This window comes from Megascapheus bottae, chromosome 7 (assembly GCF_031878675.1).
Source record: "Megascapheus bottae isolate mThoBot1 chromosome 7, mThoBot2.hap1, whole genome shotgun sequence".
Classification (NCBI taxonomy): Eukaryota; Metazoa; Chordata; class Mammalia; order Rodentia; family Geomyidae; genus Megascapheus; species Megascapheus bottae.
The window spans coordinates 28,997,859-29,930,358 of NC_143515.1; the positions used below are offsets into that span (position 1 = coordinate 28,997,859).

General features: G+C 34.5%; 1 protein-coding gene, 1 non-coding gene and 2 pseudogenes across 2 annotated transcripts; 2 read left to right on the plus strand and 2 right to left on the minus strand.

Moving 5' to 3' along the window:
- The first annotated feature begins 127,132 nt into the window (after positions 1–127,132).
- On the plus strand, positions 127,133–840,942 carry Lrrtm4 (leucine rich repeat transmembrane neuronal 4). The gene is made up of 3 exons (XM_090336123.1): positions 127,133–127,288; positions 129,172–130,718; positions 840,581–840,942. Exons 1-3 carry the CDS (start codon positions 127,285–127,287, stop codon positions 840,800–840,802), a joined length of 1,773 nt encoding a protein of 590 aa, XP_090192249.1. The 5' UTR covers positions 127,133–127,284; the 3' UTR covers positions 840,803–840,942.
- Positions 144,536–144,667, minus strand: LOC150060495 (small nucleolar RNA SNORA61). The gene has a single exon (XR_016536313.1). It is a non-coding gene; the product is annotated as a small nucleolar RNA SNORA61 (small nucleolar RNA).
- Positions 450,578–450,677, plus strand: LOC150060496 (U6 spliceosomal RNA; annotated as a pseudogene).
- On the minus strand, positions 797,760–798,291 carry LOC150060497 (chromobox protein homolog 3 pseudogene; annotated as a pseudogene).
- Positions 840,943–932,500: the final 91,558 nt, after the last annotated feature.

The following is a 932,500-nucleotide window of genomic DNA, read 5'->3' on the forward strand; positions in this document are numbered from 1 at the left end:
TGTGTTTTCCTTTATATTTCTTCTCAACTTCCTTCTTTCCTCCATTTCTCTGAAAATAAGCATTTTTGTCATCTTCTGAGATTTAGTAAGGACCTTTAATTATCTTTGAGTGGCAAAGGTCTTGTATAATTGAATTCTTGTGGTTAATTTGGGTTCACATTTAATCATTGGAAGCATTTGAGAATTCTAGGAATAGATTATTTTGTGAGAATTTTCCTTTTTTGTGTGTGCTTGTACAGGAGTGAATTGAATTCAGGGTCTGGTAGCTGTCCTTTAGCATTTGAACCATGATTCTCAAAACTCTGCCTCCTGTGCAGCAAGAATTATAAGAATGTGCCACTAGCTTCTTGCATCCTTGAATATTTTATTATTTAATGTCTTAATTTTTTAAATTATTTATCATCTTTAGATAGGTGTCCAAAAGAATTTCCATTTGGTGAAGCCGTTTATTACTACAAATGCATGTTTATCAATGCTACCCCTTTCAACATTCTTTTTTTTGATATTTTTTATTGTAATTAATAAAAGGGTTACATGATATTTGCCAGATAGAAGGTACATTAATTCACATACATAGAAACCCTATCACATGTGTTGGTCCCTATTACCCTCATCCCCACCCCCCATCTTGTTTTCCCCCCTTCCCTATCCAATTTCAAATAACCAAATGCAAATGTATCCGATATATCAGATAACAAAGTGAGATACTGTAACAATATGAGATAACCAAGGGACAGCAAAAGAGCTGAGAGATAACATAGTACCTTAAGGACAACAATCATTCATTATGTGGCTTTTGTTTCTATATCCTAGAGGTCCTTTCAATTAACGTCATACCATATGGCCTTATGTATCAAGGTCCTTTCAACATTCTTTCTTGTCCCTTCCTACCCATTCCTTTCCTAACTTTTCTCAGTTTCATAATGCTTCTTTTGTTAAGAGCTGCCTTTGCCCTGGTAAAGAATTATACTACTTGTGTTCTTCCTACAATCTAACACATTTCAGTTAATACTTTTGAAAACTCTTGGATAGTTTCATCAGCTAATTCTAGCTTCTACCTATAAGAGAAAGCACTCAACATGTGTCTCTCTAGGCCTGATTTAGTTATTAACTTCCTGTAACTTTCCCCTGTCTTTCCATTCTTTACAAAAATGTTTTGAATTGATTTTTATATCTCTGAAACTGTTCAAAATTTTAAACTCATGTAAACATTCTTTTACAGTTGGTATTCTCTTCTCTTTAAATGAAAACTGGAATGAAATGTGTTTGGTATGATCTGAGTATATTATGAAGTATACATGTATAATATGCTTTTTCTTTCCTATTGTTAATGCAAAATCATGTAACTTAAATTTTTATCTGTCTTATCATCTGAAGAGTTTATTTTCACTGTATCTTCAGTTATCTCTCATTTATTCAAGTTAATTATCTATGAATATAGCACATATTAGCATTACTTCTATATTCCTTTTTTCTTTTTTATTGTTTGTTGTAATTACTAGAAGGGTCACATTGTATTTGCCAGATATAAGGTGGATTATTTCACACACATTTATACCCCTTCTCATGTTTTTGTCCACACTTCTCTTCTATATTTTTTATGATTTCTATATTCTTTATGAATTTTACTGTGTTTTGATTTCTTCAGTTTTTTATACTACTTTCCATCATGCCTCTACCACCTTCCTTTTTATGAAGGCAATATTACTTTTAAACCAGGGGGTCATTTATTTATCTCTTTCCCATCTTTCATAAAGTATTTTTCATATCTTAGTAAAGTAGTAACCCTATGAAATTACTTTATAAAATAGTATTAGCCAAGAGCATTTATATGCTCCTGATATTTGTATAAGTGATTTTTATTGTGTTTCTGCTTTCATAAACTGTTGGATCAAGGATCATAGTTCTTTGTTTATTTAAAATAGGAAAGGGAAGGGAGAAAACAAGATGATTAGAAGGGGGTGAGTGGAGTGGGAAATGGGGACAAAAACATAGAAGGGGTATCAATATGTGAGAAGTAATGTACCTACTTCCTGGCGAATGCAACTGTAGCCCCTCTATACATTACCCAGACAATAAAAATAAATACATAAATAGATAAATAAATAAATAAACCAATAGATTATTTCTGAGAACTGAACAACAACAACAAAAAGAATCATAGCTCTTCAAGTCTAATCCCTTAGATTCATAAGACAATCATATTTTAATCTTGCAATTTTTTTCCAGTCCTGGCTTGAGCTCAGAGACTTAGCATTGTCCTTGGACTTTCTCAAGGCTAGAACTCTACCACATGAGCCTAAGCACCACATCCAGCTTTTTTTCTATGTATGTGGTACCGAGGAATCGAACCCATGTCTTCGTGAATGCTAGGCAATCACTCTACCACTTAGGCCATTATTCTTACAATATTTTTAAAGATTTATTTCTAGGTCAATTTTATTTTTTATTTCACTCTGGTGTTCATTAGTTGTAGTAGATATGCTGTATTTTATTCCCAAAGTACAGGCTTCTTTGGAGTTGTTGGCTCTTTCCACCTCAAAGTTCAATTCCCAATGAGAATTACATAGGTTGTAAATAAATGACTCTGAAAGTTGTGTCACTTATCAGAAATATCATACAAATTATGCTTAGTAAATATGGACCCCAAATTCCCCTTTCCTTGCTATACAATTCAGACACATCATCTCAGAACTACAAAATTCACAGAATAATAAAACTCCTTTTTCAAATGGATCACTTATTTCCCTTTCTCTACTACTCTAATTCCTTGGAAGAATTAGTCCAGAAAATATAGTGCAATTGTCCCCTAATATTTCAGACTTAACAATATAACTAATAAAGAGCTTTGGGAATGCATGCCTTCACTCAGGAGATATATGAAAGCCAGTGTTGCTTTCACAGGAAAAAAAAATAAAGGAAAAAAATGGTGGGTCTGAGGACTGGGTTTTGAAATTCAAATTTAAGTGTAAGAGAATGCTGTTCTAGAGTATTGGCTGATTTTCAGCTTTGTTTTGTGCCCTCCCTCAAAGTCAAAGCCTTAGAAAAGGAGTAGGAATAAAACAATGGGGTGGGTATATCCATTTGTCTTCAACCAATATCTTGGATGCATAACACAAATGCCTTATACAGACGTATCTTTACATAAATGCCTAATATATAAATGTATTACTTTAGCATTGTATGCCACAGAAAGAATCCATGCCTCTCTTAAAAAAGTGGAGTATCCTCACATGAAAATAATGCAAAGATCTCAAAGTAAGATACAATAAAATCCATCAAATTATCTAAAATCTCTTTCCTCTCTCTCTCTCTCCCTCCCTCCCTCCCTCCCTCTCTCCCTCTCTCCCTCTCTCCCTCTCTCCCCCTCCCTCCCTCCCTCCCTCCCTCCCTCCCTCCCTCCTCTCTCTCTCTCTCCCTCTCTCTCTCTCTCTCTCTCTCTCTCTCTCTCTCTCTCTCTCTCTCTCTCTCCCTCTCCCTCTCCCTCTCCCTCTCCCTCTCCCTCTCCCTCTCCCTCTCCCTCTCCCTCTCCCTCTCCCTCTCCCTCTCCCTCTCCCTCTCCTCTCCTCTCCTCTCTCTCTCTCTCTCTCTCTCTCGTCACTCCTGGGGCTTAAACTCAGGGCATGGGTACTATCCTCAGACACTTTTTGCTCAAGGCTAGCACTCTGCCACTTGAGCCACAGCAACACTTCTGGCTTTTTTTGTGTATGTGGTTAAGGGGAATCAAACACAGGGCTTCATACGTGCTAGGTGAGCATGCTATGAGGTCATGTTCCCAGCCCCAACATATCTATGTTTTATTATTTTCTTTCAGCCTTTCCTTTTGGCCCATTTGATTTAACCTTATATTCCCTCCTGTTTTATTGATTCTTCAGACTACTTTCCTAATTGTCTAATTTTATATTGATATTTCTCAACCACTCTATAAATATGACATTAGATATTTTGGATGCACAAAATTTTGTCATGTCTGTGGTTTGGTGATCTGATCATGTTTTATCTATCACTTTATTTTGTATGCATTTATTTTATAATTTCTATAGATATACAGCTTAGGAGTCTGGTTTAACGTTTTCCTCATTTCTGTTCATTTGTCTCTCACGTTTACACACATTTCTTCATGTTGGAGTGTGTTCTCTTAAGTTTAGAGTTTGGACAAATCTCAGATCAGGCTGAGTCACTGTTCCACAGAGAATGTTCAATTGTTCTGTCAGTCAGGAAGTATTCCACTTGGGACACTGATTTTTGGAGTGGGATTCATGTCACAAGGATATGTACATAAAAACAATCAATGTGTGCCAGTCTGTTTATCATGACTATCAATGTCTGCCATTTCTTTGAGAGAACAGACTTGAGATGCAAAGCCAAGAAAACAGAACATTACAGAAATATTTTTGTGCCCTTGAAGGCAATTGCACCAGCATTGCTATTGTTGATGCATAGTTTGTCAGTATATGTCTGCTGAGAAACTCCAGTTCCAGTATTCACTGACTGGTTTCTTCTCACTTTATAAAAATGTATGTCTGTCTGTATATGTGGAAAGAAGGATCAATATATTTTTCCCAGCATTATTAGGTATTCTGAGGCTGCAGAAGTCCTCAGAATATATAGTCTACCATTTTTCTGAGTTCTGTAAATCCCACTGATGTCTGACTTTTAGTATTGTGGTGAGAAGTCGATTCCAATGCTGATATTTCTTCTTTGATATAATAACTTTTTTTAAACATAAACTCTTGGCTCATATACATACATATATATATATATATATTCCTTTATACTACAAGTTCATAGGTTTCACCAAAACACAGGGTGTATTTTTTAAAAGTGTGTAGATCTGTCTGATACCCCAACTTTTGTAATAAAAAGGCGAAGTTAGTCGTGTTTGGGGCTTTATTCTCTAACTTATACCATGTTGGGAGCTTAATTCTTAAATGTATTTCGTCTGTTCTCTGTAGTTCTATTAGCCAGTCATTTTTCACCAAAACATTTTTTAAGATATTGTTTCTAATTTTCTATTTAGATACACCTTCCTTTTTAAAACACAGATACATGACCACCCTAATTTCTCTTTGTTCTTTATATTTTGATGCTTAACAGAGATTCACAGTATATCTCACAAAATTTGATTAACTAACAGTCATACACATTAAAACTGAAGAAGGGAGACAGTTTTGCAAATATACAGGAGCCAAGTATAGTGAGACTATTAATATCTTTAGACTTATATGCAAAGTTAAATAAACAAATAAAGACAGAATACATAGATATAAACAGGCTAGCCCAACACACACACACACACACACACACACACACACACACACACACAGACTTTACTGGTTCTTTCAGAAGATTTTAATAGGAATTAGGAAACTTTATTTAGTAATACTGTGTTTTGAACTCAGGACTTAGCACTTGTGAGGCAGATGCTCTATCATTTGAATCATTTATCTATCTTTTTTTTGCTCTGGTTAATTTTTGAAACAACATTCTTTTTGGTGTAGGGTGTGATGGACCTTTTATTTATAATTCCCACTATAATTGAAGCAAAATGTGTATTTCTTCCTTTTGAGGTCAATTAATTGTCTCAAACATTTAACTGGGCTGTCTTTGATCAACACATTTCAGTTCTTATCAATTTATAAACAAGTTACTTAAAGTAAGTATGAAGTATGATGAAATTAATATAGATAACTTATAGCTTATATGTATAGTGAAAAGGAGACTAGCCTTAAATTCCAGGCCTGGGCACTCTCCTTCAGGTCCTCTTGCTCAAAGCTTGTACTCTACCACTTGAGCCACATTACCACTTCTGGCCTTTTCTGTTATCTAATCAATGATAAGACTTCCTGTCAGGACTGGCTTCAAACCTCAATCCTCAGATCTTAACCTCCTGAGTAGCTAGGATTACAGGTGTGAGCCACTGGCACCCAGCCCTAAGGAACATTTTATACTCCATAACATTTTAATTTGTTAAACATAAAATATAACCTACACCATAGAAATGGTATCTGACCACTAGAAATAACCATTTAATGAATGATGTCAGTAAATGGCTATTGAATTGCACTCCATTTTCCCATGGCATTTTTAATAATTGTCCTTAAAAACATATAAGATACATTATTTTTCTCTTTACTTATTAAAAGAACAGGATTTTTCAGGGTTAAAATTTTATTCCTAAAAACAATGGCAAGGATTACTTAATAGTATGTAACTTAATGTATGGTCCATAAAGTTGTCATTCCTCATTGGCACATTAGTAGAGATGGAGACTGGACTCACCTTGGAACTGCTTTTCTCCCTGGAGCTTCTGGATTATTCATGTGACCTCTGTATCTTGCATGGCATCTGAGCTCTCCACTACCCAGTCTTCCTAGAAACCTCTGTAGAAGGTATACTATTTTGGGTGGCTCAGCCTCAACAGTCTCCTGTTCCTATGTTATATTGTTCAAGCCATTTTTGATGCCTGGTCCAGATCAAAGGAAGAGACATTACACCACGTCTACGGCCATACCACCCTGAACTTGCCCGATCTCGGCTGATCTCGGAAGCTAAGCAGGGTCAGGCCTGGTTAGTACTTGGATGGGAGACATTACACCAAACTTCAGAGTAAGTGACAATGCGTTTGGTGACAGCTTTAATTTCCTACAGCTGTACTTCATCCTTTTGCCTAGACTTTTTTTTTTCTCTTGAAAATTTGATGATATATAAATATTACTTTGTTTTCATAAAAATAATTGATATTTCCTAGAAATAAATTTCTGCTGGCATGTTTAAGAAATAAACAACAATCACAAGAGCTTAAATGTATAACCTTTCCTCTGTGGGTAAGAACATTAGTAAGCAGAGCAATAAGGATTCTAAATTATGAGTAGAAGAAAATGCGAAGAAGTGACTAGAAAAGCAGTTGTCATGGTGAATCTGAGATACATAATGGAAGGGGAAAGTGAAGAGGTAAATTAAGACATCATGAGATTAAACTCAGCAGTAGCAGAAAATTATTTCCAAACCTACTCATCTGCTGCTTGGAAACTGTGGCCAATTTTTTTTGTAAGAATTGCTTTCCAAAATGTGATCCTATGATTGGGAGTTGTAGAATTTAGTGATAGTCAAGCTTCATATTTCTATTATTTGTTAGTAATGTTATTGTGTAAATTTCACCACAAGTTTAATGCTTTAGAACTATAATTAGCATGTGCTTCTCTTATTTTGTGCTGGAATTGGGATAAAGGCTTTCTGTTCTTGTTTAACTTTTAACTGTAAAATTTGAGCCATACCTGTTCTGGGCTTTTCCTGCTTTGGAGGAGATAAAATTCTTGAGAATTTCTCTGCTGGACTGTTTGCAATCCTCAGATATCAGCTTCATGAGTTGTCCACACACTCTTGGACACATTTCCTTAAGGATAATAGAACCAAATTATGGTTGTTGAAGAACAAGAAAAAAGATTCCAGCTTTGAAATCCAACCTGGTTTGGATAGAAGGACCCCAGCACAAGGCAGAGTTTGCTAGGTATATAGGAAAGTGCTATGTATATACAATAGAATCAAATGGTATGTAATGAATAGAATGGTATATATAATTCTCACAAATAAAAATTATCTGAAATGGCATCTAAGAAATCCAGTGCTGGGCAATTTCTGAGATTATATAGGTTTATGTAGCTATTTGACACTTAGGCATATTAAAGTAAAATGGGAGAAACTATGGTAGGTGTAATGTGTTGGATTTGTCTGATAGAGCTTAATTATGGTGAAAACATTTTATGTTGTGGTCAGTGAATTTGCTGTTTGTCTGTGAACACAAAACCTAGCCTAGTGAAAAAGACAGAACTTTGGGTATGCAAATGTGCTTTAGATAGCAATATGAATGTTCTTTTCAATTTTGATGGAGATTGGAAAATTATGTTGAACAATACAGACACACAAAGCTTAAGATGATTAAGAATCAACATTTGTTTAAGTAAAATAAAAAATAGAGATTTTCTAAGGTAGTTTTAAAAATAATATCACGTACATTTGTTTTCCTAATGAGCCATAAAATTGCTTATTTTGCTTTCTTCTGTAAGATAAAGTAGTATAGATTTAAGTGTGCAAGCCAAGAACTTCCTTTTCTTATGGAACTTCATCATGCTACTGCCTTAAACTTCTTAAGTATGCTTGAAAGTTGTCTACCTGACTCTTAATACATTCACAACAGTCTTTTAAAAGACATCTCTGGATTCATATATAAGAAAACCAAGTTTCTCTTCACTATTATAGAAATAGGCACCAGATATATCAAACATACTTTTGTTTGAGACAGGAAGTTATGAGCTCATACTTCAATATGTACTTTAAACTGCATTTAGCTGTACATAGAATAGATTCTTGTGTAAGTTATGCTACTTGTTTAGATAAGTGGAAGCTTGTATTTGTCAAGCTAAACGAATAGGAATAGAATACAGGAAGATATTTCTTCCTAGCATTTCAGTGAATAACTTTCAAACAGACTTTCTCAAGTTAAACTAACCAGAGTTTAAACCTGGCAGCTAATGAAGATCTACTCAGGTATTACTTATCTTCTTCAAACCATTTTTTGTGTGGATATGGTTATGATTATGAATATTTCTCTTTTAATGTTAATTAACAGAACAGCATTAGCAGCTGTGTGTGTGTGTTATAGGAGGTCTAACAGCTAAAAGAGAAATTGTAAAGTAATCTAAGACTAGTAGGAACTATGTTCTTTATGATGGACAGAAGAACCAGAAAGGGTAATATTAGAAAACTCAGGGCACTTAGAATGAACTGTAGTAACAGTGGAAGCTACTCTCCATGAATCCGAATTCATAGATGGAAGGACTGACTAGAAGGTAACTGTGTCATATGAGAATGTAAACATTAACACCAATTCATCCTCTGAGAGAGGATGAGGGCTTGAGACGGGTGTGGTGCTCAGGCCTGTAATCCTAGCTACTCAGGAGGCTGAGATCTGAGGTTCAAAGTCAACCCAGCACAAAAGGACCTGAGACTCTTCTTGCCAATTAACCTCTAGAAAATGGGAAGTAGGGCTTGGCTCAAGGGTAAGATGATAGCCTGGAGCTGAAGAGCTCAGAGACAGCACCTAGGCCGAGTTCAAGCCCCATGACTTACAAAAATAAATAAATAAATACATACATAAATAAATAAATAAAATAAAAGAAGAGACTGAGGGCTTGGGATTTCTGTATTCTTATTGGTTGTCATTGCCTCCTATTCTCTCTCCTTTGTAAATTTTAAGTATTGTCAGGATTACAGAAGATGTTGTTGCCCATTGTTCCTCTCCATCTCACAAAGAACCTGACCATTTTCAGTGGCAGAGGGATAAAACAAAGAAGGACCACATAACTCTGGGAGAAGAGGGTTGAACAATAAAATGAATCAAAATTTCTCAAAATAAAATATAGAGAAGACTTATGTAAGACTAAAATAATGATTTACCAGCTTCCTGGACATTTAGGATAAAAGAAAATGAATGGAAGAAAGGCTGCTGATTGGAAACATAGGTTTCATTATCTTGATTAAAGAAAAAAATTTCTGCTTCCCATCACCATTATATAAAGTAAACAAAAAGAAAGACAAACATACTTTATTGTTTTATACATTATATATTCAAGACCTTATCTTATAACATACAGTCCTATCTACCTGTTTAGGCAATAATCAATGGAAGTACACTTTTATTAACTATAGTATTCTAACACTTATTCCTGTGATTTTCTGTGCTAAATGCAATTGCCTTTTTCTATAGTTCATAAAAAGCCAGCACATATTTCCTGAATAGGCAGTCCTGAAAATTCTTTTCAGCCTTAGTTTCCCCTTAACACCACGGTAAGTCACATACGCTTCATTCCTTAGAACAAGATTGCATTTTGCTACTCAGAGATGATTTCTAGAACATATATGAGGCTATTATAGTCCAGTTCCTAGCCACAAACTCTTTTCATTGATTGATTTCAATCTAGTAATGTATGGAATTTCAATCATTGAATAGAAACCAGATAGTTGAAAAGAAGTGGTTTTCAAGTGGCATTGAAATGTTTCCTTCTGCTGGGCACGGTGGCTCAAGCCTGTGATCCTAGCTACTCAGGAGGCTGATCAAGGTTCAAAGCCAGCCCAGACACAAAAGGACCTGAGACTCTCATCTCCAATTATCCTCTAGAAAACCGGAAGTGGGGCTTGGATCATGGGTAGGGAGGTTGCCTTGAGCTGAAGAGCTTTCAAGCCCTATGACCCCGCCCTCCAAAAGACAAGAGAGAGGGAGGGAGGGAGGGAGGGAGGGGGAGAGGGAGAGGGAGAGGGAGAGGGAGAGGGAGAGAGAGAGAGAGAGGAGTTTATTCTTTTTTTTTTTTTTTTTTTTTTTGCCAGTCCTGGGCTTGAGCTCAGGGCCTGAGCACTGTCCTTGGACTTTCTCAAAGCTAGAGCTCTACCACTTGAGCCTCAGCACCACTTCTGGCTTTTTTCTATGTATGTGGTACTGAGGAATCGAACCCGGGTTTTCATGCATGCTAGGCAAGCACTTCAACCACTAGGCCAAACTCCCGGCCCTGGTTTATTCTTATATGTAATTATAAGTATAGAAAATACATTTCTGTTTCAAACTATACTGAAATAAAATTCACTCTGTACTAAAACCTAAAAATGATATCAACCTTATATCAATGAAGTTTCAGTGAACACTTCAAAATAGCATAAAAAGTTAAATAAAATAGTATATATTCGGGGTTCTTTGATAACAATTTTTATATAAACAAATACGACTGTGATATTCAAACAAGCAAAATATTCAAACAAGTATACATTTGGGTGCTACAATCAATGAAAAACCTAAATAAAGTTTTTATAATTTTCTATCAGTTCAATTCACCACGTAGCAATTTATCACAACCATAAAGCCAGTAAGCTCGAGTTTTTGAAATTTTCCTACAAAATCTGTATTGTCAAGTGAATTAGAACTTTTATCTTTTACTTTTCTATTGTTGATGTTTCTTAGACTAAGTGAAAATTTAGTGCACACGGTTCTATATTAGAACCCATAGAGAGTTAGTTTACATGACAAGTCTTAACTTTCAAATTAAAAACTACCAAGAGGCAATCAAATTAAGCCCACTGTATTTCTCTTGAGGCCTGTGTTTTGGAGGAAGATTGGTCGTTGGCTGATGTGATCTATCAACTTTGAGAAGCTAAGGATTATTTATGCCTGCAATGTTTGGAAACAAGCTCAAAGATCAATTCTAAATTCATAGTTGAAGCCCCACGTTTATGTCCTACAATAAATTTTTTACAAGTGAAAAAGGAGCTGAAGAAATAAGATATGTAAGAAATCTATGATTGAAAGATTTTGCTCCTAAGAAAGTGAGGAGTGAGTACTACTTCTAAAGATTGTGTTCAGTCTCTTTCTGGTAAAGTTTTTTAGCTGATATGAAGTTCAAGAAGAGGAAACAAGTAGATATTGAATATTGTAATACATGAAGGAGTGCCACAATCAGATGGCATTGAATATTCAATGGGTGTTGATCTTAAGTAAATAAAAAACACTATAAAACACAAAACAATTTTTTTAATGCAGAAGTAGCAGCTAGTGATGAATAATGAGAATTCTAATGTCTTGGGTTCAAACAAAACAAAAAAATTTAAGCTACAAATTTTTTTTTGCTTAATAAAATGTAAAACTCCTTTTGTATACATATACATATATGTGCAATATAATATACATGAAGGAATATATGCATGCATATATATTAGCAAAACTATCAAAAACAAAATAGGCCTAGGTGGAATTTCTTAGGAAAAATAAAGATTAAAAACACATGTTGCACATGAATGTTACCAAAATGAAGCAGCGAATGGAGAACTAATACTAAGGCTCTGTGGACAGAGAGTCTTTTGAAGGGTGAGAGAATCACTGCGGAAAGAGACACCAAAGACCAGGCTCTGAAGGCACCGATCTACTTTATTGCACAGCAATTTTAGCATATATACACAAATGATAGCCTACTTCCTCATAGAAGTGACACTATCCTGCAATCACCATAAACTAAGCCCAAGGAAGTTTGGTCCTGGCAAATCTAGAGCAAGCTTACCTGAGCCTTTCTGGTCAAAGTGTACTGCATACCCTTAAAAGAACACAATGTTCTGTGCTCAGTAGTCTCTAAGGAAGACAGACACAGACAAAATGTCCTTTGTTCCTCTACAAGGCGCTAGTATACATATTTAAGTCCTTCTCCAAAATGGGAGAATAAATATTTCATGACAAGCTTTCACAATACAAGGAAGATAAAATTTTCAAACTCTTATATGAATTCCTTATCTAACTTTTGATTTTCAATGATTTTTTAAATAAACTTATAGGTGGTAACTTAGTAGGTATATGGTGATTTTGTATGTTGAAACATTAATTTCAAATAAGGCAGAACAGAAAAAAATGAATATATTGGGATATTTCAACTAGAAACATTAAATTCATTTCAAATGAAGCAGAACAAAAAAGTTGGATACATTCGAATATTTCAACTAGAAACATTAAATATTGCTTTGCTGACTGTGAGTGGGTATGTGTGTGGTGTATTGCTATATTTATGAGTATGTGTGTTTGCATGTGTTTTAGTGTATATGTATATTTGTATATGCCTATCACAACATTAAATGCATTTCTCACTGTGTACCAAGCTGTTTCAAAACTGTTTCAAAACAAAACTGTCAAATACTATCTCTTTATATCACTTGAACATCTATATTGAGTCGATGATGAAACAGGAATGCTATTACTAAAAAGTTGCTATTTTATGAATACATAATTATAATCTTATTTCACCAATAATTCCAAATTCCAGTGAAGTCTTCCATAGAATCCCTACTTAAAACAGTTGCAATTTCTTTCTTTTCTTCTTCTTCCTCCTCCTCCTCCTCCTCCTCCTCCTCCTCCTCCTCCTCCTCCTCCTCCTCCTCCTCCTCCCTCGCCCTCTCCCTCCATCCCTCCCCCCTCCTCTCCCTCCATCCCTCCCCCCCCCCCCCTCTCTCTCTCTCTCTCTCTCTCTCTCTCTCTCTCTCTCTCTCTCTCTCTCTCTCTCTCTCTCTCTCTCTCTCTCCTCTCTCTCTCTCTCTCTCCTCTCTCTCTGCCAGTCCTTGGCCTTGAACCCAAGGTAATGAGGAATTGAACTCAGATCTTCCTGCATGCTTGGCAAGCACTCTACCACTTGGCCAAACTCCCAGTCCCACAATATTTCTTTCTTATAAATGTTTCAACCTTTTATAGGCAATGGGGATTACTGGAGTGACATTGTAAACAATAAAAGGCCCTAAGGTATATTGCTTATTTATTTTAGAGATTAGATATAAACTTCAAAGGAATTTGTGAGAAAATGTTTTTTAGAATTAAGCGTATTGGGTCCAAATACTGGAACTTATTCTATCTTTTTCTATGTCTCTTTTTTCATTCAACTGCCTGATAATTACTAGAATAAGCACTGCACTTCCTTTAGGTGAGACAAAAGTAAACTGAAAATTGTGAATACTTACTAAAGCATTTTTCAGGTAATCAATATTTTCTTTCAAAATGACCTACTATATTGTCATGCTGAATAATTTGTACCTGTACATGTACTGCTTGTTACCCAAATAAAAAAGCAGTAGGAAAGAGATTTCCATGATGAGCACTGGATTGCTGTTGAATCTACAGAATTGCATTTGATTTTGCTCTTCTTCCCTTCACTACAAATGTTCAGTGCATGGTCCTTATGAACAATCAAATCCAGACCAAGAAATGCATAATAAAGTTGCAGAATCATTAACTGATGATGACAATCTATTAAAAAATCATAGTCAAAAGGAAAGCATGTTGATGGCCACACAACTAAGTCTTATCCATAAAAATCTTACTCAGAAAAATGGGTTCACATAGGTAGATTTTTTTGTTTACCGAAGATTGAGCTAAAGAGTATACAATTGAGGCATAGAATATTTTTTTAAATATTTTTTTCAGACTGGGGGGTGTAGGTATCACAATTATAGCTGTGGACACACTACAACTTATGTCCTGTGTGGATACTGACCTTAAAGCTTAATGTTTATTGTGTCAGTTATTTAGAAGCCAAAAAAGATTATTTTGAAATAAAACCATATGACACTTTGTGTCCACATGCTGTATTGTATGTGGCCTTTAAAAAAACTATATTAAGGCACTCATTGTTCGTGAGAATGAATTGTAATGCTTCTTCTTTAGTAGAGGGTTTTCTAGCTCATTCACAGTTTGTAGCCATATTGAGCAGAAATTAGAGATTCCTCCAAACTCCCTTTCCTATACATGCATGGCCTCACAGCTCCCTCAAAGAAATGACATATTTGTTCTAATGTTCAAATATACCCTAAGAGAGCATTATCACTCAAAGCCCATCATTTATAGTCTGGCTCATTCCATTTAAAATTCTCAGTATATTGAAGATACTGATAATTTTTCTTAAAAAGCAAAATTATGTTTTCATATATTGTTCTCATATACTGTATCTTCTTATGAAATACATCAGTAATACTGAATTTAAACTTTCAGAAATTTCCTTGAGAAATCAATTTATCACCTAATCTGGGCTTGGCATGTTATGGCAATAAAACATCATTTAAAATATGGAAAGGGTACTGGCACTTTCCTTAGAAGTGAAATGTGTCTGTAAAATAGAAACTTATGTTCATTAAAAATTAGTATTATTTGTAGTGTGCTGGAGGGCATTATAAGTGGGTAAGAAGTGTTTGCATATTACTAAAATTCAGCATATTCACAATTTTCCACAATTTTCAACTTGTTTTTACCATGATAATTACGTCCTTTTGATTCCTCAATAATTTCTCTTATGACTATGATGCTTTTCTTAAATTTAGTTTTCATGATAAGGTGATGTACATAGGGGTTACAGTTGCATAGTAATGTAAGGTGCACATTTCTTGTCAAACACTGTTACCTCTCCTTTGTTTTTTCCCCACTTTCCCTCTGCCCCAGTCCCTCCCCCATTGTTTTTAATGCATTGTGTGAAGTTATTCCTTTTTTCTTTCTTCACTCTCCCCTGCCTTTGGTCTTTATCCTCTGTTATCATTGTTTTTGATTCTGACCCCTGTGTCTTGTGTATATGTTTATCTGTTTTGGGAAAGGGAAGGGGAACAATAAAATGGTGAGACAAAGGACAAAGGGTGACCAATGTAGCAGAAATAGTCACAAGGTACTATGTTGGAAACGAACTTCAAATCTTGGCCATTAGTTTCTTTAGCCCTTAACTTGAGCTGAGATATTATCATATATTTTTCTTCTCACTTCCAGAATCTATATTGTTTACTTTCATTTTTCTTGTGATAAATATACTTCTAACATAAAATGTCTATCATTTATCAGTCATAGGAGCACAATTAAAGATATGATTTTCGTGTGTTTTTTTTTCTTTTTTTTTTTAGTCAGATTGAGGACACAGATCCTTGCTCTAGCTAGGGAGGTCCTTTATGACCTGAGATATGTCTCTTGTCCTTTAAGAATATGTTTATCATTTTTAGAGTCACCATCAACTTTGATCTCCAAAGCACTACACTTATTTATTTATTTACTTTGTCAGTCCTGGGCTTGAGCTCAGGGACTGAGGCCCTGTCCTTGAACTTTTTCAAGGTTAGAGCTTTACCACTTGAGCCTTGGTGCTACTTTTGCCTTTTTTCTATGTATGTGGTACCAAAGAATCGAACCTGGGTCTTCATACATGCTAGGCAAGCACTCCACCACTAGGCCAAACTCCTGGTGCCCAAAGACCTACACTTTCTCAACAATACCTTCATTTTCCTGATTCCCTAAGACAATGGCAGCTGAGTTCTTCTTTCTTGCATTAGATTTGACCACTCTAAGTACCCCATACAAGCAGTATTATATGCTAGTATTCTATGCTCACCTTAGCTCATAGCATAGCATAGTCAACCATGTTGTAATGTTTGTCAGAATTTATTTCATTGAACAATATTGTATTCAATGTGTAAATCCACTTTTTGTTTATCCATTTTCTCATTCATCTTTACATATTTTGATGCTTCCCAGTTTTGCCTATCATTGAATAATGCTGCTATGAATGTATGCATGTGAATCTTCTTAAACACCCTACTATCAATTTTATAGACACAAACAAATATACATACACTTTGAGAATTGAAATTAGAGGATCATATGTTATTTCATATTTAATTTTAAGTAAATAACATACTATTTTCCACAGCATTTATGAAACTTTATTTATCAAAACATGACTCAAATTTCTACACATCACCATCAGTGCTAGTTATTTTGAAGTCAGTGATAATGAGTTTGAAATGTTTCTTCAGTATAACTGATTTACATTTCCTTCATAGTGTTGTTAATATCTTTTTGTGATTTTATTGGCTATATATCTTCCTTAGTGAAATGCTATTGAAATTTTTCATTCATTTCTGGATTTAGGTGTGGCTTTCTCTGTTGAGTCTAGGAATTATTGACTACAGACATTAACTCTTGATCAGACTTGATTTTTTATTTGTTTGGTCTGTTTGCCTTTCTGATTGTTGATGGCTGTTTGCATAATGCAATTAATTTTAATGCAGTTCATTGTGTATTTTCTCCGTTCATTTTATGGATTGTTTTATGCTACTTTTTTAGTTAATTTTATACATACAATAAGGCTAATTGTACATGGAAGTTCCCATTTCTTCTTCTGCATGTGAATGTACACATTTCCTTTCATTTCTTGGAAAGAAGTCTTTGTTCTTATTGAATAATCATGCCAAGTATGTTGAAAACCATTTGACTATATGTACAAGAGTGTATTTCTTCATTCTATCCCATTGCTTAAAATATCTAACATTTTATTATATTTTTTCTATAAAGGTGATGTACAGAGGGATTACAGTTACATTTCTTATAAAACAGTGCTGCCTGTTAAATATATAAATTTATTGTAACTTCTGTTTGAAATCAGAAAGTTTGATACAAATGTTTTGTCTTCTTTTACAAGATTATTTTGGTAATTTGGGATACTTTGTTTTCCTGTTTTAGCAAAAAGAAAGAAGGAAAGAAAGAAAAAAGAAAGAAAGAAGAAAGAAAAAAAGAAAATGAGATTGTGCTAAGATACCTAACCATTTATCTATCTTTTTTCTTTTTCATACATTTTATTGTAATTAATAGAAGGGTTACATTATATTCATCAGATAGACGGTACATTACTTCACAAACATTAATACCCTTTCTCATGTCATGGACCCCATTTCCCTCCCCTCCTCCTCCCCATCCCTCCCCAGCACAACTTGATTTCCCCCCTTCCCTCTCCTATTTCAAATAACCAATTAAGCATATATAAAATGTATCAGATAACAAAGTAAAATATTGTAACAATATGAGATAACCGAGGGATAGGAAGAGAGATGAGAAATAAATAGTACATTAAAGACAACAATCACTCTATCTTTTGACAGTATTAACATGATGATAACATTAAGACCTGGATATGCAAAAGCAGAGTATTTTTCAATTATATTTTCTGTGATTTATTTCTTCAGTATATTTTTATTTCACTGATTAGTTCATTTCTAAACATTTAATTACTTTTCATGTTGTGGTAAAATGAAGAATTCTTATTATGTATTATTGGATTGAACAATGTTGGTGTCTAGTGCTATTCCCAACATCCCATGGTTGAAAATAATCTATTTTCTTCAAAAGTATTCCACTAGGCATTGGATTAGCATCACCAAAGAGGTGAGAATAAATTCTTTCTTTCTTTCTTTCTTTCTTTCTTTCTTTCTTTCTTTCTTTCTTTCTTTCTGTTTCTTCCTTTCTTTTTTCTTTCATTCTCTCTCTCTCTCTCGCTCTCTCCCTTCCTTCCTTCCTTCTTTCCTTCCTTCCTTTCTTTCTAGGTCACTTTTTGCCTAGTTATTTTTGATCTAACATCTTTGATGTATTTTGTAAATCTATTGATTTTACAAATGTGTACATATGACAATATTCATTGAGTAGAATCATTTAAAATGAATTGCTTATATGTAGTTAATAACTCCCATTCAGATTACTGGTATTTCTAAACATGCTCTATTTTTCTACTATGGGTTCAGATGTTGTCACAGGTATTTCTGAGTCAGTATGTCAAAGAAAATTAACATTGCTTTGTTCTTTGACAATTTTTTACTGATATACTATTTCTCCACTACTGAAAAAGTCTCTGCTGTTCTTTATATCACTGTGTGATTGAAAAAGACAGCTTTTGATTTGCAAAACTACTATATTGTGCCTCAGAGAAACCATTAGCAAGCAAAGAGGAAAGAATAAGAAGAGAACTCTCAATATATTCCTTTTGACACAACAATAATTGCTCTATTTGACATTGTTTTGTTCACCAGAATTGGAAATAAGCAAGCACATCTCAAATTAGAATCAACACAGGGCTTTAAAAGCAGTCAACAAATTCATAATAAGTGAAGTAAGCCAGACTCAAAGAAACATGGGCTCCATGGTTTTCCTAATTTGTAATAGTATATGTCTAAGATATTCTTATCAAAGAATCACAAGAGCTATCTATTAAGATAGCTATAAACCCACGACCATATAAAAAGATGCTAATGGAAATGAACTCCAAGATATGGAAACAAGAGGATTTTGTTGTTGTTTTAATGCATTGTGTGGAGCTATTTCTTTTTTCCTCCTTAGGCTTATCCTCTTTTGTCACTCTTTTGGATTGTGGTAGCCTGTGTCTTGTATATACATTTATCGAATTTGCGGAAGAAAAGGAAACTTACAAAGTGGTGAGACAAAGGACAAGGAGTAAGCCAATGCAATAGCAATGCTCATAAGACAGTATTATGGAAAGGAACTTTACAATAGGTGTGTGGGGGAGATGGAAAGGGAGAGGTAACAATATTTGACAAGTAATATGCTCATTACTTTACTTATGTAATTGTAACGCCTCTGTAAATTACCTTTAAAATAAAACAAAATATTATTAAAAATAAAAATATTAACCATGAATGCTTTCATTTGTTATTACTAAATGACAGATAGCTGCTAAAAGACCAATAGTGAAAAATAAAAGGGAAAGATTTAGATATAAGTGCAACCTCTGACATGAGAATATAAAACTCAGACTAAATAGAGATGTGCATTTAATTTGGCCTTTCTTTGAAGATCATGTTTATTTCATTTGTTTGGACATGCCTTTGATTTAGGTAAAATGGCAATTATTGCATTAGATCTGACTATATTCCTTCAACTGCTATTGCTGAGTGACATATCTTCCCCAAATCTATCTGTCTGTCTATCTATCTATCTATCTATCTGTCCATTTATATTGATCAAAATACTTTAATCAATATTGCATGGCAGTACTACATTTGTGGATTGTTTTTCAACATAGTTTTCATATCAAAGCTAATTTACTATAATGAAACATATACTGTTTCTGTGTGTACACAAAATGAAAATTCTCATAGACAAATATTTTGTATATGTTTATTTTGCATATTTATTATACTAAAATAACTTCAATAGAAATCAACTTCAATTACCATGTTATTATTAATTAAAAATTAATGCTTTGGATTTCCAACATATATTTTTCTATCTGAGGTTTATTTTTGATTTTTGTTTATTGTAAAAGTCCTTAAATATCCATCCAAAATCTAGTGATTGAGAAAAAGCAGAATAATTGCCATTCAAATTTCCTTAAGATATCCCAACTTGCTTGATTTACTTGAAAGAGTGTTTAGTGGGAGGAGCAAAGACTAGTGTACTAAATAGCAAACATTTATTATGGTGCTACATGCCTCTAATTCCACTTAAAAGGGCCACATACAACTATAACCACTGAATGAAATGTCAAATTCCATAATAAAAAATGCTAGAATGTTTTGTTGTCTTCACATTATTCTATTACTAATTATAATCCCTACCAATGGGAATTCAATCATTTTCATCTACTTTTTCTAACTTAACCTAATACAAGATTACTATATATATTATCTGGGTTATTAGAGATGGACATTAAAGTAAGCTTTCTTTGGTTTAGATCTACTAATTTACATTGTACTCATTTGTTGTGCTTTTTGACTTTTGAACAATTCTAAAGTAGTGATACTTAAGAATATTTCCTATAGCTAAAAACATTGACATTTTCATTTATGACTGGATCTCAGTAAGTAATCTATGTTGGTGGAAAAAAAAAACATTCTGAATTCACCTTCTCCTTGAACTTACTAAAAAGTGCCTCTAGGAACCCTAAAATTGGGAATTTTTATAGCAAACTCCCGGTGGCATATTAGAAACTTGTGTGACTATAACTGAAAGGCATCTGATTTAAAAAATTAACTCAAGTACTAGTTTATAGTTATTATAAGTAAATGTATATATAAACTATCATTGATAATATAGCTTACATCCTTTTTCCAGATCATATATAATACATTTGTAGATGCTTCACTGATCATTTATAAATATCTGAAAAATGGTGAGTATATATATCATTTATATATAAAACCCCTGTGCTGTTGAAGTCCAGGAGTTAAACAACTTTTACAACAGTATTTTGCACTTATTGGTTTCAAATTTTCCTGTTACCAGTTTGATTCAATATTATCATCTTATCAAGTGATGACACACTGTTTTGTTTTCAGATTTTCATGCTAGTCACTAAGTAGGGGAAAAATAAGATACTATTCTAAAGCAAAGTCATCTTGGTATGGTGAATTTCTACCATTACTCAGTAAGACCAATCTGTGTTCTCCCAGGTAGTTTACCCACTTCATGGCCAGGTATCTTTGGATAAATGTCTTCCCATTTTGTATATTCAAATTAAAATGACAGAATTTCTGTTGTTATCTTAAGTAGTTTAAAATATTTTAATAATTTTTAGTGTATTACTTATTTGAGAACAAGTGGACAATAAGGTCTGTACTGTATTTGTCATTCAACCTTACCCTTTATATGCGGGGCAGATAAAGAGCAAAGAAATTGAGAAGAGAGTGCAAACAAGAAACAAGATTGATGATGATCCATTTTTATGAAGACCCATTAGGACTGTGTAACTACAAAATAAATAAGAATTAGTTCACTTCTTGGATAGATGACTTCCCATGAAGATAAGCTGGGAAACTGGATGGAATACATAGGTTATGAGAGCAGTACCAGAACTAATGGAAAGCCATGAAAAAAATCACTTATATTAGTTGTGTTGTCTCTGCACAAGCATCTGGGTGCACTTTAATTGCTATAGAATGATAACATGCTAATCTCATTAATATTTTAAAATATTAAATATCATACTGTAATAGTAATATATTACTGTAAGTAATAGACATTTGATGACAAAAATCCAAGTATTTGATACAGTGTTCGCTACGCTGTGATTCATTTGTAAAGACAGTAATTATTTTTTACAAATGTACCATGACACTGACAGAATCATTTTCCTGAAAAAGAAAGATATAGTAAACATATCTGACACAATCTGAAGATGTCTGCACCATAAATTCATGTTTTGTAATCCCATCTCTCAGTATGTTAGTAGAGGAGTTAGGACCTTCAAACACATAAGCTTGACTTAGTTTTGTGACTCAGGAACTTACAAATGAGAATGCAGACACCTAGAGATGTAAGGGAGCAGTGAGAATGGAACTTCGTTGAGAAGTAAACCATTGTCAGTAATTAAATCTTCTCAGGTCTAAACTATCATTAAGAAGTTCATGTATACTGATAATAAGGAAGTCAGTGTGTGTAGTTATCTGTGCTGTAGTGGTCCAAATAGATTAACACAATTTGCAAAATTACAAAGATCAACACCAATTGGAAATATGCCAAAATGCATAATGTGCATTAATGTGATCATCAATTATTACTTTCAGTTATAAACTGAGAGAGGGTTAGAGTGGAGTGTGATCTCCTGTTGGAAAAAAAACAGCTGCCCTTAGTTATCCATAAATGAATAAAATTATTCCAGATCTTTGCATATTAAAATAGTAAGTAGTATATATATTATCCATTTGAGGAGATGAGAAATCTAAGAATCTTGGTTTCATGAGTTTTCCTGAATTTGCAAAAAAAAAAATTCACAGCTGAGTTCGTGACCAATGTACAGATTCAGTTCAAAGAGTTTCATAGAGAGACTTTTTTCCACCCCAGCTTCCGCATGTGAGTGTTAAGAGGCCTGATATCCTCCTGACACAAATCATGCCTTCTGTCATAGCAAATGGTGTGTCCAGAGTGAGCATTGACAATAGACATAGCATTAGTACATCACACAGATATCAGATTCTTTCCATAATCTGAACTTTAAAATGAAATATTTTTAGAACTTCCCAGAAGCAAGTCAAGCTGACACCTAAAGGAAGGGTTATTAATCAAGTGTAGAGATTCTAGGACGTGAAAATAATCACTAGCCCTCTTCTATACAGTGAACCTGCTTAACTTTTCCCATGCATTTTTAATAGTAAGATATCTACTAGGTAAAATTCAAGATAACCAAGAAGGTGCAAATAAACCAGCATGAAAAGAATGCATAGCTTGGCACCAGTGGCTCGTGCCTATAATCCTAGCTCTACAGGAGGCTGAGATCTGAGGATCACGATTCAAAGCCAGACCGGGCATGGAAGTCCAGGGAGTCCATCCACTTAAACAACCGGTAAAATGAAAGTGGCCTATGTCTCATCAGGTAGAGAGCTAGCCTGGAACTGAGAGTTCAGGAACAGCACCCAGGTTCAGTGGTCAAGCCTCATGACTGACAAAGAAAAAAAAAAAAGAGCATAAATGAAGGGACCTAAAATTCTTGTGAGATTTTTGAAATTTATTATTGTGATGATGAGATACTGTGTACAAACTGAACTATACAATTTGTGAATGAGGGTGGGTGGAATCATGAAGGCAAAACTGGAAGAAAATAAATGAAAGGGTAAAGAAATATACTCTCCCTGACTTACATAACTGCAGCCCGTCTGTATATCATCTTTACACTAACAATAAATAAATAAATGTATAAATAAATAAAAAAACAATCCTGCGTGGCATACCAGCAAATATTAAATAGAATGTCCAGAAACACAAAAGAAAAATACAAGGTAACACAGAGAATTAATAATCTAACAAAATTCAGAATAAGATATACAGAATTGTCCAGGGGTGTGTGGGCTCATGAAAATATTCCTAGCCACTCAGGAAGCAGATATCTGAGGATTAAAATGAAGTGAGAAGCCAGCCTACCTGTAGATAGATATGATACACTATTCTAGTCACATTCTAGGCCAGCTTTCTACCACTGAACCACAACTTCAGCCCTAGGGCATACATAGTTCAATAAAATTCTTCCAAGGATATGAATAAATATATAAAATGATTATTCTTTGTGGGATGAATTCATTACTAATATTGTCCATTTTCTTGAGTTTCATACATTTTATGAATAACATATATGTATAATATATACATATATATTATACACATATGTACATATATAGCATTCCTGTCAGGAAAGACTATGAAACACTTATCTCCAATTATCTCCTAAAGAAAAGTGGAAAAATATGTTGAGGGACAACACCCAGGCTTTAAGTTCAAGCCCATTGACTATCACATTATAAAAAATTTGCAGAATAAAAGAAAATTAATTGAAGACTTTGAAGGCTTAGATTTCTTTCCTATGTCTTTAAGCACCCAAAACAAGATCATACAGTTGCTGTTCATAGAGAGATCTACAGAAGGAAAACAATGTAATACAATCATAAACAATATGCAGAATCAAGGTAACATATAGAAATATTGAAATCTAGATTTACCACAAGAAACACACTTAACATAGACTACTGATTAATATCATATCAGAAATACTGCAGCTTTATCTTATTTATTTACTTTCAGTAATTTATCAGCAATTTCTAGGGGTAATTGTCACCCTAATTTCTATGCAAATCTTTATTGATTAATGATAATGTAATTTCAAAACAACCTAAATATAGAAATGAGTTAGCATCAGAAATTATAGTCTGATTCAGAGTTGCAATTTTATAAAATACATGGTAATTATAATAAAATTGTAATTTACTATCAGTTTACTGGGTAGATTTTCAAAATGAAGTAGATCAAATACTGTCATAGTATTTTGTGTTCTTGCAGTGCTGGGACTAGAATCTAGGCCTTGTACATTCTAATTTTGTCTATTTTCTTTGGTTTTTAGACATAATTGAAACTCATAATTAATGATAGGAAGTATATTTATTGACAGCTATTGTGATACCAATTTATTAAAGGAAAGTGATGTTCAGTCTGCTAAATCAGCGGTGTATTGAGAATGACTGGCTTCTGCTGAAGCTCATGTATTCCTCTTTCCCTTACTCTGCTCAGAGATATCATCTTGTTAGCTTTCATTTGGCCAGAGGGAATTTTTACACCATGGAAATCTGAAAATACTACAAATCTGGCTTATTTATAAGAGAAATCTCATTGTTAAATATTTACCATCACACCCAATAATAAGTAAAACCAAACAATGACATGTTAGAAAATATATCCATTAAACAATTCATATGTCTCCTGAAAGATACAGATGTCTAATACATTTATTTGCTCAAGAATAATAACATTCATATTTAATAACTGCTACCAAGCATCTTCTTTCTGCAACTGTTATTTCATGTTCTTCCTGTCATTTTACTTGCCATTTAAGCTGTTATTATTTTGATTTTTTCTTAAGTCATTTGTTTAAGGCTTATTCTCATGTAATTATGCACAAAATCTTAGTAAGATTTACACTTCTATTGGTCATTATTTACAAAACAAGAAGGTCTTAGAGAAATGACTATAGATTTGGTTACACAAAATAACATAAAAAATGAGAAGTATATAAATATAAGACATATTAATAAAAACCACATCCTACTGAGGGAAACACAGGTTTTTTAAATCACAGGTGCTAATGAGACCATACCTGACAAGGATGGAAAAACAGAACATTTTCACAGGCATATGATAATAACAGATACTAAAATTTTAACCAGTTATACCAGGAAAGGCTCATGCACAAGATAGGAAAAATGCAAATTCTCCTTATTTGGCATGGTTTTATACAGTTGTTGATTTTTTTTTCTTTTTTTTTCAATTTTATTGTCAGGATGATGAATAGAGAGGGATTACAATTACATTCATAAGATAATGAGTACTTCTTGAACATTGTTACCCTTCCTATGTTTTTCTCCCACTTTTCCTCCACCCAGCCCTCTGCAAATGTAAAGAGTTCGTTTCATTGGTTTCTAATATATGCATTTGAATAGCTCATCTTAGAGAGGAAACACTCTTTTCTTTCATGTTAGAAACAGAGTAACTAAACCACACTTAGAAAGTTGTTAGAAGTTTACTCCTCAGGTCCAATTCAGATTTACAAAGATGGAATTAGCATTTTCTGAACATACAATGGTAAGATATACACATATTAAATTTGTTAATGTACCATATATATAATTTTTATATGTCATTTTCACTGGCTGTGCACTTACATAAATTAGCTCACTGGTCCAATATTTTAAATGATTATGATGTTATTGCACTCAGTGTTTTGTTTTCTTTTTTTTGGTCATAGTGCTTGAATTCTGGGCCTGGGTGCTGTCCCTGAGCTCTTCAGCTCAAGGCTACTGCCCTACCCCTGGAGCCACAACCCCTCTTCTGGTTTTTGAGAGGTTAATTGGAGATAAGAATTTCAGGACTTTAGTGCCTGGGCTGGCTTTGAACCATGATCCTCATATCTCAGCCTCCTGAGTACCTAGGATTACAAGTGTGAGCCACTGCTCCCGGCTGGGCTCAATATTTTGTCACTAAAAATTTCTAAGAACTGTGTAGTTCATATGATCTGATATTTAATCAAGTCTTTGCTCTACAGCAAGAGATTATATAAAGTCATATGTATATATATAATTTATAGAGTTCTCTACTATATATTTTATTTATACTATTTATTTTGCTATTTGAAAAATAGAATGTCATGTGTCTTCTCTACAATGACTTTTTTCTTTTTTATTGTATGTTATTTTCAGGGTAACATATAGAGAGTCTACAATTACGTTCGTCAGTTAGTGGATGCATTACTATGGAACATTAACATTCCTTCTCATGTTTTTGTTCCCCTTTCCCTCCCCTTACCCTCTCCCAATCATCTTGTTTTTCTCCTTCCCTATTTCAAATAAAGAAATAAACATATATTCTATTCCAGATAACAAAGTCAAATATAGCACATTTTTCATCCTTATATGACAGTTTTAAATTATAGGGACTACTTCATATATCTTTGAGAAAAATAAAACATACATTAATTTAAAAAGTGTGTTAATTGAAACCTACTAGTTTTCATTTTGAGAGATGGAAGGTATCTATCTTTCTTAATTTTCTAAGACAAAAATTATTTATATAATTATATACAAATTATATGTGTTGATACTCCATTATGGGAAAGGACAATTGAATGCATTACAGGTATCATGAATTCTTTCAACTTTATTATTAAAACAATGATGACTGTTCTATTAGACTTAGTAATAACAATGCTTTATTTGATCTGCCTACATAGTATAGCATTAAATTCTGTCATGAACATTGTGAGTTTATGAGTTACCATGCATTGAAACTAAGAAAGGTATCTTGAGGAGTGATTCAATAGAATACCGTTAGGTCAAGTTTAAGTAAATGCCAGTATTTCAGTTGGACATCAATAAGATCAAGATATATTGAACCTGGAACATAAACAATCTGGAAGTCAGAAGTTGGTGAATATGTCATATGTTAGATGATTTGCAGGTACATTTTTGTCTGGTGGGATAATTTTCTCACATCCTAATTATCTCTCATACTCTGTAGTGGAAAGAACATTTCCAGTCTTTGCTTACTTTTATAATATTAACTACAGTGTTGTTTGCAATAAGAACAATTGTACACATACACTTTTAGATATCTCAGAAATTTAAATCAACTATAACTTATGCATATGTACATTTATAAACAGGAAGAAAATTCACTGCTGTATAAATATATATATATTGACATAATAACATGATCTTTAATTTTTCTATTCAAAAAGAACACAAATAATAGTATTTTTTACTATTTTTATTGTAATTAATAGAAGGGTTACAGTTATATCTGCCAGATAAAAGATGAATTACTTCATATATATTGATATCCTTTCTCATGTCTTGGTCCACATTTCCTCCCCCCACCCCTGCCCGTCATTTTGTTTTCTCCCCTTCCCTTTCCTACTTCAACTAAACACATAATCATATAACAAGGTAAGATACTGTAACAATATGAGAATAATCAAGGGACAACAAAAGAGATGAAAAATAATATAGTACATTATGAACAACAATCACATACTATGTGGTTCTTGTTTACATATCCTAGAGATCTTTTCATTTAGCCTCATCCTATATGACCTTATGTATCTAGGTTTTGCCCTATTGTAAACCTCTGCTAGGAGAGTCCAAGGTTTATATTAATTATGACAAATGAGGGAAACCATTGAGCCTATGTTCCTTTGAGTCTGGCTTACTTCACTTAATAGATTTTTCCAAGTCTTTCCATTTTCTTACAAATGGGGTGATGTTGTTCTTTCTCATGGCAGCATAGAATTCTGTTGTGTATATATATATATCACATCTTGTTGATTCAATCATCAGCTGAGGGGCATCTGGGTTGGTTCCATATCTTTGCTATGGTAAATAGTGTTGCAATGAACATCATTGTGCTAGTGGGTTTAGTAAGTCCTTGTTTCTGGACGAATGGGTAAATGCCAAGTAGTGGAATTACTGGGTAATAGGGGAGCTCTATGTTTAGTCTTTTGAGGAATTCCCATACAGCTTTCCATAGTGGTTGAACAAGTTTTCACTCCCACCAACAATGTAGTAGTGATCCCTCCTGGCCAGCATCTGTTATTAGATTTCTTTATAATAGCCATTTTAACTGGAGTGAGGTGGAATCTCACAATTGTTTTGATTTGCATTTATTTTATGGCCAGATATATGGAACATTTCTTCATGTGTCTATAGTCCCTTTTTACTTCCTTTTCAGAGACTTCAGTTTCTCTTTGAGTTTTCGGCCCACTTTTTATGGAATGTTTTTTTCTTTGAGGATTTGTTTTTAAGAGATTCAATTTTTTGACCTGTAGTTATATTTTAGATATGAGGCCCTTGTCTGTTGCATGCTTATTGAAAATCTTCTCCCACACTGTTGGCTTTCAATTAGCCTGCTAGTTATGCCCTTTGCCATACAGAAGCTCTGCAGTTTAATGCAGTCCCATGTATCCAAATTTTTTAATTTGTTGTGTTTTTGGGTCAAGGAGACCTAGTGTATCTCTTATTCCTTCTTGTAAATTTTTCACTGTATCTGCTCTTACCTTGAGGTCTTTGATCCATTTGGATTTAATCCTGGTGCAGGGTGACACAGAAGGATCCTACTGCAGGTGCTTAACCATTTCTGCCAGCAGCACTTGTTGAAGAGACTGTCTTTCTTCCATTCTATTTTTTGGTTCCGTTTTCAGTTTTTTTACTGTTTAAAAAACATTTTTACCAATGAATAATCAAAATTTTATTATAGAAACTTGCCACAATAATAATAGCTTCTCGGGAAACATAGGTCATGGGATTGTAGTTTGAAGTTATCATAGTCATAAATCTTCATGGCAATTAATATCTGGCTGAAGTGGTACCTCGCTATGATCCCAGTTATAGCAAAATACTGTCATCCATGCAGACTCATGGATGGGAGAATGCCTACCTACCAAGTCGTTTCATTGAAATTACAACTCCACATATGTGTAACTTTGAAAAAAACACGTATAACAAGAAGTTATTTTTAGATAAACCTTAACTTTAGAATATTTTGAAGATGCAAAATGTCACAAAATATTATTATTATTATTATTACTATTGGTATTAGATGTTTTGTTCTGCACATAATAATAATACTGTCAATCTCATACTTGTGACTCATAGGTGATACAATCCTAACTACTTCAAATTATTAAAAACTGAGTCAGTCTCTCATTTTTTATGAATAAAAAGTCAATTAAGTTTTTACTGTGAGGAAATAGCATGTGACATCTAACAGAAAACAACAGCTGTAATTCCTGAATTTGTGGAACTTCTCTTTTTATTGTCAATAGCATGGATGCACTTGATAACAGAAAAATGATGCATTAAATATAGACAAAATTCACATTGTAAAAATCTGGATTTAATTTTACTATGTGTAGTTTTCTTTTTTTCTTGTGAAGGATGAGCCTATTCTTTATAAAACCAATGTTTTAAACAGAACCAAAAAGCCCCTCTGTTGAACTGGACACTTCCTAATGTAAAAAGTGCTCATAAAGAAAACTTATTTTATAATTGGATGATCAGGAGCCCAGTCAACAAATCAGTTTTTCTTAAACTTAGAAGCATAAATGAAAGTTTGTCTGATCATACATGTTTGGACTTCCGGATTGTCTTTGAAGAGATGGTGCAATAACTCTTTTGGAAGTGTGGTACCAGTTCCCTGCAAGCAACTTCAAAGAGGCCAATGGTCTATCGCTTCTAATTGGGGTACACAAAATGAAGAGAAAAAGGCATTGTTTCTTCAAAGCTGTTCAAAAAAGCTTCATGAAAGATTGTAAAGCACTGGGAGACTTGAGCTATGTCTCCCACATGTTGAAGTCTGAACTTTGGGCCTAGTACTAGCTAGGCAGATGGTCTTCCACTATACCTAGCTTGTCTATTGATTTAGGGTCCTGATCATTTTTTTCCTGTTCTGACCAAAACCTGCAGTCTTCCAACTCTTGGAATCCTTACTAGTTGTAATTATCAACATTAGCCCCTGCACCCAGCAGGCCATATCACTTTGAATTATAAATCAGCCCTATGTGTAGTTTTCTTAACTGTATACTTCTAGAAGTGAACAAGTTATTAACAGAATAATGTTGAGCACAATATTGATTATTAAATAAGGAATATTAAATTTTAGTTAATACATATACTCAGTATTTACATGATAGGGTTAATGATAATGTTCCTTGATTTAGATTACTTCTCTGATTTGTAGAGTAGGAAAGAGAATGTGTATATTTCCCTATAGACAGAACCATAATTGATTTTGTGCATTTGAAAATGTAACGTTTAGAGAGCAAAACAGTGTAATTGAGAAGAAATATTGAAAGAGCAGAACTATACTTGGAAAATCATTTTCAACAACTACATGAAAATTATACAAAATGCACGTAGATTAAGATCTATTCATATTTTATGGATATGTAATTTTCCAATTTCCACAAGAGCAGATATCAAACTCAGATCCGATCTATTATTTCCCATATGATCTCCCCTTCTACAAACTGTGATTTCTCTTAGTCTCCTCATCTCCGTTTCATGATCACTAGATTAGTCAACCATAAAATACCATTTAGTGGCATGGGGTATCATTTTAATGAACTGATTGCCTTGGTGAGTCTCACTGGACAAAATTTTTCAGCGTAAGAAGGAAGAATATTATTAGTTGCCCAGAATTGGAATTAAACATTATGAAACTGCAAGACTGGGATTACATTAGCCTTACTTTAAAATAGTACTATAGTTCAGTTTAATAGTTAGGCAAAAGTTTATTTGCTCTATGAAGTATATCAGACAGGGTGGAAAAACACTGTAATCCCTGAAATCTGAGAAGAAGAAACAGGTCAATTATGAGTTCATGGCTACCCTGGTAACAATTAGTCAAATTCTATCTCAAAAGTGAAATATAGAAGTACCAGAACATGAATGGCTCAAATGAAAGACTTTATGTTGCACATGAAGCCTAAGCGATTAATCCCCAGTACTGAAAAATAAGGAAAATGTTAGGGTCATCTCACTCAGTTGTCTATATTATTAATTCATTCCGTTAACACATAGAATACTATGTGGAATGCACTGGTACTCTCAAATATTTATTCTTGTTAAGAATAAAATGCATACTACACAGAAAATTTGCAGTGGAAAAAAGTCTTAAGGACATTGTAATGATGATTTAGAAAAGTGAGAATTAAAGAATAGAGAAAAAAATAGAATCATGGGCATTTTGAAGAGAATATAACTTATTTTCCCAGTGACAAAGGATACATATTCTAATATATACTATTACATTTTAGTAGGATTTCTAGAAAAAAAGATGTAATGTAAGTAAGAAAGAATAAATAATATAAGTTACATTGTTAAATGAAATATCCTATGATTTTTGTATTTTGATTTCTGGAACAAATATAGCTTTACTAATTAGATGATGAAATTTTTTGTATGGATAGATTGCTACATTGTAAATCCCAGGTCTCATGTGTCCAACATTAAGATGATTTTTAATTAAAGTCCTTATAAGATATCCACAGTGCATAATTAATTATAAATTCTAATTGCAAAATGGGCCAGAGATGCCATTCTCAAGAGTGAAATAGCCATCTGTCAGAGTATAAAACAGGTTCACTCTATGAGGTTAAGGCTAATACTAAGTTTTCACACAGCGGGTCAACTGGACTAATTGTCAAGATTTTTAACATCAATTTTACTTCAAATTTTGTAACACTTCTTCACTAAATAGACAAAAATCTCAAATCATTAAATACCAAAATATATCCAAGTCATAAAAATCAATAATCTAAGGAATATAAATTGCAAAATGCACCTTGAATCCTATATTATGTATATTATTTACTCAATAATTATGAAATGATATATAAATGTCAGAAAACTATGGATGTTTTGTGTAACCAGGAAATTCTCAACAAAATCTTAATATAATGCTTATAAACTAGTGGAAAGTCATAAACACCAGTTTCAGAAACAGCAAATTTTATTGATCAATGATATAGTTTACCTGTGCGCAGATAGCTTATGGCTGTAATCCTAGCTACTCAGGGGCTGAGATTTGAGGATCACAGTTCAAAGCCAGCCTTGGCAGGATCATCAATGAGACTTTTATCTCGTTAGCCACCAGAAAACTACAAGGGGTGCAGTGGCTCAAGTGAAATAGTGCTAGTCTTGAGCTGAAGACTCCCATGACTGACCAAAAATAAAAATAAAAATAGTTTACTAGTTACAAAATTAAATAAGACTTTCTGATTTTCTGGATATAGTTCAGATTTACTGATGGCCTTGTCAGGACATTTTCTCCCATCTTCCTTTACAGATACCCCAGTGAAAATACTTAATATCTTTCTAAGATATTGCCATCAATTAAATAGTGTCAAATATTTTATTAAATAACACATATAATTATTACCAAGTAGTCACCAGCTGTCATAGAATAGTTTGGCATGCATTTGAGTAACTGGAAAAACAATTATTGAAGGAATATTTCAATAAAATGTTTATTGGAAATGCTTGTTGCAATGCATAACATCTTCAGCAAACTTTTCAAAATGTTTAGTAGCTTCAGCTCCCTCTCACAATGCAAGAAGCTATTCTGAATAACAAGATTTAATAATTCTGTTAAATAAGAGTTAAAAATGCAGTTCAAGCTCACTAACACATATCATCTTAGATGTCTCAGTAGGCTCTCCTGCATGCCTTAATCAGTAGCTATTGTCCTTTATGCTGCGTGTATCTTTTTTCATATATTTTTATTGTAATTAATAGAAGGTGCATTATTATATTTAATGAAATGTAAAATATTTTAATGAGAAGATTGTATGCTATTTATTGCATGGAACTTATGGACAACAATCAAACATTAAATGAGGACATAGAATCAACCATCTCACACTATATTGGAAATTCCCTAAGGGAAAGGATTATGTCTTAGATGACTTTTTCCTAATAAAAATGTTCTTTAAATTGTCATAGATTATACATTTATATGTCCCTAATCGCCTAATTAATAAAAGAAAGGAAAGATACAATCTAATATTTGGGCATACAGAGAAAGACCTCAGGATTCAAATGAAACTCTTAATGATGCATATTTCTCTGTGTTAGTAATCCACCATAAAATGCTGTTGTTTTCCTTTTAAAAGACAATCACATGAAGAAATGTTCAAAAGAATGAAATTCTTCAATTTATAAGGACATTGCTTAGTTTCTTAATGTTATCTATTCTTACCATTTTTATTTTTGCCCTGGCTAGTTCTCCTTAAGCCTTATTGCTTGTTCCTGGTGGTAGGTTTTTCTTCATATATTTTTATTGTAAGTAATAGAAGGGTTACTTTATATTCATCAGATAGAAGGTACATTACTTCACAAATATTCATACCCTTTCTCATGTCCTGTTTCCCATTTCCTTCCCCCCGGCCCCCTCACAACTTGATTTCCCCCCTTCCCTCTCCTATTTCAAAAAACCAATTAAACATATAAAAATTTATTAGATAACAAGGTGAAATATTGTAACAATATGAGATAACCAAGGGACAGCAAAAGAGATGAGAGATAACATAGTACATCAAGGACACTCATTATATGGCTAGATTTTTTTTTTCATTTTGTATGTGAATGTATTTCTCTTGTTAAACCAAAGACTAGAATCCTGTAAAGGCTTTTCATGCATTTCATGCATAGTTTTCATACCAGCGTGAAACTGTACCATTGGTTCTCATGAGCACATGAGTGTGCAAATGCTCACTCATTAACAGGGAGGACTTTTTGCTGATCAACATCATGTTGCTACATTTAAATGTTGGTTTAAAAAAATACATACTCTTTCACACCACATGGACTCCTAGGTCCCAATTGTAGGGAAGAAAAGGTGAAATTTATTTATGGAGTAAGCATTTTGTATTGCTCCATTTTATGACTACAATGTCTTACGACATTAGTATAATTTTCGTAAAATTTCTGATCTGTCACATTTTTATTCTTTAAATGACTACTGAAAAGTAGTAGCTTAATAATATAAGCTGCTATAAAAGCATCTGGTAGGACTGACAGCTTCTATTCCAATATGACAGTATGCATACATGTTCATTAGAGTCAAGGAAGAATGCCGATGTATAATAGAGCAATGTTGATTATTTATACAGAAAAATGAGACAGCTTGTCAATTTGAAATAAATCTAGTTTTTTTGTAGTATATTGAAGAAGAAAACTTCTCTAAATATTTCCTTGTTGTTGGGGATTAAAGTGGTCATTTATGTGTGTGTGTGTGTGTGTGTGTGTGTGTGTGTGTGTGTGTGTGCCTCTTTGTGTGCTACTTTGTTTCTTTTTTTCTTTCGCTAGTCCTAGAGCCTGTCAGGGCCTGGGCACTGTCCTTAGTCTTTCTCATGGGTATCGGGTATTTTTTTTTTTTTTCTGTGTATTTGGTAATGAGAAATTGTACTCAGGGACTCTTGTATGCTAGGCAAGGAATCTACCACTAGGCCATGCTCCTGGCCAAATTTTATTTATTTTCTGTTTGTATGTAGTAACAAGGAATAGAACCCAGGGCTTCTCGAATGCTAGGCAAGCACTCTAACACTAATCCACAATCATTGTCAAGGAATTTTTTTTTTTTTTTTTTACTCAAGAGAAGGACTCTACCACTTGAGTAACAGCCCACTTCTGGTGTTCTTTTATAAATTTTATTGTTATGATAAAGATGATTCATATGGGCAGGGAGTTTGGCCTAGTGGTGCTTGCCTAGCATGCACCAAGACCTGGGTTTGATTCCTTAGTACCACATACTTAGAAAAAGCCAGAAGTGGTGTTGAGGCTCAAGTGGTAGAGTTCTAGCCTTGAGAAAAATCCAAGGACAGTGCTCAGGCCCTGAGCTCAAGCCCAGGACTGGCAAAAAAAAAAAAAAAAAAAAAAAAAGATGATTCACATATGACATATTTTCTAAATATTTATTAGACATTCAAATCACATCTTTATTATAATATTGCTTCCGTATTCTTCATTTTCTTCCAGTTTAGATTTTATTTGTGTATATTTAATAAATTTTATTTGATAAAAGTATTATAATATTTAAGAATGTAGTACAAGAAATAAAAGCATTAATATTATAATGGTATAATAATAAAAATATTATATTTGAATGTATTATATTTTCTAATTCTAATCAATTTGAGTATCACAATTAATCACTAAAATTTCCTCTAAAATGATATATACATTCATATATTATATTCTAAAATATTATTTAATTTTTTCATATCTCACGTACTTATAGCCAAAACTAAATTTGGATCTGGGTGCTGGTGGTGCACGCTTGTAAACCTAGCTACTCAGGAGGCTGAGATCTGAGGATCATGTTTCAAAGCTAAACAGGGCATGAAAGTCCCTGAGACTCTTATCTCCAGTTGACCATCAAAAATATGAAGTGGCTCTGTGGCTCAAGTGGTAGAGTGCTACTCCTGAGCTCAAGAGCTTAGGGACAGCATCCAGTCCCAGAATTCAAGACCCAAGACTGACAAATAGATATAATAAAATAAATATGCCAGACACAGTGGCTCACGCCTGTAATCCTAGCTATTCATGAAGCTGAGATCTGAGGATCAAGCCCAGTCACTAGACTAAATGCGACTCTTATTTCCAATTAACCACTGAAAAACGTGAAGTGTGGCTGTGGCTCAAGTGTAGGGCGGTAGCTTTGAACTGAAGAGCTCAGGGCAGCGCCCAGGCCCAGAGTTCAAGCCCCATGATCCACAAAAAAAAATAAATAAATAAATTTATTTAGCTCTCAGTAAGTATAAAATATGTATTAAATATATAACATATATTTGCTACAAATATGTTAATATATATTAAAATATTCCTACATCGGGGACAGGAGATTGGCCTAGTGATAGAGTGCTTGTACCACATACATAGAAAAAAAGTTAGATGTGATGTTGTGGCTCAAGAGGTAGAGCTCTAGCCTTGAGAAAAGTCCAAGGATAGTGCTCATGTCCTGAGTTCGAGCCCCAAGACTGGCAACATGTGACAGTATGTAATGCATAATCCATAATAGCTGCTCTAATTAGATATTTATGAATATTTTACAATTGTTCAGCTAAAATGTATACTAAGATACATATAATAATTGTTCTACTATCCATTGGATTAAATTGTAGATATACAGACATATTCTAGTTATTACAAATGAGGGAAACCATTCAGCCTATGTTTCTCTGGGTCTGACTTAATTTGATATATATTTTTTTCCAAATCTTTCCATTTCCATACAAGTGGGACAATGGTATTTTTTTCTAATGGACGTGTAGAATTCCATTGTTTATATACCACATTTTCTTGATCCATTTATTAACTGAGGCACATCTAAATTGATTACATATCTTACCTATGGTTAATCAGTGAACATGGTTGTGCTGGTAGCTTCAATGTGGTCTATTAGCTAAATGCTTAGTGGATTTGATAGGTTGTGGGGAAGCTCTGTGTCTAGTCTATGGAGACTAAACTGTGGAAACCGCCATACTGCTGTCCAAAGTGGTTGAACAAGTTTACATTCCCACCAACAGAATTGGTAACATTCCATTTTGGCTGCATTCCATTTTGTCCACATCCCTGCCAGCATCTTTTGTTATTCAATTCTTTTTTTAAAAAATGTTTTATTGTAATTAATAAAAGGGTTACATGATATTTGCCAGATAAAAGGTGCATTAATTCACATACATTGATACCCTTTCATATGTCTTGGTACCCATTACCCTCCCCCCCACCCCCCCCACCCGTCTTGGTTTTCCCCCATTCCCTATCAAATTTCAAATAACCAAATACAAATAAATTCAATATATCAGATAACAAAGTGAGATACTGTACCAATATGACATAACCAAGGGACAGCAGAGGAGATTTGAGACAACATTGTACACTCTTGACAATGGACATTCTAATAGGGGTGAAATGAAATCTCAGTATTGTTTGATTTTCATTTCTTTTGTGGACAGAGGTGTTTAACATTTCTTCATATGCCTTTTGGCCATTTTTATTTCTTTCTTATTCAGAGGTGACTTTCTTTAACTCTTTACCCCTCTTATTAATGGACTGTTACTTCGAGGATTTTTAAGTATATTTTAGATATACTTGTCTGATGCATATCCTGTAAAGATCTCCTGCCATTCTGTGGGTTTTCTGTTTATCTTGCTAGTTATGTCCTTTGCAGTGCAGAAAACCTTCAGTTTGATTCAATTTAATTTATCCAACCTTTCTCTGATTTGTTGTGATTCTGGGTCTTAGGAAGTTTCAACCTGTTCAGAGGAGCCCTAGTATTTCCCCTATCATTTTCTGTAATATTTTCAGAGCATCTAATCTTACACTGAGGTCTTTGATCCATTTGGAATAGATTCTGGTGTAGGGTGATATGTAAGGATCTAAGTTCAGTTTTCAGCACATGCATACCCAGTTCTGCCAGCATCAATTGTTGGAGTGGCTATTTTTCTTCCATCTGATGATTTTGCCTTCCTTGTCATAGGTCTGTGGGTGGGCTTATGAGTCCTCAGTTCTATTCCATTTTTCCTCAGGTCTGTTCTTGTGCTATTGTTAAGCTGGTTTTAGTTCTATATGAATTTTTAAAATTGCTTGTCCAATATCACTGCAGAATATTGTTGGGATTTTGATGGTATGGTATTGCAATTGTCAATAGCTTTGAGAAGTATGGCTATTTTCATGATGTTCAACCCCCTAATGCAGAAGCATGGGGGTATAATTACATTTGGATATGGTTAATTAAATAAGACTCTAAACAGCACAATAAGAACAAAGGAGGATATTCTTAAGAGAGTATCACATTAGCTCAAGAACTACGTGAATATGCCCATATAAAATGATGCTTAGTGAAATGAACTCCAAGAAATGAATGCAGGAGGTGTTGTCTTTCTTTTTTAAATAGTACTGTTTCCAGTTAATTATTTTCTTTTTCCCTTTCAGTTAATTCCATTTTGGCACAGTTTTAAATTTCTGTACCTTTGTCTTGTATATATGTTTAGCTGATTTGGGAAGGAAGGGAAATCACAGAAATGGTGAACCAATTCATCAGAGATTCTAGATACTATGTTGGAAATTAGTTTTACAGGGTTGAGGGAGGGGGGTCGTCAGGGGAAATGTGAGAGAAAATAAGGGAGAAGCTAATATTATTCAAAAAAGAAATGCACTCATTACCTGACCTATGTAACTATAACCCCTGTATTTATCAACTGATAACAAATATAAATTAGAAATCATTTTCAATAGATTAATGTATTTAAAAGATTTAAAAATCATTGAAATAATTATGTGTTTACATTCAAGTTGAGTCTTGTTACAGAAGCCTACTTACGTATCATATTAATTATAAGAATCAAATTGTGATTTTCCTCGGTAATATTAACACAACATTTATTTCTCCTGAGAATAACTACAATGCATTCTTCTTTTCTAACTATAGCTGTCAGAATTTGTGGAAACAAATGTCAAGCTATTTTGTATTTCAAGAATTGTGTTCCTATTTTAAATGTTATGAAAATGCTTAATGAATAGGCTTATATAAATATTGAATAAATAGTATTGAAATTTTAAACACTGTCAAAGTAATCATTGAATTTTCAGCCCTATATTATTTATAGAATAAAATTCATTAGGCATTCTGTAAATAGATAGGTCCATGAAATAAATAGATCTTAAGGGAAATGCATTAAATTCTTTTTTTCATATATTTTTTATTGTAATTAATATTATATTCTCCAGATAGAAGGTGCATTAATTCACAGACATTGATACCCTTTCTCATGCCTTGGATCCCATTTCCCTCCTCCCCTCCCCCACCCTAAATTTTTTTTTTTTTTTCTGGTAAGCTGTGGGGCTTGAATTCTGGCCTGTGTACTGTCTGAGCATTTCAGCTCAAGGCTATTGTTCTAGCCACTTGAGTCACCAGCACCACTTCCGGGTTTTTGATGGTTAATTACAGATAAAAGTCTCAGAGACTTTCATGCCTGGGCTGTCCTTGAAACACAATCTTGGGATCTCAGCTTTCTGAGTAGCTAGGATTACAGGAATGAACCTGACTTTAAATTCTTAATGAAGTACAAAATAATTTGTTGATTGCATATATTATCCCAAATATATTTTTTATTGTAATTAATAGAAGGGTTACATGATATTTGCCAGATAGATGGTGCATTAATTCCCATACATTGATACCCTTTCACATGTCTTGGTCCCCATTTCCCTCAAATATTTTAAATACCTTCTTTAATATTTTTCACATTGAAATTGTGGTTGTTGTTGTCTACACTTTACCAAATGTTGTAAAATCACATAGTTGAATGGAATCTGAAGCATTCTGCCACCTAAACATATTCAATACTGTAGGCAGCCTACTAATTGAGTGTTTCAATTATAACATTTTATTTTTCTCTTTGTTTGTTATTTTCCCTTTTGATCAACACACCATTTTGCACATGTTTGTGTAGCAAATGTGATGTATTAATTTATGTGTATATCATATAATGTGTAACTCAGCATATTTACGACCTATAAATTTAGGTGAGCACATCCAAAATACTATCTTCTACCCAGGTGGGATTTAAAATGTACTATTATCTATAGTTATTCTAAGCAGTGTTAGCTCAGCTTGTAATTACCAATTTTGAGTAAAGAAAATTTTCATGCATATGTATGCTAGATGTACACTTCAGGGGAATAGGTTTGAGGCCTGGATTTTGTTATTTCCTATATTCTATAAATTACCTAGATATTGGTGTTTTTATAAGAATATCAAATATTATCAATGATAGCCATCTCTTTCCCCTATTATATGTATTACTGCTCCAATATATATTCTTATCTACCTTTCTAGTAGCTTTATTTGATTTGTCTTTCTAGTTTCTAGAATTATAAAATTATGATACTTAGCTGATTTTTATTTGAGAATGCACATTTCTTACTGCAAACTGTTTCAAGAAGCCAACTGTTTTCAAGAATGTGTTACTTAATCTTCATATATCTCTAAATTCCAGTCAATTTTATGGTATTTAGTTTTAGTTTTATTTTACATCTTTGAGAAAAAATATTATATAAAATTTGTGATGCATGCAGAAGAATGTTCTGTGTACATTTCAGAAGAATGTGCATACTACATTTATTTACTTGACATATTATTCAAGGACTTTGAAAATAAAAAGTAAAAAGGGGGAATGGAATGCAAATGCATTTGAAAAATCGTAGGAGAAAATGCTGAATTTGGGAGAAGGAACGGGATATCTGTACTCAAGCTGTTAAAAGTACAGTGGAAATTATTTCCACAGAGAAAAGATTTATACACAGAAACATTTCAGGTTAGAATAAAGTGGGATCAAGCGCAAAATCTTGAAAGATGAATAAATAATCAAGAAAACCATTCAGCAAACTATTCCACAGTAAAATGAAACAGAGATAAGTATTTTTTATTTGTTTTGGTTCTACATATTTACTTACAAACATTTTAGGGCCTGAACATTGTCCTTGAGCTTTCTCAAGGCTAGAGTTCTACCAGTTGCTCCACAGCACCACTTCTGGCTTTTTCTAAATATATGGAACCAAGGAATCAAACCCCAGTCTTCATCCATGCTAGTCCAAACTCCCTGTCCCTATTCACAAAGTTTTAAAGACACCTGGAAGCCCTAATACTCTCCTCATCACTTCCTGTAATATTTTCATAGTTTCTGACAGTATATTGAGGCATCTGATCTCTTTTGAATTGATTTTGGTGTAAGGTGATATAAAGATCTAGTTCCAGTTTTCTACATGTGGAAAATCAATTTTGCCAGCATCATTTGTAGAAATGGCTGCCTTTCTTGCAGCCTACGTTTTTGCCTCCCTTCTGAGATAGTAAATAGATATAAGTCTGTTGGTTCATTTTTGAATCTTCTGTTCCATTGTTCCTAGGGTATATTCTTATGCCAATACTAAGCTGTTTTTATTTTTATGATTTTTAATATAGTTTGAAATTGGGCATTGATGTTCCTCCAACAATGTTCTTCCTAATAAGAATTGCTTTTGCCACTCAGTTTCTTTTGTTATACCATATGAAATTTTGAATTCACTGATCTACTTCACTGAAGCATGTTGTTGGAATTTTTATGGTATTGCATTGAATTTGTAGATAGTTTGGGATAGTATTGCCTTTTGCACAATGGAAATGTTTCAAATCCAGGAACATCAAAGCGTTTTCCATTTGCATAAATATTTTTCAATGCTGTTACTCAAATTTTTGAAGAAAGACTAAATAAATGGGAACACATTAAACTTAAAAGTTCCTGAATCTCAGAGGACATAACCAACAAGCTAAATACAGCGCCTATACAATGAGTGGCAAAATAAGGAACTCTATTACAATGTTGGTAGGAACATAATCTTGTGCTGTCATTTTTGAAAGCAGTTTAGAGGTTCCTTCAAAAGCTAATCATAGAGCTACCCTATGACACAGCAATCCTGATACTGCTTCGATATCCAATAGAGCACTAATAAGGCCACTCTAAAGCTTCCAGAACAAACATGTTAATTGCAGCATCATTTACCATAGCCTAGGTATAAAATCAGCCTAGATGTCCTTCAATGGACATGGATCAAAAAATGTGATTTATATACAAAAGAATTCTTTTTGTCTATCAGAAAGAATGATATTGTACAATTCATAAGGAAATGAATTAAGCAAAATAATCCAAACCCAGGGATGGTTTCTCTTATTTGTGGTAGCAGGAATATGTCTATAAATCCACAAGTAAACACACTGAGAGTTAATCAAGTGGTTACAAATTAATTAATTGAATGTAGTACACTCTAGGGAGAGTGAAAGTAGTAGAATTCTGTACAAAGACTCAGTTAAAGTCCAATCAAATAAGGACCAGGAAATAGGTATTTGCACCAGAGAAGGATACAGTCAAAGGGAGAATGAAAGGCGAAAAGGAGAAAATGCAGGAGGATAAAATTCATTGTGTATACCATGTAACTGAGAAATATAAGAGAAAAGGTGGGTGAAGGAGAGTGCATATTCTGAAGTGCTGACAAAGATCAAGATGCATTGTATAAATGAAGTGCTTTGTTAAATGGCAAATAAATCAATATATAACCTAAAATTAAGATAAATAAAGGAAGATGTGGTTTTGGAGAAGAGTGTAAGAATATTGAATGGAGTGACATAGATAAAAATATGTTGCTTACAAATCCATGCACTACCTTTGTACAATGAATTATTATTGTGCAGCAAACACTTGAACTATAGTACAAGATCCCAAATAAAGTTATAATTTTATGACTTATTTAATATATATATATATGCTGTAAAAGAAAGAAAGAAGGAAATCCATGGACAAACAGAAGCTGAGTGTATTATAATGGTTTACATGATTATATAAGAAAGAATTTTCAGGAACAGCCCAATGCATGCTAGATTGTATAACAAAAGCATATGCTATGTGAAACTTGGTAGGAAAAGTAAATACATTAAAATACCCAGAAGAATTAATACTACAATAGTAATATCCAGTCTCCAAACTGTTTATGATTGTTTTGTTCTTTATTATTCGATGTTTTCTTTTCTGTTAATTTGCTTAAATAATTTTATATGACCTTTGTATTCAGGTCTTCATCATACTTCTGAATGCATTTAATAAGTAATCATCTTCAAAATTACTACTTATGTATTTCCCTTTTTCTTTCTCATTTGATTAGAAGTGTTCTAGCTTTCATTAAGCAATTTTTTGATGGTCATTTTGAGTCTTCTCAGGTGACTCACCGATCTCTATGTTTCAATTTTTAGAGATTTATTAGGTTCCCTATATTGGACTATTTTGTCCCATATTTGTGTGTGTCTTTTAAGTTTATATCAGTACTGGTACATTGCATAAAATCATTTTTTCTTAATCTTTATTTACTGGCTCTTTTTCGAAAAAGACTGAGCCATCATATTAAAAAATATTCTAATGAATTCTCATGGTGTTCTATGGTTGCATTTCTCCACATTAAAGAACTGGATCAATTCCTTACTTTCCTTCCTTCCTTCCTTCCTTCCTTCCTTCCTTCCTTCCTTCCTTCCTTCCTTTCTTCTTTTCTTCCTTCCTTCCTTCCTTCCTTTCTTCCTTCCTTCCTTCCTTTCTTCCTTCCTGCCTCTATTTCTTTCTTATCCCATTTTTTATCATTTATTTTCTGACTTCAATGGTATATTCTAATACTCTATAATTCATTCTTTTACCCTCAAAGAAAAACCTTACTTGCTTTCTTCAGTTTCTTTTAATTCCATGTTTCTAGAAGATGCGGGTTTCCAGTAGAAATCTGAGTGAAGAGATAAGCTCCAGATGCAATTTTTTTTTTCCCTCACAGAAAGTTGGCAAGGATTCTAGACTTTCTCGTGTTTATTGAAGTGAGTACTATATTTTGATGAGTGGCTCTCAATTTTCCTACTAAGGTGGTATTTTCTATTGCATTATTTGGATTGACTGTGTCTTAGAATATGTTTAGCTGTTACCTGAATTCTTTGCTGCTAGAATTGACATGTGTAATTTTTTATTTCACTTTATTATTGGGGTGATGTGATGTTACCATTACACTCCTGAGGTAGTAGGTTCAAGAAGTAATGTAAGGCATATATATATTTTTTTTAAATTTCTGTCTCCATACTAAATGTAAGGACCTCCAGGATAAGGAAACAAAAGCCATATAATGAGTGATTGTTGTCTTAATGTACTATGTTATCACTTATCTCTTTTGCTATCCCTTGGTTATCTCATATTTTTACAATATTTCACCTTGTTATCTGATATATTTTATTTGCATTTATTTGGTTATTTGAAATTGGATAGGAAAGAGGGGAATGAGGGAAGGAAATGGGGACCGTGTCATGAGAAAGGGTATCAATGTTTGTGAAGTAATGCACCTTCTATCTGGTGAATATAATGTAATCCTTCTATTAATTACAATAAAAAAGAAAAAAATAATAAAGTGGCATTTATATGCAAAAAAATTCTGTCTCCATTGTTTGATGGAGGCTCTGAGACTTCCTATTCAATCATTTTCCTGATATTAACACTGTGCCATTTTATTTTTAATGGTTGCTTCCCAGTACTTGGAAATGCAAAGAAACCCTTTAGCCAATTATAAACAGCAATGTTTCAAAATGGATTGTTTCTAATAGAATTTTAAAACATTTCTTAGAAATTTCTAGGTGGTTCATTGTTATTTTTGAGAAATAACTAATTTATAATTTATCTTCTTTCCACCTGCTTTTAATAAATTTCTGGTACTCTCTAGAATATTTAGTACTGGATTAAACAGAAGTAGTAAAAGAAGGTATCTTGGCATTTTGGTTTCTTTTTAACACAAGGGAAGACATTTACACTATCACCATGTAGCTTTTTTAACAACAGGACCTTCAAAACTTATAGAAACCATACTTCACTAATATAAAGTTGTATAAATTTCATATCTGTCTTTGGAAATGAGGATATATGAAATCATATTTCTATTAGTGTAATAGTATCCACTAATTATCTCTAAAAAGTATACTACATACTAAATTGATATCATATGTCCTCAATTTATGATACATATATAAATTCAAGAAGTATGAGAAATCATCATAAATAAGATGTTGATGACTCAAGAAAAAATTCATTTGAAATTTTTCCATTATCAAAATAGTGCAATTAAAAATGAAATGCTATAGTAATTTTCACACTTTTAACTTTTAAAATGAAATGATAAAATATTTTTCATGCTTCTAACTTTAATTTTTTGAATATTTTCATTCATTTTTGTAATTTTCCATAGTCTATGACAGATTTTAATAAACTGTGAGAGAGGATCAAATTGTAGTTCATAAGCTGTTATGGCTGATGACTATAACTCCTACTAAACATGACACTTATCTATTCTGTTTATTTTCTCAGATGGTCAGGTAGCCAATATTAAATGGAATCAAAATGCTTGAAATTCCCACATAACATATTAAAGAAGGGATTCAAAGATTTAAAGAGGCAAAAATATTTCATTTGATTTTTATTCAGAGGTCAAGGAATGAATTCAATTATACCCCATTAAAGAGAAAATCACTCCTTAACAAAAGCTCTAAGAAATATTTTTTTGTGTGGGAAGTATATTCATTCTTTGTGTGATTGTTGAATATTTTGTTTTGGAGAACCTAAACTAAGCTTGCTCATAGAGTCACTGGAGTTTCTGAGATGAAAGAAAGATAACAGTTCTTTAACTATTCAATCTCCACTACATCCTACTTTCAAACTTTAAATGAACTATTTAAAATTTTTTTCTAGGTATTTTATTCTTTATTCTTTTGGGGGCTATTGCAAATGGGATCATTTTCTTGATTTGGACTTCTGTTTGTGTATTGTTGGTGTACAAGAAGGCTACTGACTTGTGAAGGTTAATTTTGTTTCCTGCCACTTTGCTAAATTAGTTTATTAATTCTAGAAGTTTGGGAGTGGAGTTTGTTGGGTCACTCAAGTAGAGGATCATGTCATCTGTGCATAGGGATAGTTTAATTTCTTCTTTCCCTATGTGGATCCCTTTGAGGTCCTTTCCTTGCTTTATTGCTCTGGCTAAGGGTTCCAGCACTATATTGAAGAGAAGTGGAGAGAGTGGGCATCCCTGTCTAGTTCCTGATTTTAAGGTGAATGGTTCCAGTCTTTCACCATTTAATATAATACTGGCTGTAGGTTTTTCATATATGGCTTTAAATATTTTGAGGAATGTACCTCTTATTCCTATTTTTTTTCTAGCTCTTTCAACATGAATGGATGTTGTATTTTATCAAATGCCTTCTCCACCTCCAGAGAAACTATCATATGATTCTTATCCCTAGCTCTATTAATGTGATATATTACATTGATTGATTTGCGAATGTTAAACCAGCATGAAATAGTAAAAAAAAAAAAAAAAAAAAAAGTATGTTTTCAGATTTACCATAGTACCTGGCTTTTTTTGTGAGTAGTTCATTGTAGATAATAGTACCATGGACTTTCCTGCCCAGGCTGTCTTTGAACTGTAATATATAATACTTAAATCTCAGCCTCTGGAATATTTAGGATCATGTTAGCCACCTGCTCCACGCCATTCCCTACTTAGGTCACCAGAGTAAACTCAATGCGTCCTTATCTGTGCTGAAGACTAATAAAAGATGAGTAAAAAAAAGTCAATCCCTCCTCTATAAATTACAAGGAAGATCCTAGTGTGGGAAAAAATGTTTATTTACTTGTCCTGCCTCATCAATACTGATGAACTATGAGAACAAAGTACACATGAAAGTCATTTAGCTAAGTAATCTATGATAGATGTTTCCAGGTGACATAAATGTTTAACTTTTCCCCCTCACACTAGTTAAATCCTATAGGTAAGACTATTTAATAGCCAATAATGTCTATTCAATACTATTAGAGTCAGTTGCCAATGCTCTTTTTACTGCTTTCTTAGGATTTTTCTTTTATTATTTTCAAAATCTCCTTGATTATGTTAAAAAGAATGTGATAGTCACATTATTTAAATTTTCAATTGCCTTCTAAATAAGTATTGAAACAAATGCCCATGTGTAAACATAGCTGTTTATATGCATAAAGTCACTTAGAAATGTGTGTCTGTAGCCAGTAGCATTAAATAACTTAGAAGGATACCAGTAAATAGTGAGAAATTTTGTGAAATTTATTGACATGTAACACACATGCCATTAATTGCAATAAAATCGATCTCCTCTATAGGACACAAATTACAGTTTTCTCAATGTTAACTGCTCAAATTCCTGATTTAATTATATAAGCAACAGAATGTAAGACAGTTCTACAAATTCTAACTAGTATGGCAATAAATTTCACAACTTGAGGAAAGTTATCATCTACTAATTGGTTTGTGAAGTTTGACCCTGACAATATCTAGGCAATCTGTTATAATGAGGGCAGGCAATTGTAGCATCCTCTGGCTGTCTCTGTGCATGAGGAAAGTATAACATTATTTCAAGATTGTTTGGGCTTTTGAATAGACATAAACCTTTCCCTGAAGACATGTGTAATGATGCTTTTGTCAGCATACTAGTTCGTTAGTGTCAAGAGTTGGAAATGAGCCATAGGTTCATCAATGGTAGATGGATAAAGTAGACATTGTGGTGTGTTTCTCAAATGGATTATCACAGAGCAATAAAATAAAGTAAACACTACAAGATACTATCATGTGGATGAATCTTAGAGACATAATGTTGAGTAGAGTATGGCGTAAATTCATGATGAATGTTGTGTGACTTGATCAATATTAACTGGGAAGACCAACTTAAGATATTTGTCTTCTCTTTTCTATCAGCATTTGTAATATGTAGGGATAGTAATATATTGTATTGAAGAGAGTATAATGAATTTTGTGACGGTATTGTTCTAGCTTTAGCTGAATAGTGGCAACATCGAAGTACAAATATGGTAACTCTGAACTGTACAATTTGGTGTATGCGTTTGTGTATGAATGCCTTATAATTACAGAAAATGTCAATATAATCTGTAGTAATTGATAATTTCAAGTTAAAGATAAATTAACTATCACCAATCAAGAGGAAAAAATAAGAAATGCATTGTATAATATATCATTAGCTTGACATCAATGCCTCTACGGAGAGTTAAGGACAGTTACTTTCTGCATTTAAAATAAGATGAACCATTATGCATGTTGTGAGGGACTTGTAATAAGAAACAGAGTTATGACATATTAATCATGTGAAAAATCTGAGGTCTTTAAAAAGAAAAAGAAAGAGGAAGCCTCAATACAAGAAAAATACAAAGATAAAATTTGTGAGGTAGGATTTAAGCAATATTTCCAATTTTTATGAATTATATTTAGGAACTCCAAAGGGAAGAATTTAAGATAAAATACTATCACAAAAATAAAAGCTTAATTGAACAATGTTTGATTACATTTATGAGCAAATATGGAGGATAAAATGTATATAAAATTATTGTCATTAATATGAGATAAACTCATGAGTAAGTAATGAATATAAAATTCAGAAGATCAGTATGAAATATCCAATATTCATCAATTTGAAAGGAAAGGGAGCATTTTAGATTTTGCATAGTACTAGCATTATTGCTCTTTTCAGGCCAGTTACCTGAAATAAGTGACAATGACAACTATTGTTCATTAACTTAAAATTATTGTGATTGATTTAATTTAGTATTTTAGAGTTGATCACATTATTAATGGATGTTATGCAATTAATATTTTTAGGGATGGAAATAGAGTGTTTATTTTAAAAGAAAAAGAAACTCCTGAAGAATTTTAATATAGACGGAATATTTTGCACTTGGAAGAAAAGACACTAAGATACAAAATAAAATTACAAGTGTTTTAACTCTGGTCCTGTCCCTGACTCCTGGGAAGAGCAGAGTGTAAGGAGGAGGTTGAAGAAGACAATTCTGCAAAAGTAGACTTAGAAAGCCTAGAAATTAGATTAAAATCTCAACTTCATTTTGCTTCAGAAAATCTTTACTCTACCAAAGGCCTGCTGTAGTAACATGCTAGTTCTACCAGAAGGTAATAACATTTTGAAGACTGGATTTTCATGAAGTTTCTGTCCCATATGCTCACTTCAAATAATTCCAGAAATAAACCTAAAAGAATTATGAACATCATTATAAGAAATATGGAGGCAAGTAGGTAGAAAAACATGTGATTAGGTCTAAATAATGCAATGTTAATTTAAAGGAACTATTAAAAGAATTGGTTAAAAAAAAAGAAAAAGAAAATTAAAAAAAAAGAGAATTAATGAATATGCTGTCTTATTCTTGTATAAAATTCACAAAAACCCAGGTCAAAGCAATTTTAACAAAAACAATGTTTTTTGTTTTTGTTGCTGTTGTTGTTGGTTTTTTTTTGGGGGGGGGGAAATGAGAGGAGTTAAGTTTTTTAACTTGTTTGAGCCTTGAATTTTTGACCCGGGTGCTATCTTTGAGCATTTGTACTCAAGGCTAGTACTATGCTCTACCTCTTTAGTCACAGTTCTGATTCCAACTTTTCATACTTAATTGTCTTTTGTTCAGTCCTGTTCTGTTGGGGTCCTTCTCGGATATCTAGGAGGGGGGGTAAAATGGAGGTAGAGTCCACGAATAATCCCAAGAACACAGACTCAGAGACCAGACTCCAGATGCAGATCTAACTAAATACAGATCCAGCAGTGGCCACCAGTCATCAAATAGGGACGTCCCTAAATGCTACCCCTCAGCCAATGGTGTCCTGAGACACGCCCCACTTAATCCAGGAGGGAGGGGCCAGGCGCACTCTGGCTCCTGACTGCTTGGATCACTGAGTGTGTACGTGCTGAAGCACAGGTGGCAAGCAGCAGGGGGTTCCTATAGCCACCCCACACTGTTCTTATTTGCTTCCAAATGCAATCCTCAAATCTCAGACTCCTGGGTAGCTAGGACTACTGACATGAGCCTTTAGTGCCTGGCAAGTATTGGCTTTTATTCATTTTGTTCAAATGTTGACACAAAATAATCAATAATTAAAAAAGAGGAAGTTCTATGAAACAATGCTGCATAGAAATGATAACAGCATTTGAAAATTTTCAGTACAGTAAAATACAGAGCAAAAATATCTATGTATTTGTTATGAAAATACCCAAATTATAATAGTGAAACTATTATAGTTGAAATAGGACATTAGAGCTCTTTTCTTGCTAAAAAAAAATAACAAACTTTTCTCAAAAACAGGCACACCAAGCCGAACAGTAAGATTGATTCTTCCTATTCTTTTCTAATGATTGATCTAATCATTTGTGAAACAATATCAAACTGATGTAAATGTTTTGAATTTCAAATGACTTCATAATGGTCAATGTAAATTAACCATTATTGTTTTCTATAGGTGCTGAAATGTGAAATGACAAAAGTAGCATTCTCTGTAAAAATCCAAATACAAAAAATATTTATGTAGAAAGAGGAACTCTACTGCACTGCTGGTGGGAATGTAAACTAGTACAGCCACTCTGGAAGGCAGTTTGGAGGTTTCTCAAAAAACTAAAAATACATCTTCCCTAGAATCTCCCCATTTCACTCCTAGGCATCTACCCTGAGCAACATAACCCAGGATATGATAAAGACACCTGCAGAGCCGTGTTCATCGCTGAATTATTCACAATAGCAGTGATGGAAACAACCCAGAAGCCCTACTACGGATAAATGAATACAAAAATGTGGTATGTATATATACATATATATGTATATGTGTGTATATATACATATACATGTATATGTATATGTATATATATATAATGGAATTCTATATAGCCAACAGACAAGATAAAATAATGGCATTCAATGAGAAGTGGTTGAAACTAGAGCAAAACATGTTGAGTGAGATAAATCAAGACGAAAGGAACAAAAGGTCTCCTTGATATGTGAATATTAGATCAAAATAGTACAAGAGCGATGACTCAATATTTTGGTACTCAAGTTATTGACAGAGTCTTGGAGATATAATCATAACTACATAGACATAAAAATCTATGATGGGATATATACTCTATAGACACAATATTTTATAATGACCGGTATGTATCTATGACATACAAACTCTCAGCTTAATTTTAATTATGTCTAAAATCTATGTGCCAGTGATTGCATGCAGAGATTCCCTTCTTGAATACTTGTTTATTAAACATGACATTTGAAATATGATGTAAAAACCAGTGTTAATAAAATCGTTCAGAAAAGGAAAAAAATGAATGCAATAAAATATTTATGATGATACTGACATCTAGCATCATTTATGTAATTTTTTTTTTCCTCTTCACAATTTGGTTTTATTGTTGTTGTTTACATTCTAGATTTTGGAGGGGTTTTAAAAATGAAGTCTATAATAAATTTAGATTGTCGACTCCTCCATTATATGCAAGAATTGCGATTAGTTAACAACATATTATTCACTGCTTTTTTTGTTGTTATAGTAATCAAGTGGTAATTCACAGAGTGTGATTTAAATCATTATTTCTAAAAAATATTGAAGACAGCCAGAAGTGATGGCTCACTCCTACCTAATCAGGAGGCTGAGACCTGAGGATCAAAGTTCAAAGCCAGTCCAGGAGCAAAAGGACCTGAAGCTCTTATCTCAAATTACCCTCTAGAAAACAATAAGTGCAGCTTGGCTCAAGGATAGGGTGGTAGCCTTGAGATGAATTGCTGAGGGACAGCACGCAGGCCAAGTTAAAGCCCCAAAGAAAAAAAATTGAAGAGATGACAGATATATATATATATATATATATGTATATATGTATCACTGTACTGACCTAAAAATGTCTGTTGTAATGAAAAATGTGATCACATGCATAGTTTAGTTTTGATTTGTGACTGTTTATAACTTAAAATTTTGAAACCCTCAATTGAACAAAAAGAAATAGCAGTAACAGGAAGCATTTATTTCAGTAACTTAGCTTACTATATTTATATCATTTAATATAAGTAATTTCTTTAAAATTTGGAAGAAGAGAGGGATAAAAAATTATTTGGATAGTTTTTTATCATAGTATGTGAAATGGACCACTCTTACACAGTACACCAAAAATTGGTCATTACAACACTTACTAGTGAAAAAAATACTTTTTTTCAGCAAATGGGCACTGCGTTCAGTCAAAGTTCAGAATACAGCTCAGAAGCTCTAGAACTTCCTAAATTGATTTTGACAAATGATTTAATTAATTATAATCATGATCAGTGAAATTTGCGTAGGTTAAATACTGCTTCTTACACATGTTATTTCTGTTTTGGATAATCAATTTTCCCAGCTAATGTAATTGAAGCACAATGATTTGGCAAAATTACCACAAGCTGCTTTACTCTTATTTCTGGAAAAACAAGATCAAAACAAGTTAAAATTTTAGTAAAGCCACTGAGTAACCAACTATCTTCCTAATGATAACAAAGGAGAAACAAATGGAAAAATGTGATTGGCTTTTGATTGACTGCTCTCTGTGATTCTATCACCTTCCAAGATAATTGCCTTTCCTGTCCAGTCTATGTTCCTGTATTGTGTGTGTGTGTGTGTGTGTGTGTGTGTAAAAAATTTCCATCTTCTACATTATATCTGGAAAACTCAATATAAATTGCATATTCTCTATATAGACATAGTTTTTTTTGCCTGTCCTGGGCCTTGAACTCAGGGCTTGGATGCACTCCTATGCTTTCTCAAGGCTAGAGCTTTACCACCTGAGCCACAGCACCATTTCTGGCTTTTTTCTATGTATGTGGTACTGAGGAATCAAACCCAAGTCTCCATGCATGCTAGGCAAGCACTCTTCCACTAGCCTAAACTCCCAGCCCTATAATAGACATAATTTATGGCATCTTTTCTAACATTATATTTCCTCATCATTCTGTAGTTTTACTCAAATTCCCCTCTTTGCTAAAGTTTTTCCATTTCCAAATATATGTTTTATCAAATTATAGAAGCCCTGCAATTATTGTGCATTAGTCTTGTTTTGTAATAAACTTTGTTTTACCAAAACAAAAGTTAGAAAAAATGCCTGTATTATTGACAACTGTAATCAATGTTAAAATGTTTTATTTGTACTTCTGGGAATTGTTTAGTTACATTCATGGACAGAAGAGGAAGAAGAGATACAGTAAACTCAGAGAAAGGAAGACTGTCTAAAGAATATCAATGTAAACAAAGCAAAAAAGGTGGATTGATCTGATTATAGCAGAATCCTCATATTATTTACACTGATATAATGAAAGCCAAGTCTACTAATCTTAATTTCATTCCCTTCATGGCACTTATAAAAACAAAGGGCAATGGGGGGGTGGGTTGCGGTCCTTGAGGTATTTATTATATTTATTCTCACAATAAAAGTATAGAAAAATGAAATTTTGCTTTTTCTTTTTATGATGTAAAGAATTTTAGTGTACTAATTCTCTGAATGTGAAGAAAATTTGAAATAGGCTCAGTGAGAGGGAATGCTGAACCTCTGATGGTTTCATTTTTTCCTCATATGAATAAGGACTGGCAACAAGAATTTGACCTTTATCATGTGTGTACCCATGTGTATGGTGAGAAGCTATTTCTGCATATGAGTACACGTACACTTATAGTTCATACACATACATATAAACATACATGCATGTATAGAATTACATATGGAAGGTATATATTAATTTAGTTATGTACATATACATATACACTTACCTCTTCCAAATGTGGTTTATATATTTATATATAGAGAAAAGTAGCATATATATGATATATTATTTAAATACCTGTTTCTTTTTTCCTATGTTCCAGTATGATTTATTCTTACAATATAACATAGGCAAAAAGAAGAGGAAAAACAAAGAAGAGGGTAATACAATCATATATATGCCAAGTACCATCTGTGGTACAGAATATATTTTGCACTGGCATGACTGAAAAACAGGCAATGATTTAGGTTATTAGTGATAGATATAGACAATATGCAGACATGACAGAATTATTTGTTTGAGGAATCCTAGGAGAACACCAGAAGAGACAGCTCTGATATTGTTAGAGTTGAGGGTATTAGAGCTTTATTTAGAGAAAATGGTGCATTTGACCTGTGTCAGTGTTACACAATATTTCAGTTAAGTTTTTTTTTTTTTTTACCAAATGAATCTATAATACCATGTTACAATGTGATATTATACAACAAGCAAGTTATAGCATACCACTCTAGTAAGGTCTCTCAATCTTGCATGCAGTTCAAGGCTTGAGGTATACTCCGAAATGAATGGAAATTTAGCTTGGACAAGTGTTGCTATATCAGTCAAGTGATTATGGGTAGCTAAAGTTCATAAAAAGATGACACCACAGCCATGGGCGGTGGCTCACACTTGTAATCCTAGCTACTCAGGAGGCTGAGATCTGAGGTTCAAGGTTCAAAACCTGCCCAGGCACAAAATGACCTGAAACTCTTGCCTCCAATTAACCTCTAGAAAATGGGAAGTAGAGCTTGACTCATGGGTAGTGCAGTAGCCTTGAGCTGAAGAGCTCAGGGACAATGCCCAGGTGGGGTTCAAGACCCCCCTTTTTTCCAGAAAACAAAAATAAAGAAAAGATGACATTGGGGGCCGGGAGTTTGGCCTAGTGGTAAAGTGCTTACCACATTCATAGAAAAAAGTCAGAAATGCTGCTGAGGCTCAAGTGGTAGATCAAGACCAGGACTGGCAAAAAAAAAAAAAAAGATGACATCACAATACATGAGAGGGATTTACCAAAACAATGTACTGAGAAAACTACCAATTGCACAGATTCCCTTTTGCCTATATTTCCTTAAGAATTACTTTCAAAAATCAAAACAAATTTTTAAAAAGCAAGATATACTTTATCAATGGTTTTTCTGAGAGTTTCACTGGCTAATGTTTTCGTATTCAATTACTTCACTTTGAAATGAGTTATTTTAGTCAAGCAAGATTTAATTTTGCAATTAAGGAATTATCTAATTAACCAGATTTTTCAATGACAATACAATTGATAGCTTCTCTTCTCAACTTGATAAGCATAAATTAATTATAAGACAGATTATCAGAGCAGTGTCTACCCCAGTGGAAGTCAAATCAGCTACTCTCCATATGAATTCAGAAATTAGTAATATTTTTTTCTTCTGTTTTTGGCAGTATTTTTGCACAATTTTCTGTATGGGTAAGTTATGTTTGCAAAGTAAATGAATTGTGGCTTAAAGAGTAAACTTATTTGCTTATCTACACTTTTCATAAAATTTTAGCACTTGTCCTATCAATAATTGTATTTGTAGTATGGTAAAGGACACTAGAAAAACTAGAAAGCCAGATTATATGAGATAGAAAATATTTACAAGATTATCAAGATTTACATACAATATATACCCTTTGTTTTTGAATCTGAGGGGCTTCTTTTGAGTCTATAATTCAATCAATATTGTTTTTTTAATCCATACATAAATTCCAGTGACAAAATTATAGAACTTTCCTTTAGGATTCTACTAATATGTACTTCCCATATATTTATTTAAATAGAAAATTAATTCCATTTCAAAATGTTTGAATTTCAACATTTTCTGAGTATCTATTACAATCCACTGATGTGGTACTTATAATTTAAAATGCTTATTAATTTGGCTTGGTTGTGATTGTTCAATGAGATATTCCTGCTAAGTAATTGTATGTGCTGTGGCTTAAGAGTTATCTTGTTCTATTTTGTAAAAGCTAGTTTCCGTAGTTGCTTGTTAAAATTCATAGAGAAAATCTTCAGGCCCCCTAACAATGTCTAGTATCTAATTTACAAGATAAAACTTAATAAATATGAACACATTTAACGATTGTTGGAAAAAATAATGAAATAACTTATGTAACTAAATTTTAGTTTCAAAATATCTTTTTTCAAGTAGCACCAAAGTACAATTTAAATAGTTACTTCTAGGGAAAGTATCTGGAACATTAATAATAATAATTTTTTTAATTTAGGAAACACTATATTAGTTTAATTAGTTTGCACCATAACATTGATTTTTTCCCTTGACATATATGCCTACTTGTCAATATATTTCAAATCTATTGTAATTACCATTGTCAAAAATCTAGCTCTGAGATTGCAAGAAAAGGCTAAAACTTTCTGCTAACTTATTTATCAGCAGGTGTTATGATATATATATATATATATATATATTGACATAATAATTTGTCCACCTTCTCTGAGTGTACATTTTGTGAGTGACTAGATGTTTGTTTTCCAAAGTTTCAGGTCAATAGTCAGCTTTTATTCTATACTGTACTATTTAATGGTGGAATAAGATAGTAACTTGTAATACCTGAGAGTGGTGTGGCTTGAGATGATATTTTCCTTCAAACAGATATCAGCAGTTCATGAAAAATTGATTCTGTCTGGCTGATCTTGGTTTTGTGATTTAAAGATAAAATGCTGTCTTGTTTTGCTCTTCAACCTTCTGTGATAGGAAAAATAACACCAAGACTCCATTAATTTCTTTAGATATTCAAGGGAACTTCAAATGTCAGTATTCTGCATTTAAAAAAGTTGAGAACAAAATTGGTTTGGGGAAGTTAAGAAATTTAAAAGATGAACAGAAGCAAGGAAATGATGACTGACGTGAAATGAAATTTAGGTAATACCCGTTACTTCCTTAAGGATAGATTAATTACAGAGAACATGAAAGGCTGCCCAACTTTGTCACACAGTAGTTATTCATCTTCAATACTTTAGATAACTTGTGCACACCTTGTATCTACATATACATCTACAATGGGGAGAAGTGTCTTTCCAGATTACAAAGTTATAAGAAATAATCCTGTATTAAAACCTCAGTAACATTATTAGCAATACCCCTGTGAATTGTTTTTGTTATAATACTGACTACTGTTGCTGCTGCTGCTATTATGTGATTTTTTTTTTTTTCTTGCCAGTCCTCCTGGGACTTGAACTAAGGGCCTGGGCACTGCCCCTGAGCTTCTTATGCTCAAGAACAGCACTCTACCACTTGAGCCACAGTACCACTTCTGGAGTTTTCTGTGTAAGTGGTACGGAGGAATCAAATCCAGCTTTGTCCATGCTAGGCATGCACTCTTACACAAGGTCACACTCCAGTGCTTGTATGACTTTCTGTGATTGGGTGGGATCAACAGCTCCGATCTCGTATATTAGAAGGGACCTCTCCTACATGACCTGTATATTCAGATAAACCAGGCATACGATACACTTTGTTCATATGGGTAGTGATAGAATATGGGGGGGGGGGTGTAAAAAAGTAAGGTACTGTATGGATTTTACTCACAATGCTCAAATATCAAAATATGATACTTCATGACCCCCTCAAAACTTTCTGTCTCACATTTGGCTTAGAATTTGACTGAATTTATTTTGTATGACTCTGAAGTAATTTCAGTGCTTCTGTCAGCTTTCCTCCTGAACCATTAATAAATGAGTAAAACCAGCAGCACATCTATGTGGGGCTTTATAGAAAAAATTAAAATTATTCTGTATTATCTCATAAAGTTTAACTTCTCACCTGATATGGTAACCTGATTTTTCTACATCGCACTTCCAATAGAATAGAGTGGGTGCCTTTCATGTTTGCTAGTATTTATTCTCAAAATCGCTTACTGTTGGATCCATTAATGCTCATTTTGAAAGAAAGGAACATTCAGTAAAAAATAAGATGTTAAAAATATGTAGTAAGCTGGGCAGGTGGCTCACACCTGTAATCCTAGCTACTCAGGAGGCTGAGATCTAAGGATCATGGTTCAAAGCCAGCCCAGGAACTAAAGACCATGGACACTTATCTCCAATTGACTTCTAGAAAATTGGAAGTGGTACTGTGACTCAGGGGTAGGGCACTAGCCTTGAGCTGAAAAGCTCAGGGACTCCGCCCAGGCCTGGGGTAAGGTGGTAGCCTTGAGCTGAAGAGCTTATATGTATATGTATGTGTGTATGAGTGTCCCCACACGATTACTTGTTTTGTTATTTATACAATATGGAAATTATATTGTCATGCACTAACAAATTTAATATTTACAAACTTTTTTAAAATTTGAATGTTACTATATTAGAAAATTTATCATGTTAAGATAATGTCATTGGCTTTCTATTTGTGATGTTTTTCTCTTTCCTAATATTTTTTTATTCTGAGTATTAGAGATTCGTAAGTACTAATGTTTAATGATGTTTCAGTGATTTTAAGAATGGGTGCCCTTCTGCAAATCATTTAATTTTTATTCCTGGATTTTTCCCTCATAAATTTGGAGTTAGTGGGGATACTTGCCTTTGTGGGGTGGAGGGAGTGAATTTTGGCTTAAAAGAAGAAAAGACTTGAGTGGCACTGAAGATAATGTTGGTGATTAGTTTTGTTAAAAAAAAAAATCCAGTTCCATTATCCAGAAGCATCCCTGAACTGCTCTACTAATAAAACTTCAATATTTGGTACCAGTATATTAAGAAATGCCAATCTTGTATCTTCACATTGTCATTTACTTAAAATGCATAAAATGTGTGCTAGTCACCCAACTATTTAACTTTAAATTTGAGAACCGCTCTTACATTACTATATACTAATACATTCAATATTGTTATTTCCTGTCAGAAAAATTTTCAACTAGTTGCTGAGTTGAAGGTTTTTTTTTTAAATACTTGGGTTTCAACTTGAAAACGTATCTGACAGCACAAACCCACTGCTTTGGGTCACACATTGCAGTAGGCAATACATCCTGGGTGCATTAAGATGCGTCTGTGCAGCTCAGCTTCCGAGTTTATCATATGTATCAGTTGCAGCAGAAGGAACTATTCAATTTTTCATCCTATTTGAGCAAGTTTTGAATATTAAAGACCAGATACAAAGGGAAACACACTACTGGAGCTGCTGACAGGGCTTTGGGTCCAGTTAATTGCTGTAAACAGAATGGTTCCTAATACTCTTCTTAGGCATGTGTTTGCTGCTGCCAACAGCATTCAAAAGGGCCTTCATACATTTTCTCTTTAACTCCAGTTGATTGGCATGTGAACCATGCGCTGCTGGTGTTTGAAGAAGTGCACTGGAATTCTACAAAGCTATGAATACTTCCTAGGCCAGACACCACCACAACTAACTACTACAATTTCAGCTGCAATACTTTAATGCTTGAAAATCTTGGGACTGAAAAGCCAGCAGAATATTTTAATGTGCGTTTGTCCCTTCATTTACTTAAAATTCTTTCAGTGAGTTCAGATTTAATGACAAGGTATTTCTCCTTCATTACCTACTCACAAGTCTTTTAACCCTTGGCCATTTAATATTTAATCTGTTAAAATATGAGATGGTATCTCTAATTTGGTTTTGTGATAAATTTTAATTCATTGTATAAACATAATATCCACATAATTCATTTTCTTAATGCAATTACTACTAACTTCAAGAAAATTAACCACGATTGAAATTTTTCAAGCAGAAAGTATAACAAGAAGTTCACAATTGGTAAGGAATTGCCCCAGGACTGGCAAAAAAAAAGAAGTTAAAACAGCCATAATATGCATTTTAAGAAAATAATGTCCTATGAGAACATAAAGCTTCATGTAAGACATAAAATTTAAAATATTTGCTTTCCATATAAAAGTCCAATTAAATCTTTAAAAATTTTGAGAGGTTGCAATAAAGGAGGAAATGGCAAAAATTATTTATTTATTCTACTCCAGATTTGATATCATGGAGAACATTTTTTTTTATGATGTACAGAGTGATTACAGTTTTATGGTTACTTAACTCAGGTAACCAGGACATTTCTTTTTGAACAGTGTAACCTCCTCTATCCTTTTCTCCCCATTTTTTCCCTCCTGGATTTCCTTCCCCTGTCAAAGTTGTATAGTTCACTTTCAACATAGTGTCTATTGACTATCACTGCTGAATTAGTAAACCCTTGGATCTAACATTTTGTGCTTCACTTTCCCCTCGACAAATCAAATAAACTTAAATTCAAGTAATACAGAAATCAAAAAGTGGTAATGGGGTGGGGGCAAGAAAGTTTCACAAACAGTACAATAAAAACTCTAGTTTCCTGGCTGGGAGTTTGGCCTAGTGGTATAGTGCTTGCCTAGCATGCATGAAGACCTGGGTTTGATTCCTCAGTACCACATACATAGAAAAAAGCTGCAAGTGGTACTGTGGCTCAAATGGTAGAATGCTAGCCTTGAGGAAAAAGCCTAAGGACAGTGCTCAGGCCCTGAGTTCAAGGCCCAGGCCTGGCAACAACAACAACCACTACAAAAATTCTCTAGTTTCCAGGGCTGTAGTTATGTGCATATGATTATATAAAATAGTGCAGCTCGAAATGAACTACAAAAAAATGAAAATGAGAGAATAAACATTCTAATGACTAATATTTTCTTTGAAAAACAACTTTAAAATAAATTTCCTTGCATCTATTCACTTACTGCTTTCCAAATCTTTTTGGTAGTGGACTTTTAATATGTTTTGGGGGGAGGGGGTCATGGGGCTTGTACTGTGGGCCTGGGTACTGTTCCTGGGCTCTTCAGCCCAAGGCTACCACCCTACCCTTGAGCCACAACCCCATTTCCCATTTTCTAATGATTAACTGGAAGAGTCTCATGGCTTTGTATTGCTGAGGCTAGCTTTGAACTGTGATCCTCAAATCTCAGCTTCCTATGTAGTGAGAATTACAGGTGTGAGCCCTGCGTCTGGCTAATTTTTTTAAATTTAATTTTATTGTCAGGGTGATGCACAGAGAAGTTAAAGTTACAAGAATTTTAATTCTTGATGATGGCATTTAACCTTTTCATAGTGTGATCAAATACGATATTATTTTTTGCATTCTAAAAGAATGTGAACAATAAAGTTAACTAACATGCTCCAATCAAAAATCAGTGTTTTTCTGTTATAAAACACATACCTTGGCTGTGCGAGGTGGCTGACAGATTGTGGCTCAAAGCTAGCCCTGGCAATTAAGACCTTGAGAATCTTATCTCCAGTTACCCACTAGAAAAGTAGAAGTGGCGCTTGGCTCAAGGGGTAGGGTGGTAACCTTGAGCTAAAGAGGTCAGGGACAGCACCCAGGCCTAGAGTTCAAGACCCATGACCAACAACAACAATCAAATAAACAAACAAAAACAAAAACAAAACAACGTGCCTTCTCCAAATGTCAGTCTTTTCAGTGTGGGACTACCGATTATTTTACTATAAATAACATTGTAGTATTTTTACGTTGCATTTGCAAAATCAAAGACTTATAGTTAGATGTTTATTACAATACTTTTAGCCAGGATAGTGAAAAAAATCACTTTATTTATTATTTTTGCCAGTCCTTGGGCTTGAACTCAGAACCTGGACAATCTCCCTCTCCTTGAGCTTTCTCAAGGCTAGAACTCCATCTGTGAGCCACAGAACCACTTACACCTTTTACTGTGTGTAGTACCAACGAATCAAACACAGGGCTTCATGCACAAGAGACACAAACTATACCACTAGGCCACACTCTCTTCCTTAAAATGTTCTCCTAGTTCAGGCCAGGAGTTTGTCCTACTGATAGAGTGCTTGCCTAGCATGCATGAAAGCCCGGGTTTGATTCCTTGGTGCCACATATGTAGTAAAGTGGTGCTGTGGCTCAAGTGGTAGAGTTCCTAGCCTTGAGAAAGCCCAAGGACAGTGCTCAGGGCCTGAGCCTAGGCCCAGGACTGGCAAAAAAAAAAAAAAAAAAAAAAAAAAGAAACCAGAGGTCTCGTAGTATTTACCTATGATTTACTACTAAATTCACAGACACAAATGCAATTATTCAAGAATTTTCAAAACAAAAGCATTCTCACAAAAATAAAACATAGACTTTTGCTTTTATTACAATGTATACAATGTGGAACACCAGTGGACTGTGATCTAAATGATTGTACTAAAATTGTTGAATATCTAAATCTGAGGTTCAATTTACACACCTATAAAATAATACTTAGAGGGCCGGGAGTTTGGCCTAGGGGTTAAAGTGCTTGCCTAGCATGCACGAAGACCCGGGTTCGATTCCTTGGTACCACATACATAGAAAAAAGCCAGAAGTGGTGCTGAGGCTCAAGTGGTAGAGCTCTAGCCTTGAGAAAGTCCAAGGACAGTGCTCAGGCCCTGAGCTCAAGCCCAGGACTGGCAAAAAAAAAATAATAATAATACTTAGATAAGTCAACAAAAATATTTTATACTTGGTAAGGATATAAGGAAACACTTATTCTATACACAGTGTCATAAGGTTAGTTAAACCAAAACAAATTTAAATGATTTCACTGCCAAGTATAAAAGGCATTCTATGATCTATTAATTACTGCTATTAATATTTATCAGAATGCTGGCACCAAAATAAAATATTATATATGTAAAGTCTTCCATTGAAATATTTTATATAATACAAAACAATTGGATCAGAGTGATTTCTTAGGAAATTTTTGAGAATAATATTATATACTGAACAGAAAATGATTACATCAATATTCCATACAGAAAAATATTTTCAAAGCATAACTTTAAATATATGAAGTCAAAATTCACAAAAAATGTTAGTATGTGGGATAGAAAATTGTGAGAGAAGATCAGCATCAAAGTCATTCTAGAAATAATTTAACTTAGCAATGTACAAATTTTGAGACCAATTTGACATTTTTTCTCATCATTTATAATATATTTGTTTTGAGGAATAATAAGCACCAATCAAGGTTATAAAATGTATTTATTTAATTTGATTTAGTGACTTACTCTAAAACTGTAATTACACATGTAATCTTTTCAGCTACTGAGGCAAAAATCCTTATCTTATCATGTTCACTGTAATATAATGACCTGGCATGTGTGCATCCTGAAAAGTTAGAATTTTTCATGAAGCAGAAACTTCTTTATATTGTGAAAAAATGCATAATTATTTTCCATGAATAATGAAAAGTTTCTAGAATCACACACAATCACACCTATATATGAATGTCCACACACTAATACTCTCCTGCAGCCTCCTTGCCATACACACACACACACACACACACACACACACACGCCTTCACAGAGATACATCCACTCATGGAATCGAAATCTTCATAACTGAAATAGGCAGTAGAAAATACTATTCCACCACCATTTCTACACTAGTTAGAGATACATTTGTAAGAAAATCATTTAGTTCATAACTGGGCGTGGTGGTTCGTGCCTATAATCCTAGCTACTCCGGAGGCTGTGATCTGAGGATGGAGGTTCAAAGTCAGCCCAGAAACTTAAGTCCATGTAAGTCCATGAGACTCTGGTCTCTTGGGTCCATGAGTCTCTGGTCTCTTGGACCACCAGAAATCAGAACTGGTGCTGTGGCTCCAGTGGTAGGGTGGTAACCTTGAGTTGAAGAGCCTTTGGAGTTCAAGTCCCTCAGTGTATATATATATATATATATATATATATATATATATATATATATATATATATATGTGTGTGTGTGTGTGTGTGTGTGTGTGTGTGTGTGTGTGTGTGTGTGTGTGTGTGTGTGTTCATTTCCTCTCAATTTTGATAACTTCAAAACTAAAGAATAGTCTTGGATTAGTTTTTTTTATTCTAGCTTTTGTTTCACATTTGTTGAATTTTGTTTCAAAATTTGGTTTTTATACTATTCTATGTGTTCAGAAATATAATCCTAATCCAGAAGTGTAATTCTAAATATTGAAAATACATTACAGTGTTGATGGCCTACTATGCTTAGATGTGATCCTGCCGTCTGCCTTTAATGAGCAAAATGATTACACTATCCAACGTCCTAAAACTGTAGCCTATCACATATCACTGTTTTTGGAAGAGATCAAATTAATTTCTTTCCCACTTAAAAATTTTTTATTGCTACTGTAAAGTTGATGTACAGGGGGATACAGGTACATTAATCTGATAAAGAGTATAGTTTTTTTTAACAATATCATCCCTTCTCTTGATTTTTCCTTGTTTTTCCCTCCCATCCTTATACCTGAGGTGTATATTTCATTTCAACCTAATTTATAATGAGTAGAGTGGCTGCATTTGTTTACCATTTGTCCCAGTCCTCTGTACCGCCCTTTAATCTCCCAAACACATGAACAAATGAAACCAAAGGAAATGAAACTAAAACATCAACAAAGTAGATACAAAAAATGGAAATGTTATTTTTTGAATAAAATACAGGGAACTCACAATTAGATATGTTGTGTTATATAAATAAAGGGAATTATACTCAAATGCTATATAAATAGTACATAAATAAAAAATTAAATTTAACCATGAGTAGAACAAATAGAACCCAAATTAAGATTATAGTTGGGATTTAGTTCCAATAAAACAAATTCTTTTAATCAAATGCTTTTAATGCCCAATTGAAATCTATACAATTTCAAATGGCATAAAATAGCAAATTAGATGTTTTTTTCAGAAATACTTGAAAATAAAAAGAGTGCAAGTTTCAGCAGGGCAGGGTGCCTCATACCTCTAACCCTAGCTACTCAGGAGGCTGAGATCTGAGGATTGCACTTCAAAAATGAGCCTGGGCACTAAAGAAAGTGAGACTCTTTTTTTCTGATCTGACTATATACTTATTCATTTATTTTTCAGTAGCTACTCTGAGAACATTTATGAAAAACATCATGGCATTTACAAGAAAGTGAGACTCTTATCTTCAGTTAGTTACTAGAAAACAGGCAGTGGGAGTGTGGCTCAGGGGCAGGGCAGTAACTTTGAGCTGAAGAGTTCAGGGGCAATGACCAGGCCCAGGAGTAAGGTGGTAGCCTTGAGGTGAAGAGCTCAGGGACAGCACCCAGGCCAATGACCATAACAGAAAAATAAAAAGAGAGAGTGCAAGTTTGGAGTAAATTACAATATAAGTAGATGTTATGGTAACAGTAAATATTAGAAATTGAAACTGGTTAAGAAGTATGAGTAATTAGGTAGAGTAAGCACCAGAAGAAAGAACATTATTACGAATGAAAATGAATTATAAGATGAAATTCACCAGATTTTCAAAACAAGTGTAGCAAAATCTGGTAAAATTAGGTTTCTAATTATGCTAAGGGGAATTGTTGTTCATTGGTATAAAGTCATTTACTGATAAACCCAAAAAGACATAAGCACCTGTATGAATCTGTCAATAATTTTTATCTCATATATGATATTGCACTATTCCACCCAATCAAAGAGAACAATTACTCTCTTTGAATGTACATGAAAACTTCAACTTAGATGGATGCACAGTATTTTAGACAAGAGAATAATCATCATCAAATTTAAATCAATTGACATAATATATAACAAAACAAGCTTTCTAGGAAAAGAAACTAATGGCCAATGTAAGATAATTCTGTTATATAGACCTAAAACAATGTAATCCTAAAATTTAATGATTCACCTCCTCCTTTTTCCTTTCATTTTCCTCCTTATTTTTTTGCCCAGAAAATTGTATGTTAGCACCACATTCTGTACTGTATGGGTGCTTGAAAATAGTAAAGTTTTACAATGGAAGCCTTTCACAAATATCTTCATTCTTTTCCCCCTAAATTGAACTCCTGAAACATGTCTTTTTTTCCCACTCATCAACACCACTATATTTTTCTCAAGAGCAATATTTACTGTGCTTAACAATGAAAATTTCAATGACCTTTTCACTGTTCAAACTCACACTTCACCACTCTCAATGATAAATGAATATTGAATTATTTAGAAACATTGGCGTAGGACTCCAATCCTTTATATGTTCTAATATAAACTATGAAACAGTACTAGAGCAACACAGATACTTCAAAAAATTGTTATCTAGGAAAACATGCTAGCCCATAATCTTCTAAATGCAAAATATCCACTTTATAAATGATCTTCTTATTTTTGTAAAGAATGCCAAATAGTTTTCTATCAAGCTGCATTCTAATCTACACTGAATGACAGTTCATATAGTTCATTGTTCTTTCTGATACTTAAAATCGGTCTGTATCTTAAGTTTTCTAACCTTGTACAGTGAAAATGCATTTGGTCATACATCACACACCAATGGTGATACATTCTGCTATGCATGATAGACAATTTCCCTATTGTGTGAGCATTACAAAATGTACTTAAATGAAGTTGGATGGGCTATATCACTAGGCAATATAATCCTATAGAGATATTATCTTGGACATGTGTTATCACTGACAAAAACCTATGACCTATGGTTTTATCTCTGTTTTCATGTCTAAATGTGTGTGTGTGTGTGTGTGTGTGTGTGTGTGTGTCTTGTTTGTTTGAAGGTGTCTATGTCAATAGCTATTTTAAAAGAATTTCTTCTAGAAATAGTGGGAAAATGCTATGTTATGTGACTATGAAAGGATTCTTGCCATTCTAAACCATTCTACTATTGCAATATTTTTTTTTTGCCAGTCCTGGGCTTGAGCTCAGGGCCTGAGCACTGTCCTTGGACTTTCTCAAGGCTAGAGCTCTACCACTTGAGCCTCAGCACCACTTCTGGCTTTTTTTTTCTATATATGTGGTACCGAGGAATCGAACCCGGGTCTTCGTGCATGCTAGGCAAGCACTTTAACCACTAGGCCAAACTCCCGGCCCTGCAATATTTTTTTTACTGGTTGTCTATCTTTCCTTTCCATGTAAAAGCATGACATATAATTCTTCACATCTATTCTCTACACTCCCACATATAATGTCTTAAAAACTATCTACAACCTTTTCTAATTTTATTTTAATAACTTGATGATAACATTAGGATTTGCTATTCTCTTCAAATTTTTCACTAGGTTCTATGATGTATGCATCTGTATATAATATAAAACCATTCACTTGAAAACAACATGGGAAGAATTCTTATCAGCTCAGTGTACATTAAGAGAAATCCCTTGTGTTGTGAGAATAATTATGTATTTAAATAAAAAAAGACAACCAGATAGTAGAATAATAATAATTATGCTTGACCTCGAGTCAGAGGTTTGATACGTCAGATACTGGAGCTTAAAGATGGTGACTCTGAAGTGAGAGTTTTTCTGGTAATGCTGTTGACCAATCTCAGGCTTTTCTACTTCATCCATCCAACCCTTTGAAATGACAAGCCAGAAGTTGTGTTCAAATCCATCTCTTGTATCCTTCTACTCAGATTTGTCCCAATCCTGCAACTTGCCCACAAAGGAAATGCAAGTTAAACAAACAATGAATATGGTCTTCTATGACAGCTTACCTCCGATATAGCCACAATTGTTTTTGCCTGGAAGAGGCATTAGCCTGTGAGGGGTTCTGTGACAGACATGACTGCTCAAGCAAAGCTGTGAAAGTGAACCAGAATTTCTATCTGGGTCTCACATTATTTGATTTTTTAAAAGATTTTATTAACATTGATTTTTCATCAGATTTCACATGTCATGTTTAACAAGCAAGTGTTCAAGAAGATTTTAGAATGTAATTAAAATTAAGCTAAGGGTTTGTATGTCATAGATGCATATTAATATATGTAATAAAACACTGTGTCTACATATAGCTCATTATAGATTTTTATGTCTATGTAGTTATGTTTATATCTCCAAGATCATATTCATAACCTTAGCTATCCAACTATTGAGTCATTGCTGTTGTACTGTTTGGATCTAATATCCACATATTAAGGATACCATGCAGCTTTTGTTCCTTTGGTCTTGACTTTATCTCACTCAACATGATTTGCTAATTTTATCCACTTCCCATCTAATGCCATTATTTTATCTTGACTGCTATGTAGAATTCCTGTGTGTGTGTGTGTGTGTGTGTATCATTTTTTGTATCCATTTATCTGTAGTAGGGCATATGGGTTGTTTTCACTGCTTGGCTATTGTGAATAGTGTAGAGATGAACATGGCTGAGGAGGTGTCCTTATCATATCCTGGGTTATGATGGTCAGGGCAGATGCCTGAGAGTGGTATGGAGGGATTGTAGAGAAGATCTATTTTCAGTTCTTTAATAAACTTCCAAATTGCGTTCCAGAGTGGTGGAACTAGTTTACAGTCCCACCAGCAGTGCAGTAGGGTTCATCTTTCCCCACAACCCTGCCAGCATTTGTCATTATCTGAGTTCTGAATCTTGACCATTCTAATTGGCATTAAGGTGGTATCTTAGGGTTGTTTTTATTTGCAGTTCCTTTATGACCATGGATGATTTGGTGATCTTGAAGAAGAGGCATTTGAAAATTGTGTGGAATGCCTTACGTTCAAAATTTGAAAAATGAATGGTGTTTGGAAGGAAATTATGAGTTTTATCAGCATTATAGAAAGTGATTCGCCAGGGCACAAGGAAATACTTTGGCAGGACTATGAAGCAATGGAAAGTAGGGCCATCATTATTGCCTACCCAGAGCTTCATCATATCCTTCAAGATCTTGTGGTTAGCACCATTTCTGCTGATTTCCCCCTGTTGAGCTGCTCTAGAAGGCTAAATACAGACCAGTTGTTCAGGGTTCTACCTGTTTGTGCAAGTAATGGATACTTCTCTAGTGGCAATTATGTTAATCATTTTCAAATAAAAATAGAGGACGTGTACAACAAATGTAGTATCTTTACAATACCATCATATGCTAACATGATCCTTATTATTTACTCATTTATTGGCCTGTATAAAATGCACAGGAGAGGTTCCATTGTGATATTTCCATAGAAAATAAACCATGTATCCCCATCAAACTCAACCTTTTCTCAGCTCCCTCATCCCATTCTACTTCTTAAATCATTTTAACAAATTTCATTGTTTCCTTTTATAGTGCAAATAAGACACATTAATTTATTTCTTATTTACTTTGTTCATTTGCCCTCCTACTTAGGCCTGTTATATTTCCCTAGAATTCATTATTTTTACTGTGTATTTGTTATATCAGATGGTTTTATTTAGGTACTTAATATATATGTGTTTAAGTTTATTTTCTAAAAAAAAATCTGTCTTACTTTCTTTTCTTATCCAAACACCATTGGTCATAGTGAGATCCCTCAATAAGGTTTCAGATATGGATACACTGTATTTTGTTAAAAAAAACAAACCAACTTTATTTTTTCCTTTCCTTTTCCAACTTCCCTTCCCTTTATCTTCTTACATAGTGCCATAGTACATGCTCTGTATGTGTACATGAGTTTATATATACATGGGCTCATGAATATAGGTATATGTCCATAATTATGCATGCCATGTAGGTCTAGATTTCACATATAAGCAAAATAAGATATTTGGCTTTTTCAGCTTGGCTTTTCTCACTCAACATGATGTTCTCTAATTCTTTTCTTGTTTGATTTCAGTTTTTTGCTATCACACAAAAAAGTTTATATATCTGATTATTGTATACACCCAAATCTCTAAAGTCTGTGGGTGAGTCAGTCAAGAAAGAGGGCCGTACAGGTTTAAGCACTAAGATGTTTTGTCTGTTTAGATTTCTTTTTATTATATTCCATGACTTGAGTCAATATTTTGTCTGTGCCTTTCACTCTCTCAAGTGTTATTGCTATCATGAGAGATATCTGTTGGTAAAATAGAGAAAAATAATGATCACATTTCCTCACTAAGACCAGACTAGCCCTGTCAGAATCAGAAAGAACTGTAATATTCTCTCACAGTTGCATCCAAAAAGTATAAGCAGTAAGGGCTAGTATGAGTGTCTTCAATCTAAATCTTACACCCTAAACCTTTGGAATCTCTATTTTTTAACCTAAAATTGATACTTTGGCTCCCTTTTCAATTTCTATTTTCTAACCAGTGAAAGGATAGATGAGTAAGAGAAGAGCCAGTCTCACTACTGGGATAACTCCAAAATTTTATGACTACAGTCTACAATCAATTAGCTGAACTTCTTGAACATAACCATGCTTAGGTATAAGTAAACAAGAATTTACACATTTTTGTGCTGGGTAGCCTATAACCAAAAACTCTTGTGGGTCTCTATTTAAAGGAATAAGAACAAAATGGAGAAGGAATAATAAAAAGTAGCATTTTTCACTAGTTGACACTATTCATTTGTAAATTGAATTATCCTTTTATTAGCACATTACTTTAAGCTTAATCTCTAGTAAGCATGTGTATTTGAATATCTGATTCAATATTTGGATATTTGGTGCTTAACATATCTTGAGTAATGGTATAACCATTATGCAAATTATACAGACTGTATGTACTGATCACAGTATCATTCAATTCTTTAAAAATAATAAGATGTAAATTATCTCATTTCTGTTTAAGACATTTCCTTACATTCCTCCTTCTTTATCAAATGAATTTCTGTTTGGTTAGCAAACACTAAATTTCCTTAACAGAGGAAAGATAAGAGATACTATTTAAAGCAAAGTGAATACCTCCCATCCTGAAAAGGATTAAAAAAAAAAAGTATTGGTGACAATATCATCATTTTACCCTCCCATTTTGATAATTTTACAACTCCTAGTGAACTGAGGAGATTCTGTCTGGTTGGTGCCATCTTGGCCACATGGTGGATGGTAGGGTCTGGCGTCTGGCCAATGCCTGGCACTCAAATTTTCCTGACACTATTTAGGCCTGGACCAGCTCATGCACCATAATTCCATGCCATGGCACTGAATCCTGGCTCCTGGCTCTTCTCCTGTCAAGATACTTCCTCATATCAGCTCTCCATTGGAGCTGAATGAGTATGTTGGTGTTGATTTTGCACTTTCTTTCTTCTCCAGCCTTCATGGCTTAGTTTCCTAACAGTGTGAAGTATATTTGTTGTGTGTTTGGTCTTTGGCCACATAGTTGCTGGCCAAGACTTGAACACTCAAAATGTGGCTTCTCCATCATCTCACCATATAAGAACAAGGAGAATTTCAATCAATATTTTATTCCAGACCTAAGCATTCTTCCCTAAGCATTTTCCGTTTTCGACACCATTTGCATGTGAATCAAAATTAGAATACCATTTACGTTTTCAAATTCTTTGTGAATTTGCACTATAAAGCCCTGTGGTAAGTTGCATTTTATGATTTAAAATATTGTTAATCCATTCTCATATTAAATGAGATTCCATGGAAAAGTATGCTGAGATTAGGAAAACATGAATGTTTATTTAAGAGAAGACCATGTATCTCAAAGTGTCCTGTAAAATAGGTAGCACCTAAGAGACTTGACGAAATGCTGATTCTGTTTATTTTACTTTATTTTATTTTTAGGTCTGGAGTGGGACCCAAAATAATGCATCTTTAACAGCTTATCGAGGGATATGTAAGTAGCTACTCCATAAACTGAACTTTGAATGTGAAAGTGATAAATGTTCTCTGATAATTAGATCATTTTTCAGAGATGTTTTCTGGCTTCAAAGAGTGAAGATTCATGTGTGCCTGCAACAAATATTTATTGAATTTTTACTGTGTACTGGGCAATTTTCTAGGTGTAAAATTCACAGACATGAATAAAATTAGAACCATGTGGCTGTCACCTTTAGGCTGAACGTTATACTAACCAATTTTCAAAGTGAAATTATATATAGAACTATTAATACCCCTTCATTTCAGGGACCAAGATTTTCTGCCTCCTTCCTTCCCTCCCTCCCTCCCTCCCTCCCTTTTTTCCTTCCTTCCTTCCTTCCTTCCTTCCTTCCTTCCTTCCTTCCTTCCTTCCTTCCTCCCTCCCTCCTTTCTGCCCTTTGTTTCTTCCTTCCTTCTTCCTTCTCTCTTTCCTCCATTTTGTCCATTCTTCCTTTCCCTTTCCCTCCAGCTGTCACTTCTTTCAAATAAATTAGTCAAATACTCAATAGAAAATTAATAATTTGATAAAAGCTTTCCCTACACTTATGTGTTATTTTAATAATTATAATTACCTTTGCATATATGCTTTTGAAGTACCTGACCAAAAGTACCTCATTTTTTTGGACAGTCCTAGGGCTTGAATTCAGGATCTGGACATTGTCCTTGGGCTTTATCAAGGCTAGCACTCCAAACCTTTGAGCCACCACATCAGTTCCAGCTTTCTCTGTGTCTGAAGTACAGAAGAATCGAATATAGGGCTTTGTGCATGCTATGCAAGCACTCTACCACTAGGCTATATTCATGGCCCCTCAATTTTTTTTCGTTTTGTTTTTTTCTATATATACATATATTGTAATTTATAGAAGGGTTACATTATATTCACCAAATAGAAGGTGCATTACTTCACATACATTGATACCCTTTCCCATGTCTTGGTCCACATTTCCCTCCCTCCACCCCCACCCCTCATTTTGTTTTCCTCCCTTCCTTATCCGAATTCAAATAACCAAATATGCATATATACAATGTATCAGATAACCAGGTGAAATACTATAACAATGTGAGATAACCAAAGGACAGCAAAAGTACATTAAGGAAAACAAACACTCATATGGCTTTTGTTTCTATGTCCTGGAGGTTCTTTCATTTAGTGTCATTCTATACAGCCTTATGTATCTAGGTTTTGTTCTATTGCAAATCCCTGCTAGGAGAGCCCAAGCTTTCTACTGATTATGACAAATGAGGGAAACCATTGAGTCTATGTTCCTTAAAAATTGTAATCTTGTGCAATATTAATCTTGCTCCCATTTTCAAATGGGCAGAACAAGAAACTCAGGAAAAATGGCATATCAAGGAATAGTATCTCCCACCTAATACAAAGAGGCAATGGAGCATTCAAGGACAAAACTAAAGGAGAGTCCTCTAAATGCTATACAAATGCATTTGATAACCACGATTAATGAAATTTTTGAAAACATACAGAAAGAAATACTTGAGCAAGCCATATTTAAATGAGATGAAACCATAAACAAGGTGATATGTGAACAAGAGGAAGCCACAAAGGAGTCCATAAGAAAGGATTTACAAAGAAAAATGGATGAATTCATAGAATCCAAACAAAAAGCTGGCTGAACTCCAACAAATGTTCAATTTTTGTTTTAAATACACAACATGTGAAAAGTTTTTTTAAATTAAATAAACATAAATAAAAATATGCTTTCTTTATATTTTTTCTATTTTCTATTTTCAGGTTAATATTAATCACTCTAAAAACCTTCAGCATAAGTCAAGCTGAGTGAGTTCATTAGTATCTTATACTAAAATACATAGGCTTATTAATTTGGAGGATGAAAGTGAACTGTACTCTTCTTCTCTGTTCTACTGCTTTTCTATACTTTTGTATGGAGTTATATTATCTACATTATTTATTTCAGAACTGAATGGCATCTAAGAATTCCACTGACACAGACTTCCAAGGAAAGGTGGCAAGGCTAAATACTGTTCAAGGGAAAGGGGAATTCTTAAAAGGTTACCAAAAAATAGGAAAATATGCATTCTATTATTGATGTCAACATGGATTTTTTTTATTCGAAGAAGGAAGTAATCTACCCCTGAGGACTTAAAGGAAATGTTAAACTCACAAAAGTCAAATGAATATTTCTTCTAAAGTTTAAATAATATGGCTATATATTGTAAAACAATCATAAAATTTCCTACATTTTATATCCTCATGCGTTTTTTCTAAATACTTTCCCATATGTTTTGATATAATTTTGTCCTCATAAATATCCCTGAAGAGGATGGGGGATTATTAATTTTCTCTCTTATTCTTAGAGGCATCACCCAAATCCTGGCTGAGTAGATGAAATATTCATAACTTTATTTTTCATTCCCTGACTAATTCCAGAGTCAATATCTTAATATTACTAAAAGAAGTTGTCTTCCTTAAACTAAGGCCTCTGTAATACAGAGAGAATATTTATAAGGCAATAACTAAAGTGTTTTTATGAAGGAGAGCCCAAGTATTAGAGAAAAAAAAAACATATTTCACCTTTATTATAAAACTCATTATTGGAGAAGAAACATTTCAACAGATGTCCTAGAATTTTTTTCATAAATAGTAATATGTGTTATATGTATATATATGTACATATGTATAAACTTATATATGTATGCACATGTGCATATACATTCATTTTTATTAAAATGCACATTATTTAGGATGTATATTTGTGTTTTATTTAATTCTTGCTAGGAGATCAACATCTTAGTCTAGCAGATTCAGGAAGAATTCACTTCCCAAGATGAAAATCTGTGATCTACAAAGCTTGGGTGAGAAACTGTGTCTTCTTGTTCTGCAGTAAGGCCTGTAATAGAAGTCAGGGCCTCAAATAAAAGCTTTTGTTCAAACTCATGTTTAGTATAAGGATAGTGGTTTTAACACAATTGAAGTTCAGGGCAAAAAAACATTAAAATGAACTGAGGGAAAAATGGAAATGATTTCTTTTTTTCATATATTTTTATTGTAATTAATAGAAAGGTTACATTATATTTGCCAGATAGAAGGTACATTAATTCACATACATTGATAAAGGAACATGAATATCCCTTTCTTTCTATGATAAAGGTCAAGAATCAAAGAGAAAGAACTAATTAACGATCTCCACACATTTCTTCCAGGTTTATTACATTTAAATTCCATAAACATATGCTCTTGTTTATAGATAGGAATTATTTGGGAGGTAAGATTTGTCAGTTATTCTTCTGTCCTATGATAATATGTGGAAATACCTATCTTATATCAATTATGTAATCTATCTATCTATCTTTCTGTTTGTACACATATTTAAGTCTTTTATCAGTATACTTTATCATATGCATGTAGTACAGATCTTTCATATAGTAATATAATATGAACCTTAATTCCACAGCTATCCAAAATATAGGCAATTCAAATTTTCCATGGAATTTATTAAATAGGACAGATAAACTATGTTTTAATACATTTATTTAGTTTAATATATTCACAATATTGTAACTTTTAAAATATGCTACTCAATGACCAGAGATGTTGAGCATTTCTTCATGTGTCTATAGGCCATTTTTGTTTCATCTACAGAGAAGACTCTCTTTAAGTCTTTGGCCCATTTTTAATGTGATGGTTGTTGCTTTGGAGGTTAGTTTTGGAGTGATTCAATTTTTTGAGTTGTTGATATATTTTAGATATGAGGCCTTTGTCCGTTGTTTGGTTGGTGAAGATTTTCTCCCACTCTGTAGGCTTCCTAATTAATATACTAGCTATGTCCTTTGCCATACAAAAGCTCTGCAGCCTTATCCAGCCTTTCTCTGATTTGTTATGATTCTTGGTCCTTATTAAGAAAGTTTCGACCTGTGCCAAGGAGGCCTAGTGTATCTCCTATTCCTTCCTGTAAAGTTTTCAGTGTGTCAGCTTTTACCTCCGGGTCTTTGATCCATTTGGAGTTAATTCTAGTGCAAGGTGACAAAGAAGGATCCAACTTTAGTTTTCTGCAGGCTCAACATCTCTGATCATAAAAGAAATGCAAATCAAAACAACTCTAAGATTCCATCTCACTCCAGTTAGAATGGCCAGGATCAGGAAAACGAATAATAACAGATGCTGGAGGGGATGTGGCCAGGAGGGATCACTACTACACTGTTGGTTGGAGTGCAAACTCATTCAACCACTGTGGAAAGCAGTGTGGCAGTGCCTCAAAAGGCTAAACATAGAACTCCCCTATGACCCAGCAATTCCACTACTTGGCATTTACCCAACCATCCAGAAACAAGGACATACTAAATCCACTAGCACAACAATGTTCATTGCAGCACTATTCACCATAGCAAAGATATGGAACCAACCTAGATGTCCCTCAGTTGATGAGTGGATCAACAAAGTGTAGTATTTGTACACAATGGAATTCTATGCTGCTGTCAGAAAGAATGACATCGCCCCATTTGTTAGGAAATGGAAAGACTTAGAAAAAAATCATATTAAATGAAGTAAGCCAGACTCAAGGGAACTTAGGCTCAATGGTTTCCCTCATTCCTCATAATCAGTAGAAACCTTGGGCTCTACTAGCAGAGATCTGCACTAGAGCAAAATCTTGATACATAAGGCCATATAACGTGAAGCTAATTGAAAGGACCTCCAGGATATTGAAACAAAAGCCATATAATGAATGATTGTTGTCCTTAATGTACTATGTTGTCTCTCATCTCCTTTGCTGTCCCTTGGTTATCTCATATTGGTATAGTATCTCACTTTGTTATCTGACATATTGAATTTATTTGTATTTGGATATTTGAAATTTGATAGGGAAGGGGGGAAAACCAAGACGGGTGGGGGGTGTGGGGGGGGGAGGGAAATGGGTACCAAGACATGTGAAAGGGTATCAATGTATGTGAATTAATGCATCTTCTATCTGGCAAATATCATGTAACCCTTTTACTAATTACAATAAAAAATAAATAAAAAAAATAAAATATGCTATTCAAGATTTATTGCTTGATTACATATTACATGTAATCAACGTACAATGCATGTTAATAGCTTACATTCTTAAGTATGAAAGATAGGAAAAATGAATAACTTTTAGGAATATTTTGTTTCTACATTCAAGAGTAGGCTATAAAAGGCCCGTGCTTTTAATGTAGGATATGAAGACATCTCAATTCCCTTACCTGTATGAATGAGAAGGGAAGCATATAAGAAGTCATCTTCTTCTCCACCATGTTGGGTAACCTAAAACCACATAAAAATGTAAAGATGTTATTTTAATACCCTCTTATCATTTCTGTTCAAATTTGAGCAAACTGGATGAAGTTAGATAGTTGAAAAAAAGCTTTTGCTTCATTTATATTTTCCAACCAAAACTTGCTAATTGTTCCATACATCTAATACTGCACAGAGGTATATATTTCTGGTTTAAGTACAAGTCATGTTAAAAGAGAGATTTCACAAAAATAAGAGAATTTCTTTGACTAAAACATCAAGCCCATATTTAGCAATTCTATTTGTTTGTCATTTTTGTTCAAATATTTGAGTGGAAATATATGCAGGCAGTTTAGTGTTTTGAGGTTACAGAAGTTCTGTGATGGGAAAATTTGGAATGTGCCAAATAATGTAAGTCCACTACACTGGATAGGTTAAGAAGGAGAGAGATTCAAAGACCATATTAAAAAAAAAACCTGCTGAGACCCTATCTCAAAGATGTGCTAGTACATACCTGTTATGCCAACAACCATGGAAGAGGTAAATAGGAGGTTTCAGGTCCTATACAAGTGGGTGGAAATCTCTAAAACTCGATCTGACAAACAACTAAAGTAAAAAGGCTAGAAGCATTGCTTATTAAAAAAAGTCATTTTCTACATAAAGTGTAGGGAGCCATTATCAGAGTCTCAACTGAATCCCCATTTTCTTTAAAGCCTGTGATGGAAGTGTGTGTGTGTGTGTGTGTGTGTGTGTGTGTGTGTGTGTGTGTGTGTGTGTGTGTCTGTGTGTCTGTGTGTGTGTGTATCCTTGTTTACGCCAAAAACATAAATACTAAAATTTAAAAATTTGCCCTTTCTCTTTTGCTGGTTGTTAGTCAAAATTCCTTTCCCAACTTTTTCAGGGAGCAAGCCTGGATGGCAGGAGAAAGAATAATAGTCACTGGGATTAAAACACAGAGGTTCCCTTACTCCATACATTTTATTTTCACAATTACAAAATTTATGAATTCATAATCTTTCACAGAAGCCAATTGTTAAGAAAGCAACACATTTATTTTTTAGTCACTTAAGCAACTTCTGCCTCACTTAGGCAACTTCCGCCTTCCCTTAGTAGAAAATAGAAGACATTCCCATCTTAACTGTCACTCATATTCACAAACAAGTCAAAGTAGAAAGTTGTAGTCTTGTATGGCTGGATGTTTCTTGGCCCAGGTTTCTTAGGCATTGTTCCTATAAAAAACAAACAAGCAAAAAAAAAAACCCAAAATAAAACAAATTAATAGTTAGCTGGGAGAAGGTGGTCTACAGGAGGAAATTGAGGATCACAATTCAAAGTCAGCCTGAAAGTCTAATTTCCATCTAATTAACAAGAAGTTGAAAGTGGAATTATGGCTCAAGTGGTAAAGTAATAGCCTAGAGAAAAACAACTCATCTCTGACTTCAAAAACAGGATTGACTTTCCTATACACCCACTCACATGCTGGGTATGTTTAGAAACCTGATGTGCAATGAGTGAAAGATGGATAACGTTTTTAATACTCCATTTCCAGTCTCAAAAAACAATGTGGGAATCTCCGATAAACTACATAAATGGAGCTTCAACTCCATGAAAACTATTCAGGAAGCCAGCAGAAGAAAAAGGGGAAAAGAAAAAGCAGAAAAATCAAACTACAAAGACAGAAAGCTGGTGTCTAATTGGAAAACTATGGATCGGGGAATATTTTCTTTTCTGACCAAAGTGCTCAAAAAGGTTACTATCTATGTAATTACATGACATTTTTCATCATAATTTATTTTAACATCTATGTATAGTCAGTTAGTTATGTAGCAATTTCTTTTTTCCATATATTTTTATTGTAATTAATAGAAGGTTTACATTACATTCACCAGATGGAAGGTGCATTACTTCACATACATTGATACCATTTCTCATGTCTTGGTCCCGAATTTCCTCCTCCCCACCCCTACCATCATCTTGTTTTCCCCCCTTTCCTCTCCAATTTCAAATAACCACAACTACATATGTTGAAATACCAAGGAAATTTAAAGAGAATAAAAGGAACTCAAAACAGTCATAAGAAATCATAAATGTATGACAGAATCAGAGAGATCCCAAGATATTTGGTTTACTGAGCATTTCATGCATTATTTAGGAAACATTATTCCATAACATACAAGATCCTCACAAATGATATTGCAAGCCCAGTACAGATGTGAAACTTAAGGTAAGATGATAACAATGTTAATTATAAATTAAATTAGTGAATTATGTTATTTAATAATGTTAAAAGATATGTAAAATATTAATAGCTACTAATATGCAAAGATACTAAAAGTGATCAAAATCAGGTGTTATTTCAAAATGTCATTTATTTAAACCAAGAAGCTAGTCTTGAACATGGATTATTTTGATTGGAGGATCTCTAGTTGCTACAGTTTCAGAACTGAAAGACTGGAAAACTAATTAGTATCCTGGCTTTCCTAATTATGGATTTGTTACATGTGACCACCATCTATTTGGACTACTATTTGAGGTGTTAATGCTCATCTACTTCTTTTCACTTGTGTAAACTTGATCTTCTGAATAATACTATGAAGAACTTGGAAATTCTTTTTTTCCTATTTTTATTGCAATTAACACAAGGGTTACATTATATTCACCAGATAGAAGGTGCATTAATTCACATTCATTGATACTCTTTCTCATGTCTTGGTCTCCATTTCCCTCCCCCCCACTCCCACCCCTCAACTTGTTTCCCCCTCTTTTCTATCCAATTTCAAATAACCAAATACAAATATATCCAATATACCAGATAACAAAGTGAAATACTGTAACAATATGATATAACCAAGAAACAGCAAAAGAAATTAGAGATAACATAGTACATTAAGGACAACAATCACTCATTATATGGCTTTTGTTTCTATATCCTAGAGGTCCTTTCATTTAGCGTCACACTATATGGCCTTATATATCTAGGTTTTGCTGTATTGCAAATCTCTGCTAGGAGAGCCCAAGGTTTCTACTGATTATGACAAATGAGGGAAACAATTGAGCCTAAATTCCTCTGAGTCTGGCTTACTTCATTTAATATGATTTTTTCTAGTCTTTCCATTTCCTAACAAATGGGGCGATGTCATTCTTTCTGACAGCAGCATAGAATTCCATTGTGTACAAATACCACATCTTGTTGGTCCACACATCAACTGAGGAACATCTGAGTTGGTTCCATATCTTTGCTATGATAAAATGCTGCAATGAATATCGTTGTGCTAGTGGATTTTGTATGTCCTTGTTTCTGGACAATTTGGAAAATGCCTAGTAGTGGAATTGCTGGGTCATAGGGGAGCTCTATGTTTAGCCTTCTGAGGAACTGCCATAATGCTTTCCATAGTGGTTGAACGAGTTTGCACTCCCACCAACAGTGTAGTAGTGATCCCTCCTGGCCACATGCCCTCCAGCATCCTTTGTTAATACTTTTCTTGATCCTGGCCATTCTAACTGGAGTGAGGTGGACTCTTAGAGTTGTTTTGATTTGCATTTCTTTTATGACCAGAGATGCTGAGCATTTCTTCATGTGCCTATAGGCCATTTTTGTTTCTTCTTCAGAGAAGACTCTCTAAGACTTTTGCCCATTTTTTAATGGGATGGTTGTTACTTTGGAGATTAGTTTTGGAGTGATTCAAGTTTTTGAGCTGTTGATATATTTTAGATATGAGGCCTTTGTCCATTGTGTGGTTGGTGAAGGCCACTCTGTAGGCTTCCTGATTAGTTTACTAGCTATGTCCTTTGCCATACATAAGCTCTGAAGTTTAATACAGTCCCACTTATCCAGCCTTTCTCTGATTTGTTGTGATTCTTGGTCCTTATTAAGAAAGTTTCAGCCTATGCCAAGGAGGACTAATGTATCTCCTATTCCTTCTTGTAAAGTTTTCAGTGTGTCGACTTTTACCTCCAGGTCTTTGATCCATTTGGAGTTAATTCTAGTGCAGGGTGACAAAGAAGGATCCAACTTTAGATTTCTGCAGGTGCTTAACCAGTTCTACCAGCACCACTTGCTGAAGAGGCTGTCTTTCTTCCATTCTATTTTTTTGGCTCCCTTGTCAAAGATTAGGTGGTCATAGGTCTGTGGTTTAATATCTGGGTCCTCAGTTCTATTCCGTTGGTCTTCAGGCCTGTTTTTGTGCCAGTATGAAGCTGTTTTGATGATTATAGCTCTGTAATAGAGTCTAAAGTTTGGTATTGAAATTCGTCCTGCGCTATTCTTTCTGCTAAGAAGTGTTTTTGCTATATGGGGTCTTTTATTATTCCATATGAAATTTTGAATTGCCTCTTCTATTTCTTTAAAGAATGACATTGGGATATTGATGGGTATTGCGTTGAATTTGTAGATAGCCCTTGGCAAGATTGTCATTTTCATGATGTTGATTCTTCCAATCCAGGAGCATGGGAGGTTTTTCCATTTCCTTAGTTCTGCTTTAATTTCCTTTTTCAGGGTTTCTAAGTTTTTATCAAAAAGGTCCTTTCCATTCTTAGTTAAGATAATTCCTAGGTACTTTATTTTCTTCGAGGCTATTGCAAAAGGAGTTGCTTTCCTGATTCCTCTTTCCTCTCACTGTTGGCATAGAGGAAGGCAGTTGATTTTTGAGGGTTAATTTTATACCCTGCTACCTTTGCAAAGTTTTGAATCAGCTCAAGGAGCTTGGGAGTGGAGTCTATACGGTTTTTGAAATTCAGAATTATGTCATCTGCAAAGAGGGAAAGTTTCACTTCCTCTTTCCCTATTTGGATCCCCTTTATGCTTGCTTCTTGCCTTATTGCTCTTTCTAGGAATTCTAATACTACGTTGAAGAGGTTTGGAGAGAGTGGGCATCCTTGTCTCATTTCTGATTTTCGAGGGAATGGCTTTAGCTTTTTGCCATTAAGTTTAATACTGGCTGTGGGTTTGTGATACACAGCCTTTATTATACTGAGGAATGTTCCATGGATTCCTAGTTTCTCCAGTGCTTTTAGCCTAAAGGGGTGTTGGATCTTGTCAAATGCCTTTTCTGCATCTATTGAGACAATAATGTTATTCTTGTCCTTGTTCCTGTTGATGTGTTGAATTAATTGATTTGCATATGTTGAACCAGCTTTGCCTCCCTATGATGAATCCTGTTTGATCATAGTGTATAATTTTTTGTTGAGTTGTTGTAGACAGTTGGCCAGTATTTTGTTGAGAAGTTTTGCCTCGATTTCCATCAAAGAAATAGGTCTATCCTTCTCTTTCTTTGATGAATCTGTCTGGTTTGGGGATCGGGGTTATACAGGCTTCATAGAATGAGTTTGGTAAAGAGCCTTCATTTTCAATTTTGTTGAAGAGCTTCAGGAGTATTGGTGTGAGCTCTGCTTTAAAGACCTTATGGAATTCAGCTGTGAATCCATCTTGACCTGGGCTTTTCTTAGGTGGAAAGTCTCTTATTGTCATTTCTCTTTCAGTGCTTGAAATAGGCCTGTTGAGTTGGGTTAGTTCTTCTTGGTTCAGTGTGGGTATGTTAATATCAGGTGGGAATTAATGCATTTCTTCTAGATTTTCAAATTTTTTTTGAAAAGTATTCCCTCATGATGCTCTGGATCTTGGTAATTTCTGTCTTGATATTACCATTTTTGTCTGTGATTTTGTTTATTTCTGTATGCTCCCTTCTTTATTTGCTAAGGTTTGCTAGGGGTCTGTCAATTTTGTTAATTTTTTCAAATAACCAACTCCTTGTTTTGTTGATTCTTTCTATAGTTTTTTTTTTTTTGGACTCCAATTCATTTACTTCTGCTTTGATTTTAATAATGTGCTTCCTTCTACTGGGATTAGGGTCGGTTTGTTGTTCTTTTTCCAGGAGCTTAAGGTGACACATTAAATAGTTGGTTTGCGATTTTTCCAATTTGTTATTGTAGGCACTCAGAGCTAAAAATTTTCTTCTGAGTACTGCCTTTGCCTTTTCCCAAGGAGCTGGTATTTTGTGTGCTCCTTTTTGTTAAATTTCATAAACTGTTTGATTTCTGTTCTGATCTCTTCGATGACCCATTGGTGATTCAACAATGTGTTGTTCAATCTCCATGAGTTACAGGGTTTTCGTTGGTGAAGATGGGTGTTCCGTTCCAATTTGATACCTTTGTGATCTGAGAGAGTGCAGGGAATAATTTCAGTGTTTCTGAATTTGCCCAGGTTTGTTTCATGCCCTAAAATGTGGTCTATTTTGGAAAATGTTCCATGTGCTGCTGAAAAAAAAGTATATTGTGTTGTTGCTGGGTGGAATAATATGCAGATGTCTGTTAGATCTAGTTGGTCTATTCGGTTGTTCAATTCTAAGGTTTCTCTGTTGAGTTTTTGCCTGGTTGATCTGTCCATATTTGAGAGTGGTGTGTTAAAGTCACCAGCAATCACTGTGTTTCGGTCTACGTATGGTTTCAGTGAAAGTAAAGTTTGCTTGATGAAGTTCAGAGCCAACTAAATAGTCTATGTCATTTAGTTGGAGAGTTAAGTCCATTGATATTGAGAGTCAGGATGGAGAAATATTTATTAGTTCCTTCCACTTTTAAAAGCTTTCATTAGGGCCTGTGTCTTGATAGTTCTTATTGTATTTAGATGGTATGAATTTTAGGTGCCATTTCTTTCTCTGTATTACTTTTGTGTTGGTTTTCTATGTTTAGAACATCTTGAGAATTTTCTGTAATGTTGGTTTTGTTGCTATATAATGTTGAAGGTTTTCCCTGAAATGGAATGTTTTTATTGTTCCCTAAGTTATGAATGAGAGCTTAGCTTGGTACAGTATTCTTGTTGGTAGTTATCTGACTTCAGGGCATGACATATATCATCCAATCTCTTCTTGCTTGCATGGTCTCTGCTGAGAAATCTGGGGTTATTCTGATTGGTTTCCCTTTATAGGTGATTGTTCTCTTCCCCCTGGCTGCTTTTAGGATCCTTTCTTTGGTCTCTATTGATCCAGTTCAGATTATAATGTGGTGGTTGGATGTCCTTTTCTGGTCCGGTCTTTTTGGGGTTCTAAAAGCTTCTTGTATCTGGATGGGCCTTCCCTTCTGGATATTTGGGAAGTTCTCTGAGATGATTCCCTGAAGTATATTTCCAATACCATTGATCTCTTTCTCCAGACCCTCCTCAATGCCAATTAGCCTTAAATTAGGCTTCCTAATTGTATCTTGGACCTCCTGTAGCATTTTCTCATATTCCTAGATTTGAATTAACTCATTTTCTGTTCTTTCTCTATAACAACTAAATTATCTTTAACCCCAGAAATTCTCTTTTCTGCATTGTCTAACCTGCTTTCAACTTTATTCTTTATCTGCCTTGCTTCTAATTGCTCATTTTTGATGCCTTGCATCTCTTGTTTTAGATTATGTATGGATTTCTCTAACTCATTGATTTCCATTTGAGTGGTTAGCTCAGTAGCTTTATTCTCTTTGAACATTTGTTGGAGTTCGGTCACCTTTTTGTTTGTGGGTTCTATGAATTCATCCATTTTTCCTTGAAAAACCTTTATTATGGCCACTTTTATGCCTTCCCCTTTTTTCACATATCACCTTGTTTATGGTTTCCTCTTTTTTAGTTATGGCTTCCTCCCTTATCTCTTTCTTTATGTTTTCACACTTTTCACTAATGATGTTTATCAATTGCATTTGTATAGCACTTGGAAGACTCTCCTCTAGATTTGCCACTGACTGCTCCATTGCCTTTTTATGTTGGGTGGGAGATGCTATTCCTTGATTTGACGTTTTTCTTAAGTGCTAAGAAATAGAACCCAGGGGGCTTCATGCATGCTAGTCAAGAACTCTACAACTAAGCCACATTTCCATCCCCAAGAACTTATCTTTCATGTGTGTTACCATTACAGATTTACTTCAGGCACTGAGTTACACCAGTAGCATGTTTTCTGTTTGGGTGAAATCAGTGTTTGAAATCATGACCTAACACATTCTGAAAGGCACCATACTGCTTAGCCATTCTTCTATGTTTTGTCTTTAAAAATGTAACCATGAGGAGGTTTGTTTTTTTTTTTCTGTATAGATATTAGGAAATATTTTTTCTTCATTTTTCTACCTTAAAGAGTTTTAATAAAAAGAATCTTTGTTTAAAATTACCAGCCCCAAACCCCAAACAAAACATTAATGATTATGATATTCACTCTTTTTCAAAAACTCAATGTATGAGGCATGGTGGCACAGGGTTACAATCCCAACATTCCAGAAAACATGCAAAAAACTGAACCTGAGGCCCTTGTGAGCTAGATAGTAATATTCTACCTTAAAACACCTAAAAGCAGGACATGGTACTGTGACTCAAGTGGTAGGAACAGCACCCAGGTCCAGAGTTCAAGCCCAGGACCAAGACTGCCACCATCAAAAATCAAAACAAAACAAACAACAAAAATCTGAAAGCAAATCAACCAACAAACATAACAAGATGCAGAAAGAAGTCCCTCAATAGTAAGATTAAAGTTATGTAACAATGTTAAAATATTTTGATTGTACACCAATTTTAACTTGTATGATTTTTGTCTTTCTTTTTAAAGTACACTATTTTTTTTTTGCCAGTCCTGAGCTTGAGCTCAGTGCTTGAGCACTATCCTTTCATTTTCTCAAGGCTTGAGCTCTACCAGTTGAGCCTCAATACCACTACCAGCTTTTGTCTTTTTTTATTGTAATTAACAGAATGGTTACATTATATTCACCACATAGATGGTGCATTACTTCACAAACATTGAAACCCTTTCTCATATTTTGGTCCCCATTTCCCTCCTCCCACCCCTACCCCTCATCTTGTTTTCTCCCCTTCCCAATGTGGTACCTAGGGATTGAGCCTAGGTCTTCGTGCATACTAGGGAAGCACTCTACTGCTAGGACAAACAAGTGGCCCCCTAAATACACTTATTTTTATTATGAAAATACTTCCAATGCAATAATGTAATTACCATTCAAATTATGCAAGCACAAAATATAGCTAACTACAAAACAGAATGAATGTTTCTGACAAAATAATAGATTATTACGGTTTGTGGAAAACTGTGAAATGATGATAATAATAAAAGTTAAAGAATTCCATTAAGGCAAACATCTGTACTTTACTCACCTTTCCCCCATCTCAAATGTTCTCCACACTTAATCTCTCAGATGGCTGATGTCCAGAGGATCAAGGCCAGTCCAGGCATAAAGTTTGTGAGACTCTATAAATAAATTGAAAAGCAAAAATACAGCCTGGAGATAAAACTCAAGTGACATATTCCTGTTTATGCTTGCAGGAGGCCCCGTGCTCAAATAACCAAACTGGGGGGGGGGAAGGGAAACAAGACCTTTACACATACAAGCACTATTTATTTAATATTTGATAATTTTGTACTAAAATGACTGGGAAAACTCAGAAACAACACTAAAATCAAATTTCAATTCTTGATTGCAACACATGAGTTCTCTTTTTATAAGTCAGCTCACTGAAAAAAAAATGAATATAAAGGAAAATAAACTCAACTCCTCTCCACACCTGAAATGACTAATAATGTGACCTCCTGCCCCATATCCACTGGGCATTTCTCTTTTGTATTTTCATTGCTGAGCTGCTCTGATTGTCTGCTCTACATGAGTGTGCAAGGGAAAGGAGAATTTACTTTGCACCTGACATGTTAGGACTAACTTAGTGCCCACATCATAATGGCCTCATTAGGAAGGATACGTCTCCTGACTGTTTTGTGATTAAATTCTGGTAATAGATACTGGAGTTGTGCCACGTAGAGTATCTCAAAGGAATTGTTGGAAAGCCAGGCATTATGGCTTATGATTGTTATCCTAGCTACTAAGGAGGCTGAGAGCTGAGAATCCAGTTTTGAAACCAGCCAGAGTAAAAAGGTCTATAAAAATCTTATCTCTAATTAACCAAAACAGGAGACACATGTGTAGTTTGAGTGCTAGGAAAGAAGCCAAGAGAGAACAAGGGGCTCTGAGACTCTAGTCCCCGGTGATTGTGAAGAAAGTGGGTCTGGAGTTTGGCCTAGTGGTAGAGTGCTTGCCTAGCATGCACAAAGACCTGGGTTCGATTCCTTGGTACCACATACATGGAAAAAAGCTGGAAGTGGTACTGAAGCTCAAGTGGTAGAGCTCTAACCCTTGAGAAAGTCCAAGGACAGTGCTCAAGCACTGAGCTCAAGTCCAGGAGTGGAAAAAAAAAGAAATTGTGAAGAAAGAAATGAGCAGGCTCTGTTGGTTAGGTAAATTGCAAGAAACAAACACACCTATGGATTGTCACTTTCAGACATGTCCTCATCCTCTCAGTGACACTGTGATAGTTAATTGTGAATGGCCCTAGAAGTTTAAACATTCCAGATGTGTTAAGGATCCTAATATTTTGACACTTGAGCATGTGCCAAAATTATATTTGTCTTCTTGACACCCAGCACCCATAACTGAAAATCCTAAATCCAAATATATACTCTAGAGCCGACAGAGAAAATTTACTACTACTGTGTAGCCAAGAAATGTGCTTCTGAGTTTTATATATCCAAATTTTCCTGCACACTGAAATCCACAGGACTGCTCTTGAGATAGGGAAATGAGGACACTGTAAAAGGAAATGTACATTATTATCATTGAATTAAAATACAGAGAACAGTTTATCCTCAAATGCTACCTCATCCTAGTTTTGTTTTTATATATATTTCCACAAAATCAAAAAATAAAAAAATGCAAACTTCAAAATGTTACCACTTTTTTGGCTTAAACTGTACCAAAATATTGCTAGGTAGGCCAAAGATGATTAATATTGCCTTCATCGTATTATGTTAATGTAATTTACCATTTACTAAATTTACTATTTAATCCACTATGATCCAAATCTCTTTTTCTTATGGATATACTGCCAGGATAGTATCAAGATAAGGTAAGTTTGCAAAAAGTAATAGCTTAATTCTTTCTCAGCTACAGTTTATGACAGCAAAGAAAAGAAACAGACAGTGATCATGCTTTAATTGGTTAGCACTTTCCTTTTGACCCCACTTCCTCAAGGTCATAAGGATGTCCTTTCATTTCTACTGATTTACCAATATACTTTGTACTGTTGCAAATTGCTCAAAGGAATGTGTCATCTAAAATGATGAAAAATTATCTTTCTACTCGCTGTTCTGTTCTTACAATTCTGAAGGATCCAGGATGCTGTGAGTTATTTAAATGTCAAAGACTAGGAATCTTCATCATAATGCTCTGGAAGTTCTCTCTCTGTCTCTCTGTCTCTCTGTCTCTCTCTCTCTCTCTCTGTCTCTCTCTCTCTCTCTGTCTCTCTCTCTCTCTCTCTCTCTCTGTCTCTCTCTCTGTCTCTCTCACTGTCTCTCTGTCTGTCTGTCTGTCTGTCTGTCTGTCTCTCTCTCTCTGTCTGTCTCCCTTTTCTCTCTCTGTCCCACCTCTCCTCTCCCTCCCTCCCTCCCCCCTCCTCCTCCTCATGTTACTACTAAGAGCTTAAACTTCTTTCACAATTTAAAATATTTTCTCATGTGTATTTTGTCAGAAAGAAACTGACAGAGGTCTTGCTAAAACTTTTCTGATTTTTCACTGAATCAAATCTCCTTTACAAGCTTTTAAAACTCCCTTCACATTAGATTCCATTTTATTTATGTTTTGACTTTATATCTCTCTGAATATGATTTTTTTCAATCCTATATTTTCATGCATAGACTTACTTTGTGCCCCCGATCCCAGTTCCACAGTTTCCCTCCTTTCTTCTTATTCTTTGTCTTCTTCTTCTGCCTGTAATATTAGCTACTCAGGAGCTTCAGATCTGAGAATTTATGGTCAAGGATTCAAAGTGAGCTTGAGCAGGAAAGTCTATGAGAGCTTTATGCACAATTATCACCAAAAATCCAGAAGTGGGATATAGCTCAAGTCATAAAGTACCAAAATGAGCAAAAATGCTAAGGGATAATGCTCAGGCCCAGATTTCAAGCCCCAAAAGGAGAGGGAAAAGGAGAGACAGAGACACAGAGTTTGAACTGAAAAAGAATGTAAATGAACTGGAATAACATACAGTAATATTTTTCTTGATATAATGTAGAACATGGGTAGAGGATAGATTGTAAAAAAAACTTGCATTGTAAAAGTTTTTTATTGGAAAAGGTGAATATTAAATCTTTAGTTAGGAGAAATAACATTTTGGCTTTACATTCTCAAAATGAATTTTATTGAAGTGCCAAAACATTAAATGTAGTGCAAATGATATTGTCCAGAAAGAAGGCAATGTGGTGAGCAGGTAAGCTTCGCAGCCAGAGGGAGGCAGCAAGACTTACTCTTATTCCTTCTGAGAAAACGTTCCAAAAATGTTCAAACCCAGTATGTGTGCAAACACACACACATATACATACATATATGTACATGTACATACACACTCTTGGTTTTGGCAATCATTATTGGGTTTTTCTCAAATTATGTTATCTATTTGCATGCCTCTGCATTTGACTTTTTAATTTTATAGAAATGTAAAAACTATTTTTAGCTCACTGTCATGTAATAGTCTGTGAGTCTAAAATATTTTCATCAGACTGTGAAACACTATAATTTTAGGTAGTTTAGTTCTTCATTTACATTTATATAATGTGTTACCCATTATTTTAATATTAGAACTTGCCAGCAATAAAAATTAGCAATGAGATATTTGAAATTTTTAAATTATTATTCTTATAATAGTTGTCCAAAATTTTAACTTTAATTTTTCCCTCTCTGAAAGCTCAAGGGCTCCCAATAGTCAACATATAAACCACTGAATGACACTGGCTTAATCATGTTCAACACTGATTTCCAAAACAGAGGTCTTAATTATTCGCTATGAATTGTATTCCATGTCTTTTGAACCTTAAATAAGATTCTCCTTTTTGTGCCAGTCCTGGGGCTTGAAATCAGGGTCTGAGCACTGTCCTTGGGCTTCCTCAAAGCTAGAGCTCTGCTACTTGAGCCAAAGCAGCACTTCTGGCTATTTTTCTAAGTATGTGGCACCAAGGAATTGATTCTGGGTCCTTTGTGCATGTTGGGCAAACACTACCACTAGGCCAAACTCCTGGTCTCCTTCCTGTTTCTTACATGCTGCCATTAAGTTCTATTAATTACTCCTTTTATATTAAAAATATACTTATTTCTTCTGTGTTTTGCTACAAGTAAGCAAATGCAGGTTTGCCTGCATTTCTGTCTGCCTCTAGTCTAGAACACTGCTAGAACTTGAGTAGACCATGCCAGACGCCAGGCTTCTATATCTCTTCTCCTTAAGTATTGCTTCCTCTCATGCTGTAAATTAAGACTGAATCATATCAATGCTTAAAATAGTCCATACAATCTTTTGTGGAGTATTCAGTGTTTTCTACATGCATGGCACATTATCAGCAAATGCAGATAATTTTATTTCTATCTATTGATTTGGATGATTTTTCCTTGCCTATTCTACATGTTCTGAATAATTTTATAGTGAATGGAAGAAATATAAAGATATTCTAGTTCATCCCTGCCTATAATATATAGAAAAAGGAACTCAAATGCAATTTAAAAGTAGAATGCAAGCCACAGAAGACAGTATAAATAATCCTTAGAACAAAAAATCAGCAATAATAATGTACATCAATTCTACATATAAGTACATATCCAAATGAATTTAATTCAATGACTGGAAACAATGTCTTCACTATAAAAAATGTGTTTACTTAATACAGAATGGATAAATATAAAACTCATTATCATTCCTCCTGATCAAAGAAAACCTACTACCTATAACAACATGGATCAGCATGAACAATGATAGAAATAAATAGGCTAAGTACATAAACATAGACTCTATTATCTATCCTTTATTTGGAATTTGAAACAATTGAAAACAATCCTAAGAGTGATAAAACAGCTAAATGGTGAGTCTACAAGGTGGAGTACTGGGGAATCATACACCTTGTGGCATAATAGTCTAGAGATACTGCAAATCCAATATGAAGACTGTTTGCTGCTGCTAGTAATATTTTATTATATATATTGAAATCTGCTAAGAAGGTAGATTATTAGATGCTCAGACACAAAACTAAAGATAATTAAGGAAGCTGTTAGAAACATTAATTTGCAATAAAATTATATGCCATAAAGTCTTTTCACAGTGTATATATACCAAAATGTTAATTTGCACAATTAAATTTATATGCTATCCTATTTGTAAAATCTACCATCACTGATAAATCTAGGAATATAAGCTTGAAATGAGTTCCCATTGCCTTTGAAAATCCACCCTCATATCATAGCCTGTAATTCTTGAGTAATGATATTTTCTTTTCCTATTATTCATTTTATATAAAATAATATTTTATGAACTACTTGCCATGATGGGTATTGATTAATTTCTTTGGTTGTAAGGTGTGCATTAATATGTTATCTTATGAACCACTAAAATGTGGCTTGTTTTACTTTGGGATTTCTGTGAAGGAAAATGTGTACATGCAAATTGGACCATACAATAGAAGCTAGTAATGGAAAACATGAAACAAAACAAAACAACAAAAAGAACATTGAATATGGCTAAATTGTATTTCCTATAAAATGAATCAACATAGAGAGATTTCATAATGAAAGCCAAATAAGCTTTTCTGAACCTAAAAGCTGCTAAGAGGGAGCATCAGATCCTACGACATATTGCTTTCATTTTATATCTTTTCATTATGTTAGTATCAAGGAGAATTTGAGGGGATGAGTCAAAAAATGCCCTTTTCTTTTAAACTGTAGAATACAATTTTTGATAGAGAAGGAAGAATTGAATGAACTTAGTCCAATATCTATTTTATTTTCTGGCATTGGGCAGTTAAACATAATAATTTAATATATTTCACTTAAAGTTAATACGTATATGAAAATTTAAACAGAATTCAAACATCCATTTACATATATATGAAAATTATGCAGCAAAATCTGTGTGAAGCTCAATACAATTCTGGGCCGAGCTGAGAGGTTAGTTGTAGAGATTGTTCACATAGTCCTCATTCAGTTTTCTGCACCGTAAGATAAAATTGCGAGAAAAATGTTGAACTATTTGATTAATTTTAAAACTTTTGGATTACCATCCCAGATTAGATGAACATGGCAATTTTACTTTATTTAATGTATATATCTTTAATATATTGAAGGTTTCTGAGTATAAACAGTGAGATGACTACAATGAGCGTCAATGATGTCCTTTTCTGCAGGACTAGTTTGTTCACTACCAAAAAGGTGCATGGTCCTTAGCCAATCTTTTCCTAAACCTTTAGCACTGCACAAATACCTTTCACCATGATTACATTTAGGAAGGAAGCAAAGCTCATTTTTAAAATTTTGTATCTAATGAGATTGAAAATGAAAACAATTTTTAAGACATTGAGGTGAAAACAATAAATGTGATATTTTATGGACTGTTTTTATATTTTAGGAGATTATGTTAATAGGAACACAGTTTTATTTACTCAAATATTAAAACTGTAAGAAATACAGAGGAATGTTCTCAGTGTTTGCCTAGTTCTGAAAGGACATTAGCAACATCATACATTTCTATTAGTTTACATTTTCATCTGCGATTTTGTTTATTTCGGTATGCTCTCTTCTTTTTTTGGTAAGAGTTGCTAAGGGCTTGTCAATTTTGTTAATTCTTTCAAAGAACCAACTCCTTGTTTTGTTGATTCTTTCTATAGTTTTTTTGGATTCCAAATCATTTAATTCTGCTTTGATTTTAATAATTTGCTTCCTTCTGCTGGGATTAGGGTTGGTTTGTTGCTCTTTTTCCAGGAACTTGCTGGTTTGCGATTTTTCCAACTTGTTGTTATAGGCACTCAGAGCTAAAAATTTTCCTCCGAGGACTGACTTTGCCGTGTCTCAAAGGAGCTGATATTTTGTGTGCTCCTTACTGTTAAATTTCATAAACTGTTGAATTTCTGTTCTGATCTCTTCGACGACCCATTGGTGATTCAACAATGTGTTGTTCAATCTCCATGAGTTAAAGGGTTTTCGTTGGTGGAGATGTGTATTCAGTTCCAATTTGATGCCTTTGTGGTCTGAGAGCGTGCAGGGAATAATTTCAGTGTTTCTGAATCTGTCCAGGTTTGTTTTATGGCCTAACATGTGGTCTATTTTGGAAAATGTTCCATGTGCTGCTGAGAAAAACGTATATTGTGTTGTTGCTGGGTGGAATATTCTGCAGATGTCTGTTAGATCTAGTTGGTCTATATAGTTGTTCAACTCTAAGGTTTCTCTGTTGAGTTTTTGCCTTGTTGATCTGTCCATAGGTGAGAGTGGTGTTTTAAACTCACCAACAATCACTGTGTTTCGATCTATGTATGGTTTCAGTGAAAGGAAAGTTTGCTTGATGAAGTTCTGAGCTCTGGGATTGGGTGTGTAGATATTTAGGATCATCATGTCTTCCTGGAGGAAAGATCCCTTTAGTAGTATGTAGTAACCTTCTTTTTCTTTTCTCACTAATTTTAGTTTGAAGTCTATTTTATCTGATATGACTATGGCAACTCGAGCCTGTTTATGGGGGCCGTTAGCTTGATAGAGTTTATTCCAACCTCTCACTTTCAAAAAATGTTTGTTTTTTGGGGGGTAAGATGTGTCTCTTGAAGACAGCAGAACGATGGATCTTGCTTTTTGATCCAACTAGACAGACTATGCCATTTAATTGGAGAGTTAAGTCCATTGATATTGAGAGTTGGATTGAGAGATATTTATTAGTTCGTACCATTTTTAAAAGCTTTCATTAGGGCCTGTGTCTTGACAGTTCTTGTGGTACTTAGATGGTACGATGTTTAGGTGACATTTCTTTCTCTGTATTGCATTTATGTTGGTTTTCTATGTGTAGAACATCTTTGAGAATTTTTGGTAATGTTGGTTTGGTTGCTGGTAAAACTGGTTAAGCACCCACAGAAAACTAAAGTTGGATCCTTCTTTGTCACCCTGCACTAGAATTAACTCCAAATGGATCAAAGACCTGGAGGTAAAAGCTGACACACTGAAAACTTTACAAGAAGGAATAGGAGATACACTAGGCCTCCTTGGCACAGGTCGAAACTTTCTTAATAAGGACCAAGAATCACAACAAATCAGAGAAAGGCTGGATAACTGGGACTGCATTAAACTGCAGAGCTTCTGTATGGTAAAGGACATAGCTAGTAAATTAATTAGGAAGCCTACAGAGTGGGAGAAGATCTTCACCAACCACACAATGGACAAAGGCCTCATATCTAAAATATATCAACAGCTCAAAAAATTGAATCACTCCAAAACTAATCTCCAAAATAACAACCATCCCATTAAAAAATGAGCCAAAGACTTAGAGTCTTCTCTGAAGAAGAAACAAAAATGGCCTACAGACACATGAAGAAATCCTCAACGTCTCTGGTCATAAAAGAAATGCAAATCAAAACACTAAGATTCCACTTCAGTCCAGTTAGAATGGCCAGGATCAGAAAAACTAAGAACAACAGATGCTGGAGGGGATGTGGCCAGGAGGGATCACTACTACACTGTTGGTGGGAGTGCAAACTCGTTCAACCACTATGGAAAGCAGTATGGCAGTGCCTCAAAAGGCTAAACATAGAGCTCCCCTATGGCCCAGCAATTCCACTACTTGGCATTTACCCAACCATCCAGAAACTAGGGCATACTAAATCCACTAGCACAACAATGTTCATTGCAGCATTATTCACCATAGCAAAGATATGGAACCAACCTAGATGTCCCTCAGTTGATGAATGAATCAACAAGACATGGTATTTGTACACAATGGAATTCTATGCTGCTGTCAGAAAGAATGACATTGACCCATTTGTTAGGAAATGGAAAAACTTAGAAAAAAACATATTAAGTGAAGTAAGCCAGACTCAAAGGAACTTAGGCTCAATGGTTTCCCTCATTTGTCATAATCAGTAGAAACCTTGGGCTCTCCTAGCAGAGATTTGCAATAGAGCAAAACCTTGATACATAAGGCCATATAGTATGAAGCTAATTGAAAGGACCTCCAAGATATTGAAACAAAAGCCATATAATGAATGATTGTTGTCCTTAATGTACTATGTTATCTTTCATTTCTTTTGCTGTGCCTTTGTTATCTTATATTTTTACAGTATTTCACTTTGTTATCTGATATATTGGATATATTTGTATTTGGTTATTTGAAATTGGATAGGGAAGGGGGAAAACCAAGATGGGGAGTTGGGGGGGAAGGAAATGGGGACCAAGACATGTGCAAGGGTATCAACGTATGTGAATTAATGCACCTTCTATCTGGCAAATATCATGTAACCCTTTTATTAATTACAATAAAAATATAAAAAAAGATTTCTATTAGTTTACTCATGGCATAATGAACTACATATTAAATATTTTATTGACAGTATTAATATTCTTTCCGTTACTGTTATCTTGCCCTTTAATTGCTATGCACAGTTTTTTTTAAAAGGAGTGAATGGGAATTTTTAAACATAAAACAATGATATTAAAAAACTGAGAAGTAAACTGGTCAAGCACGAGTGATGGTGAATCAGTAAATAAAGTAAAACAATGGTGAAGCTCAAGTGAAAAAACTACCCTGAGCTCAATACCAGGACTGGCAAAAAAAAAAAAAAGAAAGAAAAGAAAGAAAGAAAGAAAAAATCCCACAAAACTACATTGTGTTTAAAATTCAGGCATGCAACACTCTCACGCTACTCCCACCAAGAAGAAGAATAAAAGCATCTTAGATGAAATGTGGCTGTGTGGACGGCCACTGGCATAATTACCAAATAGCTTAGAGATGAGTTAACAGCGTGGTGACATGTAGAAAAATCTGAGGTCAAAAATTTTAGTGAGAGAAGACTTGCTTAAACCAGCCCAGCTCTGTTGCATATATTTATTAGATCATTCATATTTATACAATATTTGTTTGTTAATATTTGTCATCTTTATAGAAAAACAAAATGATCCTTAGAAAATAAATTTTAAGTGAATAAAATGGGCTTCCAAATCAGAACTTTAAAGGTAAATCTTACTCTTCCCATTACATTTTACAATTCTGCTTTGTAATCAATCTATTGAAGTGCTGAGCCATTCTTCTCAGGTGAACATTGATAATATTTTGAATTCAGTTGTCTCACAGGAAACTTTCTTCCTTCTAGATCTCTTCCTTCCTAAAAATGAAATAAGCATCAAGGAAGAATCATTACTAGACAGATCGACAAGAAAATAACATAATTTAGAGAAACAACTAAAATATTGCATCATATTATAGTGCATCATTTTGCTTCAAAAGTCATGAAAATAAAGATAGAATAGAGTTGTATATAAAAAGAGCTCACTAGCCAATAATTTATTCAGCCAAGTAATAAATACAAGTACAATGGGAAATAAATAATATCTCAGTAAAACAGTAGTGGGAAAATTTACTATATATAGCTTTGTAAAGAAATAGTATACTAAGATCTTTAGAATGAAAAACAATGAAGTTGGTAGAGAACACAGTACAGAAAAAGAAAAGAATATTATGAATGTAGTAAACACAAAAATAATGCTATCATATTACTATTTACTCTATACAAGAATTTGTACAAAGTAGCCCTAGCAACACTATATTGGTTGCTTATGGCCTCTAAATAAGTGAAATAAATAAGAATAGTACAACACATGAGGATGAATGGATTGTTCTTTTGTATGGCACCAATGCTTCTTCAATTATGATACAATTACATTATGATGACAGCCAATATAAATTTAAAATATAGTAAATTGCAAATAAATTTAACACACCTAATGGACAAATTTTTCATTATCTGGCAATTTAAAACACTACAATATGCTAGGTGTATGCTCCTCTGATTGTATGGCTTCTTTAGGAACTAAGGTTAGTTATCTCTGCCTGTAGTTGCATCAGGTTTGTGTCCCACCAAATGTTAATTGTCTTGGAAGAAATCAAATTCAAAACCTGAAATCCAATGTTGACTAAATGATTTTGAACAATGATAGTGTCATATGTCCTAACTTGAAATTTCAAAATACCATTATTTCTGCACTGTAACAAACTGCTTTGGTATGAATTGAAAATGGATTTCATTTCATTAGAAATATTTATAGTAATTTGCAACACCATTCATAAGGTGAGAGAAAATTGATCATATAAACTGTTAAATTGTAATAAAAGTAGAAGAAAATAGAATAAAAATGATTAGAATCGCAATGACAATAAAGAGAAAACAAGTTATAAACAGTAAATTGCAGAGGATTTTATCGATAATTATTAGTAAAGTGAATAGTATAAATATATTAATTAAAAGGTAGAGTCTATCAAAGACCTAATTCCGTTATGAAGACATAATAGAAAATAGATATTTGATTCTTTGTTTTGAGTTCCTGGCACACACTCACTGCTTCTAAGTACGTGAATCTATTAGACACTGCTTACATAACTTTATAATTTTGGTAGTAGAAGTGGCAGCTATAAATGAAGAAAAGCAATATACACAATGCTACATTTTCTGTACAACAAGTGTATTTTCATAAAATGTAACACATACATATAATTTAATAGATAATATTTAGATTAATCTAGTATATTTTCTGGAAAATATAGTAGTGCAAATTAATACACAGCTTCTCATAGTTATGTATCATATCATATATTTTTTTTGCCAGTCCTGGGCTTGAGCTCAGGGCCTGAGCTTAAGTTTCTCAAGGCTAGAGCTCTACCACTTGAGCCTCAGCACCACTTCTGGCTTTTTTCTACATGTGGTATGAGGAATCGAACCCGGGTCTTCATGCATTCTAGGCAAGCACTTTAACCACTAGGCCAAACTCCCGGCCCCCATATCACATATTTTCATATGAGCAGTCTCAATATATGCTTTCCTCTCCTGCTTTTTGACTTTGTTAAAGGCAAGGGACCAGAGTCTCCTTTAATACTTAGTAATCTGTCAATTAAGGGAATAAACATCATATTCCAGTCTGTACTAGATTGTGAAAAATCTTGATTTTCTTGAAGAAGCAATACTCTAAACACAATTGCTCTTTTCAAAATTCATTCTGCCATAGAGAAGCTTAAATCCACAACAGAACATGTCTTGAATCCCTCTAAAATATAATAATGTTATACTAGTTGAAGTAATAAAATCAAAATCCCATTTCTCTACCCCTTTGGGAAAATATTGGAAAGACATTTCTTCTGCCCCTCCTGAATTTATCAGATATCTCTCATAATGAATGATCCCAATCAAATAGGCTGTCATTCTCAAAATACCATGCTAACTACTATTGTCAGTCTTCAAATTTCCAGTTATGAAAACATTGCTTTCCTAGCTGGTTATACACATTCCTTGTTAATCCCCTGCTAAATCTAAGGCTCCAGTTAGTCTATTAGTATGTTTATAGAATAGTCCTAGGAGAGGATGCAATAGCTCAATAGCTATGTACATATGACCATATAAGGTGATGTTAAGTGAAATGAATGCCAAGCTATGGAAAGAAGAAAAAAATGAAATATATACCTTGCTTGTAAAAAAGATATTTTTTCAGACAATATTTATCATCATGATTAAAGTAGTTATTTTTTAGTCCCACACAAACCATTCAGTTTCTGTCTGATGTTCATAAACAGAACAATTGGAAGGAATAGGCGAGGAACTATCACTGCTGGAAGAATTATCGGCAAGAGTGCTATATTATCTCTCATCTCTTTTGCCATCCCTTGGTTATCTCATATTGTTACAATATTTCACCTCGTTATCTGATATATTTTATATGTGCTTAATTGGTTATTTGAAATTGGATAGGGACGGGGACAAATCAAGATAAGCGGGGGGAAGGTGGGAGGGAAATGGGGACCATGTCATGAAAAAGGGTATCAATGTGAAGTTATGCACCTTCTATCTGGTGAATATAATGTAACCCTTCTATTAATCACAATAAAATACATATTAAAAAAGGGGTGCTAGGAATCCTTGTAAAGGATTTAAGAAGAGCATGTCGGAGTACATTGTGCTGTCACTGTAGCCAAATTTCACTGTCTAAAATTTACTACCTATCTTTAATTTATGGAGGTCCATTACCCAATGCCAACTATAGGTATGGAAGATGCTTATGAAAACTCTTAATTTTGTGATTATTATTATTTTTTGCCAGTCCTAGGCTTGAGTTCAGGGCCTGAGCACTGTCCTTGGACATTTTCAAGCCTGGAGCTCTAGCACTTTAGCCTCAACACCATTTCCGGCTTTTTTCTTTGTATGTGTTACCAAGGAATCGAACCCAGGTCTTCATGCATGCTAGGCAAGCACTCGACCACTAGACAAAACTCCCGGCCAATTGTGTGATTATTATGCAATATTCTTTGAATGTTTATTATGTGCAACAGTTGAGTTTGCAGCATGTCACATCTTGTTTGCTGTGGTAACACTATGAATCACTTTACTTAAAATGCTTATATTATACTGCCTAGTTCCTACTATGGTAATTGTATAGCTTACTAATTTTGAAACATTTATAGATACTTTGAATATTCCTAATTTAAAACACTCTAACAAGCCATATCATTGCACCAACATCTTTCTACATATACACAATTCTTCATAAATTATTTCTTAAGTTTTGTAATAATATGTGACTCTTTCAGATTTTTTTAAATTTCCCTCCCACTCCTGCCTCCAGTCCTGCATTATCTAAGACAGCACCACACTTTCAGATTTATTTTACAGTGTTGGTGGGGCAGAAGATTTCAGACTCATTAGCCTTCACCTCCTTATTTGGAGATTGGGAGGTCTGTGGATTGAGAATAGTCAAAGCAAATCAATGTTGAGATCCCACCTACTTCAAAATGTTTGATGAAATGGCATGTTCCTCTGATCTTATCTACTGAGGGGAAGAGGTAGAAGTACCAAGTCTAAGCATTCTCCAGAGCAAGAGTATCACATCTGTCTGAATAAGTAAACAGAAAAAGGGATGAAGAGTTTGTGCTAGAATGCATCCCATATTCCAATGGTCTACTTTTTAAAACATTGACAGATTCAAAGAAAATAATTTTTATTTCTTATCTATCCGTAGTAATGTTTGAACTCCAGGTCTCTAGCTTGTTCCAGTCCAGTTTTATGCTGATCAAATAGATAGAGACTTCTGCTCAGACTAGCTTCAACTAGCTTTCAATCCCCAGAGAAATTACGATAACAAAATCATCAAAATCAAGTTACAGGTATGATCTTTGATGGTGACTAAAATAAATATTTTCACTGGCTAACATTTGTGCTTATATATCACATTCCTATTTTATGTACTGTCTGTAAGATGTTTGTGATATATATGTATGTATGTATGTATGTATGTATGTATGTATGTATGTATGTATGTATGGTCAGTCCTGGGGCTTCAACTCTGGGCCAGAGCACGGTCCTTGAGCTCTTAAACCTAAGACTAGTGCTCTACCATGTTGAGTCACAGCGTCACTTCTGGTTTTCTGGTAGTTCATTGGAGATGAGTCTCACAGACTTTTGTGCCCTGGCTGGCTTTGGAGAATTACCCTCAGATTTCATCCTCCTGAGTAGTTAAGATTAGAGATGTGAGCCACTGACAACCAGCTCACAAATAATTTTTATAGAAACTTTTTATTTTATTAAAGTTTTAGATATTTAAACATGTTTTAATGACACTAAAGCAATGCTTCAACTAATGCAACTTCCTACTAACTTATATTGCAATACTACATTTTAATAATTAATACTATGTCTATGTAACTAAATCTATGCATTATTCCTTCATTTTAATTTAGTAATATTTTTTTTGTTCTAAGATCACATTACCTTTAATAGATATGGCTTTTTAAGATCACTTTGGTTGTGAGTTACTCTTTAGCTTAGTGCACAATCATCATTTCTGCTTTGAGTTCACCTGATATATTAAAGAATATTATTTAATATAAATTTTACATAGATATTTTCTCATAATTAGCAACAGTTAGCTAGGCATTTGGGGCTCATGTATGTAGTCCTAGTTACTCAGAAGGAAGACTAGGATGTGAGGATTGAGGTTCATTACCAATTCAAGCAAGAATGTCTTTAGTATCTTCAATTAACTGAAAGAAAGAAAGAAAAAAGTCCAGAAGTGGAGCTGTGGCTCAAGTGGTAGAGAACAAACTTACAGGGATTGAACAGAAAAGCTAAAGGACTGTGCCCAGGTTCTGAGTACAGAAGGGTTACAGATACATAGATGAGGTAATGAGAACATTTCCTATTGAACAGTGTAACCCCTCCCTCATTCTCTCCTTGTTTCTCCCCTCTCCCCTCCTGATTGTCTAGTTCATTTCCAATATAGTGTCTAGTGGATTTCACTGATCAATTGGTTCACCCCTTTTCCCACTATTTCTGTGGTTCCCTTTCACCTACCCAAATTAAGATAAACTTATGTACAAGACAAAGGCTATCACAGAAGGTAATAACCCAAAGGGCGAAAAATTGAAGGGAAAAGGAAAGAAAAAAAAAGAACTACAATAATACATTTGTTTCAATTTTTTTGGAGTTCATTTCCATAATCATCATTTTATAAGACCAAATATACATAGCTAATGTGCCTTTGTGATCCTTTCCTAAGAATTTCCTCCTATGTTCTTACTGTGTAAATGTTTTGACTGCTGTTAAATTAATCATGTCCAGGTGTAATCATTCATATTTTACAATCCAGAGATTTACTTTATATGTTTATAGGCATATTCTAATTCGTACAAGTGAGGGAAAGCATGCAGTCTATGTGCATTTACATATATATATATATATTCTTTCTGATAAAAGCATAGAATTCCCTTGTGTATATATACACAACATTTTCTTGATCCACTCGTCCACTGAGGGACATCGGGGTTGACTCCATATCTTGACTGAGATAATCACTGCTGCAATAAACATAGTTGGAACCGGGCTACACTAAAATCACAAATGTGACCATGTGAACTATCTTACTTTACAGTGAGCCTGTTTTACATATTGTGCAATTTTGTAAGATGTCACTCACTGAGGCGTGTTAGCATGACAGTCACTCATCAATATGTTTGTTGTTTTTACTCTTTGAATATTTTCTTAAATTCTAGTTCTATATGTTTGTTGACTCTGTGTGTTCCTCATTCCTGCTTGTTGCTATTATTGCTAAGATTCCTGGATCTACCTTGTTTGAAGAATTCTACAACAAAACAAGATTTATATGTTAGATTTTTATTATAGTCTGGTGTTATTATTCTATGTTATTTTAGGTGACATTTTGGAAAATTGTACCTCTGAACATACACCCATCTATTCATTTATTTCTTACTTATCTGTATTTTCCAACAGGAGAAATATTTATTCCAAATTAGCCATACATTTTAGATTTTTTAATTCCAGTATATGAAAGCAATGTTTTCAAAATTCTTAAGCCTAGTCCAAAGAAAACAATTAAAACAATTAAGTCTTTATTTACTGTATTGGAAAGCTTATGAACAATTTCATTTGCCTTTAGTTTAATATTATCTCGCTTCCAAAAGTAAAGTCAGAAGTTATTCCCACATCACTTGTAAGAAGTGATGAACTAGAAGTACACTGAGAGAGATGATTGTTTTTTTTCGTTTGTTTTTTGGGGGGAGGGTCAGTCGTGGGGCTTGAACCCTGGGTCTGGGTGCTATCTCTAAGCTCTTTAGCTCAAGGCTACTGTTCTACCATTTTGAGCCACAGCACCACATCCCATTTTCCTGTGGTTAATTGAAGATAAGAGTCCTATGGACTTATGTGCCCAGGCTGGATTTGAACCAACATCCTCAGATTTATCCTCCTGTTTAACTGTAGGTGTGACCCAGAAGTTCTTGCTTCAGAGAGATGTTTTTTAGTCAAAGACTTCTTTCCACTCTGGAATCTCATGGTATCATAAATGAGTTCTTTTTTCAAACTTCCATATGTGAATGCTCATGGCTTTTGATATAAAAATATAGGTATTTCAAACAAATGTATAATAAACCAAAACTGTAATAAAATTACAGTTAATGATTCTACTATTCCCAGGTAATGTGGTCATCTAATTCTTTCACTTTAAAATTCAGTTACAAGTTATACAGCCTCTTTTGGACTAATACCTGGTATTCAGGCTACTTTAATATTTCTATCTTCAGCTTTGGTGGCTTTTCTTGAATTGACTGCCAATTTCCCAAGAAAAAGACCATGCTAGCTGTTAGTTATTTTTCCATTTTTCATAATTTCATTTGAAAATCTTTATTCAATTTTAAACATATATCAATTCTTAAAACTGTATAAAATATACTCAAGTCTACTTACAATATGAAAATCTACATTTACCTTTTTTCATAAAATAAGAGATGGTTAGCCCAGTTTAATTTTCCAGATTTGTACATTTTTTCATATCTCTTCTGGCAAGCTTTGTAGAGGACATTTTAGAGTATGGTTTTATAGGTTTAAATATCAGTAATGGTACTGATATATATTTGCATAATAGTTGCTTTCTATTGTATGTATATTCCCTTTTCTGATGATTGTGGTGATTGAACCTAGGGCCCCTATAAGCTGGGAAAACACTCTAAAATTAGAGACATCCCTCTGATTTTTTTGTCTTCTATATTTAAAAGACACTTCCTAAATTTACTCATGTAGGCCTTAAATATTTTGCTATCCTTTTGCCTCAGTTTCAAAAGTCACTGGAAGGACAGTGATTCTCTATCATATCTGGAAGCATAGGCAATAACTGTGGGAAGGAAAAAGGATGTTTATGAAGCTTGAACTCAGGGCCTGGGAACTGTTACTGAGCTTTTTCACTCAAGGCTGGTACTATTCCACTTTGAGCCACAATACGACTTCCCATTTTTTTGGTGTTTAACTAGAGATAAGAGTCTTATGGATTTTCCTTCCCTTGACTGGCTTTGAACCAAAACCTCAGATATCAGTCTCTTGACTAGTTAGAATTACAGGCATGAACCATCAGCTACATATTATTTCTTTTTTTAATTAAAAAATCACATTTTCTGCATTTTTGTGTTAATGTTCTTTTAATTTGCTGTTTCTTTGTTGATGTTTTTATTTATCATTTTCACATGATACAAAATCATTCTACAGTCAAGATTGTCAAAAGAGGATTTACCAGGGTGGACTGGCTTAGCCCTTACCTGTGATCCAAGCTAGTTGGGGAGATGTTGATGCTAGGCACAATTTCATCTCAATTATAACATAACCATGATGCTAAGTGCCTGTAATAACTAATACAGAGGAGGCATATATATAATACGACAGATACTTTACACGAAAAGAATAACTAGAACCAGAGATAGAAACATTACTCATTTGTAGAAATCCTGCATAGTAAGGGTGAACTTTTGAATCCAATCCCTAGTATTAGCAGAAAAATAAAAACTAAATAAAGAATAAAATATTATCAATTTCTGCCAATATCAATATTGACCATGATGTTTTCTAAACTTGTTTTCCATTGTGGCTACTTCAGCAGCAAATGCTTGCAGTGTACATCTTTCTCTCTTCACCAGAGATCAGACTAGCACTTTCATATTCATTTAGTCTGCCCAGTTGAATATCTGTCACTGAAAACAAATGAAAATTATTTGAGATGTGAAACTTTTTTTGCCAGTCCTGGTCCTTGAACTCAGGGTCTGAGCACTGTCTCTGGGCTTTCTCAAGGCTAGAGCTCTACCACTTGAGCCACAGAACAATTTCCAGCTTTTTCTATGTATTTGGAACCGAGAAATCGAACCGAGGGTCTTCGTGTATGCTAGACAATCACTCTACCACTAAGCCAAACAAACTCCCACCCTGAGAAATGAAACATTTGAACACAGTTTTAATATGGATATTTCGTTTTCTTTACCTTCGATTTCTTTGCAAATGTGTATAAACATTTAGATATTTGAGGATGACCAACTCATGAACTGATATAACATATTTTTCTAGAAATCGAATCGTGTTTTTAACTTACTTTCTTTCATTAACATATTTGAACAATTTTGCCGTTATTTTCTTTCACATGGAATATTCTCATGTGGTTATTAAGTAATAGAAGATTGATTATCATAAAAGAATTTTTGTTTAAAATTTTATCAGATTACTTACACACACAAAAATTTATTTTTTTATTTTTCCATAAATTTTTATTGTAATTAACAGAAGGGTTACATTATATTCACCAGGTAGAAGATGCATTACTTCACAAACATTGATAACCTTTCTCGTGTCTTGGTCCCCATTTCCACCCCCACACCCCTGCCCCTCATCTTTTTTTCCTCCCTTCCCTATCTGATTTCAAATAACCAAATATGAATATATAAAATATATCAGATAACAAAGTAAGATACTGTAACAATATGAGATAACCAAGGGACAGCAAAACAGATGAGAGATAACACAGTACATTAAGGACAACAATCACTCATTATATGGCTTATGTTTCTAAATCCTGGAGGTCCTTTCATTTAGTGGCATACTATATGGCCTTATGTATCTAGATTTTATTCTATTGTGAATCTCTGCTAGGAGAGGCCAAGGTTTCTACTGATTGTGAAAACTGAGGGAAACCATTGAGCTGATGTTCCTTTGAGTCTAGCTTACTTCATTTAATATGATTTTTTCTAAGTCTTTCCATTTCCTTACAAATGGGGTGATGTCATTCTTTCTGACAGCAGCATATAATTCCGTTGTGTATAAATACCACATCTTGTTGATCCACTAATCAACTGAGGGGCATCTGGATTGATTCCATATCTTTGCTATGGTAAATAGTGCTGCAATAAATATCGTAGTGTTAGTGGATTTAGTATGTCCTTGAAAAAATTTATTTTATATATGAGCAATTTATGTATAACTATGTCCACTAAAGAATTTTGTATCTGCAGCAGAACACTATATTTTAACTAATGTTAATAGTATACCATAATTTTTAGGTTGATAGTTTTTAATTCTTACTGTTTTGCTACTTTAGATATAACAGTGGTTATGGAACAATATATTAATTTTTATTTGCTCATTATTTAGCTGATGGCTGAAATAATGAAGTACATTATGCAATAAAGACAGATCAGTAAGATAAGAGCTTACAATTAAAAGAGGTCCTCTGAGAGAAAACAGGATCTAACACTGTTATCGTGTTTAATAATGTTGCATGATAATTTTTAGCAGTTTCACTTGACGCTAGCAGACATTTGCATCAATAATACTTTACAAATATATTTCTGTAAGGGCTAATATTCCCTACTCTCAAAATAGATACTGAGATAAGAATTCTCTAAGAAGCACTAATTGGACTCTTGCGTATAAAATCTCCATTTATTTTTAAAGAATATCTGTGCATTACCAGCAGAGTATTTCTACTATAAAACAGTATTATTTTTGAGGCAGGTACATGTCATAAAGCCCCAAGTAACCACTCAGATTGCTTCAAGTAATTTCTTAGGTGATAGTTCCAAAATTATAATCCTGGAATGCTTGTGTTTGGAAGTACTGTAAAATTCAAACTTATTAAATATTCTAGTATAATTTCAATGTGAACAGTTAGCTTTTATATCAGTGCTGGTGGTTGATCAGAGTCTTATGTTTCATGAGCACAGAAACACTAATCTACTTTCCCAGATGTAGCATAATTTCATACATTAACACAACTGGCTCAGAGATATTCTGCCAAAATATGTTGACTATGTGTATACCCATTATACATAAAAAGATCCATAATTGCATGGAAAGCTTGATACAGTTTTATTTAATTCTATTCATTCAATCTGAATTTTCTTTGTTTTCTTTTCCTTCCTTCCTTCCTTCCTTCCTTCCTTCCTTCCTTCCTTCCTTTCTTCCTTCCTTTCTTCTTTCCTTCCTTTCTTCCTTCCTTAATTACTTTCTCACTGCCTTTCTTATACGGAACACAAGTGAACTAATATTTCAAGATTGCAATTCTTTTTTTAATATCATTTTGGCCCTTATAAAATTATCTGCCATTGCCCTGTGTCTTTTGCATTGACCTACTATATTTGTAGTAAGTTAAAATAAAACACTTCCCCTCAGAGCACATACACTAAAGAAACACATTTAGAATATGTTCTTTTGCTAATCCATGAGGAAAAGCATACAACAAAATTCAACCTCTATTTTTACTCAATCTTTTGAATACTCTTCCTCCAAATTTTTCTTTGCATGTTTTGCCTGCCATCCTCAACTTCTTACCAATTTTGCATATTTCATAAATTTCTAGGAGGTTATCAATGATCCAAAAACATTTATATTTAAAACATCAACTCTGCTTTCCTTATCAACAAATCAGAATTTACTATTCAGAATGATCTGATTTGTTTTCAAAATGTTTTCCTCATCTCCATTATTTTCTGCAAACGAATTATGGCAAATGAGATTTCTAAATGAAGTCCATAGAAGTAGCTGGTAGGGTTGCCCATCTCCCTGATCTCACATTCTGAAAACAACAACAACAACAATAAAACAAAGGTTAAGAAGCTTTGTGATTGTTGATTCTTTTTTTTTTTTTTTTTTTTTTTTGCCAGTCCTGGGCTTGAGCTCAGGTCCTGAGCACTGCCCTTGGACTTTTTCAAGACTAGAGCTCTAACACTTGAGCCTCAGCACCACTTCTGGCTTTTTGCTATGTATGTGGGGTACCGAGGAATCGAACTCGGGTCTTCATGCATGGTAGGGAAGCACTCTACCACTAGACCAAACTCCCGGCCCCAGTGATTGTTGATTTTAATGTACTATATGAAGTTTTCTTTCTTTCTTTCTTTTTTTCTTTCTTTCTTTCTTTCTTTCTTTCTTTCTTTCTTTCTTTCTTTCTTTCTTTCCTTCCTTCCTTCCTTCCTTCCTTCCTTCCTTCCTTCCTTCCTTCCTTCCTCCCCTCCCTTCCCTTCCCTTCCCTTCCCCTCCCCTCCCCCCCCTCCCCTCCCCTCCCCTCCCCTCCCCTTCCCTTGCCTTCCTTTCCTTTCTTTTCCTTTTTGTTTCCTCTATGGTTTATTCCCTGTTGTCACTTTATCTGAGTTTGATACCTGGTGGCTTATATATACATTTATCTGAATTGGGGAATGAAAGGGGAACAACAAAATGATGAGACAAAGGACAAAGGACAAATCAATGCAACACCAAAACTCACAAGAAAACATGTTGAAAGTGAACTTTATAATGGGGGGGGGTTGTTCAGGTTTGTAATTACAACAATCTTGCTGGACCAAATTGTATTGTAACTCTTGAGAGCGAGCCCTAACATTTAGTACAACATCTTTCCTGTTCAGGTAGTGGTAACCTTGTGATGATAGCCATATGCTACCTGTTGACATCCCACGTCAGTCATGCAGGAGGCCAAAGTCCCATGATGAGACCACACCTACTCCTAGTTAGTGATCAAGCCCTCTAATCCCACCTGCAAAGTCTGAGAGAGAACAGGCCTTCTGAATCATTTCAATCCCAGATGAGATTCTAAACCCTGCAGAACAAAGTTTGATTCTACTATATCCAGTCGAACTCCTGACTCCTGAATCTTTCCTTTCTGTGAGTAGGTTGATTTGAACTGCTAAACGGATTCATTTATCACAAAACAAATCATCCATTTAACAAATGCCCTTCACCAAGAGCAAATACTGGGGATTTCTCTAAAATCTCCTAAAAATACACGTGTATTTTGAGAGAAAGTCAGAGAAGGTCAAACTAATTCAAGAGATTCACCAGTTTTCTGTTCTAGAGTAAATAACAAGAATAATGAAGATGTCAAACACTTACTACCTTAAATAGCAAGTGAGAAGTACTGAGGTAAGAGGACTGGGATGTGAGTGCTGGAGTTTAAAAGGAGCAAATTCAAACTTGTTCACTATTCCCAAATGCCATTCAGTGTCAGGAGCAAGAGAAGGTGCTGTTTCCAATCTCCTGTGAGTTGATTTGTTCTTTAATTCATAATGTAACCCTACACAAGCTTCTGGCAATGGGAGATTCCCTCATCCACTTGAGAAACAGGCATGCATCTCGATTCACCCACACTTTTAAACTCAGAGGATATAGGAAGAAATGTGAAAAGATTACTACTATTCTACCCACTGCAAAAGCAGCTGGGAACAAAGAGAACTGAGTCCAGGGATGAGACAGTTACTGTGCATTAGTAAAACATCATCTTAATTGTTTTGTGTAGGATAGACTGAAGGAAAGCAAGGACTGGTGGATGATGAGAGAGCAGAAGTCAAGGAGGGTTAAAGGTGCCTTTATCTTAAGAGTAAAACTTCAAGTGTTATTGATGAATTAGACTGCAGACAGGGAAGCAGACAGTTACTTTTTTAGTTTTGTTTTTATTTTTCATTCATTAAACCCTGAGATGTAGGGATTTTTTTTGTTGGCCTTAGGAGTTGTATCTTTTCTTAGTATTGAGATAATTTTTAAATAATGCTTTAAAATTTATATGGCTTATATATCTTCCTGAATAAATTAACTCTTTCACTCTCTATATATTTTTTTAATTCTCACCTTTCTTGTCATTTCCCTTTTATTTTTTATAGTGTTATGTGATTACAGTATTGCATTTAAACATTTTATTTGGTTTCAAACACAGCACTCTAAATAGAATTTTATGTCTCTAATCTAAAACAGAATAAAATAAAACCACCAATGTCAACTTGATGAAACCAGTAGATCATCATCCCCCTAACTTCTAGTACATTTTAAAGGAATAAACCAAAAAATTAAACTTCAGATTATAATTTATAAGTGACAAACACTGTACTCAAATATAATCTGCTTTCTGAATTTCCAAGAGACCTTCACAATATAGAAATGTGAGCCTCAATGGCTCACACCTGTAACCTCAGGAATAAGACTTGGAAGGTCAAAGCAAACCTTGGCAGAAAAGTTAGTGAGGCTCCATTTCCAAAGAGCCAGCAAGAAGCTGGGCTAGAAGTATGACTCAGTTTGTAGAGCACCAGCAAGAAAGCTGAACAAGTGCTAGGACTTGATTTCATAGCCTAGTATAGGTACTGAATCACTTCAAAAAATGTACTTTTAATTATTCACCCAAAAATAAATCTCCATGACTGACAAATAATACATTCAGTTAGAGGGATGGTTTAAAATTACCTTTGAGTGGTAAAATGAAATGCAATAAAGCTAAGTCTGCCTGTTTTAATTTCATCTAATTTGATAGGCACAGCAACAAATAGCTCATGATTATAATGGAGCCTGTACTTACCCAAATCATGAAGAAATACATAATCCCAAAGAAACAGGCTCCCTTCCTTGTACTTATTTATGTGGTTTTACATTCTTAGACTTGCTTCTGAGTCAAGGACTTGATCATGGCTTCTCAAATTTGTTTATCTTAATTGAATAAATGAATTTTATGCAGTTCTTACAGTTGTGTAAGAACTTGGTTATTTAAAATTAGGCTGTTGGTCAGTATAACTCTCATCCCCAAACCAGACAGAGATTCATCAAAGAAAGAAAAGGATAGACCCATTTCTTTGATAAATATTGATGCAAAACTTCTCAACAAAATACTGGCCAACCGTCTACAACAACTCATCAAAAATAAATAACTAAACACTAAGATCAAACAGGATTCATCACAAGGAGGCAAAGCTGGTTCAACACATCAACAGAAGCAAGCACAAGAATAACATGATTGTCTCAATAGATGCAGAAAAGGCATTTGACAAGATCCAACACCCCTTTAGGCTAAAAGCTCTGGAGAAACTAGGAATCCATGGAACATTCCTCAGTATAATAAAGGCTATGTATCACAAACCCACAGCCAGTATTAAACTTAATGGCAAAAAGCTAAAGCCATTCCCTCGAAAATCAGAAATGAGACAAGGATGCCCACTCTCTCCAAACCTCTTCAACGTAGTATTAGAATTCCTAGAAAGAGCAATAAGGCAAGAAGCAAGCATAAAGGGGATCCAAATAGGGAAAGAGGAAGTGAAACTTTCCCTCTTTGCAGATGACATAATTCTGAATTTCAAAAACCGTATAGACTCCACTTCCAAGCTCCTTGAGCTGATTCAAAACTTTGCAGAGCTTCTGTATGGCAAAGGACATAGCTAGTAAATTAAATAGGAAGCCTACAGAATGGGAGAAGATCTTCACTAACCATAAAACAGACAAAGGCCTCATATCTAAAATATATCATCAGCTCAAAAAATTGAATCACTCCAAAACTAATCTCCAAAGTAACAACCATCCCATTAAAAGATGGGCCAAAACTTAAAGAGAGTCTTCTCTGAAGAAGAAATAAAATGGCCTATAGACACATGAAGAAATGATCAACATCCCTGGTCATAAAAGCAATGCAAATCAAAATAACTCTAAGATTCCACCTCACTCCAGTTAGAATGGCCAGGATCAAGAAAACTAGTAACAACAGGTTCTGGAGAGGATGTGGCCAGGTGGGATCACTACTGCACTGTTGGTGGGAGTGTAAACTCATTCAGTCACTATGGAAAGCAGCATGGCATTTCCTCAAAAGACTAAACATAGAGCTCCTCTATGACCCAGCAATTCCACTACTTGTCATTTACCCAATTGTCCATAAACAAGGACATACTAAATCCACTAGCACAGTGATGTTCATTGCAGCACTGTTTACCATAGCAAAGATATGGAACCAACCTAGATGTCCCTCAGCTGATGAGTGGATCATCAAGATGTGGTATTTATACACAATGGAATTCTATGCTGCTGTCAGGAAGAACGACATTGCCCCATTTGTCAGGAAATGGAAAGACTTAGAAAAAATCATATTAAGTTAAGTAAGCTGGACTCAAAGTAACATAGGCCCAATATCTCCCTCATTTGTCATAGTCAGTAGAAACCTTGGGCTGTCCTAGCAGAGATTTACAATAGAACAAAATCTAGAGACATTAGGCCCAATAGTATGACACTAAATGTAAGGACCTCCAGGAAAAGGAAACAAAATTTAGATACCTATAGTATGATGCTAAATGTAAGGACCTCTAGGATATAGAAAAAAAAAAGCCATATAATGAGTAACTGTTGTCTTTAATGTACTATGTTATCACTCATCTCTTTTGCCATGCCTTAGTTATCTCATATTGTGACAATATTTCACCTTGTTATTTGATATATTTTATATGTGCTTAATTGGTTATTCAAAATTGGATAGGGAAGGGGGGAAATCAAGATAAGCAGGGGGATGGAAATTGGGACCATTACATGAGAAAGGGTATCAATGTTTGTGAAATTATGCACCTTCTATCTGGTGAATATAATGTAACCCTTCTATTAATCACAAGAAAAAGTTATTAAAAATAAAAAAATTTGAAAAAATCAAAAAATAAAATAAAATAAAGTTAGGCTGTTCTTAAATATCAGTTGGCTGTTCCAAACCAATTATATAATTAAGAAAAATTAGGGGCAATAGAAATTTACAGCTATGTTTAGGGGAATATAATTTATCATACACTTAAGTACAAAGGGAACTATTTGGTCAGGTTTATGTTAACGTATGTCATTTGCATACATTTTCACTTATAAACAAACTAGTAGAAGGGATTGTGAGCTGAGTAGTGCTTGGATTATTTAGGGAGAGGGAAACAGGTAAAAGTGAAAATGAAATTTTAAATTTTATAGTTTCAGTTTTAATTTATTATATGTTTAGGTTTTGTAATTACATGTGCATTTTTTATGGAAGACAATTTCCGCACACAAGTGTCACATTTAGCTTTTATACTTGAGTATAAATAATGGCAATATTCAGTCATATCTATTGTGGGGTTCATTTTCAGTAGAATTGCAACCAAACGCTAGGCATCAATTTCACCAGAAAGTGCCTGAGACTGCCTTATCAAGAGCACAAGTTATGAACACAGGAATGGTCCCAACCTAGTTTTTACCTTTACACAAAACCTAGAACAAAATTTTCAGTGATCTGAATGGGTTTTTGGAATTAAAAAAAAAAGACAGAAACTGATTTTCTCTTGGAAACTGCATCCAAATATTTATACTGTTTTCATTTCATCTATATTCAAGCTCATGTTGAATATTACTGGAAGAGCAGCTTCCTGCTGATCTCTCATAGTGAATGATGATGCAATAAGTCATTTGTCAACATCCCACAGACAGAAAACTGAATGGTAGTGTGTGAAGTTCTCTCTCTCTGAACCTTGAGGATAGCATGAGGCATTTGTAAAGTTCTATTGTGTTGCAAAGTTTTTGCACTTGCAGAGGTCTAAAGAATCACAAAGGGAGAACAACATGAAGCTTATAAAAGCTTCTGTGATGCCTTATAGACTTGTTTAGTAAATCTTGACTTGATTTGCAAATTGACATATCTTGGCTTCCAGGAATTCCAGAAGCTATATATTATATTCTGAAGCTTAAATGAACATATGATAGAGTAATGATTGCATATTATGTCTTCCATGTTTCTTTTCTAGTAATATTAGGAATAAGAGCGAGTGAATTCCTAGTTGACACAAATTATAGAGTTTAAATTTATTAAGAATTGCTGAGTTTGAATTATTCTTATGGCACTGAAGATACAATTAACTAATCTAGGCTGAACTTTAATATAAATGATAATTTCTTCTGTATAAATAAGAATGGTGTTTTGTCTCAAATGAAAGTCTTTTTTAGTAGTATCAGTTTTATTTAAAGATAACATAAAATTAAAACTGTAGTCATAAATCTATAGTTCTATAGTTGGATATGGTGTTTTCTTCATTTTAAGAAATGATTGATTACAGCGTACTAGTTTTGTGACTGCCCAGCTTTTGCATTTGCTTGGCACATTTATTGAGATAGTCAAGTAACATTTCTCTCATTGAACATACATTCTCTTTGCATTAACCTGAGGTTTTCAGTGACTGATAGTTGAAAAATGACAAAATGGGTAATATATGGGTGAGAATTTTCTCATTCTGAAAATGCCAATTGTGTTATTTCAGAAATACAAGAATTCTAATTTTCTGTTTTGAAAATTTTTTGAAAGTACACTTTCAGGCCCTAATATTTCAAGCTAAAAAAATTTTCTAGAGAGTATACTTTCAGATCCTAATACTTTAATCTCAAAGAAAGTAATCTATTAAACAAAGCTGACAAATGTTAAGTTTCCTAACTTCAAAAACTCACAAGATACAAATTATGTGGCTATAAGTGGATTACTTTGCACTTGAACTTAATTGACTGTATAACTAACTCACTACACAGAACAAATGAACAAAAAGACAAATATATAAATAAAAGTATAAAAAGACAGACGACAGACAGATAGACAGACGGATAGAATAGGTCCTAGATAGGTAGGTAGATAGATCAGAAATGATAATCTTTGGGTTGTAGCAGCTTTTATGTGGATAAGTTATAACTGAAAATCTTTGAGTCGAGATCAGATATATTCTAAAATATCTTACAATGCACGCACCCAACCCATTTGAGAGAATTAGCAGATCCAAGTTGTCCATAGCCCAAAATAAAGAAACAATCAATTCAAATATTCAGCTCTCCTCCCCCACTCACAAAGTAAACCTGGCTTAAACACTGGGCCCACTTGAAGAGCAACCTCAGCAGTGCAGAAATCATTGACCTCATCATTCAAGTTAAACGTGCTTAGGGGTTACATTAGTCAAACAGCATAAGTGAACAACTCAATCAATCACAAGTCACAAATCAATAATAAAATAAGCTTCATTATCTCCAACATTTTCTCAGAGGAACCATTTGCAAAATCAGGCAAGTAGAAAAAATTCTTAATATTGAGGTGGTAAAAGGGACCAGGAGTTTGGCCTAGTGGTTAAAGTGCTTGCCTAGCATGCATGAAGACCCTGGTTCGATTCCTCGGTACCACATACATAGAAAAAAGCCGGAAGTGGTGCTGAGGCTCAAGTGGTAGAGCTCTAGCCTTGAGAAAGTCCAAGGACAGTGCTCAGGCCCTGAGCTCAAGCCCAGGACTGGCAAAAGAAAAAAACAAAAAAACAAAAAAGACACTGCCTGCTGCACCGAAAGGAGCATGCCCCAAACTTCCTGCCTTGGGCTGGGAGTTTGGCCTAGTGGTTAAAGTGCTTGCCTAGCATGCATGAAGACCCGGGTTCGATTCCTCGGTACCACATATAGAAAAAAAGCCGGAAGTGGTGCTGAGGCTTAAGTGGTAGAGCTCTAGCCTTGAGAAAGTCCAAGGACAGTGCTCAGGTCCTGAGCTCAAGCCCAGGACTGGCAAAAAAAAAAAAAAGGTAAAGACAGAATACTGAATATTTCAAACCTAGTCATATTGGATTGCCTCTGGCACATATAAGAACTCACATTCTCCACACTCAGTACTAACTGGAGGAGAAAAACTAGGGTTGAAAACTACTTTAGAATTTTCATTCTCTGCTTTGATCACTTCTCCCACTCAAAAGTTATCAAACAGATCTAAGAAGGCATTTTTGGATCCTAGCACCTGCATGCAGTTACGGAGCAATTCTTACACACTTCTTTGTCCTTTAAACAAGTTCTTAGCTGCTATTGCTGAAGTGAAACAAAATGGATAATCTATTATGTTTCCCCTTTTTGGAAGAGATCACCTCTTGGGATAAATTTTCTCTAAATTTGCAATGCAATTCATAATACCCAGAAACGCTTTATTAGTATGAAAACATATGTGCTCATATATTTAATTATTTCCCCACAATTCTTTTCTAGATTGACTTTGTAAGTTCACTCCTACAACCTAAATGCACATGGAACACGTGAGCACACACACACACACACACACATACACATATACATAATATAAATAAAATGAAACTAAAGTAATACAAAGTGACAAAAAGCCTCTAGTGATCACAAAGCCCCATGTATCCAAGAAAATAGGAGAAGACAGTTCTCACTCCTGGATGATCACTGTCTTAGCAATAGCCAAGAGGAATAGCTTGATAGCTGAACTCAGCATGGGTTTCTCCCATACTGTTTGTGAATATATATCACTTACAGTGTGGAAGTCAAATCAAAGAAAGGACTCTTCCTCTTCTCTGATTTCTACAGTGCAGCTGCTTAAACTTGCAGAAGGAACCTGCACTGGGAGACCTATAAGGAATCCTGGCCTCTGAAACAGTGTTTTTTTCACCACTCTAACCCAGAGTTGGCTAAAAAATTAAATAAGTGGGCTATAAATAAGAAAAGAATAGTTGAAATTAACCATGTTTACAGATGATATGATTCTACACTTTAAAAATCCTAAAGACTATGACTAAACATCTTAAAAATAAGAAATCTGCAAGTTTAGTGAAATACAAAATCAGGACATAAAATCGGTAGTTTTCCTGTACATTAAAAAAGAATTACAAAAGAATATAGATCAGGAAACTAATGCTAGCTGAAGACGTCAGGGACAGAGTTCAAGCCCAGAGTTCAAGTCCCATAACAAACAAAAAAAATAAAAAGCCAACAACAACAAAACTGGAGATAGGAATGTAGGAATGGAGATTAGAGGACAGAAATTTCACAATTACAGAAGAGCAAATATTTTCAAAATAAATATGCTATCAAAATTAACCTATAAATTCAATTCACCAAAATTCCGATACCAATAGTTTTTTTTTTCATATACTTTGAAAAAAATAATCTTAAAGTTCCTTTGAAATCTTGGAGACTCTGTATAGTCTACATGATTTTGAACAAAGTGAACTCTAATATTAGACTTAAAATAACTTATTTCAATTGGGTGATAGTAAGGGAAGGGGTGACATTGTCCAAAAAGAAATGTACTCCTTACCTAACTTGTATACCTGTAACGCCTCTGTACATCACCTTCATCATACAGTATTTTTTTTAAATAACTGATTTTAAAATAAACTACATATCTATAGTATCAAAAGGAATATAGTATTGATACAAAAACAGGAACATGGTCCTTTATTTGCATTAAAAGTGATAAAAACATTGATGAGAGAAAAGGTATCCTTTTCAAAATGTGGTGGTAAAAATTTTTATCTGCATATGGAAGACTGACCGTGAGCCCTGTTTTTCACACAATACAAAGATCAATTAAAACAGATCAAAGATCTTAATGTAAAACTTCAAACTGAAAATATCAGAGGAAAAGATAGAGAAACACTATAAGAAAATCTGAACTACAAACAATTTCTTTTTTTTTTTTTTCCACTCTTGTGCCTTGAACTCAGGGCCGGAGCACTGTCCTTGGGCTTTCTCAAGGCTATAGCTCTACTACTTGAGCTACAGTATCACTTTTGACTTTTTTTTCTATTTGTGTCGTACCTAGGAATCGAACCTGAGTCTTTGTGCATGCTAGGCAAGCACTCTAACACTAGGCCAAACTCCTGGCCCAGCAAACAATTTCTTGAATAAAACTAAAGCTAAGGAATTGAAAACAAGAAGCATTATGTGAGATCACATAAAATTAAAAAGCATCTGCACACTAAAAGACATAGTTCATACAGTGAAGGAACATCTACCTATTTGGTAAGAAAATTCTTAATTGGAAATTTATACAACAGAGGGATGATATTCAGAATATGTAAAGAATTCAAAAGTTAACAGCGAACAAATAACCTAAGCCATAAATAGAAAAATATGCTCCATGAAGACAACTTGTAAAAAGTATACACATCCAAGAAATATAAGGAAAAGCAATTGACATCTTCAGCCATCATAGAAATAAAAGTTAAAACTGCATTGAGATCATCTTACCAAGAAAAAATGAATATTATCAGATACATGTAGTTGTGTATATACATACATGCATGTATATATACATATGAATTTGCTGTCTAGGAAAGTGGACAAATAATCCTCATGTAGTGTCTACGTGAATGTAAATTAGTACAGCTACTGTGGAAAATAGTATGGAAAATCTTCATTTCTGAAAAATTTAGAATAAAACTAACATTTGAACCATCTGTACTATTCCATAGTATATAGTTGAAAGAATTAAGTAAAGTCAGTATTCACTTGTTACCTGTGTAAAATGTTTAATAAGGCACAACATACTTAAGAGTTATTTTACTACATAAAGTATAGATTTTTAAAGCTAAGAATTACATAAATATTCATGAAAGTGGAATATATAGATTTTAGAATATTGACATTGAAGAACTGCCATACGAGACTAAAGCCAGAATAGCAAACAAAAATATAGAAAGGTAAGAAGCAATTGTTATGGTTCATTTTGCATTTTTCATAAATTTAATTTTATATATTTTTCTTCATTAGTTATTTTTTTCTAGTATATCTGGCTTGTGAATTCTTTGAAATTTTTAATGCAATCATTCTTTATCCATTTTACGCTAGTACCATGAATCCCTGAAATCCAGAAGTTTAACAAAGCTTTAAAATTCTGGGTTTCAGAGGAAGTGAGAAGGCACCCACTTTGCCAAAAGACTTATGGAGATTAAATTCTATGGGCTGCCCATAGGGAAGTATTGTCCACACATAGAGACAAGGTGTGCCCTCACGGAGAAGCCTCTTTTATTTAGATAACTTTCTATTCCCAAAGTTTTCACACATCATTAGATTCTTCCCACTTTCAGTAAATAGTTTTAGAATCATTTTCCCAAACTGAGCCCAGGGTACAACAGTGAACAGTGTAAGTAATTTCATTCTGAGGTGCTAGCATAAAAGAAAGGAATCTAACTGAGGCGCTTCATAAAAAATGCATTAGTTCATAAACTAAATATATATGGGGTGATGTATACCAGAGATCTCTTAAAACCAGAAATAGATATCCAATATCATATTGGAAATTAGGCCTCAGAAAATGGTTCAAAGGAAACTATATATATATATATATATATATATATATATATAGTTGCTAGATCAGGCTATATCTAACTATGGAATTTTCATTTACATGAGCTAAAATAAATTTTCATTTTAATTTTAATCAGTTTGAGTGAAGAAATCTTTCCCTTGTGACTTCAAGTTCTTTAACTGTCCCAGTTTTGTAACCTTTCTGTTGTGACAATAAATAGTATCAAGAAGGTGAAAGTGACTGGCAATAGCAATATATTACTTGATTTATTTTGTGACCAATAGCTTCCAGATACATTTATATCCTGATGGTCGGCATGTTGCACTATCATACGTGAAGGATGAAAGTATGGAAGAGGAAGAGCAGGAAAGCAACCTTACATTATTCATCTGCAACAGGTGAATTCTAACCTGATAGAATTACCTTGCTGAGTTTAACAGTCTAGGGAGTCTGAGCTAAAATGAGAGTGAACTTCTCAAATCAGGCTACCATTATTATTATTATTATTATTATTATTATTATTATTATTATTATTTTCATTTATTGTAGTGAGGGTAAATTTAGGATTGAACTCAGGGCCTTTCCCTTATTAGTCAGGCACTCTATCACTTGAGCTAAATCTCTGAGTCCTATTGGCTATTTCAATTATAATTTTTATTTCTTAATGTTATAATACCATTTTGAGAACGATGCATAAGATTTGCCTGTTGTGCTCAAAGAATTGAATCACTCCAAAACTAATCTCCAAAGAAACAAACATCCCATTAAAAGATGGGCCTAAGACTTAAAGAGAGTCTTCTCTGAAGAAGAAATAAAAATGGCCTATAGACACATGAAGAAATGATCGACATCACTGGCCATAAAAGAAATGCAAATCAAAATAACTCTAAGATTCCACCTCACTCCAGTTAGAATGGCCAGGACCAAGAAATCTAATAACAACAGATGCTGGAGGGGATGTGGCCAGGTGGGATCATTACTGCACTGTTGGTGGGAGTGTAAACTCATTCAGTCACTATGGAAAGCAGTATGGCAGTTCCTCAAAAGACTAAAGATAGAGCTCCCCTATGACCCAGCAATTCCACTTACTTGTCATTTACCCAATGGTCCAGAAACAAGGGCATACTAAATCCACTAGCACAAGGATGTTCATTGCAGCACTATTTACCATAGAAAAGATATGCAACCAACCCAGATGCCCCTCAGTTGATGAATGGATCAACAAGATATGGTATCTGTACACAACGGAATTCTATGCTGTTGTCAGAAAAAAAAACGACATCGCCCCATTTGTCAGGAAATGGAAAGACTTAGAAAAAATCATATTAAGTGAAGTAAGCCAGACTCAAAGGAACATAGGCTCAGTGGTTTCCTTCATTTGCCATAATCGTTGAAACAATAGAACAATAAGAAAGTTGTGGGGAAAAGACTTCAGTTAAGAAAAAAAAATAAAATTTTCCTTGTTTTGTTCCTGAAAGTAACCTCAAATTTATTTAAAATGCCATGAAAATTTTATCAACTGAGGTCAGCATACTAGTCTGTGAGACAAATCCAGGCTACATTCTGTTTATAAGTTTTTCTCGTGCATAAATGTGTTTTGCCTCAATGTATATCTTGTAGTATCTCTGATGCTACGATGGTAAAATACTTGTGACAGAGACCAGATGACTTAAAAGTCTAAATAGTTGCAATCTTGTTCTTGACAGAAATAGTTTAATAATCCACCCCTCCCTCCACTTACACAAATTAAAAATAATAATTTGATCACCCATGAAAAGGCAATGGAACTAGTACTTTAAAATGACTCACAGGGGCCAGGAGTTTGGCCTAGTGATAGAGTGCTTGCCCAGTATGCACGAAGACTTGGTTCGATTCCTCTGTACCACATATATAGAAAAATCTGGAAGTGGTGCTGTAGGGCTCTAGCCTTGAGAAAGCCCAAGGACAGAACTCAGGCCCTGAGTTCAAGCACCAGTACTGGCAAAAAAAAAAAAAATGACTTACAATGTCATTGTAGTGATAGGATTTATTCAGACACAGATAAGAACATACTCTAGAAAAACAAATAAAGAATACAGATGAAATATCCTTTAAGAACATAGGCCCAAATAGTCTCCCTCATTTGTCATAATCATTAGAAACCTTGGGCTCTCCTAGCAGAGATTTACAATAGAACAAAATCTAGAGATATTAGGCCAAATAGTATGACACTAAAGGAAAGGACCTCCAGGATAAGGAAACAAAAGCCATATAATGAATGACTGTTATTCTTAATGTACTATGTTATCTCTCATCTCTTTCGCCATCCCTTGGTTATCTCATATTGTTACAATATTTTGCCTTGTTTTTTTTAATTTTTTATTGTAATTAATAAAAGGCTTACATGATATTTGCCAGATAGAAGGTGCATTAATTCACATATATTGATACCCTTTCACATGTCTTGGTTCACACTTCCCTCCCCGCATCCCTGTCCCTCACCTTGTTTTCCCCCCTGTCCTATCTGATTTCAAATAACCAAATACTCATATATACAATACATCAGATAACAAAGTGAAATAATGTAATAGAACAAAACCTAGATACATAAAGGCCATCTAGTATGACACTAAATGAAAGGACCTCCAGGATATAGAAACCAAAGCCATATAATAAGTGATCGTTGCCCTTAATGTACTATGTTGTCTCTCATCTCTTTTGCTTTCCCTTAGGTTATCTCATATTGTTACATTATTTCACCTTGTTATCTGATATATTGTATATATGTGTATTTGGTTATTTGAAATCAGATAGGAAAGGGGGGAAAACAAGGTGAGGGACAGGGATGGGGGAGGGAAATGTGAACCACGACATTTAAAAGGGTATCAATGTTTGTAAAGTAATGCACCTTCTATCTGGTGAATATAATGTAACCATTCTATAAATTACAATAAAAATATATGGAAAAAATATTTGCCTGTTGTGTAAACCAAATCAGGCACCTAATATGGCTTTGTCTAATTGGAGATCTTGAGAAAACAATTAAATATAAATGGATAAAATAGTAAATTATTCAAGTAATCCATCAACCATGAATCAACTGATATATCAAGATGAAATAATATATATGAGTACTCTAGTGATAAGGACATATTGACAAACATGGCTGACTGATTTTCCACGTGTAATTACGACATTAATATTGTCTGTTATCACTTATATTAAGCAAGATAAAGTGAAATAACATCAACATGCTTGAAGCTTTGTTTATTCACTAATGACAAGATCCACTTCTTTTTTTTTTTTTCTATGTATGTGGTACCAAGGAATCGAACCCGGGTCTTCATGCATGCTAGGCAAGCACTTTAACCACTAGGCCAAACTCCAGGCCCCAAAATCCACTTCTTTGCTCAATCACAATACAGTTTTAAAATACTAAAAATACACTTCTCATTTTTGCAATATGTTAATTAAGTAACTACATACATAGTATGCTCTTTAAAAACTTGATTGTTATCATAGTTAATTGAGCAGGTGTTTTTGTCATGCTATTTCCACAAAAGCATACACTGAACCCCATCTTAATCTTTCCATCTCTCTTCATCCAGTCCCTCTGTGTTTTTAGAAGTTTTAGCATGCCATTTCCATCTACGCATATAAGTGCAATACATTTCCTCTCATTTGTGTTAATTTTGCCATATTTTACCCCCTGCTGCCAACCCCAAAACAGAGCTGGCTTAAGTTTTACATTTTTTTCTTTTGTTGTTGTTTTGTGTGTGTTTGTGTACTAATGGTAAGAAAGGGGGGGGGTCTCACCATGGTATAGTACTTATGCATATATTGTTTATTAAAACAATGCCCTTTATTGTTCTCTCTTCCCACATCATTTCCTATTATCCATCATAATTTAGCAAGATTTCTTACACAATTCTCATAGTCTCATGTTTAAGCTGCCAGTCCCCAAACAGTCCTATTGTTCGTCTGTGAAGACAGCTAGATGATTAAGTAGATAGATAAGGAGGAAGGGAGGAAGGTAAGAAAGGAAGGAAGGAGAAGGGAGAGGGAGGGAGGGAGGGTGAGAGAAAGAGAGAGATAGGTTTGATATTTTAAGCCTAAATTTCATGAATGAAAAATCATATGTGATATTTGGCTTTTTGATTTTGGTTTAACATGATGGTCTCCAATTCCATCCATTTTTCTGCCCATGATATGATATCACTTTTCTTTATTATAAAGCAAGATGTATATGTAGCTTATTTTATCTATCAGTTATCATGTATCTCAACTGATTCCAGTTTTTTTATTGTTAACATGGTAGCAATAAATAAGAGAATACAGGCATTTTCTTGTATATTATTGTAGACTCTGTCAGATAAATGTTTCCTTTGTGATAACCACTCTGTCTGAAATGAAATGGACTTTTGATGTACTTTTGATTGTGTTTCTTTTATGTAAAAGGATATTTCCTTCTGTATTTATTAGATATTTGTATTTCTTCTTCTCAGAAATGTCTGTTCAATTCCTTTGCTCATTTATTGATTACAATATTTGTTATTTTGCTGTTTAGTTTTATTCATTTTTAAGTATCCTATGGATATTCTTTGTTGAGTAGTTGATGAGAATTTATCTCTCTGAGTTTTCTCTTGTTTCTGCTATTTCTTTTGATGTGCAGAAACTTTTTAATTTTGATGCAAGCCTATTTATCAAGTCTTGTTTTTATTTCCCAGGCAATTGGAGATTCATTCAGAAAATTAACTGTGCCTCTATCTTCCTGATTTTTCCCTGAGTTTCCCTGCAGTAATTTTAGGACCTCAGATTTTCATTTAGATATTTGATCCAGATAGATTTGTACAGGATAAGAAATAGCAGTGAATTTTATTCTCCTGCATGAAGGTAACTAATTTTTCTAACAGCGTTTGCTAAAAGGCTATTATTTCAGCATTGTATGTCATTCAAAACTATGAAGTTTTACTTCTGGGTCTTTTAAGTAATGTCTTTTTAATTTATCTGTTATTAATACTTTACACTTTTGTCAAGTTTGCAAATCAGTAATTTAGGGATCTTGATAAATTCTTGGTGTAAATACACACATTAATGGTCAATTTTAATTAACAAGATGGGGCCACTAAATGCTACTAGACATAGAAAAAGAATCCTATGGTATTAGTTTGTGATGTCTCAATCAGTAAAGAACTACATTTGGTACATAATATGAGTCAAATGTTATAATTTATCTGAAGCTCAAAAGGTTATGTCAGATTGTACCAGACTAGTTGCAGGTGTTCACAGGATATTTGTGAAAGGAATGGCAATATATTTAGTCTCTTCCCTCTTGCTTATCATCTGCAAATTTTGTTTCCTGACCTTTCTCTGAAACTTCTGGTTGATCAGAACTACTACAACAAAAATTTATAATCTCCAAGACTAGGAAATATTGAGTTGTCTTCCTTCCTTCCTTCCTTCCTTCCTTCCTTCCTTCCTTCCTTCCTTCCTTCCTTCCTTCCTTCTTTCTTTCTTCTTTCCTTTCTTTTTCTTTCTTTTTTCCTTTTCTTTTCTTTTCTTTCCTTTTTTTTTGTGTGTCATGGGGCTTGAACTCGGCTTGGATGCTGTCCCTGAGCCCTTCAGATCAAGGCTACCACCCTGCCCTTGAGCCAAGCCTCACTTGGTTAATTGGTGATAAGAGTCTCAGGTGCTTTTGTGCCTGGGCTGGCTTTGAACCTTGATCCTCAGATCTTAGCCTCCTGAATAGCTAAGATTACAGGAGTGACCCACTCTGCCAAGCCTTTCTTTTTTCTTCTTGGAAGCATTGATCAATTGTGAAAAACCCTCTAATTAATTATAAACGAAACAGCACTTTTTTGCAGTTTTTTTGTCCCTGTCCATACTAGCCTATCTTATTACTTTTGGCATCTTTGTTTGGTTGTTTGTCTGTTTTCTTTGCAATACAGTCACAGACTCTTCCTGTTAGAGGCTCTCATAAGGATAAGCTGTTTCTCATATTTTTTCTCTTTTATTGAAGCTTTATGTGCCTGATTATATTTTTTCATGAAAAATTCTTAAGGTGAATGCCAATTACAATACAATACTACATCTCCTTTATTCTAGAAAACTCATTTACATTTTGTTTAGGACAAGATCTAGACACTCTGGCAGCCTCTAAACTCATTGTTGCAAACAATGACAGGCTTTTCAAGAAACATTTGGCAGTCCTTTTTTCTACACTGGTTAAGAAGCTGATAATCCCACCAATTTCTCTTAGATGTAGTGTGGGGGGGCGTGTACGCGTGTGTGTTTGTGTGTGTGTGTGTGTGTGTGTGTGTGTGTGTGTGTGTGTGTCTTTGACTGTGTATATCTGTTATGGAAATGAGAAGGAACTAGCAGGCCATTTTTTTCCCAAATAAATCTTCCACTCAAAATCCTCTGCTACTTCTTCACCTTACTATACCATCACTTCGTGTTCAAGAAATCTGTACTTCAGGTGTTGGTAGCATGGCTTAGTGGTAGAGTGCTTGCCTAGCATTCATGAAGCCCTGAGTTCAATTCTTCTGTTCCATATACATAGAAAAGGTCAATACTGATGCTGTGTCTCAAATGGCAGAGCACTAGCCTTGAGAAAGCCCAAGGACAGTGCCCAGGCCCTGAGTTCCAGCTCAAGGACTGGTGAAAGAAAGAGAGGAAGAAAGAAACAAGGAAGGAAGGAAGGAAGGAAGGAAGGAAGGAAGGAAGGAAGGAAGGAAGGAAGGAAGGAAGGAAGGAAGGGATGGATGGTAGGGAGGAGAATTTTGTACTTGATCTTTAGTTTCATCGTTGTAAAAAATGCGCATAATCTACTCCATTATTTTCAGTGCAGTATCTGTCAAATATATTTTAAAGAGAAATTGAATATTAGCCCTTTACCCTCAAATAAATATTAGTAACAATCTGAGATTCATTGCCACTAAGTATATGACGGATGATAGATATGATAGATTTAAACTAACAAAGAACTTACACATGCATAAGTAAATACATAATTACAATGTATATGTATTCATTCATTTTAGAATTTTAAGCAGTTGGTAAAGCTGGCATGGTGGCTCATGCCTGTAATCCTGACTGCTCAGGAGGCTGATATCTGAGGGTTGTGGTTCAAAGCTAGCCTGGGCACTAAAATCCGAGAGACTCTTATCTCTGATTAATTACTAGAAAACTGGAAGTGGGACTATGGCTCTTGGGGTAGGGCAGTAGCCTTGAACTGAAGAGCTTAGGGACAGTTCTCATACCCAGAACTAATGTGCCACGATCAACAAAAAATCTTGCTAAAATATCCAAATTGTTAAAAATAAAATTAATCCTAATTGAATCTTTCAGTAAAATTTGCTTTAAACATTTTTTTTCTTCATTCAAAAGAAAAACAACCTGGAAATTAACCAACTCCTTTTGATTTCCTTCAAGGATTTCAATTCCTTTACCATAACATTTACTTTATGTGTTATGAAAATTCTTTCCTGATAGTCAATCAAAAATTTATTAGGATTCTAGTAGCATTATGTTCTTTTTCATGGATATATATTGTTCCCCTTAAGGGATGGACCACTTTTAAATATGTGGGTGAAGCTTCACTGTTTTGAACAAACTTTGTGTATATCCTTGATATGTATTTTTCTCCTTTCTGTAATCACAATGAGGTTGCCTCTTATGTAATGCATTTATATAAATTTTAATAGACATTAAGCCCTAAACCAAACGTACATATTTCTAAAATAGGCATTAAAGTATCAGTGAATAAAAAGGAGATGTATTTTTGGAACATTACCCCTTTCCCTTCTTGCAAAAATCTTAGTAATTACCTACTTATCAATATGAGTCAATTTATGTGTATTATTCATATTATGAGCCCTTCTTTTAATTATTATTAAGTGGCAAATAATGTAAAACTAGCAATATTTCAACAAAAATTATTTGCAATACTTCAAAGCAATTCTAGATGCTTATGTAAAATTCATTTAAAGCACTCACTTCTTCCAAATTAGGTTAGCAATTTTATCTAACAGTCTTGCTCTACATTATAGTGGCTCATTCTTTTGGATTATTTTAAAATGTTATCTACAAGAGTATTAGGAAATAAACTAGTAGGACTGAGGAATCAAATGGAGGTCATGCACTGCAGTAGTTATCATTTTTTCAATATTCAATACAAGACAAAGAAAATTATGTATATTTTTAAACTATTTTTCTCAGATATTTGTGATTTCATCAGTCCTAAATTCTGAAGCTATTGTGCAAAGTTAGAAAAGTAACCATTATAGGATAGAATAGGTAATATGGGAACTTTGATTTTTCTTCAATGGCATGTTACAATAGTGTTTTTTACAAAAACCAAGTAACACTACAAATGTGAGTTCACCGAAGTAAATTTGACTGACTTTTCTGAAGATGTTCAGCTGGAATTCTATTGTTACCTTAGTTTTTATTTGATAACTTCTTACTTGCTATAACTGTACAGATAACTCTTAAGACTAAAATTCTAAAGATTTACAAAGTCATTTTATAGGTTGTTCACTAAATGCATAAAGTGACAGATTATATGTGATTGATGAGGATGAGATTTAATGATTAAACCTAAATTATTATAAAACTTTCTTGGAAAGTGATCACATGGCATTCTGTGAATACGATTGTTTTCCTATATGTTTGGCTTCTGAAGTATAAGTACATGCGCATCTACCACATTAATAAAAACAACTCAAATTATCTCTAACTTTGGGAGAAAAATGATATCACAAATCACCTGTAACAACAGTAGAAAAATATACAGGTTAAGGTAATACTTTATGATTATTAATTGGATGGTGCACAGAAGCAGTATTTTACCTTGTATTTTCTCTGGAAAGGAAGAACCCTTTAACACAAAGCATTTGTAATTTATATTATTGAAGAGAGAAAAAATAAAAGTGATCCTGTGCCTTTAATTTCCCTTTTAGAGCAAAGGAAGGCTGCACACCACTGACAAGCTCACTTGTTCCCGTCTTTAATGTGCAATCTGTTTTCTCCAGCGGAGGGCACTCAGTGTATCACAAACTCAAGCATTAGCACCAACAAGCTCTGAGCATCATCAGTCTCTGGAAAGCCTTCTGAATTAGACAAGGGCTGCCTCTCAGCACAGCTACAAAACACTTTAAACCTGACCAGCTAAATGGATAAACCTAGCCTGCACAGCTTTTAAACTGGGGTCTTCTACAGCAGCACAGGAGGCCTACTGGCTTCAAGAATTGAAAACCCAGAGGAGGAATTGCTTTATCTGGAATGGCAAAAGCCAGCACAAGAAGGAATGTCAGGTATTCTGAAGATTTCCTTTCTCTCCTCTCTTTTCACAGAGAAGTTGGTTACCACCGAGATGAGCTGTAGCTCTTCTGAACAGATTGCCAATTACTGCTGATGTGAATTACACAATGGTCCTCAGAGCCTAGAAGCCCTCCCCCCTTCCCCCTACCCCCCACAGCTTCCTTCTTCCTGCCCCTCCATCCCACCCCTGCTGTTTTTTTTAAACACACATATATATATATGTATACATACATATATATATATATATATATATATTTTTTTTTTTTTCTTGCCTGTCCTCTCCGGGGAAGTTTGTATGGGGCTACTAGCTCACATGCGGGATCAGTGTTGTGAATGACAGCCGCACTGTGTCATGAAGGTGGTGGAGGTTTCTGCACCAGAGACCAAATAAGAACCAAGCTGAGAAAGGATTGGAAAACGTTTTCGGATGACAAAGAATGGGTAAGTGAACTTTTGTTGTTTCCTTTTTAGCCAAACCGATCGGCTTGCCTTTTTCCCCCCCTCCTATCCTCAGCCATTGGCATTAGCTGATTTAAAAAAAAAAAAAAAAAAAAAAAAGGACAAGGAAACAGTTCAAAAGCAGCAGCCTTTGAGTTTGTCAGTAAACTCATAGAGTTGCTACTATTTTTTTCCTAGATCATTTTCCTTTTTTTAGCCTTTTTTTAATCCATAAATTCATAACATGGACTTAAACAGACTCCAGAGAAATTGCTTCAACACTGTCTCCGCCGTCTGTGCCTCCACAGCTTGGGGATTGAGCATGAGATAAATAATGTGTTTGCTTGTGTTTCTTGATAATATTAGCCACGCTTGTGTTTCTTGTTGCTGAGGGGAGCATAGTTACCACTTTGATGCGTGTGTGCAGGGGTGGGGTCTTTACTTTAATCAGAGGTTGTGCAAGGGCTTGTAAATGCTGTATCCCGAGCACGGCTTCCGAATTTCCAGCAGTCATTTGCCAGTCTTATTTTTTCAAGTGTGACTGGCTAACCACCCTTTCCCCCTCCTTCTCCTGTCTGGAAGAGCTGGAATGTATTTCAATGAGTCTGAACCTGGCAGTAAAACAGTGAGCAAGATCGACTTTTAAATAAATAAATAATCTTAAAAAAAACTTAACTAAAAAGAATGATGCTTTTTTAGATTAAACCTTTTGGCAGATTGCCTCTTGGTTAAAAATATGAATCTGAAAGAAATACAAGGAATCTGCAGATCATGGTAGGTTTTTTTTTCTTTCCTCTGGTTAAAAAAAAATAATAGATTTACTTAGGAGAGGGGGAAAAGCCCCTTAACGTGCAATGATTTGGAAATGCAGCTTACGAGCCAGGAGATTGCAACTTTGCAGGCTTTCTGAAGTTAATGGAGGAAGAAGAGGAGGGGGGAAAAGAAAGAAAAAAGTCTGTGTCAGAAATTTGAATAGGTCCTAATGTTGGTCAGGAAAAGTCTGGTATTTCCTTTTCTTGCTGATACCTCCAATTTGAGGGAAAATATGGAAACCAACAGCAAACTAGCAAATACATGATTTATTTTTACATTCTATGCAAATACTTTGGAAAGATTTTTGCAGTCTTAACTATGCTATGTTCTCTGATAGCAATGGTTCTGATGCTAAGCTTATGTTTCACTGGGCAAAGAGCCATGATATGCAATAATATATACTTATTAACACATCGAGGGTCTCTCAGACTATTATTAGTCCTTTTCCCCTGCCTCACAAACTGCCTCTACTGTTTCCCAGGGCACTTCTCCAAGCTACTGTGCTGTCAGTGCACTGTACAATAAGTATCCAATGCCAGGCAGGACAAACTCGAATTATCCTGGCAGCCCCCCTGAAGCTCTTTTGCTAAATCACAGCCTGTTTGCTCAACTAGGAAAGATGTACCAGTTTCTGGCTATTAAGTCACAATTTTCCCCTTACTAGAAGACATAGCACACTTCCTATTGGTACCGTTATTCAACACAGTAACTAGCCAAATATTATTGTTATTAAAATGCTAGCATTTTGTGAAAATAAAGACTCGTTGCCTCTCAGTGGTGAAATATACAGAAACTCTTGAACGTCAGAAAGACTCTCTTTTTTTCCCCCCGAATTCTTCAGCACTCTGGTGAATAGAACATCCAAGAGGGAAAAAAAAAAAAAAAAACATGAAACTAAACAGCAAAATCACAATCCTGAAAAACATAATGCCCTCAATAAATAGTTATTGTGTTCTTAAACCAACTGCCCGTGTCTACTTTAAAGAGCCCCCCTGCCTTGCTCTGAGGGAAGCTAGTGGTGACGTCTATTAACAGCTTCACAATGTGTACCTATCTTCTTTTTAATATTGTAGGTTTCCATTTAATTACCCAGCTGAAAGGCATGAGTGTGGTTCTGGTGCTACTTCCGACCCTGCTGCTTTTTATGCTCACGGGGGCTCAGAGAGCTTGCCCCAAAAACTGCAGGTGTGATGGGAAAATCGTGTACTGTGAGTCTCATGCTTTTGCAGACATCCCAGAGAACATCTCCGGAGGGTCCCAAGGCTTGTCCTTAAGGTTCAACAGCATTCAGAAGCTCAAAGCCAATCAGTTTGCGGGCCTTAACCAGCTTATATGGCTTTATCTTGACCATAATTACATTAGCTCGGTGGATGAGGATGCCTTTCAAGGGATCCGCAGACTGAAAGAATTAATTCTCAGCTCCAACAAAATTACCTATCTGCACAATAAAACATTCCACCCCGTCCCCAATCTCCGCAATCTGGACCTCTCTTACAATAAACTTCAGACTCTGCAATCCGAACAATTTAAAGGCCTGCGGAAGCTCATTATTTTACACTTAAGATCTAACTCCCTAAAGACTGTGCCCATCAGAGTTTTTCAAGACTGCCGGAATCTTGACTTTCTGGATTTGGGTTACAATCGTCTTCGAAGCTTGTCACGCAACGCTTTCGCTGGCCTTTTGAAATTAAAAGAGCTCCACTTGGAACACAACCAGTTTTCCAAGATCAACTTTGCTCACTTTCCACGTCTCTTCAACCTCCGGTCCATCTACTTACAGTGGAACCGGATTCGCTCCATTAGCCAAGGCCTGACCTGGACTTGGAGTTCATTACACAACTTGGATTTATCAGGGAATGACATTCAAGGCATTGAGCCGGGCACCTTTAAATGCCTACCCAATTTGCAAAAACTGAATCTGGATTCCAACAAGCTGACCAATATCTCCCAGGAGACTGTCAACGCATGGATCTCCCTAATATCCATTACCTTGTCTGGAAACATGTGGGAATGCAGTCGGAGCATTTGTCCTCTGTTTTACTGGCTCAAGAACTTCAAAGGAAATAAGGAGAGCACCATGATCTGTGCAGGACCCAAGCACATCCAAGGGGAAAAGGTGAGCGAGGCTGTGGAAACATACAACATCTGTTCTGAAATCCAGGTGGTCAACACGGAAAGAGCCCATCTGGCCCCTCAAACTCCCCAGAAGCCTTGGATCCTCCCCAAACCCACCTTCTTCAAGCCTGTTGCCCCCCAACCCACCCTTGACACAGCCAGCCCTTCCCCGGGGTTTCAGATTCCTGGCACAGAGCAAGAATACGAGCATGTTTCCTTTCACAAAATTATTGCAGGGAGTGTGGCTCTGTTCCTCTCAGTGGCGATGATCCTCTTGGTGATCTATGTGTCTTGGAAACGCTATCCAGCCAGCATGAAGCAACTTCAACAGCACTCTCTTATGAAGAGGCGACGGAAAAAGGCCAGAGAGTCTGAGAGACAAATGAATTCCCCTTTACAGGAGTATTATGTGGACTACAAGCCTACAAACTCTGAGACCATGGATCTATCCGTTAATGGATCTGGGCCCTGCACATATACCATCTCTGGCTCCAGGGAATGTGAGGTATGAACCCTGATCCTCTAAAAGCGTATCTACTGCGGGGAAGGAGAGGTAAATGTTTGAAGCTCTAGAGGTGTCTCTAATCACTAGAAAGATTAATGACCCTTTGCTTTGGGGTTTTGCTCAGTGTGAAAGGTTACTTAATTAAATTACAACCACCAGGAAATTGACTGCTTTTGTTTTAATGGTTGAATCTTGAAGGAAGTTCGTTCAAGGATGAGATTAAGTTGGAATAAAGCACGATGATAAAACACCTGCTTTCTTTTTAAGCGTTTGTATACAGGGGTTGGACGTAAAATCGTATATTCACACAAAACTTTTTTTTTTTTCCCATTCTGAAACTTTTGTCTAGTTCTTGCTGTCAGACTTTTGTCAATGGAGTAAAAAATAAAAATAAAAGGAAAAGAAAAAGAAAAAATAGGATCCAGTATAATTTAAAGGAAAGGAGAGAGAGGGAGGGAGAGAGAGAGAGAGAGAGAGAGAGAGAGAGAGAGAGAGAGAGAGAGAGAGAGAGAGAGAGAGAGAGAGAGAGAGACTGAGAGACAGAGAGTTTACAAATAATTCAGAAGCTAACAAAGATTTAAACCAAAGAGCAATTTACCCAAGGTTGATTTTTGTTGTAAATTTTTATTTTGAATTAGAGCATGCAGTAGGGATTCCACAGGCCTGTTACTTGCTATTTAGTTATGATATCAGCAGAGAGAATATGTGAGACCTTCTAGGGAATTGTGTCAAGCTTTCTTTCTTTCTTTTTTTAAGGGTTCATTATTTCTGCTTTCTCCATTCTATATATTTTCCATTTAATGAGAGCATTCCTTAAAGGTATCCTAAGCGATGGGTATCTGTGTATAATTAGAACTAAACTTAAATTTTCTGCTTTAGATACATCCCTGGCAACTTGTATGAGGCCAGGATTCTGTGGATGGATTAGCATTTAGGTAATAATAAAATGACTGTTGGTCATTTTACTGGCATCTACAAAATAAATTACATGTATTCTTATTAACGTTTTCTACAATGAATTGATTTGAATATTTATAAATAAAAGGAGTAAGGTTTATTCTGGGTAGTCTCCCTTTCTGTAATAGTCTCCAATGGAGGTATGTATTTCATTTTGTACACTTTTTGTTCATATGAGAATACTCCTGGACTCAGTTTCTGGTTGTATACCTTAAAAGGCTACTCATAGGAACATGTTAATGATTATAAACATAGTTTCAAACTTCAAACTTGTCAGTAGGTAATGCCAGATGTGATCTGTTCTTTCCTTAGTGAAATTGATCATAATGTGAAAAGACTGTGACTCCCAAGATTTTCTTGTTAGAATAAAATAGCCAACAGAGGTTGTTCTGGAAATATGTGCTTTTAGTATCTGAAGTTAGTCAATTACTTTTTTAAAGGGAGTTTTAATGAGTATTTAAAGCCCTTGCCCTTTCTAATACTACTTATAACAGTTGGAAAATATTATTTTCTCTTTGATCATTGATACTCCAATTTTTCTATAATCCAAAATTCAGATGGTAATGAAAATTGTTTCAGACAAAGCACTGAATTTAAAATAACTTCCAACTGAATACAATTGGACTACTGACCTGTTCTTTATAGAATTCATTTTCCTCTATTTTTGTGTATCAGTGGAAATAAGACCATACTCCCAGAAAACAAATTCCTGAAAAAAAACTTGTATAAGCAGTTGCCTTTCAAAATTAAACAGAATAAAAGTGTACCTTAAAGTGTGACAAGGGTTGATGTTTTTCTTCCAGGACTTCTTGTATTATATATGTGAATGTAAGTTACATAAGTTTACTCTATTATATTCTGGGTTCTCTCTATATTTTGTTATCTTCCTAAAACCTGGGAACATGAAAAGAGAAGTAGCATCCAGGCTCATCTATTTGGTTTATCTTACATTCTGGAATCGAATAAATCAGGAAAAAATGGGGGGAAAAGGAAAGAAGAAGATTATCAAAGAGGTTGAATTGAGATCATGTGTTTTAGAACTTTTCTGGTTATATTACATAATGTATTATCTCATATTTTCTCCAAAACTTTAGGCATCTCCTTATAGTACCTAAAATGTTATTGTTTTATCCTCTAAAATGTGTTTTAAAACAAAATTTAATATCATATGTTAAATATATATCTTGTCATGAAATTGTACTTGTCTTCTTCAGAATGAATGTGTTGATAAGGCATTAAACACTGAAAAACATTATTAAATGTCTCTATGCCCTTAAAAAAAAAGGAAATGGTTGGCTGGACTCTTAACAAAATTGCCTCCATTTGGAAAGATGAGGAGATGCAATAAAGCTATATTGAAAGGAACATTAACTTTTCTTGGAACATATACACCTAAAAACAATAGACCTAGCTGCTACCACCATTATGGCAGGATGTTTGGTATGTACAGACACACACTGATATAAAAAGAAGCAAGGAAAGAAAGTTGAAGAAACTATTAGGGCTATCCAAATTTCTTTTTATGTCTTTGTCAACCAGAGTTCAGTTCACTTGTTGATAAATATTCCATTGGAGAAAATTCCTACCATAAAGAGTTCCACAAGTTGGAGTGGTTTCCACAAGTCTTATAGTAATTTAGACAGACTGTGTGTTAAATTTGAGACTGATTGTGTTTTCCATAACTCTTGAATGTAAATAACTTAAAAATGGAGGATCATTGATATATTTATTGTACCAAGTTTATGAGGTATTGTTTTTTATTTAAAATGCCAAATTCTTGTAATAAAGCCATAAATATTTTACTAGAAACATATAGCTACAGATGTTAATTTCTAAGAGTGCCTTACAAAAATACAAATTGAATCTTTAACTTTTCAATTAATAATATATTCATTACATAATTGCAGTTAAAATGTTCATTCATTTAGAATACTTTTTAAGATTAAAACAACAACAAAAAGATTTCTTAAAAGGATGACTGACTTAATGCATGAGTTACTATGCACATATAGCCTACAGATTTTGAAATTCAATAATTTTAGCACTGAACTTTGCATGTTTAATTTTGAAAACTCCATGTGTCCCTGGCATAGTAATAAACTGGTGGAAAATATTATAATGACACAGACTGTAAAGATTTTTCATATCTATGAAGGAGAAGATAGTTATGAATGATTAATATGATTAATGGAACTGTGGGACATATGCATACATCTCAATCATTATACTTGGAGTGGATCAGTGGGCTTGATTGAACTGAATCATTTAATTTGTCTTTAATAAGTACCAAAAAAAGAGAATTTAAACCTTACAAGCTACATCTTTGCCTAAAACTTGGTAAGATATTATTAGAAATGGCATTTACTTTAGGAAGGAGCTGGTGAAAACTTACAGCGTTCTTTTTACATACTGTAAAGAACACAGTCATGAATCCTGTTCTTTTTTTTTTGTAGGATTTGTCTGGTCATCTGAAAATAAAAAGGCCAATGTGATAATAGGACAAAAATACATTTGTTGTTTTCCTTTTACTTAAAAATGTGCACTTGATGAAATTTTTAAAAGAGTCTCTATATCAATATTCAAAACATTAATGAATTGATATCTAAGTGCTTGAGGATCCCTTAATGCTAAAGATGAACCAACTGAGAAAATGGCAACATACATGATACTGTAGATAAATATTTTAAATTCATATTATAAATAAATATTTTGAAATGCAAGAATATATTTGTTGTCTGTTTGAGCTCCTAGTATTTCACTGCTGTTAAGTGGGTGGTATGGATCATTTCCCACAATTTATATTTATAAAACAAAAGTACCAATCCAGGGTCAACTGCTGACAGAGGTGTAAATAATTTTGACCCATTAGAAGTTAACATTTGCTATTTGCTGACTGGATTTCTAATGAACAACAACAACAAAATAGAATGTATAATGATAGAGGATATTAAGAGACTAGCATTATTGAATATTAGATACATGTTACCAACATAAACTTATAAAAATATATTTTGCTTTTATTTTTTGTGGGCCCTGAGGCTTGAACTTGGCCTGGGTGCTGTCCCTGAGCTCTTCAGCTCAAGGCTACCTCCCTACCCTTGAGCCAAGCCCCACTTCCTGTTTTCTAGAGGTTAATTGGAGATAAGAATCTCAGGTCCTTTTGTATCTGGGTTGGCCTTGAACCTTGATCCTCAGATCTCAGCCTCCTGAGTAGCTAGGATTACAGGCATGAGCCACTGCACCTGGCTATATTTTGCTTTTCTGACTACTGTGTCACAATAAAATTTGTACTTAAAAATTCTACCTTTCCTATTCCAAAAATCTCCATGCATGTATATAGAAACAGAAAGAAAAATACCTTTTTACTTTTTTTTGTGCTGTTATTGTAGCTTGAACTCAGGACCTAAGTGCTAACCTTTAGCTTTTCAACTCAATTTCTGGCATTCTAACACTTGAATCATCATGACACTTCAGTTTTTTATGGTTAATTTGGAACAGGATTCTTGGAGAATTTTTGGCTACTGAGCTTGGAAAGAACCAGTATGCTGAGATCTCACCCTCCTGATTATCTAGGAGTGAGCCACCAGCAACTGATAGAAAAGTACATTTTTGACACCATAATGACTATTTTAATTTAAGATATTATTTAATAAAAACCTAGGCTGGAATTTCCATGATTTGTTGGTTGGAAATATTATTCATATATGTGTGTGTATATATATGTCTCTATATATACAATATATTCATATACATGGATATATACTCATATATATGAATGTCTTAAATTCATTTCTCTCATATCTAAATCTTCTAGCATTTTCTAGGTAGGCACATGTCACATACATAAACCAACTACCACACAGTGGTTCTTTGGACACCCCTTTGCTCTGGCTTTCCATGTTACTTTCACTTATTATTTAAATTATTGCATTTAGCTAGCATCATATTTCCCAAGTCAAAATCAATCCCAGATTATAAAAGTATATAAGAATTCTATTGCTATTTCTAGACATAAAGAATAAAAAGTTTTATAAGACATGAGATAGGAGCAAAACTATTTTTATTTCTTTGGCAACAAGAAAAGAAAGAATGCCTTAACTTATTAAAATTTGCAGTTGTTTCACCATATTTAGGGGAAAACATAACACACAATCAGCATGCTTGAGTACATAATTGTGCAGGCATACACGTCTTTTAATTTCTGCATAGTAACAATTTTTGAAGCATTTAAGACTGTGATTTTTTTTAAATCAAGTGTCTGAATTTGATCAGAATAAAATCTTCTTGTGAGTAGGTTCTCATTAAAATTTGCAAATGGTAGAGGTAAAGAATGACAGCTGTCAGAAAGGTCTGATGTGAGTAATTTAGGAAAGCCTTTTAAACTGCCTAAAAATGGTTCCGTTCTTGAATTAGCAGAATTAGTGTCTCATAGGCAAAGGTTGAATCATTGTATACATTCTTAGACCCTGAGCTGAGGAATTTGACTATGGTCATAACATACAAGGCATTTGAAAGAAGGGTGTATTTCCACAGGGTCCCAGATTTTTTTTTGTCTTCAAGAATTTCTGCATTCTATAAAATCTAATCATTCCTAACTCTTCCCAACAAACTGCATTTATGGATAGCTTCATGCTTTAGAAGTTGCTCAACAGTGTTATCATTGGAGATTTGGTACTCCTCTGAATATTTATGTCTCTTAGAGTTTCATGATTCACATAATAAAAAGTGAAACAGCGGTAACTTGTAGGTCACTAGACACTGGCAGTATGAAAAATGAGTAAGCCTTTTGATCAGTGATAACCATGAACTTAGGTTGAATATATTTTAAAAATTAAAACTGCTTTTTATAGTACCAGAAGAATCATCATTCATTGAGTCAGTTTAATAAAACTTCAATATTCTTAAGAGGAAAGTGAAATTATGGGACTATTTTCTCATCAACCGCTAAAATTTTAAGTATAAGTTGGAGAAAGTCGAGTAAAAGTACAAGTACCATTTGTAGTATTAAAATCACCAGGTCATAAATGATACTAGCTTGAAACTGCTGCACACTGTTGTAAAAGACTATGTATTTGAGTTCCTATTGAAGAGTTTTAAAGGCAGGCTTTTCCTGTCAAAAGAAAATAAGTTCTAAGACAATACAGGAATAAGTTCTAACAAATATGCGAAGTCCATCTTTTAGGAATTATAAATGATAAATGATGTCATCACATATATCACAATATTGAAAAATATGAGCATTGAAAAAAATAATCAAGACAAACCTGATATACATTCTAGAAAATATGAATGAAATAGTGAAAATATAGGTTAAAAAATCAGACTGCTTTGTGTAAAATATGAAAGGAAGCATAATGGAAAAGAAGATAGGAGTTGAGGCCTAGATATGAAGTTCTCAATCACTTTTGGTGCTTAATACAATTGTATATAGAATTGAAATATCCTATTCTATCATATTAACAGTAAATATTCTTCAATATAAACTGTAAAGTCACTTTTAATTATTATGCATTTAAAGAGTCATGTGCTACAAAACATCCATATAGCTCATGTAATTTCTAAAATATTGAAAATTATATACACACAGTAGATTAATACATACATTTATTGAGCCTAGATCTGTATTATCTTTCCCAGTGTATGTGATTTGTCTCCAAAGCAAACATTCTAAGAAGATTAAAAAAATGAAATTATAGAAATAACTGGGTTGTTTTTGTCAGTCTGGCCTGGATAGTTTTCTGAACTTGGTTTTGTTCATAACACAGTCTCTTGGATGAGTCTCTATTTTATGTCACTTTCTCTTCTTTCGCTGAAATTCTCAGTCCTAAGAGAGAGAGGTAAGCACATAATCATTAATATCTTGGAAAATGTCATCATATTTATTTTTTTAAATTTTAAGTCCAAATTCTTTTGATGGGCTAAACTGAATTGTAGTAAATATTTAAACATACATTAGGTAGATAGTAACTATGACATCATAAATTTAGACACTATTTTATAATTTTCAGTTTTTCATAATATTTCTGACTAACTTATTTAAGAGGGCTATTTCTTTTAGGCTTTAAGCAGGTAAAAATGTGTATCTTCAAATATATGTGAATTGATTTTGTTGGAGGGGTGACTTTTCATAGTACAAACATTGAAATCCAGGCCTGAGAATGTATTTTTGGAAAGATAATGCTATTTAATTCACAGTCATTGTACGTTGTGGTTAATTCTCGAGGACTACATATTGAAGGTGTTGGGATTTATTAGAAGTTGATTATTGTTCATTTACTAATTTAATTAATGTACTAAATGAATTTATGTTCTAGTGATGTCCTAAAAAGATTGCTTATTTCATTGTAAGTTAGATTTTGATGCAGTAATCAAATGATTTTTATAGTGAAATTTATATTCTCATATTAACACCAACCATTGACAAATATTTCTAAAACAACATGAAAGCATAGAAATATAGTTATGACAGTGTTATTTTGGTATGGTGACCATAGATAAAAACTTGATATACTCTTCTATGTTTATAGGTCTTTAAAAGTAGTAGCAGAGGGGTCAGCCTTGAAGTACTTTAGGTTGGTGGTCAAACCACAACAAGGACCCATACTGTATTGGTCCAGTGGTTAGATCAAAGGGTAAAAAAGAGGGCTTAGACTTGAAACTGACTCATCTGACTTCTCTACAATTGGACAAATAAATATATATCTGACCTTTCTGTGATATAATTTTTCTATCTATTGAACTGGGATAATAACTTTCCAAGTAACTTGCTGAAGTGATTAATGTGTGCTATTGGAAAACTATCCTGAAGTTCTTGATAAAAGATGTCAGCATAAAAAAAAAGATTATAAATTCTGCTGTCTACTGAAAGATGTGGCTGTATTGTTTTCATTTCTGTTATTAGTTATAATAATGTTTATAATATTTACAAATTAGAATCAAATATTGTGGTTACATTTTTACTAAAGTGAATAATAAAGCTAAACTTCCAGTCTCTGTCTGAGCTTTAATTTAGCTTAGTTCCAGAGATGGTAATGTGTAATGATTTATACCATGAATTCTAAATTGTTTCCTAAGCTGAATATTTCATTTACCTTTCTATGGAATAAAATTCCATAATTGTTTTTATAAATGGGTTTCAGAAATAACTTATAAAATTGCCAATGTTCTCAGATATTTGACTTCAGTTTATTTTCTTTAAAGTATAAGCAAAAATAATTCCACAGGCATTTATGTGTCACCTATGAGAGTTTTCAACTATATAGAGAATATTCCTTATGCAAATATAACTTGATGAGTAATTTCAAGAAGATCTGATAATTCTTTGTTGTGTGTATGTGTGTATGTATATATCAAAGATATAAAAATAATTATAATGACACAGAGAAATATAATTCTGTGGTATGTAATTAGGTTTTTCACTTGTTTTTATTTTTGTTTGGTTTAGTTTTGCCAGTCCTCCCACTTGAGCTCAAGGGCTGGACTCCTGTCCCTGAGATGCTCTGTGCCTAAGGCTAGCACTATATCATTTGAGCTACAGCACTACTTCTGGCTTATTTTGAGTAGTTCATTGGAGATAAGAGTCCCATGGACTTTCATTCCAATTGGCTTTGATTTGTAATCCTCAGAATTCAGCTTCCTGAGTAGCTAGGGTTGCAGGTGTGAGCCACCAGCCCCTGGCTTAATTGGATATTATATAAAATGTAATATATATTATGTATCCTATATATTATTACATAATATATACTGTATTAAATGATCATTGTATAATCAATATACACCAAATATTATATAAATGTCTTGTTATACTATATATTATAGAATATTGCATAATATATTTATATATATACACATAAATACTGTATATTTATATAATATATAGTAGATGGATATGTCATGCTTAATATACATATATACCCTAGACACTGCATAATTCCTATTTTTTAAACTATCACATATTTTTATTTGTTTGTTTGTTTATTTATGGCCTGTTCTGGGTTTGAGTTCAGGGCCTGAGCACTGTCCTTGGACTTTCTCAAGGCTAGAGCTCTATTGCTTGAGCCTCAGCACCACTTTTGGATTTTTCCTATGTATATAGTACCAAAAAATCAAACTAGGGTCTTAGTGCATGCTAGGCAAGCTCTCTACCACTAGGCCAAGCTCCTGGGCTTATCATATATTTTAAAATGAAAAATATTTCTTAATTTTCCATAGACAGCTTCTTAGGATGCCATTGTCAATAGAGAGAACATCACTGGTTAAAGTACTTAAAAATAGCAATCTTATTCATGTTTAAAAGAGTAAAAAGGGGACCAGGAGTTTGGCCTAGTGGTAGAGTGCTTGCCTAGCCTGCACTAAGAACCTGGTTTGATTTCTCAGTACCACATCCATAGAAAAATGCTAGAAGTGGTGCTGAGGTTCAAGTGGTAGAGCTCTCGCTTTGAGAAAGTCCAAGGACAGTGCTCCGACCCTGAGTTCAAGCCCCGGGACTGGCAGAGAGAGATTGAGCACGACGAGGGAAAGGGAGAGGGAGAGAGAGAGAAAAGGAAGTAGAAAGAAAATTGAAGACAAGCAGTTTGCTTTGTGATTGGAAAGGTAGTGTGGTTCCACCATGAGTAGTTCCACCTCATGCTGTTGTTCATTTCTTTTTGGCATTCTGGAACCAGGGACGTAGCCATAGGGTTGCGTGAAGGACCTGAGCGTCCTACTGTGCTCTGGATCTGATATAAAATCACCCATGTCCCCTCAATCTGTATGATCACAGGGATCCTGGATGTTCAGAAATGAGTGTCACTTCAGTGTTCTTAATCTTCTAAGGACGGATTACTGTGGATTTCTCATTGCACAGTGACTTTGGTAACCAGGTACAGATCCTTAAGAGCAAATCTTGAATGAACTAGTAACTGTAAATTTTGTAGGGCCACAGGGTTCTTATTCAAGGGGCTTGGATATCTCTTTTTTTCAATCTGTTTATTCTAAGTCTCTAAAATGCCTCAAGGATGAAAAATTATTTTCATTTGTTTTACATTTGTATTATATTTTTGTTACTTTGAAATACTGCCTATTAACAATCCTTCATGTCAATAGTAATAGTTTATATCATTGTTTCCTTATTATTTCTATTTTTATCTTTCCCATCATGAAAATGTGCATCTAGAAAATATACATTTAGAAAGTTATTTGATTGTGTACAAGTATTTGCATTTGATGTTAGATCCATCCCTTTCATTAGCATAAAATATAAAATAGAAACACCACTGTAGTTTTTCCATTATACAATCACATTTGCAAAATTCAGATTTATTAGAATGGATCTTAAATTCCACTAAAGGAAATTTTACTAAAAGAATTTCTTTTTCATTTGCTCTTGAATGAGAATATTGAGATACAGGATCTCAAAAAACAACAATCATTTCACTGAAAATGCAACTTGTTTAATGTTTTTCATGTAATAAGTACAGTGGTACAATCATCTACTACCATATTTAATCTGTGTATATATACCAACTAACTAGAAACTCTAAAGGAACTCATGAGCTCCATTGATCTTCACTTTTTTTGCTGATGCTAGGGGCTTAAACTCAGGGCCTTTGCACTGTTCCTGGGCTTTCTCAAGGCTAGAGCCCTACCACTTGAGCCACAGAACCACTTTCAGCTTTCTCTATGTATGCTATACCAAGGAATTGAACCCACTATGCCAGACTCCTGGCTCTGTCTTTACAGGTTTAATTCAGAATAAAATTGTTTCATTAGCTGTATGTTTCCCTTAAATAAACACATTTCAGAAAGATGTATAATTCCTTACTTAAAATTTTTGTATCAATTTTATTAATTTCTTCTTTATAATTACTAATGATTTATACATTAAAATATATATAGTAATTGTCTTCAACTTAAAGGATTTTTAATAAGATTTTTATTATGATTAATAGAAGGGTTACATTATATTCACCAGATAAAAGGTGTATAACTTCACATACATTGATACCCTTTCTCATGACATGGTCCCCATTTCCCACCCACCCTCCCCCCACTTATCTTGATTTCCCCCTTCCCTATCCAATTTCAAATAACCTATTAAGCACATATAAAATATATCAGATAACAAGGTGAAATGTTGTAACAATATGAGATAACCAAGGGATGGCGAAAGAGATGAGAGATAACATAGTACATTAAGAACAACAGTCATTCATTATATAGCTTTGGTTTCCTTATCCTGGAGGTCCTTTCATTTAGTGTCATACTATTTGGCCTAATATCTCTAGATTTTGTTCTATTGTAAATCTCTGCTAGGAGAGCCCAAGGTTTCTAATGATTATGACAAATGAGGGAGACTATTTGGGCCTATGTTCTTAAAGGATATTTCATCTGTATTCTTTATTTGTTTTTCTAGAGTATGTTCTTATCTGTGTCTGAATAAATCCTATCACTACAATGACATTGTAAGTCTTTTTTTTTTTTTTTTTGCCAGTACTGGTGCTTGAACTCAGGGCCTGAGCACTGTCCTTGGGCTTTCTCAAGGCTAGAGCCCTACCCCTTGAGCCACAGCACCACTTCCAGATTTTTCTATATATGTGGTACAGAGGAATCGAACCAAGTCTTTGTGCATACTGGGCAAGCACTCTATCACTAGGCCAAACTCCTAGCCCCTGTGAGTCATTTTAAAGTACTAGTTCCATTGCCTTTTCATGGGTGATCAAATTATTATTTTTAATTTGTGTAAGTGGAGGGAGGGGTGGATTATTAAACTATTTCTGTCAAGAACAAGATTGCAACTATTTAGACTTTTAAGTCATCTGGTCTCTGTCACAAGTATTTTACCATCGTAGCATCAGAGATACTACAAGATATACATTGAGGCAAAACACATTTATGCACGAGAAAAACTTATAAACAGAATGTAGCCTGGATTTGTCTCACAGACTAGTATGCTGACCTCAGTTGATAAAATTTTCATGGCATTTTAAATAAACTTGAGGTTACTTTCAGGAACAAAACAAGGAAAATTTTATTTTTTATCCTAACTGAAGTCTTTTCCCCACAACTTTCTTGTCTCATGTCTCCCTATTCCAAAGTCTATTTTGGCTCATCAATTCCTTGTTCTTCAATTCACCACAATCTGCCATCAGAGCCTATCAAGCCATCAGTTCATTCAAAGCTTGCAACTGTTCATTATCACTGAACTGCATAACTTTATTATTCTATGCTTTCCTTTGATATTATAATGACATTCAACAAATGGTCTGTTCTTTCTTCAAATATTTTATCAGGGCTTCTAAAAATAGGACATTTCCTTTCTATCTGCTTTTGTTGGATCAAATTCCTCTACCTGTGTACTGTTTTGTTTTTTATTTATGGTAGTTCTCTCATGCAATTCCTCTCTCATCTTTCTCTGTCTACTCCTTTCCTTCATTTATATACCATGAATACTTTGCCAATTTTTTACTAAAGGTAAACAGATTATTTCTCTGGGTAATTATTCTTCTGTGTTCCTCACTATGCATCAACAGTCCCGAACTTCACATATTCTCATAACACAATATTCCACCCTTGCTCATCAATGCCGAACTCTGCATTGGCCTCTCTTTTACTCCTATTTACTTCTTATTCATTTTTTTTTGTATAAAAGTGGCTCAAAAATGTTGTCTGCCTCCCTTCACTTAACTCCTAGGTATTACTTTCTGAGATTTTCACAATAATCCTTCAGTGGTCAAATTACCCTTACTTCCTTTTACTAATTTCCATCTAATATTCTGAATGGCAGGTTCTAAGGTTGATATTGCCCTTTTGATTATATGATAAATGCCTGGGTAACTTACCTGTGTTACTAGAATCCTACCCATCTAAGGGAAGAAAGCACACAAGTACTTACTCTTGGACTTTGTAACTCTCTTATCTAGTAATGTCTTAAAACATTACTAACAATAAATATTGGCTACTTATTACTTTTGTTATATTTTTTTGTACATAGAGCTTAAGTTCAATCTCTAAGTTTGTGAGTACAATTTATCTTCTTGTACTCTACCTAATGATCTCCATCTTCAAGCACTACAATTTATCTTATCATTCCTTCCATCATTCTGTTCCATCTCTGCAAATCCTCTCAGATTTCCTGGTTCTAGTTTTACATGAAGATTGAATATCACATCTGTTTCTGTCCACCCTTCCTCTCTTGATTTGTGTGCTTCCCTTCCTGACCCCCACCTCTGATGAATTAAGTTCCAATTTACTGGCATTCATCTGATTAAGTAGTAAATTATTTCTTCATGAGAGTAATATCAATGCACTCCAAATCTGAATATATTAGGATATACCGTACTTTAGTGGATTCGTGTGTACCTAAATAAGATCTTGTATATATTTTCTTATATTTTATCATTTGAATCATCAAACTATGGGAGAACCTGTGTACCTTTCCACATCCTATGTATGTCAGAGACTTACTTAATGTAAACATTTCCAGGTCTATTCAAATGATCTATTATTCTTTTTGACAAATGAGTAAAATTCAATTCCATATAGCCATACATACACACACACACACACACACACACACACACACACACACACACACATATATATATTTATATATACACATATATAATCTAAATAAATCTGTATTTTCATTTGGGGTGTGTGTGGATAGAAAGATGCATGTGTGATTCACAGACACACACACATACAAACACATGCGTGTGTGCGTTTGTGTGTATGAGCTCATATGCGTGCACATGAAAGATCTGGGGCTAAAAATCAGAGCTTGGATGCTGTTCTAACTTCTTTAATTATGGCTAGCATTCTACTATTTCAGCCAGAGCTCTACTTCTGCCTTCTTTTTTCTTTTTTCTTTTTTTTTTAATTGCTGTTAGAAGCAAGCCCATCATGCTATGCTGGACTGCAATGCAAAGTTCTGAGCAAGCTTCCCTATTATTTTCCCTCCATTATGACCACCAAGACCAGCATTAAGATCTGATGGGAAAGGGAATAAGGTTACTTCTGCCTTTTTGTATAATTAATTAGAAATAAGACCTCAAAGCTCCTGATGTTTGGAACCTTGATCCTAAGATCTCCTGAGTAGCATCCTGAGTAGCTAGGATTATGATTGGAAGCTACTGACACCCAGCTTATATAGAATATTTATCCATGACATTTATGATAGATCATGGATATCTAGGAAATATATGATACATATCATATGATATAAACATCATATTATATGGTATATATATATATATCATATATATGATATTTTCTTGATTCTTATCTACTATAAGAGCATGTGGAAATCTGTGCTGTTTACATGTTAGTTGTGGTGAATAATAACATATGTACAAGAGTCTCCAAGTGTCTTTAAATAAATGCTATTAAAAATAAATTATGGGGGCTGGAAGTTTGGCCTAGTGGTAAGAGTGCTTGCCTAGCATGCACGAAGACCAGAGTTCGATTCCTCAGCACTCCACATACATAGAAAAAGCCAGAAGTGGTGCTGTGGCTCAAGTGGTAGAGTTCTATCCTTGAGAAAGCCCAAGGACAATGCTCAGGTCCTGAGCTCAAGCCACAGGACTGGCAAAGAAATAATAAAGAAATAAATAATGTTATATCATTTAATGTATTCATTGATGTTATACTTTTTCTAAAATAAAATGAGATTTAACTTGGAATTTATTAAGATTCTTTTATTTTTTAAAAGTAAACACCCATAGATTACTTTAGTGTATAGATTTTGTTATGGGCCGATATATTAGCATTTTTATTATTATATGTGTTAATAAATATTATCAAATTAATTTTCTTCAATATTTGTTCACATGTTTATGTTTTACCCAAAATAATTAAGCACAGCAACTTGTATTAAAAATAAAAGCTAGAAGAAGCTACCAGTAATGAAGAGATAGGGGGGCTATGTTTGAATTCAGCATAAGGAAAAAAAAAATAGTAACTTATTTTGAACAACTTTTTGTTGACAAATTCCAGAACTGTAGGTTTTTATGGGACAGAACTAGGGGGACCCTTGTGCATGGCTGGACCTGGTCTAATGTGAGGGCCTATACATAAAATATCTATAAGTCATTAACTAAAAACCATGTTATAATCCCAAAATAATAACGAAAGTAATAATTTCCCATTTACATTTAATATTTAACAAGCATCTTTTTGTATTTGTCTATACATCACACTACTGGATATTATTTTTGTGGGTATGCTTTGGAATTTGTTCAATGTTTTTGAAGAAACATTTAAAAATGTTAAAATGTTAACATTTAAACTTCTGTTTTTCCACTAATTTAATTATTTACAATTTATTTTATATTTCTCATTTCATGATGTATTTCCTCTTTGTTTAGAATGTTATGTTTCAGTTATCATCATTTGTACTTGCTGTTCTTTTGCCATATGCTGTGTTATTTACAATTTCTCATATTGTTTGAGTTATATATACTTTAAGTTTAATTTATGTTCATTTTATTATTTTGTGACTAATTATAGATATTATAGAATTATATTGACTAATAATCTATCTTAATATACTTAATGAATCAGTCTTCTGTACACACCATATATTTTTTACTCAGAGCATGTCACTTAATTTTTTCCATGTAACTTTGAGTGAATGATTCAAAAGTAATCTTCAAATAAATTAATTTAAATTTTATTTTATTGTTCTGTGTTTGCAATGTGCTACCAATGATTTCACTTGAAAATATTAAAATAAATATTCAATTTTATTTTTAGTTTGTGGTGTTTTTTTATCCATGCCTGCATAACTTACATTCAATCACCTTTCCATTGTCAATGATTTTACCTAATTCCCCAGTTTCATTTGCCATCTTATCACACTGAATGATTCTTAAATTTAATAATTAAATATATTTAAAATATTTATGCATCATACATATATTGGTTTCATTTTTCTTTGCTGGTACTCTCACATAATGCTTAGGTAGCTTATTAAATTAGAACATATTTTATTTTTGCTTTCTTTTTTCTTGGTACCAATCTTTGGACTTGAACTCAGGAATCCCTGAGCTGATGTACTCAAGTATAATGCTCTATGGCTTCAGCCACATCTCTACAGCTTGAGGCAAAACTTCACTCTCAGCTTTTTGACAGTTCATTGGCAATAAAGATATTACAGATTTTCCTGCCAGAGCTGGTTTTGAGCCCAGATCTCAATCTACTGAGTAGCGAGGATTACTGATATAAGCAATGCACACTCTGCTTCAATTTTCTTATTTCAAATATTTTACCCACATTTTTGTCTAATTTCTGTTGATTGTATGACATTTTCATATTCACATATATTACTATTTTATATCTTGTTTTTCTTTTTTTTTAAATTTATTTATTTATTTATTTTTATTGTAATTAGTAAAAGGGTTACATGATATTTGCCAGATAGAAGGTGCATTAATTCACATACATTGATACCCTTTCACATGTCTTGGTACCCGTTTCCCTCCCCCCCCCACACCCCCCACCTGTCTTGGTTTTCCCCCCTTCCCTATCAAATTTCAAATATCCAAATACAAATAAATTCAATATATCAGATAACAAAGTGAGATACTATACCAATATGAGATAACCAAGGGACAGCAAAGGAGATGAGAGACAACATACTACATTAAGGACAACAATCATACATTATATGGCTTTTGTTTCACTATCCTGGAGGTCCTTTCAATTAGCTTCACATTATATGTCCTTATGTATCGAGATTTTGCTCTATTGCAAATCTCTGCTAGTAGAGCCCAAGGTTTCTACTGATTATGACGAATGAGGGAACCCATTGAGCCTAAGTTCCTTTGAGTCTGGCTTACTTCATTTAATATGATTTTTTCTAAGTCTTTCCATTTCCTAACAAATGGGTCAATGTCATTCTTTCTGACAGCAGCATAGAATTCCATTGTGTACAAATACCACATCTTGTTGATCCACTCATCAACTGAGGGACATCTAGGTTGGTTCCATATCTTTGCTATGGTGAATAGTGCTGCAATGAACATTGTTGTGCTAGTGGGTTTAGTATGTCCTTGTTTCTGGGTGGTTGGGTAAATGCCAAGTAGTGGAATTGCTGGGTCATAGAGGAGTTCTATGTTTAGCCTTTTGAGGCACTGCCACACTGCTTTCCATAGTGGTTGAATGAGTTTGCACTCCCACCAACAGTGTAGTAGTGATCCCTCCTGGCCACATCCCCTCCAGCATCTGTTGTCATTCGTTTTCCTGATCCTGGCCATTCTAGCTGGAGTGAGGTGGAATCTTAGAGTTGTTTTGATTTGCATTTCTTTTATGACCAGAGATGTTGAGCATTTCTTCATGTGTCTATAGGCCATTTTTGTTTCTTCTTCAGAGAAGACTCTCTTTAAGTCTTTGGCCCATTTTTTAATGGGATGGTTGTTACTTTGGAGATTAGTTTTGGAGTGATTCTATTTTTTGAGTTGTTGATATATTTTAGATATGAGGCCTTTGTCCATTGTTTGGTTGGTGAAGATCTTCTCCCACTCTGTAGGCTTCCTGATTAGTTTACTAGCTATGTCCTTTGCCATACAAAAGCTCTGCAGTTAATGCAGTCCCACTTATCCAGCCTTTCTCTGATTTGTTGTGATTCTTGGTCCTTATTAAGAAAGTTTCGACCTGTGCCAAGGAGGCCTAGTGTATCTCCTATTCCTTCCTGTAGAGTTTTCAGTGTGTCAGCTTTTACCTCCAGGTCTTTGATCCATTTGGAGTTAATTCTAGTGCAAGGTGACAAAGAAGGATCCAGCTTTAGTTTTCTGCAGGTGCTTAACCAGTTCTGCCAGCACAACTTGTTGAAGAGGCTGTTTTTCTATTATTTTGTTTCTGTTATCCTCTCCAGAAACCAAGTTTAGAGCTCCATATTCTATCACCAAGTCATTGTGAATATTCTGCATTCTTCTGGATATATCTGTGTACGAATGAGTCAATAGGTCTTCTTCTTCTCCAACAATATATCTCATGCCACCTTTACTGATCTAAATATTTATATGTTTTTCAGTTTGTTTCATGGAGTACAGCTTGCACATTTTTATCATAACAAATAAAATTTACCTCTTTGTTCTTAATTTGTTAAAAAACTATTACAAGGTATTTCTAGATATCAAGAGATACTTTATAATTATGATGTGTAATAAAATAACTTTGCTGAATTTATCAGCATTGTCTTTTTTAAAATGTATAATCTAGAGTGCATTAGTATTTTGAAGTGCTAGGTTTTTCTTGTTATCATAAACTTTACTTCTAATTTATGCTATTTAATTAAATAAATGTATACCAAAACACTACAAATATATGCACATAGGTTCGAGAAATTTCTTTTAAAATAAAATTGGACATTGATCATTACTTTATGATTTTTAAGTACAATATGATGTGTTTTCCTTTATGGATATTATTTGTTCTGTCTTGTTAATATTTTGTGTATATTTGGATGATTCTATCATCTTCCCATTACAACCAGAAGCTATCATAGAAAAAAAAATCCTCATCTACCAGTGCTTCAAATTATTTTCTTTGGTTTAATAAATAAATAAATTGATTACCTTTTGTTACATTTCCATTGCTGACATCCATATTCTTTTTTTTTTACTTTATTGACCACCCTGCTCCAATTATTATCATAGAAGCTATGAGGATTCTTAAAAACATCCCCCTTTGTCATTGCCACCACAGTTCTGGAGAGGAAGAAGCATGAGTACAGATGGAGTTTCCAGAGATTAAATATTATTTACAATTAATAATAGTTCTAAGCTTCTGCAGAGAGGCTCACAATGTGTTGGTCTGGCAGGACTTCTCAATTAAAATAGAATTAGGCAAACTGTGCTGCACTATAAAGGAAAAATATCCTTTACTTCTTTATTATCTTTCCCTGCTCTCATACTCATTTGTATGGTATCGCGAGTAGCAAGAATAAGAAAGTCCAAATAAGCCGGTGAATTTAAGATGTGCTAATCATTTAGCCTAGAAAAACTTGTATGCACTGAAGGCCAAGAGGTATGATTATATATGAACAGATTTATTAGTTGGTAAGAAATAGGAGAAGTTATTACTTGTAATATGTGTAAAAATCACATTGAATTTATTTAGTTAGTTAATTATTTAGTTAGTTATATTTATTTTCATTGGAGGACCAGTCCTGGCTCTTAAACTCTGGGTCTGAGTGCTGGCTCTCAGCTTTTCTGCTCAAGGCTGGTACTTTCACCACTTGTGCAATAGCTCCACTTCCTACTTTGTTGGTTGTTAATTGTAGATAAGAAAGATTTTCCTGCCCCAATTAGCTTCAAATCATGGTTCTCAGATCTCAGCCTCCTGCATACCTAGAATAACAAGCTGGAGCCACTGATACAGGCTGAAACTTTTAAATATTTAGAGATAGTTCACATTTTAGAGGTTTTAGAGAGAGTTTCACTGGGGCTTTAAAGTGTTGGTTACAGTTGTGCTTCAAACGTTATTAATCCCAGTTAAAAAATGAACATTATAAACAAAAATAATTATAGGAATAGGTAGCTTATTTTTAATCCTTTGTTCACATATTTTCTTTTCTTGTATCCTAGAGACAAATTAATACTTGGCATAACTAGGCAGGCCTAGATTAGTATGTATAAGGCTAAAACCAATATGACATTTTCTCAATGACATATGTATATTGGGTCAGCACTTTTTGCACACACATTTCCATATAATTAAAAGAAAAACACCTAAGAGACAGCTTCTTGTACAGGGCTGTTTAACCTCCAGACTATTAATATTTTAATGATAATAATTTTTGTGTAGAGGTGGGCTGAATATTGTAGGGCATACTCCAATTCTATATCCAAAGACACCAATCAATATCAGTCACACTTTTCTCCATAATGACAGTACATAATTTCTCAGATTTTGTTCAGTGACCTTTGGAGAAGCAAAAGCAATACCAGTCATGACTGTGAATCACTAACATAGTATTAGAATGTGGTCTCAGAGACCATGAAAAACTGATGATCTTGAAACCTTGAGAGCTGAATGCAATAACTAAAAATCAATGCATAATCTACACAGCAATTGATAGTTATCTCCAATTTTAAGTCAGACTCACCTCAAAATTGAGTTTCTATGGGCAGGCATTTGACAAAACTAGGGTCAAGATTGTATTGACAATATAGTTAATAGGCTTGTCTTATCAAGGCTGAAGGATTGAAAACTTTCTATTTGTTAAAGCACTACTATTCCTATACTGGGGGGTGGAGGGATGAGATAAATAATATTGCCACAATGTAGTATTATAGAATTCTGGAATTTTGAAGAAGGAATGACATTGGGGGACGAGTATAATTATGTATTAGGGAAATTGAATCTTTCTGCTGCAACCTTGAGTAATTTGTGGGAAATAAGTATTATCAACCAATTCTGGTAGTTAGGCAATAGTGAATTTAGCTATATCTTAGCTTGCATGCCTACTTGTTAGGAAAATGGGAGAAGCTGGCAGACAGTTCACAATGCAGGATTCGCAAAGGAAGAGGAAAGGTGAAACAAAAAAGCAAGTAACTGGATTTGAACACACTAAAGGAAAATGTGCAGGAGGAAACTAGTTTCAGGAAAAAATGTGGAGATTGGAGAAGGTACTTCAGTAATTTCCTACACTCTAAGAAGACAGCTTTTCAGATGATATGCTCTATTGGAGGAAGCAATTTTCACAGATGGAAGAATTTTCTCCTATTACATGGGAGAGATATGGTTAAATTCTTGATGAAAGATTTCTTCCAATTGAATTTGAGGTTCACAGGTAATGAAATTTGAGCAAATCTGAGCAAATGCAATAGACTGACAGAGAGGGTGAAATTAAAATAAAATAATGTTTCTTCCTTCTTTTCCATTTTGAAATCTTTTGAAGTATAAAATAACTGGGTTTATACATGACTTCAGCCATATTTAGCTTTGATATCATGCACAGACAATATAGCCTATGACAAATATCTTCTTTTGTAGCTTTTTAAATAATGGTTCTCTGTATTCTATGAGTTAATAAGAAAACATCAGGTAATAAAGAACATTACATAGATTTTGTTATAAACTCAGTCTATTATTTCTTATGATACTATGCTAGTTTTGCCCTAATCAGACATTCCCAATATTTGTTACTATTGTAAATTTGAAACAATGAGATATATGTTAAGATTTTGTGTATATGTCATTATAAAAGATAAAGGTAATGTATGTGTATATATGTGTCTGCATGTGTGTACATATATATGTGTGTGTGTCTATCTCTATGATTCCATGCATGCCTAAATATTTCCATGCATAATACATACATATTTATTTATATACATATGTATGCTTATATTTATATAGTATATGATGAGGGAATATGACTTTATATAAATAGTTAATTATTGTCTTATTGAATATCTGAAATTGTAGAAATTTATTACAAAAGGAATATATGGGCACATGTCCTGATTATAGGCTAAAATAAATAAAATCTAAGACCAATACTTAGATTGTAATATACTACAATGCAGAGACATATGTCTCAAGTGGATGACTTTATCTCTAACTTTAAATTTACCCCAAAGAAAGAGAGCAAATGAGAATAAGATTAATATAAAACAATAGAAATGAATCAAATAATTGAAAAATAATAAAAATATGGATGAAACAAAAATTTTACTTCTTAAAGCAAATAACATAATTGGTAAATTCTAGTCAGATTGACCCTGGAAAAAAAATAAAGACAAATAATGTTTGAAATGAGAATGGTAACATCAATTCAGATATTTGATGTACTCAATCATAAAACAAGGACATTTAAAACAAGTTCAGCCACTGATGATTGTTGTAAAATCTCCGATTGTCTTAAAAATATACAAATGTTTACTTAATGGCAATAGATTTATCTCCACATTTATTAAAGCATCATCTAAATGTGCCTTGTTTAGTACAGAAATCAAGAAGAAAAATCATTACCCTGACATCAAAAGAAGATGAGTAAGTTGTAGGAAAGAAAGGTGAAACATATACATATTTAACAAATTACACTCAAAATTATATAAGCACAACCAAGAGAAATTTATCCCCAGCTTGCATGGCTGATATTACTTTTCCAGGTAAGTCAATGTAATTAATCATATAATGGATATCTAGACATGTCAAATCATTTTAAAAAATCCAATGTACATATCTATAAAAACTGACCAAACTATTGTAGCAGAAAATTTCTTGAAAAAAATCTAAAAGATTCCGATATCCTACATGAAGGGAAAAAGCTGACTGTTTTCATCCTTAGACCTGGAGGAACAGGTTGGTCCTAGTATTTACCACTCAATTTGTCATTAAGTAAAAATTCTACCCAATGAGTTATGCAGGAAACAACTAGTAAAAGGTCTCCATATTGGATTTAAAACATAAAAAGTTACTTTTCTATGCAGGTGATTTGACCATAAATGTAGAGAATATAAAGAGACCCATTAAAATACTTACTAAAATAACATGGTATATTTAAATGGCACATATTTTTACATAAGAAAATAATTATGTATCTGTATTCATAGCAACAAGAAACCGTATCATTTACACTCCACATGAAAAAAAAATCTGACACACTTGGAGATCATTTTCACAGGAGTATCCAAAACTTGTACTCAAACTTAAAAAATATTGTGGAAATAACTTAAAAAAGACATGAGTAATGTGTAGGGTGAACTGGAAGATTTGTTGTTATCAACTCCCCAGACTGATTTTGGTTTTACCATTATCAGAACCAAAGAACAACCAAAATATCTGCGTATTTGTTTCCTGAAAATTGACACATTCAAACATTTTACAATGCATATTAAAAATCAATAAAGTAGAATTTAAAAAACAATGTGTAGAGGAATGAAAATATAGAAGAACATCCTTTACTACTTTCAAGACAGTTCTTTACCATCCTACACACAGAAAAATTGACATCAAGATCAACACATAAATCAATGAAGAGTCCAGAGATACACACACTCACGCACATACACATAACTGATCTTTGACAACAGTGTGCAAGCAGTACAAAGGACAAGTCCAAGTCTTTTCAAGAATCGATTATTGTTATCTACATGCAAAGCAAAAGAAAAAGAAATACCACATACTCATATAAATTTGATTTCATTGATAATAGACCTAAATATCCATCCTACTTTATAAAACATCCATAATATAGCATTGGGAAAAGTTTCTTGTTGTTTTGTTTTAAGTAAAGATTTCATAGCTGTAACAACAACCTCATTCATGAAGAAACAAAGCAAAATACTATCATTAAAATTAAACATCCTGGTATTTGAATGTCATTATTATGAAAATAAAATCCACAAATGGAAACAAATGGAAAAATGAGAATGTTTGACATAGGAAGTATTGGCAAGTCACAGAAGAATCAGATTTTAAACACTGCTGCTAGAAGTTTCAGAAAAGCATTTGGAAGTTCTTTAAAATGTGAGGTCAGATCCAGCCTCCTCACCTAGTCACTGTAGTTCTAGTTCTTTATCCAAGATCTATAAAAGCTAGCGCACTTAGTTCTTTATCCAAGATCTATAAAAGCTATCGCACAAGGGTCAGGAGCATGGCCTAGTGATAACATGCTCACTTAGCATGCAAGAAGCTCTGTGTTTGATTCTCCGGAACAACATACACAGAAAAAGCTAGGAGTGGCTCTATGACTTAAGTGGCAGATCGCTAGCCTTGAGCAAAAAGTGTTCAAGGACAGTTAGTTCAAGCACCAGGACTGGGAAGAAAAACAAAAGAGAGAAAAACAACAACAACTATTGTCTTCACCAAGACTTGTGCACATGAATATGTTGTAGAACCTGAAACAATCCAAATAAAATGAATGAAAACCAAATTTTGATCTATCCTTATACCTGGCCTCTACCCAAGGGCACAAAGTATTGGTGCTACAAAATAGATTCTTTTAGACAAATTTTGGATCGGTGGAAAAAGTCACATCAGGGAGAGAACATTCTATTTGACTTCATACATTAATAAATAAAACACTTATGAGATGCACACTAATCTAAAGTGATCAAACAGTTGTTTCAAAGCAATGGATGAGATTGGTGGTAGACTGACCAAGAAAGACACATGGACTATTCCAAGAGAGGTAAACGAATGAATAATCTTTAGCATGTTGGTGATTTTGTCACTATTTTATCCTCAAATATCAACATACACATTTTAATACAGCATATGTTATGTTAGTCATGGTTTCACAAAGTAATAAAGCCTGGTAGAATCATACAGAATAAAAAGAACACAGGAAAGCAAAAGGAGAGACAGGATCCTTCCTTTCCATCACTAATATTCTTTTTGTTTTGTGAGGTTAGACAGAGTTTTATTCTGCGCTTAGCATTGAGAATCATACTGATTGGTTCCATTGCTCATATTTTTTAAGGATTGTTTTGGTTGGGGTTTAATTTGTTTTTGGTTGGATTGGCATTAGAATTTGGAGCCTTATGTTCAGTAGGCTGGTATTCTATAAACCACTGGACTCATGCTTCTGTGCTCTGTGTTTTAGAGATGGAGACTTATGAACTTTCCTGTTCCCACTGTTCTCCTGTTCAAGGGCAGTCCTTGGAACCTCAGTCTTCTTAGTAGCTAGAATTAAGATCTGTCTCCACCTAGGGGATGGCTTGAACAGGAAAAGCAGCTAGAAGTTGGGGCACTGTGCATTCATGGATTATTAGTATATTTCTTTATTTCTGTGTTTATATTTTATTTAATTTTAAATTTTTCTTGCCAAGGTGGTATACAGAGGGGTTATAGTACATTTCTTATTGAACACTGTTGTCTCCACCCTTTTCTTTCCACTTTTTCTCCTCTACAACCTCCCCAAGTTGTAAAGTTCATTTCCAACATATTGTCTTGTGAGTATCACCATTGCATTGTTTCACTTTGTGCCCTTTTTCTCATTATTTTGTTATTCCCCTTCCCTGCTCAAATTCAGATAAACATATGTACAATAAACCAGGTACCAAAATCAAATACAGTGACAACAGAGGATAAATCATAAGAGGAAAAAAGTGAGAGGAAAATAGAAATAACTTCAACTAGTACATTAAAAACAACAACCATATAGAAAAACATCATATTTCCATATCTTGAAGTTCATTACCTTTAGCATCATCATATGCAGTCATATGTACATAGTGATTGAGCTTATCGTGATCCTCTGTTAAGACTTTCTTAAACATATACTAATTATCACAAATGAGGGAAACCATAAAATCTATGTTTTTTGGGGTCTGACTTACTTCACTTAATATGATTTTTTCCAAGTCTTTCCATTTCCTCAAGAGTGGGGCAATGTCATTCTTTGTGACAGAAGCATAGAATTCCATTATGTGTATAGACCACAGTATATTACTATGTTTGGAGAAGTAGTAACATCCATAAGGAAAACAGAAATATTTTAGCAGATTATTAGAGAATGGATTGTGTAGGATATTTCAAACAAATACAAAAGCCAAAGTAACTACATAATTAAAGGTTTTCAGATCCTTCATTTTTAATGAAAACTTATTTTTCCTGTTGTAGATTTCTTTTTTTCACAGAATTTGGTAAGTGTTCTGTAGTCCATAATTGCATACAACAATAGCACTTGATTTTAACTGCAAAGTTTTACTATGTAAAAATTCTCTATTTTCCTCAGCAAATGATGAATGTATAGGTACATAATAAAGGATATTGCATGTGGTATGCCATAACTATGTAGATGATTTCTAATAAATCATTAATACAGAAAAGATATTTGATTAGATTCCCCAAATTCCAAGCATTCGAGCTGTACTACTAAACTATCTTTAGGAAACAGAAATGTTATTTTTTAATTTTTTTCAGAAATGCTGTTTTTAAGTAATATCACAGTAATATAAGACTCAAGTAGATACCTGTAAAATATTAGTAATTTTCCTCAAATCTGTAGAGAATGCTTCTTTTTAACTTTGCCATTTTCAGATAGGTTGTGAACATTTTCATTATTTTTGTGTCTTGCTACAAATTATGCAAAAAACACACACTTATTTAAATTATTGATATTACTCATGTAATTCTTTTGATTTTCTATGACTCCTCATAGATGTTTGTCAACTCATTTTTATATACATTAATAGTTCACATCTATTGAAATCATCTTCATGATATGGTAAATGCTAATTTATTAAAATTATGAATTTTAGGTTAAAGTGATATTCATTTACAGAGTTATATAAAGAGAAAATACATTTTAAATGTTTAAATTTTATACTTTGTATTTGCACTCTTATAATTCCCTTCTCTGCTGCCACACATCTTGCTTAAATACTAATTCTCTCAATATATATCACAGTATGTATGCACACATAATGTAGAAAGTGTACTTGAGCACTTTTGCTCAAGACAAGCACTCTGCCACTTGAGCCACAGCACCAATTCCGGCTCTTTTTGTGTATGTGGTACCAAGTAATCAAACCCAGTCCTTTGTGCATGTTAGGTAAGCACTCTGTCACTCTGCCATACTGCCCACCCAGCAATCGCTTTTTATATTCAGTAAATTTAATTTGAAGCCATCAGACATCTAAGCACCTCTAATCCTCTTTCACACTGGTTATCACTGAGACAGACTCACTGTTTGCCCTCGTGACTGGCTGGGTGATGACCTGTTTTGGTTAGCTTTTGTCTTGAAAAGGTGCGATGGCAGGACCATGCTGGCACATGAAGTTTACATTCTTTGAGATGGAGTCTTGTGAAAATTTCTGCCAAGACTGCCCTGCAACCACAAACTAGTCAATCTATCTAGGAGGTTTCAGATGACAAAAGCACCACATGTGTCTGGCTATGGTGTAACATAGCAACTCACCCATTTTTCTGCTTGGATTGGCCCTGAAATGTGGTATTCTCAATGCTAGGATTAAAGGCTGCCACTTCTTTCTTTATCCTTTTAAAAAGATAAATATAAAATTTCCAATTGTTTAGTATAAGAACTTTATGTTTGTTTTTGTTTCTTTCTTTTTTTAAATTTACTTTGGTGGTACTGGGTTTTCAACTCATGACGTTGTGCTTGCTAGGGGGCACTCTACCACTCAAGCTAAAACTCCCACTCCTTCTAAAATGTAAGAAAACTATTTTCACTACCTGATATGTCCCTAGTTTTTAGAAAAAAATTTAGTTTCCATGGAGACATTTTATTTCTTTAGATGCAATGTTTTCTATTTTCTATTTATTTCTTTCATTTTATTCTGTTTAGAACATAAAATTTTACACCTCCATGGCAAAATTTCATTGTTTCTGTTCTTCATTTTTTGTCTAGTCTTATTGGATAGACTCAGTCTTCACATAGATGTTTAGAGGACAGCATGAGTAAAACTACTGCTTGATGTTGTTGGCTCACCCATGTAAAGAACATGAGACTCTTATCTACAATTAATCACCGGAAAATTAGAAGTGGCACTGTGGCTCACAGGATAGGTCAGTAGCCTTCAGTTGAAATGCTGAGGAACAACACCCAGGTTCAGATTTCAAGTCCCATTACTGACCAAAAAAATTAAAATTGTATGCAACATACTACTTTGATTACATGTAATTCTAAGTTAGCAAGGCTGAAATCAATGCTATATATAGACACACAGATACATATAGATACATTACTGATGTAAAGCAACATGTATGAGAATCTTAAGCAAGGGCTTCCAGGAAAGCTTTGTTGGTGTCCAGTTGTTTTATGTCTGAGGAAAGTGATGGAGAATAAGGGAAGAATTTAATATTCACTTGTCTTTCTTTATTTTTTAAAATACTACTGTCCTCAAAACACCGAGGCCTATGTAGAACCTTACCAATATGGTTTCCATAAGACATCCAATATCATTGAAAGAAAAAATTTGTCTATAATACTTTAAAATCCTATTTTAATCTTTACCATTTTTATTTGTATAAATTTTGTTAATGAATTGGAAAAATATGTATGACTTTCAATCCATATTCATGTTACATTTATAAAATTTACAAATATAATTATTTCATCTATATAATTATTGCATCCATAAATATCTCAGTCAACTGTCCTTACTTTTTATAGTGTAATGTACTTCAGTTAAAGTTGAAACCATCTAGTATAAGATTTATGGAGATGGTGGGGGGAGGGAAATGGGGACAAAAACATGAGCAGGGGTATCAATGTGTGAGAAGTAATGCACCTACTATCTGGCAAATATAACTGTAAACCCTCTATATATTACAGTAAAAAAAGACTTATGGCAACTTCAATTATGTAATGTACTTTTATAGTAATTGAATAATATCGAGCACATTTTATAAAATCGGAACCTATCTAAAGTTCTGGGTAAACAAAATATTGCAGTGGAGTACATGAAAATAGAAATTAGAAAGCTAAGCATATCAATATATCAATTTTATCCATTCCCTGAAAACATATTACAAATTATTTCTTTTTTATATATATTTTTATTGTAATTAATAGAAGGGTTACATGATATTTGCCAGATAGATGGTGCATTAATTCCCATACATTGATACCCTTTCACATGTCTTGGTCCCCATTTCCCTCCCCCCCACCCTCACCCCTCATCTTGTTTTCCCCCCTTCCCTATCCAATTTCAAATAACCAAATACAAATATATCCAATATATCAGACAACAAAGTGAGATACTGTAACAATATGAGATAACCAAGGGATAGCAAAACAGATGAGAGATAACATAGTATATTAAGAAAAACAATCATTCATTATATGGCTTATGTTTCTATATCCTAGAGATCCTTTCATTCAGCGTCCTACTATATGGCCTTTTGTATCAAGGTTTTGCTCTATTGCAAGTCTCTGCTAGGAGAGCCCAAGGTTTCTACTGATTATGACAAATGAGGGAAACCATTGAGTCTAAGTTCCTTTGAGTCTGGCTTACTTCACTTAATATGATCTTTTCTAAGTCTTTCCATTTCCTAACAAATGGGGCAGTGTCATTCTTTCTGACAGCACCATAGAATTCCATTGTGTACAAATACTACACCTTGTTGACCCACTCATCAACTGAGGGACATCTAGGTTGGTTCCATATCTTTGCTATGGTAAATAGTGCTGCAATGAACATTGTTGTGCTGGTGGATTTAGTACGTCCTTGTTTCTGGATGATTGGGTAAATGCCAAGTAGTGGAATTGCTGGGTCATAGGGGAGCTCTATGTTTAGTCTTTTGAGGAACTGCCATACTGCTTTCCATAGTGGTTGAACGAGTTTGCACTCCCACCAATAGTGTAGTAGTGATCCCTCCTGGCCACATCCCCTCCAGCATCTGTTGTTATTAGTTTTCCTGATCCTGGCCATTCTAACTGGAGTGAGCCACATAGTACAAATTATTTCTTTAATTGCTAAAATAATTAGGCATGGTTTATGGCTGACTGTAATAATTATTGCTTAAGACTATAGTCCATGCTTTGGAAATAAAGACAATTATTATTATTATTATTATTATTATTATTATTATTATTATTGCCAGTCCTGGGCTTGAGCTCAGAGCCTGAGCACTCTCCTTGGACTTTCTCAAGGCTAGAGCTCAACCACTTGAGCCTCAGCACCACTTCCGGCTTTTTTCTATGTATGTGGTACGGAGGAATCAGACCTGGGCCTTCATGCATGCTAAGCAAGCACTTTAACCACTAGGCCAAACTCCCGGCCCCATAAGGACAATTCTTATATGATGTTTCTCATTTTATTTATTGAATGTATTTCTTTACTCTTGAATGTACCTTGATTTGCATATACTTTGGAGGCCAATACAGGATAATTTATTAAGCTCAAAAGTTTAAATCCTGCCTGAGCAACAGAGTCAGATATTATATCAAAAAATACTTATTTTAATAAATAAGTTTGTGTAGACACACACACACAGTGTGGTGATGAATATACTTCATATTTCATGAATATACTTTAAAAGGTTAATTTACTATTTTTTGTCAGTTGGGCTTGAACTCTAGGCCTGGGCGCTGTCCTTGAGCTCTTCAGCTCAAAACTAGTGCTTTACCACTTTGAGCCATAGCACCACATTTAGTTTTCTGGTGTTGATTGGAGATAAGGCTCTCATGGACTTTTGTGCTTGGGCCAGCTTTGAAATGTGATTCTCAGATGTCAGCCTTCTGAGTATCTAGGATTGCAGGCATGAGTCACAGGCACCCAGCTGAAAGGTTGTTTAACTTTCTTTAAATATCAAAATTATATTCCACAAATTATTTTAAAGGCTAGCTTTTATGGAACACCAAATAAAAGGTAAATATTTTATAGTGATCTAAATGAAAGGTGGAAGCCACTTTGTGGGAATAATTCGTATGCTTTCTGATACCAATGTGAAATATATGCACAGATTTTTACAGAATATAAATTCCTAGAAAGGAGAAATTTGAAAATATCAGAAGAACTTAGAGTAGAACTGAAGTATTAGATATGCATTCATATATAAATTCATGTATTACTTATCCATACACCTGTGAGGTACAGTAATAGGGTTTATGCACTATTTCATTATGTTTTAGGAGCTACAAAGTAAATAGGATTGCTAAGTCCATCACATCAAACCAAATAATTCTGTTCATTTGAGACCCTTTCTAGAAACAGGTATATATCAAACATTTAAGGTGAGTTACAAAAAAGGCAAGAAAATGTGAATCAATTCCTTAAATTCTTCCACTGATTATGGAGTCCTGTTATAGATGAGTTCACATTTATTTGCACTTTCTTGTCAGAACAGATTGTTGTATTGCATGATAGATCTTCAAGTATGTCATTTTAAATTTACATTAAAGTTTCTCTTTTCATCTAAGTTTTAAATTTCTGTTAGTGAACTGACATGTAAGGGGAAATAAATACAATCCTTTGATATGCTGTAAATTGTTTGTACAAATAAAAATGTTGAGCTGCTTAGTTTTATATTCTTTTGGCATGCTATACTAACTCTGGTTCTTTTTTAATTTAAAGGAGAGATGACCATTATCAAAATACATACAATACAGTAATTTTTTTTGTGAGTCCTGGGACTTGAACTAAGGGCCTGGGCTCTGTCCTAAGGCTTTCTCAAGGCTAGAGCCGCTTGAGCCATAGCACCATTTCCAGCTTTTTTTTTTTATGTATGAGATGAAAGGAATTGAACCTGGGTCTTCTGCATGCTAGGCAAGCACTCTTTCACTAGGTCAAACTCCTGGCCTGTTAATTTTTTTTTCTAAGAATTAGAAGAAAGTATAATCATTCTCAAAAAATCAGGAGGTGACGTATTTGTCATCAGTACTTTGTATTCATTCCCATATTTGATGTTATACAGTGACCATTCACAAACCAAGTGCCTAGTTATTAGACACAAGACTTGTAGCAGTGTGCTTAACAAAAGTGGTTAAAATGGGCATCTTCATTTCAGATGTTACAGTGCTTCCTCAGCACTTCAAGTTCTTCATTATGTGAGCAGTATTTTTTTTTTCCAGTCCCAATGCTTGAACTCAATGCCTGAGCACTGTCCTTGGGCTTTCTCAAGCCTAAAGCTCTACTGCTTGAACCACAGCACCATTTCTGGCCTTTTCTATGTATGTAGGTACCAAGGAATTGAACTCAGGGCTTTGTGCATGCTAGGCAAGTATTATATCACTAGGCTATGCTCCTGGTCCCTGGTGGTTGTCTTTTGTCAAGAGCATTTATTATGTTGAGATCTAATCTATCTAATCTATCTATATCAAAGTTTTTGTTCAGTGTTTTTTTTTTCCCTTGATTGGTGAAACACAGAATTCTATCAAATGTCCCTTTCTCTATCTATTGAGATGATCATATGTTTATTGTGTTTTGTTTTATGTGGGTTTATGTATTTTTGACTGATATTTGTAACTCATGATGAATCATTTTTAAGTGTTACTAAATCTGGTTTATTATCCTTTGTTGAGAATTTTAAATATTCATCTAGATGTTGAATTCTAGGTTTACTTACCTCATCTGGTTCTAGTAGCAAGGTAATGCTGGACTTATATAGTGTGTTTAGAAGAATTCTCTCTTCCTGATTTGTAGACTAATTAACATTAAGTGAGATTATTTTAAATGTAGGGGAAGGGAAACAGCAGTGAAGTTTTCTAATTGATTCCTGGGACATTTTCTTTGATGAGAAAATTTTCATTTCTGCTTTAATATCATGACTAGTTTTGGGTCTATTCAAGCTTTTTGTTTCTTCATGATGCCATCTTGTAAAGATTAATGTATTTAGGAAGTTCTTATCACTTATCAAATTTGTTGTTGCAATATTGTTCCTGTTACTCACTGGAACTATTATAAATTTCTTTGGTGATGGTCATAATGTTCCTTCGTTGCTCTGATCTTATCTATTTGATTTTCTTATCCCTTTTTTTTGGGGGGGGGTTAGTCTAGCTTAGGGTTAATTTTACTTCTCCTAAGAACAGTATCAATTTTAAATTCTGAAGTAATGTTTAGGCTTTGTTTCCTATTTCTATCTGTTCTGACCCTTACATTTATTTCTGCTAATTTTATTTCCTCGATTCTTTTAGCTTCTGAAGATGCAGCCCTATGTTTTCTGTTTGACATTTTTCTGTTTTTATGATATCTAGTTTGACTTCCATACAATTCCTTCTTAATATTGATTTTACTAAAACTTCGCCATATGCAGTTGTATACTTTGCTTCAGTTTTTGTCTTAAAAGTTGTTTAATTTCCCATTTCATTGCTCTTTCATCCATTTCTTATTCAAAACTAATTTACATCAATTTTTAGTGTTTCTAATGTTTTTATTGCTAGGGAGTCCCGTTACCTGGACAGGGTCAGAGATTATACTTAGTGTAATTTTATTTTTTAGGTATTTTTCCCTAAATTTCTACTGTACCTATGTTATGATCTGTACTGCTGAATGTTCCTTGTGTTGTGATGAGAATATGCACTGTGTAGCTTTTATTAAAAAAGAAAATTCTCCATAGGTCCATTAGTCCCATTTGGTTTATTTCAGCTTTTTCTTGGTGATATTTTTTGTTATTGTTCATTGCATTAATGATAATGTTATGGTGAATGATCTATCCATTGCTAAAAATCATGTTAAATTTCCTCACTGTTATCTTTATTAGCTGCTTATATTTTCAGATCTATTAATATTTGCTTTGGTTATCTGGGTACTCCAATACTGGGTGCATACATTTAGTATTTTTGTTGTTTGTTAATGACTCTTTTTGGCTCCCTCTCTCTCTCTCTCTCTCTCTCTCTCTCTCTCTCTCTCTCTCTCTCTCTCTCTCTCTCTCTCTCTCTCTCTGTCTCTCTCTCTCTCTCTCCCCCTCCCTCCCTCCCTGTCTGTCTCTGTCTCTGTCTGTCTGTCTGTCTGTCTGTCTGTCTGTCTCTCTCTCTCTGTCTGTCTGTCTCTGTCTGTCTGTCTGTCTGTCTGTCTGTCTCTCCCTTTTCTCTCTCTCCTCTCTTTTCTCTGTCATGGAACTGAACTTTGGGCCTGGATCTTATTCGGCTAGCACTCTACCACTTCAGCCACAGTGCCACTTCCAGTTTTCTTGTGGTTAATTGGAGATAAGACTTTTTGTGCTCTGACTGAACTGTGATCTTTGAATCTTAGCCGCCTGAGTAGCTAGGGTTACAGGCTTGAGTCACCGGCACCTGGCTTCATTATGTCTTCCACTGTGTTTCACTTAAAGATATTTTAAATGTCTTACACATAGTTACTATTTCATTCTTTTGAAAGCCATGGCCCTGAATATCCTATTCCACATTTTCGAATTCCAAGATTATTGTTTCTTAGAGATAAAAGGAATGATTTGTGAGTAACTGTAGTCCTTTGGCGTTAATTCATTAAACCACTTGGGGTCTTAATTTGTGGTCTTCATCCATATACATTCAAAAATTATTTATATAGTTTTAATTACATGTATTTTATAATGTGATATCTAGTTTTATTAGCATTGCTTTACTCTCAATGTCTCAGTATCTTATTTTTACAGTTAAATAATTTTAGTACCTTTATTTGATTTTAGTAGTTTTTGTGTATTATAAATTGACTTAATGCCTTCAATAGAATTGAAAAGCAAATGATTTTTGTTAAAATTTTGTTGTAATTTAAACTTTTTTCATTGAAACTTTAAATGATGGTACTTTACAGGACGATAAAGAGCAGAGACCAAAATGAAAATAGAAAACAAACTAGCGGTGTATCAGTGGTTCACACCTATAATATTAGGTGTTCAGGAGGCTCAGATCCAGACAGCAGGAAAGTCTTTGAGAGTCTTGCTGCAACAAACTATTCAAGAAAAACTAGAAGTGGCCCTATGGCACAAGTTGTAGAGTGCTAGCCTTTAGCAAATAGAAGGTCAGGGACAGCCCTGAAAACCAGAAATCAAGCCCCAGGTCAGATAAAACTGAAAGAAAGAAAGGAAGAAAGAAAGAAAGGAAAGAATAAAAGAAAGAAAACTAATGAGAAAAATACATACATACTTCTTGAATGTTGAATATATGTTTGAATATATTCTGTCATGATCATAATAATAATTATAATGATAATTATCATACAGTATGTTCTGATAAATAATGTTGTAAATTGTCTGACAATAATAATACAATTCCACAGGTACGTTTATTTTCGCATATTTTTTAAAATTTGTCCTATATGTTCTCAATTCACATTTTAATTTTTGTTGACATTTAATTTTAGTTCACATTAAATTTGACTTTTTTTAGCTGAGTAGTACTCCACATTAAAATATGCATTGTACTCAAAATTATGACTTTAGGTTCTATAAAAAACTATCTTACAAAATTGCTTTTAAGGGGTGGGGAGCATATCCTAGTAGTAGAGTTCTCACCTAGAATGTATGAAGCCTTAGTTTTGATTCCTCAGAACAATATATACAGAAAAGGCTGGAAGTGGTGTTGTGGCTCAGGCGGCAAAGCACTGACCTTGAGCAAAGTGTGTCCAAGGACATTGCCCAGGCCCTGAATTTAAGGCCCCAGGACTGGCAAAGATAAATAAATAAGTTTTTTTTTGTTTTTTAAAAAAATCCTATAATTGTAGAGTTTCACCAAGAGTGAAGAACTCAAATTTCCTGCATAAGTTTGAGTGTAAACATATATTGTTACTAAAACCTTATAATATGATACAACCAACAAAACAGAAAAAAATATATACAGGATGGACAAGTTTATTTTTATTTCAGTTAATGTTATATTACCTGTTAAACAGAATCTACACTAAATAAATATGTTAAGCAAATGTTTGAAACGAGTTTTTGATAATGACTGCCAGGCGTTTGTATCAAAATTACAGATAGAGAAGAAATTCTTTGCTGTATGGTTTAAGATTTTGAAATGTGCCAGTCCTTTTTAATAGATGAAACATCTTATAAATTCATCATTCTTGTAGCACTCTTTGAATGAAAACCTTCGCAAGTAAAATTTTTATTTTACTTCTTTTATCTAAGTAGAATAAAAGATGAGTTATAGTAGTTCTGAAGTCTGTGTATGTGTGCTTGTATGAACTGAGTCTACCAGATCCTTTCGTGTTTTAAACCAACTAACCATTTTATGATAGTGTGCATTTCCTCCTTCCACCCCTTCTGCCTTTTCAATTGTTTCTTGAAGTCTCAAAAATCACATGTGGGGTATTCAATTTATACACCAGAGCCTTGCAGGAAATCAAGTGAGAAATAAATTTTCTTCTTCTCTCACAGTTGGAATAAAGAGTGGTCAAATCACATTGTAAAATAAAAACCTCAGCAACTTCAAATTAGCAAGAATCCTCTACAGTACTCAGACCAACTTCTATCGATCATCTCTTTATAAGAACACAAAAAGACACTGAAGAATAATAAGAAGAATATATAAAGAAAAGAGGAAGGTACACATAGGAGAGCTCAAAGGTAAAAATTTTAAAAAGTAAAAATAAACAAACAAAAAAAGAAAAACAGGAAAAAAAGGGGGGGGAGATCCCATACAATTGTGAGGTCTTAGACAAGAAATACCAGGGCTAAAAACTCAGAGATTAACAAGCAGGTGACTGTATCAATAGAAACATCATTTATATTCAGTCTATACCCAGTGCTGTCACTATGTTTCTAGGAAAGACCACAATGACAGAAGGAAAGCTGGGGGAGGAGAGGGCGGGGAGGGGGAAGGAAAGAATCATAACATTTTTAAAAAAAGGTGGAGATAAAATGGCAAATAAATCAGAGAATAAGAATACATGAAAATGCAAATAAAAAAAGTAGAAAAAAAAGGAGGGGTATTCTTCAGTTTGGTTTTTTTTTGGGGGGGGTGATGGGATAGGAAACTTGTGTCTCCACTAAATTCAGGACTCAAACACCTCAAAAAGTCTTTTTCTCTTGTGATTTGCCTTTGCAGTTTTTCTGATCAGTTTGCTTGATTGGGCAGAAAAGCCTGTGGAGCTGCCACCAGCTTTGTTTACCAGGAGTGCAGCCCGCCCAGGGGAGGAACTTCCTCTAGCGCCAGGGCTGACATCCGGCTAAGCTGTCTCTGGGAAATCCTTTCCCCTTTTGAATGATGGCGCTGCCATCACCACTTCTCAGGCTCCAATTGGTTTGTCAGGGTCTTTGCCAGCAGTCAAGATGGCACTGTTCTCGGCTGGTGGGCAAGCAAATTCTATCCCAATGCCGTTCTGCAAGCAGAAGTGGAAACTTCTCCTCAGAGGTACTCTCAAATTGCTGGGTTTTCTGGTTCTGTGAAGCTGGCAGGTCCCCAACATGGTCAGGTGACAGCATTGAGCTCATGCAGGCTCTGTCTGGCTCTATCTGGAGCTGGCAGGTCTGCGATGCCCAGAAGTTCTCTCTGCTCAGGTGCCGAGGGAGGCTTTGTCTCCGTGGCAGTACTGAGCAGCTGGCGCAGGTACATGATGTCTTCTTGCTCCAGTTTTCTGTCTTTCTCCTCTCTGTGGAGCTAAAGCTTACTTAGGAATTCAATGTAATACCCATCAATATCCCAATGTCATTCTTTAAAGAAATAGAAGAGGCAATCCAAAATTTCATATGTAATAATAAAAGACCCCGTAGAGCAAAAACACTTCTTAGCAGAAAGAACAGCGCTGGAGGAATTTCAATTCCAAACTTTAGACTCTATTACAAAGCTACAGTGACCAAAACAACTTGGTACTGGCACAAGAATAGAACTGAGGACCCAGATATTAAACCATAGACCTATGGCTACCTAATCTTTGATAAGGGAGCCAAAAAAATAGGATGGAAGAAAGACAGCCTCTTCGACAAGTGGTGCTGGCAGAATTGGTTAAGCACCTGCAGAAAACTAAAGTTGGATCCTTCTTTGTCACCCTGTACCAGGATTAACTCTAAATGGATCAAAGACCTTGAAGTAAAAGCAGATACACTGAAAACTTTACAAGAAATAATACAAGATACACTAGGTCTCCTTGGCACAGGTCAAAACTTTCTTAATAAGGACCAAGAGTCACAACAAATTAGAGAAAGTCTGGATAAGTGGGACTGCATTAAACTGCAGAGCTTCTGTATGGCAAAGCATATAGCTAGCAAATTAACTGGAAAACCTTAGACACTGCTGGTGGAAGTGCAAACTCATTCAACCACTATGGAAAGCAATATGGCATTTCCTCAAAAGACTAAACATAGAGCTCCCCATATGACCCAGCAATTCCTCTATTTGGCATTTACCCACAAACAAGGGCATACTAGCACAATGATGTTCACTGCAGCACTATTTACCATAGGAAAGATATGGAACCAACCCAGATGCCCCTCAGTTGATAAGTGGGTCAACAAGATGTGGTATTTATACACAATGGAATTCTTTGCTTCTGTCAGAAAGAACAACATTACCCTATTTATAAGGAAATGGAAAGAGTTAGAAAAAATCATATTAAATGAAGTAAGCCAGACTCAAAGGAACATCGGCTCAATGGTTTCCCTCATTTGTCATAATCATTAGAAACTTTGGGCTCTCCTAGCAGAGATTACAATAGAACAAAATCCAGATACGTAAGTCCATATAGTATGATGCTAAATGAAAGGACCTCCAGGATATAGAAACAAAAGCCTTATAAGGAGTGATTGTTTTCTTTCATTTACTATGTTATCTCTTTTGCTGTCCCTTGGTTCTCTCATATTGTTACAGTATTTCACCTTGTTATCTGATATATTGGATATATGCTTATTTTTTATTTGAAATCGGATAGGGAAGTGGGGAAAACAAGATGAGGGGTGGGGGTGGGGATGGGAAATGGGGACCAATACATGAGAAAGGGTAACCATGTCTGTGAAGTAATGCACCCTCTATCTGGTGAACATAATGTAACCCTTCTATTAATTACAATAAAAATATATGGAAAGAAGTTTCACCAGCTATCAAGCCATAACATACAATATTTGATTTTAAATAATCAAATATTTTTTATAATCTTCGTCGAATCCAGTTAGAAAATTTCACGTCATAAAAATTACCACAGAACTTCAGAGCTTTTGTATTCCTACTCAAACTCTGAATTTCATGCTTACTGTTGGGGCCTGAAATAAGTACATGGAAAAAATTATTAAATAACCTGCCTCTTCTTCTGCTTATCATATGAAGTGAGTTAAACTAAAGCAGTTTCCTTCATTCTTTACATAGGCACATTGTATTTTATGTACCTAGAGAAAGAAGCTGACAGTGGATGAAAATACCCTGCATTGAGTCTCATGATAATAAGCTGAGAAGCAAGGAACACGGGATAAGAAATTGAGTGGCCTCCCACACATCACTAGTAGCAGAGGTGTATATGCCATGGACATGTTTACCCACTTACATCTCTGCTTTGAATCAGTATGCACCTCTGAAAGCTGGAAAAACACTACTTTCTGCACTCTTGAGATATTATGAATTCTTTACATTCCAGGAATTGGGTGAGGACAGAATCCACCTTACTTAGCTCATTCTGCAATGTACACAAAGGAGGGACAACACTCGGATTTCTTTTTTAAAATTTTTTATTGTAATGTATAGAGAGTCTACAGTTATATTCGCCAGATAGTGGATGCATTGCTTCTCATACATTGTTAACCCTTCTCATGTTTTGTCCCAATTTCCCAGTCCTCACCCCCTCCAAATCATCTTCTTTTCCCCCCTTCCCTTTACTATTTCAAATAATCAAACATACATACAATGTACTAGGTAACACGTTCAGGTATAGCAACAATATGAGATTTGCCAAAGGGCAACAAAAGAGAAGAGAAATAACATAGTACATTAAGAACAACAATCACACAAGATAAAGCTCTTGTTCCATATCCTAGAGATCCTTTCATTTAGTCTCATTATTTTGTATGTCAAAGTCAATGTATTGCCATTCTTTGATGAATGAAACCGGATTCTGGAGCTGGACTTTTCCACGGAAAGTTCAGCTTTGCTAGATCCTTCATGTTTAATTCTAGTTATATTAATACTGTGAACTCCATCCTTCCCCTCTGTACAATGAAGACTATCACGGTCTTCCTATCACATGTGTAGCAAGCATGCAGTGGGCAAAATACATTTGATAGTTGAGCATAGCTCCTGGTATAGTGTGTTGAGCAATGTTAGTGAATATTACTAATAGGTGTGAATAAATGAAATGAAAGATTAGGCCTCCACACATGGAGGAGGAGCAAGTAAATGTCCAAAGCTATATTCCCAGGTTGGTCCATTCTTCATATATAAACACGATTGATCAATGCTAGGGCATATTAGAGGTGACAGTATTGGATGTGAAGACAGGACTGGGGCCTTTTCTGTTACATTTGGATATAGGCACCATTGTCAACAAAAGAAAAAGGAAACCCTGCTCAAAGACTCTTCTAAATACTCTCTTTAGAATATTTAGTATTGTGTCTCTGGGGTCTGTTTCTGTATCTGTCTCTGTCTCTCTCTCTCTCTGTGTTTCTGTGTCTGTCTCTCTGTCTTACTAAAAGAAGCAAGTTTATTTTGTGCATCAGTGTTGGAGAGTATTCTATATCTTTCATTGCACTGCTGGAAATGCTTAATTGTCCTTTGTTATTTATAGTGGCAGTATAGAGTAGCCAGAGAGATATCTATCCAAGAACTACATTAATTGATTTGCTTGAAATTGCTTGCCTTCTCAGGAGTGACTTGTTTGTCCAGTGAACAGCTCCTCATTCACACTGGATGAGACTGTTACTAATTTTGCTGGGATGGTATGTTTTCTTCTCTGCATTGCTTACATATTCAAGTTGAAGGAACAATCCATCTCAGTAGGTACAGGGGGCAAAATTTGACACAAAGCATCCCTAAAAATGACTGAATACTGGCTGGTGGTTCATATCTGTAATCTCTGCTACTCAGGAGGAATAGATTTGAGGATTACATTTTAAAGCTCGCATAGGAATAAAGTGATGGAAAACTCTAAAGGAATAGATAAAATTTCCTGAATTAGGTAAAATATAATATGTTCTAGGCAATAGCATTGGTTCATGTTTTTAAAGAGTTCTGGGTTATGAATTGTTTTCTATTTCCTTACATTTAAACCATCTAGTTAACATAGAAATCCAAAAGCTAACTTTACTTATTAGACCTCATTTGTTGAGGATAAAATGGAAGACAGTTTTTTTAATGACACACCATAGTCTGAGTCAGATTCCATGTCTCCTTTATTCCAAATTCCAGCCTTTGTAAAACCAGTGCTAACTGGGATTTGAATTCAGGAAACTTCTACTTTACTGATTATTAAGCCAATATTCTAACAGGCACTGCACTGTTTAAGCAATTCCTACACCAGAACATCTCTTATTGTTGTTTTTTAGTTACTATATTAGCATACATCTCAAATCTTTTCTTTCTTTCTTTCTTATTTATTTATTTATTTATTTATATTTATGCAAGTTCTGGAGTTTGCACTCAGAGCTGGAGAACTGTCCTTGGGTTTTCTCAAGGTTAGAGCTCTACCACTTGAGTTACAGCACCACTTCATGCTTTTTCTGTGTATGTGCTACAGAGATATTGAACTCAGAGCTTTGTGCATGCTAGGCAGGCATTCTACCACTAGGCCACATTCCCAGCTCTGGGTTTCAAATATTTATCCAGAAATGGCTTCAGACCATGAGGTCTCCATATACATTTATTCCTGCCCAATGGGAGCACAGTCCCACACCCTAATTCTGGACTAATTTTGTGAGATAGGATCTCATTAAATATCTCACCTGGTCTAGCTTCAATCTGATCCTCTCTAGCTATGCCTTCTGAGTAACTAGGATTAAAGACAGGAGTCACTGTACCTGAAAAAAATCATTTTGGCTATTCATTTAGCTTTTACTGTCTTTATGCTACTGAGATATCAGGTAGTTGCCAGGCTTTGTGAGAAGATGAAGTGCGCAATGGATCTGAAGAATCTGAGGAGCCATGGGCATTAGACGGAGAGAGGGCAGGGACTGACATGAGGGATTAGCAGAGTTCATTCCTAACCCTGACACCCACTGTGGCTTGGGACTTTCAGGGTTGTGATCCACTGTGTACTGTGTACTTCCTGCAGGTCACACTCTTTTCCAAAGTCACTAGGTCTGTTAGTGTTCTTTGTTTAGGAGTCTGAAGAGATTAACATCCTGCTAAGGTACTCAATGTCCAGTAAACCCTCAGGACTGGCTTTTTGAAACCTCCAGAGCTTTTACACAGTGGATCATTTGATCTTTTACTGTCTGCTGTACTTTGTTAACAGAAAAATATTCATTTCTGAAGCATTGGGCTTCCCATACAGTCTTATGTTGGGAGTTGCAGAGTACATGAAGAGCCATTCATATCTGCTTTCATTAAAGAAAAGCATACATTAATGACAAAGGTCCATATGGGAATGCTTGACAGAAGACTTACAGGAAAATAAATAGCAAATTATATACTTATTCTTATATCCATAGAGAATGTCTTTTTTTATTATTAAAACTAAAAATTGTCAGCCAGGCTTAGTGGCTTTGGCCTGTAATCCTAGCTACTTAAGAAGCTGAGATCTGAGGATTAAGATTCAAAGCCTGGGCACTAAAGTCCAGGAGACTTCTATCTGCAATTATCCACTAGACAACTGGAAATGACACTGCAGCTCCAGGAGTAGGGCAGTAGCTTTGAGCTGAAAAGCTTGGAGAAAATGCTCAGGCCCAAGGGTAGGGAGGTAACCTTGAGCTGAAGAGCTCAGAGACAGCTCCCAGATGCATAATTCAAGCCCTACAGCCCCATGACCAACAAAAATAAATAAATAAAATAAAAATTGTAAATTCACATGTGATAATTATAGCAAAAAGCATGTTCACAGTAGAGTCTAAGACTTCCTGACTTAGAGAAGTATGGGATTTTGAAATGAACATATGAATTTCACTCTATTGGACTGAACGTCTTGGAAATGCTGTTGTTTTCCAGAGAAGGCACTACTGTATTCCTGTTTGCGCATGTCCAGAGAAAATCTCACAATCAATAGGCAATACTAGAAAGTGTGGACATTGTTCATGAACATACTTATGAAGACAAAGTTTCTCTTTTTCAGAAGAATAAGCTATTAAAAACGCTAAGTAATAAGTTGGCCCCTGTGGCTCACATTTGTCATCCTAGCTACTCAGGAGACTGCGATCTGAGGATCCAAAGCCAGCCCTGGCATTACAAAGTCCATGAGATTCTTATCTCTAATTAATCACCAGAAACCTGGAAGGGGTGCTGTGGCTTAAGGGGTAGGGTGATAGCCTGGGGTTGATGAGCTCAGGGACAAATCCAATGGCCCAGAGTTCAAGTCCTGTGACCAAAAATAAATAAATAAATAACACTAAATAAAAAGAAGAAGAAGAAGAAGAAAAATAACCTCTTGCTTCCATACCAGAGTTCATTTCATTTTGATTGCTGCTTTTAATGCACTGTGTGAAAGTATTTCTTTTCTCTCTTTTTTACACTTATTATTACTTTTTAGTTCAATGTGCAGAGGGGTTACATTTATATTCACCAGAGAGAGGGTGCATTACTTCTCACATATTGATATCCCTTATGTTTTTGTCCCCATTTCCCTCCCCCCCTCATTTTTCCCCTCCTATTGCAAATGAACAGGTAAACATTTATATAATATACCAGGTACCAAAGTGGGATAAAGTAACAATATGAGATTAACCAAAGGGCAACACAAGAGAAGGGAGAAAAACATAATACATATAGAGTAACAGTCACTTATAATTAAGCTCTTGTTTCCAAGTCCTGGAGGTCCATTAATTTGGCCTTATCCTATAAGGCCTTATGTATCTAGGGTTTGAGCTATTAAAATCCTCTGCTATGAGAGTTCTAGATGTGTACTAATTATTACAGATGAGGGAAATCATTGAGCCTATATTCCTTTTGGTCTGTCTTACTTCACTTAATATGATTTTTTTTCCAAGTCTTTCCATTTCTTCCTAAATGGTGTGATGTCATTCTTTCTGATGGCAGAATAGAATTCCACAGACAAAGGCCTTTTCTCTTTTTTTCCCCATTATGGTTAATCCCATGAGGATTCTGTATCTGACTCTGTATATTGTATTTATATTTATTTGTTTTTTGAAAAAGGGAAGGGAAAGGGGAAAATGAGATGATTGGGGTAGGGGAGGGAAAGGAGACAAAAACATGAGAAGGGGTACCAAGTTTCAAGAAGTAATGCACCCATTACCTGACAGATGTAACTGTAAACCCTCCATACATTACCTAGAAAAAATACAATAAAAAATAAAATAAAAATATATTAAATACCAGTTGATGGATGATATTATTTCTTTAGGGTTGTGAAGTCTTTTCAAATAATTTTTGATAAAGTTTAATAATTTAAAGAGGAAATGGGAAAGGGATTAGATTTGAAATGCCATGAAACTCAAGCTGCTGTGAATGATAAATATTTGCATAGGTATAAAGATAAAATTGCTATTTAAAGTAACATTTTTATCCTAAATCATATTTCATGTTTGTAATTTAGAAAGATAATTGGCAATGAGCAAAATTTGTTTCCATTATCTCTATGCACATACTTATCTATTTTGATCATGTATGAAGTACAAAGGAAAAGACAAAGAAATTTATTACTAAAGAGGGAATAAATGATATTAGGCACATTGTGGCTTCTGAGAATGAGCAATTTTTTTTGTAATCTTGCAATTGAAAAATCTATATAACCTTGAAGAAGACCTTCATTTCCTGTGCCTTATTCCTACATTTGTAAAAGAAAATGCGCAACTCTTTTTGAGAGAGCATAAAAGTTCAAATATTATTATAAGATTATATGCCTCATAGAGATCATGTATTTTAAAAATAAATATTTAAAAAAACAGATAAAAAGAACATAATTTGTATGTCCTAAGAGTTTAAAATACAGGTTAAATAGAGCCAGTGCTTTGACAAGAGACATTTAATATTTCTTATTAGTGGAATGTTTGCTGTTTAGAAACGCTTTGCTTTGCCATTGAAGAGTCCATCCATTTCATCAGTTAGAATTTCTCAGGTGAATTTTATTAGGTACTTTTTATTTTATGTGATGGCTTTTGCTTTTAGTCAAACTTTTTCTGTGAATTCATGGTCTTGTCTGGAAATGCACAGGAGAACAATGAATACATTTTTTGTTCTAATCTTTATCTTCCTTTCTACTTCTTCTCAGTCCTGTTACATCTATTTCTGTACCACATTTAATGTATTTCTGGAGAAAGAAATCTCAGTAAATCACCCTCATACAGGAGGCAATTTGGACACCTTTTCACATTCATAGGATAAACCATAGAAACACATCCTCTTTTACAATTAATATTGCATATAATAATCTTTGTGCACATTCACTTATTTTTGTACCTTTTATTATCACCCCTTAAAGGAAACCATTCTTCAATTTTTTTCTTGTAAAAAATTGCAGAAAATTGTAAACTACACTATTTTTTATCAATTGATTGTCTTTAAGTAGATTCTCAAACAGATTAGTAATTAATGAATGTACATACATCTGTACTGACTGTAACATAGTGAACATTCTGTGCTATATAATATTTCATTAGAGTTTACTTGGAAACAATATAAATTGATTATGCAGTTAACTACATTTCAAGTTTTTAATCTTCATTATAATTTAAGAGTTTTCTAAATGATGGCTATTTTCTTTTTCTTTTCATGAAATATTTAATTTAACAATCAGTTACTTTTAATTCAAATTTTATTCTATTACTAGAGTTAATTTGTGGCCTTGGTTAGCTTTAGTCAGATCATTTAACTTACATATTTTCCAAGTTAAATCTCATGTGTACTTACATTCAAGTTAACAGCTTCCTAGATATTACAAGAGCACAAAGGGTATTTTTTTTGCCAGTCTTGGTGCTTGAACTAAGTTGCCTGGGCATAGTCCTTGTGATTTTTCAAGGCTAGCATTATGCCACTTGGGCCACAGCACCCCTCCTGACTTTTTCTTTGTACGTGGTACCCAGGAATTGAACCCAGGGCTTCATGCATGCAAGGCAAGCACTTTACTAGTAGGCTATCCTCCTGTCCCAAAGGGTACTTTTTAATGCCGCTATTTCAATAAATAGGCCCTAAAATTAAATCTATCAGTTGTAGTATTCAATTTCCTGATCATCACCTTATATTTATATAAGCTTTATTGTATTACAGATTGTCTACTTCCAAAGAGTATGAGATAAAATATTGATGTAATGTAATAGATGTGTAAGTGTGACTCATGTCCACCAAGATGTTCTCATTGAGAAATCAGCTCTTCTTTCAGAAGAGTGCATTAACTATTGCATAAAAAATATTTACACACATTATGGAACAGCTAATTCACATCATGTAGTGATCTTAAAGCTTTCTGAATAAATGAACAAATGCAGACACATGATCCAGAGGTGTTAACATGCCATGGTGAGGAGAATTTTAAAAGCTGATTGCTGAAGGTACAGCTTAATGGAGAGCTTTTCTAGTCACCTTTACCAAATATCTAATCCAAATGAACATCCTGGAGGAAGAACATTCATTTTGACCCACAGTGTCAGGATATTTAGTCCCTAGTCACAAGGCTTCATGTTTCTTGGACTTCAGTGAGTCAGACTACCAGACTGTTGCAACCTGTGACACGCTGGTCACTTTGTGATGGAAAAAAAATCAGAGTGTGAACTTGGAAGGCAAAATACTCCCATTACTTAACCCATACACACAAACACTTCTTCTGACTAGATGCCTTCTTTAAATTTTAACTGTTCCAAAAAATATTTCAACCTATTCTGGATTTAGTACATGTTTCTGTGTAGGGCTTTTCATATTTACCGCAGAGCAGTGACTAAGAATGGGAGCTTCATCTGCTTTCAGAGTAAATTACTAGACTCAGGTAGTTCATGAGCCTTTTTTCTTGGTAGATTAGAAAAAACAAAGACTTCTGGGCATTTTTATTCCCCTGATTTTTTTTTTAAAGACTCTATTAGTTTAAAATTTCTAAATTGTTTGTATTAGGAAAGGTCAATATTGATCAGGAAAGGGATAAAAAAGCTTTCCTTTTCTTCGCATTGTAAAATCTTCAGCAAAATCATAATGAGAGATAGTCTGTACAATGGTATGACAGAAAATAGTTCTAGTGAAACAAAAAGCAGACTTACAAATGAAGCAATCATTATATATATATATATATCATATATTTTACATATGCGTTTGTATGCCCGAATCATGAACATGAAAATTTAGAATAATATGATTTAAACTGAAAATTTTTACTCACCACTTCCAAAGATGCTCAAATTTTGTGCTACATACATTAAAAATAATTATATTTTCCAAATGACAGGATGGTAATATTTTTAAATTATTGCACTCTACTGTAATGAACATGAAACAACTGGAATTTTCACAATATTCTAGAGGAAAAAAACAATTCTTTCTGGAAGACAATTAGGAAATTGAAAATATTTTAGAATATATGTATCATTTAATTTCATATATTAGGGACTGACTTAAATAATAATGACACTCATTACTATTGTATCTGTAGAAAAATAGGAAAAACAGAAACTAATTCATCTATATTAGCTTACTGTGTATTCTTCAAATAAAATAGAGGTGTTCAACTTAAAGCTAGATGATAAGAATGGTTTGATCTTTGTATTGTGTCAATAACCTGTGCTACCTAGCCTATTTAATGATACAAGTTATTTTAACAGTCTTAAGGAACCTTGTTACTTTTGCCCATTAAGAAGAATATGATTTCAAATAAAAACTAATTAAATTTCATATGAAAAGAAAAAACTTCTTTGTAAACAAGAACTATCTGCACTTCTATGAAAAATAAATTGTTTCTTCCCATGATAAAACACAAATGATCAAATTTAAAAAAACATCAAAAATTGAAAAAAAAATTTAAAAATCTACATCATCATTTTAGAGTGTTTTCTGGAAGAAAACTTTAAGTATGTTTGTATTAAGAAATAATTTTCATTATTTGAAAATTTTATCATATTGTCTATGGATTGCCAAAGACTTGCTGAACTCACAAACTACATAATTGACTCCAAGGTGACCATTTCTACACCTACTGCAAACAACTAATTTGCTCCTTGATCCTGAACATATTGGATTAAAAGAGGTCAAATATGAGTTCATTATAAAGTAAAGAGAAGAAAACTGAAGGGTAATGAAGTATTTATCAATTTGGTACCATGATCCCTTCAAGATTTATTTGAATTTCAACCATTCTATTCTCTCACTCTAATTAAGATAACTTCTCGGTGGAAAACAATTCTAACTATTATATTTAGTCTACTGAAGTCTTAATGGTGACATTTCTATAAAAGTTCTGAAAATGTCTCATTGAAACAGGCTTCTGTGGCTGATTTATTTGCAGTAAATATATTAAGAATTGGCAATTCAGTGCAGTCAGAAATACATTTACATGTCAATGAAGCTAGACATGGAATTGATCATTTCATTTTAGGTGTTATCTACAAAATTACCAGAATTGCTAGACAAATACTCCCAATCTAAGTTTTTCTCAATTTCACTTTTCTCTATTTGTAGATAGTACTCTTTCTTTGTTATAGACACTTTGTCTTCCTTATCTCTTTTAAAGCTTTTTCTTGTGTAACTCTTCATACATTTCAGTTTTTAAATGATTTTCAGTTTGTTTACTCATATTTTTCTGTGCAAATGATAGGAGGAGAGAATGCATAAATAGCTTTAAATGGTATGAGATATTCTATATTTTCTCTGTATCACTGAATCAGAAATAAAACAGCAACATCATCACCATGACAAATAACAAATCACCAAATAAGTCAACCAATAAAACAAAAGAGTTAACAACACTGACTTCCTCCTAACTCATATCTGAAGCAACCAAAGTGCAAAGAACACTTCCTGAGTGCCTATGATGGAATGAGAAAAGGATTCCTAAGTGAATGATGTACAGGTTGACTTGGCATGATCAACCTTACCAAAGCACTGATGGTTCAACTTTCATCTGCCAAAGAGATAAGAAAGAACTGAAAAGAGAAGGAAATCATGTTTTCATTTCTCTACCAGTGTGCATATACCAGTGTCAATGTCAATAAAGCTGTCGAGCAGATGTTTTGGCTTAAATATACATGGGATTGAAAATCAACACACATCATGGTGAACTATTGGTTCTTACTTCCCCAAGAAACAATTAAGGCAAAATGACAGCTAGAAGGCCTCATGTGGCAAAAGGCAAAGCTAGAGCTCTGAGTATAAAAGCATTTCTACATCACAGTTGTCAAGCTAAAGAAGTCGGGTCAATGGTTCTTTATTTGATTTTACTTGAGCACGACTTCTATTCAGTTCTAAAACGAAAAAAAGAAGACTAATAGAGATAATAGTGGGTCTTATGCAAAGAAATCATTCCCATTAACCCGAAGGAAAAGCAATGTCTAGTGACATTTGTGTGTGTGTGTGTGTGTGTGTGTGTGTGTATGTGTATGATTTTGAGTCTGATTTCAAACCCTCTTATTATCAATTATATCTCAAAACTTCACCATTTCGTGAATCCATTAATAAATAATTATTCAAATATTGAAAGAAACATTAATGTGTTAAAATGGTTACTCATTATTTGAATTTTTGTCACAACATTTAGTCATTTTTTTTCAGATTGCTTTAGCATTCATTATATTCTTTGATTCCTAAGACAATCCAGATTTGTGGGCAGAGGAGTTCGCAACAATTCTCCTTAAAGTGAACTAAATATATCCTGAGTCAGAAGTAAATTTCATTTTCTCTAACCCTGCTGTTGATATTCTGTCTATGTGAGACTAATATCATATTTAGGGTAACTGCAGTATAACAAATACATTTTCCTAACATTTGTTTACTAGCAAGTTTATGTCTAACAAAATGATAATAGATTCATAATATAATATGATATATTTGACATTATATAGTTATATTATAACTGTAATATAATAGGTATACTATATATTATATACTAAATATACTATATACTATAAACATAACATATATCATATTGAATTATACAATTATATTCTCTCTATTCTAGTGAAAAGTAGAACAACAAAACAAACATTTTCAATATTCATCACATTTATAGTCTAAAATATTGCCATGAATATTGAAATACCATATCCTAAATCCCTGAATACGGTATAGATACCTGTGAGCTTCTGGAAACAGATAATGTGTTTGCCAGCCTATTAGTATCTCATCTTTATGTGTGTTTCTGTTTAGTGACAGCTAATTTAATATATCTTGCTGATTCTCTAATATGGAACTTTAAAAACAGATTATTTCATCTCAGATCTTAACAGAGTGCATCTAATATATTTTTGCATTATAAAGGACATCCCAGCTTTTTTGTAATAGTGAACACGCCAGCACTTGGTGGCTATTTTAAGTAGGAAAACTATCAACACAATCTGAGGATTGTGGTTTGATGTCACTTCAGGAAGAAACGTCAATGAGACTTTCCAGGAAAACAAAACTGGAAGTGGAGGTGTGGCTCAAATGGTAGATTTTAGCCTTAAGCCAAAAGGCAGGCAATAAACAAAGCTCTGATTTCAAGTCCCAGTACTAACACCTGCACACACACACACATACACACACACACACACACACACGCCACATCCCCTCCTGCACACACATATTCAGATGATCATAGTGCCACATATCTATAATCCCAGATAGTAGTCACAGAACTGTGGGAGGAAGTTTGCAAATTCAAGTAATTTATTATTACTTAAAAAAAACCTGTAAATGGATTAATAGGGACTGAAGATACCGCTCGTGGTAGAGTTTTTACCAAGGGATCCAGGATATTCTGAACTTAGTCCTCAATGAGACAACTAAAGAAAAAAGTAGGGAAAAAGGCAGGAAGGGGCCTGGAGTTTGGCCTAGTGGTTAAAGTGCTTGCCTAGCATGCATGAAGACCCAGGTTCGATTCCACGGTACCACATACATAGAAAAAAGCCGGAAGTGGTGCTGAGGCTCAAGTTGGTAGAGCTCTAGCCTTGAGAGAGTCCAAGGACAGTGCTCAGGTCCTGAGCTCAAGCCCAGGACTGGCAAAAAAAAAAAAAAAAGGCATGAAGGGAGAGGGTAAGGAAAGTAGGGATGGAAAGAAGAAAGGAAGCCCTGAATAGTCTCCACAACTTAGCAACCAAAAATTGTGACTGAGCCCTAAATGACCTTGTTATCTGAAACAACAATCTTGTCTCTGCTCAAATTTTACTCATCTGACTTACCTTTCTGTTCAACGAAGTTTTATTTGATAACAATGTCTTTTCTAGAAACTAATATTTTAGTTGTTTTAAGCTGTATATACGAATTTTCCTTTGCAAAAGTATTTCATGAGTGGGGCCGGGAGTTTGGCCTAGTGGTTAATGTGCTTGCCTAGCATGCATGAAGACCCGGGTTCGATTCCTCGGTACCACATACATAGAAAAAAAGCCTGAAGTGGTGCTGAGGCTCAAGTGGTAGAGCTCTGACTTTGAGAAAGTCCAAGGACACTGCTCAGGTCCTGAGCTCAAGCCCATAACTGGCAAAAAAAAAAAAAAGTATTTCATGAGTTCAAGCATTTACTTTTTACTATTTGGTATCTGTTTTTATGTAATTTTCAACATATTTGACATCAATTTGGTGTGACTTCCAAATTTTTTATGGTATTCCATCTGCTTTTCCATATGTCAACAACCAGGATACACTGATACAATCTTTAGCACTTATAGGAAATGTAGGATTACTTGGGATGAAATATTTTACTATGACATGACTTATGATATTGTTAATGGCCTAACACCCTGCATTTAAAAACTCCAAACATGTATTCGTGCTTTTCTGTAAGTTTGTATGGATCAAAGAAAGTATGTTTTGTAGTTCTAACTCTAGACCTGAGTAATTTTCACTCTAATGCTGTTTGACCCAAGTATGCCTTCCAAAATGAGTTTACAATCTCACATTTCCAAGAATGTCAATCTACTATGATTAACAATCAGTTGCTGTAGATAAAATTTTGTTTTAATAAAGTATCCTGAACCATTCCACATGTAAAACTGAGATAATCATGTCTTCTTATATATCTTCAATAGTGGTGTAAAACTGTCATAAGGAGCATAAAATTCTGTAGAAAAAGTCAGGTTGTACTCTAAAGTGTATAAATTACAACATGAAGTATATTTAGAACAGTACATGTATTCCTGTGTAGGTTTTAAATACATAAAATATATGCATATATAAAAATTTAATCATTTTCCCTTTTCTGAGGAAGATTGATATCTTTAGTTTGCTGTAATTCATCATCTCACTTTCTTAAAATCTTTTTATATATTCGTCAAAATTAGGGCCTTTATTCAGAAATCAGATGGAAATGAAGTAAAGTCTTTGGCTTTCTCATTTGCATAATTGCACAATTTTGATTTATGTGTTAACCTGGCACTAATTCCCATCTACTTCTCAGCAAAATCTTTGCTGTTAGCAGCAAGCTTGTTTTTTCCCCCCTGTATTAGCTCTCTATTACTAAATTTCAGTTTGAATTCTTTGTAAGATTTTTTTTTCCTGCCTCTTGATACATTCACCCTTTCTCCATCAAATAGGCTTCTGTGTTAGGAGTTTATTAGTTGCCTTCAGTCAGATAAAGGCTCTTCTGTGTGGGCTCTGGTTTACTCAGGGCCCCTGCTATCAGAGACAAACCCTTGCTGCTTCTTTTGCCTCAGCATCCACAGCAGATTTTAGAGATGACCACTGTCCTCTTATTCTTCTCCTTAAATGCAAATACTGAGGCATAAATCAAGTGATATGCTCTTGATATCTGGTAGGAAAGCAGCTGAAGTTGGGCAGTAATGGTCAGGTTTTCTTCTTACCTGAGGTACCATCTGTGCCAACTGGGCACCATTCAGTCATTCATAAGTACTGAATTTGCTTTCAATATTGGCATAAATGTGGCAACTTGGACACATCACAGATAATTTAAGGCACTGGAATCTCAGTCAGGCCTTTTGGCATGTGTTCTCACCATGTCCGCTGTGACTTCAAAGTTCTGTCTTGTGCTGCTTAGTTAAGGGAAAGGACAAAGGATCCAACTGGGCCAGTGGGAGAGCAGGAGGAACAGGATAGTATGTAAAATTATACTGCCTACTGGAATTCTCCAGTCAAATGTCTCTAGGATTGGTCCAAGAGTCTCCAAGGTGACCTCAGTGCCCTCTGATCTGGGTGTATCAAGCAATTGTCCATGGATGGACTCTAAGCATACTGAGGACTTGTTGCTCATATTTCTCAGTATGTTGCTTTCAGACTTTTCAAGAATACACAAAACCTACATTGAAAGAATCAACTTGAGGTTACCTTAATTAACTTGGCATTACAGTTTAACTCACAGATCAATTTTTCCAACTGTGTTTGATCCTTTGGAAAAAGTATGTATAGAATGTGTCACTGCCTTCTCAATTAACGATGACTGTTAGTTCATATGCTTCTCTGGGGACACACCATAGCATTGTGCTCAGACTAAAAATACTGGAAGACTCAAAAGGAACAGCAACAACAAGAAAAAAAGCAGCGATAGTTAAATGTATAGGTAATTAATGTAGCTTTGATGAGGGAGTCTTCCCAATTGTTCTTTGAATTTTGGACTTTATTATTTTTCTAACTTTTATTTTATTGTTAGGGTGATGTACAGAGAGTTACAGTTACATTCATCAGATAGTTTGTGCATTACTTCTTGAACATTGTTACCCTTTCCCATGGTTTTCTTCCACTTTCTCTCCCCCATCCCCTCTCGCATGTCTTGTTTCCCCCTTACCTTTCCATTTTCAAATACACAAAATAACATATATATGATATACCAAGTATGAAAGTCAGACATAGTAACAGCATGAGATAAACCTTAAGTGGAAAAAAAAGAAAAAGAAATAGCTTCATATAGTACATTAAAGCAACAATCACAAAGATAAACCTCTTGTTTCCACATGCTGGATGAACTATGGATTTTATTGGAGAAGAAGCAAATAAAAGGAAAGGAAAGGAAAGGAAAGGCAAGGAAAGGAAAGGAAAGGGGAAAGAATATCACAGTCACTGATAAGATATTCTACTTTAAAGTTGAATCATACCACAGAAAATTAGAAAAAAATGAATTCTAATAACACTAATAATATAAAAATACAAGAATAAACATAAAACCGTGTAGGATTCTCTCCTTATCAAAAAGCAAACAGACACCACACACAATACCTTGTTCAACATAAACATTAGCATATACATTTTGATGTTGAATTTCAATAACAACATTCAATTATCAAGCAGGAACAGAATGTTTGTATAATTTGGATTATATTTTTTACCTGAACACCATTTTACTGGGGATAGAGTCCTCAGTTAACAAAGATAGGCAATTCTGTGGCTCTAGTATTTTTCAAACTCAAATTCTCTGACTTTACACAAAGAAAATCAATGATTGAAAAGCAACTTCTAATAAAATGGTAAAATGTTGAGATGCTTTAAAATGAATCAGATGGTTGAGATTGTTTATTAGGTGACTCTAGAGATTTACATCAATAACCTTTTCTCTTTGCACTTAAGGCATCTCTCTACACTAACAACCTCACTTCTAAGGGTATAAATTCAAAATATCTATACTTAGCTGCCAGATATTCTCATTATTATATTTTTTCCTGCTCAGTAGTAACCCAGCTCAGTTTAATTCAGATCCCCCTGAAGTATTTAATTTGGGGTATTTTAAAAATCAGAATACAGAAGAAGCAAGGTTCTTTCTGCTTCCATCCAATTAAGTTCACAAGCCTTTACTGTCCCCATATGCCCCCTTTTGATAAGCTTTATTCAGCGTTGAAGCTGTGTGGAGAGCTGATCTGAATTTAATTCTATTGTTTCTAAGAAATGTATCCTATAGTTAAAATCTTGTTGTTTTCCTCTAAAATAAAGATCTTCTCCTTACATAAAAAGCGTCATGGTTGCTTAAGGCCAGAGTTAGACAAGTTTTATGTTCTGTGAATGGATTATAATTGCTAAGCAAGATAGAAAGGCAAAGACAAAATAGTTCAGAATGCATTTGAGAAGCCTGCTGTTTTTATCATTACCTTAGGTACCAGCTGCCTGAATGTATTGTTCTAATACCCGGCTAATCAGTAGAGAGACCTGAAACACAATTATCTGTAAAGAACAGAGAAACTTCTTTAAAACAATAAATCCAGGCCGGGAGTTTGGCCTAGTGGTTAATGTGCTTGCCTAGCATGCATGAAGACCCGGGTTCGATTCCTCGGTACCACATACATAAAAAAAAGCCAGAAGTGGTGCTGAGGCTCAAGTGGTAGAGCTCTAGCCTTGAGAAAGTCCAAGGACAGTGCTCAGGCCCTGAGCTCAAGCCCAGGACTGGCAAAAAAAAAAAAAAAAAAAAAAAAAAACAATAAATCCAATCATTTACCACCACCACTACCAAGGTGCAACCACAATTCTGACAATCTATTCTGAAAGAAAATGACTCTCAGGGCTCCTGATAGGTGAATTAAAAAAAATCATATTAATTGAAAAAATATGGAGCCCAACATTTTTAAAGTCTCATAAAATCAGAATTTCATTATTTTATTGTAGCACTAAAATAAAAGCTATGGATGATCTAACTGCCACCAGCAGTATGACAGTCAAGACTGACTATGATGTCAAATAGTGCAGTGATCAGCTATTTAAAAAAAACAACCTGGAAAATTATTTATTCAATATGTGTTGAATTTATCAATTTGCAAAATTTTTTCTTAGGCGGGAAGTACATGAATGAACCATCAATCCAAAATGAAACATAATATATAAATTTTAAAAGGCAGTGTGAAATAAAATTCAATCAGGAGCATGGATTTTATTTAACATACTTTATATGCATCATACATTTTCTTATGAGATTATTTCATTAAGAAAATGTGAGTAATGTGTTATATTTTTGTCATCCACACATTAACATCTTATGATATACTGTAGAAATAATCCTGAAAGCATAATCTTACTTATATTTACATTTTAAAAGCATGTGCTCAAAGAGATTTGCTCCAGTCCATAACTCTTCTTATTCTACATTTTGATAACAGAGAGAGACAGAGCCATTCTATGAAATTTTATTAAACAGATAGGTGAATGCACTTTCCTTATTGGGTTACACTTAATTCAACCTGGTAAGACATTGGCTTTTTCACATTAGGATGAAAATAAGAAGGTTTGGGGATGAAGCAACCACAATTGTACAATCACTTTAAGACATATAAAATATATAATGATTTTTAATTTACACAAAATATGATTGTACTAGTAGGCAATTTGTGATTTTATTTTTCCTTCTGTTGATTGTTAATTAGAGTGGTTGCAAGGCATACTCTGTTTTCATTTCTAAGGTTTTGGGAATATTTCATCGTCTGTGAATGCAGCAACAGCAGGAATATCAAAGAGAACTCAGTTGGTAGATTTTTCTACCACCTGTTTTTATTCTTTTAATTATGTTTTCCTGGTGAGCCAATCCTGATTTGCCATATGCTAGAACATTTCCTTATAAGGTTTCTTTACCAGGTTATTAACTGGTGCTGTCCTCCAATAATGACAGCAAGACTGAGTCAGGAAGTCTGAGGAGTAGCTGGGAGTTACTCTTTCCCATAAAGTATTTTCAAATTTCTTTCAAGGCAGAATACTAAACTCCTGTAATCCTTGGGTGAAGGAAGTCTTTCCAAATCTCTGGATGAATTTCCTTTCTTTGGCAAGGAAAAAAATTCTATTTTGGATGTATTTTGATAATGAATGACTTAATTTTGACCTAAATTTGGAAAAATGTGTGGTTTCTATTTTGGTTTCACAGCATTGTGAACAAGAAACACAGCAAGAATACAACCTTACAATTCAACATGGACTTTGGCAAGAGATAATGTGCACCTATGACAACTAAATCCCATTTTTTTTGCAAATAAAATGTTCATTAAGCTTCTGGATTATATAAGTTACTAGAAGGAAAAAGAGCTAGATGTTCTCAATTATTCTCAGATTGCTCTCAAAGAGGAATGAATGAGTTCAAGATACGATTTTATTTGAATGCTCAAGGGTTATGCACTGGCTAATGTTAATTACTATGTTCAAAAAGATAAAAACAGCCAGTACATTTTTGCCAAAACAAACCTATGAATGGAACAAACAATTAGAAAAAGGACTAGCAATTAAGTCAGATATTTTAGGCAATTGGCTGAATAATTAGTTTGTGGGTTCCTTTTTTATACTGAGAAAATATTTCTTTTTAAAATTATCTTTAAGTAGTTGTACAAAGGAGTTTCCATTTATTTAACAAAGCAGCTTAAAACTATAATGCATCTTGATTCATGTAAATCCTTTCAATATTTTCACATAACCCTCCCAACTTACCTTTACCTCATTTTTCCTAATTATGTAAGATACACATTGAATTATTGATTGCATGCAATGCCCCCCCAACTAATACAAACTCTTGTTATTCTCTTCATTCTTCTAATTCAGTGTTCCTAGGTTAAGTGGCCAAAATTAGGTAGAATGGTACATGTTCAATATAAAAGCTATAATATTCTAAAACCATCAGAAGGAACTGGATTTCCTATAGAGAAGTTCCTTATATTCAAAATAAACAGTAGACCTACACATTTCTTTTTGAGAAATGCTTCATATTTGTTATTAAGCCATTGGGCTGGGAGTTTAGTCTAGTGGTAGAGTGCTTGCCTAGCATGCTCGAAGATCCAGGTTCAATTCCTCGGAGTGTCACATGCATAGAAAAACCAGAAGTGGTGCTATGGCTCAAATAGTGGAGCAGAGCCTTGAGGTAAATCCCAAGTGGTAGCCTTGAGGAAAATTCCCAAGGACAGTCTCAGGCCCTGAGTTCAAGCCCCGGGATTTAGAAAAAAAAAAGTCATTAAAATAGTCCTCAATAGGAAAATGATATTCTTTATCGTTACTGGCCATTTTTAAATATACGTACTTTTTATTGTATAGTGGCAAAGGGATGCCCTGATCGCAATATTTTTCTATTTGTATCTATATTACTTGTGATAGTCCCGTCTGTCTGTCTATCTATCTATCTATCTATCTATCTATCTATCTATCTATCTATCTATCTATCTATCTTATTTTTGTTGGTCATGGAACTTGAACTCAGGGCCTGGGTAATTCTTAGGTTTTTGTGTTCAAGGCTAGAGCTCTGTCACTTGAGCTGGAGCCCAATGTCTGGTTTTCTGGTGGTTAATTGGAGATAAGAATGTTAAGGATTTCTTGCCTGGATGACTTTGAACTAAGAACCTCAGATCTCAGCCTTGTAAGTAGTTGGATTGCAGGCATGAATTACAGCACATATGGTAAAAGAAACATGTATATGTATATGTATTTTTGCATACATATGTGTGTGTTGTGTGTGTATGTGTGTTTACAGAGAGACTGAGACATAGAAAGACATAAAAATATAGACAGAGACATAGATTAGTATAATAGTCTTGGTATATGAGGCATGCTTTGAAATTACCAGTGTTACACAAAATGGTTATAATATAACTGATTTACTGAAATTTCTTTCCACAACTAAGATTAAGTCAAAGAAACTACACTTATAGAGAAATTTGTAGTATGTTTTACTTTATACTTAGGATCAGAATTCCAGCTTCTGAATTGCTAGGACAGTTTTTTATTTTATTTTTTATTATTGAGGTATTGTATAGAGGGGTTACAATTATATTCACCAGACAGTAGGTACATTACTTCTCACACATTGATACCCCATCCCAACCGTCCCAATAATCTTGTTTCCCCCCTTCCCTTTCCTATTTCAAATAAACAAATATATGTATATACAATATATCAGGTAACAAAGTTAGATACAGTAACAATATGAGAAAAAACAAAGGGCAACAAAGGAGAAGAGAAATAGTGCACTAAGAACTACAGTCACTCAAGATAAAGCACTTGTTTCCATATCCTAGAGACCCTTTCATTTAGTCTCATCCTACATGACCTTATATATCTAGGTTTTGAGCTATTGTAATCCTATATTAGGAGAGTCCTAGATGAGTACTAATTATTACAAGTGAGGGAAACCATTGAGCCTATGTACCTTTGGGGCTAGAACAAATGTTTTAAATATTTTAATCTTTTAAACCAGCTTATATTTATTAAATTGCATTTAAAAGTTAAAACATATGATCAGTTAAGTAAATAACTATTTTGACTAACATTATAAATCATTATCTTTAATTACTTTTGTGATTATCAGAATTTTCTATGGCATTAAAAATATTCCACTAGGGCTACTTTTGGGATGCATAGCTTGAACTAAATGATATGCACAAAAGATTGCTTAAAAACATCCTCAGGGCTGGAGGCCTGACCTAGAGGTAGAGTGCTTGCCTCACATACAGAAAGCCCTAGGTTGAAGTCCTTAATGCCAGATACACAGAAAAAGAAGTGATACTGTCTCAAGTGGTAGAGTTCTAACCTGGAAGAAAAAAAGCCCAAGGACAGTGCCTAGGCCCTGAGTTCAAGCCCCAGAAATAGAAAAAACAAAAAAAAAAACCCTCAGATTAATAGCTGTAATGACTTCTCTTTTATCATAAGATAAATACTAAAGTACTTAAGAAATTGAGGTTCTGTAACTAAGAAGAGTCCAAATTCAGCCTAGAAGTTCTACACATATTTAAATATGACATCATGTTTTTAAAATAAAATAGAACATACTTGTGTGTGGCTCTGCCATAGAGCACTTGTGGAGCATGTAGGAAGCTCTGAGGGTGGTCTTCAGAATTTTTAGGATAAAAAGTTAGACAGAGGAGAGAGAGAGAGAGACAGAGAGAGACAGAGACAGAGAGACAGAGAGAGACAGAGAGAGATAGAGACAGAAAGAGAGATGGAGAAAGGGGATGAAGAGACAGAAATAAGAGAAGGAGGAAGAAGAGAGAAGGAGAGGAAGAGACAAGAAGAAAAAGGGAGAGGAGGTGATGAAGAATGTGACACATGGAGATAAAAGGAGAGAGACAGAAGGAGGGAGGTAGGGAGAAAGGAAGAGCAAGGGGAAGAAAGAAAAAGGGGGATAGGTGAAAGGGACAACTAAAACTAGCCTTTGGTTAAGGGCAAGACTATCACTATATTAAATATGTGCAAAAGCTGTAGTAATTGGCAGCTACTGAGATATTTTGGAATTCAGTCTGGTCCTCAGATACTTTTTCTTGCTCTTGGCATAGGCAGTTCTTTTAATTAGTCCACTCAAGTAGAAAAACAATGTAAAAGATTATCATTTTTCATCAGAAGCACAAGATACATTAGGATTTGATGAAATGGTCAAAGCACCCAAGCATAGTACAAAGCAGAAAACTATTGCTAGGTGGCATGGTTAACTCTTGAACATTCAAGATCTATCAGAAAATGCTGGGTTTTTCTCGGACATCTGGGAGGGAGGTAAAATGGCAATGGAGCCCACAAATAATCCCAGAAACATAGACTCGAAAGACCAGACTCCAAGTGCAGACCTAACTTTATTTTAAGAAACGTGCTTGCTTAAATACAGATCAAGCGGTGGCCACCACGTCATACCAGCAGCAAATAGGGACCTTCCTGTATGTGACCGCAGACACACCCCGCTTGCTGGGAGTTTCTGGGAGCTCCTGCTAGGGGCAGAAGCAGCCAGGGCCCTCTGATTCCGCACTGCTCACGTCACTGGGTGTGCCCAGGAGCGTTTGAGCCTTTTGCCACAGAGTCGGGGAAGCCAAGATAGCAACCTGGGCTTCTACGCCACCAGCTAGGAGGCCCCACAAGAAAAGAATGAATATACAAAAGTCAAAGCATTTGGTATGAGGTTTTAAGATTTTGGATGCTTATCTTGTTTTTTGTTTGTTTGGTTTTTTGTTTGTTTGTTTGTTTTGCCAGTGATGGGCTTGAGCTTGGGGCATGAACCCTGTCCTTGGACTTTCTCAAGGCTAGAGCTCTACCACTTGAGCCTGAGCACCACTTCCGCCTTTGAGCCCGGGTCTTCATGCATGCTAGGCAAGCACTCTACCACTAGGCCAAACCCCTCGCCCCGCTTATCTTGTTTTTATTGTTGAAACTAATTTTTCCACAAAAAGTACAAGGCTTTTCAATCGCATCTTTGCAAATGAACTCAATATTCCTCTATTTTGCTGAAATATATTTCACAGGAGCTTTACTTGAGCTTGTTATTAGATATATTTAATAGATCTGTTTATATAAGGTTCTAGAATTCCTTTTATGTGATTTAATTCAAGAAACCAGATTTTTTTCTATTTTTTTTTTTTTTTTTAGATAATGGGGCTTGAAGTCATCCTGGGCGCTATCCCTGAGCTCTTCAGATCAAGGCTACCGCCCTACCCTTGAGCCAAGCCCCAGTTTCTGTTTTTTTTAGAGGATAATTGGAAATAAGAGTCTCAAATCCTTTTGAGCATGGGCTGGCTTTGAACCTTGAACCTTAGATCTCAGCCTCCTGAGTAGCTAGGATTACAGGCATGAGCCATCTCACTGGCTAAGAAACCAGAATTCTCCAATACTGCTCTACATTGGGTACTTTACAGGTAAAGGCTGAAATATTTAAATATAAGTTTATATTTTTATCAAGAAGGAGCTCAGAATTGATATTTATATATAGTATATATTCAAAACCAGAAAATTATGTCCTTGATAAGATGAAATAATCATCTGACTGCAAAATATCCAAGTAAACTTCATGATCATTTATTCTCAAGGGATCCACAGCTAAACAACAGAGCCACAGAGTTTGAATGAACCCAACACAATTCTACCAGCTATGGTATGAAAGTAAAGCAGATTTTATAAGAATAGTATTCTCCTCATCTATTTTATGGTGTAGAAAAATGTTCTTTATTACTTTCTCTTATTTTTTTTTTGCCAGTCCTGGGCCTGGAGCTCAGGGCCTGAGCACTGTTTTGGGGCTTTTCTAAGGCTAGAGCTCTAGCACTTGAGCCATGACACCATTTCCAGTTTTTTTCTATGTATATTGAACCTAGATCTACAGGCATGCTAGGCAAGCACTGTACCACTAGGCCAAACTCTCAGCCCATTACTCATTATTTTTGAACAAAAAGTAAAGTAGATATCTGAATTTTTTGAATAAATATTAGTCTTTAAAATATTTAGTATTTTCAAAAATAATAATTTACATAGTGTTATATTTTTTTCCTGAAGGACATATAGAAGTGTCAGTGGCAGAAACAAACCTAAAGGTGTGATATCAGGAGGTATGGGATTGATAATAGGACTGTTAGTTATTAGTTCAATTTTTGGGGGGAATTCCAAGATATGGAAACCAGATGCTTTTCTTTGTTATTGTATTCAATATACTGCAGAAAGTGAAAGAAAAATTAACCACTATGGTTCATAGGTTGATGGCTTGGTGTTATGGTGATTGAATCACGAGAATACTAAATTTATTGCTATATTAATTCACAGCTGGATGTGATGTTAGGAGCAGGAGCTGGATGTACTATTAGTTTGGAGGAACTAAGTCAGTGTAACTATGCCCTTGATGAGTGTGCCTTGCCCTCTCCTGGGCTTTCTCAGTCTTCCTTTACTATGAGCTGAGCATCGTTACCTCTCTACTACATCTTGTTTCTGGTCCCTTACTCTCTTGGTCTCTTTTTAGCACCTTTGCCTCTCAAAGTCCCCCAGTCATATCTTGTCCCTGGATCAATGTTTCTCTTGTTCTTTGTTCTCTCTCTATCTCTCTCTTTTTTTGTTTATTTGTTGATTGTTTTTGACTTGAAGTGAGTGTCTTGATTCTCGTTCCCATCCCGCTATGACATCCTGCTTCCTCACCATGGATTGAAATTTCTGGAACTGTGAGCCAAATAATTCTTTCCTTCTTTACATAGTTTGCTTGATTAATTTAAAAATGGTATTTGCAAGCAGTTTATAAATGGGCTTTGATTCAGCATGTCTAGGTGCAATATTGTCTTCCTCTCTCTTATGGATCCCAATCGTACCTGTTCCCTCAAGGTTTTCTTTTTCTTTTCCTTTCTTTTTTTCTTTCTTTTTCTTGTAGTTTATCCTCACATAGCTCACATGTTTCAATCTTCTGTCTCATTTTTAAATGATCAAATAATACATTAAAACAAAAATGCTTAGCGATGTCAAAGTCTAAGATACCTTTCCAACATGGGAAACATTGAAGGACAGCATACAAAATACATAATAGCAAAGAACAGATTAAAAGGACAGTCAAACAATCCTGCAAGGAAGGAAAGTCTGCCATCATGTATTTGACAGGTACTATGCTACAAAGTGACTCTTTTGTTTGAATCAGTATAAGCCTGAGCAGAGGGCAGCCTGTGGAGACAAGATGGGATGTACAAACTAATCTCATTATCCCCCCAACTTTATATCAAACAGTAGTCAATTCCATGGGACCTCCCTGCTATAATGCTGACTTCTCAGTTATGATGGCATATATGATATTTAAATAATAAACAGGGCTGTTCTACCACTGGCTCCAAACGAATGAAGCCTTGCCAGCTCTAAAGAGTGCCACTGACCCAGCTAATGCCTGCTGTTTTGAGAAATAAAAAAAGGAATGACTTGGCAGAACGATGACTGTTCTTTCTGGCTATAGCCCCCTTGCTGTCCCATCCTGGCAAGGTAAAATAGACCAATTCTAAAACATGTCCTTTATTCTTTTGTCTGATCCTGACATATTTGAACAAGGATAAACCTAATCTGTGATAGATCCCATCTCAAATCCCAAAGCTGGAAATGAATTATTGACTGTTTGTGCTCAGGACAGGTAAAACAATATTGCACATAGGTAAGGATTAGGATTTAGAAAGAAAGTCAATTGAAGCATGCAAATCGATGCTACCTATAAGGAAGATTTGGATTTTCCCTTTTCCTGGATTATTTGAATTTTCATGCAATAAGGCTATCACCTTGCAGGATGGCCTTGTTTCTTAAATCAGGAAAGACTGATAGAAAGTGATGCAGGAAGGTATCTCTAAAAAAGTGGTAGCCAAGTAGAGGCTTGTTAGGAAGGAAAAGGTGATAGATGGGCAATATTCTTCCAAAACTCTTTTGGACAGAGGAGACAGATGGACAAAGACATCAGTTTAGGAATTAACTGGGAATGATTGAGGGACACAGAAAACAGTGAAGAAAGAGAGCTCAAAAAATTTAGAAGTATATAATATAAAGACTGCATGAAGCCTCACCAAGGAATTTAAAAGGGGAATGGATGGAAAGTTCTTCATATAATTTGCGTTTGCCTCAGATTTGCTAAGTTGATGAAATACTATTGAACCACACTCTCAGCTCACCCATTTTTTTTCCCTGGGCATTGAGGAAGACTATTGATCACAGGCTTATGCTAAGTATTAGAATAACAGATCTTCCACACCAGGACCAGTTTCCATGTAAGGAGAGGAATTCTCATGCACGTTTCTGTCCAGTTTGGAATGGCAACTTTATCTCCCCAATCCTAGGCTTCCTATGTAGTTTGGGATGACCAATGTCTATCATAGAGGTTGGCTATGGGGTGAAAAAAGTACTTTCAATATTTTTGATAGCAAATTAGCCTCAAGGGAGGAAACTTTCATTCTCAGCATCCCATGTACCTAGGGTTATAGGTGTGAACCACTAGCTCCAGACTTTTTTTTAAAAGTGTTTTAAAGTAAATTATATATATATATATATGTATACACATGCTTATCTTTTATATTTATCATTGTGACTTCTTAAGGAAAAGGAGCAAAGACAGGAATGTTGATGTTGGTGTGCAAACAGGTGTTGCCATAGTCCAAGTAAAAGTGAATGTGGCCATAGAGTTGGCCTTAGATGTGGCCTAGTGATAGACAGCCGGTCTGAACATTCACGACGCCCTGTGTTTGATTTCTCACTACCACATACACAGAAAAAGCACCAGAAGTGGTGCTGTGGCTTAAATGGTAAAGCTCTAACCTTGAGAAAGCCTAAGGACAGTGCCCAGGCCCTGACTTCTAGGCTCAGGACTGGCAAAAATAAAAGTAGGTAAATGGGTAAGAGAAAATAAAATGATTTCTCATCTTAACATTTCACAGTGGATGCATTAGGAAATATCAGTGGGTAAGAAATTGATTCAGAGGAAAGGTACATGAGTTTTAAGTATTTCAGACTGACAAAATAAATGGTTCAGTAGTGTTTTATGGACTGACAAGGAAACTTTAAATGCAAAGTAGATGCAGCAGTAGAGCAATGGTCAACTGATTAAATATAAGTAGCTCTGAGATGTCCATGGAAGAGTGCAGAGTAGAACAGGGGATACTATTAACACATTGACAAGAAATGTATTTTAGTTATACATAGCATGCTGAACTATTTTTGGAAGGTCAGTCAAGTCACAAAAAGATGCTATATCATTGGTATTGATAAAATAACCAATGGACTCTGGAAAGGGATATTGAGTAAGGCCTTGAGAGTGTTCTTGAGTTTTGGGAAGTGACATTAAATAGGTAGGCTATTCCAAATGGAGACCCATTTTTGTTAAGAAACAGCATGTGGCTTAGCAAATGGAAAATTAATGTGTAGAGGCTGATAAAATGAGCATTAGGATATAAGAGATTCCGAAACTAAGAGGCAGGGGCTCAGAAGATCCAGCATGAGAACATCAAACATCTCAAGTAGTAAATACATGATATAAAAAGAGTAGCAGCTCTGAGTTAATAATTGAAGTGGAAGAGAAGAAAGAAGAACAGAAGAGAAGACAGATTTTGGAACTGTAGCATAAGAAGTGGTGAACTTGAGTTTTTCAAGAACTCCAAGATTTCTCCCATCTCTATGCAACCATCTCTGCAAGTATACTTATACCCTGACTTCAGGAACCTGGAAATTAAAAAAAAGTACCAGAAACATTACAAATTTTTCCTTTAAACAAACTGAACTTGTTAGTGACTCATAACTTCAGAACTTTTATGTATACCTTTTTTGAGTTTTGTTTTTCCTTAACAACCCATGAAGAGAAACTTCTTGCTATATCTTGCTCGTGCTATCTGAAGTTCTTTTCTCAGTTATGTCCTATTCTGATACTGTTATTTCATTTATATCCAAGGAAATCAACTAGGGGAGAAAGACAGAGAAAAGGGTAAACAAACATAGTCATTATATTCAATGTACATTATAACAAGATCTCACCTCTAATCATTTTGAACCTCCATGTTCCATTTACAGCACATAAGGGAGAATAAAATGATGTTCAAATTGTGTCTAAGAATCAGTCAACATATATCCTCTGATAGGATTTTTAGACTTTGAACCTGATTAGATGTTGTGGGAAAGTATAAAATTTTAAGTGCCAATATTTACAGAGGACTAGAAGCTGTTTAACAGTGCTGGTTGTATGGTGTATCTCACAACTATTTTAGGAGAGATTGATGTAATGATTAGGAATCACTTCAGGAAGTATTGGTCAGTAACTTTTTAAAAAGATGCTCTACATTGGAGTAGATTTTAAAAAGTAAGTCCACAGTTACCCATAAATAATCAAACTGAATGTGATGAGACAGGATTTGAGGTGGTAAGAATGGTTTATCTAGTTCATATCAAATAATTTAGAGGTGGTAAGAATGCTTTATCTAGTTCATATCGAATAATTTTAGAGATTTTTGTAATGATGCTTGAATGTTCCAGTTAAAAATAAATCCAAGCCAGGCACCATGGCTCAAGCATGTAATCCTAGCTACTCAGGAGTCTGAGCTCTGAGGATCAAGGTTCAAAGCCAGCCTGGGCATAAAAGGACCTGAGACTCTTACTCCAGTTAACTTCTATAAAATGGGAACTGGTGCTTTGCTCACAAGTAGGGAGCTAGTCTAGAGCTGAAGAGCTCAGAGCTCAGGGACATGGTCCAGGCCCAGGGATAGGGTAGTAGCCTTCAGCTGAAGAGCTCAGGGACAGCACCCAGGCTGAGTTCAAGCCCCATGACCCACAAAAAAAAGTAAATCCAAGGCAATGCTAATTCATGTGGAAATATTAGTGAGTAATATGTTAGGCTTATTTTTCAGACTTTGTGTAATGATATGGCTGGTAGGAGTTTGAGAGTCACTAGTCAGACTTATAATAATCTAGACGTAAGTTTATAAATCCTTCAAAAAATAGGCTACATTGAAAATTGGAAGGAAGAGGTAATTTTTTTTGAGGTGTTAAATGTGTGACTAGTAATTGTTCTTTTGGAAGATTCTTGGACAGTGTTTCAATGCTGACATCTGATGAAATCTCATCAAGAAGGGCTGATTAGTCCTAGTGAACACTGATTTATGCTTCTGTACCAAGGCACATTTCTTTTTTTTCCAGGTTATCAAAATTCAGTCCAAGGATAGTGATGATTTTTGTCAATATACTGAAAACAGTACTATACTTGTTAACTTGTTAACTTGCATGAGTCAGCTTTTTTTTTTACTTACAAATAAAATCAAATGTCAAGTAAAACTTTTTTTTTTCCTTTCTTACATTTTTTGATAAAATTGAAATTTAGAATTAAGGTTAGTAGTGATACACTATTATTTAGGAAATACAAATCTCAGTTACTGAAAATATCACATGATGATTATTTTTGCCACAAAACCTTTTCTAATGCAATATTTATGCAAATGCCTATTTGTGAATGTATGCATATGTGAGTGTGGTTTGATATCACCCCTAACTAGATTAGTGTAGCTGCAAAGCAAATATAAAGCTACCAAATAATACCAAGTGCTACCAAATTATTTAACAGTTTTTTAAAATGCATTTAATACTTCAAAAATTATAGCAATTGCATCTGAAGCCGTATAGAGGATATTTATCCAGTAAGCTCTCATTTAGTTACTACTGCATGGCCAACTGTCAGATATACTGGGAAAACGCTGAACACGTCAGACACAATTCCTCATATCTTGGAGTTGAATGCATGGTTATTATAGAGCCTAGGTTCTGCTTTAACATTCAGCCTGCAGTATCAACCAATGTTTAATGCCAAAGGCAAGAGAAACTGACTCTGAACAATTTAAGTAGGAAAGTAATTCATTGACAGTAAAACTGAAGAGACAGAATGTGGGGTGACATCTCCAGTAGCAGTGGCCAAATCTATGTCAAAAAGAATGATCGTGCACAGCAGCACGATGGCCACATGACACCAGAAGTTGAGGCTGGCTCAGCTGACCCCAACACAGAGCAAACTGGATCACGGAACTGTGCTTCTGGGAATTGCATGAGGCCCCTGCCAAATGGCTAACTTTTTCAACAATGAATGCTCTATAATCCCTGCTGTTTCATATCTCTGGTATCTGGTTCAAGGACTGGCAAATGAGCCTGGCACTTCCATTCACTGCAATTTTAGGCATGCTTTACCTCATGAGACCTGAGAATCTGTTAAACAGGAAGGTTGTTCAAAGTTCTAAAATGGCAAATAAACAAGAACACACAAATCATAGACAAATTGATAAATATCTACTCTGTAATTATCTAATTAAGACCTGCTGCATTAGTGATATTATAAATGTTTAAACCATGAGATACTCACATGCAACCATTACAATTAACAAGTGAAAATGCCAACCTCTGAGTTGAATCAGGTCCTTCAAAAGACTATGCTAGTGACCATGGTTTATATAACATTTCTTAGGCATAATTTTTAGGTATCGTTTATTCATTTTATATCCAGGCTATATTAGCTGATACATTGTGAAAGTACATTTATTAACTTCTTTAAATTTTGACTTCATTATTTATACCAATGGGCAAAAGTACATTGGCTCAATTTTGTCTGTTATAGTTCTTTTCTGGCTCAATGTAGAATAGAAGATTAATATCTGTCCAAGGCATTATTCATACTGGTTGAAGTAGCCAGAATCCATACAATTATAAAACCATATATTAACGCAAAATGTATAGCCAAAAAGGGATTGTATAAGCTGTAAGGATAATTTCTTAGACTAAAGTCTCGTTTTTACCTTACATTAGTGCATATATTGTATTGTCTCTTTCTCACACAATCTCTCTCTCTCTCTCTCTCTCTCTCTCTCTCTCTCTCTCTCTCTCTCTCTCACACACACACACACACACACACACACACACACACACACACACACACAGACTTCTAAGAATGCTAATTTATACATGTTCAACATGAACAAATTTCAAAGTTGATAATATCTGTTGTAAATATATTGTAATGGCTTCAACATCATACCTCCCATAAACATCTCGAGCAGATCATTATCTACTGATATGGTTATAAATGAGTCATTTACTAAAAAAGTAAAAATGCATTCTTAAATTTATTAGGCATACTTAGAAGCAATACATTGTGGATTCTTGGCAAAGAATTTTACTTTGAAAATTGATACACAACAGAAAAGATCACTGTACAGCTTTTTATTGGTATGCATAAATTGTATCTCAAAAACTTATCTGCACATACGCAAATGTCCGAAGTAGTATATTCATAATAACCAAACTAGAAATGCTACAACATCCATTAGAAGAGTGAAAAATATATGATTAAGCACAAGAAGCAACTCACTATCTCTATATATGGTTGTACAACACTATACATATATGGTTAATAAAAGAAAGATTTATGAAAGTGATATTCAGTATTGTTATGAAAAATGAGAATGAGCTATGACCCAATAGTGGGAGATCGAGGAGTCTCTAAGATGCTAGCAGGGTTCAATGTATTTAGGCTGGTGAATATATTATTAAATTTATGAAGCACATGCATGTTCTTATGCTATTGATTATGCCATGAGTTGATTTTGAGATAAACAGACATAAGAAGGTAACTTATGAAAAGTTTTTACTTTGTGCCCAAATCTATAATGGTAACAGCAATCATTGACTTGATGACTGCTTTGAGCAGCCATGAGAACCCTGGGGACTAATTACACATGAGGTACTCAGGAAAGAATTGGAAATTTGAATAATTCTTCTACATTCAGTCTGTCTTCTCCGACCCTAAAGTAAATGAATTTTTAAAATCATTGTTCCTCACTTTTAGTCTACTAAAGTAGAGCTTTTGTGTTTTTTTTTTTCATTTTGGTGTGTAGAAATCACTTTCTACCAGATGGTTTACTTATTTGGGGCTTTTTCTTTCTATCGCCCATAAAATCTTTTATTAACATCTTATTTTCATTGTGTTTATGAGTAGGATAGATTAACTGAGGTAGAACTCACATTTATACATATAATTGCCCCATGTAACTATACATTAAATGATAATTATATTAATAAGCATGTTACTATAGACTTTTTATAGCACATATTAATTATATGAACTGGGGAAATCTTTGCACTGTATAGACATATATCTTATTCAAACCTGTACCTTTCTTGTCCTTCCTCTTATCACCTTGCCCACCTTTATAACTTACTTTTTTATTGTAATTAATAGAAGGGCTACAATATATACACCAGATATAAGGTACATTTCTTAGCAATCATTGCTACCCCTTCTCATGTTTAGGTCCAATTTCCCTCCCCCATCCCCTGCCCTCATCTTGTTTCCCCCCTTCCCTATCCTATTTCAAATAAACAAATAAACATATATACAGTATATCAGAACAAATGTATATAGTTTCCATTATTGCCTTTTCAAATATCCAGTAGTCATATTGCTCTTTGCCCCCCAACTCTCTTTTACTATACTCACTTTTGCCTCCCCCCTTCAGAGTAAGATCTTTTTTTTCTTTCTTGATGTAGATTCTGTATAATAGACGATTTTTCAGAATGTGCTTTATTTCATTTAATAAGCTGATCTCCACTTTCATTAAGAATTTTATTCTTAATTACAGTTAAATAATACTCCATTGTATATAAATATAATTACATTTTCTTTATCCACATGTCTGTCGATAAACACTTACTCTGCTTCTGTGAGGTGGCTAATGTTAATAGTGCTGCAATAACCATGGCGTACAGAAGTCTCTTGGATTCTAGCGCACATTCTTTTGCATTTAAACCCATTACTGGTGTTGCAGCAGCATATGGAAAGTCTATTTTTATTTTTTCCAAATCTTCAATACTGATTTCCATAGTGATTGCAGTAGTTCCTATTCCTAATAACAGTGCATAACGGTTCCTTTCTCCCAGCGTACTCATCAGAATTTACGAATGGTTTCTTGATATTTGCCTTTCTATTTGGAGTGAGATAGAATTTCAAGGTAGTTTTGATTTGCATTTTATGTCTAATAAGCATATTGATCATTTTTCATGTGTCTATTTGACATGTGCAGTTCTTTTGGAAAGTTTAATTTATTTGGTCATCTCTTAGTTGCATTATTCTTTCACATATATATTTTTAGAGTCATTTGTATGTTCTCGATAGAGGTCCCTTTGAGATGAAAAATCAGCAGAAATTTCCTACTATTCTGCAAGCTGACTCTTCACTCTAATAGTTCTTTCATTTGCAGTGCTTTGTATTCTGATGTGATGACATTTGCCATCTCTGACATTGTTTTTGGACTTACTATAGTCCTGCTCAAAAAGTCTATGTCTGTTCCTTTACCTCAAAGTCTTTTCCCTATGGTTTATGTTGTGCTAGATTTAATTTTGAGTCTCAACTTTAAGGTATTTAAAGCATTTAAAATATTTTTTTAGTATATGATAAGACTAGAGAACTAATTTCAATCATTAAACGTAGATGCCTAATTCTAACTGTTATTTATTGAAGAACCTGGTTTATCCCATCCTCCTTTTGGTGCCTCTGTTGAAATTCAGGTAGCAGCATGGGTTTACTTTCTATTTTATTCCATTGGTTTATGTGTCTGTTCATTTTTTGTCAGTGTAATACTCTTTTGTTTCTGCTATGTTTCTAGAGTATAATTTGAAGTCACACATTGTGACAACTATAGTCTTGCTTTTCTGTATTACATTGCCTAGTCTTATATTTGTATGCTTCTATGTGAACCTTAGGGCTTATTTTCTATTTTAGTGTAGAATATCATTAGGATATGATGGTTATTGCACTGAATTCAACAATATAACTACTTATTGAAAGCAAAGCTGTTGACCCTGGATGTATGCATTTCTTCTTCTTCTTTTTCCAGTCCTGGGGATTGAACTTAGGACCTGGGCACTATCTCTTGGGTATTCTTAAGGCTAGAGCTCTACCACTTGAGCCACAGAACTACTTTTGACATTTTCCAGTTATGTGGTACCAAGGATTTGAACCCAGGGCTTCGTGCATGCTAGGCGAGCACTCTAACACTAGGTTACACTTCTGGCCCCAGTTCTTTCTTTTTATTAAATGATTTATGAGCTTTACTGTAAATGTTTTTGCACTTGATTAAATTTTTACCTCAGTTTTCATTCCTCTGAATATTTAGAATAGGATTTAATTTTTCCTTATTGATATTTTTTCATGTTCTTAATTTTCACATAGAAGTTCTACTTTTCTATATTGAACTTTTACTAACTTCATTAATTTTGTTGATAAGTTATAAGAGTTTTCAGATATAAATATTATACCTTTTAATTATAAAACCTAATATTTAGATTTCTTCAGTTTTATAGGATCAAATAAAGATAACTGGAATGCTTTCTTATTTATTTCTCTTTTTAAATTTATTATTATTATTTTTTTACCAGTCCTGGGCCTTGAGCTCAGGGCCTGAGCACTGTCCTTAATCTTTTCTCAAGGCTAGAGCTCTACCACTTGAGCCTCAGCACCACTTCCAGCTTTTTTCTGTGTATGTGGTATCGAGGACTTGAACCCAGGTCTTTGTGCATGCTAGGCAAGCACTCTACTACTAGGCCAAACTCTTGGCATATTTATTTTTCTTTTATTTTGTGCTGTTTTCTTTCTTTATTTTTCCTTCTAAATTTATCTTCTTTTTTGACTAGGAATTCAAGTACTACATTGAATGATAGAGTGCCTTCTTCATCATAAATTATGTTGAGTTTTGTTAAAGACTCTTTATATATCTATGAATTATTCATATATTTTTGCATGATTCTGTTTATGTGCTGTATGTGTTTTCTTTTTTTTTTGTTTCTTTTTCTGTTTTTTTATAATGGGCCATGGGGCTTGATCTTGGCCTGGTGTGTCCCTATGCTCTTCATCTCAAAGCTATCACCATACCCTTGAGACCCATTTCCCATTTTCTAGAGGTTATTGGAGATAAGAGTCTCAAATCCTTTTGTGCCCAGCAGGCTTTGCACTTCGATCCTCAGATCTCAGCCTCCTGAGTAGCTAGGAGTACAGGCCTGAGCCACCATTTATGCTTTTTATTTTGCATATTGTAAGCCATGCTTACATCCATGGAATGATTTCCACTCGATCATGGTATACATGAAGTGTTCTAAGAATTTCATTGAATAATGATATTCTAAATGAAATTTATCTATAGTTTCCTTTCTTGATACCAAAATATAATCTGCTTTCATAATCAGGGTTTTAAAGGTTCCATTGAATGAGAACTTGTATGTGTTTGAGTGAGTCTAGCTGTACTTATTGCCTGTTTGCTTTGTAGCCATAAATCCCTGTCAAAGTTTTAATCATGTACTTTCTTCTCATTCAAATAGAAAATACTTATGAACTGTTTTGTTCAATGGTAACTACTTAGTTCTGCTACTTAAAGATTATAAGAATACTTAACAGAATTTTAAATTGTAAAAGAAAAGGAATTTGGTATTATCCTCCACGCATTTTCAAAATTATTTATTTTTTTCATAGCAATTAAAACAGGCCTTAGATAGTTACTTAATTCATTGTGGGCATTACTTGCTTCTAGAATTTCTCCTGGCACCTCATTTTCCCATTTTCAAGATTTGTCATGGACTTGACAATGTACCCATAGCTGCTAAGCTTAAGAGAATATCCTTGTTTCAGTATCTATCAAATATCCGTCTGTCTATCTAACTATCTTTGTTTTAACACATTTATTTTGTTTATAAGAAACTTCTTTATGAATATTCATTGTAAACTCAGGAAAAGGACTTTAGCTTTATTTTCCAGTTCTTGTGTCTTTAAAGTGAAACTTCCCTCAACTTTCAATAAAGACTTGTATGGCAAAGGACATAGCTAGTAAATTAATTAGGAAGCCTACAGAATGGGAGAAGATCTTCACCAACCACACAATGGATAAAGGCCTCATATCTAAAATATATCAACAGCTCAAAAAATTGAATCACCCAAAAAGAATCTCCAAAGAAACAACCATCCCATTAAAAGATGGGCCAAAGACTTAAAGAGAGTCTTCTCTGAAGAAGAAACAAAAATGGTCTATAGACTCATGAAGAAATCCTCAACATCTCTGGTCATAAAAGAAATGCAAATCAAAACAACTCTAAGATTCCACCTCACTCCAGTTAGAATGGCCAGGACCAAGAAAAATAGTAACAACATATGTTGGAGGGGATGTGGCCAGGAGGGATCACTACTACACTGCTGGTGGGAGTGCAAACTTGTTCAACCACTATGGAAAGCATTATGGCAGTTCATCAAAAGACTAAACATAGAACTCCCCTATAACCCAGCAATTCCACTAACTAGGCATTTACCCAATTGTCCAGAAACAATGACAGACTAAATCCTCTAGCACAATGATATTCATTGCAGCACTATTTACCATAGCAAAGATATGGAACCAACCCAGATGCCCCTCAGTTGAGGAGTGGATCAATAAGATGTGGTATTTATAAGCAGTGGAATTCTATGCTGCTGTCAGAAAGAATGACATTGCCCCATTTGTTAGGAAATGGAAAGACTTAGAAAAAAAATCATATTAAGTGAAGTAAGCCAGACTCAAAGGAAGATAGGCTCAATGATTTCAAAACCCTCATTTGTTATAATCAGTAGAAACCTTGGTCTCTCCTAGCAGAGATTTGCAATAGAGCAAAACCTAGATACATAAGGCCATATAGTATGACACTAAATGAAAGAACCTCTAGGATATAGAAACAAAAGCCATATAATGAATGATTGTTGTCCTTAATGTATTATGTTATCTCTCATCTCTTTTGCTATCCCTTGATTATCTCATATTGTTACAGTATCTTACTTTGTTATCTGCTATATTGGATATATTTGTATTTGGTTATTTGAAATTGGATAGGGAAGAGGGGAAAACAAGATGAGGGGTGGAAGTGGGGGGAGGGAAATGGGGACCAAGACATGAGAATGGGTATCAATGTATGTGAATTAATGTACCTTCTATCTGGTAAATATAATGTAACCCTTCTATTAATTACAATAAAAAATATATGAATAAAAAAAGATCAATACATTCTCAGCCAGGCCAAAAAAAAAAGACATAATTTTCTTTCTAGTCTTATAACCTTTGTTGTAAGAATGAATTAGTGCCTTATTTGCTTAGCAAAAATGAGTCCTGTATATAATCCTATCTTAAGAACTTTCTATTTATAATAAATTATGTTAAAAAGACTGCTTTCTTGATATCTCCTAAATCTTGAGTAAAGTTAGAAAAAATATGCCTAAATACTTTTTCCTCTAAAGGAAATCTATGAACCAGATATTCTTCACTTATGGACATTTGTTTCTTTTGTCAGAAAAATGTCTCTGGAATTAAGCTTCTGAATTATATAGTATTTAAAACAATTAGCTAAGGTAATTTAATACCCATTGAGATTTGAGAACCACTGCGTCAGATGAATGTGTTGAGTCAAAATTCTTACTAAATTGTCTGACTGATTCTACATCACTGATATTCATCACTTCCATTCATTATCCAATTTTATCTACAGCCTTAATTTGAGATTTAATGTTGAATAAGTTCAGAATTCAATAAAGCATAATGATACATTTGAAGTAGTAAACTATATTTGATATATTAATGTTCACAGATGCTTTAAAAAATCCATGCATCTCACAAATATATCTGACCATTAGTAGGCTTTATTAACTAAGATTTCTTGAATTGAATTTACACCACCAAATGGTATGACTGTGCTTACTTATGTTTGAAACCTCATTAAAACCATTTTTAAACATTGTTAGCACTTCAGCTACTTAAGAACAGAATTCTTAGTTCTGCCATATAAAATTTATTTCATCAAAATACTTAGGCAAATCAAGATAAAATGAACTGTGTCAATAACACCTCAACTTCCTCCTATGTATTCACCTTTAAATCCCCATTATTTCCCAAACAAAGCAATTTTTATAATATGTTATACTGAACTCCAATATATTTCATAATGGAGAAAAAAGTGGAAAATTTGACATAAAGATTATACTACTCATGATTATTTAAAATCTAATTTTAATCCTATTCTAAGTACACTATAATCAGGCATACAGAAATGATCTACCTTCAGTTCTCCTTTCCTTGTAGGCCTTAACACACCACAAAGAATGAAAAGGGAGTCAATGAAGTCTAGGAAATCCTTTGTTAACATGAAAAAAGCTACAAAAGGCCACATGTAGGCAACTATTGAGAATAGAGCCTTTGTGGGTTCCCTTCATGTCTAGAGTTTGGGATACTTGTCCATAGATTTGCTCTGGAAATTTGAGGATGTCCTTGTTTCAGGTCCTAGTTCAGTCAGATAAAACTCAAGAAGTAATGATTGGAGTATATGCCTTGATATTTGAGAAACTGACAGAATTTAGGAACAATGTCTGCTAGTTAGAATGACAAGCATTAAGAAAATAACAACCACAATGCATAGGAAAAGGAAACCTTAAATATTGTCAGTGAAAATATAAATTAGTGCAGTCTCTATGCAAATTAGCAGGTTAATTTCTCAAAGAGCTAAAAATCCAATTCCCTTATGATTCTCCTATAACAATTCTAGGCATATATCTAAAAGAATTAATGCCAGTAAGCAATAGATATACCTATTTCATCCATATTTATTGTTATTCAGGGAACAGCATATGTGCCCATTACCATAAAGAATTGTATATGTACACAATTGACTACTTTTCAACTTAAAAATATGTCACTTGTTGGAAATTGGGTAGTCTTGAACAAACCAGGATTCAGAAACACTAATATCACATTTTGTGTATATAACCATATACATATATGTGTATACCTTCATATGTATTTTCCATTTTTATCTACATATAATATATGCAATATTAAATATAAATACATATACAACATATACATTGTTATATAACATGTGAATATATTATTACATGTATTAGTGTACATAATATATACATACTATAATTATATTTATTATATATGTATATATGGATGAATGTAGAAAATGAATTGCTTGAGAAGAGGACAGGTATCAGTAGGAGGAGGCGCCGAATGAGGAAGGTGAGCAAAAGAATGTAATATGATTAAAATACACTATATTTGCTTATGGCAATGTCTTTTTAAAACTATTTTGTGAAGTTAGTGCTATCTAATAAAATGATTTATGCATAGTATCCAAGGAAGATGACAGAGGGTTATAATTCCAGCTGCTATGATGCATAGAAAAGAGGGATGCACAATGTATGCAGCAAGCCAAGTTAGCAAAGCATTTCAAAAATGAAATAATTGATGCTTAGAGTTCAAAATATTCCTCAGATTCTAAGGAAAATATTATTACTGATACAACTACATTCATAGTAGAAAATAACCATGCTTTAAATAAATATATATATATATATATCATTAGAGTGAGAAAGGTTCTTTACACTGATAAATATTTCCACATACACAAATGGAAAATATAATCATTTTGGAGACATTGGCAATTTAACATTTTATATATTAAGCAATAAAACTGTGGGACTACAGTTATTAGTAAATGAATCCATTATCAGAGTGGCATATTTTAATATGACTTACTCAATAAACCACTAGGATAGAATATAAATATCTAATAAATCTAAATCCAACTAAATATAAATCCAACTAAACTTGGCCTAAATTTCTTAAACATTTGCAGAATGCTGAACTCAACTATAGATATCCCCAATTTACTATGGTTTAAGATCTCTACATTAGTATAATATGACAGTGTATCCATACCTCCCTTCTGTTTTTATTTTTACTTTCAGAATAATATGCAGTAAAATATAGGACATACATTTTAATTTGTAACATAAAAGTTCCCAAACACATATACATTAAATTTTAGTCTCTAACCAATGGTACATTGGCAAAGTAGTTGAACTTTTAGCAGTGCATCATTTGGGTATACCTTCAAAATAATTGCAGTCACATCCTCTTTTTCCCCATTTTACACAAGGTAGGAGAGTAAGACAATGGTCTCCCTCCATAATGTGGCTCTACTATAATGCACTGTGCCATCCAGGTCTGAAGCAATTGTAACAAATGTTTATGGATTGAAAACTAAGAAAAACATCTTTAGGATAAATGCAAATTGTAATTAAACTACAACAGAAACATTAGGTGCAGGGTTCAATTCCATTGAAAATATGACCCCCTGGATTTAATCCCCAATATTGCTGAAATAAGTTAGATAGATGATAAATAGCCAGATACCGATAGATGTGTGTTTATGAGGGAAGGAGGAAGGGAGGGAGGGAAAGAGAAAAAGAGAGAGGGGGTGGGAGGGAGGGAGGGAGAGAGAGAGAGAGAGAGAGAGAGAGAAACAGAGAGAGAGACAGAGACAGAGACAGAGAGACAGAGAGAGAGAGACAGAGACAGAGAGACAGAGAGAGAGAGAGAGAGAGAGAGAGAGAGAGAGAGAGAGAGAGAGAGAGAGAGAGAGAGAGAGAGAGAGAGAGAGAGAGAGAGATTTATGGAAATAATTAGAAGTTTGAGAATACCATGATGGAATCACAGGACAAAGCAGCAAAAGAGGAAATTGGATAGGCCTAACTCTTGTATGTTAAGGCATCCAATGAGAGCCAGATTTGATTAATGTCTCAGTTTTGTTCCTCCAAAAATTATCTTCTCCTTTGGGGAAACATTTGAGCAAGGGTAGCTAGAAGTATGCATGAACAGGAAAACAATCATATATAAGTTCTCCTAATTGTATGTCTTCTAATGCTGCTTCCTCTTCCAATTTTACTTTCCCATTTGTCCCTTTGGGCGTAGTGGTCAAAGCTACAAACCAGAGAAATGTCCTCCCTTAATTATTGTTATTTAAATATTCAACGCAATTTATTTGCAGCCAGCTGAAAGTTCTGGGAAAGCCAAAATGCATCCCTAAGTTCTGTACATAAAAATTGTCCTGGTATTACTTCCCATTTTACTTCATTCATAGTCACAATTATACAATCTCCTTCACCAAAGATTATGCAATGAAGTTTATATGCCTCAAAATATCAACAAAATATGCCCTGCGGTTGAGATATACGTGAGCTTACTAATCCAATATTTCAAGAGAGAGTACAACCCAGAAAAAGCCTTTTCTGTAACTCTGTCTTTCTTAGTGTCCCCAGGAAATAGAAGTCCTCAATAGTTATAATGAGACAGTATTTCTTCACTTTAATGAAGAACATTAGCACAGCAAATGGTAAGGATTGTGGGTTCTGTTATTTCACTTATGCATGGTGTGCTTCTGTGCTTCTTCATATAAACTGGTGCCACACTATAATAAAGATGTACTGATGATTCATAGGAAATAACTCAGGATAAATGATGGTATATACCAGATGTTACATTATTCCTCATACTAGAGATCAAAACAGAAAATTCTTGAGTTCTCCCCGATTTGTGAAATAAAGGAAGGAGGTTGGTCCAGTACTGGAGAGCAAAAACTCTTCTTCATCATAGCTCCCAACCACCAATTTTCCTATTGTTGATAGAATTGCAGTTCAATTAATAATCATGTATACACACATATAGTTGGTCATAGTCACTGTGAAATACATACTATATTTGTATACATGCACATGCATACAAATACCTTTATTTTTATGTTCTATGGGGGGGAAATGAACCTAAGAAGGAAAACATTGTGAACAAAAATCATGCTTTACAATCTCGTTAATGAGGCAGTTTGATTGAACAATTCAAGATTATGGTTTTAAAACTGAGGCCACAGAAATAAACATGGATACTTGAAATATACTTTCATTTTCTGGATAATATGAATAGAATGCACAGCTGCAAAGCTACGTTGTTCTCTGTTAGACATTTAGCGATTGTTATTGTAGACAAGACAAATATTAAAAGATGAGCTTAAGAATGCTACTCTGTATGTCGTGAGTAATAATTTCATCATTTTTATTATGGGCTGACCTCTATCAGAAGCCAGGTGTACTCAGGCTTTGCCAATCATCCTTCGGTGTCTACAGTTAAACCACAAGTTGGACAGCAGGTCAAAACATGCTGAGCTATTCACATCACAACAACTGATTCATATGCAAAATTGAACTGACAATGACAAAGAAGCTAATGCCACCTTCTGTGTAGTATGGCACATGTCCTACTTTCTCACCCCTTGAGACAAGATAAGAAATTAATTATAGAATGATTAGGGACAAGGGACATTTTCCTAATTTGTTTCCTCTCTTTTATACCTTACTACTGATTTCCCTTATGGTTCAAATGTTTAATCTTCTGTTTGAATAAGCAGTGCTTTCTCAGCTTCCATGTAACATTGGAAATATTTTAAGAAATAGTTTTACTAATGCAACCCTGGAATATTCATATCCACTAGCCATTTAGCCATTACTATTTTTTTTTCTTTGTGGTAACAGTAAGCTAAATTCAACAATAGTAGGAAAGTTTGATGACCTCATTAAACTTTGGTAGAGGGATGCTATAATATGCATATGTATTCCTAAAAAACTACTGTGCTATGCAAAATTATGTGATAAAATCCATAGGCTCATGAGAAAATGAAGTTGGGGACATAGCACTTAAATGTTGCCTATGACAAACATTACAGCCTAATAAAATGTGTCTTAAAATACATACATGCTGCATGGTTATAAAAATACTATATTATTTATATAGATATACTTTAAAAGAAACTAACTCTATAATAATTATAGCAAACGCCATCACTTACTGAAAAAAATGGTAGAATGGTTGACACTTGTGAATTGAGAAGGGCAGAGGAGGGCCGTTGAAATCAGACGCAAAATGTGGATGACTAAGACAGCAGGTAGACATCGAAAATTGTGATTCAATCAAGCAGTCTTCAGGGACAGATTTTCACATTTACTTAGTGCTGTTGCAGGTACAGTTTTACATAAGCAAATGTATTCATATATAAATGTCCTTACAGAGATGGTTGCTTGTAATTAATTGCCTTGGAACAAATTTGCATTTTTGAAACATGTCTTGTAGTGCAACGTGGGATGTTTGGGGTTAGGAAAGATGAGAAAACTTGATAATAGATGGTGACTCTTTTCTCATAAATATCTATATGTAAATGTGTACAGATAAGCACATTATTATTTGTCATAAAATATTCACTCTTTTTATTTTTGTCTCTGCCAACATGTTTGAAACTTTCTGCTGCCTCACCAGCTTATGTATTTCCCTCAACTTCACTGGTAATGATTTAGGTAAGTTTGGCTATCTGGTAAAAGTCTCATGTTTATGTGACTGGTCAAGGAAACTTCAGATTTATTCCATGACATGTGTCCAGGTTTATGGGTTTCCTGGTGGCTCTCCAAGCCTGAGTTAATACTGACATGACTTTTTATACTGTGAACATGAAGACAGTCACGTTTTATCAAATGTAAGTCAACGGGGTTTCCTGAGAACACTTTAAGGAGAAAAAAAAGTCATTAGGAGACATGCATGTCACCAAATCATGCACATCATGTTTTTACAAGTTTCTTTCTCAATTTTTTTTATGTTCCAAATGCAGACCCTGACTTTTGTTTACATCAATAAAATTTAAGAGGAAATCTGTCTGGCTGATATTAAATCTTAATGAAGCAAAAATATATGAATTTAGACTGGAAGTAGACCAAATTATGTCCCACAACGGATCAATTATTCCAGACCACTACGTGTAAGATTAACCTTAGCTATTGCAAATCTCTTTGTATGCAAGATATTGCACCATCTTGATGAATACAATCCCCTAATATTGTTATCACTACAGATCAATTTGAAGCAGTGGTCTTTAACCAAGTAATTCTTGCACTCAGGATATTTGACGCTTTACAGAGAATGTCACCTCTAGGAGGTCATGTGTGCTCTATCTGGTTAGTCAGAGATTATTGGTAAATGCTCTGCTGTTTATAGAACAAAACCCTAAAGAAAAATTGACTTGCATCATGTCTGGCTAGGTAACATGTATTTTCTAGGTGGACAACCTACTACATATCTACCTGTGAGTATCTAGATAAATACAAGTGTCAGAGTGATTGGGTGTGTTTAAGACAAGATCATCTACTCTTTATGTCTTCCTTCCAGCCCTATTACTCTTCAAACCTATCTACTATTTTTATGTCTTCCTTCAAGCACTCCTCCTTCCATCTACTTATTAATTTTATATTTTCTGAAGATTCCAACTAAGAGTGTTATTTTTGTTAATGTATGGGTGTTTGATATTGCTAAAGGTATGAATCAGTTTGGTGAAAGCATTTAATTTAGAAAGGAATGAATCAACCGTGTCATATAAAATGTCAAAATTAACAAATATATCATGCTTTAAAGTAGTATGATAACATTTTGTACTTTGAAAAGTACTTATATTACAATTGTTTTTCCATCAGCTTCAAAATACTACTATGCTATGTGTTTTATTATCATGTCTCATCCATTTAACATTAGATAATACAGTACCAATAAATTGTTGCCATTAATGATGATTAATATTGGCTGACAACTTGATTGTGTAGAGAGATGCCTGGGAAATCAACAAAGGATTCCTTTCATGTGTCTGTGAGGGCTTTCCAGAAATGATCTACTAGGGTTCTGGTTTAACCACCTAACCAATGGTTTTAAAATGTTGATGATGCCATACACTGTGGCTCATGCCTGTAATCCTAGCTACTCAGGAAACTGAGGATCCTGGTTCAAAGCCAGCCCGGGAACTAAAGTCCTTAATACTCTTATCTCCAATTAACCAGTAAAAAACAGAAGTGGGGCTGTGGCTCCAGGGGAGGGAGGTAGCCTGGAGCTGAAGAGCTCAGGGACAGCAACCAGGACCAGAGTTCAAGGCCCATGACCAACCAAAAAAAAAGTTGATGATTTAAAAGTCTGTGTATACTTCTGGGAGGTAATGGAAACTGTAAAATTGGTTTCTGACTGGAGGAAGTAAGTCACTGTAAATATCTTTAAAGTTTGTATCCTCTTCTGGTCTATTTTTTTCTTCCTTCTGTTCCCTAGTTGCCATTACTCTAGTAACTCTATGTCACTAGTCCTTTGCTGCCATGGATTACTAAAACATCTAAAGCCATAAAAAGAAATGAATCTTTTATCAGTGATGTCAGCAATTCTGTCAGATTGATGAGAAAGCTGGCTAGCACATCACTCATTTATTGTCAGGCATTCTGAGATTAAATTACATTTTAATACAGTAAGAAAAAACATATTCTATTGGTCTACCAATCTATTTTTCAAATATTTTTAAATAATCAAATATAATTTAACAACTATGTATGCATGATAGTTTTCTCTGTAACCATTTTTATTTCTTTGAACAGTTTCTACCATGAGACCTAACAGACAATATTTCACCTGTTCAGGCGCTTATCCAATTACTGTAACTCAGTGTAGCAAGAGGCATCTTTCTTTTCCTTCCTTCCTTCCTTCCATCCTTTCTTTCTTTCTTTTTTTCTTCCTTCCTTCCTTCCTTTCTTCCTTTTTCCTTCTTTCCTTCCTTCTTCCCTCCTTACTACCTCCCTGACTGCCTGCTTTCTTGCTTGCTTCCTTCTTTTCTTTCCTTCTTATTTTCTTATTTTTTATTAAAGGATTTATTAACATTGATTTTTACATCATATTTTAAATGACAAGTTTAACAAACAAATGTTCATGGAGGGATTCTCTATTTACAATCACTGGGACTTAGTATTTAGAACTTAATCAAAAGAGGCTAAGGGTTTGTATGTCATAGAAACATATTAATTTATGAAATAAAACATTATGTCTATAGAGTCATAGATTTTTATGTCTATATAGTTATGTTTATATTTCCATTACCATGTCCATATCATTGGGTATGCAGTTACTGAGTCCTCGCTCCTGTACTCTTTGGATTTAATAGCCACACATTAAGGATACCATGCACCTTTTGTTCCTTAGGTCTTGACGTGTCTCAACATGATTCGCTCTAGATTCATCCACTGCCCTGTGAATGCCATTATTTTATCTTGTCTGTTGGCTATGTAGAATTCCATTGTATATATATATATATATATATATATATATATATATCACATTTTGTGTATCCATTCATCTGCATTAGGGCATCTGGATTTTTTCCATCGCCTGGCTATTGTGAATAGTGCACAGATGAACATAGCTGAGCAGGTTTCCTTATCATATCTTGGGTTATGATGTTCAGGGTAGATGCCCAGAAGTGGTATGGAGGGATCGTAGGGAAGGACTATGTTCAGTTCTTTAAGAAACCTCCACACTGCTTTCCAGAGTGGCTGAACTAGTCTACATTCCCCCCCCACAGCAGTGTAGTAGGGTTCCTTTTTCTTCACAACCCTGCCAGCAACTGTCATTGTCTGAGTTCAAAATCTTGGCCATTCTTGTTGGGGAAAGGTGGTATTTTAGGGTTGTTTTTAATTGCATTTCCTTTATGACCATAGATGATGAACATTTTCTCATATGCTTTTCTGCCATTTTAATCTCTTCTTCTGATAAGTCTCTCTTTAGTTCCCTTGCCCATTTAGTGAATGGTTTCTTGGGTTTTGGGGGGATTAGTTTCATGAATTCCCTGAATATACTGGATATTAAGCATTTGTCAAATGTATTGTTGGTGAATATATTTTCCCAGTTGGTTGGCTGTCTCTCTACTTTTGAAACTATGTTTTTATCTGTACAGAAACTTTTTATTTTTAGGTAGTCCCATTTATTGCGTCTCTCTCCAATCTGTTGTGACTCTGGGATTCTGTTCAGGAATCTTTTGCCTGTGCCTATGAGTTCCAGTGTCTCTCCTACTTTATCCTGTAGCAGTTTCACGGTTTCCGGTCTGACCTTGAGTGGTCTTTGATCCACTTTGAGTTAATGCTTGTGCATGGCGAAAGGCTAGGGTCAATTTTTAGTTTTCTGCATGTGGCTGCCCAGTTTTGCCAGCACCAATAATTGAATAGACTGTGTTTGTTCCACTGTATATCTTTGGCTCCTTTGTCAAATACAAGTTGCCTATAGGTATGTGGTTCTATTTCTGGATCTTCTATTCTGGTCTGTTTTTGTGCCAATACCAGGCGGTTTTTGTAATTATGGCTCTATAGTAGATTTTGAAGTCTGGTATTGTATTACCACCAGCATTGCTCTTTTTGCCTAGAATTGTTTTGGCTATTCTAGGTCTTTTCTTGTTCCATATGAATCTTTGGATTATATCTTCTGTTTCAGTAAAGAATGTCTTTGGGATTTTGATGGGGATTGCATTGAATTTATATAACAATTTTGGCAGTATAGCCATTTTCACTATGTTGCTTCTCCCGAGTATTTCCATTTCCTAGTGTCCTCCTTAATTTCAATTGTTAGGCTTTTATAACCTTCATTGAATAGTTCCTTTACATCTTTGGTTAAGTATATTCCTAAGTATTTTATTCTTTAGGTTGCTATTGCGAATGGGATCATTTTCTCGATTTGGCCTTCTGTTTGTGTATTGTTGGTGTACAAGAAGGCTACTGACTTCTGAAGGTTAATTTTGTTTCCTGCCACTTTGCTAAAGTAGTTTATTAATTCTAGAAGTTTGGGAGTGGAGTTTGTTGGATCACTCATGTAGAGGATCATGTCATCTGTGAATAGGGATAGTTTAATTTCTTCTTTCCCTATGTGGATCCCTTTGATGTCCTTTTCTTGCCTTATTACTCTGGCTAAGGGTTCCAACACTATACTGAAGAGAAGTGAAGAGAGTAGGCATCCCTGTCTAGTTCCTGATTTTAATGTGAATGGTTCCAGTCTTTCACCATTTAGTATAATACTGGCTGTAGGTTTTTCATATATGGCTTTAACTATTTTGAGGATTATACCTCTTATTCCTAGTTTTTCTAGTGCTTTCAACATGAATGGATGTTGTATTTTGTCAAATGAATTCTCTGCTTCCAGAGAAATTATCATATGATTCTTATCCCTAGCTCTATTAATGTGATGTATTACATTGATTATGAATGTTAAACCAGCCTTGCATCTATGGGATGAAGCCTACCTGATCATAGTGTATGATTTTTTAAAATTTGTTTCTGGATTCTGTTAGCTAATATTTTATTGAGGAGTTTTGCATCTGTGTTCATTAGAGAGATAGGTCTGTAGTTTTCTTTTTTTGTTGGGTCTTTCCCTGGTTTGGGGATGAGAGTAATATTAGCTTCATAAAATGAGTTTGGTGTTGCTCCTCCTGTTTCTATTTCTTGGAAGAGTATAGGTGTTATTTCATCTCTAAACGTCTTGTAGAATTCTGCAGTGAAACTATCTGGACCTGGGCTCTTTTTGCTTGGCATTTCCCTGATTGCTTCCAAAATTTCATTGTAAGAGATTGGTTTGTTTAATTTATTTACCTCTTCGTTGTTCAGTGTGGATAGCCTATATTTATTTAAGAAATCATCCATTTCTACTAGATTTTCTTGTTTCTTTGAATATAGGCCCTGGTAGTACTTATTCATTATGGAATGAATTTCTTGGAAATCAGTTGTGATTGTTCCCGTAGGGTCTCTAATCTTGTTTATTTGGGTCTCCCCTCTCCTTTTTTTGATTAATCTTGCCAAGGGTCTGTCTATTTTGTTGACTCTTTCAAAGAACCAACTTTTTGATTTATCAATTTTGTGTATAGTAGATCTTATTTCAATCTCTGATATTTCTGATTTTATTTCTGTTATTTCTGTCCTTCTAGTTGTTTTAGAATTAACTTTTTCTTGCTCCTCTAGGTGTTTCAGGTTTTTTTTTTAGGTTATTTACATGCTCTTCTTCTGTCTTTTTAATATGCGCTCATAGTGTGATAAATTTGCCTCTTAGAACTGCCTTTGCTGTGTCCCATAAGTTCCTTTGTGATGGTTCTTGATTGTCATTACATTCAAGAAGTTTTTAATTTCTTTTCTGATCTGATCTGTTACCCAGGAGTTATTCAGAAGTGTTGTTAGCTTCCAAGTGATTGAATGTTTTTTGACTTTGACTGCATTTTTCAGAATTAGTCTAACTCCACTGTGGTTTGATAGAATGCATGGGATTATATCAGTCTTCTTGTATCTGCTTATGTTTTCTATATGAACTACTACATGATCTATTTTGGAGTGTGTTCCATGTGCTGCTGAGAAAAATGTAAAAAGTTTCACCGTTGGGTGGAAGACTCAGTGTATATCTGTTTAGCCTATCTGGGCTATGGCGTCATTTAAGTTAGTGGGGTCTTTGCTTGACTTTTGTTGAGTTGGCCTGTCGTTTGTTGAGAGTGGTGTTTTGAGGTCTCCCACTATGATTGTGTTTGAGTCTTTCTTGTTCTGTAATTCTAAGAGAGTTTGTTTGACGAATTTGGGTACTCCCGTATTGGGGGAGTAAATCATTATAACTATAATATTAAGGGCATGGATTGTACCCTTTACTAGTATGTAATGGCCATCTCTATCTTTATGTACTGATTTTACTGAGAAGTTAATTTTGTAGGAGATTAAGATTGCTACATCTGCTTTTTTGCATGGTGCATTGGAGTGGAAAATTTGTTTCCATCCTTTCACTTGGAATTTGCTTCTGTTTTTGGAGGTGAGGTGGTTCTTGTGGAGGCAACATATGGTTGGGTGATGTTTCTTAATCCAGTCTGCTGCTCTGTGTCTTTTGATTGGATTGTTCAACCCGTTCACATTTAGGGAAATTATGGAGAAGTGGTCAGTGTCCATTGTCATTATTTATTTTTACTTCTAAGTTTCTTTCTTTCTCTTTTTCCCCATTTTGTGTTTTGTGAATTATAGATATTTGCTTCTTGATGTGGGTTCTTGATGTTTTACAATTTGTTCTCGATTAATATTTTTTATAACGCTGGTTTAGTGTGCACATATTCTTAAATCTTCTCTTTGGAGTGAAATATTTTTGTTTCTCCCTCAAATGTAAATGCTAGTTTTGCTGGATATATCAGTCTGGGTTGGCAGTTGTTGGTCTTCAGAACATCAATGATGTTTTTCCAAGCTTTTCTTGCATTTAGGGTTTGCGTGGAGAGATCTGCTGTAATTTGACTTTTTTCCCATTGTAGTATAGCTCTTTCTTTGTTTGTGCAGCATTTAAGATCAATTCCTTGGTATTCGGGTCTATTGTCTTAACTATGATATGTCTAGATGAGTTCCTTCTAGGATCTTGCCTATTTGGAGTCCTGAAACCTTCAATAATGTGAGTATTTTCCATTTTGAGGTTGGGAAGTTCTCTGCTATGATTTTGGTGAATAAGGGTTGCATTCCTTTGTCCTGAAATTTGGCGCCCTCATCAATCCCTATTAGGCGAAGATTACACTTTTTTGCTGCTTCTGCCAATTCCTGGAGTTCTGTCTGGTGGATTCTGACTGATTTTTCCAAGGTGGTGATTCTCTGTTTCAGCTCTTGTGATTTATCTTCCATTCCTGATGTTCTGTTCTCCATCTCAGTCAATCTGCTGCTTAATGCCTCCATTTTTGCTTGAAGTATAGACACTGAGCTGATCATGTCTGCTGAGAGGGTATTGAACTTTTCTTCCACTTCTCTTTTGAATTCGAAGAGTTCCTTGGAAATTTCTTGCTTGTGTTATTGGAATTCAGCCTTAATTTCATTAGTCATTTCCAAAATCATCTCCTTGATTTGAGTCATATTTCGTATCTCTTCTGGTGTCATTTCTTGGGATGGTGACATCTCCCTCATCCCTTTGCTCTTGTTTCCTTTCGTGCTTTGTTTGGGACTTTGATTATTTATGTATGTCGTAATTCATCTTTGTGCTCTCCTAGGCATCAAGAACTGTTGTAGGTTCACTCTGTGGTTGGTAGGTGGCGGTCTTTACTTGGATTGGGACCAGTGGTTCTAGGAATCTGTGTATACCTGTGGTTCTTGGCCAAATTGATTCCGCTGTCAATTAGGTCACAGTTTGCAGTTTTTGCAGGTGTTCAGCCTGTTCCCAGAGGCTGTGTGCTGTTGCACAACTAGCTCTCAGCCCAACCAGTGGCCTCACAGAGGGCCATGGGATGGGTCTGCGGGCTTCAGTCTCAGCAAGCTGGTCGGATGGTTGGTTTTCCTGCACTGCTTCCAGGGGCGGGCCTCCGGCCAAGGGTCTGGAGTTTGGGAGTTTCCAGGGGCTCTCAGCTAGACTAGCTGGTGTCTGCTCTGTTCCCAGAGGCGGGGCCCAGTGGAGGATGTGGGGTCCAAGGGCGGAGCCGCGCCTTTCTGATTCTCAGAAGTCTAGCTGGGCAACTGGTCTGCCCTTCATTTCCCTGCTGTGTTTCTGTCACTTTGGCTGAGAGTCTGTGACTGTGGGGGCCCCTTGGTGCTGTCTTGCTGGGGATTCCCAGCTGAAGGGTGCCCAGCTCAAGATTTGAGTGGGACAGATGCTGGCTCCTAGACTTCCACACACCCCACCCGCTGTTGGAAGGCAGGGTCTCAGTGCCTCCCCACTCTCCAGATCCAGTGGCCTGGGAGAGAAACCTGTTGGGCGGGTGAGCTGGGACAACTCCACCCCCTTTGGTGGGGTGCTGGGTCTTAGCGCCTGCCCACCTGTCAGTCTCCGATCAATGGCCTGGGAGAGGAACCTGTTGGGCAGGTGGTAGCAGGGACACCTCCGCCCCCTTTGGAGGGGTGCTGGGTTTTAGTGCCAGCCTCCTTTCAGTCTCCAGTCAGAGGCATGGGGGAGGAGGCTGTTGGGAGAGTGTGTGCTGGGACACCTCTGCCTCCCTTGGTGGGGTGCTGGGTCTTGGTGCCCGCCTGCCTGTCAGTCTCCAGTCAATGGCCTGGAGGAGGGGGCTGTTGAGGGAGGGGACAGGATTCTAAATTCCTTGACCCCCCCCTGCACTTGCCAGTCTGTCTCGGGTGGGGTGGAGGGGTCTGAGTTAAGTTCTATAGCTTGGCACCAGCTCTGCTTTCCGGATGGGTTTGGGGACCCGCTGGGCTACCCACTAGGCTACCCGCGCGAGCTACTCACTCCTCTGCATGTGGTTGTGAATTGTTCCGCGGTGTTGGAGAATCATTCACTCCCCTTGGATCTCAGCCGCTGCCTGTGCTCCGCATCTGGGTTCTGCTTCTTGCTGGTCTGGTCTGTGCTGATTCCTGTGTCTGAATTCTACTGCTTACTGGCCCTGTCTATGCCGGTTTCTGCGGCTGTCTGGGCTGCCTGTCCCCGAGCCCTCCATGGCCGCTTTCCCAGCTTGGAGCAGGTGGTGAGGAGTGGGGGAGGGGACCTCGATTTTCGAATTCTTTGAGAAAGTTGGATGTAAACTTTATCTGGATTTCTTTTCCAGTTTGAGTCCTTTTCTGCTACTTCTTGAGTTTGTTGTTGTGGATTTCTTAAGGTAATTGGCTTGTGGGATTCCCTGGTTCTCTCTTTTTGTGGGAGAGAGCTATGCCGTGTCCCTATTGTCTCGGCACCATCTTCTGTCTCTCGCTCTTATTTTTAACGTAATACTTGAGCTTGAGTTCAGGACCCTATATTCTACTCCGGAGAACAATAGCCTGAGAAAAGCTATCACTGTATAGAGCTTCCCTTTCTGGCGAATGAGATAGGAGGGATTTTCTGCCCAGGGTAGCCTGATACCATGATCTTCCCAATCTCAGCCTCCTACATAGCTTCAGATGACCTGCACGCACCACTGGGTCAAGCTATGAGTAGAAAATGGGTCTCATGAACTTTTCATCCCTGACTGTTCTTAAATCAATGTCTATCTTCCTAAGGAACCAGGATAAGAAAAGAAAATTGTAAGTGCAAATTTGATAAATTCAACTTCACCCTTTATTCATGAAATCTTACTTAGAATAAGAGATTTAAAAAAAATGGACTACACCCATGTCTAGATTAACTCCTACCTATCTTCCAGCTCATCTTAGAAAAGTTTCTGATTTTTTTTTCCCATTTGAAACACTTGTTTTACTTTGAGATGTCTATTCGGCATGATCACTGATAACACACAGTTCTGGAGCATATACTTCTACTACTAATATTAGTGTAAATAAACACTATTATTGAGGGAGAATGTTAAAAGTTTCAGACTTCCACAGAAGCACTCCATTCGGATCATTATTTTTTCTCCTTTTTGCCTGTCATGAAGCTTGCATTCAGGGCATAGGCACTGCTCTTGGACACTTTTTGCCCAGGGCTAGTGCTCTACCACTTGAGCCACAGCACCACTTCTGGCTTTTTCTATGTATGTGATACTGAGGGCTTGAACCTGGGTCCTCACGCATGCTAGCCGAGCACTCTACCACTAGACTATATTCCCAGCCCCACTCTATATGGATTATATCATTCAAATCTTATCATGACCAGAGGAGTGACATAGAAGAATTTGATTTTTGTCTTTGCTGATATTATCATCAAATATATTCTCACTATGGACTAAGAACCTTTCCCATCAGCTTTCCACTCAAGTGACATTTCTTCAGGAATATATTCCTGCTGATGTACATTTCAAAGCATAGTTTCTTTTCTTTTCTTTTTATTTTTTTTCATCTCACACGTGAGCATCCAGTGTCAGGTCCTAGGAAAATGTTTTTTTTTTGCTTACCATTGCCTTCACAGTTTCTTACAAAACCTGTGTGATAACAAAAATACTGGGTTTTATCAACAGTACATATTGTTATGTGGAGTTACAAGGAAATTTCATAACTTTCTCAGGTCTTCAGCAAAAATTAATAAGATAGAAATCATCACACATGTAGCTTTGAGGGAATTCAGATAGAAGAGCATAATGCACCACATGTTGATAAGTGATTAACAGACATAATATTTTGTTCAGGAAGGAAGAAGAGTGCTATGGAAAATTTCATCTTACTTTGATTCAAAGATCCTAAAAGTCCTATTTACATTTTAGGAACTATGAAATGCTAGCCATTGGGACACTCATTCATATTTACTTTCTATATTATTTTCAGAGAATCAAGATTGCCAGTAAAAAATTCTGAATTTCTTCTCAATCTTACACATTTCACTAATAATATGTATTTCACTAATGAATTAATGTATTAGATTCATTCATTTAATGAAATAAGCATTATTAAAAAGAAAGGTGCATGAAATAAATGGACAAGCATATTTATAAAACCCTGTCATCATCTGTATTTGATTTTAAACCCAGATCCTCTGGCATGTCTTTCCAGGATTATCTACTCTTCATAAAATATCATATGTTCCTTCTGCTCTTAATTTTTTTCTTGTATTTTCTTAGGCTATATTTTTCTCTCCAAGATAATGGATTGTATTTTTCACATTCTCTTGTTGGTACATTCTTGGACATGACAGAATTTTTTTAAAGACTTCTAGTCAATAATCAGAACTCCAAACTTATCGATAGAAATAATCATTAAATGACAAAAATAGTATGAAGTCTCAATTGTACTGCCAAGCCAATAAGAAATGAATTTACAATTACTCATGCAAGGAAAATTATTCTTCTTCCATCTCAGCTAAACATAATGAGAAAGTATGTTTTTGTTGTTGATTTTTGAATTTTGTTGTTGTGCTTTGTGGTTTAATTGTATTTTTATCAATATCATAGTTTAAATCAAGACTCACATTTTTTTAAGGTTCAAAGAAATAATACTCATGATTATATGTATTAATTATGTGTCTAGAACTGCAATAAATACTTGAAATATTTATTGTTTTACTCATCAACAACTCAGGCCAGACAAGTTTAAAATCACCATTTTACAAATGAGAAGAAAGATGATCAAAGAAAGGCATTTGTAGCATAATATAAATTAGGGGACTCATAAAGGTGAGTTAGGTAAACATGGCTTTTGAGATATTAACTTTAGAAATATATTAACTAAATTAATTATTTAAAGATGATTACTAGTGGGTTTAATTACTTATGAGAACCTTTATGGTGTGTGTGTGTGTGTGTGTGTGTGTGTGTGTGTGTGTGTGTCTTTTTACATTTTCCTGAGCATTTTTATTAAAGGCTAGCACTCTCTACCTCTACTGCATCTCCATTTTCAGCTTTTTACTGGTTCATTGGAGACAGAGTCTCATGGCCTTTCCTGGATAGGCTGGCTTTTACCTAAGATCCTCAGACATGAACCTTGAGTAGCTACGATTACAAGTGTGAGCCACCAATGTACAGGAATATCTATTGATAAATAATGTAAATATTTCTAACATATACAACTGTAAAACAATCCAGGTAATTCATCTATGTATGAAATGACTATATATAATTACTTCATTAAAATAAGTTACTTAGTCCTATAAAGTTCAAACTTTGTAGCTGACATGTCTAAAATGTTCTAAGGCATTTGAACTTTACTAGGGCATATACAGGTAATCTTTCTTTTATTTCTTCATTTTTTTCATTCTATGGAGGTGAGCTTATGTCTTCATATTTGCTTTCTAGGAAGCTATCTTTACCATAGAGTTACACCCCCAGCCCTAGTTTTCCTGGATGTTTTAGAGATAGGTCCTCATTCGTGCTTGGGTATGCAATCTAACTGATAAGGTTCCTCAAAAGCTAGAAGAAACAAATTATCCCACAGCACTCATCTCTTTTTAGTAAATGAGATCTTTTTTTCTTTAGAAAAAAATGTAATTTCATTCTATTTTATTGTAAAAGTAATATCCAGAGGTGTTACAGTTACATAACTAAGGTAATAAATACATTTCTTGTCAATGTTATCCTTCCCTTGCTTTTCTCTCACTTTCTCTCCCACATTCTCCTCCCCCACCACGTTGTAAAGTTTGTTTCCAACATACTGTCTTGTGAGTATTACTGTTCCATTGGTTCGTTTTTTGTCCATGTTTCACTATTATGTTACTCCCCTTCCCATCCTCAAATAAGATAAATAAATATACACAACAGAGGTTACCAAAATAAAAACGTGAGTACAGGGTATAAAACAAAGGAGGGAATAAATAACTTCACGAAGTACATTTAAAAAATCAAAAACAGTGGCAGAGATAAAAATAGCTGAGCAGGTGTCCTTATCATATTTTGGGTCATGATGTTCAGGGTAGATGCCCAGAAGTGGAATGGCGGGATCATAGGGAAGGTCAATTTTCAGTTCTTTAAGAAACCTCCACACTGTTTTCCAGGGTGGCTGAACTAGTTTACAATCCCACCAGCAGTGTAGTAGGGTTCCTTTTTTTTAACAACTGTCATTGTCTGAGTTCAAAATCTTGGCCATTCTTGTTGGGGTAAGGTGTATCTTAGGTGTGTTTTTATTTGCATTTCCTTTATGACCATAGATGATGAACATTTTCTCATATGCTTTTCTGCCATTTTAATCTCTTCTGATAAGTAAGTCTCTCTTTAATGTCCTTGCCCATTTAGTGAATGGTTTGTTGGGTTTGGGGGGTTTAGTTTCTTGAGTTCCCTGTAGATACTGGATATTAAGCATTTGTCAGATGTTTTGTTAATAAATATCTTTTTCCAGTTGGTTGTCTCTCTATTTTTTGCAACTATGTTTTTACCTGTGCAGAAAGTTTTTATTTTTTAGTCTCTCTCCCGTCTGTTGTGACCCTGGGATTCTGTTCAGGAATCTTTTGCCTGTGCCTATGAGTTCCAGTGTCTCTCCTTCTCTATCATGTAGCAGTTTCACGGCTTCCAGTCTGACATTGAGGTCTTTGATCCACTTTGAGTTAATGCTTGTGCATTTCAAAATATAAACATAACTACATAGACATATAAACCTATGCCTCTATAGACATAATGTTTTTATTTCATAAATTAATATGTATCTATGATATATAAACCCTTAGCCTAATTTTGATTATGTTCTAAAAACTAAGTGCCAGTGATTGTACATAGAGATCCCCTTTTTAAACTCTTGTTTGATAAACATATCATTTGAAATATGATGTAAACATCAGTGTTAATAAATTCTTTAATAAAAAACCAAATAAGCAAAAGGCATTCCCTTGTTTCCATAACTTGAAGTTCATTTCACTTAGCATTATTTTATATGGTTATATGTACATAGCTATTGAGCTATTATGATCCTTTGCTAGGACTATCTGAGACCTATACTAATTATTACAAATGAAGGAAACCATGGAGCCTATGTTTATTTGTGTCTGGTTTATATGATTTTTTCCAAGTCTTTTCATTTTCTTACCAGTGGGGCAATGATATTCGTTCTGCTAGAAGCATAGAATTCCATTGTGTATTATATATATATATACATATATATATATATATTTTTTTTCTAAATGCAATTGCCTGCTGAGGGACATCTGAGTTGGTACCATATCTTAGCTATGGTAAATAATGCTGCAAGGATGTAGTTGTGTTGGTAGCTTTAGTATATGTAGCCTTGTTTGTTGTTCTGGGAAAGAAACCTCTTGAATGCTTGCTCTCTAAGGCTTTCCAGTCTCTGCCTTCTGATTATCAAAGGTTTCATGTTTGAGTAACAAAATCCCAGCGATAGAAAAATTCTTCATGAGTATTACTTAGTACTTTGAAAATAAAATGCAGTATGAGACACCATGGCTATGAAAATAACATATTTGCACTGCTACTATTAAGAATCACTTTAATATAACTTAATGAATTCATAACCACTGAATTGGTACTAATTTGAAAGTTAAAAGGCAGAAGCTGCTGAGTTTTCATTTATTTGGTATTAACATTCTGAGAGATCAATGTCCAAAATAAAATTATTTCTACAGCAAACATTTAATTTCTTTTTAAACTCTAGAAGATAAACATATTTCTCATTTTGGTCCCCAGTAGACTGCAGTTCTATGAGCTCTTATCACTCTTGTATGATTGCTAATATATTGTTCAGCCTATTTGTAGTATATTTAATTTCATCCATCATTAGCTTACTAGTACAGTATTCTTTTTATTTGTATGCCATTGAATAATTATATTATTAGTTACGGAATATATCATTTTTATATTTATATGGATATTATAACCTTTAGGGGTCCACATTCTGAGATATGCAAGCTTAGTTTATTTTACTGTAGTGGTGACACTTGAAATGAATAGTCAAGATTTTTCTATCTCAGTTTCATGACCTATACAATTAGAATGCATTCTGAGTAATTGTGTTCCAATGATTATTCAAGATAATATACGCAAAAGAAAATAGCAATGGCTTTGGATGCTAAACAGTGCAGAAGATGTTTTAATGAAGTACATACTACTCTTAATGTATTAACAGTACTAACTTCATGTAACCCAGTTTGCATTCTACGTTGTATTGACCCACGTTTATAACTAATTTTGAAAAAAAAATTGTAACTACTGATCATTTTGCTCCTAAAAGTTTTGGTTAATTTTCTCTAAGTTTCTGAACTGATTGGGTTCAGTTTTTCATCTAAGAAACCTGAATAAATACTTGTGGAAGTCATCCTTATGCACATATTTTTCATTATTTGGTTTTATTTGGTATTATTCTATCACATGAATATATGATGGAGGAAGGAGAGAAAACTAGATTAAAAGACAAAAAAGAAAAAGATTCATCCACAGCCCTTCGCTTACCACTAATGTGTTTATTAATAGACTTACAGACACATTCTAGCTACCTCAAATAAGGAAAACCACATCATCAATGTTTCTCTGGGTCTGGCTTCTTTTATGATTACTTCTAAGGCTTTTCATTTGCTTACCAATGGTGCAATATCATTCTTGCCTGATGGATGGATAGAATTCCAATAGAGATCACATATAGTATAATTATTTTAAAAGACAAAGTCCAAGCACAGCAAGACAAGTACCAGGATCAGTATTTGATGGTGGAGATGGTGGGGCCAGGGGAGAGGAGTAGAAGAATGAAGAGGGGAAAGGGGGGAGAATACAAGCACTAATTCATTGTATATAACTATATGCAGAATTGAGAAATATAAGGGAAGAGACATTTGAAAGGGGGCATTGTTTGCAGCTGTCAAAGTAATTAATAGAAGGGTTACATTATATTTGCTAGATAGAAGGTACATTGATTCACATACATTGATACCCTTTCTCATGCCTGGGTCCCTATTTCCCTCCCCCCACCCCCACCCCTCATCTTGTTTTCCCCCCTTCCCTATCCAATTTCAAATAACCACATACAAATATATCCAATATATCAGATAGCCAAGTAAGATACTGTAACAATATGTGATAACCAAGGGACAGCAAAAGAGATGAGAGATAACATAGTACATTAATCACTCATTATATGGCTTTTGTTCTATATCCTGAAGGTCCTTTCATGTAGCATCATATGGTATGGCCTTATGTATCTAGGTTTTGTTCGATTGCAAATCTCTCCTAAGAGAGCCCAAGGTTTCTACTGATTATGACAAATGAGGGAAACCATTGAGCCTATGTTCCATTGAGTCTGGCTTACTTCACTTAATATGATTTTTTCTAAGTCCTTCCATTTCCTAACAAATGGGGCGATGTCATTCTTTCTGACAACAGCATAGAATTCCATTGTGTACAAATACCACATCTTCAATGTCATTCTTTAAAGAAATAGAAGAGGCAATCCAAAATTTCATATGGAATAATAAAAGACTCCGTATAGCAAAACACTTCTTAGTAGAAAGAACAGAGCAGGAGGAATTTTAATGCCAAACTTTAGGCTCTATTTCAGAGCTATAATTATCAAAACAGCTTGGTACTGGCACAAGAACAGGCCTGAAGACCAATGGAATAGAACTGGGGACCTAGATATTAAACCACAGACCTATGGTCACCAACTCTGACAAGAGAGCCCAAAAAATAGAATGGAAGAAAGAGAGCCTCTTCAACAAGTGGTGCTGGCAGAACTGGTTAAGCACCTGCAGAAAACTAAAGTTAGATTCTTCTTTGTCACCCTGCACTAGAATTAACTCCAAATGGATCAAAGACCTGGAGGTAAAAGCTGACACACTGAAAGCTTTACAGGAAGGAATAGGAGACACACTAGGCCTCCTTGGCACAGGCTGAAACTTTCTTAATAAGGACCAAGAATCACAACAAATCAGAGAAAGGCTGGATAAGTGGGATTGCATTAAACTGCAGAGCTTTTTTTTTTTTTTTTTTTTTTTTTTTTTTTTTTTTTTGCCAGTCATGGGCTTGAGCTCAGGGCCTGAGCACTGTCCTTGGACTTTTTCAAGGTTAGAGCTCTACCACTTGAGCCTCAGCACCATTTCTGGCTTTTTTCTATGTATGTGGTACCGAGGAATCAAACCTGGGTCTTCGTGCATGCTAGGCAAGCACTCTACCACTAGGCCAAACTCCTGGCCCCCTGCAGAGCTTTTGTATGGCAAAGGACATAGCTAGTAAATTAATTAGGAAACCTACAGAGTGGGAGAAGATCTTCACCAACCAAACAACGGACAAAGGCCTCATATCTAAAATATATCAACAACTCAAAAAATGGAATCACTCCAAAACTAATCTCCAAAGTAACAACCATCCCATTAAAAGATGGGCCAAAGACTTAAAGAGAGTCTTATCTGAAGAATAAATAAGAATGGCCTGTAGACACATGAAGAAATGCTGGACATCTCTGGTCATAAAGGAAATGCAAATCAAACAACTCACTCCAGTCAGAATGGCCAGGATCGTGAAAACTAGTAACAACAGGTGCTAGAGGGGATGTGGCCAGGAGGGATCATTACTACACTGATGGTGGGAGTGCAAACTCGTTCAACCACTATGGAAAGCTGTATGGCAGTTCCTCAAAGGACTAAACATAGATCTCCCCATGACCCATCAATTCCACTACTTGTCATTTACCCAATGGTCCAGAAACAAGGACATACTAAATCCACTAGCACAATGATGTTCATTGCAGCACTATTTACCATAGCAAAGATGTGGAACCAACTCAGATGTCCCTCAGTTGATGACTGTATCAATATGCATTTTGTATACAACTGCTTTGTTTAATAACCAAAACAAATTTAATTCATAACCTAAAATTAAGAAAAGTGACAGAGTCTGTGATTGGGAGGTGTATGTGAGAATATCATAGAATTTACATCGAACAAAAAGCCCTATATTCATAAACTGCTTCAGAAAATGACAACTCCTCTGTAATTCAAGGAAAATTTTAATTAATTAATTTCTAATGGCTATTATTCAAATCTGTACAAAGATGTTGCAATTCCATCAGTCACGTCCTGAATACAATGCCTCTCAACAGCGACACCATTCCTCCCCTCGATTCCTTTGTAGTTCCCATTTTCTGTCCCATCCCTACCCAGAAGTTATATAGTTCATTTGCTGTATAGTGCACATGGTGTATAATGACTGCATTGGTTCACCCTTCCTCACTCCATTCCTGTGAAAGGGGGCAACTTCTTTACTTCTGAATTATTTAAGTCTCAATCTGAAAATTGTGAGCTGTATGCTGCTGCCTTAGCAATGTACTCCCCTGTGAGGCTACTAGTGATTGGAGTAAGCTTCAGAAGGATTTCTTCTTTTCTAACTAAAACTTATGTTAATATTTAAAATTTTCTGACTATCATTCTACAAACTATAAAGAATACTTTTAGGTTGCAACATATTTATTTATTGTTAGCAAATAGTAAAAAAGTCATTAAAATATACATGAAATATGTTTAGCATCCATATTAAAATATTAATTTTCATGTGACATAGCCTACATCAAGATCATTTTTCACATCTGTTCCTAATTCTTTTTTTTTTCTTTTTTTTTTGTCATGAGGCTCGAACTCTTCACCTGGCCACTGTCCCTGAGCACTTCAGCTGAAGGCAACTGCTCTAGCCTTGATTCACAGTCCCACTTTCATTTTCTAGTGGTTAATTGGAGATAAGAATCTTACGCATTGTAGTGCCCAGCTTGCTTTGAACCCCAGTCTTCAGCTCTCAGCCTCTCAGTAGTTAGGATTACAGGCATGAGCCACTATGCCCTACTGTGTCCTTAATTCTATAAACGGATTTACCACTGTACTAAAATATGTTTTTTATCACAGCAATTGGCAATATAGATCACATATACATTTAAAAATATTTCTACATACACTTTAATATATATGGGTTTTGATCATATTTATATTAATTTTGCAATTAAATTTTCCAGGCTCAGAAATAAAATTCTATAATCTAGGTATTGAAAAATAAATACAAATTGCTCTTTTAACAATAATTGCAAATTTAAATGTTGGGAACAACTTTAGAATAATATTGATATTGTAATTATAGAAAATATATATGAATAAACATAATTCTGTTCATTCAATAATTAATTAGTAGCAATTAATTTTCATCCCTCCCTGTTTCTTTTTCCCTACCATGAAGAAAATACTAAAATGCAAATACTAAAATTAAATGCATGCTTATTACTTATTTTAGGGGAGAGAAATATTCAAAATAGGTCTGATATAATATTAAGAGTCACAGTCAAAATAAATCTAAGATAGTGATTTCTTAAATATTCTGGACTTATATCTTCTATCATGTGATTCAATTAATATTTGTGATCTACCTTTTATTTTCTATTTATTAATGACCATGACCCTTACAAGATCAATGCTAATGTTTTACATTTGTCTAGCATGTTAAATGCCCCTCAAAGAAGTATTAGATTTTCAGTTCAATGAGTTTTCATACTTTTATGTGAAAAGGTTATGCCCCAATTTCCTCAAAGCACACTGGTTGTCTTTTCACATGTTTTACTTTAGATGTAGAGTGTAATAGTTCTATAACCACAGCATTAAAAGTCAGTGTGTTGAGATAATGCAATTATCTTGTTTTCTTGCATGAGTCAACAAATAGAGTTCATTAGAGGGTTGAATCTCTATAATATGAAGTTACAAGGCATATTTAAAATATTTCAAGGTTGCCTGCCCACAATGGCATATTTAATAATTTCAACTTTCATAGAAAAGTAGCATTCATATTCGTAATTTTTCAAATCCATTAGCATTTTGATTGATTAAAAACTCATTAATAATATATTTAGTCAACTGGAAATGTAACAGACCAGTATTATTCAAAGGTCATCTTAATTAAACAGGATATTCTTAGCAGATATACTATACTCTTGGTCTTTTCTAATGAGATCACTGTCAAAGCAGATGATCATGATTTTGTTTCTCATTCTATAAACGAGATACATAAGTCACTATTATCAACCAATTATGTATATTAATGTTTAAAAGGACAGATGTTGATTGTACAGATTTTCAGTTAAAGAGTTGATATAAATGTTCCTAGAGCAAACTTTGCTAGTTTTCTTTAAAGGTTTAAAGAAATCACAGAATAATTTTTTTGCATAAATGAAGTGTGATCTGTATTATGAATATCAGGGCTTGATTATTATATAAAATATAGGACAAATAATAGAGAAAGAAATTCTTGCTAATTTTGATGTCTGATAGGCTTTTCATCCTTTCCTCTTTTTACTATATTTCATTGTCTAATAGTTGCATATATTGTATTGGAAAAGAAAGATGGGAGTAAATTTCATAATACAATGCAAGTGTATATGAAAACAATTTGAGTAGCCTGTATACACAATGAAATTTTATTCATCCATTAGAAAAAATGATATTGTACCATTTTTAAAAATGGAAAAAACATGTTAAGTAAAATAAGTCAAGCTCAGACTGGCCATGAAGGAATGGTTTGCCTTGCATGTGGAAGTTAATTTAACTTACTGAATCCTAAATAAATATGTTGAGTGGTATGTAAATATATACAAATATATTGACTGAAATACGGTAGACTGGAAGGAGTTCTGAAATAGTTAAATGCTTAGAAAGCCAAAATAAAAGTTCTGCAAAATAAATCACCAGGAAATGGGTACTTGAAAGATATCTGAGGGGAACAAGGGAAGTGGAGTAGATGAATGAAGAGATGAAAGGGAAAATGGTGATGATTCCAATTCACACCGTACAAAAGAAGAGTAAGGGAAGAATGGGTAGGAGAAGAATGAGTGGGAGTGCTGAAATATCAAGAAATATTGTATATGACTGTTTTGGTAAATGGCAGATTTTTGCACAACTAAAGATAATAATCAGTAATAATCATATTCATAGAATACATTGTAATCATAAATTCTTAACAACTAAAAAATACCATGAGGTGAGTGAAGGTAAGATTGTGGGGAAGGGTATTGTGCTAACAATGAGAATAAAGAAAGTCGAATAAGGTCAAATGGATTATTTGAAGGTATAAAAACAGAGCAATGAGAGGGATGTAGTGGATCATGCCTATACTCCTAGCTAATCAAGAGACAGATGTGAGGACTGAGGTTCAAAACCAAGCTGGGCACTAAAGTCTGTAAAACTCTTATCTCCAAATAGCCACCAGAATACTGGACGTAGGTCTGTGGCTCAAGTGGTTGGGATATAGCCTTGAGCTGAAGAGCTCAGGGACAGCATCCAGGCCCAGAGTTCAAGCCCCATAACTGACAAAAAAAAAAAAATAGAGCACTGAAACAATAAGCCTGAAAAAACTAGAGCACTGAATCTTGTTGAAAGTATATTGGGAAATAGAGAAAAGAGATAGTCTTGAATACATTGTAATGGGATCTGAATACATTGAATTGGGAAATAGAGAAGGGAGATTAAGATCATGTATGGAAAGAGAAGAATGGAGTCCTTTCCCTTTGCATATCTAATGTAAACTAACAAACCTTAAAAAAGATAATATGTTATTACTAATCACCTATTTGTCTTGACAAAATAATTTAGAAATTTTTGTTTACTTATATGTCATTTCTAGAAATAAAATGATTATACAATAAAGTAACCTTTCCATTATTTCTAAATTTGCTTTCCCTTAACATAAATATCTGTCTACCAGAGTTAGTTCATGTAGAATAAAAAAATCAATTATGTTAAGTACATACTGCCATAACTAATACTATATATTCAATAAACATACTTGCATTTTAGATTTATATACCAACCTAAACATCAGTGTTAAAAGACAGATGATATCCTATTTTTAAGTTCCATTCATGCTTTGGTGAAGAACTACCCAAAAACCAGTGTGTGTTGTGTGACTAGTACATTAACTCCATCACATTACAACATATATTTGTTTTTTTTAATCTATTGATATTTCCAGTTCTCTCTTTGGTTACTCTTCATTCAATGCTTCACAAAAATATATAGTAAGAGGCAAAAGATTTATACAATCTGAAGAGAAACCAGCGGGGGTGGGAGGAGGGAAATGGGGACAAAGACATGAGAAAGGTTATCAATGTATGTGAAGTAATGCACCTTCTTTCTGGTGAATATAATGTAACTCTTCTATTAATTACAATTAAAAATTTATGAAATTTATGAAAAAATGATTGAGTCACAGGCAAAACTAATATATATATATATATATATATATAGTAAAATTTTACTGGACAATTGAGAATTAGTAGTACTTCCTTTAATGTATTTTCTCACAATACTTAATCTTGTCCACAATTATCAACATATCTCCTCATTGTACATATTCCCCTTATAAATGGGGAATTAAAAATTTCAAGAGATGATCACTTAAAGAGAAATAATTCATACTGAGTTGAGGCAGACATAGAAAAAAAATCTCTACAGCATTGGTCTTTGATTCTCTTTCACCATGGAATTCTTTTTTTTTATTGTAATTAGTAAAAGGGTTACATGATATTTGCCAGATAGAAGGTACATTAATTCACATACATTGATACCCTTTCACATGTCTTGGTACCCATTACCCTCCTCCCACACTCCCCACCCGTCTTGGTTTTCCCCCCTTCCCTATCAAATTTCAAATAACCAAATACAAATAAATTCAATATATCAGATAACAAAGTGAGATACTATAACAATGAGATAACCAAGGGACAGCAAAGGAGACGAGAGACAACATAGTACATTAAGGACAACAATCATTCGTTATATGGCTTTTGTTTCAATGTCCTGGAGGTCCTTTCAATTAGCTTCATTCTATATGGCCTTATGTATCAAGATTTTGCTCTATTGCAGATCTCTGCTAGTAGAGCCCAAGGTTTCTACTGATTATGACGAATGAGGGAAAGCATTGAGCCTAAGTTCCTTTGAGTCTGGCTTGCTTCACTTAATATGATTTTTTCTAACTCTTTCCATTTCCTAACAAATGCGGCGATGTCATTCTTTCTCACAGCAGCATAGAATTCCATTGTGTACAAATACCACATCTTGTTGATCCACTCATCAACTGAGGGACATCTAGGTTGGTTCCATATCTTTGCTATGGTGAATAGTGCTGCAATGAACATTGTTGTGCTAGTGGATTTAGTATGCCCTTGTTTCTGGATGGTTGGGTAAATGCCAAGTAGTGGAATTGCTGGGTCATAGGGGAGTTCTATGTTTAGCCTTTTGAGGCACTGCCACACTGCTTTCAATAGTGGTTGAATGAGTTTGCACTCCCACCAACAGTGCAGTAGTGATCCCTCCTGGCCACATCCCCTCCAGCATCTGTTATTCGTTTTCCTGATCCTGGCCATTCTAATTGGAGTGAGGTGGAATCTTAGAGTTTTTTTGATTTGCATTTCTTTTATGACCAGAGATGTGGAGCATTTCTTCATGTGTCTATAGGCCATTTTTATTTCTTCTTCAGAGAAGACTCTCTTTAAGTCTTTGGCTCATCTTTTAATGGGAAGGTTGTTACTTTGGAGATTAGTTTTCAGTGATTCAATTTTTTGAGCTGTTGATATATTTTAGATATGAGGCCTTTGTCCATTGTTTGGTTGGTGAAGATCTTCTCCTACTCTTTAGGCTTCCTAATTAATTTACTAGCTATGTCCTTTGCCATACAAAAGCTCCGCAGTTTAATGCAGTCCCACTTATCCAGCCTTTCTCTGATTTGTTGTGATTCTTGGTCCTTATTAAGAAAGTTTCTACCTGTGCCAAGGAGGCCTAGTGTATCTCCTATTCCTTCCTGTAAAGTTTTCAGTGTGTCAGCTTTTACCTCCAGGTCTTTGATCCATTTGGAGTTAATTCTAGTGCAAGGTGACAAAGAAGGATCCAACTTTAGTTTTCTGCAGGTGCTTAACCAGTTCTGCCAGCACCACTTGTTGAAGAGGCTCTCTTTCTTCCATTCTATTTTTTTGGCTCCCTTGTCAAAGATTAGGTGGCCATAGGTCTGTGGTTTAATATCTGGGTCCTCAGTTCTATTCCATTGGTCTTCAGGCCTGTTCTTGTGCCAGTACCAAGCTGTTTTGAGAATTATAGCTCTGTAATAGAGTCTAAAGTTTGGAATTGAAATTCCTCCAGCGCTGTTCTTTCTGCTAAGAAGTGTTTTTGCTATACGGGGTCTTTTATAATTCCATATGAAATTTTGGATTGCCTCTTCTATTTCTTTAAAGAATTCCATTTGGATCACCATGGAATTCTTATGTAGTCTCCTGTACTTGTATTTAATGCTTCTCTTTTTATTGACTTTTTAAATCAAAAATAGAGAAAATATTATTCAGGAAATTATAGAGTATACATGTATAAAGTAAGTGACTTGATTAAGCATTTGTAGCTGAGAGTTACCATAATTGAATTACAGGACAACTAAGTAATACTGTATATCCAAAAAATGAAATATTCTCTAGAGCAATTTCTTTCCATGAATGACACATTTGTCTTTGAGTCTTCTAATTATGTGAATTCAACTCTTCAACCTCATTATAATACCAACCTTGATCTCAGAATGTAACTCAGGAGAGCTGGTGAACATAAAGTCATCTGAGTTGGAATTCAGCCACTGTAAAAAATTATCCAGAGACTCTTTCTCTTCCTCTTAGGGACTATTCCCCAATTTCTACAGATGGGGGTCCTCCTGGCATGTATCTACTGTCTAAGGATGTTCTACATATCCTGTCATGTATAAAATAGCTCATCAGACCAAAAGGCTCCTCAGTAAAAGCATCAGTAGTAAAAGGGCACCAAGACAGAGCAATAATAACTTTAAAAACAACAGTCGAGCTAGAAAAACAATCTTATATTCCTGCATAGCTTGAGAAGATAGATGATGGCCAATCCTCTTCTCAACCTCCTTACTAGCTAGAAGAATTCAGAAAAAAGCACTTGGGGACAGCTCAATCTGAGTTTTTTTTTCTTTTTTCTGTTTGATATTCTCACTGTGACATCACTCTGGAGCTGCATGCCATCCATGCAGATCTTTTATTTATTATCCTATGACACTGTGTCTGTGGGAAAATCACTCAGGCATCCTATGTGAAACATTCTCTCCTTTCCTACTACCACGATATTGTATTTATAGCAACATAGACACATATATAAGAATGAAGAAACTTGATTCTCTCCAAAGCTTCAAAAAATACTTCCCTAGGATTCCAAATCTGATATAGATACTTTATTGTTGTTCCCTTTGAAATAAGTTCAGATCAAAGTAGAAATCTGACAGTAATCTATTGCTCAGAAGCTTATTTCAATGTCAACCTAATTCATTTATCCTTCTCTTACATGTTTTAGATGTCATAGTGAAAACCCAGAAGAAGAGAAGTTTATTTACTTGTTATTTAGTACAACACTAGCTTAGACATTCTTTTCCACTCCTGTTGAAGTCCTCTGTTAAGATTTCAGGGTTTAAAATCTTGAAAGACAAAGTAGCTGAGTGTGGTGGCACCTACCTGTAATTTCTGTATTATCCTCAGATATTATTCTCAGATCAAGAGTTTAAGAGAAATTGGCTACATGATAGACCTGTCATAGAAAAAAGAATAAAGGGACTAGACTGTGGCCCAGTGGTACAGTGCTTGCCTAGCATGCATGAAGTTCCAGTACCACATACAGAAAATTCTGGAAGTAGTAGTATGGCTTAAATGGTAGAGGGCTAGCCTTGCAAAAGCTCAAGGACAGTGTCCAGGCCCTGAGGTCAATCCCCAGGACTGACAAAAAAAGAATAAAACAAAAGCAAATAATAATTATTTTCCATTGTACTAGGTTGACACAGCTTCTGTTAATTTAGAACAGTTTTCATTTTCATTCTTTCTTTTTTTTTTGTCGGGGTGGGGGGGCGTGTCATGGGGCTTGAACTTGGCCTGAGTGCTGTCCCTGAGCTCTTCAGCTCAAGGCTACCACCCTACACTTGAGCCAAGCCCCACTTCCCGTTTTCTAGAGGTTAATTGGAAATAAGAGTCTAAAATCCTTTTGTGCATGGCCTGGCTATGAACCTTGATCCTCAGATCTCAGCCTCCTGAGTTGCTAGGATTATAGGTGAGAGCCACCACACCCAGCATTAGAATAGTTTTCTTAGATTCCTTATTGAGATGAAGAATTCAAAGTGCAAAGATAAATATGAAATTATTACATAATAAACATATCATTGTCATCTACTTCATGTGGTATTTTATACTAAGACTACTTCAAAGGTTCAATATTTGAATTTTAGAAATCAAGGCATTCACCATTCATTCTTACTGGTGCGATGTTGAAATAGGTTAGATTCCTTTCAACTTAGGGATCTGTTTTATCTTTACAGTATAAAAACCAGCAATGCTCATTCTTTTGATCTTTCAGTATTTTCATTAAAATATAATACTTCTAGCCTCCCAGAATATAATACTTTATGCATACTATACCTATTGGTTTCTGACCATCTGTCCTCTAATATTCCTATTTTTAAGGAAATTAATGACTACGATAGGAGTCCTGTAGTACAGAGATGCAAATAATTGGTTAATTTCCAAGTGCTGGAGTAAGAAAGTTAACACATTACAAGGTCAGCGATTTAGGCTCCATATTCACATGGTTCTATTTGACTATCTGATTACTTTTAGAAGACTGCACATTTTCTTTCCCCAACTTTTTCTTCACAATACTCCTTTTACCATTTTACAGAAGAAAGATCCACAACTCTCATTTAGCTACAATTTTTCTGCCACTGGCAAGAAGAGAGTTGCAAAAAAAAAAAAAACCAAAAAAAAAAAACCACCTCTCGGGAACCAAGAAAGGAGAAAGGGGCTGTCTGATTTGAGCTTTATATACTTCTTGTCTTTTTTTTGTTACTGGGGATCGAACCCAGGACATCGCACTTGCCAGGCAAGTGCTTTGCCACTGAACTACATCCCAGCTCCATACTTCTTGTCTATAACTAAAATTGAATTGTTTTAATATTGTTGTAATGCCTGTTGTAATAATCTTCGTCAATACATTCTTGGGGTGCAAATGTGTATATACTATATGTTCCCATCTACACAAATATATACCTATCTCTATGTACATATTTTATATGCATTGCTTTCTGTTTCTGCATGAATGTGCTTATATGAATACATCTCTTAACATCTTATCTCTATGTCTGCACTTCTGTCAAAATCAAAATTCACTAATAAAATTGTTACATTACATATGCATGTATTGATTTACATTTTATAAATAGTCTTGCTTTTTTTCTGAGAAGAAGATATCTAATATTGAATGTTTGACAATGAGAAGTAGCTTTTGCCAATAGAAACATTTTCTGCAAATTGAATCAGATAAATCTGTCTTTCTGTAGTTTTATTCATAATATATTTTAGAAGTATGTGCTTTATGTAAGATGTCAAAGAATGCCATTTTTAAATCTGAAATTATCCTAGATAAAACTATGGTCCATAAGTTTGCATATTCCAAATTCCTTTTGTTGATAACTGGTTAACATGTACACAGAAGTAACATGTTTGGGGCTGGGAGTTTCTGCCTAGTGCTAGCATGCATGAAGACCCGGGTTTGATTCCTCGGTACCCCACGTACATAGCAAAAAGCTGGAAGTGGTGCTGAGGCTCAAGTGGTAGAGTGATAGCCTTGAGAAAGTCCAAGGACAGTGCTCAAAACCTGAACTCAAGCCCAGGACTGGAAAAAAAAAAGAAGTACCCATGTCTGGTTAAGTTTCGCCATCCAATTCCAATTTGTGAGAGCTGCTTCATAGGCTATCACTAGCTCAGCTACAATATCAAGGCCACCTAAAATTTGGGTTTTATTCCTCATTTTTATGTGTCCTGAAGGCAGAGCAGAAAATGAAGAAAAATTATCCCGGAAACATAGGATTTAATGTTGCTTCTCCTGTTGAGGTATAGAACCACTCTCTCCTCTCCACCATCTCTAAAAATATATCTTTAAGCAGCTGAACAAAGAAGTTTCCATTAAAAATGCAGTTTATGTTTAGTGTATCTTGATCAATGCTATCCCTTTGAACACTTTCACCCATTCCTCCTTTTCCCTCACAAATCTTTCTTTTGTAACATTATCTATCTGTCTGTCTGTCTATCTATCTATCATCTATCTATCTAAGTATCTATCTATCCTGGATCCTAACTTGCATTCTCCCATCTTCTCTTAATCTACCCACTTTTCCTTGGACACCACCCTACCCCTTTATAATAACCACATCCTGGTGATTTCTTTTGCCGAACTTTGGTTTTAGCTTTCTAAGGTTTTACCACTATTTTAAATTTTTTAGGAATCTATCAAATTTCAGTTAATGCAATTGCTTACACTTACATATCATTCAACATATTTTAATATAATTGTAGAAGTTGAAAATAGATACTATATATTTGAGAAAATATGCAACCTTGTTCTCACTGGGCCTGACTTACATCACTTGACATATTCTCCCCCCCCCACCTCCGCCATTTTTTTCATTTCCTTTCGTTATTCTTTGCTATTATTTTTGCTCATAGAGCTTTTGCCCTCAAGGCTCACAGTCTACCATTCTATTTTGAGCTACCATGCCACTTCTACCTTTCTGGACATAAGAGTCTCATGGATTTTCCTGACCAGGCTAGCTTATAACATATTTCTCAGACCTCAGCCTCCTGATTAGATGGGATTGTAGGCACGAGCCACAAGTTGCAGTCTCCATTTCTTTACAAGTGATACAGATTCATTCTTTTTAGTGGGTGAATAAAATTCCATTGGCTTCATCCATTTCTCCATTAAGGGACCTTTGGAATGGCTAATTTCATATCTTGGCTAAGGCAATTAGTGTTCCAGGGAACATGATTTTATTGATGGATTTATTTTATTCTAATTAGTAAATTCTTGGAATATCCCAGGAATGGAACGCTGGATCATAGGGTAGTTCTATGTTTAATATTTTGAGGAACCTCCACATTGCTCTCCAGTGTGGTGAACAAGCTCACATACCATATATTTTAGTTACTTGTTTCTAAGCCAGACCTTACACTGTTGTCCAAAATAATCTTGAATTGAGGATCCGTCTACCTTAGCTACCTGATTGCTGAGATTACAGATATGTACAACAGAACACAACTTCGGTTTCAAAATTCTTGTATATGGTATAGAATCAGAAGCTGTAAACTAGATAAACTTGTACATATTGATTGTGGACAACAAGATGTGCTGAAAAATATGCACTGTGAAATGATTCTATCTAAGTAACATATATAGGGATTCACATGTTCATAATTCTTAGATGAATAACTTGAGATGTAATCTGATTATTTAAAAATGATAGAGCATAGATTTTGAGATATGTACCCTCACATTTGATGATTTTGATCCTTGTCTAAACATCAAAGAGTATATACATGAATTAAGTCAATGATTTTTATCCTTGTCTAAACATTGGAGAATACATACACAAGCTAAGGCAATTACAACATGAGGTGATGCAATCTTATTGAATCACAGTGACACATTCATTTTGCTTTTAAATGGAATATTATATAGCAAATGACTGAATGATGTCATTAATTATGACCATCACGTTGTCCAAAAGATCCCTTGAACTTCTTCCTCTGCTGAACTGAAATTTTTATGATACTTTCCTTTCTTCCACTCCAAACCCTAATAATAGTGATTCTTCTCTACATCTCTGACTAGTTCTTTCAGATTAAAAATGTAAATGATATCTTTTGGCATTCATATTTATATGCCTAAATTATTTTCCTAACATCCTGAATGTAATTTCACTGTGACATGCAAATATTAATTCATCCATACATATGTATTATATCTCCATTATGTTATAAATATAGATGTATGTAATGGATATTGATAAATATATTGAGTAGGTAGCTATATAATTCATATTATTCAAAATAAACATTTAAGTTTATTCAATTCTGTATCTGCCCAATGAACAATAAGCAGATTCTTTTGAAAAGTTGATTTCTTTTCCTTTGCAGATATCCAACAATGGGCATGTTTCTTGAATGAAAGAGCATATTTTAATGCTTAGATCCCTTTGCTGAATCATAAAATATCCCTCACAGGCTATTATTTTATTTTATTTTATTTTATTTTTTTTTGCCAGTGCTGCGCTTGAGCTCAGGGCCTGAGCACTGTCCTTGGACTTTCTCAAGGCTAGAGCTCTACCACTTGAGACTCAGCACCACTTCCGGCTTTTTTCTATTAGGCTATTATTTTATATCTAGAAGAGTTTTTTAAGTGCTTTGCTTTCTTCATGCCCGCATGTGAAGGGGTTCAATTCCCATTCTTACCCCACATGGGTAAGAATTCTTTCTGTGTTTTATTCCCACTGACTCAGCCTTCTTTTGCTTGGAAGAGCTGTGATAGTTCACTGTGTACACCCACTTTTAAGTTATTTATAAAAATCTTTAAATAATGTTACTGTCAAACCTGAGGAATGACAACGTTAAACTTTCCTACTGGCACAGATCTAATTGAGCTTGATTCTTTTTTCTCTTAATTGTCTCTGCTCCTTTCCACTGGTATCAACATTCATTTGTTAAGCAGCACACTGTGTCAGAGCAGGTATACCGTGAGTTCTAAAACATCAAAGGGAATTTGCTGCATCACAAGATGATTACACTACATAGGATTTTTTTAAATAATCATTGTAATTTAAGTTTACTTATGAACATGCACTTGTGGTGTCTACCTTTTGTGTTCTGGTTATTGATGAATGGATGACCTTCCTCGTTATGCATTTTAGCAACTTATGGGTAATATTAGTTTTCTCAGATTTGAACACATGTTAAATATATTGTCGCAATTATTTAGAGTCTATATTTGAAAATATGTATAACATTAATATGTATCTATGACATACAAACACTCAACTTAATTTTAATTATGTTCTAAAATCTAAGTGTCAATGATTGTATATAGAGATTTCTTCTTGAATATTTGTTTGTTAAACATGATATTTGAAATATGATGCAAAAAATGAATGTTAATAAATTCTTTAATTAAAAAAAGAAAAAAAATTTTAACTAGAAATGTAAAAAAAAAAGCAATATTCTGCCATAGGCCAAATGATCTTTTCATATGGGTGATTTCCAAATATCAGATTATGGACCAAGGCTGGTGACCTAATGAAAATGTTAACAGACCCAGATGAATTGATAAACAATTGGATATCCACCATATTTTTAAACAAATGATACATTTATTTAATAAAAATCTATCCTAATAACCTGAATTATTTTGGTTAATATATAATCATTTTGCTAATAAAAATTTATTGTATTTTATTGTTTGGATAATGTATAAAGCTGTTACAGTTATGTTTCTCAGGTAATGGGTTTCTCAAACCTGGACACCCCTTCTCAATTTTTATTGAAAGAAAAACTTGAGCATTTTTAATATGGATTGTAAGTAAAATATAAACCTGGTGAATTTATGCCTTTCTTATTTCTTTTGATTTTTGCATATAAGATTGTAATATTATTAATATAAATGTATTTATTAATTAGCAAAAGATTCCATCTTTGTAATTATGTTTGCATTAAAAATTAAAGATTGTATATCAAAATCTGCAGTGTTCTTTTACATCTTATTTCCCTATGACAGTCAGCCAACCACATCAAATAACCCATAATTTCCAATATTGAAAATATACCTTTGAATCAACTATATAACTATTTCACAAAGCAGATTCATTTTTGAAACAGAAATTAACTACTCATATTCTATTAAGAATCTTAGCTTCAAGCTACCAATAAAGGAGAATTTTCTCTATATTGTATATGAATAGAACAGTACTTCATGTGATTATGTGTGTGAAACTAGTCAGTATATTCGCTGTTAATATATACATATATAAACAAAATATGTATAAAATCTTTTACATAAAATCTCTATATGTCAGAAATTTCTCCCTGTTACTAACACCATACTAAGTACTAAATGAATACTAAGAATTAAAAAAAATAAAAAAACAGGCCTGAGTCTTGAACTAACAAATTAGTATTTCAAAGTAGATTAGGAGTTAAATGACAGAACACAGCTTGACAGCTGGTTAACATTGGCTTGTTGAAGAAAGCAGGAAAGAACTGTTGTGGTGCAATAATTAGAACAGTAAGAAAACCTATTAATTTTACCATAATCACATCAATGCAGATATAACACATGCATATATAAATGTACAGCCACATTAATCTATTTGCTTATATAAATAAACAGATATTTGAATTAATGGATATTTATTGATTTATTGCAATCAATACATACATTGTAAACAAATAAGTGCATAAAAATAAAGAAGTGAATAGTTGAATATAGATAATGAGTTGCAAGGGGTTGAGTAGAAGAATGAAGATAATTTAGGTCTGTATTAAGACAGAAGTAATTGTTTGGATTTAGAAAATGGTGTTAGTAAAAGACTAAACATAGAGCTCCCCTATGACCTAGCAATTCCACTACCTTGGCATTTACCCAATAGTCTAGAAACAAGGACATACTAAAGCCACTAGCACAATGATGTTCATTGCAGCACTATTTACCATACCAAAGATATAGAACCAACCCAGATGCCCCTGAGTTGATGAGTGGATCAACAAGATGTATTTATACACAATGGAATTCTATGCTGCTGTCAGAAAATCAACATTGCCCCATTTGTAAGGAAATGGAAAGACTTAGAAAAAATTATACTAAGTGAAGTAAGCCAGACTCAAAGGAACATAGGCTCAATGGTTTCCCTCATTTGTCATTATCAGTACAAACCCTGGGCTCTCCTAGCAGAGATTTACAATAGTGCAAAACCTAGATACCTGAGGCCATATAGGATGATGCTAAATGAAAGGACCTTTAGGATATAGAAACAAAAGCCATATAAGGAGGGATTGTTGTTCTTCATTGTTTGTCTCATATTGTCACAGTATCTTACCTTGTTATCTGGTATGTTGTATATACGTTTATTTGAAATAGGATAGGGAAGGGGGTAAACAAGATGAGGGACAGGGGTTGGGGGAGGGAAATGGGGACCAAGACATGAGAAAGGGTATCAATGTTTGTGAAGCAATGCACCATCTATCTGGTGAATATAATGTAACACTTCTTTTAATTACAATGGAAATATATGGGAAAGAAAAGAAAATGGTGTTAGTAATAGAGATGTTTGAAACAAATGCACATTGTTCAACAGAGATACTTAAGATGATTTTTCTTATTAATGGGTGCAAGAACTAAGGATGCTAAGTGACAGAGTTGACCAATAATTAAGGACCCATGGAGTAAAGGCAGAGTTTTAAGCACTTAATAGAAGCTGAGAAGGAGGCAATGGCTATAGACTTCATTAGATAATTTGCCCTAATGACAAACTGGTTGTACATTTCACCAGAGAGGGCAATTACTACATCAGGGCATAGAAATATATATATATATATGTATGTATTTTAAAAGAATAGATAAAGCTTCATACTGAGTCTTGAGTAATTCAAATCATCAGGATATGTAATGCCACAAAGATGGCAAATAATAAGTTTCTGTCCAAAGAAACACAAGAGCAATGACAAAGAAACCAGGGAAACTCAAGAGTACTTTACAAAGTTCAACTTTTTTCCTAGAAGTTCAGTTATTTGGAGATCAGAAATGTCCATCAGATTTGAATGGCTAGGTTGATTCATTCATAATCCTCATAAAAATTAAAGTAGATTGAGGGACAAAACGTCTGACTTAAAATGTAAATTAAAAAGTACAAAATGGAAATAGAAAAGCTCTTACTAGATGATTGTCTTTTTAAATTTCTCCCCAGTTTTCAGATGATTAGTTACTTTTGAATAAATAAAAAGAAGACGAAAACTTGAAGAAATATAAATGCAATGTGGATAATTATCAAATACTGATTTTCTTGTTGTATGAGTGCATCTTTATTTAGTATAGTTTTTAATTGGAATAGCGTTTTAATAGACACAATGCTTAATCATCCACAAGATTTTGCGTCTGTGATTCAGGATGTTTCATACTCCGCTTAAAATACAAACATCTAAAGTACAATGAATATATTAGTCAAACCTCCTGGAGCTGTACATTATTTTAATAAAAATGAACACTAGTAATGGACTCATTAACACTTGCCTATGTTGTCCATTGTCATCCTTGAGTTTACAGAATCTAGAATGACTTCTGCCAGGCATGTGGATTTACTTTTAAAACATAAAGTATATGTTTGTACTGATGGATTCTTTGTTGGAAAAGATTTCAAGAAATTCATATTGTCCATTAGAGGACAGTTTATATAATTGCCCCAAGGGTATTATTTGGAAGCATTTTTGATATTTTCCTTTACTAAAATATTTTACCTATCATGCATTTGCAAAGAGAAACATCACACGTTATTAGTGTAAGAGAACATTGTGCTGAAAATTAATATGATCCATAAAAATGAAATATTTAATCTGGATATTGGTTACTTATACCTTTCATCGTAGCTACTCTGGCTGAACTCTGAAGATCACAGTTTAAAGCCAGTCTGGGCAGGAAAATCCATAAGTCTCATATCTCCAATTAACCACTGGCACTGTGTCTCAAAATGATAGAGTGCTAACCTTACACACCAAGAATGAAGGGACAGCATCCAGGCCCCGAGTTCAAGCCACACAACTGAAAAATAAAATGAGAATTATTTTGTGAATTATTTCATTATTATTATTATTTGTGCTTTAGAGCAAAAAGATTGTGTGATTTTTCCCCAAAGTAATAGTCAGCTTATACATACACTGTATCATGGGACACTATTGGAGGCCAGGGAATTCAATATAGTATATACAGTAAAAGCATTCTTCAAGGTGGTTGGCCAAGAGAATATAACCTAAATATTTAACTTATATCAGTATTTTATCATTACTTATCTTGTTAACAATGGCAATAATGAACTAAAATGCACAGAGTGCCAGCTGCATTTACAGTAATACCCAAGGTCTACATGCTTTCTCAAAGTGTCACAGGCAACAAAACAACTTGACTTCAGTGATAAACTTTCAGATACTTGACACTGCCATCTCCAAGTTGTTGATATAAATAGTTTAAAACACACATGTAATTATTGATTTAATGACAAACCACATGCATAATTTAGAACAAAAATTTAATAAAGGGAAACACAAACAACTTCATTGACAGCACAATTAATTCAAATTTATTTTGAAGTAGGATATGAGCAATAGTTCTAAAGAAATTGTCTTTTAGTGCCTTGGGTTTCTGAAATGTTATTTGAATAATTTGAATTGGCTCAGAGGATAAGCAAGGATCTGTTATATTTTCATAAGCAACTTCTGGTGCAGCACGATCTTCTAATATCTTTCTGCCTCAAAGATGTTAGACATTTTCTTAGGTTATTGGCCAGACTACAAAGGTTCATGAATGTCTTCTCTTCTATTTTAATATGGTCCCCAGAAATAAAGACATAAAAATACCTAAAGGATGATCACCTCTCAGAAGAACAGAAAAACTTGTTACAGATGATAGCACAATGCCAATATATTAGGACCAAACACTTTATAATCTGAGACTAACTGAACATTTCTTGTTTCACTATTTGTGATAGTATCTTCAATTTGTTGTAAACAAATGCTTTTTAATCACTGCACAGAGTGACTTCTCTTCATGTCTTAATAATGTTTAGGACTATGAGATCTTATATTCAGTTATTTAAATTCTGGGAATTACTCCAAGGAGATGGATTTATAGAAGACCTACAGGCCCCATAATGAATAAGTTTGGATAGGAAATTATATTTTGTGCAAAGAACATTTATTTTAGCACTATTTATAACACTAAAATGTAGAAAAAATTAGATGCCAACTAGGGGATGAAAAGTAAATTAAACAAGTAATGCTTATTTAATGGTCCATTATCTAGCAAGGAGATGGCTCTTGAAAATGAGTAATGCAAAAAGAAAACTTATTTGAACATAGATACAAATGAAAAAATATTTAAAATTATATATAGTATGAATAAGTTGCTATCTTACTACATTTGTAAATGCTAAGGGTACCTACATTACAGAATGTTTTTATTTTTTCTGATATTTCATCACATTTTCCCCTTAGCATGATTGCAATAATGATTTAATAGGAACTGGTAAACTTTTAAAACTGTGAGTATACAAAACTTCCAGAAAGCACAAAACACAGAATACTGCACTACTCTCATAACTCTCATTATTCCTGTATGTTCCTCTTTCTTCCAGATTATTTTAAAGCAAATAGCAACAAATCACACCATTTTCAAGAACAATTTCATTCCATTAAAAAAATAGGAATGTTCTTTTAAAAGATGGTCATCATGTCATTGTCACACCTGGAAGCCTTTAAAGTTAGTTCTCTTTAAAATTGTCTTAAGATTGGGTTCTTCCTGCAATGCTCATGCTGATCTTCAACTCCAAATCCTCCTACTTCAGTCTCATGAATAGTTAAGATTATGTCTGTGTCACTATAGCTTCTATCTACTAAAATCTGTGGATGTGACCCTTCTGAGTCTTCATGTATTTTGCAATTAAATCTTTGAAGAAACTGATGTCTGTCCACTACTAGTAGAGTTTTTCAGTGACTGGATTTAGCAGATTACATCTTTCAGAAACTATTTGCTATACTCTCCCCCAATATATATGTATATATATACATATATATATCATATACTTATAAACTAGTAAGTGTAAAATTCATTGTTCTTTATTATTGGCATGACATTACCTATTACTGGTAAATGTCAAAGTTCAAATGCTGTTATCATTTGCAACAGTATAGTTTAAATATCCTTTCATTTTAACTGAGAACTATTTTATTGTAATTAATTGAAGAGTTACATTATATTCTCCAGATAGAAGGTACATTATTTAACAATAATTGCTACCCCTTCACGTTTTTGTTCCCATTTCCCTCCCACCCCCTCCCCTTATCTTGTTTTCCCCCTTTCCCTATCCTATTTCAAATAAACAAATAAACATATATACAATATATCACATAACAAGATAAGATACTGTAATGATATGATATAACCAATGGACAACCAAAAAGATGAAAAATATCATAGTATATTAAGAACAACAGACATATCTTATATGGCTCTTGTTTCCATATCCTGGAGGTCCTTTCATTTAGTGTCATCCTATATGGCCTTTTGTATCTATTGTAAACCTCTGCTAGGAGAGCCCAGGGTTTCTACCGATAATGACAAGTGAGGGAAACCATTGAGCCTATGTTCCTTTGGGTCTGGCTTACTTCACTTAATATGATTTTTTCTAAGTCTTTAACTGACAACTTTTACAGGGGAAAATTATTATGTATATCATTTTATCTATGTCTGTTTGATTATCCACAAGTTCCTCAAACTGATACTACTGACAGTATGGAACGGCATGGTTATTTGTTATGCCAAATCATTGAATTCATAGCTGGATTTATAATCACATGCTTGATCTCTTCCAACTTACCTGCATCATTCTCTAGAGAGTTTTGACAAGTAAAATCTTCTTCAGAGATTACTGAAGAGTTCTAGGTATAAGAATGTCTTGAACTAGAGACCACTGGATAACCCTAAAGTTCATACAGAAAAAGCAAGTTACATATTTGAGTCTGCTTAGATTTCAAAATCATGACTTATTTTTCAAACTTTCATTGGAGAAGGTAGAGGAAATTCTCTTTTTTAGATATCCTTATGAGCTTATGATTTTAAGTGCAGTTTATGTCTTTGAATTAATTGCAGCTACTATTTCCATTTTGTTCATGTTTTCTTATTTTTGGTGTGTGGGAACATTTTAGTTGATTCTGAAATTCATCTGATACTTTTAGTATCCTTACTTTCTGCTAGGACATGCTCATCTAGGCTAATTTTGTACAATTTCTGCACAGGCTTTGAATCCACTGTTTCTCCAATGTGCTTTGATTTTTCCCATGTTTCTTGGGGTTTTGGGTAGAAAACAAAATTTAGAAAGTATAATTTGGGGTTCAAACAGCTTGTTAGGATTTGTTCCCCCAGTGAACAATTTTATGTGCATATATATGTGCATATGCATGTATGTTCCCAAATACACACACACACACACACACACACACACACACACACACACAAACTTAAATTCAAACTTCTAGTTTAATCTCAAAACTATAGGACTTCTCTATCTTTGCATTTTTCTTCTGTAACACTGTACACATTATTATCTAATGATATATACATAATCACTTATCTGCTTTTCCTTTCCTGTCCTAAGCCAGACTTTAGCCCTTAGATCCTTATGTCCTGGGTATCTTATCCAATGTGTAGGAATTCTCCGGTGAGAGCTAGAAACATGAATCCACAATGAATGTGACTTGGGGAAACTGATAGACTGAACTTACAGGATTCTGTTACAATATTGTTTGAATTTTGTTGGCTTTGTCCATTTCTCCCAATGATTAGCTCTTAGATAGTCCATAAGTTTTGTTAGGCATCATCTGATAAGTGACACTGAAATCCACATATCAGGAAAATGAGGATGTCATCCTACGAGCCAAAGATGAACTGTGCCCTCTAGGCCCATAGTCCATTAAAAAACTAGGTCTTGTCAACAACTATGAAGCAAAATTTCTTACAGTTGACCTGCAGTTGATCTCAAAGACTGAAATGCCATCTCACAACTCCTTCTCTACCTTTCCATCTAGCTCAAGTACAGTATCTCATTAAACTGCACCAGATTCTTCATCTGCTTTTATACCTAGATTTCCATATTGAGATTCTATGTTTGTGTATTTTTACCAGTGTGTCATTCAAATCACAGACTCTTAATAGTAGAATTTCTGTCCAGAAATGTAAACGAATATGCAAACTTATTTTCCAGCTACAATTACTTTCAATTTTCCTACTAGCAATTCCTACGACTACTTCCCTATGGCTCTCACACAGAATACACTGACAATTTTTGGGATTGTGGCCAATGTAACGGGAGAATGTGGCACTTCAGTGTCATTCTATGTGCATTTCTTGATATAGGAGAAAGGCTCATCACCTTCTTCCATATTTAACAATTATTCATATTTTAGATGAATTATTCTTTGATATCAATTGCTTTTTTGTCATTAAATATTTTCTTCAAGGAGAGCTATACATGTTACTTCTACAGAGGAATTATTGTATGAGTGAATATTTTTTCTATTTCTTATTTTATGTTTTTCAATATAATTTTTATATTAAAAAATTAGGAATAACCCAAAAGTGTAACTTGGGTTTATAAGAATGAATACCATAAAGTACATACATGTTCTGGAGGATGAGCAAAAGGGGAGGCACAGGAATGAAAGGAGGAAAGGTGAACAAATACAGTCATCATATTAAATGAAAATTATATAAAAATGGTGGTAATTGATGCTAGAGACTCACGCCTGTAATCTTAACCATTCAGGAATCTGAGATCTGAGGATTGCAGTTTGAAGCCAAATGAGACAAGAAAGCCTGAGACTCTAATCTCCAAATAACCACCAAAAAGCCAGAAGTGGAGCTGTGGCTCAAGTGTTATAGCACTAGCTTAACATGCTCAGTGACAACACTCAGGCCCTGATTTGAAGACTAGGATCGAAATACAAAAATGTTATAGATGATTCAACATTTATGTTGTGCTCATTTGTTTTATTCTCTCTTAGTTTTCTTCCTTTAATCCATTAACACTATTTTTCTTATTTTTGGTGTCCATTGAATATGATAACTGATAACTGATACAAGTTATTGCCATTTTAAAATACATTATAAGGTTGGGAGTTTGGCCTATTGGTAGAGTGCTTGCCTAGTATGCACAAAGACCTGGGTTCGATTCCTCAGATTTGGAAGTGATGCTATGGTTCAAGTGGTAGAGCTCTAGCCTTGAGAAAATCCAAGGACAGTGCTCAGACTCTGAATTCGAGCCCCAGGACTGCTAAAAAAATGTTAAAAAATAAGATACATTATATTCGTTGGGCTGGCAATTTTTCCAAATGTTCTTTTTTTAACTGTAATATTTTTGTAAATAAAATCACTGAACATAGAAATAAAAATACAATGTTGTATTAATCGTGGTAGTATAAGAGAAGAAATTCACAGAATCATTTGATTTGATATTCATATTAAGGAAGGTTCAAGTCCCAGCAACAAACAGAACAAATTGTTGTAAGGAAACAGGTGACACATCATGATATGTGTCACTGATAACTAAAATTAATCAGTGCTCATTTCATTTAAGCATGAATGTCAGAAGATAAATTCAAGGATGAAGATATTCAGTCTAATATATCTTGCTAGTTGTAGTTATATTTGTGTATTTAAATACCAATCTAATTCCTTAAAAATCAGAAATTATTTCAAAAGTCAAATAATGAGTTGTTGTTGTCCTTAATGTACTATGTTATGTCTCATCTCTTTTGCTGTCCCTTGGTTACCTCATATTGTTACAGTATTTCACCTTGTTATCTGATACATTGGATATATGCATATTTCATTATTTGAAATTGGATAGGGAAGGGGGAAAAACAAGATGAGGGGTAGGGATGGCGGGGAGGGAATTGGGGACCAATGGGTATCAATGTATGTGAAGTAATGCACCTTCTATCTGGTAAATACAATGTAACCCTTTTATTAAGTACAATAAAATTATATGAAAAAATTCAGAAATTATGTAACTTTACTATATGTTACTTGTGAACTGAAAATTTAAAAATTAAACTGTTCCATATTTCAATTATTTCTAAGTAGTGAGCATCCTCTTGATAAAATCCTTAGTAATGCTTCCAAACTGTGTTGGAAATTCCAGATCTTGTCTATAGATTTTAGGAATGAGTAGAAAGGTATTTCTATGAGCAAATCTGTTTAGAAATTCATACTGTGAAATGAACTAGTTATGTCTCCAGTCCAGAAGAGAAACAAGTGAGTGAAGTCAGCCCTTACTATTGTTCTCACCTTCCTTCCTCACTCTCTTCCTTCTACCACCCCTTATCTCCTCCCTTCTCCACATCCTTCCTTCGCTTCTTCATACTTTCTCTTCCTTTTCCTTCCTTCTTTCTTGTTTTGATTTCATGTACATTCATGAAAATATTAAAATGGAAAAAATATATCCATGAGTCAGATGGTGTCACATAATTGTAAAATGGTCAGAAGTGATGTGCCTAAAAATAATATTGTTTCTAACAGTGTATCAGGCTGTAAAACTTCATAATCTTCTTATTTCTGTTTTAATTAATAAATTTAAAATAAGCATTTTGTAGGAATAGTCAGTACCTGATGATGTGCCCACCTAATTCCCAAGTATTTTCCCAACAAAAGTTTGTATTCGTTTCCTTCATCTTATTTGTGCCGTTCCATCTTGTGACAATGTTAATATTCAGGGGCTTGAATCTGAGCTAGTAACCTAACAAAAATTAAAATAAAAAAAACTACTAGATGCATTATTGAGCAAGAGTACTTTTTTCATAATTCTTGTCTCTGCACATTCAGGATGATCTGGTAGAATTCAAGCTAAATTTGGTTCAAATGACAGGCCGTTAGATGATATCTTCTTTGTTGAAATATGTTCCCATGTCAGACACTATTATGGCTATAAGCCCCCCAATATGATAAAATTATAACCCTACAGGCTCATTTAATAACAATTACTTGCTGATATCCATTTAAATTAAGAGCCAGGTTTTATTGACTCAGATTTTTAAGAACAAGCCAGCCTAAAATAAAGTTGTTAGATAATATTCACCATTTGATATTCTGAACTACAAATTCATTTTACTATTTATTTCTTTAACGCCCATTGTCACACACACACACACACACACACACACACATTTTTTTCAAAATGATGAGATGAACTGGAAGTTTTGGGAGTTTGGGGTGGGAGGGTGGGAGAAAAATGTAGGAGGTCATAACAATGTTCAAGAAGAAATGTACTCACTACCTTGCATATGTAACTGTAAGCACTCTGTATATAACCCTGACAATAAATATATATTTAAAAGTAAAATTAGCATTTATTCCTAGAAAAAAACATCTATGCCCATATGTACACAAACATTTGTGTGTGGCTACTATATACATATAACACAGAAGAATATATGTATGTAGAATATATACAAATACCTAAACGCAAATATATGAGTAAGTATGCTATCCACATAGTTGTCTTTGTAAGAGCTTCTTTCTCTTAAGAATCTGTAATCTAGCAGTATGGCAGTTCCTCAAAAGACTAAACATAGAGCTCCCCTATGACCCAGCAATTCCACTACTTGGCACTTACCCAATCGTCTAGAAACAAGGACATACTAAACCCTAGCACAACGATGTTCACTGCATCACTATTTACCATACCAAAGATATGGAACCAACCCAGATGCCCCTCAGTTGATGAGTGGATCAACAAGATGTATTTATATACAATGGAATTCTATGCTGCTGCGAGAAAAACCGACATCGCCCTATTTATAAGGAAATGGAAAGCCTTACAAAAAATCATACTAATTGAAGTAAGCCAGACTCAAAGGAACATTGGCTCAATGGTTTCTCTCATTTGCCATAATCAGTAGAAATCTAGGGCTCTCCTAGCAGAGGTTTACAATAGAGCAAAACTTAGATACATGAGGCCATATAAGATGACGCTAAATGAAAGGACCTCCAGGATATAGAAACAAAAGCCATATAATGAGTGACTGTTGTCCGTAATGTACTATGTTATCTTTCATCTTTTTTTGCTGTCTCTTGGTTATCTCATATTGTTAGAGTAGTTCACCTGGTTGTCTGATATATTGCACATATGCTTATTTGGTTATTTGAAATCAGATAGGGAAGGGGGAAAAACAAGATCTGGTGAATATAAACTAACCCTTCTATTAATTACAATGAAAATATATGAAAAAAGAATTTGAATTTCAGCATTTTCCCACATTTGTTAGTTTTTAAAATTATAATTGAGCATTAAAATTTATTATTTTACTCTAAAGAAAAAGTCATATGCCATAGACAATGAAATAATGTAATTGTATAATCTTATCATATTTCCTGACTCTACACTATAGATCAAGAGAAATAATAGCCAATGAAGGATCAATTTCCTGTAAAGAATGTCTGTCTTTCATCATCTGCTAAGCAAAATCAAACTTAACTAACACGGTCAATAACATTATTTATTATTTGTGTATTCTTCAAATTTTAATAGAACAACTCAGTTCTAGGTTACTTTTTAGCTAAAATGGCTGTGCAAGTGTGTTGCATGTTCAATTTTGTATTTACTGCATTTTGCTCAGAATGCTGTTTTCCATCTCTCTTGGGAAGTACTTTATTATGTCGTAACATGGTTTTATGGATTTGTTTGTGACACAATAGTTTTAAGTTTGTGACACTCTTTGGCACTAATGGAATTTCAGGCTAGTTAGATATACAGAAACAGGAAATCAGCAATGCAAAATACTGAGGAAAGCTAGGTATTCTTGAAAACAGTTGTAGGAATTATATGAAAAATGTTTTGTGAGAGTTTACTCTTAAAAAGCTACTGATTCATGTATTTTGTGCTATGCTAAAGCAATAGACAAATGTGTAGGGATATCCGGCGTTCCATACAAAAAAAATAGTGTTTGAAGCATGTGAGATACATCAGGTAGGAAATTAAAGGACAGGCATTGTGGAAGAAAAAAGTGGCTGAATTTTCTATATGGATAAATATCAAAATCACCAGGAAATGTCAATTGCAGCAAAACTAAATAGTGAGATGTTGTAGGAACTGATGTGCTGTTGTACCTTGGAAAATGGAAAAAAACTTTACCTGGCAGATTTACAGAGAATAATCTATGAAAAGAATGAATAGTCTTACATGTCTCTTAGCTGTCTGATACTTATAGTTAATATACATAAAACGCTTCATTATTGGTATTTTGTTCATCAGTATGGTGATCCTAAAGACACCTTTCTAAAGGAGAAGAATGCATCAAATATTTGAGCAAAGTGGATAAACTTATGCCTTCTGTAGTCATTTTCAGCAGATCTCATGTGCCGTGCACTGGAGATCAAACTCAGCATTGTAATTTGAAATCCTAATCAATATCCATTCCTATCCTAAATTGCTACCATCAAATCTCTCTAAAATGTGCTTGTGTGAGGACATTGGAGACTTTCTTCTCTTCATGTTGTATAAAAATGCGACAGAATAAAAGTCATTGGAAATATGCTAAAGCATCTATTTGATTTTTTTTGTTTTAATGCTTGGTTTTCCAGATAAGTGAACATCTAGAAATAGATTATCAAGGCAAAATATATGTGGGAGACAGAAATTTTGAGACAGGTAGGAGAGCTGCCCATAGATTACGTAAACTAAACGTATACGTATCTTGTTTGCATGTCAGAGGACAGCGTACATCCTCAACAATCTGTTTTGTTGTGATACTACATTTATATCAGAACAATGACATATCAGCATTAGAAACTGCAAGAGAAAGTACCTCCTTTACTGATCAAAAATTAAATTTAAAGGCCTGCCCTTATGGAATTCATATTCTGTAATTGGCTTCATTGCTGAGAGTGACTGTGCTTGGCAATGAATTATAGAGGCTATTAAAACAGGCTATGAGATAAATAGAGTCATGAACTGGTCTCTTTAGGAGCTCAAGAGGTCATTAACTCAAAGTTTAGGGAAAGTACGGGGAAATGTTTCTTTGGCAGTTGAAGCAATAAATAAGAAATCCACTTAACAGTTGGTGTTTCTTAGAGCATTCATCAGAAAAAAAAACCATTGTAATTGTCTATGTATTCATCTGTCTTTCCCTAAAAGCAAGGATTTGCTTCTTTGTGTGTAGAACTTCAATGTCAGTATCTATTTGTTAAATGGAAGGAATTTAATAAAGTGATAGAGAGCATTAGAAAGGGAAATAGAACAGGAAAAGAAGAAAGGAAAATAAACTTGGTATAATTATATGGCATGAATATTTTAATATCATTCTTCCTTCAGCCCTCAAGGACTTTGTTATAAGAAATATTTCAAATATTTCTGTATTTTTCATAGTATAATGAAAGAAATTTACAATAAATTCTCTTAAGAAAAACCCTCATTAACCTTTGATAAATAAGTTGTTTATCAAGTTACTTCTCAGATCCCAGATTTTCATACAATCTATAATATCTCTATTATAGATAGTATGTAGAGGGCATATGGCTCAATGTAAACATACCAGAAAAATGTTACTTATATTTGCCAAGAGATTCTCCACTTATCAAACTCATGTCAATTATGTGTCCACTAATTTTATTCTATGAGATGATAGTGTGCATTTTGCGAGCATGAAAGAAAGAATACCTTGAAGTGATTTATGTTTGGCTTCAGGAAAATATTTTTATATCACTGGTCTAATTTTTGGACACAACCACTTGTAAATTGTAAGTCATTAGGGACAAAAATCTAACAAGTACTGGTGATTGGACCAGAATAAAACACATAACTTCCAGCTCAAAGAAGATCAAAGAAGCACTTTCCTGTGCTTATGAAGGAGAAAACCTATCACTTTCTTTCTTTTTTTAAAATATTTTTATTGTATTTAATAAAAGGGTTACATGATATTTGCCAGGTAGAAGGTGCATTAATTCACATACATTGATACCCTTCCACATGTCTTGGTCCCCATTACCCTCCCTCCCACCCTCCCTCTTGGTTTCCCCCCTTCCCTGTCCAATTTCAAGTAACAAAATACAAATGTATCCAATATATCAGATAACAAAGTGAGATATTGTGACAATATGAGATACTTTCTTTAAAATGCTTTGATTAAGTTTAGGAGTGGGTTATTGCAAATGATTGGCTACTGAAGAGAAGCAGCAAGTCTATGAATCCTGCACATACTGGAGGCCCAAATGGCAAGATCTTGTTTTAGTATGAATCATTACCAAACACACACTTGTCTTCCTTCTCTTTCTCTCTCTTTCTTTCTTTCTTTCTTTCTTTCTTTCTTTCTTTCTTTCTTTCTTTCTTTCTTTCTTTCTTTCCTTCTTTCTTTCTTTTTAAAATTGCCTTCAGGCCTATAAACCAGTAAATTTATTTTATGTTCAAGCCAATTTCAATGAGGATTTCTGCAAATATAAGGAGAAGGACTTCCTCTTATGCAGGCAATAGGTAGGGAGTTATGACAACTGTGTTTGAGTCATGCTGTGATTGTACTGGAAAATAATGGTACTTGGGAGCAAGTGTATTTTGCAGCAGAGAAAAAATGAATCAGTAAAAGAGGAATATGTTCTGCTTATGCCAAATCTTTATTTAGTTTCAATTGAAAGCCTATAAGCAGATACAAAAGTCAAGTCATATCTTGATTATTAATTCTAATATTTTGATTATTAATTTCTCTCAGGGATGAACTAAGTTGACCTTCACTTACTTCTTAATAATAACCAAATGGAAAATACAAATCTAAGGTATAAAGGTTAGGAGAAAAAAAAGAAAAAAGTTTAAATGAAGTTATTTAAACTTCCCCTCAGTTAGCTATCCAAGTCAGGCTTATTTTGGTATTACATGTTTCCAAATAATATATCTCATCTTCAACTGTCATTTGGAGTATATACTCTACACTGCTAATTTTTACAGCCCTACCCCTCTTAGTACTTTTATAGTCTACTAAGGTATACAGCTCAAACCTGACTTGTGTTTCAATGTTGTCAAATCTCCATTCCAGACAGACATGATTGAGGCATCTAATTTTTTTTTTGCACAGAATAATTTACAATGAAGTTGCTTGAGAAATTCTAGAGAGGGAAAGATTGTTCCTCAAGAAGGCATTATCCTAAGATTCAACACAGCTAGCCCCTTGAAAATTTTGTGCAAATGCAGAATAGACAGAAGTTGGTTGAACAGATGTAACTTTGATATGCTTTGGAGATTTAGGGAACTCTTGGGAGTGTGATGCTTTACGAGGCAATGCTTTTCATTGGTCTCCTAATCTTTGTTCAGAGATACTTTATTTTTCACAAATGCAATCCCTGCTATAGTCCTGGCTACCATGCAAACTGAAAAAACATCCATTGATTATACATGACTGCTTTCCTTGTACAATGCCATTTACTTACTTCTAATTTTGGCACAAGACAGGTTTTTACATTAGAGTTATGTCCACATGAATTGTGCCCTAGGAAGAAGAATTGAGTTTGTGGAATTCAGAGACATGTGGTCTGGTTTTGTTGCTGTTGTTGTTGTTATGGTTGGTGGTGGTAGTGCTGTTTTTCCCAGAGTTTCTATAAAGACAACTCTCAAGCTTTTAAATGAACAAAGAAAGAGAAAGAGTTGATACTACAGAATCTCATTCATATAAAATGACAGAATATAGAAGACATCTTGGTCCCAGAATCTAAAAGCAACATCCCATTATCAATAGCTCATATGCTCCACCAAGACAAAGAAAAAATATAATTTATTCTTACGTGACTTTCTTTTAGAGCCAAGCCTGTCTTTCATGATAAGCAAGCAACTGCTTCCCTAAATTAGCTAAGAACTGGTGTGGTAGAAGATGAATAATTATGGTCAAATCTCAAAGGCCTGTTGTCAAATGCTTCATAACATATTTTGGGTAAAGTGTAAGAGTGTCATGAATCCTATCATCTTACTATTTACAGATAACTTCTTATTATCTCAAGAGACAAGAATGAGAAAAGAAGGCTATGGAGGAAAATTGGTAATGGAATCTTGGTAAGGGCTCAAGAGAAGACAGGGAAACGAGTGAGCTCCCTGAACTCATTGTAGACAGTCTTCCTGGAACTTCCATTTCATAAGTAATTTTCTTTGTATCATTCAAGAATGCCTAGAGGATTAAGCCTAATATTTCTAATCACCTTTATGCTTTCTTTCTGGTAGTTAAAATTTCCTAAAAATATATGACTTGTATCTAGCCCATCAGTTACATTTGTATTCCCTGAATACTGTTTTTTTGTATGTGTCTTCTACAAAATAAGTTTTCATTGAGTGTTTCTTGTGTGGCATTGAGTTCAAGGTGGTTAGCTTGTTTGGATTTGTGGCAATGGCAGATGGATTCACCTGAAGAGAGTCTAAAAAATATGCAGACATGGTCTGATCATCAAAGACTTGGGTGTATTCTGCTAATTTTAGAATAGAAGCCATGATTTTAGGACCGACTTCACTGACTCCCAGAAGATTTTCTTTGTATCTTGTTAGGAATCATTTCTTTTGTGACTGTAAAAAAGGGAGTGCTGATTTTCAATATATTAATCCCTAGGATAAATTTCAATTTTGGACAAATTTTCTGTAGCATCCTGTCTTCTCAGTTAGGATTCCTGTCCTAATATACCCCATTCTCAGTAGACATCCCCATCGGACCTATCTCACTTAATTAGCTATCTGCCAGATCAGAAAGCAGTCCTGGATCAGGTGTTAGCCAAGGCTTCCCATGGCGTTACATCCCGTAAAGCAATTTCAGTTTAATAGGGAAATGCAAGGATATTTAGGTCTTCTGATATCTAATGGGGGTTTCAAGCACCATTGTGGGAACTATATCTGGGAAGGTAGGTCTTTAAAACAAACCTTAAAAATCAAACAGATTTGTTTGTGATCATGTGGCTGGCCACATTTCCCCAAATAGTAGACCTCAGTTATATTTCACATAAAATGTTTCTGGAGATTGTTCTACTACACAAACACACACACACACACACACACACACACACACACAATTATTTCTTCTTACTGGTCAAGAACTCATGCTTTATAAAACAAATTAACAAATTCAGTGGGGGTTGAAGCAGGTTGATTAATTAAAGCTGCACCCATTTAGAAACAAAATTAAGATTACTTGGAGAACCTCATTATATCTTTTCAAAATTTTTCTTTTTTATTGTAAATAATAGAAGGGTTACAGTTATATTTGCCAGACAGAAGGTACATTATCTCACATACATTGCTACCCCTTCTCATTTTTGTCCCAATTTCCCTCTCCCTACCCCTCCCTTCAGCTTATTTTCCCCCCTCCACTTTCCTATTTCAAATAAACAAATAAACATATATATATACATTATACAAGACGACAAGGTAAGATACTGTAACAATATGAAAATAACCAAAAGACATGAGAAATACCAATACATTAAAAACAGAAATCACACAATACATAGCTCTTGTTTCTATTTCCTGGAAGTCCTTTCATTTAGCCTCATCTTCTATGGCCTTTAGTATCTAAGTTTTGAGCTATTGTAATCCTCTGCTACGAGAGTCCAAGATACTAATTATTGCAATTGTATTAATTATTACAAATGGAAAACTTCATTATATCTTTAGATAGGAACAGAGGAACAGAGCTGCCAGTGGGAGAGACGAGACTAAGAAATTACAAACATGGGACAGCCATCTCTCTACATCAGTTATAAAGCCATGAGTTCAAAAATACCGAAATGCAAGTGTTCAATTCTTAATATAAAAGGCCATTGTAGGGGCCGGGAGTTTGGCCTAATGGTAGAGTGCTTGCCTAACATGCACAAAATCCTGAGTTCGATTCCTTGGTACCACATTCATAGAAAAAAGCCAGAAATGGTGCTGAGGTTCAAGGGGTAGAGCTCTAGCCTTGAGAAAGTCCAAGGACAGTGCTCAGGTGCTGAACTCAAGCCCAGGACTGGCAAAAAAAGTCATTGTATTTTCACATAACCTATACACAAATACGAAATACTTAAATAAGATAACAAAACAAATAAGGACTTATAATACTTAACACAAGTAAATGCTATATAAATTGTATCTTATTGTATAGGTTATTATGGAAGGAAAGAAAATCTAAACTTATTTATTATCTGAATTTTGTGTGTGTATCATTGATCGAATCTATGAATATGAAACTCACAGATAGGAAGCACTGACTCTATCTGTTCTTCTCTATTCTAAGTATGATTAGCATTTCTCCTTAAGCTTATTTAGTAGAGTACAGCATCATGCCAGGGCAGATAAGGAGGTATAAATGACAGGACTTGTACAAAAACAATTTAGCAAATGAGTGTTATGATGTCTTTGTTCTTTTTTTTAAGTAGAGGCTGAAAAATAATACTGATTTTTCAAAGAACATGGTCAGTAATTTGTCATTTGTTTTTTTTTTTCAAAAAAACATGAAGCACACACACACACAAACTTAGGTTTACAAACTCATGCAGTCTTGTGTAACAAAACTAAACAAATAAAATCTTTGATCTGAAAATGACCTTTGCAAAATTCTAATGTTGGCAATGTGATAGTATGTAGATTGTTAAAGCAAAATGGTCATATGACTTCTCAAGAATGGGAGTAATTAACTAAAAGTATATCACAGCAATACAATTTTCGTTCATACCTCTGTCTCTTTGCTCCCCCTGATTGTGCTGTGTTTTGACAATCACTGATGGCTGGTCAACCTAAAATCCCAAACTATAAGAGCATAAATGTTAACCTTTAAAAGTTCCATATATGTGTATGCTGAAAAACTACACAAAACTATGAAAAATTAAAAACTATGAAAAAATTAAAATGAAAAATCTTCCTCTGGAGGAAATGATACTATGAAACATTGTCTTATACCAATTTGAATTCTCATGCTGATGCTGTGAGAATGAAGTATTCCATGTCTTGTTGCTATTGTTGTCGTTATGTATCTTGAGAAAATTTCATGCAGCAGGATTCAATGTTTCCTAACAAACACACACACACACACACACACCACACACACACACGCGCGCGCGCACACACACACGTGCGCGCGCGCACACACACACACGTGCGCGCGCACACACACACACACACACATACGTGCATGCATGCAGGATTCAATGTTCACTACCGAACACATTCAGTGGGAGAATGTTACTTGTAGGGTTACATGAATGCAGCTTTGTTCTCAAAGTAATCATCATTTTTAATATATTTTAATACAAGTAACCTGTCAGGACCGATAGATAGGAAGTAGAACCCGTACATGTGACTCAATATCCCCTTTTTAAAATGAGTATTCAATCAGTGCCACTTTTGTTATTGGAACATATTTACTATACAAATATTCTATCATTTAGATGAAGTAGTTAGGATTCACAGTGGGCAAAATTTCTTTACTTGATGAGATTTAGTCCAATGGTCAAAGCAAAGAATTAAAAAGGACTAATTTATAGTGACAAATCCATGGTTGGGACCAGGGGTCTGACAGAAGAGAAGCACCTATATTTGGCAGGGATGTTCACAAACTGCTAAAAGCATGCAGAGTTCCCTGCTTATGTGAAAAAACACACCTGTCCCTGGTCCAGTTGCTGGAATACCTTTTATGGGAGACCACACAATGAAAATTATTTGTGAATTGAATTTTTGCAAATTAAGAATTGATTTTATATTAAATTCTTAGGAATGTATAGTCTGAAGTCAACAGATAGATGAAAGTTCTTAACTAATGGCATTATTTTAATGACTTATTTCAAAGTAGGAGTTAAGACATAATTCAAATCAACTTTCTTTTATTAAAATATGCCTGGTTATTTAAAGCCACAATAATTACTGAGTTAATATGATCTTGAATATGTGCGCTATAGAGATATGATTAGTGTTTGAGGTAAAAGGTCTGTTTATTATGTTTTAAACATTATGTGATCTATACACACATATAGCATGTAGCACACATAACATAATGTCCCTGACTATGCACAATATTTTGGGTGTTTCTTAAAAATGCATTTAAGTCTGGCAATAATGTGCAACAATGATAACAATCCTAGCTACTCAGGAGTCTGCTGAACAGACTAAAGACTGTGATTTGAAGACTCCTGAGACAAAAATTAACAAGATTTGTTGCTAATAAACCAACTGAAGCATGACTCAAGTGGGAGAGTGTCAGGCATGATCATGAAAAGCAAGTGAGAGTGCAGGTCCATGAAGGTCACATTGCAGTACTGACAAAAACAAAACTAAGCACAAAAGCATACGGAGGTATGGAGATCTTAACATCATTCAATTAGGAGACAGATTCAGTTGCAGATATGAGAGCAGAGATTTCATTGACTTGGATTGGAAAGTAAGAAGGAAAGATATCTGAAGCAATAGTGCAGGCTTATGTAGACACGAATATACTATCATCTTACTTTCCACAAACAGGATTAAAGGTAGGATTTAAAAACATCTGAGTTGAGCTCTACTTATAAAAACAGGAATTATTTATGGGAAAAAGCCCTTCTTTGCAAAGGCTGATTTGTTTTCTGATTTTTGCAATGGATTCTTATATAGGTTTGTCTGCAGACTTGACAATTTTTATTTGTAAATATTTGAGGCTTACATATCATTGTGAAGGGATGGGTACAGAAGATAAAACCAGAAAAATGTACATCTTACTTTTTAAAATTTATTTATTTATTTTTATTGTATTGTATTGTTTTGATTATGTATAGAGGAGTTACAATTAAATTTGTCAGGTGGCAGGAACATTATTTCTTGAAACGTGTGTGTGTGTGTGTGTGTGTGTGTGTGTGTGTGTGTGACAAGAGCAATTAAAACCAATAAAATAATTGCTTCTAATGATTTTATAACCTATATCCTTCATTTGGTACAATATCTTTAAACTTCTTCACCTTAAATATCTACTGAATTATAAAATTTGAAAACATGTATCTCTCTGTTCCCTTTAGTTTTTCTCCCTTCTCCTGTGCTGAAGATATTTATTTTCAATCTCTTATTTAACCTCTTTTTTTGTTTTCTGCTTGCTTACTTGTTTTAGTTCTAATATATAAATGAGATCATATGATATTTTCTTTCTGTGCATGGTTTATTTCGTTTAGCATGTTTTGTTTTCCAGATCAATCTGTAATTGGAAAATTCCAGAATCAACTTACTATCTGATCTGAACAATACTGCAATCTATGCATATGCAGCATATTTTTGCATCATTTTTCTCCTAGAGAAACACTTAGGTTGTTCCTATTTCATATTTCCCTCCTGAATGATTTGCAGATTTGTTATGAAACTTATCAACCTTAAAATAGTTTATAGGTTTGGACTGAACAAATGACTGACTGGAAACTAAACAAATGACTGACTGGTGCCCATCTATTTATATTTGATCATTAAGGCCATACCAGGAGACATTTAAACACCACCTAGAAAAGTGTCCTTGTTGGAAGTGGTGTTGTGGCACAAAGTGATAGAGCACTAGTTTTGAGCAGAACAGCTCAGAGATAACACACAGCTTCTCAGTTCAAACCCCATGACAGACAGACAGACACACGTGTGCACACGCACACACACACACACACACACACACACACACACACAAACATGGTAAGAAATTTAAGAAAAAAAATGTATCTATATGAAATTCTACTTAAAGGTAGAATAATAAAGAGCTTTATGAATGACATATAGACCTGTTTAATGTGTGTTAAATTCATCTAATGGTATTTAATATGTTTGTGCTGCTAAGATTTACCAATGACCCTTATCTATTCAAATAACATGGGCTAACAATGAATTTCAGAATGAAGCAAAACACACACTCAAAAATTATGTTTGTTTTAGCAACAAACTGGACATTTTCTATACAGTATTTGGTAGGTCAGAATTAGCACAAAAATTCATCTGTAAAGACTTTCATGCAGTAATTTCATCTTTATATGAAAGCAAGCTCAGAGCATAGAATAAACCTAATATGAAGGGAAAGATACATAATTTACAGACATTTTGTTTTCTCCTAACCAATATTATTTTCTTTGACCCTGTATCAAGGTGTTCTTAAATGAGGATGACTGCGAACAATGCATATGCATAAAAATAGCTACCCTGATATATGCCAGAAAACTATCAAGCAGATATCAATTTTGTAAGGTTTTGTGGTTAAGATTTACTTTTAATTACAAGTGAGCTCAATATTCTGAGCCCAAGGAATAAATTCTCTCACTAGAATCAGACAATATCTATTTAAAAGATTGGCTTTATTGACCAACTTTGCCATAGTTAACTCTGTGTTATGCACCAGCAGTCTGCTGGAAAGAAATTTACTTTACCTGGGGCATTGGGTAGTATATTTTTCCAGTCAATTCCTAGGAAAATGGGAAGGAATAATTTTGGTAATAATATGTTTTAAGATACAAAAGTATTATCATCAGTACATATATCTTGTTATATGTAAGAGGCCAAGGACCAGAAAGATCACAGTCCAAGTTTTCCCCACTAGGAAAACACACACACACACACACACACACACACACACACACACACACACACACACACACACACCATCTTATTAAAAATGTACAAAAGGCGCTGGGAGTTTGACCTAGTGGTAGAGTGCTTGCCTAGCATGCACTACACCCTGGTTCAATTCCTCGGTACCACATACATAGAGAAAAGCTGGAAGTGGTGCTGTGGCTCAAGTGGTAGAGCTCTAGCCTTGAGAAAGTCCAAGGACAGTGCTCAGGTCCTGAGCTCAAGAGGTAGGGGAAATGGTTCCACTGTTAGAATAAATGTTTATCAAGCTCAAAAACCGGGGTTCAAAATCCTAATACTACAAATACAGAAATGATACATATATAATATTTTTGAGTTGATCTCTATGTAGTGTGAGAGGTATACAAAGAGGCAAAAATATCAGGGGAGAAATAAAAGTTATGGAAGCCAGTGATAGATCACCTTATTAAACCTAGGACCATAGAAGGAAACTGTTTCCCTCTTTAGTGCAGTAGAGACAGTCCATAGAAATGACAAAAGAAGCCTCTAATAGATATGAGATGATAGATACAAAATGCCAGTTCACGTTCTCAAATTCTACTTCAAGGCCACATCTCAATTAGATCTATCAATAACTCCTTCTCCTTTTTTCCTGGAGTAGCACTCTCGCTAAATTTATTAGAGATGATTAGAAGAAAGTTCCTGAAGGGTATGTCTTTGTATTAAATATGAGATATAAATTGATATTGGCTAAGTGCCTTGTGAAAAGTAAAGGGAGGAAACTCACTGGGAAAGGAAAAGGACAAACATCTGCTCATCCTATCCTAACCAAAAAAAAAAGCTTTATTAAAAGACTCAGAGGAATATTACATTCAGACATTCAGGAATTTGCTTGCTGTTCAGCTGAATAGAAAGTAGGTTTTAAGTGCTATCATGACAACAAATGGGTGACTTCATGAAACTCATGGGTCTTCTCCCCATTCATGAAACCATCTTCTCCCCATCCAGAATCTTCTCCCACCATGCTCAGCACCAGAGTATGGATAGGTGAAGAAGGTAAAAGTGCTGCTTGGCTTTGAATAATTTCCAGAAAGCACTCAAGTTAAAATTAGCCTTTCACCCATAAATCAAAATAAGTAGTATTAATTTGGTTGCAATTAGAGTGTGACTGATAAGTGGAAGCTTTCAATTCAAACATCTGTGGAAGCTGTGTTTTTCATATTAGACTTCTAAAATGACAGTATAAACGTAATTTCAATCGTGATTTACACCTGCTAGTTGATAAAGTTGATTGCAGTGTTTAATAAGTTTATACATTTAGCTTAAAATGGAAATTATTAGATTTACCAATAATTTTAAAGGTTTAAAAAAGAAGAGAGTAGCTCAGAAAAATATTAGAAACTTTAAATGTCAGATGCTCAATAATCCTTCCTGTTCAATCCAATGCTTTTATTACTAATATTATGATTATAAATACTGTTAATTTTACTTTTACTCCATGTGGTTACTGACTTAGCAGTTCCCTGTGGCCATTTTAATTAGTTTTCCCACCACTCTGTGTTTGGCAGATGGTTACTATAGTCAATTAACTATCTGGGAGAAAACAATTTTCCTTATGGAAATATTAAGGACTATCATGTGGTTGAAAGACAAGTCACCTCTCTCTCTCCGCCCGCCCCCTCTCTCTCCCTCTCTCAATTCTACTTAATACTTCACTAATCAAAGGTCATCAGATGTCACTACAGGAATTTTTCTGTAGGTTACTCAGTCCATCTGGACCCTAAAGATTGCATTGCTATGCTAAGTTTGCTTAATGAAAAGTGCTTTTCATCCTCTTAGCATGTCATTTACTGAGGTATAGTCTCTAGCAGAGAAAGGTCTAATATTTTTTGAAACATTCAAAGATTTCCATATTACCATCTTGAGATGCTGAGCCATCAAATTGAATAAACCTCTGCCTGTAACAAGTAGCAGCCAGCTGCAATAGAATGACAGGAAAATTAGAAATAGTAAAAAAGTAGAGTGTGTGTTTCCTCCAGTACACAATTACCACAATTTCAAATTTGCTTTTCATTTCTATAAAGTAGATATGTGACTATATTGTAAAGCCGAGTGACTTGCTGAATCAGAAACCAGATTATCATCATGGACCATTAGCATAATAAGAACTGATTTAAGGGCTATTCACTTATCAAAAACAATAAACGGGAATAGAAATGGCATTGTCTTATGTACACAAACAGGAAAACTTATGAATCCAATACGCTCTTGTTGAATGCAAAGGCAGATCATTTAAATGCATCATTATGAAGTGTAATGTGTTATGTTTAAGAATGAATCATTTTCAAACAATAAAACATATGGACACTATTTTCTTCTTAGAGAATAAGAGGGAAAACCTATCAGTTAAATTTGTCTTCATATTTATAGATGATATAACTATTACATGTTACACATAGGATACATAATGTAAATATAGTATTATAGTATATGCTATCTACACTATACACATACATATGTCATGTAAATGCATATCATATATGATATATATAATATATACATGCATATATTATACATTATATAGAAAATATCAATTTCCCACTTCTATTTTTGGAGGGAAAAACGTAATTGCCTATTCAAGAATAACCTGAAATCAAGAATTAGTCATATTTAGTACTAGCCATTAGACAGGGTTAATTTTGAATTAGATTTCAAGATGAGAGTAGAAAAATGTGAAGTTTAAATTTGCAAGCAGAAAAAGAACTAGGCCGGTATCTAATCCCATCCTAATTATCTGAAATCTGTTGCTTGAGAGTTATACTACTGAAGTTACAAATAATTCATTAGATTTTCTTATTATTCAGAACAACAAAAGGCAAGAAACAAATGAAAGGTCAGTAAATTCTGTTATCATGTCTCAGTGTAAAAAATGAGAAAAGGAGATAAACATTAAAATGTTTGTAATAAGTTCATAATAATAATTTTGATCTTTAATGAGGTTGTGGCTCATGGGAAGTATGCACACATTATTTTATGAGAAAGATCTGCAACCTTTCTCTCCTGTCAATAACATGCAAGGTTTCACAGTGTAGATACTCAATAAATATACATAGGCATCCGTGAAGATACAAAGCAAGAACAATGCAAAGACTGCAGGTAGTATGATCCTTTATATTGTAAATTATTTCAATAGTGATTAATATTACCTACAAATTTAGTGGTTTAGTATGGGATAAGTGAATATGCAGAATTATATCATGGTACCAAAAAAGCCTATCATCTAGAATTGAGTGTGAGTTACAACAATTGTGAGAACAATTATTACTGTTGGTCTCAGAACAAGGAGCAAGCAGATAATTTTGTAGAATGGAATGACATCTTCAAATTACAAGGGACACAGAATAAATTATGTGCGAGACATTTTGCTTAACATGGTGTCCAAGGCAGATTAAAGCAGTGTCAAATTGCTTACCATTGTGTATTTTCAATTTATTATGTGTTTATAGGACATCATTCATAAAATGAAAATATCATAAATAAAAAGATACATACTCTTAACCACTGAGCATGAGAGTAAACCAATCTCATTCATGGCGGTGTACATCTGGCTTCCGAGACTGCTCACTTCACAGCCTGTGAACATCAGTTCTGTATCCTTGGTCATGCACCAAGCATGTCACCCCGCAAAGACCACAGTTTGAACGTACAAGAACAGTTTGTACTGATTCAGTGTCAGGGTCACACTACTGTACAGTTAAAGAGTCCTAACCAACCTGATTAAATGATATTTTGTAGTTGGTAAGCCAAAATTTACCACCACTAACAAACAAAATAATTTATTAAAATGTATAGTGCTTTCCTTTTGATTTATTTTGCTATTAAGGGATGTCTCGTTTCATATGCAGGTGTTTAATAGACTTGTGTTTACAAAATTGCTACTTAGATGATCTCTTTAAAGTAATAAATATTCTACCCTGACAGCTATGGTCTCCCTCACTGCCTCCTCTCTCTCTCTCTCTCTCTCTCTCTCTCTCTCTCTCTCTCTCTCTCTCTCTCTCTCTCTCTCTCTCTCTCTCTCTCTCTCTCTCACACACACACACACACACACACAATCCCCCCCATATACACACCTGCATTCCTAGCTATTTTGGAAGCTGAGATCTTAAAAGCCATAGCCATTCAAACAGAAAACTTCAGTAGTCTCCATTCCTTAAACATAGCAAAAATCATGACAGGCAAATTATTCAAGTGTGACAATGCCAGCTTAGAAAATGCAAGATCCTGAGTTCAAATTCAGTATTATTTCCTCATCAACAATCACAACAATAACAATCTCATCAACAATAATAATAAGTATTTATAAAAAGAATAATTTCAAATACTTTAGAATGAACATTGAAATCCTTGCAGAATCTCACTGTGCATTTTGCTTTTATATCCCAACTTTATAACTCAAGCCCCTGTATTCCAGTCTAAGCTTAAGTAAGACAAGAAATAAGTATTTCTATGTAGGCCAAGGATGTGGCCTAATGGTAGGCTTACCTAACATGAACGAAGCCCTGGTTTGATTCCTTGGTACCCTATACAGACAAAGCCAGCGGTAGTGCTGTGGCTCAAGTGGTAGAGTGTTAGCCTTGAAAATGCTCAAACACAGTGCCTAGATCCTGAGTTCAAGCCCCAGGACTGCCTCCAAAAAAAATACTTCTATAATTAAATTCAGTCATTTATAACTACTAAAAATATAACTCTCTTAAAAAGTAAAAAGTCAGAAAGATAAATTAATTTATATCCCTGTAGCAGTATGTGGAAAGATAAACTGCTATAGTCCCAAAGATTGGGGTGATATATGCATCTTAAGTTACTGTCAATTAAAATAAACATAATAACCACTTTGTTTACCTGAAATGACAATTTATTAAATTCCCATTTCAATGGTTTTAACAATTATTGCAGTGGGTAGGACATGTTTGTCTCTACCTGTATATCATACAGTTCTCTATATACTAGAGATGTGACCATTTGTGAACATGACTGGCATAGAAGTATGGCTTATATTAAAATATTACAGTGGATGTAGAAAAAAACAAAATAAGAATATATAGTGTACCATTATAAAATGAAATATGACTATAAATGAAATATATTAGAAAACAACAAAGATACATTTTATGGTGACTATAAAGGAATTACACAAAAGGTGACAATAAGTCGAAATTACTTCACTCTCCACCATTTTCCCCTTCACCTCTCTGCTAACATGCTATACAGTTCATTTATATGCATACTGTATATTATATGCCATGACTGCTTTTTGTTTATCGTTTCTTATTCTATTCCTCTGCTCCATTTTTAACCCCTGAAAAGTCTATAGCAATAACAACAAAAACATCCCAAGCAACATTTTCAATAACAATGATGTCAAAGAGCATACTAAGAAAATAATCACTGAGAACCAAGATTACCCGATGGTTAAGAGCGTTAGACATTTATTATATATCTTAGAAGTGTTGTTCTCAAATTGTAAGGACCTTTCTGGCTGTTCTAAATTATTATGAGAATAAAATTGTAAAGAAATCCAGGCAGAGAAAAAGTAGCTGAAGATTTGTCAAGAGTATAACTTAGCTGTCCAGAAAACATTCTAAATTTGAACTCTGGCAATGGAATAGAAGTGGTTGAGGATAGATTTGTTTTTGTTTATAAACCACCTGCCCATGCTGATAGATGCAACCGTGGATTAAAGAAAAATGAAGTCAAAGGCAGTTCTGAGATTTTCAGTCACTGAAGCTGAGTGAATTACAGGGCCAATTACTCAGCAGTAGTCATTACAGCAAATTGGAGAACCAATTACTCAGTTGTAGGCTATAGAGAAAGAAGTCAGCATTGTGGACAGGCAGTACAGTCATTTAGCATTTGGGGGAAAATAACAAAAGAATATAGTATCGTGTAACCAAGCAAAGAAAGCACTTAGAGAAGAATGGGGCCTAGACTGGCAAATATGAACTAAGGTAAATATAAAGATGGAGAAAGGATCACAGCCAAAATATTGAAACGTTCTGTGGGACTGAGGTGGTGATTCACAAACAAGTGGGTGTGGTGCATAGAACATTTTTTTACAACTGTTCTAGAGGAATTTTGCCAGTATGAAGATCAGGGATGGTAAAGAGTTTAGGAAGATATGGTGACAGTCCTCTAACATGCATCTTTTGAGAAAATTTGGCCAAGAGCAAAAAATTCTAAAAATACCAGTTTAATATTATGTCCTGAAAAGGAGACAACACAATTCCTAAGAGGCAGAAAATGCAAAGACAGTGATGTGCACTGTTGACAGAGAGTAATAAAAAGCATGTTCTCATATTAGTAAATTTGAATGTTTGCTGTTTCTGGTACACTGTAAATGAGAGATAATTTGAAAGAGTCCAGAGATAAAGGAGACATATCACATTTTTGGACAGGGCACCTCACAGATCCATGCAACTCTTGAATGAGTAGTGAAAATCTCCTATATAGCTCTTTCATATTCTTACCTGTCAACTGTCACACACTCCTGATCTAGGAGTTTAGATGGATGCATCATATTTTAGTTAAGATGATAAATAATTTGAGCCAGTTATAATCAAATTGCACTGGTCTGTGAACCATCAAGTGTCTGTAAAATACCTTTTCTTTCCTTTTTTGTAATTGTCTATTGATGTCTGCATTTGGTTAGCGTAAGTCAGTTATGGAGGTCCTCTCTCCACTTCTTCCAATTGCTGAAGTTTATTTTTATTGTTGGGATAATGTATAGCGGGGTTACAATTACATTTTTCAGATAGTAGGTGCATTACTTCTCACACATTGATACCCCTTTCATGCTTTCATCCCCATTTCCCCCCACTAACACCCAATCATCTTGTTTTCTCCCCTTCCCTTTCCTATTTCAAATAAACAAATACACTTATATACAATATACCAACTAACAAAGCCAGATAGAGCATCAATAGGAGATTAACCATAAAGACAAAAAAAGAAGAGAAATAACATAGTACATTAAAAACAACAATAACACAAGATAAAGCTCTTTTTAAAAGTATTGTCATAAGGAAGTCCTGAAAATAGTAATAATGCCCATAAAATATTGAATCAAAAGGTCTGAATAACAGACTCGATTTTATAACTTATTCTAAAATGGGAATTTTGATAACACCCTTTAGACACTAATTATGTCAATGAAATATTTTACTAGACAATTAGAAATGGATTCTGATAATCAAATCTATCATGAACATGCATGTGACACAAATGAGGGAAATACAAAATTCTGTTTAAATTGCAGGCTCTATTATTAACTCTCAGCTTTACCTTATGTACTCTCAACAGTCTTTACACATTCATTCCTTGAATGAAGAAGCAAATCAATGAATCCAACCGTTTGTCAATCAGTATGTCTTGCTGTATTAACACCACAGTTCATAGGTCCTTGTTATATGCAATCTACACATAGGTAACACAAAGAATCACTGAAAGTAACAATATACTGTATTCAATGTATAAATAGCCTTCTCTTAGGAAACATATTCAAACATTGATTTCACATGACCTCCTTGCTCAACTCTTGCAGAAACAATGACTCTTAATCACCCCAGTACTCCATGCGCTTTCAGGAAACAACTGTTTTAGGAGTGGCTCAATCTCACTAATGAATAGCCTCCTCTGTCAGTTATGTCCTTGGAACATAAACCTTTGCCGTTGCTGTTCCTTAAATTCTCATAACTTTCTGTACATAGATTCTGTTTGTCAGAGGAAGAAATCACCTATTTTGGCCTTCAGGAAGTTTTGATATTGTTTATTATCACCTGGGAAAATTTCAAACACAGATATACTTATGCCCTGAGAGATTTATTCAGAAAGTTCTCAACAAGTGTAGAGCAAAGAAATAGATACCAACATAGTATTCTTCTCTCTCACACTTTCTCTCTTTCTATTTGTCTTCTCTCAGAACCTCCCTTTTCTTACCCTTTCCTCTATCTCTCTTTTTTTCTCTCTCCTACTTATTTTCCCTCTTTTTATTAATTTTTTACATTTTTTATTTATTGATTAATGTATTTGTTGAACATAGAAACCTAGATTCGGGATTTGGGGCCTGGTTCAATAAGCAAATTGTTTTTCTTTTGCATTTTCACTGAAGTATTTGATTATTAGTTGAAACTCGGAGTGCATGGTAACTATGGCAATATGCACTTTATGGATAACATTCTAACCCAAAACTGGGTGAAAACCTATAGAGACTAGGTATAGCTTCCCCCTGTCGACTGCTTCAACAGATCACTGTAGATATTTCATAAAATTCTTGGTGTCGATTATATGAAAGAATACTGAGCAAGTGAGCTCTGGAGTATGCTAATGCTCACGTTAATAATGGTGGTACCTAGTTAACAAGAGGGGTCCTTAATTATAATGTCATTGGGATCCATAACCTTATGAAGCCTTGTCAAATAAGCAGTTTGGCACTGACCAAGTTGTCACATGTATTGATTTCTTTTGTGCAATTATGTTAAGATGAACAGTGAGGGAATAGTTTTCAAAGAAAGGGAGGTTGTATTTTGTCATTTAACTGTCAAATTATTATTTAATAATGATGCAGTACATGTAAGAGATTTCTATAACTAATAAGTATTCAATGAGTGGAGTGTGTGTGTGTGTGTGTGTGTGTGTGTGTGTGTGTGTGTGTGTGTGTATGTCTTATAAGGATGACTAAGATTGAACCTAAAGACATACACATGTTAGGCAAATGCTCTGCCACTTAATCTCTTACCCTAGACACGCTTTTCTACTTTTACTCAGGTTGGTGTTGTACTCTCAATCCTCTTTCACTTTTGTCCAAAGTATCTGGGAAAGTGGGTGTGGATCCATCACGACATCCACAATGTATAAGTCCTACAGCGACCTTCCTTATTTTACTGACTAGAATATTTATATCAATCTAAGAGAAATATATTTTGGAAAGCTGGTTTTTCTTATTTTGGCCATATGAAGACACAAGAAATACTTTCAAGATGATATGCTAAGATGCAAACCATGCATTAATTTAGTTAATGCTCAAATTAATTTTATAGAAGAGAAGGTTGTCACATTTTATAACATATCTTAGGTCAGTGAAAGATAGAGTATAAATGGAGTTGTATTTGTTCCACTGAGGTCCAGACCAGAGAATGCTATTAAGACTCAAACTCATCTCACTAGTCATTTGTTATTGCCCAACAGAAATACACAGCATATTTTTATTGTAATTAATAGAAGGGTCACATTATATTTACCAGATAGAAGGTGCATTACTTCACAAACACTGATATCCCTTCTCATGGTTCTGTCCCCATCTCGCTCCCCTCAACCCCTCCCATCATATTGTTTTCCCCCTTCCCTATCCTACTTCAAATAAACAAATAAACATACCAGATAACAAGGTAAAATACTTTAACAATATAAGGGTAATCAAGGGACAACAAAAGAGATGAGAAAAACAACAATTTCACGTTATATGGTTCTTGTTTCCATATTCTGGAGATCCTTTCGTTTACTCTCATCCTATATGGCCTTATGTATCTAGGTTTTGCCCTATTTTAAACCTCTGTTAGGAGAGTCCATGGTTTATGCTATTTATGACAAATGAGGGAAACCATTGAGCCTATGTTCCTTTGAGTCTGGCTTACTTCACTTAATATGATTTTTTCCAAGTCTTTTCATTTCCTTAAAAATGGGGCAATGTCATTCTTTCAGATGGCAGCATAAAATTCCATAGTGTACAAATACCATATCTTGTTGATCAACTCATCAACTGAGGGACATCTGGGTTGGTTCCATATCTTTGCTATGGTAAATAGTGTGCAATGAACATCATTGTGCTAGTGGCTTTAGTATGTCCTTGTTTCTGGACAGTTGGGTAAATGCCAAGTAGTGGAATTGCTGGGTCTAGGGGAGCTCTATGTTTAGTCTTTTGAGGAACTGCCATACTGCTTTGCATAGTGGTTGAATGAGTTTGCAATCCTACCAACAGTGTAGTAGTGATCCTTCCTGGCCACTTCCCCTCCAACATCTCTTGTTATTAGTTTTCTTGATCCTGGCCACTCTAAGTGGAGTGAGGTGGAATCTCAGAGTTGTTTTGATTTGCATTTATTTTATGGCCAGAGATGTTGAGCTTTTCTTTATATATTTACAGGCCATTCTTCTTCAGAGAAGATTCTCTTTAAAAGTCTTTGGCCCATCTTTTAATGGAATGGTTGTTTCTTTGGAGATAAGTTTTTTGAGCTGTTGATATATTTTAGATATGAGACCTTTCTCTGTTGTATAGTTAGTGAGGATCTTCTCCTACTCTGTGGGCTTTCTATTTAGCTTGCTAGCTATGTCCTTTGCCATACAGAAGCTCTGAAGTTTAATGAAGTTTCACTTATCCAAACGATCTTTGATTTGTTGTGTTTCTGGGTCTTTATTAAGAAAGTTTCGACCTGTGCCAAGGAGACCTAGTGTATCTCCTATTCCTTCTTGTAAAGTTTTCAGTGTATCTACTTTTACCTCATGGTCTTTGATTCATTTGGAGTTAATCCTGGTGCAGGGTGACATAGAAGGATCCAACTCCAGTTTTCTGCAGATGTTTAACTAGTTCTGCCAGCACCACTTGTTGAAGAGGCTGTCTTTCTTCCCTTCTATTTTTTTTCTCTCTTATCAAAGATTAGGTGGCCATATGTCTGTGGGTTGATTTCTGGGCCTTCGGTTCTATTCCATTGTCCTCAGTCCTGTTCTTGTGCCAGTACCAAATTGTTTTGATTACTATAGCTCTACACAGGATATTTTTAACAAATATATTTTATTGTTATTGTAGAGGTGTTGTACAGAGGGGTTACTGTTGCATACATTTTTATCAAACAGAAATTTACAAATATTCAGCGTATGACTTTGTACAGAAAAAGACTGCCTTTACTAGCTGCAAAATCTTTTTAAGTTATGGATTAAGTTTGTAAGTACCAACATGTTGTTATTGTTCCATTGATAAATAAGAAACTAATTTTATACCTATTATTTAATTCAGGGTATTATATTTGTTGTGATTAGATGAAAAGAATGGAATATAGCAACTTTAAGTTACTATATGTCCCAGGCTGGTCTCTCTCAACAAATGAAATTTCAAATTGTACTTTAAATTTTTACATGTCTCTGCATGGCATAACCAGGTATTGTACCCTAAGTTCGAGACCCCTGAAAGACCACCAGAGACCATGATCAATGCAAGCTGCAAAGGGCCGTTTATTAGCAAGCTCAAGCTTGGTCCTCAATGCTCATGAAAGTCAGAGACGCTTGGAGGCCCCAAGCACAGAGTCAGCACAGTTTTTATAGTACAGAACAAACAAGTTTGGAGAATTTCCATTTTCACAATGTTATAGTTAATTAACCCCTACATTGATGGACTCCTTAACCCCTTATCTACTTTACTAACTGAAAACAGTTGTGAAGCACAGCTGCTGACTCGGGGACAAATTCCAGGTGTCTCCACTAAGTCTCCGAGCAAATAGCTCAAGACTACTGACTTGGGGACGAATTCCAGATGTCTCCACTAAGTCTCTGAGTGAATAGTTTATGGCACTTTGTAATCCTTCGGAGAAGGGTTTAGGGGAAATCATCTCCCAGCTGTCTGCAAGATGGAGGTAGTTCTAACAAGATGGATTTGGACTATCTATAGCTTCTCAGCTTTGGCTCTTCATTTTTAACTACAGCTCTTCACAGGATTGGTATGTTTGTCTTTCTTGAAATGATTTTGGTTTGTAGGACAATATCCATTTTGACAGTTTTCTGCTATTTGTCATGTATTTTAGAGAATTAGATTTACTAAGGATTATTTAAATGAAACAAATAATTCAGTTGTTTTTGTAACTTTCCAAAAATGGCTTTAGTTTGTCACAAAGCCATCCCAATGAAAATGGTTTCTTTTTTTCCTTTTGGTCTAAATGTTATGTTTCTTTTTCTTTTTTTTTATTGTTGGAGTATTGTATAGAGGGATTACAGTTACATTTGTCAGGTAGTAGGTGCATTATTTCTCACACATTGATAACCCTTTTCATGTTTTTGTCCCCATTTCCCTCCCTCCACCCCCTCCCAAGGAAACAAGATGGTTTCTTATTTATTAATATTTCAGTAATATTCAAAAGATTGCTAAAAATAGGACCTCAACACTGTCACTGGTTACACAGAGGGCATTCTTTTTTTCATGTTTTCCTTTTAAGGAACAATGTTTTGAATCTCTATCCAAAGACAGTTTGAGCTGGGACAGCGACAGTGGTTTTATCCCTTGTGGCTTTATTTATTGAGAACATGTTGTGCCTAGACAATAATAAGAAACCAGGCACAAGAAAGTCATTTGGCCAAGGTTGATCTCAGCCTTCTAGTTCTTTGATCCTAATTCCTGAGGCATTCAACTGTAATTGTACTGCAGTCTGCCTGATTAAAAAAAAAAAGAAAAAAGAAAGAACCATGTATTTATTTTAAATAGGGATGGGAAGGGAAAACAAGGTGATTGGGAGGGGTGAGGGAGGGAAATGGGGACAAAAACATGAGAAGAGCTATCAATGTGCGACAAATAAGGCAACTACTACCTGACGAAAATAACTGTAACTCCTCTATATATTACTCTGACAATAAAAAATAAAATTAATAAAAAAGAACCCCATCCCCCCCAAAAATGAACCAGCATCTGAGTTCATGACTGATAAAAATCCTGACAGACAACATTTAACCAGTCTGTCAATCAAAGATACGCATATCAATTAAATAAAATTTTGGGTCTTCCCTCACAGCTTCAGTGCAAAATATGTCATAGTATTTTTGGACAATGTGTTCTTTCATTTTACATATTTAGACCACAGCTTTCAATAGTCTTAAATGAATTTGAGGTTGTTAAAAATAATTATCTGTGACTTTAAAATATTGGCAATACATATTAATATTATTTTCCTTCTTGTTACCTTTATGGATTTTCTTGTATGCTGATTATTGAAAGAGAATCACCATTATGATATTTGAGGATTCCTCACTGTCAGCAAATCCATTACTAAAGTACATCTTTTGGAAGTCTTGATGGGGAAAAAATGACTGATGTATGTCTATTTAACATTAGATCAGTGACCAAAAATCTTGTGTAAGAGTCTCCATCAGCAATCCCAGCAGAGTTCATTGAAACTTGAATGCTTGCTCCCTGAGTTGTTCCTGCCCCAAGCAATAGCTTTGCTCTTTTTTCTCTCTACATCTCCAACACCTGCTTAGGAAGGTTGTAGCCTCAAGAGACACCTAGATCACAGACAAATGATTGAAGTAGTGTGACCAAACTCCTTCTTATTCCTAAGAAATTAGTACAGAACAATTGGAAGGTTTTTCTTTTACTCTATTTTTAATTTTTGAATTCAGGATAGACCGAGGGGCTTCTCTATAAAGAACTTTCTTTTCCTCTCCAGTCATTTACTTTATGAATTCACGTATGTTTGTGGATCCTTTCAGCTTCTTTTCTACTAAATTAGAAGCACTTTTCCTATAAGGTTTTTTTCACTGGAATTTAGCTGAGAGCTCTTGAAGATTTCAATGTGGGATGTCTTCCTTCTTTATTCACAATGTGATGCAAATATTCTCTGCTTCTACATTCCTTTGTTCATTTAGCTCACTGTTTAATGTGGAGAGCAAAGCATTTTCAGTTGCCTATTCTAGGCCATTGCGATTTTCTGAATACCCTGTATGTAATAAGCTTTTGATCTTTGGCATTCTTACACTATTCAGTTAAGTTACTGTATCATTGGCCGGAACATAAAAGTTATAATCAGAAGATTGGATGATAAATCTGAAGTCCATTTCAATTTTAAATCTTTTTTTACCTCACACCTGATATATGAGACAGTAGTTTATGGATAAATATAATAACTTTAAATTTAATACATTTAGTAAAAAAATGCAAGCAGGAGATGAGTTCATTTTGATTAGAAGCTCTAAATGGAGGAATCAAATAATCAAAATTTCCTTTTCTTACCACTCACTTAACAACATTTAACAAGTCTTCACAGTATGCAAAGCTGTGTGTAGGCACAGTGGGAGACATAAAGATGAATTAAACACAGCTCCTACCTGTAAAGAAATCACCTTAGGAGAGACAAAAATATGCATAAAGAGCTAAAATATAAGCAGAGAAAATGATGAATGCCTTAAGGGGAGCATAAACAATATCTGGTAGGTTGAGCAGCTTGTTGAGATTACTTTCTTTTCAAAATAAAATGTGGAATACATAAATACATTTGCATGCTTGGATGTGAATATACTCATATACCTTTCCGAAGGAGGTTCTATTAAATGACGATCACTCAGTCTTTAAGATGAGTAAATCATTTGGTGGTTTCAGTAAAGATGCCAACAAAATTAAACATGTCCTAACATAGCATCTAAGTAAATCAAAACATAAGCTTGTTTTTAATGCTCAAAGAAATGTTCCACTACAGATATCAGTAATAAGACAGGAAACATAAAATGACTGCTTACGGATTAAAATTAAAACCTTGGCCAATATCACATCCATTTATATCTAATTATTTAAAAGCAGGTAAAATTAAAAGACAAACAAGACCATTTAAGAAAAAATAGAGCATATGATTCAATGCTGAAATGCATAATGGGAAATGCAAAAGAATCAGTATTTCTAAGTACACTGAATACTTTGCAATGAAGATTTCATCAATAGACTTTTTATGGACCGAGTTTCTAAAGCAACAGCAGATCCATTAATCTCATCTATTACTGTGCAGAGATAAAAAGCAAATATAAGACCAAGTTACATTTATAAAATTCCAGAGAGAGTGAACTCTGCAGGAGTTTTGAAACTTGAGAATAATTTACTAAGAAGTCTAAATTTATAAACTTGTACATAGTAACAAAAATGGCATGAAAGAGATTACAGTAGAATTGTTCCCTTGACAATCATTAATATTATGGTAGCATGACCAAAATTGTATAAGTTCAAGTATAGGAAACTGTAGAATGTAGGCTTGTGATTTCCATTGATTTAATCTGTATGAGCTACCTGTACAAATTAGATAGCATTGAATACTTACCTTATTAATTGTTTTTAAATGTCCCTTTCAGATCAAGGAGAAAGAAAACATTGGCATTAAGAAATCAGAACTTGATTGTCATAAAAGCAATGATAATTAATTCCCTGCATAAAAATCGAATGTGGATGTTGTGAGATTTATAGCAGAATAAAGATTAGTCCATTGACTTTCTATTTGTATTTTTCCCTTTTGTATATCATTTTGATTTCCCCTATTCTTTGTGAATCTTTATTTGTAGCATGTCTTTTTTTTCTAACTGATGCATTTGTTCATATCTATAAGGAATGTTAGGATATTATAATGCCTGTATACCTTGTGTAAACTTCAAAACAAATTAGATATGTTTAACCTCACATTTGTCATATTTATGACAAAAACAAAGTTATTACTTGTGGTTTATGAAATATATAGCAGATTATTATTACCTCAATAGCACAACTGTTCTTCAAATTGTACCCTTTGAAAAAACGTTTCTTCTTGCTTGCCAGCCCTCTTTCCTGTTTCTGAAAGTCACCATTATCACAATTCTTTGAGATATACATTTGTGTTTATTTTGTTTTGTTATTTAATTTCATTCCTTTTTGTGTGTGTGTGCCCTTTCTGTGGCTTGGACTCAAATCCTGAAGTTTTGTCCCTAAGCTATTATCCCTAAGCTGGTATCCTTTCACTAACGACACAAATCTGCTTCTAGATTTTGAGAAGATAAATTAAAATTTCATGAACTTTGTTGGATTAGGACAATTTCTATGTGCCAAAACAAAACCTCCTTCCCTGAAAAATGTCAGTCAATATATAGTATCATCCATTCATTCCTGTCTCCCTTTCACCGCCTTCTGACTTTAGACAATAATTATGAGGGCTTAAGTCCAACAGCATCCTAAGTGCTTCATTTTCCCCCTCTTCGAAACTATTTTTTACCTTGTAATAAAAAGATTGTTTTAAATGTCAAACCTGATGGAAGTGTATTGTTTAGTGCCTTCTTCTGCAATTATTTGCTGGAAATTAAACTCTTGCCATAATGAGCTGCATCTTTCCCTGGTTACTCTGCCATAAGATCTCAACCTTTTTTCACATCCTCTTGAGAACTCCCTCACCAGGCTGAGCAATGTGTCTCTTCCTTTAGTCTTATGGTGTTCCAATGTTAGCACACTACAATAACTATTAAATAGTTCTGCAATTGCTTTTCCACTCCATTGTCTCCTAAGTAGACTTGATGCCCTCAGAGTTTAATAACGCATCAAAGTAGGAGGTAAGATAAGATGAAAGCACTTTGCAAAGCTAAGGCAACCAGAGGAAAGTGATTTGAGACAGTGGTTATATGTTGTCTGCCTTCAGTCATTCAGTATCACAGTTCTTTTCTAAATGATAAATTAAGAAGATATCTATGTATATTCTCTATGTATAATAGATGTATAATATATAGAATAAAATGCATATGTATTACTATATAGAGATATATGCTAGAGAGGATATGTTTAGGCATAAATAGGATATTTTTACTTTTAAATATAGAGTATATATAAAAAAGTTCAACATAATATTTTGATGGATGTATTCATAAAATAATCAAGCCAACATATTTTAAACATGCAATTCTACACTTATCATAATTTTATGGTGAAAAACTGAAAATCTACTTATAGAAATCTTCAAATATACACTATATCAGAATTAGCTACAGATACAATGCAGAAGAGTTTCTTAAACTTCCACTAATATATAGTCAACCTGACTTAATTTTCACTGTGGTGAGTAGTAATGGCTCGAGTGGGAGTTATTGGTATGAATCTTCACAAAAAGGCAGATGAGTTCCAATTAGATTTGCAAACTTTATGTATAATATCTCATCTAATGAATGTAAAAGTGAATTGACTAATGTGATCTTATAAATAATTTTCTTATTGTTAAGTAAATTCTTTCAAAGTGTGATGCAGTTTAATTTACAATAAATAATGTATAGGCAATAATCATTTCATGTAGTAAACACCCTGTTCAATCCACCTTGCACTTTTCTTTCTAGTCTAGAGGTAACCATATTCAGAGTTCCCTCTTTTTTCCAAAGACTGTTTATAAAAATATAAATAAGCATATGCAAATGTAAGAATACATACATTTTCACTGCTTCCATGTATAATTAAACCTTTAAATAATAAAGCATACTGAGTTATAAAGCTTTAACTTGACCTACACAGCAATAAGTTTACATAAGAATTGCATTTGTGCTTGGTGCCATTGTTTCAATCAGTAATTAAGTAATTAAATATTCATTAAAGAAGAATTTATAATGTCCTGATGGCAGATTTTCTGTGGGTCATGCTCCAAGAAGTTTTATTCCTTTGTATTTTCTCGTTTTATTAAATTGAAAAGTGAATCTTACACAATGCAACATAGTTTTGTATCTTTCAATAATTTTCTTCTGTTGAGTGAATTTTTGAGCATTATTTCTGTAACTATCTTATTCATTCTCCATGTTAAAATGACTAAAAATTAAAAGAAATAATTTGCAATTTATACTAAGAAAAAATCATGACAAATATAAATGATATGAATAAATAAAATTGGCATGATTATTTTATTCAAAATTTAAGCTTCTCAAGTTTAAATATGGTAATAAAATTTTAGTCTTTTGAAAATTAAATAAGCTATTTTATTTCCATAGAACATTTTATTTCCATATAAATGAAGGATTGTGAAGGAAATGTAGCTTTCTATAACATAAGAACATTTTATTTTTTAATGTTAAGATCAGTGATCAAACCTTATGTAGACTTTGTCATATAAGTTCGTTACTTCATAGGCAATGTGTCTGTGCTGTGTGAACTTCATATGATACTTGGAATACTATGTGAACACTCTGGGAGCACAAAATAGAATAACAAAATAAACATATGGAGCAGGGAGTTTGGCCTAGTGATAGAGTGCTTGCCTAGCATACACGAAGACCTGGGTTCGAGTCCTCAATACCACATACATAGAAGCTAGAAGTGGTGCTATGGCTCAAGTGGTAGAACTCTAGCCTTGAGAAAGTCCAAGGACAGGTCTCAGGCTCTGAGTTCAGTCCCCAGGACTGGCAAAAGAAAAAGAAAAGAAACATACGTCTTAAACATAGTTCACTATGTAGGAAAAAATGACTTTATGGTAACTTTACACGTAATTTTGGATAGATTTCCCTTTCTTTCCTTATCTTATCCATTCCATAGTTTCTCCACAGTGATGAGATCCTTATCCTTCTAAAAAGTAGTGTTTCACACAAAATTTTCAACTCTTAGAGTTCCATTTAATTTACAAGGAATGTGTCAATGTGTACAGAAGTGTTTCCCTAGGGTATGGAAAGTCCTAGTATGAAGTAGAGGTTTATGATGATTATATTATGCTGAGTCTTCATGCTACATTAGGAGTGACAAGGTGGCAGTGTATATGTCAGTGCATTTTTGATATCAGGCCACTTCAGAGCAAAGGTCATTCTTATCCAGGTTTAATGATAAAATTATCTTACTTTGTTATGAGGTACATCGTATATATGTTTGTTTATTTGAAACAGGAAAGGGAAAGTGGGGAAACAAGCTCAAGGAAGGGGGTAGGAGCAAGGAAATTGGAACAAATCGAAGGGATATCAAAGTGTGTGAAGTAATGCACCTTCTATCTGGCGAATATAACTGTAACCCCTCTATTAATTACAATAAAAATAAATGAAGAAAAATTATCTGGTAAAACTGCCATATTTTCTGCCTTATGTGCTAATTGTTCTCACAAATGCTTCTCATTGGGTTCAGGGAACCTAAGTACCTTATCAGACACATGTAAAGATCTTAAAAAATTGAAATAAGGGATAAGAGAAGTGAAGAAAAAGGAAAGATTCGGGGAAAAAAAGAGAAAACAATGAAGGGGTTGGGGGAAGGAATGAAGTACATAGAGATTGAAATAGAGGCAGATATATTTTCAGTAAACTGCAATAAATAACACTAAAATTTTCACCAGCAAGACTGCCATGCTAATGCTAAAGAAAGTCTGGTAAAAATCATCCAGCTACATTCTAAGATTTAAGTATAATTGACACTAAGTGGATTAACTAATTTATCATTAGAAGGATTTGTTTTAAGTGGATTTGATATATAAATAAGCATAATAGAAACAGAAATAATATAAATTATTCTATCTATAAATTATTCTATCTCAAAATTGTCAATACTACCTATACCTGTACTATAATTACATGGAACAAAAAAGTAATGTCCATAGTAATATGAAGGAATGAAAGAATAAAAAAGAAAAACACAGAATCATTTTCCTCCAAAATCAATTCAACTGTGCTTGCAGACTTCTTCACTATTCTTGATGCCTGATGGAGAGAGATAGTATGCTGGCCTTGTAGTTACGAGATCTTGTACCAGCAACTGGGGAGTGTGACCTTGAAGAGTGAATGAGTATATTTATATCTGAACTGAATACTATTTATAGTCCAAGTTAGCCTTATCATTCTATAGATAATCAAATTTTTCTGTGAAGATTTATTTTACTCTTCTCTACACGCAGAGTTTAAATAACTCTTTGAAGAACAGTTATAGCTTTCCTATATTTTCTTTTTTAAAAAATGAATTTCCTAATTTGATTTCTCCTTATTTCACAATAGCCATGTCTATCAGCTTTCCATACTTGTCCAAGTAAACCAATTTCTCATGAAGAAACAACATACACATTCACTCTATCCATTGCATTGAATCCAGACAGAAGAATGATTGGAGCAGTGAAATAATAAGGACCTAAATCAACCACAGTCCTATGGAAATATGGAGAACATAGTCAAGTATCTAGTTCATAGTATTTTCACTGTCAGAAAAATCAAGATACACTAAAAGTGGGAGGGCATTTCCACAAACATGTTCTCATTTCCAAACACAGTATGGTGAAATCATTTCAGAATGTTTTGTATATGCTTCTCAACCTGTTTACATTTTCTTAGCTCTTACATAATTTACCTCACCAGGCAGACAGACTTCACAGACTAACAGAAAGCTCATACAGGAATTTCAGTGGTGACTGTTTCATGTCCTTATGATCCCCTCCTCACCTAACCCTAAATCTTAGAGGGTATTCAGAGCAGCCCAGCTTGATGTTACTCATGCCATGAGTTTTGTGGCCACTAAGAAATCCTGAATATAGGAAATCCTGGTAAGTAAAAGGGGCTATTATCAAATACTCAAGATTAGTGCTTTTACCAATTTACCCAGAAAGAAGTACATGTACAGAAATCTAAACATATCCTTCCTTCAGAGGCATCCAAAAGGAGATCCAAGAAAAAAAAATTGCACAGGAGATCGAGAAGAATTATCTCCCAAATATCTAAAGCATTATTCAATAAGCAAAAAAAGCAAGAACAAACACAGGAAACTCACTTTGATATACACACGTTGGCATATATGTACATCTATGGGCCCAGTCTCGTGATGAAGCATGTGGACAACACCATCAAGCACAGAATCTAAACATCTCTGTATTTCCCCAGCATTTCCTTTTATTTGGCAATACTGTGATTTGAACTCATGACCTGGTGAATTGCAGTGTAGGTGTTTGTCCCCATGACCTGCACCCTAAGCTCTTTTTTTTTTGCAGTCGTTATTTTCAAATAGACTCTCAGATTTTTCCTCATCCTTTATCTAGATTGTGATTCTCCTGTCTTATGATTCATATCATTGTTGAGAAGAGAAATATCAAACTGTATCCAACTACTTCTGTTAAGATTTAATTTTGTAAACATTTTTTACCTGCCCTGACCTAGAATTTTGATCCTTCTACTCTCAGCTCCAAACTAGGTAGAATAACATACATGAGCCATCATGCCTGACTTACAGGAATTTTTGTTCATACTTTAAATCCTGTAGTAACTGCATCCAAAATATTATAATATTCTTATTTATGAAGGTATAGAACCTCATATTTATGTAACAAATATTATCTTATTCTAATTATGGTACCACTGCATAATCATATCAATATTTAAATTCAAAATAGTTAATTGAAAAGCAATTGAATGAAACCTTGCAATTGATTGAATAATAATCAACTTTTGGTGACAATTCTTTGGTTTTATTGACATAGTAAATACTTTGGATTTATATAAGCCATTATTAAGAGTTAGTAATGTTCATTCTCTAAGTGTGCAGACATGGGGTAAATGAATCAATTTATAGATTTATGAAAGCCATCACTCTTGTGTTAGAAATCAAATTATCTAATTTCTCCAGTAGTATTACATTTCCTTCTCTTTCTGATTTTCAGACCTGGAATCTTCAAATGTAATTCTTTGTTAGGTAGTTTTATGTCCAGTTTTGATCAATAGCCTACCACATAATAGTTTCTCTTGAAAATAATCCATTTGTTCTCCACTCTGTATTTTTTGTATGGTGACAGAGATTGGTCCCATGGCTTCCTTGAGCACTCTACCATTTGAACCACAATCCTGACCTTTTTGTTTGTATTTTTCTTTTGAGACAGATTCTTACAAATTGGGCCCCAGGCCTCAATCTCACAACCCTCCTGTTTATGCCTTCTAAGTAGCTGGTTTTATGGACTGGTATTACATTGCATTAATTTCTGTACATAACTTCTAAATTGTGTCATGCAACATTATATTTTAGAACTTTATTTTTATTAAAATTAAAAATAATAACTGATTGTAAGAATAGATTCTTCTTATTAGTTTACTAGAGAAGTTATTATTAATAAAACAAGAGTTTGAGACTGTTTGCTTTCCAAAGTATGTTTTAAATTATGCATTTTGATCATTTTAAGAAGATCGAAAAGAGGGCTGGGGTTTGGCCTAGTGGTAGACTGTTTGCCCAGCATGCATGTTATGGTACCACATACATAGAAAAAAGCTGGAAGTGTTCAATTGGTAGGTGCTAGCCTTGAGAAAGCCCAAGTACCATGCCAGGCCTTTAGTTCTAAGGCCCAGGACTGATTGGGATGGAGGGGGGGGAGAATATAAAAAAATAAAGCTTTTCTCAACTTAAAAATTAGTATTTTTAAGTGTTTTCAGTGCCATAACATAGCTGTCCATGTGGTTAGTGAATAAGCTAACTAAGGAAGAAAGAATTACGCTACACAAATATCATCAAAGCCAACAATTGCTAAGAGGGTTTGTTCTTACCAGTGAATCTGCTTTGGAAAGCACTTTGGAGCCATGGTAAACAATTCTGTTTTCTTGCTTTTTGTTAATGTAGCTGTGAGTTGACTTAGTTTTGACGAAGCTCAAGAATAAAAGGTTGAAAATTGTACAGTTAGAAACATTAATGGAATTTATAAAATCAAAAGGGTCATTAGAGTAAAATGGAGTGCAGATCCCTTTTGAGAATTTCTGTTTTCCATTATCCCCCGATCTATTACTCAGACTCACTGTTTAGCCTACTGAAATCCTGCTGTGATTATTTATCATTTTTTTAAAAAAAGCATTACACAGTGATAGTACTGTCTGGTTTTCTAAAAATGAATTCATTCTCCTCTTCATGTTGCCTTTCTGCACACTTCTCATAGCATTTTGAGGATTAAAAGGAATTCTGTATACCTAAGAGAAGACAGAAGCTTCATAAATGCCTACTATTTGTGTAGCTACAGCACGAATACTTAACACAAGAGATTTGTCTTTATTTAGAGCTGAGTTGTGGTTTAAAGCAAGATAAAATTGCAAAAATGAACTCAAGGTTTAAGCATGCTCTATCTTTCCTCTCTTCACTACAAACATTTTGTCCTCAGTCTGCTGAGCAAGGCTATCATGGTCAGTAATAAAATGTCTGCATAACAAGACAAATCACAATAATGGAGAATCAGGAAAATGTTTTATCTGTGTGGTTTTCCACAAACCTGAACCCACAATCTAATCCTGATGAAAGTGTAAGATATGGAATAATAAAAGATCATTATAAAACAAATAACTGCATAGTTTAGTGGTAGACTATTTGCCTAGCATGCACAAAGACCTGAGTTTGATTCTTGGTACCACATACACAGAAAAAGTCTGAAATGGTATTGTGGCTCAAGTGGTAGAGTGCTGGCCTTGAGAAAGCCCACGGACAGTGTCCAGGCCTTGAGTTCAAGCCCCAGGACTGGCAAGCAATAAATAAATAGATAGATAGATAGATAGATAGATAGATAGATAGATAGATAGATAGATATTTTTTTCCAAAATTGTTATTCAAGCCAAATAAAATTTGAGAAAATGAAAAAAAATGGAGAAAATACATTGAAGGCTTGAGATCAAAATGTAAGGGTGTCTTGGATAGACACTGAGGATAAGAAATGAAGCCATGAGTCAAAAGGAGCTTGATTAGAGCAGATCTGAGCTCAGTTAATAGCAGTGTAGCAGTGTAGACTTCTTATTTGAGGCAAATGTGGCATAGTATTATTAGAGGGTATCAATATTGGAAATCAGGTAGGAGTATTACTGGAATTCTTTGTGCTATCTTTACAATCTAGGACTAGTCTATTATGAAAAGCTTCTTTAAATATTTCTTCAAAGGAGAGATTTCTCATAAAAAGAAATTGTCAAGGTATCTAGAAATAAGTAAGTTTTACCAAATGCACAACTATGTAAAAGAGTTCTTAAGCTTATAATGATATGAATATTACAGATATTGATCATTACATTAAATAAGAATTAATTCTATAACAAGATCTAGCCAAAAATTTAATATATGCAGGGTTAGAAAGCCATGTCTACAAGCTATATCCATTCTGTGGCCTGTTTTAGTAGAGCTACATGAGTTAGGAGGATTTGTTTGCTTTTTCATTTTTAATATAAGGAAAAAGTACAAAGAGTAAAAAGTGGACAGAGGGGGAAAAAGGCAAGAAGAAAGGCTGGCAGGAAGGCAAGAAGGAAGGCATGGAGGCAGGAAAGGAGGAAGGAAGGAAAGCATGATTTGTATGACTTAAGATATTTCTTATGTGACACTTCACAGAAATAATTTGCACTAAAATCTAAACACATAGAGCTCTTAAAAAATATCAGGTATTTTCTAGAGACCGTACTGGTTTTAATGTTTTTGCTGGTCACAAACCCTGCATGCAATTTATCTATGGTTTCCCATTCACAGAGAAAGAAGCAAGGTGCAGAGATCAATATTTACTTGCCAGGATCATCAAACTAGGGAATAAACAATAGGACATAGATTCTGACTCCGCTGTCTCCTCCAGTGGTCATTTATTTCGCCTGATTCAAATGATCATTTTTCCCAAAGAGCAGGAAATGGGGAGTATATTTAATAAATAAAAAGTTCCAAATATTTAGAAGGCTTTCTTCTCAAATGTGCTATGCCATATTTGGTCTGAAGCATGTAAAATTATTGTATGTGTGGAAAATTTGATAAGAGATTATGTCTCTTAGTAAATGTTTATATCATGAAACAAAGCAATTTACAAAAAACACAGGACATTAATGTAATATGATTATTTACTTTATTGTAATTATATCAGTATATATGTATACATATGTGTTCATCAATTGTATAAAATAAATATTCAATTTTGATTGTCACCATATTTTTAAAATTAAAACATTTTTCATGCATATGAAAAGTCATCTGTACTTTGTAGTATATAAACACTCACAGCATAGTACAGTTCACACATAAAGAAAAAAAACAGGGTTCATGGAAGAAGAGACTGGATGGAGGTATGATTTATAATGTGTATTGAAAAGCAGAATTAAATTCAGAAGAAATGTAAGGACAAGAAAAGCTAAAAGGTTTTGGGGGAAAAAATGTTGAAAATTAAAAGAAATTTGAGCAAGAGCCTGATAGATACATAGAACTTTACATTAGTCTCAGAAGAATGTTCTAGACATTTTAAGATCACTTGAGAAAAGAAGACATACTTTTTCTTGAGTTTTATACAGAAAGAGAGAAAGAGAGACAGAGACAGACAGACATGCAGGCAGACATACTCACTAGGAAGGTGTGGGGATTTTTATCTTATTTTGTTTTAAAAGCCTTATACAGAGGATTAGAGTAACATATGTAGTGTAATGAGTACATTTCGTGTTGAACATGGTTATCCCTCTCTCATTTTCCTCCCACTGTCCCTCCACCGACTCTCCCTCCTCAAGTTATAAAGTTCATTTCCAACATAATGTCATATGAATATTGCTGCCGCATGGGTTCACCCTCTGTGAACCATTTTGTTATTCCCCTTCCCTTCCTCAAGTCAGATAAATGTATATATAAAAGAACAAAATCAAAACCAGTGTTTTGTTTTCTTTTTGCTTTACTCCAAAATAAAATTTCTAGCAAAAAAGCATGTAATGGTACTATCATATCATAGCACAAGAGATTCTACACCAGGTATAGATTAATTTTTTGACTGAATTGTTACCAGTCAATAATTCTGAAATCAATCAAGGATGGTAACAATACATTTAGGCAGTCACTCTACCAGGAACATGCTAGCTGAAAGAATACACAAATCAGGTCTCTGTAGTAGCAGTAGATGCTGAACTACATTCCTTATTAGAAAAGATTAAAATCTATTCACAGATAAAAGCTTTTAAGAAGACAGTGTTTGTAGAACCTTTTATTTGTCAAAGACATAAAATCCTAGAAAAATGAATGCTAAGTGTTTCTAAGTAAAATATCCTTATTTAATTTCAGGTTATATCATAGATGTAGACTTCAGTTCCCAGTTCCATTCCACATTCTGCTATGGAATGCAATGCTTTATCCTACCTTCAGTTCCATTTGCTTTGCAATTCTTTTTAAAGTCACAATCTCATATTTCATTGTAAATGAGTTATTTTTAATATTAGTCTTTGATTTTCCAGAAGCTATTTCCTCTTGTACTGCAACTTCCCTGTGTTTTCTAGATTGCATAAGCCACCCTTCATGAAATTATATGCATTTATTCTGCAAGAGAAAATTCAGTTAGACAGAAAGTGAGATCCTCTCTAGTTTCAGGGACTAGCCAGTGGAAAAGTGGCTGTAAGAGTTTCTTTATTGAGGTTCTCTCTGTTACTCTACTCTGCAATTGACCAGATCTCTCTCCTCTCTCCCTTCCTTCCTTCCTTCTTTCCTTCCTTGCTTCCTTCCTTCCTTCTTTTACAAAAATGTGTTTAAGTTCAATGTCAAGCCTGCTGCTCTAATCATCCGCACAAATCGTTATTCTTGATCCATTCAGCATTCTTGTGAAACTGTAATCATCTGATGGAATCATTTGCCTCTTGAAAAGTCTATCAGTCATGTTACTTGCTCATAGTACAATCTAAAATATGGGCTCATTTTCTTCCCTACATAAATATATGCACATTTCTCTATCTCCCCATATGCGTGTCTTTAAAAATTTAATTTATTGTAAAAGTAATGTACTGAAGGTTTACAGTTACATGGGTGAGGCATTGAATACATTTCCTGTGTGTGTGTGTGTGTGTGTGTGTGTGTGTGTGTGTGTGTGTGTGTGTGTGTGTGTTGCATGCTTGTATGAGTGAGTTTTGGTACCAGGTCTTGAAGTTAGGGCCTCTTACTCTGATATTTTTGACTCTCCATTAGAGTCACACCTCCACTTCCAACTTTTTGTTTGTGTGATCCAGGTTTTCCTGTGTTTTCAAGTAAAGGGCACATGCTAAAAATGTAGATGCTTGATTGGAGAGTAATGTGGACTAGTACTTTTATCTAGACTTTCCTGCTTTGGTATTAACGAAAAAGTATTTCTGCAGAGGAATCCCAAATTCAGTACCTGTACTTCCCATGGTTTTCATACCTGACTATTAAATGAAGAATGCATCTGAAAAAGTGACAATCTAATAATGTTGATGCTCTTAATTATTGTATATGGTAACAAAACCATAATTTGCTTTTTTTTACATTTATGTATGCTTATTCTGGAGGATTCTTTTCCTGCTAACAATCTCTTATGAATACTATTTTTTCCCAAAACATAAAAGAACAACTGTATAAGAATATTAAAATACACATGCAATACAGCCTTCTTTTAATTAAGGGGCACTTGTTCCATTTTGTATTTATATGAGCCTTGCATTTCTGAATGCAGAGATAGGAATATAACATGAATCTTTCATAATACTTTTCAAAAATTGTTTTTAATTAGAAAACAAATTTTTATTTTCCAAAGTAAATCAACTGCATATATGATGTATTCACTTTTTGGGAACCTTTATTTTATCATTCCTTTCATTGGTGGTACTAGAATTTGAACTTTGTGCCTGAGATTCACTTGGCAGGCTTGAGGATCTGGTGTTCTAACATTTCAGCTATGCCTACAGAAAAGAAAGTTTTGATTATTATTTTGGGGAGAGCCTCTTAGAATCTCATGGACTCTTCTATCCATACTAACTAGTTAACAATACATTGAAGATCTCAGCATTCTGAATCTCTATAGTCTCAACTGTGAGTAACCTGAACCTAGTTATTTTTGTCACTCTTTTTTTCCCTTTTGTTGCTAGTAGAGGAACTTGAACTCTGGGCCTGGGCACTATCCCTGGGCCTTCAGCTCAAGGCTACTGCCCTACCTCTGAGCCACAATACCACAGTGCCAGGCTGACTTTGAACCTCAATCCTCAGATCTCAGCTTCCTGAAGCTAAGATCACACATGTGAGCCATGACCCCAGTTTTATTTTGTCATTCTTAATAACAAAGTTTTCATAGATACTAGTTATGAGTAGTATAACAATTGAATCATGAAAACTTTTAAGCAATTATTCATCTTTTCTTTTATCTCTGTGTTCAAGGACTATATTATATACTTTATGTAATGTTTTTGTTTGTTTTGGGGGAATAGGGCATGTTCTTTCAAAGTCTCTAAAATAGATGCACTTTTTAGCCAAAAGTGTCCTAAATCTGGTTGCTATTCTTTATGACCCTTTTTAGTAAGCTTTTTCTCCCACAGAAATCATTAAGTTTGTTTCTGTGTGCAAGTAAATTGTGTTTGACCAGCTGTTCTATTGCACTCATTTCCAGAAGAATTGAATTTGCTTCTGAACTCTGAACTCACAATAGCTAAACTTGGCAAAATGTGTTTTCTTATCCCTGCCCAAAAGACCACGCATACACAGTTATTTAGTGTAATGTAATTTTGACTCTTGGCTTAAAATGAAATGGTGCACATAGCAGCTACACCAGTTTATTTTCTATGATGGCCCATTTGTATGTATTGCAGAGTAAAGAAAGCACTAGATAAGATTTCCTGAGATATTACTGGCAATGCACTTGTCTTGGTTGGATCAATATTAATATATGTAGGGGTTATTTTTGCTATGTTTCCATACCTAGTAAACTGTCATAGTTTGTAATATAATGATACTATATGATTTATAGTATTAATTAAGGACTTCAAGAAATTATTGAAGCATGTTGTGAGACTTTCTTTGCTTATTAATAATTTGATATATTTTTTATTTTTATTTTTTTGTGAGTACCAGGCTTGAACTTAGGGCTTGGGAGCTGACCCTAAGATTTTTTGCTCAAGGCTAATACCCTAACACATGAGCCACATGAGTTTTTCTGAGTAGTTTATTAGAGATGAGTGTCTCGTGGTCCTTCCTGCCTGGCTGGTTTTGAATGAAAACCCTCAGTTCTCAGCCCCCTGACTAGCTAGGATTTCACATGTGACCCAAGGGTATCTGGATTGAAGGAGAATTCTTATCTGATATTTTGCTCTTCGCATAACAAAATATACAATATATTGATAACAAGTAATCAACTTTAGAAAAAATGAATATATATATTCAAATGAAAGCTGACCTGTTGAGGAAACCTTCTCTGAGTCATTTTTACCACTATCTTGGAGGTTTTTTTTTTGTCCACAATTATCTTTTCAAAGTGTCTTAGAAAAATGGACAGATTCTCTATCTGAGGCAGATGAGGTTTTTCTAATGACTAGAATGGCAAAGATAATGTTTTCCTCCTATGCAATGTTCGACAAATCTATCAGCACCCCTTGTAAGGGGGGCTTCCTCACCTCTGGTCTTTCTTGGGCTGTAATAGAGAGTGTGTGTAGTATTATCCTGAGCCATACATATCACTACTGTAGGACCTTAAGGTCATAGGAAATCAGTGGAAGCTCATGCTTCAGCTTCCATACATATCGACTTCATAAAAAAATCCTGCATGCACTCCACTCATGACCTTGGGATTTTACACCTGTGTGTGTAAAACTAGCCATTTAGTTCTCAAACAGATTAGAAAGTCATGCAAGGTTTCTAACACCTCCATTTCTTATTGTTTCATAAGTAGCCACAGTGAATGAAAAGTAAAGGAAAGTTATTAAGATCTGCAGCAGAAAACTGAAAGAGATAAACCACAAATAAAGAAAAGTTGGCAGTTCATAAAGGAGGCAAAGTTGATCCACTCAGATCCTAGAGCTGAATCCCAAAGAGAAACTCAGAGTTAAAGGAGGAAAGGATAGCTTAGCACTAGAGGAAGGTTATTTCACCTTGTTTGTTGGGGGAGAAAATGGGAGAAAGAATGATCATAGAAAGAATGGTCACTCGGTACAAAATTGAGTAGCAAGGAAGCAGAAAGTGAAAGGGAGGCAAGCCTGGAGTAGCAAGCCAAACATTTCTAGCAAGTCAGTAGGGAGGAAATTAGTTACCTCACTCTGACATTGCAAATAATATAAAGTATAGCTGTTGCTGAGAGCCTGTATGAATTAAGAAAATATGCATCTATATATTCTGTATACATCTATAGATTCATTTAATGTACATTTTTACATCGTGTTCTCCGTCAGAACTAATTTAATTTAAAGTAAGTGAGAGGGATAATGGTAGAGCCTGCCCTTCTCCATTCTTTGCTGTTTTTGCTGCTTTTAGAAGTTTACTTGCTCAGAAAAGAGAAAAAGTGGTACCAATTAGTATATATATCTATATATCTATATATATATATAGATATATATATATATCTTGGGATAAATTTTTTGGAATATTGGAATAAAACTTTCTGTCTATCCTTGATTGCATTGATTGTAAAGTCACACAAGTAGCTGACCATTGCAGTGCCAAATCAGTCTTACCCTTTGACTCTCTAATAAAATGACATTTACCTAAGGCTCTAACAGTTTCACTATTTCATGATTTACCCTTCATCAAACTGAACCTGTTGCAGAGTTGACTCACCTTCTTTGAGATCATATATTAATGAGGTGCCCTGGGCATAGAAGGAGTATTAATTTGTAGGAATGTCTCAGCTCTTTTCTTTTTTGAAGTTTAGCCAGACTATGTTACCCAAGGAGTTGTGAGTGATGAGAACTTCAATGTACTTGGAAAATACATGTCAGAGAAATTATTAATAATAATAAATCTTGTCTGACAAGACAAGAGCGCTTAGGTCTGTTAGTGACAGCTTAGTTTACAGAAATAAAACCAATGTTCTCTGTTCCATTTTCATGGATTGAATGGGTTTAATCACGATGTTTGGCAGATAGCTACATCAATCCATCGCATCCTATCTAAATTCTGCCATCTTTGGCCAGTCATTCATAGACATATTTCTAAACTTCAAAAACAAATCAAACCTTTTTTCCTGTTTTTTTCTTCAGAAAGCATCAAAAATAACCTTTCATTTTTAGTTAGGAAATTAATTAAATCATTGACAAATGATACAAGGCTCTATTTTCTTCAAATTAGGAGTTTAGAATTTATTGTCATCAATTTTTTAGGAAGGTTTATGTTTTAAAAACAGTAGCCTTTTGGGGGGCTGAAGTTACTGTGTCCAGATTCTGTAACTTAGTGATATTCTATCTATAATCTTATTCCAAAATTTCCCCCCATTTTCTGCCCTTTCCTTGATGCCTTTAAGATAAGGTCAGTGGTTTCTTTTTCTTCTTTCAAGGTTTAATTAGCCCTAGTGAGGGTAAATTTCACTGGAAATGCCATGTTATAAATAATTTTACCTAACATCTGATCCAAATCACTAAAAGTATCTCAATTACTGCAATCTTTGCCTTGTGTTGTCTGGAAAAATTCGACTTTGTACTCAATCCCAGACTTTTCCTAGGATAAACCCAATATTGAGATCAGAACTGTTCATCACCCCTGGATGCGGTGGCTCACTCATGTAATCCTAGCTACTCAGACGACTGAGATCTGAGGACCAAGGTTCAAAGCCAACCTGGGTACTACAAAGCTATGGGACTCTTATCTCAATTAATCACTAGAAAATGGGAAGAAAGGGTGTGGCTCAAGGATAGGGTAGTAGCCTTGAACTGAAGAGCTCAGGGACAGTGCATAGGCTCAGAGTTCAAGCCCCATGACCCCTCTTTCCCCACACCAAAGAAAAAAAAGAACTGTTCATCACCATCATTTCCTATTAATTGACTCACAATGAATTAAAGCCAAGTAACAAGGTTTTTCCTTTCTTTACCTTTATATTTGTGTTCATTAAACATGTAGTATGTTTTGAATGAATATGAGCGGTATTAATTTGAATCCCTACTCTGTTACTCTTACTGAGCTCAAATTTCCCTTGTCTGGAAACTACAACTATAGAATCTTGTAGACATCCAGCTCTAGTGGAAGATATCAACACAGGATAATCTATAATCGTTTAATGAGTTTGTAAAAGTCTGACTGGGGTTTGGAGATCAAAGTCAGTTTAAGGCAAAATGTGAAAAAGACAGAAACTTAATTAAAACTAAATTGTGGTTACTTGTTCCTGCCATGCCAGAAATAGCCAGGAGTGTAAGTAGGGGAACTGTGGTCCAGGCTATCTCTAGCAAAATCTGAAATACTATTAAAATAGAGCAAAACCTAGATACACAAGGCCATAGAGTATGACGCTAAAAGGAAGGACCTCCAGGATATAGAAACAAAAGCCATATAATGAGTGATTGTTGTCCTTAATGTACTATGTTATCTCTCATCTCTTTTGCTGTCCCTTGGTTATCTCATATTGTTACAGTATTTCATTTTGTTATCTGATATATTGGATATATTTCTAATTGGTTATTTGAAATTGGATAGGGAAGGGGGAAAGACAAGATGTGGGGTGAGGGGAGGGAAATGGGGACCAAGACATGAGAAAGGGTATCAATGTATGTAAAGTAATGCACCTTCTATCTGGCAAATATAATGTAACGCTTCTATTAATTACAATAAAATATATATAAAAATAATGAAAGCTAGAAGAATTGGAGGCATTGTTCAGGAGGTAGAGCAAACATGATGTCTAGAGCTCATACGCTGAACTTGATAAAAGAAAAAGAAGAAAAGATAAAGAACAAACCACTTACAATATATACACATTTTATATTTTCTGTTCTTCTTAGACATTGAAATGAAAGTTTTTTGACGATAGTACATTAGTACTGGTCAGAAAGTGCAGAAACTAACTAATGATTGCACAGGAAGTTCAAAGCTTGAGGAATTGCCAGGAATGGAAGTGTTTCACAGAACAAGAAGATGGCAAATAGTAATATTTACCTACTCAGTGCTTTATCTTCTGCTACACCCTATAGAAAAATCATTCAATCCAATAAGAATGCTATTTGTGAATTATTTATTTGTAGTTATTTTCTCATTTTATAGTCTCATGCTAATAGCAAGTTACAAATATGAATGGATGAATGAAGATAGTTTTATGCCTTTGTATAGCTTAATGCCAGTTGGATTGCTGAACAAAAATCAAATACTGACAGCACTACATATAAATGCTTTGCAAACTTGTTAGAGGGCAGGGAATGGAGCTATTCTTGATTAGTAGGAGGAGAAAGCTTCTCTTTATTGATTATTAAAAAAGGAGCTCAAGATATTTAGGCTAACAAGCAAGTATCATCACTGCTAGTAAAGAAATGAATGTTGTGAAATCTGAGTGCTGAATTGAAGTGCAGAGAATAATGCCTGAAATGTATTGAATGAAAGGAGAGTAACTTAAGGGATGGTAGAATAAGAGTATGGAAAGGTAGTATAATGCTTAAGGAGTTTATTTAAAAAAAATTATAAGGTAAAATCATTAATGAAGGAGAGGAGGAAAAGAGAGAGCTGGTGATATAAGTGGATTCTCATGGGGTTTGAAATCAGGGCTTTGTGTTTGCTAAGTGGATATTGTTCTGCTTAAGCGTTTTACAGCTTCCTTACCTCTGGGTTCTTTTTAGATGGGGCATCACTTGTTTCCTTGAGATGAGTCTCAAAGAATTTCCTCCCACTGGGGTCCTGAAAATTTTGATAGGCTTCTAATTTCACAAACTTCTCACTCCATGCCTCAGTTACTAAGAATACGTAGATGTGGCTTATTTTAATGTTATAATGAAATGTGAAAGTCAATTTATTTTAGACATGTAAATGACTGGTATAGTGTCTGAAGCAGAGAATATTATTATTATTATTATTAATAAATTGAAGAATAGATGGATGGATATGAACAATATAAATGCATTGATAAACAAGAGGATATCGGGTCTGGCAGTTGAGTATTATATCAACCATGCAATTGCATTTTCTTTGTCTCCCATGCTGAGCCACAAGGAACACTGAGGGAAGTGATATGGTTCAAAGGAGGAGAAAGGATTTTAAGTCCTTCTTGGATGCTGTCTTTTGTTGAATATGAGTGAGGTGTCAGGAATAAAGTTAATATAATTGCTTATGATTTTCAAAAGCAGTTTGTTATAGGTAGAGGAAGAAAAAAATAAATAGCTGTCTCAAGAGATGAAAAAAAGTTTGTCTGAAAAAAAGGAAGGCCAAGCAAGTAAGAAATTAACTAAGAACGGTACTGCAAAGTGGCCATTAGAATTAAGGACCTGATTGAAAGATGTTGCAGAGGACTATGGAAGAAGTCAGAATGAGTTGGGTGACTGTGAGAATGGGAGGAAGAACAAGGGAAGCAGAAATTATGCATGCATATTTTAAAGGAAAGTTGGTAGTGAGGAAGGGAGTCAGTGTGTTTATTTTTGTTTATATTCTGCACTTTTTTTCAGAGAAATGCATACATAAGATACAGATTATTTCTTTTCAAACTATTATGAATCAAAATCATGGTTTGTATCAAGAAGTGGGAATTTACTACTCATATTTTCAAAACCTATTTATGTAAGAAAGCATGATGAAAAAATAAGCCTCCACAATTCCAATATTTTTCCAGTTACTTGAATTTTTAGTTTCTGCATTCAGTCATAGGTACAGATTTCCATTAAGTTTATGGTTACAGTATTTTGAAGATGTCATTTTAGCTTAAACACTCATTCTTTTTTACCTACAATAGAAATTTCTGAAATATTTTAATGACAGAATAATATTCCACCTAGTTAATTAGAACATAATTTTAAAACAATATATTTACTAGCCAAAAACATGGAACATACACTATAGTAATTGATGGATAATATCTATATTAATATGAATTCATAGCATGACTTAATTCTCACTGATCTATCAGCCTTTTTATGCTGAGGTCCTTACAAACTAATTTAGGGCATGCAAAATATTATCTACCTTTGTGCAAACAAAACCTTTTTCAAAGAGGAAAACTAAGTCATCCCTCAAAAGAATGACATTGTGCCATTGGTAAGAGAAAAGAAAGATTTGGAAAAAAATTGGATTAAGTAAGCCAGACCAAATAAACATAGGTGACATGGTTTCTCTCATTTGTGGTAGCTAGGATGTGCCTATAAATCTATAAATAAACCCTCTGAATGGTACTATATATATATATATATATATATATATACACACACACTCTGGGATATGATGAATTATACAAATCTCTAGGCAATTACACAGAGTCAAACCAAAGGCGAATATTTGAGGAGAGGCTCACAAAGGCACTATATCTATGTGCATCTGAAAATACAAAATAATGTTTATTGGAATTAACTTCAGGAAAGGAGAACAAGAAACTAGAGGAGCTTTATAGTTATTCCTGTTTTGTTATTTTCCTTTTGTCTTGTTTCTTCATTTATCTTTATTTAGAAGAAAAGTGGGGGACACAGAAGTGATTGAACAAATGCAGTACTGATACTCAGTAGACACTATGTTAAAACTGAAGTACACAAGTTGTGGGTGAGGGTGGAAGAGGAAAATTTGCAAAAGAAGGGTAAAATTGCCCCAAAAGAGGTATACTCTTTATCTGACTTCTATAACCACATTTACCATAACAATAATGAAATTAAAATAATAAAAATACATAAGAAGTCATAAGACCCTTTTCAGATCACTTGATTACTAAATGCCTGTTAAGTTCAATCAAATTATAATTAAGAAGATTTTGGCAACAGCACAATCACAGAGACCAAATATCCCAACATTCAGGAGGTTAAAGCAGAAGGTTAATCAGTTCAAGTTCACCATGGGCTAGACATGGTGACTCTCAAAAAATAATCAGACAGGATAAGTTTTATGCAGTAAGGAGGTAAATTTAGAGCTGTGTTGTCAATAATTATATCCAGAGAATGGAGTGGAATGTCTTCGGAAAATAAGTAGGTAATAAGATTTTCCTCACTGACCATAGCATGTTTCTGAAAACATCAATATTCCATTTAAGGCTATTATGTATACATTACGAGTGAGAAAGAAGATCTGAATTCTTCCTGTGGGAACTGAACATATTTCTTCTTGTATCCTTTTGAAGATTTTTCTTACATCTCATTAGTGTCCATATCTACCCTCAAATAGAAGATTAATAAATGAAATTTTGAGTTCTGACAATGTTGATGGAATCTTAAAAGTAGAATGATTCTGTCACAAAGATCAGTGTTTAAAAATTTGATTTAACTAAACATTTATCTGCTAAAAGGTAGGATTATATGGTTATATATGATGTTCTACTGACTCTAAAAGCAGTCACTCTCTCCACAACAAAATCACATCAATGATAATAACAAAATTATTTAAAAACATTTCTGCTTATAATGGTGCTTCAGTGAGCTATTGGCTCTTTCCTATTCTTGTGTAAGTTTCACATGGCTCTTTCCTATCTTGCCTAAGTTTCATGTTCATTGAGATGGACTTAGACTGCTGCTTAACTTCTGGAGACAGAGGTCACATTAGCATTAGTGGGAACAAGTGTCACAAGACAGTGGATGTAGCAACAGAATGGATCAAAAGCCATAATGGGAATTAGAGAAGACCCAATAGAAATCCAGTAGGCTCTGTAAACCCAGGGAGGCATATATCCAATTCTCATTTGGGCTTCTAAGTAGTCAGTGATATCCCTTTAAAATGCATCCAGATAGAGAATTCATCTGTACGTGAGTATTTAGTCCTCTCCTCATAGCACATCCACTCTTGTTTGGATTTCAATGTCCAATTTCCTCTAATTCTCTAAGTCCTTTGAAATGGATCAATTGTATAGCTTTCGCTAAACAATTTCCTTATCCATAGTAGTTAGCTTGAAGACTCCCTTTCTTTTTATGGAGTTTAAAAGAAATGTTTTGTAAGGGGCAGAAAGAAAACATATTTTTGCTCAGAGCCATCTAGCCTGCTATGATGTGGCAGGTGTGCTGATGTCAAATGCAAATGTTCTGAAAACACGAAGTAAACAGGAATATTTTTTATGTGAGTCATCCATGTCATTCTCTGCTTATAAATACACAGTGTAGAAGAGAGCCTTTACCAAGTGAAATTTTCCTTTTGGAATTCAAATTTAGGTGTGTGGAGAGGAAACATGTGCAGCTTATTTATCTTCAGTAATTCAGTAGTTTTGGTAAGAGTGTCAATCATGTGTGTAATTATATAGCACTTGTATACGTCACTTGCAATTGAAGCATTCTGTTATATTAAAATGCACTTTATTTTGATGCATTCCTTTTTAAATTTTTGAATTGAGTTATATATTTAGTGAGTAAATTGTACATCGTTCTTCCTAATAATGATTTGAGGAAAAATTAGTTTGAAACCCTTATGTCTGTGAACATAGCTTTTTAAAATCTATGGTCCACACACATTAAATGGAAGTCTTTATAGTAAAATTGCTGCCTGTATCCCACCTTCACCTTTTAGGAAATACCTGATATTAATGAGACAAAATTTGGAAAAGCATTTCCATTAATCTTTGAAAATTTAACTCACAGTTTTGAATAGGGATGAAATTTGTGGCTGGATGCAAAGCTCAGTATTCCATGTCTGAAATGCAAGACAGAATGCATAAAATTGTGCATGGCCATGATTACTTAGAGTACATAAGGAAAATTTCTGCCATTGCACTTACTCCAAGAGATGATAGCAGTAATACCTGGCTTTCTTGGATTCAGTCGTGTGTGTCATTAGGGACATATCTGTCATTAGGGAGTCTGATCTGTTCTAGCAATATGCTGTGTTCTTGGGAGTACATTTTTTCTCTTCTACATTTCTAACTTTACAATTTTGTTATTTTTCTTCCTTTCTTCCTATTTTTTTCTGAGCAATATATACTTTTCTGAATAAATGCTTAGGAGAAATCATAATGAAATATTATAAAATATGAGACAATTCCTATTTTGTTTTATTTCAATCCAAGGCAAATAAAATGTAAATGGACAAATTGGCATTGCAGGGCACAAAAAATTAACATCCTGGGGCACAAGAAAAGATAGTTGTGAGTTTATGATAATACTTAAGCAGATGGAGATGGCCTGGGACCACAAATTTCCCCTGAATCAAAGTTCAAAATGTTACTGTTTTAGCTGTGATGTTAATCTGTTAACATATATCCTGGAACAAGTGACCTGGCTTCAAATTCCCATCTTTGTCATTTACGTATTGACCTTAGATACATTTTTAGCATCATTATGCCACAATTTTCTCATTTTTAAAAGGATGAGCAATAAAAATCATTGCCATATGGGTTTGTTGTTAAATACCTAAAAGTATTTTAAAGTAGGACTCATTTGCCTGGTTGCTGTGGTGAAACTGTACTACCTAGGAAGGCATCCTCATGGACTTCTATCTTTTGATCCTACTGGTAGCACATGTCCAACAATACTGGCCTTCTTTCTACTAGTCACTTTTACTCACCATCAACTGACTTCTTTTGAGCAATAAATGCATTGCTCCAGTTCCTATACACTGTATATGGAGCACAAAAAAGAATAATTCTGGATTTTGGGTATTATCTGAACAGATTGAGATTGCCCAGGACCACAATATCTACTGGAAATCAAAGTTCAGCCTGTTATAGTATTTTCTCTGTGATCCTTTCAGCCAGCTGGTTTCTTCCTTCTTTTATTTTTTATTAAAAAATAGTTAAGATGTTCTCTGATTTATTTTCTTCCAGTAAGAATTATGCTTAAGTTTCAGTTTATGTTTACCTCACTTTGGCAGACCAGTTTGGTATATAAGAACCTTCTTACTAGGAAAATCAATAGGAAGGCATTTGAAAAAGAGATTCAGAAAATGGGAAATTCTCTACTGAATCTCCTGAGCTGCCACAAACCCCAGAACTTACAATAACTTATTGCATTTTCAAATAATTCACTGAATAAGTACAAAAGGCAAAGAAATTCATGTACAAAAATAAAGTAGGAAACAAAGGAATTAAAACAGGCTAGCAGCTCCCTCTGATGAGGATATCAGATCTGGGAGCAGACAACTCAATATCTAATCATGTCTAACTGGGCTAAGGAGTTTCAGTTAATAACCAATCACCCCTACATATAATGTGTAGCAATTTCTCAAGTACCCTGTCTTGACATTATTATTCAAGCCTAGAGACAAAGTCTCTGGGTATCCTTAAAATCAGTCTTGTTTTATGTTCATTGATTTTAGAGTATTGGTTCCAGTCACAGATGAACAAATATCAGACTTTTTCTGTGCTCAGACCTAAATTTTTATTTAAAATTGAAAAGAATAATGGAAACTGAAGACTTTGATTCATATGCCAGTGGAAAAAGGAAGGAATGTAAAGCTCATATTCCATTATCTTTTTTTTCTAGGAAAAAACATTTACAAAGACGATTAAGAGAAACAGGCATATGAGATTTAAGCAATGAAATAAATATTTAGACAAGGTTTTGAAGGACTTCATAAGAAACAAATTATATGCATGTTGAGAAAGTTCTACAAAAAATATAATCTGGACAAAAGTTTATACTCTTCATGTGAAACAAAGGTGACAATTGAAATGAAAAACTTCAATACAATTTTGTAAGTGAATATATAGAGAAGAAGGCAAATTTGTTCAAAGTACACTGTGTACATGTTTGAAAAAATGCCAGTGAAACTCCTCAACTTATAAATGTATGATAACTCAAAAATAAAAATTAGAAGCTAAAAATGTAATAAGTGTCAGTCTGATAGTGTCAGTAGTAAATCAAATGAAGAAGAAGAATTAGTGAATAGAGTTAAAAGCAATGCTGAGAAATTTGTCCTTAAAACAATACAAAAGATTTATTTTTTGATTAAATTATTACAAAGTTGAAAAGAAGAAAATAAAATAAGTACAGGGGTTGAGGATTTAGCTCAGTGTAAGAGCCTTTGCCTGGCCAAGTGCAAAGCCATGAGTTGGGTCATCAGCACTGGAAAAAAAAATAAGTAGAAACAAAGATGAAGAATTATCTGATCTTAAATAATTAAAGATCTAATCACATTGTAAAACAATTTATTTATCTATTTATTACATAGATTTTATAAAATTTAGAGAATCAAACATATTGCAAAGTATGAAAACATTAAATCAAAATACAAATTAGAGGACTAATGCAATTAAAATATAGTTGTTCTTATTACTTTATCAAATTAGAAGAACTTAAAAGAGAAAATGGACAAAACATTCTGTGCTAACTATTAAAAATAATTGTGTTAGCCAGAGTATATATTAAGTATTTAGATTTTTCTAAAAATGAAAGAAAATTTTAATAAATTGGTAAAAATTATGAAATAATTCAAAACTTGTTAACCAAAGCCATATGTTAGTGAACAATCTTCTTCACTGTTGTTGATCAAACATATATTTGGAATGAAGCTCCTTAATGTACATTATTAATATTTCATCTTTTAAATTATTAATATAATACTTAATTATCATATAATTTTACTATTTAAAATTTATATAAATTGCTCAAGAATATAAGTACTATGAAAATGAAATCATCAGAATTCAATGTTTTATTGACAAAAAACATTGTTTTAAGGAGAACTATAGAAAAGTGATTTCACTATTACATGTAGGACAAAATTAGTCTAAATCAGCACAAATCATAAGATCCTAATTTTGTTGTAATATAATATATTGAGAAAGTTAAAAATGCATCAAGTAGAAAAATGTATTAAAAAGAAGGTAATATGAATATTATAATAGATATTAAAATAACAGCAATCCTGAATGCTGAATGAATTCCCCATGTTTCTGCACTTCTTGTCACTGAAATGAGCATTCACTTCTTTTAAAATGTTACGTGAACTGTATGTATGTATAGTATCCTCAGGTAACTTTAAAGATAAAATGTCTAATAAAATAAATGATGCTATCTGCATATCAAATTTAAAGAAAACATTTAATCTTAAAGTTTGCTATGATAACCTAGTATTTTTTAAATGCCTCTGTCTTAACTCCTAATACAACTCCAGGTATAGAGGAAACAAATTGAGTTCAGCAAATGAGTGAAGTTTATATGTATGTGCTAAAAACTTGGGAAGAGTTTAAGCAGACACAGAGACTGGCTAGATGTTCAGCCTTTAGTATTCTGAAGGACTGGTCCAAGACTTTTCAAAGCAATGATTAAATACCACAATAGATCTGAATATTCAGTCATGTGCTTCATTTTCTGTACAATATTCCAGCAGTGCTAATTTAGTATGTTATAAGACATAGGGAAAGTTTCCTATGAGCTTTATGCATTTCTACAACACTGTAATGATACTTTAGTTTTTTTTTCTTTTTCCTTAGTTTTCATCTGATTGTTTTTTCTTCCTCAGTGGCAATTGAAGTTAGTCTCTGCTTCATCCATTATCATAAAAAATAAAATAAATGTAGATGTTCTGAATTTAAGCAAATCAATGTGAATGTCATGCCTTACACATAATAAAATAGCTCAGGCAACACAGAATTTAATCTAATTCTAGTTCATAACCATGAAACATAAAGGAATACAAAGTACGACATCTACATATTTTAGTAACCGACAACTCAGAGTTCCACTGTAAATGTCCCCAAAATAAGAGGAACAGTGAAGTACTGAGTATAAGTACTTCATAATTATGACAGAAAAGGACATATTGTACATGTTTGGAAAATTCTAATACATTAATTAATTTGACCTTCACCATAATTAGAAAGCCTGAAATATCTCTTACACACTCATTTTGCAGGTAGGAAAGCTGCCACATGAAAAGGTTAAATGAAATAGCTAAAATATCACAATGTAAATGCAGTCTGGTATTTGGATTGGACTGGAATTATTGGGTTTCATAATTATTTCAAGTGGAAATTGGCACTTTTTTGCCAGGCCTGTGCCTTAGAACTCATGGCCTTGGCACTGTCCTCGAGCATTCTCAAAGCTAGAGCTCTACCACTTGAGACACAGCACCATTTCTATGTATGTGGTACTGAGGAATCGAACCCTGGTCTTCCTGCATGTTAGGCAAGCACTCTATCATGTGCCACCCAGCCCAGCATTGGCACTTTCGTCATGGTACATTAGTGTGACTAAAATGACAGAATAGGTAAAGCAAACATCTGGATGGATGAACTCATTATTTTCTTTTGATAAGTCATCCTAAAAGCACTGGTTTCTTTCTCAGTTCTAACAAAAAAGAAGAACCCATTTGATTTTTATGTGAGATAAAATTAGACTACAATAGTTTATAAAATCCCCTTTTTCCTGTCTGACATTTGAGTATGTCAGGACAATCTTTGGATTTTAGGTTTCTCAGCTTTTCTTTTCCAATAACCCTATTTCTTCTGAATTTCCCTTTCTTGATACAATGTCAGTGCAACTTGCAATTTTAAAAGCCTAGAATATTTCTGAGATCTCTCAATTCTCTAATTTTCCTTAGAATATTTTTCTGACCATTGATGACAAAATATTGGCTAATGAATCTTTTAAAAATGTTGTTATAGTCATGTTGCTCCTCTCAATAAAATCTTTAGTGCTTCAATTAATCTATAATCTAATTATTGAATACACTATCTGTTGGCATTTTAGGACTACATTTAATTTATTTTCAAAATAAATTATAAAGAGGAGTTGACTCAAGTTTCTTTACAATACCAGGAATCATCAAAATTAGCACCTTTTTCTCATCAGAGCTGGCTCACACAGGCTCTTCTTCTTTCTTCTTCCTTCTTTTTTCTCCTCCTCTTCCTCCTCCTCCTCCTCTTCCTCCTCCTCCTCTCCCCTCCTCCTCCACTTTCCCCCTTCTCCTACTCCGCCTCCTCCTCCTCCTTTTTGTGGGTCGAGGGGCTTGAATTTTGCCTGGACCCTATCCTTGAGCTCTTAGGCATTGTGCCTAAGCTCTTCAGTTCAAGGCTACTGCCAACCCCTTGAGCCACAGCACCACTTCCAGTTTTCTAGTGGTTAACTGAAGATAAGAGTCTCATGTTCTTTAGTGCGCGGGCTGGCTTTGAACCTTCATCTCAGATCTCTGCCTCCTAAGTAGCTAGGATTACAGGTGTGAGCCACTGTATCCTGCTTTTTCTTCATTTTATACCAAGTTATTATTTTTTTATTTGCAAGTCTGTGTTTATTTAAGTTTGTTTATTAAGTTTATTCTTAACATTTTAATATTAAGAAAAACAATTTAAATTCATTTTTTATTTTTTTCTAAATAGATATGTTGTTCTTTAATGATAATATTCATAGTCATTTCTCCCTGAGAGTAATCAAGGAAATTAGTGATTAATAAGAATAAATCATTTTGATACCATTTTGTTTTATGGCATAATATTTTATAGTGACTGGGAAAAAATCCTTAAGGAACTTTTTTTCTTTTCTCCCTACTTTTTTTTTCTGGTACCAAGCCTGGGCCTTAATTTCAGAGCCTGAGTCCTGTCCCTGAGTTTGTACTCTACCAATTGTGCCACACCTCCACTTCCAGCCTTTTGAGAGTTAATTGGAGACAGAGGTCTCCTGGATTTTCCTACCCATGTTAATTTCTGAAAATTAAATCTCTGACCTAACATCTGTAGATCTACAAGTACTGATTAGATTATAGCTGTGGGCTACAGATGTCCGGTACATTCCTTTTGACTTTGATCTCAATGCATAACCAATAAAAGACTATTTAGAAAATAATCAAAAACCCTTGGCAAGGGAAAAGGACCCATGAGTATAGAGCAAAGCTAACAATGTCTCTGTCAGTGAGTAGAGGCCAAAGGTAGAGCTGGGAGTTCACTCTGTCCCTTCCTGCAGAAGGCTTTAGCTACTGACTAACTAGAATGGAACTGTGAAAAAGAATCTCCTTACTTGGAGACAAAGTATTACAGCATAATTTACGTTTTGGAATCACCGCAGTGTGTGATTACAACTGAGACAGCCTGAAATCACTCCAGTGTTTGTCTTTTCCCTCCTCTACTCCTCCTGCATTCACATTTCTCTCATCAATGTTGTCCTTAGTGCACTTCCTTTGATAAAATGCTCCGTCTTGATGGCTGTTTTTCATTATTGCTTCAAGGAAATTCTCAAATCCACAGTCATTGCATTTCCTGAGAGTTTATTAGAAATGCAAATTCTATGGCCCACATCACACTAACAATGAAACTTCTAGGAGGTATGTCAAAGAGGAGGTTTTTTTGTTTGTTTGTTTGTTTTTCTTTTCTTTTTTTGCCAGTCCTGGGGACTGAACTCAGGGCTTGAGCACTGTCTTTGGGCTTTTCTCAAAGCTAGCACTCTACCACTCCTGTCACAGCACCATTTCCTGCTTTTCTATATGGGTGGCGTCGAGGTATTGAACCCAGTTCTTCGCGTATGCTAGGCAAGTGCTCTACCACTAGACCAACCTCCTGGCCCCAGAGTCAGTATTTTTAAGATTGGAAAGTAATGTTTATAAGTGAAGAAGCTGAAGTCTCATTCTGCCTGAGCATGTTTCTGTTTGAATTGAGAGTTCTCTTACATTCTAGTATTGTTCTTCCACCCTCTTCTTTCCACATCTTGTCTTCTTTCTAGGCTGTCATCATGCAGTCCTCTCTCTTACACACACACACTCATGATCCACTTTTTAAAAGTTATTTGTTAATAATTTGGATACATGATATTAAAAAGTATATAAATTTTATAAATATGTAGGATATAAAATGTGCAGTTAGGGTTATTCACATCTAAATATCCTTTTTACAAAGAAAATTACTGTGACATTTATGAAGTTCATCATAAGACCATAGATATAAACTTTAAAATAAAATTTGTAAATATGCACTTAAAAGAACTGTGCAGGAGTTTGGCCTAGTGGTAGATTGCTTGCTTAGCATGCACAAAGACCGGGGTTCAATTCCTTGGTACCATGTATGTAGAAAAATGCCAGAAGTAGTGCTGTGGCTCAAGTGGTAGAGCTCTAGCCTTGAGGAAAGCCCAAGGACAGTGCTCAGACCCTGAGTTCAAGCCCCAGGACTGGAAAAAAAAGAAAGAAAAGAAAAGAAAATTAGTCTTAAAATATGCATTACAAGTTAGCATCTATAAACTCAAGGAACTAAAAATACATTTATATATATATATATATATATATCTTTTAAGTATTTATATTTAATTTTTGAATTTTCTAAGATTATCTATATCTAACTTTATTCAACAAAAAGGAAAAAGAAAAAGAAAAAAGAAGAAATGTTTGAATTTATATTTCTACTAAACTTGGGTATTTATAAATGCAGAAGTCAGTATTTAAAATTGCAAAATTTATATGCTATACTGTTCAACTATAAAGAATAATTAGCTTAAACTTTTGTTAAAATTAGTCATATTAAATAAGGCATAAATACAATTTTATCCACTTATTTTTAATTATATTGCATTCTAAAAATCTTGCAATTAATCTCTTAGACTTTCTTTTTTTTAATCAACCAGCTAAATCATGTATAGTTGCTTGTACTATGAAATAAAAACAGAAGTACTCATTCTTGTTCTTCTCCACAAGCTATAAATTTGAGCTCAAATTGCATAACAACAAAAATAGTGTGTAGTGGTTTTAAAAATGGATCTGTTGGCTGAAAGGATCTCTGTACTGTCATATTTAGACCAATAGTTCATCGTACAGTGCAGCTGCATTAGCCTGGAGAAACTGTTTCTCCTGAAATGTAAACACCTGGAGTCCTGAGAACTGATTACAGCTCAGGCCAAGCAGTCCCTTGGGACACTTAGTAGTTTAGATGAAATGAGCCATGCATAAAATTAATTGCAATTCCTGGAGTTCACCAAATGATCCACGGGTGATGTGGATGACTTAATAATTGCTAGAATAATCTGTCTTCAGTGAGTTAGGTCACTGAGGGAGAACTTATATTTACTCTTCATTGTAATCAAATGTCGGAAGCTAACAAATTTCCCTCTGGCCATCTGGTGTGTTGTACATCAAATCAGCAATATGACTTTACTCCTGAAGATTTCAGACTCTGTTAGGCTTTTCCAGTTTTGGCTGGTTCTCTACCACTTGAGCCACACTGCTGCTTCCTGATAGTTCAGGCTAATTAGGGACAAGAATCTCTCTGAATTGTCTGTTTGGGCTGGCATTAAACCAGGATCCTTACATCTTAGTTTCTTCAGTATTCAATATTAAAGCTTAAGGGACTGATGCCCTGAATAAAAGTTCACTGTATTATATAGACATTTATTCTGTTTGCTGAGGAATGTAAGAATTTCTGACCTAAACATATTATTTGTCCTATTAGTTTGTTTATATTATTTTTAAGATTGGATTTAAGTTATTTGTATATTTAAATATATCTGTTTTTCTTGCAAGGTTTTGAATTTCTAGATCTGATTGCAAAAGTATTTCTAACCACTATATTGTACATATTTTTTCATATATGTTTTATTGTAATTAATAGAAGTTTTACATTATATTTGCCAGATAGGAGGTACATTAATTCACATACATTGATACCCTTTCTCATGTCTTGGTACATGTATTGTACATATTTAACAGCAATTTCTAATGAATCTTTATAAATACATTAATATTTACTTCAAATGAATTGATTTTTCTCAAAGTCTTTGAAATTCTTTAATAAGGGAAAGTTTGAACTTTCTGAAGTTAAAGTCTTCATTGTTAAATTTTGAGGTATATTTTTGGCTACTAATTGAAATTTGTAATTGTATGTTCTTAGGACAGGAAAACATTTTTTTATTCTTCTAGTACTTTAGTGTTATTGATACACCAAGTAATCTGTAGTCAAGCATTAGCATGCTGAAACAGAACATAATTTTGCAATTTATATTCTTCTGTACACTTGGGTTTTATTGTTATCGCCATATTATATATTCTGAAACTGATATGTGGATAATATTACAATATTAATTTTCTTTTTTCTTTCTTCATTAGGAATAACATCTACTTCTTGTATTTCTATTATTTCTCATAAACTTTAAGAACACTTTATTACCTTACTTAACAAACATTAAAATATTAAAAATAGCTACATTCATACAATGATCGACTTCATTACTCAATGAAAAATTAACTTATAATAATCAAATTAATAATAACTGTGTAGACATTTTATGGAAATCAACTTTTTGGTCAATAAGCAAAAAATTCCTTACCATTTAGAGAGAGAGAGAGAGAGAGAGAAAGGGAGAGAGAGAGACAGAGAGAGAGACAGAGACAGAGAGAGAGACAGAGACAGAGACAGAGAGAAGGCCAATAATTACAGCATTTTTGAAGCTGAGGCAAGCTTAAATTTTTAGCCTGTTACAGAGTGAGGCTATGCTGTAAAAAAAAAACAGGATATTTTTTAGTTGTAAACAAAATATTTTTAAAAAATTCCATCTATTTTTCTAAGAAGCTCTTTCTGTATAGCAAAAGGGAAGGGGTATGTTTTTGAAGTACTCTGTATGTGTGCTGCCATTATTTTTAATGGCTTTTCACTAATCTCTAATATCATCACTAGGAATATGGCATTATGCCTACTTTTCTGATGTTATTTCATTTTCTTATTGCATTCACGAGATCCACCAAATTATTGTTGATTGAAGAAGCATCCTCATCTACCTGCTGATATTACTGGAAATGCTTTTAGAGGTTTAACATTTATAATCATATTTGCTGTCAGATTTAATGGTCTCCTATTTTTGTTTCTTTAGAGTTTTATTTGAAATGGCTGCTACATTTTGTCAAAGGTCTTTCCATTTAATTATATCATTAATCTATGGTTATCAATTATATTGATAGTTTTTTTTAATATCTAAGCTCCTCTGCAGTCATGTAATGAATTCTACTTTGATCTTTTTTATGTTAATAACTTTTATTTTCTATTCATTTTATATATTTATATAGTTGTATTCATACTATGTGGTTTAACATCATCTCTTGTGTCAATTTGCTCATTTCACAAAGTAGAGTCACTGGAGATATTTTATGTATGCAAAATGATATAAAATTATAATAATCATAATAAAATATGCAACTTTATATATTTGATGGCATCTGTATTTATATATACACATATTTATGCAATTTTATTTTATCTCCTGTACTGGCTCCATTTTGATTTTATTTAAATTCAGTTTTGTTTAGATGTAGCTTTTATTATCTCTATATTTTCTTGTTTTATGAATAGTGCTATTAAATTTAATTATCAATTACAAAGTATGCTTGCATGAACACTTAGATGAATGATGATTGATTTTTTTTCATGGTAATATATGAAATAGCTCTGAAATGTTATTAGAGGGCATGGCACAATAGTAGCACTAAAAAAGGAGGAATTGCAGAGGTGGAGAGTTGAGGCTATCTAGTGTAATATACATGAATTTTATGATTTGGAGTTAGTGGAGAATAAGGATTATGTCATTACTATGTATACATAATAAGCCATCTTTTTATTTTGTAATAATTTTGAAAAGATAATTGTGATTATTAAAATATTTAGTAATGACCTTGTTTAATTATTATTAAATGAATTTTATAGAATTAGCCAACATTATAATTCAATCTACAATCAATACATTTTATTCTATGTCATAATCCTTTTTATACTTTCTTTCTAGAATTAGTATTTCTTTATAAAATGAGTCACCATGAAAGTAATATTGTGTAATTAGTATTTTTCTCAGTTTATTCATCCATTGGTTTCTCAATAATCCCATTGCCTGATGGAAGTTTAACTACTTACACATTTAGGTCTTTGTAGGCAGATGTTCATATATATATATATGTATAAATGTTACTTTTTCATATATTTTTATTTTAATTAATAGAAGGGTTACATGATTTTTGCCAGATAGATGGTGCACTAATTCCCATACATTGATATCCTTTCACATGTCTTGGTCCCCATTTCCCTCTCCCCACCCCCAACCTAAATGTTATTTTTCAAAACATATTTTGTCATGTTTCCAAAATGTAGTTAATTTTGTAATTTTTTCACATTTAATTAGTTATAAGTAATATTCTATGTATTACACTCATATAGATTTAACTATGCTCTGCTTGGGAGCAATTTTTTTACATAAATTGACAAAATTTTCAATAAACTGTGGTTGATAATCTCTGTAAGTACATGCACAGTGAATAGTTCCTCTAAATACAGTTTTTCATTTTTCCATGCATTAATTGATAAATCTTTATTTTTCCTCATATCCATTTTGTGTGTATAATTTTAAAAAGAACTCAAAGTGGCCTCCATATTCATTATTATTTAAGTTACCGCTTACACAGAAAACGCTTTTCTCTCATCATTTTATGATATTTTTTAATACACGGCCACTTTTATGCAACCACCAAATTCTCTATATATGAGCACTTGTTTGTGCCAGTCATTCTGCATTATATGTACACCTATTCTTAAGCAAAAGACCAGAAACTTCCTTTCTCTTGCATTTTTCCATTTCCAGATGTCATTTAAAAAAATCACACATAATGATATATTCCTCTTTGATGATGACATCTTTTACACACTGTAATGACCTTGAGGTTTGTGGTGTTGTCACGTGTATTTCTAGTTTGGAGTCCATCCATCTTATGTTTGTCTGTTTGTTTGTTTGTTTATTCATTTATTTATTGTCGATCTTGAGGCTTGAACTCTGGGCTTGGGCATTGTCCTTGAGCTCTTCAGCTCAAGGCTACCACCCTACACCTTGAGCCACAGCCCTACTTCATTATCAAGGACTTTAGTGCCTGGGGTTGGCTTTGAAGCACAATCCTCATATCTCAGGCTCCTGTGTAGTGTGAGCCACCATGCCCTGCTCCATCGCTACTTTTTTTTAGTACATATATTTTTTTTTTCTGGATTCACATATTATTTAATGTTTTATTCAATTTGCTTACAATTTTTGTCTTCTCTTCCCTGTCTCTACTCCCTTACCCCATCTTATTCTAAGCCATTTAAAAACAAGTTGTCCATGCTATGACACTGTCGATTTTTACTAAGGATAAGGATGCTACTTTACATAATCCCTGAAGAACTCAGTATAGTAAATCCATCATTGATATAACACCTTCTAACAAAAAACTACACAAAATTTGAGTATGGACTTCTTTTATTTCTGCAAAAATTCCATGATGATACCTACACAGTCTGCAGTAAATCTATGTATTTCTTACAATTGTATGGACATCTTCACGAAACTATGTTCCAATCTGATAACAGGAGATATCACTTCTTTGTGTTTATTTTTGCAGCAAGCTTTTGTAGTTTTTGTTTGCTTGTTTCCTATTGTTTATTCTTCTTTTTTAAATAATTTTATTGTGATTAATAGAAGGGTTACATTATATTCACCAGATAAAAGGTGCATAACTTCACAAACATTGATACCCTTTCTCACAATATGGTCCCCATTTCCTTCCCGCTCTCCCCTCATTTATCTTGATTCCCCCCCCCTTCCCTATCCAATTTCAAATAACCAATGAAGCACATCTAAAATATAGCAGATAACAATGAGAAATATTGTAACAATATGAGATAACCAAGGGATGGCAAAAGAGATGAGCGATAACATAGTACATTAAGGACAACAATCACTCATTATTTGGCTTTTATTTCCTTATCCTGCAGGTCCTTACATTTAGTGTGGTACTATTTGGCCTAATGTCTCTAGATTTTGTTCTATATTGTAAATCTCTGCTAGGAGAGCTCAAGGTTTCTACTGATTATGACAAACCAAGGAAACTATTGGGCCTATGTTTCTTTGAGTCTGGCTTACTTCAATTAATATGATTTTTTCTAAGTTTTTCCATTCCCTTACAAATGGGGCGATGTCATTCTTTCTGACAGCAGCATACAATTCCATTGGGTACAAATACCATATCTTGTTGATCCACTCATCAACTGAGGGACATCTGGGTTGATTCCATATCTTTGCTATGGTAAATAGTGCTGCAATGAACATTGTTGTGCTAGTGGATTTAGTATGCCCTTGTTTCTGGATGGTTGGGTAAATGCCAAGTAGTGGAATTGCTGGGTCATAGGGGAGCTCTATGTTTAGTCTTTTGAGGAACTGCCATACTGCTTTCCATAGTGGTTGAACAAGTTTGCACTCCCACCAACAGTGTAGTAGTGATCCCTCCTGGCCACATCCCCTCTAGCATCTGTTGTTATTAGTTTTCTTGATCCTGGCCACTCTAACTGGAGTGAGGTAGAATCTTAGAGTTGTTTTGATTTGCATTTCTTTTATGACCAGAGATGTAAAGCATTTCTTCATGTGTCTATAGGCCATTTTTGTTTCTTCTTCAGGGAAGACTCTTTAAGTCTTTGGCCCATTTTTTAATGGGATGGTTGTTACTTTGGAGATTAGTTTTGGAGTGATTCAATTTTTTGACCTGTTGATATATTTTAGATATGAGGCCTTTGTCCTTTGTAAGGTTAGTGAAGCTCTTCTCCCATTCTGTAGGTTTCCTAATTAATTTACTAGCTATGTCCTTTGCCATACAAAAAGCTCTGCCCAGCTCCATCACTACTTTTTTTAGTACATATATATTTTTAAAAGTCTCACGATTTATACAGTTTGTTGAGAATGTCCATTTAGATTGTCTGTATTATTTCCGTGTGTGTGTGTGTGTGTGTGTGTGTGTGTGTGTGTGTTAAAAAAATATAGATACCCGAAACATCCAGTTCAAATTTTTGATGACTGGGATTGCCAATTTACGTGACAAATGAGCATTTAATTTTTTTTAAAAAGTGATAGTTGGTCCTGTCTATATTTATGAGAGTCCCAATTATTGAATCTTCTTGACTACAGCAGGTAATGCTGTAATGTTGGATTGCTGATGATGTTGCTGTTATTTATCCTAGTGGGAATATGATGACACTTCATGTCTTTTTATTTATGTTTCCATGGCATCTGTGGGGGTCTCACTTAATTTGGTTATTAGTTATTTTTTGTTTTTTATTCATATTTTTTATCTTGAGGTATATGTTGAAATCATTACAGCATTTTTTTCTCCATTTAGTTGGTTTTCATTGTTGGATATTGTGAGTACTTTATATATTCAGATTAAAAGTTATTTCTAAATTCTAGGATTTGAAATGATTATTTCTAGATTTGGGGCTTGAATTTCTTCTTTGTACTATTGTGTAGCTCAGGGTACACAATTTAATTTTCATGACCAACTTTTTAAAACATATTTTGACAGTCTTTATTTTTCATTTTTATTAGTGTATACATACAATTTATATAGAATGTGATTACTGATATGTTTTATTATTAGATTGGTCATATTATTGTATTCTTTTTTACTGTTCTTTCTTTTTCCTTTTTTTATTTCTGCTTGTTTTCTATTCTAAATTTTGCTTTAATTTACTATTTCTACCTTCTATTATTAGAAAGAAATTTGTTAGTCTATATTCTTGTAAAGGTATACACATTCACACTTCCAGTAGTATTTTGTAAGACATGCTTTCAGTCTTTCTCAAAGAATTCCAGCAAATATTTAATCTCTGAATTAATGGATATCAGTGAATTTTCCTATTTTGTGGAGAATACTGGCACTGCAATTACTTAATTCTTAAAGATGATTATGCCAAGTATCCCAAATTTCTGAACTGCAACAAAGTTTACTAGCCCAGATTTCTTGCTTTAAGCTGCTATTTTTTTTATATTTCACAAAACCAAGCTGTATTTCATGATTAATATATTTCATGAAGATTGCATTAAAATAAACCTGGGTTCAAATCTTATCTCTATTATTTACTTGTGTAACTGACACCAACCTTTCCCCTCAAACTGTCACTTTTTTCTCTGCAAAGTGTGCTTAATGTACTTTACTTTTCTCATCATAATAGACATGAGGACTCATGCATAATGTTTAATACATAAGATGTATATTAAATATGATACATGTTTGATAGAGAAAATAATGTTTAATACATAAAAGGATCCAGATAGTATATATAACATTAAATGTATACTTTAAAAATATGGTATTTATGATAAATATTACCTCTTGTATTCTGTGTGTTGTATAAATACCAATTGAATAGAACTGGCTGGATTCCAAGAATACTAAAGCCTACCAAGATGATCTCAAGTTCCTGAGGGAATGGAGATTTAATGAAATTAAAAGACTAATGGGAGACTTCATTGTAGATTCATAAATGTTGCCTACATGGATTATGAAAATGTTACTCAATTCCACTGTTCAATATTTACAGTTGAGGAAGTTCCAAATGAATGGAAAATTCATTTTCTTAAAAACACATGTGTACCTGTGTGTGGTGGCTCACACCTGTAATCCTAGCTACTCAGGAGGCTGAGATCTGAGGATCCAGGTTCAAAGCCAGCCTGGATACAAAAGGACTTGAGGTTCTTACCCCAATTATCCTCTAGAAAACAGGAAGTGGGGCTTGGCTCAAAGGAAGGGTGGTAGCCTTGAGCTAAAACAGCTCAGGGACAGCACCCAGGCTTGAGCTGAAGACCTCAAGGACAGCACCCAGGCCAAGTTCAATCAATCCCCATGACCCACCAAACAACAACAACAACAACAACAACAACAAAAATATATGGGCACACACAATCACAGAGTGCTAGGGTTTGAACTTAGGGCCTCAAATTTTCTAGGTAGATATTCTACCACTAAGCCATATCCCAGCTCTTTCCTTTTCAGTTATTTTTTTAATTAAAGAATTTATTAACATTGATTTTTACATCATATTTCAAATGACGTATTTAACAAACAAGTATTCAAGAAGGGAATCTCTATATACAGCCAATGGTACTTAGATTTTAGAACATAATTAAAATTAGGCTGAGGGTTTGTATGTCATAGATACATATTAATCTATGTAATAAAACATTATGTCTATAGATTCATAGATTTTATGTCTATGTAGTTGTGTTTATATTTCCAATACCATGTCCATAGCATTGGGTATGCAAATATTGAGTCCTCGCTCTTGTACTGTTTGGATCTAAGAGTCACATATTAAGGATACCATGCTAAGCTGCTATTTTAAAATATAGCTTGTCCAGAGAAGCCTTCTTTGATTCCTTATAAAGTTACATTTACAAAACAAGCTGCAAAGATTTGGTCTTGGGTATTCATTTTCTTCCCAGGTTGCAAAAGGTAATTGATTCATATAGATCTTCGACAAAACAGTATTTGCTAGGAGAAACACACACACACATAAACAACTTCAACTGCCCCACCCCTACTAAAATATGTTGAAATTTACCTTGAGGCTTATTTATGAATCTGTCATACAATAAATGCAGCCATGCTGTTTTCTGATTAACTGATATTTTTTATCTTTTAAAACCCTTCTTGACCTTAAACCTAAAGCTAAAGGATATAGCCTTGAGTTCAAATCTCAGTACAGGACCCAGAAATATAAAATAAAATTAATTTCCAACTTAAAAAAAACCTTAAAAATTTAAGTTACAGTAGTGTTAACAAATTCAGTACTGTTAATAAATTTAAACTCTTTCCATATGACTAAAACTAGTAATTAAAATTTTAAAATAGGATATAGAATAAAATATATTGACAACTAATAGTCTGAGAACAAGTCATGAAGAGTTAGAATGCAGTAATGAAGTACAATATACAAATTTGGGTTTTTGAAACTCTAACTTTTCTATTATTATTTGTGTGATACATTTTAATATTTCCCATTATAAACATAATTTTGATAGACTCAACTCTGCAGTGTCCTATTTCTTAGAAAGCCTGGATTAATCTCCATTTTTCTATTGATAAAGTAACTAAAACTACATTTCTTTGAACTCCTAGGGTTGCTAGTGACAGAACTACAAAAAAGTGGCTAATGAAAAGTTGAAGATGCAATCTCACTATTTGTCTCAGTTGCCAGAGGACTGGCTTTGATGTTGATTGGAAATATTTCTGGAGTTCATCCATTAGATACTAGTATTGTGTCATACTCTGTGCCCTCTACCAACTGTCTTCTGGAAATTACTATTCTCTTCAAAAATGTTTTATAGCTGATACTTGTCAACACCCTCACCTTTATTTTGTTTTTATAAAATCTTCTCTAAATCTCTAAATGCTTTTTCTCCTGTGCTCTCCCTTGTAAATTCCTATCCCTGCCCATGTTTCAAACATTTAAGGTCAATGTTGAATAAAAATTCCATTATTTTCCACAAATATAAATATATCAGCTAATAGATATCTCGGACTTTAAAAAGACGACATTCATATTTTTTTATTTAGTCAACATATATTTTTGAGATTTGCTGTGTTTTTAAAAAATTATGCTTTATTTTATTGTCGGGGTGTTGTATAGAGAGGATACAGTAACATTCATCAGGTAGTGGGTACATTACCCACTTCCCATGTTTTTCTCCCGCTTTCTTCCTCCACCCCCTCCCACTCATCTTGTTTATCCCTTCCCTTCCCTATTTCAAATAAACATATATACATTATTCCAGGTACCAAAATCAGATTCACTGTGTTTTGTTGAACAATAATACACATGTTTCTGGTCTTCCTGGGGTGCGAATCCAGCAGGATAGAATAGTATACACTTAATTAAATGATTATATGATAGTAATACTTAGGGCTTGGAGATTTCCCATAGTAGCTGAAGTAACTGAAGATAAAGTGACATAAATAAAGGCTTACAGAAAGGAACAACATTAAACAGAAGTTGGGAATGAAGTAGGGCCCAACAAGCAAAATAAATAAAAGAAACAATTCACCTTGTGGTGGAGGATGGACAAAGGAAAATTAGAACATGGCTTTTTCACATAAATGGAGTAACAACAAACCATCTTTGATGACTTAATCATAGATCATAAGCCTATAATGAGAAATCTAGCACCAATAAAGTAATATTTTTCCCACCAGAGTATTCAGCCAGATTTTAAGGACTGCACCCATGTCTTAGTTGGCTCTGAAGCCAGACATTATCTGGACTATGTTAGTTTTTAATAGAATCTTACTGAGTAAATGAATCTTCATATTCTCAATAGCTCATGGAGGTAAAGGGAAACTTCCATATATAAATATACACACAAACACACATACATAAATACATGCATATGTTTCTGTGTACATAGAGGATTTCACTTCACAAGTACATTATGTGAAATTTAAATCGCAAAATGCTTCATATTAAAGATTTCACAGTTTGATTGTTTGCTGAGATAAAAGTATTTTATGAACTTGTGTGATATGTACTGTTAAATGTTTACTCTATACTCTTTTTTAAAGAAAATTCTTCTTAACTCTAAAATGTAGATCATGTTCCCCAGGCAAGGTCTGTATTTTCATTTTATTAGCCAACTTGTGGTGTCAAATGCTTGAAAGGAATATTGAAACCATGAATTATGGAGGCCAATATTAAAATCAGTTCTCATATTCCATAAGTGATAAATCAGGAGAATAGAAACATAGTAGTATTATAAATTATTTTATTTCTATAGTAATGTTAATTCCTAGGCCATAATTCTATCCCAACCAATTTTTGCCATTTCTTTTTCTCAGCCTATCACAATAAAAGTGATTCAAAGGTCAGCAATCCATGAGCAAGTTTTATTGCAGTTAATTTACTATTATTTCAGCATGTAAGCTTGTATTTGATGTGTTGAATGCATATAGGTAACCTTTACTAATGATGTACAAAAGACCAGGTAGTATAATCAACTTCTTAAATGTATTAAGCTATGCAGTTTTTATAAGAGAATTGATCATATTCAAGATATTTTAATTTAAAGTAATATGATATAATGGCTCTTACTCCAAGGTTTGTAAGCTCATAAATTATGAATCAATGTCCCTTTGGCTTCTCAATATTACTTTATGCTTCCATATCTAGCAATGCATCTGTATCTTGAAGAGGCCATGTATATGTAAACTAAGTTATTCAAATTTACTCCTTGCTGCAATCTTTCCTTTTAAACACTGCACTTATTTCTTGTTAACCATTTCTTAAATAATATAGCAGAATGTGGTACACTGGATTTCTCATGGCATCCATTTGATACTAGCATTCACTCAGGAGTCATGTTGACCCTTTCAAATCCAGAGTACAGATTAGAGGCCTGTAAGTGAACTCCCACTCCTTTGGTCACAGATATGATAGTGTGTCATTCAGCCTAGGAAAGGAAGCAGCAGTCACTGGAGAGGATAAACCAGATGGAAGGATAAACCAAAGATTTCCATGAAAACTTTTACTTCGCTCAGGAGAGGGAACACTTTCTACTTCATTCATCACACCAGCCTTGGCTTCTGAATCTGGAGATCTGACATCTTTTATCTTCTTCTTTCTCTACATTTTAGATCAGTACTCCACATATTCAAAGTGTAAAACCTTAGGATTACCTACAAGATATTTTCCACTTTACTGTAAGAGCCCCACTTGCATTAATTTCAATTCAGAGCTCTAATGCATGCATTCTAAGTAGAGTTAATTTTATCATTTAGGGAACAAATACTTATTGAATGCCTGATTCATGTCAGCAACTAACTTAAAATCCCCTTCTACACACACAAATGCTTTTGTCATGATATCTTTACATATGGGAAGCCATACAGTAAACAAATCAATATATGTAAGGAGAACTGCCAAACAGTATTTTTTTTGCCAGTTGTGGTGCTTGAAATCAGAGCCTGAGCACTGTCCTTGGACTTTTCTCAAGGCTAGTGTGTTATTTAACTTGTAAGTCAGTGGCCAATTAAATGTCAGCATACTAAATTTCTTCAGCAAGGCACTTGAATGCAAATCCTTACTAGATAAATGAGAAACATTGCAACAGTAGCTATCCTACCAGGAATATGGAATAGATAACAGTCTGAAAAATATTCTGTACTGTCTGCAAACACACACACACACACACACACACACACACACACACACACACACACACACCCCAGATTGGAAATAACAGTGACCATATAGAAGATGCTTGGTATTGCCCGTTAGTATAACTGCATTGTATCAGTACGAGGCAACTTTTGCTATGAACAAAAAGTCCCTGTGAAAAATTGTTATAACCTCTTTTCACACAGCATTAAGACCTTTATGTTTTTGAACCTTAGGGTAAGATGTAGTTCAAAGTTATGGATGAAGCCTATATTAAAGTTTTTTTTTTTACTAATAATTGGGCTAGCAGTGCATTAATTATGTTTCTATTCCATTTGTTCTCCCCAGCAATTATGAAACATTCAACCCATTACTAATTGTGAAATTTTGTATTTATTGGGGTTTTTTGCTTCTGTCGAAGTTCTTGCCATCCAAACTCTATTGGGGAAAAAATGCAAGGAAACCTAAAAAAATGTTTCTTTTGTGTTTTACCAGATTGTATTTATATTTACCTTACATTTTGAATATAAAAATCAATAAGAATTTAGAGAGTTTACAGTATGAAACAGATTATATGCTAAAACTACAATGGAAAGTTCATCCCTGAAAACATATTAACATGTGTAATATTTGTGAAAATATTTGCCTTTTAGATATTGAAACTGATCTTAATGAAAACATGCAGTATTCCTTTTCTTTTTTTTTTTTTTGCCAGTCCTGGGCTTGAGCTCAGGGCCTGAGCATTGTCCTTGGACTTTCTCAAGGCTAGAGCTCTACCACCAGCACCACTTCCGGATTTTTTCTATGTTTGTGGTACCGAGGAATCGAACCCGGGTCTTCATGCATGCTAGACAAGCACTTTAACCACTAGGCCAAACTCCCGGCCCAGTATTCCTTTTCTTATATACTACAAGCAAACTCAATGGAGACTAAAAAATTACACTTGGATATGATTAGTTAAACATGCACACAGTGAAGACAAAGCAGAATATACTTAGGAGAGGTATCAAGCGCTCAATAGCTATGTAAATATGGTCATATAAAATGATGCTTATCAAAATGAACTCCAAGAAATGGAAAGAGTAGATTTTGTATTGTGTTGTTTACAATTCTTTTCTTTTTTGTTTCTTTTTTTGTTTTTTCCTTTTTGTCACTGTTACTGATTTTTGTATCCTTTGTCTTGTAGGTAAGTTAATCTGATGGGGGGCAAGGGAAAGCACAGAAACTGGGACAAATGGTGAACCAATTCAGGCAGGATACTAGATATTACACTAGAGAGGATGTTGGAAATGAATTATATAACTTGGGAGAGAGGGATTGGAAAGGAAACTGGGAGAAATTAGGGAAGTAGTGTCATTCATATATAACTGTAGCCCCTCTGTACATCACCTTTCCAACAATTTTTAAAAATATACATATTTTGGATTTAGAAAATTATGCAACTCTGTAAAATGTATATTCATTAGTTTCTGTAGGAAATAATCTCAGTAATACACAGGCTGAACACGAATAATTAGATTGTTGAATCATGTTTTTTTTTTCCTCAAACACCCATTATTATGAAAATTACTGAAAATAAAGTAGTCATGAAATATATTCCAATATGGGAATGTTCAATACTTTGATGGTTATTCCCCATCATTTCCATATCAGCTCTACTCCAGGCCACATTAATATAGGAATTTCCTATATATTGTGAACAAACACTTGGCATTAGAGAGAAGCTCTGTCCTTCATAGAACTCTCCGTTTTCACTTTCATATGTGCTTAACGTCTGTGTATTACCCCTTCCACAAGGATCTCGAGAAAAATAGAGAACAGATGGCAGGATCATAACGTTTCCCTCTCTAAGAGTTAGCATAATCGTGGTTAGCCACTGTTCCTTACATTATTACTCCAGTAACAGTAGATGGAGCAATGGCAGCTATGCACAACCAATCTAGCAGCCTTGGGATTCCTATATGGTCCTTGGAGATATGTTTAACTTGCTTTATATCTTCCTAGGATTGTTATGCCTGCATTATTTAAACAATTCATGTCTAAAGTAAAAGAAAGTAATTCAAACATGAGGAAAAAAATGTAGAACAGAGAATCACAAAAGAAGAGATTAAAGGAAAACAAAATAAGGATACTCTTTGATTACTGCATGAGATCCTTAAAGTTGTATTTCTCCTATGTGGTGCACATTTTATAAATGCAATTTTCATTTCATATGCCATAGAAATGCCAGTACATTGCTAATATTCTTTAGAAATAGACTTTTAGATAGCAGTTTATCAGTGTGATTTTTTTATCTTTGCAGGGAAAAACTAGCTGAAGGCTCTCTTCCTTCATTACTCAATAAAACATAAATAATTAGTAATATTTTAAATATCACTCCTTGATTGCAATCAGCACAATTGAATAAAGCAGTTTTAATTGGGTATATGTCACCACCTTCTGTGGGTAGTTAACAAGTCATTTGAACTATGATGGCACATGATAAGTAGTCAAGATTAGGAAAGCAAACAATTAAATAACAAAATAGATCTCAATTTTTTCTGAATGCCTAATCTGTACTGAACAAATGATTCTCGACCTACAGTCCTGTCCTGTTGATTACCCCCACTGAGCTGCACTCCTTAATCAAGTAACATTTCTAAAATACAAATTGAAGCCATTTGCTCCGTTGTCCAATTTTCTAACCAAATGAACTTTTTGGTGTGATATAAGCCTGCCTTCTTTAGCTCTCTTGCCTCTTAATTCATACTCTAATGAGGTACACTCAGTTACTTTCCTCTATTTCTAGACCCTTTCCTAAATCAAATTATAAAGTAAGAATATTTTATCTTATTATTATGATAGAATTATCTAGTTACTAACACCTTTGGCCAATCAGCCAATCTAGCAAAATTTTAGGCAGTTCTTGTGTATCAAAAAATATTGACCCTCCATGAAGTTTTCCTTAAATCTCTTCAGCTGTCATCTTTTATCTGACAATAGGAAAATACCTCCTGTACTTCTTTCCTGCTGCCTTTATGTATTCAGGTGTCAGGAAATTTATGAGCATATGCCATTTTGTTGACATATTGGTTGTAGGTTCAATAACTGAGCACCTTCAGGACAGGAGTCATGATAGATACCATTTCGTATTTTCAGTTCAAACATGGGCAATGAAAATTTCTAGCTTTATTTTTTCCTTTGGCATTTAGCAGTGTTGAACATATTTTAGATTTTACCAGCCTAATCTCTTAAGGTTTATTTGTTTATCTATTGGTTTTCTGAGACAACATCTTGCTATATAATTTAGGCTTCCCTGGAGCTTATGTAGCTTAGATAAGCCTTAAAATTGTGGTTTTTCTTCCCTCTGCTTTGTGGAATGGTTAGAGTCTATGTGAATGGCACTCCATTTACCTTTGGTTCTAATATCTGCTTAGCCCCAGGAATATAAACCTGCTCAGAGTAACATTTTGTGTCTGGTGTGGTGATTCCAGTATTCCTCATTGAAAAGAACTGATGAAGGAGCACTGTTGGCTCATACCTATAATCTTAAGTACTCAGGGAGCTAGAGAATTTCAGTATGTGTATTCACCGCAAATTAACTACCAAAATGCTGTATCCGAGGTATTTGGCTCAAGCGTTAGGGTGCTGAGATCTTAGTGTTAAGCCCAAATGGTATTACCAAAAAAATAAAATTCCTATACCAACATATGTTAGATAATCATTAAATGTGTATGAACTGAAATAACAAATATTATTTAGAAAGCAGGGGGAATGGGAGTGGAAAGGATGTTTATTTTGTTAACATGTGCTCAGTTCTGAGGTGTTACATAGTTGAGTGTATTGTAAGTAGTCACAGGGGCAGGGCACACTCTTTTGTGATGAGCAAATGGTTGTGTGCAGCAAATCTTACCTTGAGAAAGCTGTCGAAAGAGTCCTACCTCAGAAGAAGACACCATTGATATTAATTTTAAATAGGCGAGGGACAAACTATTAATGTGAAAAAAGGAAGAATCACAGTATGGTAGAGGTGGAGTCATCAGATGGGAATACCTGTACAGGAACACTATTCATAAAATTGCATATTCCTTTTTCTACATGATGGGAAATATAAGGAGCAGGCACAATTCTTGCTTGTTTATTTTTTTCTGTCATTATATTTTTCATTTAAATTAATTTTGTGGTAAAGGTTTTATATAGAGGGGTTACAGTTACATACATAAGGTAATGAATACATTTCTGGTTGAACATTGTTGCTTCCTCTCTCATTTTTCTTCCCTCTCCCTAATGCCCCCCTAATGCAACCTATTGTCTTGTGAGTATTACTGTTGAACTGGTTCATCCTTTGTCCTGGTTTCGCCATTTTATTATTCCCTTTCCCTTCCCCAAATTAGTTAAACTTATGTACAAGACAGAAGGTACCAAAAAATTACTGCAATGACAGTTGATAAACCACAAGAAAAAAATGAAGGAAAAAATGGCTTTACACAGAACATTAAAACTAACTACAACAAAACAATAGTTATCTTAGTTCCATTTCTTGGAGTTCATTTTGATTAGCATCATTTTATATCATTTTTTGTAACTATTAAGTGAAGTAAGCCATATCCGAAGAAACATAGGCTCCATGGATTTCTGTAATATTTAGTTATATGTCTAGGAAAGTACTAGCAGAGGAGCACAATAGCCCAAATGTCATGTACATATGACCATATGAAATCATGCTAATTGAAATGTATTGTCTTTTTAAGTGTCTTGCTATGCAACCCAAGTTTGCTTTGAAATCCAAATCTTTCTGATATTTCCCGAATGCTGAGGTTACAAACAAATATGCCACTGCAACTGGCTAAAATTTAGAGGATCTCAATAGATTTAGAGAAGAAATGAAGTGACCTAGAAGAAAGATTGACTTTCAGCCAAATTTTGTAATGCTTTCTCTTTGGAACTGTAATAAATAGAGTAAAATGGTATGTAAGAAAACTCTGTCCAGAGATTTAGGAAGAGAATTCAGTCTCTTCCTGCAATGTGAGCTTAGTTAAAGAAAGCTTATGGAAGAGATCAGAATTAAGTAACCTGGAATTGAGACAGATAAGGGAACTTTTCAGAAAGCCTCAAAAAGCAAGGTCATCAGGATCATGATTCTGATCTAGAGTCCCCAAGACCTCTAACCACGTCAAAATATCTCTCTTAAGGGTGCCCCCAACAGTCATCACAGGCAGTAGACAAAGGTTTCTGGGTAGATAAATGTTGAACTAAAAAGCTGCGATTGTCTCATTCAGCTTTCAGAGTGTTCTGCTCCAGAAGATTCTATATACAAAGCATACACAGTACCTTTTTGAGATATCAGGGCTGAAATATAGAAGCCATTTGTCAACTTGTTTCGATTTATGTGCCCATCGTGCAGCATGAAATCCCTAAATAGGAATAAATCACCTGCTGAGTTCTGGGAAGAGTCCTGTGTAACTTCTCCATACGACATCACTTGTAAACCATAGATCACAGCCCACTGCACACTCCCTGAGGGCTTCACACTTTGCTCGTGAATGTATAATATATTTAGGAAGTTAAAGTTTTAGTAACTGTCATTGAAAGGAATCCTGAGACTATTGTCTGAAAAATGTAGTGTGACCTGTTAATAGTGATCAAGAAATGGAAGGGAATTTGTAAAATAAAGTAAAGAGGGGAAGGGGGGAAGAGGAAAAGAGACAGAGACAGAGAGATAGAGAGAAACAGATAGATAGAGTCAGAGACATAGACATAGAAACAGGTAGAGGTGGGGAGGGGGAGAGAGAGAGAGAGAGAGAGAGAGAGAGAGAGAGAGAGAGAGAGAGAGAGAGAGGAGAGAGAGAGGAGAGAGAGAGAGAGAGAGAGAGGGAGGGAAGGAGGGAGGGAGGGAGGGAGGGAGAGAGGGAGAGAGAGAGAGAGAGAGAGAGAGAGAGAGAGAGAGAGAGAGAGAGAGAGAGAGAGAGAGAGAGAGAGAGAGAGAGAGAGAAGCGAGAAAAGATGATATCTGCCCTTCCATTACTAAATTTTTTTCCCTGATCAACTACACAGTTGTAAAAGTGTCAACGGAAATAGCCAGCTTCAGGATTCTCCATAGAGAAAAATCTGTGCACCCTGTCAGCAATTGCCCTGAAGCTGGCTTTGCGGCTCTGCCTTGCTGAGCAGGGTTTTTATGCAGCTGAGATTTTTCAGAGTGGTTATTCACTTAGACCTAATAGCAACAACCTTCACCTACACCTTTAAGCTCACTTGGACTTTAAATTTAACTTAATCTCAGGTTATATCAAGTGGGCTATAGAGTTAATGGATAAAATCTATTTGCTGAAATTATAACTTTTCTTACAAAAAAATAAGAGGTCACCTAGGGTATAGTATAGTATGTAATAAGAAATGCAATGCCATGTCTCTCAATACATGTATTTTTGAGAAAGACAGATTGTAGCTTTAAGTCTCTGAAATGACAAAAGCAAGGAAGAGTCCACTTTCCTATATGTATTTTATTCTTTTATTCTATTCTCTTTTTTCTCTTTCCTGTGCCTTTCAGCCCTTCTTTAATTTTTTTGCTCTTCTCCATTTCTCTTCTCATTTTTTTCTGTTTATTCTCTTAGTCCTTATTTACATTTCATTTTATATCTTCTCTCTCATTTTTTGTTTTCACTAATTACATTTTTTCTTACAACTATGCTCTTGTATACTAGCTACTGTGGCCAAATCTGAGTGGATATATGTCTGCCTATAACTAATTGGAAGAAAAATTAAAGGTAAATAAGTGCCATCAATCTCAAATGTTGTAATTATATAATCAAGATCCAAGATTTCTCTTCTGTTGATTGCTATCCAACCAACTTACAAACATATGTTCTTTCCTTTCTTTAACTTATAATTTATTTTTTGAAATAAATAAAATATGGAAAATGATGGGGGAATATTTTTACATAACATTCTTTATTATGTATACTTAAATAGCTCTTCATTGTTACCAATGTGCTACTGATTACTCTTAGTTAAAAAAAAAAGAATGGCATACCCACAGTGTTACATAATATTGGTAAGTTGTTGGAGCAAAGTTTTGAAATTACATAAAACACAATTTTTATCAAAGTTACAATATATTTTATTTTTTCCTTTATAATTTTATATCTACCAAAGCATAAAAAGGCTCAATAATAGACAAAGATACCATTTATAGTATAATACATGCAAGTATATTATGTGAATCATTAGCATCTTTATTACTCTTGTGTGTAGGAGAGAAACTGTTCTCACCATTTAACTCTGAATGGATGTCTTTTCCTTGGTATTTCCCTTTGAAGACATTGGTAAAGATAAAAATATAAAACATACAAATACATTTAATATAAGACTTTGAGATAGAACTGATGATATAATAAAACAAATATTCTGAAAAAAGTAAGCATGCATTTTTATACTTTGATTGCCCAAAGGACAGATGATCTTAGTGAAACTCTTATTGATCAAAACAGTATATAATCCAATGTTATTAAGCTACAAGAAGCTTAGCTCACCTGTCAATGTGTACCTGTGTCTTCAGCTATTTTCTTATAGGAATGAGTAACTAAAGCATCTACAATGAAGGTCTTCAGGGTAGATGGGCTGGCAAGTGGAGGAGTTTATCATCTTCCTACTTTTCCTGTTTCCTTAAATCTAGGCTGTCATAATTAGAGATAGTGTGACCGGAAGTCTTTAGAAGCAAATTATTAATGGTCTTTATGTGCCACATTGTTTTTCTAGCCCTAAAATAAACACTAGATAAAACTCAAGTGCTGTCTAGGGAAAAACAATTTTTTACAAATTTTTTTCATACAGAGTACCAAAAGCTGTCAGCTGTGGAATATGTGATACCATTTCAGAAAGACTCTCCTCGTTGAAGAAAAACAAAGAGGAAATTTCAGATGAAACATGAGAGGATCCTCTGAAAAAAAAATCAGATGATTTTGTTGATAAGTGATTGTGTTGACAAATGATGAACCAGAAATGCCAAAACTTCATGGGATGTCTTGATCTTTTCTTGATCTATGTTTTCTCCCTCCTATGCTACATTTACATTTTATGATATCCACACAATCTAATTTTATTTCCATTCCGCTATGATTCCCAGAGACCTCAATCATTATGGAAAGACATGACATTTTATGGGTCTTAAATTCAATGTATCCCAAACTGTGTTATCATGTTTAATGAGTTCTACCTCCAGTGCACTTTAGAATTTGTTAGGCTGAAAGATACAGCAATCATTCCAAATAGGTTTTTATATTATAGTTATATTTTTAATTTTTTCTTATTGTAATTAATAGAACAATTACAGTTATATTTGCCAGATAGAAAGTGCATTACTTCACATACATTGAAGTTTTTGTCCCCAGTTCCCTCCTTTCACTCCCTCTCCTCATCTTATTTCCCCCTTCCCTTTCCTATTTCAAATAAACAAATAAACATATATTTATATAATATACCAGATAACAAGGTAAGATACTGTAACAATATGAGAATAACCAAAGGACAACAAAAATAGTACATTAAGAACAACAATCTCACACTCTATGACTCTTGTTTCTATATTTTGGAGGTCCTTTCAGTTAGCCTCATCCTATATGGACTTTTGTATCTAGGATTTAAGCTATTGTAATTCTCTGCTAGGAGAGCCAAGGTTTGTACTGTTTATGACAAATGAGAGAAACCATCAAGCCTATGTTCATCTGGCTTACTTCACTTAATATGACTTTTTCCTAGTGTTTTCATTTCCTTAAAATGGGATGATGTCATTCTTTCGGATGGCATAGCATTCCATTGTGTATAAATACCACATCTTGTTGATCCACTACTGATGGGCATATGGGCTGGGTCCATATCTTTTCTATGGTAAATAGTGCTGCAGTGAACATTGTTGTGCTAGTGGATTTAGTATGTTCTTGTTTCTGGACCATTGGGCAAATGACAAGTAAGTGGAATTACTGGGTCATAGGGGAGCTCTTTGTTTAGTCTTTTGAGGAACCACCATACTGCTTTCCATAGTGGTTAAATGAGTTTAAATATAAATATGTTCCCTCCTGGTCACATCCCTGCCAGCATCTTTTGCTATTAGATGTCTTGATAATGGCCATTCTAACTGGAGTGAGGTAGAATCTCAGAGTTGTTCGATTTGCAATTCTTTTATGGCCAGAGATGTCCAGCATTTCTTCATGTGTCTATAGACCATTCCCAAATAGCTTTTGTCTTTTTTCCACCTACCTTATTTATTATGTTGGGTTTCCTAAAAAAATAGAGATTATGGCAGCAATCTGAGTAGATGTTCCCTGAAGTGAAATAATCATTTGTTGTATGTGTGGGTCTGAGGAATGGACAGTAGTTCATTACTACAAAACATGTCTCAAATTTTTCTGTGTAAAGGGTTTACGGGGCTTCTAGAAGCCTACTTTAATAGCAGATGAGCAGATGATTCAGAATCATGGAGTGTGTAGACACCATGGCATCAGTTTCAACCAGTCAATATGGGTGATTTTCAAGATGCATTAATTCAAATTCTTAACTAATAATTCAGTTAATTACCTTTACTACCAACCACTTTTGTCCAAGGCAATATATTTGCTCCAAGCAAATAAAATATACTATTTAGACTTATCTTTACAAATCTTTCTTTATGCTTATTTAGTCTCCAAATCATTTTATTCACATCTTTAAAATATAAAATGAGAACACATCCTTATCTTGATATGCTCTGGAAGAGTGTCCAGATCTATAAAATAATGTTTAATATACTGTATGATACTGTTTTTCTTAACCTTTCTAGTCACTTCTAGAACTATGTATTCTATGCTTTATTGTACCTTATGTGTAAGGAAATGTTCAAGATTTCTGACAACAGGAAGTTGCTTTCTGCCCCAGGACTACTCTCTAGGCTATTGAACCCTTCCTAAACATTTTTTTCCAGAGGAAGGTATTTGTAGGTAAAACACTCATCTTCCCCTTACTTATTGGACTCCATTTGGCTTGCCTTTACCTTTTCTTACTGTGCACTACAACTTTACTTTGTGACATTTTTTTCACCACAAAACATTTATATTTTTATGTGCTTATTTTTTAAGTAACCTAGATCTTTCTAGGGTTCACTGTACTACTAATATTGTTAAGACTCAAGAGGGTAACAGTGTTATTTTTATACATTTGCTTCTGTCTCCCATTTCCCAAACAAATATTGTTTTGCCAGCCCTAGCGATTGAACTCAGGGCCTGAGTGCTGTCCTTGGGCTTTCTCAAGGCTAGAGCACTACCACTTGAACCACATTACCATTCTCAGCTTTTATTATGTATGTGATACAGCGAAATTGAACCTGGGTCTTTGTGCTTGCTTGGCAAGCACTCTACCACTAGGCTAACTTCCCATCCCCAAACACTTTAACACAAGTTAGTTCTCAATACATATTTGCAAGGAAGAAAATATCAGTAAAAACAGGAAATGAGAAATATGATTGCCATTCCAATCTAATCTTTATGAAAATCCTATGTTATCCTGTTTACTTGGGTCCACTTAACAGTCATTGATGAAATGCCTCAATAATTTGCATTCTGTGACTTAGAAACCTAAACCGAAATGTAATAGAAGCAAACCAAGTAATTCTCAAAGGAACTATTACCCATTTTGTGATTAAGTTACTGAGTACTTTGCTAAGTGTTTTGACAGTATTTATTAACAACTTAATTGTTGTATTAATTAGAGACTATTATTTCTCCAAATGCACCAGGGACAGGAGGTGAGATCCAACAACGTTAGCTTGCCTATGTCTACACACACTAATAAGAACAAAACCAATTTACGGTACCATTCTCATTCAGAATGTCCAAAGATTAAGCTTAAAAATGTGAGTTTACAATCATGAATAAGCAGTACGAACAACAGATCTGTCATTGAGTAAATGCAGTCTTAAGGAAGTCTCTAACAGCACCCACTTGTTTCTCTTACCTATCGGAACTGGAGATAGAAAAAAATGTTGGTCTCCCAAACTGCATTTAACATGATACTGTCCCACTAGGGTCAGCAAAGTAATTTGTATTTTCATTGTCGTTAATATCATATGTTGATTTTCAAGTAGCAGAAACATAAAGTAAGCTAGTATAAGTAATAAAGAGAAACACTTTGCTCAGAAAACTGAAAATTTTTATTTGTAACTTTCACTCCAGGAAAGGACTAAATCTGTAACAGTTTTTCCCAGGGTTCAAGTTATTTCTTGGGTCTTTATCAAAGGCAGGTTCATTATGTTCTCAAGATAGCCTTCAGTAATGGCCTGCTGGCTTCTTAATGATTCAGGAAAACAATGTTTCTCAATTCCCTTGATGAATTCTGAGGAAAGAAGTCCTAGGATTTACTGTTTGGAATTACCTTGGCCAGGAAATAATGACAGAATATATACTGTAGATTTGCTATGTTTGGAATGATTTGATCAGGAAATAATCATAGAAGATAGCAGAATGTTGTGGTAATCAGCAAGGACTAGTTCACTCTTCTGAAGGAAGATGAGCATGGGGGAAGCTGGAGTGTGATCATCAGATGCTTCCCAGAATTCAGTGTCACCATATCTTATATCCATGGGATAGTCAGTTGTCCCGAGGTAACTTTCAGATATCATTGACAGACAACATATCATTGAAGGACAACAAATGAAATTTGAGCTAAAAATATTATCAAAAAACTGCCAATATAAATATATATGGACTAGATACCTAATGTTGGCATTTCTGTTTTGTGAAACTGGTCATATGCAGCAAACAATGACAAAGGTAGAAATAAATATAATAAAATCATAAGGTATTCACCCTCAGTCTTGGACTTACTCCAGAATAAGTCTATGCATATAAGTAGATAGATCGATAACATATATATGTTTGTATATAGAGACTTATGATCTATAGGTATACATACTTAAATATACAAATATAGATATATAGTTATCAATTGAAATATAGATCTCTATGTATACATATATATTAGCTGTATTAAAAAACTGTAGATTTATTACACATCTTATTTTCCATGGCTATATTTTTCTAAAAGATGATCAATGAGGAATACAAAGAATTCAGTACTCTAAAATAACTAAAACAGACCCATATCACACTTAGATTATATCTGATTATCTATGACACTAGATCACTTCACAAATATTACTGAATTAGTGATGCAAACTTTTTGTTGTTCACATTCATGCTGCTCACCAAAATTCAGTTATTTTTTTTCAGGCTCTTCATCTTAAATATTGAGGTTTATTTAATTCATTTTCCCTCAAATTTCATGCTGCATCACTTCAATTAACTAACTCTTTTTCATCATTTTGAGAGCACCACTTGCTTATAGGAAGCTATTTTTTTACAAAATTAGAACAAGGAAACATCAACAATTTAAATAATTTGCACACAAATAGTGATAAAGCTGGATTGACAGGGGTTTCTCTACATCAACTGAGATGCTTAATGTGTATATAAGAGTTCAACATTATTTTTGAAATTCTGTCTTTTAAATGAATTTTTTATGCTTGGTAAAAATTGAAATTAATGAATTTACATATGAGACAGATATCTTGCATTGTACTTATTTTGTCAGTTGTGGAATTTAAACTCAGGACCTGAGTGCTGGTTCTGAGCCTTTGGTGCTCAAGTCTAGAGTTCTGTCACTTGAGCCGCAGTATAACTTCTGGTTTTCTTAATTGGATATAAGAATTCAGACTTCTCAGTCCCAGCTGGCATCACACAGTCATCATGAGATTTCACCATGCTAAATAGCTGGCATTAGAGGCAGTCTAAATCTGGCACCATTCTTGTGAGGCCTTTTTGATATTTTTCTTTGTAAAGGTAAGTAATTCTGAGAAAGCAGATCTTTGTGGAAAGGACATTAATCCCCCCCCCTTTTTTTGGCCAGTCCTGGGCTTAAGCTCAGGGCCTGAGCACTGTCCTTGGATTTTTCTCAAGGCTAGAGTTCTACCACTTGAGCCTCAGCACCACTTCTGGCTTTTTCTAAGTATGTGGTACCAAGGAATCGAACCTGGGTCTTCGTGCATGCTAGGCAAGCACTCTACCACTAGGCCAAACTCCCAGCCCCCAACCAACCCCTTATTTTTAATCATGAACTATAAGATTTATGTGAACAAGTATTTTTCTCAATGACTCATAAGTGTTTCAGTACTTGAGAAAATCGTTTCAATAATTTGTTAAATATTTTTATCATATAAGGAATGCAGAATCTATAAAAATGAACTTACCCTGGAAATTTTAGTTTATCATCAAAATGATTAGAAGACTAGATACAGACTATATAAGATTAATGTCATTATTTCACTTTCACTTATATACTTAGCTCCTACAGAAAGACTGATAAACATATATCGATTATGTGGTTTAAAGAAAGCTACCAAGGAACCAGGAAAATTTGTAGGCATTGCTGGATACTCAATTGTAACATTTAGAAGAAAACATACTGGTATAAGTGACAATCTCTTTTGTAAAAGCTAAAAATACTACCTTTTGCAACAAAGGGTTTGAATTCAAATGTCACCTCCACTACTTCTGACTTTAAGATGTGACTTTATCTTAGTTGATGTTGAAACCTTTATTGAATAAGTAATAGGAGTAAATTCAATTTTTTCTAAAATAAAAATATCTTTACCTCTCCATAGCTCTGGAAATTCCTACATTAAATTTCAATTTAAAATAATCTACTCAAACACGTCAAGATAATGCAAAAAATGAGTTCTATTGAATTTGCAGTGAAGTTATGGAACAATAGCAGATTGCTCTGTCTGGTTTTCATAAACTTTTGGGTCAAATGTTTATTTTCATAATCCCTTTAACCTTCTGGAGTCTATTTCTTGCCTTATTTTTGAAATCTAACAACAACAAACCAACAACAAAATTTATTTGCTGCTTAATTCATTATAATTTTAATAAGTAAAATCAGAATCAATTATCCCATGCAAATGCTAACTTCAATCATCAAATGTTGGCATGGTAAACATATCTATTTAATGAATATAAAATATAAAGCGATTGTGTTTCCTATTTTCCTTCCCTCACCACCAGCAATTCATTTCCTCTCTTTTTCTGTCATCATTTATATAAGTCTTACTGAGTGTTAGTATCAGATAATAATCTGGCGTAGTTATAGACTTCATTTTAGATTTTGAAGTGCTCCCTATGTGAGGGGCCTCTGAACTTCCTGAACTAGCAATTGACTCCTGGTTCTGTAACAGGGATTTAGATCACAAAATACTCTCATTTATATACCTCATGCTTCCAATGAAAGGCAAACTGAAAAATTGATTTTTGTTGCACAGGCACACACATGCATTAAAACATTTTATCAATAAAATCTACCTCCTGTTTCTTTAGGCTTAGAACTTCAATATGCAGAGGAAAATTTGTGCAGTTAAGTAATACAGAAACATTTTTTCTATTTCTTTATCAAAGGATCTTAGGACAGACAGATTGATAATGAATCCATGACAACTAACAAGCAGATGGTGCTTTCAGTAATAAAGTTAGAAAAGTTTATTTGACTATCCTTGAAGTGATAAAAACTGAACAGATATAAGATGAGATGACATTTGGCCATGATGTGAAATGAAAATATTTTAATTGAAATTTTTATGTTACTACAAATCTCAGTACAAATTTTCTAATATTAGTATAAACTCTTTGTCATATAATGAGAGAGGTGCACATCAAAGAAGCAGATAAAACATAAATTGGAGATTTTAGTCATCTATTAAATGTTGGGAGTATATATATGTATATCATTTTATTGAGATTAAGTTGTTTAAATCACTTATGTGGGTAAAATTACCTACTAAGTGCAATTCTTGATCTTTAATAACAATATTAGCATTTTCTTTTAGCATATATGTTTGGTTTCTTTTTTTCCTTCATTTTTTTATTAACTGAATGTAATGATAACTGTTCTGGATGCCCACTTGAAATCCTACATGGGAAGATATTTATTTTAAATAAATATAAAAATATGAAACAATGCAAATTAAACATGAACTTTAATAAACATTATAAAGGAAAGATGGACTTTATTTTGATGGAAGTATAGCATATACAGGTAATCACCAGATCAATAAATTCTAATCTAGTGGTTGTGCCTGTGTCTCTCCTCTATAGTCTTAGCTACTCAGGATGCTGAGATATGGGGATTGGTGTTTGAAAACTAGCCTCCAGTTAACCACCTGAAAACAGGGCAAAAGGGATCCTGGAAAGTGCTCCAGCCTGGAGTTCAAGCCCCACAACTGAGAACAACAACAACAAAAATCTAACCTTCCCAAAATGACTGTTCTCCATGTCTGTGAAGTATAACCGTTCTTGTGGAAACTAAAGGATTTTGATAAGCAGCCATCAGTTTTGCAAAAAAAGATGTAAAAATGCACACTAATTTTATTGCTATTTTTTGTCATTAATCACTTGTTGATGTCATTAATCTGTGCACAGTGCATATTTTTCCTTTTTCACTTGGGAATGAAAAAATACAGTTAGTCTGATATAATTAAAAGCAACACTAGGCAGAGAATGCAAAGGATATAGTGTCAGACCAAAAACAGTATGAAATAGTTGCAAGAGAGGGTGAATGGGAAGCTAAAACAACCAAGAACGTTTTCCCTAAAGTAGTGAGATAGTGGTTTGTGTTCTTTTTTTTCTTTATATCTATATTGGACATTAATGAAAAGGAATTTTCTAAGTAGGCAACAATCAAAAGAATGTCTTGTGGCAATTTTTCATAAAAAGTCACTCAAGAACACAAGTTTAAATGGTAAAGCCACAGTGGAAAAAAAATGTCCCCCTGGATAAATAGCATATCTTCCAAGGGCAAGAAATCTTGATTTCAGTACAATCAGCATATTATACTGACTTTAAATAATACTTATGTCAAAGAAATTTAAAACTAATGTTAAAATATGAAAGTACTGCCTTTGTACAATTTCTACTCACATCTGATATCATTGATATGTTTTTTTTTTTTTTTGCCAGTCCTGGGCTTGAGCTCAGGGCCTGAGCACTGTCCTTGGACTTTCTCAAGGCTAGAGCTCTACCTCTTGAGCCTCAGCACCACTTCCGGCTTTTTTCTATGTATGTGGTACCAAGGAATCGAACCCGGGTCTTCATTCATGCTAGGCAAGCACTTTAACCACTAGGCCAAACTCCCGGCCCATCATTGATATGTTTATCTGTTGCAAAGTCTGGCATGCTGATTTCCCTAACAACATGATTACCTTATTTACAATTACATCAGAGGAGGAAGGGAAAAAATTGGAAAAGATTGACAACTCTTCTATTTTCCTTGGCCTCCACTTCACCCACTCTTTGCCTTAGCCTCTACACTTCAAGACAGTTGAGTGGAATCAATTAGTTTAATTGTATAGTTTTTGTTACAATTCTATGCTAAATCCTAACCTCAACTATGGCTGAAAACCTTGGCTATCTCATCAGAAAGAGAAAAGTTGAATCAATTTTTTTTTAAGTTTAGAGAAAATGACTACCCAAACTAACACATAGTTTACTAACATATTAAGGATTTTTCAATTTACTCATTGCCCAATTCTTCATATTTAAATTGAAGTTGGGGAAATGCTTTTGAAACAGATTAACTATCCTGTTTTTGTAGTTTTTTTTTTAAATACATGTATACTTTATTTTTGAATTAAAAGTACTAATATATATGTTTGATATTTGAAACAAAACGAAGTGGCTTGTATAAACAAACTGCAATTTCTTAAAAAATTTGATTATATATCATAGGTACAAAAGTTCTTGTTTGAACCCTTTGTAGTAGTCAATTGCCAGAATTAAGATATATGGCAATCCCAGTTCATAAATTGCTCTAAATAAAACAAAATGACCAGTTGAAATGATATAAAATCCTGTAATGGTATTCACTGATTGTAACTTAACATAACAACTTTATTACTTTTACCAAAATTCCATTTCTTTACCTCCCACACAGGAAAACATCAGGAAGAGATTTAAAGTTAATTGTATTAGCATAAGAGACTAATATTAACCAAGAGTACAAATTATTTGCAATTCTTAAAAGAAAGTTTGTTGAAGTATCACAGATTGGAAGAGACAAAGGAGATGTGAAAGAAACAATGCAATTGGATCCTAAATTTTTCAAGCTTAATTAGTGGTCTGACTAAAAATATCCAAATAATAACTAAAAAATATCCTATGAACATTGTTATATATCATGTTTTTATGCTTTTCAGAGCTAGAAGAATATGGATGCAAGTTCGAAAAACTTGTTTTATGATGGATTTTTATATTCATGTTATTGTTAAGAAGTCAGATACTAATCATGTTCATAATATCCAAAACACAGAAGACAATCAGATTTATTTCAGCTTCCAAGTGTCAAGTGTTTTAAATTTTTGTTAGTCTATCTTCCAATAAAAATATTGTTAAGAAAAGTGTTACCATGATTTAATAAATTATTTACTAAAATTGTGATTATTAGTTTTATAATCAAAATAAACAAATACAGAGTACATGCCATTGAAGTACATTGGTGATGCCTCTTCTATTCCCCAAACAGGAAATATGACACAATTTCAAGCCACAATGAAATTAAGCAAGGGGATTATTATATTTGGTCTCTGTCCCTTGAAAATGGTAGTTCTATTTTCCAGGTGTCACTATAATTTTCATCCACAAAGTAATGTGGCTGAGGCACATCTATAGAAATTCTGAGTATCAGTTTGCTTTCTCATATTTCATTTAAAAAAAGATCTTCACGAGTTTCTCTACAGGAACCATTTCTATTCATTTAAGCCTATGTCACTCATTCCAACTAATTTACCTAATAAGGATTTTTTTTAAAAAGAAAGAGAACAGCATTTAAAGAAAAAGAGACTACATAGAGACTAAACAATAATGCAGTATCTTTGGAGAAAATTAAATCTGCTCTATGTATCTTTGTTAATACAGTCACAAACCTATGTTGAGCACATTTAATCTCCATAGCTCTTAGATGTCAGGAACTTCTCCTTTTTCCTTGTTTTAGCCATATTCAGTATTCAGGGCTTGTTCTATCTATGTGGAGACCAGCAACAAAATAAACAAGCCCAAATGGACTTATTATGAGTATAACAGACTGCCTTCCAGGCTCCCCATAGGTCTCAATCTCAGTAATGTGTTTCCAAAACTGACTGAAGTTCACCTGTTTTGACAGAGCCTCAAGTAATACTCTCCAGTTTCAGGCACTGTTCCTGACACCTATTTGAAGAAAATGCATAACGAAAAACATGTATTTGTTTAAGTTGTAGGATTGTCTTGCAAACATACACAGAGTAAGAAGTATAGTATTTATTGAGAGATAAAATAGTCTATTGAGAAAAACTCAGAGCTGGGAGTGTGGCCTTGTTGTAGAGAGTACTCACCTAGCATGCACAAAGCCCTGGGAACCATTCATCAGTACCACAAACTCAGAAAAAGGCAGAAATGTTGCTGTGGTTCAAGTAGTAGACTGCTTAGCTTGGGAAAACTCAAAGACAGTACCCAGGCCCTAAGATCTTGCCCCAGGACTGACAAAAAATCAAAAACAAAAATTTTCAGATTACAGGAATAAAGTCAGAAAGGAAAAATGAAGGCTATAAACAGTATAAAGAAAAGGCAGCAAATATTAATATCAGTTTTAATATCTAGCAGATAAATCATGACCCTAAAGGAAAATCTTGACTTTAAACTAGAAAATGGCATCACAGATGGTTTAATAAACCATGGTTCTTAATTTACTAATTTTTGGAATTAGTTCTGACATGGCACACAAAACTGCAAAGATTACAAATATAATTAATATTTTATAATATATACATTTTATTGTGTAACTAGTTTCCTTTGTATAGATTTTATATTTGGCAAAACAGAAAGTTTAACTTTGGTTCCATTTTTTTTTTTAATTTTTAAAATTTTATTATAAAGGTAATGGTGAGAGGGGTTACCATTATGTAAGTCAGGAAATGACTACAATTCCATTTGAATAGTGTAAGCCACTCCTTCATTCTCTTTCAGTTTTTCCCCTCCTGACTCCCTCCCCACAACATAATGTCTGTTGAATATCACTGCTGATTTGCCTTTTATCCCACCATTTCTGTGTTTCCATTTCCCTTTCTCAAATTAGAAAAACTAATATAAAAGGGTACAGAAATTTTAAAAATGGGTAATGTCATTCTTTCTGTTAGAAGCATAGAATTCCATTGTGTATCTATTCCATATTTTCTTGACCTATTCATCCACTGAGGGGCTCCTGGGTTGATTCCATATCTTAGCTAAGGTAAACAATTCTGCCATGAACATTGTTGTGTTGGTGGCTTTGTGCAGCTTCATTTGTAATCATTTGGATAGATTCCTCTGAGTAGAGTGGTTGGGTCATAGGGAAGGTATTAATTTATGTTTTTATCATCAAAAATGTCAGTTTTCACAATATAATCCTTTCATATAGTCCTAAAATACTTTTTTTCTGTGCGTTCATTTCTTAAATCTGTTCAATATCTCATTAAAAAAACAATACTGTGAGAGAATATGAACCCAGTATTTAACAATTTTAAATAGTTTCCTACCTCTGAATATAGAATTGCATGGTATAATAGTTTAAGTTATTTTGAAATTTATTGATTATCATTCAGAAAATCAATAGCTGTTTTTGTTTTTACTTCATGTGAGAGTTATTGCTTTGCCAAACCCTTTCCAACTATGTGGGCATACTTTATTTTATTATTGTTTTATCTTTAAGTAGATTTCATTTTACAAAGAAGATTCCATTGAAGAAAGCAGGGTATAAATGTAATGGACTTTGATCAATGTCATCTCTTTCAACATTCTTACCTATCACCTATACAGCCCTTCAATCATTGTCTTAATTCTGCAAAATATACATCAAAATTTTTACTGTATACTATTCTTCAAGGGAGAATCCAAATAGTGTAATTCCTTATAAAGACAAAGGCAAAGTTCAACAAAATTCAACAAAGTTCCCCAACAAAAAAGTGTAGGGATGTTTTGTTAACATCATTGCACTTGGAATTAGCATGCTTCCAACTTGTTGGAAGTTCCCCTGTTACCTTCAACTTTAGTTAAAAAGAAAAATATTTGTGATATGCATACAAAATTTACACTGACTAATCATTGTCAGACTTATTTTGATTATTTATTCATATCTTAGAATATATATTTGTTTCCAAGAGTTATTGTCAAAGAGTCACTGTATAATTCCTAATCATCCTTCTCGTGAATCTACTGCCATTACTTTCTCTGATCCTGACCATTCCCTATTAGGTACATAATACAAAATACCATTTGCATACTTGGGATTTGGGGCTAAATTATATAACTTGCCCCCAAGATACAGAATCACCATATCCCTGTTGAAGAAAATACTCACATCAGACAAGATTAACATGCAGAATTCGAATTATTCCCACAAGATTGCCACCTAGTGCACAAACCAAGCCTTGGTTTTCTATTTCAATGAGTAAACAGAAGCGTTTCTAAGCATTAATATATTTCTTCTATGTTTGCTAATTAGCATCACACAAAAAAGAATGTTCTTACTATCTTCATGATAGAAGGTTCTCTCTAGATTAGATCAGTTTCCACCAAACTTGGGATCCAGTTGCTCAAAGCAAATTTGAAGTTGTATTATTTTACATGATGATTATTATATTTTAAAGAAATAATTTCTAGATCTTTGGGAATGACTGCACTAGTTTTGAAACTAACAAGGGGCTTTAGAAAAATGTTTACATCTCAAAGAGCAGAGAAAGGATCCACAGTTACAATGCTCTTATAAAAAAATTGCTGAAAATAAGTAGAGGTTATGAGACTCCAGTCAGGCATAAGCCTGTGTCTACTCAAGCTAAGGGAACTGTAAGGTATTTATGATTACACAGAGTAGCCTTCCACATCCTGAGAAAATAACTGTGGATAAATTATGCTTCTTACAAATAAGTTTAGCAGGTTTATTTTATCCACAATTCAGTAAATTTTATGCCACTAACAATCTGCAATATAATAACAATAAAAATGAGAAAACTATTTACACTGATGGCATACAATTTTCCCAATTGGAAACACTAAATCAATACTTTTACAATATCATCGTGAATTTCTATTTGGCATTATGTCAGCTATTTAAATATGTAATTTAAGCAAACCACTAGTGCTCCATGCATTGCTTTCAAATTAGCACTGATTATGTGTACATGCACATAATATTTCAAAGAAATATTTAAATTTGAATCTATATTAATAGAAAATAATTTATTCTCATTACTGAGTATATGATAGGAATTCTAGGTAATTAATTTTCAGTCCTCTAAGTATCCCTAAGAGGAAGGCACTAATTTCATCTGTATCTTTCAGGTAGGAAATGTAATTACATAAGCAATAATACATTCCCCTTGAGGAACACACCTAGTAAATGATATCTCAGAATACCAATTATTAGTAAACTTACCAAAAATCAACCATATAAGTGAAAAGAGGTAAATATATTACACTCTTATCCTTAAAACCTGATACAGATCTGTACATGAAATTCATAAAAAGCCATTTTTTTCTGCCAAAAGTATGAATTTCACTTTCTTAATTAACACTTGATTATAGTGTTGTACATTTACAATCTTAGATTACGTGATATATTTGAAAACATGATTGGCATTATTTGTGCACTGAGTGTTAAGGCAAATGAGTTATGTAAAACAAACTAAATGTTTGCATATGAAACAGGCTCAAAATAAAGTAAATAAAAGTGCATTGGATATTTTAAGTGTGATCTAAAACATGTAAGAAACTTTGATATCTTTGATCTTTGATTAACAACTACTTTAGCCACAGAAATACTGTAACTTCCATTAAAATAATTTCATTATTTCAAAAGAATTTGGCTAACATTTGAACAAAATGATTCTTACTGCATTTCTGTAACAGACTTCAATTATAACAATAAAGAGAAAAAGAGTTTCATCCAAGGCCAATATTCATCATGCCTTCAAATGACTTCATTTGGGATGGATTGTGTTTTCCTAAGGAATTTGGGTGGCCCAGGATAGCTTTTGGTGCTATCACTGATTTTTATGGGTGTTTAATCATTGAAAATGAAGAATATTGGTATTTTCAGTTATGTTTTGAAAATATTCTATCAAATGTACCTGGGAAGAGAGATTTAGGGGTGTGTATACCTCAGAGATGGATCACGATAACCATGAGTATATGAGAGGGACATTCTGTAGAAAATAACTCGGGGTAAATGAGCATCCAGAAGGATGTTTATGGATGTTAGGATGGAGGAGATAGGTAAGACAGATCACAGAGCAAGAGCTTCCAGGATGTTTGAGATGTTTTTGTTTTAAGAAATACCAAAATCGGGCCGGGAGTTTGGCCTAGTGGTAGCGTGCTTGCCTAGCATGCATGAAGACCCGGGTTTGTTTCCTCGGGACCACATGCATAGAAAAAAGCCGGAAATGGTGCTGAGGCTCAAGTGGTAGAGCTCTAACCTTGAGAAAGTCCAAGAACAGTGCTCAGGCCCTGAGCTCAAGCCCAGGACTGGCAAAAAAAAAAAAAAGAAAGAAAGAAAAAAGAAAAGAAAAAGAAAAAGGAAATATCAAAATCTTTTTCTATGGTGTATTAATTTTCATGACTAGCTCAAATAAAACAACCCAAAACTCTTTCTTTTCTTTTTAAAATAACTTTATCCTCTCTCCTGGTAAGAACTATTTTCCTTCTCAAGAGAATTCTGTGCATCTCTAAGATTTTGCAAGCAAAAAAAAAAAAAAAAGGAGTGTCGATATTAATGACCCACTTGTTTTTTTTTCAAATCAATATTTCATTATTTCAAAATTCACACTTGGGCTTTTATAGTCTACAATTGGCATGTTAAATCTGTTTCTTAGAATTGTTTTCCTTGTTATGTTTGGATTTGGCTTATTGGATGACTGATTATCATTGAATTGGATATGATTTTAGGAAAGATATAACATAACACAATTTGAAATTGGAAATGTTTGTATGTGAAATATATAGGTAAATATGCACATTGGATTAAACTATACATTTTTATGAAAAACAGTGGAAAACAGAAAAAAATCATACATATTAACTAAGAGCAAATTGAAGAATATTTTTATCAAAAAGGTAGATTTGTTTTCTCATACTGACTACATTGAGCATTGTAAACATTAATGGGAGGAGTGATAGTTAAGTCCCTAAACTTTATATTATATTCTTTAATTACAAAGGTGTTTTAATTCAACATGGCAATTAAGATATGTCTTGTTCAATATTATTCTTTTAACCACTCTCCCCCACATCTAGCCCAACCCCACCCAAGTTTCTTGCTTCCAATTTCACATATGTACATTGAATGTTTTACCTGGATTCTCTCACCCTTCCTCCCTCCATTCATTTTAGTTTCAGTGTAGATAATTGACCCGGGGTCTTTTGCTATAAAGTTATCCATGAATTCTGGCCAAATGAACTTTTATTTACTTAATTGATTCATGCAACTTCATGAAATTCAAAAGTAGCATTTTTCATAAGTGGGACAGTACTGGGGCTTAATTTAGAGCCTTAAAACCCTTTTTCCCCCTTTTTCATAAATTTTTATTGTAATTAATAGAAGCGTTACATTATATTCACCAGATAGAAGGTGCATTACCTCACAAACATTGATACCCTTTCTCATGTCTTGGTCCCCATTTCTCTCCCCCCACCCCCACCGCTCATCTTGACTTCCCCCCTTCCCTATCCTATGTCAAATAACCAAATAAGCAAATATACAATATATCAGATACTGTTGCCTTGTGGAAAATTACTGCAACAATATGAGATAACCAAGAGACAGCAAGAGTACATTAAGGACAACAATCACTTATTATATGGCTTTTGTTTTTATATCCTGGAGATTCTTTCATTTAGCCTCATCCTATATGGCTTTATGTATCTAGGTTTTGTTCTATTGCTTACAAACCTTTTAAATACCAATAGAAACATACCTCCACTTCTGACATTTTGGAGTCAATTGGAGTAAGGGTCTCATGTCTTTTGTTGCTTGGGCTGGCTTCAAACTTCAATACTCACATCTCAGGCCTTTGAATAGCCAGAGGACATGCATGAGCCACTGACATCATGTCAACAGCAGCATTTTTCATGGACTGAAACAAATCATGGTCAAAAAAGGCTGAAATACAAATAAATAAGGAAATCAATTAGTTATACATTTTGAATGATTTACATACAGTCTAATAGCAGTTCAAAACGCTTTTTGTTGGAAATGATACATTGCCAAGAAACAAAGGAAAGTGTTATCAATGACAATAATATTTGAAAAGTGAAATAGACTGAAGACAAAAACATGAAAAACAAACACCATATTTTTCATTGTTTGAATGCCCACGGTGGGTATAGACAAGTAGAGCATATGGCTGGATTTTAAAAAAACTTCATGAACACTTTATTGCTATTGGTTAACAAGAAGGGAAAATATACTGTATCAACTAATCCTTTATGGAGTAGTTAACAGAAAAAAAAATTCAGTCCAGCTATATGTAATGTGTCATCTCTATTTACAGCAATCAATATAGATGTCAGGTACAATATTGGCTTTTGGTTTGCAATTTTGTTAGACTCCCCACTGGATTTTAATGCAACCTCATTTTCTAAGTAAGATAGAATATTCTATTCTGACTTTTCAGTATGTCTTTTTAATGTGTATCTGGACCTTGCCTTAAACTTGCGTTGAGAATTTTTTTACTTCCTCTATTCTTCACCTTGGTTCCCCTGTCTAGTGGATTTGCAGTGGAAGAACATTGTTTTATCCTAGTCACTATCCCGTGGATCACCATGTATTTAATCAATACATAAAACCTCTGTCACATGCCATGTTCCCCATGTTAATCCAATTGATTAGCAAAAGAAATTGACAAGAGAGGGCAGCAGTGAGTCACCACATGTGATGTGTGCAAATAAACTCTGAAGCTTTTCACCCAGTTACTTGGCTATATTCCACATGCGCATCCATTCCCTGCTTGGAAATACTAAACAAAGCAACTCCTCCTGAGCTTCATATGCTACTCTGAAATCAAGACAAAACACAAAAACCTACGAAAGTTTAGGCTTTAAAATTGATCCAATTTTAACTTGTATATTAACTTAATTATCAAATATTTACATATGTTGGTAAGTATATAATATATATTTATAATATAAATGTTTTGGGCCGGGAGTTTGGCCTAGTGGTTAAAGTGCTTGCCTAGCATGCATGAAGACCCGGGTTCCATTCCTTGGTACCACATACATACAAAAAAGCCAGAAGTGGTGCTGAGGCTCAAGTGGTAGAGGTCTGGCCTTGAGAAAAATCCAAGGACAGTGCTCAGGCCCTGAGCTTAAGCCCAGGACTGGCAAAAAAAATTTAAAAAAAAAATATATATATATGTGTGTGTATATATATATAAATGTTATATTTAAAAATTAATATAATAGAATGTAGTATAGTAGTGTATAGTAATAAATAGAATGTATTATTTGAAAATATACATTTTATTTATATAAATCTGTTTCAATCAAAGTTAAAGTATATCAATCATTCATAGAATAATGACGTATTTAAAGAAGTGACATTGTAAAATTCTGTGATGAGCAATAAGAAAAAAGAATATGCTTGTGCATATCTGTGAGAATATATTTATATATGTATATGTCAGATACACATACACACATGTATGTATGTATACTCACTATATCAAACATATGCACATATATGTATATATTCATATATAAATTGAATATGCAAAAACTCACATATATTATATATAATGTGTGCATATGTCTATATGAATATGTACAGTATATCACCATGATTATGATTGCAAATTCTGCCACGTTCACTATTACTAAAATTATATTTGATTACTATATTTAATGATGGTGGTCTGTACACAAATTCAGGTATTGCCATATTGATTATTGTTGTCTGATCTTTCTTCCTGTAGCAGCTGCTAGACTCTTACATGGAGAGAAACCATCAGACAATAGTTTTGTGACAGATGTTCTGTGTTTGATTGAAGGAACACAGATGAAAATAACAGTCTCTCCATGCTCGTGAGACCACAGTTGAAAATGAGCAATTGTCCCCCTTCCAGACAATTGCTATCAAACTCAGAGAACCTTGAAATAATTTGCAGTCTGCCCTGCACTAAAATGAAACTCACATAGTTCTTGAGGCTAGCAAACCACACTACTAAAAGAAAAGAAAAGAAGGCCTTTTCTGTAATACCAGCTGTTAAAACCAATGATTGTACAATGATAAAAGCAGCTGCAAAAATTTTGTTCATTTGCTGATTGATATAACATTCTTCTTTCTATAAGTAGTGTATTTTCTCTATGAATTTAAGGAAAGGAAGAAAGATTAAATGGAAATCATTAGTAATTACATGCATTCATATGTATAGATTTTAATAACATAAGCATAAATTTATCATAGTGTAAGAGCTTTCTTTTTCATTGGGTAAGCAAACAAAATCTGTCTTTTACTATGGAAGTAAATAATTTGAAGAAGACAAGAAAACCTGTATAGACTCTATTCAGTGTTCTCTGTCACAAATAATTAAGTCTATCATTAAATCATAAATGAGGCCACTGCCAATGGTTAAATCAATGATTATGTCTATTCTAATGAAAGTTTGTTTGCCTAGAAGGATGTGTTCCAGTGTTGTTCTGTGGATCTTAGCACTCTACATTAACCAACAATATTGTTATTATTATTATCAGTATTATCTAAAGCAGTTGTACAAGAAGTTTTGCTATTGAACAAGGCAGCTTAGTAATACAATTCATCTTTCAATGATCTCATCCATTCCTCTTATCTCACTCCTTCCCTAGCTTTTCATAATTTGTAGTATATGCATTGAAATTGTGATGTCATTGTCCTCATCATTGATCATCTTCATTTGTCTACTTTCCCCTTGACTTCACCTCACTCCTTCACTCATACTCATTGACTGGTTTATTTATGTCAATTTATTTTTTAAAATAACTACAAAAACAGGGGTTCTACAGCTATAGTGTAGTTTATTTAAACTGTTTGAACCCATTGCTTCCAATTTTTATTGTAGAAACTGTATGAGCAGGATCATAATATAGGCATTTTTTTCGACAGTGACTCTTTTTTCATATATTTTTTTATTGTAACTAATAGAAGGGTTACATGGTATTTGCCATATAGATGGTGCAAAATTCCCATACATTGATACCATTTCACATGTCTTGGTCCCTTTTTCCCAACCCCCACACCCACCCCCTCATCTTGTTTTCCCCCTATCCCTACCCAATTTCAAATAACCAAATACAAATATATCCAATATATCAGGTAACAAAGTGAGATACTGTAACAATATGAGTTAAACAAGGAACAGCAAAAGAGATGAGGGATAACATAGTACCTTAAGAGCAACAATCATTCATTATATGGTTTATGTTTCTATATCCTAGAGATCCTTTCATTTAGCATCCTACTATATGGCCTTTTGTATCAAGGTTTTGATCTATTGCAAATCTCTGCTAGGAGAGCCCAAGGTTTCTACTGATTATGACGAATGAGGGAAACCATTGAACCTAAGTTCCTTTGAGTCTGGCTTACTTCACTTAATATGATTTTTTTCTAAGTCTTTCCATTTCCTAACAACTTGGTCAATGTCATCCTTTCTGAAAGCAGCATAGAATTCCATTATGTACAAATACCACATCTTGTTGATCCACTCATCAACTGAGGGGCATCTGGGTTGGTTCCATATCTTTGCTATGGTAAATAGTGCTGCAGTGAACATCATTGTGCTACTGGATTTAGTATGTCCTTGTTTCTGAATAATTGGGTAAATGCCAAGTAGTGGAATTGCTGGGTCATAGGGAGGTCTATGTTTAGTCTTTTAAGGCACTGCCACACTGCTTTCCATAGTGGTTGAATGAGTTTGCACTCCCACCAACAGTGTAGTAGTGATCACTCCTGGCCACATCCCCTCCAGCATCTGTTATTATTCATTTTCCTGATCCTGGCCATTCTAACTGGAGTGAGGTGGAATCTTAGAGTTGTTTTGATTTGCATTTCTTTTATGACCAGAGATGTTGAGCATTTTTTCATGTGTCTATGAGCCACTTTTGTTTCTTCTTCAGAGAAGACTCTCTTTAAGACTTTGGCCCATCTTTTGATGGGATGGTTGTTAACTTTGGAGATTAGTTTTGGAGTGATTCAATTTTTTGAGCTGTTGATATATTTTAGATATGAGGCCTTTGCCCATTGTTTGGTTGGTAAAGATCTTCTCCCACTCTGTAGGCTTCCTAATTAATTTACTAGCTATGTCCTTTGCCATACAAAATCTCTGAATTTTAATGCAGTCCCACTTATGCAGCCTTTCTCTTATTTGCTGTGATTCTTGGTCCTTATTAAGAAAGTTTCAACCTGTGCCAAGGAAGCCTAGTGTATCTCCTATTCCTTCTTGGAAAGTTTTCAGTGTGTCGGTTTTACCTCCAGGTCTTTAATCCATTTGGAGTTAATTCTAGTGCAGGATGACAAAGAAGGATCCAACTTAATTTTCTGCAGGTGCTTAACCAGTTCTGCCAGCACCACTTGTTGAAGAGGCTATCTTTCTTCCTTCCATTCTATTTTTTTGCCTCCCTTGTCAAAGATTAGGTGGCCATAGGTCTATGGTTTAATATCTAGGTCTTCAGTTCTATTCCATTGGTCTTCAGGCCTGTGCTTCTGCCAGTACCAAGCTGTTTTGATAATTATAGCTCTGTAATAGAGTCTAAAGTTTGGTATTGAAATTCGTCCTGTGCTATTCTTTCTGCTAAGAAGTGTTTTTGCTATACGGGGTCTTTTATTATTCCATATGAAATTTTGAATTGCCTCTTCTATTTCTTTAAAGAATGACATTGGGATATTGATGGGTATTGCGTTGAATTTGTACATAGCCCTTGGCAAGATTGTCATTTTCACGATATCCATTCTTCCAATCCAGGAACATGGGAGGGTTTTCCATTTCCTCAGTTCTGCTTTAATTTTCTTTTTCAGGATTTTAAAGTTTTCATCAAAAAAGTCCTTTACATTCTTGGTTAAGGTAATTCCTAGATACTTTATTTTCTTTGAGGCTATTCTGAAAGGAGTTGCTTTCCTGATTGTTGCCTCATTCCTCTCACTGTTGGCATAGAGGAAGGCAGTTGATTTTTGAGGGTTGATTTTATAGCCTGCTATTCTTCCAAAGTTTTGAATCAGCTCAAGGAGCTTGGGAGTAGAGTCTATAGGATTCTTTAAATACAGGATCATGTCATCAGCAAAGAGGGAAAGTTTTACTTCCTCTTTCCCTATTTGGATCACCTTTATGCTTGCTTGTTACCTTATTGCACTGGTAGGTATTCTAATACTATGTTAATGAGGAGTGGAGAGAGTGGGCATCCTTGTCTCGTTCCTGATTTTAGAGGGAATGGCTTTAGATTTTCGCCAATAAGTATAATACTAGCTGTGGGTTTGTCTCACACAGCCTTTATTATATTGAGGAATGTTCCATGGATTCCTAATTTCTCCAGATCTTGTCAAATGCCTTTTCCGCGTCTATTGAGACAATCATGTGATTTTTGTCCTTGCTCCTGTTGATGTGTTGAATCATATTAATTGATTTGCGTATGTTGAACCGGCTTTGCCTCCCTGTGATGAAACCTGTTTAATCATAGTATATAATTTTTTTGATGAGTTGTTGTAGAGGGATGGCCAGTATTTTGTTGAGAAGTTTTGCATCGATGTTCATCACAGAAGTAGGTCTATAGTTCTCTTTCTTTGATGAATCTCTGTCTGGTTTGGGGATGAGGGTTATACTGGCTTCATAGTATGAGTTTGGTAAAGAACCTTCATTTTCAATTTCATTGAAGAGCTTGAGAAGTATTGGTGTGAGTTCTGCTTTGAAGACCTTATAGAATTCAGCTGTGAATCCATCTGGTCCTGGGCTTTTCTTAGGTGGAAGATCTCTTATTGCCATTTCTATTTCAGTGCTTGAAAAAGCCCTTTTTAGTTGGGTCAGTTCTTCTTGGTTCAGTGTGGGTATGTTAATATTGGCTAGGAATTTGTCCATTTCTTCTAGATTCTCAAAATTTTTGGCGTAAATGTTTGAGAAGTATTTCCTCATGATACTGGATCTTGGTAATTTCTGTCGTGATATTACCATTTTCTTTTGTGATTTCGTTTATTTGGGTATGGGCCCTTTTTTATTTGCTAAGATTTTGCTAAGGGTTTGTCAATTTTGTTAATTCTTTCAAAGAACCAAGTCCTTGTTTTATTGATTCTGTACTTTTTTTGGATTCCAAGTCATATAATTCTGCTTTGACTTTAATAATTTGCTTCCTTCTACTGGGATTAGGGTTGGTTTGTTGCTCTCTTTTTCCAGGAGTTTAAGGTGACACATTAACTTGTTGGTTTGCGATTTTTCCAATTTGTTATTGTAGGCACTCAGAGCTAAAAATTTTCCTCTGAGTACAGCCTTTGCGGTTTCCCAAAGGAGCTGGTACTTTGTGTGCTCCTTTTTGTTAAATTTCATAAACTGTTCGATTTCTGTTCTGATCTCTTTGATGACCCATTGGTGATTCAACAATGTGTTGTTCAATCTCCATGAGTTAGAGTTTTCATTGGTGAAGATGTGTTTTCAGTTCCAGTTTGATGCCTTTGTGGTCTGAGAGAGTGCAGGGAATAATTTCAGTGTTTCTGAATCTGTCCAAGTTTGTTTTATGCCCTAAAATGTGATCTGTTTTGGAAAATGTTCCATGTGCTGGTGAGATAAATGTATATTGTGTTGTTGCTGGGTGGAACAATCTGCAGATGTCTGTTAGATCTAGTTGGTCTATACAGTTGTTCAATTCTAAGGTTTCTCTGTTGAGTTTTTGCCTTGTTGACCTGTCCAAAGGTGACAGTGGTGTGTTAAAGTCACCAACAATCACTGTGCTTCGATCTCTGTATGGTTTCAGTGAAAGTAAAGTTTGCTTGATGAAGTTCTGAGCTCCGGGATTCAGTGTGTAGATATTTAGGATGGTTATGCCCTCCTGGAGGAAAGATCCCTTTAGTAGTATATATTAACCTTCTTTGTCTTTTCTCACTAATTTTAGTTTGAAGTGTATTTTATCTGATATGAGGATGGCAACTCCATCCTGTTTATGGGGGCCGTTAGCTTGATAGAGTTTATTCCAACCTCTCATTTTCAAAAGGTGTTTGTTTTTTTGTTTAAGATGTGTCTCTTGAAGACAGCAGAACGATGGATCTTGGTTTTTGATCCAACTAGATAATCTATGTCATTTAATTCGAGAGTTAAGTCCATTGATATTGAGAGTCAGGATTGAGAACTATTTATTAGTTCCTGCCATTTTTACAAGCTTTCATTAGGGCCTGTGTCTTGATAGTTTTTGTGGTACTTAGATCTTATGAGTTTTAGGTTCCATGTCTTTCTCTGTATTACATTTGTGTTGGTTTTCTATGTGTAGAACATCTTTGAGAATTTTCTGTAATATTGTTTTTGTTGATGTTGAAGCTTTTCCTTGGAATGGAATGTTTTTATTGTTCCCTCAGTTATGAATGAGAGCTTAGCTGGGTACAGTATTCTTGGTTGGTAGCTATTTGACTTCTGGGCGTGGCATATATCATTTCAATCTCTTCTTGCTTGCATGGTCTCTGCTGAGAAATCTGGGTTATTCTGATTAGTTTGCCTTTAAAGGTGATTGTCTCTTCTCCCTGGCTTCTTTTAGGATCCTATCTTTGGCCTCTATTGATCCAGTTCAGATAATAATGTGGCGGTGGGATGTTTATTTCTGGTCAGGTCTGTTTGGGGTTCTAAAAGCTTCTTGTATCTGGATGGCCCTGATCTTCTGGATATTTGGGAAGTTCTCTGAGATGATTCCCTGAAGTATATTTCCAATACCATTGACCTCTTTCTCCAGACCCTCCTCAATACCAATTAGCCTTAAATTAGGCTTTCTAATTGTATCTTGGACCTCCTGTAACGTTTTCTCATATTTCTTAGATTTGAATTGACTCATTTTCTGTTCTTTTTCTATAACAACTAAATTATCTTCAACCCTGGAAATTCTCTCTTCTGCATTGTCTAACCTGCTATCAAAGCTATCTATTTTATTCTTCATCTCCCTTGCTTCTAATTGCTCATTTTTTATGCCTTACATCTCTTGCTTTAGATCATGTATGGATTTCTTTAACTCCTTGATTTCCATTTGAGTGGTTAGCCTAGCATCTTTATTCTCTTTGGACATTTGTTGGAGTTTGGTCAACTTTTTGTTTGTGGATTCTACGAATTCATCCATTTTTCTTTGAAAAACCTTTATTATGGCCTCCTTTATGGCTTCCCCTTTTTCACATATCATCCTGTTTATGATTTCCTCTTATTTATCTGTGGCTTCCTCCCTTATCTCTTTCTTTATGTTTTCACATTTTTCATTAATGATGTTTATCAATTGCATTTGTATAGCACTTGGAAGGCTCTCCTCTAGATTTGCCACTGACTGCTCCATTGCCTGTTTATGTTGGGTGGGATATCCTATTCCTTGATTTGACATTTTTCTTGAGTTTCTTGTTCTGCCCATTGAAGTTGGGAGCAAGATTAATACGAAACAAGATTATAATTTTTCAGATATAACCAACCTAGACCTTTTTAGTTGGCTGACAATTGATATTAGCTCTTTTAGATTGGTAATAACACTCTCTCTTTCTTTTTGTACACTTACATACAAATCTAATACAATCACAGATGAGCAATTTATGACCAAAGCAATAAGCCCCTCAAGCCAATCTCTATCGTATTTAAGTCCCTCTAGACCTAGAATATAATTGAACTCCTAGATTCACAGCATTGCTCAACAACCATCAAATGTAGATCCATGCATTATAAGAGTTGAAGGATGAACAGAGGACCAGAGATAGAAAAATAATATGGAAGACGACAAGGGAGGTAGGAAAAGAATAATATAGAAGTGTAAGAATATTATAGTAATGAAGAAAGGGTATCGTGTAAGGATAACTGACCTAAGATGATAGACAGGTAGAGTATTTGTGTAGAAAGTTTAGATGAACTTAGATAAAACTTATCAAAATAAGAAGAGAAGAAGAATATGTAGAGAAAAGAGAGAGGTTGATATAAGGGATTTCAATGATACCAATTTTAGAAAGAGAAAAAGAAAAAGAAACAAAACAACAAAATAAAAGAAACCAGAACACACACACACACACACACACACACACACACACACACACACACACACACACACACACACACAAACAAACAAAAAAAAAACAAGAAAAGGTGGGGGGAGATTCCTCACTTTTCTGAGTTCCTACCCAAGAGATACTAGGGTTGAGAACCAGGAGTTTAAAAAGCAGGTGATTGTATCAATAGGGATATCGTTTTTATTCAGACTGTACCCACAGCTGTCACTGTGTTTCTAGGAATGACCACAGTGACAGCAGGATTGCGGGAAAAGAGAGGAGAAAAGAAGAAAAAAAAGAAAAAAAAAGGAATGAATCAGAACAGTAGAAAAAAGTTGTAGGTTAAATGGCAAAGAGAAAAATAATAACATTCATTTAAAAATGCAAATGTAATATAAAGTGTTTAGATCCCGAATTTAGTGGAGACACAAGTTTCTTATCCTGCCCCCCCACCAAAAAAAAAAACTGAAGAAGACAATGACTCTTATCCCTTTCTTCTCATTAACAACTCTTGCATAGTACTATGCTTTCAGGCCTACCACATTGACACCAAGACAGTCTCAGTGGCCATTGGAGGTGATCCTTTGATACATGTGCAATTTTCTTATGCCTCACTTTCTTGTATATCATTTGTCAGGGGAAATAGTTTCAATATCTAGGTATAGTTTAGATATGAGGCTTTTGTTTCTGTGTGGGTAGTGAGGATCTTCTCCCATTCTGTGGGCTTTCTGTTTAACAAGCTGCATATGTCCTTTGCCATACAGAAGCTCTGAAGTATAATACAGTCCCGTTTGACCAAACTTTCTTTAATTCGCTGTGTTTCTGGGTAATTATTAAAAAAATTTTGACCTGTGCCAGGGAGACCTAGAGTCTCTCCTATTCCTTCTTGTAAGTTTTCAGTGCATTTGCTTTTAGTACAAGGTCTTTGATTCATTTGGAATTTATTCCTTGTGCAAGGAAACATAGAAGAATCCAATGTTAATTTTCTGCAGGTGCTTAACCCATTCTGCCATCACCCCTTGTTGAAGAGACTGTCTCTTTTCCATTGTTTTTTTTTTTTTTGGCTCCCTTATCAAAGATTCAGTGACCATAGGTCTGTGTGTTGATTTCTGGGTCTTCAGTGCTATTCCATTTGTCTTCAGGCCTATTCTTGTGACCCTATCAAGCTGCGTTGGTTACTATAGATCTGTAAACAAGTCTAAAGTTTGGTATACTGCTAAGGATTGTTTTTGCTATAAGGGGTCTTTTATTATTCTATATGAAATTTTGGATTGCTTCTTTTATTTCCTTAAAGAATGACATTGGGATATTGATAGGTATTACATTTGAATTTGTAGATAAACCTTGTCAGGGTTGTCACTTTCATCGAGATGCAGACTAAGAAATTAAATAAAAATGACAAATCAAAGAATTGCATCTCCCACTCAAATTTAACAGGCAACTGAGAAGTCAATTCATTTTTCTGAATACATCAATAGATAAGCTTGTTTGGGCTCATTAAATTGTCCAAATAATCACCTTTTAGTTTATTTTTGAATTCATATAATTCAGACTGGCTGATTTGTGGTTCAAATTTAACTGATTTTAATATCATGGTTAATATTTTTGTTCATTGTTTTGTTTGAGTTTCATGTTTGCATTCTATATAAACCTGAGGTTTGTCTAACATTTCTCTTACTTCATCTGCTCAAATAAAGCAAAATGTGTTAGAGATTAGTACAAATAAAATACTTTGGTCTATAAAAGACAAATATCTTTTATCACATATTGTCATTGTTAACTCATTATTATTTTGGTAGCTGGCAGGAAGTGAGAAAATGCATTGAGGCAGATTATGATACAAGAATTTATTTCCTCACACAGTGAAGATCATTGTTACACATTGCCTCTAGAAGACAGATCAATAAAGATGTAAGAATGTTTATCAAAATGATAGATAAAAATGTAAGTATAAATTCTAACTTACGAAAGGAAGGGTCCTCTGAATTAAGTTCTTCAAATAATAAGTAGATAGTCATTACCACTGTTTGAGACTTAAAATCTCCAAATTAAGATATTACTTAAAATTAGATCAGCAGCCAACCTTATAATCGTTAAAGTGTTTTTCTTAGAATTTGGAGTTAAAATTCAAATGTGACTCTTTTTCAGTTAACTCTTAGATCTTTCAAATAAATTTGACTAATCATTAAAGCTGCATCAAATTACCTATCACTATCATTATTTTTTTTAATTTTTATGTACTAACAAATGAAATGCCAACTACACTTATGTGTTAAATGAGACAGCACTCCCGAGTTTATATATAACATTGAAATATTAAATCATATAAGTAGTCTCAAATTATATAGAGAAAAATGCATTACTTTCTGATGAATTGGGAAGTCCTGAAACCTGGCATCTATTATAGATACTTACGATGAGAAATAGATACTAATATCAAAAAGCAATATGCATATCATATTTTAGAAGTGATGGTAATATTTACACTTCAAGGAAAATTTCACATTGGTCTCAAATGTATTATAGTTTATATGAAGATAACTTTAGAACTCAAAGTAGGCTACAGAAATTTAGAAAATGAAAACATAGCTACAATTTGAGAAAAATATCTAAAATTACAGATAGTACTTGATTTTATCCACAACTAATGAGCATCAATCATATTTTGTTTATTACCTCTGTCCATTTCCATTTCAATATTTTAAAACTGGGGTAAAGAATGCATAAAATAATGTTTTTTAAAAAAGGAAAATGAGCTGGGCATGGTGGCTTACACCTGTAATCCTAGCTACACAGGATACTGAGATCTGAGGATTGTGCTTCAAAGCAACCCCGGGCATTAAAGACCAAGAGTTTCTTATCTCCAATTAACCACTGGAAAACCAGAAGTGGCACTGTGGCTCAAGAGGTAGGGGCTGCAGCCTTGAATTGAAAAGCTTAGGGACAACACCCGGGCCCAGAGTTCAAGCCCCATGACCACCACCACCATCAGAACAAACAAACAAACAAAAACAGTCAGTGGACCTAATCTTGCTCTGGATATAGTTTATATTTTGGTTCTGTTATTTTTTTTTCTTGCACATTTGACTTAGAGAGGTTTTGGCATCATAGAAAATTGCATTGATAGTATCACAGCTTTGCTACAAGTTAAATGCTTAAAGGAAAAAGAGTGCCTATTAAGGATTTATCTGATGCAAATGCTGAGGAGTTATTTCAATACTAGTGGTATCAAATTTGCATAATATTTTGGGATATGTTGGCTTCTAGTGCCTCAGGTGTGACTTAGTGGAAACTACCATATTTAAGAATTTTCTGATAGGAGACCAATCTGCAATGTCCAAAAGTCATAGTAAAGTACAAAAGAGCTATTGTGAGGAAAGGGTTTCTGTCTCAGTGGATACAAGTCTTTGTTCTTGCAGCTGGTCAGATTGCACTGCTCAGCTGTTTCAGGACCAGCCTGTGCTAGGGGATGTAAAAGGGCACAAAATGTGTTTTTTGTTGTTGTTATATACTGCAAAAGCAGTCAGTATCGAATCAACTTCTTTCTTAAGTGTTTCTGTGACCTTAACCTGAACCTGAAATAATTTACCTTCTGTTATCTCATCAAAGACTTACAGAATTGTTAAGGAATAGAAAAGTGAAGTGAATTATATAGTTAGCTAGGAAAGGGCCTACATAGGACACCACATTCAGACAATCAGACACATGCATCCCTGGAAAAATACATGTAGCTGTGGGCAAAAAGCTCTAAACTATGATTGCATGTAAACAAAATACAGATTTCTAAAAGATGTGATTCAGTTTGTAGTCCAAAATTCATACACAAATAATTATTAGGCATATCTCTGCTTTGGGGGAAAAACTATAGCAATTATTTATAGTGGTTCTACAGGTATATTTTAGGAGATTACAATGTACAAGTTACTTATTTTATTGTAAATTATAATCTAAATGATTTTACGTATACTATTTAAACAAAAAGTAGGTGACTGGCTAACCTATCACTTCATACTTTCAGAAAAATAGAATATCTCAGCTTTTGCTCTGAATTGAAAGTAAAATATAAAAAAGTCATCTGGATAACTTTTAGTAGAGTAACAGACCAGTGATTTTAAGAGCTCAGCAGTAACATAAACATATGCAATGAAAATTTTAATACATGCATTGACTCTTAGGACTAGGCTTGCTGAATATTAAATGCCTAAAATTGTGTGTGCCTAAACCATTTCATTCAGCATAATATACATAAACTTTGGAACTATTTTAAGTAACTAGTTTTAATACATGAAGAGAAAGCTTCAGGAAGAAGTTTACTACAAAATATATTGTTGTGTGATCCATGTGTTACCTACTCTCTATTTTGAATATTTTTTCAGAAATGTTTGATGGTAGAAAGGTGATTGCGAGATAAGCATATAAAAATTTTGAGAATTGAAAATAAACAACACATTTTTCACAATCTTAATAGTGTTTATAGTGTTTAAAGGTCTGTGATGTTAGACAACTCATACTGAGATTGCAAGGATGGATATAAGTAAGATTAATTGAGTTATTTATTTAAATGCTATTTCCTAAAATCCAACACAACTATTTAAACCCCATCGTAATACCACTTAACTGATCTGTCAACCTATGCATGATTTCCAACTTCTAACTTTTCTTGTAACATAAATAGAAATGCTCTATATTATGTAAGTATTACATCACAGACCTTTTACTGGTTTCAGAAACTTGACATCTACTTTTCATATTAGCTCATTCTTTTATTCAACATTTTTGTATATACAGCTTAATTAGCCTATCTGGAGGACAGAGTCCATTGCCATTTAAGCTGTAACTGATAAGATCGGGGCTAGCAATTCCTTTGGCCCCATCACACACTCATCAGAGTAGTTCTAATTCATTATTTCCTTTCTTCCCTTCAGGAGACATGTACAGAAACCTTCACCTTGTTGACAATATAAACTCTATCTCTCTCTTAAAAATCTACTGGAGGGCGGGGAGTTTGGCCTAGTAGTAGAGTGCTTGCCTAGCATGCACGAAGACCCGGGTTCAATTCCTTGGTACCACATACATAGGGAAAAAAAGGCAAAAGTGGTGCTGAGTCTCAAGTGGTAGAGCTCTAGCCTTGAGACAATCCATGGACAGTGCCTAGGCCCTGAGCTCAAGCCCAGGACTGGCAAAAAAAAATCTGTTGGAGTTTTTTAAATCTACTTTGAAATTTTTGTCAACTAACTATGACAATTTCCTTAAGAGGTCTCAAATGGGTGATCATAAATTTAAGGGTTCTATTAAAAAAGATTTCTGAGGCAGGATATGGCATGTGAGACAGATTAAACAGTGTTATAATAGTTCAGAAAAAGAAGGTCTAAGATCTTGAAAAATGGAGGGCCTATCTTATGTAGTACATGCTTCAGGCAATATTATCTGTTATTTTCAATTATTTATTTTTCCATGATGAACATTAAAACCACAGTCTCATGTGTGTTTAATATATGCTCTTACTACTATATCCCAGAACTTCAGGCCTCTTCTAACCCAGCCACCCAGGCCATGAAGAACAACCTTCAACCAAATGACATACTATGTAAGACTATCACATTTTCTTGACATTATCATAAAAAAAGGTTCGACTTGTTTACCTCCATTTCTTAAACATTTTCTGATAGCAATGACTCCAAACTCATGCAATCATCTCAGATGGGGTGAGACAATTTGTAGAAGGTTTCTAGGCAGTTTCTCAAAAGCAGAGCAAAATACGACCAAAGATTTTACGAGATCAAATATCCACAACTCCTATTACCAAAACAAAATCCACTGTTGATGTAAGCATTTCTATGCATTCCAAATCAGAGTAATTATAAAGAAATATTTCTTGGAGAAAATATAATCTTCCCTGTCCCATGAAGTAGAACGTGGAATAACATCTTTTCCTTTAATCCCATCTTCACAACACTAATATCTTCTTCTTAATCAACCCTATAATAACATTTTATTGTATCAGTTGCTTCAGAAGAACTCTAAACTCCTATAATTTATTATTTTTCAAAGACACAACTGCAAGGAAATCAGTATCATAATGTTAAAGTCTAGTGACTAAAATATGTTATATATTTATTAGTACAAATCTGTTAAAGTTTTAAATCAAAAGTAGATTCAGCTGCTATTTATTGAAATAGGTATAAAGATCTATATATGATTCTGTGTTAAACCAAGATCGAATGGTATCATGATTCAATTCTTTATTTGTGCATTAGGTGTAGATTTTATGATTTTAAATTTGGAACTCATTTTGGGGGGCATATCTTTGATGGAAATTTTACTGCCATGAGATGAGTTTGCAGTGAAGACTAAGAAAGTATGTCTTTATTTCTATCTATTCCTCTTTGCATTCTTTGATGCATGGAAAATGAGCTCATTTCTGCTTAGTTCTCTCTTTCTACCTAGATGACATAGAAACGAGAAAACTATGTCTAAAATAGCTTTTAAATGATTTTGCCTTTTCTCATTCCTGGTGAGTCTTCCATGACTTTCATATTTTGAGGGGTTGCTAGGCAATAACATTACTTGTATTTCTTGAAATTCCTTAACTTCCCCGTGTTACTCTTAAGATTTGCATAGAAGTCATAGCCACACATTGTGTGATATCTATTCAACGTTTCAAATTTCTATCCAACCCAAGAATGACCCATTTGAAACTGAACAGAATAGGATAGTATTCATTTACAGTCCTATTAGTAAAAACTTCTGCCTAACAAAGTAGACATAGGGAGAAATATAATTACATGAGTGGATTTCCAGCTGCCTCCTGCCTTGCTTTTATGTCCCATGGGGCAGAATAACAGTGCCTGCAATTACAGTTCATATCTCCAAGGGATATTAACATTGGAGGTTTACCAATCACATTCTTTTTTTTTATGAAGTTGTACTATTAAAAATGGCTTAGATAATGTGTGCAATAGTATTCCGTTCATGATAATTATTGTTTAATAGAGCTTCTGTGAGATAATGGCATAACCTCAAACAATATTTCCTCAGTAGAATTTGGAGATGAGTGGGTTTGGGTGAAATAAGGGAAAATTATTTTTTTAATAAAGGTGTCTGGTTATCAGGATGCATTGTATTTACAAACTGACATGTGTGACTGAAACACCTTTGTACAAATGCTTGAGGATAAGCCACTGCATAAATCAATAAATCTACCTTCTTAGGGACATAAAGTACCTCATAAAACACCATGCTTCTTTGTTTCTTTATTTTTAATTTTTTATTGAAATTAATAAAAGGTTACATGATATTTGCCACATAGAAGGTGCATTAATTCATATACATTGATACCCTTTCACATGTCTTGGTATCCATTACCCTCCCCCCACCCCTCACAAACCTTGGTTTTCCCCCCTTCCCTATCAAATTTCAAATAACCGAATACAAATAAATTCAATATATCAAATAACAAAGTGAGATACTGTAACAATATGAGATACCCAAGGGACAGCAAAGGAGATGAGAGACAACATAGTACATTAAAGACAACAATCATTCGTTATATGGCTTTTGTTTCAGTATCCTGGAGGTCCTTTCATTTAGCTTCATACTATATGGCCTTATATATCAAGATTTTGCTCTATTGCAGATCTCTGCTAGTAGAGCCCAAGGTTTCTACTGATTATGATGAATGAGGGAAACCATTGAGCCTAAGTTCCTTTGAGTCTGGCTTGCTTCACTTAATATGATTTTTTCTAAGTCTTTCCATTTGCTAACAAATGGGCCAATATCATTCTTTTTGACAGCAACATAGAATTCCATTGTGTACAAATACCACAACTTGTTGATCCACTCATCAACTGAGAGACATCTAGGTTGGATCCATATCTTTGCTATGGTGAATAGTGCTGCAATGAACATTGTTGTGCTAGTGGATTTAATATGCCCTTGTTTCTGAATGGTTGGATAAATGCCAACTAGTGGAATTGCTGGGTAATAGGGGAGTTCTATGTTTAGCATTTTGAGGCATTGCCACACTGCTTTCCATAGTGGTTGAACGAGTTTGCACTCCCACCAACAGTGTAGTAGTGATCCCTCCTGGCCACATCCCCTCTAGCATCTGTTATTATTCGTTTTCCTGATCTGGCCATTCTAACTGGAGTGAGGTGGAATCTTAGAGTTGTTTTGATTTGCATTTCATTTATGACCAGAGATGTTGAGCATTTCTTCATGTGTCTATGAGCCATTTTTGTTTCTTCTTCAGAGAAGACTCTCTTTAAGTCTTTAGCCCATTTTTTAATGGGATGGTTGTTACTTTGGAGATTAGTTTTGGAGTGATTCAATTTTTTGAGTTGTTGATATATTTTAGATATAAGGCCTTTGTCCGTTGTTTGGTTGGTGAAGATCTTCTCCGACTCTGTAGGCTTCCTAATTAATTTACTAGCTATGTCCTTTGCCATACAAAAGCTCCGCAGTTTAATGCAGTCCCACTTATCCAGCCTTTCTCTGATTTGTTGTGATTCTTGGTCCTTATTAAGAAAGTTTCTACCTGTGCCAAGGAGGCCTAGTGTATCTCCTATTCGTTCCTGTAAAGTTTTCAGTGTGTCAGCTTTTGACACACTTGGATCCATTTGGAGTTAATTCTAGTGCAAGGTGACAAAGCAGGATCCAACTTTACTTTTCTGCAGGTGCTTAACCAGTTCTGCCAGCACAACTTGTTGAAGAGGCTGTCTTTCTTCCATTCTATTTTTTTGGCTTCCTTGTCAAAGAGTAGGTGGCCATAGGTCTGTGGTTTAATATCTGGGTCCTCAGTTCTATTCCATTGGTCTTCAGGCCTGTTCTTGTGCCAGTACCAAGCTGTTTTGATAATTATAGCTCTGTAATAGAGTCTAAAGTTGGGAATTGAAATTCCTCTGGCGCTGTTCTTTCTGCTAAGGAGTGTTTTTGCTATACAGGGTCTTTTATTATTCCATATGAAATTTTGAATTGTCTCTTCTATTTCTTTAAAGAATGACATTGGGATATTGATGGGTATTGTGTTGAATTTGTAGATAGCCCTTGGCAAGATTGTCATTTTCACGATATTGATTCTCCCAATCCAGGAACATGGGAGGGTTTTCCATTTCCTTAGTTCTGCTTTAATTTCCTTTTCCAGGATTTTAAAGTTTTCATCATAAAGGTTCTTTACATTCTTAATTAAGCTAATTCCTAGGTACTTTATTTTCTTTGAGGCTATTGTGAAAGGAGTTACTTTCCTGATTATTGCTTTGTTCCTCTCACTGTTGCCGTAAAGGAAGGCAGTTGATTTTTGAGGGTTGATTTTATAGCCTGCTATTCTTCCAAAGTTTTGAATCAGCTCAAGGAGCTTGGGAGTAGAGTCTATAGGATTTTTTAAATACAGAATCATGTCACCTGCAAAGAAGGATAGTTTTATTTCCTCTTTCCCTACTTGGATCCCCTTTATGTTTGCTTCTTACCTTATTGCACTGGCTAGGAATTCTAGTACTATGTTAAAGAGTAGTGGAGAGAGTGGGCATCCTTGTCTCATTCCTGATTTTAGAGGGAATGGCTTTAGATTTTCACCATTAAGTGTAATTCTAGCAGTGGGTTTGTCTTACACAGCCTTTATTATATTGAGGAATGTTCCATGGATTCCTAGTTTCTCCAGAGCTTTTAACATAAAGGGGTGTTGGATCTTGTCAAATGCCTTTTCCGCGTCTATTGAGACAATCATGTGATTTTTGTCCTTACTCCTGTTGATGTGTTGAATTATATTAATTGATTTGCGTATGTTGACTTCAGGGCATGACATATATGCTTCCAGTCACTTCTTGCTTGCATGGTCTCTGCTGAGAAATCTGGGGTTATTCTGATTGCTTTGCCTTTATATATGATTGATCCCTTCTCCTTGGCTGCCTTTAGGATCCTTTCTTTGGTCTCTATTGATCCAGTTCAGATTATAATGTGGTGGTGGGATGTTCTTTTCTGGTCAGGTTTGTTTGGGGTTCTAAAAGCTTCTTGTACCTGGATGGGCCTGCCCTTCTGGATATTTGGGAAATTCTCTGAGATGATTCCCTGAAGTATATTTCCAGTACCATAGACCTCTTTTTCCAGACCCTCCTCAATACCAATTAGCCTTAAATTAGGTTTCCTAATTGTATCTTGGACCTCCTGAAGCGCTCTCTCATATTTCCTAGATTTGGATTGGCTCATTTTCCGTTCTTTCTCTATAATTACTAAATTATCTTCAGCCTCGAAAATTCTCTCCTCTGCATTGTCTAACCTGCTATCAAAGCTATCTACTTTATTTTTCATCTCCCTTGCTTCTAATTGCTCAGTTTTGATGCCTTGCATCTCTTGTTTTAGATCATGTATGGATTTCTTTAGCTCCTTGATTTCCATTTGAGTGGTTAGCTCAGTAGCTTTATTTTCTTTGGACATTTGCTGGAGTTCGGTCACTTTTTTATTTGTGGATTCTATGAATGCATCCATCTTTCTTTGAGAAACCTTTATTATGGGCTCCTTTATGGCTTCTTCTTTTTCACTTATCACCTTGTTAATGGTTTCCTCTTGTTTAGCTATAGCCTCCTCCATTACCTCTTTCTTTATATTTTCACATTTTTCATTAATGATGTTTATCAATTGCATTTGTGTAGCACTTGGATGACTCTCCTCTAGGTTTGCCAGTGACTGTTCCATTGTCTGTTTACATTGGGTGGGGGATGTTGTTTTTTGACTTGACATTTTTCTTGAGTTTCTTGTTCTGCCCATTTGAAAATGGGAGCAAGATTAATACTAAATACGAATTTAGTTTTTCAGATATAACCAACCTAGACCTCTGTAGCTGGCAGACACTAGATGTTCACAAGTTTTGATTGGTATTATCACTCTTTCTTTTTGTGCACTTACAGACCAGTCTAATACAACCACTGATAAGCGATTTATACCCAAACCAATAAGCCTCTCAATCCATATCTATTGTCTTTAAATCCCTCTGAGCCTAGAGAATAATTAAACACCTAGATATACAGTATTGCTCAATAGCCATCAAGTGTAGATCTGTGCAGTATAAGGGTTGAAAGACGAACAGAGGTCCAGAGGTAGAAAAATAGAATGAGAGAGGTCAGGGGAGGTACAAGAGGATTAACGTAGGAGTGTAAGAATATTGTAGTAATGTAGAAGAGGTAAGGATAAGTAACCTAAGTTGGTAAGTCGGTAGCGTATTTGAGTACAAAGTTTGGAAAGTATTAGAATAAAACTTATGTGTTGCTGCACGACTAGCTCTTAGCCCAACCGGTGGCCTCACAGTGGACCATGGGATGGATCTGCGAGCTTCCGTCTGAGCGTGGTTGGCACACGTTTTCCTGTGCTGCTTCCAGGGGCGGCCCCAAGCCAAGGGTCTGGTGATTGAGAGTTTCCTGAGGCTCTCAGAAGGACCAGCAGGAGACCCCTCTGTTCCCAGGGATGGTGCTCAACGGAGGACGTGGGCTCCAAGGGCGGAGCTGCGCCTTTTTGATTCTCAGAAGGGGAGCTTGGCTGCTGGTCAGCCCTTCAGGTCCCTGCTGTGTTTCCACTGCTTTGTCAGAGTCTGTGACTGTGGGGTCCCCCTTGGTGCTGTCTCGCTCAGGATTCACAGCTGGAGGATGCCCTGCTGAAGAATTGAGGGGGGACAGATGCTGACTCCTATTTTCCCGCACCCCCTACCCGCTGCTGTAAGGCAGGGTCCCAGCGCCCTCCACTCTCCAGATCCAGTGGCCTGGGAGAGGAGCCTGGTGGGAGGGTGGTAGCTGGGACAGCTCTACCTCCCCTGGTGGGAGGGTGGTAGCTGGGACAGCTCCGCCTCCCCTGGTGGTGTGCTGAGTCTTTGGGTCCGCCAGCTTGTCAGTCTCCAGTCAGTGGTCTGGGGGTTGAGCCTGTTGGGCAGGTGGGAGTTGGGACAGCCCTGCCTCCCTTGGTGGGGTGCTGGGTCTTAGGTAGCCCACCTGTCAATCTCCAGTCAATGGCCTGAGGGAGCGGGCTGTTGAGGGAAGGGACAGGATTTTAAATTCCTTGCCCCCCTGCTCCTGCCAGTCTTTCTAGGGCGGGGTGTTGGGGTCTGAGTTAAGTTCTATTGCTTGGCACCGCTCTGCTTTCCCAATGTGTTTGGGGACGTGCCGTATTACTCAAGCCTCTGCGTCCGTCTGCTTGTGCTCCACGGTGGTGGGGAGTCTTTCACTCGCCTCGGGTCTCCGCCACAGCCTGTGTTCTGCGTCTGGGTTCCACTGCTTGCTGTTCTGGTTCCGCGACTGGGTTCCGCTGCTTCCGCAGTTTGCTGGCCCGGTTCTGTGCTGGTTTCTGCAGCAGTTGGGCTCCTGGCCTGGCGCCCTCCACTGCCGCTGCTCTTCGCAGCTTGGAGCCAGAGCCTGCAGCCACTTTTCACGGAGAGAGGTGGGGGAGGGGTCCTTGCATTCCGAATTCCTTGAGAAAGTTGGATGTAAGCTTTATCTGGATTTCTTTTCCGGTTTGAGTCCTTCTCAGTTGCTTTTTGACTTTGTTGTTGTGGATTTCTTAAGGTAGTTGGCTCGTGGGACTCCCTAGTTCTCTCTTTTTGTGAGAGAGAGCTAGGCAGCGTCCCTATTGTTTCGGCGCCATCTTCCTTCTCTTTTTTGTTTCTTTTATAAAAGCAGTATTAATTAGGTGTGCAAAGAGGTTACAATTCTGTAAGGTTATGAGTTCAATGCATGTGGATAGATGTGACACAATTGCGTTGTTCCCCTCATTATTTCACTTCCCAGCCCTATCTTCAAGTAAGGGTGAATAGTAAGGGTGAATGAATGATCAGTCTTATTTTCAGGGTTTTTTTTTTTTTTGATGATGATGATGCTGACTTTTTGTTGTTGTTGTTGGTAGCCCATACTTGAATTATCTTTTAGCAACACTTTATTTCATTTACTGTGCTACTGTTATGTATTTTAAATTCAGTTAGGATACAAATGCAAAATTAAGTATTACTGAATGTTCTGTGTACCTAAGTGACATATGACAGAGAAGGTAGGTAGTATAATACGAGTCTGGGGAAAGAAAACCTTCAATATGCAGAAAATGATGAAAGGAATGACTCTGGACGTTTAGATGGAGACAATAAATTATTACCATTCTGGACAAGCTTATGAGGTTCAGAAAAAAAAAAAGCTTTAAAAAACAAACTCAAGGGCCGGGGGCTTGTCCTACTGGTACAGTGCTTGCCTAGCATGGATGAAAACCCTATTCGATTCCTCGGTACCACATGCATAGGAAAAAGCTGGAAGTGGTGCTGAAGTTCAAGGCTCTAGCCTTGAGAAAGTCCAAGGACAGGGCTGAGGCCCTGAGCTCAAGCCCAAGACTGGCAAAAAAAAAAAAAAAAAAAAAAAAAAACCCTCAAAATTAAACACACTCAACATTTGTGATTATGAAATTTGTGGAAGTTGAAACCCCTGTACAGCTCCTTACATAAAAAATTTAATCCACTACCACAATGATGTTCATTGCAGCCCTATTTACCATAGCAAAGATAAGGAACCAACCCAGATGTCCCTCAGTTGATGAGTGGATCAACAAGATGTGATATTTATACACAATGGAATTCTATGCTGCTGTCAGAACAACATCGCCCCATTTGTAAGGAAATGGAAATACTTAGAAAAAATCATATTAAGTGAAGTAAGACAGACTCAAAGGAACATAGGCTCAATGGTTCTTCTGATTTGTCATAATCAGTGGAAACCTTGGGCTCTCCCAGCAGGGATATACAATAGAACAAAATCTAGAGACATTAGGCCAAACAGTACGACACTAAGTATGTAAGGACCTCCAGGATAAGGAAACAAAAGCCATATAATGAGTGATTGTTGTCCTTAATGTACTGTTATCTCTCATCTCTTTTGCCATCCCTTGGTTATCTCATATTGTTACAATTTTTCACCTTGTTATCTGATATATTTTATATGTGCTTAATTGCTTATTTGAAATTGGATAGGGAAGGGGAGGAATCAAGATATGCGGGGGGAGGGTGGGAGGGAAATGGGGACCATGTCATGAGAAAGGGTATCAATGTTAGTGAAGTTATGCACCTTCTAACTGGTGAATATAATGTAACCCTTCTATTAATCACAAAAAAATATTTATAAAAAATAATTTTAGGAAAGCTACAAAAAGAATCCATTTTATGTTACAAACACGTTTAAATATATAGAATTGAGGAGAAAATAAACCTTAAATATTTCATGAAGTGTGTATTACAGAGTATATTGGAAACATGTGTAGCAGGTTATTTTTCTATGATAGCGAAGAGGAAAATTTCCATTTATTTAGAGTTACTTAAAATTGTTTTCCTTTGACTACAACTTGACTGTTACTATGTTTTATAATTTCCTCTAACTTCCTATGAATTGTAAATTTTGTCTGTGGCATGATAGAAAGCACATGATACCATAAAAATGGAGATATTATTCTTATGAAAAACATGGGATACTTGGTAAGTACTAAGTGAACATAAAAAGATATATATTAATTATGATCTTGAGATTCTTCTTTATAAAGTGGTAGTAAACACTTGATGACTTAATTGCATAAATTTGACTCATAGCACAGTAGTTACAATTTATTGAGGGCTGCTTATGTGCAAAGCATACTATGAAATAACATGCATGCTTGTGCTTAATATAATTTATACTTGCCACAAACTACATGGTATTTATTGTAAACTACTTACTTGCAAGTAAAGAATTATCATTCGTTATTCAGTCCAAAATGATACATCTAATCATTGATAAGACTTGTTCACATTTTGAGGCTGTAGTCCTGAATTTCCTCAATTCTTTCTTTGTTTTGTTTTTAATTTAATATTATTATCAAGGTATTGTACAGACATGTTGCAGTTGTCTATGTAAGTTAATGACTATATTTCTTGTCAAACATTATCACTCCTTCCCCCGTTTATCTCCCACTTTCCCTTTCTCCCAATCATCTCCCACCCGGCCCCCAAGTTGTAAAGTTCGTTTCCAATATATTGTTGTCCCATATCAGATAAACATATTATTAATTTTTTTGCCAGTCCTGGGGCTTGAACTCAGGGCCTGAGCACTGTTCTTGGGCTTTCCTCAAGGCTAGAGCTCTACCACTTGAGCCTGAGCACCACTTCCAGCTTCTTTTTTCTATGTAAGTGGTTCCAGGAATCAAACCCCAGTCTTCGTGCATGCTAGGCAAGCACTCTATCACTAGGCCAAACTCCCGGCAGTATTAATTTTTTGTATTACCTGTCTAAAGTTTAAAATAATTCTCATTCTTTGTCTCACCCTTTTTTAAAATCCTTTTCTCAAATCAGATAAACATATTAATATTTGGTTCGTATTACATGTCTTATTAAATTTTACAATAGTTCTGAATTTCTCTTGGCATCAAAGATGAGTATGCATACATCGGCTATGGTAAGAGTTATAATAAATAAATGACTTTTGGGGAAACAATTCTGAAAATTAAGTGTAATATCTCCATACATTTTCTAGAATATATCAGTTTTGTGTGCAACACGATCTTCAGCTAAACAGACTTGCACACAAGACCTGGTCTCTGTACCTGAGCTTCTCTGTGCTCTCATGACCACCACTCTACCAGATGAGCCATAGTACCACTTACGTTTTATTCTGAGTAGTTTATGGAAGATAACAGTCTCACAGAGTTTCTTGCCAGAGTTGGCTTTGAACCATGACCCTTAGTTCCCAGCTTCTTGAGTAGGTAGGATTACAGGCATGAGCCACCAGTGCCCAGTATAAATACAATTTTTTGTTGATTGGAGGAGTGCTGTTACGGTGCTTGTGCTTGGGGCCTGAACACTGTCCTTGAACTTCTTTGCTCAAGGGTAGCACTCTACCACTTTGAGGCATAGCTCCACATTCCCCGATTTTTTGTGGTTAAATGAACTTTGAACTGCACGGTCTGGGTCTGGGTTTGGGTTTGAACTGCAATCCTCAGATCACAGCCTCCTGAGTATCTAGGATTATATATGTGAGCCACCAGCATCAGGACAGATAAACTTTTAGAATTGCTCATTATCTCTCATTTTTCCTCACACTAGCTGAGGAAGTGTCATTATGCATCTGTATATCTGTCAACACATTCTATTTGTAAAATTGTAAGAGTTGCTATTCAATAAGATAAAATAGTTAAACTCCTCTAGACTTCTTGCCCACTTTTCAGAGTCTCCCTGAGTCTTGAAAGATATACTACAATAGTTAAATGTATGGATTTATTTTTCCTAGAGTCCATTTTAGAAAGACATGATTAAAAGGAGCAAGTATTCTGCCGCACAGTAGAGAAACAATATCTTAGGTCTTAGAGTTCCAGCTGAATTTTGAAGAGTAACTTCTTCAGTTCAGATATACAAAATATTTTCAATTTTATCTAACTATTTGTCACCATTCAAAAGGTTCTAGTGCAGAAAACAGAAATAAAATTGATAATGGGAAAGGAGTTGGATGCAAAAATATGTTTTTAAAACGACTGAAGATTATGTCTAAATTATATATCATGACAAGTAGCAAGAAACCATGGATTCACTATTTTCCATTTTCAAGGGCTACTTCACTTTACTGCACATCAGTCCATGTAAAGTACAACATTAGAAAAAATATTGTTAGTGTGTTACTTTATAGTTTGGTAAATTTAAAATTCCATTGTGATAGGTAAAACAATGCATTACTATTTTAGTGGCAAATTTTGCATCAATCTAAACAGAAACAAATTTGTAATATTATCATTTGTATATCTTTGAAATTAAGCTAGACATTTTAATCATAAATCAATGTCAGCAATTACTAATAAATAGAGAGTTGGAATGAATAATAGAGCAAGATCATCATATAAGGTGCTATTATCTAATTTTCTTCTGAAAAGTAAAGCAAACAAGGCATTATTTTTGTTCAAGTTATGTTCTCCTTTAATGATATCAGCAGGATGTTTTCTAATGAATGCAATATCAGTTAGTCCGTTGTAAATTCATGAGGCTAGAAGTAGGAGGGGACTGGAAAATTGTCTTGTTAGATTGTGCTTTTACTTGAACAAGTGTTGTAGCAGTTCTCTACTGGGCCATATACATTGCTTCTAGGATTTGAGATATCTGTGCTGGATACCACTGTTGCAGATAGTGGGAGATACAGGAATTGGCTTTAATGACTGTCATATAAAACAATTTTTAGAACCACCTGTTTATCTTAATTAGATTGTCCTCATTTGATACCAGATCCACAAAGAACAGCAGGAGATATGTTCCCAGTTACTGACTAATCAACCTGTGTCTTGCTGAGCTGTGGCAAAGTTTGCTCTTTTTTATTTTTATTCTTTCAGTTTCTTACCGATAGCATGCTGATGCTTCCTACTTAAATACCTGTTTTACCGTGTAAATTCAAAATTCAAGATATGCCCAATGCTTTTGAGAATGATGAGATAATTTTTTTAATAAATTGCTTTTGAAGAGGAAAAACGTTTCCCAATCTGATTTGTGTCAGCATTATGATACCATTGTTCTCACAAGCTATCACCAGTGTAATCATTGGAACATTAAATGCTTTCATAAGAAGGAAAAGAAAATCAAAGAAGAAAGCATCTTTCATTACTTTATTAGTAATTTAATGCTGTACTATCTTGCTTCTTTGCTTAGTGTGAGAAGTCTAACAATATCTAGAACAACTGCCTTCAGAGACAATAGAGACTGCTAGGAAGAGGACAGCCAGGTTTGGTGGAAGAACTCATATGTACAACCAATCAACCAAACAAGCAAACAACATATTCAACAACCTAGGTTTGATTATTCTTTGGGTCTCTCTCATAACACACTATGGCAGAAATAAGTAGGGGATAGAAATATACAAGGAGAGCATGAAGACAATCCTTCAAGATCAACTTTTTAAAAGTCTATCTGTACATTACTCTTTTTCTTAGTTCTCTTTTTTTTTCAAAAATGGGAAATAAGAGAGGGTCACCAGATCAGTAGTAACAATAAAATAATTAGAATGATTAAGAAAATGGCATTAAAATCTCACTAAATTTTAGTTAGTATCTACAGATTTACATAGACCAAATTGTGTATTCATCTTCCCATGAGGCAACACTCATAAAATGGAAAGTTTGTAGGGTTTTTTCTTTTGTTTGTTTGTTAGTTTTTAATAATAATAAAAAAGCAAAACAACAACAACAACAAAACAGAAGGGGCTTCTACTACAGTCCCCTTGTGGCATGGAAAATGATGGAAGAAAACTTACAAGTATAGGCAGAGGATAAATTTGAAGCCAAACAACAAAAACAAAGAAAAGAGTGGAAAGGTTTACAAAAGTCAGAATACTGGACGTACCTCTCTTCATTTGTGGAACTGTGGTGAGAGCTGAAGTTCCCGAAATCCTCTCTCTGCTTTAAGCACAAATACCATTCTAGGACACAAACACAAGTACAGGTTTAAGCATGCTGAGTAGAGCTAGGGAAGTAGGTAGGCTTTCCTTTCTTTTTCATATATTTTTATTGTAATTAATAGAAGGGTTACATTATATTTACCAGATAGAAAGTACATTAATTCACATACATTGATACCCTTTCTCATGTCTTGGTCCCCATTTCCCTCCCCTCACACCCACCCCTCAACTTGTATTCCCCCTTCCCTATCCAATTTCAAATTACTACATTGTGTGTTCGTCATCCAGTCCGGCCTTTGGCATATTTCTATGTCCACTATGTAAAGCAATCACTACCCAGGTGGCCCTACTCCCACTGGGAAGAATTGTTTCTGAACCATGGCATTTGGGCAGGGCAAGTTCCCAACTGCAAAGCCATAATGTTGAGATTGTAAGAAGAGATAAATTCTATTATAACTCTTTACTTGTCCAAATTAAATTTACTAAGCAATCAAATGAAGCAAATGTTATGGAATAAATAATTTAGTTTCTGTATTTAGTATGGGCACAAACTGTGCAAGAACACTATATCATAAGTGAAATTAAAATGAATATCATAATCCTTGAACAAAATAAGATTATAATGCTTATTGCAAACTAGTAACAGCATCATTACTGATTTCATAGTAAAAATAATTTCTCCCATATTCTATGAAGCAAATTAGCCATACAAAAAGCACCTAACAACACATATTTTAAAGAGATTTACCTTTGTTATTGTTGTTCTTAATGTATTATGTGAGATATCTCCTTTCTCTTTTTTCCCCCCTTGTGGTTAATCTCATATTGTTACTGTATCTGACTTTATTACCTGTTATATTGTATATACACTTATTTGTTTATTTGAAATAGGGAAAGGAGGAGGGACAACAAGATGACTGTGAGGGTGAGAAGGGAGGGAAAGGAGGGCAAAAACATGAGAAGGGGTATTGAGGTTTGAGAAGTAACATACCCACTCCCTGACAAATGTAACCATAACCTCTCTATACATTATCTTGACAGTAAAATGCAATACAAAATACAAACTGAAGTAAATACATCACTACTTTGCTTTCCCAACTGTGGTATAAATACAAACTTTTAAAAATTGATGCTACTGGGGACCAAATCCAGAGCAGCCTGCGTACTTGGAAATACAGTACTGCTAAATTACAAACCAATGCAATTATTATTTTGAAAAAAAACAGTGCTGTGTTTGAACTCAGAGCCTCACACTTGCTAACTGAACAGTGATGAGTCATACCTGAATCCAAACTATTATTTAAAAATGTAATTTTTTAGTATTGCAAAAGGTATTGGGGAAATAATCTCACATTCTATAAACTAGATATAAGTAATTTCTTGACTATATCCCTCTATCTCAGCCCTTCAGAAGGAAGCCATGAACCAATCATCTCATTTTGGACTACAAAGGCCCCAAAACTCAAAGTAGGTTTTTATTGTAAGTTCCCAAGTATCCAGTAGTTCTGATGACTGACATAGCAAGTGGATTTAAGTGGTCAAATCACACAATTATAGATGATACTATGTCAATATTATTCACTAAGAACGAGTTAGCCTGGATTCACCAACGTGTGCTGAAGAGACTTGATCTACATAAGAACTGCAACTATGTTTAATTAATGTAAAGTTTTAATTTTCAGAAAAAAATTAGTAAGAAAAATACGTAAGCAGTAGAAACTTTACTGGCCAAAAATAAGGTATATTCATGAAGAGAGAAAAGGGGATGAATATAGTCATAGTATTGATGAATATGTTATAAAATTGAGAAAATTAAGGGGAGTGGTTGGGTTGGGAAAAAATGATGAAGAGTGACATCGACCAAGGTTCATTGTATTTGTAAATTGATTTGTTAAGTTCCTTTGTAGAGCAACATACACATATATATGTATATATAATAAATATAATTTTAAAAAGAGGTCAAAAAGAATAGCTTATATAACAATTACTACATTGGACATGTGAAAGGGAATCAATGCATGTGAATTAATGCACCTTCTAACTGGCAAATATCATGTAACCCTTCTATTAATTACAATAAAATATATGAAAAAAACTACTACATTGAAATGTAACATGAAAGGTACATCTGTAAAGCAATGCAAAAATACAGATATTCATACTTGCTTTAAACCATTTAAGAACAATTTTCTTGATTTTATTTCCAAAAACTTATGAAATTAATGACAAATAACACAAAAGCATTATGGCCAGAAATGCAAGCATTATCACAATTATACCAAATTGGCTGTACCCTCAAGATGAAATAATTTTGTTTCACTTGTAGTCATTTTATGTTTATATATTTTCCATGTTTCCTTGGTTACAATACAATATGCAAATGCTGTTTAAATGCCACACAATGACTAAATAGTCATATGTACTAAACAATTGTTTTATCTTTTCCATCTAACTCTATAGAACCATGTTTTATTCTGGTCTATATAGAACAGAAGATGAAAGAGTATAAATCCTAGCAACATTACCCAATGCAACTAAGCTCAGTTCTTTCCGGTGTCATTTTGAGTTCCCTGTTGCCACAGTCGCTGCTAGGAAAATGCATTTTTCTAAAAGATTTATAAATAATGATTGCAATGTTTTTAGCTCTTTGTAGTGAAATACAATATCCAGTACCTCTGAGAAGAATATAAATTCAAACACAGGGGAGCAATTCATGTCACACTTGAGTCTTGTTACAAGAAGGCCAAGAGATGTAGTTCAGTGGCATCCATTAAGGCACATTCTCCTGCTCACTCAAAAGTTACATTTAATGTAGCTCTGTGGTGAAGACAAAGAGAAGATTGGCTTTCAGATCTGGATCTTTCTGTGTTGAACACACACAAAGAGCTTCCTGTTATATCTTTTTCCTCTTCTATTGCTTATTTTCTTTATTCTTTCAAATGCCAAATGAAAATAGAAAGCAAAACGAAGGAAAACCCTTTGTCCAATGTAAATATTATGCTGTCTTCAAAAATCTGGAAATTTTGTAGGGAAAACAAAAAAAAAACTATATGTTAAAAATTAATTTTATGTCTCAATATAATGAAAATATTTAGATTTAACAGTCATTTCACCCTGTGTTTTCTCCAAAATGTGATCTTTTTGGATAAAATTGAATAATTGAATATTGAGTTGAATAATTAGAAATTAAATAATCAATAGTCAACCACTGAACAATTGATTATGATTTTCTAAATGAGAGGATGTTACCAGAAGTAGGAAATAAATCTTTGGAGAAAATAATTATTTACTTATAAGTCAGACCCAGAGAAACATAGGATCCATGGTTTCCCACATTTGTAATCATTAGTACATATTTAGGACTTTCCTAGCAGACCATAATAGTTGAATAAAACTATGTGCATATGACCATATAGAATGATGCTAAGCTAAAATGAATTCCAGGATATGGATATGGAAAGAAGAGGTTTATCTTTGTAATTGTGTTTTTAATATACTAAGCGAAGTTATTTTTTTCTCTTTTGTTTTTATTTTTTCTTATGATTCACCCTCATTGTTACTGTATTTGACTTTGGTATCTGGTGTATTGTACATATATTCATTTGCTTATTTGAATTAGGGGAGGGAAGGAGGAAAATGAGATGATGAAATGAAGAACAAAGTGTGAATCAATGTAGCAGCAACTTTCACAAGACAATGTGTTAGAAATGAACTTTACAACTCAGGAGGGGTTGAGGGAGAAAAAAGTGGGAGAAAAACATGGGAGGGGTAATAACTTTTGAGAAGTAATGTACTCACTACCTTATAAATGTAACTGTAACCCCTCTATACATCACCCTGACAATAAACTTAAAAAAGGAAAATAATAATACATAAATGTAACCATATAAAATGCTATTTTATACATATGTACTCATGCATATATATGCATACAAGTACATAAATATTTTCATGCATAACCACAAATGATATACATATATCCAAGCATGATATACATAAGTACATTTGCTATAAACAGTATTTGTTACTTGGCTACTCTAAGACTCAATGGATTGTAAAAAAAAAAAAAAGCAGCACTTTCAATTAATCAAAATGACAAAGATGAGTTGTGGATCTGTTTCATGTTGTGTGCTTGTCTAGCAAATATTAATTATTGAGTTCAACCAATACTGGCCAAAATAGAAAAACAAATAAATTTGTATTTTCATCCAGAAGTATATCTACACTGTCATTGAAAGGATTTTTTATCTTTTAGTCACCCAGGAAGACCTTAAACTCATGGAAATTCAATCCTATCATGTCATGACAAATGCATCATGAGGTTTTGGGATTGGCTTAGAAAGACAAGGAAGCGACCGGAGCCTCTGTAGGCTCTCAGCACTTTTACACCTTAGTCATAGGGCAACCACTCTATTTGCCAGGGTGTATACTTTTGTAAACCTACAGTTTCATATTTTCAGGAGATTGAGAAGAATTGAATAAATCTCAGACCCCATCTCAAAAGAAAGAAAATAAATTGTGTTTTTGTATTAGGCATGTAGCAATGGTTGCAATTCATTTTAATCAGGATGCAGAGATTTAGAGGATTTTAGACCTAGGCCAGATATGAGTCTCTTTCTAAAACTGAAGGGAAACAAAAGATTAGAGGCATGACTCACATACTAGAGCACCTACTTAGCAAGTAAAAAAACCCTGGGTTTAATCCTCAGCAATGTAAAATGAAGTGCTTTTGGTGTTATTATTGTTGTTTTGCCATTCCCAGGGCTTGAACTCAGAGCCTAAGCACTGCCCTTGGTCTCTCAAGGCTATAGTTCTACCACTTGAGCCCCAGCAACACTTCTGACTTTTTCTATTTTTGTGGCACTGAGGAATAAAACTCAAGTCTTAGTGCATGCTAAGCAAGTAAACTACAGGAGGCCAAACTACCGGCCAATAAAATGAAGTTTTTAAATCAGCAAATAATAACTTAATTTAGGTCATATTCTCACTGTTCCTTATGAAAAGCTCTCAATTCAACCCATACCCATATATCCACATACACATGGTGAATCCATATGCATATGTATATATATTATATATACATATACATACATACATACACACATATATGAAGATAATTTGTTTAATTCCTATTATTACTTTTTTGGTGGTGCTAAGGATTGAACTCAGGCCCTTGTGCTTACTAGGCAGTCATTCTTCCACATGAGCTATGTCCTTGTCCTTTTTTGGGACTTTATTATTTTTCAAAGAGGGTCTCCTGTGTACTCCTGGACTGAAGATTTCCATGTAAGTAGGATAACAAGAATGCAACACCACATCTGGTTATTGATGGAGGTGTGTTCTCGTATTTGTGCCAGGACTAGCCTTGAACCATAGTAATCTTGATTTCAGCTTTCCACCTTTCTGATACAACAATTGTACACAATGGCACCCAGTTACAGAACTGGGTTTGAATGTATGACTTTATTTTAGCTACTAAAGAGCTCTATCCCTTGATCTCCCACCCCAGCCTTTTATGCCTTAGTTTCTAGACCACAACAATCCTTGTTGCTTCATACATATTTAGGATGGCAGATATGTTAAAACACACAGTCATTGGTTGAATGAGAGGTCTTCAAACATTTACCTACGCTGGCCTAGAACTCTAATTTTGAGCATCTCTCACTTCCTACATAGCTAGGATTACAAGCATGAACCACCCTGCCCAGAATAAGTTTCCTATTTAACAAGTTTCCTTACTGTATTTATAGTTTGCTCCATTTCCCCAATATGTCATAGTTTCCTGTTGTTTTCCATTGAAACATGATAATAAAAAGAGCAATTGAGTTGACCAGCTCAATGTTCTTTTTTTTATGACAATATAGTATATTCTAAAAGCATATTGTGTGAAAGCCATGAGAGCAAGATAATGTTTCCGATTCTACTGCAAAGTAGTGTTATATTTTAGAGGAAAATTCTAAGTAGAATTTTATCATTCAAAATAAAAATAGCATATCTGGTTGACTTATTAACTTGAAAAATATACCATGGAACTAAAACATAATGACCAGTCCATACATGTTTGTTTGTTCTTCATCCTCTTCCCAGTTTCTTATTGAGATTTCTAATTATCTCTTCCCTGAAAACCTGAAACACACAGAACTTTTACTAAATATTTATATGTGAATATTTTATTTTGCCTACAAGAATTTCATCTTTACTTGCACTTGTATGTTTATAGCACTGGAATTATGTTTGGTTCACATACATTAATAAAAAGAAAATGGAAATTTTCCTTATAGAACTCAACTTTCCTCCTATTAAATCATTATGAGTTTTTTAAAACCATCTTCTGTTCATATATTTTTCTGGTACTGGGAATTGACCTCAGATCCTGGGTCCTATGCTGAGATATTTATTCTCAAGGCTAGTGTGTTAACAGTTGATCCACAGCTCTGTATCTAGTTTGTTGATGGTTAATTGGAGATAAGAATCTCTTGGACCTTCCTGCTGGGCTGATTTTGAATTTCCATCTTCAGATCTCAGGGTCTTGAGTAGCTAGGTTTCTAGATGTGAACCACCAGTGCTAGCTTGGAACTATTTTTGTTAAGCAGTGTACATTGACCCGAGAGGGGAAAATACAACTTATTTTTACCAGCAAAGTGCAGTTTCCTCCCACATCCTAGTTATGTAATTAAAAACAATTTTTCAAATGTTAAGATAATCCAAGTCAGGTAAGAATTACCACCCTTTAGAACAAACACAATGTTGAACAGAATACTGTCCCTATCTTATTCAACTTTTAAAAGTTATATATGGAGCTGTAATATGCTTCTAGATGAAGTTCAATCTACAAAGAAGCATCGAAATATGCTCAAGTTGGCAGATCACAAGTGATTCGGGAGACATAAATATATGAGGGAACAGATGCAGCAAGGAGGAACACAAATTCCAAGAACTCTGAGCAGTTCAGTATGGCTGATGTGTCTATTTTTTTAAATGATAAATCATGCACCTAGAGGAAGAAGATGAGTAAAGCAAGCTAGCAAGGACTTAGAAGCCCATCCTGGACCTTGTTCTGCAAGAGCTATGTGATTTCACTGAATCAAAGCTGCCAAAGAGCACTTATTGGCTGACTGCTCACCTCTCTTTACTAAGCACTAGAGTGGAGTTGATGCTTCATAATCTATCCACTGTTGGATGAAATACATGGATTCAGATTTCAACTTTTCCTTCCAGATTTAACATATTTTCATTTTCTTTAGGCCACAACATAGTTGAATTTTTTTTAACATTGTTTTCTTAAAAAGCAAACACAGATGCTAAAGAAGAAAATCCATGGATAATACCAAAATTAGATGGTGATTTCTTCTGGATAATTTTTATACCTATAGGGTTCCCACCCTGTGGAATTAAAAGCTAAATTAATTAAGAAGCAAGCAGAGACGAAGAGAGAGAGAGAGAGAGAGAGAGAGAGAGAGAGAGAGAGAGAGACAGAGAGAGAGAGACAGAGAGAGACAGAGAGAGAGACAGAGAGAGACAGAGAGAGAGACAGAGAGACAGAGAGAGAGACAGAGAGAGAGAGACAGAGAGGCAGACAAAGAACAAAGAAATGTTTTGAGAATAGTACAAATGAAACAAAAAGAGACAAATGATGTATGTTTATTGATATTAAAGAGTTTTCACCCTAGAGGTTTTAAACACTGAAATACTTTCATTTTAAAAATAATTGAAATGATAAAAATCTTACTACATAATCCTTGAAAACAAAATTCAATCATCCTGCAAGCTTTAGGGGCATAAATAGACCTGTTTAGGTAATAAACTTAGAGTACAAATTGTCAGTAGTAAGCCAGCATTCATTCTAAATAATATAAAAAACACAAGCTTATTTCTTGATCCCTTCTTGTGTTTATTGGTATGAGACAAAATAGAAGATTTCATCACTAGCAAAGCATTATGAAGCCCATGGTTAATATAAATGTTAATCAGGGTTATGATAGTAACTCGGGGATTATGGTAATCACAAAGCATATAAAAGAAGCATAGATGTTTCAACTCAAGTGTAAACATGTAGTTAATGAAGGGCACAAACACTTAAAGTATTTCCATGTACACAGATTTAGAAACATTGAGATGATAAATTCTTTATCTATATGCTTTGCCTCTTGAAAATAAATAATAACTCTAGATTTTGTAGTAAAGGTTAAAGGGGAAAAATGGATACAAGATTGAATTAAGCCTATGCAAGGTGGCTCAGGCCTGTAATCCTAGCTAATCAGGAGGTTGAGATCTGAGGATCTCTCAGCTGAAAGCAAGCCTGGGCATTAAAGAATGTGAGACTTATCTCCAATTAACTACCAGAAATCTGAAAGTAGAATTTTAGCTTAAGTGGTAGCATGGTAGCCTTGAGCTGAAGAGCTCAAGGACAGCACCCAAGCCCAGAGTTCAAGCCCCACAATCAGAAAAAAAAATTAAAAAAAAAGAATTAAGGGAGGAAGTTAATGTATATGGTTATACTTCCTTAATTTCCTTTCATTCTTTCTCATGATGATCAGGATCAAATTTGTTAATATAACTTTGGTTTTAGTTAAATGATACAGCCACATATACAAATTTGCAACTGGTTTAAACACACACACACACACACACACACACACACACACACTCACACAGATGTATTACTACTGCATATCAAAAACTACCACCCTTTATAAATGCTAAGATTTTTCCATTCTCTGAATAGACAGTATGTTAATTGATGAATATTTTTTCAAGTGTTCAAAGGCAACATCATCGGAGATAGTCCTGTTCACTATTATTAAGTTTTCCTCCAACTGACTTCTAAAATATTTTAGAGAAGCAAGATTCTAAAGCTCCCTTGCTTCAAGTAAAGCTAGGGTACTCTCTGGATACTGAATTTCCTAAAAGGCAAGGTGGAATGTGTTTCATTCTTTTCTAAATTCACTTTTGAAGTACAAAAGCACATGTTCATGGTTTTGTGTGCAGTTTTCTTGTTTAAGCACTGATGGATTAATAGTCTAAAAACATGACAATCACAGGTGTATGTATTTGACACACTAACTTAGAAAATAACAGTTTTAAAACTGGATGTTCAATCTTTTATTTTTTTTTACTTTTGGGACACTATCTTCTATTGTGACTTTTAGCCTTTTTATCTTTGTTCATTTGGGCATTTATTTGTTCGTTTGTTTATTTATTTATTTATTTCCCCAGTCTTTTAAACTGGGGATTTATTCTCGCCTCATCTTTGTAGTGTTGGTATTGATTCCAAAATCTTGAACAAGTTATTCAAGTAAGCTACTTCTGGTCTATATTTCCAACCTTGAAAAAGACCTGATAGATTTATTAGTTTACACACGATATATATATATATATAGATAGATAGATATACATATACATATATACATATATATATATACATATACATTTCTATCCTGCCCATCTCAAAATAACTAAACAAAATGATAATTAATAACAATTGCCAAGAGCACTGTGTGTGTGTGTGTGTGTGTGTGTGTGTGTGTTGGTGTTGTTTTCAACTCAAACATTTGACATCATCCTGACATTTTTTCTCTCTAGTACTTGAGCACACTTTCACTTCTGGCTTTTTACTGGTTAATTGAAGATAAGAGTGTCATACACTTAGTTGCCAAGCCTGGCTTTGAACCTCAATCCTCAAATCTCAATCCCATAACTAATATGGTTGATTTTTAAAAATCAATATAAAATAACAGAAAAAATTAATTAATTTAACTTTGATGATCAGGAATTGGTATATTAAAAGCTAATCAAGAAAAATAAGGAGTTGATTCAATCTGTTCAGTAATCTATTCGTTAGTCAACATGTTTCAGCATAATACGCAACAGTAACATTTTAAATTAATTGATCTACAGAATTCTATCAAAGCTGTGAATTACAGGGTACATAACACTTTACCATATGTTTAATGGATCATGATTTCCTCAATAACAACAACAATTTATCCTGACATGAAACAAATGTGGGACATATAACTATGTATGTCATTAATTTTAATGAAAATATATTGATTTACAAATAAACTTATCTGTTAATATGTTTTTTGAAGTTGAAATTCATGTCATTTTATTAATCATACCAATTATTGTGTCTTATACTATATTGAAAAAATAGAGATAAACTTAACTTATAAAATTTAAAATTATTTTTTATCTTCTGTTTTTATTTTTAAGTCCTGGGCTGGAACTCGGGGCCTGAGAACTGTAGTTGGGCTTCTCAAGGCTAGAGCTCTAGCACTTGAACCACAGGACCACTTCCAACTTTTTTCCTATGTATGTGGTACCAAGGAATTGCATGCATGCTAGGCAAGAACTCTTACCACTAAGCCAAATTCCTGGCCCCTTTATATGGTGTAATTGTCTTCTTTCACTTGATAATATCAACCTCACACATTGTATTTGCTTTACACATATGGAATCACATGGATTTTTATAATGCCTGGTTGTAATTTTTCTTGTTGTTACAATGTTGGTAGTTTCACTAGCTGCATGAATTTTGTTTTATATTTTGTGTTGAAAGTATTTAATTTAAATTATTTTATTTACATGTAGCAACTATTTAAACTTATCACACATGAATTCTCTTTTATTGCAAGCTAAAAATATTCTCATTGATTTTCCTAAAGAGAATTTGTACTAGACTGTTCCTAGAACTGTATTGGATTTTCCTGAAAGAAAATAAGAAGGCAAGGGGGAAATAAAACACCCAGTGTTATTAGAATAAAATTTCCAACCCAGTTTTGCAGATATCAGAGGCTGGGATCATTCCACCTTTAGTTAAATACTGTAGGCCTCCAGGAATAAAGACTCTATAGTCGCATTAAGTACTATTGCTCTTATCTTCATCATCTAAATGCAATCTTTAAACTACTTAAGATTCACCTTTCACTGTTGGGTACTTTCTTTAACATCTTTGTAACTGTAAAGAGGGCTTTGATGAGTGCATTAAGGTTTCCCCAGCCTCAAAGTGAATTGCCTGTTTAGTAATAGATAAGTAGACTTCAAGGACAGTTGAGATTATCAACATCCATTTTCTTTGATTTCTTCATTTTCAAATTGCTTTAAAATACACCTTTTCCTGACAACTGTGAAATTATGTGAGCAAGCACCATGTCAAAGTGGAAGAAACACAAAAGGAGTTCAAAGATTTAAAAAAAAACATTCTTAATTATGTCATTCTCTTCTAAGAAATTCTTGAGAAATTACTGAAATCACCTACAGGAAGAATAATATAAAAGGCTATCTGACTTGAAATTATTGGAATTATTATAGAATCTTTTTAAAAACATACATAACTAAATAGATATTTTCAGGAATTCATAGACATTCATTAAGATTACATATCTTCTATATTTTGGAATACTGATTTGAATCCAGGTTGGACAGGAAAGTCAATGAGATTTTCTTTATTGTAATGTATAGAGGGGTTACAGTTATATTCGCCAGATATATACTTTTCACAAATTAACATTCCTTCTTATATTTTTGTCCCCATTTCCCTCACCCCTTCCCAGTTATCTTGTTTCCCCCCTTCCTTTTCCTATTTCAGATAAACAAATAAATGTATATACAATATGCCAGGTATCAAAGTCAGATACTGTAACAATATGAGATTCACCAAAGGGAAACAAAAGAGAAGAGAAATAACATAGACATTAAGAACAACAATCACAAAAGATATAGCTCTTGTTTCCATATCCTGGAGATAATTTCATTTAGCCTCATCCTACATGACCTATGTATCTAGGTTTTGTGTTATTGTAATACGCCATGTAATCTCCTCCCCTTGCCAAAAAAAAAAAAAGGTGGAACTGTAACTGTGACTAAAGTGGTAGAACACCAACTTGAGTACAAAAGCTGGCATTTCCCCTTCTCCTATCAGGTCCCAGGACCAGAAAACAAAGGAAATAAAATTTTAAATCTAGCTGTCTTATTTTTATAATCTACTGTTTATATATAAAGCAAAGGTAATAGCTTTAAAAATCAGGATAATTTCCCAGGTGAAATAAAGTGTAAGTTTCTAGGACTTGTTTAGGTAAAATTGTACAAGTGATGCATATTAACATCTAATATCAAATAATATTAATCGAATACTACCTTTAAGAGTAACAGACTCAAAAGAGTGAATGTAAGAATAATATATAAAGAATAAATGTACATACAGGTGTTATCACTACCAAGAAGATGTATGTCACCATGACCAAAGGTGAATGAAGTTTTAAGCTTTCTGTAGCTGTTAGGAATTAACTCAAATGAGAATGAACTTCTTACTTTGGACAACAGAAGGCAACTGTAACACAACTTAGAATCCATCTAAGGCAAAAAAGAAGTAAAATGCTTTATGATCACTCCATATAAATTAAATTTCATTGTTATTAACACTGTATCTGCCCCTTGATGTTTTTTTTTAAGAATTCATAGAGCACAACAAAAGTTACACAAGAGTCTAAGTTAGTGTCCTTTTCCTTTGTACACTCTGTACTTCACTGGATTTTGTGATTTTATTTGAATGTGTTTATTTTTCACATTTCTAAATGAGTTATAGCATCCAGTCACTCATTTGTCTATGCTTTTCTACTCTTGAAATGGTGAAACTGTTGCTATTATAATTATAGCATCATTCTAATCCTTTCATTTCCTTCTTTCCTTCCTTCCTTCCTTCACGCCTTCCTTTCTAATCCTTCTTTCCCTCCCTCCCTCCCTCCTTCCCTTCCTTCCTTCCTTCCTTTCTTCTTTTCTTCCTTTCTTATTTCCTTCCTTCTTGCTTCCTCTCCCTCACTTTGTATCTTCATTTCTTTCCTATTTCTTCTTTTCCTTTTCCTTTTTCCCTTCCTTCCTTTGCTGTTTCTTTATATTTACCCATTGTAATATATGCTAGATATGGACTGTAGACATTTTAAAGTGCATAAGAGTATAAACATGTCTTATATGAAAATTGATGACTTTGAATATGTTAGCTGTGCATTTGTGGAATCTCATACTGCAGAAGTTACAGTAACTAACTGTATATTTGTAGATACCAAAAGACCATCGTGTTGTTCCAATAGAAATTCCTGTAAAGAACTATTTGTAGAAATTATAAATTGGAAATACAATGATCTCCAGATATCATGAATAATAGAAGATTCTGGAAATGTAAGGATTAAACTTACTAAACTATGAGCTTCTTGTAGACATTTACAATGACTTATTTCACAAAAATCACTGAGAATGTTTTCTGGAATGCAACAATGTAAATGTAAAGAAAGACATTGCGGTCAAGCATTAGCTAAATTAGATTGACATTGATTTCAAATGAAATTCTTGATCCAATTATATAAAAAAAAAACTTATTAGTGTGTAACTGAAAGTAAGAACAGATACCACTCAGCTTCAATCAAGGTTCACAAAGTTTTAACCATGTTGGCCTTATTCAATTTTTCCCCTTTAATAGAGTCAGTATCTTAATAGATTAATGCGTTTTGGAGATACTGCAGTGATATCTGGATTCTAGCCAGCAATTTGACAAGTTTTTCTGATGTTTTTGGTTGACAAAATAATTAAAGTAAGTTATGATTAGAGGCAGTTTCTGTTGAGGAAGAGTTTATGTTAATATCTAAATAACTTTAAAATAGTAAAAATAGTTGTCTGCAATTATTTATGTATAAAGCTTTGCTATATTTCTTATAATCTGTGAAACATGGTGCATTAATAATTTCCAAGTTATGAACCATTTCAGGTCTTACGCATCTGAACATAGTAGCAAGTTAACAATAAGGGGATGAAGAACGAAGTACAACATTGTAAGCAGAACTTATTAAATTAGGAACTGCAGTTGGCATGTGAGGAAATCATTGATGAAGATTACACTAGAGATTTACTTTTGTAACAGAGAGAATGAATTATAAGGACTTGTAGACAAAGTAAATTTTTCAAAAGCTATTCATACAGAATGAGTCAAGAAGATTTGGAGTAACTATTCTGGGAAAATTGGCAAAAGAACTTTCAAGAGTATAACTGATCAGTTAGTTTAACTTCAAAATGACATCCATAAGCATTGTGAGGTTTCATACTTGACTTGGTCTTCATCTTTGTGGATTGTAATTAGTTATAGCTGTGAAGAAAGAAAAGAATCATCCATCAGTTTATACATTAGTGTATACAAAATCATAGAAAATACTCTGGACAATGAAATTACTATTAGAATTGTTCCATTTACACTCAGTTTCTGTAACTAATAAAGTATGGCTTAAACTATAACAAATGTATTATCATTGAGATATATTGGCTTAATTTTATGTGACTAGAATCAATGTGTAGATAAAATCTGTACCTTAAGGAGGCTTTGGGGAAATTTTGCTGTATTTCTCTTTCATTCACCTAGAATGGCTACCTAAACATTCCTTGGCTCCTACCTCCATTCCATCTTCAGATTTCAGCTCTGCTGTCTCAGCTCTTCTGTCCTTCCTCTATATGTCTTCTAAATCCCCTTTTCATTACCTATCTTCTATGTGTTGTTATTGTTCTAGCTTCCTATAATTTGGAATAGTATCTCTGAGGCCAGCTCTCTAACAACTTTAATTCCATGCTCAGATGTGTAAGACCTGAAGTGGTCCATACCTTGAAAATTATTCAAATTGAATAATAGGTATCAGAGAAGTTTGTTATATTAGTCTACTTTATTTTTGTTTTTACTATTTTATATGCTAAAAGTTTAAAATGAACTTCATCCATTTATTATATTCTGTATATTCACCTATGTTAGGAAAGTAGTACAATTGGTAGTGCACTATGTGCACTAACAGAATTGTGCTAAACAAGAAATCCCAATGTTTGATTTTACCATAATCATTAAATAAATATTGAACTACAATATGTTCTCTTGAGCACTACAATGAAAGCAATATAGAGAAACTAACACAATCATAGGACAAATTTGACTCATGAAGAACAATATATACAAATTAATCTGATGAAATAATGATTAAATTTTCCAAAACATAAAGGAAACCTGTAAAATATTATTAAGTACTTAAAGAAGCATGGATTATTTTAAAAAAGGTGGATTGTGTCGCTTTCCATATATGAAAGGGTTGTCTGAAAATACAGTGAATTTGATAGTAATTTTACATGAGTAGCAAAAAAAATCACCATTTGTTTATTGACTTGAAATCTTAACAAGCTTCTTCTATGAAAAATACATTAAAATTTAATGATACATAAAAGTGAGACCTTTTGTGCCTTACAATAATTTCTAAAGGCAATCTCTAATTCCTCCTTAGTTTCTATCTACTGAATTGTTTAGTTTGGAAACACTGAATTATTTGAGCAAGTAAAATCTCAGTGTTTTGAGGCAGTCTACTGTCCTGACCCGCAGGTATGTCAACAGAGACACTAGGGGGGGAGTGAGAATGGAGAGACAAGAGACATAAGAGATGGAGACAAGAGAGGCTTCTGATCAAATCTTGGTTATTCAGGGGAAAAGCAGAGTAGACTTAGGGTATTAGGAATAAGGAAGTTCTTCTTATTGAAGGTCAATGGTTATCTAGGCAACTAAACCACAAAAATGTTTTTAATAGAAACAAGGTATCTTGTTATGAGAACAGGAAATTATTTTGCAAGAGAACAGTAGAATTAGTCAAGCCAAGCATGGAACAGATGTCCACAATCTTCAGTTTCCCACAGTCTACAAAGGTCATACTATGCTCGTTTTCTTCACATGGATAGGACAATGCTTGTGTGCTATTAGGACAGTGCATTTGCAGCTAAGTACTGAACTATCAATCTAATAAGAGTAATAGGGGAGTAAAACTCCAAATTTACCAGAGAAGATTGAGCTGGGAGTGCATGGGACATGCACTGATTTCTAGTCAGAAGTCTATAATCTGGTTAAAGTAACATGTTTGTCTGAGTTTTCTACATGTTCCACTCATATTTGTATCCTATTTTTGTGCGTGTATTGACAAAACGTCCTTCTTGGTATTCTCTAAAAGTCAGAATTTGGGATCATTAACTTTTCTTACCAAACTTTTCCCAATTCCTTTGAAGGAATATCAACTTTGGATAATATTTTTTTCAGCTGATATTTGGTGGTTAAGCCTCATTAATTTCAGGCACCATCAGTCCCTTATCTATTATTGTAAGGTGGTAGATGTGTGAAAAGCAAATTTCATATATGTCAGTCAAGCCTGTGCAATACATATAATGTGAAATGTTAAGCTCCTTCTTGCTGCCACCAATAATGTTATATGTAGAGGTCTTTTTTAATTATAATTTTTGGAAGATTGAAGTCAGGGTTTACCATTGTGAGTAGGATGCTCTGTCATGCATGTAGGACATTTTTGTGTAGGTTTTATAATAGAGACTTCCTTCATGTGCAAGCAGTTTGGATTTCAATCCTTTTATTTTAGCCACTCTTTATCACTGGGGTGGAGAGCAAATGTATCAGTGCACACAACAATTGACTGAGATGGAGTCTTACAAAATGTTGTTGCCATAAATGGCCTTTGAACTAGTTTTCAGTCTCCTGAAATCTACCACCCAAAGTAGATGTCATTTGAACCTTGAGCCATCTGGTACTGGGTTATAATTTTTAAAGTATTTTGTGTGTAAGATTAATTTTGTTTTATTTATAGGTTTTGTATTTATAGCTTAAATATATTTTGGTCTTTGGGAATAGTTTTAAGAAAAGATCATGGGGAAACTGATGTCTGTCTATGTTGTTCAAGTTCACTTTACTGATTAGAGGTGAGCCAGGATAGAGTGATACTAAACAGGAGGGAAGCTTGGCTTTGAACCTGGAACTTCTAATTATAAGCTCAATGTTCTTTTCATTCTGTTATGTGACCTTTCCAACTAAAATGCCATATCTTCCCAACAGGGTAATTACTTTTCAGTGGGCTTATGAGGCTGTGATTCTGCAGAGAGACAGAGACAGAGACAGAGACAGAGATTTTTAAGTCCCAAGTGAAATAATCCAGTTAACTCTAGCAAATAAATTTGATTTATTTTTTCTTATGGAAATAATTAGGATTGAAATTAATATGAAATGAATAGCTTCAGTTCTCTCATCCTTGCAGTGTCATATAGAGCTACTTTCAAAAGTATCCAGTGACATTTAAGAGTAAATATAACAAGCAAATGTAAATGTAATTACACAAGTCATATATGGTGTGAGTCATTTGTAAAGTTCACTATGAATGAGCTGCACAGAATCCATTTGTCACGTAAGAAAAATAGATCATCGCTGTCACATATGAAGGGAGAAATTTAACAGTACACTAAGCTCTGTTGGAGCCAAAAAAAATGTCCAAATTACTATTCTTGTGTGGCCTAGGTTCAGGCAATCTAACTACCAAGATATTTTCCATTCACACCCTTCCTTGACAAATGCTGGTAAAGCAAAAGGATTTTTTTTCTGAAACATATGCTATTAACTTCAAGTGTGGAATATTTGGAAAGATATTTAAATACAAGATAAGCTTTCTTCGGCTGGTAATCCCATTGGTGTGGTAGATCTCGTAACACAAAACTGTTGATTTTCTCTAAGATAAGATAAAATTAACAAATACTTATTTTTCTCTGTGATATTCTTGGCAAATTCACAGAGAGAAATGTTAAACTTATACTGAACTAAAATTGAAATATGAATGTATCAGACACTTAACACTGTGGAATTTATAGTCGCAGAAAGTATGGCCTCGGTACCATTGGCAACTACCTGTAATTCCTTTCTGAAAATAACTGTTTGCAAAATGTGAAAATATAAAAGAATAAGGTGTGCTATAGCACATAAAAGACAACTTTTTCAAAACACTCACCCTGGATTGTTCCTTCTACCCTAAGACATACTCTGTAGATGTAAGCCACTGACCTTGTTGAATACTTTGTTCAGGACTGCATCTCTGAGCACATAATACTGATGAGAGGTATGGAGCCTTCATTTCAAGGATACCACGAAAAGAATATACTGAGATGCTTGCAAACACATTGTGCTTTTCTTTCCTCAGGAAACACAAAATGTGGCTTTTGAGTTTTCAGATGTCTGGGATCATTTACTTCCTTCTTATAGTTTATCAAAAAAAGTTCTCCTGTCTCTTGAATATTAGAGGAGAAGAGTAGGGATGCTAAAATTTCCATTATTCTTACTTTTATGTTCATTCCCATCACAAAGTATTCCACTGGCTAAAGTTAGACAAAGTACATACGTGCATACACACACATATACACATCTGAAAATCATGTTGCACTAGGTGTCCATAAACATTTTATGACAAGATTCCTTCCTTTCTTTCTTCCTTCCTTATGCAAATATCCCATTCATATGCAAATATCCCATTCATCCTTTCTTTGTCTCTTGTTTGTAAAGTAAAACCCAGAGCACAAACAAATAGAAAGTTCATACAAAAGTTAAGCACATGTAAAATTTGGTTCTAGTTTACTCATGCTTGTAATCCTGGCATCATTTTGTGGTGTAAAACATGAAGAATAATGCTTGTAAGCTGGCTGTTCAGAAAGCTCCGTGAGACTCAATTTCCAAAATATTCATAGAAATGCCATGGAGACATTGTGGCAGATCACCAACTGAGCAAAGATCCTGAGTATATAATCCCAGTATCTTCAATTTATGCAATGATGTGTATCAAATTAATGGGCATGCTCTCAATTTTCACCTTATTTTTGAAATAAGATCTTGCTGTATAGCTCAGATGAGACTCAATCTCACAAGTTTACTGCTTCAGCCACTAAAGGGCTGGGATTATTACAGGACTACATTGTTACTCTTAGCATGTATGGCACTAAATGTATTTGTGAGGTCTTCATACTTAATTATATAAATAATATTCTCTGCTTTATAATTTAAAATTTTGTTTAAGCACATTGACTGAACTTTCATTGCTTTGACTAGGCTGCATTTGGATCAGTAGAAATTACATAATATTATTTAGCACCAATAGGGCAAAAAGACTGATCAATACAAGGAGAAGAGAATCTAAACATTACAAGAAAGGAAACATCTCACAGTATTTTATGATCTAGCTTAAGAAGTTATAAAGAAATTCCAGAAGGAACAAGCAACAATGTAAATCAGTATAGGTAGCACTAAATCTGTGAGCACAGAGAATTCTGTCGACATATTTATAGCCACGCAAAACTGCTTATGCATAAGTCAGGATAGCTTTTAATGGTCCATGGCTGACATGTTCTCTTTTTTACACTGAGGTCTTTTTTTCTTTTGACTTCCACTCTATTTTTTAAAATATATATGTATTTATTATTTTTTACATATGTTTTTATTGTAATTAATGGAAGGGTTACATTATATTCGCCAGATAGAAGGTGCATTAATTCATATACATTGATACCCTTTCACATGTCTTGGTCCCCATTTCCCACCCCCCACCCCCACCCCTCATCTTGTTTTCCCCCCCATCCCTATCCAATTTCAAATAACCAAATACAAATATATCCAATATATCAGATAACAAAGTGAGATACTGTAACAATATGAGATAACCAAGGGACAGCAAAAGAGATGAGAGATAACATAGTACATTAAGGACAACAATCACTCATTATATGGTTTTTGTTTCTATATCCTAGAGGTCCTTTCATTTAGCGTCATACTATATGGCCTTATGTATCTAGATTTTGCTCTATTGCAAATTTCTGCTATGAGAGCCCAAGGTTTCTACTGATTATGACAAATGAGGGAAACCATTGAGCCTATGTTCATTTCAGTCTGGGTTACTTCACATAATATGATTTTTTCTAAGTCTTTCCATTTTTTATTTACTTCAGTGTGGGTGAAGCTTGAACTCAAGACCTGGGTGTTGTCCCTGAGCTCTTTAGCCCAAGGCTAGCTCACTAGAACTTTGAGATACAACTCCATTTCTGGTTTTCTGGTGGTTAATTGGAGATAGGATTCTCACCAGGATTCAGCTGCTTTGACTGGCTTCAAATCACTCCTGATCCTCAAATCTCAGACTCCTAGCATTATAGGCATGAACCATCAATGTCCAGCCACTCTTATATTTTGAGAGCATGTTAGATTTATAATATTTGTAGTATACAGTTGACTCTGCATTCTCAGGGAGCCCTTATATACTGACACTTAACAAAACCCTTGGATTTTATGCAACAAAAGCACAGGAAAAAACAAAACAAAACTTTATCCTACTGTTCCTCTTCTAGCTGCACACTGGCAAGCAATCTAAATTTTGAAATTTGAGTAAAGAACTCTAATAAAAGTTCTTCATTTATTCTTCTGTGGCTCCATGCATGTTTATTTTTTAATTTGTCTTTTTGATATTCCTGGCTGTTCCGCAAGATGAGATCTGTGAATCTTGGTTTTAGGGTAGCCTACACAGAGAAATGCACAAGGCATTTATCACCAAAGAACCAGCAAAGAGTAGAACTGGAGGAACAGCACACATGCTTTAGACTCTGACTTCAAGTCCCAGTACCAGTAAAAATAAATGAACGTATAAATAGAATCCTGTTTGAAAAACTTGTTCCTTTATAAACTTACTTATTCAGTAATAGCAACAGTCCCTTTTGTAAAACCTTTTGTTCTATTCTAGATTGGCTTGATTGATATCACTCACAAATTACTATTAAGCAATTACATTATTGTCATTGAACATACAAGGTTATAAAAATATTTCCATCAAACTTGAAGTATTTCTATGGATTTTTAAACAACCTATAACAAGATCTAGTTAGAATGCTGAACAGATTTATTGTCCACACACCATGACCTTTATTACATGTGTAGGTTACCCATTTCCTTCTTCATTTTGAAGTACTTTTAATATCACAAATAGAGATAGAGCAGGCTACTAAGGATACCTTTAAAAACTACTCAACAAGAATTAAAATCTCTGTGTGCCATTTCATCTAGATACTCATTAACCTTTATGTGATGGATTGTTTAATTCCCTCCTATATAGAATGGACAACTACAAAACCTCTTGCTTGATTGTCCAAAAGCTTGATACTGTATATGTGTGTTTGCATTTCTATTTACATATGTGGGTGAGGAAATATAGTTAATCATAAAATGGGAACTTTGGAAATACCAATTTGGAATTGTTTCCCTATAGTAATCATACATGCTTTCAGAACAACCAAATTAATGAACCAAAGATCCACCAGATTATGTTTCTAGGAGAGACTCAGCAAACATATTTTGTAATGCTCATTTCATAAGAATTTTCTGATTGCTTAAATATGTAAGAAATAATCATGTTACATTTGCCTGTAAGGGGAAAAAGAAAATGTTAGGTATAACATGCTAGGATTCACAACCTGATACATTGCTTATATAATCAATCAATAACTGATTAACAGTTTAAGAATCTTAAAATTTTGTTCATTTGTCTGTTTTGTTGTCCATCCTATGGTTTAAACTTGGTGCCTGAGCACTATCCCCTAGCATTTTTGTTCAAGGCTAGCACTATTCCATTTGAAATACAATCCCATTTCTAGCTTTTTGATGCTATTTTTTAGTTGAAGAAAAGAGTTTCATAGTCTTTCTGCCCATGTTAGCTTCTAACAATGAGCCTCTCAGCCTCTGTAATAGCTAGGATTACACGAGTTACCAAAGCAAAGCAGAGTTTTGGGTTTTTAAATGTCTTTATGAGTGAAATGAAAAGCTGAAAAGCTTGTTGCATCAAGGTTTAAAGTCAGGTACTCACGCTTGTTTGATCAAATGGCAATCTATCTATCAAGCCATGTCTCCAGTCCTGCTTTTTATATTTCTTTTGGAGATGCTGTCCCTAAGACTTTTCTGTTCAGGATGGCTTTCAAATTGTCCTCTGGATAGAGAATGCTCTAGGTAGACAGGAGTTAGGATTAGAGCAACAGGCACTTAGATATACCTTAGCATTTTTTTAAATTCTGTTTACAAATTGGTTGTAATACATGTGAACATAGTATTGTAAGTGTATATTTTTTGAATATGTTTAGAAATTAAAGTCTGAAATCTAATATCCCTAAGCTTATTTGCTGTTGTCATATTATTTATGCTTTAGAAACATAGTCTCTGAGAAGTCTGCCCAGACTTCTGAATTATTTTTTGAAAGTGTCATTTTCATGAGTTTGACCATTAGTATATATTCTCCCAAGCGGTAAGTCTATATCTAAATAAAAGTAGGTTATTAATGATTAAACATTTACTATAATAATTATAAAAGTAAGGTAATGGATAAGATGTTAAATTCTGATTGTTATATAAGAAATCTAAACTGTTGAAAATAAAACAGATGCTCTGAAAATTATTGGACTTGTTTTTAATTTATGTAGCTTTCCCATTAATAGCATTATCTATTTAACACATCCATTATATATCCTCACTGTTAATTTAGGTGGAAAAGATTTAGCTACTTCAAAAGGAAATCTTCCATTAAATTAAGGATATTGACTTTAATGGATGTCCCAAATAGACATGGAAATTAACAGAATGAAAATAAATGTTGATTAAAACTGATCCTATTAAAATTTGTTATGTCACATAGAATAAAAATATTAAGATGGAATTCATTAAGAAATGAGAACCACTGAAACCTCTTTGGATCCTAAATATACATGACTTTAAACCTTACTTGAGAATGTGGCTTTTTATAATTCTCAGCAAATTGATGACTTGCCAAACAACACAAAACGAAAACACACACCTTAGTACTTAGGAGGCTTATTTTGTTGTGATGGTCAGAGGATTAGTGGCAATCAATATCCTTGTTTAATTACTTCACTTCAGGGAATCTCTGCACAGCCTCAGGCATAGGAAATTACTTTTCTTTCCACCCCTTCTCCACTTCCTCTCCTCATATTTCACCCTTTCACAAGTCACCATTATTATATCAATTATATTATTTGAAATGCCTTTTCAAGTGATTGATTTTCTTGACCTTAAAACTCTTTTAGTTACCAAGATATCATCTTATTAATCTGTCAGTCTAAGTCATTGTCAAAAGAAAATTGTGTGCAAGTCCTTGGTAATAGGATCACCCAACATTACCCAACAAACTTCACTCTCTGTCTCTTTGTCTCTCTGTCTCTTTCTGTCTTGCTCTGTGTTTCTCTCTCTCCCTCTCTTTCTCTTTTGCCAGTCCTGGGGCTTGAACTTCAAGTCTGGGTACTGTCCCTGAGCTTCTTTTGCTCATGGCTGGCACTCTACAACTTGAGCCACTGTGTCAGCTCTGGCTTTTTCTGAATACTTCATTGGAGAAGAATGTCATGGACTTTCCTGCCCAGGCTGGCTTTGAACTCCCCAAGGATCAGATCTCAGCATCCTGAGGAGCTAAGATCACAGCCATGAGCCACCAGCAGCCCAGTTCCTCTGTCTGTCCTCTATGTAACATTTTGATAAATGTACTGAGAAAAGAAGGATTTCATAGGAAATGTTAAATATACTTACTGAGAAAAAAGTGATGGAGAGATGGAAATTTCAAAAAGTAATTACAACTTTAAGTCATCTCGAGGAAAGTCAAATCATTAACTAGGTCCCAAATCTATAGACAAGGAACTAGATGTTTAAGGAGGATAAATACAACAAGAATAATGACTAGAAAGTATGAACAACATAATTCAATCCAAGAAATTTAAATGAGATGTCTAAAGAGAAAATATATATGCTTGGGGTCAATTTGGTAGAGGCATGTTTCGAAGGAAGTTGAATGAATAAGTAATAACAAAAAGTGGATAGACCAAAGAATAATGAGATTGATATTATAACAACTTCAGCAGCAGGGGCAGACTAGGGCTAAAATTCAAGAAGACTTTTCAGGTGAGCTAATCTATGTTAGTGATCTGGGTAGCTGCAGAATTGGGATTTACTAAAAGAAGAATGACAATAGTGTCAGAAATATAGTTAACTAATGAGGTTGCAGGGGTTATAACATACAGATCTTTCAGTTACAGATTTATGAAAGTATATTGATATGAATTCTGAGGCCTGTTTCCTTAATATTTATTGTGACATCAATTTAGAACTCTTTTTCAATTTCTCAGAGAAAAAAATATCTGAGGAGAATCATGAAAAGTGGAGCTTGTGTTCACACTAATCATCATGGAAGGGAATCTCAGGTCAAAATAATCTATTTTTTGGTATCATAAAGAAAGGTCACATGGATGCAATTCCATAACCTTCTTTGACAAAGCAAGAGCAACACCTATTACCTTTTCATTACAATTAAGTCTTACTTTTCAATTTTCTAGGTCATTTTCCCAAGCTTCTCTTTCCTTTCTTAACACAAGTGACCCAAATACCTAACTTACTAAGAACCTTTTTCCTTTTGCCTAAGCCTCTGCAGAGGGCTGTAAATGTTCAAAAGCTACTTTATCAGTCAATCCTCACATGTTCTGCAGTTCAGATTGGAAACAAACATTTTGCTAAAAGGTTTGTATGTTCCTGTAGCCTGGTAACCTCAACTTTCTTATCTACCAGTAGTCACAGGAAGACTGGCTAAGTTGTTATTAAGAGCATTTTCCCCTTTGAAGCACAGATTTGTTTATCTACCACTAAGAAAAGTCCATGTAAGAAATGAAGATCAGTAAATTTCCTTGTTTTGTGAATGAACTTTTTTCTCGTCATTTTCTTTTCATTCTCTTCTTTTGGGTATTCAAGCTATCTAATGGTGTGGTTATATAATTCATGGACCAAAGTAGGCCAGTTTCAAATTGAAAAAGAAAGTATAAGTAATTTAGAAAAAACAGTGCTCAATATAGGAGTTAAAAAAAGAATGTGGTGCTGTAGTTTGACTTTATCTTCTTGAAAGTCCATGTGAAAACTTCATCCCTAGCAGTGTTGAGAAGTGTGCCTAATTGGAGTTCAGAGTCTTAAGACTCAGCCCTCATGAGTTGATCTTTGGCATTACTAAAAGTCTTTGAATTTAATAAATTCACCCTATTCCTTTGTGAATGAGAGCAATCCATCTCAGGAAGATAGAATGATGCAGCACAATCTTGAAGAAAAGAGAAAAGCCTAATTAAGCACTGAATGTGACCTTCTTTTGGACTTCTCAACTATAACTGTCACAAGACTACATCAAATACCTGTGATAATCAACTTAAAAGGAAGAAAAGCCTATTTTGGTTTATGGTATCTGAGATTTCAGTCCATGCTCAATTACCCTGTGGTTTATTGGCCTGCCGTAACATTGCACAATATAACTGGATCTTTTGGCAGATAAGACCTGTTCACTTCATTGTGAGGAGGGGAGAGAGGAAAAAGGAAGAGATGGAGAGAGAGAGAGAGAGAGAGAGAGAGAGAGAGAGAGAGAGAGAGAGAGAGAGAGAGAGAGAGAGAGAGAGAGAGAGAGAGAGAGAGAGAGAGAGAGAGACAGAGAGAGAGAGACAGAGAGAGAGAGACAGAGACAGACACAGAGAGAGAGACAGAGAGAGAGAGACAGAGAGAGAGAGACAGAGAGAGAGAGAGACAGAGAGAGAGACAGAGACAGAGACAGACAGGGAGAGACAGAGACAGAGAGAGAAACACAGAGACAGAGAGAAAAAGTGCTAAGATCTCAATATATCTTTGGAAACCATGTCCCCAGTGACTTTAGTTTCCTTTCATCTCCTAAAGTTTCCAATACTTCCAAGTAGCTCGATGGACTGGAATCCTAAAGCTATTTTACACAGGCCTTTGGGAATCATTCTAGTACCAAACTATGCCATTCAACCTTCAGAACTATGAGAAATCAGTTTCTATTATATATAAAATACACAGCAAGCCATATTTTATCACAGAAGTACAGTGTGGGCTAGGAATAATCATTTGTTGGAGTTTCAAGTTGAATAACTAAATATATTGTACTGTGTTCCTTTCACTCTTTTAATATTGTTTCTATTATCTTTAAGTAGTTGTACAAAGGAATTAACATTCAGCCAGAAGTTTAGGAGTAAAATGAGTCTTAAACACTTTCCCCTTTTGCAACTAGGTGAACAGTTAGATGATAATTAAAACTAAATAGATGGACAGAAATTTGTCTCGTGGTTTTATTGCATAGGGTTCAGAAATATATATATATATATAATTATTTATCTTTGACAAATGTTCTGCTAAATTGTAAGTTTACATTGACTTATGTGGTTCATTTGGCAAACTACCAGCTCAGGCCTCTTTTCAAAGAGGAAATTGGGAGAAAGAGCTGTCTCTGAGTTAACCTGTGTCACTGTGATTGACCACATTTTAGCCTGAAGCCTAAAACTTGTACTACTCTTGATTCAGATACTTCATATTTGGAGGATCCTGTAGATTTAAAGAATTATTTCCCTTCTTCCTGCAGTCAAGAGAACTAGGATTTTCAGCTATATATTTAGCACCCACCACCCGATATGAATGTGTGCTCTCAGTAGATATTTTTCTTATGATGGCTCTCTGTAGACACTTCAATTACATTTTCTTTTATTCCACTAAATTATTTACAATAGTTTTTATCTTATTCCTTTGCCAGAATTTAGTTAAAACATTTTTTCCAGATTGATCCTCCTTTTACATCTTCTCTTCATTTTTAATTTTATTGAGTTATATTTTGGCAACACTGGCTATTAAATTCAAAGTCCTATATTTGTGAAACAATTACTCTACAACTTGAAAGCATACCCCTAATCCTTTTTCTTTAGGTTATGACATAATACTTTTTGTTACCCTACTCTTATTTTTTGGTATTTTTGAAATAAGAGTTTGTAAATATTTGTTTCTCAGTATGGGATCATCTCATTTGACTCTTAGCTGTTAAGTTTGCATTAAAGACCAGAAATTTTTGTATTTGAACATCAAAGTCATGTGGATATTCTCGTGTGGTACCTATCTATTTTCTTTATTTGGCAATTTGGCAGTATTGTATCTTTTTTTTTTTTTTTTGGTAGTCAGTGGTTGGACTTGAACTATGGTCCTGCATGCTGTTCCTGAGCTCTTCAGCTCCAGGCTACCACCCTACCCCTGGGCCTAGGTACTGTCCCTTAGCTCTTCAGCTCAAGGCTTGTGCTCTACCACTTAAATCACAGTGCTGCTTCCAGTATTTTATCTTCAACATAGTGTCTTGTGATTGGTAGGAAAGGGCTTCATCACTTAAGGGCTTCATCACTATCTCTGTTTTATTGAGTTCTTTGAATGCTGTCTTGAATGGGCTGGTCTTGAACTGTAATCTTCTAATCTCTGCTTCCTAAGTAGTTAAGATTATGGGTCTGAGCCACCTCCTGACTAGGTGTTTACTTTTACTGTTGCATTTAAGTCCTCTTTTACCTTTAGATAGACATTATATTAAAATTATTATGATTTTAGTATTCCTTACACCCTGGAATAACTATTCAATACTGCCATTACAGCACACAAGACTTAGCCATAGAAATATGTGTGTAGTCATGATTCCTATCCAATCAGACATCAGGAATAAAATGTGTAGCCTTCTAATATTAGGCTACTAAGGAGACTGAGATCTTTGGACTACAGTTCAAAGCCAGATATAGGAAAAAAAATTCTGTGATTGTCAAAAACATCTATGATCTTCAAAAAAAAATCTTAATCTTCAACTCAATAGCAAAAGACAACATGGATGTGTAGCTGAGTGATAGAGCGTTAGTGAAAGACTGAAGCAAAAGGTGAATAACAGTCAGGTGAGGTGGCTCATGCCTGTAATCCTAGCTACTCAGCAAATTGAGGTCTGAGGATTGCAGTTCAAAACCAGCCTGCGCATTAAAGAACTTGAGACTCTTATCTCGATTTAATCACTAAAGTCCTGGAGGTTGGGCTTTGGCTCAAGGAGTAGGGTTGTAGCCTACAGCTGAAAAGCTCAGGGACACCGCCAGGCCCTGACCCCCACCCCCCCAAAAATACCTGGAATCTGTGGTAGCTACACACACACACACACACACACACACACACACACACACTTATACTAGGTCTATCTGACCATAATTTTCCATCTATTAACTTGGTTTACTCAATAGGTAATTTATGCTCACATTTCTTCATTTTGATCTTGCCAGCACAAAATCCATCTTGGAATGTATGACAATTTTTTCCATATTTATTTTGGTATGACAAATTTTCCTATCCCTAATTTTCATATCAATTTGTAAAGCAAATTTTATTATATTCTATCATTTGTATAGTTCCTTTTGTATTTTTTTTCATTTTGTGCATATTAATTTGCAATTAAATTTCATTTGAAATTACATGGAACATTTCTTTGAACATGTTATTAATACAGCAAAGTACATTTTATTGTGTTTTTATCAACTTTTGTGATTACTGTAGTTAAAATATAGTTTTCAAATATAACAGCAGTATGTAAAGGAAAAATCACCTTTTCTGACACTGTTGTATTTCTTTCTCCCTTGCCTTAACTGGAGTTGCTCCTTTGTCCTTTTCTTAGCATTTTATGTTGACATAACTTCCCTGTTGGTTTAAAGCTTTTTCGACTTATAAAAGCCATTCCCTGCAACTTCTCTTGGGAAAAGACTCATTAAAATTTCGAAGACCCTGTTGCTTTAGTATCTTTGAAAACAAATAAAACGACACTTCTAAACATTCCACTAAAACAAACTAGATTTATTCTGAGGAATTAGTGAGCAGCATTCTGAATGAGACCCATAATGGGCTTTTTAATTAAATGAATATAGTCATTTCATAGAAACAATTCTCATTAGTTGAGCAGTATTGAGATGACCGGGTTCATTCTAATTGTGCTATGTGTTTATATTAGGGAGGCTCATTTTAGGGTTGGTTTGAATAGATTTATATCTATTCATACCATGACACCTAATGCAAACTTGAAAGGTAACAATCCCAAATATAGTCTCACAATAATAATAATAATAATAATAATAATAATAATGTTGTTCTTTAATTTCTTCTACAAATGAGATTTCACATACTCTCACTTTCTTCTATTCTTTAAGTTTATTTTAACTTCTCTTATGGGCAGTGTATTTATATCTCCTCAAGATTTGAAGATAGGAGTCCTAACTCTCAGTGTGTTACATTGAGAGAAAAGGCCCACTAAATAAGTAATGAAACAAAGTTTTAATACTTATCAGTAGACATATTTCTCATCTCTTTCCACCGCTGATCTCTTTCTAATTTCTCTTCTCTTTCTCCTTCTTTCTCTCTTCCCTTACTCTCCATACAAACAAAAGGAGGTCACTTGAGGTCTCAGGAAAACTATCATCTGTAAGAACATTTTTACCAAGACAAAAGACAAAGAGTGAAATCATGTAACAATGATATACTCAATGTGTTGGAAATGAACTCTACAACTTTGTGGAATTGTGTGGGACAAAATGAGAGGGCAAAAACAAAGGGAGGGATAATAATGTCCAAAAAGAAATGTACTTACTGTGTTATCTATATAACTCACTCCTCTGTATATCACCCTGAGAATAAAACAAAATGAAAAAACAACACACACACACACACACTCACATACACACACACACACACACACACACACACACACACAAAGTATCTTCACCTGAAACTGATTTTGATATTGAATTATCAAACTCCAAAACAGAGAGAATATATATTGTTACATTTTTGGTTGTCACCTATTTTGTTATAGAAGCTCAGACTGAAACATAGATTGTCCAATGAGAAATTTTAAAACTAAAATATTTTGAATTACTACAAGAGAAATGTTTAATCAAATTTAATAAAAGACAAGATTAGAGAAGTCTGAGCTCAATTTTCTGTTACGTTACAAACATAGGTACATGGAAGTCTTTAAATAAATAACATTAGTTAAGAAATGATTATAAGAAGTGTTGGAACATTGTACTGGTAGATAATGATACTGCTCTTTAGGTTATGTTTGCATGTGAAATGTAGGATGAGAATCATATACACAAATGGCTTCTTTTCAGGTAATAAAGGATAAACATCAATGATACTACTTGTCTGCATAGAAGAAAAAATGATTGTAATTACTATACCATCAACACTCAATACTTCACTTCTGACTCAGGATAGATAGATTTTTCCAATACAGTTGTGTAATCTTTGACAACAGCTGACAGTCATAGAATCTCAGTTAAAACTTCCTCCTGAAGATAGTGTTGGATCTCACAGGTTAAGGACTCAGACTCACAGTGTGTCCCTATTTCAGATATAAATTTAAATTAATAGGTACCTAGATTGCACACTGTCCTATCTAATATAGCTATAAATCAGGAATATCATTAGATTCGATCATTTTTTGTAACCCCTGGAAAAAAGAAAAATAGTTTGTCAATTGAATTATTGATTTGTTATAAATATTGAAACTGAGGAGTATGCAGATATCACAATTGCATAGGACTAGATAAAGTCTGTGGACTTTTTCTAAAGCTCCACCCTTCATAGCATCAGCCACTTAGAAGCTCTTAAATTACCTTCTATAAGGGACAAAGGATGTTCCATTACATAGACAGCATGATTGATTTAGGCATTCTTATGTAGTGATCAAATCAAGCTGCAGCCTCCTTCTTTCCCTGAGGGACTCAGGAAGGTACTAAATATTCTAGCCTTCTGGAATCATGTGGTTGTTTCCTCTAGCAATCCATCTTCTATTTTTCTTTATTTTTCCCTTCTTTATTCTTTTCTTCACATTTTTCTTTCTTCCCCTTTCATTTTGTATTTTTTAGTTTTTTTCCCCTTCTCCCTTTTCTTCTCTTTCTCATTTTTCTTCCTTTTACTATCCTTTCTCATTTCTTTGTTCCCTTCTATTATTTCCTTTCCCTCTCTTTTTTAATAGATATTCATGAATTGCTAAGGGAGTTCCATGACTTATTTTCTTGCTTCAGGCTCCCTTTGGACTACAGGTATAGTGTGTTGTTGCTGCCCGAAACACATAGCTTCTACCTAACCATAAAAATTACTGTACAAACCTTGACTGAGACAATTTACAAATACCTGAATAGTACTTTACTTTATGGTATGGGTCAACTAAAGCAAGGAAAATCTGGAAAAGTAGCATAGAATAAGTGCATATAAGAAATGAAAAGTAAATGGCATTCTAAACAAAATTTTAGAAACAGAAAAAAGTAACTTAAGTAAGAGTCAAATACAAGTAGATGAAGGAAATACTTTAATAATTTATCATCGGTGGATGAATAGTTAAAATAACTATACCATGCTAATATATGATGTGCCCTATTATGAATCTGGGTAAGGGTTATATGAGAATTCTACAATAACGTACATGTTTAAGAAATCAGAAATTGCTGAAATCATTGGGTTTAAAAATGTATGTTGAGAGCTGTTATATTTGTTGTTGTTATTTGACTTTTTAAATTCCAAGTCAAGATCTGAATAACCAATTCTCAAAATTCAGTAGTTCGAATACTGCTAGCCTCCTGCAAGTATTCGCCCTTCTATGTGATATCATAATCCTGTTCCCTGGCCCCAAGTGTGCTATTTAGAAGAAGCTAGGTTTAGTAATGGAAAATGAAAATGAAATAAATAATGGTTAAAGCAATCCAACGTTATTCCATTCCCATTATTTTTCTCCCTCCCTCCCTCTCTTCACCCCTCTCTCCCTCCCTCCCCCCTCCCTCCCTCCCTCCCTCCTGCCCTCCCTTCCTCCCTCCGTTCCTTCCTTCCTTCCTTCCTTCCTTCCTTCCTTCCTTCCTTCCTTCCTTCCTTCCTTCCTTCCTTCCTTCCTTCCTTCCCTCCTTTATTCATCTCTTTCTTTCCTTCTCTCTTTCTTTTTGTACCAGTTCTGGGGCTTGAATTCAGGGACTGGGACCTTTTCAAGAGTAGTCCTCTACCACTTCAGTCACAGCTTTACTTCAGTTTGTTTGTTTTCCTTTTGTGGTTAATTGGAGACTTTTCCTCCTTGGGGTTTTTGAACCACAATCCTCAGATCTCAGGTTCTTGTGTAGCAAGGATTATAGGTGTGAGCCACCAGCACATTGATCATTCTCATGCTTAATTTACAATTTGAGACACTACAGGGTCTTTTGGCTGTTGAGAGTTTTACATTAATGCTAAAACCTCAAAGAAGATAATGGCTTCACTGGATCTAGGAAGGCTAGCCTAGGTAATTACTTTCAGACTTTTCCCTTCTGTCATAATTCAAACAGTATATGTGCATTGTTTTCAATTACACTATGTGAAAATTATGAGGTGAGAAGAGGAAAATAGGGGAAAAGTAAGGAACTCCATTGTCAAGAAACATTGTACTCGTAACCCGTCTTCTGGAATTGTAATCCTTTTTATCCACCTACTTAATAAGAACAATAAAAATTGAATGGAAAGATTATAGACGAAACTTCTCTCAGCCCATTCACTACGTCCAGTTGGCCTGCCTTACTGCTGAGAGACTCACAAATGCATTAAGGGTATAATGTGATATATAAAGTAGAAATTATATCAGCCATTTTTCCCTCATTCTTTCCCTTGACTTTCTTTTTTTTTTGCCAGTCCTGGGCTTGAGCTCAGGGCCTGAGCACTGTTCTTGGACTTTCTCAAGGCTAGAGCTCTACCACTTGAGCCTCAGCACCAATTCCAGCTTTTTTCTATGTATGTGGTACCGAGGAATCAAACCCGGGTCTTCGTGCATGCAAAGAAAGCACTCTACCTCTAGGCCAAACTCCCAGCCGCTCCCTTGACTTTCTTTTATTCCACTTCTTTTTGATATTTTATTTCCAAAATGTTTGAGAGAACTTTTTCTTCATACTGTGTATTCACATTCTTTTGACTCTTTCTGACGAAACTATAGACTTTCATGTTTGTGTCAATTTTCCACTTATAAGAAAACACAGTATTCATGTATTCTATTCCTGCCCAAGATTTGTCAATGGAAAATTAATAAGGAATGTGGGATGAATGTTTGTGCAAATACATTAGCCTTATTTTTGGTCACTTCCTAATGATGGGAAAACATATCAGTTAAACTACCAAAGCCACTAATTTAAGATTATTTCCAATTCTAGTGTTATAAATTCATATAAGGTTCCAAAGTACATGACTGGGATTGGCAAGGCTTTATTTTTTCATGTGGAAATTATTCCCTTCCTTTCTAAATTGGATAATTACCACTTTAACAACCCACTTCAAATGAAAATATTCAATTGCCTATGAAAATGCTATGTTTTGACATGCAATTATTACATGTGTGTCTATAAGTTGTATCAGCTTTTACATGCTGTTTGCTAACTTGTTTCTTAATTACTTTTCTTAATTAAATCAAGAAGTAAATGAAAACAAATTATACAACTTTTCATGATATGGTAGTTAATGGCTGTTGGAAACACACATTTGTAAATTGCACACAGTAGTTTGGTTAGAACATGTGCTCTTACCTACTTGTTTGTGTATTGTTTATTATAAATATCAACAGATAACTGATAACACCCATCTACTAACTATATACAAATGGGCACATGCATAATACTTGACACTTCTAATTTCAGTAGTGATTAGTGAAGTAATAGCAAACATCTAATGCAGGAAGCCTGAGAGATATTCTCTAGACGCTTTTTGCTCTTTGGGTTTTCTAGAGAATGAACCTCTTCTGAAAATTGCCAAATGAGTTTGCTTTTGACCTACATAACCTATGTTCTGATCCACATCTTTCTAAATATACGTATTGTATAAATTTAAGAAAACGAGCACAAAAAAAACACAACCTGTTTTTTAAAATATAGCAAAACATCTACATTTTCTTCAGACAGAATTGTTCACTGATAGTTGCAAAGTGAATCTTATTATCTTTAAAATATTTTTAATTCACATCTTAAATTTCACACTAAGTTCTTTTTTTCTTGCTTCACGGCTCTCCTATGTCCCTCTTATCATTCAACACAATCGGTCAGTTTTATTTGACCTATTCTATTGAACCAATTTGGGCATCAAACATGTCGGCATTTCACTTGATTTTGTCAACATTATAAATCTCATTTCCTTCCAGTCTCAAGCACCATGTATCCTCTCTATTATTTCACCTTGTTATCTGATGTATTGGATACATGAGGATTTGGTTATGTGAAATTAGATAGGGAAGGGGGAAAACAAGATCTGGGGTGGGGGTGAGGGGAGGGAAATGGGGACCAAGACATGAGAAAGGGTATCAATGTATGTGAAGTAATGCACCTTCTATCTGGTGAATATATTGTAACCCTTCTATTAATTACAATTAAAATATACGGGAAAATAAAATATACTATTTTCTATCCTAAACATATGTCTCTACTTCTGGATCTTCATTGTGGTTCCTTTTGCTCATCTGTTATCTATAATCTTTTTTTATTTTTTATTATAATTAATAAAAGGGTTACATGATATTTGCCAGATAGAAGGCGCATTAATTCACATATATTGATACCCTTTCACATGTCTTGATACCCATTACCATCCCCCCCACCCCTCCCACCTTGGACCACTATCTAAAGAATTTTCTCAGTTGGAATCTTGTTTCTTACCAAAAGATTATAATAATCATACTGTAGCACTATTTCCCTCTTCTTAAAAAATCTATTTGACCATTTGTTTGTATTTTTCTTAGATTGCCAACAGAGGTAACTAGCTTGCATATTTTTGTTATTGCTGTTTTTGTTTTGCTTTTCCAATGTGTCCTGATATTGAATGCTCTCAAAAATGATGTCCATATGTAATCCTAGCTACCCAAGAATCTGAGATCTGAGAAAGGAACATTCAAAGCCATCCTGGGCAGGAAAGTCAATGAGACTCTTATCTTCAATAAGCCATCAGAAAATGGAAGTGGATGAAAGTGATATAACACTACCCTTGAACAAAACAACACAACTCATTTCAAAGCAGTATTATCAGTGCCATCTTATAAGTACTTGAGTGATAATTTTGAAAGGTAAAACATATTTTTAATATTACATGACCAATCAATGAAAGTGCCACATATTTTTTATCTATTAATTTTAACTTACTTGATTTTTTTGTTCTGTATGTTGTGTTACTAGGGAAAAAATTCAAAGATTGATAGGAAAGTATCTTCTTAATTAGTTTCCACATTATTCTCCTACATGAACATTATTAACATCATAGCTATTTTTGTGATTGTATTTGTGAAACCTTTATGACCATATCTAATCAAGATACAGAAGTATTCATCACCATAAATATCCTGATTGTGCACCTGCTTCCTCATATAGTAACATATCCTGAGCCATTTAAGAAGCTACGAAGCCATTTTCAAGTGATTCTGCTGCATTGCATAACTTTTAACAATGACGAAAGAGGGAAGGTTGATATTTTACAAGAACTTGATAAACTATGAACAATAAAATTTTATTAGAAGTATTTTGATTTATATAGTTATAGCCTCTCTGTATATCATCTTTACTATAAAATTTGAACATTAAAAATAAATAAATATTTTTGTATTTTACTTTTATTTATTTATTTTTTAATTTTGGGCCTGTGTGCTGTTCCTGAGTTTTCAAGTCAAGGTTAGCTCTCTACCATCTGAGCCACACCACCACTTCTGGTTTTCTTTTGGTCAATTACAGATAAGAATCTTAGATACTTTCATGCCCAGGCTGGCATTGAACCACGATTCTCAGATCGTGAATAGGTGGGATTACAAATGTGAGCCACTGGTACCTGGCTGTGTATTCCTTTTAATCTCAAGTTTACAAAAACCTCATCAAAACCAATATTTCAAGGACTTTCTCTTCCATTTTTAATGAATTCTTTGGTTTCATAATTTATGCTTAATTTTATAGTTGATGTTCAGATAATACTTTTTCCAATGTAGTGGCATCTAGCCTGCAGTTTCCTTTTTTTCTATTTGTATTATATTCTGTCTGTCTGAGTTGCTAAAAAGATTATTTTTATTCTGTATATTGATTTGTCTCTTTGTCTCTCTTTGCTCTGTTGATTGTATTGACTGCATGTCAATAACAATTTGGGCTTTGGCTTTTTAGTTCTATCACAATGTGATGAAGCTTTCCTGGAACTCATATACCCTCCTATCATTATGACAACTTTATCATATTAATTTAAGTGCACGGATAATTCATCTCTTAGTACCAAAAATTTTACTTCAGTTTTGTCATATTCTGCTGGAGTTTGAACCAGAGTTGTGAGCAAAAGTTTGATAAGTACTCTAACACTGAACTAAATGCAATCCGGATTTGTTTACTGGCTTCAGTTAAAAATGCTGCATATATAACTGTGAATAACTTTTAAACCTCTTAACCCCTCATTTTTATCACTTTTTATGTACAATTACAAATATTGATACATTGTGAATTCATTTTAATTAAGTTATTTTCCAACTTCTTTTGACAAGCTGCCTTTGAAACATAGATTGTGGGAGAGTACATTTTAAAGAGCATAGTGAATCCTGCTGGCTCACTCCTGTTAATCCTAGCTACTGAAGGGCTGGATATCAGATGTTCATGGTTCAAATACAGCTGGATCAGGAAAAGTCCATGAGATTCTTATCTCCAACAAAAACAAAAAAATAATATTTAGAGCTATGGGTCAAGTGACAAAGCACTAACCTGAAGTACAAAGGCTGAGACAGCACCCAAGCCCTTATTTTAAACACCAGGACAAGTAAAATATATGTCTACAATAAGCAAAATATGTGCATATGTGTATATGTAATATTCATCTTCAAACTATTTAGTGATATTCTTATGATCATTAATTATCAAGCAATATATTCCATATAATTTCAATTTAGATTAATGATTTGAATTATTTCAAAAATGTTGCTTGATGTATGTTTGTAGGTTTAAGACAATAATGTGTAACATATTTGGTGGTAGGATATCCAAATGTCAATCATTTCCTATAGTTTGATAATTATGACTTTAATTAACATACTTGTCAATATTCTTTTTTATATTTTATTCCTCAGAAATAAATATGGAAATGTATAATTGCATACCATTAAATTTATAAATTCACTACTTGCCTATTTAAAAAGCTTTTCAATATTCATTTAAAAATATCTTCAACTCATCTCTTGTTAATTCTTACACAACTAGTTATTAAGAGCTTCTGTAATAATCTTAGATATATTTATTTACCTATTTACCAGTCCTGGGCTTGAACTCAGGGCTTAAGCTCAGGGCTTGAACCTCAGCACCACTTCCAGCTTTTTTCCATGTATATGGTACTGAGGAATACAACCCAAGTTTTCCTGCATGCTAGGCAAGCACACTACGACTAGGCCAAACTCCTAGCCTCCAGGTATATTTAATTTTTGTGTATTTTGACCACATTGGTTTTTTTCTACCACCAATACTGCAAAATTTTAATTGCTTTTTAAATTCTTTTTAAATTTAATTTTTTTTAATTTCTTTTGACCTTTGCAATAAATTTCTTTGTTTTGTATTAAGTGTGTTCATGATTATTCAGAAAAACAATTCTATGATGGACAATGTACTTTTTTTTTTGCCAGTCCTGGGTCTTGAACTCAGGGCCCGAGCACTGTCCTTGGGCTTTCTCAAGGATAGAGCTCTACCACTTGAGCCACAGCACCATTTCCAGCTTTTTTTTTCTATGTATGTGGTACCAAGGAATCAAACCAGAGTCTTCATGCATGCTAGACAAACATTCTACCACTAGGCCAAACTCCCATCCCCGTGTAGCTATGTTTTGTAACTTCTTTTTTTATTGTAATTAATAAAAGGGTTACATGATATTTGCCAGATAGAAGGTGCATTAATTCACATATATTGATACCCTTTCACATGTCTTGGGTTTTATAACTTCTTAAACCTGAATCATCTGCATGCTGATAAGTTTTCCTGTATTTTCCAAATCAGGTTTTTTTTTAAATTAATTTTATTGTCAAGGTGATGTACAAAGGGGTTACAATTACACAAGTAAAGTAATTAGTACATTTCTTGTTTAACTTTGATACTCCTACCCCATCATCATTTTTCTCCTACTTTCCTCCCCTGAAATCTCTACTCAACATTTTTGAAGTTCATTTCCAATATATTATCTTGTATCACTGTTGCATTAATTCACTTTGTCCCTTGTCTCACCATTTTGCTTTTCTACTTCCCTTTCCCAATTCAGTTAAATGTATTCAAGACACAGGATAATAAAATCAAATATACTGAAACAGAGTTGATAAGTCAAAGGGGGAAAATGAAAGATAAAAGAATTAACTTCACACAGTACATTAGGAACAACAGCAACAGGGAAAAATCTGTTGTTCCATATCGTGGAGTTAATTTTGCTTAGAATAACCTTACATGGTCAAATGTACATAGATATTAAACTATTGAGATCCTCTTCTAGGAACTTCCTGAACATGTAACTTCTCTATTCATCACACTGACATTAAATTAATTTTTTTTTTAAATGAGGGAGGGCTGGGAGTTTGACCTAGTGGTAGAGTGCTTACCTAGCATGCACAAAGACCCAGGTTTGAGTCCTTGGTACCACATACATAGAAAAGCTGGAAGTGGTGGTGTTGTGGCTCAAGTGGCAGGGCAGTAGCCTTGAGGACAAAGCTTAAGGACAGTATTCAGTCCCTTAGTTCAAGCCCCAGACTAGCAAAAAATAAAATTAAAAAAAAATGAGGGAAAATGTGGAGTCTGTTTCTTTGGGTCTGGTTTATTTCACTAAATGAAAACATCCACCTTACCCCAGATATCAAGAAATCTTATAACAACATATGCTGGTGGGGATGTGGCCAAAAGGGAATACTACTACATTGTTGGTAGGAGTGTAAACTTGTACAACCACTCTGGATAGTGGCATGGAGCTTCATCAAAAGACTAGCTGCAGATCACCCATATGACACAGCAGTCCCACTCTGGGTCATTTACCCAAAAGACAACAAACAAGACCCTACTAAAGCTACAGCATAATCATTGCAGCATTACTTACTGTATGTATTCAACTCAGATGCCCCTCAGTAGATTAATGGATCAAGAACATGTGGTAGATATACACAGTGGAATTCTATGCTTGTATCAGAAGGAATCACTTTTCCCATTCAAAAGGAAGCAGAAAGTCTTGGATTAAAAAAAAAAAGTTACTTATATGTATTCTGTCCCAAGCCAGTGCATGGAATGCACTGAAGTTGAAATATAGTCTGGATCATATGTCAGTTTCTAGAAGTTTCTTTATTGAGATCTTTGAGTTCTTTCCACAACTACAACTTACTTGTTTCCCAGACCTCTTTATGAAGGACCACACTTGTTGCTGACTAGTTGCCCCAAAAGGCCGATCCTTTCTTCATATAAAACCATCCATAGGAAAATTCATCCTTTTGACCCTGTACACTATGGCAGAGCCAAGTTTCCCATTGGAAACTATACTGGAAAAAAGTGCCATGTTCTGAAGTATATATTACATTCAGTGTATGTTTGCATGTTTGTAAGCCTTGAAGTTAAAATAATATTAGTTTTCTCTTTGGAAAAAAAAGTCTCTTTTAACCATTAGTAAATATTGCATACTGGATTTAATTTAAATGCTGCTTGCTTTGATTTGACAATACAGTATTTCCTCAGAGAAAAAGAAATTGAAGTCCCAGCTGTCCATGGGAGCAGGGATGGATGCAACACTTACAGGAAAGGCAATGTGAAAGCATCAAGAACAGAAGGACCCACTTAGGAAGTGGGAATTTACTCAGTCTGTAATGACACCCAGCCTCTCCAGCTGAGGTTGGGTGTAGAACACTTCCTTGTTCTCAGGAAAGGATAAAAATGCAGGTTTCTACCATAATCTCCTCTAACTCTGAAGCACAGGGAAGCCTAATCAGTACTTGAAAAGGATGAAAGTCTTGACTCAGTGTCTGATTCAGGTCCACAGGGAGGAAGGGAGTGGGCACCTCTTTGTAACCAGCAGAGTAGAGTGCAAGATTAACAACAGGCAAGAGGTGACATGGGCATAGGGAGAGTAAAGGTCTCCTTCTGTGTTGTTAGGGTGAAGTAAAATAGCTAGCTTCTAAAAGCTGTTTGTTTCACAGGGTTGTTTTTTTCTCTAGTCTGTTCATTACAAAGAAAAGAACAGGTCTTGGTAGGTATTTTTGTGTATTCTATTTTCTTTCAGTCTTTAGTTTTGTGTTTATTTTCTTGTTCTTTCTTTCTTTTTAATTTTTTTTAAGCTGTGACCATCGGTGTTTCCAGGTTTCTGGCTTTTTTATCACTGCAGCAGGAGTGTAAGAAACACAAAGAAAGCCAAGAGAATTCCCCTACTGAGTCTTTCCTTGGGTACCAGAATCCTTGCCAGTATCTCCTCTCTCAAGTATTTTTAATTGTTTCTTCAGGAAAAGCAGAAAAAAAATTACCCCTATTTCATCTGCCCAGAAAGCATTTTTCAGTAATTATTTTTCATTTTGTGTTTATTACAAATGACTTAGTAGCTTATTTCTTAATCATCTGGAGAACATATATATTTTTTTTTAGTTTTTGTTAGCTGCTATCTTATTTCTCCCATTTAATTAACATATATTAATTATGCAAAGATATTTCACTGTGGTTTTTCCATATGCACACAATACATTCCAGTCAAATGTGTTCCTTCTATTTCTGTAAATGTTATTTTGCTATACTCATGTATTTAAGACTGAAAGACAGAAATAATGGATGTAGAGACATTCATTTGTATGTTTGCATCATATAGCACTTATTCCCCAATTGTATGGACACAATTATCTTCTAGACCTCTTACATTGCTAGTGTGTAAAACATGTCTAGAACTAACTTTAATTTTTTTGTTATAAATTTCAGATATTTTCTCCAAAATCGCCTATAAACACTTTAATGTACTATGCCTTTTCCACGAATAGAAACATGCATCTGAATCTCTCTGGCTTGATTACCTACCAGATTTTAAGTGATCTTGATCACCAAACAAATTTTACTGCAATACAGAGGATTCATTTTATCACTACATTAATTTCCATCTTGCTCCTAACCCCAATATAGTCCACCAATTGTAGTTCATATTACTGTTGTGCACAGTTTTTGCTCTCAAAATTAATGTTTACTTTTCCCCCTTCTGGAAGTTTCTTGAGAAATTTTGTAATGCTTGTATCTAATTTACTCCCTTGGCTTTTTTTTTTTTGCCAGTCCTGGGCTTGAGCTCAGGGCCTGAGCACTGTCCTTGGACTTTCTCAAGGCTAGAGCTCTACCACTTGAGCCTCAGCACCACTTCTGGCTTTTTTCTATGTATGTGGTACCCAGTGCATGCTAGGCAAGCACTTTAACCACTAGGCCAAACTCCCGGCCCCCTCCCTTGGCTTTTTAAGTCTCCAATATTGTGTACAGATCTCCATTTAATCAGATTTTTTAAGAGGTTAAACATTTTTTCTGTGAATAGGGGTCATTAAAATTCTATTAAACAAATTTTGCTCATGAATGAGAATTTAAGGAAGTGATCAGGAAATGAAAGCTGATCACTGAATTGGATAGAAGTGGAGAGAATTACAGAGGTGATAGACACCCTTGGAGTCCTTCATGGGAATCCAGCAAATTTTAGTACATGGATGGTTGGTTAATCAATTTGAGCTGTTTATATCTGAGTTTTAAAATAGATAGGCAAATTTGGGAATAGAGCCTATGGCTAGAATGCTTTCCTATCATGCATAATGCGCTAACTTAGATCACCAGGAATGTTTTCAATAAAATAGAAAAAGGAAATCGAGAAGAAAGTAGAAGGATAAAGCATCATTAATTGTCTACAAATCAACAGAAGGACTAACAAATTATATAGATGACAAAGAATGTAAGATGCAGTTGTTCAGACATTCACTCTGATACTTGATAAATCATTGACTTCTGGGGTCAATGAAGCCCAGTGGAATCTAAAATGGAGAAATGTTTCATTTTAAAATTGGATGGAGGATAAGACAGTAGCCTTGAGATGAACAGCTCAGGAACAGTGCCCAGACCCAAAGTTCAAGCCCTACAAATGAGAACAAAACAAAACAAAACAAAAAGCAGAATATGGAGCAACACTGTTACAGGAAACCTATGTAAAAGCACCCAGAATAAGCAGTCACAAATTAGTCAAGAGACTAATATAAGAGACAAGACTAATACAAGAGACTTCAGATTTTAAGCCTCCAGAATTGGAGGAAATAAACTTCTAATTTTTTAAATTTCTCCCTATCAAAAAGAAGAAAGTCTAGTCATGTTCTCATAGAGACATAGCCATATTTTCTTGATTATAACTCTTTCCCTTCCCTATATATATGTTTTTTCTTGTAGAAGCCTCTTTTGTCATTTCAGGTATCGGGTGACCTTTCCCAGGGCTACAATTTTAGCAAGATTTATACTATCTTAGAAGCTTCAAACACTCTAGACCACATATTCGGAAAGAAACCTGTACCACATGTTTATGATGTCAGCTGTTGTCTGGAATTTGAGGAATGATAGATCTCATGGCCTTTGGGCAGATCTCACTCATTTGGAATTATTCCTTCCTTTCTTTCTTCCTTTCTTTTTTATCAGTCATAGGGCTTGAACTCCGGGCCTGGGTACTGTCTCTGAGATCTTCACAGCTCAAAGCTAGTGTTCTACCACTTGAGCCACAGTGCCACTTTCAGTGTTCCGTCTGGTGGTTAATTGGAGATAATTCTACAGTGTTCTCTGCTGCCTTCAGAATTATATGCTTTTACTTGGTACACTTTAAGATAATATTAATAAAATTATAACAATACAGAATTGAACGAATAGCCTGGTCCTAATCTCTTTTGTCTGCAAAAGTGTGGAAAGACTCATAATATATGATTTATTCAGAAGACAAATTAAAAAAAGGAAAAAAAATATTGTTTTAAACCCAGTGTTTATAATTAAAATTAAATTATATTGAGTGCTATGAAAACAAGTGGTAATACCCTCCATCTATCTGTTTAAAAAAAAAACTTTATATAATACTAGTCAACAAAACAAAAAAGCAAATCCTAGGATATTTAATGTTCTAAAAGCTTTTATCTTATTGAAAAGCTAAGGTTTATAAAACATAAAACAAATAATTTATGGCTGTCAAAATAAATCATATATCACAAGCTAAAAAAATCAAATCTGGTACATTTTGGTGAGAATAGTCTTGTAAAATTATTCAGTGGTATCTTGATTTGGTCAGAAATTTAACAGAAATATAAGCACAATAGTGATGATATTTTGTACTTCGTAAAGATCCCTTAAGACCATTGTCAGGTGATCATCTTCCTTGTCAGGATTTTAGGTTTCCAGTTGGGAACTCAAAGAAAACTATACCTACACAACCTTCAGGTGGTAGAATTATCTATAATTCCATAAATGTTTGGTATTTGTGTGTATACTTCAGTAGTCACTAGACCAATAAGGCTATAGTGTTCATAAAATAGATTTATTGTGGCTGAAAATTTAAATGTTATATTTTAAATGATCTAATTAAAATGTTAAAGTTTGTAAATGCCAATTTTGAACCTGAGAAGTACACATTTCACATACATGGAAATCTATTTACTTAAATGTTTAATATGTCAATATTGGATCAATCTGTAGATCCATGCCTTTTGAATTCTTTTTGCCAAATGTGTTATTCAATGGGCCAGTGATTTAATTTCTCTAATTTCTAATTTATTATCAAACAGAAATCAGAGGACAAATTTAGGGAGCGTTTGCTCATGCTTTCTAATTATTTTGATTATAGGGTCATAAAGTGTTGATCACCTACTGAATCTACTGAAATAAATTGTTTCGCCACTTGTAAATGTTTATATCTAGATATATACACATTTCAAAGGAAAGGAAGTACCTGTCAATCATCAGTAAAATTGACTATTCCATCCAGGAATGGAAAAACATATAAACAATTAAACTAAGAATGTATTGAGTACTTAAGTGACATTTAAGATTAATGAAACTGTCTGGTCATGGATTGTTGACAAAGTAGATTCTGAGGAATTAGCAATGACTAGATTTTCTCTTGTAGGAATATATTTCATTTAGTTCAAATGAGGCTTCCCAGTAACAGGGTTTACTGTTTACTGGAGAGGGAAATTATATACCTAATAATGGTTGAGAAAAGGACTCCAATCTTACTATTAATCCCACTCCAAAGCCTCATATAAACAAGCGCTTACTTTCATAAACACAATGTTATCTAGTTTCTCTGATGAAACAAAAAGACTAATTCACGTTGACACCTCAAACTATCATGAAAATAACATTAAACTAAAACATGTAGTACTAAAATATGTAGTACTGGAAATACTTTATTCTATCATTTGTATTTGTTCATAATTCTGAAGCACAATTTTTTTCTCTTCCAGTCATAGTTTATGTATTAATTAATTTTTGCCACGTATTCAAACCTAAAATGTAGCAAAACCATCATTAAAACATTCAGATGTGTTAGGAAATTGACCCTAGATAGAGCAGATGTTTTATGTCTATCTTGTGTTTAAGTCAGGAGTTGGTTAGTATATCCAAGCAAGACTGTATAGGAGAATGATTTACATCCAAAGTGACTCATGTAGATATTGATAGGATTTATTTCTTCATGGGTTTTGGACAGAAAGATTTGAACCTTGGCTGTTGTTGATCAGAGGCTTTGCTCAGTTTTTGCGTGTGATATTCTTCATAAGGCAATAAAAAACATTTTATCTTGCTTCATAGTCTAGGGGTATGTCTGTGTGTAAGGATGTTACATGAGAGAAAAAATGAGAGCAAAACCAGTTCGTTTTTATGGAATCTTAAACATAGCAAGCTATCAATTTTCTCTATTTTATATATTACTATTAAGGTCTAAGAAGGGAAGTGAAATATCCTGTATGCATAACAGGGCAGTATTAACTTCTTAAGTTACTTAGTCTTATGTTTTATTAGCAGTGTCAATCAATGTCTTCCAACATTGTATTTTCCATTCTGGTGATGCAAATCTTATTTTAAATATGTATGTCATATCTATTATTAATTATAATGACCTTTGAACACTATCAAACAAAACTAAAAAGAAATATAAACAATTTATCCAAGTTTGTGCTTTCAATTGTCACTTAAAACGTAAGCCTTAAGTAACAAAAATTAGCATTTAGCTATAAGTAAGCAATTGAGAACACACAGATTTTTGAAGTCATTAAAGTTTGTGTGGATTATTCTTTTTTTAATTGAATTTTATTCTCAATTACATTGCCTATGTGGAGCTTAGTATTGCAACTTTAAAAATGAGAAGGAAGAGACACAAAGATAATTGCTTATTAAAGCCAAACAGACAAAAGTACCCAAATCCTGTTTATAAATGGACAGACTTTTAAAGTCTCATATTTTCATATATGAGTGGTTTAAAGCAGATAAACAATGAATTGTGCACATGGATCTAAGTGCACATTGTTTTAAAGCTTATTGGTTTCTATGTATTTAAAATCTTGCTAGCATTAATAGCATAGTGAAAAGGAAGTTGCTTTCTTGCTAGGTAAGTGCTCTCTTTGGCTTTTTCTTATCAGAGTCTACATTAAATTATCAATGTTTTTATACCATCTCCATTGAATTGGAGTAGCAGGCTCATTATATTTCAGGTTACTTGTGAAAATTTAGCTTAAATTTCAGGTTTTGTGTATTTTTTCTTGCATTTGAGAATTTAGTATTTTGTTGATATCTGCATATTTCATGGAGCTGAATTTGAACAACTTTAACCATGTGCCTCTGCAATGGCAAAAAGCTTTCTTAGCTATATAGAAAGGACTTTAGAAACAAACAGCATTCATGGTCTTTAATTCTGTTATATTTAAATCCAGGTGCTATTAGGATACCTTTTAAAAGATATAGATGTTGAAACTCCAAGTTTAAATATATCTGTTAAGGATGAGGCTAAGCAAAATGAACTCTAGGAAATGAAAACAAGAGGTTTACCTTTTGATTGTTATTCTATATGAAGTCATTTCTTTTGTCTTCTTTTCCCCTTAAGGTTTATCTCGTGTTGTTTCTGTATCTGACTTTGGTACCTGGTATATTGTACATATATTTGTTTGTGTATTTGAAAATGGGAAGGTAATGGAAAAACAAAATGAGTGGGAGATGGTGGGGGGAGAGAAAATGGGAGAAAAACATGGGAAAGGTTAACAATGTTAAAGAAGTAATGTACCCACTACCTGAAGAATGTAACAGTAACTCCTCTGTACATCACTCCAACAATAACACAAAATTTAAGTAATATACCCACTATCTGATGAATCTAACTGTGACCCCTCTGGATATCACTCCAACAATAAAATAAAATTTTAAAAAATTCTAAATTAAGTTTTATCAATATGCATTTCTGGGGAGATGCTCAGACCGTATCAATACAAATTTTTCTAACTGTACCTCCAAGGTTAAGACTCTCTGCTTCCTTCTAATGTGTGACAAAATTCCATAAGAAAAAATAACATTGTGCATCTGTAAAGAAATGGAAGACTTGGAATAAAATATGTTAAGTGAAATAAGCAGACAAATAGACAAAAGATGTGTATATGAAAGCAAGATTTTGCCTATAAATATATAAATAAACATATTGGGTCCTCTAAAATTTTATACAAACTTATTAATTGAGACATAGTAGAGTCAAGGTCCAAGTACAGCAAAATAAAACACCAGGAAGCAGTTACTGAGAAGGGCTGTGTTGGTAGACAAATGAAGAAGAGAAGATGAGGAAAGTCAGACAAGAATCCAGTGTACATACTACCAAATGAGGAAAAGAACCAGTATTGGAAAGGTAATGAGAACATACAAAGGAATGATCTATATCAATTTATATTATATTTATAAATGGCTTTGTTAAATAACTCCTTTATCTACCTACTGAAATATTTTAAGTCACTTCCTGAATCCATGGAAGTAATCTGAGAAATTTGAGAGCTATCTTCATATGCCTAATTTCAGCAGATGAGTATTAATATTTTAAAATTTATCAAAATAATCCATTTGATGATGCCTTTTAATCTTATTTCCTAAAATCAAATTAATGGAGAACAAGCTTTGTACACTGCTAGACACCCATAGTACCAGAGGCTATATGGGAACTGTAGTCACAGATTATTTGAAATCATTACCATGATTTGGTGTTGTGAGCTGAGAAGACAAAGTGCTTTTCCTAAGATGTTAAATCAAGCCCTTTAGGCTCTCCTCCATGCATGGTTGGATCTGCTGTCCACTGAGGCTCCTGTGAATGGATTGCAGAGAACATAAGGGATAAAGAAGGTAGTCAAGTCAACGCAGAGAACATATGTCTCTTTTATATGATCTTGTGTTTCATGGCCCATTTCAATACATCTGACCACTGTACTGACAGACATGCCATGTGGTATACTTACCCACAAAATGGCCGTAAATTAAAAAGAAAAGCTTATGTCAAATAGTTCCCAAGTACATTAATGGATAGAAACTATTTGTTACACAAAAGACACATTTGGTATGTTATTTGTTTGTTTATGAATTGAAATTTAAATGTTTACAGTCATAAAAATGTTGACAATGGTCAATATATAAGGAAGTTTTAACACAGGAAACTTTATGTACAGTATGTTAGATGTGCAAAATTAATGAAACTCAGCTAACAGTATAATAGAAGTTTAAGTTTTCTTGAAAATGCCAAGCAAGAGTGTATTCTGAAGAGAAGACATAGAACATGCAAACGTTTTTGTTGTTGTTGTTTTATTTTTTTATTTTTTATATTTTTGGTGGTGGGGCTTGAACTCTGGGCCTGGGCTCTATGTCTGAGCTCTTCAACTCAAGGCTTCCTCCCTACCCCTTGGCATGGGCGTTGTCCCTGAGCACTTTGGGTCAAGGCTACCACCCTACCCCTTGAATCAGCTAGGATTACTGGCGTTAGCCACCTTACCTCACTAACATGTGAACTTTTAAATTAAATGTTTAAGATGAAGGACTAATAAGCCAAAAAGTAATAAACTACTTCCATTTGGGAAGATCTAAGTTATCATTATCTGCACATAGCATTAAAAATTAAAAAGCTAATTTAGAGTTACAAATATGCATAATGCTGTGTTACCAAAAATATTGACTTGTTTGTTTAAATACTATTTAATTGGTCACATTTAAAAATAAAATTAGAGATTCTATTTGGTGCTATCAGATAAAATTTGTGAAGTTTAGGTAAACTTAATTTCCAAAAGAAACTAAGTATTTTCAGTTACAAGCATATACTTTCTAATAGTGTACAAAAATAATTTTACCTGAAATTCACATTTAACCAGCCATCTTAAATAACATATAATGTAATAATAGCTAAAACTGGCAATTCTGCTTTCATTAATTAAAAGTCATGTGAAAAAATACTGATGAAAAAACCATCTTAAAACATTAATTATGCTGGGCAAGATGGCTCATGCTCAGGAGGCTGAAATCTGAGGATCAAGATTCAAAGCCAGCTCGGGCCCAAAAGGACCTGAGATTTCTTTTTGCATATATTTTTATTGTAATAAATAGAGGGGTTACAGTTATATTCACCACATAGAAGGTGTATTATTTCATAAACATTGATACCCCTTCTCATGTTTTTGTCCTCATTTCCCTTCCCCCACACCCACCCCTCTTCTTGGTTTCCCCCCCTTCCCTTTCCTATTTCAAATAAACAAGTAAATGTATATACAATATACCAGATAATGAGGTAAGATACTATAACAATAACCAAGGGACAACAAAAGAGGTGAGAAACAAAATAGAACATTAAGAACAATCACACATTATATGGTTCTTCATTTCCATATCCTGGAGATCCTTTCATTAGACCTGAGATTCTTATCTCCAATTATCCTCTAGAAAACAGGAATCAGGGCTTGGCTTTAGGGTAGGGCTGTAGCCTTGAGCTGAAGAGCTCGGGAACCCAGGCAGAGTTCAAGCCCCATGATCCCCCAAATAAATAAATAAATAAATAAATAAATAAATAAATAAATAAATAAATAAAAAATAGCCTACTCCCAATAATTCATTTTCCAATAATTAAAAGAATAATCTTTTTTGAGAAATATGTCAAATGTATAAAGTATGTTGTTCATTTACTTCATCTGGTCAATGCTGTCATGGTGATTATAACAGTATTGAAGACTGAGGTGTTAAGCAGCATTCTATATGTGCCCTCACCACATTCTGGAGAGATCATTAAAAGCACAACATCAATTAAATATAATAAATATAAAGATGATACCAAATCTTGTCATTTCTGTTTTCTTTTTTTTAATATTCATTTTTATTGTAATTAATGGAAGGGTTACATTATATTCACCAGATACAAGGTGCACTACTTCATAAACATTGATAACCGTTCTTATGTTTGTGTTGAACAAATAAACATATATACAATATACCAGGTAACAAGGAAGCTACTGTAACAATATGAGAATAACCAAGGGATAACAAAAGAGATGAGAAATAACATGGTACATTAAGAACAACAATCACACATTATATGGCTCTAGGTTCCATATCCTGGAAGTCCTTTCAATTCAGCCTCATCCTATATGGTCTTATCTATCTAGGTTTTGCCCTAACATTTCAGTGTTTCTTAATCATTTTTCCGTCCAACTATTTTAAGACCTTATCTAATTACTAGTTTTGCCACAGAGCTTATTATCTTTGACCCTGTCAATTTTCTCTGGACCCATGGATTACATTTGAGTAAGTATGTGTCAAGGGTTATATCCTAGCAGCCTGTCTCTTTTCCTTTATTCCTTTGGCACTTTCCTGGATCTTTATTTTTCTTTTTTTTGTTGATCATTTTTAAAATAGGAAGTGTGTACTGTTCTAGAAATTGATTAAGAATAGTTTCAAAGGAGCGTGAAAGTGTGATCTGTGTTGCCAAGTGACGTGGCTGGTATGAGTGGTAAAGGGATAAAGCAATGATCATTTGATTTGGAAACATGACAACAGCACAGCAATTTGCTAGATAGTTCATGATTTCCCTTACAAAATGGCAGGAAAATAAACAAAGATCCTATCTGCTCCTCATGTGCGCCTCATGGAGAGAGAAAGGATAAAATAGCCGTATATGTCCCTTAATATATATACTTACTCAAATGTAATCCATGGAATCTAGTGCAACTGGACATTATATCCCAAGTGAAAATGTTGGACTACTGACTTTGGGAATCATATATTGCGTTAAGGAAGCACATCTGATGTGAATGAGCAGGATAGGGCGGGGCGCATTTGGGATAAATTTTGGTCAAATGTTGGCTGTAGTCCAGTTTTGCTAATTCATCATTAATTGTTGGGAGTATCACAACACTTTCCATGAAAAGATCAATGGGCTACAGTTCAGGCCTTGAGCTTGTAGCTGTGTAATGCAGCAAAGTTGGCAGCAAGAGTCCTAGCATGCATAAAGACATATGGTTAGAAGAGATGTTCCTCTGGGGTAATCAGTTTGTTTGAGCATCGTCTTTGAAATGGTCAGGACTGAAATACCTGGGTTTATCCAGTTTCCATGGAGCTTCAAAGAAAATTCCACTCCTTTTCTATGTGGTGACTTTACAGGGGGTTAATTAGCCCAATAGCTATATGCATATGGCCATATAGGATGAGGGTAAGGGAAATGAACTTTAGGACATGGAAACAAGAGTTTTATCTTTGTGTTTGTTGTTCTTGACCTAGTATGTGAAGTTATTTCTTCTTCTTCATCTTCTTTCTCTCTCTGTCTCTCTGTCTGTCTCTCTGTCTCTTTGTCTCTCTCTGTCTCTTTGTCTCTCTCTGTCTCTGTCTCTTTCTCTGTCTCCCTGTCTCTGTTTCTGTCTCTGTCTCTTTCTCTGTCTCTCTGTCTCTGTCTCTCTATCTCTGTCTCTCTCTGTTACTGTCACTGTCTGTCTGCCTGTCTCTGTCTGTCTGTCTGTCTGTCTGTCTGTCTGTCTGTCTCTCTCTCTCTCTCTCTCTCTCTCTCTCTCTCTCTCTCTCTCTCTCTCTCTCTCTCTCTCTCTCTTTTTCTTATGGTGCTGTTACTCTATCAGACTTTGGTACCTTTGCATATATATAATTGCATATATTTGTATTTGTCTATTTGAAATAGGGAAAGGAAGGGGAAAATGAAGATGATTGGGAGGGGATACAGAGAGGGAGTGCAGGAGAAAAACATGGGAAGGTGCAACAATGTTCAAGAAGTAATGTGCTCATTACTTGATGAATGTAACTATAACTCCTTTATACATTGCCCAACAATAAAATACAATTAAAAAAAGAAAGAAGGATGTTAACTCTTCTCTCTAGAAGGAATGATAGCAGATTGAAGTTGAATTAAGAGAAAAAGGTAGAGTATGATTAATATTAAAAAGCAGAGTTTATAAATATGAAAAAATGGAAAATATAAAGTTTGTTGTAAACACCATGGATTTGTACAGTATTCAATGTAATGTAAATCTTAGATCTTTTACAGCTCTGGAACAAAATAATCCTTCTAATTCTCAGTCTCTTGAGATTTTCATTGCCCAAGCTTGCATTCAATTATTGGAATTCATAGCTGGTCCCTATATCAAAAGAAAATTAATATCACCTTTAACAATATCTCTGTGCTCCCAATTTTTCATTTTTCCTCAAAATCCTGATATGTTTTGGATAAATCTATTACTATGTAAATACTAAAAACAGGAAAAAATAGAGTAATTTTATGATATGTCATTCTGTAAGAGAAAAAAACATAACCTGGATATAAGCCTAAGGCAAAAATTGATAAACACAAGGTTACCTTCAAGAATAGAAAATATGTTTGTTTAAATACTTCTCACTGTAAAGTTATAAGCATTTTTGAAAAGACAAGTTATTGAACAATATAATTTGCAGATCTGTCTATAAAACATGGATTCTAGATTACTATTTGAACTCTATTAAAATACAATAAAGCAAGAGGATAAATTTAGAATGAAATTAGTCAGGTATCAACCCTACTATGTGCCCAGCATTATTAGATTAAGTCAACAAGTTAATTTGTATTGGGCACATGAATCATTACATTGACCCAGGTCTGTTTTATACAACTGGTGCTGTGATACTGAAAAGAAACAAGAACTCTTTCTAATTACTAATGTAAAGCTCCTGAGTGTTTTCACCTATTCAGTTTTTATTGCTCCTTAGGGTATTTATTTATTTATTTATTTATTTTCGTTTCCTTCCCATTCAATGACTCTCAGCCTCTTAAAATCATTTCAAGGGATTATAGTGAATCATTTATTAAAATGTGTTTTTGAACTTTCAAAATATGCTCATTAGAGCTAAATTTGTTTTACTTGGCAAAAGCCCATTGGCAGTAATATTAAAATAAAATAAACATTGAGTGAGTGCTATGGCAATTTGGAAATTCATAATACTGCTATTTCCTTTCCTTTTGTTACTTGGAGGCTGGATATTAAATTCTTAAAGCAGATTGCTAAGAGCATTCATAAAACTGGGGTTAGGGGCTGAAAATGTCATAAAAACTCTACTCTTTCGTAATGTAACAGTTTGCCTTGAAAAACAGAGAATTGTGTGGCAATGATATTAACCCAATCTCACTTGGTCCTGCTAATAAACTGATAGAAAAAAATACATTTCTCCAAGTTCCCTCATTGTTGGCTATAAATCAGCACATGGAGAATATAATCTGGAATACAAGAATGAAGCATCAGATGTTGACAGGGAAGATACACTTCCAAACATGAAGGCATTGTGCTTACAATCTACCTAAAGTCCATCTTACCCTGAGTTGTTTAATTATTGGTACACTTCTTGTGAAAATGAAAACTATTGTATTTTCAGAATGATAGTCCTTAACTATATTCTTTTCTATAAACCTGTTCCTTCTATAAACCTTTTACAAAAGCATCAACTGTTAAGCCTAATAAATATGATTTATTCATTAATTTTGGAGAAAGTATGATATAATTTGATGGACTTTTAAAATAAGTGAAAAAATACATATCTTAGCTGAGTGCTAATGTCTCACACTTAGAATTGTAAAAACTTAGGACACTGAGAACTGAGAATCTGGGATTGAATCAAATTAAAGCAGAAAAACTATGAGATATTTTTTTTCTTTTCCTACCAATTAATTAGCAAAACAACAGAAGACGAATATGACTAATAAAATAGAGTATCAAAAGTAAAAGAAAAACTGAGTTTGAACTTCTGAGTTCAAGCTCTAGTAGAAATAATATCATATCTTATTTAGAAAATGCATGTTTTCAAAACATTAGGGGATAGAAACTAACAATAGTAAATTTGGTTTTCTTCCTCCTAATTGAGGCTATGGAGCTTAAACAAACATATGTATCTGTGCTAAAGTGACAAACACAGAACTATGATCATTTCTAGAAGGGCACAAAAACAATTTCTGGCCATTTCTAAATTTTAATTTTCATTTTATGTTATCTTAAATCACCTTCATTCATTTTACCCAGGATAGGAAAAGGAATGGAAGAAAATAATTATTTAGTAAAAATATATGGAAGGGGCAAGTGATGCTGTGGCTTAAGTGGTAGAGGTCTAGCCTTGAGCCCAAAATTACTCAAGGACCTTACCTAGAGCCTGATTTGAAGCGTCAGGCCTGGCAAACAATAAACAAAACACATGAAAGACATTGTGATATCCAAACTGTGTTAAATGAAATGTTAAATAAAAGAATTAGAGCTCATTTTTAAATTTTGTTATTATAATTCTGAAGTACTGATAATGAATGTTTTCATTACAAATTAAAAACAGTATGAGTGCAAAAATTTATAGCTATAGATTTTAAATAAATATTTAAAAGATTAAATGAAATGCACACATATTTGCATGCATCACTTTTACTCAATGTAGACAGAATGAATTACTTATCAGATGTAGTTTCTACTGACAATTCATTTCCCAACATAGCTGTTTGATGTCATCACAGTAGATAAATAAGATTACCCTGTTTAGTCTTTAAAATATTTTATTCCTATGTGCAAATTTATACAACAAGTAAAGATCAAATAGCCAGACAATTCAAATTAGGTTTTCTGTGCATTTAAATTTTCTTCTTAAATGTAATCTATGCAAGGACATAGCTACATGATGTATTTCATTTATATTTAACATAACACACCTATGTCTAGCAAAATGGTAATTACGTTTTTATATAGCATACATTTAAAATATGTTTGTGCATTATTAATCTGTTAGAATTATTAATCAGTATAAACAGAATTTTAAGGATGGTGCCATCCTATAGGGAATATACTTAAAAATTGCTCAACAGAAAGAAAGAAAAGAGTGTAAGGCACACAATACCAAATTCAGGAATATAGGCTGTTACTTATGCTTTCTCCAATCACAAGAGTTGAAGTCCTCTTGTTCTTTTTTGTGATACTTCACGTGAATGCTTTCTTTACTTTGATATGAATAAAGGTCTGATAAATATCGGTAATGTCTTCCACCAAATTAATTCTGTTTCAGGTGAGAAAGCCAGTCTCTTCTCAGAGATCTCAGCACTGTGAACTAAGTCAGTGACTATTGTTCACCATGCATATACATTTGTTAAATAATGTTCTTATTTTCCCCCTTTGTGGATTTCTCATTGAGTGTGTGCTCTAGAAATTAAAATTTAACAAAAAGTTTATGGGTTTCTGATTGCTTTTTGTTGTTATTGTTGTTTGTTTTGTGTTTTCAGTGACTGGAAAAGCTATGCTTCTTATTTGTTTATTTAGATTATGGCCAAATTAAACCCCTTATATAGACAAAATAGACACAGCATTATAAACACTGCTTTCCTAGAATCATGTCGAACTAAAGATCAGATTTTGACAGTTTGTGATACTCTGACAATGGTACATTACAAACCATTTTTCGTCATAATTTAAGATCTTGAACTTCCCCTCTAGGGCTGGACCTCTTCCTCCTATGCTAGCTTCTGTTCCTCTTCCTCCTCCACTTCTGCTTTTTCTTCCGTTCTCCTTAATCCCAATAAGAACAGTGTTTGCCTGATTTGTGATATTCATTCCTTCAATGGAAGCATCATAAATTTTGCACAAACAGTTCTATAACATCTGCCTTATGGAAGCTTACACCAATTGTTGGTTATGTGGAACTGGATGTACAATATTACTTACTGGGTAGAGCTAGAAGAAACAATTGATAATGTCACCAAAAAAGGACCCCATTTAATAGAATTTCAAACATTTGGAGCAAATACTTATTTCTCCAAGTCTTTTTCAAGGTAGAAACTTAAAATTAAATATTGGACAGATGTTAAAACAGTTGTAAATATTACATAGCCAATAATTGACAAGTATAAAGCAAGGGGGAAATAAGACTGTAAAGAAAGTGAGATACTATACTAATAGTATCTCACTTTGTTATCTGATATATTGAATTTATTTGTATTTGGATATTTGAAATTTGATAGGGAAGGGGGGAAAACCAAGACGGGTGGGGGGGTGTGGGGGGGGAGGGAAATGGGTACCAAGACATGTGAAAGGGTATCAATGTATGTGAATTAATGCACCTACTATCTGGCAAATATCATGTAACCCTTTTACTAATTACAATAAAAAAGACTGTAAAGAACTGTAATTTTTAAGTTAACAGAACATCATTTTTTATCTTTTCATGCATCTTGTCCCACAAAGAACGTCACACTGAAGATAAAACCCTGAAATGAGGGCCGAGAGTTTGGCCTAGTGGTAGAGAGCTTGCCTAGCATGCACGAAGGTCCAAGTTCCATTCCTCGGTACCATTTATATATAGAAAAAGCCAGAAATGGTGCTGTGGCTCGTGTGGTAAAGTCTACTTTGAAAAAGCCAAGGATAGTTCTCAGGCTCTGAGTTCAAAGCCCAGGACTAGAAAAAAAAAAAAACTCTGAAATGAGACAATAATATTCACGATAACATTTCCAAGTAATTTTTGTCAGTTCTGGGGATTGAACTCAGGGCTTGGGCACTCTCCTTGAGCTTTCTCAAAGCTAGCACTCTACCACTTGAGCCATAGCACCACTTCCGGCTTTCTTTTTCTGTGTATGTGGTCCCAAGAAATTGAATCGAGGGCTTTGTGCTTGTTAGGCAAACAATCTACCATTAGTCAACACTACCAGTCCAATTCTGAGTTGTCTTAAAGGAAAATGGAGTTTACTTTTGTCTAATGAATATCATTGAAGCTTTCTTTATTCTATACACAACACAATGAACATAGAAGCCAACAAAGACAAAATCCTCTAGCATAATGTCATTTAGAGTATATTTATTTGAGAAACAATGTGTACAGGATGTGCATGCTGCATGCATGCCCTCAGTGGCACTCAAGATAATTAAATGAATTTAAATTTTAGGGTTTTTGTTTTGTTTTGTTTTGTTTTGTTTTCCAGTCCTGGGACTTGAACTCAGGGCCTGAGCACTGTCCTTGGACTTTTTTTAAGGCTAGAACTCTATCACTTGAGCCACATCACCACTTCTGGCTTTTTCTATGTATGTAATACCGAGGAATTGAACTTGGTCTTCGTGCATGCTAAGCAAGCAGTCTACTACTAGGTCAAAATCCCCGGCCTGAATTAAATTTTAGTAACTGTAAATAGAGAGATTTATAGTTTATAAGCATTTAAAAAAGAAAAAAAGTCACTTCAATGTATAAATGATTGGAAAGGAAACAAAATAGCACAAGTAGAAAGGGAGCTGGGCTGACTCTAAACCCTAGCATAGGTGTTCCTCAATATTGCTAAATCTAGCTCAAGTTGGGAGTAATCTGAGCCCAATTCTAGGAACACAATTTATCTTATTTGCATATTATTATCTTCAATATAGAGGATGAATAAATTCCCAACAAATACAGGCAATAGCATTTTTGTATATTGACACCTCTAAAAGAATGGCCTGGAATTCGGAGTCCTTCAAAGTGAAATATTATGGCCAAAAGGATTCTCTGAAAAAGAGTAAAATGATATACAACTGAATTTATACAGCAAAATAACTTGAAAAATTTCTAAACAGAAAGAAATTAGATATCTGGATAACAGTCTGCTATACTCTCTCATATTTTGAGTCATTAGCCTAACATCAGCAATCTCATGTTTTCAAAAGTCTCTCCAAGTGTTCAGGATATACATCCCAATTTGAAAATCTCTGAAATATGACTGAAACTTGTTTCCATTCGTAGTCCAAATGTTACATTTTCAAGTGGAAAATGCATCCCAGTACAAAAGCATTCAAATAAAAAAAATTAAGGATATCCTGACACAAATACGTCATATGTTTCTTACAGTAAGTCTATTATTATTTCGATTACTTTCATTATTATCTCTACTTTTATTTTATTCCATGGTAAAATAAAATAAAATAATTTTCTCTCCTAATTTTTTTCTTTTTTTTTCATTTTTAAATGATATTAAGACTATCTCACTGTGCTGTTTACCCAGGAAAATTTTCATTGCCTTTCCGATACTCTAGCAATCCTGTAAATATTTTGTGATCTAGTGAACTGTAGTCCCAGAAGCATTGCTGAGGTGGGACTTGCTTTCATGCTTCATAATCCTCAGCTTTTCTACAGGGAACAGACATGTTACCAATACTATACTAGCTAGCTCCAGCAGTCAATCCAAGAGGCAATCTAAGAATGGGTCAAGTGGTATGAATGAAGGGCTCTTATATTTGGCCTAGGGTCAACAGTATTACTAAAATTAATAGTTATAAAAATAATGTGTATATAAAATGTACACATTATTTTAAGCTTAGATAATGTAGACAAGAGGTTAAAAATCTCTGAGGTTTTACTATAATTGACACTTCTCAGCACTGGCAATTAAAATCAGTCATTACAAAGAAACTACATGGAGCAAAGATGAAGTAAATTTTTAAAAGAAGAGAGAATCTGGTTGTTTGGCTAGTTCTGGTTCTGAAGCAGCTTTCTTTTAGCATGGATTTTTTTTAAGTGCCTCATAGTTGCTGGAAACAAAATTGGTTGGAACTAAGTATCAAAATTTCACCCCAAAACTTTGATTCATTTTTGTTATAAGATAGAATTAACTAATTTGAAAATAAAGAGAAGATATTAAGAGTAAAGAACAAATGGTCATAATTCTGTGCTATTAAAAATATAATGTTAAACTTAATACTAAGTAGCCCATGACATCTAATTAACAAAGCATCTATATTTCAATTTTAATTAGTAAAGCGATTTAGCGTGACTACCTGTGTCCATGAAGGTTTTCTCATCAAAACTTTTCAGTCATTTCTCCTTACTTTTCTGGTCCTTACTCTTTTGTTTATTTTTTTCAGTCCTTAAAGTGTGAGTATTTGTTATTATATGGCTAACTGGAATTGAAACATAAAGGTCCAAAAATGTTAAATATAGAAAGCTTATTGGTAGATCATAAAGTTTACTTATGTTTACTAATAAAGTAGTAGTCATCTTAAATTGGAAACCCTAAGACACTTTGGGAATGTGTGGTTAGTACTTATCAGCCTAGTAAAGAACCAATAAGAACATTATCGGTATTACATAGGGAAATTAAACTGCAAAGCAATTCTGATTTTAATAGTTAAAATTTAAACTTCAAAAAAACAATACACTAGATTGTTCTTTTAAAAGCATTATAATACCTCAGATGAAATCATGTTCCCATGAAATGCAGATTAACAGACCAGCACTTCAGGATGCTAAAAGGCACAAGAACTTTTGAATTCAAAGGATTATATCCTTATGAAATTCTAAATAAACATTTTCAGAGAGAAAAATTAACTAATGGTGATAGATGAATGTCCACATTAGCAGTTTAGCAATTGTAAGTATTAAAAATCAATTATTTTGTCATATGTATTTTTATATTAAAATATCAAGTAATTTAACATAAATTGACTTGAGATTTCATTTAACTTTTGACATTGGGCAGGAAAAGCTATGAGATTCTTATCTCTAATTAATCACTCAAAAAACTGGAAGTGATGCTCTTGCTCAAAGTGGTAGAGTGCTAGCCTTGAGTTGAAGAACTCAGAGACAGCATCCCACCCCATGACTGACAGAAAAAGAAAAGAAAACCGATGTATATCATTGAAAAAGGCATGGTGAAGGAAAAGTTTCACATTGTGGTGTCCAGGAAGCAATTAGAAACAATAGGCAGGGTACCAAGTCTAGCTGCAACCCCCAAAGGCAAGACTTCAATCACAGTCCCTTCCATTAGGCTCTGTCTTCTATGATTCTACCACTTCCCAATACTGCATTCAAATTTGGAATACATTACTAATGAAGCCATTCATTAGGTCAAATTCCTCATAATCTAGTCATGTCAACATGTGAATTTACAGCAACAAGCAAGAAAATGTTCTGCTGATCTCCTGGGCACATGTCAAGCCAAGCAAGTTGAGATTCAAGTTTAGCCATGAGAGAGAGGGCTAGAATGTTTCACTTATTTGATAGAAGGAAGTTCACATACATTTTCTTACTATTATTCATATTTAATGCATGGAGGAGCACACATATTGAATACATGACTCATGCATATTGCATTACTTACTTAACAGTTATCAAACAGTTGTTACTAATTTCTAAGATATTTTGCAAGGAAACTGTAAGATTAAAACATGTCATTTTTAATAGCTCTTAGTATTTTGTAAAGTAATCTACCTACACAAATGTTTTTCTTTCTAAGCATTGTAAAACTAAATATTCTGTTTTGTCCTCCCCATTATGCTTTGGCTTATTTTTCTTAACATGTAATTCATTTGTCATGGAGAGAGAGAGAAAGATATTGAGGGGAAGGAAGGAAGACAGGCAGGAGGGAGGGAGTAAAGGAAGAAAGGAAGGAAAAGGCAGGCACAATTCCTTTCTCTGTGAAATAAGAAGCAGAAATTTGGACTTAAAATAATAAATAAAGCTAAACAAAGCCTCAAGGTAATAAGAGTAAAGCCAAAACTATTTTGCTCTTTTTTTTGCACTGTTTCTTTCTATAAACAAAATAAATCTTGGTGCCTTTGTAATGAACTTCTATTGTATTTAATTCTTTCTGTTTTAACATTCAAATGATTTTTTTTTTTAAATTTGAGTACTGAAGTTCTTCAACCCAGGAGTCAAAGAGTTACTCTTCCAGAAGCAGGAACTATAGAACTGGAAGTAGATTTAATAGGCTTTGCTTTTGTGGTCTTGCTAAGTTACTATTCTTCAAAACACACAAAAGCTGTTTTCACCTTGTTCTCAGTCTCTCCTAATGGCTTTTCCTAGATAAAAAGTATATTCAATATGTAATTATTGAGGTCAGAGCATTGTTTCTTTGTAATTGTTTTTGTTGCCTTTTATGGCTTTTGAAGAAATCACAGAAGAGAGTTACTGTTCACTGGACCCCTTGCTTTTTTTGGTAAATAAATGATTTGAGAGGTAAGTGGTCAGATTGGTAACATGTTTGTGTTTTCCCACAAATGAACTTTATTTATTTAAATTTCACTAGTGTGGATAAAACCTAGTTCTAAAATGTCATCTAAGATTAAAAGATCAGTGATCCTGCCACTGCAAAAAGTGTAAGAATCACATTTTTTTTGTGATTTTACAGTTTGTGTTAAATCAGTTTACCTATTTATTTAATTTTTCTTTCAAAGAAAAGTTACTCAAATACACTGTTCTTCTCAGCACCAACAAACTAGTAATGCTATGATTTATATCACTAAATGTTAGAATGCCCTTTAAACTTTCCCCATATCTTAATGCTTTGTGTCTATTCCAAGGCTTCAGATTAAGTTTAAGCACGGAATATGGCACCAGTATGGCTGATTATACAGCTGACATGTGAATTCTGCATTAAGAGATACTTAAAAATAAAATGAAACCAAACCAAATCAAACCAAACAAAACAAAAATCAGGGAGACAAAGATAATTATTTATGGAAAGTCTTAAGAACATAAGACTTAGGAAAATGGGAGCCTGGTGCTAGTGGCTTAGGCCTGTAATCCTAGCTACTCAGGAAGCTGAGATCTGAGGATCATGGTTCAAAGCCAGCTGGGGGCATTTAAGTCTCTGAGATACTTAGGCACAATTAACCACAAGAAAACTAGAAGTGGCACAGTGGCTCAAATCATACAGTGGTAGCCTTGAGCTGAATAGTTTAGGGATGCTGACCAGACCCAGATTTCAAGCCTCATGACTGAGGACAAAAAAAAGAAGAGAGAGAGAGAGAGAGAGAGAGAGAGAGAGAGAGAGAGAGAGAGAGAGAGAGAGAGAGAGAGAGAGAGAGAGAGAGAAATAAAATTGGGTGGGATGGAGAAAGCTGTGTATAATTCAAGCCTCTCATCCTAGCTTATTTGAATGCAGGAATAAAATGATCTTGGCTAAAGCAGAAAAATGGCTGCAGAGAGTTGGCTCAAATGGCAGATTTCTTCCTTAGTGAGTTCAAACTCTAGTACTGTACAAAGACTAATGATAAAATAAAAATAACAACAAAGGTAATTATAATAGTTACAATGAAATTTGATATGAAGTTTCAATGGAAAAAACTGGGTGTTTTAAATCACTAACCATCAACATATGATAAACCTGCTGTGTTTATTATTATTCAGTTTATTTGCCTGTAGAGGGTCAATAGTCAACTGTGTTAATTCACATCCAATTATAATTATTTGATATATAACTACTCTCCCCATATCACACCAAAACTTCTGGGCCTTCAGATTCATAATTGCCAAACTAACTTAACTTTTTCATAGCTTAATTTTGCAGTCTAACCTGCCTGTGTCTCATCCTCCATAATGGTGTTCTTAAGCAATTAAGCTTCAGAAGTCCTCTGATTCATTCATTATCAGAAATCTAGTATTTTAAGTGTGAAACAATCCAAACTCTTCTATCAGCTGGCCAGGAGTATAAACATCCAGACCCTCCATTATACTACCAAGCATCTTCATCTACAATTTTTTCCCTTCCCTTCTTCCTTCAAACTTTACACCTGCTCTGGACTTTCACTGTGCCTGGATCCTTTTGTCAAGAAGAAAGGTTTTGTCCACATAGAACTGTTGGGTTTCACTTAATGAGAAAGACTTTATAATATCATTATTTCTATTTTGCATGTGTCAGGAAGAGAGGAGAAGGGGTTAAATTCTATGGAAAACTGTTCCCATATATAAATAATGAAAAGATATATCCCCACTAGCTTCTAGATGTCTGAAAGAAGCCTTTTTCCCTAGCCACAACTTCTACTCACCACCACCTATTACAACACAGATTATACATAAACTGTTTTATCTATAAAGAAAAAAAAGTGATCATTTTTTACATAAGTGATGGAACCTGCAATACTCTACTTACTGAAAGTATTAAAGAGAAGCTAAAGACCTGCTGAAATCAATAAACCACAGGACAGCCAGAAACTGTCACAGGAATCAAAAAAATAATAGCATGAAGCGACATCAAGAAGACCAACTTGTGAAGCTTTCTGTAAATGTACAACAAATGATCAAATATTGTAAGATCAAATCTACAGTAAATATTTAGTAAGTCACAGCCAGGTCAAAAGTCAACATCAATATAACCTCATTATGATGACAAGAGGTAGCACTGAAGGGCTTAGCAGAAGCTTCTTGATAAGAAAAGAAAAATTAAACCAGGACTAGCATGGCTTTTTCAATTTTTTCTGTCATTTGGTAATTTTGGGAACCCACTTTAAATTAGCTGTCTTGGATGTAAAATGTTACCCATCCTGCAATATTTAAGGCTGTTTTTATCGATCTGTCAACAAAATCATTAAGGGGTGGGGGGCTTTTAGAGATTGCAGAAAAATTGAACTGAAATGTTACACCAAAATAATTTTGAGATTATTATGTAGATATGAAATGAGACAAAAATATCCCTAGCAACATCATTATTAATAATGTTTGAAATTGATGTGGAATGTGTTCATCTAGCATTCATAACATAATGGGTATATTCCCCTCATAATAGTCAAGATATTTTTTATAACAAATCTGCTGACAATACTCAATGGACTTCCATCAAAATCAGAATAATGTCTAGATTGCCATTGTGCTCAAAATATACAGTTTGAACCTTAACCCCTTCTGACCTCATTTCACTCTTTCCTGTCATTTTGCCTCAGCCTTTTTTGCTCATTTGCTCCTTCACACACGACCTACACACTCCCTTCCCAGAGCTTGTACTTATTCTTCTTTGCCTCCAATCATGTCCACAAGAGCAATAATAGTGGCACAGAGAAAGTTTGCTGCACAAGGCACATCGCATTGCTTATATCTGAAATAAATGCACCATTTCCCTAGGATTCTATCAATGATAGTCTGATCTAAAAGAATCCAATTCACCAATCCAAGAACTAATCTAAAAGAAACCAATTCACTATGCTCAGTCTGCTGCATTCCATTACCTAATATGTTTTTTCTTCCTCTGTTAAATATCCAATAATCTTTTGGGGGGATATTTCTTTCTTTTTTATTCTTATTTTGAATCTTCATGAAAACAAACTATTTTGTTATTATTTTATTACTATTACTGAGACATTGCCACAACTCAAGGAAAGCAGTTCTTTTATAGAATATGTACGTATACATATATATGTATATACATAGGTAGGTAGAGAGACCGACAGATGTGTGTGTGTGTATCTGGAAAACATTTATTCTTGATGAATAATGATTTCCTAATCAGGTTTTGGTTGACAAGTACACAGGTCTCAAGTTCACTGTGAAATTCAGAATATCAGTAGTCTCCAAATGTTACATTATACTCACTTTAAGTAAGAATATGGCTGAGATATCCATTATCTTCACATCAGTTCTTCATGCTGCTGTTTTGTCTAATGAGAAGGGCTCTCTGACCTGTATGGTTAAGTGGCAGGTTAGTTATAGAAATTGAGTTCATTTAATATGTAGTACTTGTTTAGCATTCTTGGCTTACTCTGTTCTTCCTGATGTGGGGAGTAAATTGAAGTGTTTTTCACATTCCTGGAGCTCACAGTTTATCGAGTTAGAGAACAGACAATCAAATAGTTGCTCACCATGAATCACTAAGAGCAATGATAGTGACAAGAAAGTACAAAAGGCTAAAATACCTGACTTAACTTAGGATATAGTAGGAGTTTCAGAGGGAGAAGTATTCTGTGGATATAGTAGGATAAATAGGAGGTAGGCAGAAGAATCCATGCATCCACCTGGCCTAATCCACTATCTAGATGAATAGCTAGAAAACAGACCCTGTAAAACATCATTGGTTTTCAAGCAGTATTCAGTAATTTATTTGTTCTAACACAGTCCATCTGGCTACTTGCTGCCATCGTCACCATTGTCATCGCCTTCCTCCTCCTCCTCCTCCTCCTCATCATCATCCTCATCATCATCATCACATATCCAGTGAAGAGTTCCTTTCAAATGTTTTCCACTTTTTAATCAACTGATTCTTTTAAATAACAATTCTAAGCTGGCACACATATTAGTTTTACTTTCTCCATGAGAAAGCTCACAATATTTTACCCCTGGGTTCATTTTATAGGTAACTACCTTGTGAGTCTGTGCTCTGTTGCTTCCTGTGATGTCTGTGTTAAGTTTGGGTCATTAAGGAGATGACCTCTTAGATTTACAACATTGGTCACATAGTAATTTAAAGAAAGGAATGAGATGCGGGATGTGATCAGTGTCCAGGTCCTCAGGCATGACAGTGACTTAATGAATTGAAGGTCACTTCAGATACAGATAGCAGTCACAATGTAGCCTCAGATAAGATCTAGGGTTGCTATAGTGATATACTCGATGACCTACAAAAATAGAAAAATGCATTCTAACCCAAGTGGCTAAACTAAATATCAAAGCTGCTGATATTTAGTTTTGTCTCTTATAGATATTTTGAGGAAACGGCAAGCTTCTTTAATGTAACCTTATCACAGACCCGTTTGAGCATAGAGAAAATGCCATGCAGCTGTTTTACCAATGCATTTTCTGGTCCTACCCATTCCTTCTACATGTCCCACAGCGTAGGGATTTCTGTGCTCATGGAACCAAAGTTTTGGAGCATCATTCTAGCAGTTATGGCTACCTGGCTCATCTCATTTTCAGGTTTACAGTCCTTCTTCTCTTCAACAGTCACAGTACGTTCCTGGGGCTCTGTCTGCAAGATAGATCCCACCACCGGAATCCTTGACCAAAGCCAGCATCTGCTGGAACTCACATTCAGGTGGCATATGCTGCATTTTCAGCAATGAACGTGTTATATTGTTCTAAAAATATTTTCCTTTTTCTGCCTTTCATTTTGTGATCATTACTGGGCCTTAGCATTTTTCACTCAAGGCTAATATTCTATCATTTGAGCCACATCTCTACTTCTGTCACAGACGTCCAGCAGAGTTAATTTTGAACCATGATCCTCCAATCTCAATCTCCTGAGCTGCTTAGATTACAGATGTGAGCCACCTGTGTCCGGCAAATATAAATATATATATATATATATATATGTATACATATATTCCTTTTTTATCCCCAAATCCTTCCATTTCTATGAGCCCCATATTGTAGGCAACTTGGCATTTTTTAGACCCTTGTTATTCCTATTGAATTGACTGTCTATTCCACTTCTGATAAGAAAGAGGCTTTGGAGAAGTAGAGATAAAGACAATAGTAAATGTTCTTACTAGCTATTCGTACCCCCACATTGAGTTTTTATTCATATTAGATTCTGTATGAATAGCTATCTTGCTGATATAAGTTAAAAACTGGTTGTTATTATTATCTGCCTAACCGAATGCTTTGTTTTCTTGCAAAATTTTCTAAAACTTATCTAATTATAGATTACCATTCAGGTAATCTAAGTTAGCCTGAAAAGATGGGGACATGAGGACCTGTGGCACTTGCAGGAGTTCACCTTTTTTTTTTTTTTTTTTTTTTTGCGGTCCTGGGCTTCTTGAGCTCAGGGTCTGATCACAGTCCTTGGACTTTTCTCAAGGCCAGGGCTCTACCACTTGAGCCTCAGGACCACTTCTGGCTTTTTTCTATGTATGTGGTACCAAGGAATTGAACCCTGTGCATGCTAGGCAAGCACGCTATCACTAGGTCAAACTCCTGGCCGCCAAGCTCTTATTTGATCTCTCGCTTCAGACATGGTTAAAGGTGCTTCTTACACTTCTGCACATGCTACTTCTCATTAAAGATGAAAACTTACTGCTTATGTGACATCTTCAGTTTAGAAAAAAATTGACAAGAAACTTAGAGGCCTGAAAACAAACACTCTGGAGTCAAAATTAATCATGAAGCAACACAAATAAAACAACTGGACAACTATGTTAACTTTCTGGAACAGCCTAATGTTTTCAACTAGTAACTAAGACCTGATAATACTCCAATCATATTCGCCTAGGATATCACAGTCAGCAACGGATTTTGGGTAAATATCATGCTGAATGTGAGTCTACTGTAAAATGGGCATGTATTTTGGTTAACAATGTTTACTAAAAAATAAGACTGGGGATATTTATGGGTATATAAAGTAATAAATATATATAGAAATGTGTGAATAGCTGTATTTATACAACTCCTTTGAATATCAGGAGTTTTGATACTTGGAAATATGAGGAACCAAAATTCCAGATTCACATATCTGTCATCTTCTATTTCCAGTAATCTGATCATGTTCTTCATTTCAATTTCCATGTAAAGGGAGTGTGATCTTCAGCAGAAGTGGTGATTTTTAAGGTAGACCTGAGGGGAAACTGAAGCATCAAGATTCTCAAAGAGATCTGATAAGTTTACTCAAGGAACTGTCTCCAGTATCTGGAGCTGTTTCTATTTCTAGCATTTTTCACTGTTACCTACAACACTCACTGAACTGAATAATTTACCATCTCACCTGACAGTAGCTGTCATTATGAAAATTGCCAAGCCAGTTAAGAGAGTATCTGCAGAGTGGAGCAACTTAAACTTTTAACAACCTTCATGAAAACCTAGACTCATCAACACCGCTTGTCAGGTTGTACCTGAGCTCATCTTTGAATTGTAAAAAGTTGGCAGATTTGAAGATTATATATGACAGATCTGAAATAGCATTGAACAAAACCTTCCCCAGCAATGTCTCTGATAAGAAGCACCATGAAGAAATCATATTTAGGAATGTGGTAACTACCGAGAAAATTGAAAGAGATTGAGTTCATGAATACTAGTTGTGATTTATTTCATTTGTGTACAATGAATTTCTTAGCATCTGTGAATTTTTTTCAAGTATTATGAGGATATTGATGATCAATGCTACAAAATCCTGTTTTTTTGTGGCACATGTTTACTTTTTTAGTCTTATGCTTCATTTAATCCATTTCATTGAGCTAATTGAATGGCACTAAATTTCTATATTTAAAAGTCTTTCTCTACTTTTTTCATAATCTACAGTTTTATTATACAACAATACACATATATATGCACATATGTATATGCATATGTACACATATGTGTGTATCTGTGATCATGATATATCTATAAATCTATGGATATAAATATTTGTATGTGGTAGCATATTGTAGAGCTATGATAATACTGTATAATACAACTCTGCCAATCTCATCTTCTGAAAAGTTTTCTATAACCAATTAATAACGTTTTAAGTGATAAAATCATTTCAAGATCTTTAATTAAATATATGTGGAACTTCTAATGATCACAGATCACCAATCTACTGAATAACAAAGGTTAGCCTGTAACTTTAAACTGAGTATAGGCAGAAGTAAAGGAATGGGTGACAATTGGTTTATGTCAGGATTTTATTAATGTCAGTCATGGGGCAGAACTCAGGGCCTGGGCATTGTCCCTGAGCTCTTCACTTCATGGCTAGTGCTCTACAACTTTGGGCCACAGTACCACTTTCAGATTTCTGGTGGTTAATTGGAGATAAGAGTCTCAGGGACTTTTATGTGACAGATGGTTTTGAACCATGATCCTCAGATCTCAGCCTCATGTTTAGTTAGGATTATAGTCCTGAACCACCAGTTTTCTTATGAAAGATCATACCCAGAATAAGCCTTGAGAACCAAAATATACTTTGTGTACCCCTTTTAATAGTTGTGCAGTAGTCTCTAAGAATCTAGGTTTTAAATCAGGGCAGAAAATCCTCTTTGGTAAGACTATACATTTCTTTCCTTTTTCCTTTTAATTTTTACATTGAATGCTTGCTTTTTTCTTTTTCTCCGTTGTAAGTCATTGCTTCTAAGCCATGGCTACATAAAGAACAATCCTCTACTCATTATCATTTTTGGAAAAAGATAGGTAATGCACATTTCCTCTGTGATATACTTACTTATAATTCCTTGAGACATACAGAAGGAAATTCATTTCATGTTTACTCTGGTGCACAGAAATGACAGTTTGTAACTGGTAGAGGGGGGAAGGCAGTTGGGCAAATAGAGTTTAAAATTGCCAAACTCATATTTTCTAAGCAGGAAGTCATAAATAACTTCAAATTCTATCAAGTTATCCTTTTCTGGTTTAATGAGGTACAGAAGAACAGTTATCATATTAAATTATGTCAGTTTTTCTGGGAACAAGTGACAGAACAAATCACTTCAAAGTCCCTCATTCTACATTCTAAGAATCCACAGAGAACTATAACCATTGACCTTTGCAGCACTGATCTGCAGCTGGAGGAAAAAAAAACTAAATGAAAATTCTCTTTGAGTGAAAATTTTATACTAGCCAAAATGTTTCTTATCACCAACCCACAAATACACAATAATGTCAAAACATAAAACTTTCAAAACAGAACCTTACCCATCTAAATGGGGGCTGGGTTTACACTTTTAGAAATACACCACATTGATATTCACATATATAAGCATGTGCATCCCAGTACACATATACTCTTATGTCTATACCTAATATTAGTGAATATCTATTTGTCTATGTTAACCCACATGAAAATAGGTTTTGTTCAAAATTTTCAAGTTTTATCATTTAAAGTGGGAAAATTCTATCATGACATGTTTCTTGCAATGTTCTAAAATATTAACAATAAAATCTTATTTTTCTAGTGCTTTCAACATGAATAGATGTTGTATTTTGTCAAATGCCTTCTCCAGGTCCAGAGAAATTATCATATGATTCTATCCTTACCTCTATTGATGTGATGTATTACATTGATTGATTTGCGAATGTTAAAGCAGCCTTGCATCTGTGGGATGAAGCTTACTTGATTGTAGTGTATAACTTTTTAAATTTATTTCTGGGTTCTGTTGGCTAATATTTTGTTGAGGAGTTTTGCATCTGTGTTCATTAGAGAGATAGGTCTGTAGTTATCTTTTTGGGTTGGATCTTTCCCTGGTTTGGGGATGAGAGTAATATTAGCTTCATAAAATGAGTTTTGTATTGCTCCTCTGTTTCTATTTCTCGGAAGAGTTTCAAGAGTATATGTGTTACTTCATCTGTAAACGTCTTGTAGAATTCCGCAGTGAAACCATCTGAATCTGAGCTCTTTTTGGTTGGTATTTCCCTGATTGCTTCCACAATTTCATTGTAGGAGATTGGTTTGTTTGGGAGTTTGGCCTAGTGGTGGAGTGCTTGCCTAGCATGCATGAACACCCAGGTTCGATTCCTCGGTACCACATACATAGAAAAAAGCCAGAACTGGTGCTGAGACTCAATTGGTAGAGCTCTAGCCTTGAGAAAGAAGTCCAAGGGCAATGCCCAGAACCTGAGTTCAAACCCAGGACGGGCAAAAAGAAAAAAAAAACAAAAGAGATTGGTTTGTTCAATTTGTTTACCTCTTCATTGTTCAGTGTGGGTAGCTCATATTTATTTAAGAAATCATCCATTTCTACTAGATTTTCTTGTTTCTTTGAATATAGGTCCTGGTAGTATTTATTCATTAAGGACTGACTTTCTTCGATATCATTTGTGACTGTTCCTGTGGTGTCTCTAATCTTGTTTATTTGAATCTCCCCTCTCCTTCTTTTGATTAATCTTGCCAGGGGTCTGTCTATTTTGTTGACTCTTTCAAAGAACCAACTTTTTTTTTTTTTTGACCAGTCCTGGGCTTGAGCTCAGGGCATGAGCCCTGTCCCTGGACTTTCTCAAGGCTAGAGCTGTAGCCTAGAAAAACCTAGAATAGCCAAAACAATTCTAGGCAAAAAGAGCAATGCTGGTGGTATTACAATACCAGACTTCAAACTCTACTATAGAGCCATTATAACAAAAACCGCTTGGTTTTGGCGCAAAAACAGACCAGAAGATCAGTGGAAAAGAATAGAAGACCCAGAAATAGATCCACATACCTATAGTCAACTTGTATTTGATAAAAGAGGCAAAGATATACAGTGGAACAAAGACAGTTTGTTCAATTATTGGTGCTGGCAAAACTGGGCAGCCACATGCAGAAAACTAAAAACTGACCCTAGTCTTTTGCCATGCACAAGCATTAACTCAAAATGGATCAAAGACCTCAGTGTCAGACCAGAAACCATGAAACTGCTACATGATAGATAGGAGAGACACAGGCAAAAGATTCCTGAACAGAATCCCAGGGTCACAACAGATTGGAGAGAGACTCGACAATGGGACTACCCAAAAATAAAAAGTTTCTGCACAGATAAAAACATAGCCACAAAAATAGAGAGATAGCCAACCAACTGGGAAAAGATATTTACCAATAATACATCTGACAAGTGCTTAATATCCAGTATCTACAGGGACCTCAAGAAACTAATCCCCCCCAACCCAACAAACCATTCACTAAATGGGCAAGAGAACTAAAGAGAGACTTATCAGAAGAAGAGATTAAAATGGCAGAAAAGCATATGAAAAAAATGCTCATCATCCATGGTCATAAAGGAAATGCTAATAAAAGATACCACCTTACCCCAACAAGAATGGCCAAGATTTTGAACTCAGACAATGACAGCTGCTCATGGGGTTGTGGAGAAAAGGGAACCCTACTACACTGCTGGTGCAATTGTAAACTAATTCAGCCACTCCGGAAAGCAATGTAGAGGTTTCTTAAAGAACTGAAAATTGACCTTCCCTATGATCCTGCCATACCACTTCTGGGCATCTACCCTGAACATCAATCATAACCCAGCTATGTTTATCTCTGCACTATTCACAGTAGCATGGCGATGAAAACAATCCAGATGCTCTACTGAAGAAGAATGGATACAGAAAATGTGATATATATATACATATATATATATATACATACAATGGAATTCTACATAGCCAACAGACAAGATAAAATAATGGCATTTTCAGGGAAGTGGATGAATCTAGAGCAAATCATGTTGAGACAAGTCAAGACCAAAGGAACAGAAGGCACATGGTATCCTTAATATGTGGCTATTAGATCCAAACAGTACAAGAGCGAGGACTCAATATTTGCATATCCAACGCTATGGACATGGTATTGGAAATATAAACACAACTACATAGACATAAAAAGCTATGAGTCTATAGACATAATGTTTTATTTCATAAATTAATATGTATCTATGCTATACAAACCCTTAGCCTAATTTTGATTATGTTCTAAAAACTAAGTGCCAGTGATTGTATATAGAGATTCCCTTTTTGAACACTTGTTTGTTAAACATATCATTTGAAACATAATGTAAAAATCAATGTTAATAAATTCTTTAATTTTAAAAAATCTCATTTTTCTTTGATTGATCATGTGGCTTGATTTCAAGACCTGGACACTGTCCCTGAGTCGTTGCTGTTGTTTTCTCAAGTCTAGCAACAATCACTTTAAGCCATATCTCCTCTTCTGGCTTTTGGAGTATAACTGGAGATAAGAATGTTATGGAGCTGTTTGGGCTGGCTTCAAACCATTATCCTCAGGTCTCAGTCTCCTGAATAGTTGGGATAGCAGGCATGAGCAATCATCACCAGGCTTAAAATCATAATTTTTAAGAAGTTCTTATATGTTGTCTTAGTTTCACATCAGCATTTTGTCCTCACTAAGCATGCTTTAGGGACCATCTACCACATAAGATGCTGCATCAAGGGGACAAGATTCCATGACCAAACTGAATGAGAAAGTCCAAGAGCATTATAAGATTCTGTCACAGAATTCTGGATCTTTGCTTGATCCAGAATTTGTCATATATTTGAAATGTTTAAGTAAGGTTCTATTTCTGGGGTAAAAATCTGACAAAATGCTTGAAATTTTCAGGGATATTTATGATGCATTTATGAATGTTTCAAAGGCTTTGCATTTCTAACCTTTTCTTTATCATAGTATTTTGAGTTCAATGTATGTTTCCTATTAATTCATTGTAATGACTAATCCTTATTAAACACCATCATGCAATCGATGACTGTTATTTCTGTGAGTCTAGGATGCTATGTGGGAAATTTGTGTCACTTCTCTCCAGAAGATTCTTCTTTTACTGTCAGTCATGTGGTTTGAATGCAGGGTCTGAGCATGGACCCTAAGCTCCTCTGCTCAAAGTTAGAACTCTCCACTTTTAACAATAGGGCCACTTCCTGTTTTCAAATGGTTAATTGGAGATAAGAATATTATGGATTTTCCTGCCAAAGCTGGCTCTGAAACCTCTGAACCATGAACCTCAGATCTCAGCATCCTGAGTAGCTAGGATTACAAGCATGAGCCACGGGTAGTCCACTGGAAGACTCGTTCATCCAAATGTTTAAATTTTAAAATCATTTCCCAAGCTTTATGCATGGATCCAGAAATACAACATGAAATCTGAATCTTAGTATGTTTACTTTACTATTGTTTTCTGTTTTTTTAGTAAAAGCAAAATAAAATGAACTAAGTCAAATGACTAATCCAAAAGTAGCTGCCTCAGTGAAAGTAGAACTCACGGATAATGAGACATTATAGACAGGAGTTAGGAACACAGCCTTTGGAGCCAGACAGTCTGGGGTCAAGCCCAGCACATTTTGTTATTAGCCATTTGATCCCATGAAAATTGCTCACTCTTTGCATTTTTAATTTCCTTGTGTGTAAAATGAGCATAATAATTGTACCTGCCTCAAAGAATAGCTATTTTGAGCCAATTCAGTTCAAACACAAAAATTCTATTGCCTGGTATGCAACAAGAGCTGGAGAAGTTTTGCTATGATTATCTAACTTCAGTTTCTAGTTAAAGGTCTTCAGGAGAAAAAGTTGATTTATCATCTCTATAGGAAATAATTCATGGCAGTGAATTAAGTCATAATAAGCAGTATGAGAAGACAAGACAATGTCTCATGGAGGCTCAAGCAGGACAAAATCAACTTATAGTTACCAAGAAAACAGAAACTCAGAAGCTGGAAAATGAATCATTGTGTGTATTTTCCAATGGTACCAAGGTTAGGAAGCCAGCTGACTCCCTTGCAATACTTATTTCAGAGAATGGTTAGAATATGAAAAATAATATTTCTATAAAATGTGATGTGAACTATGAAGATGATCTGATGGTTAAAGACAAATTGTTCTGACTCAGTAGGCAAAGAACAATAGATCATTTGGAAATCTATTCAAAAGAGGGGGAAATAGAATCAGAGTGAAGCTTACTGACCAACTGAGGAAAATGCTAGTGATTAGAAGTAAAAAAAAATAATTGATTTAAGTCTAAGTAGTTTTTTATAATATTATTTCTTCTTTTCTTTATATTTTCTTTATATTTCTGTGCATGAAAAATAAATGCATTACTATTTCAGTCAGATTCTTTCCCCTTTTTTGTTTCCTTTGAATAGTTTTTAGAAAAAGTCTCATATTTTTGCCTATATCAAACTTCTAACCTCCCTCGCAGGTCGGATTTTATTCTTCATTAATTTGTTGGCATGAAGTCTTAATAACAACTTTTTATGCCTAGGCTTGACTTGAACCACAATCCTTTTGGTTTCTGTATCTACTGTGCCTAAGATTATAAGTATAAGTGATGTCACGTGTTTATAAGCCTGATCCAGATATGCCTAATTTTGTTATTACTCACTGTTAACCCTTGCTTCCAAATATTAAAAATTCAATTCAGTTTGATTGACTCAGAACTGATTTTCATAATCTGATGTTAGATAAGAAAAATGCTAAACTCACCCAACTAAACCAGGTAGATTATGTTGCACCCATATCTAACAGAGACATGTGTGTGTGTGTGTGTGTGTGTGTGTGTGTGTGTGTGTGTGTGTGTGTATAATTCTGAGATTCTGAGCTAATAGCTTGGCCTAAGGTTAACTTTCAGAATTGCTCCAGATCTTCTTTCTCTTAGCATCATAAGATGAACGCTGTGTGACCACGCGGTGTTGTAGGTTTCAATTCCAGAATATATGTGGCTGTGACATATTCTAAAAAATGATATATGACATATCTAAGATAGAACCTTAGGTTGTTTGTGCAGGACTCTTGTGAGGTCTCTTGCCAATGAAGCAGTGAATAGTAGCTCTTCCCAATGAAGCTTTGGTTTCAATGTGATTTAAAGGGTCTGTATTGAGGGAAGCCATTCTCAAATCATAAGTTAACATGAACCAGAAATAGTCCTTTCTGTGTACGCTACTGAAGCCCTGAGAGTTTTATTGAACTACAACATAATCTAGCCAAACCTAGCCTACCTGACATATAGTCATAGTAATATGATAACAAATGCTTATATTTTTCTTTGTATCTGAGAAAAAAAGAAGCCAGTTTTAAATAGAATTCCAAATAGGAATTTCCCTAGTTGACATAATAAATGTGAAGAGAAACACTTAAGTTTATCTCCATATCTTTGCATAAGCTATTGAATTTTTCAGAGGAAAGAAAATAATTAAACTTGCATCATTTTATCATTCTCTGTTATCATGGTCTACTAAGTAAATGAGCAAGAGGTGTGAAATTTTCAATGTAGAGAATAAAAACAAGCTCAACTAAAGTGGGCTAATTACTCAGCTTCTTTACTAAAATAAGATATACATAGAAATAGAGATCTAAAAATCATAAAAAATATATCTTACTGAGGTACTAATCCAGTGTACTGCAAATGATCACTTTCGTCTTTTTCAATAAGGGATTTATCATATAAACAAATTATGAAAGACAGCCCAAAAATGTCATAGGGTGTGTTGTCAACCTGACTACACAAGAGCCCTTATTTGTCAGTGTAGAAGACAATTTAGCCAGGATCCTGTTTGTTAGGGATTAGGAGCCAGGGTTAGCTCAGTATAGGCCTTTGTAGGTACGTTAGCTTAAAGAAAAGGTTAAGTTTTGTTCTCAGGAAACAATTGCAGAAAGCTTAGTGGAGGACAAGAGATTTACCATATTTACTAATAAGTTCTTGAGGAATTTCTGTTTTTTTCTGCTAATGGCTGAGTACTTAATGAAAACTTATAGTTTTTTTTGAGAATTCCATATGATCGAGCACCCTCTACCTCAGCCCTAATTTGGTTGGTGCCACACTTCTCCATTACCCCTACATGTTCAAGTTGATGTTTAGTACCTTTGTAAGTTTTTTGATATGTAAAAACCATATACAGAATTTTGACTGATACGTAAACTAAAATTTACTATAATGCTGAGGAGAAAGCAAAGCTAGTAATATAATGAGATTTATCAAAAAATAATCAAGAATTTCAATGTCATAATAAATATGGATAAGTTAACATCACTGCCAACAAAATATAGCAAAATGTCAATTTCCAAGTGGAAATTATGCTTTAGTAGAATATTCAAAATACATGTAAAATCATTTAATAATTTCAAGCTTTTACTATATTATTTTTACAAATTTCTCAACTCATGTATGTCCAAGGTGTGCTGTATTGTGTTTGTGTGTTCCTGTATGTAAAATTCTAGGATAATGTACAAATATTTAGAAGAGTTATTGTGGATTCCACAATCTGTTTAATCAATTTTGCTGTGATAGATAGGTATTACAAATAACTGTTATGCTAAAACGAGATGGATTATTAAACAAGAATCAATCCATTATTTTACAGTATTTGATAAAATATATACTTTTTACTTTTTCCACAATTAAGTTAATTTGAATAATGTTATTTCCATGAAATTAAGTACAGAAAAGAGTTGGAGAGAGTGATTTATCTGGTGAAATGAAAAGAGTAAGGGCAAGGCCACAGAACTAGTAGACCTGGGCTGATTTTGTCTTGTGTCACAATGATCTTAGATGGGAAAACCATGGAAAGGCTCATTTCCTTTGTTACACTGAGGGAGGATGCATAGTGACATCATGGATAGGCTTTAGTTTCGCACAACTGTAGGAAAATTATCAAACTCATACTGTGAAGAAATAAAATGCAACATAAAATTCAGTATGTACTGCAGTCTTAACCCAAAACAAACTATTCTTTTAAAACACAATGATAGTGCTTCAGAAGCACAGGTAATAAAATTGGAACAGTACAGAGATTAGCATGTCCCTTTTGAAAGGATGATAGAAAAATTCCTGAAGCATTATTGTAATCAAATATCTGGAAAGGTTTGAAACAACTGTGTATTGATAAACTTTCTTAAAGACAGATTATTATTTTATTTGAAGATAAATATTGATGGTTTCATCTAAAATATTCTAAATAGCATGCTGATAAGGAGAATATTATTTCTTTCATTTTTTTAAGCACTCTTCAACAATGAGGCTAAAAAAAATTCAAAGTGTTTGCTGATTAAAGGAAGGAGTAAATTTTCCAAGTCAAAAATAAGCAACTATTTATAAGACGTGGTATAGCATAGTCATCTTATTGTGGGTTAAATATAGGCATAATCTGAGAAGACTGTGGTTGTAGAAATTACTTGCTGAAGGGAAATTATCAATAGAGCAGCCATGATACCTGACAGCACAGCATACTTAATGGGAAGGAGCAAAGAAACAACATGACCTTGCTGCAATCCAGGTTTCAACACAATCTCATCAGTAACCACAAGAGCACAGTAGCACCACAGTAATCCTATTAATACTTAGTATATGGCTGGGAGTTTGGCCTAGTGATTGAGTGTTTGCCTAGTATACACGAAGACCAGGATTCGATTCCTTGGTACCAGATACATCATAGAAAAAGCCAGAAGTGGTACTGTGGCTCAAATGATGGAGTATTAGCCTTGAAAAAGCCCAAGGACAGTGTTCAGGCCCTGAGTTCAAGCCCTAGGACTGGCAAGAAAAAAAAAACAGAAAAAACTTAGTATATCCAAGTCAGTATTGGTCTATAGACCTCTTTCACTCTCTGATTTCTGTGTTTGTTAGATCCTACTATCTGACTTTGTTACTTGATATATTGTATATACACTTATTTATTTATTTGAACTAGGGAAATAAACGTGGAAAACAAGATGATTGGGAAGGGGTTGGGGGAGGAAAAGGGGCACAAAAACATGAGAAAGGGGATCAAGGTTCAAGAAGTAATGTAACCATTTCCTGACAAATGTAACTATAACCTCTCTATAAATTATTCTGACAATAAAATACAATAAAAAAGGAAAAACACAGCACTGAGCATCTAAGTGACTGTGGATGAGGGGTCTGTATGGATGAGGTGACCACATATCTAATCCTAATGGATAACTGAAAGCTTCCTGTACTTGTGAGTCAAAAGAATTAGGATGTTGCTTGCTTCTATTTTGAATCAACAAAGCAAACCATTCTCTTCCATCTTCATTCAAATGCAATTTGTCTTTTATACATCCTCTATGGGAACTGTGCTTGAACATATTTGGCTCAAGGCTAGAGCTCTACCACTTAAGCTACAGTACCACTTTGTAGGTATGTGGTACCTAGGAATCAAACCCAGAGCTTTGTGCATGCTAGGTGAGCACTCTATCACTAGGTCAAACTCCAAGTTGAGGAGGAAAAGTTAGTAATAATAAGGAGGAAAGGAAACAGTATCCACTCAAGCCATACCTATGCAGAAAGTATTATTCTACTAATTTCATCGTTCTATAAGATGTGAGAAACAACACTGATGACAAATTATAGCACAAGTATTAGGTGTGAAGTTACTTCCTGCCAACTTGTTTTTATCTTAATGAATTATTTCTCTCTTACATAAGTATTTTGGCATTTTAATTAGATTTAGGATTATCACTGCTTTCCACAGACCCATTATTTTCAACTTTTGAAAAATAGAATTTTGGCAGATTCATTATTTTTTTCTTCATTTGGCAAAAAATTGTTAAGTGCTTTCTCTACCTTAGACAGTGCAACAGACATAAAATATGATACAAATTTTCTTTCTGAGTAAATAAGGCCCAGAAAGATGATTCAGATAGTTTTGTAATTCATTTCGATCCAAAAACATGTTGATAAGAACCAAGTGGGAAGTGCTAAGTATGACCGTTAAAAAAATAGACCCGTGAATGCTGATGATTTAGAAGAGATTCATGGAAAAAGAATTATCTTAATAATATTTTAAAGAAGATTGAAATGTACATTATGTATTACTAAGAGGTTAAAGGTTTGTTCAGGGATGGTTAACAAAAATCTTCATTTTAAACCTTTATAAACTATGCCCAAGCAGAGTAAAATGGCACAATACATTCCTAGATTCGTGGCACAATGTGACAAAGGAATGGGAATGTTAGTTATCATAATTTCACCTTTATGGATCATATACATGTATCAGTTTATCACATACTACTCTATGTATTTGTACAAGTTGAAAAAATATATTAAGGGAACAGGAGTAGTGGATAAGTTTGTGTCAGGTCACAGAATTTAATGTACAAAAGCACTGAAAACTTTACAAGAAGAAACAGGAGATATACTAGGCCTCCTTGGCACAGGTCAAAACTTTCTTAATAAGGACCAATAATCACAACAAATCAGAGAAAGGCTGGATAAGTGGGACTGCATTAAACTGCAGAGCTTCTGTAGGGCAAAGGACATAGCTAGTAAATTAAATAGGAAGCCTTCAGAATGGGAGAAGATTTTCACCAACCATATAGGAGACAAAGGCCTCATATCTAAAATATATCAACAGCTCAAAAAATTGAATCACTCCAAAACTAATCTCCAAAGTAACAACCATCCCATTAAAAGATGGGCCAAAGACTTAAAGAGAAGAAACGAAAATGACCTATAGACACATGAAGAAATGCTCAACATCTCTGGTCATAAAATAAATACAAATCAAAACAACTCTAAGATTCCACCTCACTCCAGTTAGATTGACCAGGATCAGGAAAAGTAATAACTCCAGATGCTGGAGGGGATGTGGCCAGGAGGGATCACTACTACACTGTTGGTGGGAGTGCAAACCTCATTCAACCACTATGAAAAGCAGTATGGCAGTTCCTCAAAAGACTAAACATAGAGCTCCCCTATGACCCAGCAATTCCACTACTAGGCATTTACCCAATTGTCCAGAAACAAGGACAGACTAAATCCACTAGCACAGTGATGTTCATTGCAGCACTATTTACCATAGCAAAGATATGGAACCAACCCAGATGTCCCTCAATTGATGAGTGGATCAACAAGATATGGTATTTGTACACAATGGAATTCTATGCTGCTGTCAGAAAGAATGACATCGCCCCAATTGTTAGGAAATGGAAAGACTTAGAAACAATCATATTAATTGAAGTAAACCAGACTCAAAGGAACTTAGGCTCAATGGTTTCCCTCATTTTCCATAATCAGTAGAAATCTTGGGCTCTCCTAGCAGAGATTTGCAATAGAGCAAAACCTAGATACATAAGTCCATATAGTATGATGCTAAATAAAAGGACCTCTAGGATATAGAAACAAAAGCCATATAATGAATGATTGTTGTTCTTAAGGTACTATGTTATCTCTCATCTCTTTTGCTGTCTCTTGGTTATCTCATATTGTTACAGTATCTCACTTTGTTATCTGATATATTGGATATATTTGTATTTGGTTATTTGAAATTGGATAGGGAAGGGGGGAAAACAAGTTGGGGAGTGGGGGTAGGGAGAGGGAAATGGGGACCAAGACATGAGAAAGGGTATCAATGTATGTGAATTAATGCACCTTCTATCTGGTGAATATATTAATTCTTTTATTAATTCTACTATTAATTACAATAAAAATATATGGAAAACAATATACCATAGGGAAAAAAGGGGAAAAAAGCACAATTTAAATCCTAGGAACTGGCTTGACTTACCATTCACAGGAATAAAGGGAAGTGTTGGGCTGAAGATGATTAAATGCAATTGATGTTAGTCCTATTCTACCCCACCGTAACCTGTAACATCCAGTTTCCTCAGGTCTTCACTTATAAAATAGTATACTAATATCTATGATTTATTATATGGCAAGTACTATAATAAAAGTTCTGGGGCATAATCTCATAACGTTCTTATCAAACTCAAAAAGTGAATTGTCATTTCCTGGAAGAGACAACTGAGCTCAGGAAAGTCTAGCATCTTACATAAAGTCACATCACTGGTAAATGATGGGGCAGGAAATCCCACCAACCTGCTTGATTTACATTTCCAGGTAGCTACTTATGAAACAATATTCACAGTATCTACATTTATGTTTTAGCATACATATGGCTTAGGGCCAATGATGCCATCTTTAATGAGAAACAATATCGGGCACAAGCAACTCTTCTCTGTGAAAGATGAAGACTGAAGAGAAACAGGAATCCCTCACATTAATGCTGCACATCTCACAAAGGCATTAACCTCTAAGACAGAACTAAACTCGTGTACATCAGCATCTCTTAGTTATAGGTTTGTTTATGTCAAACGTGATCACCTGGTTCACTTCAGAGACAAATTGAATAGTATTCTTTGGGGAACAGTTTTATACATAACCATCACAACCTTAAGTTTTCTTGGTATTACCTAGATATACCAGAGGTATGTAGAGAATAGACAAAATGTCTAGTTCTTTGCAGTTTTCTTTTTATCATTTCCTAAAGGCAAAAACATTAGAGTATGTTCATTCTTAAAGAATTCTAAAGATATAGTCATTCTTTTTAGGAAAGATGTTTTCAATTATCTATCCCTAGGTATTCTATGAGAAGTAAGAAATATGTATCATTTCTTCACATCAATAACTTTCCCATGAGACACAAGACATGGGGAAAAGTTTGGATTACCTTCTGAATATTTATATTTTATAAAACGTATGATATCTTGAAAACATTATAAGCATTAAGTAAAATATTCATGGGAAGTTTTTTAGGTCTGCCATTTCATTTATGGTATGTGTGTATGTGTGTGTGTGTGTGCATGCTAGGGAGATACAGTTAGGAGATAGAATATTAATGAAATACATTCAAATGATGTAAATGCCTGAAGAACTAACTCAAACAGTTCTGAAGTTCTGAATTCTGTCTTTCTATCTCCAGGGAAAATCGGAGAATTTTTTTCACACAAATTAACTAGATTAAAGTCCAACACTTTAACAACACTTGTAAACATCCCCCAAAAATTGAAATCTCTGGGCTTTGATATAGTTTTAGTAATTGATTAGATTGCACTTATGGAAATGGCTTCATCATTTTGGTGCATAATTTATTTTCCAGAGTATTTTAGAATAATACTCATTCAAATTTTAATAAAATATTTTGTAATAGAAGTACAACATACAAGTAGAGAAACAAAATACAAAAACGAAACAACGTAAAAAACAAAAATAACTAGAAATTTAGCACGCTGTGGCCACATACATTTTTACAATCAATCTTACACTGAGAAGACTCAAACTAATAACATTTTGCAAATATTTGCTTTGAGGTTTCAATATAAGAGCATTTAATTTTCTGTTCTAAGTTGATTTTTTGTGCCACTCATGGGTCTTGAACTCAGAGCCTGAACACTGTTTCTGAGTTTCTTTTTGCTCCACGTTATTATTCAACCACTTGAGCCACAGCACCACTTCCAACTTTTTCTGCTTATGTTGTTGTGCTGTGGGACTGAATCCAGGGCTTTGCTTTTTACATGCTAAAGCAAACACTTTCACTAAACCACATTCCCAGCACCTATGATTTCATTTTTCTTTTTTTTATAAAAACATTTTTATTCCCATTATCTTTAGTCCTATTAAATCACAATAGTGAAGAACACAGCATTCTTTATTGTTTCTTAACCTTAGTGTGAATTATGCATACTTAATTTAGTCTGTGTGATACTCAATTTTGTATATTATTAACATTAATTTTCTACTTAAGTGAAAATTTTATATTTTTATATTTTGTTTAAAATCTCATGTATTGCACTTTGTAAATTGCTTTATTAGGATATAGTTTCAGTTTGTGCATTCTTTCGGTTAAATTTTGTAATGCCATAGATTTTTGTTAACATTGAACTATTATTTATTGACAAATATTCTCTTCTCATTCACTGGTACTCTGGTTTAACTCCTGAGTATTTACTTTATATTTTGTAGGAAGATGATTACATTCTGTTATTTTTCTGAACTTGGATAGCTATCCATTGGCTATCTTTGTGACTATATTTTGTAACACTGGCTTATTTTTCTAATATAGTGATTTTTTATTGATTCAAGCTAAATATACTAATTAACAAAGAATTCACACCTGTCCTTTTAACAAAAGGATTCACACCTGTCCTTTTAACAAGATTAGCTATCCATCTATACTCACTCTTCACTACAAATATGATTCCGAAGTAATTTATCTTTTTTAGTCTGCTCTTTATCTTTCATTTCATGGGATGTGAAGCTTTCATACTAAAAGTTTGCATTTTGAATTGTACTTTTGGTGGTAGATTATTTTTAACAGGTACCACTGTCTTCCTTTGAATCCCCTTTAAACATTTGTCTCATTTACTCCAACAGCCATTTAGTCAAAATCAAATGTGCTAAGTTTGATTCTGGGCTCTGTTTCTAAGTCTTTGCAATATGAAGATTTGTTCTATTACCTTCTGCTCCCCTTTCCCAATGGCCATTGCCATCTAACATTTAATTGGTATTACAAGATCATCCACTGGTGTTTTGGAGATGGTTCTTTTCCTACATACAAATTGTGAACTTGGTCCTCAGGTCCCTCCCGTTATGGTGTAATCTAAAACACATCTCAAAGCACCTGCCTGATTTATGTGTTCCTTTATGTGAATTAATATTTCCCCATTAGGATATTTCTTTGCTGAAATCATATGAGGTTGATCTATTGATTCAAATGACAGTTTTTTCTCCCTCATTTTCTTTATTCTTCTACATCCTTTAAAAAATATATTCAAAAGCTTTACTAAGATAAAATATAAAGCAAGAATATATATACAATATTTATAAAGCACATATATATGTATATATGCTTGTGTGTATGCAGAGTGAATCTTAAATTTCATATATTTAATGTTTACTATTCAGGTCTGATTTTGAGGGCATATACACAGTGTCAATAATGATTATGATGGGTTCTCACAATGTTATGAAGTCACAGTATTTTTATCAAATTGTTTTGTGATATTCATCTGATATAACTTTTATGACAAATGGATATTATCAATTAAGAATACAGTAATATACATGAGACAATCAGAAATTCCTTCCAAATGCAAATTGCAGTAAAATTGGCATACATTGAACTTCATGCTATTAAAAGATTAAAAAATTCATGGTTTTCCATAAACTTCCTCTAGAAAGAAAACTGTGATGAATGCTATTATTGGAACAAGGCATCTCCAGCGAGTCTATGAGAAAGGAAAGCTTAAATGTTCAGTTTATCATTGAGGTAACTGAGGCAAAAGAGGCCATATTAACTCTGTAAGTATGAAGAATAAATGAGAGAATACCTTAAATTTAATGGCTGCATGCTTTTATTAATTATATGATGAATGTGACACTGGGTAGGAAAGAGTGTAGTTGCTTTATGTTCTATTCATCTCCATGCTCCTCCATTGGAAAGATGCATGTCTAGTCTCTGCTGGTTTTGTTACCAATAACATTGTCATTACTGTCTGTGTCTGTCAAAGTGATCATTCCTGTTTTTATTTCTGATTCTTGTTTAGGCAGTAACAATCTAGCAAAACTCAGAGCAATGTGTTTTCTATAATTACATTTCAACTGATTTGATTTTTGAGGCTAGATCCTTAGATTTTGAAAGTCAATGTTAGATATAATCATAGAGAAAAAAATTTAATAAGTTGTCTTGCTTTCTTTTGCTGTCTACTTTCCAAAAATAATTTGCATCAATCTCTTGAATATAAAGCCTTGGTAAAACTTTTGATTTCATTATAACTTTACACAGCATATTCAGATATTGTTGAAAAGTAATTTTGTCAGGTGTTAAATTTCTTTACTTTTGTGTCCCTGAACAACAGTGAAACTAGTGATTTAAAAAAAATAATTCTCTAAGTCTGCAGCCAAGATGCTTTTCAATTCTGACTGCATTAAACTGGCATTCTGAATATAGGGTGATTATGCTGGTAAGAAATCAGTCTTACCCTAGTAGTAAAATGAGCTGGCTCTTACTCTCATTTTTTTTCTCCTCCAACTGAAGCCAAATCATCCTTATTAGGACAGTTTTATGGTCTAATTTTTAATAGACTAAAACCTGGTGTAAATCAATAGAAAATCGAACATTAAACCCTAAACCTTAGGTGACTTTACACTCAACATAACTACACTCTCTTCTTGAAATACTGAGGAGTGACAAGTCATTACTTACTTGATGCAATACTTGTCAATCAACTGAACAAGCAATCACAAGCCTCACTAATATGATTCAACAAATCCCCAAGCAGGCACCTTGCTGGAGGGACAGATAAATTCAAACACTACCTACTCAAGACATCTCTAAGTGAAATTGTGCTGAATTTGATCATTGACAACGTTGTCTTACTAATGAATATATTGCCAAATCTTATTTCCTGTTGCAATATTTCAAAATATGTCCATTTTATCGTCCAAATAAACCAATTTTGTTACAATAGACAGCTTTCTAGGTGATGACTGAAACAGCCATTCCTCTGTCCTGGCCTTGCTGTCATATATCTCTATCTATCTATCTATCTATCTATCTATCTATCTATCTATCTATCTATGTATGTATCTAGATATTCATCCTGTGTTTCCTGTCTTTGTCATTGACTTTTAAAGGTATTTTAAATTATGCAAAAATGTTCTGTGAAACAATTTTTCACATGCAGATTTAAAAACCAAAAATACAAATGTTTGACAAATTTAAATGAACCACTATAATACACCCCTATAAAGTATGCAGGTTTATTTATTTAAAAAATTGAGAAGCTTTAGGAAAATTTTCATTTGAATACATTGACTATTTTTTGTTGTTGTTTTTAGCTGTGGGGCTTGAACTCTGGGCCTGGGCACTGTCCCTGAGCTCTCAACTCAAGGCTACCACCCTACCCCTTGAGTCAAGGGCCACTTCCGATTTTCTAGTGGCTCATTGGTTCCCCGGGTGGCTTTGAAAGGCAATCCTCAGATCTCAGCTTCCTGAGTAGCTAGGATTACAGGTGTGAACCATCCCATCTCACCCAGCATTTTGGCTAATTTTTTTTAAAGGAGTCTTTCAATATGAATCATATGTTTTCTAATTATACTTTCTGGCCCAGGATTTTCATTTGTAACTGTGTGTGGATGTGTGTGTGTGTCTGCCGGACTGTCTGTGTGTGTCTGTGTGTGTATGTACTATTCCTAGTGCTTGAACTCAGGATCTGGACACTGTCTTTTTTGCTCAAGTTACCATTCTACCAATTGAGACACAGATCTCCTGCTGTTTTTCATGATTAACTGGTACAAAAGGGATTCATGGATGACTTCATACCCCATCCCTCATATTTGAACCACCCAAGTAGTGAGCATTATGAGCCACTTGTGCATATCTTTACCGTATAAATTCTATTTTTGGTTTTGGGGTTTGAATTGCTTATTAACAAGATCTCTATTGCTTGAGCCACACCTCCAGTCAAGATTTTATATTAATGAAATGACATTTCATTGAAAAGTTTTGGTTAAAAAATGTCAGAGACAAAATTTGTTCTGAGTAATAAAACTTCAGGAACAATTTATGCTCATTGCTAAGGAAGGTATTAAAATATCATTTTTATAGCTACAAGAGAAAAGACTGCAGGCATTAACTGATCACATGAAGTAATAAGACAATGGGAATTGTTTTTTAGGATTTATGTGTTATATAATTTTTATTACGCGTTTTAGGATTTATGTGTTATATAATTCCAACTATCCATACATTATTCACGAAAATATTGAAAATAAGCATCTCTATGCACAATAATTTCCGACAATTTCTACATTTATGATACTTTGTGACCATATACATAATAAGAAAATATCCCCTCCATACAATATAAAATTGACATGTAGGATTTAATAATTACAGGGACCTTGGAATACTGTGTACAATGTACTCGCAAGTGTTTACATGTATTAGTTTATTTAGCATGGATAAAGTCATTTTTGACATTTCAATACATAAATAATGTGTTCAAACTTCTGATTGGTATGAGATTCCATTTCAGTGAACCATTACACAAATCAGTTCTTCCACAAACTAAAAATAGATCTTCCTTATGATCTTTAATTTTGAGAATACAGAAAGAATTAGAAACCTCCTCCTAGAGAAGCTTTATCCTAGACAATAAAATATGTTCAAAAGTGATATTTTAAAACATGAATAAGCCAAACACTGGTAGCTCACACTACCAGTAATATGAACCCTAGCTACCTTAGGGTCAAAGGATCACTGTTTGAGGCTAGCCCACACAAAACCATTTGTGAGATCCCTCCTCAACTAATAGCTGTGCAGGGTGGCATTTGCCAGTCATTCCAAGGAGAAAGAGATTGGAAAGATCACTTCTCTATGGTTGCCTGAGCAGAAAATCCCACAAGACTCCATCTTCCCAGGAGGAAGTTTGTGATCATGCCTGTATTTCTAGAAAGGACAGGAAGCTTAAAGTACATATATTACAGCTTAAGCACATGCCTAGGAATGAAACAATATGTTATCTCAAAATTGCAAAAACAGACCTAGACTAATGACTCCAATGTTACAAGGCCAGCCAGGGTAATGGTTAAGCAAGATGCCATGCCAGTAAATAGACTCTGTGTGGAGGCTCATATTTGTCATCACAGATTGTAAGTTGAAGGCTGATAGCCTAAGGCTGTGCAAGACTGAAATGGGTTCTCCCTACCTGAAAATTAACAAAAGCACAATAGAGTTGGTTTAGCACCAGCTGAGTTCAAACTCCAGTTCCAAAATCCATAATGCAAGAAATACTCAAGAATTTACTACCTGAATTCCCTACTTTAAGGTTAAACTTCAGAAGAAGAAATATGAGTTCTCAAGGAAATATTTGGCCTAAAGCCAAAATGAGTACAATAGCCTTTTATCCATCAAGAAGAATGCTAGTGTATCATTTGTAGGGAAATTTTTGTGGGGAAAATGGATGGAATTGGAAAAGAATTCTTGTGTTAAGTAAGTCAGGCTGGGAGAGACAAAGGATGCATCCTTTCTCTCATAAGTAGAAGTTAAGTCTAATTTATAAATATATGTAAATATATACATCAAAGTATTTGCTAAAGTTTGTCACATGCAAGGAAGGATACTAATGGTATGACTCATTTGAACTTAGAGATTAAGTAGGGCAATATCAAAAGGAGTGGAGAAACAAATGATGAGGAAGGTAAGTGAACAGTGTTAATATTCAGTGTGGAATGCAATTGGAAAATTGCATGTGGAAAGGCAATTGGAAAATTGAGGGGATGGTTGAGCTTCGAGAAATATGAGGGAATTATGAAGAGAGTCACTGATCGAGGTGCATTGTATTCATAAACTGACATATTAAGTTGAAACAATGTGCAACTACTTAGAGATAAGGAAAATTATGTTAAGCTTCCCATAAAATGATAAAAATAGAATAAAGAATAAAGTAATATATGGTTAAGATATAGCACTGTATTTTGAAGAAATGTAGCAATCATATACATAACAAAATAATTTCAGAATAAAATCATTATGAGATATGATACTCCTTTGCAGAAAGCAGGTGATAATTAATTTATGTTGAATATAATTACCTAATTATAAAATTAAGTACTCAGGCTAATTTTTTGTTACTGGACCTGTTATAAGAATAAAAATCAAATATATAATTTTGCTCTAAATGGACTACAACAAAATGGCCTATCTAAAAATGAACCTGGGTGGGGAGTACAAAGTGAGGAATAATTGAGGGCACAAATTTTCAATAGAGATGAATCTGAAAATCCCCAACTATAACTATGTGTGAGAATGACTGTCTAAATAGGAGACATTAGTGAATTTATTTAAAAAGTAATAAACAAATCAGATTAACTTCTGTGGCTCACACCTGTCAGCTACTGGGGAGGTTGATATCTGGATGACTGCAGTTCAAGGAAAGCCTTTGCTAAACATTTGTGAGACCCTGCCTGAACCAAAAGCTCATGCAATAACTTGTGTCTGTGTTCACATCTACGTGAAAGACTGAGACCAAAAGTATTATGGTCCAGCTAGCCTAAGCAAAAAAGAGACCTTTTAAAAAAAAATCAGGGCAAAATGGCTAGAGGCATGATTAAACCAATAGACCTCTTGCCCAGTAAACACAAAGCCCTGAGTAAAATCCCAACTATTGCTTTGTTTGATTTGTAGTACATATTAAAATATGAGAAAATAAAAAAATACTGCAGCCACAAGAAATAAAAGGTAAGACAAGCCTGGGTAATACTTAATGAAAAAGCAATTGTCCCTATTCAGGAAGGTAAAAAACAGTTTAAAGTATACTTAGAGATATTCAAAATACAATTTAAAGTGTTTATATCTCTCAAAATAATTTTAAGCCACTTCATATCTAACAACGTATTTAAAGTGCCTAATGTAGGATTGGATATATTTGTGAGGAGAAATTGAAAAATCTACTTTCCTAATTGGAGATTCAAGTTTTTCCTGCATTTTAAACTTTACATAATAAAATAAAACAAGCATAAAAATACACATAAGAAACAATTTATTGACTGCTTATAAGATAAGCATTCTTGTGACTATATTTCAAGACATTATGCTTTCTCAGATCCCTTACTAGACTCTTTCTGCCAGTCATTGCCTCTGTTTTGCTCTCTCTAAAAGAAACCACTATTCTGAATTTTATTGCATTTCTTCATAGACTGTTCCACAGAGTGAACATTTTTAAATATAATCCTTTAAAAAATACATTTTTAGTCCCCACACATTCTCTATCTCTTTCCAAATACTTCAGCTTTTCAAGAGCTGGAGCCATTACCTGTTGAATGCAGCAGTCTAGAATTTGAAGAAGGAAAACCCGTATCATAGCTTATTATGTTCTTATGTTCCTGAATTTCATACAGATTTTCTGCTGGATGATGTATCAGATTCAACTCACATTGGATACTTTTAGCAAGATACAAAGTGGCACAGGTGCCAGTGGCTCCTGACTGTAATTCTAGCTACTCAGGAGGCTGAAATACAAGTGATGGTAGTTGAAAGCCTGCCAGTGGATAGAAATGTTCCTAAGATTTTTCTCCAAAGTATATACTAAGAAGTCAAGTTGGAGGGTTTACCGAAATGGTACAGTACAAATCAATGGAGCAAGCCAAGTGTGTATGAAGCCCTGAGTTCAATCCTGATTCCAGAGTGAAAATAAAGGAAGAGAGAAAGAAAAAAGGAAAGAAAGAGAGGGAGGAAGGAAGGAAGCAAGGAAGGAAGGAAGGAAGGAAGGAACAAAGAAAGAAAGAAAGAAAGAAAGAAAGAAAGAAAGAAAGAAAGAAAGAAAGAAAGAAAGAAAGAAAGAAGAATGGTTCCACATGGTAGGGAGATTTTTTTCCTTCAGAATTGTGTTGCTCTAACTACAAATATATCAAGATGTATATAGGTATATAAAAAAACTATACCTGTGGGAAATATTTTATGTGCATAATTTTAATGTGTCAATTTAGTTTGGATGTGTATAAAATACCTTAAATTGTGAAATACAATGAATATTGTTTTTAACTCAAGGACTAATTTTTTCATATATTTTTATTGTAATTAATAAAAGGGTTACATTTATATTCACCAGATAGAAGGTACGTTACTTCACAAATATTGATAACCTTTCTCTTGTCATGGTCCCATTTTCCCTGTCCCCCTCCCCCTGCTCATTTTGATTCCCCCCTTTCCCGATCCTACTTCAAATACCCAATTAAGCATATATAAAATATATCAGATAACAAGGTGAAATATTGTAACAATATGAGATAACCAAGGGGCAGCAAAAGACATGAGAGAAAACATAGTATATTAAGGACAAAAAACACTCATTATATGGCTTTTATTTCTATATCCTGGAGGTCCTTTCATTTAGCGTCATACTATTTGGCCTTATATGTCTAGATTCAAAGGCTAATTTTAAAAAACAGAACTCTTGTATAACATCAAATGTATATGTGTTTGTGTTTTTCATCTTTATAATACATCTTCTTAGACTCTGGATATTATCCATCTTCTGAGTGTGAAATAATAGTCTTCATACAGTTTTTTTGTAAAAACATTACTGTATCCAGGTGTCAGTGGCCCAAGCCTCAGGAGTCTGAAATTTGAAGATAACTGTGAAAAGCCAGCCCAGGCACTGAAATCCATGAGATACTTATCTCCAATTAACCACCAGAAAAGAGGAAGTGGTGTTGTTGCTCAACTGGTAGAATTCTAGCCTTGAGCTGAAGAGCTCAGGGACAGTGCCCAGGCCAAGAACTTTATTATAGTAACATATTATAGAAATGATCCCTGAACATACAGTCTTTAATATGTCATATGTAAACTCTATATAATATAATTCATAAACTATGAATGTGTAAACTACATTATATAGTTTAGACTTGATTACATAACAGGAAAACTTAATAAATTAGGTATTTGACCAGCTATTTTGGTTCACTGTAATAATATGGTCAATTTATATAGCTAAGTATTTTCATGGGAAATAACACCCTCTTGTATATATGTTTTGGTTTATTAATTATGTCTTTAATATAATATAGTTTTATAATATTCATTAGCAAAAATTAATTTTACCAAGAAGCATTGTTGTGATTTTTTCTATAAATGAATATTATGTTATTGGTGAAATTTACCCTTTAATTACTCTTTTCTAGACATAACAAAGGTTATTTTTATAGTACTTCAAAATAATGAGAGTAATATGCCCACTAATCACCTTGAAACAAAAACTATGACTGGTATGAAGATTTCTCCACTGTATATCTCTTACATTCCTATGTTCATATGTCAACTCAAATTTCATGTTTATAGTCACTTTTTAACATTTATATAGGGCATATATTTCACTCATACTACATATGGTACTGTTTTGTATGGTATATTATTGGCATAGTTCTGTTCATAAGTCCTTCTGCATCATTCTTTAAAAGCCTAAACCTTTATAATAGATAATGGACTTGTTTCTTATTTCCATATAACTTTTGATATTTGATATAACATATATGTATATTTGTATAAAAATCTTCTTTGGATGTTACTTAATTTAAATAGCAGAGTTTTTTTTTTCCAGTCCTGGGGCTTGAACTCAGGGCCTGAGCACGGTCCTTGGACTTTCTCAAGGCTAGAGCTCTACCACTTGAGCCTCAGCACCACTTCTGGCTTTTTTTTCTATATATGTGGTACCCAGGAATTGAACTCGGGTCTTCATGCATGCTAGGCAAGCACTCTACCACTAGGCCAAACTCCCAGCCCTAAATAGCAGAGTTTTATTTTAGCTTCACAAAATCACTTTCTCACATTTTTCTACTTAGTTTTTAAGTGTATTGCTTTATTTTTTATGGTAACTACCAAGTTTTCTTTAATTATTTTAGATTTTTACAGGTTTTATTATATTACTTTGTGATTGTGTTTCTATTTGCTTAAACCTGCTCTCCCTTGGTACTTCAGGTTTTTTCATGTTGTTTATAAATTGCAATTATTTTTAACCAAGTACTCAAATTTAATGTGACTCTCCCCATTTTTGCACACAAAAACACCTTTGGGAGTCGTTTATGTGCTAAGAAGGGATCCTGGGGCTCTATTTCTTTAGAAGTTAAGCTTTCACAGCAAATGGAACTTTTTTCCCCAACCTTCCCCCCCCCCCCGGGCCTTTCTTCAGAAATGGATCAGCCTTTGAAAACTTGTGCAAATTCCAGCTTTGCTAAATAAAGAAATACTTTCTGTCATTCAGACCACCAACCATAGCTTGTGAGCCTTGGGGACAAAAAAGCCAAAAAAAAAAAAAATAAACAACAACAACAAAAAAAAAAAAAAAGCAAAAAAAGAAATCCAGTAGTTTAGTCCTCATTTACTTCTGTTTCTTTTCAGTCATTTCTTCAATCAGGACCTCCCCCCACAAAAGTCTTACTTTTATTCTACTTATGAATTGTAACTTTTAAAATACATACAACATTATATGAAACATCTATATGTTTTAATATCAGTTTGATTTGTCAAAATTCCTCTATTGATGACAAACTATTAAAATGTTTTATCTCATGATTTTACTCCTGGTCATGTCTTATATGCAGTCAGATTCTTTTCTTTTTCTTTTTTGCCAGTCCTGGGCTTGAGCTCAGGGCCTGAGCACTGTCCTTGGACTTTCTCAAGGCTAGAGCTCTACCACTTGAGCCTCAGCACCACTTCTGGCTTTTTCTATATGTGGTACCGAGGAATTGAAGAACCCGGGTCTTCATGCATGCTAGGCAAGCACTTTAACCACTAGGACAAACTCCCGGCCCTGCAGTCAGATTATAATATATATATATATATATATATTGTTAGTTTAGTGTAAGTAGGTAAAATTGAAAGTTCAGCTTATCTTCAAAATCCAAGGAATGTTCCTGTTTTATCTGTCCTATGGTTTATATACAGCTTAGTGAATTTTCTTTTTGTTTTCTATAAAAATTAAACAGGTATGTGCAATGATTATGGAAATCACTTAAGAGTTCACACCCATGTCACTTAAGACAGTGATGGATGTATAATTGTTGATGTAGGCTTTCTATAAGATCCTATTATGTTTATTTTTACTAAAATTAGACTTAATATCATGAGCCTTAATGCAAGTCAAGTATTCTGTATTTCTAAGAAAAACACTTCAGTGAAAATAACATTATTTCCATTTTGAAGTGCCACAGACAGAATATTAGGGTTGTTACATTGTTAACTTGAATAAGAAAATTGCACTGAAGCCATGAAATGAATGACTTGTGCTCCCCAAAACTCTATGTCTGTCTTGCACACTGGCCCATTATCATCTGGGAGCCAATTCACATTTGGATAACTCAACTTCCATTTCTTATTTTATATTTTGCTTTCGCCACAACAAACAAATCTATGATGAATGTTCTTCTGTATAAATCATCATTGTAAATTTTCCTATTACTACAATGTAAATTCCCAAAAGTAAGAAGAATGGATTCAAGGCTTTTGAATGGTTTTCCATTCACTTGATACATGACACTTCACATATGTTTTATTAATGCACACATTTACATAGAAGTTTATGAACATTCCCTTTTTCTTTTATTTGTCTGTCCTACTTGTAGAAACTATCTCTCCTCTTGCCCATTGTCACATGCATTGCCAAAACTCAGAAACAGACACTTCAGTATAAATTATTGTATTATTGAAGAGATTGACTTCATCGTCAGTTGTTTAGTCTAATCTTTTATTGAAGAGATATTAAGATAGTAGGAACATGATTAGGGAAGAAAGAAAGCTTATCTTTTTCTGTAATGCAAACTATAAAGCATAGTTAGCTGAAGTCTAAACTTGTTTGATGGAAATTAGAAAGATGGCCTCGGGCCGGGAGTTTGGCCTAGTGGTAGAGTGCTTGCCGAGCATGCACGAAGACCCGGGTTCGATTCCTTGGTACCACATACATAGAAAAAGCCAGAAATGGTGCTGTGGCTCAAGTGGCACAGTGCTAATCTTGAGGAAAAAGCCCTGAGTTCAAGCCCCAGGACTGGCAAAAAAAACCAATAAATAAAATAAATAAATAAATAGATCCCCGCCTCCTGAGTGGCTAAGATTATAAAAAAAAAAAAAAAAAGAAAGAAAGAAAGATGGCCTCATCATGGCCTTCATACAGATATCCCCTGGAGCTTTTGAAATCTTTACAGAGCCAAAATAGGCTGCTTTGCGTGATCTCACATCTCCTCTGATTTAAAATCAATCAATTGTTTGATATCAATCAGATTTTTAGTGATTAGAAACATTGAAAGCAATAGCATTTATATTAACCTGCTGTAATACAATTGTGATAGCTATAATAAACTTTAACCATAATGTTTAAAACATTAAAACATGTGGTGTACTTAATAAATGTCACCTTGCACCATTATAAGCTCTTATTAAATACTGCCAGTATCCCTAAAAATAAGCACGTTCTTTAAATCAAAATGATATATTGTTTTTTCCTGACAAAATTTCAGTGTTTGATTGAAATTTTTGGATGAATGTGCATGAGCTGTGAGCTTTTACTACATTTTCCTATAGGGGGAAATCAGGTTTAGCATTAAACTTTATGCCTTTTTATTAATTGTAAAACTTTCTTTTTATTCACATGACTATTCAACATGGAAAGTGAAAAAAAATCATTTTCTAGCATAAGTAGAAAGGCAGGTATCTATGTGTCATTTGACATTTGGACATATGAGGAGAGAGTTCTACATTTCTTTTAATGATAATATTTATATTTATCTTTTTATTCTTATTTTTATTTGTTCTGGTTTGGGTTTTTAGTTCTTGAACTCAGGTCCTGGATGTTCTTCCTGAGTTTTTTTGATGAAGGCTGGCACGCCAACATTCTTGTTGCAGCTCTACTTTGAGTTTATTGGTGGTTAAATGGTAATAATAGTCTCACAGGATTTCCTACTAGAGTTGGATTCAAACTGTGATGATCAGAGTTCACCCTTCTGAGTACCAAGAATTCTAGGCATGATCCATTGCCCCTGGCCTTTATCTTAGATTTTTTTTAAAAAAAGGAGAAAATGACACTCTTTTGGGTATTGCATCAATGGGTGGTGTTGGCATTTTTATAAATTATATAAATTTAGGAGCTGTGCAAAATATTCAGAGCAGACTTTATCAAAGATGACAACCTAGGAAGGAATAAGGCCGTGCCTCTGTAAAATGGCACCAATGATTACAGGAAAGGTGGGCAGGGATAGGTCCTCTCCACATCCTCAGACAAAGCAATGCTGGCACATCATCCAATGAAGAACTCAGCTGGATCTCTCACACTTTAGCACTTATTTTTTAGATTGCTCTGAGTTACTTTTATTGGACATGAAGTCATCTGTAAGCATAAAGGCTCGACTGTATTGAAGCAAATTGGAAAGCAGGCAAAAATCTTGATAGTAAGCATCAGTAAAGGAGGATGGAAATTGAACTGAAAGAAACTGCAAGAAAAATAACACTTGAAATATACTTTGTAATTTTCCCAAATACTACTTGTTTAGTTTACACGGAAAAGCCTTGAGTCTGGAACTGTTCTTTGATTTCTGAAGGAATGAGTGAATGAATGATCTAAGACCCAGAAAATTGAAAAGATTATTGCCAAGTTTCAACATTAAGTCTTCTAAATGTCATAAATGACATTAGTTGTTGGAGTCAACTATCAGGTCTCATATGATGTCCGTGAAGGCATTTGTTGAGTTGCATTGTAATTTCAAATTAGATACTTCATTGTAAATTTCTTTATCATATCTAGGCAGAATATTCTGAAGCCAGAACACTAATCAAGGACTTTGAACGGAAAAGAAACTGGCTGCCTGTCATGTCTAACTTTCTTTTTTAAATTTTTCTAATTGTTGTTTGAATTAATTTTGCTTAATTAAAGATATACTTTTGGAAATATCCATTTTAACTGCACCATCCATTCCAATTTCTTCCTGGTATAAGAAAATCAAAATAGTCCCATAATCATGAAAAAAATACAATAAGGAAACAGGAAGTTAGAGACAAAGATTTGTCAACCATTTCCTCTATATTATAGGCAAGCACTCTAACACTACAGCTAAACCAAACTTTTCGCTCTGGTTTTTGTTTTGTTTTGTTTTGTTTGTTTTGTTTTTGTTTTTATTTTTAATGAAAAAGGAACCATGAAGAGAAAGTTAGGCTGAAACCATGGAGTAACATAAAAACATTTGTGGATGCCTGAATAAATATTTTGCACTATTTTGAAAGCTAGAAAAAAACAGGAAATCAAATTCCATTATATCTATGTTTCTGCAATTATGATCGTGTTCACTGTTTTTCCTAGGCTGATGGACTCTAAGCAGAACTTTCCTTTGCCTTATTGACTTCTAGTTCAGTAGGAAGCGTCAAAATTGTAAACCTATTTACCTTTGTACTCTGGCAAGGAGATGATATTAATTTGGCAGCACAAAAAATTATTCTCTCAAAGTGTCCTTTCTACTCATTGACTTCATCCAGTTGAAAAATGGATGGAGGAGAGATTGCATGGACTTCTGGGTTAAAGGCATGGAGTGTTCCCTCTGCATAAGACCTGGAGCCAGGCAGAAAATGACAAACGTGGTCACCAGGGAGTCCAAGTTCAGTGACGTATGTGATGTGAGCAGGTTAGACCTCATGATCACCAATGAGCCATGCAGTCACTAATGAATGTGTGCCTCACCAAGTCACATTCAGAAGATCTCACATGTGTCTTCCTTCTCACGGAGGTTTTACTCCAGCCGTGAAAAGTCTCTCAGAAAGGCTGATGTATCAGAAACCAATTTTCTTAACGAAAAGTCATGCAGGTTTCAAGTCCCCCGACAGAGTGGTTTCTACGGTCCTCACACATCAGATATTTGTAACCAGCTCTTCTTCAGCTTACTTGATAGCACTAGATGAATGAATTGTTTTTTCTTTGCATATAGACCTGTAAGTGTCTGATTGTTCTTTAATAGAACAATGAATCTTTGAATTAATGAATGAATGCTGTTACATGGAGCTATTTGAGAGACAAATAGGATCACATTTCAGAATTATAATTTCCAACAACTACAGTGAACAAATGACACAACAGATAAAATACAATTTAATGCTTGAATTTGCTCATTAGATCTGAAATACGGTATTGTAGGATGTTATCAGAAATAAGTTACTACTGGATGTTTTATACATATTTTTAATTTGTGGAAATAGTGCATGTATTTTTTTGAACTCTAGACCTGGAGCCACAGTGGCACTTCCGCTTTTCTAGTGGTTAATTGGAGATAAGAATCTCATGGACTTAGTGCCAGAGCTGGCTTTGAGCCGTGATCCTCAGATCTTAGCCTCCTGAGTATCTAGGATTACAGGCATGTGCAACCACACCTGGCTGTATGTATTCTTTTATTCCTGACCTATGATAATTCAGATAAGGCACAATTAGAAATGTTCATTTTTCCCTTTGTGTGTAAAGGGTAGACTATTCTCTAATATATCTTGACTCTACTAAGGGATAATAGTTTATAACTGTAATCCTTTCTACAGAAGAGGTTGTGAATTGAAGATTACAGTTTGAAGGTAGACTCATCAGTGAGTTTTATGTCCTGGTAACAGTAAGAAGTTGGAATTGGAGACATTGCTGAAACCACTTTAAAATAGAAACAGTCCAGTGAAAGGTCCTTGAGTTCAAGCCTCAACACTGGCACAATAACAAATAAATAAATAGATAGAAAACAAGATAATGAAAACAGCTCTTAGTTACTGGCTCTGAAAAGCATGGTGTAAATAAACACAAATACTTCTTGAAAAAAGTAATTTACTGTTATTTTAAAAGCAATATGCAGAGGGATTACAATTGCAAAAGTCCAGTAATAAGTACATTTCCTTTCATATGGTGGTGTCTTCTGCTCCCTTACTTTCTGCCAGTGCTTCCTTCCCCTCCCCACCTACAGAGTTGTATATAGAGGGGTTACAGATACATAATTCATGTATTGAGTACATTTCATTTTTAGATTTAATTTGGTCAAGTTTATGCACAGTGGGGTTACAGTTACATATGTAAGGTAATATTTAGTACATTTCTTGTGGAACATTGTTACCTGCTCCCACATTTTTCTCCAGTGTTATCTCTCCCCCATCCCTCCCCAAGTTCATTTAACATATTGACATGGGGTAACACCATTGCATTGGTTCTCCTTTTGTACTTTGTCTCAGTATTTTGTGATTCCCCTTCCCTTCCTCGATTCAGAGAAACATATATACAAAACACAGGATACCAAAATAAAATACACTGACAACAGAGAACAAACCAAAAAGGGGGAACCAAAAGAGAACAAAGAAATAACTTCACCGAGAACATTAAAAAAATAAGAATGACATTTCCCCAATGGCTAAGAAATGGAAAAGCTTGGCAAAAATCATATTAAGTGAAATAGGCCAGACTCAAAGAAACAGAAGCTCCATGATTTCCCTCACTTGTAATAATTACTATACATCTAAGATTCTCCTCACAGAGAATCATAATAGCTCAAAAAGTAGGTACATATGGCCACATATGGCTAAGTGAAATGAGCTACAGGATACGGAAGCAAGAGGTTTATCTTTGTGATTATTATTCTTACTATACTATATGAAGCTATTTCTTTTTTCTCTTACCTCCTATGGTTTATTTCATGTTGTTACTGTATGTGATATTCATACCTGGTATATGATATATATATATTCATATTTGTTTATTTGAAATAGGGAAGTGAAGGGGAAAAATAAGGTGATTTTGAGAGTGTGGGGAGAAGGAAAGTAGGAGAAAAACATGAGAATTTGTATTGATGTTCAAGAAGTAATATATCTACTATCTGATGACTGTTACTACACCCCCTCTGTATATTACCGTAACTATAAAATACAATTAAAAATAAAACAGGTAGAGGTTCCAGAAGCATTTTAGTGATATTTAACTATTTCATCCTACAGATAAATTCTGAGTGTTTCAAAATAACAAAAATCTCCAAGTACTTGACTTACTGTTAGATAATTTCATTTACCTATTTTCATAACTTGTTCTGTATAATGACTTCATTTTGTCACATTTTACTACTTTATCTCCAAAAAATTATTGAATTGAACTTGGTGCCAGCAGTGCCAGTGGTTCATAATGGCCATCTCAACTACTCAAAAAGGTTGAGGTTTGACAATCAAGCTTCAAAGCCAGCTTGGATAGGAAAGATCATGCGTCTTTTATTTGCAATTAACCAATAAAAAGCCAGAAATAGAGCTGTGCCTCAAGTAATAGAGTGCTAGCTTTGAGCAAAAAAAAATAAGGGACAGAACCCAGAGCCTGATTTCAATCCCAGAACTTGCACGAAAAAAAGTGACAAAGTGATATCTCATGTGATACATAAAATAAATTTGGAAGATTCTGATTTATTGACATCCCAGTTCAAAGCAGCATAAAAAGTAATGCATGGTCATCACTGTTGGACAAAATATGACTTCATAAAATTAAGTTTTACATCTTATAGTGATATTATTTTCCTAGAAAACTGGGAATAATAAATAACAAGATTGGTGGAATTAAATTTCTTCTAGACAGGTAATTATTTTCACTGAATCTATAACAAATTTGAAAGAATCTATTAAAATATATCTAATTGAAAGTCAACCAGCTACTTTTTTTCTGGTTCATTTATTTAAATTTACAGTTTCTTGCTGTTATGAAGTAAGACTCAAGACCCTTTACTTGTGGAAGACAGGATGTAGGTGTAGACCTGCTAGGCCCAGGAGTTCTCAGTACATCAAACCTAATGACTTAGTTAGACAGTCAGACATATGTTCCAGGAGCACATTTAATTAGGACAGAAACGTTTGTGTGCACAAGTGCAGAGCAGAATTAATGGCACATTGTTTCTCTTTGAGCTCCAAGGGGTTGGTATTACTGAGATTGGAAAAGATCTATCACAAACATTATGCCAATGCAAATTTACCGTTACAAGACGATGATCATGTGTACTGCATCCTAACATCCACAAGGTAGTTTTCTTTTTTTTCCTGCTGTCTATACTCTCCCCTCTATCATCTATATTCTGGGTAGTGTTAGTATTTTTTTTTATAAATGATCTTTAGTTACTCTACCAATACAATAAAAAAAAAACTTATTGGACAACTTTGAAGCTTCAGTTCCGTTGCTCCTCCTTTTAATTTCATTTACATTTTACAAAAATATAAACTCAAATTAAAAAATAATAAAGAGATATGAATGGTAAATTGTAAGAAGGCACATATAAGGCATTTTATGTAGCATACAAATAGGGAAAACTAGTCTAAAGATGCAACAGGCAACTGGACTTCTTACTTTCTGTATATAATATATACATTATGTTGTGTAAAGTATAAATATATACTATTTATATTTATATCTTCCTGCATGTAAAATACACATATAGTGATATGTGTATTATATGTATATTTACATTCAGGGAGATATATGAACATTACATATATATGACATACACATACAGTACAATTTGTTTGTATATGTATGTGTATGTATGTATGTGTGCATTTATTCATGTATTGAAGGCAAATCCAGGGTTTTCTAGACTAGCTATTGCTTTACCACTGGAATACCTCTACAATCCTACATTCTGTATTTTTAAACTTTAATGGGTTCTCAAAGTTAATTTACATGGAGTTTATTTCATGCAGACTTGGGTTTGTGAAAAATAACTCACTTTATTTTTAATTATATAAAAACATTTGGGAAATTTGTAAGGCTGGAATTTTTCTCTAACTCATAACATCTAAGCACACTTTGCAAACAAAATAAACTATTTCTGTTAGCCACAATTACAGGGCTTTAACGTATACTGGCATTAATTCCATACCCTCCTTTTATGGCATAAAACAACTTTTAAAATTTTTTAAACTTTTTTCACCTTTTTTAACAATTACTTTATAATCCCTATTTTTCGTTCTAACTTTTACGTCATGAGCATATATAAATAGTGTTCCTTGAGTTGTTATCAATTACAAACTGACAAATGTACTCTGAAAATGCCTTGGATGTTTTGCAAGATGAAATGCATTTGGCATCCCTCAAAGCATAGGGCTAAATATATTAACTAAATCTCTTCATGTGATTTGAATTTCTTTTTTTTCCTCTTTTTGATATAGTCTTGAGATGATAAGGAACTATAGATGGCAACCTTTGTGGTAGTAAAGTTCACCTACGTGCCTATGTAATTTTCAAGGAATTTTTATACTCAGTTAATGGAGAAAGCTTGCCATGCACCCAAGTCTCTCTTTACATTGTGATGTCTTTCCCAGAATGCTCTTGACAGAGAGACACATAGTCTACCTTATTTGGAATTAAAATCAACAGGGGTTGTCTTAATTAGGCAAAGCATCTCTGTCCAAAGCCATATCCCTTCTCAGTAGATCCATATTCAATGACAGATTTTTGTGAAGTCTAGAAGTCCTGGGCAACATGGGTGTACCTTGGGACAATTTAAGAGAAAACTTTATAGGTCTTGAGCTTCTAAAAGAATAGACAAAAATCTAATATCAACACTTCATTACAGCCCAGCTTCTCCTTGTTCATAACCGACTGTCCTTCTCTACTCTTTCCACAGATGTTCTCTACAAAGGGAATTTTCTAAAAAAAAAAAAAAATGAACACATCAGGCCATCTCTGAATTTGCTTCCAGAGTAACTGACCCTGACAAAGGCTCATGCTGCAGGGAGTTTCATCTTTCTGAATTGAATAACTTAGTGAATGACATGCAATGTGAGACACACAGGCAAGGACATGTGTAGTTCTGTCCAACAAATAAATGAAACAAGTCTCCCGTCCAACTGCTCCTTTCCTCTCTTAAACTAAAAGCTATCATTCACAGTTTTGTAAGGATGATTCTTACTTATTTTACTGCTTGGATTTTACTACCTTCATTGTGAATGATCATTTGGCTTGTTCCTTCCCTCAATATAGAATTCTGCATAAACTTCAGAAAATTTGACATACTTCTAACTTAAGAATGAAGTAGTTTTCCTTACATGTACGAGACAAGTAAGTTTTCTTTTTTTGATATTTTTTATTGTAATTAATGAAAGTGTTACATGGTATTTGCCAGATAGAAGGTGCAATAATTCAGATACATTGATACCCTTTCACATTTCTTGGTACACATTACTCTCTCCCCCACCCCTCATCTTGTTTTCCCCCCTTTCCTATCCAATTTCAAATAACAAAATACAAATATATCCGATATATGAGAAAACAAAGTGAGATACACTAACAATATGATATAACCAAGGGACAGCAAAAGAGATGAGAGATAAAAAGTACATTAAGGACAACAATCATTCATTATATGGCTTTTGTTTCTATATTCTAGAGGTCCTTCATTTAGCATCATACTATATGGACTTATGTATCAAGGTTTTCCTCTATTGCAAATTTCTGGTAGGAGAACCCAAGGTTTCTACTGATTATGACAAATGAGGGAAACCATTGAGCCTATGTTCCTTTGAGTCTGGCTTACTTCACTTAATATGATTTTTCTAAGTCTTTCCATTTCCTAACAAATGGGAAGATGTCACTCTTTCAAACAGCAGCATAGAATTCCATAGTGTACAAATACCACCTCTTATTGATCCATTCATCAACTGAGGGACATCTAGGTTGGTTCGATATCTTTGCTATGGTAAATAGTGCTGCAATGAACATGGTTGTGCTAGTGGATTTAGTATGCCCTAGTTTCTGGATGGTTGGGTAAATGCCAAGTAGTGGAATTGCTGGGTCATAGGGAACTCTATGTTTAGACTTTTGAGGCACTGCCATACTGCTTTCCATAGTGGTTGAATGAGTTTGCACTCCAACAATCAGTCTAGTAGTGATCCCTCCTGGCCACATCCCCTCCAGCATCTGTTGTTATTAGTTTTCTTGATCCTGGCCATTCTAACTGGAGTGAGGTGGAATCTTAGAGTTGTTTTGATTTGCATTTCTTTTATGACCAGAGATGTTGAGCATTTCTTCATGTGTCTATAGGCCATTTTTGTTTCTTCTTCAGAGAAGACTCTCTTTAAGTCTTTGGCCCATTTTTTAATGGGATGGTTGTTACTTTGGAGATTAGTTTTGGAGTGATTCAATTTTTTGAGCTGTTGATATATTTTAGATATGAGGCTTTTGTCTGCTGTATGGTTGGTGAAGAGCTTCTCCCATTCTGTAGGCTTCCTAATTGATTTACTAGCTATGTCCTTTGCCATACAAAAGCTCCGCAGTTTCATGCACTCCCACTTATCCAGCCATTCTCTGATTTGTTGTGATTCTTGGTCTTTATTAAGAAAGTTTCGACCTGTGCCAAGGAGGCCTAGTGTATCTCCTATTCCTTCTTGTAATGTTTTCAGTATGTCAGCTTTTACCTTCAGGTCTTTGATCCATTTGGAGTTAATTCTAGTGCAGGGTGACAAAGAAGGATTTAACTTTAGTTTTCTGCAGGTGCTTAACCAGTTCTGCCAGCACCACTTGTGGAAGAGGAGTGGAGAGATTGGGCATCCTTGTCTCATTCCTGATTTTAGAGGGAATGGCTTTAGCTTTTCGCCATTAAGTATAATACTAGCTGTGGGCTTGTCATACACAGCCTTTATTATATTGAGGAATGTTCCATGGATCCCTAGTTTCTCCAGAGCTTTTAACATAAAGGGGTGTTGGATCTTGTCAAATGCCTTTTCTGCATCTATTGAGACAATAATGTTATTCTTGTTCTTGCTCCTGTTGATGTGTTCAATTATATTAATTGATCTGTGTATGTTGAACCAGCTTTGCCTCCCTGTAATGAATCCAGTTTGATCATAGTGTATGATTTTTTTGATGAGTTGTTGTAGACGGTTGGCCAGTATTTTGATGAGAAGTTTTGTATTGATGTTCATCAAAGAAATAGGTCTATAGTTCTCTTTCTTTGATGAATCTCTGTCTGGTTTGGGGATGAGGGTTATACTGGCTTCATAGAATGAGTTTGGTAAAGAACCTCCATTTTCAATTTCGTTGAAGAGCTTGAGGATTATTGGTGTGAGCTCTGTTTTGAAGACTTTATAGAATTCAGCTGTGAATTCATCTGGCCCTCGGCTTTTCTTAGGTGGAAGGTCTCTTATTGCCATTTCTATTTCAGTGCTTGAAATAGGCCTGATTAGTTGGGTTAGTTCTTCTTGGTTCAGTGTGGGTATGTTAATATTGGCTAGGAATTCATCCATTTCTTCTAGATTCTCAAATTTGTTGGCATAAAGGTTTGAGAAGTATTCCCTCGTGATAGTCTGGATCTTGGTAATTTCTGTCGTGATATTACCATATTCGTCTGCGATTTTGTTTCTTTCGGTATGCTCTCTTCTTTTTTTGGTAAGATTTGCTAAGGATTTGTCAATTTTGTTAATTCTTTCAAAGAACCAACTCCTTGTTTTGTTGATTCTTTCTATAGTTTTTTTTATTCCAAATCATTTTATTCTGCTTTGATTTTAATAATTTCCTTCCTTCTACTGGGATTAGGGTTATTTTGTTGCTCTTTTTCCAGGAGTTTAAGGTGACACATTAACTTGTTGGTTTGTGATTTTTCCAATTTGTTGTTGTAGGTACTCAGTGCTATAAATTTTCCTCTGAGTACTGCCTTTGCTGTGTCCCAAAGGAGCTGGTATTTTGTGTGCTCCTTTTTGTTAAATTTCCTAAACTGTTGGATTTCTGTTCTGATCTCCTCGATGACCCATTGGTGATTCAACAATGTGTTGTTCAATCTGCATGTGTTACTGGGTTTTTGTTGATGGAGATGTGTGTTCAGTTCCAATTTGTTGCCCTTTTTTTCTGAGAGCGTGCATGGAATTATTTCAGTGTTTCTGAATCTGTCCTGGTTCGTTTTATGGCCTAAGATGTGGTCTATTTTGGAAAATGTTCCATGTGCTGTTTAAAAAACGCATATTGTGTTGTTGCTGGGTGGAATATTCTGCAGATGTCTGTTAGATCTAGTTGGTCTATATAGTTGTTCAATTCTAAGGTTTCTCTGTAGAGTTTTTGCCTTGTTGATCTGTCCATAGGTGAGAGTGGTATGTTAAAGTCACCAACAATCACTGTGTTTCGATCTATGTATGGTTTCAGTGAAAGTAAAATTTGCTTGATGAAGTTTGGAGCTCCGGGATTCGATGTGTAGATATTTAGGATGATTATGTCCTCCTGGAGGAAAGATCCCTTTAGTAGTATGTAGTACATTTTCATTACTCCTTATTTTTGTATATTACTGATTATGTTTATGGGAATTTTTCAAAAGTGGGTTATAAAAAAACAGTGAGTATAGCTAGCAATTGTGAAGCAGAGCGCTTTGATATATTACAATCAATATCAATAGGATTTTCTACACTAATAAGACTAGTTAAAATGTACACTGACATTCACCAAAACAAGAAATGAATAAATATGATGGTGCTTTTATAATTATATTTGAAGATGAATATGTAATAATTGTGTGCTAAATATATATATATATATATACATATACATGTACATGGCTATGAACCTCATCTTTGGCCTGCTGTATGTAAGAAATATGTGTTACTCAACATAAGGAATGTTCCTTAGAGAAGGAATATCATCTGTGAGTGGGAAGGTTTGGCTTGCCACAAGTGATACAACTCGGGGGTCATTTGACACCATTGGGTTATTATTAATTGGGCTATTATTAATAATAGTTCCCAAAATCAGTCTGCAAGAGCCTGACAAAAATATGATTCTACTGAAGAAGATAAAATGCTAATCCTAATACTATTTTCCTCAGTTCTGCTTGATTTTATGTCTTTATCAGTGTATTTGTAATGAAGGAAGAAATGTATCATTTATGTTAGGTCAGACTATGTTCCTCAGTATTTAGCTCCATTACTTCTGAGCTTGCCTGTTATGTTTTAAATATTTGCCAAGCTGCCAACACCTTCTTAGCTCCATTTCTAAACAAATAAAATGACAACAAAACCATAATTTCAAACCCAAATATTTATTATGGTCATTGATAATGTTAATATTAGAAATACAATTTTGTGAACTTGCTACTTGTACTCCAGGGTTGTTTGTGAATTCGAATAGATATTCTTTTTTTGTTTATTCGGTTGGTTGTGGGACTTGAACTCTGGGCCTGGGCACTGTCTCTGAGCTCTTTAGCTCAAGGCTAATGCCCTACCCCTGAAGCCATAGTGTCACTTCTGGTTTCCTGGTGGTTAATTGGAGATGAGTATCATTCTTTTCTCTTTTTTTCCTCTTATGCTTAGTCTCATGTGGTTACTGTATCTGACTTTGTTACCTGGTATATTGTATCTATGGTTGTTTATTTGAAATGGAAAAGGGAAGCGGGACAAACAAGATGATTGGGAGTGGATGGGAGAAGGGAAATGGGGGCAAAAACACGAGCAAGGGTGTCAATGTGTAAGAGTAATGCACCTACTATCTGGCAAATATAACTGTAACCCATCTATATATTACCCCAACAATAAAATAAAATAACAAAAAAGAGTCATGGACTTTAGTGCCAGGTTGGCTTTGAACATCGATACTTAGATCTCAGCCTCCTGAGTAGCTAGGATTACAGGCGTGAGCCATGGCCTGTTTCTAATAGATATTAAGGAAATAAGAGAACATGAACATATTGACAGAGGTGATTCCAGAGTGCCTTAGTGTTTATTCTAAGCTTTATATTGGCCCTCCTTCTTCTCACTACTTATTTCTCAGCCTCTACCATCTCTTCTTTCCTTTTGTATTTCTTTCACTTTTCTTTTAAAAAGTCCTGCTTTTAAGTTTTTTATATTTTAAGTTTCTGATCTGTATGTCAACCCAAATCCATGCTCTGAAAGTCACCATTTCATACTTGTACCAGCTGGACACTTGGTGAGATTATATGTGGTCAGTGAAAACTCTTAAGAATAGAATAAAGAGACTTGACAGAGTAGACAGACATATGAGGGATTTTTGCCTTTATACAATGTAAGAACATAGTGTTCAAGGCTCTGAAATGGTGGCAAAACCCAGGCCTTCATAAGTTGGCAAATTCTCTTGATATATTTGTCTGGAACTTTACAATTTATAGAATTATGAGGAATACATTTCTGTTTTGAGTAAATTCTCTAGCCTGGAGCTGAAAATGTGAGTTAATGGTAGAATACTTGCCTAGCATGCATGAAGTTCTGGGTTCAAATACCTAGTACCACATAAACAGAAAAAAATGGAAAGCACTGTGGCTCAAGAGTGCTATTGATGAGTAAAAGAAGCTCAGGGATAGGGCCCAGGCCCTGAGTCCAAGCCCTAGGACTGGACAAAAATAAATGAATGAAAATAAATCATCTAGCCTATGGCACCTTGTTATATTAGCACAAACATATAAGATAAAATCCTTCAGGGATGGTTTCTTTTATGTACGTTAGTTAGGTGTGGTCAAAGAGTTCACTTAAAAGATAAAATTTCCAGGACTGGGAGTTTGGCATAGTGGTAGAGTGCTTGCCTAGCATACACAAGGCCTGGCCTTGATTCCTCCACACCACATACATAGGAAAAAAAAAAAAACTGGTAGTGGTACTGTGGCTCAAGGGTAGAGCTGTAGCCTTGAGAAAAGTCCAAGGACAGTGCTAAGGCCCTGAGTTCAAGCGCCACAACCAGCAAAAAAATAAAAGATAAAATTTCCCAGAGTCGAAACTGTAGCCTAGTGGTAGAGTACTCACCTAGCATGCACAAAGCCCTGGGTTCTATTCCTTAATACTACTACATAGAAAAGGCCAGAAGTTTGGCCTGGTGGTAGCTTGCTTGCCTAGCATGCACGAAGATTCAGGTTTAATTCCTTGAACTGAATCTTTGACAAAGTGAACTATAATATATTGCTCATGTCCCTGAGCAATATATTAGTAAATGAATTATGTTACTATAGTATATACTATGCTATGAATTGAAACTTTTATTCAGCTAAGATACAAATTTATGTTTGTATTACTGAGCATTTGACATGCCCATTCTAAAAATTGTTTTATACATTTTTTATACATTTGGTAAACTAGAATATCATAGCCAATTCAATGAAAACATGGATGTTTTAAAGACTGTAGGGAGTTTTACAGGAGTTAATTTTACAGAAAGCTTTCACATTTAGACAGTTATTTGTTTATATTCCTTGAATTTCATGCTATTTGGCACTAAAATTGATAACACTGATATCGAATTCAGAGGTTACTGTGATGAATATTTATAATTTTCTTTGTACTTAAGGCTTTGTTTAGCTAATGTTTACATATCTGCTCTCTTTAACAGAGCATGAAGGAAAATCAAAAAATAAAGCGAAATATAATTATATATATTCTAACCTGGTACTTATTACTCAAATTAATCATTATAATCATTTTGAATTAGGATATCTTTTCAATACTTTCTTCCCATACAGATAACTATAAGAAAGTGAAATTACAACATACTCAATGTTTCACAGCCTTCAATTATTCATATAGAACATGAAAGACTAATAATGTACCATCATTGAGGAAAAAATGTTGACCATTGGGAAACTTGAACAAGTAGACTGGGACAACATGTTCTAAAAGTTGGATTAACACAAAGCCAACAATATGTTCAACTGCTTTTTTGTGTGTGTAACTCAATAATTTTCCTCTAACTTCCCTAGTAAGAAATCCATTAAAATATTGATGCACTTTAAAAATAATTATGAAATATAATTCAAGTTCTTGGTCCGTAGCTTTCATTTAAGTAGGACTTTTTTCTTGGATCTTTGGAAAATAAATATGGATAAAGTCTAATATGTCTTATACTAAAGCCTTTGTTAGACAATATTTCCAATCACATATTAAAGCTAGTCAGAGAAATAAAAGCAAACCAAGAACTTGTTTACATTCGTATTTTCAGTCATGTAGCTCACATACTGTGCACACATATTTTTTTTTCCTTTTTACAACTATCCCCTCTTTTTTATATATTTTATTGTGATTAATAGTAGGGTTACATTATATTCACTACCCTTTCTCATGTCTCGGTCCCCATTTACCTCCCCCCCACCCTACCCCTCATCTTGTTTTCCCCCTTCCCTATCCTATTTAAAATTACCAAATAAACATATATACAATATATCCGATAATAAGATAAAATACTGTAACCATATGAGATAACCAAGGACAGCAAAAGAGATGAGAGATAACATAGTACATTAAGAACAACAATCACTCATTATGTGGCTTTTGTTTCTATATCTTAGAGGTCTTTTCATTTAGAGTCATTCTATATGGCCTTATATATCTAGGTTTTGTTCTGTTGTAAATCTCTGCTAGTAGAGCCCAAAGTTTCTACTGATTATGACAAATGAGGGAAACCAATGAGCCTATATTCCTTTGAATCTGGCTTACTTCACTTAATATGATCTTTTCTAAGTCTTTCCATTTCCTAACAAATGGGGCGATGTCGTTTTTTCTGACATCAGCATAGAATTCCATTGTGTACAAATACCACATCTTGTTGATCCACTCACTAACTGAGGGGCATCTGGGTTGGTTCCATATCTTTGCTGTGGTAAATAGTGCTGCAATGAACATCACTGTGCTAGTGGCCTTAGTATGTCATTGTTTCTGCACAACTGGGTAAATGCCAAGTAATGTAATTGCTGGGTCATAGGGAAACTCTGTTCAGACTTTTGAGGAACTGCCATAGTGCTTTCCATAGTGGTTGAATGAGTTTGCATTCCCACCAACAGTGTAGTAGTGATCCCTCCTTTTCACATGCTTGCCAGAATCTGTTGTTACTAGATTTCATCATCATGGCCATTCTAAGTGGAGTGAGGTGGAATCTCAGTTTTTTTGATTTGCATTTCTTTTATGACCAGAGATGTTGAGCATTTCTTCATGTGTCTATAGGCCATTTTAATTTCTTATTCAGAGAAGACTCTAAGTCTTTGGCCCATATTTTAATGGGATCGTTATTTCTTTGGCGATTAGTTTTGGAGTGATTCAAGTTTTTGAGCTGTTGATATATTTTAGATATGAGACCTTTCTCTGTTGTATGGTTAGTGAAGATCTTCTCCCACTCTGTAGGCTTTCTAGTTAGTTTGCTATCTATGTCCTTTGTCATACAAAAGCTCTGCAGATTAATGCAGTCCCACTTATCCAGATTTTCTTTGATTTGTTGTGTTTCTGGGTCCTAGTTAAGAAAGTTTTGACCTGTGCCAAGGAGACCTGTGTATCTCCTATTACTTCATGTAATTTTTTCAGTGCACACATATTTTTTGTTTAATTTTTTTTTGCCAGGCCTGGGCCTTGAACTCAGGGCTTGAGCACTTTTCTTGTGCTTTCTCAAGGCTAGAGCTCTACCACTTGAGCTACATCACCACGTCTGGCTTTTTTTCTATGTATATGGTACTGAGGAGTTGAACCCAGGTCTTCATGCATTCTAGGCAAGTACTCTACCACTAGGCCAAACTCCCAGCCACAAGCACACATATTTTTTCCCAGCATTAATAATGAAAAAGAACTTTATTAGCTTTGCTGTCATATATATCTATTATATTACTAAAAGAGATACCTCCTGTGATACTGAGTTAGGAAGTATACTGAAATAGAGATTTAATTGTGTTAAGTGAGTTTGGGGCTAAAGCATAGAGTAGAAAAGTTTCTAGAATGTTGTGGAAAGGACATGATTAACAGCTATGTGTCAAAGATTCTTGGTTCAGTTCCTCATTCATATTATTCTCATTTTGTAGCTGGTAGCAAAAAAATATCTAATTACTCTAGAAAACAATATGCCTTACTCGTTTAGTACTAGACAAAACCATTGAGTAACATGGAATCCTCACAGAATCCTAGCAGAGTCAGAATTAGTACAAATCAAGATTTACCACTTAATAAATTAATGCTTTCTAAGTATGATATTAATGTTTATTTTTGAGAGAGACTATATGAAAAGAGTTACTGTTATAGGCAATTCCTTGTTGACATGTGGGACTCAACATTTGACAGTTACAATTTTGTGGGAATCCTGTTGGAAAATCACTGTCAGATTATGTAGGTTCTCACTTGTATTTGACAAATACAAGTCCACAATAATGTCAACCTTCATCAAGGAGATATGAACCTAGATGCTTGAGGAAGCTAGGGTGAAACACTCTGTGGAGTAAACTTGCCCTTGGCTTATGTTTGGCAATCACTTAATGCTCAAAAGTAGGAAAACAGTGGGTCAGGAGTTTGGCCTAGTGGTAGAGAGCTTGTCTAGCATGCATGAAGACCAAGGTTTGATTCCTCAGTACCACATATATAGTAAAAAGCCGGAAGTGGTGCTGAGGCTCTAGTAACAACAGAGCTAGCTTTGAGAAAGCCCAAGGATAGTGCTCAGGCTCTGAGCTCCAGCCCCATGACTGGCAAACAAAACAAAACAAAAAAATAAGTAGTAAAAAAGAAAATCACAGAAGTCCATGCTGACTTAGCAACACAATTCAAACAGGTTAGGTAAGACTTTTTTTCAAATACTGATAACTGTGAGAGAAGTAACAGCTTGAGAAAGAACAGTTTGGGAGGAGAAATGGTAAGAAAAACAGGATAGGGATCTCCTACACTCAGTCAAAAGGTACTGGGCTACAAAAAAATTTAACTCTTCACTGTCCTAGACCAAAGGGAAGTGTTGCCTCTTCCTAGGAAGGTATACTTAGTTCTGTGAGAAGCATTTTTATTGTGAAGAGATTGTCAAAGCATTGCCCTCCTGAGCAGAATTGCTGTCAGAATTCTGTGGAAAATCTGGTGTTGCTTCACTGAATGCTAGGATTCAAAGGAACAATCAGTCCTGTGGGCTGTGGCAAAGATTGTGTTGCTCTTTCCCAGGACAAACCAAAAGATATGAATAAAACTATAAAAAGAATAATCAGTACAGTTTTCAATTATAAAAGTGTCAGCATAATACTCCTCATTATAATGCACAGTGAAATCTGTCTTCTGACTACTGGTAGGAGGCATAGGAATGCAAAGGTTTTAGAGGGTTTTAGCAGATGCGGCTTCTTGGGGGATGATTATTGTGCTGAAGAACAATTGATTATTGTGTCTCTGTCTGTCACAAGTGCAGTTCCAGGTACACAAGTGGTAAAATTTGAGCCTTAAATATGAAGGTCCACACATCTGTCTGCATGTTGCATACTTCCATGTTTTTAACTCTTTTGTGATATTTTATGCATCTAAATCCAGTTATATATCTTTAGGTAAAGAAATATGACAATTTTAACATTTGCTTGAACATTAACCTTGGTATTGTGTTTACCTTCTTAGAAATGTATTTATATTATTACCAAACTTAAAAACTTAAAAAAGGGATCTTTATCTGACATATGCCTGAGGAAAAGGAATCTATATGGTGCTTAACTTTGTCATCTCTCCAGAAATAGTCCTCAGCTTTTTATCAGGATTACGTAGGATGTTTGGTTCTGAAGTAATTCACACACTTTTGTGTGTGAGGAGACCTCGGTTCTTGACACGTAAGTTATTGATAAAGATTCCTTGCATTTTTTTCATCCACAGTAAGTGATAAGATAGGCAGAGATTGAATGACACCGATGGTAAGTGCAGTCATCTATTATCTAACCACATATGTGGCCTATTATTATTTATTGTATTATCTAGTGCTCAGAGAGTACCAATCATGAATATGACAATAAAAAACTAAACACACAGAATATCAAGTGTCAGGAAACTTTGGGGTCTTTCTTGGGAATGAATTACCACAGTATTCATTAGTTTTGTTTGATTCATGATTTATGCAATGAAATTAAAATTAACACTTCTCATGAAGACTTTTAATTGGCTTTCCTGGAGCATATGTGTAGTGTATACTAGGTGCCTCTCAGAACTTGCAAAGTAAACAAGTAACCAGGTGATTGAAAGTAACTGGATTAAAGTTGTAGCTGGGTAGGACTTGGGAGCTTATTTGAGGTTAAGTGGTCAAGAGTCAAACACATCTACTCTAAGGTCATCCAAACTGAGGAGAAGAATAAAATAAACACCCTTAGATAAGTGACAGTGGTGTATTATGTGCGGTCCTGAGTGAATTTAGATAGTAAGAAGAGATTAAGGATGGGAAGAAGAAGATATAATTGTTGATAAAAGAGAAACCTGGGAGTCAGAAACAGAAGTAGCAAAAAATTTCAAGATGTTTCATAAAATCATTGGCATTGCTTAATATAATCCTCAATTGCTTCATAGAAGATGGATAAAATTATGAGTACCTTACTCTTGAATCCAAAGGAATGCAGGCCTATCCCGGAAAATGCTAGGCATGAAAACATCTGGTTGTCCATTGTTCAAATATTTCCTAGGTGTTTCCAGACCAACTCTCAGAGGACTCCATGAACACTTCCAAAACTTTCAAGAGTGGCCTGGCCAGACTCCTATGTCACTTTACATTTCTCTCTCTGTCCCAAAGTTCACCTGTGGGATGAGAAAAATCCATAGCAAGTGAGTTTAGAGAATTGATTTTTCATGAAGGGAATCTGTCTTTCTTACATAAATGGACTCTCTAGTAATGGAACCTCTATTTTACTTACCTTTGGGATTCCTGGATGCAGAATATTTTCTCTTTCCATTATAGATCGAGAAATACAGTACCTGAGAGACAAGGAGATGATATGGGATATGGTATAGAAACACAGAACACCAAACTCTTCATTTATCTTCTAACCCAGAGTCCCACTATGAAGACCATGTATTGCCTTAGTCATTTAGTGCTCCTTGCTCATGATGCTTAACTGTAATTGTTGTCTCTTTGACCTTTATTTTAATCTCTCTTAACTCTATTAATATGTTTATTTATTATATTATGTCACAGAATCTGTACTAAATACTACTCAAAGCCAGATACAAAATAAAAGGATAAATTGATTTTTGTGCATGTGGGAGTTAGGAGGGGGTCTTGTGGCTGTACTCTGGGCCTAGCACTGTCCCAGAGCTTATGAGCTCCAGGCTACTGCCCTACTCTTGGGCCTGGGCTTTGTCCCTGAGCTCTACACTTCAAGGCTAATGCCCTAGCCCTGAAGCCACAGATCAACTTCTCGTTTTTTCTAGTGATCAATTGGAGATAAGAGTCACAGGTTCTTTAGTGCCTGGGATGGCTTTGAACAGCTATCCTCAGATCTCAACCTCCTGAGCAGGTAGGATTACAGGTATGAGTCACCACGGCCAGATTATTTGGGGAAAAAATGTTGAGATTAAATTATTAGGAATTTGATAAACTGACTTTTATATGAGAATCGCACAGTTTATTATTAATTTACTTCTTTTTAATACAGAATAGATAAATTTTATAAGTATATATATGTATATATATATACATATATATGTGAAAATGTGTACCTATGGTATTTTGTCTGTTTCTTGAGAATGTATATGTAAGAAAATATGTGTATATCTGTATTGTATACAAAGATATCTTAAAATTCAAACACAGTGATGGCTACATGTTTTCACACAAACATATATTACTGGGTGTCTTTAGTTTTTGTAACATGGAAATTAAGATCTGATGGCTAATTTCAATTGAAATTTCTATAATATGCAATGATTTTTTCAGATATTTGTGAACTAGAAAATTTAAAATTTTCTCATATGGAAGTACATTTCCATATCTTCATATAATTTTTAATTCATACCTCCCACACCCTCAAGGAAGTACACATGTAAAATATACAATTATGAGCATATTATAATTATTTATTACAGAAGATATAATGATAACTTAGGAAAAAAAATCTATCTATGGTCTGGTTTGTTCCTGCTGCTAATTCAAATCTTATCATAGTTCTAAGTGCTACTACACAGATACTCATGTCTGATTGCTGATTCCTGCTGTCCAAAGAACACATCTGAAAGTCATGAGGGACCACACAAAGATGTATTTTTTGAAATGTCAGCACTTTTCTCTGCAATGACTTAAAGAAGATGAATGCTATGTACTGCCTTATAGACCAAAGCGATACTCAGCATTTTATCTTGTTGCCATGGTCTTTTGACAGCAAAATATGCTACACAATCTGGGCTAATGGCTAGGAGAGTATGAAACTAACCCAAAATATGAATATTTATTTGGGGAGAATGGTGAACATAGAGAACTATTTCAATATTGGTAATTTAATAAAAATTGGATAAGCCGTTAAAGAGGCAGCATGAATCATCAGGCTAAGTTCTGTGACATGGATACAAAAGAAATACACACTCTAAAATTTCCATGGCTTTCATCTATCACAAAAAAAAATATTTCATTGATACTTGTGCTTTTTTTAATGGGTGACAGTAGAGGGTTTTTAAAGCAGAATCTCAGTATTTGCTATTGAGAATTCTATCACTGAATCATATTGTCAGTTATTTGTTTTATTTTCCGATAGTCTCACCTTTAGCCCAGAGCAGGCTTAAACCATGATGCCCCTTAATTCTACCACACACTGACTTGTGATTATAGGTGTTAACTATCATGTCTATTTGCCTGACTTCTGTTGTTCTTCCTTTGTTTTCCTTTGTTCTTCCTTTGTTTTCTCCTCCTTTCCTCCTCCTCCTCCTGGTCCACATTTTCCTACACCATCATCTTATTCTCTTTTCTTCTTTTCTAGTTTTCTCTCTTTCGTGTGTGTGTGTGTGTGTGTGTGTGTGTGTGTGTGTGTGTGTGTGTTAATTTAGGGTCTTGCTCTTTTTATTTGTGTTGAATTTGACTTATGATATGCTAATATCCAGTCTCCACCCCTGAAATTATAGGCATGAGCCATCAATGCTATTAAGAATACTGTCTAATTTTTCTAGCCTTTATGTCTACTTTATCAATATTAGTGATATAAAATGAAATATTTACTCATATCACATATGGAACATGTGATTAAAACACACTTACATATTTCCAGGCAGAGGTTAAACGTGAGCACTCATATGAAGTAGATAATTCCTTTCAGATTAATTTGGAATTCTCTTGTGTGTGCCATAGAAATTACTCATAATGGTGAACAATAAGCAACAGCCTAAGAAATCACAATTCCAAATGGGAAAACAATATTAAATTTTTAATTTTTGTTTTAAGCAAAATTCGGTCTTATTAACATTCATGTAGAAAACAAAAAAATAAAATATAGTATGAATAGGAAATTCTAAAATAGGAAAAATAAATTCTCATCTTCTGAATATTACTTCAGTGTTTAAAAAAGTTTTGTTATCTCAAAATGTAAAATATTTGAAATAAAGTATTAGCTACTGTACTCATGGACATACTACTATGAGAACTTTCTATTCACTTGAATTTCTTGATATCACTGTTTCACAATGATACATTCCCACAAAACTTCACAGATATTAGTGAACATAGGAGAAATAATGGGGAAAAATCCATCTGGTTTTCTATCTAATTCAACGTGGTCTTTCCTAATTTATTCTTTTTTTGTCACTTAAAGGCTATTTATTGACAATGTAACTTTTCAATTTTCCAGGAAAATGTTTATGAACAATTTCTTGACCAATTTCAGGAAATTTCAGACAATCAATATTGATTTTTGATAAAATATTTTAAAGCAAATTTCATATTAGACCCTGAAAATAACCCAAATATCAACAACAATATTTATGTTGTAGAACTAGTTTCCTAACGGGCTTCCAATTTTTTTCAAATATTTTTATTGTTATTAATAGAAGAGTTACATGATATTTGCCAGATAGATGGTTCATTAATTCCCATACACTGATACCCTTTCACATGTCTTGGTCCTCATTTCCTTCCCCCCCACCCCCACCCCTCATCTTGTTCTCCCCGTTCCCTATCCAATTTCAAATAAAAAAATACAAATATATCCGATATATCAGGTAACAAAGTGAGATACTGTAACAATATGAGATAACCAGGGGACAGCAAAAGAGATGAGAGATAACATAGTACCTTAAGAACAACAATCATTCTTTATATGCCTTTTGTTTCTACATCCTAGAGATCCATTCATTTAGCGTCATACTATATGGCCTTTTGTATCAAGGTTTTGATCTATTGCAAATCTCTGCTAGGAGAGCCCAAGGTTTCTACTGATTATGACAAATGAGGGAATCCATTTAGCCTAAGTTTCTTTGAGTTTGGCTTACTTCACTTAATAAGATTTTTCTAAGTCTTTCCATTTCCTAACAAATGGGGCAATGTCATTCTTTCTAACAGCAGCATAGAATTTCATTGTGTACAAATACCACATCTTGTGATCCACTCATCAACTGAGGGACATCTAGGTTGGTTCAATATCTTTGCTATGGTAAATAGTGCTGCAATGAACATCTTTGTGCTAGTGGATTTAGTATGTCCTTGTTTCTGGATGATTGGGTAAATGCCAAGTAGTAGAATTGCTGGGTCATAGGGAAGCTCTATGTTTAGCCTTTTGAGGAACTGCCATAGTGCTTTCCACAGTGGTTGAACGAGTTTGCACTGCCACCAACAGTGTAGTAGTGATCCCTCCTGGCCACATCCCCTCCAACATCTGTTGTTATTAGTTTTCCTGATCCTGGCCATTCTAACTGGAGTTGTTCTGATTTACATTTCTTTTATGACCAAAGATGTTGAACATTTCTTCATGTGTCTATAGGCCATTTTTGTTTCTTCTTCAGAGAAGACTCTCTTTAAGTCTTTGGCCCATTTTTTAATGGGATGGTTGTTACTTTGGAGATTAGTTTTGGAGTGATTCAATTTTTTGAGTTGTTGATATATTTTAGATATGAGGCCTTTGTCCATTGTGTGGTTGGTGAAGATCTTCTCCCACTCTGTAGGCTCCCTAATTAATTTACTAGCTATGTCCTTTGCCATACAAAAGCTCTGCAGTTTAATGCAGTCCCACTTATCCAGCCTTTCTCTGATTTGTTGTGATTCTTGGTCCTTACTAAGAAAGTTTCGACCTGTGTCAAGGAGGTCTAGTGTATCTCCTATTCCTTCTTGTAAAGTTTTCAGTTTCGGCTTTTACTCCTGTATTTAAAGAATCCTATAGACTCTATTCCCAAGCTCCTTGAGCTGATTCAAAACTTTGGAAGGGTAGCAGGGTATAAAATTAACCCTCAAAAATCAACTGCCTTCCTCTACGCCAACAGTGAGAGGAATGAGGCAACAATCAGGAAAGCAACTCCTTTTGCAATAGCTTCAAAGAAAATAAAGTACCTAGGAATTAGCTTAACTAAGAATGTAAAGGGCCTTTTTGATGAAAACTTTAAAATCCTGAAAAAGGAAATTAAAGCAGAACTAAGGAAATGGAAAAACCTCCCATATTCCTGGATTAGAAGAATCAATATCGTGAAAATGACAATCTTGCCAAGGGCTATCTACAAATTCAATGCAATACCCGTCAATATCCCAATATTATTCTTTAAAGAAATAGAAGAGGCAATCCAAAATTTCATATGGATTAATAAAAGCAAAAATACTTCTTAGCAGAAAGAACAGAGCAGAAGGAATTTCAATACCAAACTTTAGACTCTATTATAGAGCTATAATTATCAAAACAGCTTGGTACTGGCACAAGAACAGGCCTGAAGACCAATGGAATAGAACTGAAGACCCAGATATTAAACCACAGACCTATGGCCACCTAATCTTTGACAAGGGAGCCAAAAAAATACAATGGAAGAAAGATAGCCTCTTCAACAAGTGGTGCTGGCAGAACTGGTTAAGCACATGCAGAAAACTAAAGTTGGAACTTTCTTTGTCTTTCCTCATTTATGTGTATTTCTAAGGAAGACCACACAAAATGAAATTATTCAGTAGCTTTCCAAGGAAATGCTAATGCATTTCACTGAGAATGTGCGAAATGCTTGAGAAAATAATAAGTTTAAAGGTTTAATTATGAATTTATTCACTACACTCCACAACAAACCAGCATCATTGAGTCTTACATTAGGGAAATTTTAGCTCAATTCAGTTAGGTTTGTTTATAGTCCATACTTTTCTCCTTAAAATATTATTCATTTCCTTGATTGTGTCTCACTATTAAAATTAATGTGGATGTTAGTGTTAGAAAATACGGTTTTCCTTTCTGTAGATTTATTCTAATTTCCTTGGTTCTTAGCATATTAAATAATGCCAATGTTTTTTAGCATATGAGCATATCATGTTCTGACTCATGCTGGTGATGTACTTGGAAGTGTACATATCCTAAATTTATTAGATTCTTAAGGAACCATGAGAAGCTACTCAACCACTCGGATTGATAACAGGAATCATATATTCATAATCCATTATTTCTTACTGATTACAGAGCAAAGGTCTCTTTTCATGGATGTTGTTTCTCCATGAATTTTAAAACATATTTTTAATATCTTTAATAGTTGTACACTTCAACAAAGAACACTATGAATGTGATGTATTTTAATTAATGTAACACCACCTTACAGGCTAGTGAATATCACATTTCTGCACAGATTGTAAGAATTGTGTTTTCCTATCCTATATATATATCTTTTAAAAGATATTTAAAAACATTAATTCTGTGAATCTGAAAATATGAAAATATTCCTGAACAAATCATTTTTAAAAAGGTTGAGCAAGGAGTGTAGCCTAGTAGTTGAATATCTTCCTTGGATGCAGGAAGTTCTAGGCTCGATTCCTCGGTACCACATACACAGAAAAATTCAGAAATGGTGTGGTGGCTTAAGTGGTAGAATGCTAGCCTTGAGAAAGCTGAAGCACATTGCCCAGTCCCTGAGTTCAAACTCCAAGACTGATAAAATAAATAAATTAATTAAATATTCTATTGCTAGAATTAGCTATATACATTTAGAAAACTGTAGATCCTAATGCACCACCCTGCAACAGAATCACTTTCAAATAGATCAAACAACTTTCCTATGACCCCATAATCACTCTCCTGGCTATTTATCCAATTGACCATAAATCAGGCCACCAATGCAATTGTGTTCACTGCAGCATTGTTTACAATAGCCAAGCTATGGAATCAACTCAGATGAACATCAGTGAATAAATGAATCAAAAATGTGATTTATATATTCAAGGAATCTTATGTTTCCATCAGAAAAATGGCATTGCTTCGTTTGTAAGCAAATGGAAATTACATAGAAAAAATTATACTAAGTAATCCAGACCCAAATAGGCTGAATGGATTCCAACATTTGTAATAGCCTGGATATGCCTATAAATCTACAAGTAAACCCAATGGACAGTTAAAGACAAATAATTAAACCTGGAGATGATTAATTGAACTGCAGTCTAAATATTTACAATTTACACAGTGAGAACAAAGGAGGATCTTCTTAGCAGAGGATCACAAATACTTAATAGCTATGTGCATAAGAGCATATCAAACAATGCTTATTGAAATGAATTCCAGTAAACAGAAACAAGATGTTTGTTTTTTGTTTTGTTTTTACTGTTTGTAGTTCTTTGTCCTTCCTTTTTTTCTTTCTTTCTTTCTTTCTTTCTTTCTTTCTTTTTCTTTTTTCTTTCCCTTTTCCCTCCCTCTCTTCCTTCCTTCGTTCCTTCCTTCCTTCGTTCGTTCCTTCCTTCCTTCCTACTTTGGTTTATTCCCCTTTGTGTCTTAAAAAAATTCTGTATCTTTTCTCTTGTATATAACTTTATCTTATTGGGGAACGGTAAGAAGAAGCACAGAAATAGTGAGACAAAGGGTGAATTAATTTATCAGTGAAATCCACTAGAAATTATGTTGGAAATGAAGTATACAACTTTAGGGGGAGGGAAAACCAGAGGAAAAAAAGTGGGAAAGTGCTAAGGAGCAGTGACTTTGTTCAAAACATTATATACTCATTTTGTGAATCATGTAATTGATACCCCTCTGTATATCACCTTTACAATAAAATTAAAATTAAAAAGGGAGGGGTGGGGGAGAGAAACAGGGACAAAAACCTTGAGAAGGGGTATGAATGAATGAGAAGTAATGTACCTACTAACTCGCCAATGTCACTGTAACTCCTCCATACATTACCCAAACAATAATTTTTTAAAGAAGTAATATACCCACTACCTGACAAATATTATTTCTCTATACATTACCCTGACAATGAAATACATTTATCTTGTGTCATTGTTGATCTTAATGTATTATGTTATTTCTCTTCTCTTTTGGTGTCCTTTCGTTAATCTCATAATGTCATGGTATCTGACTTTGTTACCTGGTATATTGTTTATACACTTATTTGTTTATTTGAAATAGGAAAAGAAAGGAGGAAAACAAGATAATTGGGAGGGAGAGAGTGGGGGGAGGGAAATGGGGACAAAAACATGAGAAGAAGTATTACTATAAGAGAAGTAATGCACCTACTATCTGGCATATGTAACTGTAACCCCTCTATACATTACAATTAAAAAAATTTAAAAAAAGCTATTGCTATCTGGGTTCTGGAGGCTCACACCTATAATCCTCTTGAGGATTGAGTATTGAATCTGCTACTCAGGAGATGGGGATCTGAGGATTGCAGTTCAAAACCATCCCAGGCAGGAAACTCCATGCTACTCATTTCTTCAATTAACCCACATAATAAAGGAAATGATGCTGTGGTTGAGTGGTAGCCCTGAGCAAGAGAGCTCAGAGACAGTATCCAGTTCTTGAGTTCAGGCCCCATGACTGATAAATGAATGAATGAATGAATAAAAAGCTCTTGATTGGAGGGAAGGGTACACATAATGTGATTGATGGGCTAAAAATAATTGAAACAGAGTGGTAATGTGTAAGAAGATATAATGTTGAAATCTTCCTCCTTCTCATGTAACTGATATAAGCTGATAAAAATGACATTAAAGGAAAATTCTTAAGGAAATATGTAATTTTCATGCTTTAGGAAATGTTTTCAATGTGATTGACACTGCAATAAGTTTCACAAGCTGACATTGTATAGTATCTGATTCAAATTCAATAGCATTACTTAGAAAATGTTTCTATAGTTGACTTTTTATAAAACTTGAAGTTTTATTTACATGGAGATTGTGCTTGATGGATTTAATAGCTGAGCTGGCATTCTACCACTTGAGCTGTGACTTCCCTTCTGCTTTTGTTATTTATTTTGAAGATAGTGTCTTTCATAATATTTCTACTCATGCTGATTTTCAAACACAATGCTTGGATCTGGTCCTCCTAAGTACCAAGACATATAGTTCTGAGCCACGAATGCTTAATTCTTTAATCAGTCTTTATGTTCACAAAATCCTTGATGAATACCTTTTTGTCTTCAATTATTAACAATATATAATATAATATGAAGAACATCTAATTTTGTGTTTGTTACTGACTTTGAATTCTAAGTATCATATTGGTTAGGTAAATAGTCTAGGACTAGAACTGAACCCTTCCATACACTTCTGACCATTAGCTTGGATTATAGGCATTCACCACTGGACCTGATCCAGAATAAATACCTATTTCTAATCACACAGTACCCCTATTGTTGCTACCTTCTCTTCTATTCTCAAAAGACAGAAACATTGAACAACATTTCACTTACTTTTAATAAATTATGGAAAAGTACTTGCCAAAGTCCTCGACCCAGGAAAACTATACGAAAACTCATCCCCAAATATCAGGGAAATCCAATCAAAGAAACCTCAGTTTGCTTGGCAAATAATAGCTTTGTCAAGAAAATCCATTTTTCAATACAATTTATTGTTTTCTGTAGTATTTCAAGCACACACACATATATATTCTACTTTTGTAAATAATTTCTGTACAATTACGAAACTCAAATTTTGCAATTGTCAAAGCAACAAAGTTAAAATTAATATAATATACGTAGGATTTATTTTCAGTATGAAGCATCAAGAGTCTTATTATCCTTCCCCATTTTCCCCTTATTTGAGATTATACCTGAATTACCCTGAGAAGCAGTTATTCATTTTAATATATTCTCCATGCATCTTAGATTCATTTAAAAAGATGCTAGTATTGGTGCCCTTTCTATAATGTAAAGCAGCTGATTACTGAAAATAATTATATATGATTCTGTTTAAATTTTTATAGATTTGCTCAATGTCTAAAACAGATATATAGACTAGTACAGCTGATGGAAGAGTTGAACATAAGAGGATGTTCCTAGTTTGTATTTCGTAGTTTTGTTTTCCCTTATTTACCAAAGGAAATGAAGTTGTTGTTGTTGTTGTTGTTGTTTAACTCTACAAAAACATTTGACACTGAAACTCTATTTCTTGATCTCATTCATGTCTTATATCATTACCTTCTAGTTTACTACACAGTCCATACAGAAGCTTCTTTTTTATATTTGCTTTAAAAAGTATTTTCAAAACATGAGGTCTGCACTGAAGAAAGATAGAGTAATGTCAGAAAGCCAAATTAAATTACATGTTCTCAGATTGTCAGAGAACAAGAAATGTTACTATAAAAGAGTTTTCCTCCACAGAAACAAATATCATGCCTCAGAGAAGTGGATGAAACACTTGTTTCAGACATGCCACAGTTATTCTTTCAATGTGCAGATTCTGACTACCAAGACAAATATTGTCCTCTATGTAAAAAGAAAGTCATATTTTAGGTACTGTCAAGACATTTTTCAGTGGACTTACGTCTAAGAAAATGAGCATAAAAGAGAATGATGCTTCAATCTAGTCTTCAAATGAAGCATCAGAATCATCGAATTGCTTTATCGACCTAAAAAACTAGTGAAGTCTACGAAGGCCATATGTATCTGAATCATTTCATATGACCCACTTTAATATCTCTTTGTATTACTGACCCAGTACTGGAGAATAGCTCTTCCTTATGTACTATGAATAACTTTCCTTCTAAAACTTATTTCTTTATTCAGTAAGAAGTCATATATTTCCAAGACTTTATCAATATATTCACCTCCGTTGTGATTAAATCCTCATTTGAAATTAACTAATGTCTATCTCATTTTAGTTAATCTTCATATGATACTTTCTTACAGCATTACTTAAGAAACTTGTAGGATATGAGTATAAATCATGTTGACCTGAATCAATACCGATGTGTTTTCCCATGCATTTCAGACTTTTTAAATACTATGCAGAACCAACAAACTATTAAAGGGCAATTTAGAAGTTTCCAGCATATCTCTTCCATTTTATTGGACACCATAGAGGCCAGTGGAATAGCTTTATAATGCAGAATTATCCTGTTTGTAGAGACTGCCCACGAAGTAGCAATATACCTGCATGAGGTAGTATTCGTTAAAGAATGGAGAGATGGTGTGGAGAGAGGTATTTGCTCTCTCAGTTTAAATATACTCCAGTCTTGTTAGTATACCTCTTGAAAAACAAAAAAATCTTAGACCAAGCAATCCAAAATTCATACTTCCAATGCTAATACAAACAACAGCAATGATGCACAAAGGCTACTTAGTGCAACGATATTTAAAATTATACACATTTAATTTAGACTTACTGTGGAAAATCAGTAATAGAAGCAAATTTATACCCTAACTCCTTTATTAAGTTTTTCCAAACAATTATGTTGCCACTTGACAGTTTTGTTTTGTTTTGTTTTTTTCCCCTAACCACAGAGTCTTCCCAGGGCTGGGAATAGGTTTGGCACAAAATGTGTCTTAATAGCTATGATTATGAGAAAGCCCCCCTGGGACAGAGATTGGGTTGAATTTTGATCCTAGTTCCTATTTGATAACAGAATTAGGCCAATATCCTTGATATTCATGGAAAAATCCAAAACAACCAATGTTGCTAAAATGTAATATGAACATTTTAACTGAATTGATGAAATTGTACCTGAACAATATTGAGGAAAGCATTCAGAAAAAAAGAAGCTCCATAAATGTGTAGCTCAGATAAACAGCAACATCTATGAAAATTTTCAAAAAATCAGATAAGGAAGGAAGTGACTAAAAAAGGACTGGAAAGTATGGTATAACTGCGTTATTAAGCAGAAAACTAACATTTACTCTCAATAGGAAATTGCATCAGTTGACACCTGAAGATACTAAATTCTTATTTTAAAATGACATTGTATGCGAATATGTATAAATATATATATATATATATTGTTTTCCCACCATGATTTTCTCCTGGTTGCCCCTCCCTACTCTCCTATCCCCAAGTTCTATAGCTCATTTCAACATAAAATCTAGTGAGTGTCACTGTTGCGTTATTTTACCATTTGTTCTGTTGCTTTTCTGATTCCCTTTCCCTTCAATTTATCAGATAAACAAATACAAGACAAAGGTTACAGAAAAAAAACAGAAAAAATATAAATAAGTGCACACAGGACATTATATGAACCTCTTGTTTCCAGTTCTTGGAGTTCATTTTTAAATGCTTAATTACATATGGTCCTATATTCATTAGCAAAATCATTATCACACTACCTCAAATCCTATGTACATAAAGTCATACAGGATGAAACTAAATGAAATGAACTCTAGGTTATGGAAACAAAAAGTTTATCTTTGGGATTGTTGTTCATAATGGACTATGTGAAGTTATTTCTTTTCTCTTTTTTTTTTACTTATGGTTAATCTCATGTGCTTACTGTATCTGACTTTGTTACCTGGTATACTGTAATATACTTTCTTGTTTATTTGAAATAAGGAAGGGAAGAGGGGAAATAAGATGACTGGGAAGGGGGAATGGAGGAAGGGAAAGGAGGACAAAAACATGAGGCGTGGTATCAAATTTCAAGAAGTAACATACACACTACCTGACCATTGTACTGTGACCCCTCTATACACTATCCCAACAATAAAATACAATAAAAAAGAAAAAAAATCATAATCAAAATCTCAGAAGTAATAATTTATCTCATCAATTTTGCATGATCTATTTGCTTTTGGAAAATATTGAGAAATTATAAGGCTCCACCAAGGTTTAAAGAAATCAGAAGCTTTTCCAACTTCAAGGATGCATGTTTTCTCATATATATATATATATATATTTAATTTAGATTTGATTTATAAATACATTTGTGAACATACAATGTCATATGCATATGTAAAAAATATGCAAATAAAGTATTATATATTTAGGAGAGTATTTTAATTTAAACAACTACTTACAATCTGACAAAATATCAGGAATGTAAAACTCAAGATATCAGGGAAGGGAATGAGTTCCAGGACAGAGGGTCAAGGAATGAGGGGAGAAATCGTGTAAGCATTCTACCATAATATCCTCCCTCCCTCTCTCTCTCTCTCTCTCTCTCTCTCTCTCTCTCTCTCTCTCTCTCTCTCTCTCTCTCTCTCTCTCTCTCTCTCTCTCTCCCTCTCTCTATCTATATCTATCTATCTATATCTATATATGTATGTATATAAAACTGAAGCTAAGAAAACTGAAGTTATGGGTCAGGTTTGGAGAGATGAGCAGGAATGATGAAAGGGTGACACTGATCAAGATATATTGTATTCATAATTGCTCTGTTGAATTGAAACTCCTTTGTACGACTACTTAATGATCATTAAAAAATAATAAAAATGTAAATTAGTAATGTTCTACCTGCAGTGATATTATTAGTGAGCATTAACCTTCTTTCATGAAGAAAGCAGTAGATGCTCTCCTGGCTTTGAAGTTGTAGCTTTTTATAAATATTACCTTAATACTAGCAGTCAGTATTATTAAGCCAATATAGTCTTTGATCATTTCTGGAAATGAAACTATTACTTTGATTTTTATGGCTGCCTTATTGTTTGCATTGCTTTCATTTCCAAATATGGTGTCCCCACGACAGTATCTCTACACATCTCCTAGTTTCTAGCAATGATAGTGCTTGACAGAAGGCTGAGTAAATGAGGTCAGTGTGGAGAGAGAGATTTCCTGAACATAGCAAATTTACTCCTTGTTATGTTATGATTTCTAAATGCAGTGAACATATGATGTGGTGATTCACTGGCAAGATAAACTATAGATTTCAGCTGTCAGCACTTTGCTATGAATCTCCATAGTGATGCTTGAATTGGGCGGGTAGACGCCAAGTACTTCTAATGGCCTGGAATTACATCTCCTCAAAGAGTACACAGATAAAGACAGCCAATTAACTCTCACCATCTTAAGGCACGAATAGGCTCCAGCACCTAGAGCAGTAAAGGCTTCTTGAATGCTTTTGGAATATTTGAATAATTTAAGCATTTTCTTTTTATATAATTCTAAAAATCAAAATGTATGCGATTTTATGATGGCTATATAATATGACTTTCCCACACAATTACAATTTTCTTTCTAAAAATCTGAATTAGCTGAGTATATTTTTCCACCAACTTAATTATATAAATAAGTATGAGTTTGTCAAATTTATTTATTTGATCATTGCTAATATACAAAAATACTTTTTTTTTCTATTCTTTCTTCTTCTTTCTTTTTTTGCCAGTCCTGGGGCTTGAACTCAGAGCCTGAGCACATTCCATAGTCTTCTCAAAGCTAGAGCTCTACCACTTGAGCCACAGCACCACTTCTGGCTTTTTCTATGTATGTGGTAATTGATTTCAGGTCTTTGTGCATTCTAGGCAAGCACTCTACCACAGGCTTCTTTTACTTTTTCTTTTCTTTTCTTTCTTTTCTTTTTTTTTTTTTTTACCAGTCCTGGAGCTTGATCTTTGGGCCTGAGCATTGTCCCTGTGCTTTCTTAAGGCTAGCGCTCTGCTACTTGAGCCACAACACCATTTCCAATTTTTTTTTTCTGTATATGTGGTACCAACAAATCAAACCCAGGGTTTGATCATTTGATGAATCTTGATTCAATTAATCATTTGATGAATCTTAACTTCTCTTTTGTTTTCTTTTGCAAATAAGACATTCTGAATTGCATCCTGTACCCAGTAAAATTTACCTCAGAGAAAGCTTATTGCATCCACTCTCATACAGAATATATATTTCAACCCTATATGTGAGATTCTCTCACATGTATTAAAATCAGTTAAATGTTTGGTATGACATTGAACATTTTTTGCAGATTTATTAATTCTAACTCTCATATGAAAGGCAGAATTCTCCTCTAAATTCACCTGTGTTTCATCTCAGTCATGTAGACCTTCATGTTACAGTAATGTAGCTTTCATGCTATCACATATTTTCACCACGCAGCTGCCCCTCAGGAAAGTCAAGTCTCCAGTATCTTTCTGGATTGTTCCAGACAAAGAAGTAACCAGCTGCAAATTCTAAATTAGCAGTAACGATGATGAAAGATAGAAGTTATTTAGTTGGTTTTCATATAATTATTATATTACAGAGCTTTTTCATATGTTGATATTAGTCAAATGCACTTGACTACCTTAGAAACAGATTTGGGTTCCCAGAAATATTTCTTTTTTTTCCATCCTCTTGTCTCAGACATTTCCCCCTCTAACTATCCTGACTTATTTTGTTGTCAGTTTCTCAGGTCAACTCACTGAACTCTACTGTAACTCCTCTTGTTTTGTCCTCAAAACAAACAAACAAAAAAAAAACATAGAGTGTGATTTCTTTTCAGTGTGAATTCTTGTTCATGAACTAACATGTCAAATTAATTTTAGGATTAAATTATGCTCCATGCAAATCATATCATACCATTTTTATATGTGCTATGTTACTTGATAAGGCACTAAATGTTTAGACTTTTCATTGCCTGCAATTTCTATGACTTCAAATTCTGTTAATTCATCTTCTACAAAGGTAGTGATGAAAAACACATGAACAAATGGTGTTCCAGTATTTCAATAAAGTTTAATTGTCAAAAGTAATCACCATATTTATTTGTCCCTCATGTCCTAGCTAGGGGACCACTCACTATCTATCATGTAGTCAAATTCAGGTTCTACTGGAAAGTCTTCCCTTTATAATCAGAGGTTCCTGAATCAAGACCCCAAATCCCAAAGCTCTTCTACTTCTCACTGCTGACCTCCCTGCATTCAGAATCTTATGGAAAATTTATGGATATCGGTATAAAGATAAATTGTCATCTAAACTTGGGCCAGTATTGTATCTATTTAAGTATCTGAAACATTTATTAAATAAATGTGTGATAAGTTTCCTTATAGAAGTCTACTCAGAGGATTAGCATGTAAGGAGAATTGTCTTTAAAAAACTGTAATTACATTTTTATGACAAAATTGTATATTCTACCAAAATTTTACATAATCTATGTGTCCTATAGCATAAATAATATGGAACAAATGAGAAAAACATACTTAGATGAATTATTGAATTCACAATTCTTAGGTAGATTGTAAATGATTTTTCATGATACTAGCCATATTTAGGTACAGTATTTCTCATCCAAAATTCTAGCTATAAAAATGTCTTGAACTGTATTTGAATAGTGCACATATTTAAGTAGATAGGCTTGGCAAATTCAAATAAAAACTCATGTTTCATATGCATTTTACACATGTGAGTGAAGGCATTTTGTCAAATATCCTTAGATAAGTTTGCAAAATAAAGCTAGGTTTTATAGTGTAGGAGTTTCTACTTGTGGCCATATATTGGTAGCAAAAAAAGAGATTTTAATTCTTAGTTATAACTTATTTTGGATTTTTCTTTTTTTTTTCACTCTAAGAAAAGAGATTAAGTACTGAATGTACTGGGACTCATGGGATGTTAGAAAGGAGGCTCAAGAGAGGAGTTGTGCACAGACCAGTGTTTAGGATCCTTTGTAGGGCTGGTCATGTAATTGCCTAGAAGAGACAGCAAACCTCTGATTAGAATGCAGAAAGAATTTGCAGGCCAGTGTTCTCCTCTACTCCTGCAGTGAATCAGACAGCCTGATTAAGGGAATATGGGAAATCTAGTCTATTGAATCCCATGAAAAAGAACTTCTGAAAGAAGATAGGTTTGGGGTGCAAAACCAAGGTCACTAATCAGCACAAAATGAATTTAGTTATATTCACTTTCATGTTTGGAGAAGTTAGCTGTAATGATCACTTATGGGGTACAGGCACCAAAAGTATGAAATGTTCAGAAATACTGCTTTTCAAAATAGATACAGAAATTTAAAAGTTGACTATCGGCCTACCACCATCACTAAGGGTTGATGCTACTTGTTTAGTCTCTACCTTTTCCATTGGTGTGCCTCATTTTAGAAAAACTCAAGTTCTATACAAGGAGATTTTGTGATATTATTGAGATTTTTATTATTAATATTAAGATAATCCCTTACATGCTAGGGATACTATAATTACATAGCTATAAATGTGTATACATATACACATATTTCTTACTTTGTTTACTTAGTTCTGATATCTTCTCTGAATACAGCATTGTGTTAGATCATAAAGGGTTCTAAACAATAAACTTTTATTCTTTCAATGAAATGATCCATTTTCTTAATGATAGCATTATTTTAAAAACAACAGCTAATTTAGTAGATGCTTGAGAACATTCCAGGACTTGCATGTACTTCAGTTTAAACTTAGAGATAAAACTTTTGACAAATCCCATGATATTACTTAATTAAAAATTTTAAAAATCTTGCTGTCTCCTGAGAGTCTCATGTTCCCCCCCCTTCCGATACTGGTTTATTTGAGCCAGCAGGAACATGGTTGAATATTAAATTTAATTACTCCATCTGTTAGGAATTTAAGATATCTCACTTTTTGGAATTGTAGAAACTTGCATAAAAATGCAGGTCCTTGACTTTTACTGCAACACTACAAACAAAATTTACTTTTATTCTTACAATAATTAGTAACTAAAGATGCTTGAATTCTATCTGGATTTTTCTAATAATGTTTTGGTGATAAGGTGTCATTTGACCTCTATACATATACTTCACTTTAATTGGGGTAAAGATTTGATTCCACTCAGCAAGGCTTTTGTTTGTTTATTTATTTGTTTTTATATTCTTTGTTTTGCTTTTTAAACTCAGGGACTTTTTAATCATACGGCATTTCCTAATTTGTGAAAAATATATAATGTCTGTTTGTTGAAGTGTATTGTGCTATTTTAAACCTTAGCTTATAATGAGTTGATGGCATAACTTCCCAGCCTAAGTTGAAATAATTAGTGATAAAGCATTGGATACTCTCCTTTCTATCACACTTATTAAAGTATGTCAAAAGAGTGGGTCGAGGCTGACATAAAGGTTTGTGTGTTAATGATGCAGAAACAATAAAATTTATATCATATTCATGAAAAGATCAAACAACAACTAAGAGAAAAATCCATCATTAGTTTAGAGAACGAACAGTTTGGAAAAAAGATATGTTCACTATAATAAAGTAATTATGTATTTTGTATAATATATTGCTATAGACTCCAGAAATTTATCCATTATATCCTTGCACTATGATTTAAGGAAAACCACATGTGTTCATAAGTAATATTACTTATTAATTAAAAATTTTATAACTACCTACTAGTTCATATGCAGCAAGATATATTTCTTTTTTCTATTTTTCCCTGTTTTAGATCCTGGCTAAAATTTAAAATTAAATCACGTGAAATATTTATTAAGTGCCAGTGAAAATCCTTAACTTAAATTTCATAATTAATCCAAACATCTGCTTTCCAATTGCTTGATATTATTAGTTAGATCGTTTGTTTACTTAGTTTGTTCTTTTATTTATTCCCAGTCCTGGGGCTTGAACTACAGGTCTGGGAACTGTCACTGAACTTTGTCAATGCTAGCATTGATCCACAGTACCAGTTCTGGATTCTTCCATATATGTGGTACCTAGATTTCTAGGGCTTCATGAATGTTAGGAAGACACTCTACAACTAGACTACCCACCAGCCCAATAATTTAGTTTGATTATTAATTTGATTGATCATACTGGTAGAATAATAGAACCAATAATTGTGATATAATTTGAGTATTCCAGTTCTTAAAAATCATTAGGAGGCCATTATAAATTATTTCCCATGAGAAAAAAGGAGAAAGAGTGCTATGCTTGTATCATTTTTAGACATAATAAAATAAAACGCTATAAACTTTATGGGTATCTCTTGAAAACCCTTCATCTATTTTCATTTCACTAAAAGTAACAGTTTTACAAAACATTATTAATCATATATATATATATGAACATATGATATTGATAGATATATATGCCACATGTATCTTATATATGAATATATAAACATATATACATATGTTTTTTATTTCCATTTCATTATAGGTTATAATGCTTTTATATGTGAATATATATTATGATTAATATAGTTTTCTATGGGATTTAATCCTTATTAACATTTTTGCATGTTTTTATGAGCAAATTTTTGTATTGTATTGTACTGTCAGGGTAATATAGTATAGAGAGGTTACAGTTACATTCATCAGGTAGGGGCTACATTACTTCTTTTTTTTTCCAGTCTACTTCATTTATTTCAAATATTTGTAAAATTACAGTAGAAATGACAGAGGTTTGTATGTCTGTATGTTAAAATGTTGCTTTAAAAAAGCATACCATTCTAAACTATTACTCATGACTTTGTTTGTACATTAAACATTTTAATTTATAATTTAAACCCTATCTGAGTTATCACAAAGTATAAACTAGAAGGCTGAAATGAAAAAAAATAATCTAAGTAAATCTAAGACAAACACAGTGTAAATGAAAAGAACTTACAGAATTTGGATAGAAATGCAGCAATATTCAGAATTTTTTTTCACCATCTTGTGGGCTTGAACTCAGGGCCTAGGCTTTGTCCCTGATCCTCTTTATGCTTATTATTAGAGCTCTACCACTTGAGCCATGCACCATTTGCGGCTTTTTCTGTTTATGTTGCACTGAGGAATCGAACCCAGGGCTTCATGTATGTTAAGCAAGCACTCTACCACTAAGCCACCTTCCCAGCCCCAATACTCACTAAAGACACCAGCCCAGCCATGTTCATTGCAGCATTATTTACCATAGCTAAGAAGGGGAACCAACCAAGTTGCTTCTCAATAGATGAATGGTTCAAGAAACTGTGGTAAATACACACACACACACACACACACACACACACACACACACACACAGACACACACGGGAATTTTATGCTTCCATCAGAAAGAATGACTTCACCCTATTTTTAAGGAAATGGAAACACCTGGAAAATATTGTATTATATTGTTTCAATCATTTTGAAACACGATTTGATACATACCTTCCCTCAAGAGGTCATAATATCTAGCTGTGCTGTTTTTGACAATATTGATGCTGATTTTTATGACAGTCTACCTCCTCACTTTATGAAATCATTTATAAAACTTTAATGTGTGTGGTCTTTTTAAATCATTTATTGTTTTTCAAATAATTGTACACAGAAGTTACAATGTAAATTGTTCATTGTTCTCCACCAGTCACCTCTACACATTTTCCAGAATTCATTTCACACTTCCTACTTTCTCTTCTACATACGCTTATTAATTATTCTGTTTGTATTTGTTCTCCATTCCTTTTACCAACCGTCTGCACTATTCTCAGAAATCCCTCCCATTCAATTCTGCTTCAGTTTTCTGACATGAATTCATTTCTTTCAGAAAATTTGCCTCACTATCACATTCTGTGGTGATAATTAGAGCTGTTCTTTCAAATTTATCTTTAAATTTAATTTGGAAAATGGTGCCTTTCCTCTGAAATAAATTTTAGGATTGAGTGCTAGAATATTTTCATTTTTTAGAGCACTGGGAATTGAACTCAGGGTTTTAAGTTTTTGTAGGAACTTTTATATGACTTGAATCATGATACAGATGAGTTGTAGGTCTAAGATCAAGTTTTAGGCTGGTGGGTATTTCTATTTTGTTTTGTTCTACTGTTATTTGGGATTTTGTTTTTAAATGAATTAAGTTTTATGTCAAAGTGTCTACTGTGTCTAATTTCAAATTATTCACTAATTACATTTAAATTATTTAGTCTCTAATTTTATGACATTTTTATGCTTACAATTTGTCTCCTTTTCAATTTAATGTAGTATAATTTATTTTTTTGTGACTGTCCTGGGATTGACCTCAGGGCCTGAGCCCTCTCCATGTACCTTTCTCCTCAAATACAGTACTCTACAACTTGCTCTATTTTGGCTGTTTGTAAATTATTGGAGATAAGAGTCTCATGGACTTTCTTACCCAAGAGGGCGTTGAATACAAATCCTCATATCTCAGTCCTGAGTGCCTGGACTTATAAATATGGCCTACCTGCATCTAGCTTGTTTCCTCCATCCATGCATGGATGAACTTCTAGATATTGTATACATAGTAGTATGTTATAATCACCTGCAATCAGTGTCTTCTTGTACCCTGGAGCTTCTTCCTTCTGTTTAATAATGACTTAGTATCTAGTGACCAGTCTCACCTCATCCATGTCCACCTGTTACACTTTGTACTCCCTAGTAACGAACAATCATTTGGATTTCATTTGTGAGAAAGAACACATATTATGTCTCTTTCTGCTATTTCAATTAACACAACTATCTCCCACACTATCCATGCCATCACTGCTGTCAGAATTTCATTTGTTTTAAGGCTGAGTTATATTACAGTGAGTACATATATGACATTTTCTTTATAAATTCATGCAGTAATGAACAATTGTATCCTCTGTTCTGGAAAGTGGTACTGAGAACATAACAAAGCATGCATATCTTCAACAAACCAATTTCATTTTCATTCTAGGGATAAACTAGTAGCATTGCTAGGTAAAAAGGTTGTTTAGTTATAAGCTTAATTTTTTGAGAAAGCTTCAAATTGCTTTCAGTAATGATTGTACTCATTTACATTTCTAAAATGGTATAGAGATTTCCCTTTATTCAACATCCTAAATAGATTATCATTTTCTTTTATTTAAAATAGGCATTCAAACAAGTTGAATGTGATTGTACTTTTAATTTTCACTAGCCACTTACATCTTTTACTTTTGTGAAGTATCAGTTCAGATTCATTGCTCATCTTTAAACTGCATCATTCATTTCATGACTGGTGTAACTGTTTTGATTACCTTAAAAAAACTGATATAAGTCCTTTATCAAAGACACATTTTTAAACACTTAAAACTTGTATGCTATTTTATCATTATATTAAATATTGTCTTTAGGCTGCAGAAACCTAGATTGGTGCAATCTTATTGGTCTTTTTTTCATTATTCTATTTTTAAATTTTTTCCCTGGCTTTTAGAATCATATTAAAAAATTCAGTTCTTGGGGCCAGGGAGTTTGGCCTAGTGGTAGAGTGATTGCCTAGTATGCAGGAAGACCAGAGTTTGATTCCTCTGTACCACATACATAGAAAAAAGCCGGTAGTGGTGCTGTGGCTCAAGTTGTAGAGCTCTAGCCTTGAGAAAGGCCAAGGACAGTGCTCAGGTGCTGAGCTCAAGCCCAGGAGTGGGGGGGAAAAAAAAAGGCCTTACTTGGTAGACTTCATTGTTTTGTTTGTCAAGTTTTGGTTGACAATTAATTAACCATAAGCACTTTGGTTATTTCTGGGACTTTTTGTGGTTGTTGTTTCTTTGATCAATAGGTCTGGTTTATTTTTTGTTGTTGGTGGTTTTTTTTTATGCCAGTACAATGTTATCTAAATTAGAATACTCTTTTAAGATTATTATTATTATTATTAAATATTATTTTGGCCAGTCCGGGGCTTGAGCTCAGGGCCTGAGCACTGTCCTTGGACTTTCTCAAGGCGAGAGCTCTACTACTCGAGCCTCAGCACCACTTCCAGCTTTTTTCTATGTATGTGGTATGGAGAAATCAAACCAGGGTCTTCGTGCATACTAGGCAAGCACTCCACCACTAGGCTAACTTCTGGCCCCTTAAGATATTTTTAAATCAATGATTGTTTAACATCAGAATTTTAATGAACATCTAATTAATCAAAGTTTTTGTTTTTTTAAAATTTTTTATATTTTTTATTGTAATTAATAAAAGGGTTACATGATATTTGCCAGATAGAAGGTGCATTAATTCACATACATTGATACCCTTTCACATGTCTTGGTCCCCATTACCCTCCCCTCCACCCCCCCTTCTTGGTTTTCCCCCCTTCCCTATCCAATTTCAAATAACCAAATACAAATAAATCCAATATATCAGATAACAAAGTGAGATACTGTAACAATATGAGATAACCAAGGGACAGCAAAAGAGATGAGAGATAACATAGTACATTAAGGACAACCATCATTCATTATATGGCTTTTGTTTCAATATCCTGGAGGTCTTTTCAATTAGCTTCACACTATATGGCCTTATGTATCAAGGTTTTGCTCTATTGCAGATCTCTGCTAGTAGAGCCCAAGGTTTCTACTGATTATGACAAATGAGGGAAACCATTTAGCCTAAGTTTCTTTGAGTTTGGCTTACTTCACTTAATAAGATTTTTCTAAGTCTTTCCATTTCCTAACAAATGGGGCAATGTCATTCTTTCTAACAGCAGCATAGAATTTCATTGTGTACAAATACTACATCTTGTTGATCCACTCATCAACTGAGGGACATCTAGGTTGGTTCCATATCTTTGCTATGGTAAATAGTGCTGCAATGAACATTGTTGTGCTAGTGGATTTAGTATGTCCTTGTTTCTGGATGATTGGGTAATTGCCAAGTAGTAGAATTGCTGGGTCATAGAGAAACTCTATGTTTAGCCTTTTGAGGAACTGCCATAGTGCTTTCCACAGTGGTTGAACGAGTTTGCACTCCCCTCAACAGTGTAGTAGTGATCCCTCTTGGCCACATTCCCTCTAGCATCTTTTGTTATTCCTTTTCCTGATCCTGGCCATTCTAACTGGAGTGAGGTGGAATCTTAGAGTTGTTTTGATTTGCATTTCTTTTATGACCAAAGATGTTGAACATTTCTTCATGTGTCTATAGGCCATTTTTGTTTCTTCTTCAGAGAAGACTCTCTTTAAGTCTTAACTGCAGAGCTTTTGTATGGTAGAGGCCATAGCTAGTAAATTAATTAGGAAGCCTACTGAGTAGGAGAAGATCTTCACCAACCAAACAACGGACAAAGGCTTCATATCTAAAATATATCAACAGCTCAAAAAATTGAATCACTCCCAAACTGATCTCCAAAGTAACAACCATCCCCTTAAAAAATGGGCCAAAGACTTAATCAAAGTTTTTATCTTTTTAAATTTAATTACATTGTCAAGGTAATATACAGAGAGGTTACAGTTACACTATTCAGTTTAAAAATGTATTGTGTCATACACATTTGGGGAGTTTGTTTTTTCTCTTTCTGCAAAATGTGACATTAGAAATTGGTTGTGAATTGTGTTGAATGTATACGTTTGATAGTTTAGCCATTTTTTTTGCAATTAGTGAGCCTAACATTTGATATATTGGTATCTTCATTTTCTTTAGTCCATGCTAGTAATCTTTTACTATCAATATTAAATTAATTCTAAATATTTTAGATTTCTCTACCTTATTGTAAATGCAGTAATTATCTCATCTTCATTTTTACATAGCTTTGTTATTACAAAAAAAGCAGTATTGATTTTTTAAATCTTTACTGTCTTTGCTTATAAATCCTGGTTGATTTCAGTGAGATATGCCATCAGAGAAAAGACAATTTCACTTTTTCTTTTGTTATATAGATAGCAAATAAATCCCACAGTGTATAAAGCTTCAAAAACAACTAAAAGTTCTGGGTGATGTCAAGAAGCACAATGCAGGTATGAATTTAATAAGTGTTTATTTGATGGCAGTAGAATCTAGAAGAATAAATCTCTGTAGACTCATCAGCCTATAATAATGCTAGTTATAGGAATCCAAAAATTCTATCAATATTTTCTCCCTGAAGATTGTCTGAAGTATTTGATACCCATTCACATGAATGTGTGTGGAGGAAACTGACAAATAGAAAAAGAAATTCTGTAATCAAGATCAATTCTCTTCCTAAGATCAATTCTCTTATTTGTTCAGGCAAGAGCAAGCATTCAACCTGACATGAAGATGTATAACTAACTTAGTAGCATTCAACGCACTCTTGGTATTTGTTGTCTCCATTTTCTTTCCCTTTTCCCTTCATTTATGCTTCTCTAGATTGCATTTTTGATGTGCTATTTGATCTTTTCTGATGATGAAGGGAACATTAGCAGGGGCATAGTTTCATTACTTTAAATTCTGCACAAATAGCTGCTATCTCACTAATTATCCTTGGCTATTATTTTAGCATATCTGAGTATATTTATTTAATACTTGTGGCTTTGTAGATGATGTATTTATTTGTTGTCTTTCTATTCTCTTTTTATAAAACCATACATTATTCTTTTGTTTAAAATTCTATTGAAATGAATTTATTTTAGCTTTATAATAAGTCAATAACCATTTTACCTATTCCTTTCTGTGATTATTACTATATACAATTGCTTTTGAGTACTAGTACTATTTTGATGGTTTTCACTTGTTGTCATTCATTCTCCATATATTTTTGTCACTTCAAATGCCAAGACAATTTGACACCTCAAGATGTAAATTGAAATACCTCTACCAGGATTTGTTAAAAATCTGAACCTCAAGCATGTATTTGGTCTTAATGCAGCCAGACATTCTAGCTTACTTGCAGTCTGGGAAAAGGTTGATGGGAAATTTCTCCTGGACCACACAGAAACTGTAAAACTCATATTGCTAAATGGTCAGACTGGCTGTGACTTTTAATTTTCAGAGAGACATATTTTCCCCTCAGATTTTATGCCAGGATAGACAAATTCACTTTTCTTTTCCCCTTCTCAGCTGGAAGAACATTCTAGTCCAGCAGCTCATTTGGAATGTCAGCCTGTAGAGTTGAACTTGAGAGGGGGTGTGTCTGTGTGGGTGTGTAACCACCTTCTAAATGCTATGTGCTGGGTTTTTGTCTACAAAGCCATTGAAACCTAAGCTGCCTAACAAGTATACTCTCTTTGTATCCCAAGAGCTACATACTGGTTGTTTTAGTGTTCCTATTAGCATGCTGATTTCTAATTCTGTCTTCTTTGTGCCACTCATAATACTCTATCTTGGGATTCCAGCTACAGTATTTAAAAGGTTTTATTTTTATACTGAACCCAGAATTTCTGAGTGTGTTTGTGAGTTGTTTCTTCAGGTTATTTAAATAACATGATGGCCATAAACAAGCATGCTTTCTGATACCGAATTGTGATTTTAATTCACTGTACTCATTCTGTACCAACTTTGAACCTAATCATCTTTCAAATTATTATATAGAATTTCTAAATATAATTTCCTGAAAACAAACATATATGAAAATACTTTAAAAAGCTATAAGAACAGTAATATTGAAGAGCAATAAAGAAAGTGAGAGTGGTTCACACCTGTAATCCTAGCTGCACAGCAGGCTGAGATCTGAGGATCAAGGTTCCTAGCCAGCCCTGACACTAAAGACCCAGAAACTCTTATCTCCAATTAATCTCTAGGAAAGGTTAAGGTGGTAGCCTTGAGCTGAAGAGCTCAGGGACAGAGCTCCCAGACCCACTGGAGTTCAAGCCCCATGACCCACAAAAACAAAAACAAACAAACAAACAAACAAACAAAAGAATGTGATGGAATGCACAATCTATGGCTTCTGAGAGCCCAAGAAGGTTTTCAGCCATTTCAAGCCTGAATCCTAAACTTAGTTCCTGCAACCTGCCTCACTGACCCTCTTTCATCATCTACAAAATGGACGTATAAATAGCAGTGTCTGAGCCCTCAATGAATATGGCAATTAAATTAATCCTTATCGAGAAGTCATATGCAACAGAGCTGGTAATTTAAATGCTCTATGAACATTTTCAGTTATTAATATTTATCATAGTCCACCTCAGTGAATTTCTGAATTACTTAATCAATATGATCAGGGCAGTTTTTCACAGGGTATTTTTTTTAAGCTGAACTTAACTCATTTGCTTTCTCCTTGTTTCAAAAATTGATGCAAATTACAGTGCTATAACCATAACATGATAGTTTGTTCCTTTTGGCTCTCCATTTGCCATAAAAATGTTCTAAGGATAAGAATACTCATGCAAACACAAAATCTTTAAAAGATTTAAAAACTGTGAACATTTAGAAACTATTTTAGCTCTATATATTTTACATTGCCTAATCATTTTGTGATAAGAAGTCATATTTAAACTAGCAGGAAATCATTAGACAATGTACAAAATACTGGAAACAGACCAAGAGAAGGGGCTATAACTTCGGAAGTAGAAAATAATTTGAACGTTCCTGTAAAGTTAAATATGTTTTTCCTGGTAAACTTTAAAAGAATTTTGTTGGAAAGAAAATTGTGTTATATTTTTTTCTGCATGTGACCAAATGGTATATCAGTAATTAGTTTTCTCCATTAGAATATAATTCTGTGTCTCAAACAGAATAAGACATTACGTCTTTGTCCTTCTATAGTTAGCTTGGAGTATTAGGATTTATCTAAACCTCCTTCAGAAAAATGCATAGAGAAAGCTGATCATCTCCACAAATGCATGGAAAATCCTTAGGAATGCTAAAGTCATGAAAATTAGGATTAACATTACAGTCATGCTGAGCACAGGTGGCTCACACTTATTATCTTAGCTACAGGAACATGTGAGAACTGAGGGCTGCATTTGAAGACCAAATTAGACAGGAAAATTTCCAGACTCAAAAAAACACAAAAGACCAAACTGGCAAGTGATATAGTTCTGGCCTTGCACAAAAGGGATCGGGGCAGCTCATAGGTCTTGAGTTTAAGCTCTACTATCAGCACCAAAATGAAGAAGAAGAAGAAGAAGAAGAAGAAGAAGAAGAAGAAGAAGAAGAAGAAGAAGAAGAAGAAGAAGAAGAAGAAGAAGAAGAAGAAGAAGAAGAGAAGGAGGAGGAGGAGGAGGAGGAGGAGGAGGAGAAGGAGGAGGGAGGAGGGAAAAGGGAGGAGGGAGGAGGGAGGAAGGAGGAGAAGAAGAAGGAAGGAGAAGAGGAAGAAGAATGGGAAGAAGAAGAGGAAAGAAAGAAAGAAAACCTGTAATAACTTCCCAATATTTGTTTGTACATTTCATTTGTTATTAGCCTTAAGAAGTTGAAAAAAGGAAGAGGGAGTTTTGCCTAGTGCTAAGAGTGCATGCCTAGCAAGTACAAAGACCCAGGTTCGGTTAAGTTCTAGCCTTGAGAATAACCAAGGACAGTGCTTAGGCTCTGAGTTCAACCCCCAGGACTGGCAAAAAAAAAAAAAAATGGAGTTGAACAAAGGGATTCCAATTAAATATGCGAGCTTAGAAATGCAACATCTCTAGATCAATGTTGCTTATCTTATCAATCTTTTAGTTATTTTTCCAAAGAGTTTTGCAATTTGAAACCCCTCCCACACATACCATACTTTTGTCATTTTTGCAGATTTCTTGTATACATGCCTATGACTCTGGATATACTCATATATGTTTATAATTCAGATACAACTTTGACATATCTTAGAAAATGTGTGCCTTTTTTCTCTCAAAGTTTGATTTATTTCATTTAACATATTTTTCCAAATCTATTTCTCTTCAAATGACATAATGCTCCTCTTCCTGACATATTTTCTTGATCCATTGTTGTGAATCTAGTCTATTTAAACAACTTGACTATGGTGAATTTTGCAACAATGAGCATACATCTGCAAGGACATTTATTTTATTAGAATATCTATTCTCAAAAACAAATGATACCCAGGTATGGTGCCTCACGCCTGTAATCCTAGCTACTCAGGAGGTTGAGATCTGAAGATCAAGGTTCAAAGCCAGCCTGGGCAAAAAAGAAGCTGAGACACTTATCTCCAGTTAACCTCTAGAAAAAAAGAAGTGGGGCTTGGCTCAAAGGTAGAATGGTAGCCTTGAGCTGAAGAGCTAAGGGACAATGCCCAGGCCCAGGGATAGGGTGGTAGCTTTGAGATGAAGAGCTCAGGGACAGCGCCCAGGCCATGACCCACACACACAAAAAAAAGGATAACAAGTTTCAAAGAGAATGTAAAAACAAACAAAAAAAGCAAAAAAAAAAATCCAAACAGCAAAATGTCTGCTAAAATATTTTGTCCAGGCCAGGAGTTCGGAGTAGTGGTAGAGCTCTTATCTACTATGCACAAAAAGACCCAGGTTTGATTCCTTAGTAACACACACACACGCACACACACACACACACACACACACACACACACAAACATGCAGAAAAACTGGGAAGTGGTGCTGAGGCTCCAGTGTTAGACGTCTAGCCTTGAGAAAGCCCAAGAGCAATGGTCAGGTCCTGAGTTCAAGCCCCAGGACTGGAATAAAAAATTGCTCATTTTAGAAAGTGTAATAATGGGGCCGGAAGTTTGGCCCAGTGGTAGAGTGATTGCCTAGCATGCACGAAGACCCGGGTTCGATTTGATTCCTTTGTACCACATACGTAGAAAAAAGCTGGAAATGGTGCTGAAGATCAAGTAGTAGAGTTCTAGCCTTGAGAAAGCCCAAGGACAGTGCTCAGGTCCTGAGTTCAAGCCCAGGACTGGAAAAAAAAAGTGTGATAATACTTTTCTTGTTCTTAAATTGTTTGGGTTCCTTATATACTTTGAATATGTCTATTATTAAATTAGAAATTTTAAAACATTCCACCCAATTATGTGCTACTGTTTTCAGTTTATTAATTTTTCAATTTACTGTTAGGATCAATGACGTGGTTGTAATTTTATACCTCTCTAGGTTGCATGATTTTCTTTGCAAATAAGAAACAAATGTGTACAGGCATATGTTCAAATATTTTCAGTTTTCAGTTGGTTGAGGCAACACAGAAACTTTATAACCAATATTAAATTTTATAGGATACTCTTCTGTATACCCTTTTTAAGTTGTCATTAAATAAATTAAATGTGATATACTGACAAATGGGTGTGTTTGTATATAATTCTTTAAATATACATTTTATTTGTATGTATATCTAATATACCAGAAAGCTAATAATAAACTATATAAAATATACTTAATGTAATAATAATCAAAAGAGTAGGAAACGGTGAGGAAAATGTCATAAGACCAAAGTGAGAATGCATGAAAAGTTGAAATTAAATGAGGAAAGAATTGTACTGTTTACTGGGCATATGTTGATTATCTTCCATAGTGGAAGCTATGAAAATCAGAAATTAGATATTATTTGCCCAGTAAAATGCATTAAAATGAAAGAAAAGAACAAAAGAGACAGGCTTTTGAGTACTGGAAACTGATCACTCAGCACATAGTCAATGTGTCATATCACAATCGAAAATTATAGTAAAAATTGTTAATCAATCAGTGTGTGAGAAAAACAAGAGTGAATTGTGCCTCAGAATATAATGTGAAGACAGATCAATGTTCCTGGAATTTTACACAGAGCAAAATAGACCTGAGTAAATTAGGACACTAACAGAAATCAGGAAAGCCCTTCAAGGAAAAAAATTATTCTTCAGGAATATCCTTATTTTGTTGAAATATTAAAAAATAATAACCTGGAAAAAAACTAAGAGAAAGTATAGGTAAAATGTTAGCATAACACTCTATATCTTAGATCTTTCATAAAATACAAGTGGGTTATGAGATACTATTGCCTTTAACATGGAATTAGCCTAGCAGTTCTACACTTATATAAAATGAATCTCCAAAGCTGATCCAATGTGTCCTTGTAAATTTTCTTATGGTGTCTGTAGCCTTCCCTGCTGGAATAATGTTTCCAGGGATGAAGATCTCTGACTGGTACAGCAGGATATTTAGTTGACTCAAGATATTTAGTGGCCAAAAGTGGATCATTTTTTTCTGTGTGCCGCATTATCAGAAAATTAGGTCTAGAGAGAGAGAGAGAGAGAGAGAGAGAGAGAGAGAGAGAGAGCGCCTATCCAGAAGGTGTCTCCAAACTGATAAACTGCCATTGAACTGTAAACTCTGAGAAAAATAAACATATATAGGATCACAATCTTAAAAAATATGTGCCATTTTGAGGGAAAAAGTCACTTTTCTTAGAGTAAAACTTTGTAAACTGATGAAAGACTAAATTCTCCTGTTATGCAGGGTAGGTTGAAGTCTTTACCATCTGAGTGTACATCAACGTATGCTATATTTTACATATTTATTTAAATTGCATATACATCTGTGCTTATATACAGGAACTGCTCTCAGTTACTATTTTAGGTGCTAAGAATGCATCAGGTACAAAATAACATGAAATTAACCTCCTTTGAGAAAAACAGATATTATAAAAAGTGTATAGACATGTATTACAATGACTGATGGAAAATAGTGAAGGAGCATGGGGAGTCCACTGTACAAGAAAGGGTGGGGAAATCACTTGAAGCATGAATTAGAGCAAGGATAGATGTGAGGAAGTCATAGGGCATGTTTGCTGTATGTGAGCAGGGCACCCTCAGAGCTGCAGATGATATCAGCTCAGATCAGGGTATTATATTATCTCTCTTGTTTGTAAAAATTATGACTCTTACATGTATAAAATTGAAGCTAGAGTTGGTTGGATTTTTAAGTGAGGAATGAAAGATTACCATTAACCAAGACAGTGGGCCCTGAGAGTAGAGTACAAGTCAGAAGGTTCAGCTGAAATATTGGTGAGAATTCAAATGAGATATATGAAAAAAAAAAGTCAAGATAGGCCAGGAGTGTGGCCTAGTGGTAGATAGAGTGCATGCTGGTATGCATGAAGCCTTATGTTCAATTCCTCTGTACAATACATTGAAAAAGCCTGTGGAGCTCTGCCTCAAGCGGCAGAGTGGTAGCAATTGAGAAAAAAATTGCTGAAGGACAGTGCCCTGACCCTGAGTTCAAGCCCAGGACTGACAATTTTAAAGTCTGTCTTGGGGTGAATTTGTGATAAGAATTAAGCTCAGAAAGAATGATGCTGGTAGAATTTATAAAACACAATGATTTTCTTTTTTTTAAGAATTTATTAACATTGAGGTTTACATCATATTTTAAATGGCAGGTTTAACAAACGAGTGTTCAAGAAGGGCACAATGACTTTCTTAAAAGAGTAAACAAATATAATATTAAATTAAATTAAAAAGTTTTCACTATATGTGTTTTATGTGACCACCATAAACCTTTTAGAACCTCCAAAACTGAAACAAGAAAGAAAATGAGTGTGCAGGGATTGGTGGCTCACACTAGTAATCCTAGTTACTCAGGAGGATGAGATGTGAGGGTCTGGGTTCAAATCCAGCCCAGGCACAAAAGTCCTTGAGACTCTTATCTCCAATTAAGCACCAGAAAACCAAGAGTGATGCTGTGGCTCCAGGGGTAGAGTGTTTAACCTTGAGTTGAAGAGTTCAGGGAAAGCACTCAGCCCCAGAGTTCAAGATCTATGACAAACAAAACAAAATAACTAAATGAGGGTGAATTTGAAAATCTGCATTATTCTATTATCTAATAAACAGTTTTACCTAAGTGTCACTGATCATGATATATTATCGTAAACTGATTTGTTGGGCTGGGATGTACCTCAGTGGCAAAGCACTTGCATAGCAAGAGTAGCATCCTGGCTTTCATCCCATACTAAAAAAGGAAAGTCAAAAACAATCCAGTAAACAAAGAAAACGAAAATAAACTGGCTTCTTGCCTTGTAATTCCTTAAAAATAATAAAAATATACTACTACTATTAATAATAATATTAACAATAACAACAGACTTCAGTTTCCATTTTTCTTGAAGACTGGAGTTCATTCATCTGCACGGAAGTCATTAGTTATTCAGCATTTCCACAGTAATTCCGTAAAAATGTTCAAACACTTGAGATCCATTCATTTAGACTGATAACTGATAGAAAAAATAAGATTTCCTCATACCAATACATTTTTCCATATTTAAAATCTATTGCTAGATTCTGATTTTTGTTTCTCCCACTCTACCGGTGTATGTTGAAATCCTGGCCCATAACTGATGGCATTAGGAAGTTATTTTGAAAGGTTAGGCCATGGAATCAAAACACTCAAAGAAGTGTTTTGTGCCCTGGAGAAAGGTTACCAGGGAACTGGATCACTCTCTTTCCCACAGGAAAGCACAGTAAGATGTCCTCTATGAACAGGAAGAGGGTCTTTTTTTGTTTGTTTTTGGCTTTTGTATTAATTAATTAATTAATTTGTTGGTCTTGGGACTTGAACTCTGGGTTTGGGCACTGTTCCTGAGCTCTTCAATTCAAGGCTACAGCCCTACCCCTTGAACCACAGCCTTACTTCCTGTTGCCTAGTGTTAATTGGAGATAAGAGTTTCACATTCTTAGTTTCCAGGATGGCTTTGAATAGCAGTCCTCAGATCTCAGCTTCCTTAGTAGCTAGGATTACAGGCATAAGCCACCGTGCCAGCTCAGAGGGTCTTCTTTTTTTCATATATTTATTATTGAAATTAATAGAAGGGTTACATTATATTCATCAGATAGAAGATGCATTACTGCACAAACATTGATACCCTTTCTCATGTCTTGGTCCCCATATCCCTCCCCCCAATCCTACCCCTCATCTTGTCCCCCCAACCCTCCATCTTAGAGGGTCTTCTTCAGGAGATTTATTATCTGCAGTGCTTTGCTCCTACACTCCTGGCCTCCAGAATTCTGGGAAATGAATGTCTATTGATTAAAAGTTATTCATTCTATGGTATATTGCTAGAGAAACTTGAAATTTGAAGGTACTAAAATGACATTTTGAACTATTCACTCTAGTTGAAGATGTGGCTACTGTGATATCATGCCTGCATATCTATATCTCTATCTATATGTGCATATATGTATATGTATATATTGTAGTCTTACCCAAATCTACATATTTTCACTATCATTCTTGTCTCATTGCAAAAATATCCAATCATTATATTTATAAATATCTTCTAAGCCTAATGGCAAACTTTACAACAAAATATCCCAGTTCAACTATACCTGTATATTTTAAGTAACAAGTACCAGCTCACACTAATTCTAACTATCCAGAAGCTGGGAATCTAGGTATTTTTGTTCAAAGCCAGCTTGGGAAGCAAAGTCTTTGAGACTCTTGTCTCCAATTAACCATCAAGAAGCTAAAAGTAGAACTATGGCTCAGTGGAATATTCCTAGATTTAAGCAAAAGGAGTTAAGTGATCGCATCTAGGTTTTGAGCTCAAGATCTAGGGGACACACACACACACACACACACACACACACACACACACACACAGTGTACAATTGGTGACTAGTACCCATGAGTGCATTACTGTATGTGCTTTTCTCTCTATTGACAGGACAAAAACTAGAAAAGCACTCTATAATCATGTGAGTGTGTGTGTTGTTTGTGTGTGTCTGTGTGTCTGTGTCTGTGTGTGTGTCTGTGTGTTGTGCATACATGAATTTCCAAAAGGAAGGCATTTTTCTTTGATGGGCTATTATTTTAGAAAAAAATGGTCATGAAAAGAAAACTACAATGAAAGAAACAGAAGTTAAAATTCAGGATGAGTCAAAAATGGTCATCCTTATTGGATTAGTTCTGGCGGATAGTTCCAATGGCTCAAGGGAAGTATTAAAACATTAATGCCAATGTTATTTATTGTCTCAAAGTAAAAGGTAAAAACACAAAGTTACAAAGCAAAGTCTACTTACAGATTTGAAAGTGTAGCTCAACTTCAGAAAAAGAAAAAGTTAAAATTCACTGTGTGTAATATTGGGAAAAAAGGTATAGAAAACTTTCCTAATGAAAACAAAAGGAAACACATTATTTTTACTTCATTGTGTCTGTCTTTCTTCACTTACAAATGCAGTGCTCCTTTTGTTTCAGGGGAGGATGAAGATTAATTAGTTGACATGTACTAAGTACTAAGGATGTGTTCCATGGAGCTTTCTCATTAATCAAACTGTATACTCCTTCAATCTTGGTCAGTGTATTGTTTTTAGAGGCTACTGTTAAGTGCATCCTACACTTGTAATAACAGACCAAGAAGCAACACATTTATTTTAGTTATTTCCAACAACATATTCCAGATTTTCTGTGGTCCATCCAGTCCTTAGGATTCCACAAGAGTCTTACATATACACATGGAGGGTTGACAGATCTTATGCACATTCCCAGGACACTGGGCTGTAGCTGGGGAATACTACTGAGAAGGCAATATAACCATAGTTATAGTTTTCAACCATAGTCTATGAGAATTTGGGGATAACTATTAAAGCTATGAATGTCTGAAAGTGCCATATGCCTACCAGAGTTGTCCTAATTTTAAGTAACTCCTGGAAGAAGTGGAAAATTTCTCTGAGAATGTTTTATCTGAAGATATTTCAGGATGCAGAAAAACTTACCATATTTTTAGACACAGGGGTAAGAAAGTTCTGTTCCTGCTATAAGGATTAGGTTCTGACGAAGTTTTTGATTGATTATAACACTGGTTATAAGTGATAAAGCAAATTTGATACATGAAAACAGAGTTATTTCCATTTGTATGTAACTTTTTCATATGTTGAGATACTATATAGAGAGTATGTAAATGCGTACATAAACAAAATAGAGCTGTATACTATATACATATATAAATATAGGTATGGATATGTGTATGTATATATATATATACATTCTATATATAGAGAGAATGTATTTCAACATTTACCAATGTTTAAATCAATATACAGAAAGGATACTTAATCGTGTTTTACAGACTTTTCCCTGCTCAACTAGTAACGTATTATAGAAAGGTTTACAATAGGTATGACTTCTTTTATTAGCATGGTAATAAAGAAAATTGAAAGGAGAGAAAAATACACTTCCTGATAAAGTAATAAATGATTACAAACTTTTGACATTTACTAATCCACCAAAATCTAAAAATTAAGTCAAGCCAGGCCCAGTGGCTCACACCTGTAATTCTGGCTACTTAGGACATAGATCTGAGGACTGTGGTTCAAAGCCAGCCCCAGCACTAAAGACAGTGAGACTCACAGCTCCATTAAGGGCTAGAAAACTGGAAGTGGTAATGTGGCTCAAGGGGGAGAGCAAATAGCCTTGAGTTGAAGAGCTCAGGGATAGCATCCAGGCTCAGAGTTCAAGCCCCATGACTGACAAAAAAAAAAGTCAACTCTCATAGCTTTCTTTTCTCAAAGTCTACTTTGTCATACAAGCTAGAATTAGTGGGTAATATAGACAATAGAAACATGATCAAGGTGTGGCACAATTTAAAATGATTTTAAAATATGAGGGATGTAATCATCATGTCCATTGGCATGATTTTTATACTCTTTTAAAATAATACAATATTTGGGGTTCTTTTAGAAGCATATTCAATAAAATTACCTGCAATTTACTTGTACTCAGCAAAAATTTCAAATGAAAGATTTTAATTCTGTTCTTCAGAGAAACAAGATAGTAATGTTCATTTGCTATAAGTAAACAGAAATAGTACAGCATATCTTGCTTATTATCTTTGCAGTGGTGACTGCAATGTCTTTATATGTATATATATATATATTACTTATATATATTACTTTATTTTTCTGCCATACTTCAAGCTTAAAGAGTGACTAGGGGATGAATCTTAACCCATTTTTCAACCTGCAAACTAAATTACATCTCATGAGGGACTCATTTGGTGACATATTCTATAAAGCTTTTAAAATGTGTTAATAAATCACAGCCTACAGATGATATGGTTTGCTACAAATTAAGCTAGTTAATGTCTTAAGTTAAACCCAGCCATTGAAAGATTTGTTTTTTTTCTGTCTTCCAAGGACTAGAAAGTTCTGCTAAGTATTGTAGCTCAGTGACAAGTCATTTATGATAACTATGCTTTTAATTAATATTTTCCTAAAGTGTGTTATCTTTCTTAAAAGAGTAGTTCTGAGCAAAATGCTTTGTGTAAGTATCAGAAGTCTCATTGACTAATATTATACTAAAAATTTCTGAAATAAATGGAAAAAAACAGTGTATATACCAAACATAACAGTGACCCCATGAGAATGCAGGTTGTCTCCTTAACCTACTTCATTTAAAACCAGGTCTAAATTGATTCCAAGGATCCCATCAAAATAATATACAATTATATCTGTGAGAGAATGCTGAATCTATATGACAAGTATAGAAAAGAATCTGTAAGAGTAGTGGGTTGTCAGCCTCACCAAATCTCAATTACTGTGAAGCATGTCACAAATCTTTGTGAAATATCAACCAAAGTATAAACTCAGGGTGATAGTTATTCTAAAGTAATTTAAAACAATTGAATTTCTGATTACTTTCCCAAGACAAACAAACAAACTGAAACAGAATCCTAGGTAATTTGTGCTGAAGTCTAACTTTTGTGTTGTAAATTGGAATAATAATAAAGTTGCCCTTTTGAAAAAGGAGACTATTCCTTTCAAACACCATTTGGAGGAATTTGAAAGTATGTAATATGTATATATATATGTATATGTATATGTATATATATATATATATTGTATGAATGTGTCCCAACTCTAAATTTACCCCATAGTGACAAAAGCAGGAACAGCTCATGAATGTATGTTTATAATTATATGAAGAGAGAGACAGAGAGAGAGAGAGAGACAGAGAAGAGAATAGAGAATGAGATGAGTTGTGTGTATGCATATTTACATTAATGTATGGGTATGTATATGTATATATATATATAATGCATAGGTATGTATATCCATGTATACACATATATATGCATATATATTTATATAAGTATATGGATGTAATTATCTTCTACCATATAAACTAGAACAGAGTAACACTTATCAAATATGATTGAATCTATTTGTGGTTTTGATGTAATGTTATCAGTCTGGATTCAATTACATTGATAAAGTTATAAACTGTCAGTACTTGTAGTGTGTATATTGTCCCAATTATACCTCCACTGAAATGACTAAAATATAGAAAACAGCAAAACCTTCTTGGCTTGAAAAAATTTAACTCATGAAAAAGCATCCTTCAGTGTAACATCTGGAACATATATTTTATTTCCTCAACTCCTGGCCCATGCTTGCTGTGCCACCTGGGGTTACAGGGAAATCTGTTCTCTGTTCTGTCACTTAGTTTAGAATGTCCAAATCTGCATTCATTGGTCTTCTGCTGTTTTAATGTTTAGAGCTGATTTCTAAAACAGCATTATTTCCCTCTGTTCCGCTCAATAATTTTCATTTTATTTCCAGTAGATTGCAATAATCCACAGTAAAAGAAAATGCATACAGTCAGGTATATACTCATGTATAACTCTGAGACAAGCAATTTTTCAATTACAAAAGCACAGACATTTGGTCACCAACAATAATCACAGGCTACATACAGAAGAAAATAAACATGAATATTTGTCTCTGTTGGCTCATACTGTAATCCTAGCTACTTGGGAGACAGAGACCTGAAGGATTATGGTTTGAATATCCCTGAAACTCCATCTCACCTAAGCAGCAAAATGTCAGACTGGAAATGTGTCTCAAATGGTGAAATGCTATCCATGAGCAAGAAAGTCAAATGATTGCACACACCATGAGTTAATGCCTTGGAACAGGCACAAAATACTCCATGGGTAGTGAATATTTAGGTTTGGGTATGTCTAATGCTAACAGTACACTTAATAGAAAATATTTATTATATATCTTCATTTGTAAATGGTAAGTCTATGACAACAATAAATGTGTTGAAAGAATTACAAGCTAAAATGCACTTGTCACCAACCGAAAGGAATATTCTGATCATTAAGGCTCAGGGACAGACTGAAGAAACAAGCAAAATCATGTCTCCTTCCAGCACAGTTTGCTTAAGAGCCCAAAACATGCTTATTAATAAGTATAAAAACTAATGCACTAAGCCCCAATGAAAGAAATGTAGGTATCACCCAATATATGTGATATATGTAAAGGTAACTCCACTGCATATCACCTCTAAAGCAACAATAAAAAAATAATATAAAAAATAAGGAGTAAAAATAGAAAGATGACCTCAAGGCACTTAAAATATCCATTACAATATTTAATATTGCAGAAAAGTAGTGATATTAAATCACTAATAAAAAAAGATTGTAGAATTTGTCACAATGAAAAACACAATGAAAAGGAGACTAAAGAGAAAAGTAATCCTGACCTTATTAAGAATGCATTTATCATATATAAATGTTAGTCATATTTATTGAATGAAATAATCTCCACTGAAATAATACAAGAAAATACAAAAAAAAATCTACTCCATGGTCCTATTAAAAACATTTGTAGGTCACATATTTACTCATGGTAAATTTTAATTATTTGCAAAACTATATACATAAATATATATGCACAATGCATATATATATATACATACATGCAAATATTCAGATAAAAATGGTATAATCCGGCTGGGTAGAGTGGCTCACGCCTATAATCCTAGCTAATTGGGAGGCTGATATCTGGGGATCACAGTTCAAAGTCAGTCCAGGCACTAAAGTCTGTGAGACTCTTGTTTTCAGTTAATCACTAGAAAATTGGAAGTGGGGCTGTGGCTCAGGCCCCACAACCCAGGAAGAAAGGAAGAAAGGAAGAAAGAAAGGAAGGAAGGAAGGAAGGAAGGAAGGAAGGAAGGAAGGGAAGGAAGGAAGGAAGGAAGGAAGGAAGGAAGGAAGGAAGGAAGAAGGAAAAAAAGAAAGAAAGAAAAAAAGAAAGAAAGAACTATTCACCATAGCAAAGATATGGAACCAACCTAGATGTCCCTCAGTTGATGAGTGGATCAACAAGTTGTGGCATTTGTACATAATGGAATTCTATGCTGCTATCAGAAAGAATAACATCGCCCCATTTATTAGAAAATGGAAAGACGTAGAAAAAATCATATTAAGTGAAGTAAGCCAGACTCAAAGGAACTTAGGCTCAATGGTTTCCCTCATTTGTCATAATCAGTAGAAACCTTGGGCTCTACTAGCAGAGATCTGCAATAAAGCAAAATCTTGATACATAAGGCCATATAATGTGAAGCTAATTGAAAGGACCTCCAGGATATTGAAACAAAAGCCATATAATGAATGATTGTTGTCCTTAATGTACTATGTTGTCTCTCATTTCCTTTGCTGTCCCTTGGTTAATTCATATTGGTATAGTATCTCACTTTGTTATCTGATATATTGAATTTATTTGTATTTGGATATTTGAAATTTGATAGGGAAGGGGGGAAAACCAAGACGGGTGGGGGGTGGGGAGGGGAGGGAAATGGGTACTAAGACATGTGAAAGGGTATCAATGTATGTGAATTAATGTACCTTCTATCTGGCAAATACCATGTAACCCTTTTACTAATTACAATAAAAAATAAATAAAATAAAATAAAAAAAGAAAAAAGAAAGAAAGAAAGAAAGAAAGAAAAGAAAAGAAAAGAAGGAAGGAAAAAGTAAAGAAAAAGAAGAAGGAAGGCTATTATAAAAAATACTAATGATGAGTGGTGCACTACATTGAGATATCATATATGAAATGTTTATGTGTGTTACATCACAGAAATGCAGTTCATAATTTCAAAACCATCATTTGCATCATTCATCTGAATACTTAAATACAAATTCTGATGTTACTGGCCTCACACTCAGAAGGACATATTCATGTCTAATCATCTACTAGCTCATACCAAAGATGCCACTAATATGCACAGTGCAACTGTGATAGGCTAGGAAGTATATGATGTTCTTAAGGTAACATTCCTTCATTATTATGAATTTTGTTATTCTTGATATTTTTAGTAAAACATTGTTCAATATGTTTTATGCAGTGACTTTATATTTAAGATTTATATTACTAAATATAGGACAGTATAAAATGACTATAAATAAATTTAAACTGACTATTGTCTTGCCCTCTTCTTTGGACTCTTTAGAGAAAATTAACAAAACTGTTTCTTGTCTGAACAAACCATCATCTTCCAATGCCGTCTCTGATGATCTGACAGGTACAAGTAACTGGATAAATGAGAAAGTCGTCATTGACCTTGGGGATTATGAGAGGAACTGAGAGAGAAAACAGTCTTGTGTGACCAGAGTGATACACTGAAATCTTAATTACTCATATATCCTATATTATTGGAATCATCTATTTTGAAGTCATATTTCTGTGTTTGGACCAGCCAGCGTTCTTGTTTTTTTTCCTTTTCTTCATACAAATGGTGCCTAATTACGCTAAAAAGCTTTTTGAGCATTGAGCTTATAACTATAATGACATGAGTTGCAAAAGATCACCCATTTAGAAGAGATCAACCTGCAATTTTAAGAACAGTCAGCATTGTAATTACTTGGCTTAATTTTCCCCATTGTTATGTTGTTGACAGTAGCCATTAGATCTCAGTCTGGTGTTTTAAAATTGACAGTATGCAAGGCAAATGTTCGATTATTTAATAATGTTTTTCAACTCAGTATTTTCCTAAAATTTCATTTATATATATATGTTTAATATATATATATATATATTGCTCTACAAGGCAAAAATCAGAATATTTAAGGGATATAGAATATAAAAAAATTAATACTTACGTGACATAACCTCAGCTGAGAGACTCTCATCATGGCATACATCTTTTGTTCTCATACTTTCTAATAGTGATACTTTCATTCAAACTAGGCCATAGTTTATTGAGGCATCTAGAAAATGTCTGTACACTATAATCCTGTATAATTTGAGATTACAAATACCAGGTTTTGCGTTCTGTTTGAAAACATTATTAGTTGATATATATTGTTTAAAAAATCAACTACCATACTCTCTTCAAAGAATAGAAAGATTATTTAATTCATTGTTGTCAAGCACAAAAAAAGTTTTGCATTTTCTCACACTTATATTTTATTGCAAAGATGATGTACAGAGGGATTGCAGTGATAAAAGTCATGTAATGGTACATTCTTTTTGAACAAGGTCACCTCCTCCCTCATTTTATTTCGTACATAGTATTTACTATCACTGCTGAAATAGTTCACCTTCTTCTGCCATTTCTTTGTTTCCCTTTCCTCTTTCCAACTCAGATAAACTCACTTTAGACAAAGGTAAGAAAACAGAAACGGTAACAAAAGAGAAATAACAAAAGAAGGGGGAAAAAAGGACTAGAAACAGTACACTTGAAAATAAAACTCTTGTGTCTATTTCTTGGCGTCCATTTCAAAAAAGCATCTTTTTATATGGTCACATGCACTGTAGATAATCTTCTAAAGATATCCTCCTTTGGGCCCACCGTATGAATATATAAGGGTAATTGTCTTTTTCTATCCATTGGCTTTACCAGCACATTTTTTTCAGATATTTTTTATTGTAATTAATAGAAGGGTTACATGATATTTGCCAGATGGAAGGTGCATTAATTCACATACATTGATACCCTTTCACATGTCTTGGTACCCATTACCCTCCCTCCCACCCCCCATCTTGTTTTACCCCCTTCCCTATCCAATTTCAAATAACCAAATACAAATATATCCACTGTATCAGATAACAAAGTGAGATACTGCAACAATATGATATAACCAAGGGACAGCAAAGGAGATGAGAGATAACATAGTACATTAAAGACAACAATCATTCATTATATGGCTTTTGTTTCTATATCCTAGAGGTCCTTTCATTTAGCATCATACTATATGGCCTTATGTATCTAGGTTTTCCTCTATTGCAAATCTCTGCTAGTAGAGCCCAAGGTTTCTACTGATTATGACAAATGAGGGAAACCATTGAGCCTAAGTTCCTTTGAGTCTGGCTTACTTCACTTAATATGATTATTCTAAGTCTTTCCATTTCCTAACAAATGAGGAGATGTCGTTCTTTCTGACAGCAGCATAGAATTCCACTGTGTACAAATACCACATCTTGTTGATCCACTCATCAACTGAGGGACATCTAGGTTGGTTCCATATCTTTGCTATGGTGAACAAGTCTGCAACGAACTTTGTTGTGCTAGTGGATTTAATATGCCCTTGTTTCTGGGTGGTTGGGTAAATGCCAAGTAGTGGAATTGCTGGGTCATAGAGGAGCTCTATGTTTAGCCTTTTGAGGTACTTCCATAGTGCTTTCCATAGTGGTTGAATGAGTTTGCACTCCCACCAACAGTGTAGTAATGATCCCACCTGGCCACATCCCCTCCAGCATCTGTTGTTGTTAGTTTTCCTGATCCTGGCCATTCTAACTGAAGTGAGGTGGAATCTTAGCATTGTTTTGATTTGCATTTCTTTTATAACCAGAGATGTTGAGCATTTCTTCATGTGTCTATAGACCATTTTTGTTTCTTTTTCAGAGAAGACTCTCCTTAAGTCTTTGGCCCATTCTTTAGTGGGATGGTTGTTACTTTGGAGATTAGTTTTGGAGTGATTCAATTTTTTAAGCTGTTGATATATTTTAGATATGAGGTCTTTGTCTACTGTATGGTTGGTGAAGATCTTCTCCCACTCTGTAGGCTTCCTAATTAATTTACTAGCTATGTCCTTTGCCATACAAAAGCTCCGCAGTTTCATGCACTCCCACTTATCCAGCCATTCTCTGATTTGTTGTGATTCTTGGTCCTTATTAAGAAAGTTTCGACCTGTGCCAAGGAGGCCTAGTGTATCTCCTATTCCTTCTTGTAAAGTTTTCAGTGTGTCAGCTTTTAGCTCCAGGTCTTTGATCCATTTGGAGTTAATTCTAGTGCATGGTGACAAAGAAGGATCCAACTTTAGTTTTCTGCAGGTGCGTAACCAGTTCTGCCAGCACAACTTGTTGAAGAGGCTATCTTTCCTCCATTCTATTTTTTTGGCTCCCTTGTTAAAGATTAGGGGCCATAGGACTGTGGTTTAATATCTGGGTCCTCAGTTCTATTCCATTGGTCTTCAGGCCTGTTCTTGTGCCAGTACCAAGCGTTTTGATCATTATAGCCCTGTAATAGAGTCTAAAGTTTCGAATTGAAATTCCTCCAGTGCTGTTCTTTCTGCTAAGAAGTGTTTTTGCTATACGGGCTCTTTTATTATTCCATATGAAATTTTGGATTGCTTCTTCTATTTCTTTAAAGAATGCCATTGGGATATTGATGGGTATTGTGTTGAATTTTTAGATAATCCTTGGCAAGATTGTCATTTTCACGATGTTGATTCTTCCAATCCAGGAGCATGGGAGGTTTTTCAATTACCTCAGTTCTGCTTTAATATCCTTTTTGAGGGTTTTGAAGTTTTCATCAAAAAGGTCCTTTACATTCTTAGTTAAGGTAATTCCTAGGTACTTTATTTTCTCTGAGGCTATTGCAAAAGGAGTTGCTTTCCTGATTGTTGCCTCATTCCTCTCACTGTTGGCATAGAGGAAGGCAGTTGATTTTATACCCTGCTACACTTCCAAAGTTTTGAATCAGCTCAAGGAACTTGGGAGTGGTGTCTATAGGGTTCTTTAAATACAGAATCATGTCATCTGCAAAGAGGGATAGTTTTACTTCCTCTATCCCTACTTGGATCCTGTTTTTGCTTGCTTTTTGCATTGTTGCACTGGCTAGGAATTCTAGTACTATGTTAAAGAGGAGTGGAGAGAGTGGGCATCCTTGTCTTGTTCCTGATTTTGGAGGGAATGACTTTAGCTTTTCATCATTAAGTATAATACTAGCTGTGGGGTTGTCATACACAGCCTTTATTATATTGAAGAATGTTCCATGGGTTCGTAGTTTCTCCAGAGCTTTTAACATAAAGGGGTGTTGGATATTGTCAAATGCCTTATCTGCATCTATTGAGACAATCATGTGATTTTTGTCCTTGCTCCTGTTGACGTGTTGAATTATATTAATTGATTTGCATATGTTGAACCAGGTTTGCCTCCCTGTGATGAATCCTGTTTGATCATAGTGTATAAATTTTTTGATAAGTTGTTTTAGACTGTTGGCCAGTATTTTCTTGAGAAGTTTTGCATTGATGTTCATCAGAGAAAGAGGTCTATAGTTCTCTTTCTTTGATGAATCTCTGTCTGGTTTGGGGATGAGGGTTATACTGGCTTCATAGAATGAGTTTGGTAAAGAACCTTCATTTTCAATTTCATTGAAGAGCTTGAGGAGTATTGATGTGAGCTCTGCTTTGAAGACCTTATAGAATTCAGCTGTGAATCCATCTGGCCCTGGGCTTTTCTTAGGTGGAAGGTCTCTTATTGGCATTTCTATTTCAGTGCTTGAAATAGGCCTGTTTAGTGGGGTTAGTTCTTCTTGGTTCAGTGTGGGTATGTTAATATTAGCTAGGAATTTGTCCATTTCTTCTAGATTCTCAAATTTGTTGGCATAAAGGTTTGAGAAGTATTCCCTCATGATATTCTGGATCTTGGTAATTTCTGTCGTGATATTACCATATTCGTCTGTGATTTTGTTTATTTTGATATGCTCTCTTCTTTTTTTGGTAAGATTTGCTAAGGGTTTGTCAATTTTGTTAATTCTTTCAAAGAACTCCTTGTTTTGTTGATTCTTTCTATAGTTTTTTTGGATTCCAAATCATTTAATTTTGATTGATTTTAATAATTTGCTTCCTTCTACTGAGATTAGGGTTGGTTTGTTGCTCTTTTTCCAGGAGCTTAAGGTGGCACATTAACTTGTTGGTTTGAGATTTTTCCATCTTTTTGTTATAGGCACTCAGAGCTAAAAATTTTCCTGTGAGTACTGCCTTTGCCGTGTCCCAAAGGAGCTGGTATTTTATGTCCTGCTTATTGTTAATTTTCATAAACTGTTGGATTTCTGTTCTGATCTCTTCGATGACCCATTGGTGATTCAACAATGTGTTGTTCAATCTCCATGAATTACAGGGTTTTCGTTGGTGGAGATGTGTGTTCAGTTCCAATTTGATGCCTTTGTGATCTGAGAGCATGCAGGGAATGATTTCTGTGTTTCTGAATGTGTCCAGGTTTGTTTTATGGCCTAAGATGTGGTTTATTTTGGAAAATGTTCCATGTGCTGGTGAGAAAAACATATATTGTGTTGTTGCTGGGTGGAATATTCTGTAGATTTCTGTTAGATCTAGTTGGTCTATATAGTTGTTCAGTTCTAAGGTTTCTCTGTTGATTTTTTGCCTTGTTGATCTGTTCATAGGTGAGAGTGGTGTGTTAAAGTCACCAACAATCACTGTGTTTCGATCCATGTATGGTTTCCGTGAAAGTTAAGGTTGCTTGATGAAGTTCGGAGCTCCGGGATTGGGTGTGTAAATATTTAGGATCGTTATGTCTTCCTGGAGGAAAGATCCCTTTAGTAGTAGGTAGTAACCTTCTTTGTCTTTTCTCACTAATTTTAGTTTGAAGTCTTTTTTATCTGATCTGAGCATGGAACTCCAGCCTGTTTATGGGGGGCCGTTAGCTTGATAAAGCTTAATCCAACCTCTCACTTTCAAAAAATGTTTGTTTTTTGGGGTAAGATGTGTCTCTTGAAGACAACAGAATGATGGATCTTGCTTTTTGATCCAACTAGATAAACTATGATATTGAGAGTTAGGACTGAGAGATATTTATTAGTTCCTACCATTTTTAAAAGCTTTCATTAGGGCCTGTGTCTTGACAGTTCTTGTGGTACTTAGATGGTATGATGCTTAGGTGCCATTTATTTCTCTGTATTGCATTTATGCTGATTTTCTATGTGTAGAACATCTTTGAGAATTTTTTGTATTGTTGTTTTGGTTGCTACATAATGTTGCAGCTTTTCCCTGGAATGGAATGTTTTTATTGTTCCCTGAGTTATAAATGAGAGCTTAGCTGGGTACATTATTCTTGGTTGGTAGTTATTTGACTTAAGGGCATGACATATATGTTTCCAGTCACTTCTTGCTTGCATGGTCTCTGCTGAGAAGTTTGGGGTTATTCTGATTGTTTTGCCTTTATATATGATTGATCCCTTCTCCTTGGCTACCTTTGGGATCCTTTCTTTGGTCTCTATTGGTCCAGTTCAGATTATACTGTGGTGGTGGATGTTCTTTTCTGGTCAGGTTTGTTTGGGGTTCTAAAAGCTTCTTGTGCCTGGATGGGCCTGCCCTTCTGGATATTTGGGAAATTCTCTGAGATGATTCCCTGAAGTATATTTCCAGTACCATTGACCTCTTTCTCCAGACCCTCCTCAATACCAATTAGCCTTAAATTAGGCTTCCTAATTGTATCTTGGACCCCCTGAAGCACTCTCTCATATTTCCTAGATTTGGATTGACTCATTTTCTGTTCTTTCTCTATAACTACTAAATTAACTTCAGCCCTGGAAATTCTCTCCTTTGCATTGTCTAACCTGATATCAAAACTTTCTACTTTATTCTTCATCTCTCTTGGTTCTAATTACTCATTTTTGATTCCTTGCATCTCTTGTTTTGCATCATGTATGGATTTCTTTAGCTCCTTGATTTCCATTTGAGTGGTTAGCCTAACAGCTTTATTCTCTTTGGACATTTGCTGGAGTTTGGTCAACTTTTTGTTTGTGGATTCTATGAATTCATCCATTTTTCTTTGAAAAACCTTTATTATGCCTCCTTTATGGCTTCCCCTTTTTCACATATCACCTTGTTTACTGTTTCCTCCTGTTTAGCTGTGGCTTCCTCCCTTATCTCTTTCTTTATGTTTTCACACTTTTCATTAATGATGTTTATCAATTGCATTTGTATAGCACTTGGAAGGCTCTCCTCTAGATTTGCCACTGACTGCTCCATTGCCTGTTTATGTTGTGTGGGAGATGCTATTCCTTTATTTGATATTTTTCTGAGTTTCTTGTTCTGCCCTTTTAAAAATAGGAGCAAGATTAATACTAAACAATATAACAACTTTTCATATATAACCAACTTAGACCTTTTTAGTTGGCTGACAATAGATATTCACTCTTTTAGATTGGTAATATCACTCTCTCTTTCTTTTTGTACACTTACATGCAAATCTAATACAACCACAGATTACCGATTTATGACCAAAACAATAAGCCCCTCAATCCAACATCTATTGTATTTAAGTCCCTCTGGACCTAGAGTATAATTGAACACCTAGATACACAGCATTGCTCAACAACCATCAAATGTAGATCCATGCATTATAAGAGTTGAAGGATGAACAGAGAACCAGAGATAGAAAAATAATATGAAAGACAATAAGGGAGGTAGGAAAAGAATAATGCAGGAGTGTAAGATTATTATAGTAATGAAGAAAAGTTATCCTGTAAGGATAACTGACCTAAGGTTATAGGCAGGTAGAATGTTTGTGTAGAATATTTAGATGAACTTAGATAAAACTTATGAAAATAAGGAGAGTAATAAGAAGACTATATAGAGAAAAGAAGGAGGTAGATTTAGGAGATTTCAATGATACAAATTTTAAAAAGAAAAATGAAACAAAACAACAACAAAATAAAAGAAAACAGACCACACACACACACACACACAAAGAAAATGTGGGGGGAGATTCCTCACTATTGTGAGTTCTTACCCAAGAGATACTAGGGTTGAGAACCAGGAGTTTAAAAAACAGGTGACTGTATCAATATAGATATCATTTTTATTCAGACTGTACCCAGAGCTGTCACCACAGTGACAGAAGGAATGTGGGAAGGAGAGGAGAAAAAAAAAGAGAGAGAGAGAAAAAAAGAATGAATCATAACATTAGAAAAAAAGATGTAGGTAAGATGGCAAAGAGAAAATAAGAACCCGTAAAAATGCAAATGAAAAGGGGTAGAAGAACCAAAAAAAAAAGGGTATTCTTCAGTTTTTTTCGGGGGGGGTGGGATAGGAAACTTGTGTCTCCACTAAATTTGGGATCCAAACACTTCACAAAGTCTTTTTCTCTTGTGATTTGGCTTTGCGGTTTTTCGGATCAGATTGCTTAATTGGTAAAACAAAGCTGAAAGATGCACAGGCGGCTTTGATTACCAGGTCAGTGGCCAGCACAGGGGACGGACTTCAGCAGCGCTGGGGCCAGATTTATGGCTAAGGATCTCTGGGAAATCCTTTGCTAGTTAGAATGATGGCATTTCAAGCATCACCTCTCAGGCTCCAATTGCTTTGGCCTGTCTTTGCCAGTAGTCAAGATGGCACTGCTCTCAGGTGGAGGGGGAGGGGCTCCCTCCCAATGCTGTTCCGCGAGCAGTAGTGGAAACTTCTCCTCGGAGGTACTCACAAATTTCTGGAATCTCTGATTCCATGAAGCTGGCAGGACCATGCATGGCCGGGTATCGGCTCTGAGCTCGGGCAGGCTCTGTGTGGCTCTGTCTGCAGCTGGCGGGTCTAGGCCACCGTGAAGCTCTATCTGCTCCAGGGCAGGCGGGGCTCCATGCTGTCTTCTGGTGCTGGTATTCTCCCTTTTTCCTCTCTGACTGAGATCTTTATGGAGCTAAAGCTTACTTAGGATCAATTTTTGGTAAAGAACTGTCCCCTATGCTGCCAGAACTTGAATCTTGGTGGGAGCTCAGTAAGTCTCACACTGAACCACCACCATCTTCCATCGATCTCCATTACTAGCAGATTTATTGGCACATTCTAATTATTACAAATGAGGGAAAGCTGTAACCTATGTTTCTTTGTCTCGCTTACTTCTCTTAATATTTCCAAGTTTTACCATTTTCTTACAAATGGTAGAATGTCACTCTTCCTGAAGGAAGCAGAGAATTCCACTGTACACGGCTGCAAATCACAGCAATTAATAAGTGGATATTTTCAGATATGTAGTCCTGTAATTTGGAAAGAAGTCTGTAACAGATTTGCATTTGAACTTAAGGGAATAAATCACTGCTTTTGTTTATTTATTTATTTATTTGCTTATTTTTTCCCTGCTTATTTGTTAAAACAGGCTATACTTATGATGAATTGTTTATTATTATTCTTTATTATCATGGACAAACATCAAGAACAGTTTCCTCCACCATATTTAAATTTTGTGGGTTTGTGCAGAGTGATTAAAAGATTTTTAATAATTCTAAGGGATAAACCATAGAGAAAAAAGAAAAGAAATTACATAGTTCATTAAAAACAACATCCATGAAGATAAAACTCTTGCTTCCATGTTCTGGAGTTGGTTTCAATTAGCAACATTCTATATGCTCATATATAACTAGCTATTGAGTTATTGTGATGCACTGCTAGGACTATCATAGACATATAGTAATTATTACCAATGAAGAAATCCATGAATCCTATGTTTCTTTGGGTCTGGCTTATTTCACTTAATATAATTTTTACCAAGTCTTTCCATTTCCTTACAAATGGGGCCATGTCATTCTTTCTGATGTCACCATAGAATTCCATTGTATTTATTCCATTTTCTTTATTCATTTATCTATTCAGTGGCATCTATGTTGGTTCCATATCATAGCTACATAAATAATACTGCATTGAACATGTTTCTGACCTTGTTTATGGACATTTGGGTAAATGCTCAGGAGTGGAGTTAATGGGTCATAGGGGAGTTCCATGTTTAGTCTTTTGAGTAATCACCATATGGTTTTCTAGAGGGTTAAACAACTTTACACTACCACCAACAGCGTAGTATCAATCCCATCTAGCCACATCCCTGCCAGCATTGGTTGTTATTAGATTTCTTGATAATGGCCATTCTAACTGGAAGGAAGTAGAATCTCAAAGATGTTTTGATCTGCATTTCTTGTGTGGCCAGAGATGTCTAGCATTTCTTCATGTGTCTAATTGGCCTTATTTCCTTTTCAGATAAATCTCTTTATATGTTTAGCCCAACTTTTTCATGTTTTTTTTTTTGAAGATTTGTTTGTGGTGATTTAATTTTTTTGAGTTTGAACTATATTTTAGATAAGAAGCCTTGTCTGTTGTATGGTTAACGAAGATCTTTCCCAGTCTGTGGGCTTTCTATTTATCTTGCTAACTGTGTCCTTTGCCATACAGAATCTCTGCAGTTTAATGAAATCTCATTGGTCCAGCCTTTCTTTAATTTGTTGTGTTTGTGGGACTTTATTAAGAAAGTTTAAACCTAGGAGTTCTAGTGTTTCTCCTATTCCTTTGATATTTTCAGGGTATCTGCTTTTTTCTCAAGGTCCTTGATTCATTTGGAATTGATTCTGGAGGAAGCTAATATATAAGGCTATAACTATATTCTTCTACAGCCATTTAACCAATTCTGCAAGCACCATTTTTTTTGAAGAGACTGTCTTTCTTCCATTCTATTGTTTTGGCTGCACTATAAAAGAGTACATAGCCATAGATCTGTGGGTTCATTTCTGGGTCTTCAATTCTATTTCATTGGTCCTCAGACCTGTTTTGATGCCCGTACCAAGGTGTTTTGATTACTGTAGCTTTGTAATCGTGTTTGAAATTTGGTATTGTTTTTCCTCTAGTGCTGTTCTTTCTGCTAAATATTGTTTATGCTATTTGAGGTCTTTTATTATTATACATGGGCTTTATGTTGAATTTGTAGATAGCCTTTGGCAGTATTGCCACTTTCATGGTGTTGTTCCTCCTAATACAGGAAAATGGGAGGTTTTTCCACTTCCTTAGTTCTTTAATTTCCTTTTTCAGTTTTTTAATGTTTTCAGCTTATATCTCCTTCACTTCTTTGGTTAATTCCTAGATTTTTTTTTTGAGGCTATTACAAACTGAGTTTTTTTTTTCTCCTGATTTCAGCCTCACTGTTCTCATTGCTGGCATAAAGGAAATCCATTGATTTTTGAAAGTTAACTTTATACCTTTATCCAAACCTTTTATTAATGACACTATTAGTATCACATGATATACTCAGAATAACAATTACCAAAGTCCCAACAATTTGTCTGAGTTTACTTATAAACACTCACTTCATAGGAATATAAGAAAACTTTCTAAAATTGATAAAGCACGTCTAAGAGAAACTGTGGATATTGCAGACAATTGGAACCTGGACATTTTTCTGCTAATAAAAGAATAAACAAGAGGGCCGAGAGCATGGCTGCGAGTGTGGCCTAGTGGTAGAGTGCTTTCTCGGAATGCCTGATGCCATGGGTTCTATTTCTTGATATCACATATTCAGAAAAAGCCTGAAGTGGTGCTGTGGCTCAAGGGTAGAACACTAACCTCGAGCAAGGTCAAGGAGAGTGCTCAGGCCCTGAGTTTAAAACTCAGGACTGGCAAAAATAAAAAACAAAAAAAAGAAACAAACTAGGGTATCTACTTATTTATGCCACCCCTGTTTTTTGGAAGAAATTGAAGAAGATATGAACAAACAAATAAGTAAGTCTATAGATTGGAAGATATTCATAGACTGGGAAACAACAACAATTAATAGAAATTCTTCTTAAATGAAACCAAAACTTCAGTGAGATTACTGAAATTCCAACTACCTTGGGCATAAATAAATAATTTGGTCCTAAAATTAGTATGGAAATATAAAGTTCATAGAATAATAAAGAACTGTTGGAGGGAATGTAAACTCTGGAAGGCAGTTTGGAGGTTTCTCACAAAACTAAAAAATAGAGCTTTCCTATGACCCAGCCATACCACTCCTAGGCATCTACCTACCCTGAGCATCATAACCCAGGATATGATAAGGACATCTGCACAGTCATGTTCATCTCTGCACTATTCCCAATAGTTCATCTCTGTACTATTCACAATAGCCTAGTGATGGAAACAACCCAGATGCCCTACTGCAGATGAATGGATACAAAAATGTGGTGTATATATATATATATAATGGAATTCTACATAGCCAACAGACAAGATAAAATAATGGCAGTCGCTGGGAAGTGGATAAAATTAGAGCAAATCATGCTGAGTGAGATAAGTCAAAGGAACAACAGGCACATGGTCTCCTTGATATGTGGATATTAAATCCAAACAATACAAGAGTGATGACTCAGTACTTGAGTACTCAAAGGTCATTGACATGAACTTGGAGATATAAATATAACTACACAGACATATAAATCTGCTATCGGATATATACTCTATAAACATATTAGTTCATAGATCAATAAGTATCTATGACATACTGTCTCAGCATAATTTCAATTTTGTTTTTAAATTTATGCTCCAGTGATTTCATACAGAGATTGCATTCTTGAATACATGTTTGTTAAATTTAACATTTGAAATATAATGTAAAAAACAGTGTTAAAATTTTTTAATAAAAAAGAGTAATAAAGATTTAAAAATGAAAACTAATTTGAATGACTCTTGTTTCCTAATGTCAATACTCAATACAGAGTTGAAGTTATCATGCTAAGAAAATAACCACCATCACATAATGACATGTATAACAAATTTAATATGAAAGCTTAATAACAATAGATAAAATTATAATAATAAAATTCAACAATTATAAAAGATTCTGATAGACACTAATCCAAAGAAGATATACACATCTTTTATGTGCATATGAAAAGAGATTTAATGAGATTAGTAAATAGAATAATGCAAATCTTGTAAAAAGACAATGCTTCTCATGCACAATAATTACTGTTTTTAAAGGAAAATGACAAAGTTCAATTAGAAGACTGAGAAATTTAAACTTTTATGCATTGTTGATAACACTGAGCAAACTTAAATATAGAAGCTATTATGGGACCCCAATAAGCATAGACATATACTCATAATTATAAATATGTATATAAAATATATACATATATAGAGTAATACTATTTATAATAACAGTGAAATTCACACAAATGTTATTCAATTGAATAATAAGTAAGAGAGGCATACATTGTTATTTAGCCCATGTCGATAATTGAATTACTGTTACATGCTGCAACTGAATGAACCTTTAAAACATTATAACATGCTTATACAATTTGCCACATGCAAGTGTTCACATTTGTATGATTTTGGCTATGTAATACTCAGAATAGATGAATTCAGGAAGATGAAAAACAGATTAATAGCTACCAGGAGCTGACAGAGAAGAATGAAGAATGAACACTGATAAATGTGGGCTTTCTTTGAGAGGCCATAAAAATATTCTAGAATTAGCAATGATTATAAGACTTCTTCAAGCACCAAGTTCTTCATTTTAAAAAGATGATTTTTATGGAATGTAAATTACAAGTCCATTAAGGAAATCTGAAAGAACGAAAGCAGAACTTTGTGTCTGCCTGGCAGATGTTTCTCCTTCCCATTTTACAGGCAGGTAATTTTTTATGAAAGTCATATTTCAACAACATTTTGAAGTTCATAGTTTTATTTTTATAACAGATTACACCCCCCACTAAATAAGTTTCTTTATTTCTTTAAAAGGTGTCTTTTACATTTCACAGTCATATTTACTAACAACGGTGTCATTCATAAAATTCCTTTTTGCATTTTTGTTTATTTCCTTTGTATGCCATCATGGTGTCTATGTATACTGTGATACTTTAAAAATGAAAGGTAGTAATAATTTTTCTTTGATTTTTTTTAAATTTTCAATATATACCAAGGCTAATATTTGCTTATGTTATGTTCAACTGTATGTTAATTTTTTATTTATTTGTTTTTGGACCAGACAAACCAGAACCTTGTACATATTTAACAATGTTCTGTTTCTCGAATCCAGCGTAGGTCCTTGGGCTAGGCCTGGTGGCTCATGTCTATAATCCTAGCTACTCAGGAGGCTGAGATCTGAGGATCATGGTTCAAAGCCAGGCTGGTCACTAAAGTCCATGAGATTAATCTCCAATTAATTACCAGAAAACCAGAAGTGACACTGTGGCTCAAGAAGTGGCAGCCTTGAGTTGTATAGCTCAGGGACAATGCCCAGGCCCAGAGTTCAAGTCCCATAACTGACAAATAAATAAATAAGGTTTCATGATATTTTTCCAAAGCTGTCTGGAACCACAATCCTCATACTTATACTTCGGAAGATGTAAGACTTCTGGCATCTACCACCAGTAGTGAAATGAAGACTGGCTAATTTTTCCCAGGCTGGCTTCAAGGAAGTCTCCTCTTGAAACTCACCTTAGGAATGACTGGAATTGCAGTTATGAGTTATTTGACTACTTCTATTTTGTGATCTTCTTGAAATATTTATCTCTTTTTTCCAAACGTGTGCTCAGAGAGTGATTCTTAGTCTTATCTTCCAATCACTAAACTGTGTCCTAGAGTATGCTAAAAATTTACAAGAAGTTATACTGCTTTTGTTAACTTTACCAGTGTTTGAACCATTCTACCTGTTTGTCTATGCCCTCTCAAGATGCCCTTTGCCTGTACTGAGACATTATGATAAGTATCCTGTGATCTCAAACAGAAGTAGTGAATTTCCTAGGAGTACATTTAGCTAATAATCAAGATGAAATGAGACAATATTGAGTAAATTCAGCACTTGTAAATACCCAGATAAACAAAGGCAAGTTTAATAGTGTTGTGCTCAGATCATAGTGTAAAATTCAGCGACTAGATTACGCTGAATATGTTGCTGTGCTGGACAGCTATGACCATTTATGAAACAACATGAAGGAGCACATTGCTAGTAAGTTGTCAAGTTCCATACTAAATGGAACCTTTGTTAATTCACATTTTATGAAATGACAAATTTTAGTGCTTTCATTATTCATTATTTCACAAATATACATTTTATACAAGCATGCATGTGTCTAGCTCAGAAGCTCTTCTATGGTGAAAAGGGTCTCCTGATATTTTGGTATTTTCCTTTCTTCTGGAATTTGATCAAAACACTCTTCAATAAATGGAAACTCTTAAAGTTTTACATTAAATAGTTTGAGTGCTCCTCCTGTCTATTGACTTTCTTCCTTTGTGTCTTAGGTACCCTTGGCTCAAACTCTTGAAGCAAAAATAACTAACTGAGAATTAGTTATTTATGCTAGGATGGTACCAGTCTCCTGTGATTATGATGTTTAATCAATTTATCATGGCAGGAAGTGGAGTTGTGGCTCAAGGGATAGGGCAGTAGCCTTGAGCTGAAGGGCTCAGGGACAATGCCCAGGCCCAGACTCCAAGTAAAAAAAAAAATATATCATGGCAATTCAGTATCCTTTCTTGCCTTACATTTAATACAGAAAACCCAGTAGGTTCAATACTACTGTTAGCCAGTTTTATAGATAGAGAAACTGAGACATACAAAAACTTAGGAAACAAACATAAACGTTACAAAACAGTAATTCATAGAATTGGACCTAGAAAATGCAATCTAGTCTGCTGCTCAGCAGTCCACCAGTATGTTGTTTAGCCTCACAATGGGGTAAGTTCTTGGATAATATTTATATTGTAGCCAGAGAGAAATACAGCTTTAGTGTAACAATTGTCTTTTATTTTAAGGGCTGTAACTTATTTGTTATACTACCCTGGATGCCTATATCTTCAATGTTAGAACAATACATAGAAAGGATAATTTGGTGCTATTTTAAAAAATGTGTGAGAAGTAGAGTGAGAACAGTAGAAAATATAGGATCTCGCTTAACATGATCTTTCAGCCTCTGTTGTACCAATATAAAGGATAAAGCTTAGTGTTTGATAACAACCATGAGAGTATTTGGTAAATTACAAATGTAGTCCATTCTAGCATCTAATATGAAGAGAATCATATGATGACTTATGACGTCTTGTAGCTCAGAATTTGCTGAGCTTTAGTTGAATTCTTTTTCCTCTGTGTTGTATCTCCTTCGTATAGAATGTTTTTCTCAGTTTATACCCCCAAGGCTTTTCCAAGCATTACTTGAAATTTCATTTCAGATAATCCAGAATACTATTCTGTCAGACTGGTGCTACAAAATGTGATTTAATAGAGTATGGAAGTATTGTTTTTACTCGGTGAATAAATATGCATTTATCATCCTCCACAGGAAAGCTGAGATGTGAATTCTGTTAAGACCCAAGTATGCTAAGTACTTGTGGTTTACTCCTGTATTCCAAAGTCTTGGTTCAAAGTTAGATCACAGATAAATCCAAGAGATTCTTATTTCCAATTAAAGAAGAAAAAGCTAGGGACAGAGTTGTAGCTCAAGTAGTAGAGTTTCAACTTTGTATTATATTTTAATGTTTTTCATAATGCCCTTTGTTACGTGTGAGTTTTCTGAAGGCAATAAGGCTTTGTGTATTTTCCTTGTAATTTCTGAATGTCTCAATGTGAATTGATATAAAGATGAATGGCTCAAATCCGGCAAGTTTTGGTGAAAAGTGAATTCTGCCAGCTAATTAGCAAGTGGTTGTATTAAGTTCCCCATATAATGGGATTTAGTAATATTTGAGGAGATTTTGATGAGAAGAAAATGAAAGAAAGCTTATGAATTATCCATAGTAATGCTCACACATGGTGATAGGTTTCCAATAAAACATTAATATTATTAATTATTACTACAGGTTTGGATCAATATATGTTGAATGAACCACAGTAGAGTGCAAGAGGTGCTATAATCGACCTTCATTATAAAGTTAAATTAGATTCTGTAATAACCAGGGACACATTGTGCTGTACTGGACAGGCTCCAGAATGTGGGTGATATCTTAAGTTCCCTAGAGTGCATTAACTCTGCTAATCAGAAAAGCAAGAGAAAAAAAGATAGAGGAAGGGGTTGATCAAGAAATTGCAGCCCATCAGCTCAGACAAATTATTCAGACACCCTCCATCTATGAAAAAAACAACACCTGCACATTTTTCTGGCTGATTTTGTGGGCATGCATCCATAAGAAATATGAAGGAAGAGAATCAAATCTAAGATGTCATTTTTCATAGTGAGGAGAGTGAGCATTTGACAGGTTTCTGAAGAGAATGGCAGGATAGCCTTACCTGAAGCTAGATTAGCCTTTTTTTTTAAGTTAGGCATTTATTTCCCTGGCCTAAAGAACAGAGCTAGTACCTGAGCTAGAGTTCTTACCAAGTTCATTTCAAAGACTTTGTATATTGTGTGTTCTTTTTGTCACAATCTGCTTAAAACTCTCAATGTGAAATTTAAGGTTGTTTTTTTAAGTTCTCTTTCAAGTTATTGAGTTTCTTATGTTCAGTACTTAATACAGCACAGAGATGGTGGCAATTATCAGACTGTCCACTGAAGGTCTACTTTAATGATACATTATCATGCTGTGCAACACATCATTTCACAGTAATCACTTCCCTAAGCTTAAGTAGTATTATCTAATGTGGTTACTAATATAATAGATAACCAAGAGTACATCCATTGTGAGATGAATATTTTTCTCATCATTTTTTTAATTGTGATTCCATATTGTTTTAATATATTGAAAAAAACCTTACATAAGCAATTATAACCCTTAACCCTTCTGTATATTACCCTGAAAAGAAAAGAAAATTTAAAATAAAAAATAAGATAAATAAGTATATTTACAATAAAAATATAAGAAAACATTGATATAAGTTTCTTACTCCTTAAAAATCCATGCTGTAATTGTCACAAACACACACATACACACACACAAAACAATGTAATGTTTCCTCTTACTAATACTCTTACTTTTTATTATTTTAAATGTCCTTACTCTCTTTAAAATGAAAAAAAATAGAATATCTGCATCTTTTATTTTAGTGACTATTGGTAGACATCCAAGAATACTAGACTGATTTAGAAAACTGCACAACAAAGAAGGTATTAAACATTTCTATTATAAATGTAGAATTTTCAGTGTACCTTAATAAGCATGTGGTATTCTATGTAGTATTTTATCTTGACTATTTTTAAATTCTGTTGAATTTAATTTTGACTGGGAATACTGCTTAATTTCTAATGTTAATGAAGTTTGTGAGGTATAAAGGGAATTGGTTTGGTTCTAAGTTCAAATCAGTTTCCTTTTTATGCGTGATAGCAATTCTTAAGAACTCTGGAAAAAGGAAGCATAATTTGGAAAAGAGTCTGTACATATCGCCTGATGACAAAACAATTATTACCACAAAAGAAAGGGTCTACTTTTCTGTTTCATGTTTTTTTTCTTCCCAAGACACTCAAAGTATGCATAATTTGGTGAAAATATAAAGGCATAAGTTATAATGGGCACATAGGAAATACATATAACTATGGACTCCACATTACATTAATCTAAATATAATTAACTTGGGACATGTAAAACAAGTCTTTAGAAATCTTGCTACACTATGAAATCTAGTTGCAATGATAACTAGCATGTAATGCTACCATGAAAGCACAAGATGAAGTACACATAGAAAAAAATATCAGAAAATTATCTGAGTACTGCAATTTCCACTCACAACATCGGGCCCCTTCTCCTTTTCTGTACCGTGCTGGAGAATAGTAGCTCTTGTGCCAATGTCAATGAATGCCAACATCAATGAATGCCAGACACTGAATAAGCTTTGAAGGTCCCTAAGCCTCTTGCTTCAGCTGCACTCTATTGAAGGCTAGAGTAAAATATATTGAAAAACATGAAAATATGTTGTATTGGGGAAGTAGACCAAGGGACACAAGAGTGAGGGTGAGGAGAAGAGAAAACAGACAAAAGGTGAAAAAATAGAGGAAAAGAGGGTGGTGATGGGAGGGAAGGAGAAAAAGACAGAGGACAGGAGGGGAAGGAAAAGGAAGGAGGACAGGGAAAGGGAAAGGGAGGAAAAAAGAGTGGAAGATGACCTGAATAGGATATGAGAGAGGAAGCAGAAGCAGTAAAGAAAAGAACAGAGGAAAGCAGAAGGGAGGAGAAGAGTGGAAAAGAGAAGAGAAGGGAAGACAGGAAGAAAGAAGAGAAATTCTGGGGTACTCTGCTTCTATTCTAGAACTTAATGTATTAGTATAATCATTATGTATATTGTGTAAGCAAAAGGACATAAAAGTACAGAAATACCAGGTAATTCTCCAGATAAAGTTTATTTTTATTTTTTCTGTCCTGCGGTTTGAATTCAGGGTACAGGCACTGTCACTGAGCTCCTTTGATCAAGGCTGGTGCTCTACCAATTTGAGCCACAGCAGAACTTTTTGTTTTTTTGGTGAGTACTCGGAGATAAGCATCTCAAAGACTTCCTTGCTGGGGTTGGCTTCAAACCATAATCCTCAGATTTCAGCCTCCTGAGTAGCTAGGATTACAGACATGAGCCACAATTGTCCAGCAAAGATAGATTTTCTGAGTTAGAAAACCTGCAACATTATCATAGTGTAGCATTCATCATTTTAAATACTGACTAAAACAATGATCAACCTTAAATTTATGATGTTACATTTCATATTAGCTACTCTCATCAAATCTTGAGTTTTAGTGTTCTTCTTGAGGGACTTTTATGTTGTACTCTTAACAGTTTTGAACCGATACCATTCTTACATTACTTCTACTTATTTCCACCTAATGCAAACTCTTTGATTAGTGTAACTTGAAGGCAAAATAATGTCCACACTCTGATGTTTCCATCTCACTTTGATTTTATGAGTTATTGTCTATTGCAAACAGGTATTACCAGTTTGGAAGCAGTCCAATAATGTAAATGAGCAGAATGTTATCCAAGAAAAGGTTAAATTTGAAAAATTAAGAAAATATGGTGTTCATCCCTCTAAAACTCCACTTTCTCATCTATCACACTAATATTCTGGAAGACAGCTGTTTTTATTGCACTCCATCTTGGAAGATGAATTTTATCAAATCCCAAGAAGACTCCTGAAATGTTTGTTTCACTGGCTCATTAAAAGCTATAAACAATTAAGTGCTTTGTAGATGCTTTTGAAAGTCTGCTGGGAGTTCTATAGATTCATTGGGAAATGATAAGATATGACAATCCTGGATGATGCATGTGTGCATGTGTGTATGAGAGAGAGAAAGAGAGCAAGAGTGAGAGAGAGAGAGAGAGAGAGAGAGAGAGAGAGAGAGAGAGAGAGAGAGAGAGAGAGAGAGAGAGAGGGAGGGAGGGAGAAAGAGAGAAGGAGAGGAGAGAGAATTTAGAACAGAGATTGTTCAATTCATTCAAGATCATTTCCATTAATGAATCATAGTTTTATTGAATAAATCTAGAATGAAGCCCATACATTATGGTAAATATAATGAGATACTTTGATAATTATATACATAAATGGATAAAGCAGGTCATTTTCTACTGATCTGAGAAGTTGTAGTGTTGCAAGTAATACAATCTTGATCACGTTCATCTGTTCTCTTCGCTGAACTCTCTTCTTCTAATGGCATATGGATATTTTAATAAAAGATTAGACTGAAGCAGTGGACCTGCCTGAAGCAGAAGTGGTTGATATCATTTGAAAAGCCTTTATGTCAAATTGTGTAGATAAAAAATTAATGTATGGGCTTTTGGTATCTCAGCAGGTTTATTACAACATTTTGATTTTTAAAACTATCTTTTCAGATTATTTTGGACTAGGGTAAATTAAAAAAATATTGAAGGCAGCTATAAGCTAAAAATTTGAATTACTGGCATTAGCAAGATGAATTAGCTTTTAAAAGTGGCCAAATATAATTATAATAATTAAAATGGAAACTTCCACTATAACCTAAAGGTTGTTTCCTTATTTAATTTGCTTCTCAGCATGACATTGTGAAGTAGGACAACTAGCAGATATTTTTTAATAGATCTAAAAGAAAAAAAAAGCTTAAACAAAACCTCTATTAGCTTTCTGATATAAATTAAGGATGTGGGAAAATTGTTACTTGAATTAATCATTATTATCCCTAATGGTATGTTTTTATAAGTTGTGAATTATTTTTAACCAAAGTAATTTATAAATTTATCCTATTTTTATTTCAACTGATATGCAAAAGTAAAATTTTGAGAGTATGTAAATTAATATAAATTGCAGTAATATAATATCATTCATGTTCCAAGCATCATGCTAAGTGACTTCCAAAAATTCTTCTTTTGTGTACACACTGAAACACACACACACACACCCACACACACACACGAAAACCACTCTTATTTACCCTCTTTTTTGAATTATTTTTATTGTAATTAATAGAAGGATTGCATTATATTTGCCAGATAGAAGGTACATTATTTCACAAACATTGATACCTCATCTCATATTTTTGTCCCCATTTCTCTCCCCCACCCCTCCCATCATCTTGTTTTCCCCCCTTATTTACCTTTTTTTTGAAATAAAAATCTTGGTGTATGTAATAAAAATAAAACATTTTCATTTTTAAGCAAACCAGTTCTCTAGCTATTTATTATCATACATGCTAGCTTTACCATATATAGATATTCTCTTGTCTTAATAACTTTCTGTGCTTTTCTATTGATTTAAAACAATTGTTGCACTGTCTAGTATAATCATATATTTCAGGTTTATTTTGCAAAAATATTTTTATCATTTTAATATAAACAGGAATATAAAGAGGTTTATATAAGGAAATATGCAGCTAAATTTCCTTAGATTTATATTTTTAAAATTCCAAAATGTACATTTCTAAATCACATTTCTCAAAGACACTGAATTATTTTCCCAAGTATATTTAATCTTCATTTTTCCAATTTGATATTTCATTTGAAGAGCATCTTCAATAATGCAAAATTGTTACATTTCTTCCTCATAAATGATTTGTATCTTTCCCCTCAAAAAACCTTAAGGAATAAAATAACCTTTTTTTCTGCCAGAAGCTATTATAAAAATCTAGACATATTTCCTTTTAGATGGTTTCCCTACTTGTCCTAGAGATATTACGGTTGAAAAAAACTTGCTTAATTGGTTCAAAGTCACATAGCCAAACTGAATGAAATCCAGAAAAAAATGAATCTTGTTGCTGCAGGCGATAAAATAGAAAGAAGATATTTGTATTTAACCATATACACACATACACACACATAAAAAATAAAAATATCCTGAGTCACTAGTGTCAATCAGACAGACAAAGGTCTAATATTGCAAATGTAAACCATGGCTTTGGAACATTTACCATTTCCAACATTGGCCATAGCTTTACCCTGTTTCTGAAGCAGACAATAGCAAAAAAACAAAAGAACTTTGGACTGTGCTAAGGAGAGATAACTATTGAATTTGGGGTATATACAAAAGTAGAGAGACAGCCAACCAACTGGGAAAAGATATTTACCAATAATACATCTGACAAATGCTTAATATCCAGTATATTCAGAGAATTCATGAAACTAATCCCCCCCAAACCCAACAAACCATTCACTAAATGGGCAAGGGAACTAAAGACAGACTTATCAGAAGAAGAGATTAAAATGACAGAAAAGCATATGAGAAAATGTTCATCATCCATGGTCATAATGGAAATGCAAATAAAAACAATGCTAAGATACAACCTTACCCCAACAAGAATGGCCAAGATTTTGAACTCAGACAATGACAGTTGTGCTGGTGGTATTGTGGAGAAAAAGGAACCTTACTATACTGCTGGTGGGATTGTAAACTAGTTTAGCCACTCAGGAAAGCAGTGTGGAGGTTTCTTAAAGAACTGAAAATTGACCTTCCATACGATCCCCCCATACCACTTCTGGACATATATCTTGAACACCATAACCCAAGATATGATAAGAACATCTCTCAGCTATGTTTATCTCTGCACTATTCACAATAGCCAGGCGATGGAAACAATCCAGATACCCTACTGCAGATGAATGGATACAGAAAATGAGATATATATATATATATACATATATACATATATATATGAATTCTACATAGCCAACAGACAAGATAAAATAATGGCATTTTCAGGGAAGTGGATGAATCTAGAGAGAATCAGGTTGAGTGAGACAAGTTAAGACCAAAGGAACAAAAGGCACATGGTATCCTTAATATCCAAACAGTACAAGAGCTAGGACTCAATATTTGTATACCCAATGCTATGGACAGGGTATGGAAAATATAAACACAACTACATAAACATAAAATCCTATGACTCTATAGGCATAATGTTTTATTACATAGGTTAATATGTATCTATGATATACAAATACTTAGCCTAATTTTGATTATGTTCTAAAGTGCCAGTGATTGTACATAGAGATTACCTTCTTGAATACATGTTTGTTAAACACATCATTTGAAATATGATGCAAAAATCAATGTTAATAAATTATTTAATAAAAAAAGAATGCTGCTCAGGCTTAAGAAATTCCACAAAACTCATTGAACTGCAAGTAAATATATTTCCAGCTATATAAACAATGTTGTTTGGGTATACAGAATGTGTTCTACCTCAAGTGTGATCTTTTATTGACTCATTTTGCTTAAGTATTTGATATTTTAATATCTAAGGTTTAAAGCTCCCCAAGTAAATATCAAAAGTGTGTAATAGATCTGAAATATTTAGACAATTCTACTGAGTCATCTGTTATGACTAGGTAATAGTTTACTGGATGACAAATGGCCTTTCCAATCCGAAGACTTTTGGCAAGGCTTTCTTTTGTATTTAATGAGGCAAATACAATATAATTATTTTGAAGTGTTTTCTTTCAAGATGAGAGTTGAGTTCTATTGGTTCAAGTATGCTCAAAACCATAAATAAGAGGAAAAATTTAGCTTCAGATTATGAAAGTCCTTGCCATGTTTAGCAGATATGACTTGAGAAGATTTAGAGAAAGAGTGTTTCCAAAATGATTTTAACTTTTTTAAATCTTCAAGTAGTTCTACAAAGGAGTTTCCATTCAAGACAGAATTGAATACAATGTGTCTTGATCAGTGTCATTCCTTCCAACATTCCATCCTTCCCAAGGATCTTCCATCAATTTTCTTAATTTTGTAGCATTATACGTTGGAATATTGAGTGCATTCTTATCATTCTTATCTATTTCTTCTCTTGTTTATCTCTTTTCCCTTGCCTCCTCCCCATCACTTTCAAGTACATGTTTCCTAGTATTCATTCTGTTAATCTTTTGACTTTGTCTTTCTAAAGAATTACAATGTTTGAATTCTCCCTTCAAGTTGCCATATTTCAGTTCAGTTACATAGTATCTGATGTCTTTACTTATACATTTATAAACTAATGCCAGATTATTTGTATGAGGGAAGCTATGAAATTTTTGTCACTCTTGGTCTGACTTACTTCACTTAAAGCATTTTTTCCAAGACTTCCAATTCCTTTATAAATGATACCATATGAATTGATGTAAGGAACCTGTTTAAAATAATTCTCTATGTTTTTAAAATTGTTTGGGTCATAGACTAACACAACAAACAGGGTTGCAAAATTGCATCTTTGATATTTTATACTAATCACCTTCGTTGTGTAAAATTTTAACTATTTAGGATTTTCTTTTATAATAATGTATGTCCTGGCTTTAATAAAGAAAGCTATGTATGCTCATTCCCCTTGAAATATATTAGGAGTGCAAAGATATTCCAGAGTATTTTATTTTAAGAAATGAGTTATGAGAAAAAAACACAGACTAAGAAACTAAGCAGGAAACAAGAACAAAATATGAGAGTTTAAAAAAGGGAGTGAAAAATACATTAAATGAGATAGCAAGGATTAAACCATACTGACTTTGCAATGTTCCTGCTTCTCTTTCCTGAGGAAAATTGCTCCAGTCTTGAATTTGGTCTTTCTAGCCAAAGCTTTCACTAAGTGGCTTCCTTCTGGTCTTAGCACCACTTATTTAACAGTCTGTTTATGTTTCTGTTTCGTCATGAAGCATTCACTGTATTACCAAAGACATATGATTGCTTAAAAACTCCCACTGGCTCAGGTATGGCCACGTTTTGTAATTTCAGCTAAAAGGAAAGCCCCAATTGGGAAGAATATGCTTTGAGGTTAGCCTGAGCAGAATTAGCCACATCACTTATGACCACCCCTTCAACCACAGAATTTAGCAATGGTAACCCCTGATCCCAGCTACAGGGGAAGGAGGGAGAGCCTGGGTATCTTGGAGCTATTTTGCTCATGTTGACACTACTGTTTGAGTTCCAAATCCACTTGTTTTGGTTTTTGTTGGTGGTGATGGTGGTGGTGGTTAATTTCTGGTAACATTCTGTTGGACTTATTGCCTGTGGCACTTTTTAATCTTGATTCTACAATCTCAACATCCAGAGTAGTGAAGATTACAAGTATGAGTCATTGTGCCAGGCTTTGGGTGTTTATTTACTTATTTATTCATCAGCCAGAATAGTTCTGTTTTTGTTGACCTCCTATAAGTAATATGTGAGGACTTAAAGACAAACAGACTATACCCTATGAGTGAGCAGTGACATTTCATTTGAATACTTTCTTGAACTCTAATGGATAGGAAAAAAAAAGAAAATTCTGGATGAAAATGTTAAATTGTAACTTCCTTAAAAATCAAACAAGCCAAACTAAAATTTATAATATTAATAGTAGGACAGATAAAATTAACCACTATTGCACTATGGCTTAACAACTAAATTGTATGTTACCACATTGTGAGTTAGTTATTCCTTTAATTATGGTCTTCTTCAGGCTAATGATAATCCAATTAATTTGTTTAACTTGTTCTGAATTTTAAAGCATTTCACACATACTTTTCAAGTAGCTTACTCTGCTAAGTGCATGTTATATTGTTACCCTACCTCCTTCCACAATATTTTATATAAACCTAACTTTCAGCATAACATAAAACACACACACATATATATCTATATAAATATATATGTATATATATATATATACACTACTTTTTCACAAGATTTTCAGAACAAAAACAGTACTGGGTTTTGACCTCAAGCTCTTAGACTTGCTAGAAAGACACTGGTACAGTTCTCCTCCTCCTCCTCCTCCTCCTCCTCCTCCTCCTCCTCCTCCTCCTCCTCCTCCTCCTCTTCCTCCTTCTCCTCCTCCTCTTCCTCCTCCTCCATCTCCGCTTCCTCCTCCTCCATCTCCTCCTTCTCCTCCTCCCCTCTTCCTCCTCTTCCTCCTCCTCCTTTTTCCTTTTTCTTCTTTCTCTTTCTCTTGCTTCTCCTCCTTCTTCCTTTTTCTTCTTTCTCTTTCTTTCTCTTCTTCCTCCTCCTCCTCTTCCTCCTTCTCCTCCTCCTCTTCCTCCTCCTCCATCTCCTCTTCCTCCTCTTCCATCTCCTCCTTCTCCTCCTCCCCTCTTCCTCCTCTTCCTCCTCCTCCTTTTTCCTTTTTCTTCTTTCTCTTTCTCTTGCTTCTCCTCCTTCTTCCTTTTTCTTCTTTTTCTTTCTCTTCTTCTTCCTCCTCCTCCTCCTCTGCCTCCTCTGCCTCCTCCTCCTCGTTCTTTTCCACCTACTTCACCTCCTCCTCCTGCCCATTCTTCTCTCCTTTTTCTTCTCTTTCTTTCTCTTATGTGTTGTTTCAATTTACTTTTCAGATAGTGTCCCATTTTGCCTAGACTGTCCTTGGACTATGAAACTTCTATCTAGGAATATAGACATTAACCACCATACTAAATATGTTTTTAAAATGAAACTCAACTAACTTTTAGCTTGAGCCGTCATCAAAACACAATTCCCTCATTTTCTGCCTCCCAAATAGCTAGAATTTCAGAAATCAACCAACAGGCTCATCCCCACAAAATTATTTTGTATTTTAGGGATCATAAATGTATGGTCAGCTTTCTGGATTAAGGTTTTATAGACCACACTTCTCTGTTGCAATTGTATTTGTCATTCTAGTGTAAAAGCAATCATCAGGAGACAGAGCACAAAAAGTGGACAATCTTATTGCACCAAGAATCTTTATTTATCAAGACAAACATTGAAGATAATTTGCTGTGTAGGTTGCAATTTGCCACATTCTTTACTGGAGAAATAGAGTATGGATATATAAGTAATTTTTAGGTTGTAATCAAATTTCCTATTTGTGAAAATGTTGGCTCTTTTTCTCAGATAGTTAATATGAGAAGAAGGATCTGCAGGATATGGAAACAAGCCCTTTATATTATGTGATTGTTGTTCTTAATGTACTATGTTATTTCTCTTCTCTTTTGTTGCCTTCTGGTGAATCTCATACTGTTACAGTATCTGACTTCGTTACCTGGTATATTGTATATATGTTTTTTATTTGAAATAGGAATGGGAAGGGGGAAAACAAAATTATTGGGAGGGAGTGGGGAGAGGGGAATGGGAACAAAACATGAGAGGGGGTATCAATGTGTAAGATGTACTCTCTGGCAAATGTAACTGTGACCCCTTTATACATTACAATAAAAATAAATAAATGTAGTTTCACAAATACAAAAGAAGAATATTAGATTTGTGAGATAATCATTGCTCCCCCCCATAGATGAGCTTTTTTTCAGAAGAGAGGGAATTTGATTAAACTTTGGGTTTCCCCTTTTACATCAAAAACTTAGCTCCATGCACCCTGGTATAGATATTTTTCACTGAAATTTAGTAAGATGTAAGATGTTGAAGTATCTTTTCAGTAACTTGTTTTTATCTTATCTTGTGTGCAATTTCTATACCTTTCTTTTCATAATTCTAATCTTTTCCCTATATCTTCAGTCATTTCTGATAATTTGAGCCTTGGTTTTTGTTTGTTCTCTGTTAGAGCAATGTTTTCCGTGGTAAAGTTTATATTTTAGACTCATGCTATTTTATTCTTATTATGGACCTGAGATTTTGTTTATTTTTGTTTTTGTTTGTCTGCCAGTCCTGGGTCTTGAACTCAGGGCCAGGGCACTGTCCTTGAGCCTTCTCAAGTGCTCTATCACTTGAAACACAGCACCTCTTCTGGCTTTTTCTGTGTAGTAATGCAGGGCTTTGAACATGCTAGGCAAGCACCCTACTATTAATCTGAACTCCAGAGTTTTAATATTTTATTTTTACAAAGTTTTTTATAAAAAAATATTCTGTACTTTTGAATCTGTACTTTTAGAAACATCATAATTTTTCTGATTTTCTTTTGTGCAAGAGACACACTGAAAAAGAAAGAGACAAAGATATAAATGCAGAGATAGAGAATGGTGAAAGGGAGTGTGTGTGTGTGTGTGTGTGTGTGTGTGTGTGTGTGTGTGTGTGTGTTTGCCTAAGAATTGGACCCAGTGTCTCAAACAAACAATCAATCCCTCTACCTGTGGAGCTATATTGTCAGCCTTCTATTTACTTGTAAAAATTATTTCATACAAGAGTATGTTTTTAAGTTTTCAGTTGATTTTCCTCCCTTTCAAATGTCTTAGCTTTTCACATTCTACATGTACTGTCATATTGGTTTTCTGAATAAGAAATGAAAATTTGAGCAGGAAAGTAAAGGAAGGTTACAATTAAATCCTATTAGTGTACAAGTATGCTTTATAGAGTTTGTGGTCTTTTTTAATTTTAATTTTTTTAATTTGTTCTATTACTTGTTTCTTCTGTGGTAAATGGAGGGAGACCAAAGAAGGAAAAAAAATTATTTTGTGTGCCGGTCAGTTTTTCTCCTACTGATTGTTCCAATGCAAAACTAGATGAGTCAGTATATTATTCTGGGTTGGCCCTGATCTGTACTCTGTGCTGGAAGCTGGCTTTTACAGGGTGCCTGTTCTGTCATGGTCTCACCACTGCTATGAGAATAAATCCTGTTTTGTGGGAAGCAGGAGATCTGGTTACAAATAAATTGTTTGTGAGAATGTGCTACAAATGAATAAGTCAAAAACAAACTTGTTGAAATGATAAATTGGTCCAAAATGTATTTTTCCAGACACTGATTTTGCAATTTTTCCATTCACTGATGCCTGATTTATTTCTAAAATAGCAATTACTCAAACTAAAGAAATTGTATTCTGATTGTTTTTTTTTTACTTTTAAAAACACTGGTCAACCACTGCTAGCTTCTCTACATAACAACCAAAATTCTTCAAGAAAGCATGAAGATTTTTCTAGTCATAAAGATGTACAGTTATGGTAACAGTGGTAATAATGTTTGGGTTTTTTAGGAGTGGCAAATTAATGAGAAACAAGGCAGTTAGGACTTTTCTATTTTCAATGGTACCAACATTATTTACCTATTTTTAACTACATTTACCTATACAACTTTTTAAGACTACAATAAAAATAGTTTTTATAATTAAAATCCTATATAATGTCTGGCAGAAAAAGAAAATCACTACCCATTTTACCGTGAGAAGTATTTGTCTAGCATCCCTGTCACTGATAATTATATGACTTGAGCAGTTGTTTGCAAAGTATGAAAGGCCACTGTGAAAGTGCTTGAAAATTAGTAATTGAATGTCCTGATGTTATTTTTACTTGGAACTTAGAACACAATTTTTTCCAAGTTATTATGTTTTTAAAAATTCTCTTGTAACTGTTTTTCTTTTCTCCTAAACTCTTGCTAATTTGGGTAGGAGTTAGGCAATCCCTTGAGGGTGGTTTTTCCAGGGTCATTTCTCAACAACCTTCTTTCTCCAGACTAAAGCCAGAAAAAACAAAAACAAAAAAAACTCATATTTCAGAATGTGGTCCTACCTTCGTTTCTTCTTTCAGAAGAGGAAAACTGAGGCAAAGTTTCATGGCCACAACCCAAAGTAATTTTTTATTCTATGTCAGATATACCAACTCAAAGCCAGAACTCTAAGGTTCCTTTGAAATATCTTCCATCATTTTGTGCTTTCTTTTTAAACTCAGAAAATAGTACATTTCTAAATAATAGTCATCATTTTTTATTTATCTCCAACTCTAATAAATACAGGTTGTTTGCAGCTTCATATTTGTCTCTCTTTGGCTATAGTTTTGATAACATGTATGCATTTAAACATTTTTTAATCTTTACTGTAAATCTCTAGATTTCCTTTATATTGTTACTCTTGTTGTTTTAATAACATGCCCATATTTAAACTTTTTAAAACTTTAGTGTAAATCGTTAGTTTAGATTTCCTTTAGAATGTTGTTGTTGTTGTTTTGCTTTATTTTGTGCTGTGACCTAATTGTGTATCCAATGTTCTTGTTATGTTTGGCAAAGATACTCATTAATTCTATTACCTCTACCAGGATCAAAAGGGAATTTTGAAATGGCTAGCAGTTCCAATCAATACCATAACTCAATAGAGATAATTATTGGAATCACTAGGAGGCTAGCAAGCTGTCAGATATAAGCAATCATTTTAGGCCTGGGATAAATCTGCAGAAAACACAAAGAAAACTTCAAGCATATAATTTTTTTAATTGAAGTCTTAGACTACAGATGTTTTCCTGTTATTTATTTCCATAGATCTGTTTTCAATAGTTCCTGATGACATGTATTGATTTTTAAATACTTTGACTCACTAAGATTCATCTGAATCCTTAATTCCTTCATCTATTTTTACTTCCTAGCCACGATCCCTGCTTGGTTATCTTACTAAATTAAATTGTTCATATTTATAAGATGCTTTAAAATATGACTCTAATTTGGAATTAAGAATTGGCAGTGATTAGTTATGCTAATGTAAAAGAAAGTTTTAATATATGCCTTCAGGCGGAAATACAGTTTTCTGTGAAGATAACAATGTCTGAAACATATTCATCTTATTTTACTTACATATTTTTCAATTTGCTAATTACAATTTCTTTCCACCTGTGAGGGTGAATCAAGAATATGCTTCTATATCTTTCAGATTCCAGTTACCTTTCTGATTTTTCTGAAACTACACGAATGAAAAAAATGTCTTTTTTTCCTTTTATTTTTATTTTAATTCTAACCTGAGAGCCTTAAACCTTTTACAAAAGCTACTGAATAGGGCTTATATAGCTATTACATTGGTGAATTCAAATGGAAAGTTCCTCTGTGGCATGTACCCTGAAGAAAACACAGTGAGGCTCAGCTTTACATCAAAAAATTTTTTTCACTATTGTTTGGAATTTCTATGTAAGCATCTTAGTTATTAAAAGGAAGCTGTTCGATGGAAAATTAATAGAATCTTTCACAAAGATACTATTATAGTGTAGCAAAAGAAGCACTTATAAAAATAATGTGCAGATTCCAACATAGTATCAAAACACGCTATAACATCGCATTTCCCTTTGGGTCAATAAAAAAATAGATGGAGAAATAAGACAAAACTATTTTAGGTATTGGAAGGATAGTATGGCCACACATTGTCATTTAATTCTTTCTGTCTTCTCCAGTTCTCCCTCTCCTTTTCTCTTTCACCAGCTCTTTCTGGGGCTTGAATTCAGAGCCTGAGTTGGGATACTGTTTTTGTCTTTTTTTTCATATATTTTTCTTGTAATTAATAGAAAGGTTACATTATATTCACCAGATAGAAGGTGCATTACTTCACATGCATTGACACCCTTTCACATGGCTTGGTCCCCATTTCCCTCTCCCCCACTCACATCCCTCATCTTGTTTTCCTCCCTTCCATATCCGACTTCACATACCAAATACGCATATATACAATATGTCAGATAACCAGGTGAAATATTGTAACAATATGAGATAACCAAGGGACAGCAAAAGAGATGAGAGATAGCATAGTACTTTAAGGACAACAAACACTCGTTATATGGCTTTTGTTTCTATATCCTGAAGGTGCTTTCATTTAGTGTCATTCCATATGGCCTTCTGTATCTAGGTTTTGGTCTATTGTAAATCTCTGCTAGGAGAGCCCAAGGTTTCTACTGATTATGACAAATGGGGAAAGCATTGAGCCTATGTTCCTTTGAGTCTGGCTTACTTCACTTAATATGATTTTTTTCTAAGTCTTTCCATTTCCTTACAAATGTAGCAAGTAAATGTTATTCTTGACTTGTTGATTATTTATTGTGTTTCCTGGTTCTCTTGTGATTAGAAGTTGAAGACACATTAATTTACTCATTTCTTAAAATATTGTGTGTGTGTGTGTGTGTGTGTGTGTGTGTGTGTGTGTGTGTGTGTGTAACCTGGCTTGAATTCAGGGCGAGGGTGCTATCCCTTAGCTTTAGCTTTTTTCTCTCAGGACAATGACTCTAACACTTGGGCCACACTTCTGCATTTTGTTGGTTAACTGGAAATAAGGGAGGCATGGACTTTGCTGTATAAGGTATCTTTGAACCACAATCTACATACAAGTCTCGGTCTGCTGAATAGCTAAATGTTTTTTTTTATTATTTTTTATTGTAATTAATAAAGGGGTTACATGATATTTGCCAGATAGAAGGTGCATTAATTCACATCCATTGATAGCCTTTCACATGTCTTGGTACCCATTATCCTCCCCCGCATCCCCCCCATCTTGGTTTTCCCCCCTTCCCTATCAAATTTCAAATAACCAAATACAAATATATCCAATATATCAGATAACAAAGTGAGATACTGTAACAATATGAGATACCCAAGGGACAGCAAAGGAGATGAGAGATAACATAGTACATTAAGGACAACAATCACTCATTATATGGCTTTTGTTTCTATATCCTGGAGGTCCTTTCAATTAGCTTCACATTATATGGCCTTATGTATCAAGATTTTGCTCTATTGCAGATCTCTGCTAGTAGAGCCCAAGGTTTCTACTGATTATGACAAATGAGGGAAACCATTGAGCCTAAGTTCCTTTGAGTCTGGCTTACTTCACTTAATATGATTTTTTCTACGTCTTTCCATTTCCTAACAAATGGGGCGATGTCGTTTTCCTAGAAGCAGCATAGAATTCCATTGTGTACAAATACCACATCTTGTTGGTCCACACATCAACTGAGGGACATCTGGGTTGGTTCCATATCTTTGCTACGGTGAATAATGCTGCAATGAACATTGTTGTGCTAGTGCATTTAGTATGCCCTTGTTTCTAGGTGGTTGGGTAAATGCCAAGTAGTGGAATTGCTGGGTCATAGGGGAGTTCTATGTTTAGTCTTTTGAGGCACTGCTACACTGCTTTCCATAGTGGTTGAACGAGTTTGCACTCCCACCAACAGTGTAGTAGTGATCCCTCCTGGCCACATCTCCTCCAACATCTGTTATTATTCGTTTTCCTGATCCTGGCCATTCTAACTGGAGTAAGGTGGAATCTTACAGTTGTTTTGATTTGAATTTCTTTTATGACCAGAAAGGTTGAGCACTTTTTCTTGTGTCTATAGGCCATTTTTGTTTTTTCTTCAGAGAAGACTCTCTTTAAGTCTTTGGCCAATTTTTTAGTGGGATGGTTGTTACTTTGGAGATTAGTTTTGGAGTGATTCTATTTTTTGAGTTGTTGATATATTTTAGATATGAGGCTTTTGTCTGCTGTATGGTTGGTGAAGAGCTTCTCCCATTCTGTAGACTTCCTAATTGATTTACTAGCTATGTCCTTTGCCATACAAAAGCTCTGCAGTTTAATGCAGTCCCACTTACCCAGCCTTTCTCTGATTTGTTGTGATTCTTGGTCCTTATTAAGAAAGTTTCGACCTGTGCCAAGGAGTCATAGTGTATCTCCTATTCCTTCCTGTAAAGTTTTCAGTGTGTCAACTTTTACCTCCAGGTCTTTGATCCATTTGGAGTTAATTCTAGTGCATGGTGACAAAGAAGGATCCAACTTTAGTTTTCTGCAGATGCTTCACCAGTTCTGCCAGCACAACTTGTTGAAGAGGCTGTCTTTCTTCCATTCTATTTTTTTTCACTCCTTTGTCAAAGATTAGGTGGCCATAGGTCTGTGGTTTAATATCTGGGTCCTCAGTTCTATTCCATTGGTCTTCAGGCCTGTTCTTGTGCCAGTACCAAGCTGTTTTGAGAATTATAGCCCTGTAATGGAGTCTAAAGTTTGGAATTGAAATTCTTCCAGCACTGTTCTTTCTGCTAAGAAGTGTTTTTGGTATATGGGGTCTTTTATTATTCCATATGAAATTTTGAATTGCCTCTTCTATTTCTTTAAGACTGCCATTAGCTAAATGTTACATATATATTGCTTGTGAACTTTTTGGGAAATGTGAAAAATGAAAATATCTAATGCCAATGGCACCAATGTGATCTTTAAACCATTAGCCTATTTGAGAAGTATTGGTGATGACTGTGTAATTATGACTCTTCCACTGTCACATAAACCATCAGGCTTTTTGTTTATTCTTTGTCAAGTTGAAGCATGTTTGATAGAAGAGGGGAAAAAAAGGAAGGAATAGCAAGCATCTTTATACAGGTGCTCAGATAATATATTTGGTCATCAATGTGCTTTTTATGTAAACAAAGTTAACCGATAAAATCAGTTATTACAAAATAACAGATTTTATAGATGCCTAGGGACTTTTAAAAGTTTGGTGTCTGATTTACACCAAAGAAAAAGTATTGAAAGTCATTTTAAGCCATGACATGACATGTGTTAGTTTTAGAAGGAGACATCCACACATGGCTGGTGATCCACTGGGAAAATTCATTTATTTTTGTTTCTATTTATTAGTCCTAGGCAGAAAGATGATGGATTTATCCTGATTCAGAAGCTTTCTTTGGAAAGTCAAACTTCTGTGGTCTAGAAAAGAGTACTTAATTCATCAGACAATGAAAAAATATTAAAGTACATAATAGAAATTGAAATAGTTTCTCTCTCTCACTCAGCCTCCTATGTTGCTATCTAATATCTCATTTTTCTGAATACTTCTCTAGATTGTGGTACTTGATAGTTTAGTTTTGAATTAAATACCCCTTCTGTAAAAGGCTTTCTTATATTTTGTATTGTGATTAATCAGATATTTGGCCTTTTTTTTTTTTTTGCCAGTCCTGGGCTTGGACTCAGGGCCTAAGCACTGTCTCGAGGCTAGAGCTCTACCACTTGAGCCTCAGCACCACTTCCGGCTTTTTTCTATGCTTGTGGTGGTACCAAGGAATCGAACCTGGGTCTTCATGCATGCTAGGCAAGTACTCTACCACTAGACCAAACTCAGGGCCCCAAATATTTGGCTTTTTAAAAATCCTATCCAGTGATAATAGTTTCTACCTCTAGGCCACTCAATCAAAATATTTGCAGATCACATGAAATGTCATGGAGGTAAGACCCACATAGATTTAAGAACTATCCTTTCATCTAAGTATGACCTGTTGTTCATATTTTGTAATGTATGGTGTAGACATATAAGAAGTAAATTATCCATATGTTTAAGTCATTTGAGAATGCAAATCTTCAACTTGTAGATTTTTTTGGAATGAATGAGTGAATGACTTACCAAATTATTTGCGGACAAATAATATTGGATAACAGTTAATGAGTTCAGTGCTCAAATCTGGAAAATAGAATTTCTTGTAGTTCAAAGTATTTACTTCTCCAATAGTTGCTTAAGCCTAGGAAATAGGGGTAATTACATTTTCATCATACAAAAGAGGAAAGTATGTCTCAGACAGTTATGTAATGTCAAGCATGTGTAACTGTCACGAGTAAGATGATGGGTGTACTCTATAATATTCAAGATATGAATTCAGGTCACAGATGTAGCATGTTTCCAGTTGTACCAAACTGATGATGGCAAGAATACTTGCTACAAGTGTGAATGCATGATTGTGTAAGCACTGCATTGTGTAAGGGCACCTGCCTGCTGCAGAGGCAACTCATCGTAACGATGCCAGGTCTTTATGATCTTCCTCACAGAAGCTTCTCATTCAGCTTAGTTTTGGTAGATTCAAGTTTTAAGTCAAACTGAAAAATAATTTATATACTGGATTATTTCTGAGGACTAACTAATTAACATAAAAAACAAATAAGAGTCTATAATCCTAGCTACTCAGGAGGCTGAGATCTGAGGATTGAGGTTCAAAGCCAGCCTCAGGCACAAAAGGACTTGAGACTCTTATCTCTGATTAACCTCTAGAAAGCTGGAAGTGGGGCTTGGCTCAAGCCTTGAGCTAAGAACTCAGGAACAATACCCAAGCCCAGGGATAGGGCCTTACCCTTGAGATGAAGAGCTCAGGGACACACCCAAGCTGAGTTCAAGCCTGGTGATCCACAAAATCAAACAAACAAACTAACAAAAGTTCTCATAACCTCAAGAGTCACCTCACTTCCGTTTTTTTTTCATATTGTTAGTTTTCTTTGTTTTGTTTTATTGTTGGAATGATGTTCAGAGGAGGTGCAGTTACATTCATTAGGTAGTGGGTACATTACTTCTTAAACATTGTTACCCCTTTCCGTATTTTTCTTCCACTTTAATTCCCTTCACTACTTCCCACCCATCTTGTTTTCCCCTTATCTTCCCATTTTGAGATAAACAAACATATATATAATATATCAAGTACCAAAGTCCTATAGTAAGAACATGAGATAAACTTTAAGGGGAAAAGAAGAAAAAAAGAAATAGCTTCACATAGTACATTAAGAACAACAGTCACAAAGATAAACCTCTTGTTTCCATATCCTGGAGTTCATTTAGCTTGGCCTCACCTTACAAGAAAGAATTGGCAGTGATGAGGGCTGTGACAAATTCAGGAGACTTCAGACAGAAGAATAATGTACTTCCAGATTTTTTTAGTTGCTTTTGAGACTGCGGTGAAAGGGTTCTGATCTATTGATTTCTCAAGAATACCAATACTCAGACAGGGAGTTTGGCCTAGTGGTACGGTGCTTGCCTAGCATGCATGAAGACACAGGTTCAAATCCTCCATACCTCATACACAGAAAAAAAGGTGGACGTGGTGCTGAGGCTCAAGCAATAGAACTCTGACCTTGAAAAATTCCAAGTTTAGTGCTCAGGCCCAGAGCTCAAGCCCAGGACTGGCAAAAATATAAAAATAAAATATATATATATATATACATATATATACATATATGTATATATATATACCAATAGTCTAAGATTTGCACATGAGAATTCTTAATTTTATAACATACTGAAAACAAATAGAAAAACAAAGGCTGGGTAATATAATAATTTTGGACCAAATTTTTTTTAGATCTAAGCTCACCTTTAAATTTTCAAATTCAAAGTATAGCTGGATAACCATTTCCAGTCTAGTACATGACTACAAAATATTTCTAAGGAATTTGATGAGCTTAGAACTTTCCATGGGAATTGACCAAAAAAAAATTAACCTCTGTTGCAAGTGATAATTGATAGAAATAAAGGTAGTTTATGGAGTCCCTCCTATGATCATAATAAAATATTTATTCTCCTACACTTTATATACAGTTTGAAAATGTTAACTTACTAAACAAATTTTAATATTTTTTAGGTCTGGTGGATGTACAAAAGCAAAAAGTTGTATTCTGTATTAGGAATAGTTTTTCTACTCCATCAACAGGACATTTGCCAGAGTCTTTAGACTATTATATTATTTTTTTAAAATCTTAAACTTTTACTTTGATGACAAGTATACCACATGCAGTAAAAATTTTTCCTTGAATTTGCGTTGGTATAGATGGCACTAAGTATGAAGACAAAGCAACATCAAGTCTGACACATTTGCAGGTAAGGCACATGTTGCATTACATAAATTCTTACTTTTATGCCGTGCATTATTATTCTTATTATTCTTATTCTTACTATTATTATTATTATAACACTGGAAAAAAGAGAATACATTGTAAAACTCTTATATTTGTGGATACGTACTTTCACTATTTATCCTGTTGACTATTTTAATTCCTACTCAGCCACATCACCTAGGTATTTCTTACATCTTTTGGCTGGTATCATTTCTGTTCAGTTGGAATGAGTTACGGATTTCTCAGGAAGAAAATTGATCACTCTGCAATTCATCATCAAGTGTGCGTGTGTCAGCGAATCAAGGTCTCCCTCCTGAGCATTATCTAGTCATCCTGTCAAAGGCATCTCCAGGGATTTCATCAGGGAGACTATCTGCTACTGTTATGTGCCATTCAAATATCAGATTGTTTTCCAGAGGATGATTCCAAGGGTGACAGAACATATTGGTTGATAGTCACCTTACATGCACTACAGATTTATAACATTTTCCTAGGGAAATTTCTTCCCATTACAAATCCTGCAGGCATTGTGTTGATGTGTTATAATTGTCCTCACAATTAGTTCATGAACTATTGTAAGGAAAATCATTTGTCTTAGAGAAATGAGCATGCGTTTGATAATCAGGGACATTTTTTTCTAGGCTTTTAGGTGGGCTTTATTGGAGTGTGTAGATTATAATACCATCTTCCTAAACATCTTCCTTTGAAAATCATCAAATCAAGATGCTATACAGCTTTTGCTAGCATAAGAGCAGAACATTTTTAAATTACACTAATAGAAACAAATGTATAATCTCCAGAATGAGGGACTTCTTTCCCATGCAGTTTTAGTTATTATAAAGATGATACATTGAGGAATAACAGTTACATACATTACATAAAGAAAGCATTCCTTTATGGACACCCCTCCCTTTGCCCTCTCCACTTTTTCCTCCTGCCCAACTCCCAGTTGTATAGTTCATTTCCAACGTAATATCTCACGAGTGCCACTGCTACATTTGTTCACCTTTTGTCTCACTATTTCTGTAGTCTCCCAAAGACAGATAAATGAGCAAACAAAACAAAAAGAAAGCAAAAGAAGCAACAAAGAACAAACACCTCTTCTTTCCATTTAGCCTACTACTTTCTATTACTAAACATCTTTTGGTGAGTTTGGTTAAGCCACCTTTACACACAGATGACATGAATGTCACTCTTCTCCATCACAGGATGTAAGACGATCTAAAAGATAGTGACTGGTTTTTCAAACAAAATAGCATGCAAAAGGAAAGGAGGCATAATGCCATCTACAATGAACATATTAGCTCTATATTTTAATCAAATATTAACAAATATTTCTGAGATCATCAGGGTAATTTGATTAAGGCCCTTCATGCTGGAACAACTGAAACCTTCTTGTGTAGAAGGCACGCCATTTGTAAAGGGTAGTGCTTAAAATCTCTTCACCAAAGTGAGGACTAAGGTTTTTCAAATGTCTTTACCAGTCATTAAGTCATGTCCCATATGATTTTTGTCTTTATTACACATTCTAGAACGAGTGTACAGAGAGTTCTCTTTGAAATATGCATACTAATACCCTAGCCAAGATTTGGGCAGAAATCCATGTTGCCTGTTGTTGGCCTGAATGACTGATCACTTTGGTGTTTTAATTGCAAAAGACATTATAATTAAAATTTATTTTTATATTTGAAAAGTAGAGCTTAACAACCATTAGTTATTGTTTCAGTAGAAATCCTTCATCAGCACAAGATGAAGAATGTTGGCAAGAGAAATTCTGCCAGATTATAAGATCATTAAACTGCTCTTGATTCATCATCCTTCATAAAGTTTGGCTGTAATCTGCACAATTAAATGATCATTCCAGTGATGGTTAAAAGTATTCTCTCTTATACTCAAAGTATAGCTATCAATGTAAGGAAATGAGAAGTGAGAAGAGCTATTATTTAAGCCACTGACCTTATGCAGAAAATTACTCATCCTCTATAAAAAATAACTAGTTAATCTAAATCTTAAAAAACACAAAATCACACATATTCAGTTTTATAATATACTCTGATATTTGAAAAATTTTGGACATTACTCATTCTAATGTAAAATGAAGAAATTTACTCTGATGATATAAACAAGTGGCTTATTGGCTTCTATATCTTTGTTCCTTTATTTTTATAAAGTCATTATCAGCACATCACATGCCATGTAAACTTACTACCATATATATTGCAAAATGAATATGATTTTGGATTTCAGTACTCCACTTCTTCAAATACCAACTGTGAAAGCTTCATTTTATGTTACACTAATAAGAAGCCCACTCTGAATTTACTGAAGCTTAGTTAAAATGTATCAACTTGACAATCCATTTTGGTCTCATATGGTATGAATTTATTCAAGCTTTATTTAGAGTTTCAGCAGATTAAACATGACCTTTTGATTTTTGGTTATTGCATGTGTAGAATTTGTCAAATTCAGCAGGGCCGATGAATCACGCCTGTAATCCTAGCTACTCAGGAGGCTGAGATCTGAGGATCAAGGTTCAAAGCTAGCCTGGACACAAAAGAACCTGAAACTCCTATCTCCAATTAACACTTAGAAAATGGGAAGTGAGGCTTGGCACAAGGGTAGGGCAGAAGCCTTGAGCTAAGAGCTCAGGGCCAGCACCCAGAGTGAGTTCAAGACACATCACACACACACACACACACACACACACACACACACACACACAAACTTGTAAAAGTCTCTGTAAGCATTTACTGTAATTTAGTCATAATAAATGAGGTACAAAATATGAGTGTGACACAAGATGTGCTTTATTTAAGGGAAGAGCACTTACCTTTACTTATTATTTTGCTAATCTACAAATTCATGTAAAACCTCTATTGTTTTATATGGACTCATAGGTCTGTGTCACAATGATATCAATCTTCAATGATCACTCAAATCAATTATTCTTTTTATTTCTCCTCATTTACCATCTGTACTACAAAATTAATTTTTTCTTTGTTAAAACTTGATAAAGCAACAAGATTTGATAAAAGTCAGAATTTCATTGTTTATAAGAAAACTAAGCTGAAGAGTTGACCATAATTTCAAATAATCATATCTCAACTTAGTGATTTTACAAGTTTTTACTGAAATTATCCATTGAGAATTTTTTTTCCATTGAGAAATTTATTGTGCTTTGTTTAGGTATTTCATTTTACTAAAATTATTAAAGGATAAAGTTCCTCCAAAGAAGCTAATGCTAGTCTAGTTGTTTTAAAATACTTTTGCATTTTGTGTTGAAACTAATAGAAAATAAGAATGAATGTTAGTTACAAATACTAACAGGATAGACTGGAGCATTGCACGAGTGACAGTGAGAGTGTGAGCAAGAAATGCTAACAGGAAAAAGAAAGAAGCGGTTGTTGAACAAGCTAAATGATACACCCGAGGATCCTTCTCGTATCACGCTTTATTGAAGAGCCACTTGATTGAGGGGAGAGCTGAAGCAGAGGGGCCCTGGGCAGGGAAATGCAGCTGCTTATATAAGCCCAAGGAACAAGGGGCTCTCTACCATTGGCTACTCTGTTGCTAAGGCCGTTTTGAGACTCGGGATTGGTCACGCCCTTTTTCGTCATGCGCAGACTGAAGAGCAACTTGATACTTAGTAACGAGTAAAGGCCTCGCACTCACATACCAAATAAGTTACAAGGAGCGAGGCAGGAAACAGGTGCCATCCGGCTCCCCACAATACACGTTTCAGGTGATACTCTGATTTGAATTTAGGTCCTCATTCTTCCTAGGGCAGTGCTCCTTGAATGAAACCACTGACGCTGTTTTTGTTTTTTGGGTTTTTTTGTTTGTTTGTTTGTTTTCCTTTTTGTTCCTAGTTATTTTTTAGATAAAGCTTGGATTCTTACCCAAATGCACCCCTGAGTTATTTTTAGAATCACAGGCATGTAATACCAAATCCAGTTCTCCTCCTTGGAGATGGAGTCTTGTACAGTGTATCTGTCCAGGCTGATCTACAACCCCCAAATCTCCTAACTGCAGCCCTTCAAATAGTTTGAGATGACAGGCAAATGCCACTTAACCCTATGTTGAAGTCTCACTGTCATTACCTTTTCTTTCTTTTTTAAAAAATATTTTTATTGTAATTGATAAAAGGGTTACATGATATTTGCCAGATAGAAGGTGCCTTAATTCACATACATTGATACCCTTTCACATGTCTTGGTACCCATTACCTTCTCCCCCACCCCCCATCTTAGTTTCACCCCCTTTCCTATCCAATTTCAAATAACCAAATACAAATATATCCAATATATCAGATAACAAAGTGAGATACCATAACAATATGAGATAACCAAGGGACAGCAAAAAAGATGAGAGATAACATAGTACATTAAGGACAACCATCATTCATTATATGGCTTATGTTTCAGTATCCTGGAGGTCCTTTCAATTAGCTTCATACTATATGGCCTTATGTATCAAGGTTTTGCTCTATTGCAAATCTCTGCTAGGAGAGCCCAAGGTTTCCACTGATTATGACAAATGAGGGAAACCATTGAGCCTAAGTTCCTTTGAGTCTGCTTACTTCACTTAATATGATTTTTTCTAAGTATTTCCGTTTCCTAACAAATGGGGCGATGTCATTCTTTCTGACAGCAGCATAGAATTCCATTGTGTACAAATACCACATCTTGTTGATCCACTCATCAACTGAGGGACATCTAGGTTGGTTCCATATCTTTGCTATGGTGAATAATGCTGCAATGAAAATTGTTGTACTAGTGGATTTAGTATGCCATAGTTTCTAGATGGTTGGGTAAATGCCAAGTAGTGGAATTGCTGGGTCATAGGGGAGCTATATGTTTAATCTTTTGAGGCACTGCCACACTGCTTTCCATAGTGGTTGAACGAGTTTGCACTCCCCCCAACAGTGTAGAAGTGATCCCTCCTGGCCACATCCCCTCCAACATCTGTTGTTATTCGTTTTCTTGATCCTGGCCATTCTAACTGGAGTGAGGTGGAATCTTAGAGTTGTTTTGATTTGAATTTCTTTTATGACCAGAGATGTTGAGCATTTCTTCATGTGTCTATAGGCCATTTTTGTTTCTTCTTCAGAGAAGACTCTCTTTAAGTCTTTGGCCCATTTTTTAGTGGGATGGTTGTTACTTTGGAGATTAGTTTTGGAGTGATTCTATTTTTTGAGTTGTTGATATATTTTAGATATGAGGCTTTTGTCTGCTGTATGGTTGGTGAAGAGCTTCTCCCATTCTGTAGGCTTCCTAATTGATTTACTAGCTATGTCCTTTGCCATACAAAAGCTCTGCAGATTAATGCAGTCCCACTTATCCAGCTTTTCTCTGATTTGTTGTGATTCTTGGTCTTTATTAAGAAAGTTTCGACCTGTGCCAAGGAGGCCTAGTGTATCTCCTATTCCTTCTTGTAAAGTTTTCAGTGTGTCAGCTTTTACCTCCAGGTCTTTGATCCATTTGGAGTTAATTCTAGTGCAGGGTGACAAAGAAGGATCCAACTTTAGTTTTCTGAAGGCGCTTAAACAGTTCTGCCAGCACAATTTGTTGAAGAGGCTGTCTTTCTTCCATTCTATTTTTTTGGCCCCCTTGTCAAAGCTTAGGTGGCCATAGGTCTGTGGTTTAATATCTGGGTCCTCAGTTCTATTCCATTGGTCTTCAGGCCTGTTCATGTGCTAGTACCAAGCTGTTTTGATAATTATATCTCTGTAATAGAGTCTAAAGTTTGGAATTGAAATTCCTCCAGCACTGTTCTTTCTGCTAAGAAGTGTTTTTGCTATACGGGGTCTTTTATTATTCCATATGAAATTTTGGATTACCTCTTTTATTTCTTTAAAGAGTGCCATTGGGATATTGATGGGTATTGCGTTGAATTTGTAGATAGCCCTTGGCAAGATTGGCATTTTCATGATATTGATTCTTCCAATCCAGGAGCATGGGTTTTTTTTCCAGGTCCTTAATTCTGCTTTAATTTCCTTTTTCAGGGTTTTAAAGTTTTCATCAAAAAGGTTCTTTACATTCTTAGTTAAGATAATTCCTAGGTACTTTAGTTTCTTTGAGGCTATTGCGAAAGAAGTTGCTTTCCAGATACACATCTCCACCAAAGAAAACTCTGTAATCCATGGAGATTGAACAACACATGTTGAATCACCAATGGTTCATTGAATAGATCAGAACAGAAATCCAACAGTTTATGAAATTTAACAATAAGCAGCATACAAAATACCAGCTGCTTTGGGACACAGCAAAGACAGTACTCAGAGGAAAATTTTTAGCTCTGAGTGCCGATAAAACAAGTTGCAAAAATCACAAATCTACACGTTAATGTGTTACCTTAAGCTCTTGGAAAAAGAGCAACAAACCAACCCTAATCCCAGTGGAAGGAAGCAAATTATTAAAATCAAAGCAGAATTAAATGATTTGGAATCCAAAAAACTATAGAAAGAATCAACAAAACAAGGAGTTGGTTCTTTGAAAGAATTAACAAAGTTGACAAACCCTTAGCAAATCTTAGCAAAATAGAAGAGAGCATACCGAAAGAAACAAAATCGCAGACGAAAATGGTAATATCACGACAGAAATTACCAAGATCCCTAGTATCATGAGGGAAAGCTTCTCAAACCTTTACACCAACAAATTCGAGAATCTAGAAGAAAGAGATGAATTCCGAGCCAATATTAACATACCCACACTGAACCAAGAAGAACTAACCCAACTAAACAGGCCTATTTCAAGCACTGAAATAGAAATGGCAATTAGAGACCTTCCACCTAAGAGAAGCCCAGGGCCAGATGGATTCACAGCTGAATTCTATAAGGTCTTCAAAGCAGAGCTCACACCAATACTCTTGAAGCTCTTCAACGAAATTGACAATGAAGGTTCTTTACCAAACTCATTCTATGAAGCCAGTGTAACCCTCATCCCCAAACCAGACAGAGATTCATCAAAGAAAGAGAACTGTAGACCTATTTCTTTGATGAACATCGATGCAAATCTTCTCAAGAAAATACTGGCCAACCGTTTACAACAACTTATCAAAAAAATGATACACTATGATTAAACAGGATTCATCACAGGGTGGCAAAGCTGGTTCAACATATGCAAATCAATTAATATAATTCAACACATCAACAGGAGGAAGGACAAAAATCACATGATTGTCTCACTAGATTCAGAAAAGGCATTTGACAAGATCCAACATCCCTTTATGTTAATAGCTCTGGAGAAACTAGGAATCCATGGAATATTATATTGAGGAATATTCCCCACAGCTAGTATTATACTTAATGGCGAATAGCTAAAGCCATTCCCTCTAAAATCAGGAACGAGACAAGGATGCCCACCCTCTCCACTCCTCCTTAACATAGTATTAGAATTCCTATCCAGTGCAATAAGGCAAGAAGCAAGCATAAAGGAGATCCAAGTAGGGAAAGAGGAAGTAAAACTGTCCCTCTTTGCAGATGTCATGATTCTGTATTTAAAGAATCCTATAGACTCTACTCCCAAGCTCCTTGAGCTGATTCAATACTTTGGAAGGGTAGCAGGATATAAAATTAACCCTCAAAAATCAACTGCCTTCCTCTATGCCAACAGTGAGAGGAATGAGGCAACAATCAGGAAAGCAATTCCTGTCATTCCCTTTTCTAACCAGAATGGCCTTAAACCATGAGCCTTCCTGTTTCAGCCTAAAAGCAACTTATGATGACAAACATCAGCCCTCTGTATTTGGCTGGTCTGTATATATTCTAAACATAGGATAGAAATCATTACTAGTATGCAATAATCTAGGATATAATGTAGTATATAATATAATGATTTCAAAATTACTGTAAAACAGGATAATTTGTAATACAGAGGACACAGTGGTGAAGGAAATTGTTTTATGAATTGTAAGTAGTTTTTAGAAGTCCTGGGTAAATATCAGCCAGAACGTTATGCATGGTAAGTAAGTGTTTCATTACTTTAACCATACCAGCAGATGGTTTTTTTTTGTTGTTGTTTGTTTGGATATTACTATCTTTTCTCAATCTGGCCTCCAACATGTATTCTTTCTGTTTCCAGCTCCTGTGACTGAGTAGAAACTTTAAAATAATTTAACTTCAAAAATTGCTTCTGACTGCTAATCTTAAATGTATCTCCTATAATTGAGCAGAAATATTCATGGTGATAGAATATGAAGATTTATATTTATCACTGACACTGAAAGAACTATAAATTAAATTCAGAAAAAAACACAGATTGTAATAAATACATCTACATACAAGCTCCTATTATCTTCTGGCTCCCCTTAATTGAAAAAAGGGAAATTATTTTATAAGTTTGAAAAAGGGTTTGGATTTTCTGAGCTGTGCATTCTGTGGCAGATTTACACTTGATATCAAAGAAAAAATTTAGCCACCACTTCTTCTCATCTTTAAAAGCCATTGCATGCGGTCTTCTTTTTCAGATAACAGATTTTTTAGCAAGTTATAACTTAGCTTCCTTTACAATTTCTATAAAATGAAATACAGTCCTTGTTTATTTTGAGCAACACTTTGAATGTCTTTCCTTGTTAATTCTGTTTGTAATTAAGTAGCCTTGTTCTGTTTTGTTATGAAATAAATGGAGCATTATGACTGTATTGACCTCCAACAGATCTTTAGAACTTCAAATACTATCTCAGGTAATTTGAAATCTCGGAATATAATAAGAATCCTGGCATATATGTAAAATATTGTCTAAATTTGATTATCTAGTCTAATGTAAGAAGAGTGAGAAGGATTTGCAATAGGATGAGGGGTTGTTCAATTGATTTCCCGTTGTGTTTCAGAATCATTGGAGTTCACAAAAAAGTCTCAACTAATTATATCTTAGGAAAATTTCTTGGTGTCTGACTTTTCAAAGGCAAAGAACTAAAACCAAGTCTGGAAATGGTTTTGCTAACATCTCACTTTTATCAGTAATAACATGCAGACACAGGCTGGAATAATAGAAAATACTAAATTTGAAGGGAGACCAGAATTTCATCTCTTTCAGTGTTTTGCATGAGATGAATGATGGTAAATATATGGTTTCATAGAAGCTTCTTGTTTAAAAAAATAAGAATTTAGCTGTTTGGATATAAATGAATTATTGAAACCAATTAACTCAACCAAACAATGAAAAAATGGATAGTATTCTAAGATTACATTTAACTTACATTTCTAAAGTGAAATGAATTTTAATCGCACATCTGGGTCCAGTTCTGCATGGCAAATACCCTATTTTTGGCCAATTTCAAAGGATGTTTTTTCAAGTTCAAAGGAGTGATTAAAGCATGATCTTTATTTGCTTTTAAAAGTATGTTTATAAGTATATAGAGATTCCCTTCTTGAATACTTGTTTCTTGAACATGACGGGAAATATGATGTAAAAATCAATATTAATGACATCTCAAATAATAAAGTATGTAAAATTAGCTAAAAGTATAAAAATAACATTGAATTACTTTTCAATATTTTACTAATTGGTCAATTAAAATTTAGAAGATATAAGTGCTCTAAAATTGAAACATACATGCAGTTCATTCCAGAGAAAATCTAGTTACTGATATTACATGGATTTTTAAAACTTGTTATTTTAAAAGTCATGTATAAAGAGGTTACACTGACATAAGTGAAGTAACACGTATACTTCTTCGTCAACAGTGTCATCTCTTTCCTTATTTTCTCAGTTTGTCCCTCCCAACCCAAATTCACATTGTATAGCTCATTTTCAACATAGTGCCTAACGAATATCACTGCAACATTTATACGTTCTTTGTCCCACCATTTTTGTGGTCCCCGTTACCATCCCCGAAACAAAATGTATTTTATTGTACAAAAGGTATGACAAAATAAAAACAAAGTGACACAGGAGAAAAAAAGCAAAATTAAAAAAAACCCTCTTGTTTCTATTTTTGCAATTCATTACAATAAACATTGTTTTATATGATCATATGCTCATAGCTACTGATCATATGCACATATTGTCTTAAGAATATCTTCTTTTGGTCTCATCTAGAGTCCTGTATAGTTTTTCAAGTGCAAGGGTATTTTTTGTCTTTTACCATCGAGTATGTTCAATTGTAGATTTATAGACACATTCTAGTTACAGGAAATGAGAAAAACCATATAATCTATGTTTCTTTGGATCTGTCTTTGCATAATACACTTTCTTCTTGTGAATGGTACAATAACTTTCTTTCTAATGGTAGCATAGAATTCCATTGTATACATATACCACATTTTCTTGATAATTTTTTTTTGGCCAGTCCTGGGCTTGAACTCAGGGCCTGAGCACTGTCCTTGGACTTTCTCAAGGCTAGCACTCTACCACTTGAGCCTCAGCACCACTTCCAGCTTTTTGCTATGTATGTGGGGTACCAAGGAATTGAACCCGGGTCTTCGTGCATGCTAGGCAAGCATTCTACCACTAGGCCAAACTCCCGGCCCCAAAATCTCAATATTTTTTATTTGAATCTATTTTATAGATAGAGATTGAACATTACTGCATGTGTCTGTCAGCCATTCTTCTTTTCCAGAGAAGTTTCTCTATAGAGACATAATATTTGATGGGGAGCCAAAACCACAGAGTGGAAGGAGGACAACCTCTTCAACAAATGGTTTTGGCACAAATGGGTGTACATGGGCAGAGAACTGAAGCTAGACCTTTACATATCACCAGAATCAATTTTAAATGTATCAAAGACCTCATTGCAAGCAGATATAAAAATATTGCAGGAAAGGGTAGGGGAAACACTAGGACTCGTAGTCCTGGGTTGAAACTTCCTAAGATGCTTACTCTCAACAAATCAAAAAAGGAGTTAATAAATGGGATTGTAGAGTTGTAGGGATCATGATAAATAGAAAGCCCCCAAAATGGGAGAATTTTTACAAGCCATATTTCAGGCAAAGGCCTCGTAACCAGAATATACTAAAAGCTCAAATAAATTATAAACCCCTCAAACATAAAGTCTCTAGAAACAAGCAACCCAATTAACAAATGGTCTAAATGGGTATTTTAAGGACAACAAGTTCCGTTGGACTTCATCAAGCAGTATGAACTTGTCCTGTGAGACCTATGTTGCTGAACAACAGCATCTTTTATGAATACTTCACTTCTTGAGTCCTCAAGAGAATAAACTAGATGATTGTATACTTTTCAGAAAGTACATTTATATGAAATCAATTTAGATTATCAAATTAAAACTGAAAGAAAACTTGAAACCCATAATTAGTGCATTTTATGTGCAAGGCAGATTCAAGTTGTAGATACTCCAAGATGAGAGGAAACACAATGAAAAATTAACATGAGAGTGTTGAGGAGAATAAAGACAAACTATATACTTAAAACACTTTTGATGTAATTCTTCCCATTATCTGCATCTTGACATTTTGTTTTCTTTTATTGTTGGTCTTGGGACTTGAACTCTGGACCTGGGCGCTGTCCCTGAGCTATTCAGCTCAAGGCTACCATCCTACCCTTTGAGCCACAGTGCCACTGCCCTTTTCCTAGTGGTTAATTGGAGATAAGAGCCTTTATGCCTGGGCTGGCTTTGAACAGCGATCCTTAGATCTCAGCTTCCTGAGTAGCTAGGATTATGGGTGTAATCCACCACATCCCTCTATATCTACATTTTTTGAAGTAGAGAATTTATATGCTTCTTGCATAGAATGCAATGCTATGTGTATGTAAGTGGATTTCTATGCTAAATCTAATAATGAGAAAAACAGTGATATGAATTGGACAGGTACATTTGTACTTATATTTACTTTAAACTGTATTTTATTGTCAGAGTGGTACTTATATTTATATAGAAAATAAACAATAAAGACAAAGAGTATTTAAGGCATATATAATATTTGAAATGTTATATGTATTTGTTAGAAAATAAATGAAATATTGTGAAATATACTGTTATATTTTAATATCATCTAATAATGCATATTAATATACATTCTTTTATATATTTATTTACAATATAATACATTTTTTGAATTTTGTTTTATTAATAACATAGGATATTCTTATTAGAATATTATTTTACAATTTAAAATATGACACACATAGACCCTAGTGATAGAGTTTTATATAAACAGTAAAAGTTTACAGAAACTATGTTATTGGTAACAAATTGACTTTATAACCTACATTGCTGGGGATAATATCTAAATATCACTACTTAATTGGATGAAGACTACTGTTGGAAAATCAAGAGCTTCTCTTTCTCTGTACAGTAACAACCCTAGGAGAGAACTTATACTACTCACTGGCTAGATAATTAAAACTTAATGAGGAAATCCCATCCCACTGTTTAAGAGATGACATGGGCTACAAGAGAAATGTTGAAGTTGTTTTTCTCAGTTCCATTCCATTGAGGAGCCCTCTAGAGCAATCACAGGTAGGAAGTTGGAGACAAATATCCTTAGAATACTAAGCAACTGAGAAAACATACATAGAGAGGTAGATGATCGATAAATAGACAGATAAAATATTTAGAGTTCAATCAATTCTAGAACACTTAAGAGAATTAGTCCTGTAACCTTAACTATTGGAGAATTTCTATACCTTTTCTTTATTGTTACTGTTGATGTTTTTGTTACTAGGTATGATGTATGTTCTCAAGGGCATTGCACTGATTGAACAGGCATGTTCAACGGTCCTAAGTGTACCAACTGAACTATGCTCTGTAGCTGTCTTTCTGTTGACTCACTGAAAATGGAATAATGGTGGCTCTTCTTCCCAAGCTGGTTTTGAATTATGATTTACCAAGTCTCCCCCTCCCAAGTAGCTAAGATTATAGATGTAAATCATTAGAACAGTTTCTTTATCTTTAACAGAATATTTATTTGAGAATTCCCCAGGTTTGGCATGAGAGGGGTTCAGGTAAAACAACTCTCACCAAATTCTTGTTTTAATAATTTGATAGTTAAGACAATAAAAATCTGGAAAGGAATTGTGTCTTTCTATGGAGTCTTAACATTATCAACCTGACAGGCCAAAAACCAAGTGTATTAACGCTAGAATGCCCACTGTAGCTAGGCACTGGTTTCTCACACTTATAATCCTAACTACTTAGGAAGCTGAGCTCTGAGAATCAAAGCAAGCCTGGGCAGGAAAGTCTGTGAGACACTCATCTTCAATTAACCAACTAAAAACTGGAAGTGGAGCTGTGGCTCAAAATGGTACAGTGCTAGCTTTGAACAAAAAATTCTCAGGGACAGTGCCCAGACCCTGATCACAAGCCTTATGACTGAAAAAAAATATATAAATTCTGAAAGTCCACTGGCATTAGAGACGATTTTAATTTACTTGTGTCACCTTAACATATCTCATTTAATATGATGATCTGTAGTACTATCATTTTCCTGAAAACCACATAATTCTAGTCTGTCTTCATTATAGTTGAACAATAATATGTAGTATGGTATGTACATATATATGACTACATTCTTCATATATATGACTATATATATATGTATGCACTTACGCATAGTTGGTGAAATGAATAATAGTATTTTATTTTTTTAAAATTTTTTATTGTAATTAGTAAAAGGGTTACATGATATTTGCCAGATAGAAGGTGCATTAATTCACATACATTGATACCCTTTCACATGTCTTGGTACCCATTTTCCTCCCCCCCCACCTCCCACCCCCGTCTTGGTTTTCCCCCCTTCCCTATCAAATTTCAAATATCCAAATACAAATAAATTCAATATATCAGATAACAAAGTGAGATACTATACCAATATGAGATAACCAAGGGACAGCAAAGAAGATGAGAGACAACATAGTACATTACGGACAACAATCATTCATTATATGGCTTTTGTTTCAATATCCTGGAGGTCCTTTCAATTAGCTTCACATTATATGGCCTTATGTATCAAGATTTTGCTCTATTGCAAATCTCTGCTAGTAGAGCCCAAGGTTTCTACTGATTATGACGAATGAGGGAAACCATTGAGCCTAAGTTCCTTTGAGTCTGGCTTACTTCACTTAATATGACTTTTTCTAAGTCTTTCCATTTCCTAACAAATGGGGCGATGTCATTCTTTCTGACAGCAGCATAGAATTCCATTGTGTACAAATACCACATCTTGTTGATCCACTCATCAACTGAGGGACATCTAGGTTGGTTCCATATCTTTGCTATGGTGAATAGTGCTGCAATGAACATTATTGTGCTAGTGGATACACTAGGCCTCCTTGGCACAGGTCGAAACTTTCTTAATAAAGACCAAGAATCACAACAAATCAGAGAAAGGCTGGATAAGTGGGACTGCATTAAACTGCAGAGCTTTTGTATGGCAAAGGACATAGCTAGTAAACTAATCAGGAAGCCTACAGAGTAGGAGAAGATCTTCACCAACCAAACGACGGACAAAGGCCTCATATCTAAAATATATCAACAACTCAAAAAATTGAATCACTCCAAAACTAATCTCCAAAGTAACAACCATCCAATTAAAAATGGGCCAAAGACTTAAAGAGAGTCTTCTCTGAAGAAGAAACAAAAATGGCCTATAGACACATGAAGAAATGCTCAACATCTCTGGTCATAAAAGAAATTCAAATCAAAACAACTCTAAGATTCCACCTCACTCCAGTTAGAATGGCCAGGATCAGGAAAACGAATGACAACAGATGCTGGAGGGGATGTGGCCAGGAGGGATCACTACTACACTGTTGGTGGGAGTGCAAACTCGTTCAACCACTATGGAAAGCAGTGTGGCAGTGCTTCAAAAGGCTAAACATAGAACTCCCCTATGACCCAGCAATTCCACTACTTGGCATTTACCCAACCATCCAGAATAATAGTATTTTAAAAGCAAGTTTTATTTTGGAATATCTATGAGAAGAAAATGCTAAATAGAATGTAGAAGGATGAATGTGATCTAAGTTGTCTAGACGTATGTATAAAAATAGAATGATGACACCTGTTAAAATGTTCTCTAACAAGGGGCCAGGAGTTTGGCCTAGTGGTAGAGTGCTTGCCTAGTTTGCACTAAGACCTGGTTTCAATTCCTTAGTACCATATACATAGGAAAAATCCCAGAAGTGGTGCTGTGGATCCAGTGGTAAAGTGTGAGCCCTGAGAAATCCCAAAGACAATTCTCGGCCCTGGGTTCAAGGCCCAGGACTGGCAAAAAAAAAAAGTTGTTTTTATTTGCATTTCTTTTACGGCCAGAGATGTTGAGCATTTCTTCATGGGTCTATAGGCCATTCTTATTTCCTATTCAGAGAAGTCTGTCTTTAAGTCATTGGCCCATCTCTTAATGGAATGGTTGTTTCTTTGAAGATTTGTTTTGGAGAGATTCAATTATTTTAGCTGTAGATATATTTTAGATATGAGGCTTTTGTGTTTTTTATGGTTACTGAAGATCTTCTCCCACTCTGTGGGCTTTCTATTTAACTTGCTAGCTATGTCCTTTGCCCTATAGAAGCTTTGTATTTTAATGCAGTACCATGTTTCTGGGTCTTTATTAAGAAAGTTTCGACCTGTGCCAAGGAAACCTAGTGTATCTCCTATTCCTTCTTGTAAAATTTTCAGGGCATCTGCTTTTACCTGGAGGTCTTTGATCCATTTGGAATTAATCCGGGTGCAGGGTGACAAAGAAGGATCCAACTTTAGTTGTCTGTAGGTGCTTAACCCATTCCTCCAGCACCCCTTGTTGAAGAGGCTGTCTTTCTATTTTTTTGGGTCCCTTATCAAAAATTATGTGACCATAAGTCTGTGGGTTGATTTCTGGGTCCTCAGTTCTATTCTGTTTGTCCTCAGGCCTGTTCTTGTGCCAGTACCAAGCTGTTTTGGTTACTATAACTCTGTGATTGAGTTTAAAGTTTGGTATTGATATTCCTCTTGCGTTGTTTTTTTTCTGCTAACAATTGTTTTTGCTATATGGGGTCTTTTATTATTCCATATGAAATTTTGTTGTCCATTGATTAATCTCATATTATTACTGTATCTGACATTGTTATCTGGTATAGTGTATATAGTGTATATAGGTTTATTTGATTATTTGAAATAGGAAAAGGAAGGGTGGAAAACAAGATGATTGGGAGGGGGTGGGGGAAGGAGAATGTGGACAAAACATGAGAAGGGGTATCATTGTGTTAGAAATATTGTACCTACTATCTAGCGAATATAAGTGTAATCACTCTATACATTATAATAAAAATAAATAAAAAATATTCCCCAAAGAAAAGAGGCAGGACATGAACCAAAGTTCTAGGAGGGATGAATTAAATGCAATTATATGGGTATATTGGATGCAATGAAATTCTTATGTTTAACTAACATTCAGTCATTAAAATGAAAATGAAACTGTGTTTCTATTGTTTAGGAGAATAAAAAAAGCACACCAATGTTCCAGAGAAGATATAAGATACAACTGTGAAATTAAGAAGTAAGATAAAAACCCTATGAAAATCAGTTTGTAGAGGTTGACTATAAATAAATGAACTAAACATTGTTGAACTCTAAGGATCAGTTGACAGTCACTCTAAGAGGCTGCTCATAAGTGGATTTACTGAAAATATATGACAAAGCAAGAGACATAAGGTAGGATTTCTTTTATCAAAAGTATTGCAATTTATTTATTCAATCCTCAAAGTATTATAGAGCTTTCTGAGCCAAAGGGAAACCATAAATAAGATAACCTATTTTCTCCTATTTGTTACTAACAATATTATAAAACAATGCTAAATATACCCTCACTTGCAAATAAATGATGAATTGTATTTTAACATTTTGTATCATTGGAATATGTTTCTATCATTCACATTTCAGATAGAGAGAGATAAGAAGCAATAATGCCATGTTTTCAGAAAGTATGAAGCCAATATTCATATCATTTTGGTTCAGAGACATTGTGCATTAATTTGTACATTTGTCCTACATATGAATTCTAACTGAGATGAAAGAAAATGGATACTAGTAGAGTTCAAATGTCCAGCAGATAGCATTTCATTCACTGGAAATAGTAATGTTTCAGGGATTGAGAAATAGTTTGAAGAAAGGAAACTTTACCAAGTTAATGATCTTTTTGTCCATGATATTGTGAAAACTCCATAGTCATGTAGAGAAAGCTAGAAATGCTTTTGGTATAATGGACTTTATTTTGCAATTATTTTACTAGTCTTTTTTTCTCAGTACTAACAGACTTCTCTCACTTTTTTACTCATATCAACAGGAATGCTTTCCTCTGATATCTCTGAGTTTTAGACTACATGACTTTTAGGCAGGTGATTCATTGCTATGAATGCATAGTATGTATATATATATATGAAATATATATTATCAGCTTATAATTTTTAGCTTTCATTTAGTAGCACCCATAGCAGTAAAGGAATAATACATCTCAATAAATTAAAGGTTCAAACTAGTACTTCTAGTGTAAGCCACATGAACAACCAAGAAAGATACAGTTGAAATACAGAATCTAAAAATCATTAGGCTACTCTACAGTTAATGAAATATAACGCTAATGATGCAGTTTTGAAAGTCTTTTGTAATAATTAAATACCATTATTGACTAAACCTGTTAAATTGCCAATAGCAATTAAAATTTTATATTATGAAATGCTTATATAATTCCATAGTAAGATGCTTTTCAGAAAGAACTGAAGTGCTTTTGTGAAAAGAACACTGAGTCATGAAAGACTAAGGTAGAGTTCGGTCTCTTCACTATACAATTTAGCAGTGCCCTTTGGAGAAAAATGGTATTATTTGCACCATTTGATTCAGAAGGATTTCTCAAGGTTTAGATGATAAAAGTATAAACTGAAACCTTATTTTATTGAAAAGAATAATATATTATTTTCAACATTTCAGACACTCAGTTCATCTCCAATTTAGCTCAAAATAGTGATAATACATCATTACTAAGCACTGAAATGTATAACTAATAATGGGGTGAAATAGAGGATAAATAATCCAGGTAGAAATCAACGAAGAGGAAATCAAAAGATCTAAGAGAGCAATCTATCATATATACATGACTACTGCAGAAAATAAATGTGAAGGGAACAGTATCACACTATAATCATCTTGAATAAATTGAGGAGTGTTTCAAAATATCCCCAAAACTAATGTTTCCAAGACTAGACTCTGATTCAATTTGAGGTAACAGGTATTAAGATCAAAATATCCAACATTAAATAACAAAATAAGACTGAAATAGAAAAACTTAGAGAAATTAGATAAGTTTAAAAAAGAATTAACATTTAAAATTTAAAAATTCATAGGTCAAGATGAAAGGAGGAGGGGCAAAGAATTAAATAATAAAACAAATACTGTCTTACAAGAACTGTGAGACAGAAAGGTACAAGAACAACCAAAGTGCAAGTAAAGGGGAAAGAAAGACTATAATATTAATACTAAAATAATAATAATAATAAAAACATTTTTAGAAATGTTACAGGTAGAAAAAGATGAGGCCACCTTGCAGAGGATTACATGAAGAATTCAAAAAGTATATCAGATAAATATAACAATCCCATGCAATATATGTCAAAATAAGTTTTTCACTTTTTATTATTATTACAAATAGGTTGTATGGGGATAACATTTACATATGTCTTTTATGTCTAGATAATTTCAATAAAATTACTGGAACATAAAGGAAGTAAAATGAAAATAGATCACTGATGGATAAAACCACATTGAAAATTATATTAAAAAGAAAAATTGGCTATTTACAGTTGATTATCAATTAAAATGTTCTAAACCATAGAATTGTCCCATGAGAAAATTAACATATACTGAAGGAAAACTCAAGGGAAGGAATTCCATCGACAAGTGATCATCAATATGTAATAGCTGAGAAAGTTTTTTCCAGGAGAATGCTTTCTGAATAATCTAGTAGTGAGAAAACATCAGGTAAACAAAATTGTTCCTGAGAGGAAGAGGAAAACATCATAACATGCTAAGTACATCACTACTCAACACAATCCAATTGATTAAAAGTGAAACTTGTGAACTTCATTATAAAGATCATAATTGCCTAAAATCCACGAAATGATTTTCAGTAAAGTACTGTACTAAAAGGCTGAATCTTTGACATTGGAAAAGATAGAACTGAACTATTTTGCCCTTATCTTTTACACAGATTACAACTAAAATACTCATACTATACATATATATATACATATATACATACATATATATATAGAGAGAGAGGGAGTATATATGTCAAAATGTGAGGTAATTCATAGTATAGTGATTGATATAGTTTAAGGAAGAATATATCAAGGAATTCCTCATTTTTTAATTTTAGTTTTATTTTTTATGTTTTTTTGTAGTTGTTTTGCTTTGTTTTTGCTTTAGTTTTTGGATTTTCAGGATTTTTTTGCTGCTGTTTATTTTTTTTTTATTTTTTTCATATATTTTTATTGTAATTAGTAGAAGGGTTACATGATATTTGCCAGATAGATGGTGTATTAATTCCCATACATTGATACCCTTTCAAATGTCTTGGCCCCCATTTCCCTCCCCCCCACCTGCACCCCTCATCTTGTTTTCCCCCCTTCCCTATCCAATTTCAAATAACCAAATACAAATATATACAATATATCAGATAACAAAGTGAGATACTGTAACAATATGAGATAACCAAGGGACAGCAAAAGAGATGAGAGATAACATAGTACCTTAAGAACAACAATCATTCATTATATGGCTTATGTTTCTATATCCCTCATCCTTTCATTTAGCGTCATACTACATGGCCTTTTGTATCAAGGTTTTGCTCTATTGCAAATCTCTGCTAGGAGAGCCCAAGGTTTCTACTGATTATGACAAATGAGGGAAACCATTGAGCCTAAGTTCCTTTGAGTCTGGATTACTTCACGTAACATGATTTTTTCTGTCTTTCCATTTCCTAACTAATGGGGCAATGTCATTTTTCCTGAAAGCAGCATAGAATTCCATTGTGTACAAATACCACATCTTGTTGATCCACTCATCAACTGAGGGACATCTAGGTTGGTTCCATATCTTTGCTATGGTAAATAGTGCTGCAATGAACATTGTTGTGCTGGTTATGTCCTTGTTTCTGGATGATTTGAAACAAGGACATACTAGATCCACCTGCTGCTGTTTATTGTTTGGGTATTGTCTTGGTTTCTTGCTTGATACATCCCAGAATTGAAGGTTTAAAAAGTCAGTGCTATGTAAATTTCAGCATGAATATGATGATAAGCCCCAACAAATATGTTCTCTCTCTAGGTAAGTGACATTCTCACAAGGAAAAAAATTAAATATTTACACAATTTCTCTTTCCCATTCAAATGTCACATGGACATTAATCACCCATTGAAGTATAGCTCTGTGTGCAGAACAAACTTTCATCCTCTGAGGTCAAAACAAGGCATTAAGCTGATAACAAGATTCTGTATTGCAATGACAGATAAAACCTTCTAGTTATCCTATGCTTACATATCCATGGGGAATAATAGAGCAATTATATTTACAGAAATCATCAAATACATCCTGGGTTTATGTCCCAAACTAATGAAGATACATATATCTCTATAAAACCCATAAATATTCTTTCCATATCCTTATCTTTACAATCAAAATGTATTGGTCAAATCATTTTTTGGTTATTTGCATCAAATGTGTGACAATGTGCACACAATATCTAACAATAAAAGTTCTTTTAATCATCTTTTCATCCAGAAACTAGATAATGTGAAGACCCGATCCCCATCACAACCGTGAAATGCAATGCAATGAAATTCAATTTAAAAATACAGTTTGATTTTGCAAAACCAAAACAACAACAAACAAAAAACAAACCTTGGGCACATTTAATAGGTAGAGAACATTTTTTTAAAGATTATGACTTCATTTATAATTACCCAAATCTGGAATCTATCCATATATCCATCAACTGGAGAATTGTTGAACGAGCTTTGGGATTTTACAACATGCAATATTACTTGAAAATACAGAGCACGACTGATGCATGCAACAACCCAGATGTTTAGAAAATTATGCTGAATGAAGAGTCAATTCAAAAAGAATATTGTATAATTTCATTTTTTAAATGGTGAACAGTTATATTCCAATAGTGGGAAAGACATGGAGGCATGAGAAAAAAAAACTATGACTATAAAACAGGGAAAAGAACCTTCATCATGATGGAAATATCCTGTGCCTTGGCTTGGTTAGGGTTCATATATAGACTGTCCTTTCTTTTCAGTGATATTGTCATTGGACAAAACTGGGTAAATGCTAAAAATCATTTTTTTTTGCCAGTCCTGGGCTTGAGCTGAGGGCCTGAACACTGTCCTTGGACTTTCTCAAGGCTAGAGCTCTACCACTTGAGCCTCAGCACCACTTCCAGTTTTTTTTTTTCTATATTTGTGGTACTAAGGAATCGAACCCGGGTCTTCATGCATGCTAGGCAAGCACTTTAACCACTAGGCCAAACTCCTGGCCCTAAAAATCATTTTTCAATGTTACTCTTAATCATTAAATTGGCACCTATTATGATTACAAATAAAAAACTTGCTATTTGTAAAATTCTACTTGATCACATTTAGAGAATAGGAAGTGCATTAATGAGGGATCTCTAGAGGAACTGAGAAAGGAGAATATACATAATAGAAGAGGAAATAATGAATGATTGTTGTCCTTAATGTACTATGTTGTCTCTCATCTCCTTTGCTGTCCCTTGGTTATCTCATATTGGTATAGTATCTCACTTTGTTATATGATATATTGAATTTATTTGTATTTGGATATTTGAAATTTGATAGGGAAGGGGGGAAAACCAAGACGGGTGGGGGGTGTGGGGGGGGAGGGAAACGGTTACCAAGACATGTGAAAGGGTATCAATGTATGTGAATTAATGCACCTTCTATCTGGCAAATATCATGTAACCCTTTTACTAATTACAATAAAAAAAATTAAAAAAAGAAGAGGAAATAAATTGACTTGCACATTTTGAGGGTGAATTGTCCAACCGAACTTCTGAATGGACAAATATATTCGAAAATGATTATATTCTTGAAAAATAGTAAAGTTTAGTTAATAAACTTGACTTTTTGATGCCTCTATAGTCTCTATTTGTTTAACATTAAGTAAACTGATTGTGGAAGAATATGTTTCTCTGTATAATAATATCTCTACTACTAAAAGGTAAAGATTACTAGAGTCAAAGTATTTTTTCAAAGTCAGAGAAATAGTACATACCAATGATTGTCAATATCAATGATATACATCCTCATTTGCTAGAAGCACTTTTGATCAGTTGATTAAAATCTCTGGACCCATCTGCTTCGTTTTTGACAGAACAGAAAATATAACAATGAACCACATAAAATTGGACCATGACTATGAATTAACAAAATGCACAAAATTAGAAACGGAGTTCCCCATCGGTTTTTTTAAAGACATAAATGCTAACAAAACAATAAATGATGCAGGATTATTGACAATGCAGTCTGGTTTAGCGTCTAACTAAAGATCTTCCTGTTTCAACTTTCTCAAAAACTAGACTTGTAGGTGTTTTCATTTGTCATTATTAACGATGCAAGTAGAACGTCTATTCTCTCACAAATGACTTATTTATGTGGCATTATTTCCCTTAATAAGATATTTAAATTCAAAAAGACAAAGAAAGACTTATAATTTGAAAATAATTAACTCTTCCACAAATAAACACTCAACAATCCAATCAATAAATGGGCTAAGACTTGTAGAAAGACTTCTCAGAGGAAGAAAAAACAAATGGCCAACAGACACGTGAAGAAAGGTTGAAACATTTACAGCCCACCTCTGTCTTACAATGGTAATTATCAGGAAAAATAACAATAAGAAATTCTGGTAGGGTTGTGGCCAAAAGGAACACTATTACACCGGTGGAAATATTTACTCATTCAACCATTCTGGAAAGAAGTGTGAAGGTGCCTTAAAAGACTAAGCATAGAGTTCAGCTATGACCCAGTAATTCTACTCTGGGGCATTTATCCAATGGACCACAAACCAGTCTACACTAACATACCAGCACAACCATGAAAAATTGCAGCATTGTTTGCCATAGTCAAGATATGGAACCAAGCTGGATACACTTGAATGGATTAATGGATCAAGAAAATTTGGTATACATTCACAATATAGAATTCTACTCATGCATCAGAAGAATGATGTTTTACCATTCATAAGGAAGCTAAAATTCTTGGAAAAATATGTCATGTGAAGCAAGCTAGGGCCAAGAAATCTTAGGCTGCATTGTTTCCTTAATTTGTGGTAACTTGAATGTGCCTATACTTCTACAAGTAAACATATTAATATTTCACCTATATATAATTAATAGTTTTAAATATATATGCACACATACTTGGGCATGAGAAACTATTTGACTCTACTCCTTAACATACTAATGCCCATATAAGGATATACATAGGAGTGGTAGCCTAAGACTCAACAGTTATGTACAGATGATATATAAAATGAACTCCAAGGAAAGGAAACTAGAGATATTTTTAGTTGTCATTTTTTTCATTTCTTTTTGTCTTGCTTATTAATTTGTTTGTATTAGGGAGGGTTAGGGAAGGTACATGAAAGTTGGAACAAGGCTAATCAAAGACAACAATTGTACCAGTAGGCCATTTTTAGAAAATGAAATGGATATGTTGTGGGTGGAGACGGGAGGGAAAATGAGGATAGAGACAGAAGAGATATGGTTCAGAAAGGATTATATTCAATTCGCATTACCTGATTTTTTAAATTTAATCTCTCTATATATACACTCTTCAGTAAAAATAAAAAATAAAGTAAAATAAGACACCCTTAAGGATTTTGTTGATATGCTGTGGAAGAAGTCATAAAATTTTCCAATTTAGTAATATTTCTTCCTGCTATAAAATTGCTATCCACTACATAGGAACATTGTGATTTAATTTGTCAATATTATTTATAGCTCCGTGGCCAATATTGTATACAATATTAATATTATAAGAATTAAAAAAACTAATTATGCATTTATTGCTTACATAATTATGAGCTAATTATACTACTAATGGAAATGTCTTTTATAGCTCCAAGACTTTAATAAAGATATTTTTTACAATCTTTATTTGGCATTTATTGTGCAGCAAATATCCTCATAAATATAAATTCAATGCTTCCTTGAGAGAGCCTATTTAAAATAATAAATGTGTATGACAATGATCTTATTTAGAAAATATGACTTTTAAATACTGAATAGATTACAGTTGATGTTGATTCCTAAAGAATATTGTTTGTAGCTGAGGTTTTTGAGCCATTCTTCAAGAGATATTTATTTCTGCTTAAGTTTTTCAGTCATCTTTGAACATGAAAATATTATATAACCATATTCCTTAGTGGCACTTTCTTCTTTGTTGTCTGTGTGCTATGTTATTTCAATCTAGTAATTAAGAGAAAAATGAGCTATAGCTACATAATTCTTGCTTAGTACAGTGAGTCCATGGTTTATGTCTTAACCGACAGTAATAACACAGATAGAAATATACTCTTCACATGTAATGTCCTGTTTTACTAATGCCAATTTACAAACAATGATTTCAAAAATTATTAATATTGAAAAATTACATGCTGCTTTTTAAAGTAGAGATTTTTATAATAGAATTAACAAGAAAAATTTAAGAAATTTCTATTGTATCACAGTAGCTAGGTTGTCAAGGTCTATGCATTTTTCCTGCCTCTTGCTCATATCAGTAGTTCGTTTTCAGGTACTGTAGTATTTGCAAATTATTTCCATAGTAGGACTAGAGTTCTTTTTGGGTCAGTCTAGAAAAATCTGAAAACTTCCAACAAGCCCACAGGGGAAAAATAGGATGCTTATCTTTCCAAGAATTAGTATAAGTTTATCTTAGTAATATGCCAGTGAAGTATTACTGAGCAGACAAATGTTTCACCTTGAATTAATCATAAACTTACCTTATTTTGAGATTGGACCTCTGCTGGAAAAGGAAGAAATAATCATTTCTTTCTTAAGAACAAAAATGAATAAAGAAAATATATTTTAATCCTTGAAAAAAAAGAAATTTCTACTGTAACCCATTAGAAAACCTAAGTAATAATTCTCAGATGTACAAGCTACAAAATTTTCCTTACAGATCAATTTCCCAAAATGAATTTATCATTAAAAAGACAGAAAAATAGATTAAAAGATTAAATTAATAACTCAGTCATTTTTGTTTGGGAAGTTATTTATTCCTTCAAGAATGTATTGAACTCTATTAGTACCAATTTCTGCTTTGACAGAAGAAAACAGGTGCCAAAAAGAGACAATTAAAAATAAAGTATTGGGGCCGGGAGTTTGGCCTAGTGGTAGAGTGCTTGCCTAGCATGCATGAAGACCCGGGTTCGATTCATTGGTACCACATACATAGCAAAAAGCCAGAAGTGGTGCTCAGGCTCAAGTGGTAGAGTGCTAGACTTGAGAAAGTCCAAGGACAGTGCTCAAGCCCTGAGCCCAGGCCCAGGACTGGCAAAAAAAAAAAGTAAAAAAAAAAAAGTATATCACAGTCTAATGGAAAATGCTAGAAAGATAACTATAAAGGAGACAGGGTTGGGATACCAACCTTATATATGAAATTATTATGTTAAACTTCTCTGAAATGGTGTTAATTGGAAAATGGCTTGAAGCACATGAAATGTGGTCCAGGGACAATTGAAAGATCTTCTTCAGAGAAAATATATGCCTGGTATGAAGTCCCTCCAGTGTTGGAGGTTTAAGGTGACCAAATGCAGCTTGCCTAATGTATGTTAAGCAATTACAATCCCAATAATCATGTAGAGCAAGCATTATGGAAACTGGATTTCACTAACCTAGACTTGACACTATATAAAACAGTGGAAGAACAGATACTATTTCCATCTGACTTATGTCTAAAAGTTTCAGTTCCTCTTCCATAAGCAAAAAAAAAGAAAAGAAAAGAAAAACGCTGCAATACAAGGGTAGAAGGAAAGAGAGGTGATGAGGAGCCAAATGTGATATTCTAGGGCAAAGGTAATGGAAGTTATATCAGAACACTTATGCAGATATCAAAAGAGATCACATTTGTGGCATCTGTTAAAGTATTTTTATCTCTTAATATTTTAGTCGTTGAGTGGAGGATAAGAAAAGGAGGAGTTGACAATCATTTTAGGACTGTGATGGTTGTACTGACAGTTTAGAGAAAGGGAATACAAATATTCAGAGAAAGCTGTTAGATTAATATATCTCTATTTTAATTCCTATAGAATAAATTTCTTGACATGTCACATGCATGTAAGAATAACTTATACACAAGAAAGTGACCTGTTACTGTCTGAAAACAATAATTGTGAGGTTATCATAAACAATGACATATAAAACTGCAATGACACAAAGACAAATACAATCTGAAAGGTAGAGCTGAGGACTAAATCTACCTTAATTTCAGCAGGTGTAGAAGACCAATGGAAGAGAGATCTTCCTCCAAACTTTCAACAAACATGTAGAATTTATTAATTTATTTCTGCTGAAAAACAAGTATTATTTAACACCATGGATGAGTGTTGATTTGCATTCCTGTTTGCTTTTTGATTTGGGAAAATATAGTGGTTTGAATTCAGTGCTTGCCTATTGCTAGGTAAGTGCAACCTTACTCTCCTGTCTTCCCTAGATGGAATAAGAGAGTATATCACAAACCCAACCTAGAAAGTGAGTCTTGCTAATATTATTGCTCCAAATGACCTCAGCTGTAATTCTCCCCTCTCCCATCTCCCTTATATTTTAGATTGCAGGTGTGGGCTATCCTATTTGACTCATGTTACTTTCTTTTTTTTAGCCAGTCCTGAGCCTTAAACTCAGAGTCTGTGCACTGTCCTTGGACATATTTTGTTGAAGGCTAGCATTCTGCCAGTGGAGCCACAGAGCTACTTCTAGCATTTTTTCTGTGTGTGTGATAGGGAGGAACTGAACCCAGGGCTTTGTTCATGCTACATAAGCACTCTACCACTAGGCTATGCTCCGGGGTAATCATGTTATTTTTTAATGCATACAAAATAATTGCAAAAGTAAAATTTAAATTTAGGATTGGTTTATGAGCATATTTACAAATATCTTATTTTCAACTCTCCATGTTGCTATTACTAAGATCAATTCGATATTATATCCTATTGCATCATATCATAATACTGTAACTTTTGAATGTTTTATTTGAATCTTGATATTTTTATTCATTTAAGTTTTCTCCTGAATTTCTAGGGTTTTAGGTTCATTGCCTTTGAGTCTATTTTTTTAATATTTCAAGACAGATGGTTATTCTTTTATCCATAAAAATGCTTCTGCTCAATAATATATTTTTTCTTCTAAACTAATCAAAATATTAATTTTCTATTTCTGGATTCTTTATTAAATAAACTTTTCAAGCTCTCATCTCTGATATTCAACCTGTAAATAGTCAATGTCACTAAACTTATGATCTTTATAAATTGTCAGGAGTATTCATTTTATAGCTTATGATATTTATCCAATATTCACCCCACTTGTTTTCAGAAAACATTTTCCTTGTTTTGGCTGAAAATATTGAGAGGTTGAAGTGATAGCAGAAGTCTCCCTATCTTTTTTGGATATTTTCTCAGAGAAACTAGTTTCTAGGCAAAATCATGGAGGGTTTAGTCTTTGGGATAATCTCATTTCCAATCTTTACAAACCCATAGGCTTTTACAGAAGTATTTTGTTACCATGGAGGGGGTGGGTAGAACCTTGGTCTAAACTTAACATACTTTTTCCTGGAAATGTTCTTATTAATACTTTTAAGTGCTTTCTGACACTTGATTTCCATTCATACTTTGACTCGAGCATTCTACTTCTATATCATTGAACACTTGCCAAAGATTTTAGCCTATACCCCTTCCTTTCTTCATGAATCATACAACACTTGCTGTCTTTTGCTTCTCTCAACATTGTTTTAGAATTTTGATTTGGAAATCTTTGATATTCCTTTTCTCAGCTGCATTCCAAGCGTTTTGAACTAAAGTTCTCTTTTCTTTTTCAATGTAAAACCTAATAGAGATAACACAAAAGATCATAGTTCATGCATTTTAATTCAAACGCTTTCAGAGATCGCGTAAGTGAAGTGAAAAACTATGTCTTAATATTTTGCCTTTGTACAAATTTGCATTTCTTGTTAAAAATTTGGAGACTATTACTCAAAAAAAGAGAAATGGTATAGAAAATAATTCAAACATTTCCTTGCTGGTTTTATTGATAATTATTATTCTGCCTTTGAGCAGTATTAATGTTTCAGTAATAGCAGTATCAGTCTTACCAAATTGACTTGCGAATGCATGCTTTTGGATATTGGAAATATATATTGACTTTGACAGGGATGAACTATATAAACATGTAAAATTAATGCAATGCACATTATATTTCAAATGTCTTAAATTTCCTTTACATAGTATTTTAAAAGAAAAACAGTAATAATAAACTAGATGAAATGGCTCTTTAGGCTATCACAACTAACTATAATCATTTAGAAGCTCTTAGGGAGATACATTATGCACTCTGAGCTAATGCTCTAGTCGTTAGTACAGTCATGCCATTTGTTAAATGAATAAAATGTTTCTATACTGGTTTGATAAGTAGTTTTTCCCAAGAGATTCGTGAGTGCATCCTCATCCATTCTGTTCTGGCCACCTGGCTACTGAGATTAAAGACTCCTGAATGGCTTAAAACCTTAAAATCATTGATGCCTGCCTTTACTTAAAATTAATTTTGTCATGCTGTGACTATTCATTCTAACCCATAGCTATTTTTAAAAGCACTTATTATTTCCTTTTTATATTCAGTTCATCACCTCCAACTTTGTAACCTTTAAAAAATAAAGCAGTCCTCAGATTAAAGGATCTCTTCCTCATTAAAAATGGAACATTACGCTAACATAGCTTCTCCTTTGGTATGAGGGGCCTGGGAATAAAAAAGGTGACCTTACATTGTCTGTGTTTGGAGCTTCCCTTCACCTCTAGCAAGGAAGACGGTGCATAAATAATGTAGAAGAGAAGAAAGGAAGCACTTTCTCAGGAAGCTGAGGATGAGGAAAAGGTGAGGTTGATAGTTTTCCAGTGAGCTGAATTCTTGCAGGTGTCAGAACACCTGTAAGCAGATGAGTCCCTTCCAGAATTGTAACTTGGGGTGGAGGTTTTTCTCTGTATAATTAAATTGCACACATGAAAATGTATTTCTGAAACTCTGAATTCATACATATCCTAATATATTCATACATGTATATTATTCATACATACTCATTATTTTTACTTCATAGGTAGATATTAAGGCTAGCTTTTCAATACTTACATATACCTACTAGTCCAAACATAATATTCTCTCAGAAAAACAAATAGAACTTTTTTTTGTCTGTCATGGGATTTGAACTCTGGGCCTGGGCATTGTCCCAGAGCTCTTCAGCTAAAGGCTACCACCCTACCCCTGGGCCTAGGCGTTATCCCTGAGCTCTTTAGCTCAAGGGTACTGCCCTACCTCTTCAGACAAAGGGCCATATTCAGCTTTCTCCTGATTAATTGGAGATAAGAGTCTCACAGACTTTAATGCCCTGGGTGGCTTTGAACTGCAATCTTCAGATCTCAGCCTCAGGAGTAGCTAGGATTACAGGTGTGAGCCACCAGCTGGGCTCAAAATAAAACTTTTAAATTATATTTCACCTATAACTTTATTGTGAACAAATAAAATTCAAATTTCCTTCAGAATTTTAATTTTTAGGGCAATCAACTCCATTGCTAGGTTTTATGAAAAGATTCAACTGTGTGGGAAAATTGTAAAAAGAGAGGCACATCAAAATTTAAATATGTAGGCAATGTATACATAAATTAAAGCAATGAATTATGTGGTCAAGTGTGTGTTTTAAAAACTTAACATATTCATAGGTGTCCTATACCATTAGATCTTTAGTCTCTCCAAATTTAGATTCCTAAAAATAGTAGCAAAACAATAGTGCCTTTTACTTAGTCAGCTTGAGGAAAGTAGTCTTTCTGCTTATCTCACTGGGATAATATAAGAGTGAAAGCAGTTATGTTTAGCTAATTTTTTTTAAGTTGAATGGTTGACAAAGCTGGAATAACTGAAGAAGATATTTTACAGTCATCTCTTACCCTGAGTGCAAAATATAGGCTCTTCTTTGGGTTTAGCAAAGGATCATAATCCCAAAGTTACAATACTTATTATCCCTTATTGTAACTTGTATGTGGATATCTTTTAAATCATGTTATGTGAATCAATGTAAAATGACTCACATTGCATGGATGTGATATGGTTTAATTTATTGTGGATCATTAGTGTGACATGTTACCCAGGTCTGTCTTTTGTCTCTCATCTATGAAATGTAATCACAACCTTTCACCACCCCAGTTATCTTAATCATTTTTACATCCTTAGTGTCATTATGTATATCAGTTCTAGGGAGAGAAGAAATTTCTTTTTATTCATGCAATGAACTCCTAATGAAACTCACAAATTAAAAAGACAGATTATACACTCATGTTCTCAACATGTAATGATGACTCAATTACACAATAATAAGAAAGGTTATTCCAAATAGGAATCATAACTGCTTCATAATCTTACTGACATCAGCAATACATATATTCTCAGAACTCAATATTCAACAGTAAAAAAAAATCCTCAATTCTCAAATCTTTTGCTCATATTGACTTGTGGTTCTGTCCTTTGAAACATTCTTCATTGTGTAAGAAATGTTTGGCATTTGAATGTCCTTTTTTCTCCAAATGTTTCAAAATCCTAGAAAACTGTGTGCATATATGGATCATTCCAATCTGAACTACCTCTCTCCCTGTACTTCAATTTGTAACTGCACCCTCAAACATTATGTGCTCCACATACTATGTAGTAGCTGGTGATTTGTCTTTGGCCCTAAAGTCCTTTCATAGCATTTCTGGAAAAGATTTCTCTTTTTTGGTAGACAGTTATGAATATAATATAGTCAATAGTGTTAGAACTATTAGGTTGAAGATTTAATCCTCACTGTGAAGCTCTTTTTCACTTCAAAGTCTTATGCTAGATGGAGATGTTAGAGAAAAGGGTTTTTTCAGACCAAGTGAGTTTTGTATCCTCAATACTTCCTGCTAATATTCCTTGTAAATTTACAATTTCTACCTTAGTACATTTTTCTTTTCCAGTTTATTGTTTCCTTCTCAAAACAAGCAATTTTACAATTTCCAACTTTAGAATCCCCTTGAAGTCATATGATTATTTAACATTTTGAGATATCACAAGTGGAGTAGAAAATGTACTTACTAATCTTTAATTAATAGAAAACATAGATCACACATTAGGCAAACTGGGGTCCTAAGTTCCTCTTTTCCTTTATACCTAGCATTTTCTTTGTCATTCCTTACCCTTCCCTTCTGGATAGCTTGTCATGTCATTCTTCTAGGTCTTAAACTGCACTACCTATTAACCAAAGCCAGTATTGCTTTATTTTTTTCTTGTTTGTGCAACATTAACTTTAAATATACAAGATAGAATAAAAAAATTCTTTTATCCAACTGAAATCATTCTTTGTCATTTTTTTTTGTGGATCATGGGGCTTGTACTCAGCCTGGACTCTGTCCCTCAGCTCTTCAGCTCAAGGCCCTACCTCTGGCCCTGGGTGTTGTCTCAGAGCTCTTTAGCTCAGGGACACCCTACCCTTGAGCCAAGCCCCACTTCCCATTTTCTAGAGGTTAACTGGAGGTAAGAGTCTCAGGTCCTTTTGTGCCTGGGCTGGCTTTGAACCGTGATTCTCAGATCTCAGCCTCCTGAATAGCTAGGATTACGGGTGTGAGTCCAGCTCTCTATTATTTTTTTTTTCAAAGTTAAGCAAAGTTTTATTTCACACCAAGCACAGAGAATGGCAATGACCGGTCAGGGCCGGCTCTGTGAAGAGAGAGTTACCCCTCCCAGCCTCACAGGCTAAGTTCTATAGAGCAAAACCACAAACCTCAAGTTTATCACAGCTCCGCAGCTGCTACAGGCTGATTGGTTACAAACTGCCCAGTTACACATGTGCTTCTGATGATTGGACATCTCCACCTGGCCTGTCCCAACCTTGAGACTGAGCCTCGTATTTGGAAATGGACTGGTTTAGGGGACAGTTTGCAAGTCATTTTCAGTGTCTTCACGGTCAGTTTGCTTTAAACTTAATTCAGTAGTCTTGTTTTGGGTATAATATTTTTTTTTATTTTTTTAATTTTATTTTATTTTTTTATTGTAATTAGTAAAAGGGTTACATGATATTTGCCAGATAGGAGGTGCATTAATTCACATACATTGATAACCTTTCACATGTCTTGGTACCCGTTTCCCTCCCCCCCCACACCCCCCACCCGTCTTGGTTTTCCCCCCTTCCCTATCAAATTTCAAATATCCAAATACAAATAAATTCAATATATCAGATAACAAAGTGAGATACTATACCAATATGAGATAACCAAGGGACAGCAAAGGAGATGAGAGACAACATAGTACATTAAGGACAACAATCATTCATAATATGGCTTTTGTTTCAGTATCCTGGAGGTCCTTTCAATTAGCTTCACATTATATGTCCTTATGTATCAAGATTTTGCTCTATTGCAAATCTCTGCTAGGAGAGCCCAAGGTTTCTACTGATTATGACGAATGAGGGAAACCATTGAGCCTAAGTTCCTTTGAGTCTGGCTTACTTCACTTAATATGATTTTTTCTAAGTCTTTCCATTTCCTAACAAATGGGGCCATGTCATTCTTTCTGACAGCAGCATAGAATTCCATTGTGTACAAATGCCACAACTTGTGGATCCACTCATCAACTGAGAGACATCTAGGTTGGTTCCATATCTTTGCTATGGTGAATAGTGCTGCAATGAACATTGTTGTGCTAGTGGGTTTAGTATGTCCTTGTTTCTGGGTGGTTGGGTAAATGCCAAGTAGTGGAATTGCTGGGTCATAGGGGAGTTCTATGTTTAGGCTTTTGAGGCACTGCCACACTGCTTTCCATAGTGGTTGAAGGAGTTTGCACTCCCACCAACAGTAGTAGTGATCCCTCCTGGCCATATCCCCTCCAGCATCTGTTGTCATTCGTTTTCCTTATCCTGGCCATTCTAGCTGGAGTGAGGTGGAATCTTAGAGTTGTTTTGATTTGCATTTCTTTTATGACCAGAGATGTTGAGCATTTCTTGATGTGTCTATAGGCCTTTTTTGTTTCTTCTTCTGAGAAGACTCTCTTTAAGTCTTTGGCCCATTTTTTAATGGGATGGTTGTTACTTTGGAGGTTAGTTTTGGAGTGATTCAATTTTTTGAGTTGTTGATATATTTTAGATATGAGGCCTTTGTCCGTTGTTTGGTTGGTGAAGATCTTCTCCCACTCTGTAGGCTTCCTGATTAGTTTACTAGCTATGTCCTTTGCCATACAAAAGCTCTGCAGTTTAATGCAGTCCCACTTATCCAGCCTTTCTCTGATTTGTTGTGATTCTTGGTCCTTAATAAGAAAGTTTCGACCTGTGCCAAGGAGGCCTAGTGTATCTCCTATTCCTTCCTGTGGAGTTTTCAGTGTGCCAGCTTTTACCTCCAGGTCTTTGATCCATTTGGAGTTAATTCTAGTACAGGGTGACAAAGAAGGATCCAGCTTTAGTTTTCTGCAGGTGCTTTACCAGTTCTGCCAGCACAACTTGTTGAAGAGGCTGTCTTTCTTCCATTCTATTTTTTTGGCTCCCTTGTCAAAGATTAGGTGGCCATAGGTCTGTGGTTTAATATCTGGGTCCTCAGTTATATTCCATTGGTCTTCAGGCCTGTTCCTGTGCTAGTACCAAGCTGTTTTGAGAATTATAGCTCTGTAATAGAGTCTAAAGTTTGGAATTGAAATTCCTCCAGCACTGTTCTTTCTGCTAAGAAGTGTTTTTGCTATACGGGGTCTTTTATTATTCCATATGAAATTTTGGATTGCCTCTTCTATTTCTTTAAAGAATGACATTGGTATGTTGATGGGTATTGCATTGAATTTGTAGATAGCTCTTGGCAAGATTGTCATTTTCACAATGTTGATTCTTCCAATCCAGGAGCATGGGAGGTTTTTCCATTTCCTTAGTTCTGCTTTAATTTCCTTTTTTAGGGTTTTAAAATTTTCGTCAAAAAGGTCCTTTACATTCTTAGTTAAGCTAATTCCTAGGTACTTTATTTTCTTTGAGGCTATTGTGAAAGGAGTTTCTTTCCTGATTGTTGCCTCGTTCCTCTCACTGCTGGCATAAAGGAAGGCAGTTGATTTTTGCGGGTTGATTTTATAGCCTGCTACTCTTCCAAAGCTTTGAATCAGCTCAAGGAGCTTGGGTTTAGAGTCTATAGGATTCTTTATATACAGAATCATGTCATCTGCAAAGAGGGATAGTTTTATTTCCTCTTTCCCTACTTGGATCCCCTTTATACTTGCTTCTTGCCTTATTGCACTGGCTAGGAATTCTAGTACTATGTTAAAGAGTAGTGGAGAGAGTGGGCATCCTTGTCTCGTTCCTGATTTTAGAGGGAATGGCTTTAGATTTTCACTATTAAGTGTAATACTAGCAGTAGGTTTCTCATACACAGCCTTTATTACATTGAGGAATGTTCCATGAATTCCTAGTTTCTCCAGAGCTTTTAACACAAAGGGGTGTTGGATCTTGTCAAATGCCTTTTCCGCGTCTATTGAGACAATCATGTGATTTTTGTCCTTGCTCCTGTTGATGTGTTGAATTATATTAATTGATTTGCATATGTTGAACCAGCTTTACCTCCCTGTGATGAATCCAGTTTGATCATAGTGTATAATTTTTTTGATGAGTTGTTGTAGACGGTTGGCCAGTATTTTGTTGAGAAGTTTTGCATCGATGTTCATCAAAGATATAGGTCTATAGTTCTCTTTCTTTGATGAATCTCTGTCTGGTTTGGGGATGAGGGTTATACTGGCTTCATAGAATGAGTTTGGTAAAGAACCTTCATTTTCAATTTCGTTGAAGAGCTTGAGGAGTATTGGTGTGAGCTCTGCTTTGAAGACCTTATAGAATTCAGCTGTGAATCCATCTGGCCCTGGGCTTTTCTTAGGTGGAAGTTCTCTAATTGCCATTTGTATTTCAGAGCTTGAAATAGGCCTGTTGATTTGGCTTAGTTCTTCTTGGTTCAGTGTGGGTATGTTAATATTGGCTAGAAATTCATCCATTTCATCTAGATTCTCAAATTTGTTGGAATAAAGGTTTGAGAAGTATTCCCTCATGATATTCTGGATCTTGGTAATTTCTGTCATGATATTACCGTTTTCACCTGCGATTTTGTTTATTTCGATATGCTCTCTTCTTTTTTTGGTAAGATTTGCTAAGGGCTTGTCAATTTTGTTAATTCTTTCAAAGAACCAACTCCTTGTTTTGTTGAGTATTTCTATAGTTTTTTTGGATTCCAAGTCATTTAATTCTGCTTTGATTTTAATTATTTGCTTTCTTCTACTGGGATTAGGGTTGGTTTGCTGCTCTTTTTCCAGGAGCTTAAGGTGAGACATTAACTTGTTGGTTTGCAATTTTTCCAACTTGTTGTTGTAGGCACTCAGCGCTATAAATTTTCCTCTGAGTACTGCCTTTGCTGTGTCCCAAAGGAGTTGGTATTTTGTGTGCTTCTTCCTGTTAAATTTCATAAACTGTTGGATTTCTGTTCTGATCTATTCGATGACCCATTGGTGATTCAACAATGTGTTGTTCAGTCTCCATGAGTTACAGGGTTTTCGTTGGTGGAGATGTGTGTTCAGTTCCAGTTTGATGCCTTTGTGGTCTGAGAGTGTGCATGGAATAATTTCTGTGTTTCTGAATCTGTCCAGGTTTGTTTTATGGCCTAACATGTGATCTATTTTGGAAAATGTTCCATGTGCTGCTGAGAAAAACGTATATTGTGTTGTTGCTGGGTGGAATATTCTGCAGATGTCTGTTAGATCTAGTTGGTCTATATAGTTGTTCAGTTCTAAGGTTTCTCTGTTGAGTTTTTGCCTTGTTGATCTGTCCATAGGTGAAAGTGGTGTGTTAAAGTCACCGACAATCACTGTATTTCGATCTATGTATGGTTTCAGTGTAAGTAAAGTTTGCTTGATGAAGTTTGGAGCTCCGGGATTGGGTTTGTAAATATTTAGGATCGTTATGTCTTCCTGGAGGAAAGATCCCTTTAGTAGTATGTAGTAACCTTCTTTGTCTTTTCTTACTAATTTTGGTTTGAAGTCTATTTTATCTGATATGAGGATGGCAACTCCAGCCTGTTTATGGGGGCCGTTAGCTTGATAGAGTTTATTCCAACCTCTCACTTTCAAAAGATGCTTGTTTTTTGGGGTAAGATGTGTCTCTTGAAGACAGCAGAACGATGGCTCTTGGTTTTGATCCAACTAGACAGCCTATGCCGTTTAATTGGAGAGTTGAGTCCATTGATATTGAGAGTTAGGATTGAGAGATATTTATTAGGTCCTACCATTTTTAAAAGCTTTTATTTGGGCCTGTGTCTTGACAGTTCTTGTGGTCCTTAGGTGGTATGCTGTTTAGGTGCCATTTCTTTCCCTATATTGCATTTATTTTGGTTTTCTATGTATAGAACATCTTTGAGAATTCTCTGTAGTGTTGGTTTTGTTGCGACATATTGTTGCAGCTTTTCCCTGGAATGGAATGTTTTTATTGTTCCCTCAGTTATGAATGAGAGCTTAGCTGGGTACAGTATTCTTGGTTGGTAGTTATTTGACTTAAGGGCATGACATATATGCTTCCAGTCACTTCTTGTTTGCATGGTCTCTGCTGAGTAATCTGGGGTTATTCTGATTGGTTTTCCTTTATAGGTTACTGAACCCTTTTCCCTGGCTGCCTTTAGGATCCTTTTTTTGGTTTCCACTGATCCAGTTCGGATTACGATGTGGCGGTGAGATGTTCTTTTCTGGTCAGGTCTGTTTGGGGTTCTAAAAGCTTCTTGTATCTGGATGGGTCTGCCCTTCTGGATATTTGGGAAATTCTCTGAGATGATTCCCTGAAGTATATTTCCAATACCATTGACCTCTTTCTCCAGACCCTCCTCAATACCAATTAGCCTTAAATTAGGCTTCCTAATTGTATCTTGGACCTCCTGAAGCGCTCTCTCATTTTTCCTAGATTTGGATTGACTCATTTTCTGTTCTTTCTCTATAATAACTAAATTATCTTCAGCCCCGGAAATTCTCTCCTCTGCATTGTCTAACCTGCTATCAAAGCTATCTACTTTATTTTTCATCTCCCTTGCTACTAATTGCTCATTTTTGATGCCTTGCATCTCTTCTTTTAGATCATGTATGGATTTCTTTAGCTCCTTGATTTCCATTTGAGTGGTTAGCTCAGTAGCTTTATTTTCTTTGAACATTTGCTGGAGTTCGGTTACCTTTTTATTTGTGGATTCTATGAATTCATCCATCTTTCTTTGAACAGCCTTTATTATGGCCTCCTTTATGGCTTCTTCTTTTTCACTTATCACCTTGTTTATGGTTTCCTCTTGTTCAGCTATGGCTTCCTCCCTTATCTCTTTCTTTATATTTTCACATTTTTCATTAATGATGTTTATCAATTGCATTTGTACAGCACTTGGAAGACTCTCCTCTATGTTTGCCAGTGACTGTTCCATTGGCTGTTTACATTGGGTGGGGGGGGTGGGAGATGTTGTTTCTTGATTTGACATTTTTCTTGAGTTTCTTGTTCTGCCCATTTGAAAGTGGGAGGAAGATTAATACTAAACACGATTATAGTTTTTCAGATATAACTAACCTAGACCTCTGTAGCTGGCAGACTCTAGATGTTCACAAGTTTTGATTGGTGTTATCACTCTTTCTTTTTGTGCAGTTATCGACAAGTCTAATTATTCACTGATAAGCGATTTATATCCAAAACAATAAGCCTCTCAATCCAATCTCTATTGTCTTTAAGTCCCTCTGAGCCTAGAGACTGAATAAACACCTAGGTATACAATGTTGCTCAACAGCCATCAAGTGTAGATCCATGCAGTATAAGGGTTGAAAGAGGAGCAGAGGTCCAGAGACAGAAAAATAGAATGAGAGAAGTCAGGGGGTAAGTAGGTAGAGTATTTGAGTACAAAGTTTGGAAAGTATTAGAATAAAACTTATGTGTTGCTGCGCGACTAGCTCTTAGCCCAACCAGTGGCCTCACAGTGGACCATGGGATGGATCTGCGAGCTTCCGTCTGAGCGTGGTTGGGGGATGTTTTCCTGTGCTGCTTCCAGGGGCGGCCCCAAGCCAAGGATCTGGGGATTGAGAGTTTCAGGAGCTCTCAGCAGGACCAGCAGGAGGCCCCTCTGTTCCCTGAGGCGGGGCCCAGCTGGGGATGTGGGCTCCAAGGGCGGAGCCGTGCCTTTTTGGTTCTCAGAAGGGGAGCTTGGCTGCTGGTCAGCCCTTCAGATCCCTGCTGTGTTTCCACTGCTTTGTCAGAGTCTGTGACTGTGGGGGGGGGGCCCTCGGTGGTGTCTTGCTCAGGATTCCCAGCTGGAGGATGCCCCGCTCAAGAATTGAGGGGGGCAGATGCTGGCTCCTATTTACCCGCACCCCCTACCCACTGTTGTAAGGCAGGGTCCCAAAGCCCTCCACTCTCCAGATCCAGTAGCCTGGGAGAGGAGCCTGGTGGGTGGGTGGGAGCTAGGACAGCTCCGCCTCCCCTGGTGGGGTGCTGAGTCTTAGGGTCTGCCCGCTCTTCAGTCTGCAGTCAGAGGGCTGGGGGTTGAGCCCATTGGGCGGGTGGGAGTTGGGACAGCCCCGCCTCCCTTGGTGCGGAGCTGGGTCTTATGGGTAGCCCGCCTGTCAATCTCCAGTCAATGGCCTGAGGGAGGGGGCTGTTGAGGGAAGGGACAGGATTCTAAATTCCTTGCCCCCCTGCTCCCGCCAGTCTTTCTCGGGCGGGGTGTTGGGGTCTGAGTTAAGTTCTATTGCTTGGCACCCGCTCCGCTTTCCTGATGTGTTTGGGGATGCGCTGTATTACTCACGCCTCTGCGTCCATCTGTGGGTGCTCCACGGTGGTGGGGAGTCTTTCACTCCCCTCAGGTCTCCGCCGCTGCCTGTGTTCTGCGTCTGGGTTCCGCTGCTTCCGCCGTTCGCTGGCCCGGTTCTGTGCTGGTTTCTGCAGCCGTTGGGCTCCCAGCCTGGTGGCCTCCACTGCCGCCGCTTTTCGTGGATTAGAGCCGGTGCCCGTCCCCGCTTTCCCCGCGTGGAGCCGGCACCCGCTCAAGCCGCTTTTCGCGGCTTGGTCTGGTGCCAGCTGCCGCTTTTCGTGGCTTTCCGCAGCTTTGGGCGAGAGGTGGGGGAGGGGTCCTCGCGTTCCGAATTCTTTGAGAAAGTTGGATCTAAGCTTTATCTGGATTTCTTTTCCGGTTTGAGTCCTTCTCCGTTGCTTTTTGAGTTTGTTGTTGTGGATTTCTTTAGGTAGTTGGCTCGTGGGACTCCCTGGTTCTCTCTTTTTGTCAGAGAAAGCTAGGCAGCGTCCCTATTGTCTCGGCGCCATCTTCCTTCCTCTCTATTATTTTTTTTTAACATTACTAACCCTTAAAAATAATTACCACATGCCTGGCATTTTATTAAAGCTGTTTCCACATTGCATCCTTCAGCAAGATTAAAAGTATTATTTGGTGAGACTGTAACTCAAGTTGAAGAAGTCTATCATCTCACCAAAGTGATGTAGGGGTAAAATAAAGTTGGAATTCAAATCTTTCTTATACTGATTAGAGAAGCAGTAGTCTTAAACACTTGACAATGCAGTATATGTGGGAAATTCTTTGAGGGTGCAATAATGACAAAGATTATTGGCAAACAACCTCAGTATTATTTGTTTTTTTAAAATCTGTAGAACAGTGAAAAGTTTAGTATCTGATAGTATCCTCTTAAATAAATCTCATTTTCAGAAGTCAATACAATCTTTTTGTTAGGGAAGCTATATTCTGACTTATATGATGAGTCTAAAAATGAGTTTCAATCTTCTATTTATTAACTCTTTTTTAAAATGAACAGCAGATGGGAGACTTCTAAGATGTGATATGTGTTTAACATTGAAGCTATAAATTCATTATGTATGTGTATGTGTTTAACTGCACTTCTCGCACTCCTTTAGAGTCTAAGCTGGTGGACTAAGTGCAAATGAACCACATCTAATATTTCTTGTTAAAGAAATTATGTTTTAACATTTTTAACATGAATCACTACTAAAAATTAAAATACTGGAAGAAAAATACAATGTCTTTAGAACTCTCCTTCATGAAAGAACAACTAATTGTAATAAATATATCATTTCTTAAATGTAAATTATAGCTTTCAACCTTTATCATGAAAAAAATATTTTAAATGACTCCCCAAATTATAGTTTTCTATTTTTAGTGAGAAAGTTTTCAGGTAAAAGTTGATCATCAGTCTAACTTCTGAACTATTATAAATTCAGAATGTAACCCAGAAAAAGGGAAATGAAAACATTTCTTATCATAATCAAGACCTAGTGATCCTAGAAATTGGTGTCAGTGTGACTGCTAGCATAAGAACTAGAAGAGGAAAAAAAAAGAAATAGAAGAGGCTGACTCTGCTTTAGGCTCTGAAGATATTGTAAGATGTCAGAGTACAAAGCCAACAGGAATTATTACACATAAAACTGTGAAGCAATAAAAATCATCCAAACACTAATATTAATGATAGGCCTCTATTTTGTTTGTTTTATGAAAAGATGTAAATAACTATTAAAAGAGATCCCAGGGATCTTTCTGGTTTCAGAGTGTGCCTCAAAACTCTTCAATTCTTTTGATACCTCCTCACAAGTCAAAAAATGAGCAAATATCTATCTAATCTCTCTAGCTATCTAGCTATCTGTCTATCTAATCTATCTATCTAAAAATTCAAGAACAGAGAACTCTACAAAGTGAACATGTGAACAAGGAAAACAAAATAACAGACAATAAAGGTTTGAAATGAAAGTTACATTTCAAAATACAAAATAATTCTTTCATAAATAACTTATGAAATGTACCTACAAAGAAGAATCTAAACTCAAATTATTCTACATGTAAATATACATGGTTACAATGCTTAGTTTTACTTCAATTATACAGAATAACTTGCAAATGAACATATTATTATGATTATTCTCGTTTCACCTCTTTAAGACAGCATATATGAATGCTGATGAGAGAGGGAGGTCAGTAAAGATGATTTCTGTTCTACCAGAGGGTTTTCAGTATGTCATTATTTCTATTAGATCATTCAAAAGTATATGCACCAGTAAAAATTTTAGAAAGGACTGAATTTAAACACAACTTTGAAATAATGTATGCATTTCTTAAAGTGGCAAAAATAGAACAGGCTTTAGTGAAACTCTCTCTACTTTGGATACCACATTCCATTTCTCTGCCCTTGGACCTCATCTATGATTACTCCTTTCCTTGAGTGTTTTGTTTGATGATCCTTAATGGATCTCAAAGAAACAACGAAGTGTCTGCCACCTAGTCTACTTTCTCTTTGCTCATGCCTTTGAAATGTGGAATACCCTGGATCCTTACACTGAATATTGAAATCAGAAGCATGGAGATGTCCTGGTTTTTTACTATGAAATACAGGAAACAAGGCATGACCTTAAATACAGTCAAATAGAATGCTATTATACATTCCTCTGATGGCTGTCTCTTTTATTTAAACCAAACCAAAACCAAAAAAGTCAATAAGCTATGGTCTCAAATCTCCAATTGGCCTTGCTTTCTAATCAGGTCCTGCAGCTAGAGGCAGCTAAGGTTGAACAAGGCGATAGGTGAGAAAAAATGTGAAGTTTCCCCAAAATAGAACTAGTAATTCTAATACGTAATTCACTAGAGAAAATACTTCAAGGCCTCCATTTATCATTTTTGAGTAGGGGACCTCTGTGGGAGAAAGTTTATTTGCATTTTCAGGGACAGAATATGCTGCCTTTCTTTAGATAGAGTATGGCAGAGAGCAAGAAGGCCCACAGTCCAGCTGCAAGCAAAGTTCACCTGGGACCTTTCCCAGCTGGTTAATGTGTCATAGTGGATGGAATATTTTAAAGGCAGGAGAGGAATCTCAAAACTAGGAAAATGTTTGTAGGTTCATCACTTTATCCATCAGAATTCCCTTTTCTCCATTTTCATTGTCTTATAAGAATAAAAGTTGATTATTTCACCTAGCATTCATTAACCTTGCTATTTCTGTTTCTCTGATATTGTAGATTCTGTAACTCTGTATTTTCTGAAACATTTCAAATTTCCAACTTTTTTTTTGTTTTCTGACTTATCCTTTGTACTAACTGACTGGATGGATGAACTAATGATCATTAATTTCATCTTCTCTCTGGCAATATTATTTCTTAAAAGCAAACATTCTCCTTGTATCAATCAAGTAGGCAGAGCCAGGGAATAAATTTTAAGTGTGATTAGCTTATATAATTGTAAAGACTGACCAGACAAGTCTAAGACCTGTGAAATAGATTGCCAGAACACTAGCCTGGAAATTTGGAAACAAGAAAGCTGCTCTTCATGGTGACGTGTGTGTGTGTGTGTGTGTGTGTGTGTGTGTGTGTGTGATATCAATAACCCAATTGCTTAATTCTCAGGACTAAATATAATTAAGTGTATCAACATGACCCCAAGACATGGAAATCAGAGGTTCTTATTATGTCTTATATGTAGTTTTTTGTTGTTGTTGTTTCTCTTAGTTTTCTGTATGTTTTGTCTTATATGTAAGATTATTCAGTATGTGGAAAAGTAAAGGAGCCACAAAATCATCAGGACAGGGGGCCGGGAGTTTGGCCTAGTGGTTAAAGTGCTTGCCTAGCATGCATGAAGACCCGGGTTCGATTCCTCGGTACCACATATATAGAAAAAAGCCGGAAGTGGTGCTGAGGCTCAAGTGGTAGAGCTCTAGCCTTGAGAAAGTCCAAGGACAGTGCTCAGGCCCTGAGCTCAAGCCCAGGACTGGCAAAAAAAATCATCAGGACAAAGGATGAATTAATGCAACATTGATTCTCATTTAACATTATGTTGAATATGAACAGCCTGGGGGGGGATGTGAATAGGGACAGGTAAATGAGAAAATAAACCAATGTATTTATTACCTAGTTTATGTAGCTGTATCTCCAAAAAATAAAGAAGAAAATAAATGAATAATCAGAATATGATACAATTTTCTGACCAATTATTATATAACATTATGATATGGTCACTAAAAAATTCTTACATAAAGGTATGATAGATACCCTTCCACATGTCTTGGTCCCATTACCCTCTCCCCCACCCCCCTCTTGGTTTCCCCCCCTTCCCTGTCCAATTTCAAGTAACCAAATACAAATGTATCCAATATATCAGATAACAAAGTGAGATATTGTGTCAATATGAGATAATGTGGAAGGGTATCAATGAATGTGAATTAATGCACCTTCTATCTGGCAAATATCATGTTACCCTTTTATTAAATACAATAAAAAAAGGAAAAAAAATAAAGGTATGATAGAAGGTTTAAGGGTTTCTACATTGTGGTTGGTAGTAAAAGTAATCAAATATAAAAAGAAAGTATTAGTTTTTATTACTTAGGACAAAGAGGACAAGAAAGTATTCAGATTGGGATTGTCTCCACTATGTTCCCTATATGTGAAATGCTAAATGGAAGCTCTCTATATGAACTCATATTGGGTGGTATTCCAGACATACAGGTACTCATACTTGGCCTATCCTTTTGCCAACACCTCACCTTTTGTTGTTCCTCCAGTTTTACCTTCTCAATACATCTACTTTAAAACAATTTTTCTGTCTACTCTGCTAGTTCACAGCCTAAAGGAGAAAAATCAAAATTTATGCATGTTGATACTGCAAACCTGATCAGATTGGCCTCCTATTTTACTAAAAGCACAGAGTAAAAGCCCTAGATTCTTCTAGTTTAAACAAGATTGTAGCTAATATTTACTGAGGTAATACACTTTCCAAATATTTTTTTCCTCTGCTTCTCACTATTTGGGTTTGACCTTGAGGCCTCTCCAAGCAGAACTTCTTCACATTCAGCATGTACTAGGCCTTCTTTAATTTCAATTAATTTTCAAATAATATGCTTTTCTTCTGCCTAGGACCATCCTCACACCAGTGTTCTCTCAATTTAGCCCCCTAAATGGTTGTAACTATAGAATTAAAACCACTACACCAACTCATCGCTGATCTAGTCTAGCTATCTTTTTGTCTAACCTCAAAGTGAGAGCATTCTTGTAGCCATCAGTTTAAATCACCATATTTTATCTCATCTTCTTACTCTCATTTGTTTCTTTTCAGTTCTTCTGTCCAAGAGGGCATGTAAAACCATCTGGGAAAATGGCAATCATTACCATCCTTGGATTTGGTTGTGAACTTCTGCCAATATTTGCAAGCAATGATATCCTGTCAGTGTCTGCTGTGACTTGGTATTCTCTGCTACTGTATAGGTTGTCAGGGCACTTGTCTGGTGATATCCAGCTACCTCCTACTAGTATTGGCATCCAGACCATATTACAGTAGTCTTATAAGTGCTCTCATGTCTGGCTTAAACTTTTATTGAACACTAAGACTGCTCATATATATATATATATATATATATATATATATATATATATATATATATATATTTCCCCTCCCAGTGGCTATCACAGACACATCCAGTCAACAGAGATGTCTCCAGAACAGCCAGAACCTCAGGTAAAAGAGTAAGGTCAGTCTCTGGTTGTGCCTTTGTCAAAATATGAAACAACAACACTTCATCTGCTCTATGCTGCCACATGGTGGGAATAGAAGAAACAATCTGGAGTCAAGGCACACCTGCCCTGACCTCTGCCTCAGCCTCCTCTGCCTTCCGTAGTCTCTCTCTGTCTCTGTCTCTGTCTCTGTCTCTCCTTTTCTCTCTCTGTCACTCTCTTTCTCCCTATCCCCTCCCTCTCATCTCTGCCTGCCCCAGCCCCATCTCCTAGACATTTAATCCAACATTGAGTGAATGAAAATCTTGTGCAGTGATCTAATTCACTGGGAATGCTTCCACAATAAAAGAGAACAGGAATGATTAAAAGAATTAGAAAGAAGTCATTCATTTATTCATTCTATCATTCATTTATTTATTATACCAATTCATATGCTCTATGGTATATAATTCTTTCAAAATTTAGAAGGTACGTGTGAATCTCGTATTTTCTTGGCTGTCATGTGCCAGAAATCACCAATTATTTAATAGTATATATGTTCATTAAACAAGCACATTATTCGCAGCAATGTGAGGGTAATTTCCAACAGATACCATAAACATTTTTATATTATTGAAGGTTATCTATTGAAAGACTTCTCAGATAGCCAGAGGTGTGCTGGAACTCACACACCCTCTACCTCATCCCTTATTATATATCTTAGATGGGTTAGGAATCTTTCTATTAACTCATAATTATATCTGCTGTTTTATTTTGTCTATGTTGTGCTGTTCTAGATTGCTGAAGCTTTGTAGTTCTGCCAATGGCTGCATACTTACATGATTTTGAATATAACTCCATTTTTGTTTTGTGTTCCCAGTTATTTTTTTTCTGGAGATTCAAGCTAATGATTTGAAAAATCATTTATTTTTCTAAAGGTTTATGGTGCTTTCACCTGAGAAATTACTTTTGAACTTTAACTGCAAGTGAAATTTCCATCTAGCAATCTGCCTTAGACTTTGAATTTTATTTAGTTTTATTCCATGACACGTCATCATTTAACTGATTTTGTGTTCATTTCTACTTTAGTTAAAAATGAAACAGGAAAGCAGAAGAGATAAATATACCAACATGATCTCTAAGTATAAAAATTGACTGCTATGCACTACAAGAGGTTTCATTAAAACATCTGGTTCAATCCTCCATGTGGTAAAACTGAAATGATATTTCCAAGGGGGAAATTCTAGGATAATAGAACTTAGAAATAGCCAAGAAAGCTCCCTGTTTATGGTCAGGTTATATGGCAAGCTTGAGTTAAGGTAATGCTGCTTTACCCAGAATTCTTTCCCTGCATGGTATAGGCTTTACACTGGCCATAAAACATATTTTACAGGAGATGTTAAAGGCAGAAATAAAGCAACCCATACTTCCATGCTTAAAGTGTGATTCAAGACTTCAAACCCTCTGACAGCTTGGCACATGTTGTCAATGATTTTTGAGCTCATCTTAGCACTATGAAGTCATATGGGAACTTGTAGTTTCTTCATTTTCTCACAGTTTCCATTGGACAATTTCCACATGTCAGTCCCACATGAATTACTGTGGATGGAAAGGGACACCAAGTCACTTTACCAACCACGATACCTAGTGTGTGCACTAAGGAAAATACAAATGGGCTGCAATCTACCCTATGTTTTCTACCTCTGCTTTATTCTATGAAAAAGGTTTTCAGTTGGGTACCAGTAGCTCATGCTTGTAATGATAACTATACAGGAAACTGTATAGTTGTGGTCTGAAGCCAGCCCACAAAGGAAAAAAAATCCAAGGACCCCTATTTTCACTAACTAGCAAAAAGAAAAAAAAAAGCTGAATACAGTGGTATGGCTAGGCTTTAGTAAAAAAGCCAAATAAGAATGTAAGGCCCAGAGCTCAAGCCTTAGGACAGAACAAACACAAAGTAATTTTATTTTCAAGTATTGTTTATCTTTAGAGGTATCAGGCTAAACATTAAACACAGAATCTAAACCTTGCATGGATTAAACTTTTATCAGTTACAACATAATAATATGCTCCTTATCTAGCTCAATTCTACTTAATTTGATAGCCCTAAGAACCTAATATAATTAGCCCAAACTTATAATTTTAATGAATATAAAATTTGACTTGGATTGTACAATGCCTTCAGCCAGGAAAGACCACCAATGGAGAGATGCGGTGCATTCTTCTAGAAGCAGGGTTTCTGTCTTCTCTTTTGGTAGAAAAGGAACAGGGCGATGAAATGAATTTTATTTTCTTTTGTTTTGTTTTTAAGAAACAAGAGGACTGCCTTTTCAATAAATTAATGAATCAGATTTGTTTTGCACAGTGAAAACAAGCTGTGAGTGATACAGGCCACATATGAACACACACATCACAAACTCTTAAAACTGGAACTTTGTGGGTGTCCTGCCCCACTTCTCCCCTACCCTCATAACTGGATGTGCCATTTTCCTTAATTCTCCTACCACTTTTGACTCCCGTGGATGTAAAGTTTACAAGCAAACAAGAGCAAACCAAGTGATTGGCTGGCAGTATGGCCTAGTAGTAGAGTGCTTACCTAGCAGGCAAGAAGCATTGGGTTCGATTCCTTGGTAGCACATAAACAGAAAAAGAGCACTAGCCTTTTAGAAAGTTCAAGGACAGTGTGCACACCCAGGACTGGCAGAGAGAGAGAGAGGAGGGGGGAGGGAGGGAGGGAGGGAGAGAGAGAAAGCAAGAGAGAGAGAGAGAGAGAGAGAGAGAGAGAGAGAGAGAGAGAGAGAGAGAGAGAGGGAGGAAAAATATTCTTCTTGGTGGGACATGCATAACCTGGGTTATACATATATAAATGTAATATATACATATATTTAAATGTACATAATACTGACTTAAAATCAATTTCTCGGGCCGGGAGTTTGGTCTAGGGGTAAGAGTGCTTGCCTAGCATGCACAAAGACCTGGGTTCAATTCCTTGGTACCACAAACATAGAAAAAGCCGAAAGTGATACTGTAGCTCAAGTGGTAGAGCTCTAGGTCTTGAGAAAGTTGAAGGACACTTCTTAGGCCTGAGTTCAATCCCCTGTACTGGCAAAAAAAATCAATTTTCCCAGCACACATTTTGTAATCTGTGTCAAAAATATGTTTTCAATAAAATTTTTAATTTTATATTTTAAAAAAGTCTCAAACACTGTAACTTATTTCACTGGTGATGTTATATGTGATGATGGTGTGGAATAATAAGTTTTAAAATATTAGCTTAAATAAAATTGATTGTCTCATAGTTTTAAAGTACATACTAAAAAATTAAAAATTTCTTACATCTCTTAAATTATATGACTATCATTATATTTACTATAAAGGTATGATTGGGATTACTCAAAGCAATTCCTAATATCTGATCAAAAACTACAAACTATGTGTGATCATATATACCAGTAATACCAGTAATCCAGAGGCAGAGTTGGGAAGACTGAGGTGTGATGTAAGCCAATGCAACTCATGAGACATTGTCCTATGCTGAAAAGAAAGAAAGAAAGAAAGAAAGAAAGAAAGAAAGAAAGAAAGAAAGAAAGAAAGAAAGAAGAGAGGGAGGGAGGGAAGGAGAGAGAGAGAAAGCAAAATTCTCTTTATTTGAAAAATAATAATAAATAAATTTTAAAAGGAAAAACAAGTATTTGCCTGGATATATTCAGTTCCTATAAAGGTTTGTATCATTAGAGAAAGTGCTAAAATAGTATACAATATTCTCCACTTTGATTTGGTTTAAATTGTTGCTTTCCATATGGTTATGACAAGAAAATTGTGAAGTTCTACTTCTTCTATATCCTCAATGTACAATCATTCTCAACTTAGAAAATTGATTATAGAATGATATCACTTTTCTTATATTTTACTAAAGAGAAAATTTATCCATTTACTTAATCACAAATATTTTTCAAGGACCACTTGAAGCATCAGATATTATTCTAGGTAATGAATGGAAGTGGAAAGGCAGATACAACTTTCAACATGATACTAAAAGTTCCTTCTCTATATGTAATTGATTAGTAAAAAGACCTACTTTGATAGTAACTGCAACATTCTTCACAATGATTTTATAAGTTAAAATCAACCAAGATATCTCTCCATCAACAGATATATGGACAAAGAAAAATGTGTGTGTGTGTGTGTGTGTGTGTGTGTGTGTGTGTGTGTGTGTATACATCCCATAGGATTCTATAGAACCTTAAAGAAAATCCTTCCATGTAAAAGACATGGATCAACTTGAAAATATGTGCTCTGTGAAATCAATTAATCATAGAAAAACAAATACTAGATATTCTCTTTTTCAAGTTGAATGCAAATTTAAAAAAACAACAGAAAGCACATAAACTAATAAAACCAGAAAATAAACTGGCCTGCAAAAGTGAGAGATGGGAAGGGAATATTAAAGGCCATAAAGTTTCAGTTAGATAGGAAGAATAATTTAAATAATTTTATTATATGCATATCGTGGTGACTAAAATGAATATGTGCAAATTGCAGAGATTTTAAGTGTTATTGCCACAAAAGCAAATATGTAAGATATTATGATAAACAGTTTGAATTATACACCTCTCAGTGTATGTATATATCAAAACTTCATGCTGTGTGTTTAACTGTGTACAATTTTTACTTTAGAATCCAAAACACAAAGCTAATGAATAGTTTACATAAAAACAGGGTTTCTTTCCTAAAGTATTTTGACTTACTGAGAGGTGGTAGGTAATATGAACAAAGAGAGAGTAAACCGGCAATATGTACATAATAGATAACAGTAGAAATGATCAATTCTTAGCTGGGTGTGGTAGCTCATACCTGTCATCCTAGCTACTCAGGAGGCTGAGATCTGAGGATCAAGGTTCAAAGCCAGCCCAGGTACAAAAGGACCTGAGATTCTTATCTCCAATTAACCTCTAGAAAACAGGAAATGGGGCTTGGCTCAAGGGTAAGGCAGTAGCCTTGAGCTGAAGAGCTCAGGGAGGGTACCCAGGCTGAGTTCAATCCCCATAATCCATCCCTCCCCCCCACCACAAAAGATCAATTCTTTCTCACATGTCTAAGAAATGAAAATGTGCCTTGTGATAAATAGGATTAATTTATTGACAGAAAATTTTACTTGAAGTAAATTCTATTTTTTAATTTGAATCAAATAAAAATTATAGAAGAATATAAAAATGGAAGAATCATAGACATCTGCCAAAATTCAAAATGTGCCCACAAATGTTAGACTTGATTTATTCAAGTATCATTGCTTAAAATGCAAGGCTTAACAGAATCCTAACTTTATTTTGAATTGTAGACAAAAAGTCGAGGATCAATTACAGTATTATCATCAAGCAAGAGGGAATCATACCTCTTGCTGCTTTTAAATGTGTTTATTAATATTTAATGTGTCCGTAGAATGCTCTGAAGGATCTAGTTTATGCAATTAGAACATTTAAGAGGGATGAGTCAGAGTACATGAATCATGTTTATAATATACTTTGAAATTCAAATCACTAACAGACTTTCAAAGTATATGCTGAAATTCTAAGGAAAGTCTGACAGGACAAACCTCTGACAAATGAAAGAATGCTTCAGTTCACTAGAGTAAAGGAAAAGAGAATATTTATTTTACAGGCTGCAATGTGGAAATCATATAGTAATTTCAAGTGAAGAATCCATTGGATTTGATATTTTATACATTTTAGACTGTAGAGTTGGCCCACGAGTTGTCTAAGAGTAGTGTCAGCTTTCTAATTGCACAGAAAACATACAAAGATTCAGTACCAAATCAGTTTTGACAAACCTTTCAGTGGAGCCATTTCTCATAATGGTGTGACCTCTGAATTTGCCTTTGAATTTCAAATGGTGGTAAAAGTTTGGGGGCTCACAGTGTATGAATGAAACAAGACAAGAAAATGTCAGCAAATTGTTTAGTGCTCTCTCTCTCTCTCTCTCTCTCTCTCTCTCCCTCCCTCTCCCTCTATCTCCCTCTCCCCTCTCCCTCTGTCTCCTTTTCCCTCTCCCTCTCCCTCTGTCTCCCTTTCCCTTTCCCTTTCCTTTCCCTTTCCCTTTCCCTTTCCCTTTCCCTTTCCCTTTCCCTCTCCTCTCCTCTCCTCTCCTCTCCCTCTCCCTCTCCCTCTCCCTCCCTCCCTCCCTCCCTCCCTCTCTCTCTCTCTCTCTCTCTCTCTCTCTCTCTCTCTCTCTCCTCTCTCTCTCTCTCTCTCTCTCCCTCTCCCTCTCCCTCTCCCTCTCCCTCTCCCTCTCCCTCTGTCTCCTTTTCAGTCTCCCTCTCCCTCTCCCTCTCCCTCTCCCTCTGTCTTCCTCTCCTCAATCTCTCCCTCCCTCCCTCCCTCCCTCCCTCCCTCCCTCCCTCCCTCCCTCCCTCCCTCCCTCTCTCTCTCTCTCTCTCTCTCTCTCTCTCTCTCTCTCTCTCTCTCTCTCTCTCTCTCTCTCTCCCCCTTCCTTCCTTTTTGGCTTCAATGTGGCTTGAGGCCTGGCATCGTGAATAAAACAGTAAAGTGTTAGACAGAAAATGCTAACCCAGTCAGAAACACGGAATTCTACACGGAGAATGTAATAAGCTACTGGAAAGGCATTGCTGGCTCCTTGTCATGCCTTCAGGCCTGGAAAACAATTATAGAAATGGTATACTTGGAATTCATTGTGTCCTAGGCAGAAGCAATAAATTGACTAAGTTAATGTACATGATTTGACTACTGATGTAAGCTTGAACTACATGGCAAACTCACCTCAATAAAGAAGAAACAGGTTTAATCTGTGAACCAGATATTACCATCATGTAGAGCTGGTGGGCTTAGCATTTCCCATAGCTACTGGATTTATTCTTCATTGCTCATGTTATTTTTCATGGGGATAATATTAACAACTTGATTCCAAAAGCTTAATCAATGCCTCTCCAGTTGTAAAAATCAAGCCAGTATAAAATTAACCCTCAAAAATCAACTGCCTTCCTTTACGCCAACAGTGAGAAGAACGAGGCAATCATCAGGAAAGCAATTCCTTTCACAATAGCCTCAAAGAAAATAAAGTACCTAGGAATTAGCTTAACTAAGAATGTAAAGGACCTTTTTGATGAAACATTAAAACCCTAAAAAAGGAAATTAAAGCAGAACTAAGGAAATGGAAAAACCTCCCATGCTCCTGGATTGGAAGAATCAACATTGTGAAAATAACAATCTTGCCAAGTGCTATCTACAAATTCAACGCAATACCCATCAACATCCCAATGTCATTCTTTAAAGAAATAGAAGAGGCAATTCAAAATTTCATATGGAATAATAAAAGACCCTGCATAGCAAAAACACTTCTTAGCAGAAAGAACAGCGCTGGAGGAATTTCAATTCCAAACTTTAGACTCTATTACAGGACTATAATTCTCAAAACAGCTTGGTATTGGCACAAGAACAGGCCTGAAGACCAATGGAATAGAACTGAGGACCCAGATATTAAACCACAGACCTGTGGCCACCAAATCTTTGACAAGGGGGCCAAAAAAATAGAGTGAAAGAAAGACAGCCTCTTCAACAAGCTGTGCTGGCAGAACTGGTTAAGCACCTGCAGAAAACTAAAGTTGGATCCTTCTTTGTCACCCTGTACTAGAATTAACTCCAAATGGATCAAAGACCTGGAGGTAAAGTTGACACACTGAAAACTTTACAAGAAGGAATAGGAGATACACTAGGCCTCCTTGGCACAGGTCGAAACTTTCTTAATAAGGACCAAGAATCACAACAAATCAGAGAAGGCTGGATAAGTGGGATTGCATTAAACTGCGCAGCTTTTTTATGGCAAAGGACATAGCTAGTAAATTAATTAGGAAGCCTACAGAGTGGGAGAAGATCTTTACCAACCAAACAATGGACAAAGGCTTCATTTCTAAAATATAACAACAACTCAAAAAATTGAATCACTCCAAAACTAATCTCCAAAGTAACAACCATCCCATTAAAAGATGGGCCAAAGACCTAAAGAGAGTCTTCTCTGAAGAAGAAACAAAAATGGCCTATAGACACATGAAGAAATGCTCAACATCTCTGGTCATAAAAGAAATGCAAATCAAAACAACTCTAAGATTCCACCTCACTCCAGCTAGAATGGCCAGGATCAGGAAAACGAATAATAACAGATGCTGGAGGGGATGTGGCCAGGAGGGATCACTACTACACTGTTGGTGGGAGTGCAAACTTGTTCAACCACTATGGAAAGCAGTGTGGCAGTGCCTCAAAAGGCTAAACATAGAACTCCCCTATGACCCAGCAATTCCACTACTTGGCATTTACCCAACCATCCAGAATCTAGGGCATACTAAATCCACTAGCACAACAATGTTCATTGCAGCATTATTCACCATAGCAAAGATATGGAACCAACCTAGATGTCCCTCACTTGATGAGTGGATCAACAAGTTGTGGTATTTGTACACAATGGAATTCTATGCTGCTGTCAGGAAAAAACGACATTGCCCCATTTGTTAGGAAATAGAAAGAGTTAGAAAAAATCATATTAAGTGAAGTAAGCCAGACTCAAAGGAACTTAGGCTCAGTGGTTTCCCTCATTTGTCATAACCAGTAGAAACCTTGGGCTCTACTAGCAGAGATCTACAATAGAGCAAAATCTTGATACATAAGGCCATATAATGTGAAGCTAATTGAAAGGACCTCCAGGATATTGAAACAAAAGCCATACAATGAATGATTGTTGTCCTTAATGTACTATGTTATCTCTCATCTCCTTTGCTGTCCCTTGGGTATCTCATATTGTTACAGTACCTCACTTTGTTATCTGATATATTGAATTTATTTGTATTTGGTTATTTGAAATTTGATAGGGAAGGGGGAAAAAACAAGATGGGGAAGGGGGGCGGTGGGGGGGAGGGTAAAGCGTACCAAGACATGTGAAAGGGTATCAATGTATGTGAATTAATGCACCTTCTATATGGCAAATATCGTGTAACCCTTTTATTAATTACAATAAAAATATTTTAAAAAATCAAGCCGGTCAGTTCTAGCTTTTTGACCATGTTGAGAAACCATACCCATGCATTTGAAGATATATTTGTGTTTCTGTTTGGAGAAATGAGTGAGATTTTAAAAGCAATCGAATTAGAAGTGGAACCCAGTATTAGAGGGTTCCACAGCAGGCTTCATTTAGGATGCTGGCATAAAGATAAATGTAAGTTTGAGCATATCAACCTTAGGTTACAGACTTAAATGTAACTTCATTTGCCTTAGCATTGCTATGCATTTAAGGTTTTGAATTTACTTTTTTTTCTCCCATAAATTCACTGGGTCAAGCATAGTAAGAATTTGGCTGAACAATATGAGTCCAATTTTGCAGAATGATACAAAATTGGACTTCCATATTTCAGTTTGTTACATTGGCACCCAATACCTTAATTAACCTATGTGGAGACAAATATCTTAGGTAACCTATGTGAAAATATGTAATTTCAATGAGCCAATTTACAGAAGGAATAGTAAAGTTATATTAAGGCTATCCTGGATATAGGATATAATCACTTAACCTCTGCTGAATTTTTGTTGTTATTCTATATAAGAAGTTGCGCATAGCAACTGATATTCAGAAAAGTAATTTGGAAATGAGCCAATTTTCTCTTCTTAGAATAATTTTCTGGAGCAGAATGTAAATTGTAGAGTCTGTCTTTTCAAGGGACCCATTGCAAAAGCATTTTAGATATCCTGGCTTTAAGCTACACTAGATGTTCATTACTATACTACTACCTACTGGCAAGATTGAGATCTGAGAGACTCACCTCCAATTATCCTGCATAGAGTCAGAAATGAAGGTGTGGCTCAAATGGTACTGTGTCAGTCAAGAGAAATTTTGGATGTTCTGAGTTCAAATCTTAACACACACACAATCCTGCTTTAGTTATGATATTGATCAAGTATGTTTGTCAAATATAAAAACTAGTTGCTTACCTATTCAATATTTTATTAGACTTTCCCAGATGTCAAAACTAGATTTCCTTTGACTTTGCTACAGAAAAAAAATTGATTTGAGTTGCAGTTTTTCTTTACCCTCCAGATGCATTCTTTCCCTTGGGAATGGAATTTGATTGTTTATCCAATATGACTTAACTTAGCAGATTTTATTTGTATGACTACTGCCTTCTGATTGATCATTTAAAATTGTTATAGTATTGTTCATCTTGTCTACAAATATTCTATGTGTATTTTAATATAAAACCCAGAGGAGAATAAGTATTTAACATCATTCTTGATTCATATTCTTCTGTGTTTCTTGAACTTTGTTACATAGCTGAGTTGCAAATATGCTCACATTTCATATTGTATGAGAAAAAATTAATATATCTCTTAACTTCTCATGAGCAAAGCTCTAATTCTCTTGAATTCCCATTCAGATTACTCCAGCTGAAATTGGATGTTTCTGTTTAACTCAAAAGTTCCTTCTAAAAGATAAATGAAAAGTTGTAAACCCATTTTTGAGCTCCAAAGAGGGAATCTCTTCTATAAAAATCTACCATTGTACATATTGATCCTGGTGACAGAGGAAGCTGGCAGGAATGTGGTTGGCTATAAACACTATCTGGTACCACTAATTTTTTTTGCAGATCTTCATTCATCTTCGTAGACTCCAGAACTTTCCTGGCTTCTGCCATTGTGTCTGGAAGCACTGTTCACTGAATTTCAGCTAGTTCTACACAGTTAAGTGGACTCTGACCACTTGCCATGACCACTGTCAATGCCATAGCTCTGCATTCTTTTATAGTCTGACTATAGACATTCTTAATCTTCCAGTTCTCTTGAGGTATTGGATTACTACAGAAAGTCTAAGATAGAGGCTAGCTCAGCTTTTATTTTATGTTATTTTGTTTAAAATTTTATCTTGTTAGTACCCCAAGCTCCAATGATGGGCTCTTACTGAACAGCCACACATTTTTCCTTACATTTTAACCCTCTATAGCTTATAATGCCATGTAGGAAAAATGACTTTGCTAATGCACAATTATGATTGGCCTTATTTTGCTGCTTTTCTTTTATCATCTGCAAAATGAAATTTCTTTGGAAGCCTTACTTTTAGAAAGACAGTTCTCCTTTGTTGCCCTTTGGTTAATCTCATATTGTTACTATATTTATTTGTTTGTTTATTTGAAATAGGAAAGAGAAAGGGGAAACAAGATTTGGAGGGGGTAGGGGAGGGAAATGGGGAAAACATGAGAAGGGGTATCAATGGGTGAGAAGTAATGGATCTACTATCTGTCAAAAGTAACTGCAACCCTTCTATCATTACAATAAAAATTAAAACAATTTTTTCAACCTTCTACAGCCATTGCACAGTGACAACCTCTTTTGCTAGTAGATAAGGATAGAGAAAGAACATTTTGGAATTTACCTTTATCTAAAAAATAACATGACCACTTATATGGAAAAATAGCTAAAGCAATGAAGGCAAAATTCAAATGAGAAAGCAACTGCCTAACAAGATTGAGTTACACTAATCACAAAGAAGGGTGGAGCAGTAAATCAGCACTACAAAGGTAAGGGAGGCAGGACCCTAGTGGGAGAGGTAGAGTTTAGATGTGGTATCCCCAGAATAACTGAAAAGGTATTTCCTTTTAGCAGAAAATGCTAAAAGGAAATGATGAGAAAAAGGCAGTGTTGTTACGGACTGAGATCTGAAAAAAACAAGGGATCATCCAGGACAAAGAAAGAACGGGCACTCTGTTTCCCGAAATGGAAAGCAAACCATGAGGTAAAACCTTGGGGATTTAAGCAATAGAACGGAACATTTTGTTTACAAATGAGTACTGTAGCTCTGTGAAAATAATTGGGCTAGTATGGAAACATCAGTACTTACAGGAAAGAGTCATAATTGAAACAAGTAACAGTTTCACTCTGGACAGCATCAGAAATGATTGACTACAAAGAGAAATCCCTACATCCCTACAGAGTATGAGCTTTGACATATGGACTTCATTGTTTTCCAAAGTTCTGGGTAGGAAATAGGAAATCGCTTTCAGATTAGTGTTTGGTATCTACGATGCTTTCCTCATGAAGATGTTAATTTACCAAGATCTTCATTTTCCAAGAGATACCCCAAATTGTACTTCTCAGCTTGTGGAAGTTAACTCTAAAAGCCTATTTAAAAAAGGCTAGCATATGAATGTGAAAAGAAGCCAGTGCACATTTGAAATGAAGGAGGAACACAGTTATTATCTAAGAAAAGAGTGCGACATTGAAGGCATTCTGATGTTGAGTATAAAAATGTAAATATCAGCATGCATTTTGCAAAATGTATGGAGGAGAATGGATCAAATGTTACTAACACATCCCTTGTTGAAAATGCTCAGCACTAGAAGGCTTCAAAGGCATAGCTTAGCATGCATCTACTATCTGGCTACAAGGTTCAAGCAAGCCAGTTGATATCAGGAATTATTTATGAAGGGTAGCCAATAGAAAAGAATAGTTTATTTGTGAAGATCAGAGACATTGTCCAGGCAATGCAGTTTTTGTCAACAACTTGAGATAGAGAAGTTAAGTCCTAGCAAGGCTTAAAAGATGTTGGGAGAAGCAACTGCCAAGGCAATCATATGGAAAACACTTGGGGGCAAAAAAGCCTGTAAACTATCTCTCTTTATTGAGTTTTAATCATTGCTAAATGATTGACTTGGGGAAATAATACTAACTATTGACTTCCACTATTGACTATGAAAGGAATGGTTTTACTATTATTGTAGATGCACAAAATTAGCCATTGTCTCTGGTAAAAATTGCTTGTTTCTTTCTTAAAAATCAGAAAAGAGGCTTGGGAAGATGCCTTGATTTAAGTATATGCATCGATTACATTCTTACTTCTTGTCCTCAAAGAAGGACTAGCAGAAGGCCTCTCGTGCAAAGAAAGGGAACATTTGATCCACTGAACTCTAACTACTTAAACAGTAGGATGACATTTGATATAGCCTTTTGTGAAGGAGGAGGGAAGATTACATTCCTCAAATTAAGATACAAACTCCTTATTGCACATATTAGTCATTACAGATCTCTGTCAAAGTCCCTGTCAATTATTGTAGAAAATGGGTGATCATAAAACAAGACAAGACTCCAAACTATACAGGTAAGCCTGAATTAGGCTACAAACAGAATTCTTCTCTGAATGTAGATATTCAAGGGCAGAGCAATAGATTTCTAAAGGGGCAACTTTTGAAATGACACACCAATCCCTACAAGCCATTACTTTGATGAGGCCAGGCAGAAACAAGGCAAGATAACATTCAGAAATTAGCTCAAAAATACAAGTCAAAATCTTGCTATGCTTTTGTGCTTATTTTGTGAGTTGAATTTTAAAGTAACTTACGTTTTAATGTCTCAGACTGTTCTCTGAGGCATTAAGTGGGCTTCTTGTTTCAGAATAAAGTGTGAAAGACAGATACCTTTCCTTCGGGCAAAATATTTTCAGGTAATCAGACCTGGAATTTTCCTATATCAAAATTCCCTCCATTGTGACAGTGGACAGTCATGGGTTAACTTCAAAAAGATGAACAAGAAATCCAAGACAAATAAATATAATTTGAGTTCCTGAGAAGGTGATCAAAATGCAAATGATGGCTACGGTTGTAGGGAGATGTAGGACTGGGCAATATAAATTCCATTATTTGGTTAATCTTCAACTCTGCCAACTTCCAATAAAATCCAAGGTAATTATACCTAGTTTGCTCTTATTTTCACAAACTGCAGAATGAGAGGACAGCAAACTCACACCTCCCACTTTATTATACAACCTAGGCATCATTTTCTACCAAAGGAAAATTCTCAGTCATCTAACTTTCCCTTAAGATACTGAAGTATGCTGCAATTTCAGGTTGCTAAGTGATCCCTCCTCTCCATTCCTGCCAGACAGAACTACTCAGACCAAGAACACTAGCATGAAACTTTCTATCCGCAGAAATGTTGCTGAGTATATTCTCCCATGCTTTCATTTTTTTACACCCTCTAGAATCAGAAATGTTGGCATGTGTGTTATGGTAAAAAAAAACAAACATAATTAGTATCATTTTACTTTTCTGAGAAATCTTTTATAACTGAGAAGGACTTCTCTTTGTGTTCAGCCCTAAAGAAGTAATAGCTCCCTGTAAGGGTATAAAGTGTTGCTAAGTAAGTCTCACCCACAGTCTTACATACAGCCTTAACTCAGGGTCATACTTGTCCACCCATGGTGACATTTTTCCACTCCTGTCTACATCTAGCCCATTGTCTGGGGCTTTTGCCATTCATCAAGTTAAATGAAGCTAAAACACCCACAAAATGCACAGGTTATATTTTTTCAGTCTGTCTTCTGTAAAGTATAAAGAAGAATGATCTATTGTACAGTTTCCTGGCTGAAAGAAGCTATTATCATTGCCCATTTAGTTCTTCCCATAGTATATAGGACTGTCACAAAATCCTTACATACTGTTAAACTATAACAACTTAGTTTAAGGTGAGAGAGAAAGCCATCTAAAAATGTTACATTGAAGTAGTTTTTAGCAAGTTTGGAAACTACATTATATAATTATTCTAAATGATTTCTTCTTTGAGATTCTGAAAGAATTGGAAAATAGGTGCAGGTTGGTAATTCTAAAGAGTGTGCTGTAAAAACAAATCTGAATTCAGTATCAACTGGATGCAGAGAATTTGATGTGCCAGATTTATGCAGATTGTTTGTGCTGTACTCAGAGCATCAGTGATTCAAGTTTTAAATTCTGAAATGCAGAAAGGATAGAATTAGCTTCAAACCTCCTCTTTTGGTCCCCAAACTCAAACATAGAGTAGTTCTGTTTACCCTAGTCTAAATATACTCCGACTTTATAAAATTGAAAGAAACTGCACCATGCATTATCGTGTGCAAATTCATCAGCCCCTCCTGGTTTATTTCCCTTCATTTTATGTTTTCTTTCTTGAATTTAAGGACATTTTATGGCCCCGTGATTGGTCCCTGGTGTGTTGTCACACACTTCATTTCTGTGTACCAGTTGCTCCAGTACACCTCAAGATACTATCAAGATATCTTCTACTGTTCACTTGAGAATTATCTCTGCTCCCTGGGTAGGAAATGGAAGGAAGTGCATATCACATCCAATAGTTGCAGTTTGTATACTGTTGAGTAATATGTTTTATGATAGTGATTTAATTACATTGATTTATTGATCTTGCTACAGTTCAGCAATGTTCCAGATGAGTCATAACTATAACTGGGCAATAAGTCAAGATCAATTGAAAGAAAGTAGAATTTTTCCCTGATGGTAAAGAAAAGGAAAAGCAAAGGGGAAAATATCAAATTAAAAGGTAACTAGGAATTGTGACAACCATTCTTTCATTTACATTTTTTTTCTTTGGAGAAATGCACATAGCTGCCAGTGTCTCATGCCTGTAACACTAGCTACTCAGGAAGCTGAGGTCAGAGGATCATGGTTCAAAACCAGCCTGGATAATACAAAGCCATAAGACTCTTATCTCCAATTAATCACTAGAAAATGGGATGTGGGGCTATAGCTCAAGGGTTGGGTGGTAGCATTGAGCTGAAGATCTCAGAGACAGTGCCCAGGCCAGAGTTCAAGCCCCATAACCAAAAAAAAAGAAGAAGAAGAAAAGTAAAAAACATCTGTGAATAATGAATCTCAGACTCCATTACCTTCAAAAATAACCCCATGGATTCATGCTCAAATGTACTGATTCCAGAGTCTCAAACTATACTTTCTACTGTTGCTATCATAGCCTTTGTTATGTATATATATATTTAGACACTTTTGTATAACAGACTTATATAGTCAATCAATATTGAAGTACTTAATAAGTACTATCTGCATCACATATCAACTACCTATTAACATTGTCCTCATTCTTACATGCTGGAGAGCACATTGTAGGCAGATAAGGAAATGACCTATGTCCTCTGCACTGTCATCTAATATATATGTAACCTTCTAAACCTACCCAGTAAATAATAAAGATGAATCAGAAGAATCTGCATAAAATGTCAAGTACAGGGCCAGGAGTTTGGCCTAGTGGTTAAAGTGCTCGCCTAGCATTCACGAAGACCCAGGTTCGATTCCTTGGTACCACATATATAGAAAAAAGCTAGAAGTGGTGCTGAGGTGCAATTGGTAGAGCTCTAGCCTTGAGAAAGTCCAAGGACATTGCTCAGGCCCTGAGCTCAAGCCCAGGACTGGCAAAAAAAAAAAGAAGTCAAGTACAGCATACTGAATGGAGTAGATCATAAAAGACTGGCTTAATGGAGTGTAGAAATATCAAACACTGCACTGTGTGAAAGGAGATGGTTCATATGGTAGAGAATATCAGCAGGGAGTGGCATGACCTTGGGGAAAAGAGGTTTGAGGAAGGTCAGGAGTTTTCATGAGGCATAAACACAATTTTGCGTCATCATTTTAGGATCCTAGATAGCTATATAAATGCATTTTTTCTCATTAAAAATGGGTGATGAGGCCTCATTTGGAAGACTGAATCATGATAAATAAAGCATCCCAAAAAGCTAAGTCAGAAGATGGACAAATAATTAAATGTGTAGTGAGAAATGAAGTACTTACATTGTCACTTACTTAAGAATCAACAAATTCTGTCTTCAAATTTGCAGCATTAAATGAATAAATAAGTCAGAGAGAAAAGTAATTTCTCATTTCTAGAAATGATTATCAATGCATCATGAATATTTCAAGTTCAATTGATTGAGTCTGGTATACCATCACAAGGCTGCATCAAGCACAAGTGAGTCCTATCGGGTCAGTGAAGATGAGACTAACTGTGGGGTAAGACAACTTATGAGAGCCTTCAAAAAACAGTCAGGTTATACATACCCTGTAAAATCATTAGGCAATACACTGTCCTTTAGCTCCAGCCTCAGTCTTTCCTTTAAATGAACTATTCTTCCATGATTCCCTGACATAGCCAGAAAACATTGAAACATGGACAAGCAAAGTTTGCAAAGACAATCTTGAGAAAAAAGTTCTAATTCACTCTAAGCACTGCTATTCCCCAAAGTATATATATATATATATATATATATATATATATATATATATATATATATACACATATACACATATATGTATACGCATATACTTATATACGCATACATATATGTGTAAATGTGTATCTATTTGTATATAAATACATATGTGTGCACATATGTATGTATAGATGTATGTGTGTATCTATTATATATGAGCTTATTCATTCATTTTTGCATCTCTCTAGAAGGTTGTCACACAATTTTTCAACTGTCTTCATTTAACTAGCAAATATTGCTGAAGGTATTTTTTTCATAACCCCCAACTGAGGTAGTTAAGTACTCAGGAAGTTTTTTTTCACATTATCAAGCAAAGATGATTGGTATTAAGAATGTACTTAGGAATCCTTGCAATCTTATAGTCATCCTGTTTTAATGTTAATTTTATTGCTTTATGTTATTAAGAATATTTTTGCATAGATGATCATTTAAATCTGGCATCTCTTCGCAAGTCTTTGAAGAAGTAGCTCTATTTCATTTTTGTCTTCTTAATAATTATTCTGTTCTGGGAAGTTCGAAAATAGACACAATACATGGGACTCAGAAAAACTGTACACACTGGCAATTTACTTTTCTGGATCGTTAATAAATCTGGAATTTGTGTCATTTTATAATTACATAAGGTTGGAAAGGTTTCACTCAGATCCATAAGGCTCCCAATCTGTTTTATTTAATCCCAAAAGGTCAAGCTGGTATATTTGCTTTTTTCCCTGAGGGTACAGAGAATCTCCATGTGTGTTCTGTCAGGAAAAATTAGGGTCACATTTGTGGAAGGACCACCAAAGACAAGAACACATGTGCTGTTTTCTGACTTTTTTGGTTGGGAACCCTTCTGGCCTTCTTACTTGTGAGAAAGATAACATTATCACTGAGCCATGTCTCTAGTCATAATTTTTGTTGTTGCTGTTGTTTAAGATAAAATCTTGTTTCTAGTCTTTGTGCACATGTTGGTGCAACCTCTCCCTCTAGACTTTCCATTGTAGCTAAGATCACATACAAGAGAAATCATGTCCAGTATATCATTGAGAAAGGTGGGCAAGCATTTCTCTCTTGGATGGCCTTTTACTGTGGTCTTCCAACTGAGCCTCCCGAGAAGCTAGGGTTACAATGTCTGGTTCTGGTCTGACTTTTAATTACATATCAAGGGATCACATGAGATGTCTTTCAAGACATAATCATGATACTTCCATGATAGCAACTGGTCTCTTTTTTACCTCATATTTAATTGTGATGAGTTATGGTCAACTAGTTAAGAACTTAGAAATAGCCTATAGATTCGGTGATAAAATTAAAATAGGATAGTAAGAAGATTTATAGGCATCTTGGGTCTAATCAAAAGCATTACAAAAAAAAACAGAAGTAGAGCATCAAGGAGAGAACAGCACAGGAGCGTGTAAACAGTGATCTGCATTTTTTGAAAAATAAGTAAATAAAAAGCATTGAAGGCTGTTCCTGTAATCCCAGCACTAGAGAGATTGTTCCAAAAGATATTGAGTTTAAGGCAAGAATGGACTACCTAGCAAGTTTATCACAAGTTTGAGAGACATAGCAAAACTCTGTCTGGAAGAAGACAAAGCAAAGAAGAAGAAGAAGAAGAAGAAGAAGAAGAAGAAGAAGAAGAAGAAGAAGAAGAAGGAGGAGGAGGAGGAGGAGGAGGAGGAGGAGGAGGAGGAGGAGGAGGAGGAGGAGGAGGAGGAGGAGGAGGAGGAGGAGGAGGAGGGGGAGGAGGAGGGGGAGGAGGAGGGGGAGGAGGAGGGGGAGGAGGAGGGGGAGGAGGAGGGGGAGGAGGAGGGGGGAGGAGGAGGAGAAGGAATCTAAACTAGGCAATACATTAATGTTTATTTAACCAGTTAGTTGATTCAATAATGCATTAATTCAGTAAATAATCTGCATTAGCACAATATGAACTAAATCACATTTATCAATATGAGTCTTCTTAGCAAAGGTAGTAAAAATAATAAGCTTAATTATATTGTAGAAAATAAATAAGTCAGATTTTATTATAATTATCACCTTTAAGTAGCTATACAAAGTTTTGATTCAATGTACCAATTTATAAGTACAATGCACTTTCATCAATGAATGCTACTCTTTTAAAAATTCTCTTCTTTTAAGTGTTATTTATGCCCTCTCAAAGTCATCAACTCTCTTCTCTGAGTTGGGGAATCATGGATGTGATGATGATGATGATGATGATGATGATGATGATGATATTTATTATTTAGCCTATCCTGGGGTTTGAGCTCTGAGGCTGACACTGTCCTTGGTCTCCTTTTACTCAGGGGTAGTGCTCTACCAATTGAGTCATAATGCCACTTCTGCCTCTTTTGTGATTAATTGGAAATAAGAGTCTTAATGGACTTTCATGCCCAGGCTGGCTATATGTCTCAATCCACAGATCTCAGCTAGGATTACTGATGTAAGCCAATAGTGATCAGATTTTTTAACTGTTTCATCTTCCTAGATATGATCTGTAGCAGTTCATTCAAGACTTTTATTTTATTTTAATTCTAAAAATCATTATGGAAACATGTACACTAAGATTGGTCACTAGGTGCATTAACCTGCAGAGCTTCTGTGTGGCAAAAGATATAGTGGGGAAACTAACTAGAAAGCCTACAGAGTGGGAGAATTTCAGTGATCACTAGACTGGCAGAATACAAAATTTGGTTGGATATCTTACTGAGTGTTGATAGAGCTGAGAAACTGGGCACTTCACACATTGTCTTCATCTTAGGACCTTGATTCAAGTCATTCAGTACCTAGGACCTGTTTTGTATCTGTAAGGATTTATTATATATACATTAGTGGCTAGAATATATTCTTTCTTTCCTCCTCCTCTTCCTCCTCCTCCTCCTCTTCCTTCTTCTTCCCCTTCTTCTTCCAGACAGAGCCTTCTATGTCTCCCAGACTTGTGATGAACTTGTTATGGCCCATGCTTGCCTCAAAGTCAAGATCCTTAGGAACAATCTCTCTAGTGCTGGGATTACAGGAACAGCCTTCAATGCTTTTTATTTATTTATTTTTAAAAGAAATGAAGATCACTGTTTACACGTTTCTCTGTTGTTCTCTCCTTGATACCTCTCCTTCTGTTTTTTTTGTAATGCTTTTGATTAGACCCAAGATGCCTATACATCTTCTTACCATCCTATTTTAAATCTATTGCTGAATCCATAGGCTATATTTAAGTTCCTAATTTATTTTTGTGCTTCAAATGTTGGGGCTGAGAGTAATTCATACTGAAGGATTCTTCTGTCTATCAGTGTGTATGGTACTTCCATTGCTCATCCATCTGTGGCTGGTTCTTTCTAAAATATAACCACCAAATTGCTGGTAACATTTTGTATTTATATTAGCTCTCACTTGGTATGACATAACAATCACAGGTCTTGAATCTAGCTGTCTATCTGGGTTCACTTGAAGGACATCTCTATACCCTTCTGGGGCCTTCATAAGTGAACACTTTTTGTGTTATTCTTTCTCAGTCAGATGGGAGAGTTTGCTATCTTTTACTCTAATAAGGGTCATCCTCCAACTACATACAGTATCCTTAGATCTTGATACTTGACCATTTTCCTTGATTTGTTACTGTAGTTTTACCTAGCAGTTTTGTTTCAGTGAGATGTCCATGTGATGTAAAAAAAATGAACATTGTCATGTTAACTGTTTGGAACCAAATGGGGAATGATGAGGTATCAACTCACAAGAATAGAATCAAATTCAAATTAACAGACTGAATACAGATTCAAAGGTGAAGGGAAATAAAGAGAAAAAAATTGTATACTACAATGGAGTCTACTACCTTCTAATTACATGTACGCTTAACTCATTTGAAACATCTAAATAAGGAATTACCTAGATAGCGCTTTGAATTTAAAAGTATTCCTATTCCCTTCTGACTTTCTAAAAAAAGAATTACAGAAGTGAAAAAATTTTCCTAAAGAAAAATTATTCGGCATACTCTAAAATTTAGGCCATATTTCTCCTTATATTCCCAATGCTTACAATGTTACAGATTGTCACTCAAAGTCAATGCTTGATTTATATCATAATGTCAGGAAGATATTTGAGTAGAGTTTTCATTTTCCTACTTGAATAGGCAATCATGTAGCTTCAACAAAACTGTCAAAAAAATAGAAGTTCCTAACTTTGCCCCAATAGAACATTTTGTGCACGTTTTTTTTTTATAGTGGTTGGAAATTAAACTTACATGTTTGTCACTGTCTCAAAAATAGACTTACATATAATACTTCAATGCTTTTGTGCCTGGAAAAGTCATGAGCATAAATTGATTAAAAATTGTTCAAAAAAAACCCATAATTCTTTAAACTTTGGAGCTGCTTGAGAGGGAAAGTTTTGAAAGTTGTTTTTGTAGCCAGACAATCTCAAAAATAGTGTAGTGTGTAAAATTTTATCTCAACAAGGTAACAAACTACAGCTTCAAGAATGCTGGTAGAATTTAAAAGGCCCCTGGCTCATAGTAAAGCTTCATTGCTCATTACAATGAGAGTGGTCAAAGATCCTCTGTGATTTGTAATGGTTCCCAATGAAGCTTTCTCAACCACTCGTACTGGAGAAATACTGAGAATCAATTTTGGATGCTCAAAGATCAGCATGGGATATGACTTTCTGGGTCTTTTTAAAATATTGAAGTAAGGCTCCATTTTGTCTGAAAGTGGTTCTAGGTAGTAAGGCAAAAAAGGTAGTACCTAACTATCAAGTTTGCCTTGTAAAATTTACCCTTGATTACTTATGCTACCATAAAGGTTATTTTTGTTTTCAGTTTCTGATCAGGTTAATTTCATGAGGGTGAAGTATCATTAGGAAGGCTTTAGGCTGATGGAAAGGCATTAAAGCATTTAAAGAAATTTGAATAAGCCTTCATGTATTCAAGAATCCTAAACCTTGGAATTTTGGCACAAGATCAGTGGCCCCAGTAGTTTACCAATATCTCAGGCTTCCCTGGCTTTTCTGTTCTATTAACCCTAATGTGTATTGGCCTTTGGTCTTTGATCTTAATATCTAATCAACTTTTCCCAATTTTGATATAGTCCAGCTTACGGAAAGGAAAGAGCTTGCTACCAGTTTAGGAGCCCTCCAAAGTCTTAAAGGAAACAAGATGTCTCATTGTCACCCACACAGATTTATAAAATCAGAGCAAGACAGATTAGGAATATACAATAACACAATACAACAATATCTGCTGTGTTGCTCCACTGTTTCTTTACTTTGAAATAAACACAGAGGAACTACAAGACACTCATTATCTTTTAATTCTCTTTTTTTTTCATATATTTTTACTGTAATTAATAGAAGGGTTACATTATATTTGCCAAATAGATGATGCATTAATTCCCATACATTGATACCCTTTCACATGTCTTGGTCCCCATTTCCCCCCTACCCCCACCCCTCATCTTGCTTTCCCCCTTCCCTATCCAATTTTAAATAACCAAATATAAATATATCCGATATATCAGGTAACAAAGTGAGATACTGTAACAATATGAGATAACCAAGCACAGCAAAAGAGATGAGAGATAACATAGTACATTAAGGACAATAATCACTCATTGTATGGCTTTTGTTTCTATATCCTGGAGTTCCTTTCATTTAGCGTCATACTAGATGGCCTTTTGTATCAAGGTTTTGCTCTATTGCAAATCTCTGCTAGGAGAACCCAAGGTTTCTATTGTTTCTACACAGAACTATGTCATATATTTTGTAAAACATAAAAACATTTCTAAATTTGAAAGCAAGTTTCAAACAATGTGTGTTACTATTAAACATATTTTATACTCAAAAGCAATTATATAAAATGATAGGATCTCAGAACTAGGAAAACATGCCATATTAATCAAAGTATTTTTAATTCTCATGATCTTTTCTGTGTTGAGTGTGCTTTCTCTAAGATGAGATTAACATTTCAACACATAACTTTTATTAAACCTATGACTATTTCACTGTTGCTCAAGTAACTATATGATAGATCTAAATTCAGAGAATGCTTACAATCAGAGGGTGCTTAAGTGACATTGGGAATCGCTGTGGGTCTTTGTTTTGCTTAGTTGTCCTAGACTTGCAAAATATACAAATAGGTGCATGCCATCTGAAAGCACATTTTCTTTCTTTCTTTTTTCTTTTTTCTTGGATCACAAGTACTTTAATCTGTGGCTCTAGATATTTGAACTTTGATCATGCTTATTTAAGTGATTGACTTTAGGGGTTTGGTTATCAGAAGTAACTGTGACACTCCTAGCTCCAGACCTGTTCCTCTCCAGCCCTTACCCTAACTTAAGGAATTTTGACAGAGGCTGTGTCCTTTGGGGGAAGAACAGGGTGAGGTTTTGGTTAGACCTTGTGCTCTGGAAGAGCAAACCAAGAGCAGCCTTGTCTCCCCTTCTCTCCCTCACATCCTCAACATCTCCATTGTTAAAGTGGAATTTGAAATAATGTCCCAGATATTTACAAATTAAAAACAAAACTTTGTCCAATTTTTTTTGCCAGTCCTGGACTTGAGCTCAGGGCCTGAGCACTGTCCTTTGACTTTCTCAAGGCTAGAACTTTACCACCTGAGCCACAGCATCACTTCTGGCTTTTTTCTATGTATGTGGTACAGAGGAATCGAACCCTGGCCTTCGCGCAGGCTAGGCAAGCACTCTGCCACTAGGACAAACTCCAGACCCTCCACAGCTTTTTTTGTTTGTTTTGTTTTTTAAACTGACTACAACATATGACTTAGAATCCTGTGAAAAGATTGGTGAATTCAGGTCACCTGTGTCCCTTCCATATTACTCTATCTTTATCTTATATACTTAAGCTTAATAAAATGTGCCGGAATTGTGTAGTAACTTTATACTGTTATAAATGATCTTTATCATTTGCACACTAGTGAAATATGACCTAGATTTGGGACATAAACAAAAGAGCAGATGAAGGAGAGGAAAACACAATCATAATATGTAGTGTATATGCTACAAAATTAGGGAAATTGAAGGAAATTTTGAGTTTGGGACGAGAGAAAATGATGAAAGAAGTGATACTGATTAGGATTCATTGTATTTAGATACAAAGGAGTTACTCCTTTGTACAACTACATAAAGATAGAAAGGAAATTTTTTTAAAAAATCATGCATAGAAAAAAATACTCAGATTAAAAAGGACCTGTGCTTATTACTGGCAGAAAAATTAAAAGTGCACATTTACTTATTCTGTGATCTTTAGAGATCCATGTAACTTCTAGAGCTTTATCCTTATTTATCTGCAATCTGTCAAACAAATATGTAAGAAATGTTTCTCTGCTGTGAAAAAATGAGCAATAGTTATAGGAATAAGATGATAATAAAATATAAAGTTGTAATTTCCTCTATTCATACTTTAAATTTGAAAATATGTCCTATTAGTTTTAAGTCAACTTAAATGCTGCCACTCAATATTTATGTTTATAGTTTTATATCTGATATCCTTCAATTCCTTCCATCCTCATATTTGCCCATGTCTCTCCACTAAGGTGCTGTTAGACCTCCTTTGTCTTCTGTATCACAAATAGGAAGCACATTACCACGGAGTTTGATTTCTCATCTGGAGCACAAGTGGTTTCATCCTCAGTGTCCACCTGGTCTTATTATTAGGGAGCCAAGATGCTTGAAAAATTATAATGAACCACATAAATCACCTCTTCATTATTATCCTTGAAAGAAGGGTAATGCAGCTCAAAATATCTCTTCTTTCCAATTAATTAATGCACAATGAAACATCCTGATTACTTGAAAGTATCATCTTTTCAAGGTCAAAAATATTTTGTATTTCACATCACTGGAATTGTTAGAAGGAAATTATATAATTTTTATGCATCCTTGAAATTTCTGGGAACTTCATTTTGGTGAAATTCATACTTAATACTTCTTAGGAATTTTTCATTCAAATGAAAGACAACCTGAGTGAATCAAAGTTGATGGCAGATTTTCTCTTCAAAGAGAAGAGAAGTAGAAAAAATACGAAAAAATGGTAGATGAGAAACATATCTATGGCCAAATCGTGGGCTACCCCTTAAGACTGATCAAAAATGAAAACAGAAATTCACTGGGAAAATCTTTTTGCCAGTGAAGACATGCCTATGTTTTGTGATTATCTTCCTTCCATCAAAGAGCCAGTAATGCTACTTGCAAGGAAATTACATTCTTGGTTCTTGAAAGAATGTAACTAAAAGCTGGGTACAGTGGCTCATGACTGTAATCCTAGCTACTCAGGAGGCTGAGATCTGAGGATGGCGGTTCAATGCCAGCCTGACACTAACATCTAAGAGACCTCTGACTTTAATTGATCACTAGAAAATCAGAAGTGGTGTTGTGGCTCCCGGGATTGGGTGGAGCTTTTAGCTGAAGAGCTCAGGGACAAGCGCCCAGGCTCAGATTCCAAGCCCCATGAACAACCAAAAAAAAAAAAAGTAACTAGAGACTAGATGCATGCTCAGGGCCTGAGCACTGTCTTTGAACTTTCTCAAGGCTAGAGCTCTCCCACTTGAGCTTAAGCACCACTTCTGGCTTTTTTCTATGTATGTAGTATTGAGGAATCGAACCCAGGCCTTCGTGCATGCTAGGCAAGCACTCTACCAGTAGGCCAAACTCATGGCCCCTCAAATCTATTTTTTTTTAGATTTGACAATACTATGAATTATTTAATGAAACTTACTTATGACAATGTTAATCTCATTTTATTAAAATGCATGAGTGCAACACAAAGAGATCACTTGACTATGAATTAATATTCTGTTATTCTATATGAGATCCATATATATATCCATATCTTTCCATGTACATCCATTGCTCTACATAGAATCCTTACACTTTCCAGGGTAGTTATTTTGTTCTGCCTATATTGTATTTTAAATAGTAATGATATAAAACTTCTATAACTAAAGTGGTTTTGGGTTTGAAACTGCTATGTCAGGGTAGAATGGATGCAGTTGTGGTGTAATGTCTAATGTAAAGGGAAGTCCTGGCAGTGTTCATAATGGATGTTCTAAGGTATAAGTTTTTGAGTAAGGAATACTGAAGGAATACTTTCTTTCCTATCTTTTACTACCTTTTGATTTCCCCTTTTATGGTAGAGACTATGAGTTTTATAGCCACATTTCCATATTCTCACATAAAAGCATTGTTTTCTTAAACAAAGGTCAATGAGTTTCAAGAGTGAATGAATGAACACTATCCCATTTTACTGTCAGTAAGATAAGGAACTACTATATTTCTTTGCTGAATGTGTTTTATGGAACATATATGGTAATATATAATTGGAACTAGACGAAGCAATGTCTAATAACTATATGAAAAGTCATGTTTCCATTTTGCCTCAAAAAAATTGAACCCAAATGTTAAGGAACAGGTTAATGAAAAGCCTGAAACAAAATAGGAAATTTACAATTTCACACCTCATTAACATTTTCAAAATTGATAGTAAATAAACATTATACAGAAATATCTAACAAAATACCTCCACTCACCCACTAAAGCTGTATTCTTCTCAACCATTGTTACTGGCACTTTTTGAGACCTAGGTTGCAGACAATGGGATATTTTTTTCTTATGGTTATCAAATATTGCCTGCTCTTTTTGAAAGGTTCTTCTTTGGAACACCTCAGTGCTGACTTACAAACTGGTCCCTGTTCCCTGATTCTTTCTAGCTGCTAACAATCCACCCTAGAGTATATCTGTCTGTCTTATTTATGCTGATGCCGATAGCATGTCTTCTAGATGAGTAGCTTTTTTTTTTCACCATGACTTGCCTTTGTTTTCTTAATTATGCAAGCAGAACCTAGGCTATTAGAAACCTATCCTTTATATTATCTTTAAGTATTTCTACATAGGAATTTCCATTTAACAAAGCAGTTCATAACACTACATATCTTGATCAGCGTCACCCTTTACATTGTGACCCACCCCTTCCCTAATAATACCTGCCCTCTCTCTTCTTAATTTTGTAAACAATATATTGGGTTCTTGCCATCATTCTCCCCTCATCTCCATGAGCTTACAAGCCCAGTACTCAAGCCCAGAGTTCAAGCCCCAGGAGGGACTACAAACAAAATGTTTGCATGCGTGAAAAAATGCAACCAGCTTACATTTATTGTTTAGGATAGCTTCATTCGTTTCGAAAATAAGATGCTAAATGCAAATTAGCTTGTACAAAAGAGCGTCACACTAAAAGGATACTCAGAGGATGATCTTAAAATGAGGACAGGATCTCTTGGTCTCAACCACTAATTTTTCCATGGAATTTATTCACTCTCTTTATGGTATATTTTCTATTTTTTAATGTTGTTACTTCAGAATGTATAACATACTTCACTGAAGAAGACTGGCTTTTTATAATCTTTAGTATAACGGCACCTGGATATACAACATAATTTTCCGTATCTAGGGAAGCTCTAATCATATTATATATCACCTGACATATAGAGAAAGACAGTATGGGCTAAAATGAAGTCATGTGCCTTTCCTTCCACCCACCTCCACCAGTCACCAATGGCTAGGTGTTCTGAAGGTGACCACCTGGATAGTCTAGATTAATTTGTGTCAGAAGGGCTATTTCCAGCAAAAAGAGTGACAAAATGGGCAGGAAATCCATTTCAATCTCAGTAATTCATAAATCCCCACATTTGTGTGAACTGAAATAGCCTCAGTCTCATCTTGATCATTTCATATCCCTATCTACAGATTATGGCACAATTAAACCCTATGCCCACAAACACAGCCATCTTTTAGTCATAAATATAACATAGGTTGTGTTTTTATTTATCCTTTTATTTTTGTACTTCATCTATTTTCTTTTCTAAATTGTTCCAAATGTATTCTCTAGTGTCTAGATTCAAGATTGATCCTAGGTGTCCCACATTCATCTGAATTATTACAGTATCTCACACTATGTAGCAGTTGTTTCTTTATTCCTAGCATATGAGCATTCTGAATTCATATGTCAGGTATCTCCTTTACCTCCTTAGTCCCTAAATTTTCCTTAGAAATGAAGCCTACGTTTCCTAGACTTCAAATCTCTGCAGGTATGTGTGAGATCAAATCATTTATTTTTGTTTGTAACTACTCAATATCGTACTTGTGGGTATGACCAAAAGATGCCTTTGCGTTTGTGGGCCACATTCATATTTGATGAGATTGGAATGTGATATTGCTCAGTTAAGCAAGTGTTAGGCACTTAAGGCAGGCAACTCCTCATTGTCTATTACATCCTGGTTTCTATGATGATGACTAATAGACAAACTCCCTTTTCTCTGCTCAGTACCATTTCCTATTGCCAATAGATATAAAGATTTAAAGCAGTCTCAGATGTCATGGATACATCTAAAGAGCACATTTATATATTGTTTTACATAAAAATAGCATGGATAATACATCTTTATCTTTGTCATCTCAGACCCCATTTATGATACCTGGTGCACGGGAAACATTACACTTCTCTGTACCATCCCAGACCCATTCTCAATATTTTTTGAAATGACTACTCCAAAATGTCACCTTTCCTCTTCTGCCAAAATAAATATATTTTCAAGTGAGCCACTTACTTGAAAAGGTCTGTTTTTTGGTTTCCTGATAGACATAGGCATGCCCATGCAAGACTGAATCTCAATTTCTATGGAAAAGCAAGGTCAGAGTGATAGACTCTCTATAAATAGTCATTTATCAAATAAATGACAAAAACAAATAAAGGAATGATTAAGAGCATTGTGGTGGTTCCCTAGTTTTATTTTTGTTCTATATATCTATTTCATCCATTGCATAGAATGAAAGAGCCTTAAGCTAGAAACAATATAGTTAGTGAGCATTTGAATTGTGGAAAATAGATGTGGAAGCAGAACATTGAAAAAATATGTTTTTACGTTATGTTAAAAAATGACTACAGCCATTACTATTCATCATCACCAACATAACTAAGCAATAAAATCTCCAACTTAAGTCATACATGTGCCTTCTTTCTTTCCAATACCTAAATATCAAATCGTTAAATGTTTCAAAGGGAATCTTTCTTCTCTAAGCATTATTTTTCTACATTAGAAAGGAAAGAAAATTGCCTTTCGAACTGATCACGCTGAACTGGCTGAGAGGAAAAAGAAGAATTTTTTTTGTAGGCCAAGGGAGAGAATAGTTTGGGAAAGCTTGTAAAAGAAAGAAAACTGTGAGAGGACTAATGGTTGCCATCAGAATATAATTTGTATAAGTAGAGCCAGATAACATATTAACCTACCCTGTAGACTCATAAGCCATAGGTTTGACCATATGGAAGCTCACATTCACACTGGGTGAATGTAAATAAAGGTTTTCAACTCCAGAGCTATCAAAGCCATTTATGTTTCTGGCTCAGCAAGCCTCTCAATTCTTTCCTAGACATAGTTAGCATAAAAGGGTATCCAACTGTTTTTATCACATTTGAATAAAAAAAAGTGTATGCCCTAATTCTTATTTGTTGTTTCCTAATAGGTTTTAGTCTAAAAGAAAACATATTTTCTATACTGTAGATGGTTACTTCATGACTGAAATATAATAAAGACCCATCATTTGGCAGCTATTGTACAAGAAGAATGAAATGTCATATTTTTCTCCTTTAAATGTTAGCAATGTTCTGAAATAAATAAACCTGAACTATGAGTTGTGTCTGTGAAGTCCAAAAATCCAATAACAGTTTGCAATCATTATTGCATTAATGCCGTGGGCGTTGAGAGGAAGCCTCAGAGGGTTTTAGAAATCAACAGGCTGCTGGTTCAAGTGTGAAAGACTGCAGTGAGCTAATGCTCTCCCCTCCATCTGAAATTCTCTTTCATATTGAGAACAAGTCAACACTTGCAATCACTCAGTGAGCTCTCAATGAAATATTTTCACACTGTGGACACTCAGCATAAATGGAAATTTTCACATGCCCATAAGTTTATGGATATTTGTACCTAAATTGGTCACAAATTAAAGATAGGCTATCCCTCCTGAGAGATGAACTTAGCAAAAGATTTCAGATCAGAAAGCTACCAAAATTGAGAGCTGGAACAGGAAATCATTTTAACCTGTAGGCATTTTGTAAAAATTAATTAATAATTAAATAGAAAGTACTGGAAGTATTATTAAGCTTGCCATGAGACATAGAATCGAGAATCTGAGATTCCCAGGAAATAAAGATAAAAGGAATCAAAATATAAACCCAGTCCAGGTAAAGTTAGCAAAATAGATCCAGGAGTTTGGCCTGGTATGAGTGCTTGCCGACCATGCATAAAGATCTGGGTTTGATTCCTCAGTACCATATATATGGAAAAAGCTGGAAGTAGTGCTATGGTTCAAGTGCTAAAGCTCTAGCCTTGAGAATGCCCACAGACAGTGCTCAGTCCCTGAGTTCAAGCCCCAGACTGGCAAAAAAAAAAAAGTTAGTAAAATATTATCTGAAATAGTTGCATACAAAGTCCTCCCAACTAGGAAATAAGCCAACGGAGGATTATTGTCGGTGGCCAGCACCAACAAAAGCAAGAGACTGTGTCAAAATTATATAAAAGCTGGGTTCTGGAAGTGTGGCTCAAGTATTTGAACATTCTCCTACCAAATTCAAAGTTCCAAGTTCTAACCCCTGTAATTGAAATTTCTGTTGGATTTATTAAGTAAGATTAAGGAAGGAACAAAATCCCTACCTCAACTGGAAGATCTCCACTGAAAATGAGGAGAGACTGTACAGACATGAATACTTGTTAACATATGTACACACACACACACACACACACACACACACACACACACACACACGGCAAAGTCAATGGATTGGGGCTGTTCCAAGCCATGTAAGTGAATGGGATCAGATGAGGTAAATGGGGCCGTAGAGAAATCAACATGCCTGAATCAGGACTAGCAGAGAAGCAAAGATCCTAGTGAGCTGTATATGAACCAGGAGTGAAAAGAATTATTAATACTTTAAATACTTGTCTTATAATCAGTGATTACTTTAGTCTGCCTCATTATTCATGTGTTTCTGGTTAATTGTTTTCCTAAAGTTTCCATTAAATTAAAAAAGTCATCATTAAAACATGGTTTTTTTAGGGGGGTATTTTTGGTATCAAGTCCAATTATGTTCTACTTTTCAGAGTTGCTGAATATACATAAAAGGTTTGGCTTTAGTTATTCTTACATTTTAAATACATTTTGATGACATATCACACATTCTATTTGCATACCATGCTATTATTAAAGCTCTCTGTTTTATTGGTTTGATATAACAGCAAATAGAGAAGTTCTACAATATCATTTATTCATATAATGACAGATTGTACAGTACAGATAAGTTGAGAATTTATAATTTGAAATTTTATGAGCTAAAACTGGTTTGTGTGTATTTAATATAGAACCATTGCTCCCCATATTAAAAATAAAGAGATCTATAATTCAATGTAAATAATATTATTGCTCCAAAGAATGACTAGAGAGCTGGTATCTCATAACAGACCAAGAATGCAATCAATTTGTTTCATTAAGATGTGAGTTATTTTCAAAATGTCCTTATGTTATACAAGTTCATTCTTAATTGTCATGTCTAAGTTATACAGTTAGGTAGTCATGTACAAAGAAATGAATGTATAAGAGCAGATGTGATGATATTTGGCTTATTTTCTGTAAACTTTTTCCAGACTTTTACAAAAGACTTTGCAAAATTTGTTTATTATTAAACTTGGTATCTGTTTAATATCTTCTACCTAGTAAAAATGTTGTCCAAAATTACCACATTTGTTTCTGGTGAAGTTAGGTTTTTTTATTTTTAATAATTTGTTTACCTTTATTGTGTTTTTTTTGTCAGTACAGTGATTTATGCACAGGGCATTGTACTTTGTAAACCAGATCCCTATCATTCCTTTGTTTTAGTTATTTTTCAGGTATGGGCTCCTGTTTTTGCCTAGGCTAGCATAGATCATGATCTTCCTATCAATGTCCTCTAACACAGGTAGGATCACAGACACATACCACCTTGCCTATTTGGGTGAGATGGAACTTTGTGTTTTGCCAAGAATAACCACAAATTACAATACCCCCTATCTCTGCCTCTAGGATTATAGGCACCATATCTTCCGGCTTCTTTAATTTTAATGTACCAAACTACTGTGCAAATGATGTTAAATGAAATGCCCTGATTCATAAGAAATGTGAGAGTTGAATTTGTATGGCATGCTCATGATATCTTTTATAGCCTTTTTTTAATCCTTTCTGTAAACTTCCATCTATTCTGTTTGTTTCCTAGAGTAATATACTTATATAGGATTAGAGTAGGGAAATAAAATTTTCTTCTTCTTTATTTTTGTTAACTTATGGCCTAAAATTTCTTGTGAGCAAAGGAGACTGAATTGTTTATGCCTAAATTAATCATCCAAAACTAGAATGGACTTTTTGTCACTGCATCACAAAAAAGCTTCTATTTAGGAAATCAATGTAAAGAAATGAAATTGGATGAGGAAAAAATCATCATTTCATAATAAAAATACAACATAAGCTTACCAGCCTATGATATGCTATTTTTACCATTAAAGTGGCATGTATTAATCAGATATAGAGTTTGAAAATTTGTTGTTAATGTTAATGTTAATTTTTTAAGTATTCCTCTACCTAGTTCAAGTGATATTTACAAATAGCTACTTACCAAAGTCAGCACATAAATGTCAGCAAGTGGGCAAATATAGCCATTTTTAAAACCAGAAAAATAATATTCTTCCAAAAATATACACCAAAGAGCTTATGTTGTATAAGTTAGGTTTGTGTGTCATTCATGATTTTCTGACATTAAAGAGTGAAAGAGTATAAATAATAGCAGAGAGTGGTAAATTGATAAAAAAAAACATATAAACTTTTAAAACAGTTAAAATTCTTTATTTTTATGCTACATAAAGGCTTTTAGAATATTGAATTAATAATAACAACATAGCTCGCTATTCAGCTGATTTTGTTCTTGTTAATATTACTGGTATTTCTCCCAGTCCTCATACCATTTACTCAAAAAGATTATACTGATTTGAAATTCTGCACTTATTAGTGCCTGATGTATTTGGAGAAATATCCGTATTATCTTCACTTATACTGTGTTATGTGAGTCAAATAGTAATTTTGTACTGTTTCATTATATAATTACAATCACAGTACAGTTTTAGTTAATGTCATAAAATATACCATGTTATAATAATAAAATCATTATTTTCAAATATTCTAGTACTTTCATGATAAATGTTACAAGCTCAAACAACTTTTCTTCCAATTTCAGGATTAATAAATCTCAAATATGTTGAAATATATTAACATTTTTAATAATCTGGCATTTTACATTTTTAATAATCTGGCATTTTACATAATCCATATATTTATATAATTAGCTTTCTTTCTATTAAAGCAAATAAATTAATAATAATATATTCAAAATTAGAAATCATGTATTAATATGAATAGACAGTAATATCTTTCTCTACTCTAAGAAAGTGAAAATTACTTTCAAGGACAGTGTGATAGCAAGATACCTTATTTGTTCCCCAAAAGGAAATGGAGAACACGTTTTGTTCCATCTTGAAAATGTGCAAATGACAGGCAATGCCAGTTGCATTTTTTCCTTGAATATGGGTTTTATTGATCCTTTATTTAAGAAAAGGTATTATTACATTTATCTCATGACATGTAATTTCAGTGCTGAGAATTAGTAACAGATAGAATGGCAAATGATGGAGGAGGATTGACAGCTGTTGGTAATTTGATACTTCAGCTTTTCTGTTCCATGTAGATTCCTATTTTTCATTTTGTCATCCTTTATACATTAAGCTAACTCATCCATCTTCGAGAAAGATGGAAAATTGCATAAGTGGGATGTTCAGTTGTATTAGCACTGATAGACTAGAAATGGGCACAACCATGTAAGTATATATTAGAGCTTATCAGAAGGACTGCAGTATCCCTTCTTTCACAGAAAGGCCATATTTTGAGGGGCAACACATTCCAAACACTGAGGAAGGGTTTTATGCACCAGAAAACTTCAGATGAGAGAGAAGTAAACAGCATATTTACTTTCAGCATATGCACATGCAAACATGCATTTCCTATACTATACAATAGGTGATTAAAAGAGTCACTCACTTAAGAGGGGGGGAAAGAAGATGATTCGGAAAGGGTGGGGGGAGGAAAATGGGGCCAAAACCCGAGAAGGGGTATCGTGTGAGAAGTAATGCACCGACTATTTGGCAAATGTAACTGTAACCCCTCTATACATTACAATACAAAAAAAAAGTAAAGTAAAAAAAATTTAAAAGAATGCAAACTGGACAAAACGTCAGCAATCTAATTTGACTAGCAACTATTTTTCAAATCCTATAAAATAAAAATTGCTTATAGTTTGAGACACCAAGCAACTTTCAAGACATGTAGTGATCATAGAAACCACATTCAAATCCTGTTCTCTAGTCTACAAACCCTTTCACTGTCAACTGTCTGCATCCACTCGCAACCATCATCAGCATAACTTCTTTGTGCAACAAGATAAGAGTGTTCTCCACTAATTAGAGTGAGCCATTTTATTGTTTAGCATTGATAGTATTTTTATTTTAATCTGATATGAAACTGAATGATAATCTGACATGTTTGTAGACAAATATTTCTGCACACTTTTTGAAAAAAATGGCTGAAATTTTTTATGATGGACATGATTGATTTAAGTGCACTAAAATGACAGGCAAGAAGATGAATTTGACCCTTTAGTGAGAAACTTTCTCAAAGTCTATTTAGGGAATCATCTATGTCTTTACCCATCTCCTGGTTTATTATAGTTATAAACAAAGTGTGAAGTCCTGAAGGAAAACAATGGTAGCTCCACAATCAGTGTCTGCATTCTTCATCAAAATGATGGAGGGGGTAAAATATAAACAACATCCTCATGATCATCATTCTTTATTTTATGGAAAAACAAGTAACCACTTAAACTTTTCATATATAATTTAAATCATATTGATTTTTCATATATTTTATTGTAATTAATAGAAGGGTTAGGTTACATTATATTCGCCAGATAGTAGGTGCATTACTTCACCCTTTCTCATGTCTTGGTCTCCATTTCCCTCCCCCCCACCCTCACCCCTCATCTTGTTTTCCCCCTTCCCTATCCAATTTCAAATAACCAAATACAAATATATCCAATATATCAGATAACAAAGTAAGATACTGTAACAATATGAGATAACCAAGGGACAGTAAAAGAGATGAGAGATAGTACATTAAGGACAACAATCACTCATTATATGGCTTCTGTTTCTCTATCCTAGAGGTCCTTTCGTTTAGCGCCATACTGTATGGCCTTATGTATCTAGGTTTTGCTCTATTGTGAATCTCTGCTAGGAGAGCCCAAGGTTTCTACTGATTATGACAAATGAGGGAAACCATTAAGCCTATCTTCCTTTGAGTCTGGCTTACTTCACTTAATATGATTTTTTCTAAGTCTTTCCATTTCCTAACAAATGGGGCGATATCAACACAATGGAATCATTGATTTTTTATGTGTGGCTCTATCTTATAGTTTGGAAAAATATATTGTTTTCTGTTTCTAATTTTTACTGTGATCCAATAAAATCTTGCAAAACAAATAATCTCACCAATGTATAAATATATTTGCAATGCATTTAAATATAGTTAGTACAATACAATTCTGGCTTGACATTTTTAACTCTAAACTGACTGCTTTCCATCATTTCTCCAGTGAAAGGCCTTCACTGATAGCCATTTGTTTCTTGGGATTGGAACTCTGCTCAAACTTAAGTCTGGAACATCCCTGAGCCTTGGTCTGACGAAGCTGATTATCAGTGCATTATATCACTTAGCATCCCTGGTACATTGATTGGCCTTCACAATGTCCCTTATGGAACTTAACACATAACAATCCTGACTTGGTTCATACCCACTCACTTCCTGTCAGTGGTTATTAAACTTGACTGTATGTTTACAATTGGCTGGAAAGTTTCTCAGAGGACATAATTCTTGGGCTCCAACTCAGCTCCAGCTCTAATTCAGGTTAGTGTCTGAGGAAGGAGCATTTATAATAAACATACAGGTTAATGCTGACACAGACTTGGAGGAAGTTTCCTATTATCTGTCTGTAAAGACTATACCCATGACATGCAACTGAATCACATTCCAGCACCAGCTTCATCCCAGTGATAACAAGTCAAATCTCCGTATAGTTAGCTCAGTATCATTAACCTACCTGCTCACATAACTAATTCTGTGAAGTACCATTGTGTAGAGCAAATGAACTCATGGTCTCAAGACTTGTGGGTCCTTCCAAACTCAATACTCTTCCTCCATACTATATCTAACTCAAAGCCACCACTTAAAACTGCGCAATTAATTATAACTTATCTTCTTCAACACATAACTATGAAAGTTTGCTATAATCATAAAATTGTATTGTAGAACAATCGCCAATGAAATCCTCATATTCTATTGCAAAATAGAAATCTAATTACATTGCTATAGCTCTAGGCTGTGAGGTTTAGCTTTATGTAAGTTTTGGCAGAATATATGTGGAGATAATGTGAAATGACTTCAGGGCATTTTCCATTTATAAAAAATTACATTTTTCATAATGCAAACAATTATTTTCCTGAGGTTATTAAATCAAATGTAAAAGTCTCTTAATCTTTATAACATTCATATAATGCAACACAAATATTGCTGGATCTATGTAACTTGTCATGAGCAATAGCACATCTGTTGATTAAGGATCCACATAAATATCTTCTATTTAATGAAAAATAAATGGATAAGGGGCACTTTCAGGATTTCCAATAGAGATAAAAGGATTTTCTCACTATTCACACTACTGCTCCATGTCTGAAGTACATGGGAAAGAAACGACTTTTTAAAATGAATTTGGTATACAATTTTGTCTAAGAAAAAATGATAAGCAACAGTTACATCTTGATTAAGTACATAGGACTGTCAAAGATTTTAGATATTCTATCCCTTTTACTTCCTGTATTTATTATAGTTGGCTATGAGTCCTAGGTTTTGAGCCTTTTTAGATGCCATGGGAAGAAAACGGCATGATGTGTCTACGGATTAGCACTTAAAGCCTGCTTGGAAATACACCTGTGGGGTAACCATGGCTGCATCACTTAACACTGTAGGCTCAAATTTCCTTTGTCTAAAATGGAGGAGTGGGGGCAGATGACTGCTACAATATTTTTGGCTTACAGCTACACAAATGTGCTTAAATTATTCAGCAAAATAAAGATATTATGAGGACTTGAAACTTTGCACCAACTATCAATTGTTTCTACTCCCCATTTTGTTATCTCCTAGCTTCTATTTTCCTTGAAAAGCAGATGTTGATTCCATCAGCCTTTGTGGGTTTGGTGAAGTTTAAGGAAAATAGCAGAGCTGAAATAAGTGGTAAAAAAGTCTAAGTTTATTAGTAATAGTGTCATCACCCTCATTACCATCATTGTTTTCATCATCACTACTGGTATTCTTTTTTCTTATGTGCTGTACCATCTTGGCCTGTTTAAATTTAAAAAAGAGAAAGAAATGAAGCTGATGGTTTTAGTGGTAAGCACAAAACCATTCATTCAAATACCATTACTGAGAAAACAAAAATATAGTAGAGTAATACAGGCTAATATCTCTGCACAAGATAATCTCCCATGATATCCTTTGCCAGGCACAGCTGAAATCTCAGCTATGTGAGAAGTGAAGGTTAAAATCCAAGCCTGAATCTCTCCTGGGCAACAGTTAGCTATTCCTTATCTAAAAGAGCAAGGTATAGGCTACATATCTCAACCACATGAGAGTCAAGAGGACAAGGAATCATGTTCCAGGGTAGCTTTGGACAAAAGTAAAACATATCCTGAAACAACAACAACAACACGAAAGGAAACAGAGCAATGGACATGGCTGAAGTGACAAAATATGTACTATTATACTAACAAAACTTCATTATGATGGATTAAGGTATTTTTTTCTGAATAACAAGGAGGAAAAAATTCTTGTCACCATTTCTTTAGTACCCTGTCTCATTTTTGCAAACAATCTATTAGTATGCAATGGACTGAAGTCATGAAAAATGTTATTTTAAAATAGGTCACAACTGTGTTTTTAAATATGAATATTAATTACAAAAAAGAAAACACATGCCTTCAACTTTCTGGAGGAAAATTAGTAATAAGAGTTCAGATGAACGACATCAAAGCAGGGGAAGCCCTCTGGACCAGCACCGAAAGCAGTGGGAGCAGCAGTCTCTTTATCAATTAGCAGAGGCTAAATGACTACAACATTGCTGAGGGCTCCCAAAGCTCTGGCAAATGAGCCAGGTTTTCATTTTATACATTGACAAGGCTCTGGGATTACAATGCCTTTAAAACGATGTCACAAATCAATGTGAAGGAACAACTACTTTAAACGGTTTTCTGAGAAAAAGTCTTTTAACATCCAAACGCTGGTCAGGGACCTGGAGTGATAGAAGGGCAGTTTCCCAGGGTGAGGTCACCAGGGATGGTGGGGCTGTCCCAGCCTTTACCTCTTACTCCTTTCCTGTTCATATTTTTTCTCCTACCATGCAAACATTCTTCTTCTCTTCTTACTAATCCAAAATAAAAGAGTAGGCAGAAGGAGAAAAAATTGCTATGGATTAAAGAAAAACTGTCAGGAGAGGCTAGGCTGGATGAAGATGAGAATTTATTTTTGAAAATTTAAAATAGCTATCTTTATCTCAAATGGAAGAATATAAGTACTCAGGTAGAGGGATGGATGAATAGAAATACAGATAAATTTAGGATTAGAAGAGGGAAACAACACAAATGTCAAAGACCAAGTGATTTCATTTTGTGGGCATTCCTTTTTGTATTTAATTTGCCTGATGTGTCATGAGATTGCAAATTCATTCCGAGATTTGATTCTCTTAACAGAGAATCCTAGTTTTTAATGTATGGTACTTTGATCATCATTTCTAAATTCAACAGTTTCACCACATGCTTTCCAAGCAACATTTTTTTTCTCATTGTTGGCTGAATAGACACCAGAGAGGTGGAAATCAAACAAGGCTGGATGGTATAATTGAACATCGTGTTTCCTTCTTTGTTTACATGCATATTTCACCCACTTTTGCTTTATTAATGGAACAGATACACAAAGAATAGCAAGTGAATCTCAGTCAACATTTATTCACACTAATTGAACAACTACATGCCCCTGGCCCTGAGGCAATAGATGTGAAGAAAGAGACTCTAAGACATACCAACTATTCGCTAGTAGCCTGTTAGCCAGATAAAATAATTATTACATCTGTATTCATAAGACTTTATTAAAAGAAAGGAAATAAAGTCTTGACAATTAGCCTGGTTTTGAAATAAAAAATTGTGGCTAAGGTAAAAAAAGGAGTCTAAAATGGAGACCCACAATGACCCAAAGTAGAAGATTATATTAAAATAGCCAGTGTGGTGAATTTCAATCATGGAAGAGAAAACAGTTTATGCAAAATTCACTTGTGAAGGAGTTTTTTAAAAAAGAGGTTTATATTAGCATAAAAAGATTTTCTGCCTGTATTTTAACAACATTTAAGAGATGAATGTGTATTCAGTAGGCATTAAGAGGTCTATTAAATCATGTTGGGAGTGATGTGATGAAATTGCAATACTAATGGATCAAACCAATTGAATTATGCAGGATGGCCTGGAGAGTGGTCTCAAGTGTAGTCTTACAATCTGAAGTGATTGTGACTGTGCACCTCGACACAAACAGCTCAGAAACTACCAGGGGACAAAATCTGAAATCTTTCCTCATTAATTTGGATTTGGAGTTCAATCAAGATAGAGGTGTCTGGAACAGATTTCTGATTATGGATTTAGTTGAATAAATGGATAGTTGGGCACCTGTTGAGAATGAAATACAGTGGAAGGACAAGTATTTCTTTTGAGAGAAAACTGTTAGAACAAGCTGCAATAATCCCAAAACAGTAAGGCTGGTGGGGGCAGGAAATTCACAAATAATATGTAATGGAAATTTGGACTAAGGAGATAATTAATTTTAAATACATTTACCTGATACACAGATGAGCTGGTGTGTAATTTAAAAATATAATTATATGGTTATACAAAATTTATATTAGAACAAAAATAGATCAGAGTGGATATGGTGTGGAAATTATCCAGATTTCTTGAGGAAATAAGCAAACGTAGGCAACATGGAAAGTTGTCAGGCATGTAGAAGGCAAACCAGCAGAAAACGTTGTGATGGATTCCTTAGAGGATTAATCAACAGTGTCAAACACTGCAAACAGCTGTATTAAAATGGAAAATCACACATTGGGTGTGTTCATGAAATTGTCATGAAAAGCCTGACATTACTATTTAGATAGAAGAGATTTGAAGGAAAAAAGTTACAGTCAATGCAATGTTCATGGGAGAAAAAAAGTCAAAAATTTCTTTCAACACAATTACTTACAAAGGAAGGAGGGAAATAGCACAATCTCAAAGGGGAAGTTTCGTGGATGGATTTACTTGTTGCTGGCGTTCACTTTTGTAATGTGAGAGTGGAAGAAGCTGTGTAGGTATGAAGACTTCTGAATATTGTTAAGTGAGGCTGTGTGTGTGTCTTTTAAATCAGAGAACATTAAAGATGAGGTCATAACCTAGAGAATCAAATACACACACTTGATTACAGGAAAATACTCACAATCTAATCCATTACCATACAATGATCTCTTCCTCTTTGTCATTCTCCTACTTCTCTTCCCTGAGCATCTTATCAGATATTTCTGTTTTATTCTCCCTGCCACAGCCTTTTCAACTTTCCAGTGGTCTCTATCTTCTTCACAGATGAATTGTTTGTTTTGTGCTGGTCCTGTGGCTTGAATTTTGGACCTGAGTTCTGTCTCAGAGTGTTTTTGCCCAAGGCTAATATTCTGTCATTTGAGCCACAGCTCTACTTTCATTTCTGATGTGGTTAATTGGAGCTAAGAGTCTTCTGGGCTTTCATGATTGGGCTGGCTTTAAACAACGATCATCCAATCTTAGCCTTCTAAGTGGCTATGATTGTAGTCATAAACCACTAGCCTGCAATTCAATTGTTGCAGAACTTGAAGTATTTATTGCCATTGGATTTGAAGCCTATTAAGAGGACTTGATTTTGGACTTTTCAAAATAGAAGTAGGCAGAACCTTATATGGATTTTAATTAAAAGCTGTTGAACTATGTACTCAGAAGACCTAGCTCTTATCTCTAGAGTACTTGTTAAGAAATCCCTTAAGCCCGGTTTGAAGATAGGGAATAGGGACGTGGCTTCAAGCATCCCGTCCAAAACATGGAACATTTGGCATGTTCAAAGCCAATTTTAGATATTCTATTCTCACTCTATTTAATGACAATAATTCAAACTTTAATTTTCATAGTTTAGTTTTGTGTCGAAGTAGCAATACTAACTTATTTAATACTGACAACCTTTTAACATATTTTTACTTACATTAATATTTTCATTTTCAGTATATTCACAATGTGTTACAGGATTTCTTTGACAGACTTAATGAAAAGTTTAAGTAGAAGGGCAAACTCAATATGGAAGCAGAGTCTATTTTGAATAACATTTTTTTAATTTGTAGACTGATAATTCTAAGAATTGAATTATGCATTCATTTCAAGTTATGAAGTAGGGAAAGTTTTTCTTATATGCCTCAGGATGAACCTTAAGAATAAAAGGTGCTTCTTTCAATTCTTATGGGTATAGAATTTTGCATCTGTGTCTTGCTGTTACAACAGAAAACATTAATTGGCTTTCAAATGTGGAACAAACCTTACATAGCTGAAATAATGTCCACTTGATCATGGAATGTAGTTTTTCTGAACACCATGTTGACTCTAGTGAAATAATATTTTCTTGAGAGTGTATGCACCAATTTCTAGGAAGGATATTAATCTGACATTTCCTTTTTCTCTTATCTAATGTGCTAGTTTGTTATTAGACTTAGAATAATACTGGCCTCATACACTGAGGTTGGAAATATTCTGTTTATATATACATACTTAAATGGATTATTTTACCAATGAAACTAGGCTCAGTTCTTTACTTTTTAAAAAAATATTGAATATTTATTCATTTTCTTTAATGCATATAGGTCAATTTGATTTATCTATCTCTCTTAGCTTGAATTTTAGTAATTTGCTTCTTTCAAGTAATTAGTTCATTGCTACTAAGTAATCAGATTTGTAGATACAGAGCTATTTATAATACTCTTTCATAATTACTTTAATGGCCATGAGGGAAATATTCAGGTCTATTTTTATTTACTTCCTTGTTTGTTTTTAATGGCAAAGGTGTTACATGTGAGGTGATAAATACATTTATTTCTGAACAGTATCACCTCTTCTATCCTTTTCTCCTACTTTTTCCCTTCTAACTCTCCTGCCCCACAAGTTATATGATTTTTTTTCAACACAAGGGCTAGTGTATATCACTGCTGCATTTGTTCGGTGTCTGTCTTACCATTTCTGTGCTCATCTTATCCTCCCCCAGATAAATTTACATACTACACAAAAGCTACAGAAATCAAAAACAGTGACAGAGAGAAATAACAAACAAAAACGATTATATAAGGAAACAAAAAGCAAATTAACAAAAATCCTCATTTCACTTTCTTGATGTTCATTTTGATAAACATCATTTTATATAATCATATGTATATGGCTATTGTGTCTGTGATCTCCTTTGGTTTCACTGAGTTAATGCTTACAGTACTATTTAATTTATCATGCCAAAGGGCAATATTTTGTTTTACCATCCATTGTATTTGTTTGTAGATTCACAGGGACATTCTAGTTATTGCAAATACAACCTATGTTTCCTTGGGCCTGGGTAATTTTTTCCAAGTCTTTTCATTTCCATAGTAATATTACAATATTCTTTCTGATGGTGGCATAGAATTTCACTGTGTGTGTGTGTGTGTGTGTGTGTGTGTGTGTTTGTGTGTCACATTTTTTAACCATTTGTCCACTGAGAGAGATTTAGGATGATTCTATATCTTGGCTATGGTAAATAATGCTGCTATGTACATGCCATTACACTGTTTATGGGAATATAAACTTGTTCAATCACTTTGGAATGCAGTATTGTGGCTCCATAAAAGACTAAAGATAGAGGTTCCCTGTGACCCAGAAATTGTGTTCCTGGCACTTGTCCAATATGCTACAAACAAAGCCACACTAAAGCTACCAGCACAGCCAACTTCTTTGCAGATTGAAGTTGCTTCTTTCTTTAGCCAGAGATTCATCAGCTTTATGGATCATATCAAAAAACAAATTTGCTTGAATTGATTCTTTTTAACTTATTTGTTTATGATTTTACATATATTTGAATTTTTATTGTCTTTTTCTGTAAGAGGTAAGTTTAAATTGTTTTTCCTTTTCTAGTTTCCAGAGATAAAATCCTAGTTATTAATCTTACATTACTATTTGTCAGACTCACTTTACATAGAGAAATTTCAGTTTTCACTGTTTTATTTTCAATATATAATAGGTAGTAATGAAGACTGGAGTTTTTTTTTTTGAAATTTACGTAAACACATGGTGAAACTTCAGTTTATTCACTGGAAGATAGTTTGGAAGGATGACATGTATATGTCAGATGCTCTGACATATTATTGGGGTTTTCTTCTTCACACTACTGGTAAGTAAGACAATAGGTGTCTGTAATGAGATGTTCATAATAATGTCAAAATCACATTTATACTCCTAGTTTCCTGTGTGTCCTTCCACACACTATTTTATTACTCAGTTTAATTATCTGTAAGCAATGTTATAGCTGAGATTATATTACTCTATTATATAAACTTTAATAGTGATAGGCACATGTGGTAGACAATGTATGGATAATTAATATACATATATGTATACATATATGTACTTATATCAGACCTATATATGCCTATATAGGTCATGTATCTGACTAATATTGAGAACATTCTCTACACTCAGGAGATATTATACCCATAGAGTGAAAGATTCCATTGAAGAAATTTCCAATTAGAAAGATGAATCAAGATTAAATGAAAGTTATTATCATTTTCTTCAACCTTTAGCTTTAACAAAAGTTTGAAGATTCAGAAACTAAAATGCAGGCTGGGAGTATAGCCTTATGTTAGAGTGCTTGCCTAGCATTCAAGAAACACTGGGTTTGATTCCTTGGTTCCAAACATAGCAAAAAAGCCAGAGTCGTTCTGTGGCTCAAGTGGTAGAGCACTATCCTTGAGAAAGCTCAAGAACAGTGCCAGGCTAGTTCTAGTCTTACAACTGGCAAAAAAATTGAAAAAAATGAAAGTATATTATTATAATTTGTTAAAACTGTGATCCACTTATATCTCATTTATTGAAGGTTAAATAGATTTACTCTCATTTATTATAAATCACTATTTTAAAACAGAAAGAAAAACTGAGGATCAGAAATATGAGATGAATCCAATGGTGTAAATTTGTTAGTAGCTTTGCAAGATTAGAATCTAATATATTTTCAGAGTATTGGTCCAATGTCTATTATAATTTTATAAGTCTCTTCAATTGGTTGATTTTTATTCAGGATGCCTCTTCCCTAACCTATTTCCCTAAAATGAAGAAAACATAAATCAAAATTCTGATAAAGAATTCCTACTCTAACAAAGATAGAGATCTGAGATAGCAGTACTTTTTTGATTTATAAAAATGTAGGCAAACTAGAAACATGTAATATTTCAACTTTAATAGTTCACCTAAGCTCTATTGTGGCAATTGAGTGACTTAATACCTAAGGAAACATGCATACCAATTTCTCATATTTGTACAGTATCTACTCCCAATGCCTAATTAATTTCAATTATTTTAAATATGTATTTATTCAGTCATAGAGCCAATTACTAATACCATTCTACAATATTAGATGGTCAAAATGGTAGTATATTATGCAATGCAATAAGATAAAATGACTTTTTCTGGTTGTTTAAAAAGTACAAATGAAAATTGATAGTAAATGAACAGATTTGCATCATGGATGTTGACATACAAAATGTAAATAGGATTTATCAATCCCTTATATTTGTGGTTACAAAATCACATTGGAAAAACAAACAATATCATAACATTTGCCTTATTGATGCCTAATTATTTTCAAATTTTATGGATAATTAATCAGCAAAAATTTAAAAAATGGTTAAGTATTTTTGTATGTTTACACTAAAGCAAATATTCCTCAAATTAATTTAGATGTTTTTTAAACTTCTTAAAGATGGTAAGAATTAAATTCTCATTATTTATATTATTAAATTAAGACCCAGAAGTTTTTGTTTAGGAAAAAGAAACATGTGTTATCACTCAAGGTTCAAAATGTATGGTACATGCTGGATATGGCATGAAGACTCAGTCTATTTTTTGCTGAGTTGCACATGGGTCGCTTTTGAAAATCTTGACCTCACAAGAGAGTAGTACATTCTGGTTAAAAAATCTTTACACCAGTTTCGAGGACTGTGTGGTTAAAAAAATGTGTGGAATGCCTTCTGTTCACCCCATGTCTTTGAACTCTTGCTGGCCTGAAAAGACAAAATGGGGTTCTCTTGTTTTCAGAACCTCAGTTTAAAGGTCAAAGTTTTGAAGAGACTACACATCAAACTGATGTTTTATTTTAAATGAAGTCGTGCACAATTTTGAGAGGCATCTTAGTTTCCTATCATGAAGAAAAATTTTTCTGGTAATCAATACATTCTGGAGGAAGGACGTTTATCCTTGGCTTTCTGTACTGGGCCTTCTCCCTTGAATAATGGTCAAGTTTCTTTGTAGATGTTGAATTTTCAGAACCAGATAATATTGTTTTGGAAAGAGAAAACTTCAAGAGAAAAAGGACTGTTTCAGCAGTCAATTCCATCCTTTTTCTCTTGACCATTATTCAAGGCAGAAGGCCCATATTGCTTTCCATATTGGTTGAATTAGTTTACACTCCCAACAACAGTGTAGTAGTGTTCCGTCCTCGCCACATCCCTGCTAGCATCTGTTGTTATTAGATTTCTTGATCATAAAGGCCAGTTTTTCAAGGGAGAAAATAGTTTACATCTGAGAATATCACTTTACTAGGCTTGTAATTTTGGGCCATGGCCTCAACATTTACTAGAATCATTAATTATTTTGAATCGTGGAAAGTCTTATATATCCAGAAATGGTATAAGGAGTTCCGTAAGCATAAACAAAACAATGATTTCAATTAATATTAAATTAAGAATTTATGAAATTTCATGTCCAAGTCTGCTCGCATTTTTGCAAGACTTAGATTATTATAACTCTCATATGGCCTTCTTTAAATGTCACAATTGAGCCTTTACTACCTTTCCTACATGGAACAATATTATTGTGGCCTAATTTATTAACCCTCCTTACTTGTCTACAAGTATTGAAATCAGGTTCTACAGTTTTTTTTCTTTCTTTTTCTAACTTAGAGACATTCTAGCCATATTTCACACACTACAGCTTCAATGTCACACGCTTTGGGTGGCAGAAACAGACGGGGTGCAAGTGCCAGAGGAAAACTAGTAGGGATAGAGAAAATGCACGGGAGGAAACCCCAAGTTTTGTTTGGTGGTCAGAGGTAGAGTTTTCTTGAGAAATCCAAAAGTCTTAAGCATTTCAAGAGTGAAAAATGAATGCAAATTGAAACTTTGATTGCTGGCACCACATAGGCCTAACCTTGGTGCTCACAGTCAATTCAAATCTTAAACAAAACTTCTAAACCTTTCTATGAGTATATCTTTTCCTCATTTGTTTCTCGTCACTGAACATTGGTGCTCTTGTGACAGATAAAACAAATCTGATTTTCATGTTATCTGTTAGTTTTCATTCTCTGCAGCCAATGGCAGGCTCACATCATCAGAATGGTCTATATTCATTTCAAATATAGTATTTGCATGCAAATAACAGCATTCAGTAGTCTGTGTTAGCTTTACATGTGCAGCTCTGATTTTAGGCCTTTTGTGCATATCATTACAATATGTGAGGGTAGTGTATTCTACAGTAGTCTGTGCTGAATTTCTCTGGAATAATCTTCATTTTAGTTGAAAAAAATGTCATATGACCCTTAGACTCTTTAACCTTTGTGCAGCATTGAACATCAAGAAATTATTATTGAATGAAAATATCTAAAAGCCTAACTTCTAATGGCATGATGTGCCATTAGAATGTGAATGCTCATGAGCATGATACATGCCACAGCTAAGGGTTGGCAATGGCAGTTTTTGCATTATAACTTTTGAGAATATGAGTCATCAATAAAGAGCATGTGAATATAGTCCCAAATATTTATATGTTTCCCAGGATATGACATTGTTTATGGCAAAATTATGTTTCTAATGGGTCTTTCATGTTAAGGTGATAGTTCCCAAATTGTGGTCTGTGAATCATCTGTGTATGAATTATCTTGTTTCTTAGATGAAAAATCAGACATCTTTAGATATCAAATTGCAATATTGGAGAACTGGAAGTCTAGTTGATGCAGACTCATCAACATCTTAAGTAATTTACTTCTTATTGTGGTTCTAGAACCATGGATCTCAATTACTAAAATTTATAAATTTTTAAACTCAGATTTGTCAGATAAGTTTTGAGGTTCCTCAGCTATAGGAAATCTTTCATTAGCTCATCCCTCGGTTTTACGTACATAGACTGATCTAGTAGCTTAAATGAAGATATAAAATTGACAGCAATAGTACAAAACATATTCTGAAAACTTTACAGGTTCAGGGTTTCTGCTCTGAAATCCAGAGAGGAAAAATGGAAAGGAATTCAACCTGCGATTGAGTGCTAAGATTTCCTGAAATCCCATTAGCTGATCAAGAAAATAGCAACAGACCTTTGAAGTCTCAATTTAACTCTCAGAAACTACGCCCTGAAGGCCAAATTCATCCCCAGTTTGCTGTGGTAAATACATTTTTTTATTGTAACACAACCATGCCCTGTTATTTATTTATTGCCCATAGTTGTTTATGTGTCACCATGGTAGTTCTGACAGAAAATACCAATGCAGGAAAAACTAAAATATTTATTATTGATGACACACACACACGCGCGCGCATGCGTGCGCACGCGCACGCACACACACACACACACACACACAGACAATGGAGGCTACCTTGATTTAATATAGTTTCACCTACATGAAGTATCTTTTTAATAGGATAGCTCAATCTTACATTCAGTAATGAATTTAAGGAATGAAAGGAACTCAAGATCATATTTGCATAATTCAGAAGAAACAAATGTGTAAGAGATTCTTGTGCTCTAGAGGCTAATAATGAGGGTGAGTAGGAGATTATAAAATTTCCTTGTAAAATAAAAGGGTCGTACAGAAAGTGGTCCTAAACTTACCCTTGTAGGGGCATCCAGTTTCTAAACAACTATAAAAACAGCAGAACTAGAGTTAAAATATTACTCATCTCACTGCAAGTTTTCTCCTTCTGGCTAGGGTTTGGGTTCATTCTAATCACCCTGTCAGATTCATCTATTCACTTTTCAGTTAGAAACCTATCAGAAAACAATAACATAGAACCATCTGAAAACTTACAGCAACTGAAACATTTTCTCAGGATTTTCCTTGGATTGCATCTTAAATACCTGGGAACAGATTATGGTAAGAAAGCTGGTACTCTGACAATAGCAGGGTGCTCTTCCTAGGCCACTGGCTTTAAGTGGTTAGTCTCCTATTTATATTTTATGCCACATGGAGGGAAATATCAAAGACAGGCTTCATCCTATGTAATTCTGAAGTAAATAAAATTATTAAATGTCGTCTTGTGAGTCATGTCAAGTTAAAGCTCACCTATTTTTTAATATGCCTTAGAATTTCCAGCTGAGAATAGTGAAATTGGAGCCAATTTCAATAGAAGGGTTGATCCTAATTAAAGTAAAAATGTATTACTCTTTAGGGAAAGCTTGTTGATTTGGCAAAATTATGAAAGGCATATTTTCATGAGAAGCTTATATTTTTAGAAATTATAATACCAAACATTTAGTTGTGGTCCACTGTGAGAAACTTGAATTATTATTTGTTATGTTAAAGCCTATTCATATCCTATTAATAAAATATTTGATAAAGTTATAACTATTTATCTTAGGCAGTTAGTTACAATATTCTGCTTGCGTTTGATTTGGAAGATTTCTGCTGAGGAAAATACTGATAATCTGATGATTACAACTTGTTCTTATTTTCTTGTTTGGAAGAACAAAATTTCCTAGAGAGCTGGAATGTGGGACATATGTTCTTATCTTCTTTATCCCTCTCCATGGAATGCTTTTTCCTTCTAATCATAAACGATGTAACTTACTGGAATGACAACATTAGTCGTCCCTATCCTAAGGCATGACTTTACCTGGGAAACTGTCACATCTTGTCTGTTTTCTGAAGAGCTCAGAAAGATTTGCTTTTTAAGCAAGTATTGTTGATTAATCAGGTTTTGTACGGAATAAAATCCAGATCTTCTAATTGTGCTACTTGCAAACATTACTATCCTCCTCTTACTTTCATATTCTTAAGAGTCTTTTCTGCTGTAAGAAAAATAATACCATTTAGATGCTGGGTACCAGTAGTTCATATGTATAATCTTGATGTTTGAAGATTGATGATTGTGGTTCAAGGAAACCTCAGGCAAGAAAGTCTGTGAGGGACTGGGAGTTTGGCCTAGTGGTAGAGTGCTTTGCCTACCATGCATGAAGACCTGGGTTCAATTCTTCAGTACCACATACATAGAAAAAAGTGGTGCTGAGGCACAGTGGTAGAGCTCTAGTCCTGAGAAAGCCCAAGGACAGTGCTCAGGCCCTGCGCTCAAGCCCAGGACTGGCACATCCAGTGAAACACCAAAAATCCAGAGATGGAGCTGTGACTCAAGCGGTAGGGCACAAACCTTATGCAAACAAGCACTGAGACACTGATCTGGGCTTAATTTCAAACCTGAGAACTGGCAAAAAACAAAAGAAGAATCAATTATTAGGTTAGCTTCCTTTCTATGGTACACAAAAGAGATCTTTTTTTAAGAGAGTAGAGCTTAAGTAACAAGTTTATCATAACAGGGAAAATTACAGTGTGGAGCGATAAAGAAATAGAGACATGCTAATGAAAATGAGCCCATGCTTACTAGTCATTAATTATACTTTCTAAATATTTACCATCATGTAAGGTACATGTGAAAAGAAATACCATAGACAGCTGCTTTTATTCTGATAATGGACTTGACTTAGTGCTATTACTAATTCAGGCTTGTTAAATTTTACAATAACAATGTAAAGAACTTCTATTTGTTTTCATGCCAGTACAATGGACATTGGCCATCATTTCAGAGCTCTCACTATCTTTCACAGCTTTAACTTTCAAAGATGGTTCTCTACTATTTGAACTTCACCATTTCCAGCTTTTTGCTAGTTATTTCATAGAAGAATTTCTTGGATTTTGTCTGCATAGACTAGCATTGAAAAAAAATCCTCAGATCTTCCTGAGTAGCAAGGATTAAAAGAGTAAGCTATAATCATCAAAGAAATACTCCATGTGAATGCTTTTTACTTAATTTTCCAAAAGCTAGTCAAATAACTCAGATCCTGTCATTTTACTCTTCTATGCTAAAATCATCATTATGAGGCTGATTTTTCTTTAGCACTGAAAATTATTAATATGCAGAATTCTTCATAAATTATGTTGATTTCTTCCGGCTCCACAATGTTGAATTGGAATAGAACAGAACGCATATAGATGCATCTGTCTGGTGTGTTTGGGGGCACGTTGTCAGGAAGACAAATGAGACTTTCCTTCATTAAAGATGCACATTTAGATACTGAGCAGTACAACCCTTGAGTACCTCAATTATGCAATGCATTAATGGTCTCACAGAGCCCTCTTTTGGGAGGTGCTATTATCCAAGAAATAGCTTGCGTTTCTAAGTTTTCGATGCAAATAGACTAATATACTCCCAGATATCATTTTATTGATTGTTGATCAATAAGTCACTAACAATGTAGAAAATATCATTTTTAATATATTTCCATAAAATTTTTGATAGCTTGTCTTTATGATAAACTTTACAATTATTCAGAACTAGGAAAGCTAAAGTAAACCTAATTAGGTCAATAAAGATTGAACTTTATAACTGTAGCACATAAGAAATACATGACTTTTCTATTCAGTCATGAACATAAACTCTGGAAGTAATAAATTAATATTCTGGGGCTTCTGGTGTTGGGAATCATCATATTGTTCTATCACCATGATCTTATTATAGTAGGCTGTGGAATCAGCATACTTAAAATAGTCTCTCTGTCTTTTCTTTGCACAAGAGTACAAGGATAGTTGATTCCCAGGCACTAATTATGGTCAAATTTAGGAATAGACTACAAAGAGATTTTTTTCATAGCATGAAAGGAAGTCATAGTGTTCAGAAATCAATTCATTTTAAATAGTTACTTATTTGGAAGGTTAATTTTTCATGTGTGATTATTCTTAGAATATTTTGTCTACAATTATATCTATTCAGCCAACACATATTTATTGGCCATGAAGAAATGAGAAGCTAAATAAAGCTTTTAATTTCATAGGTTTAGAAATTAGTATTAATGTGGAAAAGACTTCTCTGGAATGAAACTTCAAATTGCAGCTGCTCTTAGAAATGCTTCCCTTTTTGTAAGAGTTCAATTTTAATCTATCTTCTTGTTAACATTAAATTACATATATAAGGAGTGTACTCCTATGTAGAAGGCAGTATCCATTTATAATCAATCTGCAGTATTCATTTACAATGTTTTGTAGAATCTGTCATCTAAAGATTTGAACAACTAACTATTCTGGTAAAGAAGGTATTAAATACATGAGTCCCATTTTTTTAACCTTCAGACACAAATTCCCCCCCTCCCACTTGAATGTTAATAGAATTTTTCTAACTTGTTCAATTTAGTGGGCATTAGACAAACTTTGGAACCTATCCACTGAAATTATTTACTGACATGGCTTGATTCAGTTGAGCTGTGTAAGCGTGAGGTTCCTATGAATATCTGATCAACTTCACTCTAATATCTTAAATGGCTTCCTGTGCATTCTTCTAGGGACACATGGGGTAAAATGAAATGCTATCATTGAGACATCAAAGGTAAACGATGAAGATATGCTTCTTCCCATTATGCAGAATGCAGGATTGCTCTTATTCTTGGCAAAGCTGTTCAAGTGTTACTGAGTTCCCGTGCATATGCTCTGAAACATGTTTGGAAGAGCTTGCCTATTATTTCTTCTTTGAGACGGCATTCAAAACCACTGTTTTCATCATATGTGAAGAAGTCTCTGACCTACTAAGATTGGATTCTATGCCACAAGGAATGATGAATTTATTTTACTTAGTTGCTGAGGGTCAACAAATGCCTTGTGGTTCAAATGCTTGTTGATTTTCACCAATTCTACACTTTTCTCATATCTCATTTTTCCTACAATTCTTATTTGGATATAATAAAATACAACTAATAATTTTAATCAGTAAACAATAACGAAATTCACCATTCTGATGAAAGAATCATTTAATTTTCTACATTTTCTTAGTATTATCAAAATTAGTTGTCTACTTAAGTACTGATGTATTAACAACATCACAAGCTGAATTAAACATTCTGATTTATATGATACTAAATCAAAATTTCAGATTATTAAATATGAACATAATTTCTACAATCACTAGTATATCTCATAGATTCTTTAACTAAAACAGAGAAACTGTACAAGAGTAAATAAATCTAACATCTTTATTCTGCAACTGTGGTCACTGAACATTGCCATCTCTGCTGTATTTTGGTACATATTCATTCCATGCCAACCTCCATAGTTGAACTTTATCTCATTCATCAAGTCTGGCTGAAATGTGGCTTTATGGAGCATCCAGTAAACTGCTCAAGCAGAAAAAGTATTCTTTCCTTAAAATACTGTATTTCTCTCCTCAGTAGAGAAGGTTTTACATTGTCTTGTATTGGACTGTATATACCTTTGGGGGAATTCTATGAGAACTGTGAAACTTGCTTGTATTTCCAGTGTTAATACAGCACTAAGGTGCTGTTTACTTCTTCCCAAATTTTATTTCCTCTCAAATTCTCTTACTTGTATGAAGTAGTTGAATTTGAGGATAAATATGAGCTAACCACTAGGGTAAATTAAACCTATAAATGACCTAAAACAATTGATGTAAAGACATAATCACAGTGGAATCTAAATCTCACACAAATAGCTTAATCAAAATCAGAAAAAAATATTTTAAGGCAAATTTGCCAAATGCCAAAAATCCCTTGCCATAGATACATAAAAATCAAATTATGGGGCTGGGAGTTTGGCCTAGTGGTAGAGTGCTTGCCTAGCATGCAAGAAGACCTGCGTTCGATTAGTTGGTACTACATACATAGAAAAAAAAGCCAGAGGTGGTGCTGAGGCTCAAGTGGTACAAGTGGTAGAGCTCTAGCCTTGTAAAAAGTCCAAGGACAGTGCTTAGGCCTTGATCTCAAGCCCAGGGCTGGCAAAAAATCAAGTATTATTAATAATAGTATTGTAAGTTCCAGATTTTATTACTGAAGACTGATTAATTTACTTACAGTTCAATATTTAAAAAGTAGTAAGATTAAAATTATTCAATGAGTCCTTATAGGAAATAATCTTGTAGCAAATCTTCATTACTTCCTCCAACTGTTATAGTTATATTATTAATCATAATGAATTCCTCTGAAATTTAGTGGAACAGCAATGTATTATTTCATATGAATTTCAACTCTGAATTAGCTTTCATGACTTAACTGTATAAGAACTGTTGTTAAGTTTCCACACAACACCTGGAGAATCATAATCAATCCAAAAGTATTGAGAGACAGTGAAATCATTCTAACCAGTTCAACACAAATGAAACATAGATAAATGAAAAAAGTTGAGACATCCTAAGATGCAACATTTCTAAATAGGGTAAGATTATTAAATTTCCTTTTCAAATAGGTCTGATAGACTTCAATGAGAAAAGATTAAAATGGAAAGACATTTGTCTTCATGTAACAGAACTCAAGTGAATTCAGTTATGTAGGTTACACATATCTTCAGTATAATTAAATCGTAAGCAGGATTTATGACAATAATAAGCTCATGGCCCCAATGTATATTTGTCATCATCTCTCTACACTGTTTCCTACTCACAGTAACAACAGCAAGTAAAACAGGAAGAAACCAAAACAATCTAGCTCATTCAGTCAATGAATTGATTTTCTGTCTTTTGTATTTTTTTTGCCAGTCGTGGGCCTTGAACTTGGGGCCTGAACACTGTCACCTTTTGGCTTTCCTCAAGGCTAGCACTCTACCATTTGAGCCACAGAACCACTTCCAGATTTTGTAACTGTACTACTGAGGAATTGAACCCAGGTCTTTGTGCATACTAGGCAAGCACTCCACCACTAGGCCACATTTCCTGCCCCAATGTGAATGTATTTCTATGCATTTTACTTCTCTTACCATATTTAGGGATCTCAATTAAAATATTTTTATTAGTATTACAAATAATACCAATACACTACAATTTCGTAAGTCAGGTAATGAGTGCATTTCTTTTTTTTTCAAGCATACTTTCCATTTATTATTCTATTTTGCAGATTAACCATGAATATAATGCCATCACCCACATTCTTGAGCCTTTGGAGTTTTATATTTGGTCTGGAGTGCTTCTTTTCTCTTGTATCTCACTCTATAATTCTCCAGTTTTTCTTAATTCAAGCTAACATTCTTAAATGCATCACCAACCAGCTTTGCTTTTCCCAAGAGGCAAAGGGAAGCAAATCTTGTATATATTATTTTAAGGATAAAATTCTTGTCCTTCTATATTAAAATACCTGTAAGTGGAAATGAATCTACTCCATATTGGTTATGATGTTCAAACTCACCAGACATTGCAAAATGGAATCGACAGGGGCACATTCACAAATGACTGTCTGCTGTTTTCTTTCTTTCTTTTGTCAAACAGAAATCCTATCTGCATTTCCTTCATTGATTTTCTAAATACTTTATTCTAAAATATACCTAATACGTAATATGCCATTATAAACCTTTCAAATGGACTAAGTTCTGACATTAGTTCTGACTAAGGATACTGCATTTCTTTTAAAGTGATATCATCCCTTCCTTGGTCCCTTCAAGTTTTTCCTTTTCATCTCCTCCCACAAATTGTATAGATATTTTCAAGTTGGTATGTACTGAATACCACTACTGTATTTGTTCATCTTTTATCCTTCCAGTTTCTTTGCCCACTTACCCTCCCTAAGCCAGATAAACAAATATGACAAAATAAAATAAAAACAGAAATATCCTACTGTGTCCATTTGGGGATCTCCAAATCAGAATTTCTGTTTTATATTCTATTTTGAATAAATCAAAAAGAAATAAAGAAAACTCTACAGCATGAAATGAAAAATGATGCTGTCATTCAGTTTATAAAGTAGAAGTTTAAACTCTCTGAAATACTTTAAATTTATTTTTCCATTAATCAATCTCTGTTAATATTTTGATGTAGCTTTGGATATTCCCTCAATTTAGGGATTAAACTGCATTTTAATAATCAATTTTATTTTATTTTGTTATTGTCAGGGTAATGTTACATTTTCCAGGTAATAGATGCATTACTTCTCACATATTGATACCCCTTCTCATGTTTTTGTCCCCATTTCCCTCTCCCCCACTTCCAAACATCTTGCTTACCCCCTTCTCTTTCCTATTTCAAATAAACAAATAAATGCATATACAATATACCAGGTAACAAAGTCAGATACAGTAACATGAGATTAACCATTGGGCAACAAAAGAGAAGAGAAATAACATAGTATATTAAGAACAACACGGTATTATGGTTAGTGATATATTATGTTCATCGTATTTTAAATACGTACAGGAGACGTTTCCCTTGAAAGTAACATCGTAGGCAGAATGGAGATTGTATATCTGTATGCTAGCATGTGTACTTATCTGCATACACAGTTGTTTGAATATATGCATCTATTTTTCTATGTGGCTGTATAATAGGTGTTATGTGACATTTTATCTAATAGCAATTTCTAACTAAAATAAAAAGACAAGTTGTTATATATATACATATACATATACACATACATATACATATATACACATAGACACACTAAGAAATATTCACATACATTAACAAATCACATTTTTAATATATTTTTATTGTAATTAATAAAAGGGTTATATGATATTTACCAGATAGAAGGTGCATTAATTCACATACATTGATACCCTTTCACATGTCTTGGTCCCCATTACCCTCCCCCCACCCCCCATCTTGGTTTTCCCCCCTTCCCTATACAATTTCAAATAACAAATCAAATTTTATAAGTTATTTTTAACTAAGAGCTTCATAAAACAACTCATACCTCCATCGATATACAAAGCTTGTGATGACCATTACTTAAATAAATTTGGCTTTCTACCCATTCATACTAAGTTTACTGACTTTATTACATAAGTATAATCCAGATTTTAGCTTTCTCAGCTCTGTAATGGAGAAAGAATTGTCAGCAAGCTATTATAAGATTTACCTGAGAGAAATGATACTATACAACTTCTCAGTGTAACCTGAATACACTGAAATATGAACATCAATTTTACTTCTTTGTTTTGTTTATTTTTGCTTTCTTGTTGTTGTTGATTTTCTGGAGGGGTTGTGGAGCTTGAACTCATATTCTCGGGGCCTGGGTACTACCCTTGAATTCTTTTGCTCAAGTCTAACTCTATCATTTTGAGCCACAGTACAACCTCTGGTTTTCTGGTGGTTAAATGGAGCTAAGAGTTTCATGAACATCACTGCTCAGGCTGATTTTGTATCGTAATCCTCACATCTCAGACTTCTGAGTAGCTAGAATTACAGGCATGTGCCACCAGTGCCCAACTAATTCTACTTCCAATGCTATATATTCTTATAAGCTTACCACACTATCCCTTCTGCTGTAAATTTTAAATGGACAAGGACACTTCACATTTTAATCATTTCCTCTCTCCCATATTGGGCATTAACTATTCCTTCAAATGAAAAAGAGTTTAAAATACTATAAACAGAGTCTAAAATATCTCTCTCCATCAACAACTGGTGATTGTGATTTTTTTATTTTTTAAATTAAGTTTAAGTTATCATTCAGTAATTGTACTTTTAAGGTCACATTGAAATCTTTTTCAAGAAAGGATCTTGGTCCTTTGTGTTGTCTCCACCTGTGAATAACAGTTGTGGCTTATTTGGCAGCGATGATATATTTTGAATAAAGATTCATAAATCAATTCTCATACATTTGATTAATGCTCCAAATGATATTTCCAAAGTTCATTAAAATTGCACTGGGACACATAACTTCCCATTTTTGTGTTGTATAATTTGGTAAATTGTAAATCAGTAAATTCTCACTCTGCATGTGGTTAGGGAAATCATTTAACATTTGTTACATATGCCTACAAGCTTGCTGAAACTGACCATGCTTTCATTATACAAATAAACTTATTTACTTTTTAAAGTAAGCCATTCAGGCATTATTTTCCCAATATTAAATATGAAAGATTGAGCTTCAGACATATAAATTGGTAAGTTTATCAATGTTGAAGCCCTTTAAGCCTTTTCCAACTATTTCAGTGCTAACTTTTCTTCAGACTGTAGAAATCTAATATCCCTGAATTTGTATATAGACCAGAGCTGTATTGCCAATCAGAAATAGGAACATTGGATAATTTTTTTGAAGCAAACACAACTAGATTTCGTATTGATCTTATATTTGTTCTAAAGGGGTCTTTACTGGGGTAATAACCCTACAAATAGAGATATCAATACACGATGAAATAGGAGACTTTCAACTTCATTTTCCCAAGGACATAGACAGAAATGTCCACTCATGATTAATTTACTTTAAAGATCTGGCATTTTCAAAATATAATTTGACTATACCTGTTTAGAATTATAAGGAATGGGAAATCTTTGGAATGGTTGCTCCCCAGTAGCCCAACATCTTTTACTAAAGCATTCATATTTAGGGACTATATTTACATTAGCCATAGAAATAAGATACAATGTGATTACATTTCCATACCTTGATAAAATGGCTGCAATTTAATGCATCTGGAATTGATTAAAATTAAAATATTAAGATATAATTAGCATTGTAAGATAATCCCTTGCTTGATTTTAAGAAAAATTGTGTGGAAATTAAGAAGAAATACTGATATATTGTTCTTTATTATATTATCTTAGATATGGATAGAACAAGGGCCACGAGCCTTGAATTCAAGGTTATAACTAGTTTAATCTCCCCATATGCTTTTTTCAACTTCTACTAGTTAACATTTTCTTATTCTCTAATTTCTTTGTTTTTATTTTATTTTATTATAAAATCTTTAACCAAGAATTACAAAGGTCTTTTTCTTGTATCTAATAAACACTGTGACTAAAACATGTTATAATCACAAATGATAGCAATTATTTTATAGCACTCTAATATTCTTCCCTGTATTAAAACTGTCATCACTGCCACCAACAAAAACAAACATTTTCTCTTTAGTTGATTTTTCATATTCGCCAATATTTCTCCATATCTAATAGAGCCATTTTCAATCTGCTAAAATAAGACATGATACATTTTATGGTGGTGGCATTTTCACAGTAAATGTTCCTACATTGCAAAAGTTGTTACTCTGAGACCCATAAACATACATTAAAGTGAATCTCATTCTCCTCAGGAAAATATACAAATGGCATGTAGGTATCTTTGTTGCTTTATTTTATGATCAGTTTCTCTGGAGTTGAGGTTTCTTGAATATCTCACCTTCTCTTCACAAATATTAACAAAACCCTTAATTGATTACATTTGGTAAGAATCATTATGTTCTTATATTTGTTTGTAATAACCAGTGTGCTATTTTATCCTGAGTTTTACTGTGTCTAGATATTGGTCAACATCCAGCTCTGTTAATCCTGATTAAAACCATTAAAATTCCTATTTCTGGATCACAGTACCAGGGTACTCTCTACTGCTTGCAAACAGGATCCCTATAACAGCTGCCCTCATAGCCTAAAAATATTTCTAAGGAAACTGCACAAATCTGTAAGTGGTAACATTTCATCTGAAGGACACATGTACATAATCTTCACTTCTGCTGGTAGGTTATTTTAATTGTTCATTAATTAAGAGTTTCTCTTTATTTGCCTTCTGATCCTTCTTACAAAACAAACCGTGGAAACATCTGGCATGTCTTGCTTTCTTAACTAAATACACTGAAATCCAAATTTTCAGAAAACAAAATCCTGGTGGTTTTGAACAAAATGGGATGTAACAGCACTAAGCTTCAGTTATCTTTTGCCTCTATCCCTATCCTAGGAATTTCTATCTGGAACTGGACCTACCCTTCATCAATTCCTGATATGAGTTCTCCTCGCATAAATAATACTCGAAAAGTATTGATAAGGTTGTTAGTATCTCTCTAGCATGAGGAAATCACTGGAACCAAAGGCAATATTTCCAGTCAGAAAACTATTAATATTTTGGGCTAAATTAACAAATAATGGAGTATCATGAAATGATTGGCTGTCAGCAAATAAGAAAGCAAGAGCAAACATGAAAGGGATGGAGCTAATTCTGGCATGAAAGTCCATGAGACTCTCATCTCCAATTAACCACCAGAAAACTGGAAGTGGAACTCTGGCTGAAAGTGGTAGAACACTAGCTTTGAGAAACAAGCTCAAGGAGAGCAAAGAGACTCTGAGTTCAATCCCCATGATAGACAAACTAAATCAATGATAAAATAAATAAATACAATAAGAAATGAATAAAACAACTGTTGATCATTTCATGCAACTTCCTATACGTATGTCTTTAGGGGCCTTGAGGTCTAATTTAAAAAATATTGAAAAGGTGATATGTAGAAGGATTGCTGTGATGTAAGTCATGTATTGAGTATTTCCTTTTTGAACAGTGTCACCTCTTGCCTCATTTTCTCTCATTTTTCCCTCCTGGCCCTTCCCCAAAAGTTGTAAAGTTCATTTTCAATACAATGTCTAGTGAGTGTTACAGACCACATTAATTCACCCTTAAACTTACTATCTTATTGTTCACTTTAATTTGATATGAAAAGCAAAGGATCTGAAAATATAGTGTACATGAGCTAATAAGAAATTATTTAAAATTATATTTTGCTTCATGGATATCATGAATTACTTAGATACTTATCAGATTTTTGTGTATATTGCATCATGCAGTGAAACATTAAAACCTTTTCAACAACCTCTTATGAATGTAAAAACTTAAACAAAATCTCTGATAACTTGCCCAATATGCTATTTTAAATGTAATAACAGCTAGTGCTCATAAAAGTTGAAATTCAACAATTGTGACATGTAATGTATAATCAAAATTCATATATTTGTTTTTCTGTCTGGCTGAAAATTCTGTGTTAAGAATGTTTGTTTTGCAAGGAGTGGTTATTTTAGAGCTTGACCCATCAAAGATATCTATCTATCTATCCATCTCTTTTTGTTTTCTTCAGGGGGCATAAACTTCAATGATCTCTAAATCTTAATATGCTGCCATCTAACAACTACTTAAGGCATTTGGATATATTTAATATAAATATCTTTGCCTTTGCATCAAACAGGTATGACTCAATGTAAAAAAGGGATTAATCTTTTAGGTTGTATGCATTTCACTAGTTAAAGATGCTATCAATGTACCTTTCACTCCTTGTATTTTAACATTTGTATTAGTCTTACCTATGAAACTTTTTTCTAGATAATTCACATTAGAGTCTCCTTTGTCGAATCTCTCACTCTTCCCTACTTACAGTTTCTCAGAAGAAAAGTAAAATTTCAGCTAGAAAATCACAAGGATAAACAGTCATTTGAGCCACCTTAACTATGAAAAGTAGCCAGAATCATTAAGAAAGCAAAAAGGGAAGGGTGCCAATAGATATTGAAGTTGTATCTGAAGCTTAATTTTCCAACCATACAAAAGAACAAAAAAGACTCAGAACATGATATTTGGCAGAAATATCATTTGTCAGAAATAACAATGATATTGTTAGTAGCATTCTGAAAATAAAAAGTAAGCACACTATAATGAGAGTGAATATAGATCTCACCTACATGCTTACCTCAAGAACTCTTTGAAATCTTCATAGCTATTATAGTCTAAACATTCACATCTAAAACAACCAAAAGCAAACGCTATTTGCACACCAACTGTTTTCATGCTTATCTGTATGATACCCATTCTGAGTTTTCTTTTTAAGTTTATTGTATCTAAGATAGTGTGTTAGTATTTTGATAGCAACAGGAAAGTTTAAGAAGAGAGGGAAATCAGTGCATATTTTCTGTGAATTTTAGCAAACATTGGTCTAAATAACCTGTCACATGCCTCTAAAAAGAGGCACAACCTAGGAAGCAGGCAGCAGCCAGATCCTTTGCTTATCTCCTACTTACAGCTGCCAGAGAAAAACCTGATACCAAGTGAACAGCTTTAACCTATCAGAACCATACAAATGTCCAAATTAAAATATCTCCCCCCACCCCCACATAGTGGAATGCATTCAATGTCCTTGACCCAATGTCATGACTGTGACTCAGTGTTACCAATATTTCTACTTTAGGATAGAGACCAATCAGGGAAATAATTGACCAAGATTAAAGAGCCTTGAGCTTTTCATAGAAGCCCATGGGAAAGAGAGAATAATGATAAAAAGAGAATAAATGTGATGATAATGATGATTGTAATGATGAATAATGTTGCATATATTATTTGTTATTTCATGTATCAGACACTACTGAAAGTTATAAATACAATACTTACACATTTTTTTCTAGTGAATCAGTATTCAAATGAAGAGACTTGCTTTTTACCTAATATATATGAATTTGTGAAAGTATTGTGTGTGTGTGTCTGTCTGACTGTCTGTGTGTCTGTGTGTGTTCAATGTGTATATCTGTGAGAGGGTTGGTTATGGGGCTTAAAGTCTAGGCCTGACAGTCAGATCTAAGGTCTTGTTCTCAATGGTAGCACTCTTGAGTCTCAGTTCCATTTCTATTTGGTGGTTAATTGAAGATAAAAGTCCAATAGACTTTTTTGCCTGGCTTTGAACTGTGATCATCACATCTGAATATTTAGGATTGCATTTATAAGATACCAGTGCCTGGCTATGTATTTTTTAACTTGGCTACATGCAAACTATTTTATACTTTGACCTTCTAAATGTTTTATTTAAACAAAACTCTTAACAAAATATAAAAACACTGCCACTTACTTGAAAGTATTGGTGTTGCTATATATTATCATATGTACACATTTGCATTGACACAATCATATTTATATATTATTTCCCCACAGTTTATTTAACTGTACATAAATTTAAATTAGATTTATAAAATAAAGATAAGATGAACTAATGATTTATTCCAAGTTCATGTTAATCAAATATGAAGTGACTTTTCATGCATACATTATATATTCCTGATTTACAGAAAAATGATGGTTACAGAAACACATTAATATAAGAAAAGACACTAGATCTCCTTATGCTACAAATACTACCAGGTCTCTAGTGTTTATTTACTATACTATATAGATATTGTAGATAAGCCAATCATTCAATGAAAACTATAGGAAGGTCAATCTTCATTCATTCATGGTCTAAGACAACTAAAAACTGACTTTTCCACTAGCAAAAGGATGTCTTTTAGGCATTATTCTTTTCTTTTTGATAAAAATAAAGCATAGTGCATCACCATTAATTTACTTAAGTAAACAAGATATGCAGCATTTTAATTTTTATATCCTTCTGACTTCTACTCTTGTTTGGTTACTTTGAAAGTCTGTTTATCTCAGAACTTGTGAGTCATCCAGTTGTTGACTTAAGGAAGCAAGCATATATGTATACTAAAAATACATAAATCATCTTTATTAGACAAATTGTAATTCACCTAAACTAGTTGCCATTAATTTTAAGATTCTAAAGGGAAATGAAAAGACTTCTTCATTATTTGTCTATTAATTTTTTATCTTAGCATATCAGCATATACATTTTAAATTACTTGCTTTCCACCTTCATCTGTTTCTGACCACTCCTATCCTGTCTTTTTTCTTCCATCTCATTGTCATTTGTATTAATTACATTAGTCTTTGAATGTCCACCAAACTGTAAGTCCATTTTCAGTCCACCTCCACACATTCTATGGTCAGATATGTGTTTGGAATAGACAGTCTCTTGCTAATAAAAATTCTATTTGTATTAGGAATGAGTTGGGAAAATAAAATTAGAATTGGGGAAGCTTAGAATGATTCCTTATGTTTTCTTTGTTAATTATATTTGGTTGACTCCAAGTTTTATCTAAGATACACTGTTTTCTGCACTATCATAGTAGTAGAGATATGTTACATTTCCAGTGATTTTGTAAATAACACTATAAAGCAAATGTGCTCAAAGAATATTTTAGAATGCAACTCCCTTTGGAGCAATCTCCATACTGATTTTCAGAGCAATTGAATAAGTTTACATTCCTACTCAAAGTATAGAAACATTTCCTTTTAGGCCAAAGCCCTAGAAGAACTGTTGCTGCTCATTTTCTTCATAATAGCCATTCTAACTGGTGAAATGGAATCTCAATATTGTTTAGATTTGACTTTTTTATGGCCAGAGATGTTTACCATTTCTTCATGTGTTTATTGGCTATTCTTACTTCTTATTCTGAGAAGACTATAATCAAGAAATTCTTTTCATGGTATTTATCCAAAAGATTCAAACAATTCCATCATAAAGCTATCAAGCAGAACAAGTGTGTTTGTTGCAGCATTGTTTATCATTGTGAAGATAGGGAATCAACCCAGATGCCTATCAGTGGACAAATGAATCAAGAAGATGTGGTATATAAACACAATGGAATTCTATGTTTCTGTCAGAAAAATGATATTGTAGCATTCATAAGGAAATGGAAAGAAATGGAAAAATTACTTTAAGCAAAGAAAATGAGACTGAAGGAAAGAGGTTACAGGGTTTTCCTTATTTGTTATGACTAGAATGTGCCTATAAATCTTCAAGTAAACACACTGTATTGTAAAAGACAAAACATAAACAAATACACAAAAATAATAATTGCAAAAAGAGAATCCTAAGCCCTATTCAGGACACAAAAGAATATTTACAGAGTATCTTTGTACATAGAATAAAAACTTGTCTAATATTCTTCTCACTGTTGCTATTTCTAAAATCTACTGTCATTTCCTTTCTAGAATCTCTTGGAGAAATGTTGCATTAATAACATGATTACTTTCAAAATATATATAAAATTTCATTTTAAAGAGGAACTGATTAAAATAGGACATTTTTTCTTATTTTAAATATATTGTTACTTTAAAGGTGATATATAGAGAGGCTACAGTTACATAAGTTAGGTGAATACATTTCTTTTTGAACACTGTTATTTCTCTCCTCATTTTTTCCCAGGTTCTCCTCAATCCCCAGAATGTTTTTTTTGAAGATGTGAAAAACTTCAAACATTTTTGGTTTGCATGCACAATGAATGTATTCTTTAGCTATTGTATTTTTTAAAATTGCCATTTTTAAATCATTAGCTTTTACCACATAGTCCATTATTGCATATAATTGGGATCAAGCAATTATATTACATCATCTTAAGAAAGCTTCCTAAAAGAAAAAGCTGAAATTTTGGGGGGCATTCTGCTAAAGTAAAATTGGAAATGTAGTATCTCATTTTGTTCAATGAAACTCAGTATAGTGCAGATGATTAATTCACTTTACCATGTGAGCCACATGTTCCACAACTTTTTGCTCTGGTTATTGCTGAAGTAGATTCTTAATATTTACTAAATCTAGTCTCATCATGAACCCTGATATGTATTCATAAGTCACTGTACCCAAGTTTTCTTGTTGAAGTTGAATTTGTATACCTTCCAATTTTGCTATCTAAGTAACTAGGATTTACAACGTTGAGCTTTCATTAGTTTTGTTTTCCAATCATTACCATTTTATCAGTCTTACCTCAGAATTTCTAAGTTGTTCAGTCTACACTGAGAACATTGGGATAATTATATTATTATTATTTCCATACCTTTTTCTACTTTTAGTGGTTCTGATCTCAGAATGTTTGAAAATAAGCATATTGGAATCTAAGATATTTTTCTAATATGGAAATGATTCTATTTTCCAGACCACTAACAGTTGTGTTTGACAAGATTGTTAGATTAGGCTGACTCCTTGTAACTAGTTGTGCTAGCAACACGTAGGACAAATCGACAACTCTCTGAAGGGAATGACTTTGCTTGGAAAAATGATTCTTGCATATTTGCTAATAAATCAATAAGTAAACATCTTACAATAAGGAGGGAGCAGTTGTTTGGATTTGCATATTAAAAGTAATCTGAAACTATAGTAGCCTGAATTTTTAATGCAAACTCTCTAAGATTTGGAATTTGACACTGCCATTTCTCTAGAACCCTCAGGACAGCCACGCATTCCTTAATTAGGTGGAATTATTTTCCTCGAATACATTTATAAAACTTGCCTCTGTAAATTCTGCCTTCATGACAGTTCATCTTTCTGGTACTTAGGAGTATGGTGGGGCTATATATACACCCAATTTCAACATTCCACACAACCTAATGAAGTGATGTTTCTGCAGAAATCCTGAGTACACGCGACAGTTTTGGTTAAACCTTCATAAGACTTGTCTGCAGAGTAAAGTTCTCCACTTCTATTTAGAGTGGACTATTGCTTTGGAGAACTGGAGTCTGGAAGCAAAGTGAACATTGCCAAATCAATGTGTACTGTATTGACATCTCAATCCCTGCTTGAAGACATGGTTGCATCTGGGTAGGACAGGAAATAACCAGAGGATTTAGATTTCTACCTTTAATATTCAAGGAAAGCAGAGAAAAGAAGGATCTAAGTTTGGTGTGGAAGGTTGCATTTCTTTTGCTGACATTCCCAGAAATATCACAGATACCTCAAAAGCTTGTATTTCTAAGAGCTACTAAATGCCCAGCAGGGATAATTGATTGATTCTGACACTAATGCTGTGCTCAGATGTTTCTCCCTCTCCAGTCATTTAAATCAGTAGTCTCTGATCCAGGAACACCTTGTAACTGAAGAGATTTTTTTTCTGGCAGCTTTCAATCAATATTGCAAATCCTACCAATACACCAATGTATCAATACACCATGTATCATTATTACACAGTATCATATTCTAGAAAACATGTAATAATTACTAAATGAGGTTAATTTTAGTGGTAATTTTTAGAAATTAATGAAAACTCCTCTTCCTTCCTAGACCTTACTCTATTTATATTTTAATTATTCAATGTTGTCAAAACTATGAAAACTGATATTTTTGGTTATACTAAAAAATGATCAATGTCCGTAAGAAGCTTCTTTGTCTAACAGTATGAGGGGAAAGCAAAGGTTTGTTTTTGGACCTAGGAGAATTATTTAATAGAGGATAATGATCAGGTGGCCCAGTAATAGAATGAGACAATATATAACTATATTGTTTAGAAAGCACATTTCTTCCATTGATCAACAACTAATTAAGAGCATGGTAAAATAATTTGAAGATGGTATGGATTTAAACATGTTGTTGTCATTAAAGCAATGATGTACTGTTTTATTCTGTTATTCATCTTATGCCTAAGGCTGTGCAGATAATTAGGACTTGAGAAATCAATAATAGGTAGATAGATGTATCAAAGTATTTATCTGTGAAAACTGCAGTCTAACAGACAAATTTCTAACCTTTGAAGTTAAGGTATTTTGACAAAATATTTTCATTTGGTTTTTGCATGAACACCCAGATATGTTTCTATATTAAGAATACTCGTTGCCCAGTAGCAGTGACTCATGCTTGAAATCCTAGCTACTCAAGAAAACATTCCATGCTTTTTCTATGTAGCTGGTACCATGGAATTGAACCCACAGCTTTGTGCCTTCTAGGTAAGCATCCACCACTAGGCCCACTCCCGGCCCAAGTTTGTGGGATGCTTATCTCTAATAAACTACTCAGTGAAAAAGCCATATGTGTTGCTGTGGCCATAAGAAACTCAGGGACAGCACCCTAAATTCAAACTCCAGGACTGACTAAACCAAACACTAAAACAATTTTTGGATGTCTAAATATGTATAAATAAATACATTGACATATTTATATATAATATAAACACATATTAAATGCTATCTAAAATATATCACATATATGAACATTGTTATAAAATATAAAACATTATATGATATACCTATAAATACATAAAATGCTATCTATAAAATATATAATTTATAATTATGTTATATGAAATATATGTAATTTATAAAATATTAATGTATTATATATGATATATTTATACTATAATATTCAAATCATATACCATAATAAAATGTCTAAAAGTTAATAAATCAGATACATTTATATTATAAATTATATATTTATATATAATGCAATATTATACATTATACATTTATAATTATAAACAATTGTATATAATATATACTGATAATTATATATTATGTACAATGTATATAATGCAGGCATATGATGCATTATATAACATATATTAGGCAAATACAAATGAAAACTCAAACTCTAGATAATTAGCATAGTGAATTACTGACATTTTAGTAGGAATTAATTTGCTTTCAACTCAAAAATACCTTCAGACTTTCCTCTTTAGTGGTATACCATAAGCTGATAGTCTCTTTGTGGCATACCACAAAAAGAATAAAGCCAGAAAGAAAAAGTAAATGCCCTAAAAATTTTATTGTCTCTAAAGTTTGGCTACATCTCTGTGAGTAAGATTTCCTGGATTATGCCAATTTTGATGAAGAACTTCGATAATAACTGTGAAGTATCTATTTTTGCAAGGAGGAAACTGATGAGTGGTAGAAAGGCCACATTTTAGACTGAATGCAGAAAGAATTCTGCCTCCTGTCAACAATATCCCTTGAACTCATGGATTCCACAAACACAATAACTTCTTGTCTAATCTATAAAGAAAAGGAATGCCTTGATGGTAGCTGATGATATATTCCCATGAGATTTAAAGGTATTGTGTCTCAAAGCAAGAGGGATATGAATATACCTAAACAACATCACTTATCACCACCCTCAGGAATTGATGCTGGGAAAACTCAAATAACGTCATAATTTCTCTTTGTATATAAATACACCTTCTGATTTTCAGCAAGCTAATTCAAAATTCCAGGTAATTCAGACTTCCGGCACAGATTAGACACGTCTTAATGACACTTCAATACTGGTCATATTTACATCTGTCTCAGCAAGTACCTAGTATAACACAAGAGTTAATAAACCTGGAGAAGTTCACTTTGACAAAGGCATGGAGCAATAGAAAACAAACAAACAAAATTCACTGTGACAAAAGTGGTTAGTTCATAGGTAAAACTATTTAGAGTTAAACATCTGGATGTGAAAAAAGCGTTTATCTGTTAACTTTTGCTTGCAACATACAATGATAAAATACATTTCAAAGAAGACTTTAATACGTCAAAATCATAATACATCTCTGTATCTCGAGCAGTGATGGTAAATGTAGTGTACATACCCCTAGATCCTCTGTATGCCAGAAAATGATTTGGCTACCATCACCACAAGTGTAGGAAAATGTAATTACTATGATTAATGTTTCCATGGAGCTTCATCACACCTTGCGTATTTGTAATATTCTCCCATTCATCAAAACACCTCCTAGGTTTCTTTAATAATAATTTGTCATTGCTATATAGGGTAAGAGACTGAGGAGAGTTAGGATGCACAACACTGTCAGGAAATCTCTCCAGGCTTCTAAATTTGGGCCTCTGATTCTGCAGCCCTCACTCACTCTTTCCACTACAGCATGCTGAAGGCACTAGTGAAAAAGCATTCCATATGTCACACAACATTTTGTAAGATTGTCCAACTCTTTTGAAGAAAATCTCCCAGCGAAATCAATGACAAAGAGAGAATTGCAGCAAGCAGATGGTGTCATCAGAGCACTTCTGGCAAAGCATCTGCGTGGTTACTTCCATGCCTCTAGATTGGCTTGCACTCACATCCTAAGAGCGAACATGTGCAAGAGAAAGAAAATTATCATCAACTCAGAACACCCCTGGCACAGACACTATCCTTCTGGATGTATATTTGTTGCATGGCATGTGCCACTAGGTGTATACACATATGTGTACACACATACATACCACACACACACACACACACACACACACACACACACACACACACACAAACACACTTGAACATCTGCTGTGGCTCTTTTAATGCTCAGGGAGTGACATAAAGCCTAGAAGCCTAGAGGCCACAGTATGCCCGAGAAACTCACCTAGAAATCACAGTAATGGAGTTTCAGTGAAAACCCCCCACCTAATTACAGATGGCGCTCAAGGCAAAATCCCATTAAGACAAGTTTTATGGATTTGTTGTGGACTGTTAGAAATTACACTATTAGTACACAAAGCCTGAAGTCAAAATAGTGCTGATTTTCACCTTCTGCAGAGAAAGTAAATGGAAAATAAGTTTGAGAAGGAAAAAATATCCCACAGTTTTCCAGCCTAAACTGGATTTCATTCTTAGAGAATTTCATGTGATAAGTTGAACACATATACATCCTAATTTAATCCCCATCTTTAGAGTTTTGATGTTAACTATATTCCACTATTTAATTTTCCTCATACTGAAAACATGGCATTGAGATTTTCTCTTTGAAATAATGTTAAGGCAGTCAGGCCAGGTGCTGGTGGCTCATGCTGGCACTCCTGGATCACTCAGGAGACTGAGTGCTGAGGAACTGCAATTAACTATCAGAAATTGGGAAGTAGTATTGTAGTTCAACTGATCCAGAGCTGGCCCAGAACACAGAAATTTGGAGCCAGCGCCTACGCCCTGAGTACAAGTACCAGGATAGGCAAATAATAATAACATTAAGAGTAAATCAATCATTCCTAGTCCTAATTCTAAGCCTGGCTGATGAATCCTGGCTTTTGCACCATACATGTGGATATTTTCACTCCTTAAACAGAACAAAACCTCTTTCCTTAGGATGTGTGAACCCATATTTTCCCTCTGTATTCCTGTCCTTCATCTTCCAACACATCATCAAAAATCCTCAAAACTTCTCTGTGAATCCTGTACATGTATAAACATATCCATAACACTTCAGAATGGTTTTTTGCTGTTATTCAGTCAATTATACACGATCCTACTTTTAATGTTTTAAATGAGAGAACTGACAGTCAATATAGAGAATTCCAATTAACACTGAATTTTTTATTTTATCAATATTTTAAAGGATTTTAAGCATCAGATATGAAGTGTGACTCTGAAGTGTGACTTTCATCACAAACTCAAATTTCCACAACCACCCGGCTCATGTCCTCCTTTTCAATTAAACAAACATTCACTCTATGACTATTGTGTATCTGCTAGAAAACTGTACAAAACTTAGGCTTTTTTTCTGCCTTACAGGAGCATGAAAGTAAAAAAAAAACAAAGGCAATGGGATAGGTAGTTTATAAAGTTAGCATATTTGAATCCTTTCAGTGTGGGTTCTCTGAAATAGGTTCTGCTAGTGTATGTCAGTTTTCTCAGCAGTCTGAAAGTTGTGGTGAGGGAATCCTAAGTTTGAAGTCAGCCTGGGCTATGCAGGAAATTTAAGCTACCTTGATAGAAACAATACTAAAAGAAGAACTGAGGAAGGCAGGAGACTAAAGAAGTGAGTTCAAGGCCAACATGGAAAAGAAATAATTAGCTTTAAACAATGACATGTTAGGCTAACAAGTCATATGAAGGAACTAACCATGTTGCCTGCCAGGGGAGAGTTTGGTTCTTGTATTGACATCACTTTTATTTTACCTGTAACCTGTACCCACTACTGAGCATCCTATCAAGCGATATCAGTACTTTTATTCAGAGTAGTCACTACATGACCAGAATTTTACTTAAAGTATAAATTAGGGGAACAGAAGACAAATTTAAGGAGCTAAATTGCATATGTTCATTTACTTGCTGTGCTGCAAACTTTATGAGATTCCAGAGGTTGCAAGGGACAAAAATGCATGTAAATTTGTAGACAAGAACAGCAATTCCACTACTTGACATTTACCCACTCATCCAGAAACAAGGGCATACTAAATCCACTAGCACAGGAACCTATTATTTTTTTTCAAAAAAAAAATGAAATCCAAATTAAGGCTGTGAATGAAGTTTTGCCATGAAACTTTTGTTGTGGTTGTAGTTGTTGCTGTGGGTTTATATTCCATCTTTGTCTCTGTAAGTCATTAGTATTTTCTTCTCTCTACTCAGTGTGTTCATCTCATGACTATTCACAATGAGCAGAGAATTACATCTTCGAGTTAATCTATTGTAAAAAAAAACTTTATATACTTCTTAATTCCCTTAAGTTCTAAAATCTCAGAAAAAGAATTACATTGCTCTCTTTTAGGAAAAGTTTTTTTCCAAATTATATCAAGTATGTCCATATATATGACCATTTCTAAGTCAATACAATTCAGCAATAGGGTGAACTTTCACAAAAAGTTAAGTAAATGCTGAGGGAGACCTCTATTCAAAAATTCACCACAAAACCAAAGATATAAGTTTTTCAGAAAGCTAATAATCACAAAGTTGAATGTTAAAAGATGACTGTAGAATATTGCTTATTTGTAAAATGGGCACAGAAATAAATGAAGCAGCTGTCGTATATTCTGTCACCATTTCTTATCTTGATTTTGCCCTAATGAAACCAAGAGGAAATTTTGTATTCATGTGTGTTTTCTCACAATAGTTTTAGGGAATTTTAGGATAAGGAAAATTATATAGACTATTTTATTCCATTCAGTGGTGTTATAATGAGGCATTAATGAAAGGATGATTCCTACAGTATAGGAATGACTTGGTGATGGTTCTGGACTATGGGAAGTCCCAGATCAAGAGGCTAGTATATGGTAAAGTTCATCAAAACTGTCAAAAAGAGAAGGAGCTGACAAAGGAGTACTGAATCTATCTTTTCATAAGAAACACATTTGTCCTAAGGAAAACACGGCTGCTCTAGGGGTCTTCACCTATTCATGGGTACAAATTTTTTTCAGGCCATTCACCTCCTCTTAGGCTCCATCTTTCAATACTGTTACACTGGAGATTAACTTTTCAATGCAGGATTTTGAAGACATATGGTCAGATGATAGCATTTCAACCCCAGCACACAAAAAAAATGTATGGCTTTCTTATATACAAAAAGATATTTCTTACATTATAATGACCCTATAGGCTTTTCTCACTCGATCATTAAAACAAAATTCAAAATTTAAGAGTATCATCTCAAACAAGTATTGGTCAGATTGAAGATAGTATTCATTCTGAAGCAAATCCCCATCTAGCTTTGAACATGTGAAAGCAAAACTAGTTTATCTATTTTTAAAATACAGTGGTAGAATGTAGATAGAGTACACACAGGAAACACAAATTTCTTTTTTCTTGAAAAGCAACATTATGATAGTAATTGCAACAATTCATATCAGCTATGGCTCAGTTCTATTTTCTTTATTCAATCTATAATAATAAAAAATGATAATTTTTCATTAGGAACGAACCAAAGAATTGATGTTGTGTATAAAATGTATTGGATATAATATAGTGTTATTTGGTACTATTGTTGATAGAAAGTGACATAATTTTATTTGAAAATTTTTTTACAAAATGTTTTTATTACTTTACTTGAATTTAAGATATTCCTAAGATTTTGGTTAAACTTTTATGAAAATATTCATAAACGTTCCATATTTTACTGATTCCTCTATATATCGAATGAAATAGTTTCTATCCTCAAAGAAGAAAACTTACTTTAAATTCAGGAACTATTTCTTTTCTTTTCGTTCTTTATTGTTCGTTTTTCTGTTTTGCAGGTCCTAGCGCTTGAACTCAGGGGCTAACCTCATTTCCAGCTTTTTCTCTTTATATAGTACTGAGAAATCAAGGGCCAGGAGAGGGTTTCAAATGTGTAGGCAAGCACTCTTTCTCTAAGCCAAATTCACAGCCCGTACAATAGCTGAATAATATGTGTGTGGTTTGTTTTGGTTTATGAAAAGTTGAAATTAAAATAAACATACATAAAGTTCACAATTCCTAAATGAAGTTTCAAACTGACTTCATGTTTATGAGGATAAACATTGGAAAAAAAAGGCTGTTGATAACCTGATTCTAACTGTAAGATTCTACAAGGTATTTATTATCTTTAAAAGACAAGTATAAAAGCAAATATAATAACTGTATTAGTTTATAAAAATGTCTTATTCTTGTAGGATGCTCATGATATAAATATTCGTCTATTCCTCCACAGATCTGTAGTGACCACAGTTTGTTTAGTATAACTTGACATCTGTACTCAAGTTTTTACTTTGCTGCAAGAATGGCACTGTGAACACCACAGGGCTTGTAGGAAAAAGTAATTTGAATCACAATGTACAGAATTGCTGTTATAGACATTGAAGAAAAGAACCTACATAAAAATAGTTAAGAAATATATAAATACTACCCCAAAGTGACACTTTACTATATTTATTTTATTCATTTCTATATTGGTGTTGTAATATTTTTCCTGCTGCTTAACAAATAACTTCCAACTTGGTAGTTTCATTTTTTTTTATTGCATGAAGTTCTACAAGTCATAAGATGAAGTGGAGGTAAACCTCTGTTAAGGGCTCATAGTCTAAAATTAAATGATAAACTGTGTGTACAATTTCTTTGAAATTGTGGACTCCAGTTAATATCCTTGGTCATTCAAATTGTTGAAAAAATTAACTTTGAGTACTCAAACTTAAGGCTCTCAGAATCTCCTTTCTCAATCAGCTCTTAATAAAAAAAAATATTTCTTCACAGAAAGCAGAAAATCATCGTAGACCCCAGACTCGTTGATTAGATTACAATCATTCAACTAGAGGCAAATGACAAAGGAACTTAATTATACCTTTAAATTTTCTTTGTCATAAGATCTCTATCATGTTTCGTTATTTAGAAACAAGTTACTAATCATCTTCAGTCAAGAGCAGAGGATAAGGTAAAGAAATTAGTTGTTGGAGTTCATACTTCCATTTAGGAATGGAGCATTCAAGCATAAATTTTTATGAAGAGATGAACAAGGGTCATATGAATTTGGATGAATGGGCTTACTAATATATTCAGCGTACTAACACTAGTGGTAAATGCGTGAAGCACAGGTGTGAATGTATTTTATGTCTTCTTACATCAGTGAAATTTATTTGGGAGATTGAGAATAATCTATGTAAGTACAATATGCTGCAAGATGGATGCTTGGTTATAATTTGAAGATTGTCCTGATCTCTATGAAATGTGTTTTACTTTGATTTTAAAATAAGTGCTTTAAACAAGTGAGCTTCCAAAAGTAGTTGAGTTTCTACAATGGAACCATTCAGAAGGGCATAAAGAGGTTTGCACCTATTTATCTTTGAACATTTCATAAAATGCTGTCCAGGTAAATAAGACTTCTTGATAATTATAACTTTCTGTACAAAAACCCAATATAACTTTTTTTCTTAAGAGATAAAAGGTGAATAGAAAGCTGAATGCCAATGATACGAGCATCAAATAGGAGCCAAGAAAAAAATGACATCTCTGAAACAATAATATTAAGATGCATCGTCATAAATATGTCACCTCACTCATTTCTCATAAAAGGTAAAACAGGCAATACCCTGACAATATAATATGGTAAAAATATAAAACAGGAAACATGACACTGTCTTTAAAGATGATCATTTGTAAGTTTATCCCTAAAGTGACCACATCAATTACTCCTGAAATAACTGCAATTGCAGAAGGTATTCTTACTGTCCATTGTAGAATGCAGCAAGGAAGCAGCATCTAAAGATGATAGTACTGAAGAATGTTATGTAAAATAGCCACGCAGTAGCATTTGACTAAAGGAAATGCTATGCAAACTGCAATTTTAGAAATTTTAATGTAACATGGAACATATGTAAGCACTAAACATTTTTTTCATATATTTTGTATTGTAATTAATAGAGGGGTTACATTATAGTCACCAGATAGAAGGTGCATTACTTCACAAATATTGATACCCTTTCTCATGTCTTGGACCCATTTTCCCTCCCCCCATCCCCACCCTTCATCCTATGTCAAATAACCAAATAAACATATATACAATATATCAGATAACAAGGTAAAATATCACTCATTATCTGGCTTTTGATTCTATATCCTGGAGTCCTTTCATTTAGTGTCATACTATATGGCCTTATGTATCAAGGTTTTACTCTATTGTAAATCTCTGATAGGAGAGCCCAAGGTTTTCTACTGATGATGATAAATGAGGGAAACCATTGAGCCTATGTTCCTTTGAGTCTGGATTATTTCACTTAATATGATTTTTTTCTAAGTCTTTCCACTTTATTTTTCATACCACATTTTATTTATTGTAGTTGAATTATCCTCTATTTAAACACACCTGGAAACAACAATGACCTACCTCCAAATAGCTCCCAACGTAGTCTTCAAAATTAGAGATAAATCAAATGGATAGCTGTTGAATGCTACTGAGGCCTATATATTACCCAGTTTGGCAAGTATGGAAATGAACTGTTCTCCAGTTTTGTTTGTTTTTGTTTTTTTCGTATATTTTTTATTGTAATTAATAGAAGGGTTACATGATATTTGCCAGATGGATGGTGCATTAATTCCCGTACAATGATACCCTTTCATATGTCTTGGTCCCCATTTCCCTTCCCCCACCCCCACCCCTCATCTTGTTTTCCCCCATTCCCTATCCAATTTCAAATAACCAAATACAAATGGTTTTAACATATATTTACATTAGTTTACATAAATGCAAATTCTTCAGAGTTATATGGGAAACTAGTCCCCTATATAAAAACTAAACCTTTAAATTTGGTTATTTCAGAGGTACCAATAATCTAAAATTGTACGTAAGTACAAAATGTATTTTGGAAAGCTCTCCTGGAAAATACGCAACTACTAATGAGGTGTATATTAAATTATGCACTTTTAGAGTTTTTTTTAATCATGGGGCTGGAACTTGGCCTGGGTACTGTACCTGAGCTTTTCAGCTCAAGGCTATCAGCCTACCCCTAGACCTGGGCATTGTCCCAGAGCTCTTCAGTTCAAGGATAACACCCTATCCTTTAGCCTAGCCCCATTTACCATTGTCTAGAGGTAAATTGGAGGTAAGAGTCTCAGATCTTTAGGGCCTGGCTAGCTTTGAACCACAATCCGCAGATTTCAGCCTCCTGATTAGCTAAGATTACAGTCATGAGCCATCATGCCCGGATCCTTTTAGAGTTTTCATTCTATATCTAGAGAAAAAAAAGAGACAAAAATGAGCAAGGTGGCATTTTCAAATACTTTCTACACATGGAAGGTTTCATGGTGGAGAATCATACTTTTGAAGCCAACTTGAGCTACATACTGAGATCTTGTATCAAATTAGTAATAAAACATCAAAATAGAAAAGCAAATTTAAAAAAGCATAGCTAAGGAATAAAATATAAAAATATACAATGTTCATTAAAGTTTTTTTTAATCACCAGTAGGTACCAAAGTTTATTTCATTTTTATTTTGATATACACTTGTAATTGTATTATTGGCATGACAGATTCTCGCCCATTTTAGCTTTTAGTTTGCTTTGTAGAATGGATTGTGGATCTGAAGGATGACATTAGAGAGTGTTTTCTCTCTTTCCACATTAAGAGTAGCTTGTATTATATATAAATTGCTGTGCCTGGCTCCACATTATTATTATTATTACTATTATTTAGTATTTTGTGGTGAATCTCGTTAGAAAAGATCTAACTTGAATTCAAATTGAACCTGTGTCACAGTCACCAAAAGCTCATTTTGTAAAACATTGGGCTAATTTAATTGACATTTTAAAAAGTTCAACAATTGATAAATAAGTAAAAGATTATGAGCTTCTTAGTTTTAGATCTATCAGAGAGTATTGAAACTATATCATGTGAACAGAGCGACAATATTATAACAGGAGAAAAAGACAGGATTTTTGACATTTCCACATTGATTCTAATACTAATTTCACCAGAAGTTATGTCTTCCATCATCAAATGCTATGTGTATACCATAGTGTACATTAGATGATGCATATGTTAATATTACTTTAACCAAACAAAGTAGACAGATACAATGGATTCCAAACACAGTTTATCAATAAGTTTTTACATAGGACATTCACAAGTAATTGATTCAGAAGGTATCATTGAAAGCTTTAAAAATATTGAGGCTTTTTGTCAGCTTCTACGCTCTTGTAAGTTTCTTTTTTGAATCTCAGGGTGGAGACCCCAGCTCCAAACATTCTGTCCTCTCAAGATCATGCTTACGGTGTTCAGGAAGTTTCACTTTAAAAGGCTTATCTTTACCAAAGGTCACTTATTTTAATGGCTGCTGAGAGAAGACTGTGTTTTTAATGTATGTCCTGATGTTTCTTTCCACTTTTGTTTATTTGTTTTGTATATTCAAATCTGGTAGCCCAAACAAGTTACAGTAGTTTGATCATACAGTTACTGATAGCAGTGAAAGCCTATTTTCTTCTCTTTCTGGGGTGATAGTCGGAGTGGTTGTGCTCAGTCACAGAGTTTTTTCAGGCCTGTTTGCCTGTTTTCCCACCCCTTCAAGTACACAACCCCCAACATGAAAGTTCTGCAAACTATCATGGACAGCAATATTTGGCATGTGTGTTCTATACTGTGGCAAGGAGTATTACGCATGCTATTCCTTCTTGAAATCTCTACTATAATCATGCTTTCAGTTTCTCCCAGATTCCATCCCACGTAACATTAGCTCTGATTATTTAAGTCTATTTCCTTTTGTGCAATGAGCCATAATCGTAAGTATATTATCTATGCCTTGCGATCTAATCTTGTCAGTGAGTAATCATGAGATTTGGGGACACATTTGGCAAGGCTGTTATTAGAGTAAGAGGAAATTGGGCACCAATTCAGTTAATAATCATGCTCTTCTTATGCAAAGAGAACTCTTTCCCAGAATTTCCATTGAAGACTTCTTAATTTTCAGTGGTCAGACCCAGGTCACAAGCAGCAGCTACCTGCAATGAACGCTAAAGAGTGTGATAGTTTAGCCTGTATCATGTGAAGGGGATGGGTAATAAGGGATGTCAAGTAAGAAAATGGCTGAAAATGAGGCCACAGAGAGAGCTGACACAGAGGGCATCCTGCTTTGCTGTATTTGACATTCTTCTCTTTGCCCAGACTCATTTCTTCAAAATGCTCTAAATTTTCTTTCACAGATTGTGTGTATGTGTGCGTGTGTGTGTGTGTGTGTATGCGTGTATATATATATATATATATTCTTCATGTTCTACATTTTATCATTCATATGGATAGTAAAACACATTCCAAAAAATGTGGTTCCATCTACTTGGCAAGTAGTACATAGAATGAAATGAAGATCTATTGTAAGAAATGTGATCCACATACACACATATCTGTGTATCAAAGATTACACTGAACTGATTAATATGATTATATTATTGCATCTCAAGAAAAACATTTGCATGTGAAATTATATTTTAAAACTTAATACTTATTTGCTATAAAACCTTTACTGGGCTAATTGTAATCTTTATACATCAAGAAGCAGAACTTACATAGTTTAGGGGAATATGTATTTTCTTATACTGATGTGCTGATACAGTTATTAGATTTCATTGTCTCTTTAAAATGGCATTGATATTGCTTTATGAAATATATGGGGAATTAATGTTGCAAATACCATTAACTAATAGAAAAAGTTAACTCATCCAATAGAAATGAAAATAAATGTTTCTCTGTTGAGAGTTACAAAGGATATTTTTTGAAAAATGATAATGCTACCAAAACTACTGTAAAAATATTAAATCAAAAAGATTGTAGAAACAAGCATAGTGGCACAGTTGTTATTTCCCATATTTCAGAAAATGAATTGAAGCAGGAAGGTTCTGAAGTTACACTAGTCTAAACAACAAGATCTTGTCTTAAAAACACACAAAGAAAAAAACCTTCCTTCCTTCTTCCTTCCTTCTTCCTTCATTCCTTCTTCCTTCCTTCCTTCCTTCCTTCCTTCCTTCCTTCCTTCCTTCCTTCCTTCCTCTCTCTCTCTCTCTTTCTCTCTCTCTCTCTCTCTCTCTCTCTCTCTCTCTCTCTCTCTCTCTCTCTCTCTCTCTCTCTCTCTCTCTCTCTCTCTCTCTCTCTCCCCCTCTCTCTTTTGTGATTCCTGTGTTTGAACTCAGGGCCTGAGAACTGTCCTAGAGCTTTCTTAAGGCTAGTGCTATATCATCACTTCCGGCTTTCTCTGAGTGTGTGCTACCAAGAAATCAAACCCAGGGCTTCATACATGCACTCTACTATTAGGCCACCATCCTGGTTTACCCCCCCAAAAATATTTTTAAAGCAGGATCTACAACTTTCTGCCATATAGTTTAACAAACTAAGACTAAACAAAGCTTATGTTCTATTTTTATTCATTAATATCTAATACAATATATACAAAATTATTCAGTTTCATACTGTCTTTGGTTACTTTCATATTGCATAAATATAGTTTGATATTCCAAAGGAGAACTAAAGATAGTTCTAGAAACACATTTACATTTTTATACATCTATTCTTTTTTGTTTCCTATATTTTTATTGTAATTAATAGAAGGGTTACATTACATTCACCAGATAGAAAGTGGATTACTTCACAAACATTGATACCCTTTCTCATGTCATGGTCCCCATTACCCTCCACCCACCCCGCCCCTCTTTTCCCCCTTCCCTATTCTATTTCAAATAACCAAAAAAGCATATATACAATATATCAGATAACAAGGTAAAATACTGTAACAATATGAGATGACAAAGGGAAAGCAAAAGAGATGAGAAATAACATACTACATTAAGGACAACAATCACGCATTATCTGGCTTTTGTTTCTATATCCTGGAGGTCCTTTCATTTAGCATCATTCTATATGGCCTTATGTATGTAGGTTTTGTTCTAGTGTAAATCTCTGCTAGGAGAGCCCAACGTTTCTTCTGATTATGACAAATGAGGGAAACCATTGAGCCTATGTTCCTTTGAGTGGCTTACTTCACTTAATATGACTCTTTCCAAATGTTTCCATTTCCTTAGAAATGGGGCGATGTTGTTCTTTCTGACAGCAATATAGAATTCCATTGTGTATAAATACTGCATTTTGTTGATCCACTCATCAACTGAGGGGCATCTGGGTTGGGTTCATATCTTTTCTATGGTAAATAATGCTGCAATGAGCTTCATTGTGCTAGTGAATTTAGTATGTCCTTGTTTCTGGATGATTGGGTAAATGCCAATGAGTGGAATTGCTGGGTCATAGGGAAGCTCTATGTTTAGTCTTTTGAGAAACTGCCATACTGTTTTGCATAGTGGTTGAATGAGTTTGCACTCCCACCAACAGTGCAGTAGTGAACTCTTCTGTCCACATCCCCTCCAGCATCTGTTGTTATTAGATTTCTTGATCCTAGCCATTCTAACTGGAGTGAGGTGGTATTTTAGAGTTTTTTTGATTTGCATTCCTTTTCTGGCCAGAGATGTCGAGCATTTCTTCATGTGTCTGTAGGCTACACATCTATTCTTTATGGACTGGAATGTTAGGTCATCATATTTTAATGTCCAAACACCACAATGAAGTTATTGAGTTCATTGTCACTGTTAACATTTATATTACCTGTTTACTTGGTTTTCCCTGCTTTCAGAACTCTTGAAATATTTTGTAGATTCTAGATTATGGCTTAATATAATGAAACAGTTTAAAATTTTAGATGTGTTCAGATGGCAGTAATTTTTTATTAATTTTTGTCTGAACATAAGCATTTTTTCAACTAATGTGATATAATCATTATAATCCGTCTGTCTTATTCTTTCCTCAGGGAATTGAATCTGATCTACGCTTCATTTTCAACATCTGCTCTGTCACTCTTCTCATTCTCACCACTTCCATTTTTATTTTTAACTTCGGATTGCTCAGAAAATTTCAATTGTCTTCAAACAGGCTGATTGTGTTTCTGCAGCACTAGTCTATCTCAGCTATCAGATTCTCTTTAAAAAGGAAAAAAATAGCTCCATGAAGTTTATTATTCATTATTTAATAATTGCCACTCTTTCATATAAAGTGTGCTGCTAAATCTTAATGAGAAATTGAAGAATTAGTTTGTATTTTTTTCATTTATTATAAACTTTCTTGTATAAAGAGAATGACCCAGAATGAATGCATTTGAATATTTTCCTACTTTCCCTTTATCACTTACCTCTGAAAATTGAGAGAATTACATTTTTTCCAAGGGTATGATATGCAGTGCCTATAGAATATGAAATGAAAATGTTTAGATTCACTTGACTGACAGAGGTAGATTTAGCTAAACACATTCCCTGTAGCCACAAACTCTAGTAGAATGGTAGAATCTTCAGTTTTGAGGATAAGTAGCACTGCAATCTGAAGTATAAGAAAAAAAAAGTCTCATTAAAAGGGGTGGCATTGATCAACACCTATTGTACCCATAAACGCTCTGCTTCATGTTAATTTCTTTTTTTCATATATTTTATTGTAATTAATAGAAGGGTTACATGATATTTGCCAGATGGATGGTGCATTAATTCACATACATTGATATCCTTTCACATGTCTTGGTCCCCATTTCCCTCCCCCACACCCCCACCACTCATCTTGTTTTCCCCCCTTCCCTATCCAATTTCAAATAACCAAATACAAATATATCTGATATATCAGGAAACAAAGTGAGGTAACAATATGAGATATGCAAGGGAAAGCAAAAGAGATGAGAGATAACATAGTACCTTAAGGACAACAATCATTCATTATATGGCTTATGTTTCTATATCCTAGAGATCCTTTCATTTAGCGTCATACTATATGGCCTTTTGTATCAATGTTTTGCTCTATTGCAAATCTCTGCTAGGAGAGGCCAAGGTTTCTACTGATTATGACAAATGAGGGAAACCCTTGAGCCTAAGTTCCTTTGATTCTGGCTTACTTCACTTAATATGCTTTTTCTAAGTCTTTCTATTTCCTAACAAATTGGTCAATGTCATTCTTTCTGACAGCAGCATAGAATTCCATTGTGTACAAATACCACATCTTGTTGATCAACTAAGGGACATCTGGGTTGGTTCCATATCTTTGCTATGGTAAATAGTGCTGCAATGAACATTGTTGTGCTGGTGGATTTAGTATGTCCTTCTTTCTGGATGATTGGGTAAATGCCAAGTAGTGGAATTGCTGGGTCATAGGAAAGCTCTATGTTTAGTCTTTTGAGGAACTGCCATACTGCTTTCCATAGTTATTGAACAGTTTTCACTCCCACCAACAGTGTAGTAGTGATCCCTCCTGGCCACATCCCCTCCAGCATCTGTTGTTATTAGATTTCTTGATCCTGGCCATTCTAGCTGGAGTGAGGTGGAATCTTAGAGTTGTTTTGATTTGCATTTCTTTTATGACCAGAGATGTCGAGCATTTCTTCATGTGTCTATAGGCCTTTTTTGTTTCTTCTTCAGAGAAGACTCTAAGTCTTTGGCCCATCTTTTAATGGGATGGTTGTTAGTTTGGAGATTAGTTTTGGAGTGATTCAATTTTTTGAGCTGTTGATATATTTTAGATATGAGGCCTTTGTCCATTCTGTGGTTGGTGAAGATCTTCTCCCACTCTGTAGGCTTCCTAATTAATTTACTAGCTATGTCCTTTGCCATACAAAAGCTCTGCAGTCCCACTTATCCAGCCTTTCTCTTATTTGCTGTGATTCTTGGTCCTTATTAAGAAAGTTTCTACCTGTGCCAAGGAGGCCTAGTGTATCTCCTATTCCTTCTTGTAAAGTTTTCAGTGTGTCAGCTTTTACTGCCAGGTCTTTGATTCATTTGGAGTTAATTGTAGTACAGGGTGACAAAGAAGAATCCAACTTTAGTTTTCTGCAGGTGCTTAACCAGTTTTTCCAGCACCACTTGTTTGAAGAGGCTATCTTTCTTCCATTATATTTTTTTGACTCCCTCGTCAAAGATTAGGTGGCCAGAGGTCTGTGGTTTAATATCTCGGTCTTCAATTCTATTCCATTGCTCTTTAGGCCTGTTCTTGTGCCAGTACCAAGCTGTTTTGATAATTATAGCTCTGTAATAGAGTCTAAAGTTTGGTATTGAAATTCCTCCTGTGCTGTTCTTTCTGCTAAGAAGTGTTTTTGCTATACGGGATCTTTTATTATGTTAATTTCTTTATACAACTGCCTAAAGGATAAATTGTAAAAAATAAATAAGTATTATAAGCATTGTGAGGTTATATTTCCAAACTACTACAAGTTTACCTGGACAATATCTTTTTCTATTTTGATTGCTAAGGCTTCGTCACAGGTTTCATTGCCTCTTAGAATGAACCTAAAACTTTCCTGAAATATTTTTGAATAGATGTCTCATGTAGACTCCTCACTTGCCCACCTGTTTTTGCATCAGGAAATAGCTCAAACAAGATGGATTCATCCAACCTGTTCTCATGCTCTATCTCTTCTTCTAAGTATTATTTTATTTGAATATCACAAATTATCTGTTGTTTGTATTCAGTTTTATTTAAGTATTTCTGGGGAACATTTAAAATGTTTGATATTTGCAAGGTATTTTCTGTCAGATCTAGAATAGTTTGTCAATCATCACAAATTTCAAAGTCAGATTTCTCTAACTTCTTTTTTAAATCAAAGTATCAAGTTGATTTTATCATCAGTGGAAGAAGGCACACAATTAATTTTATTTCCTGGGCATCAGACAATTGAAAAGTCTTCTCTATTTTGATTAAAATAAAATGATTTAACAAAATATATTTGCTCTTTATTAGTAGTGTAACAATACCTAGAATATAATAAAGAACCAAATATTATGACAAGAAAAAACAGTTGAACATAGAAATAAATTGGTTATAAGACAGGAAATATAAGTTCATAAATTTTTGAAGAGAAATGAAAAATATTGGTCATTAGAGAGGGAAGAAAAAATATATTAAAACGAAATTCTCAACTGCCATGCTAGTATCCTTTTCAGTGATTCTTGTTGGAATATAAATGATATATCTTCAGAATATTTTTTGGTCATTGGACTTGAATTCATGGCTGGGCACTGTTCCTGAGTTTCATTTAATTTTGCTCCAAGCTAATGCTCTATCACTTTGAGCCATAGACACACTTCATTTAATTTTTGTGGTTAATTGGAGGTAAGTGTCCCATGGACTTCTTTGCCTAGAATGGCTGTGAAACATCCTCATAAGACATTAGACTCCTGAATAGCTAGAGTTACAGGTGAAAGCCACCTGTAACCTAACAAACACATGTATTTGTCATAAAAACAAAATATTCAATAACCATTTGAGCAATATTATTGGGTCATTGTTTTTTTTAACAAAGGATTTAAAGAAATAACTCTAAATAAAATAAACAAGTAAAAGGAATATACAGTGTCTTCTTTGCTCAGGATGCAAATCAGAACAAACTAATAGAAATTAACTTAATAACTAATAGAAATTAACTTAAAACTAACAGAAATTAACTTAATAGAAAATTAACTTAAATGAAATAGATTGAAAATACCATAGTCACAATTAAAGGAAAAAAGTAGTTGGAGAATAATATCCTACATACTATTCTGTACTAATGATGTGAAATTAATGATATAATGGATGATGTGTTTTGATAATGTAAACTTCAAAAAGAAAAGGAAGAACATATGTGTAGAGCATAAACTCTGTAAAAAGACTTAAAACTTTACACACACACACACACACACACACACACACACACACACACTTAAATTTGCTTATGCCTTGAGTGAATACGTCATGGTGGGAGTGTGTGGATTCCAGTTATAGAGACAGAAGGATAATAGAGGAAATGAGAGAGAATGAGCCCCAATGAAATCAACCTCCTTCTGCTAAACTTCACCTCTGAAAAGTTATGGAAATCAAGTAGTCTTTTGGTCCCTTGCTTCCTTCCGTCCTCTCTTTTAATTTCTGGACTTGATGAGGTAGACAGGTCTCATCCAGCATACACTCCCACCATGAAATTCCTCACTCACAGCATAAATGAACAGGATTATGGACCAAAACCTCTGACACTGCAAGCTGAAATGAATCATATCTGATATATTCAATCTCCCAATAACTTACCTTTCTTCTAGTAAATATGACTTCTGAAAGGTTTCTACTAATTTCCAGAAGAACTGCAAGGTGATACCCAAGCCTGTACTGGAACATGATCATTAGGTGAGGAGATTTTTAAGATCATAACCATATGGGGGCAAAATTGTATAAATCTGGTATGTGCTCTAAAATGACAAAAGTTTTCTATCACCAACATTGTTACATATTTTCTAACACTTCTAATCAATACATAAAGAATAATTGAATTGAAATATGTGCTCTAAATATTGGAAAGTGGATAAAATTTTATTCTTATTTGCAGTTGTTATCTACTAGAAAAATGCATATTCTACTTTAGGGTTTCTATTCAACAAGAGTTATCAGTAAGATATTTGCTTGTGAACAATTTTCACCCTATGTTTACAGTTATCTAAGAGAAAGTTAATAATATTCCAATCAATTAGAAAAAATACATATACTAACACCAGTAAAAAAAAAACAGGAAAATTTAATTACTAGATGTTTGTGTTTCCAATATATCTAGACAAATAAAAAAATATAACCACCTTTCAAAGAAGTGGGTCAAGATCATAAATAAGTAAACCACAGGTAACACTGATAAAAAGGTATGCTTAATAGAAATAATAATATTACTAACAAAATCAATTATAAATAATGAAAAATACCAACATATGATAATAACTAGTGTTTCAGTGTTATAATAACAGATTCTATTGTGTCAGGATTATTTTAGTTAAATATAAATTAAATATCATCCATGATATTATTCTATTTTTGTAACATTGGAATTTGGCATAAGTATGGAGGGGGTAACAAATTATTTTCTAGTAACAAAATTTTATTATAATGATACACATGAAGATTTTTAAAATATAACCATATGGACAATCATAATCCCAAGCTAATTGGAGACTTCCATTACTACTCTACTTGTAATCTCTTTCATTGTTGAGTAACAATCTCTTAATCAAATTTGATGGAAATTAATGTGGTTGGTAACTTTTAAAAAAATACAGTCTTTCAATAATGAGGCATCAGATGCTTAACTTTATATCTTTAAGGATATTTGAGTTTCTTCCAAATCTTACATTTCATTTTAAGCTTGTAATTTGATGTACTAATTCACACTCACTAATTTTTCAATATTTGTTATAAAAATAAATGTAGCTTTAATATATTTGTCACTACCTGCTTTATTGCATTTTGTGAAGATTTAGAATACATGAATTAATTCCATTATGAAAGACTTCCAATAGTAATATTATCCTTATTAATGTACTAAAACTTAGATATATTTTTTCATTGTAATAGCATCAAGTCGTAGATAGAATTATTTAATGTTATCATTATACCAACAAAATGATCATCATGTTTTTGGGAACACGATAGTAATTTATTTTCATTTTATGATCTATAGTAGGGTATTATTTGACAGAATGTTAAATGTTGAGTCTTTGACAGTATGCAATCATAGATAGCAATATATATTTGTCTCAGTTTTAGCTGTTCCACCCTAATGAATCTGGGTAAGTATTTCAAACCATATGCCTTATGTTGTTTTCATATTCAATGTTTAGGTTATAAAAACTACCTTGCAATGTAAACATCAAGATACAGAAACCGTGAAAATCCTGAGAATTTGTTGGTGTAAAGTAAAAGCTCATTTTTCTTTTATTCTATGCTGATTTTTATTGCATTTTATTGTCAGAATAATGTATCGAGGACTTACAGCTACATTTGTCAGATAATGGGAACAATAATTCTTGAAGCTTGATACCCTTTTTACTTTTTGTCCCCCTTTTTTCTTTAATAAATGCATCTCAGATTATTCTGAATCTGAATCTTGCCATGATTTTGTTTTATTTTTATTATTGTGGTTGTTTTTATTGTTTCCTAGTTTGGAAAACATTCATTCTGATAATTTGTCCAAGAAAACTATTCTCAATGAACTGCCAACTTTTCATTATGTTATTATTTGGTGCAGATTTATTAGGTGGTATATCTGTGAAGCCACCTTGATCAGTCAACAACAGATATTAAATAAGATTAAATAATTCACTCTTCTATCACGAGGATAATTGCAGTAAAACAGAAGGAGTCCTGATGTTTTGCTGTCACACTCAATCCTAACTTTGGGTATACTTGGGAAATCTACTCCATTTATTTTAATTTCTTTCTTATTTGCAAAATAGAATTTTACCTGTCACCAATGCTGCTTCCATGAAGGTAGTCTTAAAATTTTTACTGAATTGCATGCAAATATTTAAAGAGCTATTACTGCTTTGATGTTAACACCTTTGTGGGAAATTTTTATGTCTTAAAACTTCTAAATTATTAATCAGTAGAGATAATATATAACCAAGGATTTTCATTAAAAAATTGACAAAGAAATGTTTAACTTTTCTGAGTACTATTTTTCTACAATAGTTTACTAGTTACTGAATCTGTAAATGTTTGGAATACAGCACGCAGTATTTTTATTTCTTATGTCTAATGAGAATAGATGTGTCCCTCTTGGATTTGTCCCAATTACAAGAATATCATGCTGTTCATTGTGATTCTCTAGACAGCAATGTCAAAAACAAAAATGATCAAGTTTACATAAAAATAAGCTTTTGTAGTTGAAAATAAGTGGAACTGCTTGGCATACATTAATGAGTCCAGAGGTAGTGGAATGTGATTGACAGTTTCAATTACATTAACCTTGACACACCCAATGTATTAATTTATTATAGAAAAAGTCACCAGGAGTCCCTGAAAATAGAGTTAATTATGAAACATCAAAATGGTAAGAATCCAAATGAACATGATAATATTTTCAAAAGTATTTTCAAATGTACCGGGGAAATCTAACTTTTTGGGGCTATCTTAGGGAGAATTCAGTAGTCTTTTAAAAATGAGGGGAACTGCATCAGAAAAAATGACATCACTTCATTTGTAAGGAAATAGAAAGACTTGGAAAAAAATCATATTAAGTATGCCAGACCCTAGCAGAGGACTACAATAGCTCAAAACCTAGGTACATAAGCCCATAGAGAATGAGACTAAATGAAAGGATCTTCAGGATGTGGAAACAAGAGTTTTGTATTATGTGATTGTTGTTCTTAATGTACTATCTTACCTCTCTTCTCTTTTGTTGCCCTTTGGTTAATCTCATAGTGTTACAGTATTTCACTTGGAAACATTTCAGGCAGATAGTCTATTTGATTCCATCCTTTAAATAACCAGCATAAAGCAAGCTTGATTGTATATCTCAAATGGCAAAGATCCAGCCAAACGAGTATGAGGCCCTGAGTTGAAACACAAGTACTATCCCTCAGCATAATTAATAACAAGAAAAAAGAAAGTGAAAGGGATAAAGTTAATATAGCATGAAGTTGCAAAAGTCATGGTGTGCATTTCTGACACTTAAAGAATATCACATTCTACTAGTAAAGAAGCCTGTATATCTCTGTCTGCACTTCTGATAACATATATCTGAGCTGTGCCTGAGGCTTGCTTTCAAAACTGGAAGTTGTTTCACTTTTATCTCATTTAAATCTAATATAGTTAGTTGTAAAAATAATCATTCATTAAAGACAAAATCAAATTTATTTTTGATATAGAAGTAAAATTAGAGATAGTACAAGTGTTGCTTGTTTCTTTTTTTAAATTAAAAAATTTATTAATATTGATTGCTATATCATTTTTCAAATGTCTTGTTTAACAAACAAGTACTCAAGAAGGGAATCTCTATATACAATCACTGGCACATAAATTTTAGAATATAATTAAAATTAAGCTGACAGTTTGTATGGCATAGATGCATATTAATATATGTAATAAAACCTTACGACTATATAGTAAGTTTAAAGTTGATAATTTATCGAGACAACGTGAAAGTGGACAGCATTACTAGCAATATCTGTTACATACTTGGTAAAGGACTCACATCCGTCTCCATGTTTGTTCCTTTGTCTCAGGTTCTAAAAACACGTGGGCAGCTTTCAGACTTGTGATAGCAATAGCAGCAGGGTTGTTAAGCAACCACATCCTCTCTGATTTTAAAATAACCTAACAACATTCATTTTAGCTAAGTAGGCTTGGATTTCTCATCCAAATACTGTTTCTCAAATCCAGAACAATGGAAATGACAGATTATGTCTTTCTTCTAACTGATGTTTCAAATACATATAACTTACCCTTTTGGTACAATTGCTATTAGTTTGTCAGAGATGGTTTATGTATGTATTTTTAATATTTAACATGCATCTTGTGTTGCTGCCAAGTAATATGCCTCTAACGCAAGGACTGTATCATCAGAATCCATGCGGCTTTCATAGGTCTTAAGCCTGTATTGTCCGAAGGAGGCCAAGAAACACTAAGTTGAAACAAAAAAATAAATATCCGATTGACTTCAAGTCTTGATTGGATGAGACCTTCAGTTACAAAATGCAAATGCAAATGATCATAGTTTTAAATAGATTTCTCTTCTGTCAAAAAAAAAGCAATACATGACCAGTAGCACTTTGACTCACCCAAACTTTTGTTAAATTTAACTTTTATATTTTTACTTTTGACTCTCTGTCATCTAATGGAAATTTGCCTCAGAGATAAGCACCATGACATTAAATTTTTGTCACAGGTCAGATCACAGTTTTCAATAGTAAGGACAGGCAGATGTAGATATCCTTTCTGGTATATCTTTTAGGTAGTGCACCTTTCCACTTTATTTCATTTTTATAACCCTGACTGCATATAGTATATGATGTTGAGCATGTAAATTATACTTCAAATGACAGATACCTGAACATGTATGTAATGGAGAGTGAGGAATGTAAATAAGAGAGCTCATATTTACGAATTATTTTAGATGTTCCACAAAAGATGCATTGTGGTGCTCATTTATGAAAGACAGGATGGTATTTAACATCCACAGGACAAAGGGATGTGCTTTCCCAAGGACATAGACTTTGCTTGGCATGGCTTTGTACCTGAATCACATACAGGGTAGCACACATGCCTGCTGAGTCTTTTATTCCCCCTGTGAACTTGACAGATGTGATCCCAGTGAGGTTCCACCATCCTCCACAGCTGAGTGGAGCCCATATGCTATTGAGAAGAGAAAAAGAAAAGAGGAAGATTAAGTCAGTTGTCAATTTAAGTAATTGAGGTTATATGGCTACCCTCCAGAGTTTGCAAGAAGTGTGGCCATTTATGTACTTATTTGTATATACAAAAAAAAGGGGGGAAAAGAGAGTATCATGCTCACCACCACCACTATATTTTTCCCCAATGTGTTTACCCCTGTGGCGCTTTACATCTTGTTCAGATGGAGGGAAAGCACAGATTGTTTTCTTAATTGCTCAACCTGAAGTGTATGTAGGATTTGTGGGCAGGTAATGGAAAGACCTAGAGCTCACACAAAATAAAGGAATATTTAAATTTCTACTGGTCTGTTTGTGATTTTCTTCCTTTCTTTTTGACTTTATTGTCAGAAGCCCAGACTAGAAAGGATGAGGCTGTGTTTCTAATAGTACCCCTTAGAGGAGGAATGATGCTAGCTTACTCTGACATCCAGATCTACCTGGATCCTGAATGTGTATCAAATTCAGATAATATTTGTGAACTTAGTAATTAGTACTTTGGGCTGCAACAAGACATCCAAATAATTTTAAAAGATATATACTGACCACACTTATTCTCTCATGGATAAATGACAGAGCAATTTGAAAATAGATTTAATTTTGAAGAATTTGAAGGTAATCTATCTGGTGCAGCCTATTGGAATATGACCTATAATACATACTTTTTCATGTATTTTATTGTAATTAATAGAAGTGTTACATTATATTCACCAGATAGAAGGTGCATTACTTCACATACATTGATACCCTTTCTCATGTCATGATCCCCTTTTCCCCCCACACTGCTCATGTTGTTTTCCCCCCTTCCTTATCTTATTTCAAATAACCAATCAAGCATATATACATACATCAGATAACCAGGTGAAATACTGTAACAATATGAGATAGCCAAGGGACAGTAAAAGAGATGAGAGATAACATAGTACATTAAGGACAACAATCACTCATTATATGGCTTTTGTTTCTATATCCTGGAAGTCCTTTCATTTAGGGTCATACTATATGGCCTTATGTATCTGGGTTTTGCTCTATTGTAAATCTCTGTTAGGAGAGCCTAAGGTTTCTACTGGTTATGCTATAATATATACTTTATCCATAGAAAGTAAATCTACCATCCTCCATGTTTTAGATAAATAAAGGTGAAAATTAACATAGAATACTAAGTAGATGAATTGCAAATCAAAATTCAGTGAAATACTAAAACTTATAATGAGAAAATGTCTACTTAGAATTATTCCATTAATTCTGGCCCTTTACTCATTTATAGCAATTGCATTGTTTCTTGTCATTTTTCTTTATTTTAAAATTAGATGACAGTTTTCAGTATCTGGTAAATGATTTATTTAAATAAAAGGAAGCTGTACAATTATAATTCATTTTAAAACAGTGTATAAATCAAGCTCATAATGGTTAAGTTCATTGTAATATGTGAATGTACATACACCTAAAAAGGTGTGTGTAGGCATACAAGTCTAAAAAACGATAATATGCATGAGTATCATACACTCAGCTATTTAGAGAAAAAATGTAGAATCAGATAATTAAAACTTTTATTGATGTGAGTAGCCATTTTAAATTAAAAAATCACTAAAAGACCTGGCTTGGATCACCATGTATATAATCCCAGATTTAGGAGGTTACTTGATCTTCTAGAATTTGAAGGAGCACAGTTTGGGGCCCTCCATGTTGACACATTCTCTGAATAATCAATTATGGAGGTGGTTCAAGAGGCCCTGTGCTCTGTGGTCCTTACTGGACCATGACTATAGAAATTTGAGAGCACAGTATCAAAATAATCAACATAGTATTATTTGTTTTCTTTTTTGGAAATCTTATTCATGGCATTTATAACATCTTTTCTTCTTCGATCTTGTTCTTTGAAGCAATGAGTTTTAATTACCATTTGAAATAGGTGATTGGCTTGATGGACTTTCCCTACAATAAGTCTTCACGATCACAAGACAAAATTATTGAACTGCTGTGGTGAGATGATGAAGACTAATTTGAACACTCTATGCTTCCACATGGCTTTTGATAGCGTGGCAGCATACTTATTTCCTTTCATTGAACCTGGACGAGAAGTTCACTAGAAAACTCCCTGAGTATCCTGCTGTCATTTATCTATGGTATGTGTGCGGCACAGTCTGTCTTGTGATTAACAGTGGAAAATAAGTCTAGTAGTAGCTTGCAAGTTTGGCTGCTTAATGTCTCAATCATTTTATTTCAAATTCATTGTCTCTCATGGCTACTCTCTTTCTCTGCCTCCCTCCTTCCCCCTTTCTCTCTCTCTTCCTTGGCTAATCTCCCCTCCTCTTTTCTCCTCATCTCTTTTCCTCTCTTTCTTCCATTCTTCCCCAGCATAAAACAAAATGCCAACAAAGATACGAACAATATGTTTTGCTGGTTTTAGAATCTACTGTAAATTAAGAGTGCAAGTCTCAGGTAGGGGAACAAGCTTTCTGCCAGTCTGTCCTTTTGACAACTGGTTAATTAATCTATTATCTTCATCTTCCATTGGCTTGAATGTTTGGAGGAAAATTATTCTATGTATGTGTTGACACCTTACTATCCTCACCCTGATTTCTTAATCCATGTAAATGCAATGGATTTATTCCACTGCATTTAAGAATAATGTGAATCTCAAAGAATGATAAGCTAAATTTTCAATTTAATTTTATAGAAAGATATTTTTTTCTTTTTTATTGTTATTACAAAGGTGTATGGAGGGGTTATTGTTATGATTTCTTTATGAACGTGTCTCTGCTTCCCTGGTTTGCTCCCAGATTTCCCTTCCATATCCTCCTCACAACACATTGTATGGTTAGTTCCTTTTCAACATCTAGTATCACTGCTCCCTATTTTTCAAATGATAGAACATTTCATTTCTATTCAGTAAGATCACACAAACAGAAAACAACATTTTGAAGTCCATATTAAAAAATATTCCCAACAGTCAACTCCTGTTTATTTTGTCCTTTAAAAAAAACTAAGCTGCCTATACCTATAGATTTGTGATAAAACATTTCAGAATGTTTATCAAGGCTACAGAAGTAAAATAATGGTGAAGAAAATGCCATTAATTTTACACTAACTACAATTAATCTAATCACACCAAAGAGCACAAAATGTTACCTACCCCTTCTCGGTGAGACATTTAAAACAGTCCTGACAAATAAGCAACTATTTCAAATATAATTTGTCTAAAAGTTGTTTCTTTAAGGTGACATTTCCATTTTAGGTCAGAGTTCCAATGGAAATATTATTGTAGATATTTAATCATGCAATTCTCCCTAGGCAAAAAAAGAAAAAAAACATCTGGTGCGTATAAGAATATTAATCTCAACATGTCCTAAATATAGAACTTCAAGTCACATGCTCTCTCTCTCTCTCTCTCTCTCTCTCTCTCTCTCTCTCTCTCCTCTCTCTCTCCTCTCTCTCTCTCTCTCTCTCTCTCTCTCCTCTCTCTCTCCTCTCTCTCTCTCTCTCTCTCTCTCTCTCTCTCTCTCTCTCTCTCTCTCTCTCTCTCTCTCTCTCTCTCTCTCTCTCTCTCTCTCTCTCTCTCTCTCTCTCTCTCTCTCTCTCCCACCTAGGGGAGAGAAGGTTGCTTGAACTCAAGGCTTTGTGGTCTCAGCATTTTTATAGATACCTAGTGTATTGTCACATTACTCAAAACTCAAGTAGAGTATGTTTGCTAGTTAAGTGGAAATAGGCTTTTCTGGCCAGGCTAGCTGTGAACTTCAGTCCTCAGATCTCATATACCTGAGAAGCTACAAGTAGAGGTGTGAGTTTATAGCACACAAAAAGCACAATAAGTTAAGTAAGGTAAGTAAGCACCGGTTAATTGGTAACTTCCAATATGATTTAATCAACAGATAATTAAAAATAAATGCTTTATACGATGTTAAATACACAAAGACCCATAGTTCATTTCTACAGTTGCAGAGAAAATGTGTTGACCACAATAAAAGAAAAAGACAAAGGAAAGAAATAAAATATTCCAATTTAAATTTTCACCAAAAATGGGAGTATTAACAATAATTTCAATAGAAGTTACAATTAATATGATATATGGGATGGATAAATATAACTGCAATACATTTATAATTCAATTAACTTCTTTGGTCAAAGTAGGCTTTAATTTGTTTTACTAACACTAAAAGAAAATTGCATAATATATTTTAAACAGAAAATTTATTAAAAATTGCAATCCATAGAAAATAATCATCCAACTTTTCATATCCAAGTGTCCATGTGCAAAAGTAAGAATAGAAAAATTTTATACAACACATTTTGCATTATATATAGTTACATCTATGTCTATATAATTACTTAATGTAAAAAAAGCATGAACTGCTTGACTAAAAGCTATATATCAGTATGAAGTAATAGAAATTATTATTTATTTGTATAATTTCTACTTTCTAAATTCAAAACATTGGACTCTTTATTTATTTATTTATTTATTTATTTATTTATTGCCAGTCCTGGGCTTGAGCTCAGGGCCTGAGCACTATCCTTGGACTTTCTCAAGGCTAGAGCTCTACCACTTGAGCCTCAGCACCACTTCCAGCTTTTTTTCTATGTATGTGGTACCGAGGAATCGAACCGGGTCTTCATGCATGCTAGGCAAGCACTTTAACCACTAGGCCAAACTCCCGGCCACATTGGACTCTTTATTATTTCCAAACTATGTCAAATTGCAAATGATTTCCTTTCATAGCGTATATTAATAAACACGTATGTGCACATATAAATTACATGCGAGCCAATCTGTATATTATGTATTAAATAATTTATTTTTTAATTTAAAATCTATATCTTATAAACTTCTCCTTCAGAGAAGTTTATTCTTTTGAGATTTTTCTACTTGACTCAAATGAACTCCAAACGTCTGCATGTTCTTCTAATCTGGAAAATTACATACAAAAATTATAATTTATTGGGCTGATGAAAACTTTCTGCTTTTTAAAACTTTGTTGTGACAGTTTATGTCTTCCTGCTTATCCAATCAGTTCAAATATTGCACATCTTTGGTTTGTGGTGTTTATTCAGTGAGAATTTTTTGAATACAGAATTATATGTTATATGAATAAAAGTGTAATGAAGTGTCTCTGATTTTTACAGTTTGTAATCTAGTAGAGAAAATTCTTACCCCTCAAGTCATCATTCAAATAATATTTTTGCAAGTCCTGTGCTTAAGCTGTTCTTGTACTTTCTGAAGGCTTGAGCTCTACCACTTTAGCCTCAGCATCACTGCAAGCATTTTTCTATGCATGGGGTACCAAGGAATCAAACCAGGGCATTCGTGCATGCTATGCAAGCACTCTATCACTAGGCCAAACTCCTGGCCTCAATAATCGTTTTTAAATTAAAGAATTTATTAACATTGATTTTTACATCATATTTCAAATGATGTATTTAACAAACAAGTATTCAAGAAGAGAATCTCCATATACAATCACTGGCACTAAGTTTTCAGAACATAATCAAAATTAGGCTAAGGGTTTGTATATCATAGATACATATTAATCTATATAATAAAACATTATGTCTATAGAGTCATAAGTTTTTGTGTCTATGTAGTTGTGTTTACATACCCCATACCATGTCCATATCATTTGTTATGCAAATATTGAGTCTTCGCTGTTTCACTGTTTGGATCTAATAGCCACATATTAAGGATACCATGTGCCTTTTGTTCCTTTGGTCTTGACTTGTCTCACTCAATCTGATTCTCTCTAGATTCATCTGCTTCCCTGCAAATGCCATTATTTTATCTTGTCTGTTGGTTATGTAGAATTCCATCGTGTGTGTGTGTGTGTGTGTGTGTGTGTGTGTGTGTGTGTGTGTGTAATTTTGTGTATCCATTCATCTGCAGTAGGCATCTGGATTGTTTCCATAGCCAGGCTATTGTGAAAAGTGCAGAGATAAACACAGCTGAACAGTTGTCCTTATCATATCTTTGGTTATGGTGTTCAGGATAGATGCCCAGAAGTGATATGGCGGGATTGTAGGGAATGTCAATTTTCAGTTCTTTAAGAAACCTCCACACTGCTTTACAGAGTGGATGAACTGGTTTACAATCCCACCAGAAGTGCAGTAGGGTTCCTTTTTCTCAACAACCCTGCCAGCATCTGTCAAAATCTTGGCCATTCTTGTTGGGGTAAGGTTGTATATTAGGGTTTTTTTATTTGCATTTCCTTTATGACCATGGATGATGAACATTTTCTCATTTGCTTTTCTGCCATTTTAATCTCTTCTGATAAGTCTCTTTAGTTCCCTTGCCCAATTAGTGAATGGTCTGTTAGGTTTGGGGAGGATTAGTTTCTTGAGTTCCCTAGATACTGGATATTAAGTATTTGTCAGAGGTATTAGTGGTAAATATCTTTTCCCAGTTGGTTGGCTATCTACTTTTGTGGCTATCCTTTTTCCTGTGAAGAAACTTTTTTATTTTTAGGTAGTCCCATTTATCGAGTCTCTCTCCAATCTGTTGAGAATCTGGAATTCTGTTCAGGAAACTTTTGCCTGTGCCTATGAGTTCCAGTGTCTCTCCTATCTATCATGTAACAGCTTCATGGTTTCCAGTCTGAAATTGAGGTCTTTGATCCACTTTGAGTTAATGCTTGTGCATAGCGAAACGCTAGGGTCAATTTTTAGTTTTCTGCATGTGGCTGCCCAGTTTTGACAGCACCAATAATTGAATAGGCTGTGTTTGTTCCAATGTATATCTTTGGCTCCTTTGTCAAATACAAGTTGACTATAGGTATGTAGTTCTATTTCTAGATCTTCTATTCTGTTCCATTGATCTTCTGGTCTATTTTTGTGCCAATACCATGCTGTTTTTGTTATTATGGCTCTATAGTAGAGTTTGAAGTCTGGTATTGTAATACGACCAGCATTGCTCTTTTTGCCTAGAATTGTTCTGGCTATTCTAGGTCTTTTCTTGCTCCATATGAATCTTTAGATTGTATCTTCTATTTCAATAAAGAATGTCTTTGGGATTTTGATGGGGATTGCATTGAATTTGAATGTCAATTTGACAGTATAGCCATTTTCACTATGTTGGTTCTCCCTAGCCATGAGCATGGGATGTCTTTCCATTTCCTGGTGTCCTCTTTAATTTCTTTTGTTAGGCTTTTATAGTTTTCATTAAATAATTCCTTTACAACTCTGGTTAAATCAATTCCTAAGTATTTTATTCTTTTGGGGGCTATTACGAATAGGATCATTTTCTTGTTTTGGCCTTTTGTTTGTGTATTGTTGGTGTACAAGAAGGCTACTGACTTTTGAAGGTTAATTTTGCATCCTGCCACTTTGCTAAAGTGGTTTCTTTATTCTCAGAGTTTGGGAGTGGAGCTTATTGGGTTACTCAAGTAGAGGATCATGTCATCTGCGAATAGGGATAGTTTAATTTCTTCTGTCCCTATGTGGATCCCTTTGATGTCCTTCTCTTGTCTTATTGCTCTGGCTAAGGTTTCCAGCACTATATTGAAGAGAAGTGGAGAGAGTGGGCATCCCTCTCTATTTTAAGTTAATCGGTTCCAGTCTTTCACCATTTAGTAATATACTGGCTTTAGGTTTGTCATACGTAGCTTTAATTATTTTAAGGAATGTACCTCTTATTCCTATTTTTTCTAGTGTTTTCAACATGAATATACGTTGTCTTTTGTCAAATGCCTTCTCCGTGTCTAGAGAAATTATCATCTGATTCTTATCTGTAACTCTATTGATATGATGTATTGCATTGATTGATTTGCAAATGTTGAACCAGCCTTATATCTATGGGATGAAGCATACTTGATCTTAGTGTATATTTTTTTAAATTTATTTCTGGATTCTGTTTGCTAGTATTTTATTGAGGAGTTTTGCATCTGTGTTCATCAGAGATATAGGTCTGTAGTTTTCTTTTTTTGTTGGGTGTTTCCCTGGTTGGGGATGAGTGTAATATTAGCTTCATAAAGCGAGTTTGGTATTGCTACTTCTGCTTCTATTTCTCAGAAGAGTTTCAAGAGTATAGGTGTTACCTCATCTTTAAACATCTTGTAGAATTCCACAGTGAAACAATCTGGACCTGGATTCTTTTTGGTTGGCATTTCCCTGATTGCTTCCGCAATTTCATTGTATGAAATTGGTTTGTTCAATTTGTTTACCTGTCATTTTTCAATGCAGATAGCCAAAATTTATTTAAGAAGTCATCCATTTCTACTAGATTTTCTTGTTTCTTTGAATATAGGCCCTGATAGTACCTATTCATTATGGACTGGATTTCTTGGATATCGTTTGTGATTGATCTTGTGGGGTCTATAATCTTGTTTATTTGAGTCTCCCCATCCTTTTTTTGATTAATCTTGCCAGGGGTCTGTCAATTTTAATGACTCTTACAAAGAACCAATTTATGACTTATTAATTTTGTGTATATTGGATCTTATTTCAGTCTGATATTTCTGATTTTATTTTTGTTATTTCGATCCTTCTAGTTATTTTGAGTTAACTTTTTCTTGCTCATCTAGGTGCTTCAATTTCTTTTTTAGATTATTTACATGATCTTCTTCTGTCTTTTTAATATGCGCTTCTACTGCAATAAATTTGCCCCTTAGAACTGCCTTTACTGTGTCCCATAAGTTCTTTTGTAATGTCTCTTGATTGTCATTACATTCAAGAAAGTTTTGAATTTCTTCTTTGATCTGATCTGTACCCAGGAGTTATTCAGAAGTGTGTTGTTCAGCTTCCAAGTGTTTGAATGCTTTTTGACTTTTACTGTGTTGTTCAGAACTAGTCTGACTCCACTGTGATCAGTTAGAATGCATGGGATTATATAAGTCCTCTTGTATCTGCTTAAGTTTTCCGTATGAACTATTATATGATCTATTTTGGAGTGTGTTCCATGTGCCACTGAGAATAATGTAAAAAGTTTCACCATTGGTTGGAAGACTGTGTATAACTGTTAATCCTAGCTGGGCTATAGTGTTGTTTAATTTGATGGTGTCTTTGCTTAAATTTTGTTGAGTTGACCTGTCATTTGGTGAGAGCTGCATATTGAAGCCTCCCACTATGATTGTGTTTGAGTCTACCTTGTTCTGTAATTCCAAGAGAGTTTGCTTGACAAATTTTGGTGCTCCTGTGTTGGGAGCACAACTGTCATATTGTGGGTATGGATTGTACACTTTATTAATATGTAGTGGCCATCTTTATCTTTATGTACTGATTTTACTGAGAAGTTAATTTTGTTGGATATTAAGATTGCAACTCCTGTTTTTTGTATGGTGCGCTGGAGTGAAAATTCTTTTCTATCTTTTCACTTGGAGTTTGTTTCTGTCTTTGGCAGTGAGGTAGGTCTCTTGGAGGCAACATATGGATGGGTGGCATTTCTTAATCCAGTCTGTTGCTCTGTGTCTTTTGATCAGATTGTTCAAACCGTTCGCATTTAGGGAAATTATGGAGAATTGTCAGTGTCCATTGTCATTATGTATTTTTACTTCTACATTTCTTTCTCTCTCTTTTTTTCCCCCAGTGTTCTGAAACCTTCAATAATGTATTTTCCCTTTTAAGTTTGAGGAAGTTCTCTGCTATGATTTTGGTGAGTAAGGTTTGCATTCCTTTATCAAGGCACTCATCGATCTCTATTATACAAAGATTAGCTTTCTTGGCTGCATCTGCCAGGTCCTGGAGTTCTCTTTGGTGAATTCTGACTGATTTCTCCAGGCTGATGATTCTCTGTTCCAGCTCTTGTGTTTTATCTTCCATTCTTGATGTCCTATTCTCCATCTCAGTCAATCTGTTGCTTAATGCATCAATTTTTGCTTGAATTGTGAACAGTGAGCTGATCATGTCAGCTGAGAGAGTATTAATCTTTTCTTCCATTCTTCTCTTTTGAATTTGAGGAGCTCCTTGGTAATTTCCTGCTTTTGTTTTTGGAATTCTGCTTTAATACCTTTAGTCATGTCCACAATCATCTCCTAGAATAGAGTCATTTTTCGTGTCTCTTCAGGTGTCATTTCTTGGGATGGTGACCTCTCTCATTCCTTCACTCTTGTTTCCTTTTTGTTTGTGTGGGACTTTGATTATTTATATATGTATATATATAATTATATTACATTATAATATACATTATAATACATAATATATGTTTATATATATTTATATATATAATTCATCATTGCGCTTTCCAAGGTATCGAAGACTGTTTTAGGTTCTGTGGTCAGTAGGTGGTGGTCTTTACTCGGTTTGGGACTGGTGATTCTGGGAATCTGTGTATATGTGTTGTTCTCAGCCAAATTAGTTCCGCCACTGACTAGGTCAGAGTTTACAGCTTTTACAGGTGTTCAGCCTCTTCCCAGAGGCTTTGTGCCACTGCACAGCTAGCTTCAGCCCTATCAGTGGCCCCACCATGGGCCATAGGATGGAGTTGCGTGCTTTGGTTTCAGCTAGACTGGCACATGGCTAGTTTTCCTACCTGTTCCCCGGGGCCGGAGCACAGCCGAAGATATGGGGTTTGGGAGTTTCTGGGAGCTCTCAGCTAAACCAGCCCAACTGGATTTCGCCCTGTTCCCAGGGGCAGGGCCCAGCTGAGGACATGGGCTCTGAGGGCAGAGCCCAGTCTTTCTGGCTCTCAGGGGTGGACCTCGACCCCTGATAGTCTTCCCTTCAGTTCCCTGCTGTGTTTCAGCCCCTTTGGCAGAGAGTCTTTCTGTGACTCGGTTGAGGGGGGGCTTGGTGCTGTCTTGCTTGAGATTCCTAGCAGGAGAACAAATCACTTAGGTTTGGTCAGTCAGGTGCTGGCTTGCAGACTCCCACACACCTCCACCTGCTGTTGGAAGACAGGGTCTCAGCGCCCCTCAGTCTCCAGTTTCAGTAGCCTGGGAGAGAAGGCTTTGGGCAGGTGAGAGCAGGGATATTTCTGCCCTCCTTGTTGGGGTGCTGTGTCTTATCTACCACCCACCTGTCAGTCTCCAGTCGATTGCCTGAGGGAGGGGGCTGTTGGGGGAAGGGGCAGGATTCTGAATTCCTTGCCCCCCTGCACTTACCAGTCTTTCTTGGGCGGGATGGAGGTGTCTGGGTTAAGTTCTGTAGCTCACCACCGGATCTGCTTTCGTAATAGGTTTGGGGGAACCCACTGGAATACTTACTGTTGGGTTTGTCTGTGAGCTGCTCCATGGTGTAGGAAGATCATTCGCCTCTCCCTGGTCTCTGCCGCCATCTGTGCTCTCGTCGCCCCATCTATGCAGGTTCTTGCATCTGGATTCCACCACTTGCTTGAGTTGCTAAAGGTCCAGGCTTCCCCAGCCCGGCGCCCTCCACAGAGGTTTTCACGGCTTGAATCTGGGGGCCATGGGTGGGGGAAGGATCCTCAGGTTTCGATTCTTTGAGAATGTTGGGTATAAGCTTTCCCTTGGTTTCTGGCCATTCCTCAAAAGACTAAACATAGAGCTTCCCTATGATCCAGCAATCCCATTCCTTTGTATTAACAAATGTCCAGAAACAAGACATATTAAAGCCACCAGCACAATGATGTTCATTATAACACTATTTACCATACTGGAGATATGGAACAAACCCAGATGCCCCTCACTTGATGAATGGATCAAGAAGATGTGGTATTTACACACAATGGAATTCTATGCTGCCATCACAAATAATGATATTGCCCCATCCATAAGGAAATAGAAACACTTAAAAAAATCATATTAAGTGAAGTAAACCAGACACAAAGGAACATATGCTCAATGGTTTCCCTCATTTGTAATAATTAGGACACATCTAGGACTCTCCTAGCAGAGGATTACAATAGTGCAAAACCTAGATATGTAAGGTTGTATAGAATGAGACTAAATGAAGTGAACTCTAGGATATAAAAACAAGAGGTTTGCCTAGTGTGATTGTTGCTCTTAATGTACTGTTACTTCTTTTCTCTTTTGTTGTCTTTATGGTTAATCTCATGTTGTTAGTGTATCTGACTTTGTAACCTGATATATTGTATATTTGAGATTGGAAAGGGAAGGGGGGAAAACAAGATGATTGGGAATGGGTGGGGGTGAGGGAAAAAGGGGCAAAATATAAGAAGGGTTATCAATATGTGGGAAGTAATGCACCTACTACCTGATGATTGTAATTGTAACCCCTCTATACATTATCCCGACAATAATTTTTAGTGTTTTTTCTTTATTTATAAACATAATTGTGTTTTTCTACAGATATTTAGGAATTCAGAATTGTTTAAACAAAATTCATATTGGATACTTTTAGAAAAATAACAAAAATAAAAAATACTCATAATCACTAATCACACTAATAATCTGTTCCTGAAGGAAAAATCACTATTAATATTTAACATCTATATTTAAAGCATTTTATCTGTGCTTGTATTTTAGGATCATACCACACATGTAATTTTATATAATCCAATTCTGCTTTCTATTATATTGCAAGCACTTTTCCTCTTCATTAAAAACACTTTGAAGTCATAATAACTTCATAAAATTACATGGTATGTGTACAATAATTTCCTTCAAAATGCCCACTTGGATATTTAAGTCATTGACAATTTTCCTTTGGATGGAATTTTTATTCATATGTGTTTATTCACTTTTTGATTTCCTTTTAAGAAGAGATTACAGGGATTGAAATTACTGAGTTGAAAGTGTCAACAATTTAAAAGCTTTTGGTTTAATGGTCAAATACCATAACAATTTTACTGGTTATTTTTTTTCTTTTATATACCCCAATGCTCAATTTACTTTCTGCTTTTGGTTTAAAATTATTAACACATACTTTTATAAAAATGTATCTTTTTATAAGTTATATATCCATATATAACTTATGTCTTAAATAAATTACTATATGTATAACTATATTATAGCAAATATATTAATAATAATTTATGTACATGTTTGCATTATTTGGGGAGCAGAAATGGAATTAGAACTAAGGACTCTAAACTGGCTAAGCAGATCCTTTACTATGTAACTACTTTGCTAATCTTTTCTTTCTTTTTTTGGTACTGGCGAATTTTTATTACTAATCTATCTATTTGACCAGACTATGATCCACAGATATATTGGCTTCCCATCACAGCTGAAATGACATTCTTCTTTCAGTAACAAGTCAGTTTCTTCCATTAGAACCGAATCTCATGGTCTACTCTGTCTAAGCCATTCTCAAACAGCAATCTAACCAAGACATTTTCAGCCCTTCCAAACCATCCTGATTTTCAGCATACCAAATTATGTTCTTGTATTTGTTCACACATTCCATGTATAAGTATTTCAATAAATATATGCAATAATCATCAGACATAATAAAAGATTTAGCCTATTTCAACTTTGAATTATGTGCTAGGTAATTTTCTCTCATTACATGTAAACTTTATAATACTCATCATTTCAACTACAATAGCTGGCTTTGCAGCTATTCTTGCCCGTTTTCTAATTAGCTCTATGACTTGAGAAAATTATTTAGCATCATTAAGCCTCTTTTTTCCTTTACAGATATGGTTATATGTTTTAGAAATATATATTTCATAAGATTTGTGAAAATTCATTAAATTAATATAAAAAGAGAGCCTCTTCAACAAGTGGTGCTGGCAGAACAGGTTAAGCACCTGCAGAAAACCAAAGTTTGATCCTTCTTTGTCACCCTGCACTAGAATTAACTCCAAATGGATCAAAGACCTTGAGGTAAGGAAGGAATACGAGATACAGTAGACCTCCTTGACACAGGTCGAAACTTTCTGAAAAAGGACCAAGAAACACAACACATCAGAGAAAGGCTGGATAAGTGGGACTGCATTAAACTGTAGAGCTTCTGGAAGGCAAAGGACATAGCTAGTAAATTAATTAGGAAGCATACAGAATGGGAGAAGATGTTCACTAACCATACAATGGACAAAGGCCTCATATCTAAAATATATCAACAGCTCAAAAAATTGAATCACTCCAAAACTAATCTCCAAAGAAACAACCATCCCATTAATAAGTGGGCCAAAGACTTAAAGTCAATCTTCTCTGAAGAAGAAATAAAAATGGCCTATAGACACATGAAGAAATGCTCAACATCTCTGACCATAAAAGAAATGCAAATCAAAGTAACTCTAAGATTCCACCTCACTCCAGTTAGAATGGCCAGGATCAAGAAAACTAATAACAACAGATACTGGAGGGGATATGGGCAGGAGGGAGCACTACTACACTGTTTTATTGGGAGTTCAAACTCATTCAACCACTATGGAAAGCAGTATGGCAGTTCCTCAAAAGACTAAACATAGAACTCCCCTATGACCCAGCAATTCTTCTACTTGGCATTTACCCAATCGTCCAGAAACAAGGACATACTAAATCTACTAACACAGTGATATTCGTTGCAGCACTATTTACCATAGCAAAGATATAGAACCAACCCAGATGTCCCTCAGTTGATGAGTGGATCAACAAGATGTGTTATTTATACACAATGGAATTCTCTGCTGCAGTCAGAAAGAACGACATTACCCTATTTGTAAGGAAATGGAAAGACTTAGAAAAAAATCATATTAAGTAAGCCAGACTCAAAGGAACGTAGGCCCAATAGTCTCTCCCATTTGTCATAATCAGTAGAAACTTTTGGCCCTCCTAGCAGAGATTTACAATAGAACAAAATCTGAAAACATTAGGCCAAATAGTATGACACTAAATGTAAATACCTCCAGGATAAGGAAACAAAAGCTATATAATGAATGACCATTTTTCTTAATGTACTATATTATCACTCATCTCTTTTGCCATCTCTTGGTTATCTCATATTGTTACAACCTTTCACCTTGTTATTTGATATACTTTATATGTGCTTAATTGGTTATTTGAAATTGTATAGGGAAGGGGATAAATGAAGATAAGTGAGGGGAGCGTGGGGGTAAACTGGGGACCTTGTCATGAGAAAGGGTATCAATATTTGTGAAGTTATGCACCTTTTATCTGGTGAATATAATGTAACCCTTCTATTAATCACAATAAAAAACTTTAATAAAATAAACATCGATTACAAAATACTCAAATACTCAATAAAATGTAATTCATAGAAAATAGTTAAAAAACAGTTCTAATATTTGACTTGCAAAATTTCAATCTTTTACCAATAAGACATCCAAATCATAATTAAGTTAAAATTAGTATAAAAAATCCTTGACTCCTCACAGTCTGTTTCTGTTGTGAGAGCTAGCTGAGAATACTTACTCTAGTGGAGATTCTTCATTGTTTCCTGTTTTGAGAGATCTAATGGTCCAGGAAGCCATTAAGTGGGGTGGGAATAGTTATCTCCCTTCCCTCCTGTAATATTTCATGTGAAACTACTCTATTTCTTTGATCAGGAGACCCCTTTCCAGAAACTAGCTTTGCCTCAACCTTCCAAGTCCTTGGCCACAGGTAGAGTCAAATAGCAGCCTGCTTAGCTGTTTAGGTGGTTGATGCTTCTATCAGTCTTAGTAATTGCACTTTTCAAGATAATAGTCTTACTCCTGTGGAACTTAGTTGAGTCAGGAAAATGTCATATTTCCTATCTGTCAAAGTAAATTTTCACCAAGAATTAAGTGGAAAGTAAATTTTCACCAAGAGTTAAGTGGAAATGATGTAAGAATTCTAGCCACTACCACTCAGATAAAAAAATATATAATAACTTTCATAGAAAACCCTAAACCATCCATACAAACAATACAGAATAAAAAATGTGGATCTCTTAGATAAAAAACTTGGACTTTGTTCAGACTTCTTTTATCTTAGACTCTGGGGCAAAGCAATGCATACTAAGTACAGTAGACTTAAATTGCTGGAAATTCAATTTCAAACCAAGTTATGTCTCACAGGTAATGTCTTATAAAAAAAGTAGTCAATGAATATGGCCTTAATTGAACAACCCTTTCTTTCATCAAGCAGAGGAGTATTGAAGGAATTTATAATGCATTTTGGCATAAAAGTACAGTTAAATTTTGCAGTCATTTCCAATTGCATATTTGTAATAGTGTAATATATGAGAAGAGTTTTTATATTATTAAAATACTTCATTTTAAAGAATTAAGGCTCTGGAAAAATTTTATAGAATCTGGTATAGAAATGAAAACAAATGGAAAAATGAATTATATGAAAAATTTGCTATATTTTTTCTATTTTTCCTCTTGGGACCAAATAAGTTCCATATCATTTTTGACTATGATTATTTGAAAATGTAGCTTTCATTCTTTTCTCCTAAGATGTAGTATCAGGAGAAATTCAAACAGAATCCTAAATTTATTAAAACAAATGAAATTAGCATAAATTCAGTGTCTGTGTTGAAATGTACAAAAAAAGTAAAACAGAAGAGACCACACACACACAAAACAATTAAAAGACTTTAATGATGCATGTCTCTTAACTCAGCCAAGTCAAATACTTGGGTAATAGCTGTAATTCCAAACGTGCATTTTCATTGTAAATGCAAATGACAAATTTACACTACTAAGAAAACTTTAACGTTATAGTACATGTGTAACCAGTAATCCCTGAACTGCAGAATATCTAGAAGTACTTCATTTTACTTTCACATTAGTTTTTAATTTAGTTTGAGATAACCCTTTCAAAGTAATTCTCTTAAGACTATTAGAAATGTTTTTTGAGACTGCATAGAAATTAATAAAAATAACTCAAATACCAAGTGGGTTTTCTCTCACTTTGTTAATAGATGGCTTCTACTATTATAGTTGGACCTGCAGCTATGACTATTGTGTACCTCTGTGGGAACTTAACTTATTTATTCCCCTATCTCTAACTCTTCTAGTTCCAGGCCCAGAGATCTAAACAATACTGACTGTCCACGGCCTCTAAATATTTTCCAGTATATGGGATGTTGATTTTCCTCCATCTCTTCTTTCTTGCTTTGCTTTCTTTCCTTTTTCTGGAATACCTGTTAGGTAGTAGACAGGCTAGCTTCATTGATGTATCACTTCTTTTCATTTCTATCCCCCCCTTGGCATTTTTATTCTAGGAACTTTATGTTTTATAAAGTTATGCTTGACATAATGGGGCATATTTGCAATCCCAGCTACAGGAGAGAGGCAAGATTTCAGGTTGAAGCCAGACTTTAGAAAAAGTTAGTGAAATCACAGTGTACCAAAGAAACTCTGCATGGTGGTATACATCTGTGACCCAAGTTATATCAGAAAGATGAGAGGATGGATGCCTTCCAAGACTGGCTACAGGCAAAAAGTACAACACTCAAAAACAAAGCAAAATGAGCCAAGACATGGCTCAACTAATAGAGTGCTCGTCAAACTCCAGCATCATAACATTTCCTCAAGAAAGGAAAACTTATAATAAATCAGTCATTTACTTTCTATTATTTAGGCATTATATTTAATCTATTTCTGCATGACTCACAAAGTTTTAATATGAGGAAAGTAAAGTTTCTAAAAGCAATAAATGAGTAGTCAGTTTTGGGCTTATAATAATAAACACAGAAATAGTTAATAGTTAACAAAATAGTTACTACTTCACAAAATAGTTAATAAAAATACAAGAGAAGGGATTTCAATGATGGCCATTTTTATTTTGATTTAAATCTCTAATAATCATAGCCATTATTTCACACTTCGCCCTAAGCACTAAGTAACATTTAATCATGTAGCAAGGATACATTGGCTGATTAACCATTGTTCTTAGTACAGAATAATGATTAATTGCTGGAAAAAAAATTCTTAGAGCAAAGCTGGAATGATTCAAAAGTAAACCATTGTTATTTAGTATGCATAAATTTTGGATAAATTAACTTTAAGTCACAGGAAATTGTGACTATAGTAACTAAGAAAGAATGATTTTGAAATGATATTTTCAGGTTATTCAAATTAGACATTAGTAAAGCAATGGAATACCCTTACAAAAGATATAGAAGAGGGACACACAAAGAGAAAAAAATTAGTGTGTGTGTGTGTGTGTGTGAGTGTGCTCACTATCACTGAAGTTTGAACTTCAGGTATTGTGCTATCACACAAGTTTTTCACTCAAGACCAGTGCTCCATCACTGCTTACACTCAAGTCACACTTCCAGTATAGCTTTTTATATTTTTATTTTGTGGGGGTCATGGCACTTGTATTCAGGGCCTGATGCCTTCTCTGATTTCTTCCCAGGATTGGTTGTTTCTCAGACCTTAGGTCCTTCCCATTATTTAGGATTACAGATGTGAGCTGCCCAGCTGAAAGTTATTTTTAACTCATGAAACATATTTACATGTTAAATCACGATCTTTTATATTCACTGCAATCCCATGATTAAAAACAATCTTCGAATTCACCAAGATATCCTAGACATGTGCAAAGTGATGAGATTATCATTAAGTTTGGAAAGTTAGATATAGGAAACTTTTATTCCAAACATTTTGATATCAATTTCAATGCAAAACCATCTCCTTTTCCTTTCTTATTATCATCTCCTTCATTTCCTTATTATCATCTGCTTTATTTTACTTATTATCATCTCCTTTATTTTGCTTATTATCATCTCCTTTATTTTCTTCTTATTTATCAAGTTTTAGAGTATTCTGCTGTTTATAAACTACAAAGTGTTAATTAGGTAGATACCTATGTGTACACAAACATAATTTACTCAGTACCAAAATAAAAGCACCTAAGTATAAATACTAGATGTGGGTTCTACAAGCATGTAAAAGCATTATTATATAAAATATGGAGCAGCATTATCTATAATTTACCAAGCAATACTGTCATCTATGAGGAAACTAAATGGAAGGGAATAATTTATTAAATCAAAATGATAATAACATTCAAAATTGTGTTTTAGAATTTTTAAACAAATGAAGTCTAGGATCAATTTGAAAAGTCATAGTTACCATATAGTAATTTGAAGTAGAAGATATATACTTCTTCATTAAACTATCCTTTTTATTTTCTATAGCTTTATCTAAGATACTGAAATTAAATTTATTTTAACATTCTTTAACAGGAAAGCTTCATTAATAATAATATTAACTCAAATATATGCTAGATTGTAATGTATATGTTTGTATATGACCACGCATTTTATATATATGTAAATATGTGCTAGATTTTAAGGAAGTCAAACTTAAATCACAATTTTCAAATCTCAAAGCAACAATGTAAGTTTTAAGGCAATTTTACACTAGTAGTACCCAATATTTTATATTAATTAGCTTCTAAGATGCATCTTCTAAAAAAAGAGACATTGTAAAAAGTATTTCTAAGTTATAAGCATTGAATTTGTTAAAAAATAATTCAAATATCTTTCTGTTACTGCAGAATCTCTTTCTCTAAAGTCTTTCTGTGTACCAAGTTCAATACTGTGTGAATATAAATCTTAACTCTTGGGGAAATACCAATTAGACTTGATTAGAGAGTAAGTTCCGTTGGGACAACTGGAGAAAAGCTCACTAAATTCAATTATTGTTTGGCAACAAGTTACATGATGGTTGCTTCCATAAGGGATATTCTAAGTTGGGTAAATATTTCCACTTGCTATGAGTTCCTGTGTCACTGCTCCTCTAAAAAAAGATGCCTTTTTGTCCACATACAATAGCAAAATCTTTCCCAAGAAAGAGTCTGCTATGGCAATTTCCTACACTCCCCCAAACACTTTATCTTTAAATGGGAATGATTTTAATTAGTATTTGTTAAATAATGGGCAATTCTTGCGCTCCTATATTCTTCAGTTATTCAAAGCCATATTTCCCTTATATTTATTTGTTTTGGCAGCACTGGGATTTGCACTCCATGTCTCATGCTTATGTAATGCTCTACCATGCATTCAGACTTATTCCTAGCTCTTTATTTTGGGGATAGATTCTCACAACACATGAAAGCAGGTACCAGGGCCCCCATCTCTGTCTCAATATGTCTCATCACTTCTAGAATCACAGTGATGAACTGGAATATCTAACATCCCCAAGATGAGGTTGAGTCTCATGGATTTATTTTTTACTTCCTATGCTGAATTCAATGATCTTTCTATTCTCCACCTCACAAGAGGGAAGGATTGCAATCATGAGCCACTTTCACCCAGCCTCTATTTCAAATAAGATACATACTTATCTTTAATAAATTACACTTGATTATATGCATAAATATATCTGCATCAAACAGCCTATTAATTTCACCCCAGTTATTTACTGTTTATTTAAGTATATTTACTTTGGTCATATTTTAGGTAGGACTGAAAGAGTATGGCACTATGTATATTGTCATTAGGATTGTAGTCTAGCCTCAAAAATAAAAATGTATAGGGCAAAGTATGTGTGTGTTTGTGTGTGCATGTCTATTTCTGTGTTGTGTTTTGAAAGTTATTCAGGGAACATATAGTAAGTTTGACAAAGCAAAGCTTGTAAAATCAAGTTTAAAAATTTACGTATTCTTTAAGATACAAAGGCTGAGCAGACTTTAGGAAAACAGAATGTTCAGAAATGTTGTAACTAGAAGGAAACCTATGTGCACATGAAGAAAAATACATATTGCTGATACAGTGCACCATATATTTTCTATAATATACTCCACCATAAAAACAATAATGCTCTGTGGGAAGTTGACTTTTAATTGATGTCAAAAACTGGTTTCTAAATTTAAAAAAATATTAATTTTTACTTTTGCTACAAATACAATATCCTTCTATCTTAGAAAACATTAACCTTAGAAATTTTCAAGAGAGTCAAATGATTAAAGAATACTGACCTTCAAAGGAAGCAATCAATAGTTAAATGTATTCTGTACACCATTCCTGGCTTCCCCTGTGCTTAAGTACATTAGCATCAGGAAGGGAATATTCATCTATCACCTTGTTCCACATGCTCTACCTATTCCTATTTCTGACTTACAGCAGCAGAACATAATAATTAGAAATAAGGTCATAAAGGTCATATGGTAAGATGTTACCCAGAAGCAAGTGTTTATTTCACACACCCAAAAGCCATAGGTGATCACAGAATGTAAACATTGGGCAAGGATTAATCTAATTATCAAGTTGAATATCCAATGAGAAATCAATAGCTACTTAGAGCATTTAGCTTCTCTTTCAAAACTGTTTTGTAACCATACATATATGTATGTGTGTGTGTGTGTGTGTGTGTGTGTGTGTGCGTGTGTGTGTGTGTGTGTTCTTTGTGTCTATACATGTGTGGTGTGTTCCTGTGAATGACCAGGTGATTAGGAATGAAGTTTTGACAAGAAAGTTTTTCTTTTTTTCTTCTTACCAGTCCTGTGTTTGAACTCAGGGCCTTAGCACTATTCAAGAGCTTCTTTTGCTCAAAGCAAACACTTTTGAAAGTGAGCTACTGGGCCAGTTTGGGCTTTTTTGAGTAGTTTTTACAGATAAGAGTTTCAAAAAAGAGTTTCTTGGAGATTCTTGTCGAGGCTAACTTCCAATCAAGATCGTCAGATCTCAGCCTCCTGTTTAACTAGATTACCGGAGTGAGAGATACCAGCTCCTGACCAACAAGGAACTTTTACCAGTAGTGCTTGCAAATAAAACTTAACCAAGCAATTTCATTGTTCCATTTTATTCTGAATGGATGTCATTCTGTTTAGAAAACTCGAAATTTGAATTTTCATCTTAATCAGAAAGGACATAATCATTTCTATGATTGATAATTTTAAGGTTGATATATATTGTTGTATAAGATATACTTAATATTAAAATTATTGTATAATGCTCTAGACAGATTCTATTATTTCCTATTTGAACAGATTGGAGTTTGTTCTTTGAAATAATTACCAAATGCTCAGTCATGCTGATGTCTAGATCTACTATAATTATTATCACTATATCACTATATTGGACAGAAATCTTTAAGGGTATTTCTTTTTTTTGCCAGTCCTGGGCTTTAGCTCAGGGCCTGAGCACTGTCCTTGGACTTTCTCAAGTTTAGAGCTCTACCATTTGAGCCTCAGCACCACTTCCAGCTTTTTTCTCTGCATGTGGTACCAAGGAATCGAACCTGGGTCTTCATGCATGCTAGGCAAGCACTCTACCACTAGGCCAAGCTCCCAGCCCCTAAGGGTATTTATTTTTTTTCATATATTTTTATTGTAATTAATAGAAGGGTAACATTATATTTGCCAGATAGAAGGTACACTAATTCACGTACATTGATACCCTTTCTCATGTAGGGTATTTCTTTTTTTTTTTTTTTTTTGCCGGTCCTGGGCTTAAGCTCAGGGCCTGAGCACTGTCCTTGGATTTTTCTCAAGGCTAGAACTCTACCACTTGAGCCTCAGAACCACTTCTGGCTTTTTCTAAGTGTGTGGTACCAAGGAATCGAACCCAAGTCTTCGTGCATGCTAGGCAAGCATTCTACCACTAGGCCAAACTCCCAGCCCTCATGTAGGGTATTTCTTATTAACATATAAAAACACAGTAACTGAAAGCCTGACATCCTTTTTTTGTTTTTTGTTTTTTACTTACAAGTAGCTTTGTTTTGTCCCTTATCTGTAAATATGAATATAAATAAGAATTGAAATAATAATCTCTGTAGGAAAGAATGTGTCATGATAAAATATGGATAACTTGTAGTGATTGATTTCCATAGATCTGATAAAGGACAGTATCTCAAACTTTGATACTCCTTTTCATGTTTTTATAGCCCTTTCCTTTCCCCAACCCCTCTTAATCATCTTGTTTTCCCCTTCTTTTCCCTATTTCAAATAAATAAATAAACATTTTTATAATATACCAGGTAACAAAATCAGATACAGTAACAACAGGAGATAAATTATAAGGGGGAAAGAAGAGAAAAGGAATAACTTCAACTAGGACATTAAGAAAAGCAATCACAATTAGTACACATCTAGAATTCTCCTAGCAGAGGATCACAATAGATTAAAAGCTATGTACATATGGCCCTATAGGATTAGACGAAGCCAAATAAACTCCAAGATGGGAAAACAAGAGGTTCATCCTCTTTTTTTTTCTTCACTTATTTGTGTTTCTTCTCTTTTTAACTTTTTAGAAGAAGAAAGATGTTATCAGAAAAACTTCATAATTTTGGAGATCCCTCAAAGTGGCAGTTAGACTTAAAGATTGTGTGACTCTACCCAGCTAGTTTTTTACCAGAGCAAAGTTTACTGAGACATGTCAGGGTGTGTTGCCTGTCTGTTGCTATACACAGCATATAGCCCTTTTAGCTTTCACCAGGACAATGTCAGATGAACATAGTTGGCGAACATGCAGTTCTAAATGCAGAAGTAGACAAAGTTACCACTAGTATGCAGAATGCTGAGCAATCAGGAAACCCACCAGGATTCCAGTGGAGTAAAGGTAATATGTCATTCTGGTAAGAAATAAATGAAGGAACTTAACTGCTGTTGAGTTCTGAAGACCCTGGATGCTCTTTAGAAATGGGACTATTCATCTATCAGCTGTGACACTATTCCAATTGGAGTAATAGTTTTTCTGCTATTCTAAATCTCTTTCCTTTACATCTATGTTGCAAATGCCATACTTTCTATCCTAAATAATGTATACTATCTTTCTCACAGAAGGGTGTATTAACAAGAATGAAAGTGTAAATTTATTATGTCAAAGGTAAACTACTGCAAGACATTTTTCAGCATTGCTACGATGTTTAATTTGTGTGAAGCTTTTGTTTTCCCCTAGACTATTAGTTGTCTTTAGAGACTTTTTTGAATGATTTCTTTCAACTTCTATTAAAATCTTATAATATAAACTCTCAATCCTACTTCCTAAATTAAATAGATTCGTTTTGCCTCTGGTTATATTGTAGTTTTATTTTGAACAGAATAAGTTAACGTCTGTCGCACAAAATAACAACCATGTTTTTAAGTACATATCTGGAGTTGGCAGGTATTTTTAGATATTTCCCCTAAAGATCTGACCTTTTTATAAAAATAAATCAATTGTTTATCCATTTATACCTCCCATTCATTTTTGTCAGAATCAACCTCAGGATAATCTAAACATAATTCCATGGGATCTGTTAGTTTTGCCAGTCTGACTTTATAAGTTTAAAGTAAGCCTAGTAAAAGAAATACAGTAAAAGAGTTAACCAGTCCTGCTTTACAACCTGAAAGGTAAAAGGAAAGCACCTTCAACCTGCCACTTGCATGGGTTTGACTTTCCTTCAGGTTATACTAGCTTTGAAGCATTATGCTAACAATTGGACATGCCATAGGGTTAAGTGAATTCTCTATCCTTTCCTGAAAACAATTCTAATAGGGTGGCTAGGGAAGGTATAATGAGAACACAGTTGGTTGAACAGCATCAGGGACAAAGGGTAATTTAATGGGGAGTAAAATATTAAAAAGACTCTCCAGAAAAGTCCCCAGAATGATCACACCCCTACTTCATTGTCTTTCACCTTGTGGGTTTTCATATTTTGTTTTATTTAAGTTGCCTGCCTCCCACCTACGTTTTGCCTATTGCAAATCCACTGGATATTTTTATTATGTTCTTTGCGGTAATTCTGCATAGAAGTAGACAGTATAAAAATAGACAATCTTCCTTAACTTGAAGGAAGGCTCCATGAGGCCTTTTTATTCAGCTAAATCTTTTTTTCTAATACAATCTTAAAATAGCCCCATGAAATTTCTGCTTGAAGCGTGGGAGTTTAACATGTGTATTCAAGAGAAAAAAATTAACCATATGCAGCATATAAAGCACATTCTGATTGAAAGGTGCTATATAAATGGGAGATAATTTTTTTTTTACATTTTCTCTCCACATTCAAAACTTTTGCTAAAAACTGACCATAATATGCCTATAGATAGAAGATATTGAAATTTTAATACATATGATTCAGCAAGTCAGTGTATAGACTTGGGACTTAAATCTGACATGTTCACATTCTGTAACATTTAGCATGAATAAATAACTTTTTTAATACATATCTGCTTTAGACAGTTTTGGATAAGAACGTCTTTCTCTTATCCTATTATATAGGGACTGAGTTCACCTGAAAAAAATCTTAATTAATTCAATGATATGACTTTATAGTCTTGTCCTGACTCATTCCATGAAACTTCATAATAGCCAGAATCTTGAGATCCTGTAGAAGACAGAAGATCTGAGTCAACACGAAATGTCTCTACAGCTATATTGATTTAGTAGGGCTTTCTGGGTTAGAATGGCAGTAAGAACCAATAAATAGTTCCTGTGGAGCTGGCCTCCTCCAGAAAAGTTCTAAGAATTTGTCAGTCAATAAAACCTCAATCATGGAATGAGAGTGGACTTTCTTTCCTAGCTGGAATGACAAGGATTATAAATACATAGGTACATTAATAATAAAGGGATTTTCTGATGTTTTTGTGGGTTTTTTGTTGTTGTTGTTTTGTTTTGTTTTGTCGGTCTTGGGGCTTGAACGCTTGGCCTAGGCGCTGTCCCTGAGTTCTTCAGCTCAAGGCTACCACCCTGATACTGGAGCCAAAGTCCTACTTCCAGATTTCTAGTGATTAATTGGAGATAAGAGTCTCACAAACTTTAGTGCCTAGGCTGGCTTTGAACCATGATCCTCAGATCTCAACCTCCTAAGTAGCTAGGATTACAGGTGTGAGATGTATATGCTCACATAGGCCATATATGCTGTTTTTAACAATACCTCTGTGATAGTGCTACCACTGGTAACAAAATTTCCTGTTGCTGCTTCTTGGGAACGGAGCCCACACAGATCGGGTCTGACACAGCAATCAGTAATCATATAGCAACAGTGTCTGCTTAGCGTTGTGGGTTTCAGCTTAGGACAGACATTGCCTGTCTGTGATTCAGCACTGTCAGTGGGACTGTGACCTCCTTTGGGTTCATGTCTCAGGTCCAGAAGAATGAAGTCCAGGACTATCGACAATTCATGCGAATAACTTTATTCAGAAGATGTACATAAGCTCAAAAGTGGCTGCTAGCAGATACAAGTGTCCAGTTTTCTTCAAGTGGTTATATCTGTGCCACTGACTCATTCTGTCTCTCTGCATGACCCCTTGCTTAGGTGTGTGCATACCTTGGAAGGTGCTCTGCTTGGTTGTCCCTATTAAACTTAGTTGTTTTGCATAGTAAGGTTTTATGGGTTAGATGCCACAGCATTCTGATTGGTTGCTAATTCATGATGGGTCCCTTCTGCAAGGGTCACTTTTGTCCAAGATTGTGGGAAGATTATGGAAACAGGCAGATCTGAGGAAGGGGAAGAGAGTCATGGTATTTTGAAACAATTTCTTTTTTTACATTTGTTTTTAGCCTGCTAAGCCAAAAATGTTGCCCTTTGATCCTGGTTCCTAACTAATTTTTTCTGAATCTGTAATTCTACAAGTGTAAAAAAGCACAAGGTTAAGCCAGTGGTCACATATTAAAATAATACCTGCAAAAATAATACCTCAAATGAGCGGGGGTGAAAGTGTATTGTGTTTTCAGGATCATTGTAGCATCTATTATACCTTGAGTTAATAGTACATATATGTCTTCAAGTAAAATGTCCCTAAGGGATTTATTGTAGCAGTCAATTTCTAACATTCATTAAAAGAAACAATAACACTTGAAAATAAAATAAACACAGTTAACATTCATGTGAAATGTACCCAGAGGAAATCAACAGCTCAGGTATTTCCAAGGTTTGGGCCACATTCCAAGTGTTTTATCTTTAAACCTTTTAGACTTGGACTTGTTTGTGTCCTGTTTGGTTTATAAACATGATCTGAAGTTATTCATATTAGTATTCTGTGGAAGAATTTCTTGTAAAGCCTTAAAGAATCCTATCCAGCAAACATCAATGTGCATGTTAATTATTCTTTCTCATTTCAGTCCATCATCCCCTCTAGCTTGTTGACTGGTACAATAGAAGGAGACAAGCATTACCTAACATGATATGACACCTCATGACACATCAATCAATGGTTGTTTGGCAAAGATACAGTTCAGAAGTTTAAGTGTTGCCTTAGAAATAAAAAGAAGATGAACAGCAAGGTGTGGTGGCTCACACCTGTAATCCTACCTACTCAGGAGGTTGAGATCTGAGGATCAAGGTTCAAAGCCAGCCTGGGCACAAAAGGACCTAAAACTCTTATCTCCAATTATCGCTAGAAAACAGAAAGTGGGATCAAGGGTAAGGTGGTAGCCTTGAGCTGAAGAGCTCAGGGACAGTGCCCAGGGTGACTTCAAGTCCCATGACCCCCCACAGGAGAAGAAGAAGAAGAAGAAGAAGAAGAAGAAGAAGAAGAAGAAGAAGAAGAAGAAGAAGAAGAAGAAGAAGAAGAAGAGGAAGAGGAAGAGGAAGAGGAAGAGGAAGAGGAAGAGGAAGAGGAAGAGGAAGAGGAAGAGGAGGAGGAAGAGGAGGAGGAAGAAGAAGAAGAGGAGGAAGAAGAAGAAGAGGAAGATCCAGTACAATAATGAGAGAAGGAAAATGCTTAAACAAACATATATGTATTCATTGAACTAAAAATTGCTTGCTGAATCATAAGAAAATTAGAATTACTCTCAAGGAAGAATGGTAGCAGGAAGAACTAATGAAAACCCTGAGGAAAATATTCAAAATGAGATGAGTACACCACAATCTTTTCTTATCAGAGGGCTTGTCAAGTTATTAGAGAAAGACGGTGAGAGCGAGTTTGCACCTCCAGTGAAAGAACATAGAGGTTTAAGTCAAATGCTAAAACATGTATTGACCCAGGGGTTTATTTCTCTAATTTAGGATCAATCTGGGATGGAAGGAGACAATTTGATTTCCTCTAGGACCATAGTATTTTCCTATGCTTGACACCAAAGTGCAAAGAAACTAGTTTTTATTTATTCATGGAACATGGAGCAGTGCTAAGGTTCATTCACTCTGTTCTTTTCATTCTAGTAAATTTAATCAAATGATGAGATTTGGCTGGTCATCCAGACATTAATATGCATTGACTTCAAAATAATTTAAATTATTTCAGTCTGGAGGAATTTGACACTCAAAAGATTTGTTGCATTAATGGCTTATTTTTGGAGTTGAGAGGTACATTCACTTTCTGTTACTTACTTGGCCAGAACAGGTCTAAAAGACCTTTATTTTTTTTTTTAATTCACTTCTTAAATGGGGCCATCAGATGATCCTGTGTTGTTTAAATGAGCAGACTTTACATACTATTTAGTCAATATTTATGGCCACATTTTAAATAAGATAAAGTATTCAAAATTATATGAGTCCAAACATCTGATGAGAAATCTAGAAAAAAAAATTACATTGGGTCAAGAGTTTGATGAAGTACACTATTTTCTGGGTTTAGGTAGTGAGCAGTCACTGCTTAAAATGGTAATATATACACATATATATTTATGTGTATGCATATATATGCATGCATTGGAAGGACCTTCATATAATATTAGAAACTTTAAGATCACTGAGCTAGGTGAGAATGGAGTTGTGGAGTCAATGTTAAGTTGGCCTCTGACTCTTTTGCCATTCCCTGAAAATATACAAAAATGGTTCCTGAAAATCACCAGTTATGGAATAGATATGAGGTTTGAAAAAATATATTCAATTAAATGTGAATCCATACAATAGTGATCTCTGAGCACTACCTACCTAGTTAGTTTTGACATTTCAAAGGCCATAGTTAACATTATCATTGAAATATAATTTCATGAAATAGTGAAGAAAGTCCTAGCATATTCACTATTTTTTACTCTAACTTTTATGAAGGTTAGTGAATAGTGGCTGGTAAGAGAAACATTGTTCCCTGACAATAAAGCTCAGAAGGAACAAAAGGAAAGCCAGGAACTAACAGCAGATGCCAAATAACTTCTTAAAACAACATACAGTCAAACATTATTAAGCATTCTGTAGAAGAGTATGTTGGCTCAATCTACTACTGGTCAGAATTGAGGATAGGGGATATTTTTAAGACTGCATAGTAATTCATATTGCCATGAAGATGATACTTATGTAAGAGTGGAGTTTTGAATAGAATCAGAAGCACCATTTGAGAATTGAATTCATTCTTCAAAATTTTCAAAAATTTTAAGCATTTAACATAAACTATTTCAGATAGGTCAATGCATCTCCTGAGTATTTTATTCCATCTTCAGATAACTGAGTTTTAAATCTAGAAGAAATTATGCTACAGTGCATTCTACACTTTGCCCTGAATTCTGTGTCTTTAAAAACAAGTACAATAAGTTCAAATCTTATTATTCACAACCATATTAAAATGCTCGATGAAAGCTTGCTCACACTTTGCTTCTTTAAGCAAATATCTTCAGGTCCTATGATAAAATATTCCTAAGTTACTTTGCAACCCTGATCATCACCGTCTAACTGGGACATCTTTTGTTTGGTTTCCCCTGGTAAAATATGGTGACCTACTTAAAATCTAAATCTGTTTAAGCCTTTAAGCTTTTCCTAAAAACTAGAATGCACAATTAGCATTTATTCTTATTAATTTATTTTGTTAGGTACACTATAATAGCCCAACTACAGGAAAACTTTCTGCATTTTTTACAACCATTAATGTATTGCAGATCGTCAAGTGTTGGTAAATGGATAATATGATTGCTTTAAAAAGTACATTTTGAGAAAAATTGTCAGAAATCGTACTGTAAGCAATATCTAAGGAGAAGTATTATTTTCCTTCTCAACACTTACTGATACCCATGGAAATACTTATTATATATAACAGGCATCTGTTGAGCATTATTCTTTGAAAATTTTTGTACCTGACTTCATACACTGAAAGGAAAGAAATCTTAGATAAATAGATACAAACCTCTCTCATCTGAAAAATGCATTAAAAATGTGAAAGTTAGAGTCAACAAGTAAAGGATTCATATCCCCTTTCTACTACACTAGCTATGCAAACTTGAGAACATTACTCACCTCTGAATTTAGATTTTCTGACATGAAAACACACACATTTAATTATACCTGTTTTGACAGGTTATTACTATAAGAACTGACTTATATGCAAGGAACTGGTTCCTGGTAGCTTGATTTTTCTCTCTTCCAAGAATTTTATAAAAGCCTGGGGGAGATGGACAAGTCCACAATAGTAGAAGAATATGAATGAAAGTACTGCGCATATGAGAAGCAGACATATCCAGTGGTGGATGTATGTAAGTCACTAACTATATGCTTCAGCTTTTGAATACTGATATGGTTACATAACGCCAAAAATGTGGAAATAGAATCTGCATGAGATTACAAAATCAGTACTATCTTTGACCTAAAGATGTATCCTAAACACAAGAATGTTTCTTAATAATCTACATTTATTAAACACATTATTTTTTCCATTTAGCACTAGTTCTCCTTCAAAGTCACACACACACACACACACACACACACACACATATACTTATATTCAGCATTGTCAACTTTTGGATAGCTCAAATATCACTGAAAAGAGTTCAGTTAATGAGAGAAATGGAATTTGCAAACAATCATTGGTATTATTATTGCTTTATTTTACTCGAACACATATACTCATATATTTATAAGTTATTATATACATACCATCTCTCCTCTGTCTCCATGAAGTGCAGTCTTCTTTTCTTTTTAGTGAGGAAGGTCATATTGCTACTATCCATTGTTATCATACCTAGTGGAGAGCAATAACCTTCAGAATGATCCTTGCAAGAAAATAGTGTTTGTATACATTTGGCATTTGTTTCTTACCTGAGCAATGACAGCTTGCTTCATTACCCTCTCTAGACACCTTGCTGAATAAAGAACAAAGGTCATGGTGATTTTAGGGAAAGTCAAGAAATGACAAGTGATTGCTAAGTCTTGAAGACAGCATTTTGAGAGTGATGTTATGAACTGTCACTTATTGCAAGTTTTCCTTTCTTACCAGAAAAAGAACTCACCTGAGAAGAATGTTCCAGGAATACAAATATCCTCCAGCACCAGATCTTACCTATGTTAAAGGGTCCAGTAGTGGCAAAGCCTTGCTTAAATTTGAGATATGTAGTCTTTGCTCATCATTTTTATATAGTATAAATGATAGAGCTATGAAATGTCCTTGTGTCACCATATATAGCATTAAAACATTAAAATCCTGCTTTTTGTGTGTATGTGTTAGTTCTGTCCCTGAGCTAATTTGCTAAAAACTAACACTCTACCTCTTGACCCAGAGCTTCACCTCTGCTTTCTTTGGTGGGTGATGCTAGATAAGAGTCTTTCAGACTTTTCTGCCTAGGCTGGCTACAGACTGTGAGGCTTAGATTTCAGCTTCCTGAGTAGCTAAGATTATAGTCCTAAACCCATAGGCCCAGAGCAAAATGCTTGCTTCATTTTAAAATGTAAAGCGCAAGTGCCTATACTTGTGGCTCAATAATAACACATACACCAAGCATAAAAATAGCTTAGAAATTCTCACAAAATATTTTTCAATTAATGTCTTACTTGACAACAATGATTTAACTATTTTGTGCATACTAAAAATCTACATGACCTCTGACTTTTTTTTTCCAGACCTGGGCTTGGGCTCAGAGCCTGAGCACTATCCTTGGACTTTTCTCAAGGCTAGTGCTCTACCACCTGAGCCCGAGCACCACTTCCACTTCCAGCTTTTTTCTATGTATGTGGTAGCAAGGAATTGAACCCCGGTCTTCGTGCATGCTAGGCAAGCACTCTACCACTAGGCCAAACTCCCTGCCCCAACCTCATATATATATATATATATATATATATATATATATATATATATATATGTGTGTGTGTGTGTGTGTGTGTGTGTGTGTGTGTGTGTGTGTGTATAATGTGGTTACTTTATATATATACACATATCTATATATATGTATATGTACCAGTGGAGAGAGAGGGACAGCAGATAGTATTTTGTATTATGAGAAATTCAAAGCCAATGTCTGTCTTGTCTCAATTGCTCATCTCATTCTCTAGCTTGGAATTTCACAATTCTTAATCCTTTATTACCATTGACTGATATGAATCACTGAATTATATTGAGAATCCTAAGTGGAAGATAGTCAAGAAACACTTTTTTCAGGGAATAAATTTCATATTCTTTTAATCTGGCAAGTCCCAAAGTTTATGTCAAAAGATTAAGCCTAAAGCTAATGCAAATTTTCCAAGTAAAGTTTGTTTTGAGGGGCTAAGAGTTTGATCTACTGGTAAAAGTCCGTGTCTAGCATGCATGAAAAATGGGGTTCGATTCATTGGTACCACATACATTAGAAAAAAAAGCTAGAAGTGGTGCTATGGCTCAAGTGGTAGAGCAGTAGTCTTGAGAAAACACAAGGACAGTACTCAGGCCCTGAGTTGAAGCCCCAGGACTGGAAAAAACAATTGTTTTGACACTTCAGCTGAGAAAACAAACAATAACCAATAAACCACCAAAGCAAAAAAATAAAAATAAAAATTGAAACTGTGAATGAACCAGACCACACGGATAGAGATGCTTCTTAAAACATAGTGATATTCAGTTAGACTTGAGAAGAATAAGCAGGTCAGTTGTTCAAGAAAACCTGGGGATTAAAAAAAATAGAATTTAATAAAAAGCCCATAATTTCATGTGCTAAACTGTCTCTTACATTCTTAGCATTTTGCAACAGTGAATGTACCCAACATAAATTAATCAAATCATTAAATTGTCAATGATTTTTGGACTAAAGTAAACTTACTCCTCAAAAGAATAAAAGTTTTCTGTATTGAAACATTCAGAACAACACCTGAAAAGGACAAAAATTCTCAAAAGCATTTATCAAATAAATGACAGATTTTTTTGATCTGAGAAAAACACAAAATTGTATTAGAAAACTGCATCACAATAATGTTCTTAACCAGATCTCTTAATTGATTTTCTTTGTACTACTTAGTGCTTCTGTAATATGTATTATTATAATGAGGCCTATCCTCAGAATGAAAGCCTCCCCTTCTTACACGTACTAGATTTGTATTTGTTGTTTTTGTATGCTTGTTTGACTGTCTGCCAGTACTAAGTTAAACAGTGCTTTGAACTCTCATTCAGCTCAGCATTCTTCTTCAGAGCTGGCATTCTACCACTTGCACCACATCGCCAGTCCATAATTTTTCTCATTAGTTGAAAATGATGTCTTAAGGACTTTTCAGCCTGCACTAGCTTAAAATCATTTTCTTCCATTTCTAGGCCTCCTGAGAAATTAGTACTATAAACATGAGCAAAAGAAGCCCAGTTTCTACTCTTGATGTGCATTCATTTCAATCTTGATGATCTATTTGCTTCTTGTTTCTAATTTGTTTTATCGGGATGATTAAAAGAAACAACAAGATGATGTACTTTTAACTCTGGTTTTTACAAACCAAGAAAAACTATTCTCATGGTATCTTATTGAGTTAACTTTCGGTGTCATATACAAACATAGAAATATTCTCTTAATTAATGATAATATTTAATCTAAAGCAATGTGTGAAATGCCATATTATCCATAACAGTCCTAGAGGAATATTTTATAAAGCAGTCTTGAGTTTCATGATGTTGTCTTTGCTTTCAACCATGTGAATATACTCTATATGTGAACACACACATTTGTGATCACAAATGATCACATTTCTGATTCTTAGATGTTATCTGATACCAAATTAATGCAGATTATTCTGATTGATTGTTTCTTTATTTTCCAATTAAACTCCAAATATCTTCTATGACCTAGTGAAGTAACATGTCTGATATCAGGGTCCTAGTTTAGAGGGATAGAGTTTTTTTTTAAGTTATTCTTCAGATGATAGTGTACATGATACTAAACCATATGATAATTGTGATAAACAATTTCTATCTCTTGGGTATACTCTTATTATCTCTATGTATATCTATGTATATAAAACTTTTGATTGGAATGAATACTAAAGTCTTTACTGAATGGAAAAGATAAAGTATGGCAAGTGATGATCCATAATGAGAGAAATGGTACTGCTTTTTATCACATATATACATTTTATGGCTATAATGTAATTTGAGGCTTGAAATTCAAGTTGCTCAACTTATATTGTGTAGTTTATGAAAGAAGTATTTATGCATAAATAAACTACTCAAGACTGGAACATTTCTGCTCACTAAGTCCAAAATAATGTTCTGGGTAGTATATTTTATTTTTGTATTTTTTTGTATGTTTGTTTTTTTCATAAGAAAGGAAAAGGATCCAGGTGCTGGTGGTTCATACTTGTAATCCTAGATAAACAATGGATTGAGGCTAAAGATCATGGTCCGAAGCCAGCATAAGAGTCTCTTTCTTTAACTAACTTCCCAGAAGCCAGAGAGCAATAATGAAATGGCACAGTGATAGCCTTAAATAGAAAAGCTTAGGGACAGCAAGCAAGCCCTGAGTTCAAGATCTAGGAGTAGCACAAAAGAGAGGGAGTTATACTAAAATCTTGGAAGGATGAGTTAGATACTTTGACTTATCTAACAGGCAAAACAATGTTTATCTAAGAAACCGTTTCTACAGTTAGTTTTCAATAATGGGTGCTGGGGAATTTTGAATGAAGAAATTTTTGGTTATCTATCATCATTTTGAAGTTATGCTGGTCTGAACTATGCAGCATATGTAAAGGCTTTGGGAAATTTAAAGTTGACATAAATTACCAAGAATTTACGCTATCAAAAATTCAAAGAATTGTAAAAACTGCATAAATAAAAGCCAATACAACCGCTATACTCTGAAATTTTCAGATATATTTCAGAATAAATTAGAGTTCTATAGACATTGCACTTCAGCCCCTGTGCAACTCTGTTTTACCCACACTGAAATCATGCAAATGCTTCAGAATCTGATAGACATTGCATGTATCAGAATTCTCTTGAGAAACAGAACCACAGAGCCAATACATCAATACATTTGCTCATACACAGGAAACTGGCTTCCATAACTATAAGGCCTGAATCAGTTCCCAATCCCAAGGTGAATCAATAGTCTGGAGTCCCATGAAAAATGACAGCATGAGCCTGTTGCCAGTGGTTTACACCTGTAATCCTAGCTACTCCAGAGCCTAATCCTGGCTCAAAGCCTGCCCAGGCAGAAACATCCCCATGAGACTTAACTTCAATTACCCACTCAAAAAAAAAAAAAAAAACAAACAGAAATCGCACTGTGGATGAAGTGGGAGAGTTCTTACCTGAAGAACAAAGAGGCTCTAGGACAACACCCAAGCCCTAATTCAAGCCCCACAATCAATAAAAATCAAACATGCAAACAAAAGAAAAAATTGACTGTATGATTCCCCAATTCAAAAACCTAACTTTAAGAGAATTTGAGATGTTGTTAGAGATGGCTTTTCCTGGTTCTTAGGTTTTTAGTGACTCTGGAAAAAACAAAACTTTTCATTCAGCTTTTCCCTTGATATAATATAGAGGAGAATGTTTCTGTTATATTCAGTCTGCTAATTTTAAATATTAACTCCACCCAAGAACAGATTCTAAGAAGCATCCAGAATCATATCTGACCAAAGATTGGGACAACTTTTGATCTAGTAAAATTTACAGGTAAAATCATATAACACAGATATGAAGTGCTCATTTCCTTTTTCATATTAATGTCATTAATAATTTTCTTTGAGTGCTTCTTTAAAAAAACCATATGATGAAAGATAGGATATACATGTCATCTAAGAATCTCCTGAAAGTGATTCAGATGGTCAATTATACTTTGTCTTTTCATAATATTGTACTTGGCAAGTAATTTATTTCTGTATTTTTATGCTATCTTACTAGTCTGTTGTTCTTGTAATGCTTAAAGTGCATGCTTATTTTCCCATTGAGGAAGATCAGATAACATTATTGAAGTCAAAAGAATCAATTAAAACTTGTTTACGAAACTCAATTTCCTAAAAGTCAAAGGCAAGAGGAAGTATTTCTGATGCAAATATGAATTGCTTAAAAGTCTCTTTATCAATGCAAACAAGAAAGCATGATTTAAAACTGGTAATTTAAAAACAAGATTGTTATGTCATTCTTCCCAAACAAAATTCCTCTTATACTTCTAAACAAAGTGTCTCAAACCAAAGAAAATAAAAACCCTGTGGCAGTGCCTCTTGCCTCAATTCCAAACTGCTTAGGAAGACTGAGGTCTTGAGGACTGAGATTCAAAGCCAAAGGGGAAGGAAAAGTCCAAAATACTCTATCTCCAGAAAGAGATAAAATACTGAACTGAAGGAGTGGCTTAAGTACTAGAGTGTCATTTGTGAGTAAGCAAGCTAAGCTAGTGTGAATCCATGACTTCAAATCCTAGTACAATGAAAATAAACGCAATAACAACAATGGCATCAAAATAAATAAGTAAATAAATAAATAAACAAATAAAAATAAAAATCCTGATGTACCAATACACCGAGTAGTTTAGTTTTGTTAATAGTTTGCAATTTTTAATGTTTTCTGACTCAATTATTTTTAGTCATCTCTAAACTGTTGTACAAAGGCTGTCCGTCAACAAACTAGCTTAGAATACAATGGATATTCATCAGTTACCCCTTTCAATATTCTTACACATCCCTACCAATCCACTTCTTCTCTTTTCTAGAATATGCACCGAATTTTTACTTCATTCTCCCTCAATCCCTTGACACTTCATTCTTCTACCACTTTCCCATTATGAAATAGCACCCATTTCTGTTACCCATTTTCTGCTGTTGATTTTGTTGCAGCATGTCTTTGATATTCTATGGAATTACACTATTTGAGTTTTCCATTGACTCAATTATACATTTTTATACACTTGCATATCACCTAATATATTTGCTTATTGTTCTCACATATGGGAGACAACATGCATCTTTTGTCTCTGACTTTCTTCACTTAGCATAGTTTTTCCAGTCCTTCTATTTCTTTGAAGATGACACAATATTTTTAATGTATGAGTATATTTCCTTTGTGTATACAAACCATATTGTATTGATCCATTTATCCATTAAGGAATATCTGGGCTGATTCAATACCTTGACTATAGTAAACACAACAAATCAAAGAATGTTAATAAATGGATTTGCATCAAACTAGTTTCTGCATGGCAAAGGATATAACCAACAAACTAAAGACAGAATGGAAGATTCTTGCCAGCTATACTGTAATGCCCAAGTCTCAGGACCACTACCAAGGAGACCACCTAGAGCCAGACTTTCTGAAATGCAAAAGCAAGGCTTTATTCAGGCAGGTGCCTGGGCCTTGTCCTATGCACCCAGCAGGAGCTTAGGAGAAGACCAGGAGCTGAATTTTTACAGGGCTTTTAAAGGCAAAGACCACAAATTTACTGCAATACCGCAATCAGCTATTGGAGTGAGATAAGGTAGGGAGGGGTTAGGGACACTTTAGGGCAGTGGAAGCTAACAGAGGGAGGTCCCCATGCCAGTAGAGTACTAATTAGCTGTCTGAGGGTAGTTTTATGGCTTTACAAAACAAATGCCATCCCTTGAATTTACACAAGTTCTGGTTAATTTTAACACAGACAGGTCAGTTCCTGGGACTTAATGGCACCACAATTCTCTTTCTTTAATTTATGTGTGCTTTTGGGTCACTCATAGTTTATATAAACAGCAAGATAGTTACTGCCTCAGAATGGAGGCGCTTTTTTAGCCACTCATTATATCATACACTGGCCCAATATTCAGGTTGTGTAGACAGCTTTAAAAATCTAAACACTCAAAGAATCAACAACTTAATTAATAATTTTGTTAATGAGTTAGAGAGACTTCGCTAACTCTTTTCTCTAGGTAAAAATGGTCAACAGACACTTGAAGAAATGTCCAATGTTTATTTTCATAAAAATAAGTGCAAATAAAAACATGAAGATTACACTTCACCCCAATTACAAAGTCTGTCATCAATAAAACAAACAATATAAGAGATGCTGACAAGGATATGGCCAAAGGGAGCCCTAATAGACTGTCGTGGGAATTGTAAACTTGTTCAACTACCCTAGAAAGCAGTATGGAGGCTCCTCTAAAAACTAAACATAAATTATTATTCAGCAGTTCCGCTTTGGTCATTTATTCCATCAAATTATTAAATTTAATTCAATTATTTTAAAACAGTAGGAAATTATGGTTATTTTGAGGAAAAAGAAAAAAATTCAACATGAAAATATTTTCCCAAAGTACTTGTAAAAATGGACCAGTTTGAAATGTTGGGATATCTTTCTATATCATTTACCTCAACCATAACTATACATGGGAAATTATTAATACATTAATTTTTTCTGAGCCTAGGGCTACTGTTCCTGATAATTTTTCCATTGCTATTGTATAGGTGATGTATAGAGGGTTATAGTACTTAAGTTAGAGAATAATGAGCATATTTCCTATATTTCTTTTTGAACCATGTCACCTGTTCCTATGTTCTAGTTTTCCCTTGTTACTACCCACCCCCCAAATTGTATAGCTTATTTTCTTTCTCCTTTTATTTATTTATTTTTTTAATTTTTGCCCATTGTGAGGCTTGAACTTAGGGCCTTAGCGCTGTCCTTGTGCTTTCTTAAGGCTAGAGCTCTACCACTTTAGCCACAGCCACTTCCAGCTTTTTGAATGGAAGAGGTACCAAGGATCTGAGCCCAGATCTTCTGGCATGTTAGCTAAGCAAGCACTCTGCCACTAAATGAACTCCCAACCTCTGTATAGTTCATTTTCAACACAGTGTTTAGTCATTATCAGTACCTAATTTGTTCACTTTTTGTTCCCCCATTTCTGTTCTACCCATTACTCTGCCCAGATCAGAATAACAAGAAAGTAGATAGAAATAAAAAAGCAATGACAAAGTAGAGAGAAAAAATTAACAATAAACCTCTTTTTTTTCTATTTCATGAAGTTAATTTTGATGAAAATCATTTTTGTTTTTTTTTTATTCTGTTGGTCATGAGACTTGAACTCTGGGCCTGGCACTGTCCCTGAGATCTTCAGCTCAAGCCTAATACTCTACCACTTGTATCACAACTACACTTCCAGTTTTCTGGTAGTTAATTGTAGATAATTATCTGGTGGATTTTAGTGTCTGGGCTGTCTTTGAACTGTGATCCTCAGATCTCAGCTTCCTGACTAGATAGGATACTAGGCTTGAGCCACTTGGGCCTGGCAGAAACATCATTTTATATGATCACATGCACATAGCTAGTGAGTTTTTGTGATTCTCTCCTAAGAATATTATCATCTCATCTCACTCTATGACTGTTTAGAGTCCCCTATAATTAATGAAGAATACGTATACTTGTTTGCTTTTACCACTCAGTGTGTTTATATGTAAATTTATAGGCATATTCTAATTATTACAAATGTGGGAAACCATGAAACCTGTTTATTTGGGTCTGGTTTGCTTCACTTACTATATTTTTTCAAAGTCTTTCCACTTCTTTACAAATGTTGCAGTGTCATTTTTTCTGATAGATGAGTAAAATTCTATTGTGTATACATATATTACATTTTCTTGATCCATTTGTCTACTGAGGGGTTTCTGGGTTGATTCCATATCATGGGTAGCATAAATAATGCTGCAACAAACATAGTTGTGCTGGTAGCTTCCTCGTGGCCTTGTTTTCAGTCTGTTTAATAAGTGCCTAAGAGTGGGATTTTTGGGTCATAGGGGAGCTCTATATTTAGTTTTTTGTTGTTGTTGTTTGTTTGTTTGTTTAATATCCATCTTAGGGTTTTAACTCTGGGCCTGGGTGTTGTCCCTGAGCTCTACAGCTCAAGGCTACCACCTTACCCCTGGCTCTGGGCATTGCCCTACCCCTGGAGCCACAGAGCCACTTCCAGTTTTCTAGTAGTTGATTGGAGATAAGAATCTCACAGATTGCTGTGCTGGGGCTGGCTTTGAACTTTGATCCTCAGATCTCAACCTCCTGAGTAGCTAGGATTACAGGCATTAGCCACCACACCCTGTTATATTTAGTTTCTTGAAGAACTTCTAGTCTACTTTTCAGAGCAGTTGAACAAGTTTACATTCTCACCAACAGAGTAATAGCATTTCCTCTGGGCCACATCCCCACCAAACTTTGATAGTTTTGTTTAATGGCCATTCAAACTGTGATAGGAGAATTTTCAAGTGGTTTTTGTTTATTTGTTTTCTGGTGATTTAGGGGTTTGCACTCAGGGACTTAGCACTGTCCCTGAGCCTCTTTGTACTCAAAACTAGTGTTCTACCTCTTGAACCACAGTGCCACTTCTGGCTTTTGAGTGGTTTATTGGAGATAAGAATCCTACAAATCACAAATCTGGGGGGTGGGGAATAAAATGTGAAACCTGTAAGCTACTATTAGGTAGTATTAACAGATACATATATTAATTGGATATTGGAAAGATGAAAAAAATAGCATCTTATTTTCTCTTAATATATTTCTTCAGTTGTCAGTACAATTGATGACCAAAGTAAGTATTGATAATCCTTTTAATTGCTTGGTGGAATTATCTCTGTTAAATCCCTTCTGAAGGAATTATACAATTGGTTCTCATTTAGCCAGGAGGGGCTTTACATGATTTTTATCTTGACAATATCCATCTACTTTTCCCTGGCCTACCTGAGGGCTCTAATAGGAAGGTTTCATAGATCCACAGGACAGTACAGAATCCTGACTCTGTGGAAGGCAATTTTCTATCCTCTAGCTCCTATCTGCATTTTATACATTCAGAAAGATGTAACTTTTAGGGCTTACTAATCCTATTACAATTGGTTTTTATATTTATTCTTTTATTAAAATTATATGAGTTTTTGTACTCTTTGTGGATTTATTAGATATAGGGTGAAGAATGAAACTCAGACAGGTTGTATGTGTGACATGCAAAGTATATTCCCCCACCACAAATCTATTGTCAGTATGTGGCATGTAATTTAGTTTTCTCTTAAAGGAAACTTGATAAGTTTCTTGATATCGTCCTACTACTCTCAAACAAGCAAAAAACTTGGATTTTTCTTTATAATAAAGTGGAAAAGATTGTAGTTTCAGTAGCTTTCATGGTTTTTCAAAGGGAAATATGTTTGTTTTCTAGTAGAGTATCTTAAATACTGATTTCATAGTAGTTGTTACTATTAAAGAATTGTCCAAGTATATGATGCTTAGTGTTCACAACTGTCAATATTTATCCCAGTTATCAATCAATAAACCTTTCTCTCCTATTCCAGTCTTAACAATGGCTAACCTTCTGGGGTCTAATAATATGTGCCTGTTACGGCTTTCCTCCCTTAAGTTATTCACTTTGTTCCTTCAATGAAAATTCTAAAGAGCATCTTTTCTAGTGATTGTCTGGGCTTGCATCATCTTCTTCCCATTATCTATGTGACTAAAAATTGCCTCTCTTTCAAATGACTTTTAAAGTGCCATTGCCTTGCCATATCCTTTCTTGAGTATTTTATTTATTACTGTAATATTTTTTTCCCTCAGACCACTAGACTCTCTTTATTTTCTATACCTAGATACTAGTTTCCTTTCCACTTAATCACATTTATCAACTTCTAAATGATTGTATAATATAGTTGCATAATGTTGATTATGTAATAATTCAAAATAACCTTGAATATTATGTAACATAATTGCATAATACTCATATTATACATACTATTTTAGCTTTATTTTCTGAAATACTATTCTATTAAAGCAAAATATTTATATTTTATTAATTATGTTTTTCAAATGTTGCAAGTAGTTCCTAGATTATAGTAGGTACTCAATAAATAATTTATAATGAAACAAATTGACACTATATTAAGGTAGATAGTTAATAGAAAATAGTCACTGATTATGTCAACAAGTACCCAGGAAGTAGTGTGAAAGTTATCCAGTCATTGGTGCATTTAAATAAGCTAAAGTAAGAATAACCCTTTGTGATTAGAAATTTCTGATCATAAGGGCAGAACTGTTTTTGCATTTTGCTATTCTTTTTACTATATTTTGTTTATCATTTATTTATTTATTTTTCCCGTCCTGGGCTTGAGCTCAGGGCCTGAGCCCTGTCAGACTTTCTCAAGGCTAGAGATCTAGCCTCAGCACCACTTCTGGCTTTTTTCTATGCATGTTGTACTGAAGAATCAAACCTGGGTCTTTGTGCATTCTAGGCAAGCACTCAACCAGTAGGCCAAACTCCTGGCCCCATACTTTGTTTATTTTTGTAGATTTATCTACACATCACTGGAGGACTCATGATTACATTCTCATTTAAAAAATTATCTTCCAAATTTAGGTTATTACTCTTGTCATGTCAAGTTGAAATATAATTGCCGTTGAAGGGGATGTCATGCTTTCATTTAGAGGTTTGGGTGTTTATTGAGGGAAAAAGTGAAATTAGACTCTTCAGGCATTAACCATTCTAATAATCAAAATCCTCCTAGGAAAATACTAAATTATTGCCACTAATTTCTCATTGTCTCATACTTGTCACTTAACCATCTGTTAACTGCCCAAGTAATGGTAAAGATAGTGGGATATGTTCTTCTACCATTGTCTTAGTAAATCATAAGTTTAGCTCCTGAGAATAGAATTAAACCGGAATGAAATAAAGAAATAACTACAAAGGAAAATGGGACCATGAGGATTGCCTGGTGGCTGCTTTGAAATATAAGAGGCGATGGAAGATTTTATTAAACATTAAAAAACATATGAGACTGAAAAAAGTCTGTAAATATTGAGGTGAAACATAATATATATACATATATATAAACTTTAAACAATATTCACAACTTGGAGAATATGCAAGTAAATATTTTGACAGTGGGAAAGAAAAAGTTGTTGGAAATCATATGTGGCAGGTTAAAATGATATAGATTTAAATGTTTCATGATTTCATGCATCCTTGCAGTATTCTAATGAAAATATGTATCTTTTGTTTCTTTGCTCTCTAGAAAAGGTCTCAAATGTATCTTAATAGCTATTGTAATATATTGAAAAATTTTAAAGACTATGTTTTTTCACCATCTTTATTTTTAAGAGATTAATGTATTGATTTTTACATGCAAAAGGCTGCAACATAGAGAGTAGCTTTTAAAATATTTCTTGAGTAGCATTTCACACATAAATCAAGTGGAATTTAGCAATACTCTTATTCAAAAATAATTTTAACATTGAAAAGGTAAGGATAAGACTTTTGTTATCTCTAGAAAAAAAGGAGGCAAGCAAGAAAGCAATTGAGTTCAGTTTATATGATGGCAAGTGCTCTCAACAATTTGACTGTTGAATGAAAGGCAGACTTTAATTAAAAATAAAAATACAAAATAGAAAAGTAAAAAAAAAAAGCAATCTAGACTGACCAAAAGTCTATCTCAATTCAATTCAGTTTTGTTGATTATATTTCTGAACATCACTTGAATCAATATCTACTCTCTTTTTTCACAGCTATGTCAGCTCCAATAGCTTCCTCTCCAATTCTTCTGCCACACTGAGTCCATACTACCCCACTAGCACTAATCTGGTAATCACCAAACAAAATTGAAAATTGGTAACATTTCCCAATATCAAGATATTTGACCACAGTATTCAACTTTTTGACAGACAGACAAGTTATGTCTCTGGTCTCCTTTATCACCATTCAACTTGCTCTACATTGCACAAGTATGTTCTTTCCCTGACTAGTACCTGTTCAGCGTATGTCTCTTCTTTCCTTCCTTCCTTCCTTCCTTCCTTCCTTCCTTCCTTCCTTCCTTCCTTCCTTCCTTCCTTCCTTCCTTCCTTCCTTCTTTCCTCCCTCTCCCTTCTCTCCCTCCTTCCTCCCCTGCCTCCTTCCTTCATTCCTTTCTTTTTCTTTCTCTCTCCCTTTCTTTACTTTCATATTTTATGACAGTACTGAGTGAGGCTTGAATTCTAAACTTCTTGATCTCAGACTTTTTTTAAATGATGGCTCACTATCACTTGAGGTGCTTTCCTTGTCTGGCCTTTTACTGCTTGATTACATGGATTATATCAAGCAAGTGTAAGTCCCTGAATTCAAACCACGTATTAACACAAAAATGATTGTACATGCATGCCCCCATTCAAACAAACATAAAACAGTGAATTGCATCTGAGTTTTTCAGACCAAATGCAAATATTTAACAAGGCGAATGAATAATATTGGATGCTTTTACTTAGACTTGTTGATTGGAGTTGAGATTTTACTTGGACCTTGAGGTGGCATAGTTACATTGGGACAGGAAAGAATATCTAGGAAAGAAAGATAGTGAGTTGGGGGGGTGACTTCAAGGATAGAGAAAAGCTGCAATGATGATCAGAGTCTCTGCTGTAGTGGCACTTCCAGTGTGCGCTGGGTGTTAAGGAAATGTGGATTTAATAGAAAAGGTGTTAGGGAATGTTCCTCCGTGTAGAATTAGAATATTAGAGTTGGAGTATACATCTTGCTTCCTCATTCTATGACCTTCACTAAGGTGATTGTGATAATGACATTCTATAATGCTCATGGAATTCCACAGCAGGTTGGGGAGCACCTCGAAATTATTAGTTATAGCTGAACAGGATCAGGAAACATAAAGATTCCTTGAATCTTTAGTGAGAATTCGATAGAATGCAGCCTTCTATTTTTTTAATGAACTGTATTAAAACTTTAGAATCATAAAGGTAAAGCCTTTTTTTTTTTTGCTTTGTAATCCACGTTTTGTTTCAGCATTCAAAAAGAGTTTTTAAAATGTCCACAATCCAGGATCTAAAAATGCTCTATTTAAATTGCTTCATCTCAGGAAGACTGCTATTTTGGAGATGGGGACTTAGAAGAACACGGACAATTGTGTAAAAGATGGAATAGTCAGTTAATTAAAAACCTAAGAAGACATATATCTAGTCTTTGAAGGGACCTAAAGATTTCCCACTAACACTCTGCCATATTAAGAAGAAATCTGGATCCCATGCCTTCAAGCAACTGCCTAATCCAGACCTTTGTAGCAGATAGTCTCTATTGTGAGAGTCACCATAATCTCTAAATGACAACTTCCTTCTCAGTGGGTTGGGTTGGGCATCTATTGGCAAAAGTTAGGTCAAGCCTGTGTTTTTAATCTTTAGATCTTTTAGGTAATTCACCGTGTTCAATGTAAACCCAATTTTAAGGCATGAAGAGATGCACAGACAAAAAGCCAAATTACATTTACAGCAAAAACCCCTGCTATTTCAGTACATTAGCTACAGATTCAATAAAGGTAAAGTGGTTGTTAAGCTTTTCAGCTTGAATGGCATCATTTTTTTTATTGCACTTGGAAGAAAAATGTTGTGGCACCCACCCAAAATCATAAACCCAGTGCATCTAACAAAAGATGCTGTGAGCCTTGAGCTCCATTATAATTTCAGATTTGGTGTGCTTCCCACTCGGTAAATCACCTGAAATTTACAGCTGCACCTGCAAGCCCAAGCATGTGATCGAACTCTTGGATAAATAGAATTTCTCAGTGTTCCCTGAATATGCACTCTTAGCAAAGCTGGGCCCTCAGCCCAAGGGAGTAGTCTTAAGATTTACCCAAACTAGTTGCTTCTATATAGCCAAAATTAATGTGAGCTTTGGGGATTAAATATATATATATACATATATATATATATATATATATAGAGAGAGAGAGAGAGAGAGAGAGAGAGAGAGAGAGAGAAAGAGAGAAATTTTAGATGGATATTTATTTATTTAAATTTTTTAAAATTGTAGTTGTACAAAAAGGTTTCTCAACATATCATTGTATGAGTACAATGTATCTCTTTTTTATTGTATTTTATTGTTTGGCTGATATATGGAGTGGTTATAGTTACATTCATCAGATAGTGGGTACATTACTTCTTGAACACTGATGCCCTTTCCCATGTTTTTCTCACACTTTTCCTCTCCCACCCCCTCTCAATCATCTTGATTTCCTCCTTCCTTTGCCTATTTTAAATAAGCAAATAAACCTATATACACTATACCAGGTACCAAAGCCAACCCTAAGGGGGTGGGGTGAAGAGAAAAGAAATAACTTCACATAGTAGGTTAAAAACAAAAACTCACAAAGATAACCTTCTTGTTTCCATATCCTGGAATTCATATTGCTTAGCTTCATCCTAGCATAGCCATATGTACATATGTTTTGAGCTACTATACATCTTTTTTAAATTTTTATTTTATTTTGTTGTAAGAATGATGTACAGAAAGGTTACACTTAGATAAATAAGGTAATGAGTACATTTCTTGTCCAACTTCATTGCCCCTCCCTCCTTTTTCTCCCACTATCCCTTTCTCCCTCCCCTGGCTCTCCTTCCCCCAAGTTGTAAAATTCATTTCCAGCCTAGTGTCTTGTGAGTATCGCTGTTGAATTGGAGAGAGACCCAAAGAAACATAGGCACCCTTGTTTCTCTCATTTGTAATAGTTACTCTATGTCTCGTATAGTCCTAGAACACAACTGCTCAATAAATAAGTACATATGAAAATACAGAATGAAATGAACTCCAAGAAATGGAAACAAAGGGTTGTTGTTGATGTTATATTTAATGAAATTTATGAAGTTATTTCCTTATTTTTATTTTCCTTTCATTTATCCTCTGTAGTCACTGATACCCTGTATCTTCTTTTTAAAAAATGTAATATTCTTTTATATTGTAATTAATTGAAAGGTTACAGTATATTCTCCAGATAGAAGGTGCATAATTTCACAAACATTGATACCCCTTCTCATGTTGTTGTCCCATTTCCCTTCCCCTAGCCCCTCCCTTCATCTTGTTTTTCCCCCTTCCCTATTCTATTTCAAATAAACAAATAAACATATATACAACAAACCAGATAACAAGGTAAGATACTGTAAAATTATGAGATAACCAAGGGACAACAAAAGAGATGAGAAATAACATAACATATTAAGAACAACAATCACACATTATATGGCTCTTTGTTTCCATATCCTGGAGGTCCTTTCTTTTAGCGTCATACTATATGGCCTTATGTATCTAGGTTTTGTCCTATTGTTAATCTCTTCTAGGAGAGTCCAAGGTTTATACTATTTATGACAAATGAGGGAAACCATTGAGCCTATGTTCCTCTGAGTCTGGCTTACTTCACTTAATATGATTTTTTCTAAGTCTTTCCCTTTCCTTACAAATGGGGTGATGTCATTCTTTCTGACGGCAGCATAGAATTCCATTGTGTACAAATATCACATCTTGTTGATCCACTCATCTACTGAGGGGCATCTGGGTTGGTTCCATATCTTCGCTATGGTAAAGAGTGCTGCAATGAACATCGTTGTGCTAGGTATCCAGGGTAATCTATATATTATTTAGGGTATGAAAGGGCAATGAAATGGTGAAAGAGAGGGATTAAATATCTTTAGAAATAATATCAACCTCTCGATGTCCTATTGGAAGCCCTACTAAGACAAGCAGGGACATGAATTGTTAATGCTATAACATTAGTTATCTTAGTTGTTATTTTCACCCATTTCTAACTTTCTGTGCTATTTACACTTCCCTATAATTATTAAGGATTAACAAAAGTTGAGAATCAGCTAATTATAACAGCATATTAATGATGCCGGACCAGGTGCTAGGTCGCATTTGCATAAACACATCTATGACACAAGACAGAATCTCTAACAATGAGCTGAGGGAAGAGAAGAGAGGGACAGTTGCTAGGAGTCTGCTATGTTCAGATTGCTTTACAGATAATGGTGGGATATGTAGAAATAATTTCTGTTTCCTAGTATATGGCAGCTTTAGAAATGTAGAATTCAATCCTGACTGTGATATTGGATAGAATTTATTTTCAGCCCCATTATCAAATGGCCAAGTTCAAGATCAGAACTCTGGTTTCATTTGTAAGCATCACTGAATTACTAAGGATAAAAAAATTGGGGCCTTCTTTACTGAGTTCTCAGCCCAAATCTTCCTATGTTCTCATATTCTCTTACGATTAGCTCATAGCCACTTGATTTTAGAATCCACATGGCTTTATTGGGAATTGTAGACTAGTCAGAACATTGAAGATAGAAGAAGTGCAAACAAGTGAACATGAGGAAATATACAAGGTCTGAGCATGTATCTTAGCAAAGAAGGTTTTTACAGCAGGAAAGACCTAATTTGGAGACAGTGGTATGTCTGTCAAACTTGAGGAGTTGTAAGGAAGAAGATTGAAAATACGAATTTAAACTGAGAAAAATGCTCTAAAATGGTGGAAGTTTCAAAATTTAGAAAACAATGGTCATGGGCCAGGAGTTTGGCCTAGTGGTTAAAGTGTTTGCCTAGCATGCATGAAGACCTGGGTTCGATTCCTCGGTACCACACACATAGAAAAAAGCCGGAAGTGGTGCTGAGGCTCAAGTGGTAGAGCTCTAGCCTTGAGAAAGTCCAAGGACAGTGCTCAGGCCCTGAGCCCAAGCCCAGGACTGGCAAAAAAAAAAAAGAAAACAATGGTCATTTCTTAGAATCAAATTTTTGTCACTTTTGGACAAAATACATACTTTTTCCCATCATTCACCAATACCCTTTAAGTCTATTCTTTTTACCAGAAACAATCAAGTAATTAAACTCCCTGTTCCTGTGTACAGACAGTGGAAAATTATAAATCAAGTTATTCAATAAGATATTTATTATTAACATCTCATTAAAAATATCGTCTAGAGCTCTCATGGTGGTGTGCACCTGTAATCCCGACTGCTCAAAGAACAGAGGTAGGAATATCAACCTTCCAAATGAACAGTCCCAGTAAAGTGAAAGAAATTCCACATGTAAAACAAACTGGGTCCATAGGTTAAGAGGTAAAGTAACATCAAGAATAAGGCCCTGGATTTAATCCCTGTACCTGCCTGCAAACAAACAAAAAAGTCTTCAGCTAATCTTAACAATTTGATTAATAATATGTTAGCTACTGTTAGAGATATTGCAAAATAAAACACAAACTCAAATAAAAAATAAGAGTATAATGAAGCTACAGGAACTTGTTATTAAAGTATTTGAGTTTGGCATGAAAATTCCACAAATAATATTTTTGTAATTTATTTGCCAAGAAGTGTTTTAGATAGACTATTGATCAACATGGATGCTTTTTTATTTCTGTTAGAACTACATTTTTAAAAGCCATATTCAATAGAATGCATTCACTTCAATGAAATGTTCCCTCTCAATAATAAAAATAAATATCATTTTTCCTCTTTTCCCAAGTTGAAACTTTTCTAATTACATAAATAATTCAAAAGATAAGAGAAAATAATGGAAGATTTGTTTAAAGGAGCTTATAAGCTCCTGCTAGCCATACAGCTTTCATAATTTAAAAGCATACCTTAATAAACTAATAGAATATCTACACATAAAGGCAAAGACATTGTGTTAATGATTTAAAGGAAAGTCACTTGCCTGTAAAACTGCCAAACTGAAAAATGGTTAAATGCAAAGAGCATATCTTATGAATTTTAAGTTTTTTCCTCAAAAAATCTTTCTAGTATTCTCAACAATTGTTGCAGAAAATAAATACTTTGTTGGATGATTTGTTCCAAGTAATACATATTAGGTCTGAAAGAATTTTCCAAACAAGCTTCATGCATCAGAAGTAGAAATACATTATATTTAGAAAACTTTAAACCTTTCTTTGACCCAGCTGCCCTGAATACAAATATAATCACTAGTAGATGTTTTAGAAAGAGTAAATGGACCAATCCTAGTTAATTATCATTGGACTAATATTTTTTGAGTATTGTCTTTCAAAATCCAGCTCAAGTACCATTTTCTTCTGGAAATCTTCACCAAATCTTTTATCTTAGAAATTATTTTTTTGACTCTAATAACTGTTCCTATGCACTTATCAGGTGACCCTTGACTGACTAATACAATTTTTTCAGTTATGTACATTTCCATTTCTTTTGCCAGATGGTAGAAAAATGATGTTCTTAGTACATATTCAGGAAAAGAAATGTGAGTGACTATTAGCATTATCAGGTAATCTTTCAAAACAGGAAATTCAATTTGACATTGTAATTGTTTAGAAGTATTTCAAATCAAAAGAATTTTTCTTTATTTATTTTTTCTGTGATAAATGGCTATAATTTTACTAGGTAGAATTTTAGATGCATAATAGTTAACATAGATGATAAATAGGTATATAGATAGATAGACAGGTAGGAAGATAGGTAGATAGATACATACTAAATAGATGTATCCATAGCTACATATAAATCTGCTCTTATGGACAAATATATAATGAATATACAAATATCTATAAAGTGATATCAACCAGATAATATCAGGTATGGAATCTCTGTTAATAGTTTTTTATAATGATTCAGAATACCTAATATTAATTCTGTGTAAGGTTTTATTCCTGGTAAAGTTTGTCTACAACCTTAGGGCAGCATGAGGAGAAAGGGGCCTGTAGGTTACAAATTGGATGGAGCTTCTCACCAGACTTAAGTACAGGGCAGACCTTGAGAAGGAATGACTGGTTAAATTCTCTACTCTTGGTGTTCCCTGTCATCCTGAACATCTCCTCTTTTTGGAATTGCTCTCATTTAATCAGCTTATTTACAGACTTCCAGAACTTTCCCAACACATTTGACTTCTGAGAGGTCTTCTTCACAGAGCCCTGAACCACAATTAGGGGTACCAGGGTCTCTCTACAACTTTCTTTTCAACTGTTTACTCATTTCTACACCACTCATTTAGGAAATTCTGTTGCACTGTAGAGACCTTTAACAATACCCATTTCATTTTTAAAGTAAAGAAGACTGGAAAGTATTTCATGTGAGCTCTTCTGATGTGACTAATATTTTAAAGAAAAATCTCACAGTACAAAGGGAAATATTTTTGTTATCCTCAATGTTCCTTTCTACCTCGGTGCTTCTTCGCATGGCCTACCTCACTCCTCATTTATCCAGGGAGAATTTTTCTTCCTATGCTAATGGGGTGATCTTGTTGACATTTCTACTCTGTCACAATTTGCTTCCAATATCTTTATACCTTTTTAGTTTCACATGTACTGTTACATTTAGAAATTGTATAATATGCACTAATTTATTATACTACTTGCCTTGTAGAATCTTGACAGTCAAAATTGTTCATCTATACCTTCTAATATATCTCAAAAATATAAGTTCTTGCTGGGCACTGGTGGTTCATGCCTGAAATTCTAGGTACTCAGAAGGCTGAGATTTGAGGGTTGTGCTTCAAAGCCAGCACAGGCACAGAAGTCCATGAGACTTTTTTTTTATTGCCAGTCCTGGGCTTGGGCTCAGGGCCTGAGCACTGTCCTTGGACTTTCTCAAGGCTAGCACTCTACCACTTGAGCCTCAGCACCACTTCCGGCTTTTTGCTATGTATATGGTACCAAGGAATCGAACCCAGGTCTTCGTGCATTCTAGGCAAGCACTCTACCACTAGGCCAAACTCCCGGCCCCATGAGACTCTTATATTCAATTAATCACCATAAAACCAGAAGTGTCGCTGTGGCTCGATATAGTAGAACTATTGAGTTATATCAATAAAGCTTTCTATTTATATAGATAAAGATATTTCACCATATCTATATAAATATAGATATATGTTCTCTTGCATCAAATAGATTAAAATAGTATAAAAGTAACCTAAGGTCTGGGGAACATGCAAAATAGTGCAGAAGAGTATGCTTTTAAATCAACATCCTCATTTATAGATCCCTAAAGGAAACTTGAGTCTCTTATTTATGTATTCTTATTTTTACTTTGTGTTTAACTAAATAAAGAGAATATATTCTTCTTATAGGAATCATCAACCTCTTAGCTGAACTCTAACTGTATAGTATGTAAAGCTCTGGTAGCATCACACCTCATTTGTTCATTATAAACCCCTAAGCAACATTGATCCATCATTAAGGAAGACATGTAATGACTTTGGAAATGAAGATTAAGAGACATAATTGTCAATAGGATCTGTGACAATATGCTCAGAACAAGAGACACAGTAATTCTAAACGGTGTTAGTGAGAATGATGCATCATTTGTTTACTTCTTTACCAAATTTCTTCTTTAAAACGAAGGTGTTTATCTGTGACAAAAGAAGCAGAGCTTTATTTAATTTTTGCTGACAAAGGTATGAAACAAAAAGGTAAGAAATAAAAGAATCAAGTGCAGTAGAGAACATCTGCAACTCAGCTCTTCAGAAAACATGGATAGAAGTGGAGGATTGTAGAGAGAGAAAGATAGAGTGAATGAGACAGATGGAGTGAATGAGGCATACAGAGTGAATGAGACAGACAGACAGACAGAAACAGAGGAAACAGAGACAGAGACAGAAACAGAGTGACAGAGACAGACAGAGAGAAACCCAAACCCAAGCAATAGCTTGGACAAGGTGTTTTACAGCTCTAGTCCCAACTTTATGGTATGGTATGGCTGTAAGTGGAAGGGTTGTAGCCAGAGCTGGAAATTGGTACAAAGGTGTAACAGTATCTAAAAGATAACTAAAAACAAAACAGTGCTTTGTTGTGCCTCAAGAAAAATAATTTAAGCAGATGAAACAATTCAGCTCCTAAACAAACAAAAATAATGACTAGAATTAAATGTAAAGTAATTTGTATTAATGTTTTAAAGCATGACTTTAAAGACAGGTGGACCTTGTATTAATATTGTTTTAATTTTCTTAATGAGAATTTTTGAGCACACACATAATTAGTCTTGAATGGCAAGCTCAGTTTTCTAGACTCTTCTCTCATCAATGCTTTCTAATCCTGGCCTACCTTAAACCACTCCCCAAGTCAAGTTATTTTATGTGTTTATATTTCAATATGTGATTCCAAAACTAAGAAGTCATTTTATTATTATAACTATTATCTATTATAAAAATATGAAACAATTTATTGTTGCTACTCAATATTTATCCTGCTTTGACAATTCCATTTGTTCTTTTGTTTCTAACTTCTGGGCAGGCCTATCCCTTTTCTATGAAGTAAACTTGAAAATGCAAAAGAAGTTATCTGTAGGAATGTATCCTATATATGTATAGGACATAAACCCCATACCTCTCAGAATCTTTGAATCAGTAAATTTTAATACTCTTTAGAGAGCAACTTTAAATACTTGTGGAAGAAATACTAATGTTCTCAATGATTTTCAGCTTCACATATAAAAGAATGAACCCTAAAAAATTAGAAGCCACACTCTGATCATCTTTCCAACTGCTTCCCCATCTCTTCTTCCTTTGCTGGCATCTATTGGTCATTATGCTATCAGAGAAGGTGAGTCCGCACAGAATCAGCCAGTACTTTCCCTTACAGAAATTTGTATATGTGACAAAATTTAAACTGACCATCAATAATTGCCATGGTAAGGTTATTCATTTACAAAAAAAATCACAAGATGTAAATCTCTGCTATTTACTTCTAAGCATAATTTTGAGACTTTGAGGATAATTTTAGGAAAAAAATTATTCTATGCAAATCCATGTTCAAGAAAGTCAATACTCTTCAATACAGGTGGTTCTGCAAAAGTCTTTTAATTAATTTCCACACACATTTAAAGAGATAACCTCCCTCTATTTTTATTGGGCAGTCATATAATTCTTTATTCTGATGTTGCTTCTAAAACCATGATTAGCTAATATGTTAGAATATTTCCAAGTTAAAGCCAATGTCTAATTTTAGGGTTTTATTTTGTTTTTGTTTTGGAGTGCTGGCAATGGATAAAACACACCAGGTCCTTATATATGTTAACTGAACCTTCTATAATCAACTATTTCTTCTACCTATGATTAATTTTTATTTTATAAGTAATGTTCCTGAATGGATGGTGGTAAAAATATGATCAGAAATAGGAATCCATACATCAGAATTAAGTTTCATTAGTCAGGTGCTGTTGACTCATGCTTATAATCCTAGCAACTCAGGAGGCTGAGATCTGAGGATCACTGTTCAAAGCCAGCCTGGGCATGAAAGTCTGAGAAACTCTTATCTCCAATTAACCACCAGAAAATAGGAAGTGGGGCTATGGCCCAAGGGATAAGGCGGTAGACTTGTGCTGAAGAGCTCAGGGACAATGTCCAGGCACAAATTTCAAGCAACATGACACACAGAAAAAAGCAAAAAAGTTGGGCTCTGTGTATCATGCCTGTAATCTTAGCTACTCAAAAGTCTGAGATCTGAAGATTGTACTTCAAAGACAGCCCAGGCATAGCAGTCCACAAGACTACAGGGGTAGGATGGTTGCCTTGAGATGAAGAGCTAGGAGACACCACCAGGCCCAGAGGTAGCCTTGACCTGAAGAGCTCAGGAACAAGTCCGAGGCCCAGAGTTCCAGCCCCATGATCAAAAAAAGAAAAAAAAAGGAAAAAAAAGAATTAAGTTTATTCTCCCTCTATTACTTTTCCCTGTTTGCATTACAAAACAGAGAAACTTGATCTAATCAGAATTTCTGTGAAAATGTACCCCGTTTGAGAATTTTGTTTGATTTGTCATGTTTTGTCTTGGATATTGGCTTTATGATCTTGTCATCCATATGTCCAAATGTCAGCATCAGCATATGAGGCTTTGAGACTCACTGATGTAGCTATACAATCTTATCAGATGACCGCTAGAGTCCCATCATGGATACTTAAGCACCTGGGAGGTGCTCAAAGTATGTTTTTAAGAGTAGTGAAGAAAACAGCTTTGTTGACTGTAGTCTGATTCTGTAGCAGATAACTTCCGAGAGGATGTTTTTGCCCCAGCAATTTTGAAGTTAATTTCGAAATTCTGTACTACAATGATTCAGATTTTATGACATTTTTCCAAAATAGGCTTAAGGAAAAAAGGAAGAACGCTAAATTGGCCATTTTTGTGTTCTATTAAAAGTTAATATAGGCCAAGAGTTTGGCCTAGTGGGAAAAATATTTGTCTAGCATGCATGAAGACTGGGGTTTGATTCCTTGATACCACAAAAATAGAAAAAGCTAGAAATGGTGCTGAGTCTCAAGTGGCAAAACATTAGGTCATGAGAAAGCTGAAGGACAGTGCTCAGGTCCTGAGTTCAAGCCCAGGGCTGGCAAAATATAGTTAATATAAAATCGGTTCCTTTCAGTCTTCAGATCACATCACTTTATGGAGAATTTCCTTTCAAAGAAGAAACAATGCTTTAATATGAATAATTACATTTAATACAACATTATAATTATGACACACAAATTAGAGAAGATAACTTCTATAACAGTAGTGGGTGTTTGGGCAGAAGAAAATCAACCTCCTATGTCTACAGGGCTGGTTGAGTGCCTGGCAGAGAATAAACATTAAATGCATAGAGGAAGGAATTCAAGAATCAATGAATAAGAATTTCCTAATTTGACCCAGACTTTGAATTTACGTCTTATACCCGACTCTAAGATTTCTTGCTATACATTTTTAAAATTAATTCTCTTAAAATATATCATTTTAGGACCATGAGTGTGGTTTAGTGATAGAGTAATTTTCTAGCATACTTGAAGCCCTTGGTTTGATTCATTGGCACCGTGTAAACAGAAAAAGACAGAAGTGCTCCTGTGGCACAAGTGGTAGAGAGGTAACCCAAGGACAGGGTTTAGGCCCTGGGCTCAAGCCCTATGCCTTGCAAAAAAAGAAAGGAAGAGAGAGAAAGAAAGAAAGAAAGAAAGAAAGAAAGAAAGAAAGAAAGAAAGAAAGAAAGAAAGGAAGGAAGGAAGGAAGGAAGGAAGGAAGGAAGGAAGGAAGGGAAAGGGAGAGAGAGAGAGAAGGAAGGAAGGAAGGAAGGAAGGAAGGAAGGAAGGAAGGAAGGAAGGAAGGAAGGAAGGCAGGCAGGCAGGCAGGCAGGCAGGAAGGAAGGAAAAGGAAAGGAAAGAGAGAGAGAGAGAGAGAGAGAGAGAGAGAGAGAGAGAGAGAGAGAGAGAGAGAGAGAGAGAGAGAGAGAGAGAGAGAGAGAGAGGATGGAGGATGGGAGGGAGGGAAGGAAAAAGGAAGGAAGAAAGGAAGGAAGGGAGAGAGAAATAGAAGGAAGGAAGGAAAAAAGGAAGGGAGGAAGAAATAAGAAAGGGAAAGTAAACAGAAATTTTGGTACATATCAGATCCAAATGTATGATCACCTACTTTACACTGAAAAGATTTGCTCTGGAATGTTATTTTAGCAGCAGAATAATATTTTCATGACAATTTCCAGAATAACTGTTTCACACAAACTTGCTTGATTAAATGTAAATGCAGGACTTAAATAATCAAGAGGATGGCTTGTAGACAATAGAAAAGCTCTATGTTCAAAAACATACTTTTTTTTTTTTTTTTTGCCAGTCCTGGGCTTGCGCTCATTGTCCTTGTTTTTTTTGGTTTTTGTTTTTTGTTTTTAAGACTAGAACTCTATCACTTGAACCACAGTACCAGTTCTGACTTTTTTCTATGTATGTGGTACTGAAAAATAGAATCCAGGTCTTTGTGCATGCTAGGTAAGCATGCTATCACTAGGCCAAACTCCCAGCGGGGACAAAAACATGAGAAGGGATGCCAATGTGTGAGAAGTAACATGCATGTACTATCTGGCAAATATAATTGCAACATCTCTATACGTATAATAAAAAAGATAATTCACAAGGAAAATAAAGCTTAATAATGTCAATAAATTAATTTAAACAATTAGTATTATTTATCATGTACTTATACAGCATTATCCAATTACAGAAGCATAAAAGAAGCCTAATGATTTTCTACTTCTTTAAAATAATCATTTGAGAGTTTAAGCAGTATGAAATTTTTTCAGATATAAAATATTTTAAAGGTAGATAATCTTTATGTATATCTGTGACTATTTTATTTGCTGACACTGAGCCAAGTAATTTGTACAATCTGTGTTTGAGCGTTGGATAGTTTCCCTTCCAGAAATTGTGTCCTTTGAGGATCAAATGTCAGTATGTCCCTATCTCATTCCTTACTCTGTGTTGTTGTTCATCATGAATGATCAGAAAATGTTTCTTATTTTCTACATATACTCTTTTACTTTTCCCTGCTTTTACAGATTCATAATGAATACTCTATTGTAGTAAATATCCTTGGGAAAATGTCACAAATATATTTTAATGTAGTATACTTGCTCTGCAGAAGCCTGGGGGTTATCTGGCTCTCATAATGTTTCCCAGATTATAACATCTCACAACAGTTTGTCTGTTGGTGTAAAACAATTACATGAATTAAAACCAGTTAGGGAAATATTGTTTCCTGAACAAGCACTGTGTGTTCTTAAAAAACTGATCATTCATTTAGTATCAAACTCTAAGAGAATATCATTTCATTCAACTAACACCAATTCTTCCAAGTTGCACTTTTATTTAATTCTGGGTGTTACATCAGGTGTGATTCAAATAAAAAAAAACTGGCTGAACATTTCAAAACTCTGTAAGTGTTAATAGGAGCTGTAGCTGAGAAGGATATTGTGGCTTCTCTAGTAGTATATTAGAAATGGTATGGGGGAGACAAAAGTCTACCAAACCTAATTTGCAACAAAAAGAGGTAATAAAGTCAGAATAAGTTCCCACAAGTTGAAATTCTTTCACTTTGTCATTAAGCATTGTAGGATCTAGGGCTGGAAATGTTCACATTATTTGTTGCTGATGAATAATTTATCATTATTGATTTAGGAGTATACATTAAACTTATTGCTGAGAGCATTTCTAAATGAACTAATTGCAATCCTGGAGGTAGGAAAATAAAACTATTATAAATATTCTACAAAGTAAATGAGCTAAAAATATGATTTGGGATTACTCAGCCAAAATCATTTCTTATAGTGACATAAAGTGAATGAAAAGGTTATTAGGTGCCTCTTGTATATTAATTACCTGACTTTTATGACATGTTTCAGGCTATAAATATAATGGTATTAACATGGCTTGAGCAAATTCTGGATGTATAGCTGTTTTCAGTCTTCTAAGTACTCAAATTCTAAGAAGTGCACAAGTGACTGAATGATCCAGTTTAAGTCTCACATCACCTTATAGACAACTCTAGGGAAATCCTCTGGTTTTAGGGTTTTGGAAGGTATTTGTAATAGAATTTCTACTAATATGTTTTAGCAAGTTTTAGTAAACCAAGTTTTCTTAAACCAGCACAAATAAGTTATGACCAAAATGTAAACTATAGCACCCAGTCATTAGATTTTATTCCTCTTTTCCTCTTATAAGTATGAGAAATTACTTTCATATTAATTGACAAAAGCTTGGCTTCTAGAGATGCGGATTTACAATCCAGCTGTGCTGTAATGTACTGTTTATATTTGCACAAATTTGGAATCAATACTTTTTACTGTCATTGAAAGTATTTGGTACCAAAAGCCCCTCCTTCCTTTCCATTTCTAGGCTTGGTTACTTTTGAGACAGAGCTTTGCTTTCTGAACTGGCCTATTCCTAGACCAGGATTTTGATATTTTTTACTTTCTTTCATACATAGCTGGAATCATGGGCATGTGCTACAACCTGCTTCTTCCAATGAGATGTCTCACACATTATTTTGTCTGGGTCTTGCTTGGAGCCCTAATATTCTTGATCTTAGCCTCATTCATGTCTGGATTAACAGGAATTTGTTATAATACCAGGTATTGTTTGAGAAGGGGTTTTTACACACACACCTAGGATTTCCAGGAAATTTATTTCTTCAATCTCAGCCTCCCAAGGAGCCAGGATTATAGATGCATATCACAGCATCCAGCTATTGGTTGAGAACATTTGTTTTCATGAACATTCGTTCCTGATCTACCATCAAGTTCATATCTGCCTCCTAAGTAGCTGGGGTTATAGGTATAAGCCACTATTGGCTGGCACTGGGCTTTTCATTTCCTCACAGACATTTTCATATGGAATTTTTACTTAACAAAAATGATACGTGTTGAGAATGTTTAGCCCTTCTCCATTGTAAATTTCCTCTATTAACTATTGATTATTATCAATACGACCAGCACTTTTTTATATACCTAAAATAAGAAACAAGATAAAGGAGAGGACTGTTTGAAATTTTTTCAGAAAGAAAATGATTAGAAATAAGATGGGAAAATACAGAGAATGTAGGCATTTGCAAGTGTTTGGATGCCAATGATCTAGGACAACCAAGAAAGGGAAGTCATCTCTTAAATAATTATAATGGGCAAGAACCATTGGAGTATTTCATCTCAAGCTCATAAACTTGACTAGATATTTACATTCTCTTCTGTTTATGATGAAACATAACATATCTGAATCTTTTTATTCAGAAATGTTATGTGGTTGGATGAATTTCACATAGGCAATGTACTATTGGCAAGAAGAAATCACAGGTTGAATACATTTTATATGAAATTCTTGGCATTGCAAATGATTTTAGAGTTTAGAATATTTCAATGTATACAATAGTATGTTTGGTGATGAGTCCAAACTGTGAACATAGAACTAATTCATGCTTTACTGACTCCTAAGAATACAGCTTGAAAGTAATTACGTATAAATATATACATATATAATTTTTGATGAAATAAAATCTCTTTATAACATTATATTTAGTAGCAAAATGTTTTGATGTGGAGACCCGACTTCAGATTTTCTGATTAGGAGTGATATCTATACTAAATTATTTTTGTTTCTGTTTTTAGATTTCATGTTATCCTCATACAATTATACTGCAAGGCTGGGAAGCTACATCAAAATAGACTTCAAAAACTTGAGTAGATGAGACATTTGTTAGAGATATTTAGATCATTGTGTTCCCTCAGCTTTCTCTCCAAATTTCTGCCATCTATCATTCTGGGGACTGAAAGATAAAAAATGCAAAACAAAACCAGACAAAAATGTGTTTCCTGGGATTCAAGAGATTTCAGTTAAATTCAAAGGCATTGCTAAACTGTATTATCTGTCTATTTTTTCTACTTGATTTGATTTATGATCACATGATAAAGAAATCAGGAATATATTCAGCCATTTCTATTTTTCCTCTATGTTTTGATGAAAGTGTTTCATTGACAATACTTAGCTAAGATCTGTAAATAAAATACTGGTCTACTAGAATGACTTTCCCAAGTGAATTGATACCAGAAGTTTTGTTGGGTGAACAAATATAGACCCAAACAAAATTTTGACTTTTAAGTTACTAAGTTTTGTTACCCACTCTCTCAATGTTCTCTTTTTCTCCAGAAAAATGCTTTTATAATTTTTGATCACTTCTTACACTATTGGGTCAGTTGTGGGCCTTGAACTTGGGGCCTGGGTGCTATCCCTGAGCTCTCTTGCTCAAGGTTAATGCTATACCAATTCAAGGTTCAAAGCCAGCTCAGGAACTAAAGAACCTTAGACTCTTATCTCCAATTAATTACTAGAAAATGGGTAGTGGGGCTGTGGCTCAAGGGGTAGGGCAGTAGCCTTGAGCTGAAGAGCTCAGGGACAACACCTAGGCATAGAGTTTAAGCCCCAAGACCCCCCCCAAATATTAAATATATTCATTACCTTATTATGTAAGTGTAACATCTCTGTGCATCACCTTGACAAAAAAAATTTAAAAATAGAAATCACATCAGAAAATCTAGTGGTTATAAGGGAGAACATTTGGAGAACAACTCTAATGTTCTTTTCACAAATAAACATTTTAAAATTAAAAAAATAGCCTGTAAGTCTAATGCCAAAACCACAGACTTATTTGATAAAATCATGGTTATCTGGTTACCTGCCCTCTTTCAAATTACTTATGTTAAAGATGACATTGAAAGGAAAAAAATGAAAAGATTGTAAAACATAAATTTTCTTCATAGTTAAATAAACCATTATATATTCAAGCCATATGCAAATAAAAATATTTACCATTTTCTCTCTATGTGAAAAATATTTCAAATTATTATGATTCAAAACAGACCCTATTTTCAATCATTTTATACTGAACATGTAACATTTTGTAAAATATCTCATTTTTCCAGAGTGGAGATACATGTCTTAGATTAGGAATATTGGTGGATTAAGCTTCTCTCATCTACTCAATACAACCATAGAAATTTGAAAAACAAATGGCATATTTACAATCAAATTTCACTGCATAGGCTTGGATGGATAGCCACAGAGGATCCTTTAAAAGGGAATTAGGAGTTTGACAATAAAACTCCTCACCCTCAGTGATCACTCCCTTGCAGAGTTCATTTACTTTTATGGTTTCACCCATTATTTCCATGTTATCCAACTCCCAAATCAGTATTTCCAAGCACAGTCACTCACCCAGGATCCCAATTCATATTTCACTCACAGTCTCACGTCAGTACCTTTTACTGCACACAGCATATAAGTCACCACTGCTCCTTTCTCACCGAAAGGCATGATGCTAATGGGATCACAAGCTGTTATGTGGATATATCCTCCTCCATTTCTCAGCAAATCTCAATTTTCTACATTTTTCACCTCCTGCATCCATCAGTCAATGTGTTGTCTTAATCTATTTGATTCCTAATCCACCATAACTTCACTGCAATCTTTGTGCCCTAAGGTATCTTCATATCACTTCTAGACAGGCTGAAGATGTCTTTGTCTTGGATGAATCTGTGTATACCAAAGGTGTTGGAATTGGACTTTAAACATTCTCATTGTTTCATCTCACAGTTTTGTTGTACCTGAAAAGCATTTCAGACTTTGGAAATTTGTATTGAAAATAGTCTCTATGTGTTGAGGAAAATCTAATACATCTATATATAGTAAACTGGATATATGTCCAGGTAATTTAATCTTTATGTCCCAGCAATTCCACTACATGGCATTTACCCAATCATCCAGAAACAAGGACATACTAAATCCACTAGCACAACAATGTTCATTGCAGCACTATTTACCATAGCAAAGATATGGAACCAACACAGATGTCCCTCAGTTGATGAGTGGATCAACAAGATGTGGTATTTGTACACAATGGAATTCTATGCTACTGTCAGAAACAATGACATCTCCCCATTTGTAAGGAACTGAAAAGACTTAGAAAAAATCATATTAAGTGAAGTAAGCCAGACTCAAAGGAACATAGACTCAATGGTTTCCCTCATTTGCCATAATCAGTAGAAACCTTGAACTCTTCTAGCAGAGATTTGCAATAGAGCAAAACCTAGATACATAAGGCCATACAGTATGATGCTAAATAAAAGGACCTCTAGGATATAGAAACAAAAGCCATATAATGAGTGATTGTTGTCCTTAATGTACTATGTACTATGTTTTCTCTCATCTCTTTAGCTGTTCCTTGATTATCTCATACTGTTACAGTATTTCACCTTGTTATCTGATATATTGGACTTATGTGTATTTGAAATTGGATAGGAAAGGGGGAAAAACAAGATGAGGGTGGGGGTGGGGGGAGGGAAATGGGGACCTAGACATGAGAAAGGGTATCAATGTATGTGAAGTAATGCACCTTCCATCTGGCGAATGTAATGTAACCCTTCTATTAATTACAATAAAAAATATATGAAAAAAGAAAGGTAAAGATATTCCTTCACATTTCAATAGATATTCTCAGGGGGCAAAGAGAGCATACATCTTTCCTATTCTGTAAGCAGTATGGAAAACAAAGAAGACTCACTGCAAGAGTGCATGTGTCTATATGTGTGTGTGTGTGTGTGTGTGTGTGTGTGTGTGTGTGTATGAGAGAGAGAGAATGTGTTCATTTTCACAAACATCTTTAATAAACCTGAATACACATAAATGATATTTGTTCACATTCAACATCTGATAAGCTCTGTAGTAAAGCTAGAGAGTCTAAGATAAACTTCCAAATTGCTTGTAATTAAATTGGTTATAGGAAATTCAAGCATGCTAAACAAAGGCAAATAACATAACACAGAACAGAGACATCTCTAAGCATCAAAACATATGTCTCTATTCGTGTATTGTAAAACTACTGTTCAGAAAGAGAAAGTTTCCATTCCGTTATTTCTGAATGGAAGCAAATCATGGATTTTCTAGGCAAAGAAATCCCTTGACATCTTCCTGTAAATCATTAAAACTTTTGGATGTACTGGTATAATAATTCACTGAAGGTTTCTAGGAAAATTAATGCTTTCAAGATGTTAACTTTCAAAAGATCTTTTAGTTCAACAAATTGGCCCGTTTGCATGCAGAAAACATTTCAAATGTTGACTATATTTGTTTTCTGCACTACAACAAACATAAGAGAGCATATAGTTATTTTAATTGTGTAGAATGGTAAAAATACTAACGATACAATCTAAATTTCCTGGTTTGATTTTACTCACAGATGCATAGTACATGCAACAGCAGGATTTAGAGTGACTAAATTCTCAGGACGGATGGGGAAGAGTTTAATGACAATCACTGAATCCCAGGAGAAAGGGTGAACTGAGATATTAGCATTTTAATATGCTTCTCCCAGATGTCAATATGTTCATTGGTGTGTGAACATATTCATTAGAGCAAGATTTCAATTTAGATTGTGAATTTGGGATAAACCACTTTTCCAATCATTTTAGTAAGTGTTGAACTATTGAATGATTAGACATCAAGGAATTCTTCATATTATTAGCTCCTAAATTGTGTTTGGAATTATATTCTCTGTAGAATTAAACAAAAATAAAATCAACTGCAAATAAAGAATAAATAAGAAAGAAGGGCTATATGAATGGTTGTTAAAATAAAATATTTTAGGTATATATAGGACACATGGGCAAGAATGTGTTTTTATGGATATAGATTGATTTATTTTTTCATATATTTTATTGTAATTAATAGAAGGGTTACATTATATTCACCAGATAGAAGGTGCACTACTTCACAAACATTCTCATGTCTTGGTCCCCATTTTCCTTCCCCACCCCCGCCCCTCATCTTGTTTTCCCCCCTTCCCTATCAGATTTCAAATAACCAAATATACATATATACAATATATCAGATAACAAGGTGAAATACTGTAACAATATGAGATAACCAAGGGAGAGCAAACGAGATGAGAGTTAATAGTACACTAAGGACAACAATCATTCATTATATGGCTTGTGTTTCTGGATATTGATTAATTTAAATGACATTTCAAACAAAACACATACACACCAATGAAAATATAAAAGTAAAAATATCAAATTTACAAATAGTATTCAGTAAATACAAAACACCACAAAGACAAAATATATTACTATAAACAACTCATTATATCCGGGTGTTTTGTTCACTATGTGTATGTATGTGTGTGTGGGTATGTATGGATGTGTGTATGTGTGTACCTGCATTCAGGTTATGTATACTTTGTCAAACCTCACACAATTACACTATATTATACATTATATGCTGGTAATTCACAATTATGTAGCCAAGTTTTGAAAAAAATACCTCTATTAGTAGTATTACCTTTAAACAAGAGTATAAGGCAAAATGCCATTAATTTTGTACAAGCAAGTAAAACATTATTCAAAGTAATCAGTTCAGGATAAATGCCCCAGGCTGGGTCATAGGCAAGGTCCATGTTTATTTTTTTTGAGAAACTACTAGGTTGCTGTCCAGAGTGGTTGTACTACATTTTACATTCCCATCAACAGCACAATAGAGTTCCTTTTTCTCACGTTCCCAACAACACTTGTTGCTTTTTGAATTGGAAATTTTGGTCCATATAACTGGGAAGAAGTGGAATCTGAGTTATTTTTATTTGTATTTTCATTATGGCCATGGATAATGAGAATTTCTTTATGTGTTTCTTAGCTATTCTTACCTCCTCTTCTGAAAAGTCTCTTCTTAGCTCCCTTGCCTATTTAATGATCAGTTTATTGAGCACTTTGTGTATATTGAATATTAGTCCTTTATCTGATATATTGCTGGCAAAGATCTCTCAATTTGTTGGCTGTCTTTTTAGCTTGATAACTATGTCCTCAGCTGTGTAGAAGTATACTGCTCTGAACACCACGAGCCGCATTATGATAAAGACACCTGCACGTTCATGTACTTTGCTTCACTATTCAAAATAGCCAAGAGATGGAAATAGCTCACATGCCCCACAATAGATGAATGGATAAAAATAGTGGTACCTTTACACGAGGGAATTTTACACAGCCATTACAAAGAACAAAATGTCAATTTCAGGAAAATGAATGAGCTAGAACAAATCACAGTAAGTGAGGTAAGCCAAACTCAGAACAATGGTGCATGCTGTCTCTGATATGTGGAAATGAGATCTAAAATAAATTGGGATGAGGTAAATTCTACTGAATTCTACATACCCACAGTGAGCCAAAAAAAAAAAAAGGATAGTCTTAGGAGGGAGAAAACTCAAAGGGCCAATGCCCAAGTGCCTCTTCATATTTACGTTAAATAATAAACATACTGAAACAAATTCCAAGTTATGCAAACAAAAGCCATCTTTTACTTTTTTCTTCTTCATTTTAATTTTATATTATTTTAGTTTTCATAATTATGTCTTTTTACCTTATATATGTTATATTCTAGTGTACATTTTTGGAAAGTTAAGGGGAGGGTACAAAGAATTCTGGAAAAAGGCTAAAAAAATTCAACATTTTAACTCAATGGACACTGAGGAAAGTGAACTAAACAACTCATGGTTGGAAACAAGTGAGAGCGCCTGGGAGAGAATGAGGAAACAAAAGACACTATAGGAAAAGAAATTCGCTCATCTGAATTATAATTGTAATTCCTCTATTAATCACAGTAATAACAATAAAATAAATTAATGATAAAAATCAAACAGGAAAAAAAACTAATCACTTGAATTAGCAGTTGTAACTGAAGCCTATAATTCAAACCATTAAAGAGGCTAAGATCTTAAAGTTCAAATTTCATAAACAGCCATTACAGAAAAGTCTGGGAGAATTAAGAAAATAATTAAGAAAAGCTAAGCTGTAAATGTGGCTAATATACAAGGAATCTAACCAAGTAATCACCACATCCTGCATTCAAATCCTGGTACTAGCAAAATAAAATCCTAAACTTTAACAGTTTTCTTATGTTCCCAAGGATGTTATTATAGTTCTGTCTCTCCCTCCTCTTCTCCCTATAACAGCCGCTCTATGTTTATTTCCACGTACAGAAAAGCATATTAGAACAAATCATGGTAAGTGAGGTAAGCCAAGAGCAGAAAGACAAACATAGAATTATCTCACTCATATGCAGAAGGTAGACTTAAAGTATACCAGGAAATAATAAATGATACAAATCTCTAAGAATTCACCCACAGTGAGACCACAAGGGGGATGCTCTTAGGTAAGGGACAGAGAGGAACAATACCTATGTGTATTTAATGATGCAAAATAATATCAAAATGAATGCCAGGAAATAGAAATATGAGGTTTGTTCTTCAATAAATAAATACAACAAAATAAAGCATAGTGATAGAAAAGTAAAAGCTAAGCGAACTAAAAATGAATTTCTCAACTTATTACTTTAATAGTACCTTGAAGAAACAAAATATGCTCCCAGAAATTTTTAATTTGAAGAAAATGTGTTGACTTTAAAAACTGAGATTAGTTAGAGATACTTACATATGAAACATATAAATAAAGAACAAAAGCAGTGGGAAATAGCTGGCATTAAGTATAAGGGCTCAGAGCTCTGTAGGAACTGAAAGCTTGGATGTTGACAAGAAAATCATGGCATACTGCATAAAAGTATGTGTAATATTTACTCTGTATTCAGACGGGTTAATTAAATGATCAGATATTTTTTTACTCTGAAAGATTTATATGTTAAATCAGTCATATTAAAGCTGCTCAGAAGCCTGAAATGCATGATGTTTAAAGTCTAAGGTTAATCAGAGAGACAATTAGTCTTTTATCATATGTCAAGAGTGCTGTGTAATTCTGACAAAAGAAGTGGATTAAATTAAATTACCATTCACATTTCTTCATTTCCCATCATCTGGTTATTTTAAAAATAATTTTGGTAAAAATATATGAGTAAAGCTATGAAGTTAACAAGCTTGATAATTAAAATGCAAGGCAGAAATCTATAACTGGGTGAACCAACATCAAGAAACTGTTAGAATATTAGAAAATATCTATTTTACCTTTGAAGACATAAATAATATCAATAACCCAAGGAAAAATGAGGAAGAAGTCAATTAATTGCAATGTACAACTTTTCTATATGTAATAACTTTAACTGCAACAAAAATACACTAAGTAATTATTCTATGTACATAATATACTGCACAGAAAAAAGTTCTAGTCTACATGTAATTACAAAGGATTGAGCGAGGTCTAGCCAATTAGGTATTTATATAGTACTGAATGATCAAAGGTCAGATTATGGTACAGATAGTATCAAGTAATATCATGTCTGGGTCCATAAAAACGCAATGATCAGTACAGATTGAAAATGGTGCTATTAAAATGAGTTCCACAGAGTAAAGAGTCTTCAGTAATTATGGGGTTCTAACAACAATGCAAGGGTACATGTGTGGCCTGTATCTCTATCTCCTTTATTTCCTACTTCCAGTTCTTCTTGCCCTCAAGTCTGTATGTGTTGTGTGTGTGTGTGTGTGTGTGTGTGTGTGTGTGTGTGTGTGTGTATACACAATTACCCTTAAACTACAATTTAAAATCTGGTTAGCACTGTATTTTGACTCACCAATGGCCACCCCTTGTGGAAATCTTGGGTTTGGACAGTCAATCTTCAATGAAAATGGACCTTAGGGATCACTTGAATAGGAATATAATATCCGTTTCTCTAAGAATGCTGACTAGAATGACAGCCCAGGCTTTTTCCAGAGATCTTTGCATGTGAGCAATCAAAGATGGAGTACCCATTAAGCTAGTGTCTTCAAAGCTGAGAGCCTACACAAAACATATTTTTTAGTACAAAATAGTACAATAAGAACTTTAAGACCTAAATACCAATCCAAAATTAGAAATGAGGAAATGTAAAAAGAATATATTCAGGGTAAAATTATACATGGTAAAGGAAGGCTGTAAGGTGATTTGAGGTAATTAATGAGTTCAGTGCTATGACTTGAAGGGTGGCTTGTGCTTTGTGACAGAGGAAAAAGAAAGTAGGCAAGTTTGCCTTCAGTTGCCATGGAGAGGCCATAGGTACTGTGCTCATAGGATCTCCAATTAAAATCTTCTACAAATAAAGAAGCAAAAGTATGTTGGTCTCTATTGACTCACACCTATAATCCTTGAGGCTACTGTTCAAAGTGAGCTAAGGCAGGAAAAACTATGAGACTCTTATCTCCAGGTATTCACTAAGAAGCCAGAAGTGAAGTTGTAGCTCAAGTGTTAGGGCACCATGCTTGAGTGCAGAAGGTAAGGGACGATGACCAAGCTCTGAGGTCCTAGTACCACCACACACACACACACACACACACACACACACACACACGCACGCACGCACGCACGCACACACAGTAAGTTATACATGGTTTTGAAACAGGAAGAAAAATTCAATCATACCTAGCAATTATGTCTCCACAGTTTGATAGCTGTGTAGGAAATTCTTAACTCTCTAATGGATCTGTGCACTTTTCTCTGTCCTCTCTCAAAGAGTAGCATTACAGTAACATTTGAGAATATATCTTTAGCTTCTTCCTAAGTGTTATCATTTCATTCTCTGAACACTTCAAAGCATATGAATGAAGTTAAGAGGACTAGCACTAAGTCTCTTTGAATAGTGCATTAGGATGATATTGCTTCCACTTCATATTACTGCTCCATTTTCAGAGACTATACATGTAAGGCTTGAACCAAATATGCAATTATAAAAGACTTCTAATGGATGTCTTTGCTCTTGAATTTTGAAGAGCTTTTCTGCTTTATGGCAGTCGTGGAGGGAGCAGCAAACCCTTAACGAATCCAGTGATGCAGTGTCACTGTCTAGGCAGGCAGGCCATCCCTAAACATCAGATCAGTGATGGTGAAAAGGAATTACAAGGAACCTAATTCCAAATCAAAACTTCGTAGCAATAATGATAACCAAAGGAACACTTCTTTTTATTAAATACTAATTGAGTATGTAAATATTTAAAGCTAAACTAAGATTATTTTCCTCACATAGGCAATAGATCTTTTATTCTCTGTCTCTCCCAAGAGCAAACGCAAAAGCTATTTTCTTGTGTACTCTGAAAACATTTCATTTGTCTATTATATTCTCAAAGTAGACAGTTATTTTTAGGATCAATAAATGTGTAAGATGGAAATGATGACTCCCCAGGAACAGCAACAATAGAAACAATATTATTGTAGCTATCTACTTCCCCATAGAGAGATGGCTTTAAACCAGGCATGACAGGAGATGAGAAAGCACACATAAGTCTCTGGCGTCATGACGAGTATTGGTATTGTCTTAAACTAAAGCAATGCATATGCAATCTTATCATCACCCAACATGTTGAGCCTAAATACAGAATTTAAGAGATAAAAACAAGTTAATTGAATTCATTATCCTCATATACATCTCTTCACTGTGAAAATGAAAGATGATCGATTGATTGCAGTGTTTCAGGTTGTTTTAGGTTTTGGACTCAAGGCCTCCTGCTTTCTCCAAAGGCCCTCTATGGATTGAGACACAAGCAAAGCTCTTTGCTGTTTTAATTATTTGTGGAGGTAAAGTTTTGCCCTGAAGGCCTACATTGTAATCCTCTTATGTATGACCTTCCGAGGAGCCACTACCATATGTCAATATTCCATCCACATCTTACTGATTGAAATGGGGGGGCTTGATTTGGGTATCCTAGTACAGCAAATAAACTATAAAACAACAAAAAGTCTCTGAAATCTGGCCCTTGTTTTTTAAGGCTCCCAAACTTATTTTTCCCCCAAGTATTGAAAATTAATTAGGGTCGGAGAGACTAATTCTCATCACAGACATAGTCAAAGTATGCACCAACTTTCTGGTGCACAATTTCATAATGGAAAATAAGGCCACAAAAACTGGGAATCTTGATGGCAACGAGAGACCAACTTTTACTCCCCTGAGATCCAACACCACAGGAAGCCAAATCAAAATCAGAAGACACTTTACTGATTCACCCAGATTAATAATGGTCTCCGGTGGTAGAAATACTTGAACTCCATTACAACATTCTCTTCATAAGATGTACATGCACAGGATCTGAAGGTGGCTTGGTGAGTATAAAAACAACACAGAGCCCCTGATTGATTCAAAGCATAAGGCACTTGTGTGAGATGGCTAGAAGCCACTCGTGACTGTGATGAGTTTCCTTGAGAGAATGGAAATTACCTTCTCCATGGCTACAGAATCTGACACTTATTTTTAGTCTTGAGATGGACTTCCCTTAGCAGCCAGACCTGTTGAAGTGATGGTTAATGTGCACTCTACTGCAATGGTTCTTGAATCAGCGTGATGAACATCCTCCATTGTGATTTTTCCTTATATGTTTTAGGACTGATCCAACCATTCTAAATGGATCAGCATATTTGAAAGTAGAATAATACAGTTTGCTTAACGTACTGATAAGCCCTTCTGTCTTTTTACTTACCCTGTCTTTTAGAGTTGGTTTTCAAAGATCCACATACCTAGTATATTTGGTATCTTTCAAAGAGAGCCATTCTCCTATTTAGTAAAATATGTGGTGGTACATGGTATAATATTCAATGTCAAGAAGTTTATTAGATGATGTGCAAAAGGTTTACACATGAGTGTAAATGGCTGATACTTCATAATCCTGGCTGTTCAGGAGGCTGGATTTGAAGATCAGAATGTGAAGTCAGTTTGGGCAGCAAAGACTGTTATTCTTGAATCCAGTTGAACAGGAAAAAAGCCAGAAATGTAAATCTGGTTCAAGTGGTAGATTGACAGCATTTAGCACAAAAATTCAGCCCAGGCAGTGAGTTTGGGCTCCAGCACACATACAAATAAAATAAAATAAAACAAAATAAAAAGTTTTCATAACTTCTTAAAATTACATATTTGGTGTATACTGATGCTTAGATGCAAAACTTTCTGTTTCTTCTTATTACTATTATTTTCCCTCATTCCTTATTATTATTTTTTCCATATATTTTTATTGTAATTAATAGAAGGGTTACATTGTATGCATCAGATAGAAGATGCATTATTTCACATACATTGATACCCTTTCTCATGTCTTGGTCCCCATTTCCCTCCCCCGCCTCTGCCCCTCAAGTTGTTTCCCCCCTTCTCTCTCCGATTTTAAATAACTAAATACACATATATAAAAATATATCAGATAACAAGATGAAATACTGTAACAATATGAGATAACCAAGGGACAGCAAAAGAGATGAGAGCTAATATGGTACATTAAGGACAGCAATCACTCATTACATGGCTTTTGTATCTATTATTCTGGAGCTCCTTTCATTTAGCGTAATACTATATGGCCTTATTTATCTAGGATTCATTCTATTGTAAAGCTCTGCTAGGAGAGCCCAAGGTTTCTGCTGATTATGACAAATGGGGGAAAGCATTGAGCCTATGTTTCTTTGAGTCTGGCTTACTTCATTTAATATGATTTTTTTTCCAAATGTTTCCATGGGGCGATGTTGTTCTTTCTGACAGCAGCATAGAATTCCATTGTGTATAAATACCACATCTTGTTGATTTAGTCATCAACTGAGGGGCATCTGGTTTGGTTCCATATCTTTGCTGTGTTAAATAGTGCTGCAATGAACATCTTTGTGCTAGTGGATTTAGTCTGTCCTTGTTTCTGGACAATTGGGTAAATGCCAAGTAGTGGAATTGCTGGATCACAGGGGAGCTCTATGCTTAGTCTTTTGAGGAACTGCCCTACCGCTTTCCATAGTGGCTGAACGAGTTTACACTCCCACCAACAGCCTAGTAGTGATCCCTCCAGGCCACATCCCCTCCAGCATCTGTTGTTATCAGTTTTTTTTTTTTGATCCTGGCCATTCTAACTGGAGTGAGGTGGAATCTTAGAGTTGTTTTGATTTACATTTCTTTTATGGCCAGAGATGTCCAGCATCCTATGTGTCCATAGGAAAAGAGAAGTGAAAATTTTCCTCTTTGCAGATGACATGATTCTGTATTTAAAAAACCCTATAGACTCTACTCCCAAACTGCTTGAGCTGATTCAAAACTTTGGCAAGGTAGCAAGGTATAAAATTAACCCTCAAAAATCAACTGCCTATATGACAACAATGAGAGGAATGAGGCAACAATCAGGAAAGCAACTCCTTTTGCAATAGCCTCAAATAAAATAAAGTACCTAGGAATTAACTTAACTAAGGGACCTGTTTGATGAAAACTTTAAAATCCTGAAAAAGGAAAATAAAGCAGAACAGAGGAAGTGGAAAAACCTCCCATGCTCCTGGATTGGAAGAATTAGCATTGTGAAAATGACAATCTTGCTAAAGGTTATCTACAAATTCAATGCAATACCCATCAATATCCCAATGTCATTCTTTAAAGAAATAGAAGAGGCAATCCAAAATTTCATAAGGAATAATAAAAGACCCCATATAGCAACAACAATTCTTAGCAGAAAGAACACCGCAGGAGAAATTTCAATACCAAACTTTAGACTGTATTACAAAGCTATAGTGACCAAAGCAGGTTGGTACTGGCACAAGAACAGTCCTGAAGATCAATGGAATTGAACTGAGGACCCAGACATTAAACCACAGACCCATGGCCACCTAATCTTTGATAAAGGAGCTAAAAAAAATAGAATGAAAGAAAGACAGCCTATTCAACAAGTTGTGCTGGCAGAACTGGTTAAGCACCTGCAGAAAACTAAAGTTGGATCCTTCTTTGTCACCCTGCACCAGGATTAACTCCAAATGGATCAAAGACCTAGAGATAAAAGCAGATAAACTAAACACTTTACAAAAAGAAATAAGGACCAAGAAACACAACAAATCAGAGAAAGTCTGGATAAGTGGGATTGCATTAAACTGTAGAGCTTCAGTATGGCAAAGGGCATATCTAGCAAATTAACTAGAAAGCCTTTAGAGTGGGAGAAAATCTTCACTACCCATACAATGGACAAAGGCCTCATATCTAAAATACATCAACAGCTCATAAAATTGAATCACTCCAAAACTAATCTCCAAAGAAACAATCATCCCATTGAAAGATGGGCCAAAGTCTTCTTCTTATTGTTATTCCTTTTTTATTCCTAATACTATTCATTTTCCTCTTATTTCTTCTTATTAATATTCCTTTACTTATTCCTAATACTATTCTTTTTCTCTTATTAGTTGGTTAAGATTTTAGTTGGCTTACATATTTCTTTGGGTTTTCTAACTTCTAAATATCATTACTCAGTTCTTTTTCCCATGATCTGGTATGAAAAATAGGAAGGAAATATGTTCTCATATTGGTAGTGGGACACTACTCTGAACTGCAGTGAAACAAACTGTGAAAATATGTTCCACCATATCAATATCCTTTCCTTATTTCTCATTGTTCCTAAATGAACTCACATCCACTCAGTTATGATGAAACTCCCTTAATTAAGGTCATCTATCATTCCATGTTAAAAAAATGTTTTGAATTATTTTTAACAAATTCAGAAAGCATGAATACTGCTTTTGTAAAACAATTTCTGACTTTGGAAGATTGACCTTCCATAATCTCCTGGTTTTTCTCTAATTTTACTGCCTACTTCTCTTACTTATATTTTTCTTGAATTTTCCATGGCCTCATCTTTCATCATTCTAATGCTCCAGGCACTATGAGAGATGGTTCAACCTCTATGGCCTCTCCCTTTATAGTCTCACCATGTCTCATAACTCTAAGCGCTATGTATTTGCTACCCAGAATATTCGTATAGACTTGCCAAATCTAGTTGATGTCTGCTATGTGCTTGATGTACATAAAATCTTTTTCCATTTTCCTCCCCAACCCAGAGAACCCTCATTTCTATATCTGCCTTATTCATTTCCACTTCAGAAAAAGTTTCCACCCTCCATACAACTGCTCAAGTAATAAGAAGCCAACAGCAATGCCTTTGTCCGAGGAATTCAGTCTGCCATTATATCAAATCACTCAGCAGTTAGGATAGATTCTGAATTAGATCACTACTTGTTCATATCATTATAATCTTACTATTGTCAGGATGTTTCAATAAACCATCATCTCTTGCTTAGCCTATTGATATAGAATCTTAATTAACATGTCTAGTTTAATGGCTACCACAGAAATCTAGGTCTCTATATAGCAAATATTATAGCTTTAAAAGATGGAAAATACAATATAATCTTTTCTACCTAGGCCTTTCTGTTTCCTTCCAACGTCCTTATCATCATATTTATCTTTAAATGTAGATTTTACCCAATTATTTCTTTGTTTCAGTTCTAGGACTTGAAGGAAGAGTCTTATATTCTTTTGGCTTTGTTGCTTATGGCTGGCACTCTACTTCTTTTTTTTTTTCTTTTCTTTTTTTTTTGTTTGAAACCTTTTTCTTTCTACTTCTTGAACCACGTCTCTAGCCAGGCTTCTTGCTGGTTCATTGGGAGATGATGTCTTAAAAATTTCTCTGAGCAGATTAGAACTTAGATTCTCTCAGCTTCCTCAGTTAATAAGATTATAGGCATAATCAACTGATATTTTGCATCATTTATCTTTTTCTAGAGTTGTCAGACCTGGAATATGCCTCTGTAATGCACATTACTTTATAACAGCATGTAAAAAAGTTGCTTAGAATGATAATGATGATTAAAAATTGATATACAAAGCACATTATAGATAATACTTCAGTTGGGCAAATTCAGTTCACATTGTCTTGTTGATGGCTAGGTGCATTCTGTGTATTTTTGTGATTTTTACTCTCTTAAATAAATCACTGAATCCCTCCTTTATGCATTTATTATATATATTAATATCTGTTTGAAAATAATCAACACCCTTTCCCAATGAACAAGGCAGTTAACTGAATTTTTTTAGTTTGCTAAATGTTTTACTATGTTAAAAATGATGTATAGGAGCTGGGAGTTTGGCCTAGTGGTAGAGAGCTTGCCTAGCATGCATGAAGACCCAGGTTCAATTCCTTGGTACCACATACAAATGATACAAAAAAAATGATACTGTAATTCATTTGGGACATATTTCCAGGTAAGAAATGCTATAGACACCTAATTCTATATTTTTTGAGAATTAATATTGTTCTTCAACAATGAAGTATTACCCTTTCTATAATAATAAAAGATAACATTCCAATTATATTCAAAGGCAGAGTTCATTGATTTAATGTTTGTATAGTTGTTTCCTGTATAATGTACAGATGAAGAGCAATTTGTTTTTGCCAGTCCTAGGGACTGAACTCAGGGCCTGAGCACTGTCCTTGGGCTTTCAATGCTAGAGCTCTACCACTTGAGTCACAGGACCACTTCTGGCTTTTCTATGTATGTGCTACCAAGAAATCAAACCCAGGTCTTCATGCATGCTAGGCAAACACTCTACCACTAGGCCAAACTCCGGGCCTGAATAACAAAATTTTTCCATATATTTTATTTTAATGATTTCCATACGAAAATGTGTTTATATTTATTTTTATATACAAATTCAGGTCAATAATTACTTATAGATAAAATAGAGGTTAAATAATCTTTAATTTAATTCTTCTACTGCTATATAAAATAATGACCAAATTTTATCACAAGCTCAATTGGTATTTATGTCACTTTATTTGAATTTACTAAGCTCTGAAGGAAAATTGTCTCCTTTTATAATCTAAACTAGACAACAATTTTACGGAATATGTTTGTGTGTGTGTGTGTGTGTGTGTGTGTGTGTCAGTGTGTGTGTGTGTGTGTGGATTTCAACTTCCCTTTAGTCAATGGACCACTGTACATTGGTTAGAACTAAACCATCAAAATGAGTCAGACTCAATAATAACTCTAATCCTTCCTTTGCCTACTAGGAACTTAGTATTTTTCTTTTTTTTTAATTATCAGGGTAATGTACAAAGGGGTTAAAATTACATTCATCAATTAGTGGATGTATTACTTCTGCTTTCCCTTTACGCACCCCTCACAACCATCTTGTTTTCCCCCCTTCCCTACCCTATTTCAAGTAAGTAAATAAATGTATACAATATACCAAGTAACAAAGTCAGAACAGTAACCTCATGAGATTAACCATAGGGAAAAATGATGAAAGAGATAACAGTAAATTAAGAATAACAATCATAAGCATAAACCTCTTGTTTCCATATCCTAGAGTTCCTTTTGTTTAGTCTCATCCTACATGTCCTTATGTTATAGCTTTTGAGCTATTGTCATCCTCAGCTAGGAGATTCCTAGATGTGTACTATTACAAATGAGGGAAACCAATGAGCCTATGTTCCTTTGGGTCTGGCTTACTTCACTTATTATGGTTTTTCCCAACTCTTTCCATTTCCTTACAAATGAAGCTATGTCATTCTTTCTGATGACAGCAAAGAATTTCATTGTGTATAAATACCACATCTTCTTGATCCATTCATCTACTAAGGAGCATCTAGGTTGGTTACATATCTCAGCTATGGTAAATAATGCTGCCATGATCATCATTTTAATAAGTTTATTATGCCTTTGTTTCTGGACATTTGTGTAAATGTCGAGGAGTGGAATTGCTGGGTCATAGGGGAGCTCAATGTTTAGTCTTTTGAGGAATCACCAAACTGTTTTCCAGAGTGGTTGAAGGGGTTTACACTCCTACCAACAGTGTAGTAGTGTTCCCTTCTGGCCCCACCCCCACCAGCAACTGCTGTTATTAGATTTCTTGATAATGGCCACTATAACTGGAGTGAGGTGGAATATCGAAGGTTTTTTTGATTTGCATTTCTTTTATGACCAAAGATGTCAAGCATTTCTTCAGCATTCCTTCTTTAAGTCTCTAGCATACCTTTTAATGGGATGGTTGTTTCTTCGAGGATTTGTTTTTGAGAGATTCAATTTTTTTGAGTTATAGGTATATTTTAGAAATGAAGACCTTGTCTGTAGTATGGCTAGTGAAGATCTTCTCCCATTCTTTGGGATTTCTATTTAAATTGTTAGCTATGTCCTTTGCCATACAGAAGCTGTACAGTTGAATGCAGTCCCTTTTGTCCAAACTATCTTTAATTTGTTGTGTTTCTGTGTCTTTATTAAAAAAGTTGTGACCTGTGCCAAAGAGTCCTATTGTATCTCCTAGTACTTGTAAAATTTTCAGGGTGTCTGCTTTCACCTCAAGGTCTTTGATCCCTTTGGAATTAATTCTCTTGCAGATATATATGGATCTTTGCTTTTCTACAGATCTTTACTTTTCTGCCAGCACCATCTGTTGAACAGGCTGTCTTTCTTTCATGTGATATTTTGGCTCCCTTATTAAAGATTAGGTAGCCATAGGTCTGTGGATCCATTTCTGGGACTTCAGTTCTATTCCATTGGTCCTCAGGCCTGTTCTTGTGACAGTAGAAAGCTGTTTGATTACTATTGATCTGTAATAGAATCTGAAGTTTGGTATTGATATTTGTACAGTGCTGTTCCCTCTGCTAAGGATTTCTTTTGCTCTATGGGGTCTTTTATTATTACATAAGAATTTTAGAATTACTTCCTCCATTTCATTAAAGAATGACATTGGGATATTGATGGGTATTGAATTCAATTTGTAGATATCCCTTGGTAGGATTGCCATTTTCATGATGTTAATTCTTCCAATCCAGGAGCACAGGAGGCTTCCCACTTCCTTAGTTCTGTTTTAATTTCCTAAGTATTTAATTTTCTTTGAGGCTATTGCAAAAGAAGTTGCTTTCCTGATTTCTGCCTCACTCTTCTCATTATTCTCACAGTATTTGTTTCTTGCTGAGCAACTTGTTCATGTTTTCAGTAAAGTATTGACTAATTTTCTTTAACCTTTGACCTTTCTATAAATTTTATTTTCTTTTGCCTTTTCTTCAGCACTGTCTTATTTTTATTCTTTGGGATGACAAGTATTTATTTTTTCTGATTCATTCTAATTTTGCTAGTTTCATTATTAGTATATAACAATTATATACATTTTTAATTCCTTATCCTTTTATAGTAACAAATATATTCTTAGACCCACTATTCATTAGTTATGGGATTAGAATTGGTATGTCCATTTTACCACCCTGATGGGATTTTGAATTCTACCGTATCAGTTGACTTACACCCCTTTAATATGCCTAACTCTGTTTTTATTTATTTATTTATTTATTTATTTGCTTAGTCAAATATTTATTTATTTGCTTTAACTTTAATTTCTGAAAATCCACCATTTACCTTAATGATTTTCAAAACACAAAGCTCTTGCTTTATATATATGATCTTTGTATATATGATCTTTGACTGTAGGATATCATATTTTATTTGTAACAAAAATTATTAAATATGGTTATGGATCCAAATGGCTTTACTTTTACTCATTTAGCAAATGATTGTTTTACTTTCTTTATTTCTTAAACTATGATAGATTACTTTTCTTAATATTAAGATGCCCTCCCAAGTGATTATTAGTCCTTATGACCATATGTGTTTGACACTGAGCTATGTTGTGGGAATGGGAAAGCAAAGAGAAGAATGAGCTCACTGGGGAGGTTTTGACATTTCTGTTGAGTAAAAATTCTCATTTCTTCATTGCACACTTTCATGAGATAGTGCTATAGACAGAAAACAATCTCCTCTCTGTCCACTAAGATGATATTTGCTAAAAGCATTCATGGATTGTCTTCTAGTCTACCTGTTTTCAAAGTAATTAGAATCAAAATGCTGAAATGGTCCAAGTAAAATGATGTCAGTATTTGTGATTTATTTCTTTTATATCTTTTTTGGATTTCCACTACAAGGGATTTCGTCTCTGGGGACTTCATTCAATCAGGTTCTATAAATTCTATACCTAGAAATATATTTTTAGATATTCTATGATATTTCAAAACCAATGAAAGCTTTTCTCTTTTAAAAATACAGTAATTATGTTAGAATCATGGAGAAAGGGAGCTAGACAACTATGCTCAATAATATGTAAATATCCAGAGAGGCATTATATCTTTGTTCCATTTTAAAATTAATTCCACCTGAAGTGGCTAGGGTCAGACATGTATTTTCTTACTAGCTCTTTCTGATTTCTTTCATGGTGTTGAATATGGGTTTGGGAACAAATTAAATCAAGAACAATCATCCTCTCTAAAATATGTATTTTCATAGCAGTTTAACTTTGTATAGCTGTACAAATACATGGCGTATTTGTTAGACGAACAATTCTGTATTGCTTTAGTCAGATAACACACTGTGTGTAGGGGCTTCTTGTTTATATTTCTGTATTCATCAATATCTATCACCTGTTTGGATTTTTAAAGATTATCTCCAAAGAAGGAAAAAAAATTTAGGTGTATGTATTTATTTATGCAAGGAGTCTACCATTTTTTAATATATTCACAGTGCCAGCAAAATCAGCTCCCAATGCTGACATAGCCTATGACTTTACATTGAGAAAATATAAACTATCTTTTTTTAAGTTAAAACATGAATGTAGGATGCATTACATGCCATCATATCAGTTTTTCCTAAATTCTGGCTTCCACCAAAGTAAGGAAATAAGACAGATAACTCACATGCTGAATTTTTTTTCTGGAGTTGAAGTATCCATGGTTTTTGCTTTTACTAGTACACTAACAAAACTTATAGCTTTAAATAGTACAGAGTTATAAGTACATATGATCATAATCATAATTTTGGTACTTAACGTTTAATTGCTTTTAATGGAAAGCAAGCTTCAATGTTTTGATTTGTTATGATGATAAATGGATTGTAATTCTCAAACAAAACGCTTAATTACATATAGTTCATAGGGATATATATCCAATTCCTTAAGGATGAAGCTATCAAAAATGTAATTTATTTTTTTCAGTCCTGGGACTTGAACTCAGGGCCTTGGCACTCTCCTTGGGCTTTGTCAATGCTAGAGCTCCACCACTTGAGACACAGTTCCATTTCTGGTTTTCTGATGTAGATAAGTGTCTCATGGACTTTCTCATGCCCGGGGTTGGCTTTGAACCACCAGAAAGTAGCCACAGATGGAATTAATTCTTTTAACAACAAACATCCTCTGGTGTTACAAACTGATAGGGATAAATGCTACTTCTCAAAATGAATTCCAAGAAAGAGAAATAGATTGGTTCTGTTATTTTGTTATTCGTTTATATTTTCCCTTTTATCACTGTTGTTTAGTTTTCTACACTTTGTCTTCTATGTAAGTTTATTTGTTTTAAGAAGGATAAGGAGGAGCACAGAAATGTTAGGAAAATAGTGAACAAATACAGCAGTGACACTCACTAGACACTATGCTGAAAACGAATTGTACAACTTGTGGAGGAGGAGGGGTCAGAGGGGGAAAAGACTGGGAGAAAATAAGGGAGGTGACATGTTTAAAAAGAAATATACTTATTTCCTCTTTTAGGTTTCTGTAGCCCTTCTGTATGTCATCTTTATGATAGAAATATTTTTGAAGTAAAGACAGTGCTTTATCTGACTCCCCTGCTTTCTAATACTATTACTTGTGTATTACCTTGGGACAATTTTTAACTCCTCAAGTCACCTCCAAGGCAAGTAGCATTTGTTTTGCTGTAAAACTTATCTAGCATTGAGACTTTTTTTCCTAATTTGACCCAGTGGGAAGACAGAGAGCCAGAATGTGAATGAAGATGAAAGTTCCCAGAGATGTTGATCTGATGGATCCCTAATATTTGAGAAACCATGGAGAAAAGGCAGATTATAGTCACCAAAGCGGAACAGATACCATGCAAAATGAAAACTTATACCACATGAGTTCACATTGTTAAGAATGGATTTAACATTTTCATTGCAATAGAATAGATACAAAATTGGATTAAATAGAATGGAAGTTGAACAAAATGAATGTATTTATGCTTTAAAAAATGAAAATCAGAATTTCAGTGAAGGGTGCCGGGTGTGGCTCAACACCTCTAATCTTAGCTACTCACAAGGCTGAGATCTGAGGATCAAGGTTCAAAGCCAGCCCGGGCACAAAAGGATCTGAGACTCTTATATCCAGCTAACCCCTAGAAAATGGAAAGTGGGGCTTGGCCCAAGGGTAGGGTGGTAGTTGTGAGCTGAAAAGCTCAGGGACAGTGCCCAGGCCCCGAGTTAAAGCCCCATGACCTACACACACACGCACACACACACACACAAGAATTTTAGTGAAGAAAAGAAAACAGTTGGAGTGGCTAACATGGTAGTACCCAACGGTAGAGAAAGTATTCTTGTCAGCTAAAACTATTATCTCATGGAAACATGGCAGCTCACCTAAGAAGCACGGGCTTTGGACAGATGCATTAGATGCTTTAAAGGCATCAAAAAGATGGATTTGTCTTTCATGGAACAGTTATTAAAGTTAGAGCAAGGAAAGGAGAAGGACTAAAGAGGAAAAGAATTTATATGGAGCTGGAATTGAAGCAAGTTCCCTCTGGTGTTAGCTATTTTCTAAATGGAAAGTCTAGGCATAGTGACAGTCTGAGAATAATAATTGAGAAGCTCATTCATAATGTCAAGAAAAGTAGTATTAAGTTTAGAAAGTGCCATCTTGCCTATGTCCAGTTCTTGTATTTGCAATCTTTTCATGCATTTTCCTTTAAAAATATGCATGTATACTTTAATATTATGAATGAGAATTTTTTTATTTTTTATTGTAATTAATAAAAGGGTTACGTGATATTTGCCAGATAGAAGATACTCTTTCACATGTCTTGGTCCCCATTCCCCTCTCCCCCACCCCACATCTTGTTTTCCCCCCTTCCCTATCCAATTTCAAATAACCAAATACAAGTATATCCAATATATGAGATAACAAAGTGAGATACTGTAAACAATATGAGATAACCAAGGGGCAGCAAAAGAGATGATAGATAACATAGTACCTTAAGGACAACATTCATTCATTCATTATATGGCTTTTGTTTCAATATCCTAGAGGTCCTTTGAATTAGCTTCATACTATATGGCCTTATGTATTAAGGGTTTGCTCTATTGCAAATCTCTGCTAGTAGAGCCCAAGGTTTCTACTGATTATGACAAATGAGGGAAAGGGAAGGAGGCAACAATCAGGAAAGCAACTTCTTTTGCAATAGCCTCAAAGAAAATAAAGTACCTAGGAATTACCTTAACTAAAAATGTAAAGGACCTTTTTGATGAAAACTTTAAAAACCTGAAAAAGGAAATTAAAGCAGAACTGAGGAAATGGGAAAACCTCCCATGCTCCTGGATTGGAAGAATCAACATCGTGAAAATGACAATCTTGCCTAGGGCTATCTACAAATTCAACGCAATACCCATCAATATCCTAATGTCATTCTTTAAAGAAATAGAAGAGGCAATCCAAAATTTCATATGGAATAATAAAAGACCCCGTATAGCAAAAACACTTCTTAGCAGAAAGAACAGCACAGGAGAAATTTCAATACCAAACTTTAGACTGTATTACAGAGCTATAATGATCAAAACATCTTGGAACTGGCACAAGAACAGGCCTGAAGATCAATGAAATAGAACTGAGGACCCAGATATTAAACCACAGACCTGTGGCCACCTAATCTTTGACAAGGGAGCCAAAAAAATAGAATGGAAGAAAGACAGCCTATTCAACAAGTTGTGCTGGCAGAACTGGTTAAGCACGTGCAGAAAACTAAAATTGGATCCTTCTTTGTCACCCTGCACCAGGATTAACTCCAAATGGATCAGAGACCTCGAGGTAAAAGCTGACACACTGAAAACTTTACAAGAAGGAATAGGAGATACACTAGGCCTCCTTGGCACAGGTTGAAACTTTCTTAATAAGGACCAAGAATCACAAATCAGAGAAAGTCTGGATAAGTGGGACTGCATTAAACTGTAGAGCTTTTGTATGGCAAAGGACATAGCTAGTACATTAATTAGGAAGCCTAGAGAGTGGGAGAAGATCTTCACCAACCATACAGCGGACGAAGGCCTTATATCTAAAAATATATCAATAGCTCAAAAATTTGAATCACTCCAAAACTAATTTCCAAAGTAACAACCATCCCATTAAAAAATGGGCCAAAGACTTAAAGAGAGTCTTCTCTGAAGAAACAAAAATGAGAATTTTTTAAACACTTATTTTTTTTTTATCCTAGTAGTTGCTCACTCTACTTTTCATGTTTGAGAAATAATTGTAGTACAGACTTCAGGTTCATGAGTCTGAGGAAATTTTTTCAGTGGAAGTTTGTTATTACACAATTACTTTATAGGGAAATGTTCTATTGAGTATATTACACTAGGTTTGCAACCCAGTAAAGGAACAAAGCAAATCAAAATGCACTATTTTAAAAAATATGTGTTTGTTGAAAACAATGCTAATTTATTCATTTTTATTTCTAAACTTCATGGTAATAAAAAAAATGATTAACAGCTTAGAAACTCATTTAAAGGAATAATTTAGGGGCCTCGCATTTGGCCTAGTGGAGAGTGCTTGCCTAGTATGAATGAAGGCCTGGGTTCAATTTCTAGGTACCACATACATAGAAAAAAGCCCGAAGTGGTACTAGGGTTCAAGTGGTAGAGCTCCAGCCTTGAGAAAGTCCAAGGACAGTGCTCAGGCCCTGAGCTGAAGATCCATGACTTGTAAAAAAATAATAATAAAAGAATAATGTATTACCCAGATGTTTATGACTTTTTTGACACAAAGCTTAAAAAAAGGCAATGTCCATGTTTCTAGTGCCATCTGGATCCTCAGCTTTTGAAAGAATTTGCTCTGAATTTTCATTCACTTGTAGTTTAAGAGAGCATGAAACCCCTTCATTTCATGTCCAACATGATTGTGTTTTATGAATGATGATCTGCTCGATGCTGACTGCTCGATGCTTCTTCCTTGGAGAACAAACCAGTTTATTCACATGGAATTCGTAAATCCTGCATGTCTGAAGCTCAATGATGTTATTCTACAGCCTAGATTTATTAACACAAATATGATTATATTATTTAAAATATCCCTTTGTCAAAAATATTTAAATGATTTTAAAGACACTTTCCAGTTTACAAGGAACTAAAGAAGTTTTCCAAAGCTGTGGCAGAGGACTAAAGTAGCTGGATAAAGGGCATACCCTCATTTTTGGGCTGCAATTCTTACTGTTCCCAGAACATTTTTGTGCCAAGAATGAAAAAATGAAATGCAGTCTCACCAATGTTTCAGGTACTTGACCTGGTATACCTTAACCTTTGTTATCTTTTCTCAGGGTATGTTCATCTCTGAGAAGTAGTATTTCTTTGGTGATTATAGGATGTACTGATTCCATTTCCACCCTTCATAATTGAGAAACATTAGTTAATCACCCTGCCCCATATGTCCCAACCTTTTAGTTGTGAAAGAAATGTATTAAAAATGCTGAATAAAACAAATTTCTGAACTCATTCAATATGACAATTCTTTAGCCTCACTCTTTTTTAAGTTTTCTTATAGCCTTCCAAGCTTAAGTATTATTAATATTTTAAGAATTGAATGAACCTAACTTGAAAAGACAGAACACACCAGACTGTGTCTGTGTATAATGGAATGATATTTCACTGTGAATGGGATCCTCTTCAAAATTGCAACTTCATTTCTTTTTATTTGCATTTTCTTTGAAAGAATACTGATGTCTTCAAGCACTACTAGTTTCTGCTTAGTAAAAGCAGAACTCCTATCGTCATGGAAAAAGTTGAATGGCGAGAGAACAGTATGTGAGATGTGGATCAGGAACTGTCTGACCGTTTTTGTCATCTAAAGTTTATATGACTCTATGTGGTTGCTTCTGTTCACTTGGCATGGAGAAGCTAGGAAATAACTCATAAGACCATATAACATAGTAATAGCTATGACTAAAGTTATATTGGAATCTTAGAAACATATGATGCCCATTTCTATTCCTACAGAATAAAATTCATCGCTGAATCAATGTATCTTCTCTACCATGTATTGCTTGGATATTTCTGATGAATAGCTAGCCTGAACTATGGTATTTGGAGATGAGTCAGAAAATTTGCTGAAAATCGATATATGGCCTATATTCAGAAAAGACATGACTACTGTAGGTGATTATAGTCCTGAGTGCTGTGTGAGCTTGATGGGGTAGAGACTTATGATCTAAGCTTTCATTAAATCTCTTTAATCTTTTTGCATACTGCCAATCTTTCATGACAGATTTTGATACCAGCCCAGTCAACTTCATCAGACACACAAAGCAGTGATGCCATAACAAAAAGATTTATGAACTTCCCAGTATGATGACCAATATACTATGAGGATTAAATGGAGACATAGATCTATGCAATTCCATCTTTTACCTTCAAAATTAATGAGACTAGAAATAATAATCATCAAACTAATAAAATATAAATGTTTAGAGAAAAGAAGAAAAAAGATAAAATCAAAACTTAAGGGTATACATGTGACTACACCATAAATAAAAGAGTAGCTGGCACCAGTGACTAATTCCTGTAATCCTAACTTCTCAGGAGGCTGAGATTTGAGGATCATGGTTCAAAGCCAGCCCAGGCACTAAAGACCATGAGACTCATCTCCAGCCAACCACCAGAAAACCCAAAGTGGTGCTGTGGCTCAAGGGGTAGGGGGCTAGCCTCAAGCTGAAGAGCTTAGTGACAGTTCCCAGGCCTAGAAATCAAGCCCCACAACTGACCAACAAAAACAAAAAGAAAAGAAATGAAAAGATGACAGAAATGAGAGGGAGGGACTGGGAGTGAGTGAGTGAAGGAACAGAAGATAGTGTACAAAAGTAAATTGCACATCTGATTCATATAATTGTAATCCTTCTGTAGATCCACATTTTATTAACAAATTAAATTTTTTAAAAAATTGCCTTATAGACAGAAGTTAGTTTTTAAAATGTAGGATTGCATTCTTCTCTGGCCTTATCCTGTGTCATCTCACTTCATATCACATTATTCCATTTATGTGTTATGCATATTTTCATATTTGCTTTTTATATACTGAAAATAATCAGTTCTCCTATAGCCTGTAATGCATGCATTCAAAAAGAAGCCTGTGATTTTGTGGAAAACACCTTTTTTGTAGTTCTCAACATTCTTTTCACCTTCAAAAGTATCTTTTCCTATAAATCTGTTAATATAATACTATTATTTCCCTACAATTATTACTTTCTATTACTTACTCTTTCTATTACTAATATTAACTTCACGTAACAGTTTTGTCAAATTGTGCTGTAAGCTATTACAAATATTAGATCATTTAAACTAAAGGAATTCAATTAATTCCATCTTCTGTTTCAGCTAGCATCAACTGTGTTTCTAGTCTTGTGGACTTGAAAAGAACTGTATTGCTGAGAGACAGATGTAGTGCCTTGCAATTAAACTTGAGTTTCTTGCTTCTTACATGCCTAAGGCCAATTCCTTCTCTATAATTTAAACAACAGAATCATATGTTACCTAAGTTCCTTTCTCTTACTTGAAAGCTACAGTCATCCATCTAATTCACAGAATTAGTCCCCCTTCAGATTCAGGTTGGTATATTAGTTTCATCCATCTTTGTATAGGGTGGGGTTCATTTACCTTCCAGTATGAAGAGTTATTGACTCATTCAAAAGAAACATTTAAATCGTATTTAGTGGAATTTTCTTTAAATAGATATATTGTGTTGTGTTTCAGAAAGCAGGAGGTTAAAAATTACATTGGTCTCCCCTCTTTCCCTAGCCACCAACCTGCCACAATTCTTCCACACAAATACTGTCACTGCATCACTCCATTTTCCCAGAATGCATGCAGGCAAATGTGTTTTCTTTCTTTCTTTCTTTCTTTCTTTCTTTCTTTCTTTCTTTCTTTCTTCCTTCCTTCCTTCCTTCCTTCCTTCCTTCCTTCCTTCCTTCCTTCCTCTTTCTCTCTCTCTCTCTCTCTCTCTCTCTCTCTCTCTCTCCTTTTCTTTCTTTCTTTCTTTCTTTCTTTCTTTCTTTCTTTCTTTCTTTCTTTCTTTCTTTCTTTCTTTCTCTCTCTCTCTGTCTTTCTTTTCTCTGTTTCCTTCCCTCTCTCCTGCCTCTCTCTCTCTCTCTTCTCTGTCTCTGTCTCCCTCTCTCTCCCCCCTCTCTTTCTCTCTCTCTCTCTTTCCCTCCAACTACCCCCCCATCTCTCACTGCAGTACTGAGTTATCAAACCATAACCTCCTCTTCATCTCTGCCACATGAATAGTGCATATAAGCATGGGGTCATTGTGTTTTTCTGTGAACACATAACATTCTTATTTTATAGTTTTCTGATACACACGCACACACACAATCATGTACACAAACATACACACATATATACATATAATAGTATACTAAAACCTTATTTTCTGACCTCTCCATTTTTTTCACTTGATATTACATTTTGGATATATTTTCTTCACAATTGTAAAAGCATCCTAATTTTTAAAAATCTCCTTATGGATAGTTGTCCTTATTGTCAATTATTTAGCCTAACTTCTCTAGGAGAGGTTTAGTGTATTCAACACATTTTTGGCACCATAGGACGTGGTAGTAAATGTTCCTTTACACTTTTATTTAATACAGGTGAGAATATTTTTGAGAGAATAATTCCTAGGAGATAATTACTGGATCAATTTTCACATGAATGCTTAGAATTGAGGCAGTGGAGTACTTGAGGAAAATCTGAACTTTTAACTCTCTGTTGCTGAAAGCATAAAACTTACCTATGGTAATACCTTAAAAAATGTGGTTCCAAGTGAAAATAAAGTACTCAAGTAAGAAATACTTACTGAAATACTTCCTGTGCTCTCTATTAACAAGTTTCATGAACAATACAAGGGATGCAGAGACAAATAGGCATATGTATGTTTACCTTCGTATTTGTTCAATGCCAAAACTGTAGCTTGAACTCACCTGCTGTCCCTAAGCTTTTTCTCTCAAGGTTACTTCACTTCTACTTGAGTCATGATGTCATTTCTGGGGTTTTGTTATTGTTGTTTTGTTTGTTTTGTTTTGTGGTTCATTGGAGATAAGAGTCTCAAGGTGAAGAGCTTTCTGCCCAGGCTATCTTTGGATTGTGATTCTCAGATCTCTGCCTCCTGCTTAGTTAGGATTAAAGATGTGTACCTGCAAGTTAAAAAAAATCTGTTAAAAGGATATCTAAAAGCTCAGTCCCAGGGAACAACAAACACTATGTTAAGCTTTCTATGTTTCGGCCTTAAAATTCTGCAACTAATAATGAATTCAAAGTATGTATTTTCTTTCTGGAAGCTTATTAAAAATATAAATGCTACTGAGAAAAAGAAAAAGTCTAAGTAGTTATCCCTATTGTACCTTTTTAGATTTTTCAAGGTTCCTAGATTAGGTTTAGTGTTTCACAAAACTCTGCTGAATAGAATTGTAACAGTGCTTAATCAACAGTAGGTGATTTGCTGTGTGTTACGTTGTTATTCTCTGAGGGAAAAGAAGTAACTTTATGAGACACAAATTAACCAACACCACTCCTCTTGACCATGGATGCCTAACCCCTCCAGTGTATCATGTTGACAATATGACAACATTACAGGTGATACATTTCATGAAAACAACACTTTACCAAATTGCATAATCTCAATTGAATCACCTCAAACTTCCAGACAAATCCCAATCTATGGAAAACTACAAAATTCACAGCAAGGTTTTCTTTGCTTTTATTTTCACCTTTTTCCAGTTTCTTATTGTTTTAGTTTGAGTATAGTGGTGGCCCTCAAAATCCATGTGCCTTGGTCCCCAAACAAACACAGGTGAGTTTGCAGTCCCCAAACAAACACAGGTGAGTGATCAGGGACTAAGATCTCAAGATTTGAAAGCTATGATGAACCTTTCCTTTGTTAATATTTTCTGTGCTGTTCATGACACTTGAACTCAGAGCCTACACACTGTCCCTTATCCTTTTCACCAAGGCATACTTGTGCTCTATATCTTGGGGACTTCCTGTTATGACATTGTTGCAGACTTGGTTTTCATATTTTTCCTTACAAGACAAAACCAAGCAAGCTTAGGGCCGATGAAATATATCTGATGAGACAGCCGATGAGAGATGTCCCTTGTCTGACCGAACCAAGATTATACCACTCATGTTGATTTAAGTAAAGAAAAATTGTTCCTATAAACAATTCCCCAGTGGATGACTTCCTGAATACACCTTTCTGAATGAAATATGTACATATTCTTCCTCCTTGAGTAGATCTGAGGAATTTTCTTTTAGTAGAAAATGTATGGACTTTTTAAATCTGACCTTGGAAAACTTGATTTTAATGTCTACTCTCAAATGTAGGCATCGAATCATCTCATCTTCAGTTTAGGTACAACAAAGGGCTCCCTTCCTGCCAAATAGTGCTTTTTTGTATTGTTTTTTGCACCAACTTCTTTGACAGGAAAACGTTGAGCTGGAGGTGACCCATCTATAACCCAAAGCCAATAATTATACTGAATTAAGTGTCTCTTGGTGACACATGTTCTTATCCAGCTCATACTGAGCCTATTAAATCTTATTTCTGTCCTAACAAGTTTCCCCAGTAGATTTAAGCCACGGTTCAGCAAGCTGCCATTCTCAGATCTTCCCAACAGTCTCTTAAGAATAGAGAATTTACTGCCTGGGCCCTTACACCTATCAGAATTTGTTAACCATTATCCCTTCTCAGAGAGCATTTCATTGGTTAGCAGCCAGAAAAACACTCAATGAACTTTTCATTCTGTCTGTTCTTCTATAGTACCAGGCATAAACATAATATAATTAAATGTCAAAGAAGTTTATGTGGTGTTTAAGTGACTAGAATGGATTTGAGATCTGAAAATTGGATTAGATCTATGAGATGGGAGGAAGTACACATTGTTTCATTCCTCCTTCCAGACCTCAAAGGCTTTTGCTCACTCTGTTTGTTACTCAGCTACACTATAATTTTTTTCTTAGTGCTTTAGAAAGTTCAAACAACTCCATTTATCAAAAGGATTATAAGTTATTTTAATTTTTTATTACTACAGAAGCAAAAAAAAGAATCTCACTATTTGAAATGCAATTTTTACAAAAAAGTATTTAGTATAACAGGAGTAAGAAAATTGGAGAAAATGTAAGAAAAATAAATGGATAAACTTATTCTATACAAAAATTATGTGCAAGAACAAAGAGGAAAGAAATATAGTTGTGTGTCTTTCCTCATAAATTCCTACAAATGTAGTACTATCTTCCAAACAAAATGAGGGTTAACTTTCAGCTATGAGAATTTGGTTTCTAACAGGCTGCTCTTTAAGACTTCAGGACATATAAAGTGAAGATGTGAAGACTTTTGTTCATAATCCATGGTGTAGAGCTAGGAGGAAGTCTGCTGAGATGAGATCACAACTCACGTACACCAGACATTAATTCTATTCACATGTCTTTTATCTTGATCGCTCTCTCCCACATTAACATACTCATCTTCAAGATGTCTGCATGGAAGATACCCTAAATGAAATGAGAGGCAAAGAGTAAATATGCCTTTCAAATGATGGTGTAGGAAACTCACAACTTAAGGAAAAGTTGCAATGGAACTACTAATTTCCTCAGAGTTCTTGGGTGATCTGCTTTCCTCAGAGAAATCAGTCTGTCCATGTCTTTCTGGATGCTCCTAAGTTGTTTTATCTCACTTGCCTTTGGCTTTAAAAATGTCTACCCCTTGGTCCTAACACTTTAGGCCTCTGAAAGCTACTTTGTGGCAACTACAAAATGGGGCATAATACTTACATGAAAGCAAAATAGGGTGCTCAGACTTTTATTTTCTCTGAAAATTCTATTTTATGAATATTCAAATGATATTTATTGCACAGCTACAGATGTCAGATATTAGTTAAAGCCTTCTGCAGCTAAGTCTTCCCAGAAATAAATGACTAGAAAATTGGAGGTATGTATCTGATAAGTAAATGATAGAAGGAGTCAAAGGTAGAGATGGAGAAGGATAGAAGGATTATGGACTAAAGAAACTTTTATGTTCATATTCATTTCAAATATTCACATTCAGATAAGTCCCAATCCATATTCAGTGGATCTCATCATTATAATTTTGACTAATGATTATAACATTGAAAAATAAGTACTGAATAGAATAGTGTTTCTCATAGACAATCACACATTTATAAGGGAGGATGTGCTATTAACTAATAACTAGAGCTGACTCAGGTAATAGTCCTGTGAGAAAACATACTCAGACCTAATCTGTATACTTTTATGATTTTTCCATTGATCTCAATATGTTGCTGGCATCAAAAGGACAAGAGTCCTACAAGAGCCAGAACTGTTCCAAAACAGAAAAAGAAGTCAAGGTTTGTAGTAAGCTGCAAATGAAAGACTCATGTAGTATTATGATACACTTCCTATCTATTTTAGGATTTCTTCAACAAATATTATGTTTAATAGTTCTTTTTAATTTCACCATATTCTTTTGATGTTTGCTTATCAAAATGATCTCAAAGCAATGATGATCTCAATAATAATTTCAATAAGAAAATAAGTGCCTCCACCCATGATTAAATAGAATTTTTTTTAGAAAATTGCACTGAGTGCTGATGAGATTGTTTGAAAATAGCTGATCTCAGAAGCTGTCGGTGGAATAGGACTTAGAAAAACCTGTTATTGAGCCAAACTGTGTAAAGGCCACATGTTTTAAAAGTTAACTTGTTCTTATATTTCTTACCCTAGACACTTAACATTATCCAGCTAATGGAGAATGGTCATTAATGATAACTATTATATATCACTTTCTTCAAAGGGCCTGGAATTATAAACACAACTATAAAAACAAAAGGTTGTTTCCATCTTAAATTTGCACTCTGGTTTGATAATGCCAACCTAAGGGGAAAAAATGACATAAGTGCTTTGGCTGAGGAAGGAGTCTCAAGGTTGGAGACATTTGTGTAGGATCTGTAAGTAGAAGGAAGGGTAGGTGAAGGGAGTGATGTGTCTGGAGAAAATAGAAAAATGCCAAGTTCTCAGAAATGGGGCTGGTGTCTTTGAGGGTCATCAGGAATCTCTTAGGTCTAGAGCAAGTGAGAGAGAAAAGGAGTAAGAACTGTTCAAATGTAGCCAGGCTCCATCTTCCTAACTCTCATAAATTCTAAGCGTACAATGATGGGTTAATTTTCAGTGTAATGAAAAGATGTACTGGATTTAATTAGGGGAGGACATGTATTAATTGATATTTGATCAGTGCTACGAGGGACATGAGTGAGTCCCTGGCAAGATATGAGTAGTTAAAAGATGGCAGTGACCTAACAACAAGGGGAGGAGTGGATGGGCCAGGTGGTGGTGAAAAAGGGGCTACCATTTATGAATATTGCAGTCTGTAATTTAGAATAATAAATAGAAATGCAAACTATGGGGAAAGTAGTACAGAGTGTAAATGCTATACGATAGTACACGGTTTAAGATTTTGTGTGAATGTGTTCATTATTATGTGTAAAACTGATTTGTTATTAAAAAATGTTAGTATTATTCCTGTATGGTTGGTATAATTACAGCGGACTCTGGTTTCCTTTGCCATTTCATCCTCCATTTTCCTAAATTTTAAAAAATATAAACATGTGTATTGAGTCAGGGGGAAAATCATTTGAAATAACTTTGAAGATCATGGAGAAAGATAATTGGGGTAAAATATGGTTGCAAAAACCCAGCTGTTAGAAAATCACTTGAAGCATCTGACAAACGTAAAACACAGCTGGCGTGGAGGACAGAGATATTATATAATTTGAATTCTTTACTGTCTCTGCTAAAATGGAAAAGAAATGAAAGAAAACAACTCTTTAAAATAAGAAGATTGCCATCTATTTTCTGAGTTGAACCAAAAAAAAATCAGCCATAAATGCTCAGCGATTTGTCTTGTTTGTGAATCTCCCAAGATTGTATTGCAAAAAGGGGCTGGGGTCACGCGCCATCTCTCCTTATTGAGCTAAGTAAAGGTGTATTCTAGAATTGTTCAGTGCCAGATCTAGGAATTTGGAAGTAGTATTCAAATACTCTTTTATTTTTCAGGAACATAAAACTGCCAAAATAAAACCACAGAGCTTTCTAGTATATTTTTAAATACAGTAAAAATGTATCCTAATTGTACATATATATGTAGATAACGCATAGAGATAGAGATGCCAAAGCGTAAAACAAAACAACCCCTTAATGTTGATATGAATGTAAACTTCAGATACTTAAACTCTGAGTGACTCCTCTCTCTTATCTATATGTTTAGATACTGTAGATTTGTTTCAAAAAGGGCATATATTGTTTATGTGATAAAAATTACTTTTTTAATAAAAATCAATAATAATATGAGCATGTTGGGGTATGCCTGTATTCACAGCTATGTGGGAGATCGTCAGGAATGGAATCAGACAAAAATAAACAACTGGAAGTCACTATCTGAAGAGTTAAACAATAAAAGAACTCTGGAATAGCTCAAATGATAGGAGACATGTATACTAAGAATAAGGCCCCAAATTCAAGCCTCAGTATCTAGGGCAAGGCAATAATTGACATTATAAATAATTTAGAAAAAATATAGAACAGTGTATCGAATCAAAATGTAGGAAATGTCAAAAACCACTCTTGTTAAATTTGAATATAGATTATACATGCTATATATGTATGGACATATATATATATATGTATGGACATATATATGTACATGCACACACAACACATATTATGGGAACATATCTACCTATTTTATATAATTGTATGTCCCTTAACTATGAGTTAAGGAGTTAAGCACCATATTTATTCTATGATTCATCTAACTTTTTTATTAGACAATTCCATGGGGAATTTCCACAGTTAAGTAGGGCTGATAATTTCATTTGGTTCAGTTCCTTGAAGTAGAGTGGCTAAGTATCTCAACAGATTTTTATTCCATTGTACAAGTGGATATATCCCACCCTTGCTCAATCTCATGAGTGTAGCAGCCAGAACAACACCACCCACTTTACTTGCAGCTTATTATATAAATATATTATATTCTCTACATTAATTTCATTTAATTTTCAGGAAGTAATCTTATAGAGATAAGTTTACAAGTCATTGTATAGATCCACTAGGAAATATTTATTTGTGTTCTTTACCCACAAATTCCTTGGTTCTTTACAATTACCCCTATGAAAAAGGCAAAGGTTTTAGAAGAGAGTGATGTGGAAGACAGAGAGAGATGAAGATGTTGATACTAGAAAACTTTTTTTTGTTACCATAGTGCAACAAATGACTACAAGTGCAGAACTTGGTAAAAATGCTTCAACCAATAAGCAGGAATAGTAAGAGCCTATGATTTCACAGATTTGCATAGTAAACTTCATCATTATGGTTATTCATTTTCCTTTTAATTTTTTAATTTTAATTTTTTGCCAGTCCTGGGCCTTGAACTCAGGCCTGGTCACTATCCTTAAGCTTTCTCAAGGCTAGCGCTCTCCCCTTGAGCCACAGCACTATTTCAGGATTTTTCTGTGTATGTGGTACTGAGGAATCAAATCCTGAGCTTTGTGTATGCAAGGCAAGCATTCTAGCACTAGGCCATGCTCCTGGCCTTGTTTTCCTTTTAAGTGTGCTTACTATGTTTGTATCTTTTAAAAACTGGAATGCAATATTGTACCAATAATATTATAGGTGTAGTATTATGTCAAAATCCATGTGAATGATCTTATTTTCTGTGCACTCATTTTTTAGAAAAAATGTCATTTTTCTAAATATGGACATTTATATTTTAAGTATTCTGCCTTCTTCCAGTTGCATTTATTTGGATAAACCAAAGCTGACTTTCTTTCGACAATAGAATTGTATGATAGAGATAAATGAGAAATAATGAAATTTATGACTGAGATCTTGTACTGAAACATGAGTGGGTGATAGGTTAAATTAGTTAAGACATTTTTGTTTGCTTTGTGATTTTTTCACTTCTTCTGAAGAATTCTCTGAGATTGCAAGTCTATTTCATGTTAGAAACTAGTTTATTATAATGCTTTGATTTCTTTTCCTATGACATATACTGTTGGCAAGACAAATAAGTAGAGCTCAGAAACCTGCAGCTCCTATCCATGGTCTGTCTATTGAATGGAGCTCTGCGTGCTTGATTCTGTCACCAATTAGCCTTAAGACATTTTTCATATAAGAACATAATAGGCACTTTGATTTTGTACCTACTTGGTCCTCATAGCTCAAGAACATTTCCTATGCAATTGACCAGCCTCTGTGTTTTTCTTGTCTCCTATTTTGTTCTCCTATTTATATAACAAAGAGGATGAGCAACAAATCTACCACTTTCTCTTTCTTATGTCTCGTATCCATGAGATATTCTCCTTTACTGTTACATTCACTTACCAATCACATAAGTAAACTCTGATAAACTATAAGATTTGTATTCCAATTCATCAGTCAAAGATAATTCCATTGAGTTTCAGATTTCCTAATGCCTCTGAGTAGACCTGAACAAATTACTTTGTTTCTACAAACGTATGATGTTGCCCAGCATTGCTGAAAAACAAATCACAGTAGAGAGTAGGAAAGTGTAAAACTCCACTGAAAGGGCAACAATTCCTAATAAATTTCTATCATCATTCAGAGGTAAATAAAAAAGGTCTCAGAAATAGCATCGCTCAGAATGGCCTCAAAGAGTAGATACATAAGAATAAACCCTCAGTGGTAAGTCAGAGTTAGACTGTCTAGCTAGTAATTTGTCTATAACATCTAACACTAGAACAGAAGTCTAGTGAAATTATCTCTCATCCTGTTTGTTGCTCCATCATTAAGCTGATAAAACTGATTTGGTATTTCTAAGAATAAGTCAAAGTATCAGATACAAGGAAAGATATCCTGTTTCAATGAGATGAAGTGAATCCAGGAGAAAGATTAAGCAGCAGACAGCATTTAAAGAATTCCATTTAGCAAAGTTGCCAGAATATAAGCATCAGGCTGTTCAAGCCAGGATGTCATTGATTCCAGGAATGCAAGTGAGAACTGAACCATCAAGACATGATACAGTGGAAGAGTGAGAGATCAAGATCAGTGAGTTTGGAATCACAGGAAAGCAAAATAGTAGCAGTCATCTCACACTAAGAAATGTGGTGAAAACTAGGAATTGAAAGACAATGTATCTTTTTTTCTCCCTGTCTTTCATCCATCCAAAACTTCTATCCACAGGCTCAATAACCTAGAATGTCTCCCTTAAATCATCAACACTTCTCCCTTGGATTGGAGAAAGTTTTCATGATTACGACTCATGAACAAAGATGAAGAGAAATGGCAGGAATGCAAGATGTTAGAAACTGAAATATTATGTTCTCATTGAATTAAAGTCCATGCACATATACGTGTGTATATAATATATATGTATATGTTATATGTGTTATATATAATATATACATATATACATATATAAAATCTCTAGGTCTCAGGACTAGGCAAGCTTGTTAGAGTTTGAAATTTCCCATCATCATGATGTATATGGCAAGACAGAAATCTCCAATGGACCATTATGCATGCCATTTGAAATATCCTTCACAGGTAAATTTGTCTTGGTAAAGAGGAGGAGATTGTTACTAAAATAGGAAGTTTCTGAGAGAGGAACATGGCACAGGCCTGGATGTTAGTGTCTGATGGAGAAACACATTTGCTCTATCATCTTCCCCATGTTCTTCTATTTTTTTAAATTTTTATGTATTTTTAAAGGAATATAAAACTATTGACCACTGTTCACCATTTTTTATAATAAAGTAAACAAAATACAGTTGGGAAACATTCTGATCACTACAAAGTTGTTTTTCTGGTTTTTGTGGAACCAGTAACCCAATACTAAAAAAAATTGAGCCTACATGTTAGGAATGAATTAGGGTAAAGAAAAAGCATGCAGGTCAACAATTATAAAATTTTGTTCACTCATTTAGGCCAGCAGGTCATAAATAGTCAAAATCTCTAACCAGTTGATTTTACATTTCCATGAGCAGAGTCTTAGATAGCTCATGATCTATGAGCTTTTAGTATAGAGATTCTAATACACTGTAAAGGAATGCTCATTACACAAACTTTTAATGAGAGGAAATCAAAATTTATCTTAGTTGTCTCATCTGGGTGAGGGAAGCTGTTGATAAGACACTTTGCCTTTCAAGACATTTTGCAAACGTATTGCATTTGCTATCTATGGCAGAGGCAAGACGACCTAAAGTTGAGGCTAGCCTGGCTACCTACTAAGTTCAAGGCCAGCCTGAGCTGCCTAGTGACCCTGTCTTAAACAACAAAAAAATAAAACAAGGGGGCCGGGAGTTTGGCCTAGTGGTAGAGTGCTTGCCTAGCATGCACGAAGACCTGTGTTCAATTACTCCATACCACATACTTAGAAAAAAGCCGGAAGTGGTGCTGAGGTTCAACTGGTAGAGCTCTAGCCTAGAGCAAGTCCAAGGACAGGGTTCATGCCCTGAGCTCAAGCCAAGGACTGGCAAAATAAATAAATAAATAAAATTAAAAAAGGGTCAGGGATATAACACAGTAATACATCATTTGCCTACATATGCAAGGCTCTGGGTCTGATGCCCAACAGCTCTAAACAAGCAAAATCCCCGAAACAAAAATCTACCCATGTAAGTATTTTGCTTACCCCCACACAAACACACAAAAAAATTCAGGATGGTCCTTCAACATAGCAGTTAAAGACAAGTTGTTCTGATTAAGTAATTGCCAGAAAAAGTTGCCTTATTAAAAAAAATCTGTTCCTGAATACAGAGGAAATATACCATGGTATTAAATATTCTTTTCTGATAAAGGAAGCAACTACAGAATGCCTTAATTATATTTGTTCAAAGTAACCAGTGCTATTGAGGGAAAAAAACAAAACAAAACAACAACTCAACAACTCCCAATACTACTTTCAAAACCAACATATCAAACTTGATTTTCATTAGAATGTAGTTGTTTCACACCATTAATTCAAAAACCAAGACTCAGATTATATATATATATGTATAAATATATATAAAAAATGAAAACAATTATTGAGCTTCATTTTCTGGAAAAAAAAAAGAATGCCAAGTTAGTCTCTCTTCATAAAAAGCAATTACAATCTGAGGACACTTCGTATTTGCCTCTTTTGCCAGCACCAAGTCAGCTTCATCTGAATCTTTCCATTTCATGAGAAACATCAGTTCTTCACTGCTGTCTGTGGCACCAATTATTCGTTCAGGATCAAAGCCCCTTGGTTTGTCAGCAGTATCTCTTTTTTTCTTTGATTTGCTGTCATCAGATTCACTGTCTGATAAAGTTTTTCTTTTTGTACCATCCTTTACCAGCTTTTTGAGAATTAAGAAATGCTTCAATTAATTCTGGACAATCTAAATTTTCTTCAGGTTCCCAAGTATTATCAGCATCTGTAAGTCCCATCCACTTCAGGAAATAATCTACCTTCCCATTCACTACACACCGGTCCAGTACTTTTTCCACAACAAATTCTTCAGGCTCTGCTTCTTCAACTTTTTTACTCTTTCTGTTCTGTTTCTTTCCCATTTTTTTGCAATGTAGTTTTGTTAGAGGCCATTTTTAATTGATGAGCTATTACTCAGATGCTCCCGGTCGCGATTGTGCAGCAGCAGCGTCTAATTTTTATATTTTTGATTCAAAAACTAGCATACTGTTCCTTGATATAAATGCTCTTTTTTTTCTATTTAAAGTAGTCTGAATCTCCTGTAAGTGATCACTACTTAATTCTCAGGATTGAGACAGACAAGGAAGAATAAAATATAGTTTGTGGCTCAGCTCCTTGATATTTATGACTAGACAATAAATAAAGGTAATACAACACATTATAAATGTTACATAGTATTAACAAATTACTGCATAACCTAGGTTTGTAGCATTTAACCAGAGTGGTATAAACTGATTTCCAGAACACACTAGAATGTCAACTTGTGGTCGCATGCAATTAAAAACAATGCAGAATCATTCATACATTATGGAGTTTTCAGTAACTCACTGAAATTAATAGAGCTAAACTAGTCCGATTTATTTTCATTTTCACAGTTTGTTGCTTCAAGTAGGCATGGTCAAACAGGGCCTCCAATTATTAAAGAAAAAACACCAGTAGGCATTTTAGGTCATAGAGTATTGTGAATAGCAAAATAGAATCTCAGGTCATCACAATTCATTCCGCCCTGAATGTGAGTTTGCCTGGATCTAGAGCTGACAGGGATTGCGCTCCATTATTCATTCACAGGGAACATTCTTGCTTTTTTAGAAATACTGTGTGCTATCACAATGCTCACAAATGATAAAAATTATTTACTATCCATGGGTTCAGCATCCATGGATCTGACTCTCTTTGGTTTGTACTTTTGTTTCCCCATTCACAACAAAATCTTACGTCATTTGTTAAAATCTGCAATGCATTACGTTTAGGTAACTAAATCTAAAGGGCAGTTCTGTGATATAAAATACTGTAATTTCCATGCTACATAGTAGACAGATGGATAGAGTGCTTGGCTTCTTCTTTCTTGAAGGAAGAACTGTTATCTCTGTCCTGTAATTTGCAATGGCACCTAAAGGAAGAGAATTTGTGCAAATACTTCCACATCTAGCCCTAAACTCCTATAGCCCTATTTCTTTTCTTTTCTTTTTTTCTTTTTTGCCATGCCTAGGGCTTGACTTGGGGCCTGGGTATAGTCTTTGGGCTTTCTCAAGGCTGCACTCTACCCCTTGAGCCACAGCTTTTCTGTGTATGTGATGCCAAGGAATGGAACCCAGGGTTTCATGCGTGCTAGGCAGGCACTCAACCCCTAGACCACAGTCCTGGCTTCAGTATATCCCTATTCTTAAGAATGTCATAACCAAGACCTTCTTGACATCTCCTATCTCCTAGGCAAAGCATAATGTTAACTTTCCCCTTAGAAGCAAGCTATGACAGTAAAACAGTAAAAACCAAAGCAACCAAAACAGAAAGCTGAAACAGAAAAGCAGAGTGTATGAGGAGTCAGTATTGAATTTGGAGTAAGAAACTTTATTTTCATGAAACCTACCTTTTATTTGTATAATATGAAAAACAAACCCTTTATTTTAGTAGCAACCAGAAAATGAAAAGAAACACTGTAAATAAGGATTATTTTGGAAACGATAAACCTGTAGACACAAAAATATTTATCATTATTGTTACAGAATTCAATATTAGAAACATAATTTATGCAAGAGAGCCTTCAGCCATAAAACTTTTAATACTATCCTCTCTGAGCAAGCTCACAGAGTCTTCTTTCTGAGATGAGACTGACAGAATCAGTATAGAGGATATGAAGCAGACACAAGGTGGCATACTATGGAAATTACTACTTTTCTTTGATGGGATTACCTTTAAAAAGACAGCATTAAATTTTAATCTAAACTTAACCTTGCTTCAGAAGATTTCTTGCAGTTATCTCAAAAGTACCCCTTTCACTTCTTCTGGGCTATCATTAATCTCAGCCATGGCTACTCCGTGAGGGTTAAGTAGTGAACATTACACTCTGTGTCTTTGCTGACTTCCCAGTACTGGAAAACATGACCTTGTGTTCAAGCTCATTTTGGTGCTGATTGAGTAAAAGAGAGTTTATTCACTCATTGCCTTTGTCCTGATTCTGTGTTTAAAATTACAATAACTGATTATAGTTATTCATCAGGGAGAGCAAGGGCAAATAATGTGATTGGAAAACTCCTTTGCTAATCTAACTCTCAAATGTTTCTCCTCCACACTCTTATTTCTTGTGACCCTGAGGCAGAGTCAATTGCTGTTCTATGCACGTTTTTGTAGGACCTTGTACTTACCTCAATTACATTTCTTAACACTTTGTACTGGAACTATTTATTTACTTGATTCTCCCACTGAACTCTGACCTTCTTCAGTTTTAATCATGACTACATCCCAGCACTTAGAAGCATGCCTTCTCATAACAACAGCAACAATTCCAAAATTTATCTATCTCTCACTATATCAGGCAAGATTCTAACTATGTAATGTATTATATCTGTTAAAGAGATTTTTTAACAATAAAATAATGGAGTTCATTGAGACGTATGCAACTATACATTGAATATTTTACCTAAATAATAACACATATAAGTCAGATGTTATTATTGATTGAAAGAGGCCAAAGATGGACAATTTATGGGGAAAACTGGTGAAATTCCCAGGTAGACAAAAACTGGCCCTTTCTTTTTCTTTTTTAGTTTTCTTTTTTTAATATTTTTATTGTAATTAATAGAAGGGTTACATGATATTTGCCAGATAGATGGTGCATTAATTCCCATACATTGATACCCTTTGACATGTCTTGGTCCCTATTTCCCTCCTCCCCACTCCCACCCCTCGTCCTTTCTATTGAGAAGAAGGGAAGATATCAAAAATCCTACATTTTCAAATTTTCAGATAAGAGTTTCCTTCAATTCTTGTAAAATACCTCCTTTGATCAAACTCAGATATGTAGGTGGTAATAAAAATTCTCAAGTAAACCATGATTTCATGGCTTTATTTATGTATTTATTATTTTTATTTATTACATATCTACATATATTTATATTATATATCATATTTTATTATTTACATATTTGTAATTACTTATTGTTTTTTCTCTTAATTTTCACAAAATAAGCACTCTACCATCTAGCCAAACACTGAATTTCCCATTAACTATGGAGATATTTTCTTTTCTCTGTAGTTAACCCCAATCTTCTTTTTCAACTGAACATTTAGTTGTTAAATACTTACACCAAACATAATGGACAATTCAATTCCCATTTGATAATCTTGACCTCCCAGAAGAGTATAAAGCATTAGGATATAACACGAGAGATTGTACATATAAACCAGGCAAGAGAGAAGTTGGTAAAAGACACACAAGTAATTACAAGCAAGAAAGCAGGCACATGCTTTCAAGACAAATCTCAAGAGAAAAATCACCTATGCATAGACCAATTGTACCCTGTGCTAATCAGCTGAGAATACTTGTTTTGGTTCATGAGAGTAAAGATTCTAGTCTGTGATCAGTCTAGTTTCATTGCTTAGGTGCTTATGACAAGGAAGCACATCATGACCAGGAAATTCAGTGTAATCATATAATTTACTTCAAGGCTACAAAGTGATCAAGAAAAAAGAGAGGAACCCAGTGCCTCAATCTACTTTAGGCCTTTAATTCCTTTAAATTACTACCACCTCTTAATTGTCCACCCTGGGATACAAGCTTGTAAGTACATTAACATTCAGGTATGTTAGCACTCTAACAGAACTCTGGGGTAAATTTACTTCCCATTTATCATTATTTTCATATTATTTTTTTATTTCCTAATCCTTCCCTATTTGACCTACCATTTCATCTCTGTAAGATTACTGCTTCCTTCACAGTTAGATTCTGCCCTTCCTTACCCCATGGCACACAGCACTTTTGTGAAGCAGTGGATAATCAGACAGACTTTTCCATGGAGTTCTCTCATGTACTTACATTACCTAGGCCTTATGCTTCCCAGGTCATTAGGATTTGGTTGAAAGTTAGAAGGAAGTACAATTGAATTTGCTCTGCTAAAGTAATATTTCCACACCATTGGTGGGAATGTAAACTATTGCAACCATTATGGAAATCAGCGTGGATATTCTCCAATTAAACTGAATAAAACTATCATGCAATCCAACAATGCCACTTTGGGGAATATATCCAACGGAATGTAAATCAGGACACAAAAGAGGCAACTGTATACCCACTTTCATTACCGGACTATTCACAATTGCAAGCTAAGAAATTGGCCCAGATGCTCTATAAATGAGGAATGAATTAAAATAATGAGGTATATACTCAAAGTGGATTATTTCTCAGCCATAATGAAAGCAATGAATTATATTGTTTTTAGAGAAATGAATGGTACTGCTGATAATTACATTAAGTAAATAAGCTTCCTGTGATAGAGGTTGCATGTTTTCTTTCACATGTGGATATTAGATCAAAAAGACCTAACCTGGAGCAAGAGACTCAAGTCAATACTTCTAGCTTCTCAGGAAGATAAGACTTGGAGGACCACAATTCTGTATAAGCTGGGAAGAAAAGTCTGAGAGACTTTATCTTCAATTAACCATCTGCAGAAAGCCTGGCTGCAGAAATCACATCAGTGGTAGAGCACCAGTCACAAGTAAGCAAACCAAAGGACCAAAGGAAGAGGTTCTGAGTTGGAACAGAACACATAAACACAGATAATATAAGATAGATAAGATAAGATAGAGCTGTTGTGGGGCGTTGTTTTTGTTGTTGTTGTTTTATTGGGTCCTGGGGCTTGAGCTCAGTACATGTGGACACTATTCCTGAGCAAGTTTGGTGGTTGTCATTGTTGCTGTTTTTGGACAGTCATAGGGCTTAAGTTCAGGACCTGGGTACTGTCTCTGAACTTTCCTGCTCAAAGCTAGCTTTTTATCACTTTCAGCCAGATCTGAACTCCTGAGCTATTTTTGCTCAAAGCAAGTGCTCTACCGCTTGAGCCTCTGAGGTACTTCCATTTTCTTCTGGTTAATTGCTGCTAAGCATCTCCTGGGCTTGTTGCCTGGGCTGGCTTCAAACTGCTGTCCTCAGATCTCAGCCTCCTGAGTAGTTAGGATAACACCTCCCAGGGAGAACATGTTTTGCACCAGTTGAACATTTGAGGACATTGAAGTGTTAATCCAATTAAAATACAGTGGCAATGCCTTGATTTACAAAATTCCAAACTCTAGTAAAAATATACTTGATAAGGTGAATGACAGGAAGGTTCAAAAAGTACTGTTTAGGGTGTAGAAGGGGTAATGGGGAGAGTGACTAAGGATAAATATGAGCAAAATAATTTATGTACATGTGTCTCAGTGGGACAATGAAGTTGTTGAGATTGATTTGGAGGTAAAGGGTTACATAGGAGATTTATGAAGGAATTAAAACTGATCAAGGCAAATTATAAGTATATATGAACATGTCAAATATAATCTCCCTTATAAAACTACGTGACATAGTAAATGTGGAAAAATAGAAAAGTGAAAATAAAAATAAAAATATAAACTGAACACAAATAAATGAAAATTTCATTGCACTCAACCAGTGTCAATAACTTGCTGATGGAGGTAGCTTTGATTTTGTTGATATCAGTGTAAAACACAAAGAAAGGACGCAGCAAAGGAAGCAATATAAAAATTCCATCTGCATTTTTTTTTTGCCAGTCTTGGGCTTGATTGAGCTCAGGGCCTGAGCACTGTCCTTGGACTTTCTTAAAGGTAGAGCTCTACCACTTGAGCCTCAGCACCATTTCTGGCTTTTTTTATGTATGTGGTACCGAGGAATTGAACCCGGGTCTTTGAGCTTGCTAGGCAAGCACTCTACCACTAGGCCAAACTCCCGGCCCCCACCATCTGCATTTTTAAGCAAAACCATTTTTATTTGTCAACTAAGAAAAGATGTATTCCTTAGCAGCATTCTAAAAGCCTGTTGACACAATATAATGAAACCGAAAGGGGACCACTTAAACTAGAATCAAAGAAATACAAAAAAAAATTCTGAATCCCTCTGCCATGTCCCATAGATACTTTTAAAAGCAAATGTCCTCTCTGCTCTTATTTTTTCTTGTTGTTTTGCTCCTCTGCACAATAAAACGGAGGAAAAGCTAATGGAAAATCAAATCAAACAACCGCATTAAGGATTAGGGGAAAAAACATGAGTTGGGTGATGCTGGCCCATGATTGTAACCCTAAATGTGGCCTGAGATCTGAGGATCATGGCTGGAAGCCAATCCAGACAACCAGCACAAAAGGAAACACAAAACCCCAAACATTAACAACAAAGAAAGCGCTGCATGATATGTGTCCATAATTTTCATTAATTTCAATAATAATTATTTTTATTTGGAGGAGATTCTAAGAATGAAACAAATGTAATAATTTAAAATAATATAAAAATCTTGCTAAACAAATGCTAGAAACCACAGTGCATCAAACATTTTTTTTGTATGTGTATTCTTGACTTTCCCTATTATAACTGTTCCTAATATAATTGCCACCATGTTCAAGGCTGTAATTTAAAGGAAGTTGATCGATTAGAAATGATCATTTCAAGCGTATCTTATTTTTAATGGCTTATGTGGAAAGACATATTAGAGTCTTTTAAAATCTTCATTGGAAAGGAGGAAGGACTTGTGCTTTTTTTTCCACTCTAAAATAACAGGCTTCTTATTTCAAGTTGAGTTTGAGGTCAGCGTTGAAGATGGAACTAACATTTTCTGGACTTACAAAATGTTTAAAAACACAGGCATTGATAGGTGCTATTCAGCTAAGTTCATATCATTCAGCACTTGGTAAAGCGTCCTATGGTTGACTCACTTCTGCCTCAGATACTTCTACCCACAGCTTATTTTGCTTTTAATTGGCCCTCAGGAAAGTCATTTCTTTCCTTTCTCAGGAAACTCTGGGGATGCCTTAGCTATTCTTGGTCTTCTAATTTTCATAAGAAATAAACTGCAGAATGAAGTGGCTTAAAGTCATATCACTGCTTCAAATGTGAGGTTGTTAGCATTCTTCCAGCTCAAATTAAATTCATTTTTTTCAAGTAATTTACAACATCTCAATCATCTAAAGAAGAGTAATGGTTTTTTTCTTATTCTGATGATATACATGATCTGAAATTTTACTCTTCCTTTACCCTTTTATAAAGAAAATGATCACAAATACATGTTCAGCTTAAATTGGCAGAAACATGGCCATATTAGTCAGGCAAAGATCCCATCAAGATGTCCACATCAGAGGTACTTAGATAATACTCCAAAATATATCAAAGTTTTTGGCTTTTCCTAACCAAAATGTATTGACTTGACATGAAATATATTTTTCCGGAAAGTTTTACTCAGCCACTTAATAAATATATTTGATCTTGTCAGTTATCTCTTCATAAATTGATGGTCTATTTTTCTTAGCTGTCTAGTATTTAATTAGATCACTTGTTCTATGGGCTGCATATGAAGAGAAGAATTAAAACCCCACCAGTTGAAAAAAAATGCTGTCTTATTACAAATGCAGCAAATCAGTCACAAAGAAGTTTTCTTTCCTAAATGTTATGCAGACTATTCAAAAAGTAAATGCCAATGGAAACATATTTGTACTTCATCCATGGAGAATGTATGCAGTGAGTTATTCTTGGAAGACTGAAATCTAAATAGTTTATTTCCTAAACTATCAGGAAATTGAATGTTGATACAGCTAGATTATAAGAGTGACAACCATAGAATTCATCTATGGGGAATTTGAATGAAATAGAATCAAATGAAAGCCTCAAAATATAGTAATAAATTTTAGCATGCCATGGGCTGCTCAGATAGGAATATGTTTTGTGACAATAATTTATTCTATGGTCAAACTATTACTACATTCTGAAGTAGAACAATTTTCTTTGATGTCTATTTATTCAACTATCTTTACAGTCTTGTGTTTTTGTGAAGCTAAGTAAATAAAAAATATTCTTGACAAACTTACTGGTCAGCATCTCAAAAATGATTCAAGCCATCATCTTAGTCTCATTTCTCAGTAAAAAAGAAAGAAAGAAAGAAAAGAAAAGAAAGAATCTGATATTTAAGCCATCATTCTCTTGACTCCAACTACAGAGTCAGAAGAACTGTAAGTTAGACTTCAGCCCAAGAAGCAAAGGCATATACTTACGCTGTCTCAAAACCCAGGGAGAAAGGGGTGGACACAGGTTAAATGATAGAACTTTTTATGACTACATTTTAAGTGAGCAACTATATATTGCACAAAGGGGTTTCATTTTGATGTATTTATATATTCATACCATGCACATTCATTAGCCCCATTCCTTCCATAACTTTTCTTTATCCTTCTTCTTTTCAGTTTAACCAACTTAATAACTTTTGTCTTTCCGTGTTTAATCCATGAGTGAAATATTTTGTCATATTTCCCCCTCATACTTTCTCCATTAATTAATCCTTTCCCTCTCACTTAGTTCACACCCTCAGGTCAGTACCTATTTTTACATACTTATTATTCATCAGTTTAGTGTTTGATATTTTCACCAACAGACCTTTACACCTGCATAAATAGTGCTTTTATCAGACTGATCCATTTGGCATGTTTACTCTGTTTTAATTCCTCCCCATTATTAAGTTGTAGGACTCTTGTCCAGCATGTGGGAGCTCCTTGAGTTCAGTGACCAGACCCACAGATATATGGGGACAAAAAAAAACCCCATCCATTTACCCATACATTCTTGAATTATTTTAAGAAAAACAATAGCCTTCTTTGGCATGCATTTTTCATTTGGCCATATACATAGAAACATTGCATATGCATTCTCATACTTTTGAAAGGCTGCATATAACCAGAAAGCAAGCATCAATGAATGCATCCTAAATGGTGTATCTGAATAATGTATTGAATTGAAGAAGCGAGTTCCTTTTCAGAAACAATCATCCAGAGCTAACTATATTTCATTTTTGTGATACCACTGTATTCTGAACTAAATGGTAAATGCATAAATATTAATATAGTATGAATTTATGGGGTTGCTTTAGCACAAAGCTCATTTTTATAATTAGTCATTTCTGTTGATTTTCTTGTGAAATAAAGTAAATTTCAAACTGCATCTCTGTCCAAAATTCAATCCTCTGATTGTTACATTTTTCCTAATGGATCATCTATTTATTATACATCTCCTTTATTATTGCTCTTTTATTCTGTATGCTCATACAGATCATGTTTCTGCATCAACCTGAAATATTCACCATAGAAAATTGCCATTTTAACATGTGTCTACTATTGAACTTGATTTTTATTTATTTGATCTCAGCTAAGTAAGCAAGGTGTTCACAATAAATATTCTGATGGATTATAAAGTTTCTATGGGATGTAGTTTTGCAAAATAATATGGTGAAATTCTTGAAAAAAATTCCCAGAATTTTCATCCTGCATGTGCTCTTGTGGAACACTGTAGTTAGCTATAGTCAGACCATGTTTGAAAAGAATGAGATACCTGGGGAGTCAGAAGATACAGAAGAAAAGGGTATAGATCTCATTGTCTAGCCTACAGCTGTCACACAATGAGGGGTAGACTAATATTATGAAAAATTTATTTTAATTTTGCATATGAAATTAAATTTAAATTTCCAGTATTTTTCTAAGACATTATTTCCTATTAGCATTTTGTTCATAATGTATACTAAGTATCTGATTGCCAGGTGCTAAAGGGAAGGTTAATGGAGTGTTAATGCTTGATGTGGGCAGGATTTCAATGTCCAGGGAAATTTCTAGAATTCATTGTGTTGCACCCTGTGCACATGCTTGAGGAAATGTAAACATTAAAGATTGTTAAATGGCAAGTGGTAAGATCTGCATGTTTTGCCATCATTTAAAAATGAATAAATTACCCTAAATAAGGTAAATATGACAAAACTTTAAGTGGCCTCTCTGACTATTGCATTTGTCTCTTTTCTCCAGAAGATCATGCGCATCTAACATAAGGACTTGTTCCAATTTTTCTACTGTGCATTGCCCAGGGACTGGTTTAGTTGAAAGTAGACTTGAATATTAAATAAGGATGTCATCACTTCAGACAATATTAGAATACATGTATGTGCATAAGAAAATTATATTGTCCCCTATTATACATATTTCAAAAATGAGTTATGTGATCTACTTAATAATATAGCTTATTTATTGTTTATAAAATCAAGTGATTTTTTAATTTTCTTTTTAAGAAATTTTTCTTTCCTTATAATTTATTTAAATAGTTTTAATTTCATGAAATATATTCTTAGATTGCCCATTTTAACTCCCTCCAACACTGGGGGAAAGATATGTTAACAATGTTTTTGTTTTATTAAATGGTTTTTATTAGCATGCTTTAGCACTGAGGGAGTTGCATTATGATGTGTTCATATATGTGTGCAATAAAACCTACCCCCTTCGTATCCTCCTTCTGCCTTTTCCCAGTCCCATTTGTAAAACAATTTCAATAGGTTGCTTTGTTCTCTTGTTATTCTTTTTATTTACGCCAACCAGCAAATTAGTCCTACCATATTTATTTTAATTCACCAATAGAGTATGTTTGACCGTCTGTTATTCATTGTTAGTGTATAAGTGCCCTGGAAAGGTGTCACTCATAGTTTTTCTGATGTGCTTGTATTGTAATCTCTACTGATACTGTGTTGTCATTGCCCTGGCACAAGGACCCTGCTTTATTCTCACACTTTAAAACTAAACTAAACAATAACTAAAGTAAAATAACTTAAACTATAATAGAAAATAAATGTTTATATTTTCCTCTGAATGAAAAAGTAGATTATTTATTCCTTTTTCATTGGCAAAACGTAAGTTGTTTCAAATAATTAATGCTGATTATTTTGCCAATAATGCTACTCTGAAGACTAGTACCTAAAACTTCCTATGGCTAAGAATATAAGAATTTTAGGTATTCTATGTTCACATGTATGTGTGCCTGTGTGTGTGCATGTGCATGGTTGTGTAGGTGATGACATACACAAATGTTAAAAGATATTTAGGGTAATCTATTATCTCTGAATATGTCTCAAATACTTCCACTATGTAATCCTCTCTCTAGTATCCAGACAATAAAATTTTTAAATTGTTTTCCACCAATCATTTACAGTTCCTGAAATTATTAATTTAAGTCAACATACTGTGCTTATTTTATATAATTTATTTTAATCATATATAATTATCTTGAAGATATATTTAGTCTTATAGAATTTAGGAATTCTAGAAACATTATGTCTTATAAATAAAGTATATTGAATTAAACATGTATCTAATAACCTTATTCTTTAAATGTAAAGTTTGTCTTTGGTTTCTTAGTCGATTTTTTCTAAATTATTTTATTATTTATTTAATTGATGAGTATGTATGAGCATTGCCTGTGAGAATATTGTCTAACTTAAAATCTCAAGTTTATTAATATTTTTCCGTTACTTTGAATTTACTTTGTATGACATCATTTTTTCTTTCACTTCAGCTTCAGGTAATGTAACATTCTGTTATGAATGTGTGCTTTTTGCTATTTGTATTATTTCTATTTACTACATTAGCATTTACTGTAATGTAAGTCAAAGCATTACGTTGTCAAAGAAAATTGACTTGGACAAAGTAAAGTAGTCCAGAAACAATTTATTCAAGACTGTTGGGATAGGGTCAGGAATCTTGTAGCAGAAAGAAAAATTAAATACCACATGTTTTGCTGATGAGCATTTATGGAAATCATTATTTTAGAATATAAAATTTCTTAATAACTGTACTTTCAAAGGACTGATGCAAGACCCTTGCATAGGCTATTATGGTTTTCAGCCTAACAACAGACAGTTTGCTTCATATTGCACAGGAATAGTAAAAACATAAAACTTCAAGTTTTCTCAAATTCTCTTTTAAAATTTCAGTTAATATATATTGACTATACTAATAGTGAATTCATTTTGGCATTTATCCACATAAACAATCTATTTTTGTCATTTTCATGCCTTTTATTACCCTTTTCTTTCCTCTTCTCTCCTATTTTCTCTTCCACATATTTAACACCCCTTTTACTTCCATGACTTCCCACTAGATTGCACATATAAGAAAAAAACACATGATATTTATCTTTCTGGGTCTGCCTCTTAAGATGTTAATATCTAACTCACCTGCAAGTGATATAACTTCATACTTTTGAGCAAATGAATAAAACCCCACTTGGTATATTGTGTCACATTTTTCTTATTATTTGTTGGAGGTTACCTAGACTAATTCCACAACTCTGAAATCGTAACTATTGCTACAATATAAATAGGTATATAGGTATTTCTATAGTAAGCTGACATTTCACTTTTTTCTATGTGTGTGTGTATGTGCTTGTGTGTACATGTGCATATCCAGAAGTAGTATAGGTGGATCACATATAAATTCAATTTTTTATGTTTTTTTCAGGATCCCCATAATTATAACCATATACCTAGACTGATTTGCATTTGTACCAATACTAAGAGTTCTATTTTATTTTATCCTCCCCAATATTTCTTAGTTCATGTTTCCCTGATGATTGTCATTGTGATTAGAGATAAATATAATATTATATAGCTTGATATTCATTTACAGGTATCTGAAAATATGAAATATATTTTCATATATTTAACAACCATTTGCACTTTTACACTTGAAAAGTTCAAAGTCCATTTGCCCAGTTCTTGATGGGAATATTTGCTTTTAAAGTTATTTATAAATATGAGTAAGGATGATCTGGAAGATGAAGAACCAGAAAAAGTTTTCTCTATTCTGTAAAGTAGCTATTATCTGTTGTTATGTGAAATGTTTTTAATTTGATGTCATTCCAAATTACTAACTTTTGCACTTATTTCCAGAATTAATATAGTCCTATACAATATTCCTCTGCATTCTCTTGTAGTTAAGTAATTTCAAAGTTTTAGGTTTCTGATTGCTTTTGAGTTGATTTTTTTTAACAATAAGATGGATAAAGATTTATTTCCAGCACCATTTGTTAATGAAGTTACTTTTTTCCCTCAGCATTAAATTTTGGTTTACTTTCTCAAAAATCATATGGCTGCACCTGTGTGAGCTTATTTCTGGGTCCTGAAATCTAATATATTACTCTACATGTTTGCTGTTGTGCAAGCATTGCATTGGTTTTTATTACTATTTGTGTTATAATTTAAACTCCAGATATTTTGATATTAATGATTTTGCATTTTTTCTTTTTCTTAGGATTGTTTTGACTGAGATCTTGCTGTATATAAATTTTAGATATTTTCTCCATTTCTATGAAGAACTTTGTGAGGGAATGCATTAAAGTTGCAGATTACTTTTATCAAAAATAATTTTGCTGATCTATTAACACGAGAGACCTTTTTATTTTCTGTTGCTGCTAATTTTTCTTCAGTGATGTATGTAAGTTATGTTTATATCTAGGATTTTGGGGGGAAATTCTTGTGAGTGGAACTATTTTAATGAATCCTCTTTCAGTGAGTTCATTGTATGATCTCAGAAAAAGACAATTATTTGTGTATGGTTTCTGTGTACCCCCAATATTTTACTGAAAGTGTTTACTGATTCTCAGATTTTTCTAAGTGGAGTCTCAGGAGTTCTTAGAATAGGATGGCATTAATCTCTGAAGAGATAATTTTAGTCCTTCATTACTTGTTTGTATTTCCTTTATTCTTTCTTTTGCTTCATGATTCTTATTAAGAATTCAAGCATTACATTGAATAAGAGTGGTAAAATTGGAAACCCTTGACAAATAATACTTTTCAGCCATTTTCCATTCAATATTATATTGGCTATAAGATTGCCATATTTATCCTTTATTATATTGCTGTTCTCCTTCTATCTCTAATGTCTTAGGACTTTTTTTCATGAAGACATTTTTATTTTGTTATAAGCTTCTTCGGCATCTATTGAAATGAATATGCCATTCTCTTTGCTTTTGCATATATAGCATGCTAAATTATTGCTTTACATATGTCAAGCAATTTTTGCATACTTATAAAAAATCCAATATGATATTATTAATGTGTTTTGGAATTCAAGATGCAATTCTTTGGTGAGAATGATTTTGTATCTCTATTGATCAAAGAAATCAGTGTGTGTGTGTGTGTGTGTGTGTGTGTGTGTGTTTGTACCTTATGTAGATTTGATAACAAGATAATACTGACTTGAATGAGTTTGGAAGCAATCATCTGTTTTTTATTTATGGAATAATTGGTGAAATACACATGTTCTTTAAAATTAGCATAAAATTTGTAGCCTTTGGGTTTTTTTTTATTTGTTAGGAGTCTTTTAATATTATGGTTCTAATTGTCTTGCTTTTCAAAAACTTTGCTCTGATTTTTATTTAATCCTCTTGGTTCAAGTAAATAAGCCCTAGAAGTTTTCTAATTTGTGTGATTATAACATGTCAAAACATACCTTAATTTTTCTTTGGATGTCATTGACATATGTTATATAACTCATTTTTTCTCTCTAAAATTATCAATTTTATATATTCTTTCTCTTTATATATATATTTATATATTCTTTCTCTTTAACAGAAACCAGTTTTGCTGGTATTTATTTATTTATTTATTTATTTATTTATTTATTTTGCTGATCCTAGAACTTGAACTCAGGGCCTGAGTACTGTCCCTAAGCTTCTTTGTGCTCAAGAACAGTGTTATATCACTTCTAGCTTTTTCAGAGTAGTTAAATAGAGATAAAAGTCTCCTGGATTTTCTGGTCTGGGCTAGCCTCAAACTGCTCAGACCTCAGGCTCCCAAGTAGCTAGCATTACAAATGGAAACCACTGATGTCCAGCTTAGTTTTACTAAGTTTTGATCTATTCTTTTTTTCTTAAAATTGTCAAGCCTTTTTTCACTGCTTCATTGTGTTATGTATTATATAGTTCCCATTTCACTAATATTAGTTGTAATCTTTACTACTTTATTTTCTGGCTCCTAATTGGGTAACTGCTTCTTAGTTTTCTAAGACCTTGAGATGCAGCATTCTCTTATTAATTTGAATTACTCTGATTTTTTAGTGCAGACATTTTTAGCTATAATCTTTCCTTTTATAAACACTTTCACCATATCTTATGTTTCTGGTATTTCCTTTTGACTTTATTCCTAGTGTTTTGTTAAAAAAAATTCCATACACTCTGCTTTCTCAGGTACAGATGGGCAGATCATAGACATTTTACTAGGTCACCGTAGTCACTGAAACCTTTAAACATCTTTTCTTGGGACAGAAAGGCATAAAATTGGATGCAGTGATTAGTACCTTTGAAAAAAACCAAAACCTGTGTTCCATCATCCAGGTCAATGTTTTTCTGCAATTTAACTTTCATATGTAATCAATAGCCATAACTTATCCCTCTTCTTGGAGTGTTGAAGTTACCTTCTTTAATGGATGAAAATGAGAAGACAAGGAGTTTTTATTCCCCACTGTGACTCTGACTAGTGGTCTCCCACCCCATGGAGACCCATTTTCCAAGTCATCTCTTGAGTTTCTTTCCACCAAACCCCACCATGAATAGTCGTTATTCTTTCTGACATCTCCAGACATGGGAGATGTTAGATTTTAGTAGGTACCACTAGTCCATCATCTTAAAATTATCTTGGTGTATGATCATTTATAAAAGAGAAGAACTCTGTATAGCTTCCTAAAATTCAGGTAAAAATGATACCATGTATAGGTCAGGGGTTTTGCTTGTTGTTTGTTTTTGTTTTCAGTATTGAAGCTTGACGACTATAACCAGTATCCCTTAAGTTTTATGCTCAAGGATCTGAAAGACAGTTCCACTTCCCACGACCCGTTTTTTTTTTTGGTAGTCTGCTATAAGAATCTCGTAGACATTCCTGCCCCAAACCTATGATTCTCTGATTTCAGCCTCCTAAATAGCTAGATGATAAGTCTGCATCATAGTCATTTGTCTCCAGATCAGTTTTTTAGCTAATGTATGAACTTTCTTTTTTTACATAGTCATCTTCTCAGTAAATCTTTTTCTTTTTTTATATATTTTTATTGTAATTAATAGAAGGGTTACATGATATTTGCCAGATAGATGGTACATTAATTCCCATACATTGATACCCTTTCACATGTTTGGTCCCCATTTCCCTCCCCCCAACCCCCACCCTTCATCTTGTTTTCCCCCCTTCCCTATCCAATTTCAAATAACCAAATACAAATATATCCAATATATCAGATAATGAAGTGAGATACTGTAACAATATGAGATAACCAAGGGACAGCAAAAGAGATGAGAGATAACATAGCACCTTAAGAACAACAATCATTCATTATATGGCTTATGTTTCTATATTCTAGAGATCCTTTCATTTAGCGTCATACTATATGGCCTTTTGTATCAAGGTTTTGCTCTATTGCAAATCTTTGCTAGGAGAGCCTAAGGTTTCTACTGATTATGACAAATGAGGGAAACCATTGAGCCAAAGTTCCTTTGAGTCTGGCTTACTTCACTTAATATGATCTTTTCTAAGTCTTTCCATTTCCTAACAAATGGGGCAATGTCATTCTTTCTGACAGAAGCATAGAATTCCATTGTGTACAAATACCACATCTTGTTGATCCAGTCATCAACTGAGGGACATCTAGGTTGGTTCCTTATCTTTGCTACGGTAAATAGTGCTGCAATGAACATCGTTGTGCTGGTGGGTTTAGTATGTCCTTGTTTCTGGATGATTGGGTAAATGGCAAGTAGTGGAATTGCTGGGTCATAGGGGAGCTCTATGTTTGGTCTTTTGAGGAACTGCCATACTGCTTTCCATAGTGGTTGAATGAGTTTGCACTCCCACCAACAGTGTAGTAGTGATTCCCTCCTGGCCACATCCCCTCCAGCATATGTTGTTATTAGTTTTCTTGATCCTGGCCATTCTAACTGGAGTGAGGTGGAATCTTAGAGTTGTTTTGATTTGCATTTTTTTTATGACCAGAGATGTTGAGCATTTCTTCATGTGTGTATAGGCCATTTTTGTTTCTTCTTCAGAGAAGATTCTCTTTAAGTCTTTGGCCCATCTTTTAATGGGATGGTTGTTACTTTGGAGATTAGTTTTTGATTGATTCAATTTTTTGAGCTGTTGGTATATTTTAGATATGACGCCTTTGTCCGTTGTATGGTTGGTGAAGATCTTCTCCCACTCTGTAGGCTTCCTAATTAGTTTACTAGCTGCACTAGAATTAACTCCAAATGGATCAAAGACCTGGAGGTAAAAGCCAACACACTGAAAACTTTATAAGAAGGAACAGGAGATACACTAGGCCTTCTTGGCACAGGTCGAAACTGTCTTCATAAGGACCAAGAATCACAACAATTCAGAGAAAGGCTGGATAAGTGAGACTGCATTAAACTGCAGAGCTTTTGTATGGCAAAGGACATAGCTCAGTAAATCTTTTTCATTATTTTCATACAACCTATTCTCAATTTGTCACTATTTCCTTCCTGGTTTTCTTAGGTCAATTGCTATAATACAAATATAAACTACATGGCAATAAATGTGGTGTGTGGAACCTTTAAAACAAGATCAAAGGAGGCCTGGGTTCGATTCCTTGGTACCACATACACAGAAAAAGTTGGAAGTGGTGCTGTAGCTCAAGTGGTAGAGCACTAGCCCTGAGAAAGTTCAAGGACAGTGCCCATGCCCTGAATTCAAGCCCCAGGACTAGCAATGAGGAGGAGGAGGAGGAGGAGGAGGAGGAGGGGGGGGGGGGTAGGAGGAAGAGGAGAAAAGATCAAAGGTAGACTTGTCTGATAGAACACTTCTTGAGCAACAGATGGTCATTTTTCTTGCTTCTTCACATAATGGAAAGAAGCAAGTTAGCTCTCTAAAATATCTAGAGACACTAATATTAATGAGATTGCTTTCCTTATTTCATGAATCCACCTGTTAACATCACTACAGTAGGGGTGAGATGCCAAAGTAAGAAATAAGTTGGAGCTACTAATCTGTGGTAGTTCTATTCTTTTATAATTCCTTGTAAACCTTTTCATTTGTCTGACACTTTACTTCCAAGACTTAAAGTTAACTTGTTTTCTCTCTTCCCCGGCCCCTCTCTTTCTTTCTCGATGAGGGAAATACTGGACCATAGCTTTCCTCAAAATCAGATTGGGTGATATTTCCTCAAATCCCTTATTATTCACATGAAGAGATTAATAGACCTTCCCATTGCAGAAATTCAGGGGCTTCTGCTGAAAACAAGATGTAGAGCAAGTGAGGGAAAGGAAGGCATCTGTCTCATGTATATGTCAAGAGAAATAAATTCTGTGTGCTCCTTACTCTCACCTCTGTGCTTGGATCCACATAAGGAATTTCAAAGACTGGATTTAAACTGCACTGTTTTTATTAAAACTGGAAATAATTCAAGCATGTAGACAAGTCATTATTTAATGGGACCATTTAACCAACATAGCTCAGGTGGCAGGATGAGCCCTCAGATCTCCTTAGCAGCTACTTAGCCAGCTATGGGAAGACAGTGGGTGGAAGGATCCAGGAAGAGACCATTGTTCTGGCCCAATGCCCTTCCATTCCACATTCTTACAAGTACTGTCATTCCCATGGGATTTTGCCTTACATCATCTTGATCAGACCAGGAAGTTCTGAGTTATTCATGTTATCTCCCTCCTGCCTACCTCATATGACATTAAATTTTACAGATATCTTCTGAGTTCATGGCAGGTGTAAGGTAGTTTCCACTGTTAGAGGTATCCCAAAGTCATCATCTTCTTCTCATCAGTTTCTTCATTTAATTATTTCATTAAAGTGAACATGAGTGAATTCAAGAAGACTGGAAATCAGTGGTCATATTATCATATTTTAAAACATCTTGTCATCTTATAAAATTTTGGTAAGATTAAAGTTCAACAAGAATGCAACCTGGAAAAGAGAAAAAATACAATATGAGAAGGAGTTCTAACAACTGTAAGAGATGGCATTTGACAAACTGTCACCATCTTCTTATGATCATTACTAACTATTGCTTTTAAAGGGACAGACACTATGCTTTGAGTATTACAGAGTGAGACTAGATTGGAGTCTAGGAACATGTGGCACAAAGTGAGGTATTAGTTGACCTAGAAATGCTCTCTGAGGGACTGCAGAACAATTAGAAATTTAAATGCATGAAATTGGAGACATATTTTATGCTATGTCAAATGTTCTAATTGTACTACTGGGGGCTAAAAGACCTTCTATGACTTTGCTGGTTGAATTTTTTGTTGCTTAATATATAAAAGGAGATGTACCTAGTTTTGCTTACTTTTGAACAAAGGAGATCAATGTATTTCACATTTCATGTTTTATATTAAAAAATAGAATGACCTCTAAACTAGGAAAGCAAAAGGAGCTTTTCATTTTACAACAATAATAAAATTGAACAAATATGAGATATCATTATCAAACGTGCCAGGTACTCAGTTCTAGTTGCCTGGGACATACATACATGCAAGTCACAAATCTAAATGCTCATATATAAATTAATTTTCCAGTGTCTCCTGATGACAATAATTGAACAATCAAAATCATGACAAAGTCAGTAAGAATGATAGAGAAGTGCCTGCTGAAGAGCAAAAAGTTATTTCTCCTGGGGAGCAGAGTTCTTGGAAGAACAAGTGTTTAATGTGAGTTTTGAAGGACAGGGCATACAAAGTCTGAGAAATACAGTAACTACAGTCCATTCTACATGTAATACAATCTTTAAGACATAACACTGTTTCATGTTTAAAAGTCCAATTTCCTCTCATTCTCTTCTGGGAATATATATTTCTCCGCTTTTAATTCCACTGGTTACTGGAGAATCTCCAGCTCCTACTAGGCAGCCAGGTATGTGTGCAAATCACTTAAACTCCTGAGCCCAAATATGCAAGTTACATTCCCTAGGCCTGGGATGGAGTAAGATCATTGATACTTATATCCAGTTATTTGCAGCAGCTGCTGCTGACTGTATAAATCACATACTTCCCAGGTTTCTAAAAGTGTTGCTCTATATTTTAGTGCCTGATCTAGGCCTGGTTTTGTGTGAATAGAATTGTCATCCTGGTAGATGTGTTCTCTGAAACAACTGACCTGCAAAGCAGTGATCCATAGCTGTAATATAAACATAGGACCTCTAAGGGCTTTGGCAAAATGCTGATTCAGAGTCAGTAAGTTTGAAGTGAGACCTGATTTTAGAATTTCTGCCAAACTCCTGTGTGTAGCGGCTGCATTATATGAACCAGAGTATTAGATGACATTGGGTGTAGCATTTTAACAGCACTGTTGGTACATTCCTTTTGTCTCAGGAAAGTAAGCCTTGTTTTTTAGGGGACTCTCAAACCCCAAATATGTCTATTGTACTCCATCATTCAGGTTATAATAGTAATTATTTTCTCTAAAACACTGTGAATTCACAGAAAATGGTTTAAAAAGTAAAAGTGGACTTTAGACATCTAAATTGCTTCATTCACTGTTTTATCAATATAATTTCTAGTTTTACATCTTATAAGGGAAAAATAAAAACCAAATACCTGTAGTTCCTGGGTACCTTTTGTGTATATGTCTTTTCAGACAGATTTGGTCTAACAGAGCTTCTTCCAGTAGCAAATGGCATTGATGAACTCATGAAGTTCTGCTTCTGTTTTTTCTGTGGTATTGCTAGTGACCTGTGCTGCCTCTTTTTTTTTTTTTTTTTTTTTTTTTTTTTTTGCCAGTCCTGGGCTTGGGCTCAGGGCCTGAGCACTGTCCTTGGACTTTCTCAAGGCTTAGCACTCTACCACTTGAGCCTCAGCACCACTTCCAGCTTTTTTTTTTTTTCAATATATGTGGTACCGAGGAATCGAACCCAGGTCTTTATGCATGCTAGGCAAACACTCTACCACTAGGCCAAACTCCAGACCCCCTGTGTTGCCTCTTTATATTCTGTAGGATCAATCATGGAATGACTTCAAAATTATCAGAATACCATGGAGGGGGCAAACTTGCTATTTCTTCAATTGTGCTATAAGATGTGTCATTCCATACCCTGTTCAAAATGTTCATGACTGATAACAAGACATTCACATCAAGACAAAAACAATTCTTCCTGCCATTTTCATGTGACCTTCAATATAATGTCTTCCCAGGCCTTCCTATACCAACAACAAAAGAACAACAAAATTAATTTATACTTTCTTTTTTATTGTATTTTTTTATTATTGAGGTAATGTATAAAGGGGTTACAGTTACATTCACCAGATAGTGGGTGCATTACTTCTCACATATTGATACCCCTTCTCATGTTTTGTTACCATTTCACATACCCCCTCCCAATCACCTTGTTTTCCCCCTTCCCTTTTCTATTTCAAATAAACAAATAAATGTATATACAATATACCAGGAAACAAAGTCAGATACAGTAACAATATGAGATTAACCAAAGGGCATCAAAGTAAAAGAGAAATAACATAGTACATTAAAAACATCAATCACACAAGATAAAGCTCTTAATTTACTCTTTTAATTGTCAAAATCTTAAGCAACTCAAAGCAGAAAGAATCACAGGGCAAGCCAGGACCCATGGTGTATGCCTGTAATCCTAGCTACTCAGAAGGCTGGGATCTGAGGATAACAGTTCAAAGCTAGCCAGGGCTAGCCAGAGACTCTTAACTTCAATTAACCACCCAAAAACTGGAAGTAGTGCTTTAGCTCAAGGGGTAGGGCAGTGTCTTTGAGCTGATAGGGCTCAGGCACAGTACCCAGGACCGCAGTTCAAGCCCCACGACCGACAAACACAACAAAACAAAACCAAAAATCAAGAATCACAGGCTGATTTTACTAATGATTTTGAAACGACGAATTAAAACATCTTAGATCTTATTCTTCAATGGAGATATTTGCGATAATTGTCATACATAACAAATCTTATTTTCTTCATATTTGTGTATTCATTGAAGCCAAAATATAGAGAAATACATTGAATTTATTGGTATAAATTTCCAATTCTACATCTTTATGTAAAAGGTTGGGAGAAAATGTATTTTGACTTTTATATTTAGTTGTAGACAATCAGGAATGTTTTTCCCCTGAGAAATCAGAAATATTGCTCCCTTGGGCAGAGATAACTTGTATATCTTTAGGAAGAATATATAAATCTCTTAAAGTAAGCGTAGAATCCAAATAATTATTTTGCATTTCAAATTTTGACTTAAAAATTATTTCACTTGTCCACTAATGCATCTGTTTATCATTATGTCAGCAGTGCTCAGCTTTTGATATTAAGTATTAAAATGCATATTTATTGTGAAAAATGGGAGGCAGAAATTATTATCCTTCGAACTCCTGCAAGTGAAGCAACAACTGTACTTTCTCCTTACTATCATAAATACTTAGAGAGGAAAAAGGATCATATTCAACATGAATATTTTATGTTTTTAAACCAAAATGAAAACATAAATTGCATCATTTTGTCTTTTTTTGAAATTGTTCATGTTGTTCTGTTATGTGCACATAAAAAATCTGGCTTTTGCATATTACTTAACTATAATATTTAAAATTAATTTATTAAGTGTCATAAATTTCTTATGAAACTGCTCATATTGTCATATCAAGTGACTGACAGTGGGAAACAAATATTAAAATGACTTTATGCCTAACATTTTATTAAATTCAGAAGCCTCTTTATTATATATATGCATGTATTTTTTATGTTCATGATAGTTTGAATAAAAGTGAGATGTGTTTAAGAACTGAATGAGGTTCACTAATAGGCACACTAAGTTTGCAAAGATGGATGGCAAGGAAAAGGTAGGAAAGAATGGACATGAAGAGAGATACAAGAATAATGGGAAAGAGAACAAAACCAGAAATGGAACAAAGAGGCTAGAAGCTGTGGATAGAACAGTCAAGAAAAGGAAAAAGGAATCTGATGTTCAATGTCATTAAGACTTGCTTTGGACTCCATACTGTGTTGGTGTTTCTCATGCGAATTGTCAATTGGAGTCAAATTGGATGAAATTGTAATAATAGAATTGTTTGTTTCTAAAGGTGAGTGGAAGAACTTAAGCATGTAAGCATAAGAGCCATGATCAGTGTGCAAACTTAAGCAAGTCATTTCTCTCCTAGCACCCCATTTTTCAATCTTTTAAGTGAGAAAATGTAAGCACCCAAATTGTAGATGACATGTGAACATCAAATGAGTTAGTTTACACCAAGTCGCAGTAAATAAATATAAGTGATGAGGCTTGCTAGAAGAGTTTGCCATTCATTCTCAGATTTAAATAACCTGAGCATGATGTAAAATGTCAATATCGCTTAGCACATATAGGCCTAAATCTCATGTAAGTCAGAATCTCAGAAGGAAACATCATACTAACAAGCTTTTAGCCAAGGAAAGTTTAAGAAAATTAGAGATATGAGAATAATGTTCAGGGAAAATCTGCTAGTGTTAACTGGGCATTCAAATATTACCCGAAAGAAGGTTTTATATTCTGTCTTTCCGGTCTGAAGGAGAAAAATTAAGATAAAATTTTACCAGATCTAGGCAAGTGCTGCACCTTTCAAACACAGGCAAGACATACACTACAAATCTTAAATAAGTCAATCATGATACTTACCATAGTTCCTCTCATTTAGTCAAAATCAGAATGCAAGGTCACTACTTGATGAAAGCTAAAGTATCTGTATATTAAATAGATTCCCATGGCATAGATATACATTAACTAACAGATACTACAATTTTTGTTCAGTAGTCCTAATTCTTTTGTGTATCATTAGAGAAAAAGGAGCATTAAAAGATGTAAGATATTAAGAAAATGAATTAATGTAATGGCCCTGAACAAAACATCATGGAAATTGGAAAACATATGAATATATATGCCTCCAAATGCAAACCTACATCGTAATAAATGAAACACAAATATCACAAAAAAATAACAACTGAAAAGCAGTCCAATCATTTATAATCCCCTCTGAACTTTAGCCTTATTTAAGTACTATTGAAAATAGCATTGTGTAATGGAGGATGGAAAAGATATTCACAAAAGAATGATATGAATCTTCATTATCATGTGGAATCTGACATAAACTCTGATGTTAGAGAAAGATCACAGCTTCTGAAGACAATGATTTTCGTGATTCTAAGAGACCTTTCCAGTGGCTAGATGGATAACTCAGATCAATACCATTAACACTTACATTGTATTCTTGCAATGTCAACAAAAGGACAGGTATTATGTTCTCACAAAGTGAATCATCAACTATAGTCTCATTCTTCCCATTATTATAGTGTTTAGTATCAACATTCTATGGTGATAAAGCACAAGTATTTACTTGAATTATTATAACATAGTACTAAAGTCTGAATGCCTTCAATTACAAAAAAATTATTCCTCACCTTTTTTGAAGCCAGAAGTCCAAGATCAAATTAGCCAACAAGCTATGAAATCTTGGTATATCCCCTCCATTGCCTTACAGGAAGCAGTCATGTTAATGTGTACTCATATAACATTTTTCTTTATGTATGAGAGACAGAAATACAGGCAGACAGACTTAGATACAGAGACAGATGTATTTCTTGTAAAGACCTTAATCTTATTATCCTATTGCATCATTGTCCCTCATTTAGTTTTAATTATTTCCTTAGAGTCTCTTATGTCCAAATGCAGTCACACTGAGTTAGGTAGGTCTCAAGGACTTGAGTGTTTTTACATAACAATATTCTTCTCCTGGCCACTCAAAATATGTTTTCTTCTTGCATGCAAAATACATTCATTCTAACTTAACAGCCTCCATTTTTTTTAGTTTTTTTTCATATATTGAAAATGAAGGCTCTTTGCCAAACTCATTCTACGAAGCCAGTATAAGCCTCATCCCCAAACCAGACAGAGATTCATCAAAGACAGAAAACTATAGACACATTTCTTTGATGAATATTGATGCAAAACTTCTCAACAAAATACTGGCCAACCGTCTACAACAACTCATCAAAAAAATTATACACTATGATCAAACTGGATTCATCACAGGGATGCAAAGCTGGTTCAACATATGCAAGTCAATTAATATAATTCAACACATCAACAGGAGCAAGGACAAGAACCACATGATTGTCTCAATAGATGCAGAAAAGGCATTTGACAAGATCCAACACCCTTTATGCTAAAAGCTCTGGAGAAACTAGCAATCCATGGAACCTTCCTCAGTATAATAAAGGCTGTGTATGACAAACCCACAGCTAGTATTATACTTGATGGCAAAAATCTAAAGCCATTCCCTCTAAAATCAGGAATGAGACAGGATGCCAACTCTCTCCACTCCTCTTTAACATAGTATTAGAATTCCTAGCCAGAGCAATAAGGCAAGAAGCAAGTAAAAAGAGGATCCAATTAGGGTGGAGGAAGTGAAACTCTCCCTCTTTGCAGATGACATGATTCTGTATTTAAAGAACCCTATAGACTCCACTCCCAAGCTCCTTGAGCTCATCCATTTTATTTTTGTATCAAATCTAACATCTATAGTCCTGCCTAAATGTTATTCAAACTAGGTATGAGCAAGAAGGAAGGTATGATTCATCCTGAGGCAGTATTACTCTCTGAAACCACACAAGTTACACATTTCCAAAATACCATGGTGTATACAGGATACTCTTCCCATTGCAAAAGAAATACATTTGAGCAAAGGAAATATTTATGATTCCTAAACAGTCTAAGACAAAGCAAGACAAGGTTTATGAGATCTTAAGGCTTAACAATTGTCTTCTTTGGTTTGATGTTCCATGTTTCAGGTTCATTGGGATAATAATAATCCTTTCTTTTTATTGTGTATTGGAGACTTTTGTCTTAGAGTATTGCTTCTAGTGCTTGAGTTGGGAGTGATAGTCCTAATAATCTCAGAATTGTTTTGATGGTCATTATTCCATTTTCATGAAGATAAATATATTTTCCTTACTCGGTAGTGTTCTTGTTCTCTCTTCTTGAATCCCAGAAATTTAGCTGCCTGACTTCATTCCACTGTTTCTTTCTCCCATAGTTCACCCTGCAAATGTAATCTCCTAATTTCTTTATGAAATTACTAACCCTTTCTATTTCTGATATCTGATGATTCAGATTGAGAATTTCTAAAATCATGGAGTCCTGCTTCCTTTCTGGTTAAGAGTTTTGCAATTTGTCTGGTCTTCCACCCCTAAGATTTTACAGTAAGAAAACAGAGAATCCAGGATGCAACTACAACATTTTACTTTAAATTATCTTAGCTAATTTTCCAATTCTATATTTCAAAAGCTCTAATCCATACCACAATTTAATCAAGTTCTTTTTCAGTTACCATCAAATGTGGATCCTATTTCCAAAATCCTGTTTCTTATTTCCATCTAACATAGTCTATGACTAACATAGACTTTTACATCTGCATTTTTGTCAACAAGCCCCTCAGAGCACTGTACCTAGCATATATTTCAAAGTCCTTTAACCTCTATCACCTAGTTCCAAAGCCACACACACCATTTTACTACTTTATAAAACCATAAGTTACATCATAGTATGAAAGTATGTTACTAGTAAACTAGAGCTCTCAAAAAAACCCTGTGTAATTTTTCATAATTTTGTACACCAGACATCTAAGATTAAAGTCTATATTGAAATGTTTTCCAAGTAGGTTTCATCTAAGGACCACACCATTTTTCTGGGGAGTTATATGACATATTACAGCTATCACAAAGAAAGGGATAAAGAAAACAGGCCTGCTGTTGCTTCTTCTTGTAAGGGCACTCATCCCATTAGATCAAGAATCTACCAGTATTGGGTCAATGAACTGAATTACTTCTTTAGAGGCCCTGTAATCTAATGTAGCCATAATTGGGGTTACAGTTTACTTACAAATTGGAGAAGGTCACAGAACTCTGTTTAAAATGAGAAACTCACCATAATAATGTAATGAACTGAGTCAAAAGTAGATGAGCTCTGGGTTTACTTAGGGGAAAAAAAGGAAGGAGAATTGTGGGAAACATGTATCCTTTTTGAGGCTCAAAATATCCTAAAATGTGTCATGAAACTTTTCATTAACTTTCAATATCTCCTACTCATTGGCCATAAACTTCAGGCCACTGAGGAATTGTATTGCATTATCTCTTTGTATTCTCATCAATTTTCCCTGTCTTTGCCTTTTCTTCCACAAATTATCTCTCTAGTATCAGTCAAGTTACATGATCAAGAGGAAAGAGGAAGAAATTGGTAGTGTCTATATTCACTGTTGGTTTAACTTAATATGTCTTCTGTTTACATAATGAAATAACTATAGTTTTAAAAATACCAAATGATATAGACAGTACAAATTAACATACACATATATACATATATTTACAATATTAAACTCCGTGTCAAACATATAATCAGTTCCAAGCACTGAGGACTTTCTTGATGTTCTAACCTCATAAAATATAGGAGCTTTTTGCAGTAACTTTATAAACATTATACATATGTATATAATATATATATAATTTTATGATCAATATTATTTTCTAATTAATTAGTAGACAGAAATTCAGTGGCAATATAAAATTGTATTGTTCTAGTTAACATTATTAGAGTCAGTAAGCCTTCCTGATGAAAAACTAAAATGTGTTGTGTTAAAATATAATTGAGGAAAAAGAACTCTTAAATCAGTGTGTGAAGAATAGTGGGAAGTTACTATACCCTAGGCTAGATACACTGACTGGAGTTAATATCAGAAAGTTAGGATGAAGAAGAAATGCACAGACCTGACAGGATAATAGATAAAAAGTGACCTGCCAACCTAGTCAGAAGCTCAGGATATCCGATTCATTTACAGCAGAGAGTAATATAATCAATCATAAATAGATTTCAATTAAATGTTAGGTAGGTAGCAACATAACTAGAAATTTATTGATCAAGGGATTATTTCGGTAGAGAGATTAGAAATGTACGGAGAAACAATACTGGAAGAATGGTAGGCTTAAGAGAAAGGATGGTTTAAAATGGTAGTTTATTTGTCTACACACACACATACACACACACACACATTATAAATTGAGTAAATGTCACAAAATATATCGGTTTATTTATCCAAATTTTCTAGATTACAGAAGCCAATCAAGCTTTATTGTGACATAAGAACTAAAAGGGTTTGTGAAGTCCTTGTTCTGTAGTGATGTAGAACTACAATGACACAAACTTAGTGATGTGTGTTAGAATGAAGTAGTTCAAGAACATGACAGTTCTCTGTGGTCTTCAGAATAGCATTTGCAATTGGGCAAACAAAGAATGGGGCAACAGCCCCTTCAAGAAGCTTTCTGCAGCCTCACATGAAGATGATATCATCCTATGATTTATTATCACAGATTGTTAATTTCATCAATTATATGATGACTCTTATTATTTGCAGTGTCAGAGAACACCGTTTTATGGTCCTTTGTGTGTGTGAGCATCAGTTTGATTTAAACTAGAGATGAATTTAATGATCCTTCCCTAAGTTTCTCCTAGTCATTATTGCTTACTTGCTAACACTTTGAGGTTTTAATTATTTTTTTCTTTCCCTTTAAATTTATCGCTTGATGGAAACAGTTGAGAGGTTTGTACATTTTTCAGCAGTGGGAGTCTTTATTAGCTTTTAAGTAGATAAAAATATCCCTTTTCCCCATAGTACAAAGTGGAATGGGCTATTACTACCATCCAAGTAAATTAAATTACTTTTAAAAATAAAGGAGTAGATTGTGAAAATGTTTAGACAAAGGAGTTCTCTAGCTGACTGAACATTTATGGGCACTTCACCACCACAGGAAGGTAAATTCACCTACAAGTATCTATTTAGAAAACATGGGTGTAATGATAGTTGTTAAGTTTGCCCAACTGAATTAGCTGTAACTTCAGACAAAGGAGTTGAATATCTATGTAACCAAATAGATGATAACTCTTAAGTATGGTGCTATAGTCACTGACAGGAATATGAATGGGCTAAATGAATATGCTCAAATTGATGAGACAAAACATAATCAGTAGTAATGAATTGAACCTTTAAAAAAAGAGAAAGTTTATTCAGAAATTCAAAAACACACATATAGATACTACTTGGTGGCTTCGAATTGGAAAGTAGTTTACCTTGTTATAAGCCAAACACTCTGCTAAAAATAGAGAATTGGGTAAACTGTACTATGTGCTCCCTGTTGGGCTTATAACTTTAAGGGACAGCAATTTAATTTAACAGTAAATGCTGTTATCAGCATTTACATTTGAATGACTTGAGATTTTGTTTTGTTTTGTTTTGTTTTTGCCAGTCCGGGACCTTGTACTAAGGGCCTGGGTACTGTCCCTGGAATCTTCATGCATTATATGCAAGCACTCTACCACTAGGTTAAACTCCTGGCTCCTTGAGATGCATTTTTTTATTTTATTTTTTGGTAGTGTGGCTCACACTATTTCTGAATAAATTCTCATCTAGTTAAATATAAGATAGGGATCAGCGATAAAAGTATATTTTTTATTTAACAAAAAAGCATCGGTACAGATTCTTTAAGGCAGCAGCCAGGATTGAAGAACTACTTTTTATTTAGTTATTTGTGATCCTGAGACTTGAACCCAGGGCTTATTAGATTTACTTTTATTTGGATTTGCACCAAGTTTTTGGTTCCTAAGACCAATGGATTTCTATTATCATGGTCACTGTCCTTGAGCTTTCTCAAGGCTTCTGCTCTACCACTTAAACCACAGCACAACTTCTGGCTTTTTCTGTGTATGTGGTACTGAGGAATCAAACCCAGGGTGTTGTGCATGCTAGGTAAACACTCTACCACTAGGCCACACTCCTAGCCCCTGAACAACTACTACCTTTAGGAGAAGTATGAATGGTTAGGTAATCTCAAATGGTAAACAAAAGGAAGCTTTCCTTTTCTCTTTGTGTTTGAATTAGAGGTGATTGGATTATTATTTTTTTAATTTGGCAGTAGGAGCCAGAAAACATTTGTAGTGATATACCAATCTTCTTATTTTGTGTAATGGTTAGTATCAACTGCTCATTATAATCTAGTGATGCCTCCTTGGCAAGAGGATGAAGCATTTAGGGGTTGAGAGGTGAGGATGATGTCAGCAAAGAGTCAGGATATGTAGTCTTCCATCTAGGGCTAAGTGTGTAAATGGTTGGAGCACTAAGAAGAAGAATGTCGTGGTCTATATACTGGTGCAGAGGTCCTACCTGTGCAAGTTCCTGTGGCACAAGCCTCCCTTTCCATGGATTCAGAAGCATCCACTTCTAGATCAGCAAATCTCCTTCTACCTTGTCACTTTTCACACACCCCTAGGATGACATTTTACCATAAATAATTTTGCATTGTACAATTCTGCTCACATTCACCTTCTATATAAGCTTATATGTTCCTGTTTGTTACTTATTTTTATATTTTTTAAATAGTTGTACAAAGGGACTTGTATTCAACATACCAATTTATAAGAATCACACATCTTGATCAGTATAACCCCTTCCATCAGTCTTCTCCATATCTCCAAGCTTTGCACATCCCTTCAAATTACTGATCTCCATGTTCACATATGTACATTGAATATTATAACTCGACAGGTTCATGGAAAGCTTTGTGGATTCTCATATCTTTAGCTCTCATCATAATAGCATTCATATGAATATTTGTAGGCTAAAAATTATCTGAATAGAATCTGAGGACTGTTAAAATGGAAAGCTGTAATGAGTAAACAACAGTAGAGAAAAGGAAAGGGAGAAGGTCACTGTTGTCGAGGCAACACCTTTCTAAATAAAAAGTCAATTCTCCAACAATTACGCCTTACAAACTTATACGTTATACATTTGAATTTGAGCATTCCAAGCAGACATCAACCAATCAGTTAAAAAGAAAGGTTATCAATGTATATGAAATAATGCACCTTCTAGCTGGTGAATATAATGTAAGTCTTCTATTAATTACAATAAAATACATGAAAAAATACTCTGAAAACATGGGGCTTAAATTAGGCAAAACAGATATTAAAGCAGCAAAGAGTAACATCATCAAAGACATTTAATATTTTGATAAATATTGCATAGAAAAAACCAGGACACTGTAAAGAGGAATGCCTTACATATGTAAATTGTGGTAATGTGACATTTTAGGTTAGTTGATAAGAAAGGTTATCTCTAAAAGGACATTTTGCAAAATACTAGCATAGGCTAATTCCGAAAGGAAAAAAGAAAAGAAAAGAAAAGGATATCACTGACAAAGAGAATAGTGATCACAAAGCCCAAGCACAAGAAGAGACTGAGAAGAGAAAGGATGGTTATTTTTAACTCTCCACAAGGTAAAACAGAGGGTGGATGGGAGATGTCAATTTATGATTAGATGACATTTGAACCTAATTGCTTTTATGCAATGTCAAGTTCTTTGGGGCCTGTTTTAGAAGCCATGGTATACTCAGGATTGCTTCTCTGGGTCAAGTCTTATGTAAGATCAAGAGACCACTAAAGTGGTCAATGAACTTTTATCCTGTGGAAACATGTTTGGTATAAATGACCTGAAAGAAGACTTCATCATTCCTGCCAGGAGAGCCAATCAAACTCCCAAGAACCAAGCATGTGGGGATCCAACACTTTGGCTGGAAGCCATTGGGAACATTACTGTATAAGAGACCTGGATCTTCCATGAGAAATCTGTAATGGCAATAGGTAGAAAGATGTTGTCTGCTTTTCAGAGTAAGATTATCCAATAGAAAATACAAGGAGCTCCCATCTGGATCATCTTGTTCTCTGAGTTGTTAATTCAGTTTTGCTCACTTTACTCTTTGTTACATACTCCAAAGCCAGCACAATACTTAGGTATGGAAAAAAGTCCCAAAGAGCTAAGTTCACTTTTTAATGGCTAAAATAATGATTCAGAAGATTAATTTTACCCACAAACCTTAGTTAAAATTTCAAGTTTCAGGTCTATAAATAAAGTTTTATCATTCTTTCCATTGTGTATAAGAACTACATCTTCTTGATCCAATCATCTACTGAGGGGTATCTGGGTTGGTTCCCTATCTTTGCTATGGTAAATAGTGCTGCAATGAACATCATTGTGCTAGTGGCTTTAGTATGTGCTTGTTTCTGGACTTTTATTGCCCCATTTGTAAGGAAATGAAAAGACTTGTAAAAAATCATATTAAGTGAAGTAAGCCAGACCCAAGAGAACATAGGCCCAATGTTTTCTCTCATTTGTAATAATTAGTACACATCTTGGATTCTCCTAGAAGAGAATTAAAATAGTACAAAGCCTAGATACATAAGGTCATATAGAATGAGACTAAATGAAAGGAACTCTAGGATATGGAAGCAAGAGCTTTATCTTAGTGATTGTTGTTCCTAATGTACTATGTTATTTCTCTCCTTCTTCGTTGCCCTTTGGTTAATCTCATATTGTTACTGTATCTGACTTTGTTACCTGATATATTGTATATATGTTTATTTGTTTATTTGAAATAGGAAAGGGAAGGGGGGAAGCAAGATGATTTGGAGTAGGTGAAGGTCATGGAAATGGAAACAAAAACGTGGGAAGGAGTATCAGTGTGTGAGAAGTAATGCACCTACTGGCAAATGTAACTGTAACCCCTCTATACATCAGTAATAAAAAATAAAATGAAAAAAATAAAGTTTTTTAATGGGATGGTTGTTACTTTAGAGATTAGTTTTGGAGTGATTCAATTTTTTGAGTTGTTGATATATTTTAGATATGAGGCCTTTGTCCGTTGTTTGGTTGGTGAAGATCTTCTCCCACTCTGTAGGCTTCCTAATTAATTTACTAGCTATGTCCTTTGCCATACAAAAGCTCTGCAGTTTAATGCAGTCCCATTTATCCAGCCTTTCTCTGGTTTGTTGTGATTCTTGGTCCTTATTAAGAAAGTTTTAACCTGTGCCAAAGAGGCCTAGTGTATCTCCTATTCCTTCTTGTAAAGTTTTCAGTGTGTCAGCTTTTACCTTATGGTCTTTGATCCATTTGGAGTTAATTCTAGTGCAGGGTGACAAAGAAGGATCCAACTTTAGTTTTCTGCATGTGCTTAACCAGGTCTGCCAGCACCACTTGTTGAAGAGGCTGTCTTTCTTCCATTCTATTTTTTTGGCTCCCTTGTCAAAGAGAGGTCTGTGGTTTAATATTTGGGTCCTCAGTTCTATTCCATTGTGGGCCAAAGACTTAAAGAAAATCTTCTCTGAAGAAGAAACAAAAATGGCCTATAGACACATGAAGAAATGCTCAACATCTCTGGTCATAAAAGAAATGCAAATCAAAACAACTCTAAGATTCCACCTCACTCCAATTAGAATGGCCAGGATCAGGAAAATGAATAATAACAGATGCTGGAGGGGATGTGGCCAGGAGGGATCACTACTACACTGTTGGTGGGAGTGCAAACTCATTCAACCATTATGGAAAGCAGTATGGCAGTGCCTCAAAAGGCTAAACATAGAACTCCCCTATGACCCAGCAATTCCACTACTTGGCATTTACCCAACCATCCAGAATCTAGGGCATACTAAATCCACTAGCACAACAATGTTCATTGCAGCATTACTCACCATAGCAAAGATATGGAACCAACCTAGATGTCCCTCAGTTGATGACTGGTTCAACAAGTTGTGGTATTTGTACACAGTGAAATCTATGCTGCTGTCATAAAAAACGACATCGACCCATTTGTTAGGAAATGGAAAGACTTAGAAAAAAACATATTAAGTGAAGTAAGCCAGACTCAAAGGAACTTAGGCTCAATGGTTTCCCTCATTTGTCATAATCAGTAGAAACCTTGTGCTCTACTAGCAGAGATCTGCAATAGAGCAAAACCTTGATATATAAGGCCATATAGTATGAAGCTAATTGAAAGGACCTCCAGGATATTGAAACAAAAGCCATATAATGAATGATTGTTGTCCTTAATGTACTATGTTATCTCTCATCTCTTTTGCTGTCCCTTGGGTATTTCATATTGTTACAGTATCTCACTTTGTTATCTGATATTTTGAATTTATTTGTATTTGGTTATTTGAAATTTGATAGGAAGGGGGGAAAACCAAGATGGGGGTGGGAGGGTGGGATGGAGGGTAATGGATACCAAGACATGTTAAAGGGTATCAATGTATGTGAATTAATGCACCTTCTATCTGGCAAATATCATGTAACCCTTTTATTAAGTACAATAAAAAATATAAAAAAAAGTTTTATAGAAACATAGTCCTATTCATTCTATTTATTCTTCCACATTTTGCCTAAGCCCACTTTCACACTACACCTTATTTCAGAGTTCAGTAATCACAAGAGACTTTGTATTAGCTAGATGCTTACAATACTACTGGCTGAAAACAGGAAAAAATAAAAACATTTGCCAACCTCTGTGATAAATGTCTGCCATATGAATGAATGAATGTGCACATAAATAAATGAACTATGATAGCGAATTCACTTTTATATAATTACATCTTAATAGGATATATTGTATGGCAGGGATCCAGAAATTGTCCTAGAGTTTTACACTTTTTATTTCAAAGGTGAAACCAGGCTTGCTTATTTATGCATCCATTATGTTAGCATAAAACATATTTAATCAGAATAAAGTTTTGATTGAATTTTCTAAATGAGAATCTTCTATTTTCGTAATTAAACATACATCACAGAGCTTTTTTTACACTAGAAATTACAAGAACCCCAAGAAGTTACACTTATAGACATATCAAGACATTAATTTCATTCTATCAGGTATGTGTAAGTGCTTCTGGGATTTTCCTTCTTCTCTGTCTGTAATTTGGTTCTAAATTCTAACCTGGATATCCTATTCTACTTTATGAGGAAGAATAGCAATTAGTAATACATGGAAATTTCACTGCAGTCTTAAACTTGTTGTGTAGTTTCTGGCATGTATATATATATATACATATATATACATATATATATGTATATATATACATTCTGCATTGGAAGAAGTAGATGCATTGGAAAGGTCCATAATGACTATATTTTCAAAGGAAAATATAAAGTTAACATGTTGACCCCAACGTAAGTATAGGGCAGTAAAAGAGGGTTTAACACATATTCAAGTAAACTACCAAATAAAGGAAAACTAGAAGTGTTTGTAATGTGCACTGGAGAAACTGAAGGGAAGTTTGAATAAAGAGTGTCTCCATAGTGTGACCATTACCTGGGTTCACTCCCTTTTCCAAATTACTACAATACATTAGAATAAAAAATAACTCACATAGAATCTGTTGTGCATGCTGATAATTTCTGCTTCCGTTCTTTTCCTTTCTGTATATTTTTAAATTTTCCAAGATGAAATTAGGGTGTGCATAACATCTAGTCTCCTTTGGGAGGACATAGTAACCCGTCTTCTAATGTTTTAGGAAAACAAAATTTTCTTCTCTGTGTCATTGCCAATTACTGAAATTTTCACATTGTTTTCAGACAGTAGAAAAAAATGCAAAATTTAACATTTTACTATCACTATATTTTATTAATTACCTTAGAGACAAATCTATACAGATATATGTAGATAGGATGGTGGGTTACAATACACTACAAAAGATCACTTATTCACCCTCATTCATGGGCCAGAGTCATAGAAAGGAAGACTTGAGAAATTAATACCAGTTAATTAATCCAGCTCATTAGCTCAAACCTCATTGAAAGCTGAGAGTGCTGCTAATGTAATAAGCTTCTCAGTTAATGGAGTCAGAGCTGACTTCAAAGAACAGCTAGAACCTCATTCATTAACTTAATCAACTCTCTTGATACCTCATAGACAGTGCATCCTGGTAAGAAAGTAATGATGATGCAAAGGAAGTTCTGTAACAGTATGGAACTATGATGGACTTGAAAGTTAAACTTTGGACAAGCATAAATGACCAAATACAATACGCTTTTCCAACCTTGAATAGAAGCAGAACAAGAAAAACAAATTCTACAGAGCAATCTTCCTCAGAACTTAAGGTGCAAAGGACTTGAATAGTCCTGTCAACATTAAAGCCAGCATTTATTGTGCTAAGAATTGCATTTTCCACATTGCAGCATTATTGTACACAGATAAGCCCATGAACAAAACCAAGCTGGAATAGTTACTAATTTCTACTGTTATCTTTTGTGTTTCTGAGAAGCTATTTTTAAACATGTCAGTATATGTAATGAATAAATGAAAAAAATAATATATTTTTCCACATTAATTATGAATTTAATTCCCAACAAAATTGGAGAAAGGATGAAATGATTATTTTTCATTCAATGAATAGTTGAATGTCTATTGTTCACCTCAGCAATGCTTTCAGGGAGAACACATTTTGTCTTGCTTCTTTTCGTGTATTCCCGGTTAATTTGCATTTGTCTTTGAGTTAACGTCTTCTCTTGAGTTTGGAATCTTTCTATTTTTCTGGAGATTCTTTTCTCTTAGAACTACTTTGGGGGAAGAAAGTCATCGCATGTGTCAAGTGGTAAGATGTTGCAGATGGCATGGCCCTTTCTATTAATTAACCAATTGGAGTAAATTGTGGGTAGAAGCCAATGACAAGCCTGTTAAACAAAGTTTTTGGAGGCACTCACTATCTACTTCCCATAGGTTACCAGCTTTCTGGTTCAAAGATTGTCCCTCCCTTAATATTCCATACAGTGAATCTTGCAATAGAGACTTGGGTTTCTTTTCTTCCTATGCCTTCAGCATTCTTCATTCTTCTTTCTCCTCCTTCCTTAGTATTTCTTAGCAAATCACTAGTATAAAAGACTCATAATTCTGTAATGGCTCTTTCTCTAGTTTTCCCACAGCTTCCATGAGTTTTATGCTAGTGTCATTTTTAATTCATTTTTCCTTGAAGGAATTTCTTTAAGTTTGAATTTGGTAAAGAAGAAATCTTTTAAAATTAAAAAAATACCCTTGACACAAAACATTTGTTTGCCCAGTTGAATGGTAATCAGCAAGTGAGTCATCAAATATCAAGGCTTCTAATTTTGTTTGCATATTGAAAAGCAGCTTTTAATCTTTCTAACAAACATTTTTACATATAATGCCATAAAGGTTACTTTGAAAGTTTTTCAGTTTAGCAGAAATCAATGGTCTAAATGTTTATGGATGATTTCAAATTAAGGAGTAACCCTAAATGTATCATTGTAGAACGCAATGCATCATTTGAAAGTTTGATTTGGATTCATTACTTATGATAGTTGAAATAACTAAAACAGGAGCTATGATAGTTAATTGTTAAGTCAAGTATAGGAAAGTATTTGAGATCATGACATGCTGAGATTACCAGGCAAATATGATTGTGAGAAACTCCTGTAATATCTGTGGTCTGGGTTTCAATTGTTCCTGAAATACTGTGGTGTTTTGATTTGTCCTTCAGATTAGTTGCTAACTTTATTCTTACATTATACAAGCCAATTCTTTTTGCATTTTTCCCACCAATTTCTATCAGCTTTAAACAAAATTCTTGGAAACACAAGACCCAAGCATGTTTACTTGTACTTATTTTTTCTAATCTTCTTACACACTAATAAACTAAGTGGAATAAACTTTAAATAATATATTAACTTAGCAATTGCCCTTCATTTTAAAAATCAATTTCGCTTCCAATAAACTCAGTGTCCATCTTCAATGAGCTATTCAATTATATTGAATTCTTCATCTGGATTTATATGACAGTACTTTTCAAAAGATCTTAATAGTCAGACAGTCTTCTTTAATTCTGGATATTAGAGATAAAATGTCATTTAGGAAATTGAAACTCAACTTTTTATCACTTCAGTTGAAAGAATTAATACTGAAATGTGAACAATGTTCATGAAAAGTTAATAAATAAGATTAATGACAGTCCATGAAAATTTAAGAATGATAGTATACTACTTATAACTAAAGTGAATACTTTTGAAAGAAAAGGGTAACTTTATTGGAATTTTATGCTCGTAACAAAGCAGAATTGCAAACGTCTTTGATCAAATATATCACAAACATATTTCAGATTGCTCCCACATTAACTATGGCGACACATCCATTTCTCATTTCCAATATAATTAATATGAATATAAAATCTATGGAATTAGAGTCAACTTTCTGATTTTGAAGTTATATCTATCTCTCTGTAATTTGAAAATACTCTGTTCTCCTGACTGAATTGCCAACTCTCTTAGTGCCAGGAATTATGTGGACCATTTCCATTTGTTTTCACTCTCTACATGATATTGGAAGTAAATCATACTTAGGGAAAATAATTAATGAGGATTTTAGAAAAAAATTTCTCAGGTTCTTGATACAAACAGAGGATTGAAAGCCTAGATTAACATACTCTCAAAGAAAGTCTGGTTTTCATATCCCTTTGAGTCTCAGCTGAGGCCAAAAACTTGATAGTACATACTCCCTAAAAAGATGCTCTTAGTGACACCACAGTCAGAATATGCCACCTTGATGTATTTCCTAACCACTAAGGAGGAATGACGAAATGGTTGATATGAACAAAATGCTCATAAAGTGACTTGTTCAATTGAAAGCCCTGTGTAAAATGACTTAAGGACAATTACATAATAATTAAAAGGAGGGTTTCTGGAATACCTGAAATTTCTAAAAATAAAAGAGGTAACATTACTTTCCTTATTTTTCAAAGTATTCACAGACAGCTCAAGAGGATTAATGCAATTTCTAATTAGTCATATAAATGGTTACGCTTAACCAACATCAGATTTAGTTGTAAAATAAACGTGCATAAAGGTTTAAGTGTGATTTACTTTCAAATGTTTAATGCTTCAGAGAAGCAAATGGCACAGTTTCCATGACTATCATATCTATTAAACCAATGTGATTCCTTAGTCTCTGTATATCCACTGTCTGTAAATAAAACATGGTTTCCAGTGCAGCCAATGAGTAGTCATGCATGCTAATGAGGACATCTTTAACTAATGTTATTCTGCTGAGCTATAGAGTGGAGCCCATCAGAGAAAATATGGAACACTGGGACCCTTAGAAAAGCTCAGAGAACACATTTACAAAAATACCAAAGCTACATTAAAGGAAACTTAAGGATACTTTGTTTTGACTACTGGAAAAGAAACAATGATACACACAGGGACTCAGGTGGTTAATGTACTGTACATTATTACTATAAAGTACAAGACCTCAGTCTTTTATCTACTCAGAAACCACAATTTCAGTTGATTGCATAGAACCCTGAAGAATAGAATGTCAGTAAATGAGCAAATGTTGCAGATATTCTCTCAAAGCTGGCCAATTCACGTTGCTGTTGAGATGTCACTGACCAATTAGGAGGGCAGTTTACAATAGATTCCATCCTATAAGTCATTCCTGACTAGTCTATAATACAATGGGGAAATGATACAAACTTTTGTTTATATCAGTGAAAAAATACAAAAAAATATCCCAGCTGTAATAGCAAAATAAGTTTTCTGAGTTCAGAAATGATAGAACTAGAAACCTAAACCTCTCTCCTGAAGTGTGTCAGATGCCTTGTCACTGACAGCCTACTTTAAGCTGATAACAAACATCCTGCTTTCTTTTTTTTCCATATATTTTTATTGCAATTAATAGAAGGGCTGCTTTCTTAGAGCTGAATGTATTCTCTCTCATTATACTTATAATCTGAAGTCTTTATTTAAGGACTGAAAGTCTAGGTTACTGGTTTACATTTTCATCTTTAGATGAACTTGGTTATGCAGAAGGATCTGCAAGGCTCTAGCTGCCCTTCACTTTTATTTCTCATATTGTTTTGGGGATTCAACTATTTGCTCACTATAATGACTGGAGAAACCCCATTAACTGTGCAATGTAACAACTAAGAATCACAACCTATGCTTTGTCTACTTCAGAAATTTGGATATTTTGACAACCATCAGTCGCTCCATTAATTGAAAGAGTGGGATGCAATCCAATGAATGTGACTGTTACTAGAAAAATAACTTAATCAACAAGTTAAGATGTTTTCTTTAACATACTAACTAGAGAGTAAGAATGGATTGTACTGTCCTGGGGTAGATCTTCTCCAAAGGGTTTCTCCCTGTTGCAGTGCCCACATAAAACTGTCTGCTTTGTTTCTCAGCATTGTCAGAGTTGTGGGGACCTATGACCTTCACCACATATATCTCTTCCTCTCTGGCACACTGACACACTCTAGAGATTTGCCAAAATAGAACTTGCTGACAAACATTTCATGCCTTGATATTGTGCTGATATATAGAGGTTTAAATGAGTAAGGAATAATAAAACTCACAAAAGTACAGATTTGGAGTAAGGTAGATTAGAGCTAACTTAATAGCTGGTATCTAAGAATTAAGGCCCATTATCCTACAATCTGTTAACCACATTTTCAGCATCCAAACTCATAACAAATATCTAAAGCATTTTCATATTAATCACAACTTGGACTGGATCTGTGTTTTTGAGGAGAAACTTGTATAGATCATGACTTTTACATATCAACTCATTTGATCAAAATCTATTACTATTGCCAACAAATTCATCATTATTACTATTACATAATTCATTTCACTGCTTTTTGAAAGACTTAATTAAAATAGTACTGACCCTCCATAGATGACATTATGTGACATCGAAACATAAATGTGCATATATGTGTGTTTATATAGAGAGATAATATGTATAATAAATTTATATGTACATAAATTCATTTTATGCAGTATATAACTATGTAAACATCCATCTATCCACATATTCTAGAATATATTTTAGTATATATGTATATAGATATAGATATGTGTGTGTGTGTAAATTTAATTTTCTAATTCTTTAGGAAACTAATACATTGAAAGAAAGTTTAAGCCTAGCACAGTGGCTCACTCCTGTAATTCTAGTTATTCAGGAGTCTGAGATCTGAGTATCAAGGTTCAAAGCCAGAGGGCACAAAAGGACCTGAGACTCTTATCTCCAGTTAACCTCTAGAAAACCGGAAGTGGGGCTTGGCTCAAGCATAGGGCGATAGCCTTGAGCTAATCAGCTCAGGGGCAGTACCCAGGCTGAGTTCAATCCCCATGACTCACAAAATGGCCCACAAAAAGAAAGAAAAGAAACGAAAAGAAAAAAAGAAAGAAAGAAAGAAAGAAAGAAAGAAAGAAAGAAGGAAGGAAGGAAGGAAGGAAGGAAGGAAGGAAGAAAGAAAGAAAGAAAGAAAGAAAGAAAGAAAGAAAGAAAGAGAGAGAAAAATAAAAGTAGGATAGGTACTTTATCCAAGCTATTGTCAATCATTTAATGCTGATTTGCTCTGAATTTTTCTTTGATCAGGTATTTTCATTAATAAGATTGCAATGATATGCATATATAAGGATTTATAACAAAACTCTAAGAAAAAAACATGTCTGTATTGCTACTCTGATTATATTCTTCCTCATTTACTTTTTAAATGCTTGGTCCAAAATGCTAGTCCAAAAAGAAGATTCATTTGACAACATACTAATGAATTGTGATCTTTCTTACAAAGCAGTACCTGTCTAGATCTTTTAAAATGTGTGGAGGTGAACTTTATTCTAATAAGCATGAAGCTGTTTAAAACATAATTCTCATTCAAACAATACATTTTTGTCAAGTCTGTATTAATCATATTAATGTGGATTCCAGTAAGAAAACACTAGAGGTAGTTTGAAGAGCACTTGAGGGACTTATGTAGTAATTGGAAGAATGACTGCTGAAAATAAATTCACAAACACATATTTAAGATTGGTTAATTTTCCGCAGAATAATTAGGCCAGAAAATTACTTATGGTCAAGATCTCCACTGAACTATAAACTCAATCGATTTTATTTCTGCAGTTTAAGCTATAGTAAAAGTCAGACTTAGTCTAGTCAGAAGACAAATAACATGCTCTATATTTTTTTCTTTATGAATAAAGAACTAAATCCTGTGTTCGGTGGTACATTTTTGTATTTCCAACACATAAGAGAGTGAGACAGGTAGGTCTTGTGTACAGCCTAAGTTTTTTAGAGAGAAGTCTCATTAAAAGGTGAAGATCGTGAAATGGTATCAGATTCCTTAGTTTGTAATATCTTTATTCACATGTAGAGATGTACCCACCATACTCTAAAATTCCCTGTTGATGGTTATTTATGCTATATCAAACTTCATGTGGTGATAATTTTGATGATAAAGACAGATATAGAACGTGAATTTTTTGTACTGATTTTCTAGGCAGAATATACATAATTTGTTCTGAACCAAAATTTGAGTTAAGCAGTATCAATCATTCCTTGGTTAACTTGAAGTTTATCGATTCGTTGTGCTAACCTGCAATAGCACAGGCCAATAGACATGTAATCTGAGAAGAGGTTGCAACTTTCTCCAGCATTTCTATTGTAATCAATTCTCTCTTGTTTCTCATACCCAGATACCACACCACGTGAAGCCGCTACCCTACTACAGCTACGAACAGCCAGTGATCGGGTACTGCCAGGCCCACCAGCCTCTCCATGTCAACAAGGGCTATGAGACTATGTCTCCAGAGCAGGAGGAGAGCCCCAGCCTAGAGCTGGGGAGAGACCACAGCTTCATAGCCACCATCGCCAGGTCTGCAGCACCAACCATTTACCTGGAAAGAATAACAAACTAATGGGGGAAACCAACCTTTCATTTGGAGAACTCGCTACACGGAGGGAGTGGTCTCATTTTCACAGAGGATCGACGGCTTGCCCCAAGCTGGGCCCCCAAACATAATCATCATTCCTGAAAAAACCTGGATGCATAAAGGAAAGGGGGAAAAAAAAAAAACTGCTTGATGACTGTAGCAGAGGCCAAGACACCGCAAAAACCGGGAGGAATGTTGAACTTCCTTTGTTTTAAACACAAAAGCAAAGATGTTCCCGGATGTAAATAGTCGAGAGTGTTAAGTTCTTGTAAAAATAGATTTCACCCTAGCTATCTATAGGTTTGTTTGTATATTTGATTTTTCTACACTGCATGGTTCCTGGGCTGGAGAAGCACAGGGAGACGAGGACATGGGGTGGGTGGGGAGTAGGGGAGACGTGACAATTTTCCTTGTTAGGTATGTGTAACACTCACAGAGCTTATTCCAATTGCTTTCATTTTAATTTTCCTTTAAATGCCCTTCATTCCTGTTTGGTTTATTTTATTAGTTGTTTTTCTTTAAGTGTTTTTTTTTTTATTGTCAAGTTAATCTCTTTCCAAATCTAATTATGGGTATAAAGCTCAGGTTGTTCCAGAAGAAAATTTGAAATAACACAGACCACAAATAAAGATGAGCATGATGTATGATGAAACTATTGGAATGAAAATTCAACAACAGGAGATGATGATTCTTTCAATACACTTGCACATGATCATAGGCGTTCCATTTCTATTCTCATTGTTAATGGACATTATGCAATATCTTGTGAAGACCTGGTATTGTGAAGAAAATCAAGACCTTTTTGTTTTGTTCTGTTTTTCACACATGGACTGGGAATTTGTGGAACCATAGACAAACTTGCCATGTTGACAAATTTCTAAACCCAAGATAACATGTACATTGCTTTTAAGTTACATATTAAATAGCTTTTGTGTAGTTTTTATCAATAAAAAAGTTGAAAAATAAATATACTATTTTGTGGTTAGTACACCAGTCACACTTCCTGCTGAGTGATTTCAATTTGTTGGTTTCTTAAGCCTTTATTGAGGTAATTCAGTAAGAATCAGTATCTGTCAACTGCCTTTTGTATGTTTCATGGTTAGTTAGGGACATCCTAAGAAGTTGAGAAGAAATATGAGGCCTGAATTAATACTAACATGTTACATTATTATTTTTGTCAATGTGTGGTTTTCCTCTAATGAAATAATATAACATGATGAAAAGATAAATATCCTCAGGAGAGTTAGAGCATGTATAAACTTTAAGGAGTAAAGGAACTGCATGAGAATTTACTACTACTCCGAAAGAAGCATGGTAGACACTGTTTTTTAAGTACACACACCAATTTATATGATTTTTCTTGATTTTGCTATACTATGATCCATATGTCAGCAATAATCAGATTTATACTGTCACTCTTCAGATTATCTAGTTTTATTTTTTAAATAAAATGAAACTAAATTCAAGTCGAAAAGTTTTTATAGCAGAGTTTATATTCTAAGTGATGCTTTTACGTAGATGTATTACTGGATGCTTTTACTTTTAAGTTGACAACTGTCATTCATTTAAACTTTTGTAAACTTCATATCAAAGTAAATAGCCTCAGCATGAATTCTGTTCTTGAAAGTACTCTTTTTTTGCTGCCATTTAAATTAGATTTTCAGTTAAATTCTATCATCATTGGGAAAATTTCAAGGCCATACTAGAGAAAATTTCAATTAAGGGCAAGTTTTTGTTTGGATTTGTTTGGTATATAATGGAAAGGGCCGGTACTGTCATGTTCTAGCAACCTTTCTCTTAATATTTGCAATCTGACTTACATATATTTTCTTAACCTTGTATGTAAGAGGTATTGACTATGAGTTCAAACATTCAGAATATTTCTTCAGCATTGCAGTATTTCTTTTTTGACTTATTCAGAGTATTTGGATTGCTTTTATACCAAAGTTAACTGACTAAGAAGCATCTGTTCCAAGGATAAGGATTTACTAATTCCTTATTTTCAGCCTGTTCATATCTATCCAGTATTACCAGACAGTCCATCACTTTTGGAGTTAATTTACTTATAAAGTAGAAATTAAATCAGCTACAAGTTACAACTAAAAGAGTCCTAAGCGAATATGATTCCTCATATACATTACTGCAGGAATGAATTATGTTTCTGTAAGTCACTTTCATTCCATTCCCCTCCATTCCTATGCTGAGTACTGCAAATTAATTGCCCCACACTGCTTCTTCTCCCTCAATCTGTAAGAATTCTTATAACTCTCAGTAGTGACCCTAGAAAACAGGAAATGCTTTCAATCTTTAGGAAGACAAGATCAGTAGATTCTATAGTGATTATAATGAAATGTTAAAGACTTAGTGAAAAGAGAGTTATTATTTCTTTCAAAATCCTCCTAATTAGAAATTTGATTTTATACTATATTATTTCTTGAGACTCTCAAGGCTATATATAAAGATTCTAATTTCAAAGTCAAAGAGTCTCATGGAGTGTGCTTTTTTTTTTTCAGCAAGGACATTAAGAGCATGTTTAAAAGCAATTAAGATTGTATCCCCAATTATCCAAACATTCTGATCAACTTTTTTTTCATAAATATTCCTAGTAATACTGAATTTGATTTTACTTCTTCCAACAAGCAGTAAGTAAATATCTGGGATCAGAGGTTTGATTGATATGTGCACGCGAATTACTGTGACTTACATTTTCATCTTGTTGAAGTTCAGCTTACAATATTTCATGTATGACCTTCTGAGAGTGAGGATATTAATAATAAAGGCATAGCTTGTGAGATGACAAGGAAACTCAAATACTTTCTAAAATGAAAGAGTAGATGAAGTTATAATGTTTTAAACAGTTTTACTCAGCAATATAGCAGGGTAGGTGGAGGGAAGGGGAGGAATCAAGTAAATGTCCCCCCTCCCCTGGTATGGTTTTATTTTGTTTTGTTTTTTTTTTTACTTCAGGCCATACTTACATAAATACAGGTGAAGATGTTGCAAACTTACAGAACTCTAGAGATGCTGATGCAGTGAAAAGAGCAAAGAGAGGAAAAACAATACCCCATTGGAATACCTTTTCATTCTATGAGTAATCAATGTGTTTTAATTATATTCAGTAATTTGAATTGACAGATGGCTTAACATTACTCCATAACATAACAAGACCACCAAGAAACATCATAGATGAACACTAAATAGGAGATTTTTTTCTTCAAATGTACACTTGGCTGGCAAGTTACACTGGGCTACGTATTACTGATATACTTCTAAAGAGAAGACTCAAAGCATGGATTCTAAAATGTGTAAGGTTGTACAATCCATTTGCATGTCTTGTTAGTGAAGACCTAAAAACAGAATCATTCACCCATCACGCCTGGAATCTAAGAGTGGAAAGAAGGAAAAAGCAAACAATTCCTTTTGCTTTACAGGTACTTAAAATTGAAGAAATATTGATAGTTCACTATTTGCCGAATGAATTCAAGACTTATTATATGAATAATGTCCTTGATAAGCTCTCCATCTTTGTACCATTTTTGAAACAACCTCTTTAATGAGGTTTTATTTTGCAATACCTGTGTTAAATTACTCTTAAATGCCTTTCATTTACAAGAACATGAATAGTGAACATTCAAAACCTTGAAATTATTATAAGTTTAACTTCAACCAATCAAAGTGCATATCTATACAGACATTATCTTGATGTTTGCTTTCTGTAAAGCATTTAAAAATATGTTTGGAAACATGAATAGATTATGTTCTTTATGAAAGTAAATGACAAAATAATAAACAGATTTTAACTTTTAACTAAGTTTGGTAATATTTCTCTAAAACTTTACTTTAACCCTGGGTTTTTTTTTTTACAAAACTTTGAAAACAATACCTTCTTTAACTTAACACCTATAAAAAAGTTCTAATTTCCTATAGGATTCATTTTGGAAACATTGGCTTAAGATTGTTCTTCCTTTGTCATAAGAAAGTTCCTTGAAGATAACTATTTCAGGGTTTACACATGACACCATGTACTTTTATTTCTGAGAAACAGGAGGGTTCTGCTAATCAGAGAGTACATATATTCAATCTGCTAATGTTGAGTCAAATCCACCTGGGTTAAGTGAGAATGAAGAATCATAGGGATGAGAACTAGGGGTATCAAGAATTGAACATAGATTTCTTCACAGACAATGCTTTTGGAAAGGATAAGGCTACTTCTGTCCTCTGTGTAAGTCATTTTAAAATCATCACACATCCACCAGTCTCTAGGCTCGGTGAGGTCACATATTCCTCTGATTTCTTGGCAGTATTTGTAGGTTAGTAATCCCACAGGCAAGTAATATAAGGGAACCAAGCATGCTCAGTATATGACCTGTCTAAGACAGTACTTTTCAAGATCAGAGAGTTTGACTGCAGTATTAGCATGGGTTTTAGGTTTCCTATACCTGCTGATGGTTTGTTTTTAAGGTGATTAAAAGTAGATATAAAGTAGAGGAGTCCAATACTGTATCTCTATTTCAACAAAAGGAATATCAGGAAGCGGAAACTTGTCTTTTCAAGAGGAATGTGGTATTCAAAGGGAGAAGGATAGGAAAATGAAGAAAGGAAAGATTGACAACTGTAGTCATAATATCCAATATATAACACATGTACATGAAAATGGAAACAAGTAACTTGAGGACATAGTTTGTGTTGGGACAGTTGTGGTAAAGAATGATGGAAAAATGGGAATGTTGAGTTGAAGTCCTTTTCTGCAACTATTTAGAGATAATAAAGTATTGAGTTTGATTTAAAAACAAGACATTAAGTAGATATGAGCTCTGATTTTATATAGAATTTCCAGTGCTATTATGATGGCCTGTATGATAAATGTTCAATTAAATAAAAAATATATTATCTAATGCTTGAACTTTGCCATCTCCTTTTTGGAGATTATTACTTAATCACAGACAGTACCATAATTGAGACATAAGGATTTAACTATTGGTAGCTCTTATAGGTCCTATGTCCAAATATAGCTACATTGGAGATAAGAGCTTCAACATATACATTTAAAAGGAAATGATTCATTGCATACCAGGGAGCAAACCAAACACAAACCCACCACCAGTTACACAGTATCTACTGGAGAGATCTTAATGATTTCAGAGAAGAAAAATGGATAAAAAAGGTCAGTTCAGTATCACAGAAGAATGCTTAAAGAGAGTGAACCAATAATTTTAAGTATGTCTGTACTCTAAGTGTACTTATCAAGAGAGACCATTATTTCTTTTCCACTGTAGTCATATAAAACACTAAAATATTTCTTAATATTTTGAAGGAAGTTAATTATGTTTTATAGTTTCCTAATTTCTCGAGCACATCTATTTTTTTAATCCCCACCCTGATTTGAACTAGTCCCACTATGTAGTTTTATAAAAAGGTATCCAAGGTCGTTCTGCATGTACTGCTGTATAAGTACTGAGAGCTAACCGATTGTGCCACTGGAGCTCCATGTTCAAATAACCCTCAGATAGACTGAATGTACATTAATATATTAAAAGCTCTGAGAATTCCAACAGTAAAAAAGCTAGTTTAAGTCAGCATTCCAAAATTTTATTAGATTTCAGGCTATTCTTCATTGAAGTAAAAGCTATTGAGAATCTATAGAGTTAGTTTTCTGAAGGTACAATTATGAACATATTATATAACCACTTATGAGATATCTAGAGCCAGAGTAGGAATTTTAGAATGGGTGTGACTTTCTAAAAACCTGCTATTTAACCCTTTGGATGGCATTCAACTGTGTAAAAAGTGTTTACGTTTTATCTAAGTTATCTAAAACTTTTGATCAGAATATATTTTGCAAACAATGCATACCATATCAATTCCATATAAGCATATCATTAGATTTCTCAATAGTTTGTTATACTTTGAAATTGTTCAATAAAGTGAAATTTTAACTCTAGTAGAGATTCAAGTCTCACATAAGAATATTCCTGTCAGAGGATGAAGCACATCTAAAAAAAGTTATAGAATATGACCTGCTAATTTGTTAAAATATATATCCGTAATGAATTGTCAAAAAATATTCTTGTCACCAAACATTGAAATGGATGTAATTATAAAAGCAGGAGCAAGCTTTTATCCCCTTAAATTCAAATTAAATTATAACAAATAATATGTAGCAATAAGTTTCAATTGAACATTTATTTATATTTGATAAGCATTTCAAACATTGTCCTGTTAAGGTTGTAATACCTGAAGGAATGTTTTACCAATATATTAGTTTTATTCCATGCCTTAGATGCTGCAATAAGGACAGGTTGAACAGAATTGGAATTTTCCAGAGTTAAATAATTGGTAGGTGAACTAATTGGTAGGCATGGAACTTCTGTAAAGATGATAGTTAAAAGAAGAAAAGTATTCCAAATAAGGCAACTCTGAAATCAAAAATTGAAAAGAACATAAATGATTCAATAAAAGAAAATGCAGTGATGGGTACTGGTGTTTCATGCCTGTCATCTTAGCTACTCAGGAGCCTGAGATCTGAGGATCACAGGTCAAAGCCAACCAAAGGCACAAAAGTATATTAGACTTTTATCTCCAGTTAACCACCAGAAAAATCAGAAGTGGCTGTGACACAAGTAGTAGAGCACCAGCTTTGAACTGAAGAGCTTAGGGACAGGTCTCTGGCCCAGAGTTCAAGACCTATAACCACAGAAAGAGAGAGAGAGAGAGAGAGAGAGAGAGAGAGAGGGAGGGAGGGAGGGAGGGAGGGAGGGAGGGAGGGAGACGGAGACGGAGAGACAGAGAAGAGAGAGACAGAGAAGAGAGGGACAGAGAGAGAGACAGACAGAGACAGAGACAGAGGAGAAGCGAAGGGGGAAGAAAGAGGGAGGGTAAGAGAATGCAATAAGAGAAGAGATGATACTAAGTGAAGATGTAGAAGAAATCACACTTTGCACACAGGACTGTACAATTTGCACTCCCAGAAACAAAGCAGTCATAGCAAAAAATTAATAAAAATTAATATTTTTGGAATTGATATGAAGACTGGATGAAAAAGATTGATCAGAACTTTAGAAATGACTTACAGATTACTAGAATATAGTACTTGGAAATAGTAAAGGACTTAAATAAGAAAAACAAATGAAAGAAAAGAAATATGGAAAGAAAAATTGAAGTGTGTTTTACCTATATCATTCCAGTGATATTGTACTTAATAATCTATAAAATCTTGTAAAAGAAATGTCTCAGGTATTATTAAATTCAAATGAGGATAAGAGGATTTAGCCAATAGAAAAATTATTGTACCAAAAGTTAGAACTAAGATCAGGGACCAGGATGCCATCTTAGCATCCAGACATTGGAGTTTCTCAAGACTCTACATGAACTCTACCAAGGAATTAAAAAGCATCAGGAATATTCGGTTAGCAAATATTCAGGGTTTGAAGACAGAGGAGAACTGGTCCAGGATAGTGCCTAAAATTCTGGGTGTAACAAAGGAATTATCTTGATGTTATTCAGAAGCAATAGCCTGGTTTGTGATATAAAAGAAATGTTTCTCATTTGGACATGGTACGTGTTAAGATCTTAGGAAATTGGAAGAAGTTGAGTTCTAGAATTATGATATATAGATATAGAGAGAGAGACCTGAAATTCAAAAAATGCTATACATATTAGATCTGGGGACTGCAATTCCAAGAACCATCAAAACCCTGTCAAAGGAGAACCAAGAAAATTATGCAGGAAAAATATATAATGGGAATGAAGTGTTTTATTATAGAAGAAAAGAAAAAAATAACAGAAAATTACACTTTGGCAAATAACAGAAGGCCCTCTCTTGGAAAGTAATGAAAAATCAGGTTCTGGTGGTTTTACCTTGAAAATCTGATGACCAATATCAGGGTTTGCATTAAAAATTTAAACTAGGGTATGCCTTGATGGTATCTAAGGATGAATCCCTTTGATTCTGAATATTTTCCTTCCATGAGACTTAATTTTAAGTAGATATAAAGTTATTGTAGATGAAGTAGGTATAATTAAAGTGCATAAACTCAGCTTATACTGGAATTTCTTTTTTTTTCCATATATCTTTATTGTAATTAATAGAAGGGTTACATTTTATTCACCAGATAGCAGGTACATGACTTCACAAACATTGATAGCCTTTCTCATGTTTTGTTCCCCATTATCCTCCCCCACCCCCGCCCCTCATCTTGTTTTCCCCCCTTTCCTATCTGATTTCAAATAAGCATATATACAATATATCAGATAGCAAAATGAAATACTGTAACAATATGAGATAACCAAGGGACAGCAAAAAGAGATAAGAGATAATATAGTATATTAAGGACAACAATCACTCATTATATGGCTTTTGTTTCTATTGGAATTTCTTTTAAGACATGAAGTTGTAAGAGCTATCAGTAACTAGTCTAACTGTTAATATTTTCCTCAAAGAACTGGTCGGAGAAGTTGCTGTGTGTTTAGCAGATCATTTTCCTCTCTGGAATGAACACAAGGGAAGCTTTTATCCTCCAGCATGAAACTTGAAACCTGCTAGCATCTTTCCATTCTAAGAGTCAGAGAAAATACATCCTTTACTATCCATGTAAGTCATGGAAGGATTCTGGCTCCTTGATTTAGGACTAAGCAAGATCCCAGATACAGATAAATTCAAGTATATCTGAATATATAGTAATGTTGATTAAAGCATTGTTGTTCTAAGCCACTAAGCTGTCAGACATTTTATTATTTCCCTAAAAGCAAGGTTTACTACTCCTCACACCAATTACTTTATTGTCTAGCAAAACAACAAATATATCATTAAACACAAGATTGTCTCTATTTCTCTTGAAATGTCTTTCCAGCAGTTATGTTAATATCAGTAAAAACAAGTTAAATATTTCTATTGTTGAAACTTCTTAAAACATGGTAAAAAATTAGTTGTTATTTGTTAGAGCATGGTGAAAAAGTTCTGATTCAGGATCATAAGGATAGGTCAGGGAGTTCTTTAACCTGAGAGTAACATTAGGCTCAACTAGATATCAATAAACAGAAAGCAGAACTTAGGTGAATGGACAAGAAATCACTAGGAGGAAACATCAAATGTTAAAGTGATTTTGGCTAGACAAGTCTAATATGATTTTTTGAAAAATATCAGTCAGGGAAATTGGCTATCACCTGGGGGATAGTTAAGGATGAAGATTTGAATTGAGGGTCGACACTCTGCTTTTTTGCTCAAGTCTAGTACTGTGTCCTTTGAGGCATATTTCCACGTCTAGCTTTATTGGCAACTAATTAGAGATAAGATTTCACACACTCTCTTAGCTGGGCTTGCATCAAATCACAGTCCTCACACCTGAGCTACCTGTGTAGCTAGGATTAGAGGCTTGATCCAACAGTGCCTGAACAATATCGTATTTGCAATTTTTTCTAGTTCCTTTTGACATTTCATTCACAAAAGTTCTTGATTGATTTTACCCATCCTAAGGCACTCATATTTATCTCCATTTTATTATGCAGTTCTTTCTAAACCTCTTGCCTTGATTATCTGCCTTTAATGTGATATTTTCAAAGAATACATTAGTCTTTGGTGATCTTCTTCCTTAACATAATTAGAAAAAAGGGGTATGAAAGTGTACCTTTACATGGCATTAGAGACTGAGAATGAATGTAGAACTGGTTTACTAATATACCATCAAAAGTAAGATTAATTATTGTTCCTGGACCACCTAAATCTCAACATTCTATTTATCTTTCAGAGTGAGGTAAATTACTTGCATGTATACTAATACTCCAGCTATTTGAATTCATAACTTATTTACAATCACTGCTGTTGGATTCCCAGGAAACAAACTCATGCTGTCTGAGTGTGGCATTTTCATATCCTCCGTATTGAAACGTGAGAAATATTGACTAGTGCTATGCCAAACAAGTAATGTTTCTTTCCTTTGTAAAAGTATATTGTCAAGCTTTGATAGTCCTCCAATTTCAATTTCTTTTACCAGAGAGCAGTACAAATATGTTGAAAAATTTGAAGATCAGCCCAAATATTAATGTTATTTCTTCAAGCATTGGCAAGCAAATAATGAAATATAATGCTCTGTTAAGTTACATATGGCAGATGCTTAGATCAGCTTTAATTTGATTGTAAATTGTTACCTTTTGAAACTAGAATTATGGAGGGTTTGCAAATGTCTTTGGAAAGAAATTGTGGTGTTTGTTGATGAAAAATATACAGGTGAGTATGGCAAATAAGTAAATAATTTTCAGTGATATGACTTTTACAACTCTTTATATTGAATCACAAATAAGAGGGTGTCTTTTCTGCTGCTTATTTATTCTAAACATAAAATTAGATATCCATTGATTATTTTTTACTTTCTGTAACTTCCTGTAATTTATTCATGTTGTTCATGTAGAACTGATTCAGATACCAAATGATAGACATCTTGTATTGTTTTTTCACATTGTCATTCATTTCAATTATCATTTAGTATTATTCATAATTCTTTGCAATAAATAATGATCAATCAGATGGTTCTCAGTATTACAGGAATCAACTAAACACAAGAGTTGTATCATAAACATATGGGTAATCCCTTCTCAAGGGATTACATTAGGGAATGTTCAAAAGCATGTACAGTAGCTATCTCTGACCAGGATTGTTGTTTTGTGTTTCTCATAGCAGTCAGTCAGAATAAAAACTGACAAGTGGAAGAGTCCAGACATAAATATTCATAAATTGCAAATTGTACATTTGATGGAGTGTACTGTATACTTGACAGCAGGAGTACTCCCCCTGTTTGGATCATGAGTCAGTCACCTATCCAGTGTCTCCACACTGTATTTACTAACCATACATTAGTCACTTAGTAGCTTTCTCAGGCATACTACAAGGTTTCTGTACAAGTAATCCTTTATTTTACTTAACAATGGCACTAAGACTCTGATGGAAGTTTAGATGTGCCAGAGAAAAACTGAAATGGATTTTCTTTAAATGAAGAAGTAAGACTTCTCTCTTTAAGAGGAAAATAATATTCTGGGGTTACTAAAATCAACAATATAAACTAATTTTAAAATTAATTTAAAAAGGGCCGGGAGTTTGGCATAGTGGTAGAGTGCTTGCCTAGCATGCACGAAGACTAGGGTTCAATTCCTCTGTACCATGTACATAGAAAAAAGTGATTCTGTGGTTCAAGTGGTAGAGCTCCAGCCTTGAGGAAGTCCAAGGACAGTGCTCAGGCCCTGAGCTCAAGCCCAGGACTGGCAAAACAATTAATTTAAAAAATAAAGTTAATTTAGTATGATGTATGTGTTCTAGTATATCTTGAAGTTTTGGAATATATCTTCAGAGGATGAGGGCCTGATATATGACCACATCTCTTCGTCCACATAGGTCATAGGGGGACACATGTGTCAAAATTATTCTCGAAGTTCTCAGTCAATAATAATGGCATTTACGGCTACCCTTTCTTCCAGTCATGCAAATGGCTTTAGGATTGAAACACTCTTTTCCATGTTGAAGACAGAACAAAATGGTAAAAGGACATAAATTATGCCAATAAAGTTTGTACACAATGGAGCAAGAAATTCATCTGGTGGTTTTGATCTGTCTTTAAAAAAAGAAAAGAAAAACATAAAAACTGTAATAAACCATAATAGTCCATCAGTTATCATTACTGAAGTAGTAAATGCCTTAATGAGAAAAAGCTTTTTCAAAGCACATGTGACAAACTAGTAGTTGGTTGACAGTAGATGTTAGAAATGTTTACTTTTGATTGACTTCCAAATAATAAAGGTACTGATATAGTGTTTTTATTATTTATATATTTTTCCAGGCCTGGAACTTAAACTAATGGCCTGGATACTCTCCATGGGCTTTCTCAAGGCTAGTGCCCTACCACTTGATCCACAGTGCCACGTTTTCCATTTTTCTGTTTATGTCATACTGAGAAATCAAACCAAAGGCTTCGTTCATGCCCAGTCCAGTATTTATATTTTATTATCTACACTATATTACATATACTATAGTATAATGTACATGTATATTGTACAGCGGTTTGGAAATTTTAGGCTATTTTTTCTCATGCTATTGACCCAACATGGTCAAAAACTCAGCCATCCAGATTGGAGGAGCTTCCTAGACAGGAAATTTGTCAACAGACTGATAAGTTGGGCAGATAGTTGATTGGACTCTGTACAATCTCTGTGTAAGACTGTATCCTATTACACCTGTTCATCTGGCAGGTTTTGAATAGACTGCAGTACAAAACATAATAATATACAAAATAATAATATTTTCTCCATTCTGTGATATAGTCTAGAGAATTATTATTCCTTTTAGGACCCCTCACTTTGTAGCCAGGTCAGACTAAAGTGCAGATAAACTTATATAAATTACTTGTCAGTTGGCATCTGAACAAAGAGTAGTCTTGTGAGAATAAAATATTTATCTATGTTGTCTTCAGTACAAGATAGTGTCAGAAAATTGAACTGCAGGCAAACCAGGGAAATACTATCATAGCAAATGAGCAATGTGCGACATTTCTAGAATTGTTTCTTCTGCACTTAGTATAATTGTCTGTTGAACCATGTTGTCTTCTACGATAAAGATACTGTAGCCAGATGGCTGAACATCTATGCTGATATGTGTCTCTGAATATTGATTCCAACCATAGAACCACACGTTTGATACTTTTCATTCTTAAATATTTCTTCAGGTATACATTTACATATAGTCTTTCTGCAGTAGTATATCATTGGAACCAAACAGATTTCTTTTCACTACACAATATTGTCAGCTTTCCTCCAACATTTAAGTAAGAGTCATATATAAAGGCAATAACTTTATCATTTTTCTCCTGGTAACCTAAGAACATATCACAGAGGACCCACAAAATTCGTCCAGCAGCTGGGAGCTGTGGCTTGAGTCTGTAATCCTACCTACTTAGGAGGCTGAGATCTGAGGATCAAAATTCAAAGCAGCCTGGGCACTAAAGTCTAAGAGACTCTTATCTCCAATTAACCACTAGAAAACCAGAAGTGGCACTGTTGCTCCAGGGATAGTGTAGTAGTCTTGAGCTGAAGAGCTCAAGGACAGCACCCAGGCCCAGAGTTCAAGCCCCACGACTGATTAAAAAAAAGAAGAAAGAACAGTTATTCAGTAGCAGAGATCCATGATAACTGCCCCTGAAGACATGCTTATTCATAGTGACATGAATAGAATGTGTTTCCAAGCAGTAAATAGGTGACCTTAAAGACACATTCAGTCATAAAATTGGACATGCAGGCACTGGCAGGATATAGAATTAAACATTTTATCACTGATAACCTACGATGGAGCCACTTACAATGCAGCAAAATTTCTTACAAATAACCATCTTGGTCAGGAACCTTAACAAAGTAGGTAAATATAGTTCCACAAATGACAATAATTATAGGCAAACAATAAAGGATCATTTACAACTCCAACCAGTTGCTGAGTATGAGTAGCTCACATCTGTAATCCTAGCTACACAGATGGTTGTGATCTGAGCATTGTAGTTCAAAGCCAACCTGGGTAGGGATGGAATGTCCCTGAGATTCCCGTCAGCAAAAGTTTGAAAGTGGAGCTGTTTCTCGATTGTTAGAGCACCAGCCTTGATCAAAAAATTTCAGGGACAGTACTCAGGCCCTGAGATCAATCCCCCAGAACTGGAACAAAAACAAACAAATAAACCATAACAGTCAAAAGGCATAAAGGCATACATAAAGGCATTGTAATGTCCCATCCTAACTACACACCAGTAAGAATCTGGAGATTGATGGTAGATGGTAAACTCTCTCCATGGGACATGGTTACCAAGTAAGTCTATAATTCACAATTGGGATGTGAGCATAGTGGAGGAAAAGGAAAGATTTTAAACATATAAGAGATTGGTTTTAATATGAGATTTTAAAATATTAATTTTAATAAGTGCAAATGAATTGTAAGATTAGAACAAGATGGTCATTGGAAGAATAGATAGTACATGAAAAAACAGATTTTCAGTTCCATTATGGTTAGTATCTTGAATTCTCCCCCAAAATACATGTGTTAAAAGATTTATGCCACTATTAGTCCTGCTTATGAGATGAAATCTTAGAAAATACAGTCTTTTCATGGAAGTTAGGTAATTAAGTAGCTTATTATTGAAGGAAAGTTGGAAACCTGGTCTCATCTCTCTTCTTTTCTTTTTCTTTGTTTCCCTGCTACGGTGATATAAACAGATAAACAGATCTCTTCTACCGTGAATTTCCTTACACATGTGCCACATGTATCCAATATACTTTTCCCTCTATTTAAGATACATAAGAATTTTTTAACAATGATGAAAGCTCATTAACAAAAATTGCAGAAAATTCTGAATACATTACATTCCAAATATAAGAATAAAACATAAACACATTATTATCAGTTACTCAACTTTTAGTCAACTTCATCCTATTATAGCCTCAAAGGCAATAAAGAACTATCCCTATGTGAATTTGTTGCAGTTTAATGAATGATGCATGATAAAAATCTGTGAATTTTCCCATTGTTACATACTTTTTAAAATTTATTTTATTTTAGTTTATTATTGCAGTGATCTATAAAGCTGTTACAGCTACATTCATAAGGTAGTAAGTACATTATTTCTTGAACGTTGTTAACTCTTTCCATGTTTTTCTCCTACTTTTTCTCTCCCAATCCCTCCCAAGTTATAAACTTCATTTCCAACACATTGCTTTGTGAATATCGCTATTACACTGCTTCATCCCTTGTCAAATGTCTTGTTATGCTATGGTCCTCAAAAGGTGGGTTTTCTCTCAGTAGCAGAAACATTTATTGGGAAAGGGTTAGAAATGTACTTCCTGGAACTATTATCCAAATCTTCAGGACCAGAAATTCTAGGAAGGGGGCAACAAGGCTGTTAACCTCTCTGTAGGTAGTTTACATGCACATTTGTGTATAAGAACCACAGTAGTATATTATTCGACATTGAGTGTGAGCTATTTGCCACTTGTCTATACATCTCCCCATCATATTAATGAACACATTATATAGTAGACTCCTGTCTAAATTGATGAGTAAATCAATCAATGAAAACTCTCAGTGACATCTCAAAAGAAAGTAGATCAAATAAAAATATAGGAGTCACAAAGAGGCTGCTTTGTGTGGAGATAAAACAGTCATGGAAAATGCAGAAAAGGCATTTGTCAAGATCTACCACCCCTTTATGTTAAAAGGTCTAGAGAAATTAGGAATCCATGGAACATTCCTCAGTATAATAAAGGCTGTGTATGACAAACCCACAACTAGCATTATACTTAATGGCAAAAAGATAAAGCCATTTCCTTTAAAATCAGGAACAAGACAAGGATGCCCACTCTCTCCACTCCTCTTTAACATAGTATTAGAATTACTAGCCAGAGCAATAAGGCAAGAAGCAAGCATAAAGGGGATCCAAATGGGGAAAGAGGAAGTGAAACTTTCCCTCTTTGCAGATGACATGATTCTGTATTTAAAGAATCCTATAGACTCCACTCCCAAGCTGATTGAGCTGATTCAAAACTTTGGCAAGGTACCAGGGTATAAAATTAACACTCAAAAATCAACTGCCTTCCGTAGCAGGGTATAAAATTAACCCCCCAAAATCAACTGCCTTCCACTACGCCAACAGTGAGAGGAATGAGGCAACATTCAGGAAAGCAACTCCTTTCGCAATAGCCTCAAAGAAAATAAAGTACCTAGGAATTACCTTAACTAAGAATGTAAAGAACCTTTTTGATGAAAACTTTAAATCCCTGAAAAAGAAAATTAAAGCAGAACTGAGGAAATGGAAAAACCTCCCATGCTCCTGGATTGGAAGAATCGACATCGTGAAAATGAAAATCGTGCCAAGGGTTATCTGCAAATTCAACGCAATAACCCAACAATATTCCAATGTCATTCTTTAAAGAAATAGAAGAGGCGATTCAAAATTTCATATGGAATAATAAAAGACCCCATATAGCAAAAACACTTCTTAGCAGAAAGAACAGCCCTGGAGGAATTTCAATACCAAACTTCAGACTCTAATACAGAGCTATGATTATCAAAACAGCTTGGTACTGGCACAAGAACAGGCCTGAAGACCAATAGAATAGAACTGAAGACCCAGTTATTAAACCACAGACCTATGGCCACCTAATCTTTGACAAGGGAGCCAAAAAAATAGAATAGAATGGAAGAAAGACAGCCTCTTCAACAAGTGGTGCTGGCAGAACTGGTTAAGCACCTGCAGAAAACTAAAGTTGGATCCTTCTTTGTCACCTTGCACTAGGATCAACTCCAAATAGATCAAAGACCTTGAGGTAAAAGCAGATACACCGAAAACTTCACAAGAAGAAATAGGAGATACACAGGTCTCCTTGGCACATGTTGAAACGTTCATAATTAGGACCAAGAAACAAAACAAATCAGAGAAAGTCTGGATAAGTGGGACTGCATTGAACTTCAGAGCTTCTGTTTGGCAAAGGACATAGCTAGCAAATTAAATAGAAAGCCTACAGAGTGGGAGAAGATCTTCACTAACAAAGGCCTCATATCTAAAATATATCAACAACTCAAAAAATTCAATTGCTCCAAAGAAACAACCATCACATTAAAAGATGGGCCAAAGATTTAAAGAGAGTCTTCTCTGAAGAAGAAACAAAAATGGCCTATACACACATGAAGAAATGCTCAACATCTCTGGTCATAAAAGAAATGCAAATCAAAACAGCTTTAAGATTCCACCTCACTCCAGTTAGAATGTCCAGGATCAAGAAATCTAATAACAACAGATGCTAGAGGGGATATGACCAAGAGGGATCACTACTTCACTGTTGGTAGGAGTGTAAACTCGTTCAGCCACTATGGAAAGTAGTATGGCAGTTCCTCAAAAGCCTAAACGTAGAACTCCCCTATGACCCAGCAATTCCACTACTTGGCATTTACCCAATCATCCAGAAACAAGGACATACTAAATCCACTAGCACAACAATGTTCATTGCAGCACTATTTACCATGGCAAAGATATGGAACCAACCCAGATATCCCTCAGTTGATGAGTGGATTAACAAGATGTGGTACACAATGGAATTCTATGCTGCTGTCAGAAAGAATGTCAGTGCCCCATTTGTAAGGAAATGGAAAGACTTAGAAAAAATCATATTAAGTGAAGTAAGCCAGACTCAAAGGAACATAGGCCCAATAGTCTCCCTCGTTTGTCATAGTAGAAACCTTGGGCTCTCCTAGCAGAGACTTACAATGGAACAAAATCTAGAGACATAAGGCCAAATAGTATGACACTAAATGTAAGGACCTCCAGGATAAGAAAATAAAAGCCATATAATAATTGATTCTTGTCCTTAATGTACTATGTTATTTCTCATCACTTTTTTCTCCCTTGACTATCTCACCTTGTTATCTGATATACTGTATTTATGTGTATTTGGTTATTTGAAATAGGATTGGCAAGGGGAAATTGAGATGATGAGATGAGGGGTGGAGGTTGGGGGAGGGAACTTGAGACATGACATGAGAATGGGTATCTTTTTATGTGAAGTTATGAACTTTCTATCTGGTGAAAATAATGTAACCTTTCTATTAATTACAATAAAATATATATATATAAAGAGAAAGACTGTGATACAGTGAGGAGTAAACACATGCTAGTTTATTTATATAGGTGCTGAAAGAATGTCCTACCATAATACAGGTTGGAATACTCTACCAGATATTATCAAGTCCAGGTCAGTGTTATAAAATTTCATGTTTCAATAGCAAAGAGATTATTAAGACATCATCAGAATAGAATGTTTCTGCCAATTTTATTTTAGAACTTTCTTAGGACCAACAAGCCAAATGGATGAATACAAATACTATGTCCATTTTGGAAAATTAACCAAAAACATTTGTAAAAAAAAAAAAAACAAAGGAACATACACTCAATGGTTTCCCTCATTTATCCTAATCAGTAGAATCTTGGGCTGTCCTAGAAGAGATTTACAATACAACAAAACCTAGATACATAAGGCCATATAGTATGTCACGAAATGAAAGGACCTCCAAGATATATGAACAAAAGCCATATCATGAGTGATTGTTCTTCTTAATGTACTATGTTATCTCTCATCTCTTTTGCTGTCCCTTGGCTATCTCATATTGTTACAGTATTTCACCTTGTTGTCTGATATATTGTATATACGCATATTTGATTATTTGAAATCAGATAGGAAAGGGGGGGAAACAAGATGAGGGGTGCCAATGGGGAGAGGAAAATAAGGACGAAGACATGAGAAAGGGTATCAATGTATCTGAAGTAATGAACCTTCTATCTGGTGAATATAATGTAACCCTTCTATTAATTACAATAAAAATATATGTTAAAAGGGAAAAAAAGAACAGTCATGGAAAATCATGTAGTTGCCATTTCACTAAAAGTACAGCTCCAAACTTCCTGCTATTCAATATAAATGGTGTCTACAAAAACCGAATGCAATGCCATGCTTCCAAGCCTTGTTTATCACAGATTCCTTAGTGCGGCATCATGAATCGCAAAGAAGTGTTACAACAGATTTACAGCTTTCTGCATAGGAAATCACATTATTTCATCTTTTCAATTTACAGTATGTCTATTTATATAAATGCTATTACAGACAATTAATTACTAGTGGGCTTTTTAAGATCTCTGCTAATACCATAGCTAAAACCTACCTAAATTTTCATTTTGCCTCAGCTTCTTATATGATATAAAATTCCCTGGAGATCCAAGGTAAATGTGCATGTTAAGAATTATGTATAATATTCATAAAATTATTTGGTAATTACATCTAGTGATTAATTTAAACATATACACACAACACACACACACACACACACACACACACACACACACACCTACCTTAGTATATACTCCAAATATTCCAGTTATGTTCCTGGTTCAAGTCACCTTTGAAATGATCTCTGCCTTTTCAAATCATGGCTTTGTTTCCTAAAGGTCTTAGAAAGACACCTAATATCTAATAAGTGAATATTATTATCACACCATTTGTAAGATCATTGTTAATTTCTGACCGGACACATCTTAGATCTTGGTGGTCGGATGTGTCTACTTGAAAGGGCAGAAACAGAGATTAGTAACTTATGTCTTGGGTGAACTTTCTAGTGGGTTGCCCCTTTCTGGTGAACATGATAATCTCAATTCATTTTTATTGTGACTGAAGACTGGGTTGGTCTTGTAGCAGGAATTATATAATAAGTAGTGTGAACCTCCATTGCTCTGTTTCTCTAAAAGTTGTAACAAGAAAACAGCCAACAGTAATAAAGCAAAAATAAAAACTAAGCAAATAGGAGTAGTAAGAGATCAGATACTACAGATCAGCAAAGAAAGTGGACAATAGAGAATGATGAATATATTTTAACACGGGTAAAATTATATGTGGGTGGGAGATTCCCATAGAGGAGGAAGAAAAGGGAAAGACAATGACAATATGGTGAGGTGGGGGTGGAGAAAGGAATCAGAAGGAATTTGAAGTTCCTGTGTATTTAAAGTATGATCATAAAACATATTATCATCATATTAATAATATAGTATATGCTAATAATGGTATTGATGATGAGAGTGGAATGATGATTATGTTTTGAAGGAGAGTCTTGCTATGTGGCCCAAGCGGTTCTGGGTCTGGCTTCCAACTCTTCCTTCTACCACCTGAGTGATTATATTAGAGTAGCTCTCTGCCTGGCCCAAAGTTCTGATTTATTTTAATGAAGATTCTATATTTGCAATGCAACTCTGTTTTGTTTGTATATTTGTCTGGAGATCTAGCTTGGTATTTTTTTTCATAGAAGACATTCAACAAGTCTTTTCTTTTTATCTGCTCTTAGAAATATAAAAGGAACTTCATTTCCTGCTATTTCTGTGCGAAAATTCTCTTAGCCAACAGGATTATCAGGATTGAAAATGATGCAGTATATGGAACAGACACCATAAATATTGGAAATTTATCTACACTATGTCTCATTTACACTAAAGAAATAAGTGTAAAAACATCAGTATTTGTAGCTTGACCTTAATCATGTTTTTATGCCTCAACATGAAAGGCTATAAAAATTTTTTTTTAATTTTCATTTTCTATTATCTGGCTTTTTTAGAATCAAGAAAGAATCTTATTTTTCTTCCTTCACAGCTGGAATTTAACATCTGTGAATGTAAAGATCTTCTTGTGTCTTAATAGTTCACTAGCAAGTAACTTGTTGAGTGGATATATATATATACATATATACATATTTGTAGATATGTATAAATAAAGAGAAATGGCTAAAATATATTTTATATTTTAATGCTTTGTACTCTATAAAAAATGTAATTCAACTTGATAATACTTTATATTAAGCCATATTGTCATTCACATTGTGAGGTATATAGAAGTAATTTGAGATGCAGCCAATATGTAAACATGAAATCAGTACATAAAAAATTTCATCACTTCAAATATCAACCAATGTATGTGTTGAGAATTTTGTGTTTTTCTGGATATTTTGAGATATAGTCTAGATTGTCTTAGTCAGTAGTTACCCTCAATTCTAGAGCAAACCAGAATTCCTCCTCTCTCACTGTGCTTTGGTATCTTATCTTGAAACATTTTCTATTTTTCTCCCAACTGCCCTACTCATTCTCTGTTCTAGTCTCTCTACTCTCTACTACTCTCTACTCTCTCTACTCTCTCTAGTCTGTTCTATGAGAAAGAACACATATATCATTTGACTTATTTCACTTAGAAGGAACAATATTTCCATGTATGTTCCTGAAAATCCAAGGAGTTTGCTGTTTTACAATAATCCATTATAGATGACTGGCTACTTTAGAACAATACTGTATATTTGCCAAGATATTTAGAGAACATAAACCAAAAATGAATAAGGCCATAGTAAAGTACCCAAAGGTCAGTATTACTCAGGCCAACAGGTGGCAGAAACTTACTTTAGGTTATGGAATACTTGGAGCACATATATATATATATTTTTGCTTCTACTGATGACCTAATCAAAAAGAAGAATAGAGAAATTAAGATCAAAGAATGATCTACTGTGTGAGTGCACTTTGAATTCCAGGATATGTATCTCTTCTGGAGAAAGTTTTAAGATGCTACTGTTTAAATATCTGGGCACCTATATATGTGACCTCACAGAAAAGCTATTTATAATATCTCAGAACATTGTCATAGATGAAATGTAAGGTTATTGCAAGCATCTAGTGGGGAGAGGAGGACCAGATTACTCTTAATTATCTTAAATGTGCACAATAAAGATATATTCAACTCCAAGTGTCAGTATGCTACTGTCAGGAAACAGGTACGAAATATTTTGTTCTGATAAGACAGTGAACAGATTAATAAGGTTAACAAGTGGATAAAAATGAGCGAAATGTTCCTTTGAGTCTGGCTTACTTCACTTAATATGATTTTTTTCTAAGTTTTTCCATTTCCTTACAAATGGGGCAATGACATTCTTTCTAACAGTAGCAAAGAATTCCATTGTGTATAAATACCACATCTTGTTGATCCACTCATCAACTGAGGGACATCTGGGTTGGTTCCATATCTTTGCTATAGTAAATAGTGCTGCAATGAACATCGTTGTGCTAGTGGATTTAGTATGTCCTTGTTTCTGGATGATTGGGTAAATGCCAAGTAGTGGAATTGCTGGGTCATAGGGGAGTTCTATGTTTAGGATTTTGAGGAACTGCCATACTGCTTTCCATAGTGGCTGAATGAGTTTACACTCCCACCAACAGTGAAGTAGTGATCCCTCCTGGCCACATCCCCTCCAGCATCTGTTTTTTATTAGATTTCTTGATCCTGGACATTCTAACTGGAGTGAGGTGGATCTTAGTGTTGTTTTGATTTGCATTTCTTTTATGACCAGAGATGTCGAGCATTTCTTCATGTGTCTATAGGCCATTTTTGTTTCTTCTTCAGAGAAGACTCTCTTTAAGTCTTTGGCCCATCTTTTAATGGGATGGTTGTTTCTTTGGAGATTAGTTTTGGAGTGATTCAATTTTTTGAGTTGTTGATATATTTTAGATATGAGGCCTTTGTCTGTTGTATGGTTAGTGAAGATCTTCTCCCACTCTGTAAGCTTTTTATTTAATTTGCTAGCTATGTCCTATGCCATACAGAAGCTCTACAGCTTAATGCCGTCCCACTTATCCAGACTTTCTCTGTTTTGTTGTATTTCTTGATCCTTATAAAGAAACTTTCGACCTGTATCAAGGAGACCTAGTGTATCTCCTATTCCTTCTTGAAAAGTTTTCAGTGTATCTGCTTTTATCTTGAGGTCTTTGATCCATTTGGCGTTAATCCTGGTGCAGTGTCAGAGAAGGATCTAACTTTAGTTTTCTGCAGGTGCTTAGCCAGTTCTGCCAGCACCACTTGTTGAAGAGGTTGTATTTCCTCCATTCTATTTTTTTGGCTCCCTTATCAAAGATTAGGTGGCCATAGGTCTGCAATCATTTCCCTCATTTGTCAGAATCAGTAAAAACCTTGGGCTCTCCTAGCAGAGGTTTACAATAGAACAAAACCTAGATACATAAGGCCATATAGTATGACTCTAAATAAAAGGACCTCCAGGATATAGAAACAAAAGCCATATAATGAGTGATTGTTGTCCTTAATGTACTATGTTATCTCTCATCTCTTTTGCTGACCATTGGTTACCTCATAGTGTTACAGTATTTCACCCTGTTATCTGATATATTGGCTATTTGTGTACTTGGTTATTTGAAATTGGATAGGGAAGTACGGAAAATAAGATGAGGGGTGGGGGGAGGGAAATGGGGACCAAGACATGAGAAAGGATATCAATGTATGTGAAGTAATGCACCTTCTATCTGGTGAATATAAAGTAACCCTTCTATTAATTACAATAAAAATATATGAAAAAAGAAAAAAACTAAATAGCATTTTAAAAATGAGCAAATTGTGGCTGAGATGTTGCTCAGGGGCAAAGCGCTTGCCTAGCAAATGCAACATCCTGGATTCGATCCCCGGTACCAAATATATATATATATACATATATATATATTCAGCTATATAATGAGCAAAATGCTAGGAAGCTTTGCATTAAATGGAGAAGTATATAGTAGTAAGTCTCGCGCAAATGGACACAGAGAAGTATATTGAAGACCATCATTAGATGTCATAGGAAATTGTATTAATTGTAGCATGTTACTAGATATAGGAAGCAAGATGCCACCTAAATAAGTGGTTTTTCACACTACAAGTTAAGACCCACTGACTATGACCCACAGTTGACACTAATTCAATGAGCTATTTGTCATACTGAAAAAATGAACTAGAAAAAAAGACACTAGAAAATATTCAAAAGTAGGACATTACTATGGGAATTCTGACACTTTAAAATGTATGTGCATATTATTGCTTACAATTATATATATTTCATATAGATCAAAGCTAAAATGTTTTTTAAAGATTACCTCATTAAAGTGTTTAGAATTTATTTTATCAGAAGCATTCTTAGTTTGAGTCAATATTTGTCCTCATTCTAAGATCTGTTCTGTATAACTTGCAATTAAAAGAAAATAGGAGGCATTTGCAAAGTTGTGCAAGAATAAACATTTATTTTTAAAATATTATGAAAATAGAAGCTATATGTACATATTATAATGTTATCTCTTTCTCGTGGACAAAATTGCTTATTTTTTTAATGTCATAAGCCCTTCAACAGTTCCTTAGTGAATTTATGTCAGTTTTCTATTCAGAACAAACATGATTCATCAGGAAATCTTGCTACCTTTTGAGAAAAATAATTTCTGGAATATGAAGTGGTAAGCTCCTATCAAATAAAGTGAAGCTATAGAGGAATTTTGGTTATGTTTGAAAATAAATTTTGTAAAGTTTATAATCCAAATCTAGAAAGAGTTTAAGTTTGTGAAGAAGAAAACTTTAAAAGATGTCTTTGAAGTGATTTTATGTCCTTGTAAAGAATGGTATTGGGACTTGAACTCAGAATCTGGGATACTGTCCCTTAAGTTTTTCATTTCATGTTATCAATCTACCTCCTGAGCAACTGTTCCACTACTGTCTGTACTCCTCAGATCTTAGTCTTCTGAGTAGCTAGGATTATAGTCCTTAGCTAATCACACTTAGGTTTAAAACAATTTAAAAAAAGATCATTAACATAAAAATTGGTGCTTCTATTTACCATGGTAAAGATAGATGCCCCTCAGTTGATGAGTGGATCAACAAGATGTGGTATTTATACACAGTGGAATTCTATGCTGCTGTCAGAAAGAATGACATAACCCCATTTGTAAGGAAATGGAAAGACTCAGAAAAAAAAACATATTAAGTGAAGTAAGCCAGACTCAAAGGAACATAGGCTCAATAGTTTGTCCCAATCAGTAGAAACCTTGGGCCCTCCTCGTAGAGAATTATAATAGAACAAACCCTAGATACATAAGGCCATATAGAGTGATGCTAAATGAAAGGACCTCCAGGATATAGAAACAAAAGCCATATAATGAGTGATTGTTGTCCTTGATATACCATGTTATCTCTCATCTCTTTTGCTGTCCCTTGGTTACCTCATATTGTTACAGTATTTTACCTGGTTATCTGATATATTGTATATATGCATATTTGGTTATTTGAAGTGGATAAGGAAGGGTGGTAAAACAAGATGAGGAGTGGGGGTGGAGGGGAGGGAAATGGGGACCAAGCCATGAGAAAGGGTATCAATGTATGTGAAGTAATGCACCTTCTATCTGGTGAATATAATATAACCCTTCTATTAATTACAATTAAAAATATATGAAAAAAACAACAACAGCATGAAAAAAATTCTAGGCAAAAAAAAACAAAAACAGAAAAGTGATGCTTATCTCAATTTATAAATTAGTCATCATTTTCAAATTTAGTATTCACTCAGTAATATCAACATAATTTTTTAATGTAAGGACATCTGATGTTACTAAAGTGACAAAAAAAAACAAACTTTAATTCTTACTGCTGTTCTTCCTAGTCACAGAATACTATAATGGATCACTCTGCAGCATAGGAGCTTTCAATGAATTTCCAGGAATTCAAATATTTATGGTAAACAGAACATCGTAAGTGTGGAATGCTGTATAAATCACAACTTATTTATGGACTATTGCATGTGATAAATTATTTGAAAATATTTATAAGCCATTCACAACATATACTAACTTTTGAGATGATTTACCATGCCATGGAATATATCAAACTATGACAGGTAACAAATTCTTTGCAAAATATTTACAATGAAACAGTTGCACTAATATGATTTAGTGTGCTCGTTATTCCAAGCATTTGGTAATTGATTTACAAGTTAGTTTTCTGTAAGGCAAATGAGGCTTTATGACTTAATACAAATATGCCCATACAGGGCACTTAGGTGTTCACGTTTTAAGTCTTAGTTTCCTATTGAGGACTGGATGAACTGCTATAAATTTGGGCAATGAAAGAGTCATAAATTAATGAGAATTAGTCAGATAGTAAGAATTTGGCAAATGAATCTAAATAGAAGCTACTGAATGATCCAATTCACAACCTAAGTTAATGTTTAGGTACTTTTGGAAGTCACTTCTAGGTTTTTATTTCCTTAGGGATCCAAATCTCATTTCTCTTACTGTTAAGCATGTCTTCTGAAGAGTCATAATGAATTTCACTCAACTCTCTTCAAAAGAAATTAAAAAATGAGATCACTGCGGGCCCAGTGGCTGTCACCTGTAATCCTAGCTACTCAGGAGGCTGAGATCTGAGGATCAAGGTTCAAAGCCTGCTGGGGCACAAAAGGACCGAGACTCTTATCTCCAGTTAATTTCTAGAAAACAGGAAGTGGGGCTTGTCTCAAGAGTAGGGTGGTAGCTTTGAGCTGAAGAGCTCAGGGAAACCACCTAGGCCCAGGGGGAGGGCAGTAGCCTGGAGCTGAAGAGTTCACAGACAACACCCAGGCCCATGGATAAGGTCATAGCCTTGAGCTGAAGAGCTCAGGGACAGTACCCAGGACTAGTTCAAGCCCCATGACCCACAAAAAAAAAAAATGAGATCACATGTTTGTCTAAAGAAAATGTAAGATGTGATTACTGACTAGTAAAACCAATAATTTATTCCTTTTGGGAAAAATTCATGAAAGACCCACCAACACGTAAATGAATTTAAAAAAACTATCTCTCTGTAATATATATATATATATATGGGGGTGTGTATGAATGTGACATATATTGTACATATATGTATGGTATGCATGATATCTATATGGTATATATTTCTATATGGCATAAGGAACTATCTACCTATCTATATACATATACCATATAGATACCATATAGAGAGATATTTATAAATATCTATCTATATTCCATTATAGTTACCATATATAGATATATAGAGAGATTTCTATATACCACATAGAGATTTATGCAATATAGATACAATAGTTCAACAGATTTATCTATACCATATGATAATACTCAGGCATAAAGAAAAATGAAATTTATGTAATTTGCAGGAAAGTGGATAGAGATGCAAGTCATTATATTGAGCAATACATGGAAGTTCAAAAGGCCAAATGCTGAATGTATGTATACACACACACACACACACACACACACACACACACACACACCTACACAGCTCTTCATGTCATTAGCACAGGACCTTTGAGGTAAGGTCAATCAGCTTGAAAGCACAACACTGATGCTCTTCATTTTTTTCTGTTATCTAATTTCAGGTTATTCAATGTACAAACTTTAGTCAGTAGAAAACATTATTTTGCCTCAATAGCCTTAAATAGACTTAAAAATGTCACACCAAAATATGGACATAGTTCTTTTTATGAGAGTAACTAATAATAAATTGATGATAATGTTAATAAACATGGGACAAAATATTATAGAAATCCTGGTAATGAATAGGACAGAGTGTATATATGGATGTGTTTGTACTCAGTGGTGTGAGATTACACTTCTTGTCCCTCTTGATCTGATCAATACAGGAATTTCACCTGTGTGGTAAAATAACATGAAGAAACTAGTATTCTTATAATAAATCTCCACATACATTCATCAACAAATTAACACAGTTGATGTATGAAGTTTAAAAAATCTGATTACACTATTACATACATCAGTGGAACAGAGTGCCTATTTTAAAATTTATATGAATTGTTCATACATAAGTGTTAGTTTCTGTTTAATTTATTTTTTTACCTTTCATTTAATCTTAATTACTGTTCAGAGATATTAGTTATACAAATATGCATATACAAAGAAAAGGGAGAGTTTCGTTGTAAGCTTAATATGTGAAGGAAAAAAAGACAGACTGGTAGAAATTAGGGTCAAATGATTTACTATTTCATGCCCACTGAACACTGTACTTATATATAAACAGAGATTATGGATAGTCACATGGTTAAACAAAATATGTAGGCACAATGCAATGCAATGTAATACACATCCATTTATTTGGCAAAAAAAATATGTACAAATGAATTTAAATTCTTGCATAGACTATATTGCATAAAATGAGGATCTAGGAGGAAATAGTGTAAAGTCTGAGAAATACATGTAAAACCTACCTCAGAAATGACAAACCCTTGCCATCTTTCCTTTAACTTTGTCTTTCCTCTCTCTCTCTCTCTCTCTCTCTCTCTCTCTCTCTCTCTCTCTCTCTCTCTCTCTCTCTCACTCTTTCTTTCATTCTTTCTTTTTGATGGTGTCAGAATTCAAAACATCTAATCATAGGAGGGATCAAAATACAAATCATCTGTAGGGTAAATTCAAAAACATTCTACCAGAAAACAATCATGAAGAAATTAGTAAGCCACATTACCAAATTAATTGAAAAACTAGAATAATTGGTAATGAAATTAGATAGAGAAGATCTTATTGGGGAAAAAGTTAGATCATATTGAAGGTATACAGGATGAAATGGATCAAGGTATATATTCTTGGGGATTGAGAGATGGGGAAATGATGAAAAGAGTGGAACTGATCAAGATGCATTGTACTCACAAACTGACATGTTGAAAAGAAACCCTTTGTATGATTAGTTTATGTAACTGTACATTACCTTGATAATAAAAAATAAAAGAATAATTAACATAAATGAAATAATTTTTTAAAAACCTTATCCCAGGGGCCGGGAGCTTGGCCTAGTAGTAGAGTGCTTGCCTAGTGTGCACGAAGGCCAGGGGTTCAATTCTTCGGTACCACATACATACAAAAAAGATGGAAGTGGTGCTGTGACTCATGTGGTAGAGCTCTAGTCTTGAGAAAAGTCCAAGAACAGTGCTTAGGCCTGGAGTTCAAGTCCCATCACTGACAAAAAAAAATTAAAAAATAAAAAACCTTATCCCAGATAGATGACTTTAATAAAGTTTTGTACATTTGGATGTATAACACCCAAAGATAAGAAGATTTCAAATTTTAAAGATTTTAAAGTAAATATGAAAAAACAAGGGAATGTAATTACTCACCATATTTATGCCTTAGTAGTTTATTTCATTTTATTTTTTTTAATTTTATTTATTTATTTATTTATTTTTATTTTTTTATTGTAATTAGTAAAAGGGTTACATGATATTTGCCAGATAGAAGGTGCATTAATTCACATATATTGATACCCTTTCACATGTCTTGGTACCCATTTCCCTCCCCCCCAACCCCCACCCTCTTGGTTTTCCCCCCTTCCTATCAAATTTCAAATAACCAAATACAAATAAATTCAATATATCAGATAACAAAGTAAGATACTGTAACAATATGAGATAACCAAGGGACAGCAAAGGAGATGAGAGACAACATAGTACATTAAGGACAACAATCATTCGTTATATGGCTTTTGTTTCAATATCCTGGAGGTCCTTTCAATTAGCTTCATACTATGTAGCCTTATGTATCAAGATTTTGCTCTATTGCAGATCTCTGCAAGTAGAGCCCAAGGTTTCTACTGATTATGACAAATGAGGGAAACCATTGAGCCTAAGTTCCTTTGAGTCTGGCTTACTTCACTTAATATGATTTTTTCTAAGTCTTTCCATTTCCTAACAAATGGGCGATGTCATTCTTTCTGACAGCAGCATAGAATTCCATTGTGTACAAATACCACAACTTGTTGATCCACTCATCAACTGTGGGACATCTAGGTTGGTTCCATATCTTTGCTATGGTGAATAGTGCCGCAATGAACATTGTTCTGCTAGTGGATTTAGTATGCCCTAGTTTCTGGATGGTTGGGTAAATGCCAAGTAGTGGAATTGCTGGGTCATAGGGGAGTTCTATGTTTAGCCTTTTGAGGCACTGCCACACTGCTTTCCATAGTGGTTGAATGAGTTTGCACTCCCACCAACAGTGTAGTAGTGATCCCTCCTGGCCACATCCCCTCCAGCATCTGTTATTATTCGTTTTCCTGATCCTGGCCATTCTAACTGGAGTGAGGTGGAATCTTCGAGTTGTTTTGATTTGCATCTCTTTTATGACCAGAGATGTTGAGCATTTCTTCATGTGTCTATAGGCCATTTTTGTTTCTCCTTCAGAGAAGACTCTCTTTAAGTCTTTGGCCCATTTTTTAATGGGATGGTTGTTACTTTGGAGATTAGTTTTGGAGTGATTCAATTTTTTGAGTTGTTGATATATTTTAGATATGAGGCCTTTGTCCGTTGTTTGGTTGGTGAAGATCTTCTCCCACTCTATAGGCTTCCTAATTAATTTACTAGCTATGTCCTATGCCATACAAAAGCTCCGCAGTTTAATGTAGTCCCACTAATCCAGCCTTTCTCTGATTTGTTGTGATTCTTGGTCCTTATTAAGAAAGTTTCTACCTGTGCCAAGGAGGCCTAGTGTATCTCCTATTCCTTCCTGTAAAGTTTTCAGTGTGTCAGCTTTTACCTCCAGGTCTTTGATCCATTCGGAGTTAATCCTAGTGCAAGGTGACAAAGAAGGATCCAACTTTAGTTTTCTGCAGGTGCTTAACCAGGTCTGCCAGCACAACTTGTTGAAGAGGCTGTCTTTCTTCCATTCTATTTTTTTGGCTCCCTTGTCAAACATTAGGTGGCCATAGGTCTGTGGTTTATTATCTGGGTCCTCAGTTCTATTCCATTGGTCTTCAGGCCTGTTCTTGTGCCAGTACAAAGCTGTTTTGAGAATTATAGCTCTGTAATAGAGTCTAAAGTTTGGAATTGAAATTCCTCCAGCTCTGTTCTTTCTGCTAAGAAGTGTTTTTGCTATACGGGGTCTTTTATTATTCCATATGAAATTTTGGATTGCCTCTTCTGGGTTTCTCATACACAGCCTTTATTACATTGAGGAATGTTCTATGGATTCCTAGTTTCTCCAGAGCTTTTAACATAAAGGGGTGTTGGATCTTGTCAAATGTCTTTTCCACGTCTATTGAGACAATCATGTGATTTTTGTCCTTGCTCCTGTTGATGTGTTGAATTATATTAATTGATTTGCGTATGTTGAACCAGCTTTGCCTCCCTGTGATGAATTCAGTTTGATCATAGTGTATAATTTTTTGATGAGTTGTTGTAGACGGTTGGCCAGTATTTTGTTGGGAAGTTTTGCATTGATGTTCATCACAGAAATAGGTCTATAGTTCTCTTTCTTTGATGAATCTCTGTCTGGTTTGGGGATGAGGGCTATACTGGCTTCATAAAATGAGTTTGGTAAAGATCATTCATTTTCAATTTCATTGAAGAGCTTGAGGATTATTGGTGTGAGCTCTGCTTTGAAGACCTTATAGAATTCAGCTGTGAAGCCATCTGGCCCTGAGCTTTTCTTAGGTGGAAGTTCTCTAATTGCCATTTCTATTTCAGAGCTTGAAATAGGCCTGTTGAGTTGGCTTAGTTCTTCTTGGTTCCATGTGGGTATGTTAATATTGGCTAGGAATTCATCCATTTCATCTAGATTCTCAAATTTGTTGGCGTAAGGTTTGAGAAGTATTCCCTCATGATAGTCTGGATCTTGGTAATTTCTGTTGTGATATTACCATTTTCATCTGCGATTTTGTTTATTTCGATATGCTCTCTTCTTTTTTTGGTAAGATTTGCTAAGGGCTTGTCAATTTTGTTAATTCTTTCAAAGAACCAACTCCTTGTTTTGTTGATTCTTTCTATAGTTTTTTTGGATTCCAAATCATTTAATTCTGCTTTGATTTTAATAATTTGCTTTCTTCTTCTGAGATTAGGGTTGGTTTGTTGCTCTTTTTCCAGGAGCTTAAGGTGAGACATTAACTTGTTGGTTTGTAATTTTTTCAACTTGTTGTTGTAGGCACTCAGTGCTATAAATTTTCCTCTGAGTACTGCCTTTGCTGTGTCCCAAAGGAGTTGGTATTTTGTGTGCTCCTTACTGATAATTTTCATAAACTGTTGGATTTCTGTTCTGATCTCTTCGATGACCCATTGGTGATTCAACAATGTGTTGTTCAGTCTCCATGAGTTACAGGGTTTTCGTTGGTGGAGATGTGTGTTCAGTTCCAATTTGATGCCTTTGTGGTCTGAGAGTGTGCATGGAATAATTTTAGTGTTTCTGAATCTGACCAGGGTTGTTTTATAGCCTAAGATGTGATCTATTTTGGAAAATGTTCCATGTGCTGCTGAGAAAAACGTATATTGTGTTGTTGCTGGGTGGAATATTCTGCAGATGTCTGTTAGATCTAGTTGGTCTATATAGTTGTTCAGTTCTAAGGTTTCTCTGTTGAGTTTTTGCCTTGTTGATCTGTCCATAGGTGAAAGTGGTGTGTTAAAGTCACCGACAATCACTGTATTTCGATCTATGTATGGTTTCAGTGTAAGTAAAGTTTGCTTGATGAAGTTTGGAGCTCCGGGATTGGGTGTGTAAATATTTAGGATCGTTATGTCTTCCTGGAGGAAAGATCCCTTTAGTAGTATGTAGTAACCTTCTTTGTCTTTTCTTACTAATTTTAGTTTGAAGTCTATTTTATCTGATATGAGGATGGCAACTCCAGCCTGTTTATGGGGGCCATTAGCTTGATAGAGTTTATTCCAACCTCTCACTTTCAAAAGATGATTGTTTTGGGGGGTAAGATGTGTCTCTTGAAGACAGCAGAATGATGGCTCTAACTTTTTGATCCAACTAAACAGCCTATGCCGTTTAATTAGAGAGTTAAGTCCATTGATATTGAGAGTTAGGATTGAGAGATATTTATTAGTTCCTACCATTTTAAAAGCTTTTTTTAGGGCCTGTGTCTTGACAGTTCTTGTGGTCCTTGGATGGTATGCTGTTTAGGTGCCATATCTTTCCCTATATTGCATTTATTTTGGTTTTCTATGTATAGAACATCTTTGAGAATTCTCTGTAGTGTTGGTTTTGTTGCAACATATTGTTGCAGCTTTTCCCTGGAATGGAATGTTTTTATTGTTCCCTCAGTTATGAATGAGAGCTTAGCTGGGTACAGTATTCTTGGTTGGTATTTATTAGACTTAAGGGCATGACATATATGCTTCCAGTCACTTCTTGCTTGCATGGTCTCTGCTGAGAAGTCTGGGGTTATTCTGATTGGTTTTCCTTTATAGGTTACTGATCCCTTTTCCCTGGCTGCCTTTAGGATCCTTTTTTTGGTTTCTATTGATCCAGTTCGGATTACGATGTGGCGGTGGGATGTTCTTTTCTGGTCAGGTCTGTTTGGGGTTCTAAAAGCTTCTTGTATCTGGATGGGCCTGCCCTTCTGGATATTTGAGGAATTCTCTGAGATGATTCCCTGAAGTATATTTCCAATACCATTGATCTCTTTCTCCAGACCCTCCTCAATACCAATTAGCCTTAAATTAGGCTTGTCAGTCTTCAGTCAGAGAGCTTAGGGTTGAGCCCATTGGGCTGGTGGGAGTTGGGACAGCCCTGCCTCCCTTTTTGGGGTGCTGGGTCTTAGGTAGCCCGCCTGTCAATTTCCAGTCAATGGCCTGAGGGAGAGGGCTGTTGAGGGAAGGGACAGTATTCTAAATCCCTTGCCCCCTGCTCCCGATAGTCTTTCTCGGGCGGGGTGGAGGGGTCTGAGTTAAGTTCTATTGCTTGGCACCCTTTTTTTCCGATGTGTTTGGGGACGCGCTGTATTACTCATGCCTCTGCGTCCGTCTGCGGGTGTTCCATGGTGGTGGGGAGTCTTTCACTCCCCTCAGGTCTCTGCCGCTGCCTGTGTTCTGCGTCTGGGTTCCACTGCTTGCTGTTCTGGTTCCGTATCTGGGTTCCTCTGCTTCCGCTGTTCGCTGGCCTGGTTCTGTGCTCGTTTCTGCAGCAGTTGGGCTCCCGACCTGGCGCCCTCCACTGCCCTTCATTTTATTTTTTATTATCAAGGTAATGTATAGAGGGATTACAGTTACATTCCCCAAGTAGTAGGTACAATACTACTCATACATTGATATCCCATTTCCTTCCCCAACACCCAGCCAATCATCTCGTTTTCTCCCCTTCCCTTTCTTATTACAAATAAACATATAAAAGTATGTACAATATGCCAGTTTCTTTATTGTAATTAATAGAAGTGTTACATTATATTTACCAAATAGAAGGTGCATTACTTCACAAACATTGATACCCTTGATTTCCCTCCCCCCTCCTCCAGCTCATCTTGATTTCCCCCCTTCCCTATGCAATTTCAAATAACCAATTAAGCACATATAAAATATATGAGAAAACAATGTGAAATATTGTAACAATATGAGATAACCAAGAGATAGCAAAAGAGATGAGAGATAACATAGTACATTAAGGACAACAATCACTCATTATATGGCTTTTATTTCCTTATCCTGGAGGTCCTTACATTTAGTGTCATACTGTTTGGCCTTATGTCTCTAGATTTTTTTCCATTGTAAGTCTCTGCTAGGAGAGCCCAAGGTTTCGACTGATTATGACAAATGAGGGAGACTATTGGGCCTATGTTCCTTTGAGTCTGGCTTACTTCACTTAATATGATTTTTTCTGAGTCTTTCCATTTCCTTACAAATGGGGCAATGACATTCTTTCTAACAGTAGCATAGAATTCCATTGTGTACAAATACCACATCAACTGAGGGACATCTAGGCTGGTTCCATATCTTTGCTATGGTAAATAATGCTGCAATGAACATTGTTGTGCTAGTGGATTTAGTATGCCCTTGTTTCTGGATGATTGGGTAAATGGCAAATAGTGGAATTGCTGGGTCATAAGGGTGTTCTATGTTTAGTCTTTTGAGGAAGTGCCATACTGCTTTCCATAGTGGTTGAATGAGTTTGCATTCTCACCAATAGTGTAGTAGTGATCCCTCCTGGCCACATCCCTTCCAGCATCTGTTGTTATTAGTTTTCTTGATCCTAATATGCGAGGTTTTATATACAGCTTTTTTCTTTCTTTCTTTCTTCTTTTATTTATTTTTGTTGTTGTTGTTGGTGGTGGTGGTGGTGGTGGTCATGGGCTTAAACTCGGCCTGGGTTTTGTCCCTGAGCTCTTTAGCTCAAGGCTACCACCCTACCCTTAAACCAAGTCCCACTTCCCATTTTTTAGAGGTTAACTGGAGATAAGATTCTCCGGTTCTTTTGTGCCCTGGCTGGCTTTGAACCTTGATCCTCAGATCTCAACCTCCTGAGTAGCCAGTATTACAGGCATGAACCACTGTGCCGACCTTATATATAGTTTTATACCTTAATTAGGGAGTGATCTCTATTATTAAATTTCTCTGAGTTTTTTTATCAGTAGAGAAGAAAATCTGTCATAGAATAATCACATTATTTATCTTCCACAAAATGTTTCCAGAAATTAATAATAAATAACCAAACTAATCAAGATGCTTGGAAACCAAAAGCATTATCCTTAATAACCTTCAAGTCAAAGAGAAATAAAAACAGCAGTTACTATCTTTATAGGATTAAAAATAAAGATGACAACACTGTATATCAAGATCTATGATATATAAGGAAAGGTAATTTTGATGGAAAGTAGTAGTAGTAACAAAAATTTTCATTATGAAGCAAGACAATAATCAAGTCAGTATTCAATTAGGGTGCAAAGAAAGAACAATTTTATATTGCTACAAATGGACAGCTAAAACTAAAAAAAATAAGAGTCAAGGAAAAGGAAGAATAAAAGTAAAATAAATGGATGAGAAAAGATATAAACAAATAGGAACAGAGAAAACAACCTTGGAATGGTTATTTGAAAAGATCGATATAATGAGTAGTCTTCTGACAATGCTATTCAGAAAACTCCAATTCAAAGGGCACTTGACTTAGAAATTTTATGTAACCATAGAGACCTGCTATAAGTGATGCATGTGTAATTAGATTTTAAAATTTTCATTTATTTATTTTTATTTTTTTCTATTTTATTTTATTTTCCGGTGAAGAAGCTTGTACACTTCTACTGTTGAGGGTGAGAGGGCAGTAGTGAGAGGAAAGCAGATGGGAATTTATTGAAGAATTACAAGAGGGGAAATCAATAGGGCTTGTCCTATTCAAGAAAGAGAGAGAGAGAGCACAGGTTAAGAAATACACAATAAAAACAAGGACAACTGCTCCATTGCAAGCAGAGTAGAAAAAAAAATAGGTGAGAGCAGATTCAGGTAAACTGGTAGACAGTATGTAGAGGAAGGTAAGGGAGTAAAGTATATAATAAAGAATAGTTTATTTTTTTGTGTGTCTTTCTAAACCAAAGAGCAGGTCATCTGCTGAAGGGGGTGAGTGACTAGATCCAAGGCTGGGAAAGACAAGTGGTGGTTAACAATAACCATTCAGAGGAGTTTAGATGAAACAGTTTCTTGGGAAACACCACTGAACTGCTGAACAGTGACAAGGGAATCATTAGACAACAGCAGAGAGCATTTAACAACCAGAATCTCCTCTACATTTTTGTCTTCGCCAAATATTCCTTGGTAATATATGTGGGGTTTTGCTGAGTTTCTCTGAAGCCTGGTGTCTGTGGAGAAGTGCTGTGCAATATCAAGTGACTGTCCAATATCCTCCCAGACATATTTGATTGGTTCCAAGTGGTGGGAAGGGGAGGGCCTTTAAATAAAAAGGAATGAAGTAGCAAGATTATTAGGATATGTAATTTACTAAACCCTAGAATTTTACCTCACAGTAAATGTGGAAACTGCTTCAGGAGACTCAAGATTATCACTTGCTCTAAATGTTGTAAAACTAAGAACAATGGTTGATGATAATTATTTCCAAATTAATTTATAAATTTGTTACTATTGCATTTACAGGCTCTATGGGATGCATGTAGTTTAAAAAATACCATAGAGTATGCAATGATGTGCAATAATATGAACAAGCTTTTTCAAGAAAATTAAAATGGAGGGAAATTGATGTTTTCTGAAATCAAAAATACAATTCTGCTATAACAGATATAAATATATATATATATATATATATTGGCTTGGAAATTCATTCATATAAAATTTAGATGTCCAGAAAGAAGTCCAGCATCAGACTCCGTGCTTGTTTATACTTATATGTTTACAGATGTGTACTTAATTCATTTAATGTTTTATAAAGTTAACATGTATATATTAGAGAAGACTCCTTCAGCTGTTTATATTGGGAAAAATTGATTTGACACCAAAAATAGATTCAGAATTCCTATTTCCAACCTGCAGCCAGATAAGAGGAAATGCAAATTTTCAAAGACATAGCTATAAAGAATTTAGTAAGTATAAAAATGTATACAGGGGCTGGGAGTTTGGCCTAGTGGTAGAGTGCCTGTCTAGCATGCACGAAGACCTGGGTTCGATTCCTCAGTACCACATACATAGAAAAAGCCAGAAATGGTGCAGTGGCTCAGGGTAGAACACTAGCCTTGAGGAAAGCCCAATGACAGTGCTCAGGCCCTGAGCTCAAGCCCAGGACTGCAAAAAAAAAATGTATACATTATGTACACAAGAATGTTAAAATAGATGAAGATGACTGACATTGGGAAAATACTATAGGAAAAATATAAGAAAAACCAAATAAAATGAAATTTCAAGGGACCTTTAAAATAATGTGAAACAGAGGGAAGCAAGATTAAGTGAGTTCTAAAATGTGGAAATTAAGCTGAGTGTGTTGGTTTATGTCGGTCATCCCAGCACTAAGGAGATTAGAAGATGGGTCCTTATAGGCCGACTTGGACTACATTACAAGGTACTATGTTATCTCACAAAAAACAAAACAGTGAAGTTAGTGATACTATTTATATAAACACTAAAATGGAAAAATTATAGAGGTAGAAATTTGTGGTGTCTAAGGGTCTTAAGGTTTAGAGTATAAAGGAAAGATGGTTGAGATCTTTGAAATGATAAATTACTTCTTTACCATGATTATAATTGTGATTGCTCAAAATGGTAAAAAAATAAAATAAGAATAAGGAACTACACATAATGGTAAGCCAATTTCCTGTTCCTGTTTTGGTCATTTTTTACAGTGATGTACTTTACAATATTGGAGGAAACCAAAGTGCGATTATGAAGTATATTTTTGCAATTTTGTGTACCTGTATCACTGTCTAAAATTATAAGATCTTATTGAAAAGATATTACCCAGGAAAATGCCATTAAATTTGTTAAAGTTGATAAAGGACCATTTTATACATATATTAACAGATTAAATATAGATAAAGTAAGAATTTTCAGGAATAATATTTTATCCCTCCATATTCAATTTGATGAAAATAATTATTCTTTCCTTAATTTATTAAATTAACCAAAAAATACTCTGGTTTGAGAAAGTGAGTATTTTTAAATGTTGCTCTTGGCTATTTTAATGTTAAGAAATTAAGCATCAGATCTAAAAATGACATATTTGTTATGCCAGAAATCATTTCTGTTATTTATCATAAAGAAATAATGAAGGAAATCTTCATATATGGGATATCAAGTTTATGAATTAACATATAATATTCAAAACCTGAAAATCACTAAGCTCTAAACATAGCACACTGTAGGATTGGGGATATTACAGTTCCATGAAATACATCACTCCAAGTGACAATGGGCCAAATGTTTTTCCAAAGAGCAAGTATCAGCCAGAGATACACAAATAAGGAGTATTGGTTTTGCTTTGGAAATCGGTCTGGGAAGTTATTTTCTTAATTATTAGCAATTTAGAAGGCTTTGTTGTTGTTGTCCAGTCCTAGGGCTTGAACCTAGGCCTGAGCACTGTCCCTGGCTTCTTTTGTTCAAAGCTAGCATTCTACTAGTTGAGCTACAGCTCCACATCTGGCTTTTTCTGTGTATGTGGAACTAAGGAATTGAACTCAGGGATTCATACTTGCTAGGCAAACACTCTATCACTACGCCACATTCCCAGGGCCAGAGATTTTTTTGTTGTTTGTTTGTTTTGATTTTGGTTTTAGTTTTAAACATCATTTCAACTCTCATCTTGTATCCAGACCCAAAATGACTTGCACTTCCTGGTTTGTGAAAACAAAAGTGTATCATTTTAGTTCAAAATTAATTTAATTTAAAAAGAAAGCAATATATCTCCATAGAAAATGGTTCTAGAAGGATCTACTTTCAAAATCCATCCATGGAATTTTACTCATCAATCTGGGAAGAATACTATTATGACCTTTGCAGGGAATAGGACAGATCTGGAAAAAATGATGTTAAATGTAATAAGTCAGACACAGATAAAGCACATATGTTTCTCTCAGATGTAAAAATTAGATCTAAATTATGAATATAATTGTAAACATATGCTGGGTCATATGCATAGACAAATAAAACAAAAACCCAAGTATAGTATATGCAGGGCAGGATTCAAATATCATAATTGCTTTGAACAATTAACTTATAATTTAACCAAATGAATAGTAGGAATCTCAAACATGCTTTTAAGAGGTAAGTCAAGGGAAGAAGGCAGACAAATGGAGACAAGCAGGATTGTTAATGCAGTCCTAATATTCAGCATACATATGTGCAAATAGAATGGATGACATGAAGAGTTGAATGGGGTTAGAAGAGATGGGGCAAGTTATGAAAGGGGTGATATTGATAAAGAAGTATTGTAAACATTGGTATTATACAGGTTGTACAATCAGTACAATTGCTTAAGAATAATAAAAATTAAAAATGTATTTCCAGGAGCCGGGAGTTTGGCCTACAGATAGAGTGCTTGCCTAGTATGCATGGAGATCTCGCTTTGATTCCTGGGTACCACATACGTAGAAAAAGTCAGAAGTGGGACTGTGGCTCAAGTGGTAGAGCGCTAGCCATGAGGGAGAAGCCCAAGGACAGTGCTCAGGACCAGAGTTCAAGCACCATAACTGGCAAAAATAAAGAAATAAAGTCTTTCCATAACACACTGTCTCACAATCCAGTGACTTGCTTCCTGTACCTCAGTACAAAGTGTTATTAGCCATTTGATACTAACTAATGTGTAATTGTGACACATGGGACGTTGTCATTTATTTTAACCTTCAATATCCACATCAAAGATTTGTTGGCTTTCCCTTGTAATTCAACTGTACTCTTGTGTCTTTCAAAGAAACTATAAGCTTCTGCTCTTGTCTAAAACAACATCGTCAATCTTGTTAAAGGTGAATAAGAATATTAGAGGCATTGTGACAATTGATGTGGAAAAATTAGGTCCCTGCCGGCAATTACACATCAAAAGAAGTTTGACTGATTGCCAGAGTTAAAACACATGCAAACTGTCAGCTATCATAATACAGCAAATATCCCAGAACCTCAGTGCACCGCCAGGTAGAAATTCAGTTTTCACTGCTGGGAACCTGCCCTCCATGCCAAACATTCATAATCTTCTCCCATCAAGAGAGATATACACATTTGCAGACGTCCATCATTCCAACAGTCAAATATATGTCCTGTCAAACACACTCAATGGCTCTAATGATAAGTTGGACAAGAAGTGACATGCTACACATGATTGAGTAGAAGGGGCATATCATACACAATTCTTCCTGTCACACTTTGTCATTCTATTTCTATATCTAGGTGAAGGGATTAACCTTGATATTCCTTAAGTTTGATTATTATGGCCAATGAATAGGAAAAAAATGTAAAAGCAATTTTCAAAATTGTGTGTAACATATGGCATAATAGCAGAATTCATAACAAAATTAATCTGCTGTCTTGTGATACATATGCAGTGTTTATTGATATTGTACTTGGGGGAAAAACACAAATATATCAAAATTCAACGATAAAAAAGAATCTGAACAGCCAAAACGAAATGAGTGAAATTGAACTTCAAATTTTGTATAAATCTCTGAAGATGTTCTCCTGAGTATTCACTGCACTGATGTTTAGAGGTATTAGCTCCTTTAGTTTGGGGATATGCTTCTCCTTTCACAAATGAAATAAATTTAATTAACATTGTACTCAGAAATCATTCATTGAATTTGACTTTTAACAGAGAAAACAAACTGATCTGTGGCAGAAACTATCTTCTAAAATTAATAAGTAAGCCATGAGGAATATATATATGTATATATATAATTTCCACCTATGTATATTTTTGTGAAGCATCCCTCAAAGAAGTATGATTATAAGGTGTCACCAACTTGGTGAGATGAGGTTCATTTTTCCTTTTAGCTCCTGTATGTAAAAAGAAAACACAGTCCTGGCTTCTTTCTCAACGTGGTCTACAATTGCTTTACGATATTAGAAAGCAAGAGAAAGAGTGGAGGAAAAAAGAAAACATACTCCTGTTTAAAAGCACTATGATATGAATGTGTCCCAGAAGTCAGGTGGTGAAAAGTAGTGAGTTTTGAAATTGTATCACAGGACGGAACAATTAGGAAGAGGCCAGGTAGTGGATGATGTTTCCCTATGAATGGGGCTGTGGCTCCTATATAGAATTCTTGAGAATTTCAACTAGTTTGACTATCCATTTTCTGTACTGTGAGAGTAAATATTCTATCTCAATTAGAAGGTTACATTATTCTTGTAGCTAGTGCCTGTAAAATCCCACATTCAACACTGCCTTTGAGAGGAGACTCACAACCAAAATATTTTTGACCTCCGTTTGCTTTGTATTGTGGAATTACAGGAGTTGTGTGTAAGTTCTGTATAATAATTTCTAAACAAATATATGTGATTTATAAATATTTTCTCTCACTCTGTTTCTGCATACCCTATAACATTGCCTCCACGGGGACTACACTTGGATTTGTTGTACCACTGCTTTTTCCATTGTACTCATGTCCTGTCAGTTCTTTGTGGAAGTTGTTGAATAAATAAAGCAGAATTAAGGACCTGGTTGTATAGGAATAGTATTTTCACCCTTCTATTACAAGCATCTGGGGGGAAACAATAGAAATAAGACAACAGAAATAAGTACTTGGAAATGTTTGGATGACACAATCCTTGGATTTCTAACTTGCAGCAGATGTGGGGGAGGTGAACAAATGCCTGTTTTCTTGTTTGATGAAAAGATTCAGCATGTGCCATTCTGGTTAAGTACAATCCATATAAATTCTTCATTTGAACTGGCATATCTGGGCATCTTTGTTCTTGAAGTTCCAGCTTCCATGGATAATCTGCTGAAATTGCAAGGGAACGGTAGTGAGGGTTCAACTGCCTGATAGTTGTCATTTTCAACCAGAAATAATATACCACAAATTCAGCAATTTTAGAGCAAAACTCCATTTAATTCTAACTAATAGTGGATCTCAAAAAGAAAAATAGACAACTGAACTACACTTTCTAACCAAAGGCTAATTTATTAATTGATACCAGTGTATATGAACTTTAAAGAAAGAAAAATAGTCTGTCTTCATATCTGATGTTGCAAAGTTTTATCAATATTCTTGTCAATCACTTTTCAAACAAGCCTCAGTAAATAGCTTCATCAAAAATTTAAAATTAGAAACAGGTTATCTTTAACTCACTAAGATATGAAAACATTAGTATTTCAAAACAAATTAAACAAAACAAATCCCATAGATGAGTAATTGAAAGCATTTGAGATACTTTTCAGAGGAAGGGCTACTTCACTAATGAAATTTTCACTTGAAATCTTATCTTCACAAGAAATGAAAAACTGGAGAATGGAGAGATAGCACTTTACACTTAAGCAGTTTTTCGAAACAGAAAAAGTTGTTCCTTTTCTCATAAATGAATCATGACCTCTGAATGGTGACAGGAAGTAAATTACTGAGAATCTATTTATGAAATAAGTATACTTCATGTCTCCTTAAAATATAAACATACTAATATTTTCTTCTATGTTTTGATTCACATTTTTTCAACAGAAATTCTCTTGTTTTCTAGTAATGATCCCTTAGAAACAAGCCATAGAGAAAGTTCAGAAATCAAATAATTTTCAGAGATCTCTCACTTATAGTAGAATTTGATTTTTTTTTTGCCAGTCCTAGGCCTTGAGCTCAGGAACTGAGCACTGTCCTTGGACTTTTTCAAGGCCAGAGCTCTACCACTGGAGTCTCAGCACCACTTCCAGTTTTTCTATGTATGTGGTACAGAGGAATCAAACCCAGGATTTTGTGCATGCTAAGCAAGCACTCTACCACTAGGCCAAACTCCCAGCCTCTACAATTTGATTTTTTAAAGTGAATTTGAAATTCCATGAAAGGAAGTACAGGAATCTTCAGATCTCTGCAGACTGTGACAGTGGCTTGAATGTCATTTTCAATGATTTAGAAGATGGCTGGCATCCCAGGATAATATCCTGACAATTCTAGCTGTTCATGATGATATAGATGAGAGTGCATCCATTTCTGAGGGGAACCCAAAGGGGAACAGCTCCATTGTAATGGTGTATAAATGACACAGCACTTTTCAAAACCCAGAGAACTTTGCAGTGCCAAGAATGAATCTTTGTGCAAATTTAAAAAAATAAAAATAATTTAGATGGGCATTAAGTCCATTTATCTTTGGTAAATTTCTCTCCATTTTCACATGAAATTATGTCATAGAGAAAATTAGCATTTTCCACAGTCACCAAGTTATCAAATATACAAAAACACTGAATGGGAGTTGAAGATTTGAAGTCAGGTTTGGAAATCCTCAGTGACTGCAAATTAACTGGGGTAACAGTTGATAGTTTTCTTAAGGACATTTAATGCTGCATTTTCCAGCACCTCAGAAAATACATATACAGTACACTCCTTGAAGAGTTTGTAGGGGGTAAGTTAATGCAATAGTGGAGAATAGACTTCGCATAAAATAGTAGCTGTGGTTTTATGCTTAAACTACTGGAGACAGAATTTTATCTCCTACACCAGGTGAGTGAACAAAGAAAATAGTCTTTTTTTTAGTAAATCATTAAATGTACTTTGCTTCAAATAGAATTTTATCCTTACAATACAAGTGATTTGGCTTGGCCACTGGCCACAAAATTAGCATTTCCCTGTGGAGGAGAAGGAGGAAGTAAGTGTGTGTGTGTGTGTGTGTGTGTGTGTGTGTGTGTGTGTGTGTATGTGTGTGTGTGTGTGTGTTCTGTATGTGTATGTTAAGATGTGTGTGTTTTCTCTGTTTCCTGTGTATATATCTTGATTTTCTAAGTTTGGGCTTTCTGTGTCTTTCAACTTAAGCCAGCAGCCCCCCCCTCCAAAAAGAATATATATATCTTATATATTGTATGCTATATTTATATAATTTGTATGTCTCAAATCATGCAGAGGTACTAAAACAAGAGTGCCAGTTTGGTAAATTCTGATACTAAAAATAAGCACATTAGATAAGACCAAAAAGAAAAAAAATAGCATTGAAGAATTGAAGGAATCTAACACAGGGATGAAGGAATGGAGGGGCAAAACATGGGAAACAGAGAAAAAAAATAGACGGAGAGAGATAATTTAGTTCAAATAAACAATTCTAAAACAAATGCAAAAACAGTCTCAACAACAAAATGAGTTGGATGATGTGTTACATGTGCTCAAATTAGAAGCCCTAAGCAAGCTCAATAGCAAGGATGGCAAAGTCATATAAAGGAGGGAATTAGAAAGATACCTGTAAGGACTGGTGGTGCAAGCATCTCGCTTGGCTACTTACCACCATAAAAGTGGATGAGAACATGTACTCAAGATTGTGTTGTCTATAAATCAGTTAAGAAGATTTCTTTTTATTTTTTTAATGTCGGCGTAATGTATAGAAGGGTTACAGTTAAGTTACATTTGCCAAATCGTAAGTGAATTACTTCTCACAAATTGATACCCTTTCTCATGTTTTGGATAATGCCTTACTAATATATGCCACATAAACAATCTCATAGCACTGAGAAACAGATATTTGAATGGGATATTGAAATTTTCTCTGATTTCTAAAGTAAAAATAAGAAAAGATTCAATGATCGGTTACAGAAACTAAACTGAATACCTTTTGAAAATATTTTTAATTTTAAAGGGTCTTATATTTTCATGTTTATAAAGTAATTTCTTCCTACTTTAAGATTGAAGTCATATAATGTTCTCAAAATCTGACTTTGCTAAAGCAGTCATTCTCAGAGGTACAAAGGAAAAAAAAGGTTCTGAACCAATGCTACTTAACTGCTGTATTAAAATAATGCTGAAAACAGTATTATTTTAATTAAAAGGTAAGTACCGCATGATAATATACTCCACTCTCCAGAACTCAGGTGATAGCAAATAATGTTTAACTCTCCTTGTCTCAGCCCATTAGCTTCTCCATCTGGTTATCTTATTATAGTGGCTCAGTAAATTAGTCAGTGTTCTTATAACCTCCAGGAAACCCAGAACAGGTCATGTCTTTTGCTAGATTGACTGGAAATTGCTATCATTAGGTGATGCCTGTATTCTCTCCAAGAGTTAATGGGCAGCCCTGCAAAATGCATCTGGGCCTCTCTTTGTGGAGACCCTGAAGCAATGCAAAGATGTACAAGCAAGGCCTCTGCAGGTTCATTCCTGAAAATATTTCATTAGCCTCAACAGTTCCAATGCACTTATCCATTACTATAAACCCTTGGTTTTATATTAATGCCTTGGTTCTGTGATGTGCAAATGCTTATCAGAGATTCTCTGAAAGTCTGTTATTAGATGCTGTCATGCGGCTAAGGGTTGGAACTAGATCACTAAGAGCCTTCAAATTATACGGGGCTTTTCTTCTTTATTTCTGTATGAGCATCTAATAGATGATCAATAGTTTCAAGTAACACACTGAATTGTGTTTTTTAAATTAGAATTTTCCTTTGATTGTGTTTTGTAAGTAACCCCTAGATTCTAACATAAAAATGAAAAACTAAGGTAAGCAGTGCTGGCTCACATGTATAATCCAGCTACTCAGCAGGATGAGATCTGAGGATCACGGTTCCATTGGAAACTGGCCCAGCAGAAAATTCTGAGAGATTCTTATCTCCAGTAAACTGGAGAATGCTAAAAAAGTTCAAGAGACAGCACCAAGGCCTTGAATTTAAGCCCCAGAACCTGCAAAAGGAAGCAAAAAAAAATCCTAAAATCACTAACATATTTAAGAAATTATGAGCTTTAATAGAAGTACTATATGAAATTTTGGTAAATATGTGTCATATATTAAGATTAAACTATATAAAGCTAAAGATGTTATATTTTAATCTATGCAAAGTGCCCACATGAGCAGTTTAATCAAGCATAAGCAAAATGAACAGTTAGCAAAGGAGGATTAGGTTCTAGGGATACAAATGATCACATATGACTAAGAAATTCAGGAATATTAGTTTTCAGAGGTAATTAGATCAAATTTGTCTTTGTAAAGAAATAGAAAACAATCTAGAAATAAACATGCTTATGTTTGATGTTTGTACTGCATCTGACTTTGTTAACTGGTATAATGTATATATGTTTATTTGAAATAAGAAAGGGTAGGGGGAAAACAAGATGATTGAGAGGGGGAGAGAGGGGAAGGGTAACAAAAACATGAGAGGAGGTATCAATGTGAGAGAAGTAATGTATCCTACTACCTGAACAAATGTGACTATAGCCCCTCTGTATATTATCCTGATAATAAAGAAAAAGAAGTTAAAAAATTGTTTATGTTTCAACAGACTTGGTGGCAACTTTTGGAATTCTAGATACTCTGGAAGAGGTTAAAAAAATTGCTGTCCAAGATGAACTGGGTGGGGGAAGGGGGGAGAAAGAGTTTGTCAGAAAACAAACTAATACCAGAAGTAACTAGAGCATGGTTTAAGTGCTTGCTTGCTTATCAAGATCAAGGCCACAAATTCAATATCAGTACCCCCCCCCAAAAAATAAGTTAAATGCTTATTGTCTTTTCGTCTTTGGAATTTAGGAAAAAAAGCATTACACCTTACATGAGATTATGAAAGATGTTGCCAAGTAAGCTTACTATAACTTACCTTATAAACAAACTGCAAATAAAAAAAAACAGAAGAGCAGATCTTTACTAAAACTTTCGTTGCTTACACTGAGTATATTTACTGTCTAAAGAACTCAGGTTAGAAAGAGAATATGTTGTACAAAGTCTATTCAAATGTATCATTTTCTTACATAATAATTATACTGTTGCTTACAGAGATGAGTGCTTCCTATTTGTCCCCAAACACAGAATTGTAGTATGGACACATCTATGTGGGAAGCATGAAAATTTTCATACTTATTTGAGAAATCTTAAGCATCCACCCATCAGTCTGACTTAGTTCCTTGCAATAGAACTTGCATCTGCTTTAAATTTATTCTGTGATGCAGATGTCTCCTTGAATTTGACTGAATATCACAGTGTAATATGAGTTCATCCATGTAAATGTGTATGAGTGACTCATGCATCTATCTTGTACAGATAGAAACATAGACAAAATAGAATGGACTCGTTTGAGTTGTTGTTTTTTTTTTTAAAAAAAAAAAACTTCCTGTTTTATGTCCTGCAACATTAAGAAAGCAAACAGTTTTCTTTGTTTTGGCAAATCATGTCAAGTAGTTTTCTTTCTCAAAGGCTGCCACTCTGTGTGCAGGAGACAGTAACATCAGGCTAATGCATCAAACAGCTTGGCATAAACACAGGGGCAGCCAAACACGATAACAATGTCAGCAGGGGGAGAAATATCATGGCAACTCAAAGAGAATTCATGTGGCTGTAGATCTAGCTTATCCCGATATCGTGATTTCTGAATCTTCCACTTTGGGACATTCCTCTTGCGCTTTATTTTTGTGTGTATCTTTGCTCCTTATCAGAGCCCTTATGCTTCACCTCTATCATTCCATTTCAGTTTTCCTTGCGGTAGTGCTGCAGAACACCCAGAAAAAAAAAGTCAGATGCCATAAAGCACAGAAGTCAACGGCTAACATCTAACACAAGCTCGTACAATTCTCCACGACCAACAGAATCTGAAGAATGGTGTGGAATAATGGCAGTTAGCAAGGACAAACTGGGTCTTCAGATCTGAGATGGAGTCCTTTTACATCCTTTCTTTGTTTTCTTTAGGTGCAGTTTAGTTATTTGTTTTCCTTTTTTAACCTTTCTTCTCTGAAAATGGACAAGTTAGTCATGACAAAATTCAATAGCTAATGAAAAGACAGCTAGTGGGACCTCATTTAGTAGCATATTTGCCTTCTTTGAGTAAAGCCCGTGGCGTCTCATTTCTACCAAAAGAGAATGTGTATTCAGAATACTGCTTCATCACATTGATTCATATAAGCAACTTAATAGATACTCAATTATCACTTAAGTCACAAAACAAATATGAATATTTTATTTGATATTTTAAATACTTTAAGAAAATATGCAATGCACTTGATCATACATTGCTGTACTAGATGCATTATTATATAAACACACAGACACACAGGCCAAGCATCCCTAACTCAAAAATCCAAACTTAAAAATGGCTCAAATTATAAAACATTTTGAACACCAAGATAATGCCATAAGAGGTAAATATCACACATGATCCCATGTAACAATTCCCAGTTACAATGTAAGCACTCTAAATATGTTCCTAAAAATACCTTCAGGACATATGAAAACTGTATGAAACATAAATAACTATGTTCATACTTGGGTCTCATTCACAAAATAATTATATGGACAATACTATGCAAAAACTTTAAAATATGAGTTCAAAATCCAAAGAGGAGTTTCTACTGCTTAGCGCTCAGAGTAAGCAGCATTCCATCTTTAATATTCTTTATATAATTGATAACTATACACATACCAAAACTTACTGTTAGTTTTCTTGTCTTTCACCATTTTCTCCAATTTTCAGTTTTTCTCTTTATCTTTGGAGGCCTTTATATTTCCTGTTAGTGTTTATCCTTGGTGTACCTTTTGATCTTTGATTTCTCTGTTTCCAGTTATGACGCTCTTTGGACTGCTGTAAGTATAGGTGGGGTTGAAAGCTCCTCTCTTTGGCTATTTACTGGGGTCTCTTCAATGTTAAATTCCTTAGACCTTCAGTTTGAGGCTCGGAGGATGTGGTGCAGATTCAAAGGAGGAGATCCTCGTTCTTCACATTCGTCATCATTTGCCCCACAATCATTGAACTCATTTCTTCATTCAAGGCATACCAGCTACCAATTGGTCTTCCTATATTTATTCTGTAAAACAAATGTTCTTGTAAGAAAACCATCCCCTGTTGCCTAGAGTTGGAGTGGGACATTAAGCAATAATTACGTTCTTGTTCTTGTTTTTTACATAGTATGTGATGTTTTTCGCTTTCAATTTTACTTTACTTTGCAGTGCTTCAGGCATATGAGGCAAGAGTTCTGTAACTGAACAAAGAGTGTAGAGGAAAAAATTGTGGTGCCTGCTACAGTGAAGCCTAATATGTGAATTACACAATTGTACTGATTTTGAAGGGACGTTTCTCAACCACATTGAAGAATACACTTAACTGAAGGTTACAGATTGAGCAGGACTATCAAATACAACCCTAGGATACAAAGACTTTGGAGGTTTTCCACTGGAAGGAGAATATCATCTGTTGAAATGATGATCACAGCAACTAAAAAAGAATAAAGCAGGTTTCCTTTACAAAGAGAATATACTTATTCCTGTATTAGGCGGCCAAGAAAAAAATTCCACTGGGAAAGCAATAACTTTTAAAAAAGTAAATGGACAAAATAATGAAGGTAAATTCCCACAAAGGCACTTAGGAAATTAGTTTTAGGATTGGATCAGCCTTCAGAATTCCTGTGGAACAAGGGCTGCCATCCAAATATTTGCATAGAATATGTGCTTGTTTGTTCTCTGGAGCTTCAGAAATATAGGAGACATGTATCTTGCTCTTACATCGCTCATTTGTTCATGAAGGAACCATGATGCTGCCACAGGATAAGTCATACAGGACTGAATATGAGCCCTGCGCTTAAAAATTGTTAGTTCATGGAAAAAATGAGAATAGAGAGGACATTTTGAAACATATTACCACTTTGTGAAAATAAAAAAAAAAATCAGTTAATAGAGTGAAGGCCTATATTGAACATTTTTCTAGTACATTCAGTACAGTATTTGAGCTATCTACAATATTTGAGCTATCTTGACATTTTTATATTGACTGACAAACATAGATAACTTAAAAATGCATGATTAAGATAGAACAGAAGAGTTATGATTAATTTTTGTCTTTGATATAACCTTATGTTATATCATAAGTTTTATTAATATACTATAATAACATGGCCAATCTCCAGTGGCTCATCCTGCAGCCCTAGCTACTTGGAGGCTGGAGATCTAGAGGATTATCATTGAAGATCAATCCAGACAGAAAAGTCCATGAGTCCATGTCTCTACAGAAAAAGTTGGACATGGTGGCATGAATGTGTTGCTCCAACTATGGTAGAATTTAAATGGGAGGATGAAAGTCAAGACTGATATGAGCAAAAAGCAAGATCCTTTCTCAATAATAATCAGAGAATAGAGTCAGAGCTCCTGCCTAGCAAGTACATGCAGCCCAAATAAACAAAACAAAAAGAAACAAAGAAGGACTGGAAGAAAAAAGAAAAAAATACTAGGACAAATAAAAATAGAGATGCCAATCAGTGGAACATGGGCTTAAATCCCTGCTCTATGAAATTCAAGCATCATAAAATATCTCTACCTTAATTTTCTCATAAATCCAATGTGAATAAAATGTTATTTATCAGAGTTTTTCTAAAGTTTAATGGAGATAGCACATGTAATATATTAACTCTTTCCCATACTAGCTACTTATATGAAATTTATCTTTGGAATTGCTTCTAGAACATTCTTTTTAAAACTTACAAGTATATAAAATACTTTCCATAGGGCTTCTTTAGGGCTATCCCAAATCCTTATTTTTGGCTCCTAGATATGTTTCACAGAAAATTTATGAGTATCTTAAATACTGACAAGACAAAAGAGTTTATGGATATTACTAGACTTATGATATAACCAACAAAAGCAAAAGAAAACATTAGGATTGACAGCAGTTTTACGAGTAAGCAATTAGTAAGTACAGAAATAGCATGCGATATTTTCAGTAGATTGAAGTTTCTAAAATATGTTTTGTTGGTTGAGCGAAGTGATTTGATAAATTTCATGAGAAAGGTTTCATATGTTTAGTTTCTTTCACAAGCTTGGTAGCTACTCCACTTGGCCCCTTTCAAGTTGAAGTTAAAGTACATGTGTCACTCACTCTCTGTTCTGCCTCTGTTTAACCCTAGCCATGACTACAACAAGCATTCACAATTACAAAGTTCTCTGAAAACTACTCAGCAGAAGCCAGGATGGCAGAGGAGAGTCACTGCCTGAAGGAATCATTGGTTAACTAGTTGATTATTCAGTTGTTTTTCCCTCAGTTCTCTGCCTAACTTTAACATGAGTCATACTTGGCATAAACATTTCATTTTCACTCTGTTTGACTTTTCCCTGTCAGAGTTTTATCTACTCTTTGGAAGAAAGGATTGTTCTTTGAATTTCTGCAGATTATTTTCTAAATTTGCATATTGTTTGAGAAGTTCATACAATTATGTAATTGTGCATTTTTGTTCTAGCACAGTCCATATCCTCTGTCTCTCAACACGATAATAATGAGGAAACCAACAGTTCAGTAGCTGAAAAATATGCCAGATCTACTCTTTTGACTTAAAACCTAAGAAGGATTTCACAGCTCTCATTTGATCTTACAAAGTAATAAAAAAAATGAGAAAAATGCTTGTAAATACTAAGTGATATTTGTATAACATTTGCAATAACTTTGAAACAAGACATTATTTTAATTGATTAACTGTATAACTTGGTCCATCTATGAAGGACAGTTTTGTATGCTTAGTTCAATAAATCTCTACCTTAGAGCAAAAGTAGCTACTATTTAAGTAATAGTCCCCCAAAGACCTGGTGATCCATTGGGCATCAAAATCTAGATGAGATTATCAATTGCCATACAATGTTCCCCTTCAATGACAATAGGAGGCTATATATTTTAAATAATTTTTAGTTTAATATATAGAGGGGTTACAGTTATATTTGCCACATAGAAGGTGCATTAATTCTCACACATTGATAACCCTTCTTATATATAGGCTATATTTTTATCTGCTCTTTGAATCTGGTAAGGACATTCCAAAAGCAGGTAACAATTTATTTCTCTGTATAAGACAGTTCACTTAAATGTTAACATGTATATGAGGTTCATACAATGCTCGTAGAATGACCAAAGTACATGAACTTTAATACCAATATTAAATGGATTTGATTCTATTAATTAAATCAATAAGAGTGTTCATATGGGTATTTCAGCTACAAGTATTGAAGGTATCATTTTCATAGAATCTACATGCTTGTTTAATGAAATAAGTATTTTATGATGATATCTAAACTCCTTAATGCAATTTTTGTTTAAAGGTGGACAGACATGACAAAACATCACTGTTAACCATACTTGGGGATTATAAAGTGCAGAAAATTGAAATTAGAGACAGACTATCTGCTAATCAGATTTCAGAGAAAGGCATGTGGAAGTGGAAAATGAAGGCAATGGAAAGATCATACCAATAATCTTCTCCAAAATGTTACATCGGTGGGTAGGGGCAAATTCCACAGAAAGGAAAAAGGGACAGTAAGTCATGCTCTCTTTGAAGGATAATAGCCCATGTGTTGTGCCTGTGTTGTGGCTGAATTGTGAAAGGATGAAGGAGAAAATACTTACTGGAACATCTGCTTCACAGACCACGCCATGAAAAAGGATGTAGGCAGCAGAATGTACACATCTGCCAAAAAGACGTAACCTAACAAGGAAGGACCGTGGTGGCCCCTGTGTCCTTCAGCTCTCCCCTGAGCTTTGAAGGGAGGAGTGGAAGAAGGTTTATCATCCAGAGGCTGCCATAGATAAAGGGACACTCCTCTCAATCTGGTCACCAAACGGGAAGCTATGTGTGTGCGAAATATAATCGCAACAGCCAGAGCCTCACAGCAGCCTCTGGAGTCAGTTGATTATTATGTGGGTGGAAATCAGTGTATCAAGCCACATTTCTGGAAAAAGCTCCTCAGTTGGTTTCACAAAGTGAGTCTGGGGGGTGGTCTGGTGGAGGGGAATATACTAAGTAACCCCATCAAAGGCCATGCTTAATGGCTGAGAGTCTAAGGGACAGGGTAAAGAATAACATTTGCCTAGAACCCTAAATATCTGTAGTCTGCATACTGAGTATGCTACCCTTGTAAATATTAACAGATATTGAGAAACACTAGAAGGTACACTAGAACATTACTATAACTTCCCAGTTAATGAGTTGTTTATGACAAAAGCGCTCCTTCCCTCTTCCCCACAGTTTTCAATGCTGAATAAACTATAACATCCCATAAATACCTGTTTAAAAAGTAGCTCTGAAAGAAATGGAAGCATTCACTGATACTCAGGTCTACATAACTGATTAATCAAGAGATTACTGTCTTAAACAAATATGTGTGGGAATCCCAGCTTGTCAGCATATTAATTTCTAGAACACATCACTGTACTATCTGCTATACCAAAAGGGACTGGGCAGGTATAATTTAAAGAGCAGATTAGAGGACAGTATTTAAGACAGTAACCTGACAATTTCCCCACAATATGTTTCAGAAAGAAGAAGAAGCATAGTTTTTACAAAACAGCATAATCTTAGTGCTAAAAGCAAATGAAGAGAAAATAAGAATTTTGAAACATTTCATCTCTGTTTATGATAAAACACATAGTGCCTAAGAAATCAAGTTAAAGAACAAAAAATATCTACAAAAAGATCTATAGTGAGGGGCCGGGAGTTTGGCCTAGTGGTAGAGTGCTTGCCTAACATGCACAAAAACCCAGGTTTGATTCCTCAGTACCACATACAGAGAAAAAAGCCGGAAGTGGTGCTGAGGCTCAAGTGGTAGAGCTCTAGCCTTGAGAAAGTCCAAGGACAGTGCTCAGGCCCTGAACTCAAGCCCAGGACTGGGGGGAAAAAAAAAGACCTATAGTGGGTCATTCATGGTGGTAAGTAAATCACAGCTTTCACACTAAGGCCAGGACCTAGGGAAAGACATTTTTCTTCACATATTATTTTCATCATGGTGCTAGAAAATCCTAGCTAACACAGTAAAAAAATAAATAGGCCAGATGCTTATGGCTCATACCTGTAATCCTAGCTACTCAATAGGCTGAAATCCGAGGATCATGAGTCAAATCCAGTCTAAGCATGAAAGTCTGAGATGCTTATCTCAAGAAAAAGCCAGAATGGAGCTGAAACTCAAGTGGCAGAGTGAAACCTTGAGCAAATGACTTCAGGAACAGTGTCCAGGCCTTGAGTTCAAGCCCTAGAACGGTGAAAGATAGACACACAAAGACAGAGAGAGAGACAAACAGAGAGAGAGAGAGAGAGAGAGAGAGAGAGAGAGAGAGAGAGAGAGAGAGAGAGAGAGAGAGAGAGAGAGAGAGAGAGAGAATGAGGAGAGAATAGGAAAGAAGGCAGCAAGGAGGGAAGGAAGGAAGGAGAAATGAAAAGTCTAAATGTGTCTGATTAAGAACAAACAAATCTTTTCAAAAGGAAAATTACCGTATGTGTAGAAAATCTGAAAGAACTCCTTCAGTCTTAGAAAGTGATTATAACAAGGTTCCTTTATGTAAACTTAATGTATTTAGAAAGCAGCAAATAGTTTTTTAGAGATGTAAGAAATAAACAATGGAACTTGAAGTTAAAAAAAAAACACCATTTATATAAAAGGTCCCAGAATGAAATGATTTACTATACAACTGAAAAAATGTGTATAAAATCTAAATGAATGCAGCTATTAAAGTCTGAAGAAGAAAAAAATCAAATGATCAAAAGTGGAGGGATGTTACATATTCTCTCATAAAAAGAGTACTTTGAAGTTATCACTTCTCAACTACGTCTGTAGCTTCAAAGAAAATTGAACTAAGATTCCCCACAACTTACTTTGTACAGTGACACACACTTGGTTTGTTTGTTTTGTTGTGATCTTTTTTACTTGGTTCTGGGGCTTGAATTCAAGGCCTATTTTGCTGTCCTTTCTAGTGTAGATTTGAACCATCATACTCAGATCTCAGCTTCATAAGTAGCTAGAATTACAGACATGAGCTATGTTCACCTGACAATATTTCTTAAATTTTATATTGAAAGACAAAAGGTCTAGAAATATCCACACAGCACTAAACAATGAAGCCAGAACATTGACACTCCATTTGTGCAGAGCATAAAAAATAAATTCCAGGAGCCCAGAGTTTGGCCTAGTGGTAGAGTGCTTGTCCAACATGCCTACACACTCAGGTTCGATTCCTCCTTACCACATACAGAGAAAAAACCCTAAAGTGGTGCTGAGGCTCAAGTGGTAGAGCTCTAGTCTTGAGAAAGTCCAAGGACAGTGCTCAGCCTCTAAGCTCAAGCCCAGGTCTGGCAAAAATAAAATAAAATAAATTCCATAATGGTAGGCTGTAAATTAAACAGACACCTTTACATTATTTCAACACAAGACACAAGAACAACTAGACTTAAGCAAAAAAAAATGCAGTCAATCTAGGGAGAGAATTTGCATCCTTTACAAAAATTCAGTGAATTGTACAACTAACTATAAATTGCAAAACTATAAAATAGCTGGAATCACACAGAAGAGAAATTTTGAATTATTATTTGCAGAGGAAGGATTTTTAATATAGGAAACCAAAGGCATGATTTAAGAAAGAAAAAATTAATAAACTGAACCCCATTGCAATTATAATCTTCTCTTCTGTGCATGAGAATCAAGAGAATACAAAATAGAGTCATGGAGCAGGAAATAAATACTTGCAAAAGATGTATCCAATAAAGAAATTTGTCTAAAATATAAAAGGAACTCTTAAAACTCAACATTAAGACACAGATCTGGTGACCCATCACTGAGATGGTCCAGCTTTTTAGTCAACAGAGATCCAAATTATAGTCATTTGGGGCTATCTTATGTGATAAATTTCTGAACTGTTAAGTAATGTAATTCTTCATTGTTATTTCTTGACTAAAAGCATTTTCATATCTGATTTATATGACTTTATTTCATGAAAAATTGGATAATTCCTCACATCCCTTCTATTTTTACTAGTCTCCCAAAGAATTGTGGTGACTTTTAATTGAATCTGATACTGTATAAAATCATACATTCCTTTTTTGTACCAGTCCTGAGGCTTCAACTCAGAGCCTGGACACTGTCCTTGGACACTTTTTGCTCAAGGCTAGCGCTCTGCCACCTGAGCCACAGCTTTACTTCTGCTTTTTTTTGTGTGTCTATGATACCAAGGAATCGAACCCAGTGCTTCCTGCATACTAGGTGAACACTTTACCAGTAGACTATGTTCCTGGTCTCATAAATCACACTTGATTATACAAACTTTAGGTAAATCAACCACTTAGTTGTAGATTATTAAATTTTATTATATTTTTTCTGAAGTTAGTACTTACCTTTATTTTTCCAACCCTTTTTTGTATCTTTTTATCTCTCTGTTTCAGTATTTACTCAATGCAATATGATTTTCACATTGAATGGTCAATATTTTTATAAGCGCTTCCTTAGTTAAATATTAGTTTCTTATTTACCCTCTTGTTTTAAAGCTTTCTGCCTCCTGTTTTATATGGACTGGCTATCCTAACTGTCTTGCTCTGCCTTTCTTTTAGTTCTGCTATTTGAAATGTGATTGTCCTTCTTCCACACATCTCATTTAATGTTTTGAAAACAAAAATTTACTAAATGCCATTATCTTAAAAGAAGCAGCATTAAAAAAAGTTTTAAAAAGTTAAAAATGAAAGACGACACTTACATGCAAAAATCAGTACAGTATTTGCTTTTTTGTAATATCAACAAAATTGAAGTTTATAATCAAAATCTGATATTAAAACCTAACTAACTTATGACATTTACAATCAGCATGAGACAGTTGGAATACTCATGACATTTTTCTTTAAATTTCATTTGTAAAGACAGGAAAAAAATGAACAGAAGGGAAGACATTTAAATACAAATATTTATAACTGTGAAACCTAAGAAAACAATGAAGACTTCAATATGTAAAAAATTTTAAACTTGTACTGTTCTTAAGATATCCATTTGTTTCAGTAACTGAAGAAATCAAGGTGCCTTTAAAATAAAATTATTTAGAATAAATAATTTATTCTGGTGGAATTTAAAACACAGCTAAGAATGCTGTGTTTACACCTTTGTGCATAAAATCTTGTTAATCACTATAAAAATAAAGAAACAAGTGAGTAAAATGCAAATTATGAGTAATAAAATCAATATCATAATTGTGTTGTTTTGTCTAATTCTTAGACAAAATTCTCAAATACATTTGATAGAAATTGTTATAAGTTGTTGAATAAACTTAAGGCCTTATTTTATCACTGAGTTATAACATCCACTCTTTTCTGGAACTTGTCACAATGATTCTTTACCTCATCCTAATGAATTCTAAGATATGATTTGATTTTATATTGTTCTCTATGTTAATATAATCTAACTATACAGCACTTATGTGATTGTTGTACTTAATGTACTATGTTATTTCTCTTCTTTTTTTTGCCCTTATTGTTAATCTCATGTTGTTATTGTATCTGACTTTGTTACTGGATATTTGTTTATTTGTTTATTTGAACTAGGGAAGGGAAAGGGAGAAAACAAGTTGATTCAGAGGGAGTGGGGGAGGGAAATGGGGACAAAAGCATGAGAAGGGCTTATCAGTGTGCGAGAAGTAATGTACCTACTATCTGACCAATGTAACTGTAACCTCTCTGTACATTATCCCGACAACAATTTTTTTTAAAAAGGATAGATAAGCAAGCAATGAAATTAAGTTAAAATTGTGTGTGTGTGTGTGTGTGTGTGTGTGTGTGTGTGTGTGTGTGTGTGTGTGTGTGTCCTGAGACATGAACTCTGGGCCTAAGCCCTATCCCTGAGCTTTTTATATTTAATGCCAGCACTCTGTAACACTTGAACCAAAACTTCACTTTTGGATTTATGGTGATTAACTGGAGATAAGAATCTCAAAGTCTTTCCTGCCTGGGTTACCTTTGAACTGTGATCCTCAGATCTCAGCCTCAGATCTCAGTAGCTAGCATAACACACATGAACCCCAGGTGCCCAGCTGAAAAGAAGTCTTAATCTATAAAGAGGAAAAGAAAAATCACAGTCGACCTGATGTTTAAACTATTATCTAGGGCCATATATTTAACTGATTACTTCAGAAAAATAGACAGATAGGTAGGTAAGTAAAAGACAAACAAATTGGTTAATTGGTTGACAGACAGACAGATAGACAGAGTCTTTGGCTTAATATATATACCAAAATAGTTCCATATAATTTGTTGGACTTTAAAAATCCTTGAAATAAAAGAAATGAATATAGAAATATAGCCAAAATGATTCTAAAGAAAATATCTTAAAGACATTAAATGAAACACGCAGACTTAAGGAAATATTCCATATATCAAAAGTTTACCATAAACATTATGAAGACACATAAATCAAGAATGATGAGAAGGACAGTTAGGATAAAGAAACCTATCACAGAAAATGAGCAAAGTTTCTTTTTAACAAGTATTAGCAATACATATGGCTACTCAGACCCTTCAAACTCTGCAACCTTCCCTAAAACTCAGTCAGGTCTAGGAAATCAGATATTTCATCCATCAGGTTCTCATAGCATTTTAGGTCCAAGCCGTCATGAAATATGGTCTAGAGAAAACTTTTGAAGATTAAAGTTTAAAATCAGCAGAGTAGTCTGACTGACTCCATCTCAATTAACTGAGAAAATCCATGCTAGAGATGAGGTTTGAATGCTAAGAGTGGCAGCTATTAGCAAGTATAGAGCGAAAGCATGAATGAAGCATGCAATTCAAGACATGCAAAAAGATGCTGTACTTCAACAAAGGGAAGAGCTGGAAGGATGGCAGCTTGGGCTTTGCTGTTTATAAAACTTTTTCAGGTAAGTTTATTTGTGGAGGTGAATGGCTCTCTGGCCATAGTTTGGGGTGCTCAGTGAAAATTTAAGAGATAATCACATAATCACACTTATAAGTGATTTTAATGTACTTCAAAGTTATTTTTGTGGCTGTTTCTGTTTTTTTTTCTTTTTCAGACAAAGATAACTAGGGGAACATGTAAGAGATAAGCCAAAATGATCTATGTCTTCCAGGTGGTATGGAATAAACTTTGGTCATTATCATGTTACATTATTCATCCAGAGTCATCCTTGTCGCTCATTTTTATAATATGTGATGTATGACAAAGCATGACTTTGAGTTGAGAATGCTCAAGAATGTACCCTCTATCAACATGAGCTGATGTTTTTCTGTATGAATATTTATGAGTTCCCACAATGAAAGCATATTGCTTTCTTTGTTTAAGGAGGCACTGGGGATTTTATGTAGTATATCTAGTGCTTTTTCTTTTTTTTTAAACTTGATGGATTGTTAATCCTTGTTTGTCCTTATTGGCTTTATAAGAGGTAAATTAATTATACATCATTTACCATAGCCTTTTGGGCCACATCTGTGCTGACTATACAGCTTTATTCAGGATCCAGGTTCATCCTGGACAATCATGTTGTGTATAAGAACTTGAGCCACCTTGAAAGATAGTTCACAGTCTTCATGATGGGCCAATATTACAGGTTTTTCTCATTGTCATTGTGGGGGTTTTGTTTGTTTTGTTTTCAGGGCTTCTGGAAGTCTAGCATAATGGGAGTTTTCACATGAAGAATCATTTGAAAAAATGCTTTTGGGATAGGGGGTGTGGGGAAGTAGAATGATGATGGATCCATGGTTGGCAAGACTGAGCCTGTAGGAAAGGTAAGTTTCCACTTTTCAGGAAAGTGGCCATCCTGCCCACTCTTTGATACAAGAGATCTGAATAATAACAGGAAAAAAAAAGCTTCCTACCATAGTTCAATTATTGTGAAGTATCCTTACTTGTAATGCTCTGGGTAAATGCCCAAATGGCATATCATTGGATTGTAGGGCAGTTCTCTGTTTATTGATTTGTTTCTTTTTGAGGAATCTCCATGTTCATTATTGAGCTATCCACAATAGCCATGTTGTGGAAATATCCCGGAGTCCCTACAACGGATGAGTGGAAACAGAGTATGAAGCCTGTGCACACAACACAATTTGAACTCATCTATCAGTAAGAATAATACAGTGTCATTTGCAGGAAAATGGATGGACCTACCAAAAGTTACATTTAGCAAAGCAAGTCAGGCTCTGAGATACAAAAGTCACATATCTCTCATATGGGGAAGTGCGGTCTAAAATAAAAACATAGCATATACACAATTATATGCATAGTCACACAAATTAACTAGAGAAATATATAATTAAAAGAGAAGCCCAATGGTGTAACTCATTTGGACAACAAATGAACTGCTTTACCAAATGTTAAGGATAGAGGTGGATAATAGGGAAAACATGAATAGAGGGGGGAGGGGGGAGAAAATGTAGTAATCATATTCAATGTACATCCACCACATGACACATTTGGAGTCCAGACTTATCCAATTTATGAAACCCCAGTGGTTTATGAATGGATAAGAAAGTCGTGAACAAACTCTCAGAAATTCATAAACAAAATTAAATGAAAATGATGGTATTTTTCTTTTTTTATTGTGATGTATAAAGGGGTTACAGTTATATTCGCCAGATAGTGGGGGCATTACTTCTCACACACTGGTACCCCTTTTCATGTTTTTGTCCCCATTACCCTCCCCCACCCCCTCCCCACCATCTTGTTTTCCCCCATCCCTTCCCTATTTCAAATAAACAAATAAATGGATATACAATATGCCAGGTAGCAAAGTCTGGTATTGTAACAATATGAGATTAACCAAAAAGCAAAAAAAGGGAAGAGAAATAACATAGTACATTAAGAACAACAATCACACAAGATAAAGCTCTTGTTGATAGTATTTTTCTAATAAACTTTTTAAAGCTATTTTGCCTAATAGCCAGATAGTCCTAATTCACATATGAATGACATTTTCCCTGCATGGTTGTGAAAGATATAAAATGTAAAAGTAACATTCAGTTTGCTAAGTTATATTGAAATGGTCTCTGTACAAACTGCTGATGGTAACTTGGTGTTGCAAGTGTTCTGGAAGAATAATTGTTAATATTTGTCAAAATCCTTAGTGAGTCTATATTCTCTTTGACCTAGCAACTTTGATTCTCAAAATTTTAAGAAAATAATTTTAGCTATGCAGAAAATTTATTTGTAAAGTTGTATATATCAGAAAATATATACTAGTTGTATATATCAGAGAATTCATCATAGCAATATTTATAAAGGTAAACCATTGGAATAATTGCCCAAGATAAATATGGTAGAAATAGTGTAGTACAAATATATTTTTTTCTTTTTCTTTGAGAAAAAAATTTTCATTGAAGAAAATGAATACAGTAGTAATTAGCAATCTGTTATATATATATGTATATAAATACGTATATACATATATATCCAAACACAAAAAAACTAGTATGTATACTATGCAGGTATAGACAATTTATATCTCCTACAATTGTTAGAAGTTTAATAATATATTTGTTAAGAACTGCGTACAGTAAAGCAACTTAGCAAATAATTAGTAAAAAATTAACTTAGAAGCCAGGTGAGTTGGCTCAAGCCTGTAATCCTAGCTACTCAGGAGACTGAGCTCTGAGGATCAAGGTTCAAAGCCAGCTAGGGCACAAAAGGACCTGAGACTTTTATCTCTAATTAACCTCTAGAAAAAGGGAAACGGGGCTGTGACTCAAGGGTAGGGTGGTAGCCTTAAGTTGAAGAGCTCAGGGACAGTGCCCAGGACAATGCCCAGGCCGAGCTCAAGCCCCATAACCCACAAAAAAAATAAAATTTAACTTATATTTCCACATCTAAAATGTGAAAATAAATATAAAAATGTATCAGGAGGAGCTGGTGTTAAAATATTTATTTTTCTAACCTTGTAAGTAGCAGTTATACAGAGAATTTTTTCTTTATTGTTTCTTATTTTTAATTTCTTTAAAGTAAAACAATTTTGCTTAAGTAAGTTAAAAAGTTATGATGCCCTCCTAGAGGAGGTTTACAATAGGGCAAAACCTAGATACATAAGGCCATATAGGATGAGGCTAAATGAAAGGACCTCCAAGATATAGAAACAAGAGCCATATAAGGTGTGACTGTTATTCTTAATGTACTATGTTATTTCTCATCTCTTTTGTTGTCCCTTGGTTATCTCAAATTGTTACAGTATCTTGTTATCTCATATACTGTATATATGTTTATTTGTTTATTTGAAATAGGATAGGAAAGGGGGGAAAATAAGATGAGGGGAGGGGTGGGGGAGGGAAATGGGGACAAAACCATGAGAAGGGGTAGCAATGATTGTTAATGCACCTTCTATCTGGCAAATATAATATAATCCTTCTATTAATTAGAATAAAAAAGAAAAAAGTTATGATGCTCAAGACTCAGGAAAATTTGTTTATGAATATAATCTTGGCATTTTAGGAACTCAGATAGTTGTGTTAAAAATTTGATACTGGGGACCAGGAGTTTGGTCTTGTGGTAGAGTGATTGCCTAGCATGCACAAAGACCCAGGTTCAATTCCTCACTACCACAAACATAGAAAAAAGCTGGAAATGGTGCTGTGGCTCATGTGGTAGAGCTCAAGCCTTGAGAAAAGTCCAAGGACAGTGCTCAGGCCCTGAGTTCAAGGAGCACCACTGGCAAAAGAAAAAAAAAGAAAAAGAAAAGAAAAATTTGATACAGTCTTTAAATCTCAAAGTCTTTCCTTTCTGTTTCCCTTACTTTTTTTCATTTTTCCACTTCCTTAGCAAATGACCTGTTGATATTCTTTTCCATTCTTCTCTAGATACACTATCCACACCTAAAACTGTAGGGTTTATCTGTCCAGTGGACCCAAAAATCACTGCAAGAAAAATATTGGGCTGTGAAAGCATGTGCTGATTCAGAGAATGAAAATCTTTAGCTTTTATCAGTGCACTGCAGTGGAGAGACAGCCAAGTAGCCTCAGATTAGGAAAGGAATTTAATCTCAGAGTTTTACCTTAGGTTCTATTTCACTTGATGTCTTTTTGAATGAATGGAACAAAAGCTGTAAAACACACACACACACACACACACACACACACCTTCATATTGTAATTTTAACCTTGTTCACAACATCTACTATTTCTTGTGGTTGATTCAATGCTGGAGCAAACTGCAGATTCATACTACATAAATTCATCCTCTCCAAACTTATGTAGCTTAGCTCTTCAAGAACATTTTGTAAGGTTGTTTTTTGTTATGACCTGCTGTAAAACCTGATGGTGTGTGTACTGTAAACATAGAAAGGTCTAGCTAACAAATGGGTCTCCAGTCATTTTTTTTAAAACCCCATTCCTGCTTTAAGATAATTTACTTGTAGTTGGTGTATACTTTATTTAGAAGTTCCTTTATTATTATTTTTAGGGTTTTAAAATTATTTTCTTCCCAAATGTCACAGAATGTCTTACCACCCATCTGCTCAAGAGGCATAATTATGAAACTGACAGTCTTTTTTGACACCTTCTTGAAGTGGGAGGAATGAACACATTTTCATTCAGTTTGGGAACTTAGATTTCTGGCTTTTTTTATAGGATTGAATCTTTTGGACAGGGTCCATATTACATAAGTATTTGCAAGATGTGTCAGAAAACAAAAATGTTATAGAGCAATTCCTTGGTAATGTGCTTAACCATTTAAGACAGGACTGGAATTAGTGATCCTCTTTGAGCCAACAATTTGAGAATCACACCCAAACATGTAGGAAAGTTTTATACTTAAATCTTCCTGCACCTCTGTCTTATCCAAAAAAACATGGATAGCACAGGTATACAGGTCATTTTAATAGTTTTTGTGCTATATTGTAAAGAAAAGAATAATGGCAGTGATAATAAGTCATATAAGACATACACTAAAAATATAGAAATTAATGTTTGCCTAAAATATTGAGTAGTCAATCCTCTAATTTTTAAATACAAAAGACACAGCATCTCATTTTTACAAATGTGTATATTAAAATACATGGGATGGGTGAGTCAGCCTCATAAAAGACAATTTGAGGACAATCTGGTCTGTATTTTTGATAAATTGATTCTGTTAATTATGGCTTATGGTTACATCTGACAAGGTAATATTTCTAAGTGACATTTTTGGCACCACTAAATTGGGATTTTTGTACTATCACTTTAAAATTAGCTATTTTTATAACACTGGGCATATTTCAACTCCAAAAGTAAAAGTTCTATGTAACAATTTACCTTATTTATATTTTAAATTTTTTTCCAAGTATATATCCAAAACTAAATAATATAAACAGAAAGACAGAGAGACAGAGATAAAGGCAGGAAGAAACAGGTTTAAACATTAAAATGTTACTAAAAATGCCTTTTATTCTAATCTTTAGATACAAAGTTAGCTTGGTCAGTACCTACAGCATAGCATCAACTATGAATCCAAGGCATTGGCATAAGCTCCAGCACCACCTAATAATTTAACTAAAACTATAGATGTAACTCTATGTTCACCTAAGGGTTCAAGATTAGAGGAAGAAGAGAAGAGAAGGGAAGGCATGATGAAAGGGATGAGAAGGATCAAGATACAAGTACATGTAAACTGATTTTTGAATGGCAACTCCACCATACAACTGTGGGTAATAATAATATAAGAAACTTTTTTTAGAAAGAGTTTGAGATTACACATTTTTGCCAGGGGACCAGTTTACCAATAGTGTGATTCATCAAAGAAAGGCCAAATCTTCCTTGATAGCATCATAGATAGTTTATTGAGAGAAACTCACGAATAGTATGTCCCTGCAGAGTACATGCTTTTCACACCTAAAAGCTATCTGGGTAATGTTTTCTTTGAGCAACTCCTCCACATAGAGTATTAAAATGCATTAACAGGCCAAGGACTTCAGTGATAATAATGAGAACAAGTAGGAAAGAATAACTTGTCAATCATCTCCAATGCCATTCACTATGAGACAGCTGAGTGTTTTTATTGGCCTTCCAACTTTGGAGAGTGACATTCAGTGGATCCATTGTTGTAAAGTCAGAGTAGATGCGCTGTCCAGAGTTAGAATATGGCAGGACGAGATGTTTGGCCTCATCTTCATCTTACATCCATTAAGGAAATATTGCGGTAGAAGACTATAAAAGATTCAGAGACTTTATCCATTTTTGCAAAGTAAGAATAATATATAACCATAAAGAGAAAATTGGGAATATTGGCTATAATTATACTTTTAGATTTTAACAAGCCATTAGATTTAGATTGAGAGAAGATAACTGATAACTGATTTAGAATGATGCATCCAAACAAAAAGAGAGAGAGAGAGAGAGAGAGAGAGAGAGAGAAAGAGAGAGAGAGAGAGAGAGAGAGAGAGAGAGAGAGAGAGAGAGAGAGAGAGAGAAAGAGAGAAAATATGTGTGTGGGGAGAGACAGACAGAAGAGAGATGTTTAGGAACATAAAAACAAAGAAATTGAGAGACATGTATGTGTGAAAGAGAGAAAGAAGGAGAGAGTATATATTTTTTTTCTTTGTGTTCCTACCTCTGATAGGAATATAAAGAGTTTTAGAATGATCTAGCTGGATATCAAAGAGATTTAAAATAAATCACATTCTTCAGCTACTGTACTATTTTTAATTCTGTAGGAATTCCCCCTGTTCTTTCATCTGTGTGTGAAACAAGGAGATAAAAGAACACTAGCATACCATAAATCACATCATAACTATAATTTCATATCAAAGTTTTTTTGTAATCAGATGAAAGTACAATATGGCCATATAGAGTTAGAATGTACTTTCAGATAAAAATTTGCTCTTCTGAACATGGAAGTCTTTTATCTAGATTTTAGGGGCAATATAAACACTGGAGGGTTGTCTGAGGTGAGTAGTCTCCATACAGACATTTCTGAGAATCTGCCCTTTGAAAGAAGTGACAATTCTGCTATAATCCAGAATCTTGGAAATGGAGAGACTTCTTGAGTGCTGAGCTGTAAAAAGAAAACTACTGTCAAGGGTTGTAAGCCTCAGATACTTGCTCTGTATGCAACAGCATGGTTACTTCAAGGACTATTGCCTGTCTCCCTACTTAGGTTAATTACAATTTTAGTGCTTAGGCAAGTGTATCCAAATTGTGGCACCTAAATTACATCTGGAAACCTAGGTGCAAGGGATTCTGGGAAATGTAGTTTCCCCATTGTCCAGGCTCTGCAGTAACAAAAGGGACCCAAACAGGAATTCAAGGCAACAAAAAAAGCAACATATCCTGTCTACACAGGAAAGCAAAATATATCAGTGAATTTTGTTAATGAATGTTACCAAAGTGTTGAACAATTGATAGTCATCTTCGGGTATGTAATTAATATTTTACCTTGTTATTTGATATATTGTACATATGCTTATTTGGTTATTTGAAATAGGATAGGGAAGGGGGGGAAACAAGATGAGGGGCGGGGATGTGGGAGGGAAATGGGGACCAAGACATGGGAAAGGGTATCAATGTATGTGAAGTAATGCATCTTCTATCTGGTGAATATAATGTAACCCTTGTATTAATTACAAGAAAAATATGTGAAAAAAGATAAGCAGTAATTATTCAAACCAGAATAGCCTTGGAAAATACTGATGTAAAAAAAAATAATTTCAAAAACCTGCAATGTCAACTTGGGTTCCCTAGTGAAATGGCCCAAAAAATAAGACCATTTCAGACCAAGTCCAGAGCTCTTCTGGACCAGATTCTTGAGTCTACTGCATAAGTGGAAAAGGTGGAAAACTCCATTTGAGAAATTCAAGTCTTGAACCATACAGATTGATGAGGTATGGGTCAACTAATCTTTCCAAAATGCAATTGTGCTATGTGTTCACAAAGCACATGGAAAAATGATTACTCCATATGATAAATTCATATGGCAGATCCTTGTCATGTGCCAAATGAGTTTTTATGTGACATAGTAACTTTTAAAGCTTGCCAAAACTGAAATGTTGGAAAAGGTGTTTTTAGCTTTCAACATGTGCTAATTGGGTTTGCCTACCCAGATGGCATAGAAAGAGGAAAGAAAGCAAAAAGGAAAAAAAGATTACAGTTGCTAAACTGTTCTAATCAAGAAAAAGAATAGGAAACAGTGTACAGAAACAAGTCATTTACTATCCTTGTTTACATTTGTGGTTATAGAAGGGGGATTTCAGTTCTGTTTATCATATTTTGAGGAATCCATGTGTGTGGTTGCTAGTAGGGGAAATAAACAACAGTCACTAAAGAATGAGTAAAACCTGAGCCTCTATAAGATTCTGAAAACAGTTCTCAGAATCTCTAACTTAAAGTGAACCATCCAAATTTTACAGAGTTGAATCTGCATGAGAAAACTGGTAGAAATTTTTGTTTCTCTGCAAGATTTATACTGAGATTCTAACAAGTAATCACTTTTTTTTCTTTTAAGGCTTGATTTAATACTGTGCTTGAAACTTGCTAAAACTGAGATATAATATTTCATGTGTTAGTGACCCCTGTTAGAAGAGAACTTGTCATTTTCTAGTTATGATTTGTTTCACTATTTTGGTGAACAAATTATGCTTGTCAGATGTTTTTCAATAGCTTATAATACCTAGATTTTTAGCAATAATTTTTGTCATAACAGTGACCAACCTAATTAAAGAATTTCACTATCCATTGGTCTTTCTGATATTATATGATATTTGATTCTGTCAGAAGATTTAGCTATCTGATGGAGCACATGCAACTAGAAAGATGACATTCTTGGAAATTAGTAAATGATTGATTTAGAAAACAAACAAGAGGATGTATTCAAGCCAATGATATTTATCATAGAAGTTTAAGAGATTTTGTAAAATTATCAGTTTGATGTGGAACTAGAAGTTAATTATAAACTGTGCTACCATGTTTTTATTTGTGTCAGAATGCTGAAATCCTTTGAATGAGTCACAAGTTTGCTAGTGAGAGAAATGTGAATTTATATAAGTTATTATCAATGGTTACAAGAAAGCCACATGAATGTTCTGTCATGAAATGTTAAGCACAGAGAATATACTGTTCTCTGGTATGTAATTTTTCTTTGGGAATAACATGTAGTAATTTGGTTATAATATACTGAGAGTGATATCCTCATCCTGTCACAATTCTTCTCTGATGATGTAGTCAAAAGAAACAAAATAATGCATTCAATTTTAAGATTATTTTTCAGATAGATGACAGAAATATATCTAAAGCATTTTGAGGAAACAGAAAAGAGAGCAAATAATTATTAAAAATAGAATAATGATTCTCATTCATTTTTGTTAATGATGGAGGAATTTTTAGTTTTGTAAAGATCTAATCAAAGATAGACATAAAATAAAATTCCTGCATACCTATATAAGCTAACTAATAAAATCATTAAGCAGCATATATGCAGTGTTTAGCTAAGTATTCTCAAACAGTACTCAAAAGAGAAGTACGTACTAAAATTGAAAGCTAATGTAGGTGTATTGAAAATAATATATGAGCAGGCATGGTGGCTCACGTTTGTAAACCTAGCTACTCAGGAGGCTGAGACCAAGATTGAAAGCCATACCAGGCACTAAAGAATGTGAGACTACTATCTCGAATCAATCATTAAAAAAGAGAAATGGGGCTATGGCTCAAGGGGTAGAGTAGTAGCCTTTAGCTAAAGAGCTCAAGGACAGCACCCAGTTCCGGAGTTCAAGCCCTGTGACCCACAAAAAAATACTAATAATATATGAACAATATCCATTATTACCTCTAAAATCTGAACAAATTGTTTATAATTGCCAAGATTTTCCTTCATTTTTGCTTGTTCACTGTTTGACAGAATAATAGTATTTGAACTCAGGCCCTGGCAGTTGCCAGCCTAGTAATCTATCACTTGAGCCATACCTGAAACCCTACCTTTTCTTGGTTCTTTAGGAAATATTGGGAAATTTTTTTGCTGTTAAATCTAGCCTTAAGCCAAGATCCTTTATAATTCAGCCTTCTGAGTAATTATGGAATACAGGCATAAGACAACAGTTCCTAGTATATTTTCTCATTTTTAAGAAGATAATAAAGAAATGGCTTTCTTTTCTGTATGAGTTAGGAAAGTTAAGATATTGAAGTTTGTTTTAATATTGCCTGGTATATAGTAGTCCTACCATAATTAGTATTTTAAACTGTATCTGACTTTGTTACTTGGCATAGTGCATATGCCTTTATTTGTTTATTTGAAATAGGAAGGGAAGAGGGAAAACAAGATGATTGGGAAGGGGTGGGAGAAGGGAAATGGAGACAAAAATATGAGATGAGGTATCAATGTGTGAGAAGTAATGCACCTACTACCTGATGACTGTAATTATAAACCCTCTATACATTATCCCTATAATAAAATTTTAAAAATGCTTTTGGAGTACAAAAAAGAAGAAAAGAAAGAAAGAAAGAAAGAAAGAAAGAAAGAAAGAAAGAAAGAAAGAAAGAAAGAAAGAAATTTCTTTAGATTTTCTTTGATATGGTCCATAAAGCATTAGCCAACAACAACCTATGGTCCTAACACTTCATCTTCAGGACACTCCTTAGTTTTTATTGAACTCAGGGTCTGAGCAGTATCCTTTGGCTTTCTCAAGACTAAAGTTCTACCACTTGAACCATAGCACCAATTCTGTTTTTTTCTATGTATATGGTACCATGGAATGAAACCTGGTCATCATGCATGCTAGGCAAGCACTGTTACTACTAGGCCAAACTCCAACTTACTATTCCAGTGGGAGCTAAGTAAAAGTCTCAGAGGGGACTTTGCTAGACCAATATAAGAAAGTAGGTCTTCCCACCAATTCTATTACTTTTTCATGGAAAGAAAAAGTTCAATCTTTTTCCCATTTTATCTCTTGGTATTTGTCATGGTACAATGCACCAAACTCTGCCCTTTCTTCCCAGAAAGATATATTCAAGTTTTAATACTCCCATAAAAAGTTCCTTGAAACAAGGACTTTGAAGATGTAATCAAGTTAACATAAAAATCACACTGAGTTAGGATGAACTCAAATTTAATGGATAGTGTTTCCATAAGAAGAAGGAATAAAAGTGATATCTAGACAACCAGACAGAGTTGGAGCTGGAAACAGTAGGATGCAAAATGAAAGGATCTCTAGAATATAGAAACATAAGCCATATAATGAATGATTGTTGTTCTAAAGGTACTATGTTATCTCTCATCTCTTTTGCTCTCCCTTGGTTATCTCATATTGTTACAGTATCTCACTTTGTTACCTGATATATCCCTTGGTTATCTCATATTGTTACAGTATCTCACTTTGTTACCTGATATATCAGATATATTTGTATTTGGTTATTTGAAATTGGATAGGGAAGGGGGGAAAACAAGATGAGGGGTGGGGGGAGGGAAATGGGGACCAAGACATGTGAAAGGGTATCAGTGTATGGGAATTAATGCACCATCTATCTGGCAAATATCATGTAACCCTTCTATTAATTAAAATAAAAAAGACATGGAAAAAAAAGGAGTATGGAAGAGTGGGCCAGTGGTGAAATTCAAGTTGTTTTTTTTTGCCTGCTTTTTTCTGATTTCTGCTTGTTCAATAAACAAGTTATAGTTAAAAAAAAAGAAAGAAGTTATGAGAATGATGAAATCCCAAGTCAGGCAATGCCTGGGGCCACTAGAAGCTGGAAGACACAAAACATTCTCTCCCAGCACCTTGAGAGAAGGCAGCCTGATGGTACTTTGATTTCAGACTTGTAGCCCTCAGAACCGTGACAGGATAATTCTCTTGTTTTGAGCCACCCAGTTTGTGGCGATTTGTTACGGCAGCCCTAGGAAACTAATACATGTGGTTGGATACCAACTTGTTTGCTTTGGATGTTCCGCTTATTGTCCATTTCCCTTCAAGTGCATGTTTATCTCTAGAGAACAGAAGTTTGTCTTCTTAACACTGTATTACCAGGGAATGCAAGGATGCTACACAGGCACAGTGCAGAATTAATGAAAGCTTGGATAGGTGGATGGATGAAAGAATATAATAAATCACAAGTACTAATATAAGTATAAATAATAATTCACAACATTTAATTTTCTATACTGAATGTTTCCTCAATTTTTCATCAATATCCTACAGTTCAATAAAAATGAAATAAAATCTTCAGTTAACTGCTAAGAGTTTCATAACTAGTCTCCATAGAAATGAGGTCAATAAATAATTTAAATTTCCCCCTAATTAGTATAAAGTTGTTATAAGATTTTGGAAAAAAAAACTGTTTAATAATCCAACTTCTCTGACTTTTCCCCTTAATTTTTTCTTTGGAAATCATCATAGATGGCTGATATCATTCTACTTTTAAAAGACTAATCTTTCTGGGATTGTTTATAATTGTTTTAAAACTTGAAATTAACAAAATAATAAAGTATTATGAAGATAATCTTGGTAAATTTAGGATTAAATGTCTATAAAATAAATATAAATCAATATAGCTATCTGAAATATTTTAAACAGAGTTTAATGAAGACTTTTCCTTACTGATAACTTAACAAAAACATTAAGCTCTTAACAAGTAGCTTAGTTTAATTTAAGTATATTTGCATATGTGCACTTAAAGACTGTAGGGTAACTGTAATTATCCTGGATTATATGATTTGGGCAACTTTTATTTTTTCTTTGTAATTTTCTCTATGTCTCCATATTTCTAGAAAGAACAGTTTTTTATTTATAAACATAAAATAATAATAAAGTGACAAGAATGGAATTCATAGCTTAGCTATGGGAAGAATTGAATACATGTCCCTGGATAATGCTAATGTGCCTTTTATAAATAATAGGCTTGCATTTTTCTGCCAATAACAGATTTAAGTCTAAAGACTTTCTATAGCTAATGATGTAGTGCAAGAAATAATTAGCCAATTTACAAGTCAGAGTTCATTGACACTTCTCTTGGGAAGCCTAATAATGTGTTACCTTCACCTGTACCTTGATTATACCTCAGCTTGATAAAGTACAGATCTGGAGACACAGCCACAGGAAACCCAAAATGTATTTTCTCTTTTGTAAGACACTAATGGCTTTAATAAAGGCTGAAGAGTTGAACTAAACGTATTTTATTTGATAGGCAGAGACAGGTTCTAACTAACAAATGAATTTGTTAATATTTTTCTTCTGTTCTGATTGTTCCTTTGAAAACTAAAGGAAAAAGAGCAATCATTGTGCGTTAGAACTCAGGACCCTCTTGATGAGATATGAAGGGATGGATATAAATGTACTTGATCTTCTAATAACTGTTCTGAATTGAGTAAGAATATGAGCTATTAGCTTTGCAGTCCCACCTTTATCCAATGGACTTAGAAGAGAATCATAAACTCAGATATCCCTGGGTCTTGAAAGGGGTGAAGGGGCTGTAGCCAAGCCTATCCAAGGTCCTCTGCTTTTGTCCAGTGCTATGTGCTTGCTATGCTTATATTTAATGTCTAAGGGTCTTTTCCTCATTCTCAAAATAGCATAATACAGTGACAATAGGGCATAAATCAAAGCCAAGGGGTGAAATAAAGAAAAAGGAAAGAACTACAAACAGTATATTATTAAAACATGCCATTTCCATTTCTTAGAGTTCATTTTCATAAACTTCATTTTATATGGTCATTAACATCTAGCTATTGAGCCGTCATGATCCCCTGTTAAGAATATCATAGACATATTTTAGTTATTACATCAAAGGGAAGCCTGTATTTCTTTGGGTCTGGTTTGCTTAGCTTAATATAATGGTTTATCCCACATTGTCACCATTTCTGATTTCTATAACTTTTGTCTTGATTATAAGTTTATCTGACTTATAGAAGGCAAGGGGAATCAAAAAAATTACATTGTGAACTAATGCAATAGTGATACTAGACTTTGCTTTGGAAATGAACTTTACAACTTTGGAGGGAGGGAAATCTGGGGGGGAGAGGGAAGTAAGAGCAAATGAGGGTAGCACAGTTTAGAAACTGTCCTCATTATCTTAGTTATGCAACTGTAACCCCTCTATGCATCACCTTCATAATAAATATAAATAAATAGAATAGCATACTATATAAAATTGTTATCTAAAAAGTGTCTTCAGTAACTAAGAAATGCTTGGAAAATTGTAATATCTTCTTCCCACTAAGAAAATAGGTATCATTGCATTCTTTGTGTGGTAGTACTGGACCTTGAATTCAGGACTTTGTGCTTTTTCTGGTCAAGAAAGGTGCTCTCCTACTTTACCCAAATCTCCACTTACAGATTTTTGCTGGTTAATTTAATGTTAATCTGATCAGGCTGGCTACGAATCATGATCCTTAGATCTCAGTTTCCTGAGTAACTAGGATTACTGGCATGAGATGTGCATAAACTTAAAAGCATTTCTGGATGTGTCTGGGTGTTATTTCAGAGAGTACTAACCAGAGAAAGAACTACCCTGAATGTCGGCAGCAGCATTCCATTGACTGGGGCAGAGAAAAGGTGGTGGTCTGGACAGAATGCATGGGAAAATAGAGAACTCCCGCTAGCAAAAGTGTTCTTGTCTGCTTCCTTATTAACTGCATGTTAGCTGCTCTACTCTGTCTTGCTTCCTTGCCATAGTAAATTGAGAGCTTGAAACTGTGAAGTAAAATAATCACTAATAAATATTTTTATCTTTTGTTTTATTTCAATGTATAGAGGAGTTACAGTTATATTCGTTAGATAGAGGGTGCATTACTTCACACACATTGATATCCCTTCTTATGTTTTTGTCCCAATTTCCTTCCCTCCACCACCTCCCCTCATTCTCCTCTACTATTTCAAATAAACAAGTAAACACCTATATAATATACCAGGTAATAAAGTGGAATACTGTAACAATATGAGATTAACCAAAGGGCAACACAAGAGAAGAGAGAAAAACATAGTATATACACAATAACAGTCATTTATAATTAAGCTCTTGTCCTGGAAGTCCATTAATTTGGCCTCATCCTATATGGCCTTATGTACCTAGGGTTTGCACTATTATAATTCTCTGCTAGGAGAGTTTGAGATGTGTACTAATTATTACTGATGAGGGAAACCATTAAGCCTATGTTCCTTTGGGTCTGGCTTACTTCAGTTAATATGATTTTTTTTCCAAAACTTTCCATTCCCTTACAAATGGGGCAATGTCGTTCTGATGGCGGCATAGAATTCCATTGTGTATAAATACCACATCTTATTGATCCAGTCATCAACTGAGGGGCATCTGGGTTGGTTCCATATCTTTGTTATGGTAAATAGTGCTGCAACGAACATCGCTGTGCTAGTAGATTTAATATATCCTTGTTCCTTTATGATTGGGTAAATGCCAAGTAGTGGAATTGCTGGGTCATAGGGGAGTTCTGTGTTTAGTCTTTTGAGGAACTGCCATACTGCTTTCCATAATGGTTGAATGAGTTTGCACTCCTGCCAACAGCATAGTAGTGATCCCTCCTGTCTACATTCCCTCCAGCATCTGTTGTTATTAGATTTCTTAATCCTGGCCATTCTAACTGGAGTGAAATGGAATCTTAGAGTTGTTTTGATTTGCATTTCTTTTATGGCCAGAAATGCGTTGATAGGCCATTCTTAGAAATGTTACTAACATAATACCCCCAAAAGTTCTTCCACTTTCTTATGTAGAAATATACTATTCACTCTGAAAGATCATTGAACTCTGATGAACATACTAGAGACAATCCTTCCTATTGCCTTGTCAAAAATTCTCCAGTGGTTCACATCTGTAGTCATCGCTGCTCAGGAGGCTGAGATCTCAGGATGGCAGTTGAAAACCAACCTGGGCACAAAAAATTGTCCCCATGAGCCTCTTATCTCCAATTAATGACTTAAAAACTAGAAGTGGTACTGTGGCTCAAGAAGTAGTAGTACATTAGCTATCCTTGAATACAAAGATGTTGCCCGACAGCAACTATACCCTGAGTTCAAGACCCATAACTGACAAAAAATAATAGCATAGAAGAAACACAGTCTTCATAAGGCTGACTCATCTATTCCTGCTTTAATTGCTACCACTATTACAAAATCATAATTTTACTTGAATAACTGAAAGTATTTGGGAAATGTTCAGATTTTTAATATAATTAGACTATAAGCCTTATCTTTTCATTGTATCTCAGTTTATTTCTTTTTTCAAGGCAAATACAAATTATAACTGATCTGCATCATTGTAGTGCAAAGATGAGGTTTAGGATTTGAGCATTGTAAGAACACTGACCAAACACTATATTTAAATTCCTAAGACATACTTCTTACTCAATTGCCATTTGTTGATTAAAGAAATAAATGAGATAACATAGTACATTAAGGACAACAATCACTCATTATATGGCTTTTGTTTCTATATCCTAGAGGTCCTTTCATTTAGTGTCATACTATATGGCCTTATGTATCTAGGTTTTGCTCTATTGCAAATCTCTGCTAGGAGAGTCCCTTGGTTATTTCATATTGTTACAGTATCTCACTTTGTTATCTGATATATTGGATATATTTGTATTTGGTTATTTGAAATTGGATAGGGAAGGAGGAAAAAAAGATGAGGGTGGGGTGTGGGGGAGGGAAATGGGGACCAAGACAGGAGAAAGGGTATCAATGTATATGAATTAATGCACCTTCTATCTGGCAAATATAATGTAACCCTTCTATTAATTACAATAAAAATATATGAAAAAAAGAAATAAATGAGTGAAATAATGAATTTTAGTAACACTAATGTCTTGTAGTTTATATCAAATATAAAAAAAACAAATTCAATAGGATAGCAATGGAAGCAGAATTAGAACCTGTGTTTTATGTAGTGCCAGGTATCTTTGCACATCTTAAAGAAAAACATCAACCACAATTTTTTTTTTTCAGAGTTTGGAGAAAGGACTCCCGTGAAGTAAGAGTTGACTCAGAATTACATCTCTAGTGTATCCATCAATACAGGGCTCTAGCCCCAGCAGGCACACACAAAATGTTCTGACAGATTGTTACTAGACTTTATCTTGTTTTCTAGCTCTTAGTCATATCCAATACACAACAGAGAAATATCACACATAGAATTTTCATTAAATGATAGCATTAATTTTGCATTTCACCTACATGAATTCCACCCCCCTCCCCAAATAATTTACGCTAAGGATAATGTGCAACAATTTTCAAGTTTCTTTAGATGGAATACTCAGCATTTTGGGAACAGTATCTTTATTTAAACAAAGAAAACATACGGGGCCAGGAGTTTGGCCTAGAGGTAGAGTGCTTGCCTAGCATGCATGAAGACCCACGTTTGATTCCTCTGTACCACATACATAGAAAAAAGCCATAAATGGTGCTATGACTCAAGTGGTACAGTTCTAGCCCTGAGAAAACCGAAGGACAATGCTCAGTCCCCGAGTTCAAGCCTGGGACTGGCAAAGAAAAAGACAACACACAAATTTTAATAGCTGCATTGAATTATTACAATTAAACTGTGGAGCTAGACAGGAAGTGCTGTCATTTTTGTTTGCTTTTGCTAAATAATTATTTTTAAAGCATTTTTCTTAGTTTTCACTAAAAAGTGTTTGCTTTTCTTGTTTGTTTGCTTATACTTAAACCAATTAAAATTCAGTAGTTCTATGATCTTTAATTTGAGAAATTAGATTTAATATTTTAGTGAGTTAATCTGAGTTACTATCACTCCAGTTGATGTGAAAATCTTTTTTAGACACATGAAGAAATGCTCAACATCTCTGGTCATAGAAGAAATGCAAATCAAAACAATGCTAAGATTCCACCTCACTTCAGTTAGAATGGCCAGGATCAGGAAAACTAATAACAACAGATGCTGGAGGGGATGTGGCCAGGAGGGATCACTACTACACTGTTGGTGGGAGTGCAAACTAGTCCAACCACTATGGAAAGCAGTATGGCAGTGCCTCAAAAAGGCTAAACATAGAGCTCCCCTATGACCCAGCAATTCCACTACTTGGCATTTACCCTACCATCCAGAAACTAGGGCATACTAAATCCACTAGCACAACAATGTTCATTGCAGCATTATTCACCATAGCAAAGATATGGAACCAACCTAGATGTCCCTCAGTTGTTGAGTGGATCAACAAGTTGTGGTATTTGTACACAATGGAATTCTATGCTGCTGTCAGAAAAAACGACATTGCCCCATTTGTTAGGAAATGGAAAGACTTAGAAAAAATCATATTAAGTGAAGTAAGCCAGACTCAAAGGAACTTAGGCACAATGGTTTCCCTCAATTGTCATAATTAGTAGAAACCTTGGGCTCTACTAGCAGAGATTTGCAATAGAGCAAAACCTTGATACATAAGGCCATATAGTATGAAGCTAATTGAAAGGAACTCTAGGATATTGAAACAAAAGCAACATAATGAGTGACTGTTGTCCTTAATGTACTATGTTATCTCTCATCTCTTTTGCTGTCCCTTGGTTATCTCATATTGTTACAGTATCTCACTTTGTTATCTGATATATTCGATATATTTGCATTTGGTTATTTGAAATTGGATAGGGAAGAGGGAAAAACCAAGATTGGGGGTGGGGGGAGGGTAATGGGGACCAAGACATGTGAAAGGGTATCAATATATGTGAATTAATGCACCTTCTATCTGGCAAATATCATGTAACCCTTTTATTAATTACAATAAAAATATTTTTAAAAAAATATAGAAAATATTTTTAAAATATGACAGGGCAGAGTCAAATGCAGGGGCATGAGAATAGTATTAGAATGGTATTTTACTATTCACACTGTAAAGAGAACTGTTTAAAGAAAATGCAATGGGCATCACTCCTGAGAAGCATTCTTTGTGGTTTCTTCTCTGCAGAAGATCACAGAAGCATTCCTTCCCTCATTCATTTGCAGTCACTTGCTTCTGAATTGTTCTGCGACCAGAGTAAAAGAAAGAAGAATGTGGTTGCCTTCTGCGCTTAGGAAAGCTATTTTTCTTGTAGTCGTTATTGTTAACAGGAATAAACCTTGGTTCTTTCACATATAATAAATATAAACTCCACCTGTCATATTAGATGGACAAGCAAAAATACTGCTGCAAAGGTTTTCATAATTATATAAAAACACACTACATGATTTCAGTATTATTTCTTTCATGTGAGGACTCTTTCGTTATTCTCAATATATAGGGAATACAGGAATATCGCAAAGTGTGAATAGAATGCTATTAAAAGATCAGCTCAATATCTGCACTTGAAAACTCGCTACTGTGCTGGCCTTGACATGACCTATAGAATTTTGAGTTGGCAGGAGACCAACTTTGAAATTTGTTCCATAGCAAATCATCATGGCCATATACTTCCAGGAATTAAATCTTTTACATCGTGTGGCAGTGTTGCCAGAGAGTGTTCAGGGTCTCTTCTGATAGGAATCAGGAAGGAGTCTTTGGCCAGAAATTCAAAGCCGTATGTTAGCCCTGTCAAAAAATGATATGGATCTGCTTACAAAAACCTTGCTCAGTGGCTCTGCCAGGAACCCTGCGGCTATGTCCTGCCGGAAAGCCATAGCATGCGTTATCACTGCCAGAAATTGATGCTGTCCCAGGATAGTCTAACAGCACTGAAAACTCAACCTCTGGGATTCTACTGCCAGACTTTAGCAATTAGCAGAGCTGGTGAGTCTATTACAGGGAAGGGGATCATATTTGCCCTCTCTAGGGTAAGGGTGGGCAATCCTGTTGGCACTTATTCCTTGGAACTAATTTGCTTTTTGGATAGGATTCTAGCTAGAATTATTTATTTACTAATGTACTTCTACTGTAGATAACAGTTTCCCATCATACACTTCAATATTAATTTTACTTACAGAGGGGACATGAGAAGATAAATATGAAAGTCAAGCTATGTTACCATATGAGAGAATGCACTAAATCTTAATTATGTGTGTGTTATTCATAACATAATGTACCAAGTTTCCACTTTAAATTTGTTGCACAAAACCATGTAATGAAAAGTAATGCTCACCAACTGTAGTATAGTTATTATTATACAAATATTTTATTTTTGAAAAATTTTATGCCACCGTAGAAGAACAATTACTCTAACTGAACTGTATATAAACTTTGCATTCTGGGGTTTTGCACTTGTTAAGAATATTTCAGTTAGAAATTATAAACCTGCTTATGAATGTCCTATGTGTCATTTTCTGAAATATAGGTAATTGGTTCACAAATATGGACATAATTACAGAACAACTGCAAAAGTATTAAGAAATTTTACACAAATTTTATGTTGATGCATTTATTTTTGTACTTCTTAAAATACAAATTTATAACATGTTGGAAAACAAAAATAAAAGCAATCTATATCAGAGATAATATTTCTATCCCAGATATTTTAAAGGCTGCAAGCTCTAGAAATGAAATCTCACCATTTTCTATTTTGCTTGTACAGACTTCGGTATTCAACTACAGAGTAACTTAACTTTCCATTGAACTCTGTTCATTGAGACTTTTTCCATCATTTGTATTATGACTTTCTCTGTTATATCTAAATTGTTCTAGAGGTATGTTGGTAGTGTAAGCCCATTCTTCCTATTCAGTACAAAGTTCTATTCTGAGGCTATTTAAAAAAAAGATTATTGTGCCTAAATAGTATTATTCTTGTCTAAAACTAACTTGAAATAATTTCTGTAGCTGGGTGCTTGTGGCTCATACCTGTAATCCTAGCTACTCAAGAGGATGAAAGCTGAGAATCTTGTTCAAAACTAGCCCAAGCAGGATAATCTGTAAGACTTTATTCTCCAACTAATCACCAGAAAATAAGAAATGGATCTATCACTCAAAGTAGTGGATGCTAGGTTTAAGCAAAAGAGCTAAGGAACACTACCCAGGTCTTCAGTTCAAGGCCAATAACTAATAAAAAGAAATATATAAATAATGAATAAATAACTATATGATTAACCTTCTGTTGAGAAACCAATATATAGGTTTTCTGTTCTAGTTACAGATACAATCAAGCCAAAAAACATTCTTGTCCTTAATTTGTTTCATCAAGGCTAAATTAGGTTAAGGTCATGTTCATATGATTTGATGATAATCTGTTCATATAATATTTGATCCTCTGCTCTTTTTATCACTCATTCCCTCTTTCACAATGTTGGTAATCACAGTAAGCACAGTATGCTCTTGTGCTATATTCCCAGCCATTATTAACAAATCTGAATTTCAAGTGATGGCCCAGATACCCACAACGTAAGTACAGTCTCCTTTCTGATTCTAAATGTGTGAATTCCAGAATATCTATTCCATCTCTTTTATACAGCAACAGTTTTGGATGTTCTTGTGTTAACTGAGTTTAACAATATATTAGCAACTATAGTTCTGCAGCATTGTCTATTTTGTCAGGACAGCAACCACATGGGAGGAAATCATTTACAATATCAAATGTTTTCATACAAGGGTTACTTGGTATGAAACAGGAAATGGGAAACTTTTTAAATCCCTACGACAAAGTTCTATTTAATATGCAGACATAAAATTATATCATTTCATTTTGGGGTGGTGAAACTATGTCTAAGGCATATCATTTGCTGAAGATCATTTTATAAGACCAATAAAGCAAAGACAATAAAGTGCTGCAATTTTATGTGTATCAAAGCAGAAAATATAATGAGCAGACTATAATTCATCTAAATGCTGATAATCAGTAAGAGACTATTTAGGATTTAGTTTTCTTTTAGTCTTTGTACTCTTTAGTATTGTTTTAATAATTTACTATGAGACAACATTTTAATTTATCAATACATTCATTTGTAATTTCTACATTATTGCTATTGATGGGAAACACTTTACATAATGAATACAATATAAATATTTATGTACTCGTTATAGTAGTATGTTTTTCTATTTGTGTTCTATTCACTTTTCTTGTGTGTTGTAGGATTGGAACTTGGGCCTCAGGCTCTTGCATAGCTTTTCCTGCGGAAGGCTGAAGCTTTACCACTTGATCCATAACTTGACTTCCAGATTTTTGATAGCTCTTTGATTATAAGAACCTCTCAGAATCATCTCAGGTTGGATTTGTTCAAGCTGTGATCTTCAGATCTCAAATTCCTGAGTAGCTATAATTACACACATGAACCACCAGTGTGCTAAATTTTATATTATTAATTTTTTAATAATTTTAAAACTGATTGAAATATAACGTGTGTCATACTTATACATTCCCCTATAACTTAAAATGTGTTCTTTTTCATATACTGAGCATACTATCATTTATTTCTCAGATTTCTGTTCAATTTATCCATGCAATGAATGGCTAATATATTGTTTAAATTTTGTTGACTATGTAAATAACACGAATAGGATTTTTTCATATATTTTTATTATAATTATTAGAAAGGTCACATTATATTCACCAGATAGAAGGTGCATTACTTCACAAACTTTGATACCCTTTCTCATGTCTTGGTCCCCATTTCCCTCCTCCCACCCCTTCCCTCTCCTGTTTCAAATAACCAAATAAGCATATATACAATATAGCAGATAACAAGCTAAAATACTGTAACAATATGAGGTAACCAAGGGAGCACTATGTTTATTATCATTCTCCATGTGGTCTTTTTATTCCTAATACATTTTATTTGAATATGAATTTTTCTTTTTCTTTTGGTTTTCTTTTTCTTTTTTCTTTGCCTTTGGTAGTATTTGAACTAATGGCCAGAGTATTGTCCCTGAGAGGTTTGCTTCAAGGCTTGTGCTTTATCACTTTGAGTCACAGCTCCATTTCTTATTTTCTGATGATTAATTTGCAATAAGAGTATTGCTACCTATGTTTTAATTTGCATAAATCTGAAATACTGTTATTCTTTTGATAAAACCTCACAAATGTATTATTAGGCTATTTATACATTTTATTACATAGAATGTCTTATATGTGTCAATTATATAAGTATATTTTAATTGTCAAGATCAAGTGACAATTATATGCTACTTAAATTCTAAAAAGCTGTTTTTTCACATTTTTCTACACTTTAAAAAACTTTATGTAACAAAAATCCTTTCTCCTCCTTGTCTTTCTTTTATCTCCCTCCAATATGAACAATTCTTCTTTTAAAAGTTAGTACTTGGTTATCTCCTTTTCTGGTCTTTTCCTTTAGCTTTAGATGTGTGGTTCCACATTTGATCTATTGTTCTTTCATCTTGTGAGTCATTTTATCTCTCCACAAGAAGCCAAAGAAGAAAAATAGAATCTTGTTTCTCCTTTGAGCACAGGCCTTAAAAATTAGAAAAAACATTATTAACAAATCCCCTCAGCACAGTATTGGATGAGATGGTACTGTATTTAATCTAGGAGTATAAATTAGGTCTAGGTAGACCTTAGAAACAGGTTAATGAATGTTTTTTAAAGTAACAAGCATAATTAGGATTAAAGTTTTCTAGTTCATCTAGGATATGGAAATAAGGGATTTATCACAAAGATGTTATTCTTGATGTACTATGTGAAGTTATTTGTTTTCTCATTTTTCCCCCTTATAGTTTATCTCATGTAGTTACTGTATCTGATTTTGTTACCTGGTATATTGTATATGGTTTTACTTGTTTATTTGAGATATGGAAGGGAAAAGCAAGATGACTGGGAGGAGGTAGGGGAAGGGGAAGGGGGACAAAATGGGGACATGAGAAGGTGTATCTATGTTGTAGAAATAATGCACCTACTACCTGATGAATGTAACTATAACCACTTCATACATTACTCTGACAATAAAATACAATTAAAAAAAAACTGTTTTCTTGCTCTAACAAAATCTCCACTTACTATTAAGATATGCTGTAGACTGAGGACTCACCAGGAATAGGATTATACACCATCCCCAAAACAAGACTATTGTTCATGTGTTAGTCAGACTTCTGTTTCCGTGAAGAAAAAAAAAAAAACCTGAGAAAGCAAAGTAGGGAAGGTTTATTTTGTCTCACAGTTTCAGAAGCTTCAGTCAATGGCCATTTGGCCTGATTGCTATAGGGCCTATGGAGAGGCAGTACATCATGGCACAACTGCATGGCAGAGGAAGATGGCCTTACCTCATGGCAACCAAAAAGAAAAAGGAAATGGAAAGCAGCAAAGCCAAACTATAGTCTTCTGGTGCATATTCCCTAGTGGTCTACTTTCCCCAAAAGTTCATAGCAAATCTTAACTGCTGTCAATAGCTGATAAAGTGACAAATCCATTAATAGGTGTATTTACAAGTCAGAGCCCTCATTCTCCAATCACCTATCAAACATTCTACTGCTGCATTCAGGACCAAGCTTAAACACATGAGCTTGATTTCAGGAGACATTAAGATGAACCTCATGAGTTAATCTCCTCAAGTGTACAATGTGCATACATGTCAACCCTGTTCAAACACAGGGCAATTTCCTTGCAACTTCAATACTACATAGTTGGAAAAATGTAATAGAGTTCGGTTTTCCTCTTATTTCTTCTTTTTTATTTTATTTTATATTTATTTATTCATTTATTTTGGTCAGTCCTGAGGCTTGAACTCAAGGCCTACGCTTGAGAAACCCTTGTGCTTTCTCAAGGCTAACACTCTACCACTTAAGTCACAGCACCACTTCTGGCTTTTTCTGTGTATATGGTACTGAGGAGTCAAATCCAGGGCTTAGTGCATGCTAGGCAAGCACTCTACTAGCAGGCCATGCTCCTGGCCCCTCTGTTGCTTCTTTTTTGAAATAAATATTTCCGAGATTTTAATGATGTTGCAAGAACTGTTACTAGTGATTGAGTGGTAATCAACTCAAAAATATCAGGCTAATACAATCTATCGTTGGGAAATGACAGTCTGGACTTGGTTGCCATTTTGAGATTCCTATGAGGCCTCGTTGAAAAGATGATCTAAGAAGTGCTAAGAAAGAGGAAATCAACTAGAGAAAGCTTCAGAACATGGATAGAGTTAATGTGAAGAAGCTAAGGTAAACTGCAGTTTTGGCTTCCTTGAGAAAGACCTGGAAAAGAGACTGGTTCTTTAAAGTTCAGATTCAGGGAAGACTTGATCATGAGATCAGAAAATCAGGGCCCTGTATATTACTTGGGAAAGCACTGAACTTGAGACTTGGGCTTTCTCACAATGGCCACTGTCTACCTGCCTTTGAACCATGTTTTTTTTTTATCACTAATGTGATTTGAAATAAATATAGACCTTCACACGGGGAATGCATCTTTAATTATAGTTATTATTTTTAAAAAGATCAACACACACACAAACAAACACTGAAAGTGGATTACAAGCATTATTTTCTTCTCTTTAGTAAAACATGTCTCCAAAGCTGTTAGAGTTTTTTTCTTCTTTCTTTTTCTTACAAATTTTAGAAAATGAAATATAATTAACTCTCGATAAGAGTTTTCCATTTGGTTAAGAGAAAAACAGTGACAAAGAAAATTAAATTTCCCTTGAAAACTAATTGTTTCTTAAAGAAAAACCCAAATATTATGGAGTGTTTGCAGTTCCAAAAATAATGAGTCACTTTTTTATTCTGTTTAAAACTATTGAGCAACTGTAGTACTGTGGAATTTCAAAGACATCATTTGCATTCAGTTTCCACATTTTTATCCTTTTCCAATAATGGGTAGAATAAATGTTTCCTGATTTCTCTCACTTGCCATCTCTTTCTTACTTCTTTTTCTTATCCACACTAAAGAACTCAATTGTTACTGTCAATTCCCTTCATTCATATTGACCCCAATTCTTCCTGATTACTCAGTTCTAATGGGGTGGTATTCAGCTATCACCCTCCATTATACTAATTATGCCACTGGTGTATTAATTGCTATATTGCTTGTTAAAATATGACTTCTCTGGAGCTCCCCATATATCCCAATAGGGCCTACCTCCTCTTCTGGGTGTTATCACTAACCATGCTTCCAGGCCACTGTCAGGATCCCAAGACCATGCTCTATCCTGAAAGTACATCTCTGCCCTAATTGGGCAGTGATCCTGTCACGTTATTTCGGGATGTTTTGAATATTACTTTAGCTCCAATGCAATGTGTTAAAGCATTGTGTTAATTATGCTGGGTGTTACGCCAGTGTTTGCAAATGTATAAACTGAATATGGTATATTCCAGAGAGATTTCAAGCAGTATCATTCCTTAGAAAGCCCAAATCAAAGTTTAGCAAGCTAAAACATGAAATCACGTACCCCGTGTGTGCGGTGTGGTCAAAGGTAGAGGAAGGAAGATGAAACTAGCTTCAGATATGCAGACAAGAGTACAATGTATATCCTCCAAAATTAAGAAAAGAGAGGAAAGGAGAGTGTAGGAGAAGGATAGTTTTGAATGTTGAAATCATGATATTGATACATTATATTTATAAGCTGCTTTGCTACATGACAACTCCTTTACACAATTAAAGAAAACAACTAAAATTGTTTTTAAAAAATTAAAGCAAAGAGGACATACATAGACTTTCCTGAAATGCCTCCTGTAACTACCAGATACCAGATTCAAGAATTACAAGGTAAGATCATAACAGGCTCTGTATAAGCAGAGCTATCCCCAGTTCAAAATCTAGTAGAACAGAAGATGTGTGCTAAAATGCTATGGAAAGGTTGTTGTTCACCTGAAATGCTGAGTGAAGAAAAAATAGACTTCAATTGTGAATAGAGAAAGGAAACCATCAATATATCCCAAGCTGTAGTTAAGGACGACGATATAGACAACTGTATTTCTGTTTTTTAATTCATGGTAAGTATATGTTCTTGGCTAGAGAGGGAGGGAGGGATGAGTAAAAAGAGAAAGAGAGAATTAGAGAGACCAACACTGAGAGCATAGCTTTCATTTATTTATCTAATTTTAATATTTTTGGTGGGGAGATCATGGGGCTTGAGCTCTGGGCCTGGGCAAAGTTCCTAAGCTCTTCAGTTCAAGCCACATCTCCACTTCGGGTTTTCTAGTGGTTAATTAGAGATAAGAATCTCTCCCCTATGACCCAGCAATTCCACTACTTGGCATTTACCCAATCGTCCAGAAACAAGGACATACTAAATCCACTAGCACAACAATGTTCATTGCAGCAGTATTTATCATATCAAAGGTATGGAACCAACCCAGATGTCCCTCAGTTGATGAGTGGATCAACAAGATGTGGTATTTATACACAAAGAAATTCTATGCTGCTATCAGAAAGAATGACATTGCCCCATTTGTAAGCAAATGGAAAGACTTAGAAAAAAGCATATTAAGTGAAGTAAGCCAGACTTAAAGGAACATAGGCCCAATAGATTCCCTCATTTGTCATAGTCAGTAGGAAACTTGGTCTCTGCTAGCAGAGATTCCCAATAGAGCAAAACCTAGCTACATAAGGCCATATAGTATGACGCTAAATGTAAGGACCTCCAGGATATAGAAACAAAAGCCATATAATGAATGATTGTTGTTCTTGATGTACTGTTATCTCTCATCTCTTTTACTGTCCCTTGGTTATCTCATATTGTTGCAATATTTCACCTTTTTATCTGATATATTTTATATATGCTTAATTGGTTGTTTGAAATAGGAGAGGGAAGGGGGGAAATCAAGTTGTGAGGAGAGGGGGGGAGGGAAATGGGAAACAGAACATGAGAAAGGTATCAATATTTGTGAAGTAATGTATCTTCTATCTGATTAATGTAATGTAACCCTTCTATTAATTACAATAAAAATATATGAAAAAAAAGAATCTCATGGACTTTAGTGCTTAGGCTGGCTCTGAACCAAGATCCTCAGATATCAGTCTGCTGTGTAGCTAGGATTACAGGCAGGAAACACCACGCCCAGCCACTTCTGGGTTTTGAGTAGTTAATTGGAGATAAGTGCCTCATGGCGACTTTTCTAGCTGATCTAACTTCTAACCATGATCCTCAGAACTCAATCTCCTGAGAAGCTATGATTCCAGTTGTGACCCCATGACACCAGGAAATAATTTTTAATTTATGGCACAGGATGACATGTTGTGGATGACTGGCAGTATGGCATAGTTGTGTCATGACAAGACAAAGATTGTAAGTACATGTTCATGTTTATATACACAAAGCTGAACAACCAAATTGATATATTGTCAGTAGACTTTGTTTAATTTTCTTCTCATCTCTTCTTTTTTTGCCAGTCCTCAGCTTGAATTCAGGGCTTGAGCACTGGCCTTGGGCTTTCTCAAGGCTAGAGCTCTACCAATGGAACCTCAGCACCACTTTGGCTTTTTTCTATGGATATGGTACCAAGGAATTGAACCTGGTCTTCGTGCATGCTAGGCAAGCACTCTACCACTAGGCCAAACTCCTGGCCCCTCATCTATTGTTTTGAATACATCACTATTTCAGAGAATTTTCCTTATTAGGTTAAGTCCACAAACAACTGTTCCCCATAGAAACTGACAAGCCTTCTTTGCAGGAAAAGGGCAGATATAGATTATCATTCTTAACATGAAACCATACTTTATGATCTGGAAATAAGAGTTATTTGCACATACAGAAACAGGACCAGAACTCAGTTCTGGGGACACTAATAAAGGAATTATATCAATTTTCTGGATTTAACAATGTGCATAGTTGCAACATGAAGCAAAACAGACTATTTGGCATCCATTGACAGCAGCTTTAAGAAATTCTGTTTGTACCTTATATTATTTGTTCGTTTTTACATCTGATCTCAAGAAGACCTGGTGATTCCAATAGACAATTAATTTTTTTGCAATAATGCCCAGAACTAACATTTGCAATTAGAATGCCTTCTAATCTAACAGAGGAATTTTCCTATTACATTCGATCATTTGGGGAAAGATGTGGTAAGGTAGTGTCACATTAAATACATGGATTCTGATTTTCATCCTGGGAAGGGAGCTCTTGTTATTTTCTCACGCTGAAATTTTTAATTGGAAATCTAAATACACCATAATGAATGTGTGAGAAAACTATGACAGACTCTGACAAGAGTTAAAGAGTTCATTCTATAAGAAACTGGTATGGTTTGTGACTTTATCCTACTTTTCCCCAGGCTCCATGAATGACTAAGGCTCTTCCCATCTAATTTAAATTCCTTAATTCAGTTTCAAATAATAAAGATGATTTTTACTCTTATGGTTGAGTCCTCCATTTATAATGAAAGCAAATTTTAATGTGCACAGTGAAATTTTCCAACTAATGAGATTTCAAAAGTATGAGCTTTCTACCGCTTTTGGGTAACTATAGCTCACAATAACTTTTAAAGGTTAGCTCATCACTGATTCAGAGATTCATGTTTCAGATCTATTGTGGTCTCATTATTGAGGTAGATTTCAGTGCATGCAGACTCATTATGAGTTGCGAAATGCAGCTCTGTCTTCACTCTTCCTCCAACATCCAGGGTGCTATGTGTGTTCATTAGCAAGTCACCTCTGAAAGCTTTCTATTTTATGAAGTAGCACCATTAATTTCCAGCTTGGAGCTCTGAAAATTTTAGTATTATTTTTCCATTGACCTTGGTTTTCCTGGTATACATTTTCATCAATTTGCTCTGCAAATTATCATGTGAACATAAATTGTATATAATTGTTCTCATACCCTAAATTTCAATAAGAAAACATTTTTTTGCTCATCTGTAGCATTTTCTATTGCTCTAAAATAAATATCTAATATGTCAACTGCTGGTCTGACATACAAGGAGTTTGGAAGGTGGCAGTTAGTTCTAACAAAAGGTGAAGAAAGGTGAAGAAAATGAAAAATAGTCAACAAATCTTAAATTTACTAAAAAGAGTGGGTCTGAGAACAAAGCATTTCCCCCATATTAAAGAGCAGACATGTAATTACAGAGAATCATAACTTCCTGGAGCAGAGATAAGTGAGTAGAAACTTTTGTGAAAACAAGTATGGGGACAGGGAGTCTTCAGCTATATTGGACACATTTCAGGAAACAGTGTGGAAAGGAAACTGTAGATTCAAAGACAAAGGAAAGGAAATCTTGTTGCTAGTGGATGAACAGATACCATCACTCTCCCATTTGATCCATTCCATGACCTTTTCTAAGATTTTGACTTGTCTTCACACCTAGAACTAGAGGAAATATTTGTTCCTGCTTCTAGAAGGGAGACGAGAAAGGGAACATTGTAAAAGATATATCAGTGTTGTGCTATTCTTAATGAGGTAAGGAAATGAATTGTTTTACCAGAGATTCTGCCGGTAGTTTTTTTTTAAATCAAAACCCACAGTGCTAAAGAAAGAAAATGCTCAACTCCAATAAGCAGCTGTCAATGAGTCTCATCTAAGAATGGGGAAAGTAGCTATGCACCATACCCCAAGTCCGTAAGTCTAGCTACTCAGAAGGTTAAAATCACTAACCTTGAGCAAAACGAAGCTCAGGGACAGTGCACAGGTGGTCTAGAGTTCAAACCCCAGGATTGGGAAATGGAAAACAAATTAAAAATAAAATAAAATAAAAATATAGGAAGAAATCCAGAAAGCTCTGTCTAGAGAGACAAACTCATGGGAAGCATGAGACATAATATAGAAATTTTGAACACATTTCCTTCCCTCTGAATTTAGCCACACATTGCTTAATACCTGTGTAGAGAAGGTCTCTTTCATTCAGTGCAACACATTTATCTATTTTTAAAATACAGTTTGGATCCAATTACCTGTGGTGCACACCTGTAATCCTAGCTACTCATGAGGCATGGACACTGCCCCAAACTTTCTTTCCATGACTGACTTTGAACCTAGATCCTCAGATCTCAGTCTCCTGAGTCCGCTAAGATTAAAGGCATGAGTGATTAGAACCCAGTTCGTGTGCTGGAAATTGAATCCCCAATGACAGTACTGGGAGTTGGCACCCATAGTTCCACAGTGCTTAACTTGCAGGCGCACCACCTTCCTAAATAGACTGTCAACATTATAGTGGGAGCTCGCTCAGCTTAAGTGTGATCTTGCCTTAAGTGAGAGCTTATCCTCTCTTGTGCTCTCTTCCAAGTGCTCTCACTATATTATGACTGTTGCCTTGTTTTGACACAAGAAAGGAACCTACTAAGGTTTGGCCTCTAGAACCTGGAAATGCTGGTTTCAAGAAATGCCAGAAAAAAAGATGATTTCTTAACTTTTCTCAACATCTATCTATTGTACATGTAGGGTTTCACTGTAAGGTTAGAGCACATGCCTGTAGTACATCTGGATTCAAATCCCCCACATGCTCTCCCACCCAATCCCTCCTGTGATGTTCTGCTGCAGCAACACAAAATGGCCCAAAAGACAACTCTAATGGAAATAAAAATACATAAACAAGAAATCCTTTTGGTAGATTCACTAATATGCTAGACACAGTGGAGGAGCACACTCCCTGATCTTGATGATGTCTCAATAAAAACATCAAAAGCCGTAAAGAAAAGAAGATAAAACAAAGCACAAGAATATAGCATTGTGTCTAGGGAATTTTGCATAACTACAAAATGTATACCACACTATGATTCAAAAGCCTAAGGAAAGAGAAGAAAAAATGGACAGATGAACACTTTGAAGAAAAAATGATCAAGAAGTTTTATTAATTAATATCAGATCATCACACACACACAGATCATCACAGCCTCACGCCTGTAAATCTAGCTATGCAGGAGGCTGACATCTGAGGATTAAGGTTCAAAGCCAGCCTGGGCATAAAAGACCTTAGACACTTATCTCCAATTAACCATGAGAAAACCAGAAGTGGTGTGTCGCTGTGGCCCAAGAGTAGGGTGGTAGTCTTTTTTTTCCATATATATTTTATTGTAATTAATAGAAGGGTTACATTACATTCGCCAAATGGAAGGTGCATTATTTCACATACATTGATACCCTTTCTCATGGCTTGGTCCCCATTTCCCTCCCCTGACCCCACCCTCATCTTGTTTTCCCCCCTTTCCTATCCAATTTCAAATAACCAAATATGCATATATCCAATATATCAGATTACAGAGTGAAATACTGTAACAATATGAGATAACCAAGGGACAGCAAAAGAGATGAGAGACAACATAGTACATTAAAGACAACAATCACTCATTATATGGTTTTTGTTTCTATATCCTAGAGGTCCTTTCATTTAGTGTCATACTGTATGGCCTTAGGTATCTAGGTTTTGCTCTATTGCAAATATCTGCTAGAGGAGCCCAAGGTTTCTACTGTTTATGGCAAATAAGGGAAACCATTGAGCTTATGTTCCTTTGAGTCTGGCTTACTTCACTTAATATGATTTTTTCTAAGTATTTCCATTTCTTTACAAATGGGGTGATGTCGTTCTTTCTGACAGCAGCATAGAATTCCATTGTGTACAAATACCACATCTTGTTGATCCATTCATCAACTGAGGGACATCTAGGTTGGTTCCATATCTTTGCTATGGTAAATAGTGCTGCAATGAACATTGTTGTGCTAGTGGATTTAGTATGCCCTTGTTTCTGGACGGGCACAAGAACAGGCCTGAAGACCAATGGAATAGAACTGAGTACCCAGATATTAAGTCACAGACCTATGGCCACCTAATCTTTGACAAGGGAGCCAAAAAAATAGAATGGAAGAAAGACAGCCTCTTCAACAAGTGGTGCTGGCAGACCTGGTTAAGCACCTGCAGAAAACTAAAGTTGCATCCTTCTTTGTCACCTTGTACTAGGATTAACTCCAAATGGATCAAAGACCTGGAGGTAAAAGCTGACACACTGAAAACTTTACAGGAAGGAATAGGAGATACACTAGGCCTCCTTGGCACAGGTCGAAACTTTCTTAATAAGGACCAAGAAACACAACAAATTAGAGAAAGGCTGGATAAGAGGTACTGCATTAAACTGCAGAGCTTCTGTATAGCAAAGGACATAGCTAGTAAATTAATTAGGAAGCCTACAGAATGGGAGAAGATTTTCACTAACCATACAATGGACAGAGGCCTCATATCTAAAATACATAAACAGCTCCAAAAATTGAATGACTCTAAAACTAATCTCCAAAGAAACAACCATCCCATGAAAAGATGGGCCAAAGACTTAAAGAGAGTCTTCTCTGAATAAGAAATTAGAATGTCCTATAGACACAAGAAGAAATGCTCGACATCTCTGGTCATAAAAGAAATGCAAATCAAAACAACTCTAAGATTTCACCTCACTCCAGTTAGAATGGCCATGATCAAGAAATCTAATAGCAACAGATGCTGGATGGGATGTGGCCAGGAGGGATCACCACTACACTGCTGGTGGGAGTGCCAACTTGTTCAACCACTATGGAAAGCAGTATGGCATTTCCTGAAAAGACTAAACATAGAGCTCCCCTATGACCCAG

Excerpts from the sequence above, each read along its gene's own strand:
- Lrrtm4 (XM_090336123.1), top strand. Across the intron at positions 130,719-840,580 it reads CTGGCTCCAGGGAATGTGAG|ATACCACACCACGTGAAGCC; the intron begins GTATGAACCCTG and ends TCTCATACCCAG.